The sequence below is a fragment of the Anticarsia gemmatalis genome, chromosome 4 (genome assembly GCF_050436995.1).
Source record: "Anticarsia gemmatalis isolate Benzon Research Colony breed Stoneville strain chromosome 4, ilAntGemm2 primary, whole genome shotgun sequence".
NCBI classification, from domain to species: Eukaryota; Metazoa; Arthropoda; class Insecta; order Lepidoptera; family Erebidae; genus Anticarsia; species Anticarsia gemmatalis.
The window spans coordinates 12323120-13458321 of record NC_134748.1 but is presented as its reverse complement, the minus strand read 5'-3'; the positions used below and the strand labels follow the sequence as shown (position 1 = coordinate 13458321).

The 1135202-nt window shown below is 34.9% G+C and overlaps 26 protein-coding genes, 1 long non-coding RNA gene and 1 other non-coding gene across 46 annotated transcripts; 14 read left to right on the top strand and 14 right to left on the bottom strand.

The window, feature by feature from the left end:
- Positions 1-113100: 113100 nt before the first annotated feature.
- Positions 113101-114175, bottom strand: LOC142972619 (uncharacterized). Its single transcript, XM_076113887.1, has 2 exons — positions 114093-114175; positions 113101-113800 (listed from the first exon to the last, which is right to left on the bottom strand). The coding sequence occupies exons 1-2, from the start codon at positions 114105-114107 to the stop codon at positions 113225-113227; spliced, it is 591 nt and encodes a 196-aa protein (XP_075970002.1). The 5' UTR covers positions 114108-114175; the 3' UTR covers positions 113101-113224.
- A 96125-nt stretch (positions 114176-210300) lies between these two features.
- Positions 210301-211557, top strand: LOC142987825 (uncharacterized). Its single transcript, XM_076136764.1, has one exon. The coding sequence runs from the start codon at positions 210370-210372 to the stop codon at positions 211099-211101; it is 732 nt and encodes a 243-aa protein (XP_075992879.1). The 5' UTR covers positions 210301-210369; the 3' UTR covers positions 211102-211557.
- A 57207-nt stretch (positions 211558-268764) lies between these two features.
- Positions 268765-271248, top strand: Psf2 (DNA replication complex GINS protein PSF2-like protein). Its single transcript, XM_076136763.1, has 3 exons — positions 268765-269120; positions 269469-269739; positions 270164-271248. The coding sequence occupies exons 1-3, from the start codon at positions 268876-268878 to the stop codon at positions 270242-270244; spliced, it is 597 nt and encodes a 198-aa protein (XP_075992878.1). The 5' UTR covers positions 268765-268875; the 3' UTR covers positions 270245-271248.
- Positions 271249-274264: 3016 nt separating this feature from the next.
- Positions 274265-363421, bottom strand: Traf4 (TNF receptor associated factor 4). Of its 3 annotated transcripts, XM_076113885.1 has the most exons (8): positions 363077-363421; positions 344733-344784; positions 281219-281323; positions 280608-280769; positions 279815-279964; positions 279161-279337; positions 278529-278789; positions 274265-277234 (listed from the first exon to the last, which is right to left on the bottom strand). In XM_076113885.1, exons 1-8 carry the CDS (start codon positions 363109-363111, stop codon positions 276881-276883), a joined length of 1296 nt encoding a protein of 431 aa, XP_075970000.1. In that variant the 5' UTR covers positions 363112-363421; the 3' UTR covers positions 274265-276880. The 3 variants fall into 3 exon arrangements, with proteins under 3 accessions (XP_075970000.1, XP_075969999.1, XP_075970001.1); XM_076113884.1 differs by lacking the exons at positions 344733-344784; positions 363077-363421 and adding an exon at positions 305620-305918; XM_076113886.1 differs by lacking the exons at positions 344733-344784; positions 363077-363421 and adding an exon at positions 281397-281519.
- An 18752-nt stretch (positions 363422-382173) lies between these two features.
- LOC142987823 (cytochrome b5 domain-containing protein 1) lies at positions 382174-384511 on the bottom strand. The gene is made up of 4 exons (XM_076136762.1): positions 384090-384511; positions 383369-383624; positions 382758-383003; positions 382174-382376 (listed from the first exon to the last, which is right to left on the bottom strand). The coding sequence occupies exons 1-4, from the start codon at positions 384333-384335 to the stop codon at positions 382285-382287; spliced, it is 840 nt and encodes a 279-aa protein (XP_075992877.1). The 5' UTR covers positions 384336-384511; the 3' UTR covers positions 382174-382284.
- A 261-nt stretch (positions 384512-384772) lies between these two features.
- On the bottom strand, positions 384773-389984 carry LOC142972616 (RWD domain-containing protein 4). The gene is made up of 5 exons (XM_076113883.1): positions 389802-389984; positions 388134-388253; positions 387708-387811; positions 387153-387336; positions 384773-386755 (listed from the first exon to the last, which is right to left on the bottom strand). The coding sequence occupies exons 2-5, from the start codon at positions 388239-388241 to the stop codon at positions 386588-386590; spliced, it is 564 nt and encodes a 187-aa protein (XP_075969998.1). The 5' UTR covers positions 388242-388253; positions 389802-389984; the 3' UTR covers positions 384773-386587.
- A 251-nt stretch (positions 389985-390235) lies between these two features.
- On the top strand, positions 390236-391888 carry LOC142972615 (aurora kinase C-like). The gene has a single exon (XM_076113882.1). The coding sequence runs from the start codon at positions 390373-390375 to the stop codon at positions 391420-391422; it is 1050 nt and encodes a 349-aa protein (XP_075969997.1). The 5' UTR covers positions 390236-390372; the 3' UTR covers positions 391423-391888.
- A 6-nt stretch (positions 391889-391894) lies between these two features.
- Ir68a (Ionotropic receptor 68a) lies at positions 391895-395654 on the bottom strand. The gene is made up of 7 exons (XM_076113881.1): positions 395611-395654; positions 395142-395337; positions 394618-394766; positions 393995-394376; positions 393333-393619; positions 392907-393052; positions 391895-392775 (listed from the first exon to the last, which is right to left on the bottom strand). Exons 1-7 carry the CDS (start codon positions 395652-395654, stop codon positions 391895-391897), a joined length of 2085 nt encoding a protein of 694 aa, XP_075969996.1.
- A 393-nt stretch (positions 395655-396047) lies between these two features.
- Positions 396048-409511, bottom strand: Acox3 (Acyl-CoA oxidase 3). Its single transcript, XM_076113880.1, has 13 exons — positions 409007-409511; positions 407525-407662; positions 403533-403848; positions 402325-402496; positions 401848-401987; positions 401120-401262; positions 400542-400647; positions 400044-400181; positions 399130-399363; positions 398418-398572; positions 397934-398065; positions 397411-397563; positions 396048-397053 (listed from the first exon to the last, which is right to left on the bottom strand). Exons 1-13 carry the CDS (start codon positions 409160-409162, stop codon positions 396943-396945), a joined length of 2094 nt encoding a protein of 697 aa, XP_075969995.1. The 5' UTR covers positions 409163-409511; the 3' UTR covers positions 396048-396942.
- A 390-nt stretch (positions 409512-409901) lies between these two features.
- LOC142987822 (beta-1,3-glucosyltransferase) lies at positions 409902-442592 on the top strand. Of its 2 annotated transcripts, none has more exons than XM_076136761.1 (11): positions 409902-410074; positions 415518-415568; positions 434927-435036; positions 435424-435615; positions 436722-436870; positions 437291-437480; positions 437883-438018; positions 438432-438585; positions 438892-439001; positions 439562-439731; positions 440231-442592. In XM_076136761.1, the coding sequence occupies exons 1-11, from the start codon at positions 410065-410067 to the stop codon at positions 440381-440383; spliced, it is 1425 nt and encodes a 474-aa protein (XP_075992876.1). In that variant the 5' UTR covers positions 409902-410064; the 3' UTR covers positions 440384-442592. The 2 variants fall into 2 exon arrangements, with proteins under 2 accessions (XP_075992876.1, XP_075992875.1); XM_076136760.1 differs by lacking the exon at positions 409902-410074 and adding an exon at positions 415264-415326.
- A 6880-nt stretch (positions 442593-449472) lies between these two features.
- Positions 449473-452095, top strand: LOC142987821 (uncharacterized). The gene is made up of 4 exons (XM_076136759.1): positions 449473-449589; positions 450152-450257; positions 450532-450603; positions 451121-452095. Exons 2-4 carry the CDS (start codon positions 450209-450211, stop codon positions 451333-451335), a joined length of 336 nt encoding a protein of 111 aa, XP_075992874.1. The 5' UTR covers positions 449473-449589; positions 450152-450208; the 3' UTR covers positions 451336-452095.
- Positions 452096-472536: 20441 nt separating this feature from the next.
- On the bottom strand, positions 472537-598627 carry if (integrin subunit alpha inflated). 5 transcript variants are annotated; one of them, XM_076113874.1, is made up of 26 exons: positions 598302-598627; positions 559160-559323; positions 528857-528954; positions 502778-502904; positions 501345-501365; positions 499623-499684; positions 490454-490502; positions 489825-489890; positions 487137-487312; positions 486559-486765; positions 486291-486390; positions 485788-486022; positions 485014-485180; positions 483566-483711; positions 482919-483112; positions 482238-482490; positions 481681-481838; positions 480874-481049; positions 480085-480219; positions 479148-479216; positions 478150-478771; positions 477246-477847; positions 476864-476952; positions 476218-476367; positions 475478-475708; positions 472537-475015 (listed from the first exon to the last, which is right to left on the bottom strand). In XM_076113874.1, exons 1-26 carry the CDS (start codon positions 598448-598450, stop codon positions 474941-474943), a joined length of 4521 nt encoding a protein of 1506 aa, XP_075969989.1. In that variant the 5' UTR covers positions 598451-598627; the 3' UTR covers positions 472537-474940. The 5 variants fall into 5 exon arrangements, with proteins under 5 accessions (XP_075969989.1, XP_075969993.1, XP_075969992.1 ...); XM_076113878.1 differs by lacking the exon at positions 479148-479216; XM_076113877.1 differs by lacking the exon at positions 489825-489890.
- Positions 598628-599418: 791 nt separating this feature from the next.
- hob (bridge-like lipid transfer protein family member hobbit) lies at positions 599419-627617 on the bottom strand. 2 transcript variants are annotated; one of them, XM_076113872.1, is made up of 38 exons: positions 627479-627617; positions 627263-627389; positions 626654-626950; positions 625371-625628; positions 624814-624975; positions 624343-624432; positions 623947-624105; positions 623431-623578; positions 622846-623013; positions 622252-622460; positions 621291-621597; positions 620210-620542; positions 619554-619743; positions 618825-618993; positions 618382-618504; positions 617723-617961; positions 617050-617222; positions 616448-616612; positions 615863-616063; positions 615092-615285; positions 614694-614815; positions 614176-614323; positions 613516-613734; positions 612858-613055; positions 612352-612465; positions 611850-612033; positions 611206-611394; positions 610213-610373; positions 609668-609829; positions 608967-609119; positions 607606-607722; positions 606960-607180; positions 606190-606289; positions 605768-605909; positions 604346-604578; positions 603718-603914; positions 603199-603310; positions 599419-602751 (listed from the first exon to the last, which is right to left on the bottom strand). In XM_076113872.1, exons 1-38 carry the CDS (start codon positions 627535-627537, stop codon positions 602686-602688), a joined length of 6609 nt encoding a protein of 2202 aa, XP_075969987.1. In that variant the 5' UTR covers positions 627538-627617; the 3' UTR covers positions 599419-602685. The 2 variants fall into 2 exon arrangements, with proteins under 2 accessions (XP_075969987.1, XP_075969988.1); XM_076113873.1 differs by having other exon boundaries at positions 599419-602748.
- On the top strand, positions 608393-608464 carry TRNAD-GUC (transfer RNA aspartic acid (anticodon GUC)). The gene has a single exon. It is a non-coding gene; the product is annotated as a tRNA-Asp (tRNA).
- Positions 627618-628280: 663 nt separating the features above from the next.
- mRpL50 (mitochondrial ribosomal protein L50) lies at positions 628281-630541 on the bottom strand. Its single transcript, XM_076136757.1, has 5 exons — positions 630347-630541; positions 630178-630263; positions 629653-629849; positions 628878-628997; positions 628281-628464 (listed from the first exon to the last, which is right to left on the bottom strand). The coding sequence occupies exons 1-5, from the start codon at positions 630389-630391 to the stop codon at positions 628349-628351; spliced, it is 564 nt and encodes a 187-aa protein (XP_075992872.1). The 5' UTR covers positions 630392-630541; the 3' UTR covers positions 628281-628348.
- Positions 630542-630882: 341 nt separating this feature from the next.
- Positions 630883-693252, top strand: skd (mediator complex subunit skuld). Of its 4 annotated transcripts, none has more exons than XM_076113870.1 (28): positions 630883-631155; positions 646858-647161; positions 664633-664717; positions 671863-671946; positions 673613-673767; positions 674587-674720; positions 675105-675245; positions 675933-676018; positions 677184-677309; positions 679634-679763; positions 680008-680118; positions 680345-680472; positions 681320-681491; positions 681969-682082; positions 682541-682735; positions 682959-683169; positions 683549-683796; positions 684051-684251; positions 684501-684694; positions 684803-684991; positions 685100-685976; positions 686094-686291; positions 686410-686639; positions 686953-687098; positions 687327-687604; positions 687871-688122; positions 688321-688574; positions 688682-693252. In XM_076113870.1, the coding sequence occupies exons 1-28, from the start codon at positions 631087-631089 to the stop codon at positions 688812-688814; spliced, it is 5445 nt and encodes a 1814-aa protein (XP_075969985.1). In that variant the 5' UTR covers positions 630883-631086; the 3' UTR covers positions 688815-693252. The 4 variants fall into 4 exon arrangements, with proteins under 4 accessions (XP_075969985.1, XP_075969984.1, XP_075969983.1 ...); XM_076113869.1 differs by having other exon boundaries at positions 630884-631155; positions 682535-682735; XM_076113868.1 differs by having other exon boundaries at positions 630884-631155; positions 681969-682091; positions 682535-682735.
- A 3989-nt stretch (positions 693253-697241) lies between these two features.
- IPIP (Inositol phosphatase interacting protein) lies at positions 697242-703837 on the top strand. The gene is made up of 4 exons (XM_076113867.1): positions 697242-697661; positions 698166-698351; positions 698770-698910; positions 700119-703837. Exons 1-4 carry the CDS (start codon positions 697451-697453, stop codon positions 700274-700276), a joined length of 696 nt encoding a protein of 231 aa, XP_075969982.1. The 5' UTR covers positions 697242-697450; the 3' UTR covers positions 700277-703837.
- A 288-nt stretch (positions 703838-704125) lies between these two features.
- On the bottom strand, positions 704126-975579 carry osp (myosin phosphatase Rho interacting protein outspread). 2 transcript variants are annotated; one of them, XM_076113864.1, is made up of 18 exons: positions 975069-975579; positions 873220-873300; positions 771269-771334; positions 745250-745438; positions 731729-731801; positions 731304-731468; positions 715051-715179; positions 714483-714643; positions 713825-714178; positions 710371-713741; positions 710050-710260; positions 709656-709825; positions 709102-709275; positions 708559-708711; positions 708037-708133; positions 706825-706903; positions 706062-706172; positions 704126-705727 (listed from the first exon to the last, which is right to left on the bottom strand). In XM_076113864.1, exons 1-18 carry the CDS (start codon positions 975183-975185, stop codon positions 705639-705641), a joined length of 5790 nt encoding a protein of 1929 aa, XP_075969979.1. In that variant the 5' UTR covers positions 975186-975579; the 3' UTR covers positions 704126-705638. The 2 variants fall into 2 exon arrangements, with proteins under 2 accessions (XP_075969979.1, XP_075969980.1); XM_076113865.1 differs by lacking the exon at positions 706825-706903.
- LOC142987832 (uncharacterized) lies at positions 813320-814998 on the bottom strand. Its single transcript, XM_076136771.1, has one exon. The coding sequence runs from the start codon at positions 814982-814984 to the stop codon at positions 813320-813322; it is 1665 nt and encodes a 554-aa protein (XP_075992886.1). The 5' UTR covers positions 814985-814998.
- LOC142987819 (uncharacterized) lies at positions 815336-817101 on the bottom strand. Its single transcript, XM_076136756.1, has one exon. The coding sequence runs from the start codon at positions 817009-817011 to the stop codon at positions 815341-815343; it is 1671 nt and encodes a 556-aa protein (XP_075992871.1). The 5' UTR covers positions 817012-817101; the 3' UTR covers positions 815336-815340.
- LOC142987817 (uncharacterized) lies at positions 817742-819584 on the top strand. Its single transcript, XM_076136755.1, has one exon. The coding sequence runs from the start codon at positions 817788-817790 to the stop codon at positions 819456-819458; it is 1671 nt and encodes a 556-aa protein (XP_075992870.1). The 5' UTR covers positions 817742-817787; the 3' UTR covers positions 819459-819584.
- LOC142987816 (uncharacterized) lies at positions 951639-954077 on the top strand. The gene is made up of 2 exons (XR_012960546.1): positions 951639-951952; positions 952041-954077. It is a non-coding gene; the product is annotated as an uncharacterized LOC142987816 (long non-coding RNA).
- An 807-nt stretch (positions 975580-976386) lies between the features above and the next one.
- LOC142972606 (peroxisomal acyl-coenzyme A oxidase 3) lies at positions 976387-1005853 on the top strand. The gene is made up of 14 exons (XM_076113863.1): positions 976387-976558; positions 976754-976883; positions 981384-981545; positions 985209-985367; positions 987496-987643; positions 989599-989773; positions 997714-997856; positions 998274-998407; positions 998852-998974; positions 999331-999450; positions 999979-1000213; positions 1000677-1000975; positions 1001312-1001452; positions 1001880-1005853. Exons 2-14 carry the CDS (start codon positions 976755-976757, stop codon positions 1001979-1001981), a joined length of 2070 nt encoding a protein of 689 aa, XP_075969978.1. The 5' UTR covers positions 976387-976558; position 976754; the 3' UTR covers positions 1001982-1005853.
- Positions 1005854-1006180: 327 nt separating this feature from the next.
- On the bottom strand, positions 1006181-1051302 carry LOC142972605 (SH3 domain-binding protein 5 homolog). Its single transcript, XM_076113862.1, has 6 exons — positions 1050992-1051302; positions 1045566-1045628; positions 1031109-1031286; positions 1012104-1012222; positions 1011686-1011769; positions 1006181-1011365 (listed from the first exon to the last, which is right to left on the bottom strand). The coding sequence occupies exons 1-6, from the start codon at positions 1051058-1051060 to the stop codon at positions 1010451-1010453; spliced, it is 1428 nt and encodes a 475-aa protein (XP_075969977.1). The 5' UTR covers positions 1051061-1051302; the 3' UTR covers positions 1006181-1010450.
- On the bottom strand, positions 1046361-1050993 carry LOC142972603 (F-BAR domain only protein 2). The gene has a single exon (XM_076113861.1). It carries the CDS (start codon positions 1050928-1050930, stop codon positions 1048258-1048260), a length of 2673 nt encoding a protein of 890 aa, XP_075969976.1. The 5' UTR covers positions 1050931-1050993; the 3' UTR covers positions 1046361-1048257.
- Positions 1051303-1051726: 424 nt separating the features above from the next.
- Positions 1051727-1059240, top strand: LOC142972602 (sin3 histone deacetylase corepressor complex component SDS3). 2 transcript variants are annotated; one of them, XM_076113860.1, is made up of 7 exons: positions 1051727-1052081; positions 1053257-1053326; positions 1053868-1054005; positions 1054427-1054604; positions 1054881-1055097; positions 1055449-1055612; positions 1056029-1059240. In XM_076113860.1, exons 1-7 carry the CDS (start codon positions 1051922-1051924, stop codon positions 1056122-1056124), a joined length of 1023 nt encoding a protein of 340 aa, XP_075969975.1. In that variant the 5' UTR covers positions 1051727-1051921; the 3' UTR covers positions 1056125-1059240. The 2 variants fall into 2 exon arrangements, with proteins under 2 accessions (XP_075969975.1, XP_075969974.1); XM_076113859.1 differs by having other exon boundaries at positions 1053853-1054005.
- A 3452-nt stretch (positions 1059241-1062692) lies between these two features.
- On the top strand, positions 1062693-1123540 carry LOC142972601 (uncharacterized). 2 transcript variants are annotated; one of them, XM_076113857.1, is made up of 11 exons: positions 1062693-1063030; positions 1114490-1114555; positions 1115711-1115849; positions 1118498-1118628; positions 1119158-1119267; positions 1119799-1119944; positions 1120529-1120736; positions 1121089-1121130; positions 1121210-1121257; positions 1121972-1122088; positions 1122521-1123540. In XM_076113857.1, the coding sequence occupies exons 2-11, from the start codon at positions 1114490-1114492 to the stop codon at positions 1122636-1122638; spliced, it is 1125 nt and encodes a 374-aa protein (XP_075969972.1). In that variant the 5' UTR covers positions 1062693-1063030; the 3' UTR covers positions 1122639-1123540. The 2 variants fall into 2 exon arrangements, with proteins under 2 accessions (XP_075969972.1, XP_075969973.1); XM_076113858.1 differs by lacking the exons at positions 1121089-1121130; positions 1121210-1121257 and having other exon boundaries at positions 1062701-1063030.
- A 553-nt stretch (positions 1123541-1124093) lies between these two features.
- LOC142972600 (tumor protein p63-regulated gene 1-like protein) lies at positions 1124094-1134856 on the top strand. Of its 5 annotated transcripts, none has more exons than XM_076113855.1 (6): positions 1124094-1124304; positions 1125098-1125308; positions 1126579-1126755; positions 1128333-1128470; positions 1129611-1129744; positions 1130185-1134856. In XM_076113855.1, the coding sequence occupies exons 1-6, from the start codon at positions 1124187-1124189 to the stop codon at positions 1130391-1130393; spliced, it is 987 nt and encodes a 328-aa protein (XP_075969970.1). In that variant the 5' UTR covers positions 1124094-1124186; the 3' UTR covers positions 1130394-1134856. The 5 variants fall into 5 exon arrangements, with proteins under 5 accessions (XP_075969970.1, XP_075969969.1, XP_075969967.1 ...); XM_076113854.1 differs by having other exon boundaries at positions 1124094-1124388; positions 1128333-1128443; XM_076113852.1 differs by having other exon boundaries at positions 1124094-1124388; positions 1128333-1128455.
- Positions 1134857-1135202: the final 346 nt, after the last annotated feature.

The following is a 1135202-nucleotide window of genomic DNA, read 5'->3' as shown; positions in this document are numbered from 1 at the left end:
ATACTGCACACTGCAACCAACAGGGTGTGGTGATGACAAAAATAAATACAAAATGCAACTAACATTTAAAATAACACCAATTAATCGCCGCACAGTGTGCTAACGTTTGTTTATTTTGGACAAAATTATAACATTGTTAATATAAAATATTTCTACATTTGTTCACGTTTGTTCTGTTTGTTATAACGTATTATGTTTGACGCGAAATAATTATTGGGTATTTCCCTAGGATTTACTCGCGGCTTTGTCTGCATTTATCTATCATATTTTATATTAGGTTTTTCACTAGGATGCACTTGCGGTTTTGTCCGTAATTGTCTATAAAATGGAAATGGGGTTTTTGAGCTTATTATAGCCGTAGAAAGCTAGAGTCTAAGGACTCTTCCACTTATTCTACAGATACACAGAAACGTTAAGCAATTCTAAGTTATGCTAAGCTAACTAAGGCTAGTGACATGAATTATAAGAGTAGCGAGTAAATAAGCTTCTAAACATATAAAAAAAGTAGAAATAATGTTAGAATAACTGCAATTTGACAGCAGTCGTCAAATTAAAGGCCTTTAGAAAAGCTTGTTTTAAATACTGAGCTGAGTAAACCAAATATTAGACTTGTAGTTCTTTGTATGTTTATCGGGAGTAATCTCCGGAACCAGATAAAATCTTTAACTATTCTTAAGAAACATTATACCAGATAAACACAAGCTTAACATTACGCAATGTAGTAATTATAATAACAAATAATAAACCCATACAAATGACCTAATTTTTTATTAGATCGTTATACAAACATACATATAAAATAAATTATAATACTATTTGAACATGAACGATCGTTAGTTGCGGACGATAATTTTAATTAATACTGTTGGCTGGATTTCGACTGGACTTCGTTCTGTTTTGTTAGCGCTTATAATAGTTTTGTCTTTTGTATATAATTTATATTAAAGCACGTGAATGAAGCAGGTGAAGAGAATTTACAATATTAATGGTATTAAATGATTGTATGACAAAAGATGTATGGATGTGAAGGAGGGGAGGAATATTGCTAAGGATCGTAATAAGTGGCGTTCTTTGGTATCTGCCTACGACTATGGGAAAAGGCGTGATTTTATGGATGTAAATTGTTATAGAATCTTTGCATAAGATCTTAAGATATTTTTTTATAACTTTAGTGTTGCATGTTCATAATCTTATACTGCTATGCAAACATGCACTTTTATAAAAGTTATCAGAATATATATCTATATTATCTCACTAGGACAGTAACTTAACTTAACAGTTACACTTACACACGTCGAGATAGCTTTACTTAGCACTCATACATAGTTTCAAAATTTATTGAAAATAACAAAACACCGTATAACTAATTACGGCATAAACAAAATTTATTAGTATGACAGTAAATCACGAGGAAACTTTTTTTATTTTTAACGACAATCGGACCAATGTGCGGTACACACTTAACAAAAAAAGGCACATCCAATCATCCATTTAGCACTACATAACAGTTAACAAAATATTTCGTAAATAATTCTATCACGTATACAGGTATATCTTGTTTACACAATAGAATACGAAGGGCATCCCTCGGCTCACTAGTCGGTGAACTGACGCATTCCCCCTGACCTTGGAGCGTAGCGCTGAAACTAGCTGGGAAGTTTAAACTATGAGGTTTTACTTTTGTGGTAGAAAATACTTTATTTTTGCATACATATATTAGGTCGGCGAAAAAGTCTTTTCGCATTATAGTATGTATGAACTTCTAATAAAATCTTTTCTCTACACAAAAAAGGTCGATATTTGGGTATCTCACGAGCTCACTAAAAGAAACCTAATGAACCGTGTACTCATTTGTGAATCTTGAAGCCAAAGAGATTTTATTACAAGTTCATACATACTATCCTAATACTAATAATAATGGTAGCTACAGTGTTGGGTTTAAGTTCAAAAATTGACTATTAACCCATATAATAATAAGAATCCTTTTTAAATATCCGTTACTGAATGACTGCTAAGCATTACATCAATTAAAGTGAATTCATTACGTATTATTTTTTTAGAATGACTATTTTATTCAATAAGTAAACGGTGACAAATCACTCACATCCTGCTTTTTTACAAAACTTTCAAAACCAAACGCGCACACAATATCGATTACTTCAAAAACTTCAACTATATTGAAATGGAGCGCACTCCACCTATAATTCTTGTCGAAACAAATGCCGTCCACTCGGCGGCATCTGTCCGCACTGATGGATGACGGGACATGTGTCCATTATCGCCTGCACACTGCTACGACACTGCACAAAAGACGGACAAAAAATAACGCGTGAAAATGACACGCTCGTTAATCAAATTATGCGATTTAGTGCAATAAATTTCGCCATACGACAAGGGGGAAAAATGAATAACTTTAGACCGCTTTTTTTTCTAACAAATTACATTTCATTCAATTTTTCCACAGACGCTATAAATAAAGTGCCGTGATTGGCAGGATTTATGACTCAAATAAAGATGGCAGTTAAAAAAATAACGGCGATATAAATATCGGTTCACGTTCGCGAATGTACTTAAATAACAAACGCAGACAAACCGTTGAAAAGTAAACGATCTCATAGAATGATAGAAAAATTATTCGTAGATACACATAAGTGTCTTCTAAACGATTACCGAGTTAAATTAAGATATCTCTAGTTAGTGTTGATCAAAGGAAAAGTTTACGTAAAAAATATATTAAATGTTAAGAAACATGCGTCTTCCTTTCATAAATTACACGGTTATTCATCATGCTGATATAATAAAGGGCAGAACTGTAGGCGGAGTTGGTTATTTATGAATTACTTGTACAATGTAGTTTGTAATTACGGTATGCAAAAATTATTGTTGGATCCAGGTGCGAAAGTAATGAACATCGAGTTGACAAGACCAAAAAACATTTTACTTTCAATTCTTTAGTTAAAACAAGTGAAGTTATCACCCCTTTTCATCATCACTAATCACGTACACCACTCTAACATGTAAAAAAAACTTGAACCATAAACCACCTGCGAAACCCTTTGTCCAGACAGCATTCGCGCGGCTCAGTGTGCACATTTGACGATGACGGATGACGGACGGCCGCTTCCGCGAGAGAGGGGGGGGACCAAGACCCGCTCTAGATATATTCCCGTCTATCAATCCACGTTGACGTTGACGGGTTGCATGAAATGGCTGCTCGTATGGGTATTTTCGACCCAGTGAAAGATGCTACGTATTTTAGTTGAAATTTTAAATTAAATTTGTTCGAGTGAATGCTTAGTGTCAATGTGTCATAAGTTGTTATGTGCTATTTTGAAGTGTTTGTGGATCTGCAGCTTTTGATAAAATAGAAGAATTAACTTTACTTGTACTTATTTAAGATATAACCACTTTTTAGTATATAAAATAATAATTATAGATTATCGAAACCAGCCGTTAGTTTGAATACAGAAAATTTTACCTACATACACTCTTGTTTATAATTTTTAAATTGAAATGTGTGCTGTATCACAAAAGAGGCTAAATTGTTTCAAACTTTATTGGTGAATCCACTCAAAAATATATCATACCATTTTTATAGACTATCCATAACAATGTTGTTTATATCTATTATCTACGTCATAGTTTGATATATCACTTTACTATTTTATACAACGGATTGTGTAACGCATTTTCAAAAAGTCAATCTCTCATCACCATACTTCAGCCCTAATTTAATCCACTGCTGGGTCTCTCTTTGTCAAAGCCATCATTTGTTTATTTTATGTTTAACTATATTTTTTGTACAAAGAGAGACCGAGCAGTGGATTGAATTGGGGCTGAAGTTTGGTGATGAGAGCTTGACTTTTTGAAAATGCGTTACACAATCCCTAGCATAAAATAGTATAGTAGTATAATAGTGTAATAGCTGCAAGCCTTTACCCAAACTAACCCTAATTTGCAGGAGTACAGTAACAAACCAAAATATTTGTACGGACACATGATCTCTTTTCATTATCAATAAAACAATACAATTACATTTAACGTTAACAATTTTAAAATCTCGCGACTTGTACACATAATATTATAATACAACGGGGGTTAAACGCGATTTACTGGACGTTCCCTTCAGGACTATACAACGAACACTACGTTATCACCACTAATTTATAGACTGATTGATTGGTGCTGCTTTATTCATAACAGCCAGCGTAAAATTTATATCACTTGATGGATATTTTAAGTCGTGTCCATATAACATTCAATTTCTTTAACTTACTACACACCTACATGCTATCCACACAGATTTGACTATACTCTAGCCCAGTCCCATGGGGTGTGCCATTGTCGTCCAGAGGGCTGTGACAGCCTGTTAATGATAATGAATGAATACGCTTCGCCTTGTCAGTCCCTCAAAGGAGAACCCGAAAGGGGTCAGCATTATAAGTTGTAATTAGTTTAGAATAGCCTAATGGTTGACCATTAACGATGCATTTTAAAGTCATTTATTAGTGTAAGAGGTATCGGGTAAAAATCAACAGTAACAACTTGAAAAAAAGTTAAGTCCTTAGAGTCTTATAACAAGAGCAATTACCAGGCATGTGGGACAAAATTTTGTGGTTATTTTGGTCATTTAAAGTTCTATAAACAGCTCATATTACCGTTATCGATCTTAGATCAAAAACCTAATAGATTCCTAAAATGAAAAGTGTCAAAGGTACACAAAAAAGTAATAATTAACTACTAATAATTTGACTATATCTCGAAAACTAATTAAATCAAGTCTTATAATTCATCCCAAAAACAAAATAGTTATATCAATAAAAAATTCTAATGTCAAAAATGACTAACAAATAACCAATCTAATGTCACTAAAAACCCCAAAATTATCCCCCCACATTCCATAATTCGTAACAAAAACCCTATTCCAACAAAAACAACCCACAAATGAACACATCAACTTTTTTCGAGCACTCCAATGAATAATAATTGATAAAATCTTTTTGTCCGCGCACGCGTCGTCGGACCACTGTGCTGATTGACAGGCGACAGACGATCGACAGCCGACATTATCTTGACGTGTTTCACTTTCCACTCTTCTCCGTTTATTGATTTCTTTTGTTAATTCATATATATTGAGTATCAATTTACTGGGGGACTAGCAGTCGTAAATTATCACTTGCTCGGTGAAGGATAATATCGTTATGAACTCTTGCATGCCTAGTGTAATACATTTTTTTACAAAGGTATGCTAAGTCCCCAACCCGCGCTTGACCAGCGTGGTGGACTCAAGCCCTAACCCCTCCCTAGTTCAGTAAGAGACCTTTGCCCAGTAGCGGGGACATTAACGGGTCAATTTCTTTTTTTAACTCGAACTGTTATGTCTGGATGGCCGAACTTATAGTGTATGTCAGTTGAAAACTACCTGAAAGCCATTATTCCGTACACTAGTTGTTAACTGAAATACTGATCGGCAACTGGTCGGATCTTGCCGCTAAAAGGGTGATTTGGAAAAAAGGGGAGGCCTTTGCACAGCAGCGTGACACAACCAAGCAAGGAAAAAAATGCGTTTAACATAACAAATTATAACAATTCTAAAGCTTAACAGTCTACAATAACTGTGCACTAGTTCAAACCATAGACGGTCAATAATATTACCGTTGTTGTATGTCGTATTACACAATATTATTTTCCGTTTTAGGTTAATATTGTGCAATGTTTGTTTACCTCTTTGTGTCTTAACGCACTCCCAAACATACATGTAACACATATATCTTCTTTTACATGACGTATTAGAGAGGTCTGCAGTTCCCTGTTGTCATACAAATGTAAAGTGACTTAAGAGAGCAAGAAAAAACATCAGGGAAAAATGTTGTCTACTACTTTCTGAACACAATTATTAAAACTCTACCAAATCTACACTAACTGAACTAAAGCTGATGTCCGGAATCAACTACATATAATGAAACACTATTCCATTAATCAGCCAAATCAATCAATATTTGATAAAAGATCAACCAAGTATAAAAATATAAAGATGTATCGAGCAGCGTATTCTCCATCTCTCATTCATCATTCAATCACCACCTGATAAAACAAACCCGATGAAAAACAACACAAACAACAGGCCGTCGTATTTAATCAATATGCGGTTGAAAATTGAAACTAAAAGAGTCCAGGTCAAAACTATAATAGCCATGCTTATGTGTACAGAGCAAACCCCAATGGCGTGTGGTGTAAAGACAAGATTTTAGAGGTTGGAGAGCTTTATTTATTTGGTACTGAATATTGATGGATTCTATGGACCTTTAAGGAAGAAGAGATCATAAAACTAATAACTAGTCAAACCCCGTCTGTGGTGGAGCGGATTAGGACAGGTTAGACTATTTATGTAAGACTATACTATTACACACAAAAGTCGTTAGTTCATTTCTTACTTGGGAAAATTTAAAATTTTATTATCTAACTAGTAAGTATACTATTTTATTTATAGACTGACCAGTTAGTACAGACGTTTGGCATGGATGATTTATTTAGAGTCAGATACACAAGCCTACTCGTCACAGATTTCAGAAATTTGTACATGTATACATACATATTATACTTCAGCCACAAATCTTACACAGAAGGCTCTCTACTAATTGATACTATAGTAATAATGGTAATAATGAGTAATATAGCCCGCTAGCTCTTTTCCCTTGCTCCATGGAGCAGCCACACCCCGCACCTCGCACACGTCAGTCAGCACACATCAATCACTGCTGCCGTGACGGCACCACTCATATTTCAGAGGGGGGCCCCACACAAACCACCACCCTTATTACCAGGCATTAAGGCTCAATTTTGAAGCCAAAGGTTAACCTTCCAATCGATTAAGTGCTGTTCCGCTTAATGAGTTGGTCATAAGTTTGGACTATCTGTTCGGTATGGTTTGCTTTTTAATGTTTTCGATGTAATTGTAATTGAATTACTCGAAATGGTGGAGTAATTATGTATTGTCATTGTTATTAATTATGATTTTAACTAGATGGGAAACTGTGGGGCAATAAAATATGAGTGAGTGTGAGGTTTCCGAAGACGATGTCTAAGACGGAGCGAAGTGGAGAAGAAAGATCAGGAAGGCTGACCTCACCATATGGGATTCATAGCATGGAAGAGAGAGATTTTAACTCCAGGGCTACCAGAATTTGGAGGGAGTGACACCTTGAGTCTGCCATGCTGAAAATTCAAATACACACGTAACTTAAAAAAGTCGTTGGTGTGGTCGAGTTCTAACCATTGATATTAGATAACATTGATAAATAGTAAGAGAAGACGGACTGCATTTTCAAGTTTGCGACAGTATTTGAAGCAGATGAGTTATCATGAGCGTCAATAAGTGTTTATTGATTAATGTAATCCATCCTATGGTTATCTTAAATAGAATTGCTAGCAGTAGATTGGTCTGGATTCCTTAGTGTAATTACTATTCAAAGTATTTAGCTCATTATTATATTTTGCTGATTTCATTCATTAAGTATGCAAGAAAAGATTGGACTTCAGGTGATGGAAATGGCTGTCAAAACGTTTATCCATTCACTAGTGAATTGACTTACTGGACCACGGGTTCTCCCAATACGTGAATGACGCTTTCTTGGGAGATATAAAGACAAATAATAAAATAAAAATAAATACTTAAGTAACTACTATGTGCGTGGCACTACATCTCTCACTGCCGTTCATGAGGTTTCAAGTTCGATTCCGAGTCGGGTTCGGGTTTTTTTCTAGTTTATATTTGTCCATAGTGAAGTTCAGAGTTGGGTATCGTGCTCGGGAAATGGCAATAGACTTCCCCCGGTTGTCATTGTCAATGGCAAAACGTATGTGTACCTAACCCACCTCTAGCTACACTTTCTGGTATAATATTTGTGATATGTATCTACCTCTAAAATAACTATTTCCCATTTCATCACTAAATCGCTTACTATAAAATTCAAATTGAATGACAGGTGGCACTTTTCCCCGCGTTTATTAATACGTGTGAGGGACCAAGGTGGTGTTTACACCATCAATTATTCAGTATGATGGTGTGCCGCTGGACAGGATTACTAGTTAGTCATCATTTATAATGTCCCCTTTCATTTGCAGAATAAATGTGTGTTTTACCTAGATTTCACTTCACTGTCAACGATGGGAAATTATGCAAGTGGTTGTGGTGAATCATGATTTTTGCTGAGAAATATGGTAATTGATTTGAATTGTGATTGGTTCTGTGGTTGGTTTGCGACTAGTGGTCATGAGATCTATTGATTACGAGTAATCGGCAATTCGGTATGACAAGGAACAAAGATTCTGTAGAGTGATTTTTTGATGAGTTTGTAAGGTATCTATGTGTGTATAAGAATTAGAATCAGAATAAGTTTAAATTTTGACGAGATTAGTCTTCTTTTTCCCGTCTCAGTTAATAAACTTCTTCTTTGATATTTTGAGGCGTCCATAGCCAGTGGCGCTCACCGTTCGGTAAATGATCTGTGGGTTAAGCAACCGTTGACGCGGTCATTCCATAGATGGATGACCACATAATGGTATTTGAACTGGGTGTCTCCGTGCTTTGGGGGGCACGTAAAATGTCGGTCCCGGTTGTAGTTAATTAAGATAACAGTCGTTAAGGCACATTAAAGGCCTTCGGGCGGCTTGAACAACTTTGACACTAGGTTGACCACTAACCATACGATGAGAGAGATTGACCATTTTGAATCGACCACAATTTCTATCTAGCTGTCTCACTACTGAATTAATTTACTTCAATTTTCATACTTAGCGTATTCAAACCCACCAATGTTGACTTTATCATAATTGTACACATACAACACATGGAAACAATCCTAGTTCTACAGAATCACTCGTCTGATCAGTGCCTTCAAGTCATATTAGATGTTCTGATCGCTCGTCCAATCAGCCACATGACACCACTTGAAGCGATCGATCGGCTCCCACGACTGAGACATGATACAACACGTTTTTGTTGTCGCCGGCACCATTTGGACTTATTAAGCTGTGCTCGTTGCCCTTTGAGGGGGAAAGGTTTGTGTGGATGAGACTGATATACCCAGGAATTTGTAGCACCACCGAAGAAAATTAAAAAAAAAATTGGCTTCTTCTGCCTAGTATTTTGTCATTAAATGATACAGTGTAGAAAATGATGGTGATAATTTATTTTACCCCTTCTTCAAGTGAAATACAAGGCGTCTGGAAATGAAGTTGAACTGTGGCTCAATCCTCTACTACTATTGACTACTGACAACCGGCTAGGAATCAACAAATTTTACACAAGAATCTGTTAAGCGACTCCACCGAGCTCCGTAAGAATTATGTTGACTGTGCTTTAAAAATGACAAAATTTCGATACTCGACAGTACCGATTGTAGAGAATTGCGCTACTGTTTTTGATGTGTAAAGAACCTCTCCATATATAATGATATTTTGGTTCATGTTCAATGATAGAAAGTGCAAAAAGAATCTAAAAACAAACGCACTATGTGGTTTTCATATCAGTTTATAGATTTTACATCCAGTTGTAAAAGAAACGAGATATAATAGAGATGAGCAAAGATCACCTGTTTTACACATCACCGCGTTTTTATCTCGAAACCTGAAAGTACTTCCTGAACAACAGATAATACAAACATAAATAACCTCCAGATGGCCATTGATATTAATAGCAATTGTCATTGTCAATCTACTTATCTGAAAAGTCTTCATATCTATCTTATCATGAAGATGAACCACTTTAATAAAATAAAGTCTTAAGCGCCCTGTTGCCAGTTGTACTTTACGTCATTTTGGTTCCAAAGGTGTGTGATATCTTCATCATATGACTGACCTGACAGACTGACAATCAAGTTATCGAATACATGTCAAAAATATCGTAATTTTGGCATTTATATCCATCAATCAAACTTGTTGCAGTGGTAATGGCAATCTGATATGTTATCTCATGTTGCTTTGAGGTGAGAGATGCATCTCAATATTTTTGTTTGTGGGTTTTGATATGGAATAAACATTGCCTAATATTTATAGTATTGTGCAATGATCATTTCTATTTTGAAGTTTAAATAGTCGTAGTTAAGAAGTAGTAGTTAAATTTTAAAATTGAGTACTTTTCATTTATATGAGCAATTTTCATTCATCTTGTAATCATTAAAATATATGGTAAACCTAGATTTATTTTACTGACACAATGATTGACAGCAGTATTAAAATATCGAAAATTATAGAATTATATAACTATCTTTAGAACGAAGTATCTTTAGATTATCTGCTTATAATACTAAATTCTTAACTTCAACAAAACACTCTTACTAGCTTGCCATTTTTCCAAAAAAATCCTGTCTAGTTAAAGTTATAGATTCCCTTAGCGCAATTCAATTCACTTGTAGTTCCTATCTACCTAAACACCATCAAACTTAAAAAATATATTATATACCACAACATTACTAAACACTGCTATCTACAAAACGCCATATCCACACAACTCCACCGTCCATTACTGGAGATTACCGGCGATGGTTTGACAATTGATTTATGTCTGTCAAGGCTCGTCACTGCGGCGTCTGCGCGCGCGCATCTGTGCGGCGTCCCTCTACCCCGCACGGGGCTAACTAACATTGGAACATAGAGTAGTTAGGACGTAGAGATAGGGATTTTAAATAAAGTTTAGGATATTTGTATTATTAATAAATAAGTACATTTTAGGTTTAAGTTAAATAGTCCGATCAGGCAATTGTTAATAATATTGATAGCCCCGATACAGCACCTAGTGGGGTTGTCGTAGTTTTAAGCATAATTTGTAATACTGGGACTGGTAATAAATGATTTTTATTTTATTTATTAATTTAACATACTCAAGGCAACTCCCGCACTAAGAATTGCTATTGTAACAGCTTTTAGAAACTGCTGCTTTTAGAAACATTCAAACAACGGATACAAAGGACAATCAGACCCGATACAATTATTTGGTGATCCGAAAAATAATTGTTCCGTATTGAAATAGAACCTACGACTTTCCGACGCAATGGCCACCACTGCGCCACGGAGGCAGTCATACTACATTTTGAAGAAACGTTAATGGTTCATTGATCTTTTACAGTCCATTTGTAGGAAATCTGAATAACATGCCTGAAACCAAAACGCCCAGGATAAAATAAACCTATTATTTAACAGTTTTTTCCATATCACAGTAAATATTGGCATCAAAATAGACAAAAAATAAATCAATTATGCATCAAGGATATATCTACAAACACTCTAATAGTATATTATACTAATGCTAATATTATTGAAATAAAAATAATAAATCAATTAAACGATGATTCAATATATTTCTTAGGAATTCTATAAAACCTGGTAGTTTTGCATATCAGTCTCATAATTTATAGACTAATGACTATCTTGATTTTTAATAAATAGAATAAAAACGTGACATCAATGCCGCTCTTTGAACTTTATTGTGAACTCTCAAAAACTACAAATAGATGCTTTCTGTTTGTTAATAATATAATTAGTTGGAAACAGTAGCGTGATTCTCTAAACAACAATCGAGCATCGAATATTTGCATTTAAAATGTACTGCTAAAATTGTTTCTTTTGCGACCGTTAGAGGCGCTGATGAAGTTTATATACAAAATTGGTCGATAGCTTTTCAGTAGTCGATAGTAGTATGGACTTGCGCCGCTGATATATAATTATCTATGAATTTACATAATTTTTATGAGTAATACATATTATAGGTCTTTGGCAATCTTTATTCCTAGATTTTTATGTAGATTTATTGGCCCAATATATTGGTTTTAAAATGTTCTAAACTTATGATTTTCTAGAGTGTAGTAGAGTTGGAGTCAACAGCTGCTAACAGACACGTAGAATCTTCATCATCATCAATCAATTACTGTTATCAGTAAATTATTCAAATAATTACATCATAATATTAAAAGCCTATGGTATCTAAATACTTCAGATCTATCAGCTAACAGTTAGACAATTTTAATATTTATCATCATCAGTGGGATACGTAACCTTTAGGACTTTTAACTCTCAGTCACGGTTGTTGTAAATAAAAATAAAAGTTGTTAAGTCTCGTCAAAGGCCTATTTCAACTGATCACTAACCATAAATAAAATAAATAAATCATAATCTTTTCTACTCGCTGCACTTGTATTGACGCCAGTTATTAATAAAAATGCGACCACATTTCTACCTACCGTCGCATCTGTTGAAACGAACCAATCGCGGGAAAGTCGACAATTTATCATCAAATCTAAAATAGTCGGACAAGCCCGCGGGAGTGAGTTGTGGCGAAAAAAGACATGCGTTTTATTTTTAATAACCTGTGTTGTTAGCTAACTGCGGTCGTCAAAATAAAGATTGTTTTTGTTTTTGTGATGTTCTGTTGATGTACAGTGTGTTGTTATGAAGAGATGTAGGTTTCAAGGACGCGCGAATTTATTATTTGAGACTGTACCTACATTCCTTTTGTGAGGTGGTAGTCAAATTAGGGTAGAATTTGTTCTAACTAGAGACTCAAGATAGCTACTTCTAGATAAGTCTCATTGACCAACATAGCCACTAACACTTACTTATTTTTTAAATCTTGGAGTTGAAAGGACTGCTAGGCAACCTTGCTTTTGACTATTATGTTACCACCATTTTCACTAGTAACAATGTTTGTCTCAATGATTATGAACAGATCAACGACCGTTCGGTAAAAGAGCACTAATTATTTTACAATCTTGACAAAAGTAAATGCATCTTAAATATACATATATATATGTATATTGAGCCTCGTTTTTGTCCTAAAAGTGTAGAATTAACTAAAGGTATTATATTTATAGTAGGGTGGTGGACTACATCGCGTAACCCCTCCTTCGTTCAGGAGTGCTACTATACAGGTTAAAAAAAAATAAAACGCACTCGGAAACTACAAAGCATTCACAATTCTAAAACGTAAACTAAAACTAAACACAATAATTACATAAAAAGTATTCTACAAACAATTCAAAAACTGGATCAAACAAACAATGTCACTTTATCACACTCTCAAAATAACGAAACCATAAAACGAATTTCAGTGAAATTTTCAACTAAAAACAGTCCCAAGTTACCGTCTAATTAACGAACTGTCTGAACCGCTAGTGGCAGGTAAGTGACGTGTGACGTGACAGGTGACGTGACGTGACGTGACGTGACGTGATGTGACGCAGATCTCGGCGGTAATGAAATTGTGACGTTGATGGACGGTGCGAGGGATGGGATTATAGCGTTTTGTGATTATTTAATGTAAATTCGACTTGTGGATGTGGATTTTGAAGTTAGTTTTGTTTGTTGTAATGAGTAAAGGTAATTTTACTTGTGTAGTTTTTAAGTAAATTTAATTATTATAATGATCATTTGTTTGAATGCCGGGCGCCTAAAAGTTTATTTTGTTAGACTTCTACACAATAAAGTAGCTTAATTTTAATGGCTATTTATATTCAAAATTGTTTCTTTTTATTAATGTCTAACACTACAATAGTATTAAGATACGCATTTTTTGGAGCTATGCAGTTATAACCACGGTATTTTCTCCAAAATCATCATAAAACTAGACTAAAAGAAAATGTCCAAGCATCTAATTAAATCATTTATTATGATATCAAACCCCAATGTCAAACCCCAATACATTGAGGTACTCTTCGAACTAATAGTTTCTAAACCGCTTATCTCTCATAACTTGTTCTACAAGTAGAATGGCAGAACAGTCGCCCTGTCTCAGAATCGATATTAATTATTTTCACAAGACGTTTGCTTCGGATTATATTAACTTTCACGACGTTTCTGCTCAATACATTCAGTATTAAATAGTAATGTAAAAATTTAGTTCATTTACTTAACTGTATTATTTTTAGGAGCTTTTTTATTTTATAATACAGGCTTTAATAAGAAACTATTTTTGTATCGTTTTTAAACCTAGAGTCAAAGTTGTGAAAACTATTCTTTCTTCGAACAAAAATAATTCTTTGACATGTCATAAGCACTTGTGCTCTCAGGTCAATTAACGAGCCATAGTACAAGCAACCGAACCTTCTAACCCTATAGATAGAAGAATCGTGTTATTTAGAAATGCCTTTCCGTGCTTCAGATGACATCCTAAAAGTTGGTAGCAGTTATTGTGAATTAGGCTAACAATTATGATGGGTTATGTTGAAAACCAATCATTAAACCAATCAATAAAAAGAATATTTCTTTGGAAAAATAAGCTTGATTTGAAGTATCGCCTCGCAAAATTCTTACCTAATTCTTTTGTACGAATGACTTATTACACTTTCACTTCCGCCTATTTCAGTAACATTCCACCAGCGGTCACTATAAATCACAATTTACGCACAAAAATCAAAAATACAGAACAGTTAAAATATTCTACGCCCACAATCGAAACGCACAGCGGCGTAACTGCAAAATTCGCAATAAATCAATTTTACCCAAAACTACTAAAAACACAATAGTTGACTCCGTGCTTCGCCCGCGTGGATTTGCATTAGTGTTTGCATTAATCATTTCATACAATTCGGGTAATAAAAGCCATAAAACTTTGTATGGGAAGCCATTAATTGTCATTGACAGTTGACAGGCGCGAGGGTTGATTGACAAATGTCAGGCTCGCGTCTGACAAAAGAGTTTTTGTCAGCATTTTTTTTTTCTATGCCAAATGGTTCGGTAGTGACTTGCTATGCTTATTGATGATTTCTGGTAGGATTTGTGAAAATTTTCGAAATGTAGTTTGTTGGTTTTTGTAAATTTTATTCCAACCGTGACGATTTGAAGTTTTCGAAGTAAATGAGTTTTGCTAGATCATGTTCGTTAATTGAGAGACTTTTTAAAGATACTATTGTTGTAATTTAAAACATTTTTCAAATGCTATGTGACGTGTTTTAAATGGAAGAAATATGAGAGAATAATTTACGATGACGGAGTGCATGACAGAAACAGTTGCAATTTGGACAAAAACTTTTGAAAATATTTCAGTAAGCTTAAATTTTTTATTGCATAATCTTGTATACTAGTCTAACTATGTTTCCTTGCGAGTTATAGTGTTTTTATTGCGTCAATGTACTAAAAGTACCAGTTCATAACCCTTTCTGTGTCAGTGAATATTAAACAATATAATGCATTATATGCATGGAACATTATCAAACTAATAGTGACTCAAAACAAAAAAAGTATAAATACAGCTATTTTAAAGACTTCACTAAAGAAAAGTATTACGTAATTATAGTGTGTACATTTATACTACACGCAAGTCAACAATATTTTATGATATTGTACTAAATGTTGTAAAATTACATTTAAAATTATCAATTCAACTCTACCCACAAAGACACTTCTTTACTTTAAAACCCTCTCCACAAAAACAAGGACGTAAGTGCAAAATTGACATTTTATTCAATCGTCCGCGCTTTGAGTGACGCCCGTCAGAGATAGCGTCGTAACTGACAATTGACGAAGGATCACCGATCGACAACCGGAGATATGTCGAAACAGACGTAATGAGAGATAGCATGTTTTTCTCTTTTAGGAGTGAAGAGGACAAACGATGCTTGAACGAAGATTATTGAGAATTTCGAATATAATGTATTGAAGTATACAAGTTGTTTGTCGTTGTATGGACGGAGACAGGTGTACTAAATATAGTTAGTATAGACATCAATTGAATATACAATTTTGAATGGGACTATAATATTTTTACTTTACATACGATGGCTACTGATTGTTAACTTAAATCAGGTTGATTAAATCCTGCGGTGAAGCATTTTTACATTTCTATTGGGCTTACTACTCAATTAAAGTTCGATTACTCTATTACCTAATACTATCAAGAGTTAATCAACTTTTCAGTGCAGAAAAGAAACAAAACAAACAACAATATGACTAAATATTTTAAAGTGTTTTTTTTTTCCTATATCGCGGAGACTTTTACAAACATACAAACAGCGGACACAAAGTACAACCAGACCCTTGATTATAGATTATTTTTGGATCGCATAAATAATTGCTCCGTGTGGGAATCAAACCCACGATCTCCCGACGCATCGTGGCGACCTAAACCACTGCGCCACGGAGGCAGTCAGTTTTTAACAAACATTATTATCGTCGTACAACCCCAACGAAAAAGTAAACAAAACATACTTCAAACAATCTTACGGATGACCATTTCAGCCCCATATTTGGACTATTACACCCCATTGATTTATAGGTTATGAATCAACCTACACCCTCAGCCATTACGGCCTGATGTATCGGTCTGATAATGAATCTAGTTGTATTTTTGCGCAGACCGTATGATGGAAATATGACGGGGTGGGGGTTGAATTATGTGTCTGACGGGTGGTACGGTGTATTTTTGAGTATTAAAAAGGGGAGGTTATTTAGGGGGTTAGTGCTAATGTAGTTGGTGAGGTGAAAAAGGTTTGTAAATGGTTGGGTAGTAAAGGTGTGAGATAAGTACAGATGTAGATTGTGATGGGAAAATAAATTTGGGAAATGAATGCTGTTGAAACCAGTTTATAAAAACGTTGCAATCCATTTTATTATTGAAATAAACGTTATTATTATCAATTGTTAAGATTCACTTAGAAACTGTTGTAGCACATAATTTATGGGCCCTTCATGAAATCACGTGTAACAAATCCTTTTAGTAAATTATTAATTAGTTAATGATCTAATAAAACTATTTCGAAGGTGCGATGAAACGTATGATAACTTCAAAAACTATAATTTATGACACAGAATATAAAATACCCAATAATTATCCTTTATACTTAAAGCAAATAATTATATAATAGTTATTAAATTATTGAGCCTATGATTTTTTTAAATAATTTTAAAATAACATCGTAACACCACCATAAAGAAAAGACGCATATAATAAATTAATCCAATCGCTACATCAGTAGCACAAAACCGAAAAATCAATTGGCTCAATTTTCAATAACCTATCAGAAATCAGTCCGGTGAATGATATTAATTTAGCAATAAAGGAAACATTACACGGCCCATTTTTCAACCCCCGGGGGTGGGAGTGCACCGTCAACGTCACATTTGTTACGTCACCGATATGCAATAATGTGTTGAAGGCATTTTTCGAAGGCTTTTCATTAATTACGGGGTTGATTGGAGTTGAAAATGGGATGGATTGGGGAGATGTGCTAGTTACTGTGGTTAAAGAGCGAAGGATAAGATTTTATAATTCAAGTAGATATGATCTAATAATTAAACGCAATAGTACTACTTCTAGTGAGCTGTATTTTCCGTTCCGAAACATTTCGGCTTTCAATTCCGCTTGATTATTCACTGACAGGATTATTTCTGCCGCTTTATGCTCTTGCATAAAGTAGTAGAAAGACTTTTATCGCGAATGTTGTAAGTAGTAAAAGTGACAAAGAAGCAAAAGTGACTCTCTTTTAAAGGTTTGGATAATCCATGCACATAGAACGAAATACTTGCACAAAGAATACACCTGAATATACTGACCAATTATATATTTATTGGAGAACATTATTTTTATCCAACAACAGTATCTCTAAGATAAGCATTGAATAGTAAATTATATGACTAAAAATACTAAAATTAGCAAGTATCTAATTACAAAAGCCACAATAATTCAATACCTAATTAGAGCACTAAGTTTATCTTCCCAATTTTCAGCTACACTTTAAACCAGACAAAATAAATACGACCTCTGCAAATACAACTACAGTGTATCGACATGCTTTATTTCATAGCACAGTATAATTCCCCTTCATCAAGTTAAAACCGAACATAGACATTTAGTTGCAAACGTTATGAACTTATTAAAGCAATAAAAACAACGTTTTTACTGCATGCATTTGTGAATTAAACAAAATACCACTGACGTGCTAGCAACGTAATAAAATGAAATGAAACAATCCTGAGTTATTCATGGACCGGTTTATGCAATAACTTTTTTATTTTGTATGCAATTTTATGTGTTTATGAAATGTTCTAAAATTGATTAACTACTGTGACTTCTACTTGCACGGTTGGTGGTGAAGGTCTGTAGGATGGGATAGGACCTGAGGTCTCTATAGTTAATTTAATTAGCTTTGAGCAATCGGCAAACTATAGAGACATTTTGTATGAATATCTGACCAGCGCCTTAATGTAGGTCTGTAGTATAGGATAGGACCTGAGTTAGATAGATCTATAGTTAATTTTATGAGCTTTTAGCAACCGGCAAACTATTTAGAGAAAAGTTGTATGAATATCTGACCAGCGGCTCTAGCGAGCACCACTGAAATTATTTTTACAGAACATTTTAAATATCAAAGTCTCGATATACTTCGACAGTGATAGAGCATCGAAAAAGAGGATTTTTTTTATGAAGAGTTAAACCACTGCATGAATGCAAACAGCCCTTGTTTTTCGTTACTGGTTTTCCACTTACAGATTACCTATCCAATGGACCCGATGAAAAATGTAAAATCAATTAATTTGTGGAATCCAATTATGATCTTAGTAGCAAAACTGTCCAAGACACAAGCCAAAAAAAAATACCGGAACACCAAAAAATAGTGCATTTCCAGCCAAAAACTTTACACTACCATAACGAGATTCCTTCAAGCCATTTAAAAACAATCTCTTACTTCCTGAATTCGTTAAAAGAAAAAACTCGTAAAATCTTGAAGACTCCTAGCCGACAAAGTCGTAACATAATTATTTAAATGTTTCGCGTGTTTTATTGCGGCCCCGACAATCGTAAACAGTTTAGTGGTCCATATCATTAAAAAGGTTTAAAAAATCACCCAAGTGCGAGTCGTACTCGCGGTTGAATGGTTCCGTACTGTCCGTATTTACACTTATATACATCAAATCAACTTAGAGGTAGGCAGAGACCGGAGAACACCACTTGGCACGATCCTTCCATATTGCCTTTGCTTTACACACATCCATACATATTTTGTCACAAGCTGACCCGCGCAACTTCACTTGCGTCACATAAGAGAACGGGTCCTAATTTTCCGCGTTTTTGTTACATTTTTTACTGGTACTCTGCTTCTATTGTTCGTAGCGTGATGATATATAACCTATAGCCTTCCTTGATGAATGTGCTATCTAACGTTGAAAGAATTTTTCAAATCGGACCAGTAGTTCCTGAGATTAGCGCGTTCAAACAAACAAACAAACTCTTTAGCTTTATAATATTAAGTATAGATTCAACTTTATAATATTAGCATAGATAAAGGAAAAATCTTGTCTTAGCTAGAGTCCATTCTTATTATTTTTTCTGTTTTATTGTATATGCATCTGTGAAAATTTTAACGATCTAACTATAAAGCTAAGTTACAGCGAGGCAGACATAAAGGGTTCTGTTTTTACCCATTACAGAACCCTAAAAAAACCTTATATATTTCATTAAGTAAAAAATTTATATTGTCGTCAAAATAATGGTAATGTGAAGTCGTAACAAAGAAGATAATTTTCTCCGTGTGATTGGGGTCTAATATGTTACTTGACCTATTAATTTTAGGTAGCTGCGTTTTACCAGTTTAATGAGCATTTAAATCCTGTTTTTAATCTACTCTACTTTTTATTAAAACTATGAAGTTATTTTATTATCAAATCAAAAAAGACTTAAGTCATTAAAAAAAGTTTTTTTAAGTTTAAGTGTCAATTGGTGATTCTCCGTTATTGAAGTTTCAGTTTCTACGCAAATCATACAAATATGACGTGTATATTCAAAATCTTACCAGTCTCAATATAATAAGGCTATTAGCGTCAAACTTGTCTTTCTTTCTTTTTAAAAAGGTCCTTGTGACTGAAACCATTTTTTCAGGATGTGTTCATTGTTGTTCAGTTATTCATTGGATTGAAGCAGTTTGCTAGCAAACAGATTCTACCAAAATTTTTACACCCATAAAATTCACTTCAAAAAAGGCATTGATGCATCCATCTCGCTTGCAGCCGACCATCAATCGACAGACTCGCATTATTTATAACAGCTAGACCGACACATGGACAGCCCGTCTGATGAATCGCCATCACATGGGACATGATGGGCACTGGACTTGACATCATGTCAAAGAGAAGTTTGAGCGGTTAAGCAACGTTTGGTGCAGACATCTTGCAGATTGGTGTCTGTATTAAATTATTTTCCGAGGTATGATGGTCAATGGCGTTTGACTTCAATTTTTTTCAGCCAGTAAGTCTATTTCAGGTGCTGAAGATGATTAAAACAAGTGCGGGTTGGAGATCTTCGCACTACTTCAAGAACCGTGTAGATCTGGATTTCACCATGACGTTTGATTCACCGTTGAATAAGTGATAATTATTTTCAAGATACGCGTTCGAAAAGACGTCGGTGTGTTGCTGGTATGGAAGACGAATTTTAAAACTATTTGGCAATCTGTCACTTATTCATTTTACTATTTTTTCAATATACATGAATTTTTTGTATGTGAAGTATTAGAATGTGAAAGAATCTTCAAGCAAACCTTCCGATTCGTCACACAATAACTACCAAATACAGTAATTTCCAAACATTCCTAAGGCTTTCCACCTATAACCATTCCAAATTCATCGAAATCATCGTCTATTTAATCAAATCAAACATCAATACTTTATTCAATAATGATTATTTTTGTAAAACACACCATAGTGGTCATTTATCATCTTTGAGTAGGTAATTAATGAAATTTATGCCCAACATAAATTTTATGTTGCTCTACCTATTTTGCCTACACGTAAAGCGAATGAGGTCATTGTTTTAGGGTCCCGTGAAGGCTTTGTTTTTTGTTACATGGATTGTAACTGAAACTGTTATGATGACTGAAAGGCACTGCATCATTTCATATTGAAATGGTACTGTTATGTTTTTTTCTAAGCTAATATTAAGAGTTTCGTAAAAGTTCAAAATGCTAAATTAAACAATAGAGTTAAAATCCAGTAACTTGTTAAGTAAAAACGCTGTAAAGTTTTTAAAATTGACATTCATAACCTTGTCTCATAAGTATCATATCCTTTTATTATTTCTAGATTTTTTATAGAAGTGTTCATATAATTTATTTATAATTTTGACAGGCGTATAATTAGGACTTTAGCAGCTTTTGCGCAGAAGTCGTGGCTTTCTTTCCATCCCTTTGGCTCTTGTTTAAATGACAAAGATTTTTTTTACAAATTTCTTTCTACCCAAAATTTACCTATACCTACCTACTTAGTGCGGGGAAAATCTTTGACAAAATTAAGTTTACAAAGAAATAATAACCTTAGTATTACGTGACAGTACAATATTTACTTTGTAGAGTTATTTTATAAACAGAACAGTTTTTTCAAAACAAAGATCACGCCTGACCGTTCTATTGTAATCTCGCGCGGCTAACGGCTATATTTTCGTCAAATCAAAATATTTTATAGCCGAGATAACTTCTCACGTCTTTATCGCGTACATTGCGCCTGTTTGGGGAACTTTGGACAGCAGTATTGGAAGTCTTTACATGTATTTTAGGAAATGTATAATACATTTAATTTAGATTTTAAAACTAGTTTGGATATAGTTAAAAGAAAGTTTCAATGTAAATGTATAAAAATAATAGATTTAAATCAACCAAAGGTTTTTACATGCATTACATATACAAAACACAATGACTATGACATTAGCACGGGAAGTGTATGCTCTTATTTTCTTCAAAAGAATAGTTTTGCTAAAAATCTTACACTTTAAGGACCAAACTAAACATAGAACATGCTTTCAGAAACCAAAAATTCTTCCCCAATGCCATCTGTGTAATTTCACTGTCCATTTTACCTTGAACATACCAGTGACTGCAACTATTAACCACCCTTACTCGCTTCACATAACAATACATCAAGCTTTGTATCTTCCAATATTGTAACCAATCTTTTAACATTTTCAATAGCGAAAATTCCGCCTCATAATATCAGATATGGCCATCTAACTTAACACAACATATTATACTGAAGTACAATGTCATAAAATAGTCGAAATTACGCCGCCCCGATATCCAAAAACAATGTCCCGATCGTCGATAAATGCCAACAAAATTTCAACCTTAAATCAAGACGTATAAAGTAACTTTTATGTATTACAACAAACGAATGCAACTACGCGACTGAATAAGTTTTTTTCAATTATAAAAGTCTTAATTTGTTGATGTGTTTACAATCGATTTTAAATCCTTTGCGTTGGCAATAAGGTCGCATTTCCCATATTTTGTGCAATGATATATGACCTACCGAAATCAAAAAGGTTATCCACGAAAATGTTAATATAATAGTTGCTTCAGTACTACGGGTTTTGTTAGCGTGAAAGCATAAATCAATTTTATGGCCTCATCTAAATCAAACGCGTTTTAATGGGCGGCCCACGTCATATCATGCCGTAGTATGATAATTTACTGCTACTATGTGACGAATGTTAGAAATAAAGGCCGTCGGACCCCCCTGCCACCCCTCCCCCAACCCTCTTTCCCCCCTACGTCGTAGGGATTAGTTTTATGCCCTAAACCATCGTCGTAAATATGTCAGACGTATCTCGGTGTGCGTCAAGAGAGATAATTTTTGAATTTACTTGTTGTAAGTTTGAGGCTTCGGTTACTTTTACCGGGTTTTTTGGGTGTGTAGGAAGCTTATTGAAGAATTGTTCTCTTATTTGGATTGTTGAATGCATGTGCAAGCTTAGTATTGTTTACATAGTGATTTGGTTACTATTATAAGTAAACGCTAATTTTGCTTAAATTTGTTTTCAGACTTTGGAAATTATAAAACTGCTTTTTCTTCTTTTCTTTCCTATTAGTTTGACAGGTTTCTGCATAGTCTACTTTGGGGTGCAGTTTATGCAAGCTTGAATAACTAAGATATAATTATTTTCTGATAAAATTAAAACAATTTGATACTTACCTACTTGGTCGTTTTATAGTAGAGCAGAAAGTATAATAATACTTTCTGACTTCACAGTAGTCAGCTCAAAAAGCTTAAGTGATTTATAATAACTAGTATTAACTAGCATTACTTTTGAATATGAAACAATAAAATCTTACACATCGCTAAAACTGCCTCACTTTTCATCACACAAAACAACAAGTTTTCAAATAGAAACATAAACACGATCCTACAAACGAGGGGTAACAAACATTATCAATTCGTCACGCGAAACAGACATAAAATAAGGAACATATAAACCATCTTTATAATAATCTTTAGTAATATATTGACACTAAATATGAGTTATTGGGACTGGTTGATTAACTGTGGTTCGGAATATCAATCGAGTTTTATAATGACGTCACGTATGGCGTAGTGGATGAGGATTCACCGCCGATTAATTAAAATAAGATTGTGTTGGTTCGATTCTCGGACAGAACAAATATATGGTCATAAAATTATGAGTGTCTTTCTGTCTCACGTTTTTACGACTGAATTACTGAACTGACTTTCAAGATTTTTTAAGTGGATAGATATAATCAAGCAAGGCTTTATTTTTGTTAATTAACATGCAGGCCGCCTTGTAATATTTTTTTCAGTTGTATTGAACCTCACGTTTATAAACCCTTAATCATAAAATTTTGTTTGCAAAGTAGACACAGCGCGACCAGAAATACAACTTGCGACTACCACAATAAAAAGTCGCGTATACCACAAAATATAGGCAAAAATATCGCAGTTTTTCCCCAAATTTACGGCCATATTAACTGTCTAATAATAAATATACAAATCAAACAATTTGTACCAAAAAAAGCGGCAAAAGACAAAGTAAATAGAGACATAACACTTATCTTATCCAACCAAATAAAAAAGATCGGAAAAATCATTATTTATCTATTTTACGATACACCACTTCGGATTGGTGACGTAAAACCTTATGGTCGATGGCCATAAACCAGCCGATACACGATTGGTTGACCACCACTAAATTTACTATTTTAGTGACCATAAAATGGTTTGACCATAAAACTTTAAGGTGTCAATTGATTTGATGTAAAAAAAATATAATGTAAAGCAATTAAGTAGGTTTCTGTATATATGTATATGTGGTAGATAAGGTTGTGAGAAATAGATAAAGTGCTGGATTGATAGCTTTGAGAGATGTTGGTGCATATCAATAAGTTTTGGTTGTGAAGGTACAGTAATATCGGGTAATCTTCTCATAAGGTCTTTCTTTTCTGAGCTTGTGGCAGATTCTTTTATTGTTTCGACTATCATAAGTTGTCCAAAGTGAATAAATGAATTAAACTTTAAAGGAATTATTTTGAAAAAAAAATGTACCTACTAAATCGAATCAGGTTTTAAATAAAATACATAACGCAGTCCTCCCTGTCTTTTTATTGGTAAAGAAGATTTGACGTTGGATTCCACGTTGCGAGCGTAAGGTTTGCGTATGCTGTGCTGTGAGTCTGACTTCCAATCCTTCTAACGTTTTATATCTAGTATTTTATATTGGGTCATTGTTTTCAACTTTCAAAAATTAGTGGGAACTTTTAGAGCGATAAAATTTCGACTACTCTCTTACTAGTGATTTTTAAAGAGGTTCCAATAGTACTAATATTGCGCTTATAGAGATTGATATCATAATTAAAAACATATCAACATAATGAATCACTTTTGCCACACAAAACCGCAAATTAAAAACTTATTTTTTAAATAAATATCATAATATGACGTCACATCATACAAAACATGTAACGTCACAATTTAAAAAACAAAAATGCTTCAAAATTCAAAACATGTAGCAGCGTACGTCGCAAGTCGGTGTAAACGCGAACTTACCGAACCCCTCTACTACATAAATCAATTTGTCAGTTACACTGTGACGTAGGACACACGCACACACATAACTGCGTACAGTTCGTGTAATATTTCTTTCTTTTTTGTTAAAACTGCTCGCAATTAGTAATTGATGTAGTTTTGTGTGATGTTAACATTTTAATGTTATTTTAAATATCTCTGTAGAAACTAGAGTAGGGTGATTGCGAGGCTTAGGTTCGATTTCTTGGTCGGATTTTCTTTAACTTTTTTCAATATCCGTTAGAAAATTCAAAATAGCAGCCTTAATAATAATGTGCCTTGGCTATTTATAGGAGGAGAGCTATATGACCCTAAATTTAAAAAAAATAGGAGCAATAATATCTATAGGTAATATTAAAATAATAGTATCTGTCTATATGTAATAGGGATACGTGAATGTATGTATGACAAGATGTATGGATGTAAATGAAGCAAGGGAAGTTTGTAAGGATGGTACCAAGTGACGTTTTTTGGTCGTTGCCTACCCTTATGGGGAAAAAAATATGATATTATGTATGTACCTACTTCAATGATTTTATTTACCACACAAATAACATGTAATTTTAATTTTTAAACCAATTTAATTAAATATTTAATATGGTTTATAATCAAATTAACTTCGTAATTAACTGTCAATGAGTAATTATTTTATGTAAAAAATAAACACATTAATTTATTATGAACCATTAAAGTAATTAAATCAAAATTAATGTATTTGTCTATAAGTACAGGAAAATTGTATTTACCCTATATTTATTGATGACTAAGCAAAATGTGATCTAATTCATAAAATCCAGTAGTTAGATATTTCTCGTTAAAAAAACGTTATTTTGTTGTTTGCTAATAAATCCTTATTACCACAAAAACACAAGTAGCACATTAGTTACCATTGTCTTGTTCAGTTGCATTGAGGGTCCGTGGATACGATAATTACATAGACAAAAAAAAAATTATTGCATTTCGGGCCTAATTGTAGGTACTTTGATAGACTGTATCACTATTTTTATTGACATAATGAAGCATAATATTACGCCTGTTATACAAGGAGGTGCTGACAGGGATGTACGAATGACACCGCCGGTCATAGTCTTAGTCCCATAAGATAAAAGACACGCTGCATTTTGCCTGACCCGGGAATCAAACCGCTAAATCGTGATCAGCAATCACATACACTAGCTCCCAAACTACGGAAAGATACATTTATTACAGGAAATTCAGAAGATTAATACAAACCAAAGTAAATAAAGTCACGAACAGTAGCTAAAGTATTCAAATATGTTAATTCTACTAATAGGAAGCATTAAAAGGTATAATTATTGCTGCTTTACATTAACAAAACCAATAAAACCATGTGAGTATACGTTTGGTTATTGATTAACAGGAAGGTTGTAGCACACGTATCTATTTCCAAAATGACAGAATCTCTTATCTCACTGTCAAATACGCATCAAAATCGTCAACAAAGTGGAGAAGTTGCTACAAGCTCTAGCACGTTATTTGACTATTAGTTTAGCAATGATCGGTTCATCGAATGCTTGAACGAATAAGTGGCTGGCATTACCATTGCTTCGATATTGATTGCAGAAATGACTATCACACACCATATATTTCTGCTATGCAGTATTGATCCACGTATGAGTTATTTAATTTAGATCAAATGCACTCTGATAGTTTTAGCAATCGTTGAATCTGTAGATATAGTAAATAAAAGCTGGCATAAAACTCAAATCCCCTCTTTTTTATCATGAATATTATTTATAGTGTGATGTTTAACAATGATTGAACGTGTGAGAAGCTAGTCACATTAATATGTGTGCTACGAGTCTAAAAGTATAGGTCAGACGGTTTCCTTAACTGTCAGGAAATAGTTTTTAAGTAATTTATGTATCAGAACTAAAAATAATATGTTATTTGAAGTTCGTAGGCTTTTAGCTGATGTTGATTTATCTCTTTACAATATATAATTACTGACGTGGAATAATTTTATAAAAAAAACACTGTAAGCAACCCACATATTAAAGAACAATGTGATACGACTTTTAGTATGTTAGTGTGTTAGAACTGAAGAAAGAGGCCCCGGGACCGATTCCTTAGTCGGGCAATGATTTGGATTTTTATTGGCATATTCTTGAACGTATTCCGAAGAATCAACGTCTGTGCATCTCTTTAGGAGCTGTTTTGAAGCTTCAGTTACGCAAACTTCCACCCGAGTATCAAAGAAAGCAAAGGTAAAAAAAGTTAGTTTGAGTCACATTAGATTAGAACCCATGATCATTTGTGTTGGAGGCGACGACTGCTTATACCATCGTTGTCAAGTTATTATTATATTTAACAAATTAGTACATAACTAAAAGCCTTATAATCCGAAGGTGAACTAAGTTCAAACAAGACTCTATCACTCATCGGGTCATAAAACTTAGAAACTGACGTAATGCGATGACAACATACGTTTAATATAATATTTCACTTTGATTTATTTGAATTTATAATGAAAAATATTATGTGTGTGTGTCTTGTTATTATTTATTAGATTGTTTAGGAAATAACAGGTGATTTGACAGGATTAATTTGTGAGACTTAATTATTATTGTTATGATCTATCTTTGTTAGTCAAGATGGTTTGCGAATGATAATTTGGCAACCTTAAATTACGTTTTTGGGACTCGAAACTGGGATCTTGTGATTTAATCGTTAGTTTAAGCCTTGTGGCGTCCCGTGGCTAGAAATGAAAACATCCTAAAAATTTCGTTTCTTCTTCATTATCTTAGGATAGTAAAGTAATGTGTGGTCTTGGTATACCTACGCCTGCTGATCACTAAGTCCCGGGATCAATTCCTGTGTCACGCGAAGTTCTATACGTCCTATCCATATCTATACGTAAGGTAACCAGCCACAGGCTAACATAACAGACTAAAACTATTATAAATGGCAAATTTTTTATGTGGGAGCATTTCATATATCTCAGCCTACACCTTTGGGTATATCAAGCGTGATATTATTTATACTAAGAAGGGATACTTGCCTACTTATTACAAAAAAATATATAATATGTATTTCAATAAACCTTCCAATATACACGCAATATTTTTAATTCAAACCCTATAACAAGCAATTGACACTTTTATATTAGAAAATATACGAAGCAATATTTCTTTGCCCTTGCATTGGTTCTAAATGAAACGATCGCGATTACGCTACGTGTTTACTCAATAATTCGATGCGACTGGCTTGATGGTGCAAGAGGTAAGCTGAAAGCGATTTGCAAAGCTTTTGACAAGGTTAAGAAGATTGGCGCTTGTGTATTGAGTAGACGCTTTCAATTTCATGGGTGGGAGACCGAATTTCTTAGAAAATAGTTCATAATAATGTCTTTGTGATTATATTATTTACCATAAATAATAAGTAAAGTTCAAATAAAAAAAATCTTGGAATCCTTTTACGTAATTATTATAATTCATGCAATGATCAATTATTGTATACATGATGCGATTGACGACAAAAAACATAATGTATTATTTAAATTAAATTAATAGTTATGGTCTGTAAGTAAAGCCCCTTTTCTACTTATTATCAAAATTATAATAATATAATTATTAAAGTTATTTATGTTAGGAATTATGATGAATTGACAAGCTACACGAAACCTAACACGTCAATAGTTTGTACCACAGCCGAGTATCGCTTGCGATCCGGCCGCGACTCGTCATTTCTCGCATTGTCGTAATCCGCTGATTTACTAGCGACATTAATCAGGTTGACGGCCGATAGGGACTAAATCACAACCACGCTCTCTAATGCACTCACAAACCACCTTAACACCATATAAATAAGATCGAAATTCCCTCAAAAAACCACTTTCTTACAGAAGCAATATTAACACTACTGCATGTTATTGCCAGTAATTCTTTTTGCGAATTTTGTGCACATATATACAGTTTTTTTTGTTTCTATATTTTTATTTGTCTAGGTTGACGTGGTAGTGAGTTATTGGACGTTTCCTTTTATGTCTGATTTCGAGGGTTTGACTGTAACGCGAGATTTTAAAGCGATGATTGTGATTATTTGTTTTGTATTGTGTTCTGTTGTAGTGAGGTTGATAGGCGTGGAAGCAAACATGGTGATGTCAAGAATTGTTTGAAGCAATTTGTAAAATTTTGTCATGGAACATATTAGTTTAACCAGCTGCTTTCTTTTGCTTGATTTAATAGTCTAGCTGCCTTTTTGTTCATGTCATAGACCAATGGTTATGAATATAAATACCACAGTAACCTAAAGTAATTTTATTAACGTGTCCCCTATCTATACTAATATTATAAAGCTGAAGAGTTTGTTTGTTTGTTTGAACGCGCTAATCTCAGGAACTACTGGTCCGATTTGAAAAATTATTTTAGTGTTAGATAGCCTATTCATCGAGAAAGGCTATATATCATCACGCTACGACCAATAGGAGCAGAGTACCAGTTAAAAATAATACGAAAACGGGAAAATCCATTCTCTCTTACGTGACGCAAGCGAAGTTGCGTGAGTCAGCTAGTACCTATGGTATAAACTAACATTGATAATAGCAAAACGCTTGCGTATTTTATGCACCTCTGCCTACTCCTTCATGCTTAACAAACGTGATATTAAGTTTGTTTTCTCAATACGAAACATATTTTGCAAAAACAATATTAATTGTCTACGCCAAAATATTTTTCAAACCATTTTAATCCCAAGGACATATCTTAAACCCTTTGAACAAACAAACGGGAAACATGACAGAGAAACCAACATGGCGGCCCAGAAGTGCAATAAATCCATAAGTTGTTGTCGACACATAAATCTGTGTGATGTATTAGACGGCGGAATTAAAAATATAATACATCGATCGCGATTTACGAGCTCTGATTAGGGGGTGAAGGGGTTAGGGGTGATGGATGGTGCGAAGTTTTTAAGATGCTTTAAGGGTGTTTGAGAAAAAGAAGATGATACAAGAACTCTGCTTTCCTTGATTCGAAATATGCGGGATATTCTGTATATCTGTCGTCTCGATCTGTATCGGTAGTCCACATTTTGAAATTTAAAATTTACTACAAAAATAGTTCCCAAAACGCCCGCTAGAGGCGCTGATCATACATTAATACAAAAGTTTTCAACGCTGACCAGCTCTAAGGGTGTTTGAGAAGATGAAACGAGAACTCTGCTTTTCTTCATGCGTTACCTGCGTAATATTATGTCAGTATCAGTCGCGCGATTCTCTATCGTCGACTACTATCGAGTAGTGAGATTTGACATTTAAAATTGATACAAAAACGGTTCCTACCGCGCCCGCTAGAGGCACTGATCCGATTTTTACACAAAATTTTTCGATAGCTAGCTTTATTTATTGTTATTTGTCAATAAACCAATCGCAGTGATGTTAAAATTCCTTTGAAGTTAATTATAAGAATGTGATAGTGTAGACTGTACAGGTAACTTGAGCAGATATGAAATAGTGTAATTATGATAAGTAAAAAAGTTGTTTGGTCGCCTCTGTGCTCGTGTATGCGATTGCTGACCAGAAAATCTTGCGTTCGATACCTGTGTTGGGCAAAGTAGTTATTTTATTCATACTAGTTTTTTTTTTATAATCTTTTATTTATCATAGTCGCATGGAGTTTCGAAACGTGCTTTTTAAACGTCAATAGGCTGCTCTCTATTACATGGGGCCAACATTCTAAATGGCGAAACGTGAGTGAACCCTCTGCCTAAACCTTCGAGCATAACAAGCGTGATATTAAATACTAGCTGACCCGCGCAACTTCGCTTGCGTCAAATAAGAGAGAATGGGTAATTTTTTTCCCCATTTTTGTTACATTTTTTACTGGTACTCTGCTCCTATTGGTCGTAGCGTGATGATAAATAGCCTATAACCTTCCTCGATAAATGGGCTATCTAACACTGAAAGAATTTTTCAAATCGGACCCGTAGTTCCTGAGATTAGCGCGTTCAAACAAACAAACAAACAAACAAACAAACAAACAAACAAACTCTTCAGCTTTATAATATTAGTATAGATGTATAAATACCTACTTACTCAGTTTAGTGTAGCGCGTGATGATACAAGGCGATACTGTTAGATTTATAGCGGGGAGCTGTTACAAAGTTGTTTGATGGACGGCTGTGCTTCTAACTAAATCGGAAGGGTTTTGAGCTATGGCGTTTTATAGCAGGAATGTTGTAGCCTTGCCTGAATATCAAAAATATACTGTTTTTGCGGTCTTGGGCAATGCTAATGATATTGATGAGCATTTATTGTAGGCAATCTGCTAAACTGTCAAAGAACTGAAAAAAAAAATAAACGAGTCTGATTCTGGAGGGGTACGTATTTAAGTTACACCAGAAAAAATAAATAAATATATTAAAAATCTTATTTTTAATTTTACCCAATAGAAAATCGAACCTGAAACTTTGCAGTTCGTAGTTGTCTATCATCGCTATGCCATGTAATACGAAAGAAGAAAATAAGTGCAGGAATATAGTAACTTCTTTTGCTTTTCAGAAATAGATCCGCCTTTAAGATAAAAAATAGATGTTATAAAGATGTTCAGTCAATCAAAAGTCTTCCTCAAATAATGAAAATATAAGTAGTTAGGTGTTGGGCCTTGAAATAATTATTCATAGCGTTTTTAACAGCCGGGGCCAGGCGGTGCGGAATTGTGAGAGGCCACTAGAACGGCGGCGAGAGCCCCGCTTGTGTCGTAAAAAATTGTTCTGAGAAAACTGAGGAGACGAACCGACAAATATTTTTTGAAATCTGGATTTTATGAGTAATTAATATTTTAGATCCAAAATAATGTCCTCCTAGCCGATATACGGCTACGGCGGTCAGTTTCATTGAACCTGGTCATCTTATGTATTATTAATTTTATATTAATACTAGCTGACACGTATAATTTTTTCTATTACTTCCTTTGAAATTACAGTGTAGTTTGCATTATTATTTAAGACAAACTACCATATCATAAATAAAATTATTAATTTAAACTATTATGCGACTGACTAGAATAGTCAACTCCGAATTGTTCATGCTGCTACTTGTTATTAGCTACCAATTTCCAATTTTTACTTATCTTATTAGAGTGACCAAGACACAGATTTTACAAACTTACATACATAACATCACGCCTTTTTCCCAAAGGGGTAAGCAGAGACCAAAGAAGTACATACCAAGTGGCGTTTGATCTCTGCCTACTAATAACAAACAAAAGTTTTTCAAACACAACCCGCTCTATCCCACCCCTATTCCGTAGAAACACAACCATCTCCTGACTAGTTAATGCGACTGCCTACCGTCTTAGCATATTGCAACTTCTAAACAGAACATTATTCTTAACATCCAGCACCGTGTAACACTGTGTAACATTGGATAACATTCAAACCCGAATGTTATCACTGACAAAATATTTGATGGGCGAACCGGTGCAAATTGAATTTATTATTCAGGTTCAATCAGAAGGGCGGGAACTAGTGTTGCCAGGTTTGAAAATTGTTTTTTTGATGGGAGAATTTGTTTTGAGTTTAAGTTGGGATTTTCTTTGAAGTGACGTGACTATCTTGAAGTATTTTATGTGTAACAGTGGACAATAGTGATGGTAATCTTTAAGTATGTGTATAAGAAAGTATTTTATTGCAGTTAAATTGTTCAACAAATATTACAAAATGATTTGTGGTAATTTAATGAAATGTGATTCGTAAAAAGCTTCAATCGGAATTTCAGTTTATTAAATAGTATTATAATTTAATATCAATCATTATAGATCTCTTACTTATTTGTGGTTAGATTGAAATTGATTGCAACTTAATTACTCCCTGAAATTCAAACATTTGCCAATGATTTCAAAATAGTTTCGCTCAAGCATTTCATACAAATATTACGTTCCTCCAATTTTGTGTAATATCCTTTCTTCTTAAATTTACACCCTTAAACTATATCCAAATCTCCTTAAAAACCTCCCCAACTATTCACCACTAGCCACACCGCGAGTGTTGCATATTTATGAAAGCCATTGACAGATATGAGCGCGGGTGTTACAACAGCGCTGGGACGTGTTACGCGGTCCTATTGATATTGTGAACACTGACGACGTGACCCTCACCACTTACTACTACCTAGTTTAATCTGTAGTTAAAGAAAACACAAATTACTGTCTAAAGATAGTCAATCATCGCAGTTGGAACAAGTGATAATTATTTCTAATACACACATAACTTTCGAAAAGTCATTGGTGTGCTGCCTGTTCGAATCTGCAACCACTCGCGTGGGAGGTACGAACTTAGACCACTCGGTTATCACTGCTCTTTTATCATAAAAAATTGAATAATACATTACATCAGCTATCAACACCACCATTCTTTTTAATTAATTCTTTAAAAACTTCTCCCCAACTATTCACCACTAGCCACACCGCGAGTGTTGCATATTTATGAAAGCCATTGACAGATATGAGCGCGGGTGTTACAACAGCGCTGGGACGTGTTACGCGGTCCTATTGATATTGTGAACACTGACGACGTGACCCTCACCACTTACTACTACCTAGTTTAATCTGCAGTTAAGCAAAAGTTAGCTTGCTAGTTTATGGTATTTACTACGTCAGATAAATAAGTGGTGATCAATTAAATTGTATTTCTTTGGGTTACAATGTGATAATATGCTGTTTTTTTAAGCGCGCATAATACATTGTAAGTCTTAGTATATAGTTCAAAAACAATTAATAATTTGATTGATATCTTCATAAAGATGCTAATATTTTTGTCAAATAATATTACGTCGAAAGTATTGTTCGTATAATAATCTTTACGAGTTTAGTTACGATCGTACAAAATGTATTAGTAGTAGTAGTTAGGTATACTAAAAGTCGTGATAATATTTTACGTATTTCTTTCAACTAAATAAGAGTTATTATTTTTGGACATATCTCATCTACTTTATAATTGACATAATATTTCGAATCCACTTTCAAGGAAAGAACTTACAAAGACAAATATCGAAACAACAATAAAAAAAGACCCCAACTCCCTCAAATTCTTAACAACTTCATTATATTAAATCAACAAGAAAATCGTCTCAAACTCGAACTTCATTTAGTAAAAACAAAAAAATTTCGACACGCGATCAGACCCCTGTATATTTTACATACATACCTAGTTGTAAATACTTCTTAAATTTATTGCGTAATGCTTAACCGACGGGGAAAAAAGCATTGAACAATGTTGAAAATAAAAGCGGAGAAGAGAGTTACTGCTTGGAGGAGACAGGTTCCGTTTACGAAAACTTTTGCTTAGGAACAGTATGTAAGACGCAATTTTTTCATCGCTTAATAATTTTGATTTAGAAAAAAATTCAACAAGTAGACTAGCCTTGATAGATTTTGTTAAGCAAAATTCGGCAAAGTTATTTTTCCTTTCTTAAGGTGTTGTTGTAGTTTTTATAATTTGTACAAAAATAATTATTGTAAACGAGCGTGCAAATCATCTTAATGCAGATCTACCTAGAAAAATACACAAAAAAATCGTAACTATAATTTTTAGGACCTAATTCTGTACACATTTAAGTCGTATACTTTTCAGACATGAATTGTATAATACCTCTATATTTTACAATTCGTGAAGATTCGTCGTCAGCCGAGCTTCATCAGCTCGCAAAACTGACACAAAGGTTTTTTACTGTGGCAGAGGAACCCCAAAAAAACTCAGGATCATTCTAATAGCAGAGCGGAGTGAGTGAAATACTTGTTCGGGGTGGAGGAAAATAAAATAAATTTATTTGGCTCGCTACTCAGGAACTTTCATACTGTTTAATTCTTGAGTCTTGTTGCGGATTTCACTGACTTACATCGGCCCCTCGTTGGGCGCCAATAGGATTAAGGAACGCTATTCTTTTAAACCAAATGAAGTAAGATAATGTCACGATGGAAGTTTTTAAATGTACAGAAGTATTCAGTTTTTAACCTCAAAATTAAAAGAAAATTATAATCAAGAAGTAACAATGTAACTGAAACAGCTAACAACTTCTATGACAACTATCGTAAAATGTATGAAATACAAATAAATAAAAGTATATAAAAGGACATCATAATCATGATGTACAGGAAAAATGACTGCATAAAAACTTAATAATCATTCCATTTAACGCCTTTTAACTACTATTGAGCTAACAATAGCAAAATTAAGAAGACTATAACTCAACCAACATATTAAGAAACGCGTTCAGTACCCTATATTGCAATCATCATACGAAATCTAAAGCAAACCCGACACCACACACCATTTACCTAAATCTCTTAAAAACCGTCACTTCAAAACACGCCGATTTTTATCATTAAATCTTTACAATACAAAGACCGAATTGCTAAACAAATAACTCTTATGTTAGCTGTACACGTTTGTCCAACAGGCCAACATCCCAACTATAGTCCAACAACTTGGTAGAGAGCCTTGTATGCGAAGGTTGCGGCTGGCAGAGGTATACAAAATTCTGATTTTTTGAACATCAGTGACCCGCAGGTTTCTTTATGCAACTACCGGTGGTCTATTTACTTCGGTTAGTTTCACTGTCTCCGTGGCACAGTGGTTACGGTTGCCATGCCACTGGTTGTACTTCGTGATCGTTGTATGTTTGTAAAAAACCCGCGACACAAGAGCAACTCTTAGTGTGGCAGTTGTTAAGATGAAAAATAGGAAAAACAAACCAAATTCTTAACTATAATCTAGATTGACTATGCACGCTAAGGTTCTTTAAGTTGTCGCGCTATAACCCAAACTCGAGATGGATCAAGACATCGCTCAAACACGCTTCATCATGCGCCAACCTCACCAAAAGTTGGCCAAACATTTGGACCAATGTTACTTGAGAGTATAAAGATGCGCATGCATTGTTGACATATGCCGCATGCGCACCGCGGCAAGTTTGAAACGAACAAGTTGGAGATAAGAGTCGGTGCTTTAATTTGTGTGTGTTTAACGAAATGTGTGTCAGTTTTAAGTCGGTTTTAAGTTGATGTCGTCATTAGGTAGCATTTTCGGTGCTTCTGAAGTTGTTTGACATATCTTATTCTGGTTTGCTTTTGTCATGAAGTAAATTAGGTTCTGGAGTAAATAATGTTTTTTTTTCGATCTACGAAACCTAATATTTGAGCAGAAATAAAAGGCTTTCATTTGTTTTTTACATTGGTGTCCTTCGGTAGTAACTTCATTTTCAAGTCAACAATTGGAAAATGGCAAACAAGAAATGCATTATACATTTTTACCGACTTCAAAAATATTTTTATTTAATACCTTATCCTGCAATTTCATAAGCGAAGTCCAAATTCGAGGTTTTTTTGGCTAATATAATTAACTAGCTGACCCGCGCCACTTCGCTTGCGTCACATATGAGAGAATGCGTCATATTTTTCCCCGTTTTTGTAACATTTCTCGTTGCTGTTCCACTCCTATTAGTCGTAACGTGATGATATATAACCTATAGCCTTCCTCAATAAAAAGGCTATCTAACACTGATTTTTTCATATCGGATCAATAGTTCCTGAGATTAGCGCGTTCAAACAAACAAACAAACAAACTCTTCAGCTTTATAATATTAGTATACTTAGATTATATTTTTTTTGTTTCTTGCTCGAAGCGTGAAACATGTACTTATACCTATTACAATAATAAATTTGTAAATACTCAGCACATACCTAAAAAACATACATTTATAACTCTAAACCTTCCCGTTCAAGTTCCTGTATCCTAAAATTTTAAATATTAAATATAAAATTAATTGTAAACATTATTATTAAAACAATTAATAACTACAGTGCAATACTAATATGGCGGGCAGATGTTCTTAGCCGCATAAATCAGTATAATGACGGATGTAACCGTCACTTGTCGCGTTCAAGCGTCACTGTGATGGGACACTTATGTCATTTGCATGTGGGTACTGCTATATTGTTTGTATAGGGTGTAGTTGTATTAACAGTGCGTAAATTGCGTTTATATAAACGACTTGTTTTTTTGTTATTTATGGCTATGTTTAAAAAAATATTTGCATATGGAATTTTTTTTACTCCGACTCAAATTTTCTTATTGTCGGTTCTTTATATTTTGGACAACAACTATTTTAATCATGTAGTATCGAGTTGGTACACTACGCGATATTGGGATCTCTATGCAAATATTTTCGATGCCGGTTATTAGGAAATGGTAACATTAATTTGTTTCTAGTAAAAGTGTTTTAAATGGGTAGGCATACGGTTATATTGATTGTTAAGTGTCTTCTACAAGAAGACACTATAAAAACCCTGTTAAGTGTCTTCTACAAGAAGACACTTAACAGGGTTTTTATAGTTTCGTGTAAAGACATAGTTGGCAAATTTAATATACCACCAATGTTTCACATAAAACGAGTCCCTTCAACATTAATTATACGTTCTGATTTCTTGATATTTTAGCCAATCTTTACCTTGATCACATGACAAGGTACTAGTAATTGAAAAAAATGAATACATTGCGTTATATAATTTAATAGCTAATTAAAAAATCTCAATCAATTTGTATCTCACGGTTTGTTTACGAGAGTCCAAATTGACGTAAAATATCATAATTTTGACACTGACACAACCGGTATTGTAATTACTTGAAGTCGTTAATTAAAGAGATTAAAAGATAAACATTTTTAATTCATCCTGTAGTTGTTATTTAGGCCTAAGTAATAAATTATGTACTTATAATGTAATATGATGTAATGAGTTGGTAAACTCGTTAAAAATGGTGATTAAGTGTTTGCACGTTTTGTTTATAGCAATTGAGTCTTATCAAATTGACAAAAGTTTAAAATAATTTTGAGTTTATATTTACAAATATTTTTGATATTATTTTAGTTGTTATTTTCGCGTCGTTACATATTTATCTGTTCATTACATAATGTTTTACGAATATTCTACTTAGTACCCATTGTTGTCAACAATTAGCTAATAAATAAATAATGTAATTCATCTACATCTTACAAAAAAAAAACCTTTATTTGTTTCTTATTTTAATTTGAAAAAAAAAATGTTTAACTACTTTCTGCAACTCTTTGTAATAGAAACAAAAATAAAGATAATAATAGCTTAATATAAGCTTCGATAATACAAGCCGTATATTTTCACCTGCACTCAAAAGCATAACTAAACCACTTTACATACAAAGAAAACTCAAAAATCAACATCAAATAATTCAAAAAACGCTTTCAAAATTCCACAAAGAGAAGAACATTAATGCTACCCCATCCATCTGCGCTCGTCACAAATCAACAAGACGCATGCTTTCCGCCGGGACTCGAACCCGGACTAATGGCGCCGTCGGATTTATTAACAACACTACATAAACACGCTAATACTGTTAAAGAAGGGGAAAATAAAAGGTTTCAAGAGTTATAGCGACGAACAATGGCTTTATTTTATTTAGTTTTTAATAGAGAATAGTGCTTTTTGGTTGTTGAGGTATTGAAAATATGCCGTTTTCAGCAGATTTTAAACGAAATATAAACTAAGTTACGCCCCCTGTTTTAAAACTAGGGTTTTCATTAACATTTAAATTTTTTATATAATTATTATCTGACTTTAGCGGCCCCACGAACATTCAAAGTTTCTTCCCCCCAATTCAGCGATATAGGAGTTCAGGGCTTTCATATTTAGGAGAAGTAGTCCATATTTGATCCTAAGTCTTAAACTATTTGTGTGTCTATTAGAAGCCGCTTAGCCGTGAAACGTCTACCAGACTTTCGCATGTATAAATTGGTTTGAGTTAGTTAAGTATAAATTACAGAATACTCTATTCTGTTATTTACTTTTTATATATTTACACCCTTAAAAGGCAATTTCTCTTATTCTTTAAGTGAAATGTTGACAACTCGACTTCTTAAGTTTTCTACCTAGAAAAAGGCCGGTAATGAGTTAAACCATACACTTCTAACAAGACATAAAAATAGATTTAAAACCAAGCAATAACCATCCGTCAAATTACCAAAAAAAAACACTTTTTGTTCCAATTCTCACCAATTATAAGACCGAGTGCACACAGATCGCGAAACATTTGGCGTTCCACATTGGCCCACTAATCCGCGTAAAGGAAGCCATACATCACGTTAAAAAACGTCACAGCCGCTCGTGTGTCGCCGGCTTAGAATGTATAAATTATTTGATTATGATGAAATATTAGTTTTATTATTAGACGTGAAAGAGACGGGGATATCTGTCTTCTTTATCTTTTGTTTGGGGTGGTTGACCTTTGTATTTTTTTAAGATTTCGCATTATACAATAACTACGATGTTTTGTTGTGTTTTTGTCAAAGGCTTTTGCCGCTTTGTTAATTTTCTACATCAATTTTGCCGCTTATCACACGCAACAATAAATACTAAACATATTTAACTTTATTTCAGAGAAAATAAATTTGATAGGCTCTAACTACTTCCGTTACGAAAAAGATGATTCCGGATAGATAGATCACTTTTTAATGACTCGGGATTTCATAGTAGATAAGTCTAGCTCTGAGATCGTAATAGACAGGCAGAAGAATTATTTTTGTTATAAGCATTCGTAAAAAAAATATGAAAAACTTTCGCTTTTAAATTGATATCAAATTCTATATAGTGTATGGTCACAAGTCTCTTCCTTGCCAAAAATATCAAAGACCATTTATCCCCAGTTTCTGAGGTACATTTAGCGGTAGTTTATCTATTCAATAGCGTTTTTTTATGAGTTTAAACGCTAAAACTACCGCTAAAGGTACTCAGAAACCGGGAGTTAAACAGTTTCTTTCCTACAATAAGTAACCCATATTAACCCAGAAAAGTAAAAGTATTAACCAATAACTGATACACAATAGCGAACAGTGGTGTGTAAATAATGTAGGTGTGAGAGTCCACAGCGCACAGCGCCACCTATTGACTTAATCAAACAGCTAAATGCGCCGATCGGACGTGAGAGGTGTTCTGTACAGACGTACAGACGAACACACAAGTGTTTTACAAGAGTTATATTAATTAAAGAATATTAAGATTGGAATGAAAATTAAAAGGATCTGAATATATGTTTCCCTAAGATTTGTTGCTAAATTTTGTCTCATATGTAATTGTAATATCTTTAACTCAAGACAAAAAAGCCCGTTTTATTACATGCTTTCTGCTACAGGGTTAACTTTACAATTACTTACATTATTAAATCAAAGTATAATATGACTTACATCATTATTTAGATGCCTACGTACTAATTGAACATAGACACATAACACACCTGTTATACTCGAAGGTGTATGAAATAGAGGAGGTGACATTATTGACATTATACCTGACACGTTAGTGAACTCCAGTCTACTATTGCAAGATATTTTATTTAATAATCTGACCTTTACAAAAGTCTAAGAATCGACCAATAGTATCGAACCTGAGTCCTCATGATCAACAAATTCGCTAGTGACCGCGCTACAGAGGCAGATAAAAAGAGCTTAACAAAATATTCCTTCATTTAATCTAAAAATACTCTATTTAAACAACAGTTTGTTACATTTCCCTAACACTTTTCTCCTCACGTATACGTCGGCGAGTTATCAAAAAGCTCTACTTATGCATAGTTCGTGTGCTAAGTGCTTACTTATCTGCAAAAGTGGGGTTCTGTGTTTATCTCAACTGAAATGATGTTGAAACTACCTCGATACCGCGGCTCTGCTTTCCGTCAGACGGGAAATTTAACTGACGGAATTCACGTTTGAAGTATATGAGAATGATCAATCATATTAGATTGTTTGTACGTCAAAACTAGTGAAGTGTTTAAAACGTTTCACGTTTGTATTGAGGTTCGATATTGGTATCTTTGCTATGCGTAAGATTTGTAGCCAGTTGCAGTTCAGTGTTCAACAAGGTTTATCAGTTTTGTGAAATTCAAGTGTTATTTCGTGTGATTGATTTTAAAATGTTTTTAATTATTAACATTTCTTAGGTCCTTTTTATTATTACGAACAGTATCTATGTCACAGTAAGTCAAAAATTCAATCAAAATGACAAGTGTCTAGATTAATTTATGAAACACGTTTGTTGTATTAAAGAAAGGAAAGAAAATAAAAATGTTAATTAATTTCAAATTTAAAGTTAAGTTATTAAATAATGTTTTCAAATAAAGGTTTGGAGAATCATTTAACACGAATATGACTAGTTTGTTGTGTTGCAAATAGTTCAAAATGACTAACACTATGCCGCGAACAAAGTTATCAACAGTGAAAAATCTTAGCTAAAGTACAGATTTTCTTTCAACATGTTTTTTTACAAAACACTCTAAACAACGTACAGAAACAATATAACCCTTTCAAAAACCAACGACATTAAGTTTAAAATCATCCAATATTAACACTCTGTATCATAACTAATAATTATATTTGGTCCGTCGAAACAGTTGTAACGAATACGTCCCAATACGGTGATACCGTGGACCCCTACTGCCCCCTACCGCCCCCCTTTCACCCCCTTGTTTAATGTCGGCAACAACTTCGAATATCGGTAAACCTTAATAAATTTGACAACGAAATTTAAAGGGTTATGTGTAATTATAGATGATTTAGAAATATTCGGTAGTGTTGGGTTAGGTTTTTCAGTGGGTTCGTTTTCTTTATTAGTGTGTGTGAGTGTTTGTTTTCATAATTATGAACGAAATAAAGACTAAATGCGAGGATGGTGCTCAGACAGCGATATAAAAAATATAAAATGTATCCCTTATATTATTTTTTGAAGACACCTCCCGCACTAAAACTTGCTCTTGTGTCGCAGGGACTTTTTATAAATAACATACAAAAAACAACGCACACAAATTATAACCAGACCCGAAACAATTATTTGTGGATCGCACAAATAATTGTTCCATGTGGGAATCGAACCCACGTCCTACTGGGGCAATGGTAGCGGCGCCGCGGCGTGGCGACCTAAACCGAACTGCGCCACGGAGGCAGTCCAATTGCCTATTCCTATCTCAGAATGAGAGGTGGTTAGGCTTGAGTTCACCATCAAGTGCGAATTCGCGTCTTTCCAGGAATACTTTAGTATAAAGTTTACTCAAGCTTATACAAAATAATATAATATATGTAAAAACTAAGGAACTTTCAGGCACCCTCTATTTAACCCTATAATTTCAATAATCACCATAAATTTCTTTGACAATAGAAGCGAAAAGTCAAACACGCTTTAGATAAGGCAATTCTAAAATCGTCCTCATCTTTTCTTTCACACAAATCATTCAAAACCCTTCGAATTTTCAAAAGCATTTTTCACACAATCGAATAATTCATTCAAAAATAGAATATTAATAATCTTCTAAAAGCGATAGCGATCAAAATGGCCGTTTATAATCGAAGCAATTATTATCAGCCAGTGTGATTTATGTGGATTTTTGACTGTAAACCTCTTTTCTTCCATTGAGGTTTAATTGAATGATCAAAACGGCATTAGCGAAGTCCTTTGTCTTTGATTTGTTAAAACAATGGGGATCAATCGGTTCGGTTTGTACTAATTTTAGGCGGATTGCTGAAAAAGGAAGCCATATTTTTTGGCTGATGTGCAGTTTTCTAGTGATGGATGTAAAAATCTTAATTGCTTTATTGAACAATGGCTTGTTTCATATACACTACAAAAATCTGTTGGGCGAAAACTGAAAATTCGTGAAAATACAAATGTATTTTTTAGAATATGACTTACATAAAATGTATCTCTTATTAAATAAGTTTAGCTCATTATTGTCCCATTGCTGGGCACGAGTGATTCGGGACAAGAGAGGTGTCGCGCCTTGAGTAAATGGATGATAAAACACAAAAAGTGGATTTCTATTCGAGTTTTTAAACTTTTGGACTTCTTTTAAAACAATGCATCATAACTTGCACCTCACAAACATCCTTAACCCATCACTGATAAAAAAAATCATTACACAAAATCAACTTAACACTACAACGCGAAACATCAAACTCATAATGAATTAGGGGCATTCTAGTTAGTCCCCCAGTGGTGTGGGGCTCCGGCAATTTTATCGAGTTATAAATTTGAATTTGTATAATACCATGGCATTAACGTATGATTTATATAACTTGACTCCGGTAAGATTTCAAAGATGAAAAACAATAAATTATGTAACCGTAACTATTGCGTTTAATGGCGACCGGCGCGGTGGAATTGTGTGGATGTGTACGTGAATTTTGTAGGGTTAAGTTTTCAATTATTTTTGTGAACTGTTGACAGTTCTTGTGTGAAAATTTTTAAGACTGCATTCCGATTAAATTCGCCGAAATTGATTGTATTTTAGTTAAGCTTTGAAAGTAATTCATTCAATTAATTATTTAGGTTTATTTTGTAACTAACACATATTTATTTATATCAAACAAAAAAACACAAATTTAAAAATTTGCAAGAAATATATCTGCATTGTTAAAATTAACAAAAGATGTTAAAATAAAAATATATTCTCAACCCTTAAAGTCGTATCCATACATTTCAACCTTGTATAAGTTGACGACTTTTTACTTGGGCGAATTTATGCGACACATTTAGGAGGTGCCTGTCGTATACAAGTCAGTTAAATATTTAGCTTTCATCCGAATTTATTCGGTTTATACCAGTAGAGTCGCTGTTTAGTTCCGCACTATAAATACAAGTGATTGATAAGCTCTATTGTGAAACAAAATGTTTTTAATGTTCGAAAACTTGTTTTGTTTTTAATGTTTGTCGGTAAAATGTTTTTTTTGGCAATTTTGTATTGACTGTCTAAGTTTAATTGTATATGCGTGATTTACAATATATGGGGTCTAGTTTCATTTTGAGTTTTAGGAGCTCCACTGCGATAAGTGTATCTGGGTTCGATTTCGGTTGTATTCAAAAAACATTTTGGGCATTTGTATTTTTCAATTTGGTAATGTACAAATTTATTGATCTGAAAAAAATATATGTGGATTTATTTTTATTCAGTATGGTTTTCGAACCTACGTAACCTCACGAATACGATGCCTAGTATAACATAGTATGAAACTTAGGTATGAAAGTCTAGAAAAAAAAACACATTCGATTATTGGTCTCCATTTCAAAAAATTAAGTTAATAGATATTCATATTTATATACTTATCATTGTTTTATTATATTATATCATATATCATTGTATCACTTATACGTATTCATATTTATATTCTTATCATTGTAAAATTTTAATTCTAAAAAGTAACTAACTAAAAAGAACTATATAAGCATCAATCAGAATCATTACTAGCCTATAAATCTTCCTCACATAACTCGACGCCTACTGAGTAAGGGCGGGTCCATACTTCATAGAGCAGCCATCAAACCTACTCGATAAATACTACACTTTACGACGTTTGTATGTTAAATTAGGCTACGTATACACGTGGTGAGAAGGCTACTTGTATAGCCTCGTAGCAATAAGTGTAGTGCAACAGTAAGTGTTCTTTAACTTTTTAGACTAGGTTTTTGAGGTTGCTGTTTTGATTGAAAATAATGGAGGTTTTGGAGTACCTAATACCGATAAACATGTATAACAATAGAAATATCTACAATAATAATCGGGAAATAGGTATCTGTTATACAATACTCGAATTGATATATTTTTCCGTCACATTATATTTATTTTGTAATTTCTAAGCTTGTGAGCTCGATAGCAGTTAAAAACTAGGCTGAATTTTCTTTCAACCATCGCGTACCAAGCTAACGCGAATTTCGTATGAAAAACCAATCAGTGCCTAGAAAAAGTAGGAAAATTATAGACATTTACATATTACATACAACATAATTAAAGCCTTATAGATACTATATTTGTAACATTACATATTACACCAGTGAGTATTCAACTTAACTCACATTTTTGTACAAAGTGATCGAAGATACTGGATCGATACGACTTTGCTTTTGATATATTTATCGATATTTTTTAAATGGCCGACGTTTATTGTTCAATAAAAATGAGTATTTAGTGGCGTTTATAAGGTTTTATGTGAGGTTAAGTTTGTATGGAGGTGGAGTTTTAAAAACAGTAGCGTGATTCTCTACAGTCGGTTCTGTCTAGTAACGAGAGTTTGACATTTGAAATGTACTGCAAGAATAGTTCCTATGGCGCCCGCTAGAGGCATTGGTCAGTATTTTCTTGCAATTTTGTTAATTATATTTAAGATTGCTGCTAGGGTTAGTTTTTAAAGGCAAACATTTTTGAGATTAGTTAGGTACTCGTAAGTAATTTTACTCATATAGTATTATTTTTTAGCAACTCCAGCACGTTATACGTTCTTAGCATATTGAACCTCAACTTATTAATTCTTTAAATGCCTAGTAGTGCCACCTATCGGTAGTGTAATACTTTATGCGAAATTTAACCTAAGCCCAACAGTTACAATTAGCAATGCGACAAAATAGATTTGCACTTAAACTTTCAGCTATATCAAGCGTGAAGTAAAAAAAAAGCATTGTTGTAAAAAAGGAATCTCGTGCGACTTCACTTATTTTTCTATAACTGAGGGATTTGTACTGTTGAAAGGATTTCTCAAATCGGACTAGTAGTTCCCGAGATTGTTGCGCTCAAAACCAACAGCCACATCAATTTCCTTATATTATTACAGCTTACTCCTACTCCATACTTGTTCACCGAAGTCCTTATTTCACTCACAAGATATCACATGATACGACTCCTTGAAATTTACACGGGATAGATGATTTTATTGCTTTCTTTTATAGTAATAGACTTGCATAGTAACTGGATCAGTTATTGCAAAATTTTTGATTTCAATAAATGTCTTATTATTTTAGAAACCAGTTGGAGACTTTTAATTTACTTTAGGGCTCCTGTCTGATGACATCAATGTTATCCTGTAATATCATTTTTAAAATAATATAAGTAAAATAAAAAATAAAGAAAAATAGCATCATGCCTAGTTTTACCATTGTTGCTTTTGCAAATCAATTATATTATCAATGGTCAATAAAACACAAAAGATTTTTTTTACTTTATTAGTTATGAATGAATCTTGATAGTAAATTAAGAAACAATATAAACGTACAAACATTATTCATTAATTATAACCATATAAGATATTTTACATAATTGGAAATCAAGCAAACAAACACTTATGCCCGTTATTATTACTACTGAATTAGCCAATTTCTAAACATGTATAATTTTGAAAGTATTTTGTATTACTAACGAACAGACAGACAGACAAACAAACTTTCGCATTTATAATATTATTATTATCCGATTTCAAATCATAAATGTAACAACAGTTACTTTCAGCATCAACACTTCAATAACAGCATTATTTCAGTCTCCTACAACGATTTCAATTAGTTCCATTATATTGCACAAAGACTTTAGATTGATGGACGACGCGACGCAAACAGTGATTTATATACGTCATATTATTATATTTGTGATGAAATTAGAAATAACTAGTTTCTGCCTGCGATGTTAACTGCATGAAATACTTTCGTGTGTCTTTGTACTCTTAACGTAAAAGATAAACAAACTTAAACATATAAATCTTTACTTTGGAAAAGTCAAAACCAGACTTCAGATTTTCTACTACTATCAACTACTGATAATTGGCTAGCTATCGACAAATTTTGTATGAAAATAAGATGAGCGCCTCTATCGAGAGCCATAGGTACTAATTATGACGTAAATTTTAAATGTCAAACTCAACTCTCGCACTGCAAGTATTCATACGTAGTAAGTAAGTAAGTATTTATACTCAACAAAATAAAATTATTCATTTAGTTCAAATTAACGTTAAATATTATCAAAGTATTGCCGATTCCAAGATAGAGATATGAAGAGTTATAAATAGGCCTGACTTCCTCAATTAAAAGTGCCCGTAATTTACACTACCTTTTACCCGCTACTTTTCCATGTGTGCAAATTTTCCGGGATGAAAAGTGTCTTATGTGATAACTTAAGTTATAGACTATCTATAAACCAAATTTCATTTAAATCGGTTCAGTAGTTTTGATGTAATTGAAACAAACACACATTCAAACATCTCTGCATCCAACCTTTCGCATTTATTAGATTCAATCCTAGTTCCAGTCTCTCATCCGAAGAGGGCCGTACCTAATCGCGTAAAACATTATAATATAACTCACACCGAGAAAATGAGAATCGATCGGAATCACCGACTAGTTAATTGCTTCCCCGCACTTTATAATATACAATTAACAATAAATAATAACCTCTGTTATCTCATTAAACTGCCAGCCATCGTATAATTGAAATATTGAACATATTTTTGTTTAAACGCGGGTTCATCAAACAGATTGAGTTTGATTTAAATACTGAATTATACGAAATCAAGTTCTGATTTAGGGCGAATAACTGATTTCTCAATAGATCGGAAGCGATGGAACATCAATTATTTAAAAAAATGGAAAATGTCTGTCAAATCTCAGATTGGAATTATAATCATCATGTCATTGTATTCAAAAAATTTCAATCGTTACAAATACGTATAGATTTCATAATATGCAGATATGTTATCAATAGGAACGAGAAATCTTGATTTCAATAACCATAGTTACGTTAGTTAAAGTCGAGATTATGATGGATTGGTCACAATGGTCACCCATAGAAATCTTGACCCTAAGATTGTTACTTCACTCTATCTATCATAATCGACAGAATTGCCAGGTTTTTGACTAAGACCTGACCGTACCATCGTCATTTCAATGATTACTCTAATTACGTAGTCATGGGCATAGTATATAGGGAACTGATTAAAAAAGCTTTTTGCGAAAGGAAAAAATGTCTTTAAGGCTTTGAAGAAAGCACCGTTAGTTTGAACTTTCGTCTAGACAAAAGCCTTAAACTATGGTTAAAGTTACTTTAATACTTACTTACTATATTCTATAGTACTATAGATCTAAAAGCCACATCCCTTAATTTATTTTCCAGGCCAGTGGTGGTAAAAATACGCTTATTTTTTTCATTTACACGAAAAATTCGTATTGTAATGTGTGAAAGTGTCATCATATTTCATTTTCTGTCGGATCACTTAGCTTGGTACTGTTTCCATTGACGCACGAGAAAAATATCGACTAAATAACCGTTAATATATTTCTATAAACTATGTAGTATGGTATGAGTATAATTTATAATTAATTACGTTGTTATTTATGAAAAACTAATTACTCGCGGCACTTGTTATTGACAATCTGAATTTATAAATTACGCATAATTTTAATTAAAACATTGACACACATTATTTTAAATTATTATTCCGGTTAAATATAATTTAAACTTGTCATTAATGTAATTGCAATTCAAATTGGTACACAAAAATACATCTATTAGTTCATGCTACGTAAGTATTTCAGCCCTATATATAGATAAATTGATCCTAAGATGTATTACAATTGTATTCATAACTACTGAAAGGGTGAAAACAACAAAAGATCCACATATATATAAAGATACAATTTTTTTTATAAACCTCAATACATACATAAAATTACATTTCCCTCATGGGAGTAGGTAGACACAAAACTTAACTTGCAAAGGATCCTTACAAACTTCCTTCATTGATATCCAATACACCTTCTCACACAAGACAAATAAATATATATAAAAAAATATACATCGACACAACAGCTTTTTTATTTGTGGATCGCACAAATAATTGTTCCGTGTGGAATTTGAACCTACGACATCCCTTCGCAATGGTAAGCGGCGTGGCGACCTAAACCACTGCGCCACGGAGCCTTAAAATCTATCCGTCATCATAGGCCTAATCCGTCACTCCTCATCTCGTGTGACAATGAGCACGCACTCAACACTAGTGGCCACCGTCCAGCCTGCAATGTCCAGATAGTGGCTGATGATTTAACGCTCAACTTTTGACACAACTAAGCTTTTTGGACACGGTGCCTCCGACTATAAATAACGTCTTACGTGAACTTGAGAATATGGTGTGAGGTATGAGTGGACGCGATTGTTTCAAGGATTATAGATGGATGTTAAATTAAGAAGAAAATCTTTAAGTTTAATGTTTTTGAGTAGTAGTTTTGTATTAATCGTGTTCTGTGTTTTAAAATCCCAAATCAAAACTGTTTCCTCGATAAGACTACTTGTGTAACTCATAAAATGATTTGAGATTTGACTTATAAGGGTACTCGTATAGACGACAAGTAATTAAGTCTAAAATAGTTAGTACTACCGTTGCAGACAAATCGACACAATCGTCGCTAAAAGACCTATGAAGCACAATTTGCTGCCTATGAATGATCGCCTCAAAAAAATATAGAAGCGCCTAGTAGATTTTCATACGTGTTAATTAACTTTTTAACCTATTTTTTTTTCTTTTTTAAACATAACTAAGCATAAGAATTGCTTATGTATCGCGGGGACTTACAATAATACAAACAACAGACTCAAAGTACAACCTGACCCAAGACAATGGATCGCACAAATACTTGTTTCCTGTGGAAATCGAACCAACGTCCTACCGCCATGGAGGCAGTCAAAAGGCACCCTTTATTTCTAATCACCACTTCTAGATTCTTCTAATAGATTCTAATGTCTCTATAACTTGGCCCACAACATGTATGTTTTGGTAGCGCACGATAAAGACGAGTTCACAGTTCATACATTTGTTTGAGAACACTACTCATGATTTGTTGTCCGATGTCTGTCGACCCCTTTTTTATTTTCTCTCGGCTTAATGGAGGATTTTCTGTAATGGACACGTATGACTCCTCTACAATGGAAATGGGTAAAATAGTGCTATAGTAGTATGTTTGCTAGAAGGTTAGATTTGAAATGCGTTATGTTTTGATGAACTAAATGAAACAATTTCATGATAAATTGTTGCAGAAAGAAATGGGCGTTAAACGGTATAATAAAAGATATGTAAACTTGTACTGTTCTTATGCAAATAAACTATAAACTTGGTGCTATAGGAAAGATAAATGTGATTGATCAACAGTAGTGAAAAACCAACTTAACTTCTGTTTAAATCAAAAAAACAAAGGGTCTCTAATCAACAAAAAAAAGAATACTGTTCTTAAAGATAGCATTGAAGTGTATGTCCAAAAAGATACTACTCAAAAATCCTTTACATATTTGTAACTGATTCCAAAATGAACATTCGAAACATATCGCTGAACAAATTGTTGCAAACTTCATACACTCAAAAGAAACGATTCAAAATATCTTTAGAACCGGCAAATAGTCACAATTATCGTTTTTTAAACATTTCAACGAAAGTCAATTCTCGATATCATCTCCGGTGAGACCTCTATAACTAACAGTTACATTTCATACATAAAACTGTTCCGCGAACTCCGTAATTCGTTCATTCAGGGAAAATTTAATTTCAAAGATATTTTATACCGACTGACCTCCCAATATTTGATGCGATCGTAAACTTTTACGCATCACATACAAAAAGTTACTGTATATTCGTAATAATACATGTTTTTATTATAATAATATATATTTTTATTGTAATAATATGTGTTTTTATTGTGTCTCAAGTGGTCATCAGTGCGTGAAGGGTGCCTGAAGAAAGTTTGATATGATCAAGACAAGGAGTGAAGAATTTGGATGTGGTGTTTCCATTTTGTATGCTTTCTTAGAAGATACGGACGTTTGGGAAATTTGACAAACAGTACAGTTGAGATTTCTGTAGTCCAGCTTTCTGAAGAATCAAATTGAAGTTTGTAATTTGATAACAAAGTACAATAAGCTAAGAATGATTCCCATTTTTAGTGTTATATCGGTTTAAAGATAATATAGACCCCGCAATATATGTATACAGTCTGCCTGGGACCACGGCGAGTGCAACCTGCGCCGAAACGTTAGGCATTTTAAGGTAAAATGCGTGTTCGCGTTAATTCCCGTATTCTATTATACATTAAACATGCAACGCGAGAGTTTAAAAGTTATGATATGTATACAGAGCTGATTAAATTCGGTTTAAATAGTTACAGGTTAATTTATTACTTTTTAATAGACAATTACAACATTATCTAATAGGTAATCAAACAATAAGGACAATGGCCAAACAATAACAGAAATGAACGCAGTCATGCAATATCTATCTTAACGGTTTGACCAGTAACAGTAATTTCAGGTTACATAGTTCTTCATATTCTTAAAACCTATCTCCGGAATTCTTACATCTAAGTTGCAAGCAATAAATGGAAAACAGTGTCCATCGGACGTTTCAGCGTTGCTTTAACAAAAAACTAACATTATTCAGTGCGTCCTCACATCAAAGTGTTCGTTATATTTTTATGGTACAGCAGTAAAGTTTGATAACCATTTAGATATGGACCTTGTCTTTCATGTTTTGGGAATAAATTGACCGTATTGCACGAGTTGATTCGGGTTTGAGTCACGGTTTAGGTGCTTTTTGATTGGAATTAAATATTGTTTCGATGTATTTTTTTTTCTTAAATTGTGCTCCGTATTCGGCAAATGCTTACCACCATACGGGACTTTCATTGTTAATGGCGAAACGAAGGTGTGTGGCACCTCTGCCTATACCTTAAGGTATAATAGGCGAAATATTAGAATATTCGATTTGTCTATGTATGACAGGTTATTTTTCCAAAACGTGCAGTGTATTTGCTAGAATAAGATCAATTTAAAAATATAAATCGAAAAGGTACTTACATAAAACAATCCTTTGCCCAAATATAGATAAGAAGACATCCAAGTATGCTGCCACAAACGAAAAGTTAAAGAACACTTCGAACAATAAACAACTCACAATATTGTCACACACAAATCAATTTCTTGAAAATTTACACAATAATACACCGAATAGTCAATTATAAGTCGACCTTACTATTCACTAAAAGGTAACAAATTTAATACGTCTAATACTAAAACACATACAACGGGTCCTATGTGTTATGAAAATTTTAAAGGTTTATAACCTAAATGACGTTTCGATCAAATCACATCGATCGTGGTCACGGCCATCACGGGCTTACTGATGTAGTTGCTAAGCGTCGTCTCCTAGTCCGAGTTTCTACGCCTACCCTCATTTGATCTTCACTATTTGAAAATTGTTCGAAATTGACAATGTTGATATTATGTGGACAAGCTACGATAGTTTATTGTTAAATTACATCATTCAATATTTAATTAAGCTACTAAACGGTGAAGGAAAACATCGTGAGGAAACCTTGCATACCTAAAATTTGTGTAATACATTTATTGAGGGCATGCAAAGTCCCCAACCCGCACTTGGCCAGCGTGGTGGACTCAAGGCCTAACCCCTCCCCCTCGTTTGGGAGGAGACCCTTGCCCTGCAGTGGGACAGATATGGGTTATAAAAAAAAAAAAAAATAATAATCATATTATTCTGATTTTTAAACCTGCAAGTAATCGCAGCTCCTTTCCTTTCTTAAAAACGTTCAGTCTACAATAGTTGCTAAGCAGTTCGTATTTTCAAAACCTCTTTATTACGAAAGGTTATAAGTACCTGAACAAAATCAGTTAGAATTATTTAAAAAATTGTTTTTTTTATGTCAAATATTTTTCATTGGAATGTTTGCGTCCTTCAGAAAGGGTTTCGAATTATTGTTTACATGAAAGTAAGATTCCAAAAATATCGTTCTTTACCTTCTTACACAAAATCCTTGACAAAAAACCAACTGAAAACCACAAATCGACATTAACATTATAAACTTTGGTTTTGAAAAAATAAAATTGATATTAATTGCAATGACAACATTTCACGCACCAAAGAAAATAAAGGCATAAGTCCAATAAACGTACTTTACAAGAGAGCCAAAAATCTGTTTAAACATACATACGTATAAAAAAAAATGTGTTACTGATTTTCTGATATTGCATTATATTGCCAAAAATATATAAAAAACAAATACCAAAATCTTATAAAAAGAAAATAAATCAGTAGATTAGGTTTGTACTATATAACGTACATATTATTATGTTAGTATATCGACTTCCTTAATTGACAATACGATTTTTTTGTTATTACAAAAATATGCTATTTAAAACATATAATTGTTATATGTTTATGCTACTCAGCGCAACAAAGGCGTAAGGATTAATACGTATTCACACTTACGCCTGTATTGAACTGAGTCGAATTGCAATCGATTTTTTATGAGGAAAACAATTGGTATTTTATATGATTTCAACATTTTTAGATCCGTGAAAAGATCCTGGTTTATATATCCTTATATTTATTCGTATTTGTTAATAAAAATAAAGTTTTAATATGAATTGGACTAATAATTTAATGTGCATATAAATTGAATGGACTTTGGTTTATAAAAATAATATAAAATAAATCGATAATGTCATGTGTGAATTAACCATAAGCCCCCTTACGCACTAGCGGTTAACCGCGGGAGCGGCTAGCCGCGCGGTTATAGTTTAATATACAACCGCCTGTGAACCGCAACATAACCGCCAACAATTTTGTCAGGCAACTGTAACCGCGCGGCTAGCCGCTCCCGCGGTTAACCGCTAGTGCGTAAGGGGGCTAAGAGTGTTAGTCATCTGCGATTATTTTGAATTTGTTTTTAGATACTGTTATTTCCTCAATCCTTTTGCTGACTCAGTGGCGTAGTCAGTAGCGTATCCGAATCCTGCTCATGAAGTCTGAGGCTCGACTTCCGGGTCAGGCAAAGAACTAAGGCTTTTTTTAAATATTTTTTGGAAAAATTAAGAATTTGAAGAAATTTTGGAATTTTCTTATATTATATTACCCAACAGTAATTTATTATATTACACAGAGTTTGGTTATTTGTCCAGTAAATATCAATAAGCTCGCCTCCTAAAACATTAGACAAACAGAGCAAAACTTGGGGGTGTATTTCACACAGTGCCATAAAGTTGGTCAAGAAAAATAAAATCTTGCCCCATAAGCTTTTTTTTAATCCAAAATCTTCATATATCTCCTTGAACTATTTACGACTGCTTATAATTTCGTTCAAACATACTTGATCCGCGTGCTGAGATAACCGTTTGACAGTTTGTCACGACACGACTTGTTTGTACAGGATCAGTCTTATCACACGTGATAAGATGACAGGTTGTAAATATCACGCTTTTGAGATGTTTATGAGGGATGGAGGTTGGTGAAAAAAAATATGTTTTTGGAGTGAAAAGATGATTAAATTGGACAATTGTAACCAGCATGTATGTATGCTTGTGGCTTTTCTTTACCTCATGAAATAGGAAGTTCGTGTATTAAAGCAAACTGAACGAACATTTTTGGTAAATTATGTAGATAGCCGAGTGGTATAAGTTGACACCTCCCACGCAAGTGGTCGCAGGTTCGAACCCGAGGCAACACACCAATGACTTTTCGAAGTTATGTGTGTATTAGAAATAATTATCACATGCTCCAACGGTGAAGGAAAACATCGTGAGGAAACCTTGCATGCCTAAAATTTGTTGAAAACATTTATTGAAGGCATGCAAAGTCCCCAACCCGCACTTAGCCAGCGTGGTGGACTCAAGGCCTAAACCCTCCCTCATAACGGGAGGAGACCCTTTCCCAGCAGTGGGACAGTAATTGGTATAATTTATATTATGTAATTTGGTTTATCAGCTTACTTACCGTCATGTCATTTAAATGGATTTTTTTTGGAATGATCAAAAACTACAATGTTTGCTCAAAACCGCTATCAGTCAAAAAGTTCGACAATAATTTATTTTCCTGTAACCCTGCTTCCTTGATACATTCCCAAGCTAATTATCTCACTGGGGCATTAACAGTACACATCAGTTTTTATAGCATTCTGATTATTTTCCCAAAAGTGACAGCGTTTTATGGCCAGCCGATGTGCATTTTACGTCTTGATCGTAAATTGCAATTTAGGTAACTGGCAGTACTGTGGACAAGTCGTGTTTTTAAGGCAATTTATGATTAATAAAATTGCAATCAGTAGCCATATATCGTGAAGTATTTTGAGACGGATTTTAGTGCAATTCCGTAGGCATGTGATTACCGAAATGTTGTTAATGTGTCGTGAGAAATGTGGTAGCTTTATGGGTTCTAAATCAATCACCATTGGAGTTTGGAGGGAGGGAATTGTAAACTGCTTGCATTATTTTTGTTAAATTTTGGCCCGAAGGTACTTCAAAAGTTCCATGTAAGAATGAAATGACAATAATTCCTAAGGTTTCTTTTAAGGCTAAGCTTTATTTTAAAATAACCGAGCTCCCACGGTTCCACCAAAGAACGGGGTTCTTTTTGACCCTAGACCTCTATATTTTCAGTCGACCGCAACCATTGGCACTATACCCACTAGCCAACCCAAGCTAGCTAAGAAAGCTTAAGTCTTACTTCAAAAAACTAAACTGATCACATCCCTGAAATAAAACAATCCCAATCCCACAACACAGAACTCAAGAATCATCCTTGCAGGACATAACATCGTTAACTTGAAACCTCCTATCTTAACAAACACTTAAGTTTAATCTGTTCAATATCAATATATTAATATAATTAAATTCGTAGATCGTTACCCCTCACTTAGCGAGTGCGATTATAAAACTGCGTCTGTGGTGCCTTTCACGCGGACCGACGATTATCGTAAACGCGACGTGGCGCAATCCGATCGATATTTGATGCGCGTGAGTTTGTTAGTTGGATTTGCGTGTGTTTCCATTGTTATACGAGTTTTGTTAGGAACTTTATAAATGACTAATGTCAGACAGTCTTCTTTGAATATGACCAGAGTGTCGATGTTTTCTTCTTAAGTTAAATTAACTGTCTCTTTCAATCGTGAAAGGTAACGTACCTTTCCCTTGTAGATACTATTTGAAGGTATAATATTTTCTTTAGCGTCATTGCGATTTAATTGTATGTCGTGCGTTTTAAGCGCGGAATTACTTCAGATGAAAACGTCTATGTTACATCCCCAAGCTGAAAAATAAAAATAACTTTATTATTTTCCTGAAAACTTGAAAAGTCTTGTAGACATAAGGCTTTTTGGACACCTGCTATAGATTTCTGCATAATTCAAAGAAAATTATTTCTACATACGTTTTTTTAGTAATTCTCGTGTGACAATGGATCTTTACAAAATCAGGTCGCTCTCGTTCGTGTCAAAAGTCGAAAGGATCGTCTCACCTCTCCGCGTCAATTTAAAACTCGTAAACTTTTTATTGAACAAACAACTTCTGTAACATTATATTATATACTAAGTATGTCACGCGGTTCCACTCGCTTACAAAGCCTATTTCTTCACTGACTTCATCTCCTAAACTAACTTGTTAATTACTTGTATAATATTATTGACAGTTTTTTATGTTTTTCTACAGATTATATCGTAGGTGTAAGAGTTGCTTATCAGCTACTGACTGTCATATCAGACACAACAAAAATCTTTTTGAACCTCACGTAGACCTTGATTAAGAAGGTTGAAAAGTTAAAGTTTAATTTTTGAAAAAAAAGTAACTTATGTTTGGTCCCGGGTCTAGAAACTATATACTGATTTAGGTCTACGTTGGTTCGGAAGTTCAGCCGTAAGCGTAACAGACAGCCATTTAGACACATATTTCGTATATTTATGGAGAATGGATAATCACAAAAATCAACGTTTAGCCGCCAAAATGTCGATAATATGTGGGTTACTTACAAAATTAAAATTAATAACGTTTTACGGTATTTCTGTAATAAAAATATTTGGTCAGTGTTGCCGATGAGGTACATATTGTACGAAGTGAATGGATGTATTTCAACATCTTTAGATTGTGATACCTTTCGTATTTTGTGTTCTCATGCATTCTTGATCGTAGTAAATGTATCAGTTTATTAGTCATTAATATCATAATTATTATTTTATCTAAAATATATGTGGTTTTTGAGGTTTAGCTATAGTTATTTCTCTATATTTTTGTGGTTCTAGAAGTTTGAATGCGAAGTCTCAGGTTCGATTTTACAATCAACGAATCTAAAAATATCGAGCCAAGATTTATTCTTACTAAACTAATACTACCAATGCTTAATTTTAATTTAGTATCAGATGAGGAACTTTAACTAAATAAGATGAAATTAGTCAATTTCTGTCTTGGAAATCGAACCCCAGATATCAATATTGGCAGACTACCTATATGCAAAAACACATAAATTATTTAGCTTAAACAAAAAACATACAAAAGCAGAAACAAAAATTTTCTGACTCAGTAATCGAACCCTCGATCACACACCATTATGACTAGTGAATGCAATCCCGATCTCGCGGGATCCCGATCTCGCGAGATCCCGTGTATTTTTTCGGGATCAATCCCGAAGCATAATATGACGAGATCCCGTTCGGGATTGTCGGAGAGGGCATTTTCAGCAGCTGGCTACATTGCAATAGACTTAAGATGCCGATTAGAAGCTCGTACTATTGATACACTTTGTATTTTAAGAGGCTACTTTCAAAATGCCATGTGATTACTTTTTATTTTGATCTCCTGGAGCTACACCTACTTTTTTGATTATGTTCATGTTATTACACCTGTTAATTATGTTACGTTGTTAGTAATATTGAAAAATAAAGGCTTTTATTTTCTTTCAAATAATAATTTATTGCATTCACCACACTATCACACACATATTACATTAAACAAGCCGTTCGAATTGTATTATTTTTACTAACTAGACGGGATCCCGAAAATCTCGGGATCCCGCGGGATTGATATTTCTGATCGCGAGGGATCTCGAGTTGACTATCCCGAGTCGGGATTGCATTCCCTAATTATGACATTCCAAAAATATTTTCAGTCAGAAAACCCAATAACCGAGAATCGAACCCATCATGATCACGACAGCTATAATTAACCGAAACCCCCAAAGAGGGAGGGGTTGTATAAATCAAAAAGGAACCTGGTCCCATACGTGTCAAGTCTAACGTTGTCGGCTATCGAAAGTTAGCAATTAAGAGTGCTATAAATAACCTTAGTTAGGCGGGACTTTGTTAGGTATTGTACACATGAACGAAAATTAAGTAAGAGAGACATGGAGCCGATAAAATTGTTTGTCAGATAAATTTATTTAAGCATTCAGATATTTTTTTTATTTAACTTAAGAAATCTTTGTTCGGTTTTGATGGTTAATGTATTCTAGATCTGTCAAATACTCATACATACATAATGTCCAAACTCGTGTAGGTAAAATAATGTTTTGACTCACCAAAATCAAACGAGTGTTATTATGAGTTTTTAAAATAAACAAAGTAAAGAACAACCAGTTGTGTAACTGCCAATAAGTCATCGTGGATCACGAAATTATTATTGTTGAGTTGAACACTTTAACTTATACATAAAAAGTTCGTCATATTTTTGACAAGTCAATAAAAGATCATAGGTACTTAGACTTCTAGGAAATTCCCCAAAAACGTGAAAAAAAAACAGATTAGCGATCATAAAAAGAAAACGAATATTTCTATATATTTCCTCCCAATAATTCTACCTTTCAAAGTAGCAAATTCACTAAACAGTTCTATGAAAATCATAAACGTCAATATTTGACCAAAAAACACAATAATTTCATAAAAAAACCGTACAAAATACGGTTTTTTATATCGACTACAACACTACTGAACCAGTGTATACTCCCTTTACCCAATGAATCATGTTCGGGCAGAGTTAGTGACGTGACGCCATCTACCGTTAATTGCGGTAAACACAGAAATTTTCGCGCCAACACTAGATTTATAACGTTTTGTTCAATTTCGTTACGTTATTGTTATATCGTTATAACAATGGTTGATGGGCTCATTGTTTTTTAATTTTTTTGGGTGAAATGTGGCTTATATTATGTAATACTGGTAGTATGTAGACATACATACATAGTATCTGTTGTATCCTAATGTGTAGGAAGAAGTGTATGAAACAAACCCGCGTTTTACCAATGTCAATGTTAATAATTAAGAGCGGACTATTCTCATAACTATGTTCTTCAATGGCGCCATTTTCCACCAAAAAAATAAAATAAATTTTAATAAATAATAATATTATCTGGAGCGCACTGAGAGCCAATTCGAATTTCGAAATAAAATATGTTTTTTATTTTTAATTTAATGAAATTATTTAAATAATCCATATTGAATATTTTTGGAAGACGAGGCTGTATAGGTATTGTTTCCTTTGCCTGCTTCAACGAAGGCAAAAGAGAAGAACAACGCTGATTCTTTTTTTGTGTTTAATGTTTCGTTGAACAACATTAATTACGATATTTTGTATTATTGACATATTATTATTTTTACTAATACGACTTAACGTAGAATATAATTATTTATGAGAATAATACTTTACATGATTTATATATTATCCGCTATATAATATAATATTTACAATAAGTTTATGCATAAATATTGCCAATAAAATTTAATTTAGAGAACATATTTTCAGAACGAATATTTTTTTCTTTTTTGACTCACTTTAAATGTCAAGTTTTCGATACTCGATAGTTCGCGATTTTCGCCGGATTGCTGCCGGTTTTCTAACGTGTAGCTCGATAGCAATGTATGGCACTCGATAGCGTGACGTTAGTATCGAGTGTACAGAATCGTGCTACCGCTAGGGGCGCTGATCAATTTTTCATACAAAATTTCTCGATAGCTCGAGATTCAATAGTTGTACAGAATCGCGCTACTGCACTAATTTTGTTTAAGATAATAGAATAAGCGAAGTGAGGGTAGGTGTAAAAACAGTGAATATCAAGTGTGGGTAGGTTAAGAAATACTGTAGACCAAATGAGGGTAGATGTAGAAACTTGCGCTACTAGGAGATGACGCTAAGCAATACGTCAGTCAGCGCGTGACAACAGTCGATGTAATTCGATCGAAACGTCGGGTAAACAAATAAGGTATTGTAACCTTTAATTTTGAATCACAAAACCCGTTGCATTATAATAATATGTGTATAAATCGCGAGTGTTTGAAATGCAGGGGTGCAGTTGAATACACGAAGTCGAGCATGGGTGAGTACTTTTTTCTAACCTCAATTTTGTTTATTTTTCTACAAAATGCTCACAATCCAAGATGCGTAAGGATAAATCAATCAAGTAAATAAATAAACGACGAATTTTGTATTCTTATCTTTTGACAACCTATTCATTTATTGTTATGAATCTCCAAGAAAGGATACACTACACATAATCTAATAAATACACAAAAACGATATTTTACACATAATATTCCTTCAATTAAAGGAGACAACATCATACTCAAAAAATATCACATAAATTATTTAACAGACTTTAAATTATAAATATTGACGTACTCGTAAAATACATCACAGAAAAATGAACACTTATATTTAAACTTTTGTGCTACTTATTTATAGTGTAATAGGAATACAAAGGTTCACTAGAATTTCGTCACCTATATTACGTTTACCAAAGTAACCAGGAAATCTATTGACCTAAAAACTTCTAGATTTAAATCTAAAATACTGACAATTTAGATGTAAAACTTTTCAGTTCACAAAGTTGAAGTTACCAATTTATTTTCTTAGCTCGGAAATGATATCTTTTCCAATAGTTATTGGCGCTCAAAAACTAAGATTTTTTACAGGAAAAACAATTTTCTTTCAAAGAATTATACGAAAATCTGCGCTCTTTGTTAAAAGCAAATTATCACCTGAATTTTTAAGTTGAAATTCCTGGCTTGATAAAGTAGTCATTATATGCTAAGTTTGAAATCCAACTGCTAATTAAACTTTTGATAATCTAATTATCTATTGGAATCGCGAGTCTAAAAAAAGTTTTTCAAGTAGCTTATCTTTAATATTACCGAGTACTACAATAAAACTGTTGTTATAGTTTCTAAAGCCCCCCTACGGCATCCCCAGATTTATTTAAACCATAAGGACCCAGGAAACTAAACAGGTTTCTTACAAATTGAGTTTATTTTCGCGTTCTGAAAAAAAATATACCACCTAAAACATTTTTTAAAATATTAAGAATTACTTGCTAGCTACACACATATTCATTAATATCAAATGATGATAAATTTTCATAAATATATAGCTATACTACTCTAGAATATTTCCAAAATAGTCATTGTAATCCTTCGACACAAGCACGGAAAAGAACAGTAGCAGGGTGGTCTTTGAAACCCTTACATAAGGCACGATCACTTTCCCCTATATTTTACGAAAAGGCGTCGATATTGCGTCTGCCTATTGTTTCATAACTTATGGCTGTATACCGCAAGATGAAATTGTGTGGGGTTACGTATCTCATTCATATTTGTAGGAACGGACGTAAAATGTTACGTTACGTAACTTGTCATTGCTGTTCAACTAAACTTTGCCTAAGAATTGTTTTTAGTGACTTCATATTATGTAGTAACCAGCTTCTAAGCTTTTCTTTTTGTGGTCAGCTTGAAATAAAAAATATTTTTTAGGAGTACTTATGATAAAACAGTACAACTAGACACCAAAACCAATTTGTGTTTTTCGCTACATTTTAATCGGTATAGGAATCAAACTGGCTACCCCAGTGCAGTAGTTGAAATTCTTTCCATATCTTGCTTGCAAAATTAAACCCAAAAAATATAATATAATCAAGAATAAAAACTTAAGACCTCACGAACAAGCAATCTATAGTTCTACATAGTAAAGATCAATTGTCTATATCTATATCAAAATTTGTTCCACACATTACTCAACATAATAAACTATCTTATTTCTAAAACATGTTGTCATCGATAACTATCAGAATAATTGACTCCATGATTTAAAACCAAAACTAAAATATACACTGCCATACCTCATACATTAACATCACGCCTCCAAAATCATATATCTATCGCTAATCACCAATATATATCAAGAACTTACAATTAATTAAAACAATAGTAAAACATTCGAAGAAATCAAAATCGATAATAAATCATGACGTATTCAAAAAATTGCCTCCAGCAACGATTTATACTACATAATTCAACATACAACCTGAAATCAACCTTAATTCGTATAAAATACAGCTCAAAATTTATTACAAATACACTACTTAGAAGTTAGAATAACATAATATAAACAAAACAAAGAAAATTCGATTCTAATTTCAAAAGGTAACAACTGACAGTCGTTTGCGCATACCTTTTCATTCCAACTCTACAAATACAACTGAAAATCAACTCTATTACAATACTATAGGGTTCAAATTAGTTTGTATATATAAATGTATAGTTTTAGTATATAATATCAATCACATAGTGACATGGTCCTGCCCAGTCGGTATCAGAGTTAATTGTTGCTTGCACACATTATCATTAGTTGTAGCGTCGTGCGCGCGCGCAGATAATATCTCGCGATTATAAATTTCTGATGGTCAGTTGTATTGTGTATCATAGAACGAGTAAGGCTTTGATCGAGGTATTTTTATTTATCTGGATTATTTTTTACCGATTTTAAAACAGAAGAATGTTCGAAATTCGCCGCAATTTTTTTACAAGTAAAGCTTTAACTCTTGGTGTTTCAGAAATAGGAATGCTCTGGTATAAAGGTTTCTTAATACATTACCAAAACAAACAGACTTTGTCATGGTTTTTGTTGTCAACATATTGCATTTTATTTACCCCATCATATTTTTCAAATGCAACTGCTGAAGTCTAACTTGCTGGCTACATTCCTATATTGTCTCACTATAAAGAGACCGAATCTGTTGTCAATTTTTTTTTTTGCTTAGACTATTGATATTGGCTGTATCAGGCGTAGTCTCAACATGAATAAATAAGGGTTTTTTTCATTTAGTCTTTACTTGCATAGGAATAAATTAACTAGAACCTATTTCAGTAACACATAACATACAGCTGTAAACTATGGTGTATTTTTAAAACTTATTTTGCCCCACTGCTGGGCAAGGGTCTCCTCCCAAATGAGGGAGAGGTTAGGCCTCTAGTCCAGTAGCTGGATTCTCTACTACTATGAACTACCGACAACCGGCTAGCTATCTAGAAATTTTATACGAAAATCTGTTTAGCGCCTCTACCGGGCTCCCAGAGAACTATAATTGTGGCAGTAAATTTTAGATGTCAAACTCTCGATACTCGACAGTACAGACTATACAGAATTTCGCTATAAAGCTTTGGCGGTGCATTATCTTAAACTGAAAATTACTCGTTAACTAAAACAGTTAAATAACCCTTCTTCCTTTTATACGTATTCTTTAAAGTCACATAGATCGTACCAGATACCCTACATCTAAGACCGTCAGCTTGCAATGACACGCTGTGCTCGAAGTCGCCGAATTTAGATTGTTGTTAAGTCGTTGCCTCGGGTTCTAACCTGCAAATACTTGAGTGGTAAGCAATTTCAACCACTGGGCTATCACTGCTTTTATAAATAACATATTAACTTTATTTACCTATTCTTTAAAGTCACATAGTTCTTCCCAGATACCCTACATCTAAGACCGTCAGCTTGCAATGACACGTTGTGCCCGAACTCGCTGAATTTTGATGAAACACCTTGTATTAACAGCATGGAGTGATTTATTTTACCCATGACTGTCCCACTCCGGGGCACGGGTCTCTTTCCAAACTAGGGAGGGGTTTAAGCCTTGATTCCACCACGCTGGCTTAGTGCGGGTTGAGAACTAAGCATGCCCTCAATAAATGTACTAAACCAATTTTAGGCAAGCAAGGTTTCTTCACTATGTTTATCCTTCATTATTAGAGCAAGTGATAATTATTTCTCATACATATAAATTCGAAAAGTCATTGGTGTGTTGTCTCGGATTCAAACTTGCGACTATTTGAGTGGGAGGTAGCAACTTAAACCACTCGGCTATTACTGCTTATATTCTGCACATTAAATAACATATTTTCTTTATTAGCCTATTCTTTAAAGTCACATAGATCGTACCAGATACCCTACATCTAAGACCGTCAGCTTGCAATGACACGTTGTGCCCGAACTCGCTGAATTTTGATGAAACACCTTGTATTAACAGCATGGAGTGATTTATTTTACCCATGACTGTCCCACTCCGGGGCACGGGTCTCTTTCCAAACTAGGGAGGGGTTTAAGCCTTGATTCCACCACGCTGGCTTAGTGCGGGTTGAGAACTAAGCATGCCCTCAATAAATGTACTAAACCAATTTTAGGCAAGCAAGGTTTCTTCACTATGTTTATCCTTCATTATTAGAGCAAGTGATAATTATTTCTCATACATATAAATTCGAAAAGTCATTAGTGTTGCTCGGGTTTGAACCTGCGACCATTTGAGTGGGAGGTAGCAATTTAAACCACTCGGCTATTACTGCTTATAATACTGTACATTAAATAACATATTTACTTTATTGGCCTATTCTTTAAAGTCACATAGATCGTACCAGATACCCTACATCTAAGACCGTCAGCTTGCAATGACACGTTGTGCCCGAACTCGCTGAATTTTGATGAAACACCTTGTATTGACGGCGTGGCGTGATTTATTTTATCTCTATCCCAACGACTGATTTATTGTGAGGGTCCCACAGTTTAAGGACCTTACTGAGAGGTACTTTATTTCTCTTTTTGATTTTGAGAATGTAAGTATAGTATTTTGGAAACTGTTTGGGTAAATTAGAGACATGTTTTGTGCTGAAGAAATGTTTTAAATTGTTGTATCGTTATTAAATGCTAATTTCTCTAACGTATCGGTCAGGTATCAGTGTATAAGCTTCGTTAACTCGTACACCTAGACGTATGTGGAAATGTATCAAAACTGCTGTCAACATTTTAACTGATAAATTAACCGATACTTATTCAGGAGTTGTGAAATCGAAGCTAATGGTTCCAAATGTTTATGTTTCTGTACTCGAATACTGTTAGTTTTAGAATCTAATGTAAAGGCAACATTTTAAGCAATATCTAGTAAACTGAACTAAAATAATATATTTTTTTAGTAAAATTCAATATTAACCTATTTACTTAACAAACAACAGGAGTAAAGATCTAGATCCCTGACTTTCTCCTGGCAGTCTTAATTACTCAAACATATTTTTTCCGTACCTTAACCAAAACTCGCCCTCTGGCAGTAGTATTCACTTGCTAAGTCTATGAAGTATTTTTGCAATTTTAGAACAATTTAGAACAAGAAATCGCACCTTCAATATAACATTTAATAACTTCTAATTGATCCATTAACAAAGAACGCAAGAAAACACTGTCAGCTAACAATTTTATCATATTTCAAGTCTGCTCTATAAAATCAGATCCAATTAATATGCACACAACATCTTTATTCAAGGGCTACAATTATCACGACGGCGACCCATCCATCGGCATACCTTGCCGGGGGTTACAGAACGTTTTTGCGTCGGTCTGAATTGATGGGCGCACTTTATTGGAGGTGGGACTGAGATGTACAGCCGACTCCACTCGATATCAACTGATATAACGCTAGCTTTTGATGTTAAGGGACCTAGCTGTTTTGATACTTGACGGATATTATTATTATAAGAATACTAGCTTTCCTCTCACGGTCTTGCACTCATAGAAAATCACACCTTTCGGGGTGAGGTTGCCAAAAAACCTCGCTTAGTACTCACCTACACTCTAAATACATGCCAAATATCAGTATCGTGCGTTCAGTAGTCTTGGCTATGCGTTGTTTGTCAGTCAGTCTGATAAACTTTTATAAAGAGTTTTAAATGTATAAATTTATAACGGATATTGTTTAAATATATTTTAACTATAACTTAACTGTACAAAATAATACACAATATATTATGAATAATATGTATGACTAGCTGACCCGCGCAACTTCGCTTGCGTCATGTAAGAGAGAATTTTCCCCGTTTTTGTAACATTGTTCGTTGCTACTCAGCTCCTAATCGCCGTAGCGTAAAGTTATATAGCCTAAAGCCTTCCTCGATAAATGGGCTATCTAATACTAAAAGAATTTTTCAAATCGGACCCGTAGTTCCTGAGATTAGCGCGTTCAAACAAACAAACAAACAAACAAACTCTTTAGCTTTATAATATTAGTATAGATTGAAGAATGGGGTGTTATGCTTCAAAGAAATCATCAACATCACTGTCCACTTATTTTTCAAATATTTAATGTGCTTCTGCTTCAAGACAAGTGTATATAAGTCTATTATAATTAACTATTAAGTTCCTAAATGACAAAAGGGCATAATTTATTGTGGATACATTGGTTTTTCAAAATTCAGCGTTAAAGGTGGAAGCCGACTCCAAATTAGTTAAAATAAAGGCTGGGCCGATCATGCTTAAGATTTTAATGGTGTTGTAATTATTAGAACGCAAAAGTTTACAGAACACCACATTTTTACAAAATATTGGGCCTGGTATTTTAAAACCCCTATTTCTATTTAAAAGAGAGAATACCCATAACAACAAATAGCAAGTATCAAGTACATAAAGTGGTAGTAACCAGCGCAGACGGCACACTACACTCGTATTACTACAAATCATTCAAGCGAAACCCCTGATATGTTTCCATTCTTTTATTGATTTATTCTACATTATTATTAATTTTTACAAATAAAAACACAATATGGCCGACTGTTATTTATTATAACGTTATTCCCGCCCAATCTGATAACTGCTTTTTATTTATAGCAAGTTATTTTAGTTTTTAATTTACTTTTTTGACGTTCTCAAGGTTATTCGTCTCGTTTGGTTTGGGAACGCACGATTTTTGTTTAATATGTTTAATTAATGATTAATTTATTATGTTAATTGCTTAGTTAATTATAAGTTACATCGATGGTTCAAAAGTACGATTACGGAATCGTTTAGATCGTTTAGATATTTATAAGCATCACTCCGTAATTTGTCTATACAAAGGAAAATGCTCATGCTTGATAGGTAACTTGACCTCACCGTTAGCAGTGTCTCTACAGCTAACAACCACTTACCAATAGCTAGAACACTAACCAAGCTTCACAGATACCTCAGTATCGAAGAGATATCCAGAAAAACAGCCACAATTTCCACGTGAATATCACTTGAAACTGCACGACAGAACTGAAACTGTTTTTTATTATTTTTGTTTCAAAATAATAAAAAACATAATGTATTACATTATGTTTTTTATTATTTTTGTTTTAAAGTCTAACTGGAATCCGTTGTCTTATTATAGTACACAGGAAAAACGAGACCATCGTGCATTAGAATTTTCAGGTGCCTAACGTGCTAAATTATAGTGTGTTACTAAAAATACAGTGTGTTCTATAATTCTATATCAGCTGTTAAAAGCTCTACGTCTCAAAAATACTCTGTAACTTCACATAATAGTATCTTGATAGCTTTTAACATAACTTATCACCTTCAAAATACAAAATGACAAAAAGTCAAAGCGAATCGACATGAACATTCAGGTATCGTGAATAATGTGCCCGTTGTTAAGACAATTTCCACAGAGCACCGACAGAACAGAGATCACATACAACCGAATAAAACACACGTCTAAACAATATGTAGTTGTCACCGGTTGATAGGACCTGTCTTTCAAACTATCTACTGGGGACTACTCTGTGGAAAAACTTAACAACTTTTCTTAACACGCGAAAAACGACCTTTTGTTTCACATATAGAGTTGATATCAGCTTGCTGTGTTAATACGACTTACGTTGATAAGTCAATGTGTATTGAAGCAAACGTGTTCCACGAATTTCAAATTTCGAATCCATCGCTTTGTCCCTAAACCATTGCTTGCTCAACACAGGCATTTGTAAGTTAACATCAAACAAAACTAGTAATGGATATCAAAAAATTAGTTGTCAAAATTTTCTCGTGTTATAGATGAAACAGTTTCGGTTTGACATCCCAAGGGAGACAGCAGCTAGGTGTTGAGATGATCCTGGGCTGGAATAGATCAATGATATGTCAAAACCGTGTTACACTTGTGGGATTTATGCAGACTAGTTTCGGTGGCAATCAGGACAGTGATAGATTCGCACTGAGGTGTGGAAACGTCGGGAACATTTCCCTTGAGGCTGTTGCATTGGTTTCAGTTCTGTCGTGCAGTTTCAAGTGATATTCACGTGGAAATTGTGGCTGTTTTTCTGGATATCTCTTCGATACTGAGGTATCTGTGAAGCTTGGTTAGAGGTTTAGCTATTGGTAATTGGTTGGCAACTGTAGAGACACTCGTGATGGTTGAGTCTACAGTACATTAGTGATATTTTGTTGAGTAAAGACAATTCTTAGAGGGATGCCTAACAAGTAATTTTAAGTTTCTTTAAGGTTGCATGGATTTATATGCTCATGGAACACGGAAAAACAAAAAATTACAAATGTATTTTCTTTAAGACAGTTGACGCTTTTAATATTTTCTCCGTTAAGTTTTATAAACATTTCGTTAGCCAGACAAACGAATAAGAAAATTTAATATAATGTCAAATTCAGCTTCAAGAAAATAATGCGACAAATATAGACCGCACACTTATATTTCACTACAGAACCCTGTATTCTCTAAAAGCTAAACTAAAAGAACAATATACAGTATGTTCACATACAGTCCTGATGGAAATGAGTTGTTATTTTATTCACAGAGAACGGCCTTGCAACCTGTCACGTCTCAACGACACGTTTGTACAACACGCTGTATATATCGCTGTACAAACACCCTGTAGAACACCTCTGAAAAATACAATGCATACATATATGAGTTACGTTTTGCTATATTTGAGAAAATATCACCCCTGTTTTGAAATGGAAGGAATATAATATATTTAACTTGCATTTTCGGAACATATTTTAAATGGTTGCAAAGGTGTTTCTTTCATTCAAAATAAATATTTTTAAGAACTCAGTAAATAATACCTTGCCTCAAAAACGCCTTAAGAATTCACTGTAAATATAAGCTATTAAACAACGCATGGGTTAAGCAACTTCTAGCGCGGTCGGTCTGTAGATGGTTTGCGATGTTGTGAGACTGTTGTTATATTAACTTAATAGTTTTTTTTGGCTTTGAGAAGGGTTTTCTAACTGATTGAATAATGTTAACACTATGCATACATAGGTAAGAAGTGGAAGAAAAGATAATTTACGTTCAGTACTGTATTTTTGCTATTAACACCAAATAGGATTGAGCATATTCCCGTTTCTTAAATTAACTCTTTCAAGAATTTAAAAACATATAAAATATAATATTATTGAACAGCTCACGCGCGGTCAACTGATTCCAAACTAAACAGAGCTTGTACTATGGTAACCAGACAACTGATAGACATACTTAAATACTTCTAAATACAAACTTATATATTATATTCATTAACATCCAGGCTCAGAACAAATACTCGTGCTCATCACACAAATATTTGTCCTGGGTGGGATTCAAATCCGTCACACGCGGCGCTACGGTTATTGCGGCGAGGTGACCACTTAAACCACTGCGCCAAACGTGCAGTTAACACACTTAATTATTTACCCCCGGTTTCTGAGTACATTTAGCGGTAGTTTATCTATTCAAAAGCGTTTTTCATATGAGTTTTGATACTATTGAATAGATAAACTACCGCTAGATGTATTTCAGAAACCGGGGTTATTGATTTAATTTTGAAACAACATTCGACATAGACAGTATAATATCAAAACATCATAATCTACATCACTTATCAAACTCAAAATATTTATAATCCATACGCAGAACGTTTTGAAAACAACATTAAATTAACTCATTGTCTCAAAGTTCTATCGGTGAGAATCGAATCGCAACATCGTACCTGAATAACCCAATAATTGTGTACATAAATCATTCCAACGACTTCTGATAATTCGCCCTCCGAACCAATTGTGAGGGACGAGGAGTGAGAGGACAGCGACCTGTGATATGAAACATTACGACATTAAATATTTTTTAATAAGTTTTTGGCAGTAATTCATTTAGTTTAAGCCGTATGTTTTGTAAATATAAGGTAAACTCTAAAACACTGTTAAGAGTAGCAACTTATCAACAAAAACTAGTCAGGATAATACAATTAGACTTCTACTGATTTGGGAATTAAACTCTAGTCTTTGTGATTCACAGTTGAATACGCTAAAGTTTAGATCATGAGAGCAATCTATCAAAGACCCTTACTGAGTATACTTTAATAAGACCGTAGTGATTCTCTTAAACGCTTAAATCATAAGAGTATTAAATTTATATGATGTCCTAAATATGTAAATGTCATCCATTCAATATGAATGGCTTATGGGCAAACTGACATCAGAGTACGACCTTCCAAATAACGTACTATAAAAATAATTTATACAATTTTACAAGGGAGTTCACAAAATATCGGGAAGAAAATACAAATTTAGTTTCGTAAACCTATAACTATGATACAATAATAACACAACTGTCTTCAAATAGATTAGAATAGAACCCGCTACCTCCCATCCCTTGCCCCGTCGCATAATTCTCCCTCCACCGTAAGGGTTCGAACAGACCTACGATAACGACGATACGTGCAAAATGCGACTTTTCACCCTTTTGTGGCCACAGTCGCGATAATGTACCATTTCTAAAGTACCCTGTATCACTAGATGTTGTCATACCAGCATAGATCTCACTTTGAGATGGTAATTAGGAGTACTGATTGTTTTTCAACTTGTAAGGTGTAAGGGAATTTTACCTTTGAGTTAACCGACTTTGAAAAATATGGAGATTCTCAATTCTTTTGATTTTTTAAAATGGTTTTCATAACTTTTTATTGGGTAGACCGTTTGTGATCCCTCGTTTTTATTAGAAAGTCGTCAGTCTTTAAAGATTAGTTATTGTAGTAGCTTTTTGAAATAGCGGATTTACCTGGGTTACACCGCGTACATCAGTTTTAACAAATTGTACACTAAAACCTTTTTCAGGAAAGGTGAAAATCGCTTGAAAGTCTGTTTAGTAGATTTTGAGTTGAAAGCGAACAGATAGAAGCAGTTAAGGATGTATATAATAGATGCTTCAAAATATTTAATCATTAGGTGTCGTAATATATTTATACCATGTTCAAATAATAAAAAATTGTCTACGTAAATTCCGAGTTAATTTATAACATACAGTCAGACGCGGCAAAGAGACATTAATTAATAATAAGCAGATTATAGTAATTAAGATTGACAAAACTACAATACAATTTTACATAGCTCGTTCACCTACAAAACCTTACCTATATTTACTTTAAAACTCAATCAAAGGTATGTAATTAATTCAGTGAGATAACAGCGATGGGTCCACAGATACACAAACAATCACAGTTCCAATACACTTGCCTCACAATGTGCACAACTTATAATTTGATGACAATCGGAGACAGTATTGACTTAACCATGTAAGTTTCTATGTCATTTGTATGGAATTATATAGAGCTCGTGGTTATGTGACGACTGCCGCAGGCGTCGATCCTTCAGGTTAAGCTACGCTTGCCAAGGTTGGTCTATGGATGGGTGACCGTATTATACCTACGTACCGAATTAATTTAATATATTTCCTGTCGTGTTACCCATGTAACTGTGAGGTGGAGGTCCGAGAGGCAATTGCTCCTTATAAAATATTGGTATTCAGCTGCATCCGAATCCGACTCTATTTGATGGATACTTATTTAGAAGTAGTAAAATCGAGCCTAATTCTTCTAGAATCAAAACTTTCAAGAGGTCTGCACGTCTTAAAAAATATAAACACACTATTTTCTCGCTAATTTACATTATTTACACAGACAACTCTATGTTTAATTAATTAAGCTTAAAATTTGCTTTTGCATAAGTAGTTAATTGAAATTGACGATACGGAACAAAGAAAATATCTTCAAAACTAAAACTGTAACAAACAAAAACTTTAAAAACATCCAACTTAAAAATGACAAACAACTTGAACATTAAAAAAATTGAACAACACCATAGATTCTGCTAAGTGCTCTTGGACAATTTCATAAAGAAAAAAAAAACTTTTGGGCCAAAAGTCTCGCCATTCATTAAGCCTCACATTCACGTTGTAGGGCTGTGTCAACGCGATGATTTAAGGGTCCGTGTGGTAATGGTGCGATAAATAATACGGTCACAACGCTACACCCCTAACTTAAGTACGCGAAAATGGCGGCACTTACGCTAGCGCCATCTAGTGAGCGCAAATAAAAGTAGTAAATCAAAATGTTGCGCTTGATTAGTCTGAGTAGTTTCGTGGGTGTGTTTTTAATTTGTTTTATGATGTTTTTTATTGTTTTTGTGTTGTTTTGTGTAATGTTAAATGTTTATTATCGATAAGTTTGTTTACAAGTTGACTGCTGACTGATAGCAAGAAATAGTTTTAAAAGAATCAATAAGAAAAAAATGTAGAGCTTTGAAAATTTAATTGCAGAAAAAAATCATTGTTTTCTTTTAAAGCTCTTTACTTAAAAAGTTAACAACTTAGCTCACAGTTACTTCAGGCTAATTGAATTTTATCGATGTTTCGATTAGCAGTGTTTTACGTAGTACTGCACTAAATTACTAGATGTCGCTAGTTATATGGTCATTGACCATGTACGACTGGTAAAGATTTAAAATTAGTTGTTGTTCTAAATCTTTGAAACCAGCCGCATTATTATTTAAAAGGTTTAAAAAATAATAAAATAGTACTTAATTCTCGTTTTAATTCGAAAGAGATTTTGTAGTTTACTAATCAATATTTCTTCTTGTTTCTGCAAGTAATACACAGGTGGCGCTAGTAATATGTTCCATGACCTTATTTTGACCATGTCACGTAGTTCAACCGTTTTATGTACAGATGGCGTGTTAAAGTTTATTATAAAATCACTGTCACATTTAATTTTGGGTATTACTTTAATGGTTCTTAAATAAATAATTAGTCTCGCCGTCAAAGTCAATAATTATTGAGACTAATGAACTTAAGTTCAAACTAGGATTTTCTCAAACATTTTGCACGCAGGCATAGTATAGTAGCATTTTGATGCATGCTCATTAATATAATTTTTGTGACTGATTGTTCTTTGTTAGAGCATTCCATCCAATAGATATATCCCATTGATATCTGCGAACTATCGTTCATAAGAAATCTAAAAAAATAATCTATCAAATATTTTAATACCGAACCAATGCCTATTTAAAAATATTGGTAGGTCGTAAATACAAAATACTTAGAAGAAATTCTTATCAAAATCATTTTATCAGATGATCACGAAACCCCACCTTGACGACCAAATTACCCTTAATCAACGTAAGAAGCCGATCGGTATGATTTATACCCGGTATCGGACCGGAGTCGTGTCCGTATCGGAGCCGTGCCGGAACCGCGGAAGGGTCGTTCGGGTGAAGTCGGGTAATGTCGGCTATTATCGGTAACTCACATCGCACGTCTAACGGTAACTCGTTAATTTCTGGAGTTGTCACAAACGCGGCCTATACGACGGGGAGGCACAATGAGAGATAGTACTTACTACTATGATAAATTAATTACTGATAAGGAAAATGGAAATATTAGTTAGTCAATTATGACATACTTACCCCGGTTTCTGAGGTACATTTAGCGGTAGTTTATCTATTTAATAGCGTTTAAACTCATACAAAAAAAGGCTATTGAATAAATAAACTACCGCTAAATGTACTCTGAAACCGGGGGTTAGTTATTTCATTGAATATACTTAATATATTTAATATAAACTATACTTCTAGATGTCAAGAGTCAATATAATACATTAGTTTAAGAATTTGTAAACAATGTATTTCTTATGTACTGCTATTTGCTTATTATCTTTGTCCAACATGAGCTTCACCCCTAGAAGTCCTTTTTTTTTGGCTGATTAAACATTAGACATTTTAAGGTAAGTAAATAGATTTTCATTAAATTGGAAAATTTGATTTTTTATTTTATTTACATCCAAAAAGTAAAAACCTTGAGGATCTCTCCCAGTGTGCCTCAATCCCGATACCAGCCAAAGTTAATGCGACGAAGTTGGCGTCCAAATTTTAATAATAATATATCTTTGTAATTTATTCGATTCGCGACAGTAGCGCCGTGTCGCGGCGGAACGTGGCGTTTTTGTGATATATAATCTGTGCCCATTATTAATCTTGAGGTATTTTTTGTTTAGGTTTTAGTAGAAGAGGTAAAAAAATTAATAGGATATTTTTTCAAGATAATAATATCACAAATGTGTTCCTAGTATTATGAGGTCTTTATTGTATCCCGTACAAAAGTAATGTTTATTCGAAAACAACTAACTGTTTTCTTCCCTGTGGTAAAGTTCTGAATAAATTTATTTTATAACGTATTCTATATGTCCTGTTTTAACCACAACACATGTGGATTCATAGAAACATTCCAGACTCTGGTCAGTGAGTTACATGTACAGGTCCAGGTTTGAATTAAAGCTAAACTAAGCGCCTACTGTTATTATGATACAAAGTTTGAAAGACACAATGCTTTTAAAAAAGTGACAGTGAATACATATTTTTGTCATTGACTGTACTTAGTAAAGAGGCAGCAATCGCTGCAGACAGGGCAAGAAAAGAGTTTTGTAAAACGATTTTGACTTATTGTCGCTACTGGGATTCGAATGGTTGGGTCTATCCCACTAGTCCCGTTGAGTTGTCCCGTGACGGGACAACTGGCACTATTTTGTCCCAGTTGTCCCGTGGCGGGACAAGTGACACTGTTTTGGTGCCAGTTGTCCCGTTGCAGAAAAATCACGGGACTAATGGGACAGACGGAAGGGTCAAACAACTGGTTCCATTGAGTTGTTGTGAGACAACAGGTACTTGGTACTTTGGTAAGATAGCAGACGTTATACGTTGTGTTGTAGTACTTTTTTTCTAAATTTCTAGTAGATAAGTTGAAATTACATTAGGTACATGTTGAATTGACTTAAGTGTTTGAGCTGCTCCAGGGGCCTGTTAACAATATATTTTTAGTTTCCTTACATTATGTTTCTTCAAGTAGGGAATTTCGGATAAGCATTATACATTTATGGTATGTGTAGGTCATAGATACAGACACTCTTGTCAATTTAATTATAAAGTGAAAAGCCCAAATGGTAAAAAAAAACTTCTTGTGAATTTAAAGTTTACATAGAGTAGCGTACAATTCATCATCTGCTATCTTACCAAAGTACCAAGTATCTGTTGTCACACAACAACTCAATGGAACCAGTTGTTTTGACCCTTTCGTCTGTGCCATTAGTCCCGTGATTTTTCTGCAACGGGACAACTGGCACCAAAACGGTGTCACTTGTCCCGCCACGGGACAACTGGGACTAAATAGTGCCAGTTGTCCCGTCACGGGACAACTCAACGGGACTAGTGGGATAGACCCGAATGGTTATACAGTGTATTTGTACGAGGTACATTCCCTAAAACTGGAAAATATAATTGAATAAAAATTACTTAACCAAATTACACATCAACTAACCAAAACAAAAACTGAGAGGTAATGACAGCGTTTTAAGTACGGAACATTACACACACCACCTAAACTCAACCCTGCCCGCGCTATGGGGAAAAACGCCCCCGATCGGGCCGCAGGCGAGTCGAACCGACCCATAAATAATAAATACTACCACCGTGCGTCTGTAGATAATGGTAATTTACGATTCTCTACCATTGACGTCAAATCTTTGGCAGCAGCGGGACGTTAGATCGACGCTCGGCGTTTTTCGGAAACGTTCGGATGTTTTCGCCGTTTGTTTTTTTGTTTTTTGGAAACGTTTTGCAATGTTGATGGTTTGTGAAATGTGTTCGAGTTTTTTGGGTTTGGTTTTGAATTGGATGTTTCGTGTTTCTGGTCTTGATGTAGTAGGTATATGGTAATTTTTCAGATGAATACTAAATACTCGACTTGCACTACTTATTGAAGAAAACAACAGTTGTTATAGTAGTCGAACTTATATACTGTTACATCGTGTACCGCGGGTTCGATTACCACATTGAAAAAAAAAATTGTTCGACTTTGCTTTGACTTCACTATTAAAGTCTTCTTCTACATACTTTAATTCTTATTCAATTTAAAGTTAAAATTATAGTGAAAGTAATTTTTCGAAATAACCCCTAAAATTGCAACTGCCCGTTGGATGCAAATGAGTCTTATGTACCAATTTTAGCACCTCAATCTCAGAACAAAAACACCAAACAATCTAATCCCATAATTTAAAGCGAACAAAACCATGTTCCATCAATACACAAGCGATATTTCTTGAAAATGGCTAATTAATAAAACTTAACCCATAAATACTTGTTCGTAGGTAGCTGTTAGCAAAAACTGTTAAGATCATAAACCTGTCTCGGATGAGCGAGTGCCTTTGTTGGTGCACGTCGTGTTATAAATCTAATGGAAGAACAATTTGGTGGTGGTCGCGAGACGTCGCGTTACAGGGTTATTGGGTTTAAGTGCTGTAATGCTTTTGTGGTTCTTCATACTTTTTTGCGAAATTGTATCTAGGAATTTAGATCTCTTCTTTAAATCTTGAGGGTTATGATAATTTTCAAGTAAGAAGAAATACAAATGTCGCCAATGTATCATTGCATTGGACACCAACACAATGACACCAAAATTAAGGACGCTTCGTAAGATCAGTATGTAAGGAGATCGCGCAGCCCTTAAATTTTCCTACCGTCGAACACTACAGAGGGTAAAAAAAAAATTAGACTAATAACAGGGACCTGCTCTAAGTCTGAACTCGTATCTCTTTACTGATTTAAAAATATATATTTACCGTTTTTGAGAAAAGTCATAAATTTTTTTTGGATTTTATATCTGGAAATCTAACTTACAGTGCGATTAGTAATCAGTAGGAACCTAGTCGCCTAGAGCGCAGAGAACAATATATATTTTTATGTAACGAGCTGTAACAATACGCAAAAGTCAGCACAAAATTTCGGTTTAACACTAAAAACTTCGGTTATCCAACTTATCCATCAGAGTAGCAAGCTATAACAGATTCCTTCAAAACACATTCTAAAATTAAATCGATAACATTAGAACTGTCAAAACAGCAGTTGCGTATACGCAATAAATCCACATAAGAATCTATCACCCAATCACGAATTTAGAACATTCCGAAAATCCATCCGTTTCACCTGCACAAATACATCAATACATTATAAATTAAATAAAAAAAAAACTACCTATGAGTCAGATTCACGTGGAAAAAAGCGTATAATGTTATTACAAACCATCAAACGGAATATAAAACGATCATCGCCTCAATAAATCTATCAACAAGTGCTGCCATCTATCACGGAGTGCGCGCAACGAGTAAACGTGTAATGTTCCTTAATGATTGATAGATGGCGTTGCTGTGTATGCGCGCGCGCACGGTAAAAGTGTTTCTGATTTGATTTAGTTTGTTTATATACCTGTGTGTTTTTATAGAAAGGTCGTTCGATAATGCTCTGGTAATTTTCATTTGTTTTACTTTAAATTTTATTATGTACGTTTTGGAATTTATTATGTTCTGCGTTGTATGAGGTGGTCTGAAGTTTATTTAAGAATATTTACTGGGAAGGCCAATTTGACTGAAAGTTTGTATTAACCCGTGAACCTGCTTGTACTGAAGCTTGTTTTTTTGTTTTAAGAAAACAGTCACCTATTCAGAAACAAACGTATTTCGTGACAATCTTTCAAAAATGATTCTGCTTCCATAATCACATTTAAAATAGCCTGAGATTTTTCACTAAGCCGCTACTCGGCGTTCGAAGTCAACTAATTTTAAAAATTTTTGAATTTTGCTTCGTGACATTTTATCATAGTATTATTTCAATTCACCCATATCATGTACATAGTATTAAGTTTCGAAATAAGATGAAAAAAGACACTGGTCATTTCTTAATCTGTATTCCTAATCTAAAATTACCAAAAACTAAACTTAAACCAAAACAGTGTATAAATCTTTGGTTAAATAAATTCACAGGTAAAAGGTAATAAAGCGACGTTGCAGCCCTCCGTGACGAAATGCCCCCGAGGGCCATCCCTAATCACTCACGGCGAGGTGAAGAGGTGATCGGGATTCGATGCCCGGTGGCGGAAACTTTTATTTATGAGCTTTGTTTTTTTTCAACTTGATTTTAATGGGATTATGTTTCATTTGCACAATTACTGTCTAACTAATTAATGTTCTGAAGGCTTTAATTATACCTACCGTGTTTTGTCTTTTTCACTTATAACATAATAGCTTTAGTAAATGAATGAAAGTGACAATACACACACCGTAAAACAGTTAAAGTTTTAGGTTTTGTTTAAGAGGAAATAGTTTCCCTTTAAGACATCGGAAGAACTATATCTGCCGCTACGGCGTGTTAGATAAACGATTGTTGATCACGAGGTCTAGGGTACAATTCCGGGGTCGGATAAAGTGAAATAGGACTTTTCTTAATTTTATGTTATTCTCAATTGTACGAGTAGTCATATAGCAATTGGCTCGCACCGTGGAACTAACATTGTAAAAAGTGGGTGTATCTGAGACACCTCTGTCTACTATTATACCTTTTGTTTATGTACATACCTATGTATCAAAGAAATAATGAAGTATCACCGCGAGCTTTGGATATAACGTTGTTCATGTCTTTTGCTCGGACAATATAAAATGGCTTCAATATTTTCAAACTTCATAGCTACTGAAGACTCCACGTGAACCCGCGGGCGCAAACAAGCATCTACATAACCATCGATCGTATAGAAATATGAAGTGGTCGGTAACCTACATAGAAGCAAAACCTCTCGTGATGCCGACAAATAAATTATCTACCAACGAGATTGGCTAGTTGCTACTCAAACGTACTGCAAAGTGCTCTGCTTTATATAAATCTTGTAACAGGTATTTGGCACATAGATTATGATTTGAGGTAAAAACGTTTATGTGAAAATGATTTTTGTTTACTACTAGATGTTAATATTTTTAAGGATAAAATTGTTTGTAAATCATTTTGGTTCATCAAATACCGATATCATCGTCATCATCATCTCAGCCTGGTAATTATGTTTTAGTGTCTAAACAGTTATAATTTTGCAAGTAGTAACAGCCAAGTAAATTAATCATCTCCCATGAAAGTTTAAAAGTCAACATACTAATGATTCTTATTTCAAAATGTGTTTAAAAATATTTCATCGGTTTTGGAAAACAAAGAACGTTACATCTACTGTTTATCTAAGAAAAATTAAATATGTCGAAAAAATCTCTATATTTCTATAAATACTGCGGTCTGAAACTTGCCCAGCGTAGAAGACTGAGATTCCCAACTCTCTCCAGTTGTAGTACAAAATTAATTGATTTTTACATATTTATACATATTGTAAATAACATTTAATTATCACAATTAAATTTTAATTCTCATCTAGCATTCAGTTCAGAAGTAATCTAGAAATTATTAACATTATAAATTTATGAAAACACACACTATAAATTCTAACACGTAAACAATTGTTTTAATAAAAAAGTATCTTATATGAATCCGCGAGTAGAGCCACAAACCTGTACACAGCACTAAGAGTTAAGCTCCCGATAATTTTCAAGGGGCAGGAATCTTACAGCGCACTGAAATATCGACGCGATCACTACACCGTAGCTATTTATCATTCAACCACGATATGATGGCCGGATTTATTGCTCATAATGTTCACTTAATATAGGACGGTTTTAAGACTATAGTTTTACTGGTTGTAAAGGTGTACGTACGGGTAATGAAGAGGCTAGGGGTCTTGGGTTGAAGTTCTGGGTTGGGAAAAGTGACATGTTGTTATCGAAGGAAAATGTTGGGGATAATCTTTTTAATTATTAAACGAACAAACAAAACTGTTCGGAAGAAGTTTATCTAGTTGGCTTTACTTTATCACAGATGATTAAGTTCAAAAACTAGTCTATTTTACTTAAGTCAAATGATAAGAGTGGCAATTCTGCCAGGCCGTTGCTATCAAATGTGGCAATTCTGCCAGGCTACGTTGACGATCGACGATGGTCAGGAGAAATACTACGACGCGTGATGCTCTCCTTTTCGTAAATATCATAAATAAGTTTTTTTTTTTCATTCCGATTTAGATTTAGTCTTAAAAAAGTGTCTTTGTACGAAGTAGCTTGTATATTATTGGAATTAAAAACGTCTAAAGAGTAATGACAATGAAAACATCTACTTAAAATATACATTAACTTTCAGCAAAAAACAACAATTTTTTTCTGTAAAATTACAGTACAGGTAAAAAGCCATGTGCCATAAATAAACGATGACACAGGTAGCGTCCTTATTATTTAAGATGTGTGTGCGTCTGTCCGTCCGACCGGCGGCCGATATATCAACATTAGCTATGTCCCCCGTCTCGTCCGTGCTAGACGGCTGCCCGGATCTACGCGGCGTGGAAGTGCTATGCTTTCCATATTGTGTAGAAATAAGGATTTTGTGTTTTCATAATTGTGTTTTTGGGAAAGGATGTATTGTTTTACTGTAACAGTTTTTAAAGTATATGAATTAGCTTTAAGGGTTATGGTTTCGTTAATTATGTCCATGGTTATATTATAAATGCCATTGTCTGTCTTGTCTGTTACGTTTTCACGAAACGCTGAACCGATTTTTATGAAACTAACAGCCAGTTTCACAGTTAATAAACAAATGCTACTTAGCCTACCTGCTAGATAAAGCGACCGGTAATGTATGTAAGTAACTGTCAAAATTACATTTCATAAGTATGTCTAGTATATCTAGTATTTATCCAGATGTTGCAAAACCGGGCCTCAGTATACATAAAGACCTAGTAAAAATTTAGAATTTTCAAATTCGTTTTTTTTATATATTTTTTTTAGTATAGAGATACTTAAGGACGTAATGAAACATATAAAAATTTACTACTTTTTTATACATTTTTATAGTACACCATGCCACATCTAGCATAAAACATCCGCACACTGACCCATGGGACGTCAAAAATGAAGATTTAGTCCCCCACCGCGTCATACGTTAGAGCAACTAATGAAAACATGGCCGCCTCTGATGAACCCGTCACTACAGCCTGGATTATAAGCTATATACTAAATGCAGAAGGGTTATATGAATTAGCTTTTAGGGTTATAGTTTTGGGGTTTAAATTCAGTATTAAGGTGTATAGCAATGTAATTGCTTGTTTTGAAAATATTTTTTTCTTCTTCTTGTAATTGCGATTTGAGACCTTTTTTGTTGCGAGAAAAAACCTTTGACCAACAATGGATGTTTTGTACAGTCACGAGAATGAGAATATGATATTTCAAAAATGACGTCTTTCCTATGTTATTTTATAGAAACACTAAATGTAAATCAATCTAGATTTTTTCATAGTCGGTAAAATTATTTTTACTGCGCAAATAATGATAATTGACGCTTTTCTTAACATAATATTTGTAAGGCAATCTTGCTTAAAGTAAAACTAAAGTGACAACATTGCATTTAACTTAAAAGGAAAACTCTACTTCACAAAAAACACCTTAAAATCCCTCCAAATTTAAAATCCTCTATCCCAACCTAACTCACTTTTAATACACGACTTAGAATCAAATAAAACACTCTACAAAATCTAGTTTGTTCCGTCTCTAGGTAGAGTCAAGTGGTGCCGATAGCGGCCTTCCCTACCCCGCATAAATCTGCCTAATCATTTGAAATACTCTACCACAGAGCGGCTCTTAATAACGCCGCAATGGTACGAGCTAGATATAACTCTATGTAGAGACTGATGGGGATTTGTGCGATTGAAGTATTGTTTCTTTGTGTGGTTTCAATGAATTAAGTTTTAGTTGAAATTTCGAAATTGTTTCAATTCAAGTGAGTAGATTAGTAGAGTTGTATCTAGTGTCTGTTATAGCTCTATCATTATAGTCTCTATAGTAACAATCTTATTATGTTTTTTTTTGGGTTTTTGTTGGGTTGAAACAGTATAATGATAATAATACATTTTCTAAATCATTGCGCAATTAATTGAAGATTAATAAATTATAAATCTGAATAAACTCTAAATATTTAAATCTCATAAAATAATATTAGTGGAAACTCTATAATCACAGCAAAGCTCTGATGGACATCGTTTTCTTGTATCATTACACTAAAGATAAACAAGAAACAAGGAAATAGTTTTATGACAACAACTAAAAAACACAAGTTTTATAAATTCATATTATCAAAATAAATCACAGATAACATTTTCAAATTAAACTTCTCTACAGCTCTACATAGAGTCTTAAAAACTCTACATTTCAAAAAACTTCGCTTAAAGCTTAAGGAAATGCAGAGGGTCTAATTAGCAATGATATTTAAAACGCTCAGAAGCGCTAAGCGAAATTTATGCCAAGACAATATTAGATGAGAGAAATGGTAGAGAATGCAATAACAATAAATAGCAATAAATAAAAGGATTCAGTTGTTGCTTGTATTGTATGATACTAATCCTGCGGCCCGTGAATATGTAGAGTCGTGTTGGTGCAACAACATTTTTGGATAGCAATTTGTGATAGAGTTTTAGGATTTTTGAATGCTGAGGATAGCTATGTTTCTGTGTAGTTTATTGACCGAAATTAAGTGTGAGGCTTTGTTTGGTGTTTTTTTTCTTTTGATTTTTATGGATAATATATGTATTTGGAACTCCTTAAAGTTGCTTTGACACATATTTTCTACAAAACCCTCGGTTTTTATTATCCTGAAAAAAAAATACTATCACAAAGTTTTACCATCAGACTTTTTATGACTATTCGGCATTTTTATTCAAAACTCAAAAATATACCCATTTAGCATTATTACCACTTCTACCTTATCTAAACGTCTATTATTTTACTACCACCTCGAATATACAGAATTCGCTTTTTTACATACAAATTATATTACTATCGATCATCAAAGTTTTCCCAAGAAAAATATACAGCAACAACAGCGACTCTACATCTCTATCCCACACAGAACTAATCCAAGGCAGCGTCGACTGTTACGGCGATTACTTTAATTGGCTCAATCTCCATTCAAAACCACCTCGCGGTGGGAGGAGGGGGGGGCTGCCAGATTTATGGCTAAAGGGTAAGGCTCATGATCCCTGTTTATGAAGGAAGATAACGAAAAATGTGGGATAGTTCTGTCTGGGTGTTTGTTTAAGTTTTTAAGGAAAAGCTCTAGGTAGAGTTGCATTGGGAAAGTTACTTTAGTAGTAAGTGTGTATTATTGGAAGGCGTTGATTGTACAAATGCTTTCAGTTTAGATTTAGACTAAAATATTGCACTACTTTGTTAATGAAATGAATTTTGAATGTGGTTTTAATGTGTCTGTTAAGTATTCATATGTTTTTTACAATAGTTGTAGTACAAAGTTAACATCGAGGAAAAAATAGGACAACTGAGTGGACATCTTTTCATCAAAATGAAAGAATGTCAGTTCATAAAACTCTTATAATACAATAAATTCTTCAGTATAACACACTCTACTACTCAAATATTTACAAAAATAATTCGCAAACAACGTTCCATAATACTAAAACTCGTGAACCGAAAAACAAATGTTCCCTACATCAAATAAACACGTCTCTACATAGAGTCTATAATCACAGTAACCATTTTCCCTCAATCGCTTCACGTCGCGGTATTTCAAATAGATTTATATGGTAGAGCGACGTTATCAACACACCCGTCTACTGAACACTGTCTCTACGTTACACTGTTTTATTTGGCGATTATGCTTAGATATTCGTTTGGTAGAGTCGAAGATAGAGTTTGGGTAGTTTCTTGCTGATAGTTCTACTCGAAATTTTGAAGTCTTTAAATTCTTTTAACTTAGGCAATTTTGAGCTTATGCGTTTTTAATAGTAATGTTTAGGTTTTCTAAAGTTTGCTTGAGCAAGGAATGCGAAAAAATGTTTAATAACCCAATTCTTTTTAGAATATTCCTTTATAAAGGGCTGATTGGTCCTGCTTGAAGCCAGATTACAATGATAAAGATAGACAATTGTTGTTCAATTCTATGCGTAAAATGATTGCCGCAAAGATTGCCGAAAAATTTGCACTACAAAAATGAAGTTGTAATAGTAATCCGATATGAGTTTCAGTTTCATTTCAACATTTTCATTGCATATCCGCAACCTTAAAAAAGTTAAAATACTTACTTTCGCCTGCAATACTGCGAGTCGTATGTAAATTAGGAGCAGTTTCATTGTGAAGCATCAATACGTTTAAATTCCACCACACCTTCAACAGATGGTCAGTGATGCCTGCGGCGGTCACGACTGCTTATGCCTACAAGAATTTGTGGGGAAAAGTACTAGTGAAAGCGGGGAGCGGGTAGCGATTTAGTATTGCTGATATCTATACTAATATTATAAAGCTGAAGAGTTTGTTTGTTTGTTTGTTTGTTTGTTTGAACGCGCTAATCTCAGGAACTACTGGTTCGATTTGAAAAATTCTTTCAGTGTTAGATAGTTCATTTATCGAGGAAGGTTATAGGCTATATTTCATCACGCTACGACCAATAGGAGCGGAGTAGCAACGAAAAATGTTACAAAAACGGGGAAAATATTAACCCATTCTCTCTGTGACGCAAGCGAAGTTGCGCGGGTCAGCTAGTTTGTAATAAAGCGTCGGGGTTTTCTGGTTCAGCTATTTTATTTCTGTTTCTTAAGGATTATTTCTGGTCTCATTCTTAAGTGTTAAGTAGATCCCAAGAAAATAACATAGTTAACTTTTTAATAATGGTATATTCTTTTACTAAGTCTAGACGTAGAAGTATTCTTACGAAAATTAAAAACATTACTTATGTTATCTTTTCCGACATAGAATGTCACACTAATTATAACACAACTTAGTTGTTCTTCAATATTTGACTCTTTCACGGAACAAATATTAGAAGTTGATAACAACTTCTAATATTACAACAAGACAAGACAAGACCGAAAGATATCTTTATTATTCGGTCTTGTTGCTTCCTTCATTGTACAATTTTAATTCAACGGGTTTGCTCACACCACTTATTTCTGATGCGCCTATTCAATCCGCTACTCGCTAGCATTAAGACCTATACCCAACTTATTATAATAATATATTATTAAGACGCCACAGTGGTGACACCTGTGTTTCTGTTAACATTCAACGCTGATTGGATAATTATTATCAATCATTGATAGCCGGTGAATGATCATGTTCAATGGCCTGGCGATTGGTCAATTTGTCAAACGGCTTGTTGAAATTGATGCCTTTATTTGTAAATATATTTTTAGTATCACGACAAGGATTTTCTAGATATTTTTACTAGAAAGATTGCTTCTGTAGTGCGGTCGGTTTTGTATCTGACTGCTGATTATGCAGCCCCGGGCTCGATTCCCAGACTGGGTAAAGTACTTACTTAAATTTTTTTTTATTTATGTGACGAAGGATTTTTTTCCCAGCGTCCGTGGTGTCACAACTAAGGCGATAATCAAAGAGGAGGTTGCAGGTTCTATAACCACACGAGTGTACTTTCTTGTGTTTTACTAATATAAAGTTTAAGGTTTACTTGTTAATCTTTCTATATGTTTGTTGTTATTACGTTTAAAGTCCACGCAAAACAAGATCAATTTTTAGATTCCTTGATTGGTTTTTTTAAACCTTTGATTACAACCTAGTGTAATCTAACAAATCCAGCATGCGGACAGCAAATGCAGTGAAATATATAAAAAAGAACAGTAAAGCTCAAATAAGTTTCACTATACATAATAGTAAATCTAGTTGAACTCTACAAAAACTATTGCGTATCTACACTTTCTCGCCCGTTACTGCATGGCTATTTGACTCGTACAAAAACAATGTAGTCTTACCTAAGACCTCTACAGTCTACATCTTATTGAGGAAGCTTTCGTTTTTACAATAATAATACTACGCATTTTATGTCATTTTCTAGTCATAGTTCAATAACTTATGTGTGTGGTCTGTATGCTTCCGAATGCTGTCTGTTTCCTGCCTTGTATATCACTAGGAAGTCGACTTTCGGGCTCAAATCAATTTTTCACATGATTTTTTTTTTATTTTTTTTTTATTAACCCATATCTGTCCCACTGCAGGGCAAGGGTCTCCTCCCAAACGAGGGGGAGGGGTTAGGCCTTGAGTCCACCACGCTGGCCAAGTGCGGGTTGGGGACTTTTGCATGCCCTCAATAAATGTATCAAACAAATTTTAGGCATGAAAATAAAAATGTAAAATTTATGAATCTGGTCAATTATAATATTCATTTAGATCAAGTTGTCACACAAAGTTATAGTTAGCGACATCTGTTCTATTGCTTGGCGACGGTCTTAGAGTAATAAAGGTCTTGAGTCCGCTGCCTTGGATAGGAAACACAGTTGAGAACTGCGTTAATGCATAGGACAATTATTATTATTCTAAGCTCATCCTCAACTATCTTTAGTTCCATGCAGATAATTAGAATTTTGTCATAGAAGAACCAATCATATCTTTGTTGTTGCCAAAATCCACCCTGAAATGGGATGAACGGAGCGATCTAACATTATTCTTATTATATTCTTGAAGCATTTTTAGAGTATCTTAAAGACATATTTTTTCGAACTTATTTCAACCTAAATCCTAATTTAATCTCTGATACTATCGCAGTACTTGATTGATAGTTTGAAAGGTGCATAGTCTCATAACCGGTTGTAAAGATTGATGCTTACGTTTCTAAATGGGCAATTGTTTAATTATTGAAAGTTTGCGTTCTCCAATACTACTATATATAATACTGTTTGATGATTGTTGCTAACTGGCCTAGTTTTTGGGTTGTGATTCGATTCTCCTGTGAGACACTTTTATTTTTTGGCATGATGAAAATGGCAGAACTTTTGACCTTACTGTATATCATTAGGACTGTTGAAATTATAACAATGACACTTTTTATTATTTATGATGACTGTATGCTGTTCGCTAGCCGGCTGCTGTTGTATGTGCTATATGAGTTATGCCCTATTAGATGCAGTTCTATTATACGTATATAAACCATTTGTTACCTATACTTTGCAATTTTGTATAGGTACTCGGCAATAACGGAACTGCGTAATACTTACCACACGTGGGATTCGAAACTACATAGAACATATAAGGTAATCCATTTAAGTCAATCTAACGTCCCATTGTTTTTAAAATACATTACCGAAATTTGGAGCCGCCTTTTGCAATACTTAAAGTGTCATATACATTAGAGCCCTTACTACTAAATACTAACACAGCATTAAGTGTTATTTGATAACGTTGTAAAATCCAATGGATAAAACAGTTTAAATTCATTAATATTTGTATGTACTCTTCGCATTTCTTTAGTCTAAATTAAGCAAAGTGTTAGTTAAGTTTGCGTGCCGACCACCTTAACCACTGCACCACGGAGGCGGTCAAAGTAAAGTCGTAGTTTTATTTATCCATGGGTTTTATAACATAACAATAAAGAAATAAACCTAACTAATTAAATTAAGTAACCCCTCCCCCTCGTTTGGGAGGAGACCCTTGCCCTGCAGTGGGACAGCAATGGCTTGGAAAAAAGTGAAAAAAAAACAAAAAAAAATTGTATTACCTAGTTCAACTTTGACATTTCAAGCTTTTAGTTTCCTTTCCCTACGCCCTACAAACAAGTTCCATGTTACCATTACATTGACCAGTACTCGAGCAGTGGGCAGCTCGCTCACTTTCAGTTACATAACGAACGCATCCGCATATTGTACTTCACTTGTTCCAACTGTGTAAAGACTAATATGTATTGGAGTTTATGAGTAACAAACGACATTTAATATAAAATGATAGTATCACGCCTATTACATCCCAAGGTTTAGGCAGTCGTGGATGAAATTCACTCAGTTTTCGCCATTAGCAATGTTAGTCCTATGTCATTTAGGGTGACCTTATTGTCATTTATAAACTCCAAGCTCTGAGCCATATATATTCTAATATAGCTTAAAAAGACTAATAACACTTTGCCCGGCCCGAGAATCGAACGCGAGACTTCACTGCCGACCGTGCCTCAGGAGCAATCAATGGGTTACCATTATATTGACCAGCATACGACCTGTGGTCAGCTCGCTCACTTTCAGTTACGTAAGAAACGCATCCGCACATTGTACTTCACTTGTTCCGACTGTTTTAAGACTAATATGTGTTGGAGTTTATAGCTGTCTTTGCAATGGCTGAAGGAAATGGAGGCTTTGTTTGAGTTGACTTTGCATAATTGCATTCATCAATTATATATTTAATCCTTACCCTATGCTACATGTTTTTTAAGACAACTCCCGCACTAAGACAAGGACGTCGCTAGGACTTTTACAAACATACAAACAACGGACACAAAATACAAACCCGAAACTATTATTTGTGGATTGCACAAATAATTGTCCTTTGTAGGAATCGAATCCACAACCTCCCGACGCAATGTTAGCGGCGTGGCGACCTAAACCACTGCGCCACGAAGGCATTAGGTATATTTCACTGGAGAAAAAGAATACCCAAGAATAGGGTCATAATAAAAAAAACATGTAATCATTAAAAACCCTTTAACCAACAGCCTACACAATACCCATATTTACATAACCCACATTACATAAGCAACAATCCTCACTTATGTATATCTCATCAATTAGTCGTGTTAACATACTCTACATACAATGTATAGAGTATGTAGAGACAATGATGTTATGTAGAGCGGTCATTATATTATTATGTATTTCACATCATTTGTTTTAATTATAGTGGAGTTCTGTACTTATATAATGGTTGGCTAAATATATATATTCATATTAATAATTGTTAAAGTATATATACGATTATACATATAAATCTAGTTGTTTCAGAATAAAAAAATACAATTATCTCTTCGATTAGTTTAGAAAACTTAATTGGCAAATAAATTGATAAGTGTCCGTTGATTTTTACTTCTTAGCGTGACCAACAACCGTTGCTCTTTTCTAATAGAAGAACTGAATTTCAGAATTTTATTTTCGCCGTATCCAAAAATTTTGGAGCCATTTTTTTACAAAAAATACGCTAAAATATCTGGGGGCACGGAAGTGCCCCCGCAAGTCGAGCAAAAAAAAAGCGGCACGGCCGTAACATCCTTTTCTCGAAGCAATTCGGGCTATTTTTAACACCCCTATAAATTCGTTGTGCATAAAACAAGAAGCCTGTATTTTCAGCAACTAATCAGTCATTGTATAAACACGGTATATTTAAAATTTCAGTCAATTTGAACCAGTAGTTTAAGAATAACAACTTGTTAAAATTTTGAATTTTGTCACTCACTGATTCACTGATTCACTGACTCACTGACTCACTGACTCACCGATCATCAAAAGTCTAAGGTACTTCTAGCAGACTTAGAAGCTTAAAATTTAGAATACAAATAGGGTTTAGTGTCTTAATCATGGGAAAAATTCAATATTTTCTAATTTCGGTCCAGTTTTCTAAATACATTAACTGCAACAATAACTTTGTAATCCCATATAAATGTATAAGATTACAAGGTTATATTTGCAGTTAATGAATTATTATTACTGTAGAAAATAAAATAATCTGGGGGCACGGAAGTGCCCCCGCAAGTCGAGCAAAAAAAAAGCGGCACGGCCGTAACATCCTTTTCTCGAAGCAATTCGGGCTATTTTTAACACCCCTATAAATTCGTTGTGCATAAAACAAGAAGCCTGTATTTTCAGCAACTAATCAGTCATTGTATAAACACGGTATATTTAAAATTTCAGTCAATTTGAACCAGTAGTTTAAGAATAACAACTTGTTAAAATTTTGAATTTTGTCACTCACTGATTCACTGATTCACTGACTCACTGACTCACTGACTCACCGATCATCAAAAGTCTAAGGTACTTCTAGCAGACTTAGAAGCTTAAAATTTAGAATACAAATAGGGTTTAGTGTCTTAATCATGGGAAAAATTCAATATTTTCTAATTTCGGTCCAGTTTTCTAAATACATTAACTGCAACAATAACTTTGTAATCCCATATAAATGTATAAGATTACAAGGTTATATTTGCAGTTAATGAATTATTATTACTGTAGAAAATAAAATAAATAGAGAAGAAAACACAAATTCGCCATTAACATTTCAGGAGCATTAAGTTCTCGTCGTGCTGTGTAGTGTGATACATACTAATAATCAAATCATGCGATGGCCAGGTCGGTCTATTTGTTTTAAAGGTATTTTTTTTTTATAATTGGCATGATAATAACATACGTAATAACTTAAAACAGAAGGTCCTTTAAGTAGAGACTAAATAGATTAATCGACTTGGTATTATATAGATCTCACAACTTTTTACGGCGAGACTTGAGGTTTTTACAGAATGTTTTTGATGGCATTGGTATTTTTATTGTTGTCCTAAATCACTATTGACCATGCATACCTAATTTTGGGATGATCAGTTTTTCTTTATATATGGTTATTTCTCATTACATCTTGCCAAAGTGGATCCTATGGCAGACCTTGATGTAGAGCGTATCTTACAAAACAAGTGAGAATCTAATTAGCGTAACAACCACGCAGTAACTTGACATACATTTTGTGAGTGTTCTTCTTACCTAAAATATTTAACTCCACGTTACGTTCAATGTTTGAGTTAACCATAGAGGCAGTCACATTTGGGAGCCTATTTTCAACAAGTCTAATTTCTTAATACTGAAATACTGAAACTATATGTTTTAGGCTAAACTACTTGTGCTCACATCATCTAGCCTTACTTGCCTCCGACTGAATTTGCAGGCAGATTAAGTATAAACGTGGATGAATGGACGTACTACGATGACCTGAAACTTAATATTTCAAACTCTAAATTTTCCTAAAAGTCAAACTCGATAATAAGATTTGAGCTGAACTGACTCACCACATCATGTTCCATTTCTTTGACTGACAGTCCGACTAGTAGACAGAAGACAGCGGTTTATAAAAAATCATCCACTTCTCTATCTAATAATGTTGTTACCATGAAATACGGGGGGTGGTAATTGCCATATACCGGGCATTTTATCATCACTATTTAAAGAACATGGGAAAATCAAACACAATTTTTCCCGACCCGGGATTCGAACTCGAGACTTCACGTCGTAACACTAAAAGTCAGGTCGCAAAGACAAATGTAAAGTCTTATATTGCGTAGGTCACTTAACAAATGTATGTGACAATTCAACCTTTTAGAGAAAAATGTCGCAACGGTAATACAATAAAGATACTCGAGTGAAATGGACCACCCACACCTATTACTGTGATACTGTTTCATCACAAAGGGCACTTCTGTTCATGATGTTATGGGAGGTGCATACTAATGTTATGTGAAATATCATAATAGTGTTATGATGTCATTTAGTATGTATTTTTATATAGGTCATTGGAACACTGTGAATCAATTCACATTGAACTCTTAATAATTAAATTAAGATATCAAAGAAAAAGGCAAAGCATTAGTTGTCCTTTTTCAGCAGTTACTATATTTTTTTGAGAGTTTTGATAAAAATTTTAAAGATAGTGAAATAGCTTGGTCTTCACCTTTGCCGGAGTTTACTTAATTTCAACCAGAGTAATCGAATATTAATCCACGTGTATGTTATACATGTACACGTCGATTTCTATTCGACTTAATTTATATTTAATTTAAAAATAAATACCCTTCGTGTGGCAAGTGGTCGCAATCTTGGCTTGCCGAAACGTCAAGAAATCGGAGCTGGAAATTTCGGGAAAAAATATACTTACCATAAGTGAATAACATTATTCTCTCATGATAAGTATATCATAGAGGCGCCCATAGCCAGTTGCGCTCACCGGCCGGCAAACGATCCGTGAGTTAAGCAATCCTTGGTGCGGTCACTCCATAGATGGGTGACCGCAGAGTGTTTGAACAACGTTGACACTAGGTTGGCCACTAACCCTACGATAAGAAGAAGAAGTATATCATAAGTATAAAATTTAAGAAAGTAAGTCTATTTTTATATTCGAAATAATCGACAAACAAACGTACCTTCAAACAGTAGTATGTAGTATATAAAAAGTGAAATACAAACGTAATGTAGTTAGTTTACGATGTGTAGTTCTTAACCCACTTACGTTAAGTACTCGGACTGGATTCTTGTGACCGTCGCGTCTTAAACTCATTTGTACGATGATTGTATAACCAAATGTCAATACTCTGAGACAAGAGTTTTTGGAAAATTGTGAGGATGTCTTTTTTTTTGTAAAAATAAAAGTCATACAATGATCGTCTAATGACTGCCTTCGTGGTGCAGTGGTTTAGCCACGCCGCTAAAATTGCGCCAGGAGTTCGTGGGTTCGATTCCCACACGGAAAAGTTTGTAAAAGTCCCTGCAACAAGACCAGGGCGGGAGTTGTCTATGAAAAAGTGATACAAAAAATGGGAAAAGCTTTATGAATTTTGCGTTCTTCTTGTCCATGATTATTATAGTGATAGCTATAGATTAGAATATACTCGTAGACTTTTGGAAAAAATATTTAGGCTATTTTTTTTATCCTAAGCCAACTTTAACTTTTATTATTTTTATAGATATTCTCTTTTATCTATTAGTTTGAATAATTTCCTAGTTATATAGTAAAGTGTTCAGTAAAATATTAAAAATATATGTGTTTTGATTTAATTATAATAAGAATATTAAAACTAAATACTATCACGTAACCCAACCATCTATCAAGAATCAATGTCTAATACTAAAATACTTTATTCTAAATACGGTGGGTATAATATCCATGCTATGTACCGGCGCCGGTGATTAAACAAGGTGCCGAGTGCGTTGAAGTCTTTTATATGGCCCATAAAAACCTTTAATGTGAGTTAGCTTTTTGTTGGCAATTCCTTTTAAATACATTTGATTATAGTAAAATTGGTTTGAGGATTGTTTTTTAATACATACAGTGATACTATCTAGATTTTAAAAGAAGTTTTTTTTTAAATTTTTCCCTTTTTTAGTCTGATTAATTTATATGAACTTAAGTCTCACAAATTATGGATCAGTGTCGAATAACTCGTGAATGTTAAAAACAGTCAAAATTTCACTTGATAAGCTAACCAATAATATCATTATTCAATAGCGATGAAAAATATTATATTATTTTATGTTAAGGTCAATTTGGTTGACTGTAATAATAGTCTTTTTTATGTAATGAAAAAGAAGTATCACTTTATAATCTAGTACTTTCCCACTGCTGGAAATTTTATTCTTAGACGACAAAGAAAGTATTATACGTATAAAAAATAATTTAAAAATATCACCACTATCAAACAGTTACTGTTACTACCCAAGTATCTGCAATAGTAATAAAAACTTCACTAAGGATGTACGTCGGTCCGGTGTCGTAAGTCTAAGTAGAAAATGACACATAATTACTGACAGATCGCCATTTGATCGCCACTAAGCCTTACAAATATGTTAAGAGCGTATTTCCTTCTGTTTTGTTAGTAGAGAGAAACGGTGATTTGAAAAAATCGTTAGTCAAATTATGGTCACTATTTTTTTTGGGTTAAAATATTTTTCACGCAGGTTCTATAGGGGTAACTCAAAGTTAAATATCATGATTATTTTTTGTATTTTAAAAATTAAAATTTAAGAAAATATTTTTTTTGTTTGACATAATGAAATCCAGCTGATTCTGGGAGGAAATCTTGAGATCCGTGACCATCAGTGGGATAAATATGAGTAGAATTAATTATTAATAACTTATATGTAATTAGTACGCTATTTGTCTTCTGTATGTTATAATATGGACAGGATCTATCTGCTATCGGATAACCAGCACTTTTGGCGTGGTTTCATATGTGAGCAATTAACATGATGCTTCAAATTGACCACAAAAAAGTCATCGCCGAACACACTGACCTAACATGTTAATTTGACACAAAAGTGACTCAGACCTACCACAAACTGTGACCACACACAACCACGTGAGACCACGTAACACAAATTGAGTGTAAGCATACAAACAAATGTGGTGACTAACTCACTGTCTCATGTGCCGACAATCGGTACGTGTGAATTGCGTACGCGCGTTTTGGAATAAATGATAGTTTGACGTGCCGGTTTTGTTGCCTTTGTGCTACTGAGTTGGTGGTTCCAAAGATCTATAAATTGATATTTCTTTGTTTTCTGCCTACTCCTGTGCGAAAAAGATGATCACATCCTTTTCGCACAGTATACATACACACATAATATCAATTATGTATGTATATGTATGTAAGATAAAAGTTACACCCTATTTCGTTATTTTCATATATTACAGTTTGAAAAAATTTAAGGTGTATTCAGAGATATAATAATAATATCTGGTATAACTGACATATTTTGTAATATTCTGTTATAAATTCATCTCTAAAATAAACATTTTTAACAACTATTTGTATCTCTATCCAGCTTGAAAAAGCCGAATAAAAATGTTAGAAAGTTGCTTCCAAATCTCAAAAAGGGACAATACTTTTTTCAAACTATAACGACTAGAAACTATAATACTACGCGTGTTACATAAAGTCAGGTCATCAGAACACTTAAGTGACCGCAGACGTTACTACATCAGTTAGAGCTATTAATCTAGACTTTTTTGTTGTTATGTTATTGCTAGATGTGAAGATTTTTTATTGGAACAATCATATAAGGTACCTGCGTCGAAAAATATGGCCTCACACCAATATTTCAAACCTCATGCATTTTTCGCCGGCACTAGGCGACTAGCATGCCCTGGAAGGGTTGACAGGTACGCCGTTCGGATATATGCGATGCTGACAATATATAATTATTTCGTTTTGAGTTTTCAAATATAGTGTAGGGATTTTTAGACATAAAATGTTTAAACATAAAATATTAGTATTTATAGCCTGTCTTACATGTTAAGATAGACAGCCACTTTAGTAGTACCACGGTGAAAAGATATTACAGAACCGAGAACTTTGGAAGTATAATGGGGAAACCTTTGCTCAGCAGTACACCACTACAAGAAATCTAACCAAAACAAATACCCGAATCTGTTACTATCTAAACATCTCTGGGCAATATTTTATCAAAATCGATTTAACGTTTTAGCGAAGCGTCATATACAGGCAGACACGAGCATTTTATTATTAGTATGGATAGTGTATTTCTGGCTTTGATTACCAATGAATAAGTATCAAACAAACACACCCTAACCAGTTGTAGAAAACGCATTTCTATTACATACGGTCAGCAGGTCGTCTCGTTACTTGTGTAACGGTCATAAGGAAGCGATACGACGTGATCTGTCCTGTACCTACTGTGATGTAACTACTAGTGATGGATGGTCAATGTCGACTGGGAAATTGTTCTCAAGTGGGAAAGTTGTAGAGAAAATAAGTGAAGATTCTGTGTCACGATTTGAATCGAGCTCATTGTCTATATAAACATAGATTTATTTATGTTTAAACTATCGCATTTATAAACTGTTTTACCAGATATCATCAGCAATTCGGCGTACTTTAATTATAAAAAGCTTTTGAGCGTGCGTAATAAGTATTTTATCTGTGACTGTTTAGCCTTCTAATTGTTTGGTTAACTAACTATTAATAATTAAAATTTAATATATTTTGTATGTGTTGTCCTAAAATACATACGCCTTATTTTCCATAGGGGTAAGCAGAGGTCAAAGAACACCACTTGATCATGTCATACAGTTGAGAGTAATTCGCATTAAAAAAAAGAAAAAAAGAGTTCTAAAATTATTGATGGTTCTCGAATGAAATTAGAACCATATTTGAGCCCTATTAGTATCATTGAATACGTACCAAGTTATATGTTTTGTCCCGAAAAATATTCAGCAAATAAAGTTTGAGGACAGAAGCACATTCAAAATTATTGTTCTTACGAAATTCTCTTACAGTTTTGAGCATGTAACCAAAATGTTCACACAATTTGTTAATCCATTTAAGGAAACCCACGCAACTTATGTATAATGCATTAGTTTAGTGAGTCACTGTTCTTTGTTATATACTACGTTAAATGATCGTTATATGCGGATCATGTGCGACCTGGTTTAGTGTATCTCATGCGTTTTCACTTAGATGTGTTTCTCAGTAGTTAGACATAGGCATCTAGGATATTTTTTTGGCTTAGGATTTATAAAACTGAATCAACTAACAGTGGATTAGAAAAAAATGTAAGCCTTTTGACTAATAGCTCAGCAATTAACAACAACACGTCACGTTTAAATAAGGGTTTAAATTAAGAAATTGCAGGGAAAAGTCACTCGAAACCCTTATGAGGATATTTTTTTCTGGAAATTCCTGTAATTCCTGTAACATTAGAATTGAAACTTGCATTTCACACATACTTTGAGCGTCTTCGTCTCTTTGCCCTAACCCTACTGTTATTGACAGTTAATAAGACAATTCTATGGAGTATCATATTTATAACCTTTAAAGTTCTTTCTTGCATTTCGAGTGAGCTGAAATACAATAAAACATCAGTTTTAAGTCTTTACCTCACACATCTACCGAATAAGTGCAACTAGCACCTCTTAAAGATCAGACTCAAATAACCATTAACAAACTTTATTTATTTGTCCTTACATAAGAAGATACGTTTCGCGATACTAAAGCACTTACGTAAAGGGGCCGAGCAATAAAAATATTTTATTTATCGCAAGAAGATGGTGGAATAAAAATCTTCGAACTGTGCCGGCAATCAAATCTAGATGATCGTATCAGTTTTGCAATTGAAGCAAAACGGTACTAATATTTTGTTGACCGCCTCCGTGGCGCAGTGGTTATGGTCACCACGCCGCTACCATTGCGTCGGGAGGTCGTGGGTTCGATTCCCACACGGAACAATTATTTGTGCGATCCACAAGTAATTTGTTTGGGCCTGGTTGTGCTTTGTGTCCGTTGTTTGTATGTGTGTAAAAGACACCGCGACACAAGAGCAATTCATAGTGCGGTAGATGTCTCTAAAAAAAAATCATCAAGTAACAATCTCTGTGGCTTTCAATAAAAAAAATTCTTAGTACGATTATTTGTAGCAGAATTGTGTCAAGTTCATACTTCTATTTTTGTTTAAGCCATTTTATATAAAGCCCTATCAATAACAATAACAGTTAATAAAATAACAGAAGATATTTTGAGCTAATAACTGTGTCCAATCAAGTGATGTGGTTAGATTGTAGTTGATTAGTGAATGTGCTTTATGTAACGTGCGAGCTTGACTTACATTTGATGATGAGTTACATTTCATTTTGAGGTTTTCCTGTTATGTTGCTGATGTTTTTTTTAATTGCAAGGCGCAGGTCTAAATGGGAATGGGGAGCTCGTGGCTTAGTTGCCGAGGTTGTACTGTGGATGGGTGACCGTATAGTGGTATTTGAACTGAGCGTAAAAAGTCAGACCTGATTGTTGTCAATTAAGATAACAGTCGTTAAGCCATGTCAAAGGCCTTTCGGGCGGCTTGAACAACTTTGACACTAGGTTGGCCACTAACCATACGATAGATAGACGAGGCGCTTTGAACCATGTCCAGCCTGTTCTTTCTTCCCGTACTGCAAGTGCGCAATAAAAGATGTGTTCTAGGCCCTGTTCCACACTCAACGCGTTAATCCTTACAGTAACACTGTCAAAACTTATTATAGATCTTAATCTTGGCAATTTTGCAAACACTAAAACACATGTAAACCTCTCTAACCTCCAACCTTAGATCAATCAATCATTTACCATCAACTGATCAGTATAGCGCTTACAACGAACAGACTGACCACTTTCAATATTCAGTTACCTCACTGCAATAAATAATAGATTTATATACGTATATAACTAGCCGGTGCTAATATTACATTCATACATACATGCATATGACACCTGTTATACGTGAAGTTCTTAGACCGATGAAATAGGAGCTAGCCTATTGCCTTATACCGTGGACTTAACCAAACTACGACAGGGCTACTATTGAAAAAATATTCTAATATTAATAAGAAAGTACGCTCTCTCTTACCCTGTCGGGCGCCCAAGATACCGCTGGAAGGATGTAGTGGAGGCGGATCTGAGGGAGCTTCAAGCCGGGGATTGGCAAGAAGTGGCCAAAGATCGGGCAAAGTGGCGTTCTCTCGTGTCGGAGGCCAAGACACATTTTGGGTCGTTGAGCCAACGGAGTAAGTAAGTATTAATAAGAAAAGATCAATTTCACTTTGGACGACCTGGGAATCGAACACGAGACCCCATATCAGATGCACTATCGTCCAAACCACAGAGGTAGTCTTAACACTACATAGCATGTAAATCTAACCTTTGATCAATCAATCAATCATGATCAACTGATCAGTATAGCGCTTACAACGAACAGACTGACCACTTTCAATATTCAGTTACCTCACTGCAATAAATAATAGATTTATATACGTATAGAGCTGACCAGTGAAAGTATTGTCTGATCTGTTTTAAAACTTGTTTTGACAGGTAAGCTGAATTTGATCGCGGATTATAATTGAATAGCTAAATGTTTAGCTTCACGAGTACTAAGCTGGTGTTGCTAATAGGTATAGTAGAATAATGTTATTAAATAACGTTGTAACCTAACCCTCTCTTTCATAAAAATATATGAAGTTATGAAAGGCTTAAAAGAGTTTTGTTTCTTTCACTCCTTCGCGAAATTAAAAAGAGAAATTATATTTTAGTAGTTTTTTAACTAAAATAGGTTTATAGTATGTTTATGAATAAGAGGGTAAGTATTCTCACGCAAGTGGTTCTGGGTTTGAACCCATAGTAACACAACGATGTCATTTTTTTTCGTTAATTATAACTTGTTCTTTCGCAATGAAAACATCCTGATGAAACTTTTATGTCGGAGAGTCCTTCATGCCAGTTCTTTAAAGTATGCATTTGACCAGCGCGGGGACTGAGCGCCTAGCTGGCGTATGAAAATTCATGCCTTTATTGAATCCTGTAGTAATTTTGCTTCGAAATCAATAAAAATTAATGCAGATCGATACAATTTTTCATGTGCCTTTACCTCTGTTGTATAATACAGTCTTTAGGGCATAAAATAAAATGTATATAAATGTATAATTAAATATAATTGTTAAAAAATAACTCGATAAAAACTGTCCAGTAGTAAAGTATAATATTATTATAATGTAGAGAGTGGTAGAGCTAGTTAGATTTATGTAGCGCCATCCCCACTAATAACATAATATTGATTTACAAGGAGAATGTATGTAGAGTCACTCAACGAACGAACAAGAGAGACGGAACTATGAGTTTAAGTTTAAATAAGTTGTAAACATTAAGATTCTTCACAATTTCGTGTTAGGATTTTTTAACATAAAGATTATTTATTTCTATTTATATTTTTTTTGTGTGAGGAAAGCTATAATACCAGGTATACAACAAAAAATAATTTAAACACATTCTTATTAAACTGTTGGACATGAGTCTCCTCGAATGAAGAAGAGAGATCACAAGTCAAACAAGCTAATTAAACGTTGAGTATAATTGATATTAAGGAGTACTCCTTTGACGGTTCCTTTGAGTTTTTGGCAAGGAAAGAATAGTGAGATTTCTTTCAGAAAATCTTATTCTCAATTTTTAATATAATAAATAAATAAAATAAATTTAACCCATTACTGTCCCACTGCTGGGCAAGGATCTCCTCCCGTAATGAGGGAGGATTTAGCCCTTGAGTCCACCACGCTGGCCAAGTGCGCGTTGGGGACTTTGCATGCCCTCAATAAATGTATTAAACAAATATTAGGCATGCAACGTGTTTTCACGATGTTTTCCTTCACCGTTGGAGCATGTGATAATTATTTCTAATACACACATTACTTCGAAAAGACATTGGTGTGTTATATATACCACTCGGCAATCACTGCTCTTAATCAATGCTCAATGATTAATATGCATTTGTAAATGTATATCATTGTACATTGCGTAGCTTCTTCAAGCGTCGAGATTAAGCTCACATTGCCACAGAGCTTCAAAACCAATATGCAATCCAAAAAAAATGAAAGTGAATTTTGAAACCGTTTCAAATATATATCTACTATAAGTTAGCAGATCTCTATCGGTGCCCGTCACTTGCGTACCGGACATCATGCGCCCGCGCAAGATTGATCGTGTGATCGCAGACTAGGTAGCCGTAGACAGGACGCATTAATCTACAGATTTAGAAAGATGGATAATTTAAGCTTAGAATCTGATTAGTTGTATAAAGTAATGGTTGTTATAGAGATAGGAGGGATTTATGAATTTATTAGTCAATATGTAAAAAAAGTCCTTAAATTAATAGAATTCAATTCTCTTAAGAATGATTTATTTTATTGAATACTGGATGACTTGGATGCGTTCCTAGATATACATATGGCCAGACGCATCAAATGCTTGGACTGTAGCTCGATGCTGTAACGTCGGTACTAATGATTATCGAGAATTTAAAATTTTCTAAACAATTCGTTCCTACAATGTAGGCGATCGGGTTTCCATAAAAAATGTATCAATAGCCAGTTTTCGATAGTAGTTAGGAATCGCCCCTCTGGAAATTCATATGCCTTTACTCAGCAGTTGGATTACAAAAAAGGCTAATTAAAAAAAGCTGGAATGAAGCATTTGTTTCCTACTTTATTTAAAGGTAAGTAACGCTAAAGAAGAGTGTGTTAGTAATCATCGTAAAACTACTCACAATATTCAAGATTCAACTAATTACTGAGTTATACATACAGCTACAATTATGCCTTTTTTGGTCTTAACCTGTTTTAGCGGTGTGAGTATAATTGTAGGTTAATCACAAAACACGTTCGTTTTTATTTTACATAACAGTGAAAGGTTGCTGACCCATTGTCTGACCTCAGACCTCAAGCTTTATCTTGCCGGTATTTTTGTAGAACTCTACAAATATTTTACATTTAATAGTAGATTTACTATTATATCATAACAATTTAATACGAGATAGAATTGAAAACGAGATAGAACGACATTGTTTTCAATACCGTCGTTTAGCATTCATAGGCCACGTTCGCGGTCAAAAGAAATTGAACATAGATAAACTATCAGTCTAAAAATATGGACTTAAGAAATCTTAAAACTAATATTTTGGCATAGGCAAACTGCATCTAATCAATGCCAAAGGCAAACTGCATGAGTAGGCAAGTTTTAAATCTTTTTACATCAGCTAATTAATGGCTAGGAATCGAACCTGTGACCTGTTCAGCTCCAACACTAGTATTACCTTAATATCGGAATGATTTCAAAAAATTAAAACATTATCTTAATTAAACTTTTTAATCTACCCTATCTAATAGACTAACAACTCTCCTAGGAAGTATTGGGTTTCCACCTTATTCTGTTAACCTCTTAACTCTGTATCAGATTCATTCTAAACATTCTAACTAGATTGATTCTAAATAAAAACTTAACATTTTCAGAATCTTGGTACTATCATTAGTAGTAGGTACATTGATTAACTTCTTTAACTAAGCTTAATCACAGACATTAATTCACATCAGCAATACATCGGTTTTGAACCCGTCATCTCTTCAGTTTCGACATTTTGATCTACCTTATCTAATAGACTACCAACTCTCGCAGGAAGTATTTCTCATAAACCTTTACTGTCCACGTTATAACCGTGTGTTGTATGTGCTAGTAATATGAGATTAGCAATGTTACGGTGTTTTAGTCTTTATCATTTATACGTTCCATCATTTGGTCTAACTGCTTTTGTTGCTAAAGAACCTGGACATCTGCTATCCAAGATTGTTTTTCATAAGGTGTTTTAAAGACAGAACCACAAAAAATGCTTGCCGTTAAAAATGTTATAGAGATATACCTTTGTAATTTCACCATATTCATTCTATATTATTATAAAAATCAAAACAAAGTTGATTATAACTAAGAACTAAGAACTCGTAAAAATTACAGATACTAATTCACACAGACCAGACCAGACCAACATCCACATTTTAATATACTTAATCTAATAGACTAACAACTCTCCTAGGAAGTATTTCTCATAAACCTTTACTGTCCACATTATGACCGTGTGTTGTATGTGATAGTAATATGAGATTAGCAATGTTACGGTGTCTCAAGTCTTTGTCATTTATACGTTCCATCATTATTGGTCTTACTGATTTTGTTGCTAAAGAACCTGGAGATTTGTTATCTAAGATTGTTTTTCATAAGGTGTTTTAAAGACAGAACTACAAAAAAAACAGACGTCAAAAATGTTATAAAGATATATCTTTGAAATTTCACCTTATTCATTCTATATTATTATAAAAATCCTAACTAGATTGATTATAACTAAGAACATTGCAATTTAAAATTTTGAGTATCCTGGTACAGACATTAGTAAACTCGTAATTACAAACACTAATTCACACCAATAATATCTCTGATTTGACCAACATCCACCAACATTTTAATATACCTCATCTAATAGACTACCAACTCTCCTAGGAAGTATTTCTCATAAACCTTTACTGTCCACATTATGACCGTGTGTTGTATGTGCTAGTAATATAAGATTAGCAATGTTACGGTGTTCTAGTCTTTGTCATTTATACGTTCCATTATTTGGTTTATGATTTTGTGCCTAAAAAACCTGGACATCTGCTATCCAAGATTATTTTGCATAAGGTATTTAAAAAACACAAATATTTTTAAAACACAATACACGCTGACGTCAAAAGCGCTATAATTAATGATTTTCTGTGATGCCCTCTATATTAGATTTATTATAAACATGAAATGCATCTGATAACATAAAACCCTGCAATTCAAAATTGTCAGAATCTTGCTAAAGTCATTAGTGAGCTCGTAAAAATTGTTTTCTTTTTTTTTTCTTTTTTTTTTTTTTAAAAGACAACTCCCGCACTAAGAATTGCTCTTGTGTCGCGGGGACTTTTACAAACATACAAACAACGGACACAAAGCACAACCAGACCCGAAACAATTATTTGTGGATCGCACAAATAATTGCTCCGTGTGGGAATCGAACCCACGACCTCCCGATGCAGTGGTATCGGCGTGGTGACCTAAACCACTGCGCCACGGAGGCAGTCAAAAAATTACAGATACTAATTCACACAGACCAGACCAGACCAACATTTACATTTTAATATACCTTGTCTAATAGAGTAACAACTCTCCTAGGAAGTATTTCTCATAAACCTTTACTGTCCACATTATGACCGTGTGTTGTATGTGCTAGTAATATGAGATTAGCGATGTTACGGTGTTCTAGTCTTTATCCGTGATGGAAATGTACAATGATACAATTATACGTTGCATCATTTGATCTAACCGCTTTCTCTTGATTTTAGTAGATTTGACTAGATTGTGACCGCAAGAATGTGGCCTGTATTTTTTTGCTTTGTTGTATATGGTTTTATTCTGTGTTGTTTACTTATATGGGTAAACTGTATAATATTTCTATGATTGTATAATGTTCTGCCGCGACTGTGTTCGTGTAGTAATACATATTAAAAACAATTTTTACGCTCAATTTTCATTAAACTTGTGGTCTTCGTTTTCATCATCATTTTATCATCAAATATTTACAATCTTATAGAAATTAAAACAATCGAAGATACACACAATTAAAACCACTTATAGACATGCGAAAGAAGAGCAAATTAATGACAGCCCTAAATTTTTACCAAAAATCAAAAGAAGAGTCTAATGACGTACCTATGATTAAAATGACGTAGTAATATGAAACGAGATAGTCATAAAAATACAATTAAAAAAAAGATAAAGTATACAATAGTAAAAAGCAAGAATAACCACTCTAGTTATTTAATAGCTACGAATAACGTACCACACATTATACTTCAAAAACAACATACAAATTATCGAGTTAAAGATTCATTTTTACAGCCATAATGGTAGCCAAAATCATAAAAGAAGTATGCAAATTACCTAACTACTATGCCTATGCAATAACAATTTTCTACATTGACGCTTCAAGTGAATGAGGCAGTTGCGAGAGAATGTCTGAACACTATCATTAGTTACATGAATAATTAATCATTATGCAGATTGATGATAAACTTTATTACTTGCTTTTACTTGTTTCTGCTACATGTTGGGAACATTTTAAGGTGTGGTCCTAGGATGGTGCCTTGTGTGACACCTAAAATTTTTGGTTCTAAATAAGTATGATGAAAGTAATAATCAGAAAATATACTTTAATATTTACATAGTAATATTAGTATAAACGTTTTATGTGATAACAGTCACTTGTTTTGGATTTAATCAAGAGTGATGAATATAATGATTTTTGAATTTAAAAGTATCATTAGATACTTTTAAATTCTCATTTTTATTAAAGTCTCTAAGGCCATTTAATTCTTTTTCTCAGCTGAGGTAACGTTCAAATATTTGTTTATCACCTTAACTTGCCTAGTAACCTAAAGACACGATAAAATTAAATCATTTATGTGCAGCGACACGTTTCTCACTTAAAATACTAGCATCTGTTACATGTTTGTTCCTTTCAAATTAAATAAATTTGAAAGTTACAAAACTATGCATTTGACTAAAACAAGATGCAAGATACAAATAAGAATGTATCCAATCAAACGGACGCCAAGTTTAGTCATTATTATAATCCTACTTCCTACTAATATTATAAATGCGAAAGTTTGTGAGAATGTATTAATGTTTGTTACTCTTTCACGCAAATACTACTAAACCGATTCCGATGAAATTTGGTGTATAAGTAGCTGAAGACCCAGAATAACACATAGGCTACTTTTATTCCGGAGTTCCCGAGGGATCGGGATTTACACGGGAAGGGTTTCCACGCGGACGAAGTCGCAGGCGGTCTCTAGTCCTCTGAATAAATGCAAATTGTAAACAGTAAGAGTATTATGTAATTGTCTCGTGTTACGTACGTTTTATTAGAATTCGAGCGTCGAATTATCATACACTAGTGTTTACACGCGTTTTTGATCTTTATCAACATACATTTAATCATCTTTTATCTCTTTAAATAGTCAAACCATTTTATCCATCTCGATACTTTGAGCTATTAACCGCCATCGATATCTTACAGGGCGCACTATACTCACTATTAAGCTGTGTGGTTTTTTAATATTTCGTATTTGACCTATTAAAGGCTTGTTATAATAATAAACTACGGAAATTAACGCGATCACGTATTTTACCTTAAAACAACTGACGGTGCAGGTTCACTTGCCGTGGTCGCACGCTATCTTATAATACTAATATAATATTCTATCAGATCCCTCAGGATACCTTGAAAATACTAACTTTCCTAGGATTCCCTATAAAACTTCGAAGTTCTGTCCTCCTGTCAAAGCCCTGTCTAATGTTATATATCAAACAAACATACAGACAAATAGTATGATACATAACATAATTTATTCAAGCATTGTTAGGTTAAAAGTGAGTGTTTCCGTGTACAGCGTGTATTATTTCTGTAAGATAATGATCACTATCCATTGTCTTTACTGAAAGTTAATCTGCCAGTGATTCACCAGATTTGTCATGATCATCATCTTTATTAATATTATGAGGCAATTTATTAGAACTATTTTGTTCAGGAACCGTAATATCTTTGTAGTTTTTTACTGATTACTCAACTCAGATGAGTATTACTGTTGTTTTAGTTTTTTCGAGTAGTAATCATTTGGCATATGATGCTAAGTCATATAGAGGTAGAATGTAGATTTTAATTTGTTAATATTGTACCATGTCTTTCAAAAATCATTCTATTTCGTTCAGTCTCGTATCATTTAGTGTTTATTCACACAAGTATAGATGTTTAAGATTTGCTATAATTTCAGAGATATTTTAGTGCCAAAAAATGTGTTCTATACATTTCGGCGTACACCCAAAATATTTAGTTTAAGTATTTTTTTTAGTTCTTTTATTGTCCGTCATCGTTTACTGTCGTCAATTCTCTTTTCTTGCATAAATTATCTACATATTATAAACCTTACTTAACAATTCCAAATTCTTTACAGATCGTTATCGCACAAATTGCATCTTAATAGATTCAGCCATTCTTGAGTAAAGGCCTAATAAACAAGCCTATTATGTTAATCATATTGGTAACGCCGGCGCCTACGCATAGTAACGCCTCATTAATATTCAAATATCATAATTATTTAAAACGGTGTGTCATATTTGTAATTTGCCACCTTTTGACTTCTTTTATTAGGTTTTATGAATGTCTCCATTTAAGATTTATGTTTCTCCTCTAGATTGTAATTTTTTTACTGTTGACTATGACTATTTGTTTTGTGTTCCTATATATTGGTTGTTGTTGTTGACAGACGTTTATCTTTAAGTTTATTTTCTTTTGCATTTTTTTTAATTCTTGTTCTTTGCTAGTATTTAATAATCTATACTCATATCGAATGTTATTAGACTCAAAAAAATAAAGCACATGACAGACTTCAAAATATTTTCGGCAGCGATTCAAACTTAATAGATTGCAAGATTTCTTAGCGTATTCTCGCCTATTACTATTCTAAGTATAATTAAATAATCCAAAAAGTTGCAAGTGTACGCTTTAAATATAGATTCAAACTGCGTGGGACGCTTGCGGTTAATATCTGTCGTCATTTCTTGACTTAGTGTCATTATAATTCTACTTTTTCTCAGTGACCTTTCCAGACTCAGGTCGTGTTACAATCTAGCTTATAATTACTGACATCGTAAAATCTAGATTTTGTCTAACAGTTATGTAAGTAACACACGGAACAATTCATTGACCCACTATATTGTTTTCCTTGTCTATTGAGATGTGCTTTGAATTTGATATTTGATTTGAGCTTTTTAGGTGTTGTTTGAAGATAGTTATTTATTGTATGTTTATGGTGATTTGTATGTTTTGTTAAGTACTTTGAAATCCCTTTTATCGTTTTAAATATTAATTTAAAATGTTTTTTTACAATTTAGCGTCTCTGAGTTATTGACGGCTTCACCCCAGTATCATTGAAAATAAATTAACCAATTTATTTACTAATTCCCCCATTTTTTTAACCCATTCCTGTCCAAGGGCATGGTGCTCGACAAAAGCCTCCTACCAGAAAGCAGGAGGATCACGCTGGCTAAGCGCGGGTTGGCGACTATCAAATAATTATGTAGTTTCTGTTACTTATTAAGTGATTAATTATTTGGTTACGTCTGTATGTACAATTAGATGTAATACGAAAGTCCTTCCTTTGAAACGGTAGTGTCAAAAGTCAAATAAATTACGAATTTCTATAAGTAGACATATTAATAGTCTAAAATAAATTGCAAATAACGATACCCAGACGGTCAGTTTAAAACAAAGGCATGTCCAAGATCAACTTTCTCTAACCTTCTTTGTAAATGACTATATTCAATGCAAATTTTTTTGTTTGTTTGTTAACGCAATATGATAATGAACTTTGTATGTAACGATCTTTTTGTGCAAATTGCCTTCTTTTAAGTGCTTATATGAAATTATGTTTGTGGTCATTAGTGGGCTCGAATGTCAAAAGACACTGTTAATGTAAAGGAAGATCCGTGACCTAGAAGCGTGTATGTTAAGGTCTTTTAGTAGTAAGTTTAACGTAACAGAAAATAAACCCTTTTGTTGAAAAAATTACGGATTACTTTAGAGACAAAGAGTACAAAGTGGGCAACACCGCCTGCTAGTGGGCGCTGAAGCATTTAAGTGAGGGGTGATATTGAGTCAAATGGTAAATAACGAAAACACAAAAAAAGATATTATATATAAGTATCAGGGCGCTGAATTTATTTTTAGAAACACATTTTATTTTACAATTAAATTTCATCTGATGCAGAAATTTTTAGCAAAAGTTTACAGCGACCGAAGAAGTGTTTATGTATATGTTACTGTAAAAGCCCGAACTGTGGCAAATCCTAAGATTTTCCGGTAAAACCTAAGATTTACCAACTCTCAATGGTAAAAGTCCGAACAAGCCGGAGTTTAAAAACTATGTTACGGTATATAAAAAAATCCTCCTTCATAACTATGTTTATAACTATTTCACGGTATAATTGTATACTGTGACATAGTTATAAAGAAGGAGTTTTGGGCACAGCGACATGGGTAGGTTAGGTTAGAAGGCTAAGGTGCTAAGGCTCCCACCTTAGCCTTCGTAGTTTTTTTTTTTTTAACCACCCAGTAGGAGGAGCCCCACGAAGCGGGGCTCCGGCGACATCTCCACATCATCAAGTGAATATAGGTAAAAGTTCGAATTAAAAGAATTGTTCGGACTTTTACCATTGCGAGTTGGTACATCTTAGGTTATACCGGAAAATCTTAGGATTTACCACCGTTCGGGCTTTTACAGTAACATATATACCACTTATTTATACATTTAAAAAGTTGTTACTTTAAAAAAATAAGTGACTCGAGCTATCCAGATGAGCCTCTATCTTTGCCCTCAGAAAAATATTCCTACCTAATAATCTCCTTTAAAAAGACTGATTCTTTATGGCATCCTGACAAATTCCTATATACATATCGCCAAACATTTTAAATGCCTACAACGATCTCTCATATCCAGTTAAAAATATTAACTACATCATTATTCAATCGTAAACTACGATAAAGGCTACTAAAAATAATAGCTAGATGAATTGTTTGTAATACAATTTAAGTTATTTCTTCACATATCTAAAGCTTAATACCTAGATTATCAGTCAACCAGCTCCTTTGGGCATGACTGCCCTATAAAGGCTAAGCTCGGCATTTGCACCAGCTAATAAAGGACATAAATATTGCAACAAGCAAATTATCCTAAACGCTTATGGGTCACGGGTCAATTATTACCACGGAACATTTCATAAGACAGTGCTTAGGTGTGGTGATCGATCAGTAGGTGTTATGAAATGAAATAACTACTAGGAAGTTAGGTAGTTTAATAGATATTGAGACGCAACAAATGTTGTCTGATGCCAACTAGATTAGTGGAATATAAAAAACATATATGCAGAAATGTTGAGTTGATCATTGAATTGCTAAGACCTTGTCTATCATGTGGTGGCCAAATGTGGGTTGTGGAGCTTACATCACAAGAGCTTTCTTAATATTCTTAGGCATCCATTTCTTTTTAAACTGTTTTCCATTACCACTTAATAAAGTGTCATTGACAAATCAAATTATTATTACACCCTTTAAAACTTCATTTTATTTTGTTCTCACCTATTCGATTATCATACCCTGGACCATTTGCGAAGGAAACAAATGCTTAATGGAAGCAGCTATAGTGATAATAAATACAAAAACCACTCTTTCATAAGTAAAACTTTCAGTAAATGTGTTTTTCTTCTTTTGAATAATGTAAAAAAAGTGACCATAACCCAAAACCCATTTATATAGATCTACCTACATCATCTAAAAAGCTAAACAGTAAACAAATCACACTTTTTTTACCAACAGACTACAAACTCCATTACACAGTAATGAATGAATTACGTGCGCTGTACAGTTCATTGTATCGTTAAGTGCCATGTCGAATGAATGAGGTAACGTTTATTTCTATTGTTAATCGATTACTGTGAGATGTCGGATGTTATTCAATCATTGATCTGTATGTGGGAGATTATTTTCAATTTTATTTGTACGATTTTTGGTCATTTGATTAACTTATACTTTTGTATTTTTTTGTTTGATTTTCAACATAAATATAAAGGCAAGTCATCTAGCCTAGCCTTTCTTCCAACTATGTTTGAGTCGGCTTCCAGCCTCACCGGATGCAGCTGAGTACCAGTATTTTACACGGAGCGAATGCCTATCGGACCTCCATAACCCAGTTACCTGGAATATGGAGATTGATCCGCGCGGCTGTTGAAAGAAAATACTTCTATTTTCATCTGTGTACTTTTAAAAATATAAATCATATTAATGAAATCGCAAAGGTTTAATACTAAGCAAGTGTCTATTACTGACTTCACGTAACAGTAGATATACAGTTGCAAATAACTTAATAAAGTCATTTATATGCTCAAGTCATGCAAACGTTGACAAATACAGTGATATCATATATTGTACGAAATATACATAAGTAGTATATTGTTTTCTTGACCGATATGTATGTCCAGTTTCACCATTCCTGGTAGTTATCATACGTAATTTAGGCAGCTTTTTCCATGCCCTTGTTGTTATTATGTCTATCAGATAGGCTATCAAATACAGTGATATCATTCCTATATTGTATGAAACATTCTTAGTAGTTATCATGTGGAATTAAGACAGCTTTTTCCTTACCCTTGTTGTAACTATATCTACAAATAGGCTATTTGTCTTTCTAGATCTATAAGCTGTAAAACAGCTAATAGATTAACTGCGTAAGAGTTTGTCTAGTACTCAGTTATGTTCGCAATATAAAGGTACTCTCTCTATTCCATCACTGTCATATACCGGTAGAACCGACGCGAGAGATCAGGCGCACGACATACTACGAGCACTATACATATGTCTGTGCCCTGCAAGGCGTAGATTTTATCTCCTAAATAATTTTATCTAACTACGTGTATTCACTGACAGAAATTCTCTAAGAATTAATTATTTCATCCAAGCTTCGGCTGGAACTTGAGACCTCTACACCTCCACACCTTAAATTGACTAAAGATGCGCCATAGAGGCAAATATTTTTTATCTCGCCAATTTGTAGCTATAAGTAGCCTTTAAATTCCTCGATACCAAACCTAAAACCTTTACAAAGCATTTACACTCACTGCTCCAAACATACATACATACAATCACGCCTTCTTCCTATAGGTAGAGACCAGACAACGTCACTTGGTACAATCATTACAAACTTCTTTTGCTTCATTCACATCCATACATCTTGTCGTACAGGATAGTGCGGGTTCAAACAATCAAAAGATGTATGAACTATGTAAGAAAGTATGTAACTAAAACCAGTGTTACTACTATCTAATATGAAATGACGTCAGTTGCACCGTATAACTTACATTGTACTAATAAAGACGATTAGTTATAATGTTTGGTAGAGAAAGTAATTTATTGATTATAGTATTTATTTTTATGAGACGCCGCCCATCCGCGTTAAGGATTACCTAGTCATTTTTGCGGGGGACTTAACTATAAAACATCTACTTAGATACTCTGATGCACTGACAATCGCAGACTACAATCAGATTCAAGACTGTCCGTTGTTGTTGCCAGAAGTTGTATAAAATACACCTGCCATTCATTTATACATAGATAAAACATAAAATACTTATGCCTTTTCTCGTAGGCAGAGACCAAAGAACGCCAACTGGTACGATCCTAACACACTTCCCTAGCCTTATTCACATCCATACATGCCAATTTATGAATTACCATTTTTTAGCTACATGTGGCGGTATAAACTTTGGGGTACTATCAATGTTTTATTATAAGTTATAAGATTAGTCCTTTACCAGACTAGGGATTTGAACTCGTTACCTCATGATTAGCGTATACGCTACCGCCACCAAAGAAACTCCAGACTTACCTTGGAAAGAAAAATAAGTAAATCAATTTAGTTTTTCGATTATAATTATCTAGCCAAAAGGCAAATCAAAACTGCCAAAAATTACTTACGATATAATAAACGATAGAACTTAAACGATAAAATCTAAATAAAAGAAGTCTCCGTTAAAAACCAATAGTAATCTAAGATAACTAAGTATTGCAAATATGACGAGACTGTAACATAAAGAATGACAGACTCCCGCGGTATCTTCTGTCGGATCTTGTGAATTGAGGCCGCGTTCCGCTCTGGTATACTTCAAATGTATGAAATGTTTTATATTTAGTTGTAATAATAACATAGCGTGTTTTGATATTATTGTCACAAAGGACAGAAGACTATGAGACGACTAATTCTAGTAGGGAGTTGGCCAAAGTAACGAATTTCAAGCATCAACAGTTTTTTTCCCTAATAACAGTTTTTATCAAATGTCTTTCAAAGGATAATCCACAAAAAATGCATCTAAAATACAACATTCATAGACACGAAATATAAACATTTTTAAAATATGACATATCACATACACACCCACTGCCCATATTGGCCCAATCTTTTTCATTGCAATACATTTGCAGGAGGACTTCAAAAGTAATGTGCATGCTGCAAAGGCCTCTCTGGCAAGCTAGATCCGTCAGTCGCTGGCTTTCTCTGGCATCTCTTTAGGAACACATAAAGATAATTACTTTAAACATAGTCAAAAACATAATCAAGAATACTCTAAAAACTTTTTGGTAAAAATGCAATTTTTCAATCAGTAACTTGATATAAAACGACCTTAACCTCTATAGCACCAACAGATTAATATCGTACATTCATTTTAATCCTTACAGTAGCATTTTTCGTCATTGATCCGATAAACTCATTGTCGAAACAATTACATACACCAGCTCGTTCGTTAAGTGGTTTTACAGGTTATTTTGAAAAATCAGGTGTATATTAATGCCTTTTACTTCTTAAAAATGTTTAATTATTTTATAAGAATTCGATCGCAGTTTGAGACCAGTAAGAATGATAACATGAAATATACTTTAATGGTCTGATTAATGACAAAAATAAGGTAATAAAGAACATTCGCGTAATGCAGAAAGGTCGTACACTCGAAAAACCATTTAACATAAATCGTAAAAAGTACAAAATTACTCATTAAATAATTTATATTGAGACAGTTCTGCCCTACATTATTTCAACCTTTAAAATAAACGTTCAAGCCGACACCAACAAACATTTTTGCAACCGCAAAATTTTTAACGCGAATATCATTCCGAATTTCATAACACATTCTAATTAGTCGAGGTGAAGTAACAATCCGATGTACCTAAACAAGATCCTACGAATGGACTGGACCACATCAGTCGGCCTTCTTACGCGCATTGCGTAACACTGCCCGCTCTCGGAGTCAGAACAAGCGAGACTTGCAGGAGAAAGTGCACCATGCACTCAGATTAACAACCCGACCGAAAATATTCACTAATTCCGCGAAAATCAACATTACACAACATATTTCGACACTTTTGTCTAATTTTCGAAAGCATTCTGATATTCTGAATCGCAATTTCTAACTCTTCATTAGCTTAAGGTTGTATTACATTAGACCCGTATCGCGGTCACTCGGTTACGAAATCACATATGAATCATTTTCATCCGCGTAACCGGTAAAAGTAACTACTCGATAAACTAAGTTCACTTTACGATTAAATTGCACGTCAATTACGTCACACACGTCATAAAGTCGTCCGGTGACATCGGTACTTTCGATTTTATCAAAAACTACTTTCGATAGGGAGCTATTACTACCTCTTTAAGGCATCGAAACATGTTTTTGTTTCACATCAATATCTTTTTGTTCAACCACATAAGGTTTTACGATTGTACTGAGGTGTACCAGTTTCAGTTTCGGCATGTGAAAGCTGGGGTTTTGTAAATCAAGGAGGCTTCGTACAAAATAGATTGTTTTTTTATTTACAGAAACTTATAACAACAAATATAATACATAATAACATCTAAGATGCGATCACATGATTTACATTAAATGAGATGATATGACTAACATTTTGGGCCGTTTAGTGGGGAACACCGTAGGATGAGGAAGGGGGGACTCCGTAGGATCCGGAGGGGACTCCGATGGTGGTGAAGGTGGAGTGTCCGTGTCCGTGTCCGCCGAATCCGTGGCCGCCGCTGGAGAATCCGTGTCCACCGCTAGAGTAGCCGGAGTAACCGCCAGCGTAGCCGGTGGCGTAACCTTCCTCAGCCTGGTGGTACTGGGCGACCTGGATGGCCTGCTGGATGTGGTCGAGCTCAATGCCGACGATTCTGTCGTGGGGCACGCCGTATACGGGGGCGGGGGGTCCGTAGTGGCTGGAGATGCCGTGGGAACCGTGGCCGTGGCCGCCAGAGTAGGCCTGGTTTTGGATCTCGTCCTTCAAGATGATGTGCTTGATTTTGGAGAGGAGATGAGGGTCGACGTGGTAGCCCTCCGAGGTCTGGTGACCGACGGGCACGGAGGTGTAGTGGCCGCTGCCGCCGCTGATGCCTCCGATGGCGATGATGGAGGAAGAGGAGTGATGATGAGAGGGAGCGGAGTAGCTGTAGCCGACTGGGGGCTCAGCAGCAGCGCAACCCAGGAGGGCGAGAGCGACCTGTTGACAAATTGACACTTTGAAACACAATGCTGCAAGAGTCAAAAAATATTTTTGTTGTTACTCTGTTAAACGATTTAGATTTAACGTTACATCTTAATTGTGTTACTATTTTTTTAAATCCGTGTGTTCAACAAATCCTTTAAATTGAATTTTTAACAACTCAAAATTAAATCTCCACAAAAATCCACGACAAAGTGAAGACACGATTGTAATTTAATTCGTTGTGTTCAATCCTTGAACTATATCACTTTCCACTATCACGGTAACACTTCACTGCACTCCGACTTACTAGGTATTTGGCCATGTTGTTCGTTGCAAGGTCTGCAGATGTGTGATGACTGTGTGTCGTGCGGACGGCTTTTATACTGAGGAGTGAAGCCTTCTACTTTTACTTTAGTAGCAGAGGCTACGAGGACGAATTCGGGTTATGGATGAACTATTTTTTCTTCTTCTTTGGATAGGTAAAAGGTTACGCCTACATTATTGTAATTTTACACCAGTAATAGTTTAATTTAATATCTCTTGTAGATTTTAATTGTTTCTTTTTTGTTTAAAAATGTGTTGTATGTAAATCGGAGTGAATGTTTTTTTATGTAATAGTTGTTATTTTAATTAAATGTTATCGATTGGTATTTTAATGTTGGTCAGAAAGTTTTGTGTCTGATCGGAATTGTTTAGTTTTGTGTTATAGAGTATTAGCATTTGTGTATGTTTATTCATGATCTTCTAAGAACAAATATAGTTTTTATTGTAGATTTAATCATGAAAGAAATGCGAGTTAGTGAGATGATTTTAAGTTAGAAGATAATCCCTACATTACTATATATTTTCTTTGATATTACAACATAATTTTTGATATTCGATTGCGAATCTTATATTTAAAATCAATACGTAGAATAAGATAGCATAAAATAGAAGATACATATTTTTCCTTATATTAATAACATAATTTCTTGCAAATGTTTTTCATAAACATTAGTGGGTTTATACAAGTCTTCAAGAACATAATAATATCGGGAACCTTGACACACCTTCAGAAACTTATATATTTTTACTTTTTGTTACCTTTTAAATCTTTGAGGTCATAACAATCTTCTAATTGGTATAAGAAGAGTCTAAGTTATGAGTATATGATGTAATCAGAAAACGTATGAAGTTTTTTAGAATTAGTTAGAATTCGATTAGTTAATATGTATTTCGATTTACGTAAATAAAGTTGCAATTATTAAAATTATTACTAGATTTGACATATTATTATACTTTAGTGTTTTAGGTACTTTGGGTAACTATAGCATAGAACATAATGATATAGTACATGCATTACATCTTTGTTTAAAAGTACGTAAGTGCTCGTTAATTGGACATAATAAGGAGCTGTATACTGTGAATCATTGAGATATTGGACTGATAAAAAGATATTTATTCATTGTAGTCATAGGATATATTCCTCTGCGTCAGTGGCTACCGTATTGACTATCGTAAATGTGTGCTTAAGTACCATTCTTGGGTCGATCAGTAGCTCGATTCTCTATTACTAGACTACTCGATGACTACCGACTGTCATCGAGAAATTTTGTATGAAAATCTGATTTTTTGGCAGTACATTCTAAATGTAAAAATTTCGATACCCAGAGAATCGAGGTACAGTGCTCAGTCTAATTATCCATTTTTGTCAGAATTTTCTTTGACTGTTTAAATCGCTACAGATCAGATAAACAAAGGGTTTTACCATAATTTTGTTTAATATGCATCTGCCTACACCATTAAACATGCATTCGAGATATCAGCAAAATATTATAACATTTCTTTTTGCATAATTTCATCCTAATTATTCAAAATATTTTGTAACAACTTCAAATTTTAAAGATTTCTCATTACACGTCTTTAACTCCTTGACATAGATCTGCATATAAAATATCGTTCTGTCCGTATGTGTAATTAAGTTCAAATAACATAGCATTATGTAAATATGTTTGTATGATTTGATTTATGTGTTAATTACTTTTGGTAGTGATAGAAGTAAATGTTTTATTGTTATGTTTGATCGTTTAATTGTAGCTTTAGTAGTAGTAGGAATTCATTACGATTTTGATTATAGCCTTTATGGCGCGGCCGGTAGCGTATGTGGCTGACGATTACGAGGGCTTTTCGATTCCCAGATCAGGCAAAATTTTGTTAGTTTTTTTTATTCCTTACCACAAGCAAGTATTTGCTTAAAAGGGTACCCAAATTATATTATTATTATCGACAGTTATGTTGTTAAAATAAATTATTTTTTTAAATTTATAATACACAATTTTTACCAGTAGTCTGGAGTTCGATAGCGTCCTCAGTATATGGCAACAGACTCGTCTTATATTACATGGGACTTCAGCTTGACTATTGCACCGTGCATTTCATTTTCATGTAGGTACCTACTATTTTTTTTATTATTAATGAATGAGCCTAGGAGGTTTGCTTTTATAAATATAAGATAGAGTTTAAACATTAAAGAAACAAAATAATCATTGTGTGTCGACATTTTTGGAGGGGTGTCTGTATTATATTCCTTTACATTAATTATTAATATTTCTAAGTTTAATGGTTGATCCCCTCCTACGATCGGAGTTAATACTTACTTATAAGTAGATCTGATCATCGATTCTCTTCGAGACGAAGCACTCTGAAGCAGGCCAAGTCTGACTCATTCACCAATAAAAATATATACTTTAAAAAATTACTTAAAATTGCACTTTATACAGTTTTTATCGTTATACGTGTACAGGCTTTAAGCAAAGAAGGTCTAATATAATCGAGGTCATTTTTTATTTTAAACTTGTAGATTTCTTTTTTAAATGTAATATTATGATTTATTGCGTGTTTCGTTTATTTGAGAGGAAGAAGGCTTTAGATATTTTGAAAGAGATACTCAAAATTTTGCCTGAAGCTAGGATTTGTTAAAAGTGAAATTGCTTTTTTATATTTGATGTTAGTATATTATTGACATTAAAAAATATGTGGTGTTGAAATTGGTCTAAGATTTACTTATATAAGTTGCAGAAAACCTCTAAATAGCCCTTCCTATACGACTCTGCAAGACAGACTATTTAGTTTTACAACCCACTGCCGAAAAATTATCTGTTGTAAAAAAAACTTGTTTCGTGACTTCTTCTTGCATACGGATTGCTGGAAGCTGTAGTTTAGAAATAATTTAACTTGGTAAAGCACCAAATTAACCCAAAAAATTATATTTTTATCCCATTGTTAGTCATTCTTCCTCCCAGAATGAGAGGAGAACCTTGACTCCATAACTACAATTAGACCAAAAATACAAGCGGCAAAATAATCGGTACATTTTAGTTCACAATTCAGATAAACCTACAATTATTATATCACCTTTATATAACAAAACTTTACATATATAACTGTCATATGTACAAACAGACAGAAATTACAAATGTTCATTAATTACTGTACGGTAAGTAGTGATTATCAAATTAATTACAATATTTAAGCAACTCGTTATGTGAAATAAATTGTGTGAGTTTGAATTTTATGACTTTAATACGTAAACCGTTAACTTTTTCATGCATAATTATCACAGAAAAGGTAGGTTAAGGTGTTAAAATATTCCCGCATTTTGTCGTTTACAGCATTAGTACCAGAAAGTACTACTAGTTGAAACGGGTATCTACAATTGAAAACATTTTAATTGAAAATACTATCCATATTTTATTCCCGCGGGAATTCGAAGAATTTTCAAAATTTCGAGAATTCAAGAATTCGATTTCTAGACCTGAGACTTTTTGACCTACTTAAAAAAAAATTGTAGGACCATAACAGTAATTCAACTCATACCATAAAGACAGCTTTCAATCACTTTTTATCCGACTTCAAAAAAGAGGAAATTTTTACACGTTGGCACCTTTATACGTCTGTTCCTCAATTATATATTTAACGATAACCTTCCTCTTTTTGAAGTTGGTATAAAGGTAAAAATCCTGCATTACTATCATTATCTCAAAAACAGATTATCATATTAATTACAAGATCAAAGTAACGCAATTCTTAGTAACTATAACTGCTTTTATTATAGTGTTTCAAAGATTATTTGCATAATTGATTCGGTTTTATGTCAAATTGGATGAGATGTGTGAATGGATGTTTAATTATTCTAGGTTACTTTATGGTATTTAATAGCTTATTAGAATTCTGTTATTGGACCTACAGAGCCTTTACTTGATTTGCATGGTGAGCATAACTAGCTCTTTCTCTTTATGGGGACATACCGCCAAAAGAGCCAATGTGGTAAAAAATCTAATAATTTGAGACCCAACAAATAAAAACCTTAGGCCTACGAAAAAAGTCATGTAATATAAATGGGATGGAACCAAAGAAAAGCGTCGGAAAAGTTATATTTTACTTGACAGTGTCCCACTGCTGGACAAAAGCTTAAAATAGCAAACAAAAATTAATTTGTTTTATTCAGTTTTACATAAATAACATTATAAAGGACAGAAAATAAACAAGTGTGTTTTTACAAAACAAACAGTATCAAGCCAGCCAATTTCATACATTTCTACAATTTTTTTAATAAACTTTCCAACCTTCGACAATCAAAACCCATACTTACGATTACAAATGACTTTAATTCGAACGACACAGTCACTAGCACATCCTTCACATGAATGTCAAGCTCAACGTCCCCAAGACCGTGTCAATGACCTTTTGACAGATAACGCATGCGTCTGCGCACTTTACGTCGTTATGTGCATGCGGGAGATTTATGTGTTCATCACCCTTTATAATGGCTAATATATAAACTTTAATTATGGTAAAGTAAGTGTCAGATTTGCTACTTATTTGAAGCGTATTTGGTAGACAAAATATTAGCAAAAGTTGCAAAAATCTTCATGAAAATATCTGTTCAGTTTCTCAAGTTATACTAACTAATACTTAACCGCGTGAAGCGTAAGCGGCAGCCTATGCTGTAATAATTATAGAAAGAATAATAATATTGAGCCATAATAAGATTATACATATTTAAATATTTTAGGCAGTAAGTCAAGAGAGCTTGAATTGGCTTGTAGATTTACCCGTTTTTTTGTATTAGAAAAAAATTGTAGGACTCACAAGTTTGACGGCTTTCGAATTATGCATATACTATATCTTCTTCTACAAAATATAGTTTATACATTAAGTCAGTTATCTTCATGCTTTTAGATATATTACATCAAAACTTAAGCCAAATTCATAGACAGATTGCATTACTCAACTTTAATAATCATTTATCGTTCTCTGAGATTAGCTAGATGGGAGTGAGGTGTGTCTTTCATTGCAACATTAAATGAGTAATGTCTTAATGCTGCTTATATCTCTCATTTTGAAGGTGATTAGGGCCGTAAAAGTCCACCTTGCCAATATTCTGATTGATCCTGGAACAATTTCAAGTTCTTTGTAATTTGTAGCCCTAGCGTATGCTGCAAATTAAAATTTTATGCTAGAGCATGTTTTATTTAACTAACTTTGCAAAAGCATAATATATATTGACATTCCAAAAACTATTGAGTTTTAAACATATTTAGTTGTGGTACTGTACCTTAAGAAGTACTGTATACTATATAGTCATTGAAATAATCCATTCATATATAGAAAATGAATACACTAAGAGTACATTAATACATTTCCCATAAAAATTCGTAATTGTGAGTACAGTCAGACTGTACAACCGTAACCGTAGTTCTATCAATTTAAAGAAATACTAGCACATAACTTGCAAAATTTATCAATAACCACAACTTGCAAAAACTTTAACAAACTTCATTATATATTCATAGCTCTTGTTTAAAAGCGAAAGGGTGGTTGATGTACCATAAATCCAAGTGAGAGCGTTTTGAGATGGTATTGCGACGTAATAATTAACACCACACCCATTCCATTCACAATTGTGTGCAACGGATGCTGCGGTCATCTTGGAGAAAGGAATCGAGATTTAAGATGTGTGTGCGCGTTGTTGGACGAGAAATGATGAGTGACGTCATAGTCTGACAGTACTATGATAGCAACTGTAGTAAAATTAGGACTTTAAATATTTGTGTTACTAAACTTATTATTTAAGAAACTAGAAGAAAAAGATGATAACGATTAATAAAAACAACATCGCGTTCTAATCTGGGGGCACGGAAGTGCCCCCGCAAGTCGAGCAAAAAAAAGCGGCACGGCCGTAACATCCTTTTCTCGAAGCAATTCGGGCTATTTTTGACACCCCTATAATTTCGTAGTGGATAAAACAAGAATCCTGGATTTTCAGCAACTAATCAGTCATTGTATAAACACGGTATATTTAAAATTTCAGTCAATTTGAACCAGTAGTTTAAGAATGACAACATGTTAAAATTTTGAATTTTGTCACTCACTGATTCACTGACTCACTGACTCACCGATCATCAAAAGTCTAAGGTACTTCTAGCAGACTTAGAAGCTTAAAATTTAGAATACAAATAGGGTTTGGTGTCTTAATCATGGGAAAAATTCTAAATTTTCTAATTTCGGTCAAGTTTTCTAAATACACTAACTGCAACAATAACTTTGTAATCCCATATAAATCTATAAGATTACAAGGTTACATTTGCAGTTAATGAATTAAATTATTATTTCTGTAGAAAATAAAATAAATAGGTGTAAATATGTATCTACTATATGAGACATAACGGGAGGGGGTATAGGGTGGGTAAGGGTGTTTAGCCCATGAAACTGAACAACATTCCCATAGGAAAATATGTTGAATTATGAAAAAAATACGGCTTTCCATACAAATTGGACTTATGTTTGCTCTATTCGCTCTACAAAAAGAAGTGAGATGCCATCAAAAACATTCTGTAAAAACCTCAAGTCTCGCCGTAAAAAGTTGTGAGATCTATATAATACCAAGTCGATTAATCTATTTAGTCTCTACTTAAAGGACCTTCTGTCTTAAGTTATTACGTATGTTATTATCATGCCAATTAAAAAAAAATACCTTTAAAACAAATAGATCGACTTGGTCATCGCAAGAAAACACAAATTCGCCATTAACATTTCAGGAGCATTAACTTTTCGTCGTGCTGTGTAGTGTGATACATACTAATAATCAAATCATGCGATGGCCAGGTCGGTCTATTTGTTTTAGAGGTATTTTTTTTAAATTGGCATGATAATAACATACGTAATAACTTAAGACAGAAGGTCCTTTAAGTAGAGACTAAATAGATTAATCGACTTGGTATTATATAGATCTCACAACTTTTTACGGCGAGACTTGAGGTTTTTACAGAATGTTTTTGATGGCATTCGACTTTATGTAAATCCAATGATTTGTGTGTCTTTAAAAAGAAACAATTTTTTTATTATCACTTTATTACATTGAAATTGATCTTCATAAAATGTATAAGTGTAATAAACACGACAGAAAAGAAATCATTTTGATTTATGTGTCTACACTACACCACTAAGTTTACGTGAATATACACACACGTTTTTTTTGATTGACGTCTCGTATTTAACAACGTTAACCAACCAACCTAGCTAGCATGCATCGGAACCACTCTGACCCGCCAAACTGATCCGCTCACCGTCCGTTATGTAAACTCTTTATATATTACTTATATCTCACACGCACACACACATACTCATACAACATACCGACCCACTAATACGTTGACTGTACTTCTAGAGCTGATTGTGATAAAACGAAGCTTCTGCCGGAGACGACGCCAATGTTGAAGAATTTTTCGAGACGTTCACAATATTTTTTCTGTTTGTTAATTTGTGTCAATCTGACAAAAGTTAATATTTTATTTTTTTGTGGAGTAGAGTAATTTCACAATGTAAATTAAGCCGAACGATTAGAAGCTAAGGTATATTGCTATACTAAGCTATAATTCAAGGTTAGTGTAGATTGCTTTCTATTAGCGAAATAGTTTAAAAGTTTTACTGAAACACCCATCGTATGCAATGGCAGCCTAATTTGCCCAGATGCAAGCATGCGTCAAGACAGCATGCTTTTCAGACCACGTCTTATTAAGGAACGCGTATCCACAAATCAAATGCAGCTTTTATGTTTACTATTTTGAAGTCATAGTAAACATTTCTTTACGTTTCCTAAAATATAACTATTAATTCTTCTTTTCAAGTAAACAGCACTTTACTTGTATATCAGAAACTAGTCTAATTTACCATCCATCGCTTGCAAACAACACCAGCTTTAAAATATATTCAACAAAATCCTTGAATTGTGACTTTGAAATCACCCGAAACGTAAAAAAGGAAATATAAGATGTTTAAAGGTTGCAGCCTAGATGATTTTGACCTACATTTTAATCACGTTGATACCATTTTAAGGTAGGCAGAATTACATATGTTTTTTAAGACATCTTATATTTGTAGGCTGTTGCCATTTGAAAGTTTAGCTAAAAAAGGAATGCCATCAAAAACATTCTGTAAAAACCTCAAGTCTCGCCGTAAAAAGTTGTGAGATCTATATAATACCAAGTCGATTAATCTATTTAGTCTCTACTTAAAGGACCTTCTGTCTTAAGTTATTACGTATGTTATTATCATGCCAATTTAAAAAAAATACCTCTAAAACAAATAGACCGACCTGGCCATCGCATGATTTGATTATTAGTATGTATCACACTACACAGCACGACGAGAAGTTAATGCTCCTGAAATGTTAATGGCGAATTTGTGTTTTCTTGCGATGACCAAGTCGATCTATTTGTTTTAAAGGTATTTTTTTTTTAAATTGGCATGATAATAACATACGTAATAACTTAAGACAGAAGGTCCTTTAAGTAGAGACTAAATAGATTAATCGACTTGGTATTATATAGATCTCACAACTTTTTACGGCGAGACTTGAGGTTTTTACAGAATGTTTTTGATGGCATCTCACTTCTTTTTGTAGAGCGAATAGAGCAAACATAAGTCCAATTTGTATGGAAAGCCGTATTTTTTTCATAATTCAACATATTTTCCTATGGGAATGTTGTTCAGTTTCATGGGCTAAACACCCTTACCCACCCTATACCCCCTCCCGTTATGTCTCATATAGTAGATACTTATTTACACCTATTTATTTTATTTTCTACAGAAATAATAATTTAATTCATTAACTGCAAATGTAACCTTGTAATCTTATACATTTATATGGGATTACAAAGTTATTGTTGCAGTTAGTGTATTTAGAAAACTTGACCGAAATTAGAAAATATTGAATTTTTCCCATGATTAAGACACTAAACCCTATTTGTATGCTAAATTTTAAGCTTCTAAGTCTGCTAGAAGTACCTTAGACTTTTGATGATCGGTGAGTCAGTGAGTCAGTGAATCAGTGAGTGACAAAATTCAAAATTTTAACAAGTTGTCATTCTTAAACTACTGGTTCAAATTGACTGAAATTTTAAATATACCGTGTTTATACAATGACTGATTACTTGCTGAAAATCCAGGCTTCTTGTTTTATCCACTACGAAATTATAGGGGTGTCAAAAATAGCCCGAATTGCTTCGAGAAAAGGATGTTACGGCCGTGCCACTTTTTTTTTTGCTCGACTTGCGGGGGCACTTCCGTGCCCCCAGATAATTTGGCGATGAGAATAGTTATAGTGGGTGACGCGCGGTTCTAATAGCGCATTGGTTCAGGAGTTAACTGTGCTTTAAGTGTTGTGGCATCGATTTGTATAGTTTAAACGAATTTAAAAATAGTCTGACTCGTTGTTACGTTTTCTGGGGTCCATATATGGCTTCAAGGCCTACGCCCTCCCTCATTACGGGAGGAGACGCTTGTCCAGCAGTGGGACATTAATGAGTTAAATTTATTTTACTCTATATTATTTCTCGTGTTGGGTTTGTGAGTAACTCTGTATTTATAAAATATTCTGCTCTTTAAGATTGATTCTTTAATTTAAACTATATTAGTGTTTGAAATTTGATTACATGTAAAAAGTGACATACCTACAAAATTAATGTTGTTTTCTTAATCATCTAAAAATTCAGTCCGAATTAATTAGTTAGATTAGTTAGAATGAAACATAATACTCAAGCACCTATTGTAGTCTGCACAAAAATACACAGATCGTGAACAGGTTATTTTTAGGAATTTAATTTACTAGTTCCTGTTTTATATTCTGTATTTAAGTTTTTTTTTTTTTTTTACATACAAACAACGGACACAAAGCACAACCAGACCCGAAACAATTATTTGTGGATCGCACAAATAATTGCTCCGTGTGGGAATCGAACCCACGACCTCCCGATGCAGTGGTATCGGCGTGGTGACCTAAACCACTGCGCCACGGAGGCAGTCAAGTGGCGTCTTACAATAGTTATCATTGTCTGTTGGTTCTGCTTCTACAATTAGTTTAAATAGTCCATATAGAAATGTTCAAGTAAAACTAAAACCAACCCATACTCTGCCAGCATGGTTGAATCAAGGCCTAACCCCCACCTCGTTTGAGAGAAGATCCTTGCCCAGGAGAGCGACAGCCAAATGTTAAAAATACTAAAACCTAAGACATCTATTTATCAAGTCAAAAATTTTAACCACTACGTTACATAGCTAATGCAGCGAAACGATTCTATCATAATGAGAATAAGAATTCGCATATTACGCGAGCATTTTAACATAAATCCTTTATGTCTGAAATCCATACAAATGCAAATATTATACAGAAATGATATCTAATGCAAAAAACAAGAAGAAATGCATATAAAATGCAGTTTCTAATAGGAAGTAGCATTTCGATGCAATAGTGAAAGAATTTAGTCTTACAAACTGGTTTGTAGACAGGACTGCTTGACTAATCATGTAAGTTGATCGTCGTATTGTGGCAATCGTTGGCTAATATATATCGTATTATTGGTATAAGAGTGCATAGTTGCAATTGTATGTTGGGAAAGAAGAATACTTTGGCACGGGCAGGCGAAAGATATTGATTTAATTTATTTTATAAAACATGACTGTTAACACCGGCGTTATAACCGAACTATTAGAAAAAAATCAAAAAATAAAGAGAAAAAATCAAAACAGCATTTTGCCCGACCTGAAAATTTATTCTCAGATCCCGTGATACAAGTCCCTTTTAATTGAAATTGCGTCTTTATGCCTTGAGCATCAAAATATTCGGTGCAACTGCCTTAAGTAAAGGTAGTAGTCGTAAACAAAAAGCTTTCAGGCAAATTTAGTCACTTTGATACCAGATTGGCATTCTACTCTACGTCACAAATCACGCGGTCGAAGTCGCGGGCAAAAGCTAGTTAGTTATAAAAAGGAGTACGAGTCATTCTCTAACCCCCAGTTTCTGAGTACATTTAGCGGTAGTTTATCTATTCAATAGCGTTTTTTTTATAAGATTAAACGCGATTGAATAGAAAAACTAGTTACCCACGTACGGTGACTATGGTGAAGTTTTGATTATGGTGACTATGGTGAAATTGGCCACATAGGTTAAGTTACACTTTTACTTAAAGCCATAAAAAGGGCTAACCTAAGAAATATTTTCATTGTCTTCACCATGATGCAACAAAAAATAACTCTAATCTCTTTCCAATGTATTGATATTACCGCCAACGACCTCCCACTTAAAATACACCTTATTGTCTACGCTATAGAGTTTATTATCACCTGTATCAATTCTGCAAGGTAAGTAATAATTTAGAAAGGTAATATTATATTGTAGATTTGTGATGGTATCTGTTTTTGATTTAATGTCAATTCGTTATTTATTGGTCGAGATATTTATTGTACTTGTTCAATGTTTGTGAATATTACGTCAGCTTTTGTGGGACTTTTTGATCTATGATTTGGATTGTGAGTTGTTATTTTATGATACGGTTGAGTTTATGAATGTTTAAGTTTTTGTAAAAAGATGATGATTAACAATAGTCTTAGTACTACATACGTCAGGTTTTTTCTGATTTCAGTGATATGTATCTACCTAAGTAAATATAAAATAGGTTAAAAAATCTCTTAAAATTCGTACGGTCTAATTACAGTTTATACCTGTTTTCTAAACTCAATACTGCAGGATACAGGTGTTTTTTTTTTTCAAAAAATGTTAAGTCATCCATTAAATATTTTATCTAAAGCTTAATAAGTTTTATGTAAAAGTGTTTTGTTTTAGATTTAGATCTCCACCATGATTTATCCTTTAGAATAGAACTAAGGACTAAAGGATAGACCATGATAGACAAATAAAGATCCGTTATCACTGCAGATATCCCATTTGAATCACAGTCCAACCCACGAGAGCTCTCTCAACAACACAAGACTGTCAGTTTACTAGTAAGTAGGTAAACGAACATACAGCCTTTAAATGAGTATCCATAATGACAGCTGTTGGTTCACAATCTTATGACACCTAAGCTTCCTACGACTTCTGTTAGTCCAGGAGTTCTCCTTTCACCGTTTCATCTAGATAATATTCACGTATTGTAACATTATAGGCAACCTTTACGTGATGTAATGCTTTTAGTGTGATCGTAAAGCACTGCGTGGTTTCTTATTGTAGGGTCACTATAAATATTGAATTTGAAAGATTTTTTTTGTGACTAGGTAAAGTTAATCAATTGCCGTCGTTGGTTAAATTTGACTATTAAGTTTAATATTATTAATTATGACTGCCTACGTGGCGCAGTGGTTTAGGATACCACGCCGCTACTAATGCGTAGGTCGTGGGTTTGATTCCCACACGGAACAATTATTTGTGCGAGCTACAAATAATTGCATCGAGTCTGGTTGTACTTTGAGTCCGTTGTTTGTATGATTGTCAAAGGAGATGTCTTTATGAAAAACAAAATGTGTTAAAGTCGATAGGTTTCTTTTATGTGGCGCTTACATCATGCTAGGAATATTCATATTATTACAAACTGACATTAAAACAAGTGTAAATATATGTGTAAGCACTTAAAGCCTAGCTTCTACATTACCAATATAATGATGTCATACATCGATGAAGTAAAGATAACGTTACGAACAACTTTGATTGATGGTTTTCTAATAAATATTAGATTGGATGCCGATATCATGACTTACGTATGAGAGAAATTATCTTTAAGTTTTACACAACTTACATTTATTGATGTTGAGACATTATCTACTTTAAAACTGTAGGTGGAATTAAAGTATCAAGACTTAGTGTTGCGACACATCTGCCGATCCTTCGGTGCCGAAGATTCGCCGACGAAAGATTCATCACTACTTTGAAAGTGACAAAATTTCAGATGTTGTGCCGTGGGTAACTTAAAAAACACAGTCAGCATATTAAGCTTAATGTTGCGAAGGTGTGTCTTGCACATGTGTTGCAATTTGAAATTGTTCTGAATTTATGATTTTGCCATACAACCAAGCTTGTTTTTGCCCATAGTTGTAAGTAGAAGTGTATCAAATCCACCCGCGTTTTACAGTGTTAGTCTGAGCAGGTTACCAGACCGAAAATTATTTCATGTGGGAATCAAACCCACAACCTCCCAACGGTAATGGCATGGCGACTACACTAACCAGTGCTTAACATAGACCGTCTCTTACAAGAAAATAAAAAGTTTTTAAACCACACGACGATCCCTGGAATAAGATATATCTCTCATAAAGCTAGTATCATATTGACTCTACACTCGCACAATCTCCAACAGCAAAGTTGCACCATATTAATAACAGATGTTCTTCAGCCAGTATTATAAAATCACGTAATTTCTAACAGTCACACCTTACGACCACTAATGCACTGATGAATAAGAGCAATCTTTGTAATATGTCTAAAACTGCAACAAGAAACTTAAGAAACTATTCTGTGTCATTTTCTTATTTTATACTTGCTGATCTTCTCACTCTTCACTTGCGTACAATACATAGATTCATCCAATATTTCATCAACTCACGGTATTTTTATTTTATTAAAAGGACTTTGTTTGGTTCAAAGTTAACCATATTCTCAAAATTCTTTCAGCGCTTTAGTCATTAGTAATAAACAGATACAGACAGAAAGACGGACTGACAGATACATTTTCTTTTTATAATACAAGTGTGGAAGTATGGATTCAAACTCATACTGTCTTACTACTGGGCAATGGTTTCCTCCAGGTTTGAGAAAGACGTAGTATCGACGAGGGAATAAGGTAGTAAGGCCTTTGTCTACTACACTGGCCAAGTCTTGGAACTTAACTTAAGCAGCAATAAGGTATCTTCAACTAATATGTTTCGTTTAAAACTAAAAACAATAATACCATATAATTTAGCATACAATTAAACAAATCCATAAAAGTTCCTACATTTTGCATACAGTTAAAATATCCATAACAATATCAATTACTTTCACCTTAAACTACATCTAATTCTATTCCGTTAAACTTTCACATAATCCCACCTACATACTCCTATAGTCTATTTATCCCAAGATTTATACATCACTATGGGTCAGCCGGTCAGTTCTGAGTCACTCTTACGCAATTCCTTCCTACTAGTGAGGGGACCATTGATAATCGATTAAATTTAATCGATTCGTATTTGTGCGGCTAAATGCGTACGCAATTTGTTGATATACGTTTTTTATGTTTGTGGTCATGTGACTAGATAGATCTACTTTTTTAGATTAGGCATTTTTGTTATGTAAAAAGAGTTTGGTATGGCCGTTGATTGGTTATTTGTAAATTATTTTACGTCTAGACTCAGAAACACATACTATAAAATTATCCAGAATTATGTCGTTTGTCAGTTTGTCTTGGTAGTGGTCATAATGTTGGCCCGTAGGCCTATTGCTATAATGGTCTTTTCAATCCAAGCTCAGCAGAGCTTGTACTAATACATAACTGACCGGACAGTGTCAGGGTTGCCCCATTTATTTTAATATGTTCATTTATAATTTCTTATTAAATGTTTAATCGTTACGATTACTTTACCTATATAAGTCGTAATTGGTTCATAATTAAAGCTACTTTTCGTCTTGAACAGCCGCTAAAATCCAAGTATTTATTTTGAAGCAGACGATATTACAGTCACTACACTAAAATGTTATAAAACAGCATTTATTTTGTTATCTCTCTGCCCACTTTATGTTCTATAGTGATCAATCTGAAAACAATAAGTTCTTATACTCGTTTACGCCTACATTTCCCTCTATAAGTAATCGTACTATACTTACTCGGATTCATTCAATTCAATCGCACTGAGTAACTCTTACGCAAGTTATTGTAGTGATAGAAGTATATCGACAAAAATAAAAAAATATTTTTAAATTTGTTAAAATATTTCGTATTTGGTTTCTAAGGCTAAGTATATAATATAGCAGTCAGAGCATTAAAATAAAGGCGTATTTTTCCTATTAACTTAAATTTTTTTATTGATACATAGTTGCCAAAAATTCCCCGTTTTTGTGAATGTACTTTTTTACTAAACAAAGCAAAGCTAGTAGACGATTCAATTATTTTATAATAATATTCAAACTATAAAAATAAACGTCCTTACCTACTATTTACATTATTAACTTTAATCCCGCTGTTACAAGTAATAAGACAAGACTTCAATAACAGTTACATAATTATATTCCTGTTAAAGAATAAATATCAATCACATATAAACTTAAGTACATAATAAAGCATTTAATTTCCACCATTAAATGCTATCACGCCTATTACAAATCGCATTTTAAACGTGCACTCGGGACTAATAGCAAGAACTTCATACATATCTTAACAATAAACTATGGTTTAGTAATAAAATGAGTTTTGTTGTGACTGTATTTGGACAGAAGGGTATAGTGTATGCAATTATTGAAGTAATGTTTATCGTTTTATTGTAAGTGCGTGTGACATAGAATTGAAGTGTTGATCAATTGTAGGGCCGTTATGTAAGAGTACTTCTTTATGATATAGGTCGTCGAGGTAATGAATGGTTTTAGAGACTAATAAAACGATGCTCCTGGCTTCCATTGGAGCATACCGATTGTGCAAAACTGTTTTTATAGTGTTCAATTGTATGTAATACACATGTACTCTTTCTGTTCCCTAACTCTCATGACCAATAAGCAGTCAGGCGCTAGACGGTTTACCATATTATACAAAAGCTGAGTAGGAAATAATTAGATAGATAGATTTATGATTATTGTTTCAATAACGCTATAAAGTTAGTACTCAGACCAATTCATCAAAATTGGGTATTTTTTTGCAAAATGCAGTAATACTTTGTTTTATATTTTAACCCATTTCAGTGTCACACTGCTGAGCAAAAGGCCTAAATAATATTAATTGGTGAACAAAAAAATGCGAAAATTCTATGTTCTATCAAACTAAAGAAGTATCAAATTTTCTATGCAAAGGTTTTACGAAAATACTTGAATCTTTTTTTCGAAAATCTACATCGACATATTCTCATCTCTATCAAACTATAACATCTTTTACAGTATGTAGGTATTGTTAAATGCTGTAATCGTAGCCCTATTCAATTACATGGAGTTTTATAGATCACTGGTTTACATATTTATTTGTTTATATTTGGACAATGACCCTGGGTTTCCAGATTTAAACGCATAGGGGGATCGATTCCCACACGGAACAATTATTAGCTTTTTCGATCCAAAAATAGTTTGTGTCCGTTGTTTGTATGTTTGTTAAAGTCCCCGCGACACAAGAGCAATTCTTAGTGCCGGAGTTGTAAAAAAAAAGACTTGAATCAATTAAAATTATCAGTTAACACAAATATCAGTTAATTGTTCTGTAGGTTATTCAAAACCTCACAGTTTACAGTTGCAGTATCGTAATTACTATCTTAGTAGTTTCCATTACATTTGTATTTTTCCATTACCATTTCAGAATTATTCAATACTGTTGCTGATACAGAGGTTTACATCCTGTAATCAATCCCGCAACCTTTCGATCACTACTCTATTGCAAACTAAGATAGTTGATAGTTCACAAACCTGTCGTTTGAAATCAATCGCTGATATACGGTTACTTTATGAGAACGGAGATTGTCTAATACTAAGCAATTGTAAGATTATTGGTTCGAATTCCGGTCTAATCCAAGAAATGAAGCAAGAATTACTTATATTAATTAGTTAGTCTATGTTTTTAGACCGGTATCCTACATTCGGCACTATCAAATGTCGAAAATTTGGCACTTAATATGTTTTCGAAATATTTGTTCCATCAGTCATAACTTTTTAACTTTTGTGTTGCATGCTTATTTTATAATAGAATACGGGCTTAACGAGAACACGCATTTTGCCTTAGAATGCATAATATATTGGCGCAGGTATATATGTATTTTGCCAACATTCTTGTTAAGTCATATATGTATTATTATTTATACAAATATTTGTTCTTTATTGAAGCAGTGGTCCCAGAGCCTGCGGTATCAAAATACAAAGTCAAACGTTTTGTACATCATCTACCTTTAGTACTGCCCTGTATAAACCTTTTGCCTTTCCATTTTTCAAAGAACGGTCCGGGAACTGTTGAAAAATTTTGCTATAGATAAGTATAACGCGGAAAACCTAAGTATTCTGAATGATAAACATACTTATGTAAATGTGTTGCAAAGTTAAGTAGGTATAACCATCAAATATGTTTAACAAAGCGGTCAATCATTTAGTTCCTGTTTATGTAAATTGAGTAATTACATTATACTCAGTGGGTTTTCTCGGTTTGTGATTTACATGCCCTACTTGTTTACGAAGAAAACATGTTAGGTACAGTAGTACGTACGTCATAATAAGGCTTGTGATGAATTTGTTTTGGTAATCGTATGTAGATAAAATCATTCCCTAAAGGTAAACCCTTTAGGGAATAATTTTAAACATAGTAATGGTCAACTTAAAATGTTATGGTTTTTGTCTCCTGCAGTAAATGGCTATTTAATGGGTAAGCCACGTCAAAGGCCTTCGGGTGGCTTGAACAACTTCCACACTAGGTTATCCACTAACCATACGATAAGAAGAAAATGGGTAAGTTGCTTCAAGAAGAGTATTAGAAAATATTTTGGTATTAAGCCGATTAACATCTTGTCACATGTACATAATTACCTAATATTACTAACTAACGTGACAGTGCATTTGTAAGAATTTGCGATACAGTTGTTGTCACCCAGTGCTTGTTTTGCGTTGAATCTATATATTAGTGTGACTTATATTTTTTTAACCCATTATTGTCCCACTGCAGGGCAAGGGTCTCCTCCTAAACAAAGGGGAGGGGTTAGGCCTTGAGTCCACCACGCTGGCCAATTACTTGCTCTAACGGTGCCTTATATTATATAGCATTTTATGAGATTGGTATAATAATATAACGAAAGTGTTAGCCAAACTAATTGATTTAAAAGTCTACAAGCACTAACAGGTTTCAATTGGCAAAACTGTCAGTGTAATAATGACTAAACTTTCTAATTAATTCACTGAAAGTGTTTTACAATCGTATGTTATGAGTAGGATGCGTTGGTCAATAGTATTGCGAATAATCCGAACGTCAAATCTTTCGGTAATATGGTCAATGCATCATATACTAAAAATGCGTAATCGATGTATTTCAAATTGGCTTCTAAAACTTTTTGATTACCAAACTTTTTCAAATCGATTGAATATTTTTTTGATTTAGTTTTTACCTCCTGTGGTTGAGAATATGATGAATCTAAAAGTGTATATCTATAGTCGTTTTATAACGAATATCACAGCCAAGCCGGCATTTTTTTGGGAATTGCTTGGTTATTCGAAGCAACTTGGTAAAAATAATCATGTCTTAATTTAACGATGAAGGAAACCACTGTATTTGAAGCTTTGCCTACCAACCTGTGCTTGAAAAGCGCGGTGAACGGTCTTAGCAATTCCTCATACCCGTAGAAAAACTTAGATTTGGGTAACTTTTTATTTAACCGTATAGCGGTGTCCCTTTCTTACTCTGGCAGGAGAGCACAGTTCGTAAATTCACTATATCCACTATTAACCCGTAGAATACCGAAACGCAAATCAACGCAAAAGAGTAATAAAATTTGTATTGTTTATATGATATTCTGGAGGACCTCGTCAAAGATAGGCCGACGTGTAGGAATAGTACTTCTTTAAAGAAAGATTGACCACATCTTTAATTTTGGTACAAATGGCCAAAAAGAACGAAAGAGTGTCTGTTATAGCGGCAGTCAATAAGGCCTATAGCCATAAGGTGTAAATAAACATCATTGTTTATATCAAGTGACCAGTGATGCAAGTGTTGCGTCCGACATAACCCCCTCAGTTCAAATGGCTTGTGCAACGTGCCGTATGTGAAGTTAACTAGATCAAGTTATGTAATGAGATTATAATACCATGAGGGTTAAGTGATGAGAGGTAGCGGTAGCGATAAGCGTAGAGCTTATGACTAGTGACGCTAATTTGTTAAAAGATTAAGCATCAGGGATTGAAAGATAGCGGTGAATGGAAATGAGAAATTGAAACTTTGATTACCTCGTAATCTAAAAGGCTTTTTTTCGTAATAATAATGAGTTACATCATTTATTAAAAACAAAATTATTACAACTTGATAAAAAATAAGTATTTTATGAGAACACTCAATTCAGTTACAGAGATTAGAGAGAGTGTTCAGGCTAGGGATTTTGCAAATGTTCATGGGAAAAACTGAGTGATTAGTGTTCGTGCTTTTATGTGCACTTAAAATGAGAGGTTGATTGCTAATTCAAAGTTTAACCATTATATTTTTTAGTAAACTTTTACGTCATTTTTTAAAATCGCTTCCGCTTACAGCTTGTACCTGTCAAATTGTCGACAATTTTTCGTACGTGACGCGTCAGCCTGTGCCATTGGCCTACAATGCGCTATGACTTTGTTTTTAACAGAATTCTAATGATACTTTTATGGTAATTTCTAAGTGTATTACACCTTACACTATCAAACTATGTTGTAGATGTGTCAACATGGATTATGATAATCTTGTTACATTATAACGCCCCCTCTTTACTAAGGGGCTTGGCAGAGACTGCGCAAGCGCGTAATGTTTATAAAGAGTGGATTCGTTTTGTAGGTATTTACTTTAGTGAAAGATCAGTAAACAATTTCTCTTATCTAGGTATTGAACAGCATTTAATTGACTTTTGCGGTATTTAACATAATGACTGGCTACTCATCATCAGCTAATAAATTCGATTTTGAAAACGTAGCCAAGAATCTTCTGTTAGGGATGTATTGAATTTGAACGATAACATTCCGCAGGTGTGTCGCTATTACTATTATTAGCCCATACGGTCCTATTGCAGGGTAAAAGCTCCCTTTTCACCTATCTCTGTCTAGAGCTATGTGATGCCAACTTTTAGTATGAAAGTCTAACTCATCTCGCCATCTCTTTCTGGGATTTTCGCCTTGTCTCTTCCTGTCAACTGGGACCACTCAGTGGTGGTTTCTGCCCAGCGATCCGACATGCGCCAGATGAGACCGGCCCAGTTCCATTTTAATTTCGCAGCTGAGTGGTCAACATCAAGAGGTAGTCTGTCTAGAGCACCCATTCGAATAGCACCTAGACTAAAAGCACCTAGCCTATTTCACGAAGGGCGCCCGTCAATATAATTATGTGGCAGGTCCTATTCGAACGGTTGCTCTAGATGGACTACCTTAACATCAGAAATTTGTGTCTTTGTCACTATACTATGTCATAATGTATTGTCGGACAGCCGCGACATTACATCTACTACAAGGTAGCATCTGTAACTATGAACAACACTGTAGTAGTAGCTTCACAATCTTAATACCTACTTACTTATTAGATCAAGACACGCCATACGACGTCATAATTGACCGACTTGAATAACTAGTCTGCGCCCGCGGCGTTGTTTGTCTTGCGTACTGGTTTGATGGTATAGAGATATTTCCCTTGAGCGGTGATAGAGTAGTCTTACAACGCATCGTGATTTCGGTTCCTGTTTGAAATAAATATTTGTATGTTTATCATACAGTTGATTCGGGTCTGGTGATTCTTATTGATATTCCTGATAAGGTTCACAGTACTTCTGTCACTGTCCGTCATCGTATTTTTTTTCATACATCAGATAGTTATTTTTAACAGCCAATTAAGAAAAATTAAAACGTGTAACTATTTAAAATTTCAAGAACAATATCTTCTATTATTAACGTTTTATGACGTCGCTTGAGATAATCACAGAAGAAGATTGAGATCGATTGGAGCTACTCTATTAATGTCCTGGCCGATATTTGGCTATGGCGGCCAGTTTCATTGAAACCAGCCAATTGTGTATGATTTTGTTTATAGTATCCAAGCATATGCACAATACACAGCTACACTCTCTATTCCCTCACTCTCATAGCCCGGTGGGACGGAACTCTTGTATGAACAATATTAGTAGTTATCTACTCTTCTGATTCTTGTCTAAAATAACGATTTATAGTACGTAGGTATGCCTCTCATCTCACAACTCGATCACCTCAATAGCTAACAAAACAAATTCCAGTGATTATTTACTTACTTTCACCGAACGCTCTGATGACCATTATAACATGTTGAAATAATTTCTGTTCTTTTAACATCGAAGTGATGAAATATTATTGAGTAACACAAATCCTTTGATGCAAGGTTAGATTATTGTCTGGTGTTTATTTGTTTGTTATAATTGGTTATTTGTGTAATCGTTGTGACTGTTTTGTTTTGGGTTCGATTATCAAGTGAGTATCATTCAAGCAGATTGTAAACCGTATATCTACTTGCAATACCGACGGTCAGTAGATTAATGATCAAATTAATAATTTAGTACATCGCTGTTTTACTACTGGCGAAGAGTCTTACCCTGGAATGAAGGAAGGATTTGGTCTTGAGTACATCACGCTGGTTAATAACGGACTGGCAATGAATGAGGCAGGGGAAGTTTGTAAAGATCGTAGTCCAAGTGGCGTTCTTTGGTCTTTACCTACCCTTATGGAAAAAGGCGTAATAACAATAATATGTATGTATGTATTAAAATACGTGACACACGTATCCGTAAAATAGATATAACTAAATTTTTTAGTAAATTCCGAATACATAACTAGAAATGTATATAACTAAGGCTAACATTAAAATAATATACCTAGATCATTGCTTAAACTCGAATTAGTAAAATATGTGCCGAAATAAAAGCAAGGCTATTGAGCTAGTTATCTATTTTTAATAAGTTTTGTTGATAATTGGACAAGAATTTGATAAAGATCTTTTTGTTGTTTCAATGACTGAAATAGTAGTTAAAACCAGTTGCAATCAGAATCTCCGTACAATTGCTAAGATGAAGCAATCTTGTGGTCACTCTATAACTCTGAATGGTATAAGACTTGATTGGTTTTGCACTGGAAAGATGAAACTTGATTTAAAAGTAGCCCGAAAAGTTACTACGTAAATACTCTTAATATCTTCTCTTTACGATCAGTGGGTTTTCACTAGATGGGTGACCGAATAGTGGTATCTGAACTGGATGTCTCCGTACTTCGGAGAGCAAAAGCAAAAGTCGGTCCTGGTTGTTGCCTGTTATGATAATCTTCGTTGAGTCATGTCAAAGGTCTCGGATGGCTTGAACAACGTTGACACTAGTGGTAGGTTAACCACTAACCACTAAAAAATATATTAAAAACTGATCCTTGTTAAATAAAATTGTAAGTAACCAGAGTAACTCCCTCCATCAAAATTTACATTTGCTATGAAAATTGTAGGACGTGAACTTTTCGTCATAGTGGTTGCTATGGCTAAAATCTATTGTGAGAGAGTATTAATAGTCATAAAGCGTGGTCTTTATTATTTGTAGTATAGGTGTTCTTTCTAAAGATATAGTTTCATAATTGTACTTGAGAGCGTAAATAGAAGGTGATCAAGTAATAGTTCCTAATACCTAACCCAGTTATAACAGTAACCAAAAAAGTAAATGGTAGTAAAAATAATGAAGCGAATAAGACTTAAAAAACTATACCCTGGAATTATAAACCAATACTAAAATTTCTCAATGATTATGTATTAGAATCTTCAAATCCTTGCAACAAAATTATCTAATTAATACTTATGCAATGCGACATGAATCAACAAATTAATTAGAAAACGATTTTAAAGTAATAAGATACACATTCTCAATATTTATGTAATAAGCGAGATTGTATTAGAAATTATCTAATAATTCTGCAATAACATGCATTTTGAGAGTATTAATAGATTGCAAATATATTAATGAATATTTAAACCATGTTTTGAGAATATTTGAAACTTAAATGACAGAGAAGTAGACAGGTTAGCTGTTTGTCTGTTTGTTTTCACAACTAAACCGTTGGTTGATGAATTATATCCCTCAAAGGGATGCTTTTAGAAATAAAGATAAAAACATTAATTTCCGTCCATATTTACAATATTTTTAAAACAATGATAGCCACACTAGGCATTGCCTGTATCGTGGTATTAATGCATTTGATTACCAAATAGGACTCAATATATAAATATACTGCTTAAATCTACTCATAAGTACCTATACAAGATGATTAAAAAAATATTAAATTGGAAAAAAAATATGCAATAAAAGTAAAATAAAAAGAACTAGGAATTCAGAAAAATATAGGGAATTAAATCGGCACAACTTTGGCATCATTTTATTGTATTGATTCCTAATATGTATCAAAATAAAATGAAAACAATATCAATATATCTACCTTGATAGCTTGCATTGCTTTTTAATACGTTCTTAATAAGAATATATTAGGAATAGAACGTAGAATAGAATATTATTCTGTAAAAGTTGATTATAAAATATGAAACTTGAGCTTGAGTTTTCGATGACACAATAATGACGCTAATTTATTGCTATCTTTACTACATTTGCAGGTAATATATTCAAAATATACCAACTAATTATAAATTATTTAGTCTCAAATAAAAGTATTTAATATATGTTGCCAAAGCTTCTGTTACGTTTAGAAAGTGTCTGTACAAAATGTCAGAGGTCAGGATATAGAACTAGAAATACAAAAAACAAAACGAGTTTAGTTCAAAATTGTACGCGAGCGCATTATGTAAACTATATACGGTTTGTATAGAGCTGTTAATACCGCATATTTTATTATAGAAAATAAATTGTTATATTAAAATTCCTTTAACTGAATAAAACTAGTAATTGTCAATTTCCAAAAAACATTCAGGTTCAGAAATAGAAAATATGTAGTTGAATAGAAAAGTTTGAAGTTACATGAAATTTCTGAAATACATACTAAAAGTATTCTTAAATAACAAATCCTGATACTGCGTACCGTCAAAATGTTGCGACAAGAGTATGAGATTGAAATGTATAAATATTGTAGAATTTTTGTAGATATAGTCTTATAACAAAGAGTAGTACAATGTAAGAGAGCCAATCAATTCATTTAAACACACCAAAATCAACTATCGTCACACCACACACAGCTTCACAAAGATCTTAAAACACTAACAAGTAACACAGTCCAGTGAAAGTAAAAAAATATAATTTTATAAAAAAAACCACAACATCAAATAATTCGCGTCATAATGATGGACCATGTTCGTTATTTTGACCTTTACGTCAACTTGTGTAGCCTTATACGTCAAATTTGACGTCTCATGTCAAAGAATTAATATTTTTTGTACATTACCTTATTAGAGGAAGGTTATGATAGTAGGTTGTATATTTGCATAGGTGTTAGGTAGTTAACGAATCTGAAGTCTCATATTACTATCACTTTTAGACATTTACTTCTTTATAAATAATTTTGATGTATATATTTTTTAACCCACCGTGTCCCAATGTCGGATAAAGGTCGTCCCTAAGCTTCTCCACCGGTCTCTTCCGTCAGCCCTTTCCTACTAACCATATAGAGAGATAGTCAAGCCAACGTTTTCTCCGTCTACCTAAATCGTTTCAGTTACATGTTTATTTTATAATATTAAACGAAGTACTGATTTGACGCAAACATACAATTTACCTTGGATTGCTCGACGTTTCGGCACAGGCCATGATTGCGATCTGCTCAAGCTCTGCATGCACAATTAATAATATTTGTTATGAGAGAGTCCATATCCTGACTAAGGGTAATTAAATAAGGTGGTAAGTAAGAACTGATGGACCTAATTAGGCAGAAAAAATCCTTTTACTAAAACGAATTATCTTTTAACATATTAGTAACCAATCCTACTTTAATGTTTATAATAATCATAATTATTATAACATATATACATACATATGTTAACATAAATGTTTCATAACATAGTCCTGCCCACAACAAGCAATTGATCATAACCGAATATAAAATTATATTTTTACCGTCCATTTGCAATAAGATAAATGCTCTTTTCACGGGTGACTAACAGAAAAGGTCACGTCATTACTAATTAAAAGATACACAGTAACTGTTAAGAAATCATACAGATAATTAGATATTTATTTTAATATTAATTTACTATTCGAATAGGTACTTATTCTGATTATTGATTGCACTTACCAATGGAATATTTTTTCAAGTTAAGAAAGCTTGTCAGATTCGCACTGTAGAACGATGGGTTTATTTGACCTGAAAGTCATATAGCTGCTTTTTAACCCTGTTAAGGTAAAAGAAAATGTCATTAAATGAGCACTTATTAACTCTTATGTTTAACAATAATATGATTATTGAACACAAAGTGTATCACAATATCAGATGATCTAAAATGAATCTTCTAATCGGAATAAAAAAAGAACAATAATACAGATGAACTTTACAATCATTATATTATTGAGTCAATTCTTACTATTATCAAATATGCATACTGCATAACTAATGGCTTTGCAAACTACTTATGTCAAAAACAAAAAGTAAAAAAAACAGAACACACAAATTTCAATCGTAATTAAAAAGTAAAACAATCAAGAGCCTAACACTCCAAGCGAGCCCATAAACTGTAAACTGATACACTTCTTCACTGTCTATTTAACATGAAACTTTACTCAACTACACAACAGAGTGAATCTCAACCCAAAACTTGTGCGACATAAACAATTCTTGAACTTTTCGAGCCATGATCATACCATTAAATCAAATCCCGCAGGCTCAACTAGATTCCGACAAAGATATGACATAGTAAACACACCCTGTACCTACCTGATCCCAAAATTCACATACAAAGTTATGGAATTAGTCATAAAATGGATTCGTGACTCAAATATCTAACCTATGCATTGTGTACGCGAGTATACATTCATATCTTAATAACTAACACACGCGAAATTCTACCTTATATGTCGAACTTTAAAGTTCATTGTTGTTTGTTGGCTTACTGGAGTTAGTATGTTTTGTTTGTTTAGATAATAAACGATGCCAGTTGACATTCGATAGAGGGCGTAGTGTGACGTCATTAAATCAGTACGGCAACAAAATTTAGGGCTTAAAGGGGCTTACGATAGGGAGGAGGTGCGTTTACCATCAACGTTTGACTGTTGGGGGGTTGAGTCAAATCGTCGCTTCGGCATGTATGTGCTTGCGAAAAATATTTGTAGTAATGCTAAGAAGGACTTGGCATATTTTTTTGTTTTGCTATATTTGTAAAATTTCGGGTGTGAAAAATAGTGTAGGGCTATATAGAGACAAGATAAAAACAATTTTACTAAAGAACACCCACTGGGTTAGCTGTCTAAATGGCATGCCAAAAAGTTTCATTAATACTTTCTTTCACATGCCAAGGACTTATATTTTCTTCCCATAAATTTATATCCATACCTTCTAAGCTACAATTGTATACACCATGAATAACAACAAGTAGCTTTAATCCTTATAATTAGTTTACATTACATTTTCAATCTCCAATTCACTGATCACCAACAAACAAATTCATCTGCTCAATCAAAAACATTTTACATTTCAAATACTTTTAAAACAGGCAACAGTAAAAACTTAATAAGAGTCAGTAGCATTATTTTTTAAACTGATAGACACAGATTTCTTTGAAAAAGGGAGGCATTGCTAATTTGATTACCGGTTCAAACGGCCGTCACGCACAACGCTCCTTTGATCGGCAAAAATACAGATATGTGGCGTGCTCTGCCTTATATCGTAGTACAAGGAATGGGAGACAGCGATTTTGCATTAAGAATTGTAATGTTATTTAAGTATGAAAAAAAAATAGTGTTGCCTGTAGATAATTCCTATTGAATATTAATTTTAGTCGAAGCATGATTTTCGCCGACGATATAGCTACATCAGCAACTGCTTCAACAACACACACGTAACTCTGCCTTTGTCTCTGTAAAAGAAAAAGAAAGTTAATTATGAAACATTAAAAATAAAAAACTTTCAGTAAAATATACACATATATAGTAATACCACGAATCAAAATAAAATGTATTACTTATCAATTCTTTCACGTTCGGAAAGTGTTTAAAAACTTTCTCACAGTGAAAATCTAGCCCGATCACCTATTAATCGCTCTCGCTTTAGTTTATGACTTGTAGTACCAACGGATAGTGCCCGAGGCGTATCGTTCCCCGCTTTAGCTAATGAGATGTCAGTACAATCATTTGTGCTTTAACCTTACGCCAATGAGGTTTTTGGCCTTTCATTTTGCCCGCCTTTAATTCAGCCATTAATTAATTTAAGACGCACAGTGTGTCGAATACATACACTTAAGGAAAAAATGGACCAAGGTGTTCTACGTTGTTTGTGGTAAAATGATTTTTGTTTACATTGTCAACTTGTTTTGCAGTTGCCGGAAGTTTTTACGGTCCATTTTTGGACAGTATTGGGCTTAATATCGAGTTTTTATTAATGCAATCAGGGTATAATTTTGAGTAATAAACTGGTTAAGAATAACATTGATTGACCTGTCGAACCAAAAAAGGTAGTCGCAATGACCTAGGATGGTACGTAAGCATTACTATTTTTACAAGCACCAATGAAATTAATTGATTACTTTTTTGTTAATTTTATTGATTGATTGATTAATAAAAGCCACTGGAAATGACATTTTAGACACTTCGTAAATCAAGGTTAACAGTTCCTGCATATTTATTTTACCATGCAAAATTGCACGCTCTACAATTATTATTGCAATATTGAAACCAAAAGTTCAATCCAAAAAGCAGTTTAAATATGGCATTGGTATTTATTTACACTTCTTAAATTTAAAAGTGAACGAGCATCCTTCAGAAAAGCCACAGACATAATGCGCAATCAATTGAATTTTTATCATAATAATGTATTGAAATAATCTCTTTGCAACTAGGTGGTCTTAGGCAATAGATCTTAGTTCTTTTTAGAGAATGGAATATGATTGTACCAAGGCGAGTGAGTTAGAAACAACGCATTGGTTTAAAAGCAACAACTGCAAGTGTTATCTCACATTTCATTTGCTATTCTCCAAGAACTTAGAGAAACTTTAGGTTTACTAAGTGATCGATTAGTGATTATAACATAATGAAGTAAACTACTCAGTCTTCGATTCGAAAGCCATAATATTTTTTGCACGAATTTAAAAGTCTTTTAGCATGAAATTGCAGAAAATGCGTGACATCGCAAACTTAAATATGAACAATAATAGTTTAGAAATAAATATTTTATTTTTTTCTAAAACAAGAACCAGTTGAACCACTGTGCAGATTGAAATAATCATTTAAAGGAAATAGTGTAATGCGTGATTACGATATTAATACACATCTAATATCGTTTGGCACAGTTCGGTGGTCTTATTGATGAAATTTCAATTAGGAAATTTCATCAACATATGTACATGTTTACAACACTTTTGGAATTTCGAATATAGGAAATAAATTGCACATAAAAAATTGCTCTACATTCTTACAAAACCGGTTTATTTGAACTCATTACTGTCTCATTGCTGGGCAAGGGTCTCTTCCCGATCGAAGTGGTTAGGCCTTAGGCCCACCACGCTGGCCAAGTGCGGGTTTGGGACCAAAAACAGTCATAAAATAAAAAATATATATATTTTGACTACTTAGTTAAATCATTTTAATTACGTCACAATCAGGATAAACTATAATTGCTCGAAAAAACCTGACATGCGAATAATTTAGCTTACAAAACTCACAAAGAACATACGAAAATAACATAGAAAACACAGAAAAACAAACACCCAATTAATGAAAAGAAACTATGGCAAAGGCCCAGTGCGCCGAAACACTCGCACACAAGACAAAATCAACAAAAAGCAAAATTCCAATTACGCATAAGCTTTAACATTTCAAAGCGGCTGTCCGTATCACAGCAAAGACCTAGGCCAGTGGTTCTTAATCTATTGGTCATTGGAAATAAATGTATAAGTACACAATTTAATTGTTTGTTTAATGCATGATGTTTTTTTACAAATAGTCCAATTTTTTGTAAAATGTAAACAGCAACTTACTTATTTATTAAATAAACTTGGGAGGGTTTAACAATTTTTGGATACATTTCCATTATTGTGTAGATTATGACGGCCAGAAATACGAAGCGTGGCAATGTATTAAACAAAAAATAATAGTAATAAATTAGATATAATATATGTTAAGTTATTACTAGATACGATTTGTACAGACCTATTTTTTTATGCGAGAGCTTTATCAATTTCAAACAGATATTCCAAGTTTGTTAATGCATTATCAGCTTTATGTTCGGACCTTGCAGCGTGATCTATCAAAACAATAATGACTAAGTGATTTCTAATAACAAAAAGCTTAAGAACCACTGACCTAGACGATCCCATTCTCCTCGCATTATGTGACTAATTGAATAAAAAAGTAAATCTTTATAACAAAAGGTTATACGGATGCTGAGTTTATCTCACAATGCCTCAGGTGGTACGGGTAATTATTATTTTACTTTGTACCGTACGTTTTATTTCATTTCTGTGTTCTTTTGTACGCTACTGGTATTGTCTTTAACATAAATTCTAATCGTCATTTGTTAGATCTGAGGTCGCTCCTTTATGAATTTTAGTTATTTTTGTTTTGTTACAAAATGTGTCAGTGCCGTTGTTTTGTAATTTTGCTGGTTTTTTACAAAGGTATGTCTGATTTATAGTTTTTAGTTATTTAGAATGTTAAATTGGTTGCATTTGGATGTCATGTTTATTAATAAACTGCAAAGCGCATAAACAATTAATAGATAAAAAGTTTACATAAGTTTTTTTATTTGAAGTATCGTCTTACCGTGATTCTGGGTGACTTCTCCGTGTTAAATACTTATAATTAATATACATTTAATTATTATATCATTTGTGATCGAAACTTCATTCAAGACAACCAATGACAATTTTTTTTTCCAAAAACGAAATTCTGTCTCACTGGGCAATTTTAACCACGAAAATTAAATCAAACCACAATTTCATATACCCAAACACTACAAAAAAAAACAATAGCACCCTCAAACTAGCCCTCAAAGATAGATAGGGTGGTACAGGTGATGTAGTCCCAACTGGTCCCAATGTCCCGTATCCCGTGGTCCCGGGGCGATTTGTCCCGGGGCAATAGTCAAGCGCGTGCCCGTGACGTGTCACGCTTATTAAGCCTATTAATTCCTGTGTGTTGTTCATCCGCGGATTATTATTTTTTGAGATCAAAGGGACGAAAACTATATTTGATTTTGCTTTGTCTGATTTTCGGATGTAATTGATTCGCTGGTTTGTGTGACGGTCTTTTTGAGCAGCATTTTTTTCATGTTATTGAGAAATATATATTATCATTTATGTAGTGTCTTTTTCTGATTATGACAGGGAGTCTTCGATAAAAGTGGATTAAAATTATTATAATATAGTTATATAAAAATAGAATAAGTTTCGATTGTATTAATTTGGTTTTGTCCATCATCAAGTTATATAAGTTATATAGTTTTTAACGTAAGAGGATAAAACATCAGATAGTAAAAGAGGTATCGTAGATTTGCATTTTACCCAAAACAATTTGCATTTGCTATTTACAATCGAAATAATAATTAGTAAAAAATTACGTCAACACTAAAATTATACCAATTACGTCACCCCATTAATCACAAAACAAAAATATGTAGCAACCGATAATCAAATCCAAAACGTTTCAGCCTTCACTCATCAGACAACGTTTCATCACTAAACACACTGGAAATGCAATTTCTTTGTTCTGTTCTATAAATATTGAAATCGTGAGAATATAACACAAAGGGCTTACTAATATTTATTCCTTACATTGAACTTCGAATAATATATTATAGTGTGAGAAATATGATATTTTGTTTAGAATATTGTGTAGTGTTGACCGTGTTAAGTGATCATCATTTATACCGGGTGTAATAGGTTCCTAAAATGATCTAAATTTATATATGCGTCAATATAAAATATGAGATGCCTGAAAATGTTGAGTTATTTTTTGTTAGTGCCATGTACAAATAAATACGTATTTCCAAAGAAAAATATATGTCGCGTAATTTCAACCCGTACGTGGACTCAAGACTTGACCCCTCCCTCTTTCTAAGAGGAAATTTCAGGAATTATCAGTAAAAAAAGTCGTCATACGTCTCGATTACCTTGACTTAACAGCATACAAATAATACTAGAACTCTTTATTATAGTTTACAAATTGACAAATGAAACTATTCTTATTTCCACATCCTATAAAACACTTAAAATTACATACCAATCGGAATTCAACCGCAGTAACAATTAATTCAATAACACCCAGACTAACATCTGCGACTGTGTGGTCATTCGTCTCACGTTCGCGACGGCCCAGGTTCGGTGCCAACTTGTTATCATATTTATGGCCGGCTATTGGCGCTCATATAAAATAACTGTTCGCATAATTATATGAAAATCTATGGTTTAGGTGAAAATTTTGACGTAGATGGGTGTGTTATGATGATTTTATATTTATGGTAAAAGATTTTTATGACATCAGATAAAGGTATTTGGTTTTTACCTGTGATTTCTTCCTCTGAGAAAGCTCGATTCACTCTTTTGATTGATTTTACTTTTAGTTGGTTAAGTTTCAAATGATTGTAATATGTAATCAATATTTTTCGCAGCTTAAAATTCCAAAATTAATTTAAAATGATTCAATAATGGCTATTTTCTCAGTTAGTAGTAGTTATAGTCAAAGTCGAATAGTTGTACCTACCTAACAGTTTTTACATTTTCTGAATTTCCCGTACAATTTTTGTCAAAAATATCACAAGCCTTCAGAATATAAAAATCCTTGAGATAAAACTATCTGACTCTAAATTTAGGCACAATAAATTAGTATAACAAGATGACCATAACAAATAACACGTACAATTTACAAAAATACCAAATTACACTCAAAACCCCAGAACACCTCACGTATTCAACCCCAAAAATTATACAACATCAAAACTGACGGACTATCTCGAGCCCTCAATCTGTAGCAACCCCTTATTAGACAAAAATACACTCCTCAGCATGTTTGGACCTCGGGAGGAGGATGGTCCACCCCCGGGAGGGGTTTAATTATCGGTCACTAAATTAAGTTGGGCCTCATTCTGCTGCCTTGCATTTCGTGGACGTGTTTTGGAGAATGCTGCCATTGCAATATATGGAGAGTAAGAATGTACTTGAGAAGCTTAGATTTAGATGACTTTAGGGTTGAAAAAACTTATTGTTAAGTTGCTAATTTTAGTTTTGTTAAATTAATATATACCTTTTAAACGAAAATATACTAAAACTTTATGCGTAGTTAGTAGTCAAGTACTGTCAAATATTTGGCACTGTGTGTGTTAAGGACCATTATTATAAACTCACAATTGAGACGAATTTTACGCACCTTGCCAGTCACTCAAAATTTAGCTCGAACATAATTGAGCAATTCCCAATACATTCCTGTCGGCCACTTAACAAGTTAGTTTTTTAACACAATCTTATGCAAACTAGAGAAGATGAAATCGTGTCATATTAAATCCTTTAAATAGTGCGTGCATAAAAGTTAAAATACTCGATCCATCAGAAATTAAAACATAAACCGACTACACGGTAAATTTCACCATACAACTAACATAAAAACTATATAAATACCAATATTATATCCTCTGAAAAATTCAACCCCTAAGTACCCAAAAAAATCAACCCTTTTTTCAAATATTTGTTCTATGTGATTTTTTAGAAAGCTTCATTTACAAACCGAGTTGTCATGTTAAAATATAACTGACGGTGTGTTTTGTTTGTTTTACCTCTAAAACCCCGGCCGGCCGCACGGTGCAGATACAAGGGACGATTCACGCCAATTCGTTTGCAGTGGAATACTGTTACACCGTTGTGTAATTTTAGTTTTGGGGAGAATATATATTTTTTGTTAGACAATGAGGTAAATTTTTATTATAACGATACATTTGACTTTTGCAGATCCTATAAGTTTAAATATGATTTTACTTAAGAAACTAAACAAAAATATATATAAATATTTTGTACAGATATAATCGGCTAATGTAATAATTTGAATATATCAATGAAAAAAGGTTTGACTAATAACAAATAAACGCCCTAATATCCTAATCAAAATAATCACCCGCACTATAAAATCAAAGGAATTTAAAGCTTAAAATAAGCTCATCTGAAAATATATCTTACATAAATAAAGAAACAATACAATAAAAAATTACACAACACAAATATTAGGTAAGAATCATCAAAAGTTTTACAACATATAATTTGATTACCCAAACACAGTCATCTCGAATGCCTGAAGTCTAAATAAGTACAACATTAAAATTTACTACTACAATTGGCGATAACCATACTAATATTATAAATGTGAACGTCCGTCTGTCTGTTACACTTTTACTGCCAAACTGGTAAACCGATTTTGGTGAGATTTGGCTAGCAGATAGATGAAAACCTAGTATTAAAAATTGAACCCTTTATTTTTCTAAATTCGACCCCTAGGCGTCTCTAAAAGGGTTGAAGATTGGTGGTGAGCGAAACCGCGTGGATCAGCTAGTGCACAATAAATACATGACCGAATTCTTTGATAATAAGATAAATGCTCTGGTAAACGATTTTGGTGGAACAAAAGTGAAAATTTCTGTTTTTGGTGTAAACAAATACATAGTTTTAAAATCATCTTTTTGTTTTGGCGTGAAAGTAATCCGATAACGATTACTGCTTTATTTATTACTTATAATTAAAGCGTTGGTGGTCGAGCTTTTTTGGCCGGTACTTATTTTTATAGCTCGTGGACCGATCTCTGAAGTAAAACTACGAGTGCTGAAATTGTTCTATGGATGGGTGACCATTGTGACCTACTTATACATATTGAGTTCTTCCGTTTATCGGATGGCGTAAAATGCTAGTATTTAGTTGCATCCGGTGAGACTGGCAGCCGATTCCAACATAGTTTGAATAAAGGCTAGGCTGGTTGATATGATTTATCATATAGCATTATAATTATAGTCTTTTACATGCATGCATGGAAAACATACAAGTTTTAACAAGTTGAGAGAATTTACACTTCTGTCTTTTAAGAGATTAGGACATGTTTTAGCAAGCTGACAGAATTGGGACGACTACTAATTTTTTCTCTTAAGAGATCAGCAAACAGGGTATTGGTATAAATATAAAATAAATATAACAAAAAAGAATTTAATAAAAAGACTATAATTTATTTCAAGTAGATCTTTTATATCATCTTCAAGTGTTACTTCGAGAAAGCGATACCGATTATAATCTCGAAAGCGGAAATTATTTATAATAATTAGCTTAGACATTAAGATAGCTAGTTTTTAGACTAGATATTTTAGACTAGCTGACCCGCGCGACTTCGCTTGCGTCACATAAGAGAGAATGGGTCAAAATTTTCCCCGTATCCGTAACATTTTTCACTGGTACTCTGTTTCTATTGGTAGTAGCGTGATGATATATAGCCTATAACCTTCCTCGATAAATGGCCTATCTAACACTGAAAGAATTTTTCAAATCGGACCAGTAGTTCCTGAGATTAGCGCGTTCAAACAAACAAACAAACAAACAAACAAACTCTTCAGCTTTATAATATTAGTATAGATATTCTGGCTAAGTGTAGGCGGCTAACTAATAAAATCTACATATAAGCAGATGAAACAATTAACTTTCTTAAACAACTTTTAAATAAGGCTTTCTAATTTGTAAAGCTTATAGCCGAGTGGTATAAGTTGGCCCCTCCTTTGCAAGTGGTTGACGGTTTGATCCCGATGCAACACCCCAATGACTTTTCGAAGTTATATGTGTATTAGTAATAATTGTCACTTGTTCCAACGGTGGTGGAAAAACATCGTGATGCAACCTTAGAAGCCTGAGAGTTATTTAGCATAGTTTTTGGAGGTTTGCATAGACCGCAACCCGCATTTTGCCAGCGTGGTGGACTTAAGGCTTAGGCCTTATGGCTATGGGAGAGGTTAGCCTCTCCCATATTTTGGGAGGAGACTCTACTTATTTTATAGTCCAACAATATAGTAGAGAGCATTGTATGAAAGGTTCGCAGTTGTCCGTGGTATACAAAGTTCGGAATTTAGAATTTTAACGACCTCGCAGACTTATGCAGCTGACGGTGGCTTCTCTGATACACTTCTTGTCTGATTAATAACTGCTATATTTTATAAAAACGCAACAGTTATTAATTACAACCTTCCATGCCAAGGTTCCCTACTAAGTTGTCGAACTATAGTTATCGATCTTCGATCAATTATGATCTCATCTAATATAATATATGTTTTTATTGTTATAATCCAAAATATTCGCATAATTTAGTCTTCTGAGTCATTGTTCAGAAATGTGCATCAAAACAGTGTTGCATAATTTCGAAATTCGGATTACAGTTTCCAAAAATATGCGGATCTTATGCAAGTTTCTTTAATAACATCACAATACTACTAATAAAATGCATATGTGTAATATGTTCTTTTGTCTTTGCCTACCCTTATGAGAAAACAAAGCCACACAGGGCCTGACTCAAAAAAAATTGTCCGTGTTTGATTATCGGTCTTCAACTAAATCTATGCCAAATTAAATTAATATCGTTTCCTAGGTATGACAGATGCGGATTGAAACTGTAATTATACATATTTAATTTGTTCGACCCTAAGGTAATTATTTTGCGATCATCTTAACACACCAAACTCGTCCAAACATAACATATTATTATATGTTATACATAAACGATTACTCACAAAACAAGTTTGAGCAACAGTTACAATTTCAAGCAACAATCAGTTTAATTTGCATTCTATTACGAAAAGGAAAGCCGCAACGTTTAAGCAAGAACTCAATTCTAATAATCCTTATATGGAGATGTGACGGCTTGCAATCTTTTCCTGTGTTACTCAAGGAGGCTAGACTTTAGTTTTGAGATATGCCCTAAAATGGTTAGTGTTTAGGTTAATTAGTAAACAAGTTTGAGTATCATGTGGTGTCCCAAAGATTGAAATACATCCACATTTCGCTAGGGCCAGCATTTACCGCGCCCATAAAAAATTGCGCTCACCGGCCGGTAAACGATCTGTGGGTTAAGCAAACCTTGGCGCGGTCACTTCATAGATGGGTGATGTGTGTGGTGAATGACCTAGAAAAAGAAGACCAAATTCCGGGCTACTACTGAAAAATATTCTGATATTGATTAGAAAACAACAATAGCACTTTGCCCGACCCGGAAATCGAACTCGAGAACTAGTGGTCAGCGGTTACACACACTTCTGTTTCGACCGCAGGAACGGTAACAGTTACAGTGATTAGAATTACTTAATTGCATAATCATTGATTTAAATACAGTACAGAATTATTTGATTTAGATTTTTTAGATTAGATATTTAAGATACACAGTTCACCGTATGAAGCTTTTTTTACTCTAACGAAAAGCCAACTACTGAAAATTATATTAGACGAAGATAATGTCGGTTTACGGCTTATCAATCTTACTACACTATACTCTTACTATTGCCATCTATAACTGAACCACGGAAACATCAAATCTTTTTCATTAAAAAAAATGTTCGCGTGCCCTTGCATCAACGCATCGGTGTGACAAACATCCACGTTCGAAAACCAAAAAAAAAGACGTTGACTTATTTACATTTTACACACAAACGCTATCCATTGGTCGTCAGTCAATCGACTTTCACAATTTTATTTTTGAACACCAGACATGAATCCGCCACTTTTCGATATAAACATTTTTCGTCCGATTTCCGAATTGAAGTTGCAGAAAATCTCTACAGTTTTTTTAATCGGTTTATTGATATTTTTCATTGCGTTTTTTTCTGTAAATAAAAACCGACGTGCAGTTCAAATTGACGGGAGCAATTTATAAAAAATACTAACGGACTCTCGTGGCTTCACTTGCGAACAAATTTCACCCCACATTTAAGGGTTAATTTTTGATTCGAGAATTCAAGATTTTTTAAAACCATTACTGTCCCACTGCTTGGTCTCCTCTCAAACGAGGGAAGGGTTTGGCCTTGAGTCCACCATGCTGGCCAAGTGCGGGTTGATGACTTAAGATTTTTATTGGAAATACAAATCTGCATTAAAATCACTCTATAAGCTTAGCCATGAAAGTTTACAAACAAACAAACAAACAGACTTACGCATTTATAATATTAGTTTTTTAGATGACAAGTCCTCTACATTTTAAAAACTTTTTCTAGTTTCCACTAATAACATTGAATAAATTAAAATATTGGTTATTCTAAAAGTATTTGGGAATTTGACTGTTGTGTTTAATTGTGTTTAAAATTTGAATATGCAAATCGTGGTCTGGCTTTTCACAGCATAGAAATAGGTGGAGAAATGGGTTAGAATATTTTTGTTGTGATACCGACCTGGGATTTGTTCTATAAGAGAAATGTCAGCTGTGTCAATGTTCATTTTATTTTTATTAAATGGGATAAATACATTTAAAGATACGAGTGCGAGTATGTTTCAAGTAAATAAGCGTCTGAAGCATGTCTTTTGCATTGATGCGAAAGTTGTAGGTCTGTTTTTGGATGCGTTAGTGAAAATAAATTGTCAAATTATTTTCATACTTACTGTCGAACAGTCTCCTAAAATTAATTAATGGATTAGATCTTTGGATATATGATGCTCAATTACGTCAAAACCGTATTCGGTTTTGATGATATTTAGTACACATAATATAGTTTAAACCCTGGATCAGCATATGACTTTTACTGCGGGAAATGTTTTCTCTCAGACAAAGTCCCGAGCAGAAGCTATAAGTATTATAGTTTTTGTTTAAACTAAAAAGAAGAGGTACATATTTATACGTCACAGACATTGTATTTCAAACACGGGTCTAAAATATTCCCACACTTAACATTTCAATACAAAACTCATCAAATAAACAACATCAATAAAATTGTAACACGTACTAATTACCTCTGAAAGCTGATTGCAGACATTTTGAAAACAATAGAACACTTTTCGACATGTTACAACATCATTACAATATTGTATTGTTTCAAAAAAGTATGGACCGTATTTTAATATGCTACCAATTTTGACTTCAGAAAAGGACGGTGCTACATAGATTTCTATATCACTCTCTTTTTTAGCTCTAGTTTATGCCTCTAGTTTTACCTGTGTTGAGTTTTCTGTTAATATGATTGATTATTATGATGATTATTTAAAAACAAAACAGTTTATGCTTAAATAAGTTCAGCCATTTTATCCTGAAAGCTTGACAAACTAAGATAAAACTTTAAGTTAGAATTTATAATATAAGATTGATTGTTATAGTGCGTCTGATACTGCATCTGTAGTCCGAATATGTCATTGTATATGACAAAGTGCTATAAGGTTTTAAAATGATGATTTACGTTAAAATATTCTCCGTAGCAGACCCGAGTTCATTTACGGTTTTTCACTAATACATCGGTAGCTATTTAACGTAAAAAATGTAATCAGTGAAAACGAAATGTCGGTGAACCTTTACTTGCAACTTCGGGAACAACAAGTGTAGAACTAAAAATAAATGTCCAAATACGGTCCTGGTCTATTTATGATTGACGGTTGATCTCTTATCGCGTTATCTAAGTAATGATATGTACGAATCAATTTACAAGCTGTAGAGTGTGTAGACTGTAGTAATGTACTTTATGTAAGATGGTCGATTGTATGTAGTTAGATATTTCAGTTGAATTTAGGAAAACTGTTCTAATATTTATATTTTCATGAGGTAGGCCTTTTAAGATGTAGCTTGAAAAATGATTATAATGATACGCTAAACTTTAGGTGCAGCGCAGACGGCACACTTTTTGTGTGCGATCGAGTCTGCAGAATATAATGATAGACATTTAAAAAGAAAAATGTGGGATGAAGTGTGCTGTATTGTTTTTTCCGCTCCTGTTTGGACATGTATGAGTCTAAAGAAAAAACAAAATACGGTAAGTTTAAGTTTTTAATAGACTTTACCACATTAGTACACAGACTCGATCGCACAAAAAGTGTGCCGTCTGCGCTGCGCCATATACTTACTAATATTTCTAGTAAATTTTTGACGAATTATGGCCCACTGCACAAACTCTGGATTAGTAATAATTTAAAATTGATAGTAGAATATGACAGATTTTCAGGATGTTTTATCTTATGTATCAGAAGTTACCGATACTTATTGAAACTCTATGAGTCTGATCATGAACGAGGTATTTCTATACAAATTGTCTCACAGAGGCTAATGTTGGCTTATGGGAGATTTCATACACATAATGGAGAGTAATAATTCTATAATCATATCGTAAAATTGTATCCTGCAAAAACTATTATCTGTTGTCAAACGTACTCAGCCTTAGCGTAAAAACACTCACTACAGTCAACTGTTAACAAATATTTTTCTTTCTTTTATCCATTATTCTCCCACTACTGGGCAGGGGTCTCCTCCCGAACGAGGAAAGGGAAAAAGGAAAGGAACTTGGCTTGCGTGGTGGACTCTAGACGTACCTAGATAGTAGTACCACCACGTGCCGGTTAGGGACTTTTTATTCCCAAAGGAATAATTCATGAAAAACCGATTTCAAATTATTAGATCTACTTCTAAGAGATTTTTACACCAGTTTAGTGCGGATCTAATTGACGTAATCATTGTTTTATGAGGTGTTTGTTATAATCAGCTAAGCATGTCCGAGCTCGGCCCACGGCGCTGTACATCAACGTTTACTGTAACATATATCCTGTTATGTCAAAACATTTGTGAGTTGAGACGATAGCATGTAAATGTGTGGAGATTTTTTTGAGAAAATAAAAAAAGTTTAAAATTAATCAGATTTCGGATTTTTTGTTGAATATTTAGTGTTAGTGCACACATACAAATAATCATAGTTGTCATTATTATTTTATAAATAGGTATATTGAATTTCAATCATGAGTCCTTAAAGCGCTTGCCGTTCAGTAAAATCAATACAAAATCCATGTGAGTGTGAGTGCGATTATAGCCACTATCACAATATTAAGACAAGTGTTCATATCATAAAATAATCACGTCGTGGTCAAATGACCAAGTTAAATAACATAGACCTTTTTCTTCAAAGAAAATAAATAGGACTACAATGTAAGTTTCTTTTACAGTATTATTATTCTCATAGAATATAACCCCAAAACAATAAAATGACTCATTCCAAGAGTTTTATTTTCAAGACAAAGCTTTTTAAAGACCATTTTCCTCAAAAAAATCACTCACTCCAGAAATATTCCCTCACGTACGTATTTACATTCTCAACCTGCGTACGCGCAGTTTACTTTGGTGTCATCATAAAGTAGAGGTTATAAAAGGCAGATATGTTTACATTACGATGTCCAACGTTTGAGTGAATTCAAATTGATTTTAGTTATTTCCGAGTGCTCGTTTTAACTGGGCCACGTTATATCGAAATAACTTTGAAGGGTGAAATTGTTTTCATGAATCATAATTTTATATGTAGAATATAGAGATTAATGTAAGTCGGTCGAAACGTCGGGTAATAAATAAGTAGCTCGATTCTCTACTTCGACTACCGACAACGAGAAATTTTGTATGAAAATCTGATCAGCGCTTCTATTGGGCGTCGTAGGAACTATTTTAGCAGTCAAATTCTGTTAAAAATTAAAATCAAATCATTTATTAATTTAGATCAAATGTTGACACTTATGATAGTCAAAGAAGACGTTACTACTAAGTTATATACAGAGAGTGAATTTACCGCTAGTTCGGAAGGTAGGGCTAATGAGTAGTTGGCAAGAAACTCCTGGCCACTCTTTCTAATCGCCAATAATCATTGATATAATAATCATTGATGATGTAAAGAACTGCTACCAACACTACCGAACACCTGCCGTAGTGGCAGTAACATAAAGTTTTTTTTCCCTGGAAAATCTTTTCACGCGGACGAAGTCGCTGGTGGAAACTAGTTTATTATAAGAACGTCTGTGATAAGATGATTTTGTAACATTAAATTAGAGACTAATAGTTCCCAGAATAAGAAAACAATTATGTTTTTCCAAGTTTTTATATTTACTATGATGTATGATCTAACAAAAAAACAAATACATATTGTACGATACAAATAAAATTGCTATACTGTCATCCAATTCCCACACTTCATTTTCTCACCAACTTTTAATCCACAAAACAGCAAAACCAGATATCCTCAACAATTTTCTTAAATACACTTTCTCAGTACTATCAAGAACAAAAGCATCAATAACAGGTACAGTCACCGACATAACCTCAGAAGCAACAAATAACTCAGCGCAGAGATTTGTTGTCGCAATCCATTGTCGCCGCGACACGGCAGTAATGAAAGCCGCTTATCTCCACGACTGTACCTCAGGGCTGTCGGTTATCTACGTCACTGTACTCAAGGAGGCTAATCGGCCGTTGAATTAAACTTAGCATTTGCATTTTTATTAATATTTTAGTTTATTTTTGCTTGGGAGATATTATTTTTGTTGCAGTGTTTCACTTCTGCCACCTATTTAAATGTAAAAGTTACAGAGACAAATTACAAAACAGAGCTTATTGATATCTGTTTATCTATGTATTAATACGTGAAACAAAAACTTTGGACCCCTTTTTACGACAAAACGTGCGGACGCAGAAGTATTAAATTTGGCACACTTACAGTTTATGTGTAGGAGGATAGGATAGGTAGGATATTTTTATAATAATTCTTATAAAGTACATTAAATCAACATATAAAACATTACACACGCTACCATGCATTTTGTCTATGTACATAGAGCACTGACGTAGACATAGTACCGTTTTATAATAATATGTTTAATGTGGTCTTACTGAATGTCATACATTTTGGTATTGAATAACTTGTAATTTAAATTAATTATGATATAAATGTATGTCTATAAAGAGCCTAACGTGTCCGTTTTGGGATAACGAGACTAATTAACATTGCAAAAAATTACAACATTAATTAAGTATACATTGCAATGAAAATTAGAGTAAGGGCCAGCTTTACAGATTCTACTTAAGTGTGAGAAAACCTACCTGCAAAATTACAGCAAACGTATGAAATAAATGATTATCTTATTTCATAATCTATCTGATAGATATTAGAAGTAATGTAACCGGGCCTTAATGTGATATATTTATAATCTTCTAGAACTACAACTTTATATCCTATTAACTAATACTATCTTATTAGTAGGTACGACCCATCTAATCACTGCCACAAAAATCTACCAAAACAAAAACCGAAAAAACTAATTACCACCAAAATTACGATAATTAATTACTTAAAAAGCGAAACATCAAAGCGACGCGTTGTCATTTCGAGTGACGTCACATGGACAGTGAGACCTGAAAAGGAAATTAGCCTCAGTGTGGTGTTCAGTCGCATTTTTCCATTTATGTCAACGTGACAACGGCACAGTGGGCAGCAGCGACAAAGGATGGGACAACCATCAATGCTCGTGGCGACACCGCAATGGGAAACGTTAATTTTTATACGCTTTTTTTATTATATTGGTGTAGTTGTTTGTTAAATGATTTTGCTTTAGTGATGAAAAAATGATTTTTTATAAAATATTGTTTTCGATTTGTTAACTGAGCTCTATGCTGAAACAGGGATAATTCAATGAATCGGCGGTCTTGTATGACCGGTCTTATCAAGTATCTCAGATGACAACTAGTGTACATCAAATCGATAGCCACTATTAAGTGCATTGCTGCTTTGACGTAACGTAATAATCACTATGATCTAACGGAGAATACAATGTTCAGCAAGGTGGCTCTCAAATAGTTGTCAATTGATATACGTGATAGCCCGCCAGATGTATGGATGAGAATGAAGCAAAGGAATTTTGTAAGGATTGTACCAAGTGGCGTTCTCTGGTTTCTGTCTACCCGTATGGAAAGAAAGCGTGGTTTTATGTTTGTATGTATTATAAAAATAGTGTTTTGGACGTTAGTGGGTAATATATCTAAATTACATCTCACGATATTTTGAAATAATGAATTAATATAATATTTTTAAAGCCTCTCGTAGTCTAGTGAATGATTTCATTGATTTCGTAACTTAATTAAATGAAATAAAAATAACGACACAAACATTTCATATTACTATGATTAATTAAAAATACAAGTATGTCTAGAAATTGACTAATCGAATTCTTGTTCAATTTGTAATATACTACTAGCCTTGAAATACTATTAGAAGTTACCATCCAATATTACGATCTTAAGGCCATTTATTTCGCAACAAAATATAATTAAAACTACCCATATTTAGTTATTTACCTTATTGAAAGTTAATTTATTCGGAATATTACCCAGTGTGACTAGTAGTCGATTTATAGCAACAAAACTTTTATAGCACTGGCTTTCCCCCGTGGATATGCCTACGTTTTATTAATAGTAACAATACCTTATATTTGGGTATAGGTTTTATAAGGAATTTTATTTTAATTGGTTTAGTCTTTTCGGCTTGATTGAAGGACAATCAAACAAACAGTTGTATGGAATTTTGGATCAAACGGCAGGGTCTTAGTGAGGTGTTGGATTTGAAATGCTAAATTAATGAAATTATATTTAAAAATACATAAATATTATTAGAAAGAAAGTTGCTAATTATATTTGCATACATATGGCTGGATAAATTAATATGAAACAAGTTTTAAATAGCTACCATTAGTAATGTACACTTACTTCCGATGATAAAACCATTAATTGATACATATCTTTATCTTAATGGATGCTTTGTGCATAATATTGAGCATTAAAGATTACTAGATGTTTTAATAGAAAGAGTAGAAATGATTTCTACTATTATTAACTAATATTCTACGGAATTAGACTAAATATATGGCACCCTCAATAATATAGAGACATAATACGAAAATATAACGCTTTAGAATAAAATGCATGCTATTAGATTTATACCTATAACATTTTCACATTTGTTCTTTGATAAAGATTCAATAAGTACCTACCTAGCCATAAGAAAAAAATAATAATCAATCAATAAATTGCAAGTATATAGCGAGAGGCATACAAATGCATTTGCCAAGTAATTATTAATATTTTATTTCTCTGTTCTTCAACAAATTTTGGTTTAGGCCCGCATATTTAATAGAGTTATTTTATCACAAAGAAAATACCCATCTTGGCTACCATAAGTCCACTATGTTAGCAATAAATAAAACAACACAAACTCAATTAAATCTACCACTCAAAGCACTTTACGCAACAACCTTCGGAATTAAACGAGTCTAGATAAACGAAAAGCCCCCTCGGAAAAATAAAAATAACAAAAAAAAAAGAGAAAAGTAGGAAGACACAGGATAACAGTAACACATTTTCGTCGCGGAGGCTAACGATTCCGAAGTGAACTGTCCCATAAATCTAGGGCAGCCTGATTGATACATGGCGGTGGGTTGACGCCCATCGAGTAATTTAGTGCCGACTCCTACGCCCACCAGCAGATAGCGAGACTTTTGTTTTGCATTAATTCTCTTTCCTTCCATCGATGTAAAGAAAAGAATTTACTTTTAAAGAATTCGCGCTCGTGATAAATGTTGAGATAAGTTTTTTTGCGAAAATTCTTTGGCTAGAATTTGTAGCGTTCGGTCCACTGTGCTTTGTTGATTATGATCTTAGATTGTCTGTCTCGAATTTAGGTGTGTTTAGGATTTTTGTGATTTCATCTTTTGTGTAATGACTAGTTCTTTACAGTTATTATGTCCTAGAAGACTTTGTCTGCAAAGTAAGCTGCTTTTTTGCCGCATGAAAATATTTTTATTAGTAGGTAACTATAGCGAGATTTTTGGAATTTTGGAGAGATTTTGTAAAATAAGACATGTCACATTTTAAGCATCAAGATGGGACCTAAAATTATTTAAGTACTTAATTGATTAAAGTTCGACCAGTTAGTTGCTTTTTAAACTTCTTGTGTAGGATTTTTTTTATTACTGTAAATAACTCACATTAACTCACAGTATTATAGAACAATTACCAGCAATATGATTTTATTAGTTACTAGCTGACCCGCGCAACTTCGCTTGCGTCACAAGAGAGAATGGGTCAAAAGTTTCCCCGTTTTTGTAACATTTTTCACTGGTACTCTGCTCCTATCGATAGTAGCGTGAGGATACATAGCCTATAACCTTCCTCGATAAATGGACTATCTAACACTGAAATAATATTTCAAATCGGGCCAGTAGTTCCTGAGATTATCGCGTTCAAACAAACAAACAAACAAACAAACAATCAAACAAACAAACTCTTCAGCTTTATAATATTAGTATAGAAGTATAGATAAGCACTTTTGTGAAAGCGCCGTGGAAACAAAATCATATCACACAACACACACACACACACACCAACAGATAACTACGACACACACACAAGAACCAGAAGACACACACACACACACTGACACACACAACAAACGGTACACAAACGCCACAATATCAAAAACCTAAAACAAAAAGCATCAAGTCATGCAACTACTTCATTCCTCATAGTTTTGTTCACAAAGAAACAAAAACCGAGCTAATTCCGTAGCTGAAGGTTCAGACGACAGAGGCTTTAATCCTAGCCTTTCTTAACAGCTAATCTTAGGACAAAAGCTTTAATACAAGCGGCCCCGGGGTATGGGACGAGTGTTGGTATTGTTTATTTTAATTTTTACGCCTGCGCGGCCCACAGTGTCTGCGGCATGCCAAGGAAACTGTACAGGGTGGCTTTTTGTTACTAGTATTTTTTCGGATACAAAAGCGAATTCCGATAGTCTTCTATGCATTTATAATAATGCCATTGTTGTTCGTTAGTCTCACATAATTTTTAGACGTTAAAAGGCTGAAACAGTTTGTCATATTTTTGACTGTTCAAGAAACGTGGAAATTGTAAGAAAATATGAAAATATATTTAAAAAATGTGCAATGAATTTTTCTCAGTGTAGTGTGTTTTACTTAGTGTAAACCGCGGGGCCAAATTATGTTTTTTTTTTCTAAAAAATAGATAAATATAAAGGCAAAATATTGAATCACCATAAGCAGAAGATTAAGATTAATTACCGCAGAAGCGCATTACGCTCTTGTTACTCTTTTGTTTTATTACCTGTCTAAGAGCCTTAAAGGCAGAATATTAATAAAGAATATTCCACAACACCCTGTATATCGTTGCAGGATAGCTAACAAGTGATATGCAGCTCATTTTCAGCTGCGGCGCGAATTACCAGCGACGCGTGTCGACACTGTATTACGTAGCCTTCATATACAACCTTATGTGTTAGTCCGTTTGTTTGTCATCTGTGAATTGAGTGGGAAATTTTAAATTACGGTCTTAAGATGTGTTGGATTATAATGAGGTATTTTGTCAGGAATTTCAGCAGTTTGTGCTTTGCAAATGTTTTCGTTGTCCTTGTTAGCAATGAAACCAAACTATAAGATTAGAGTGGCAATTTTCTACTACTACATATTGGCTATCAAAAACCGGCTAGCTATCGACAAATGTTATATGAAAATCGAATCCGCGCCTCTAGCGGCTTCCGCAGGAACTAATTTTTAAACACATTTAAGATGTCAAATCTCCATACTCGATGATAACCGACTGTAGAAAAAACCCGCCACTACTCACAAAAAATTGGAAACTAGTCGATTGTCGATAATGAAATAAAATCGGGCTCTTGGTGGTAAACCCAACATTGTCATTTTACATACCGACATTTTCCACGTCATTTTTGGTCATATTTTTCCTGATATTTTCTTTAATCTTACCAATAACTACATAAAGCTGTATTAAACAACTAACAAACGGAATAAAGCTGAGCAAGTGACAAGTTTTAACAGTAAGAATTAGCGGTGAAGCGTGAGCTCTGCGTACAACACTCTCATTAATTTCTTGACGGCTTGTTTGTCTGTGTTCCGCTGTAATTCTGTCAAGTTATACTGTAGTTATTAAAATGTGATTAAAAATAAGTGTAGTGTGTAATTTTTTTTTAATGGAATCTGAAAAATTGGTGTTTTCTGAAAAATGTTATTGATTTTTAAAACTTCTTAAGCTATGTGGTTTCATACATCGAAATAAATAAACTACAATATTTATTTTTAAAGTTTAAATTATTTATTTCTGCTTTTATCTGAGGTTTTAGTTTAATTATTTATTCCATACATAGATCTTTCGTTAAGAACTGTGCAAAACAATGATCTAACTAATAATCTAACAGAAATATTGATTGATTTTCGAACTTGTCAATTGGCAGGTACCATTGTAAAACTTTAATTATAAACTCCGGATTGTTTTAATCTCCTAATTTTCAATACATTACTTATTCACTACTATTCTCCCTAAAAACTACTGATTACACCAAGCAATGAACATCACCGTACAACAAAACAGTGAGATAACAAGTGCTGTACAAAAATGCACTGACTGCCGACAGCTGACAGCTTGTCTGAGGAACAATGGTTAGTTTCACTGTCCCGCTGACGTGTATGAAATACGTGTCCTGTTGTCGTAGTGGTGAGATTTTGTGGAACTGGGTTCAAGTTTGGTTGGGACAAAAAATATGTAGGTAGTTTTAGTGTATATGAAGTTTGTTGCAGTGTAGGCTAGAGCTGTTCTTGCAGCAAAAAATGCAGAAATATTTATTAACAGTGCAATAATGTAATCAAATAGAGTTGATACGTGCCTATGAAAAGTAATTGTCGTGAATTGTGGGTTTGCGATTTTAATCTTTTCCTAATAAATTAAATCTTCTCTTATGAAGTGCGAAAATGCAAAACGAAGCTTCTCCATAATAATATGTGTGACTTAAAAATGTGATAAAACTGGTCATCAAACGAATAGTCAGTAAATTTTTCATTGAGTAACTGCTAGACGATGATTTGAAACCTTACTCGTTCAAGTATTTGAGCTCATTTTACAGAAAGTCTTTCTGGAATATTTTGCTGTTTATCAACTTTCGTACATTTTGTACTTAAAATCTACCAGCACTGGCTACTACCTAATTAGTATTACATACTTAAAAATTGCAGCTACATTAACACCTTCCGAAAAAAGAAGTATCGATTCCCCAATCTTTATTCACACTAGCTAGGACACCTAAATCAAAACCTTGGCTGAGCCAAACTCATTCAGAATTCACGTGCCGCCCTCAAAGGCTATCAAATCGGAAATATCTTTACGTAAATGCACCCATCTGGACGACTGAGGCTGCTAATATCTCAAGCGCGACCAATGACTTGCTTTTACTTAAGTACCAACTTAAATTTGCCGTCCAAAAAGTGTCCCGACACCTTTTAAGCTAACAAAATACAATTGAGAGTGTTAAAATTTATGTTTTGGGAGCAGCAAATGTATGTTTGTAAAGCGAAAAGTAGATAGCGTTTACGAAACGGGCTGTGGTCGAGGTAAGGTTAAAATATGCAGTGCTTGTATTGAGGGGACCTGCATAAAGGGGTAAGACAGTCCGTGTGGTCGCAACGCACTTCGTGCATGCACTTTCTGGGAATATTTCCAAGGTATCGTACGACACGGGATTGGAGGTATCTATTCACGGCAGACGGGAACAGTAGATACGAGACAGTTAAGATAACTAAACTAACAGTTGCATTATACTTCGCAAAATTAAAAGGTCCGGAAACAAACGGTTCTATTTGCAGTCGATAAAATTTTTCAAGGAGTGGTTTTTCTGTTAGTTTAATTTAATAGAACTTTACTACTTTCGATGATACTGATTAAGTAATGAAATTTTAACCATCTTGCCGAAGTATTTTCTTGAAATTAATCTGGCAGATGAAATTCAAAGATTTTTTTCATAGTCAAGTCAAAATGAAATAATGACCTATACATTAACTGTATCACGATTTTTTTTTTATTTCGGTAATCAATCATGAAACAATACTCAAAAGCAATGCAACCACCTTAGTCACTGCACTTTCTATCTATAGTCGCAACAAAAAAACTTTTCAAAGACTTTTCTCGGCATCGTAAGACTTCCATTGGAAACGCACACCAAGTCAGTTTTCAAAAACCCTACGGGATGGTGTGTTCTCAAAGTGACCGCTATTAAGCATTCATTGCTGTTGCAGTAAGGTGTTAAGTTGTCTCCAGTCTCTTTGTGCCCGACGTGTATGCGTGGTGGACGCGGTCTTGGAGCCTCTTGATAATTTCGAGGGCAATCACTTGAATGTGAATTGGTTTCAAATGTTATATGGTGGAATGTTAGAAGATAATAAGGTATCTAAGAAATCAAATGATCTATCTTAAGAAGTATATTATTATAGTATTGGCCTTCTTCAAGAGGTATTTGCGAGATAAGTGGTAAAATAAAATATTTTTTTTGCAAAATACAAAAATATTCTGTGTGGCTCATAACAAACTGTTGCCCATTGTATGCCCCTATTGTACGAAATATTACAGTTTTTTACCTTATCAACATTATCACGGACATACATTTTAGCAAAGTTTGCTTGACGTTTCGGCACAAGTTAGACTCACCATTTTTGCAAGCATACAAATATGAATCAGTCATTCTGTGCTATACAACCTGCGACTTATCTACCCCCTACTACGTGAGAAAGATAAACAAAAATAAGTACTAAAGAACCATATAGCGATTACCAATATTTTCTAACATTTGCAGCACAGACATCTCATACGAATGCTGACGTCTGTTATAAAATAAACAAGCCGGTATGATTACGGGCGGGGCGGCGATCGATGCCGTTTGACCCCTTTACCTGCCCCCACTGTCCGTCCGTCCGTCTTGAAATCCGCTGCAACTGTGTTAAGGGCAAGATGGGTGAGCTTAAGAAGAAAAATCTTTGATATTTTTTTGCTGAGGTTGGATAAAAGTCTCTTAAAATGTAATCGAAGCCTATCACTTAGGTAGGTAAAGGCAACTTACCTGTAAAATTGGTGTTGTGTATATCTTACAAGCGGCTTCCCGCGACTTCGTCTTTGTAGACCTAGTTTTCCTGTTTATATATTATATATTTTTTGATTCTCTACTGTTAGTGAAAGCATGCGGTAACCTTCCTTAATAAATTGACTTATCAACACAATTTTTTTTTTATTTCGAAAGAGTAGTTCCTAATTATCGCGCATTAAACAAACAAATTAACACACAAGCTTTGTATTGTAACTATAAATAAATTCAGAATTCAATAAAAGCTGGGCTATTGTATTCGTATCTTTGATTTATATGATTACCTTCGGAGACCCTACATCTTAATAAAAACTATAGTATTTCGTCTATACAGCTAATACTGATGATAGCCTGATTCTAAAAGTTATTATGTCCCAAAAAGTGTTCTTCCAATATTCGCAGTAAATCTTTCACTAGCATCTCCTTAACACAGGGGTGGTAGGTGCAATCTGCTGCCTTTTGTCCGTATCATGTCACCCAGGAGTCTTCACTCAGCGATCTTTTATACCGTGTGTCTTCGGCTTTGTACCCATCACTTGTGCTCATTGCTTTATGAAGTGCCTCGCATGCTGGGATTAGCTGCGGTGATGTTGACTTTACATATTTGTATGTTGCTTCGGAATTAATTTATTTGTTTTGATGTATAAATGCTAGGCAATAATTTAAAAATATTAAATTAATGTTCTACGGTTTATTGTATTTTTACTTAGTGACATTTCGGAGATTTAAAAAAAACCGGATTATAACTCTTTGGTGAAACGCCTTTAATATTCATGTAACTTTATGATTGACCGACAATAAATTGTAGTTTCCTATCTCCTTGGTTCCATTTAAATAATATATGATTCATATTTTTTTTTACTTAAGAATAACACTATAAGTACGTTTATTGCTTAATTAAAATAATGAACTACCTACGTTAAATAAGTATATCTTGATTAACAACCCAAATTCAACCCCTAATTTCCCAAAAACCCAAAATCAACTCCAAAAGAAAACAAACAAGAATTTCAACGTTATTTATAAACCAAAAGTATTCCAGATTAATACAAAAGTTGTTTCTGTACATAAAATTTGATGTCGCCTCACATCTTAGCAAGTTGAAACTCATTTTCATATTTCCAACTATCTGACCGGCAAAACAAATCCACAACTCACTGTGTAATAGTTATGTACAGTCGTAGTGCATTAATGTGCTCTTACGTAGGAGTTTTACTCCCTGGATGGGGTTTGAGCGTATGTGGGGGGGTGTATTTTTATTTATTTTATGATTGAGTGCAGAATGCAGATGTAAATGAAGTAGTAAGAGGAAATATTGCTAACAGTTCATGATTAAGTTTATGATTTTTCCCTTAGTTCTGGAAACTTTAAGAAGTTGATAAGTTCCATTTAGTGATGTAAATTTAAACGGTAAGAAAGCTCGATAGCAAAGCCTGTGAATAAAAGATTCTAACTAACATATTGTCTGGAACTTGGAACCAGACTACACAAAGTATTTCTCAATGTAGATTCCACTTAAGAACTCAATGATTGATTTTCTTCTATTCTTTCTGACTATTCTTGTTTAAGAGTACTTCAGAGTTATATGCTACGACTATATCAAAACATACCACAGAAAACTGTACAAAAATATCGCAAGTCACTTCCAGCGCACATTACACTCGGAACTATTTATGACTACTGCTTACCACGTTGCATCCGGGGGTCTCATAAAATTCTATCGCCGGGATTGTGCCACGTTGATCCGTCTGCATTGGGAGTCGTAGATTATGAAATAACCCCACTTTCCACCCCCAAACCAACCCCTTTGAAGCAATTATTTCAGAAATTAAAGGGTTTTAATGCTTGTTGCCAGTTTGAATGGTTGTTATGATGGATGGTTGTATGACTAAACTGGTCATAAAAATGTGTGGTAGAGCTTTTGTCTAAGGGCCAGACAGATATATGGATTAATATTATAATCTATACTATGCAAGAAGTAATAAGCTTAGTGTCGTTTACAGAAAAAAAAACAGTAAATGTAATATAATTATCAATCATTTTCATAACGTTTTAAGCAATGGTAGCAGTTAAACATAACATAACATGATTACTTAATTCGTCAATAAAATTACAGTCGAAACGAATGTTTATTTTGAGTACAAAAAAGCAAAATTGTTTTGGTCATTATTATGAAAATGTACACTTCCTTACAATGGTTCTCGATCGCTGGTAAAAAAAGCAATAAGCAAAAACAAAACACCCCAATAAACTCCAAGCACCCCCAAATTCAACCCCATAACTACAAAAATTCGATTCACAAACCCATATCTTGTGAAACGCATTCAAAACCTAATATTTAGGTAACGAAACATGTCAGCTAATAAAAACGCATCTATAAAGTAGAAATGGTTCGCGAACCGAACAATATTGCAGCAACGGTTGCCAAATCGAAAACTAAGCTAGGTCGTCTCTCGTAAGTTTCTGTATCTCTAGCACAACTTTACTGAACCTCATTTGCAAATGTAATATAGAATTTGGGAATTGGATTTTATTTTTCGGGTTGTATTTAATATCAAACGTTTTCAACCCTCACTTGGCCAGCGTGGTGGACTCATGGCCTAATCTCTGTCTTGTTTCAGAGGAGAGAATTACCCAGCATTTAATATCAAACGTTTCCATCCCGTACTTGGCCAGCGTGGTTGACTAATAGATACCTCCCTCGTTTGGGAAGAAACCTTTGGCCAACTGTGGGACAGTCAGGAGTTTAAAAAATGCCCTAAAAAAAATTTGACTGCCCAAGACTGAAGGCTTTTCCTGTTTTGTCATGAGACTCTTATCCAGCAGTTGGATAATTATAGGTAAAATAAATCCATTTTTTATAGTATCAGAATGCTTCCCTGTTAAGTTCTCTCACGGGGTTGATAGGGGGAAGGCATTAGTTCACCCCCAGTTAGTCACATGCTTGTTGTAGATCTTCAGGAAACGTGCCACAGCCACACTATTCAGTATTTTCTTACTAAATTTTACCTGTATAATGCTAATGAGTAGTTTTAATACTTAAGATCGACAATAAACGGTTGCTAAAATTTGAAGCAAGCTACTACTGAAGGATCTTGTATCACCATAAACTTGACAAACACATAAGTCCTTGATACAACAGCACAGTCGGATTCGAAACAATATTTTCCAGATTATACGTGTCTTCTTGGTCGGGATCCAAACCCGGTACTCACATAGCACAGCATCTCTAGCAAGGTGATAATTTTCTATTTATGTATGTACCTCTGACATACGCTTTTTATAATTAATTGTATGTTTTCTCATACACTTTCCTTCAATTTAAATTATCAAAAATAAAAATTTCCACCATTTTTTTAAGGTAACGTAACCATAATCCAAAGAGACCACAACTAAAAAACCTCCTAATCTGTACAAGCTCTAATTATTAAATAAAGCTACACTAAGGACGAACACGTACGGTCAGCAGGTAAACAAAGCGACGCATTAGGAGGGTAGATTAACAAAAAAGCCGAGGGTGGGGGGTGAAATACGACGGTGCCTGTAAATTTTCTTACGGCACCCCCTCTGACGGCCGGGAACATCGACACCGCGCTGACATGAGTACGGTCTGCAAATACAAGGGAATTTTATTCTTGTAACAATTTTATATTTGTTTTCGAAAGTTTGTGATTTCCTATTCAGAGTGGCTCAGGTTTTACATAAAATAAAGGAGTAATACTGCATTATTTATCTTTTTTTTAATTATATGTAAGAATATTTTACTAGCTTCTACATTTTGTTAGCTAGTTATTATGTTTACATAAAACATAACGTAAACAAAAAAATACGTTAAAAATAAGTTCGGTTATTTAGCATATTATTATATTATTATGAAATGATTATTTTTTTATTAATAGTGACCAATCAGAAACTACACAACAGCCCCTCCGAAATTAAAAAAAATATACATGTCATTATTTTTTATATTAGCAATATAAAGTATATAAAACAGCAACATCTTTAATTTACAAAACCATCAACATTATCTGCAAACCGTACACTCGTCTCCCGATTCGTCCCACCGAAAATTTTCGTTCGAGCCGTTTCTAAAGCGCCTTTTTTAATCTCTATAAATCAAATTTATGACTTGTGTAAGCTTTCTGTTTTATTTACCCTTTTATAATTTTGTTGTCTGTACATACAGGGATGGAGTTAGGGCAGTGAGCTGTGAGACACACACACACACACAGACAATACACACGTGCACACACACACAGTGATATATCTGTGACGTTTTACGTCAGAATGCCAAGTGATGTATGTAAGAAGAAGCGTGTATTGTTTTAAAGAATGGATTTGGAGGAAGAATACTGCACTTTCTTAAAGGTGGTTATTATGTTCATTTTGGGGAGGTGTCTTCCACCATAAAGCTTGTTTGATGTGTTCTTGCAACTACTATTTTGGCAGACCAAAGCAGACTTTGGACACCTGAAAAGACCCCTAACATTAAAAACTTATAAGGCTTAATTTCTTTTAGACGTCCTCTTTCAAAGATCACGCTTAATCCAGAATCCGCTTTGATTGGGTAAGAAACATGGAGACCTGCGACATCAACTACAATACTCCAGGCAATCATTGATAGTTAATGTCTTGATATATTTGAGTCATTTCTCGCAACGAATACGTTTTGAACATATGTATATTATGTAGTTTTGAAGCTCAATTCTGTATAGTCTGTACTGTCGAGTATCGAGAGATTGACATTTAAAATGTACTGCCAAAATAGTTCTCACGATGCCCGTTAGAGGCGTTTAAAAGACTTTCGGTGTATAGTTTCTCGATAGCTAGCCAGTAGTTGGTAGTCGATAATAGTAGAGTTTCAAGCTACTGGTCCATTCAAATCAGTGCATTAGACTTTGTTATCTTGCTTAACTTGCATTAAAAAGGAAGGTTTTTGAATTGACCCTTTGTCCTTTGTGTGCCTCTAAAAATTGTACGAGCAAAATCACATTACAGCTAATAATCAACAAAGCTCCTATATCAAACGCTATCAAACGCAAGTTTCGCCGATAAACAATCGGAAAACATCTGCGCTCCTGGGCGTATTAGGTAATTAATTTGCGTATTGTTCGCTCTACGCGTCCTAGTGAAATTATAGCCCATCTTTGTGTGCAGACTTACGCCCATCCGTTAAAAAATATGTTCGATAGATTGTTTGTTTGTATGTTTGGTTTGATTTGTGGTTCATTATATAGTATTATGGTCGGCGTATTGTGTTTTCGGTTTTTGCGTTTTGCGGTGGTGGTACAGAAATATGTTGTTGTAATTGTGATAAATTAATTGTGTTGTAAATAGATTTTTGAAAACACTAACATGACTGGTTATTGCTAATCAATAATATGTAGAATTATTACAATGATATCTTTTTTATTTCAAAAATATCATGACTTATAAGAAGTTGTGCAATTGAGGGGTAATTTCTGCCAAGAACTAGAATTGAATTTAAAAATCATTTGGGATATGATGATTAGTTTATTTTTCATTGTTCATAGAATAATAGCGAATATTTTCTTAATTTATCACACACACACACACACACAAAACATATGAAACAAAACCCAAATGATAACCAAATAAACTGACCAACAAAAACATAAAACATCGAGCATCAACATTGAAATAATAAATCTGAGCGTCCACCTCCCCCCCACTCTTGAAGCTCAAGGAGGCATCCATGAACGCTGTCAAGCGATGATGGACGGCTAGCCATAAACCTGACGAGACGACTACCAACGCTACGAAATGGCCCTACGGAGCACTGTATATCACTTTTATTACATGCCATCTTCATTTTCATATTTCATATTTGCATTTCTGTAGCACCCCCGCGCCCCCGCAGCCCCGCTCCCCCCTACCAAGGCACACTCCCCCCCTTTTTAAGCGTTTCGCACGTTTTTCTATGTAATCGCTCGCTTTGTGTGTACGACGTGGTCGGTTCCGTCAAAGGAAAGTTTTTTGCTACGTGGACTATGTACGGGGTTTTTTTTGAGGTTCCGTATAGGTTTTTTTAAGATGTTTCGCTTTGTGGGTTCTTGCGATTGATAAGGGGAGAAGTTTTGGATAAACTTTTATATACAAGTAAAAAAATTAAGTTGGAAATTTTAGATGCAACTAATAAAAGACTGTCTATAGATATATTAGTACTGTGCACGATGGAATCATATTAAGACATAAAATATTACGTTTAATTCACGCACGTAGAACATTGTAGAAATTAGTAGAAATAAGTTTATTATTATTAGAAAATTCTAGTCGTTAAGAATAAGAAACGTACGAAAGAATAATCGCGAACATTGTAAGCGGCGGCGATCCTTCGATCAAGCGCACCGACTGTTCCCGAAAGGTCAAGAACGAGACAGATATATAGGCGAGTCGCGTACGCGCGAGCGAGACGGCGGCGTTCTCGAACCTCGCGCGGTGCGGCACGGAGCGCTTGATCATTCCGTTTGATTCTAGATTAGTGTAGAAACAATGTTTATGAATATAAATATGGACGCGCGCTGCGTAACATCAGTTTAAGATTTAAACTCATGGTGATCACTTCGGAAGAAAGAACATTGTACGAACATAGTGAATAGTAAACATAGTGTAGAATATTATTGTAAAGTTTAAGTTGTAAACTCATGGTGATCACTTGGAAGAAAAGAACATAGTATGAACATAGTGAACATAGTGAACATAGCGAATATTATTGTATAGTTTAAGTGTTAAACTCATTGTGATCACATCACTCGGAAGAAAGAACATTGTATGAAGAAACGTACATAGTGAATAAACCGTACATAGTAAAGCATATGAACAGTGTATAGTAAATAGTTTATAATACAGTCCACTTTGAAGATTGAAGAAAATAAAAATAAATATATTACTTCGCGTCAACTGGTGTTCTTATTGAAAGATTAGTAATCCTCCACAAGTACTTTATGTCGTTTGTGCTTTTCTTGTTGTTGAAGTTAGTTAATAGGCTTTGTTTTAAGAATACTGAAAAATACCTGTATATAAGGATGTTTATGGATATAGGATGAAGTCTATAATTATTAAAATTTATTATTAATGGTTACGAAAACTGTTTGACATTTAAAAGCGTTAAATGTTAACATAATACACGCGTTGATACGCACTTCTATTAAATACATTTTCAGTATTTTTCAGTAGCCTATTGTGCAAAAAAGAACTATAATAAACAATTAAAAGTCAACAATTTGAAAGCAACAGTTAAAAAAGTTCACCAACTTATTTTTTCCCCGCGCATCCCTAAAAAGTTAAGTCAAGGAAATGTACAACAAAGTTCAGGGGGTTGGTGTGACGTGTGCCTTGTTACCTACACTACACTACGTATGCAACGTATGCCACGTACAGTCACGAGCAAATATATGTATACTGTACCGCAGTCGTAGATTTTGTAAAAAATATCAAATAAAAAGATAAAAATTATTTATTTCTGTCCAAGTTTACATGTTTTTTAATACAATGATAGGCACGGTAGGTTCATTAATTATTGCTGTTATATACATACATACAAAAACACGCCTTCTTCCCGTAGGAGTAGGCAGATACTAGTGAACGCCACTTGATATGATTCTTAAAGACTTATTTTGCTTCGTTCTGATCCATACATCTTGTCATACAGGATCGCCGGTTACGAATACTACGCACCTGACTTTTTTTAAAGACATCACCGATGTGATCTTAATGCTATTAGTCAACAAAAAACATATACCTAGTGTCTGTGAAATTACTTTGTAAGTTAATAAACAGTAGTCATTTTACGGTGGTCATTGACAAAAGTGCTGTTGAAAATGTCAGTGTATACATATTTTAAACCATAGGAGAGAGCTTTGCCAAGCAATGGGACGATGAGCGCAATATAGTTATAATAGTATACATATTAATGCTTTTGACTGTACAAAGTAGCCCTGTCCATGACGTATGCAGGGTGTATTAACTTATTAGTTAAACCTGCGGTTGTTCTATACAATCGACTTTTTTACAAAGGTTTATGGGTGATCGGATTTGAACGTAGTGATGTGGCTAATATGATTGGAGGAACGAAGGATTTTTTGAAGGATTCTTTAAGGATCATATTGTGATCTAAAAATTCTTTTTCGGTTTTTTTATGACTACGGGTAGTTGATTAGAGTTTATAATGTAATTGAATTGATATTTTTGTGAAAACATTTTTTGAGAACTTATCTTTCTCGGGAGCACATTTTAATATAATTGTTATTTCTTATTTTTTTCTAAATAATAGGAATCTTTCCATAAAACTATGATTAATATATTTTTTACGCATTCCTTTTCTGCAGCATGTTCTGCATTGACTCGAATCAGGCGACATTTCTTTACAACAAAATTTCAATCTTGAAACAACCAATAACTTAACATTAGATAAAACAGCCACATAAGAATCAACCTAGACAAACACCTAACAAGTACAGTAAGCAAAACAATACGGATCGTTAACAAAAATTTTAATTACCATAAAACAGCTCAAGTAGTGGTAGGGTCAGCATACTCGCGGTGCAAACAAACCGGCCTTAATCGAGTGGCTTGGCGTAAGCTTTTTGATATCTCTCCGATACTGGCGCGGCGGTGCAGATCCTGGGTACCGTCCGCAGAAAAATGTTTAGCTTTATGAAGGTCGAGTTGATCTTATCGAAATATGTTTGGGTGATTATTTTGCTGAGAATGTGGATTTTTTGTAAATTGATAGAGTGTATGCTAAAGTCAATTAAGATATAATAAAACACTTCATGTGTCTAAATACTAACACAATCACAATGTTAAACTGTTAGAAGCTTAGCTTAAACCTTTTTTTGTGCGTTAGTAGTGTAAAATCATAGAAATTTTGTCTCTGAATACTTTTATGCTTAAGAAAAATACGTAATAGATTGAAAAAATACTTAATTGATCCTAACAGTAAGGATCAACTATTTTTAAAGAGAGAGTATCTGGAATTGTTATCTTATGTTTAGTCATAGAAAAGAAAAGTGAAGAATTTAACAATCCACATAACCGATCAACTTTAATTATCACAAAGACATACAAACAAATTATGTTCGTGCTAATATCAAGCCTGTTATACCCGAAGGTGTAAGCAATTATGTATAAAAATACACCCACGTTTTGCCATCAAAAATTATAGCCCCATGGAATAACTACTCAACCTGTGAATAAAACCCGAGCCCTCGGAATCAGTAGCCACTATTGACATTCACTATTCACTATTGACACCGCCACAGAGGCAGTAATCACAAAACCATCCTATTGTAATCAAATTCCTTATCACAAAGACACAAGCTTCTACCCAAAAAAAAGAAACAAAAAAGTAACATAACATGTCCCCAGTACCCAGGTACGGTTAGCAAAGCCAGGTGGAGATGTTTACGAGAGCTCGGTCGCGTAGATCAGCGCGACAATGCGCCAGTGTGCGCTCACCCTAACGCGCTTCTAATACCATTAGCTTTTAACTGTGTAGCGCTTTTTAGCTTAACTCATCACTGGCTTTTTTGTTTTTATTTAATTTATGGGAATTTTTGTGTTGTTAATGACCTTAAAAGAAAGGCTCGTGGCTATGTACCATCAGTCGTATTGATTGATCTTTGAAGTTAAGCTACGCTTGCCGAGGTTGTTCTGTGGATGGGTGACCATCTTATACATATCGAGTTCCTCTGCGTTTCGGAAGGTACGGTAAACTGTGTGTTACCAGTAATCAGGAGCTTGAAAGTCTGATGACCAGTCTTACCGTGGTATCTTGTTATAATCCGGATAACCGGGACCCACAAATTGACGTGCTTTTCGAAACACGGAGGAATTGGACAAGGAATAAAAGTAGGTAGTTGTCACCCAGGGGTGACAGTTTAGAGGCGACAACTGGAAATATACCGTTGCACGTGGTAGGAGATTGGAACCCAAGACACCACACCAGTCTATTCAAAGTTGTACGTTTATCTAAAATTATTGTCACGTGTTCCAGAGGTGAAGTAATTCATCATAATCGAACCCGCACTACGCCAGAAGCTGGACAGCATGATTCCCGTTCTCATACCGGTAAGTCTATTCGCTGCTCAGCTTCTTTTTGCAAAGTTGTTCAAGATGTTGAAATCACAAGAAGATTTTTGATTTGCTCTACGGTTAATAGGTTGTGACATGATGTATAGCTATCACGGTTCATAAGATACAGCCTGGTATCAGACAAACAGCGAAGTCTCACTAATAGGATCCCGTTATTACCCTTCGTAGTACGGAGAACTGAAAATATAAAATATTACCTTTTGAGTAAATTAACGAGCACCTGTGATGTAGCTTTGAAGGTTTTCAAACTCTTTAAAAACTAGAAGCAGTTTCTATCATTATAATTTAATTGATTATCTTAAGTTTTCAATGTAGGTTTCTTCTAGACATTAATTCATAACTGTAATTGATACAAATCTTTTGCTATTCTTATATTTATCGTAAGTCACTATTAAATAAATTTTACAATAGTTCTAAACTATATAAGTTATCTTTTTTTCTAATAAGGAAATGTACAAGTAGTTAAATCATTAGATTTACAAGATCACCAATGTAAGACAGCCGAATACGACCAATTTATTTACTAAAACTATATATAGTACTTTTACTGATAAAGACCCTCACTTACTGACGTAAAGTCATGCCTTTCTTATCAGAGTAGGCACACAAGTAACGCCATTTGCTAAGATCCTTACAGACTTGTTTTACCTAATCAAACTCAAGTCTAAGTGGTACTGTATATGACTGATGGCAACGAGGTCCTAGGTTAGATTCCCATGTTAGCCAAAGCGTTGTTCTTTTTATTATAGTTTGGAAACATGTCCGATATAAATAAATAGTATAATGTTTTCTCAACATCTGTGTTTAATTACCCAACACTACATTGGTTAGTTTTGCTTCCCTATTCAAGTATTTAGTATCTTAGACAATAACACAGAGCAAGGCTGTCGTGTTAAAACTAAGCCTAGAACAAAACGGAGCGCATCGCATAATATCAGCGCTGGGATCGCTAACTCAGTCTTACACACTACACTATAAATACACTGCTAAATACCTGCCCACTGGTTAAGGCATATATTACTATGCATTTTATATAATTACTAGCTGACCCGCGCAACTTCGCTTGCGTCACATAAGAGAATCATAATTTTCCCCGTTTTTGTAACATTTTTCACTGGTACTCTGCTCTTATTGGTCGTAGCGTGATGATATATAGCCTATAGCCTTCCTCGATAAATGGGCTATCTAACACTGAAAGATTTTTTCAAATCGAACCAGTAGTTCCTGAGATTAGCGCGTTCAAACAAACAAACAAACAGACAAACTCTTCAGCTTTATAATATTAGTACAGATAGAAAAACGAACTATAGTATTACTATTGAAAACCTTAAGTAAACTATGAACAACTAGGTAATCGTCTCATCACGTTATCGTCTTATCAACATCTGCTGTCGTTGCCATCAAAGTTAGAAAAATGCATAAGACGTTATCAATTGACAACAATTTTTTGGTTGAAACAAAACACACTACTACGAATACGCTTTGATCTGATGTCTGGGCAATATTGTATAAGACTGCTCATCACGAAGTCACGGGTTCGATTACCGAATCGGGCAAATCGTAATTTCATTTTTCCAATAACGTGCCCGGTATATGATAAATAAATAAGTATGTTTTGTCAACAGCCTTTAAATCTAAATATAAATATAAATATGATTAGACAATTCACACACGGTCATTTGATTCCAAACTAAGCAGAGCTTGTACTATGGTAACCAAATAACTGATAAACATACTTATATACTTCTAAATACATACTTATATAGATACATTAACATCCAGGCTCAGAACAAATACTCGTGCTCATCACACAAAGATTTGTCCCGGGTGGGATTCGAACCCACCACACGCGGCGCTCCGGTTGTTGCGGCGAGGTGACCGCTTAAACCACTGCGCCAAACGTGCAGTTAAAATCTAACCAATATCTAACCAATGTAATCTCGAACATTACATTGGTTACTTTTGCGTCTGTAACATTAAATTGGTAAGTTTTGCTTTCCTATTCAAGTATTTAGTATCTTAGACAATAACACGGTGCAAAGCTGTCGTGTTACAACTAAGCCTAGAACAAAACGAAGCGCATCGCATAATATCAGCGCTGGGATCGCTAACTCAGTCTTACACACTACACTATAAATACACTGCTAAATACCTGCCCACTGGTTAAGGCATATATTACTATACATTTTACATAATTACAGATAAAAGAACTATAGTATTACTATTGAAAACCTTAAGTAAATTATGAACAACTAGGTAATCGTCTCATCACGTTATCGTCTTATCAACATCTGCTGACGTAGCCATCAATGTTAGAAATATGTATTAGACGTTATCAATTGACAATATTTTTTTGGTTGAAACGAAAGACTACTACGAATACGCTTTTGCTCTAAAGTCTGGGCAATATTGTATAAGACTGCTGATTACGCAGTCCCGGGTTCGATTACCGAATCGGGCAAATCGCTAAATAAATAGGTTTTATCATTTAATTCTCGAATACTACGTTGGTTAGTGTTGCTTTCCTATTCAAGTATATAGTATCTTAGACAATAACACAGTGCAAAGCTGTCGTGTTAAAACTAAGCCTAGAACAAAACGATGCGCATCGCATAATATCAGCGCTGGGATCGCTAACTCAGTCTTACACACTACACTATAAATACACTGCTAAATACCTGCCCACTGGTTAAGGCCTATATTCTTTTACGTTTTATGTAATTTAAAAATAAATAAAAAAAACACATTAATATTAATCAATAATATACTTCTAGTTAGTGGTCAACCTAGTTTTAAAGTTGTTCAACCCACCCGAAGGCTTTTGACATGGCTTAACTACTGTTATCGTAGTAGATAACAACTTGGACCGATTTGTAACGTGCCCTTCGAAGCACGGAGACGTCGAGTTCAAATACCACTATGCGGTCACCTATCTATGGAGTAACCGCGCCAATGGTTGCTTAATCCACAGATCGTTTATCGACCGGTGAGCGCAACTGGCTATGAGCGCCTCAAAAAACACATTAATTAGGAAAAAATAGAATCGTTTACCACTCGAAGTGGGTAATCAAACTGAATAAAGTCATAGACTGACAAACAATCATCGTAGTGGTTGATCATCATCAGCCTAGCCTTTCTCCCAACTATGTTGAAGTCGGCTTCCAGTCTCACCGGATGCTGCTGGATATCAGTACTTTACATGGAGCGATTGCCTACCGGACGTCCACAACCAAGTTACGTGTTTTGTAAAACAATATCCTTCGGTAAGACTGGTTGCCAGACTTACAAGCTATTGACTACTGTTAACAACTGTTAAAGATCTTTGGAAATAGACAGCCACGTCTCACAATTTAACGTGCCACACGGAGGAACTCGATATGTATAAGATGGTCACCCATCCACAGAACAACCTCGGCAAGCGTAGCTTAACCTCAGAGATCGATCCGTGCGGCTGTTGTTAACTAAGTCTTAAGCTCCTTAAGTATATAATTATTAAGAATAGTAAACTAATTTGAGACTAAAATTTTAATCGCTCTGTCCTCATGTAAACCGGATATCGATGTGTCTTCGTAGTACAATCATAGGAATGTAAATCATCAAAAATGTCTCAAATATCGTTAAAAAAATCTATCAAAACATGTAATTAAAACACGCTGCCCCTTAACTATGCGGTGAGCTGAAACTGAACACAAAAACTGCAAGTGTGCGTCGCGCTTTACGACGCTGTGGTGGCCGGCAGAATTATAAGAGGTTTAGTGCACAACTAAACAGATATTAAATTTCCCACCTTTAAGGGAGATTTTGTGTTTTAACACCGAATTTACCCCTTTTTGTTAGATGTTAGAATGTTGGGTCTAGTGTAGGCTAGAAGTCTGTTTTGTGTTTGCTATTGTTTATAAGACTTTGAAATAGGTTATAAAGGTGGCTTTCAGCATTCAGTGAGAAGTAACTACAGTCTGTGCAATAAATAACATCTCCTGAAAATTTTATGCAATCCTACCAGATGATATTTGACAGTTGAGTTGAGTATCTTCATGCTTTGGGAAAGTACCCTATGTATTGAAAATTAGTCATTCAATTAATGGTAAGACTCGGAAAGTTTGATTTCCCACTTTTAAGGGAGATTTTGTGTTTTAACACCGAATTTACCCCTTTTTGTTAGATGTTAGAATGTTGGGTCTAGTGTAGGCTACAAGTCTGTTTTGTGTTTGCTATTGTTTATAAGACTTTGAATTAGGTTATAAAGGTGGCTTTCAGCATTCAGTGAGAAGTAAGTCTGTGCAGTAAACAGCATCTCCTGAAAATTTTATGCAATTCTACCAGATGATATTTGACAGTTGAGTTAAGTATCTCCATGCTTTGGGAAAGTACTCTATGTATTGAAAATTAGTAATTCAGTTAATGGTCAGACGTGGAAAGTTTAATTTCCCACCTTTAAGGGAGATTTTGTGTTTTAACACCGAATTTACCCCTTTTTGTTAGATGTTAGAATGTTGGGTCTAATAGCGTAGGCTACAAGTCTGTTTCGTGTTTGCTATTGTTTATAAGGCTTAAATAGGTTATAAAGGTGGCTTTTAGCATTCAGTGAGTAGTAAGTCTGTGCAGTAAACAGCATCTCCTGAAAATTTTATGCAATTCTACCAGATATTTGACATTTGAGTTGAGTGCTTGGGTATTCACATACCCTACGAATTGAACCTTAATCATTCAGTTTGGAGACTTTAATCAATTGGACAACAGTAGAAATAATGAAAATTATAGTAAAAGTTACTAATTTTGACACTGTCTTGGTTAATAAAGCCTGTTTTTTTGGGAATTAAAGGATACGGTTCCTTCACTTCCCAAAAAACAGTGGTCTGTTTGACGAATGGTAATTATTTATTATGTTTTAATATTATAGTTATTATGCTCGTAGCAAAAGTTTACAAATTGGTTTGTAGAAGTCGCCGCAAAAGTTATTTCTGCCATCATTTAAATTTTTTTAATACTTTTTCTCACCGTTCCCCATGACTAATTGTTACCTGATCCACTTAGAACTCATAAACCATTAGATTTATGCTCATACAAATATTCCCACAAAAATATTCCCGTAGTTCCCATAAACACATCATCGGGACTTACATAATTCATAAAATTTCAACACGACTATAACATAACTAATTTCAGTAGGTACAGTCATGGGCAAGAACATGCTACTTTCGAAAATCACTACATATTATGAATTAAAGTCGATCGTCACATTTTTCAACGTTTCTTGGTGATAAACTCCAAAACTACTACACGAATTTTCAGGCAGTTTCTTTGAAAAGACTGAGTAATTAATAAGGTTTTTGTTTATTATAGGTACAAATTGCCCCTATTATATTTTTTGTATAAACTATAAGTATACATACACTTCAGTCGGATGCTTTAAACAGAAAAATCTCTGCGACATCACGAACAATTTTACATCTACTTGTAAAGTAACCATTCATTTAAGAATTTCTATTAACACAATTTTTCTATTTTAGTCCACGTTCATAAGTGCACAAGTCTCTATTAACATTCACGATACATATTTCTTAGTGTAAAGTGGGCACATCAATGCTGATGACTGTACAATAATACCGATAGTCAAATACACACGTGTCGGTAACGGTAAAACGTAAATATTTGCCGGTACAATGCCGAGAATCAGGCAGTTTGAACGAATAAATCCGTCGTTGGCTACACGTAAAACAGTATAAATTTTGTTGTAGGGTTTAAATCAAGGAACGTGCGCGAGCGCATGCGGTGACCGTGGTTTAAAGAGACAGCAAGACTTTTACTGTACAGTTTTGCCTAGTGACGTAGTCCGAATGCAAAGTAAATAATTTGGTCACTTATTCGAAATCAAGTTAAATCTAAGTATTGAATTTCGTGTTAAATAGAACCACTTAAATTGAATACTTTTAACACTACGCAGCTACGTCGCCATGCTTTTGTAGATCATCATACGACAAAATATAATCTAGATTGTCAGTAATATAAAAAATTACCGAAGGAAATATTCCATTGCATCAGTATTGTAATGCACAAATAAAAAAATTATAACTTAGGAATACCTTTGGTAGGTAACTTAACTTTTAGAAAAATGGAAATATTTTTGTCAGATAAATGAAAATAAATACAAGAAAATGTCAGTACTACATTAAAATAGTGACGTACGTTTATAAAACCCAACTCGCTTGGTCGCCCTACACCAAATCGGTAGTGTTTACCCAACGTACGCGAGAGATCTCCGAGCAATTCGTCATCGGCGGAATGAATCACTCACCACGCACCGACTGCATAGACTAGACGTGATGTATGTATAGTATACAGTAATGAAAGGTGAGGATGAAGAGAATGGCTTTAAGGGCTTCGGGAACTACGTGAATTTGGTCTGCTTTTTATGATATGTAGTTACTAAACTACTCATCATCCTAGCCTTTCTTCCAACTAAGTTGGAGTCGGTTCTTAGTCTCACCGGACGCAGCAAAATACCAGTATTTTACTGGCATTCAGTATTTCATTATCTATACTAATATTATAAAGCTGAAGAGTTTGTTTGAACGCGCTAATCTCAGGAACTACTGGTCCGATTTGAAAAATTCTTTCAGTGTTAGATAGTCCATTTATCGAGGAATGCTATAGGCTATATATCATATATATCATTACGCTACAACCTATAGGAGCGGAGTAGCAATAAAAAATGTTACAAAAAAGGAAAAATGTTGACCTATTCTCTCTTATGTGACGCAAGCAAAGTTGCGCGGGTCAGCTATCTATTATATTTAGTACGTTTATACCTGAAATATGTGCATAAAAAAGACAAAACTTAATTAAAGACTGAGAGCCGACTCCAACATGGTTGGTAAAAAGGCTAGGTTGATGACGTACTTTTCGTTCGAGAAAGACTTTGGATTATTGGAAACAGCTGATAACATTAGATCTAGAAAGCAGCAGGTGTTCTACGTTGATCTTCATTCACCGAGCTGTCTAACCCAACACTAGTATCAATCAAATCTATCATCATAATTATTATTGTAATCTCCCCGTTCTTACATTCCTAACTCAATCCGAATAGGATAAAGAACAATAAATCTTAGAATCGGCTCAATCTTGCTGAATCGTGTCAATCGGCGCATACGCACACACACACAAACACACACCGACACAAACACACGCACACACACGCACACACACACACACATATACACACACACACGCACACAAACACACACACGAACAAACACACAGACCCGCGACAGCTGTTCATAACGTTTTGGTAAACAATCTGATGTACGAGGAATTTATAATTATAAATATTTTTGTAGTTATTTCTGAATGATCTGTGATTTATGTGAGACTAGTTTGTGCCTGTGGCTCTGCTTCCTTGAAAATCGTATTGAACAAGTCACTTTCAGGGCCTAAGTCTCCAAAAGTCACATCTGAGCATCATAACTTGCGACCACGGTTAGTGTAACTGGCGCCGAAACGTCAGGTAGTGTACGTGTGTATGGTTAATTCGCATTTACCTAATTGCATTAATTAGAATATTTTTATGGCAATAGACTCGCCTCCTATAACATGGAACTAAAATTGTTAATAGCGAAATGGGGGTGATTTTCAAACACCTCTGCCTACCCCATATAGTGGTTAAATTTGTATCAGATAGGTAAATACCTTGCAATATCTCTTCCACATTACAAAATTTTGTTTTGATAAACAAAAAAGCTAGTATATTATCTAAATTATAAACTAGCCACGGAAAATAACTATTTCACTACATTAACAAAAGTTCATTAAATTAATTATAATTAAACATAATTAATGTCAACTTACGTACAGGGGAACGTTTCACACATTATTTAACAATTACGCTCAATTAAATATAAAATACGGGTTAAAATTAAACAATAATTAAATTAAATTAAGGGAAATGATAAATTTAAACAAATTGTGCTCTCGTACGGTATAATTAAAAATCATAATTACTATCGGTGTGTCGACACACGCTTACGACCGCAATCAAACACAGTTGCACATTAAATAGGGTGATTTTACCTGTTCGAGGCCATCTTCACCTCGGTATTTTTTAGAATTTTGTCAAAAATATTATTGGCTATTATGTCCACGGTTAATCTAGGAGATTATGTCAACGTGCATATAGCTTTGAGTTCGAATACCATGGTACGCCAAATGTTATAGAGACTCTATTCCAGAAAATTTGAAACAAAAGTAGTATTTCAATTATTTTTGTTGTAAATAATTTAATTCTTAAAATTATTGTTTTAGTCCGATTTCTGAAAAAAATTGACTGTATAAGCTCAAAAATGATACCACGTCACACGTCTCATCAAACAAACCTTGTAAAAACCAGTAAATTCATAAAACAACAGACATCAACACAGCTGACGGATAGCCGTCATAACATGATTGAGATACCACATTAATATTTTTTCGTCCAAATTATTTTAATTACACAGCCATCAACTGGGACGTTCACCCTGCAATTCATTATCAACAAAAATGAGTATATATTTATTTGCGCAGGCCGCAGCCGTCAAAACAATGCAATGGTACCCCCTCCCCCCTTTCCCTCCCCTTGCGGGACATGCCGCCCTGTCATTTACCACAAAAACTAGATGATACCGATTAAAACCGCCCGAAACCGGTTATAGTGGCCGAATTATGAGCACGAAATTAATTATTTTATTGTCATATTTTATTCTAACGGTTCTTTGGTTTGGTGGTCAAAAATTAATATTGTGGGAACCTAAATTCACATCTGGATAAAATATGAAATGAAGTACCTAGTGTTTTAGACATCATAGATGTTTTTGTTATGTTTGTTTAATGATTTCACGATTCGTCTAATATGTTTGTTCTGCGTTTTAATTTGAGGAACTAATATTCCGAATATAACTTCCGAAATTATTTAGTTTTGAAAATTATTCCGAAATTATTTCCGTATTTAACGTCTTACCTACGTAAGACGTTAAATACGGAAGTTAACTTTATAATATGGCCATTGCAAGCTGGCCAAAGCGTGAATCAGTCTTAGCTAAAATGATAAATGGTATCAATTCCTATGTACTAACTACCAGATAATAATATAATAATCATGTAAAGCAAAAGTTTAAAAGTTGGTTACTTGACTGTAACAAAAGAAGGCTAATGTTCACGAATAACCACTTACTTAATACCCTATATAATTATTATAGACTTCTTATTAAATGCATCGTCAGATTGCTGATAAATTTTAATAGATCAGTAGAACACGATGAAATGTGAGGTATATGTCAAAGAATCTATTTACTGAGTTCAAATACTAATCACGCATAAAGACAACTGAATTATATGACTCAATAAATTGCATATTAAAATAAAAATTCAATAATTATTAAAATACAGAAGTAATCAAATTTCAAACACACACCACGAAGTCGCAACAATAATTCAAAGCCTTACAAAACTCTTAAAGATGCCAAGGCATAGATATCGAAGCAACCTATTTTTTGCCGATGCTTACAACAAAACCCTGGCTTAACTCTGTATTTCTAGTATAAAATAAAATCAAAATTTAATATTTTTTAAGTCAAATACCGACACTTATGATGGTCAAATACATTAAGATCAAATCATTTATTATGATGATTAAGTTCGTTAGATGAATTTTATTTACCGCCAGTTCGAAAGGTAGGGCCAATGAGAAGATCTGGTAAGAAACTCCAGGCCACTCTTTTTGATCATCAAATATGTACATGAGTGAAAAACATGTTCGGCAGTACGAAAATGTAGATCCAATCGTTAAACTACTCAATAGGCAATTGACAGGTACAAAATCATACCACAGCAAAAAACTTTTACAATTCCCATTAAAACGGGCGTGATTAAAAGCAATAATTCCGCTAAATTCAATTAGCAATACCCAATCATTGACAGCGGACAAGCTTTACAATAGAGGTGTTCTAAATATGCATAATATTTATTTATTTATGGCATTTATAATACGGAGTATATATCACTGAGCTGTCATACCGGCCGCGATAATGCAAAATTTGCGGCTTGCGGAAACCGTGGAGTGGGTTAATTAGCTATTTTTGTGTTTGTGATATTGTAAAATGTGTAATATTATATTTTGGTACGTTAATGAAAAAAGATCAGATGCGTAGTGCACTATTATTTTTATTATGGTACTAGAATATATGGTATGATCGGCCATTCTGTATGACAAGATGTATTAAAGTGAATGAAAGAAAAGAAGTTCGTCGGATTCGTCAAAATTGACATTCTTAATTCTCTTTCTAACAGGAAACGAGTCGAGCGGTTTGTTTTGCATGTTACATACACGCATGCTTACATTTTACTCTGACACTGCACATATAGCGAAAACGAGTTTAAATCGTGAAAACTGCCTAAAAGTTTTCAGATCTTTCCGCCGATATGCGACTAAGTCGTAATATATATTTTAAAAAATCTTACGAAGCTGATCACGTTGATCCGTTTTCTACATTGCATGCTCGATTACGGAAAAGTATCCTCGGAAGATGTATCTCATCTCTTCCAATCCCTTGCACCTTGCCAGTACTACCAAAATAGGCCTCCAAAAATTCCAGACTCAACCCCTCCACGGCCTCCGCGAACCGTGCACCGCCGGCAGCATCGAAGTACGCCAGTAACGAGTACCACGTCACAATAATTCTCCACTACGACAATGCTTTAATGTGCGTTTGATTCATTCGCGTATTCGTTACAAAATGAGGTTATCATTTTCAGTTACCCATTGTTGTAATGAATTCTGCTATTGTCGGCCAGATTAACGCCCTTAATGGCTGTGAAATCATGGCTTTTAATGTTTTAGTTATGGGTTTTAGGTGTTTTGATTGAATTAGGCGTGTTTTGTGGTGATATACAATGTGTAATAGCAACAGTCGTGTCGGTCATCAGATCGGCGTTGATGCGTTCGTGAGCAGTAAAGATAAGATAAAAAGTCATAAGCGTGCTTTTTTTGTCAAGGCGTCAGAGAATTCAATGCCCTTCAAGTACCATTAAAAATTATCACTTCGTAGCTCTACTATAATATTCGCTTAGAGGGCAAGTAGCGCATGTACGCAATCCAAAGATGACCCATTTACCAATTGCTTTGTTTATCATTATTAATTAACATCGGATCGTCTCAAACATAATCAGCCATCTCGTCCTATACACCCATACAACTTAACTACACAAACTTCGTCAATCAACCCCCATAAACCTTCAAAATCAAAACCCCACATAAATCCAACCCATAAAAATAAACCAAGAGCCCACATTATCATTATAAATGCAAGACAAAAACCCTACATCATGGGACACTGCTGACACCACCGAAACTTATCCAAGCGGGTACTTTTCACCCGGACACCTTAAGGCCATTAAGGCACTAATGACTCCCTGTAAATTGGCCATAACTCAGTCCAGGCCGTAAATAACTGCTCCATTCTTGATAAGGGAGCCGCTGACTTGTCGTAGACGTCCGAACATGTCTGTCTTAGTTAACATGTGCGATTTATAGTCGGGGACAAGTTTGTCGTGCGTTTGTACGCACATATTAAGTAGTTTCGGGTCTGTTATTGGATGCGCCATCTGTTGGCGTGAGATGTAATTAAGACGAGTTTCCACTGAGCGACGATAGATGGCTTTAATTTATTGATGTTTGGTGAAGTTCGGCCGTTTGTTTCGGATTGATTTAATGTCTTAGTATTGTTGGTTCTCTGTTTCTATGGTCAATGCTTGAGAAATTCGTGAGTCTATTATGTATTGACTGCATACTACAGTGAAACTTGTTATTTTGAGGAGACACACCAAATCTATGGATAGATTGAAGCTTCGTCCTTGTTTACTAACTATGAGATATTAGTTCCGATTCGTAGGTTAGGTTACAGATCAAGCACCAGAGACGCGGAATAGGATTACTCGTGATAAACACGTGACAACACTACCTTCCGAGCCGTCTATGCTTACTGTTCTTTACAATGAAAGTATTTTAACTTTGAGACTTACGTCTATGCTTACTTTAAAATAAAAGTATTCGTAATCTTGAAATTGTACAAAGTCTAGCCCCACACAAGCCAATGATAAACGCCACAGCGGATTAAACAAAGAAACAAACAATTATCAGGGCGCGCGCGCCGAAAATTAGCAATTACTTTAAGGGAAGCTCCGAGCTACCATTATCTCTGGGAACGTAACTCGGCTGCTAACTGTTATTGCCATCATTCCCCGCTTGATTTAAACAAGACGTTACGCCACAGTCCCTCGTCAAACGTGGATTGATAACGTTTTGATGCGGTAACTATTGGAGTTTCTAGCAAAGTAAAGGGCTGTAATTTAGACTGAAATTATGAAAAAGATTAGAGATGGAGAAGGCTAAGTTTCAAGCTTTTGAGTAGGTTAAAAATTACAATTCAACTCAAAGATTATGACTTCAGTTGAAGTTCGTGGTTTGACGACTTGAATTGTAACTTCAAGGCCTTTCTTGACTTGACTTTACGCCACGGTCTCTCGTCAAACGTGGATTGATAACATTTTGATGCGGTAACTCTTGGAGTTTCTTGTGAGCTAACATTGACTTCAAAAGGTCTATAATTTTGACTGAAATTATGAGTAAGATTAGAGCTAAGTTTCAACCCTACAATTTAGCTCAGAAGCAGGATCTACGATTTAACTCAGATATTGTGACTTCAGTACAAGTTCGTGGTTTGACGACTTTAATTGTAACTTCAAGACATTCCTTATGAGAGGTAGTGTTAAATTATAAGCAAATCTAGAACTTTTCAGAAGAAACTAAAAACTATCGTTTGCATTAATTACGGTTTCGATAGCAATGGGAGCGACCAGTTATTCGGTACAAAAGTATCACCATCACAGAAACTTAACACCAACATTTAGATTAGGTAAATAATCAGTTATACTTTCAATCGCCATGAAAAATAGTAAGAAAGATGTAGATTTTAATAATTTAATAGACATAAGACATACAAGCTTTGATCTTTACAGAATAATCTCTCGACGGGAAGGGTAAACCGTACATAATAATCTATTTAAAATACGATATTATTCCATGGATGTGATACTTTATTCGTAGCTCTTGAGTTTCGTCAGAGCGACGCCATGATATACTGAGATAAAGAAGTCTATTACCTGCAATGACCACCTCTCACTAACACATTACACAATAACATGGAGAAAATTTACTTAAATTTATGTTATTTAGAAGTTAGTATTATAGGAAATAGTTCATTCAATAGTATAGTCCGATGTCATGCAAAAATAAATGAAATCGTACATTAATTTACTATGACTTGTATCAATAAAAGAAGGTTTTTTTCCGTTAGCGATTTTAAAGCTCTTGTTTCTATTTTGTTTAAGATTAAATTTTCAATGACAGATAATACTATTCAGCGTTCATTTTACCTGATAAATAGAAAAGAATCTGTAAGGAAAATTAAGCGATGAAGGATTATAATCCAATGTGGGCAATTAAAAATGAAACAGAATCAAAGCAAAAATAATACGTATTTTATCACTTTTTACATACTGTTCTCTGTTCCATATAGAATATATAGCAAAAATAAGAATTTAACACCATGAAACTAACAGCTAATCTTTAAATAGTGTTTAAGCCGCTTGAAGACTCTCTACAGTTCTTTGGACTTTTTCAAGCGGCTAATGGCTTAAGAATTTAGCTAGAACGATATCAAAAATGACCAAGCGAGTATCATGACAGAATCAAGGTGGCAACGACAAGAAATTGGCTCCACTTTAAAACTATTACCGGGACATTTCGGCGGATCGAACGGCATTTGTCTCAGGCCGGCCTGCTGGGAGAACCAAGTTTTGTGGTTTTAGAGAGACTTCCTTCATTTGTTAATGGTGTGTGTGAACGATGGTTGAGGAGCGTATGATTATAAAAATGTATTTGTAATTTCGGAATACAAAAAAAAAATAAGTGGAATTTATAATTTGAAATACTTACTTATCGCATTAGAACTACTATTAACTGTAATAAAAACTAAACTTTAAAGATTTTGAGTCGTACAAACGTCTACTAACTACATAAATAGAACTATATTATAATTCTGTATAAGCGCTTAACATTCCAAAAAAAAGATTACGTGTTAATTATGGCAAGTATATATTTAAACTATTGTTATGTTTGTTTAATAAACAAAACATCTGCCTAAGTATTTTTTTACGAACCAACAATACGTATAAATATTTGAAGACTGAAAACCGAAACCCGTGTTATTCAAAGACTTTGACAAAGACCTCTCACATAATGTTGCTAGTAACTAAAAAATAATAAGAAAATTTGTTGAAACGACCAAAAAGCTATTAAAACTGGCTCTCTCAGTCCCACATTCGCTTGTCTCATGGCAACAGCAACCACCCATCGCCCCACGGATTACACGGGCAGAGGGGCGACATTTAGTAGTGACATTTGGAGTATTTATTCGCATAATAATAATTCCTCAACGAGCGACGACGGGGGCGCCACCGTCGCTAAGAGTTATGGCCGGGGGAGACACCTTCAAGGTGACAGTGTTCGACTTGGATGGATGTGGTTCGGACTTTAAATGTAGAGTCGGTTTTAGGTCATGTTGTTGAAGGATTTCTCGTTTATTACTCTCATAGTGTATGAATAATAATAATAAAGAATCGTGTTTTAAAACGATTTGGTATTGTTCGTAAAGGCATAAGTATAAAACGTTAAAGTAAAGAAGTTTGTTATAATTGTAGCAAATCGCGATCTAGAGTCTTCTTATCACCGTTCAAACAATGAATAGCATCTTTTGTGTTTACATCACGTATAAAATTATTATATTAGACATAGTAAAACCGGAGAACATACCCGTTTTGTATATTTTCCTTTTAAAGGGGTATGGCTTCTAAACACAATATCAATTTGCAATCTTGTAGATTGCCAGTTGACTTCAAAGATGGTTGCTTTAAACAAAAAAAGTATCTATGGCAACGATGAAACTATCATTATTATCAACTAAAAATATATTGAGTAATTTCTGTATAAAAAAACGCTGACAGAATATTCCTTGCAAACTTATCTTTTTCTATTAAAATTATAGTTGACTTCGGTACAGCCTGTCATTGCAAAAAGAACTGACAAAAATACAAAAAAGAATCGTCAGTGTTTTAATTAAACTCGTAACTTTTACCGTCGCTTGATAAATTAGTGCTCACAGACATATTGTCAAAGCGTCAATTAATCGAAACGTAAATAACTCTGCTTCCATCCTTTTACGTAGCGCGGATGATGATACACGAGTGACAACACTGAATTTATTGAGCTTTCACACAAACTTTCAATATTGGATGGTTTGTTGATGTTTTACAGTATAGTTGGTAGATTTTTATGAAAACTATGAAATTTAAGAGAATCTTGTTTGTTACAAAGGAAAATAAAAAATATTAGGCTGTGTTTCGACGACTTTACGTTAATTAAACCGCATTAAAATTCATAGAGATAGTTTCTGTGGTGGTTTTGCCATAAGGTACACATTTTTACCGTACAAATGTGTGTAATGTACTCAATACCATCATTAACTAGTAATCAAATAAAAAATAGACAAACCCTTTAAAAAATCATTTTCCCATCCTAAATCCATCTAGAAAGATCCATCGCAAATAATACTATGGCAACTCTCGTCAATATACTAATTATTCCAATACTAAACTGACACATTTAATTTTCTTTAGTCAAATACATTTAAAATAATTAAGACGGAACAATAATGAATATTAAATGGAAAGAAATAGAAAACTTGTCATATGGAAAAATTATATCATACTTTTAAAATATGATTTGAAAAATAAAATTCTACTTCATCATTCTTACAAACCATTAAGAGTTGATATAATTATGTACTTTCTCTCCAAAATATATAAGGTTGTAAACCTCATCTGCCTCTCTGATCCACGTTATTCTAACATTGGGTCCAGGGTCTCAAGATGAAGGCATTAACCGTTACACGCTGCGTCGTCGGTCGCACGGACCGCCCGATCTTGTACATAACGCCTGCCACATAGACGTGTGATGGCTAGAATAGGCATAGTGTGTAGTGTTCTGTGTAGTTTTATGTTTAAAGAAGGATTTTATATGATAGTTTGTTTACAGCTTGATTAAGCTTTGGTATTATAATGGGGTGTACATTACAGCGTTAGTCTTTCAAACAAAACAGATAGATCGGACAGCTGATATTAGTTGTTAAAAAAGCAAATAACTCTACAAATTTGTTTAAAAATAGATTTTATTATAACATATTTCATCAACAATAAAAAAATACATGTGATAGCGAAAGTCACTCTTTTAACTTAGATATTTATCTAGATTAGAATTTAAAAAAAATCACTTTGCTCTTTAAGTGTATCAGAAAAATAAAAATTAATTTAAGATCTTTACGCACTCGATATGTAGTCCGAACGACGCCCCTCAAAATTATTCTTAATAATTAAATTAGGATAAAAAATAAGGTTATTTTCATTTGTCATGGTTTTTGGTCACGTAACGACCACATAGTAAGTAACATGACCATGATATAATAAAGCTTACTTTAACTACCCTATCAATGAACTATTTTACCAAAGCTCTTTAAAACTAACACATCCAGTATCTCTACCTCCTACCCACGAGTCTGCGGTGTCCTAGAATTAGAGCAATACCCATGATTACCTCATCAGCACAAATATCCAAGATTAAGCTTGAAGAATTAACTCGTTACCGTCAACCTGAACCCTTCCGCGAACATAGGGTTAAGACGAACTACTATCAGACAATATTGGGGTATTTCGAACTATATTTTGTTTTGATTTTGAATTTTTGAGCTTTAAGGCAATCAAACATACAAATTAGATTGTTTTTTTCTTCCGACAGAGTAAAGTTTTATGTTTTAGAGACAAAAAGATATATGTATAACAAACGTGAGCTTCGACCTAAACTTACGCAAAGGAATAGAAAGAAATATATTTTTAAATAACACTCAACTTCAATTGTTTTTGCAAATGATTATTTTATATTATAGGTACACATTTTAAAAGAGAACCAACTATGTTAATCCCGACAATTGTTTACAACTTATTATAGTTAGAGATATTGTTGAGTAAATTACTATGTTGTTAATAATGAAGTCAACAAGATCTTTATTCGTCATTGACGATATTTAACGAAATCGATTGAGGTATTGTTGAGTAAATTACTATGTGTTAGTAATTTAGTCAACAAGCATCTTTATACTCTAACGAAATTATCTCAATAAAAGAATGAACTAAATTCAAGAAAGTAAGCACTCTAGTTTGTAAGAAAGCACACTCAAAAATCACCAAACCATTTGTACAAAACTATAAAAATCCGTACAGGGAAAACAGGCGGGTGGAAATCTTCAAAGTATCACAATGGCTCACATAATAGAGCCCCGAGCCGACTGGATATATTGCTTGCGATAAAAACGTATCCATCCAGATATGCTCGCACTAAATCACTACTTAATAGTCGAGGAGATCGTAAATATGTCAACAGCCGCCAATATCTAAAGATGTATATGTGAGAAGATCTTTTTTTCGTGCGAAGTTGCATTGCGTCGGATCAGTCGATCTTATGTGGGTGCTGTAATGTTAATTTATGGGGTAATTGTTATGGTGTGGTGCATTACGGCTTGAGGCTCAAGATTTAACCTTTGCTGTGAAGTATTGAAAGTTGCTAAGAGATGTCTATATATGTTTTTTTATTTAAAAAGTACATTATCCATAAAATCATACCTTCTTTCTAAGGAGGTAAGCAGAAAGCCATGCAAGGTTGCGAAATAATGGCTCCTTTAGCGAATTTTTACCTTGTTCTCGAAACGGTGAGCAGAAACCCAGCGTTCAAGCTCGCGTTTAGTGTTTTTTCTAGTAGTTTTCTACTGATCACACTTGATAAAACTTGTTTTTGCTGATGAAAATACTTGTGACTAAATAATAAAGAGTAAAAGTGGTAAGGTTTCGCAGAAATAATAAATTAATAATTTAATGTGCGTAAAGGCGTGATTTTGTGTGTGTATCACTCATAAAATCTCGCCTTTTTTTCAAGGGGGTAGGCAAAGACCAAAGCAAATTGCAAACCTACCACAGGAACATATTAAGATATTTTTTTTCAATGAGAACTTATTCCTATTAACGCTTTATATTTACTTAACCACTAAACCACTTGCCTTACAACCCTCTAAAAAATACAGCTAACTAGCGTACCTACTCAACAACAATGCTCAAAACTAATTAAATTCAAATTAATCGTAAAAAAAAGGAATCACGTCAAATTGACCGTAAAATTTGAAGAAAGAAAAACAATGGGGTACCGACGATAACGGTGCTGGACTTAAATTAAATCGGAGTCGTTTCGACAAACCCTTCACTTTTGTAAACATACGGGAGGTTATTGTAAAAGAAACTGCCGCGTTTAAGAAAATGCGAAGAAAAATTTTAGTAGTAGGTAAAACTAGAACCGTTTAATTACGAACTTTGTCTAAGATTCCGATTTATATTTATAAACTTTTTATTTTTAGCGAACTGATATTTATTTATATGAATAGATATTTAGTTTCAGAATTTCGAAATGTACTTAATAATTTTTAAGGAAGTACGGATTATGTATGGTAAAATCGTTTTTTTGAGTAAAAAACAAGAACAATACATAGTTCGGCAATATTAGTGTCTACTTAAAAACTAACACTTTAAGTAAGAAAATTTGCCCTAAAACTAAATGAGCAGTCCCCTTAAAAAAAACTAACAAAATGTCTTATCGTTCAGTTCCAAATAATTCAAAATCAATTTTTAATTCTTAAAAAACACTGGCTTATTACTGTCAAACTTGCATTGAGCGAAACTACCTACTGCTAGTTCAAACACTAGCAGTACAACTTTGCTTGATGTAAGGAGTTACTTAAAAAAGATCATAATATACTAAACTTCCCCGCCTCAATTCAACCCCTGTACATCCCCAAAATGGAGGGTTAACTGTAAACTCCAGTCCAAGGTATGAATATTTACGAAAGCATTAATTATTTTTTAACTTTCTTCCTGTTTTAAGAGGCTTTCTTAGCGTAAGGTGGGTGGGAAATCCTGAATGACTGTTGTTTTAGTTCAAAAGTATACCCAGTACCCTCTCGATACGAGTCGCTTATTAAACTGAAAAGTGTAAGGAAATATTTGTTGAGGGATTTTCAGTCTGCCTTCTTTGAGAGTTGGGATGTGTTGGGTAATGTATTGGAAAAGGTTTGTTTTTGTGTTTTAGGGTTAAGGTGGTTTAGTGAAAAAATGCTAGTCACATAAAGCATAAAGCGTAAAGGGTTATAAAGTTGTCGTCGAACTGTTAAAAATATATAACTTCGAATTATGAAATAGTAATTTATATTAATATATTATATGAGACAAAAAAAGGTTTAGAATCCACTGTTACAAACTTTACACGTTTTCATCTTACCTTTTAAATATGACTTAAGAACAGCTACATTACAAATATCCCTGACAATCCATTTCTAGTTACTCTAAAAACGGAGACTAGTCGCCACGAAGTATCTCACATACATTTGTATGGAGACTCTCACATTACGATACTGGTAGTCTCCATACAAATGTATGTGAGATACTTCGTGGCGACTAGTCTCCGAGACTAGAGTCGCGCGGGCGTATCGTAATGGGAGAAGGGCTTAACACATGCCCCTAAAAAATTAATCCATCAATACATGCTTCTTTCAGTCATCAAAACCTTCGCACTTTTAACTTCAGTAAGTTTTATCATCATACCATCACCCATTATATCCTAAACTTCACTCGACACCGCTTACCATAACTTTGAACGAGGTAAAATAAAAAGTTTGATTTGAGGATGAATTCATCCATACATGCATCCGCCCTTCCCTTCATCTACCCATCCATATTATTATATACAGCCATCCGTCCAGTTATTCACCTTTAATCTTTCACAACTAAAATATTAAAAGATTTCGACACCACGAGCTCACCCCTCATATTCCAAACCTCGTTCCCTGTCGCTTTCCTTAACAATATTCAACAAACAACTCGTTACAAAGGCCACTATCTCAGTTTTAAAGTTTGATATTCCATAAGGCTTTGTAAATATAAGTTTATTTTTCTTATTACGCAGTTAACAAGGGGTGTGTTATCGGTCGGCAGGCCTGCTTGCGCAGTTAAAGCGAATTTATACTTTCGATTACACCGGGCTGTGGATGAATAAAAAACAAATGAGCCAAGAATTTGTTGGTATGCTGCGCCGCTGCGAAATGGTGAAAGATTTGTGCGGATCTGACTGGGGGAAGATATTTAATTAAGAGCCAATTTTTTATAGTTTTCTTTGATTAAAATGATTGCAGTTACGAATTATTCTCGTTTGCGATTGTGTCCGTTTTGTTAACAAACATAAACACAACGAACAGTGTTATACTCGTAGTAGTAATTGCCGCAAATACCCGGTAATCGAAAAATATCAATTTTATGAAGTTGAAGACGAATAATGCCCATATTTTGTCTGTTTACATAAATCTAATAAATTATGACGTTATAGTACCACCGTTTAATTCTGGCATTTTTTTTTGTAAACATTAGATTTTTTTTATAAATGTACAAAATATGCATCAAAATTAATCTATCTACTGAATGGTTCTACACTTCAGAAAACTTTTTGAATACTCCTTATAACACAAAACAGTAAGTTTATAAGAAAGGTAACATCCATACTTTGATACCGTCGTCATCCGAAGGCGCAGAGCTAAGCTATTATATTTAATGTGTATGCTTGCTTGATTTGAACATAGTATCAAACTCCAGGCATTCTTTGTCTCTTAGTAATGTTAATTTGTCGTGTTTTCTTGTTATTATCAAGTGAACAAATTAAACTTTACGATTTTGCATACTTATGTAATGATGCTACGCCGCTACGAAGGTCTACGGTGCTACGGGCTACGGATTGATGTTGTATGGACCGATTTACTTTAGATTATATTTTGAATTTAATGCTCATTGTTCATGGCACGGCAAACCCCCTAATTATGCATGGGCTTTTTTTGTATTTATCCTATAAGTAATCAAAATACTTACAAGTTTTTGATTTGAAAATCAATTAAATAGGAGGAAATCAAATACTTACATTGGAACGCATATTTTTGACCTCTTTTTGACTTTTGATTAAAATAAGACGAAGAAATAATTATATTTGTGATCTAAAATGATACACATGACAAAAAATACAAACATTATTTTGTATAGGTATTAAACTCGATTACTAAATCACGACTACAGAACAAAAATCACTATAAAACATAAACGACAAAAAAAATAACCCAATCAATTTATCTCAAGTCATATCTCCACAAAATCATCCCATCCAACCAAACATCCGCAAACACAATGGTCGAAAAGACCGGGTTATAAATCCTAATCCAATGATACGATATCAATAAACAAATATATGGGAGTGATGTCGACAAATCCTAGACTTAACCACTAGTTTACGGCATGCGACTGATGGACATGGCGGATTGACCGGTATCGGGTCCAAACAGCCGGCTGTGTTAGGGTTAGAATATTTTTGTATGTGGCAACATATTTTTTGGGAATTTTAGACAATATTTTAGAGTACTGTCAATAAATGTTAATTTCTAAAATATATATTTTTTATGTAAAAAATAAATTGATATGCCCAATTTCGTTTGAAGAATGTGGTTGTTTATAATGCTATTATAAATGTAATGAGACATTTAGTATCGGGAATACTATGTACATTATTGTACATACATTTTAACAGTAGCCGACAGTAGGTACTAAAAGTAAAGCTGTTTTAAAAACGAATTAATTTTCATTTTCAAAATATGTCATTTTGTAAGACCAATATAATTATGTATATAGTGAAAACTTAAAGAAAACGTTTCCTTTTTACGTAAATATTAAGTGTTAAGCACGTTACTACATTACGGCGATGCGGAGATATTTTATGATGCCTTATTTTAATTATATTCATATTTTAATATTTTCTTTTGTATATAGTTAGATTTTAAATCTATTGTTTTTAATTTAATAAGTAGACGGAAGCATAAAAATAGGCATCTAAACAGTGTAAAGAAAAATGTTCAACCCTAGTCCCCCAGCAGTTTGAATAACTATAGTTATTCGTTGTTTATTGCGTCAGTATCGAGCAGCCGTAGGGTTGGTCACTTTATTGTCACGACGTCATTCGAGGGTTATTCCGCCGCGTACTTTACTATCGAGTGGCTCGTTTTGCATTGATATTTATTTGTATGACGTTTGTACTGAATTTGCTGTATATCTATCTGTTTCTAATCAATGAAGAGGAAAAAGATAAATCAATTGTCTATTGGTTGAATAAAATACAAAATAATATCATTGCACAACTCACACAATCGTTTTAACTGCACGTTTGGCGCAGTGGTTTAAGCGGTCACCTCGCCACAACAACCGTAGTGCCGCGTGTGGTGGGTTCGAATCCTACCCGGGACAAATCTTTGTGTGATGAACACGAGTATTTGTTCTGAGCCTGGTTGTCAATTTATCTATATAAGTATGTATTTTGAAATATATAAGTATGTTTATCAGTTATTTGGTTACCATAGTACAAGCTCTGCTTAGTTTGGAACCAAATGACCGTGTGTGAGTTGTCAAAAAAAAAAGAAAAAAAAAAAAGAAATCATTTGATTCCAAACTAAGCCAGTAGTATTATGGGAACCAAGTTACTGATAAACGTATATACTTCTAAATACATACTTACATAAATAAATAATTAACCAGTATTAATATACTGGTCAATAAAACCAAAACCAAAATTATTAACCAGTATTAATATACTGGTTAATAATTTTGGTTATCAATTATTATTAATAAAAAAATAAAATTTCTAAAACTGAGTTACTGTTAGAATATGTTACTAGTTTGTAAAATAGATTAATTATTTGTAATAAGTACGAGTAAACATCCTTGAATTAATTTATAATATTATCATGTATTTTACATAGTTTTTGCACGACCTGCAGTTTTCTTGAGTTAACTATCTCAACCACATCAAAAATTACAGCTATATTTTATGTTCCCAATAAAACCAGTCCATCATTAACGTTTTTTATATCCGCAATAAGGCATAGTTGCTAAGTAGGACGGTTGCCAAAACCCCTTACATTGAGTAATGATTATAGCGCTAAGATATGTTCATGATCCCTGGTCTATGACTGTAGACATGTGCTCTAAGTACGTCACTCGAATTTAAGTAATGCTTAAGTTAATATAGTTTTATTCCACCTAGTGTTAGGTAGTGTCAGTAAAATGGTACTACTGAATATTGAGTATATTGGATTAATAACAGCCGCGCAGATCGATCTCTGAGATTAAGCTACGCTTGTTGAAGTAGTTCTGTGGATGGGTGACCATCTTATACATATCGAGTTTCTCCGTGTTTCGGAAGGCATGTTAAATGGTGAGTCCTGGCTGTCATTTTCGTAGATCTTTGACAACGTTTTCGTTAACAGTAGTCAGAAGCTTGGAAGTATGACAACAAGTCTTACGTGTAAAACCCACGGCAAGTCATCGAGAAATTTTGTATGAAATCTGATCAGCACCTCTAACGGGCGTTGTGGGAATTATTTTGGCAGTACATTTTAACTGTCGAGCTTTCGATATTCGACAGCACCGACTGTAGAGTTTATTTACTATTCTTAACTGTTATTGATTACAGCCTTTATGAACCCACTCCAACTCAAGTATGCAAGTATTACTTTTTATTTAAATAAAATAAATTATTTCCAGTTGATTACATAATTAACTCACGTAACGCATCTCTGTTAAACAATCATAAAACCATATAAAATTTCAATCCGCATTAAAATATCAGTTGGTTCAAACTGAATACAGCAAAATTGCAATCGTTCAGTGTACGAGCTATTAAAACGATTGACCGTATTTATTTCCACCATTATAACCCTACCAATGCATAGTGTTCCGTAATTATCGTAAAATTGGTACATGTTTATGTATTTTTAATTCCATCGTATATCGTATATGGTTGCAATGTAAAATGCCTGGCGTGGCGTACGGAAATCACTACAATAAAGTTCTCTTAATGTTTGAATTGTTATGTATCACTATTGTATTATAATGGCATCACGATTTCGGACATATAAAACGCTTCTGCTTTATTTAAATTTGCTTTTTTGGGAATAAATTTTTGGTTGTATTTTTTTTTTGTTTGTATGTGATTTATATTTTTATTGTTGACGTTATACCATTATCATAAATTTAAAAATAACAACAGGATTTTTACTATCATTTAAATTTTCATTTAATCGTTACATTTTGTATGTATTTTATTATTGGTTGTTTTTTCAATTAAGTTTAAATCCTGATTATTTTATTTTGTGTTCATTGTCTTTTCATGCTGGCAGATTTTTTAAAGGTAAATTGAACAATTGTTACTACTGCTACTTTAATTTCAGATATTTTAAAGAAAATTATCAACAGAATACAATATCATTGGACAACTTACACACTGTTATTTATTATGTTATGATATGAACATTTTTATTCCAAACTAAGCCTAGCTTGTACTATGGTAACCAAATAACTGATAAACATACTTATATACATCTAAATACATACTTAATTGTGATATTAACAACCATACTCAGAACAGTGAACTCGTGCTCATCTCACATATATTTGTGCCGGTTAGGATTTAAACCCACCCAATTATGCATGTATTTTAAATCATTCACCTATTCCTCTATATAGCCGATACATATTCCAGCATATAGCCTCCCAACCCTCGACGGTCGAAAATAACACTAAATATAAACGAATAGCCAGACACTAACCACGTTGGCTCTAATTACCAATAATTATCGTATCGTGCCGTTTGTAGCCGATGCAGTTTTAATTCCACCATTTTGTTCGTAACGGACTAATGAGTGTAACGGATCGGTTTTTGATAATGTTATTGATATGGTTTTGAGATCCCGGATTTAAAGGATTTAATTGGTTGTAATTTTAATTTCGTGATTTTTCTTATCTCATTTTTGAGATCAGCGGGCCTATCACGTATCTCAGTTGACAGTTAGTATACGTCAAATCTATGGTCACTATTCAGTACATTTCTGCTTTGACGTCACGATTAATCACTATAACCTAAGAGAGAAAACAATGGACAGGATAGTGGCTTTCAAATAGCTGTCAACTAAGATACGTGATAGCCCCCTTGGGCATAGCAATACTCTTCCTAATGAGATAAATTAAAGTAATGAGTTAAAATACATTATTGTATATATTGCAGATTATATAAAATAACAATTTTATATTGTGGTATTTCACTTATTTAAAGACTGTGAAAATCATACTAGGGAACAACCAATGAAGCAAAGTTTGGATATTCAAAATCTATGCTAGAATGTGGAAGATGCACTCTGTATGAAATGATTTTAGCGATGTTTATGTTTTCAATAATTTTTCTATTTATTTGTTCAAAATAAACCTTAAAGTCAACATTTTAGCTTCAACTTACAAAAGGCTATTGACAATATCCTTTTTTTATTTCCGATAATAAAGTCTCAACTGTTATTTATAATTCTATTCAAAAACTATAACTCTTTATACGTCTATACTGTAAATGAAATAGGTGATTTGAGTGAAAATAATGCGGTCTGCATTGACGGGCTGAATGGTATAATGACAGTCGGGTGAAAGGGCCTAGCGATCAATAATGGACCATTGGCTAAACTAAATAGACTATCCACTGCCATTATAGTTTAGAATTGTGTGGTGGTAAAAATGTTTATAGGTATATCAGAAACAGTGTATATGCAAGTGTAAAGACGTCATTTGTATTTTTATTTTATTGATCGAATGATATTACTATTATACCAATAGTAGAATATGTACAAATTTAAAAAAGTATACTTTGGTATGAAAGGATTTATAAAAAACAAAAGATGTAATTTATAAGTTTTGATAAATACACTTAAAAAATGACATATTAAATACTGTTTTTTACCTGATATACTTGGGGAGACAAAGAAATTGTAATTTTGAGTACGAAACCTTGCCATAACATCAATTAAATGCAATATTTAAACACATTATTTTGTAAATAAATATGTCTGTCCAAGTTACTAATATCACCCGAAAGTTAATGACTTCATGACTGTTACAACTACTTTTTAACAATTGGATACCCATCCTTAAACTATCTGCAGCAAAGCTCTTCTCACACGCCAACAAAACATAAAAAAATCATGAACCAAAATACCCCTCAACAACTGACATCCCAATCAAATCCCTAAAAGCCTAAATACTACCAATAAATAGTAAAATGCAAAACAGTGGCGCATTCAAGGGTATAACAGTAAATCGTATACAGGGTGTTGTCCTATATCGCACGCAGCCGGCGACCAAGTAATAGGTGCAGCTCAGATATTGCCAATGCACGCCGCGCAGATTTAAGATGGCCGACGTCGACTTGCCTTGTTTTAATTGGTCAGTTTGTACAGGATTTTATTGAGGGGATACTACTTTTTTGTGGGGGATTTAGTTTTTGTTGAGTGGGATTGTGTGATGTTTTTTAGTAGCGTATAGGTAAATGGGAGTGTTTAGAGATAGTCTAGTTGGTGTTATGAATTAATTAATGATTTGTAAACTAAGCGGTCTCCAGCATTGATTATGTTGAACAAATGTCGTAGGTGTATGGTAGGTAGGAATGGCCTCTGAGTACCTTTGTGGTATTTAAATTATATGGCACAGGCTTGTATACTTGACTGATATACTTTCAAAGCAAATATGGTAATTGAAACATCATCAGGCCGAAGAGATCATAATTATTGCAAACTATATAATAAATACCGTCTAAAAGATGTTGTCTTTCAGTTAAGTAAATGATGGTTGAATTCCTATCTACTACATTTAAAAACTTCACAATACAATACTTAAACTAACCAACACACAGCTCTATACAATTCCACATGGTCCGGCAGCAAACCGCACTTGGCGGAGTTACGGCGCGCGGCGGCGCTGCGACATGCGAGCGGTTCGTATTGCCACGCACTTTATAGCGCGCCGATACATTTTGACAACCGTGTAGACAACACGCTGTGAGATACAGTTGCGAGCTGTTTTTGGAACAACCTGTATGTGTGTCGGTTTACTCGGTTTTGTAGTTGTGTAATTGTTTCATATACTATGGTTAGAAACTAGGAAGTTTATTTTTGTGGTAAAATTTTTAATTTGACGTTGAAATGTTGGCTACAATAATAAATTTAATGTATGATATTATTGAGTATTTGCCTAATAGGGGCAAAATAAATAATAACTTTGCAGGGCTAGCTCTTGTATTTAAACTTAATAAAAATGATTTAGCTGCAATACTTTATGCAGCAGGCAAGCAGTAGTTAGTTATCAATTCATGGATGATTAATTAATAAGATGTTTTCGTAACTAACGTAATCTCTGGATAACACAACCACGTGGCTCTGATTGCGGTCAGTCCGACATTGAATTATCAAAACTAAAACGAAATTCTTTGCAGATCCAAGTCACTTTACAATATTTATTTTCAAACTTCTTAACAAACGTAATCGTTAAACAAACTAAGTTATTTTCGTAATATCTTTTAAAGTTTTAAGTATTCCATGCTAAGTATTTCATTGATAATTATTTTAAAGCAACAACAAACAGAACAATTATTTACTACTACAACCAGAAAAAAATAAAGTCTAATACAGAAAATACACTCGACTAATTACAGTGCGCGTATTAATCATGGCTTTATTCGGCACGCGAGCGCATCCTTTCGTTGATTATTATCACTAAATCATATTTAGTGCAGTCATTATCGCCTCTGTGCACGATATTATTGAGTAGGTTCATAATAAATAACACCTATTCGGCTAGATTCTAATTTTGGTCTCGTATTTTGCACTAACTGCGCTCCCCCGATTAGCTGGTGTACAGATTAGATGATAAATTGCCTAAACTATGGCGCCGAGTAAAAATTTGTGCCGATTATTTTGGAAGATAATTGGGAATGTTTTGGATTCTTTGACACTTCTAAACAACTCAAAATTGATCTGTTTATATCAATATATAATAATTACGAGGCTTTTTAAAATAAGCATCGGCTCCTTCTAAAATATACTACACTATCAAATGCGAACTGATTAACCCAATTTCATATGTGTTAGTTAATATTTTCATAGTTCTCAAGCTTTTTCAATGTTTTTTCTATTTAAAACTATTTCGTGACTTTTAAGATCCGTCTGCTTTGTATGTGTGTGTATGTAGTAGTTTTCAAAAGTACTTGGAAAACTGATCGCCTACTTTTATAAGAATTTACTGGTATAACTAAAAGATGATCATTGGATAATTAGCATATAACACGAGTATCACAATTCTGTGTTATGTGTTTTTGTACCCATGTTTTAGAAAATAGTGATGTTCAAATTCAGTGCCTGCTTTATTATTATTTAAATTTGAATGAAGGCAATTAATTTAGTGTTACTTTTATGCTTTTGTGTTCGCATAGCAATATTGTAAAAGCATACAAAATCCATAATGTCATATATCCATAAATATTTAGCGATGCAATTTTATACATCCAAGTAAAGTGAAAACAAGGGTGCTGAGTTCCATTGCATTTAAAATCCAACCCATCAGCTCCAACGTCACCATTAACCACCGCTGTCCTCGATTACAACAATAAAGTTCTACACAATTAGGTACTAAAACAGTCCAGGCACATTACCGTCATTACACTATAAAACACTACCATACAAATTGTTCTAAACACAGACCGAATCACGCACTCCATCGCTATGATGACGGCTTTACGATCCTATTAATGCTAATTTCGACGGCTTTCGGCAACATTCGGCAGCAATCGGTAACATTCGGGATAGTTCGGAAGTGTTCGGCAACGCTCGGCTGTGTTCGGGTGACACTGATGACAGTTTGTCATTTTAATGCGGGCACCTTGTTTCGCCGATTGGATCGTAATGACATTATTTAGATATATGGAGTGAATCGTGCGCATTATATTTGAAATTATGGTTTTGGCAAAATTATTGTGATGTTTATTTGCTTTTATATGCAGATAATAAGTATTAAATACCTATATACTAATAGATATTTATTACAATTCATAATGTGGACCGGAAATGCCATATAGGTGTAGTTTTTATTTATATCTAAAGACTTTTATATTGATGTTCAAATGCCCAACCTAGCCTAATTCAATCAGAGAAGGGAAATGTAAGAGAGCGTTTCTGACGGAATATTTTGTACAAAAATCGATTGATAAATTGTCTACATGTTGTTTAGGTTGATAGACTGTTGCAACGACTGCGTCAACGCGCATGTTTACAGCAAAGGGACAAAACGGTATCAGAAATCGTGATAAAGAAATAAGAAAGAAGGTACAGATCTAAAAGTTCTATAAATGACTTCAAGTAATGTAAAGTTCTCAAGCTGGTAAGCGTAGCGTGTTCAGAACATTAGCCGTCGTTCTAGAAAGAAACCCTCACAGCAGGACATGTAAACATAATAGTACATCAATCCAATTAAAATAAAATACAAAACCTGCGGTAACATTTAGCATTCATAATACAAAATAAAACCAATACGTAACCAACAATTCAACCGCCGACCATATTTCGCCAAACTGACGTCGCATAAAATATTATAGCTAAAATAATTATCGAAACAAATTACTAGTAAAATGGCGTACTAACCCATAAAACTAAACGCAATCAGTTCAAAAACTACCGCAGAGAGTGGCATAAATCAAAATTTAACAACGGGAGTCGGGCCGAATGATTAAATTCATAGCTAAATGTGACATTATTGTGTAAATTGCGATCGGTTGCTGGTTGTAATGATGGTTAAGTAGGCTTTAGTTTCGAGGTCCTTCTCATATGCAAACTGTAAGTATTATTGAAAAGTGTTTTCAAAATACGATAGTGATTTTTTTCGCATGTAGAAACAATTTGAGTTTGCTTATGTGTCGGTAAATGAGAATAGGTTCGCCTTCTATTAAATGGGACTAAGATTTTTAATTGCAAAACGTGGATGTATTTCATGCAACTATTTCTTTGTTTACATATTTTTTATGATGCAAATGTTTTTACGGTTTTTAAAATTTACATACCTGTTTGTCCAATCGTAGTGCATTAAGCTTTTATATTATTAGTTGCTGATGTTTTGTAAAAAATTTGTTGTTACGTTTTAACATGTCGGATCGTTTCTTAAATCGTGTCTCCCGCGTCAAACAAAGCGCTATGGGTATTTTCTAACTTATACTGGGACTTTTCTCAGTAGTTTGCAGTACGGTAATATATCCGGTATATGGCATTAGGCTTGCCTCCATTTTATAGGACTGATTATGTATGTACGATACCGCGCAAAGTGACAAGATCATAATTATAACAACGTATATAATTACAATGATTCTTAATCCGTAAACGTAACCAAATCAATCATTTGCAATTGCAACTAAACCAGCAATGGCTACCAGTTTCAAGTTATACAATAACGTGCCGCGGTCGAACACTGCTGGTAAAATAGTTCGCCGGCGCTATAATGAGTGCGCGCGATTGTCGTTGCTTTGATTTAATGACTCGAAATAATAGCAATCAATGCGATCACGGATCCACGCTGATATTTTTGCGAAACATGCACAGGGTGCTTACGGAAATTATTGAGGAAATAAATTGGTTGAATTAAGTGAGGTAAGAAAGTGGTTGTTTTGACGTAAGTTATACCCGCATGATGTCAAAAACGTATTTTAAAAAGAGCCAACATTTTTGCTCTCTTTTGCTTGATCTTTAACTTCCTTGACTGCTTTGTTTGAAAAAATACACACATAGTGCGATCATCTGATCTTAAAACAAGTTTCTCGTAAGCTTTAAAGTAATACTTGGCCTTAATTATAAAATACACACTTGATTTTCACATAACTAAATACTCATACTTTTAGCCTGTGTCATCCCATCACGGAGCAAAAGCCAATGTATTTTATTATTAGTTATTATTTAATATCAACTATAACTAGTAAGTTGTTAACTAGAATGCAAAACATCTATGATTAATATTATGCTACCATTTGTGTCACTAAAAAAACGGCATACTTAATTTTTATGGTTACACTAATTCAGTGCTGAAAACTCACAAAAATAACAATAAATAGTAACTATAGCAAAATAAATACAATTCTAGATAGTTAATTAAAGTTTCAGATTACTATCTGGCAAGTTAGCAAGTATTTTTTAATTCATTCTTCGAGTAAATTAAGTTACATAAAATATCTACGCCCTACATCAAGTTAATGCTAAGTTATCGCTTGCATTGTGAAATAAAAGAGTAAAGTTTAAGTGATATAAGAACGAAATAAGTTGAAAGATACGATTTTTAACAATAAGGATCAATTTATTTTCATTTAAAACATAAAATTAAATGTGTTTATTCGTCATCAGTAGCCTAAGCTTTCTTCCAACTATGTTGGAGTCGGCTTTCAGTCTCAACGGATGCAGCTGAATACCAGTATCTTACACGGAGCGACTGTCTATCGGACCAGCACAACCTAGTTACCTGAGTTTGAACACGATACCCTTCGATAAGACTGCTTGTCACTTTCAAGCTACTGACTACTGTTAACGACTGTCAAAGATCTTCAAAAATGTCAGCCGGGACCGACAATTTAACGTGCCTTGCGTGCGAAACACGGAGAAACTCGGTCTGTATAATATGGTCACCCATCCACAGACCACCCTCTGCAGGCGTAGCCTAACCTAAGTGATTGCTGCGCGGCTATTTTTACTTTAACGAGCTCCTCAAGCTAATTACAAAATAAAAATATAAATAATAAAAATTAAAACACGCTATAGATCGAGCGCGTTGACATCGCACTGTGTAATGGACGGACATTATTTTCTGTCTAATTAATTTACGATAATGTCCCGATAACGGATTTCAAATATGGCCAGAATTGTAATTTCATTACGAGAAATTATGACTCTGGCGTACACAGGGTGTTATGAAACATTGTAACATAAATAGAGGTTATTTTGTCATTATTGTTTATTACTTTTAAATAAAAGCCTTTGTTTGGTTAATATTTTGTTTTAACAATGGAAAATGTGAACTACAACTACAGATTGTTTTTATAAGGTATAAATGTTTAAGATTCTGTTCTTCTGCAGATTAGTAACACATAATAAGTGATAAAAAAGCCAAATAAGTAACTACATTTTTTAAGTTACTTTACTTTTTACACTTAGTACCTATTTGGTGAAAATTACAGAAAATAAAACGCGACCAAGGTACAATCACCATGTCCTATATCGATATAGTTTTCATTTTAACTACTCTAGCTTTCAAATGGGGTTACTACCTGTTCATAGTAAAATATTTTTAGGATACCTGCTTTAGCTTTGAAATCGGAAACCAACGGCTTTGCCCTTATCCAGTCTAAATTTTATAAAATACACATTCATCTAATAGGCTTAACTTAATAGAAAACATCGATAAAACAATCTCACTATTTACTAAAACAAACTACATTATTCTTAACAACTTTTCCACATTACATCCTCAAATAAATAACAGTAAGACAATCAAATATATTACACACTTCCTTCCCAAGAACATGATCGTTTTTATTAACAACAAATTATATATAAACTCCAATTGGCAACTGTATCTTAGAATATATCCACTTAACTATCGAAGGAGCAACACAGCATGAACACATAAACCAATAAAATAAGAATATAAATAAAAATAACTGCTTGGTTATAAATTATGAGAGAGTACTTGTGTAGGAGAGTATTTTAGATGGCTCAGGGCGGTATGTCACATTGCTTGAGTTATAGCGTCACAGAACATAAAATATACAACAAAAACTGTTGTTCTTCCAACAGTTTTGGCCCATATTAAGAATGAGCACAAACAGAATGTGGATTTGGAACGGGGTGGTACCGTTTTGCGGAGACGCTGTTCGTACTAAAGATTTTGGGTGTGAAGTGAACGCTTGTAAACATATAGCTAACTAGCTGACAACTTCGCTTGAGTCACATAAGAGAGAATGCGTCATAATTTCTCCCGTATTTGTAACATATCTCGTTGCTACTCCGCTCCTATTGGTCGTATCGTGATGATTTATAGCCTACTACCTCAATAAATAGGCTATCTAACACTGAAATAATTTTTCAAATCGGATCAGTAGTTCCTGAGATTAGCGCGTTCAAACAAACAAACAAACTCTTCAGCTTTATAATATTAGTATAGATGTATATTCATCATTAACAAGCTCCGGTTACACGACTTCTGAATAAATATCGGCCAGCTTACCAATTGGTATCGTGGCACTTAGTTTTATAAATTACTGTGTGCTATGGCCCTAAGACTGTTGAAAGCTTAACAACATCAACTTCTGAAATAACAACAAGCGCAGTTTTGGAGCAGTTCTACTAACTTAAGGGCTTTCTTGGTACTAATCTATAGGTTGTCAATTGCAAACTATGGGCTTGCCACTAACAACCGTTTAATTTAAAACATTACCGCGTACTGCAAATTAAGACTATTTTTATTTCATCAGGCGTTTAAATTTAGAGGTAAATATTTACCTCTCACACTTACAACAATTCCTGTGCCTATCTAATACGAATCAATTAGACATCACGTTAAGTAAATACCGATATATTCTGCTTCAAAATGCCCTCAAATACACCAAACCCGTGGCAAATTTAATAGCTTTAACATTGACCATCTTGTCAATCGCCTAAGCTTGTTTTCAAATTATTGTTAGACGAACATCATCTCCATAGTTTTCTATAACCGCATCCTCCGGGCCGATTCGAGCCCAGTTCACGGGGTAATTCGTTATTTTTATTGTTTTTTGTTATTATGATTCTGTCCCCCGGATTACTGGGCGTGATACATGGCCAGCAGTGGATGCGTTTAATTGCCCCCAACGCTTTCCCGGGATGCGATAAATAATAAGATTAAGGTGGAAATAGTGGATTTGGATGTTTATAATATAAACGTAAGTTACCCTTTATGGAAGAATGGTTTGTTGAGAAGATTTTTCTTGTGTTGTTAAGTACATTTTATTTTGTAAGTTAGTAATAATTAATATCTTTCTTGGACACTACGTTAAAGAAGATAATACCAAATTTTGGGTATTGAAAAGTTTCAGTTGAAGTCTTGACCGATTTTCTATTATTATCTGTCTTACTAAGTTATTTTTCTGATAAAACTATTTGACAATAGGAAAATCAGTACTCCTTGTTTCCTAAATTTACTTAACAAGTCTATAACAAGAATTAATACAGCTTAATGTTAGTGTAACACAAAAGATAACAAAATTGCTAAGACGCTGAACTTTAGAAAACAGACAAATGAATAGGAAAGTTTTGTGGTTAATTTAATTATAATTATCTAAAATATCATGGTAAACTCAAAAGTTAAGTTTTGTTTAAGTTAATTTTATGCAACTAAGTATTTATTTTCTATTATAAAATTCACTTAAATTTCTCCTAAAGCAACACTTTAATTAAATGACTACTTCGCTATAGCCATATTTTTATTTCCACGCCATAATCAGCATACGTCACAAGATAAAAGAGTTAATAATTGTTGTAAAATCATATGTTTGTTGTTAAAAAGTTAAAAATAATAACGTTGAGGGTCACAGTTTGAAACAAAACAACTTTACGACGATGCCGCGTAGGTAATACGAGCCTTCTCATTAGGGTGTTGGGATATGAGTATTTGTATGGAATGTTGCGTACACAAGTGTTCAACCGAAAAAATAAACATATATATTAAAATATAAAAATACTAGAAAAATACGATTTGTTTTTACTGTTTTCATAAAGTAGGTTTTAATAGCAGACGGCTAACTTACAGTGTAACGCTAGCAAAGATTGAAATAAGTGCTTGATTAATTACAATTTAATATTAATAACAATCCTACCTTAGGTTCCTCTCATAATTCAAACTTAAAAATTGGTTCGTATCGTTTTTTATTTTAACTTAATAACTGAACGTAGTTCAACATAATCTTACGAAAAAAATGGGAAAAAGCCTAAGCTTAAAAAAATAATTTTAAATCATCCAAAATCACAATATTAAGTTACAATAATTTAATTAACAGTAGACTATACTTTCTCAATTTTGAATAAAATTTTCCTATACAACGCCATTTCAACAAAAACAATCACAAATAACAGATAACCTTTATCAACGCAACTGTACCCAGTATTATAAATCCGGTGTAACGCTCATTTCAAAACGATAATTAAGCGACAGCCGCTCGTTGGTAACAAAAGGTGCATTGTTTATAGCTACGTACGATACGTATGCTATGCTATGCTATGCTACGTATGCGACGGGTGCGTCCGTTTTTGCATAGAATATGTACCTTATTGGGTATTGTGGATGTCAGTGGTGATTTTGGACGACTAATTTCATGTAGGTATCATCCTTGGTCAAAGATCTTGGTGAGAATGAATTGTTGACAGTTAGAGGGATGTAAAATAAAAATGTTATACATATTTTGTTAATTTTGGACGCATTATTTTTGGAACTTAGTGAGAATTTTAAAAACGATAGACGGGTTAGTGTAGTATATCTTTTATTTAAATATATATTTTTCAGACAATACAAATGAGAATTACTCAATTTCTTAGTTTCTTAGTAATATAATTAATAAGTGGATTGTGTATTTACGTAGCCAACATAAACTGTAAATAATATCGGCAGTCAGAAATAAAGTTAAAGTGGTATTCGTAAATATCTAAATTACTATGAAAGTCATTAGTAATTCTATTAAAATTCTAAGAAAAGAACCGCAAAACAAGATCAATTTCTCACAATTATGACAAAAGCTTTAAAAATAAACTCATTAACAAAACACCCTCATTAATTTAACTCGTTCTCAAAGCAAACACCGCCACAAACAAAATCATTTACGACCCAAACAATGCGCAAACGCAGTTTATAACTCGTACAACTGACATTGACACATTAGTCAACGTCAAAACCCCGTAACGACAAGACGTTTGCAAAAATGTGCACCAATTTCTTCGACCCCGAAGCGATACTCTCCGGCAATGAGCAATGGACACAATTAGAAGAAAAGTGGGGGGAACCAGTCGACCTTGAAACGGAGGAAGACGCTCCAGGAAAACTCCAACCAGTCTTCAGCACCTTAGACCTGATGAAGACTACCTTCGACTCCTCATTCCTGTTCAAAAAAGTCAGAAGGAAAGTTGGGAGACGTCTATCCAAATGTGGAGTCTTAGACTACAAGGATTTCCTTCAAGATCTTCAAGTCTCCAGTCCGCCTAAAGACTTTTACTACGTGAACGGCCAGATCCTTTCTGCCGTGTCAGTTGAAGCCATTTGTGACAAAATTGATGATATATTTAAATCTGTGGAGAAGTTATGTTCAGCTACCAGTACTGTGAGAAAGAAGAATATTCCTGATGTGGTTAGTTGCAGCATTTCGGTTGACGACCTGTCGTTTGATGATACACCTTCAGAAAAAGGGAAAACTGGAGAAAATGTTGAGAAGTATATAGATGAAGCCTTTGAGAAGTTAGGGCATTTGTCAAACATGCCTATAGAAGACGAGGCTACGAGAGAATCAGTGACTACGTTAGTTCGAAAGTTTAGTTCTATTTTGTCCAGTCCTACGGTGAATTGTAGTCCAAGGAGACAGAGACAGTGCTGCAATAAGTTTAAGGAGTTGGCTGAGTTTTGGAAGCATCACGCGTTTAATGAAGAATCGAGTCAGTAGTGAATTTTAATTGTAAGTACGTGTTGTACTGATAGGTTATGTTTTGTAGTGAATAGTGATAGTGAAATGATTGATTAAAATATGTCGGAAATATAGTACTAAATAGCTTAGTATAGAATGAAAAGTTAGTGTGGTAGTACTTTTTGTAAGTATAGTAGTTTTGATTGTTTAAAAATAGACATGACATGACATGACAAAGTTTGTGTTTGTAAAAGTTACACTGTGGGTACTTTTAGAATATTATTAATGATTTTGGTTGATAAATGCGTAGTATTAATAAGAAACAATGTAAAATTTATATTTTTAAATTGTAGGTAAATTATAATTCATGGCTATATTAATTACAATAACATATGAAAACTAATCTGTAAAATTAAAATTACTTTAATTTATAATTGTGTTTAGTTCTAAAGTATTGTTTTTACAATTCTGTAATAAAGGTTATTATTACAAACATGTTTATGTTTATATTTTAAAGTTCTATACTATTTATTGTTGCTTCAAGCTTGCTTTTTAAACATCACTTAATGTAATGCAATACGTTTTTTTTAATTGATTATGCTTAGTAGAGTTTAATAACGATTCAATTACTTTTCAAACAGTTTTTAAGCTATATTCCTACTTTTGTAACTTTCTTAGTGAACAAAATTATTAGAGAGTCCCGTACTCACTAATAATTTTTATGAATAACTTAACTTCTTAGAATGCTAAAGGATATTTTAAACTATAGTTTGCCCAACTGGTAATGGTCAGCTCCTTCAAAAGTTATACAAACAAACAAATAATTACGAACCCGCCCCAAAATTGATACAGCATCATGACGTAAACAAAGTCGTTAGCGCACCTATTACTTAATTACCTGTACACGGACAACAAATAGAAATTCATGGTTCATTACACAAACAACCGTGGCTTGGTTCCGTAGGTCCTCACAGGACACGGGCCAAGTTAGACGCTAAATCACGAACGGTGCCTGTGGACCCCTGATTACTACACACGGGATGAAAGTGGCAGCGGCTACGATAGGTGATGAGTTTGAGAGTCAGGGGTTTGTATTCCGTAGTTAAATAATTGAATATTGAAAGACAAAATACTACAGCTCAATAAAAATATTAATGTTATACAGAATTACTTTACTTACCAAGCGTGATGACTAGTGACAATTATACTTTAAATTAGCAGATAGTGTTTTATTTTGGATTTCTACATAACTAATTTAAAATTAATTCGTTATAGCATTAATATTATCATTTAAAATTCTACAAGCTATTCATAGACAAGTAACAGTCAAGCCAAAAAATGCTATCACACAAACAATTTTTTTCACGTTATTGGATTTACGAAACACATAACTATAACGTATACGTATTATACCCTAGCGTTTTTCCGTGTGTATACTTTACATCTCAATACATATATTGTGTTTTTAAGAACTTTTATAACTACATTTTTGACGCGACTTCTCAACCGTCCATCTCAGCGTTTCCGTTCAAAATACATCGCCGTACAGCATCAATGTTTCGCGCACTGACCGGAAGCAGAAACTTATTCCGGCTTGTTCATGAGAGTTGGACACTTTGTCAATTTATGAGCGCCAGCACAATAATGCGAGCGCAGCGGATCGGACAGGCAGATGCTGTTAATTGAGTTAGCGTGATTAGCTATCTGTTTGTCCCCAAAGACCTTAGATGTGACGCCGATGAGGAAATGACTGACCTAGATTTTAAGAGTGAACGTTTCTTTCTATAGTTATTCTAAGTATGTGTTGTACCAGGATGTGAAAGACAAGAATCTAGACTCAATTTTAATATTCAAACTGGTATTTTTTAAGTCTAAAGGTTTTAAAAACAACTAAGATTAAGTAGCCTTTTCTTTAAGGATGAGTAAGCAATTCTGCTAAGCTGTTGTAAAAGACATACATCCATACGCGATACTTAAAAGTTCTTATAGGAGATTTTCTGAAAGTCTTATTTCAGGGTTTGATGAGGAAGAGTTTGACCTTCTTTTAAAGTCAAGTTGATTATTTTGTCATATTTTTGAAAAGGAATATTATTGACAAATATTTCTATTGCACGTTTTTATTACATTTTTATCTAGTTGCACTCACTAATATTATGTTAATAGGTTAAGTATACCTTGATTGCAATAATTATGTAGATAGGTGACTGTTTAGTGGTAAACGAGCTAAAGAATTCCGAGTTTTAGGGGCCGAGGACTTATAAATTGTTTCAAAGATTTCTTTTTGAATTTAAGTCATTGTTACATTGATAGTACTTGAGTTTGTTGACTTCTTTAAAATTAAATAAGACTACTAATATTGATGTCTACATTAGGATTTTCATATCTACATAAACAGATGACTTAATGTTATAAACTAAAACTTAAATAAGTTTAAATTTTATTTAGAAACCTGAAACTTTATATTCCTTCCTGTACACAAATATGATTAGATTAAAGAAAACCAACATGAAATTCGAATCCAAAATCCCATTTCCCAAGTTGTATACATCGCATACTATAAATTTTCACTTATTAATTAAGACTAGAAGTTCATCCACATTGTGGGGGTGCATTTAATTAGGTGCTACGTACAACACTTGTTAGTGTGCGGTGCTGGACGTTGTAAAGTTGTTGTGTTATATACTATGGGTGTCGTGCCTTTGGAAATATAGGGCCTGGTTTTAGGGACCGTGAGGAGATTGGGAACTTTCATATGTGGATCATACACATTATTTCCTTAGTTTTCGACCATTTAATTAATATATTAGATCGGGGAAAAGTCTTTTCGTATTATAGTATGTATGGACTTGTAATAAAATCTCTTTGGCTTTAAGAATCACAAATGAGTACACGGTTCCTTAGGTTTCTTTCAGTGAGCGTGAGGTACCCAAATATCGAGCTTTTTTGTGTAGTGAAAAGATTTTATTACAAGTTCATACATACTATAATGCGAAAAGACTTTTTCGCATTATAGTAGTATAGACTAATATATTAATTTATTGACAGTGATGAACATAAGACGATTTTGTGAAGGTATGACAATAAAATTACTGTAATACGCAGCTTTTAAGATAGGGAATAGATAAGATGAGAGATAGATAGATAAAACTAACTTTCTAACTAATAAAAAGGAGGATTGTTACTCATATTTTTTGGAAAAATAGTCTTTGTTAATTCGTTTCTTATTTGATAGTTAATGCTTTCCCTGTCAAATTAAATTTGAACCAAATCTGACGACTAGTTTTTGTGATATCCGTAAATATGCATAATATATCTTTATCTGCATTCATTCAGTTTGTATGTCTTTGTATCATCCAATCACTTCATTGTGCTTATAAGGTGACATACTAGTGGTAGACTTCGGCCAAGACTAAAGTTTGTCAGGTGACGATTTTTTTTTAAATTATTTTGATCTAGATCTTTGCTAGAAACTAGTTGCTATAGAATTTTATTGGGGCTCAAAAATCAAGTAGTCTCAAAGAGATTTTTTTTTATAGTCACAAGTAATATCGATTGATCAAGCCAAATAAAATATAAGTCAATAAAATTTTCTAATTAGTCTTCATAAGTACAATTTACTCGTCGCTCACTCACGCATTTTATTATCTAAATAAACATTGACATCTTAAAACCCTCGTCCCATGAATTACTAAGATGATCAACATAATGTCTTTGATTGCATAAAGACTGTTGTCCACTAACGCGGTTATCGTAAAAACGGCAGTGCTCCATTAGTGACGTCACAGGTTTGGCCGCTCTCGATCAATTTGTGCGAAATCGCCGGCGCGAAGTGTTTTTTAATTAATTTTATGAGTGAATTTCGTGCGGGATGTGAGGTGTGGAGTCGATGACGTAGATAATTTTTGAACTTTGGTTTTTAAACTCCTCTAGTAAATACTTCAAGGGTTCCAAACTTAATCATTACAACAATTAAGAACTTATATTTAGAAAAATACTTACAACCTCTCCTTAAAAAACAACATTGTACTTTTATTAGTAAACGTATTGCTAATTTAAGATAGGGGAATATTTTAATTCATTCTTTTGTTTCATATCGTTAATGGATGGTTTGAATAAAATTATACACAAGGTTTACTTGATTTAACTCTAGTTCTAGCATAGTTAAAAGAAAAGTTTCTATGAAGTATTTATAGATGCTTTTCTCAAACCCAGCTTTCCAAAGTTTTCCAGCGATAAAACGAAATAGCAACGAATATTTCAACAGCGACTCCACAGTTTGTCTGTCCGCGCGACATTGTCGTCGTCGACGCACTAATTCAATACGGCCGACGTAAGCCATTTGCGTTCGCGCTTGACGCATCGCCCGTGAAAAAATCAATTACGATTTTTTGATAGCCGCGCTGACCGGCGGTGCAGTGTGGCAGTGGCTTTTGTTTTTATATTGACTTACATAGTTTTTGAAATATTTTTGAAGATAAACGTTTGTATAATCAGTTGTTATTAATGTAATATTTATTCATCGCAGTTATTGTGTACTTAGGACATTTTACAACTTGCCGATATAATTACAAAAAGTACCTAGTTTAGATTTATTCTTCAATTCAACAGAAGCAAAATCTTTGAGCGAAATACTTACTCTTTCAGCTACTCTTTTATTTCACCAATGTTCTTCTTTATAGCTACAGGATTTTCTATAAAATTAAAAAAATATATTGATGGTACTTAGTTATCCATAACCTTTCTATATTATTGTGTTGCTTTAAACACCAATCAATTACTCATACTTAAATAATTATAGAGAGGAATCATTATCGATGTTTTTGACAAATTTTATATACACTGTTTCCTGCCACTGTCGCCTTTTTGAAAAACGTCCCTAAAAATTCTCACATTCTTCCCCGCGTGTCTATACTATCGAACCCACTGACTGGCCAGTGTATATTTTCAATAACACTACTCCGTCACACGGACAGTTGACACCTCAATCTAAAATGGTACCTACGAGATGTCACCGTGACGCCTATTGTGGGAAATGACTGCCAATGGAGCGGCTTTTTGCAATTTTTTGATGGCATGTTCATTAATATTTTTAAAAGTAATTTGACTTTTATGAGCTTCGGTGTTTTTGTAAATGGAATTGAATAGTGAGTGTGAGTGTTCAAGACGAAGGCAGAGTTACTTAAAATGACGTTACATTTATGTAAGTCTCTTTGTTATCTGTGTGTTTAAAATACGTAAAATTATTGGTGTATGAAAATTATTTACGGCTGTTAGGTAATTAGATACATTTCTATTATATTTGTATTATTGTATATCTGTATTATATCAATCAAAATGTATAAATATAAAAAGTATGGTACTCATAAAATAAAACGTAAAATGACGACGACCTTAAAAAAAAGCAAATAGTTTTAAGTACATTTTATCGTTATTTACTCGATAATATAATCAATTAACCCAAAAGTTGTCATCATGATGTTTCTAGGGGCATTAATTATCAAAATCATCACTCAACACGAAACAAAAGCCGTAAATCAAAATGTGCAATACCGTCAATTAATAGGCAAGCGAGCGATCGCCATATATCGTGCGCCCGCGCATTAGGCGCACCTGCGCCGGCCCAAGCCGTGTGATTTATGTACGCACCAGGCTTATAAGTCGAGTGGATTCAGCGAAGATTATGAGAATAACACCTCTTGCTATTGTTGATTGTTTTCTGTTGTTGTCTTCTTGTTTAGATATGGATAAATGTAGTGTTATGTGATTGCGAATGGTTTCATTTTGGGGATTCTTTTTTTCGACTTTGTTTTTCGACATTATCGAATATTATGCACTTAAGTAGTACTTGAAGATTCGTCTATATCTAAATAAAAGTACAGAAACAACAAAAAACTTTTTTGTAAAGGCATAACTTTTCTTATATTTTGCTGAAAGAAAACAGTATCAGTTCTTTTTTCTTTAAGACCCGAAATTAATTACATGCTATAATATGTATTTTTTTGGCAGATTACGAAATCGTTTTGCTTTATTATGTTCGGATATTTTATCTGAAAACAGAAGCATTTTTTTAACCAATTTTTGCATATTTATACAACAAACTGTACAACAAAAAAACAACTAAACATACATATTTATAAGTCTACATTCATATAGCATCAGAATCGAACTGTGTACCCAATAAGTAAAGTCGGGCGGTTGATACGTCGGCACTCGATCAGTCGGTGTCGTCGCCGCCCACAAATTAATTCAGTTCCACTTGCTTAACTGCCACCATCACCTGGACTTACCCGCCCTACATCTCTCATTGTTGAGAATTAGAGAGAATGAATGTGGCACAAACGTAGTCAATGTACTAAATAAAAATCATAGAACATTTGAATCATCGGTAGAACAGACTAGAGTAAATATTATAAGTGTACGGTCTTTGTACAACTATGAGGATACATGGGTGGGTCTCTTTTTGATGCGTAATTTTTTTTCCAAAATTTAAACCAAAATCGTGATTTATAAGGAGTAATTCCCTAAATTGCATAGAAAAATATTCTTACTTTTATAATAATTCATCTTAATATTATAATCGGCTAATTAATAGCTACTTTTTAAATCGTCAGCTTACTGTACTTGAGGGATAAATTAGATAATTTAGCAACATTGTTTAAAGTTGCATACCAAAAAAAATATATTTGGTTCTAAAAGTACAAAGTCTGCGGTAAAGATGTTTTGAAAATTGCAAAGCGTATTAACATTTTCGTTTGTCACTTCTAGTAATATCGTATAAGCAGTTGTTCTCATCAATATCTGCTGACAGTGTCGGCTTGTGAACATGGCCGCGTATTACACAATCTTGTATTTACTTACAATATACATAAGGCTACAATAAACTATTGACAATGTTTAGTTTGTCTTATTTTCAGTCATTAATTAGGAGAAAACCCGCTTAACTCCATTTGTGTATATTTTTAACAATTACCTATGTTCTATTATTATCTGAATTACATGAAAATCAGATTTTGGTTAAGCCCTGAAACTGAAAGTTAAAGACATTTGCAATTAAATATATTTTGTTAGTATGGATTTAGGTTAAGTTTTATAATCGCTGGAAACTTACACTATGTAAGTTTCCAGCGATTATAAAACCTAACAACAATTGACATAATACGTATTTAATTTTTTAATATACTTGCAAAGCAACTGTATTCTAGTAAGTGGGAAGTAGTTGCTCAGAAAAAATACAATTCAAATACATAAAGGTAAAAAATACAAATATAAGACGACTGATGAAAATAAATACAAAATTCTACTGAATTAACAAGTTAATATACAAAATAATATACTTCGCAAAATAGTTAATTGTTTTCCGTTAATCCTTTCATACCTTCTGCCTTTATCAGATTGATATATTACATACTTAGTGTAAGACAGTGTATGCGTCAACATCTCGCCCATAATTCGTTGAAGGTTTAAGCAGAGACATAACCGGCCATCTCGCAACTAATATTAGGTCGTTAGTCTATAATTAATTAATGACAAGATATTGTCGAACTGCTCGATCCATTTACATACTAGCCGAATGTGGGAGAATAGTGATGGGCGAGTATTTGTTGATTTGGAAGACGAGGAATAAAGTATAGTAATTATTTATGTATTTACATCGATAATACTTAATTTGTTAACGATTATTATGCATTTTACCTACTTTGGAGTTAATTTGTACACTAAATAGATTGGGTATTATACATTTGGGTTATATTTAAAAAAGTAATGAATACGTTCTCTGTTTTTTAAATGATGAAATAGTAAAAAAATTTATATTAACAATTCTTGACCGTATATTTCCAATTAACGCTAGGAGTTGATTTTAAAGAAAATAAGCATGTTATAATAATTGATAAATATTTCTCAATCTTTTGCGAGCCATTCAAACACTACAGGCTTAAATTCGCGTAAAAAGATAATTATAATATGAAAAAAAAAGAATTAATAATAAAAAGAACTATCAAACTTCATTGTAATTTTTAACGTCAAAGTCATTCCTCAAAAAATCGTCAGCCTGAAGTTATGCTAAACTAAAGTAGCAGTACACATATTATTATTCATATTCCAAGTATGTCTCCATCACTAGGTTCCCAGTGTAACACTAAATATCTAGCTGTTTTAATATATTATCAAACTTGAGCAGTTTGTCGGTGCACATGCAAGGGGCCAAGTTTCGATACAGCGGGACCATAAATTGATAAGATTGTGTGCATTTGGACTTTGATTTACGTATGTTATACGTAATTGGAATGAATTTTGAAACTGCATTATGTACGGGTTTTGGGGGGGAAAGGGTGACTGTTTGGTGTTGAGTGGACAATGGTTGTTTTTGTGTGAAGTGATACATAAAATAAGATAAAATAAAACTTTAACTGGAAACTAAAAAACTAAAAAACTGTAAATGTGTATAGATTTACAAATTGTGTTCACAGATGTTGCTTCTATCAATTGATTATATTATCTATTTATATATGTAAGTAAAAGTGCATCATCGTAATGTATGTACACGTATAACTTTTGAACAACTGCACCAAGTTGAAATTTTTTTGTAATATTGTGTTTGTGATAAGGTTTCTAGGATAAGGTTTCCATGAGATCGGCTAGATCCAAATTTCCACGGGTATATTATTAAAAGGGATAACATAGTTACATTCATAGTTTTATATAAGAGTTTGAAGCTAAAGCTGCTTTAATTTGAAGCTGATTTTGGTCCAATAGATTTTATTTGAGAGCCTTTTTTTTAAATCCCCCTGCTAGGCAAAAGCTTCCCCTCTTTCTTTCCAAATATATCTGTCCTGTGGCATACAATGATGATGTACACTTGTGTCCCGCGTCCTAATCACGTATCATAGTTGACAACTAATGTACTTCAAATCGGTAGCCACTAAGTACATTCCCGCTTTGACGTAAGTTGTTGATCATTATAATCTAAGGGAGAAAACAATGTACCTACAGTAGAGTGGTCCAAGCTAGTATGAAAAATTTTTTTTTGTTTTTTTTTCGTTCTCCACAAGTCTCATTTTGTTTGATTGTTTATAAATCGGATTTATACCAAAATTTAGCCTTCTACGACGATGTTTAGAGGTCGCTATGATTGGCCAAAAATTCGTCGAGTTCATACTAACTCTCAAACAAAAATTCAATTCCAGTATCACGAAAAACGAAGAACAAAAACAATGTCTTACGTGTCGTCGATCTTCACCGAAAGAAGTATTCGGTAGCCTCAAAATCAAATATCCTAAAAATGAAAATTGAAAATAAGGAGTAATTTGCATAATCATAATTAGGTACTACGGCATTTACTTTATTTTCTGTCACATTGAAACTTGTAAGATCATTTATGTACATTAAAAAGACATTTGACTAAAATCAGCGATTTGTCTTAATATAAAAAAATCGACAAATCATAGCGACCCCTAAATATTGTTTGATTGAGCTGAAATTTTTCATGTATGAGTTCAATGCCTGAACAAACAAAAATAACTATGTGGAGAATGAAAAATTAAAAAAAAAATATATTGGACCACCCTAACCTACAGCAGTGGCTTTCAAATAATTGTCAACTGAGATACGTGATTATCTGGTCACTTCCGATATCGGTGAAATCTTGCCCATTTTCAATACGTATTTTCTTTTTCTAATTATATTCCATGTTGATTTATTAATGAGCAAGATAGTTGTTATAAATAAACGGTCGCGCGTATCGTTATCTAAGCTGTATCATACGACACACCTGGGACGTTAGCGCCATGTTTATGGCCCGCAGACATAATTACACCTCAACGATGAATTTTAGCTTATTTTGATTGGTTTATAGGCTCGATTAGTTGGACAATAGGAATCGATAAGTAATAAGTTTTGTTTGTTTTATGAAACATTGATTGTGCATTAAGTCTGAGATATATAAACGAAAAATAAGCATACTCTCATATTGATTAATCATGCGGTTAATATGAATTAAAAACGTGTAATTTTCATGGAATTGTGTCGTTCACACGAACAATAACAGAAACAATCGTTACATTGAAAATAGTTGCAAAAAAGCACCGAACAACCAGCAGCCATGAACAACAATATACAAAAATGTACAGTTTCCTTTGTCAAAATCCTTTACTGTACTATTAATACTATAAATACTATTCTGTGGGGATTAATATGTGTATCTTTGTTTGTTATTCTTACACACCAAAACTCCTTAACTGAAATTGATGAAACTCACCACAAAGGTAGTTTATAACCTGTATTAACACATAGCCTTCTTTTAACCGCGAGAAATCTTTTCACGTAGACGAACTATCAGGCTGATACTGGTAGTTTTTAACGCGCGATTAACGTATAGGATACTTTTCACGCTAATTTCCCTTGACACATACGAAATCGCGGGCAGTAACTAGTAATTTTAAACACGAGTTATTTAAACAAAGTGAAAACACTTTTTCAACATCAACTGTCGGCTGTATTTACATCAAGCTCGTACATAAAAGCCAGGTCGGTGAGTGATCGCGTAGTATTAATGTTGTCGTAATGACTATGTCGCGGGTCAGTCCGCCGCCATTAGTCAATGTGTCGCCCCCACCGTCAATCTGTCACGGTGTTTTTGTAACTTTATCTACCGTGTGCTTTGAAGAGCCACTTTATTCCATTGTTTAGTTTCAATTTGTCTTTGTTTCTTAGTCTTTCTTTATATAAAATTAGGTTTATATGCTCGCAGGTCCATAACAAGTGCATCGAAAACCCTAAACGTATTTTTTGACCCATTATTGTCCCACTGCAAGGCATGGGTCTCTTCTTAAACAAGGGAGGGTTGGGCCTTGGTTAAGCCATATAAAATTAGTTCCTTGCAGGAACAGGGTTGGGACTATTATGGCCATATACCATATGCGTAAGAAAGTATAAGGTATATTCCTAGTTGTCGTAATGACTATGTCGCGGGTCAGTCCGCCGCCATTAGTCAATGTGTCGCCCCCACCGTCAATCTGTCACGGTGTTTTTGTTACTTTATCTACCGTGTGCTTTGAAGAGCCACTTTATTCCATTTGTTTAGTTTCAATTTGTCTCTGTTTCTTGGTCTTTCTTTATATAAAGTTAGGTTTTTATGCTCGCAGGTCCGTAAGAAGTGCATCGAAAACTCTAAACGTATTTTTTTTAACCCTATTATCGTCCTACTGCAGGGCATGAGTCTCCTCCCGAACAAGGGAGGGGTAAGGCCTTGATTAGAGTATATAAAATTAGTTCCTTGTAGGGATAGGGGACTATTATGGTCAAAAACCATATGCGTAAGAAAGTATAAGGTATATTTCTAGTATTAATGTTGTCGTAATGACTATGTCGCGGGTCAGTCCGCCGCCATTAGTCAATGTGTCGCCCCCTACCGTCAATGTCACGGTGTTTTTGTAACATCTACCGTGTGCTTTGAAGAGCCACTTTATTCTATTTGTTAGATCGTTGTTTAGTTTCGATTGTCTTTGCTTCTAAGATAGGTTTTTTCTATAAAATTTGTTAGTTAGTTTTTATGCACGCAAGAGTAGGAGAAGTATCGAAGTATTACTCTAGACATAGGCTCTGTTTATTACAAACAGAATTGTAACAAAATTTTAATACAAGATTATTCCAACAGAAATTGGAAAACCGCGATAAGGCTTCGTCTGAAATCAAAATTGACTCCAATTTGGGCAAATTAGTTGCTACCTACCCCTACGGGAAAATGGCGTGATTTTTTGTATGTATACATGCATGGACTGCTGATCATATGAGTCACAATGTCAAGTGAGTCAGCTTGACCCGAGACATTGTGATAGTCTACTATCGCTTAAACCACACTGTCAGTCTGCAAATACTTTCATAAAGTGTCATCAGTTATCTTCACTGTTAAATAACACAGCACCTGCTTTATAAAATATTCAACACACACCTAATCACGACTTCATAAAGTCTCAAATATAACATGAAAACGGCTATAAATAGGCACACTACATGCTTTTAGTGAGAGATAAGGGTGTCCATCTGAACTGTCAGTGTCGGACAGGGGCCGGCCGCGGCGTCACAAGTAATCCTCGACGACTTTTGACGTCGTAAAACGTCAGCGCTGATATGTCGAGTCGGATAAGTAAAAGAAAATGTTTTTATGTTATTTTTTAACGTTTGTTTGGAAGATTTGATGTGTGTTTAGTGAAATTGTAAAGAAATGAATTTGGTGGCAATTATTTAACAAAAATAAATGTAGTAAAAAAAATGTTTAAGACGAATCACGTTTGAACATGGATACTTAGCAGCCGAAAAAATGAAATTGATATATTTTCTTAAATATTGTGTTATTGGCGTAATTAGACATAAAGTCAGGATCGCCAAGAGCCTAAAAAAAAGAAATGTGTAAGACATTTTACGGTTCAAATGATAGTTTCACATGTTGATAAAACTGTTGTTTGCAGTTATTTGGGAAATAAATATTAAAATATAATATCACAGTAATGACTTGAAAGTAATAAAAGGAACTGAATTCACTTAAATTTGTTTTTTGGCAGTTTAATTTATCATTAAGAGGAGCACTTAGAACAAAAACATTTTCTAGTTAAGACTAATTCTAAACATATAAAATACAGCTTCAGCTTCAGAACGGGCACGGGGCTTATGTCGTTGTAATGTGAGATACGTCTTATCAAAATCACATAATTCGTCTCTTTTTATTTAATTTCTAATTAATGAACAATTAAAACACATTTTTGTTACACGAGGCGATCAGAGGCCGATATTAATCTAACCTTACACTAACACGACGCAGGGGTAAGGGTGACCATTCTTCATTAGCACAAAGGAGCGAGCCTTTTGTCTCCAGTCCATTCATTTGCGATTGTTCACTATACGCAGTGGTAATACAGACTTATTCTGTTAGCTCACAACTATTGCGACGTTTGGATTCGTTTTGAGAAAGTAGTATAGTAATGAACGTTTTCAATTTTACTTTAAAACATGCGTTACTTGATTTAATATCTCACAAGGCGTAGTTTGTATGAAATGAAGTGAAGGAGAAAGTTCAGGATGGCTGACCCTACCACCATATGGGATTCATAGCATGGAATAGGAAGAAAAACAAAGCGTAATTTGTATTTAGTAAAAAAGTTAAGTTTTCTTTTGTGAGTCATGAAAAAACTTGCAAAATAGTAATAATCCTAAAAATAAAAGTGTTGTTTCTCCTGCTCCATACAATCGGATGTGTGTCTCCATATCTCAGAGACAATCGAATGTATTATTTTAATCGAATTCCATGAACAGTAACTCAAGTACAAAAGAAAGTCTTTTACTCCACAAAATTTGTAATAGCTCCCCCCGATAGAAAATAAAGCTTTTTAAAAATACAGTCTTCAATCTAAAAAGTTTACTTTACAAAATTGTATGTAATAAGTAAAAATCTTGCAAAACCTTACTCGCAGGCCGACTTTAAACATCACACACGAAACGATCTCTTCACGACTTAGACCCATTTCAATCTGCCAGAATAAGTCCGCTGTCGTCCAGCCGTGATCCCTGTCAACAAATCCACAATACAAGCTGACTCGTTGTCACCCCAACAACAATGCAATGATTAATCACCACTTCTTGTACTACTATTGAGCCTTCGATTCTCACTAGACGCATTTTTGTTTAGTTTAAGTAATTGTAGTTGAAACAGATTAACCCCCGGTTTCTGAGGTACATTTAGCGGTAGTTAACCTATTCAATAGCGTTTTTAACTGATAAACTACAGCTAACTGTACCTCAGAAACCGGGACTAAGTAATATTTGAAGATTGAGAATATAATTCATGACTTCCAGTTGCAATGAGTCTGTTCGCTAAAACATGTTTAATATTTTAGGAACATAAGCTGCTTGAAATGCAATTGTTTACTTACATACATTTATTTTAATATAAAAATAAAAAAGTACAGAGAGTTATATAAATCCTAAATTGCATTTAAATATGTCTCAGAAAACTTTGTCAAAGTAGGATGTTTAACTATGATGTAGCAAATTTAGACCTTTAACTAAATTCTTACTTGCTGATGATATTCTTACCTACTTCCAAAAATAAGACAAAGTACTTAGCGCCTCTGAGTGCTTTAAGTACAGCTGAACCAGTTTTCGAAATCGGCAAAATAACATCTCTTTCCAAAAAAAAAAAATATTTTAGAAAGTAATCGGTAACTAAAACAGCTTAAATCCAAATCAAAGACACCTAAACGCTAAACCTGCTAACTAAAGTTAGTTTAAATCGAGCCTAACCGGTATGAACCGGTTCGTAGCAGCGTAAACCAGTTTAAGGCGGTCGGAGCTCAGGCGGCAAGTTTGTTTTTTATTTATTTATTTATTTATTTATTTATTTATTTATTAAACAGTACAAGCTTACAGTGTTCACCAAAGCGCTTATATGTTATTCTAAGTTACATACAACATTTTATAATATACAATACTAAGTAGCACAAACAATAACAAATCAAAAATAACAATACCTTATAAACAATACACACACCATAAATCAGACTTAAAATATATTATCACAACTTATATAATATTATTATTTAAATATATAGATATACTTGAGATCATTCTCGTATTGCTGTCAGCAAATATGTCTGCATTTGGATTGGTTTGTAGGAATGCATTTAATAGAGTTATAGCCATCCCTGTAGGACTGTTGGTGGCATGTGCCGAGCGCCATGATGGCGGACAGGCGAATAGACGATGCTGGCGTCTTCCTACACCTCGCATGTACTGATCGGGCACATTAAAGTGAATTGACTCACGTACCGATGGATTGTCTATCTTGTTATTTAACAACAAGAAATAATGCATCATATGAGCAAATTTACGCCTAAGCTCTAGAGTTTCCATGCCAACCATTCCTGAAACGAACATCGAGGGATACAAATATGGGTAATATCCATGCACACGTTTATAAACATAGCGGGCAAATTTACGCTGGATTTTTTCTATCATGACACTATACAATTTTTCATGTGGATTCCATACTATTGCGTTATACTCTAGTTTACTGCGTACGTATGCATTGTAGAGTAGTTTTATTGCGTGAACATTTTGAAATTGAGATGAAGTTCTCATTATAAAACCTAACGACTTATTCGCCTCTTTACAGATTTTCTTTACGTGTTCATGGAAGTTAAGTTTAGAATCGAGAGTCAGTCCTAAGTCTCGTATTGTAGTGACGCGTTCGAGCGGTTCACCGGCCAGTTCGTAAGTGACATTTATGGGAGTACGGGAACGAGTAAAAGTTATTGTCTTACATTTAGAAATGTTGAATGATAATTTGTTCGCCAAACCCCACTCGGCGATAGCGTCAATATCATCCTGTAAGTTTCGACAATCACTGGTGTCGCAGACGGCTGTGTACAACTTTAGATCGTCAGCGAACATCAGGCATTCTGATCTTGTAACACATTTGGGCAGATCATTTATCATTATCAAGAATTGCGTTGGTCCCAGGGTACTGCCCTGACTAACCCCCGATCGAGTGTAGTACTCCTGCGATACAAAATTGCCCAACTTTACATACTGCTTCCTATCTCTGAGATAGTCAGCCATAAACGTAAGCAATTGGAAACTAAATCCAATCGAGCTAAATTTTGTGAGAAGGACATCATTATCAACTAAATCAAATGCTTTTTTAAAATCAAAATATGCAGCGTCGATCTGACATCCGGCGGTCATTCTGGTATTTATAAAATCAACAAAATTAGTAAGGTTAGTTAAGGTAGAACGTGCGGGTCTAAATCCATGCTGTGAGTTATCTAGGCGAGTACTGACCTGTTTAAATATATTATCATTAACAACAGATTCGAAAAGTTTACCAAACACGGAAAGGACTGCAATGGGTCTAAAATTCGAAATCTCAGCCGATGTTCCGGTCTTGGGTATTGGTATTACTCTTGAAACTTTCCATCGACTAGGATAGCAACTATTGTGGAGAGAGAGATTAAATATGTAAAGAAGTGGTTCCTCTAGTGCAGAAAGGCAGTCTTTAACTATAAAAGCGGGTATATTATCGGGTCCATAGGCAGCAGATGTTCTTAAGCGACGTACAGCTTTTCTTATTTCATCTATACCTATCTGGTCGATATTTATTTGTGTTGAAAAACCAATGTCTCTACTGTTACGCTCAGCTATCTTTGGATCTAATAATGGGGTTTCCTTATGGAAAACGGAAGCAAAATGATGTGCGAATGCATCAACGGCGTCCTGGCCTTCTACTATCTTATCATTGTATACAAATTCCTTAAGCTGATTCCTATCGGACCGTTTATCTTTAACAAATTGCCAAAAAGTAGATGAGTTATTAATTATATTATTCTCAACATTATGCATATAACTTTGATAGGAGGTATGTATAAGATGCTTCACTTTAGTTCTGTAGTATTTAAATAATTCTTTGTTGAATTGTAAACCCAAACATTTATATTTTTTCAAATTAAAATATTTTAACTTTATATAATGAATTATCTCTTTAGTGTACCAATGTGGATATATATATTTATTTAAATGGTTTATTGATTTTAGGGGCACCCGCATGCTGATAGCATCGTTGAGCTTATTATAAAATATATCTACAGCTACATTCAATTCCAAATTCTGCTGATCCGTTAGCTCTGTCCAGTCTATGCCTGCAAGATCAGTGTAAAGTCCAATAAGATCTGCTTTACGAAAGTTCCATTCCGTAGCTAATTGGTGACCTGGAGATATAGAGCTATTGTTCATTACGTTTATAGGTAATTTGAGAAATATCTCTAAAGCAGGATGATAGGCGTCAATAGGTACTAAAGGCTCAGTTTCAGAATTAACATCAATATTGCTTGAATTAAGAGTAGTTAGTACAAAATCCAGGATGCCTCCATACTTATTGCACACATGATTACACTGTCGCAACTTACAAAATTCTAAAAAACTATTAAATTGAGTTGTAACATTCTTACTGCACGACTTCAAGTTGAAATCACCAACTATTAAGCATGAGTATTCACTGTAGTCAGAAATAGCATTTTCCATGCATGATAACACATCTAGATATTGTTGATCACTGTAACTTGGCGGCAAATAAACCACACAAACAAACAATTTAATTTTTTTACACGTAACGGTAGCAAATATTATTTCTTTATCATTAGATAGATTATCAACATTAGTAATTCTTTTCACAGTATAAGAATTTTTTACGGCCAATAGAACACCGCCCCATCCGACATCGCCTTCGCGGTCCTTTCGTAGAACCACATATTCAGGTGGAAATAGTTCCGCGTCGTTGACCGAACTATTCAGAAAAGTTTCTGTGAGAATTATAAAACAATTTTTTGTTTTGTCACTTACTTCACTAAGTTCGGCTTACCGGAGTACATAGTGAAATTCTAATTGAATTGATTGTGCTATTACCTGTTTGTCTGACTAAGTACCAAGATCTAGACTAAATGCTCTTTTTAGATAGGTTTTTAGGCTGTATTTGCACAGCAGTTTTCAAGTGATGACCTCTGTCGCACGGATTGTAGTGTATGCGACTGCTCATTTTGAGATCTCAGTTCGATTTTGGGGTCGGATGAATTGATTTGTTTTTAATTAAGTAACAGTGTTTTAGCACGATTGATAGTTCTAATTATGTAACAAAAATATTGATTTTGTACTCTGGATTTTTGTTAAAGGTAATAGTGCCACATACAGGCTTTATTCATGTCGTAAGAACAACGGGTCTTAAACGCAATTGAAAATGTAGAGAACCACGGTCGATGCAATTCGATCGAAATGTCGGGTAAACAAATAAATTATCGTAACCTTTTATTTTCAATCGCGTTTAAGACACGTTGCATTATAATTTTCTATGACATGACATAGTAATAATATGAGTAAAACAGCCTCTTCCTATAACGTATGTTATTTTACACTTACTACCTCTTCTTGATCTCCAAGATTGTTCCAGCGATTCTGATGATACCGATGAGAATGATACTGATTTAGGATGCGCACCATTAGCTGCGCATCCTATATTACTGTCATTCTCATCCCTATCATCAGAATTGCACCGATAACTGAAAATTTTTTTTTTAACTGTTTTCATTGTTTTATTTAATTGATCCTAATTAATACTAAACTAGGAGAGGTCTCCGTGCGGTGTTAAAAGTAGGGCTGGTCGTCCTATACGAATTTGCTTAAACAATAAGATTCACAACAACAATTCGTAAAAAGCTAATTCAAAAATAATTGAATCGAATATAATTATTTTAGATTCGATTATTTCGCTATCGATTTTGATCAATACTTCTACAACCCTAGTCAAAACAGTTTGACATCTGCCATTCTAATCAAGCTATATTTTAAAGAGTATAGTAAAGTAACCTCTTCTGCATATAATTTATGTATTTTTTTTACACTTACAACCTCTTCTACAGCTAGACATGTAAAGGTGTCTAAACTTGGTAAAGCAACAAAGATATCAGGGATGTAATGGTCCGGAGCCAACACGGCGCATTAAACCCAGGCCATCTTTACGGCGACGTCCTCGATGGGGACTGTACTGGCATTTAGCTAAAAGGGTACTGTGATTGGTGGCTTTATTTGAAGCCTGTCCATTTTTATTTGCTGTTTAGTTTGTGAAATGTCGTGTTTGGGAATTAAAGTGGGAAAGAAGTCTATCAAATCGCAATTGCGTAGATACAAATCGCATCTTTGTTAAAGGTATGTTTAGTTGTGCAATTGACAGTAGTAATAGAATGGGGATTTTACATTAAATTTTGAAACTTATCAGATAATTTAAGTTGATTTGTCGTAAAGTACTTTAATTATATCCTAGGTTGTGTAAGAAGGTATTGTTTCGTAATTAATAAATTGGCGAAAAAATGAGTTTTTTTAATTTTATGCTACACAGGTAGTCATCTGTAACGAACCAAAATTGGATTTTTAAAAATAAAATAAATGAAATGTAATTCTTTAACTCTGTAATAGTCCCAAACAATGATCGGCTCATCCAATTATCCACAAAGAGCAACACAATAACCGAAATCCATTAACAAATCGTTTACAGGGAACACGACAAGTGGTATAACGCGTACACCACAAAGCAAGCATGACAGAACAAAGTTTGCGAACCGGATTGCGCCGGTTCCGGGCGGATTAAACCGGTTCGTGCCGCACGGCACCGGTTAGAAGCGGTTAGAGGTGGTTAACGGCAGTTAGTCAGGTGAATCTCTCGCGGTGCGAGGCTTACTATCGAATTATTGTCTTTGTGCTACTACGCGTTTTGTATGCCAAAGGATTTTGTTTTTAGGATAAGTTAAGACTCTGTTTTCTGTTGTTTGCCTGGATTTTGGGTTTTGGAATTGTTTTTGTAACTTTGTTTAAAACGTTTTGAATGCTGCCTCTTAATGGTAGGTCTAACGTACAAGTTATTCTATTGGGTTACATGTGTTTGTACACATTTTAAAAGTTCTCTTGTGTCTTCTATTTCTTTGTACTAATTTTCTTACGACACATTTCTGGAAAATCCCAGCTGTCAGCTAACGTTCAAGACTCTTTACACGGGTATTTTAGAATATATTTAATTCATCCATACTTACTATACTTACCAATATTATAAAGCTGAAGAGTTTGTTTGTTTATTTGTTTGTTTGTTTGAACGCGCTAATCTCAAGAGCTACTGGTCCGATTTGAAAATTTCTTTCAGTGTTAGATAGACCATTTATCGAGGAAGGCTATATGCTATATAGCATCACGCTATGGTCATTAGGAGCGGAGCTGCAACGAAAAACGTTACAAAAACGGGGAAAATTTTGACCCATTCTCTTAGGTGACGCAAGCGAAGTTGCGCGGGTCAGCTAGTTATTTATATATGTATACCCCACAGATAGTTTGTGAAGCGACGAGCAGAACAAACATAGAAATATCTCACCTTGTTGGACGTAGTCTTTGACACATAAAACTCAATTGTTGCAAAATTGTTATTTTCATGAAAATCAAATCTAGAACTTCACCGTAATGCGACAACAATACGCGTAATGATGACAATATAACTTAAACTGACCTAAACATTCTGAATTATGACATCTCTTCTTTAAATCTGCTATCAAGCCCCGTTTAGGTCAAGTCATCAAACAATCCAACAGCCTCTTAGCAGTATCTTATACCAAATCCTAGAGCTATTATGATCGAACCACTAAGACAGTGCCAGCATCAATCTATGTACCTCGATCTGAACACAACCTCTTAAATCAATGGTCTTTGTACCGGTACTTTAGGCCAGCCACCCATTTGATTTAATATAATGGTCATGTGGGAACATTAGACGATCAATTGACCATCAATTGTAGTGTTAATTTGCAGTAAATAGCGAGTAATCCTGTCCATGTCCGATGTAGGATTTGACGATGTTATTGTGATTGGTTTGTACTGGATTATAGTTACGTGTGATTCATTATAATTTGACATAAAAAACTACTTAATTTGTAACTTGTGCCATATGGCACTGGTTTTAATTTTATTTAATTATTTTTTCCCTGTCCCTTATTCATCGTCATTTAAAGAATCTATAGCGAAGTTGCGCGGGTCAGCTAGTAAAATATAAAATCCAAAATTCTTTGCATTATGAGAGGTAGAAAAGTTATTGCAACCAATTTTGGAACTCATCGTATAAATGTCAGTGTTTTATTGTTTAGGACTAGTATGTCTTATTTTAATAAGTGAATAGTTTCTTCAAACAAATACCGCTTTCAACACGTTATCCACATGGTCAACCTTGGCAGTGACAAATCTTCCTCGCTCACATATAAAATTTATTTAAAATAAAATAACTTCCTATATTTCATAAAGCTATTCCAACAATTATGATTTTCTTTATTTAGCTTCTTAAAGATCCTGGCTATATCCTTAAATGCGCCTATAACGCAGTATCAAGCAAAACATATCATAAAATACAATAAAGGCATATTTTTTTCACTGCGAAGCAACCATATTGAAACCATCAATTATTCAGTTACAACCAAACATTCATGTCATAAAACACCTTCTACGCACAACTAACTCATTTTTTTACATAGAACCCCTTCTTTTACACACAACTTAAGACCTACCAAACGTCGTGACAGACACAACAACAAACAATCCTATATTAATCCTTCACAGAGCGACCAGCTCGTAAATTCACCGTCTCAATTTACCGAAGTTGTATTGCCAAAGAGGCTTTATTGATAGGTCGTTGTCGCCTTGAGATATGGCTTGCCAATTTGCAGAACCTTGTAAGGCGTTAGCTGTAATCAATTGGGTGTAATTCGTTAAGAAAAATGGACCCGTTTAATTGAAGAAGTTTAATTGAGAGGGTTTAAATTTAACAGAGTGGTTAATTGGTAACTATTTGTTGAAGTTCTTTGTATGTTTTTTTTGGAATTGATACGTTTTAGGAAATAATGGTACAGATGTTATGTAGGTAAGCTATATTTCTTTTATCAAGTTTTCAGATGTGACTCTGTATTTTTTTATCTTAAAATTATCCGTGCCAATTTTTATAATACTAATTTGGTTAAAAGTCAACATGAATTATTGTTATTTATTCATTTTATACTTATGATGATTATAAATTATGTAATTTATTACGCGTACACAGCTAAACCACTGAACCTATATGCATAAAATTTATAAAAATCGTTAAGGACTAAAAAGGTATTTGGTGCAAACATACCATACCACAAATAATATTATGCTACTGATCCATTTCTACATAATACCTAGATCCCTGATAACAAACATCTCAATGAAACCTTATTTTTATCAAAAACATCAAGATCAGTTGTTAATTGAGTCGACGTTGTCGCTCTGATTAAGTTCGCGACGCGGCGACGTCGCGCGACATCATCAATATGCATGAAACGTTCCAAATAGACGGTGTTTTTGATTATTTTTAGATTTTTCATATTTTTGTCTAGAATCAATAGTAATGCTCTGCTTAGAAGTAGGTCGGGTTATTTTTGTTATGTAAAAAAGTTTTGTTTCTTAAACCATTGAAAATGATTTTGTAATTTTATGGTACTACTTTTCTCAGCTGCATGCAAGGTACGTAAACTATTTGTGTGAAACAAAATAATGCTGTTAGTGAATAGTATTTAAGTCACCTGAAAATTATTTACAACTATTTTATGAGAAATAAATATAAAAAACTACTATCGACTTCGAATTTCTCACAGCAACAAAGATGTACCTAAATCACAGAACAAATACAATAAGGAACTTCTTAGGTTATGATACCCATATCCTTCCTGAACATTAATAAATACCGTAAGTAGTACGATTTTTTAACAAAAACTAAATATTTTTTATAACGTAGCCATTTCGCAAAACTATCAATCGAATCCATGATGTCAAAAAATACTAATTTATCAATAAAATAATTCAATGCCTATCAGTACCACTCCCGAAATCTATTTACATCATTCGTCACTTACATAGCAAAATGTAACGCCTATTTACAAATACTATTTCATACATTACGTTTAAAGTCCTAAAATATAAAATGTTTACACGTATAATATGATGAAACTACGGAATTAATTTCATACAAGTATATCTGTGCCCGGCCGCCATATTGGCCGGGCCGGACGCACTCGTATTTAAGCTATTTTATTTATTTTGAGATACAAAAGGCCTTATCGGCGGATATATAGCCTAACAGGGTGTTCGTATTCGGGTACCTTATTACAGGAATTTTCGCAGGTAATATTTTGAACGTACTTATACTTTGGATATAAAGTTTAGTAAGTCAAAAGTAGGTTTGTAGGCAAGATTAAGTAAGTTTGGTTGTAATTGAAAATGGTTTAAAATTATTCTGTATTGAAGAGATGGCACAGTAATAAATTGGTACCACTATACGCAAGATTTGTAGATTTGATATCCTAGTTGTCTAGTTCAGCCCTCTAGATACGTTGTTTGTAAAATTTTCGCGTCATAACATAAATAGATTGTTTTCGGAGATCGTCATAAAAAAATAAAGTTACGATAGACAGATATTTAAATAATTTCACGTACCTATTTATAATTCATAAGTCGATCTTCCGACATTGGTGTACCTATGTCGAAAGATCGCCTTATGAATAAGTTAAGTTAAACTTGAGTTTAATCGCCCAAGTGGGTTGATTTACAGAAATTATTTAATACAAAATTGTCCTACCAAATCTCCATACATACATTATATTTCCCTTCATAATATTCCAAGTATCTCACTATGAACACGGCAGAGGCCTGACGTCCTCTCAATAAACAAACCTTCTCATAGTGGCCCGTGTTATCTGACTTTGATGGGACGCACCGCACGAGGGTAGTTTTAAAACGTACACTGACCGGTAGTTGTAAATAATTACAACGGCTTTTGTAGTTTTTGCCCGGCGATTATGCGTAATCACCATCCCTGTAGTTACATGTGGGTAATGTAATCGGTTTCGTATCGTTTGTTTTGTTCATTAATGTCTTTGGGACTTGTTTTTGTTGTAAAAGGAATTATTGTTTGTTGTTTGTTCATTTGGGTGGGTATGTTTTTAATTTGTTTTTTTAGAGCTGCATGTTAGTGAAATTTTATTTTAAGATTGGCGCAAGGATATTTAGAGGACAGAACAAGAGAATAAAGGAGATTGTGAAACATACATACATAATATTATGTATGTTATACACAAAGGTGTATGCAGAGATGTATGAAAGTTGCATCCACATATCGCCATTAGTAATGTGGTGGGTGTGAAATTGCAAGTTTGCTTTGTCAATATCAAAATACTTATTTTTGAACACGCACGTTTTTGGATAGTGTGTTTAATTCTTATAAATAAGCTCTTTAAACTCTCATATTTTGCTTACTTAGAATTTTTTGAATGAAATAATAATGTATGTGTGTTCTTTGGTCTCTGCCTATCCCTATGAGAAGATTTTATGCATGTACATAATATGTATAAAAAATGTATGTACACATACTTTTCTATCCAAGAATCGTCGCAACATAATCAAATAAAAACACACATTTTATTAGAACTACCCACACATACTGGACCCATAATCCATCCAATCAAATATATCAGCCACCAAAAGACATGCTATCAAACAATATCAAGGATACCATAAAAAAAGGGGCAAATTCATCCCAAATTCCCAGTGCAAGTCCCTAAGGGCCGGTTCATACTTCCGATACGTCGAGCTATAACATAAACATTGGTACACACTATTAAAACTTGGACTCGTTTTGTAAGCCGAAATATTATACGGACTACCTTAGTTCTATCTCGATGGGTGGAACAGGGCTGCCGGCTTCCATATTTGAAGGTTGTGTAAAATTTTGTGTGTGTATTTGGCTGTTGTTGTTTATAAAATGACGTGTTTTGTTTTGGTGTAGTAGGTTAATTATTATTGTTAAAATTTTCGGCTACTTACAATTCGCAGTCGAATAAAATTACATTACTTTTATAAATAATCATTAAAAAACACACATCGTATAAAAGTTAAATTTTAAAAGCCCCTATACAATTTTTAAGACAAGAAATCATTATCATACGACGGTTGTTTGTTCTACAGATTGTTTTTAAAGCCTTTAGCATGAAGAATCTGAAGCTGTTCTGCCATTGCTGAGCAAATCGACCTAAAAAGGCTTTGAAAGACACACACAAGTATCTAAAACACAAACGCCAAAAATAGGCCTAAACTTCCACACACAGCCCTACACTCTCACCCGTTGTCCGGCGCAGTCCGGTTGCTGTCTCATAAACATGCCCCGGTATCAGCGCGTAATCTTTCGGATTTGTCGATCAGACCGGCTATCCACTGGCCAGATTTGTACCCGGCTTTACCGTCGATATGCCACATACGTTTTGCTTTTCTTACTCTATGTTTATGTTCAGGTGAGCTTTGTTTACCGATATAGCGATACTTGGTTTTAAATTGTTGGGTTATGGGTCAATAGGGTTTAAACTACTATTTGTTTATTCTAGGGCTAATATGGAGTGTGGAAAAAAGTGCTTTGCTAAAATTATTAAAGTGTAAAGTTTCTAGTTCTTTTTTGAGTAAGTACCAGTAAGTATATTAAAATAATGCGGTAAATTTAAAACTGAAAGTTGTGGTAAAGTATTCGATTATACGTAGCAAAACACGCATCGGGAGTTTTACGGATATAACAAAAGGTAAACGAAACGTAATGAAGTAAAATAATAAAAAAATTAAATATGAAAAAATGGGAACTCAAATTTCTGGTAACCGCGGAAAGTTTATTAAGCACAATCCTTTTGCATACAGATAATGTTATTAATTGAACATATTTATGTGTATCTGGCATTACCGTATCAATATTTTTAATCTTTCAGTCACCAATTCGCCTCAAAGTTCGTGGTAGTTTGTGTAAAAAAATACCTAACTTATATTTTGCATAATCGGTTCGTTACGAATAGTTTCCAAGCCTTACTGTAAGGTAATAGTTAGCCTACTATTTAACATAAAACAAAGCACTTGCGTCATCTTTTAACCTAAAATTTTAATGCCAAGCCAATTTTCAAATAGTGGTTTGGCAATGTTTATAAATTATAACCGTTGTGTTAATATATTTTGAAATATATTCTCCTCGTCTATTTGTCCTTGTGTCATAGAAGCTTGTACCCTTCTTATTAAGGCTTAATATAAGTATTTTAAAAGTCGAGTGAGAATATTTGATTGATGACATTATTAAAAATTACATTTTTCGTTTCTCATTTTATCAATCTAGTATTTTTAAAGCCTTCCGAAGGCCTTTGACACAGTCTACCTGCTTTCCACTCTAGTTTATCTTAATTGACATCAACTAACATCCCTTCCCAAGCATAAAAACACACAAAGCGATTACCTACCTATAAATTGGCCACACTGAACTTTGACCAACAGACAGAACTATCAATTCAAAGGTATTAATAATAAGTAAAAAGTATTAAAAACCAGGTAAAAATGTAGGTTACAAAACATCACATAAAAACATCTGCGTACATCCCGATACCAATGAAAGGAGGCACAATAACAATAAAAATAAAAAACTTTAATAAACACTGAAACACGAGGCACGAATTCGACAAAAACACGCCACGATTACTGCCCCTTAACTCGACATAATTACGGTCATTTGGTGTCATCTTACCCTTAACGAGATCATCAACACGGCACAGACCTTCAGCTATGAAAATATTGTGCACACTATTTTCCTTCTAAAATACTACTCAAATTGTGTTATAGGAAAGTGGAGCTTTGAACGAGAACAGTAATTCGTCACATAATGGTCTTATAATAGATCAATTCAATGTTTAATTTAGAACAGCGTTATCAATCAGTTGTGTAGGTAGGTATGTATTATCTTTACGTTTAGTTGTACCTTGTGTCTTTAATTTTACTGTTTTAAAGGTCTCCCTAAAAGTCCCCAATGACTGATTTGAATGGATTTTGATGCTGGCTACTTAAAATTACTTTTGATTTGTAACTATTGATACTGAACTTTTCAATATAGTCAATAGAATTTTTAACCAATGTTCATAAAATTTCATGTTTTATTACATCTTAGCATACCTATACTTAACTAGTCAGTTTGTTCGGCGCCGAAACGTCAAGTACAGTGAAAATACAAAATAACATAATATATGCGGGCTTAAAAACTTTGTAAAAAATATAGGTTAAAAAACATTAATGTCACCTCCATTTCTTCGTAATCTTGAGTCGAATAAAGCTTCAAACTATAAATAATATTTTAAATTAATGCTAATGCCGCTGGTTCGCCTAAATGTTGGGTAGACGTTATAACTCAAAACAAGTGACGCGAGTTGGTTAATGTACGAATTTGCCGGTTATTTCCAGTTATTTATTATGATTACCCGGCCAAAGGTGTGATCGATAAGTGAAGTGGGATCCATTTTGCGGTTCAAATTGTAAATAATTATAGTGGGGAAGAGTAGTGCAAGGCAAAGTGGAAATATATCGGTTGGGTGAAATTTTGAAATGTGTTGACCTCAGAATTACCCACATAATTGAGAACATTGCGAAATTGGTACTAAGTGCATTATTTTTTACCATGTGTCTACTTTAACATTTTCTAATCCCAGAGTTATTGAGTGCACCGTCTGCTGACAATTTAACATAAAAAAAACCATTTTTCCAAAAAATTCGACGAAGGCTTTGTGCACATTCTTTTTCCGGCAAAACTAAACATTACGTTTTAAAAGCTTAGCATTAACCTTAATTGACTTAATTTATACATTGCCAATGTTCGATAAATGGACCAATTGATTTTTTATTTTCACTACCCATATTTGTGACTGGTATAAAACAAAAACGAGTGTGTAAATGTGTACAACAGCGTAAGTTTACAGCGATCGCGAGAATCGTACGAAAAGCGACATGGCCTTCATAAAAATATACAAAAATACATACAACATTGTAACAACAATGACAGAATAAAATAAAACATAGTAACAATAAAAATAACGAATGTCCTGGGCACAGACGAGATTAACAACGGCGGAATATATGTGAAGATAAATTTATATGACAATCGCAAGTGGCCATACTTTACTGCTATGACGTCAAGTGCGATGGGTTTAGTCAGGGTTTATTTGTTAGACCTTGGGGTTTGTGGTTAGAAATCTTGTTTTAAAATGAATCTCTTTTGAATCTTACAAACAGTTCAAAAATAGGCCTTACATTTATCTCAAAGTAACCCAAATCTGTTTATCCAAAATTCACTAATTGATAACATTTTTGGGCTAAGCAAGGCAATCAATATACCATGAAGGATATGAAAACATATTTTAATATAGATTTGATCATACTATTCGGAAATTAACACGAACACGCATTTTACTTTACAATAGGTACATGACGTTTTAGCGCAGGTTGCACTGGTCGTGATTAGTCAGCCTGCGACCTGTCATTACTATTTAATTTACGTAACCAGTATATAATGTAGATTTGATACTCAAGGTAAAAAAACAGGTAATTTTCCCCCTTAGGACGATAACAAATCCAATTCTTAATATTAAAAAAACTTATAAATAGTTTACGCAAATTAATACATATCCATCAGCTTCCTAAACCTTATATATACATATTTACAACCTACACAACCTATAATCTAAAACACTCAATACTTCTTAACACCAAAAATAACCTTCAAACATTGAAATCAAAGTAAACCTCAGCCCTCAAAAGCTAATAGCAAATCAAACAGCACCGCGGCACTTTAGACCCATCCACCCCAACTTGAGTTATTTGCACAAGTTATCGGCCCACCGTTTATCACCAAAATGTCACATTTAATAATAATTAATGATAATTGCCTTATAGCTTACAAAGGCGATCGGCCGATTCTCATAAGTTATTTCAGTTTAACTTAGAGAACACTTGGAATTTGAGTAGAGAACTGTATCTTGTGTAGTTCGGTGCGAGTGTTGGTTACAGGCAGCTGTGGAGATGCTTCGTACTTATTTATTTACAATTGTATATGAATTACAATATATTTTGCTAAATAAACCAAAATAAAACAAAAACTACATAGAAGTACCTATAATAGATCTATTTCGAACGGATTTTTTTTCTGACCATACTGTATGTAGCCTTTCATGTCTTTTTAAGTGCAGCAAGTCATACAGGTTACTGAGGTATAAGTAGACTAAGTAGGACTATGGACGCTTCAATCTAATGAAGGTCTTAGCTGAAAATGCATTATTTATATACATATACTTTTTTATTTATTTATTTAAAATATGGAAGACCTATAGCTATGTTACTAGTAGTTTTGCATAAAGTTGGAGAACCTTATATAAAAAAAAATCTCCGTGATATGGGGAATTAAACGACACAAAAAATGTTACTCATCACCTGCTCCACAGTTTCCTCTATTCTCAGTGAGTATTCTTAATCACTTAGCATTGGTATTGGTTCGCGACAAGGTAAACAATATGAAGTCTACAAGTTGAACTATAATTCAAAGTAACGTGCTGAGCAAACTGCTGCATTGTTTGACTACCGACTACCGACTAACGACTAACTAGTAACTAGTGAGTACGATGCGTTGTTGGGTTCCGTAATAGGGTAATGGATGTTTGTCAGTAAATACTTTGATTGTGTTATATCCATAGAAAGAATAACAATTAGTATTTTGACTGCCTCCGTGGCGCAGTGATTTAGGTTGCTACATCGCCACCAGAACTTCGAAAAGTCATTGCGTAAGTGTGTTGCCTCGGGTTCGAACCTTCCACCACTTGCGTTGGAGATGCCAACTTATAACACTCGGCTGTCACTGTTTTTAATATTAATAAGAGTAGGCGAGCTTACTTTCAGTAGATTGTGGTATCAGAAACATTTAAAGTAGTTTCCCTCTATGGCTATTGGCCCTCTATTTTTTTCTACTCTGTAGCCTAATCAATTTATATTAATGTACTTAAAAAAAATTAATTCATCACTGCCCTACTGTTGGGCATAGGTCTCCTACCAAACGAGGAAGGGGTTAGGCGTTTAGTCCGCCTCGCTGGCCAAGTGCGGGTTGGGGACTTTGCATGCCCTCAATTAATATATTTAACAAATTTTAAGGCATGCGAAGTTTCATCGCGTAGTTTTCCTTCACCGTTAGAACAAGTGATAATTATTTCTAATACACACGTACCTTCGATAACTATTTTGTTGTATGTTGCCTCGCCCCTCGGGTACATACTACTAGTATAAATATTTATAAAAGTAGGCATGTATCCTTTCAGATAAATAAGGTATCATAAACATTTAAAGTAGTTATTCTGGATGGCGTAAAGTTTTTTCCACTCTGTAGACCAACTCAGTCCATATTAACATCTAATTACAATGATACTTCTAAAACAAATCATTTAAATCAAATATATCAAACCACAAAACGTTTTTGTAACATGAAAGGGTTAATCGAGTACTGTACTATTAGCAAGGTGTTCCTTGTTCAAGTTTGTTACAATGTTCGATGGAATTTGTTCCCCAACACTTAACGATGATCAGATAAATATCATCCAATGACAGTTTGTTTTCTGTTTTGAATTGGATTAAGATTATGATTTTGTAAGTAAGAGGTGTACCATAGCACGATTCTGTACAGGCTTGGCTTTCAGATACTTTTAAGTATCGAGAGTTAGACATTTCAAATGTACCTTAGAAACATTTTTTACGACGCCCGCTAGATGCGCTGAACCGATTGTTATACAAATTTTTTCGACAGCTAACTGGTTGTAAGTAGTGCAAAGTAGTATAGAATCGAGCTGCTGTTATACTATTATATTTTTATCACATTCTTTGGTTTAACTACAGTGATTTATAGGGAAACCCTAATTTTACAGCTTAAATAATCAATACAGTTACAATCATATAGACTACGTGTGTCACTTTTTGGCGTAGAAAGCGACCTTAATATTTAATTAATAAAGATCCAGAATATAATACAAGCACTACAAGCAGCCTTAGGTTTCCATTACAAGCAAAAAACAGCGTTTTTACTATTAATAGACAAACAATCAATCTTAGAGTGTAAATTATTAATAGTTATAAGTCTTAATATCAATAACAAACAAAAACTCATGTTTTAAATGAGTTTTAAAGTCGTTTTCAGACAGTGTACATTGTGTAGTGAACATCATCGTGAACTGTATCAACGATCTCTTTGTTATTCTCTCATATCGAACAGCGGATTAACTGGGACTCTTCGATACCTGATAAAATAAGGACCTCCAAGATGTAAAGAAATGGAAACGCCAAAGTCAGTATCATATTTGAAAAATAACAATAGTAGAAGAGAATAAGGAAGAAGCGCTACAGAAAACATAATAATAACAAGAGTAATCTATGTACATAAGTAAGAAAACATACCGACCAAATTGAGAACTGTCTCCTTTGAAAGTCGCTTAAAATTTAATTACATGCATTTTTTATATTTTGTATGAGTTTTTAATTTCGGGCCAAAAGCCTGCGAATGATTTCGTTATTTGATAAGCTGGAGTTTGTCAATGTATGTTCCAAACACAGGAAAGAATGATGGGCTAATATGAAGCTCTGGTTATCGTGGCTTTGGCAGCTATCCTTTACTATCCTATAAGATGTTATACCAGTCGGAAGTGTTGTACTAGTTACTGAGGCAAATTACTAGCTCGCACTATTCTGAAATGCTGGTTACAAACCCAACATACTCGTACCCTTTCCATATTCTCTGCATCTTCAACCCATCGGCATTTCGGGCCTTTTAATATGACTTCAAAGTTATTAAGATGTTATCATTCCACCTTGTATTGAGGTGTATAAACGAGTTTAACAAACTTGTATCACAATAACAACGCTTTGTATAAATTTGCAGCACTGACATCTAGGGAGTGTTTCGGTTTGATTAAGTTTCGTTAGGGATACTGATTTTAAGATAAGCATCTGTAATGCTGTGGGACTTCCGAAGTGTTAAGCTGATTTTGGCTATACAAAAGGTATGGTTTTTGATTCGGTGAAGTCTCGCTTGGGGTGTATTTTTCGACAAGTATGTGCTGTGATTTTTTTAAGTGACTTCTAAAAAAAGATTTCGCAATTCGGTTGGTATGATTCTTTTAAATTATTTTTTTACTTCAACAGATTTAAAAGCTACTCCCTAAGAAGTATAGTGTTGCGCCGCAAAGATTTTTTCAAACGCAATTATTCGTGAATCGTGTGATACTTTACACAAGCCACAAGGGTTAACAAAAAAAAAACCTTGTTCTCGTTCATGCAAAAGTCTCATGGTATGTCAATTTTACTAAAACATTATATACTTAAGGTATTTATTTAATTCCAACAATTTACGAGCTTGTTATGTCGCGATGTCGTATTTCTATACTTTTCATAAAATATACATGACATGGTGTTTTTGACATTTCTTAAGAAGTAACTGATTTGACTGGTAGTCAACTGCCTTATTCTACTGTTATAAGAGTTTATCAAAATATAATATATACCCTTAACAATATGACAAAATTAAAGTTACTTTCTAAAGCTTTCTGACTTAAATATTTCTATTAGTATAATCAATAGTATAACAAGGGGGTGTTTCTTTAGAAGGGGGAGGGGGTTGCCAACGGACTGCGTTGTACGGCGTTGTTTAATTAAACACTAATTAGTTACCGATTAACAAGTGTTCTTGAACCAAATAATGTGTTGGGTTGCCAGTTGAGTAAAGATTACCCGAGTTTTTTAATTATATTAAAATTATTTTGGGTAGCTTTTGTAATTTTTTTGTCAAATTGGTAGTTTGTTTAATTCTGAGCAGTAAGTTTGGAGATATTTAATGTTTTTATTTCGATACTTAACGTTTTTCACTAACATGTCGGTTTTAAAACCATTTAGACGTATAAAAAGATCAAATTTAAATATTTCCGATTTGCTATTAAGAACTAGAAAATATTAAAGTATAATGTTCCCTAGTCTTGTAAGAAGAGTGTATGTATCATTACATCAAAAGCTTGCGTTGGTTTTCATATGTTTATTGCACACAATAAATGAGAGCAATTTACAACATGAAATTATCTTGACAGATAGAGTATGAACGGATTGAACAAAATCATACTCCAAATAAAATAATTTTACGATTAAAATGCATAATAAGGAAGATGCGCGAAAACTAAAATAACATTCAAATTGTACATCCAACAATCAGATTTACTTCAATTTTGTATTATGTAAAGTTAAATTCCCTAAATAGAATTTTTCTAATAAACACATAGGTAGGTATAAATATTTTCATAAACGAACAACTTTCTAACTCAATCTAGTATATAAATAGGTAGTAAAATTTCCTCGGCAAATATTCTGGGTACATGATAATCTTATAGCTGGCAACCCAGCTACTTGTTTTGCGTGTCCCGCTCCCGACAAATGAGGTGATCGCGCCCTACTACAAATTGGCGGCATTAATATAGACAGAGTACATGCTGTTCGGAAAAAAAGAGTGCGATATTGCAAGTATGACTTTTTGTCTTATTTTAAAAAAAACAGTATATCTGTATTTCATGTATCAAAACTAACGTTATATTACTATTGTTTAGTACTGACCTAGGGTTTAAATGTTAATTTGCGTCTGCCATGCCACCCAAATACACTAACTTCCAATGCCTTTCCCAGGCCTTAAAAACGTGGCCCACTGACGATTTAAGCCCTCGAATAGCATTTGTTAACAGTCATAATAGTCTTGTAAACAAATAAAATATAAATATTTTTTTTTTACTGGTACTCTGCTCCTATTGGACGTAGCGATGATGATATATAGCCTATAACCTTCCTCGATAAATGGGCTATCTAACACTGAAATAATTTTTCAAATCGAACCAGTAGTTCCTGAGATTAGCGCATTCAAACAAACAAACAATCAAAGAAACAAACTCTTCAGCTTTATAATATTAGTATAGATGTTATAAGTGTAAATGTTAAGTTGTTAATATCAGTGTTAGTGTAAATGTTATAAGTGTTTTTCTTATATCAACTATCCGTTCTTAAACCTTAGTGTTTAACTTATCGATAAGTAATCTGGCTTTCGTTTAAACAGAATTTTCTTTTTTTTATTACCCATCACTGCTGAGCAGGGGTCTCCTCCCAAACGAGGGAGGGTTCAGGCCTTGAGTCCACCACGCTGGCCAAGTGCGAGTTAAGGCCTTTGACTTTGTATGCATCATCATTGGTGTGTTGCGGCATGGAAGGTGGCAATTTAAACCACTCAGCTATCTCTTGGATAAGTAATATTATATAGGCTGCACTTTAATCATTAGAACTGTGTATAATGTGTAGGATGCCTGTGTCGATTCGGTAACGGAGCCTGTCGAACGCTCGTCTCGCGAACGCGCTGAGTCTCGGCTCGCCGTGTAGTGCTGCGGCAAAACGTTTCACTGTAATTACATTTCATACTTATTTATTATTTCTCCTGTGTTTATTAGGTTAAAAATATTAATATCACGTTTATAGGTCAATTATATTATGGTTTTGGACAATAATATCTGAAGACCAAAATTCTTAATTCTCTAAAGGAGTCGTTTGGTAATAATGTAATTTTTTAATTTGGGAAAGTTTGGTCTAGGTTTCACGCATCTTCAGACTGTGTTGGTAAGACAATGCATTAACTACCTAGGTAATGTTTTTCCTTCGATTACGAAAAAAAATCGTGCAACTGTAGACAAAAAGGAATAGTGTATTTTTTACTATTGTCTGTACTGTGGTATGTGGCAGGTGTATAATTTGTGTCTTTTGTATTAATATTACTAAGTTGTTGTCAACCTTACTTGTCTCCTTTTACTATAATATACACTTCTGTAATTCTACCTAATAAGTTTATTTTAAAGTACCTACCAACGCAACAACCTACCCAAAAAATTGGCTTCCTTGCCTTCTTTTGCACAGAATTTCTTTACAAAATACCACTGCTCTTTATCCAAAACTCCGTCACTACACCGCGAGTCCCCCGTCAATAAGTGCCGAAGTGATATCGGTTTAATTCGCGCGTCTTGACGCCGAGGTGAGGCGGAATGTTAATTAAACAGACAGATAGATCGCCATTACTATGTATATATACATATATATGTATGTATATATGTATGTAAGACATTCGTCTCTGTATTTACAGAGTGATTGACTTAGGAATAACATACGACGTTTTTTTACTTAAAATTACGATGGTAAGGATGTTTATTATTTAGATTTAAAACTACGATATAAAAGTTAGCGTTAATTATTTCTAAAATAGATTACATTTTACTGATCACAGCTGAAAATGTGCCCAGAACATAGAAGTGAATAAATCGTTACACTTCTTTACCTCCTAGTGTATATTTATGTTTAATTTGCATTGAATATAACAAAAAAAATCATTGAGCTGCATAAAAATGTATGCCGGTGACTACACTAGCAATATTACGTCGCATTATATGAATTCAACTACACAATAATCAATGCCCTACGTAGGGCTGTGTACGTCTACGAAACGTGCTACGACGTAGATGCTGCGTAGCACATCGTAGCAGAAACAGTGCAACCATATTTTATTAGCAGCATTTAACGTTACTGGTCAATAGTTAGAATTATAACACTACACACATATTAAGCAATAGAGGAGCTTGTGGGTTAGTTAACAACAGCGCGGATCGATCTCTGAGGTTAAGCCACGCTTGCCGAGGTTTTTCTGTGGATGGGGGACCATCTTATACATATCGAGTTCCTCCGTATCTCGGAAGGCACGTTAAATTATGGGTCACGGCTGTCATTTTCAAAGATCTTTGACAATCCTTAACAGTAGTCAGAAGCTTGAAAGTCTGACAAACAGTCTTATCGAAGGGTATAGTATTACATCCCAGGTAACTTGATTATGGAGGTGGAGGATAGGCAGTCTCTCCATGTAAAACACTGGTATTGAGCTGCATTCGGTGAGACTGAAAAACGACTCCAACATAGTTCAGAAGTAAATATGATATATACATAATAATACACATAAACGAACAATAATAACGCCATCATTTTGCTTCCTAAAAACTCAATAAACATTGTCAAAACAAAGCAAAAACTCAAGTCAATTACACTCAGCCCCAATTACGTACTGCAATACTAAAAGGAACAAAGCCATTGCAATGGCGATACACAACAGTTTCTATCGTGGACGAGACAATGCAAAAAGGCGCTAATATCCCGAAACGAAAAAGTGGTAACGATTATGCGTTGTGGAGCCAACGCGTTTGTCTCGCGATAACGCGCGCTTACAATTAGCTTGGATGGTGTTATGCTAGTTTCGGTGTGCTTTTTGTTTTAGTAGGAAAATATGTAGGTAGATAATATTGATAGGTTGTTATAGAGGTGGTATGATACCCAATTCGCAGAAGGAAATACAGTTTTTATGTAGAATAAACTAAAAAGCAATATTAAACGATCGTTTAACGATGATATTCATATTTTGCACCTACTTACGATTTGCTTTATATGTTATTGCCATTTTTTTATGGTTTTAGATTATTTACATTTTAATTGTGTAAAGCAACCACGGTGAGTAAGGCAAACATTTAAACAAGAGAAATAGCAGAGAATATCGGAAAATGAAGACGTATCAAAGGCGACGATCCGTTCTCTCATCTACGTTTTATAGTAAAGATTTTGAACAGCTTGGTACTGCAAAAAAATCTAGCATAACACCATCCATTTCGCAATTAGACGTGACTTGGCGACTATAATCGTTAATGTTTAGCACCGGTCACATATTTCTGTACCTTTGTGCAAATGCACCCTCCGTCTAGTCTCCAGCCGACCAATCAGAGCACACCTTTATTGTCCGCCATTAAACTTGATAGAACGTTTTTTAAGATTTCGAAAATTCGAATTCTATTCTTGGTTCGTTTGGTTTTATTGAGTGGATTAACGGATATATGTGAATTGGGGTAAGTTCCATTATGTTGTTGTATTTGACCAGCGTTGGGATATTCTAGTGAAAAGGAACTCTCATTTATTACCGATTGTCTCTCACTCTAAAAGCTATTAGTGCAAGAAAAAGATAACTTGCTAGAATAAAGATTTTTTTTTGCAATGTGATGATAATAATGAAACACGGGAGAAATTCACTCTTTTTGTAACTTGTACTGTACGGTAAGATGAATATGAAGATCGCAAAATAAATTTGTGACGCCTCATTCTAACACAACTAAGTGATCAACCATCTATGGAATGACCGCGCCATGGGTTGAGTAACCTACTAATCGTTTACCAACCGGTGAGCGTATTTGGCTATGGGTGCCTAATAATTTTAACAAATGGTGTTCTTAGGTCTCTGTTTGTCTCTATTCTTGTACATACATAAAATGTGTGTAAATAAATTGGGCTATTAGAAAAATAATCAGTCGTCGAAGTAACCTACAAACACGCTTCTTTGAAACCTTCTTAACCAAAATCAAAACAAGACAAGACAAGATTGCCAGCAAATATTTTAATAATGCAGAGCAATAGGTAGAATATTTACGTAGGCAAGTGGTATAATTAACAGCGGCACATATGGACGCGTCTGATTTCTCTGGGGCACTCGCGCCGTTTGATGAAGGCTAGCGGGCCCTTTTATTTGTGGAGCTGTGAAGATAGCGGGCTTTGTTAATTAAGTGATAGGAAACTGGTGTTTTTTGCTGGTACTGTGTTCTTGGTTAGTGTGGTGCCATCTAGGCTTGCTTGCTAATTTCTGGAGGAGATCGTTGCATGTGGTAGAGAGTGGAACATTATTTTTTTATAGTACCTACAATTTGATTATACAGAAGCCTTATCTTACTTGCGGTTTAACAAAACCTTAAAATAAAATGTTTCTATTCAATCTACGTAGCATTTTTATGTTATAAAAAAAGTTGGTGATGAAATTTTAAGAACAACAAAACCAGAGTAACCAATCACACCGAGACGGCTAACACTAGCGGATTATTTCATTATTATTTGTTCTTAACCAACAACTCAACATTCCGCCCAGTCCTCCAAAGTCGACATTACAAGCAAAATTCGTCATTTCCTTGCTTCAAGACTCAGTTTTAATGGCCCAACGTGTATGAACAAACTTTTCTCAACAGACTACAACATACAAAGCCTAGTATTTGTCAGCAAAAACAAATATCTGCCCAATATTGCCACTGACCTCAAAACACAAAATTGACCATGTATGTTCTGTGCTACCGAAATTAAACTGAGCTGCTGTCATAGCTACCATGGTTTAGAAGCTTCTGGAACTTGCATATACTTAAGTTTGTGCAGAACCTAAAAATACATGAAATACTGTTTGAAAGGTTTTATCGAGAGTTTTTAGGAGTAAAAGAAATAAATAAAATAAGTTTTCAAGACTTAATTCCTGCCTCAAGATTTTTTAATACAACAATCTAGTTCTAAAATGCGTCTTGTTAGACTAAACTGAAGAGATATTTCTCTGAATTTTTCAGTACAAAAAGACACATTTTCATCGTAGGTATTTTAAATCAAGCGTGATTATTACATATTGCTTGCCTTGCAGTTTGGCTCAACACAACACAATTAATACTATGACAAAAATTTAATATTGTTTCAGTTATATACATAATTGTTTATAAATAACTTTTTAATTTGGACCATACCAAAAAAGATATTAAAAGATCACAATTTTATCATTTTAGTATCCGAGATTCGAACTCACACTACTTCAGAACCCTTCCACTCACGACTTAAACGTCGACAATTTAAAATTTCATCTTGATCCAATTAATTTCTGTGTGAAGATATGTTCAATTAGATGTTCGCATAGCGCTGTGATTTCTCTGAGGGGCCACCAACGAACCAAGTTATGTGTGTGTCTGTGTATGGGAAAATTACGATATAGGGAATTTTCCTTGGGTTTGTCTTAGTTTTTGATTAGGCATTTACTTTATAGAAAAAATATTGAATAGGTCACGCCTGTGGATATGAAAAAAGTAACTGTAATTTATAAGGCTTTAAATTTGGAAACTATGCAATAAAAAAGTGTCGTAGTAGCTAAGACTGAACTGTCGAAAAAAATGCAGTGTTTGAAAACTAATTACAGCAATCTAACTCAGATAATAAATTTCTAAACATATTCTTCAGTCCAACTTTATCCCAAAAATAACCTAGAAACCTACATCCAAACCCTACTAAACCAAATAAAACCTTATAAAATAGCACTCATTCACCCTCATACTAAAACACCTTACAAACACCATTAGCACAGAAAATAAAACAAACAAAATATCCGAACATAATCTCTGGGCATTAACCGTAAGGCGTAATAAGACGGTCCCACGGTGGGCGCCAAAAACTGTACCTCTTAATATTCATACCCGATGAAAAGTTGTGAAAACATCGCGGGAGCTCATCAAATTATAACTTGTGCAAGTCATCAGCTCGATGGCAGAGGGAGATAGCGATACCTCGAGGGTTTAGATAAGAATTTGTGAGGTGCAATGGATTATATTGCTGGGTTTTGACTATTGGTGACGAAATGTCTTTTGAGAATTATGCTTAACTTTATAAGTATTCGATTTCATGTATCTACCTCTAACTATAAACTAGAAAAACTAATGTTGTAACGTAATGATGCTCATTTTAGAATTGGAAATGATAATGTAATGAACGAAGAAGTAAAGTTTTGCTTATGCGTACCTATGTTGTCTAAGGATGAAATTGATCGAAACTGAAAGTTGTTTTAACTGCGTTTTAGTTATTGAAATGAATGAATAAAATCTAACACGTATGTAAGCAAACCATTGATTAAATAATACGATCCTAAATCCTATCCCTTTAAATAATCATAATCTTCAATGTTGCAAAATTTTACTAGTATTTTATTAAATCTAATACAGACTACAAAATACAATGTTGTATATCAAAGTCATCTAGATTTCCCTGACATTTCAGTAATCAAACTATTGGCGAAGCGACCGGCGCCGTCGACTGCTCGAGGCCAACTGACAAACTTTTAATTTCTTCAGCGCAGACATTGACGTTCGATTGCGATTGGCGGGAAAGTTACATTGCACAGATAACACAAACTTTTGAATATAGAAGGTGTAATAGATGCGTTCGTATTTGAGTTTTGAAGTGTATTAAATAAATACTTGGTTATTTTTTGAGTTGAAGAAATGGATAACTTTTATTGTCTGAATCTATTCGTCTTGGATTTTGAGTGAAGTTTTAATTGTAGAACTTTATGTCACGAAGGAATTATCTTTTGTTATTTTTGATTTTGTTAAAATTTAAACCTATAACATTTTTATTCTACCCAAAACAAGAGTTAAGAACAATATATTAAATCCACTTATGCCATATTCTGTCCTTTTTTCTCAAGGAGACTGGTGAACTGAATTTGCTTCTAAATATGGTAGGTATTCAAAAGAAGCTTTACAAATAAGAAACACAAACATATTTACACTTAACATAGTCCTACTTGTTAATCCACCAGCTGACTTCTAACATCCAATAACCACAAAACCAAAAAACTATCTCTACATACTCTACCTGCAAAAATCAACAAGAAAAACGTAATGAAGGAAAAAAACCAGCGTCAGTTATTAAGCCGGTGACCATATCGTGGTAATGACGCATGTCGGATTGCTGAACAATGTTTTAATGTGGACCGCCCTTACGCAGATGGTACAGGTTATTTGCTTAGGACAACCAAACTGCCGACCGTTTAGCGAGCGACCCGTCAACTGGGAGTGGTGTGGGGGATAGGATGTAGCGAGCGATTTTTCAAATGAAGATTGACTAAACAATGATTGCCCAGCGTGGTGGACTCAAGGCCTAACACTTCCCTCATTGCGGGAGGATACCCTTGCCTAGCAGTGGGACATTAGTAGGTTACATTTATACGTATAGTAAATGATGATATTTTTTGAGAACTATAAATGCAGTGTATGTGCCGAAATGTCTATAAAAAATCTGCGTAATTCTTGCTTTAATATTCTCCATACAAAAATAGTAAGAAGTTATACAAATTCTCTTGTAATAGTAGGAGATATACAGGGCGAAAGTTTATCCTATCCTAGTGTTACTTAGTTTGTTTTGAACTAAGTCATTTTGAATATCGCAAATAAGATTATTTACAATATTATGAGTAGCTAAACTGCGACTGTTCTTTGTTCTTTAATATAGATATATCAGATAGTATACGGGCTATATATCAGATAGTATAATTATAAATTATGTACCTGAAATAAGACTTCAGAATTGAGCACTGATTAACCCTTTTTTTAGTTTTAATTACCTCTTACTTCTAAACCGCTTGTCGCTTCAAACTCACACCAGAAGTATACAGGCTGATACAGGTGCGAGATTAAATGGCCGCCGTGTATACAGGGTGTTCATTACGATATTGCTGTGAGTACAACGAATATTGCGAGCGGTTTTTATTAGGAATGTCATAACGTTTTACTTTTTTTGATGAGAATTGAAAACGTGTTTGATCTGGCGTTTGTAAAGGGTGTGACGTCATTGTTTATAGCCAGACCGCTCAGCGTTTGGACGCGTTGATTTTAAAGCATTCATTAATTTGCTTTCTCGTCAGTGATAAACGATTTTAATTGGGATTGTTGTGTTGTCTTTATGGAGTTGTGTTTGCTTGATTTGGGGTTTTGTTATATTTTTTGCATTATTATTTACTTTCCTCTTACCGTCTTACGTTCTTTAATAGCTCATAATAATATATGGCTTATTTATTCAATGGCGATATCTAAGCTTATACAAAAGGAAGTATGTCATCATCTTTACAACTTAACTATGTGTTTTCTATCCAATAAATAATAATTATAACTATAGTATTCAAGCTCACAGTCTAAACTTCGGTTGAAATGTAAAAATGACTTGGAATAGTTTTAACTATGGAGAGCGGTCTTCTATTTTCTATGGTTTAGACTCGTAGGTGCCACATGATTGCAATATCAAACATTTGTATTCCCATTTATGTACCAAAAAAAGAACTATTTCAGATAATTATTTGTCTACCCGCATTGTACACCATATTCTCTCCTAACCTGAAGGTAAACAGAGCCGAAATACCCCAATTTTCAGCACAACTAATACAACCTTATACAAATAATCTGGCAGATATTATTAATATAGGAAATAGTGGTGAGTGTTGATATCTGTGCGTTGGGACATATCCGGGGACAGCGGTAAACAACCGGACACAGAACATTGAGTTTTTAGAGGGTAGTTCACTATTTAATGGGATGTTTTTGGACTTTGAAGGTGTATTTAAAATAGGAGTATGTATGTGTATTTTGAATATTTATTATAATAGTACTGCAACCAAGAGTTAATTGCAAAAAAGAGCTTTGATAAGCCATCTCAGGGCGCATCTGCGTTAAAAAAATGAGGAGTCGAAGTGGTTGTTATGGTCGAAATTAGTCGAATAGTTTATTGAAATAAAAAAACTAAAAAAACATGTATAATAAAAAATCTGGTAAACTATTACGCTGAAATGGTATTCCAAACTTCAAACTTATACATATATGTATTTGCATTAACAAATTGGTAAATACGAAGTTCACCTAAACAACAAATATAACGTAAAGAAAAAAAATATTTTTAAAATAAATCCGAGCTTTTAACAACCAAATTATAACATTAATTAGTTCACCATTAACAACTTAATCAAGCGACATACTTATTAAAAAATAACAATTCCTCCAAAATTTATACCAACACGTCTTCCCTATCAATAATAGACCACGTATTGCCAATAAATTGTAGCTATGCGCCCGAAACAAGCGGCCATAGCAAAATCGATGCACTGGGTTCTTGAGTTACGACGGGACGTACACACGAACATAAATATAACACTAACTCATCGACGCAGTTCCCTCCACCTGTTACATTAATAGATGTGCAACGACGGCTATCAAACCCGCTACCAGTTTAAATGTTGACTTTATGCACTGATCTATGTTCGCTATTATTGCACTTTTTAATGCTGGCAACTAAATGTAAAAAAAGAACGGTCAGTTCGACAGGGAAATTGGCGGTCAAAGACAAATGTTAAACGTTAAAATGTTTTTACACTTTTGTTTTTTTGATTTGTAATAAGTTGGAAACTTGGATAATATAGTCACTAAGCCAATATCAGGACAAGTATAATTTAATTATATCATTGACTATAGTTATACTGTCTATTACATTAAAACTGTTAGTAAATATTTGATGATATGAAAATAATCATTTTGGTGATTTTGAAATGTCAAACAGATTATGTAGTATACCTACATTTTTTTGAATTTTAATTGTTATTTATATTACTTACATTCAATTCCCATATGTGAGAAATACATACACTACTAAACGATTATAACAGTATATTCAAACACGGTTAATTTAGACGATATTTAATTTAGATAACAGCCAATTGACAACCCTTTTAACATTCAAAAACACACCATCACAACCGCAATCGATTTAATCTCAACAAAGCATAATCAAAAAGGTGACATAAAAATAAAAACAAGCAATAACAAAACGTTACAGAACCATAGACAAAAACAATAGACAATAAAAATCACCAAGAAGGTTGTAAACGCCACTAAAATTTTAATTAAATATTGGAATAAAATCATAAATAGGGAGTGACGTAAATTCGTACCTTTATTAAAGCTATTAGGAGGATAGAAGCACTTCTACTTCTCGATATTATTATTGTGTTTCCTCACATACAGAGAGTGCCCTCCCGTCCTCCGTAATTCGTGTAGGGACGTTTGGTCAATACAATTAAGGGGAGGGCAAGATTTCACACGTACAATTTGAATTTTAAACAATAGTTTGTCATATAAATTTAATTTTATACCCTCATGTTTATAGATACAGGGTGGAGTAACTATTGCACGAATACTTATATTGTGCTTTAGGTTTTGAAGAGTTTAATGTGTTTTATAAATATGATGAAGAATAGGATTGGTACCTTTTATCAATCGGTTTCAAGGCTTTAATTTTTACTTTGTATATGTAACGTTCTTACCAGTTACGTTCCATTCATTGATAACTCAAGTTAAGTAGATAAAGTATACTCTAATATAGGTAGTAGACATTTTAAACCAGATTATATAGCTTATAGTATATAATCATCCATTACCTAGTACCCAACCTCTTTTCTATAAACTCTAAAATCCCTATAGCTAGGTATAATGCAAACCGCAATAACTCGTCGATAAAGTTTCTTTTTTAAGCTATCTTCACTACAAATTACATTTAAAAACCAAACAGCGAAGCCATCATAGCACATCCTGTACACCACTAGACTATAACCAAAATAAATTGTCGTTTAGAACTAGGGATGGACGAGGGTTTAAGCAATTAACTCGCGTAGCCGTTAAGAATAAAACATTCGGATTTGGCCCGACACCGTCACTACGGTTGCTTTCCAAACTATGAACGTAACTTTTCACTGTTTAGGCTTTGAGGGCTGTTGTACCGGACGTTAACTAACGGTTAGAACGAGGCTTGACCGATGAATGAACTTTTATCATGGTTTTATTAATAGTTTTTTTGATATTCTTGCTCTATTTGGAATCATGATAAGGTAAAATATAATGCGATTTTAGTTTTTTTGTACCAAAATAGGTTTGAAATAAGGTTTATTTGGATAAAAACTTCAAAAATACAGTTTCATCTTTCAATGTCGTTTTGAATTTCTAATAAAGATTTTTTAATACTAGATATAATATAGTGCAACGTTATGATCCAGTTATATTTTCTTAATTTCTGTTTTTTTTAACACTTTACTGTCCCACAGCAGGGCAATGGTCTCTTTCCTAAACTAGGAAGGGGTCTAATAACCGAATAAAACTAAATTGATAGTCAAAATACATTTTGACCAATACGGTCGAAACGCAATTGACTTCAATTTAATTTACAATAGTAATTACTCATGAGTATCCTAAAGAATAAGTCATTATGTTATGTAAACGATATTGAACTCTAATTTTTAACCAAAAGTTAGCATCAAAGTGTAATCCACCCTCAAACGATTGTTACGCCAGTTAACGGCTTTTATAGCTGGTACAAAACGAGTCAAGCCACAAAATACTAATTTTCCTTTCTCAAAACGTATCAAACTTTTCTAATTACTGTAAATGTGATGTCCCCACGCGTTTTTGCTATTGCTGTATTGTTAGCTTGTCTGCTTACGAAATGATGGCTTTTAAAGGTGCAGCTGTCGAAAATATTATTCGTTTTCTTATAATTTAAAATGGCATGTTATAAAGTAGAAACAAACTTGAAGAAAAGTCATTAAAATGTAACCTTTCCACGGCATGTTGACAGTGTATGCTTTTGCAGCTTAGCAAGTTAGGCACCTTAGCTACCTAATGTGTTCCTTAATAAAAAGAATAGGTACACAGTTAAACATCTACCGACAGTGAGAGTCTTAAGATAATACAGAAACTATGTGTAACTTTAGTACATAATAATCTGGATTACTAACTTAACCAAAGCATTTATAACACCATTAAAAGTAATATAATTTTTCGTTTAAAAATTTGTACAGAAATTAACATAGATAGAATTTTACCTCCCTCCCATAGGAATTCCTCCCATAAGCTGAGATCAGAGAAATCAATTCAAATACTAATTAGGTAATAGGCGACATTTAAACATCATCACCCAAACATCGAACAGACAAAAAACCAAACACATCGAACACTCAACTCAAATATAAAGACAAAAACAAAAGGAAAACGGTCCAGAAAATCAGAATGAGCGAAATTAATTCAATAAACAACATCACATATGCAACAGCGGACAATAATTCGCACGCGTGTGTCCTAACGGGCCACGTGACCGACAAGATGGCCGCCGGCGACCTTTTGGCGGGAATCGGTGATGCCGCCATGACGGTGATTCTCCTTGATATCTGAGATATTTTGTTTGAGGTTTGTTAATTAGTGTTAATTTTGCTAATGGTAAAATCCCTCTTAGATAATGCAGGTAACTTAGTAAAAAATCAGAAAAAGTTGAATTTTATTTCGTTATGCAGATAACGTAATTATTTTGTTGGAAAATATTTTACCATATTCTGTACAGTAAATTTCCTGTTTTTTTTTTCAATTCATTTGATCGTTATCATAATCTATAATCTTAAGAAACCTCATTCTAGTATATTTACAGAGTATCCTAGAATGAGCCTACAGTCAATCAGCCTAAAGTCCCAAAAAATATTAGACTCATTTTCTTTTCCTGCATCAGCACCTTTTATCAATCAATAGACATCGTAACATTAACTAAATTACATAAAGTACCTCTTTCTTACAGTTAAACATAGACAAAATACAAAAATAACCCAAGGACATTTCCACCCCAAGCTAGCAACCCTTAGAATATCGGGAAGCGTCTCTTAATGGCATCTTTTTACGCTACCTGCTTGCTAATTGGAAATTAGGATCCCAATGTGTAGGAGTTTAGTTACGATTTGTAATGTTAATGCCTTCGTGTATTTACTGCTGTTTTTGTCTTTTTCTATTTGATTATTTTGGGGTGTGAGTAGCATGTTTGGGATGAACGTTGCAGAAGAATTGACCATTTTTAGCTGCCATTTCCTACGGTACTTCTGAGTAACGAGTGTTTAACAGCTAGGTAATTTTTTTCCAAAAGTTATTCCAGAAGAAAATGAGAAAGTGCTAATAACTTGTCGGTTTATCTATTATTCGTAAGTTTTGTTTTATTAGTTTGGTTGTCGATAGTCAATGATGGTAGGAAATGGGCCCCCTCAAATATTTTGGAACTGGAAGTTACAAGATTTTTAATTAGCTTTTTATTTAGTTTATCTTAAAATCTGTGACAAACCCAACCATCTCTGTGTTTAAATAAGTCATTGTCAAAAGGTTCTTACATTCTTGAGCGGTTTCCTTGAGATGTTAGAAAGGACTTCATTTAAGATTTCACGCAATTTCAACAACACATGTGACGTAATTACTGCTAGTGTTGATCAAACGTGGTGTCATCTGTCATACGGTTATTCTACAACCGGTGCCAAATATTTAACATAATTTTACAACACTAAGGGCCTCTTTCACGTCTAACAAAATTATAATATCAGATATTTTTAATACTAGTTTTGTATTAAAAATATCTGTACAAAAATCTCTCAATGTAATTATCGTAAAATTACAATAATTGAGCTAATCCCTATTTGTAAGAGATGGTGAAATCGAACGTTTTATTAGTCATCGATCAAGATAATCTTTAACAGTATGCTTATAATGACATCTTCCTTCCACTAAACTTGTGAAAGCAAAACGCCATTAATATCCCAAAACAGTTCAATTAAAACAAACTCATTTTAATAACAGACAAAAATAAACAATACAAATTTTGCCCTAATTAGATCACCTATGAATATTCGCAAGATGGCAGCCGCTTCCACGCCATCTGTCGGTTGTAAAGAGAATTTATTTATACATCTAATTGCTTCGTACGGGAATGTGCCACGCATATGCACTTAATACCTTTAATATTACGCTTAAAAGCGCTATTTTGCTTAAAACGAGGGTTATTGTGAATGTCATCAAGTTTTAGTGTTCGGATCTGTCTCTAGGTGGTGATTTGAGAATCATTTTTGAGGTTGCATTGCGCGAATGGTGGTAATGCGAGTGTGATTAGCAAAGTGCATGGTTATGCTTTTAAGGAAGACTTGCATGTAGTTAATTAGTTATTAATACGCTGGTAATATCTGTACGAAATTCACGGAGTCTCAATATGCAAATAAAAAAGCTTACGTTTCGGAAGGCATGTTGAATTGTATCACGGCTGTCATTTTTGGAAATCTTCGACAGTCGATACTAGTAGTCTAAAGCTTCAAAGTGTGACAAACTGTCTTACCGAGAGGTATCGTGTTACCCAGGTAACTGGGTGGTGGAGGTCTGACAGGCAGTCGCTCCATATAAAATACTGGTATTCAGCTGCATTCGGTGAGACTGGAAGCCGACCCCAACATAGTTTGAGGAAAGGCTAGTGAGAGATATACCTATACATAGATATCGAGAAGTTTTGTATAAAAATCTGATCAGCGGTCATCAGCACCTCAAACGGGCGTCGTAGGAACTAATTCAGCAGTACATTAATTGTCATCCTGTCGATACTCGACAGTACCGACCGACAGATTATAAAATGGCTGCTAGCTGGTTGTTGATGATCGATAGTGTTAGAGAATCGCGCTACCGTTGCATAATTCGATAGTTTATAACACAATAACAAGCTAAACATCATACAAACACCATCAATTGTGACAGTAACTGTCACTTCATATTTACGTGCGGCCATATTGCTCAACCACATTGCTGACGCGACTGCCATGCTCCCCCTAGACCAAGGCGCCGTTAGCCATGGGACGCGTCATAAAACACCGTAGAAGCTGTAATGTGCATTAAAAACATTAGAATACACTTCGATATTGTTTTGCTGTGGTTTGGGTTGTGGTAACTGACATTTTAAACAATTTTGAAATATATTTATAATGTTACAACGTTATTCCTAAATCATAAAGACAGATTATTAAAAAGATTAAAAATATTGATAAATAAATGAGTAATCTGTAAAGCAGTCAATCTTATTTGTCAAAATTAAGTTTTTACCCGTGACAGTCCCATTGCTGGGCAAGGTGGACTCCCGAACGAGGAAGGGGTTAATCCACCACGCTGGCCAATGCAGGTTGGGGACATTGCATGCCCTCGAGAAGTGTGTTAAACAACGTGCATGCAAGGTTATTGATAATTATTTCTAATTGGTTGTGAAAGTTAATTTATAATAATTATAGTACCTATTACCTACACAGGTATTAAAACCTATTTAGGAATTGGGTAGTCGAAACAAAAATAGTTTTCCAAGAAATTTGAAAATAATAGTTGTGCGAATCCCGAGAAAAGGATACTGGATATTTCTGTTAGGAAATTCTTGGGAGTAGGTTTTAGTAATGTGCCAAGTAAATAGCAATTGGCTTGACCTTTCAACATGAACTTGAAAATAACTCATTAATAGCTGACCGTATAATAGACTCGTATAATAGACACATCTCGGAAAAACTAATTCAGAGGTTTTTTTTATTAAAAATAGTACAATTTTATCCTTTTATCTATTCCCGTGGGAATTTTTATGTCATCAATCAGTTCCGGCAGCTACGGTGCACACAAACCACCATATATTTTTTACCAAAAGATATTGGCAAAGAACTTATGAATTAAAATATCCAAAAACCAGCCGAATCTTTCACACACATTGCCATATAGAATTGTCATTTACCACGTCTTCCCTTACAGTATCCGTCACATAAATCTTGGATATATCCTTAGCCGTTGACGAGTTACAGTTTTTATTGCATCCCAGTCATTACAGGGTGAGGGTAGCCCCATATTATGTATGTTTGTTTGTATGTTATGTCAGGGGCGTGAGGTGCATTGGAAATACATGTTTTATATCTATGAAGCTGCAGGGTACCTTTAATAATATTATACAAATATATTGGTATGAGAGACAAGAAAATATATCACTCGACAGTACAAGAAAAAAACAAATAAACGTAAACAACAACTTCCTAGATTATATACCTAAATAATTTTATTTGTAATAGTAAGTATTCTGAAAAAAACCCGACTCGTCTTCTGTAATGTCAAATATTATTCAAGAAAGATTTTTGACCTTTTGGCAGATTCTCCGCGTATTAAACAGGTCAAAACGTCAAACTTTTTCATTGCAATAAAAATCCGGCAAAAATATAATTCTAACAGTTAAGAAGAAACCAAATATATATGAGAAACCAAAACAATTTTAAAAGCTATCAATGCAATTTAAAATGCAAAATAAACACAGAAAAGTCAACAAAACATTTAAATATACATCAAAACATACCGTTGTTTATTGCAAATTAAATGCAATTTAACCCTCAAAAACCATTTGACATTCCACAACAAATTCTATTCCAAATTGGAGGAGCATCCAGCCACGATGTTTATACAACGAAGGGAGCTAAAGTAACCTATTTGAATGCATACTTGTCCGTCACTCAAGGCGATATCGGGCGGGTGCTCGCGTCGAGCGTGTTACGAACCGACAAATCTACTTAGACCTTCCCCACCCCCCCATTTATATACTAAAGCAGATACAAGCGACTCACAATCACGAGTTATCGGAGTCCAAGGTACACTGGTCGTTTGCTTGTACGAGCTAACTTGTCACATACGCGATTAAACCCGATTGTGATGTAGGCACAGGATAACTGTTGATTTGATTTTATGTCACACCAAAACGTCTGTCGTACGTTTATTGCTTATAAAGTCTCGTTAGGTTACTGTGCTGTATCGACAGATAAAATTGCCTGTTAAACTGTTATGATCGCAACTGGATTGTGTTTCGAATGACAATTATTTTTTTTTCTTTTTAAATGGCGTTCTTTTGTTCGTTTTGTTTAAGTGACAGTTTTGTGGGTAAGTTTTTGGTTAAGGTTTTATTGAAGCAGTTCTGTTTTATTTATTTTTTAATTTATTGGATGGTTATAGTCATGTTTTTGACAGTTATGCTAAATTCTGGTTACATTCCTCTCAAACCGAGCGGTAATATTGCAAGGAAATAGAGAAACTTTAACACACTTCCATTACGATACACCCTAAACATTTTAGATTTCAAATGCTTCAACTAAAATTGCTAATTTATATAATGCCAAAAATATTCTGCAAAGAATCTGCTTACATCAATGTGCAAAAGAAATATGTAAGTAGTAAGTACTAAAGTAAAGAAACTGATGACACATATAATTCGAAGACAACACAACGATTACGTCACTCATATCAAGAAAAACACGCCAAGAGAAATGTCTAACTCGATTTCACAAATCACCGAATCCAAGCCATCTGTTTATTGGCCTGCTGATACCCAACCTATTGTACCTTTTTCCCAAATAGAAATGAACAAAAACAATTCGTTCCGTCGATATCATCAACACCGTGCAGAACACATTCTATTCGGCAAACTTTGCTCCAAACTTCCGCACCCCAAACGCACAATAAATAAAGTGGGAGGAGGTCCCCCCCTCACACAACAAAAACTCTCGCAGCCATCACCTAGCCACGTCACCCTGCTCAGATTTCATTACCATAAAGAACTGGAAGCCTTAAAACCCCCCGGCTGTGTAAAAGGTGACGAATACCAACCAGTTGCGGAAGATCCCTCAGTTTTTCCGACTTACCCTCTTTTTGCTAAGAAGTTTGTGTTGCGGCGAGGGGGTGTGGAGGTCACACTTGGGTGGTCGGTGGAAATCCCTAAGCGGGCCGGTCCCGGCGTCGAAATGTGCCCGTAAATCGTCATAAAACTGTCTGAATCCATGATGTGACGCTGCCCGGGGGTAATTAAACTGGAATTTATAGTTTTGCGCGAGTTACCCCTGCTCCCCCTTTGGTTTGCCAACGTCTCATCTTGACGATCGAAACTCGCTTTTTGTTATACAACCATGTCAATATATTTGGAATATTCATGCCCTACTTGATCGTATATTGCTGTGTTGTGTTGTGTACGGTTTACTTACCGATTAGAAATTGCCGTGCGTATAAAACAGGATTCTGCTTGAAAAGAAAAATAATTCAAAAGCACTATTAGGACCTTACGTCTTTTTCCATTTTAAATCTATTAACTGAGTTTAATTGCTGTTTTAAGGCTACTTTTTTTCATTTTAGTCATATAGAAACACTTTTTTGCTCTTACTCCTGTTAACACAATTCAGTAAAAACGAATATCCATGCACTTATCTTTATTGACACACATTTCACAAGAAAAAACCTACAAAAAATCTACGAAATACCAAAATCTTCTTAAACAGCTATTTTTCTAGAAGATATATGTTCTTCATGTCTTCAAGTAAATCTAAGTGTCGCAGATTTACCTTCAGCCTAATTAGCATGTTTGGAGACAGCCGGATAGATTACCAAGTCATTACTTGGCTTAACATGAGGGATTTTTGAGGAAAATCTAGCATTACGCCAAATGGCGTAATAAATATGGTGGCTTTTTGTGTTAGTAATTGTGATTTAATTTTTTTGTAGAATGAGGAGTTTGGGGGAGACTTTTGCCCAGCAATTTGAGAGGATGGGTTAGAAAACAAAAAAATTGTTCTAGTTTTTGACTTGGTTCTTTGCCTGCTAATCTAATTATACCAATTATGGTGAATAAACTGTTAATCAACTACCGAGAGCCCATCTACATACTAGCCGGTCTTAATGTTGCTTGCCTTAGTTACTGAACGCTTTAAAATCTTAAGTGGCTATAATTTTCTTTGCTATGTTAACCTTTGACATGAAATACTATAATAATACAAGTTATTTATTTTATTTATTTTATTATCAAAATGTGAAATGTTCGTGTAATTTCTTGAAAAAAAAAATGTATCGTGTCTTATTTAAGGTCACATTTTTTTGCTTTTTAACCCATAACTGTCCCACTGTTGGGCAACGGTCTCCCGAACGAGAGACGGGTAAGGCCTTGAATACACCAAGCTGGCCAAAGTTCACAATAAAGAAAAGAAAGTTATATTAATACCTACACAATAATATTATAATGACAACTACCTTTCATTCAATTCATAATTAAAAAATCACATCCCACTATCACACACAAACAAGAGAAACGTACCAGCTTTTCCAATTTCGTCCCACCCTTGGAAAATATCCGAAAATGACATCAACCCCCATAACAGGGATGTAGGGGCCACGTCATCGGATCAAATCATCGTATCAGTTCGTGACGGACACTCCGACGTACGTGACCCGGGAGCCGAACTTAGACCCTGCCGATAAATCGTGAGCGCCGGCTGGTTTCACTTGAGCCCTGAAGTACCGATGGCATAATGTCGTTCTTGGGAAGGAAGTAGATAGATATTAGTTTGAAGTTTAGAAATAACTGATTAGATTGAATTGAAATTCAATTGTTTGAATGTTCAAAAATATAGTTTTGGTGAAATTAGTATGTTGATGGTGAAGGATGTAATAGTATTGTAAATTTTTGAAAATGTAATTGGCGGTGATTTCTTGTTTTTACGTTCAACTGTTACAAGTTTGGCTGCTATATAGTTCTCTACTCCAAATCACTTTCAGCCGGGCCACAGAAATTATCAATTATTAAGAATATGTCTCACTTGATAGTCATAAGAGGGCATGAATCATTTTTGTCATGATCAACTAACTACATATTTTCCAAAATGTGTAAATTTTTGGTATGAGACACGATGTAATATGCAATAGTGACGTTGTTGATCTGAGATTAGGACAAAATCAACCCTAAGTGGTACTGTTATTTACAAGAATTTACTTACTGAAACTTAGATTGTGTGAACTTAGCACCCATTAAAATTAGAGAATTATTTCAGAACATTCACTTAAACCATCTGTACTTTTAAACTTACAAAGATACCTTATATCTATCGTCAATTTTATTTGATCAGAAAGTCTTCCATACATTCCATGACACAAGAGACCAAGTTACCCTGGTGACGAGTCGGCTCCCGTCATTATTGAACATTGTTATTGCCATTATAAATAACACTCGTCTGCTATTGTGGGGATATTAAAATCTTTTGTTTTGCCTTACTTTTCTATTGCAGTAGACTGTACTACTGTTTTCATGGCACAAAGACTTTGATTGCCAGTATGATTTACAATATCTCATAAGCGGAAAATAATTCTGTTCTGTTATGAATTGGTAGTTTTATAATTACTTAATAATCATCAGATAATAATATGTTCTGAACATTATTTTGTACATTTTTTTTCTTCGGAAAATTTAACTTTGTCGATAGATTTTGTCACACTTTGCTTTCTTTTCATTCTCGAAGAACACTTTCTCGAATTGGCTGACTGTAAAGAAGTGGCCAAAAATATATTAAAGCCGCAATTAATTACAAAATAGTATCTCAAATACCATTTTCTGTACAGTCGAGTTGGGTAACTTTGAATCATTTGGGTAACATTGAACGTGGGATAAAAGTTTGCAAAACTAAAATGAATCTTCATCAATTGTGTTGGTTTCATTTGAAAAAATAATCGAAACTAGTTCAAATTGCCACGTTCAATGTTACCCAAATGATTCAAAGTTACCCAAGTTGACTGTAATTCTGTCAGGATCGTTTGTCGTTAAATGCTTGCAGGATGAAAAATAATGTAAGAATTACAATTTCAAACCGCCTACTTCTTTACTACTCTTTACCGTACCTTACCTCTCCCACAAACATACAAATTTCAAATCCCCGAATATTTTAGCAAAAACTTGGCTAATTCTTGAATCAGTCTCATTAATATCACAATGATATCAGTAAGTTTGGCAGTTAGTTACAGTTGAATGGGAACTGCGTTTGTCGTAACGGGTCATATGATGGCGAAGTCAACCATTGCGACATAACTCATAGGGGTAAGAACGATTAATTTTTGACACTCCTTGTATTAAAGGGTTTGCCAAGTTATTCGGAAATGGGGTTCCGATTTTATTGTCTAAGTCATTTTTGAAGATAAAAGATTACCTTTTTTATAGATCTAGCTTTCTTACTACACCCGCTTCGGGATGGGATTTTCAAAAATCCTCTATCAGTGCTCTTCTACACTTGCTAAGAAATCTTCATACCAAATTTCAACTTTCTACGCTCATTAGTTTCGGCTGTGCGTTGTCCTTCAGTCAGTCGGTAACATGGTAACGGAGAGGTTTTATATAGTATTATTTGATTATATATTATTATTATTGAAAACACTGTTTCGCACTGAACAGTGATTCAGTATTGTAACACAGTTTAGATTGTTACTAATTATTTAAGAGCTCGAAGTGTTCTACATCATAGTATTTCAGATTTTCATACAAAATTTATGGATAATAGGCCGGTTGTCTGTAGTCGATAGTAGTAGAGAATCTAGCTACAAATATGCGTTCTTAATAATATTATATTAAAATCTCCTTATCCGCCGCCTCCTCATTAATCTGAAGACTATTCCATTACGCATACTTATGTTAAGTTACAAGTTATTATCTGTGAGTGTAATTATACCCGCGGGCAACACTTAATGTGTTCAAATACTTGCCTCTTGTGAAAACTTTCGGCCGGTACTAGCTTTTCATATTTGGGAATGAGGATGAAAACATTTTGGTCCTGTGTTTGAAATAATAAGTTAAGAGTACCTGACTCTATAAGCTTTACTTCAATTTGATTAAAATACTGGTTATAATGAAACTTTCAGCGCGCAAGAATGATGTATTTTCCAAATCAGATTCTCAGGATAGCGCGATTGATCATATTTTTGCTATTAATGTATACTTGAAAATACATAATTCGTATCTTTAAATAAAAGTCACCATTTTTTTATTTATGGCTGTTAAGTATCCGATGGTTAGATTTCAGAAAACGTGCCCGATTAGTTTATAAAATCTAACATATTTTTAACGCATCGCTGCAATTTGCATCGTTAGTCTCTTATCGACGTCTATAAAAGTAGGACTCTAATATTTTTTATTTCAACATAATCCAAATCTTTTGAAATGTCCTTCAAATTATTACTTCACTTTTGATCAGGTTTATTTTTGACAGTTGTTTTTACAGATTTGCTGTCCCTATATGTACCGGATAAGTTAACTGGCGCTTATCCACAAGTCGTAAAACTGGCCCTTTATTTAAGACTTAACCTACATGAACATAAGTAAAGTACAAGTACAATTACACTCATACATCAACACCAAACAACATCCAAACATATTACCGCAATAATTCATTCATTTAAACATAATTACTTCATGAAAATTAAATTAAAATACAGTTTCAAAGCGATTCAGGGGCCGTAAACATTTTTATTCAAAACAAAAACATGAGAATTTGCGAGCGAAACTTTTGCCGCGTAAGAAAGAGATAAGTGAACAAAGTTATGTGCAACTGGCAGAGGCTAAGGGTAATTATAATAATTCACTTAATAACTGACTGTGAAACCGCCGTGCTATGTAACTTTTAATGTAAGTTATCTTTAAGTGGTTAATGAGAGGTTTTCGTAACTTTAGACTAACAGTTTTTTGTGAAAAAATACGAAAGTTATAAATGCAAATTTCTTGGATGCATTTTATTTAATTGAGAAATGCATTATTGAATTCGTTAATTATGATTGCACTTTCATGTGTAATGTTATGGATTCTATTTAAGTAAGTTCAGCAGTCACTCAACAAATTAACAATCTTTACCGCTACCATAAAAATTACGATTTTAATCATAAACGTAGGTATTTTATTTTATACGGAACAGAGTTATTTTATATGGTACAAATTAGGTCAAATATAGGAAAAGATTATGTACTAAAATTAATTTACTCAAAATTATTATTTTCAGCTTCTGAAATGACATGGAAAGTAGATGAAAGGAGAAGATTACTATCAAACGTAAACCGTATTCCTATGAGATAAGTTACTGAACACGCAAACTTACTGTTTATCAAAGTACCAAAAAATAAAGAACTTAAAAAGAAAATCCAACATTTTTAAGACTAACTTACTGATCCCGCCATCTATGCGTTAACTTACGCAACACGAATACTAATCACTTCGGCTAGATGGCAGCACATTACTAGATGTCACTTGCGACATATTTATGGGCAAAAAAAACAACATTCCCGCTTGAAACAGAATCGTTTTTAAATGACTGGACGAATTTGCGCGCGATCTCACGAATTTGTATGCAGATTTAAGAAGAAAGATGTCTGAGTGTGTTTTCCATTCGTGCAGACAGATTTCGTTATTTATTCCTCTCGAAATGTGTTTTTCTTAGATCTAGATAGGTAAATATTGAAGTTTATGTATCGTGTACAATTTAAATGTTTTTCTAACATAGATAAATTAGATTCAGTGCTTACTTGGATGGACAGACAACCAACATTGATGTTATAAATTGTTTTAATAGCTAAATACTTACGTTAATAACTTAGTTAAAAGTTTACATTTATGTAACTACCTGCTTAGTGTAAGGACATGTCGGATTGAAAAATTAGACATTTGCTAGGAATTAAAGCAGTTTAGGAACCTATATACTCTATTATTTACTTAGATAACCTACCTACCTATTCTTAATTTAAGCAGGTTACCCTGTACCAGTCAGAATCGTAATTATTATAAAATTGATTAAAATTATGATTTCTTAATGAAGCTAATTTATTCATATCTGACGAACTGTTCTGAGATTTTATCCATTTACGAGCAATTTGTATTGACTCTAAATGGTTCATCGGTAGGTAAACGTACTTTTAGGCTTTTAGGTCAATTCTGGATCAGGTATAATCCACCCTTATGTAGATACTTGCCACGGTTGAAACCGTTTCTAATAAATGTGAAATTTATTTTAACAAATCTAAGAATATACATATTCAAACAACCGTTTCAAAATTATTAAAATAGCGCAGAAAGGCTCCTAATAAATCTTTCAAAGCCTTCATTAACACGCATCGCTTCGCATAGTTCAAATTACCAACTCGAATATTTTATTTTGAAATAAGACCGTCAATTCAGTTCCAAAGTCACATAAAACGCTAGTCTATGACAGACATGGAGGGTGGCAAAAGTCCGGGCCCCGCCAACAAGGCCTCCCATAAATATCAACCGTCTGAGACATTGTCAACCGGCCACCCTAATTTACGGCTAGTAATTAGGAGTTTGCACTTTGCCAAAACGATTTGCATCGATCGCTACACTATTAATTTATTGTTATTCAGAAATCTTCGAGCTTTAGCTGAATCTGAGCTAATTTATAATAATGTTCAAATGATAGTTGTTTAGTTAGCTTCACCAATGAGTTTGGAATTTCATTTCAGAACTTTGGGAAAACGTTTTCTATTAGATTAGAATAGTACTTGCAATGCCATCCATACACGTTTTTAGAAATTTTATACTTTAGTTGCATGGAAGTTATTGACTAACCTTTCTCACAGATGGCAGCATCTGCATGGTATCTACAGTATCTTACAGGTTTTAGTTAATTGTAGAAGAATACTAGTTTTGGTAAGTGGATAAAAAGTCCTTTATTTTATATAATAAACTACTCTAACAATAGAAAATTATATTATTATTCGTACCTACATAATATTACAAGATTTTATATTATCTGTGCAAAAACACCGTTGTTTCCCGCACTTTTGCACGTCAAATCAAAACCGCTGTCAAAAAGTTTTGTTGTTGTTGATTAGTTGAGGTTATTATTTATAAAAAATCAAAATTACTTGTTAATAGTGATCAATTGTGTACTTATTAATATCCACGATGGATCCCTATGAAATAGAATTCATCGGTGAAAACCGTATCGTGAGCATCACTCCAAATTTCTCATACGACAAGATTTACCTGATATGCGGTGAATTTGGTCCGTTTCGTGCCGGTTTGCCGATGAATGTGCCTTTATGGCTCGCTATGATGCTCAAACAAAAACAAAAGTGTCGAATAGTGCCTCCAGACTGGATGGATTTAGATGTATTAGAGAATATCAAGGAAGAAGAGAAACGTTCTAGGTTAGTTTCTGTTCTGATAAGAAAATTAAGCATGTCTATAGTTTTACGCCAGTATTACTTTGAAGACATTAAAATTGATGTATCTACCCTCATCTAATGATAAAAGTTTACATACTCTGCTGCCTAATTTGTTCATAGCAATGAAGTAAGATAGGTCCACAGTAAACTCCAATTCAAGTGATTGGCCCTTTAATATCGCGGCCTTAAATTTAGATTTTTTTTTTTATTTCTTACTAACTGCTTATATGAATGACATTTTATTGTTACACATCTATAATTACCTATTCCCATTTGAAAAACTCACTACTTTCACAATATCAGTATTTAATCGGTCCTACAAAATTACAGGTTCTTCACGAAAATGCCAAATGAACACTACATGATCGAAGCAAAACTGATTCTCGGAGCAGCTTCTGAAGATGTTCCAAATGCATCAGAAATCAAGACCATCATCAAAGACATCTGGGACATCCGCATGTCTAAACTGAGGACATCTATGGATGCCCTCATGAAGTCCGGAGGAGGTTACGGTAGATTGGACCATTTGACAATGATGGAGATCAACTCTGCAAAGCCTTTGCTGCCTGCTGCCATGGATTATTTGTTGCAGATGCAAATGGTGAGTATTATTTTCAGCTAATAGACTTCCACCATAGGGATAATTAAATTGCTCAAAAGATGTGTATCTCATAAACACAGAGTGGCATGTAAAGTTATAGTTGTTAAATAATTGGTTAGAGCTTAAACTACCCTCTAATTAAGTTGGTAAATACTATATTAACCACTATGAGTTATGCATCTTTGTGATTCAAATATCTTGTATCAGCAGTAGTTACTTTTGAAAGGAGATGTGAAAGAGTTAAAAAGCTGTTCACTGATGCCTATCAATACATATGGATATTAACATGAATGCAAGCTTTATTTTTGTTAAAATAATGACAGAAAGATATGATATTATTTTTGGAATAGGTGGTACATTGACAGCTGCTGATATAAAGTGGTATCATTTCTTTATCTAATACTTAATCATATGCATATTTCAGAAAGCTCAAAAGAAAACTCCTCAGGCATCTCTTCTCAACACATCCACCTTCAGCCAGTCTGGAAGTTCTCAGAACACATAGTTTAAGATAAGTTAATTAAGTTACATATTAAATTTGTAGTTAGACATTAGATAGTCCCTAGTATTGATTAACAAGTAATTGATTTAATGTATCCACACTATTCAATTTGGAGTGCAAGACAGCTCTCTTGTCAAAATTGAATTTAATTCAATCAGATGTAAGGTAATGTCAAAGGAGACATCAGAGGTCATCCAGGCTCCATACATTTTTGGGCCTTTTTCAAAGTGCCGCCCCAATGCGTCGCCACTGGACTGGTCACTGGCGACTAGCGCAAGGTCAGCGCATCCCCCCCTCAGCGAACCCATATAGCGAATCTTCAAACCTGTATAACTCGGTTCAAAGCGATCCTACCGGTTTCGTGCCATACTAACTATTGCTTCAAATGGCTAGTTCTATCGATACATGCCACTTTTTATTGTTGGCCGGCACTTTGAAAAAAGGCCCAAAATGGATGATCTCCTAACCCCTCAATTCCAAACTAGTGCATTACTGAATGCTGGTTAAACGTGAAACTAATAGGATTGTTTGATTAAAATTAAGGTAATTTTGAACCAGTGTTTGATCAGTGATAACACGCTATATTGGAATTTTAAAGTATGATTTGACCTCATATCAAATGGCCTCATAAGAGACTAAAAAGTATGTGTGAAGCTATATAGTGGATTGCAGGAAAAATCTATCTCTTTTTTCTGAGAGATTGTACAACTAAATATATCAAATTATGTCTTGAAAGTCCATCACCATACTAGTACCTTGTCTGGGACCAAGATAAGTCATAACTTTTTTTTCTTTTGTATTATATTTTTCTTCTCTATTATGATAGATCTCGGGTAACATTTATTATGTAGATCTTTTGTCAATTCGACCTAAATTTATCTAGTTGTTTATGTTGTTTGAAACAACATTTCTGATTAGTCTTTCAATAATTTCCAATAATATAAGAAAATCATTAGTTCTAAGAAAAGTTACTGTGATTGTATTATAATAAATACTGCTAAGAATAAGTTTTAAGAAAGTTTTCGTTTTTAATAACTTCATCCTTTTCATAGGAGCGCGAGCTCAAAGACCGCCACCTTATACAATCCCTAAAAACTTCCTTCATTACTTCACACATCTTGTTAGATGACTGCCGATAAACCTATTTCAGTTAAAAAACTACTAAAACATGTTTTCTCTTTTTCATTTCGCTAAGGAGCGAAAGAAACAAAACTCTTTATAAGACTTTCATAACTTCATATATTTTTATGAATAAGAGTTTTAGAGTATATTAAAAAATATAATTAAGCAGGGATGCTATGTGTCACGGTTGGTATTGTAACATATATGACTGCTGGCCATGAAGTCTTCAGTTTGATTCCCAGGTCGGGCATACTGCGATTGATTTTTTCTTATTTATATACATTAGCATATTGAAATAGTTGCTCGGAGTTTCGTAAAGTGCCCAATGAATGACAACAAGCTCGCCCATTTTTTCATGGTACTAACATTGTTAGCGGCGTAATGTGGGTGTATTTCAAACCTCTGCCTGAACCGTCGGGTATAACAGGCGCGATATTATGTATGTATGTAATAATTGCAGTTAACAACAACTATTATTTTATCATTTAGCTCAATACAGTCATATAAGTTATCAATAATTTACGATTATTGTTTATACCGGGTGTTCATACTAATTTCTAATTATTTATTGTGTTGATAACAAATTTCAATTAAATTGTGTTATTTGTGTTAGGTTTAAATAGGTCACTAGTGTAACCAGTTGGTGGTTACTATCTCTCAAAAATATAATTACCGTATATAGTAAAATAAAAGTATTGCCGAAAAAAGAAATACCTTGTTTGGCGGAATTATTTAAATTTTTCGAAATTCTATGCTGAATCTCCTTTGAAACTTGCTTGTTATTATAATCTTTGTGTGTTAGGTCGATCAATCCCAGTGTTTCTAATTTTTCTTCAGTTTTCTTAAGCCCATTTGTTAGATAATTAGTTCATAATAAAATAGGTTTCAATGTCGCTCATCGATCAGAAAACCATCAGCGAGATTTATGTCGTAGACATTCCATCGATAGCTGTAGCTGCTTAGTAATGAGTGACCTAAACAATGACTTTTCGAAGTTATTTGTGTATTAGAAATTAGAAATAATTATCACTTGCTCTAACGGTGAAGGAAAACATCGTGATGAAACCTTGCATGCGTACAATTTGTTTAATACATTTATTGAGGGCATGCAAAGTCAAAGTCCCCAACCCGCATTTGGCCAGCGTGGTAGACTCAAGGCCTAATCCTTTCCTCGTGTGGGAAGAGACCCTTGCCCAGCAGTGGGACAGTAATGGGTTAAAAAACTATTATACAGGGGCCGAAACAAGTTCCGGGGTCGAAAATACTGATTTTACTGACCAAAAATTCAAAAATACTGACCAAATACAGACCATTTCTAAACCGTTTTTCAGGTGAATGGTGTGAAATAACAAAAAATACAGTCGAATTGAGAAGTCAAAACCCTGTTTTAGGACTGTTAAAAAGCTTATTTTCGGTTATTGGTCTCCACCATCCCCGTAGTCAACCAGCATCGCCTTTTTAGTGTGTTAAAAAGCTTTGTTAATAAAGTTTTCAATCAGGTCTCACGAATTTTCAATCAGGTCTTACGAGTTTTCAATCAGCTCTTACGAGTTTTCAATCAGGTCTTACGAATTTTCAATCAGGTCTTACGAGTTTTTAATCAGCTCTTACGAATTTTCAATCAGGTCTTACGAGTTTTTAATCAGGTCTTACGAGTTTTCAATCAGGTCTTACGAATTTTCAATCAGGTCTTACGAGTTTTCAATCAGCTCTTACGAGTTTTCAATCAGGTCTTACGAATTTTCAATCAGGTCTTACGAGTTTTCAATCAGGTCTTACGAATTTTCAATCAGGTCTTACGAGTTTTCAATCAGGTCTTACGAATTTTCAATCAGGTCTTACGAGTTTTCAATCAGCTCTTACGAGTTTTCAATCAGGTCTTACGAATTTTCAATCAGGTCTTACGAGTTTTCAATCAGGTCTTACGAATTTTCAATCAGGTCTTACGAGTTTTTAATCAGCTCTTACGAGTTTTCAATCAGGTCTTACGAATTTTCAATCAGGTCTTACGAAATTTCAATCAGGTCTTACGAAGTTTCGCAAAAGTGCGCAACGGCGCTAAAGAATTTTTACTTCAAAAATATTGATTTCAAAAAAATAGTAAATTTTAATTTGCTGTTCTATTGAAGTCATGTGATGCTTCAATACATGTATATGTTACTGTAAAAGCCCGAACTGTGGTAAATCCTAAGATTTTCCAGTATAACCTAAGATTTGCCAACTCTCAATGGTAAAAGTCCGAACAATTCTTTTATTTCGAACTTTTACCTCTATTCACTTGATGATGTCGAGATGTCGCCGGAGCCCCGCTTCGCGGGGTGCTTTCCTACATTGCATTGCATTCCTGCTGGGTGGTTTAAAAAAAAAATAACGACAAAGGCTAACCTAACTTACCCATGTCGCTTTGCCCAAAACTCCTTCTTTATAACTATGTTACGGTATATAATTATACCGTTACATAGTTATGAAGAAGGAGTTTTGTATATACTGTATGTGTTACAGTTTTTAAACTCCGGCTTGTTCGGACTTTTACCATTGAGAGTTGGTAAATCTTAGGTTTTACCTTAAAATCTTAGGATTTACCACTGTTCGGGCTTTTACAGTAACATATATATTACGCAGATCATCAACATAATATCGAGCATCCAAAGCAGCCCTCTGATATGATTACTGGGCAAATCGAGAATGTAAGATTGGCCAACAGCAAAGGAAAACCAAAAAAAACGTGTGTGAGTTTGGAAAAATACTGACAATACTGACCGATTTTCTAAAATACTGACTTTTACTGACCAGGTCCAAAAATACTGACTTTTACTGACTTTACTGACCTGTTTCGGCCCCTGTATTATAATACTTGTAGTAGAAGTAGAAGGGTACACAGTATGAATAAAAGTCAAAATATATACGGAAAAAAATATATTTCCTATAATCATCTAACATTGGCCGAACTTACACTAAAGTGGCCTTTTGTCCTTACAATTAGACGTCAATTTTTGCCAAAATCTTATACTAAACTTAATTATCTTAATACAATATGCATTACTTTTTAATTAGTCTTAATTAAGGTACTACGGTTAAAACAGTTACGCCTAGCCGTTAACTAATAGAAATTGTTATAACAAGCTCAGTTTCACTGTGGAATTTTGTCAAAAATATGGTAAATTGATTTTAGCACAAAATAAGATATGATATGGGTTAGTAGTTTCCCTCTCATTCGAAAAGGAGCAAAATTAATAATTGCGTTTTGATCATCATGCAAGTTAAAACCGGTTAATAGATTAAAAACTAACTCATTTTAATTTGGGAATAGACATAAAAATAACTACTTGCATGTTAGTAACTTTATAATCAAAGGGCCTGCGCAGACTAGGCACAATCCTGGACGTACTTTTTTGTCCTAGGAAGGTTTTTTACTACTGTTTATACAACGCACTGTATTTTGTATTATTCTTTATATATTCATTCTGAGATTTTAGTTTGCAGAAAGTCCCTTGTCTGCCTAGGCCTTTACAGTGATCGATAAAATAATGATATAAATATGTATTTCCACAGTGAAACCAGCTTAAAAATAACAAAATAAATAATTACAAACACGGTTTCCAGACTTATAATAAATGTTTTTTACTGGAATGTTATATTACAGTTGAGATTTTAATATTAAAAAAAGCGTTTCAAGAGATCCAAATATAAGAAGAAATTAATTTTAAAAAAGCTAGGCTGTTTAGTAACGGTTAATTACTTATAATTATTCGTTGTACACTAAGAAAAGTAGATTTTTATTTCTATACTATTTGCATTTGTTCTCTTATCTTATAAACTGATGTTGATATATTTATTAGAATACGGAATTAACGCGAACACACATTTTACTTTAGCATTCCTGAGGTTACATTGACCGTGGTTGCAAGCTGACTGACAGTCCAGTCAACGCCACGACCAGTGCCGAAACGTCCGGTATTCTAAGGTATATGTTTGCGTTAATTCCAGTATTCTGATATATAATAAACATGCAAAGACAAGTTCAAAAGTTATGACCGAAGTTGATAGTTGAAAAAATCTTTTAGATTGGCAACACTGACAATACATAGAGCACACAAAATACCAAAAATATAAAACCTTATGTGTTATATAAAGATATAATATATATTACACACAGCTTTAGCCGCTCTTTAAGTCGATTAACTTTGCAAAATGGAAATGTACATTACAAATATTTTTTTTAAACGCAAAGTAATCACAACACTTTGGTTTATCTCCAGCTTAACGAACATATAAGAATTTTAGATTAAATACTTTTTAGTAAAATAGGTTTTTATCTACAAAAAGGTATTTACAGAAATGTTTAACAAAAAATGTATAAATTATATTTTTTCGTAAAAACAGATAATATATACAAAGATCTGCCGATATAACTAAGCGAAACATGTCTCAAAGCTTTTTTTAATAAAAAGAGGGGCAAAGGCAAGCAAGCAGGTAGGAGTCCAAAGCATTTTTCAAAGAGCCTTCATTTTAAAATTACTTAAGGCAAACAAAAATGCATTCTGAACATTCGAGAAAGATTTCTACACACAATTTTTGCAGGTCACTATAAAAATGTGTGTATTTCTGATAAAACTTAATACATTGGTGGGATGGAGTTATTTAGAGAGATTTTATTACTTAAAAACTTGTACTTTTAGTACCTTATATTTATTTTTGTTACAAATCGGGGGTAATTTATTAAGGTACCGGTGAAACCGTATTGCGAAACAAGTCTTATAGGTCGTAAAACCAATAAAATATGGCACGGGGAAGTAAGTATGAAGTACGGAAGGGAATATGTACATTATTGTTAGAGGAATAAGGTGTAGGTTACTTTGATGCCATGCTCGACTTGTTACGTTCTTCTGCCGGCAATGAAGCAAGAGATCTTTAGTGAAAGGATAACAACTGCGTACGCGCATACTACATACTAATTATATACAAGTTATGTACAAAAATAACTTAAAATTACTATATACATATAAAACTATGACTTCAAGTTACTTAGCCTAAGTAATGACTAAACAGTTCACATTAATAACTTACATTAAGTTTTGAAACTTACTTTTAAAGATCTTTACTGACACGAAATTTGAACATATTATGTTAAAACTAATCGTTAAAGTCTTTAAAACTAAATAAAAAACGACATAAGACCTATTTTCACGCAATAGAGTCAAAGAATCAGTCACTTAGAATAAAATATCGAGCACTTTCATTGCACAACTTGTTCAATATCAATCAATAAGTCCAAAAAAGAGAAAAGAAATGTTGAAAAACTATTTGTGACGAAATACCAGTAAAATCAAATCATTAAATACACGTGAATCCACTATCAGGTCACTAAACGCACTAAGAACCAGTTTCTTTCCCTCTGATAAAGTCTCGAATAACCTAACTGAAAGGTCAATTTGACAGCCGTATGTCAAAATCTGACAGTTTAATAAACTCGCCGATATTTATCCAGAAGTTTTGAAACTGATCATAACGTGAAAACTAAACAGCTACAATCTTACTTGGGTCAACTTTGACTCTTAAAAACATGACATCGTCTTTGATAAAGTTCCTCTTCTTGAGCATCTCGTGGGAGACGAACCTTGGAAAGCCGAACCCTAACGCATCAGGTTCCTTCGAAGGTCTTTGGAAATTCTTCCAAGTAGGGTCTGGAACGAAACTTTCGACGATATTGCAAGCTCTATCTGGGCTGGAACTCTGGTCGAAGAGGGTGAAGGAGACTGTGTGAGCGAAGGGCCAACGGAGGAGTGCGTCGTACTCTCCAGGGAGGATTTTGATGTAGACTGACATGTGTGTGGATTCACCTGCACCGTTGCCGTTCAGGAATAGTGATGCCTGCAAGAGAAAAGATAATTTAGTTTTTATTTTAACGTAATTTTATCTCGACATTGATTGAAGTTTTGAATTTAACGGCTTTCGACGTCTAAACATAATTTTATGTCAACATTGATAGTTATATAAACGGCTTTTTATGTCAAAATGAACGGTTTCATTTTAAATTTTGAGTTTAACCGTCTTCTATGTCAAATATCCGCAATTTATAATTTATATTATACTTAAATAAATCTTTAATCCTTTAATTAAATCTTTATTTAAGTATAATTTGTTGTTAATCGTCTGAATTGACTAAATTAAGATACGGTTGATAAATACTTAAAGAAGCTTTAAATAGATTAAAACTTTTTGTTTTGAATCTTGTTTTCTAATCATTCATATTCTATTTCAAGTACAATACTGTCATAAGTATTTCAACTTTATTTTGGAAAAATATTCTACTTAATGAAGTCACCAACTTAATGGAAATATCAGCCGACTCACCCCAAAAACGACAACTTGGTATGATATATTACTCAAAATATTACATGTCGTGTGTGAGTAAGTATCTAAATTAGGCGTCCCGAGCGAGGCGGTTTAGTCATCCCGACTTCAGCGATATAAATAAACCAACGTGCTTTTGTTTACTAACAGATTGTACGTGTCTTTGTGTTGCGAAAGAAATTAGGTCGACAGTAAAAGAAAATGTGCTTTTTATTTGCTGAATCTAATGAACTATATTGGTTATATGGCCTAGATTTTGAAAGCGCATTTTACAAGCGTTTATGTATTGCAATAACTGGACACTTGATAAATGCATATTTTTTTTACTCTACTGTGCGCCGTAACGGAGGGTAATGTGTTTATTATGTGTTATCTTTCCCTAGACAAAAACATTGCTAGCATGACACACGTGCTATAACAGAATTTGTCTAGATCGACTTTTGGCACGAATTCTAGAAACTACGGGAATTCGTCGAACGTTTTGAAAATGGGACAGATAGTCTGAATAGGTACTGGCAGGTAAACAGCTTACACAATACACATGCTTTACAATTTCTAGATTAAATCAATTCAAAATCCAATTTTATGTTGAATCTTTTATTAAACTTCATTAGTTTGCTTGTACGATTAGGTCCAATATTGCAAGCTAAATTAAATGCATTTCATTTCATTCTATTGCTACATTGTTTCTGATACACCGACTTAAAAAATAGGAGGTTTTCGCCTCAACCTATTTTTTATATCTGTTTATTCATATATTTCGAGTAGGTGACCGATATTGATGATTATTATCATAGAATAATCAACTAACCTGCAACTTATATCCATACTGGCTGGTATAAAACGCTGGGGAGACAAGTTCGACACCGTCTTTGCACTTCGCCTCGGCCATCTTCGCTGCCCAGTCGGATATGCGCCACACGAGGGCCCCGGAGCAGTTGACAGAGAGTCGCGCGACTGCTGCCCGGAGGGAGTCCAGTTGTCGGGCTTGACGGCTGGCGAGAGCGGAGACTAGGGCGAGATGCTGCTGGCAACTTTCTTCGGTGTGCTTGTCGAGAGCTTGTCTTGTACCCTGGAAAATTGAGAAGATCTTGTTAGGATTGTTTGTAGTTACGTTTTAGGTATTTGGAAGTAATTTCATTGATTATATGGTTTGTATCTGTATTTGTGTTAAGTTTACCAGACATTTAATTATTTCTAGAATTGGCTCGGTCTTTTCTAATGTGGGAATTCAGATTTTAGGTTAAGCTAGTAAAGCACACTACTCAAAACATTAGTGTCCTGATCTTTTTCCTCCTTGTAAGGGCTTTCGACCTAGCTCACTCAAAGTGGAAAGAATGTTCTTTTGAAGAAGTAACACGGTAAAAATAACTTTATTTCTGAGAATACTCAACTAGGCTTCAAAATGAATTTGGTGAAGTTAATAAGGTACCGTAGTCTCACCTTAAATCTACAGCCAGCGTCTCTAAACGAGCATGGCAGTGCAGCAGCTGCCGCCGCCGCGGCGTGGTCCCTCAGGTGCGCGGCGAGGTCCGCGCGCGCCACGCCGCCCGCGCCGCAGCGCTGAGGGCACGCCACCGGCGCGCGACCACAACCGGCGCCGTGCGCTGATACTGTGTCCTGGAGATGAGAGATGATGGGTTGATTTTTGTTTGATTGTTGTAGCTTTAGTAGGGAAGATAGTCTGTGTTTCTTTTCGTGTTAATGTAGTAGGTATATTTCTGTGTTTTTTTTTGTTATATTAGTTAATAAGATAAGTGTGATTATGCTTTTCATTATTGCTTGTGGTACTAAAACGGTTTTTTTAAACCACTTTCAAATCGATATTAACTATTTCCTTTCGTAAACTTCTGCTAACTTTATATGAGACAGGGAAACTTACAAAAAACATTCAATTCAGGTAATCCAGACTAAAAAATAAAGTGAACCATACTAAAATAAAATGCATGCATGCAACGCAACATTGAAGAAACCTTATTTATCACACAACTGCTAAATAGCACTCTTCAGTAGCCTTTTTTTTTAGCCTTTTTCAGAGACACTGACAAAGCCAAATAATTGAATGTTCCCTGTGTTCAAATAAATCTGGTTTCTCACCTGAGTATAACTCTGTCCGCAATGTTTGCAAGGCACGAGTCGTTTGCTGCAGTGTTGTTGTATATGTTGCTGCGTGTGTCGGCGCTGCACCTTCGCGCCGCACTTGTTCTCGCAGTACACCGGCTCGTGGCCGCAGTTACCTTGATGCTCCTGGAAATGAGATAAATTTTCTTTATAGTGGGGAGAGTACTGATACTGTTTAAGGAGAACAGGAATTGTGACCGCTTTAGTTATGTGGCTTATGTGTTTGTTGAAGTTATCTTTGTTTTCGTAATGTGTGTTTTCGTAACTGCAAATTATTTTTTACTTGTACTTTAAACGCTTTGAATTTCTAGTACTTTAACAATAGCGTAATGGCAATGGGTGCAAAGTGGATTTTAGATTTGGGACCTTAAAATTTTAAATACTTAGGATTTGAGCTGAGCATTGCATTTAATCGTAGTTTATGGGTACACCCAATAGATCCCTAAGTGTCAACGGTTGAGCGTCCACATGTTTAAACCCTTACCCCCTTATTCATAAACACACAATAAACCTATTTTAGTTAAAAAACTACTATAATATGTTTTCTCTTTTTCATTTCGCTAAGGAGTGAAAGAAACAAAACTCTTTATAAGCCTTTCATAACTTCATATATTATTTTTATGAATAAGAGGGTTAGATTTTGAGCTGGGTATTTAGTGCTTTAGGAGGAGTTATCCTCTCATTAACACTCAATTAATCCGCTCGTAAAAATGGAGTGCCTAAATACAGCCACACATGTTTAAAGCCTCATAATAAAGCAGATGTTTACCTCCAATGCGCTTCCTGAGAACTCCTTATGGCAGTGCTCGCAGTTAGCGCGGCGCCGCGGGCACGTATACCGCAGGTGGTCTTGCATGAGCACGCGCGGTATCATCGCGCCGCACTGCGCTGCGCACAGCACTGCATCGTGCTTGCACGTGTTCAGGTGCGCCTGGACAGAGAAATGGCGTAAAAAAATAGTTTGGGAGATTGTTTGGCAACTGTTGTGCGATATTTTTGGTATTTTTTGACCACTAAGAATACGATAAAGTAAAAAAATGTGGTAAATAAATTTTGTTTTAAGAATGTTAGTGATTTAATGTTAACATATTTTTTTTGTGAGTTAGTGTTGCAGAATTAATTAGGTTTAATCTAATTCATAGTCTATTTTAATTTAACAAAACATTCATTTTACGTTAACAAAATAATTAGCACGCGCTAGAACTAAGACTAATTAATTCTGCAAAACCGTCTCGCACTTGCCGTATCATAAATTATAGACCAGTATTGGCAATACAGATAAATAAATGTGTCGTGACATGACAGGCGCTCACAAAATGATCGATCGATCGATCTATTTACCTAGTTTACTTTATCTCAGCAAATATTTGTTACTCTTACCTTCAGTTTGCGTAGTTCGTCTGACCACTGACATCCCTCCTTGTGGTGGATGCAGTACACCACAGATCCCATTATAGCCTTCTCTGACTCAGGATCTGGGTAGATCTGTAACAAAAACAAAACAATCTTAAATATCATATCAATAATCAAAACAAAATACCTCAAAATTCATAGAGACCTTTTTTATCTTAGAAATAATGTATTTAAGCATTTTGATCAACCAATTTTAGTTAGAACAGAAAACACGACGTCAAAAGCAACGGCCGCCGCTGAGACTGATTGAGGCGCTTGCCACACTCGCATAACGGATTAAATAGGACAACGTGATTAAAAATAAACCACATTTCAAAGAGAATATCAAACGAGCGCTCTGTATACACACCGTACTCTCGAATATGGAACACATCGTACGGAAATATGCAATATGGCCGCTTGTTTTTCGCGCGTAATTTATTCAAAGTAGAGGCGCGGGAGCGTTCACCGCAAACGGCTGATACGTAGTGAATGCATTCCCGTTTGTACATTTTCGTTATCTTTATGGGTGCAACGAACAGATGGCTCGAACCGCGGACCACCGTTCCCTCGTGTTTGTACCGAGATAAGCGTGATTTTTCACTTCCCAAACCAGCTGGGTAATGGAATGAGCAAATACACTCGTTAGATTCCTTTGAGCGGGCTACTTTCACATGTTGCAGCTAATTTTTCTATGAAACCGCTTCGGTCGAGAACTGAAATACTTGTTTGTCGACTCGTGCTACCATAAAAATAAGAGGTGACGCTAAAAGTTGTTAGTAAACAAAGGTTAGTTGTAATATTTGCTCAGGAGATGTCTCTAGTCGCCGCTTGGAGCTCTTAGCCTCGTTATCCTAAACGACGCTTTAAGTTAGCAGTGAACTTCTCGCTACATCGAAGCGTACTAATTCATTCAAACGTCTAGTTGAAGCTAACCAGCGATGGACTCGGCGCGTTTCGAAACAGAAAGATCAAAGCCGTTCTATAGTACGATGTGTTTCTATTTACAAACATTGATGCATGTGGTCATCGGCATGGCTGCTGCGTAACGTACCACCTTAGCATATTCTATTCAAGTAAAACGAAGTACCTTATCCTATGGTTTTCACTCACTTAACTATGAGCTTTAACTTATTGCGATAAGGGTGAGATTCGTGTCAAATGTCAGAGAGGACTTGGTGCTCTCGAAGCTGGTGGCGTATAAATTTACAAATATAGAATGTTATTTGTGTCGTATTCTAAAAAGATGGACCGCGATGTGTTCAGTTCTCCCGCATCGCTCAATTATAGAACTCGTTGTATCGTAAATATAGCAGGATCGAAACGTAACAGGTTGCCGAAGTGACGCGGCGGTTGTGACGTTTTGGCGCGGAAGCTTGTGCAGCAAAAGGATAGCTAGAAAATGAGGATGTTACGCTGCCATTTGTAAAATATCACGGTGCGAGGTGACATTAGACAGCTAGATAATATATGTAACATATTCGTATAACATTACTGCTGCATATTTCATTCATTTGACTAAAATAAATGTTGTTATTTTGAAAATAACTGTCAAACAGCGTTTGGTTATTGCTTTGGATTATTAAGTACACAATAAGATTTATACTTCCTTAATTTTTTATTCGGTTTATAAATACAATTAGCGTATAATTTAGTGTGTAATTAATCAGTTATTTGACATAATGCATGCAAATGTTTGCCGTCAAAAGACTTACGAAATAAATAGAGATAACAAGGGGCCATAATAGGCAATGAGACCTTTGCCACCTACACTCAAATGTTTTATTAAAACAATTTAATAGGTTTTATAATTAATGAAATTTACACGCACCTCAAGGGCGGTCGCTCGTAAAAATAAATGATACATAACTAATATAAAAACACTAAGAAGTGTTTAAGAATAAAATATGAAATTTATTTTTCATCATGTGTGGCTTTGGGAAATAAAAATAGCTGAGGTTTTCTATTTGGTAACTTTTCATATTCGTAGATGGAAGTTCTCCATAAATTTTCTTTAGTTGGAAAACATAACCAAAATAAAAGTAAAAAATTTGGAACGTCTAGTTTCATAGCACCTATTAGTAAACCGACGTCAAATACCTATGTTATCACGACCAGTACGCAGATAAAGTGGTATTGTATAAACTTAAAATTTTACCTCAACATTTCCTTGTATTAGAATCATGACTAACAAAAACTGGAATCTGCTATTTAAAATACAGTAGCCGTTACTGCTTGTCAATCTCAGCACGTCTTTTATTTCTCACGAAGCACTCTTCAAGCGGAACAAGGCTTCATATCTTATATGGATTAAAAGCGTTATCTAATTACAAGGTAAGGCCGCCTACACGGGGTTGCATCAGATCACTCACCCACGCTGATAGACTTCTATCAGTTACCTTGTGGTATTAAAATTTACGTTTTGATATCTCAAAGATAGGTGCAGTCTTGCAGTTATATTAACTTGACTTCATCGAACAAAAAAAATAATATGCAAATTATGATTTTAAATACTGACATAACGGGAGAATTTATTGTCAAAGTGCTTAAATGCTAAATTAGTTCTTTTGATCCCAATATTTTCATGTATTTTAAGGTAGTTTGTTCAAAAACTTAGAGATTGGTAAACGCTTGCAACGATATTTCATTCCACAAATACACCTCGTTTACTAACGAAGAGTATTTAGCGAAAAGACGACACGTTGTAAACTGGCGAATGTTATTTTAGTCAAAACAATTGCATGTGACAATTCATTTGACGACCGTGTCCGCTCGGTGAGCGGGCGACAAGTCGACGACTCTAATTTGTTACGACTCCCATTTGGAATGATTGTTAACACCATTCCTACTGTTACAGGCTTTTTTACACGTAAAAAATCATGTACAACACATTTTTAACCCTTGTATGTATGTACCCATCAAAGGTAAAACAAAAATAGAAACAAACTCAAATTAGTCACTATTGACAATGACGAATATCTCAATTTCCAAAATGTAAACTCTTCCACATAAAATATGTCCCTCCAAAAATATATTTTTGAATCTTTAAAAAGAAAAACTTTTCGTTCGAACGCGCCCATATTCGTTTAAAACGGAACGTACCATATAAATTATGGCGCGAACTTAACTGTCAGTTTGTGTTCTAATTTAGAAAATGGCGGGTGGAGTGGTTCAGTTCAGTACATGTTTTTTTCTTATTCCATAGTTATTATGGGTATTTCTTTGTACAACTTCTTTGACGTTTCCCCACTTCTGCTTTCATCAAGTAACGCCGCGAGTTGATTGACAACTGACGGCGATGTGTGTACAAACTTAAACATTTCCTCAAAAGATTATCTTCTACCTTAGCACTTTAAAAATAAGGTTGATTTTCTGCGGTCTTTTAAATATTTATCAGTAAATATAATGTTGTGTGCGTTAAGCTATCGACACGCGCTGACGTGGGAATGTAAACAAAACACCGAAAATATATCTAGGGATTATTTTCAAGTGTATCCGTAGTAAACGAATTTGTAGTATAGTTGAAGGGGGACCTTCGAAACTACTTGTAAACAGTGGAGTTTATTCGTTTATTCTCAGCCCTCACCCGCATCGCGTGTTTAGACAAACTTAGCAGCAATAAAACTTGGACAACTTTATCCAACTTAAGTTTGAAATGAAAAATTAATTTGGCCTTCGTGACTATGTTTGCTTTTGTACGATATAGCCGTAAAACTAAATTATGCACGTCAAATTAAGTTTGAAATCATTAATCAATTTTGTTTAAAATCGTCGGTTAGTCTTTAATGTTCAAACTTTTGAGCTAATAGCATAAAAACTGGGTAAACGGCCTGTGAGTAACAAAAAAGCGTATCTATAAATAAACCGAGAAAACATTGTATAACTTGTAATTCTATTAAAACAGTGGGTACTTATAAAATGTAAATAATAAGAAACGATGGGTATCAACGGTGGCTCGCAGCGGAAGCGAGTTCGATGCCCGCTAGCGGAACATTACCGTGGAATATGTAATGACGTATAATTATGTTAGGTAATGTGTGATTTTTGTCGCTATTGTAAAGCTTGTTTGTATGAGGTTTTGTTTAAATAAGTGTGTAATTCAATTTGAAGTACGATTGACAGATTGTATAACTAGTTCTTAGACGAAGAAACAAATGTCAAAAAGCGATCAAATAAAAATTACTAGGTATTTGCCTCTTTTAATAAAACAAGCAAACCAATCAAAAATGTTAAAATTACCATTTGTAGCAAATAACCTTAAGGTAGAAAAAAGTGAAGTTTCCGAGATCCCAGTCTCACGTTGACAGCCCTTACACCCTTGCTATAATGTTGTTCTACCGTTCTAGGAAAAAGGGCAAAAACAATCGAATTTTGTTTTCAAAAGCGCTCGAAAAGTTCCACCTCTCGTATTTCACAATTAATTTTAACATCTAAACAAACAAACTATGAATTAATGCAGCCGAAACGTGCTACGTTTTAGAACGAAGCAACCCGAGACGCGAGCCGATGACAGACAACCTAATTGATATAGCGTTCTTACTTCTAACGAAGTGGTCTATTTACAAACAACTACTTAGGAGAAAACATTGTTTTACATCGATATGGCTTTGATCAGAATACGAACAACTAATAAGATATAATGAGTGAAATGAAACATATTTTAAGGATCTTAAATCTTTCTAGCAGCTTTCAAACTACATTAAAATGCTGAGAAATAATGTAATTCATTGCAATCATCCATAATTATCAGGCTTATTATTATTTAACTAACTTCACTTTGTATAAGACTGTAGCTTAGATGTTTACGTTTTATAATTCTAGTTAAAATAACGTCTTCAAAAAAGATCAAGCAAATGTCTGTAAAATCAATTTAAATTCCACACATGATTTGTGTGAATCCATTTTTAAAAACCAAGCCGTTAATGCATCTGACAGTTAATCCAAGATGGCGTTTAATCAATGCACAGATTATATAAGACGATAGTGACGTTTCGTAAACAATAACAAATGATGCATTAGTCCTATGATTGATCGAGTCTTTCCATTGATGGCATACGTTTGTTTATCAATGAATGAACTTTATTAATACGACTCCCACACAGGTAGTAAGATTGAATGATTAAAAGAAACGATCTACAAACTTCGTGGGTCAACGTGGGTGAAAGAAAAAGTTTGTAAATATTTTGAAAGGCAAGAGATGAAATCACGAAAACTTCAATTATGGACCAAAAGTAGCTTATGGAGGATGCGATTGGTACCAATTTCCCAAATAATATCACAAAAGACGCGGCTACTCATCCTGGGTAAATAGGTACCTACGTTTGTAAAAATCATGAAAATATACCCATTTAAAGTTACGTTCCAGTTTATTTTTCATCGAAATTGTATTGATTAATCTCTTTTAGAAGTTCCAAAATTTACACATTGTAACATCAAGACCACGTAAAAATGAATCTAGTATGTAAATATAAAAATTATAACAATCAACGGTATCCACCATAACGGTAAGGCAAAATAATTTGTAACAAGCACAGAATGCACGCATTTTTGAGATAAACATCGTTATGTATAAAAGTGGTAACAATACAATTACGCAGCATTGTTTCATAGTGCCTCCCAACTCTTCCTACACGCAACTGATACAAAGATAAGATTTGTAACGAGTTTCTTGTTTGGTAAGTGGAAAGAAGACCTCTCTATAGGCGTCTTTCGGGTAGTTTAGGCATAATTTTACCTATCAATAAACCACTGGACACGAGTCTCCTCCCAGAACGAGAGCATGATTAAGCCTTTAATTCGTACTTCATACTGGCTATTGGCTAAGTGTTGATTGTTATTATTGCGTTTGTTCAAAAACTATCCGCATTGCTAATTTCCTTCAAACAATTGTCATCACTGATCAAAGAATTGTTCTTTTATATGGGCAACAAAGTTTAACGTTTCCTGCGTAATGTGATAATGTGTGCTGTTTCATTTGCAACCATACTTATAGGACTTTAACCTCAGTAAGGTGCAAAAATCTATCACAAGTCCAGCTAGTCGACCACAAACACGTAAACCATTTTCCCATTAAGCAAACTAGCGAGTAACATACTTAAAACGACATCCACTGACCGCTGCGAAGCGACAAATTCCTGAAGAAACCGCACGACGCGCGTGCGCATACGAACTATCATTTTGACACGTACGATGACGTAGCCACCGTTAAAACATACGTAACTGACGATAAAAGATCCATTTTGAGATAAATACTAGATATTTTATTAGAAAACCTAGACTGATAGCTTTATCGGTTATGAAAGAGCTATTAAAAATATGGTAATGTTGAAAGTGATACGGTGTGTGAACTCTGTTTAAGTACAAAGCAATAAACAATGCTTGTAACTGTTGTGTAAAAGATTACGCCTTAAACCCATTAGGAAGCAGGTAGAAAGTAAAAAGGGTACTTTCTAAGATACTCTAATGATAAATCTAATCTCGATCAAATAGTTTCATATTTAGTAGTGAAAAGTTTCGCATTTTGTGCAAGCGATGTGAGGTAAGTTTAAGAGCCTAAAAAATGTCACAAACAAGTATTTAGCAAATCCAACTAAAGCAGGGGCTCCCAACCTTTTCTTAGTCCGGGACCACTTTTATATTTTCTGGTTAGCAGGGACCACTATATAAGTACTTATATTAAAAATAATATTAAAAATAAAGTGTAATAATCGTCCTGAAAATTTTTAATTTTTATAGTCTTTCGCGGACCATATTTTGGCTTCAACGGACCACTGGTTGGGAACCACTGAACTAAAGTAACTTAACTAATAGATATTTTCATTTGAAACTCTGAGATCTCAAATAATACTCTTAGTACCTACAAATATTTACACAAAATGTTTTTTATTCGGGAAGACGATCTCATTACAAAACAGTTACTAGGAACCGAAAAAAATATAATTATCTAGTACTTATCAGCCAGTATGATTCCAGAAACAGGCTATAAATCACAGTCAGACCGGAAGCGGCAGAGGTCGGTAGTGTCAGGCGCGCGCAGACGATTCACGATAGCTTTTGTAATGGACTCATTTGTATTGCGTAATCAATTTGATTGACTCTGATTGGAGGATTTGGACAGCATTTTGACGTATTTTGTGTTAAGCTAAAATCATATAAACACTTGACTTGAGTTCTTTTTAACTAATGTGTCTAAGGATCTTAGTAGCCTTGTTAACAAAACTGAATTTATAAGTACCACACAATGGTGTGTTTCTACCCTTCCATTACTCCATTACAAAATAATTATTTGTAGACAAAAACGATTCTTGTAGGGATACTTATCGCAAAAAGTTACCACCAAATGCCTTACCAAAACTTGAGGAACACAATTTCGTTAACTTTGACATTATAGAAAAAATAAACTAGACACTAAAGACAAGACAGTTAATGTCTCTTCAGTAAAAGAACCCCTTCTACCACCAACTAACTAACAAATTGTTCCAACAAAGAACAAACAAAAAGAAAAACCCATCATGTTCCAGACCGCAAGTGTGACCCGCCAATTGAACTCCGTCCACTAACCGTTTGACTCAATTGGATAATGGTTTAAAGGACGCGTCTGGAAAGCAGATTGATCGATAGCCGGAAGTCGTAGTTAAGGACTGAGAGATAGACAGGGTTATTGCCATTCACGTTGCAGAATTGCTGGCCTTAGAATTTGAAGACATGTGTTAGTTGCTATGGTTGATGCTATGATGATGACAGTCTTCGAAGTCTCAGGTTCTTTTAGGCAATGTATTTTGTTAGTCTTCAATGTAAACGAATTTTATTTTAGAATCGTATTTTATAGGGACGTTTGTGTATAACCTAATTTTAATTGGTCGGGCCATCTACGAATGTATATTTTTGATACCGAGCAGTGACGAGATTCCTCTTTGTTTGCATGATGTTATGCAGTACATGCTCTGTATACATTTAAAATACAAGTAGACAGACTATAATATAGACTTGAAAAAAAAACAGTAGTTTTTCGAGTTAAGTTCATTTTTGGATAAGTTACCAAAATTTGCAAAGAAACATTGTCATCTTACCCAGCGATTAGCCTAACACACTATACCTCTATTATAATGTTCATAACTTTTCCCAATTCCCTTCATTACTCAAAGGGCAATGATCCTACATTTATCTCGTACTAAGTAGGGCGAGATAAAAATGTTTGTTACAGCGTCATTTAAACGAGACATGCCTTGACCTAATTGAAGCCCCAATAGGATTACTGTCCACACTAGATAGACGTGGATAATACAGCTGATAATATGAAAAAACCTATAATCTTATTTAAAACAATATTTACTAGTTTCAGCTCTCGCCAAAATGTTCACTAATCTTAAGACAATTTGTCGGAATAAAATTTTGAAGATAGGTTTGTTGAGAGGTGAATAAATATGTCGAGATTACTTTGAGTCAATGCAATGGTTAATAATTGAGTCTTAATTTAACATTTCTTCAAAGAATTTGATATTTACCGTGAAGAAATAAACGCCATTATAGGAATAAAACATCATGTCAGGCTGGAAGCCCTTACATGCATTTTTATTCTGAACCGAAAGTATCTATTAAAACGCTTCCATTCGCAGCAAACAATAAAACTTTCTTTATAAGGTGCGACAATGATTTGAAACAATAAAATCCTCTAAATTCCCAATTTTCTTCCAAATAAAGTGTACAAGAACGCAACCAACACATCTTAATTGCTAAACTATAAGTAGGCACACGTAAATAGACTCTTTAAAGTCATTCTTACACTCAAAACTATCGTCATCTCCTTCTTTCGCCCTACGTTAGAAAGAGAGGTGTATACAAAGATGGCGGCGATGACGTATCGCGGTGTAATCTGGTAATAGAACGCGTTAAAAGACTTAATGCTTCAGTTATGGCGCGGATAACTCATTTGAAATATTTAACGAGAATATTTTTATGGTTGGTTTCTAAATATTACTTGGGTATTTGAGTGATGTACCCTGATTCATTAGTGGTAAAGAGATTTTTGTAATAAACATGAATAATTGCTTCTGGACAGATAGTAATTTCGTGTAAGGTGGAGAATGTTAAGAGACATACGACCGTTGTTTGTAGTTTTATTCAAATTTTCAAAGTTGGTTAAAAAAGAAAACAAATTGAGATTATTTGCAGAATCTAGGGGAATGCACTAGATAGAGCAATCCTATAATTCTTTCATCTAAAATAAGATGTTTTTACAGAGAGTACTAATTAGGTATAAGAAAAAGGTAGTAATAATAAAATTTTAAATCCGACAGTCATTTACAGATTTTCAATCAAAACTTCCTAGATCATAACCATAGCAATAAAGAATAACATACCTACCTTCTAAACTAAAACACTTCAGTCTAACGACTTCATACACTATAAGGTCAAAACGTACGAACCGTTTTACAACAAACTACTAGGTAAGTAATAAAGCTCGCAAAAAGTGCGCGGTCACGGCCTCAATAGAATTATGATAAGGTGAATGAATAAGCGACGCACGGTGACTAAACTAGTGAATGGACTCACGAAAATGAATCATCGGAAAAACAATCGCATTCTTACTTGAACTAATCGCTGTTTAAGTTTCAAAGCTTCGGTTTATGACTGGTTTAGAAAATTTCGAGATAATATAAAGCAGTTAGGTAGTAAGTAGGTAAACTGCTTTTTATATATGGTAGTATTTTGTGCAGTGTATTTTTTTTGTACATGGAACTTGGCTAAATTAACCCAAAATTACAATGGATTTTTTTCCTTTGATTCCTCATTATGGTAGGAAATGATAATATAAGATAACTTATCTAAATAAATAACTCACAAACGTTCATTATTTGATTCCAAACTAAGCAGAACTTTTACTATGCTAACTAAATAACCGGTAAACATACTTATATTTATACTTCTAAATACATATCTTGAACAAGAAAACGCTTTTTCAAGGTAACTCTACATTTGACTTATGCACTTTGTATATAACATACATTTAAAACAATGATAAGCAATAACAACAATCGCAGCAGTAAAACGAATGATAATAACAGCACAATAAATCAAGATGGCGGGTTTATTGACCGGATATCGCAGCCTCCGCCGGCGGAAGTGACGACGTTATCGGATGCGCGCGCGCTTCACCGTAATTGAGATTATCATATTGGCGCCAAAGGTTTATTGAGTGCTTTGATATGGATTTTATTTACTGCCTTTTAATATTTACTTGCAGAAGAATTGATTTTCATTTTTTTTATTAATTTTATATTAACCCCTCCCTCGTCTACAAGGAGACCCTTGCCCAGCAGTGGGACAGTTATGGGTTAAAATAAAGTTCAAGCAGATTTTTTTACACCTGTTTTCCTGTCTCTTCTCCGAAATGTAATCTATCACTCTACCTAATTCCATACATATCGGTTCACCCGTTAAAACGTGGAAGAAGATATAATGTCGAATATACTGTCATATTTATAAGTAAGCTAAAATAAGGATATACCTATTACTACAAGCGTAAAATCACATTTAAATTCAAGTTTTAAAACCCTTACTAGGTACATTTTATTAAAAAATACTACTTGTCTACATTTCTAATAGACTCAGGCTTCAAAATTAAATGCTAAGCTAAACAAAGTTGTACATTGCACTGGCTTGCGTAAGCATTATTTATAAGTGTATAATATATTGGAAATAATTGTGCAAAATATAGGCGAGCCTCTGTACGACGCTCTACGTGATAGGTATTTAAAATATTTTAAAGGCTGCTGACATAGAATTCTGATGAAATAAACGTAGTTGTAGAAATAGGCTTGTTTTAGTAAAAATATTAAATTAATAAACCTGTTTTCGTACTAGAATAAGATGTGCAGAAGTAAATAAGATGATGACAATTCGGGGACCCAATTTTGATTGGATACACTTCGGCAAAATGCTGGCTATAACATAGCATATGGGTATAATAGTGATAGCTTTCCTAGTTCTAAAATACCGTGGCTTTTAGTGTTAACGCGATGAATGCTAACATGTTGGACACTTTAGAAATAGGGTAGTTATTTCATAAGTCTTATTTAAATTGACTTTTATGGTTCTCTTGATATTCATGTTACTATGCATTTCTGTCAAATTAGTGTTACTGTAAAAATACAGATTTTCAAAACCATACAAAGAAGGAAAATAGAAAAAGAGAAACTCTATTTAATTTACCACAAGTTATCTCAAGATGTACTCTCTAAACAATATCTAACTACACTTAAGATGGTACAGATACCTAAATACCCCTTTATTCTTACTAAACAGGAACATTAAGTACTAACCATGTTTATCTACGCCAGTGGTACGTCAACAAAGACATTATGTAATGTGACATTCCGATCCACAGATAAGACTGTGGGAATTATGTTTGGTCAATTACTCATTACTGTTTCCAGGAATTTATGAGTTTAGGTTTAAATGGTTTAAAAACAGATGTTTTGGATTGGTATTGTTGGAATTGGTTATTAGGTGGTTAGTTTATATGTCAATTCTGAATTGCAAGTTTGTGTGTTGAAATCATAACTCGATTAATTTAAACAAAAAACGTGAGTGAGTTAGAGCGAGTGAATAAGTTAAAAATTTATTTAGAAATGGGAGTTTTGTAGAAGGACAATCTACCCTGGAAAAAATCTAAGACGCTTTTTATTTAAGAGAGTTATAGTGTAGGTCCATAATAAATATATTTCCAATGCATATCTCGCATCTTTTCCAACCCAAATTGTAGTCAGTACTTATTTAATGTTATAGTGACCAAGATAGGAAAAATTTTACTGACATGAAAGGAAAGTAATTTCAATTGAGAGAAGAGAAAATATTAAGTTAGAAACAAAGCCAAAATGTACCAAAATAACTACGCAATACTTTGTTAGACAAACAGTCAAACAATTTACAGTAGACTTTTACAAATCGTACTCGCAGATAACAAAGATCTCACATTGAGACGAGATAACACAACAATACCGTTGCATAAAAACTGTGTGAATCTAACATAAATTACTTGAGAGTAATTCTGTTATTTAACTTGACAGTGTAGTGGATTGTAGGAATTTATCTGTGGTTTGAATTGGGCAAGAATTTGGGCTGTTTAAAGGACAAACGAATTAAGACCCTACTCCTATTATTCGCTTGATATAGATAAATAGTTACTAGAAAGAAATTTTGTAAATAAATGGCAATTTATCCTCGACCTATTTGGGCTAGCTTCTGTTACATTATGGTAACAAACAATACACCAACATTAAAAAAGGCTGGCAATAATATTTAAGCGATATTTTTTTTGTTACTCCGGGACGTAGGTACTAACAATAGTTTTAATTTCAGTTAAGTTAATTGCAATAACTTATACAGTCAATAAAAGTTTAGAACACCATTCCTTCTAAACAAATCTAAGCCTGCCATCATTTTCCGCATCGACATGTCGTCCATTTAAATAAACTGTATTACGCACTTTACGCAGTATCTAGTCCTGCCAGTACAGCATTCCTCGTCAGATTTCCAGATTACCTAGTATTTGATCACATTGCCCAATGTACCTGATTTTACGTAGATGATGTTGAACGTTTGACATTTGTGAAATTGTGCAAGACTGTAGTAGGACAGTTAAAACATGAGTTTTACGGATTTTAACGATTTAATGATATTTTGTTTAATCGGCTTTTAATAAAATGAAGTAATTAAGCTTACGAGCTAAGTTAGAAAATCATATTTTTTTATGTATAATGCGAAAGTTCTTTGTAAGAATAAAATATGAAATGCGCCGTGTTTTATAGTTTATGTTATTTAAAACACCATTATCAGATTTTAATGAAAACATTATTTTGTTGTAAAATTAATGAAATGAAATCTACTTAAGGAAGTGGCAAGTATTCAGCTCATTAACCATTCTGGTCAGGCGTGCCGTTATGAACATGTCTCGACACGTTTGTCTATGGTTACCGAGAACCAGAGACAAGAATGAAGAGCTAGGAATCCATGACCTTAAATATAATACAGCCTGTTATGACTTGTTCGTACTTGAGAAATATGTTATGTAGGTTGCTAAGTTGTCTATGATTACACGACGCAAACAAAAAATTATAAACTTTATAATTTCAACATCACATCCAAAAGAATCGCAGGGACCAGAACGATAAATATCACATACCTTGTTAACTTTTCGGTTAATTTGGTCTATTTAGCTTAACAACATAAATAAGAAAACTCCATGAATATGAGACCAATAATATCTGAATTCTGAAGTTAATAAACAACTATATTATTGTTAACTAGCTGACCCGCGCAACTTCGCTTGCGTCATATAAGAGGGAATGGGTTAAAATTTTCCCCGTCATTGTAACATTTTTCACTGGTACTCTTTTCCTATTGGTAGTAGCGTGATGATATATAACCTATAACCTTCCTCGATAAATGGACTATCTAACACTGAAAGAATTTTTCAAATCAGACCAGTAGTTTCTGAGATTAGCGTGTTCAAACAAACAAACTCTTCAGCTTTATAATATTAGTATAGATGTAATATCAAAATCAACTATTTTTATTCCATAAACACTATATCAAAATGTACAGCAACCAAGTACAGATTTGTTATTAAATAAAAGCATCAAACACTCTCCACAAAAAAAACCGTTACATTCAAAAGTCTATTTTCTAACTACCTACACTTGGTTCATTGATAGACAATATCATTAAACCGTGATATATTATAAAGTAATGATCTTTCTCTGTGAGATAATTTCTCTGGCATTACGACATTACGTGCAATGTCTTCTAGGAAACACGTAACGACTGCGCTACGGAGACACCTGCTTTGTTTTTTAGGTTATGTTTAAGAGGTTTATGGTTAAATGTTAATTTTATGGTGTAAAGTGAGTCTAGAATACTAGATTTAAGGTGACTTTGAGGGTACTTTTTAAAATATTTGCGTCCATTTAGACAGGTAGGCAGAAGTTAGGTATTGAATTTCGTTTTTTTTTTTATTTTTATGCCTACCTTCATAAAGGCATGATTTTGTGTATAATGTATCCAATAAGTATATTTTTATGTACCCTGTTAGTTATTATGAAAGAGTCAATGCTATTATAGGTAGTATATAAATGAACTAAGTATTTTCTATCTGTCATCAACACAACAAAGTGAATGAACTTTAAAGTTCTATTAACACAAAAAAACTTATTCATAAGTATTATATTATAACAGTTTAACGACACACTTTGAAAAAAAAAACAAAATAACACTCACCTCTAGTAAATCATAGAGAAACTCTACATAACTCATTATAGTTTTTTTTTAAATAAACATAAGTCTACACTGCACACTAGTCGTTGTTCGAATGGTAACTGCAAATTTGTTTATAAGGTTACCACACCTATAGCAGCCTACGCGATTTTTTAAAACACCTGCCCATCTATATATGGGCACCAATCAACAGAATATATGCTTAGAGAGGCTATTTAGGATTTTTTTGTCCGTTGTCATGTCGTTGACATAGGAGAAAAAATGCCACGATTGATTGTCATATGATGACATTTATTTGACAACGTTAATGTGGTACTGAGTGGTACAATTACAATGATTAAGGCCGTGATATGAGTATTCTAGAATCAATTCGATTACGGTCTGATCCACTGTGATTTTAAACTGGTTGTGTTTTGTGTGCAACCTATTAGCATATTTCTGAAGTTCGCCGCTGCTTTTTTTAAGTGCTAAAATATAAAAATAACAATATTTTGATACTAAAGTTAGTATAATTTATAATGCAAATTAAGCACTTATTATATTGTGAGAAATATTGTATAAATCGACAGCAGAAACACACGGATCATCGTCCAAACCGGTTTGAAAAGTAGGCTTGCAAAATACAGCTACGGTGTTAGTAATCATGCAGTACTGTGATATCAAGACGACAAAAAAGCCTGGCTGGAGATTATAACGTACTAGTGCAATAAAAAAAAACAACTGTCAACATAATGACAACTTTGAAACAAAAACGAGGCGGGAAAAAGTTGTACAGATTAAATAAAACTTCAATTTGAAAAGACAAATGCACATAGTAATAAATCACGCTACTTACACACGTCAAAATGCGCTTACGCACCAAAACCACAGTTAATATACACTAATGATAGTGTGTGATGCTATAACCGACAATCAAACGAGATTCAAATGAAAGCAGTTTGGCTTCTTCAAGAGCAGGGCCCGAGGCGCGGATGCGTCGAAAAAAAAAAACAAAATATTAAGTCGCGTTCGCGTGCACCATCCGTGGGAACGTTCGAAACAATAAAAAAGTATTTAATCGAAGCGATTATCCTGGGTTGCCATTTGCTAAAAATTTGGACGATTTAAAATATGCAGGCTATAATTTAATTTTGATATTTTGATGTATTCAACATGAATAAAAGGTTGTTAAATGCGACAGCTTGCAAAAAATGGCGGATGTAATTACAAGAGTGGAGACGAAAGAATAGTTGTTTTTTATAGAACCAGTCTGTTTTCGATACGGTCCTCTTATCGGGAGGAGGTAGCGATTTTTTACGGACATTATTACTGTAGAATTCATATAAAAGTTGAGTCGTATACAGTTGAAGGTTGGATTTTAGATGCGAACTTTCAAATATTGATGGTTGTCAAATGAATTGAGTTAGCACCTCGTCAAGGCTGACATTAAAACTACAATGTGACAAACTATACAAAAACAGACGTTTAAAGAAATAGTTACTAATACTAAACGAATAATAATCTCCCAAATCAAACACGAACATAGTAATCAGATATTCTTCACACAAAGTTCAATAACACGCGATTTGCATTCGGCGAGACATTGAAACTCATACGATAAAGACGAACCGATTCGCAGAGAATTTCGGATTCGACTCCGAACAACCATATAGGTCTAATAAATTAAGAGTCGAGGTGCGTGTGCGCATTACAAAACGATGACTAAACTCCCATCGGCCGTGCAATCTCACACAACCTGATTTTTGTCGTGACTAATACGAATATAGACTTTTGTATTTCGGACTAAGTAAAAACTGGATATGAGTAAATAAAGATCTATAAGAACTTAAGGAAGGTTTTGAATAAAATATGAATGAATCTTATCCAAGTTTTAACATATCAAAGTCGTTTTAACGGTGCTTAATGCCTCTTCTTTATAAGACTTTTGCCGAACCGGAAGTACCGTCTCGCCGGTTTTATTAACAAGCAACTAAGTAGACAAGTTTTCGTTTGAATTCCATAATTTCAAGAAGGAATCTTAAATTAAGTATGCAACCGTTAAACACACATTCTTGTCCGCTCACCCATAAAATCACTTAAGAAAATTACTCCTAAATGGTCCAATTATCCAAACATTAACTAAATTAGGACATATAAACTAACGATTCTATAGAATTTTGTCAAGAATCCGATTTAGCGTTTGTTCAGAAAAGTTACGGTTCAAAAATTCTCCCACGGAATAAAGTACTACATATTCAAGCCTGTCAACGTCTTGAAAAACTTCAGTCGAATTCAAACTTTATCTGCGAGGAGTAAATCCTACAATTGATTGCGTAAGGGTCGAAGGCCACCGGAAATCAAGTGCGGTTGGATTATTGGGATCGCGATCAGAGTTTAAATATGGCCGCACATCCGGTCAATTGAGTGTCAATTTTACTAATTACAGAGGCTTTGTACGAGTTCCTTGACCATTAGTGTTAAAACACTACATAAAACATGATCTTTATAAAAATCTTTTATATCCTAAAGATTTGCGGAAATCCTTAACCCATCAAAGTTAGAAAAAACTAGATTAATTGATAAAATATCACGAATATAGGCAGCGATATTAATAACTTCACCTCATAGACATTTATTTACAATAAGCCGAGCCTCGTAAAGGAAGCACTTATCATAAAAACCACCTAATCAAAATTTACTGCCGCCATTTACAAAAAAAAAGTACTACACCAGTTCTCATTTACTTAAAACACTCGTAAGTATTTTAGACATGCAACCCTAATATCGTCTGATAAACAAACTGAATGAAATACTTCCGTGATGTCGAAATAATTAAGATTTTAGATTACATTTGATAGGCTAATTTGTGTTAATTATTTAAAGAGGGTGTGTTTGATGCTAATGAAAAATAACAACATGTGTTTTTGAAACGTCGGTAAGGCTTCTACCGGAACGGACTTATAGGGATTTTTATAATAAACAGTATACTTCCTGACGCACCAATATGGAGAAAAGAGCCTCATATTATCGGCGGTAAGAGGGAAGGGTCTAACGTTAAAATCAGCCATTGAGTAATAATAGAAATCATAAAGAATCTTTAAACTATTTAACCCGTTGCAGTATTCACACAAAAAACTAAATTTACGATTGCTCAAATACTAATTTAAGAATGTAACCCTTTAATCAAAAAAGGTTCTTTAAATCCATCCATCAGGAATATATAATCACAATTATAGCAACACTGACAACCTGTAATTGATGCGTTCCATTTTAAAATGTTCGAAACTCGACGTTATTTTTTTATTAATTGTTATAAGGTTGGTAATGACCGCTCATGATTAGGTTGTTACTTTTTTAATAATTGAATGATTGGCAGCTCAAACGCGGGCTTATTAATCCTTTGTGACTGATGTTAATAAGATAAATTTTCATATCATTTCGTATGATTATTACAGCTTTCTAATTTGAATATGATACCAATTAGCACGTCTTCTTATGAAACTTTTCTTTATTAAATTTTCGAGTACTCTCATCGCTCACTTAATGAATTCTTTATAGACTCGGTAAACACTATTTTTATTGGGTTATTTTTAAAGCACAGAAATGCGGCCGTAATAGTCAACAATTATTCTAATTTGTTCAATAACATTCAGTTCTAATTCCATTTAAACAAATCATGGGGGAACTACTAAATAAAACAGAACTGTAGAGTATCAAAAGGATCTATCAAAGAGTGTGTGTGGGGAAGTAAAACTACTCCCAATGGACATGTAGCAATAAACATTAGGGCACTAGATGCAAACCAGACGGCCTCCAAAGGGCCCTTTGTTTGATACGTTATAAATAAACCTTTAAGAAGTGACCTCCTTTGTGTCAATATTAGGCTGTTTATAAAAAGTCTGTGTTTAAAAAAAGATGGGTTTGAAATTCGAATTGCGTATATGCGTGATTATTTTAAAAACAAATGACTAGTAATGGCTGTCAATGTTATTTTGAATTGATTATTATGATGCTGTTGATAAAAAAAAGGTAGCAATTATCTGCCCATAACTTTTTCGATTAACTACTAAATAACAGATAAAAACAAAACATAAAAATCTTGACGAGAGTCGTGTGTCGAATAACCAACTGTCCCAATAAATTCGGATATGTAAAAAAAATAACCATATGTCGGCATCAGCTGATCGGGTCCCATTATACCCGGTAATACAGGTAAAGGTTTTTTTGTTGGCAACTTTCAACAGCTGTTCGGTACGCATTCGAAATCTCCCAAAATTTTCATACAATTTGAAGTTTCGTTAATGTATCCGAACATCTGCTTTGGCAGGTGGTGTGTAGGAATTTTTGAATTTTGAATGTGTACAATTATTTTTTCTTTGTCGGTACGCGTGCACACGTCCTTACTAAGTATTTAGCATTTTATTTTATTATATATGGCCTTTTATTAAGAAATGTGAATAAAGCTTGTGTTCAATTGTTAATTAGTTTGCAGTATTTGAATTTACTTTAGCTTTGGTATTTATTAATTCGGTAATTACATAATTTTGATTGGTGCGTGAATTCTTATCGCAGCTGCTGTGCGTCACGCAATAAAAATAAAAACAAGAAAGTAATCTTTAAATAAATATTTATTACATTTTTATTTTACATATAGCCCTTTTTAAATGTCTTTTGTACAACATCCGTTATTTTTGCTAAACCGGAAGCATAATTTTATCATTCGATTTTTTTGACATCCGCATCCCTTACTCGATTCATATCGATATGTAGAGATATCTTGAAAGCTCGGATAACACTCGTATCCGTTCGCGATATTTGATATACATGTTTTTGCTCACGGACTCCGCTTATCTTAGTAGTGAATGGCTTGAGTCTGACTGAATGAAATTGTATCATCATTATGAATGATCTGAAAGAGCTTATTTAAAAGTTATAAAAGGAAATAGTATCATCGAAAATGTATTTATTTAAAGGTTAACTGAAACCTTTTTTTATCGTCCACTGCTGGGCAAAGGCCTCCCTCAATGTACTTCAGCTAAATACTAAACTAAGTCTGATTTATTGTAGCTGGGCATTCTTTGCATGCGTTTAGATTAACAATACGTCTAAGTATTGTGTACTATTTAAATAAATTAACTTTATGAAAAATAATCCGACACTACTGTCAAGATTTTCTTTAAACGAAAGTATCCGACAGTCTTAAAAATCAACCTCATTGTAAGCTGAACTTAAATAATTTCTATAAAAATACCTTTCTTTTATATAAAAATGCTAATTACATCTAATAATAATACTCCAGTAACATGACACGTACAAAAACCCGTATTAAAATCTCCATTATTTATGCTTTAGTACGAATCACCCCGGGTATTCAGAAACAGCTGACGGTACAAAAAACACCCACTTCCTTTATCTATGGTTACTATTGAATAAGGCACGCTTTTATGTGGAAGGCTTTACAAAAAATATAACCACTTGAAATGTTTGATCTCCTTAAAATATTATAAATACGAAAGTTTGTAAAGATTGGTGTATGTTTGTACTCTTTCACGCAAAAACTGCTGAATCGATTTAAATAAAATTTGGCTCACAGATAGTTCATTAGGTACCTGCTTAATTATATTGAGACTAAAAGAATATTTACAATATGTATTAATTACGAATAACTTCGTAACCTGGATGGTAGGGATTAAATGTAAAGGACGTTATTTTATGCTGGTAGTTCCTTCGCAAGTAAAATGTTTATTAAGATGTGTAAGTACTGCCGTAAAAGTTTCAAAAAATATAAAAATTGAAGTAAATTATTATTTCCCTCCAAGTTGTCTGCTTATCCTTCAGAATTTATGATCAAACTTATTCCAAAGGTAAAGGTAACTTAATATTATGCCACTTCAAACTTTTCTGTCAAAACTTTTTCAATATTAAATGCGTAAGTATTTTTCAGAACGAAATTTATTATGACAACTTCAGTTAACATTTTAAAATGGAATTAAATGCTTTTAAGTTTTAATTTTATTTCCATTGAAATAAAGGTTTCTTTAAACATTTAAGTATTTCTCTTCGAGCCCATTTTTTTAATACCTACGATTATGCTTACGGTTTCAGCTCCTGATTTCCTACAGAAGAATAAGCTCTCTGATATATAAACTATGATATAAAAATAATACATGGTTGTATTACAATGGCAAACTAGTATCTAATTCAACAAGCTCTAATTGACTTGGTATCTAAAAGGTACTTTTATCATACAAACTAAGCCTTCAAATGGCAATATATTGTCGGCAATACATAAACATAAATAACTTTTTTTTCTACGCACATGCACGGTCCGTTTCCCAAGCCTGCACATGGCACGATGGAATTTGACACGCAGATGTGCGTTCCGCCATTACCACAATAAAATACTTAACATATATGCTTGACTTGCACTCTGATAATAATAATAAAGTTGACCGTATAATGGCAACTTTAATAGAAAGTTCAGGGTGAAATTAATTAATTTTGTAGAGTGGTAACATTTTGAATTGCTGTGTAAAATTAATGAAGATGTGACAGATAATGAAATCGTTTTTTGGTCTCGATGTTAATGACTGCACACACAAAAGATCATAGTATCATGGAACACCTATATAGATTACCTATGTCAACTATGTACCTAGATATATAATTATAATCTACATAGGCATACAATGAAAAAATATTTGTTTGTATCGACCCTGAAATTTTATTTTCAAACATTCAAAAGTATATTTCTGAATAAATATTTCTCAAAAACACACACAAAAGCCATTACAGCACGTGAAAGCTGTGACATCCATTAACAGTAGAGCATGCGTATGCGCAGACGTAAACGTATGGAATGATCATCATGACATTACGAAATGTCAGGCTTCATATAAAACGTTTTAGACCTACTTATAACGAGGTGAATATTTGACGTTCTTTAAAACGAAATTGTTGGAAATAAGGGTAAAGAATTTGAGGGTATTTTGTAAGAGAGATGTTTTAGTTTTAAACAAACTAAGTTATTTTTTAATTTAAATGCAAAAAACTACAGTTATTGTTAACAGGATTGTCTGGTTTGCTTATTTTACAACCATTTTGTCTTAAATAAAACCTATTAAAAAAATGCCAAACAAATCTACTTTCCTTTTAAGTTCAAATTACATAACTTAAAAATAAATACGGTTGAAGCAATTGATTATTTGTAAAAAAAAATCTATTTATAAGTAAACTCGTTTAGCGCTTTGAAGATGTTACTTCACTTGCAAAACATTAAAAAGATAATAACCGAGAAGGAATGCGAATAATCCTGACCCGTCGAACGGCTCCTACAATGTACGTAATCAGACGCAATCCGCGTTCCATTCGCCAAAATTGAGCTTAATTCATTATTTCATCATTAACCAGTTAATGGAATCTCCACAAATACGGAGACATGTAAGTACTGACCCTATTTAATCTAAAAAAGTTTTATTTCCTAACAAAGTTACTGTTTTCAAAGTACAACCATAAATACAAAGAGAGTGTAGCTTTTTTTAAGTGCACTTTTTAATATGACATCTGTCAAATGAATTTAAAATTTGGAACGCGTCAAAAAGCGCGCTATAAATCGAAAATGGCGGCAAAGAAAGCCATCAAATTATTTATTTTACGATGAAATTTTATTGCGAGCATTTTTTAAAATACAGGGTCAACAGTTTGACATCTTGTTGCTGGAAGTTTTAACAACAAAAAGTTTTTTATTGCGAATTGTCGCTGGAGATTGCCGTAATGACTCGGTAATTCATTGATGGGCTTCAGTAAAATGTATTAAGATGATTAAATGGCGAATTTAAAGTTACGACTTTGAGCGAAGTTATGCGCTTTTTATGACTTGTAAAATATTCTTACTTGTCACAATGACTCATATTTTTAGGAAAACGTTATTTTTAGACTACACTTTGAATAACCTGGTAACAAAGAACATATTTTGGCGTCGAAATGCATTCAGAAAAACAAACTAGGCTAACGAGACACTTGTCGGTAGGTATTTGCTTCTGGGAACAGTCGCGACAAAAATGGCGGCACTGCAAAAACATGTAGGCTAACTTAGATGTTTTTACGAAATCATTAAATTCAAGTTTTTTAAAGTACGTAACTATAAAATTGACAAAATAACAAAAAAGAGACGGTTTTATTTTATGTTGGACTATAACAATGGGTGATTTACTACGTTGTGTTTCGCAACGAATTGTAAATCAGTTTTACTGTGTCAAATAAATGGAGATAGTTTGTATAATTAAGCGTAAAACTATAAACTAACGTATTCTGATGCAATTGGAAGAGTTACAACAATAGTGTCACAATGACATTGACACTTAATGACAGATGGGTGACATTTCGAACTTTTAAAATGTTAAACATTGTCACCAATAAAAGTGGATGGAAATTAATTATTCAGCCAATGATAGGATAAAAGTAGACAACTTTTAGCTTAGCTATTATAAAATTGTATGAGGAAAGAATATTTTAAGTATTACTTGATGTTAGTCCTTTAATCGTTTAAATGGCAATTAACACCTTTTTACCCAAAAGATACTCATTAGTTTATGACGTAGATATTACAGTTATGAAAGCAAAAACATAATAATTGAAAGTGTTTCATTTACTTAGTGTATTTACTACAGTTATCTGAGATTTATGCAAACATTTGCATCCGCAAAATAAATACAGATAGCGATTGTGTAATTTTAGCAAAACGAATCGATTTATACAAAATTCTTTACATTCTATTACAAACCGTTAAATATGCTTAGTTTAAGTATAATTTTGCATACATTTACCGGTCGGTTTTTGCATAATATTTGATATAAACGTGATAACGTATCTTTTTATGTAGGTTATGTTTGTACATCGGAACGGTGGGTAACAAGGCTGAATTTACTATTATAAAAGACACCTTGATCTTAATAAAATCTATCAGGAACAGACAAAAATAAGTAAACAGAAGACGAAGCTGTCCGTCTTTGTACAAAACTGCAACTTAAAATTTCCCACACCATGTATAATTCTTATTCAAATCGCCCATCCAAATGTATCACGAGTACCTATTTAGAATTTCATAGGAACACATACAATTGTCACAAGGTGTCCCACTTAGACTATTAACAAGTAGGTATGTACACAAAACCTAGGACCTGAATCAAATGCAGACTTCAGCATTTAGAAAGGCGTCTTAAAGGTGAAAGTCATGCTTTCATGCTTCGCAAAAAACTGGCATCTCGACGCGGCCTTGCCAAGGTGAGTGCAAGGGGGACATAACGGTGCGCCCGCGCACCGGCCCCCGCCCACCTCCAAACATATTCATTTTCATACACGATCGCACACTTCGATGTCCATCGAACGTTCCCACAGCACCGACGCTACGTGACTTACAACTTAACAAGTAATGTACGAATACTCAACACGTGCGACGTCGGAAACGAATATGGTTTTTGATACACTTCCTTTCAGTAATACTTGTGTACTTAATGACCGGCTAATAAGGTGCGCCGTCCCATAAAATACGGTTCAAATTTCATACACGTTCCTATAGCTTATGGGAAAGCTAGGAGTAACGGTCACCATCCTTATTTGTGAAAGGAACTGTTAGTTTCGCATTGTTTTGTAAACAAACGTGTAAGAGTAATTTTCGCCAACAAATATGTGTTTCATAAGAGCATTGTTGTTGTGTCATCAGTGGTAACCATATTGTCATCATGCAATCTAGGTTAAATCTCATTGTCTCAAAGTAGGGTAACTATGCTGGAATTTTTCACAAGGACGTTTCATCGTTATGCCTAACGCTCTAATAAGTATGGTAGCCAAATTAACTGTTGAACCAAGGACATTTCAATTAAATATTGCGAATAATAAGCGTAGGATGATTATGCAAAGAGTCGTGTAAGTTTAGACGTTAATAAAATTATAATTCAATTTCGTATTCGATGTAAGTTAGAAGCACATTTCCGCGAAATAGCGAACAGTAAGAATTCGTGTATAATGAACCACTTGGCATTCAACGCGCATAGTTATGTTGCAGCTGCACCACTCCCGCTCGCCTCTAAGAAATAATTGGACAGGGGGACCTGTGTTAATCAAAAAGGGGGACTTACGATTTGACTGATCTCCGTGATCGGGATCGGTGTGATAGTTTTATCCGAGCTCTGGGGGAGTGAGGATGCACTGGGGGTCGGCGACACTCCAGGGCTGGACTGTCCATTGCCAACGCTCTCCTTGGACGTGCGGTTGGGAGACAGCCTGGCTGGAAAGCTGAGCGTCTTCGTCCACTGCGATAAGCTCCGCACCATCTTGACTGTTCATAAGCACTACACTCGTTCACTGAACTTTGTTACGGAGCGGCACGCGCGCACTCGACGACGGTCCGCGGACGAATGACGAGGGCAACAAAACTACAGCCTGCTGCCGAGTGTTGCCTGTGCAAGTTGCGACTTGACGACGAGGAGGGGGTAGGGTGGCGGTGTGTGCGTGTATGCACTCCGGCCACCTATGGGTTTTGGGTCGGATTTTCTTTTGTTTATCGGCCGGCTACCTCTCCGAGCAAAAAGTTTTGAAGCGGTCTAGAGTAGCGTTGATAAATTGTAAGTTAATTTACAGTTTGTTTCGTTAATTTGTGTTATAAAAAATCTTTTGTTTGGACTCGAAACTTTATTATGAACTTAATAGATGTTTCTATTGATAGTGGGGCACGAAGACTCATAAATGTCGTAAAAAATAAGTAAACCGACATTCTTAAAACTCGTTTATTGGTACCTATTCGTATAAAAGCTCACATCAACCCAGACAGTTTGAACAGCATTAATTAAAATTAGCAACGCCTTATGAACGGAGAAAATAACTGCACATAACGAGGGTGGCACCCCACACTATTGGGAACAAGGATATAGAACACGATCACAAATATGCATTCCTTTTATTACTCTTTTATAGTGTAGGGATGCCAGTATTACGGCATTGTGAAAGTAGGGCTCAGAATTTAAAATACATTTTACAAGGAAGAGATTTTAAAAAACACCCAGAAAAAAGGGACCATATCCCAAAAAAGACAAGATATATACCAATAAGGCAAACTAACCATAAAAAGCAAAAATACCCAATCATATCCTCAAAACAAAATTGATTGAAAAATATAATTTCTAGCAGCACAATCAAATATCCCTAACATAGCTTCTTTAAACCATCCTTCAAAACATCAAAAACTTACCAAAATTCATGATCCCTAAAATCCCCAAGCAACGTATCCTATATCCTCAACACTTAAATGCGTAAAAAACCCAGCTTACTAATCCCACAGCCCTAAGAAGTATTGTTCAAGGGGTGCGAACAGAACAATAGGCATTGGCTCTGCGCAGGATTGCGTGACGTTTGCCGAAGCCACGTGCGCGCGCAGCTGACGCCCGCAGCGCATGCGCACAAGGAGGCCGAGGGCTAAAGTGGATACACAACCTTTGTCTCACATCCTTAAGATGAGCCGGGAGACAGTTTTCTGCAGTTGGTTTTGAGAAGGGAAAAAATTGAGGATGTTTTGAGAGGGTCTTGATGGAGAGTAAGACATGATTGAACAAGATTTAGACGACAAAAAGACAATTAGGTACTATAGCATAATTAATAAAGAAAAGCTAGGAATTGTTGATTGGAATTCACCCTTTAATGTCCAAAATTATGCCTCATGACTACGAGTATCTTAAAGACCTAGTGGTCACCTGAATTGGGTAGTTACGGTGATTATGTCACTTACTAAAACATACTGCTTTACTTGCTTCACATGCTTCACACATACTCGGTAATCGACAATATTTATCGTTCAACAAAACCCATCGGTTCCAATAATTTAAATAAGCTTTTAATTTAATAATAACATTTTCCTTACCACATTCACACGCTAATAAATAACAGCAAAACTTAATCAACCAGGCCTTATAATGAGATTTCACTAACATCTTTAAAAAGATTTACTACCAACCCTCTATGTACAAAGATATATTTAAAGGGGTCATTAATGCCCCTCAGCGATGGGGTAGAAGGACCCTGGCTATTGTTCTGGCGAGGGTTAAAAGAGTATGGAATGTCCTTAGATGTATGAGTGTGTATGAACTTTATGAGGGATGGTTATTGATTGTTTTGAGTATATCGTTCCGAGATGACGATTGGATGCAGTTTGATGAAGGTTTTAATATAGAGGCGGCCGAGGCGAGAGTTTAATGATGTTTTAGTAAATAATTTAGTTTCAAATGGAGCATTACTTAGGTCCAGGGCAAGTTCATTTTAATTGCATGTGTGCTGTTTGAACAAATAATTACGAATACCAGGACTGATTTCGTTAATATGGCGTTCTGAAGCAATCAAAAGCTTTTAAACTGTGGCGTTAAATCACTGGTTAACTTGCAATCCTGGCAAGTATAACTGAAATGACCCGGCAAGCTATGCCGAAAATTGAGTGAACTAAGGTTAAGTTAAGTATACCGAGTCCCGCAATTTTATGACATGCAGCAGAATTGGATCCTTCAGATAAAAGGAGAGGAACGAAGAAAATAAGAATAATATACTGGTAAGGAAATAAATAGGAGGTTTTACCGAAACATCTCTATCATCGACTTATGTGTGAAATATTACGAAATAAACAAATTATAGTATAGATAACATCAATTGTATAACTACACGATGCAATGTGAAAGTAAAAACGTAATTTGAGTGTTAAAAGAAAGTTCTAGTAGTTATTTAAGAACGATTTATGAATGGCATAAACTACGCTAAGAAATTGGATATGTATAAAAACAGTTATTTAATAAAAGGTGTAAGCTGAGTTGAGAATATTGAGGCAATTTTTGATAGACTGGAGTGGGATAGCGGAGTGGGGCTATTGTTTGCCTGCCTTCAAAAGTTTAAAATCCTAACCTCTATCTCCCATTTTTCAATTTTTTTTTTATTAATACGAAATTTTAAGAAAAAATATTGCTAAGCTATAGTGGTCAATGTAGGTAAAAGTTAACAAGAAAAACACGAAGGGGCCCAGGGGCCGAGAGTTCCAAACAAATGGAAATAGATGCTAAGTCTAACCAACCAACACGCACTTGGTCAGCTTGATGAATTAAAGAATTACCCCCGGTTTCTAAGGTACATTTAGCGGTAGTTTATCTATTCAATAGACGCTATTGAATAGATAAACTAACACATTTTCTTCAGCTGAAATACCTGAGAATTCTGCTCGACACACAGTAAAAGGATTCGTAAAAAGATCAACTATAGTTTATAGTCACTATCAATTATAATTATTACTAATATTCATAACTTAAAATGTATTGTTTAATGTAAATATAATAATTATTAAAGCATTAGCACGTATGATAATAAAGAAATTTCTCAAAGGTTAATAAATCCATCAATGGATGAACAAGGAGACCTTCAACTCAGTCACAGAGTATAAACAGATATAGAATTAGAATTCCTTGACAATATTATCTAAAATGACTCATAAGAAATAGCCACAAGATTAGGGATGCAAACTTTGTAATGAAAAATATCGATACATCAAAGTAAAAAAACATCGATGTTTTCTGAATCTAATCGAAAATAACTTTTATGAAATAAGTTTATTTCTCTAGACTTCGACATATAGATTGGTAAACAATAATTATTATCATAGTATGCGACAAATTTCACACATCCGCAGCGAGGTTAAAATCATTTTTTTAATATTCTTTAGTCATGTAGTTTCGACCGTTTAGGAAAAGCTTCCTTATTTTTTTAAAAGAGGCTTGGTAGAAGTAGCACAGTCAAGCTAAGCTTTGTAATATCGTCCTATTAACCGAAGATTTGCTAAAAAAACGTCGATTATTCCAAGACACCTATAGTTTACATCACTACAAGCTAGCAACAGTGTCATGTCGGCCGGATACAACGCAACGTGTCGCACAATTCAATGAAGCGCAAATTGCGCAAATCGATATAAATCTAACTTTAATTTCTATTTCCGGCTTTTATTGACGCAGATTATTAACCCCATAGATAGAAGCAAGTTTATGTATTGATGTATTAACTATGTGAACATACTAACTTCCTAGGCTTAGAGTAATATCTTTTGCGTAGTGACACTATTTCTTTCTGTTCCTGATTGTACGTCCCAGATCGTTATTATATTCCGCCAGGTAGGTATTTCTTGCTTTTTAACCCTTCCTTCTAAATGTGAGTATATTATCTATCACGCGAACTGCGCAACGTATTTGGGTAATATGGAAAACATCTATGTTTATAATCCGTATAACAAGTAGCTGGGAATCTTTCCATGTAGGTCGAATTGTAGAATGATAAGTTTCTGTCAAACAACCTCTAAAACTTTACTGTGTTTTTAAAACTGCTACTGCTGGGCAAGGGTCTCCTCCGGTAGTGAGAGAGGGTTTAAGCCTTGATTCCACTGGTCAAGTGTGAGTTAGGACACTTTGCGTGCCCTCAAGAAATGCGTTAATCTACTTTTAGGCATACAAGGATTCATCAGTATGTTTTCTTTCACCGCTCAAATATATTTGTCTATTATATCCATTCATTTTCGAAGGATTAAATCAGAATTAACGTTCACACGTGTTTCGTAGACATTTATTGACGATTGGAGTCAACATGTAGACTAAAAAAGTACCCATTAATATAATACTGATCTTTTAAAAAAAAACTTGTAAAATGTCAAAGTGATTTATCCGCGTTTTTCGCTTATACTATGGTTACCATACTTTTGCATCTTGAGAATATCTTGATGGTTCTACAATGGGTTATTTTGATTTGAAAACGTACCTGTAACAAAAAGAAATAACAATTAATTTCAAAACATTGATTAGTATTTAAAAATAATATTTATCAACATCAAACATTATGAGATTCTAATACCTTGTTTTGTTTTTGAAAAGCAGAAACAAGATAAATATTTATTGAAAATATTTCAAGGGGCAATCAAATACAATTGTGGATTTTATCCATACACCATGTTATATTATGTATTCTAGCTAGATGATACAGCATGCAGTGTTAATTTCAAAACATTGATTACGGTCTATCTGTTACATTTTCTTGGCTAAAACGTTGAACCATTATTGCAGAAATTAGAGATAATTTTAGACCCAAACTAAGAGCTAGCCTATTGTTTTCACCAAAATGTGGCGTTTTTTATTCTCTACCTACGCAAATAAGCATGTAAAGAGAAAAAAAATTGTAAATAGCCGATAACTGTTCAACTTCAATTCTTACGAAAATCTTCGGAAAATTTTAATTTTATCACAAATTTCGGTCTCTTTTTTCACCCAAGTCATACCCACCCTTACCCATAATCACCCCATATTATGAAGTACAAGTAAAACTGTAGATAATTAGTCGTATGTCAATCTAGCATCTATTTCAGTGCCCTCGTAAATTACTTGTGTACACCGTGGCATAGTTTAGCGAAGTCGTTTTAATTAGTTTGCTTAACCTTTGTTGTTAGGGAACAATATTTAGGGTAGTTATTATGAGAAAATTGTTTGCTAAAAATACTTTGACAAATAAGGAAAAATTATCTATTTAGATATTGCCTTCCGTCCCGAATGAGAGAGAGGTTTTAGGTCTAAAGCTACCCAAATGCAGGTTTGAGCTGGCTTTTCTTTAAGAACTATTGAAAACTTAAGCATGCTAGGTTACCACTCGATCTTTTTCTGTTACCGTGATTACACCGTCTTTGGCTTCTACTTCAACTAATATTATAAATGCGAAAGTTTGTAAGAAAGGATGGATGTTTGTATGATTCTCTTTCCCAAAAACTTACTGGGCGGATTTTAACGAAATTTTAACGAATTATATCTGCTCTTTTTACCCCTAGAAATCTTTTCACGGGCAGAACTTGACATAATAAAATTTCCATTAGATTTGGTGCTTTTGATGGTATAGTTTCTGAAATAGAAGTTATATTTACTATCTAAATAAATAAATATTTACTCAAACAAAAATACTCATTACACCAAAACAATATAATTAACCATTATTCTTTTCAATTTACACAAAACCCCATATCCATTAGTCCCAATTCACGAAATAAGGGCAAGAGTCCACTTCCGGCTAAAAGGGATATATTTCAACAATAGCCAATCGATTTAGCCCGCAGAATAATTAGGAGAGATAATAGAAATTAATTAAGGAAGCTCTTGAACATGTGGTAATAGTTTCATGAGCGTGGGAAGTAAGGGACGTGGGTTCGTTCCCAGGTGACGCACCCTAAGGTGATGAAAGTTGTAACGTGTGTATGGTATTATGCTGTGTTTTTTATTTTGTGTCTGGTTATATTTATGACTACTTATGAAAGACCACATAAAGTCGTTGGTTTTTTATTAAACTATTGATATCTAGAAAGACCTATAAACTGTCCTTCTCAATATTCAATAGTGTAGTAAAAATTTATCAAAAGTTTGTTATAGTATCTTCTTCAAAGATATTCTAATATTTTACAAATAGTTTTCAAAGAACAACTTTCTCTCTGAAAGACATGATGCGACAAACCATCCTCATTCTTTTCAAATACACTGCTCTTGCAAACTGTCTCAGTATCTATGAATGAAAAATAACAATCTAAAGTAAGTATCTTGAGCATTATGGGTTAACATATACGACAAAGAATTTAAATAAAAGAGATCTCCTATTTCATACCTTGAGCATTGTTAAATACGATTTAAATAAAAAAAAAATACAACACGGCGAAAAATAAAATTTAAATAAATCTTCTACAATATTTCTTCAACTAACTTTATGACTTTTTATCTTCCATAACTAAAATCCCAATAAATTCATTTTTATGTACTCTTTTCTTTGTTTCCTTACCACGTGTGTTCCGCTTATCCCTTGTGTAACCGTGGTAGTAGGGGAGTGTTTTATATTACACCAATAAATTGTTTTAATTGCCCCATTAAACTATATTTGTATGGGAAAAGCAAATATTACATGATTGAAAAATACCCGTTTTAATAAGTTTTGCGAGGGGCTAAACATTTTTCATGTTAAAAAATTATCTATGCCGTGGCGCAGTCGACCTATTCCGGTTATGAGTGAGTTGTAAATGTGATTTATGACTGTTTTTCTCCATGAAACAATGAAGATTTCTTGAAAATACATATGATATTAAGAATAGGGTATCCTTAATATCATATGTATTTTCAAGAAATCTTGGGCTCGATTCCCAGGTCAGACGAAGTACCTATAGTTTTTTTAAATTGATATTAGATTAAACTCAGTGCTACCCCGGATTTTGGTAACGTTTAATACAGTACTGGTATATGGCAATAGCGTCGCTCCCTACTAAATAGGACTAACACTGTAAATGGCGAAACGCGGTGTATTTAATTCACCTCCGCTTGCACCCTAATTGCCGTATGTTTATTATTTTTTCTTAATAAGTGATTTTGAAAAGGTCACATAACATATCTCGAAGATATTAACATGTGCCCTTTTAAAATTGCACAATTCAATTTCTTATACCAATTACTGACTCATAAAGGGACCAATTTTTTAAACTTTCGAATTGTTAATAATTATTATATAATATATTATCCGGGAATTAACTTGCAGAATCGACCGCGTTATCATTCACCTTGCATTTTGCTACCACAGCCGAAACATTAAAACAATTAAGGTGAAATGCCTGATGGCGCACATGCCCACATATGTAATAGTAAATGGATATAAGATAAGATTAAGGAACATAGCAGTCTTTTTTTAATCTAGTTCATTATGTTTCAAACCGTTTGAAATCCATCCATTTTTGAATTTCTTTAACTCAATAAACAATTTTTCACATTGTTATACATTACATTTATACCATTGAGTTTTATATATTTACAATTATGTACACAAAATCACACTTAAAATAAGCTTATCAAACTTTGTGACAAAATGTATGGATGAGAATGAAACATGGGAAGTTTGTTATGGTCGTACCAAATGGCGTTTTCTGATCTCTGCCTTTCCCTATTGGGAAAAGGCGAATTATCGATATTCTTTCTATGTGCGTTAAAAAGGCGTAGATTTTAGCAAGATTAACAGCGAACCCTTACGTCTCAAAACCCATAAACCTATTAAATATCACAGGACCCGCTTTGGGCGGTCTCTTTCATTACCCAAGACCCTACACCATGTGTGTCACGAACCATACAAAAATAGTCAAAAGTTAAGCGAAATGACCGGACCCATATGTTCCAACGTCTCGTGCACATTTGAACAAATAAACGTGCTTTGAGAGCATTGTGTTCCAAATTTTTTGGACACACGTGCACTTGTGGGCTATTTTTGTGACCCGAATTGTTTAAACTTATGTTTGACTTGGTTGGAGTCAAAGCTTCGTTATATTACGGGCCAGTTTCACATTCTAGAAATAAGTAGAAGATAACCTAGCTGCCGGAAAAAGTGACCGCAAATATAGGAGTAAAAAACTACTGTCTAAATTTCATCTAATAATTGTCCAAAAGTGTTAAAAAATATTAATTTTGATATATTCAACTTATATCATCTGTCAAATAAAACATGAGCAAGTGTAAGGTTTGCGATGATGATTTAAATGATAGAGTGAAGTGGAAGAGAATGAGGCAGACCCCACTATCATATAAGATTCACTGCATGGAAGAGAGCGAAAGACGTCATCTGTCAACCATTGTCCATTTCCAATATTACGTCTAAGTAACAGTTTACGATCTCAAAAAGACAAAGGCAATTCTATTCACGCAGATGGGGTTTCGTCAATATCTATTGATGCCAAAATGTTCCTCGATTAAAGAAATCTAATGACGGAAAAACCTAACCTAAGTTGTAAGTGTTTCGATACGAAAAACTGTATAAGCTTACAAAACTTGTGAAATGTAGATGTAATTTGAATTCTTTATATCCATTTTTTATTCCCTAAGGTTAAAGATCATGGTCTCTTATTTTGCTTCCTATTGGTTTTACCTGTACATAATTTCATTTCTGATTCAGACTGGATGCCCAACCATTTGAGGAAGGACGTTTTGGAATAGAATTTCAAATGCAAGCCTTATGTATGTCATCAAAAAGGTAGCTGAGGTGTACTGAATGAAGCTTGCACATACAATTAACAATTCATAGTTACCTAACACCTGCAAAGTCAATTCATAAAACAAAACTCATTAATGGCACGAGTCCATTGAAAATATTCCTTGCATAAGGCTTTAAACTTTGAACGATATCAATGACACAATAAGTTCGTGGGTCTTCAGCACGAGCTTACCAAGAAATGGTTATTATCATGACCTTATTGGCGCCATTTTGTTTTATTGTCTAACAAACTATCGGACGTGTGCACGCGGCGAATGCTCGTACGTGACTGATTTGAATTAGGAATTAATTTGGGATTGTTTTTTTTGTTAATAAATGGTGTTTGGTATTGATAGTTGACAGTTGAACTGCGAATTTAAGAAAACATACAGCATTTTATTGTGGTACTGTTGCTTTATCGTAAGACAGGCTTAAGACAGCAGCAGCTACTTTCTTCAGCTAGTGTCTTTATTTTTGACCGCTTTCTACGTGTCCACCAAATCATAAGGCACTCACAGCGCTACTGAAATACTGCAGCCCACCCATCTATTGGCCGACTGCGTCATAGGTAGCTTGCCTTAAAATGCGTTTATCGACTCACGACTAATGAGTACTGCAATACTGTAATCAAGAAACACACGTATTTTAAGTTAACCATATGTTATTGTATAACATTTAAATAGAAAAGTACCTGTAAATTATTATAGCAAAAATTAACTAAACCAAACAGTTAGTAGTATAATTCCCACAGTTAAAAGTCTCACAAGGCAGTCTAGCCATTTTCGTCACCTGACCGAGCCTTGGTCCTTTTTGAGTGCTATTCTAGAACTGGTTTGCATCCGGCACGGCTGGCTAAGTGGCTACCGTTGATATTGGGCTCAAATACAACCTACACTGTTAGGCCTTTTAAGGTATGATGTTTTTGATACTAGGTGTGTTTTAGGATTAAAATTTTCTCTTATTAACTGTTCTGTTGCTAAGAAAGAGCTGGAAAAAAAAGAGTTTTATTTATTTTGGGGGATATTATTTATTAACTATTTAGGTGACTGATTTATTTTACTATCCAGCTAGATGCAATATCTTTAATTAGAAATTGATTTTGTTTCTTTTTGTTTCAGAAAAAAAACAAAACACCACGGGAAAGTTTTAAGAAGTTACAAGACCATTGAAGAGAATTGTCTACAAAAAAGGAAGTTTGGATCAATTTTGTGTAGAGTAGTAATAGTAGTAGATTTTCAATCTAACTGTCATCTGACGCAGTTACCTACAAGTTAATCGTCTACTCCACTTGAAAAAAAAACTATATTATCCTTAAAATTAAACAATCTATTTAGTTTCCAACAAAAAGTTATCGATAGCAACTCGTCTGCATATGATTCACGTTCCGTTCATTGACATCAGCCTATGGCTTCTTGAACTCTATTTAAAAGCTTTATTTCGTAACAATAAGCCCGTCAACTTACTGTCACCATGACCATATGTAGTTAAAAAAGATTACTAAATTGATTAACAAAAAAAACTTATCATAAGTAATTTTTAATGCGTTATAAACTCACCGACCGCTGACAGTGTCAACTTTAAAAAGTGAAATAAATAAAAATCGGCCAAGTTTGAGTAGGACTCACGCACGAAGGGTTACGTACCAAAAAAACGCAAATACACATGATCATTGTTAAGATTTTATTTGTTTTTTCCCCCCTTATTTGTTTTTTATTTTATTTTTAGTACCTATATGTTGTTATAGTGGCAACGGAAATACATCATTTGTGAAAATTTCAGCTTTCTAGCTTTCACGGTTTATGATATACAGCCTGGAGATAGACAGACAGCGGAAGCTTAGTAATAGGGTTCCGTTTTTACCTTTTAGGTACGGAACTCTAAAAAGTAAAACAAAAAAGTAAACTGGCGCCATTACTTGTCGATGCTAGTGATGTGCATTACTGATGATTGTCTCGAGTCGAGTATGGAATTAGTCGACTGTCACAAAACAATGTCACTGCTCGTAATTAGTACGACTAATAAAGGTTACTAAAAATAAAATGTGGTCTCTTGAATGATGTGTTTGAATTTCAAGGAGTAAATTATGTTTGATTCCGTTTGATGTCAGTTCAAAGTTCTGTTTTGTGCTAATTAATTGTGTATATAATTGCTGTTTATGGTGTGATTTCACTGGCTTATTGAGGTATTTACAGCTCTAGACTGATACTAGAATATCTTAGCCTAGCAACTGCAAAATAAACGTTATTTTCTTCGACTAGATTTTATCATCGCGAGTCGTCATTATGCCAAATATGTGTACATAATTTTTGTGCAATATTAGACCGTATTCAGTGTTGCGAATTATTGACACATTTTTACTATTTTTGGAACATTATTCCTAATGATTCTGTCTTTTTAAACCGTTCTTCATAATGTTATGGCCCAAGGCTACACAAACCACACGAATGGCAACTTAAACCATATTTACGACATAAAATAAAACATATCATCTAATGATTTTAAACTCTCGCGACTTGTACACATATAATATCAGCTACTAACACTCAGATAATCGTAATAACATGTTATAACCAACACATTGGATACAAAGCGTAGTGTAGCAATAAAACCATATACAAAAAGCCTTTAAAACTCTATTTAAATAACCGATAACAAAGAAAATGTGAAAGTTTAAAATCCGGTAGCATCCATCTATACACACGTTTGACTTATCACAAATTAAAGTTTGGAAGTAAAGGGAAATGCACATTAGAGCACCCACTAGTAGTAGACGTTATTTACTTTTTGACAAATTAAAACGCGAGTTTGAATTAAATATGTGTTTGTCAAATTAAATGGGTTTACTCTGTAACAGGTTTATGTATATGTACATGAATCGAAAAATCGCAGTCTAAAGATGTACAGATTTACTATTCGTAATACTCCGCTATTGATGTCCGTCCTTAGCGAACAATAGGGAACATCTAAGAACTGTATTCCATTAGAACTTTTACGGATTGAACAGATGTGGCATGTACTTAAACAATAATTTAATACAGCATTACTTTATGTAAATAAACTTTTCAAGATATGCCTAAATTCAGCACCTCTTAGCTTTTTTCGCGTCTTCGTCTCGCTTTTAAAAACTTGCTCCTTTATTAATGAACTTCTTCAGCAGTTTTACAAGTCCAATTTTCTACGAAAAATGATATAATTTTACATATAATTATTAAGTTCATTTGAATGTAACATTAAGTTCAAGCTCCAATGTGCACCCACCTCACATGTCACAAATAAGGTACACGAATGACAGGCCTAATAAATGTGTCACCATCATTTCTTACGTCAATGTTGCCAGCTCTGTGATTTAAAAGTTCCCTGCCCTTTCTTTGTCTTCACTCTGAATGTTGGTAACACTGCGTAATGGTGTCGGTCTTAAATCGACGGTTAATTTTAGTTAGTTTTGTTAATGATTGGTGTTTGTTATTCAATTTGTTTGTTTGGAGTTTCGGGTTCGATTCCCATATAGATATGTCATCTATGAATTAATAGGTGGTCGTTTCGGTCTAGAGTAATTGTATCTTGTGTCAGTTATATTATGTAAGAAGTATGTAGTTGTAAAAATGTAGTTCAGGAGTTAATTTACTTGCACTTAAAATAACGGTGACTTATTGGTTATCTAGCGGACATCCATGTCTTCTCTTTCAGGCCCTATCGTCCGCGTGAGCGTGATGTTACATACCCTATAACTTCTTAATAACTGTTCAACACAAACATAATTGTTTAATTTGAACTAGTAGTTCCTATTATCGCTTTAAAACAAACAAACTTTTCAGCATAATATTATTGGTATAATGGAAGCTGAATATTAATACTTACTCTTTGTCTGCTATATTTAATTACTAGCTGACCCGCGCAACTTCGCTTGCGTCACATAAGAGAGGATGGGTCAAAATTTTCCCCGTTTTTGTAACATTTTTCACTGGTTCTCTGCTCCTATTGGTAGTAGCGTGATGATATATAGCCTATAACCTTCGTCGATAGATGGACTATCTAACACTGAAAGAATTTTACAAATTGGACCAGTAGTTCCTGAGATTAGCGCGTTCAAACAAACAAACAAACAATTAAACAAACTAACTCTTCAGCTTTATAATATTAAGTATAGATTAGTATAGATACGGCAGTGTAATTGCAGTGATCGATATGTTTACTTTAGATTATTTATTTTCATGTCAAACAAAAGACGTGATTTAAAATCATAATAAGTTATTTCTGCAACAGGTCAATAAAAATGTTTTTATAGGTGTAAACCCTTACCCGAAAGTACAACAACAGGAAATGCCTTAAATACTAAGCCGATTGCTAATTTAAGATTGTTTACACGCAAAAGGGTACAACTTTATTAACTTTATTTTTGAACGAACTTTTTCCTTTTTTACTTAAAAATTGTTATATCTTTTTATAACCCGTTACTGTCCCACTGCTGGGCAAAGGTTTCCTCCTGGACCAGGAAGGGGTTAAGCCTTGAGGCCATCACGCTGGATAACTGCGGGTTAGGTTAGCTGTTTAAGCAGTTATTCAACAAAAATAACCTCTACAACTTTTACACGCAAACATTCGTCTTGAATCACCTTATCTATAAAAAAACGCATCAAAATCCTTTGTATAGCTTTAAAGTTCCAAGCATACATATATGTAGGAACAGACGCGAGAAGCGCCTTTACTTTGTATGTATAATATTACCAAATATTTTTGCCTCACTCGAGTCTCAAGTCCAATACTATCTATCTATCTATCGTATGGTTATTGGTCAACCTAGTGTCAAAGTTGTTGAAGCCGCCTGAAAGGCCTTTGACATGGCTTAACTTTATCTTATATATACTTAAATTTGACTGTTATCTTAATCGACAACAACCGGGACCGCCGTCCGAAGCACGGAGACGCTCAGTTCAAATGCCACTATGCGGTCACCCATCTATAGAATGACCTCGCCAACGGTTGCTTAACTCACTGATCGTTTACAGACTGGTGAGCACAACTGGCTATGAGCGCCCGAACTCCAATACTAATATAACTACATAACATCCTGTAACATAACATGTATTAACTAATAACCGCATTGACCACTCCATCACCGGATATTGACCGGGCACTTCTTCCGCCACTTAACTACCGGTAGCAAGTAATTCGTCTGTAATTTAATTAGCTTTTAATTTTAACGAAAGTTTAAGGGCCTCTTTTTTGTATGAGCGAGTATTGTAGCTCGATTTTCTACAATTGAGTATCGAGACTGTGAATTCTACTACAGCACCCGCTAGAACTGCTGATAACATTTTCATAAAGGTCAGTAGCTAGCTCGCTACCGAAAGTAATTGCAAATTATCTGGTAAACTCTATTTATTATCGCCATCGTAAGTTCAACCGTACCTATAACTTTATTTTGGGGTGCATGATAGGAGCCTCCCCGCGGCGCACCCTGGAAGCAGCTAGGTTTGGTAACGCAGAATCTAGGCTGACTAATCCTTTCACCACAATGATACTCTCAAACACTAGGCAAAACATCCCGCCTCTACCTCCAGATACCAATGACTCGTCTCAGAGTCAGACTTGAAATCGCCTGGAGTTCCTACTTATCGTAAGTTCTGATATTCAGATGCTTAAAACAAAAACTCTCTCCCCTCAAGTCTCTAGTCGAGTTAACACATAAAAGAGTCGTCACACAGTCTGTCGTGTAATTCTGAAAACTTCACAAACGCATGTTTATACATAGAGTCGTAAACATGAACGTTTTATCTTCAAGGAGTTTCATTGTTGAAATATAACACCGGGATATGTAAACAATGCGATTAAAGAAAGTGAGGTAAGGAACTCTTATTTTGAAACAGGATGGAGACATTTTTAAAAGTTAAGAGTATTTTTCTTTCAGTTGTGGTAAGTTAGACTGTATGGCTTGTAGCTGTCTCTACAGTCAATACTTTCAAGTATCGAGAGTTTGACATTTAAAATATCCTAGGAAAATAGTTCCTAAAGTACCCGCTAGAAGCGCTGATTGAGTTTTCATACAACATTATTTGATAGTTAACCGGTTGCCGATAGTCGATAGTGGTGAAGAATCGCACTATAGTCCACCGAATAGACCGGTGTAAATGACAATACTAGTTTGCTATGGCTTCTATGGCTAAAACGCTAACCGATTTTGAAGATATTTAACATAAAAATTGTTGACGATCTGAGGTCACACATTGGTTAGTTTTGTACCCCTAAGTTTTCGGAAAAGGTGATACATGATCGGAGCCACTCCAACCAGTTAACTATTTAATGATAAAGCAGCCTGCACACGGACACCAAATCCTACCCTTGGAATGCTACCTCTACAATCGATTTATAATTTTATAATCATCTAAACTATTGCTGTAAATATCTATGGAACACCACAAAGCGACTCCCGCTCACTCACAATGGCACGCCAGATGCGCACGCGCACAATACGAACTGTCAACTATCAGCTGTTGCGCCGCCATCTTTGATTTGCTACCCATTGTTAACGACTTGGCGATTTGAATTTGGTTGAAAAAAATTGGGGTTGAATGACATTTTTGAATGACAATGACATACGTGAATTGTGTTGGTCAAAGGAAGCAGCTCTCCCTAAGGAAGGTTAAGCTACATATTAATTTATGAAAGGGTTAGTCCTATATCCCTATTTCAATATGTATGATACTTAACATTTCAATTAAAGACATCCTAAAGTCATGTAGGGTATTTCCAGGTAAAAGTTTTGTACTGTAATTTAAATTACGAGCCACCACAATCAATATAAGATTTATCATGCAATAGAGGCTCATACAGAATAGGAGAATTGGTCATCCGAATCCATCTCTTAGCGGGCTGTTTGACTATTCACCATACAACGACTCCTTATTTTTAGATACGCCTTTTATCCAACATTATGTATATTGTCTAAACCCGAACGACGTACATCAGTATTCCCAAGAAAGTTCAATCAACCCCTAATTTCAAATACAAACATCTGACCTACAAATAAAACCAAAAAACCGATCCTTTGTCAACAACTTAATATAATATTAAACTCGGCACTTTATCTCGGACTAATCTCTGGCTCAATTAAGTCCTATTTGTGTTATATGTATTTATACAGGGTGGTCCGTAGTCCAGAATGGAATAACTTGGAATATTTTTGTCCAGGACACGACCTCCGTCAATTATAATATGTCAGTTACGATATTATGTGGATGTTCTCGTAAATGTCGTTCAGTTAAACCCTTTAGAATAGTTTAGAAAAAGGACGATGTGCCTAGATGATTTATGGAGACGGTAATTTTTTCAATATTTTGTCATTTAATTTGTTTTGTGTCAAGAAAATGTAAAAATTGATTTGAATTAAAACCTTTATAATAAAAAGAGACTTTCAGTGGAGTACTGTTCTTGCTGACAACAGTTTGTATTTGGTTGATAAAAATATTGGCCTATCCTCGTTATTTGGGAAATATCACTCACAAATAGTCAGTCCATTAAACTAGTGTCCTTTGGTCAATATGTCTCTTATACTAGCGTTGTAAAGGTAAATAAGAATAACAAAAATACAAAGACAACAGCTGGAAAGCCGACCAATACCTCAAACTTGAATATAAGACTCTCAAGTTGTCAAATTTTCAAGTTATTTGGTCTCTGCCTACCTCAATGGCAAAAAGAGTGAGATTTTAATGTCCATTAACAGTTTGGAGACATCTCCAATGAAACTTTTCCTCTTTCAAGCAATCCAACCACATATTTTTCGGTAAACAGCATCAAACGCCTGAACAATACCGAGAGGTAAGAACCCACTGCCACTGTGTCGTACACACATTCCATACATAAAACAGCTTGTGCCTCACTGCTTCTATTGTCAAACAGCCTTTTAATAAAGGTATACGTGAGACGCGACTTAAAATCACTTTTGTATTGAGATCGGAGTATTACTCGGACTTTATTGGTAGTGAGAAGAAATTTTTGGTTTACTGTGTTACTGTTACATGTTATAGGATAGGATTAAATAAGCATTGAAATACTGAAAATAAAATAATAATTCTTGTTTTTTTTAATTAAGTACTTTTCCACTTCTGAGTAGGAGCCTATTCCATATTGACCAGAGGACTTAATAAGAATGTCTCACGATGATTTCCTCCACCGTTCATAGGTGATAATTTATAACATACAAATAAGTTCGACAGATCATTGGTGTTAGGCAGCACATCATAAACCTTTTGGTTCTGTTCGCCTATATCTGCGTATATTTTAATATTATAGACAAGGAAACGAAATGTTCCCGTACAACAGCAATTCAAATAAAAATACCTATTTTACGCACCTGTAATTAAAAATACCATAAATATCTTATTAGAATTACAAGTAATAAATGAGTAACCAGCATCGTCTGCAAGTCTGCCTTACAAAATGGCTTCCCATTCTCACCGTTTACTCTGAATCAGCACTTCCTGCTTATTACTAAATAACTCGCATTCTTTCCCAGATAAATGCTGTTATGATAACACATTTGTAACTTACGGATTCTTTAAGGCTTTATACTATGTATGTACTATGTAGGTCATTGTAGGTATACTGTACTAGTACTAGCCTAATAGTAACCTTACCTGGCTTTTTGGACCTGGATCTTAAATACCTAAAAGTCTCTTCTATCCCTTGCAGATTTGATATTTGATTTTAATAGATTTAAGGCGTAGGCAGAGGTGTATGAAATACACCCACGTTTCACCATCAATAATGTTAGTCTTAGGGACAGGAACAGGGAGCGAGTCAATTGTCATAAACCAGGTCCATTACCAAACTCCAGGCTAGGAATGAGAAACACTCCAATATATATTAGAAAAGATGCGACCCGGAAATCGAACCTTATGATCAGTCAATTATCTGATTATAAACGGGATTTCGTCAACCGATAATATTGTAGATAGCTATTAAAATAATATCCAAGATAGCAGATGTTTTACAATCGCTCAGTCTTTCTACTGCAAGCCTAACCTTATCCATAATTACGTTCCAGATTCATAAGCAATTAAAGCAGATTCATAAAATCGAAAGTAAAGGTACACAGAACGCCTTAGTCCTATAAAATTCTTCACAAAAGCCTGTTTACCTGTTCACATATTAAACAGTATCTATAAAAACAAAATACCGGATCGAAAATTCGTTATATTTTTTGTGAGGCCACATTGTTTACATTTGAAATATTTCTTCGTCTCTCTAACGCTTATTGGAATAAACGTATACTGTCCGTTTTATTTAAGAGATGAGGGATTAAGGTCTAAAAGGTTTGTATAGTAGGTGTGACATCAAAATGGAGTGATTTTGAATTTTTCCGGTGTTGATTTCCATTTGTTTTTTTAACGGTGATTAACGAATCTTTTTTAAAATTTTAAACTCAAAATCAAATCATCTATTCATTTAGGTTAATTTTGACACTTATAATAGTCGTTACGATTGCTGAATCTACCACTAGCTCGGAAAAGGGGTAGAGCCTTATGAAGCCTTTTCAATCGCCAAAAGATTTACAATGTAGTTGAAACAATAACAGTTTAAAGGTCATAATTTTGAATATTGAGGTTTGAACTTGTTATGAAAACCTGGCAAAGTGGCAGAAAGCGCTTGTATGAAAAAAATATCGCACAGTAAGATAACGCACTTGACCAGCGTGGTATAGTTTTATTATTACTCTCACTCTCATTTTGAGAAGAGAAGAGTATATCTACCTTGGAAGAGTGTATATTATAATTATAGTTAGGGATACAGGCAAACTTAGCGGTAGTTTATCTATTCAATAGCGTTTAAGCTCATATTAAAATGACAGTTAGAATCGACAAGCCGACTCCAACATAGTTGGAAGAAAGGCCAGGCTGATGATTTCGTATATGTGCAAATGAAAGACCAGAATTAAAAATGCTCCAATATGTTGTTTGCCAAATAATATTTAAACGGCCAATAAGTGTTTATATTATGTCTACAACCGTTTCAAAAAACGATAAAGACAATTATTATTTCGCAAAAACATTATCTGCAATCATAAAATTAATAACGACATAATTTTATTGCGTTTTAATAGCATTTTTATCTTATTGTTTATTTATAGATAATTATTATCAAACTGTTTGTTTTGAACACGCCATTTTTCTTGCTAAAAATAAATATTACTTAATGTTTGATTTAGGTATGTGATTATCGTTTACTCATAACAATTTGCAATTGTTTATTTTTCATATCGTCAGTTTAGTGCTTTATTTTGAAAAAGACTTAAGTGAATCTATTTTTATTCTATTTTAGTATATTTTTCTACTGAAGCTGCATTTTCCTTCATTGAATGCCGATTATGCTTAGCGTTATGGGTTCCATAATCATATTATTGTATAATAATTTTAATTATTGAGTACCTACTTATTTAAATTCTCAACAGTGGGTGGAACCGGGCTGATTATATAGATCAGGGGTTCCCAATCTTTTTTTAGTCCGGGACCACTTTATATACTTCTTGTTAGCAGCGACCACTTTGTAAGTATATTAAAATGAAAGTGTAATAATCATCCTGAAAACTATACATTTTAAAATCATTCGCGGACCATATTTTGATTTCCACGGACCACTGATTGGGAACCACAGATATAGATAGATGATTTCTTTTACATCCTTGTATGACACAGATATATGGTTGTGTATGAAGAAAGTAAGTTTGTAGAAGTGGTTCTTTGGTCTCGTCCTATTCCCGTGGGCAACAGTCGTGATTTATGATTTTTGAACTTACGAATCGTCGTCGTATTAATCAATTAGGTCTCTCGGAAGTTCTTTATCATCAATATATTTTGCAACGATTGCCTGTTCCGTATGGGAAAAACTCAAGCGACTATAGAACTAGTTTAAACAGTTATAATTACTTATTGATATAACTTTCTAATGTCATACCTATTATAAGGACATCCTTATGACTCACATGGAGATTTTGTCTTGTTTCTCAGAAATTAAGTCACACAGCTTTAGTTAAGTCAGCGTACTTAGACCTTTCCTCTCTTCCTGGCTATTCATCCCATATGGTACTGGGGTCAGCCTACTTAGACCGAAAAATAAAATTTTGCTACTCTTAATCTACACTCCCTCATGATTTCGATGCAGGGTTGTCTTCCTTTTCTGTGATCAGTGAACGAATCTAAAAGCTATTAAATATATCGATTTTCAGTAAAATCTGTTTATTGCTACATGAACTCGTGTTTCGGAAAGCACTAACATTTCTTTGATTGCCCTTTGTACAATAGACAAAAGGCTTCTGGTGAGTCAAAAACTTACATAGTTTCCTAGTTCTTCTTCATATTTTAATTAATGAAAACCGAGGCATTTTTTTAGGTTAGGAACTAAACCAGCTATTGTATTGTTTTAAGGTCCTACCTGAAAGCTTAGGCAAGTTTGGCTAACTTTTTGAGTAAGTAGAATACGGCTAGTTAGACAGTTATTTATTGCGCTGAAAGTTGGAAACACCTTTTTAGAAACAATTTACTCGCATTCATAAAGAAAGTCTTCCTTAAAATCATCAAACAATCAACCAACCTAGATAAAATAATAATATTCGTAAGGTCAAGCACACGACGTCCGTTATTGATCATCAGCTGTTCGGTCCGGTCACACCGGTTGTCTGATAAATATTGTACACACATACTGGTTTACTTAAATTAGTTTGTAACGTATTTCTTGAGGCCTTTTCGGTTATTATGTTTAAGTCGTACGGACTAGTATTGTTAATTAATAGTGATTAGTCCCCAAAGGATTCTATATATTCTGGAGTATGTTTAACAGGTTTTTTTAGAAGGACTTATTAATAATAATAATGTCAAAAAAACATTTCATCGTTTTTGCGCGAGTAACAAACTTGCTTCCTTTTGACTGTTATGTTCATAACGAAAGTGGGATAGTAGGATTGAATGCAAACGCTAATCATTTTATTTTTCTAAAGTGACGGTTTCATTTTCTAGGAGTAACATAAACTGGATTTTTCTTTCTGGTCGCTCGAAGAAAGCCTCTGTTATTATAAAGATTTAAAAACTTCTATCGAGTCATCTAGAAGCTACATTTTTAAACATATTAAATTACATAATACATTTTAGTACTCATATTATCAACAAAAAGACATAAAGACACTATCAATTTTAAATTCCAAAGCCTTACAATAACGTCCACTATAGGGTGAACGCGACAATAACCGTCCATTCAAAAAAGCCGCTCTCGTATGACTCATAACAACCGTCACTATTTTAAACAAACATGTTTCGTGAAACATCATAAATACTATACTTTACTGTCTATAAACATCTTGATGGATGGACAAATAGGTCGTTTTATATATAAGTGGAATGTTTTGTTTGCTCTGTGGTGCGAGTTGAAGGGTTAAAGGCTGAGTTTAGTTAATTTGTTGTGATTTTTACATTGATTTATTATTCAAATAGTTCATAAGTTACTGCTCATTTTTATATTCTCTTTGTGAACGAATACTTGCGAAAACTTCGGAAAACAGAGTGTAACTTTGAAATTAAGACAAATTGGGATGCTTCAGGTCATTTATGCTAGGTTCATATAGTTAAGGATCAATAAGTTTTATAAATGGACAGCCATAGTAGTGCTTAACTACAAAATATATACCGTACAATTGCCAGCCTCGTCCCACTAATACTTTTTGTCAATAAATTTAACGTTAGGGCTAACCGTTCTACAGTATTTAATGAGAATATAACGGAACACTTTTTACCCAAAATTTATGATTTTTTCAGAAATGTGTTATTGTATTGAGGTGCCTGATGAATATTCTTGTATTTTATCACTTATGGAACTAAAATCATGTGACGTTATCTATAATGATATCAGTTGGGGTTCCAAAAGTAGAGCTAAATTATTGTTTGTTACACATAACAAGGTATAATCGACTGTCAATTTATCAACCTGATAAATGACACGACAATCATAAATCTAAACATCTGTTATTCTAATGGTCAACAAAAAGATTTGAAAAATGAAAATTTTAGTTGATTTTGAGGGCCATAGACTAATTTATTTTTAACACTATATAATGAAATGATACTGTGCAAATGCCTCCTGCATTTTAAAAAGGTCTTAAATAGAGTGTCTTAGTACAGATAAATTGTAGTTTTCCACTTGTAAAAAACACTGCCCATAATATGCAGGAATAAACATAGTTCCACCTAGTTTAAACCTCTCTATATTATTATACTGAAGTAGATTAAATAATAAAACAGGCCTAGTAAAGCTGTTTGTAAAATCAAGTCTATATTCAACCCAGTTCTTCAAGTAGCAAATGTCGTGTTACAACTTGCCCTGATCACTTTACAAACCGGACACTGTACGTTAGCCTTTTTAACCCGAACTGGTTTCTTTTACTACTTCCGATGGTGGTAATCATAACTATAATATAGATACATACATGCATACATACATACATACATACATACATACATACATACATACATACAAACATACATACATAAAACTATACCTTGTTCCCGATGGCGTAAACACAGACTAGACTCTTGTTACGATCCTTACAGATTTCTTCTACAAAGCTTTATAAATAAAAATGGATCACAAAAATGTGAGTACGCGCATAACTTTTGAATAACTCAACGAAATTGGATAATTCCTTTTTTTAATATGTTTGTAACTGTAGCACAAGGTTTGCATGGGATCGATGGGATAAAAATTCCCACGGGCATGGAATAACGGGATAAAATTGTACTATACCCGGGCGAACACGGGCCAGTCTATTAGTACTTAAATAGATATAATCATAACTTGGTTAAATAGGAATTTACTTGGATTGGAATAAGACTGTAAAAGCCGATCTCCTGCATCACAGCGAGGCATCTTCTTAAAAGACATCACCGCCAGGGTCTGTGTGTGTCAAACAAGGGCGGCTCCGGTAACACAAAAAGATGTACATGCAAAAAAAAATGTTTTAACAAATAAAACGTATTTAATTCTGACTCATACATTTCTAAGTAAGAAACCACGTGTGGCCCGAAAAGCAAAAATATTGTCGTTTAAAGCACAAGCCTCTTACAATCGCCATAATTTTCTACTGTCAACATTCGATTGATTCTTAACTGCAACCGACAAATGGTGCATTTATCCTACAAAATAGAACCTTATATTTTAAGCAATAGAGTTGAAATTTCAAAGGCTTTAGCGTGTGAAGTTTTCTGCCATGGTGTTCTACCATTAACCTGTGTATCACAGCTTGACACCTTATTACCGTAGAAATTATACCCAAATGAATTACAACCTTATTTTTGAACGTATAAGCTTCAATTTGTCTTGTCAAAAAATTGTCCATGTTGTTTTTTGATTATAGACTTTGGTGGGTACGAATTAAGGTTGGATTTTCTTTGTAAATGTTTATAATTTTGTTCGTCATCAAAGGTGGCGTTTATTGGTATCTTCAAGCTATAACGACGGGTGGGCAGGCGGCATTCATTGAGATAATTCCACTAAACCGATAGATACCGGTGTTTGTTTGTTACCGACTGTAATGGGGGGTCGACTTCTTAGTAATGAAGTTATGTATCGGCAGACACTTTCAACTTGACAAATTTATAAAAAGGGACAAATTATGTGGAGTTTTCTATCAGCTTTTCGGTTTTATTTGTTGATAGCAAATAGACCGACTAACATATCTTCTTTTTGAAGCCGTAAAGTTAAAATGGCTCCAATCCGGCATGGTCAGGAGTAACAATAAAATGCATCATCAATTAGTCCCTAATGTATTAGTTTACTTTAATCGAGTCATAAAAAGCAGGTAATATTTCTTTTTCTGTGTGTATCTTTGTTTTTCATTACTCTTCTGATTTACAAAGGGATTCACTAGAGATTATAACAAGAAGTTCTTTGTGCTTATATCTCAATGAAGTACCAAAGTACCTACTTCTGTATGTTTGAATCGTTAACTTATGTTTACGATGCCCCCAGCATTGTGCCCTGTGGTACTCCATGCGGGAGGCAAATAACTATTAAAAGTAATGATTAATAGATAATAATAGGGATTTGATTTAGGTCAGCCCTTCAAGCTGAGGTTTGGATACGAAAGCCAAGTCAGGAAAAACCGACGATCGCGGCCAAGTCAGTTTCCATCTTGCTCTTGTGGTGTGAGGGTTATGGAAAAGTTAGTGCACTGTGTATTGCGTACACTTAGGCAAAAGCAATTCCTTCGCAGTTGGCATATTTTAATGCTACTAGCAGCCATGGGCCAATATTGATCAGAAGTAGTCTTCAATATAAATATAGGGTACTGCAATTGCATCCGGTGAGACTGCCGACTCCAACATAGTTGGAAGAAAGGCTAAGCTGATGATGAGTTTTCATTATAAATACATTAATACGGTAGCTTACTACTAACTAACTACGTCAAGCTATTGACTACGGTAGCATAAAGTTTAACTCAAAGCAAAAATAAATCTTATGTTTTACCGGAAAATCTTAGGATTTACCACACTTAGGCTTTTACAGTAACACATACATTAAACAAAATAACGCCTATTTTTCGTCTAAGTCTCTTACTTTTTATCCTTTTCTATTTCTTAGCAATTTTATTCCTTATTAGTCACACCTTTCATTTATTTCTTTTTAATTTTACTATTGTTTGGTTACAGTTGAATAATGATTGCTGATGTACACCTTGAGTGGTTACTGTGTTTATTGTGTTCATTGTATTAACAGTTAAGTTGTATACTATTGTACTATTGAGTAAATACTAGTGCTGTTTGTCATTCATTATTTTTGTCATTTTAGTTTAGTTTTGTATTTGTTTGTGTTCTCTTCAAGTTGTTTCTTTTACCGTTTATTTAATAAAAAAACAGGTTTTATATTTAATTTAGAACTCATAATCATAATGTATTTGAATTTCAAGTAACGCGTCAAAGATCAGTTGTTAATATATCGTACTCTTACCATTTTTCTATTATATCCTGATAAAAATAAGAGTGCCATTTTAAAATTATGTTTACGAAAACTGTGACACTTATAATAACAATTAGTAAAACTGCAAATAGAGACTGTATTTTAAATTACAACAGGAATGTGAATTTTAAAAGTTCGTTTTCAAGCCTTATTTCTTCCTCAATATTGACTTCAACGTGGGGTGCCACAAGGCACTACACTGGAACCAATACAAACCTAAACTACTGAACACAATTTATTACATTCTTTTCAAATGCTTAAAAACCGTTCATTGCAATTTATTTGTTTAGAATTTTAATAAACCGTATCAACATTCCACCCCTGAATTGTATAAACAGAAGTATGTTTACGGTTAATTGCCTACCTGTGATGCCCAGCAGTGGGACTCGAAAGGTGGGCAAACAATACTCGTAATAATAGACAATAAACAAATGCAATGGTTTTGTTTAAGTGGTGTGACAGAAGTGTTAAGAGTGGACAAAAAAATGTTTGTTAAAAATTGCTATTATTTATTTGATGGACCCGAACTGTTTGTATATTATATGTCTGTCTCTCACGCTTTATTAGCTGAACGGTTAATCGATTAACATGAGAATTTGGTATAATGAAAGATTACATGGATTATGATCCATTCTATCCATTAGTATCGATAAATATATCAGATTTTAAATTAATAAATCCAGGAAGACGCAGTCACTAGCATTAACTAGCTTCATAGCGTAAAATTATTTAAATAATTTAATTGTGAATGTAATTTATGCATACGAAATAAGTTAATAACATTTTTGAAAGTCCACTTCTAACTTACACTTTTTTCCCACAAAACCCAGTCACACTAACGTAGACTCAATTTCAAAACAAAATTATCGAAAGTTATCACAAAACAGGGCCCAACCTGCAGCAACCCAACCACCAGAGAAACAACAAAAAAGCTAAAACCCTTTACTAATGCGATAACGATCGAGAGTGAAATTGTATAAAAAAAACCCGCCACGAAGGCTTGTAAAAGAATCAACTTGTAGGCACATGTTGTGACATGTTTAAAACTTGAACAATGAGAATCTTGATGATGATTTTTTTTAAAGAAGTAACTGCTACCATTGTCAAGTGATTAGGATTAAAAAACAACAGAAAAAATCGACTCATTTGTGGAAATAATGTTATGGGAGCAAAAGCAACTCTCTCTGTTATAATTTCATGGCTAGAAGCTTAGCTAAACTCAATGATTCGTTTGGGTTATAAATTTACATGCATCCTAAATAAAAGATATGGATTAGGTTGTTTAAAAACCCGTACTTTGAACCGATTTATATTAGTCTTAATAGGTACTAATATGCACAACGGGTCATAAGCACGGTGAATATTATAAAGGTCACTATGCATTATTAATCTTTACCGGGTCCACAAATAAAACAAAACAAAATTGTCTTAAGCAACTTCAAGGAGTAGGTGGTTAAATCAGCCATAAACCTAAAAATTTTGCCTTACTTCGACAGATAATGACATTGTCAACAGTCATATTTTCTCTCTTATAAATATACCAAAGTAATTGAAAGCATTTCACTTCATGTTCACATTGTAACAACACATAAAAAAACTGTTGAGATGATTAGCAAGAAGAATCTTGTCCGGATAATATCAAATTGACAATATCGAGTTTTTGCGATGTCATACCAACGACCGTTGCTCAAGAAACTACCAGTTAAGCTTGACCCCTCGCCTTACTCTCTGCCTTTAAATTTTCAGACGAAACGGTTTCTGTATGAGCAGTGAGAGGTCTTTGTTGCTGGTTGTTCAAGGCGAATGGACGACCTTGCCATTTGTTTAGAAACGAATCGCTTGAATACCTTTTTATTTGTGTGTTGGTCTTTTTGTGGTGTCAATGGCACTCAATGGACTTTTTGTGTTAGGTTTATTGGTCTTTAAGAAGTATGAACGGATTAGCAGGTTGCAGAAGACAGTGTTTATAATTATATTGAACTCATTGACCTCATTTATTAATTTCTCACTATGTTATATTGATCTACATAAGTTTTGATTGTAATTTAGAATAGTGAGACTTAGCGATAAAATATTTTTTTCGTGACAAAGTCCTATTCCTGCTTCCATAAACTTTGAGTCACGCTAAATGTCTCTGGCCAGTGTCCATTCTTTTAGAAATGTGCCCAAATTTATGCCTGGGCAAACAAAATTCTCACTTTTGAACACAACTCTTTTTTGAACAGTGTATAAGATATAATAAGCCTTCTTCTAGCTGCTTAGCCCTTCATCTTTTATTTTAAGCCTAAACAGCCATCCCTTTATCCTGTGCCAGTTAACAATTACACTCATACTTAGTCCTTACTTTCAACGTTTCTCCCAACATTAAAATAGCCAGTAAACCAGTTATTACGACACCAATAAGCAGCTCTCAAGTACAGGCTCTCGACATGTCGCGACTTGTATCGGGACAGGATTTAAAACAACAAACAGGCAGTATCGGTATTCAACGCAGGTAATAATGATATACAAATCAGAATACGATATCGGATACATCTTTTTATTGGAAGGGTGAATAAAATTGTTTTGATCTGAAGAACAATAGCAGATTGACACATAGATTCTGATGATGGGGGTTCTACTGGGGGTAATGGTATCTACCTTCCTTCAGTTTCTATCTATACGCATATTGCTATGGCAAATAAATTTTTTTTTTTTATATTAAAGTCACGTTTCAATAGGGTTAAATAAAGCCACTTTAGACAATACATGCAAATTTAAATCTTTTGCTCTCACATTTCATATTAATCTTCTAATAAATATCTACTAGTTTCTACACACTTTTTTAAGAGTATCTCCAATTCCTATGTAAGATTAGGATCTTGGAGATAGATGGAAATAGGTCTCAGATGGGCTCTGGAGGTCCGATAGATTCGCTCCATGTAAAATACTGGTATTAGCTGCATCCGGTGAGACCCGAAGCCGACTCCAATACTGTTGGCAAGAGTCTTCTTCTTCTATTTCAGAATTATTGCGGGTTTGCACTCGTGCATTCTTCCTAAACCCGCAATTCATTGCCTCTACAAAACTCTACATACTCAAACCAACCTAACACAAAAACGTGTTGCAGAAAAATGATATATTTTTAGGCAACTGATCAATTTCACAATATTATACCTAATTTCGCTATTACACATTCAAATTGTTTCAGATTTAGGGTCGGCCTTGCGGCATGTTGTGACGTGTCCAATACTTGTTGTGTTCGACCTTGCCTCGTCCTAGCGAACAGACCGAACAGGGTCAATGACCCATCCGTCTGGGCCTAGATATTAGTCTAGATTTGGATATTCTTGTTTTGTATACCGTTTTAAAAAGATTATGTTTTTAGTTCGTGTATGGTTTTTATAGTTTTATTTTCCTCGCCTTTGCTTTGTTTGTGTGAATATCTTTAAATAATTGGGTGAACTCATAGACATGTTTTTAAAAAATCCTATCCCATTTTTTGTGTCCTCAATTATCTTTAAAATAAAATGAACACTTATTCTGATAACATATTACTAAGTACAAATCTACATCAATAGCATCTCGTAGTTTCAAAGATTGTAAAAAGGCCAAACAACCAGACAAAGTAATTTATATTGGTTTAATGCTTTTAAAATTACCTATAACTGTCCCACTACTGGGACGGCTGTCCTTCAGGAACTAAAAACAGAACGATTCGACAAGGAGTCTAGACTCAAGATTTAGTGTCCTGCTTGCGGGCAAAGGAAAAGCCCTTTGACATCCAGACTCCTCAATTGTCCACTCCATTAACATTGTATTATTAAAATATAGTTTTGCAACCATTATTCGTGTCACTCATCTTTGTTTGTTTCTTTATTTGTCGTATGGTTAGTGGTCAACCTAGTGTCAAAGTTGTTCCAGCCGCCCGAGGGGCCTTTGACATGGCTTAACGACTGTTATCTTAGTAGACAACAACCGAGACCGACTTTTTAACGTGCCCTCCGAAGCACGGAGACGCCCAGTTCAAATACCACTATGCGGTCACCCATCTATGGAATGACCGCGCCAATGGTTGCTTAACCCACAGATCGTTTACCGACCGGTGAGCGCAACTGGCTATGGGCTATATCTTTGAATACAATAAACTCTGAACACAAAGGAGCAAAAGTCGATTAAACTCTTATAAAATCATAGGGCAACTTTGCGACAAGCTTTCATCGTTAAAAATAAAACAAACCGGAATCGAACTGCACACGTGCGCCATCATCTGCGCAAGGTGCGCGGGCACAGCTGCCAACGAACCACACATAAAAATCTCGCCACAACGCTTTGCACCTTTTCTTTGAAACAAATCTTTTTATTTTGTCAGTTTCGACTCATTAGAGAGTAATACGAGTGATAATTCGATGGCTAATTATTTGGGAATTACTTATTGAAGTGAAATGGAACGATAAAGGGAGTTTTTATGTGTAGCGCTTTTATTTGAAAGTTCATGCGTAATTACTTTGCACAACGACTGTTGTCGACTATAAAGTGACTCTGCGAGTAAATTTGATGCTTAAAATGAATATGACTTTAACGAACCATTACAATATCTTGAAACCTCTTACCTCAGTCAGATTGCTTGCGAATACGGACGTCTGCCATTTTTAATTTCCTAAATCCCATGTAGTATTTAATAATACGCGTAAGTCTTACCTACTTTTTAGTTAAATTAAAAAATAATTCCAAATAGTTTTCACCAAAATTCGCTCAAAAAAAATAAAAAAAACGGTAGTCACTTTAATTACATACAAAGTATGAGCATGAGTTTTATGAGCAGCGTGCTCCTAAACCCTTCACAACCTTGGTTAAACCACCCCTTTCCTAAGCAACCCTTAAGAGATACAAGTAACCCGTAAAGCAACAATTTCAAACAAAACACACTTCATCACAATTCACACCCAGTTACATTCGAAAAATGATAATTTTCATCATCATTTCAAACGGAGCGTATCTCAGGCGTCAAATAAATCAATGTGGTATAAAGGAGGGTATAAAATATTTGAAGGTATACATCATATTGTCACTACTCTGTAGGGTGACCGGTACATTTATAGTCCGTAATCATAATCCATCAAGAGTATTCAAAATGAACGCGGTGTCAAATGACGGTGACTACGGATTAGGGTTATTCTTGAGTTAAGATTTCTAAAACGTGTTATTAAAGTTGAAAACGTGAGTAAGGAGTCCTAGGAGTGCCGTAAAATTATTCTGAGTTTCCCGATGAAAATAAATCTTGAAGGAAAGAAAAATAAGTTGTGCAACTAGTCGTGAGTTTGTCGCCCAGTGCACACGCTAAATATAAAATCAATCAATTGCCCCATATTATAGCAAGATTTTGGATACATAAACATCCAAAGTCTTAGTATAAAAATAATTAAATTAAATTGCAAAAAAATACTTATATTTTTGTCACGCTGAAGCATTTTGTCGACAACGCGCTGTGGTCAAACAAAGATGTAAACGAAAAGACTAACGTTTCAACACACTTTTTTTAACGAGTTTGTGTTTTTAAATTCAACATAATGGGTATTAATAAGCATTTAATTTAAGCACATACAAAATACTGTCATCACTTCTTTTCCTACACACGTAAAATTTTATATAAAGCATCTCTATTTCAGAATAACCCAGAGCGTTTTGTTTAAAGACATTCACAGATGTGACCTATGACTGCCATGATTTACACTCAATATTCGAGAGCTATGGAATGTAACGAGTTCATACCTTTATACCGGGAACGAAGAAACACATTGTTATAATATTACTATGTTTGAGTGGTTGTGTGTTTGACTGTTGGCTGTAAGGTCTCAGGATCTAGTTTTACCTTCGATTTTTTTTTAACATGTCTTAAATTTTTAATATAAAAAGTAAACGACTTAGTGTGGAACTTGTGCTTTAATTTACTAAACTATATTTGTCATTTTTGATCAAGAACTAATATATTATCTAGACAATATTGAATAATTATCGGTATATTCAAAATAATCATAATCATCAAAACAGGCTGCAGGCATAATTATATCTGTATCAAAACAGGCCGGGTTGCCGTCGTCAGATCAAAATCCGGTCATTGAAGATTTAAATTCTGAATTTTGTACCGCAAGCCGCGAAGTTCTTAGTCGTCATATATTATGTCTCTGTAGAACAGTAGTTTCATGCTATCCAGTCTCTGCTCTAGTACAAGTATTGTATATCAATTCAGTATACGGCCTTACATCTGTAAATACCAGGATCCTCTCCCCCTGGCGCTCAATAGCGAAGCTGCCGAGACCGAACAACATATGCCTTGAAAACAACATAGTTCCTGAACCAAACGCATACACACCACGCGTGTCTGCAATACAGAAAAAATGACCCCAATGCCTTGGAATATAGTCATCACAATCCACAAATACGTGGTCCTCATCCCTATTGTAGTATTCTATAGATATTTGATCGTATCGATTCGCATCGGACACGTTTTTATGTCCAAATGTCGCAAAACTAAAGAACTTGCCCATCAAATGAGTACTATTCGCTGTTTTAGTAATACACGGTCCAGTTCTATACCTTTGCTTATCCACTTTATGATACCACACCTTAGTGAAATATTTCACGTGACCCGATTTTGGATCCCTTTCTTCAAAATACCTCGCCTTTCCAATACATACAGTGTTATTAACGTCTAGGGTGGTTTTTATTCTCACTACCATAAGATCGTGCAAAGGGCTATGTTCCTTGGCTGCTCCATGCCAGTCCTCATCCTCAATATCAGAATCGTTTAACGGAACGATTTGCCTTCCGCAGTCAAGCTCCTCATAAGAGTATCCGAAAGAAGTAGCGTATGGAACTGATCTGTCTCCTACAATCCTTCCGCATGGATAACCCATGGTTAAGTTGACGTCAGGAGGACGAATGATAAACCCCCACGGTACGGGCTTAAACTTCAAAACATCGGGCGGCTCCTCATATTCGCATTTGTATAAATTGTAACCGATCCATTTTTTTGTGATATTCTCTTTGATGTGCTCCCATAGAGAACCGTTTGTCTGGAGATGGACGAATCTATCCAGTTGGATTATTGCGTAGGTTTTTCGCTGAAACTTTCTGGACTTCACGAATCTTCGGAACGGGTTGAAGGACGTTAGGACCTGATTTGCGGAGATGAGTACACCGGGGGCTATGTTCTTCATTTGAGCACCGTCTCCGAGATAATTGCGAATGTTTAGTGTCAAAGGCACTATTCTGTCGTAAAACCAGTCTTCTTCATGGTAGTATATTGGTGGGTACGACCAGGCGTAAACTCTTTTTTCCCGAATTGGTTTTTGAGTGGAATTAATTACGTAGGCATAATTCCAGTGATACTTTTCACTGCCACCGTTTGGGGCGGGGTCCAGGTATTCTTCTTCTAAGATTGCAAAGTGGTTTTGTTGGTTGGTGCCGAAAACACAGAATAATACGATGAGTATTATTGATATGTTTATCCTGGAACAATAATTAGAATACAGAATTATTTCTACTCAAGTACTGACTGAAAAAGGGCTTAACGTAAATAAGATCATATTTTTAAAGAATAACACAAAAGATAAATTACTTACGTATATAAAATCATGCTTTTTCCCAACAGGGGTAGGCAAGCAGGGACCAAAAGGATAAAAAGTAATTTTACATGTTGTCCGAGGCTGAATCTATAAACCCCAATTTTCTTAAAATTTTATTTTCTACAGAAAATCTTATCATAACTTTTTGGACAATACCCAGAGTCGAATACATAGGCATTCACCATTACGACAAGAATTTGTTAAAAATCTAATCAGTCTTATTACTTACTTCTTCATAATGAGTCCACAACTGTATTACTCCACTGATCAACTACTAATGCGCTACTTAGAATTTTCTACCATTTTTAAAACTCTCAGTTTGTAAACTATTATACAATTTTCGAAGCAAATATGTTAGACTTTACTTGAAAGTATTTGCAAACATCCCTTCTATCAAACAAACAAAACAATCCGTAGCGCAATTCTCTACCACTATCAATTATCGACAACCGCCTCTAGCGGGCGTTGTGGTAACTATTCTCGCAGTACATTTTATATATTTATCATCCTTTTGATAATTAATTAATATAGTCTGACAACTTAGTTGAGAGCTTTAACATGGAAGATTTATCTAGATTGTAATTAATACTGCTGTGCAGAGCCAAAATGAAGTAGATGAACCTGACAGGTCACCATCAGCTAAGTCTACGGGTCATTAATGTATACAACGCTCTCTATTGAGTTGTTGGACTAAAGTACCGACTCCTGAAAATCGCGCTGCTGGTAGGAACAGAAAAGGGCCTGTTACTATTCGGGTCTACGAATCGATCTTCCTTTAAAATAACATCAAAATAAGTTCAGTAGGTTAGCCGTGTAACAGACATACTTTTGCATTTGTAATAGTTTTAAGTAGTGACCACACATTCTCTCACGTTCGTCTTATCTTATTGTTTGCCCTCACTTTACATCATAATGTCCTGGGACCCTTTTTATAATGTTCTCCTTTCCTTTATTAACGAATTTTAGGGTGGTGGGACATAAGAGCGTAACGTAAAGATTATGAAAATACAGCTAGATAGATTTTTCTTTAAAATTTCGTTAAGTCTGCGGGTAACATGTACTTTTTGTAAATATACGTTAGTTTTGATACTTGAAGCTTATATAATTAGCTACCACAAATATTAACTCCGTATTGATATAAAACGTAGGATAATGCCCACGAATCGAATACATGTTATAAGTTTGCAAAATGAAAGACGTTATTAAACTGAGGAACACTTTTACCACTGTGTCACGGTAAAGATATTGCAGTAACTATAGTTGGGTCATTTCAAACGTGCGAACTACGTAATGCCACATAATCGGGCTCTCCCGCTCGCACTTACACACTGTCCTATTCCTGTTATTCATTTAATTTTATCATAGTTCGCACATTTGTAATGGCCCAACTATAGTGTAGAATTTAATAATATTAAATGTTACAGAAAATGCTCTCTAATCTACGGACAATTCGACTAACACAACATCACTCTAACGTACCCAAACCCTAACCTATCTTGAATATGTCCAAATTGGGTCTTTTGAAAACGAGGTCAGTGACCCCACCATGCATTATTATCTCATACAAAGATTAATCTTTAATTTAAATGCGGTCATACAAAGGACCCATACATTTTGTATGAAGAAGGGATCTATGATGCATGCTTCATCGATGTTTGAGATGCCATTCACGTGAATGTGTTTTTGTATGAGTTTTATTATTATTCTTTTGTTGTTTAGGTTCTAGTTGGTTATATTGGGTTAGTGAGGATTTTTGTTAATTTTGAGATCATGAGATGTAGCTTTTGAGTTAATCCCGAAACCCCCGTTCGGGAGGAGACCCTTGTCCAACAGTGTGACAGTATATATTTAAAAACGAATAAACTTATTTTATCGGACTCAAGGCCTAGCCCCTCCCTTATTCCGGGAGGAGACCCTTACCTGCCAGTGGGGCATTAATGGGTTTTTATTTGACAATTCTAAAATACCTTCTACTACTTATTCTAGCCTAGCTATCTATCCTAGTACCTATTTAATTATATTATTTAAAATGCACGCAATGTATCGATATAAATTGCACACGATAAACAAAGGCCGAGCAGCGCTCCTAGCGGATTTTGAACTAACTAATTTTGACAATTATTCGATACGAAGACATACGATAGTTATAAATGTAATAAAATCATATGAGACTATTATAATTTAAGACTGCATAATACAGTCTATTTCCCATTACATGACCATTACATTCCCAAAAGATGGTCATTTAATCCCATATACAGATAACGAATTTAAAAAAAGTTCCATTATTCATTTACATGCACCGTTGATATTAAATAGGCGAAATGACACCCTTTATACGTTAAGGGTTGGAAACTGGTATGTCTTTCTACCTTTATTTTAAAATAGATCAGATTTCTTTTGTTATTTTAATCTATTATTTTTATTTTAATAACCGTGTGATCAAGATAAAGGTCTTTTAATTTGAATTTTCGTTTGAGTTAAACGGAGCGTGTTTGGGCTTTTGGGGCCTTACTATTGAAATAGAAAAGGGTCTAGTAAGATATTCGTTGTAGAGGTGTCTTATTACTCAGTACAATATATTTTTTATTAACATCTTACTGGTTATACGAGAAGGTGTAAACAGAACAGTGTAAGAAGTGTATAAGTACACCAATTTCAACATTTACAACATTAGTCCCATTTAATATGCGGCGCGTCTACTGCTATGTATCGGGCACGTTATCAAACTCTAGATTACTATGAAGAACAGACTAACACAAAATTGAAAAACTCAATTGCACTTCAAAGAGACCTCATGATCAGTCGACCATAGGTGCAGCCTAACTCTATTCAATTTATTACTAGAGTATGGAATATATGCAAGTGTTCGGTGAGTGGTCAAAAATAAATAATTTAACCAATCTTTGTTATGCTTTGCTTGCTATGCTTGCTTTGCTTGCTATGCTTAGCCCTCGAGGTCAAAGGCTTGTGCATTGCGTGATGCTTAACTGTCAGCCGAGGATTATGCATTCAAATTCAAAAACTACTTTAGACGTGCAAATTTTCTTATTTTTCTTCACGATGTTTTCCTTCACCTTTAAAGCAAGTGATAATTGTTTCTAATTCACACATAACTTTCAACGGACCTTGTTGCCTAGACTTTTAACCACAGAGCAGGAAAAGTACCCACTTAGTTATATTTTTCTTTGTTAACCACATTAAAAAGGAGGAGGTTCTCAATTCGCATGTCTGTTTTTAATATTTATTATCTCAAAACTTTTTACTTGTTGAACCAATTTTTATGTTTTTTGAAGTTGTTGCTTCTTATTTTGATCCAGATTTGACGAGTGATTTTTAGACTCGACCGTGTCCACAGACAAACTGTTCAAACAGTTTTGTGGACCATAAGTATAAGTTTCATGTAAGAAACACTGTTTTAATAATAATAAATAAATAAATAATAATAATAATCTTTAAAAATGCGTTGCTTTGTATATTATACATTGATAAAAAGTAGTATATGTATGTACAATTCATGTTCTTTTCGTGGTACTAATAAAGTACGTTTTCTTCGAAGACGATATTTGTTTTGCACCCTCCGGTACTTATGTGAAAGGCAAATACAATTCGGACTGGGAAAACCCTCAATTACATAATCGATCAAAATGTCACCCAATCAGTATCATTGTCAGCTTACTTTCAAACATAAAGATATAACAAAAAGATAAGTAAATGTATCATAAACTTGGATCTTTCGTCTCACACAATGTAATCAAGTGTCAGTAATTATTCGATCTCATTATGGACATAGATCGCGTCGCGTCGTTGTTCCGCACTCGCCGCGGTTCTCACGACCTGCGCCCGCGCATGCGATGGATTGGACGGTCTTGTGCTAGGTTGTGAAGCGGACATTTAATTGTTTGATATTTTAATTTTATTTTAGGTGCATAAAGTTTCGTTGTCTAGTCTAAATAGTTAAAGGTAATTACTTAGTAACTAACAGTTCGAAATAGACCTTTCTTTTTTCAAACGGCCTCTTCAATTTTCAAATACAAAAATAATTAAAAACCTGAAAACCAAATTATATGTAATAAATTTTTGCCGTTGGCCTCATGTGAAAGGTGGCAAACCTATTGGCGAGCACCGTATATTCACTAAGATTCAGTTCGCTTGGTTCAGTTTAGTCAACAACAGTTTACCCAACCCGGGAAAATAGCACAAAAGCTCGTGCGTGTTCGAGTCTCACACGCTGTCGAATCAAAAGAAAAAAAATGTTTTTCGATTAAATATCACAAGAGCAATGATAAAGATAATGCAATGTAATTTGTTTCTAACGGATAACAAACCAGCAACAAAATCCATTACAACCAATACAAAAATATCCAACACAATATCCAACGCCATCTATCCACGACAGCACGAACTAAACCCCGAAAGTCCTTTAAGCTCCTAAGCACAATACTTGTAGCGAAACAACTGTACACCTTTGCACTTCAGAAAGGGACAGCAACGTCCCTTTATGACAAAACAACACGTGCAAGAAAGAGATACAAACATTGTCGCGTGACTGGTTAGCATTGCAAGGTCGTCGCGAGAGGTGAGTGACACCAATCTTTTACATACACCTTTAGATGAATTTGAACCTTATGTAGATGTAAATAAAGTTGATTTCTCTTGTATTTTTGCTTATGTTTTGTATGTGCTTGAGCATTTCACGTGCCAAATCTTAGTGTTTTGGTGATGTAGGTACTATTGATGTTTAATCGGTCGATTAACCGATTCACCGTGTCATATACGATTGTAAAGCTGAAACTAATTTCGTAATTGGTTACAATCCGGTATTGAGAGTATTGTGTGTTTTTTGTTATGAGAAAAATGCTTTGGAAGCTATTGTACTTATCTACAGTTTTTGAATTTTTGTATTATTGCAATACAATAAAAAAAAATGCGTGCGTAAAAAAATATTTTCCTTATCTAGGAGAAAGAGTTGTAAAAAAGCATTTTAGATGTCAATAAGTCTGTTTTTCAGTTCTATGAATAAAATTATCATAAATCCTACGCCTCTGCTAAGAATTTTCTCTTTTGTTTTAATTTGTCCTATACCGGAATCAAACTTGAGACCACGGACGCTACCGTAACTTGAAAAGTGCAGTCTTATAACCAACAGAGGGCGCCACCGTCCTTAAAAAGTATAAAGAAATAATTATTTTAATCCCACATAATTCCTAAATATTTTTCAACTAGGGGGAAATTTCCTACTATTATCGATTTTATCGCAAACCAGCTAGGTGTCATATAAAAGATTTTTTTTTTAATCTATCAGCAAAGATTAAGAACTAATTTATCGTACATTTTACAGCCGATAACATACTTAGAAAATGGCTACTAGCAATAACTACTAAAGTTCTTAAATTCGTATCACACAGTCTTTCTAGGTATCCTAATTGAATTTGAAATAGTACGCGTGTGATCGGCGCTCGCGTAGCCATCGATCTATTTCAGATAAGTACTGCACCTGCATGCCGTATCGTTGGATAACATCACGCTACCACATCGTAGAGTAAGTAGTAGTACTGTAATAAATTACATATGAAATGGATAATGGATAGCAGTCTGGAATGCAATTTTATGTTGAGAATTATGTCAAAGTAATTTTAAAATTTATAATTCTAAAAGCCATATCTTGGATAGATAGTCATAACATTCTTGCAACAACCACTTAAACTTTAGTAAAGTCTTGGCAAGGCTTATAGGTTTTACCATCAGTAAATCGTTTGTACACTTATGCATGACTAGAACTTAGATAAGAAAGCTCATCTTTTGACGTCGCGTCGTTTTGAAAATTGTACCTTTTTTTGTTAAGGGGTTTCTATCCTTTCTTTGATATATTATTATTATGTTAACCCCATAGTAACTACAATAAACCTTACACCTAAAACACTAAATATTGTGATTATTTTTAACTTGTATAAGACTGTTATATTCCCAAATATTCCAACGTTTGTTTATTGGTAAGCGTAACTTCTTAGGCCTACCGAATTGTCTATTTTGATATAACCGTTTAGCTCACTCTAAACTATTAAACCGAACCACTAACCCTCCAAAACTTTTATAACTACGTATGTTAACAATTAAATCTGTTTATACAAGCAATTCTAAGAATTCTGGTAGCTTTATTGCGCTATAAAACTTTGTCTAGGATAGTGGTGAAGTTGTAAATAGCGCCATCTATGTACAGCCGGTGGAACTAGTAAGTGAGTGGCCACCCGCGTGGCGCGCGCGCTGCTTATAAAAGGTTTGAGAGTTACTTGTTGTATTTAATTATGTATTATCAATTATTTATCGTTCTAAAGCTAGGTTTAATTATTAATGTAGTGTCCGTTTAAAAAAAAAGAGGTTTTTGTAACCGTTGGACGCGTAAATGACTAATAAGAAATCATTTATTTCTTCGCTTTTTGTTAGCTTTATAATTTACATTAAATGTTAATTTGGCAGTGATGTTTTGCTATCGACGCGCACATTTGAAACAATCCATTTTATCGTACATTATTGTTATAAAATAGGGAAAAACATACCTTTGCGTAATCCACGGGGGAGGCGTTAACTGGACACGTAAACAGGCCCTCGCTGAAACAAACAAAAACATATTTAAAATCAACCTTTAACATTGTTATAATACAATTAATATTATTTTACTGTGAACTTGTAAGTGTCACCTTTTTATGCTGGCTTACATGTATTTTTATTGTATCCTATTTATCCTATTATTACAGCCGTTCTCGAGTTTTATGCTTAGCAATTAGCAACATAGCCTATTGACATAACTATATGCATTTTAGATAAAAAATAATTGGGTTAGTATCTCAGTCTGTTTGTTACGATCTGGCGAGTAAACTAATAAACCATTTTTTTTCTGTCATCGCCATTTAACTGTTAGGTAAGTAAAATAGTGGAAGTGTAGATGTACTAGTTTTTTAATAACACACGCGATTCATATACCAGAGATAATATATTTTCAAACTATTAAAAGTAATTAAGTTGTGCAAATTGTTAGAATAATTATGATTACGATGAAACATTGATAAAAATCTCGTCGAAATGGAAATCTCCTTATTTATTAAGTCGATTAAAAATTGTAGACTATTTAACACATTGACACTAATTGACAGGTACAGTCGAATACACAGTATGTACAATTTTGCGATAGCTTATTAAATATATGCGAAATAAGTAAACTGATTTTGTTGTTTCTTACAGAAACACTTATTTTTTTATTCCAATAAAAGTTTTACACGCCTTATTAAGTGTTTTGTGATTATTCTTTTTAAATTTTTTGGGCAGAAATCGAACTAACGATCTTGGTGTTAATGCTAAAATTAAAATTATTACACACTGAAACGACACCCATTTGATCCCTAAGAAAATACTAACTTATGACGTCACTATATCGTATTACTTTAAATAAGTTTTCGAAATTTCTTAGAAAGTAGTGGCGTTCTTTGGTCTCTGCCTAACCCCTATGGTAAAGAGAAGTGGTTTTATGCATACGATATATGTATTGTAAAAAGAGTAGCTGATTTGTCTAGTAGTATTACAGATTATTACAACAAAAAAAAAATTAAAACACTTGTGAACGCGTTAGTGCTAATAAATTGCCGACAGAGTATAATCACCGGAACACAAGACGGATGTCCACGACACACGACACATACGTCACACGCGTCGCACACGTAGCACGTGCCGCTGTGAATTATTGAGCACTTACTAAGAAACTATCATTATAGACAGCGCATTGTTCGGTAAATGTTAGTTCAGTAATCTTTGGTGCGGATGTTTTATAGATGGGTTGCCGCTTATAGTAGGTAGTTAAAGCAAAGTAGTAGTTATGAAAAATACTACAATTGCAGACAGTTACGCGCATTTTTCGGTAAATGGCGAACATTTTACAGATGGTTGCCGGCTTGCCGCTAAAATGGGAGATATTGGTGAAGCAAGAAAATATATTTTCATTTAAGTTAACAGTTGTTAAGCCTTCGAGCGGCTTCAACAAATTAGACACTAGGTTGACAACTAACCCCGTAGCTTGGCGCTTGCAACAGCTTTCGGACAGCACCGGAGTCTCCAGAAAATAGCTCGTTTCTAAATTTCAAGAGTAATGTTTTACATGGTTAAAGGTAGGATAACTAATTCGATAGATAACTGTATGAAAGCAAATGTCTATGTTCTACTTGATAGGCTAGCCAATACTATTTCTGAGATGGTGAAATGATAAAAGATTAAAAACAAAATGTTCTGTAACAATTACAGACTCAAACAGACTTTGTGTTCTATAAACGGCAATTAAACCTAACAATCGATACTCTACTTTCTTTATTTGTAAAAGTAAACTAATAAATCTGTGCAACAATTACAATTGTATGTTATCATGCTCACGTCTAATTATCTTAACACCTTAATATACTTAGCACTGCACTATTTAAAATCAACGTTATGAGGTGAAATATTAGGTTGATTTTACTTTGAAGGAAAAAGTACAGTGAGTTACAGTGTCTTTATTTATTACATACATACGAAAAAATTTAAATGTCTGTCTGTGATTTCAATTAAACTATGTTTTCGTAAATGATAATAGGTACAAAATACCAGAGATATAGACAAGATTTTCTACAGTTTTATCTTGGGAACGACCGAATCAAATGTAATTGAAATTTTCAAAAGATATAGGAGCTGTTAGAGTTATATGTGACCATATAATTTATCCCAGAAACAGAAAATTTCTGGAGCATAAAATAGTTTAAAATTCTTCAGTCTCCAGCCCTTACTTGGCCAGCTTGATGATTTCACACCTAACACACCTAACAGCTCGTGGCTTAGTTAACAACAGCCGCACGGATCGATCTCTGAGGTTAAGCTACGCTTGCCGAGGTTGTTCCGTGGATGGGTGACCATCTTATACATATCGAGTTTCTCCGTGTTTCGGAAGGCACGTTAAATTGTGGGTCCCGGCTGTCATTTTCGAAGATCTTTGACAGTCGTTAACAGTAGTCAGAAGCTTGAAAGTCTGACAACCAGTCTTATCGAAGGGTACCGTGCTAATACCTAAGTAACTGGGTTGTGGAGGTCAGATAGGCAGTCGCTCCATGTAAAACACTGGTATCCAGCTGCATCCGGTGAGAATGGAAGCCGACTCCAACATAGTTTGGAACAAAGGCTAAGCGAATATATATATATACACTCTTCGATAGGGAGGACACCCTTGCCCAGCAGTGGGTTAGTAACGCCCAGTATGCCATATGGGTTAAAAAATAAATAAAAGCGAGTGATACCATAAACCACCGCTAGTTTTCAACAAAAAGGCACATATTTTTTCCCTGACGTTTGTAATTAGTCGTTAATGCGAAGAAAATTATGTACCGCGTCTCTTTGTATGCGCACGCTCATGAGATACGACGGTTTTTCTAGTGCGATGATCTTGTGTTTCCGTTCCAACGTTTTGCTTAATAATCAGTATAATCGATTCAATGGATCGTGAAGTTGCGTGGATTTATTATCTGTGGTCGTTAAACTGTTCGGTATTTGTTTAAGAGACTGGTGTTTGATTATGCATTTTTAAAAGTAGTTGCAGATTTGATTTTTCTTTGGACTTGACGTTATGGCGTATGCTTGGTGTGTATTCTTTTAAACAAATCCCTGTTTAAGTAGCTAAATTTCGAATTTTAGTATGTATCGTATCACCTACATACATTATCGATATTTTTTTAATTATCCCTGTTTAAGTTTCTATGTTTCTATGTATTGCAGTGTCATTTCCTAAACGCACAAGTTTGTATATTATCGATAATTTAATATTTTAAATTACATTTCTTAATATGCTAGCGGCGCTCCATTTTTTTAGAGATAGTGAATTACGTAAAACCATCCTGTTCCTTTCATTTTCTTTTTCTAAGTAGTAATTTTAAAATGGCCAAAAGATCATATTCAATCGTTCAAATAGACAGTGTCACAGATCTTTTCACAAAGTAGGTACATCCAATTAATCTCGACCTATCTGCAAAATATCTTAATCTTTAATCACTAATTAATTTTCTCGAACAAGTCTATAACAAAAGCAACCAACAGCACATAAATCAATTAGTCAAGAGTTGCTAACGTGTAAACATCACGCTATTACATCATGTCGCGAGCAGACTTGTTATGTACATTTACATAATATTCCTATAAAACATTTATCGAGTGTAGTTGAACGCACTCCATATTTAGATGTATGCAGTTGCTTAGTTAATGTGCACATGTGATTTGGTTTAAAAGGACGGTTAGCGTTTTTAAATAAGTCTTCTTCTTGTCGTATGGTTAGTGGTCCTAGTGTCAAAGTTGTTCAGGCTGCCCGAAAGGCCTTTGACATGGCTTAACGATCGTTATCTTACGTGCCCTCCGAAGCACGGAGACGCTCAGCACAAATACCACTCGCCATTGGCGCGGTCACCCATCTATTGAATGACCGCGCCAATGGTTGCTTCACTCACAGATTGTTGTCAGACCGGTGACCGCAACTGGCTATGGGCGCCTCAATTGAATAAGTGGGAAGAGGTCAGTAGCTCGATTCTCTGCTACTATCGACTACTGACAACCGGCTAGCTATCGAGAAATTTTGTATGAAAATCTGATCAGCGCCTCTAACGGGCGTCGTAGGAACTATTTTGGCAGTACATTCTCAATGCCAAACTTTCGATACTCGACAGTACTGACTGAACAGAATCGCGCTACTGAACTGCATCATGTATTGTTTTTGTTTTCTTGCTGTAATTCAGGAAAACTTGCGTGGATTTTGAAAGGATGTAGCAGAACCGACCTGTTTTTAGAAGGTATATAATTTTTGACTGCCTCCGTAACACAGTGGTTTAGGTCGCCACGCCGCTACGATCCACATATAATTGTTTCCGGTCTGGTTGTACCTTGTGTCCGTTGTTTGTATGTTTGTAAAAGTCCCCGCGACATAAGAGCAATTGTTTGTGCGGGAGTTGTCTTTAAAAAGAACAATAAAAGTGTATGCGTGTTTCCTGAAAACACTTGTGCTGTGTTCTGCCTGTTGAAATCTAAATTACTATTGTCCCAATATATTCCATAGCGATTGGTGATACTACAGCAGTTATAGTTTGCATGTGAACTTGAATAGTCATGTTCACGATTGCAAAGATTTCTTTATTTGTTTATGAACGTTTCTCTTATTCCTTAAACGATGCCGCTGGTTTAATAATTTTAATTAGCTGATTTGATAACCGTGTTAAATGTGAAGTGTAGATAAAGAGGAAACTACAAAAGCATTGAAAACACCTCTTCTTTTCAGTTTTAAACTAATTCTTTAATGCCCGGTTTCTGAGGCACATTTAGCGGTAGTAGGTATATTTATTCAAACTGTTTTTTCTGGACGAGTTTTAAACACTTTTGTATAGATAAACTATCACTAAATGTAGGTACCTCAGAATCCTGGGGTAAGTTAAAGGTTACTGTCGAGCTATTTATACATTATACTGCTTAGTTCTCACTGCTCACTCCTCGTTTAAAGAATAAGTATTTTTGTGTATAAGCCATTGGAGCCGAGCAATCTATACTAATATTATAAGCTGAAGAGTTTGTTTGTTTGTTTGAACGCGCTAATCTCAGGAACTACTACGGGTCCGATTTGAAAAATTATTTTAGTGTTAGATAGCCCATTTATCGAGGAAGGCTTTAGGCTATATAACTTCACGTTACGACCAACAGGAGCAGAGTACCAGTAAGAAATGTTACAAAAACGGGGAAAATTTTGACCCATTCTGTATTATGTCACGCAAACGAAGTTGCGCGGGTCAGCTAGTCACATATAAACGACTTACATTATACAAATTGTCTCATTTCCCCATTCAATCATAAGTTGCAGTTACTCTTGTGTTAACGGCACACCGTTCATTACACATGCTTGCAAGTAACCACGTCGCAACTAACTGTAAATAATGTAAACACTATGTATTAGGGCTATGCTGTTATGTTGTAGCTGGTCTACTGTATGCTGGTTTATTACTATTATTGTATGCGTCAGTAAGCTTTGTGTGATAGCAACCAGAGGTGAAAAATTAATGCGGGTGTCGGGACGGAAAAGCGCTGTAGTCCTTACATTACTTGCTATACACATTAGGTCGGGGAAAAAGTCATTTTGCATTACAGTATGTATGAACTTGTAATAAAATCTTTTCTCTACACAAAAAATGCTCGATATTTGGGTACCTCACGAGCTTAATGAAAGAAACCTAATGAACCGTGTAGTAATTTGTGATTCTTGAAGCGAAAGAGATTTTATTACAAGTTTATACATACTATAATGCGTAAAGACCTTTTCCCCGACCTAATATTTGGTTCGCCATCAATCGGCATATACCTGAAAAAATCTTTTTCGAATCACCTATAAATATTACTAGCTGACCCGCGCAACTTCGCTTGCGTCACATAAGAGAGAATGCGTCAAAATTTTCCCCGTTTTTGTAACATTTATTATTCGTACTCTGCTCCTATTGGTTGTAGCGTGATGATATATAGCCTATAGCCTTCCTCAATAAATGGGCTATCAAACACTAAAAGAATTTCTCAAATCGGACCAGTAGTTCCTGAGATTAGCGCGTTCAAACAAACAAACAAACAAACAAACAATCAAACAAACAAACTCTTCAGCTTTATAATATTAGTATAGATTTTAGATAAACTGTTAATCAGTTTATCTAAAATAATATTGCTCTTCTTACTTAAAAAGTACAAAGTTCTCGATTGGTGTGAAACAAATGGGTAAACGCTGATAAAGTAAAGACTAATTTTGTGCCCTTGAAGCAGAAACATACCTTTCAAGCATACTGAAGAGCAAAGTATAGTATGACTGCGTTTCTGCCTGCAGTCTCATATGCCAAGTGCTTACAGGCTGACTAAAGACCCCCATAGCTAGTTGTACTCACCGATCGGTAAACGATCTGTGGGTTAAGCAATCCTTAGCGTGGTCATTTCATAGATGGGTGACCGCATAGTGGTATTTGAACAAGGCGTCTCTGATCTTCGGGGGGCAGGTAAAAAGTCGGTACCGGTTGTTGTCAATTAAGATAACGGTCGTTAAGCCACGTCAAAGGCCTTCGGGCGGCTTGAACAACTTTGACACTAGGTTGACCACTAACCTTACGACTAGAAGACTTTTGATAAAAAAGAAGCATATATCCACAAGGATCTCTAACTTGCTTCATGCAAAAGTTTATTAAATTTTCTGTCAAGGTTTTAAGGTTAACTCGCAATATAGTGACAGACAGACAGATTGCAGTGTTTCATATAGATAAATTAATACAAAATCATCATGTCTAATCATGCTCGGTAACAAAAACTGGTTCGTCAGCCGTTACTAGGCCAGTGCAAAACAACGTTAACTCATACATGATCCATACATTGTATGTAACGAGCACTTGTTTGTAAAGACTAGTAAATGCCGGTGACTTCCACTGACAACATAAAGAAAATATTCACGATTTTGATGGAAGTAACTTTTGAAGGTAGGTACTTAACTATGTAATGATAAATATAAATTTAATCCACATCTTTCCCACTGCTGGGCTTATAATAACAGACAGAGAGGGGAATAACTGAGTGGTAATTATTCGTCTTCTAAGGAAATGATGGGATTCAAACGGGTTTCAAAACCCAATGCACTTCACAACTACTTATTGAAATTATGTGTGTTTTATCATATCATGTTCAAATGGTAAAGTACCTTATGCTTCAGGAGAAAATCTTGCATACCTGTGAGATTGTAATTGATCAAGACGATAGACTCAATGCCTGCTCTGGGCTCATTTGGGAGAGGCCGTTTCCCGGCAGTAGGGATTGAAATTTAATAATTCTATGGACATTACAATCTAGTACAAAACGTAGTACAGATTTAAAAACAGCATTATCGGCTTACTACGCTTACGCTTATTCCTGGCTAAAATATGGAATAATACTATGGGGAAACAGTGTCAACATGCAAGAACTATTTATATTACAAAAGAAATGTATTAGAATTATAGTTAAAATAGATCAAAGAACCAGCTGCAAACCTTATTTCATAGAACATAAATTACTTACACTACCTTCAATATACATACAAGATGTTTGTTTATTTGTCTTTAAAAATATTACACACTTTACAAAAGTAAAAGATACACATAATGTAAACACCCGGCATAAAGACCGGCTATACCTACCGCCCTCTAGAATAAAAATGCTCAACCAAAGCCCTTGCTATATGGCAATTAAAATATATAATAAGTTACCATTAGAAATAAGGGAAGAAACTAAAATAGGGCCATTTTCTAAAAAGTTAAGACTATTTCTAATAGAAAAATGTTTTTATAGTATAGAGGAATATTTTGAGGAAGAAAAATAGAGAAAATTAAAGAAAAAGATCCTCATATAATAAAGTATAAATATAATATAGAAATTGATGCCTTGTACCTGAAAATTAAACATATGTATAAGATATAACTATAGTATTGATACAAAAATATAATAGTCATAAGAAAAAATGTATACCTACTGTAGTATAATGCAGTATATAATATTGCAAGCCACATAAATGTAAACCTAGAGTTTTAAGCTAGTCACAAACTTCTAATAAGTATATAGATATAAGATAATATAAAAATTACATTTATAATACTTAAGAATAAATTTAGAATAATGTGTATGCTATATAAAAGCTAAAATTAAGAATAATAAAATAACTTACCTTACCATGCCTTGTAAAAATTGCAATGCCTAAAAAAGGCTACTAAGCTTGTCACTACCCTAATATAAGATCATTTTGTATATATAACTAAGTAAATAATTTGAATTTGAAATAGGAATAAGAAAATATGAAAATTGCATTTATAATATTTAAGCAATATAAATTTAGAATAATGTGTATATTATATAGAAGCTAGAAACTAGACATAATGTTAAAATTTAAATAACTTACCTTACCCTACCCTGTAAAAATTGCAATGCCTGAAAAAGGCTACTAAGTTTGTCACTACCCTAATATAAGATCCTTTTGTATACATATATAACTTAGTAAGCAATAAATAATTTGAATTTGAATTTGAATTTGAATTTGAATTTGAATCTTTTGTTGGTACAGACATACACGTGTACATACAGATGTATGTATGTAGTATGTCGCAAACAAACTCAAATACATAATGCAGCCGCATATTGTTGACACACTTCCATCTAGCGTGTGGGTATCGTAGTGATGTGACGATTAGCCGAGTGATCGATTGTTAGGCGATTAATCGACTTTTGAACGTTTAAAGTAAAGTGAAGAGCATTGTTAGTAATTGTACCATTAATAAATTAACAACGCAAAAAAACTGTTATTTTTTTCCGTGTTTGTTATAAATATTAGTCCAATGAAGTGTTTTTTTAGCTGGTGTTTTATAAAGGGCACAATTTTATTTATTTAATGTATATTTATGTCGTACGTAGAAGCCCAAGTTAAATTTTGTACCCTTTGATCGCTACCCTTGTCCCTCAAAAGTGGTTGAGGCCGGGGTACAAAAAAATGGTGTATCTGAAAAATGCAACCTTCGATATAACTTTTCAATGGACTTAATTTAGATTACCAACTACTTTTAGCTTGTAAGCTAGTACGAAACTTAAGTTTATTGAATATAACATAATTTTTATTAAATGAAAGGTTAAGATTAGCAAGATTATTTTTCGTTAAAAAATAAAAAAAACAGTCTTTCGAAAAATTAATAAATCCAACAAAACTGGAAAGAATATGGTTCTCAACATTAAGGCAATAAATCTTTTCCTGTTTAATATAAAAGAGATTAGACCTTACAATTGCTAGCTATAAGAAATGAGATGAAATTCTCACTGAAGAAGCGAGTGAACCGATGTGAATCCGTTCCCTCCATTAGCTCAACGTGAGACATGTAACGGATAAAAGCCTTTTTTTTGTTTAAAAAGAAAACTATTAGATAGATAAGTTTTGCTGGGATTAAATGTTAATATATTTTACTAAGATATATGATTTCGTTTTTGTGTTAAGGTGTAGAAATTATGAAATACTGTCTACTGAATTTATAGCAACTTTTCAAAATTTCCCACCATCAAATCATCAATCATGGAATCTAATGACTCGACCTTGCCGAAGAATCACATTTTTAAAAGTTTAACATCAGAATACCTCAAATTTCCAGTTTAGCATCAGACTGGCTGAACAAGAAGAGTTTTGACAGTCGTTACCAGTAGTATAAGCTGGAAAGTCTGACAACCAGTCTTACCGATTGGTATCGTATTATAACCCAGGTAACAGGGTTGTGGAGATCCGATAGGCCGTCGCTCCATGTAATATACTGGTATTCGGCTGTATCCACTGGTGAGGTGTAAGTGAACCTTACTCGAGCGTAATTGGAAGAAAGTTTTAGCTGACGATTTCAAAATGTTTAAGAAAATATTCGACTAATAGCAATCCCTTCACGTTCGGTGTAAAATTTACTCACATCGTAAACTAAAATCATAAACGAGTAAAATATCATTGCTTATTTCAAATTCCTAAGCAAATCTGATAATTTGTTGCAAAATACGAAGTTGTTATTAGTATTACTTATCTCCGATTAAATTCTATTTTACTACTAAATTGCTACGCTGATTTAATCAAAACTTGGCCAAGAAATAGGTAGATCATAAGTTGTTTTCTACAATGATTTCAATTTACCAGAGAATTTGAAAAGATAAGGAACATTTAATATAAGTTTTGTATTTGGTAATAAATTGGATCAAATATTATCTTAATAATGATCAATATATTGTGTGCTATCTACAAACGAATGTCACCGAAGCAGAGTTTGTACTATGGTAACCAAATAACTTATAAACATACTTATCTACTTCTAAATACATACTTATACAGATACATTAACAACCAGGCTCAGAACAGATACTCGTGCTCATCACACGAATATTTGTCCCTTGTGGGATTCGAACCCGCCACACGCGGCGCTACGGTTATTGCGGTGAGGTGACCACGTTAACCACTGCGCCAGACGTGCAGTTAAAACATATAACAGTATTTGTTACTAATTGGTAATCAGCAAGGGCTTTATGAGCAAGAAATCTGGCACAAGCACTGAGGGTCAACCTGCCAATGTCTGCTGCCCACATAACGCAACTATGTTACTAAGTTGTTTATGTACGATACACATACTTGTAGTGTAGGACTTGAATGATAAAATATACTTATTTTTACACGAAATGTAGGATTACTAGATTATTACAGACTATGTATTGGTAATGTCCTCTTGACCTATAGGAAAGAAATACAGACTCTGCAAGGAGAAAAGATATTATTCAGAAATCTTGTATTATTAACTAACTGATTTTAAACGACTTGATGAAAGATGGAGGAAGTTCTCAATTTATCTATATTTTTATTACTATACATATATTTATATAACATTCGATAAAATACGCACAGTGGAACTAACATGATAAGGCGAAAACTTAAGTAACGAAATTATATAAAAGCGAAGCAATATAACTATGTACGTAGAAAAAAGCATTTTAATTATTTTAAAATCAACGTCAGTGCAACAAAACAAACAGTGCTCTCATGGGAGCCCATGTAACTGATACTGATGGGAAACCGCGGGCCGTCGCACGCGCAACTCGGCGCAACTCGCCAACTATCGCGTTACAACTCGTGTTAGCGCCGATAACAGACAGATAAATCCTTTGATTGACACTAGTGAATGCAGCTTGGCTCTCCCTCTAATCTCATAAAAATAATACGTGATTGAGAATTCGTACAAAATAATTAGGGTGGCAAAAATTGTTGTCGCTTAAAGTTAAATGAGCAGAGAGGCATGTTTTTGCTAGACATTGCTTTGATGATTAGGAACTGTTAGTTGGCATTTTGGAAAAAAATATTGTGTCCATGAAAATAAAGATTTTAGGGATAGATAAATAGAAAAACACCCTTGTGAACAACAACCTGTTCCAACAACCCGGCTGTTCTTTTTTCGCTCTTTCAGTTATTTGTACACCATTTCTTATAGGTACGACAAATGGTTTATGAGATTTCCAAACTACTTAGATACTCATTATGTCATACAATTTGTTCACTATCATAGTGGTTTCGTTTAAGAACCGAACCTACAACACATGCTAAACTAACGGGTGTGGCATGGCAATTAGAGCAGTTTACAAGCAGACACGAAACAATACTTTGTAGTAAAAAACTGACTGTAAGCAGTCAAGTGAGACTCTGCTAATACTTGCTTATAGTAACTGACACTTAGGATAGGCGCTTGCTGAAGCATTTCCAAGTTTCACCAAAAATACTCCTTCCTGATTAATATTCGGCCATATATAACGGCCAGATTCGCTGATACTAAAAAACTGGTGCAATATACTGGTATAAAAAGGAAGGGTGTTATAGAGAGACCGGACAAAATACCAACCAGTTCCATAATTTTCAAAATTTGATTAGTAATAAATCAATAACCCCGGTTTCTGAGGTACATTTAACGGTAGTTTATCTATTCAATAGCGTCAAAACTCATACAAAATAAAACGCTATTGAATAGATAAACTACCGCTAACACTGTACTCAGACACCGGGAGTAAGAGATCTACTCTTGGACCAATTACCACAAGGAACAATTATTTGCGCGATCCAAAAATAGTTGTTTCGAGTCTGGTTGTACTTTGTGTCCGTTGCTTTTATGTTTGTAAAAGTCCCGCGACATAAGAGCAGTTCTTAGTGCGAGAGTTAGATAAATTTTAGGCCAATCCGTCCATTGGTTTGGGCTGTGCGTTGATAGATCACTATGACCATCACAACTTGGGGTACTGGGCTTGTACTGCTTATATGTCAGCCGTCTAGTTATACGTTCAGCTTTAACCAAGGGTTAATGAAATACATGTCTACACATCAACATAACTGGTAACGTAACTTCAATAAATCAACGCATAGCATAGTTAACTACTCTAATGATCATTGAATATGTATGTGATTATACAACGGTTACATACTAATTGTAAATACTACTTTTCATTCAGTTTCGAGTAACTGTTTGAAAGCTGTTGAGCAACGTGTTATGGTTTTTTAATTTCATGTAATTTTGTTATAACATGGTATTGTTGGTTCAGTAAATCATGTGTGAAATTGTAAAAGTATTCGCTAAAATACTGAATGTTAAATAATTGCTTTCGTTCTATGAAAGAGGAATCAACTGGCTCTACCATTTTCATCAAAATCAGTTGAGTGATTCAGTTGTAGTTGTTCAATAGCGGCGGAAGACGCAACAAACAGCCGGTCAGACTTTCATATATTAAAATAATGATAACTTTTTTCATTTTTAAGATATTAAAGTACAGTTTAAACCAACCTCCACGCTGGCCAACCCGCACTTGGCCAGCAAAGTGGACTTAATGCCTTACGCCTAATTCAATACAGGAGAAGACCATTACCCAGCAGCGGGAAATCAATGGGTTAAATTAATTTATTACTATAGTTTAAAATATACAAGCGACTGAGCGGATATTGCGTCAATCTTCAGGGTTTCGCAACATTCTCGTTGTAATTAAACAAAGCAGTTTATATCTAAGTTTACGATGAACGCATGACTTTACTTTAGTTATGGCGGATTAGCAGAGGCCTAGGTGTAGCAGTATCTATCTAAAAAACATTTATTTTAAAAGTTTTTTTTTATAGTATATTTTATTTCTAAAGATTTTACCAATAGGTTAGATGATCTGCGTCACGGAGGCCGTAAATTGGAGAGATTGAATGATCTTCTTTTCTTATCGTTTGGTTAGTGGTCAACCTAGTGTTAAAGTTGTTCAAGCCGCCTGAAGACCTTGGACGTGGCTTAACGATTGTTATTTTAACTGACAACAACCGGGACCGACTTTTACGTGCCCTTCGAAGCACGGAGATGCCCAGTTCAAATACCACTAAGCGGTCGCCAATCTATGGAATAACCGCGCCAAGGTTTGCTTAACCCGCAGATCGTTTACCGACCGGTGAGCGCAACTAGCTATGAATGATGAAAATCTTTTCCTAGCTATCGTGAAATAGATTATTTTCTTTTACTAATATCACATGGTCTTTTTCATTGCGGATATAGTCAAAGCCCATCTGTGGAACATCCTGCATTAACATGCTTAGAATAAACTCATTTTACATGCATTTATTAATTTTATTAAAATGTCAACCAGTTTTCAAGTAAACAGTACCGTGGGTACCAGTAGCTAGAGTTTACAGAAAGACTGTAGTCAGAGGTAACAAAGATTTTAATATTTAATGTGTGATATTTTTTTAAATTTTATTCGAAAAAATATTTAGGTTAACTACCTCTGTGCACTGACGGTATTGTGCAACTGATCAGGTCTTGGGTTTGATTCCTGGGTCGGCCAAAGTATTGGTGTTTTGATCCTAATTTTCCCTGAAAGTTCAGGCAGAGGTATATGAAATACACCCATGTTGGTCCCATATAATTATAATCAGAGGCAAGCCTATTGCTATTTACCCAGCACGTAACCAAATTAAAGGATAGTATTAAAAAACATTCTTATAAATATAGATTGGGGAAGATTTCATCACGATGTTTTCTTTCACCGAGCATTTGTTATTTTATAACCATTCTAATCAATTTCCAAAGAAACGATAGAAATCTAAATGGCGTGTAAAGTCTGAGATAAAGTCTTCATAAATCTCTGTCTTCGCGTGCTATCTCTCAGATACAAATTTAATTACTAATTAATGAGTTTTCTTTCACTACAATTACCAAGTATAAAGTATAACGATACGATGATCTCGTTATTCTGTAATTAAGTTGTTGCTACCGAATATTTGCATTTCCCGGTTGAATGACTTGACGAAACGGAATGGCTGCTGTACTTTTAAGGATCCGTAAACCGAGACCCTATTACCACTTCGATGTCTGGCTGTACCTCATTAACTATGATTGTTAGGTTAAATTCCCACAGATGAAGTATTTCTGCTGCCGATATAGCGAAAAAACTAAGAAATAGAACAAAGTAGATAATATATTTAATGGAGGTTCCTACACAACAAACGTGGAAAGTTTCATTGAAACTATGGTGATGATGATGCTGTGCTCAATATAAACATAATCTCCATTTTACTCTCAATAATTCGGAGCGGCTGTAAACCAGACTCAGTCCTAACGTGTATTTCCATTAAAAAAAGATGACATCTCGTATTTTTATTTATACTAAAATAATGACCTACCAAAAAATCTCAAAAGTTCTCCAGTATTGATATAAACAATGAAAAATACTTGTGTCAAATTGATAACCTCCTTCTTTGTAAAATCACCTACGTAACCTCTAGATGTCGTCGCACTGGACATGCAAGTATCAAGTTAAGTAACATCGTATAACCGTTAGCTGACGAGTAATCAGATCTTACTCCGAGGTGCAAACATCTAGTCTAGCCTTGTTTGATGTAGGGCTGCCACGGGCAACTTTCTTTTGTAAAGAGAGTGAGTTTCTTGGGACTGAGACTTTCATGGTTAGAATCATTTAAAGGTTTCATTTATAATGCTATGCAAACATATATCAGTATAAAATATAGGTATGCGACGAAAGAAAAATTGCTGATAAAAACTGCGCTGTGTATAAAACTTCCATAGCTTTCCTTATGAATTATGATTGCTGAACATTGAGTACTGTATTAAATATTATATAGAGGTATTATTGGTCCATCGAATGCAGATGATTCCGGTCGCGTCATACGATTAATATGAGTATGTATAAAAAAAACATCTTACAACAAGTCCACTTTTAAAACACTAACTAGGTAGCTTCGCCCGCGACTTCGTCATATATACGAACATAGTAAAAAGTAGTATTTTGAGTTATATATAGATAGTTAGATAGAGTATAGATAGCCTTTTGGTAAAACAACAGCGTCATTGATTCTTTCTCATTAGTATTAAGTGTCAACCCTAATACAAATTGTAATCAAGCACCTATAATACATGGAAACTCAAGTAGGAAGTCAGCTAAAAATATCATCACGCGTTTACTCGAAACTGAGGCAAAAACTACACTTACTTAGGTTTTATACGCATTTGTAACATTTCTACTGTAGGACTTATGTTAGAAGACCTATGGTACTAGATTAGTTCTAATTAAGAATTCTGTGGTGGCACGTGTTGTGGAATGTTTATGGTCCACTACCATTCGGGATAGAACGTTTTTTTAGCCAATTGATGTGTGTTGGGCAAGGGTCTCATCGTTAAACAAGCGAGGGGTTAGGCCTTGAGTCCACCACGCTGGCTAAGTGCGAGTTAGGGCCCAAGAAATGTGTTAAACGACTTACTGTCCGCCTTTGTATGTTTGTAAAATGTCACGATATTAGTTTCGGATTTGTCTGAAAAAGTGATCCATAAGTTGGTTTCATGGAGTCAAAGCTCTAGGGAAGCCTGTGAAAATCGTCAGTTTTACAAAAAGCCTTTTAGTTTCACCCGCAAAAAATGAGTCGCATTTTACCGATAAACAAATGACTATCATTGTCCCTAAGATATATTATCGAACTCCAAACTTCCGCTGAGAAATAAGAGTAGTAGTTCACCACCGCTCATTGGTATGGCACAAAATACACTATACGTATTGAATTCAAGATTTATTTAAATAATTACGTGCATTTTATTACCTACTTCAAAAACATAACAGAAACCAATTCTCTATCTTTCTTCTTAGCAACAGGACACACTAAAATATCTACAATAATAGTATTTTAAACAATAATCTCTAATATTCCCACGTAGTAATTACAAGACGTAGAATCAAGTCTTAACAGTTTAATACTCATGCACAATTCGTCATGTTCGTGAACGCCGACAATTATATTATTATTGTCGAGATATTTCTATAAACTCTTACACCCACTGACTAACCGTCTAAAAGAACCTATTTAAGTATGATTTTAGTAGTATTTTACAAGTAATTTAGGTTTTGTTATTATTTAAAAAAAAAACAAAATATTTTTCATAATATAAAAAATTTTACTTATTTTTTTCTTTAATATACTTGACTTAATAAGAAACTGAACTGTGAAAATTGTGCATGTCTGTCTGTAACTCTGTTTGTCTGTTTGTTAGTGTGTATCCGTACATTGAGCCCTCTTTTCATTTGTCAAATCTCACCCTCCAATACTCAAATTTCCACGCGATTCATTCCTAAATGGGATTAAATCCAATTCAAAATAGTAAAAGGAAACTTAGTTATGCAAATATGTTAATTGTATAAAAAATACAGTCGATGAAAAAAAATTAAAACAATTTTTTCAGAATTATTTTTATCATTGTGCATATCGTTTCTATGTTAATCGATAAACATGTTTATTAACTATAAGATAAAAATGTTTAGTAACTATAAGTTAATTTAAATTATAAACAGAAATACTTATTCCTTTTCAGTATATCTAACAATCAAGTCTAAAGATATGTAGTCTCGCGCGTCTCGTGCAACACCCGGTAAACGACCGCTGGTGGAAATTACGATAAACAACTCATAGACATAGACAATGCAAAAAAATGAGACAAAAACATACTTAATATTGACCACTTAATGTACAAGATGTTTTAATAGGATACGCGGATTACAGCGGTCATGAATTATTTAATTTTCTTTACTTAGCTCGCGTGGCGTGGCCTGTAGACGATTATTTAATTTCGTAGGTCGGGGAAAAAGTCTTTTCGCATTATAGCCTCAACAATCACAAATGAGTACACGGTTCATTAGGTTTCTTTCAGTGAGATCGTGGGGTACCCAAATATCGAGCTTTTTTGTGTAGAGAAGATTTATCACTTGTATCATTTATTTAATTATCACTTGTTTCAATGGTGAAGGAAAGCATTGTGATGCAACTTTGCATGTCTGAGAATTCTATATGATAGATCTTGAAGGTATAAGGAATGCAAAATCCCCAAGACGCACTTGACCAGCAGCGTGGCCACCCAAGGCTTAACCTCTCCCTCATTACAGGAGGAGACCCTTGTCCAGCAGTGGGACAGTAATAGGTTTTTTTTTTGTAAATATTCTTCTTGAATATTTAACCAATAACTTACGCAGAAGTATTGAAACTGGTTAGTATAAAAAAGGTCTAAAAATACTGAGTGAAGTAAACAAATGAGTCATATTTCAGTAGGTACTGGTACAACGCATCTTACTTGACAAACAATACGTACTTAGTTCAACGGAAAAGTGTTTTGCATAGAACAGATATAGGCAGGATGACTTTAGAGGCATGTAAATTGATATCTCAGCATGAATTATTAGATTAAAAGATATTTTTTTATATTAACAAAGTATTATTATTATTTAAAAAAACCTTGAAAATCCAACTGCGTTCAAAAGAAAAATTCAAATTAGGGCTCATAATAAAACTTAATATTTTTACAAAATATTTACAATAAATAAAAACAGCAAAATAAGAAGAAATTAAAAACTTTCCTCGGTACAATTTATTCAGTTAATTTTACTTAAGTCAGTTACATAATTCTATAAACCTTTTTCTATTTTGCTTAGTTATTAATAACTGATAACTGAAAAGGACCAAAGATAAAATAAACATAGTCATTTACTATTCTAAATGTGTTAACTTCTTCATAAAATAGTTCACACGTGATAACATAATCCGAGCCAAACGCTCAGCAGTGACACATCCCATCAATCTATCGCACGTTTAAAAGGGATTCCACGACCTCCTGCACAATCTCCAAGCATCCCATCTTACATTACAATAGAAACGACAAACGACACAAGAATAACAATGTTTAAGAAATAATCAACACGACACGAACATCCCATGTAATATTTAAATATTTAACACTCTCGTTAAACCTACCTGTTCACTTTAAACAGAAGCCCGACAGGGGTCATTTCGGGACACGAAACACAACACTTCAAAATTTCCCAATACCGTCACTAGAAACTTTTGAAAAATTCCCAATTCAATTTGCTAAATCAATCCGAATTTCGAATTGGGAAAAACAGAGTTCAAATTTTCCGATTCGCGGTCAAATTTTCCAATTCAAAATCACTTTTTTTATGTTTTATTTATAAATAACTATACGGTTTTTCTTTGTAGCGTGTGAACGATTCGTTTATCGTACTCTGTGCTCAGAGCGTTTGATCGGTCGCGTGCTATTGCCTCAGCGTTCGCGTCAGTTCTGCGGGAATGACAAACAGTCAAACAATGGCTCGTTCCTTTTGAAGACTAATTATTATACAGGTTCTCTTTATTAGTAGAGACAACAGGTGGGAACTTACTATGTCGGACGTTTAACTTACCAAGTTTAAGTTTGTTTAGAAAGGAATGTGGTATTTGTATGGTTTGGTAGTAACAGCTGATGTTCAAAAGTTAGGTGGGATGTCGTGATAAATTCGTTTGTGTTTAGAGTTCTAAGAAAGTATTTCATGTATCTATATATATTTTAATTTAAGGCTTCGCTGATAAAATCATAAAGGAAAATATATTATTATGCGAAAATTTTATTTACTTGTTTTTGAGTCAACTTTTTTACAAAATGAACTTAATAACAATGACCAAGAACCAAATATAATATTTAATTGTCTGTATGATAAAAAAATCTATCAGATAAAAATTGCTGAACCGATTTGGATAAAGTTTCGCAACGGAATAATATAATCCAGGAAAAAGGCAACCATTTTCAACATAATCTCATATTTTACAGCAATAATAATTTCATACTAAAAAATTCTTCCATCATAATCAAAAATATCACTCCAGGATAATATAAAGAAACGATCAAACCTACGTAACTTTCGTTAGAGGCTATACACTCTACATATGGCTTTGTTACAAGCCTGCCTACACCACATCCGCGCACGCGCAAACCACAGGATGTTTATAAAACAACTATAACTTTACACCCACGAAGAACTTTATTGTTATGAACTTAAGGTTGAATTTCAAATGGCTAGTAGAAAAAATAACTTTGTCAAAAAGGACCCCTTCTGATGTCATGGCTGAATGTTTCCTTATTTTAATAAAACTCGTATAATATACAGTTCAAGGTAATGGAGAATTTTTATTTATAAGATCACGACTGTTATACCCAAAAGTATAAGCGAATGTGTTAAATACACCCATATTTTACCACTAGCTGACCCGCGCAACTTCGCTTGCGTCACATAAGAGAGAATGTGTCATATTTTTTCCCGGTTTGTAACATTTCTCGTTGCTCCTATTGGTCGTAGCGTCATGATATATAGCCTATAGCCTTCCTCAATAAATAGGCTATCTAACACTGAAATAATTTTTCAAATCGGATCAGTAGTTCCTGAGATTAGCGCGTTCAAACAAACAAACAAACTCTTCAGCTTTATAATATTAGTATAGATTTACAATGTTTGGTCAAGTGTGATGTATGAAATAGGGAGGATGCCTGATCATGACTTAGCCTTTCTTCCCAGATGCAGCTGGATACCACTGTGTGACTGGTCGCCGACTCCAACATAGTTTGCAACATAGACTAAGCTAATATATGTATACATATATCGTATGGTTAGTGGTCAAGAAGTTTTTACTTAAGAAAATTCAGTCCCTCTACAGGCTTAAAACTGTTTACCCATACACTGGTATAGCATGTTCAAAATAAGACGCTATAGTTGCTTAGGATTTTATTTTCACTATAGAATCCATAAATAGTGCTGGTTAAATGTTAGACGACACGTTATTATGATTAATTTAATCGTTTAACAATTACACGAGAAAGGATGTTATAGTTTTTGCGTACCTTTTGTATTATAAAAAATCTCTATTGATCGACAAAAGGCACAAGTCTCGTATTTAGTTATATGAGATAAGCCTTTTCGAAACTATTGAATTCGTAAAGAAATTGCATATTCATACGACTCAGCTGATATTCAGTAACATTGTATGAAACCATAGGTATCCTCCATACGTGAGGAATGCAAATGAGCACTAACTCGATCCGACAATGAAGTACCAATCAAACAGGCCATTGTTCTTCGTTTACGATCGGCGACGGAATGCAAACAGGAATCGAACCGGTGCCGGTGCGATAACAAACAAACTTCCTGGTTCCTGAACACTAGTTAATCAAATTTTTATGGTTATTGACTATTTTGTCCACCAGTCAGTGTTTTACATAGAGCGAATGCCTGTCGGACCTCCACAACCCAGTAACCTGGGTTTAAAAACGATACCCTTCGGTAAGACTGGTTTTGAGACTTTCAAGCTACTGACTACTATTAACAATTTAACTGTCAAAGATCTTCGAAAATGACAGCCGGGAGCCCTCAATTTAACGTGCCTTCCGAAACACGGAAGAACTCTATATGTATAAGATGGTCACCCATCCGCAGAACAACCTCGGCAAGCGTGGCTTAACGTCAGTGATCGAACCGCGCGGTTGTTGTAAACTAAGCCTACTATACGAGAATAAATCCTGACTTCGACCATTTGGGTACTCGGATAGGTACCTATCCGTCTACTATTTCCACTTTATAGAGAGGATTTTTTTATCACAAATATCAATCAAATCTTTGCGTATACTTTTAACCCGTATAACTAATTACTTAACCACACAAACCATTGAAAAACATACAAATTACCATGACAATTCACTTACTGTCCGCATTCCTTGTTGACAGATAGTTACGCGACTGTTGCAATATTGCAAGGTCGTTCACAGGTTACTGACCGATAATTACCACTCTAACTGAGATTATGGGTTCATTTCTACAGTTTATGGTAAAGGAGCCAGGTGGCACAAGGCCGGATCTAATGGTTGCAAATGAAGTTAAATAATCCGTTTTGTAGAACTTTAATATTCGTAATGAATCATTTTCAGATAAATGATCGGGAAAGACATAAATACAAGCAGTTCGATAGTAAGGTCTTCTGTAAGCATTGCTTCCGCCACTTCCCTCTGGATGAAAGATTGTCTAATTTAATTAAATTCGGCAACGAAAGACGACTCATTTTCAATACTAAAAAAACAAGTATCCTTGCAATCGCGATTCTTATTATTTTTTTCCGAAATACATTAGCATTGGATTTAGTAGAGTAACCGTACAATGCGTAAAATATACGCTATGAAATACTGGTGCCTTGTAGGTTCTTCAAACCAAATCTTCAGCTTTATAATAATAGTAGAATTCGTTTTGTTCTATTATTATGAAGCTGGATATATTTGGATAATTCGCACACGGTCATCTGATTGATAGAGCTTTAACTGTGACAAACATACTTATATACTTCTAAATACATACTCATATAAAATACAAAAGCCATGCATTCGCAATGTTTTACAATTACTACTATAATATCTTGTACTATATCGGAGTTATAGCAAAAACAAATAGCGATGTAAATTGAATTAAATTAACGAGTTGCATGAACGGGTTCGGAACAAAAACTTTGTATAGATATGGTAGTAAGCCGCTGTGTCGGGAATACTGTATTTGCTGTTATTTTAATTATCTTAATGGAATTCATCCTGTTAGTATGTTCCATGTAACGGATATGTTTTTAAGCTGATATGAAAACTTTGAGATTTTGGAATAAAATGTGGGGATTTAAACTCTGTTTTGATCTACAAGATTAAAAGATCCCTTAGATATTAAGAGCTTTACTTTCTCGAAGGTATATTTAACTATCAGTTACCAAAAAATCGTACTTATATTATAAATGCGAAAGTTTGTGAGGATGGCTGTGTGTGTGTGTTTCCTTAACGAAAAAGCGACTGACCGATTTTAACGAAATATTTTACACCGGGAAATGTTCTTAGGCGGATGAAGTCGCAGGCAGAAACCGATGAAAAAAATATATAGTTCCGTGTAAATTGTTACCAGAAAGTATTTATAAAGATGAGATAGTAACAAACCTTTCTTTCTTTCTTTAATCACCATAACCCAAAGCTCTTAAATAGAGTAGCAAAATTACTCGACACAACTATTCACCATCAACGTACAAAAGACAAACTACTCTTCGCAAATCGGAAATGTAAAAAACGACATTCAACAAAAACTAGCACAGGCATCAAACCTGTAAACCCAGTATACCACCTGTCAACACCGGTCCAAATGCGAGTAATTCTTAGGAATTAACTGACGACCTTGCAATGAATGATGGTCAATGTCGTGTACTTTTGTACTATTTATTGTATACAAGCTTTTGTCCGCGTCTTCGTCTGCGACTTAGGATGTAATTTCCTTGCAAAATTGTATCCCCTATTTTTTCTCTTGGGGGTAGACTTGATCAAAATCCTTTCTTAGCTGATGCTTACGTCATAACATCAACCTGCATGCCAGATTTCAGCCCGATCCGTTCAGTTTGGGCTGTGCGTTGATAAATTACTATGTCAGTCGTTTAGCGCAACAGACTGATATTATTAGTTTCCAGAACATAAAAAAATACTTTATTAGTCGTACCTACAAGTTTTCTTGCGGTATTTTCTACAGTTAAAACGATATTATCTGCGTATAAATTAACTTTTATTAATAAACTCATTAGATCTTAGATTAGTAGTGATTTTTCAAAGGATAAGCAATCAAGAACTTCCTTTTCCTTAAGTGAGCCGGTCTTACTAATAAATATCATTGAAACTGATTCGTTATGCAGTGTTTTGTCACTTTCAATCAGTTTTAAAACAGTAGGTATATGAATGAAAACAATAAACATAATTTTTCTCTTTTTAAAAAGACAACTCCCGCACAAACAATTGCTCTTGTGTCGCGGGTACTACAAACAACGGACACAAAGTACCTCCAGACCCGATACTATGATTTGTGGATCGTATAAATAATTGTCTCGTGTGGGAATCCAACCCACGACCTCCCGTGGCAATGCGACCTAAACCAGTTCAGCGCCTCTAGGGACGTCAGGCGGGCGTCGTCGAAACTATTTTGGCAGTAGATTTAAATGTCAAACTCTCGATACACGAAAGTACCGAATGTGGAGAATCGCGCTACAGCACCAAAATTGTAATGAAATATGCTAAACTAACTCCACGCGCGTAACAAATTCATCATCCCTCATCTTAGCAATTCAGGGGAAAAATTTTGAGAAAAATGTGTCGTCGTGTCTTCAGCTTTATACATGTTAAATTCCACCAAAAATGGTTTATCTGAACCAATTGTCATACAACATTTTTTTTTTCGATAGCTAGCCGATTGTCGATAGCGGCAGAGATATTTGGGAGTTGCTAGTTATGTACTCGAACCGCGGAAATTTCAAAGCTGGGTGGCCGGATTTTCTCTACCTTTATTCCCCAGACGTGTTATCAGTAAGTCTCACAGAGATTAAACCCAGGCGACTACTTGCCCAAAGACTTCACCACTTTGTTAGACAATAACCGTGTGAAAGTAATTTCCATACAATCAAGTTAAATTTATCAAGTTGTGCGCATTCTGTTAAATAAACATAGTAAGTAAATAGATATTTATATGAGTAAAGATGTGTGCAGATACACGCGAAATAACATGTAAGCACTTGGCCCTGCGTCTCCTCAAGTTTGTTCACAAAAAATGATTAGTGAATTACACGAAGTACCGAAAACTGAAATTTTGTAAACCTTTGTGTTTCGGAGAGCACGTAAAAAGTCGGTACTGGTTGTTGGGTATTAAGATAACAATCGTTAAGTTACCTCAAAGGCTTTCGGGTGACTTGAACAACTTTGACACTAGCTTGGCCACCAATCATACGATAAGAAGACTTCAGTAGCTCGATTCTCTACAACTATCGTCTACCGACAACTGGCGCCAACCGGCTAGCTATCGAGAAAATTTATACGAAAATCGGTTTAGTGCCTCTAGCGGGCTCCGCAGGAACTATTTTGACAGAACATTTTAAATGTCAAACTTTCGATACTCGACAGTACCGACAGTACAGAATTGCGCTATAGCAAACTTTGGATGACAAATTGTTACTTGCACTGCGTGAATCTGTACGCAGCTTATAAAACGATGTGATATTTGTTAGATAGCTGATTCGCACGGTGTAATTTACTTCTTTGTTTGAGATTGCCTTGTAACGGGACTCTTGTTATACGAGAATGAAAATAGATTCTTTAATGTCTTATTTTACTTGGTATTTTGTCGGCTTTTCATACTTTGATAGAGTTATCAAAGAAAGTAGTTATAGTGACAACGATATTACAACTGAGGTGTTAAGGTTTAAGTAGCAACAGCCGCACGGATCGATCTCTCAGGTTAAGCTACGCTTGCCGAGGTTGGTATGTGGATGGGTGACCATATTATACATTCAGAGTTTCTCGGTGCTTTTGAAGCACGTCAAATTGTGGGTTCCCCTTATTACACCCCCTATTACATGTTACAATATTGTTAATGGCGAAACGTGAGTATATTTATACACCACTATCTAAACCTTAGATTATAACAGACGTTATTATGTATGCATAGTCAATAAAACAATGATGAATATTATTATAGTCATAGAACTTGGGAAAAATACCTTTACAAAATGTCCGCCCCACATTCCGTACAGATTACAGTTTTCCTTAAATTTTCCCATGTGGTACAATAATACGAGTTAATACTTGTGTATTATAAGCTATGGTCAGTGGGTTCGGTGGCCGGTTCCTAGGGAAATATGCGATAATATGCACTGTGATGTTACGGTCCGGTGGACTGATGTTGTCTCTTATATGATGGATATGATAGTTTGTGAGGCGCCCGTAGCCAGTTGCGCTCACCGGTTGGTAAACTATCTGTGGCTTAAGCAAACCTTGGCGCGGTCATTCCATAGATGGGTGATCGCATAGTGGTATTTGAACTGGGCGTCTCCGTGCTTAGAAAGGCACGTAAAAAGTCATCAATTAAGATAACAGCCGTTAAACCACGTCAAAGACCTTCGGTCGGCTTGAACAACTTTGACACTCGGTTGACCACTGACTATACGATTAATAGTAGTAATGATAGTTTTGTAAATGAGTTGCTATGCGGTAGTTTATTCAATAGTTGACCCCATGCGACTTCGCTAGCGTTTGAAGTTTCATCGCTTAGGTACTTTACCTGGACAGACAGAGGTTTTTTTAAAAGACATAGCCTGTGTTTGTACTTCTGCTGCTTACTCAGCTCACTTAAACAGATACATACACACAAACGCTATAAATCAAGTTTGTTTTCTTATAATTTAGACATTATCTTGATTTTAAGACTTAATTGGGATTTAATGATATCAAAGATGTTTAAACCAAACAAAGGGGCAATTTTCTACTCTCATCGACTATCGACAACCAGTACAATAATATGAAAATATCATCAGCGCTTCTATCGACCGCCGTAAGAATATTCTTGCAGTACATTTTGAATGTCAACCTCTCGATACTCGATAGTACCGATTTAAGATAATCATGCTACTTTAAGCTTTGACATAACTTAATCATTTATATCTACTTTTCGGCCAAGCCAAACAGAAATGTTCATAAGTATTTTTACACATTTTCTATCTTACACAACAAACACAAGAATACACATAACAAAAACCATGTAAATGTCTTCCAATAACTTACTATTTTCCCATGGGTTTCTCTATAGAACAAATAACAATGTATGTATGGGTGAATTTCACCGTTAATGGTACCTACTTACATTGTGTCGTGTATGGGATTCTTACTATTGAATGAGTTTTTATTTGACCTCAAAATACTTGGTCGATAGGTGTTTGGTGAGTGCCAGGTTCGAGTGTAGTTAGGTAGAGGGAGACTGTGTGTGTGATAAAATATAAAAAATAGGTGTATTTAATAAAACTGTCAATTGATACAATTAAATAGATAATTTCTTAAATTCTAGATTGGCTATCGACTAATGGCTGTAGGCTAATGTTAGTCTCATGGGAGGCGCCCATTACATGGGACTAACATTTCGGCTGTAGTTATATTTTGTATCTGTGTAGCATAAAAAAATCAAGTATAAGTAGATATGTACGTAGTGTACCTCCTGTACGTTCGAAATAGCTTTATACCATGAATGGACAAAAACGACTTTAAGATATTTTCTTATAATACTTTAAAAAATATTCAAAATAGATCGAAAATTTATTAAAATTTTGACTATTACGAAAGCCTAAACTCAAATTTCCAGGAACAGCCTAAAATATCTTTACGATCAATAATTCCAAAACTCAAAATCGTTCTCAGCCGCTCCATTTTTTGACCCGAATGACAAAGATGTATAATTTGCATCGATTATTGTAAAATATACGATGATGCAAAAATACCGCATCCTATAAATGGTTAGATCCTAATGCGTTGGGACGAGATGCGTAGGCGCAGGTTTTGGTGAAGAAGGATTCGATCGTGAATCTTGAAGTAATGATTATGAAAGTTTGGTTGTGTGAATCTTAACGCTATTGTTATTTCATTTTTCTGGTTTTCATTGTTTACTATTTAATTGACCTTTCCTATTGGAAGAGATAGTTGTGCGCTGAATATTTTCAGAATTTCAGGGAAATTGATTTTTTTTATTTTAGGTAAAATATTTAAGATCAGTTAATATCAACTAAAAGCTAACGAGTAAGAGTTCACAACCTAAAATAAACATTATTAAACAAAAGTTTCAATTAAGCTTATATTTTAGGAAATAAGTTTTGTAAATTACAAAGAAAAAATCTTAATTAATTCTTTTTATGATGCTAATCAGAACAAAAATCAAATAATTTGTTCCTTGTGTCAATTGCTTACACTTATGATAGTCGCTACTATTGAACTAGTAAAATCATCACTAAATAGCGAACAATATTATTATGTTACTTTTTAGCGAATACAAGTCATTCGTGAAACATCTTCCGTAAGGTGAAGAAAACTAGTGATAATTAAATCTACTTCCACACAGCGCAACAAATAATTGGCTTATATCTTCTTAGAATCATTTGATCAATTCTGATCACGTCATAAACGGTTAATAATCTTAGTATAGATGCAATAAGAAAACAAGCGCGTTTAATTATCCCTAGAAATACGACTATTAGTTGAAGTAGAGAATACTTCAGGTTCTAGCACACGTATCTACTCGAAAAGAACGTCTTAATGTATGTATTTATCGTCTTTGACTTCACCATTTATAGGCAAAAAGCTAATCACCCAAACCTAGGCTAACTTTTAGTAAAAGATTACTTGAGTAGTTTAAGTTAAACTAGAATAACACGAAAACTGGACTTTAAATATTCATCTCATGAGAATTAAGCCTGGTCTAAGGTCTAGCATTGCATTCTCTACAGATGACCGTGATGACCGTATCTTGTTAAAAAAACAACTGTACATCTACTTAAGTATTGTCAATAATTACTATTTCAATTAATATGCACAAAATTACGCCACGTCAGTGCGAGGCAGACGAAACGCCTCGTCCCATTATTGAACGTCAACAAGCGATCATTCAGGTGACCGTTAAGATATTGATATTTGCTTCAGTAGAGAATTTTTAAAAACTAACCACGTAAATATAGAATAATATGCGCTCAAAAGTTAGCAGCCAACTCAAACGAATAGAAACGCAAATACCTTGAGTTTTTACTTCGTTGATGTTAATAGCCATTGATACATGTGCTCCGATCATTAACTTAGCCCACATATGAGTGGCACGCTATACTAATACTGTGACACGAAATAACTGGACAGTATGAAAACTATCGCATTGATCGAACATGACTTGTTGCAAATTGAATTGTGTTAGTAGAGCGAATCCAAGACATGTCGTACATTGTCGAAACACTGTTGAAAATGTCTACTGAAGTTGGAAAAAGTTTGTCAGATTACTGGTAACTACGGTGATGTCTGTGACTTTTGGCTTACAGTGCTGGAGTTCTATTTCCAGATCTAGAAGATTGTTATTAAGTGTTTGCAATTTTGGTTGCAAAGTTATCAAAAATAATCCGGAATTTGGTTACATGTCTGTTGAATAGGATGGTTAATTTGAAATCAATTTAAAGGGTAAAATAGTATAAATAACCCATCACTCGCTAGGCACTTTAGCAAAGATCCCAAGAGTTTGGTAGGATGAAGAGGAGACAGCTTTGCTCAGTCAAGTACAATCTAAGTCATTACTGCCTGCTACTGTTCAAGGTTCATGGTTATAATTTTTTTTTTTATTATTACAAAGACAACTCCTCCACTAAGATTTGCTCTTGTATTGCCGGGACTGACTTTAAAAACATACAAACAACGGACACAAAGTAAAACCAGACTCGAAGCAAGTATTTGAGGATCGCACAATTAAAAGTTCTATGTGGAAATCGAACCCACGTTCTCCCGACGCAATGGTAGCAACGGCGTGGTGACTTTAACTACTGCGCCATGGAGGCGAAAAGTGACTAACTGTGTAGAGTGTCTAGACTTTCGGATATAACAAAAGTGAAGTAACATTAACACTAAATAAATAATATAATTATATCACATCCACCTACAATCTACTCACAGCCTGCTGTATTTCTCAAAATCCTCGCTAATTCGATTTATTCCCTCGTATTAATTGAATCGCGTGGGCGAAAAGCGTCAAGTGCATTGACATCACCGACAGATTAATTATCAGTGTTATCATAGCATCTTGATATATGAGTGTGAGCGCCCGATCATGCGGGACATTGAGTATTTGTTACTACGCTGTGTAGTTTCTGTCTTGTAGAATGTAGTAAGAACGGAAAAATCTGAATAAATATTTTTGGTAGCCTGTACTGTCCCACTGGGTTGGGCTAATACCTACCCCATATTTTTCAGTCATCCCGCTCATTTTATTTTCGTGCCCAATCACTATTAAAATAAATATTAAATAGGAAATAAAAATGTTGTGAAATTCACAATTCTATAAAAATGCTTGTCCTAATATGCGAAAGCCTGAGGATGTTTACGCTTGATTGATGATTACAATTTTGCAGCTAAAATATTGTATCGATGTTGATTCAAATTAGCGCGGAGTTGTTGAATAAAACAGAGGGTATTTTTAATCAACCTCGTATTATTGTCCAAAGGGTAAAAACGGGACTCTATAACTGCCACTTGACTATCTGTGTGTAACGTGGCTGTAATCTGTATCAGATATCCATACTAATCCATACTAATATTATAAACGTAAAAGTAACTCTGTCTGTCTATCTGTTACTCAATCACGCCTAAACTACTGAACCAATTTGCATGAAATTTGGTATGGAGATATTTTGATACCTGAGAAAGGACATAGGCTACATTTTAGCCCGGGAAAATGACGCATTCCCTTGGGAAAATTCAGGTGGCGGACGAAGTCGCGGGTAAAAGCTTGTATCTCATAAACCGTAATAGTTAGACTGTTGAAAATTTCACAGATGTTGATGTATTTCTATTGTCTCCAAAAAAAATACTTTAAAACATAATTTAGTAATTATTTAAGGGGGCTCCTATACAATAAATGTGATTTTTTGCGGTTTCTATAAATAATGAGTTCCGTACAACTCATCATAATCTAGTCCAACTGGCTTTTGGCGGGTTTTTTTATTTTACGCAACCATTAATTAGACTTTAACCATCAAGAACATCATAAAAGTGCCTTTATGGATAAATCATTAACGATATATTAATAAGATAGTAGTTAAATACTTCTCTTTACATTTTCCCACGACACTTTTCATAAAAGATGCAACGAAACTGTCTCATATACTCATATTCGTAGAATCTAACGCTATATCAATATAATTTAGCGTCATTTGGCGGCCATTTGCAAGGGCATGAAGGCTAAGGCTTAACTGTAGGTACCGTGTGAAGGACAGAACCAGTCCTGACCGGAACTCTGTAATGACAGGCTGTACCGGACGTATAGAACCTGCTTACGACAACCGTTTTATTATGATACCGTTGATGTTTATTCGGGATGATCTGGACCTATATTGAGTAGAGTGTTTTAAAGGCTTCAAGGCAAGGAAAGTTCATTATGCTACAAATATCATGTGTAATAATTTTAAGTTTAATTTAGAGGGACTTAAAAAACATATTATTTATTTTGTTACTCACTTTTAACCTTTATTTAGGTGTAAGTAACGCTTAAAAGTCTCTTGGTTTTTGTAAAACAGATAAAGTGGGTAAGTGCGGTAAGGTACTAAGCGTGGTCTCAAAATATGCCTACTGTGTTGTTTTATTAACCTGTCTAATTTCTTTAGGAGGCCCCTGCTAAGGAATTCTTGCTCAAACGATTATTTTTAGTATCTTACACTAGAACCTTAAAATATGGTAAAATGTAGTAAATTAAAGTCTCTTAATTAGCTAAAGATCGCGAACGGTTCGCATCAAACATAATTGAATTGACAGTGAAACATTGATGCGCTTGCTCCTCATCCCCTAAGCTTATTAATTACACTATTTTAATTATAGCTATTAATTACACTATTCTAAGGTAAAATGGGTATTCAGGTAATTCCTTAATTAGTAAATGAAAAACTACCAAGTAGCTTTGAGATTGAATGATGATCGATTGAATAAATTATGGTCGTGTAACCATTTGAAAGTCTATTAAATGTCACCAAACAAGTGATCAAAAATTTTCCAAACGCGACACTTAAAAAGTTACAGCAGCCAAACGTATCCAATAGCGTTGGCTGCTGTAACTAAACCGAAATGCGAAACAAAACCTAACTTATCTTGACAACATGGTTCAATGAATAAAAAAAACAACCATTTGAAAGTCTGTTTGTTGGTCTGCCTGTTAGGCATTCACTCCTACACCGCTGAACCGATTTTGCATGAAAAAAGTAAAAACCTGGTGTTAAACATACGCTATTTTTTTAATCAGCCCCTATGCAATTAAAAGTATGTTACTTTTAATATCTACTGTTAGGGTCAGCTAGTAGCTAGTGCAATATAAACTACCATTTAACGCATCAGCACCCATCATTGTTTCACGTAGATTATAATCATATAATCGCCCGATTAATGTTTGGTTTAGCTTTCAAAACAATTACTAATAATATAAGTAGTTGTTTGAAACTCCTACCTTGTTATTCTAGAAGTTAATTGACCGTAAGATTGAGAAATCATAGTAGCGATTAGTAGATGAAAGATAAGCTTATTAAATTTGCGTAAAGCAAGGTTTGAAGGCAATTTACACGCAGACGTCGAGACTGTTCGTTCAGTACTTATGTAAACAATAATGGAATATTGGGATACTATGTCTCGGGTTCGGTTATCAGGTCAAGCAAAGAGCTATTCGTTTTTTCTAATTTATATTTGAACTAGCTGACCCGCGCAACTTCGCTTGCGTCACATAAGAGAGAATGGGTCAAAATTTTCCCCGTTTTTGTAACATTTTTTACTGTTACCCTGCTCCTATTGGTTGTAGCGTGATGATATATAGCCTATAACATTTCTCGATAAATGGGCTATCTAACACTGAAAGAATTTTTCAAATCGGACCAGTAGTTCCTGAGATTAGCGCGTTCAAACAAACAAACAATCAAACAAACTCTTCAGCTTCATAATATTAGTAAGTATAGAAGTATAGATTATAATATTAGTATAGATTTTTCTTAATGGTAGCCCGAAGTTTTGTAACTTACCCGGTGTATGACAAGCTTGCCCCCTATTTCATAGGAAAACACTAGACTGAAATCATTATATTCGAACATTCTCAATAGCCCTGGGTTTTGAAACCTACATGTTCTCTGTATATGTGTACAGCAAGAGTCCTGTACTCTATTAGAAGGGATTATCATTGTAAATAACGCAACGCCATATTTCATACACTCTTTCTCAACAGGCGTGATGTTATGTATGTTAAACTTTGTATGTATGTAATAAAAGTCATTGTAAAGCTTTGCTTCCTTTTGGGGAAGTGAGGCGACGACACGTGCGGTCACATGTATCGCAATTTGTATGTGGGAAGCTATCGGCTGAACGAAACATGATGGGTACCGTGAATTAATATCAAGTGTAAGTGTAGGGACGTCATGAAGCTTTTTGTATCGGAATTTGGTTTAAAGCAGTTTTGATGCGTAAAGAGTTTCGCTTTTTCGATCAAAGGAGGCTTTATTCCTCTAGCTTATCAGATTGAATTTTTACTTTTATAGATTTGCTTTTACTTCACCTATTGGATAAATACGCGGCACTTAACAATAAGCTTCAAAAAATCAATGTTTCTAATTCTACAGCAATGGTGTTAAGAAATATAGAGCTCATTTTTAAAACAAATCTCAATCTTTTAATTCGTACCTTTTAATCACTAATTTAATCATCATTCGCATTTATTTTCCTATTTACTGGATAAACTATACATTAAATTGACATTGATCCTGACGTAAATCAAATCCTTTTTTGCGCATATCCTCATCCCTATAATCCTGACCATAATAAAGCCAAACAAAAGAACGTCTTCAGCCAGCCCTGCGCATGCGCACGTCTTGGTATTTACTTCCTAATAGGGGGACAGGAAGCGTGCATCGGTAGCCGGACGAAGCACCGAATATCGCACACAGCAAGCACAATTGCTTGTATGTTATAAGCTTTCATTATTATAACTACGTGCTTTTATAATGTAGAATTCCATTGTTAATATGCAAAAGTGTTTTGGCTTGGATAAGCTTGTGAATGGGAATGGGGTATTTATATTTTAGAATCAAAATAGAGATTTCGTCATCATTCGACTTTTACTATTCGATATCCATATCAGTATCTTCTAGGAATGAGAAAGATTAGGACCGATTGTTTTAAAGCTACTTCTCGTGGGTTTAAAGTTAGGACATCTGGTGCAAGTCTTAACAAATAAAAAAAAATTTTTTTTTCGTTCTCATCTTCATTGGCACTATTCCCGTTTTCAGCATCTTAAGTGTTTACATTCCATCATTAAGATTCATTTGAATAAAATTCAGAGTTTGGCTTCAGTATAAAGCAAACCTCCTGCGTAGAAAACAATGGTTGCTTTGGATTCGAAGACAACTTCTTTGTGAAAACCTTGTTGCGCATTATTTATTAAATGGTAAGTCATTACTTAAGTTTTTACGATTCAAATTACAAAAATATAAAACCATAAGCAAATAGAATTCATAGGTACTCAACGCACGTTCCAACAATAACCGTAGCAGAAGCAGACATTAACAAAAACTGTCGTAAAATCCCTTAATAACTTCTAAAAGTAACAAACTAGCGTCATCTGTATTTACAATATACTTCCTCGGTCCTAAGGGACAACTTTGTACAATTAGAGGGCAGAGCTCCTCTATACAGCCCGTTAAAAACTCATAAAATAATACTAAAAATGTGCGTCGAAATGAAAATATACGGATGCCGTAAATTTTGATAATTATGGACTGTGTTTATTGAAAATTACGTGCTTTTAGCTGTTTTAAATGTGCGAGTTGGAAAACATAATTTCTATTCTATTTTTACGTAATGGAAGCTTGTGTTACCTGCTTAGCGATACGAAAATCGGCAGTGTCGCCATATTGTTAACCTGAAAAAGAAAATTTTGAATTTTTATTGCCAATTTGAAACCAATAGTTTAAGTAATACAATTTTCTAAACTTTTTCAATGCTCTGATCCATCGTATCTTTTGATTTAATATTAAATAATGTTTATTAACACTAGGTAATCATAATTTAATAGCTGACTCAAAGTTATATCGGTAATGATTTAGAACACACTTAATTTTCTAGCAGCGAAAGTGCGCAGAGATTCTTTAAAAAATAGAATAATCAGATTCAAAAACTGTAACCGATAAATACGAAAGTCATCATTTAGTATTTAAAAATATCAATTAAAACCGTTATCTATACTTATCTACTAAAAAAAAGCTCGAACTCATTGTCCCGCCTTTTTTAATTTGTCAACTATTTGAACCACCGGATGCGTTGTCTATGACCACCATAGACAATAGAGCGATTGGATAAGCACCTTATCTTTTGTTCCGATTCAAATAACACAATGGTTTGTGTCTGATGTCTTTGTTTCGGCTTGTGATTACCGGCTATTTGATAGTATAGGGATTGGATAGCAACTTGTTTAGGGGTCTATGTGAGTAATAAAGTAAGCGAAGATAGTTGTATTGGTAAAATATCTGATAGTTAATTAATTAAGTAAGTCCGTTAACATTTCCATACTATTTCATTATGTCGCAGAATCGATGCTCGATCAGATACGATGAGTATTGTTATGCACCTATTTAATTAGTTTGAAAATGCAGAAAACCTACTCTCTCTCTCTCTCTACTTCGTTAAAACCATTATAAATTGCCATTGCCTCATTATAAGTAGTTATAATATCAAAGCTCAGTTTCAAATAATTACTACAGCTCAGGATTATCAATAAATCCAGTTTCGTTGCAACCAAACATAACTTTTAAATATTACAAGCAATGCCCATTTATCATTAACGTAACAATTACTATTCCTAGAATCAATTATAACTTACCGTTTTTAAGGAAACCATTAGCCCTCATTAGCCAAGGTAAATCGATCGACATTAGCTAAATAGCACCGATATCGATTCGTACCATATTTATTATTTCAATGAACATGCAGGGGTGGTGAAATCAATATGAATGAAGTTGTGGGTGTAAAGTGTTTCTGCAGCCCACCCTCTGTTTATTTAGACCTACCCTTATGACTCATGTGTTCGTCTTTAGGGTGGAAATTGGTGCACTAAAACCGAACAGTACCGAAGTGATTGAAAAGCAAAAAATACCCCCTGAGAACTTCTACAATAACAGCATTCTCATGAAATCAATTGACTTTTTCAGCAACACAATGGAGAGATATTATAATGAAAATGCATGGAAGTAAAAGTTACTGAAACTTATATCCAATGTTGCATAGATGTAAACTATGCCCTTCTATTGTAAAACATGCGGATAAACTCGTGTTTACAGTCGAAACTTTTTGGAAATAAGAAGGTAGTCGGATTTTTAAGTGAGCACATAGCATTATATAGGTATCTGCTTCAAAAGTTACTTCACAAATAAAACAAAATTAAACTTACTCAAAGTTCAAAAGTCCATCCAAAATAATAAATACAAATAAGCACTAATTCACTATCACAGTATTATAAATGCATCATTTAATTTTACAGTCTCTTACTTTCTTTTAAAACACAAAAAGTTGTCATACATAAAACACGCATCAATCAGTTTAAAAAAAGAACATAAATAAAAAAATAAATACGTCCAAAAAGTTAGTAAAAAGGCGGCAAATCCCGACGGGTACGTCACGCGCGCGCGTCCCGCCACACTCTCTAGTCTATGGACAAAAATGGCCGCCTGTTTTATTTTTATGGAAACTTTGCATGGGGTTGTGGTGGCTTTAATTTGGGGCAACAAGTGGGTGAAATTATCGGATCCGCGCATGCGTGGTGGTCTCGCCGCGTAAGTACGCAAATACGCGGGTATATTGTCCGATAGAAATAGCGAAATCGCGTGGGGTCGTCGCTAATTGTATGGTTTCATTTGAAAATATGAAAGCACTAGTTGATTTAATTGCTGTTTATTGACTTAGACTGATGTTTTATCGTTACGAGTCCGTGAAATCTTTTTAATTACAAACAAATGATTAATTATTTAGGTAACTCGGTTGTTTATGTACAGTCACGACAAGAACTGAATTTTATTTACCTGCCTACTTTAGACGCTGACATTTAGAATGTTTTTTTTTAATGTTAGCATGAAAATAAAATTTTACCAAAGCCAATCGTGTTGCTGTAAAAAAAAAATTACCTAATAGCTAAGAATTACGATCTTACCCTTAGATAATAGGTAATATATTCTTATATTCATGATTTTCGCTACCTAACGTCTTTGCTTCAAAAACCCCAGGAATAAAATTATATATATCATTTTATTCGTCTTAAGTGAACAAATCCAGTGTTATTTTTTCTTTAGTTTTACGGCATGACACGGCGGGTCGGGCAGGAATCATGCTCAGCGGAGCATGCTGCACAAGTTATGGTAGCCATATAGCTATGGTGCTTTATAAATAATTGATATTGCTCTACATTATGTGATTATGCTTGATAGCACGGATACAGTGCGTTCTTTTGAGAAGGCGTTGTGAGTTTATACAAGAAATCTCCGGCGGTTTTGTTCAGATTAAAATTGTTTTTTGATGGCTGTAACCGCGTGTATTTTGTAAAATGTCTGATTGGTACTGAAGAATATCTAAAACAAAAATATCTTCTATCTTTCTGTATTATTGAATTGCAGTTTCTCTTTCTTGTAATCTCTACCCCTACTCTTATCTTAAATGCGAAAGAGTTATTTCGTTTATCACTATAGAAGCTGAAACAAATTGAGTCAATTTTAGCAAGAAGAAACATTTTATTCCGGAGAAAGAACGCACCAGAAAAAAACAAGCCTTGCGTATTCAGTAGAATGACCTCCAATATCTCAATAGGAAACAAAACCTTTGGTTCTAACGTTTTGAATTCCGGTAATTTGCCAGCACCCTGTATACAAATGTCAATAAATCCCGGCGCGGTGCCAGGAGCGTGTCATTATAAAAACTTATAAAGGGTGTTGAAGTTCATCAGTCAACGACCTCGGCACGAGTCAAGCAAGAACTGCAATTATTGAACTTTTTTCTAAAAAGATTTACAAAGCTCCGTGGCCCGTGTTGAGGTAGGTCATGCGGAACAAGTATCTACTTTCTTATGATTTAATTAATCTGTTTATGAACCCCGACTAATTAGATACACAAGGAACTTTATAACTGACTTAAAAAATGGAGATTCTGTATTCGACTTGGGCTGCGATTTCCGGAAAAACTACCAATGTATTTTCGCTAAAACGACTATTGCGATAAGGATAGAGTTGTCGGTATTCAAATGCATAATAGGTATCATAATTATTTTACGATGAAGTTTTGAAAGGATTAGTATTAACTACTTACAATAATTTGAACGTTCTTAGTACATACCGAAGGACTCAACCGATCGAAAAGTCAAGTTGACAATTAAAAAATAATTGTGGTTTCAATGAAAATGACACCATGATACACTCACAATTTTATTGGAAAACGAATTATAAAGTGAGAACTACAAAATGAATGTAAACAAATAAAGAAATACATAACTAATTAAATATTGAAATAACTTGAAAATTAATTATCCTTGGTCGGCGGGTGGAATGCCTTTACATTTCTTCAATCCCAGGATACATTTGTAATCTCCACAAGTACAATAGTTCTTAGGTGGATCTAGAAAGGAAAACACGCATAAAGAACTTATTAATGGCCTTATAATTGGCTAGGGTTTTTTCACAGAATTTGAAATGAATTAGGCGTTGAGCCCACCACGCTGGTCACTAGCTGGTTATGGACTTTGCACACTTCCAAGAACACTTAGGCATGCAAGGTTGTAACAAGAAGTTTTCTAATACACACACGTCTTCAAAAAGTCATAAGTGTGATGGGTTCGAACACTAGACCACTCGTGTGGTAGGCAAATAATGCTAAGACTTTCGATTAGACAACCAAGTCAATTACTTATGCCGCAAGAAATCATCTTAATCCTTTTGTCATCGACGTTACCTTCCCAAAGCTATACCGAAAATAACTTGACAAAAACATAGTAAATACCTTCAGTCAAATCATCATCATAATAGATCAGAATCGCTGGTATATGTATGTTCTCAGGTAGCAACACATCGCTGAACCTGTCCCGTTCATCTGGTATGCCGTTCTCGGCTAAAGTCTGGTTGTAACATAGTGGCTTGCCGAGATATCGCCAAGTGTAGGACGAGAGGTGACGATTGTGGGGGTAGTAACGCATCATTATCTCGTAGAGCGTTTCTTCTGAACATACTTCTAGGGTCGCTGTTGTACCTGTTTTAGAGAAAAGTTGTAAACTCTAATTTACCTACAATTTGATGTTGCAAGTTTTTAAAAAGCAGGTCTTGCATATGGCTTCTCTCATTTCGGCTTGTATCTTTAAGAGTTAGGTACACAGCTGAAATACGAAGTGAGATCGACTGATTCTTTACACAATTGAAACGTTTGTTTTGTAAAATAAATAAGCTGATCAATTAAACGAATTCAAAAGATAGTGCACTCAAATAACTTATTCATTATCTTTTTTAGTAACTCACCAACTCTTTCCGGAGACGATGTCCAGGACCGACCGAAAGTTAACCCCACTACCATATAGGAATTATATCATGGAAGAGAGAGAGAGAAAGAAAGTAACTCACCAGTCAAAGTATTAGTAATCCTTATAGGCCTTGTCTTAGCCGTCGCCTTCCCCACTACGAGCTCTTCGTTCAACCACCAGGGTTTCTCCACGGGCCTCCACTTGGTAGACGGCACCACCGGCTGACGGATACCATGGCCGTGCTGCTGGTATGTTATGGTGGAGCCAACAATGGGATGCGTGTAGCGCACCCATTCGTCACCTTTGAACCAGTGGCTCACGTCTTTGCCGGCGTAGGCTAGTATTGTCATTGCTAGCTAAAATATTAGGCAAAAATGATCTTGATCTGAGTTGTGTGAAGGTTTACTAAAACAGTGATGGTAAAGGTGAAAGCGAATGACTTAGAAAAAGTTGAAAGATGATGGTGTTTCCCGTAATCGACCTTGTGACGGTTCCCTTATCAATAGTATGCTATAGGTATGACCGAAATGGTAAAAGTTTAATCGAACATCACTGCTTATACGATAGGAACTACACAGGGAGTTAAGTTTAACGACACTTGCTTATACTCACAAGTAACTAGACTCTTATGCAAAGCAATGCTAGGAAATTAAAGAATAAGTAATATCTTCTGCTCTTCTGTAAGTATTCACATTACTAAATACATAACCACTGTGATTAATACCATGCCAAGCTATGGCGCAAAATCATGGCCGTCTAGGTCTATCGTAAATGACACTAACCTTCACCAAAAACACAACTAAAACTACTTTTCCACTTACCCTCTTCCCATCACAATACAAAAATCCCTGTTTAAAACACGGACAGTATTCCACGCAAGTATCTTCACAATACCAGCTCTTCGCTTCACAAGAACAGGTCTTCGTACACCTGCACAGTCTGAACTGATCGTACAACCACGTGGTCAGGTCAAACACCTTCCCGTTGAGAGATACCCAGCAGTCTCCGGCTATATTGTGGACTGCTATTTCGGCTGGAGTATACCATTGCTGTTTTGTATACGTCATTTCACAAGCAGTTTACGGAAGGTACAACTAGCCTATATTATTTGGTCGTATAATACGAATAAGCTTGTAAGTTGCTGATAATTCTTGAGTTAGCTTGTTTTTATAGTTGAATTATAAAACAGTTGTTTTGCAAATTTTGTTGACTGATGACGTTTGTCAATATTTTTTTCTTTTTCTATCTCCTTATTTCTGAAAAGGTTTCGATTATTAACTTGTCAATATTTATGAAGGAACAAGTCGTTGTTTGACTCGGCTCTGCTTGCGTATAATCAGATCTTTTTTCTATGAAAAAGTAGCATGCCTTATATGCTTTAAACCTCTTTTAATATCTCCATGCAAAAATACATCAGTATCGGTTGAATGGATTTATCGTGATGTGTTGTAAAGATTATAGAAATAGAAGCAGTAGACAAGGTAAATATTTAATAAGTAGAAAATCGATATAATATTGTATTTATTATAAAACTATGTAATACAAACAGATAACTATCTTAATAAAAAATGTTGGTTTCAGTCATGAAATTTAATTGCAAATGTTGAAGCCTGTTAAATCAATACCTACATAACATAAAAAATAAAATAATAAGTGCCATATCATAATACTATGATATCTTTCTGAGAATTTTATACAAGATCTATAAATATTTCTGTATACCGGACTTACAGAAGGACAGAAAAGGACATTATCAAAATTATTTCGTGAGCGAAATTAGTTATTATAGCCCGACCACTTAGTAGGGAGTCCTGGCTTATACAATTTAAATAGGTTATAGCTAATATTTCATTTATTTCCAAAATAAAAAAAAATCATCAACGGCCTTCCGTCAGATGCATAAGTTTGGAGGTCACTGATGTTCTAAATGCAGAATTTTGTATACCTCCGATAACCGCGAATATGCATACAAGGCTATCTACTAAGTTGTCAGATTATATCAATAAATTGGCAATACTACAGCGCCTTTGAAGCTGTTAAGGCCTAAGCTCGTATGAACACATGTTACAATTTTCAGCGGCGTCTTACAAGTAGTTTTTCTTCCTCTTTTACGCCAATAAACATTGACACTTAAGAAAGCAAGCGTACATAAATAATATTTCTATCTCCGTTTGGCTAATTGACGGGTACATTCAAAAGCTTTCTCAAAAATTGGTTGACTAACTTCGTAGTTTTAGTATAGGTATATTGGATTTATTTCGTAAAATTGGCAATATAAGCGATCTGCGTGCGCGATTAGCGCCGATTTAATTACGAGTCGAAGTGGTCGCCATAGCCGAAATCGGTCGGATATTTCATCATCATCATGGGTATATTTAGTTCTTACGACGAAACGCAGCACAAATCCTCAAATTTTTGCAACTTTTAGGCCTTATTCGCACACGCGCTAGTTATGCGTTCTTTACAGTCAGCGCCAGAAATATGTGTTTCATATTTACACATTTTCGACGAATATATTTCTTGCAAAATGACTCGTACCCACTTTTCGCTAGATGTCGCTAGTTGACCATAAGTAAAATTAATTTAAAATAATTTGCTACCGATACACAGACATTAATAATAAAAATATATATTTAAATATTCATTTAATTTTAGCGTATAGTCCCTACGATAATTTTTACAATTTACAACACAACAATTAGCATGACCCATTATATATTTTATTTTACATACACACATAGATTTGACTGACACATACAGAAAATATTCTTTACGTGTAAACCATCGTTGAAATAGATTTAAAAAGACAATTTGGCAGTGAACAGTGTCTTTTTTTTTACCAATATGACCACTATACTACTAAATATTGCACGAAACCAAATTTACATTCTGATGACAAGAGATTAACATATTTTACTTAATTTAACATCAGGTAAGGCAAATTTATAGCCCTGAATAGGGAAAGGATACAGATGGAGTTTTCGGTACTGGAAATGTAAAATTAAATGTAAGATAAGAAGCGTACGCTAGGGTTTCAAACAGAGAACATCATGTGTTGAGTGGAAAAAAAAATTCGCGTTACTTTAAGATGCCTAAATCGGGATAGTAGAAAAGACCGCTAAAGATTATAGCAAAGCTTATTAAGTTTTGCAGTACACCCCAGCATTTTAATTTGGCAAAAGAGTGGGCGATATACAAATCAACAATGGTCGAATTATCAGAGAGTTATAGTCATAAGTCCGTTCCTCCATTACTAAGATGGTATATAGTAATATAATAAATGCAGTAGTGTCAGCATGTGTGTTTACGCTTGTGTGTGTCATGAGGCGGGCTGGTGGGGGGCTTGAGATAAATGTTTGACGATGTCGACCCAGTCGTAGCCGCGAGGCTTCTCTCCCGCCCGCCCTATTTCCGCCTTGTCCCACGCCCGGCGCTTCTGAGCTTTCGTTAGCTGTTCCTTCTTTTCTGGTTTCTTTGATGTTTCATACTGAAATATTTGAAGTGAAAATTAGATTGGATTTTATGTTAAGGTAAGTTTGAATAGGGCAGGACACTAATGCACAACCATGGATAGATACATATTATTTTGTTGTATAATAATATTGATGACTCTAACATCTTTCTACAGGTCTTAATATAAGATGATTGCCTAACTGCACATTAAACAATACAAAGTCAACAACTTTCAGCACATTATACTCCTATAATCATAAATCAGAACTTAAGGCAATACTTTAGAAAACTTAGATTATGTGCTGTGTATTGTTCCCTAAAGGAAAAAGTCAGTGGGGAGATACAAAGCCATATCAATTCACAACTTACACATTCGAAACTCAATTAATCAAGAACTGAAAATACATTCAAGTACATAATAAACCTCTCACCTGATCATCTATAACAATTTTCTCAATTCTATTAGACACCACAACTTCCTCGGTCTGTTCCGCAAGTATCTCGGACACCTTCTCCTTGAGGCACTCAAACAGTGTGTATGTCATTGCACAACCCAGCCATTGTTCAGCTTCAGAGTCTACTATTGATAATATCTTCTCTTTCACTACTGGTAATCTGAAAAATAGGCATTGAAATTGATTTATTACACAAGCTTTTTAACAATGAGAAATACTTATGTAAGGATGCTCATGGTATATCCCTAATGTTTAATTGTATAGTTATATTATTGGGCTATTTCAACCAGTGATGTACATGGAAGAAGGATGTCAATAGTAGAAAACTACTCAAATAGATCAAGCCATGCCAAAAGCCTCTATGTTTTAAAACAATCCTAATGGTGGAATTTTTCTTGTGCACTGTCACATATCAAGTGAATGCACATTTTTTTTAAAAATGCACGCTCAAAATGTACATAAAGTTATCTAAAATCTGGCAGTGTATGTCATAAATATTGTTCTTAGTATATGAATAAAATGTATACTCACAAACTCTGGTTGTAGAAAATATCTAAGTTAAAGTTAGGTTTCTCTGTTGGATATGTAGGCCCCCATGAGATCTCCAGAATGAAGGACTTGTCTTCATCTGTGTACTGAAATAAATAAATCATCTTTTAGGTCAAAGCACATGGTTTGTCACATTCTTAAGCTGTCTTTTTACTAGTAATGTACTAAGAATACTCTACATTATATGATAAAACTGCTGTAGATAACATTGATAGATAGAATTGGTAATATTATAAGCTGTCTCTATGCAACAATGAGTATGGAAAAATTTATTAATTGAAAAATACCATTGCCATGGTGATTAGTTGGGTGTGGCAAACAGAAATTCTAAGAATTGTAACTTTTAGAATTAAATATAAAAGTATGAGAATGGTTATCATTTTGATCATCATCAAAATATACACAAACCTTATATTGATAAGTTTTAGCATCTAATTGTTTGAAATTGTCATCTCCTTCGTATATAGACTTAAGTACTTCTATTTCCTCGGCCTGCTGCTCTGCATCATCAGACATTATATGGAGATTCTATAAAAAACCAAGGATCATATTAGTTATATATCAGCTTAGTCATTTTTCCAAACTATATTGGAGTCGGCATCCAGTCTCACAATGATCATGTAAGTTGTGATATTTCATTATATATTTTTCTATTAATAAGGCAAGGACTACCTTACGGTTCATGTGTGTCTATCTCAGATAACATAAGTCAAAGTCAAAGTCAAATATTCTTTATTTCATAAACTTTAACAAGTATTTGAAATCGTCAAAATATTTTTTATCTACCACCGTTTCGGAAAAGCTGTTGCTCGTGAGAAGAAACGGCAAGAAACTCACGGCTTGCTCTTTTTAAATGTCAATATTTCCAAATTAATAACAATGTCATAATAATGAGATATAACAAATTAATAACAATGTCATAATAAATTAATAACACTGTCATAATATCAAATTGTAATACATTATTTTGAAATAGACTTGGTAGAAGCAGCACAGTCCCAAGCTTTGTTATCATCTAAATAATCTTTAATAGTATAATATCCCTTACGACATAAATTACTTTTAACTAATAACTTAAATTTATTGAGACTTAAATTTTGAATTTCACTCGGGATTTTATTGTAGAATCGCACACACTGACCTCTGAAGGATTTATTTATTTTTTGGAGCCTAGTGACTGGGATAACAAGTTTGTCTTTATTGCGTGTGTTTATATTGTGCATGTCACTCTTTTTTTTAAAAAGGGCGATATTTTTATGTACATAAATTAAGTTTTCATAAATATATTGACTTGCCACTGTCATTATATTTATTTCCTTGAATTTTTCCCTTAGTGAATGTCTACTTCCTAAATTATAAATTGCACGAATAGCCCTTTTCTGCAGCACAAAGATGGTTTGGGTGTCGGCAGCATTACCCCAGAGTAGAATTCCATAAGACATGACGCTATGGAAGTAACTGAAGTAGACTAACCTAGCTGTTTCAATGTCAGTAAGTTGACGAATTTTTCTGACCGCGTAGGCTGCAGAACTAAGTCTATTCGCCAATTGTGATATATGAGGTCCCCACTGTAACTTACAATCTATTGTAATGCCTAAAAATTTAGCATTATCCACAAGGTCCAACACATCTTCCTTCATCTTTACTGCTGTTTTCACTGGTTTGACATTAGGTGTGAAGCATAGAAGCAATAAACGTGTATATAAAATGGTAGAAAGCAGAAGTGAATGATACAAGACATATATGCAAGATACACCAAGATATGCCTGTGACTAGGTTTTTGTAAAAACTTGTGAATAAGAAATCTATATTAGTACGTCGCATATTATCTGGTTAGTGGCAAGAAGACGTTATGTTTATAACATTTAAAAAGAAAAAACCAAAAGAGTTTCATAACAAAACATAACCTATAAAGCATTTACAAAATGAGCACTATTTCGTCTACAGACTCATTTAATCGGAGTAAGTAGGTTCATTTAACCAATAAATTTAATAGCAAGAGCTGCTTGTTTAGGCTTTATAACATTTTCTTGTATAGTTACCACATGAACACTTTAAGACCCACAGATAACTTACCAATGAATATTCAGTTAAAACAGTTAATACAATCTTTCAGTAATACACTGGGAGTAAAGCATCTAAAACTGGAAATAATAGTTTCCCTTTATAGCAAATTAGCTTTTAATAATATGAATATTTTCACCAAAGAATATTTTCATGAAACCATGACAGATAGCTAAACAGCTGAGAGATGACATGTCATTCGTGTCAAAACGAAACTAGAAACCATGGACAAAATGAAATTATTTAATTGTTCAACGTTATGATTTCCCGCTCATGTTCTGTAGAAAACTTTCCTAAACTAAAATCTGACCAAAAATAATAAAGCTGTTAACTCCAATTATATCGAAATAGATTGGATAGTTTATTATTCAATTTATTTATTTATAGAGCAACAGGACAAGTTAATCGATCCATAGACAAATAAACCGCAGACGTTTGATTTTTGATCGAAATCAAACTGAAACCTGCCGTGTTTGAAGTTTTGAACTTTGAAAGAAGGCGTTCGTTATTCTTTGAATTTATGAAATAGAGTAAATTCTGTTGACTACATCCAGAGGACAAGTTAAGTCCAAAGTTAGTGAAAATGAACGTTGCTAAGTGTAATTGTAAAGAAAATCGTCCACCGACCGCTGGTCGGTCTGGTTGTGGCTGTAACATGGGTACACAAAAAATGGCAGTGGACAGTTTCAAAGTGCCAGCTGCTCCCGTCGGGCGGACGTTGTGTTCTAAAGTAAACATGACTGAAAACAAAGATCAAGTTGCTGCAAACCCAGCGGGTCCTGGCAGGAATGAAGATAAGAAGAAATCGTGGTCGCTCTCCGACTTCGATTTGGGTCGTCCACTTGGCAAAGGTAAATTCGGCAATGTTTACTTGGCTCGCGAAAAAGAGTCTCACTACGTTGTTGCTCTAAAAGTGCTGTTTAAAAGTCAAATATTAGACTCCGAGATCGAACATCAAGTGCGACGTGAGGTTGAAATTCAGTGTCGTCTCCGTCACCCGAATATATTGCGTATGTACGGTTATTTTCACGATGAAAAACGAATTTATTTAATTCTGGAATACGCGAAGCACGGTTCTCTGTACAAACTGCTGAAGGAACGCGAACGTTTTGACGAGAAGACTGTAGCTATATACATCAGAGACTTAACCAGGGCTTTATTATACTGTCATACGAAGAAAGTTATACATCGCGACATCAAACCTGAGAACTTATTGATCGGGCACAACTGGGAGTTGAAAATCGCTGATTTTGGTTGGTCCGTGCACTCTCCTTCTTCAAGAAGGATGACTTTATGTGGGACACTAGATTACTTATCACCAGAGATGGTTGAAGGAAAGCCACACAGCTATGCGGTTGACATATGGAGTCTCGGAGTGCTTTGTTACGAGCTACTAGTAGGCTTACCACCATTCGATGCTAAGGATTCACACCAAACATATAGAAAGATAAGATATGTAATAATTAAATATCCAGACTTTATAACAGATAAGGCTAAAGATTTGATGGGGAAACTGCTAGTCATCAACCCTGAATTAAGACTGCCGCTCACACATGTGCTACAGCACCCGTGGATCACTGAGAATGCTCCGGAAGGAGCACAACCACCTGCTTTTAATCCTGAACAGAAATAGTGAATAGGACTTGATTATTGATAGTTTTTATGAATAGTTATAATAACTATGATTTATTTATCTTAGAAATGTGCTGCTTTTTACTTGACTGTAAGGCAAAGGAGGGTATTGTTTGCCACTTAAATCAATTTGGTACCTTAATATTGTTTCTCCTCAATTTGATTCAAATGCTGGCCATTGACCTCTAAGATAAATAAATCATAGAGCATTTCTGCTATGAACTTTTGTTAATTTTTATTTTAGATTTAGAAATTTTATATAATAGTCAATTTTCGAATACTTAATTATTTTTAATCTTCAATAACTGCCATAACTAAGGGTATTTTATAATCATGGTGATGTCAATAAATATAGGCTGAAAATGTAAAAAAAAAACATGATTGAACAAATATTTATTTCACAAACTTCTTATTCTAGACAATCATGTTAATGTTGTAAATAATTTTTAAATAAATTATAATAGTTTCAAGTACTAATGTTTTTTATTCTTGTTTTTGTAATAAAGATCTAAAGCATATTTATCAAAGTTAGGGTCCTTTTTCACTATAAAATGCCAGTGGACTAATTCTCCAACTAAACACACACCACTTAGGAAGTATCCTATACCTAGAGCAATGAAAGCCCCATAAAGTTTTTTGAGATTCATTAGAGCTTTGACTTCATCCTCATTGGTCTCTAAAACCCTTATAGGGTGCATGGCATCATTCAACCATTTCTCCACAAGTCCAACTTCCACTACCCTTCTCATATAAATATCAGCCAATGGTTTCAAAGGCGAGTTTTTATGAAAACCAATAGATATAGGTATGTTCACTACACAATCAGACATGATGTGTAAGTTTCTTTCAGCGTCTTGTTTTACAGTTACTTCAGTTGCGTTAGTAGAATTATCAGGCTTTACATCTAGGAAAGCGTTCTTTCGTCTCACACTAATATATTTCAGAAAGTCCGAATTATCGTAATAAGCATATACCCCTTGAGCGACTTTATTAGCAGCTTGTGTAGGATCATCAATAGTTTCAAACTTCTCGCCTATTTTTTGACCGAACTCGTCGAGGGAATCTTCAAAGAATTTCTTTGTTTCCGTACCCCAGCCACCGCAGGTGACTTTACTATCGACTAGCTCTTGTAAAGTGTCGATAGTTACTCTTGGGGCCGGGTTAGCGAGAATAGCAGTCATACTAGCTCGATAAGACACGACTAGTAAGATACAGTATAACCAATACCATCCAGTCAGCAGTCTAATAGACCAGCCAGTAGGTAACCTAGGGAGAGAAACGACGAGTAACATTCCATAAGTGTACAGAATACTGTTTATTATTTCTCCGAACAGGTAGAGGCCCGGTTTTGCATCTGAAAAGCAAATAGTACCTTCATTATCGCGAGGTTTGTTGACTCATGTAATTAGCACGCGAGTGAATGCACTCAGCCTGTCTTGGACGTTGCGGAATGCAAATTTATGAGTACTGAGTAGTTTCACATACCATATTCTTCAATAACTTGTTTAGACTTGCTAGACGTTCCTTGACCCTTTTTAAATTCTTGGAGGTTCATGTAGTATCGGGCGAGACCGTAGAAAATTGTTCCTGTTATTAGTAGGACTAACAGTACTGCTATCCACATGTACAATCTGAAAGAAGTACGATAATTAAGAGCCTATTTCGAAGATTTTATTACAGTTATTTTCGTTACAAGTGTTACAACTTAAACAACTTTAAATGACTTTAATCAATTAAGAAAGACGATAAATATATCTCCTTATCCGTCACATAGCTTACCTGAAACTTATCCATCGGCCGTGAAATTGGCCCAAAGCTCCCTTGCGCTTTATCACTTAGCTGCGGGAGTTTTCTTATTCCGGCTTAGTAGACGTAACCTACCTAGTACCTACAATATAATCTACAACTTACTTAAACGGCAGAATAAGCGTTTTCCAAGAGTTATCAGTAAGAGCCTCTGGTGTCAAGAAAGTCCAGCACTGCGAAGTATACGGTAAACTCAGATCAGTTAACTCCAAATGATAAGGGGTATACTGAAGGTTTCCTAATGCCACATCACCCCCGCCATTCACCATCTCGCCTAGAAGGCCAGAGAAAGAACCGTTGGACTGCTTCTGGCCCCATTTGTGCATTTCTGCGTTTGGTGACTGGTATAACCGTGGTTTGAAGTTCATTTTCTCGGATAGGGTGTGGAGAATCTGGAAAAGATGCTCTTAGTCGGAAAGAGTTGGAGTAAGTCCTAATCCTCACGTGCTACAATATGGATGGACGTATGATGAGAGGACGGAAGATTGCCCCTTTTCGTGTTAAGTAAGCATGAAAAGGGCTAGCATTTATATCATGCTTGCTCAACTTTCAGAAATTCAGGGAATTCTACAAATAGATCATAAGAAGTTTGCCTAACAACTACGGTCTCGAAAACATAGGTAGTTTTTTTAGGTATGAAGTTAACATTAGATATCTATAATCTATTAATTTCTTATTTATAACATAAACGGGGGCTTTAATTCTACTCTTAAATGATTTGTATATATATAATGTATATATAAAATATATAGCATCTAAAAACTCACTTCAATCTCAACTCCTCCAATTTTATTAGTCACATTATTTTTCACGACCACCACCGACGGCACGTGATCTAAGTACACAACATTCAATACTTCTCCATTAAGATTATTAGTTTTATCCATAAACAAAGGTCTATTATAATGGAAATTCTCATTCTTCCAAATATCTACCCTTCTGGGAACAAAAACCCCTTTTATTGGGTTCGGAAAAGGTACTGTGGATAGTTCAAACCATGCTTTGCTTTTCGCCACGCCGATTATTTTCTTATGGTATTTTAAAAAGACGATGTTGACGATTCGTCGCCAAATGTAGTGTAAGTCGCTGTGGAATAGACGAAAGTCGTGAAGCATTATGTATTTTGCTCTTGTGTCGAGGATTCGATGCCTGAAAAAAAGAGACAGGTGTATAGCGCCGAGGTTAACTGCTCAACTCGCTACTACTGTAATTTCACAAGGCACCAAGACTTGATTTCATCAGGAAAAGTAATGTCCCTAGCTGGTAGTGTGGATATTCTTTGCATTCGTGATAATGTTGGTAACTACTGTAAAAGACCCAATGATATATCCAGCAGCCAGTTATTTGTCTGTTGGTATTTGTCTGCTACGGAAGGTCATAAGTTCCTTACCTGTCTCCAAATCGCAACAGCCTTGCAGCTTGCAAACCGTTGGCTAGCAGAATTACATAGACGTTGCATCCTTCTTTCCTCGCTTCTCGCAGAGACTCCAAAGTGACGAAGTTTGGTGATAGCAGATCCTCGTAATCTTCTACAACGGTCTATAGAGGAAGCACTTTCTTTAGTTTTATTTGGTAGTATGACTAAAGTTATTAATTGACTTTGCATTGTTATTAGTTCATGCCATACTTAGGTACTTAATAATTACTTTTAAGGGGGAATCATTCATATATTTTTCTACTAGTTATTAATAAGACTTAAATCCATGAGTTCTTGACTCTACATCCATGCCGATGTGTGATCACTCCAGTAATAGTCTTAGATACACCAATATCTCAATAAAACTAGAGAATTAAGCCTTAACGTTTCACAGTTAAGGCAGAAGAAGCCAAAAGGAAAAATTTACCGCATCATAGGTACTCATGTAAAAAGTAACTTTTAAACATAGTTTCTTATGGATATTTTTATTAACTTACCATGACAAACGGCACAGCAGCGGTCCTTCTAAACAGCGCGCCACTAAACACGTTCAAATACACCTCATCACATATTATAGACATGCAAGTCACTTCATAGTTCTTTGTTAAAACGTTCAGTAAGTCTATCAGCACGTATTCCAGCTCCCGACGTTCGTGGATGTCTTTTAAGATGGGAAAGGAGTCAGGTCTTACTCTGAAATAAAGATTATGATATAAAAGTCTATTTTATGTTAAATCTGATTTTAGATGTAGATATTATGTAGTTATGAGTAGGTATGACGTGGATAATTAAGTACTGGGATGAAAATTCTAATGAATATTCCACAATAAAGCAGAAGGATAATGTTTTTTCGAAATTATATCTAGCATACTATGGATAGATGCATATATGTCGGTATATTTATTATTCTCTTAGGATGGAGACTGATTATTTTAAGTAAAAGTTCATGAAATAAAAACATCTTACGCTGCAATTGAGGTCCAAACAACTAACAGTTTCAGTAACAACATTTTAGAGACCTTTACTGGTTTTCGTAAAGAAATACACTACTGGGTCTCACTAGTTATACAATCCATTGAAGAAGGTAGTAGGCAGGTTGACTGACACCCTCATTTCGTATGTAAAAGTCTATTAGGAAACTAATTTATTTCCACTCACAAATTGATAGTGCTGAAATTTTAATGGACTTAGGTTAGATTGCCCCTTTTTCTCTATTGTGGAAAGGGAATAAATGAGTTAGGTATATTTTTTTTTATTTATTCTGTTCTTAAAGTCTTATACAACCATTTGAGAAATGACGGGTCACAAACAATTGGGACACAGGAAAGACATTCCTATAGTAGTCTATAGAAATGTTTTTCCTGTGGCCTAGGTTTGATTTAAAATGCAGTTATTATATAAAATCTTTTATTGTATAATAAAATTATTGTATAAAATATCACCACCATTATTTAACAAAATATCAACGTAAAATATAAAGTTTATAAAAATATTTTTTACTTATAATACCGACACCTTATAATCTAAACAATGATCGGTGTTTGTACTGAAAACAAATATACAATTGTGATCATAATCCAGTCTTATTTAAAAAATGAATAGTTAACAAAAATAAAGATAGATTCGTCATATGTGGTTTATAAATATCTAAATATGTATAGTTCATCCTGACAATTCAGTTACAAGTTTATATATGCAATCGTTTCATTAACAGCTATTACAACAGTTAATTGCATTTATTTTAAAGGAACTTAGGCTTTATGATTATCGGCAAAATAAGGCACAACTGTGTATTCTTTTTAACAACCCAAAATCTTCAACGAGGAATGCCAGTGTAACAAATAAGAATTACATAATTATAATATGAAATGTCTTTTTTCCACTGATTTCATTGTTTTATAAGTACTTTTAGGATAAGCCTCGCCAGTCCTGGATAAATATCAGATACCTTATCAAATGGAATCTTGACTGTACTTATAGTTATTTTGCTGTCATCTAGCATATTGGCTATCTGACGCTTTAATAAGCCGCGAAACAAGCTCTAACCCCCGGTTTCTGAGGTACATTTAGCAGTAGTTTATCTATTCAATAGTGTCAAAACTCATATAAAAAACGTAATTGAATAGATAAGCTACCGTTAAATGTACTCAGAAACCCGGGGGTGAGTCTAATGTAATATATGAAGCATATTCAAAAAATGATAAAAATAAATTCTGTACTTATCACTCTTAACAATATTGCATAGCAAATATACCTTGTATTTACTTGCACTTAAATCTTAAAGCTATATCAATAAGTTTAAAGCTTGGAAGGTGCGTAACTCTGCCAGTATACAACGTCTCGCCACCACTCCGGTCGTGTCATAGAGCCAGGGTATGTCAGTACGTTGTTCTGAAGGTGTTTGTATGCCTGGAAATGTTAGAAATTAGTTTATAAGAGATTTTGACTTTGGTCCAAGAAAATGAAGTAGGTATGATTATTATTCGGATACAATTCTGTAGAAATTCTGTATTCTCTCAAAAATGCCTAAACATTCAAGCAAGTATGCTTCTTCTCTTTACAATATTCTCGTTAACGAATTAAGTATGGTTATAACACACAACTTTAAAAAGTTTGATTGCAGTGATGAATTCTTATTCTCTTGCGTGAGTGGCTTATGCAAAAACTACTCAACTATAACTAATGTGCTCAGTTTGGAATAAAATTTCAATAATATCATTTCACTCTTTCTAAATAAGCTTATAAATCAATTTTGTAATTACGTACCTCTCCATCCGACATGCCAAGTACAGACTTGAGACAGAAGTCCGGCGGCGCCAGGGAATCTACCAGAGCTATAGCGTCCGGCGCCACCTGCGAGCACGCGCGGAGCACGGCCGCGCGGAGGTTAGCGCCTGTGTCACCTTGCAGGTACCCGCCCTGCGGGGACAATACGTCATTAGTACATTTGCTAGTTGTTTATAACGGTATAGAAAAATGACATTGACAATGTAATTAGAATAGCCCAGCAATCAGAAGGTAAAAAGTATATTTCTGTTTCTCCAAATAAATTAGACATGACTTACTAAACGTTACACATTAAAGTTAGTAGTAGTGAGCGAAATAACGCAAAAATTTTTACGAATGACATGTACAAAACTCGATTCTCCGAAACACGAAGGAAATTACGTGTTCATATTGAATAACAAAAAATAAACAAAAAAAGAAACATGCTCGATCAATTGTAATACCTTTGATACAGAGCAGTACCTATGACATAATTCTTTAGTATAAAAAAACGAATACTCACAATATAGAAAGTAGCCATATGTTTTTCCAACAAGAACGATCCATACAACGTTACTAGTTTCAACAACACATTCCTACATTTCTCATCTTCATACTCAAGAGCTGTCTTGTAGAAGTGATTCAATATGTAGTTCTGAAAACACATACAATAACGAGGTAAATACATTTAAAAGAGATATTATAATATTCACTAAATTGGACGGTGTCTGTGACGCAGTGGTTAAAATTGTCACCACGCCACCACCATAAAATTTTTGTGTGTACTAATAACTTCTTAAGAATTTTAAAGTCGTAAGTAGTTAATCAAACTGACTTTGCCATTTATAATATCTGAACGGATATTAATTGATGGTAGATTTTATATAATTATTCATCCAGGTTTAAAACAGGGAATCATTTCACTTAACTTGCAAGAAAGTCGTTTTTTAATCGATTTTGAAGTTTTTATAGGAAATACACATAAAACCTTAATACTATGACCCTACCTCGCCATAAACAACGGACAAGGTGACAGCGTTAAACGACTGCGAGTCGTTCTTAGCCCAGAAGTTAGTCTTGCCCTCCGCCTTCAATGAAGCCACCTTCTCAGCGGTCATCTTCAGCATGTACGCCGTTAGCCATTTGTACATGTGGATAAGATCTGAAATGGAAATGTCACATGCAAACGTTTTCAACAATTCACTTAAAATTTAAATGAAATTAAAAAAAAAAAAGATATTGGCCTAGTGCATAAAAAAATACGACGAGGTCGCGTCCTCATTTCAACTTATTGTATATGATAACTCCGTCAATATTTCATATATTATATAAATAAGCTAATTAAAAATAACTACTACTAAATACTAGCCTTAAGCTATACGAGGCCATAAAATGGTGATGAAAATGACACCTTTACTGCCTCTACCAAACGAAAGTACTCAGTAACATAAGCGTAACCTAATTTATTGGGCCACGAGTTTCAAGGTTGTCAGGAGACAATTGATCTACTAAATGCAACTTTTTTTTTAACCCATTACTGTCCCACTGCAGGGCAAGAGTCTTCTCCCAAACGAGGGGGAGGGGTTAGGCCTTGAGTCCACCACGCTGGCGAAGTGCGGGTTGGGGACTTTGCATGCCCTCAATAAATGTTTTAAACAAATTTTAGGCATGCAAGGTTCCCTCACTATTAACGTCTCAATATTGCCTTATTATACTCACTAGCAGGCTCCATAAACTGTTCCACAGTATTCCAAGCACAAGTTTCCTTTAACAACTGGTCAGCATTGTTCAAGAAGGCCAGGGACCCTAGCGGGGAGTCTCTCTCCGTCAGCTTGTCCCTGCGGCCCCACACGTTGAGCAGCCAGTTGCTGGTCTGCTGCAGCAGCAGGCTGTTCTCACCCTCGTATGTGCAGTTCGCGTCGTTGTCGTTGCGAAGCTCGCCGATGCCGGCCGCTGAGGAATTAATGTTTTGTTAGTTTGTGATTGGTCATAGGCAAATGGTAAACAAACCAGGATAAAGTGTAACGTTAATTCGCATGAAATATATATTCATTTTTTTTAAAGACAACTCTCGCATTAAGAATTGCTCTTGTGTCGCAGGGACTTTTACAAACATACAAACAACAGACACTGAGTACAGCCAGACACGAAACAATAATTTGTGGATCGCACAAATAATTGTCCCGTGTGGGAATCGAACCCACGACCCCAACACGATGGTAACGGTGTGGTGACCTAAACCATAACGCCACGGAGACAGTCATTATGTTAATAAGTACATGAAAAGATAAAGTCTAAAAGATCTCGATGACGGCAGCTATATTTCAAAAGCATTCCACAAGTAGATTATTTTGGTACAAAGAATCTTCGATATGATTCGGCGAATAAGTGACTTTGGTGAATAGACTCTTCAACCCTTTGACCGGTCGGTGTTTTTATTTAGCAGTAATTAATAAAAATATAAATAATAAAAAAAAACAATATGGGGAAATAAATTTTTTATATTATCATCGGGAGGGTTCAGTACGTTGTTAGCTAAAAATATGTTTTCAAAATCCCTAGTTTTTAAACTGCATACAATTTAATAGACTCTATTTAAATCACATGAGAATATTATAATGATCGTATATTACCTTTCAAATAGCCATGTCCTCCACAGCACTCCCTACAGTTCTGTATCCCATCACGCGAGGTCCAGCCGAAGATCGGCTTGATGGCAGACGACAACGCGTGCATCTCCATACCACGCTCCGCGGAGTTATCATCTGAACCTTTGACAAAAATAGATAAAATTAAATAAATGACTGTCCCACTGCTGGACAAGGGCCTTTTTTAGAAATGAGATAGGCTCTTAGGCCCTTTTTCACTTTCAAAGTTCTCGGTTTACTCATTGGGTATGGTACCATAAAAAGTTTTACCCCCGGTTCCGAGGTACATTTAGCGGTAGTTTATCTATTCAATAGCGTTTAAACTCATATAAAAAAAACATTAATGAATAGATAAACTACCAGTAAATGTACTCAGAAACTTGGGTTAGTCGATTTTTAGGTGGGAGGACACTTTATCACACCTTTTTTTCCACAGGGGTAGGCAGATAGCAAAAAACTATTATTATTAGAAATTAAACTTACTGCCCACAATGTTATTGATAGTCAGATTGATGTGTAGTTCACCGATCCACACGGCGAATATCTTCATAGCGTATGTCGCTGCCAAGTAAGGAAGCAGGCGGATTTGCTGAAACATTACATAAAATGAAATTATGTCTAGAGTAAGTACAAATATATTCTTTTTATCTCTATTTAATAAGTGCTTTTAACTGTAAGAGCTTAAGTCAGCCTCATACTAAAAAAACAAAAAAATATCTACATAGTTACAGTTATTTTCTTAAAACTGAAAAATAAAATTATAACACATTTAGCTTCCGTAATAGAAACTTATGGATTAAAAAAATTAAGCAAACGCCTTACGACTTCTCCATTGTTAAACAAAATAATTTAAAGCGATTTAAATTTCAAGGTTTACGATACCTTATTAGCTGCCCGAGGTTTCGATCGAATTGTATCGACCGTGGTCACGGGCTGATTGATGTGACTGCTAAGCGTTGCAAGGGGACTAGGCTTCGCAGCGACTTTTCGAAAAAACTAAATTGCTAATATCTGTTTCATAATAAGTAATAAGAAAAAAATCAAGTAAATATGAATAGTACCTGTTGCTGGTACTCTAACACGGGTGTCTCTTCGGTGGAATTTTCAGGTCCGAACTGTTTCCTAACTGCTGAGTATCTAATAGCTATCACGATTGCTTTCAGTAGATAGTGGCTGCATATTGACATTATGTGGACGCGACCACCTAGAATGTTAGGAAACAATATTATTTATAAGGTAGATGCCTTGCATCTCCACCAAATTTCATCCGAATCAGTTTAATTCTTTTAGCCGTTGAAGCGTAACAATCAGTGTAAATTAGTTAGTTTATCACATAACTATGGATACTAACTGCTGTTCACAATAGTACAGCCTGTATAGCACTGTCGTTCAAGAGGTTGCGATTAAATCCAAGTTGAGCAGTTTTTTAAAAGTAACAGTGAATATGGCCCCAAGCGATTTGTACTCGGAAAAAGTATTAGGTCGGGGAAAAAGTCTTTTCGCATTATAGTATGTATGAACTTGTAATAAAATCTCTTTGGCTTCAAGAATCACAAATGAGAACACGGTTCATTAGGTTTTTTTCAGTGAGCTCGTGAGGTACCCAAATATCGAGCTATTTTGTGTAGAGAAAAGTTTTTATTACAAGTTCATACATACTATAATGCGAAAAGACTTTTTCCCCGACCTAATATTAATATGATGAAGATGTGTGAGTATCTGTTCTGAGATTAGATGCAAAATTTTCTACACATATGTGTATATTTAAGAAGTTTATTTTTATTTTTACCTGATAAGATACCGAGTGCAGCTCCGAACCTCTTGTTAGGGTCCCTGAAGGGTGTCTTGTAGTCCCCATTGTCATCCACTCCGCCCAGCTTGTCGAGTGCGGCCTCTTTCGGCAAGTGGTAGTTGTTGAACATTACGAAACTGCAATATTATTCAATTTAAGTTATTTTTTACCTTGTACAGTTTAATATCTCGGACCTCCACAACCCAGTTACCCGGGTTATAACACGATATCCCTCAGTAAAACTGGTTATCAGACTTGCAAACTTCTACTGTTAACGACTGTCAAAGATCTTTAAAAAAGACAGCCGGGACCCATAAACCTGCTTTCCGACACACGGAGGAACTCGGATTACATAATATGGTCACCCATCTACGGTACAACCTCGGCAAGCGTAACTTAACCTCAAAAATCTATCCGCGCGGCTGTTGTTAACTAAGCCACGAGCTCATTTATAAATTAACAATAAATACATACCCATTATCAACTCCGTTAAGTCCGACCTTCTCTCCTAAATCACCGACAATGACTCCAGGGTACGGCTTCAGAGTCTTGGGGTCTCTTAGCGGCACCACGAATGTATGGAGCCCATGGTTCTTGCCTTTGGAGATCAGCATCGCATATACTATCGCGTGTGTTGCACATTTACCTGGCAAATAATTAATTTATTGGAGGATATATCAACTGCACGTTTGGAGCAATTATTAACTGATCACCTAACCGCTGCACCGCATATAGTGGGTTTAAGTCCCAACCAGGACTGATTTGAAGTAAGATGCGAGAGAGATGAGTATCTGTTTTAAGCATAGCTTAAATACGTTTATCAGTTATCTGGTTTCCATAGTACAAGTTCTGTTAAATTACAGAAATGCTGCAACATACTTATATTATTATGTGAAATCATTTCGATGTTCAATACATATTCCCGTTCATAGCTAAAATCTTGGGAAGAAAAGTAAAGTCTCCCGCTACCTTTACACCTACCAAAATGTTTGCCAAGCAGGTACCTATAATTCCAATATATTAAGTTGTCAATTTATTACCAATATTCTAAAAATAGCGTAGATAAACCTTGCTTACTAAATTTGCATATTTTTACTTACCGTTACCTACTTGCGAATAAATGATTAAATTAAGTGTCATAGTTATTAATAGGTAGGTATTAGGAATTTCAAAAACATCATTTTGGTTGACGTTAATCGCATTGTGTAATGTTTCTTATGCTAGTTTAGCCTATTATAGAGATTTAAGTATAGTTTTATTTGTGCCTAGCCTTGAAAATGTATTAAGAATATATAAAGTAAGAAACCATTATATTGTAATAAAAATAAGTAGGTATGCACCTCCCACGCAAGTTGTCGATTGTTTCATTGTTCAAAGCTAACACACCAATGACTTTTCACTTGCTCTAACGGTGAAGAAAAACATCGTGAGGAAACCTAGCATGCCTAAAATTTTTTTAATATATTTGTTAAGGGTGTGCAAAGTCCCCAACCCGCACTTGGCCAGCGTGGTGGACTCAATGCACAACCCCTTCCCCTCGTTTGGGAGGAGACCCTTGCCCTGCAATGGGACAGTAATGGGATAAAAAAAAGTTTTTACGAGACAGCGTAACGAACATGTATCAAAACATGCAAACTCTCAATATTTGTATGAAGTAAGATTAGTAAAGTTAATCAACTCACCCATAGCCCCGACCCAGCATTTAGCAGCTTCAAAATCAGCACTATGCATCACAAACTGTTTCTTCTCTGGTATATAAGTGGCAGTGGTCCTCATACCCTTGGCATTGGACCCATGGGACACCTCCGTGAGGGCGAAGCACCCCCCAATTTTGGCTTTAGCAACATCTTCTATGAGATGATAGTGATGACTCCGGCCGTTGCCTTGGATAGCATTGCTGAACATTCTGAAGGTCAATGACACTTTGACAGCGACAGAACTGTCAAACATAAACATAGCTTCGGTTTCTGCTTGGAATAGTTTCGGGTCTTCAACTATCTGAAAATAACAAATATAAATAAATATTATTGGACAACTCACACATGGTTATTTGATTCCAAACTAAGCAGAGTTTGTACTACGGTAACCAAATAACGGATAAACATACTCATATACTTCTAAATACATACTTAAGGATAATTAACAACCAGGCTTGGAACAGATGCTCGTGCTCATCACACAAATATATGTCACGGGTGGGATTCGAACCCACCACACGAGGCGCTACGGTTATTGCGGCGAGGTGACCACTTTAACCACTGCGCCAAACGTGCAGTTTGTTTTGTTTCATGTCATTTTATCAAGAGTAGCAGCGTGGTAGCTGGATCCGGTGAGACTGGAAGCCGACTCCAACATAGTTGGAAGAAAGGCTAGGCTGATGCTTTTAAGCTGTTTTCCTGGTGATTGTTTTGCTCTCTCGAACAATCTCAGGTTAGTTAGATATTATCGATATTGTAGAGAAAAAAATCCGTAATATTTGCTGCGTCAAAATTTGTTCCGTGTGGAAATCCACGACTCGGACCAAATGGTGCATTGAAGAAATCGACCCCACAATAACAGTTGCAATAGTGCATGCGACCATTACTATATTAAACTACAGCAATACAATTAAGATTTAATGACGCTGTAGGGTCAAAGGCAAACGAACTTCTCATTTGATTATTCTTATCATTTGTTTACAGTTGTTTGTGTCCATCTTACAATTTTAACTCAGAAACACCGCGAATTCGTTCAATTGTATAATATCTCAGCGTAAAAACTTTGTCGCGAAGACGATCAGTTCAAATACCAGTGGCAACCCATCTATAGAATACCCGCGTCTAACATTGCTTAACCCACAGATCGTTTTCCAACAGGCGAGAGCAACTGGCTATGATCGCCTCTACATACCTACATTAATAATATCTATTAGTTGGAATAGAAAGAAAAGAAGCTTACTTAGCCACAGCTAAACTAGGCTAAGCACGTACCCTCATGTTAAGCTACGCTAATGATCTGTGGATGGGTGACCATAATTTACGATATGCATGAGTTCCTCTGTAATTCGGAAGGCACGCTAAAAGACTCGTCTTGCTAAAGGTTATTGTATTATAATCCAGGTAACTGGGTTGTGGAGGACCGATAAGCATACTAGTAGGTATTCAGCTGCATCCAGTGAGACTGGAAGCCGACTTTTTTTTAAACACAACTCCCGCACTAAGATTTGCTCTTGCGTCGCGGGGACTTTTACAAACATACAAGCAACGTTACGGACACAATTTACAACTAGACCCGAAACAACTATTTGTGGATCGCACAAATAGTTTCCGTATGGGAATCGAACCCACACGGCAGCAATGGTATTGGCATGGTTATCTTAACCACTGCGCCACGGAGGCAGTCGACTCCAACATAGTTGGAAGAAAAGCTAGGCATGTTTTTATAGTAGGTACAAAAGAAATTTGACAAAAACCTAAACAATAGAACAAAACAAGTTCAAAGGCACCTACATTACTTAACATTTGTAATACAAAATTCAATTATCTTGCAAGTAAATTCGTTTAATATGGTAATGATGTGAATTTGTAATTCATAGTTGAGAACTTACTAGGCATTGTTCGTCATTAGAGTTCCGTAAAGGGAAGAAACGGAAGCCTATTATTGAGACTTCGCTGACTTTGGAAATTAAAGTGAATAAAACAATCCATTTAGGATTATTTTATTCACAAAATCAGCACTCAAACGTACGCTAGTTTGTAATTTCAACAGTACGATTTGACATAAGTTCGAATTAACTCGATTAATTACAAATTAAATCTTGTCGAGAGTAAGTCACCTAGCCGTAGGTATTTCATGAGTCGTGAAAGAAAAACAGTTGAAACTTTCACAGCTGATGTATTTTTGTTGCCCCTATAAATACAAACGCTAAAAATTTTAATAAAATAAATAGCTAAGGGGGCTTCTATACAAAAAACGTATTTTTTTTTTGGTTAATGGTCGATATCGATAACAGTAACAGGTAGTCGCATTTATAAGAGTAAATATGTATGATACGGGACCCGTCACGCGCAAATCCGACTCGCGCTTGACCAGTTATTTATAGATAATGCAGTATCATACTAATTGTGTTATATCTTAGCTAGTAGATAATTGTGATAAATTTTTGATAAATAGTCTTAATAGGTACCTATTATTTATTTTATTATGTGTATCTTACATTAAGGTATTTTTTTTTATACTTTATTCAATTTTATTTCTATAAATATGCTAACAATCTATTTTAGGTATACATATAGGTTTTGAGGTCTAGTTTAGGGATTATTTAAAGCCATCATTAAATTATATTCCTAAGGTTTCATCACAATGTTTCCGTTGTAACTAGTAACAAGATATTTATAATTTGTAATACACACATGATTTCAAAAAATCATAGCTGTGTTGCCTTGGGCTCGAACCCTAGACTACTTGCGCGGGGGGCGTATACTTAGACCATTCGGCTATCGCGGTAATATTTCTTTATTATAATAGTAAAAAGATAACAATTATCATAGACTTTGTAGCAGCGAAAAACAGATTCGTTATCATGTTTACCTACATCTTTTATGTACCTACCTATATGAAGATATTTTAATACCAAAAGCCAATAAAACAAAATGGTTTTAATAACTATGGGATCACTACAAATATACTTCAAACCCAGGCATATACAAGTTTTCAGTGGTTCAAGAAATCTCCTAGATATTTTATAATTTCGTTTAAATATGATAAAAACAAAAAATCACTACATAGTATAAAGCAAAGTCGCTTCCCCTCAGTCCCTATGTCTGTATGTATGCTTAGATCTTTTAAACGACGCAACAGATTTTGATGCGGTTTTTTTAATTGATAGGGTGATTCAAGAGGAAGCTTTATGTGTAGAGGTCGTAGTTTTTTTGTAAAGTAACTGACACAACCGGGCGAAGCCAGGGCGGGTGGCTAGTGAATAGATAAAAGGAAAAGCTATCAACTTTCAGTGCAGAAAGTGTAATAGACAATAACGTGAATACAATTTAATTGAATACATATAGGTATAATGTTGCCAAAATGAATGATTAAATGTATTTCAGAATATGTACCTACCTATGTAATAATTAAATGGTTAAAACTTATATTATATCTTTGAAATGATATAGCATTTCATTGTACTTTTAACTTATTTAATAAATTTATGAATAGAAATTATTAATTACCTTTTGTTATTTCAGATTATACACAAAAACTTATTATATTAACTTGTTATTGTATTTGCTTGTGACACGCAACAACAAGCAATTATCCATACCTATGTGAAAATACAAAAGTTTGTTTGTTATCCTTTTACTGCTAACTGCTGAACCGATTTTGATGAAATTTTGCAAGGGGATAGATGAAAACCCAGGGTCAAACATAGGCCGCATAATTATTCACAGAATTTAAATAGAATCTACATAAATAAGAATTAATCACCTGAATGTATGTACATGAATAAATTTCAAACAACTTCACAAAATTGGATAATTCTTTTTTAAATATGTTTGTAACTGTGGTTCGTATAGGATTGATGGGATCAAACGGGATTGGGATCAATAGGATAAAATTATACTGTACTCAGACCAAGTTGGGTCAGTCCACTAGTTATAATAATAAAATTGTTTAAAAATCCCAAGGAAAGACTTACTTTTTCAAAAGGCAGGAATGTTTCATTAAAGATGGTGTACATCCTCTTTGTGGCGATGTGCCTCTCCTCATCCAGGAGTTTGCTGGCTTCTGCATGTTTGAAGAGTGGGTGACCCTCCATAAATTCCCATATTTTTTGCTAAAACAATACAACATTATAAAGAAAGATATAGAGAAAAGTCCTATATCACAAGATGCTTGTGAATGAAGCATGGGAAGTTTGTAAGGATTGTACCAAGTACCATTCTTTAGTCTCTGCCTACCTCCTATATAAAAATAAGGCATGATTTTATGCAAAGCAAAGCTTTCTATAGATTTTATAGTGGTACTTGATAGCTGCTCAGAGAACTTTGGCTGAAAACCCAGGTTAAGAAGATATTCCCAACTTATTCCAATAAGAAATTCTTATTTATTGTCTATACCCCGGATGTTGGGGTCACGGATTTTTGGATTGTCATTGGACAATTTATTTTTTTACTTACATCCATATTAAAAAAAACAAGTTGCTTAACAATAAATTATGTCAATGTCAGCTATACATATTCATAAATGTAAATTGCTAAGTAAAAACTGTATTAAAAAAAATGGGGCATTGGAACATTAAGGTACAGCATTGTGCTTGAAGATAATGGACATAATAAAACAGTTTTTATGGAATATAGAATTCAAGTTTAAAAATTCATAAAAGCTTATTTAAAAATGTACTGACTACATTACATAAATTAATGTACTTGCAGACAAGAATAAACTATAAAACTGTTAGCTGTAATTTTATGTCAGTTTTGACCTAAAGACCTCTGATTCAGCAAATTACGACTTACATACTTTAACATCAAAAACCAAACATGACAAATATATTTTTTTAAATACCGTAAAACGGGGTGAATAGAAACAATTTTCAACTTTGTCCTAAAAATTTGTAGCGAATAACTTGTTATTTTTATTGTCGGGTTGTTTTATATCATGTCCGGCGCCATGAAGAAAGAGTTAAAACCATATTTGTCCAAAAATATGCATAGTTTTACGATATTTCATAAAAAAAATGGTCAATTTCTATTCACCCAGCGATAGGGGTGAATCGAAACGACCAAAGGGGTAAATGGAAAAATTGTGTTTTAAAACGTTTTTTCAGTTAACAATATTGTATCTTTATAGATAAATATACACCTAAAGAGATAAACACTCCAAACAACTCATTAGAAAAGAAATTCCACTTTAAATCCAAAGTTTTGAAAAAAATGTATGGACCATTAAGGCATTCGAGGACGGTTGACTTTGAAGCAATTTTTTGGGTATAAATATCAATTTAAACAATTATGACACCGCAGAGAAGTAATATCGACGTGTAATCATTTCAAATTTGAACAAAATTCTTAAACGAGGAGTACTCAAACATTGGGCTTGAAAACTTTCCTGATTTTTTTTCTATTCACCCCGCGAATTCTATTCACCCCGTTTTACGGTACCTAAATCAAACACTTACTTTCAATTTTATAGTGCCGAGAGTTTCATAAACAAGTTTCATTCGCCGCCAGTCGAAAGACGCTAATTTCCTATAATTATCTAACTGGCCACTCGGCAAATCCGGTATCAACTCCTTCAGTTGTTCATCCGTAACTTTTTCTTTTCGCACTTCCATTTTTTTTTAAATTTATGGACACAACACTATACGTCAGAACCACTCTAAATACTGGATGTAAATGAACTTTGGATTAATTAAGTCCAAACTCCAAATAGTTCTTGTTTATCTGCGTATACTATCCGCAATGTTTTTTTTATCAAAATACAGTTGCTATCTTTAGTTTTTTTATTAACAGTATTATAGATTATCGAAGTGATAATATAATTGTACTTTGGATCACAATAAATTATTTGTTGATACTTATCGATAAGTACTACATAATTTACTACAAAACTTTGTTAATCAGCTGTTGACGCTGTTGTGAACTCAATACATTAAGCTCATGAAGTGTCAGTGACATGACAGCAAATAGCAATACTGACTTCTGAGATTGACAACAAGTACCCGACGGAGTTTGACATTGACAAGTTATGTGACTCTTGTGTAAGTGTTGTAAGAACTTACTAAAACAAAATCATATAATATTGTTGGAGGTCGTAGGTATTTTATCGTGGATTATAATACGTAGGTATATGATTCATTTTCGGACTTCACAAGAGAGCAAGGCGTAATATTATTTATTTTTAAAAGCATCAGCAGCAGTAACGCAAGCTATTAAATTAATAAGCTTATGTTATAGTCGATTCGATGTATGAGCGTGAGCGTCTCTATAATGTGTCACTGTGACATCTGCGTTCCAGTTCTATACATAGTGCATTTCAAAACATAGTGTTTAGTGATCTCTTTTTTACTTATCTAAGCAAGTATCGGTAGTTTCTTTCTTGCTTTGTTTGTTTTTGTTGAATGGAATGTCACCGACATCCGTCCGTAATAAATTCAGTTGAAAAATTATCAAAACAATTAGTTCTATGTTAGTTTTATAGTGTGCCTCGGTGCTGAATATAATTGTTATCTCAAAAATGAACTTTGGTAAGTGTTTTATTTACAAATTTGTTGTAGAATGACTTTTATTGCCCATAATATAACCTCCTTACTTTACCGAAAAATTGTTTAAATATCTTAAAACTGGTTGTAAGCCCCTTCCTTATTACTGTACTACTACTACCCACGTAAGTAACTATATTTTCCAGTAATGAAAAAGAAAAACGGCCCTAATTCCACCATTCCCTACATGAGCAAGTTGTGATGTTTTGCATACTTTTAAAGAAATAAAAATTAGAGGAACAGCAATTTATTTTAAATACCTTTAAGTATTACGGTTTGCGTAGAAATAATAATTCAGTTTTTTTGGTACACCTATAATTAAATACTACATTGACTCACTTACAGAGAATAAGTTAGGAATTTATAGATACAAGATAGTACTATTACCTTCTAGTAAAAATATGTTTTAAAACTATAGCACATCTCTGTCATTAACTCTATTAATTGAGATAAGTTATCAACAACTTCAAAATCAGTTCGAAAATACTGACTGAACCTTTAAAATTATACCATATAGTCAGTATTTAATGATCAAGTATTCAGCAGTCTAGGTCAGACTATTAACAACAGGCAAGAACATAGACGTACAAACTGTGTCAGGATTGTCTATGTTTTCTGCCAAGCTTTTCAACACCTTTTGTTATAATTTAGTCAGCGGTGGCAGTTTTCTACAGTGCATACAATTTATTGCTACGGTAGCAGCTAACAGCAGTGATTTAAGAAATGCCAAGTTAAAAATAAATGCACTTTCATTAATTCAACAAGCAGTCCTATATTCTGTGAAGTAGAAGTTTGAATTTATAATATAATAATAATAATAGATAATTTATTCAAATAACTTAATTTTATACAATTTAAACTACATTGCATCTTAAAACTACTTAATAACAATGATTATAGGTGCATGAACAGTAACTATGAATTGATTTGTTCATGGCCATATTCTATAGTTATTTTTTAACAAGCACCTAAATAGAGCATATTTTTATAGATGACGATACGAAATCTTGTACCATGACTGAAACAGCATGCAGTTTCGTTAAAAAAAAATTAACACAACTTTACGTTACTGTTATGTGGTTTTAGCGAACCGAATATATCCCCGGATTTTTTATTCATTTTCATTCATTTCATATTATTATTTAAATTTGCGAATATCGCCAGTAACAGATGCACAGTTTAAAAAAGGGAAATTACCTTTGTCCTATTTTTTAACGTAATAATATCACGTAAAATACCTTCTCAATCCCAGTTAATTAAACAACCTGTTTGCAGTAAAAAAAGTCTGATTTCCGAATGCGTTCCTTCCTATAAAAAAACGAATGCAAAAAACCAGAGACACTTAAAAAGCCAATCACGGAATGGAGGCAATGCAATATGCACGTAAGCTATTAACTCGGGTCGAGTAATAGAGCCTGCTCGGTGCACCCCATCGGTATAAACTACGCTTTATAAAGCCCTGGCAAAAAAAAATTGCGTTATATACTTTACGTTATTTTTTATCTGTGTAGGTACCTATTGGAATCTTGTTTGTGGTTGCTGGCAGTGCAAAAAAAATCCGATATTTATTCCGTGCGCGACGCTTTTAATTAAATGCCTATCCAAAAAGTTTAACGATAGATTGGCAGTTTATTCTATTAATATATCTGTATATTAAACATGTTTCAAACTAGTGTCTCCGTTTAATATAGTCGTTTAAATTAGTAATTAACCAGAGACATATACGAGTACGAGCAGACTCCAAAGCTGTAATATTCGTATTATTGCAAGCGCTTATTGGCTCCAGCCACCGGCAAAATTGCGTTGATACGTAACCTATGACTTGTAGGATAACCATCTCCATTAATATACTTTTTTTTTTATATCTTAACTAGCTGACCCGCGCAACTTCGTTTGCGTCACATAAAAGAATCATAATTTTCCCCGTTTTTGTAACATTTTTCACTGGTACTCTGCTCCTATTGGTTGTAGCGTGATGATATATAGCCTATAGCATTCCTCGATAAATGGACTATCTAACACTGAAAGAATTTTTCAAATCGGACCCGTAGTTCCTGAGATTAGCGCGTTCAAACAAACAAACAAACCAACAAACAAACAAACAAACAAACAAACAATCAATCAAACAAACAAACTCTTCAGCTTTATTATATTAGTATAGATGACTATCACCCTGCAAATCTTCTTTCCATCCGTTTTGATGAGAAAGGTCACAGAAAGAAACAAGTCTATAATTAAAATAAGAAACGTTGCGGGCTTTTTTGCGATGTGTAACGTTTCATATTTAAAAAATAAGAAAACAAGCATTTAAAAAGATCCTTCTTTATTTTTTGAATGCTCGCTAAAACTTCTTTTTTATTCCTCGAAAATGTGCGCCATTTTCTAAAACTTTGGTGTTGGAATACTTAAATTATAGCTTTTTCACGTGAACCGTGAACTTTCGCCAGCCACTTGAGAATCGTGCAATCGTGCTGATGGCCAGTCAACGGTCAGTCTGCACTCCCACTGAAAACTTCCCTCGGATTATGTGAATACCGAGTAGGAATAACTGTAGTGTATTTTTTATCGTGATGGCACCGGAAGCTATTTTATCTAAATTTTTGTATTAACGGGAAACCAGAAAAATATATGATAGCACAGTTAATTTTTGATGTGAGTGGGTATTAGGCAATTCTGTACGGGTGCCTGAATTCAGCCATTCAATGCTGTATTTTTGTAAATATGTTTATAATAACATACTATTACGTGATGATTACACAAAGACGATTGTTATTTAACAAACAAAAATAAACTTAACTATTTGTCTAAATAAGACATCATTACCTATTTACACAAATAATTTTCTATTGTTACTAGCTGACCCGCGCAGCTTCGCTTGCGTCACATAAGATAATCATAATTTTCCCTGTTTTTAAACATTTTTCACTGGTACTCGGCTCCTATTGGTCGTAGCGTGATGATATAATATAGCCTATAGCCTTCTTCGATAAATGGGCTATCTAACACTGAAAGAATTTTTCAAATCGGGCCAGTAGTTCCCGAGATTAGCGCGTTCAAACAAACAAACAAACAAACTCTTCAGCTTTATAATATTAGTATAGATTAGTATAGATTAGCATAGATTAGTATAGATTAGTATAGATTTGGTCCTAAAATTAGTTTTATCTTACCTGTACGTACTACTTGCATCCCCCTTTTCCAAATGAAATAGGCTTTGAAATTAAAAAAAACAAAGTAGCCTAAGTTTGATTTTATGGGTATTCAACATCTCTATGCTTAAAACCACGTGCTAAACGATTTAGCAGTGAACAAGTGAAAAAAAATCGCATGTAGTTTTGTAACATTTGCATGGAAGCTCTATAATCCATACTAGATACTATATATACTATCCATACTAATATTATAAATGCGAAAGTAACTCTGTCTGTCTGTCTGTTACTAAATCACGTCTAAACTACGGAATCAATTTGCATAAAATTTGGTATGGAGATATTTTGATACCCAAGAAAGGACATAGGCTACTTTTTACCCAGGGAAAATGACGCATTCCCATGGGAAAATTCAGGTTGTGGACGAAGTCGCGTGTAAAAGCTAGTATTACCTATTTGTTTCTTGTCCTCCGTTCTACAGTCCAAGACTTTCAAACACGGACTCGGGACTTAAAACTCAGGTCCGTTATGAGGTATTTCATAAAATATAACGTTTTGAGCCAGCTTCACTTTATTTTACTGTGCAGACGTGTCTTGAGAGTTTTCATAGACATTTTATATAGCATCTACAGAAACGAACGTTTTGATACTTTACTGCAGTTCATGTAGAAATGTTTTGCGCAATCTCTTTATGTGCCTTTGCTATTGCAGATTGAAATTTGTGGAATGGAATTTTTGATGCGTTTTATTAACTTTTGCAGAGGCTTTACTTACTTTTCGTAAAAAATGCTTTAATTACAATAGGTATACCTAAATTTACTGTGCGAAAGTAAATAGAAACGCCAGAAAGGAACGACTTAGAAAGACATACGCTGATCATATCGGTGATGTCTTGCGAAAAGGTCCTGTATGATAAAATGTATGGACTTGAATAAAGCAAGGGAAGTTTGTAAAGATTGTATGTGGCGTTCTGTGGTCTCTGCTTACTCCTGTGGCAAAAAGACATGTTTTATCTGTGTACGTATACTAACGAAACTGTAATAATATACTACATAGCCTAATAACAATACATCTTAGAATAGATAGAGAAAAATAAAACTCTTTTCAAATTGATGGGGTCTGTGTTAGCGCCTGAACATCTGAAACTCCAACAAAAGATCTGAGAACATTACCTAATTTAAAAATGCCGCAGGCATTTTTTCTATGTACTACAACCATTTACTACTAGAAATATGAATGCAACAGAACCCGCTGCTATAGCAGACGGGTAAAAATATCCACTATTTTCCAGATTTCCATTTTAATTTTAAAAACATACATTTGTTGACTTTCCTCACTAATTAACTAGCGCGCCCGAGTGCCGTGCAATTGTTCGCCTAGTCAATGGAGTTGCCAGTGTAAAAAACACAATTTGTATAGTCAAGAGAGAATACCAATCAATGTGATTGATTTTGTAATTTGCGTCTGAGATAATTGGATGCGGTTTGATATTTTTCACTTGTTTGTAGGATTAAATAAGGGAAAAGTAACATTAAATTGAAGGTATTAAATATTAGGGCTTAGAGCTAAGGAACTGACTCCATGTATTTGGCATATCTGTCTAAAAATATTATATATTTACTGAGATAATTGTTCTTTATTTGGCTGCCTACTCTTCAAGAAAACTAAGGTCAGGCCAGTTAAGGGTCAATAAAAAGTTATTTTGCACCTAGATTGAAGGGTAAATTTAATAAGTTTAATAGCAGCAATTCGTTTCAATATAGAAATTATGAATTCATATCAAAAAGACCAGCGATAAACTAAAAGTGCGTCAATAAAAATTAGTTTCTTTACTTCTATACAGTTTTGAGGAACAGCGCCTATCAAATAAATTGACACCCCAAAACATTTATCGTGCCATAGATAAAAATTCAAATCACACTGACATCGACAGGTCATAAAATTATCCATAGAAGGCTTCATGCCTTTGCCTAACTTGCAAAACAAAACTTCCGTATTACGTATATTCCGGCCGTCAGTACCGATTCGTGCGGCGGGGGTGGTGCACGCCCTTTGCTGCCAAGTTTCCCGCCAATATGTACGCGAGAGGTACGAGCGCGTTCTTTTTTTTAAACGTTTATTTTTTTTATTTGTGGTTTAGTTTTTTATAATATAATGGTTTTTGAGACCGAAATATTTTTTTTGATAATGTGTTTTTTTTCTATTGTGTTCATTTTTATGTTTAGTTTTTGTTTGTTTTATAAATATTTGTCTATAAATAAGGTTTGTTTTTATTTCAGTTGTAACGTTGGTGCTAATTCTCGCTTACATAGACTGTATTTGGTGCTTCGGTAAGTTTATTTTTCCTTTAATTTTTGATTACCTTATCCTTAAACGGAAGAACTATTTGAATAGCTAGTTAATACGGCTCATAAACATTTTTTCCTGTTATAACATAGTCGCAGTATATTTAAAATACAAATAATAAAATTATACTTGAGTAATTTAATTATTTAAAAATTAATTAATTAAATTACTACACAGTGTTAATTTTATTATGTTTTTCCATCCTTTATATTATAATAATAAAACAAAAATCACGCTAATAAGTGTGTTGCGATAAAATATGAAATAGAACATAAAAATATATCATTTTTGATTAAAATTACGTGCACACTTAGAATACTGAAAAAAATACAAACACACTAGGCAAAGGACAAAGCCTCTTACTGGTCAGTATTATTACCAGTGCGGTAAATAATCAACCTAGTGTCAAAGTTGTTCAAACTACCCAAGTCTTTTCATTTGCCTCAACGATTGTTCTACTAATTGTCAACAGCTGGGGCCGACTTTTGCTAGCCAAACTTGACCTCAGAAGCTTAAAGCGCTCGTAACGGCCAGTTACAATATTGCAGTTATCTTCAGTTATGGATTGAGATAGGATTGTTTGGTGATTTAGTTACATCTGGTTTTCTATCTAGGATTATAGATAGGCTTATCATTAATTAATCTTTATATAATAAGCAATTGGCTATAACAAGCCTTCTTTTCTGGGTAAAAGGGGAGATTAGGTTATTTAACAAAAAAATATTACGCCATAAATGAAATAACAAGTTAGAACTATGGCTATAAAAGCCATTATATGTTATGTCACGAATTCGGTAGGATTAAGACACAATAAAAAGTGATTGTTTTAGTATTCGATCAAAAAATAAATTTCAATCCATTACTGGATCAATTTTGGACACCGATCTCTCCCTAAAAGAGGGAGGGATTAGGCCTTGAAAACATATCGCTGGCCAAAAGCAGGTTGGGTATATTGTATGTCCTTTAAAAACGGTTCAGGAATTTTTAGCCAAGCGATTTAGCAAACTAAATAAAATAACGAATTAAGAATCTCGTCTTTTTGAAGATAAAAAAGTTAAATTTTTCCTAACAAATTAAATCAACATACAAACACGGTGTATGTAAAGGTGAACTGACAAGCTTTGCAACCGACGGCGTGGTCATCCAACCATACCATTTCATTTCCAAACGATTAATCTGAAGTTCGCCAATTGATTTGGAATCTGTAGTCGAATAAATCTCGCTTTGATATCAAATTTATCACTGCGATTTTTCACGATTCATTGAATATATCAAGCTTTTCGCTGTGTTAGTTTTTGATTTTATTGAATGGAACATTTTTACGTCGATACGGAATGTTTTTTTGGTTTATTTACTTGTAAATGGACTACATCTTTGCTTTAAGCGTAAAAGTAAAGAGTTTTGAGATAGAGAGAAAGATAGAGGCATATTCCTGCAGAAGGAAGGAATACACGTTGAACCAGATGTGGAAATAATCGTCATTAAATGAATGTTAATGAAAAGACCTTAATCCTGAAATTACACTTCCAAATAATTTGTTAAACGTGCGACAATGATCATAGCAAATAATCAAGTGTAAATAAAAATAATACTACCTACAGCAAGAAAACTTTTATTAAAAAAAAACTATACGTTAAAAAATTACGAACAAACGCACGATCAACTCTTAAAAATATACGACTCGAACTCGAGTATTCCTTTTTCAACGATTTTTTAGCACCTTTGTTATCTGGAACGAAGCTCTTCCAGCACTTTAATAAACTACTCCCAAAAATTAAGGGATATAAAAAAAGAATCCAAATTTTTGGGTGATTTTCAACAAGCTGTAACTCCGAGGAAAATGGTCGTACAGAAAAAATTAAAAAAACAAATTGTAGCTCCAAGTGTCTAGTTTTTTGATATGACCATGAAAATTTTTTGTCATGGCCAGGTCTGGAGAAATCTTACGAAAACTACCAAAAAAAAATTTTTCCAAATTTTTTCCCTCCTTAAAAAAGGTCCACGGGCTTCAAAAATTTTTTTTTGATTCTTTCGTTCTAAAGTTCTTTTAGAAAATTTAATCCTCTTTAATTTGCCGTATTCAAAAAGCCTGTACGACGATTTGCCATGGAGTTATCGTCAATCAAAGCAAAAAAGTTATTTTTGACTTTGATATTCAATGACTCCGAAAATAATGATCGTACAGGAAATCAAAGGAGGGTTTTGAAAACTGCACAATATTCTCTATAAGAAAATGTAAACATCTTCTAAGAAAAAAATTTTTTTTTAATTGAAACCTCGGACTGAAAAAAAGACAAAATATCGCGAAATTAAGGATATTTGGATAACTTGGTATAACTTTGGATAAAATAGATGAACGAAGGATATCGTCGGTAATTTTTCAACCTCAAAGTGTCCCCTAAAATCCCTCAAAAATTCAAAGCGCTGCGATTTTTTTTCATTGTGCCCCGAAGCTTCAAATTCTTTGTTGTTGCAAAAATCACCATTGTGAGCAATTTTGTGATTTTTATTCATTTTTTTAATAGACAATTTTTTTTCTCTCTAAAATCTTTATTTTTTCGATTAAAAAGCAAATCGCAAAACGAGAGATCGTCTATCGCTGCCATGAAGTCAAAATCGAGATTCGTCAGTCCATAAGACACTGGTCCACTGTCTACGACCCCAATCGTGATGGTCATGCGCATAAGCCAATCGGGCTCGACGATGTCGTGGAGTGAGCATAGGCACGCGATTTGCTTTTTAATTGAAAAAATAAAGATTTTAGAGGGAAAAAAAATTGTCTATTAAAAAAATGAATAAAAATCACAAAATTGCTCACAATGGTGATTTTTGCAACAACAAAGAATTTGAAGCTTCGGGGCACAATGAAAAAAAAATCGCAGCGCTTTGAATTTTTGAGGGATTTTAGGGGACACTTTGAGGTTGAAAAATTACCGACGATATCCTTCGTTCATCTATTTTATCCAAAGTTATACCAAGTTATCCAAATATCCTTAATTTCGCGATATTTTGTCTTTTTTTCAGTCCGAGGTTTCAATTCAAAAAAAATTTTTTTCTTAGAAGATGTTTACATTTTCTTATAGAGAATATTGTGCAGTTTTCAAAACCCTCCTTTGATTTCCTATACGATCATTATTTTCGGAGTTATTGAATATCAAAGTCAAAAATAACTTTTTTGCTTTGATTGACGATAACTCCGTGGCAAACCGTCGTACAGGCTTTTTGAATACGGCAAATTAAAGAGGATTAAATTTTCTAAAAGAACTTTAGAACGAAAGAATAAAAAGAAAATTTTTGAAGCCCGTGGACCTTTTTTAAGGAGGGAAAAAATTTGGAAAAATTTTTTTTTGATAGTTTTCGTAGGATTTCTCCAGACCTGGCCATGACAAAAAAATTTCATGGTCATATCGAAAAACTAGACACTTGGAGCTACAATTTGTTTTTTTTATTTTTTCTGTACGACCATTTTCCTCGGAGTTACAGCTTGTTGAAAATCACCCAAAAATTTGGATTCTTTTTTTATATCCCTTAATTTTTGGGACTAGTGTAGAATGCCTCATGTTAAATGTAATACTCAACTTACCAAACATCTCAGAACGCCGTAATAAACATCAAAACGTAAGCCAACAGTAAAGATATCAGTTACAGAAGCAGCCATGTTTGGCTTCAGTATTTCAGCAATTTGAGCAATTCTCCGCCGGCACCGGACAACGAATACAATAACCGCAGTGTCCGGTGTACGGATATCTAGTTACGAATAACTTAACAACTACGGTTTGTTGCTGGTTTCATATCAAATGTATAGATGTTTGTAGGTTTGATGTAAAGTTAGGAGTGTGTTGATTTTTAACGCATTAAAACACACAAATTTTACAACCTCCCCTAGGTCGGAAAATCTGTGTGAGGTCGTTTTTTTCGAAAGAGGAAATATTTTTTTTAACATGTTTGTTCCTCCAGTCTTTTAGCAAAGATGATAAAAATAATTAGTTAATCGACCGGCTAGAAAGATTTAATATATTTATCTCTATTTTTTACGTTTTTAAACATTGCGATTCCTTAACATTTAACAGCAAAATTTATAAAAATTCGGCCATGGAAGATTGTACTGTTAGAATTCATATTTTTGGATCAAGTCATAGAAAAAGACCTTCAAAAAATATGGTCCGCTCTTAGAAAATAACTCTTTCTATTATGTACCATATCTTATTTACTCTACCTTAATGTGCCTATATCTAAAGTAAATCACAACCGCACTCTCATATCACAAAGTCTTATCGACAAAGAATTTTGATTTGCCTTTCAAAACACTCATGTTTGTTGGTTAATACCCGTGTAATAGAAGGCGAGCCTATTGCCATTTACCGGGAACGTTTGTGTGTTGTGAGCCGTGGAGCGACGGCCTGGTAGCATCATACCTACTCGTTAGGGATCGTTAACTTTGTATTCTGATGTTTGTTTAGTTCTTTACTTTGGTTATAACAAGACCTTTATATTTGTAGCTCTGTATCAGCATTAGTTTTAAATCTTCTGCAATATTTGGTTTAAGAAACACAAAGGTATGCGTTGAAAGTAGTGACCAGTGAATGAATCACCGGAATATTTTGTTTAATCTGAGATAGGCCTAAAATTCAAAGGCACTCGACACACATAAATTGTTGTAATGATGTTCGTCGACGTATTTCGTCTCTACTTTGCCTGCTCTATAGTAGTGACCCTACAATTTAAACAAATCGGTATAAATGTTTTTTTTTAAAACAGCAGTAGTTCCACTTTAGGATTCACATAGTAGTCACGTCAAGGGATATTTGCCGCCTAAGTTAAACTGGAGCCAACTAAATCAATTATTATCTAGGCAATTCATGGACTGTATAAATCACTAAAGGCCTGAATTGTCCGGCAACTATCGACAGTTGCATCTCAATCAATCATTTATCAATGCTATACAGGCTTTGTGCTCTAAATAAGGCCTTAAATAATTACCCAACCCGTAAATCATTCAATACAAAATTACGCAATCTAATATGTATGGAAATTGTAATCAAAATAATTTAGCGGTAGCGTATGGATGTCCTTGCATTATTGAATTAGTTGGGAGTTCTTGTCAGGCTCGCACACACGGCTTGAATTTAAACAACTTGCCCTGTATGGGACTGTGCGTGATTGTTTATTTATATGTTCGGAAATTTGTTTTTGAGTTATAATTACTCATTTTGAAGTGGGTTTTCGATACGTTTGATTAAATTTTAAAATAAATAATGTATGAAGTATGTAAGCTCTTCTTTGTCCGTTTAAACATTGTGTTCCTAATGGTTCCTAAAGATATTAATGAGAAACAATCATTTTTGTACTGACTACCGTAAAAATGATGTCGGTGACAGGGCTAGTTTATAAAATGAGCTTGCTTACTGGCATAACAGAACAAAAGGGTTTTGTTTTACAGTCTGAAAATGATCTAATTTCTGCGTCACGTATTTTCCCGCCGGACCATTCAATAAGTACAAATTAAAGAGACATCAGACAATAGCAATCATATCCTAGATCCTATAATAAAAATGGAAATACATATGTATATTAATATGAAAATAAGGAGCATTAATATAAAATTGCCTCTTATAAAAATTACAAAACATAATTTCTTCCATTCTTTTGACTAGAAGCTTCCATATTGAGTGAAGAGTTCTTCATCAAGTAAACAGAACATAAGTATTAATGGTGTCCAAGCCGCCACACGTCTACATACCCTGCAGGGACGAAGTTTTAAGCCGGAGTGAGGGTATTCTGAATAATTTACCAGTTCGTCTACTTAACAAACTAAGTCCTCTAGTCTCAAAATACTTGGATTTATGCTAATCACACTGATGTGGACACCAGTGCTGTCTTCACTTAGAGCTATGCAAAAGCTTGGCTGGGAGCTTTACTTTGAGTAATATCGAAATTGTTTGTGCTTTTGCTAAGTAGCTATTATGGCTCTTTTTATGAGGATAGGCTCTTAGTGTACTTAGTATATTAGGGCTATGAGGCGTGCTGATTGAATTTTCTCGTGGTTTCTATTTCTGGTTCAAGTAGTGTTATTATGCGTGTTGAATGGCAAAGTGGTGCTTAGTTTATTTCTTACAACCTAGGTTTTACTCACAAAATTTCAAGCGTTAAAAGACTTCCCCCTATCTTTGACTTCTGTACGTAATACGTCTACGTAGTACGCCAATCTAATCAAAGAAATTGCAGCTTTTGGTAAAATTCTTAATTACAGAATCTCAAATCAGCATATTACTAACAAACAATTACATTTCAACATTACCAGGTTATCCAGGTATCTCTAATTCAATTGTCAAAAACACTAGCAAACAATACTGCACTCAAACAACTATCTCAAACTCAGGCTGTCGTACTCAAACTCTACTTAATACTACTTAAAACAACGCTCAACACTGAATAGTTAACTTTGCAAGTAAAGAGTTCTCTTTGATGCCATAGACTGGATATTAAGTTTACAAGCTTTTAATAACGGAGATATTGCTTTTAATGTTGTTCCTGAGTGTACATACTTGTTGTGATAATATTTACTGGTTGGCTTTATCCGCTTTATATGAAATATTCACTATAGAAGAAGGTAATAAAAAATAGTCTGTTTCTGGGCTACGGCTAGGCAGCAGTACTCGTAATAAGAAAGCAGTTAGGTTTTTAGTCCACAATGCTAATCTAGTGCAGTTTAGTGACTATGGTTTCCTTAACAAACTGTTTAAAGAACTTGCATGCAAGGTTTCTTTACGATATTTGCTTGCACCGTTACAGCTCCACGGAACGTTGACAAGTCATTAATGGGTCGAGTCTTCAACCAATTATGGTTAAAAATGGATACTGGATATGGATACCGCTAGGCTAGCTTTAACATTGAGATATATCAATATTAGATCTTTATTTAACATATGTTCCGACGGCCCTGTATGACAAGATGTATGGGATGTAAATGAGGCAAGGGAAATTTGTAAAGATCGTACCAAGAGGAGTTTTTTGGTCTCTGCTTGCTATTGGAAAAAGGCGAGATATTACGTATTTAACATATTAGTATGCATTTTGTAATTGCATGGTCCACATTTTATTAGATTAAAGTGGAGAGTACTATTGAAGACGAAACTTTAATACAGTTATGAAGTTGCAAGCTATGAACTTAATTGTTAGTCCATATCTTGTTCATTTGCAATTTTAATTACTGGATATTAATATTCAACCCAGTAATTTTACTATCAAGTAAAGACTAGACTGGATGATTCATCGTGTTAAAGCAGAAGTCTACAGTTAAAAATCTGCGATATCTCTGAGTAGGGGCTTATTATTTTGACATTTTGACACAGTATTTATCTATGGAGTGCCAAAATTAAGCCATTATAATATTAATGTTGCATAATTGTTTCCAAGATAAAACCTGAACATTATACAATACAATGCATGCATAAAATCACGCCTTCTTCTCATAGCGGGAGGCAGAGACCAGAGAACGCCATTTGGTACGATCATTACAAACATTCTTGGCTTCTTTCACACCCAAGCTTGCCTTACAAGAACGCCGGTTACAAGTACTACGCACATGACCTTTTTGCAAGACATCACCGATATGATCTGTGTATGTCTTTACAGCATACATAACCCCTATATAAGGCCGCTATTCTAAAAGTCCGTCCCACCGACAGTTTCTAGATCAAGGTAGGGTAAAATATAGACAAGAAATTGACCTAAAGTTTCAACCTCTATAAAAAACTAGAAACAGTGCTAAAAGGATTCAAATTACAGAGTGTTTTTGATAACGACCACAAATTATTCGGTACTACCCTCAAACTAACAATTTCAACCCTTTTAGATAGTTAGCGGTGGCTAGTAAGGTTTTGTAAATTACTGTTTAGCTAATGTTGGGTAATGGATGTGTGTTGGTTTAATAAAAGTGAATGATTGTTGCTGTAATAAGTAGTTTAATAAGTAATCCGCGTATTAAAGTAATGTATAGCGTAAAAAGGAATGTAATTTGTCTTACAGTTAAACTAGGGAATCAAAAATTTTCTGATGTGTCTTTAAACATCTATAATATAAATAATTTTAACCCATTACTGTCCCACTGCTGGGCAAGGGTCTTCTCCCGTAATGAGGGAAGGGTTAGGCCTTGAGTCCACCTCGCTGGCCAAGTGCGGGTTGGGGACTTTGCATGCCCTCAATAAATGTATTAAACAAATTTTAGGCATGCAAAGTTTCCTCACGATGTTTTCCTTCACCGTTAAACACCTATACGTGTAATAAAAGGTAATCTAAATTATTAAGAACTGTCTTTCTAATAAACGTCGTGTAAGCTCGTTACCAGACTTCTTCCGCGCAGATTTTAGTAATTTTCCGGTTTTCACAACGTATTTTAATTGCTGCTTCACTCCTGTTAGTTAAAGCGTAATATAGTCTAACTTCCTCAATAAATGGACTATATAACACAAAAAAAAATGTTTCAATTTGTAACAGTAGTTCCTGAGATTAGCGCGTTCACACAAACTCTTGAGCTTTATATCATAGGTATAGATTACATCTGCTTCACTTCTAGAGATAGTTCATAGATGACTGGTCATTGCAGATATTATTTATTCTGTACATTGAGCAACTGTGTCATTGAGCTGGTCTGTGACTGCTATTAATACACAAAGCATTTGCATACGAATAGCTTTAGTAGTTACAGCTGATTTACTATAGATTACAAGACGGTTTGACATTTTAGGCACTATTCAACGCACTACGCTTAGAATTTTGATCAGCCCGTTTCTTTTAGCCTCCTATTGACCATGGCAAGTGTTGAAATCTTTGAAAATGTGTATAGCTATCTAAATAAATTTAATTAATTGTATTAGATTGGTTCTTAGTGGACTGGATGACTTCGATAAAGTTGTTTTGAAGTGTGCTTTAAACCCTGTTAAGTATTTTGCAACGCGAGAGCACCAATAGGAATATTTTTTATAAGTAACGTTAAAAGAATCAGTTTCGTGAAAAATAACAACAAATATGTCAAAGTTTACTAATTCAGGATCAGTTTCGTAAAAAGTTTTTCCACGTTTTCGGCTACCTTGATTGTACAGAGGTAATCGCTACGCCTGATTAAATACGAAATGTCAATATGAAATTACCTTCAACCGCAACGATTTTACACGTTCAACATCGATAATTTCCAGTAACGAATGAATAGTTCCAATCCCGCTTTGTGGACGATTCAATCAATTATCAGAGTAGTTCCTGTGTGGACGCCGCGCTCGGACGAATTCATACAGACTTAATCACACGCATTTGTCTAACCGGTCTAACGCGACTGTATGCAATGCGTGCAATCGCGTGCGGATCGATTCATGCAATCAGCTGTTTAACTATGTCCTTTGTGAATATGCTAAAGCTTGAATTGAAGATTCACTTATTCAAATTAGCTTTATGCCTATTTTTTCTATCTTACCTATCATTATACAACCTATCACTATTCGTCAAATAGTGAAATATGATTTTTTTTTGTAAATATTCTTGAGGTACTACAGCATCAGTTGTTACTTGGTACTAGCTCCTGAATTCAGAAAAGAAAACTGTGTTATGTTTAATTAAGCCGGTAGATTAATTATTGTTATCATACATATTCAAGTGAATCAAAATGTTACTAAGAATGTTTATTTTGTGTTTTTTTTTAGTACTCGTTACTCAATCTCAATAATTTATTCATGTTTTCTGCCAAATATTCTTTCTCATGATTATTCTAGTTGTTCGTCGCATGAATTATATTTTTCTCATTTGTAAAGCTATCATACTTACATATCAAACAAACCAGTCACGTCTTATGTGTTATATATGTACATACAGTTTCAGACTTCATTATAAGAATAATAACATTCCATCAGACGGATATTGACGCTTCTTATTAACTGTTCTTGTATTAAAATGTAGGCTATATACAAATAACATAATTAGGTAGAAAATCTAGCGATCCAAGCATTTGGCAAGTAACTATAACAATGCCCAGTTAAGAGAAGCACTGTGAAAGTACTCATAACAATCGAAAGGAACCCTCATATCGATATTTATAACAATAAATAGCAAAAGCGTATCTATAAGCACACATCACTAGAAGATTTACGACTTTATTATCAAGTTCTATAAACTTTAAACAAAGGGTTTCGACCCCTGGCCTCTGAGTTCGCAAATCCTCCATCACTGAAGCTAGGATAAGAATAAATATACCAATGTTAAACAAAGTACTTTTAGATACGAAACGTTCGCTCAACTCGAACAAATATCCAATAGATCTTTTATCAGATTCAAATTTGTCTCTGAATCGAATCAATGCGATTTTAGATTCGAAAACTTATATTCTAAAACCTTTGAGACAATAGCATTGTGGAGTCTGAGTCGAGATCAAATGATGCAATTTCAGATCTAGAAATATTTTTGCAACAAAATAAACTGAATATTTTTCCTTAAGACTATCTTCTCTCTCGAAGATTGCGTCTAAACTTAAATAAATCTACAAAAGTAGTAGTTTACGTGAGAGAGTATCGAAAGTTAAAGAGCTCTTTAGTAAAATCGGAAAAAGTTTAGCCTATCCCACGGTTAGCCGTGGGATAGGCTAGCCGCGTTGTTACAGTTTAGTATGCAACCGCCTATAATTGTCAGCATACTAAATTGTAACCGCGCGCAGCGCGGCTAGCCAAAATTAACTGCTGGTACGTAATTTAATTTTTGAAGTTTTAATTGCAATTATTTTTATATTAGTATGACATTTTATAAATAGAAGTAGGTATAAATGATGTATGCAAGCAAAATGATCACAAATTTGCATATTAAACTTGGTAATATTTCATAATCATATGCGACATATAAATTGTTGATAACGTGATATATTCATTCATGCAGAATCGATCCGCACGCGATTGCACGCATTGCATACAATCGCGTTAGACCGGTTAGACAAATGCGTGTGATTAAGTCTGTATGAATTCGTCCGAGCGCGGCGTCCACACAGGAACTACTCTGATAATAATTGATTGAATCGTCCACAAAGCGGGATTGGAACTATTCATTCGTTACTCGAAATTATCGATGTTGAATGCGTGTAAAATCGTTGCGGTTGAAGGTAATTTCATATTGACATACATTTTGTATTTAAACAGGTTATATGATTGCCTCTGATTACTCTTCGAGTCGATCTTCTGAGATCTTCTTAGTTCTGCCTGAAATTAATATTTCTAGAAAGTTCTAAATACATCTCTATATTGTCAAAATATGCGCATTAAAAATACCTTAAAAAATATACTTATATTGTAAACTGCTTCCACATTCAGGCACATTCTATATTTTTCGAGGTATCGTTAGGTATCGTTTCTAAATCGTTAAATTTTACCTAGCATATCTCTTACTTCATACAATTTATAACAAGTTACAATAGACACCTTCGAATTGGGTCAGCAATAATCCTTATCATGCATCACACACATAAGTTAGGCAATCTATCTACCTAGTAGAGCTTAAATCGGCTACTGTAACAAATGGAGCTTTAAAATTGAAACCCGAAGGCCTTAGAAATGTGAGTTTCACTTCAATATCAGGATTTCAGGAACCGTGCGATGTGGTGCCGAATTATTGATGTCTCTCCATTGCGCCCGATATTTGAGGAGTGGATGCCTTTTTTGGGTGGATTTTTGTACCTCAGCTGAGTGCTTTACGATTGCTAGAGTAGGATTTGGATTTTTTGAGGTAGACTAGACTCAACGAAGTGTAAATGAGCTAGCTAGCATTCAATATTTTTCCAATCCGCAGAAAAGCATCTGTAGTTGAAAATCTTTTGCGGTAAATGCCTTTTCTGGATATGGTCTAGATTTTGAGTACGACTCAACGCGGCTGCTAGGATGACTAGTATTTTTCCACTAAGCTAAAATTTCGTAATAGAGTTACGATTTTTCAGCTATAATACCAGTCTATTTAAAAAACTACTTAAAATACGAATTAACTACGGGAAGTCCGTAAATTAAATATCCACAATTCCACATATTTATTTTTATCATCCATATTTTAAAACGAATAGGTTTCATCAGCCAATTTTAAACAGACTCATGTTTCTGTTTCCTAACTTTGATAAGTTTATGAGAATCAAATAATTGGTAGCGTTTTGATTAAATTGTTTCTTCGAAAAGTTAATTTGATATTTCATTATGTTTCACTTTATTTACTAAAATGTACTAGCCTATTATTTTGTATCTAGTTTACGTATTTTACATTTAATCCTCAATGTTTTTAATCACATAATCCTTTTCTTTTAAAACTTTTCTTTTCCATAATCTTCTGCACAAAAGACTTCAATCTGTAATACTAAACTGTAAGACGCTTTGCAGCAAAAAATATATTATTTTGAACGAAAAACTCGGACTAGTAATAACTAGGAATAAATTGACGTCGAGTAATTGAAGACAAATTGAAAGATTTCAAACTCTCCCCAATTAATTTTGTAGGGACCTTTCTTTATCTGCAATTAAAGTTTTTGTCGTGAACAAGATTGAAAGGACTCAAGTGTTTTACGGAATGCTTTACAAACCTTTCGAATGATCGTGTAACTTCATTCTGAAAGAGTATGTATAATGCTATTTTCGGAAGTCACGAACAAGGTATGTGGTGAATAAATGTCCTAATGTGTTAATTTCGGCAATATAGCTAACCAAATGATACCACCAAAATCTGCAAAAATGTAGTTATTTAGAGATAACTCTTCATTTAAAAAACTGACGATGATACCTTCCGGTGCGTCATAAAATAATAATATGAAGAAACACTCTGCAAACAGCACACAAACAGTACTCAAAAATTCTCTATACATTTTGCAGTACACGTGAGTAAAGTTCCGTAGTACTAACGTTTCGTAAACACGTTCCACATTAAATAAGAGCTCCATAATCCCTTTGCACATAGTACAAAAGGCACATATAGCCGGCAAACATTCGGTGGCTGTCCCACCGGGCTTCGATGGAAGCCCGTCCATTTGCTGTGACGCATCACGAATTATTGATGAACATTCATTCTATTTGCATCTTTGTAGTGTGAAAAACGTACATTTTATACTACATTTTGAAAGTGTCATTGCTGGTTGATGTGTCTTCATTTTTAATGAGTTCATTTTGGTAATATTATTTGATAAAATTATAATAAAACGTCTAACATATGAGCTGTTTTGAATAACACTTAATAAACCTACTCAAAAGTAGGAAAATTAGCTGTTTGTTTGTCAAGAAAACGCCACCATTTAATGAGAAAAATGTAAGAACAGCTAACAGAAAAGGTCGTACGGAACAAACATAAGAAATGGGTTGAATTCTTACAGGGCACTAGTGTTTAGAAAATAAATAAAAGAATTAGTCAGTATTTCTCCGAAAAACTAAGCTCCATATCTATACCACAGAAGCAATTAAATTGCATTTTGGTTGGCCATTTAGGTTTCTGGATTTAAGTAATTTCGGTGTTAGCTGAAACTAATAGTCTGCATAGTATTAATCTGTATGCGGAGCAGTAAAACTATGGAAGCTTTGAATTTTGCTGACGTTATAGCCGGAAAGCAAGTATTAAGTTCGCTTTTTCGTTTGCCGTTGTTTATTAATTAAATATTTTTTATGTCTACATCAGTTATACATCATTAGTTGACAATGTACGACGATGTGACGATAGTCTATTGACTGTTGCGTTTTTTCGGAGGATGCAATTTTTTTAATGTAGGTTGGGCCAAAATAAACCTAAGTTTCTTGTGTCGGGTCGCCACCCATGTCCCAAAATAACGACCTCTGAAATTGCAAGTTTAACAATGTTGCATTTCGATGGACTAGTAAGTTTAAACCAAACTAGTAATTGTCCTTTAAAATTATGATCAGAAATTAGTGATCTATAAATGAGCTCCTCATTTCAAATTGATAAGGGCAACAAGACGTGTCTAATATCTTCAATGAAAACAAAATTACAGAAATTAAGTCCTAAGACTTCAATTACCCAAAAGATTGTTCCTCAAACTTAGGAACTGGTTAGAAAGCCTTCTAATTGATTCAACTTTGTAAAGGATCTTTGGCTTAAGAGCAATTTGTGGAGTAGGCTGTGGCTGAGCTATTACGAGCTGTTCAGTATTTAAGTGCCTTGTTGGAACTTAGTTCTTAAATGGAATTAGATTTGTACTTTTTTGAACGTCAAAGTTTTAGAAACTTAGCCCTTTGGAAGTCGGTAGGAAAGGTATATAAAATATTAAATTAAATATTATGATTAATTAAAATGTTAACTGCCGCCGGCGCCGTCACTCTGGGACCTTTGAGGGTCACCGTATGTGGGTGTATCAATAGACCAGAAACCACACTATTTGTATATAATGTATAATTTATAATCTTAAACATAAAATTCTCGTGTCACAATATTCGGTCCCGCACTCCTCCGAAACAGCTTGACCGATTTTCATGACATTTGGTGAACGTACTGAGTAAGTCTGAGACTCGGCCAACATCTATTTTTCACTCCTTAGTGATAAGGGTTGTCCTGTCCCCCCTTGACTTTTTTTTTAAATTTATATGGCAAATCAATATTTGCCAGGTCAGCTAGTAGATATGTAAAATAAACTACACAAACCTTTTAAAGCTTCACAAGCATGTTATTTGCACATTTTCTTCCTATAGTACGGTGTAAGTTCCTTATGTGCAATGTTACGAACGGTGAGGAAATAAGGGAATCATTGATAAGCCTGATAAAAGACGATATATATTTACTTTGAACGTCAAACTTTATATCTAAAGCTATAGATGCTCCCATTTTGCCGTATGTATTTTTGATCGAGGATGAGTGCATGTACGTTACCTGGATTGTTACTGAGAACATGTTAACAGAAATTGTTATCCCAATAACACTGGCAAACTAGAAATCTAATCTAAACTGAAACATTGTTTTATTTGACAAAATGGCAGCTTTTTCGCATCAAACAATGTAGAAATCACGTAAATCAGTTTAGCCAGGTAAACCACGGCGTAATCTTCTTTTTATTTTTTATAAGATAGAAAGATACATACACACACAACACACTTCCGCACTAAGAATAGAAAAATATTTTTTTACAAACATACACAAAAGGCCATAAATTGTAACCAGACAATTTATAAAAATCCTCTTTGAAGTCGCTTAAAAAAGTAACTTTTTCAAAATTCTCTCCACAATACTAGGTACCTTATTTATATTCATCTCCAATTCAGTCTATTAGGCTGAGCCGTTAATAGCCCAAGCCTCAATTAATTACCTCTTCCATTAGACTTCTGAGAGCACAAAAAGGCGGGCTTATTTGTCGTCTCGCCACTCTAGTTGCACAATTTATTCATGCACCATCAACGCGACGTTCACAGAGTGGCCCCCTTAGACAAACGAGCCACCTATTTAAAAATCTCTGAATAAAACACTGTATAAAAGCGGGTAAAAGTGTGAGAAAAAGATAAGGAAATGTCTGTATTCAGATAAAAAATCTTTTGGATTTGTCTTTGTATGTTTGTTTCGTAAATTTTTTAGCTTTCCTTGTGATTCTTTTGTTAAATTGAAAATTAAAGGAGTAGTTTACAAACATTCGTCTATTTATTAAACTTGATCGCTTTTTAAAGATATTAAAAAGTTTATTTGATGACTCGGAGCTGAGTTTTGCTCCAGCAGAATTTCATAATTGTCAAAAACCTTCTTTCCCTTCCACAAGAAAATACTTTGAAAAAAAATATTCATTCCTTTTTCTTACTTCGCTATCTACCTACAGTCGTCTTTTTGCTACGTTACGTTAAACTTAATTTCGCTGCATCAGCAAAACAATCATCTCCCTACCTAATTTCAGTGAAACAGTAAGATAATATCTTTATTACCTAAGTGTCCGTACACAGCTCGTCTCAGATGATGGCATGACAGTCGAGATAAACGGCTTATCGTGTTCTACACTATGACAACCATCATTATACATACAAACAAGCAACATCAATTTAGATAGACTTGAGATATGGACGTGTAGCATCCAGTTATTGGAGATGATGGAATTAATTATTTGGTATACAGAGTATTGGACTGAATATTCAGTAAATTGAAATGTGTGATAGATTTTTGGTGGTTTTTAATAACAAAGGTAGGGAAAATCTTTCAAAAATATTTAGATCAGTAGTTTAACTAGTTAACCCGCGCATCCCTGCCCACGTACGATTCTCACCCGTGCTAATCTAGTTTAAAAATCGGGGATATCAGTTTTGAAAAAATAAGGTGCCCACGTTTAGTCTCAAGTCTCGAGCTTCAGAATGACGTCAACAGCCGTTTAGCCAAACGTAACATACAGACTACAGACTTTATAATTGCAAAGCCTTAATCGATTTATGTCATTTAAAACGACATAAACATCTCTTTCAAAACCTAATTTACATCGCCAACCTCTTTCATATTGTAAGTTCAAGATTTAAACCTTTTCAGTAACCCTTACGTTATCGGGCTCAGGTAATACGTCTCTCGCCCCGGGGAAGTCATAAAGCCGAATGCGATTTTAATGTGTCGCACCTCAGGTGATCGTTGGATTTGCATTATTCATGATTCACCATCGAAATTGATCGATTTCCGTTCCGATTTCACTAAAAATCCAACACTCTTCAAGATTGATGCGACTTTTAAGACGAAATTAAATATGGATGTGAATTCGAGATTTCGGAGTTCCGGATTTTCGTCGCGTTTTAGGGTTATGTTAAAAGTAAATGTAGTAGATGTATGTGTGAGGGCTTAAGTTCAGGCATTTTGTTGTTAGTTCTCTGAATTTATTGGGCTCCGCTTTGCGACAAAATCTTTTATTCAATCTGTTTTGCGCAACTCTCTAGTTATTTAACGCGTTCAAAGAATTATAGGCTTCGTGAAATGTGTTACGCTTTATATCCGAAAGCTTTCTGAAAAAACTTACAATATATCTAACCAGCGTGTACCTACTCTGCAGCAAACTTTACGAAAACTTGTGTCCAAAATCTTATTTTTTTTACATTTTACACAAATTATTTTGCCATTTGAGTACGTAAGTCTTAGAACTAGTAGGTATGTAGAATATAACACGGGAACTAACTCGAATCATGCATTTTAATTTGGTTTTTCTTCACATTTTCAGCATCAGTTTACCGTGAAACATAAGGGGAAATCATCAAGAGAAACTCTGTCATATTTTTTCATACATTTGTTGTCAACCAGATATGATAGCCGGCACTAATGAACAGTGAAACTGGCCCTTAGTAGAATAAAGTTATGCAACGCTATATTTTCCAGTTAGAAAACCTAATAAACGTATCTTTAGTCTTTTCCTTACTAAACACACCTTAAATATCTCCAAAGAACTCCAAACAAAGTTGAGCAGTAGCTTTAATATGACGTATGAGGTTCACCGGAACAGTCAGGGAGTCAGCTAATCTGTTCGCCGTCACAAGTTACCGATTGGACCGACTTACGGGCCTTATCGCAAGCCTGAATTATTCATAGCTTTAGAAACTGCAGTATCATTCGCTCTTTCTTTGTAAAATATGGAAAATTTTGAAAGATTTTTGTGAATAAAGACATTTTGGATGTGGTGTCTGTAAATTGAAATAAAATGACAAAATTTGTAGGGGTTGATTTTTTTTTTATTATTTCTGATAACTTTGTTTCGCTTTAAAAGCTTGCGCCTAGTTAAAAGTCATTCCGGTATAAAAGTTAGTCTTCATCTACCTATATACCATACCAAATTTTATCGTAATCGGTTCAGTAGTATTTGCGCGAAAGTATAAACATTCAGACATACTCGTAAATAATATTTGTAAGAAGAAATATAATTTCAGACCATTCAAATACATCAAAGTCATTATTTCGGTGAGAGGTAATAGTCAGCATCACTTATAAAGCTTTATTCTTTATTAATTTAGTAATAACATTGATAACACGATAGTAATCTAGACGTAAAAGCCTATTAGACAATTACACGGCGATATCTATCGATTTTCGATAAAGTTACTTTTATAAAGGGTTATTTTATGTGTGTGTATCTCTGTTGTCTGTAAGGCTTGTAGTGTAAAAAAGTGTTATAAAGATATTGTTTAAATTAAGTGAAGAGAGGGAATACTTATAATTGTATCCAGACACATTCCGTCATTTTTGAATTTAAAAGGAAAGTCGTCTTAACTCTTAACTTATCTATTTTTAATACGACTAGCAAAGAGTCTTATTTAAACTCGAAAAATAAATCAAATTTGAACTACAAATTAATTACAAACTTAATTTGTGATTTCAAAATGGCAACGCCTGTCGATAACATCACAGCAAAACACACAACATTGCTCTGTGATTAATAGCAGGCGCAAACTATTATTTGCAAATGTGGCACCTAATGTACGTATGATAGATGTTGACAACGTGCTGTCAGTATGTTAGCCATTGCTCATAATCCGGCACCTAAAAATATTACTTATCAATAATATGCTGCAACAAACATATTCATGTTATTAAATCTTTTCGTATGGTCATTGGCCAACCTAGTGTTAAAGTTGTTCAAGCCGGAGGCCTTTGACGTGGCTTAATGACTGTTATATTAATTGATAACAGCCGGGACCGACTTTTTACGTGCCCTCCAAAGCACGGAGACGCCCAGTTCAGATACCACTATGCGGCCACCCATCTATGAAATGACCGCGCCAAGGCTTACTTAACCCACATATCGTTTACCGACCGGTGAGCGCCTGTCGAAAACAACATAGCAACACACACAAGCACAACATCTATGATTTACATCAGGCGCAATCTATAATCTGCAAATGAAACCTAATGCGTACATGATGGATGTTCTAAACCACATGCAGTCAATATGTGGGGGACTATTTGTCATAATTTGACGGTAATGCGGCGTCGTCACATGACGGCGTTAAATCAAGTTCGATGTAATATGATGGCTTTGTGTGAGCGATGTGTGCGTACTGCGTGGTGATAGAGCATTGTATTATGTCGAGATATTGGTATGGATTGGTTTTTAGACGTTGGTATATGTGTTGCTTCGACAAGAACATGTAATGATTGATCTCTGAATTATATTATATCACATAACATCATATCAGGTATTTTATACCTATAGCTTTTGGAAGTTGTCATATTATGAGATGATTGCCATCTTATCTTAGATCATCTCCGTGTTAAGGTATACAAGCAGCGGGCGCTGATTTAATTTTTGAGCTCTATAAAACTTTGTATTGCGATGCTCGTCTTTGAAAAAAAGGAGTAATGAAAAAAGTCTTCTTCTTTTACCTATAAATTGGTTCTCTTGTTTTAGGTTCAAGGAACGTAGTGTTCACTATTGTGAGTCAACCAGAGCCTTACCACGCGAGCGTGGCGAGGAGACTCAAACAAGACATCGATTTGCAAGTGCAGCAGTTGGAGAATGTAAGCGATCTTTCATATTCTTAAAATGTTTTTGCGTTATGCGGCTATTAGGATAGTTCAAAAATACAATTTTATTTGGTTCCTCTCTATTAAATATTTGCTGCCATAGCACACTTGCATGTGTATTTCATTCGAAAGCATGTAAGAAAAATAGATTTTCGATAGGTATTGAGTAGTATCGTTACTATACTACATCGCGACCAAACTTTGTCGGTAGTTTATAATTACTAAAGTCAGATAGGTAACTTAGTAGAATATTAATTCTTCTGTACAGATTATAAGCATAATGACGCAATTTAATTACAGAGATGAACATAATAGTTCTACATTATTTTCATGACTAGCACGTTAAGCAATATGTACTTTATTTCACTTTCTCCCATCCAGCGATATCCAAAAATCCACATAACACACGAAGACTTCCCCGTACCGGGTGGATGGACGATATTACCGCTGCTGTCTCCCCTCATATCTAAGTACAAAGGCAGTGACGTCAGATGGGTGCTGTTCGTGGAGACGCATACGGCTGTGAGGTGTGACAAGCTGTTCGAAGCGCTGGCAGCTGCTGATAAACAGAGCGTTAGTATATTATTCTGTAATTTTTAAAGGCTTTTCCAAACAGAACAAGCGTGTATTATACTTGCTGCAGAGATATTCGGTTCGGCATTAATCAGCCTAAAGAACCGAATGGCTATACTTATATAGAGCCAAAACGACACAAGCCGAACAAGTGCAGTAATCACTTCGAGTCGGTTTTGTTGTTTGATAAATATTGCCGAACCGAATATTGCGTTGTGCGCGTAAAACGCGTTCTTTTCAGTAAAATATTGAATGGCATGAATCCAGAGGTGGTTGGCACTTACAACCTTTTTGTTTTACGACATATTTGCTTAAAAGAAAGAATAGTGGTCGCCAAGTTAGAATCATTATAATTAAATAATATTAATCAATATACAGAATATAATCACTTTTTTTTTTTTAAAAAGACAACTCCCGCACTAAGAATTGCTCTTGTGTCGCGGGGACTTTTACAAACATACAAGCAACGGACACAAAGCACAACCAGACCCGAAACAATTATTTGTGGATCGCACAAATAATTGTCCCGTGTGGGAATCGAACCCCCGACCTCCCGACGCAATGGTTGCGGCGAAATGTCAAATCTCATGATAGGTCTAGATTTCGTACACTTTGCACTTATGTCTCAACTTTGAACTTATCTGGCAAGCTCACTTGCAAACTGAAATGGAACTTTAGCATTTTGTCACTTGCCATTTGCACGTTGCGCAGCGTTTTGTCTGCTACCTTTTTGGCAAGTGAATATCTTTCAAAGTCAAATTATGTTATGAACAACAATGTTTTAAAGAATAACAAAATTCAATTTCTAAAAGCATGAAACAGTACTAAGAAATGCTTGATGTTTTTAATACTGTTAAATAAAAAAACAATCGAGATAATTAATTCTATTTTCAACTGTGAATTACAACATCGTGATGAAACCTTGCATGCCAAAAATTTTATGCATTTCTTAAGAGCATGCAAAGTCACCAACCCACACTTGGCCGGCCGAACTCGACCCTCAATTCAGGAAGAGATCCTTGCCTAGCAGTGGGACGGTAAAAAATGTAACCTGTTTAAACTAACAAAGTGGCGTTCAAAGTACTAAAACAAACACTTTTCCCCAGGACGTATCATGGATAGGCTATCCTTTAAGTGATGAAGAACCTACAATTATCCACCACTTCACCTTTTACGAGGACTTGGAAGAAGAAGGTGGCTTTGTATACCCAAACTTTCCTAGTGGTTTTGCCATGAGACTTGAGTTGATGGAAATGTAAGTATTCTAGCGTTATTTTCCATGATTACTTTCCGGGCCTGTAGTTTAACATGCACATAATATTTATTAAGTGGTATTTTGGTGACTACCAAGTTCTTCTCGGTTGGCGAGAGATAAGTTTAAAGTACCCGCACTTGGCCAGCGTGGTGGACTCAAGGCCTAACCCCTCCCTCATTACGGGAGGAGACCCTTGCCCAGCAGTGGGACATAAATGGGTTATATTTATTTATGCGCGAATATTGCTGCTTCTTCTTGTATCAATGTCTACAAAACGTGATTGAATCTGGTGGATCACGTGGTATATGAAATGAAACAACATAGTACATAAATGCAGAATCCAATCTTCTCTTTCATTAGATACTTAGTAAGAAGAATAACATTTAAAAGCAATTTCCTTAAGTCAAGTGATTCTTCTAGGCTCCTAAACCAATTAGAACACGGTCATCGTAAACTGGAAGCCGACTTCTCAATCGACCCAGCGTTTGAACTGGCGCAGCTAGTGTATGGAGACGGCAATGATCCTGGACCACTCCTCACTCCAGACCTGAGCTTCTGCATAGTGTCGGGAGATAACTGCGCAACTTATCCGAGGCAGTTTGATATATGTGTGAGTATATTTACGGATACGTAATTAAACAAAATACTAAGAAACTAATCATGCGTTTCTTAGTATTTTGTTTTAATTTCGTACTTCATTTTTGTGATGGATTGTATTTGGATTTAATGTTCAATAGTAATGTCATTGCTTTAGGGGATGTAGAAGTAAGGGTCTACATTGAAATTCCTGCCTTTCTGATTTTCACTAGCTTTAACCAGTTCTGGGACTGGAACTTTTATGAAGTGAAAATATATTTTATCACACTTTTAAAGTATTTACGTTTGATTCTATTCTAACTTTGGAGAAACATAGCATCCAAATTGATGCAACGATGATTCCAAGAACTTATTTTTTGCTATGTATGTTCTACAAAATAAAGTGATTGTGTTCTCACCTCCACGCTATCGGCAGGGCAGTGCCGTTCCGGAGGACTCGATATTCTTCGCAGTTAAGACCTGGAGTGGGTTCCACGCCACCAGAGCTAAAGTTGTGAAGAAGACTTGGGGAAAACACGTCACGAATCTGCAGTTCTTTAGTGATGCTGATGGTAAGTAACTTATTAACTATTTACTTTTAAATAGATAGTTGTTGATAGTCAGTAGATATTTGAATAGATCGCAAAATACAGGCTTTGTCGTCTTAGTAGTGGCCTGAACGGAGCTGTCTGACGATAAAAAATATTACCAAAAGTTAGTGTTACAGTGTTTGAGCAATAATATTTTGTTTCTCGAAATGTATTTTTCTTAAAAAAATAACATGAAATCTATCGTTTTAGTCTGAACCCTGAAGGAATCTTATACTTACTTCTTATTAACTTATCAGCGGTAAATCTTTCATTGGCACCAGACGAAATGTCGCCATTATTTCCCAGTTATCCTAAACTCTTCATTTTCACTCTTTCTTCTTTCAATCGCAGCTTATTTAGCTAACCAGACCCTAAATTGTGATTATTTTCCATAGATCGATACCTACCAGCAGTCAACACAGGCATCCCTAACAGTCAGACAGGCCACTGTACCAAGACTGTAGCAATTTTACGACAAACCTTGAAGAGAGTTAAAGACAAACCTCACATCAAATGGATATTCTTGGCTGATGATGACACTATACTTGGGTAAGTCGGGAGAATTTACTCTTAGTTTACTGACTGGTAAAGAGTAAACAATTTGACGACTTTGCCATCGTATTTACCTACTTTGCCGCTATCAGATTTTGGCAATGAAGCTTTAGCTTGTTGTCTAGAAAATATTTTTTAATAGTAATAATTTATTAGACAATAATAATGTTTCGAAGGCAATGATACCAAATTTGGCCGTACTCATATTCAAAGTAATAGTTTGGAAACACCGCAATTCTACGTAGTTTACTTGTGTAGTTTTAGCCAAGATTTTGAAGTGTTCAATTCATGTTATTCTTGTAGGGTTCAAAGATTGTGTGAGGTACTAAGTTGTTACCGTGGTGGTCTTGATGTAACTGTGCTCGGAGAGAGGTACGGATACGGGTATGGGAAGAAAGAAACCGCTATGAAAGGTCAGTATAAAATATATTTAGGAGAAAGAACGTTTGTTAATATTGTTAAAATGGTTTTTAAATGTTATTTGTAAACTGTACTAATAAAGTAACACTGCAAAGCCTTGTCTTCTTTAGGAATTTGCCTTCAAAAACAGCTTAAGAAACTGTTATACATCCTTCAAATCTTCTTCTTATTCTTCTTATCGTATGGTTAGTGGTCAACCTAGTGACAAAGTTGTTTAAGCCGCCCGAAAGGAATTTGACATGGCTTAACGACTGTTATCTTAGTAGACAATAACCGGGACCGACTTTTTACATGCCCTCCGAAGCACGGAGACGCCCAGCTCAAATACCACTATGCGGTCACCCATCTATAGAATGACCGCATCAACGGTTGCTTCACCCACAGATCGTTGTTAGCCCGGTGAGCGCAACTGGCTATGGGCGCCTCAAGTGATAATTATTTTTGATGCAGACAAAACTTGGAATAGACATTGGTTTGTTCCCTGCGGTTCGAACCTTTGAAGCTTGACTGCTTGTCATTCACTATAGAATTACTTACCTACTGTTTAATCTAGGTTATGACTACATCACGGGTGGAGGTGGTACAGTACTGAGTATAGGCGCGGCGCGCGCGCTGGCCTCGTGCGCGTGCGCCGGCCACTCCGCGCCCGACGACATGACGCTGGGCGCCTGCGCTCGCTTCAGACTTAATATCACTATGACACACTCGCCGCTGTTCCATCAGGTAAGTGTCCTGCGATATTTTATATCTGTTATTTTTGTGTAATTTTGGTAGTAAATTTTCCTAGATAGAAATCCAAATGAAACATGATAAACTCTAGGTGATTTACTACGAGAGAATACGGGACAGAAAAAATAAGTTTCTTTTTAGAACTAAACTAATAAACCTCTCAGAGCTGATTGGCGGGCTTGTATGGTATTGTACGCACATGGTGTTTTGGATTGAAATACATTATACCCATAATCTAGAAAGAATAAGTACAAATTATTATAAAATCAACTCTACTGTTAGCAGTCATACATAGCAGATGATTCAGGACCTAAAGATTACACTAAATTATAATCCAACTCTTTAAATAATGTTTTTTTTTTCTTCAATAATTTAGTTGAGATAATCTATATTTGCGATAATTTGTAAAGGTTATTATAGTGCACTTAAAAGTTTAACATCATCCGCTTACAGTCAAATAACGTTTTTTTTTCAATACAAATTTCTCTTCTAGGCGCGTCCACAAGACTACGCGCGCGAAGTGCTAGCCCGAGATAGACCCGTGTCGTTCCACCGTCACTCGTCGCCTGAACCTACCAGGGTGTACGCGACATGGTTCCAACACGACGACTTAGCTGTCAAACGAAGCAGACGAGATGAACTGTGAGTACAACGACATCTAGTGGGGGTGAGAGATTATTGATGGAATTAAATCAGGACATACAAGCTTCGGTCATAGACTTATATAATTAACTATCTGACCCCCGGTTTCTGAGGCACATTTACAGGTAGTTTATCTTTTCAAACTGTCGAGTTTGTATAAGCTTAAACGCTATTGAATAGATAAACTATTGCTAAACCTGTACCTCTGAAACTGGGCATGCTTCCTGTCTACCGGAGAGGTCTATGGTCTATGTGTGTATGTATATCAGTGCAGTGGATGCCAGTGTTGGTATGCCGTAAAGTGAGTTTTTGGCGTTGTGAAATTTATTGTTAATACTTACTGTTTTTTAATTATTTGTATAGTATTCATGGATTCGACCGCTAAAACATATTTTGAAAAAGGGGGAAGAAATCATAAATTTGTAATACTTTGTAAGTATTACCTACAAGTGTTTAAGTGCTATCACATTTTATTCTCAATATATTTTATAGTATTTAGAAATGCGTTTCTAAATTGTTAATACTAAATTCTTTTGTATGTTAATAGTTAATGTTACCTACAACGATTGTGAATGTGCATTTATTTTATATTTATAATTTAAAGTACTAATTAAGTTTTATGCTACTAAACACAATACTAAGTTATTAGCAGCTCATCACATTAAGATAACTATCGGTCACTTAACTAGTGGAAATTGGTCAGATTTGTTTCCGTTGTAATCGATTTCACCATTTATAATACCTGAATAAGTATCAATAAACTTATCAACTCGAAAACTGACAGATGTTTTCATATATATTCTGCCGATTTAACTAACAGTCAAGTTAACCGACACTTATCCGAAAGTCGTAAAACAGATCTCTTTTTACTATCACTTTATCTACCACACAGTCTATCAATAAGTTCTAAACCAGCTATTATCATATAAGAAGTCATATTTTACACACAAAAACGTTTCTAGTCCGACACTTGACCCTATAAATGACCTCTCCCATCTGCCAAAACCCTTTTACTATCTAGATATTATATTATAACCTATCTCAATTTCAACTAGGGATGTTATTAATATGACATTTCGGATATCCGGATTCGGATATATTAATAACATTGTCGGTTTCAGATACGAAATTATGTTAGGTTATCCGTACATCCATACATAAAATCACGCCTTCTTCCCATATTAGGCAGAGACTATTATTATAATTGGATATTTATAGATTTTAAATTAATTTTTATTGCATATTTTTTATCTAATACTATGTGAGACTTACGTGAACATAAATAAACTTTGACTTTCTTGACGTTTTGGCGCTGTAACTTATGCCGAAACACAGTGGTCAATCCAACCGTTATCGCAGGCTGACTGCCCGTATCCGTAGCTTTACATCAGCAACATCCGAATTATTATAGTTTCGGATATAATTTCATTTCGGATATCCGAAATTTTCGGTTATGGACCTCTAATTTGAACAAAATTACACTCATTCAGATTTACATAAAATAGTAAAGTGCTATAGTTTTCCGTCGTTATAATATTCTTGTACGAAAGTGGGTAGTTACTCGCAGGCTCTTATTTCCTTATTCACTATAGTTTTTACTGATTTTCATGTTAGTTAACTCGAATTTGACTTAATTATTAGTGTTTAAGAGACTTCATAATAACAAGAAAGATTTATAACAAAAATTTGCTTATTTACCAATTTGCACAATAAAATAAAAAAAATAGATAATAATATTCGAAATAAAATAAAAAATTAATATATTTTTTTATTTTATGTCGAATATTATCGTTCTTCTGTTAAAATTTGATTTTTGTAAATTTTATTATTATTTAATTTTTTATTTTATTATTATAAATGTAAATTTAATATTCTAAATAGATTTTTTCTTTCATTCAGCCATTAGTTATTAAAATATTGCTCTCTATAACATAAACAACTTATTTACTTTTTATAACAATTATTTTTTACGCTTATAATAAAAAAAATAACCCTTAATATTTTGTATTTATAACAAAATTAGATCAAACTATGTAAAAATAGTCTCAAAAATCATGCTGTCTTTATCTTTATATGCTTGTAAGAAAGAGAAGGAAAGTCGTTTTACATGGTTTGTTGTGAATATTTGTATTGTTTAACAAGTTACTTATTATGTACTTATATATTAGTTATAATGTGCAGTATTGTTATATATTAAGATGGAAGTCACATATCAGTTGTGTATACTTGAAATAAAATGATATTTTTATAAAAATTCGTTGTATTTATTGATAAAACCCTTTTTCACCGAGCTCAACTAATACTGCTACTTAAATCTTATATTGTGTTGCTAAGCGCTTATCTCGAGAACGGCTGAACCGATTTCACTATTTATTTGTAAACCTTTTTCTCAACCTAATTTTCCTCCTTTATTATTTAAACACCTACTTCATTTTAATCCCTGCATCACCCCAAGGTAGACTGGCAGAAAATGCGTTTGGCATTAAGTCCGCCTTTATACAAATTTTGTGTAAGAAATAAATAAATAAATATTCCTTGAAGTACCTACGATGATGGTTCTTACAAAGAGAAAAAATAAAAAAAGTTATCAGCTAGTCTGTAATAATAATCACTATCACTGGTAGTCAAAGTTAGAACATATACACAGTTTTGAAATAGGCTTACAAAAATAACTGTCTCTAAAACATTCAGTAAGACAGTTTGGCATTAGTTTTCGTAGTTAGACATTTACCCTCTTATTCATAAACACACTATAAACCTATTTTAGTTAAACAACTACTAAAATATGTTTCCTCTCTTTCATTTCGCTAAGGAGTGAAAGAAACAAAACACTTTATAAGCCTTTCATAACTTCATATATTTTTATGAATAAGACGGTTAGTTTTCTGCACCAATAGAAGGGTGACATGACAGCTTCAAAAACGTCCTAACCGTCTGCGAAATAGTTTTCAAACAATTCAAAGAAGAGCACTAAAACAACTCACTATAGAATAAGCACATTAAAAAATAACTGTACCAAAATAAAAATGAAAATCTACCTAAATCGACCCTCCGCTGTAAAACGAGTTACCAATATCAGATCATTAATTAGGCAGCGTTGTCTTGGCTAATGGACGTATTCAGCGCGATGACTTGGCGCACTTCTGCCAAGTCATGTTACTTAATAAACAGCACCTCGATACTTGGCCTAACGCACCGTCATCTCGGACCAGTGGCTGTCAAACATTTTGTGATGAGAGACCATTTAAATTTGAGTAACCAGTAAGCTTTCTTCTAAAAAAAAGATAACTCCCGCATCAAGAATTGCTCTTGTGTCGCGGGCCTTTTACAAATATACAAACGACGAACACGAATACAAGACCCGAAACAACTATGTGTGGATCGCACTAATATTAGACTACCTTAGCCACTGCGCCATGGAGGCCTTCAGCCATCAAGAACTTAGCATTCATATTGCTATCAAATAGTTTTTTTAGAACTAGAGAACTAGGAGGGTTAGGATCATCTTAGATTTACCATTTAAGCTTCAGATTTTTAATTCCATTCACCCAAAATAATTTGGTCTCACTTCTAATGGTCATAATTCTGCTTTTATAAAAAATATTTTTTCATAAAGGAACGTTATAAATCCCAGGTTATGATAGGGTTTGCTTGTGCAGACGTACTAAATCAATAGCAAAAGCCAATGGTATTATTTTAGCAAGTCACCTTGACCAATAGTTTCATATGAACTGCCCAGCCAGTTCATCCCGTGCACTTTTCGTTAATTTTCCTGAATATCCAATCATCATTTTCATCAATACAATACTTCGCCTGTTACATTAGACCCCCATTTATATCGTGGGGTATAGTACCCCAAATTGACAACCACTGTCTCGGATGAATTCGGTATCAGTTGGGATGAAAATGGGCCAAATTATTTTCTTATGAGATAAAAGGACGAGAGATATTTATCGAATATTAGATTTCTTTTTCCGGGTCTATAAGGGTTCGTTCAGGGTTAATGTTTGGGTTCAGAGGCTTATTGTAACAATCAGACTTCTATAGCTTAACGGTAAATGAGATTAAACAATCTAACGCCTTGAAATTATACTGTTTTAGAATAATTCTAGAATTAATAAATAGTTAGACCGTAACGGAAACCAAAGGCAATAAATACTTGGGTTCCTTAGGGTACTTTTCAAGCTAAATGTTATCTGAAAAGTAACATTTCCGCACATCAAACCTGGTTATTATGACTCAAAGCGTCTACAAATTCATCAACCCTAAACGTACATAAAACACCTTTCAAATGAGATAGACCACTAACCACATGAAAATAAAAGAAACCCACTTTTTACTCTCACAAAACATAATATTAACTTCGCCAATCTTTACACCTATCAATAAAATTATACCGTCAATGTCCCTCACTACCCATAACATAAAACTAGCAACATCACCAGACGGTCTCCACAAGCTTAACCATAATCCCATAAGACTCAACTCTTTCCAACTTTACCTACGCCCCGAGCATCGATATTATTTTGATTAATGCATAAGTACACAGGCTGGAAGTGAGAAAAATCTTTCATCACGCTTCTAACACAACATACTGAAAAACCAACCTTATGTATCAGGACATAAAGTACATTTTTCTTTGCGGGTAGTCCCCGTTTTCCGAAGTTGTGGGTAATGAAAAATGTAAGTTGGTAAAGTTAGAGTGTGGCCTGTACTTAAGGTATCGCGTGGCGAATGACAAATTGCCTGCCTGACCCCAGTTGATCCTCCAAACTTGTAAGTACACCCTAAAGTTGAACAAGAATAAATATTATTTTTTCTGGAAATCATGAGAAGAAAAATTCGGGGAGGGATTACATTTTTGCAAATTGTTCTGGTGTATGATGATATGGGAACTGTTATTGTGGTCACAGGATCGTAGTCGTCAATAACCATTGTGATATTGCCATATGCTTATCCTCATGGGATTATCAGGGTAGGTACAGTAGCTACATATGAAGAAGAGGGCATTACATTTCGGCCGTAAATTTTGAATTTATCGAAAGAAAATCTAGTAAAGCAGTGTTCACTACCTTGATTGATAGGCAGTGAATGGAGAGTGCAAACATAACAAGATAACGAATAAATTACGTGTGTGGTTGAAACAAGAAAAGTGTTTGTAGAGATCGAACAAAACACCGGTCGTTCTGTACCCTTCCTGATAATTAAAATACGACATGATTTTATGTACTCACGTGCTTTAGAATGTTATATAAAACATGTTTATCGTAGCAAAGATTATAAGGGTAATTAATTCTCACGTCAAAATTGAGGAGTTCTTGATACGTATCATTAATTTCGTTGAAGAGATACAAGGAAGCTGTAAGCCGATAAGCTTAAGAAGGAAATTAAGAGCCTACTGAGTAAAGTGGCCTATTTTTTATTTACATTACTTGCATACGTTATTGAATTTCTAAATAAAGACACAGTTGCAGTAAAAATAAATTCTAATTTAAAATATCCTTTATTCAAGTCCTTTATTGAAACTTCTTTAATAAGTATATTTTAGTATTTTTATTTAGTATTTGGTTAACTTTACGTAAAAAAATCGCTACCAACCTAATCTGTTCAAAAATGCCTTTTATTTGTTGTGTATTTCTATTTGTTAAGTCAGCAATCCATTAGCACATGAAGCTTTGTAAAAATGTATGCTGAAATACTAAGAGTAATTATGACAAAAAATAAGTGAGTCGTATTTTAATGTTGAAAACTTAACTATTAATCGTTGCAAATACAATTTTAAAAAGACCAACATTGACATGCTGGTCTTTTTATAATTTAAACATTTCATAGTATTCTAATCAAATCCCAGATTTGCCTTTAGTTCTCACTCATTTTTAAATGTTTATTTGTTCAAAAGTGAGTCTATGAGAACCAAAATTGTTTAAAAAATAGCTTAATTAATATATACGTTAATAACAAGTCGATACAATATCCCGTCTCCAAGACATCGGCAAATCAAGTTGTTTCGTAATCAGTCAGATTTAATTAAATAACAAGCAATAACAGGGTTACTGTGATTTAAAGCGACGCTTCGACTAACAGACCCAATTGTTGTCAAGCCTGTTAATTAATTAGACGATTTATTGATAAATGTTTTATTTAATTGTAAACGAAATTGTTAATGTCCTTCGTAAGTTAGTTAAGATGAAGTGTGTTAACAAAAAGTGTTTTTTTCTAAGAAGTTTTTCTAACTAAGTTAGGTACAATATGGTTTTAGATGCTTAGGTCCCAATAGTAGCTAACTAGTGTAAAAACTGCAGATCACGAGATAGTGAGTTTGGTTCCTGAACTGGAACATTTTCAGCCCTGAATTCACTTTTGAACTTGATAGGTATGCCTTATTACATGCCTGTAGATCGTTGTAAATGGTAACATCGGAATAGTGATGCGCCGTTCCCGGGATCGTTTCCTACGTTCCCTAATTCCCAGGAACGCTCCCGGGCGCGTTGGGAACAACTGGGAACGTTGACTTAAATAGCTGTTTATATTTTTGTTAATAACTTTTGCACTATGTGCAACAGCAAGTACACCTTTATACATAGACATAATTCAATTAAGTCGTTGCTTTGAAAACTTTCCCGATAATCTCTGGGAATATTCCTATATTCCCTGGGAATATTCCTATATTCCCTGGGAATATTCCTATATTCCCTGGGAATATTCCTCTGTTCCCGGAATCGATGGGCACGTTCCAAGGTTTTTAGTAAGACATTATATGAATTAAAACAAAGTGTTTATTCAGTATTTTAATCAAGAAAAACTTTGATATATATAATTTTACATATTTTTTTAAACGGCACACATTTTCTTCTTTTGGATATGATAACAAAACTTAAAAAGAATCATCACAAAGTCTAATGTGGTAGCAAAATTCCACATTTTTTTTAATAATAATTATATCATGGCTTATGATCAAATGTACCTATATAAAGTATTTACGAGTATATAAATCGCCAGTCTTATAGATTAATGAAGGATTTTCTGGTGGTCCTATTGTATTTATGGACGTAGATATTAAACTTGAGTTAGAGGTCACAACCTTTGCACTGGGAGCATATCTTTGAAATTTTATTTTTATGTCTGTTGGACTATTTTTGCATTTAGATATGTGACGAGCAAATTTAGTCGCATTTTTAAACGTATACACAAAACGGCAGTAAATACACTCGTAAATAGTTTTTTCATCCACGGATTTAATCACAAAATGATCGAAAATTGCACTTTTCTTGCTCATGGTTTTTACAAAATAGGCGCTCGAAACGGTTAAAGTGTGAAATGCAACTAAAATTGGTGATAAAAATATATTATTTTTGCAAAAGCAAATGTGTGAGAAAGAAAAAACAAATAAACAATCTGTTGAAGGGATACAAAGTGAAGCCGACGCACTTCCAAAGACGATACAATTAGTACAATAGCAAGTAGTGAAACCCTTTTACCGTCATTACAATAGATTGTAAATATTGTTCACAATAATGTCAAAATTATCTTGCTGTTTTAAAATAAATATGTTATTTATGACTAGGGCCTAGCGATAAGTAACGAATATATTTTTTACTTTTTATATTTTACTTGTATAATATATTATATTCTTGTATTATTAGTAGTTAATTATTGATTCAAATATAAAATATTTATTTTTTATGAAAATATAACAACGTAATAATATTGCTTTTAATTTAAATGTCCAATTCCCACTATGAGGGAACGTTCCCGGGAATGCCGGAATATTCCCTGGAACTTTTCCACTGGAAATATTACCGGGAAAGGGAATTTGGGAACGGCGCATCACTACATCGGAAACGGTAAAAAATATACATGTATTCGTATTTCAAAACACCCCTGGGCCCTGCTTACATCTTCGACTAAATCGGGCGTTATAAATAGAAAAGTACTGAATTTATAAATAAAAAACGTTTATAGATGTAAATATATATATTATATTAATTATTATTATTTATATTTATTTTATTTTAATACTAGCTGACCCGCGCAACTTCGCTTGCGTCGCATTAGAGAGAATAGGTGAATTTTTTCCCGTTTTTGTAACCTTTTATACTCTGCTCCTATTGGTCGTAGCGTGGCTATCTAACACTGAAAGAATTATCCAAATCGGACTAGTAGTTCCTGAGATTAGCGCGTTCAAACAAACAAACAATCAAACAAACTAACTCTTCAGCATAATAATATTAGTATAGATTGTAGTTGTATTAGCTTTTAAGAACAAAATGAACATGTACTATAGAAAATTCCTGTGTGCATTTTGCAAGAATTATTTTTTAAAATGTCGGTTGAATACTAATAGAAGTTACTAGATGAATAACCGCAAGTCTGCGCCTGACTAATAATAACCGTTATACCACATAAAATTAAAATGTACACAAAATTGGATCAATTTTCTCGGAAACTGTATAGAAAAGCTTTGTAATTATGGTTATTGGAGTTTAAATTATGCATTTTTAATAGTTTTCATGTTCTAGAGATGTACGAAAAATATTATGAGTTCATTGCTGAATATAAATAAGTTAATAATAGAAAATATAAATGTCATTACCGGGTTTTTCATATACCAAATTATGTAATAGCTAGGTCAGTTATAGTCTAACTACTTTGTACCTAATGTCTCTTTAATTTGTCAATTATTTATTTCGATTAAAGATTAATTTCAAAAGTGACAACAAAATATTTTGATATACTTATAAAAACTTTTTCGTTTGCAGTTAGGTACCTATCGGTTAAAGTTGCATTTATTGATGATCATGCATGATTCTAATTAGTTAATACTGAATTGGCTGTAACAATATGCACTGCGGTAATAAATATGTTTTAATGTCATTTTACATAAGGTAAATTATATAACAGTTTCAAGTGGCTACATAGACCAATTTCACTTTAAATCTTAATCTAGTTTAACCATAAAAACGTTACCTAAGCACAAAATTTCATACAAGTACCTACCTAAGGTAAATTCCTTCACCGACCTTGCTCAAGGCAGCGTAATTTGCCAATTGATTGCAATAAAACTCGAATAATGTTAATTTTACGAGGCAATCATAATGAGCCGTTTTGTCCGATTCCTTCGTTATCCAACACTTGATCGTTGGCGCTGCTCGGAACAACTATGGCCTGTTAGTCTTATAGGATTTTATAAATCTAGACTACATACTATAGGTAAGAAGTTACTGATATTATAAATGCGGAAGACTGTCTGTTTGTTGTAAATAGTAAGTCTAACCTGTAATTTTCGTTGAAATTTATCGTTGATACAGTTGACAATTCTGTAGATCGATTTAGATAAAATTTTGCATCGATACCGTTTAAAACCTGGGATTAAACAAGCTTCCTACTTAATTTCAAATGCCAACTCTAAGTGGCTGAAGTTGGAAATATAACTTTGTATGTGAGCGGAGCCGCGGTGGGTTAGCAGTAAAACATAAAAAAACGAAATCTCGGATTAAGCGTGTCTAGGCTATGTACCTTATTTAGTAGATTAATACAGGGAATATGACAATCCGAAAAATATCCAGTCTGCCATTTGCAGAAATAGCAAGTAACTCAAAAGTTTACAAGAAAATTAGCACAATATTTTTAGCGGTCCTGTATGCCAAGACCTATGTACATATATTGTATAGTATGTAAGGAACATACCAAATGGTGGTCTCTCCCTTCCCCTATGGGGAGGAAGGCGTGATTTAATGTAATTTAATGTTATATGTATAATTTATTTGAACAGGCAGTGCTTGGAACTTGAAGGGTTATATAAACATCGTCTGTGTTATCCAGTTCCATCATGTGTAGCTCAACTGTTATGAAGACCTTCGTATTCTGTATCTTTTTATGTAAGTACTTAATTACTAATAGTATAAAAAATAAATAAAGTCTAAGCTAAAATATACAGTGATATTGGTCTCTTGCCGGTCTTTTTGCATACCAACTACCATCAGGCTATGAGAGTGACGGAAATTTAGCAGACATTTGAAGTTTACCTCATTAAACAATTAATTAGCTTTTAATGAATTTAGCAAAAAAATGTCACATCTAGAAGGACAATATTCAATATTTTTACTCTTTTCACTGGTTTTAAAGATTACCTCAAAGCTTTTTTCTCCATAGATACTGTATATGCAGGAGAAAATGATATAGATGACGGGTCAACGGAGCTCAAAATGCAAGGTAACCGGACAAGTAAGTATAAAAATAGTGCTTCAAAATCTTTGGAGAGTCTAAAGATTGACATTTGTTATGTGTGCAGTTGCTCCAGTTAGAAGATTTTATAATCTTTCAACAATTAAGTTAATAATTTCTAACTAATCGAGATCCTTATAATAAGTGATAGTAATTTTAGTGTCACCCCGGGGTGACAACTGGGAATGTTCTTCCTACTTTTAGTCCCAGTTGTCATGACTGGGGATAGTGTTAGAGGGGACAACTGGGAATATAGATATACCGTTTTAAATCATACGTTCGAAAAGTCATTGTGGCGTTTATAGTTTGTGTATATTGTGTATAGACAGACTTTCACTCACTTTTAACTAAGTAAATGTACAGTTTCCTAAAAAGTGAGATGCCCTCTTTTTCAAACTGTATAAACAATTCACAATGACTCAGAAACCGTTTGTAGAGATCTTAAAAAGTTCAGTTCTTAAGAAAAGCGTATTTTTTAAATTTACATATTTCAATAATTTTAAATCTTTTCCAAAAGACACCAACGGCAAGTTCTCCGCGGCAATAGCTTGCGGGTGTTCTTTAGTCGTGAGCCCAGTTTGTGCATCCAATGGTGCCACCTTCAAGAACAAGTGTACCCTGGACTGCGAGAACCAGAGGAGGCGGGAGACGAAGGAAGACCAGCTCTACGTCAAGTGTCATTATGATTGTATCGTCTGCGTACTGATAGAGTGGTATAAACGGGCTAGTTGATTTGGGACTGACTGGTGGACTGATACCTTCAAATATTGATGGAATCTTGGATTTCCCAAGCTTCCATCGCATATTGGCATATGTAAGAAGCCTTTAGAAGGCCAATTCGCGTAATTAAGTCAAACTAAATTCGATTCTTATTGTTGTTTTGAATGTTTAACAAAAGTGATACATAATTGCGCGCGCAATATCGGTTAATTAGACGATTCGGACGATAGATTACAAGAATTGGCCGACTGTTCTGATGCAGAGCGTTTTCATCTAGCTATGGCTAAAATCGATGATTATAACCTTCGGATGTTATCCATACTAATACCAAAATTAGGAATAACTATCATTTCTGAAAGTAAAGGTGCATCTTTCAAATACGACGGACTGGTTATCGTTTCTTTTCTAAAATTGTATCAACATCTTAATATCAACTCTTTACAGAACGTTTTGCATCGATAATGTGGCTTTTTTTAACCCATCTTCCTTGCTTTGTCTACCTATTATGAAAAATCAGTCGCTCCCCTAAACATACTTTTCAAATATTGTACAGCAAAACACATGGTGACTTGGGAATCGAACCCACTATAAACCAGTGTGACTGCTGTTTCATCTTTGGTCCTGTTTTACTACTCTTCAACCGCATTCCATATTCCATTTATTCCAAAAGACATTAAAATTTCGATAAATTGTATTCAATTGAAAACTGTTACAAATTATTGTTATTCAAAAATGTTTTCTTCCTGTTGAAGTTTATTAATTAAAGACTGCAACTGTTTGTGTATTTTTAATTTTCAAACTTTAGGTACCTAGCGATATTATGGACCATGCATTGAAAACATGGGATGCAACTTTCGAACTAAACGATAATTCCATAATAATAGTTATGTTCATACTGGTATTTTAAATGCAAAAGTCTGTCTCTTTGTCTGTAAAGATTTTTTTACGGAAAAAGCTGCATCGTTTAAGATAATATTTTGTCGAAATTGGGAAAAAAATTGACAGGACGGATATCATACACTTCAATTATGGGCAGAACTAATATTAATAAGAAAATAAATCTATATATCTGCTATATATTGCCAATAGCAAAAAAAGACAAGCGAGATTTGAGTAGTTATACTTTAGTAAACCTGGGTACTTTATTTATCAAGTGAATATAATTTATAACCATATCTTACTTCTAAAGCAAATCTAGTTTTTACATAACACATAGTACTTAGCTAGTACTGGTACCTTAAAGGTCTACGTTCAATCCTCCGCTGGAAGTTGCTCGAATGTATTTATAATAGCGTAAACCCGCTCTTTATCGACGTTTCCTGCAGAATTGAGAATATACTTGAGATGCGTTCACATCGTGTAACTGTAACGAAAGCTGTATTAATGTGGAGAAATTGTTAACCTCGCAATACCTTACCGATATTATTCACATTAAACATTAATTTGAAACGGGAAAAATAATTTACACCAGGTTTCAGTTAATTTATCTGGTCCTTATGCAGAGAAAATGGTGTCCAATAATAAGAACTTGCTACTTTTTTTAAGTCCATAATACACGGCACTTGTCTATTAAGTGCTTATAACTACAACCTATAACTCAGTTGTAAGATGTTAACAGAATTCTGTACACGATTTTGAGCTCCTCCTATGTCCTGTTTGGCACGAGACCCAAACTTAAATAAAAAAAACCAGCATTTTTACACAATCATCGATGTTGAGTCGAGGTGTTTGAAATGCACCAAATTTTCGCCATTAATATTGTCGTTTCCTTGTAATAGGCGGCGAACCTATTGTCATATAGTCTATGCCATATATTGTTACCAAAACCGGTCAATTATCAGAGTATACTAGCAGAAATTGGCAACATTTCCACATTTTCTCGACTTGGAAACCGAATCTGAGGCCCCTTGAGTACATCACTACTGTACAACGCTGTCAATGTATACGCTAAACAAGACTAAATTATAATAAACAAAAAACCGCAACTTTCTTTTTTTTATTATTTTCTAGCCTGATCATTCTGTCCGTGCCTTTACCTACATGTGGTTTGAAGAACACTCGCACGAAACGAGGCAACCTCTTTGACTGAAATGCAAATAAAACGATGGTTTTCTACCAAATCGTAAATCAAGGCATTCGGGAGAGAGCCTCTTGTACCTTCTTACAAACATACAAACAAACATGGTCTATTGTAAGATGTTTATTTGCAATTTCTGAATGAATGAGGAATTCGAATAAGGTTTAAGTGTGTTTGATGTTTGTGTATTTGTTCGATTTGCTAAAGGTAAAGTGGCTACTGAAAAGTCTTGGAAGAAATTGTTGAAAAGTACCACTTTAGTGTTGTTTAGATACTTTTTTCTTATTCGTCTAGATTCAACGGATTAGGGGAAAACATTTGGTTATTTTCATGTTTCATATTTGAATTTGAAAGACACTCAAATTTTATTTAAAATCAAAGTAAATATTTTCAAAGTTGTCATCATCCGTCAGTTATCTTGGATTGTATACAGATTGAAATAATTACGAAAAATAGAACCTAAGTCTTTCCACTGTCTTCAATACCTAGCAATTATTAGTATTTAGAATAATGTATTGACAAAGTTTTTGGGCGTCCATTCTCTTTCAAAATCCACTTTCCTGTCATCAAATCTACAATGAACATAAGTGCACTTATGAAAAAATACACGCATTCGTGTCACGTCACGAACAAGTCGATTGTCAAAGCTTTGTGCGCCAATTACAAGCGACGATCTCGATAGGAAATAAATGTCTGTGTGTTGTGCTCTAACAACGTATTCGCAATCGAGTTTTTAGTCGCTTTGAATATTTGCAAACGAGTGAAAAGTGAGTTTGTAGAGGTGTAGTGAAAAAATTTTTTTTTTAATTATGTAGGTTAGATTATCTTTTTTTAACTGGCCAGCTATTTTGAAATAGTATTTACATAATGCATATGCATTTTGGTGCATAATTTTAATAAAAATCTCTAATAAGAAATATTGTGGGTGCACGAATATTTTTGTTAATAATAGAATATGATATCTTTGAAACGAAGTTTTGGACGAATTACATCAAAGTTTCGAAAATGTACTCACTAACGGGATGCTTTATTAGAGACATTTAATGTTTAAAATATAAATCATATTATTTCTCAATATATCCATTAACAAAGGCGTGTTTTTAAAAACATTGCACGTAATGACAGTCAGGTTGCGACCACGGCCAAGGTAACTAAAGCCAAATAATCAATCAATTATTATTTAAGGTAAATAACTATATTAAATAATCCCGCACTTATAATATTTTTTGTTAAACATACGAATGAAAGTTTAATAAGAAATGGAATAAAACCTAATGCTGAACAAATTACTCTAAATATAAAACAATGTCAACCCATTCATATAATTCTACAATTTTCTCACAAAACAAACAGCATTATCTTGGTCCGTGATACAAATAGGAATCTTTATAACTATCAGAAATGAGATCCCGTCTTTACGAGTGGCCAGTCGAAACCGTGCGATATAAAGACCAATAAAATAAATTGGACGAAGCGGCATAACGCCGGGAACTCCGAACTCCGTAACTCCGTAACTCCGGCTTCGTCGTTTAGTGCCGCTGTCTTCTGATATTATCTTGTATCGCTAAATTAGTATTGTTAGGGGTAAATGTTAAATAAATTAAGGAAAATATTGAAATTTCAGTTGACCTTTTTTAAAATGTTGCTTGTTAAATTTAAATTTAAAAGAGAAACTTGATATACCAGAGTTTTTTACAGATTTTTAGAAAGAAAATAAACCTTTTAAGGCGGCTCGTACAAATAATATAAAATGTTGGTATTAGCAATTTTGAAATGAATTTCAACAAACTTCGAAAACATGGAAGATATTCAAGTTGTCGTATTTTATTCTATTGTCGTGAAATGATTGCCATTTTAAAACCTGAGACATAGAGGAAAAGGATGGTTATGCGTAAACCGAGTGCGTTATTTTTAAAACTCGAAAACACGTTCGTGGAGAATATTGTAATTAGACTTTCAGTTTTGAAATTGAACAGTTATCGTCAGCTGTTAATAATCCCACAAAACTTGTAAGTTTCAGAACTTTGTAAAGGGTTATTGTTCCAGTAAATTGACTAAACTGTCAACTATCATTAAATAGTTCTACTTGACAACTTTTAACACTTACCAGCACTTAACTTTTTCCTGAAAAACTTTAGTAATTTAAACGTTAGTAGCTTATGTACCTTTTGAAGTTACTTATAAGGATATATTAGTAGGTATATTCAAATGCTAAATTACTGTATCAGTTCTCATTGTAGCGATAAATTTTTAATCATTTCAATATTTACCTACCTGTAGCTCAGACGTGTGTAGTAAGTTTAATTTAAATAATTATTTTATGTCCGCAATAAGTATATTGGCAGACAAGAAGAAACAAAAATTAAAAGAGTGCCTAGATACTGGAATAACATATAAAAAAAATCACGCATTTAACACAGATTAAAAAAAAATGATAACTGTGTATTAAATCGGCTGTACAAATCCCAAAAGTAATAAGCGACATATTTCATATCACAATATCAATAATATATTAACAAAATCATAAGTACAAACAAACATAAACAATAATAAATATTATACACCAATCCATCCAATTCAAATCTCAAGAGACATCAAACAAAAAAATCACAACTATTTTTTTACTGGCAACCCCTTGGCACCCAATGTCAATATGTAATAATATAATAAAGTAAATATTTTTATCCGGGCGTTCTCGCAATACGGGTAAACCGGGTATAAAGGATAAGCCGTCGTATAGCCGTTTAGTGGCTTGGATTGGGGTGGATCGTGACCGAAAGTTATCTTCTATTTTGACTAAAGAACGGGTGAGTGAGCGTTAAAAGGCTTTTATAGTAAGATTGGCTATAGAATTTGTATGCTTTTATGTCAAGTAGTTTATGAGAAATGAGCCTCAAACCGCGAAATGTCCGCCTTTGAAATGTTTGAGATAAATTGTCTCGTTTATATGGATAGTCACATATAATCAAGCTTTATTCAAATGAGGGTAATTGAAGAATTAAAAGCTAAAACTTGCATGCTTATGAACAACGTGTTTTTTACAAGACGCGGTACTTAACGACAAATAATATAGTGAAGAAATTTGTATGCAAGGATTGCATCTTTCAGAGGTACTTATAGTTAATAGTGTAGAACATCAGTGACCCGTAAAATTATTTTCGTTGGAAATTGTTTTTTTTTGTAGGTTATCTCTGTAAACTTACTTATCAGATTTAATTTGTTTATTTCAGGAGTCGGTTCTGTATTCTCGGAGATTACCTCCTGCAAAGAGACAAAAGGTAAGAAATTATTTATTTATTAAAAAGACTGATAATCATTTATAACAAGGGGTTACGTACGCTCTGATGTATAATGAGTTATTTTAATTAAACTTCGGCCGGGTTATTTTCCCGATTTTCTACACTCTACAAACAAGTTTCATTCAAATCCTTCCAGTAGTTCCGGAGATTGGCGCGTATAAACAAACACGCAAACCACTTTCTTGTCCCGATTTGTGTATAATATATGTATATTAAATGTACAGACACGCCATTTTGTGTTTTATAATTATTATGTATAGATACTGTTGATAAACTTTATACAAAGAAAAGTAGTCTAAACCCTTTCTAACTTAAAAATAACAAGACTAATAGCATGTTAGTACGCAATAACAAAATTGTTAGGAAGAGTTAATTGTTCGTTTAAAAAACGTAGCGAAACGTAGGGAACTCGTTAAACAGCAAATTGCTTCCGGTCAGCTAGCTGTTGTTTCACTTACACTTAGTTTAGAGATCCTTACACCCTAACTTAAAACCATTGGATAGTTTAAATGACGAGAATATCGAAAGGCTGTTTCGTTATCCTAGCTTTTTAACGAGGTGGGCTGGTATAAGTGGCCTGATTTTTCCATGTCATCTTATTTTTCATATTTTTTATATTATTCATCAACTATGCTTATATTATAAACAGTTATAAGTAAAGACACGGAATCAATTATATTATAAAAAAACGGCCCTCAGTCAATATACATAGGAGATAACACTTATTCCGAGCAGAAACGTGGGGGCCAGCTAGTTATCTATAAAAAATGTTTTTTGTAAACTCTAAAGTTAATAGTTACTAATATCGCCTTAACAATCAAAGTGCTCTAAGAAACTTCGATACTCGTTTTATCATAAACCACACATAAGAAAGAAACACGCAATAAAATTCTACAGAACCAATAACATATAAAAAGCAATATTTCTTGTATAATTTTATTTTATTTTTGTTTCCCGCCATTCACAACATCGCGAGCGTTTAGCGTTCTTTTTACTTGCAACAAATTGCTGATCCTTGATACAGCTAACTATTCATTATGCTATTCTTTGTGTATCTTGAAGAACAGCGTGTTTTTACAAGACGCGGTGCTTTACTAGAATAAAGCGTCTGTTTTTATTAAAATTTAGGTATAGGTACATTTTTCAGCTATACTATCCCACTTTTTTGAATACGTTTCTTCTCTGAATGAGGTAGTGATAGTGACCTTGAGTCCAATACGCTGGCCAACTGCGGGATGCAAATGTTGTTTTTTTTAACGAAATGCTTGAAGCTCTCAAATTCACGCGTTCATCGCGATATATTAGTAACAAATAAATTACTGTTATTAAATATATTACTTTGTACCATATGCCTTAAGACTTATGTCAAATAAGCTGCTCACTAGCAGCGCAAGATTTGACCGAATTACTCAACAACTTGATTAACTTGAGACATACATTAATAGAGAAAAATAGTTTTCAGAGACGTACTTAGGTTACCCCCTCCACTCCTCCCTTTTGCCACAAATACTCAAAACCCCCTCTCTCTATAATAGTAGCATAGTAGTACCTGCCAACATGTTCTAAATAAAATAACTAATTAACAAAGTAATTAAGAGCATGCAGCCATGATGCATAGCTTGTCACTGAACTAAGCTCAAACTTGCGCATGAAGGATCGGCTAACTTTAGCCCCGGCTACTATAGCCGGTTACTATAACGTATAGCCCCACGTGAGCATATTACCTTATTGTACCGGATGTTGCAGATTGGCAGACTAATTCCGTTTAGTAAGCGATTTAGATGAGGATGTGAAATTAGGAGATGATTTTACTTGATATCGATTAGTAATTTTGATTTTAAGAAAATTAGAAGATCTTTTAATGGTTGTCATGAGGAGTTTTTTGAAAGGAAGATGAGTTTTTTACTGTGTTACAGAAATAGCGATTGCATTCTGCATTACTTTTGCACGGGTTAAACCCTTACAATCGTAATTTCCATGAGTAATTAATATTTGAGATAAAGTCCATTGTGTTCAGCTATGTTTATAAAGGCTGATTGTTGGTAGAGGGGTTTCAAGTTCTATTTCACAATTATTGTCAGTAACAATCTTAGTGATTTTTAAATTGTTTTCCAAGAATAAAGTTTTTTTTTAGCCCCTTATGTGTCCCACTGCTGGGCAAAGGCCTCCCCTCTTTCCTTCCAAATCCGTCTGTCCTGTGCCTGTGCGTCTGTGCTCCGCCACGATGAACCCGCAAATGCCGTTAAATCATCATTGCTTCCTAAATTTTATGTTTCTGTCTATCGTTATAGAGAAAGCAAAGGCGATCTTTTCAAAATATATTAGTTTAATGAAACGTTATTAAATGCTAGTAGATCTGAAAGTCCTTTATTATTTGGAGACAATTTCTTATTTATACAGTCACACGTCCAAATAAAACTAGCACTCATTTAATCCGAAGTCTTTCTAATTAGAGAGGTGATATCGTATTTACCCAATATGTTGGAATAAAGAAATACGCGTTGTTGGCACGTGCTACAGCGGGTTCGATAAACAATATTGACACGATAAGTGCCGCCCGACACCAGACTTGAATATCTATGAAGAACTAGCGAGCTCGCAGTCATAGTTTCATTCAACCCCTTATTTAGCCCTTTATGGGGTGCTTTTTGGAAAAATTAGTAGCCTATGTGTAACTCTTGGTTCGTAATTATTATTTTTGTGTAATTATCTTATGTATATGGTGTAAATAAAAAGAATCGTATAAAAGGATTGACCGTAAAAACGTAAAAGACAAATGTATCTATACAATTTTATTGTAGCTTGCTTCTTCTTGTATGCTTGTCTTCTATTTGGTAATACTTAATTATATTTAGAGAGTTGATTAATGAACCGTATTTTATTCTACTCAGCTCGTGGTATTTCCATTTTTCCATACGACCGCAAGTTTCTTATCTTTTTGGAAATAATCCAAGTAGCGACGCTATATTTTCTAAAAAGTTTAAAATTGTTGATAATTTTATCAATTATTGCTTTAAGATGAAATTGTACGAAGCATTGCATTGCTCGAAGTGTACCTGAATAGTGTTTTGAACAGGTTACATCCATTAAAAATCGTTGATACACCTACGAGTACTACTGCTGGTTGTACATACTTTATCAAAATGACTGTTGTCGATACTAAACAACGAAATTTAAAAAGTAATCGTTGCCTTTAAATTATATTATTATTGCATAAAAGATCCGATGGTTTCGTAAGCATTATACCAAAACTAACTTCTGCTTGCTAACATTGTCCGTGAAAAGATTTCCCGGGGTCATTAGAATCCTACGGTTATTCCAGATTATAAACTATCTTTGTAACTTTCGAAAGCCGTCTAATAGCTCTTTAATAATAATCACAAACTATTAAATATTAATACGATTACTTGTAAAAACTTCCTCGAATTTCTCTCCAGCCTTTACCTCCTACTTTTCCAATAGCAAAACACGGTATTAAGCAAATAACTCATAACAACTAGGCCCGCGTCGTGTCGGGTGTGGGCAGCATGTGTTGTGCACAATAAACTAGAGTATTGACACAATAAGTGCGAATGATCCAGTCGCACGACGGACATGACCTGAATATTGGATGCTTGTGGTTACCGAGATGTGTGGTTCCGTTTGATACCGTTTGATATCGTTGGGGATTTTTTTCTAACACATAATTTTCTCACTAATGGGTGGTCTCCTCCCGAACAAAGGAGGGGTTAGGCCTTGAGTCCACAACGCTAGCCAAGTGTTAGGGACTTTTGGGAAAATGTATTATTAAAAAGATATTATTTTTTGCCTTTTGTGCGGTCGATAGATTATCCGACTGCTGATCATGAGGTCTCTAGTTCGATTCTAGTTTAAATTTGATTATTTATCGATAGTAGCCCGGAGTTTGGTTACGTGGCCATAGCAATCCATATTTTATTTGCGATTTCCATCCACTGATCAGTGCCCCCAGCGTATTTTGCAAGAACTTGTATTTTCATCGTCTACCGCCTGTCGATAGTGCCAAGTGTGGAAAATAGCCCTTAAAAATACGTCGAATCAAAGATTTATCAATAATTTATGTCGTGTCGTTGACAAAACTACGATATCCATTGGAAACGCGCTCTAAACACGTACATAACACGGGAGGAATCCCAAACGAGCTCTTAATAATACCTCTATGATATCGTTTCTGGACTCACCCGGCGTGTTGCTTACTTATTTCTGATTTACACCACCAAATCACTTTTACGACCTTATTTCTTCGTAATAGGAGCTATTTTTGAACGTACACTAGTCCCTTGAGAGGCAGTTACCGCCTGAATTGAATTTCCAATGTGTTATGATAACATAACGACGTGAAAACGAGAATCTTGCGTGAAACGGTCAAAGGTATTTTGATTTGACCGTTTTTATGGTGTTTTTCCTTCAATGTCGTACGGTCAAGGTAGTAGGGTTATGGCTACATTTACCATGAAATATGGCCGCTGTAAATATGGAAATGTTGTTTGTTTTTACGCTGTTTTTGTAAGTGTGATAGTATCGTGGTGAAATTGTTGGTTTAAGTGTTCAAGGTTGAAGGGAATTTGATAGAAATGTAGCATTTTGCGTGTGAAATAATTTAAAGGACAGAATCAAGTATAAATTTGCCTTGAATATAAAATTGAGGTTATTTTTCTTTTATCTTTATAACTAAGGTTTTATCACTGTTATCGCCAATGGTACACCAGAAACAACACAAAAATACTACTATTAAAAATATTCTAAGAGAAATAAGAAATTTCCAAAGGACAATTCCGATTTCACGATCCAACCTGAGACCTCGTAAACAGCGGTTGCATTGCCTTTTGCTCAAATTCAGGGGGATTTATACTTGTTATAACTCAAACTTTGACTCAATATACGCGGTACACCTGATAGTTACAGTTGTACTCAAGAACTGCACGGTCGAGAACAATTTAACGATATACCTCGTGAACTAAACTATACTACTGACTGATAAACTACAGGTGTAGTAGTTACTTGTAAGTCGAAGCTAAGTTTAACTTGTGTCTATCTATCGGTTAAGACGTATTTATACATATGTAATTCGTATGATTGCTTTTCATAAAAAATCGTCGCAAAGAGAATCGTAGACATGTTTGTATTTATGCGATGTGATCTCAGTTCAATTTTCTTACGTCACTTATAAAGTAAGGCAAACTGTGTTGGTTACAAACAGTCTTGATTTTTTTCTGTGTTTACAAGACCAAAAATTTCATAACCCTGTTTTAAATTTTCTAACACATTTTTTGTACGGCTGATTTGAATTTATTTAGAAACATAATCATACACAAGTCCTCAACCCGCAATTTGCCAGTGTGGTGGACTCAAGGCCTTACCACTCCCTCATTATGGGAGCAGATCCATGCCCATCAGTGGGTCAGTTATAGGATATATTTATTTATAATCACATACAGTACCATTTGAGCACTTTTTTATAACGAGACTCACGAAACCACCTCCTTACAGGTAAGTCCACAATCCTCGCGGCTCCGTAGTTAAGACAGTTGATCACGTATCAAACTAGTACTGATACAAGTTTGCACACAACTAACTGAACACTAGTTACTTAAGAATTTGCTATTGTACTGTTTAATTTAACCCTACTGATGTAGTTTGTTAGACAGTAAGACTTTTAAATTATTTTGAGATTAGAAGTATAGTGATCTTTGATAAATTAAGGTTTTAATACTTTGACTAGTCCTACATCTTTACTCATTACCATCGCTTACAAACATACATACACAAAGTCAAGTAGTGACTTTGTGTTTTCGAAAGGTGTGGTGAGAAATCAAAGAATTCATAATTTCTAGACATTATTAAGGTACGGAACGCGTATTGGTAATGTTTTATTATGTGTCCATTCGTTGATTCAGTTCCGACTTAATTCGCCAATACTGTGCATATATAGTGTTAAGATTTGAATATTTTACTTATACCTATTCTATGCGTGAAATGATCCATCACCTTATGTTTGGAGCAGTGGTTAAAATAGTCACTTCGCCGTAATAACCGTAGCCCCGTATTCCACCCGGGAAAAATCTTTGTGTACTTAATGAGCACGTATTTGTTTTGAGTCTGGTTGTCAATTTATTTATTAAGTGTATATGTATTTAGAATTAAATATAAGTCTGTTTATCAGTTAGTTGGTTACCATAATTCAAGCTCTGCTTAATTTGGAATCAAATGACCGTGTGTAAGTTGTCCAATGATATTTATTTATGTCCAACACATAATTTAAAGATGGATCATTACAAAGTTTTAGCAAATATTGCGGCTGACAAAGTCCAATGCGGTTTGGAAAAAGATTGCGTGTATAACAAAAACAACTTTAAAATACTTAACAGTTCACTTCAAAATTACTTAAAGCACCATTAATCTCAATAAACATGCACAAAGAGGCCGAATTCGAAACAATTCAGCGGCCATAGGTAATATAAATAAGTCATAAGTCGGCGACATCGCGGGCTCGTACCGCTGGCAAAACAAAAGGTACTGGCAACGACATAAAGTTGTCACGATCGGCGCGACGTTATACACGAAACTAATAAATCATATGTGTATTGGTTTTCGCCACGAATGTGCACATATGACCTTTGTTTTTTATTAGAATTTGACATACCTTTTTTTTTTTTTTTTTTTTTTTTTTTTTTTTTTTTTTTTTTTTTTTTTTTTTTTTCGTGGGGAAATGCGTTACGCATACCCTGCGCCCTGGGTGGAGCGCAGGGTTATGTGGGACTCTCCCGCCAGAAGGGCGGGCATACACCACTAAAACCCCACGAGTGCCTGCCTGATCCGCGTATGTGACGTGCGACGGGATAACTGCTTTCGCTTAGAACCGCAAGTCGCACGCCACGCGGTTGCCCCTTCCACGGGGGCCCTTTCTAGACCGACTGGCTCGATGGCCGGACACTACGGCCATCGACCTTCTTTGGAGTCTCTCCTCCAAGTTGACAGCAGACGCCCAGTCCACTGTCAGAGACCCAATTTAGGGTGGGCGGCGGTCATGCGCCGCTCTCCTCCGTCCGACGCGGCGTTGACGCATCGGGTGTGCATTCGGGTCTAGCTCCCGGACCCTCTCCGCATCCTCCTTTTGCGCCATTACGATTTCGCTGAAGCATCGCATCGCGCTCCAGGCCTCGTCGCTACCGAGCATGGAGCGAATTACGGCCGGTAGCGACAAATCGAGCCCTATTGCGGTGATCAGCGCTCCGCGCTCTGTCGCCCAAGCCGGGCACTCGGCCAATGTGTGGGCGGCCGTATCTTCGATATGCCCACAGTGGTGGCATGCTGGGGAAGGCTCTCTCCTTGCGACTACAAATAGGTATCGGCCGAAGCAGCCGTGCCCCGTTAGGATTTGCGTCAGTCGATAGGTCACCGTTCCATGACGTCTGTGCAACCACTCCTCGAGGACCGGTTGGATGGCGCTAATGAGTAGAGCACTAGCGCTGGGGTGCTCCAGCCGCTCGGACCAGATCCGAAGGATGTTCTGGCGTGATTCGCGCCTCCACTGCGCGATAGCCTCCGGGTCTGGACCGGTCCCCCGTGTCCGAGCCTCTGAAGTCTGGCGGTATACATCCGCCAAAACTCGGGCTTCAAGGTCCCACGGGGGAGTCCCTGCCAACACACACGCCGCCTCGAAGGATACGGTGGAATACCCTCTTACCGCTCTAATGGCTAAAACGCGTTGTGGCCTGCGCAGAACTGCGATGTTTTCGCGCTTGAGGGCATCCACCCATATCGGGGCGCCATAGAGCGCCATGGAACGAACGACGCCGGTGAAAAGGCGACGACAAACGTCTGACGGACCTCCCAGGTTCGGGAGCAAGCGACCCAGGGCCCCAGCGGCCCCTACAAGTCGGGGCGCGAGGCGCCGGAAGTGCTCCCGAAAGCTCCAACGACTGTCAAGGACGATTCCTAAGTATTTAATCGTTCGGCCGATACCTATCGCCACCCCGCCTACGACGATTTCGTGCGCTTCTGCCGGCGGTGCATTCCGAGACCCGTGGAAGAAGAGAGCCTCACATTTCTCGAGAGCCACAACCAATCCTAGACGTCGAATGCGGTGGACCACGTCGGCGACGCCAGCCGTCGCGATATGTATTGCCTCACGGTACGTACTGCCGCGGGCGGTTACTAACGTGTCGTCCGCGTAACACGTGAGGTCAACCCCAGGTATTAGGGGGCCCCTCAAAACCCAGTCGTAGCCGATGTTCCACAAGGTCGGACCGAGAACCGACCCCTGTGGAACACCGCACGACATTGGCCTTTCGCACCATTCATCCCTCGCGGGGTAGATTACCGACCTTTCTGACAGATATGACGCAATGACTCGCCTAAGGTACTGCGGCACGCGGTGAAACTGGAGCGCAGCTGTTATGCAGCTCCAGGGGAGGGTGTTAAATGCGTTAGCGATGTCGAGAGACACCGCAACGACCACTCCCCGCCCTGCGACAGCATCCTCCGTCAGGGCCCTCACTCGCGACATTGCATCTATCGTAGATCGTCCTCGGCGAAAACCAAACTGGTTGGGGCTCAGGTCCGGGCCGTGCTCTTCCATATGTTCGACGAGGCGGGCTGCCAACAGACGCTCAAAGAGTTTGCCCACCTCGTCGAGCAGGACGATAGGGCGGTACGCCGACGGAGACTCAATTGGACGGCCCTCTTTCTTTATGAGAGTAAGTCTACCCGTTCTCCATCGCCGGGGGAAAATGCCGTTTGAAAGGCATGCCGAAAATAACCGTATCACTCTCGGCTCGAGCGCGTTAGGTATGGCGAGCGTCCATGCGCGACCGGGTACTCCATCGGGTCCCGGGGCGGTGTTACGGCCACGGAGCCTAGCAACCGCCCGGTTGAGTTCAGCCGGAGTTATTTCGGGGATGACCACCTCTTCGGTTTCTGTGATGACGTGGCTAAAACACTGGCCCTCCGAACTCGTCATCATTGATGGTGGAGAGAACTCCCCTCGGTGTGGGAACAAGGTTGCAACCACCTGCTGCAGGAGCTCCGGATCCATACTTTGTGTCACCGGGGGTGCCCAGGGGCGAAGTTTCGCTCGCACCAGCCTATACGGCCGCCCCCAGGGATCGCGATCCAGAGTCTCTAGTAATTCTTCCCATGCTCTACGCTTCGCCTGTCTGATTGCCACCGAAAGAGCTTTCCGAGCAGCCTTGTATGCGGCATGAAGTTCTGCCTCGCGGGCCTCGTTGGGACGTCGACGTCGACTCCTGGTGTATCGGTGGCGCGCCCTCTCGCAAGCAGTACGTAGTTGGGCTAATTCCGGCGACCACCAATACACCTGACGTTTGGGGAGGCGGTTTTGGGCCCGGGGCATTGCCGCGTCGCAGATCCGCAATATGCTGTTACCAAGCTGTTCAGCCTCTATTTCCACGTCCGCCTGACCCTCTGGTACTGGAAACCAAGACTCCACCAACGCGGCTTCGATCAATAGGTCGCAATCAAGTCTTCCTAACACCCATCTTGGACCGTCGCCTCGCGGGACACGACCCGGACTGTTCGGGGTAACTGGAGAGGGGAGGATTTCGTAGCGGATGTACCGGTGGTCGGACAACGTCTCGACCCTCTCCAGCACTTCCCAACCCTGAATACGGCGTGCAAGAGCGGCGCCGGCCAAGGTGATATCAACAATTGATCCGCCGTTGTGCCGCACGCACGTGTGGGTAGTGCCCCTGTTTATGACAATAAGACCAGACGAGACGGCCCAGTCCTCCAAAGCCTTTCCACGGGCGCTTGTAGCCGGAGATCCCCACATCACCGACTTTGCATTGAAGTCCCCCGCCACTAGTACTGCGGCGGGGTGAGCCCAACGAATCAGTCTGCCGACCTCAGCCAGAATTTGACATACCTGCGTATTTTTCGTTGTTTAAACTACTCCCGCTATAAGAAAGCCTTGAGTAAGTTGCATTGGTCATCTATAATATATTTAATCCAATAGTGAAGGTTCCAATCCACACAAATTATGGATCACAAAATCTTTGTTCTTACATATGACTACTCACAAATCTTGTTGCAATTAGTAGATAAATATGAAAGCAATCACTTCAATTCGTCGTCTAGAAAGTGCCATTTTCTGCGTAGTAATATCATCCCACGCAAGAATCCACGAAGGAACGAAACATCTTGAGTTTTAAATTCTTGACGAACTACTAAAAGGGCTGGCGATCTAAGCCTAAACATTCTAAGAAGAGACTCGTGCCCAGTAAATAGACTGTAAATGGCTAAAAATTTGTTAACATGCAATTGATATTTTTGTTCTAAGACACAATATCAGGAAGCAGTACAAGTTGTTAGTGTTGTCTAAAACTGTACTTAACTTGTAGCCGCAGTGAAGTTTAATACGTGTCGACTAGTGTGGAGTGTCGAGTGATCGTTACACATTAGGTATAAACTTACACTAAGCACTAGTTGAGTTGTCTTTAGAAAAAAAACAGTTTAAACATCAAAGAATACGTAGGTAGGCAAGTCAAATTCTGTCGGGAGGTCGTGGCTTCGATTACCACACGGAACAATAATTTGTGCGATCCACAAATAATTGTTTCGGGTTGTACTTTGTGTCCGTCGTTTGTATGTTTGTAAAAGTCCCCACGACACAAAAGGAATTCTAAGGACAAGAGTCAACTTAAAAAAAAAAGACTAATATTTTTGTTCTAAGTCACAATATCAGTAAACAGTACATGAGTACAAGTTGTTAGTGTTGTCTGAAACTGAACTTAGCTGTTGTAGCCGCAGTGAAGTTTAATACGTGTCGACTAGTGTGCAGTGTCGAGTGATCGTTACAAATTCTAAACTTAGAATAAGCACTAGTTGCCTTCGTTGGTATGAGCTGTGGGTATGTGGGTTTCTTTGTTTGTCGTTCGGAAGCTTTTCTATCTATAGTAACTACATATTATAAAACAAAGCTCTTTGTCGCGTCTGTCTTTTCGCGATAATCTCAAATCTTCTCTAATTAAGAATCTAATATTGCCGATCTAGTCTGGTCGAGAAGTTGAGCTAACTAGTCGAGTAGTAGTGGTCGTGAAATTGAACCCGACGAAACACACACGTATGTATGTATGAGAACTAATTATTCTCAGGTCTCTGCCCACCCCTATGAGAAGAAGGCTTGACGCTATTTATGGACGCATGTAAAACTAATTATCACTTGTCCCAACGATGACGGAAAACATCATAATGCAACCTTGCATGCCTGAGCGTTCTTTAGCAGTTTTTGAAGGAAGACAAAGCTCCTAAAGTCCACTTGGCCAGCGTGTTGGGTTCCAGGCTTGAAATGTACAGTAAAATTACACCTTTCCCGGCAATGGAACAGTAATTGTTAATTATTATTTGCAATTACACGTGTACCTTACCTACCTGTATGTAAACAAATCTCATCATAACAATAATCTTTTATCTCCAACAATCAAATCATTAACCACAATTTTACTATTCTCGAATCGAAATAACCCGCTCATATCGGGCGTTAAATAATGTGTGGGTTCAAACCCTATTCATTGCAGGGTTAATTAACAGTGCTTGTGGCGAAGTAATCGTGGGGTCGCAAGCACCCAGGGTTTATGTGTTGCGGCCCGTTTTATTCTAGCCTTGCGAGGTTAATCATTGTGAATCGACTTGGGTTAAGATTGGATGAATAACTTGTTTCTTGCAAGTGTGTTTATGTTGAGTGTTTATTTCTTAGCTACTATTACTACTAGTATATAGTGTAGGTACTAATACTAGTGCGGGAATTGTGGGTCTGTGTAGAAAAAAACCAGGGGAGATTGTAGGTGTTCTAAGTCGTATAGATTTAGAAAGGGTTACAAGATTTTTGAAAAGAGTAATAAACATAATCTGTCTATGTAAATAAAAATGAATCCCTATTTTCCTTGGTCACGTCATCACGCGTGAACGGCTGGACCGATTTCACTAATTCTTTTTTTAGAATACATATTCCTTGAAGTACAGGAAGGTTTGAAAAGCAAAAAAGATTTGTTTTTATCTAAATTAGTTCATGGATTTGACTAAACAAACAAAGTTAAGATCCTTTGTTGTTTGGGTTAGCTCAATATTTGAGTAGTTTTCTTTAACTGGGCTTAAAATATGACCATTTAAATAAAACTAACCGTGTATGGCACATTTAATTAAATAATAACAAAAGCATACTTTCTTATCTTACTTAACATGTTTAATTTGTCAATACTTTAATTTCGTTCAATAATATTAATCGAATCGTCAATTTTACTCTTATTAAAATTACTTCTCTGTTCTTCTATAAAGTTATTCGATTGTCTTTTAAGATCATTATAAGTATTATTAATCTTCTTGTTCATTTGACCCATATCTGCGACGTCTAATACTTCATCATGAGCAGCTTCTACAGCCCGATCTATATTGTTCTTGAAGTCTTGCTGACTTGCTAAATCATTATCACCCATTCTTATATCTATCAAACCAGTACCATCTTCTTCAGGATTATTGCTTCCTTTATTAGGTCTTGTGACATTCTGCCGTAATCTATCAACTGCATCTTTGATGCTGTTCAATGTTTTACGCAAACCTGTATCCGATGTACGATTTCTGAACACATATTGTCTTAATTTCTCTTCCAAATAAGTGCTGTTACGATGTGTTGTAGCGCCATTTTTATCATCACCATGTAAGAATGTTTTTATTTTTATAAATCTTGTTCTCATTCGACTAAATAGTCTTGCTAGAGGGCCGTTTCCATCTTTGTCTTTATCAAAAACAGCTATAACTGATCGGACATGTTCTCGAACGCCAGCTGCTACGTCGTGTATTTTCATTGATATTCTATCAACTAAACCTCTGGCTTTTGTAACGGTTGTATTAGCACTAGTATCACCAAATACGGTATTTTTTCCATAATTTATAACTCCTCTGACATCTTCGCGTATAGCATTTGTCGTGTCTTTCACTGCGTCAAAAAGTCCTGTTATAAGTCCGCACTGACTTGAAGAAATTGCACTCACAATCACTAATATTGTCATGAAATTCTTCATGGTCACTTTTTTCACTATTTATTTGTATAAATTATTTAATTATTATGTAAATCGACCGTTTGTTATGATACTGTATGTATAAATGCATCGCTTGGTCTTATTTAAGTAATATTATCTGTTGATTTGACCTTAACTCTGACTCTTTATCGCAGTATTTCTTATTAGTCTGTTTAATTATAGTTAAAAGATGATTCGTTTAATTATAAATCATAATAATGGGCAAGGTGCAAGGATTGTAAATGCGTAATATATTGTCCTAGTAATTTTTCGCTTTATGTATAAATTAGTCACTTTGTTTAGGTGACCCGGTTACTTTGTGGTTGTATATTTATTTTGAACTTGAAACTGAAACTCTCAGTAAATTTATTCATCTATTGTTATTATAATTACAACTAGATGTTCTACTGGGTAGTGTTACTAGGTTTTTCTGCTACACAAATATTTTTAACTGGCTACAATTTAGTTTGGTCACTACATGTGTAGCTAGGGCTTTTATCACTTTTGATTTAACATCGATTAAATTATCGGGTGGGTTTTTTTTCCATACATTAACTGACATTCTATCCATCGGATAGATTATCGGACCCTTATAAATCACATCATAATATAATCAGCTTTGAAACTGGCTCTTAGTCTTTCTCCCAAGTCCGACTACATATTTCTTATTCTATTCTTTTAAACAAAATTCGTTCAGATATTTCATATTCAAACACCAGAGATCATGCTTATAATAATAATTATTGTAATATTATGTCATAAATAGGGAATATCCATATTAAATATTATGTATTAATACTACTTTAGTTTAGTATTGATTGGTGTTTTATCTAAGGTTAAACTGTGACCCGTTTAGTTGGAATTTAATCTTAGAACAGTTAGATAAGTAGAGTCTAGAACTCTAGACCTTCAAATGAGTCATTTTAGATTCACGTGACTTATATAAATCCTGAAAAGAATTATATAATATTATATACCTAGAGCGAGTTATAGTCATTAGTTATAAATATAACTTTACAACAGAATATTGATACTTATGAATTCTGATTTAGGTGGCGGTATATGTGAATGCTACGAGGTCCCGGGTTCGATTAAAATGTAGTGACTTTAAAGTGCAATTTTAGGGTTTATTTTTCATTTCTCTCAAAATAATTTTTTAGTTTTAAGTAGCACGAAGTTTGGAAACGTTCTTGGTTAATGGTAATGTTATCGCTCCCTATTACATTAAATGGTAAAAAACAGAGGTATTTCATACATCTCACGTGATATTAATTATAGAGAATTTGGAAATGTCATTGATTTTTCAAAGTCGTACCTAATAGTAAAATTATAAAAGTACTTTACTAAGTAATAGTATAATTATTTAGTAAAGTAATACCGAAATCTTCTTTTTATTATTTATATGTTATTTTCACACTACATGTTCGTGGGAAACACTTAAGTTAAAGTTTAAAAAATAAGCAAAACTTTATAGCTTTAAAGTATTTGTATTTTGCACTTTATCTCAATCTAAATGGAAAAGCAATAACTAAATAAAATGGTCTTTATTTCATTTCCGTTTCGTAGTTGCGCTCGACCAAACAGACAGACGTTTGAGAAACCCGAACCGAGCAAGATTTACTAACCATCTTGTTTTGTAGATTGGTACCGTTGACAGATTAGAGTAATGAATTTTGTGTAGGTCTAGTTTTTTTTAAAAGAACTATTTAACTTTCATTCGAAATTACGAAATAAAACATTGTAGTAAGTTTCTGTATTCGAGTTTTATAGCTTCGTGTTTTACTCTCCTTGTTTTTCCCAAAGCTGGAAAATAGCCTCTTTTATAGACTTTCAGAACAGTCATCACAAATTTTGAATAAGAAAAAGAGAAAATATTATATTGAAAATCTTTCACCGAAATGAAGTACTGCTCATACAGCAACATACATATTTTGTTTTAAGAAAGCACAAGATGTGTCTGAGTATATTTTTTATGCTTAAGAGAATATTACGACATGTTTTATGATAATGAAGATTTTCAAACTTTTCGTACACAGTATAAAGTGAAAATATTTCTAAAATTGAAAGTATTCCTTTTTTACAACATAACTTTAGTAAAACTTACACAATCGGAATGACTGGGCGTTAATAATATAATTTATTCTCGTTATGTTTATCACTATTTACGTTATTTTGTTGTCTGTACAAGTAAGTTAATTTAATCTGTGAGCGCGGGCATCACCGTTTATCTCATTGTTCCGCCAGAGCGCGCCACCAGCGCCGCAGACCAACGGCGAACTATATTGATCTATTTTCTTAGCAAATAATTAAATATACTTGTGTTTTAAACTTGCTAGTTGAAACTCAAAACTTAATGCAGCATATCTCTATCCAATTACTTAATAAGAATTAACTGACCTACACATTTCATCACGTTTTGGGTCGATTTTTATAAAATTAAACACTAAGTAGGATATGATTGATTCCGAATGTTTTGAATTTCACTTAAACCTGTTTAATGGTTTAGCTATCTAACAGCTGTATTTAAAGGGGTATAGGCGAGTTCGAAAAGTACCTATAAGAGTATCGCTTCTTCAACTTATTTTGACGTTATTCTCATAGTTAAGTGCCACTGTTTTGTTAGCTACTTATTGCGGTTGAAAGTAGAGCCAAAGTGTTTTAAGCATTCGGTAGGCTTTCGCGACTTTAGGTAATAATAAATTATATGAAGATTTTTCATACACTTTTCGTACGTTTTTGTTTCAAGGGAATAAACACACTGTGAAATAAAACCAGTAAATTTAAAATTAAAAACAAAAATTTATTACAAGTTCGTTTTTTGGTAAATGCAAAGAAATTATTTAAATTATTACCGAGATATAAAACAACCAAAATAATAAACTATTACACTTTTATGGCATCTAAACGTTTTAGTTAATAACTATAAGTAGAAGCTGTATACTTAATAGTTAAAATGTAAAAATAAATAATTAAAAATAATTACAAAATGTAACAATGGCTTACGTTATTTTATTGACGTGGCATTTTTTCACAGAATATAAGAAAAACAGATATTTTTTTTTATGGTAGATACACTTTTCAATTTATCATAACATGTTATAAAACATTGTTATATAACAAAAATCAGATCTATGAAGAAGAATAAGCCATCAGATTCTTTTTTTTTATTATTTCGCAAAAGGCTCCATAATTTTTTTTCTTACAGTTATTAAGTACTTTAAGCCCATTAAAAGTATACCTAAAATATGTCTATAAAAACATTTTACTACTACGGGCAGTTGTTTACTAACACACTAGTTCCAGTCGAGAAAATCTTTGACAGAGGTCGTTTTTATTATATTTTTCTGTGAAAAAATGTCGCTTGTAAATAATACATTTCTAAAATATTTACATTAATATATTTAATTAGTAACTGGCAGTTTGAGAAGGCACAAACATTTAGGAATTTCTAAGCATAATTTAAGCTAATACGATATGTATTGCTAAGGCACTAAAAACATACTACTTAAAAATATAGTATATGTAAAACTGCATGAAGATTTTGTAATTCCCTTTTTTGGCATAATTTTAATTATTGCATAAATATATTTATTGCTTTTTGACACCCAGTTTGCCGTTAAGAGATCTGCCTCAACTGGGCATCGAATCTAGAGATGCTGCCTCCCAAAATACAATATTTTTATTTACGTAAGCGCCCTTATTAGTAACATTAAATTACCATTAGCTCTTGTTTCGAAATTATTTAAAGATGTATCGACTAATCAAAGTTATCGACTAATTTTCTCTAAATAGTTGTTTCATACGATAGCGAGGCGTATTCTTAAAGAACACGTACAAAATTTTTATTTAATAATTTCTATACACAAGTGACGTTCATATAAAAATATTTAGACTAGTTAAAGACCTTAAAGTCTAAATTAAGTGCAGTCTAGGCCTACTAAAAGTACATAGCTCTAATATATTTATTTACCCTAACATTCATGTAATTTTTTTGGTACTTTAACTAGTCGATACATCTTCAAAGTGATGTTAACTAACAAATTTAGTAAATACCTAATAATTAACTTAGATCACAATTCTCAATAACTCTCATACAAACTTTTTACACCTATTCAAGATTTAATCTTTCATCCATTTATAATATTATCATAATTAATGTTGTTTAAATATTTTACACAACACAAATTATGATTTTTAAATCTCCTTTACGCTTATTTTATAATCCCGCTTACCTACTGCGCGGATTTTAAGCGAACTGTAGGAAATAAGCGTATTCTAACTTAACATTTTTAAAGTGTTGCTGCCATGGTTTAGCAAAATAGCATATTCTAAGCGACACTTAAATTCTGCGCGGACTATAAGCGAAATTATAAAATAAGCGCTTTTATTTTTTTTCTGTTATTTTCTAATATGGCGTCCGAAAAATATTTATCGTGACTAGTAATACGATATTAAATGTACTTAAATCTTTCATATTCTTTGTAAAAAAGATATGAAAAGTATTTTTTGCAAAATTCGTTATATTCATGAGGTAAAACTTTCGAGTCGTAATGTCTACCAACTTTTGCAATTATTTCGGACTTTAAAAATAATTATTATCATAAAATAAAAATTGTGATAATAATTATTTCTTTCATTATTTTACAAAAATAAATTAATAACACACCGCGTAAACTAACCTACATATCCGACTGTGATGTATAAACCCAACTGAAAATTGCCAGTGAAAAATCGTCCCTATTCTACTATAAACGTGATATCTAAAAAAAGCACGAAACCTAGATAAAATTGACAAAACACAAGTTAAATCAAGGAAATATACCACTATGGGAATAACCCGTGCAACAAACCACTACCATGATAATCTGATATGTGCCTAATTGTCACAAGAAACGCAATGTAACTTCAACATTTTGACATAAAAGTATTTGACACACGCTTTGCCTTCACATTGCGTTGTATTCTCTTACTTTAGAACGATTAGATCCTTCACTACATATTTATAAAGTTTATAAATTTCGTCAATATCTATCAAGGCTAGTAGAATCCCGGCTAGTGACGTCACTGGCCGCATCGGTGGCCGAGCTGCGTGACGTGCCGGGCGAGTTGGGCGAGTCGGACGAGCGGTCGGTCGAGCGGTCGGACGTGGCGACCGTGTCGGACGTCACGCCGAGCGACGTGCTCGGATATCAGAGATGTTCGTCACCGTTTAGTGGTTGTCGCTCCGTGTGGTCAGACGGACGGTTGCGCTTGAAGAAGCCGCACTGGAAATAAAGGTATACATTAAAATTGTTTTTCATTTTTTATTGGGATTGGAAGTCAGTAGACTGTTACATGCGTTACTATCGTGGTCATTGTGAACTTATTTTTTATCTAAGAAGGCAAAAGGGGTCTGACTGTCTATACCTCTCTCTTGAGTAGGTTATGTATTAAAGTGCACAAGAACAAAAACATTTTTTCTGTAATAGTGGAGTTCCCAGGGCATTAAAAACGCCTAAACCTTCATTATTATCTAATGTGTTCCTAATGACACAAATAAACATGTTTATATTTTACAAGTCGCGCAAGAGCAAATCGATGGCGATTTTTTCCAACCTTATATCTTTTTCAACGACTCCTCATTACAATCTTTACTCTATACTAACTTGAATAACCATCTAAATCAATATATACAAAATATCACATCTATAATTCCTCTGTACAGGAACACTAAATCAAAAACTCACCTTATAAAGCGCAAAGATCAGTAGCAGAAGTAACAAAGCTCCGATCACAGCAGCTAGAATGATCACCCACAGCGGTATACTGCCACTGTCGAGTGCTTCCAGTTGCGGCGTGATCACGGTCTTCGCCTCAGCCGTGTGCCAGGACGGGTCTGATGGACGGCCTACCAGCGGCAAGCTTGAGATACGGGTAGCTGCTAGGGTGGAGAGAATTACTGCGCGGTCTTTGGAGATCTGTGGAGAGAAGAAGGTGTTTTAATGGTGAAGAAAATGTAATATTGGGGGTCTTTTGTTAGAAGAAAGTATGGGGTAAATACTATTGATAGAGTAATTCGACATTATTGCAATTATATTTTGATGGCCCAATACCACTCAAATCATACTTGACCTTAAGTTACACGGAAGTCTCGTGTCACTCTCATTTAGGCGTAACAATATTAGATTTTTTAAGGGTGGATGTGTGATTGTATGCTGAAGTTTTGAATTGAAGATCATGCTCTTGTTTAACACATTGAAGACACACAAAATCACCCAAAATTACAATAGGCCTAGTCTGAACCATCGCATTAAACAGGTTACATTAGTCTTATTCTTGGTAGTACTATCATAAAATTTGATTAGTATCATATCCGGTTTAATTTCTTTCTCTCTACTTGGTACTATACGACGACTTAATTGATTGAACTCTGCTTAAAAATATGTCAAAAGCATGCCATATAAAAACAGCTTTTAAATTAAATTACCTCATTAAGTACAGAAGCGTTGATTCTGGAGCGCAGCGCGAACCATGCCTCGTCTCCCTTCCTCATCCGTCCAGTGGTACACCTCACCACCTCACACTTGTACTTCTCTTCACATTTCTCTAAGATCTTCTTCAGTTTAGGGTCTACCTGCTGCAAATAGAAAATAAAACATTTACTTTCCCTTTTACTACTTAACGGTTGAACCGATTTTGATGAAAATTTGACAAGAGAAAATCGACTCGGGATGAAACCTACAAGTAAGAGTACTATTTAGAGTTCCGTAGCCAAAGGGTAAAAAGGGAAACCTATTACTAAGTCTCCGCTGCCTGTCTGTCTGTCTCCAGACTGTATCTCATAAACTATGATAGCTAGAATGCTGAAACTTTCACAAATGATGTATTTCCGTTACCGCTATAACAACGAATACTAAATATTAGTCAAAACCTAAGAAGGTATAAATTTATACGAGCGGAACTGTGCAGTTCAGGTAAATGAAATCTTTACGTCATTAGTGTCTTAAACAAAATGGCGTAGGCTCGTAAGTCAAAGTCAAAAGAATGAAAGCTAAACTGTTAAGGTCAGTAATTTCGTTACATTTACTACTTGAATAGAGTAGTCCTGTGTAGTAAGTATTAAGGATACTAACATCAGTCTGTCGTCTTTTCCTGGTCTGTTCGCGACGTTCTGAAGAACTATAGCTGCCTCCAGACTGAGAGCTGTATGATGTGTGACCTCCTGAAAGAATATCTTACAGTTAGTATAAATAAACAACACCTGATTGGGAACTATAAAGTAATAATAATGATTTGGGAATAGACAAATACGACTAGATGATTCTGTTACGTAACAAATGAAAAAATGCAGTTTAAAACTCAAGTCTAAATTTGTGGAATCTCTTCAAGGTACAATAAGATTGAAACAAAAAAAGTTTGCTACCTTTACAGCTGTGTTAAATAAGATAAGATTTATAAGTTATTAGACATAAAGCTTAAAAAATTATATAAAAATAACTTAATAGTTCAATTTACCTGACTGTGAAGAATAAGAGTATCCACCGCCACTAGTCTGATAGGATCCACCACCTTGGTAGCTTCCACCTCCAGACTGATAACTTCCACCAGACTGATAACTGCCTCCACCTGCCTGGTATCCGCTACCACCGGCCTGGTACCCACTGCCACTTGCCTGGTGACCACTGGCCTGGTAACTACCACCACTGGCCTGACCACTGCCATGGCTACTCTGACTTCCACTTCCAGTCACATCAGCAACACCATAATGGAACTCGTTATTTGGGTTATATGCTGCATGAGCTCCAAAACCTTCAAGCTTGTCTTCTTCTTCATCACCAACGACTGTCACGCTTGAGGATCCATGGAAGGTGGAAGAACCAGCTTTAGCAAGGTCTGGGTTGACAGTTTCTGTGGTTGCCCAGGAACCGTGAACGAAGCCTTGGTTGGTGCCTCGTGAACCTTGGGCGTAGGTGTTGGATCCTTGGTGAGTGGAACCCTGGGTGTAGCCGCCTTGGCCGTAGGAGCCAGAGCCTGAGTATCCTGATCCTTGGGCTTGCCATGTGCCTTGGGATGTGCCGTGAGAGGTTGCGTGGTTTACACCGCCTTGGTTAGCATATCTAGGATCAAGAAAAAAGTTGTAAGTAAATTTTAATAACTTATTGAGCTTTTTTCTTTCAAAAATGCCGACCACAAGGTCGTGGATTCAATTTCTGAATCAATAATCGTAATGAAGTTCCGAATTTCTGTAAAATATTTACAATTATAATGCGGGTATGAGTGCCGTGACGAGTAAGTATTTTTACAGTTATCACTATGTATGTAATTTCTGAGAATCAAACCCGTTCTCATTTGTCTTATGAGCACGATTGTTTAAAACGCCATAAAAAACAAATAGCACAATTTAAAATGATATACTTACACACTGAAAGAGCTTCCAGGCTCCCCCTCATGTCCAAGGTTTCCATACTCCGTGCTGCTTTCCGTCTCCGAAATAACATTATGGTTCTCATCATAAATAATCGTCTTATTCTTGACCTTCACGATATGTACTTGACCTCCAAACCCATTAGATCCTTGGCTCTGGACTGCAGCCGCCAGGTTCTTCTTAATCTGCTCCTGTTCCTCAGCACTCAGACCTTCGAGAGAACTCCAGGTCTTGTTGAAGACTGTGGTGTATGTAGTTCCACTTTGGCTTCCAAATTGACCGCCTTGGCTTCCATACTGGCCGCCCTGGCTTCCATACTGGCCACTCTGGCTTCCATATTGGCTACCGTGCCCAGTAAATTGGCTACCTTGCCCGCCGTATTGGCCACCCTGCCCGCCATACTGGCCACCATGGCTTTCATAAGTAGAACTGCTAGAAAATTGGGTATTTCCACCTTGGCTTGTAGAGCTACCACTGGACTGTCCACCGGAAGACTGGCTGGTGGTGAAGTGACTCTGACCGTACTGACCCTGGCCGAATTGACCTTGGAACTGACTACCTGAGCTTGAACTGCCGCTAGTGACCTGTCCACCACTGGACGTTTGTTCCAAGTAAACTGTAAAGCAGGAAATTTATGATTATTAAAAAATACTAGTACTTTTTTATAGACAACTCTCGCAATAAGAATTGCTCTTGTGTCGCGGGGACTTTTACAAACATACAACCAGACCTGAAACAATTATTTGTGAATTGTCCCGGGTGGGAATTGAACTCACGACTTTTCGTACTGATAGTGGCATGATGACCACTATGTATGAAAAAAATATTACAAGGAGCTGCCTTAAGTCTTATATACGGTCTCCCATCCACTAGCCAACCTCGGCAAGTGAAGCTTAACCTGAGAGATCGATACGCGCGGTTGATACTTAGCCGAAACCTCCCCTATTACTCAATTAAATCGAATATTGTTTAAACATAATAACATATTTTACCTTGTCCGTAATATCCGTTGGTGCCTCCCGACATTTGCGAGGCTGTATATTGATCACTGCTTATCATAGCTGGAAACATGCGAATGAGGGGTTAAAGGTCGAGATGATTGTTACTAATTAGAAGAAAATCAACACTTTTGATTAAGTAAAACTGTTTTAGGAAATAATTTCAAATGTCTGCTTTAATATTATAAAGCGAACGTCGACTCCAAATCGGTTTAGCATTTTAGCGTAATATCGTCACGGACTGCTAGACTTTCGCCTTTTTAATATTAGTTAAAATGATGGGAATAAGCTGTCAATTAAGACTTCTCCCAGCAGTAAAGCGGAAAACATATTAATAAAATCTTTAGAATGGTTGTAATATGAATCATTGACTCACCCACGGTTTCTGAGGCACATTTAACGGTAGTTTATCTATTTAATTGCGTTTAAGCTCATATAAAAATGACAGTTTAAATAGATAAACTATCGCTTTATGTGCTTCAGAAACCGGGCATTAATCAAGTGAAATAAAAAAGCATCCGTAGAGAGTGAGTACACATCGTGACGTTCTCAATTGTATTTGTTTGTTGGAAAATATCTATTAATTATTGCTTTTGATCAACAATCTTTGCGAAGAGGCTGTAAAATTAATTAAAAGTTTATATGCAGAAGTTATTTTACTTTATTGATAAAATGCTTTTTGCATTGCTTATTGCGAAAATGTGACGGTGTAATATTTCTAACGCAAAAATTATACTGAGGACTTGAGGCCAATGATGATTAGGCTTTAATTATTTTGAGCCTTTAGCCTGTTCTTCTCAGATCCGCATATATAGGTTGAAATAAACGTAGTGTCTCTCAATTAAGTAAAGCAACTCCCAACACACACTGCCATTAGATGGGTAAGCGAGGCTATACTTAGCTTAGCTTGTTTTATGATTTATATACTTACATTCCTTCTCCTTGCTAAGTAGGAAGGCATATGGGTTTTGTACAAGCAAGTTCTCCGGGTTCACGTGCCGGGCGACATCGCAGACCACGTTGCCGTACCATTGTGGCTGGACTAACATGTACATAAGGTTCTCGCCTGAAATCATACAAATGGATTATTAGTTATGAAAGAAAATTATTTAGTAGTAGCGAGATGATTGAAAAGTTTGGGATCATTTCTTTAATTTACAATGTGTATACGGCTAAACATATAGCAGTTTTTTTCTAGGTAAGAGTCAAATAATATATTATATATATTTGGGAACTGCCACTGATAAATGATGTTTGAATAAAAGTTGCGAGGTTATAATATGTTTTAATAATAAATACTCAACCCGAATTCGACAATAACAGAAATAATGGTAATTATTTTGAAACATCTTGAATTTGACTATACGTTAAAAACTTAGTTAGGCACTTCATTTTAACAAGACATTGAATAGAGCCGCAGCACAATCTCTACTATTGGAACCATCGAGTATCGAGAGTTTGACATTTAAAATGTATTGCCAAAATAATTCCTACGAAGCCCACTAGGAGCGCTGGAACGATTGTCATGCAATTATTTTCGATAGCTAGCCGGTTGTTGGTGGTCGATAGTGGTAGAAAATCGAGCTACCGATATAAATGTACATATATCTAAGTTTAATGATAATTACTCACTCAATGTGTAGTAGTAGAAGCTATTATAAGTATTATACTATCTATCTATCTAAGTAAGTATTATACTGTACATAATAAGTTGTCTTACCTTCAAGCGTCTGATAAGGCCACATGAAGTATATCTCAGTGGAATCAACAGTGAACGGTCCTTCATTCTTGATGTTGTACTTGTGAATCACTTGAGGGCCAAGCTTGGTGTCGTCGGCCAAGTTCTGAGTCTCGTATAGAGACGCGTTGTAGTGCAGTTCTGGAGGGTCTGAGGTACTGTGGAGGAGGAAAAGAAGATATTAACCTGTGTGCCTCTCAATGCTCTTGAAAAAACTACTTTTAGAGTGACTAGAGACGTTCATAGCCAGTTGCGCTTAGCGTTCGGTAAACGATCCGTGGGTTAAGCAAACGTTAGCGCGGTCATTCTATCGATGGGTGACCGCTCAGTGGTATTTGTACTGGGCGTCTCCGTGCTTCGGAGGGCACGTAAAAAGTCGGTCCCGGTTGTTGTCAATTAAGATAACAGTCGTTAAGCCAACTAACAACTTTGACACTAGGTTGACCACTAACCATACGATGAGAGAGAGAGAGTGACTAGCGTCTCAAGCTAAGATAACTTGTCCGGCACCGTTCGTCGAGTAAACGTCAATTTTTATGCGCATACATAGACCAAGTCACACCTTCTTCCCATAGATAAACAGAGAAATTTTTATGAAACTAGGAATCTTCACTGTTCGTTTAACGCCTCCCAAAAGCTTTTTTACTTGTTTTAGCAGTAAACGGTCTTACGTAATATAACAAAATACTAAATGAAAAGTAAATTTATGTTTAATTAAATATTTATATATTTTGATAATATACTAATTGGTGCTAGTTTCAATGCCTTGGGTAGATTAAAATAGCTTACCCAATAATAGAGAGTTGCGCTTTGACAACAACTCCGATGTTCATGTGCATGGTGTTGTCGTACGTGGTGGACTGTTCAGGGTTGGTGCTGTTCGCCTCCATGTCGAAGCTCAGGGCTGTCACGCGCGCGTCCACCTCCAGGATTATGCGGAAGTGCATCTAGAAAGGATCAGGAGAGGATTAATTTTACGTTTTAGAAGAAATGGCAAAGCAAATATTTTGTTAAATATTTTTTTCGGCAAGGAAAATATAGATTTACGTTAATAAACTACATAAAAAAGTGATCTTTAAACTAAGTATAATTTTTATCACAAAAATAATATATTGATTATTTAGGCACAAAGTCCTTAGCTATCAACAAACCAAAATTGGTTTGGCAATGTCTGAAATGACATCCTAATTCTAACTATGAATATGTTTAAAGCTAAATAAATAAGTCAAGAAAAACCGATAGAATTAACTGTCATAAGAAATGAGTCCTAGTATATATAACCCATTATCCTAAAAACCACAAAAACCCAATCAATACTACATTATTATATTCAAATTTTCACTCACCTTCTGTCCACTAGCCATAGGATTGCCCAGATCGCACTTCAACGTACTATTTCCATCTCCCACCCTGCTCGCTATCGAGCAATATATCGGTGTGTCGGAGTTCTCCTTGTCCAGTCTTTCCATCTTGGCATACGTGACTCCCGCCGGTATGAGCAGGTAGTAGGCGGCTTCGAAGGCATCTTCAAGGGAGTTCTCCACTCTGACGTCTATGTTGATGTTCTCGCCGGAGCCTAGCATGTAGTTTATGATTGGACTGTGGAGGAAAGGGGTACATAGTTTAGTTATTTGTAAAGGAGTAGCAATAAAACGGGTCTATATTTATAAAGTTTAGAACTAACTTAGTGATCTTTTGCAGCCGGGGTAGGTGGTTAATGTGTCTCGATTTAGTTTTGTAATTACTTAACTATATTTTATTTTAACAGAAAACCAAATCTCTTCAAGTGTTTAAAAGTATTAAAAATAAAAAACAAATGGTCTTTATAATATATACAGGATGTCCGTATATTTCGTATTTTTTATCTACCTATAGATGCTTCGACCATCATAGGTCTGCATATTGCGTTCTGTCATGCTTTTCTTCATTTTCTATGTTCATGAAGACAATGACAAAAAAACCCAGGACTGCTAACCAACACCAACATGTCATCAGACTAATACCTTAATAACACCAAAAATACTTACGTAGTAGCCGTAACCTTAAGATCAGGTATGCAGATGTTATCAGGGCCGCAGTTCTTCTGTATGTTCAACGAGTCAGCATGGACGATGGTCTTGGTCTGGTCCAGTACGGGAGGCACGATGTTGCCAGACGGTTGTGATACCAGGTCATATGACATCTTGACCTCGATGGGAGTCAGTTTGTCGCGGATTTCATCCTGTGGAATCAAAGGATTTATTATTTAGGAATTTTGGATCTGATATTTTTATAGCCATTTCAAATGTTTGGTAGAACTCAACTCATATTCCACTTATTGGTATTTTTTGACGTTTTAGACGTTTGATGAAATACAGCTTAAATGCCACTCAAGTGCCATTAATCGATAAATTAGGAGCATCAAAAGCTGCCAATTTTGTGTTTCTTAAATATCTTTAAGTTAACCGGAAAGACCAGCAAAAAGTGGGGATAAAGAGTAATGGTCGGTCTTAACGGAAAGAGACTTATGGCAAGGCAGAAGAAAGCAAAATTTTGATAATGGTTAAAATGAGCGATATACACGTCACAATTTTTTGGAGTATGCTTCAGTTTTTAAACCAAATACATTTTCTTTTAATGAAAATAAACTGTTTGTTTGACAACTGGATTTTTTCTAAATAAGAGTGTTACTTACATCTAAGTAAACAACGATATTCTTGCACTCCTGTTGTCCTTGTGTCAGCAGTATCTGCGTCTTATAGAACGTCTCCCTGGTCTCCATAAGGAACAACCTCTTGGTGGTCTTCTGACGAGAGTCCAGGTCTAAGGTCACTTCGAACTCTGCAAATTATATTTATAACTATTAATATTTACTTCGTCCAAAGACTGAGTTGCATAAACTTTACGGTCTTTTCGTTTTGTTGAAGTACCCACAAAAGAGTTAGAATATAATTTCCAATTAAATATGAATATTCTATCAATGTACAGTCAACAACAGAAGTCACTTTATGATTCGTTCAATGAATTCTGTTATCGTAAAAAGAAGAGCAAAAATCCTTAATCATGTTGTATTTTTTCTGCAAGTACTTGAACAGTGTTTTCTAAAACATAAACATATCCATGTGCTTTCACCAGTACCACTAATTGCACTAACATTAAATATCTAGCTAGTGTCACATATTTACAACTCATAATGTCACACTGTCATAACACTAGAGACTCCACAAAATTCTTTTATGGGCCTTTACTCACTGTGTGAATTTAATCTGCCCAAGCCTCTATAGATTGCGATTTTCAACCAAAATCTAAATTTTATAGAAACTATTTGTATCTTAAATTGTCTCAAACATCATTCACTAGTTTTTACCGATTTCATTGCATTATCATTAAACAAATTTTCGCATTTTTAATCTGAGTAAGAAGTGGGATAACATTTAAAACTCGAGCCTGGGAAGACTTCAAGATCTTACAGAGTTTACAAAAATCCTGCGGAGAGGGAATTGTGTCAAATAGAGGAGATTTCGACCCGCGGTTAAACATCATAAACGATTGAAACGTATAATAATATAATGCATTCGATATAGTGCATGCAAGTGTCATGACATTAGTGACATTATAAAGACGTGGTACCACCGATTAGCACTACCTCGACCACTCACCGAAATAGCAGATATATCCCTCCGCTTGGAAACAAACAACACATTATTGCCATTCTACATAAATACATAATACATACATAAACAACTAATAATAATTCTTTCTCTATTTTAGCAACTTAGGTACCGTCGAATATATGAACTTTAGGAAAGAATGGGGTTCATTTGATAATCGAAATAAGTTAATAGCTCGCGTAAAAAGCTAGCCGACTTAGTTTTTCCGGTTCTTGGTACTAAATTTCGCTATAAATTGTAGCATTTCCAACAGTTAATTTGACCTTAAACATGCCCATTTCTTTCCATTTTAAAGTAAACCCTGTATTCAAAAGTAACCCCGTTCTACCGGTAATGATTTTGGTTAAAATTTATATAATTTCGTAACTACGTAACAGTAAGACATAGATACTTTTGTATTCTTAACTTAAGCATGGAGTACAAAGATAAATATCCAAATAAAAAAACAAAAATATCACAATAAAATACTAACTAATTTGCTGGTCCACGTTGACTCCTCCATAAGTGAGACAGAACATGAGCTGAGCGCACGACACCATCGTACCGTTGGCCAGCTGACACTTCTTGTCCGTCAGAGAGATCAGCTTGCTCTCGCTCAGGAATTTCACGTCAGCTGATACTTTTACTACGGGGCGAGATCTGGAGAAGAGAAGGTTATTTTTGTAGTTTTTGAATTGGCTAGGTATCTTAGCGAGGTTATAATGGAGTAGTGGGGCTACCACGTATCTCTGTTGACAACTATTTGAAAGCCACTTTGCCGCAAATTGTTTTCTCCCTTAGAATGTTTTAATTAACACGTTACATCAAAGCAGTAATGTTTTCAATAATGACCATCAATCTGACGCATACTAGTTGTCGAATGAGATACGTAAAACGCATACAGGTTGTTTATCAGACTAAAGAGTAGTAGTGCCATGATTGATATGGTTTCTGAGATTGTGTCTCTAATTCCGGAATGTAGTGTGTAAAATGAAGATTCAGAGAACAGAAATGTTATAATACTAAAAAAAACAGTAGATTTCTTAAACAAAAAATAATCTTGCAAATGCCAGCCTTTAATTTTTGATCTCTTATAATATAATCAGTGATAAACATGGTTCTATTATAAAACTTGATATTCTGCTCCAATAAGATTTTTTTATTCAAGCGAAGTTCAAATGAGGACCCTTTATAAACCATATATGGCTTCAGCAGGGCAATCAAACAGATGGCCCCTAAATCAATCTAGAAGTCTTAAACCACTTACTTCAAAAACACAACGCTATCGGACTTATAAGCGCCTACAGCAAGATCAGTATAGTTGTTACTATCCAGGTCTACTCCACCAGACAGCGAGAAGCCGAAGGTGGTGAGAGTGGGAGATATCTCCTCAGCCGTGATGGCCTGGGAGTACTTCTCATGGATACCGAGCTCGGAACCGTGGTAGATGTAGACAACGCCGCGGCCGTTCTCGCCGCCGTAGGGAGCGCCTACTGCAATATCTGAAAGAATAAATATGAGATCAGGCTTTTGTTTTTTTAACTATGAGGACTAAGTAATTAATATATTTGAGGACTTTCACAAGATCTATCTTATCCTTAACTTGATCTATCTTTCTAATATATAACAAGGCAGCTGAAAATTTTGATTTTGATCTCCGTTTGGGTGAAATATTTAAATAATGAATAGTCAAGTTGAGCGCGCAACTGTTCTTAAGATTTTTCAATATTGAAGTAGCAAAATAAACTAGATGAGAACTCGTTTATTTACCACCAAAACCATCGTAGTTGATATCTCCCAGTGATGTGATAGCCAGACCAAATCGGCCTCGTGACACTTCACCGGTCCTAGCGTGACTCCTTGTGAAAGACTGAAAATAGAAATAAAACATAGCTTTTATTGTTGTGTACTTCAAGATAGATAAACCGACCGTTTGAGTATCTGAATAACAGATGTCAACGTATGATAGAGCTAAAAAATATTCAAATTATTAATTTATACCTAGTTTCTTTTCAACAATATCATAGTTATTACTCACCCTATCTCTATCCTGATAGATAACATAGATCCTTCCATGTTCGAAGCCTTCAGCCTTCGTCCTAGTGAACATGGGGGCACCAACGATGACGTCATCAAAGCCATCTCCATCGATATCACCAGAGGCGATGCTGTAGCCGAAGTAGGCGCCGATCTGAGAGCCACTGATGTTCTTGATGTTTTGTAGCTCCCACGTGTATAGGACCACCTGAAAATTGTAGAAAGCTTTTAGATTTAGGACGAATAGTACCTAGATTATGAGTAACATAAGGTTTGTGAATTATGTTACGTGTCTTATTTTTTAATATTTACAGATAAATAAGTATTGGAGGTAAAAAAAATACATTAAATATCAACTGACTTTTAGTACTAGAGCTTATTAGTGCTCACCAATAAGCTCTAGACCTACTTGCGAGTTTACGAGCATTTAGCTACAAACTGTGTGTTTGTAGCTAAATGTCGACTCTTAAGTCGATTGTATGACTAGAATTTAACAATTTTAACAATTACTTCTAACTATTAAACTACAATTTCATCCCATTCAACATCATATTTAACTAAAGCTTCAAGTTTACTTACCAATCCTTTCAATTCAGCTCCTCTCGGTACACCAACAGCAACACTCTGAATGCCCTGGCCAGCGAAATCTCCCACCGCTATCGAGTACCCCATATAAGAGTCGTCGTACTTAGCGCTAGCCTCAAGAGTCGCGATCAACGCAGGCTTATTACCCATCGTTTGAGTCATGAGCTGACCTATAATAGACCATTTAATTAATAAACGTTGATGTACATAACATAAAAATGAATTTGGACGATTTTTTATTTGAAATAAGTAAGGGTGATGAAAGAAATGATTAGAAAATCTAAAAGATACTAAAGTTACATGATGCTAAATTCTAAAAGTTCAAAATCGTCCAAATATAGTACGTGCTGTTTAAGTTTATGTCGGAATATAGCAACAAGAAGCAAAAGACGACAAACTAATACAAGAGACTTAGGGAATGAGTCTGAGTGGTGAAACCGAACGACACCGTCGTTGTTACGTCTCAACACCCGTAGTGCGATTCTCTACAGTCGATACTATCGAGTATCGAGATTTTGACATTTAAACTGTACTGCAATAGATCCTATCGCACCCGCTACTGGCGCTGATAAGACTTTCATACTTTCTCAATAGTTAGCCGATTGTGTCGGTAGTGGTAGAGAATCGCGCTACCGCACTTAGTGTCAAAATCTCTTGTATTTATTTTCGCTTTCTGCTAAGCCACTTGTTGCCATATGCAGATATGAAACAGCTCGTACTATACATAAAAACATGTTTTAATACAACGAAACAGCACAAAACGGCATTCATTTGTGTAAAATGTTCCATGATCAGTCAATAGATGATGTTTAAGCGTTCCAGCAGCCATTGCTCCGAGTGTTTGAGGGCTTGTTCGTTATCCTGTCTCATATGACAGGCGTCTTTAGGTTATTAGCATATGACCAAAACGTGTAATCACACCGTGAAGCGTGTGGATTCAGGGATATTTTAATATGTTATATATCACCAAAATCCTTGTTACAGCGACCGCGTCAATGTATGTACATGATATAAATTAATTTTGGTATGCTTTGATGGAATACAGTCATTAGAATTACTTTCATAATTTTCTTTTAAAAAGATAGTTCCCGCACTAAGAATTGCTCTTGAGTCGCGGGGACTTTATCAACATACAAACAACGGACTCAAAGTACAACCAGACCCGAAACAACTATTTATGGATCGTACAAATAATTGTCCCGTGTCGAAATCGAGACCCCCCGACGCAATCGTAGTGGCACGATGACCACCTTAACCACTGCGCCACGGCGGCCGTCTTTTATATTAGTAGACTGTATTTCACCAAGCTCAAAGCCAATGATATTTTTATAATTCAAAGTTTAATTGTTTAGTTTAAAGCATGGACACTTATATTTCTTTATATTAATATCAACCTATTCAACCCGTGTTCTTTAATCTACGAGGGAATCACCATTCCTATATACACGACATCCATATTGTTTGTGAAGTAGGGAAGATTGTTTTCATTATCATGCTTTTTGTAATGCTCAAGCTAATCCGTGTGTTCTGCGTTTCTTTGCATTGGAAGGAAGAGTGTTGCATTACAAGTGACTGCTATGATATCATCCAAGTAAACAATTATATTATGTTAGCACAAAGATATATGGAAGTATGTGGTAACAATCTATTATCTAACATTTCGTGCAGTCTCATATTATGTTTTCTACCTCTAAAATGTTTCTCAAGAGATTAATGGTTTCTCAAATATAGTTTGGAAATGAGATAGGTATTTGGTAGAAACCCAGAGGGCAGCCTTACCACCATGACTTTGAGGAAAGCTAATGATTGAATCACTATTGATGACAGCAGAAGGTCTTATGATTTCATTGTTGATGTTGTCATAAATAGTGATTTTAGTTTCATTTTAAACACATTTTATATGTTCAAGTATAAATCATCGTCTATACTAACAACAACTTACAAAAAAGTAATATTTTGTCAATTAAACTTAAACAAGTGTTACACAGACGTAACAGAGGTGAAACTTATTTCAATACTTAAATTTCTATGAATCAATCAGCCTTCTTCCAACTATGTTGGAGTCGGCTTCCAGTCTCACCGGACCTGAATATCAGTATTTCATGAAGCGACTGCCTATCTGAACTCCACACCCCAGACCCTCAAGCTTCTCCAGTAGTCAGAAGATTCTTGTCAAAGATCTTCGAAAATGACAGCTGGGACCAACAAGTTAACGTGCCTTCCAAATTTTTTATGAAACAAGTTAAATAATTACTGCCCTTGCATTTTTGAGTGGTATAACCGGTACATGATTCATACAGATTCATGATATAAGATCCACCTCTGCTTCGCCGTCGGTAACATTTATTTATGAAATAGATATAAAAAAAAATCCTTTAACGTATTACGGTCCAATTAAGAGCAACATAAATAATGATCACCTGCGAAAATTTTATTAAAAGCAAACATTAAACTTGTATTTAACCATTTTTTGTTAATTAAGAAGCATAATCAGTTAGCGTATTCTTGAACATCGATGTTAAAGTTAAAAAAGCAATTATACTCGAACAACAAAAATGATTTTAAAACAAAATTCGACCATGTTTCAGGCGTTGATATAGGATTAGGCGATTTTAAGCCTGTCTATGTTATTACTGTTAAGAGTTAAGATGTCAATCTGGCGATATTTCAGGACAAGTTTACCTTCTTCTGGTATTTTCGGCATATAGTAGAAGAATGACTCTTTCGGATCTATCGATAATGTTCGTCCTGTGGATAATTTGAGTGTCAGTTATCATCTTACGGTTTCCTTTTGATGTTTTTCTGCATAGATTTTGCCCTAACACTTTTTATGTTTGTTAGTTTGTCTATTCGATTCATTGAATAGGCTATCCTAACATTCAAATCCTAATAAATATTTTGATAATGAATCAGATTGTCAATATCGTTTTCTTATTTATATATTTGTAATTGGTTAGTTCGTCTCTTTAGTTAATTAAATAGACTACCCTAACATTTAAATCCTGTTAGAAAAAAAATATTTATAAGATATTTGTAAATTTAGTTTTCTTCTTAGTCAACGTCTATTTCAAAATCGTCATCTTAATTATTTTTTTTTCAATAACCTGGTATTTGCTCAGAATTTGCAGCTAAATCTATATTATTGTTACAGTTGCATAATCCAGTTAATAAAAACATCTACGGTGAACTCCTTCTCGTTCTAATCAGCCACCATGCGCAGATCTACGCAGCTCTATCTAGATGGGAGTAGTCAAAATCTTATGCACTCTATGTTTGATTAGTAGTCGCTAATTGTGAGGTCTTATCGTTACCTTGCCAGAAAAAGCTGCCTGGAGCTCCCATGAACATCCTTTGACCATCCTGGAAAACAAATAATAGAGTGTTAAACAAACTTTTATTGTAACAGAAAATTTTTAACTCTCCTAAATTTTACTTATAAAGCTAAGTAACAAAACTATGTTTAAAATTATGTGTGTGATGCTGGTGATGAATATCCTTTTCAGATTTTTACACTATAGCTAACTTTACGGTAATTATTATTATTGTCTGCCGAAATTCTGCTATAGTGGCAGCCAGTTTATCGACACCAGCCAGAAAAGCAAGAGTTTATAGTGCCCATTTAAGTCAAGGAAATTATTTTACATTGGGTACATCTGCAAAAAAATTATTAACAAAGAAGAAGTGTTTTCAAATATGTTTTAATACATTTTACTATAGCACCTAAGAAGAAATTACAATAATACACTTAAAAGAGTCTTAACATCAACAAAGAACCATCAAACCAAGACTATAACATACCAGGGGGACGCAAGTTTCGCTGTTAAAAAAGGACAACGCTACACAAATCCCATATCGCTATCCTTGTCTAGGGCTTTAGCATGTCTAAGTACAACTGTACTAAAACAATAAAATGTCAAAAATCTCTATCGTAGTAAGTGTTTTACGATTGTGTTTATGGTAATGCCCTGTCCTGTGGTGTCCTTATGTTGTCCTAATTGCGTTTGTAGATAGTGTATCGGTTTATAAGTGTGTGAAGTCATCTCGCTCTGGTTTAGTGGCCGAATGGAGTGGGGGGATGGTTTAATTTGGAAGTTCAGGCGGGAGTAAGTTTGATTTTATGTTGAGATATAGTAGTTTTTATACGGGAATTTATCTTGCACGCATTTTACCTTGGAATGCCTAACGTTCCGGCGCAGGAAACTGTTAAATGCCCACGTTCCTATTATATATTAAACATGTCAAGCGAAAGTTTAAAAGTTACGATAATCATTTTTTTTAGTTTGTTGTTTCGTGTTTATGGAATTATTGTGACATGCATGTATTCTTATTAGGTCTTGTATTTGGTTAAGTTTTTATTTTAACATTTTTGTCTCTACCATGGCCATCCTTTCTAACACACCTACAATGAGCCCTGTGACCGTCTGTATGAAAACAAGTAAAATAAACAATATTTTGGTAAAAATATCGCCAGTTTTGCATTTAGTAAATTGTTAAAAGGACAAACCACGAAAGTAGTAAGTTATTTTTGGAAAGACCCGTCGTAATTTAAGGATGTTTAAAGGTTGAAATGACAAAAAATGCATAAAAAAGTATCACCAGTTTACGACTCCTGTTTAGTGATGTGTTAAGAGATTGCCGAATGAGAAATGATGACATTTGAAGCAGTGGTCTGATTTATAAAATGTAGCGAATTGAAAATACCTATAAAATTCGAGAAATTACTATTATATGTACCTAAACATATAGACATGAGCTTTTTACAAAAAAATATTAAATCGAAATTTTCGACTTTAAATATTCAGAAATAAAAAAATAAAGCACTTTAAGATTGAATGCACGGATAAAATACATAAGACAATTTTTTTTTGTGTAGGTATAGTCTTTCTATGTTACACCAGATTTATTTAACATTTAGAATATAATTAGTCGTTTACAGCTAAAGTTTAATTTCATATTCTTTTGCTGTTAACCGCTACCTTCTATAACTTAGGCCAAAACTCTTTCCAAGACAAAAAGCAGACATACAAAATCCGTGTGAACATACAAGAGAGATAAGCCGCTACGGCTCGGCTTACAAAAAACTATCTCATACAAAATAACTTGTAAACAACTTGTTAAGGACTTGCCTACGTTTTGCAAGATAAACGGATACGGTTTTTGTTTAGAATAAGATGGATAGGTAAACATACGATGTTGGATGTTGCTATTTTCTATTGCCAAGATGTGAAAGGCTATCCACTCTACTATCAATCTACCAGCTATCCTTATTGGTGGGAGCAGGTGTTCTACCTGCACCCAATGTGAGTGAGTCATGTCATCATGTGTAATTTTTCGTAAGCCGTTTTTTATGCGACGATTATGAAGATTGATTTACCCTTTCCGGATAGAGTACTAATATTCAAATAAAGCCTTAATGGTTTGGTAATACTTGAAACAAACATTGTAAAAATCTTGATCAGAAAATTCTGTTTCTAGGCAGCTCTTCTTATGAGCTTTGATCATAGAATGTAAGTAACAAGCTATATTAGTGTAGATATTTTTTAAATTGAGCTTAAAGGTGTGAACAAGCAAATAAACTGTCGGTAATTGTTTGCTTACTAAATTATTTACGTATTTAAAAACTACATTTACAATTTCACTAGACACAGTAAAAGGGCATTTCAATAAAATAGCAATTTGATTTCCATAGAACTTAGGAAACTGAAACCGGACATTGCGATATGTACATTTAAATTGAAAAATATGTTTAAAACATAAGACTTGGGCATACACGTAAGCAAATTGCAAAAAATAGTAAGTAAATTTATAACCCGAAAATGGAGTTGGTAGCCCTAAAAACGAGATAAAAGCCTAGTCGTTTTAGCATTGAATCAGCGTATGCGGCCAATGAATAAGTACGCATGCGGCTGTCGCCTTATACAGCGGGACATGCGCATGCGCGGCGGCTTGCACCCGCGCGGTCGTGGGGCCAAAATGTCACCGGTATACTACGCTCACTTATTTTGTTGTCCACGTAAGGTACGTTATAATTTTGTCGTAAATCAAGGTTTATTAATTTTATTTGTTAATGCTTAAGTGATATCAAGTACACAAGGCAAGTTTACAAAAAAGGTGAGATTATACGATTGTTATATTTGTGTGTAATTTTCAGCATTTAAAAAAGTATTTCCATGGTAAATAACGTGTATTCTAACAGCTTTTTGGCACGCAGATTTCTCCACAAATATAAATAATTTTAGAAAAAAAATGTTTATTAATTTATACACAAAATATTTTAAATTACTAAAAAATGTTGACAACCTTAACATAAAGAGATTCAAATACGTCAGTTAATAAATAACCCGTACTTAGCTTTACTGTTGTTATTTAACTGTGATGGAAATATATTAAAATTTAAACCATAAAGTAACTTACTAATCGATATTTTCTAACACCGAAGCTCGGCTTTTCAATTCAAATGCGGCTTTAAGAGTGTACTAACAAAAAGCCTTAGCATTTTCAGGGTTAAAGAAAGCTATAAAAGTGATTGAATATTCAATTATAATGTGCATAAATATTGGCAGCGTTTAAAATATATTTAACATATACAAGGGGAATAATTCAATTGATATTCATCTTTATTTTATGGGTAGTTGAGATTATTCTACCGTGAATGGCTTTTTAGTTGTATTGTTTTAAAGATATGTTATCCTTAAAAAGCCTTTAAGCCTTTCTACCTTAAAGAAATATTTTTTTTAAGTCGACTCACCCATGTGTCGCGGGGACTTTTTACAATCATACAAACAACGAATACAAAGTACAACCAAACTCGACATAGCTATTTGTGTATCGCACTAATAATTGTACCGTGTGGGAATCGAACCCACGATCTCCGAGCGTCGCGACCACTTTTACCACTGCGTTACCCTTTAAACATTAGGACGACATGCGTGAGGTCGTCCTAATGTTTTTGTACAACCTTTAAATTTTACTTATAGGTACAAATATTGAGGATAATGTCAACAAAAATTCGAGAAATCAGTAATAACTAGTTGTACTCTTTATATTGACATAACTGGCGCGTGCGCAGTTCCGCGTCATTACACTATTACACAAATAATATTGACCGTCATAGTTTGTGGCGATACAATCAAGTTAAGGAAAAGACAATATTTTTTTAAGATGTAAGTAAAGTACTTACATCTTAAAAAAATATTATAAGTGCCGTCTAGACGAAGCTAATAATAATATAAGAGCGTTTAAACGTTGGTTCAGACTTCGTTGCGATATTTTCAAAAATAAAAGAGTCAGCAAAATAATTAATTATGTACATTATTTTATGTTAGTGGGTTAAGCCGATATATCAACTTTAAAATAGACCTTTCTCAATTTAGGCTGAAAATTTTGAGATTAATTGTTTCTGTTTCAATTCTATAATATCAGGCACGCCCAGTATTTGGAAATTTCCCAGTATCTGAGGTGTGCTTTATGTAACTTATCACACAAAACATTGACCAAATGAAGGCGCAGTGGTCGCTAGAAGAAAAATGTATGTATAATAAATTAAGTATGCCTTATCACCAAGCAAATAAAAACTAGTCAATAAAAAACGAACTACCGTCAACGATTTCGCAACATGACGGTGGGACGCATCGATTTTCCCGCGCATTGCGCCGCCATTGTCTGCAAATGGCCGCCGCTTACGGGCGCGTTCCGAAACCATGTTTGTAAACTTACAAGAATGTTTGACGTGCTTCTGTCGACATATTGTGCTAGGTTTGGAAATGGAGGATATTTTTACTTGCAGCCATTCCTCGTATTCAAGATTAAAAGGAAAATGGTACGACCACATTCTACTAACTTGCATCTGTCTCCGACAACATCTTTACTAGACTAGTTGATCTATGCGGCTTCGTCCGCGTTTAATTTGATTATAACGACTCCATTTAAGACAACAAAACGTAGCTTACTAAACATAGAGTACATCCTTTCTCGGGTTTTCGACTATCTTCCAAAAATTAGCTCTAAAAGTTAGCCACTATTATCCTAAACACCCTATCAACTTTATATCAGTATAGATTAATTGTTGCTCATATCCTTTTAAGTACGAGAAAATTAGCGAGAAAGGTACAGTCGATTAAGAATAGGTCAGTCTCGATTATGCCTGTACCGTGAACTGATTATGCAAAGTAGACAACAATTACAAGACTGATTAGCACATCATTTAAATAAGATGAACCTATTGTTTTGGCACGAAGAAGCGAGGTATTGGATACGTAAAAGTTTAATTTGTGAAAACACGCCTTTATAAACCTATTTTTTTTTGTTAAACGTGTTCAAGTAACTGTACTTCCAAATAGAATACAAGAGAAATAATACGAATCCTAAATTCCTCAAAATATTAGACTTATATTATCAGAAGATAGGCAGAGACTGAAAATGATACTGCTTGACATTTTTTAAATATATTAACTAACGCCTGATGTCCTTAATTGTAAGAGATACAATCGAAGCCTCCAAAAATAAACACGCTTATAAAAATCACTAAAGAGTTTTTCAGCAACGGCCTTATGTTACTTTTGATGAAGAAACTGGCCGTATGTGTAATATATGGTCAACCAACAAAATTGCAGCTCAAACGTTAGGTGCGCATGCGCATGGATCGCATTAGAATTCAACTGGCTCCAGCAATGAATAGTAATGAAGTGAGGTTAGCACCTACGAGTGCTACGTCCACGACAAATTTATTGGTCTATAGATGGACACTTCAATAAAATTGATACACTTGCACAACGCGCTAGGGATGTGTCGAACGATTTATGTAGAGATTTATTTTGATGATGAAATATGGAAGCCTGACGTTTAGGATTATGGAATTGTTAACTTTTCGTCTGAACAATTGGTATACTAGGAAGTATAGGCATGTGAGAATCCATACATTTTTGACGTTTCTAATGATAATCCTATGAATTAGAGAGCTTAATGCTAATTACTGGGTATAGCCAAACGATAGCTTACTACTATCCAAAAATTTCCAACAAGATTTTGAAAATCCGATAATCTTTGTGCGAGTCGGGAATCAAATACAAGTCTTCGTGACTAACAGTTGTGTTCTTAATCTTTCAGACACACAGAAGTATTCTATTTATAATATTATTAATGCAGAAGAAATATATTAAAATAAGCTGAATCATTTTCATTCAAAACAATGATGTCATATTGTTTCAGTTCTTAAGAATTTAGTTTTTGTAGATAACTATACTGAAAACAAACGTATATTTTTGCAAAATAACCTACTAAAGACACGTTTCATACAATCATTTTATAAATAGGAATATACGTAATGTTTTGACTTGAATAACGAATGCTGGTAAATAAAATATTTATTCTTAATCTGTTTCTTTTTTAAACTGAATTAATAAAATTATTTATCTGTTAATTATTTTATCATTTATTATTAAAAGTTTGTTATTAAAAATGGTCGTCAATGTAGACGAAGTTGATTTTTATAACACCTTTTACATCCCATGGTGCAGGCAGAGGTGTACCTAAGTTATTTAGTAGGCAATATTAACCGACTACTTAAGTAGCCCGATTCTCTACTGCTATTGAATATCGACAACCGGCTACCTATCGAAAAATGTTGTTTAATAAGCACCTCTAGCGGCTGTCGTAGAAAACTATTTTTGCCATACATTTTTAGAGTCAAAATTTTGATACTCGACAGTACCGACTGTACAGAATCGCGCTACAGCTCACAAAACAAAAAAGAATCATCAAAACAAACTGGCCTCCCTACAAAAAGAAACAAAAAATTGACAAATTGGAACCTCCTTTTTCTGCAATCGGTTAAAAACAAGTAGGACGCAATTTTCATTCATCCCACACAATAAAATCTGCACACGTTACTACACGTGATAAAGTAATTTAACAAAACTATCACGTGTAACATTCTACTTCTATTTGGTTATGGTTTCTGCGAAAATGATAACATCTTGGAAGCTGGATGGAAGGTTTTGATAAGAAGGTAAGGCTATCTGCTGACAGCTGTGGTCTAGATTCAACTTAGAACTATTTTAATGAGATTTCTGTATGTTTTGTTTTAGACTTATTCTAAAACAAAACATATATTTGTAACCGGCGGTCCTGTATGACTAGATGTATGGATGTGAAAGGCAAGTTCGTAAGGATGTTACCAAGTGGCGTTCATAGGTTTTTTACCCTTATGAGACATAGGCGTGATTTTATGTATGTAATAAGTCGTGTAGGTTGTAGAAACGTTGTGTCTAGGCAAATATAACATCATCATAGCAACTTTTTTAAACAAGCTTCTTATATCTAGGATTCTTAAAACACGGTACAAAAAATCAGCCTACTTCATTCCTGTATTTTTTCCAAGATTCTAGTAGCACGTGACGTACATATAAATCCTTTTTTATAACTCGCAACACCAAAAAAACGTTCCACAACACGCAGTAGCGATATTTATCAGTTTTTTTAAAGTGTGAAGCAAAGGCGTTGTTCATTCCTTGTCATGTTTATTATTATACCTCCAGATAATGATAATTAATTGTATGTCTGTTTGTGACACGAATTTAAATCGATTTAATATACTTTCAACGATTACTTTTGAAGATATCTACTACACTTTGATTTAATGATCAATAAATTTTTACGTGATATTTGTACGTTTCGAAATGTCTTATCTATGTTGATATATGAAAGGTTTTGATAAAATGAGTTCACGTTGATTTAAAGTATGTAAAGTTAATTTGTATTCTTAAACAATGTCTAGTAACAGTTACACTAGTCGTAAATACGTTTTCGAATGCTTGATTTGAAATAACGTTGCAGTGCTTTTTACTTCTAATTTTATCACTTTCCTTACTTTATAGCTGTGTACATACAATGCAGCAAGAGTGTACAAATCGGGCTCATTTTATCTCAGCAGCTAATCTCAGCATATCTATTATACAATTTTATAAACATTATACTCGGACGCTAACAAATAAAGTCTTACCATACTAGGCATAAGGGATTGTCCTGTCAGAATTTAGCGGTAAATCTCAATTGTATCCCAAATACAGAGACATAATAAAACAGCAATAAAATTCGCTCACTATTCTCAAAATAGAAATGTTGCTTGTTTTATTTTTTGCTGGAAACAATAAAAGTTTAATAATTCATAAGGTTGGAGTCTGCGGTGCGCGCGCGCATGCGCCTCACGTGCGCCAGCGCTCCCCGATGCGATCACGATGATAATTCCTCTATGGGCAAAAATAATTCTATTCCCACGATCGTAAAATCACGATGTTTTACATGAACTTGTTGGAATTCGGTGGTTTTTATATTAAAAATAAAATAGATGAATCCGTGATGTGCTTTCTGAGTACGGGCAGATCGGGGTGAATTTATTATGCGGAGTATGATGTAAGTTCTTTGTTCTTATTGGATTCTGTATATAATTTATGCTAGATGCTCGCTGATGTTTTTCATAATGTTATGCTCATACATTTATTCATAATATGATTCCACTTCTATAATTGCAATATATCTAAAGCAAGAACGTAATTTGAGCCCGATATAAGTACAATCAAACGTTAAGGTTCAAAAGAAAACACAACTTCAACAATCATTGATTTTTTTGTCACCAGGCAAAATTATAGCCTACCAAAAACACCGTAAGACCGTAACTAATTTACTTTACAGATTTAAGTGAAAATAACTGGTTTTAACACTACCACTTATTACAAAATTCATTTAATAACTATACTTTTTGATGTGAGCCACAATTGACATTGACAAAAACAGAATTTCGCTTGAAACCTTTCTTGTAACGAAACGTAATTGGTGTGACAAAAAGATAATACGCTGTCATCAAATTTTGGTCTCGCAACACTGAGTTGATAATGACAGGAATGATAATCGAAATGTAAGAGGGTAATCCGACATTTATGTGATAAGTATAATGAGATTTTAATTGATTTGATATTTCATTTTCATACATACATAATATCACTGCACCTATACCCGAAGTTGTAGACAGAGGTGACTGCAATACACTCGATCCACCGTTAACAATGTTAGTCTCATGTAAGTAATAGACGTTGGCTAGTCATTCCATAGATGGGTGACCGCATAGTGGTTAAGCCAAGTCAAAGGCCCTCGCGCGGCTTGAAAATCTTTGATACTGGGTTGACCAGTAACAATACGATATGAATGAATCATTAATGAACCTAAAAATATATTGAAATGTCGCAAAACTAACCAACAACACATCAACATCATCACACAGAAACATTACAGTAGTCTGACTCTATACAGCCGGAGAGTTTGACATTAAAAAAGTACTGCAAAAATTGTTACTACGACGGCCGCTAGGGGCGCTGATCAGAGATTCATACAAAATTTCTCGTTAGCTAGCCGGCTGTCGATATTCGATAATAGTAGAGAATCGGCCAACAATACAAAAAGTTTATATTAATATCACATAAGGCTTACCTTTGATATAGCTCCTGAAAAACCGGCCTGACACGTGCCAGTCTTTCGCTGCCCATGGCTTGCTGTAGAATTAAAATATATCAATTAATATACAACAAAGTAGCAATGTATTAAACATTTATGTTGCAATATTAACACAACGGTATATACAGGGTGCATACATTTATAAATAGTTATTATAGGGTATAATAAAATTTTATAGTAATTTTGATAATTTCAAATGCTTTCGTTTTTAGTTTTGATTGTAAAAACAGCGTAACAGGAATCGGTTGGAATTAAAGGAGATCGGCAGATTTCGTACAGCTTAAAGTTTGTGTTGTTTCGTAACAGAATTTGTACCACTTATTATGGGGACTAAGTCACTTATTTTTATTTGGGAATATTATTTTTAGAAGTCCGGATTAATTAGAAAGTATTCAAATAATTTGTTTATTTAAATAATAATTTTTGGTCTATGGCTTATATTTGTTGACAACTAAAAAAAAAGAAAATCTCATGAGACGTCACTTTTCGTCTGACGTCTACACATCCGCTAATTTGCTGTTGTTTTGGATTGTGGTTTTGACAGATCTGAGCAATTTAGCGAACTATCGGGGCTTCTAAAATTGGACATAACTTTTACCTCCCAACTTTTAAAACTATAAGATTTTTGAAATAAGCTTGTCTATCATATTAGCTACCAATTAAAACAAAAAGTAAACCTAAACATGACATTTTATAAGCTGTACGAATTCTTCATATAAACCTGCCGTTCGCCTTTGTCGCTAAAAGTTGATTTTTATGATTGCAATTTTACATCGACTATAAAATAATATTTTTGAATTTTATTTTCACATAGAAATTATTTCGATGAAGAGTAATGTTTTATTTAAGTCAGTTACCTATCTGGTATAACTTGTAACCAGTTGAATTTTTTTTAATTACTACCAATTTTTGTCGATAAATATATTTCTTTATATACTTTGCACCTAACACATAACATAAAGCTAGAATTCTAAAGTGTTTAATTAGATTTGTAACACATAACGACACATACATACACATAGTACATAGGTACATGCAACTACTTATTAAATATTAAATTAAATAATAAGAGCTGAAACACATTAAATTCAGCCGTTAAAATAGCAATGATATAGATAGAAGTTTTAAAATAAATAAATAAAAACAAGAAAGTATTATATTATTATCATCAGCCTAGCCTTTCTTCCATGTTGGAGTCGGCTTCCAGTCTCACCAGATGCAGCTGAATACCAGTATTTTACATGGAGCGACTACCAATCGGACCTCCACAACCCAATTACCCGGGTAATAACACGATACCCTTCGGTAAGACTGGTTGTCTGACTTTCAAGCTTCTGACTACCGATTACTATAGTATTATTATGACATGTTTAAATTGGACTCAAGGCCTTACTCTTCCCTCATTCCGGGAGGAGACCCTAGCCCAACAGTGAAACATTTTTTTTTAAATAAATTTGCATCAACCTGTATATTTAGGGTTGCCAATATTGGCAAAATTTGCGTCAACCTGTATGTTTAATTAGGGTTGTCGCAAAAAAAATATTGTTTTTATTTTTGAAAAGTTTTTTAATGTTTTTTTACTTGGAAGATGTTGTATGAGATGGGTCAACTTTGTCATACATTATTGATGGTGTGTATGAGAGGCTACATACCGACAAGTGCGTTACACATCCAACTTTACCTTAGGATTATACTCACCCTCGTCCACTGAACGGTGCCCTAAACAAAGTATAAATATTTTATAGTCATCGTATTTATAATTGAAATGGTGGAATTTTTCTACGCCATCTGGATGGAAAGTGATTATTAAATTACATGTAATTTTTGCAAAGCAACTTCGAATTTCTTTTAAATTAGGTGCTCAGACATTATATTTGATAAGTGCTTAAAAAGTTAATCACCCTGTATCGTTAAGGCTTGATAGTGTAGACTATTCATAGCAATGAAAAGCAAAGCTCTAAAAATATTATAAATTACAAAAATCTTAAGCCATAACTACAATTTTTAGAACACCAACGTTAAAAATAAAATTAAATTTTTAGTAAAATTATTTTTTAAAACTATCCTTTCCATACAAATGGCACTACGACATTCCACCCTGAGTGTGTAGCCAAAAATAACAGTAGTATGTATGTTATACATAATATACTTTTATCGTAACGTGCAAATGTGTACCTATAAGTGTGTGTAATAAATAAATACAAACATAAAGTACATAGTCCAATTAAAAGCCATTTTCCTGTAAAACATACTGCAACACTGAAATAATCTCATTCCGCAAGTTAGTTAGATAATTTTATAGCCTAATTTTCAGTCTAGATTTTTTGCTCATGCAAATGTCAATGACTTATCATGCAACCATACTGATACATCGACATCGATAAATATAAGTTTAGAAATAACATCTTTGTTCAGACTTTAAAGTATGGCCAAATAAAGTATCAAATTTCGACTACAAGAAAACTTATTATTTGTAACTCGAGTTTATCGTTTAAAGTTCGTAAATCATGTTTAATACTCGAGGTTGGTCTCGTCACGCTAATTCTCGCTCGCGGCCATTACCGGCGGAAGTGAGTCGGTTTTCGCGCGCTTTTACGGCGGCCATTGTGTCCGCCATGATGGCTTTATTGGCGCCCCTGTACACGTGACTGTGTTGCGGTAAAACTTTCGACATGCAAAATATTGACTCATTGCGTTATTGTATGAATATGTGCATGATAAAATGTCCCGTGCGATAATTTTCTGACTAGTAATTTAAACGTAAAATAAAAATTGAACTGAGAAAAAATATTCATAGAGACATATTTTTAATCTGATTTATCATTTTGGACTGAACTCTATAGTCTATATCCTACTTTACCTATCTTTTACTTAGTGTAAAAAAATAATTGATTCCTTCAACTAACCTGAAAAACACAACAAAAACAAACCACGACGAAACTCTGAACAAACCAAAAACACGCAGGAAATCGTGCACACTGTCAAGCACTTCACACATGTATGAAATACATCCAGGTATGTAGGAAACTCATACAGGTACGTAGGATAATCTTCCAGGTATGTAGGAAACTCATACAGGTATGTAGGAAACTCATCCAGGTACGTAAGAAATTCATCCAGGTACTACTTACATGTGCGGCAAGGGGAGAATTCTCTAACTTCGTTGAGGTCCGGCGAGTTGGCGACGAAGCAGGTACCTACAGGGTCTCTTTGGTTCAGCTTGGCTGATACGAAGGACACGTAGCGAGGGGCACATGCCTGGAACAAGGAAAAGACACATTTAGTTTCTTACAAAAAAAACATAGTTATTTATTGATCAATCTGGGTAACTGAATCATTTGGGTAACATTGACAGTGGGAATACGAACAAGTTTCGATTATTTTTTCATATGAAACCGACACAATTGATTAAAGTTTATTTTAGTTTTGCAAAATATATTCCCACTGTCAATGTTACCCTGATTGACTGTACTTATATAAGTCTTTGTCGAGCTTGAATTAAAAAGCAGCACAAAGCAATTTTTATAAGGTCATGATACTAATGCTAGAAATAGAATTATTTACGTGTGCTAAGTAAAACTATAATTTTGCAGAAAGACAAGAAAACTTTGCGGGTCCTGTTTTTATTCAAAAGCTAGGTGATGCTGGTATTCGAATCTAAGATTTAAAGGAGATTTATGTAAAAGATTTTTAGGTAGTTGTCATAAAAATCTTATGAAATTTCTTTCTTTTTTACTGATGAAGCATTGACCTTTATTTTTCCAAGAAAAGCAGTAACAGTCAAAAATAAATCATATCAAAATAAATTCCTCGGTATATTATTATGAACTTGAAAATCGTCCGGTAGTTAATTTTAACTGTAATACTGTAATAACACGCGTCAATGCTGTAATCCTTTGACGTAGGGCTGTCAAAAGTACTGAATATAATATTGTATCTTTGTGAGAGGTTATAAATAAGACCATAACAATGTATTCTTTTAGGATATAAGCTATTATTGTGCGGCATATTACGTTTACCTCACCCAAAATGAGCATTAAAATGACAATCCGTATCAAACATAAATCGATCCATAAGATTAACATCGAAATATATCTTAAATCTAATTCAAAATTACATATATTCTCTTGTAAATGTATGTTACAAATATCATCAGACTATTACTTTGTAATAATTTTCAATAGTACTGAATTGATTGTAGTAAGCAGTAGCGCGATTTTCTAAACCAAGCTACCAACTAGTTAGTAATCGAGAGATTTTGTATGAAAATCTGGTAAGCGCCTCTAGTGGGCGCCGTAGGAATTATATTTGCAGTACATTCTAAATGTCAAATTCTCGATACTCGTTATCGACTATATAAAATCGCGCTACTGATTTAGCTAACCCTGCACTCATTTCAAAATGGAAAGAAAACAGTTGCACGCGCTCGCGCCGGTGTTAATAACAAACTAACATTATAGACACACACTGCCATCTGGCGGAAGCCGGCGTGAGGTGTACGATATTAATCCACGCTGTACAATTTTATGACGTGTAAGAAAGTAAATATAACTAAAAATAATGTTAAATAAGAATATAATAATAGGCTTTTTATTGGGTACTAGCTGACCCGCGCAACTTCGCTTGCGTCACATAAGAGACTCATAATTTTACCCGTTTTTGTAACATTTTTCACTGGTACTCTGCTCCTATTGGTCGTAGCGTGATGATATATAGCCTATAGCCTTCCTCGATAAATGGGCTATCTAACACTGAAAGAATTTTTCAAATCGGACCAGTAGTTCCCGAGATTAGTGCGTTCAAACAAACAAACAAACAAACAAACAAACAAACAAACTCTTCAACTTTATAATATTAGTATAGATTAGTATAGATGACATTATGACCACCTAGTCTGCTAAATGAAGAAACGCTAACACTGAGCCGCGGGGCTCTTAAGGTTGATCCCTTATTTTTTTATTGGGGATGATTTTTGGATATAGCACAAATTATGTACTTTATTTCGGGTTTTCAAATATTATTATCGCAAATACATCAACATCGATTCAGCGATTACGCCATTAAGATGGTACAGACAACCAGACTTGTTTCTAACGTTGTAGTAGTATTCTAATATTTTGATGCGGAATACTTTGGTTATTGCTCATCCTCTTATAGTTGTACTAACATCCAGCGATTATACATATTAAAATAGAGCAAGCACTACCAACTCCACCACTCAAATCAATCACGTCTATCTTTCCTCAACATATAATCACTCAATCAACAATACAAGCTTTTATTAATTTGACGCAAAACAATTGCAAACCAAAAACAGTGCTTCCGTTCCTAAAACAATACTATGACGTCACAATCCAGTATACTGATCAAAATTAGCTTTGAATGCATTCTGACGTCAAAATAGACCCATTGGGGTCAGTACTGGCCACTACACACGAGTTTTATGGCCCATTGATCGGGGTCGTAAACTTCTCACAAACATTCGGTTTTTAATAGCCATCGTTGCGTAAACTGATACAATGTACAAACTGTTGGTAATCCTTGGATTATGGATATGAAAGTGGAGATTGTCAGTTTTGGAGTGGATGCTTAAGTTTTTAGTTTTTTTGAGACATATTTTTAGAGTATTTGGCATGATGAAACAAGTATAAAAAATGAAAATACCAGCTTTATTGCTGCAACTCCGCAAGCAGAAAAGAGTTTGATTAGAAAGTCGATTAACTTAAGTATTTTGTTATCATTTGGAATTTGACAGGGCCAAATTACATCGAATGTGGTGTCAAATTCTGTCTGAACACAAAGGTCGAGTAAATAAATATTGTTTTACATTGATTATATTGTGTAGTATTGATAATCAAAGAGATGGTATCAAATTTCCCACCTACTTATTAAGCTCTCCATATCTAAAAACTATTTTTTAAATTCAGACCTCATAATGTCCAAAAATAAGTCAATAAACAATTCCCGCCAAAAAGTGACAATTAACGTCATTTCAACTTGACAGGTCGTTATTAACGCGTTCCAGGTTTAATTTGAACGTATGGAATATTTCGTCGCGATAATATCTTTAGCATGAGTCACTAACGAAGTGAATAGCGCGGGAAACATTCGAACGTCGTAAAAAAAAGAATTAAAAATGTCTGACATGCAATGGTCACACTGCATACAGCCTGTTAGATGAAGTTATTTAGTACAGATTAAAATCATTGAAATAGTTTAATGGTAACGAATGGAATCGTGTATTTTTTTACTTAAAGTCTGTTATAAAGTATTTCCAGTGCATACTTATGTGATTTTAAGAACTATTCTAATGGAATGATATAAAATCCTATTACATTTTGTTGAAGACCATGCTTTTCTCATAAGGCTCTACTCCCTCTCCGAGCTAGTGGTAGATTCAGTAATTGTAACGACTATCATGAGTGTCAATATTTTATCTAAATGAATAAATGATTTGATTTTGACCAAATAAATGGTAGTAAAAAAGTATAGAAACGCGATTATGGTCGTAGGTTCGATTCTGGCAACGCTATAGTTACTTATAGTCACTCAAGCCTTTGACTGTTTGTTTGTTTGTCGTATGGTTAGTGGTCAACCTAGTATCAAAGTTGTTCAAGCCGGCCGAGAGGCCTTTGACATGGCTTAACGACTATTATCTTAGTAGACAACAGCCGGCACCGACCTTTTTACGTGCCCTCCGACGCACGGAGACGCCCAGCTCAAATACCACTATGCGGTCACCCATCTATGGAATGACCGCGCCAAGGGTTGCTTAACCCACAGATCATTTACCGACCGGTGAGTGCCACTGGCTATGGGCGCCTCGCCTTTGACTTAGCTGGATCGACTGTATAGTACATATTATGACATTATCATCCTACAATATTTGTAGTTATTGATACAAAAAATGTTATAAATAAATAACACTTCGATAATATTTTATTTTTATATTGCCTAAGTTCCGGTCGTTGGGATATAAGTAAAGTTCGTTGACTGAATGATTCACTGGTCATAAGTGAATCAGCTGTTAGCTTAGCGCACAAAGGGAAAGAGTTCAAGATTTGAGTTATTAGTCATTTGAAGATTATGTATGGTTTATGGTTTCAAGTTAGTTTTAAGGCAGAGTTAGCGATATTTTTATTGCTAGAATATACGTTTTTTAACTGTAAATGGTATAAGGGACCATCAATATTCGCATTGTAGGTACTTCTTCTTCTTATCGTATGGTTAATGATCAACCTAGTATCAAAGTTGTTCAAACCGCCTGAAGGCCTTTGACATGGCTTATTGTAGGTACTAATAATATCCTTTATCTTACTATTTTATTACAAGTCATAGCGTGGCCGGCGTTTTTATTAAGAAGTAACCTACATATGTATATCCTTCCTCTAGATACGATCCGTCACCCTGCCTTCTTTGTCGTCAAATAGGTTCAGCTTTTTTGAGGCAAAACGAAGACAAAAAACGGATATATTTTATAATATTAATATGCATTTTTAATGTTTAAAATTACGGACCGAAAAAAATGAATGCAAAAACTTTTCGTCTCCTAAAATTCAGACACCTGAACAGAAGATATCCAACTTCCGACCTTCTCAAAAGCCCTGTGCGACCTACTTCGGCACGGTGTTCGTATTTATTCTGGTAAGTAAACCAGGGCGGCGACACAGTGCCATTGCTGGAATACGCTCACGCTTGGGCAACTATTGACAAGCTTTGATGTGCGTTGTAGGTCGAGTCTCGGTTCAAATAGATTTATTTATTGATGTTTTAAATTTATTGGAGGAGGAAGTGGGGAAACCATTTTGAAATGTAATTTTCAATTGTTAGAAAATTATTTTCTGTGCCTAGTGGTCTTTTTACTTTTCAGACTTCAAACGTATCATGTACACATAGAAACTATAGTATTTCATTCAAACAAAAGGGTTTTAAATTCAATCTCTATTGAACTATTCTTTTACATTTTAGCTTTCGAAGTCGGTTTAAAATTTTAACGTGGTTTCGTAAAGCTACCTGACTTCATATTTCTTTAAGACGAGACTTAGACTATGACTTAAGACTTCCTTATTTATTGCAAGACAATGTTTCTGTTCTGTTGCAAAATAAGAAAGTCCCCTTCCTCTTAAAATTTGGTCTTTGATTTTTTCGCTTTATTACTTGTAAAAAGTAAAATTAAAAGATTAAAACACAAAGTCAACTTTCATTTTACTTTTTTATCGTTTTAAATAAGACATGCAGTGCTGTCATAATCTTCTCATGTCCCTTATACCTACCTTGTGTACTTAGTACTTGTGAAAGTGAAAACGAAAATATCATAATGATACTTGAATATTATAATGTAAGAGAAATTGTTGAGACTATTTATTTTGTTGTTCATGTTAAGTCCATATCATAAACTGCTAAGTTTGTAGTAATAACTTAAATACTTATTTATATCTCTAGTTGTGTGAACTTCGTAGCTTTACGTTAGGGGTAAAGAAACAAAATAATAAAAATATTGTTGCCACTTCTCTAGGTAAAATTTTACCATATTAAAAAGACAACTTCCGTAGTAAGAATTGGTCTTCTTTCGTGAGGACTTTTACAAACATACATTTGTATGTTTGTAAAAGCCCTCAAAAATGTGTGAATCCCATAAAAGATCCATGTAGGAATCGAACCCACGACCTTCCGACGCAGTGGTATCGTGGCGACTACCATAATTACGTCAATTTGCATAGACCGTTTACAATTTGGCAAAAACTTTTTTTTTATAAAAATATAAGTGATGTATAATGTCAATTTATGATCTCTAATCCCGAAATAACAGTAAGTAATTAATTTTAAAACATCATATATTTACCTGCTTTCCGAACCATAACAATAACTTAAAAGCCCGAAATAGATCGATTCAGACATGTCTAAACATAAAGCAATATTGATTTCAGATGGTTAGCTATGTCGGTCAACGGGAGAGGCGTGTGCGCAACAATTATAGCGAGCTGACCTATTTAGTACATCGTATGGTAATATTGAATGTGATTGATGCATTCTATTCATGTAAAGCAGTGGTCCCCAACCAGCGGTCCGCGGACCACCAGTGGTCCGACGGACCACTGGTTGGTCCGTGGAAGTGAAAAACTGGTCCGCGAATGTTTACATAGTGGTCCCTGTTAACAAGAATATAATAAAAGTGGTCCCGGACTAATAAAAGGTTGGGAACCCCTGATCTAAAGGTACTACTGAGAGTAAGGAATGCAGTGTCAATACATGATAGTCCAGTCATTATAGTAAGTTCACCTCGGAATTTGAGATACCCAGCTGTAAGTCTGTAAATACTTGTATATTGACACCCTAAAAGTTGTCTCAAAACCTACATATGGTAGGGTGTACGCAACTATAAAATTTCAAGGTCCAAAGTCCCAAAAACCGGTTTTTTGAGCTTTTTTTGTAAATATCTCATTTCCTATGGAATTTTTGCATTCGTATTCATTACCAATATTGTACAGTATAAAATTCTCTACAAATTTTGTCTGAATTTTTTTTTTTTACGGTGAACCGTTTTCGAGATAGAGGGCGGAGAGCGCGCGGTCACAGGATCATTTCAAGTCAATCGGTGCCTCCGGTCGAAGATGCGCCATATATAGTTGATGAACTATCGATAAATCAATGATTATAATAATAAATAAATTTAACCCATTACTGTCCCACTGCTGAGCAAGGGTCTTCTCCCGTAATGAGGGAGGGGTTAGGCCTTGAGTCCACCACGCTGGCCAAGTGCGGGTTGGGGACTTTGCATGCCCTCAATAAATGTATTTAACAAATTTTATTCATGCAAGGTTTCCTCACGATGTTTTCCTTCACCGTTGGAGCATGTGACAATTATTTCTAATACACACATAACTTTGAAAAGTCATTGGTGTCGTCATTTTCTTCATAATTATATTAAATCTATATCTTTTCAATGATACTGATTTATTTGTTTTTTTTTTCATCATATAAGAAGTTATTAATATTAATTAGGTTAAAATTCAAATATAGTGCCTATATTTTCATGAAAAATTCTGCAATTACATGGGCAGGTAAGTGTTGATAAGTTAATTAATACTGAATAAAAAGTGGATAGGTTATGAAAAAAATGATAAAAAATAATGTAATAGTTAATAGAAATTGACAAATATTTATTAATCATTGATTTATCGATAGTTCATCAACTATAATATATATGGCGTATTTTCGACCGGAGGCACCGGTTGACTTGAAATGATCCTGTGAACGCGCGCTCTCCGCCCTCTATCTCGAAAACGGTTCACCGTAAAAAAAAAAAATTCAGACAAAATTTGTAGAGAATTTTATACTGTACAATATTGGTAATGAATACGAATGCAAAAATTCCATAGGAAATGAGATATTTACAAAAAAAGCTCAAAAAACCGGTTTTTGGGACTTTGGACCTTGAAATTTTATAGTTGCGTACACCCTACCATATGTAGGTTTTGAGACAACTTTTAGGGTGTCAATATACAAGTATTTACAGACTTACAGCTGGGTATCTGGAATTCCGAGATTCTTACCTAATTTAAGCTTAATTGACTGGACTATGAGTACTTTTGTAGCTAATTTCATTGGCACATATTGATAAATCTTCTTTTTTGTGCAACGGGTCTTAAACGCGATTGGAAATTAACGCACGTAACCACGGTCGATGTAAATAGATCGAAACGTCGGGTAAACGAATAATCCCCGGTTTCTGAGGTATATTTAGCGGCAGTTTATCTATTCAATAGCGTAAAAACTGATACAAAAAAAAGCTATTGAATAGATTATAAAATTATGTGTACAATGTCGCGAGAGTTTTTTCTACATCAATGAGCTCTGTGCTTATCACTACACACAATAAATTTGTGTTAACGTAAATCGATATTATGGAACTGATTTTACCTGTGTACTTTTCGTGAGTTTAATTTTAAAATATGGCTATAGTTGTTGAAAATATCCGAACAAATGGCGCTGCAATTGGGCAGAACAATAACTGTTAGGTAATTGAAGTTATACGGACAAAAATAAAAAAGAAGCAATGAGGCTGATATAATTGCCACACACACGTTTTGAAACGTACGGTAAATTCTTAGTTCATTAATGCATCGATTAACTTGAAATGACCATAAATATTCTAAACTTTACCACTAGTAAAGTCTTATAATTATGACTAGACACTAAAATCGACACTTCGATACATTGTTATGAACATTCTCTTCATAAACTTGGTAGTAGGTGAGAACAATTTTAGCTGCAGAGCTATAGCAAATGTGCTATTAAAGCCGAACGTCCATCGCCAGCTAAAATAAGTCACCGGTCGGTAAACGATCTGTGGGTTAAGCAAAACCTTGGCGCGGTCATTATTCAGTTGCATCCAGTGAGACTGGAAGCCGACTCTAACATAGTTAGGAGAAAAGCTGATGATGATCAATGATCGGAGAAGGTAGATTGAAATGACGTCATTCATTCGAAACGTTAATATTAATATGGGCATTATTCCGGAATTGGTTGATAGTTAAAAAAAAACCGGAACTTAGGTAGGAATTGTACTCTGCCAGGATTTTGAGATCTTTGGTTTTAAAAGCGTTGTATCTTCTTAAATTCAGTTACGTTCCGAAACAAAAAAACATGTCAAACATTTTTTTTTTAATGTAATTTACGGACTAATTCGATTTTTTAGTAGGTACACAAGCCTATACTACCAACATTAACAATATTTTATTGAATCCGAAATACCGAAATGACTTTTGGGAAAAGTGTTTTATACATGTTATTCTTTCTGTGTGCATTTATGACACAAGTACGAAAAATCAATCTACCTACACCGATCACTGATGATGATGAATTTAGCTCGCATAGCCAGCGTACCGGCCGCTGAGCGCAACTGACTAGGGAACTAAACTAGCTTATTGTAAGCCGATGGTGGCTGTTCGGCTTTAACTCATAACGGCGATACGTGTATAATTTGTATGAAATATGTCCTTGGTGACTTTAATAGGCTGTAAACGGTGAGATGCTACTGCTTCTTACTGTAGTTTAACTACCATTTGTTATAAACGGCGCTGTAAATAAGTATAGTTAGTTAGGATGCGTCAAAACGTAAAGCGTTCATTAGTTATTTTGAATGGTTAAACGAACTTGTATAGATCGATAACATTTTTGGATGACTAAGCTAATTTCTGTTTTGTTTTTGTTTGTGACTACATCGCGAGGTGCTAAAAGTAACTTAAGTTGGCCAAAGCAGACATAATTTGTGAACACAAACGAATTTGTTTACTACAATAAAATTATCAAAAGACTTTCGCAACAAAACCACTTTTATTATGAAAGTTAAAGAGTTATATTTTAAGTATCCTCTTCTACATAGAGCTACATAATGTACACTTATTGTTTTTTTTGAAGTAACCAAGATACCTCATTTGAAAAAAGTCATGCGGGATTGGTCAACTACATAGTTTCCGCTCCCCGCTCTGCCTAAACTAAGCTCATAGTCTTATTCTCGATGAAGCTGAACACAAGTCCATTGTAATATGATTTACAACGGACAGCCCAGTATTGTGCACGTAAAGAACCGAACGATGTCAACTATGAACAAGACATCTTTATCTAAATACTTAAATATCGGGTGCTGCTGTACTACATGGTACTATATGGTCATTTTTACTGAGAACCTTTTCTCAAATTTGTCTTGCCAAATTTCAGCCTGATCCGTCCAGTGGTTTGGGCTGTGCGTTGATAGACCTCTATGTATGTGAGTCAGTCACCTTTGAGTTTTATGTATTTAGATTCACAGGCAAAAATCATGTTTGACGCTAAATCGGTAATTATATTGTAAAATCGATAGTAACTAACTGTCTATCTGTTTAATATAAACGACTAAATGACTAATCTTGATCAAACAGCTTGGCAAATGATATATTAAATATTAGCATCCCGGGAAACATATAGATTAGTTTTTCCAGCAAGTGAAGTCGCAGATAAAGGTTAGTCATAAAATACGTATTTTTCTTCAACACCACAAATACGTCTGTGTAGATATAAAAACAGGTGATCAAGGTGACACAACTGACTCATAACATTAATCATTTAGAAACGTGGCGTAAGAGAGAACTCAAACGGATGCATGCTCTGAGTCAGCTCTCAATATTGAGTTGCTTTCTTACTCAATAGCGGAAATTGGATGACTGTCTTGGCTAGTATTGTGATTGTAACTCGATGTGTTATTATTTTAGTTTAATTTAACTTTGTACGTAAATTTAATTAAAACCTAGTAGCCTTAAAAATGCCAGAATATAAGGTTCCTTCCATCTATTCTCCCCTATTTGGTCCATCAGGAATTTTATTAGTTGTACTTTTCCACCTGTAACTAATTCATTGACTTTAACTTAGAACAGTGTGGGCTCAATATTTGACCCATTAAAAGGTACGAGTACATCATTTGAGGTTTGCAAAGACAACATTTTCCCAACCACAGAATTACCAATACGTAACCCGGTGAGACATTTAATACGACCTAAATTACTTACAAATGTACCTTTGTTTAAAAAGACACAGATTTATACCTCGTCTGTGACTTAAAAAAAATTGTTCTTAAGATTATTTTTTCTTGAAAACTTAAGCCGAATTCTCACTTAACAATCCATTGTTTGTTTCAAGAACATAAATCGCGGGATGCTCACGTGCGAACACCGCATTCCACTTACGTGCCGTGTACACCCGCCGTTAGGTGCGCATGCGCATCGATATTAACTGTTCATCGATTGTTTTAGCATTATCGCGGAGTTATCTTTAACGTTAAATTGGTTTCTTTGGTCTCTGCCTACCCCTATGGGAATAAAGCGTGATTTCATGTACGCTACTAAGTTGTCGCACTATACTATCGTATGTTTGGAAGAAACCCAGCGACTTTTGAAACAAATATTCCGATTTCTTTTACAAAACTTTTATTAGAAACACTAGCTGACCCGCGCAGCTCCGCTCACGCTTTCTTGTTTTTATTTAATACCGCGTATTCAAATTTTCAAATTTATTCACCTTTTACAACTTCTCTGGACTTCCACAGATAATTCAAGACGAAAATTAGCCAAATCGGTCCAGCCGTTCACGAGTTTTAGTAAGACTAACAAACATCAATTCATTTTTATATATTAGAAACATAATTAACCATGCAGGCTTTATAATCGATCTAAGATAACATACTGGATTAGCAGAAAACTATTTCAATAATTACTCCCATCTTGTACTCTAGCACCGTTAAATAACGATCCGTTTAACAATCCAAAGCATCGGGAACGCACTGATCCGCCTTGTACCATATTAAGTGAACCGTTGCGTACCACTCGGCAACTTTTTACGCCACACTCCCTAAAGAGACGCGCGGGATTCTCGAAAATTAACAGCATTCAAACGGTTACGTTTTTAGATGGTACAGAGAAAATGCGGATGACCTACTGGAGACAGTAAAGATGTATATTGATACTAGAAGAGATACATTTATAGAGTACATTGATACTTAAAACAAACATTTAGGATTATTGGGTTACTGTTCCAATAAAATTCGTTAGGGATGATAACAACAGTGTGGATCACGAAGTACGCAAGAAAGAATCAGCTAAAACCTCTGAGAGATTTTTGACTGAAAAACTCATGAAAATCTTTTTGGCCTGACCTAAGATTTGAACCCGTGACCTCTGCGTGGCAGTCGCATACAGCACCGACCGCGCCACATAGGCAGTCCATAGTAGACTAAATATTAAATAATATAGTCATACATAAAAATCACACAAAAGTTATTGCAACACGCTTCACAATAATGTCTACAATATACATAAAAATAAAGCAAAACATACAAACGCTATAAAATAAGACTCAAATATATCGCTCAATAAATTATGACTGAACGCATAAAAACCGTTACACTATGTCACATACGTATTTGCAGCTATTCTTAATTTAAAAGGAGATGACTCACTGGCCGCCATATTAGTATTATTTGAATGAATGAACGTATTTCAAAATGGTTTCTTTAGTGTTCCCAATTTAAAATGCAATGTGATGTGAATATTGTTCGGTTGCTTATTTAGCTAGTGTAAATTAAAATTGCACGTGCATTTACTTGGTTATTGTAAATAAAAATTGCACATGCATCTATGTATTTAAGTGTTGAAAATGAAATTGCACATGCATTTATTTTTTATTTGTTGTGGTTTAATTCTGCTCATTGCTCAGATAAGTAGGTATATAATATTTGTATAGGAGCTTTAAAACCGCAATAGTTATTGGAATTGTTGCAATGCGGTTAAGACTTACAATAATAATAAAAGTCTAGACTAAAATAAATCAATGAACTTAGCATTACAAACATCTTAACATCCTTTTGCTATTTTGACCAATTTAGGGGCATATTATTTTTTACTCTGGCAATGATTTTGCCATTATCTGCTTAGAACTATCATTCCTTAAATTGGACGGTCAAACGGAAAAATCGGTCTCTAATAAAAAAATATAAAATTTGAACCAATTCTCTTACAAAGATTCCCAAACACAATAAAATAAAGATTAACCCTTTTTTAATACCACTTCTAGCTACAATCTACATCAGTAACATTATCCGGCTATCAAAGCCTGTCTATACATAGCCGTAGCCTTTTTACTTGAAGTAAAGCCTTCTAATTGTGCACTCAGCCTCCCGTTACTCAATGAAGGAGTAAACTTTATATGGAAGCCATTTTTTTTCGGCTTAACTGTGCAAGCCGTTATCGGCTGATCGGCTGTAGGTCAGTGATAACTGTGATTTAGCTGGACCTTACTGGAGATAGATTATTGAAATACCTTGAGGTTAAAAGATTTTTTTTTAAAACGTGATTTTAGTATTGTATGTGTAAAGTTGTATGAATGTGAATGAAGTAAACTAAGTTCTTTGGGATTTTCTACCTAGATCGAAAAAAGGCGTTATTTTAATTTTTGATTTTGAGTTACAACTTAAGTTTTACGTGGTCACTGCTAGAGTATTGTAGTGATAGAAATAATATTAAGAAATCCTAAAATGTTGTGTCGTTAGAGCATCTGGACGTTTGTACTGGATATTATCGTTTTTATTTTTGTAAGCAAGTAAATACGATTTAAGTTAAAAAAAACCTTCTGTGGTCTAGACGTGATTGTTAGTGCACGCTTGTCGAGTAGATTCGACCTAGAATAACTTAACACAAAAATGGCTAAAACTGAGACATTAGAAAGTATGACAATTTGAAAGTAGGTAGCGAAAATGACACTTTTGCTGACAAAAAATACCATTCACAAAAAAATATTTTGTTTACTTTTTGTTTTAGTTGATGTTGAATTCGTCTAGAATCAGCTCTTTTAATATCTAAAGACCAAACACAAGTTTTCTATGACATATAAAAAAGATTTATCTTTCAAGCACGAAATTCTGAAACACTCAGTTCAGGCTACCCATCTTTAGACTGACCGCTAAAACGGTTCCTTAACCCTCTGCCATCGTGTACAAGCGCCACATATCCTACCGATAAGTTTTAATAGTTCCTTCCTCAATATATCGACTATAAACGTACGCAAAAGGGCATTGATAGCGAGTAATAAATCAGAACAATGAAATGCTTTATCATCGCAGGAAGGAAATAAGACGGCAGAGGTCGCCACTGTCTTTTGTAGATCAAGTTAACTGTTTATTAAAACGCGACTCATATATACGTTCAGTGATCTGGTGGTCAATTTATTTATATATTTAGAAGTATATAAGTAGGTATGTTTATAATACCCCAGCTCTGCTTAGTTTGGAACTAAATGACCGCGTGTAAGTTGTCCAATAATATTTATCTACATATTAATTATTATATTAGGCCCGGTTTCACGACTTCTGAATAAATATCGGATAGCTTATCAGAAGGAATTCAGACAGATATTTTCAGACCTTTGCTGCCACTTTATCTAACGGATAAAGTGCGGTGAAAGCGGTGAAACTACTAAGTTTATTATTATTCAGAATAAGATCATAATAAAATTTGGTTGCTACGATCCCAACCAACTTCTAATCAGTGCATGCCGTTGCTAAGGTCAAAAAATTATGACAGTACTTATTATATTCAAAATATTGAAACTATGAAATCATTTAATGTTATATTTACAATAGATTCGTCTTGAATTTGGAATTCACATACACTTAATACTTCGAAATATTGTTCAAAATAATCTAGTTTACATCTTACAAAATCTAAGTCCAGTCTTATACACCGATTCTACGCTTACCCCTATAGATTTATCAGTAAAGATTTAGTTGTGATGTTCACCCATCTACCGGTAGATAGTGATCTTCACGCTTCTAAGATAATATCGGAGAGCCATTATACTTTATACCGCCACTCGTGACGTAATGGACTAACGCCCGTGTTAACTGTGGTGATGGGGAAACGATCGTAGATATGATATTGTTGTTCAAGATATATGGCTTACTAGCTGACCCGCGATACTTCGCTTGCGTCACATAAGAGAGAATGGGTCAAATTTTCCCGTTGTTGTAACATTTCTTATTGCTACTCTGGAGCAGACTATCAATAAGAAATGTTATGCTCCTATTGGTCGTATCGTGATGATATATAACCTATAGCCTTCCTCGATAAATGGGCTATCTAACACTGAAAGAATTTTTCAAGTCGGACCAGTAGTTCCTAAGATTAGCGCGTTCAAGCAAACAAACTCTTCAGCTTTATAATATTAGTATAGATGTATGGACATAATTGTACTCGTATGTGTATCGTGCCTATGTTTGATTTGATTCTGAAGCTTTTTCGATCAAGAAAATATTAAGTAAATAATTAGTATACATTCTGGTTGAGGCAGCATTTTCCCCGGAAATGTTATGCTATGCTAGTTTGCTGTGTGCTTTTATGCTATGATACCTGTTATGCTAGTTTTGATGTTAAAGTATGGCAAACAAAGTATTTTTCACAGTTAGAATACAAGTATGGATAGTGTGTACTCAATAAAAACTGTCTAAATTAGCACAAGAAATCATTAAAGAAAGGATGTAGACAATTAATATTCTGCCAACTCTATTCAAATTAAAAAATGGTGCTGGCTAGATCCGTTCATGATTAATTTTGGCAGCATGTAATTTAATTTAAAGCTATCTTTTTTTGAAATCGAGTTTGCAACTATCTCTACGCAAAATGTCATCAAAAAAGTAAGCTAAGTTGATCCTTAACTTCCAACAATCTCCTTCCAAAATTGTATTAAAACCACACCTAGTGAAGTTTAGCAATAAAAGACATTACAGACAAACAAACATACAGACAGACACACATTCACATTTATAACCTCACTTCACCTACCTAAAATAACTTGATCAAACACAAATTACTATTCAGTACCGAACCCACAGTTCGGCAATAGGTTCTTATCGGCTATACATCATGCTAGGCACATAGATAGCCTAGCCTAGGCCAATAAAAGCGTAACAAAGAGCCATAAAGCGGGACCGCCATAACAATGGCTTAGTCTGATATAAAACCTAAGGAACGTAAGCTTAGCCGTGCTATTGCGACAAATTGCGACGTTTTGTGGAGTTTGGATGAGATGGGGATACAATTTAATGAATTGAGATAGGTAATTGGAGTGGGTATTGAATTGGTTTTATTTTTGTTTAGATATTTCAGTTTTGGCATTTTATAATACTCATCTACAACAGATAGGTAGCTTTTGATACTATTTGTTATAGACAATATGCCCACTTTTAATGCTTTGCAATAGACATTTGATAATTTTTGCCGCTAAACAAAAGCTTGTGAATTTAACCAAGCACAGAATACGATAAAATAAGAAAAACTGCCTTTAATGTGCACAAATTCGTAGGATAAACTGTGTATAATTTAATAAAACTTTTGGAAAAACAAGAAAACTATAGGAAAAGTAATTTACGGGCGATTAGATCTATAACGAATAAAAGTACCAAACGTATGTTACAACGAAAATGTTCATTTTTGCATCTCCTTACTCCTAGTTCAAAATAGGTCTTAAACCTTTATATTCAAACTTTTGCGATAATAAACACAATAACACACGAGCTTATACATCTTTTACTCACAGGATAAAGGTACAGATACAATAGCATCCTGGACGCATCCATTGTGTGCAGCGCCCGCGGCGAACACCGGTATTTATTGTGGATAGCCTTAACACTTCAGCGGGTAAGATGGGCTGACCGGTGTTGTGTGGTGCAAGACTTAGAGAATAATAAGCATTTAATATTAAAATTGAATCGTAAATAAAGCAACCGTTGGCGCGGTCATTCTATAGATGGGTGACCGCACAGTGATTTTTGAACTGAGCGTCTCCGTGCTTCGGAGGGCACGTAATAAGTCGGTTCCGGTTGTTGTCGATTAAGATGACAGTCGTTAAGCCATGTCAAAGGCCTTTCGGGCGGCTTGAACAACTTTGACACTAGGTTGACCACTAACCATACGATAGATAGATAGACCTCTCTCTTTCGTTTCTGAATAACGAACACACAAGATAAATCACGCCACGCTTTTAACGTTATTTTATGTACCTACCCTTCTGCTGCCCACAAAGCAAGGTAAAAGTAAAGCTATTTACAGTGAAAAATATCTCACTCTCTTCTTCTCTCTTTACCCGAAATTATGTCAAACCGCAGCTTCTTTTTTGACATTAAAAGAAGAACAAAAATCTTTCATCACAATTTTTTTATATCAAGAAAAACAAACACAAAGATACTACTTTCTTTCACATAAATAATACTCCACAATATCAGTAACCAATTCTAAGCCTAAGCTCCGTACCACAGGAAACCCTAGCTATTTATAACATGGTCGTCGCAGGAAACGGAACGATCTTCGCATTAAACGCTGGACCGAGTGCCAATGAGGAAATAACTTCTTAGATCAAATAGCGAACTGCTGTTAATGTACGCTGAACTATTATTGTAGAAATATGCCTTGATCTGTTTTGTTGGAGGAAGTGCTTTTGATGAAGTTTTCGTATTGCTGTTGGATATACTTGCAAGAAATACAGAATTGCATATTTTCTGTCTAACAAATGTGGATTTAATGAATTTAGGTATCGATAAAACCATTTTGTTTGATTTCTAGAGTATTGAAAAATGCCTTAAAAACAATACAGTTTTCTTTCTTAATACAGTAGTTTAACTACATATCATATAGTTTTAAGGCATTTGTTAGGTATTAAAAATAAAATATACCTACCTACTAAGTAGGTTCTAAATTTATCTACTATTATATTAAAATGTGGATAAAATTTAATCGTAACTTAGTAGTAAAAAAGATTTTTATTTGAACAACAAATCAAATAAACATTGATCACATTCATGACACGTATCTAATAACAATTTCTCTACATATTAACGTATTAATCCAGTACAAACCTATCAATTTTACTTACACATATGAATACTTCTACCATATTAAACACGATGAACAACTTATCACCTAATCCTTACATTAAATACATAATCCATCACAGAACACCATTCAAAACCCACTCTATCTCCAAAACATAAAGTTCAAATTCCAATACCGATTACAAATCGAACTCACCACACATTTGTTTAATTTTAGACTTTAGTAATGTTAAAATAAGGTTGTAAATGGTTTGTATATGTGTTTATAGTTTAAATTGTATAAGGCAATTAAGCACGCAGTCGGCACTTTAGCGAGGAGATAGTGATCAGAACGATCAGATGGTATCTGATCAGTTCAACATCGGATTTGCTGTTTGAATGCAACGACCGGTTGAACTTATCCTTGTACACTGAGAGAAGCAGAATGATTAGGAAAGACAGAACATATAGAGTAAATAAACAGTGGCGGATTGGGAATTCAAGAAAGAAAGACCAGAATAAATAAACCGTAGTGCGTTTTTTACAACTGTGGACTACAGCCTGTTATCAACAAATTTTGAATGAAAAGCCGATCAACGCCCCTACTGGGTATAAAAGAAACTAAATTTAGGTAGATTTTACATGTCAATCGATACTCGATAGTACCAACTGTAGAGAATCGCACTACTGTAATAGTACAAGGATTTAATTCCTAAGCGAGATGAGAATTCAAACTATCTTGAATTGCAAAGAGCAAGAGAGAATGAAAATAAGATAGAAAAATACTTATTTAAAAAATCGTGTTTCTTTTTAACTCAGACAATAACTGTAAGATTAGACTTAATTTGACGAGGTTCAAACCGCATGCATAATAACCTTTCTATACCTTCTTTAAAAAATCATTGATTTACACTTTAAATAGATACTCGTAATAGAAGTGTTTTTAAATCAAACATTTAACATTTCTTCCTGCACAAAGGACACACGTTTTACCATTCTTGCTCTTAGTGTATCACCACCTTGCTTATCCTACGATTGCATTTATATCAATCTGCTAATTAGTAAATTGAATTCACTACTGATTGCGCCCCACTATGACATGTTAAAGCGATCCAAGTTCTATCGTGACAGAGACGACGATACACTGTCTGTATAGCGCTATCCTTGTCACACATTAAATCTTGCATCTCTGAAATTGTTTGTAGCGGCGTCCAATTAATATTTGCAGTTTGTTTCAGATCTTATATACAAGCATAACATCACTCCTGTTATAACCGAAGGTGTAAGCAGAACTGTATGAAATACATGCAGTTCGCCGATTACAATGTTAGTCCAATGTAATAGGGTCTATTGCCATTATACCGGGCACGTTTTCAAACTCTCAGTTATTATTGTGAATAATTAAAAAAGCTCAAATAGAACTTTCCTGGGAATCGAACCCGATACCTCGTGATACGCAATGATATACACTAGACAACATAGGCAGAACACTACAAAACTATATTTCCTTTTCCTTATAAATTCCCAAAATTATAATACCAACAGAAACTCACAAGTCATCTTCAATTAACAGTACAAAGAAACAAACTTGATTAACCTAAAAGTTTAACAACCGAGAACCGAACCGCCACTTAATCACAATAGCTATAACCAACCGCGAAGAATTGACAAAAAATAATACAATATTAATTGTTCAAGAGAATAGGAACTAATGAATATGCTTTTAAAAACGCTTAATAGATTTTTTAGAGTTCCGTAAGACAAATTAAAAAACGGCTCTATCTCACTCATTTCTTATGGACAATAATTAAAATAATGTAGTTCAAATATACCTCTATACCTTTACCTTTTTTAAGTACTAATTTATTAGGTCGGGGAAAAAGTCTTTTCGCATTAATTATAACTAGTATGTATGAACTTGTAATCACAAAATTAAATGAGTACACGGTTTATTAGATTTCTTTCAGTGAGCTAGTGAGGTCCCCAAATATCGAGCTTTTTTGTGTAGAGAAAAGATTTTATTACATTGTTTTAAATTCTATACAGAAAGGCTTTCATTCGCTATTCAAGCTACAGTAAAAATTAATCAATTTTGTGCTCTAAAGATTGAGATCATAAAGTTCTTATCGCAAAATAATGATTCGTTAAACGCAGATGTTATTTCGATTGAAAATGGAGAGATATTATTAGAAACTCTTTTAATATAAACTTAAAACTGACCGAATTACAATAATTTAATTATTTCTTGTTAAAATATACCTCTATACCTTTACCTTTTTTTAAGTATTAATTTATACTAAAACATTTTTGATATTAGTTATAAAAAGTCTTCCTGTTACATTGTTTTAAATTCTATACAAAAAAGGCTTTCATTCGCTATTTAGCTGCAGTGAAAATTAATCAATTTTGTCCTCTTAAGATCATAAAGTTCCTATCGCAAAATAATGATTCGTTAAACGCAGATGTTATTTCGATTTAAAATGGAAAGATATAAGAGTCTCTTCTAATATAGACTGACCGACTTAAAATCTATAAAATAGGTAACAGTAAGGTGTACTACTTATTTCAGAATATCCCTTAACCCTCATTTCAAAAACCCAAACACGAAATTTAATATTAATAGCAACAGAACCCTCAATCCCTTCACACATCTCACACTACATTCTGTAAAGATCACGAGCGGCGTGACCGATATGGGGTCTTAGTTAATGGGATCTTAAGTACCGTGATATTAATGAAACAGAGCCCATACCAACACAACCTGCTTATTTCATTATAACCCTTTATAACTGTACCTTACTACTTACAGATAAACTATTGGATAAATAAATCTACTAATATCTATCTAATCATTTTTGAAATATAAATTGGCTTAATTTGGTTTATTCATCCCTTATTTCAGACTTTTAAGGTTGATTTTTAGAAGAAAGAAATGCTTATCCTTGAGCTTGGTTCTTAAATTGTCTCTATGATGAATTTCAACAGATTGATTTAGCTGTGATAGGTTAAAAGACAGACATACCGAACAATTCATATCTATTTTGGGTTTTGTACTTTTCATTTAAGATCAGCATTGCAATGGAATAAGAAAAGAGAGGCGATTTTCTACTACTATCGACTATTGACAACTGAGTAATATTAGCCATAAAAAAATATACCTTGTAAAACTTATCCTCCTTTTCGTGTTCTACCAAAACTATTTGTTTCTTTAATTTCAAATATCATACCCTCGCTTCTAAAAGTACTGAGTGTAGAAAATTGCTTTATAGTAACTTTACACGGAAGTCTCTAGATTTCTCAGTAAATCTGTAAATTCTAGACAAAAAGTAGCGCTACAAAAACTATTTCGTAAATAGCTACCTGCGGTCTTGTTAACCTTATAGACACAAAAAGTTCTGAGACGACCTGTCTTCAGGGAACGCGGAACGAAAAGGATTTAAATTGCAGACAACAGTAACTGTGCTATTATCTTATCTTTAGTAGTACTGTAGTTAGAGTTATAACTGAGATAGAGTATTGAAAAGATTGCGTAATGGAAGAAGGTGAACTCTAGGAAACAACAGATACCTTTGATAATAGTCTTTATTCTTTTATTTAATCGTCTTCAAAGAAAGAGATTCCTATTTATCCTAAAATGTTTTTAGATGACAACTTTTTGTTTAATACTAAGTTTTATTTATTTTTTCTTAGCGTGGTTGAGAGTACTACTGTTGGGCAAAGACCTTATACATTTATAACATACTTAAATACTTATAGAAGGTTTTGCTTCCTATATTCAATAGTAACACGACGTATTCCTCGCATTTTAACACCAATTTCGCAACTTTCAAAACATTTAACATTTAAACTGAACATTAACACACAATGAAAACCATTTTCACAGGTGGTCAACGGGCGTATTTAAACAACAATTTGGACAGAGAAATTTCATCGCAAAAAATATACTTAAAAATAAAGGAAACACGCCGAAATTTCACATAAAAATTCTCGGCAAATGGAGACAATAAAAGGAACGTTCTATATAAGGCTTTGCGGGTCCAAATCGGATGGGTGTAGCTGTCAAGCGACGGCGGCCATATTAGGTGCGCGCGCGCAACAAGAACCCAAGCATTCGACGCTGACAAATCACCGGACAATTTGTTAGCTCAAAAACTTTAGATAGAGGGTGTTGCGAAATAGGCACGCTACGAAAATACTGTAAAAGGTAAGTTAAATTGAAGAAAAGCGTATATTTATCGGTCGTAATTTTACTTGGTCGAATATTCTGATACGGTTTTGAGGTTAGACCAAAGAAAAATGTGAATATTTATCAAAACAAAACGGGAATCAGAATCACAACTCATAGCTCCTCTAACTAGTGGAGAGAAGACCTATTTCTAGCTTTATTAATAAATCCATATTCACTAGTTTAAAAATACATATTAAATGAATAAGTTACAATATACAAGTAACTCTTAACAATGAAAAAACTCTTAAATTATTCCCTTTGTATAAAACAGATTCAGTTTTTATGATATCACCCGGTAAATGGCGCGGAGAGGTGATAAATATTCATAGGGAATAGACAATACAGTGTAGGTATTTAGTGGCAAGCGTGTGTCGTATCAATAATGTTTAGTGCCTTCTGAGTGCCATAGACTAAGTGAGGTTGGTCGAGAGCACTTGTAAAAAATCATCTGCGACTAAATAACTGTTTAAATATACTAAACTTTGATTTTACCTCGCGAGGAGACTTTTGCCTAACAGTGGGACATTTTGCACATTCAATCAAGTTAAAAAAAGAGTAAGAAAGATCAAACTCGAATTCAAAACTTCGAGTATAAGCTAATCTATTAATAAGCATAATATGTTTAAAGATTTTGATAGAGACCTTAAAAGATTTAAGTAGTTTTTTTCTAATCAACGATCTAACGAGTTCCGAACAAAAATAAACTGTGAAAAGTGTAGTCACGAATTTAAAGCGAGACTAATCAATTAGATTGATCTCAAATCAAGTAAATATCGGTATCTCTATGAAACAGTAATGAACCACCAATAGGTAAATAAAGAATAACATTGGACAACTCACACACTTAGCATTTGATTCTAAACTAAGCTTGTACTATGTTAACCAGATAACTGCTCAACATACTTATAAAGATAAATTTACAACAATACACTGAATAACCTTTCATATTAATTTAAATAGTACACTATCGTTCAAAACAATTATTTATATAAATACTCCATTATCAAGCAGTTATTAATCTCATAAATACGAAAGCATCAAAACAATGTCATATTCTATTCGTATCTGTCAAAACATAATCTATGCGTACCGGCCGCTTGCGCCTGCGCACTGCAGCGCGACGCGGGACATATCACGATATATCTCGGGATATTTATTTGCAATTATAATAACGAATTGCTTATTTGATAGTACAAGAAGTGTATGAGGTTTAGTAGGTTGTTTGTGAGGCTACACACATATTAGGTTCGGCATTAAACGGCCGTTTTTTTTTTGCGTCAGGAAAATGCATTACTGCATTTCCCGCTCCAGGGAGGTAGCGGGGGTCTGTCGGGCTCTCCCGCCGGCTAGGCGTTCCGGTTTTTAAATTTCGGCATACCGACTAAAAACCTGACGGTGTTCCTTAAACAGTCACCATAAAGTGGCCAGGACGCGGTACCTCCAACTGGATACTCCGCATCCGGCATTAAACGGCCTAGCCGGGCGGTATAACTGAAAATGTGTAGATGAGCCAAATCGGCACAAGCCGAATAAGTAAGTCGAGTCGGGTTTCATAAATAAATAAATTTAACCCATTACTGTCCCACTGCAGAACAAGGGTCTCCTCCCGAAAATGCAGTGAAAAAAATTTTTCTGTGCCTTGCCTTGCCTTTCTATTATAATCAAAATGTCTGTAATGTTTTCATACCATAATTACTTATTTCAAATTAACACTTTAAAGCTGTAGCTAATTAACTGCATATGAAAAATCTGTCAACCATTTTTTCGAAATTTCTCTATATCGTAGGTATGGTTAGTGGTCAACCTATTGTCAAAGTTGCTCAAGCCGCTCGAAGGCCTTTCAAGTGGCATTATTTCTTCGAATAAAGTTATCTGACTTTCCGCAAATCGGTTCTACTTAATTATGCTGACAAATTGCAGTAAAAAATTAAACGACAGACATATTAGTAGTATTTAAAAATCCTTGCGCGTATCGTGAGAATACTAAACGATTGTAAAAAGCACCTTACTTAGTATTCAATGTACACTAATAAGAAAACAATTACTTCGCTACTCTTATAAATGATGGAGGGAAAAACATGGCGACGTTTTATTGTACATACGTCATTGTATCAATATTGTACATTGTGTGTGTCTGTTTGTGTGATTGTGATGGTAAATTGATGTAACTATTTTGAAATTAGATTTGTAGCGCGATTTTCAATTTGGTATAGAACGATTGAAATGTCTAATTATTAAAAATACATTGGTTTCGATTACTCTGCATAAAAAAATAATGTTCTTTTAAGTCAAGTATTATTGAATACAATTTAATTGCAAACAAATATCTATTAAGATAAACTGCATTCTAAAAATTCATAAACATTTTTCTTGTAACATTATTTACAACCTGTATCCATAAAAGAAACATTATTAATATTAATAATGCAATTAATTAAATCACTACCATAAAAAAGCTAATTGTCGATGGTCAGATAATCCATTATTGATTGAGATAAAGGCAGACATTTATAGATACAGCCTATGCGCTCAAACAATTATAAATTCCGCGCGCGTCTTTCTCCCGCGCAAATGGAACAAAATACCTAAACAAATTGCAGTCGGTGAGAGAGCTTACTTTTTGCACTAATTCGGCATTCCGAAATAAAAATTCCAACTCCTTAAGTAGATGACAAAAAGTATAGTCTGTGGTTCGGAGAACGCGTCTTCTGACTGATTTCAAATATGGCGCGGGAAAAACGTTCAGAAACCGAACCGCGGTGGTTGGAACAAAGTGTATGACTAATATATTTTGTTTTATTTGCAACATGTGCGATATAAATGGTTGCAGTTCATTTGAATGAAGTACTTTGTGAGTTATGGTGAGTGTTTATCGTTCGCGGAGTTTAAAAAAAGGTTGACTTTTAAAGAGAGTTAAAACAGATGTTGGTAAAAAGTATCATGTGAATTGTGAATTGGGATAATGAAGTCGACTTTTGGTCGTATTTCCATACAAACATCCAAATAATATAATACAAAAATGGAAAAGTCTTTCTGTCCGTCAATTAATGTTTAGTACCTAAACCGCCAAACCGATTATTACGAAATTTTGACAATCGCGTTTTTTTAATTATCAACCCCGGCAATCAAACTAACCTATTTTCTATTCGTATAACCTAAATCTTTTTTCATCTATATAAAAACGACTAACCTACCTCTCTACCCTTTCAACAAAATCGCGAAAGAGGTCAAGAATAGCACCTAATTCCGTAGCACAGATAACCACAAAGTCCACAAGCCATAAACACGACCCCATAACCTAATGGCGTACAACCCCATGGAGGCCTTGGACTGACCCATTTGCCAAATGTCAACTATGGGGCGCTGATTAATGGGATTTCCTCGACACCTATTGTTTTAGTCATAAAATGATCTGTGATTTAGTTTTTGGTAGTAATTAATTAGGAGCACTTTGTTGTAGACTGATGATTCAAAATCATATTATTAAATTTATTAATTTGGGTCAATGAAACTTAGTTTTATGTACCATTGAAAAAAAGACTTTGGATTCGAAATTTTAAGGACACAAGTCTACAATTAAATACATAAATATTACCGCGCCATTTTCCCATAGGGTAAGGCAGAGTCCAGAGAACGCCACTTTGCGCGCTCTTTACAAACTTTCCTATTTACAATTAACTTTATTTTAAACGAATTTAAATCAAAAAATTGACTGCCTCCGTTTCGCAGTGGTTTAGATCACCGCACAGATCGCTAAAATTTCGTCGGGAGGTCGTGGGTCCTATACCCACACGGAACAATTATTCGTGCGATCCACTAATAATTATTTCGGGTCTGGTTGTACTTTGTGTCTGTTGTTTATATGTTCGTAAAAGTATCCGCGACACTTGACAATTCTTAATGCGGGACTTGTCTTTTAATAAAAAAAAATATACAAAAAGAAACACAATAGATACTTACGAATTCCAGAACAATAAAAATCATAAAGCAATAGACATCTCCCGTCAATACGACAATGACGTCATACGGTACCATAACAAAGATAGAGTGATATTATAGAACACCTTGTCTTGGGTGCAGCAGGAAGGGTGGGCCAAGACGAGCTATAAACTTTATAGGTCAGTGTGAGGTCATAGATACGATTAGATTTAGGTCAGATTTATGTTACTGCTGAGATTAGCAAACGTCTTAGAATTAAGACAGGGTTTTTAAGGCGTTAGTGTGTTCTTGTTTCTAGGTTAGCTTAAAGTTTCGGCGCTGAAAGTAGTTGATGTCTTTTTGAAAGTTTATGAGTTTTAGATTGTTCTTTGATATACTGTTTATACTTTTTTTCAAAATTTTGGACAGATCACCAAACATAAGTACCCAAGACGAGCTTTGAATTTTTTGCTAAAAAAATCTCTAGTCTTTGTTTTACCCGTGGTTGTCCCACTGCTGGATAAGGTCTCCTCCCGAACGACGTAGGTGTTAGGCCTTGAGTTCACCGCGTTAGCGCAGTTTGGAAACTTTGGATGCGGTCAAGAAATGACAATATTCTATTTTAATAGTCGGGTAAAATTAAGTTTTTTTCAATATTTAAACATTGACACTTACCATGATAGCTCCATTTCTGCCAGTACTGGTGAGAGTGGCTCCAAACCACTGATTCGACTTCTGGTCGATAGGACGTCCTTGTCTGTCTGCATTATTACCTGGAAACAAAAGAAATATGTCGTTAATAAAAATATTTAGGTATCTTTTATAATATATCTTCAGGAAAACCAAATACCTTATAAAAAAAAACCTAGATTTTTTCATCAGAGAGGGTTCAAAATTTGAATATTACATTACTATTTCTTCACCTATAACTTTACTAAATATAATGACCTACGCGGTATGCCATATTGTCACCGAATCTACAAATATTTTACTTGATTTATTAATGCAGGTACTTGTAGATATCGTTGCAAGTAAAAGTACTCTTATATGCCCATTGAAAAATAATTTACCGTCATTACAAATCTCTTATTGTTTGCAAGAATCGGTGGAACGAATATCAGTCGATTCATTCGAAAGTGCCTCGAGGCAGAATCGCATCCATGCAAAATATATTAAATTGTAATTAAATAAGCATTTCTCATGGTGCACTTTATATTTTAAGCCATAAATCATATGAAAAGAAATCGTGAAGAAACATCACTTAAGCTGTATACAGACATTAACACTTAATTGTAATGTAACATGTTGCTAAAGGTTCGTTTCCTTTTTTCGCAATTCATACAATACATATTATATATCGTGCAGCCGTCTAGACATTATTTTTGCTTATTTGTATTTCATAGTTGTGATTTAAACGGAAAACTTAGAACAGACGTAATAAGTAGCCGTAAGATCCTTTCTTCGTTATAGTTCCATAGCCTTTGTGGACTTGATATGTTTCTTAGTTTGTGAATGTTTGCTGTATTAATAATCTAAATGTATCTATCAAATTAACAAATTCTTATAGTCGACGCAGTATCGTGTTTGAGCATCTAAAGGTGGGTGGTGAATCCTCAGTGGCCTAGTAAGTATTCAAGCAACATAAATGCGGGTACACCTTAATTTCTTTTAAATTTATTACAGCAATCGTTACGTGGCCATTGCAGTACAAAATTAACATTTAATTTCGTCGATTTATATTGAAGTTGTGTGATATATGACAACGTGGTTCCAAGTGCCGTTTCCCGCCAAATATGGGCAACATGGCGACCAGAATTCAATGTAACGACATAAGATGTATCGTGTAATAACTTAATTCTTTGCAACGAACATCCATCTTGTTTTACAACGAATTCAATTTCAGAACGACGAAAATGGCGGGCATGATAAATGCTTTTTTTAAGTTTGTAAGTTTACATTTATTTTGCATATTTTTTTGGCTAATTATTCACAATATTTTTCTTGCATCGAATATGTTTCTAGTATTTTTTCTACATTTTTAAGGTAAGATAAAAATATTTTTAAAGAGTTTTTAAGCCATTACCAGTATGTTCAAATAGAGCCTTGTATAATAAACAAAAAATGTTTCGATAAATCCTTTTCCCGAAATTATAGCCATATTTAATGTGACAAAGACTCCCTTAAAACAAATAAATTATTTACACAAAATAAGTCTCTTGGTTCCTTACAATTTTGTACTAAAAAAGCTCTTTTCAGTATTTTTTATAATTTTATGTTACAAATTATGTTAATATTATAATCAAAAATACCGTAAGAATTTACGACTTTATAATGATAACAACGGTAGGCGTAACCATTGCGGAATGCACAACTAAAGCAAAAGATTAATTCTTCAACAATAATTATTATTTAAGTGAGGGCTATCATCATTTTTAATTATTAACCAAGGAGGCTGAGTAATGATGAGTCTGACCTCTTTGCGAGATGTCGATTGCGTGAGGTTTGATCATTCTGATAAAGATGGGTGCTTTTTAACGATAATTGATATTTTCAGTGATTTGATGGAGTAAGTTTCAAAATATGTTTTCGTAGAAGAAAGACATATTTGTTTTTCCCTTATTCATTCGAGTGTTAGCATTACAGGCAAAAGATGTGCCACAATAAAGAACATTATTTTTCAGTCAGTGTTTCATTTTACAGGCGTTGTTCAAAGTTGCCTATTTTGAGTTGGTTATTATATTAAATTGTTATTATACTTTATGCATACGAAAGATTTCCTTAATCACGGTCTTTATGCTTTAGGAATATAAAACCCGCAAATGAAAGTTTCTTAGATACTAAGAATCCACGATGTCTGTTTTAACACGTTTTTCTGATTATAATTATTGAAAAATAATCTCATTCATAAACTAAAATAATCCTTATGTAAATTCCGTACTCTAAAATGATGGTAACCATAATAATCAGTCTCAGGACATTCTCACTTTATCATTATAGTCATGTAATGCGAGTCGTTAATGAGTTAATGACCAGAGTCCCTCCCCCTCTCTCCCCTCCCCTCCCGCGTACTCCCGCCACTCCCCGGCGCTCCGAGCCTAATCACAGTAGGGTTAGGCTTTTAAACTGATTGCGTTTGTACAATCATGGACAGAAGGATTTGGAGCAGAATAAAAGCTCTTATATAAGAGGTGAAATTACTTTCTTTTTACGTATACTTTGCTTATTAATAATTACTATGATTGCTAATTTTATATATTGCTATATTTAAATTGGATTACTTCATTTATCTTTCTTTTTTTAATCAAATTTATTGGCAAGTCCTTTAGCCAACAAAAGGCTAAGGCTTCATTTATCTTTACACAGTTTGTCTATTTGAAATTGTTATAAATTTAGCGTCCACATTGGACTGAAATTTTGACGTTTTACGTAGATGCAAAAGTCTAATTATAATTTAAAGACTTTAAATAAACCAACAAATAATTTTACTACCACATAATAACAATACATTTTTGGATTAAAAAACGACTCAACAAATATATCAATCACTACAATACACATAAACTATGTAACTCCTATCAATAATTTATTGCACACCTAATTAAAATCTCTATCATAACTCTAAATCCCACACATCTTCATAATTTACAACTACTATACGTTCAATATAATAACGACTAACACTTATGAGAACGATGTTACAACACAATGACACGGCTGTCTAGTTAGTAGCTACTGCATAACCAAATGTATTTTTTATATTTTATTAGTACAGCCTAATGGCATTTGTAGGCAACACATAGTAATAGTTAATAGATCTCTTTTAGTAGTATCTGTATCTATCTGTAATCACAAAGTTGAAGTAGCTCAACTTTGACTTTGTGTGATTGCCAAATGAAGAAAATGTATCCAATAAAAGCGCAATATTTTTTTGAATACTATCTGACTCGCGCAACTTAGCTTGCGTTACATAAGAGAGAATGCGTCACAATTTTCCCCGTTTTTGTAACATTTTTTACTGGTACTGTGCTCCTATTGATCTTAGGGCTCTTTCAATTTAGCCGTATCGTGTCGGACCGCAGCAGTGCCGAAACGGTGCGTTTGTCGTACGGTGCACGGACGGTCATTTGTTTTCATACAAATCTCACGGTGCGGCAACAGTGCGGTGTCGGTACCGAGAACGCACGACGACAGGACGGCAGCGTCGCAAGCTCCACGTGTTCATTTCGCTGTTGAATAGTGCGGTGACTAAACGTGACAGCTAATTTCATTGAATTTTCATGTTTATTATTTGCTTAAAATGGATGATATAGACGTGGAAGAATTTATAAATGAAATTGAATTATTGAGTAATTCGTAGAAATATTCTCTTGACATTCTTAAGTAATCAAAATATTTGCTTGGGTCTTGTTTTAACCTAGGATAAAGAATATGGAAATCACCAAAATTACATGTTAATGAAAACATCGGTACTGTTCTTTTACGGGCGCGGCGTTTTTGTTTCTGTTTGATATTTTTTAACAGGAGCACTAACAGTAATGTTTCTTCGTCAGAGTCCATGGCTACACTGCTGTCACATGAATTTAAAACAACACTAACATACAAACGCACGGCAGTCAGATACGCTTTCAATTTAGGCGTTTGGTGTCGGACGGCTAACGTACCGCAGCGGTACGGCAGCGGGCTATAACCAGCGGCACGGTTAACGTGCGGCAGCCGTACGACACGAAACGTCTAAATTGAAAGAGCCCTTAGCGTGATGATATAATAATATAGCCTTCCTCGATAAATTAAACTCTTCAGCTTTATAATATTAATATAGAATGACCCTTCATCGGCGATATGTCTATTTAATTTCACTGTTTTAATATGTCTCTTGTTTTTACACTTCTTCTACAGAAACTTACTGCTACATTCGAACACACAATAACTTATCCCGTGCTTCAAATGCAAAGAATTTCTAATGATAAGCTGTGAAATTTATAGTTTAAGTACTGTATTAGCATTTTTAATAAGTTCTTACGTTATTATAAAGCACAGCAGGCGTTTAAAGTTTATTAAAATTAAATCTGCGGTATTTACATATTTAATATAATCTAATTTATTATTATTATTAATTTTTGTATCACTTAAACCTTAATATATAACAGTTTGATAATTATATTTAATATGCAAGTCAAATAACGGAATTATAATTTATGATTAGAGCAGTGATAGCCGAGTGGTTTAAGTTGGCACCTCCCACGCAAGTGGTCGCAGGTTCGAATCCGAGGCAACACACCAATGACTTTTCGAAGTTATGTGTGTATTAGAAATAATTATCACATGCTCCAACGGTGAAGGAAAACATCGTGAGGAAACCTTGCATGCCTAAAAATTTGTTTAATACATTTATTGAGGGCATGCAAAGTCCCCAACCCGCACTTGGCCAGCGTGGTGGACTCAAGGCCTAACCCCTCCCTCATTACGGGAGGAGACCCTTGCCCAGCAGTGGGACAGAAATGGGTTAAATTTAACGCAGTGATAGCCGAGTGGTTTAAGTTGGCACCTCCCACGCAAGTGGTCGCAGGTTCGAATCCGAGGCAACACACCAATGACTTTTCGAAGTTATGTGTGTATTAGAAATAATTATCACTTGCTCTAACGGTGAAGGAAAACATCGTGAGGAAACCTTGCATGCCTAAAAAATTTGTTTAATACATTTATTGAGGGCATGCAAAGTCCCCAACCCGCACTTGGCCAGCGTGGTGGACTCAAGGCCTAACCCCTCCCCCTCGTTTGGGAGGAGACCCTTGCCCTGCAGTGGGATACATATGGGTTATTAAAAAAAAAAAAAAAAAAAAAAATTGTTAACGCTCATGTACTAACATGAGCATTATTTAATTTTATGTGCATTTGACAGAATGCAAGGACATCGTTGTTACGTCGGTTTCACTCACACTTCTTTGCACATTTCTCTTGCAGGAGATGAGATACTTATTACTAAGAGTACACGTTTTAAATCAGCTGTAACTTGTTTCCTGAGGATGTTGCTGCGCTGAAATAAAATAGCTGTACAGCATGATTGTTGAAATTCATAAAAATGCAACGTCTTATCATTGTAAAAACTCATCTTAAAAATGGACAATAATTCCACACGTCGACACGGAACGAAAACTTAGCAGATTTTTTTTGATCCACACCTTTATTGCAACCGCGGCATTCTCAGAGACAAAGTAATATATCGCATACTATATTTAAGATTGAAATAACGGTAATAATTTATAAAGACCACCTGCAAAAAGAAAGTCACTCATCATCGTCAATAAAATGAAGATATAAATAAAATGTGATGTCCCCGCCCCATATTTGTTTTTACAACTTAAATACCACCCAGATGTTTCAATACCGATGGTTATCTCTGCCTATACTCTTAATGGCTCGCCTTATTCGCCGTGATGATATCCCATCGAAATTGAGGCTTCTCAAAATTACACGCGACTTAAATTTGACATTGCCGGAAGATGAATTATGGATTTTTTGGGGTTCGAATTTGTTCGGTGTGAATTCGTTCACGAATGAAGATAACGCACGGGCCGGACAGAAGAATATTATTTTATTATTTAAAAAAAGACAACTCCCGCACTAAGAATTGCTCTTGTGTCGCGGGGACTTTTACAAACATACAAACAACGGACACAAAGCACAACCAGACCCGAAACAATTATTTGTGGATCGCACAAATAATTGCTACGTGTGAGAATCGAAGCCACGACCTCCTGATGCAGTGGTATCGGCGTGGTGACCTAAACCACTGCGCCACGGAGGCAGTCAAAAATAAAGAAAAAAAATAAAAGATGAAAGAATAGGTGAGAGTGAAAAAGTTGATCTGGGGGCACGGAAGTGCCCCCGCAAGTCGAGCAAAAAAAAAGCGGCACGGCCGTAACATCCTTTTCTCGAAGCAATTCGGGCTATTTTTGACACCCCTATAATTTCGTTGTGGATAAAACAAGAAGCCTGGATTTTCAGCAACTAATCAGTCATTGTATAAACACGGTATATTTAAAATTTCAGTCAATTTGAACCAGTAGTTTAAGAATGACAACTTGTTAAAATTTTGAATTTTGTCACTCACTGATTCACTGACTCACTGACTCACCGATCATCAAAAGTCTAAGGTACTTCTAGCAGACTTAGAAGCTTAAAATTTAGAATACAAATAGGGTTTAGTGTCTTAATTATGGGAAAAATTCAATATTTTCTAATTTCGGTCAAGTTTTCTAAATACACTAACTGCAACAATAACTTTGTAATCCCATATAAATGTATAAGATTACAAGGTTACATTTGCAGTTAATGAATTAAATTATTATTTCTGTAGAAAATAAAATAAATAGGTGTAAATATGTATCTACTATATGAGACATAACGGGAGGGGGTATAGGGTGGGTAAGGGTGTTTAGCCCATGAAACTGAACAACATTCCCATAGGAAAATATGTCGAATTATGAAAAAAATACGGCTTTCCATACAAATTGGACTTATGTTTGCTCTATTCACTCTACAAAAAGAAGTGAGATGCCATCAAAAACATTCTGTAAAAACCTCAAGTCTCGCCGTAAAAAGTTGTGAGATCTATAGGTATAATACCAAGTCGATTAATCTATTTAGTCTCTACTTAAAGGACCTTCTGTCTTAAGTTATTAAGTATGTTATTATCATGCCAATTTAAAAAAAAAAAACCTTTGAAACAAATAGATCGACTTGGTCATCGCAAGAAAACACAAATTCGCCATTAACATTTCAGGAGCATTAACTTCTCGTCGTGCTGTGTAGTGTGATACATACTAATAATCAAATCATGCGATGGCCAGGTCGGTCTATTTGTTTTAGAGGTATTTTTTTTAAATTGGCATGATAATAATAAACGTAATAACTTAAGACAGAAGGTCCTTTAAGTAGAGACTAAATAGATTAATCGACTTGGTATTATACCTATAGATCTCACAACTTTTTACGGCGAGACTTGAGGTTTTTACAGAATGTTTTTGATGGCATAGCGCATTTTCATGCAGATATATTATTATTTTAAGAGTATCTCGCTCTAAGGGTGCTGCAATGAAAGCAACAGTACGACATTCACGCGAGCGGAGCCGCACGGGTCAGCTAGTAAATAAACAAAAGAGAAAAACGGGACTTATTACTAAGCCTCCGCTGTCTGTCTGTCTCCAGGCTGTATCTCAGAAACCCTGATAGCTAGAAAGCTGATTTTTTTTACAAATTATATATTTCCGCTGCCGCTATAACAACAAATACTAAAAATTAAGGGGGGTCCCGATACGATAAACGTGTTTTTTTCATATTTTTTGATACGGAACCCTTCGTACGTGCATCCAACTCGCACTTAACCGGTTTTTTTTATTATGGTGATTTTTTAACGTCATAATTAAGGTATATGACAGGTATGGAGTCTAATATGATCAGTGACCATATAGGGTGTATCTCTTACGATGGTGAACGGAAGTGATGATATTGAAAGGTTTTTTCCAAGTATTTTCGTTAAGTGATTGATGTCTTAATCAATGTTTTTGAGGTTACGGCCCGCCTGTCCAAGTTTGTTGGTACACTCAATTGATTTTGATGTGCAAAAAGTTTTGGCTAGTTTTTTTGGTACAAGTAGCTATTCTTTTTATTGATAAGGAAAACGTATTTTTTAATATATATCTCATATTATTAATGTTAAGTAAGTTGATGTTTAGTACTCAATCACGCTAAAGCAAGCGATCTGATTTTATTAAAATTTCAAACACTGATAGTTTATAACCTGGATTAGCACATAAGATTTGAGAGAGCCTTTTTATCCCCGAAAATCTTATTAATGAACAGATTTGAATGAATTTTGAGACACATATAGTTTACATCCTAGATAAACACAAAGGATGATTAACTATTACCCAGGCAAATCTTTTCATGCGGACGAAGTCGCGCGCAGAAGCTAGTAATTAATATATTTTATGCGTGTTCAATGCATCCTCATAACATTATCATAATGGCCTTCATATTTCACTGCCCGACCCCCAACGCATTCACCGTGAAAAGGGGAAATTTTAAAATTACGACGACATGATGCGACCAAAAAACATTTTTATAACCTTAAAATGACACAGTAATAACAATAATAGACAGCTCCCCTATTTTAATAATTTCACCGAAGCGTAAAATAGAAGGAAACAAAAGGAATTATTTGGTTGATTGAACAAATGTCCTGAGTTCTGGAACATCGGTACTATGCACGGCACAAGACATTATATTGTACTTATATCGATCTGCCCAGCTTTAAATTTATGGAAAACTAGCTGTTAAAAAACCGCATCAAAATCCGTTGCGTAGTTTTAAAGTTCTAATCATACATACAGGCATAGGGACAGACGCCTCTTGTGATATTTTTATAAATCTTGGCGAGCCAAAATTAATTCTTAGTGCAAAAATTGGCTTAAATACAGAAATATCCTTCTAAATATCGAACCGCAGTTTCTATTTTCCTAAAAATATTTTTTTCCAAAACAAAAAACATAATCAACAAAAACTTTTGTGCAATGTAAGGCTGCGTTTCCACCAGAGATGTGCGAGGATGCGTAGCGAGGGATGTGTTTGTAAAGAACCAATAGAATCGCTTCATTTACCTCGCCTCGGTCAGCACAGCTCTGGTGGAAACGGCTCAGCGGAGCTAGATTTTTGCGCATACAAAACAAGCGAGGAATGTGTGCGAGGGATGTGTACGAGGGATGTGTGCGAGGGATGTGTTGAGAAGGATGTGTTGCGAGGTTTGCGCATACTGTACCAGCCAGTCCATAGACGGAGTTTGTTGGAAGTAGAAGTGCGTAAAATAGATATGGATAATTGGAAAAAGAAGATACTTTTATATTTAACAATTTGCGATGAAGAAATGGAAGCAGAAGATACGGAGTTACTTTTTAACGGAATCAATTAATTTTTCGTCCATTATGCCACGCAACCGTACGACATGCGTACGACTACAAGCGCTAACGACAGCAAAGTGAGACGTGAGCGGCAGGCAGGCGTTCGCGTTACTCCGCTCCCACTACACCGCACCCCCGTCGATACATTTCACAGCTTCGCAACGCATCCTCGCACCACACATAATGCGCATTTTCACAGCTCCGCTACACATCCTCGTAGACACATTTTCATCGCACAGCTTTGGTGGAAACACCCACACATTTTCACAGCACAGCTAGACATCCTCGCACGACACATTTCCATCGCACATCTCTGGTGGAAACGCAGCCTAAGGCAACACATCGCTCGTTCCGCAACACTAGTCTTCATAACTACCGGGTCGGAAGAACGCTGTGTTATAAATGTCATTGTGTTGCTATTACATTTATTTATATCACTATCCACTGAGTGTGATTTTGATTCAATAGTAAATGAATTTACGCGCTTTTGTCACGAAAATAAAAATACACCTTTTGAAGGTTAAAATGTTTGACTATTACATGATGTTCGTCATATTCCAAGCAATCTATACTTATAATAAATCTGTAGAGAGGTCAATTCTGTACATTGAATATATTTAAAAAAAAAACAATATGGGATGTTTAGTAACGGATACTGATACCGAATCTGCAATTTATAATTTTCTTTTCTGTCTGAGGTATGCCTAGTTCAGAAGTAGACATTTTTTGTCTGGCAAGATGATGATAACGCTATTTTTATACCGGAAACTCTAGAGTCTAGAATTGCTGGATGTTGTCGGTTGCATGCCATTGAAGAACAAGTGGTAAATTAATCTAGACATAGCACTATAAAAAACATATAACTAATTAAGACGCACGTAAAAAATGTCTTCCTCAAATTCGTCATACATTCGTATCTCTATTCCCAAAGCTTTAATAAATCCAATCAAAAAATCATCTCTACGCAGAATCCTCAATGAATCGTCCTGCATAAATCAAGACCACGTGCTCACTTAGTCACGATATTGTCACAATTAAACAAGCTTTCCTTAATAGTTCCGCCCATAGAAATTGGTTACTAAGCCATTTGTACTGCTCTTCTTTAATATGACAGTAGTTGGGAGTAGGAATAGACTTATACGAAATTAGGTAAGACAAAATTACGGTTAGAGCTTTTTCAGAATGTTTTATACATAATTAAGAAGTAATTCGAAACGTAAACTGGTGATAAAGTAATTATATTTCTAAACTTTTCTTTACACATATTATTAGCAATTGTTTTAGCCGATAATTTTTTATAACATTAGTTTCATTAAGATTGAATTACACGTACCTAATTTTATAGTCGGTCTAATTTATTTAATCCTTCCTTCCAGGCACAAAATGTTTTAGACACCAAACTGCATCATATTTTTTTCCGATTTCAGAACTAATTGTATTTTTTTTTACTCTGTATAAAACAAAATATCTTCGTACAAGAGCAATACTCATGTTGTAAAACAATAAAAATACAATAGTAAAAAGCCAATCCAAATTAAATAAAGTACAGATCAAATCACACCAATTTTATTTCGACACCAAGTTTCTTCTACACAGCAGAAGCAAACAAAACAAACACCTTTCTCTTTAATTGCTCAAAGTTACTCGCCTATTATTAAAAAGGGCTAGGCAGACCCTTCTAATTACACATTCTAACATCGATCATCCGAAACAAGAAACATCACCCTAACATTAGAACAAATTAATACGTATTATTAATCAAAATGACGGCAGCTGTATTTAGTGAACAATATTTTGGAAGGTGTAAAAGCGTAAAGTAATAGAGGTAATTTTTACTTTGTAATGACTTTTGGTACTGTGTCAATGACCCTTGAGCCTAATGAGGTAGCTTTACACGTTCCTAGCCATACTATTTTTGCTATCCTTGGCATTTTTTTTATAAAGACAACTCCCGCACTTAGAATTGCTCTTGTGTCGCGGGGACTTTTACAAACGTACTAACAACGGACACAAAGTACAACCAGACCCGAAACAATTATGGATGGAATGATTTTAGCTGTGTGTTTTCGCGGACAGTATACATAATACTATTTGGTTATTGCTTGGAATTTTGTTCCCAATAGACTTCCCAGTAGCACTATCAATAGAAGTACGTAGTAAGACTACTTCGGACTATCAAAAGGGTCGATATGTGACCAAAATTAATAAATGGTTTGTGTCCAGATCAAATACCTTAAAGAAAGCTAATAGTATTCGAATCTGTCTCTAATCCAGGTGCCATAATGTCCGTAATTTCTATACTTCCTAAACTACAATTAAGACCTTTTACAACCTTAATTATAGACATAATAATATTTTCTACTACACTGTTGTAACAGAAAATATCTAATTTTAACGCAACAAAATTATTTTCTACCTCTCGTGGCAAGGCAGTTATTTTCTTAATTTATACAAATTAACTTTTAATCAACGCTCAAGCGACACTTACAATGTTGTTTACGATAAAATGCTTTAATAAGCTTCTAATAATAACCAGTCAGGGCTCATAAACCGTATAATTACTAAATAAACACAGATTCAAGATATTAAAATCACAAATTCATTGAGTCGAATCATTTAACGCTTTTAATGGCTTGACCAATACCGACCGTGTTAAGGCAATGTCACTACGTACGAAGGCCTCCAGTACCTACATAAAATAATTTAACCACAGTTATTACCTTTTTCCTAATCCTTATTAATCCTATTAATTTTTTTCGTTTTGACATACAAAATGGCGTGAGAAAAAACGTACTAATTTGTCATCTCATTTTGGTCTATATAGCCTATCTACCTACTAATCAACACTCATTATTAAAACGAATCAAAAGCTATAGTGACTGAGAGAATTACTTATACTAATAATGTTTGTAAGTTTTAAATTCACGAATTAATTATTTTTACCTAATTGGCGGACCTTTGAAAGTGGACATCCACTAAGGTGGCATGATGACAACCAATGGCATGATGACCTTTCTTGATGTACATTCGAAATCGCTAAGAATGAAGACTGACAGAGACGTTTGGGAGAGTTATTTCCCAACAAGGGAAATCATTTTTTTTAATATTGTGTGTAAAAAAAAAAAACTATATTCCTAAGGGCCAAAATCCCCTTAAATCCATGATTAAAGTCAAGTGGCTACCATGGTCGAAGAGAGCCGTGTGTTCCAATCATTTGTCAAATATTTGTTCAGTAATCGAACGACGCAGGTGGAGCCGTGGTTCGTGCCTTGTATTACGAAACACTAAATGTATTGGGTTACTGCATTTTCGTATGTTCAGTTTTGTTGTATTGTCTTATATCCGGTAGATGTTGGTGTAAGATGTTACCGGTTTTTCATAGCTGGTTTCTAAGGAGTTATAAAAATTACCTCCTATTTTTAGATTTAATATTGTACAAGTTTTACATATCAATGTAAAACTAACACAGTAAAAGAAAACAACCTGGAAACAATTATTATACATATAAGTATTATACGATAGTACGGTAGTTCGTTGGAGAAACGACCGCATACAAATAATATAACAACTTCCAATTAAACACATTGGTAATTTTGTTAGTACATGTAGGTACCCATAGAGTCACATCTAAATTGAAATAAGTATCGTAACGTTTGAATTCCCAAAACAGATTTCGAAAATACTTAACATTTTCGAAATGAAGTTCAGCTGTAGCATAATTGAAATAGTTATCTTAATCCCATTATAAGAATATATCGAAATTTTCACTCACATTATCACCAAAGCACATAATCTTATTAAACCCACACAGAAACTCCCATATTAAGTCATTTACTTCGACAGCCGCCCACTACATCACTCTAAATCATCTCAAAACATATTGTGACAAGTACATCCTCAATAAATAACCAATTACATCAAACATTTTGTTGGCCCAACGGTACCAAAAAGTACCAATCAATCAACCAATAAAGGTCCACGTTAGGGACAATTAGTGACAAGTGGTCCACCGCCAATTCGGCCAATCGGACAGTCCCAATTGTACGGATTGATGGTCCTCCGTTATGCAATTTAGTGGTAGTTATTTTGTTGATGATAGACAGATTTTGATGTGTCGAAATAATATAACATCTTGCTACTAGATGAATGAGCATACAGTATTGCTTTTTGCGTCAGTAAAAAGTCTTGAATAGTTCAGGGTACGTGTGAAACCCATGACAAACTTTGCTATGATAAATTTTAAAGCGATTACATAAATAATTCATTTCATGATAGATACATGAAGCTTATTAATATGCTTGTATTACAGCTGAAAAATACCACATCCATTAAATTACGAGAATAGTTGAAAATTATTGTCGAAAATTCCGCTGTGTGTGCCAGTGAGTATGAGTGTAAGGGCTAGTTAAGCAGCTTCTGGATAAGTAGGATCATTTTAAAGATAAAGCGACGACTAATTCCTAAAACAACCTGTCATGAGTTCGAATGATACGCTAACCGATTACTCAGAAGTTGTGTTGTTGGGCTTATGGTTACAAACATTAATTTATTCTTATACTTAAACTAAAGCATACCAAAATAAATGTCAACATTCGCAAAGCACATTAACAAATGAACTGTAGTTGTTTGGCGAAGCACCACGTGCGTGCGGTCGACGAACTGGGCTGCACGCATTCAAAATAAATGGCGCTACCGTGCGCATGCGCATGCGCATACATACACCAGCGCTAGCTAGAGCTACTGTACCCACTGTGACCGTTAAGTAGCCAATAATGAGATTAGCAAGGACTGCGTGTCTGTATTCGTAAGTAGTAAAACAGTTTTAAGGCGACTTTAAGAGGCTATCTTCTGGATATTCGGAAGAATAAGTGTGTGTCGAATGTATAAAAATATCCCGCAAGAAAACTTCAGTTTCACAAACATAAAATAACGCCTCCTTACCATAGGAGCAGGCAGAGACCAAAGACGGTTTCTCCCTATCAAGGTTTTCGTTTTCAAATCTAATTTGTAAAAACTTAGTTGGCGATATAAAAGAGAGGCCCAGAGATTTTTGTCAGCTCTTCGCACTAGTTTTACCTTCCAAGATGACGATTGATTCGCTTTCTATATCAATGGCTATCTTGAGCGTCAGAATAGATATAATATGATTTTGGTTTTGATTAATGTCTTACATAATAAGTCAGCATATCTGGTAATGAACCAGTAAAACATCAACTTCTGAGTGTACACTGCAAGCAAAACTACTATGATACAAATCATCAAGACATTTGTAAACCTGCAATGCCAAATGGTCAGCATTCAGAACAATTCCAGTTATTACCTACTTGATTTAAAGACATCATCATTTATGCATTAAGATCATATCTGACACGGGCATCAAGGTAACATAATCGCTACAAATAACAATAGCAAATTGCAATTCAAAGTCATTTCAACTTGCAAAAACTCTTGACATATGCAATTTGAACAAAAACCGGCCAAGTGCGAGTCGGACTCGCGCACGAACGGTTCCAAACCATTATAATAAAAATAAATAAAAAAAAAACCACATAAATTGTATGGTAACGCCCCTAAATATTTTAGTATTTTTTGTTATAGCAGCAACGGAAATATACATAATTTGTGAAAATTTCAGCTTTCTAGCTAATACGCTTTATGAGATACAGCCTGGTGATAGATGGACAAACAGACGGACAGACAGACGGACGGACAGACAGCAGAGACTCAGTAATAGGGTTTCGTTTTTACGTTTAAACTACGGACCCATAAAAATCGACCTATCCTAAGGAATCAGTACTTCACAGTCATCCTACAGACTTATAATACAATATATCAAATCGATACGTAAATGCATTCGATTAATGCACTCGAGTTCTCGAGATCTCGATACGTTGTATTGATGCTCAATCTCTCGGTAAGATGGTATCGATAAAAGATATGTGAAGTGAAACTTGAGAAGTAAAATGATTCTGCCAATTGATATATTATTATTAATGCCAATACTTATTCAGCTTTGCAAAAGCTTTACACGTTTGTCATTAATGCAAATCTGTACATAGAGTATAGACACTGCATGACGGCCACGTTACAGTTTTAGCTGTTTTCTTTCTTTTAATTGATACAAGCATTATTATTTCGGTACACAGGGCTGTTAGGCAGGCGATTGTCGATGCGATAAAGGTCTAGTCTGGACTGCTGCCGACACGTTCGTAAACTTCGTACCATTGGACTTAAATAAGAATTCACTGTTTCAGAGATATGAAAATTTAAATTAAAAATTTACCGAGCGGACTATATTACCAATTCACATCATTTCAAGAGGTGTGAACTAAATAAGTTGTTGAGAAAGTTCAAGGACAATAACTAAATACAAGGGATTTAAAAACTAACTTTACTATAAGAGACGGTGTGTTCCTGAAGCACGGATTGTGAATTCAGACCTTTATCATTATTGACGTAGGAAGTAAATCTTCGAGTCTTAGTCACAAAGAAACATAGATATGGATAGATCCACTACTTCACATTCATATTGCTTATAAAGTCATTCAATGTTTAAGTTTTAGCTAAATATTGCCGTTGGTTGGTTCAACCTACTTGTGGTTATTGTAACCCAACACCGCGGTACCGCGGCGTGAGTTCATCAATGTCACTGTTCAAAATGTCAGTATTTAGGTCAATGTGGTCTACAATATTTTAAATACACCTATATACCCTGCCTAATATAGGTATACCTTATTTAGAAATGGCCTATTTGTAGATTATTCCAACTAAAACCCTGATTGGTGCTTAACCCAGAATCCCCAAAAAGAAATTTAACCGCAGAGGCAGACAAATTATTAACAATATTTTGAGCAACATTTCTGTTAAACCTATAATTCTATAACGAAAACTGTAACACTTATTTTAAACAGGCCCCGCCTCTCAAGTAAATAGCACAACAACTTGAACTAAACGTCTCAAATGTCAAATATTCGCGCATGAGTCCGCATGACATTAGAATCACCTTCGACTCCCTCGAGAACATACATACATACAAACATACATAACATACTATTAGATCATTATAACGGGACTATGTATACCTGAGATTTATTTTTATAACTATGATTAACATCAATAATTATCATTTAAGACAAGAAGTGTAACGTAAGGACCATAAAATATATGGCGACAGATTTGCTCCTATAATACAAACGGTCGGTAAACGATCTGTGGGTTGATGGAATTACCGTGCCAATGGTTATTGGCACGGTAATTCCATAGATGGGTGACCGCATAGTGGTATTTGAACAGAGCGTTTTCGTGCTTCGGAGGCGTTAAAAGCCGTGCCAAAGGCCTGTCCGCCGGCTTGAATAACTTTGACACTAGGTTGATCCACTAACCATACGAATAGATAAATAGAATGAAATCCGGGCCCAAAATGTACGCTAAGTATCATCAAAATCGGTTTTAAACAACCAAAGATATCTTCATTTAAATACATGCGGGCGGAAACAGCAAATACACTCTAGTCGAAACACATAAAACCCCCAGTGACAAAAAGGCATAAGTCTACATCTACTCAAAACTACATAAGCCATTCTGTATTAGATAATCTAGTAACATTATAGAAACGGGTTTTGCCAAAGTTATTTGAACGTGAACCGGTTGTTGATGTCATTTGGCACATTAGAGACAGATATTTAGACTTAATGTTTTATTGTACGTGTATCAATCATATCGACTGATTATTGTGACAAGAGTAAATGGAGCCTGTGGTGGAAGAGCTACTGTATTTTTATTCGGTTGAGTAAAGTACAGTTTAGTAGTATATTAGGTCGGGGAAAAAGACTTTTCGCATTATAGTATGTATGAACTTGTAATAAAATCTTTCTCTACACAAAAATATCGATATTTGGGTACCTACCTATTGTCACAAAACATTTTTGGATAACTAGCCGGCTGTCGGTAGTCGATAGTAGTAGAGAATTGCGGTACAGTAGCTCGATTCTCTTCTACAATCGACTACCGAAAACCAGCCTGTCATGGAGAAATTTTGTATGAAAATCTGATCAGCGCCTCTGACGGGCGTCGCCGCGTCGTAGGAAATATTTTGGCAGTACAATGACATTCTAAATGTCAAAATTTCGATACTCAACAGTACCGCCTTTATAGAATAGCACTACTGGTATCATGTTATAAGTACAAACATACACTATAAATGTAATTTATCAAATAAAAGACATCATATGTAACAAATCAATTCACTATTTACAAAAGAAATAATCACTAAGAAGTGTTCGCAAGTCATTTGATCAAACGGAAAGAGTCGGGTTACGGCGGAAACACTCGGCGGCGTCCTTTGAAGTCGTCTAAGTTCTTTTATCTTTAACTTTAGACAGTATTCACTACTGTTTGGTTAACACTGAAGGGTTAATATGTTTGGTTCAACACTTATGGATTGTAAACTATTGGTGATTGTGTAAGACAGTTTTTAATGGGTGTTTGTGTTTCGCTTTGAATGATGGTATGGTTGTTCCTGCTTCCTGGTTTAATGGTCTTCAATTTTGAGGTCAACTGAAGGAGTAAAGCAACACAAATTATGTCTAAAAATAGCAGTAATCTAAGATTAGCTACTTGTCACTCATAGTTATCTAAAAACTAATTGTTTATGAAGTTTAAATTTTTAATTACTTAATTAATTATTAATTAGTGTACAGATTTTCATGGCAAGAAGTCGAGAACAATTGAACTTGGCCACTGCTAAAAGTGCTTAAATACTTATACGTTATCTTATTTCCGTAAGTAACTAAAGAGTAATCACAAATATTTATATTTGCACAAGAATTGAACCCAATACAATTAGCAATATCTACATCAATTCTCTAACAATTAAAATCATGCGAGAATTGAACTCACGACCTAGCAATAGTTAATCCACGCACAACTATTTATACCAATAGTAACAAACAAATAATTTTGTCCATGCAATTTCAAACGACATCACACGTTAAAAATGACATCGTAAACGCACATTACGTACTTTATAACTACAAGTACCAACACACAGTGATTATAGCTAGTTGTACAAATTCACAGCTCATGATACACGCACATACGTTAAAGAACAAACTCGGACCGGATGCGGACCGTTTACGAAATTTCACCCACGCTTCTATTCTGCTAGACAAATATTAGTCGGACTGTTGTGTAGTTTAAGATATACTGTAGTAAGCGAGTGTTGCAGTGAGAAGATATAATGTGCTAGTAAAAAGAGTACATAAGTACAATAAGTATATACATACATAACATAAGGCCTGTTATACTCGAAGGTATTAACAGAGTTGTGCGAAATAGAATTGCGTTTCGCCTTTTACGATAGAACTTTGAGCTTGTTTTCTATATTTTTAAAGCTTAAAAGTATTAATTAAGGCTGCGTTTTTATCAGAAATGTTTTAAGGAAGGGTGACACGAAAAGAAATGCTACCAATGAAGCGGTTTTAAGCACGGCTAAACCTAATATCATCTTTATCAACATCATTATATTGGAATCGATTTACCTGTTTTATTAAAGAAATTATCTCTGAATCATAGGTGTTATGCATGAAAACATTGTATAATATTTTATCTTCCACTTATTTTCCTAAATAAACAAAAAATATAAAATACTATGTTTGCATTTGTGTAAAAACTTTCAAATCATTAATAAACAATACCTATTTAATAAATAACTTTACATATAGTTTTCTTACAGTATCTTAAGAATATCAAAAATACCAATAATAAAAACTATCAAACTAAATATACTTACCTATACAAATCTTATTTACAGTTTCTTAAGAATATCTTACTACCACTACACAACAAGCTTTAATCCAACAGCGTGGGTGATAAAACAACTTAGCACACAGCCTGTCCCAACTAATTTGGACACCGTACTTTAACTCCCTATTAATTCACTATCAACCATTTACTTTGACTATAGCTTTTATAGCTTAGCTTTAGAGGTAAAACTGCTATTTAAACCGAATAATTTAGCAGCTTACGATGGGAAAGAAATAAATGGGACTGAGTGAAATTGATACTCTGGTGTCAGGTGTCAATCGGTTTTTAAGTTTGTTATTTGTCTTTCAAATGGAAGAGTTTGTGGCTAAGGTAACAACAGTCGCGCGCAACGATCTCTCAGGTCAAGCTACACTTGTCGAGGTTGATCAGTGGATGGGTGACCGTATTATACATATGAAGCTCTTACGTGTTTTGAAAGACACGTTATATTATGGGATTTTTATTAAGTTAAAATGTTTGAACTAAATGATTTGATTTGATTTGACTTTACGTACCTAACTGTGTGATATAAATGGAGTTTAATCCATGAAATCCTAATAATATTATAAATGCGAAAGTTTGTGAGAATGTATGTATGTATGTTTGTTACTCTATCACGCAAGTACTACTGGTCCGATAACGATGAAATTTGGTATATAGGTAGCTGAAGACCCAGAATAACACATAGACTACTTTTTATCCCGGAGTTCTCGAGGGTTCGGGATTTACACACGGACTAAGTCGCGGGCGGCCTCTAGTCTTTTATAAGCTGTTAAATCCGTTTTTTACTTGTCTTAATGTCAAGCAGGATATGTGTAATGATATAAAAACGATTACTTTATGACTTGTACGCCTGTTGTCGTCGGCTTAGGCCCACGGCTGAACTGATTCGGCGGCGTGGGTGCAATGCCGTGCGTGGGATCGACTCCCAGGCGACGATGTGTTGATTTGTCAATAATCTCAGTAAGGTACCTAGTTTACTTGAGGTTTTTTCGCTTGGAGTCTTGCTTGTTAATATGGATGGATGACATTAATTATCCAATTCCTTTAATATTGTAGACACATACCTGCGGGCTATTAGTGTACGTCAAATGACGTAACGAGTTAATCACTATATTCTAAGGGAGAAAACAATGTACACAGTGGCTTTCAAATAGTTGTCAACTGATATATGTATATAGGTGATAGCCAGACAGGTATTTTTTTTAGTATTTCACTGCAACTTACCAAAACCAAAATTCCTATTCCTGGCCTTTAACTGTCTTCAGTCTTCACGCTATATGTGATCAAAATCAATTTAGTGGTTTAGTAGTTCAGACGAACAGACAGACAGATAATCACTTTTTAAATATGAATTTATGTAAATAACAGTTTATAAAATTTTGTTCTTAATTACAAATGCCGAAGACAGTAGATATTGCAATACTTATGTAACTAAACGTAACTTCAAACTACACAATCTATAGCGTGTAAGCAGAACACGTATGATTGCGGTAAGACAGTATTGTCATTTAGAATAACAATTAGTTATATGGCGTTAAGCCCAGGTCCAGTTCCTGGTACTAGACCTCCCTGTGATATGGTCTATGTGGGTCATTTTAATAGCAGCACCATAGAAAATGCTTTGCTGGGTCAAACCCAAAGTAAATCAAAATTAAGCGATGTTTTCCCTTTCTGTTAAAATTAAAACAAGTGATAATTAATTCAAATATAATACATAATTTAAAGTTATTGGTATGTCTTGGGTTTGAACTAAAGTAAATATAAACTTGCATTGTAAAATTGTAAAAAAAAAACTTTTGTTGTTAATTATTCATAGTTTAGTATAATATTTTATTAACGTTAAAAGTATGTAAATAGTAAATTGTAACACTTTATAGAGAAATAAAAGTTAGTTTATCTACGTGGAAAAAAGTAAATATTAACTAAGTTTGGTGATTAAAGTAATCATCTTTATTTCGCGTGGTAGGACTAAGACCTGCCTAACCCCCCCCCCCCTCACTTTCGTTGAAGACTGTAACCCAGCAGTAGAACAGTAATGGGTAAAATTATTTTATTTCGATCGAACCTATAATGGTGTCGTGATGTTTTTTTTCCTTGTAACACAAATGGATGTGAATGACCATAGGTTGATGGAAATATGACTATGAGTAACACCATAGTGACTCATTCCTTATGGCCATTGACACATAGGTAGGTATTCTATGACGTCATAGAATTCGACCGTCAAAATGAACAATCACCATTTCATCCTATTATCCTAATATTTATGTATGGATGTTTATTACTTTTTCACGCAAATACTACTGAACCGATTACGAAATGGAAATGAAATTTGGTATATAGGTAGCTGAAGACCCAGAATAACACATAGGCTACTTTTTATCCTGGAGTTCCCAAGGGATCGGGATTTACACGGGAAGGGTTTCCACAATGACGAAGTCACAGGCGGCCTCTAGTTCTAATATAAATGATATAAGAAACACTCAATACATCTTTGTCTGACTCAGGAATCGAACCCTTATGATCAGTGTTCGTATACACTACCGCCTAGACCAAAATGACAGTCTTATTGTATTTTGGGCATATTCTACTTTAGATCACAAATATCTGATTAGTTAAGCTCCTAGAATGCGCGTGGGCAAGTCACCTCTGTATTTGGCGACAGTTGCCGAAGATTGCCGAAGTTGGCCGATGTCGCACGAGGGCAATAAGTTGCGAAGTTACATTGCTTTAGAATACTTAAACATAGGACTTACATACTAATGCTGAGTTAGGTAACTTATGTAGCTACATACGTATAGGCTTGTATTAGTTTTTTTGAGGAAACGTAGCTTGAACACGGAATTACTTGTTTTTTTTTAAATGTTTAGCCTAGACTTAATCAGTGTAATAGTCTCCAATGGTTATGCAAATACATACATTTGAAAATACACAGTTTTCAGTTCATTTTAGACATGATATCCAGGATTTAGGATTTTTCTTTTTTTTCTGTTTTGTTTTTAGTGTTTTAAAAAAGCAATTAAAAACTGGTATATTCTATATCAACTCTGTAGAGCGAGCGGTAAAAAATATTTTCAAATCGAAATAGCTACTAAAACTAAAAAGTTTTAATAAAGTTTAACATACACAATGGCCACTTTTACTAGTTACAATCTATTATTACAAAATAATTTTCACTATAAACTATCTCCCGAGAGTGATAACACGTTGATAAGAGAGAAAAGTAACTGATAAGGTGTAAAAAGTCAACAGCAAATTGTTTACTAAGTCACCGTCGATTACAAAGGCGCTTGTGAAATACAACACTGTTTATGATAACATACCCGACAAGGGATGGGTACATGTCGATAAAATACATACATATATAAAATCACGCCTTTTTCCCATAGTGGTAGGTAGAGCAACAACGCCATTTAGTATAAACTTATAAATATATATTGAAATGTTATTATATCAATGCAAAAGTCCAGAATGTAAATATGTTTGTTCATGCGTATGTTTGATACTCTTTCACGCAAAATTTCTTCTTCTTCTTATATTCAGAATTTTCCGGGATTCTTTCATGTAAACGACGTCGCGATCAGAAGCATAAAAACGGATAGATTGTGAAGATGGATGAAACATTTCAGTAAAATTAAATTTCAACCAACTAATTAGACAATATAAATGTACACCATTTCATAAATACCGGTTATAGCAATTAACTAAAACATATAAGTCACTTTATATGCATATTTCAAATCTTCTACAACCATTAATATTCACCTCATTCAAAATCATTAAATCAAGTCAAAAATCAATTCAGATCATAAACCTACCTTCATATAACCGTGAGAAAGCATAAAATTAATTGTCAGCACTTAAACTGTTCTAAGTTATAATTTGTAAATTTAGTTCGACGTGATTTTCCATAAATCTATACTTTCATCAAAAGTCATACCATAAATATAAAATAGTTCATCTTTTTGTTCAGATAGATTGACGAATCAATTTCCATAAAAAAATCTTATTGATAGTTGCAAACCCAGGCCATACAACCCAGGACACATAACCTGGAAAATTTGACTTAGGTCATCGAACCCAGGACCGAAACAAATACCACTTCAAAAAAAATAACACTATTTTCTATACTTTCCAAAAAAGCGAGCGCAACCGCGTGGATCACCTAGTATAACTTAAGTTCAACGTAAAATTCGATAAACGGTTCATTTTTCTTATTTAATTAAGTATAATTACTCAATCAAGGGAACATAAAACGTTACAAGTTTTTAACTAGCCTACGATGTGCAGTAACTGTTATATAATTGAACTTTAAATATAAATGCTATATAAATCGGAAATTTTAAGGGCTAGCCGTGTCGTTATTAAATTACTCGTAATTTAGATCTTTAAGGGCTTTTTGATAACCGTTTTGAAAAACGTTACGGCATTTTGAATTAAGTTACAATAAAGTGAGATTTCTATTATTAGATCGGGGAAAAAGTATTTTCGCATTATAGTATGTATGAACTTATAATCAAATCTTTTCTCTACACAAAAAAGCTCGACATTTGGGTACCTCACGAGCTCACTGAAAGAAACCTAATGAACCGTGTACTCATTTGTGATTCTTGAGGCCAAAGAGATTTTATTACAAGTACATACATGCTACAATGCGAAAAGACTTTTTCCCGACCTAATAAAAATGTTACTTATAATAAGACAGACAAGTAATTATCCTAGACCCCTTTACAGATTTTACACCTATTCAAGTACTTATTATTCCTTGAATTGACGATTAATAACAATATATATTTTTTTAATAAAAAAACTTAATTACGATTAAAATGACCAGTAAAACAAACCAATGCTTCTCTAATATTCATCGACAAAATAATCATCATTAATGGACGCATAAAATCCCTATAATTCAAATTTAAAAATCCAATTTATCGATATAAAATGCTAAATTATCGATATTATCACGTCACTATGATTCGCGGCATCAACTGTTATCGGCGGTGAACTGTGTTATCTTTGTGAAATTGTACGCCGCAGCTTCCTGGTACACTGATCTTTTATTGAGCAATACCATTTGTGATTACCACTAGTTGCACTTAAAATGCACTGGCTATTGTTATATATTTCGTTTAAAACATGACTGCGATTGTAGCAACAGTATTTTAGCAATACGTTTTCTGTGCTACTACTATCAATAAAGGTTCCATTTGGTTTTCACAGTCAAAATCTGCTAGAAATATTAGTCCTTTGGTACAAACTACTAAGCTATACTTATTAAATATAGTCGATAGTGGTAGGAAATTATGAGAGATTTACGTAAGAGTAATTGTCTTAAACAGCTTACTTTAAATTGAGTCTATAATTACTTAGACCTTATGAAACACTATTAATTTTTATCCAAACTAAATAGTTACTAGTACCCTGTAATTCTATCTCAAAATACTGCTTATGTAAATATTATGGTTCAAACAAAGTTCAGGCAACGTCTAAGTTATATTTTTCTTCGCCTTAAAATTAAGCTATATTTCTCGCATTAAAACCGAAAAAAATCTATCAATGTATACAAAATTTTGCAAGCAGGAAACAGTGCATTTACAAATAGCAAGTTTTCATTCATAAAACGACTCATAGAACTAATTTTACGTAACATAAAATGCAGATTCAGGTCATTGTTATTCATAACGCAGTGGGATATAGGCCAGTCGTTTAGGTGACGGCAGGTAAGCGCCCACGTGCGCACGCGCCGCCCACACGACCGTTTCGCAACTATATCTGGTGATAATATTGTCGTTTACATGAGCTTAATGAAGCAAGATATGTGTTGATAGAGTATATCACTTTTGATGTAGATAATTAATTACTCATCTATATTAGGTTAGCTTCTGCAGATGACTAAGTCCGTGTGAAAAGATTATTTTATGCTGGCAATTACGTCTACGAGGAAAGACTTCCCTGGTTGATAACTATGCTAAATTTTAATCCGGACTATAAACTATATGTATGCCGAATATCATTAAAAGCTGTTAAGTAGTTTTTGCGTGAAAGAGTAATAAACAAACATAGATCCTCATAAACTTTCCCATTTATAATATTAGTAGAGCAAGCTTCTACTTGCAAATTCGTATGTATTTCATACATTCAGCTTTCCAGAGGAAAAACGGATGCCTTGTATTAGTCCAAGTTATCGTATAATATACGTAGAGCAAGCTTCTTCTTGCAAATTCGTATGTACGAAAAGCTTTCCATAGGAAAAACGGGTGCCCTGTCACAGTTTTTAACTATGTATAAACCTATGATTATAATATCAAAATCCATTAACTAGTTTTTTCGTAAAACAGTAACAAACATTACATCCTTACTCACAGACTTTATAATTTATAATATGAGTTACATTCTCAACAACAAAAGAAACTGTAGCAGTCTCAAATTATCAAACCTGTAAGACTTTTTCGGTAACAAAATCTACCCTAATTACAGGTTTCTGAGTACATTTAGCGGTAGTTTATCTATTAAATAGCATTTTTTTATGTGAGTTTTAACGCTCTTGAATGGATAGACTACCGTTAAATGTACCTCAGAAACCGGGGGTCAGTAAATCAAGTAATTGCATCTAACGACCGCTAAGTAGTAATCCAATGACCACTAGGTCAAAAGGTAAGAATTTGTGAATTAGCTTTATATTAGCGAAGCGAAAGTAAAGTGTGACTCATGGTTAACATATGTGGTGATTCAGATTTCTTTGTGGTTGAACGTGAGACATGCAAATATGTGATGTTGACTGGCCCTTCGGACTGTAGTCATCAACCCGAAGTAAATTTTACCAATTTCTTTACCTTTTTGTAAACCTTTGAATAATTTAAGCCCTATTGTAATTGCTAAAATATTTTACAATGGACCATGAAAGATAATAATTATATTTCCTAATATGTACCAAAAATAGATGTTTGTTCCCTAAAATTATCACACACGAGGTATGAATCTATTTCTCTATATAGTTCAAGAACTTCTTTATCTTTAAAGATCTTAAACCAAATGGCTCCAGTCTAACTTCGTACCTACTTCTAGAATACTTGATGTATCTTGCGACCTTACAAATAAGCGTAAAATTATTAATAATTACTTTTATAACAATTTAATTATAAAGTATCCAGTTTTTTGACCTCTAAACAGTGCATTTTTTGATAACACATTACCTTCTTAGTCACAAAACTTTTTGTCTTGATCCACTTTCTCAAACACATTAAAAATATCAAATTAGGTTAAGAATCGTCTCACGCATGCGTCAACTGCGCATGCGCATCCTGTACGTCAGAATTAAGTGCACTGCTTATTGTTACTTTAGGCATCTGACTGTGTTTTAAATGATAGTTTACTCTTTCATTTCTCATACTAACAATGTTAATTCTATTATGCTTTGATTAGTTTGAGTATCTGTGTAATTGTAACTTTATTTTCGTTACTAGCTGACCCGCGCAACTTCGCTTGCGTCACCTAAGAGAATGGGTCAAAATTTTCCCCGCTTTTGTAACATTTTTCGTTGCTACTCCGCTCCTAATGACCGTAGCGTGATATTATATAGCCTATAGCCTTTCTCGATAAATGGGCTATCTAACACTGAAAGATATTTTTAAATCGGAGCAGTAGTTCCTGAGATTAGCGCGTTCAAACAAACAAACAAACAAACTCTTCAGCTTTATTATATTAGTATAGATACATACAATCACATTGTCCCGCAGGTGCAGGTCTTAAGGACTTAAGGACGCCACTTGTTACGTTCCATACAAACTTCCTTTGCATCCATCATATCGATTAGTATATTATGCTATGTTAGGCAATATCCTATGCTTATTCATCAGCTTAGAATCTCGGCAAAAGTAATTTTTTAATCAAAGTAGAACCTACGTTCAAGCACGAACTATTGACAAAAACTTTTGAAACCAAACAGATAAACAAACAAATGTACTTGTCGATTTCTTAATAAGTAGGTATATAGCATTATAAAAATTAGCTTCGATGAATATAAAACAAAACTGCACCAAATGATGTACGATACAATCTGGTTACGAATACGGCCAATGACCAATCTTGAGAAAGCAGTAAAATACGGGATGTGTTGATAGTAATATATTTGTTTATCAATAATAATGTCAATAAAAACTACCTCGAACCTGTCCCGACGTTCTTTATTGACTCCAAATCAATAATTTTAAATGGCAACTTTACTACTTTGATAATAATAAACATACGTATTAGTATTAACATAACCTGATTTTGAAACCGTCATGTTTGGTTCATAAAACAAAACTCTTTGAAATAAAGTAGATCGAAATTGTTTTCACAATCGAGTAATGTGTCCAGTTTCAAACTTGCGGCCTGCCCCGGTTTCGTCCGGTTTAAAGTGATTATACACAAACTTTTACAATTTTTACACATAAAATCTTGAATCACTCTATCCATTGAAAAGATCAAAATCTGTGGCATATTTTATATGCATACATAAAGACAGACAGCGGAAAGCAACTTTTGTTTATATTATACTATGTATATTGACAGGAAAGGATTAAATTATAAGTCTAAGCAATGTTTTATCTATACTTACAGATATTTTGACCTAAGAATTGTTAATACTTTGACAACAAATCTGCAGAGAGTCTGACTAAACTAAACTTTATGAACTATCCTTTTGTATGTAGTATGCAGTACCTAGTCATTTCCTAGTAGAAATAGTCTTCCGCCAAATCAATATTAACTAAAACCTTCATAATACATTCACAAAATACAAAGTATCAAAACCTCTTCCTTCTTCAAAGAGACATTCATTTGAACGTTCCGAAATCACGACGTTATGACAAGGTACATGGCCACCGTTGTGCCGGCGCATGACAGCTACTGCGCACGCGCGCCTGATTTATACCCAGGGTTACCAGGTGGATGAGAAATACGGGATTGTCCTGGGAGACAATTAGTGAAGTATTCAGTAATAAATAAATATGTAGATATATTTGGATAGTTTATACACAGTCATACGATTCTGAAAACAACAACCAGACAACCAATAAACATACTTATATACTTCTAAATACATACTCATATTTATCTTAATTCAGAATAGAATATTCGTGCTCATCAAACAAAAATTTGTCCCGCGTGGCATTTGAAAACACCAAACGCAACGGTTATTGCAGCGAGGTAACCACGTTAACTACTACATTAAGCGTAACTCTAAATCCTGAGATCCCCAAACGGAACCATTTTTGGGGGAGTACCAAAGATTTTAATTGAATTACAGTCTTTCCTGCTAAGGAACATGGATTAAATAAGTTAATAATCAGGGTAATATTCTGGTTTATCCGTTTCTAGCATTAGATTGTCCTGGAAATAAACCACAATATTTTCACCCTATTCATACCGGCAGTGCGCCGCCGGTGAATCCTGTACAGCTTTGTTATATGACGACAAAGGACGGGAGATGGACGACATGTGACTGGTAGACTAATGGTCGTATATGTAGCTTAAGGCTTAATCTTGATGAGGTTTTATGTATTGCAGTTGAAAATACAGTGGAGGACAAACATTGTGGTGAATGTTATAATGTAAGATCTATTTCAGCTTATAAAAGTGATATAGATCTAACTTCTTGACCAAGACTTTTTTATCGTAATTATATATACCGCCTGTATACTTTTGTATATAAAGCCAATAAATAAACAATGGTGCGGTTTTAGGTGCAGAAAGAACTTTTAGTTTGGATCTCAAATTACTGTCAGGTATATACTATTTTCATATTTCAAATTTGCGAAGAACGACCAGTATCCTTATAGTAAGTAAATATCTGATTTTAGTGAAATTAAGAACAATAACGCAAACAATTTAATATAATTTTATCACACCCGTAAACCCTGTAAAAACATATCTTTCTATTCCTTTAACCCAATGGTTACTAAAATCGGAAAAAGACTCTACAAGGCGAAAAAATACCTTTTAAATATCAATAAATTTATACCCACAGCGAAATCAATAAAAATATCACCATCATTAGTCATACGATACAAAGAGTATATTTATCTGCAATCTTAAGTGAACAAGAGGTCCATTGCTGTCCATTGAATACCTCCATAACTAATGACCATATTTACCATACTAATATTATAAATGCGATAGTCTGTCCGTATGTCTGACAGTTTGTTACGCTAAATAGCTATACCGATATTTATAAAATTTAGCACTGGGGTAGCAAACATAAGCAGTTATAGAGTGTGTTCGATATTATTTAATAGGTCACAGCTCCTTAAACTCCTTGCAACATCAAGCATTTGAAAAGAAAAATTGAAAATAATGTGAAAGTGTCCCGTCAGTTCTTCTTATTGACCCTATCTTTCAAACTGCCGATAGATTTACTAACTGCATCTATATCAATCGTGTAAGTTCTTAAACGATTTGATTTTGATTTCGTAATTTTTTTTTTCATAAATCACCCCTAAGCTGCCCCGTAGCTGAAGCGCAGAACGGAATTTGTACACGAGTGAAGCCACGGTGATAATCTAGTTATGAATAAAACTCGATAAACTGTAAGGTAGCAAAGGTCCCGAGGTCTCGTTAATTTACTAGACTTATGTATTTCAAAGTGGTTGGTGATCTCATGCCGCCATTAACATTAATGGTCCTCACACAGTGGAAGATTGTTTAACAGAGAACAGATAAAGTCGTAACATTCTTATTACTAGTCTTGCAAAAAATTGGAATGTTTTTTCCAAGAAGGCAACAATTCATGATGCAAAAGTCAAATGGTGAGAAAAATGGTTGATTTTTTTGTTTCTTGGGCCAGACTAAAAAATGGCAGTGGTCTGCGTGCATGTGATTTGTAAAATTGATTTGTCAGTTTCGCAAAACACATGCATGCAGTTGATTGCATTGCAACTGCTGTCCATGGAAGAGACGAGGAGCATTTTAAGTTTGAGGACTTTCGGAAACTCGTAAAGACAATTAATCAGCCAAACTTTATGCTTTACAATTTATATGATCTAAAGTGACTAACATGAATCGACAAAATCCATATACCAACGTAATAATTATCTCATAAAGATGGGAATCACTTGCTCCACCAAAAGATCTACGTATTTATCACATGTTAAAAGACCATTGGCAAACTTTGACCACACATTGCTGTTGATTTAGACATTTTCCTATAGTCCTATAATATCAAAAAGCCACTTACTTGGGTTCTTGTCAAACTGCATAGGCGTGCACCGGTCCAGGGTGCGCACAGACCCATCAGCGTAGTTGCGGTACCCTGGTTCGCAGCGGTACACCGCACCTGGTCGCGTTACATTGTACTGGTATGCTGCGTACAGCTGGTCTTCGGGCGCTCCCACCAGGATCCTGGAGACAAGAGAGAAGGGTTTATTAGTTGGTAATTTTTTGTAGTTTGCTGTTGAATGGAGGTCTTTAGAAATGTATATAAGCAACATTAATACTTTTGATTATTCTAGACTGCCCGTGTGGCGCGGTTGGCAGTGTAACTGCTGATCATGATGTCTCAAGTTCGATTCCCGGTTCAGACAAGTATTGATATTTTCTAATTTACATTTGAATATTTCTAGAAAAATCCCTGAACTTGGTAACACAGGGGGGGGACAGTCTATTGCCATATAGGGCAATAGGCCGGCCCCCTATAAGATGAGATAAACATTGTTAAGGACGAAACGCGCGTGTATTTTACACGCTTCTGCTACACCTAGCGAGCAGGAACAAATTATATTTCTTTAAAACAATTAATAATAGCAACTATCAATGGCAATTAACACTACTGAAAGTGGCATCGCGTGATTCTCAAATCTCATCACGTATCTTTCAGCATTCATAAGTGTTGCTTGACTCATAATCCACGCGCACATACAACGAGCTATAATAATTGTATGCTTATTTCATTCTATACTTATACCATAGATCTTAGCTATCATGAATCTAAAACATCAAAATTTGCAAAGACCACGCCTGCTTTACTCTTACTGAGGTGAAGACAGGGTTAGGAAGACCTCTTACAGGGTTTAACTTTTTACACCTCAATAACTCACTGCCTGACTCGAAAATCGAACTCAGCACTTCGTAATCGGCAGTTGCATCTATGCCAGTAAAATTCACGATACCACAAAGTAATCGCAGATCAGTAGACGAGAGGAAACGGGTCAAACAATCGTATATCTGGCGCTGTGCCAGCCCACAAATAGCCCGGGTTCAATCCTGGTCGAGCCAAATTGTATTTCTATACCGTGAGTCATGGTGACCAGTCTGTCTGTATGGTGTCATGGCAACTGGTGTTTATAGTGTTTGTGTTAGATGGCCTGAAAGTTTGGTTTATAGGTTTTAGATTTGAGTGCTAGATGGCTACTGGGTTTTGTGTATTGCTTGGTTGTTCAACGTTTTGTTAAGTTTTTAGTTTATGATACAGGGTATCCTTACAACTGCATTTCTAGGTTTAAGTTTTTAAATGTCGCAAAGCAAAATCACATAAATAGATATTCTCATTTCTGAAAATGGATTAGCATATTAATATCATAAAGTTTACAGTTTGTATCTGAATCCATTAAAAGTTTAAAAACTACCTATTTCTGATTATCCCCAGCCTCCAGGGGTTTGCCAGGTCGCCGAATCATTATATCAATACACTAGCTGACCCGCGCAACTTCGCTTGCGTCACCTAAGAGAATGGGTCAAAATTTTCCCTGTTTTTGTAACATTTTTCGTTGCTACTCCGCTCCTAATGACCGTAGTGTGATGTTATATAGCCTAAAGCCTTCCTCGATAAATAGGCTATCTAACACTGAAAGAATTTTTCAAATCAGACCAGTAGTTCCTGAGATTAGCGCGTTCAAACAAACAAACAAACAAACAAACAAACAAACTCTTCAGCTTTATAATATTAGAATAGATTATAAAATATACATTATATCAATAACTAACTTATAGAGGTAAAATGACGACAATGAATTAACAACACAAAATTCATCAATCATTTTCTTATACTGCATAAAAACCAAAGATCATCACGATCAATAAATAATTACACACAAAAAAATTACACACAGTAATTGACATCTTTAAACAAATTCCCATTCTACAACCTTCAGTATAATGATAATGAATTTAGTACTGTCCAGGTGAAAGGGCAACCGAGTAAATCTGCTGACCCGGTTAAATTAAGCAGCTTAAAGTTATCGCCGATGGGTCAACACTGTGCCCAATAAAGTGACCATCGTGACCTTTGAGTATTTAATTGAATCATCTTATTTGTTGATAAAAGGTCTTGGGAAGTATTTTTTACTGAATTAAATAAGAAATGAGATGGTTCTCAAATCCACTGTTTGGATTTTTTGGAGAGAGTATATAAAAATTAAGACGTTCGACTCTTAGCGTTACAAAATTCAATTAAAACTTAAAATGTACCTGATTAATCTATGTAGATTTATTAGCTTTTTCTTATAAGGATATCGAACCCATGACCTAAATGTATTGAGGTATTACAGGTTTTTTTTAGTTCTTCTCGAATCTCATACTGGTAGTAGATTAATTCAATAAGAATTGTAATTTCAAGTATCATAAGTGTCAACATTTGACCTACCTAAATGGTTATAGACCGTTTTTTACATTAAAATAATATTATAATCTGACGAAATTCGGCGTCAAACAATTTGACTTAATTTAGAGCCCCTAAAATTCCATGTCTGTATCACACCTTCAAATCGAACTCATATGACATGTTAGAACATCGAAGTAGTATTTTTACATCGATGTATCGTAGGTAAAAGTCGTAAATAGCCTGTCCAAAATAGTCCCCTTTCCGTCGCCTGAAATACTCACGGTACAACGACATCTACCGGCGTGTGGTGACAACTATTAGGATATATGGAAATAGTCGTTTGTCATTGGTCGGATTTCAGATAAATGTTTTGTGTATTTACATCATACATACATGATGGTAAAAATTAGAGAATGCTAAATATTTGACAAATAGGAAAAATCTGACAGCATTTGACTGACTCGGAAATCGAACCTAACACCTTGTGACGAGTAGTCACTAAAATAGGCTCTAGTGAGAAATCAAGACTACTTAAACAACTTCAACACAATAAAATATTGCGAAGTAAACTTACTATTATCGATAACAATAGGGGGAATTAACACGGTTATAATTCTTTCGTACAATTACTGGACATTTCGGCACAGATTTCACTGGAAGTGGTCACAAGCTGACTCAAAGTAATTTTAAAAGTAAGAAATAAAAATTCCAGAAGCAACATCACAAACAAATTTTAAATTGTAATAAGTATTCCTACTTTTAAAACCTGCTTGTAACAGGTGACAAAGCAGCTGTCCTCCTAATTTCATCGTCCAAGTAATGAACCCTGTACCTCGAGCCACCTGTCTTTAATCTTGTATCGATCGTACAAGCTGCTACTAACTTGTGCATGCAAGTGAGACTTAAATGTAATAAAATAAAAATATCTGTAACTTAATTTGTGTCTATCTTATAGTTAAGTTTAGTGTTAAATATAAAATATAAAGCTAATTATAATATAATACTATTTATTGATTGACGCGTGTTAAGGAAAAATGTGATTTTCTTTAATTTTTGGAAACGAGCTACTCTATGTTGGACTACAGCCCTTCAGCTGTCTCCATACCCATCAGAATTGGTTTAGTGCTTTAGCCGTCAGAGTATAACAGACATACTAACAGACAGAGTTTCGCATATAATATTAGTAACGATTGCATCAATTCAGTAATCATTGGTTCAATAATCTAGTCATGAAAATGGAATAGACAAACTAGCAAACAGACTTTTCCACTTATCAGAGGGACAATGTTTTGTATTTATAATATAACTAGACTTTATCGAAATATGCTCAGTGCTTTAGCCGCGAACGCGTAGCGCAAGAATTTGACTTTTGGTTTTTTTTTATAAGAAAGAATTTCATCACAACCAGTTCAATGGTTTAATCTTAAAAGCTGACAGGCATACCTTAAATAATATAAGAAGACTTTAAATTGTACAAAATCCTGTCAGTCAGTGTTCCTACATAGTATTAAGTTAGCGATATCGTCGAAGGGGAACGTCGGCGTCTCTAATAAAAGCACTTCCGCGCCAGGGGCGTGTCCGTGCCGCCGCCGCGACTAATCTGTACGACATTATACGTAGCTTTACTTTCTTACTTGTAATATAAATATACAATAGACTATGAAATGGATCGATGGATCAGAAAACTTAAAAAAACAGCAACAGTATCAACGTTTCTGACTTGAACAATCAATATAACAAACACTTGGAACAGTTTTTGGAGTTATACAAAGTCCCCAACCCGCAGTTGGCCAGCGTGGTGGAGTCAAGGCGTAACCTTCCTCCCCCCCCCCCCCCCATAATTACGGGAAGAGACCCGGTAGTGGGACATTGGTGTGTTAAATTTATTTTTTAAAACTCTTCCGTTACCAAGTCACTGACTGGTAGACAACGCACAGCCGAAACTACTAAGCATAGAAAGTTGAAATTTGGTATGAAGATACCTTAGGATTTGTAAAGGAACAAGAGAGGATTTTTGTAAATTATCTACCTACCCACACTATACGTTTGAAACATAATTCTCTTCTTTGTTTTGCGCAGTCGGACAAAATACATACACATTCGTAACTTGCAAGAGAAAGATCACCATCTATCGTCTTCAATCTAATCAAAATCACTAATCATTGACCACACCGGTCAATTTCACAAAGCTATTCACTGTGACAATCTTATCTGAAATCTTCAACATAACACATTAATCACTGCACTGTATCAAGTAATGGTCGCTCATCAGCTCTCATTGTCGTGTCACACAATAGACGGACCATTGAGAGCTTGGTTAATAGATGTCGAAGGAAAAGGTGATGGGGAACGTAATCTGTTATAGAGAACTGTGTGACCTATGATTTGAATGATAGTTTAGTGTCGTCGATATAGTTTAGCTAGTTTTGGTCTGATTTAAAGTCATATTAGGTCGGAGAAAATGTATTTTTATATTATGTATGTATGAACTTGTAATAAAATCTCTTTGGTTTTAAGAATCACAAATGAGTACACGGCTCATTAGGTTTCTTTCAGTGAGCTTGTGAGGTACCCAAATATCGAGCTTTTTTTGTGTAGAGAAACGACTTTATTACAAGTTCATACATTCTATAATGCGAAAAGTCTTTTTCCCGACCTAATTATATTCACTTAAAATACAACTAAAAAGTGTTTTCCAGTTAGAAAACTTATTATGTTGTCTCTTTTTCATTTCGCTAAGGAGTGAAAGCAACAAAAGTCTTTATACGCCCTTCATAACTTCAAATATTTTTATGAATAAGATAATATACACCCATTATCCCTTTACAATATATGGATGTTATACATGAGGATTTGGCATAACCTTACAAACCATTTTATACCGAACCATACACGGTAGTAATAACCTAACATATCCTTCACAGTATGAATCACTAATGACTAAGTAAATACGTCACCGTGTGTCAGTCGGTCTGTATAGTGTATAACTACTGACAATTAGCGTGGCTAATCGTACGACGTGCTAAATACCTCTATTAAGATAGTTGAAGATATGAGACAACGTTTGTGGACTTAACTACCGGGTAGGTTGTGGATAAGTCACAGTTTGGCGAAGAAATAGAGATCTGACGTCTCTTTTTTGACTAAGAACTGGTGTTGAGTAGTAGCTTTTTGAGAAAATCTGATCAGTAGTTTTCAGTGATTTTGGAACGAACATTAAGGCAGATGTTGCGAGGGATTTTGTTTTACAAAGTGTAGTGATTATATATGTTACTGTAAAAGCCCGAACGGTGGTAAATCCTAAGATTTTCCGGTATAACCTAAGATTTACCAACTCGCAATGGTAAAAGTCCGAATAATTCTTTTATTTCGAACTTTTACCTATATTCACTTGATGATATCGAGATGTCGCCGGAGCCCCGCTTCGCGGGGCTCCTCCTTCTGGGTGGTTAAAAAAAAATAACCACGAAGGCTAAGGTGGGAGCTTCGCTTCGCTCGCTCCCACCTTAGCCTTCTAACCTAACCTACCCATGTCGCTATGCCCAAAACTCCTTCTTTATAACTATGTCACAGTATATAATTATACCGTGAAATAGTTATAAACATAGTTATGAAGGAGGATTTTTTTATATATCGTAACATAGTTTTTAAACTCTGGCTTGTTCGGACTTTTACCATTGAGAGTTGGTAAATCCTAGGTTTTACCGGAAAATCTTAGGATTTACCACAGTTCGGGCTTTTACAGTAACATATACATTGAACAGTAGAGTTAACTTGTAGGTATCTATCAAGATAACAATCTCTGCAGCTATTGAACTTTATCTAATACTGGTATACCTATATGCAGCTTATATTTTTCTGATCAACATAAACTAGTTCAAGAAATTCTCTAAAAATCACAATAAATCCATCCAAATTCCTGACAGAAGCTATTAAATTACCCAGGTTTGTATTAAAGCAAATAATTTGAATTTTGCTCGAAACTTTCTTCACGTAGTAACAAAACGGTCTCTTTCAAATACTTAGTCACAATGCAGACAAAAGTGACTTATTCAAATACTAAGTAACAAAATATTCACCCCAAAAATATGTCGATATTAAAGGCTTATTATTTCCCCCTTTCAACCCTCCCCCTGGAGCCTAAACTGTTATTACCTACAACGGATATCGATTCCCGGACACTGAAGCTATGACTCAACCACTACTAGCCTAATACCTACTCGTAATTTACATTGGGTTTTTGAAACCCTTTCCTATATAGGAAACGTAATATCCATATTTTGTTTTCCTTTATATGTGTTGTGACTATCATATTCGAATTCCACTGAAATTTACAGTTAGGTGATAGCATGATATAAGTGCCTAATAAAATGTTTCAGTCTGTAATAATTAAAATTTTAACATCATATGAAAAAAATACATAGCCTGAGCATTTTAGATGAACCTTTCTCGAACACAACTTTAATAATTTTTCATTATTAAACTTTCTTTTTAAACTTTAAATTTCATATTCAACTACCCGATTTGTTAAGGTTAACCCAGTGTAATGCGCGCTAAACCGGGCTGCTAGTATTTATACTAAGATACCTGGGTCAAATATGGCCAGCTGAAAAACATATTCACATAATGGGTTCACAGGTACGCTGTTCGGATACATGCGATACTAGCGACAATTTATGGTCGCGTTACAATATTTTGTGCTTGGCATAGTGCTTCATGGCCATATTTTTTAGCTGGCCATATTTGACCCAGGTACCTTAGTAGGGATAATAAAAGGGCCTATGGACATATTCCGCAACATTGTCAACACGACTACTGTTATCAATGTGATGCAAGTCTCAGACAACAGAGAACATCTGATAAGACTTAACCCACTTGCAGTACAAATACAAATGTGGGCTACATTACAATTAATGTGTACATAGCTTTATGATTGTAATTGTCTTCCGCATTTTGAATTTTGATAGTATGGTATAAAACGCATTATATTATTTATAAATTACTATTATCACTATATGAGTAAGGAATTGAACCCAAAGCTAATCAGCATTCCCACAGTATACCGCTAAATGCGTACTGTAACTCGATTCCCTACAATTATAGACAATCGTTGTCGAGAAACTTTGTACGAAAATCTGATCAGCGCCTCTAGCTTTCGCTTTCGAGTATCGAGAGCTTGACATTTAAAATGTACCTCCAAAATAGTTATTACGGAGCCCGTAACTGTACAGAATTGAGCTACTGTTCAAACTATTGTATTACAAAACATTTTGCCTGACCGGGGTAATGAATCCACGATATGCGTTGATGATACAACTAAGACCACAACATAATGTAAATACTAATAGCCAGCATCACTATTAGCTATTTGTATAAGGCGCCATAAAGGCATCTATTTCCTTTTAAACTACAGTCAAATTAATTCAGTCCATAAGTTATGTAAATAACAATAAATTAAATCGTCCTAAGCCCTTAAAAGTCGTCTTCCTCTTTCATTAGCATAGGAACCGTAGGGCGCGGCCATATAATACGCGAGTTATGCAAAACAACGCTTTGTGTGCAGCCGACAGGTGGATTATACCGACCGCCGTACTATGTGGATGCGCTCTGAATGTATTAAAGGAGATTATTTGATTTTAATTTGTAGATAATGGATATAATGATTATATGCTTGTAAAAGTTATTTAAATTTAGAAAAAGAAAACTTCCGTGGCATTAAGCATTTACCGAACCCTGAGTACCATTAAGTAATAAAAGATTTGTACAGGAATTGGCAATTCAATCAGTTTTTTGACAACGGTTAAAAGTCATTTATAGTGTTATAAACGTTAACTACCTACTAGTAATAAAAAGAGAATCACAACCGAATCGTAATGAATGATCAAAACTGAATTCAATACATAAAACATTACGCAAATACAAAAACACGCTAAAAGTACATCCAGAACCAAACCACAAACAAAAACACACTAAATTTGCTTCCATTTAGGTATAGGGAATCGAACCCATTGCACACAGTCGTAGCAGCATGGTTATTCTACGCCACAGACGATTTAGAAATCGTATCTTTTCTTCCACAAAGCTAAGGATAGGTTTGAGGTTTCATCGTTTACCCCTGTTTTAGTAAGGCTTCCTTATATTAAACAGTTTTGTACGTCTTCTTCACTGTGATTGATTGCAGCTCCATTTAGTTTGATAGGATTATAGATAGACACCTCTATGGAAAATAAGGATTAAGGATAATTTGTTTATATTCTTGGTACTATTACTTAAATGTTTGTAACGGACTTCAACGTGATTCTCTACCACTATTGACTATCGACAACCGGCTAGCTATCGAGAAATTTCGTTTGAAAATCTGATCAGCGCCTCTAGCAGGCGCCCAAATAACTATATTACAGTACATTTTAAATGTCAAACTCTCGTTACTCCAAAGTACCAGCTGTAGAATTTGTTAGTTTACCTATGTAAGTATGCATTTAAAAGTATATAAGTATCTTTATCTGCTGGTTTCCATGGTACAAGCCTGCTTAGTTTGGAATCAAATGACTCTACGAGTTGTCTAATAATATCTATTTATGTCAACAACATCAAAGCCATAAATCACAGTCACTACTCTAAACATAATCTCTAAAATCGATACAAAAGTTCCTATTGACAATCAAAACTCCCGCATACACGAACGCCCCGCGTCATCGCCCACAAGTGGCCACAACACTGTCACTCCGCGCCCGCAGCGACTCGCAATCTTCTCATTGAAACAATCAACTTACTTAACCGCTGTGAATCAAGACCTTGATCGAATATACTGCTAATATAACTATGTTGTATCTGTTTATAAATGTTTATATGTTATGATTTTTTTGCAGGTGATTATGGCAATTTTACTTATGTATGGACCCTTATATCTAGAAAAGTATACGTATAAAAGTTTTTTTTTTGGTCTGTCCACTCCTATAGGAACAAGGGAGATAATTTATATGTAAATACGGGCATGTAAATCTCAGTATTGATAATCAACTTTTGTTTAATTATTTTAGGTTTTTGCAAGACAAGGTACCAAAAAAATCGATTTGAATAAAATTGGACAGTGTGATGACTACTATGAAGGCATTCAAAGCACAATAAAGAAAGCGGGCGGAGCTTAGTCACTAACATCACGTTAAAATAAAATAAAATCTGTAAAACGTTTTTGAAATTCGTATACAAGAGCTTCAACTATCTAGTTCGTTCTTTAACTTTAACATGTTATTTTCTAGTCAATTTACATTTAGTAAATTTTCGTTGGTGGTCCAAAAAACACGCATAATTTCATTTAACACCTAAAACAAACCGATTAGAGCAACAATAGGACGCATGCGAGCGCATGCTAGCGCATGTCACTGTATCAAATAACATGCCGCATGCAGCATGCAGTTACATCACAGTATATGCAAATAAATAGAAAGTAATGTGGGCCGTATTTATTGGGACCCCACGGGTCTACAGACCTTAGAACTGTTTTGCGAAGGCGTTATGTTAATCGAAGGTAATGTACTACTGTACGATTTAATTGTATTTCATGTTAGTTGTATAATAATAATTACGACTGTATTATAGCAGTAAAGGTGGTTTTAATTTTATTGCAACTTATTTCTGATTAGTTGCAAAAATGTTGATACGTTTTATTAACTTGAACTTACTAAGACTTCGAGAAAGGTTTCCCCAGTTTCAGACTAACTGCAAAAATGTTATTTCGGAAAAAAATCAAAACGTACAATTTACTTCGTTAATAAGGTTCCTAGTAAGGATTTTTGGCTTACAGCCTTTGTCTTATATGGAATTCAAATCCGAGACATGGTGAACGATGGGATATGGTACTTCATCCATCCGTCTATCTTTGGGTAGCCCCAACCATACTTGAATTCAAGTCCTTTTTATCATTTAAAAGATCATACAAAATAAATTATTTATTCATTAGAATAGATCATACGGCAGCTATGCGGTATCAGCAAATCCTTATCACAAAAAACATTGTCAACTAAAACCAGTTTAAGCCGCCCTTTACAAAATAATTAACACGAACTTATTAGGCAACTGAGCCCTTTCGACAACAGAAGGCCGCCCGCACACCCACTACTTAACGCAATACAACTGATTCTATCCTAACCTCATTAATGCGCTCCTACACATCTATAAGACATTGTGTTTAAGTATTTACCTGTTTGTTTGAACATTACATAAGAACAGATGAATCGACTTTGATAAGACTTTTGACAGATTTAGAGCTTGTTTTCTTACAAAAAAGCTCTACAAGCGTCAATAAATTTGATGAGAATTGGTTTAAAAGAATTTGATATGGGTACAAAGTACTAAAGCTTACTGCTACATTTAACAAATTTTTTTATCAGAAAAGAAAGATTTTCCTGCATACAACAAAATGTTTTCTGCTGAATGAAAGCAATTTTCCTCTTTTACCCGACTGTGTTACGAGACGGTCAGTTACGTTGAGGTTTTTAAATCTAGCATCTATTGCCTTAATAGTACTACAGTATCCTGAAGTACATATTTATTCCGCCGTTGTATTTCTCTCAAAAAAATCACTGTAATTCTTTTAACATTCTCTTTGAAATTAATTTCTATATAATAAAATCGTCTCTTTAAATGAATGCAGACACAAAACGCGTAGGTATCTCTACATTTATCACTAATAATTATAAGAAATGTATCAGACTGGTGTTGAATTTGATAAATGTATGTGGCGCTACAGCCTCCTTTGTAAAAGAATTTAATTATATATTATAAAACATCTCGCCTGTAATACCCTATAAGGTGTTAGAAATTCGCCCACTTTTTATCGTTAATCATATTGGTTCCATGTAAAAGCGAGTCTATTTCCAAATACCAGGCACTTTACTAAATTTCGGACTACAGTCGAGAATGTTGCAAAAGTAGAGGTATATAACATCTTACTTTTGATCTGCTAGGAAATATAACTTATAAATAAATATGTATCATTGGACAACTCACACACGGTCATTTGATTTGCTAAGCAGAGCTTGTACTATAGTAACCAAATAACTGATAACAGATTAACATACTTTTGTACTTGTTATATAGATAAATTGACAACCAGACTCATCACACAAATAAATTCTACATATCTGTAGAAAATAATCTGTCATTTGATTTATAAAGTACAAACCTCTTAAACAATTCTATTAGAAACTAACACAATGATAACTAAAGATAACCAATCATGAACATTTCTAAAACATTTACATCTCTTAGCTACATAATAAATTATATCCAAACTTATCTCAAAGACTTATTAGATGTAAGTGATAATATATAGAGGATTTAAACACGGACATTAACACAAGCAGCGGCGGGTTTCATCGCTAGCTTATCTAAATTTAAGATCAACAGATCCTAGGTGATCACACACAATAATTAGTGGATTAATCCCGGGAGAAACGATGCTATTTAAGTTAGGAAAGGTAGCGATTTATTGTAAAAATATGTGTTATTTTAGAATTATAATTGTGACTGTCTGTTTGACTGTTTGTCTGTGACACTGTCACAGCTAAACCACTGAACAAAATTTGATGAAATTTAGCTCGAAGATAGTCGAAAATACGGAGTAAAATAAGCCTTCTTAAAGTTTGAAAATGTGGGGTTGATTAATAACAAGAAGGAAAGGATCTGAAAAGCTTCCTTATAAATACCTTACATTGCATTTGTGTCGTGCATGATTGTGCATGGGTATGGGTGTGTTATTGTTTGACGAGATTTACCTCAAATCTCGTCAACCAGTAATATCTATATGAACAATATATATCAGTGGCGCAGTGGTTTAGGTCGCCACGCCGATACCACTGCAACGGGAGGTCGTGGGTTCGATTCCCACACGGGACAATGCTTTGTGTCCGTTGTTTGTATGTTTGTAAAAGTCCCCGCGACACAAGAGTAATTCTTAGTGCGGGAGTTGTGTTTAAAAAAAAAAAAAAAAAAAAAAAAAAATTCCCCGACTAAAAATAAATTGGAAGATATTATAGTTACACTTTTATATTTATGGTGCTCTACTTTCCTTTCTTCCCCAACTCGTACCTTGTACCACACCCAACATAATGCGTTTACGATGGCTAACTACGGTAATATATGTTGCGCACACGCATCCCGTACTTTATTGTGTAGTTATACACAGACGTGGGACCACCCGTGTGCGCGCGCCCTTATGTCCGATGTTCCGACGATTGTAAGGTAAAGTTTATTTGATTATGTTAGTACTATTGAGTTGTATGTTGTGGGATTTTAATTGATAGTGTTTTTTGTTTTTTCTTCGCTGATGAAGCAATTTTGAAAGTAATTTTGATCAGACAGAGGTGAGGTTGATCTCTTTAAAATATGCGTTTGAAGAATGTTTTTTTATCTCTATTGATTTGCTAGCTTTCAGGCCTGTTTAACAGACTATGGGTTAGTTGAATAACAAACCAAAAGTGTATGAAAAACTGTCAAAACCTCTCTGCTTTCTCATTTAGAAGTGGTGAAACAAAACATTAGTCATCCATGTAAAGTGTCAGTGTCTGAATAAAAATTTTAAGGCATTTTTATCAAAAATATACTTAAATTGCAAAGCCTTTTAAAGATTTAAAGCATATTTTCTTTATACCAGACGAAAACACATACATATGTCTCACAAACCTTAAAGAATACAGTAAACTTCACAAAACATCGCTCTACTTTTTTCTCTATTACCTTTTATAATTTTCCATTCCTAATCACAATTTTAACGACCATTCCTTCACAGATTAACAACATCATTTCTAAATTCTCTAAGTATACATTACGATGTGCCCACGTTGTCCACTGTCCGTACTTAAAAGTGTTAATTTGCGAGTGTCGTAAATCCTATAAGATTTACACAAGAATTATAAGCAAGATTATGATTATTATTTACAGGGTCAAAAGTTGTGAGAACGGATATAAATGCTTTAATATTTTATGTTTGTGGACGTACGTGTGAATCTAAAATTTCGAAATTAAACGATTGTTGGCGACGAAAACATTTGAAGACGAAAAAAAAAAGAATTTGACTGCCTCCGTGGCGCAGTGGTTTAGGTCGCCACGCCGATACCACTGCAACGGGAGGTCGTGGGTTCGATTCCCACACGGGACAATTATTTGTGCGATCCACAAATAATTGTTTCGGGTCTGGTTGTGCTTTGTGTCCGTTGTTTGTATGTTTGTAAAAGTCCCCGCGACACAAGAGCAATTCTTAGTGCGGGAGTTGTCTTTTTAAAAAAGAAAAAAAAAAAAAAAAAAGAAAAAAGGAAAAATAAAGGTTTACCTTAAATATTAGCAGCAGAAAGAACCTTTTATTCAAATGTCACAGGAATAATATTTAATTATTGACCCTAAAATGACCAAAGTATGTTTTTATTTTATTTTAAACCTATACTACATCTACCTACTTATACTAGGCCAGAATATCTGTCTCTGCTTTGTATGTGAGACCTTATGGTTAATTTCGACAGTCAAATTTCAATTCAAAATCTGCATCCTGTAAGGGTTTGTCTACTTGACAGACGGACGTAAATGACAGCCCAGTTACAGCAAAAACAACTCAACTAACACTTCACACCAGCAAACTACCAAAAAATAACATTCACAATACCTACATCTCAAATGACGCGACGTTCCCCTTTCATAATACATCATTAATCTATAAATAAAATATAGGCAGGAAGGGTAGTTAATTACATACGCAGTTAACAGTCCGTCGGCGGTATATTTCTGTTAAGTTTTTAATTAAATCACTCTACACCTGTCCCCCCCTCCCCCCTCCTGCTACTCCGCGCATGCGCAGCGCGCCCGTGATGCGCATGCGCACGTGCCCGGGAACACTTTCCGTTACGAACAGATTTATTTTATGACGCAACTGTATGCGCTAAGTAGGTTGAAAGTGGTATATTAGTTGAAGTACTTATTTAGTTGAGAATGGTGATGTTAGATACTTTTTGAATATGAAGAGGTGAGGTATTAACTCATTTATTTATCGGTAATGTTTATTGCTACTTCTTTGCGTTAATGATCTTCTTAAAAAGTAAGAGAGAGGGCTCTGTTGTGGCATTTTTTTGTAATTTTAGTTCCTTTGCTAAGTGAGAAGTACGATTTTTTAACCAAAAAGAACAAAACTAAACTATTCTAATCTCGCAAAATGTATCAGTCACTTTGAAAGCGGCTTAAGGATTTACTTAAATTAGCTTCTTTAGCTACCTTTGCTTTGATACTTTCAAAGCTTTCCTTTAATCAATTTCCCGTCGTAAAATTAGTACTTTAACCTTAGCCATATTGACTTCACGTATGCTCAATAAAATCGAAAGTGAAACAAAAAAAGAAAGTAAGTCATTCAAACTATAACAAAGACGTACGAAACAAAGAGTTCTGCTTACCACACGCATGCTAAGTAGCGTGATGATAACGTTAAATGTGGAGAAAGGTGTAAACAATAGACAGGTGCTAAAATGTGAGTGATAGATGAAATATGATGGTTTGAAATACGATACTGTGTCAACATCCTGAGTTCGAGCTCGGATTTCAAAATTGTTTACTTAGTCAGAGTCCTATTTAAAAGTGCTTATCCTTTCAGAAATAAGACACATACTAAAAATATTTTAATCATTTAGAATTTATTTGGTTTCTGTGCTTTGTTACGTTTCGTTGTCTCATTGCGTAAACGCAGCATTATGTTTTCTTAATTAAAGACTTAAAGCTCGCCGATTTAATTAGACAATGGATACAAGGTTAGCCAGCTCTGTTTACGAAAGAACTCTGTGGATCACACAAATATTACTTACTATGTGGGAGACAAACCTAAGACCACTACCAATTTGTTTGTCCTCTTCTGTGCCCCACTGCAAAGGATTGATTCTATCCTTCTCTTAGGTATATATATTATAATTTGATTTATTTGGTTTTAGTTGACACCATGTAACTTTATCTATATGTATTCTTACGGAAGCTAAGTTATAAAATTACCAGTCTTTGAAAAAGCTATACATATATAATAATTTGATTTGTACAATTTAAAAATATCTGGCGAGCTAAATCTCACATCGCTGATATCGGAGCTTAAAGTTAAGAGCCCTAACAACAGTTTATTGATAGTATAAAGCCCAAAGGAAGTATAAACCATTAATATTCATGTTAACTGTATGAACTACTGAATAAACGTTCATTGAACACATTGACCTTCGCCAACACTTTCAGAAGATGATGTCATGAATTAGCACCCATTTACAAGACGGATACTTTGTACGAATTTAAGAAACACTGAGGTAGTTATTTGAATCAATTATTAAGAACAGCCTAAAGAAAGACTAACTTAAAAATTATAAGAGCGATATAAAAGTGCCTTACAGATAATTGATTTGGTATCGTGGATTCGATTTCCACTTGGAGCACGAATTGTATTATCGATGGAGACTGTTTCAAGCAATCACTACATAGTAGTTATAAAGCAAGTCTGTCGCTATGTGGCATGAATAAATGTAAGCTTAGATCTTTAAAACTATGCAACGGATTTTGATTTGATTTTAAGTAGGCACCTGGTACACAGTGATGATTTAAGAGGAAGATTTATTTGTAAAAGTTAAAAAGGTTTTTTTGTAAATAATAATTGGATAAACCAGACGAAATCGAAGCGGGCCGCTAGTACACTATATGTACTTCTATAAACCTCCTAAACTTTTTTAAATTGCATTAGTTTTTTTCTAACTACAAGACGGTATTTCGGCAATAGTCCAGCTAATAGAGCAATGACTTTAACCCACAAATAAACACTAATAGCTAACAGAATGTATCGTACACAGATCACAAATGAACGCTCACGGCCGGCGCGGCGGCGCACGCGTACATCAATCTATGTATGTTTGTATGTATGTATGTTTGTATGATGTATAACGTAACTGTTACGAATATAGTTTGATTTGGAACGAGGTGAAATTATTATTTCATATAGAACATCTGGGTTTGATAGCTCTGCATAGTTTTAATGTTTAAGTCTCATTTAAATGGGGTGTAATTATGAATTGAAAGATTTATGTGGTAAAGTCTGAGAAAGGTATGGGGCTTGCATTTTTGATAAGGTTAATCTTTTTATAATCCAAGTGTAAGAAATGACGTAAATAACGGGTATTTGTGAGTTTGTGTACGGGAGTATCCTCTCTGGAATGTGTATGTCTGAAACCAGTGCAATTCGATGGTTTAATGAAAAAGTCTTTAAGCATTTGAAAGGTACACTTTTCTAGATCAACATTAACAAATTATTTCGTGCCTAAGTGTGTGCATTTAAGCCAAATCCAGCCAAGCCGAGATGAGTCGCTTATTATTAGCAAACATACATTTCTCTAAACTATGAAAAATCGCTTCATAGTTCAGAGTCCTGGGTAGATACAAAATCTAACTATCCCTAGAATAAATACTACATTTCTAACTATCCCTTAAGGAAGTACGCGTAATGTTAGTAGTTAGTAGTATATGTTTGATAATTCATATAATAATGTCATTGTACTGTTATCAGTTCACAGAACGGATATGATGTGATTGCGTTGGATTAATTTCGCGTCAAATATTTAACATTGTTCGTTGACAAATGAAAACAGCTGTGTCTAGCATTCTAGGACTAAATATAATGATTTTTGTGAGCTACCGATGAGGGTAACTTGTAACATAAATAAGCTTTTAACTTACACTTATAGCACGGGATTTAAAAGGAGGGGAAACTGAGCACCGAACCTATATCCTCATCATAGCTATGATGAGGATGTTTTAAAAGATCTCCATACAATATCTATCAAAATAATTCCTGCCATAAAGTTTTCTGACAACTGATAAATAAGCTCACTTAACTAAACAAACGTTTAACCAAAATAAAACAGATTATTTCCGCAATTAAAAAGAATCCATATCGTTTAGAAGAGCGGTACTAAGGTCATAATTATAAATCTACAGTCGGTATCGAGTTACGTACGTGTTCAGTTCCGCTACTATCGGACCACCACTCGCGTGAGAATTGGAATACTGTATCAAACTAACATGCATTGAATACAAGATGTATGTGGCAAATTAAATAGATTTATTTTGGGGATATAACGGCTATAGAAAATAAATGGTAGACTGTTTGATGTAATATTTTGATATAGAATATATTATAATAGACATGATTATGTGTGTTTTAGAATGAACTATCACTTGTTCCAACGGTAAACGAAGACATCGTATTTAATGGCGATTGAAACTTATAAGCTACAATACTTTTTTTTTGTTTACTCGACGTTTCAATCAAATAAAAAGGTTGACTGTTAAAAAGCTCAGATCCATGCATTTTGCTTCTGAGCTTTTTAACAGATATTTAAGGGACACTAAAACTCTAGCCTGCACTTGATCAGCTTTGTGAAGGTGAAAACTTTATTTCATTTCGGGAAGAGACTCTTTCCCAACAATGAGACAGCGATGGGTTGAAATCTAATTGCACGCTAACTATAAAACTGATTTTTTATAAATCTATCAGCTGTTGAAATAGATGAAATAACTTTTTTCGATATGTGAGATAGTTTTCAATACTTTTATAGTTAGTTAAAATTTCTAAAGTTCCTATCTATCGATGAGTAAAGATACCAAACTGCCGATATTCTGGACACGGCATGATTCTAGTTCAACGTGACTTCCTTTCTCAGAGCACTGCTTCAAGCAGCTTACCTTACAAGGAGTCGCAGCATTGATCGTAATCTCTCACTTAGAGATATTACAGACGACCATAAAGTCGAGTTTATGACTTTATCGAACAAAGATTTGTATGGTGAATTGAAGACCAACTCTATATGGTCAGTGAACCTATTCTTTGCTACATATGAATGTGTTTTAGGTACTACATGATCAATCTGACAATGTTTTGTGTATATGACCAGAATGAGTAAAAGGCTAATAGTTCTGAAAGTCTACGGCAGACGTTTTTGCCCAACAGTGGGAAACAAACTTTAAAATTAAGTTTACGAATTGCTGTAAAACTCAGTCAGTGTTTAAATTCAATAACAATGGGACATTAAAATATCGATCACTCGATGACTATTATTAATTGCTAAATGCTTACATTACTTTATATAAGACGTAAATACCTAAAATAATACATAAAAACCTGCTGATAATTAATTCTTATAAACACATTCTTAAAAAATGCCTCATAATCAAAACAAAGTCATTACACAACTTTGTATTTAAAACTACCGAATGAATGGAAGGTTCACAAGACTACTAGGTACTTTGAAATACTGTTAAAGTATTAAAAATATTATTTCTGAAAGATATTCAGGTCTGCAACAACTAATTCACCTTCGTGCAGCGGTTAAGGTGGTCGTCATGCAACTACCACTGAGTCGGGAGGTTGTAGAGTCGATTCCCACACGGCACTATCATTTGTGCAATCCACAAAATGTTGTTTAGGGTCTGGTTGGACTTTGTGTCCGTTGTTTGTATGTTTGTCAAAGTCCCCGCGACACAAGAGCAATTCTTAGTGCGAGAGTTGTCTTCAAAAACAATCGATAACAAAAATTAAGCTATTTTAGACCAAAGTATTCTTATTTATCAGAGGTAAGAGTTTTCGATTTTCGAAAATTCGTAATCTTTTAAAGCGTACTTTAATACATGACTTAGATTGTTTGAACTTGTTTCACGATATAACGACAAAAAGATTAAGCAATTTGGGGTAAAGGCTATAACTGTGTTACCAAAAAAATACAGACATAAGTTATTAATAAAAGTACTGCAGTTATAAAAGCTAATCTCAAACTTAACAACATAAGCTGATGTCAACTAAGTAGCTTGTAATAAAGGAGTGTTTACACTATCGTTGCGTGGGCGCAGCGCGTCAGCAGCGACTTTCTGAGAAGAGTGAGCGTGAAACATGCTAGTGAATCAGATAGCCAGTCACGTTTCAACTGTTTTTGTTTATGACAAATGTGTCATTACGTGACCTTGGAGTGAGGTCATGTTATTGAAGGATTGAGGATTACCTGTTTATTTTAATTCTTATGTATTTATTAAGGTCTTTTTTTTATTGTTGCAGTTCGTAACAATGATCGGTGTGATTCGATCGAAACGTCGGACAACTTATAAAGTATCGTAACCTTATAATCCTCATCGTGTTTGAGAACCGTGTAGCAATTTAGTAATAAGAGTACAAACCACGATAGAAATTACAGGGATTTTTTTAATACGACCTTATTCTCTTAACAATTTTGTAAAAAAATTATCAAACATGTCGAACTGTGTATTGGTATTTAATAAAACGACTAGATATTTCCTCAAAGGCTTTGTTTTCACAGTAAGCTTTTACCCCATTATGCCTACCTTGAACTTTTCAAGCCTTTCTATTGTTACTATAGTTTCGCGTAAAGCCTATTCAATTCATAATATCATCTTCATCGTCGCCTAAAACAGTCTATTTACCATAGTATTACACCTATTGTAGTTAATTGGGGACTTACGCATTATTAACATCTACGAAATAAAGACAAAATTACAAAAATTATGTATTTAAAAACCCTTATATTGTGCACTTTAAAAAATATTATATTTATATATATATTGTCATGTAACTTTCCACAATACCGAACACCTAAATAAATATATAAATATCGAATAATAATCTAATTTTCCAATCCAAATAAAGGTAGTAGCTTACCTCTGTGGGTGAATGGGATGACGTCACATGTTCAATGGCCTACCCACGCGCTCGCCGGCCATATGGTCGTTACGACTGTCGTTGCGGTTTGTACTGATAAAACTGCGTAGGGATACTATAGTTTTTTAGCTGACGTTTTTTTACTAGACGATACGTCTATTCATATTTGTAACTTTTAAACTCTCGCGTTGCATGTTTAATGTATAATAGAATACGGGAATTAACGCGAACATGCATTTTACATTAAAATTGTCAGTCAGCCTGCGACCACGGCGAGTGCAACCTGCGCCGAAACGTTAGGTAAAAAGCGTGTGCGCGTTAATTCCCGTATTCTATTATACATTATTCATATTTGTTTTGTATAACTAGCTGTTTCCTACGGTTTCGCCTACGTGGATAATTTTTAAATAGAGTGGTTAATTCGTCTCTGGTTTACAGGGTGTCTGGAAGACGTTTGTCTAAACGTTATATGCATCTGGTCTGGACTGCTGCGGAGGCATTCGTAGCATTACATTTAAGTGAAGACTTGCCGTTTCGGAGATATGATACCTTAAAGTCTTAAAACTGTTATTATTTTGTGCTTAACCAGGCGGAATAAATAAGTTTTAGTAGTTAATAAGTTTTAGTTAATTTACTTGAAGTTTTGTAGAGCATATGGCACATCATTTCAAAGGGTATAAAATGAAGAGTATTTAGTAAAGTTGGAAACTCTATCAATCAATATCTATTTTCTGAAAAATATACAATTTACCGGCAACGGTAAATTAACCACTAATATTGAAGGTTTTGTCTAATAATATATTTAAATATGCGTATTGTGGTAAAAGGAAAATAAATATATTTTAAATTTGTGTACATTTCCTTTTACCACAATACCTTACATGGACATTTTCCAGCCCATTTCCTTCCTTATACGTATATATTTTACAAGACACACCTAACTACTAAGCCCTAACTGAGCGATTGGTCAGACAAAAACCCCGTCGCGTGACAAACAACTATCATTGTACAATTGCACAAGTAAAACATCGTTATTAACTTAACAACGCTTTCATCAAAACGGTTTGTTTTATTGTACGTTTTCTACAGTACCTCGATTCTCTACCACTATCGACTACCGACTAGCTATCGACATTTGACATTTAGAATGTACTGCCAAAATGTTTCCTACGACACCCGTCAGAGGCGCTGATCAGATTTTCATACAAAATTTCTCGATGACAGTTCGGTTGTCGGTAGTCGATAGTAATAGAGAATCGAGCTACTGTTATTGTGTTTGTTTTTGTAGTTTTATAGCTCTTAAACTGTCCATGTTGACATGTCATGTTTAAGGAACGGTTATCTATGAAATTACAAAAAATCTATTGGTATAATAGTCATGTCATAAATAGTAGCTCAATTCTCTACTCCTATCTACTAACGAAAATCGGCTAGCTATCGAGAATATTGTATGATCTAGCAGTGCCGTCCCGATATTTGGCAACTGGCAACTATTTTTGACAAAAAAGTAATAGAGGGCTTTATAGAGGAGCAATATCTATGCAATATAGAGATTATCTCTACATTCCTATATGCCCAAGGTAAAGAATAGTATCACGTAAGAAAGATAAATCACTCTCAATATTAAGGAATTAGTCTAATAACAACAGAATTTATTCTCAAATCAATTTCGATACACTAGTTTTGTAGTTAACATCAATCAAAACAAACTAACACTCTAATCAGTAGCAAATACAACTAGCTCTACATACTATAAACATTTATTTAGTGTTAGATTAGCAAATTAATTAGTAGCAGCTGACCTATTTCAATTTATAAAGTTCAATATTACGATAACACTATCTGTATTCGCTTGTCCTAGTTACATCGTATGCTAATGCGTGCACCTGACTCCGCCTGCATAAATGCATATTTAAATAACAAGTATGAGGTATCCGTTCTGTTCAAGTATTGACACGAAACGTATTTTGTGTTTAATTGAGTTGTTGGAAAAAAGAATATATTGTTGGTGAACAAACCGAAATTTGTTTGTTCAAAATTATTTTCTTATAAGAGGTAGGTATAAATATTTTTGTGATAGCAAGGAATTCCCAGTATTATGACGTTACGTCATATTTCTAGGTACAGATAAGCATGAATAACTGAAAATAATATATTAGTGATAAGGATTAACTTTAAGTCTCTTATTACGACGGTAAAGGAAACATTTTAAAGACTTTTTACTTGTTTAATCAATTCTTGAAGGATGCAAACTTCTCGACCCGTTCTTGGCAAGCGTGATGGTCTTAAAGCCTAGTCTCTTTTTCTTACTACGGATGGAGTTCCTTGCCCAGTGGGACAGTAATGGCATAAAGGTCTTACTATCTTCCTAGATTTTATTAATTACAATACTATTAGTACTATGTATGCTTATGTGGTCTGGACGGTAGTGTTTTCAATTGCTGATCATGAGACTTCAGGTTCGACTCCTGGATGGGGCAAAGTGCTATTGGTCCTTTCAAATTTATATAAGAATATTTTTCAATAGTAATCTGGACTTTGTCACGTCCTGGTAGATGGCAATAGACTCCCCTCATGGGACTAATTGTAAATGGTAAGTGGTGTGTTATGGTTGTAAGTGGTATTGTAAATGGCGAAACGTGGGTCTATTTCATACACCTCTGCCCACACCTTTGGGTATAAGAGCCGTGATGTAATGTATACTTAAAGTACCGAGTATGACTCTTGATCACTTGAAGGACATTGCCAATACCTCCATTACCTTATATGGCATATCCGTTTGACATTTCAAGGCGACAGAATTAGATCTAGTTTTTCTTTTACTTCAATTGTAGGAAGTAAAACCAGTTCTAAGGGAACATGAAACGCTAGAATTATCGTTCATACTTTATTTCTACTTCATACTTATATGACAAATGCTACAGTATAATGTCTGCACTTGAGCAGCGTGGTGGATTCAAACCTAACCCGTTCTTCGTTCCCGGAGACCCTTGCCCAGGAGTAGAATAACGGTGAAGTGTTAAAAATATTTATCAAGAGTAGCCCGGAGTTTGGTAAAGTGCCCGGTATGTAGCAAAAGACTTGTCCCTATTTAATAAGACTATATCTTTATAAATGGCGAAACTTGGATGCATTTCGTTAAATTCCGAGAAAGGGCAACAGGTCACTTTTGTCATTGTCACAAAAACACTGAACATAAGTTTAGAAAACATTATTTCAAGATTCTTAGAACTTCTCTTAAAACAATTCGTTTCACTTAAACTCTGCACTAGCGAACCAACTAATAGATTTTAACACAAGCATTAAAGCCTACTGATTGCATTTAAATAACAATTACTGTGGTGTTTTATGGCGTTTCCGGTGATGGCGGTACATCCGGCGCGAGTTGCGCGTGCGCATACAAAGCCTGCACTTGCTTGGGCGCAGTCAGGGCGCCACATCTGCCCGACCGTAGTGACCATTATATCCGGTCGTTTTTGTTTTAATGTCTTGTCGTAGGTTGATGTATGTTTAAGATGTTATTTTTAACTATTATCATGTTGGCGAGTAGTCAACTATAGTTTGTTTTTTGCTGAAAAAGATTTAGACTGAATGGATTTTGATTGAGAAACAAATCTATTAAGTAATTGCAATTTATTGATTTAAATATGTCATAATAAAATACCTCTTCATATAGCGTTGGATATAAAAGATGAGTTGTTTTGTATGTATTCAAATATCAATTTATGTCTGCAAAAATTTAAACGAGAGCAAATAAAATACATTTGATTTTTCCTTCCACGTAAATTATAATAAATGACTTGTGCACTGCGTGTGTCTGTACTCCCTGCTTCTTTTGCTAAACATTAATTTGCATAATAATCGTACTAATATATTAATAAAAACTGCTCCTAAATAAACATATAAACTCAGCAGGGGGGTTTATAAAACTCCAGCACTTTCAAAATATGTATCATAAAATTTAATTTCAAATGTGTGGCAACCCTGTTAAAGTTTTATTGTATTCCCAGATGGTCCTGCGTGTGCCGTTCAATGGTTGTGTTTACGAGAATGTGCGACAAATACGGACTAACGTTTGTTGTATGTGTTTTGTAGTATTGTAGTAGAAAACAATTTGTTTTACAATTTTGCTACGCTTGGTAACGGTGTTGGAGATATTTTGCTGTTGAAGTAGGACTCCGTGATAAGTAGGGTTGACACTGTTCAAAAAGAAATATTTTAATAACTCTCGGTTATTGATAAAATAGTTTGGAGGTATTACTAATACCTACAACTACTTTTTCAACAAGCTATAAAATAGAATAAAAGTTTCTTGACTGGTTTCTAACCGACTCTACTTCATGAACTACCGTACCAATTGACATTGAGTTTTAGTAACCATTTAATTGCCTCATTACTGACTAAAAGTCTGCCTTTTCTTCGTCGAAATAAACTAATACTGTGATATTTTTTGTCACATTAGACCCTGCCTATACATATATGACTAATACAGCCAAATAATGTTAAATGACAATATTTTTCAGCTTAAGCATGTTACTGACAACAACATTGCAAATCTTTCTAAAGTTCTATTAAACCTCAGCAATAATATCCATAAAATAACATCATTCACACAAGTAACAGCAACATTCACTAGTCATTCATCTGACTCAACGCACACCTCATCTATTCAACAATATCATAGGAAACTGATAAACCTCGTGGCCATCACACAATATATTTCCTTGTTCATAATGTTTGAAAATGACACCTGCTTCACCTTGACTCATAGACTCATAGACTATGACATAACGAAACACGAGGGCTTAGATAATGTATGTTTAAACACGTTTACTGAGGAATAAACGGAGATATAATAATTAAGATTGATTTACAGTTCAAAAATGTATTTCTGACTACCTAATCTACCTACATATGCAATAGATTCTCCCCTTAGTGGATAAATTTCATACACCTCTGACAACTAGGCCCGAAAAAGTTATTCTTATTACGAACAAATATTTTTCCCGTGAGACAATCAAACCCACGACCTCCCGACGCAATGGTAGCGGCGTGGCGACCTTAACTACTGCGCCTTATATTTTGATATTTGCTTATTTTAGTTTTCGAGAAAATAACTTAGTGTCATCAAGCGCATAATCTTTAACTAAAATATTGAGATAATATCTCATCCTAATTAACCTTAAACCAAGATTAAGACGAAAAAATAAGTTCTTAGAAAAACATGTTTTCACTACTTAATCAGTAGTTATTGTCGTTAGCCTTATCAAGCATTTATAATGATGTTTTTACTAAGTATTCTTTATCTCAAATGCATATTAAATGCATGTAAATATGTATTGTTTATACTTACGGTTTATACTCCAAGGTTTGGATAGATATACGAAAAATTCACACATATTTTCATCTATCTTATCTTATAATATCTTAGGGGTGGGAGCTAATTAATAGCCGGCTGACACTTCGACCACTATTGATCCTTTGTGTCATCCCTTCCTTTGCTACTCTAGACGTAAGGGACAGAGCAAAAATATTTAATAATAAATAAAATAAGTCCCACGAAGCCTATGACACATGTCACCAAAACTTAGTAACTATTGAGAATATTTGAACCAAAACGATGAAAACCTGATAGCACCTAATTTCATCATTATGTAAAAAATAAATGTACAAACCACCCAAAACCGGAAAAACCAAACCAAAATAAATATCATTAAAACCCAATTTATAAGTATCTGTCACGAAATTTACAAGAAAGCAATTAAATCTTCAACTCTGCCATTTATATGAAACAAAAACAAGCGGTGAAAGTGTATCAAAGTACTATCGAGAGCAAAGTTGCGACATTTTGAAATAATTTATTGAATATATTCATGTAACCAGAGAAGTGGCTACACTAGTGACATTTAAACACCACTTACACACTAATTAGGGCTTCGAAGAAAATTTTATCGGTTAATCAGAATGTAAGTTTATCGATTTTCGGTGTTATGATTGTCGGAATATCGGCGAGGCGACGATAAAGTGGTGTTTATAGTAAGAGATTTATGAACGAAAGATCCCGTTTCCCAATTTTTACAAAGACTCTCAACACAACCCCACAATGTGACAGATCCCAACGTGACAAACACTGATTTATTCACAGCCCATAATGCTATAGAGCAATATAGTTATGCTACAACTATGAATAAAGTTTATTAGTAGCTATATATATCAGCTTAGCCTTTTTCCAAACTATGTTGGAGTCGGCTTCCAGTCTCACCGGATGCAGCTGAATACCAGTGTTTTACATAGAGCGACTGCCTATCTGACCTCCACAACCCAGTTACCTGGGATTTAACACGATACCCTTCGGTAAGACTGGTTTGTCAGACTTTCAAGCTTCTGACTACTGTTTACGACTGTCAAAGATCTTCGAAAATGACAGCCGGGACCCACAATTTAACATGCCTTCCGAAACACGGAGGAACTCGATATGTGTTAGATGGCCACCCATCCACAGAACAACCTCGGCAAGCGTGGCTTAACCTCAGAGATCGATCCGCGCGGCTGTCGTTAACTAAGCCGCGAGCTTATTAGTAGCTACATAATTAAAATAAAGTGATAATTCTTAGATATTTACTAACTTGTAGTGTATTATAGTTGGGCAAAGATGTTCCCCAAACTATCCATCGGTCTCTATAAGTCAATTTTTTTAACAAAAAAACGGAATTTTAAATCCTCTTCATTGAAATTCAACTCAATTGACCACATTTATTTCTCAATTAGAAAAAGCATGTCCTCTATCATAGAGTCCAACTCGAACTTGAGCATTTTTTTCTCTATTTTAGTGGGTACGGAATCCTCTACCATCCAACTCACACTTGGCAAATTTTACAACTTTATCTGAGTAAGTATTAAACGTTTTATAACACTGAAACCTGCTCATTTGAGTGCAATCAGATCAATGAACATTACAAATTTGGTGAGAGTGTAATGGCGGTCGTAATTCTTTACGATTAAACACTGATTATAAGGCTTTAATCAGTATTATGCCAAATATGGGGGTTTTTATTTCATAATCATTTTGACTTTTTTCTTGAAGTTATTTTAAATTTGTGAAACTTTAATCTCAAATTTCAATGTAAATGAACCTTTAAGCCGACTACACGAGCAAATGTTCATATTATGTAATATTACATCGTTTATATAAATCTATATTTTTCGTCATTTAGTATTCTTAAAGACTGTGATCATGACTCATCTAGCAATGTAAAAAAATGGATGCCTGCTTCATTCCCGTAATACATACTAAAATTAGTCAAGTTTAAGAGTTAAAAAAATAGAATAATACGTGGTCGAAAATAATAAAAACTATAATCAGTAATCATCTCCAAAATGTGGTAAACAACAATAATTATTTAAAACCTTACAAACTACACATATATCAATAATAAATAGATCATAAACTTTTCATACAATACTCGATACTTCGCTAGATCGCCTTGTATCGAAAGCGCGGTTCTGTGTCAAGGCAAGCCATATTTACTCGGAACTCATACTCATCAACAATATTAAGGGAAAAATATTGCTTTTGCTTACGACATTGACCTCAAATGTACGTCATTTTGGAGTCATGAAACATATGAGTAAACTGGGAATTTTTTATTTATAAAATTACGCCTGTTATATACTTTAAAGTAGAGGTGTTTGAAATACACTAGATTTTGATTCGTTTCGCTGTCTATAAAGTTGTTCCCATGTTATATGAACAAGTTCATACACATCATCAAATCTTTCTAGTTATTGAGAATGTTCTAACACGAAATTTAACACCCTCAATTGCGTCCTGCCTGATCAGGGAAGAACCTGACACCTCAAATCGTGTGCTACATTTACCACACACTCAGTCATAGCAGTTATAAGAAAAAAGACTCATTACAAATGATTCAAGTTTAACATGAACGTAATGGGTCATTTTGATGTCAAGTGATGAATCAAAAATGGTCATAGTTAAATTGATTTTATGACGAAGAGTGAATAATCGAAACTTGTGCCAAAGGAAGACTTCTCAAAATAAATTTTACGGCATGCCCAAATGTAGACATGATGTGTTAAAACACGTCATTGAAATGCATAAATTTTGTATTCATTCATAATAGGTATCGTATTTTGTACTAAACACGTTTGTTAGTTATAAAGGCCTTCAGATCGTTGGATTATTGAAAAACGCACAACTTGACAAAATCACATATGAGAACTATCTGCAGTCTTGCATAAATGCAATCTATTTGCTTATTCGGTAATGAGATAATTTTATTGTACGAATCCATCAGTAACCCCCGATTTCTGAGCACATTTAACGGTAGTTTATCTATTCAATAGCGTTTTTTTATATGAGTTTAAACGCTATTGAATAGATAAACTACCGTTAAATGTACCTCAGAAACCGGGGGTAAGTAAGCTTAATAAATGGAATACTTATTGACACATGTTTTATACACTTTCTGTCACTATATCTATCTATTGGGTAGTTTGGCCGCAAAGCAGTCATAATATAATCTAAAAGCTAACTTAAATACGTCAAATTATTTGCCAAATAACGATAACTGACAAGAAAGCTTGCCATTAAAATTTTAGTAGGGTGAAAAAGTCCCACAGCTTTTTAAACCAAGTGTCATGTCGGTTGGCAATAACCCGCATTGCAATTAATCCTATATTTATATCTAGTTATGTCAAAACTGCCATAATTGGCCACAATAAGCAAGTTCAAAGCCGTTGTCATATTAATTTAACTAACAAGCACGCAATTAAAAGTAAAGTGACAATTCAGGACCCACGCGATGCGCATGCCGTATTTTATTGTTACATGCTAAATTTGGTGAAATGACCTAATAAAGTGACCTAAACAGGTCATTGTTAGGGTAATAAAAATTATAATTATGTTGTAATTAATTTCACGTGTCGTTATGAAATACATGAAAGCTCGCTGTTTATAATTTTGAAGTATTACAACTTTTTTATTTTTATCTAAGACAAACTCCGTTTGAATTCGTTCCGCTAGTACATATTACTTAAATTAAATATTTTTTTAAATATTAATAACTAAAACAATTCATAATAAGATAAAACAATTAAGAAATTAAGCATTTTAAGAAAGATAGTAAGAGATTAAAAGTGTTATCTTCAATTACAATATTCATACGAATCAGTTTAGTCATAGGTCAAGAGTACGTATATTACGAAAGATTCAAAAGAAATCCAAAAACAATTACACATGCGAGATAATTGCAGCTCACGTAACGAGTATAAGAAACAATAAATTTTCCTCTTACAAAACAATCATAAATCAGTTCAAATCGGTTATGTAATGTACATTTAAAGTTAAAAATATACATTGTAAAATATACACTGTAAAATGTTGTGTATGACAAGATGTATGGATGTGAATGAGTCAAGGAAAATTCGTAAGGATGGTACCAAATGGCGTTCTTTAGCCTCTACCTTCCCCTACGGGAAAAAAGGTGTGATTTTATGTATGTTCATCAATTTAATAGTTGTTATTGTCAACAAACAATAAGCAGCGATTGTTATATCACTACGGAGTTAATATTAAGTAGTAATTTCATATTTTTCATTAATAAAAATTCTTTAGAAAATGTGATAGTGTATGTTTTTGACGCTGTCTGTAGCGCGATTCTTTACAGTCGACGATCGGTACTATCGAGTATCGAAAGTTTGACATCTAAAACGTACTGCAAAAGTAGTTTTGACCGCCCCGCTAGAGTCGCTGTACAAATTTTTATACAAAATTTCTCGATGGCTTACCGATTTTTGACAGCCCATAGTGGTAGAGAATTTCGTTACTGGACTAGCAATAGTAATGGTAAAACTAAAAATAAATAATGTAGCTATGTTTAGCGTCGGCTTACGTCACTCAGCGTCGCGTCGCGTCACGCATGAGGAAAAAATATACATCCTTTAAAAATCAAGATATGCTTGAAAGGTAAACGTATCCTATTTTACCAAGAATGGTGGCGGAGATCAGTTGTGAATTACAATAAGATACTTACAAGAGAATCTATTGATCTGTGGCGAAGCTTTCTATAAAAGTCTGTAAAGATATTTAGCATTATATTTTTGTAGAATACAGATTTACGATTTCAAAGCAAAGGAATTCTTAAACAGTAAAACTCGTGATGAAAAACTGGAACTGGAATGATAATGCGAACCCACTAGAGATTTTTCTAGACCTAGATTCAAATTTCTCTCTTAATACAATATTATTTTCAGTAAATTAGAAGCAATATCTTGCTTTAAGTATATGCAACTAAACTCCTATTTTACATCACTTTTCTATTCTACGAATTTAAAAAGCTTTCTGAAGCTTAAAACGATTGCACTATAAACTTTTCATCCCTACAGTTTCGCAATATTTGCACAACACATTTCTCTGGTCCATTCGTCGAAGAGTTATCATTACAAAACAGCATGCGCTACAATAGTTGGCGCGAAGTAAACGCATGCGCTGAGGTCGTCCGCGCCCGCCATATTGGTAATGAGGTCATGGAGACTGCGCCCGCGCAGTCGCGGTATGCTACTTGTATGTGGATCTTCTTTAGAAAATAGTTTTCTATTCGATTTATAGATTTATTACTGGTTATAGTTTGGTTCAATTCAATTCATGTTGGGTTTGTTTGCTTTCGCAATTATTTCTATGAATCTGTTACATTTGCTAATCTTTCAACTGGTCACACGTAAGTATTATTTTTAGTAAGTACTCTTTTGCTCATAGAACCAGCTCAAATTACCATACCATACCATACGAAATACTGGTCTGACTAAAGACTTTCTATCTTTTGAAGTTGCTTTTAAGTATTTTGTCAATGTTCAAATTATCGGCATCCCATCTTTTAACAGTTAGAGCAACAAACGGACACAACAAATTCACATTTTTATTACTCGTATTGATTAATTAAATTCCTAATAACCAATCAATTACCTAGAATAACGTCCATTCAACGATTTAGCACAAAGCTAACCGCATGTCATTGAACTAAGCATGTCTTAGAAATATATTTACAAAACACTTCATATCGTTAGAAATACGTGTCAACAAAGTAATAAGAATCATATGACGAATTCATTCATTGATTGAAATTATTGTATGAGGAAAACTGTGTTAAATAGTTGCAATGAAAATGTTAGACATCAAGTGAGTAAAACCGCAAGGCTTTATTGTATCCCTGTGGTTATGACTAGACAAATACCTAATTTAAATACACGTGATGTATTGGGAATTAATTGTATAGGATACCTATTAATACGACGTAGAAGGAAAATGTTTAGAGTAGGTAAATCTCTTTTATATTCTCCATAAAAGGAAAAAATGTAGCCCTCATTTTCTTTACAAGAAACGCATGCCCTGCAGTGACAAAGTAATAGGTCAAATTTACTTCTTTTTTAACAAATTAACGACTGGTTTATGTGTAAAATCTATCATTAATTTTCTTTGCTTAACTATTTATAATGATATTGTATTATAATATAGTGCCCGAGAACATTATTTTTGTATAAAATAAGCAAATTCCGAGTTGCTATTGTTTTTATTGTAGTCTGTATTTCTTATAGAGTAAGATCCCAGAGCTGCCAGACCTACGTGATTTTAGCAAAGCTGAAATTTTGAGGATTGTTAGTATAAAGGGTCTGTTAAGAGGTATGCACATCCACTACCTTGAAAGCGGGGCCGTTTCTGAGGTAGCGCGGAGTGAAGGTGCGTAAAAAACGACCCAACCTACGTTATAGTAGCAAAGTTGGTTTTCAGATATGTTATTAATGATATTATGTAGAATTAAAATTGACTATTGCCAGACCGTTTCCCGGGGCCATTAATTCTGCCAGACGCCTTAAATGTTGTTAAAAAATGAGGTCAACTACGTCATAGTAGCAAGCCTAAATTTTATATATGTTATTAAAAGTACAATTTTAAGACCCCCTGTATGCGGACAGACCATTCCGCAGGGCCCTTTGTCCCCTAGACGCCATTAAACTTTCCCTATGAGTGCGAGAGTAAGAGCATTATTCATACGCATAAATAAAAAACAATTGAATTAAAAAAATAAAAATTGAAAAATTATTGAATACCAGCTGACCCGCGCATCTTTGCTTGCGTCACTTAAGAGAGATAGGTCAAAATGTTACATAAACGGGTTATGTAACATTTTTCACTGGTACTCTGCTCCTATTGGTCGTAGCGTGATGATATATAGCTTATAGCTTTTCTCAATAAATAGGCTATCCAACAGTAAAATATTTTTTTATTCGCACCAGTGGTTCCTGAGATTAGCGCGTTCACACAAACAAACAAACTTCTCAGCTTTATAATATTAGTATAGATTAAAAGTACTTGGAGTGTTTAGGAAGATAAGTAACATTATTTTGGGAATTATTTTAAAAATAGATATGGTTTACATTATTCACAAAAATTATGAAAAAAAAAATTGTAGTCATTCATCATCATCATCATTATCTGTGCTCTTACTTCCCTCATCAAATTGAATATTTAAATCATCTCCACCATCGTCTTCATTGTTACTTGAATTCTCTGTAAAAAAAATGTAGGTAATGTTGTTGAAAACAGTTACAAGTAGGTATATTGAAATAATTTATAGTTAAAATAAAATACCTAATTCGTTTTCAAGTGATTCGCTTACGAAACTTGGCAATTGGTCACCATCAAACCACTTAAAATGATAATGGTTATCCTTTAGAACCCACCCTTTATTTGCTGGGCTTAAAATGCTAGGACGCTTTATATCAGCATTACTCCAGACACCCGCAATATAATTTGCTCGTCGAAATTGTTGAAGCAATTCAGATTTACAAGGAGGTAAATTACTTGCGTCGATTTTTTTAACATTTTGCCGGTGGAATTTCTCATTCACATCGCCGACTGTATACGTGATAATGAAAAGTTGTAGCCGTGCAGCATCTTCATCAATTCAGCTCAGACCATTTAAAATTTTGAAGAAATCGCCAGAATATCAAGAAGCTTTTGTTCAATTCGGAGAAGTTGAATTATCTATTGATAAAGCGAAGGAACAAAATATATTTGATGTAATTCAAAAATTTATCTGCGAGTTATATAATGTTCCCGGATTAAAAGTACTTGGAATGTTTAGGAAGATACCTTAACATTCCAAGTACTTTTAATCTATACTAATTTTATAAAGCTGAGAAGTTTGTTTGTTTGTGCGAACGCGCTAATCTCAGGAACGCGAAAGGTGCGAATAAAAAAATATTTTACTGTTGGATAGCCTATTTATTGAGAAAAGCTATAAGCTATATATCATCACGCTACGACCAATAGGAGCAGAGTACCAGTGAAAAATGTTACATAACCCGTTTATGTAACATTTTGACCTATCTCTCTTAAGTGACGCAAGCAAAGATGCGCGGGTCAGCTAGTATTCAATAATTTTTCAATTTTTATTATTTTAATTCAATTGTTTTTCATTTATGCGTATGAATAATGCTCTTACTCTCGCACTCATAGGGAAAGTTTAATGGCGTCTAGGGGACAAAGGGCCCTGCGGAATGGTCTGTCCGCATACAGGGGGTCTTAAAATTGTACCTTTAATAACATATATAAAATTTAGGCTTGCTACTATGACGTAGTTGACCTCATTTTTTAACAACATTTAAGGCGTCTGGCAGAAGTAATGGCCCCGGGAAACGGTCTGGCAATAGTCAATTTTAATTCTACATAATATCATTAATAACATATCTGAAATCCAACTTTGCTACTATAACGTAGGTTGGGTCGTTTTTTACGCACCTTCACTCCGCGCTACCTCAGAAACGGCCCCGCTTTCAAGGTAGTGGATGTGCATACCTCTTAACAGACCCTTTATACTAACAATCCTCAAAATTTCAGCTTTGCTAAAATGACGTAGGTCTGGCAGCTCTGGGATCTTGGTCCATTATTACTAAAACAACATCTATTTTGAGGTTAGTCTCTCAATGATTCATAATAAGAGGAAGTCTATAACAAGCAAAATTGAAAAACAAACCCGCTAAAAGGAGTGAGAGCGAAAGCAAAGCAGACGCGTGATTTTCGTAGTGCATCTAAAAATAATTTCGAGAAGCAAAGATGCGTCCCGCACGAGATAAAGCGGAGGTCGGGGGCTATCGCTGCAACACTGCACAGCGATTCACTGACGACTATCTAGCGACCGATAAGCGACTTTTTTTTAAATACTTACCATATTTTTCTCTTTGATAAGTTTTGTTGGATTGTTGAGTTGGTCGTTATGGGTTAATTTTGAGATTGGGAATGTTTTGTTCAAAGATTTGGGGATTTTTACGTTTTGGAGTATAATTTTTGTGATTGTTTTATGCTTTCCTGGGCTTGCTATAAGTAATATTACAATCTACTGGCCCAGTATACTGAACCTCAAATCGTAAAATGTATATAACTGTATGCTCTCCTTTTCATGCGCCTTTAAAAATAGGAGGTTGTACTCAATTCGTCTCTATTTTTTTATGTAAGAATATTACCCGGCTACACGAAAACGACTGAAACAGTTCCAAAAATCCTTTTTTTGTGTGTTGTAAGTAGATTTAAACCATACAAATTCTAATTACATTGACCTCTACCCTTACTTTTTAGCGTAATAGATTTTGTAGGCCTAAATATCCACACGAAATAGTTTCCAATGCCCTCCTTCCCCAAAAAAAGTCTCATCAATCCTCAAAAATCCATTTTACACAATTCAATTTAGAAAGAACTTAAAAACATTTGATAAACAGCCCGCATGTCCGTGGGCCGACGACAGCAGGTCCATTAAACATCGATCAGTGATCAATAAAATTGTTGTGGATGTGGTCCATCTGCGGACGCATGCTCATTACTTATCACAACCATTAGCCGGATAAAGAGCGCTTGTTGTGACTCGTGGACTTAATGACATGAGTTTTAAGTTATAATTTTGTGTTTAGGTTGTAAAGTCAGAGTGTTGATTGTAATGGAACCAGTTAACGTCATTTTTGACTAAAATAAAGGGTGTAAATACAGTGTGTTTTGTTCCAGAGCTTTACTTTTCTATTTAAAATCGAATCCAACGCATTAAAATTACAATAACATTTAACGTTGTGGTACTTGATTTCCTAGAAATGCTGCAACAACGCTCTTATAATAAACCATAATTTGTTAATTTTATTTTCATCACTTGTAAAGATAAACTTTTTTCTAATATAAAATCCTAAGGACAGCTTACAATCTGTCGTATACTTATAAGGCTTCAACGTTACACTGGATTCAACACATGTCCGCGACAGTTGTATCAAAGGATTCATAAAAAACTATCCTCTGTCTGCAACTTCACTTTTCGAAATACCATATGTAAAAATAATCCTATATGTTAATCTAAGTTATTAACTAAATGTCTGTTAGAAATCAGCAGTTTCTTTTCAATAGTTTTTGCAATAAATAGTAACATCCATACATCTGTCCATCTTACATCGCAGTTTAGTTAGACCTGCTACAAAGAATAACATCAGAAACTGCACTTTAAATGACAATGAGCGAAAGACAAACAATCTTTAACTCTTGTTTGTTGCCCCCGAGTTCATTTGTAAACGTATTTCACAATAAATCAAGCAGAAAGCATCACCCTCGGCAAACAAAAATAGCATTCATGTCTAAATTAAGTTTGAAAAAAAGTAAAAAAGGGCGTGCGGTGCGCATGCGCATGTGCGGCGCATGTGACGTATTTCCGGTTAGAATTTGCGGCCTATTGTCTATGGGGTGATAAATGAAAAGTTCAAAGTCAATTGTCGGGCATCCCTTAGTTTTTTTACATGTCATTAACATTTTGACGTACCTACTCGTACCCGTATGGCGAGACGTATAGATATGTCTAAAGCAAGGGAGGTTTGTAAGGATCGTACCAAGAAGCATTCTCTGTTATTAAGGGATAAAGGCTAGATTTTAAGTAAGTATTGTATGTAACAATTTGACGTTTCCATTTCTCCTTATGTGTAAGTAGATAAGGTTTATTATCGCATGCGAGTTCTGGTTTAAGAATTTATTTTTTGCAAACGTGTTATCCAAGGTTGAGAACATTAAATAAGTTTATGTGTAATATTGTGTGACTTCGTACAAGGTAATCTAGTGTTTACGTCAGACTTGCATGCGTTACGTAATCTGTATTAACCACAGTCAAATAAAGAGCTAGATATAATAAACAATTTAAGGCCCGTTTCACAGGTTATGAATAAGTATCCGGTAAGTTATTTGCAAGATAAAATGACAACAAATGTATTAAAACTACTGTCAAAAATCCATATTATAAGCTGATGGATATCTTAAGATAAAATAGTAAGGAGTGGCAAAAGCCTTAAGCCTTTCAACATTATATCCTTTTGAACCATTTTTGATAATTAAGTACTATGCCCTAATTTAAATACGGGTTGTGATTTGTCATCAGTGTAGTGATTTGCCTAATTTGCAAATTAATGTCTTCGATAGTTAAGGTAAATTAGCAAATTAATATTATAATGGTAATTCTAAGAATACAATTGGCTATCGTAACAGATTACTTATTTAATTTTACATAGAGATAAGCATACGCTAAAATATTTTTACCTACCTAGGTACTTAATAATTGTTTTTGTGAATTTGATGTAGGTAGATGATTTCTTTATTTTAAACGTAGACTATACAATGATTTTAAAATTTTGAATTGGGTTAATTGGTTGGTTATTAAACTTGTATCTACTCGTATAAGTTAAATCTAAAATGCTCAGGATATGTATTTTTTTCCTAAATAATATTGAAGATGTAATTATTACAGGCCGAAACTTTTAATTTGACACTCATTTGATACCAACGAAAATAGGAAACTGTGATTTCGCTACACCGTATTTTTAAACTAAAATGTGTTTTGACATTTTATAAAGAGTAGCTGATTTGACTGTTGTCAACTACCTTATTTAAAAAAAAAAGTAATGATAACAAAGAAAGTAGTTTCGTATGAAATAGCAAAGATAGAGTTGTATGTTTGTCATGACACTTGTTTTCACAAATACAGTATGTGTCAATATTGAACATAATAATATAATAGTAGATATTATCTTGCGGCTTGCCTGACGCATAAGTCTGGGATTTTTAATGACTATTACTATCACTTATTTACTAGATAACGGTTAGGTAAATAAATAAAATTTCCAATAAAATGCTAGCTTTTGTTACGTTTTATATATCAGACTTTATTGCAAATGTTTGACAACACAAGTTAAGTACCACATTTAGCTAGTTTGGGGAACAAAAATACTCCAGCAGTGGGCAGTTTTTGTCCAAATATTTTTTAAATAAAGATGGGATCAATTTTGGAAATCATTACTAATAGTAGTTTGTTAAACAGCTGAACGGGTTATATACGGATATTAGTAGGTACACAGATAATTTAAAACCTTATTATTACATACCTATGACACATTTACCTCGAGAATAATTTCACGCGGACGAAGATGCGGGTAGAAAGTAGTGTAAAAAGAAATATGGAGTAGGTACCTATCTCCAAAACTATTCAAAATTGAAAAGAATTTTGCAAGTGTCACATACATAAGTGCTTTTTATTTACTGACATAACAGTCCTTAAAAGTGTGGTTGACAATCATATGGTTACCAACGCCAACGCAGTAAAATTATGGCCGCCCAATAAAGAGCAATCAATGAGTGCAGACTAAATTCGCCGTCAGCTGCTTGTACCATGATGTCATCGCCGTAACCGTACGCTTACCTTGCTATATTACTTTAGATTGTTCATAGTTTAATATAGAGATCTTTGTTTTAGTTTGTTAGTTTTAGCAGATTTTTGATGTGGTAGCAAAATTGAGTAACATTCTAGGAAATTATATTTTGATAAAAAGACGCTTTTGTCAAATTGGACTATGAAATATTTCGGGTAGATTTTTTTATAGTCTTGTAACTTTATTTGAGAAAACAATTTTGTAGATATTTAGGCAGATAATGTATACAGGGAAACGATAAAAATATATCTTAGGTAAAGATAGGCCTTTGATGATGTGAAAACGGTTTTTAGATAGTAAAACTGCCAGCATTACTCGATAAAGCGGTTTCATCTTTGTCTCTCAGTAGGAGAAACTCAAAAAGTAATGTCTCCGTAAAGACATGTAAAATTATGCGTGTATCATTGTACGCATACTTCATAATTACACGGTGAACATACTGAGACAACATTGTCCTCTTTATCACTATTTTACTAAGCCGTAACCTGAATACCGTCAGATTAGTTCTAAACTCACTAGTCAGGACTATGCAATAAAACTGTAGTACTTCGAAACTCAGTAGATGCGTCTATCTCAAAGTGTTCCTCGTGACCACGGTTCGAGACAACTAAAATAAACGAGATTATCATCCGTGAAGTTCTTTCCCGTTTATGTCGAGCTCCTTTAAATGTCAGCCTAACCTTACTAAATCAAACGCTTACTACCGCAACGATTTACGATACTAATATTGTATAAGATTATAAGATCAACAATTTTTACGGATCGAAAAAGCGAGTTATGAATCAATGAATATAATTTATTCTTAAAATAAAACGGCCTCAACTCTCAACTCACTGATGACATCAGTATAAAAACAAACTGATACAGCGAAGGTGATTTCGCCGAGCAATTTATTCATCGCTTTGTATAGCGCTCGCATTTAAGACACATCTTAAGACCTAGTTCTTGCATAGTAACTACAGATCTCGTGTTTTTAGTTCTACGAACACTTGTATAAACAAATGGTTCATTCATACGGCTCCTCCTTGTTTCTGCCAAGTCGTTTACATGAGAAATATGCCAAGTTTTGTGTAAACAGTAAGTGACTAATCTCCCGATATGCATAAGCGCCAGATACAAAAATACATCTATTCATCATCACCATTTAAATAATTATCTCGAGAATTTGAGTCAGCCGAGATAAAATCACGACGCGCGAAGACCCATAAAAGTCAACGCTATTTTCCGCTCTACCTTAAGACTATTAAAACAAAAATAAACACTTACATTTTTCTGTCATTGTCGACGTGCGCCTGAACCGTAAATCCAAACATAGAATTTTGATTACCCTTATAAACCACCCTGGAAGGTATGTCCACATTGAACCCCAGAACACCGGCGCTCGCGCACAATAATACACACAACGCTAACGCCATCGTAGAGTACACAATCTTCACAAACACAGAAAATAATATTATTAAATATCGTACACTATTTTAAATTTACATAATTCGTCCTCATGTCGTTCGATAAACTTTACGTAGTCGTAGTTCGCGGGGAGTGACGGCACGTGTGTCACGCTCGGCGCCCGGCGCGGTACTGACGTCTGGCGGCGGGAACACAAGGCCGCGTATGAGGTAATGCCGTGGAAATAAGTTTTTCGCGGGTTTTCTCGGTAATATGAGTGTTACGTTGGATACGTGTATTTTTGTTTATGCGTTGTATAATTCGGTCATGGCTGTTTGTGGTACTGGGAACAAGAGAGGTCTTCAGCTGAAGTAGACTAGTCCTATTGTTTTCCTTTACTCCTTCCAATTATTGATTAGACCTTTATTTGACCTTAACCTAAAATAAATAATGAATCAGGATTTGTCAAACACAAGTCCACTGATGACTTGACTTTGACTTTATCAAAATATTTTCTTTCGCAGATTGCATTTTTTTTATAACCGTCATCTTACTTACCTCTTTACCTCTATATAAGATAGAGCTTAATTTGGCACCAATACTTCCTGGCCACAGTGGCCACCTATCTGTAGAGTCTCAAAGACAAACGTTCCTTAACCCAATAATCGCATTTCAAAGTTCAAGTGACATTACCTTCCTTCATAGCAAACAACTTGAACATTGATAAAGGTATTTTTATTGTAAATACTAAAATTAACATCATAATTAAATACAAATAAATGCAATGCAAAATTCTATCTGCATATTAGTTTGTCTCTCTCTTTCTCTTACCTTTTCGTAGTTAGACCGTAAAGAAACTGTCATGAAAGACAGATATTTTCATTTAAAAGACTTGCTCTATCACATAGGCTACTGTGTTATAGAGCAAGTACCTAAAAAATGAATCACGCGGGTAGAGCCGCAGGCATAAGTAAGAGAAGAAATAAAACTCATTAAAAAATATTTACAACATTTAATAACAAATACATTCGATACGAATATCTCCCTATACACGGATATTTATAAAAATAATAGGATTATACAAAACGTACGCTTAACTAAGTTACTAATAGTTCACAGTTTGTGCTTAGTAAATAAGTTATATACTATGTAGTGACGTCATTGTACACTGTTCATTAAACTCGTTTTGAAGGTGAACTGTTCATGATCATTATACATTAATTAGTAAAGGTAGGTACCTACTACTGAATGATTCGTTGTTGAAATAATTTGATTCGGTAGTTAACGAAAAATATTAGACTTGTACTCGTAAAAGGTTCATCTAAAATGCTCCGGCTATGTAGTTTTTTTAGTAAATAATGTTGACATTGTAATTATTACAGATTGAAACATTAAATTAGGGTACTCATTTGATAACACCGTATTTCTATACTAAAATGTGTATTTGATTTTTCATAAAAATCCTGATAATGGGAAGTAGGTAACAGTTAATGCAAATTACCTGATATTTAATTAAGATAATCACATCTAATTAATCATTAGGCTCGCTTAGTAATTACTCGCCGCTTTATATAAGAAATGATTTTTGATTTTTTATTTAATTGCACAGTTTAATGAGTACCAATAATAATTAAGCAGAGGTTTTGATAAATCATTACATTATCGGAACGATTAGTTAAAATGGAGTAAAATTATTGTATTAATATAGAAATAATTTACTTCTATATAACTTGTAAACTACGTAAAATTTGTCTAGTAGCTATTTATTTTGAAAAAAATATGAATAATTATACAAAGCTATTATTGTTGAGATAATTGCGATTTTCTGTTAAGAATTTCTTAGAGGAAGTTGAGGTCGAAGACCTCCGTGCCTCGGAGAGCACGTTAAGCAGTGGGTCCTGCGCCTGACCTCTCACTGGTCGTGTCGGTTATCCGTCCCACCGGGTTATGAGAGTGAAGGAATAGAGAGTGTACCTGTGTATTGTGCACACACTTGGGCACTATAAACCAAGTCCTGCACCGTTGGTGACTTTCAATGAGACTGACCGCTGTAGCCGGATACCGGCTAGTATAATATTATTAGTATTTATAAAATTATTAAACAACAGTGTACAATAACGTCGTTTATCTAAATGAGGTATAGATTCAATTGTTCGCGTGTAATATAAAGAATTTCTCTAAACATAACATAGGTAATATAAATATAATAAACTGTCTGCCTCTATTGAATTAAGCGTGAAGTTGTTTATGTACTTATATAAATAGAAATGCAAGCTTGGCATAGTTGGCATCGATGTTGAATATTTCACTCATAAAAATAGTTTTTTTTTTATATGATACTATTATCTAACGGTCATTCCCAATAACATATCTCTAGGCAGGAGTAGCTCTATCTCATCTAGATTTATTATAATTCCTGTTCAAAAACCTAATTTGATCTAGCATGAACATTGACCAACATACAAACAACAACAGACGCAAAGTACAGAAATAACAATTTGTAAAAAAAATAGTAACATTCGATTTCCGCAAGAAGCAGTTATTCTTGCGGAAATCGAACCCACTCGACCTTTGTAGGTTCAATCGTAGACTGGAAACGGTATATTCACTTGAACCACTGAGCCACCGACGTTGTCAAAGGCATACATAGCATATTATTATTTATTCTAAATCAATTTTTAAGTAAGTTTTGCCAAAATAATAGCTGTAATCGATATATGTTATTAAGAATAACCGCTAGTCGCTACGCTTCAGCAAATATGCATCGAAAGTATACATTACAAAATGTCTTTTTCATAATACTTTTTCCAACAAAATATATTTTTTATTCGTTAATCGAAATAAATGGAATTATCCGCAGTTTATTACTGCGATAAACTTAAAATTACAATAGATTCGAAATAAATAATGTCTTAAATCATGTTTTAAACTTAAATAATAATAATACATAGATGTAATTTCAATTATATTCTGCAAATAAAAAACATTTACTGTAATTTATTTAATTGACAACTCAGAACGCCTTTCTGATACTTATTTTAACTGCAATTTCATTTAACATACGTTAAATAGAAACCGACATTGATGTTTCTATAATACACCTGGTGTAATTTTCAGAGGTCTGAAATATTTATTGCAATTTCATACAACGTACATGTACGTACACGTACACGTAGTAAGCACGCATTGACTGTGTAAAATGTTTGTAGTATTCAATAAAATATGCATATTCTTTGAAATTATAACCAGCGCGTAATCCCAGAGTTTTTTATTCTCGTAACTTTTTGTGTGAAAATGATAATTAGCTGAAATATCATTGTAACATGTTCTTCTGTATTTTGTTTTATTTAAAACGAGATCTACACAAGGTTAGGAATATAATTTAAATTATCAATTTTCATTAACCAAAATCAGCGGTGGATTAAAAACACCGATTTTCCTGAAATTTCGTATGAAATCAAATTTACAAAATGTCTTTTTGTTTTCAAGCGTAATATTTGCGTATACATAAATGATAGAAGCCTCTTAAGCCTATCTTATTATAAATACAGTCTAGGTTTGGTTCGTACTTATCATTGTTCTATAATAATATGTAAGTGAATCGGTTATTTACCAAAGGGAAAAAGTCATACCAAAAAGAATAAGGCAAGCAAATTTAAATAAGCATATCTATTTCCAAAATACACAAACAGCAAAAAAATATCCATGGCTATTCCTCTATAGATTACAACTATCTTTATAAATAAAAATATAATATACCTACCAGAAGGTTTTTTTGATGAGGAGCTCGTGGCTTAGTTTACAACAGCCGAACGGATCGATCTCTGAGGTTAAGCTACGCTTGCCGAGGTTGTTCCGTGGATGGGTGACCATCTTATACATATCGAGTTCCTCCGTGTTTCGGAAGGCACGTTAAATTGTGGGTCCCGGCTGTCATTTTCGAAGATCTTTGACAGTCGTTAACAGTAGTCAGAAGCTTGAAAGTCTGACAACCAGTCTTGCCGAAGGGTATCGTGTTAATACCCAAGTAACTGGGTTGTGGAGGTCAGATAGGCAGTCGCTCCATGTAAAACACTGGTATCCAGCTGCATCCGGTAAGACTGGAAGCCGACTCCAACATAGTTTGGAACAAAGGCTAAGCGAATATATATACCAGAAGGTTTTTTTCAATAAACATATTTTTTTACTTCCTGTAAAATTATGTGTGCTTGACTTATTCCCTTTGGTAAATAACCGATTCAAGTAAGTATGTTGTTGTGTTGCGCTACGATTTTGAAAACTTGAACACACTAGGGGTGCTTTTCTTCTGTGGTTTGTTTTCTGCTACCTGCTATAAAAACACACATCATTTTCAGTAAAACACAGAGAAAAGCAAGGTAACCTAATGATAATATGAACACCGTAAAAAACGCTAAAATGCATGAGTAGAATAATTATTTTGACTCTTTACGTCATTATGTGATCTTTATGATAAGTTATAGAACTGAAAACAATATTTTCTGCGACTTCTTACGACCAAATTCTAGCAACGTTATTTCATCATGAATCGTCATGATTTAAATGCAGTGTACAGAAATTACACCTGTATAATAAAATATCAAAACAATTTGTTCCATGCAGATTTAAATGCAATTTATTAATTCGACATTTCTGTATTCAATGTATCGCCCAAAACACGGGAGCATTCTTATACGCGCTAAAATTACGCCCAAGACCTTCTCATTTCATTCATTCAAGACAAGTATCATGTGATGTATAAAGTTGTGTTATTTCTTACCGTTCTCTCTCCTAGTAATAGTCTCGCTTTATCTTCTTCGTGTGGTTCAGGCGCGGCGGCCGCCCGCCTGTGTAGTTGTAGCTTTTGACGAATTGCTTGAGATAATATTACCCTGCCACGAAGTTAATAAATTAGAGAAATTCGCGTTGCTTGAGATAATATAACCCTGCCATGAAGTTAATAAATTAGAGAAATCCGTATAAATATTGTAACTATAGGTAGCAACGGAAGATTTAAACAAAAGATGCGTAGCAGCAGTATTGTGCATTAAATCAAAGTTTGGCTCCGCCACAACTTCAAAATAACCAATATATCTTCCTCTAAAGCTAATGGACTTCACACTCGCTTGTCTACTGCCCGAGTATCACATGAATATATTTATATTCTACATATCTTTCCCCATTATATTACAGCATAAAAAAAACTGCTAAATGCTTAATAGCAGAAGAAAACTTAAACCTTAATGACCTGATATTAAACACATCTTTGATGAAAATCAGTAACCAAAAAAAAAATTACCTCCTAGTATCACTCTTAGTAGCCAGCAGCAGGTCCAGCCAGGTCCACGTCACGTTATGATACTCCAGGGTCGGGAGTACCAGTGGTAAGTCCCTCACATCCTCTAAGTTTTTCTCCTTGCTACCTTTGTAGGAAACCCTTACTGGAACTTCTGGGATCTTGATGTAGATGAAGAGTTTGTTCTTTTCTGCTCGCTCCTAGGTAAGAAAAAGATGCATATTTAAAAGAAACGGCAATCGGGTAATCGTAGGTTTTAATCGCACCCAAAGCACCACTACATTTAGAAAAAGGTTTGAAAACTCCTATCACAAAGATTTTTTAAGAGCGTTCCATCCGTCGCAGATGATAATTCTAGTAGCCAATCACTCCGCAGAAATCCGAAAGTGTTTAACCATCACATATAAACACACGTTACATTCTTGTGGATATTCGATATTTATGTACATTCGATACGAAAGTATAAATGTCTATAAAAATACTACAGTTGTCTTTTCTGAACCAAGTGTTAAACCCCAACCTCCTACATCGGTAAAAATTATATATATATTATATTGAGGTGAGAAATAACTCACTATTATTAAGTGGAAGTACTGTAAGCTGAAATAACAACGAATTAAAAGTTACAAACCTTCATCTTCTCAACATCATCTTTATCTTTCTTATCTCTCTTCACATAGAAGTTAGAATTAGAGTCCTTTCCTTTCTTCTTGATCTTCTTGGAGCCGGTGGAGACGAGGCTGGAGGAAGAGGCTCCGGCCTTCAGGGTGCCTTCGTTCTCTTCTTCACCGTCCTCTATGGAGTCAGGGTCGCGTTCAGGGAAGCAGAACTTGAGCATCGTGTTGAAGAATTTCTTGGTTAGACCTAAAAGAAATAGAAATATGAGAAGGATTTTCGACAATGTGTTATAGGTTACAGTGTGCGATAAACATTTGTGCCATCTTTAAGGTAATTTTACTATTTCTGTTAATACATTGTTTATTTTAAAACATCTGATCATAAGTACTATTCGTCTATTGAATAGATAGGTGAGTCTTTCTAAATAGGATCTTCTCCCATATAGCCAACCTCCAGGCCCATTTATTTTGGGACCATACTCAATTCATTCAAGAATTCATACATTTTTATTTACATTATCACGGAATATTGCTTCACCCAGCTAGAAATGTATTCGGAGACAAGACATAGGAAAACAGCGATTAGATACAGTTAAAACTTTGAAGTATCCGCATAACAAAATACTCAATTCATTCAAGAACTACTCAACTACTTCACCATTCTGTACTTTTTATATATTCCATGTTTCATTTAAACAAGTGTTATAAGTAAATTGTTACAGATTCGTGTCAACTTTGTTCCTTACCGCCATATTTGAACAAGTGAAGATGTACTATTGCGGACAGAACTTGTGTAAGAAAAATACCTTTGATTATTATATCAATGAATGGGTGTAGTAAATTGTTGAATAATGTTGTTACGAAACAATCCATACTAATATTATAAATGCGAAAGTAACTCTGTCTGTCTGTTGCTCAATCACGCCAAACGCCAATTAGTAGTAAACTACTAAACCAATTTGCATGAAATTTGGTATGGAGATATTTTGATACCCGAGAACGGATATGGACTACTTTTTACCCCGGGAAAATGACGCATTCCCATGGGAAAATTTAGGTGGCGGACGAAGTCGCGGGTTTGTAGGTATTTTTGTAGATAATGATATTAGTAACAAAATCTGGGTAAAACGCTGTAGTCTTCATACTATCTTTCAACATAGATTATTTTAAAGAGTTAATCGTGTTGTTTTGTAAAGAAAAACATCTTTCGCTGCAATAAGAAAGCCTTAAAAATGATCTAAACCCAAAAAATCTAAAGAGTCCTTTTTCCATAGCCAAATAACTTTACCCAGATTATTACTACAATATATGCTTACAATACTCGCCTAACCAGTTAGGATAATAATTGAAATAAGGACCAATTTTAAGACATAGTAATATACGTTAAGATGTCACTATACTCAATAGATTACTACGATACATATTGTCTTACTTACCTATTCTTATAGGCACGATGTTAACTTCGAAGTGTTCCTTGACAGCGATTCCTCCCACAGGCGGCCGGTCTCGACAGAACACGCGTAACGCCGCGCGGCGAGCTAGTGGAGCACGACCTGAAGGCTCTTGAGGTACTAACACCTAAATATGAAAAAAAATGCTAGTTTGGTATATAGCAATAGGCTCGTCTCTTAATATATAGGACGAACATTGTAAATAACAAGAAGTGGGTATGTTTCATACACCTCTGCCTACACCATCGGGTATTATTATAGGCAATAGGCAATATAATATAAAATAGGTAAAGAAATATAAACAAACAACATTAGTACAATTCAGATCGTGTTTGATCTTACAAAAACTTGATATTCAAGAATAAAATAAGTTTTAGTACTTGATTAGGAATAAGTCTGTTACTTACTTCAGGGAATGGTTCGTTTGGCAGGAGATTCTTGACACGAACATATCCGAGTTCCAGCTGATGTTCCACTGAGTCATCTGATCTTGATGTTTTCGTGTATCTAAGTAGTTAAAAAATGTATATTGTATAGTGGTGCACTCTAAAACATATTTACACTATGCAGATTTTCGATTTAAATAAACTCTTCAGCCTGTTTTCATTTACCTCTGGTAACACGTCAAAATGATTTTTGTTATGGTTAGTATACGAATAATCAACGAATATGTGCGTAGATACGTTCGCGCACAATCAGGTATATTATATCATTCCTTCACTGCGATATTAGTATTTTTTACAATTATTCGTTTTAGAGCAGTGATAGCCGAGTGGTATAAGTTGACACCTCCCACGCAAGTGGTCGCAGGTTCGAACCCGAGGCAACACACCAATGACTTTTCGAAGTTATGTGTGTATTAGAAATAATTATCACATGCTCCAACGGTGAAGGAAAACATCGTGAGGAAACCTTGCATGCCTAAAAATTTGTTTAAAACATTTATTGAGGGCATGCAAAGTCCCCAGCCCGCACTTGGCCAGCGTGGTGGACTCAAGGCCTACCCCTCTCTCATTACGGGAGGAGACCCTTGCCCAGCAGTGGGACATTAATGGGTTAAATTTATTGATTAGTTTTTAAAGAACATTTGTAGTGTCATAATACTTACGAAAAATTCGTTAGCTGTTATTTTTATATTTTTTACTGTTCAAAGAGCCTTTGCAGTGTCAATACTTACAAAAAGTTAGTAAGCAGCAGATCAGCGATGCCGAGCTGTCCGTCGGCGTCGGTGAGTCTCCAGCGCGCGCTCTTGAAGCAGATCTCGTTGTAGCGGTGCGGCGCCGCGTGGGCGCTGCGCACGGCCGCCGGGGCGGAGGCACGGCCGACTTCACGCCACGCTCGGACCATCGCGTCCAGCTCCTCGCCCAGGGACCACACGGACTCTTTGCATTCGTTCACCTGGAAGATATTAGTTTAGGAGTTAGACTGTTTATGAAATAGATAGAAATTTGTATCAATCTTATGAAAATGAAAGGCAGTTCTGTCTGTTATGATTTTACGAATTCTGAATAGATTTTGATGAAACTTGCTTGAATTTTGTTGAAGTTTTGGTTAAAACGAAGACTATAATTTATAGAAGCCGCGTTTTTAGACTAGACGGTAATAAAAAAAATAAAATTAAAATGTCTCTGTCAATGATGTCGTAGGTTACACAAGGACTAAAATTATTTTACAATATTCATTTTAAGAAACGGTCCAGTATGGAAAACATTTCTTATCAACATTATATTAATTCGGATAACCTTTATAACTTTGTACAAATGCATTTTTGAAAGAACACTACACGCACATAAAATTTAAAAGTACCTAGATTGAATACAAACCTGGTCATCCAAACTCTTCAACTCATCCATGGCAACAGGATCATTGCCAGTCATCGATCTGTTCTTCAAATAATACTCTTTCTCCAACCGCCGTAGTCTTGCTAGAGACTCTCGCACCTGCGTCACACAAAAAAAAAACATAAAATAAAATTTCAAATTATTTATTTATTCGCGTCACTGATTTTTAAGCTTAAAGTTGTCTTGTGGCTGGTGTCATATTAAGGCCGCCCATAGACGACCAATTATAATTATTAAATAACACTATTTATATGTTAATGAACAATATTGATTATGATTAATACAGTTTTGTTACAAGGAGATGTTTTATTTGTGCAAACTTATTGCGCAACATAATTGCACGTAAAAATTTGCCTATTTATAATTGAGCCCCGCAACAGATTTGTTTCACTTCAAATTTCAAGACCATACCATTTACCTTCATAATACATCATTCAAACTAGTTCTACGCATCAATTTACAGTTTATTAGAATCCTCGTGACAAGTCACATAGCAGGTTTTACAACATTCGATTGACCTAGTTAAAATAATTTTAGAGGAAATTTCCTTTAATAGTACCTACCTAACATTTTACTTATAAATCATTTATTCGATATATTTCTAATAAAAACTATGATTCATACGATTTAATCGATTCTTTTATTCGTTGCTCACTCAGGTGTAAAATTTCTTGTTACTCATTTGAAATGAGTCACTATTCACCTCTACTCATACTATGACATCATACCACTTGAAATATGAACGGTAATTTCAACTTCACTCTCAATATCTTCGGTAGTATAGTGGTCAGTATCCCCGCCTGTCACGCGGGAGACCGGGGTTCGATTCCCCGCCGGAGAGATTCTTTTTGGCAATTTTTTGAGTAGATTTAGCTTTATAGATTGTCTTTCAATAATAATTCACTAGAATTTATTGAAATTTACGTAAGTTATATTTTTTTTATGTATTATTTTTCACCTATTTATTTTAAAATGAATAGATGAAAAACTTTGGATATTTTTTTTGTTGTTCATCTTTACGTTTTATTTATGTAAAGCGACACAAAATAATGCACACACTGATGAGTTTCATGGTGTCCTAGATGAATAATATTTTAGCTAGGTTACCTATGTTAACTGTCACTTTGGGAATTTTATGTGCTTGGGGAGCCATGAACTTAAAAAAAGATTTTAGTGGTAGTATTTGATAATATCTTAAGAAGAGGTCACGTTGGAATCGAATCGTTACAGTTTTAGCTTAGCGAAATAAAGTTAAAATATTTTTCTACTTCTTGGTAGACGCGTCTTTTCAACTATAAAGGGCAGCATAGTATGTCCAGAAATATGTGTGTATGTGTGTGTACCTGTGTCTGCAGCTTGTGTATGAGCTGGCGCGGGTCCTGGTCCTGGTGCAGCTGCAGCTGGAAGCGCATGCGCGCGCGCCGCTCCAGCGTGCGGCGCCGCTCCGGCTCCACGTGCAGCACCACGTTGTTCACCACGTCCAGCAGCATGGCGTACTGGGCAGAAGCATTTTAAACCATTACTATCCTACTATTAGGCTATCACTATTCTTCTTGTTAAAACTAGCTGATATGTTACGATTAACTTCTCAAATATTGCGTTTAAATCCTTATTTATGTCGAACCAAATATTTTTTTAATTCGGATTTCTGTTAATCTTTCATCGATCATCTTATTGGCTTTAAGATTTTTGGAGATTTTTAAAACTTACTTTATATTAATACATTATAAGGCAAAACGTGTCCAATATATTTTTTTTAACTGTCTGCCTGACGCATAATATATGAACAATATCGAATATGAGTATTTGTAAAAAAATATAAAAGAATATTTATGCACTACGAGCCATTGCAAACCTGTGAACTATGTCAAAATCAAAAGTATAACAGAAATATGAAAATATATTAGCGCGCATGAATGCAAAAGTCCGATAAAATAACATACTATAGTTCGCACGTTTGTAGTGCACCGAACATAACAAAAGCATACAAACTAAAGAATTAGCCCTTAAATTAATATTTCCGCACTTCTTTTCAGTAACATACCTGCAGCGAGTTAGTGCACACATTGAGGTCATGGTGCATGAGCGTGAAGGAGTCGTAGGGCTGCTGCTGCGCCCAGCCCGTGCCCGAGCCGCCCACGGTCTCGGCCTCCTCGTGCGACACGTAGTAGAACTCGCACGCGCACCGGGATACTATGCGTTGTAGCTGGAACAAAACACACATTAATCTACTTATCCCACATTACGTGGGGTCAACACAACGCGTTTTTTTTTTCTAAAAAATCGAGCTTCAAAGGGGATTCGGCTCATGTTTTTACTTGTTTAGTCTCCTTGGAAATATTGTTGACACTATAGTAAGTTATAGGAATTAGAAAAACTTTAGGATCTAATAATTTATATTACAGAACTGTGAATAGTAAAATCTATCCGAAGAAGTTAATATTATATTGGAATACAAATACAATTAACACAGAAATAAAATCAAATTAAAAAAAATATATTTTTTGCACGTTTATTGATTGATTTTCGTTTATTTTACGTGCTGTGTAAGTTTCATAATAACTAAACACTACACTCTATAAGCCCCACCTGTGCCAGTCCGGTATCAGCGCTAGGCCCCACACATCGTCCGATGACCCCGCCGGCGGAGTGTCCGCTGCCCACGAGCCGCGGCACGTCCGGGAGAGTACTGATCTCCGTGCTCTGCCATCTCTCTGATATCTCCTCTACTGACACCCATTGAATGTTCTCTGAAAATGTTATAAGTTTTTAGTAGCGCAAATCTTTGATTTAGCAATGTTTAAAAAGTATTAGTGACAACAGAAAGCGCTGAATTCAAAACGTGTACATATTTGTGAAAAATAATAATTATATAATCTTTTTTTTTGATACTGTCAATACGTGACACTCACTCATGATCTGAAAAACATTATTTTAACTATTTCGGAGCCTGATGTTCGAAAACTGATGAGAATTTCGATAAAGTGTGCATGACAAAAGTTGTAGACAATTTTGTCATCTTTCATTATGTAGAAGACACTTTTTCTCTACGACGAACCGTTTTAAAGATATTAGTGAAAAACAAAAAAATGGGAACTTTAACCCCCTTCCCCCACTCCAGCGCCCCCCCTAGAGGCGGGGATTTTTAGTATGTTTATCCTCTAAGCATCCTGAACCAATTTCTGAAGAAATTGCTCAGGATCCCGCTCACGCACTCTACACCCGCTTTTGGACTATTCTTTAAGCGGACTAAAGGGGCTTATCTATGTTCAGTAATTAAAAAAAACTAATATCATCTTGGTAATGCTTCGCAGGGCACGTAAAACGTTGGTCCCGGTGGTTGTCGATTAGGATAACAGTCGTTAAGTCACGGCAAAGGCCTTCGAGCAGCTTGAACAACTTTGGCACTAGGTTGTCCACTAACCATACGATAAGAAGAAGAAAAATACTAATGTATATTTGATTTTATTTAAGCTTCGACAACAAAAGTATCACACTTGCTTTGTATTTGCTATCAATTCTGTTAGGTCCTTAAAGCTTAACCACCGGCTTGGTTTGTAGAAATACAACGATTTGACATACCATCAAGCTGGTCCCTATCAGCAGCACTGACAGTAGCGTAGTACTGCATGGCGGAGAGCGCGCCGCTCCACGCCGCGGCGGCGGGCTGGCGCCGCACGCGCTGCCGCACCTCGGCGCGCGCCGCGCACAGGATCACGTAGCCGCGGGTCTCGCAGCCCTTCAGCACTACCTGAGAGTTTACCAGCTCGACTGGAAGAGAAGTAGGGGGATTTTATTATATTTGAATATGGTTATAGCTTGCAATGTGATGGTAAAGTTTTGAGTTCGTTTCATCGGTCGCGATGTTGAAAGCACTTAAAATCTGATTTTAAGAGAGAAAAAATAGTTATTTGTTGACGATACTGTTTCATTTTATAACGAAAATTTAGATTTAAAAAAACATTATTGCCTAGTGATATAAGGGCTCTTACACACAGTGCCAGCGGCATGGCCGATGGGTGTGCCGGTGTGTAACGTGGCTAGCCGGCGTCATTTGTTCCAACATTCGAGCGATTGATTCGGGCAATTGACAGCTCTTCGCGGCTTGTGTGTACCTCTAGTAGCTATAAGGTTTCTGGTATTCCTTGCATATTTTATTATTTCCTAAAGCTTTTTATTTAAACAAACCTATAAGTTAACAAGATTCACAGAATGAATGTACTCACTAAGACAGGCGGTGTGCGCGTTGTCATCGTCGAGCACGTGCTTGGCGTGCGGCGCGTGCGGCGCGGCGGCGTGCTCGTCGGCGCCGCTCAGCTCGTCGCTGAACACCACGGGCGCCGAGCCGCCCGCCTCTGCTACTAGTGCTGCCAGCATACCTCCACCACACAGCGCACCCGATCCTGCGCTCTGATGTACAACATTTAGAATTTGACAACAGCTACAACATCAAGACAGATTTTGTAGCTGTCAGGAATGCTCCCCGAGCGAAAATAAATCTGAGAAGCTACAGTTGTAAAACCAGCCTAAAGATATTTCACTCGCAAAAGTATTGTTTACGTAGATGAACATTTTGAATAGAACATGTTAGTTATAATCATCATATTGTATTCTGTATCAATATGATTATTACCTGATTAAAATTTATACCGTACACGCATTGCCACCTTATATTTAGAATATATTACAAAGACAGAGTACATATTTCAAATATCCTAATGAACTTACTTGTGCAGCTGGCGGTGGGGGTGAAATGACGTCAGCCTCTCGTTGGTGTTTCGGTGACGTGGTAGGCTGTTCCTCTTCTTTCAAAGCTTTCGTTGACAAATTTTTCTTCAATTGCTATACAAATAAACATAATCGTAAGCAATGCACTAAAGTTACAATTCTCTTTTTATATAATAACATTTATTAATTTTTAACCGAAGACGTTGTCTTTTACTGCTTACGGGTAAGTATAGTGTACTAATTTATATTTATTATTTAAACAACTATATAATATAATCAGGCTGGAAACGTGCGAACTACGTCATAATCAAAAGAATCATACGAATGTGACAATGTGTTAGTGCGAGCGAGAGACTCCGATAAAATGGCATGATTTAGTTCGCACGTTAGATATGGCCCAAGTATAACACATTAAATTTAAAGATTGCACAAACAGATTTAATATTAAAATGACTAATAAACAGTTTTATAAGGCAAATATACATTAATCTATTTATCAAACTCACCTGAGTCTTAATATAAGTATCAATAAGCGCGAAGGCCAGGTCTCTATTGAGTTTAGTCCAGGCGCCTCTGAGGTCGTGTACTGCTAGTCTGTGCGTCGGCGGCGCGCCCGCACTGACGCCCGCCTCTCTACCGTATGACACTCGACGGACAGACAGACAGTAGCATTTCTCCATCACTCGGGGTGTTAGTTGAGAATACTAGGGCAGAAGATAGAACAAATATTGTTATTAGATAACAAATGTATGATTTTTTAAGTCTGTTCTAAACTTACAACAAATCATCAAAATTTGATAGATTTTAATTTTTTTTCTGTTTCCCGAGTTTACAACTATACATTATTGTCATCATTGGTCTAAGTCTATCTTTTGCGAAAGGTTAGCTTGGCGTCAAATAAATAACATACAGTAGAAGAAATTGGCAGAGTGGCAGCAAAATACTAATTAGAATAATTCTGACTTGGGTAAGTTTTATGGAGCTCTCTGTTAGTTGTCACAAAAAGATTTTTTTTAACCCGGAAATAAAACTTAAAAGACCAGTAGACCAAAAAGACCACGACAGTAATATCAACTCTCAGGATAAAAATATATGTTTTTTAATATCTAGTATATCAAAAAACCATGTAGACCTGAAAAGCAGTAGACCAAAGAGACTTCTCACCTCATCGCCTTCCTTCTCCTCAGCAGCTAAAGTCTTCAGCCATATCTCCGCATCATTGAGATCACAATTCATGTACACAGTAGTCCAGTTGGCCCGTGGTCTTCTCACTAAGCCATCGTTAGTAGCTACTAGAGATAGGCGGTGTTTGGAGCCGCAAGTCACACGGACTCCGAGCATCTCGATACCGCGTTGAAGAGACGAAGATGACCAGTAGAATACCTAGAAAATCCGGAATTATGTGACGATTTTCTTGTAAAACTTTAAATGCTATTATTTCGGGACTGCTATGGCCGATAAACGGACTATTAGAACTCTGACAATTAAAGCTATTGAGTAGTTAATAGACAATATTTAAGGTAGAATCGATTGTAAGGGACTTGCACGAATACGTACACGTATACGCTACTGACACATGCGATACACTTATTCGCACATTTATTTGCTTTTTACACAACATAAAAACACTTTGTTATTAAAGCATTCTTTAATGAATTCAGCACATTTTCGTGGCGTAAATCAATATCGATCACAAGACAGTCTTTAATAAAAAAACATAGTTAAATATCAGTATGGTGTCAGTTATACTAGTTTCCCTAACTATCATAAACCTAGGAACTATATTAAAATGTTTTTATTAAAATTCCCTTCTCCCAAACTTACCTGTAAATTATGTAATGTGACAGAAACGCTAACGTTTCTATAGTGCCGTGACAGTTGCGGTTTGCGAGGTCGCACGTTCTTGAATATACGCCCGCGACGCGTCGGTCGAGTTATACCTGATAGAATTAACTTTAAACTCTCGAACCATCTGTAAAAACAAAGATATGTTAAAATATCTCTATTATTAAGACAAATAAACTGAAAACTACATTGGATAATTGATATTTAATATGGCAATGTTTGTACGTTATAATGTCTTTGGTTGTTCTGATAATTTGAAATTGGAGTAGAATGTAGAATGTTTTGTTTTTTGTTTTATTCAATTGTTTTAGTCCCCCATGTTATTGTATGTGTGTAGCTCAGACGAGATGGAAAGTAAAGCTTATTATCCTTAAATATCTGCATTTTATTAAAATAAGATCATGAATTATATTGAAAATATTAGGCGAATCGGCAGTTATATATTTTTAAAACAATGAAGAGTAGTAGTAGTGAATAGTAGTAGTAGAAGTTTGTACCTTAGAGTGCTTCCGTATAGTAATAATACTGGCCCGTTTCCTTCTTTATCTACAGGTTTAGTCTCCATACTTAAGTGTAAGTCCAGTCCTTGTGAACGGAAAGCTCTGTATGAATCGTGTTCCTAAAAAACAAACAAATATGTAAAACAATGTTTAAGTTCAAAATTTTACCCACAATTATATGGAACCTTAGGAAAATAGATTCATTCATTATAATACATTGTCATCCAAAATGTTGTTGCTGTAATGTTTCAGTTCACCGTATAAGAAATATAATTTGACATTTTCATGAAATTAATTCCTTGAACTTTGACACAAAAAAGCCGATTATAAAAGACATTTTCTCTTAACTGGTTCCAAAATCGTAAAGGCATAAAAATACTTGTTAATTATCTCACCTGGTTACTAGAGTACTCCGGCAGGCGTGTGGGGGCACAGGGCGCGACCGCATGATGGTCCCGGGGGTCGGCCACGCACTGCCAGCCCAGCTTGACGGACAGGCGCAGCGCGGGCACGCGCAGCACGCGGCAGTCGTCGTACTTGCTCGCCGTGCGCACGTACACGTCCAACGTGCCCAGAAAACCTAGCTTACCTGAAGACGAAGATAATTTTATGAATGTAATTATATTTTATGCTATTATTGGACACAAGGCCTTCCTCCTCATTAGACAGTGGGACAAGTCGATAAATGAAAATATATACATATACTTGAAATAATACCATTTCAAAGTCCTTTAAAATCTAAATATTTCGTTGAATATAACCGAATTAAACAGCAAAAGAGCAGCTGTAAAAGATCAATAATAACAGTGTCAAAAACTAAAAATTTCCGGAAAATACAATATTAAACCAAATTTTAAAATAATCAGATCTGTGCTACTATCACAATGCAAATGAATGTGACTGGGAGTGGTCTCAGTTTCAAATTGCAGGTCAGTCCAAAAAGTTTTTCAATTCGACATCTTCAGTCATTGCCAAAAATTATGATAGTCATTCTTGTTTACATGCTGCTTTGCCTGTATCGTGGTATCAATACAGTTGATTACCAGATAGGGCTCGATACATCATTATTCTGCTGAGTAACTAATAGTAACTGTGGTTTACAGCTTGGAACAAACATAGATATCCGTAATTCTATAAATGGCCCTAAAATCCAAATCCAATCTCACCATTGGTCCAGTCCAGCACCAAATCGCTCCACGTAACCTCCATCTCCTCAGTAGTGTTGTAAGGGTCGAGCGACACGTGCAGTAGACACGTGAACTTGGCACAGTTCACTGTGAGCCGGCCGTGCATGATCAGACGCACTTTGTCCCACCATGCTAGTGGGGCGGATGGATCCAGTGAAGGGCGGGAGACTTGGTCGAAGGCTGCAAGAGAAGAACTACTGAAGACGATTCTATTGAAAAATAAATCTCGGTAGGTTTAAAGACGGTTGGTTTTCAGGTCCTATGTCAAATTAGGTGAGTTACGTTTTCTTTTATAGATTTGATATTATAACACTAATCTGCTACCCTGATCTGAAAAATGGCCACCCAAGTAATATCACTTAACCAAAATTAGCTTAACCTAAGTACAGCCTGGTTAAACACTGAATTCGTGCAATTTGAGAAAAATAAAATTATTTCGGCCGATGCAATATACACTCCAGAATGACAATTCAGAGCGAGTAAAGGCGCTTCAATTATTAAAATTAATTATTATACCCAAAATAAATCAATCGAACTTTAATTAAGCATAGTTATTCAACTTACCCAAGTTACAATGAGCTATAACAGGTTCCCAGCAAGGTCCGAAGGCGTAGCTGAACTCTGCCATCTCGCAGCACAGGTCGTAGTACCACTTGAGAGGCATCATACTGCGCTCCAGCTCCTGAGGGCCCCAGGGCGCGCCCTGGTCTATTACTACTGTACGAACAGCTGCAGGACAAAAACAATGTTTTTCTTAGCTTAAGAAACAAAGAATAAAGAAAAGAGTTTTGCTCCCTGAACTATAGCAGAAAGCAATATAAATAGAAGCCGTCCTCTACTGTAAGAAATACCATAACTCTTTACACACATTAAAAATAAGTAAAGTTTAAGTAACCCTCAGTATTTCGGGGAGCATGGTAGAAATGAGTTCTCAATGTTATCTAACCATTCCACTAAATAAATGGATAAACAACACACATCTCGACATATTAGTTACAATGCTTACGAGACAGACCAAACTACGACTGCATGATATTCATTTTGTAATTGAATGTATTCATTTTTTTACGATTTACAGGTAAAAAAGACACAAGACCGAACTGTACTTGTCGAGAGTGAAAAAAAAACCGTTAAGATCAATCGAAAGCTATATAGTTCGTAGTTACCTCTAGGCGGTGGTTGTTCCTCCGCAGCCATCAAAGTCCCCCACATTCTGAGCTCGCTCATACTGAGCAGTGGTTGAGGGAAGTCTCTCAACAACAGCTGCCATTGAGCACATGACATGTTGATACTCCGGCACCAGAGCGTTGTGAACTCTATGCCGTCTTCTGGCCATGGACTGTATAAGGAAATAGAGATATGAGGATTTTAAACATGTTTTGTTTATTTGACATAAATGTATTTCTAAGGTGAAATGGGTATTCGCGTTTATTCCCGTATTTTAGTATATAATAAATATCCATGGCGAAAATTAAGGTATATTATACAGTGGGGTGAATTCTGGCAGTATGATAGAGGATCCGCTCGCAAATAACTAGGCGGATTTAAAAAAAATATAATTATATCATCATTATCATGAGTTCTATAAAATCAGGCAATGATCTTACCCAAATTAAAAAATACTTTCAACTTATATACTTTACAATTTTAAAAATACTCGAAGATGTAATGATATCTCGAAAAACGTGCAAATAAATATATTTGTAAAAGTATACAATCAATTTTGTCTAACAAAAGACAAAAGTACCTCTATATTATTCTTACTCGCAGCGTATTAGTCTTACCAGTATTTAAATAACTACGATACCTCAAACAAATCTATAACTGTAATTAACTAACCTGTCATAATCAATATCCCTCAATTTATCACAAGCGTTCTGCGCTCCATGTATCGTGGTGTCGGCCAGGGCGATGAGCTTGAAGCTGCTGAGCGCGCAGGCCACGAGCCGCGAGCGGGGCGGCGGCGCGGCGCGGGACCGCTGCACGTAGATCTGCGCGTCTTTAGCGCGGAGAGCTGAGTATAGCTCCTCGACCTTACCGGCGGGGAGGAATAGGTGCGGCTTGCACAGTTCTTGCACCTATAATAGGGAATATTTAATAGATAATAGTAGGATAGTTGTACAGCTCGCGCCAAATTACTTTGTATGTTTGAATATTAGCGAGGATTTAGAGGGTAGGTTCCTAAAGTGGAAGCAATACTGCCCGCTAGTGGGCGCTGAAGCATTAAGGGAGGGGCGTGAATCCAAAGACATAAAATTTTGTATCAATATCGAGTAAGAGGTTGAATGCTATTTTTTTTTTTCTAGAAGGCGATAGTCTAAAATCTTTGGGAATCCATGATATAGATTAATAAAAGCAATTTATTTAAGAGAATAGTGACGTATGATTAGCGTACACGTGCGTATACGTAAATATAAGTAAACACTGGATTGGAAGTCAAAATATGTGTCATGAATGTGTATCACAAATCACTATCAATAGTGGCAGTGGTTTCTTACCTTAGCATCAAGCATAGTACGTCGCTTCTGACTTTCCTTGTACTCATCTTCTAATAACTCGTAGTTGTCTCGCAGTTTTACCTCAAACGGATCGTCACTCATTTCAATCAAAAGTTCTTCAATCTAACAACAATGAACACATGTAAAACATTGTACATTATATAATACAGGTATACTATACAGAGTATATTTTTCTAACGCAATTAAAAAGTCGAATTGTGGACCAATAATTAAATAACAGTCATTTAAATGACACAAATTCTTTATTTTGAGCGCAAACTAATAACAAAAATTGCTAAAAATGGTAAATGGTAAAACCTAAAGCCGAATTATTAGGGCTTCCGAAAAACAATCCTAGTCTGATAAATAAAATCAAATTCAATATTGCACACTTCTATTTGATTCGATAATGTACATCGAAACATATAATATTTAATACATACCTTTATATGCAAATCACTGGGTAAAGGACTTTCAGCAGTGAATGGTTTCTTCTTGATATTATGTACCAGTTTGATCCATTTGAACAGAGACACGAAGTCACCCTGCACTGCTTCGGCAAAGCGATGCTTGTACGGGAATATTACGCGCACTGAGTCCACGTTCACCGCCCTGGTGGAAAAAATATAATAATTAAGTAGATATGGACAAGAAAAGTAATCAGAGCTATAGCCAGTAAATTTACAGTAGCATTTAACTAGCCCGAACTTAACAGGACCAACATTTTTTTTTTTAAGCCCTACATAGTCCGCCCACTCATTCCAGTCATCTCATTAATAGCCAGTGTTTCAATCGTCAACAATCTTCTTTATATGACCAGGAAACTGAGCACTGTAGTCGAATATCGGCTAGGAGATTTATGTGACCAGAATGTTTCAGACACTAGATTTTTTACAAACTCCATTCCAATAAGATAGTTAGGTATTTAAATAAATAGTTCCTTTTCATGTACAGAAATAGGCGCAAGACTTCATCATCATAAGAACAAGAAATCTATACTCACTTTTATGCAAAAGGCTGGACGTTTGTTTGTGCTGTTAACCCTACCATGCTAAAACTACTGAACGGATTTTCGATGAAATTCAGTACACAGGTAGGTTATAACCTGGGTGAACACACTATACTTATTACCCACGCGGCCAAAGTAAAGAACAATTTATCTTTTGACTCACCAAACCTTATTCCAAGTGAGTGCAAAGCCCTCATTGGCCTTCCTCTCGACCCTGACATCATGGTCATCGGCCGCTCGCTCCATGGAGTACCCTTCCACGCTGATCACCTCGTCTCCGTTGAGGATCATGTTCAGCTTGCTCCAGATTATCGAGAGGCCGGTGATATGGTCGTATGCTATTGTCATGTCGTCTACAAAGAATAAGGAACATTATAGTCAGATTTTTTGGAGTGCCATATTTAGTAAGCATTATTGGTATTAATTGAAAATAATCAGTGTTACAAAAATACGAATAGAGACAAGATTAAACTGAATTCATTTATCGATAAATGGTTAAACAAGAGAAAATGTACTTTAATAAGTAATGACAAGATTATTTTATTATACGTCGCACGCCCATTAAATACTATCATCACTGAATACATTATAATTTAGCTATATGCTTTACAAAACCGGACTACTGTCGACTACCCGTTTCCTTTATATTTTGATTTAAAATGTCTGATCTAAAGTCGATAAAAAGGTGGGTAGATAGATAGCTACTCGTGTCAATAAGAGATCGAGAGACTGCTTAATAATCAATCTATCTTTTCAATAAAGTCTTCAAACAAACAATTTCTTAGTAACAACATAAAAACTCGAGTATTCTAAACTCACCTGTACCAAACAGCATATTATTCTCCATAGACAAAATCAATCCCAAATTAGTCTCTCCCTTAAAAGACACTCTCCAATCCCTCTCTCTACCTTTCCTCTTCACTCCTTCCCTCTTCCTCACTCGCAACTCTTGCCTGAACTCTTTCACAGCCCTCACGAGAGTGAGGACTTTTAAATGCAAGTTGGCACTCCATTCGAGGTCAACGTTCTCCATGAATTGAAAGTCTAGAAGCGCTGAGTGTTTTTCCTTTGATATTATATGTTCTATTCGAGCTAGTTTTACGTGAAAGAATGTTGAGAGTATCTCGTCTGATCTTTGACAGTGGACGTTACCTGAAATAAAGAAGTATATTAGGTATGCTATAGTTTTCTTTAGCATGAAGTATGAGAGTAAAGTCTAATATAATCTATATTTGATACCTAAGTGATACCTAGTTTTTCCTATAAACCTAACCCTTCAAACAGTTTAAAAAACGAAGTCACCAATAAAGAGTATCTTTCTTAAAATCAAGTAAGTATACTACATTTGGAATCGTACACTTAATGCCGGTTATATTTAACCGGTTTTCTTTAAATTGCGACAAATTACATGATTATTTTGTTATTTACGATGTAAAATACCGAATGTTCCCAGGGAATTTTTATAACACAATCCAAAAATACACTCTAAGGACCTGACCCAGAAATCGAATCTGAGACATTATAATCCATTGGTATACTATTTACTATATTGGTATTGGTATAGTGCCACCTGGACCCCAAAAACGTAGTAATATAATCAATGGCGTAACTATACCGTTCAAGGCCCGTGGCAAATTCATCAGATGGACCCCGTCCCCCAGTATAGAAAAGCTGAAATGGATGATAAATAAAAAAAAATAGTTGGGATTTTCCTCTGATCGGGGGCCCTTTCCGGCTGGGGGCCCGTGGCATTTTGCCGACTTGCCACCCTGTAGTTACGCCACTGAATATAATGGGTACCCAATGTCTGGAGGGACATGCATAAAATGACATCTCGTTAATTAATTGCCAGCAATGACAAAAGTATCAAGCAGTCTAATCACCCAATAGATCCACTTACCCTTATAAGGCACCATATCAACAACCTTCAACCCGGATATAACAGCGCCACTCTTATTAACCGTCTTCTCTATCGTGACCGCATCGATCCTGGTCATCAGGCACATATCCTCGTTCACCAGGAGGAACAGGTTGATGTGAGACAGGGCCACGTTCACGGAGATGTTCGAGCTGGTCTCCGGGAGGTCCTCAGGAGTTATGGAAGGTGTGGGAGACCGGTACTGGTTGAGGCAGTCGGTTAAAGAGATGATCGTCTTCGCGATTGTGGAGTTCCATTCTAGACGGAGGCAGTCTACCATTGCTTCTACCTACGGAATAAGAATTATCGCCTTAGATTGATGTACCTAGCCTTTTTTCCAAACTATATTGGAATCGACTTCCAGTCTCACCGGGTGCAGCTGAATACCAGTGTTTTACATGGAGTGACTGCCTATCTGACCAATTACCCGGGTTTTAACACGATACCCTTCGGTAAGACTGGTTGTCGGAATGTCAAAGATCTTCGAAAATGACTGCCGTGACCCACAATTTAACGTGCCTTCCGAAACACGGTGGAACTTGATATACTTGATGGTCACCCATCCACAGAACAACTTCGGCAAGCGTGGCTTAACCTCAGAGATCGATCCGTGCGGCTGTAGTTCACTAAGAATTAGAAAGAAAATATGAAGTTTTATTTCTTTCATAGGATCGTTGCTTAGTCATTTAGATATCGGTCAAGCTTTTAAAGATTCGCAAATCGGATTTTTATTTGCAATCTTAATACGAGCGTGCACGTATACGTTATACGCATTGAGTCTACATACACTTCAAATAATACAAAACGAAAAATACTTAAAATAAAATACTAATTTCTCTTCATAATTTTTTATATCACATTTTAAAGACTTGCAAGATATAAGAGTTTATAACCACTATTTAGAAAATTTAATTCCTTCCCTTATTATTATAGTAAAACTTACTTTAGAATCAGTGGGACCATGAGTGGCCCACTTAACCAACGCGACGGCGAGTAGGGCTTCGCCCCACGAGTGATGTCGTCTAGGCGGCGGGGCTCGAAGCGTGAGGGCCTGCGGTCCCGCGCCGGCCCATCCACCATCGACTAGTAACTCCGCCCCCCACTGTCTTCCACCCACGGCTTGGCGAGCTACTGCACAGCGGTACCATTCCTCTGTTACAAAGAAAATTTAATATAAGTTTACAATGACTTGATTAGATGAAACAATGATGATCACCGCTGTCTGTCTGTCAGTTTGTGTAACTAGGTGTAAGTTTGTTACAGTAGTTACGATCATACATTATTATTTAAGTAAAATAAGTTTGCGGAATTCAGGCCCTAGTAACGTTTGGTTGTAACTTTCAACGTCCCGATCTTTTAGATACGGAATCATCTAGTGTTTCTATGGTAATGTATTGCGCACACGATAATTATAAAATCGCAAGGCTTTTACGAAAAGATAAGAAAATGAAAAGAAAAATCTTAAAACCACATGCGTCTATCAGCTTCAATTTTGTTAAAGAAAGCTCACTAAGGTACATTTTACAAAACATCTCACCTCTAGTCTCCAACAACTGGTCCAGTTTAACCTTAACCCCGCTACAGCCGAAGCCCAGCGCGTTATCATCCATTAACCGCGCGTGAACTATGACTGATCGCAACTCAGCACAACCCTGCACTATGCATGATGAGAATATACGGGTTAACCAGAGCGGAGGGGAGGGCGCTGAAAGGGAAAAAATATTATATTTTCGTTGTTAGGCAAGTAGCTGTGTTTGATAGGTAAGTTAGCTGTGTTTGAAAGGATTTGTCTTGATTTCATGGCTGATAAATTATTTGTCTTCAAGCTAAAAATCTGTGCAGTTTATACGAAAAGAGACGAAAATTAAATTAACGAGAGTTCGAAGATGTCGCCGGAGCCCGCTTCAAAAGTTTTATTGACTTGCTAGTCAGTAGTAGGTACTTTTGACTGGTTAAGAGTTTTGTCTGCAACATATACACAAACCAATCTCTATTATAAACTTTAGGGACACAGGACAGGACTGTGTTCTACATATTGAAAAATATCGCTCAACTAACAAAGGCTTATGATATTACAACTTCACTAATATTTTTACACAAAATATTAATCTCATATACTTACATGGTGTGTCGACCTCCATAATCTGTAATGGTCTTGCTTTTCTAAGTTTCTCTTTAACTGATGTGTACCATTTGAAAGCTTCTGAATGATTGTAGTTAATGTTCAATGTGCTTATTATTAAGTATAGGTTTAGGACGCCTTTCTCCAACTGAAAATAAGATTAGAATTTAGCTTTTACGGAACTTCACAAACAGACAAATTGTAGGGGGAAATTCAACTGGATTGTAGAAAACAAAATATCTTTGTCCAGTACACTACATATCTTTTTTCTATAAATCGCACAGGAATCATTACCTACCCTTCATCTAACAAGAGAGTTCGTCACATTACCTTGTTTTTTATACAGACTTGACTAAATTACACTGTCCCTTTATTGACACCTTTAACCCATGGTTTCTGAGGTACATGAAGCGGTAGATTATCTTTTCAATAGCGTTTAAACTCACATAAAAAAACGCTATTGAATAGATAAACTACCGCTAAATGTACTCAGAAACCGGGGGTAAGAGTCCTTACCTTAGCATCCAACTTGAGTTTATTCAACAGCAGCAGTTTCTCCTCACCAGCGGACACTTGGTACTGTTCCATCTGGAAGGCGACGTATACCTGAGGTAGACCAGCCACCTCCAGACCATTCTCATCTAGCATTGATGATGCACTGAACCTGGAGTTCACCTGGTTTAGAGAAAATTATACTGTATTTCAATGGCATTAAGATATACATTACTATAACAGGTAAGGATGAGGTACGTGCATGTAAGTTACGTGTGAGTAAGTGATCAAATATACTCTTTTTATTACACTCTTCAACGAAAAATTAAAATTGTATTTTATAGAATATATAAGATATTGAGAGTTTGAAGGCTTACTAAATAGTAAAAGACTTTTAATATAAAAAAATGAAAAACTTACTTGTAAACTTTGTAATGACATTTCAAAGTTTGTATTAACTGTTTTGTCTGTACAGCACACTTTCGTTGTGTCTATTTTTAAACTGAATATCTGAAACAAAACATCGATTATATTACTTTCAAATAACACATAAAATATATTATTTTAGTACTATCGTGGTCGCTGCATACTAAATACGTGCACGTCCCGTATACGCACCGCGTGCACGTAACTGGGTACGCGGCTTCAAAGCTTAGTAGAAGTAAATTTCGGCAATTCATAAACTACGAATTGCCAGTATTATGATCAAAAAAATATTTAGCTTTAGCATAGTTTAAATAATATTGTAATAATACATAAATATAATTGAAAACAATATAAATATCGCATTGTGCTTTTAACACGATTTCGGGTCGAAAAGAATATGGATGCTGAAACTTTCAGCATCGATACTATGAACAAAAGATTATCTTTTATGAAATCATTGTTTACCTTTGGTATAACAGGAGATAATCTCGGAATAATAGTACTGAGATGATCATCGTCCACATTTGCCTGTATCGGTACTGGTCTGCGCTTCTTGTGTGTTTTGATAAACTCGTACAAATCGTCTTGGAATGATACCGTTGTGTTGCTTACCATTGCGTGGATTTTCTAAAAATAAAGACAAGATTTAAATGTTACAGCATACAATTGCTTCTTTTTTAAGATTTGTTGATTATGCTAAGCTACCTTCATCAAAGCATAATATGCATGTGGTTCAGGGCAAAAATACTTTACTTTCTTGCCTTGAAATTTCTTAAATTAGTGGCCATTCAGAGCTACATTCTCAAATTATGGATAACTGCCAGATAACCCAAATAAAGTGAAGTGAAGTAACATGTAACAAGCTGTCTGATAGACATTTAAAAGATGCTAAATCCAACCTTACACTAATAAACAACAAATAAACAACAATAAACAAAAATATTGTCAACAAAGTCCTTTACAATCCTCTCAATTAATTAAGTAATACTTATGGCTAGCAGTAGAATCTCACTGACTCTTACCTCAACATTCAAAGGCCCATCAGCCTTCACCGTTCCTTCAATAACCAGACAACATGCAGCTTGTCCCAAACACTGTCCTTTCCCCACAACCCTCGCACTGGCATCCACAAGCTTGGTGGAGAACACCAGGGCTCTTGCTGGACCCCCTGCTGCGCCATCGGCATGGACTTCTGCAGCCATTGCAGTAAGTGACCAAGGAGCTTCTGTCGTACCATTGTGGATTGTGACTGATGCGTTGAATATGTGTACTCCCATGAACTATAAAAATTTAAAGTTAATAAAGAACCAATGTTTAAATGGAATAAGTTCAAGGAACTAACTACCGAACTTAACAAATAGTTTATTAAGCCAAAGAAAAATAAAGGATAATACTTATATAGGATAGTATTTGTCCTCTTTTTAACAATAATAATAATACATGTGAGTAGTGTCTATTGTGCCAAAATTGAAAAATTTCACAATTCGAAACCCCTGCTTTTCCTTAAGTTGGTTTATAATAATAATATGCTAGTTTACTGTGCTTCAAAAAAAACAATGACAAAAGCACTAGACTGACTGCTTTGACCCCTTGGATGAAGACATGATTGAATGATTACTATGTTTGTAAAAAGCACTGCTTATTTACATTTAAATCGAGAATTGGAGTTTTTAATCTCAGGGCATTTTTTCATTAAACATTATAGCACTAATTGGATCTAAATTATGGCAAAAAAGTTATACATATGTAGTTCATTCCATGAACTTCATCAAACTGGGAAATAAAATCTATTTAAAGGATATTGATAGTAAATATGCTAAAGCCTTTACTTTTCCTCTCACTAATACCAGCTTAGACATGACTGCATTCCATATGTCTAATCTAATTATAAACTAAGAGGATAATGATGATCCTATTAGTTAAGTGACTATACAATTCTGAAAAATGTTTAATATAATAAAATAAATCATTGCAGAATGGAAAGAAAACAAGATGTCTTTGTTTGTGTGTGAGATGATACTGATAAGATTTAAATGATAATTTATTGCTCTATATACTGAAACCTACTTGGATATGGAGGTTGCATATTCATATTTCATGTCACTATATAAATATGTAAACAAATATTTTTTTTATCTAGAGCACTGTGCATGCATGGAGAAGTAATTAAAGTTAATATAATATGAACAAATTATTGTTATGGTTGTTGTTTGTTAAATATAATATGAGCGATGAAGTACAAAAACACTACCCCTGTCTAAATAGATCTTTAATTTAATTATTTTGGAGCACTTGTTATACACACCTGAGCAAACATTATCAAGCTATGTGGTAACTTTTTATCTCTAAAATCCAACAGTTTTCTCGCAGCTAGTCTGTTTAAACTATTCTCCAAATTGCTAAAATCAGTTCCCATTTCATCAAACATATCTCTTGACGTAGAGTTCTGTTTAGATAACAATGGTTTGAGAATCGTCTCCACAACAACACTCCGCTTTTCTTCAACATTGTTGGTTACGTCAACTCCTCGGATCACCACTGATACTAATTTGTTGATTTCCGAGTTGAAACAACTGCTTTGGAAAGATATTTCATCTATGTGCTGAAAATATAGGTCAGTAGCTCATTATGGGGAAAATAAAGATTTGTAGTATGTTTAAGGAGAAATAATAAAATATTTATTATATGGTAAGTTTAAATATAATATAGCATTCAATAATATTTTTTCTGAACGTGATTTAAAAGAAAACAAATATTATGTTCTTGAAGGTACAAATCTAATAACTATGTTTCAATAAAGAATATCCTTGACAAGTGCATGCCTTAGGTCAGATAAATTAAGTGCTTGATAATTACGAGTAAGTGCAGTTTTAAGTACTCTAAACGGAGTGATAATTAACTTGACGTAACTTACTATAGAGTACCTATCTTTTGATAGGCTCACATCTTTTAGTATCAACTTTGGCACCGCAATTCTGCCTATTTTCAGCTTTATATTGTACTTTCTCATAAACAGCCATGCCAGTAACGTCGGTAACAGCCTAAAAATATATCGAAAGTCACCAAAATAGTAAACAAAACACAAAACAATAATAAAAATAGCGGTGTCATCGTACTATCCACTACTTACCACGACACACATGAGTAAAAAAATATAAATATAAAACACAGTATTAGTAGGGCGTTCATGATTGAACGTTTAAACCATTTCGTTTGATCATTCGCTTATTAATTAGGTAAATATGTTCATAGTAGATCGAGATTCACTAGAAAATATAACCTCGAAACTGTATACGAACTTTCATCTGTCAACGTCAATTTTATATCGTTCAGAAATAAAAAGATTTATTCTTTCAAGGACTTTTACCGAAGCAGTTTGTTTGAAAATAATATTGTTACTATAAATACTAGATGTATTTCTCGGATATTCTGGCTCGTTCTCGAATGATGATTCTATTCCGTAGAAGGTTGAAGAAGTAACACGAATCAATTCCCATGTTTCTAAACCGTGTACTGAATGATCTTAGTGTTTTGAATCGTTGCATCAGGTACTTGGTTTCGTATTCATTACAATAATAATTATTATATGGTGTCCACCTTTGTAGTAAAATAACTGTTGTTATCAACTTTACCAAACATAACTTGAATCATGTAATTGTATGACTAACTCTTATTGCATGAAAAATCTTATCGATACTTTCTACTCCTACGTTCTAATATAGTACCGTTGGTTCTAGCTTATTTATAACTGTGTCACTATTGAACTTGTTGAAGGATCGAGTATGTACTTAATACTAGGTCTTGTTAATCTCCCAATCGTATTTAACAAATAACAGTCACGCATCACAAAAGTTACGACTTTTGGGCTTACTTATCATAATTGACCCTGATTACCTGCACTCTTTAAGAAATGGGCAAATGAAAACATAAGACTCTATTTAACATTTTATTTAAATTAACAACTAAACTATTCAACACTTTAGAACTATAAATAACCATGTTAAGGCCAGGATCTCTTGGCGGTGTAACCTTCGTACTTCTTCCTTGTCTTGAGGCCAGACACTATGGTGGAACTCTTGGGGTAGGCTGATAGTCCACCGAACATGGTGTCTTTTTCTGAAAAGAGGATTAGTCATGAGTAAATAATAGATATTCTTCTATTGGGTAAAAAAATGGCAGTTTACTTTACAGAGGCAGAGGCTACTGGTAAAAGTACTCAACTCCAATAAGTGCTCAAGGGTATAATGATTAAAACTTGATGAAACACCAATGACTCTAAGTTGTGTGCATTAATAAAGTATTAGGTACTTGATTTAACTGTGATCTGAATAATATTAGGAAATTTGGTACATCTGAAGTTCTTCAACAATGGCTGAAGGAGTGCAGTCTCCAAACCACACTTAGCCAGGGCAGCGAGCCAAAGCCCTCTCTCATTCCAAGAAAAGAACCACATCCAGATTTTAAAGTATGACAGGTATTGGTTAAATTCACTTATTAATTTAATTATTATGTTACTTAATGATACTAACCTGGGTGGAACCTGACATAATCAGATTGTACATGCAAGTTCTTAGGCAGTTCCATTCTCTGCAGGACCTCAAATGGTGTTGCTTTATCTACTGGAGTGTTGTAGAACTCTTTCAGTTCAGCTGAAATAAAACATAATAATGAACAACTATTATAATAGGTATTACAATTATGAGATATACTCTACCAACAATACGGGGAGATTGCTGAAGACAGGGGTTTTATGGAAGGTGAAAGTGAAAGTGGAGGATTTTGCCCAGCAGTGGGACACAAAAGGGCTAAAAAAGATATTGTAAAGGAAATTGTATAGTATGTTTGTAGCCTGGCTTAAAAGTACTATGTCTAGGGCCAACCTTTGCTGCAAAATGTTACTGTAAATACTTTTATTACTAAGTACAGGTATTTAATGTAATGAAAACAATCAGAAATATAGTAATGGACAAAGTAAAAGGTTAATTATAGTAATTATCAATATAAGCATTAAAATGGGCTTAATTAACAGCATAGCCCTATTTATTTACTGGAACAAACCTATGATTGTGTGTAAGGGAGTTATACTTAATTGTGACTATTAAGCAACTCATCCATATACTCTGAGACCTTTTAGTAATATGTACTAGGTATATTTCAGGAGTATGAAATAAACCCAGTGTCAAGAGCTATTTATATTACATGCTACTGTCATCCAAGAACCTATTTCTCCAACTAATTAACAAATAATCAAAAACCATTGACATAAAGAAGAAGAAGAAGAACATATAATTTACTCCAACTTACCAACACTCTCAATAGTGTGAATCAATGAGTTAGGCACATCATATCCAGTCTCTTCAAAGCAAGCTTTGAGGACTGCAAACTTGGTCTCCAGAGCATCAAACTCAGAGTCAGCATTCAAGCCTTTACTGGCGCATATCTTTGTGATGGTCTCCTCGATGTTCGCTGGTGGGTCCCATGGCTTCGTAGGCCGGAGGAAACTGGATATTAAATGAAGATTATTTTTGGTAAATGGGGCGGTTTTAAAAGTAAGTATTCTGATTATTATGGAAAATTTCGATAGGCATTAGAGTGGATGAATTATGAACCTTATATTAAGGTGAAATATGTATTAAATAATAATTAGATAAGTAAGTCATAGTGTCAAGATTAGGTTACTTCGATAGTGAGAAATGGTGTATTATGTTTATGTATGTGTAATATAAAAGGGGTCTGCAATTCTAACATACATTAAATATGTTCGTTGGTAATAGAGACAAAGAATTTGACTAAAAAGTGAATAACTACAGCAGTAATAAAAGATTTTACCCTCGGGCAGCTAATGATTCGGCAGCCGCTTGTAACTTTTTATCTGCTTTAGGAAATTTCTTCTGCTTGTACCTCACTGTAATGACCTGCAAATTACGTAATTTTACGTTTTACAAAATTGTTTACATAAAAATATAGTTTTTATTAAAAAAGTGTCACAGAACATAACCTGTAAATTTTTGCATGGTAACTTTTGCAATACATTACGCAGCATGATGGATATATGGTGTGTTTTAATATATCTTAATATAACATAAAAAGAAGTTTAATTTTGTGTTAAAGAAATATTTATATTACAAATCTATGATTTTTTCTAATGTTTTTTTAGATGTGACAGCCATCACAGAGTATTTTCATTACACGCAAAATAATATTATTATAGTTAATTAACGGCTTAAATAATTTGAACTGGGTCGCTTAACAAAATTAATGAAATAATAGTTATAAGAAATAATTAATACAAAATATCTTAAAAATATTCGTCAAATATTCAAAAATATAAAATTAGAATAAACCTTTATTCAATTACCGGTGGTATACTAAATTATTATTTTAAACACGCTTCCCGAGGTGTTTTTCAGCTGAAATTCTTATATTATTTTTAATAGAAAAGTTATTTACCTATTTAAATTTCCTGATGTTCACAATGAAGTGAGCAGCAAGCAAAACATATCGCAAACGTGTAAAGAAACGTTATAGAATTTCTGAACGAAACTAGTTTCTGCCTTTGTCCGCCTACGGCAGCACTGTCGGCTTGGGTTGTTGTTTCCTATCCGCCATTTTCCAGTCGCCATTGAAAGGTGAAAACTTCACTAAATGTCGGTGATGATTTTAAGATTTTGAGTGGTTTCTTTAAGATTGAACCTGTTTTTAGTGTTGTGAAATGAAAATGAAGTGCCCCGGACTACCATGACGCACCAAAATCACCAAACAAACGGTGCAAGTCTCGAGGATTGCCACACAAACTTCTTCGCCTTGGTAAGTCACTTTTACATTGATGAAAGAACTCGTATGTACTTTTCTTTCGAAATCATTACGATTTACGTGATGCTAGTACAGTGCTCTATTGTTCTCAACTCCGCAGTTTAATGTTTGGGAATACCTAAATAATGAGTCCACGACATCTAAGTAGACGATCTGATTATCGTTAGGACGCTGATATACAAAAATCACCTTATTGCGCTACGACTGCCGAATCGATCTATTGCGTTAAAGTTTTTGTATGGGACAATTTACGTTTAGGCGGCTAATGACGGCCGGCCGTTAGTCATCCTGGCATCGTTCTCGCTATAGTACGGAGTCATGTCATGTTGCTAACCCACAAAATGTCAACGCATTCGTCGAGCGAGGCCACAAGAAGCCACCGGCCCATAGAGGTCATTTTGAATTCACCTGGCCGTAACGCGGACCGTAATGCGTTCGCGAGACTAGTTTCGCCAGGTTGAGGAAATAACTTTCTTATTACATTTTTGCTTCGTACCATTCGATAATGCGACACGATAGCAAGACATGAGGGGTAATATTTACATGCGTGTTAAAAAAAACTGTCGGGTCATTCATTATCGCAGTGTTGTAGTGTTGAGTAGCTTTGCGTAATGTTCATAGCTGGCGCGAATTTTATCAGATTGTGTTCGGGTGAGGATTAGCGGGGGGCGGGCGGAGGCGCGGGGTGCCGGGCGGACGGTCGTCCTCGCCGAGAAGCGAGCACAGCACGGGCGCCACTTCCACCTGACGCGTTGCCATATCTCCGCGGCGGCGCGCGCCTGCCTGCACCCGTCTCCCTCTGCGCTCCGCCTATCTCGACGCGATACAAATTACCGATTTCTTGCCCTGCCTGCTTATTGTCTAATTATTTATGCGTCGTTTGCGGACATCGTTGCTTTTGTCGCGTGGAATTTTTTCTCGTTCACAACGTTAGGCGAGCGGTGACGCATCGGGGGCTACTAGGTGTCGCGCTCGGGTTCAATACACTTTTGTACACAAGCATTGCGCAAATAAACCTTGCAATAATGTAATTGATTCTAATTAAATACGGAATGTATGGGTTATTGTCGAGTTGCAATGTTTAACGTGGAGCGGGTTTACCTAGGCCCCGTTCGCAGTAGAGGTATGCGCGGCATCTGCGCGGCGACATCACAGATGTCGCGGGACTCGTGGGGTCGGTGCGCGCGCGCACTCGGCCGGCTGCGCAGGCGTCTTGCGCTCATTCAACCGTTTATGAATGGTCGTAATGATTGTAACTTTCCCATAAGCGGGCCTCCGCCCAGGCACCACTTGCGTGCACTGTGATTATCTAGGTAGTTGATGTTCCTCTTTGTTCTTTTACCTGTTTACGCTTTGTCTTATAAATTCTAGTACAGTCATGATGCAGTATGTCATAGCTGTGACTTTGTTTTGACCATTGTTTACCCTTGACGCATCAAAACGAACTGCGATAATCACTCATGTTGTTACAATATTTTCATTTGACTTTAGCACCAATATACTTATGGTATAGGTCCCAGTTCTATTCAGGGGCTAAAAGTAAAATGTAAACAAATCTTTAAACCGCTCTTCGTTTTCAAAGCAGAATTGCTTCCAGTTTTTTCGCCACAGTACAATAAGAAAACAGTAAAACCTGTTTCGAATATTTTTCTTTCTCATTTTCTCGTGACACACCACATTCACGATGTCCATTGAGTGACGAAATTCAGTGCTAACTTATTCATGGCATCTGACGAACGGCACGATCCCCGCGACCTCTGCCCCTCACCCCTTATCGCCCTCTGTGCATACAGAGCACGACTTCAATTTCGTCCTGAATGTGCTCGTTCTCCCACTGTTATGAATCCTCACCACGCTTCTAGGTCATGTTGTTTCAAAACCAACAGATTTTTTTCATTCCGCCAACTCAAATCGTTTCACTAATTAATACAGACCAGCGTCCATTAACTACGTAATTGACTGGTTAACAACATTAAAACAAGTTGTTAAATACTATTTTAAAGGCGTAAAAAGTAACAGATCTAAGTTTATATTTAACATTTGAACAAAGTGCGTAATCGCTAATAAACAACCCCGAAATGTATTTCACCTAATTACTACAGGCATTTATGATTCTCTAACGCTTTGCCGTTTTTATACGTCGTAAATAATCGTATGATGAATAGGAAGCTCGTAAATTAGACGGGTTTGAAGAAATTTTCACTTTCATCTTATTGGAGACGAGATGAAACAAGTCATTGATAACCGCCGTTTTGTAAATAAGTTAGTTATGTACAGCTTTCTTGAATGTCCAAGGTCGTTTCAAATCTGACTTTATTCCGTTTTATTTACAGTCTGGGTTTTTGTCCGAATTTGAACTTTATGTAAATGAATTAAGAGTTAATGACAGACAATGGTAATGAGGCCTACCTTTCTGTTTTTTTCTTACTTGGTTTGTGTTTTTTGGGTCATTGTGTATGATATTATGTTAATAACAATTTGGCTTCCTAAAACCGCAGTATGTTTGCAAAAACTGCAGTCACTTAACGTAGCTATATTGGGTTTCTCACGCTGGGTTTTTCGTCAGGAAAAAAATATTAGTAAAATTCCAATTTTGCATTGGAAATTGCCCAGACAAATGACTCACCTTCATTATATTCTGTTTCGTACATGGCGTATTATCATCGAAATTTGCCCGAAAGATATCAATGCTAACCTTTCTAGGAAATAAATGTTGTAAAGTTTGTTTATTAACTGATTACGTTACAGCGATACTTGCGTGTTGAGCGTGTACAGAGACGTGACGGTATTTACACGCTCTAGCCACTTATTTGATATATATACTACTCACTCGGGCTTAAGGATTTTACTGAATACGTCATCGACATCAAAAAGAAACAAAACTAAAATATTCATGTTAAGAAAAAGCTATTCAGATATTACATGATAATAATACATTTGTTGCCTAACAGAATCTACAGTTTAAAAACTTTGTATTGTTTTGCCGCGGGTCGTTATCAATCAGCTGATAAGCTATCGCACTGTCACACGATATCAAGGTCCGACCTGACTGTGGGACCTCACGTCGCTATCAGACACCACAAAAGGACGTGATTACCATATTCGGAAGGGTCTATTGAGAACTAAAGGGCCTGTGAAAGCGTCTTGAGACCTTGAAATGTAAATCGAGAAATTCAGTAATGTCTGCGTCGGAAACATTATATTCTTGCTTATTCTGTCTAGGTATTACAGAATTTAAAATTATATTTAAATAAGTTTATGAAAGAGAAGATCGGACTTCTTATTCAAGTAGAGATAGGTAGATGTTTTTATCAGCTGCTCGTCAAAACATATTTAATCGGCGTGTTTATTCTGCGTCATAGTATGTGACGTTCAAAAGCATGATACAGAAGCAAAAAACATGTTGTCCTTTTTCTACAATTCAAGAGATAAATGGCATGTGGTGAAAGATTTGGTTAAATTACAAATATTGTCTGTAGATTAAATTGATAAGGCGTTGATATAACTCTTCAGTATGCCACTTAGTTAATGATATACAGACGATCTGAAATATCGCTGCTATCGTACAGAATGTACAGATAATACGCGTACTCGTGAGCCAATATCTAAACTGTAGAAATCACGTGTAGAAATTATATCGAAAGTATGAATACATTCACTTGTACATACTTATAGGATGTATCACGTGAAATAAACCAAATCCCGGGCATATTTACATGTTAAGTATTTAAAATAAATGTGTCAACAGCAGAAATATTGCAGGAAATAATTTGTTAACCAGATCAAAATTAACTGTAACTGTAAAACAATGAGATACCCGCATATGTGCTTATTACCGAAAAACCACAATTTTAAAGCTGCTCACTGTTTATTTTGTAACCAATCATACAGTTGTTTACGGTGCAACCGACCGCTACATAATACCGCATTATCACGCGTGATAAGCGCTCGTTGCGGCGGCGATATCTCACGCTTCTTCAACTACAAACGAATATTTAATCTGACGTAATATTCTTCCCTAAACAACATAATAAAATTAAATGGCGCTCGCACTAGTCGATATATAGCATCATACGACAAACGTTAAGGAAAATATACATTTTCTAAGGATACTTAAATATTAATTGACGCGTTTACCTATGCAACGATGACGCACGTACTTCGTTTATGACCTCAGACTGAGAAATGGCAGAATAATCTTCTAGAAATTCATCTATTTTATATAGGTCTAGTGGAAAATCATATTCTAAGAAAACACAATCACGATTCGTACGTATTATTCCTTTAAACTGCACATTACACTGTCTTTATCCTTATGGAAATTTTGGTGTTCAGCAGTCACAGCTGTCGATTTGTTTACATCGCTCAAGGCCACGCATAAAAGCATCTAGTTTTACGAGTAGCAGATTGATTGCCAGCACCGTTATGACCTAATTCCCCCTGCTAATCCACACTTGGGCTCAGATAAACAGGTGATGACGTTCTAATGAGGATGACATGAATATTTCTGTTTCAAATGTACTGCAAACTTTGATAACAAAACCTTATCAGCTAGTATTACATAGAAGAGTATTTCATTACTGTATAAAATGACGAGCGGATTCTATTCGAGGTCGGTCCTTGAAGGCTGGGATTCGTCCTTCGACAGACTTCATTGTCCTTAATACGCAGTTCCACCAACAGCTTTTATTTGACCCACATTAAAGAGAAAGGTTCGTATCAGTATCTCCGCAAGTAAAACTATTTTCAAGTTAACGTATAACTTTACAAATTATTTACTCGATGGCCTTGCCAAATTGTGGCCGCTTAAAATATACATTTCAATATACCTATGAAAATATTTCAATATAAACGAATAACACATGCACGAATGTTTTAATTGTATCAATAACCTTTTATTTAGGTTACTTGGAACTTTGATATAAGAAAGTTTTTTGCGAGTTGAATGGTTAATTGTGATTCTTCGTGGTGTAACACTTTCATATTTAGTATCAGGTTAATAAAACCCGTGTAAAGGTTCACACGGACGTCAAATTCTTTAAATACAACTAAATTGTGTAACGTCATCTGTTTGAAGAAACCAGTCTTTAACGAGATGACATGACATCATTGGATGGGGTCCTGACAGCATCACAAGACGTCCTTTTCCTCTTGTTGTTACGTGCACATTCTGGGTCAAGGTTCTGTTTTGATGACACTGTGACGAGGAAAACTGTTAGCGCTTTCTTATTTGGATTGTGATTTGAAACATCAAAAAGATGATATTGGAGCGTTTTATTCCGCACCGTTTTCGTTTCGCTTCCTATTTTATAAGGTACCGGAATATTCTAGTGGTTACGTAACGTATTTGCATCTCGGTTTTTGACCTCATTTTTCGCTCGGCGATACAGCCGCGATTTTTACTGTTTTCATTTCCATTTTTACAAATCTTTTTCTTTTTTTACTACATAAGTAGTATTGTGTTTTGAAAAATCTTCTATTTCTGTATTGTTTGAAGTTTGAGGACGTTTTCCATCAGAAGGCAATTAAGGTCTTCCGCTATAATAGTGACAGCGGTCCGGCCGCGACCGCGGTCACGATATGTGGGTCAAGATAACAGAAGTGCTCTGTGCCCGTCCCACATTCGATGCTCGGCCACTCGACACCGACTATCCTGGACATATTCAACAGATGGACTTTCTTGTTTTGTTTGAAAATAATTGGCATTGAGATGAAAAATAAATCCTTTTCCTATTATATTAGGTATGATTGTGATTCATAAAATACAGTTGCTTTTGGGCAAAGGTTATTTCAATCTGCCTTATGATTTTCCTCGAAGGGTCACTATCAGATATGTGTCATTCTATAAGAAATATTGTTTCTTATTAATTTCGGGTTTTTGCTACCTATCAACTGATAGGCTTTATGAATTCACCGTTATTGTAGTCTGCATATCAAAAGAGCATAAATATCATTTAATATGATTGAAAACCCGACTCGTTCAGGTTCTGCGTTACGGCGATCGATAAAAACAAGTCTTCACTAGCCTTGTGCTCCACTTTCGCTTTTATTGGCCAAAGGTTATTTCTACACAAGTAATTTTACCCCGTAAACCCCGTCGTGAGTGTCTGAAAGCGCGAAAGTACCGAGTGACCTATATTTTTTATTGTGTAAACAAGACGTACATGTGTTGACAGCACTTGGCACAAACACTCACCGTGAACAACTTTCTTTCTTGCGGTGTAGACTTTGTTCAGCCACTCTAGAAGCTACGCGGCCGCTGTATAACTAAGACTAGGTAATCCTTCATAAACAGACCATGAACTCAACCTAGCGACAGATCAGAAACAATCAGTAGGTCTACCAACTTGGGCTTCATAAAGTTTCTCAAACCACTTTGATGTAGAATATTTCCAAGATTAGTTCGTGTAATACGGATAGGGCGTAGCCGAAAGCGCTCGTCGGCCCTTCGCATGCATGTTTTGGCCCTCGTCTCACGGAAAACAAGTTTCACTACGTTACTGCGTCGTTTTGTTGTACACGCGTAACACATAACTTCATGTATAACGTTTTTGTTAACTAGTTATTGTATGTGGGCTTTTGTAACAAATCTTCTAGAAAAAGTAAAAGGCGAGGCGCTATATTGTGCGCATTATTATATACATTTATTTCGTAGTGTTTTGGGATAAGATAAAACGCATGAAATCTTTAAAGGGCCCCTTATTTTAATCAGAAATTATTAAAACTATGTTACAGAGCCGGAAATTAATTTGAATAATGTTACTTGATTATTACTAAGCAAGCGTATAAATAATAATTATATTTACCTATTCCACTTTAGTTAACAATTAACAAAAATAAGTAAGACCTGCCTCAAAATAACATAGATACGGGCTTTTATTTTATAATTTGAAACGCATAATTAAGTATTACATAACATCGATTTATCGACTTGAGTCTGACCTCATTTGCAAATGACTAACAAAATTAACTGTCAAGACACAATGCAGCCGAGACTATTGCACATGCAGCGACAATATTATTTAGTTTAATTGACAAAATGGAATGTCCACGTACAATAACTATTCATTGCATAATGTAATCGAGAGTCGGAGAAGTGTTTTATGTATTGGGCACTTACATACGCTATTACTCGCTAGTTTTACTGCAAAACGAGTTGAAAATAATACTTATTTTGTACTATTCGTTTCTCGAACTTACATATAATAATGAATTTCGACAACGTCTAGATTTGGTGTCAAAATCACCGTAAAACGGTGTGTAGTACGTAGCATAAGTCTTGTTATACTAATCGATTGTCAGTTTTCACTGCACTTATGAACACCAATCGATCGGGTGACGCCCCTAATATTGCATGGTATAAACATAAGTAAGGGTGAACTTTTATACACTTTCGCGACTTTATCAAAACATCTAACTACCTCCTAAACTTTATACTGCTTTTTAAGTCTTCTAAAAGTAACTTATAATCTTGTAAAAATAAACATATAATTAATTGTAGTGTTGTCAGAATCGAGTGTGTATGTCTTCTCGTGAATTTTAAGTTCGTCATGACGCATAGCGTAACCTGCCTGATGGGTGTTGCTTTATTATTGTCCTTCATTTGAATTAAGTCATTGAGTACTTTAAATTCAATACGTTTGTTGAAAACACATCAGGAAATGAAGTTTATGGAGGAAGAATTTGTCATATGAAAATTGTCTTCTCCCTACGGAACAAATGGTATACGTTTTGAACGGCTAAGTTCGGTGTATATTGCTGTAAAGTCGCACGAAACTGCTCTTCATTCAGCTGCAAAGTTTTGAATTCTTCCGCATCTCATTATGTTCTCATTTTCTCAAGTAGCGTGACACGAATGCATCTTGATACTGTTTCCCAAATCAACATGAACGTGTCTTCATTAACATAATCTTTCAATTAAAACAGTGTTGCTAAACGTGCAACTGGCTTTCCAGTATTTGTCGTGTTCCACTTGTTAAATAGTGCACGTAGTTTTATTTACGTGTCACCATAGACGCTGAGGTTTCGACGCGTGAGAAGGTATGCTCAACGAGTGACAGAGACGGCACTATCCAGTCGACTGACACGATTGAGATCTCCGTCTGTTGTAACGATATTGCCGATACAGTTCGTACCAAGCCGGTTCCAATCAGAACTTCGGAACCCAAAAGCAGATGTTTTTCCGTTATTGCAGTCTTTGAAACCGCCTAACAATTCCTTTTGAATGTACATGCGTCTAAGTACCTGCGCTCAGTACAATATCCAAGCGATGTCCTTTGTATGCATAAAAGCTTTGCGGTCTCCGAGTCGGAATCTGCATTCTGTTCGCTCGTACGAGCTGTCGTCGTTCTCAATCTCGAGATTAAAATGTTTGTCTACGTCTTGACATCAATAATTTTGCTATTGAGTTATTACACTTACTTTACAGTTGGAGTGTTGACGTAGATTCTCGGATCTGATACTACTGAGCCGTCACAATTACAGTTGAAAGTATTTAGAAGTATAATTTGTTGCCGAAAAAACTAGGGCAAACCTTCAAATTTCTAGACTAGACGTAAGGTCGGCGGGTTCGATGACCGCGGGCGGCGCGCGCCTGTACCGTTAGCAGCGTAGCGCGTCGCACTACAGCCTACCTGCGTACCCTTTACCCTTCAGCACCGACGACCACCGACGGGCCCTCGATCCTGGATCTGACGTTTTAATTGCATATCTCTCATCTAGACCTCTCAACTTAATATTTTACATGAAATTAGGTAGTTTATATAGTGATTCTGTCTGTATTTGCTCTGCTATATTTTCTCTTCGTCTCAAGGTCTCTATGTATACCGTTGAAGATTCACGACTCAGATTAACTGGTCCGACAGGTTCCAGTTTAGTTTGTGATTCTTCCGTTGCCATTAAATCCAGATTCTGCGTTATATGCACGCATATCGGTCAATAAACATACACTTCCGTGACATTTTCGACAGTCGACGTTCTTGTAACCGTTTCGTGGGCCGACCTCCTTCCTGAGGTTGTCCACTGCGAATCGCTGGTCGACGGCCTCCACCTACCGGTATACCAAACAGTTTAACATCCTGACGTAACACACGATTCTCCAACTGTCGTAACCAAAAACAGTAATTAAGACAAAATACCGCAACTGAATAGATAATCGTCCGCTCTTGTGACGTCATCACCGTAAACATTAAAATGTAGAAAGTTTCGATTAAGTGTGCATATTTACGTAAACGGTTAATTTATTATCTAGCCTTCTAGATTTATCGCGTTGTATCTTTGACAATTGTAAAGTGCGGTTCGTTTTATAGTAGATGTACTGGATTTGCATAGACGTTTGGTGTGGTGCGAATGTAGGCATACATGCGCAAGCGCCGATGTGGCCTCTAATCGATCCATGGCGCGTGCCTGTGGACGCGTTTGCCGCATAACAATTCCATTTTAATACCGCTGCGCATGCAATATCGTACTCGTTGGCGAAATATGCGGATTCAGTCAAATGTTCTATTCTCTGTGTCTTAATAACGATAAATAAAATGTATGGTAACCTTGATGTGATTGCAGTTTAAGAAAATATTCTTGATACATTTACAATTTATTGCTTTTTGTAAGTGAGAGGTCTTTTGTGTGTCCTTAATTTTGAATAGGTCCAGATTTTATCAATCTATAATACTGAAGTCTGTGTTGTATTGTATCCATAACATAAAGTAGCCTTTTTCGAGTGTAGTCAACACGTCCAGTTGGCTCCGGTGGCTGGCTAATAAATGCGGGATCTATTATCCGTCGGTCACGTGGCATCCGTCCTTGCCCTTGGTGACAAACAACTACAGACTCGTACAACGAGAATGTAAATCTCCCTTTTTATAATAAAAACATAGTACGTTTTCCTTCTCATTACCTTCCATGCTTCGGAATTAATTTCCTCTGAGTACCTACTTATGATTTGCATCTTGTGGTTCACGAGAATTTGACGCCTTCTGCGCTAATTGCTGCAGTAAAGACTTGTTATTGGAGATTACTGATTCATGTCCTAACCTTTTGACCAATGCAGGAAAAAGATGTAGGTATGTTTTTCTGTTCTGGAATTAGTTTTTTTATTTTACTAGGCTTTTTTTATCACAAATTCTTCGGCACTATCAAGTTCAATTAACTGAAAATTTGTTGCTTGGACGTTACCAATCCCGAGGGTCAAAGGTAATCATTTTATCATGACAACATGGTAAAAACTGTGCTGCTAATTCTATCTCTCTCGCGCTACTTAAGCAAGATAGAGTAAGAAATAGTGGTTAATGTGAAGTCGTTTGCCGACGCCTACTCGTCCCAAGTAATGTGCTTTGGTACATTGTTGGTTTATAGTGCGTATACATACGTGTGTCTGTGTGCGTCAACTACGCGAGCAGGTAACTGTAGTTCCCAGTAAATATTGTCTCTATAATAATAGTTTTATTGCGCTAATGTTTATGTAACTTAACCTCTCAGCGTTTACGACTCTTGTATAATTGTTTCTAGTAATATCACTCATTGATTCAATCTTACGGATTCTCGTTCTGTTTTGCACGATTTTCTATCAATGGTCATATTTGAACCAGAATCTCGAAGGCCTTTCTTTTATTTACATTATTTTTAAAGCCTAGCCCTTGTCTTGTCTCGTCGGCTTTCTTCTATACAAATTCCAGGCGCAGGTAGTTTCGCCTAACATTACTTTTTTATGGCTCGCCGTAATATCTTCCGCCCTTGACATTGCCGCCGGTGCTTGCTAGTAATATCGTCGTAGGCTTACTACGAGTAGTTCACAAAGAAAATACAAGTCTCCTAGCAACAGCGATGTGACATAAGTTGTACACGCGCAATCCATAATAATGATGACGCTCACGGAAGTGGTCGAGTGGCCGGCACACGCACCGCTGCCACCGCGGTGTCCGTCGTCCGCGGTAACTGTGTCATTTATATGCGAAAATATTGATACCCCGCCACACACTCGTAACATTCTGCACGTATGAAATTTCGCAGACTGTTTACAAACACATTTATTTATAGGAAACTATTTCTATTACTAAATATGCAACGGAGACTAGGGTGTGCGAGAACGATCCAGGTTTGCAGGTAAACTGAACACTCGCTCCCCCTCCCCACCCCTGGAGTCAAAACGCATCTAGTGACGTCACACGTCAAAAATGCAGTAGCGAAGTGCACGGCCGGGGGCGGTCGCACGCGCAGCGCGCACCGTCACATCATCCTCGATTGTTTACCCCGCTAGTAACGTAACTGTGCGACGTTGCCGCTCCGCCGCTCGCCTCCTCTCACTTTCGCGATTGCCCCCGTCTCGCTTCTGTCTGATATGACTGTCTCACTCGCTCGACTAGCGGTGCTCGACTTTTTTGGACATGCAGTTTTTTTCCGTTCTAGGTTATGATCGCTTTACGGGATCATTGTTTACAGGAAACTGATTATAAAATCATTTTAATGGTTTATTGGATTGAAGAGTTATTTATAAACATACGAGGATATTGAATAGAGTAAAACGGTTATTGAATGTTGTCCCCGCCTCATTTCGATCATCTACGTGGGTAATACTTTTATGCGTAAATTAGTCATTGAGTGCGTGTCCAAATATAGCGATGCAAAAGACATGAACGTAGGGACTCGCCAGCGCATCGATTGAACGAGTGGGCGATCACGATAAAGGAACGAAATGGGAACAATACACTGGTGTCGCTGGTATTCATTTAAAACTGGTAATTAAACGACAACGTAACTTACAGCCGCAAAAAGAATATTTTATTTTCGCATGCAGAAGAGCTCTGCGAACTATTTAAGCCGTGGTCTCATTTGACTTCAAACTTTTCAAAGGCTTGTGCCGAGTGACGTAACGCCGCTTTAGAACCGGTTACAGACGGAATTTTCCGGAAAAGGCACGGCTTTCGACCGGCTTCATCCGGGTGTTATCGTCGGGCTACGTCCATCCGCCGCTCGTTTTGCATTTTAAATTCAAATAACCGCGGATTTTTCCCGACAAACTTGCCCTGTGCCGTCCTCTTTGTCGACGAATATTTTTGCGTAATATGTACCGAGCGGTTTTGTCACAGCACCGTAAGATACTGCAGCTTTTGAATTTTCATTATGATCCATTGACCTTAACGTGGGTGTATTGGAAATACATTAGCGAGCCGCTTATACGATGTTTTATTGATGAGCTCCTTTGCTCAGTTCTTACTTGCGCATACATTACGTGTGTACTTGTAAGAATTGATAACGTTTGCTTTTCTCTTCTGTCGTGTACGTGTAACAAAATAGTGATTTTACACACGGCCTCAATTCTTAAGATATCAAACGTGTACGAGCTTTACGGTCAATTAAATAAAATTGTATTAAATTAAGGCAAGTCGTCACGTCGTACAATAGAAAGTGAAGCGGGCCTGCGCGGGCGCATCGGGCGCGTTAGAAAGCGGCCGGCCCCGGCGCCGCCCGAACGAACATTCACGACACCGAGCTTGACGCATTCTTTCATATGTACTCAGAAGAATGTTATCCAACAACTTATTGCATACGACCTATCAGTGTCCAATAGCACTCTAGTCCTGAGCTAATCCGATCAATATGCCGCTCACTGAGGCCGCATCGTGCTACTCATAATAAAGCGATTTAATCTCCACTGTCAACATTTATACGAGTAGTATTATATTTCAATAAAATCCTAATTACTATAGCCTATAAAATAGTAATAAAACTTCCGTAGCAAAACGTACCATAAACGGGCGACTTGTATAATTTTATATCTAAACATCGTTTATAAGCGTCGAGCAATAACCCCTCATTTAGAAGTTAACACTAAACTCGTTTGGTGTGGGCTATTCGTCCCCTTATCGCGTTAGGTCGGTGCGACCCCACGCGTGATCGGGACGTCTGCCAGGTGCGTTAAGCCCCTTCCGTTGCAGATGCTTGCCTTATTCACTCACATACACTGTATGAACTTTGAATACTGTCTGCTGCTGAATTGGTATACGATTATTATTTTCCTTAATCCGTCTAAATTATTGTTTCCTTAATTGTGTATTGTATTTAAATCATAACTCGGTATGGGTCACAGAACCGATGACGCTCATTTCAATTGCCAAAAAATTATCGCCGTCTCCAAAAATCGGTATTTAGCAACTGTAAGCTCAAAGTTCTGCTTTTTCAAAGTTGAAATTTATGTGATAAGAAAAGTAGAAAGAAGGTTAACTAATCGATAAGATTTCTCATTCTGGGTTCATTAAAAAACACTAATAACCGATTTAAATTTAATGTAGAGTTCAGTGTGTAAAACCAAAACTTTTCACTTATTTACTATCAACAAACAATTTCATAATCCATTTAAACACAAAACAGAGTCCATTAAAATATGACCAACTTTACTATTAATTAATTGTTATTTATTTAAATGGCCCCTTGAAACGGGGTGAGTGCCGGTGACCGCGGCTGCGGTGAAGGGTTGGACATGGGAAAATGGGGATATTTCACCACCAACATACCTATATCAACATTTAAATTATCTCAATTGAGTATTTACATTTTTGTGTTGCAAAATATTTTTTGTAATGTGATGAGTGGAATTTACGCATTAAAATTTTTGGAAAATGAAAAGTACCCATACTTTGCATACTTTCGTGACAGTTCATATATATTATCATTAATTACATTAAAAGGTGCATTGTGCAGATCGACTGATATTCCCACGCAGTTAAAAAATTTGGACAGTTTTTCCCGCATTAAGATGTCTGCAAAACCCAATTTCTTCTGAGATGATTTTATGATCGTGGTGACCTTTCTGTCTTTTATTCTAATATAATATAATAAAGCTAAGTAAAGATTATTCATAAACGTGATATCACAGACGTCTTTCAGTCTACCTCCCCTAACACGCTGAGCGTGTTACAGACCCTATAACGACTCAGCCTTCTGCATGCGCAAACACGTCAAACTTGTTACTTGGCGAACCTTCTACGAAACACGCGACTACGTACTGCGCAGTGACATGTTAAACACTTCTTTTTTATAGGCGCTGCAGTTAAAATGCCTCTCCTTATTTATGTTTGGACTAACTACCAACTTGGTTTTCGCCAGGTTGAATATTATCCTGGAGGCATTCGATGATATTTTTCTTTGAGAGGAATAAGAGTATAGGAGTAGTAAAGCACTCGAAGGCAATGTTGACATACATATTCCTTTGAACTAGACCAGTCACGCATACACGCAACTGTAAACTACTATACAAATTCACAGTTCCCACACAAAAGCGATTCGTGAATAGCAAGAGCGAGAAAATGTAAATGAAACAAAATTATCAATCGAAAGTGTTTCAAGAAAAACCACGTTAGAACAGTCCTGGACAGGTTGTGGTGGCAACACTGGCAACATGACCGGACGCCGTGCGATGGGTGTTTGACCCGATAAAATATTTGCATAGCCAAGGTCGGCTCTCCACCTGCCGCTCGTACTCACACCATTGCCGTGCAATTGAGCCGCACTAATGGCCGTGTGAAAGGGAAGCTAATTCTTTGACTGGCAAACGCTTCCCTGATTGTATTATGAATGAAAGCTTTTTGAACGTTTGTGAGATCGTCATGCTCTTTCTTGAGAATCGTCCGATTGTTGTAGAACAGTTGGAAGCGAAACACCAAAACCATTTGACATAATTTGCAGAAGTTGTTTCTTAGCGATCGTAGTACCATTAAATTGGAGGTAAAGTAACAGTAGTGACAGCCAAATCGTACATAAGGGACATGTTATAGCTAAAAATACACCCTTCCGTAAGTTGCACGCAAAGGCAGCGGTCACGGGTCAATACAACTGATGTAACCCTTTGGGTTGTCGAGGTCAGATCGTAGTTGCTACACGGAATAACTGATATTTAGAGCTGTTTTGAACATAATAAGATAGTATTCGTCTCACGTATGCAGATTACTTTACTGTGCTCCATTAATTGTGTAATTTTATAGATTACCACCTGAACAAATAAGAGTTCAAATATTATGAATATTTCATCGACACAACCTTAACTTACCTTGATAATATTTAAATAACATTATCTGAATTACATTTTGGCAGCGGAATTTCCATCTAAAGTTGTGTTAACAACACCCTTTCTCGTCGTAATGCACGTAACAACGTTAGAAGCCCCGGAACATGTGTTAACACTACAAAAACACTGTCAGTTAATCCCGCAGCTTAGAGCATCGTGCTCGCTTATCGCCTTTTTACCACCCGTTAGCTTCCATAGCTCGCTCCAACTACCTCGTACAGAAACCAGATTTTATTGTACAAGTTTATAATTTCGCGCATTATATCTTCCGGGTGCGACCTCCTGTGCACTCCTACCCCTCTGGACGTGTGCCAGTGATAATTTTAGAACATTCGAGGTCTACTTTACATTTTGATCCTGATTATGAGGACGATTAATTCTGTTCATCGCTCGAGGGCTGTCGTTGTTTACCGTTGTCCAGAGGCGGTTCTGGGTTTGTTTACATTTTGTGGGTGCGAGGACATTAATGAACACGTTGTATAATTTGTAAATGCTCTTGTACATACGGATGTTTTGTTTTTTAAGGTTATGGAACAAACTCTTATGATGTCTGCTTTGTTTTAAATTACTTTACTTCTACCAAAGTTTCAGCAGCCATGATGTTGAGCCAGTTGCTAATCTCCTGTTTGTTATTCCAGACGGAGCTGTACGGCATAAAATGGCGTAAGCTCGTATGGGGGGAGACGTCGGGCGGTGGCGAGGGGGAGGAGGGCAGCGCGCCGCTGGCGGACCCGGTGATCAGCAGCTACGCGCGCTGCCTGGCCGGCGACATCCTATGCGTGTGGCGGCGCGTGCCGGCCCCGCAGCCGGCAGACATCTACGAGATGAGCACCCCCGCGCCGCCGCCCCTCTCCCTCCGAGCCGCCAAGGAACTCTGGATATTCTGGTACGGAGAGGAACCGGACCTCAACGGTCTCGTTGCACCAGAATTGATCGCAAGCCGTAAGTACTTTCACTATAAACTTAACTCCACTATGAACAAACATTTCATTTTTTTTATTACGAAACGTGTAAATCAAAGCACATATTCAATGCGTCAAGAATACACTGACTCTGAATTCGTAAGTCAATAAAAATAATTGGAGCATTAGATAATTACAGTTTAATATGTAGGTGATCAACTTTTATCGCGTAACGTCAATACTTGACTGATTAAAATTACTACTTCTAAACATAAAAATGTCGTTCAGATTCCGCTGTTAACTATTTATCGTTGGAATTAGAGGCGGCCTTGTAAATAGATAACAACGTTCTACTATACAAATAACATTAAACCACCGGCCTATGATCACACGAAACACGCGTACCTCAATAACCGGAATGTATGAAAATATAAATTACATCAAACATAACGCGATTAGAGTAGATTATCTAACGGAGGCAGACGACACAATGGCAGAAGTTAACAGCTCGTTAACCAAACCGAGCGACTTTGTATCGCGACAATTAACAGAAAGATTAAGATCTCGCGAGTCGGCGTCACGGCGGCGACAATAGCGCGGAATGAACGGGACCCGGGTACGACCGGCCCGAGAGAAGCGACCGAGTAATCAACGTAATGAATGAGCAAGTACAACCCCCCTGTTTTATACCTCGGTCGGCACTACATTTGAATTGGAAAGCACTTTTCTCTTCTCTATCTCGAAATGTTCCCTCGTGAAAAGGAAATTCAGACAGTCGCATTTTGTAAGACGCTCTGCTTAACGTTATTTTAGCATTTTATCATACTTTAGTAAAGTTCTACTGTTTGTTATTGAATTTCGATAAACAGTTCGGTGTTGTGCCATTTTCCTTCGTGTGAACAGCCGAGAAAGTTGAGATAGTAATCTTATTTTGGTTCCTTCGCACTTCCTTTCTGGGAAAGGTCACATTATTGAGATAATTTTGTTTCAAAATCGGTAATGGATCATTTGTGTTCTTCCTTAATAACCAAATAGGTTTAAGGTAGAAGCTGAAAAAATGTGTACTTCTTTATCATATTATCAACCTATTATTAACTCTGGCTGCACATATTCTATTTCACAACTATTGCAAATTCTAGTTAGCAGCTGCAGAGCTTCATGGGGTTTTATTTAAACCTTCCATTTAAACTAATTTTTTAAACCTTGTCGGAGATAATTTCTCGCTAGCAGCTCAAGAATATTTAAAAATATTTTTATACAAATCGAGTTTACCAACATTTAAAGTGGATTAAGGCTGTAAAATTTTCCTGATTATCTCTTAAGGCGATATATCCTCGAAATTGCTGAGGCCGAAAATCTGCTGTCTCGCCCATTCCGGGTGAGGGGTGACATAAAATTTCATTACGTCGGCAGTGGTAATCCTGGGAGAATGTTCATTTATATTTAGCGGTGGATCTCGTCCATAACCGGGACAGGCTTGTGGCCCGCCCGCCCAATTTGTGACGCGACATGACCTCGATTACAACAGCCTTTTTAGTTGGAAGCTTGGACCACTTGCCCCTTTCATCTTGAGTCAATTTCGTGACTTAGTTATCCGTATTCGTTAGACAAAGCTTTTTTGGTTTAAATTCCATTGTTTCATGTTTGCCAATTCCTTTCTGCTATACTTGTTTACTAGTCGGCAACAATGCCTTTTTATTGCAGACGTTTGTTTCGTAGTAATTCTAATAATAAATTGTTTTGTTATAATTGTAATGTGTGATACCATTAGTCATTTAGACCCAGCAATTATTGTAGCTGAGTCAGAAGCCACTTATGATTAATTTAGTGATATGTCTAATCTATATCGCATGTGAATTTATAATCACGTTGATATCCAAACAATTATGGCCGGTACAAAAATAGTATTTTACTCATTCACAATTGTTTTTAGTGTGTTGAACTGTACCCAGTAGTAGGACAGTAATGGATTAACCATCGTGAATTCGTAAAATATTACCCAATCATCATAATGACGTCCCTTTTCCAAGGGTCGTTCAATGTCGTTATGTATTCTTCTTTCATTTATCTCTATTATTTTAATATACGAGTAATTATGTTAATAGAAGTAATCACTATCTTCCTGCCCCTTATATTTGGGGGTTTGCCAGAGCTTTTATATATTTCTTTTATTTGCACTCCCTTTCTCGTCGTATTGTCATTACTGGCCATTCATCTTGTATGTCATTGATGTCTATGTTAATTGTAGGCATCCTTCTGTCCTTATCGAATACAACGCTTTCGTATTTTTATTACGATTTCTTCAACAAATACTATAATTGTTGTCATGTCATCATTAGCTCAAAAGTATTTAATCGGTTCGATAACATTACCGATCACAATGTAAATCTCCAAAGACTATTTTACTTAATGAAAACACTCAACAATATTAATATTTGAGCTCATAGATGAACGATCCTATCTATTATCCATTGGAGAGCTACCCTTTATTCAACAGGTGGTGTTTCTTAACCGCATCGAGTTCGGGAGCGGGTTGCGAATGATTTACTCTTTCGGTAAATTGAGTCGTCACTTTTATGCCTTCGGACCTTAGTGATGATGGATTTTCCGACTAAATTTGATCTTTGTAGATAAATTTCTGTAGTATTATGTATATGAGATTTTGTATACTTTGATTTTTGTCTAGATTTTTACGCTTTTGCGTTTTAGATACAGTAGCGTAATTGGCGTATTATATCTTCTTCTCGCTATGATAGGGGTTAGAGTATAATCCCTCAATACCTTGCTATCTTATCTGCCAATATTCATAGTTTGGTTTGAACTTCTGCCGGCTTTAGCTGCCATATACCTTAATGTCGTAAATCATGCAATCATCAAAGGAATCCCGTAGTATGTAGGTCGATGTGTATTACTATACTCCCACGTCGAGGAAATACGGAACGATTCTATGTGAAATACAAAGGTTGCAAGGGACGGAATGCTCCCTATTTTCTTAATAGATCAGAACCCCAATACATTAACGAGCTTATCGTTTAAAGCAATTTTGTTGGTCCACCCGAAGTGTTTTAGAACAAGGTAAATTATATTTAAATCGGCATTCATCCAATGACGATGCTCTAATTAAATACCATGAAATCCCATGCCAGTGGTCATCCTGTACAAAATAATGTCTATTACGTGTACAATGACTAACACTATCGCCAACGTTGTGAAGTTTTCCTGATGTACTCTGTGTTTGAGGCGAGGTGCGCGCGCGCAGCTCTTTGCCGCGCCCTCTAGCGGGCAAGTTCACGCGCGACCGGTCGAATACTAAAATAGATCGTGACATAAATCTACATAAACGGTCTTTATTTCGGTCCACCACCATTGTTTTGGTCTGCGATGTCAACCATAACAATACATTTTGTTCAAGCCTCTGTTACTTCTTTCATTCTATGTTTACAATGTAATATGAGATATAAGTGGTACTTCAGCTCTTTGTGTGCACTGCCAATGAGGTCTCCAAGTTCTTTTTCGGAGAAACAATGAGACTGAATCTTTATTTTAGTAACGTGTAACTTTTTACAACGCACAAAATAATTGTTTATTTAATAAATAATACTAATGAATACATTGAACTAAATCGCTCTTGAGAATGAAATCTAAAGGTCATTTAATATTGTATAATAAGGCATTGACATTGCGCCCATTATATTATAATTTTCAAATAGTTTAAGTTTTGTCCTTGTGTCCTATATTTTATACAGATTCTCGCCCACATCCGCGGGAATAGACGCGTGGGTTTATTATGAAGAATATCATAATTTTATCAACTTTAGTATCATATTATTTTACGTAAATTACTTAATTTCTCATTAACTATAAAGTGGTCTTTTTAAGATTCTTTTAGATCTAACTTAGTGACTCCCTTGTTCACTTATCGGTTAAAATCTACAATAAGAGCTTCCTAATGGGAATGTTTTATTTCTTGCAAAAGTACGGTTATTTCAGCCCTTTGGTCTGCCGTCCTATTACACGGACGCTTACCTATGCCCGCGGCTCACTACTCAATTGTTCTAGCCTTGCGTTTCTATTAACCGAACATACCTCTCGATAGGTTGATAGCCGACCCGATAAACACCCGATTAATGAACCGAATATCAATGCGAAAATGTTAAACGCTTTGCGCTAAACGATCACGACTTCGGAAAATACGAAGAGGCTCTATGAAATTAACGAACAAAGAAAGTATTTTCTCTGCGCAAAAGTTCAATGATTTTCAAGGATCTCGATTAGGCGACCAGATGTTAATAATCTCAGGACAGAGAGGTTATCTCGGGTGACTCGGCTCGTAATGTCGCAATCAACGTAATACTTATTGTAAAGCTTCCATTCACAGTACTTTAACTATAGTAAGTGAAATCAACAACAGGGTCGAAGCCGTCAAGAGCCTTGAAACACACTATAAAACTGCAATAAAAATAACACAATACGCTAGTTTTATCGAATGTACTGACGCATTAGTCGACAGGAAAAGTTGTGTAATATCACACCTATGCGCTAAGTAGCGGTAAACGTGTTACACGCCTCTTACGACCCAATACAGATGTTAAAAGCTGAATGGGCGATCGTGCCTCGACTTGCGGAAGCCGCGTTACAACTTACCCCCTCGAATCGATACCCAATTAAGTTTTCGGAAGGCGTGGAAAAATTCTCCTACAATCTTACTGTTTCCTTGTTTACTCTCACATCTTACCGGATCATAAATCAGTATACGTTAAGAAAAACGACGTTTTCTTCAGAGGGTTAACACCCTGATCGAGGCCAAAAAAGGTTTGTAGCACTCACAAAAGGTTACAGTACAAATTCCATTTTTTGTGTGTTACGAATAAAATTGTATCGTGGCGGCGTTTTTGTTCGGTCACAATGTAAGCAATAAGAATCCGTCGTAATATCAACGCGCTCCGTGTCTCACAATTGAGCCGGCAAGCGTGGGAAGCCCATATTATCTGCTACCATTTCTATAGGGTTTAACAACATGTTACATGCTAATACACAGAGGTAAATGTTGCCCTATCGACGGTCAAAGTCCTCTCGTTGATGTCCTTGACGTGTAAAAGGAAGTGCTTTCATATCGGACACACTGTCATGGCTGCTAACTAGTATCGAGCAAGGCATGTGGATGTCGCATCTTGAAACGCTGCCAACTTTGCCGAAGGGCTGATTACGCGTCTCCAATGTACAATGTTTATCGATAAATTACTATCATTATACATACAAATTGCTTGCTAATTCTGCGGAAAACTTCAGATAAGCATTTGGCATGTGAAATATAATAATATGCTGAACCCGCTCTGCAGTTTGTACTACACCTTGACTTACTTTGTATGTAATTAAATAAAACAGTTTATCTCCCGTTTTATGAACACATTTAGTACTTTTGAAGCTTTCATCAATAAAACGTGCATAAAAAAATAGCACAGGCTGAATTAATTTCGTACAACGATCCATAATGCTCTACATTTTCATCCACAATTTTCCCAAACCATTATGAAGGTACTCCACGTCTGTCGCATTCGCAAATATTTGGTTTTCCAACGTATTCGCACATTTATGTCGAGTTATTTTGGAGTGAAACCACTCGAGGATGGTTCTAAAAATAAATCCTTTATTGCTTCGATAAATCTCTCCCGGTCACCCAGTTTCCGCTTATATGGAAACGTGTACCGCAAGGACGTCCTGTGTCGTCTTATAACTCCATATTACACATCGTTTTATATCCATTATAATTGTAATAACGCTCATAACACATGTAACACAACCGGATTTTTGAATAAATTAGTGTCGTTTGAATGTCTAACGTTTAATCCTTTATTGTGATATTCAAATCAGATTGTCGTAATCTGCGTTTCAACGTTCATTAACAAATCAGCTTTCCGAAACAGCAACAGTATTAGAGCGGATTTATTTCTGACGTACTCACGCTAAATGGTTCGTGTGTGGATTTCAAAACAGAACCAGTTGCAAATTTGACAATGTAGAGTTCCTCTCGTTGGATTGATTCTCGAGTATTTTCGCACATATTCGTTGAATATGCAACCGGCGCTGCAACGAAGGTCGCTGTCGTACGCGCGACTGCGGACGGACGGAAATAGCCGGACGTATGGCAATTTCCCGTATGTACCGTCCGACGAAATACGTTGGACTTCACAATTGATTAAGCATATAATTGTGGTATTGAACTATTGATCCCTTACACTGACCAAAGCTTAATCCAGCTTGTTTTCCGCTGAAAATCAAATGAATATTCCAAAGCGGTCAGAATTTTTTCCTATCTATTCTTTATCATAAAAACAAACAACTTCCGATAATGAAGAATCTGATAAACTTAAATACAAATCGGCTTATTTTAGACGTAAATACTATCATTCATGTTATCTAATATGCGCCACTAGTTGCTTGCCTTCGTGCCTGCATAATTGAATTATATGGTGATCGTAAAATAAAGACATACATGATCCCGAATTAACAAGCAAAGCGTAACGCGTGGCGAAGTTAACATAAAAAGGGAGATTAACACGTCTCGGGTGCATATCGGTGGGAGCGATCTCCCTTTAATATTAAACCGTCCAGTGGCGGTTATAATTTTAGCGGGTCCGCAGTCGCGCGTCGTACGTGAGCCTATTTGCGCGGAGATTAACGGGCTGACCCGCCGGCGGCGGCGCGGGCGGACGCGACAGCGGATAATCTGTTTAGGCCAACCCCGCGCCGATTCCACGCCGGGGGATGCAAGGGGGCCGATTTGTGGACGCGGAACTGTGAGCGCGCCGCTTAAGCACACTTTTTTCGTCGATGTTCAATGCTTCTATTTTGTGGACGGGCGACAGGATAAGTCGTAAAAGCGAAAATGGCTGCAGAAAATACGTGAAGCATTTTAAAAATTCAATTTCACCGGGCTGGAGTTACGTAATATTGTTATGTTACGAAACAGGATAAAGGTGCCTGATGCAAAGTATTGATTGAATTTGAATTCTTTGAATGTTGAATAATGGAGACCAACAATATCTTATTCCTAGTGCTGATGCAAAAAGTACGCATTGTTTACTATGAATGTTATTAGGTCTCAAAGAGGCCCGAAGGCTACTTGGTACGTAGTTCGGGCGAGGCACGTGCGTCGTGGGGGGTGTTGCCGCGGCGTGCGGGCGGAAGGGGTGGAAATGTCACGTTACCCACCCCGTGTGGGCGTGCTCGCGACTCAGATGGAACAGCTTTATCGCTGCGCTAATGAAATTAATAAAGGTCACACAAGTCCTTGATTCGTTTCATTTAGAGAAATGTCCTTGAAAAATGTGTTTCTCCAAGACTCAGTTACTTGGCTCTGCATTTTTTACTATTTCTCCACCGCTGGTTTTATTTTGTTTTTAGTCGTAATCATTCTAGGAACACTGAGCTCTTACCGAGAACTCTGTTCCATTATAATTTTTAGCTCTGGTTCTGTACAGTCTGCCAGTGCAGAAAACCAATATGATGAAAATAGAACTCGTTTCCCACGTGATTTAACGCAGAGATTTCTATGAAATCAAATTGACCGTCCAATTACTGGTAAATCTCAACACCTGGCGAGCTGGCGCATGCAAATAGCGGCCGGGCGGTGGGCGAGGGTCGGGTTCAAGGGGTGTCAAGGTGCACCCCGTGTGGTCCGCCCTCGCCTTAATTATTAATACACCGACGATATACCAGCCACTTTATCGCCCGGCCTCATCATACCGACACGCTTCTGTATCTCGAACATTTGTTCGGACAATATCGCCGTTCCGACGGTAATGCCCCTCCAAACTGTCGGTTTTTCGCACCATTTCGCCGCCCAATAACAATGTTTTTCGTAAATAGCCATGTACTTTCCTTTATTTGTACCGAAAGCTTCGTCTTGAATCGAAACTATCCTTCGAGGGACAACCATTTAGGATAATGGGGTTGTTTAGTTACATCCCAGTAAATTGCTTTTATGGACGCATGAATTCCTTAGAGCTAATATTGATTAGGCCGAGTAATTCTTGCGTTAGTGCTGAATCTGAGAACTAGTCACTATAGGCTACCAAAACAACTTTGAGACGATGCACCCGGAAGTGACCAATCAAGTATGCTCGAAACCAGGATACAGAATTTTCTTATATCTGAGATTATATCTAAGAGAAACGGTTCCGGTATCAAAAACTTCCTTTGTATAAGTAGGCAGTGTAACGTGGTGACGTATCCTTCAACCTGAAGCACTTGAACAATAGGAGGGTCGGCGCGCGAGCTGACGGGCCGGTGACATGGTGCCGGCGGACGCTGTGACGGAGGCGGAGGCGGGCGCGGCCGGCGCTATCGATCGCGCCCGCTGTCCGCCTATTGGCCGCCGCAAACCCCCGCCTGCCACCCCACGCACCCGCTCTAATTTACGTGACGACCACGTGTTCGACGACCTTCACGCCACCCTAGCAACGCAAATAGTTGTAACACGCACTATCAAAATATCACTCGTGTATCATCACACAAACGTGCCGCTGAATATTTTAATATTTGCCCGATTGCGTTCCACGTTAATGTCTTAACTATCCAGTTGGTAGAGCAGTCCCACCCCCACCCGCTGCGCTATACGTGTGCACATAACACAGATGCCGATGGTGCCCCTACAATTCGTCATGCTGAAAGGAAAACCTTCTAAAAATATGCTACTGTCTGTATTTTCGGAATGTTACCTTGAAATATTTCAGTTCTAAATGTGGTAACTAGGCTATTCGTTCTATGGCACGATTTTGATATCTGAATGGTTTTTATTTGTTGGGAAGCAGCTCCTTAAAATTGGGACGTTGACAAAATTGGTATCAAAATTTTTAACAAGAATGTTCTTATCAGTATTACATAATTCGTGGGCAAAACTAAAACAAACAAAATATAAATCGGTGTTATAGAAATCAAAATGCGTTCGTAATTCACAGCCTTCATTTTGTTAGTGAACGATAATGATGCAAACATCAAATAAAAATGTCAACGAACTCGCGATAAAGGAACGCATTATAACCCATTTTCTTCCAGTAGCTACCATTCCCAATAACTAAACACATCTCGTGAACTGATATAATTTTATCGCATAATAAAAGTACATAAAAATATGTACATAAACGGGCGAGGGCGCATCATAGCAGTGTATACAAACATGGTCGTCGATTGCGACACGCGATAAATTAGGTGTGAAGACGGCGATAAGTGGCATCTACCGGCGCGCGCTTGCCGCCCGTGCCGCGCCGGCCGCCGCGCCGCACGCTGATCGATACGGCCCCCGCGCCACACAACCATCTGTGTACTACCCACTACCCCGCAACAGACACACGGTTATTGATATTCATCTTCAGATCGCTCCATCCACTTCAAGGAAATGCACATTACCTGCAGTCATCTCTTTTGCTATGTACCCTCGGAAATCTTTTGAAAGGCTTGAAAATGCTGAAACATACAAGCACCTCAACTAAACAAAATGTTCACTTGTCTGTTTCCAAATTAGTTTTTCCGAAATTGCGAAGTAAATCAAACAGCTGCTCCAATATTCATGACGCGAAATGTGTTAAGGCTGAAACGGCCTCGACCCTCGGTCATAGGAAAGCTTTTGAGTAAACACTGAACTAGCTACCGAATCTGCGACGCCGACTCAATCAACTCTCGTGACGGAGACAACCTTCTTAAAAACTGATATATCAACGATTATATCCTTTATGGCTTTAGCGTCGTCGCCAATGCACGATCATACGCGCCATCTGCCTTCTACCCCCCCGTAGCCATCATGTTTTTTGGACTGTTGCCAATCTCTAGTAAAATTTACCAAGTTCATTGAGTAAACTAATACGAAGTCTACTTAAATGTTATTTTTTTAAACTTTCTTCGGTGCCCTCCCGTAACAATGTTTTTCAGCCAAATACGACCTCAAATATCAAGTTGCATTCTAGATATTAAGATTTCGAAAGTGCATTGTCTCCGTCGTAGACATCCTGTACGTAGCAGCAATAATTGTAAAAGCTTCGTCAATCCGCTCCCCCGTAATCCCTCAAGTTGGCAACAAAGCCGGAATCCGTCTAGACGTTGTAACACCGGGAGTAACGAGAGCCGGCTAATTAGCCGATTAATGTACGCTAGCCTGCCTCGCGACTTGTAACTACCCGCGGGGGCACCTGCTTTGTGCTAATCCAACGCTTATGCACACGCTAACCGAAAACAGTACTTTGTTCCCAAAGCAAAGCTAATATGACTGCACAAGTACATTAAGATCATGATGGCGTTTCCAGAAATTGTAATTGAGCTAATAGTTACACAACGTCAGCATTAATACAAATCGATTCTAGTTGTCAGTATAAATCAGCACTTGTTTCTCTCATTTAAACGCTTCAGTAATGCGAACGCAACAGGTTGTTTTGTAGGCTAATTGTGGACGCAATTAAATCGTTTCTTTTCGCCTTCGCCTCGGAGGACGCCTCGTTATCCGTAACGAGCCTCACTCTAGATCTTTTTGTTCATGTAACATTGTTCACTTTAATTCTAATTGTCTCATCGCTACCGTCCTTCTCTTTTTCGTCGTTCACCGTCCGATGTCTCCGATCACGATCTTTAAATCCGTCGTAATTGGCGTATACTTTTTGCGTATATTATCGGTACCATTTGATGTATCGAAATATTTGAGTTTTTACTTTCTTGTGTCGGTGGCCGGCCGAGACGACCGGCTCGGCAACCCGTTCGGCCGGGTTTGCCCACGGTCAGTGCGACGCGACACCTGATCCTCGCTGCACATGTCCCTACTCGCTTGTACGTGTGTAACGCATTATGTGGACAGATGTTCAAGGACTACTCGGGGAGCTGGTTTCGTAGCCCCGCTTCACGTATTTCGTTGGCTTTAGTATTTCTGCACGAAACGTTTGAAATTGTATTCTTCGGTTACAACTATACCTGCTTTGCTTTGGAAGTATTTTCAAATGCGAGGTTCGGTATAATTGGCCAAAGATAAATGGTTATCGTGCGCGTGCGCCGGCTCGTCGCCCGAATTCCTGACAATGGGCTTGTTGATGGCCGTTTACGTGTTGCCGGCCTGTCACTGAACTCTACTGTTTTAAATTTCAACCGACGTGCTTAAACAGGTTTCAGTTACTTTTTATTATGCTTATTATTATCCTACATTTTATAACAGCATAATAAGCTTGTAGATGATATGCGTTCTGTCCTCGAAGTTACAAGATCTAAAGTTCTCGATTATCGCAATTGAATCACGATTCCAATATTGGTGCGGATACGGTCAATCATATTTGGCCTTTCCCGCAAAGCCATTAGCCGTCATAGATTTCTCATAGAATGCATGTAATGTCGTCAGCGTGTGACGGTGACCATATCAGGGCAGGTTCTGATGTTTCCTCGTGTCGGCGTATCGAATGGACTAGATGAATTATTTCACCTCGAGCGGCGGCGGCCGGGGCGCAGTCGTTGACCCGTTGTACGCCCGTTCGAAGCCCATGATACGCCCTCTACAAATAAGGGTTCTGATCGCTGTATCCCGCACGAAATAGACTACTTTATCTTTTACGTTTTTCATTTGTTTCTCTTTAGAGTAATATGCTTGTCTTGAGTGCACTCTCGTTCAATCTCCTTTGTTGACAATATTTTTAAGTGTGACATAATGTTCTAATACGGACGTTTGATATTTCTTCGAAATCTTTTTACACATCTTATATTTGCGATTAACTTTGTGCGTGTTCGAGTTTGTTATCTAATACAAATATTATCTCATCGCGGATGATCTGTTTGTGATGAGTCTCGATAAAGCCGGTTTCTTCCGTTCTCCCCGATACGTAATGCTCACATAAATTCACATACATAGTCATTTCATGTTTGTACGCAAAGGAAACAACAATCAAAGCTTTCGCCCTTAAATTACCATAACGTTCTGCTTGAGCAAATAAATCAAGAGAGTGTGGAAACGATCCGTTAGTTTTATTAATTAGTAGTTAAGGTCGCGTGGGTTGAATGCGCGCGCGCTGCCGCCGCGGTTATTGTGGGAATTGACTCGAGTGCTCTGCTAGTGAAACGCACGCACGCCGTTCACCGTCCGCTTTCTACCAACTGCACAACAATATTTTGATTGCTGCAATATTGCTCGTTACATTTTCATATGCAATGAGAGAGGGCAGTTTGCGCATTGTTAAACTTTTGATATCGGACTACCGTAAACCCTCAATTTTGAACAGGCGCACTTTAGTGTTATGCCACTCCAGGGCTTACCGTTATCATCATAACAACCACCGCTACCCATAACGTACCATATCGTAGTAGTATCATAGAGTTAACGTCGAATTAAATGTTGCCAGCTCATAGCGATGTACACAAGTTTTGCAATTTACGTGGGTAGGCTCCGAGGCCGTGGGAAACTCAGGTTCCTTGCCGTTCGAGAGACGCAACTTTGTCATAATTCATAACGGTTGTAGTGTCACCAGCAGACGCAGTGCTCCACATTCGTTTCAGGTGGTATCTGTGCACGCAGCAGCGCGTTTTAAATAACGTCGTATGTGTGGGGAATAGTGCGAGTCGAGTGCGCGGTGAACAATTGTGAATGTGGACCAGGTCAGATGGTAGTATATGATGTAACTATGTAAAGAGTGCGCGCGTAAGAAGCTCGGCGCGGGGTTGTTGAACGTTCGGTGCGACCGCGCGTTGTTCGGCGTTTTATTAATAAAATGTTGGTGACGTGTATCGATGGGCGCGCACCGGATCGGGCTATTTATTGATGCGCGTGCGCACCGCCCGCTAGCACCGTGTATCGATCGGTGGCTCTCTCTATCGGACGCATTATTATTTTCCAATTTCAAACACAAACACGGCCAATGTCTAAGTGTACCGCCTTCGGTTGGTCCGTACCGTTATTATCGATTCGTCTCAGTTAAGTCATGTCTGACACCATAACAGTATTGCGCGCTGTACATTATAGGTTGTGAGTTGCGACAAACGAAGCTCATGTATTTGTGATTCTACGCTATTGTGTTGTTAATACATACGTTTTTATGTTTTGACTGAGCCTCTTGGCAGACATAGTAAGAACGCAAAACTAATGTTGTTTACTATATTCATTCTAGCTAGTCTAGCATTAAAATCTAGTTCAGAACTTAAGGATTCTCTTAGTCATTAGTGTTAGGGCTGATGTCTTCCAAACTACAAAGGATTCCTTGATTGAGAATACATTAGAGACTGGTTTGTTTCTGTTTTAGTTGTAAACTGAAGAAGAATTAATAAATAATGACCTATTTTCTACGTTACATACAAGTAGGCGCGTACAAAATCCCCACCTCGAGCCGGCGCGTCGTTACGCCTCGCATCGTTACTCGTCTTGACATAACCATTAGGTATCAAGTGGTGTGTCGGCTGGCGAGTAGAAACAAAAGCGGAGGGTGGGCCGGTGCAGCTGCGTGTCTCGAGGCCGCGCAGATGGCGACAGAACAGATCCGCCCCGATCCACACAGAAAGCACCAAAACCACTGATACATTGTTGAGATGATTTCTATCATTCCACCTCGGAAGGGATCCGTCAGACCAGTTATGATTTAGGAAAAGCATTTCACCAAATTTCTATAGGTCCTAATTATTTGGATGACTTTTTATGCGTGTAATGTTTGTTGCATATCTGTACTTATTACTGATAACTGTTATGATTCTTCGTTAAGACGTTTCTATATGTCTTGTTTTTATCTAATCGTTGATAAATATTTGCCACTGATTAAAGTCAGCGTGTAAACGCTTGTATCGCTATTAACTTTGTGCAACCATCGGGTAGTGTGATTCTGGAGAGTGGCGGGTGTATCTGGTAGGGCTCCCTCGTCGCCGGTGTCAGGGCGAGTGCGGGCGGTCCGTGACGTCGGGCGGGCGACGAGCGCGTGACGTCACGCGCGCACGTGGGCGTGCGCGACAGAGACGACAACATAAGCACCGCACAGGAGAGACGGAGCCCGACCCGCCGCCGCAGAGGGCGCGCGCGAATTGACAGATTTCCACGCGCTCGATACGATCTTGAATTACATTATCAGGCGGCGCCGAACCGGGTTAAATGCCCGTATCCGCCTATTCAATGCGACTACCACCCGCCCTTTGTAACAAAACTTGTACCTTTCTCGATTGTTTCGCTACAGAGCGCAGCTAGGCATCCTCCGAGTGGATGGTGTAACAACCGGTTCCGCAACGGTGTTGAGCCGCACTTATCTGGATGTCTGTGGGAGCGGTGGCGGGTGGCGGCCGGCTCCCATGCCGGCGAGCGCGGCGAATGTTACCGCAGCGGTTAACCTCGGCCGGCCGGTGCCGCGGGTTGTAAACAAAGCGCGCGCGGATTTAAACGCGACGTTGCCATGTCGCACCACCCGCCTATCTACCTACCTGTCACTGATTGTTTACTATTTTTCACCGCCAGCCGCTTCAGATTTGATTCCCTTTTTTGTATTTCCTCTTCTAGTGGTATAAATTGTTGAATACTGCAGTAAAATAGAAGTGTGAATGCGTTTGTGCTAGTTACACCAAAACCACCATTGTGGTTTCCCCTAACGATTTTACGATATTTTAGTATCCCTGCAAGAATAATATAATAAAATGAAGTTACACCTGTTCGAGCTGACGACGTAATAAATAGTCATGCTAAGTACCCATTCCGTGTTTTACATGCACGAGCGCGATGTTCGCGTCTTACGAGCTAATCGTACATGATGTCTGAGGATGTACACTCGCACAGACGCAAACCAAGGCCTTAAATTGTTTACATTATTAGCCGTAACAATAGTAACCATTTTATCTCTATATGATATCTGACTCAGTAGTACATTGCCTTCTTTATTTGAACGTACAAAACAGTGAGTGACTTAACGCAGTAGCGCAAAATTAAAGCAGCCGGTGAGGTTGCGAAAGTTTGCTTTTAGTGGAACACGTCGACGCGACACAGAGATTGTTCCAAACATTGGCGGTGCGAGAGAGACGCTGCACTGAGCGGCCCACGTGCCGCCCGATAATGTTGTTGCGCTGTCACCGCACCAGATAAATCTTCCCGCTCCACTGTCTGCCGGCCAATCGTTAAATACCATATTTATTGCCTATGCCGTCGCGCCCGATTTATCTAGCGTCCAAAACTTTATTTTAGCCGCTTTGACTGACGAACGTTCAGCTCACCCGTACGGTGCGCTTCACCGGGCAAGGTGATTCACTTATCAGTTCGCATTCAATGTTAGTCTCGTCGTGTGTTATCGCGTTATCAGCGACATTAACCGCAACGCGGCAGCAAACAAACAGTACTTAGGCAACAATAGTGATAATCGTATGGCGATTACTGCGTTCACATTGGCGTGGAGGCGGGTAACGGCGCGGCGGCGCGCGTCGTCTGCCCGCTATCGATCCCGGCGCAAGCTAGTGCCAACCACCGCCGTTACACCGCGACAAAATATGCGACCTTGAACCTTCAACTATCTTCATTATTGCACTCTAAACGAGTGCACAGTCCGCCCCGCCCCACACACCCCCGGACACACTCGCGCACCTACCATCAACAAAACGTTAAAGCAACAAATAATAGAAACCACTCTAAACAAACAAACGCGACAAAATTAACATGCCAATAAAGTTGAGCGGCAATTATGTAACAAAGTTTTTGGAACGTTGCATGATATTGTTACCAATGAAGGGTGTAACCGCTTTCAAAATTACGTTGATCGCTATACAAATTAGTGTGATTTCGAAATTATTTTATCGCCGAGAAGTCGTATAATTATCATGAACTGGGGGCTCTATGTAATCAGACAAAACAGTTACACAATGAAAATTTCTGTACAACCCCATCGATCGATGCTGAAATCCTTGGTGGACCTGAATCGCGATGGTACCAACATGCGGGTCGAGTCGTGACTCGCTCCGGTATTCGTATACTTACAGTAAACGTACCGTTTGTTGCGTTAACGGCCTTGGGAGATGGAGTCGATGGTGCCGAACCGACCGGCTCAATATAATTGCACCGTCGTACTAGTGCTAGCTCGGTGCAACCGATACACACTAGCGGTACACACATAATTACCACACTGCTCTATCACTGGATCTACATCCAACATAGTCACAACTCCAATTTATTTATTTACGACATTAATACAAACTTGTATAAACTGCCTTCGAGGTAAACTAGAAGCCTCGGTCGGTCGCATACGACCTAATAATTCAATTAATCGAAATATTCTTCTTCATTAGCTACGGTTTAGTTATAGTTTGTTGGTGTCACTTAATGTCCTTGACCAGTAGCTTTTGAAAGAAAAACTGCCAACTACTTAGTTGTCTTTCATTTAATAATTAAAACGACCGATAAGATACTGATAGTGCTGCTTTCGCTCCGATCCTTACCATTTGCGCGTGTAATGTAACTGTATTGACCAATAAAGTTTTCGTAATCGGTCTCGCTTGAAATCATTCCACATTGTTATTGTTATAACCGATAAACTAAGCGTGCGATAAGCAGCTGCTTGTAAGAAAACATTAATTGATATAGCCATTAGTATTCTAATTGTGGAAAAACTAGTTCAATTGAGACAGACGCGAGATGGCACGCGCACACCTGGAGCACGAATGTCAAGGCTGAACGCTTGGAAACGCTCCAGTAAGAAACCAACAACGCCGAAAAACTACTGAAAAATTCACTGTTGTATACTATCAATTTATCGCGGTAACGGAATATTACGATGCGCTTGAACGATAACCCGCTGTAATAACTCATTAATTTTATAGTTTTGTTTAGTTTTACACGTACTCTCTGCACTGTTGTAATGCGTGTTTCATTACCAATAAACGGTTTACATTGTCAAAAGAATTTGTGAGAACATCTTACATTCCGGTAATGTTTTGGATATAAAATTCAATGTCAATTAAATTGTTAGCGGCCGCTAAGCAACGCTCGCATGTGTGTTGTGTGCGGCGCGCGCTACAAACACAAGCACGTGCGCCGTGCGACCGCATGACGTCACATGGGTCGCCCCCGCCCCGCCTCCTAGCTAGACAAGGACGGCGCTACGTGTGCGGAGCGGCAACGTCGCGCGCGCCGTTTTGTTTTCGCATCTAACGTTGGTGATAGGCCGAGTTTATCTTCCGATTGCGAATGCAACAACAGCTATTTCTAGCTTCACTTACCACATTGCAACAACCCGATTTTATCGTTTCTTAGCACAACGTTCCGCTGTTGTGGACATTTTCATTGTCATATCGACCTTGAGCCTGTCTGTATACAGTTTTATTAGAATACTAATTGAAGATTCAGTTACTTGTTTATGTTTTTTATCATCATGAATATCCTTACAGTAGAAAAGCATAAACTAGGACAATGGCAAGGTTAAACCGCTGTAGTGATGTCAAGGCTAAACAGATACTTAGTAGGATGTTAATCCCCGCGATTTACTTTTTCCAAGAATACGTTTTATGGAAGGAATACGACTAAAACCATTTTTCTTTTATTTACAGAAGGCGACCAGGGATCGTGGGAAAGTGGACTATCGTACGAATGCCGTTCGCTGCTGTTCAAGGCACTTCATAATCTTATTGAAAGGTAAAATTCACAGCGTGATAAATATTTTGAACATTAACACTTACTTGAAACATATTGGTTGTACAAAGTGATAGGTTGTTAAGACTTAACCAATCTACTTTTACGTATTAGTCTACTGCCTTATAATTGGCTAGTTGATAAATATTTACAAATAAAAACGGTGTACAAAAATTACATACAAATAATCATTAATGATCGCTGATCGAGTACACAATTTGAACTCGATGATGCGTTTGATACAGTCAACGTTGCGCGCGCACTTAGTTTTAATGCGTCTTGCGAGCTAATTGGTCGTGATTTATTATGAAATCATTCCTATTGACCGCACACAGTCAGTCTAGTACTTGTATACAAAGGCACTTTATATTCAGACCTGTACCCGATAGGTGTCCCACAAGGAACAACACTTGTCCCTTTTCTCTGTTTGTCGAATCAAACGAAAGTGTCATTTGTAATTTTAATTAAGTTGTTATTTTAACAGTTGTAAAATATACGCCTAGCCGGCTACGTTCCTAAATGGGAAGTGAACAGAATAAATGATTAGACAATCGACAAATCAATTATGTCTTAAATGTGGCAGGTATCTAATAGTAATTGTATACTTTATCTATACCGATAAAAGTATGTTAGAAGTGGCAAGTTCGAGGTAGCGCAACTATTAATCTGGTTTATTTTAGATAGATTTTATTATAACCCTTGCCGGAAAGAGGTCGGGCTTTATTAATTTTACGACCTTATAATTGGATGTGTGTCTTTGTCTATGACAATGTAATAAAGAGAAAGCAGATCTATCCATACGTATTTTACATTTTGTGGTTGCTTAGTGATACTAAGGAGTGTTAGGATCGTATTAGTATCATTGTTTTAGTAAAAAGCAAGCGGTTATAAAAAACACCATTGAACAAAATCATCGTTTCCATTTTTACTAACTAGTTTCGCCTGTCACAATGAAAGTACTTGACAGTGAATAAGAAAGCAGGGAAACCCGCCGTCTATGTCTACCTAATGATAAATACTTCAACCAAAACACTGGCGATCTCCATCATGTTTCAAAATAGTCTCTTAATTAATACAAATGTAACGAGACGGCTAATTAGCGGTCGTTTACTCAAATGCAATTTGCGCGCCAAGCGTGGCATGCACCTGGCCGGTGCGCCTGCGCATCGTACTACTAGCGCAGTACCGAAGCGAGAGACGAAGGTCGCTGTAACGCACAGGGACGTTCTAATGTCGTTTTTTGTATTAACCGCCTTGAATCGCGCACCATCCACCCTGAACATTCGTTTAAGACGTCTAAACTTTTTGTTTTATAACAATCTGCCCGTAAAGCAATAGCCACAAGATGCTGAAACGATTTCCTTATGACAATCATTGGCTGTTCTGTTTGTAGAACACTCTTCCAAATGTTCGTTCTCATGATACTGATTTGGGAATAATTGAATCATCAAGGTGACATATCTATCAAGTTTAAATTCAGTTCACATATTAAATATTGTTCTGACAACTTTGTTAATGGTCCAGATCCGGCCGTTCGTAACTATTAAGTTTCCTTTTAGAACTGTAATTAGTTATGTGTTAAAAATGTTCTTTTTATATTTATAAATTATTTAAAATCTGACATATTGCTGTGATTAATTTTAACTTTTATAACTATACAGTATTATTTTGCTTGAGAAATATTCAGGTTTATTTTTGTGGTGCTCATAGCCTTGAGGTGTTAAAGTTGGACACGATTTTGACAAATAATTTGTTGCGTATTTTAATCAGTCTTAGCGACCGCCTCACTAACGACTTCGTGATGTTTTCAAGATTTGTCAGATTGGTTCAATAATTGTTACTATAATTTAGTTATTTACATTCTGAATCAATCAAAACGTCATGTTAAATACTGCATCAGTATCGTAATTTGTCAGTTTAACTTCATTTAATTGATACAATTGACGGCGGAGTGGATAGTTTCAAATCAGCAGTAATAATGTAATAGTTACACTGTATGTAACACTACGTGTGACGTAAGTGGCGCATGCATCGGCATCACGCGACTCGGGAGCGGTGAGCGACGGAATCTCGGCGTATGAACGAAATCCAGACGAGTCGTTGACCCCGGGTGGCGGCTGGCGGCGCGTCAAAGAAACAATGCGTCGCGGTGAACCGGGGATGCGATCCCGACACCGCGACAACATTTCTACGCACACACGCGACCGCAACTCACCACGCACATATACGCACGGCGACGTACACGCACTTGTGGCCAACCCTGTTAATTTGTCAGACAACCATAAATTGATATACAATCGTTATGATTGTTTACTGCCCAGCATTTTGACCAATACAGTATTTCTTTTATGCCCGTCGTTTATGGGTTCTCTTATATCGCTTGAAATCTTAATTTATTAGTCAACGTGCAGCTAATTTTGTTTACTTCCAATAAAGGTTTCTTCTCAGTAACTAAATCAGTCTTTGTGTTGAAATCATCATAAACAATCGGACTTATTGTTGTAACTCCGAAAATAAATGAAATACAACACCTAAAGTAGCATGTAGTCTGTTTTAAGTGTGCAATAAAAATAAAAACGCAAAGGTTTCGCGTTAGGCTCGTCAAGTTACTGGCAACGATTGAGTTAAGGTTTTTATGTGCATTTTACTACCGGCGGCATTCACTCAACTCGCTGAAGACACCTACTCGCGTTTTAAATTGACTTTGAAGCAAAGACGTTTCACTGAAATATTGATTCTAGGAGGGCCATCGAGATTTGCACTCAAATTCTTGTAAGCGATTATCCAGCTCCAGCTACGTGAGCCTAATACGTATCGCTCGAGGCGTTCTCAAGAAACGTTTAAATGAATTAGCTTGATAAAGACGTTCTAGCCCATCTTTTTATATTCTCCCAGCGTTCCTGATGCATTCAAATTTAATCCTACATTTTATGAGCCGATACTTTTAGTGAGATTTTTTGCGGCTTCTGTGGCCGGACTCTCGTTGTAACTGGTTCAAAGACCTCCGTTTATGCTAAATGGGCGACATTGAATCGTTTAATTCCACAAGCTTGTAATGTTCCCACATAAACACTCGATGACTTTGTGATAGTCGCTAATATTGGTTGTTAAATTACAAATTATGTGATATTTTATGTTTGCGATAAAAGCCACTGTTGCGGTTACAAGTATTGATAATTTATAAAGGCCAGAAAGTTAAAAGAGGTGACTTAATTTATTACGTTCTTCATCATCATAATCATGCATAGTTTAATATTTTGTAGTCTAGATCAAAGTGAAAAAACTAATCGGCACCGGTTTGCCGTGTATTCAAATCGATCGCGAACGCATTCCAGCGTCGTGTGTAGTACCGAGCGCGGTAGAACACCTGCGCGCGCGCCGCTAAATCTCTCCCGTTACGGAGCCAGTACGCATACTGCTTTGTATCATACATGTCGTCCTTGGGAAAGCTCACGATTGCAATCTTGAGTTTTTTATGACTTTTGTAATTCCCATACTTTATTAAGACCCTATACTATGTAGTTTTGTACACGGATTCCTGTTCCACGAGCTCTTTCACAGTCCTCATATTCTTCGTATTAAACGGTCATTAAAATCATTATATTTAAAGCTTCAACTTCTCTGTAAATACCAGTTTTCGTCTCTTCGCCTTAGGCTAATTTATGTGGTCGAGGCAACATATTGTTTTCTTTTATTCGTTAGTCTCTCATACTCCCTTTTTATTTATTTTCTAGATGCACTCATAAAGTTTTAAACTAATGCTGGTATGTTATATGCAAATAGACAGTGATTTCCTCGTCTGTGATAAATAAACGTGAACTTGTTACTATTTTCCCGGAAAATAGCATTGAAGTTCAAGTGCATTTCCGCTTAGTACGCTGCAGGCTACGAGGTTATTAAGTTGAAACGTTTAATTTTGAGAATGTTCTAGATAGAATATAGCTGCCACTCGGTTTTTTTCTTTAAGATTAAATTATTGTCAGTAATTGAAGATTTGTTTAGATGAAGAGACGAATCATAAAATGTTATCACTGGCAACATGAAAGCGGCCTCTTCTCCAGACGTCTTCTTCTAGTCTTGTCAAGGAGTAAATCCTGGACCCCCTAATCTGTATCTGTCCTTGGATGTTAGTACACTTTTTTGTGTTGAGCACACATTCAGAAATCAAAATGTCTAATGTATTTCAAAATATCGATTGTTTAGTCAATTTCTTGAGCTTAAACTGGCGTGTTATTGAAAACCTTTTGATTCAATTGTATAATCATTTTCGAAAATATATCTTTCGTCTATTGTAATAAAGTTCCAATTCGTTTGGTTGTGGCTTGTTGCAAAATTACTATGATTTACTTGTCAGTATTGACGCACAAGAGTGATATTTTACATAAACGATCAGTAACGTAGGCAAAACTTCGTCACTGAATGAATAATAGTTCTAATTCATACGATTATTCAATGGTATATTCAAATAACAAAACGACTTACTTCCAGTTATGATACCTTCAGATTTGAACAGATATCTTTATTATATGTCTAACAGTTATATGAATGCTGCACGTTTAAATTAAACCTCATTTCGCATGTAGAAATTACATAGCATATTTGACGATTTAAAATCTTCTGTATTTTAACTGCATATCGTATTCATTGTCTTAAGACCTACCGTTTCTGTCCCCCCAGGTCGGAGGCCGTTCCGCCCAGAGCTTCTCGATATTTTGGCCAATTCTGTAGTTATTGATGATAATAATAAAGAAGTAAATCATTGTGACTATATCTGACACATTATATGGATTATACATAGTACACTTTCTAGGAATAGGCCTACAAGCAATGTAGTTATAGGTCTTGTTGTGCTACGAATTCCAATGCACAGAACTATTGAAATTGCCAATACATATGCTGATGAGGTAACTCTATCACATCAACATATCGTTATTGATTGATCTATCCTCAATATTATTGCAAAACCATAATATGCAACATAGTACAACCAACGAAATGGACTAACTACACCCTCAGAGGCTCCGATGTACGAAAAGCTTGTCTCAAATGCGAAGCAGTCAGCCCTCTATGGTGTCTGCGACAAAACTGCCTTGATCAGACAGCCTAATAAATGCAACTCACATAAAAAGATATGATCATTGTCAAACATATGTATTTCTCTCCATGCACAGGGTGATTACAAACGCCTCCGCATATACAGCGTGTCCTGGTATGTTGGTGACACAATATTAGCTGTGCCAGTATAATCAATAGTCGAGTGGTTACGACACTACTACTATGTATTGTGTATGTGTTTACTGGAATTCCTATACATGCGTAATAGCAAACCTTTTTCGGTTGTGAAGGGAAATTGAGTTTTTACCTCTGTAATACACTCGTAAACATTAATACCATGGAAACATAGACAGATTTTGAATTAATTCACTTACGACTCTGGATAAAAAAGTGATAATTTGGCCTCTGGGATCAGAATTCCTGAAATAGGCAATTTCATACAATCTCTTCCTCCCAGTGTTTATGATACTAGTAGATAGTTGTTTTGTTTATGTTCTTTTGAGATGAAAATTTCGTGTCTCTCGTCCCAGTTATTCTAATAGTTTAGAGGTCTTTATCCTAACTGCGATTAATGTGTATACGTGACCTCTGAAGCACGGAGATGCTCAATTCAAACAACACTTAGAGGCACCCACATGCACAGATTGAGCGCGCCAAAAATTCGTTTGTAATGTTGATCGACTCTTATGTTTGATAGTGGAGAAACAATCCTACTGGTCTTGTATAAGGTGTAGAGTGTTTTATTTATGCAGACGTGCTTACTAAACGAAACTACCAGAGGGTTTTAAAAATGTTGTTAATTTATGATAGCCGAAACCGTCTTTACGGGGAGCCAGGATTCACCGTCAAGTCTACTGCAGACTTAATGCTAAACTTGATCATGTATAGTCTGTTAAGAACCAAGTCGTCAGCAGAAAGTCACTAGGAAATTGCTTTTTGTCAGAGGAATCTGGAGTCCTTTGTACGAAAGTATGAGACGACCATACACTTAAAAAGTTGCACATACAAATCTTATATTGTTATATTAGGTGTTTTACTGTCGAAACGGTATGCCAATAAAAGAAACGTGATACACTCGTAAAGTGGCGAAACGTTACAGACCTCGTGTACTGCCAGTTGAGCTGTGAAATTGTAAGCTTATTGTATTCTCGATAAACGACTAACTTTAACTAGGGAGCCTTTATTTTATAGGCACTTTGAACGGGTTTAACGTTTGATGATGGACTTAACGCTCTTGCTGTAACTACAGTTATTGTAACTTCTGCTGTCGATTTGAAGGATATTGTCTAGTAGGACGCACTTAATCTTGAACGGGAATAACTATAATGAATTGGAGGAAAGTTATCAACTGTATGCTTAAACGCGGGCCATATCACCAACCTAGCTGTAGGGGTCGCGATTGTAGCTCTTCGGAAATTGGCAATCTTAGAAACTGGATTCTTAAATGCGATGTAAACTGTGGTTACAGTTCGCTGAAAAAATATATGATACAAAATACATCCAGATGTAAACCTCCAAAACATAGTACTCGAGCTTATAGCCAAATTAAATCTAAATTGCTTTCCAAAATGTTATAAATCTCGTTTGAATGCTACAGGGTGTGTTTATACAACACGCTTAATATTTACATACAGTCAATAATATAACAAACTCAATAAAATAAATACAGGAAAGTGTTGAATGTCAATGGAATCAGGCGAATTTGTGTGTACAATATTTTCCTGTTTATGAATATGGCTAATAATATTGCATAAGTATGGATTTATATGATGACAGTGGAGGAAGTTTCTGTGCGATAAATGCACGAAGTTCCGATACATTAAACAATTAAAACGCTATAAAATAGCAATGAAGCTACAGCCATCTATTGGCATAGATTTAAAACTCTGCTACATCGAAAATTTGTTCTAAAATTCAAAATCATCGTGACCGTTAAAACATATTCTTCGAACTGCTAACAACTATTACTAAGACCATATTATCATTTTCAACCAATTAAACCAACAAAAAATCCCCACTCAAATGACTGAATGATTAATGAGTATCGTCTTAGACACTTTGACACTAACTAACGATAAAATTGTCCATTTCAGATGTCTTCTGTCGCGAGACTTCGTAAGACTCGGCAAGTGGTTCGTCCAGCCGTACGACGGAGACGAAGAGGACGTCGGCAAAAGGTATTATCAACTGTATTGTTATACAAATAAGATGCAATTTCACTAGACCATTGTACTAGATAGTGAAAGTCCAAGTTACGATATGACACGCTGTGTTTCGCGTGCTAACGTTACATGTTAGCTAATTACTGGATGTATCTGTTGAAAATTTTAATTGTATGATTGAGGTGCATGGTGGGACGGTTCAGTTTGTACCTTTGAGATGTCCGAAGACTTTCCTTCTTAAGATCTTAATTGCTAAACATTTTCCTGGTCGGATGAATGTCAAATTTCATCTCTTGAAAGATATGAATGATGAAAATGAAAGGTGAAAGGCTTTATACTGTATGGAAGTAAAATTTGATACAGTTCCCATTGGACTGTTATCAAATCAGCTGTGGTAAAACACAGTTACACTTCCTATATTAATATGAAGATCTCTGTGTTGTGCTCGTTAAGACATGAGGGCATGACTTCGTTCACCTTCATACATTTTTATTTCCTGAAAGCAGACCTAGTCTGTCAAATATTTAAAAACGAAGTAGATTTTTAAATAATTGTGTAGCTTATCGAAGAAAACTTCCTTGTGATTAAACTAATATTTTTGTTTAATATATTTTTCCAAATTGGTTCTCTATTTTTTCACTTAGCAACACAGTTATACTACCAAACATTGGTAAACTAAAGTTCAAAAGTTACCACAAAGTCATTCAGAACACACGGCCTGCCTGTAGTCACCCGCAGTAATAAGTCAAATTCCATATTTCGTACTATCCATCTATCCGGCTCGATCGATGACAATTCCGTGGTTCGAGATACGTATCGCGGTTATGTATACCGGCCCACATATTGCGGTGCCGCGGCGCCTTGCATCGCGCCTCTCGTAAACTGTCATCTGACATTTTTGCGATGTATTACTTTCGTTTCATGGGTCTATTCGACACGCCCTGTCTGTTGTTATGTAACGGTTATTCAAGTTTAACAGCCTGTTTATCGATGCTGAAATATAACAGCTTGAACTGTTTAATTTCATAAATTTGAACGAAAAAGTCTTTTTTTTTCGAGGTGTCGGTTTTAATGGGAGAATGTAGATTTTTCTCTACAGAATTTTCTCTGTACCAACTTTGAAAAAAAATCTCACTTCCTTCAAAAGGGCGTGACATATAGTATGTCTCAAATTACATGAATTGTTATTGTTGACTCATAGTGACTTCAACATCATTTCAAAGTGATTCATTTCATTTTTATTTGTATGCATAGTGGCATAAATTGTTCTTTGTAATGCCACTTTTATTACCAACAAACATTGCTGAAGGATTGTTTATATTATTTCCGAAATTATATAAATGCGGCAAACTAGCCATTATCTTATTTTATGTTTACAATAACATTAACATGCTTGACTATATTCCAAAAGATACTATGTCAAAAATTCACAGCCGATTCCTACTTACTGTCAAACAAGGACCAATATTTAAATTAAGTCACTACATTCTAATTTTCTCCTTTAACAAAGTAATAAATATGACATAGTCCGGAGTTTAGTAACGTACCCGGTAGATGGCAATAGTCTCCTCCCTTATTACATGGGACTAACGTTGTCAATGGCGGAACGCGGATGCCTTTGATACACCTCTGCCTACAACTAATTATTACGTTAACTAACTTATACTTGTGTATATTCCAGTCCATGGCACTTGTCGTTCTCGTTCGCATTCTTCCTGCACGGCGAGAGCACGGTGTGCGCGTCGGTGGACGTGCGCCAGCACCCGCCCGTGCGCACGCTCACCGCCAAGCGACTCGCCAAGATCAACTCGCCCGACAACCAGGCTGATGCTAAAGGTAACACTATCCTTCTGTATTCTTAGCAGTAGTGTAGTTGTCCTGTATTTTGTATAGCTAGTTGTTGATGTCGTTTCCAAGTTATATGTTGAAGATCTGAGTAAAAAGATGCGCTGACTGATAGAAGTGACTCTACCAAAGTCAGTTCATCTTGTTATCATAGGTATTTAAAGTTAACGAAAACACAACGTAGTTTTGACAACAAATCTGTGTAAGAAAAGTAAAGGAAGGCTTCTTTCATAGAAACCTCAGTTTTGAATTGACTAGCTAGGTGTTACATTAACACTGGAAGCAATGCATTCTCAAACTAGAATGTTATGTTCAAATGAATATAAAATGTATGTGTAATGGAAGTAAAGTTTGGGACAGTTCTCAATGGATTGTTACCAAATAAACTGTGGTAAAACACAGTTACACTTCCTATATTAATATGAAGATCTCTGTGTTGTGCTCGTTAAGACATGAGGGCATGACTTCGTTCACCTTCATACATTTTTATTCCACTTCACATATCACACTTAAAAATACGAGAGTAACTAGAGGAAAGTCCAAATTGTTTGGTTGGACTTTCTTAAGTTGATGATAACTTAAAGTTTTGTATACAGTTCTTCCTTTGGTCCAATGTACTTTAGCAGTTTTGTATTTTATTCCCCAAGGAATTTTGCTAGGAGTTATTTTGCTCCTGTACCTGTTGTAGAGATAACAAACCTCTTACTACAATCTTAATTCTAGCTAAAGAATCAGACCCATGTTTTCACAAAGCCCTACTTTACCACTATTTTCGTGCATTTACTAATAATTACACCTATCGTTTGACAGTGATCCTAGCACCGTTTGGCCTAGAAGGCACGCTGACGGGTCGTGAGTGGAGCGACAGCGATGCGGGTACCGTGCGGCTACTTGACGCGTGGCGACAACTATACCCGCTGGAGCAAGGATGCGGTGCCGTCGAGGTAAAGGGGAAATACTAGTACTTTATTATATATTCATACTATTATATTTTAAATGATAGTAATCTGGAAACGTAATATTAGTCTTATACGAGCAATAGTACATATTGTGTACGTCGTACTGTACGTTACAACCAGCTCCAATAATACAATAAAAAGTTTACATGTTGAAAATATTCCTTGTAAAGAAATGTGTGATGATATAACCTTCCTGTCTACGATTAGTAATAAAGCTAATTGCATTAAGAAGTCAGACGATCTATACAAAAAAGCTGCAATATAGCTGATTGAAGCATACGGAATTTAATATTTAATTAGACGAAGTTGGTTTAAAATGTTTTGAAACGAAGCATCGTGTTTTTACTAAGAGCTCTTGTCGGTCCGCAGGTGGTGTGCGGCGGGGCCCGCATGCGCTACCCGGTGCCGTACGTGCTGGAGACGCAGATGGAGGCGGGCGGCGCCGCGGGCCGCCAGCCGCCCATGGCGCACCGCGCGCTCACCGCGCTCACCACGCCCGCGCCGCACCTGGTAACTGACACTACACCACTACTACTCTATTAGCCTATAAAAATTATTGTTAATACGTTTCCTACAATTCTAGTCTATCTACAGACACTGGTCGTTATTTTAGTTTATGTGTAAGTGGAGTGCAGAAGCTATAAATATTACTTTTTACGTAGTTGCTACGTATAGTGTCTGTAGATATGAATAAACGTGGGTTCACGTCAGGCTTGTTTTATTCAGAAAGGATATATGGATACGTGGCATAGTAGCAATATATCCACGCATTCTACTAATCGTACAGTATATAGATTTTAAAACTTATCTGCCTATCCTTTCTGTGTAAAATCTATTGCTATTGGTGAAGTCATACAAAATTGTATCAATTCATATTACATCTATGCATACACAAAACATTGAAACAATGATGTTTGATTTCATCTTAATGTATTTTTATGGAAGTTGGAAACAGACCCGCTTTTTTGTCAATAAAGTCGGGATCCGAGTTAAACCTTCCTATATTAAATAGAAAACACAACATCAGTACATTTTTGAAGCTTAAAATGCATTTATTAACTTTTCTAACACACACTCCTACTAATATAACCTAGATAGAAATGTAAAAAATCTTACATTTCTAACCTAGTACCTTTATACCACATTAAAGAATAAAATACGTTAATATTCTTATTAAAATGCGTATAAAACTTGCAGACTGCGGAGATATGCTACGGCGACACGGCCGAGAAGACGGAAGACTTCGTAGACCCCACCCGAAAGACACCTTGTACCTGTGCAAAGTGAGTACCGAACGAACACGTTACTGTAGTGTTGTTATATCGCGTATACGTATGTGTACGTGTTTGTGCGGTGTACGTGCGAAAGAACATTATTATAAAAACTTTTATAATTACTTTTGAAGTCACAAAATTATATTTTGTTTGAAGAATAAAGTGGTGGTTCTTTTGTGTGTTTGCATGCCTGAATTTGAATGAAAATCTTTGTTCTTTCGCCCGTGTACTAAACGAACGCTATTTATAATTATATACAAAGTAGATAGGAGCAGTATATAGCGGTAGTTGTACCAAATTGTGTGTTATGCATCTATATTTTAATACGTATATATTATGAGAGTATATCATTTTTATTATTTTTCTGTATCTTTGCATATTTGAATGAAAATTTTAATTATATTTACCGCGAACATTGGACCTTATCATCATGAATGTAAGGTACAATTTACCGGTGAATTATGTGTAGTGAAAAATAAATTTAACAGGGTGTAGATTGATAGGTAGATGTTATGTATGTGAATGTTTTATTTTCTATATAGCAATAATATAATGATTAGTAGTTTATAAGCAGTAGAGGGTACAGCTTCACCCGTGGACGTTAGTTCACCGGTGCTTGTGACGAAGGAGTTCAAACTTTAACACGTTGACATAAGTTCGTGTTTTCTTTGAACTGTTTCGTCATCACGCGGCGAGTCTTGTCACACTGATGTCTCTAGAACAGCGGTTTGTTTCGGCCCTCTCAAAGAGATTGTAGAATAGTAACGGGTAAAGGGGTGTCGTTAACTCAATTATTGAGGTGGCAGAGTAAATATTATGCCTATAATTTATGTACAGTTTGTGTATTTAAATATTACAAGATTATTTGTATTTGAAGTAAGACTATGTTCCCATATCCCCTTTAAAAAGCTAGACTCTTGATACGTCTTGATCAATCCCTACATCAGAATATAATGTTTACTACTATGTGGACTTGAAATCAAGTCCTGCTGGTCATGTTACTGCTGGGTGGGTATTCTAAAGTCAATAAATCCCCATGGGAACATAAAGCTGACCTCACTATCAGGGGTAGGATATTAAGGGGAGATAGAGTGTACCGCGGTAGAGTCGCTAGGGGCGCGATAGTGGTTAGCCAGTGGCGGGAGGTGTGCTATCGTGTGTTGTGCTGGTGCAGGTGGCGGCGGCGCCGCGCCCCGCGCCCGCCGCCCTTCCACCGCCGCGCGCTGCGCCCCTCCCGCACCCCCGCGCCCCCCGCGCACCCCGCGCCCCCCGCCCACTCCGCCCACGCCAAACACCTCGCGTGAGTACCGCACACACACCACACACACACACACACACTACCCACATACATACACACAGCTTCAGCTTACGTCACACAACATTGCATTAATTGTGCAATACATATGAAATTTATTCATACTAATTTTATATGTTTAACTTTATCTCCTGCTGGGCTGAAAATAAGATAATTCTAGCCGCTAATATTGTAAATTATATAGTAATTCTGTCTGTCTGCACACTTAAACTGCTGAAGTTTTCAATAAGATTTCATATAGTAAAATTTATTGCTGGCGTTAGACTTTGAAATACAAATTAATACAAAAGGGATCTTATTCCTAAGGGACTTTGTAACTGGGTACTTAGAGGTAATATTATTCAATAATAATAATTCTTTTCAATATTTACACTAAACAATAAAAACACAATTTAACAGGATATCAAGCCACAAATAATGCAATGCTGCTTGAATAACGCATGAATATGCCTATTATATTATTTTTTATATTATATCTTAGCTTTAATCTTTGCATGGATATGTTTGTATGCTGAAATTGTCATCTGATTGCATGTTTTGTGTCTACCGAGTTACCATCGTGTTTAATCTTAATGTAAGTGTATAATAACATATTGTCCTTGTCTATTTATGTGAAAAGAAAAGAGACAGATTGTTGGTGTAAGAGGTCAATGAACTGCTTTATGTATTTGACAACTTTATTATAAGTGGGAGCTATTAACGCTAAGCTCTGAGCTTAAAGTTACTAATTTACTGTAAAAATAAACTTTTTTTTATACAGTGGTGGATCTAGCTATGCAAGAGTCACTGAAGATTGTAAGTTTGAAAAGGATTACTTTTTCAGATCAGAAAGTTACTTTAAAATTAAGTCATAAATCCAAAAGATCTATCAAGGGTAGAAGATGTTTATGAACGGAGTTAGGCTAGAAACGCACTTTAATGTCGAAACTTAAGTTTCTCTACGCAAATTAGTGAATATATCTAAATTGATGATCGAATTTGACTGTTGTGGTCACAGAGCTGGATCCATAGCTGTCTTCATAAGTTTAAATTGACATTTTCACAACAAAATCTGCTCTTGCGAAATGTTATTTTTCGTAATCTTTATAATAATGTTGTCAACATCATGATCGTGGAAGTAAATCAGGGGCAACATCATATGTTTTGTCACCAATCATCTTCCTATATCATTGAGAAATTCATTTTGTACAAACATTTCCCTTCACGAATTATTTGTATATTTGCTACACATTGTCACTGCTTGTAAATTTACAATAAAATTCATGATATTACTGAATTTACTTTGATTTTCAAAGCTTTGTTTACAGTAAGAAATTTAAAGTAAGTTATTTTTCAACAAGAATCAGTCATTTAAATTATCATTTTATTGAATTAAAGAGTATGGTTGCTCTGATTTTGAACTAAAGTTACGTATACAGACGTGCACGTATACGCAAAGACGTTTGTTGACGTTTATTGTACAAAGTACGTTTCTATATTTTTAACTTTATACACACTGAATAAAGAGTATCTGTATTTAACATTACGTTTTTACAAAACTTTTCAGTAATATTGATTGAAATATTACTCAATTTTATAGGTCTAAAGTCAGTTTTAAGGTTTCATGGATCAGTATTTGGTAATGATTTTTGTCAAACTTTTCTGAAATAATTATTGAAATATTACACATATTTATGTCAAAAGTCAGTTTTAAAGGTTTAAAGGAACTAGTGACTGGTTTTTGTTGTAAAAACTAAAATATAATGTAAATGAAGCTTTTACAAGTGGTGATGTGCAATGTGGGCACAGTATACGGTACACATAATAACATCTACCTTTCATTGGAGGTCCTAACTCGTGCATCGGATAGTTCATGGTCTACGTCACTCATCCGGGATGTTTCATTGTATGTCGTGACGTCACTGGGGGTGATTGTTTGTGGTATGAGTTCTTGTAAGATTGAATCAGTAAATTATTACTATTGAACAGCCAAGTACATAATAAAAGTACTATGTTGATAACTTTGTAAAATATAATCGGTTTTGTTTTTAAAATTCAATTATTATGAACGTGAAAATTGTACGTAGCGGTTTTTAAGTATTTTGTCAATATTGCTGAACTTAACTATAGTATACAGTATTATGACGAATGATTCAATGCTTCTAAAAGTTAATAATCTGAACTTTAACATAATCAATATTTAAAATTAAATATTTATCTTTACCGAAAGTGACTAATCAACTTTGTCTAACAAGAATTCATACCTTACACGATCACCAGTCGACTATTATCCCTGCAACATGTAGTTTATTGTGTGGTTTACTCCGCAGGGCCGGTGGCGGCGCGTGTTCCCCGGGCAGCTGCGGCGGCGGGTCGCCGGGCGCGGGCGGCTCGGCGCCTCCCTCCGCCGGCGCGCCGCCCCCCTCGCCGCACCACCGTCCGCCTTCCACCAACCATCAGGTAATGAGGACCTAGATTTATAGGAAATAGGTATACCAAACGATATGTCTGTGAAATAACTTTAGACAGGGTTGAAAGTTGGATTAAGTGAAGTGAATTAAGAAAATATGTAGTGTTTTTTTCGTTCTAAGAGCAGTTGATTCGTGGTTTTATTGACTAAAATTTGTTTAATGGAAGGCAAAGGTCCTTATTGTTGAGGTACCAGTAGTATTACGTACTAACCCAGTTGTCCCCGTCCCCGCAGTCGGCGGGCGCGGTGCCCACGACGCTGCACACGCCGGCGCCCACGCCCGACCCGCACGCGCCGCCCACGCCCGCGCCGCCCAGCCTGCCGCCGCCCAAGACCTACACGCAGGTCTGTATGGAACACTACACTTATGCTGTGATGGAAAAGGAAGATGTCTACTTTTAAAATATATGTGTCTTCTAAAAAATATAATTATATCTTTAAGTATAGTATTCCGAACATATAAAAAAAGTCTTGGTGTAAATGACAAATATTCGTAACGAAAGTTAGGCAAAACGATGAATAGTGATAGGTTAAATTAACTTAAGTTAACAATAATTGTGTTGTGCTGTAGGGCGACTCCCCGCTGGGCTGCGAGGTGTCCCGGCGGCCGGTGCTGCCGGCGGCGGCGCCGCGCCTGGACCCGCTGGAGGACGAGCACTCGCTGCACATGCTCTACGACTACACCACCGTATACGCTTGGTACGGACACCATTATAAAAATTATAAACCACTGTTTTTCTGAACTGATCATATAAACCATTGTGCATGATAGTTATTCATTATAACAAGAAAATAATCAGTGATAAAAGATTGCATGTTGAAGCAGAATCACATTGTGATATGGAAAGATATATGAAAAATATTACATTTTCATGTCAACAAATTCATCTAAAAACCACCATGTTCTTACTCATTTAAATAAGGCATAAACCTACTACAGCTTTTAAGGTTCATTTTAGGCGATTACTTTGAAATCATTGCTGTAGAAAGACATTTGACTGTAATGCTAAAGTAATTTTACCGTCACAATGTGATTTATCATTTGTGAGTGTGAATGCGAGTAATATCACGGACACATCGATTTAAGTTCAGTTTGATGTGAATCAATTAGCTCGCTACATTATCAGCCGGTTTGCGCATCGATATCATTGCAGCTTATGATTATAGTGTTCAATACTCGGTGACATTACTGTTATATTTATTTTATTTATCTTAATGCTACCATACCAACTGCCTTAGTAAAGCTTTTGAGTAAATAAAACTGGTGCTCAATTTCATCAACATACTTATTTGATTGCTACGTAATTTGCAATCATAATAAAATGAAATGCCACAAAAAAAATTATACCAAGTACTTTCATTGCTTATACAGAACCTTTTCTTTAACCGATTTTCCTACCTCAAACAGGAATTACTTAAATAATATTGATGAAATTAGGCAAGACAGTCAAAAGTTAATCACCTCATATGCTTTATTCTTTTAATATATGGTTTGATGTTGTTAGTTATTTTAAACATAGTGTTGAATATTGCGTTGTGCCTGCAGGCTGGAGCACCCCGTGAAGCGGTTCAAGTGCGAGGAGAACAGCTTCCGCGAGGAGATGGCGCTGGGCGCGGGCGCCGCCGCCGACCTGTACGCCGGCCACGACCACACCAAGCTGGGCGCCATGCTGGACCACCACCACCTCGACATCAAGCAGGAGAAGAATGACCATAATGTGAGTGGCTATACTTCTCATACATATGATTTTATTACTAAGACACCCAAAAACATGTCAACAAATACATAAGTATTTGTTTTTCCAAAGATTCAGATTGGATATTGGATTTATCCAAGTGGTAAAAACTTTAAGACATCTACTATTTGAGTAGTGTTTGCCTCTGAATGAATACTTTTCTAGTAGTTTCTCCCGGGCCATAATATCCAAATAATATTGGAAAGACACAAATATTTGTCAGATTGTCGAAAACAAAGTTGTATTGTTGTAGCAAATAAAAGAATAGAATAGGGAATAGTAAAATGTTCTTCAAAACAGAGTTTATAATTTCTCAATTAGACTTGATATTACTTTTCTACTATTTGACAAATGTTAATGTTGTGTTGGTCTGGCTTAACAAGGGTTATTAAGAATTTATATGGGCAGTTTGCTTATATAAAATGGTAATTATAATGTTATGTATGTATGTATGTTCAGGAGGAATCAAAAGAGTACAAGAACCTATTCACGTCGGACGGGCTGTACCCCACGTTCAAAGACCTGGAGCAGATCTTCGACAACTCGGACGACGCCAACAGCGGCGATGAGACGGTAAGACTTGTGAGTGTACCCAAATTTATATATGTTATTAACTATAGTACTATTCAAATAATAGTGATTGGCTGAGGGGAAATTCAATGAAATATTATGCTATGGAATTAGGGTCATTAATGGTATTATTGATGATGAATATTTAACTGATCGAATAGTCGACTATTTTTATGGATTTTGTTAAATAAATTTCACCCGTTACCGTCCAACTGATGGGCAAGAGTCCCTAGGGAGGGGTTAGGCCTTGGGTCCACCACGCTGGCCAAGTGAAGGTCAATGTTATGATATGTAGCCTGTTATCCAATGATTGCTCAGTATTTTCTTTTTATTATATTGTTAATGTGACTAATTGTCACGTTGGGGTATGTCCCACTTGTGTTAGGTGGGGTTAGCTGCATGTTTGTGTGTTGGTTGTTCACGTGAGACGGTGAGGTACATGTGTGCGTGTCCAGCTGCAGGTGTCGACGCCGCCCGACGGGTGCAAGTCGGAGGAGCGGGGCCGCGGGCCGCGCGCCGAGGAGCTGTCCAAGATGTTCCCCACGCCGCCCTCCATGGAGGCGCACGCGCAGGCCTCGCCCGGCTTCTGCCTGCCCGACGACGCCACGCCGCTGCGCCACCCGCACGGCTCGCCGCCGCCCGACCACGCCATCGAGGTCACTACCTTTCATTCTTCCTAACTTTTCTTATGTTTATAAATTAATGAAAAACCATAGACAAATAAGAGATCACATGATCTTTACTTTCGAACGTCCGACGTCGAAAGAATAATGACTATGCTGTAATTTTGAAAAGTTAATAATTTAAAAACTTGTGATAAATTGTTATTATTTCTAATACCAAAATGTTCGGAAAACTAACAAATTACTGTTGTCGCAGGACTGGTCATACGTGTTCAAGCCGCCCACGGTATACAAGTACGTGGGCTCGTCTAAGTACGCGCCGCTAGCCACGCTGCCGAGTCAGATGTTGCCGGCGGTGACACTCCCGGCGCACGCCGTGTACCGGCCGCGCCACCACCCCGAGCACGAGCACGACCGCGACACGCCCAAGCGGGAGCCTGACGCCGACACTGACACGCATCGGACTGGTGAGAAATATACAATTGTACAAAATTCGTGTTATTTAGAATGATCTGTATTGATTTTAAAATACGGCTGATATCATTGACGAATATAATTGGTATTTTTATAATAACATGTCTTTGGTTTACTCTTTCTGTCTGTATATTCCCCGTACAGCCGTATTAACAATAAGACAATAAAGAATTACACGATTTAATTTAGAAACTCAAAAAAATATTATATACTTATGCAGTAAATTGTTGTAAAATATAAAAATACACAACCTTATGTAAGTGCAAGTTTACATCGTTTTGAACGTGTCTTTAAGTCCCTGAAGCACAGATAGAACCACTACATTGTTAGTTTTTAAATTCAAGTTGCTAATAATAATTTTTCATTCTATAGCCGGTGTAAAACGCTCGGCATCTCCTGCGGCGGAATCCCGCGAGAGCCGACCGGGCGGCACCAGCACGGCGCTGGCCCCCCGCACGCGGGCGCGGCGGGCGGCGGCGTCGCCGGCCCCCGCCCCCGCAGCGCCTCACGCCGCCTGCCCGCTCATGCTCAACGTGCTGCTGGCCGACACCGTGCTCAACGTGTTCCGAGACCACAACTTCGATAGCTGCACGCTCTGTGTGTGCAATGCTGGACCTAAGGTACGTACGCTGTGATGTTCTTATGTAGTGTTCTATACTTATTAGCCAGAATAGAATTATAGATTATTTGTACTAAGAAAACTTTTTATTAACCTGTACTGTCCCATTGATTGTTGGGAAAAGATCTCCTCTAAAATCTTGAGGATTAGCATGAGAAAACAATGACAGATGTACCTGTTTAGTGTGTTAAGGTATCGTCTCGCAAAAATGTATAAAGAAAGTTGACATTCCCTTAAAATTGTGTATTGTATCAGGTGGTGGGCAATATCCGCGGCGCGGACGCGGCCACGTACCTGACGGGGTGCTCCGGCATGGGCGGCGCCAGCACGGGTAGTGGTGCGGGGGGCTGGAGCTCGCCCGCGCCCACGCCTGATGACGAGCCGTCGCACTGCACGTGCGGGTTCAGCGCCATCCTCAACCGCCGCCTTGCGCACCAAGCCGGACTCTTCTATGAGGTAACTACCTTATACACTTTTTTTTGAAAACTTATAAGTGGACAGACTTGATGTTCAGCTAAATTTTGTGGATTACAGGGTGTGTGGTTCGCGTTTTGTCATACGATAAGCACCGCACCACCTTTGAAGCTTGATTGCTTCTACGTTTTTGTAGTCTAAGTCGTCTGATTGTTTAGTAAGACGTCTAGCACGTCCGTTTGCTTGAAGCGAAATAAAGATGGTTATAAACGTTCCTGTATGTGTTCCCAGGACGAGATGGAGATCACGGGCCTGGCGGAAGAGCCGGGAGGAGCGGGCGGCGGCGGAGCGCTGGGCGAGGTGGCGGGCGTGGTGCTGGCGCAGGTGGCGGCGCTGGCGGGCGGCCGCGCCTCGGCGCTGGCCCGCGCCGCCGCCCGCGCCGCTGCTCCCGCGCCGCCCGACGAACTGCGCCTCAACCTGCTCGAGTCAGTACACGTCTTGTGTTCTTGCGTTTGTTTATAGCAGCCTCGAACGGCGCTAACATCTTGCTCTTTAACCCGTTTCGGATATTCAAATTCTTGTTTCCTGCTTAGATATACGGACGGCGGCACGGCAGCGGCGCGGGCGCTCCGAGCTTCGTTAAGTTCCGGCGGTAACAACAGCTCCGTGAACGGAAGCCCCGCCACCACGAGTCCCGCCACCAACTCTAATGCGAACGGCGCCGTGCACCGTTGGCCCTTCATCGGAGCCCGCGCGCCGCGCTCATCGCGCGATGTCGTTAGGTAACAACATAATACTTAATTGTTATGACTAAACGCTTTTAATTATTGCAACTTCAACGATGTGAAAAGGTAAGATTTGTGCTAATCCGATATGTATCGTTTCGGCAGATTGATGCGTCGCCTCCGGCCGCTGCTGCAGGACGCCATCCAGAAGCGCTGCTGCGGCGCGCGCATGTGGGACGGCGTGACGGGCCCGCTCACGTGGCGCCAGTTCCACCGCCTGGCCGGGCGCGGCAACGAGGACCTGTGCGAGCCGCAGCCCGTGCCGCCGCTGCTCGTGGGCCACGACCGCGACTGGATCTCGCTGTCGCCCTACGCGCTGCGCCACTGGGAGCGCCTCGCGCTCGAGCCCTACTCGTACTCGCGCGACGTGGCCTACGTGGTGCTCGCCGCCGACCAGGACGCGCTCGCCGACCCGCTGCGGGCCTTCTTCCGCGACCTGTCCACCGCCTACGAGGCCTGCCGCCTCGGCCGTCACCAGCCCGTCGGCCGCGTTGCCCGGGACGGTATCGTGCGCAGCGCGCCCGCCGAGCGCCGGGACCAGCGCGAGCAGCGCGACGACTGGACGGGCCCGCTGCCGCCCGGACGCCTCGGCGACTACCTGCGCTCGTACGCGCACACGTTGCGCACGTCGCTGCTGCCGCAGCTGGCCGCGCTCACGCTGGACCGCTCGCTGCTGGACGCCGAGCGGCCCGGCGACCACATGCGGCCGCCCTCCACGCCCGACCACCCCGCCACGCCCACGCCCGCCTCGGAGCCCGACGCGGACGGCTCGGCGGGCGGCACCAGCGCGAGCGGCACGCCGTCCGCGCCGCCCGCCGCCGGCACGTCGTGGGACGAGGAGGAGGGCGGCGCGCCCGCGCTCGTCGTGTACGTGGTGGAGCCGCCCGCCTCGCACGCGCACCGGCCGCAGGCGCTGCACGCGCTGCTGCGCCTCGCCGCCCGCACCATGGACCATTTACATCATCATAATCCTCTCGTTAAGGTCAGTATCGATACTTTACACGGTTATGAAATGACCACATCTGCTCGTAATATAATTAATTGTTGAAATTACGTTCCCAAAACAGAAATTGAAATAAATCCTAATTATGCTACACAGATAATCTCCCTGGAGAGCGTGTGCGAGCGCTGGGGTCTGGGTGCGGAGAGCACGACGGGCAGTTCGCAGGACGTGCGCGCGCTGGCCTTCAGCGTGTTCAGTGGAGCGCGCCGCCTGTTGGCGCACAGTGCTAACGGCAAGTCGCTCACCGGCTTCGGCACTGCCGCCGACGCCAACCTCTTCCTGCAGTCCAAAGATGTGAGTACAATCAAAACTAACATGACGTCAGTTATAGAGTAGTGCAGTTGGACCGACGAGACAAATAATTACATAGATTGTACAGTAGTTATAACTGCTCCGCTAACGTTATCCTCAGGAGAAGAACCGCGAGCCGTACAAGCTGTTCTCGCCGGCCTGGGTGCTGGCGGCGCCGCGCGCGCTCAAGGAGGTGGCGGAGACGTGGGGGCAGGGCGGCGGCGAGCAGGGCGGCGTGCTGTTCCTGGCCTACTGCCTGTCGCACGACCAGCGCTGGCTGCTGGCCGCCGCCACCGACGCCCGGGGCGAGCTGCTCGACACCGCCGCCATCAACATACACGTGCCGCACAGGTAACGCGCATGATCATTACTACTACCTTTTAATCCACTAATATGTTTGTATTCCTCTTTTATTTATATAATTATTATTAGAAAACTGTCAAACAGAAAACTTAATTTCGGGTAAAACAAAGTTGTTAAACAGTGGAACCGAAAGGCCTGTTTCCGATTTATAGATCGAACATAAGCCTCTAATTTTAGTTAAAGCATCTGAGTTTTATCGCTCACACGTTACACTCCACAGTTCTATAGCATTCCTACATTGGAGGATCCAAAACTCGTGCTTATGGTGGAAGCTCATTAAAATCGAACATTAATGTCATAGGTCACGGCGGCGTCGCAGTGGCCCGGCGCGGCGGCTCGGTTTAACAAAGCTGATGGACTTCACGCTCGGAGTCATGAGTCAGGCGGCGCAACCGTGGCGACTTGTCGTCGGACGAGTCGGCAGGATCGGACATGGAGAACTTAAAGGTAAGATATAAGCCAAAGACCAGCTGCCTTAACTGAACAAGCTAAGAAACAGTAACCAAGCTATCATCTACATTTGTGTGGTATGAAAAAATAAGTTTTATATCTTATTCGAAACCTCACTCTCACTCAACCTCACATCGAAAAAGAAGAACGATTATGACTTAGATTACACTTTGTGATAGATACTACAGTACTTTCAAGAATATTTATTAAATTCATTATTACCAGGTTGGAGCTGGCTACTATCCCGTAAGCACTTAGTCCGCGCATCAGCAACGTTACGCGAGATCTGCGGCAGTTGCTCCGTGCTATACCCGTCCGGCGTTCCCTGCATACTATCAGCGTGCCTCGTGTCCACCGAGCCGGACTCGTGTCTGCGACTCATGGCCGACCGGTTCACGCCCGACGAGAGGTTCTCGCAGGCGTCAATACAGTCACATCTACATACACCGAGGGATGTCACCGCTACGCACATACTCGTCTTCCCCACTTCGGCTACTACTCAGGTATGGAGATGCTTTATATAAAAAATACTTCTACTATCCGAATGTTGTGGATTTCCCGGAAATTTATTTCCGCACTAACCTAATCAGTATAAACATTCGGACTTGTTAACATAGGTCGTGTAGCCGAAAGATGATGCCGTTCATATTCTCGGGTCAATAACCTCATAAAGATCAATGAGAATTACGAACTTTTAAAAGTTACATTGCTGTCAGAACTTGTCACTCTATTAATAATAATATACGTCATCATAAAATTTTCTTTACAGTCGAATCAAAATCCATTCGAGCCTCCAATGGCGAACGGCGAGGACAGCGACATGATGTTCTTGAACGTGGACATGGGTGACGAGGAGATGGGCGAGGACAACATGGCGGACCTGCTCATCGGCGACATGTTCAACAACATGTGGGGCGGACACGCGGGCAGCCCGCGCCGGACCGACGACGACCCCGCCGCCAGCCCGCAGGCGCACCATCATCATCAGACGCCGTTTCATCATCAGGACGATAACGCTACCGTGAGCTTTATATCATTTTATAGTGGTTTTACCGTAACCGGTGTTCCTACGGATATTTTACATCGGTTGCGTCACTACAACTTAATATATCCAACCTATGATTTCAACATCATCAATTATCTTCGATATGGGATGAAGATAAAATCTTTATCATTCTCAGAAGTAGAATTTTACAAATCTGTTGTTTCTTATGCGCAGGAGCAAGTGGGAGCCTTACTGCAGCAGCCGCTGGCGCTGGGCTACCTGGTGTCGACGGCGCCGCTGGGCGCCATGCCGGGCTGGTGGTGGGCAGGCTGCGCGCACCTGCGGGACGCGTGCCCCGCCTTCCTCAAGAACGCGCTGCACCTGCACGCCGGCTCGCTGCAGGCCGCCGACGACTACACCAGCCTCACGCAGCGCCGCGACAACAACACGCATCCGCTCGACTCGCAGACCACCACCGACGTACTTAGGTACTGTAGCCTTACTACTTACCATATGAGTACATAGACGAGTATGAAATGAAACATAGTGTTACAAGTGTTACAAAAATATTCTATAATGTTGTATCCACTTGCAGGTACGTGTTGGAGGGCTACAACGCGTTATCGTGGCTGGCGCTGGACGGCAGCACGCACGACCGCCTGTCGTGTCTCCCGCTGCACGTGCAAGTGCTGATGCAGCTGTACCACACGGCCGCGGCGCTCGGCTAGACAGCCTTACTGCGTACCTGACTAGAGACCACCGTCTCCCCAGCCATATACAGTGCGGTGTTAGTGCATTAACTTGGTGACTCAGTGAAGTGTAGTGATCGTGCCCGTATTGTACCGTGTCGCGCGCTTGTGACGTCATGGCGAAGAAAACAAACACGTAACGTAACACCTTTTATTCTGATAGCATTTTCTATAACATCAATTTGTTGGTATGTTTGTAACACTAGTCGCCAGCGTCACAATAACGCGACAGTGTTATGCGTCTGCCTGTTTTACTATTTATTCGAGTAATTTATTAACGTTGGTATTTGGATTGCACTTGTAATATAAACTTGGGTATTATTGTTATGACTGATACTAAATTATTATTAAAAATTTTATAACATAACTTACAAATCATGTAGTTCCTAACTAAATCTACAGTTAATGTAGGATGTTTCTAGTACTTGGGAACTAGCATTGATGTAAAACTATGGAAGTGTAACACTTAGTACCCAAGTTATGTTGCAAGTTTAAGTAAGGTATATGACTAAAAGGCAGCGTAGGGTAGAGAAGTAGTTGATGGCAGTACTTAGATAAATTAAAGTAGGGTGTGTAAGTTGAGGGCCTCGTTATGAAATATGTTATTGTTGTCAAGTGCTGGTGCGGTCACCCTACAAGTGATAGGGATGGTTATTACCATAGGGATGTTATTCACTCTGTTTAGTAATGTGTTCATCTATGCCTATATGTAAATAAATGTTGATTGAACCGCTACTATGGGCAAACAACATACTATTCTATTTCTATGCCTATATCATGCCTGACACATTCAAATGTGTTAAATGACAGGTAATAAAGTATTTCTCAAAGTAATGAATTTACCTAAATCAAATTGTCATTGTTGATTATTATATTACTTAAGATAATAGGCAGTTACCAGACAGAGTAAATAGAAGACAAAAAGCTACCAACCGCACTCAAACTTTTAAAATATCAAAAAATGTTAAAGATAAATTTCTATAAAAATAAAAAAAAATACAAGCTAAGGTAAGCCGGGAATCTAGGTCGTTATAAGTTTGATCACAAAATATGGTCCAATTTGTGTAGAAAAAGTGTTTCTCAAAGTTTTATAAACTTTCATACATTACACATCCATAATTGTTATGGCATTTCATTTTTATTGCAATTAAAACTAATATTATAAACCATTATGGGCCATACAAAATTTTTATTCAAACCAACAAACATCTAGGCCAGATTCAATTGCCTTGATAATATTCAAATAAGAAAAGTGATCAGTGTAATAATACACATACTTATTTTAGTTTTTATGCAAAGAGTTTTAAATTAATGTTAACAAATCCTCCCACTTTCTCGTAATATGGTATTTATTTTAACTTCAATATGTTTCAAGTATATCAAACCACTTTTATGCCACAGCAGAATACTATTAAAAAATGTAGAAACAATGCAGTTCAAAATTATGTAAAAGAATTTTAAAAAAAGCATAGAAAACTAAATTAGTTTTCTGTGAAATCTTGCTACAAAATTTGATTACAAAGGTTTGATTTAAGGTGGCACATTTGATCGATCCAGTATTCCATATCTTGCATCAAAGTTCCTTGCACTAAGGAAAAACTTCCATGCAGTCTTGTCACTAAGATATACTTCCTGATCTCTCATTCCAGAATCAAAAGTGAACCTCATTTTGTGTAGCTATCATTTTTCTTAGACATGAACATAGCAAAACACCCTAAAATATAATAAAGAAATTAGGAAATTTAAATTGTTGCGCCGACAACCGACGCTGGTTTAACATAAATGAGGATTTTACGTGGGAGTATTGTAATAATTAGATAGTTAATTGCTCACAATATCCCTTTTCTCTCTCTTACCTCAAATATTTTGACACCTCGACATAAACTTCCGTCGATTTTAATTGTAGCTAGTGTTATAATGATTAGCAAAATAAATTTTTCATATTTTCAAGTAACATTTTTTAGAGTTAAGAAGTCACATATTTTAACTGACATGGCCCTGATTGCGATGGCAATAGCAGGATAGTAGTGACGTAGATGCTTCGTTTGTTATCTGCATAGACACATAGTCAGTAGACTATTACAGAGTTAGTTGCAAATCTGAACCAAACTCTGGACTAATGCAGGTGACTTACAGAGGCATGTTAGATGAAGGGCCTTGTCTTTATTTACCACAAATATGAAATGTAAGTTCAGTGGCTCATCACACTGTGTCCCTTTATGTGTTTTATTTTCGTTTACACACACATCATTGATCTCAACTCAGTAAAATAGTTTTTATTTTCATTCTGACACATTCATTTTAATATCCAATGTTCAAGTTATTTATTATTATATCTAGCTACACACTTAATGAGACATCACACATTTTTAATGAATTATCTTCATACATTTTGTTTTTAATTAATAATGACGTCACAATATTTACAACTGTAACATGTATTGTTGCGCTGTATGTATTAATGTAAATGTAGTATATTTTTTGTAATTTTTCGTTATTTTAATAAACCGGTATGAATTACCAAAGGAGTTAGATATGTATAGTGTTTTAGATATTTTTTTACTGACGTGTCTTCGTCTACCAAAACATCTCATTTATTGTAGCGACAAATGTCAACTCGTTCGTTCAAATTATTTTTGTAGGCTTTTTCGAAAACAAAATATTATATTTTCTATTCTTGAATGATTCCAGCACGATTTAGTTTGGCGAATCACGTAGATTGCAATCTTAGGGACAAATGTATTTAGACAAATTTACTATTGATATATAAAACTTGAAATATGTAATTCTGTACAGTTTTGATACGAGGGAACAAAAGCTCAACGTTGTTTCACTGGAACACCGCATCGCACCGACATGCTTGTACACGATCGATGTTCAAATTATATAATGTAACGTTAGCTGGTGACCGGTCGGTGCGATGTTGGTAACTATATTCTATAACAGATTTGCTAGCAAATATTTATCTTATGATAATAAAAAATCTTTTGTTCGGAAACTAATTAGTAACACCAATAGTCTATGTTTAGGTAAAGTATAATAGTGATAAAAGAGCCCCCCTAGATCCTGTTCGAAGTAGCATTTGTATAATTAGACATTGTCGTTTTATAACAAAAAGTTAAATGGAGCCATTTGAAACAACAGAAGAGCATGTTGATACGTCGAATCTCCGACAGTTTAGTAGTTATAATGAAAATTTTCTATTTTAATATATTATAAAGCGTAAGCGTAGGGAGGTGTGCTGTGAAAACAAATTGTAAATATGTCCGATGCGTGGTTTGGATCGTGTATTACTCATTTTTTATTGATATATTCCATTTTTAATCTTATTTCTGTGGACTGAGTTCGGAAAAATCAAAAAATCTTAAATCAATTTTTCGTATTGAACAAATTATCAGAAATCAGATTGTAAATTATTTTTTGTTGCTTAGTACCTAATTATTTTTTGTATTGTCAAGTGATGGTAGGCAATTTGTACAGGTGTTTTGTATGTATGCGCGTGCGCACGCGGTATGCATAAATTATTTAATTGTAGATGCGGCCCGCCCGCCACTTAACTGAATTATGCCTAGTTGAATATGAAATGTTTTAAATGTGTTACAGCATTTGAGAATATTTAATGATGTTGTATATAGTTTATTATTTTGTTTTGTAAAACGACATTTTGTATATATACTCGATGTAGTATCGAATACCGTTAATTATTTGCCCACATTGCCGATGTATAATGGAGCATGTTTTAAAGAAACCACTCGTAATATTTTGTACAGTTTGTTAATAAGGCGAGATTCGTAGCGAATTATTTTAAGGATTTCGTTTTTTTTTTTGACTTTTTTGTTATTGTGAATTGTCAATTTTTTTAGGGAATTGGGATCGTACTGTACATAGACCTCACCATTTTGTCATATATTAGTTGTAAGCGGTCAAATCTGATGATTGAGTGGAAATCAAATTTTCTAAATGGAGCAATCATTAGAAATTCGTAAAACAAACTTAGTATAATACTTGATATTAATATAACTTTATAAATAACTGTGAAAATAGGTAATAATAATTATGAATAAAATATTACATATTTAAAAAGCATTGTTTTATTTATATTTTTGTTAAATACATAGTGATGTATTTATTGATATAAATAAATAAAGTTAGTTAACTGAACAAGTCTTTTACACTTTGAATACCTTGAATATAAGATCTTTAGTCTTAAACACACATGTATACAATCTTTTACATCTATAACTTACAATGATCACTCTAAAACTATGTTATGACTGACACATAGTAAGATTCATATTTAATATGTATTATAACATAAAGTAAATATGTAGATCGTATAATATAGTAAATACTGTCCAGCAGTCATGTACGGTCTTACAAAGGCTTATATGCTTCATACCAAAATTATTTTCATAAAACATATTTTGGCGCCCAACATTCAATATATTCCTCTTACCAGATGACTATGTGTATTTCATACTTTTCTCTTCGCGAATCATTACAAACATCTTAGAATTTAAAATTACTTATCATTATAAGCTAAATATTCTTAACGATTTCGCACCTTTCTTCTTTTTTAACAATTTATTATTCTTTCTAATAGTATAAAACAGTCTCACTCTGATAAATAATGCTTTTAGATAATCTATTGGAAAGCAAGGACATGGCATACCGAATCCACATTGTTCAAATTCTTTCAATATATCATGTCCTATGCTACGTATTTGCACATTTCCTTCGAAACATTGCCTAAACTTATTTTCTAAGAGCATAATAAAGTCTGTAAAGTCGTCCGGCGGCAACATGTTACAATTTTGTTGTGTATCTAAACTAATGCTGCAAATGTAACTTGCGTCATCTTCCTCTTGCTTTCTAGGAAAGCCCTGGAGGTAATATTTAAAGGCATCGCAATTATGTACTTGAGTACACTTCAAGAAGCAATAACCACAAACATACACGAACGCATTCCTTTCAGGCAAATTTTCTCTGTAATCAGTTGTCTGAATTAACAAAGGTTTACAAATATTCTCTGTTTCAAGGACCTCATCGTCCAGCAGCTGCTGCGCAAAATCTTCGGAATCTAAGCATGTTTCTATAGTATTACTCCCAACAGGTTTCTTTAACATATTGTATACAAAACTCCTCACAAAACCTCGGTTGAAATGCTTCGGAGGACACTCGTCCTTTTTGAAGTTTAGCCTCAAGTTGGCAACGAATTTATTCAGGCAGTTGTGGTTCAAACGACACGTAAGTAAATATTTGACACCTAAGAATTTCAACTCTTCAAATAACTGTAAAACTGAATTGATAGTTACTTGGAAGCCTTCTATGAATTTCATGTTTTCTGTGACATCCATGCCATCGGCTTTTCGTACTACCCTCAAACTCTGAAACAGCTGCATCATGTAGTTCAAGAAATCAATCTGGTACTTTTTATTTGAAAACGCTTTTTTGTATTGTGAGTTAGAACTACGAACTTTCGCATTCAACATAAAACACAAATTATTCAAGTTTTCTAAGAAGTCGGTATTGCTACGTGTCGAGTTTGAACCGTAATAAAAATCACAGGATTTGAGATTATTTTTTACGATTTTCAGTAACTGCGAAGTGTCGTAATAATAATAAATATCTATACCATTCATTGCGAAATGTGTTTTTTCTGGACTAACACATCTCGACTCCGACGCATAAAGGAATTCAGATCGTGGGTCGGAAATAAATGCGCGAATATCAAGGCCTATGTCAATGAGAATTGTCAACACTTCATTTATCCACATTGAGATCTGAGGACTGTTATCATATTCTGAAATAAATGCATATGCAATTGGCTGCCTCCAATCCACTAAGATGCCTTGGACCATCAGTAGAACTGCATACTTAGCTAATCTAACATTTTGGATACCATTAATATCTTCAATACCAATTATTCTATCATACTTAATATCATAATAGAGATTAGGCTTCAGTAGAATAGTGCCAACTGAGAAGCTACATATTCTTTCTGTAGTTGACATATTATTTATCTTACATCTAAATGCATTAAGAAAATGCCCACTTATCCTTGTAGTTTTTGGAAGTAGAAAGTATTTTAGAGTCTCTCTAGATGGAAGACTTAGCATATCTCTTAATAAGTCAAATAAATTACTAGAATAATATAAATTAAGTGCAAATAATGTGAGATTCACATTTTGTTTGCCATTGGTAGTGTTTAGTTTCCACTTGACAAGCTTCATTAGACTAGGAGATAAAAATTTTGAACACATTTGTAAAAATGATTTTTGGTCACATGTAGTGTCTTCTATTTTAATATTTTTAGCTGCAGGAGGTTCCTCATTTGTCTGTTTTGCATTGGTAATAGGTTGTATAGGTGTTTGAGTACCCTGAGACACTCTTATAATACTCTCACAGAACTCCAGTGCCTCCCCATAACAAGGTGGACTTGGTGGATCCTCAAGTTTGATATAAACTTCATTTGTGATATAATGAACATTACTATTGGCAGTCTTTACTTCATCAACTATATTTTTTTTCTGTTTAATGGGTCTCAGATTATAATTACTTCTTTCTGAGGCTGTACTACTTTTGGCCAGTGTTTGTTTTCTATCAAGATTACTTTGTCTGACCATGGTTTTCATATTGGTCCCTGGGGGTAGTGGTTTTAAAAACTGTTTATCAGATTTTGGGGTAATTGTGGGTGGCTTCAGATGCAGGGTAGGAAAGGCATCATCGGTCAAACACTTTCTTCCTTCATTAAGCTTGGGCCGTCTGATATATTTCTGTTCAAAGTGCATCTCGCAAATTCTGTGGTTGCCTCTAGTTTTGTGATTGTTTAATTTATCTACCAAGTCCAATCGGTCAACAGCTGAGAGCCATTCTTGCCTCCTAAAAAGTAGTAACATATATTTTACTACATCTTTATTAAATTAGTAAGTATTCAGTAATTAATGTGGGTATAAATGCCAGTAATTTATTGAATTTTATGAAGTACCGCTTAAGAAACTATTTGTGGAAGATTAAGAAAAAATATATAGCTATTTTTATACGTAAGTTATACTGAATAAAATGAACAAACAGAGAACGCATTGTAAGTAAACAAAAAGTGCAATTAAAATAATAAACTAATTCAATAAGAACGTTATTTATCTCAAAATCTGATGTTTGGAATAAGAAATATTCTACAGAAATTGAGCGAAAGGTGAAATTAATTTTACCTCGACGCAATAGCGGGATATGTGAAATATGACAAATGTTTATCGACGAACGAACATCTTTTGCATACAGTACATATTTTTCCAACCATTTTCCAATTACGATACCATTTTGGTAACGAAAATAATAAACAAAATATAATTTTTAAATTATCGGCAAATAGGATATTTTTTATGCTATGACGGATTATAGTTTTGACAGATGAAAGAATTCATAAAAAAAAGAGCTCAGCGTTCAGAAGTCGTTCTAAAATGATGATCAATGTAAGAATGATGTCATGATGTGTGATTTTACTGGTACCTATTTAAATCAGACATCCGTTATTACTAGGTACGTGTTATGTATCTGGGCAAATTCTAAAGTTATGTAACCGTTAGCTCTACCCACATATTGTTCTGTACTTGTTAACCCGTGCTCTGCTCGCGCTCGCTCTCTAACTTCTTTGCTGTTATTGTCCTCAGTAGTTCTCAGTTCTTCATCATTTCCATCTACGCCACTCAGCAGACATTAACACTGCGGAGACTTGTTTTTGCCAAAAAAGATCTATGATATAAAATATAGGAATATAATAGTCAGGACTCAGGATTATAAAACTCTATGTATTGGATTTATGCGTGGAGCGCGGACTACGACTGTCGAATCGATTATTGGTTTGCTTCGAATCCTCTACAATATACCTAACTAACCAGGAATGTTAACAATAGAAGATCCAAAATTTTAGTTATCACACTTGACACGAAGTACTCCTGGCCAATATCCGGGTATGGTATCCGTGACTCAGCGTAGGACACAAAGACTTCCGTTTCAAACTTTTAAATTTTGATAAAATATTCTGTAATTTCAAACATATTTTAGAATCCATAGGAATATGTATCGCCGAACAAGTTGAAAACTAGTAGTCGTTTTAAAAGGAAACTGAATCTAGGCTTAGTGCAGAGGACTTTCGGATGAGTGTTCAGCCAATAGGGCGAACGAACCACTACAGTCCTCCAGTCCAGAACGTAAAAACCTTTTATTTTGATGTAGAGAAATTGTTGTTTTGCAGTCCAGCGCTAGCGGCCCTATAGCACAGAATATAAATACTAAAGTACCTAGAGTGTCTACAGATTTTGTACGGCAAAATATCCTTCGATTCAGTTAAATTATTTTAATCTGTGCTCTTTCGACTTTGACAGATTGACACTGACATTAGAATTCACAGTGATTGACATTTTGATTTCTGTGGTGCTTTGTTTTCTTTTATTTTTAGAGCCATCTCGCAATTCAATTAAAATTTATTGAACAGAGATTTCACGACGGACAAATATAAAGGTTATAATACAATAGGAAGAATTCTAGTGACAATAATTTGGTAACTGATGCTGTAGTTTTGTTATCGTTAGGCCTGTTCGTATGAATATTTATAAATGACAATGAAAATAAACGAAAAGAATTTGTGCGCTTTCGCGTCGTCCGCTACGCCTGTGGATCGCGACGGATGGCTGGAGATGAGAGGTGAAGTCGGCAAGAGTTATCAGAAACGATGGTTCGTTTTGAAGGGGAACTTGTTGTTTTATTTCGATAAGAAAGGTGATAAGGAACCAGTGGGAGTGATCATACTGGAAGGATGTACGATCGGTAAGTAGATTTGTTCAACTATTACTAGTTATTTATCAATAAACCACCTGTATTCCACAATAATACAGTCTTAACAAGTCAATATTGATATCTGATAATGTCAACACACATTCTTACTCTAAATCACAAAACATGTTGAGTGTAAACAAGTGAGTCGGTATACCCAGTCTGTATAATTGGATTTATCTTGGCACAGCTTAATTAGTAAAGTTTGGCAACACTGAGGCTCAATACTTACATTGTAGACTTACTTTTAAAAAATCATTATACCCTCATAGAACAAAAAAAATCATATCTCACACTAATACTCATAACATACTTGTATCGGGCAGTCCTGTATGACAAGTTGTGATAAAGTAAATGAAGCAAAGGAAGTTTGTAAGGACTGTTTCGTGCCTAGTGGTGCTCTCTGGTCTCTACCTACCTCTATCGGAAGAAAGTGTGATTTTATGTATCTATGTAAAACCTAAAACAAAAATACCTATCATTATTTATTATCAACAGAATTAACAGAAGAAGAAGCATACAGCTTCAAGATAGTGTTCCAGTGCGAGGGTGGCCGGACCTACTTCCTTTGTACAAACTCACAAGCGTCCATGGAGACGTGGATGAAGGCACTCGCCTGCGCCAGTTATGATTACATGAAGCTGATGGTCTCTGATCTGCAGAGACAGTTGGATGAGGCACAAGGTAACTTATATATCGAGTATCTATTATAATGTAAATGATCTTTTCTTGTGTTGTGGTGTGGTGTATATTTGAGATTATTCTGGAATAGTATCTTCTTCAATGTTAAATACTTGCTTTGCAAGGGCTCATAACTAATTGTGCTCATAGGTTGATCATATCTTCAGCAAACAATTTCTGAGTTAAGCAACTCTTGACCCGGTTATTCTATATATGGGTTTCTGTTTAATGGTATTTGAACTTGGTGTTTTCATGCTTCAGAGGACATGCTTAAAGAGTCGATCCTTCGATCAGCTCTTACCATAAAAGATAACAGTCATATCAAACAGTCTTTTTGGCATCTGGAGCAATTTTGACACTAGGTTGAGGAAGTACTGAATAGTAAAGTATAACATTGTAATAATATTGTATTTTGGCGCAGCGGAAGCAGCAGCAGATGCAGCTCTAGTAACAGTAACACCACCAGATGAAGAGCCGAAAGTCCCACCGAGAGGTCAGCGGTACAACCCCTTCAACAGAGTCACTGAAGGAGACGGCAAAAGTGTGCAAGGGAGTAGACATCGTAAGTATTGCATTAAGCATACATTTTATACTCTACTAGCTGACCCGCGCAACTTCGCTTGCGTCACATAAGAGAGAATGGGTCAGAATTTTCCATGGTTTTGTAACACTTTTTTACTGTTACTTTGCTTCTATTGGTCGTAGCGTGATGTCCTTTCTCGGGTATCAAAATATCTCCATACCAAATTTCATGCAAATTGGTTCAGTAGTTTAGGCGTGATTGAGTAGCAGACAGACAGACAGACAGAGTTACTTTCGGATTTATAATATTAGTATGGATAAGCATTTTTCTTTCTTAAAAGTATTTTCCACTCTACCCTGCAAATATGAACTATTGTTTCTTTCTATCTAAATATTTTTATGACTCTGACCCACAACGGTTTCTTTGTTTAGACTTTAAAAAAAGAAATAACTCCCAAAAAAGTATGTCCCACTGCTGAGCAAGCATCTCCTCCCATATGGAGGGCCTTCCCTCCTTAAGCCTTGAGTCCACCACGCTGGCCAAGTGCGGGTTGGCGACTTAAAAGGAGAAAAACCATTCATGCCTATATTATAGTGGATTAATTGTATTGCATTGCATACCTGTTAAATGTATAGGTAATGTTGCAATATTATGCTAATGTTTAGAAAGTGATTACACCATTGTTACGCGATTTAGTGTTCATTATTGCAATGAATAATTACTTATGTTCTATCACTCTATTGTTATGTTAGGTTCATTATTGAGTGATGAAAAATACAAGTAAAATGGATGTTTATTGTATTTTATTGTAACACTATAAACTAAAACATTTTGTTTACTTACCAAAAACATACAATTTGCTGAGCTGATACTCAAATACGTGTGGCCTTGAACTTATAAAATTGGATTGAGATACCTTACAAGTTCTTAATTACTTCCTACTGCGAGTTTAGAACAATTATTACATTTCATGTTGAGTCATTTGGATGAAATATATGTTATTTTTTTAATAGGAACTCAGTAAATATTTGGTTGAGTTATTTATTCTAAAATATGATTAGTAAGTTATCTAGTATGCGTTTACGCGGATAGTATAAGATATGGAGTACGGGAAAAGACTATGATCTCTATAATATGAATTGATACTTCGCTATTCTTAACTGACTTAAAAACACCAGCAATTTTCCCTTTCTAGCATATTTTTGAGAGAAAACTATGATTTATTAAGAATTTTTTCCCCATTTCAGACAAAGAGAACCTGCGACCAGAGATGCCTCGCAAGAAGGTGAACTTCCGCGACATCCACACGGCGTACGGTCGTAAGATACTAGTCGACCGCAGTGAATGGCGCGCGCGACTGGCCAAGATGAGGGAGGAGGCCGCACAACCTCTCATACAGTTGTAGGTTTAAACTATATGTATACGCAAGTAACTTTGTGTGTGTGAATATAGCTGCAATCGCTGCAAGGAAGTAAGATCAAGTACTTTTGGGAGAGGAGTGTAGGTTATGGGTAGTCAACATCGTTGTTACATCTAATCACTTGTAAAAAGATGTCAGTAAGCTTTTTTCATACATTTGCCGTATTTTTACCTATTAGATAGGTTATCAAATACTTATCCATAGGATGTAAAACTAGCCCATAGTCTTTTAATTTTTAACTTCCTCGCAGTGATTTGCGAGTTGCGACTATATTCAGAGATGTAAAGTTATTTGGCGCGTGCTGTACACGATTTTTGTTATAGGCAATATGAAAAATATCGTTTTGTAGATATTTCTTTGGGTTAACTAAATACTGGTTTTATCATATATGTACATTATGTTTCCGAATAATGAAAATAAGCATGGACAATATTTTCATGTGGTTTTTCATGAGTTCAAATGATAATAATTTACATCAACACTATGGATATATTGGAATGTAATTTAAATACAATGCATAGAATGACTTTTTTGCAGAAATGAACTTCAGTAATTAAATTAAACATAATAATATAAAACACTATATTGGTATTTAAATGAATTAACACGTAATAATCAATTATTTGTATAGGAAAATCATAATCAATACGATTATTCACACTAGCCTGGAAAACCGAATTAGAACATAATTTTATCTTTTTCCTGTATTCGAGTTTGTCTTCCAAACTTAAATACTACAAAATGGCGGAGGTTGAGCTTGCCGAGCTTGGTCAGTAGATGGGTGACCAAATTATTCATACCGAGTTCCTCCGTGTTTCGGAAAGCATGTTAAATTGTGGGTCCCGCTGTCATTTCCAAAGATCTTTGACAGGTGTAACCAGAAGTCAGAAGCTTGAAAGTCTGACAACCAGTCTTTCCGAGCGGTACCGTATTGTAACCCAGGCAACTGGATTGTGGAGATCAGATAGGCAGTCGTTCCATGTAAAATACTGGTATTCAGCTGCATCCGGTGAGACTGACAGCCGACTCTAACATAGTTGGAAGAGAGGCTAGACTGATGATGATTACAAAATATGTTATAACTTATTATTTTTGCCTATATCAAAAGTCGTGTACATACAAGGTTATGTAAATAGACACATATTATATAGGTATTACGCTTATTTCACCCACAGCGGGCTCTTGAAGCTAAAATTGCTTTAATTTTTGACACATTTGAGCTTATAATAATTTTAGTTCTGTAAGATTTATAGTAATAAGCCTTAGGCCAAGATATAATTTATCACTCTACCAAATTTTAATTAAAATCTGTTCAGCAGTTTTCATATTATAGCCACTTGAAAGACGGACATACAGACAGACACATTGATTAGGTATTATATTAGTTGGTAAGTTCATTGGTTTTTTCTTGATTGTAAAATTAATAAGAGAATGTTCGTTGGTCTATTTTTTGCTCACGCTAAATCACTGTATCCTAAACTTAGATTAGTTATCAGATCTCTATGAACACTACATTAGTAATTTAGTAATGATATTAATATAGCACTCTGTAAAATAAAGAAAAAATAATATTTTTATAATGTCTTAAAATATTATCGTAGGTAGAAACAAGAGTGAACAAAACTAAACCTTATTATTTCTTCCTCTGATTATTTACAGCTGCGCCCTGATTTTTTGATAGATTGTCTATTTGGGACAATACCCTGACTATAAATTTCTCTATGTAGTAACATAACAAGTAGGTATATAACAAATTATTTTACCCAATGATCAAAATGTTAAATCCTAATAAATTTATATGTTTTTTCATCTCTTGTGGTAATTATCTTGTAGTACAGTCAGTATTAGATATTAAACTATTAGAAATTAAACTTTCTTTAATGTTATTTTTACAAAATCCCAAGTTTTAGAAGATTATTGTAAATATTACATTGTAACCAAAACATGTACTTATTATCTTTAGTTATTTAGTGAAAAAATCACAATATTTTAATATTCATGTAAACTGTTTATCACATGAAGTTCCATATTTGATTCCTGAGTCAGAAAATCTTTAAGTTTACGATACCTTAAAATTCTTATCCTGTTTGAGGTAAACTTTTATTGTGTTTTTAGGCTATTATTTTTAGAAATTGTAAAGTTAGATACTAGTCTAGACTATTTAGTCTAAGGTCGTATTCACATAGACAGGATAGACCAGTAAAGATAAGTTCTAGATAGATGTTTCTAAGAAAAGATAAGGATGTCTACGAGAATACGCTCTTAGTAAAACAAAATCAATATATTGTTACCTATCTCTTTAAAGAGTTATGTTGTTAAATAGGGCTTTAGCATATACTTGCAAGCAATGAACGACGACTTGCGATTAAATCCTTTTTCATTATTTGATCATAATAATGTGCTTGTTTATGATCAACATAAAAATAAAACGACGGCCATTATGCATTTGCTGGCGTTATTTGTTTTATGTAAACAGAACTTACGGTGTGGTCAAAATGAATTAGGTAAAGTTACTATTGTCGATCGTCCGTCGTGCTTTAGCCCTAAAGCGCTATTTACATATTCCAGAATCAGGGTAATTTTAAAGTTCACTTTTAAACCTGACACAATTAAATTTCATTCATTTAGTAAGAATCCCACCATTTTTCCTGAACTTTGAATCTAAAATGTGTAAATAGCGCTTATTAAATAAATTTTATGAGGTGTGCTTCTAAGGTCCTGAAAAGTAAAATAAAATAAACGCTCCGTTTATATCTACAGACGCGAACTAACTACTATGAGTCAGCTCAGAACTTTTAAATTGTATGCGTGTTCGCGTTAATTCCCGTTTTCTATTATACATTAGGAGTCAGCTATCGAGTAATTAATTATTAACAATGGATATATGGAAAATTGTACAGCGCCATCTAGTGTTATTTAATAGAACTAAATGCTTTATGCTGTGGCGCCTCGATAGAAGCTTACTAAGTATGAGTGGAGCGTATTCGTATATAAACTGATTTGTAAAATATGTATAGATTTGTTAGTTTTTATCTGCTTTATAGTATACCATCGCCTGAGTTACTTATGTCAAAGACTTGATTCCGGTAACGCATTATTTTATAAGAGTCACGTAGACTGTCCTTGAAGCCCTTCGGCCGGTCGGCAACGAAGTGGAGACCTCTTTCCGCGTCTGTAGATGTAAACGTTAGCTAAAATAAAGAGAATTTATGGTGTGCTTCTAAGATCCAATACTGATAAGTCTAATAATTTAATTGTAAATCATCACAAAGTAGGTTATATTGTATCAAAGAGTATCGGTCTTATTACCACTTACCGATAAGTACTAGTCAGGTTAACTGACGAAATTTAAATATAAAGTCTATTTCTAATTTTATCAATTACGTTGTTGTGTAGCCTGTCCGGTACTTATCAGTAAGTGGTAAATTAGTCCCTTTTTATTTATAATACAATAATTATGTGAATCGCTTGCCACTGTATATTTATTGATATGAAATTAGTATTAAAAGCAATTATGAAATAAATGCAGAACAAGTACCATCAAAATATATTTTATGTCATCTTCAAAATATTTGTATAAACAATTACTGCCCTACTTTTGGGTAAAATTCTCCTTCCGGAATGAGAGAGGGGTTAGGCACGGTGGCTTACTGCAGGATAGGGACTTTCCATCTCTTCAAGAACCATTTGAATAGTTGATTAGGTGGTCAGCTGTTTTTCGGAATTATTAAATAAGAGTTTTTTGACAACCTGTCGGTCTATGTCATTGATCGATTGTTTTAATAATCTATTGTTAAAAGTTATATGGCGGGTAGGTAGAATAAAACAAAAATATTTTTGTATTATGTAAGTTTACTGCTCATTTTATAATATGTTATTATAAACACAACGTGAACTAGTACAGTCGGCCGCGTATATATGCAACACACATACAAAACAAGGGAACACAACATACTATGCCGCCGACTGTATATAAAGAAGCCCAAGTAACATAAGTTAATTTATTATAGCCGTGAACAATTACACTGTCGTTAATACGATCTTGTTACTTACAATGCATACTATAAGTTTTGGTATAACATTTTTTAACCCACTAAATAACATTGAGCAATTTATACGATTTATAAATTATGTATACAATTTTCGTGACATGATCATATAAAAATAGGTACATACAATCTATACGCTACTCGTTAGTGTTAAACTATACACAACAATGTGAATACGTGCGTTGGAAGACAGGTTCAATGCCCGGGTCGAGGAGAATGGTAACAGTTGCACACGCAATGTGGAACAAACTCAAAATTAACGCAAATTATATATTTTATTTTCGTAAACATTTAATATTAGGAAATAAGATATAAATATGCCTCTACTTTGTCCGTTCATCAGCATTTACTGGACATCTACGAAATCGCGCCAAATAAATACTTTTTAAATTCATAGATGTCGTAATTAACTTTTTATAATAAATGCTAGATGGCGGTAGTAAACACTCTAAATATAGACACACACAGAAGTCCACGCTTTCTAAACACGGTTACAATGTATTATGTATCGTTGGAGACGCAACAACACACTGACAGGAGCAACTTAAAATATTTCATTAATAGAGAGACTGTTTTATGAAAGAAAAGAAAAAACTAAGATCCACTTAGTCGAGTCCAGAAAGAAAAAGAAAATAGTTCAACCAATGATGCGTCCCCGCCGTATCAGAACACATTATAAATAAAAAAGAAATATTTGGTAACAATGTCTTAAAGATTAATATACAGAAAACAAACTCAGGATACAAACGTTAGTATTTACATAGTATAATTTACACAAGTCACATCACTAACCAAATCGACTAAAAACTAAACTTAAGAATATAAAAAATTTAGTACATTATATATCGCTCTCAAAGTATATACATTTATGTGGTGGGTGGGAAAAAGTCTGGCCACTTAGTAATGTATGGTAGAAAGTGTATTTGGTCTTAAAATATAAAATAATTATATTAATAAACATATTAGTACATTAACGTATGTCCTTTATATTGTGGATTTGGATTATTTATACTTATATTATAAGTTTTAAGGCCTACTAATTGGCGTTATATTAAAGTATATAAGTCACAAACACAGACACTTTTAGTTAGTAGCTAGTAATTTTGTTTTATAATTTTATGTCAAGGCTACTGGTAATTTAGTTGTTACAGTTCTAAATGTGGGTAGTATAATAAAAATACAAAAATCTACGATATTATCTATAGTGTATATATGTAGTGTCAAACAAGCAAGTGGCCAGGTGCTTGCGTGGTGGGTGGTGCAGGTGTGGTGTTGTGACGTCACGCGCGGGTGTGACGTCACAGCTCGAAGCGCTTCTTCCGCTCGGCGACCATGCCGGCGAGCGGGCCCAGCGACGCTGAACAGCGCTCACTCGACTTTTTTAGTTCTGTTGACAAACGATACACATTAATATGAGATTCAGAAACCGAAGAATAAAAATAACAGTACCACTAGAACACCAGGTGGCGCCACTGTCATATATTTAAACAATACCCTTTAATAAATCATTATTATCCCATAATGCATGTGATAATACTTAGTAAATTCTGAAAAAAATCGAAGAAACTTGTCTTCAGAAAATATTATTAGGTGGAGAAGTGAATCTTATCATCTTTAATGAATTTTGCCTTTTTCCAAGAAAGGGGGAGAAATGGGAGAATACGTAAAATCAATATTGCTAAAGTGTTAGCAGGATACAAATTTGTAAGATAAGTAATTACCTGTACGGGAGAGAGCTGCAGGTTTCTTGTGCTCTCTGTCTTTGCGTATTGTATCTTGTTGCGAGCTGGTCGCGCCGCCTCCAGCAGCGGGCTCGACCGCGATGACTTCGCCTACAACATCACAATGTATCATTAAAACATCATATTTTAAACCAATACAAAAATTAAAAAGTATTGGGCAAAAAAAACGGTGTTGCAAACTGTATTAAATAGTAAGTATGGGCTGCAAAAAAGCAAATATTATATTTAATTTGAAATTATTAATAATTGCTGTGGAAGCTATAGGGATAGACTATATTAAGTGCTGTAATTCACCGTTATTTTATAAGGAAAGCATGTCACCTATTTGGATAAATATTTACATATTGTCTTAATAATAACATGAACAAAACCAGGTGTTTCAAAAGTGCAAAGCGAAAACAGAAATAGTCGATTATTAGGTCAGTTACGTAAATGTATCTATATCCTTAAATATTCAGTTTTATAAAAGAATTTTAGCTATAAAAAATATGAAATGATGAAATTTTGAGTTCATCTGTTATTTTAAAGGAATATTTACACAATTATTTATTTAATTACTGTTTCATTGTAAGGCGAAGGGACAACCAAAAATACAAGATGAAAACCTGCCTTAAGTGGAAAAAATCGAAATAAAGCTAACTTACAAGCTCAATATTGGTAAAAAATTTATATCTTGACTCAACTGACCTAAAAACCGCTAATTCATCACAAAAACCAAGGCGAAGCATAGAGAGTGTGTTACCTGTGGTGCTGAGCTTCTGCCAGGCGGCCGCCAGCTGGCGCAGGTGTTGCCACAGCGGCGCCTCGCCACCACTCCCATGCTGTTAGTGCACCCCATACATGACCGTTATGCCAAATACGACCTACTACTACGTGAGAGTACTAAGAAAACACGACTTTTTGGAAAATAACTGAAGTAAAGTAAAGCTTATGTTAATAGCTAAGTAGCATTTGAATCGAATATTATTTCTATGTCTTAAATGACTTGGAAAGTTGTAATTGTCATCTGTGGTCAGGTTGAGAAATAAAAGGCAAAGATAAATAATTTTAAATTGCGTTAATCACAGAGTCATAATTAGAAAATAGTATTTATTAGTTTTAAGAGATTCTTACGCACAGACCTTGAGACATATTGGTCTACTCGTCGTTTCAATCGAGACAATCTATGTAATACTGTCAATTATTCACCAAATGTTCAATTCAAATACCAATAAGCGAGTCATCTTTGACCCAACCGAGTGATCTTTACTGATTGCCAACCGAAGTGTCTCACATTTAAGTTAATAAATATAAGTTGGAAAGTCTGTTTTCTTAGTGCAGTTGCAATGAAGTCGGGGCTACGCTACGTGATCGCAGAAATTGAGCCAACGAGCCAACATGGTATGAGTGAGACAGATATACTATATGTTTCTCTTTTCACCATTCGAATTACGTGAAAAAATGATCGGTAAGAATTAAATAAAATTAATGCAGTGATTTTGAGATTTCGCTTTTTAAAATTAAAGTTTTTAAGACCCATGACCAAACCAGTACCTTTGCACCTCAAAGCTGTGTTACTAATGTGACCAAATCTTTAAATAGAAATCCTTGCTCAATTAGTGCGATCTAACTTAACATTTATATTTAAAAATAAATAGAAAATTATGTACCAAGAAGAAACGAAAAAAAAACTTAAATCCAAATTTAAAAGAAGATAAAGAATACAAAAAAAATCTCAATTTAAAAAGTAAAGTCTCACAAATATAGCTAAATAAACAAAAAATATAGTAACTCTAAATTTGAGCACAAAATAAGACCTTAGCACCTACTAAATACAGTTCAATTTCGTTTGGTGAATGTTACGTGCGATGTATGGGCATGCAAGCACTGCCTCGAGATGAACGAATGAAAGCTTAGCGTAGCTGTACAAGCGTGACCGTGAATGAGTGAGTGAGTGAATGTAATAGTGACGTACCGTGTTAGTGTCTTCTATCAGCTGGGAGAGAGTAGACGCTTCTGCGTTCTTCATTTCATTCGCCTCTGATATTAAATGCGCGCGCAATTGCTTGTTTCTGTAAAAATAAAATATTATTAGCATGAATATATTGTAACTATAGAATCTTTGTACTGCTGTTATCTTACAAGGTCATTGAATAGCTAAGTTAGCGATTAGCCAAAGGTATAGTTTTCTTTAAGTGAGACGGACATGCTAAACTCAAATGTTATTGACCTACCAGTCGAAGTAAAAGGTGGGCTAAGCTAAGGATAAGCTAAGCTTAAGAATTTTTATCTTATAGACCAGGAAATCCCAAGCTTGTTTTGACAATAAATTATTATTTTGCGCAACCAAGCTCCCTCCAAATCTTTGCACAATGCCCCCATTTTTTCTGGGTCTCTTATCGCACACTTTCGGAAAGACTGTCATAGCTACTGCATATTTAAGGATTTTAACCCGTTAATAATATCAGTATTATAAAAGTAATTATTAGATCTTTACCTGGCGTCCAACTGCATGATATGGTTATGCGCCTGTGCGAGCTGCGCGGTGGCGGTGGCGAGGCGCTCCTCCAGCGCGGCGGACTCCACGCACTTCACCGAGTACTTCTCAGATAATGACAAGATCTCGCGCTTTATCTCTTCCATCTCTTGTCTGTGAACAGTATAAATGGTTTGTTAGACAAGTTTCATGGGAAGTCTGGGGTTTCGTTATAAATGCAGTTGTTTTAGATGATACTATCACGTCATCCAATAACACATAATTTTGAAACTGGTTGTTTTCAGTCGGTATTTCATTTGTCCTTTTTTGTCAATATGAAATTCATTACCTATGAAGTATCTAATGGCAAGTTTCACCACCCATTTTTTACTATTAAATAGTTCATAAATACAACGTCAACTTGTTAAAAAAATACTTGATTGAATCTTTTTACTGAACCGAAAACATGAACTGAAAAATTTTTAATTTTATGAACTTCAACACAGTTTTCTATGCATTCTTTCTAAAACTACTCAAATAAAAGTGGTTTTATTGAGTACTCACTGGTGCCTAGAGCTGATCTGCTGCCTCTCCCCGCACTGCGCGCCGCGGCTGAGGAACTCTGCCTTGAACTTGTCGACCTCGCGCCGCACCTCGCTCTCGTGCGCCTTGCGCATGGCGTCCAGCGCGGCCAGCGTCGCGCGGGTCTCTTCTGCTAGAGCTTGCTCTTTGTCTAGTCTGCAAGTGACAAGTCAAATATTTAAATATTGTGATTAATTCAGTGGTATGTGGCATTCTCTGGTGTTTGATTACTCCTATGGGGAAAAATGCGTGACTTATGTATGTGTTGTTGTAGAAAATTCATGTTCATGTCAAGATTTAGTAATAGTATCTCGTTGAAAGTATGGTCATGGGATGCCTTCGATGAACATGAGATTATCCTAATCATACTTATTTTTACTTTAGGCGCGATTCTAGCGGCTTATTCTACAATAGAGCCAGCAAGCTCACCTAGAAATAATTTAAAAATTCTTGCACGCATCAGAAGCATACTAAGGTTTGCAATCACAGATAGTATCCATGCAATTTTTCATGCTTAGTGTTGTGATGTCAGTTACCTGAGCTGTTCCCTCTCGGCGCGGTGCTTCTCCTCCATCTCGCGCACGATGCGGCGGTGCGAGCTCTCCATGGCCAGCAGGCCCTTCTCGCACAGAGCGCGGAGCTGTTCGATCTCTTGCTGGTAGCGGGCGCGGAGCCCGTCCCCGTGGGTGTCTGCTGCCACTGCGCTCTGCACAAGAGGGAAAGAAACCAGTGTTATTACAAAGTTCAAAAAACTGTTATTGTTGGTAATTTTCACTGCCTGTTTTTCTGTTTTCTTGTAAGGAGGCGATATAGAATTTTGTGTTGCAGTGGTGTTTACAAAACTTATCACGATGTTGTACCCACAGTGAGTGTGGCTTGCATTTATATGGGAGTAAAGTATGTTGAGTAGAATTAGTAGTTAGTACATACCTGATACGCGGCGCGCAAGTTCTCCAGCTGCGCGGAGTACTCGCTGTCGAGCGCAGCCAGGCGGCGCTGCAGTGTGCGGGCACGCTCCCGCAGGGCCGCGCGCTCGCGCTCGTGCTGCGTCTGCAGCTGGGCGCGGGCACGACGCGCCGCCGCCAGCGCACTCGCCTGCTGCGCCAGGGCACACTCGCCACGGGCTCGCTCTTCATGCAGTCTGCAAGTTTAATATTATATGTCAAGAAATGTTGAACCATCGCGTTTAGATTAAGATATTGAGAGTGTCTACGGAGTGTGTCATCGGAATATACGTCGGTAAAAACTCACCTGTCCAGCGCGTCTTGCAGCTGCTTGCAGTGCTGGCAGGGCACCAGCGCTTGCAGAGCTTCGACGCGGCGGCGCAGCGCCTCGACGCGGTCGAGCACGCCGGCCCCCGGGGGCGGAGGCTCCGAGCCCTCGCCGCCCGCCAGCTGGCGCTGCACCTCCGCCACCGCCGCCTCCACCCGCTCGAGGCTCTCGCCGATCTTCATCGAGTCTTCACTGTTACCCGAACAGTCACTGGAGAAGAGCGCTCGGCACTCGGTCGAGAATCGCTGGAAGAGGTAGACGAACTCCGCCTCCTGCGCCGGGTCCGCCTCCAGCGAGGAGAAGGCGTCCTCGGAGCGGCGGCGCGGGGAGTCGGGCGGCGGCGCCGAGGCGCGGTACGTGCCCTCCAGCACCGCCACGCGCGCGTCCACCAGCGCGCGGCCCGCCAGCGCCTCGCCCAGCTGCGCCAGCAGCGCCCGGCTGTCGCGGGCGGCCGGCGGCGAGGCGCGGCGCGGGCCCGCCAGGCAGGCGCGGTAGCGCGCCGCGATGTCCTTGACGGCGGCGTCCATCTCGCAGCGCAGGTGGTCGTGCGCCGCCTGCCACCACAGCTCCAGGTCGGCGCGGTCCTGCGCCGTGAGCGTGAGGCGCGCGCGCCGCGCCTGGTCCAGGCGCTGGTCGCAGAGCGCGGCGGCGCGGGCCAGCGCCCGCGTCACCTCGGCCTGCACGAGCTCGGCGCCGAGCGCGTCCCGGGCGGAGGCCCAGGCCTCGCGGACCCGCGCCGCCTCCACGTTGGCCCGCAGCTGCTCGGTGTCGGTGTCGGTCGTTGTCGCGTAGCTGAGCGCCTCGCACGCCAGCGCGGAGCACAGCTCGGCGAGTTTCTCGCTCTTGTATCTCTCGACCGCCTCGGCTACCTCTCGCTGGGACGCCTTCAACGCCTCGAGGTCGGCTCCGTGGATGATCAGTTCGGAGCGGCGCTGCTCCCGCGCCTCCCGCGAGCCGTTGACGATGTCTATCTTTCGCGTGAGTATCCTCGCGAGGTAGTCGAGTGAGCTCCTCGTGCCGACGCTCCCTCTGCCGCTCTCGCCGTTAATTTTCCGTTTAAGGTTATCTATTAGTTGACTAGTTTCGATTATTTCAGACTTTATCAATCGGGCGAAGAATCTGCTCCCGTTGGAGGACTCGAGCGCCTCCTGTATTCGGCCGACGAGGACGGCCTCGTACGCCAGTTTCTCGGCCAAGATCTCGAGGCTGCGTCTCTGCGTGAGTTCACCGGCCTCGTACAGCGCCGCCTTCCTCCTCGATATCTCGAGCAGCTTCGTTCTCAGTTGTTCTTCAAGCTGCACGACGACCTGCGCCACGCTGTCGTTGACATCTATATCTTGATTTTGGTCACAATCTACCACACACTTGTCGAAACATTCCTGTAGCCTCTTGCTGACGTCTGTTAAGCACTTCTCCATAGATTTGAGGCTGTATTTCTTCTCGAGACTCGGCGACGGTGATCTGCGTGACTTGGCCGCTCTCATTGCACTCATCTGACAGAGACACTCGTTCACCTTATTCCTAGAGTGTATCACTACGTTCTCTAGACTCTGTAGCCTCTCCAGTAGATGTCTCTGTGACTGTGTGCCGATGTTGGAACTCTCCGGACTTTCGTTGAATGATGGACTCTCCGTAGATCTGGTCGCCTGACTCAACGACTCGCAGGAGTTTGTGAGGTCCTTGCGGTTTTCTAAAGCCGAGGCTACTTTGGTTTCTAGCGAGCTCAGTCGGACCAGCATCTTCATGGGCTCGGAGCTGGTGGCGCTGTCGAGGGACTTCCTCCTCAGGCGCGCGGCCAGTCTCTTCATCCGTTTCTCATCAGTGAGGCTCTCAGATTTGGAGGCTTTTTCTTTGGCAGGAGACGCACTTTTGGAGGGAGAATTGATAGTAGGGACCGGTTCCCCGGTCTCTAACATTGTGATTTTATTTTCGAGTTCTGTGAGTTTCTCTTCTACTTCTTTGCCAAGAGTGAAGGACTCCCTGCCTTTTAGTGACAAGCTTCGTCTCTTCTCCCTTGACTCAGACTTTTGGATCTTGTGTTTGAGAGTTCGTACTTGTTTGTCTGACGCAGTTAGTTTTTGCGTTAGATCTAGAATGCGAGCCGCCATTAGATCTATCTCAGACCTACTACACTGTTCTCTCAACTTCATCTCATTTCTCAACTTCATGTTGGTAATCTCTAACTCATCGTACATGTTATGTGAATCACGTAACTCCTTCTTCATGGCTTTGATCTCATGAATGGCCTTCGAGAATCGGTCTCTTAACTCACCATACTCTTCTATTAGCCTGTCTTTTTCCATTTCCTCTATATTAAGGTCTTGGTTCAAGTTTGAGAGGTCGTTGAGAGATCCGATGCTCTTTCTCTTTTCTTTCGTAGGTGATACTGTATCAACAAGTGATCGGCTTTCAAGGTCTTGTATCCTCACATACAAGCTATCGTTCTCTTTCACACTTTTCAGCAGCTTTTCATTCAGTTCGTTCAATTCGCGTTGTAGCTGCACAATTGTTTCTTGTGCAGACGTCAGCTGCCTCGTCAATAACTCACAATGTTCCGTGGATTCTTTCAAGAAGTTCTGCGTTTCAGTCAACTTGGTCTCCCATAGCGTCTTGTCTTGGTTGTATAATGCCTTTATCGCGTCCAAATTCTCAGCCTCTTTAGTTCTTAGCGAGAGTTCCTCTTCTTTCTTCTGTAGTGTTGTTACTAGTTCTTCCATCTTCTTTTCTTTCAAAGCAGCCTCTGATTTTATTTTCTGTAGTCTCGCGAGCTCTGTCTCAGCGGCGCTGACGTCACTAAGCGCGAGTTTCAATTGTTTCCTTAGATCGTCAATTTCGATGGACTGTTTGTCGATAGTGGAGATGTAACTACGTTTTCTCGCTTCGATCGGTTTTTCGTTTTCATCAACTTCGTCGACTGTGCGTTCTTTTTCTTTGGTAGAATCGATTTCGTCTCTTTCGCCTTTCGGTGTGTCGGAGCGCGGTGGTGTTGGATGACTGTTTCGACCGCGAACCTTTTCTTTGACTTTTGATATTGGTGTTCTTGTGAGTAGTGGTGATGGTGGTGGTTGTGGTCCCATGTCTCCCCAGTCAGCGCTGTCCCTCCTGCCACCTTCGGATGCTGTTCGATACTCCTCATCTGATGAAAATGGAGCTGATCTTGCTGTTATCGGCGTGATCGGTGTGACAGGAGACGTTGAAGATTCTGATGCTTGATCAACAGTGTCTTCTCGTAAGATAAGTGACAACGGTCCTGTATCAGGTAGGCCGGCTGTTCTTCGCATAGCTGATACCCAATTTGCTCTGATTCCTGCCGTTACAGCCGATAATACTATATGCTTTCCATCCCAAGTCTGCAAATAAACAAACTTAAATTAGCATCAAGATTTACCAAACTCTCAATCTTTAAACTAGCGTATAGTAAATAGTAACATACCTCTGTTTCGAAAGCATATCCATTAGTTGACGCTGATGTTGGCAGTTCGACAACCCTGGATATGCCACTGAGGTCAATAACCCCGTCCATGAGTCCTCTGTGTTCTGCGTGAGGGTCTCGGAAGTAGAGGAGTGCTGCTCCTCGGAGGACGAACCAGTGTCTGGACCAGCCTCCAGCCCCTCGTCTTTGCAGCCAGCCAGCTCTTGCGTGCAGCAGTCTTTCAGCTGGTAGTTCCACTCTGCCACCTTCTCCACCCTCAGTTGGTTCGACGACATCAGCTGGCTCGCTACCTTCGCTTGCGGAACTGGAGCTGGGTTCTTCTGGCGGTGCTCCTCCGTCTGGTGAGCCTCGAGCCTGAGAAAAATAACATTAACATTAGTTTAGCAACGTATTTTAATGACAATATCATATTGTTTTTATCGCAATTTGGAGACATGGTAACCTATTTTTAGGATTTCTGCAAGTCCTAACTCCTAGACTAATTTAGGACCTCTAGTATTCAATAAAGCTATTCAATTCATTAAGGCTTTCGGTGGTTAAAACTCTTTATCTATGTAAACAATAGTAAGCATAATAATAATTGTGTCAGCAAGCGATTTGCTTTACTTAAAATACTTTACAGAAAAACATTTTAGTAACAATCTTGGACATTACTTACCGGCAGTCGATCAGGTGGTGGTAGTCTGGTGGGTCGTTCAAGAGTGGGAGGTAAGGCTCGTCGGGACCGCGGCCTGGTGAGCGACGCCGCTATGTCACGAAGCTGTTCATCGTATTGTTGGTGCTGATGCTGGAGCAACGGCGAGCGAACGCCTACTGTGGCTGCAAGAAAGAACACGTGAACATGACTGGATCGAGTACAGCGAATGAATTATTTCTAATGAATAACTGTCGGATATTGTGAAAAGATAGGGGTAAAATTATATTGGAGCATGGCAATGACGACTGCAAATTACATAAATGATTATAAAAAACAGGTTCATGGCTGCCTGTCCTGAGTATTACGAAGAAGGTTCTACTATTAATGCAATTTTCGATACACGATCATCGCGTCTGTTAAAATTTACCGTCGCATTGTTACGCCTATTCATAACACACTTAGTTCATGTTTTATCACAAAAAACATCACAATAAAGCCCAAAGGAAACCCTTCGTGTATCTCCAAGAACCATTTACGAAGAAAAGTTGACCAGCTGGCGATGTGGTCATCTTCATGACACAATACTCACCATCATCATTAACAGGAGGTGTGGTTGGTTCAGCCCAGGTGTCCCTGCGTCTGGACCTCGCCTTCTCCTCCCCGTTGATCTTGTCCCTCGTGGGGGGAGACGCTGATGACACTGGCTGGTCTGTGTATACTGGAACAAGGAGAATTACTATAAGAATATGATGGTATAGGTGTGTTGGACATACTGTTCGGTGCTGTGAAGTGATTTATTACTCCTCTTAGATAATTCCATACTATATATTTTGAGTTTAAGTGAATATAAAATGAACGAATTCATTTTAGATGCCACTGAGAACGATACACGATAAAAAGAGCAAGTTAAGAAAGTGGGTAGGCAATAAAATAGACAAGCGTGCTCATTTAATCAAATCAACTATTTATCAATATAACTGTTTCTGTTCTTTTCTAATCTCATCCATTGCAATCTACACGACGGAAAATATTTTCTCCTAAACTTCTATTTTGAAATTAGTAGACTACTGTGCGCTTCGAGTTTTCAAAACAAGTACTACACCAATAAAACGAGAATTGGCGTAAAAAATTATGACAAACAGTGACTCAATCACGTTCAATCAGATCCTCTCTATATTGTTTACTAGCTGACCCGCGCAACTTCGCTTGCGTCACATAAGAGAGAATGGGTCAGAATTTTCCATGTTTTTGTAACACTTTTTACTGTTAGGTACTCTGCTCCTATTGGTCGTAGCATGATATAAAATATGCTTTTTTTTCACGAAAAATATTCTCAAAATTTTTTACATCTCTTAGTATAACGAAGTCGCACTAAGGCATATCCGCCATTAAAACAGTTGCCATGGCAACGGAATTTTGTTAATTCAATGTCATTATAATATTGATATTTCGCGACTTCGTTGAATTTTCTGAATTTTCCCGGGAAATGCGTCATTTTCCCGGGGTAAAAAGTAGCCTATGTCCTTTCTCGGGTATCAAAATATCTCCATACCAAATTTCATGCAAATTGGTTCAGTAGTTTAGACGTGATTGAGTAGCAGACAGACAGACAGACAGACAGACAGACAGACAGAGTTACTTTCGCATTTATAATATTAGTATGGATGGTCTCATATTTCGTAAGCAATATCGTGCAGGCGCCCTTTGCTTTATCTACAAACTACTTTTTCTTGCAAAAATATCAAATGTTAGGTCACGTTTATGAAGACATACTTTAGATACTAAAAGCACAAAATGTGGGGAGAATATACCAGGTAAGATCGTATAAAATCTAGTATATTTTTATTGCCCTAAGGAATGATAGCCGGTCAGTATAAAGTGGCACAGAATTGGTTCACGCGGACCTGAGGCAACACCAATGACTTTTCGAAGTAATATGTGTATTAAAAATAATTGTCACTTGCTCTAACAGTGAAGGAAAACATCGTGATGAAATCTTTCATGCCTAAATTTTTAACACATTTCTTGAGGGTATGCAAAGTCCCCAACCCGCACTTGGCCAGCGATGTGGATTCAAGGACTAACTCCTCCCTCGTTCGAGAGAACACCCTTGCCCAGCAGTTGGACAGTAAAGGGTTAAACAAAACCTTAGCTCGTCTCGCTTTCACCAAATTTTCTACAGTTACCCACGGGAACAAATATGAAGATCTTACGTACGTACGTACCTCAGTGAAAATACACAACTTATATTTAACGCTATGAAAATCGAAAGCCAGCACTTTGTCGCACTTTAAACAGACATAAATCTTAAGAAACATAATCTTTTTGACATTTATTTTACGCCATAATGATAAAGAACACATGTTACATAAGCGTACACCTGCGGCACTATGATTACTACTAGTTGTGAACTTTCACCCGACGTTTCCTGTCATATAAATCACGCGGGTAGTCATAAAACGCAATATCTATAACGTAAACAAATCGTTTATAATCTACATCAATACTATTTGAATATCTTGGAGATAAATTCATGGGAAGTAACGAATAGTCACCGCATAGAATTACGTCCTTCCGAGATTTTACTTTCGTTTATAGATCAGGCAGAGCATGGAGGCGGCATATTGAGCGTAGGGTTTTTTAAATGTGGAAATGTTCTCAATAGGACGCAATTTGGTTATTAGACTAATATTTGAGAATAACTTGGTCAGTTGGTGAGACCTCTACTACATATATTCTCGTGGTTCATGGTGTTATAGACCTCTATTACTCACTTATGTACAACTTCGGAAATAAAACAATATTAATGATTTATAACGCTACATAAAAGGTCGAAAAAGTACCTATCAAAAATTCAATTACAGAATTTTATGTACCCCTTTGCCATCAAGTTCTTTTCAACCAGAAAACTTACGTATATATTTATATCGCAATAAGTTAGCAAAATGGCGTGATGCAGACTTGTCACGTACATCATGTGGGGAGAGATTTACAATTGAAAAAAGTGCAAAGTTTAATAAATATGAATGAGGCCGTAGACAAGGCGGTGTAAATCATCGACACCCACTGCGCGCGGCGCATTGTACTGCCTAGGGCGACACACAGTCTGGATTGTAAACTAAATATTTAACAATGTTTTTGAGCCCTGATTCTATACTGGAATCTTCGTTTTGTATTTTATCCTTGTTAGATTCATTCTGAGGATAGATTTACTATCGATAGAGGTACTAACTTTTGTAAAAAATACTCTAGATACAAGTAAAAATCGATGCAATTTGGTCTTTGTGTTTTAAATTATTTATTTGGCAATATAGAACTAAAATTTATTCCTGTCCAGAGCATTTGCTACTTTCCTATTTTTTGTAAACGCAAAGTAGGCTGGAATTGTCATACCATCTTTTTCTCTTTTCATTATAATGGACAGTTTCGATATTATGAAATATACTTTCATATTCACGAAGCGATGGAGTCCCTACTATCCTTGCATTCGAGTCCCCGATGTGTGGACCGCACGTGCACTAGATGAGGTTTTCATATATCCATATTTATTGTCAAACAACTACACACAATCATAAGTAGAGAGAATAACAGCTTGTCACGGTGGTCTAACGTAGTTCTCAAATACTACGCAATAGGTCTCTTCAAGGAATGAGATAATATCTTAACTCTATTACGTTGGATAAGTGAGGCTTCAAGACTTCCTATTTCTATGAGAACTCTTTTGAATAATTCTCATACTTCCGATATTTTCTTAAAATGAGACCAAAATATTTACGCTCGAATACAAAACCATCTCTCACTTTAAGTATGTCCTAAACGTATCATGCAGTTTTTGTCACTTTGATGTGTATTGTAGCGACAGATACACTTTTGAGCACCGCATTACTCGCTCTATCAACTAATGTTTCTACTTCCATTGTTACGCAATCACCTTATTATTATTTATTAAAACTGTTAATTACTATGTCCCCAACCCGCACTTGGCCAGCGTGGTGGACTCAATCCCGACCTCATTGCAGGAGGAAATCCTTGCCACGTAACGGGTAAAATTTATTTTAAATTTCTACCTTCTTCATTTCCGTTCTTTCTCAAGAAAACACTCAACAGCGTTTTGCATAATATATTCAAATCTTAAGAGAAGTACTATAAATCCATGTAGTCATTTATTAATTCCTATTGCCTAACACTTTACATCTTCGAGTATGTACCTTCCGCACTTGTTAGAGGAAACTGGTTGCCAATAAATCTGCGATTAGCATTAAACTATTAGAAATTTCACATTACACATCCTCTTGCTAGCTTCTAGCTTACGACACGACATACTACATGTAATTGTGTAAGATAGGGATACATGTGAACGTTTAGTTGTAATACAAGAAGCGTTTCCTGTCGTCTGATAAAATTATCCATACTAATATTATAAATGCGAAAGTAACTCTGTCTGTCTGTCTGTCTGTCTGTCTGTCTGCTACTCAATCACGCCTAAACTACTGAACCAATTTGCATGAAATTTGGTATGGAGATATTTTGATACCCGAGAAAGGACATAGGCTACTTTTTACCCCGGGAAAATGACGCATTTCCCGGGAAAATTCAGGTGGCGAACGAAGTCGCGAATATTCAATATTATAATGACACTGAATTAACAAAATTCCGTTGTCATGGCAACTGTTTTAATGGCGGATATGCCTTAGCGCGATTTCGTTATATTATGAGATATAAAATATAATTTTGAGAAAATTTATCGTGAAAGAAAACATATTTTATATCATCACGCTACGACCAATAGGAGCAGAGTAACAGTAAAAAAGTGTTACAAAAACGTGGAAAATCCTGACCCATTCTCTCTTATGTGACGCAAACGAAGTTGCGCGGGTCAGCTAGTTGTAAAATAAATTTTCATGTTATTCACAGTTAATTCAAAATTCTATTAATCTGAGAAAAGCGACAAGATTTTTGTACGAATGGGTTTACCAGCCTTAATTTAAATGACTCATTTTATAACCCAAAACGGTGCGGCCGCGTTAGTATTGTTGAAGTAAGAAAAACATATGTGTGTATTGTATATTATATAATTTAAGACATTAAAGGTTTTATAAATCGATTTCGGCTCCAAAATTACTCCTTTTGGAAATATATTTTAGACTATTTTATAATTTATGCTATTTTAATTCTCAAATGCTTACACAAATACGAATATAGTAGTATTAAATGCCCAAACTTCTTAATCATTACACCGATCATTCGCACGAACGTTACAAGTCTTTACTCACATGTGTCCACACCTGAACATGTCATTAGTGCAAGCTCACCTCACGTTACGTAACAGTGTACTTTTAATATTCGCTACAAAATTACGTAAAAACAAGTTTTTGCGACAACTGCGCGGAGAAAGTTATTGACAGCTAATTAGTGTATTGACACAAACGATTTACTGTTTGTTCTTCAATTAATAATAAAAGGCGGGGCTTGGGAGATATTTAAGGAATATGAAGTAAAAGATTATGATTACATTGTGTGTGTGAACTCGATTTAAAAGTTATGACTTAAGAGAAGAAAAGAACGTAATTTTTTTAATATAACTGTAAGCTGTAGATATATTATTGCTGTTTTTTGTTTTGATTTAAAGTTCAGAACAACTTAATTCATCTTTTTAAAGAGAGAGAGAGATAAATCTTTTAATATAAATAAATATCGAAATTATATAAAATCCTGATATTAACGCATATGCCAATAATTTTCTTGGAACAATGCAATGTAATCATTCTGTCAAAATATAACAGCCCTCTCCATACTTATTGGCACAAACTTGCAATGCAACAAATTATTATTTTCTTATAAACGTACGAGAGATCGCGTAATCATTATAAAAGTATTAATGAATAATGAGTTATACCATCCATCAGCTACTAAAAGGCAACAAAAGTATTACGTCTTCTTTTCAAAAAACCGTTATACAAAAACAAACAGTGCGAATGAAGCTGTATTGTGACTAGAACAATGTTATTAAGTATGTTTTGTTGTAGCGTAAGACTTGCTACACATATTCGATTCGGAATTTATCGGCTTACCCCTAGTTTCTGAGGTACATTTAGCGGTAGTTTATCTATTCAATAGCGTTTAAACTCATATAAAAAGACGCTATAGATAAACTACCGCTAAATGTACCTCAGAAACCGGGCATTAGACGGGCGGTAAAACCGAATATGCATGGGTTGATGTTTGGGAAAAATGCCGCTCGATATCGCCTGAATGTTGAAAACTTTAAACTAAATTGTGACGATCGGACCCGAAGGAACTCGCTACAAGCCGAACAAGTGCAGTATTTGCTTCGAGTCGGTTTTGTTGTTCGCTAAATACAGCCGAATCCAACGTGCCGACTCACCCCCCCGGTAAATTTAATGGTAGTTTATCTATTCAATAGCGTTAAAACTCATATAAAAACGCTATTAAATAGATAATCTACCGATAAATTTACCTCAGAAACCGGGGGTTAGATATGTGTGTAGTAAGCTTAATATCAGTGAATTGTTTAGAAAGAGTCGAGTGAGCTCGCGTGCCGGTAATGGAGAGAAATAGATCAAAATATGTGGACGGAGGCAAATGAACTGTAGTAGTGACTAGTGATGTAATGACTGTGTGTACGAATTCACTGTGACTGTCAAAACTGAATGTAAAAGAAAGAGGAAGGATTTTAAGCTGCTTTTATTGTCACTGAAAATACAGTGGTTGTAAATGTGTTTGGGTGATGGAGGCTGTTTGAATTTCGTTAATATGAGATGTTCCCAAAAAACTTTTTTACTTTGCGAATAGAGTTATTTTACCTCAAAGTGCTAGTAAACTAATTATTTGCATAGAAAGCAAAACATACATTTTAATATTTAGAGAAAACTTACCAAATTATGCAAGATAATTCATAGTGTGTCATACATTTTCAAAAATAACTCGTAAATTCGTCCTACTTCAATCCAAAACAAGCATTAAAAAGTCCACTAACGTCTACATTTGTAATTTCAAAGTAACATCGTTAAAGGTTAAGTAAAAAGTACAGCCGCGAGTTTGAAGCCTAGCAAAAAGTGATAGGAGCCAGAAAATCCATTAGCACAGGTCGTTGACCTTAACTCATAAGTTATGGTCGCCATAGCTTCACTTCTCAGAACTACGCATGAAATAATCGATATTTTTTTGCAACTGTTCTTTTACTTTGTGAAATAAAGGTTCTGTATGTGTTAGAGTTACATAAACGCCCCTTTTTTAAGAAAGAATTGTTAATAGTAATTAAGATAATACCTGTTTAATTGATACAATTTGTAGGATAAATAGCCTTGTGAAAAAAAGGTTCTGTATGTGTTAAAAAGGTAATAAACGCCACTTTTTTTAAGAAATAATTGTTAATAATAATAGGTAACGATAATACCTGTTTAATTGATATATTTTGTAGGGTAAATACCAATCAGAAATCTTTGATCTTTTTAAGGGTTAATATGAGCGAATATCGCGCACGAAACTTATTATTTCAAATAACTTGACAAACCACGAATTTTCAGTAATATCAACTTCAAGCACGAAACTTTTTATTTCAAATAACTTGACGAATCACAAATTTTCGGTCATATCAACTTCAAAACTTAAGATGCATCTATAGTAGAAATAATATAAAACCATAGCTTAAGTATGGAGTCTTCCCCATAACTCATAGAGTCACAGACCTACAATAAATTAGCCGAGTCGAATACATTGTAGAACGATGTATCATAGTAATAAGTTAAAAGGTGAACAGCAGACGACGTCGGGGCGCGCGCGTATGTAAATATAACTAGGAGTAACTGCGACTACATAGATTGGGCCCTCCGGCGCTGTGCTCACTACACCTATCTACTTTGACGACTTGTTGGGCTAAGGAATAAAACTAATTTGGCAGATAGTTTGCGGTAAACTGTCAGCTAGAGTATGTTGCTGTACAAAATTTGAATAAATATTGCTTATCAGGAACATTGGTAGAATAAGGTTAGCTGACGATAAACAGATAACAAGATGTAATAGTTAGATCTAAGTAAGTTTTTGTATGTAAGGATAAATTAATGTTTTAGGCGTCATATAACAACAGCAAATAAATATTGCAGAAATTGAGGAGAGGACTTTTGATAGTGATATATTTATAACGTATAAGAGAAATAAAGACAAAAATTTAATTTTAAAAACTATCTGTGTCTAAGTACGGGACATATTATTATGTATTTCACATTGCAAAAGTGTAGCATACTGTTAGTCACATACAGTTAGCTCGGTATGAATCGAATCCTAAAGCTAGCTGTCCAATATAATTAGTTGGATTTCAATACAAAATGTGAAGTAAAAAACGCCTGAATAAGAATAGTTATTAGAGAATATCTGAGAGTACAATGTGATGGCAAATTGAGCTTACTTGTATGCTTTCATACATATTATATTTGTTTCTACATTAATATACAATTTGTTTATAATACTTTTGATCATTTTAGTCATTTATCGGTATATGTGTGTGTTTGTTGATTTATTGTTATAATCTACACTAATATAATAAAGCTGAAGAGTTTGTTTGATTGTTTGTTTGTTTGAACGCGCTAATCTCAGGAACTACTGGTCCGATTTGAAAAATTCTTTCAGTGTTAGATAGTCTATTTATTGAGAAAGGCTATAGGCTATATAACATCACGCTACGGTCATTAGGAGCGGAGTAGCAACGAAAAATGTTACAAAAACGGGGAAAATTTTGACCCATTCTCTTAGGTGACGCAAGCGAAGTTGCGCGGGTCAGCTAGTCATATCATATAGCCTCGTAATATTATTGCCTAATTAATTCATTTTCTGAGAGTACAATATACTTTATAGCAATTAGCTTGTGCTATTTTTCAAAACCAAAGAAATATTTCTACAATTGCAGTTTAAATCGTACGTTACTGTGTTCAATAAACTATAAAGATTAAAAAACAAACAGTCATAATTGTAACAAAAATACCTACTATCTAACAACATATAATTAAAAAAATATAATCTATGCCTTCCAAATTCCCAAATGGGTTCGTACCCTACTTTGTTTCCACGCTCTAAATCCCACTATCATCAAAGAAAGTTATTTAACAGCCCTTGACAAGCAAAGACAACAATTAACTATACATACATACATACAAATTTCCTCTAAATAACAATCACATTGTCATTAAACTCGACTTTCCATCAAAACATCTATTTTGTGCGCACACCGAGACACATTAAACACGGCCGGTTGCGCACGCGCATCCAATGAAAGTAAAATCAACCGTTCTTGTTACTTTTTGGTTTTAAATTGTCATAGCTATTTTTAGATGTTAAATCATTAAGCAAAAACTGATTAAATACTAAAAATAGTTAGATTTCGTCTGTCATGATCAACGGCAGTTTATTGTTCGAGGTTGGAAAGCTACTGAGTTTGGACCAAAAAACTTTTTGAGGAAAAAGTTGATGCTGTTTAGGCTGATTGCGAATTACGTCATTATTAGTTAATTAGTTAGTTTGTGGCAAATTATACAAAGATAAAAGAGGAGAAGCTGAAAGGACGTAATTTATACACAACCAATATTACGGGGAGGAAGTCGTGGCTTAGTTAACAACAGCCGCGCGAATCGATCCCTGAGGTGAAGCTACGCTCCCCGAGATTGTTCATTTGATGGATGACATTCTTATACATATCGAGTTCCTCCGTGATTCCGAAGGCACATTAAATTATGAGTTCCGGATGTCATTTTCAAAGATCTTTGACAGCCGTTGACAGTAGTCAGAAGCTTGATAGTCTGACAGCCAGTCTTGACGAAGGGTATCGAGTTATATTCCAGGTAACTGGGTTGTGGAGGTCTGATAGACAGTCGCTCCATATAAAATACTAGTATCCAGCTGCATCCGGTGAGACTGAAAGCCAACTCCAACATGGTTTGGAAGAAAGGCTAGACTGATAGGCGGACCTAATTCCCCAGGCATTATCTTGCAGTCCTATAATGACATGGGAGTGAAGATTCTATCATCAAAGGTGCCTGTATCATTAACACTGATCTAATAATGTCTAATAACTGCGTATCACTGAGATCCGATCAGGAAATTATTAACGTTAAAGCAAGTTAGGAATTAAACTAAATGTTGCTAAGACTAAGATGGTGTTGATTACAAGCTTTTCATCATAGTTTAGATGAACTTCAACTACATAATATATAAAATATAGTTCATTTATTAATGTCCCACTGCTGGGTAGAGGTCTCTTCCCGAATTAAGAAGTGGTTATGCCTTGGGTTTACTCCGTCAGTCAAGTTCGACTTGGTATACCCCATATGAAGTACATAAAAATTACAGCTAAGCATTTGCCGTTTATGTAAATATAAAAAAGTAGACAACTCGATCTCTATAGAGTTTTCTAAGTTGTGTGTGTGCATTAAAAATAAATATCGTTTGTTCTAACGGCACTGGAAATGAGTTGAGTTTCTCAAACGGCGAAACACGGGTGTATTTTTAAACACCTCTGCCTATACCTTCAAGTCCTTTTTACAGGCACAATATTACGAATGTATGTATGTATATTTGTATGTATGTATGTATGTATGTTTGTACGTATGTATGTTTGTATATATTTATGTATGTATGTATGTACGTAAGTAAGTAATATTTGCATCCAGTAGGCGGAACAACAAAGCATAATTCACAATATTAACATTTAATTTATCAGAGTAGGTATCTGTTAGAACATTACTAAATATGGTTATAACAATTTAGTTAAACTCGCTATTTACTATGTACTATAACGTTTATGTATTTATTGTAAAGGTCTCGAGGTATGTGACGGGATGTAGCCCTAGGGCTTGGAAGATGAATGTATTGTTTTAGATAAATTTTATAAGTACTTGGAGTTTGTTTACTTATATTAGAAGGAATGCGAATAATTTCGGGACTGAAAATTTATATTTCGTTATTTTTACCAGTTATGAAATGATTAAGACGAAAGAACTAAAATATGTAATTACATACATACGACTACCTTTACATAGGTACAAGATTAATCCTAAACTATGAATTTACGACTAATCTTAATCCTACTAATATTTATACATGCGAAAGTTTGTGAGAATGTATGTATGTATGGATGTTTGTTACTCTTTCACGCAAATGCTACTGAACCGATTACGATGAAATTTGGTATAATGGTAGCGGAAGACCCAGAATAACACATAGGCTAAGCAAGCTAAGCACACGGAAAGGGTTTCCACGCGGAAGTAGTCGCGGGCGGCCTCTAGTTTTAAATACAATTCCTGTCTGTCTCTACAAATCTTGTCTCGTTATTTCAAGTCACTAAACTTAATATAGGTAGTTGTAGGAAAACACTGACATTCACAGTCTAAATTCTGTCCTGGTCCAATTTCAAAGTTCCAATTAATCAAAAAGCGGTCTTCAAAAGCCATTAATAAAGCTCTATTACATTATCTCCATGTCCTTATTTACGAGACGTCCCAATTTTCGCAAGGGTCAACGACCTCCGAGAACATTAATTCTGTCAGACCGCGGACTCATCATTTGTATCGCATGATTACTCTTCGACAAGCAGGACATGTGATAAATATATGGGAATTATAATTCACTGTTATATTGCCCTAGGTCATTTTGTTTTGTGAATTTCTCAGTAACTGAATTAAATAAATGGGTGTTTATGTGGCGAATTGTAAATAATAGCCTGAATTTCGGTTTGAATAATCTGTTGAAATTTACATTTTGTTCTTTGTGTTAATTTTATTCATCAATTTAAGACATGATTTTGTATCCAATTTTAACCACATAAAAATGGTTTTCAAAATAAGTTAGTTGCAAAAAAGAAACATTCATAACTTCAATTAAAATAATTAAGATTAATTAAAGATATTTTAAAGATAAACCTTATAAATAACAAATCTTTTTGAAACACAATAATGACCACTAACCCCCGGTTTCTGAGTACATTTAGCTGTAGTATATCTATTAAATAGCGTTTTTTTATATGAGTTTTAACGCTATTGAATAGATAAACTATCGTTAAATGTACCTCAGAAACCGGGGGTAAGTCTAATACTCTACTAACCTACTAACCTAACTAGTTCCACTAACCACCACTAGAGGCGCTGTATTTTTTTCTATTCAGCAATTAACAACAGCTACTTGACAATTTATTCATGACCTTACAAGCAAGTACGGATAGATTATTGCCATAGCCCGACAACTTAGCAGAAAGCAAAATTATGCAAAATTTATCTAGATTATAATTTATAATTCTGTGCATTTTGAAATTAAAGTGGCTGTAGCAAACAGGTCATCAGTTATTTTTTGTGCGGGTCACTGTTGTTCTAAATTCTTAATTCTGTACACATCCAGACGAAGGGGCATGTGGGCGTGGCGCGCGTGCGATGTATGTGTAGCTATACCTACCCTAGTATTAACCTAAGAGATGATACTGAACGATACTAAACGTAGATAGAATTCCGACATAAAGCATAAAGTATTAGTGCAAAATACGAAATATGGCTGGTCATTTTCATTTGTAATAGTCGTTTATTCCTTTTCATATTTCAGTGTGCGTTAAATCTCATCGGCTGAGTTTAGCGACTGCCATCTTCAATGAAATAGCATGACATGCTCTTTTCTCTTGTGTTAGTTATCCCATGCATCCAACGGTCGCGAACCTTTCACACAAGCGTCTCTACAAAGTTGTTAAACTATACAATATGCAGATCCGTGCAAGTATGGCCGGACATTTATAAGTGCATCGAACAAGTGTTATTTATCGTAACGGTGTTAAATTTAATTGAGCAATGTCCCGCTGCGGTTGACTCATCTGTTGATTTGAGGCGCAAGAGGTAGGAGAAAGCGATTTTAGTAAGATTAGTTTTTGAGTTAAAGAGATATATTTGTGAAATGACAAGTTGTGATGGTCCTGTATGACAAGATGTGTGGATGTGAATGAGGCAAGGGAAGTTTGTAAGGATCGTACCAAGTGGCGTTCTTTGGTCTTTGCCTACCTCTTTGAGAAAAATATATATATTCGCTTAGCCTTTGTTCCAAACTATGTTCTGTATGTTATGTGTGTTCTAAACTCTTTGAGAAAAATGTATGTATGTATTTGTGAACTGAATTTTGCTGTTAAGTGTTACATAATACAACACTTGGATAAATCAGAACTTTAAATAATAGAACTATTAATATCTTACAATATCAAACACGCAAAGTATTTTCTTATCTAACTTATTGTGTTTCTGGTCTCCTCCTATGAGAAAAAGGCGTGATTTTATTTTAGTAAGTTGTTGCAGGGAAAAATAGGAGCTATTAATTTGTGTTAACGCAAATACATTGAACCACAACAATACAGACCGAGCCACATTTTTTCAATTAACACTATGATAAACCTAATAAAACATCACAAAACGAATCGCAATTCTGATCGCTATCGCCTATAAAATGAAATAAAAAATGCACTGAAAACTCGATGTCCACATTTAATTAGGTCTAGCCGTCGTCACTGCCTAGATTTATGGTGTAAGACCTGGTCTGTTGGACCCAGCACCTGCTCAGTCAACTGGTATTAGACACATAACGGACTGCTCACAATAGGTGCGTGGGTCTAGCACTTACATATTGATAGGCCTGGTTTTCTTCAATGTGGGTAGTTGAATATATTAGTGAGTTTACATGTATGCTAATACTGAAATTATAATTTTGCTTTAATGCAGAAAATTTGATACCTGTGGTGTAAATTTTCTTAACTACATGATATCGTATCGAGAATTTGACGTTACTTGTCAAAAATAGTTTCGAATGAATTGCAACTCGAGCCCATATTCCTGACCGCACTTTACATACGGTTATTGCTTATTATAGTAATGGTAGTAATATAACGAATAGGATCGATTATCTAGTCGTTAACGGCATAGCTCAAATGATTCTGATCTACCCAAGTCCAAAGAACACAACGACTCATATTATATAATATTAATTTCAAATTTAACACAAATTACAACATTTTATAAGTATAAAAACAATACCGTATAACAATAAATGGCTAAAGTATAAAGTTTTGTTAAAAGATCGACTGATGCATAAGTTGCTCGCCCCCGCATGGCATTTTTACAGCCAGCGATTATGCCCAGCTAAGTGCGATACAACGGTAGATCTATAATTTTGATACATTCACGACATTGTGAATGGGACGTTTTATTACGAAATCCGACTATTACTTAACTGTGAATAAAGGTATTGTGCTGTTTTTTGTTTGGTGTTACATGACGAACAGTTTTTGAGACTTGCATGAATGAAATAAGGAAATAATTGAACAAAATATTTTGATACTTGTTAGATCGATTTGAAAACATAATATTTTTGGTCAGTTTTGGACGGATCTTTCCTTAAAGATTTTATAATTCTTTTTTCATACATCACGACTATAATTTAAAATGTAGTAAGTTTATTTATATAGTAATATCGGGTGCATTATCCTACTCCTACTTACTACGGAAAATATTGCAATAAATATTGACTGTCTCCGTGGCGCAGTGGTTTAGGTCACCACACCGATACCATTGCGTCGGGAAGTCGTGGGTTCGATTCCCAATGATTCCCGACACGGAGCAATTATTTGTGCGATCCACAAATAATTGTTTCGGGTCTGGTTGTGCTTTGAGTCCGTTGTTTGTATGTTTGTAAAAGTAAAGACATAAGAGCAGTTCTTAGTGCGGGAGTAGCCTTTTTAAAACGAAAAAAAAAGTGACATCTAAGATCAATTTTCTCAACTTAAGTATTGAACTTTGCTTTTCTTAATCGCTTGTCACACTTTTGATACTCGGACCACAGGGAGAATTATGCGTTTTTGGGTAAATCGTGATTTATACATGTAATTTGACACTGCACTTTTATGCATTTCGGTCAATCCATCAAGTCCAGGCTCTTGATGTAAAATCATACGTTTTAGCGTAAATTATCGCTTAATTTACGTTCAGCCATTACTGGCAGTAAATCAAGTTTAGTGTTTAACCTGTCTAGATTTTTTGATGTTTTGTTTTAGACTAAATTACAGGTTTTAGTTAAGAGTGGTGTTTAGATGTGTTTTATTGATTTAATTATGATTAACGATGGGAATGTATTTCAAAATCATTCTTGTTTAATAGATTGGAAATTGATTTAAAAATAATTTAATACAGACTATAAATGAATTACAAAACATCTTTGCAACAACCAAATAAGAAATTATTTCTTATTTGGTTGTGAGTAAAAAATGATATAGCCATATTTTTATTTGTAATTTTATTTTCTGAACGAATAAATTTTTAAGACCTTATTTTGTATTAGTTTTTCTAGTTAGGTATTTGCTTTCGTAAATAGCATACTTAGTAAGTTTATATTTCATTATTAGTTTATAATTCATTTGGTTTGTTCGTATAAAGAAATAAATAATAAAATCTTAAGTTTTTATTATACAAGAAGAGATTAAAAATATCTTAATTTACGGCTTGTAAAGTAAATTTAAGATCTCAATTAAATGAGAAGCGATAACGAGAATGAAATAAAAGAATTGATTTTAATGATCAAGAATCGTTGGAACACGACTCGAGTAATATTATTACGATGAACAAAAAGACAAATGTAAGATGTTTTATTATAGAGAGTATTATGTGCGCAATATGATTAATTAGAAATTATTTACTATAAAGAACGTAGAAAGAACTTGAGTTTAAACAGAAACGAAATCGTGTTGCATTTGTAAAGTTTAACAACATTTCGCGAAAATTTGTGTATACTTTAATCATTATATATTATTGAACATATGTATGAAAATATAATCCTATAATTGAAGTTTGCAAAAATATAAAGATCAGGAATTTACACAAAAATTTTCCAACTAAACTTAAGAAATTTGGTTTTCAGGTATAAAACACACATCAGCGGGCTTATCACGTATCTCAGTTGACAGCTAGTGTACGTCAAATTGATGGTCACTAATCAGTACATTGCTGCTTTGACGTAACGTGTTAGTCACTATATTCTAAGGGAGAAAACAATGTACAGCATAGTGACTTTGCCCACCTGTACCTACAAAATGGTCTCTGAATGAGAAAATTTAAGACATAGGACACTTTCATCCAGCGTCTACAAGGACAATACCTAATATATAATCAGGGTCGAAATACATAATTTGACAAGCTGACCGCAATAAACCCGTCATTGCAAAACAAATGCCTTTAGATCCAGTTATTAGATTAGCGATTCTTAATTAAACATACCATAAAACAAAGGCTGTATTAAACATATATTAATTAAATTATTTACTATTCGAAGGAGAATTATAATTAATCGTATGAAGCTCGCAAGCTTTGATTAAGTTATCTTTTGATATAATAATATAGTGGGATATTGCTTTATTTGGCTGGCCTTTGATGAAATAATTTAGATTATGTTAAGGTCACTGTTGAATGGACGAAAATAAAAGGCTAAGTACAAAATAAGTTGCCAATAACATTACGGAAAGATAGAGTTTTATAATCAACAAGGGTTTCTAAAGAATATTATTAACTGTAGTAAACAATCTAAGTAAATAATACTGGAGAGGTAAAATCGACTGTATTTTTTCCATTACTGTCCCAATTATGGGCAATTTCTCTGAAAAGAGGGAGGCGTCTTATAGAAAATCCTATAAAATCTCTAAGTTGCCATAACAAAGACAAAGTGTTTCTTGAAACTACAAACTACAAGCACATTTATTTCAGTTGAACTTATCAAAAGAACTACTAATTAGGCAAACTGTTTTAGTTTGTAAGGAGTTTCTCCTACCTTTGGTGTCGATGGGAGTAGGTGCGGCAAGGCTGGGGATCTCTGGCTGTGGCGGCTGGACCCTCGGCCCGGGCCACGTGGTGGTGCCGCCGGAGCAGTACCGCGGTCTGGTGGCCTGACACCCGTCTGCCGCGTCACGGAGGGTGGAGGCGTCTGCTGAATATTCTGGAGGGAGGAACGATGAATATAGAATATAGAAAGGATATTTTCTAAAATGAGGATGTATTGATGACTGTTGCATTTGATGAAGTAAGTACAATTCGCAACAGTTGACTGCTTTTGCTCGTTAGGGAGAGATACAAGAATTTTTATGACAATCATGTTTAAAGCCTACAGGATGTTATATGCTTGTTTCTCTATGATTTCAAAATGTAAGAATTCGGGTGTTAATTTTTGGATTCCTTAAAAATGGTTATTTAACTTACTTCTCGTTGTTGTAGATTGCAGCAGGCTCGCAGTTTGACCTCCGGGGAAAGTCGCGTTGCGCTTATGTCGACCCTGTGTACAAACAAACAAAACATTATTAGTTAAAATTCCAAAATACTACCAACAAAGATAGTTCGACAGCTTTTAAAACTAAACTCAGGAACAACTTTTTGATCTATCCAGCGGACTTATCACGTATCTCAGTTGACAACTAGTGTACGTCAAGTTAATGGTACATTGTTGCTTTGACGTAACGTGTCAATCACTATAGTCTAAGGGAGAAGAGAAACAATGTACAGCATAGTGGCTTTCAAATAGTTATCCCCCCAGGTATTTAATCTGAGATCTATCGACTTAGATCGAAACAAATGTAATCGCTGTGACATAGTTAAAATACTACAACTATATAAACTCAAAAGTACGCAGCATTAAGGCCGTATAGAGCAGTACATAGCATAACGAAGCCATGAACATTTCTAGACCTTAAAAGAGCCACATAAGTCCACATTTGATCACCGCGCCTTCGATAATGGACTTCCTACAAGCAATTAGTTCTGATTTCCTATAACACATCTGTATTACCTTTCCAAATAGCCTGATAGATAGGGCTGCCACTTCTATCAACTAACTAGGACTTCAAGACTAAATTTTTAAGTGTAAACTGTAGGAATTCCGACTACGAAATTCGGAATCGTAATTTAAAACTTTCACCTTGCATGTTAAAAATATGATAGGATACGGGAATTAATGGGAACACACATTTTACCCTGGAGTGCCTAACGTTTCAGCGCATGTTACACTCGCCGTGACAAAGTCGGCCTGCGACTTCCGAAATTTGAAAATTTGGCTCTATATAAGTGATGTTTGCTTTTAAAGTCGTTTTAAAAATAGTTATAGGCGATATAAGAGTACGGTTTAAGGCAAGCAATATGATTCGACTTTAGTGTCTTAAAATGGTGGGTTCAAATTCCATACATATCTATCTATTACTATCATCATCTGATTTGAATAAGTTGTATCGTAAGCAGTCTAAAACACAGACCTGACGCTTCCCAAAAGCTAAGACTAATTCAAAGTTAGGGCTTACGACAGCCCTATTAGTGTATAATGCAAGCAATGTGAAAACGGTCTGATGTCTATCTTTTAATTGTTCGAAAGCACATACCGAACGACTGGTTAGATCAAACGCAAATTGTACCGTAAACCACTGTTAGTGGGTGTAGCTCCTATTGTTTATTGGTTCGCTTTGGGATTGAGTAATTAGGTCGAGTGTTATCGGGGAACGGACTGCTGCTATCTGGATGAAAGGTAATTGAAGGAGTTCGGAGAAGAAACGGCTAGATGTTTTTTAAACCCTTTTGTATGGATAAATCTTGTTTATCAGTTTCTTTCGGGTTTACGTAAACTAATAGTCACCAATTGCTACGTTTTATTCATAATTCTCGTCATATTCATAAGGCTGAAAAGGGGTTTTGGTTAGTCAAAAAATTCTAGCTAGCAAGAAAAATACTACGATTTCTTTGTTAAAAGAGATATGATTAATTCGTTTAAAGTGATATGCTCAGGCATGACAGATTCTCTCCTATTATCGAATATCTACTACTTACTGGCTACCTAGTAACACATTTTGTATGAAAGCCTGACCAGTACCTACCCCTAGAGGATCCCATATAGGAACTAATTGTTCATTATAAATGTCAAATTCTCTATACCCGTTAGTACCGACTGTAGAGAATCGCGCTACAATCTAAAAATAACAAATCCTCTTTAACCAATATTAAATGAGTCCCGTCTCTTCACAGGACAACTGCACTGTCTCTTAAGCCGTTCTGTCATGAGCACTTAATCGTTTTTAGGGTTCCATTACCAAAAGGGTAAAACGGGACCCTATTACTAAGCCTCCGCTGTCTGTCTGTCTCCAGGCTGATAGCTAGAAAGCTGAAATTTTCACAAATGATTTATTTCTGTTGCCGCTATAAGAACAAATTGTAAAAATAAAATAAAATATTAAGGGCGGTCCCTATACTATAAACGTGCTTTTTCGTATTTTTGTGCTCAATATCAAAAACGGTAACAGGTAGACGCTTTAAATTTTCGTAGAATATTTACTTGTATATTATAGATGTTAGTACGGAATCGTTCGTGCGCGAGTCCGACTCGCACTTGGACAGCTTTTAATAGATTAATTGGCAAATTACTGTACGAGCTCTCCTAATGGATTTATAACTATTGTGGACAATTGAACCGTTTCAAGAGTGAAATTTCGCTTCGTTCTGATTGGCTAATTGGTTCCATTGTTTGTGGGTAATGATTATTTGAAGTGGGTTAATAGGTGGGCTTTAAGACCACCTGTCTTGATGATGTCTGTGTTATAATGCAAAGGAACTAGGAAAACGAGGCTGTAGATATTTCTGTCAACTTTTATCTGTTTCAATGAGTAATGTAGACATTTGTATCTGTGTTTTGTATGTTTGTAAACACGAAAGCACAGGATTCGTTCGTGGTTGAGTTGTTATTTAACACATACAGAGCAAATATATTGCTTGATATTCTAAGGTATACTGACAACGTTGCTACTTATTTTATGAGTTCTTAAATTGTAGATCAAATTCTCCAAAAATGTGATGTTTTTTTTCCTCCGAGAACTGATAAACTCTTCTAATTGTTATAAGCGTGGTGTGGTCTTATATAAGTGTAGTAACTTGGTCATAAAACATAACATAGTACCTAAACAACATAATATTTAAAGAGTCATTAAAAACTCAACTGTCAATATCTAACAACTAAATTTCACATCATACATAAGCAAAAACTATAATAACCTTTTGTGTCTGCCTCATTGCAAAAACCTGATAGGTACCATAAATTAACTCCGTATGTTGTTTATAAAAAATAACATGAATCATCTCAATAGAAAATATAAAATTAATTGTTTGGAACATAAAACAATAATAAAATAATAATGAAATCGTTGCGCCGGCGCCGCCCGACCCGTTAGCGCGTTCGAATCTCGATTAAGGCCGGTTATATACTCACGACTTGACGTAATTTATGCAAAATGTGTGAAATTGTTTAGTAGTTTGATTAGAAGATGAATAACGAGTTTAATAGAGTACTTTATTGAGATTTGTAAGGGAATAGGCTTATTACCAAGCAGTTAAATTTAACTTATATTTCCTTTTGCAAATTAATAGCTATTTTAATCAAAAACATGACAATAATTATTAGCAATTATTGTTTATCTTGATATAAATAAAGAACTTCGTATAGGTACTTTTCTTTGCCTGTTTTTTCTTGTCGCGGTAAACTTAGTATGTAAATATAGGAAGTATGCAAGAATTGCAAGCTCCATAGTTATCGTTATAATATTTATGCAATTAATTAATGAAATTAACTAACAACGCAATACCTCATACAATACAAAAAAAATACTCTCGAACTTATTCTTACTTATCAAAATCTAGCATAATAAAACAACAACTCAGTCGCAAATCAATCGCAAATCAATCGCGAATCAATCGCAATTCCATGAGCCGCCTATGCAATGTAGCCGGGGGTCTTTAAACTTGTTCCCCGGATTTTACGAGCGCCTTTGATAAGGGTACTGGCGACGGATAACAGCGAGCTTATCGTTAACTGATTGTTTACTTGAGGAAGTTATTCATTAGTGTTATCATGAGGAACTAAATGTTATCAATGTGAATTGAGTGATGGGAAAGAAAGATGTTTTATTGAAATTTGAAGTTTTTGAGGGGATTTAATTATCTCGGAAAATCGCAAACTAAGTTGCAAGTAGTAGCTAGAACTTATGAGTAAATGATTATTATATTAGACTGACTCTGTGGCATAGTTGTTTAGTTCGCCACCATACAACTGAGTCGGAGTCGGGAGGTCGTGGATTTTATTCCCGAAACAATTATTATTTGTGCGATCCACAAATAATTGTTTCGGGTCTGGTTGTACTTTGTGTCCGTTGTTTGTATGTTTGTAAAAGTCTTCGCGACACAAAAGCAATTCTTATTGCGAGAGTTGTCTTTTCAAAAATAAATATTGTTGCTGAAAAAAGCTCGTGCGCGAAACTTATTAACCTATCTACCCGGTACAAAGAAGGTACTTTCCTAGTAGTAGTACATAATATAATTCTCAGTACAATTACAATAGCTACTACACATGGATATGGTATCGATGGCGATCGGAACCGCCTCGTCATCACTTGTCGTCACGATCTCATGCTAGAGGCAAGTGGATGAGACTGATGGTTTACTGACCCTTAGGGGACTTTGACCTTTGTACTAGAAACATCTTACTGTCACTGTAACCCTACTGAAAGATTACGTGAGTGTTTTTTCAAACATGGTTGCTTAGTAGTCGAATTAATACCATTAACAGCCGGTTTCTGGGGTACATTTAGCGGTAGTTTATCTTTTTAATAATGTTTAAGCTCATATTGAAATAATTGAATAGATAAACTATCGCTAAATGTACCTCAAACACCGGACATTAAATATATTCTTTTGATTTCGCATGAAGCCAGAATGAATATCATGAGGTCTCTGCTTCGAATTAAATCTCCCAAGGATTATTTCAGTCGTCAGTGGTAATTAATGCGAAAGCTAAGCATAAGCAGGGTTTGGTTTCTGAATCAGGTATTTACTATAATATTTTTGGAATATTATTATGAAAATTGGATGATTCCTTAGGTATCTTTTATTGTTATATGGGACCAATGTTATAAACAAATAAATAGTGGTGTATTACATACACCTTTGCCAGCCCTTTCGTGTACGAAACATGAAAAATCATTAAAAAAGACTACTCCGTATCTTTAAGAGTTTTATATTAGTTTGTAAATAAACTAATTCACTGTACTCCTAATTGATATCCATTTATATCGCTGGCAATTTTACAGACGTTTGTAAATAAAGGTTTTAAGTACCTCTAGTTGTAATTGATTCAAATGGTCTAAGACACATTTGAGAACAAGATCTTAAGTACTAATTAAAGCTAAAGCACCTGTTTATGAGGTAATATAACGAGCACTGAATCTGGTACTTAGCAGCAATTACAGTTGACAACTACAACATGTTGATTACTACACTACGGGGACTTTACTATCTTTGATTAGGTACTTGTAGGTAAGGTATCGATTGAAGAAGGTTTATTGATTAAAATATATGTGTGTTGTATATTCTAGTTAAATGAACTAGTTAGAGAGCTTTTCAACGCTTAACCTATTGATAAATCTTCTTAAATTAGGATATTATCAATTAGGTATGAAAATATCGCGAAGAAACCTTACTCAATGGAAAGTTCTAGAAGAGTCATTTATTAGCACAAAGTTGACAAAATACAGTTAAGATATAAACTTATTACAGGAGGCTAGCGCTTAGGTAACACCGGGTGAACCTTAACAATTTATTCACAAAAACCTTCTTTGAGAATCACTTCATCTATCGGTGAAAATCCCTTCAGTGGATTTCGAGTTTATCGCGAATAGACAAACAAGCACGGCGAGAGGACTTTGTTTTGAAATATGAAGTGAACAATTGTGAAACAATATTACTTATAAAATAGACTGCCTACTTCCATAATTCGTGTGTGCATCGAATTTCTATAATTTCTCTAGCATCATATCCACACTAATCTAACCGGATCATATCATAATAACATGGTATTTGTAACGAGAGGCGATACGGCGCCGACGGGTCACTGACCCGTAGATTTGATACCAATGGTCATTGTTACATGTAGGTACAGGTATAATGACTATTGTAGATCGTACTTTTGTTCTAAGAGTAATATGATCAACAATTTTAAGAAAAATTAAATAAAAAGTATATATTCTGGCTTCGTTTTTTATTTGGTTGCAATTTTCTTTTAAATTATTGTTGTTGACTAACATAGTCATTCTAATATTATATTGATTCTATGTTTACACAGTTCGAAACAATTAGCTGAAACTTAGGTTTGGAATTTAGGAGGAATTAGGTTTTTTCATTTAAAGTTTGTGAAGAAGAAAATGTATAGCTGAATATATCATCCAAAACAGCCAAATAGTCAAAGAAGGCTCTAGGTAGGACCTGATACCCAGCAATTTCACTTAAAAATACAGATGAAAAATGTTATGAAACTTTAAAGTTTCGTAATTAATTTACATCATTGGAATGCTGGCTTCATAACACACTAATTGGTCCAAGTACAAATTCTCACTCATATTAAATTTATTATTTTATAGCGATGTTCCAATTACTTTATAAGCTCTTAATATTGATGTATTTCGTAACAAAGTATATTATATGTATGACGAATTATGATGTGTTGTGATCAGGTTACGAGTTCGTGTATTAATTATGATGTATAATTATTGCTTATTAGGTGTAATGTGAGAACGTTGGTCGATTTGATGCGCTTGTGTTGATGTCGGTGTCTTTTGATGTGTGGAACATGTTTGTTTGATACAGATAACTGAGTTTTGAAGTTATACGTACGTGGTTTAAAAGTTTGAAGACTAATTATATTATTTTTTGAAAAATATGGTTAGTAATCACTTATGTTGTTCAAGCTGTGCTACGCGGATTTGATAAAAGACAAACCAGTAATATTTTAGCTTAAGAAAGTGCTATGAACAAGTATTGTAATAGTGAAACTTACTGTAATTTACATATAGGAAACTTTATTACTGACGAAATTACGAATAGATACTATAAATAATTTGACCTGAAGTCAAGATTCAAACAGACCTTTGCAGTCTAACACTTCCATCGCACTAACAAACTATACAACACAAGATCCGTTTCAAAACAGTCTCAATTATCTTACATTTCCAAACAAGGTGTCTGATTCCTTATCTCTTTAGTAAAAACTCCACCTTAATTGCCCACCAGTGGTCTATCTCATTCAATTCAGAGGTATCCATCTTTCAATGCAATATCCCTTATACAGAGTTCCGCCATAATGATTATTTTATTATTTTATTGAGTGTTTTTGTCGCAAGCCTGTGATTTGTTAGACGTTTTTCTACCGTGTATGGTTTTTACTGGATTATTGAGGTTTCTATATAGGGTTCGCTTTTTATTGAGGTTTCTTTTGAAAGTAAAGGGTTTTCTCTTCTTATATAGTGTGTTGGTGTTAGTTATTTTCCACTTTTTGTATACCTTTAACGCCTATAGTTTTAAAAGTGGGAAAAGGCAATATGTTTACTTTTCTCGCATTAAATTTAGCAATTGCATGTAATTTATAATTCCGAGACACTACTGAAAATTCTGTCGAAAAAACTATTACACGGCCCAGAAATTGAACGCGAACTTCATAATCTACGAACACATAAGCCAAAGGCAGTGTTAAATAATTTACCAGCAATACAAAAATATTTAACCCAAACCAGACGCGAAGCCGGAACAATTAGCAGACTAATTCTCAAATATCTATTCAATATAACATTTAAACCCATGTCATGTATAAACTCATAATATATTATGCATTTCAGACAACTAGTTAGATAAGTTAATGTATGCAAAAACTGAAGTATATTCACCAGCCAAAACATGTGTACATTATGACATTTTCAATGCATACTTAGAATCACCCATTTCTTTTGGGAGTAGGCAGAGACAAAAGAACGTCACTTGCTACGATCCCTAAAAACTTCTCTTGCTTCATTAACAAACATATTTTCATACAGGAAATTCAGACCTAAACTTATTATTCTTTTCTTAATGAAACAGTGTAAATATAGCGGTTTGATTAAAAAAATATCTTACAGCTTGTGTTATAGCATTTAAGATAATATTGTCATTGATTTCGCTGTTCTCATTTTTCTAATAATCCTTACTAATATTAAATTGAAATGGGAAAGTTTGGATGTTTCAATGGACATTAATTGTTATTCAATAACGTCAAAACTACTTGATCGGATTTTGATGAAATTTGGTACCTTGCCACATAGTTTATTACGTGGCTTTAATACATAGGATACTTCTGCCTTAGAAAATCTTTTCATGAGGACTAAATCGACTACATTTTTTTTCCTTAGCCTATTTGAATGTCCCACTGCTGGGCAAAGGCCTCCCCTCTTCCCTTCCAGATCCCCCTATCGGCGGCAAGACCCGACCAGTTCTTTTCAAAAGCGTCCAGGACGTCTAGATAAAAATAACTTTAAAAGTATGATTTTGTGTACATATTTTTGCTCGGAAATGTACAAAAACGTATAGGTATATTCACGGTGTGTGGATATGATAAATAGCTGTCACTTGAACTGACACACAGACGGACGGATATCACATGTGATATGGGTGAGAAAAAACATAATTAAATATGTCTGGGTTTAGTGTTAGTTATAAAAGCTCAGTAGTTTTTTCTTCTGTTTGAGCTGCCTTATAGTTATTAATAATTTAATGAAGAAGGCTTTTTACTTCTGTAGAGTGAAATCCTGCGTTTCCTGTCAACTTATCGATAGTTTCACAGTAAAATTTACTTAAAAAATAAATAAATCGTTTTGAAATGGGCTAGGGTAACTGATCACTTTTGTATAAGTCATTTTCCGATAGTTACTCTATTGACAAAAAGGCTATCAATAGTATTTTTAAGTGTAGTTTAGGAACTGTATACATTATTTTTTAACGGATCAAAATAAACATGTTCCGTGCCAAAAATAAATATTATCCACTAGCTTTAAAAAAACCTAATGTTGCAAAGATTATTTATGTTATTATGTCTTTATTTCATTTTTTTATGTTTTATTGTCATCCAATTTGTATAATTTTGTAAAAAACTAGAAATAGAATAAACAAACGATTAATAATAGCTATTAAATAGTTTTTCATGCGTCAAAACATTTATTTTCAAAAATAATGACTTAATGTGGTCATAAAAATATTTAAAAATTCCATACTAATATTATAAGGTAAATGCAAAACTCTATCTGAACATTTTAACTATAATCTAAATATAATGATCCGATTTAGATGAACCTGTTAAAATTCTGGAGTTCTATTATTATTTCTTGTAATAGACATACCATTATTTCTAGTTGTCTCTTAAGAACAAAATGAAAATACATTTCTTCTTTTGAAGTATCTACGTCTCACCATAATGTTATTTCTACAATTATTACTAGAACCTCGCAATGAAAATACCTTTAAGAACACACTACGAATGAACCCACAAGTTAAACCTAGTAATTATCTAAAAAAACAATATGTTTATTTAAAACGAATGCAGTTTATATTTCGCCTATATTATGGGCAATTTGTAAAAGAGGAAATTGCCTTAATAATATAATAGCTCACACGTAGGAGCTATTAGGAGTCGAGAAATAGTTCTTCGGTCCCGTTATACAAATTATAAAGTAAGTGTAGACTGAGCAAATATCGATGGATTGTGGGGTGAAGGACGAAATGAGATGGAGAATCACTAGAAACGTAACAATGTACAGGAATCTGTAGAGTATTCAATTTGTTTAGTTTCGACTACTACGTACCGATATTTTGTTTATGAAAAACTGTTTAGCACCCCTGGTGTAGTTAACAAGTACTATTTTCTTAATATCAACTACTAACGTCAATATTCGACAAAAAAAAATGGTGCTGCTGATATTGTTGCAATATTTAAGCATCATTTGTTTTCCAATAAATCGACTAAGGAGAATCCTATCAAGAGCTGTTTTAAACAATTTTTATATAAAGTACAACAGTCATTAACAATTTTGTTAGTCGTAAATACCCTAGAATATCACCACCTAAACTAAATTTAGGTGCCATAAAACTAATCTATTTCCTATACTCTCAGAAACAATTATCTCTAGAAACCAATTACATGAGTAACTGCTGATTTCAAGACGTTGTGAAACAGTTTCAAGAATCCCTAATTATATAAAGCGAACAATCTCGAGGTTAATTCCTGCGAACGATGACGTTATAGTTCTTTTAACGGGATATCTTCTTTAAAATTTTGTAAATATGACATATGGAGACTTAGAACGAGGAAAAACTAACAGAATATTCGCGATCCTCTACAGTCGGTACTAATGAGTATCGAGAGTTTGACATTTAAAAATAACTGCAAAAATAGTTCTTAGATCGTCCCGTAGAGGCGCTCATCAGCTTTTCATACACAATTTCTTGATCAGTTGTCGATAGTTGATAGAAGCGCTACCGATCATTAATCGAAGAGGGATCTTTAACTTGCTGTTCTAGAGTAGCTAAATGGAATGTTACTACAAAAAGGAAAGATATGAAAAAGTCATGAAGTTCTTTGTTTAAGAAATAAAAGCTCACAAGGCGAAACGGCAAGACACCTAAGGTTCAATAACCCTATCGAATCAGAGTACCCAAAAATCTTGACACGAAACCCACGCACCACGTCACCCTGAAAAAATCAGGACATACAAACGGGGTCACCTCATACATACTTCTCAATTCACCGGCCAATTGGTCGTAATCGTTGGTTCGATTCGTTTGAACTTGGCCACATCTGCGCTCGCCGGCCCGCTTGGCGCAAATGGGGCGGAGTAATTAGCGCAGGATCGTCTTACTTGTACAGCTTTGTGACTCATTGTTGATACGTGTGTGGAGAAATCTGTGGGCTACTTGCCGAATTGGGTCGCGGTTTCAGATTGTTTATGGGTTTGGTGAAGAGATGAAATAAATCTTTTTGTGAAAGATGTTAATTTATGATGGTGCAACATCTTGAAAAATCTACTTTATTTAAAGTGTCTAATTGCGTAAAAGATTTATGAATAAGAATTTAATGGTATCACCGCTCTCATGTAATTTGGAAAAAAAGAGAATAAATTGCAACCAACTGGAGTAACTTAGTGGGTTTGGGAGGAGACCCAGCAGTGGGACAGCTACGGGTTAAAAAAAGTAACTAATGCTTGAACCTCTCCGAATCTATCTGTAGATACTACAAGTACAATTTTTTTATCCGAATCTGATTATCCGTTAAAGGGTAGAGTAGAAGCACAGACGCATCTTGCAAATTGCATTTATAATATTATAGTGTAGACTATGGATAATGATCCCGGAAGACTACAAGTCACGTTATAGTTACCTTAAGTCAGTATCAATGACACAAAAGACTTAGCCCAAGGGCGAAGGGAACCTGTATTGTCATGCACTGCTCATATTGTTGATGTTCAACATGTGAGACGGAGTCGGGTTACTTGACTATAGTGACTATGAGACGAGAATGAAGTGTATGATGTTTATAATTAAAATATAAGGGACTTTGTTTGTTCGCATATTAGACTTAACTTAAAATGATTTTCTACCAATCATGCAATTATTACATGATTTCATAGAAATGTAACAATTGCTTTTGATGAAAATGTAATGTTTTTGATGATTATCTTTAAAATAATTTCTACTTGACTTTCATTTGATCCGTACAAATTTAATGTGGCTACAATCGGCGTTTTTTTGCAGTAACAACATTGCCATTTCATTTTTATTTCAAATCAAAGGCAAAAAGCAATTATTCCTATCAACTTTTCAGATAGGACGAGAGGAAAAGGAGGTATAAATCCTGATAAATTTACTATCAGATATTCAAATGATGGAAAATAACTTAGAAGGGAATAGAGGAAGCGTTGTAACGACCTGTCGTACCAATTTGTTATAGATTTATAACATCGCAGCCTAGAATTACCTGGCACTAAAAATTAACCGAGTACCCGCACTTTATGATTTGTGTAGTATTACTGGCTGGTAACTACTGTCACTAGAATATAGCGCAGGAAGAAACCGCCTTTATTAATATTTTAATTTAAATTATAAGTTATAAATCATGGTATACATGCAAATTTTATTAACGCACATGTAAATCTATTTACGACGGAACTATTAAACAGATTTAGAATAGCCTTACATACACATACATAATATGACGCCAATTTCCCATAGAAGTAAGCAAAGATCGCCACTTAGTACGATTCTTACAAACTTCTCTTATTCAATTCATTTCCATACATATGTCATACAGAATCCTTTTTTTCTGTTCCAAATAAAACCAAAACTAATTGCTATTTTATCTGCGAGAGCGCTAACCTTCTCGCCGCGCTTATTAGGACCTAAGATTTATATCACGGTTATATACCTAGTCAGATATTTTGATTATCTATCTACAATATAAATCGATAAAAAATAATTATCTCAGTATATAACACAGTCATTTCAACATTATAAAATACTCACTCTCTAATAAAAATCAGCAATAGAACTGAAGAACTTAATTCCAATGATTATAAAACAACATGAACTATTCAGCGTATAGTAGCGAATAAACCAACATCTTTATCACGCTATTTCAAACTACTGATTCCACACCCAGTGTAATCATGCACACGCTTACAACTTCCTTACTCGCTATAATGTGCGGGTACATCTACCTGGTGGCTAACTCCTGACAGGATCGAATTGTAATATAATCGAGTTAAGTTCGAGCTGTCAAATCGTACTCTCAAATGTCAAAGTAACGTATACTCGAATGGTGATTTAAAGTAATATAATGTGAATCAAACATTTCAATTTTCGTTTATTTACGCGCTAGTTTGTTTATTTTTTAGTCCCACTGCTGGGCAAGGGTCTCCTCCCAAACAAGGTAGGGGGTTTGGTTTGGCCTTGAGTCTATCACGCTGGCCAAGTACGGGTTAGGGAATTTACATGCCCTCAAAAAATGTATTAGAAAAATTTTAGGCATTCAAGATCTTCTTCACCGGTAGAGCAAGTGATAAATATTTCTAATACAAATATAACTTCGAAAAGTTTTCTCATGCCTCGGGTTACTAGTTTGCATATTAAGAATACGATTTGAAATTCGCTCGATCCTAACTCGATTGCATTTAAAATCGTGTCGGTAGTAAGCCACTTGGATCGAGGAACTGTCGGGAATCAACGGGAATCTTCGACTATCGCCGGAAATTGACGGGAAGAAACCGATTACCCTGACGTGTGAGATCTACTTAAGTTTTGTGTGAGAAAGTAATTGCGTAAATGTGGAGATGGGCTCGCTTCTTTTTTGCTATAGCTAGACTGATTGGAAGGCTTTATTGGGTGTACAAGGAAGAAATATGAGTGGACGGTAATTGTGAGCGAATATATGGAGTATAGAATAAAAAAGCTAACGTCAATTTTACTAGGCTAGGTTAGGCTTTACTGCCAATCAAAGGCAAACTGTTTTTATTGCCATTAAGTCTATCTTTATAGCTGGCATGTTCAAGTAATTTTATGAGAAGCTTTTGATTCTAAACTACGCATTATTAAATTAGTTTTGTTTTCCGGGACACTAAATCAAAATAAATCACCTTTGACGTGGCTTACCAACTGTTATATTAATTGATAATAACCTGGACCAACTTTTTACGTATCCACCGAAGCATGGAGACACCAAGTTCAAATACCACTATGCGGCCACCCATCTCTGGAATGACCGCGCTAAGCATTGCTGAACCCACAGTTCGTTAACCGACCGGTGAGCGCAACTAGCTATGTAGGCCTTGAAAATACAGAATATATTCGACGTACCTTACTCCTCGGATACACACTAAGCACATCAGACCACCACCTCGCCTCCTCCCTGCAGGTGCCCTTTACGAAGGTCACTCGCTCCGGCGCCGTGATGGCCAGGCTGTAAGGGTGACCCGTCACGCTGTCCGCCTCTGACACCTCCAGTACTGTTGTCATGTCGATGCTGGCTTGAGGGACCGTGTCTGGCTATTGACAAAAGAAAAAAACTGGTTAGAAACTTGTATGGATTTGACTAAGTTTATATTAAGCCGAAGAATTGCTGATCCTTAACACATAATATAAAGCTTAATTTGCATCGAATAACTTGTTTGAGTATCGATTTTTATTTTTATTTTTGGGTAGTGGCATTGTTGGCGAGTATTTTGTCACTAAATTACTCTTTACTACCGAATTGCGAACTAAAAAAATTATATACAGACTATATAAATCAGTTATTCTTTACTTTAAGAATCATTTTATGTTTCCATTAACGACGCAATATTGGTATTTACAGTTTTTCTGATGATGAAAAAAGTGTCACTAAGTATTAAGATAGTAGTTCGTTGAGTAAAAAAAGAAGAGACTACTATTCTTGATGTAAGAAAATATATTATAATAATATACATAATATATATGTATTATTATAAGAAAGACACTGAAAACAATATATTCAAATATCCGAAAAAGTGCAACCTTAAAATTCGTTGCAACAAAGTAAAACTCCCGCGCATTTCCACAGGCACAGACAACTCAATCTACACAGCCTATTTACTTTTTAATTCGTCGATAAGGCAGACAAATGGGTGCATTAAAGCAACAGCTCCCGTTCGCGATGAGATATTTGTCTATGGTATTCGTAATTACTCTATGTCGTATTACTCGGCCGGTATCATTCTACTCGTTCATTAGTTCTGAGAGTATATTTCATACAACCTGTGGCTATTTGTTATGAAGCCTAGCTCCGTAATTATTAAGTACTGGAGGCCGCCCGCGACTTCGTCCGCGTGAAAACCCTTCCCGTGTAAATGATTCCTTGGAAACTCCGGGATAAAAAGTAGCCTATGTGTTATTCTGGGTCTTCAGCTACCTATATACCAAATTTTTTCGTTCTCGGTTCAGTAGTATTTACGTGAAAGAGTAACAAATATTACATACATTCTGACAAACTTTCGCATTTATAATATTAGTAGGATAAGTATACAGTAGAGATTTTCAATTAAATGTATCTAGGATGGGCGTTTATGAGCGCTTCATTTTAATTTACTGAAGTGTTATAGTTTTATGCCTTTATTTATTTTAAAATCTGTATTTTTAATATTGGTACTAATTTTTATTACTGATGATACAATTATTATTTATAGATTTTTTGTTTTGTTTTGAATCATAAGTTGAGGAAGTAGGAACAACGGACTATTCATATAAACAAAAAAGTGGCAAAAAAGAAAAAAAAAACATGAAATAATCTTACTTGTTTGCAAGGACATGAAACTTTTTCCTTAAAAGTTATACAAGTTTTGGTTAAGCTTAAAAAATATAGCCAAATTGTAGGAAAACTATATTATTATGTACGAATTATTTAAAACCGCCATATTTAAAATACATAATACAAAGTAACCCAGAACCACAATCAGCAGTAATTCCCACCCGTTACCAGTTTCCGAACGAGTGCAATTAGCCTGTGTCTCGCACTGGCATTGAACCTGGGCCCGGCTGGTTCATATATGCACTGTATAATTTAGTATTTAGTGGAGTTCAAAACGTGGTTTGTGTAGCGGTATGGAGCAATGAGCGATGTGTTACAGTTAAGTAATCATTTGATGTCGGGTTGAGGGTAGAATTTCATATTAATCGTTACAACAAGGAATAAGGACTTTGCATTTTCAAAACTATTTTTCTTTCTGAACTTTTCTAGTCCTTATTCAACGATGAGTGGGGTCGGTACAACAGTTTTCTTCTCAAAAATGTGCGTTAAAGGGGATTTGGCTGATGCAAACCGCCCGCCCGCCTAGACTTTTATCTTGGGAACAACTGGTTAAAAATAAAGAGTTTCTACGTGCTACTGGATTTAATATCCCTAAGTGTTTGTCCTCCATTACAAGATTTTTCCATAAGATCTTTATTAGTTATAGTATTCCTACTAAAAAGTTGATATAAATATAATCGATCGTGGTGTTTAGCGATCGGTACACATATTGACTGTTTTTGTAAGCAAAAAACGTGTGATTTATACATTTTTTTCAATTAAAGAGACTTTAATTTCTACACTATATTTTGGTTATAGATCAATAAACCCGTATTGATTACTTTTCTCCTAAACTCCAATAACATTTCGCAATCACTTTCATTGCATAATTACAATTACAATCACGGTACAATTTCACAAGAATTGCGAAACATTAATCTATATTTTAACCTTGTCTCTCTCATAAGACTAGAGGGAGACAAAACACTCATTCAGTTGGAAATAAATAACACATTACAGAATTGATTAATGTTTGGACATTGACAATAACATGGGTTAATTTGATTTATTGCTAACTTTCGCCGTCTCAAAACGGTTTGATTTGAACGGTGTAGCGCAACTATTGTGTTACGTCATTGTTTCTATGTGAGCTTGTGTGGGTAAGAGATGTGTATTAGTAGGGCTAATGGGACATGAGAAAGGTCTGGTAGGCCAATATTTTTAAAATTCGTGGATTATATTAGGCTTTAAGACGATTTTATCTTAGACTATCTATATTTATACAAGAAAGTCGTGTTATTATACGAACGATGCTGAAGCGATTTGGCTGCAAAGCGTGGAGGTAGCTAAGAACCAGGAGACGACATGGGAAAGGGTCATTTCATTTTTCTATAAATAGAAATGAAACGTCAAATGTCAAGAATGGCTCGGCTTTTACACACATATAAGGACCTGTTCCACGGATTAACGTCGGATTACCTAACTGATACATAAAAAAAAACAACAAATATATGAAAAAAAGTGTCAATATTCCACTTTATAAGCTAACCAGTACTTATCCGAAGGTGGTGAAAGCCAATTCCCTTTACCCACTTGTACCTATGAATGGTGGTTTCTCATTACATGTTTGTTAGTCGTACTTGTAGTTCACACTTTGGTTTACGGCCTGGGCTCGGCTGAGGTCAGCGGACATCTGTGTCTTCATGCGTTTTATTGCATTAACGGTAATACTGATTGTAGAAGATTTTATGTTGATTCTGCTAAGGTTTGATAGGAAATGTTTTTTGAATAGCGCTGTCGTATCTTTTGTTGAATGACTGTCTCCAAATTCTGTTATTATTTGTGGTTGGTTACGTCAGTCAGTAGTACTTCCACTCGGTACTGTTTAGTAGCGACTTAAGTAACTTTCATATTTAAAATAACTTGATAATACTGTTTACGTGCGGTAAATAAATATAAGTACTAGCGGAATAAGTTTGAGGTGATGGCGGGCTATCACGTTTCTTAGTTGACAACTATTTGAAAGCCACTATGCTATACACTGTTTGCTCCCGTAGATTATAATGATGAACAAGTTACGTGAAGACAGTAATGTAGTGAATAGTGGCCATCAATTAGACGTACACTGGTTGTCAACTGAAATATGTGATAAGATTTCCAAACAGAAATCAATCGGTAGCTACGGTTGTCGATAGCGAAAGGAATTAGCCCGTCAGGACTTTCCAATAGGAGCGGCCTACTCAGCATGAGTAATTAAAAACTAAATCAAAGAAGTCCGTTCCGAAATCTTTGACCGTAAAATGAAAATACCTTCTTTACCAACAACAACAAGGTTAAACACTTTACCCATACACTCCATTTTAGTTAAAATATAAACACCCACTAATGATATCCCTTGCACTAATGATGCACAAGTTAACACGCTTCCCACAGCACGGAAGTAGTATCGATCGTGACGTCATAAATCCTATGGAGGAACTTCAAACAATTAGCCTTACACCTTTAGCGAAGAGATCCAGTCTAACATGACCCGTGAATTTGTTTCAAGCACTCAATGAATGGGTTCGGGGTAGAGGTCAGGCTGGCTGGTCATTACCATAGTGGGCACATTATAGATTTGTCATGGCATAGTGGTACCGTTGGGTGTCGAGATGATTGCGAAATACCGTACGGGCTGTGGAGGACAATTCGTATTCTTTTATTTGGTTTTATTTTACTAATGGTGGTTGATTTAGTAGAGTACGATTTAAAAACATTATTATTTTCTTGGAATTTTAGTATGTATCCACAATAATGTGATGTAGAATTGTATTGTATTGTCTTATTATCCATAATAATTGAATTTTTGATTATCGATAACAATTTGCATGCCGCAAGGTAAAATATGGTAAAAGCTACTTTCAATTACTGTAACATCTTATAATGTACCCTAATGTGTATGTTTGCATAAATAAATTGATTTGATTTGATTTGATTTGATAGAAATCTAAGAATAAACAAATTAAGGATATCAGGATCAAAACAACACTAGTTTTTTTCCTTGTGAAAACCGATCTTAGGGCACATTTGCATGGTAGTATATTTTGGATTACGTATTAACTCTAGTGCTATTGATATCAAAGATTGAATCTATAACAAACGCAAGAGTTCAATGTTCATGGCCCACTTCAATTTCTAACTTTAGGCAATAAGTTTTCTATGTTCAATACAGGGATTTTTAAGGTATCCAGGCTATTAGCAGATTCAGTAAATGTAACGACTATCCGTCAACATTTGACCTAAATGAATAAAAGATTTCATTTTGATTTTAACTAATTCCATGCTAATTTTATCCAAATTGATTCAGCGACTGGGAAAGTTTAATAGACTTATACATTAATCATATTAGTATGGAAACCTATACATTAGACTTCATAATCCTGTATGATTGAAGCCGGGATGTCTGGTTATCACCGTTATGTAGTTGTCGCCCACGCCGCGACTCGCGGTTACACCTACAGTTATAGACCGCACGCAGCTCCCTAAAGACTTGTCGTAAAGGGAGAGAGGTATTTAGGTGATAGACCTTTGAGATTATATTTTGGAAAAAAAAAAACAAATGCTGAAAATATAGGTCATCTTTAAGCAACGTGTATAGTAGAGACGGGAAAATTTTTAAGCATCACCTGAATAAAATTATGATTTTGCATTTCTTAAAAGATACAGTTGGCCTGTGTCTTTTGTTTTTTTCAGTAATATTAAGAAAAAGAAAGAAAAATATCTCTAGTATTTATTTAACGTATGTTTGAAGGTTAACGTAATATCGAAGAAACTGCTTTGGGCAGTTCTTCGATATTACGTTAACCTTCAAACATGTTTTTCATTTGAAAGAATGACTGTTATAATTTATATTAACTTGGCCCGACTTCAGTCTATAGGAGAACTAAGCTAAAGCTAAATACTTACAAGTGACCACCCATCTATGAAACATCCACACCAAGAGTTGCTTCACTCACAGATTGTTTGTCGAACGAAGAGCACAACTAGCTTTAAGCCTTGTTTCTAGTTAAAGTTCTATTTAAGTTCTAGATCAAACTTAGATCACGTCCGCAGTTATTATAAGCGATTTTATCACGTTAGTAGGCTTGCAGTGTTTCTAGTTTCTAATAAAGAAAAAGCTATTTCAGATTTCCTAACATCTTTCTAAATTAATCCTATAATTAGAAAATAACGATGTACAGAACGATTGCTGCAACAAGGCATCGTATCAAGAGAATATAAAACTTCCCACAGCGATTTCATTCCGATATAGAATCCAATTATTTATTTCCAGCGAGACTAAGCTCTCATATGTAATTTGCCGATACTTAAGTCCACATCCGGAATCAAACCTGAACCACACCTCATTGTGGTTCCAATCCGCGCTTGTTTAATATCCACAGGTTTATAAGTCTTGATAACTAGTTAGGTAGTAGTGACGGGTGAGCCCTATAATTGGGTTGGTTACCCTATTTACGTGTAATCCATTAGGCTGGCAACTCCGCGTCCGCGTTTCAAAGATTAGTCGTTCCGTGTTAATCAGAGATTGCGGTGTCACTCGCGCTATTTGCGCGTGCGCAACACAGGGTTGCCAGATCTATCTTGATGAAAAGCAATATTAAATGATAGGATCGTTTTTCTTATTAATTGTAAATTTATTAAGAATATTAATCGGATAAAATTAAAACTAAGTGTAAATATAGCAATACTTTTAGTACTTAAGTATTTATATGTATAAATATAAAGCTGACTATAAATCACAATGGGAAAATGCAACCTTAAGACACTATTAAGGTAATAAAATTTGTCTTTGGAATCTGCCTTCGCCTATGGAAAAAAGGGGAAGGTTTCATATATCTATGTAATAATAACCTTTGAAGCTGATGGCTAGTGTTTGAAGTGGGTCCACTTAGGTAGTACAATGGAATACGAATATTATTTCAATCGTAAGTATTATTGGTCTATCGACGCTTGGCTTTTCTTTCGTTGCCACGTTAGCCAGCCCTACGGCAAGAGGCGTGGCAGCCATCGTAGGTGGCGTCGTATGTAGACCGAGTCGATGCATGTCCGTCTTCAGACGAGCTTGTTTGTTATAAATACTACACAATCACTTATATTCTAAGTAGCTTTACACGCTTTTGACAAAAGGTAAAATTGATAAATAGGACGTCGTATTTAATAAATAATATAGAGTCCACAACGATTGTCTTTTTTTTGCCGAAAAAAATGCTTTCTGTTATAGCATAACTTTGTACAACTTAGTGCTTTTGTTTCGAAAGAGGACAATTGTAAAAAAAACTTACAGATGCACAGATAAATGTTGCATAATAATATAAAACTTCTCGATAGCTAATCTAAAGTACGTCTCGCACTTGAACGCAACCATACTTAGAGCAACTGATCTTCCCTAAAAACCAAATACTAAACACCGAAACCTGAACTAAATCAAATTAATAAACAAATATCAAAACAATATAACAACATCCCGCTACTCAGTATCAGTACCTCATACATAACGGTAGTCATTGGAGCATAGGAAATGGTGCCCACTGATGCATGAACATATAAATGGCCCAGTGCGGGTTCGATGCCGGTACAGACAAAAATTGCAGCTAGCGGTGTCGAATCCACTGGCTGTGACGGACTGACCCTCTGGTGGTGGACAGTGCAGGGGATGAGAGATACCGATTCTCTATAGCTAACTTTTTACCGTCAGAAAACTTTATACGTTCATACTGACTATACTAATAAGTTTAATACAGTCATGTTAAAAGCTCCGTAATGCTTTAATGGCCAAATTGATACGTCGATTACTGCTAATTTTCTCTGGAAGATAGTTAAGAGCCGTAGCCCGTAAAACATAACCTACCTTTTTGACTTTTTTGTTATATTTTGCCTAAATTACACGCGTTTGGAGCCGCGCATTGAGGTGATGGGCAGTGGAAGCTAGTTTAAGAAATTACTTGAAGAAAGGATTAATTGTTGTATTTTGTTTTACACTAACATTCAGAACTGCTCGTGTCACGGGGACTTTTACAAACATACAAGCAAAGGACACGATCGATATAAAATTTTTGGATTCTCTCCCTCCGCTTGTAACTTAGTCCGAGCACTATAATTTCCCTCGGGTTTGTTTGCATCACAATATAAAGGTGATATCTATAGTTTTTGCGTGGCGGTGCGCCCGGGGCGTCGATTCGGCTCAATTCAACCTGCGGTTTCCGCCAGATTGCATGTCTGCCATTCGTTCATTTGCTTCGGGAAACTGTTACGGATTTATTTGTGTAACGGTATATTATGTTTTGATTTATATTGATTTATTTACTACTAGTTGTACCGCATGGCTACGCTCGCAGACGATTGCATCCATTGTAGTCAGGGGTGTACTTAAGAAAAAAGATATTGGTTATGACAGCTTGGTAATTTTTTATTTATCTTTGTTCGTGACTGTACGAGCCTTCATGAGTTTGTACTGCCCATCTCGCAAAATAATGGATGAATCTTCGGACACGCAAAAGGCGAAGAAAAGTTTCTAGACGTTCTTAACAAAATTAAATGCAACAAAGTGATTTCTTCCACTTTTACCCTTAGCCAATTTAAAGCAAGATTTCTATCGTAAATCAAAACTATACCTTACCGGGAATCGAAACCGTGTCTTATCATCAATAACACAAACATATGTGTAAAATATTAATAAAAAAACTTTCATCTCACACGACACATACCGAGTGAATTATTCGATAGATAGAGATCTCAATCGATGCGAAAAACTCGTATTGATTGAATAAATTCGATTTTTAATCGATTTCGATTATGCGCGTGCGCCGCCCATACGCGTGATTTATTCGGTGGTACGATAAACAATAAATATATATTTTTTAATATTGCAGTGAAAGTTATTGATGTAATGTTTCAATGTAAGGCTTGCTGCATACATATTCGGTTCAGCATTAAATGGCCTAGCGGACGGCAAAACTAAATATGTGTCGATTAATGTTTTGGAAATATGCCGCTCGACATCGCCGCCCCTTAATGTTTAATTGTGATGATCGGACCCGTAGAAACTACCCGATCGGCAAAAGCTGAAGAAGTGCAATAATTGCTTCGAGTCGGTTTTGTTGTTCTATAAATACTGCCGAACCGAACCGGCACGAATATTATGTGTAGTAAGCCTAATTTAATGTAACTTTTTGTTAATATGTTTTTGCGGTTATCTTGGTATTGGTGATAAAATATTACGACATTTCAATGTGATAATACTAAAGTACACAACTGCCGTTTTTATTTTGATAACGTATTACTATCACTTCACTCTTACTTCACTTGTGATGCAAAAATAGACAGGCGGAATAATTCACATACAAAAAAGTATATTCACGTACATTTTGTCATAGTCATAGTCTAGTTTAGTATAATAAATACCATATTAATGTTTGGAATACATAAAAAAATGAGATTCATACAAAAAAGTGCATGGAAATGGTCGAGAATAATAGCTTATCCTGCCATCGATTAAATTCAGCTTTCAATACACGGCAAATAATAAACGCGCAGTTATCTTCATAATTATAATATTGTTTAATAAATGAATATGAGTAACCACTCCTTGCTGCAAGCAACACGTGTTAAACTTAATGATTGTTTAATTGAGTATTGTATTTTAATGTGCACGTTATAATTATGGCAGCGTATTGGCATCATACGAACGAAAATATGGTAGGAATAATGCAGTTCTTTAAAAGAAGGTAGGTCTGAAAGTTAGTTAAGAATTGGGATTTGTCAGGTAAGTAATATAAACATGTAGTTTTTTAGATTTTTAAGCCTTGTTTGATTATAGTTATAGAAAGAGTTCTCATTCTCTCCTTTAATAATATTTTCTATAGTATTTGCAATTGTTTAAAGTAGTTAAAATATTTTTAATACAAATAAGATGCAAAAATTGTTTTTAAATATTTGCTTTGTTTTTGGGAAGTCAACAATAGGTATTCCTTTTGATCCAGTGTTTACAGAGACTTTGCTGAAGAACTATACAGATCTTTAACAACTTTAGATAATACTAGACATCTCTTCCTACCCCAAAAAGAACTGACTAGAATCCATACCCAATCAAAATCAAATCTATATGCAAAATATTACCTATTTTGTATCCTCATAGGAATCAGGGCACACGTAATATCGCGGCATCCGGCACGGTAATTACCGTGGTCACAATGGCCATTGTGTGACACGCGACACTTCCGCCGGTGGCATCCTGCGCCTGCGTCTGATCGCTATCTAACGTATTGTTTTGTTTCTCTTGATGGGATTAAAAGTGACATTATTTTTGTTGTTTATGTTTATTAAGTGAGCCTGTTTTTAGAGCAGCTATAGAGGCTGCTGAACACGAGGTTTGATTCCCTTTTGGTAAAATGCTTTTGGGTCTTAAGCGATCGAAATTAATTACATCTGTATTGGACGACCCTCAATTCCTACCAGGAATGTTATTGATGCAGGTTTTTACTATGATTTGAGCGGATGCTGATAAAATATTCCTGAAAATCTATTGATGCTGACATTCACAACAAGCCTGTTTTCTTCCCTATCACAAAACTACTATCATATTCTGACATTAGCTCACAAGATGAAAACAAATCTTTATACTTTACTTCACTATTCTACGTTAATTCGTGCCTGCGACAAAACGTAATACACCCAAGTACCCTCAACCTTTAAAAGAAAAATGACTCCCGATAAGCTCCATAATTTAGACCAATGTATTGCTAGTTAAAAAAAAACGTTAATGTTGCCAGATTACATGTATCTTGGCTGCGTGCGGTCTGCTAAAAGCACGTTAATTCGTTTTAATACAGCCTCCTTCATTGTCCATGGCTTTGGTGTAATTGGGAGCCAGATAAAACCTTCTTTATGAGTTTAAGAGACACTGTAGACTATTTATGGGTTTACAGACACACGCACACACACTTTTTGAGTATATTTGTTGTAGTACATACATTTATGTAGTACATGCTCTACATTTCTCTTGGATTCCTTTAGTTAGTATTAGTTGTAGTTTCAGCAATAAAAGGGCGTTTAGATTTTATGGATATGATTTTAAAACATATTACTGTTACATTTCAGGGTCTTTTCCTGGAATAAGAGAAGGGCCAGGAATTTAAGATTTGAGTTTAAAAAGCTTTCCAAGTAGAAAGTAACTTAAGAGCGATATTCATAATCTAGTTAATCGTATAAAAAGTCTTAAATGTGTAGTAAAATAATAATAAGGCCTTGATAAATTCCGAAAATTGGTTACAACCATATTCGACACTTTAAATATTACTACATTTTCTCGTAAAACACCGGTTTACCCGATTGGGCCACTCATTGAGGCCACTTCATTCACTATTTCAAATATGGCGTGTCATTCCTCATTCATCAGTCATTTCACCTGTACTGCTGAACCAAATCTGATGAAACTTTCCTCATATGAGTCATAAATAAACGAGAAAAACGACTAGTATTTATGATCGATTCTTAAAACCAATTTGGAGTTATTTAAAGAAAGTTCATTCATTGGAGAAATGTACTTCCGGTTGTGCATCTTTGGCGGCAAGTTCGATGAAGGCTTTTTTCGACGCGAACGTTTATAAGAGGTTCGATTCTCATAAGAGACAATTGTGGTATTTGTTTTGAGCATGAATCATTTTGGGCCGTGATTTTTTGTTCTTCGAGTCGAGTAATATATTTTAGTTATTAGTACAAATTTTCTAGTTTTCTAATTGTTTCAGATCTTTGTATGTTTGTAAAAATCCCCACGACACAAAAGCAATTAATAGTGCGGGAGTTGTCTTATTTAAAAGTAAGTAAGATAATTGTGTAAATATTTTCACTATTCAATAGCAACTTAAATACACTTTTGAAGTAAAACTATTGTTTAATCTGTACATCTCTACATTCGTAGAACTTCATTAAAAAAGGGTAATTTACCAAATAGGCCTGCAGTGTTCTTGTCACGCTACTCTTACTGTCACGCCGTTGTGACGTGACACACACAAAGTGCGAGATAACCTGTTTTTTCCTGTTGTTATGCAGATTGCCCGGACAGTTTGCTTAGTAGCCGGCTGTGTCGCTTGCCGCGAGCGCTAATGATAGATGGTGGGTGGGTCAAGTTACTAGATTAAGCGAGTGATAATATGTACTTTGTTTTTAATTGTTAGCGTGTAAGGAGCCCAAGAATTCAAGGTATTAACTACAAACTCACGCTCTATTCAATAAGAAATCATTTAGGACCAAACGCACGCAAGTGAACAGCACTGACATGAAACAAATCACTCCTAATGGAAAATCTATGATTATAAGTTTCTTATAACCACAATTAGCAGTTAAGCTATACTTATAAAGGAAACGTCCTTATTAGTTGCTACATAACGAAAGCTAATATCTATGAGGACGTCATACCATTTACTTAGTCATGTAAACTTAGGAGATCCCAGTCTGAAATAAAAATCGGTAGTTACCAGTCCTGATGCGCTATAAAAAACCTTTGGCCTGCTGACAGCAACACGTCAATAATACTAAATCTATAATTTAATCCCCGCTATAAGCTATAACTTGGTCGGTACCTGACTGTGGCTGCGCAGGCCACAAGACCCGCCTTTTGCCGTTTCTATGACGACGTTTTAGAGCGAACGCCGGCACAAATCACTATTTATTAGCCATGTTATTTTGCAACTAAACACACCACGCAAAGGTCTCAAGCTTCTCTGATTGGTGTACTTATTTACTCACAGCTATTATTGGAAACTGTTATTGGAATTCTTCGAATAGTTAAAGAAAAATAGGGTTAGTTTTCTCTTAGGAACAAGTATTACTAAACACTGTTTATGTATATCTATACGAGGAGGTAAATGCTAAATTTGATCTTATTATTTGTGCATCACTCGAGGGTACGAACCTACAGCGTGTTTGTACATTGATGTAAGGAATAGCAGCCGTTTCATTAATGAACTTGCGGACGCCCGCGAATTCGCCAGCGTGCTAAGTTTCCCGTTCTTCTTAATAAATTGTAGCCTAATATGTTGCCTATACTTAATAGCTATATAACAAATAAAGTTTATTCAAATCCGTTCAGTAGTTTCGGAGAAAAGCGCGTACAAACATACAAAACAGTAATATTTTTTGTCGTTTTGTGTTTTATTACGGTTCTTATAACCCCTTCACTTATTATTTTGTAAATATATCAAATGTAAAGCCATTTTTATTGTTTTATTATATTATGTATATATCACTTTACAAATTACGTAAACGTCGCAAATTCTCCATAAAAACACTAGTCAAATGAAACTTTAACAATCTATTTAAATAAATATCTATTAAATAGTACATTACCTTTATTGCGATGTTCAGTTTGCAATCAACAAACGAGCAACAAATCGCCTTCACTTGAACAAGAAAACATCGTGATAGGTTCAGCAGTTTTCGAGTAAACGACTAGAACACAAGCCGCGAGATAATTATCAAACGCTTAGTAAGTGTCAGCTAGATACTATCCCGTAGTTAACTTTATGTTATAGTTATCTAACAGAATCTTAGTTCACGAAGGATTTTGAATTGTTTAACCGGTTTATTTAACTTGAATGAATTTTATTGAAAGATATTTAAGAATTTCTTTAAACACTGTTTCCGTTATAATGTTTTGTAGGCTATAAGGCTTAAAAACTTGCGGGTAATAAGAATAATATAGGAAAACGTCGTGATGCAACCTTGCATGCGAGAAACGAGAGAGAGAGAAGAACTCTCAGACTTCTTTAGAGCAGTTCTTGAAGGTATGCAAAGTCCCCAACCCGCAATTGGACAGCGTGGCGAGCTCCCATAACATAGAAATCAGCACAATATGATCGACAAAAAGTTTGAGATAGGTACTTGGCATCCGTCCATTGTTTTGTATGGATGTAATAGTCTATAAGATCCAAATAGGAGGCTAGGGGAGACTAGGAGGAGTACAGGAGTTGTCAACAAAGAAATAAAGAGAAATAAGTGTTTCTGTACAACATACTTTTTGTTCATACTTTAATAATAATTTTCGCGAAAATACAACATTCGATTAAATTCTTAGTTCCTTATAACATTTTCGGATATTCAGTATTAATTTTTCACTATTAATTTGATACTTAATACTAATATATAAAGGCACGTATCTACTAGTCAGTGGGTCAGATATGGTCTCACGGTGTTGTGGTCATAACTAGGTGAGCAGCGGGCGCGGTCCCAACGCAGTTTTATTTGCTTTTCATGTTAACGAGACCGTTGGACTAGATATTAATTATATTATTAATATTTATAATTGATATGGTATTGCATTTTTAGAATTGTTGAGGTGTTATTGCTTTATTGAATTTATACATTTGTGTCTTGCATTAAAATATCTGTTGAATGTTGTTTATTCCTAAAATTGTTGATTCATATAACAAGTGTGCTGTTTTCTCAGACTTGGTTACATATTTTTTGATCCTACATAACACCACGTCTTTTTATCATAGAGGCAGAGACCAAGTTGTTAATATTGTTTAACATATACTGCCATAAAAATCAAGATTGGCGCTAAATATTCTACTACAACAAAAAACATGTAAGTACCTATACTAAAAAGCCAGATTGGGGCTATACTCGTTTATTCTACTGTAATAAAAAATCAAATAGAGTACATAATACCAAATCTTTAGATCAAAGATTTATTTACAGTTTTCCATTTTGCCAGAAAAAAAAACAAGTTATCAATATATGTTGATATTTTATAGGATTGAGGCAAGGGAAGTTTGTAAGGATCGTACATCATTCGATCGTTCTTTGACCTATGTCTACACCTATGGGAAGAAGTGGAAGAACGCGTGATATTACGTATATACATCGACGTAAAACACTAGTTCCGTACCTACCCACTAGTGCGTTACGTCGGCCCATATAAGGAGTGATGTATAAACCTGCGCACGCAGACAACAGCTACATCTGATCGGTTTCGTCACCGAGTATCAGTTGTAAAACTGTCAGTGCGACACCAAATCGACGCGTTACGTGTAAAACTGTAAATGTCATTACGTAGAGTTATTGACGCGCAAATTACTTGTGTAGGGTTGACGCGAAATTCTGTTATTTGTGTCCATATCGGGCATCGTTTTCCATATTTCGCGAAAGATATTTTGTAATCCCACTTTGGAGTTGACGATGACTCTACAATAAATAACTCTTATTTAGGTACTATAAGCAAGCTATTAAAAGCCCAAAAAATGTTTTTAATCTATACTAATACTAATACTAATATATAATATTATATATTATATATTATATATTATATATTTATATATAATATTATAAAGCTGAAGAGTTTGTTTGTTTGTTTGATTGTTTGTTTGTTTGTTTGTTTGAACGCGCTAATCTCGGGAACTACTGGTCGGATTTGAAAAATTCTTTCAGTGTTAGATAGCCCGTTTATTGAGGAAGGCTATAGGCTATATATCATCACGCTACGACCAATAGGAGCAGAGTAACAGTGAAAAATGTTACAAAAACGGGGAAAATTATGATTATCTTAAATGACGCAAGCGAAGTTGCGCGGGTCAGCTAGTTTAGTAATAATTTACACTTAAATAGTTAGCTATTCACTTTTATTCGCTGTTAAAAAAGCGTGTTTATTGATTTAATTCAGACTTGACATTATTCACTGATTTCAGGAGATAAAGGATTGTTAAAAACCACAAGACTATATTATCTTATAATACTTTCGTAGAAAGAAAATCATTGGTGTAACAACAGCTCTGTATCTAGAATGCATAAGTAACAGCCCTATACAAAATAACGAGACCGGCGAGCCAACGATTCAATCTTATGAACGAATGAATGAGTTATATTTCGAAATGTTCGAATCAACTCTTGCGCAACTTTCAATATTGAGTTCCGAAACCAATTCTACGTTTACCTGCGGATACATTAAATTTGAAATAAAAATTAATTTAACCCATTACTCTTGCACTGTTGGTCACGAGACCCTTCCCGGTATGAGGGAGTGGTTAGACCTTGAGTCCACCACGCTAGCTAAATACAGGGACATTATAAACCTTTAAGAACTGTTTCAAATACTTATTAGGCACGCAATTCTTGCCAAAAATGTAATACATACATAGGTCCATACATAAAATCACGCCTTGTTTTCATAGGGGTAGGCATAGACCAAAGAATTAAGTATTATTTTAATTTAAATAAGTATTTCTAATACACTCATAACTTCGGAAACGAAAAGTCATTAGTGTATCACGTTAGATTCGAACTTTTTACCCTATAGTACTTGGATAGAATGCGAAAGCTTACACCACTAGTCTATCACTGCGTAAAAAGATAACTTCTTAGATAATACTCATTCAATTCACTGCACAGATAACATAATTATTTTTAATCTGTGCGTTTTTTCCCGCGCGTGGGAGTTACGCGCCATTGTTATGTCACTAGTGTCAATAATTATAATGGTTTCACTTTCGATAAGACACTATAAGAAATGGGTTATTGGATTACGTTGAGCTTAACGATTGAGATGTAAGATTGAGAGAAATGATAAGTTTATTTTGTTACAGTTGTATTTAATAGGGAATGATAACTATGTTTGGTGAACTCGGTTTTTTTTATAAACTTTGAAAGGCAATGCTTTCTGTACACTTCATTGGTAACTTACAACTTTGGACATTACAGAATGGGTCAGATATACACACGGTATCACAATTTAATTTTTTTCTGAGTCTGATTTACTTTAAAAAAAAATATTAAAAAACTTGATCCATATTTTTAAACGGAGATTCATACATCAATTCACACTTTAGTAATCAAATATTTTATAATATCCCTTAAACGACTTCTACGTTTATCCAGCATAAACACCAAACCATTTTCCATAATTTCGCAACCAAATTACCCATACAACATAATAAAGACGAAGCAAGCAACGCCGCCAGCGGCAACTAGTTACAAATAACATTTTGAACAGAACGAGGCGTGTTAATCCACGTAACGAAGACAATCGCCAGGTGTGGACTGAGCCGAAAGGTTACAGGTTGTGTACCGTAATTGTTTTCTGAAAGCCTTAACAACTTTATTAAAACTATGAAGTAACCAGTGAGTATCGGATTTAATATAAAATTTTCATTTTTAATAAAAAAGCCAACTCCCGGACTAAGAATTGCTCTTATGTCGTGGGGACTTTTACAAACATACAAACAGCAGACACAAAGTACAACCAGTCCCGAAACAATTATTTGTGGATCGGGCAAATAAGTGTCCCGAGTGGGAATCGAGTACACGACCTCCCGAATGGTACAGGCGTGGTGATTTAAACCTCTGCGCCACGGAGGCAGTCATTGCCTTGGTTGATGTAATTTTAAAGAAGGATTTACACGGGTCAATTTTAAAAGTGCAACTAGTCGCTTCGCATTTTTAGTCGCTTGCCACCGAGCCGAATTGCTATTTAGATAGTCGGTAGTTCGACTTAGGTCACCTGGGTAAACTCGACATAAAATTCTTGATAATTTTACTAGAATAAAGCAACAAACCCCTTAGTTTCTGTATCCAAATAAGTACCAATTGAATTATTCCTTCATTCCTACTAATAGTGTCAATGCGAAACATTAAATATGTGTTATAAAATTTGACACACAGATAGTTTATAACCTGAATGTACACATAAGATCTCAGACTTTCCATTCCGGGGAAATCTTTTCACGAAGACAAAGTCCGAGACAGAATCTATTAAATCATAAATCTTAAACAAAAAAGCAATAAAATCCATAAATCGTATTTTCCTATAAAACACGTGATAGTAAAGTGCAATAACTCAGTGGTTGCGCGGCCGGATGCGCTTGCGCAAGGCTCGCGTGTCGTTCTAATTACCGAGAACTTCCGCCGTGCTCTGCGACCAGTGCGCTTGAAGGATAAGTGTCGCAAACTGTGAAGGGAGGAAAGTGTATTACACTGAAGGTAGTGATTTGAAGCTTTTTGAAGGCAATATCATCAAAATTCTATTCCTCTTATTCATAAAAATATATGAAGTTATGAAAGGCTTATAAAGAGTTTTGTTTCTTTCACTCCTTAGCGAAATAAAAAAGAGAAAACATATTATAGTAGTGTTTCAACTAAAGTAGGTTTATAGTGTGTTTATGAATAAGAGGGTATGAATTTATTCAATTATAGCCTAAATTCTCTCCTTCCGGGCGTAAAGAGTGTCATTGTAATCCTTCCTAGTGTAAAAATAGAAGCTTGGATGCAATCAAAGATGGCTATAGCCAGCGATGGATGATGAAAGCGAGGGTGTAAAGCAGTATCAAGATGTACCCAAAATTGGTACCAGCATCAAATCAATAACTTGTTTGATAAAGAGGCTCGATGAAATAGAATTTTGTCAATTAAAATTAATCTACAGGATTATGGCCACGAAATATCAACAATGCGACTTTAAATGGCATACGGAAACTTAAAATATAGGCTAAACACATCATAAACAAATTCCTAAACGAAGTTATTTATTCACACGACTAATTAAAAACTTAGTGGAACGCGGCAATATTATGGTATGTAGGATAAAAGTCACGTTTGTAAGTCTATGTTGAAATTTTGACGTCTATTTTATACACTAACTTCTACCAGCTACTTCGCCTGCTTGTTAACATTTATAGCAGTAAAAAGTAGACTATGTGTTAGTTCAGGTTATGTACTAGTTTTGTGGCAGATTTCAGACAAAATACATTTAGTAGTTTTTGTGTAAAAGAGTAACAAATTAACTGATGATATCAAACTATCTTCTTAGAGTGACGATTTTTGATGAATTAAGTACACTGTGTTTGACTCCAGGACTTAAACTTTGTTCATTTTTAATTTCGAGGGGGTTCACCAGTATTTTAACTAGGTGTCCCCATGCTTCGGAGGAACGGAAAAGACGGTAACGACCTCCGGGCGGCTTGAACAAATTTTGACATTAGGTTGACCAGCAACCATATGATAAGAGGAAAATTAATTCCTCCAAAATTGATTCACCGCTTGAGCAGTGTAAGTGAAACAGACAGACAAACTTTCACACTTTATAACTAAGTATGGGTAAGTCTTGGAATGTTCGAAATCGCACAAATCAACGTGATTGCCGGCTCACACAGGGTTGCGCCACGCGGGCCGCAGTTCACCACGCAATCTATGCACCGGGTGATAGTTGCTGTACCTAATTGATGTACAATTTTATGTTGCAACACATTTTAGGTAATAACTTGTTAGAATGATGAATGGAACTGGTGAACCTTTTGAATCTATTTCTAGTCACTTAAATAATACAAAAACTATGCTATAAGCCCTAAGACTAAGGTTGCCAGATTCCGGGAAATTGCTGGTGCCACGAACGGAAACAGAGTTTTGGTCTCCGGTCCAAGACTTCATTAAGAAGTAAGTTGGATCTAGTAATTGTTCAACGCACCTCTCTTAAAATCGTATGTAAAAAATATACATATTTAGTTAAAACATCACGCTTATTATTTCTATATGTGTCTTTCATCACTTATAACTTCATCCCAGGTAAAAGGTATCGAGCCTATTGTTATATACCGGGCACGTTACCAAACTAACATACATCTACATTAACTACGTAAGCAATGGCACGTGCATTCCTACGCCTAGGGTGCAATAAATCTTATCTTCTACAACTCCCGATTTCACCAAAAATGGTGTTACAGAAGCATGCACACACGGAAGCGGCGCTGGCGCAGGTGAATCGCGGAGAATCGCGGCGTGGGTGCGGTGCGCATGCGCATCTTGCACAACGTACCTCAACGTGCCTCATCGTGGCTCAACGCGCCTCAACGCGGCCGCATTCCGTGCGCGGACGCCGACATCTACACACGCCATCACTGTGACCCGTTAACTAGCACACCTTACGTATAAATAGCGAAAGGATGAGTCCTTAGTACTTATAAAACTTACCACTAAAGACTTATTTATCTATACTAAACTCTTATTTCTGGATGAGCTAGAGGGCCGGAACCAACTGACAAAGATGCCAAACTTCGAGAAGAATGAAAGAGTTTGCCCAGCAACGGGATAACAACAGTAAACAGTGGCTACGGAAACAGTAATTGTTACTTTAATAAAACAACTTCCCGCAAGAAGACGCTTGTGTGGCGAGGACTTTCACAAACATAAAAACACTAAATACAATCGAACCAATGAATAGGAAATAGGAATAGAAGCTGTGACCCCTGCGTAAAAAAACTACAACATTGACCACAACCATTGAAATACGGACGTAATAATCAAAAAGGAACTTTTTACATTTAACTGAATAAAATCATTCACAATACTACAAAAACCGGACGGATACGAAAAATTAATTCCTTATCTAATCAAGCATCTAATTTATTTTAATACAACCACAAACATGACCTTATCCGAGTAAAAAATATAAACACAACTAAAAAACCGACGGCCATGTTTTATCTTTCATCTTGTAACAATGGAATGCATTAATTGCTCGACAATTACTAAAATGATTTGTAACCGATAATATCTGGTGGGTAGGGCGTGTAAATAATTGCTAAGAGTCTTTGTTAGCCATTCGGTAGACCCTACGGCGACGAAGTCTTTGCAAAAGTATTTTTGAATGAATTGAAAATCATTGAGGTAAACTTACTACCAACTGAATGAGACGGGACTACCGAAATGAGAGGATTTTGAATGAATAAAAGGGTAATGATGGAGCAAGCGGGCGATTAAATAAACAAGAGATACAGAACTATGATAAATAAATACCAAAACTACAGTTTTTGAGGACCACACCAATATTTTTCCATCCGGAAATCAAACACGCAATAACTCGCAATAATAAACGTGCAGCAACCTCTTTTACCAGTACTCTATGAACGCCTTTTACCTATGTTTGCAAAAATGTCTTTTAAAATTGTCACAATTACTTTCTTTCTATATACCATTACCGATACTGTAATTGTACAATTCTAGAAGAGCTTAAGAGCCTTTACGTCGCAAGATCTTACGTCATTCTTCCTCTAAAGAAGCACCTTATTAGCACTATATCCTTTGCTATTCAAAGCCTACCTGTACTAGTAGGTCGGTGTAGGTTTAGTTCAAATAGTTCATTAATATTGATGCTTTTGTTCTAACACCAACGTGCTCATATTGTTTAGGAGTTACACTGAATTATTGCTTTGTTATAAACAGTTCAGAAACCTTCGTGTCCTTGGAAGTGGAACATTCGAGTACTATAGAATACAGCTATTTGAAGATTGAACGTAAATTTTAGGAAATGGAGAAAATTGTAAGCATTTAGTTAAAAAATATATATCCGTTGTCGTTTTAAAATATGTTATTTAACTTATGTATACTTCTTAATAGTAGCTCGGAATTTGGTATAGTGCCCAGTAACATACTTATGTACATATTGTAGGCAGAGGTGTGTAAAAATACACCGCTTAACATTATCACTTCCACGTAATAGGGGGCGAGTCTTTTGGCATTTTCTAAGCATGTAACCAAACTCCGGGCTACTATTGAGAAATATTCTAATAAAAAAATGCCTGACGCGGATGTCAAACCCGAGACCTCGGGATTGGCAGACACTATTGGCCAGAATTCAGAGGTAGTTAAAAGTAAAATATATTTATTAACTAAATAAAAATAAATAAAGTATCTAATTCTGAATATCGTCGCTTAGGTAACAATACCGCGCAAGTTAAATTTGACATGTTTCCAGGAGAGATAAAAAACTGATTATTATCTTTGAAATACTTCTGACATGTGTACTGAATACATAAATAGGTAGATATTAAGTTCGTTCAAGATTGGACAATTAAAAAAAAAATCTAACATCATTCGATGCGCGCTGACAAAATCTATCCAATGAAGTATAAAACGTCATATGACCAATTTTCGACTTACGCGGTATTGTAACCTAAATATTTTACGTTTTGCTAAGTTCGTAAGACCTTTAGCCTTTTAGTATAAACTAAACGATGGCAATCAAAAGAAGCGCCATTATTTAGTGTCGTAATTCGCCATTATTGTGTCGCCATTATTTTTACAATCGAGACTAATTTAAAATTATATGTTTTATTTAATCATTGTAAAAAACCGTATAAATAAAAACAGAAGTAATTTTCTGGTTGTTGATAAGTTTTTAGTGGAATTAAACTATTCGACAGTATAAAAAAATATAAAAATAAATAATTTTAAACTGACTTGAATTGACTTCATATTTTAAATTGACTGCCTCATGCTCGTGGCACAATGGTTTAGGTTGGTATAAAATGGATGGATTTTTGTTATTATTACTCGATAATAATAATTATTATTTAAACACTAACATTAAGATCATGGTTAATTATGTACGTTTATATAAAAATAATAATATGCTTTTTGTTAGATGACTCGTTATACTTAGGAGGTATCGAAACATTCCCTGAAATATGACCATAATTGTTGAAGATATAAGAAAAAATATGGTAGTTCAGCCAATCTCCTAGTATGTAATATGGCAATATTGCAAACGGCCGGGTCACTCGGTCCACTCATGACAGACTTGTAAGGTTTAATCCAATAGCCCTGTAAGGCTTCAGGTGACGCAATTTCGATTTAGTCCGTGTTTTCGCGGGCAGTTTTTATAGCGAAGTTTGTAACATAAGAATATAAAAAATCACAAATTTCTAACACACTTAAAATACTCTCATAGCTATCTATTTAAGTCTACACCTAATCATCAGAAGGTTCCCATAGTTGAATAAGAAATAGTTTTTCAATGAAAACTCATTTTGAATATGCGTTTCTAATGAATCTCATCAATGGCTTATATGATGCAATGACTTATGATACTACTAATAGACAAACAAACCAGCTCAAACTTATCGAACAAGAAATCAATTGCAATTCTATCAATTAAACAAAAAAAATATATCGCACTCTCGGTGCAACACTGTCACTTATGCAAAAATGTAGTTTTTCAGGAGAAGCATTTTAAACTTTGACACCTCCCACAACAATAACTTTATGTGATAATGATAAGATGAATACATCAGCGAATACTTTTAACTTTACTTTTGCTTATATAATGATAATAGTAATACAGTAGTAGTGCTTTAAATCAATTACTACATAAGTAACTCATTTTTGCATTTTTTACAAAAGTGACATTATTGCACCGGGGGTGCGATATAAAAAGTAATCTATCAAAGCACGTCAATCTTTCAATCCATTTTTCCGATATCCTAGCAAGGTCCCGATAGAACAAGCGTTATCGTAGCATCGTGTACCGTTGGTCTGCCAGACTTATCGATAAATAGCCTCCACCATCCAGGAGACCACTACCCAAATTAATTAATAAATAAGCAAGGATCTTTTTACTGTTAGGAAAATGATTCATAGAATTTTGGAAAAAGATTACAATTTATGTTTTGTAACTTTCGTGCACTTTAATGTCAATAAAAATACTAGGATTGAATAATTTTGATCTTTAACGTATTCGATAAAATAAATAACAGTTAACAAGAAATTTTCAGATGTTTAGTTTATCATATTTAAGTTTTTCCAGATCGATTCGTATTTAGGTATATTGCTACCAACAGAACTGTAATTGGTGTCTTTTGCTTGTCATAGAACCTTTGGTATTAGTTCATGTTTTATTACTACACTACATCTTACAGTCACTGGACTCTCCATGCAAGTTTTCTGAAACATTTTATCGACCTCTTGCTTACCAGCACTACAGTAAAGATATCAATATTTAAGATACAAGTCCGATTGTAACAAATAACAAACAACACAGCTGTCGAAGTGTAACGCCTCTGCTCGACAGTTCGTCATGCATGCATATGCAACGATCATGAATGAATATGAGAGGTAATGAGAAATGCGGAACAGTCGCATGTGGGCAGCCAAGGAAGGTTAACATTTACATAGCACGGCTACAAGCTGAGTTATTTCGACTTGTACAGGTATGTGGATTGAAAATTGACAATGAGATAATGTAGTGTAAGCTAAGTGCCCGTATAAATATTTGAAGAACTATCAAATACTAAACAAACTAATTGTAATTTAATATAAGTAAAATCCTTGTAATTTGTATAAGTGTGTTACACTATTACATTACCCAATTCTTTGCTAAACCAGAACATTTTACCTAAATAGGGAAACGAACACAAGTACCCGTATTATGTAGCTACATACACAGTCTAGCTAAACGATTCGAACAGGTATTTGGTATACCTGTTCGAATCGTTTCGACTAAGCCACTACATTTTACCCAATCCGAGAATCGAACCCGAGGCTTCATCATCCGTAGTCACAAACACTGACACTGAAGTCGAGAAACAAACAGCACTTAATCGTTATCACTAAAGTATCAGACTCATTCACTAACACCATGAACCACAACATAAAGTCTATCTGTCACACAAACAAACAAGCTAGAATACTTAAAAGCCATTCATTTGATACTTTCCCCGCGTTAACAACTTCCCTTGGAGGTGAAGCGTCGCAAATCTTCGCCGAGTGATAACGAGTCACAACTAATACATTATTGTCAACGACTGGCCTGCTTACCTCGAATTACGATGTTATAGATGGGGTGACGATTTCTAATGTAACTAAGTCTTTTTTAGTCGATTTAGTCGACTATCTTCGATGGTATTGCCTTGGTTTAGCATTTAGTGGAAATTTGGAAACTAAGGCAAGCTTTAACAAGGATTTTTTTGGCAAGTTTTTTCAATTAACGATTTTAAACTCTCTCTACCTGTACACGTAATATTAGTCATATAATTTTAAAGAAATAATTTTGGATAAAAATGTTAGAAACGTAAAAATTAGACACATAATTAAGTTATCTGTTACAGAAAAAGCGGTACTTTCATGTAACTGATAATAATATTTGATTTTGCAGAGGGAGACTAATCCACCCAAGAAACGAACTTTCATGTGGCCACTATCAATTATTTGTAATGAATAGTTATCGTGCTCTTAACAACAAATTAAACGCTGTATATCTCGGATCTAACACTAAGCAACTAACAATCGTAATTCGCATCAGATAAATAAACTCTCAGTCTAACTAACACTGAAATATTTAACTTAAGACTCAACTAGACCGACGATTCAGTTGTTCTACATCCAGATTAGTTTATGGCTTGTTTAGACTCTAACACAAATTCCACCACGACTGTTGTAAGTATAAACAGCTCTACAGTTTTCTTGTTAACGCAACTGTCAACCGCAAAAATCACGGGTGAAGGACCCATTCGATGTCCATCGAATTTTAGAGTCGGGATTGAAAATTCCATATTAGGCAAGTTGTTTCATTTCAAGCAGAGAAAGCCATCCTAGTCTTCCTGTGTTCATTGTTCCTGGTAGGTTTACATTACGCGTCAAGTTTTTTGTCTCGCTCCCGCACCGCGCCCTCTATATACGGCGTGTATTAAAATTCATGCACTCACTTGAAATCGCAACGACGCCAATTATTATGAATATGTATGAGTGCCGGAGAAAAATGTGAAAGATTTGATACTGATAAAGCGAGGTGCCGATGAAACCGAGTCTCGTACTCACCGACCGGTTCGGCCATGTTTGTTTTTATAAAACGCTAATATTATACGCGAATGAAATTATTATTGACAAAAAACGAACATTCGGTGTCGGTACAATTATTGGCATTTATATTTTTTTTTATTGGTTTGTAAAAGTTTATGTATGTATAATTAATACAATTTAAACGAACGCGTGCTTGATTGGAAAACTACTCAACTTTTTGTGCTACATATATTTTATAATCTATTTATGACGGTGGAATAGAAGTGGGTAGTAAACATAAAGCAAAAACGATACAACATAATCTCCAATACAAAATGGAACCAAAATAACTTATCGGCTGGATCGTCTCGCCTTTCTAATAACAAGTCAATTATTGGTCGCGATGCCCTTCTCGGTTTCAATTCTGCCCTTTAAGGCTCGGAGCAGGTCTGAATTTGTTCGTGCGATAGATTAGTCGGTGCAAGAAGCGAGATGTTTGTAGTTATTCGATATAAAAGTACGCGGAAGCGACAGCGGGAACCTTTTTAGTCGTTTGGTAGAGAAAAAGTCGAATGGGACGATAACAAGCTCCACTACCTTATTTGATTGATGAAAGTTATTTTCGTTGTGGCAACACTGATTATGTTTACAGTAGAAAATACACTTGATTTGATTGGAATTTTTGCTAATTGGAAATGAAATGGATGTTTTTAAAATCGCCAAAAATAAATCCGAATTTGACTGATCAAATTGATCATAAGTCAAAAATATTATATTTTGATTGAAATTTCGAATTCAATCAAGTAAAGACCGATGTTATGGTCATCATATTTGCTGCTTTCAATCTTCAAAGCGGTAAATTGATTAGGCTTTTAAAAAAATTTACTAGCTTTTTTTAGAAAATAAAAAATATCAGTAAGTTCAACACTATCAAACAACAGTAAGCAATCAATGGTTGAATTTTCATGTGATTTATGGAGTTGTTCTGAAGGTGTACTTACGTGTTCGTCCAAGGAGTAGGTGAGCTCTCCATCGTCATACAGGACGAACCACCTCCGCTGCCATCTCTGAAACAAAAGAACAGACAGTTTAATATTTGCTTTATGTAGGGATCAAAAGTTGACAAGACTTTAGCTGATCTTGATATAAGAAGGTCAAATAAGGACCAGAAATTCTTGAACAATTCATATTCCGCTTTGATCTTTTCTGCCTTGAACGTTAATCATAGTTTTTTCTTTATAAAAGTAGCCATATTCTCCGAATCCTTCCTCTTTCCTGTCCTGTATCTGTTCATACGTATTTTTATAGGCATCCAAAACGTCTAAGTCCATATTAAGTAATCAAAATAGTCTGTTTATGTTAAAGCTTAAAGTAAAAACGTTTTTAAATAATATTTCTCACAAGGTGGGTGTCGACCATCAAACATTGGCAACTAGTCAAAAAGTGCTATCAAAATTCAGTCCACGTAAGAATCTTGAAAGAAAAACTGTCATGCAATAAAACACAGGTGTTTAAACCTGAACGTGAAGGAAATATAAATTTATACTTTTTATTCTTTATGTAGGTCAGATTTCAAGATTCTTCCATACTGAGAGAAGTTCTCAGAATTATATTTATATGGATATAGGTTTGATACGCTCTCTAAATTGTTCTTCTGTTTAACTTAAACTTGAGGACATTGCTATAGTCCCGTATGCCAAAAGTAAACGTGTTGTGGTCTAAACTAGTACCCAATTTGTAGAACCTACAAATGGTAGTTTTAAGCCTGGTAGTGCTTTTTACGTTGTATTGTTAAGTTCATTTATAGTAATCAGGAGGCTTGCTTTTTTAAAAGTGTTCAGATTAGTAACTACCAGAGAAGAATACTAGTTTTTGAGAAATTAATAAAACTGAAGATTATTATTTTTTGTATTTCTAATTTCGAAAAATTTTAACTGATCTTGGATGACACATCAATAATTTTGGCGAGCGAACAGTCAAAAATGCACCCTATCCTTTAGATTTTAGAACACAAATTCAAATAGCAACAATAATTACACTAGATCTAATATGTTTAACAATTAATGCTACTCCAATTAATCTACTTGGTCGGCTAACTATCTGTTATCTAATACTGAGGTGTCACATTACTGGGGTGATTATGTGACGGTGTTGCATGTCGCGACTGGTTTGTTTGTAAATATTCGCTTTTTTTGATATTATGTTATGGATTGCTTAGTCATATAGAAAATGGAGAATTTTAATTGATGATTGTGTGAGTTGGATTTAATTAAGTTTATTTTCGGGAATTGTGGTAAAAATTGATAAATCCACCATTGGTCGATTTAAACACAGTTCTATTTCTGGCAGAAATTAAGTAAACTACGAAATAGTGATTCAAGTTGGAAAAAATATGATGGACATGCACGAGACATAATTATTTCAAGTCTGAAAAAATATGTTAAGTATCATGAATGTGTAAAATTTAGTCTAACACAGGATTCATCCTATTATTTCCGAAAATTTAGTTTTTTAGAATGCCCCAATCCACTTTCGCTTTACATAAGTGCTAGGCCTGAACTTTAAATGACATAAAATGTCGTTGTGTATCTGTAGGTATATCGGGATAATTAGGACAGGCCCGAAACATGACCGATGGCAGATAAGTGTGTACGTGACAACTGGCACGATTTGTACACACCTGATAATTGGCTAGTTTACCCTATAGGGCTAGATTTACGAGCTGTACGGTGTTAGTTTTTGTAGTTGAGATGCAAATCTAGCAGAAAAGGTCTAAAATAAAATAATTTCAAGACAATAATTTCAAGTGAACTTTAATAGACAAATAGTTCGGTTAAGTTAGATTATTCCTTTTAGGTATATTATGAAGAAAATTAAATACACATATACAGAAAATGACGCCTTTGGAACATGGGACTCATGGGGGTAAGCGAAGATCAATGAACACCACTTGCTACGATTCCTCAGACTTATTTTTGTTAATTAAATGTAATATTATGATCTTACGGTCTTGAAAATGAACGTCGCGTAAGCTCCAACTAATTTGTCTTATTTACTGACTGATCATTTTTCAATTTAAAATTCACGTAGTTAGAACTGCATTTTAGATTGATCAGAAAATTATTGTAAACAATGGTTAACTTGCGAATTTTCAGCTAACAAAACGTCATACACTTTTCAACCCACCCACACACATCCTAGATTACGTGATTATACTAATGAAGTCACAATGGACGTCAAATAGTACTGATTTGTATGTTTCCTTGACATACAGAGAGATCAGTCACTCAGCCTTGTATACAGGTTCATAAACAACGTTAAAATCTAGCCAGTGTTACTAGATGTAACAATGAAATAACTGACATACTTCGATGGGGTTACCATTGTTAAAATTATATTTCCACTGGCAGCTATATTATGGCTTAAAATAAACATACATACACGACATCATGCCTGTTTTATCTAAAGATGTAAGCAGATGTGTATGTGTTACTGTAAAAGCCCGGACTGTGGTAAATCCTAAGATTTTCCGGCATAACCTAAGATTTACCAACTCTCAATGGTAAAAGTCCGAACAATTCTTTTATTTCGGACTTTTACCCCTGTTCACTTGGTAAATCTTAGGATATACCTCAAGGGCAGGTAAATGTAGCTAATATAAAATAATTTAATAGTTATAAAGAAGGAGTTTTCGGCAAACCGACATGGGTAGGTTAGGTTATTTTTTTTTTAACCACCCAGAAGGAGGAGCACCGCGAAGCGGGGCTCCGGCGACATTTTCAAACTCTCATTATAACTATGTTACGGCATATAATTATATTCCTAGCAATATCATTATATTACGGCTCAAACACATTATAATATGACTTTATCAACTTTTACTGTGTCATTATGTAAATCCTAAGATTTGCCAATTAAATGGTGGTAAAAGTTCGAAATAAAAGAACGTTTGGACTTTTACCATTGAGAGTTGGTAAATCTTAGGTTTTACCGGAAAATCTTAGGATTTACCACAGTTCGGGCTTTTACAGTAACATATGCAATACACTCACTTTTCGCCGAAATGTTAGTTCCATAGGGGGGGCGAGTCTATTGCCATGTACCGGGCATGCCACTAGACTCCGGGCTACTATTGAAAAATTTAATATAATTTAGGAATTGAATCCTGGACTCGTGGTTAAGTTAGTAAATAAATAATGATAAACGTTCCAATTTTCAATGGCCGTTTCGTTTGTCAGCCTAAAATCCGTCATCGCCGGTTTGATGACAAATTACTTTGTAAGTAATTCCTAAATGTAATGATCATTTTCCTGATGGCCGGCACGCTTCATCGAGCTATAATAATAGTATTTTAAATATTTTGATGGATACGTAATGAGACTTATCGACGTTTAACCGAAAATACAATTACAAAGCCCAAAAAAAATACTGGTCTATAATACTAGTTTTTGGAATCAAAAACCAATTTAAAACGCACGTAACATTTAAGCCTGGTAACCCCAATGGCGGCCATTACAGCAATAAGTCTGTATGTCAGCGTTTGCATAATGAAACAAATCATACGTTCATTACTTAGATTGTAAGATTGTATTAGTGATGTTTGTTATGCTTTACGTAGGAGTTTATTAATACGTACATAAGTAACACCCTGTGTACCTTGAGCTATTGTTTTAGGAATATAAATTAACTAGCTTATTAACTAACAATTATAGTTTATTTTGCCAGGATTATAAATTTTCCGCCTTGTTTTCGTGAAATTTTATGATTATGCTAGTTTGAAAGTGTATGTCGGTACATAGTTCTCTAATATGCTCTTCTAAGGCGTAGTGTGTGTATTAAAAACCAATGAAAAAAGGAATGTAATTGTGATGAGAAATCGCAATCCAAAACTAAGGTTTTGAGATACTTAATGCAAAAATAAAAGCAATAAATTCATAGTAGAATTTGAAATCACAATAACAAATACAATAGCTATACAAAGATAGACTAGGACCCTAAAAAACTATCTAAAAGGCACAACAACAAAGCTGTCACTTTGACAGCTGTCAAAAAATTGGCGGGAACAACGTTTCGTTGTTGCTATTAAATTGTAATGTAATATAATAACAGTGATTTTGCTCAAAGGCGTGGAATCACATTGACCTGGTATAATCTCAATATCAGTTATGGATCAGAAACGCTCATTATTCGCAATAGTAAGTATGCGGCAAGTGTCACTGGAAAGCGGCCGCGGTCTACTGAGGGATAAATAGGGCTTGTTACAATGAGACCGTTGAGCTATGATAATGTAGTAATGTTTATGTTGTTTTTATTTACATCTTGATTATCATAGTTTTACAATTAAGGGTTGATTATTAGAGGTCATTTTGACCTGGTTCATACATTAAGTATTTGGCAAAATTATGCATCGTATTAAGTTATCTGACGATGGAAAATAAAATGAACCTTACGTAAAATGTAAGCAGTGAGGCTTATCTGTAAAGTTATTTTATCGATGTTTGAAAAGTCCCTATCAAGAGATTTTGATCACGAGATTCTTTAAGCTGCAGAATCAAGAAAAGAACTTATTTTATTGGTTGTCTTCGAGTAATTATCATGCTTGACACTTTTTTATAAGTCTTATTAACTATTGGCCACTATGGGCATTAATTAAATGTGACTAATGGGAACTATGTTGTGAATTCGTTGCTACTATACTTTCTTCACAAATATAAGTTCGATTCCTAAAATAAAATTGTTAAATTGACCAGCACCTTAGTGGCCATTCCTCTTGCTTCTACCTCAATGTATCACAGAGGACAATCGTCAACAATCGCCCGTTCTACCCTACGGGGAAAGTCGGTCGGCCAGCTAATGGCACTGGGCTGGGCTGATACAAGCCGATAAGATAGTCATTATCTAGCGGCCGTATACTCGAGGTGTTAACATTAAGCGACCACTATTGGGACAGGGGGCTTACGGTCCAAATGCTAAGAGAAAATTTATTGGTAATTTTTTATGGGGCAACATTTTCGGAAATTTTTAAAATATCACTGGATATTTTCAAGATATCGATCAAAGAATTGATTTGTATCTGATCGAGAATTTTGCTAAATGATCAAAAGCAATTTTGATATAGAATAAGCATTGATACATTCCTTGGCGCATAGTAAATAAAACACAAAATGTCGGCGTGATTACACCTGCATTCAAACAGTAATAAATCGTACCCATCGAGAATTCAGATCGCCGTACGTCATCATTAATTATTTATCAATAACAACCCCGCAAATACCTTTCTATCGAATGCCGTATTCAAATCGAATACTTTGAACGCACGTGCGAGATATCAACCAATCGGATCGTTTCGCGCCGCGTCGAAGTGCGATCAGAACATACGATTACACTATCAAAATCGTCCTAATGAAGCATTCAACATTACTGGCTGAACATATTAAGCCGTTTCCGCCGGTCGCTTTGATTAGTTTTTTGACTTGCAACATCGTTCAATTAGAGGGAGTGATTTGGTATATTTTGTGCACATACTTAATCATATTGGGGCATCTCAAAGGATGAGTTTTATTATTTTTTGAGTTTTTTTTATTTTTTGCAAATACAGCAAGGATTTATATTAGAGACATTCCAGTGCTTTCAATGTCCATCAAAAGATCTCATGATTGTTTAGATAAAGGAATAAAAAATTGATTTAACATCAAAAAATATGGCGTCTAAAATGTAAAGCGCGCGAAAGCGCTTGAGCCCACCATAGGCAAAGGAATTTCAATTCAGTCTTTGTTTGCAAAAAGCTTATCTACACGAGAACATGGAACAAAATGCAAATTCAAAGTGAAAGTGTATTGCTATGTTCTTATGCGTATTAAAATAATTATCTTGCTATTACAAAGAGGTCGCATATACGTTGGGAGCGATAGCAAGAAAGCTATACATGTGATAATTCCAACGTTCCATTGTGAAAAGATTGTGAATATTTTTTCACATGAGTACAATCGATTGTTTTTCTAGTTATTAATTGTAAAAGTGAAACTTTTGAACACGATGTTAACAAGATATTGCGTGCTGATGGAGTAATTAATATCGCTTTGAATTACGTTATCGTATTGTAAGATCGTTGGAAAATAAGAGAAAACAATTAAATACAGTTACTTTCAAATCGACGTTTTTTCTATTTGAAATGAAGCACGTAGAATTTTGTTGCTATCCGTCTACTATGCGGGGAGTCGACGAATTTCCGATTTGTTTCATCGTAATAGTTGCCTAAAACATCGATACTAGTGCTGTTACATAACCGTTTACGTGAGATATTAGAGTAATATCCGCGTGCCTTACTGCTATGTAATCGATACTAAATCGCCTAATACAAATCGATTGTATTCTTAATACAAATATTTTTTATAGTATGGTCCAACAACCGTGTGACTGCGTACTCAATGTCTAATTCGCCTAATTCTGTCTGATTGATTGATTTCAAAATATTTAAAAGTTTCGTTAATTGAATTGTAGACGGTTAAAAATGTTATATAATAAAGTGTTGTAAAGTTTCAACACGGAAATAGGTTTTAGTGTTGCAGGCCTATTAACACAGTTGCCGACAAAAATGGTGGATGGAAATGGCTCCTATTACTGACTACCATAACCATCATCGTTATCTACAATTATTTTATCTGTGTCAAGTCTTTAACACAACATGTTCAAGAATTTGCATCCCTATGAGAATCGTTTGCAATGAAACATAATGTCTTCATAGGAGTGGTCTAAATGCAATGCAAACTTGACCTTTGCCTATGTGAACGTCTCTTGCATAATCCTAATCATTCATATGTAGCCAAATTACAGACTAAAAGCCTCAAGGATACCGCCTACGGATTGACATGACCTATGACTCGCCAAAAAACCTCCGCCTATTAATAAAATATTGTTTTCGATAGCGATTTTTTTTCGATTGTTCGATTATCGATATAAATATCAGGTGTTCTTAGCAGTGGGGTGTCCTAATGTGTGATTGTTATCGAATTTGACCATTATTTATTACGTAATCGTTCAGTCAAGTGATAATTCGACTAGCGTAGTCGATTAATGTGCGAGGGATCGATGTATCGACGCGGCGATTTGTCATAGAGCTCGTATCGGTTGTACGCATGCCGAGATTGTATCACGTGTACCTGTTTACTGCGAGAGTGGTCGATGTCTTGTTCATAAGTGGAATAGACGAGTTATTTCTAAAATGGTTTGCAAGGAATTTCTGTATTCAGATTTTATAAGGGCAATGGCAAACTATTATAGCTTAGCAAGCTATTTCGCTACTTAACTTTTAGTGGCAACCAATATTAAGCCCGCTAACAGGCGCTTACCTATCTAGATTAAAATCACAGATAACAAGGTAACCAAAATATGCTAACCATTGTCTCCAGATATATTATTGCAAACGGCCGTTGGTAGCCAAAAAAACATAATATCGGAACGAACCGATATCGTGTCATAAGAATAAGAAAAACGTAAAAGTACAAGCTAAGACAGTGCACGTCAAAAGCATCATTATTTCCGTGTCGTATATTTAATTACCTGTTAGTAAAACACGTTATGATCAAAGAAACCGTCTTTACACAATCACTTTTACCATGTGTGTTGTGTGTGACATGAAACACGCAAAGTGCCACATCCGTCAGATTTAATTAGCGTTTCATTGTAGTTACCGATACCGATGTATCGATGTATCGATGTAATGTTCTCGATTGTTCGCCTCGGTTATTGTTTTAGTCGATTATTGTTGTAACTTTCTGATGTTTGAAAATTATGTGAGGAACGATTACGTTTTAGGTAATCAATGGCGAATTACGTCACTTACTAAAAATTAAGGAATTATATTTATAGTTTTCGTTAAAGTTCCCGGAATTAGATTTGTAATTTCTAAATCCAATTTTTATACACACTCTCAAATTGTTTTATTATATTTAAAAAAAGCTTTTTTTATTCCCGGGGTACAAAATATACATATCACTCGATCAAAGTTTATCAAAATTACTTTAGAACCGTTTTGAACAACAACACATACATACATACATACATACATACGAGATCTTTCGCATTTTTATATTGTTAGACTTAGATAACACATACTAAAAATATTCCCACAATCCATACCAGCATAAATTCCAAATAATAGACGTCTACGAATTCGGCCACAAATAAACTATGAAATAATTTAGTATAGCAAATCGGTACATTTATTAAACACATAACGGCACTGTCAAACTGAACCGTAGATATGTGTTATAATTAACTGAATGCCTTGCTTTTTTGTTTGTATGTATGTATCTATTTACTTCTAGTTGTTTTTTAAATAGTAAAGAATCACGTCAAAGTTTGAGGAAAATGAAACTTTTCATTACGTACTGGACAGGACTAGTTTAAGCAAATTTTGATTTCTGATTTATTGTTTAGAATGGGCAAAATTTATAAGGCTTGTTATTAATAGCTTAATTTGATATCAAATTTAAATTTAAAATAGTTACTACAGCTATGGATTGATATCTACCATTCGTTATCCTAAACTTACTGGCTGCTGTAATAACATAAACAATTAGAAGTGTCTTGTGTAGGTCTAAGTTTCGGCAAAGCAGGGTTAAAGGGAAGATTTTAACTTTGGACCAAAGCAAAATAAGCTAAAAAACGTAAAAAGCCTTCAGTTCTGTCCAAATTAGCCCCCTTAAGGGGAATAAAACGTGTTTATAACACACACATGTAATCATTAGTCAGTAATACACCACTTAGCTGTTTAAAGTGAATTCCGATGGCAGTCCAAATTACACGACAACCACTTTGTCGCCCAAATGTGAGACATTAAACTCTTATTATACGATTTCGGGAATCTTAATAATTGTATACACACATGAAATAACAACCACAGTACATTCTGAACCTTATTTTAACAAGCTACAGTTTAATTTTCAGTGGATTACTTTTGGAAGTAAGTTTTTCATATTTTGAGCTTTATTTTTGGTAAGTTTAGGTTCGTTTTTGTGTGTTCAGTGTTGTAAGGAAAGTACAGACGTGTGTGGTACAAATGTAAATGAGTAAAAAATACGTTTTTGCACTGGAAATATCGTTTATGGGTCATTTTATGAAGTATTAAAATATATCACGCCGAATATTGCATAAAATTACAATGTAGACTTGTGATTCTTTATAGTTAACGTTAAGGTAATAAAAATCTGGTTTAATTGAACTTTTTTGAGGTTACTTTATGTGATACGAAAAGCACCTTGGAGTTACTGAAGTCATAAGCTCTATGGTTCACTAATATTCTTATGCTCACTTTAAATGTATCCAAAATTCCCAGAACTACCTCAAGCATTTTAGCATAGGAGTTTCATGATCAACAATTGTCTACCCTTAGCTGCTCGAAAGATTATTTTATCTGCATACAATACATATTCATTCGTGTAAATATATTCAATCAAGTAAATACATACCTATCTACCTACTTATATAGGTTACTACATGCTAGCTCACTAGTAAATCCTCCAAATAAAAGTACTCCCGCAAATCCCACTAAGTACATGTCACAACTCATTTTAATTGGCCGGAGTCATTGCCCTCAGTAAAATTCGGACATACCATAGACAACATAGTTCATCGTTCACGAAGCCGGCTTTCGACACACGTGTAATTGCTCGCCAGTTTTTTTAATTACAACACACTTTGTAAACGCACCACACACGATATTTTTTAAACGTCGATCTTTTACCTGACACAAGATTATCAACCTTAAATTCTTAAATATAAAGTTCAAATTTGCTTGATTGTATGTAATGTAGATGTTATCGTTGTGTTTCTATTGCATGTATGTATGTTTGTATGTGTGTTTATCTGTCGGTTGATCGTCAGTGTCATTCTAAGGGAGTTCAAAATGAGTTCAAACGTGATCTGTGAGTACTAATTGTTATGTAAGTTATAGTTGTATTGTAAGTTTAGTTGAACTAAGCATTTAATACACTATATATGGTTTAATATGGTTTCGCGTACATATTGATTCCAATTGGGTATGCGAGGTCTTTGCATTTGATCCCCTCGCTGAAAATTAATGAAAGTTCAAAGTTTTTTTATAAAAATCAGTATTTAGCATTTTTGCGTGAATACCTAAAATGGTTTCTGCTCTTGTCTTATAAAATGACACAATATAGTTAGTTAATTTTTTGATACGAAAAGCGTTGTTTAATCACAAATATTAAGATACTTATTAACGCATATTCAATATAAGGTTTTTGACTACAAACCGACTAATGATAACTACATAATCCACACTATTATGAGTTCACAAGTAAAACCAGACTAGCAAAAAACTCTACAACCTATTAAAGGAATACAAAGCTTCAATATTGGTCACAGTTAATACATAACTCTCTTGAATTTACACAATTCGTTACACAATACATTATGTATTTATTTATAGTGCACGAAAACAATGTTCTGCGGTTTAAGAACATCTATCAGGGCTGAAGCACTTCGGCTAAGAAATAAATAGCATTGTAAGATATATGACGAAATGGGATGATTGCTATTATAGCGTAGCATCGAGTATCGCGGGTTTGATTTCCGAAAAAGTCACCTTGGTAACGGTGAAGGAACACATCGTGATAAAAGCTTGCATGAATAAACATTGTTTAACAAATTTCTTAAGGGCATGCAAGTCCAAAACCCGCAATTGGCCAGCGTAGTGGACTCAAGGCCACACCTTTTGAGAAAAGACCCTTGCCTAGTAGTAAGACAGTAATGGCTAAAAGAAAGAAATTTGTGATGAAATCTTGCATGCCTAAACATTGTTTAACACATTTCTTAAGGGCATGCAAAGTCTCAAACCCGCAATTGGCCCGCGTGGTGGACTCAAAGCCTAACCTTCTCCCCTTTAGAAAGGGGACCCTAGCAGTGGGACAGTAATGGCCGAAAAGAAAAAGGAAATAAAAAATTTGAAACTTTTGGAAAATTTACATATCCATTTCCAGTTTGCCAACCCTATTAAACCTATATATTTCGTTGAAGGAGCATGTGAAACGTTCCCATCGTTCTGTAGATGTGACGCAACACACAACACAAATGTCACAGCGACTACGCACGTGCGGGTGATTGATTGAACGTTCGGCTGTTTTTGGCAATGTTACATGACTCGTATTGTTTTACCATTGGTTCAAGTGAAAAGTTTTTATGGGTAGTTCTAGCCTTTGAGGTTTTTAAGGCTGTTCATCGCTTCTGAAGCAAATCTGATACCTTTTTGACAATTGAAATACTACGAGAATTCTGACTTCTTATATTTTTGCAAAATCGATAAGCTTTTTAATTGACTGACCATGACTTTTGTCCCATGTACACTATGTTACATATTAATTCACAGTAATTTTGCGACCACGGCCAGAATAACTGCACCGAAACGTCGGGCAACCCAAAGTTCAACATTTTGTACAAAAATCGATCAAGATATCTAAACCAAATGTTTTTCAACTACAATGAACCGCTGTAACAATTTTGATGAGTATGGAGAAATATTAAGAACCTAAAATTATACACTCATTTTTTTTTAAATCCCCAATCGATTGATTTTCAGGATGAAACTTTGAACATATACAGAGCCGCGGGGTCACTGAGTTCAAAATAAACCAGTAACTTAAATTGTAATACTGCTCATTGAAATACGAGTATGATTCAGTTCTTCATGACAGTAGTTAGATCATGTTCGTGTCTCACGACCCACACGGTGTTGCAACTTAATTATATTATTACTTAATAACTTATTACATTTGTTTTGTATTCAGTTAGTAACGTTATTGTAGGAAATATTGTTTAAAGTTAGTGCGAATCATTACAATTTTAAATGATTAATAACATATAGTGATTTTAAAACCTCAATCATATATTATTGAATTAGAACTGTATTGATACTAAACGAAAGGATTTATTTGTATTTAGATATAAATACATAATAGTAAGTTTTCAGTCGTATGTGAAAATTTCATGAAACATTTAGTCATTTCAGTCCCTAAACCTAAGGATTCTCTTCGTAATTCCGGAATGAGACCTTATAGGGGTATTTACAGTCCTGGTTTCGTTCATATAAAGCGTCTTCAGATAATAATAATTTCGCAAAATTAACATTTCAAACCCTAAAATGTCAGTACAAAAAACTAATAAATCAAAGCGAAGTGAAAAGTTTTTCAAAATAACACAATGATTTGCGCAACTTAAAACTAACAGTCCCTTGCAACACTTGATTGATTAAAAAGTTTACTCCCATTGTCTTTGTACAAAGGCCGCGAATAATTATGGGAATTATATCGACATTATAAATGTCAGTTGGAGGTGTTTCTGTCTATATTAATATTGTGAGTCTATTTGTCTGACTGTCTGTAACACTTTTAAGACTGCTAAATCAAATTTGATGAAATTTTTAATTGAGATAGTTAAAAACCTGGATTTAAACAAAGGTGATTTTATAAAAATATATTACTATAGCAGCTGTAATAAATGATAACAATAGACACTTAGAACTGGGGTTAACGTAACTCTTTCGGGAAATGAAAAAATAAAATCTATTATGCATTTACTTCTGAACCGATAAAGCAATTTTGATGTAATTGAACATAAATATAGTAGAAGACCCAATATCAAACAAAGACTAACATAATTTTAAAAACATCAACCTCCAACCTACTCAAATCATTGAGGAAACTTTGTATGCAAGCGTAGACGAGAACTTCAACTAGTGTAGATAATAAATAGTTAATTATTCGCTATTTTAACGTCTGATTGAGATACATATGTCAAAAGTCACAAGTTTATTAGTTTTGTATATGTTGCAATTGTACTAACATCGTAATTACTGAGTAACACATGTAAATCAGACCACCTGGGCGGAATGAAGGTTTGATGGAGACATAAAAGAATGACTTACGAAATAGAATTAAGACGCTTTGATGAATTGTGACGACATGCAAATGTTAGGACATAAAATACAGACAATGGATACTAATAGACTGATAATGAAAACAGGTCAAGTCTTTTTAACCCGTTTCGGGCCAACTGATGGGCAAGGGTCTCCTTCTGAAATAGGGGAATTGCTAGGTCTTGAGGGTCACTGAATATAGAAGCTTTTTTCTGGTTATCATCATAACTTATTTAAAGCTAGTTATAGTATCAGCAGAATACGATTAAAAGCAGGGAATTACTTCTAAGAAGTCTTTGTTTGGTAATAATATTGTTTTTTGAACTAAATAACATCTACTAAAGCAGTACTAAGAGTGGTTGCAATATGGAGTCTTAAAAAGCGTATTCGAATTCTGCAAACCGATACATCAAAAACAGTAGCAGGAAAAGTTGCTTACTGGTGTCATAAAAATAACAAATCACTCATCCCCAGTTTTTCCTCATAACCTCAATTAACCTTTCTGTATCAAATCAGAAGTTGAACCTAACAAAAGCCTTCAACAGCCTGCGAACAACCTTTTGTCAATGGAAGGCAGACGACCCGATATAATGAGTATAATGACAGTTTCAAACACCACAATGAACTTGCAAAAAACTGCTGAACAAAAGTACGTTACCCTTACACAGGTGAAAAAATGGTAGTTATTGTAAAATAATTAAGTTTGACTATCTGTAGTGATAAAGTAAGGTGTATATTACAACTTATAACGTAGTCTTTAAATTATAAATCAGGCAAAATAATATTTGGGTTCACTAATCAAATTTTAATATAAAATTAGTGATCATCAACATCATCAGCCAAAGACATTGTCAGACTTCCATTATCCTATGAAAAAATATAAACTGAAACTAGTAATCGTTCAGTTAATTGTTTTTTATGCTCTTTTCGCTTTATTATTTCCCTAAGATAACTTGACCGATCAACTAAACACAAAGATGGGTAGAAAATCTTAATTACACTCGCAAATAGAAACCTACGCAGGCAAAGTCACAGCAACGGCTAGTCGTGAAATAATTAGTAAAACAATTGAATAGTCCATTGAATTGATTCAGGCGTTAAATGAACGTAAATCGACTATTGTTCGATTGATAAAATTAGTGATGTTTCGTTAATATCCTACTGTGATACATGCCTTCCTGTCGGTGGCCTTTGAAGTAGAAATACTTAGAAGTATCAAGTATAAGTACCTTTGTAGTCTAGTCTACCGATACCTAGGCCGTGGATTCGATTTGCAGGTTGTTGCAGCAAAGTGCTTTTATTTTAGCAGCATAAGATTGATAACATGCTATGTACGCTGGCAGTGAGTCTCATCCATGTGCCTTAGTCTTTCTTTTTTGGACTTAGCAGCTATAAACTGGTATAGAAATAGCAATGCTGCGCATATTCATTATTACTCTATTCCAAAAAGTCGCAGCTTAATGTTAAACGAATTAAAAAAGTATAAATGTTACTATGATACCCAAAAAGGGTTTCAAATCTACCTTTTAGTTCCAGAGATTATCTCTTACAAACTCTATATTAGTTTATATAATTTTTACTTTTCTATTTGCTAAGAGCGTGTCGCGAACATCGTGACCTCCGGCTAATTAGCTACAAGAAGCACCGAATGAATGGGGGTTCTATTCCCAGTGCAATCATCGTGGTACAATTAGTAATTGGAGTTACCTTAGGGTAACGGTAAAGGTCTCTTATTAGCTTGAGGTCAGGCGCTGGGTAATAGCTTGCTCATTGCTAATTTGTTAGACTACTGACCTAAAGAATATGGATGACTTGATTAGTTTAAGTAAGTGATTACTGTAAATTTTGTAAGGGTGGATTTTATCCATTTACCTATTAAAATTATAAAAGTTTGTGAGGATGGATGGATGGATATTTGCTAGAAACATTATCAACGAAATAATACCTAAAAACTTTTACATTTAAATCTTTCACATAGGTAGTTTATAGCCGGGATCAACACTTAATAGTTTTAAACCCGATAATTCAGGCAAAGCGGCAAAAGCCAGTATTAACTAAGTAGTAAGTTAATCTCATATTTTATACAGTCATACAGATTTTTTTAAAGAGGTCCTAATATCTAGAGTGGTGTGAATAACCACATAATTAAACTCAGCAAGATGTGTTTTACAAACTCATTTGTATTTGTCAAAGGTTTGTACAAGCGAATAAACTTTAACGACTCATGGTGTTTGCCGAAATAAAAGAATTATGAAGCATAAACAACACATGAGTGGTTTGAATACAAAGCTTTGAATAATCCCTCATATTCCACTTGATTCTGTTACATGACTTATTAGTCTTTGTGTGTCACAGATTTAGAATTAAAGTAGAAATTGCACCCTCAAACGGATCTTGAAAATAAAACTTCAAAAGCCGTGAAATGTTGGCTTAAAATCAATTTGCTTTTCAACCGGTGCGACGCTGCGGTGACGGTGGGCGACACCACGCACAAATAACACACGCACCACATCAAAGCGAGTCCAAGCTTGTCGTTATTTGATCTCAGCACTCGCTACAACTCAAATATTTCCATAACTGAGCCGTCTAATTAACCACGATTCCGAGAACAGTGTTAACGAAAAAACAAAACGCGAAAACTCGTCGAAAGACGAATTCAAATTGGGGGCCAATTCGAAGTGCGAAGGAACCCATTATTTCGGTAGCCGAAACAAGAAAAAAACATGTTATTAACTGCCCTACCGAATTTTTTATCCATCAAACTTGCAGGGAGAAAAAAAGGTTTTACGGGCGCATCGCTGCGCGGGCGCACGTGTCCTGTTTTTGCTGCGGTTTCGCTTGCGGAATTACTAAATGATACCTTCGAGAGAATAACTCTGTAGCAAATTATTTGAAGTTTTATCCTTTTTGCGCCATTTAAAATTTTGACAACACGATGTTGCGAAGCGAGCGCGCCGAGTCGCTCTCGGCCAGAGTTATTTTAAGGAAAAAAATATTCAGCGTCATTAATCATTAGCCGCTCTTAGAAGGTAATTCATAAAATGCTTCATCATATTAGAGTTAGCGAGCACCCCTCGATGTTCAATCACCGACCCACACACGACGGGTCTTTCCGCACTTTTTTGGCGAAGTTATTTATCAACAAACAGAATGTCCTCATTACCATTGGTATATTTCGACTGCCAAATATTTCATTTGACGTGGTGAGTGATTGCTCTCGTCAGTTCTCGAGCCATCTAATTGTGCATTGACCTTAGGGGCGACTCGTTTTTGCACACACCGGCACACCGCGAGGTGGTCCTTATATATGATCAGAATTCAGACAATCCTCTTTTTGCGATACATGCCGCGAAGTCGTTTCGACTCGTGCCGATGTCCTGCTGAAGACTTATTTAGCTTTATCAGACATGTCTATATCGGTAAAAGATATATACTTTAAAACGAGACGCAACTGGTAAAGTTGTTAAGTTTATTTCACGATGATGATCTCGAGAAGATCTTAAAAGGGCAAGAGTGTTGTTTCCCATAAAGTAAGTAGTACTATGAACCGGCATGCAGCGAGCCTTGAAGACTACGTCGCAATATCCGGGTTCAAAGTATTTAAAATTGCGATAACTAGTAAATGCCAGGAGAGGAATTCGAGCACTATTTAGGGTCGAACGCGAGTCGTCCGCTATTAAATGTAAATCTAGTCGTGTAAAAACGTTTGTGGTTTGGCCTACACTCGACTGCCTACAGCAACCGTCAACATCTCGGCTCCAATTAATCAATTACAAAGCTAACTATGTGATTACAGGAGAAAGCTAATTCCGTACAAGTTATAACATTAATTGCTGCGTCCAAGCGTGATCGCAGTTTCAAATAATTAGTTTACATCGCGTGCATGCTCTGACCCCAGCCGCTTTGAAGCTGTAATGAAGGGTTTTTATTAAATCAATGTCAGAAGTCCATTAAAGGCTGGCCCCCGAGATGAGCTCGAGCCATCAATCAAGATACGGATGGACACCCAAAAAAGAGGGACTGTACTACGTTTCTGGACGTTGTTTACTTTTTGGGACACGATTTAAATAGCTGGTCCGACCGTGTTCCGTTTGCGGTCGAGGATACAAAGAACGAATGCTCGAAGCGAACAGAAATGATTTGGTGCCGGTAAATGTAAGTTTGTTTCATTTTAAACAAGACGCGGACGGGTTGACGGTAAACAAGGGTTGCTGGGACGTAACACATTAATCGGGTAAGTAAGAAATATGCGTAAGGGAGTGGCCAGAGACAATTAATTGCAGCGTAGTGCGATGTGCGCCATTTTGGAGGTGCCTCGAGGGATTCTGCGCTTTTGTTTATGGCCATGTTCAAACCAGGTCGTTTGTTGTACAGAAACATGCATTTATGAGGAATTAAAAATAGAATGAATGGAAATGACACTGTGGTTATGTGTGTATGATATTATGGAGCTTGTCGTACTGGTAACCAATAAAAATGTATGTTTAGTAAAACGTATAAATGAGGATAAGAGTAGATCGTTTTTGGAATGGCATCTTCTATTAATAAACTCAGAATACTCGGAAATCGTAAAAAAAATATAAACTAGACTATATTCGAAATACAAAAAATCAATACTTTCAAAACATCGTTATTCCGAAGCAACGTCAAAGGCTCTAAAAATGCTAGAACCTTCTCTCTCCGATACAAATTAAATCTTATAGCACGCATGAAACAAAAAGAAAAATGAACCAACTCTCACAGCCGCTCTCGTACAAAGGATCTTTCTCTTAATTACATGGTTAAGAATTTGAGAGAAGCACCTGTGGCGGCCGTTATATGAAGTACCATGTCGAACTAACCCATCACAAGCCTGTTTTTTATCAAACCTTTTAAAAGGATTTAAGGGATGTATGTAACGTTGGATATAGCAGAATTGGGAGATTGAAGAAATTACTAGTAGGTAGCCTTAATGAGAGTTGCTTTTGAATTGAAATCGTGCAAGGAATATGCTTCAAATGGTTGATATAACTTTATTCTGAGAAGCATATTATAAATGTGTAATTTTTTAAAGTATGAGTAGTACTAATTTTGTATTAATTTTTGTAAAGTTATTATGAATCTAAAAGTGGTAAACGGGACACACGGCTTTGAAAACCTAGATATAATACGCTTAAATTGCAAAAATACATATTACTGGTTCTTATCAATGTTAAAGACACATAGATACTGCGACTAGGCTTTTTGTTAAATGTTGTAAATCATAATTTTCCTTTAACATGAGTTCCAGGATTCAAGTAAAATTCTTTAGATATCTAATCCCGGATATGTATCGACAGCTCGTGCCCTGTTCTGTGTCGCCAGACGGAGCCAGGTGGGTGGAACATGTTAGGAATTTTGGAGACATGTCCCAACTTGTTGTTGATAAACTTTGACACTCGTTTGTGGGATGTAGATGCTTGATGGATTTTGGAAACTAGTGTCGAAAATGTTACTATTCTTTTTTTGGTTTCAGAAGATTGATTAAAAGCAACGATATGTTATTTTAAAAACAACCTTTTTTATACTTTATACGTTTATTCTCAATGTGGCTTAACCCGAAGACAGTGGCCTATATCTAATCCTTAGGTTTCATCCATTTCCATACAAAATTTCATGAACATTAGTTTAGTGATTTAGTCGAGAAAGCATAATTAATAGACAGTCATCGATTTTGTCCTCTATAATATTAATAGTAATAACGTTAATTTTGTAACTGGGGTTTTCCAATTTATTACTAAAATTCGATCAATAACCTTTGCATTGTAAAAAAACTTCAAATACATCAATTAGTATTTCTTTAGTTTTTAACAACTACTACTAAAAACGTCGTAACTATAATTTTAAAATGGTACTTATCACTAAACCTTCATTTTTCTTTAAAGGAGCCACTTTCCTCAATGAGTGTTGAGATTTACCTGTAAAAATAAAGAAAACAAGCTTTTAGTTAGTTATTCAAAAGCCTAGATATAAGGAAACCTACAACTTAAAGAAATATATTAACAAAATGTTAGAATTGACGTCAACCGAATAATTTTGTTACAAATTTTCTGCTTATGACTTCATAGAATAAAGTCACGACCTTTTACTTATTTTTTCCGATAGAAAAGGTATATAAGCTACACAAAGTTAATATAAAATGAAGTTAAGTATATAAAATAGTATGAGAATCCATCAAAACAACCTTTTGAAGTAGACGAAAATCATATTTTCAATATTGGTATTTTATCTTCTCAGTTCAAAGTATAACTAACACAAACAGATAAACACACTTTAAACTATAGAATTACATCCCCTTCAAACCATTAGCTCAAAAGTAACAAAAAAGCCTTCATGTTGTTATAAAAAATGATTGGAGAGGAATGTCCATTAGATGATATCGGAGGTCCTGAGACTCGTGACGGGACACAAAAAATGTCGCCAGGATAAAAGCGGACTGTTTTTGGACCGGTCAGGATTTCGGGAGAAAATAATCTTGTAACTTAAAAGTTAGTATGGCTTTCATATGTTATGATTTTAGGGAACAAGATAATTTTTAGATTATGCACATAATTTTGTACAAGTGTATATTTCGATGACGAAAAATATTGCAGCGAGATGCAATATTAAATAAGTTAGATTTTATTATAAATTACTTATTCTAGATCTAAATATTTAATTATTCTTTTCAATCTTGATTCTCAGCTGAAATGTTACGGAAAATCTTACAACGCTTACAAAAGACATGGTATAAACAGCTTTTGCTGTCCTATTGTTTAACTGTTGTGTCTGTTCTGTGGTCATTATACGGGTTAATATAGGATCCAATCTAACACCTAGGTGGTATAACGCCATAGAAAAGCCTCCAAAAAACCTATTATCTTTCCAAACCCTATCAGTGTGAATGAAATAACTAGACCTTGTCATTAAGATCTTATTAGTATCAATATGTTTGGACAACAGCCACAATATGTAACGATATCTTATCTCGCACATATGATTTGCCAATCGGTCGGCAGACCGTGACAGATTGCATCATGGCCGACGGTTGACATCGTCGTGGTTTAACGGAGCGCGTAGGGTTAGCGTGAGGTAACAATATTATTGAAATATATCGTAGAATATATGTGGTAAAGATATTTTACGTTAATATATAGAAGATCTATCAATATTTTTTTACTATCATTGTAACTGCTTGCCGAAATAATCTCACTTTTAAGCGAAGGTTTCTAAAATATTGTATTGTCCTGATTTGTAGTTGTTAAGTTTTCTGATGATAGATAGGAACTTATAAAATCAGTCAATCAGTCATAAACGAAAGTTAAAGAAAAAGAAACAAAAGTAAAGTAAGTTAAAAACAAGAAAAGTACATTTCGATAACTTTCTTACAAACTTTTCTCACTATAACCTTGTACATGGCGATGAAAATTGTAAAAGGTCTTTTTCAAAAAGCCAAATATGTATATTCTGGTATATTTCTTAACACATTTTAATTGAACTTAATTTTAACAATATATTTCAATATAAATAGTCTATTGTCAAACCTATTGCTAGGGCCTCGTGTAATATGGAGCATGAACTCACCAAGGCTGTATATATCCGTATATTATCTGTTAATCTATGTGTATGTAATTCGCTAAGTGATCGTGACTATGTGTAAACTTATATTGAAAGATAAATAGATATGTTTGTCCGTCACGTTGTTTGAACTGTTCGTTAAATAGTTTTTGTTTGGTGTTGTTACAAGGCTTTGTTTGGATAGAGGGATAACTATTGTATTTGCTTACATAGATTTAACATAAAACAGGCCTTTGTAAATAATTATACACTTTAATTTTCAACTAAACTACATGAGAGCTAAACACTCGACTAACACTTAAAACGTGTCAATTAAAGGACTGTTTATGTGCATCAGTATCATGTCATCATTTGTAAAGTCGAACAAATTACGAGAAAATCCAACTCACATTTCATATAAAACAAGAAAAATAGTTCAGTATCCATGTAAAACATGCATGTAGATGCTGTAACGAATAAACAAACCAATTAAAAGGGTAGAAAATTTTGACCCTCAAATAGTAATTGACCCATCATATTCTTTTCTCTTTTGTATCAATTCAAATAAATTACCAGAACGACGCTTTTTTCCTCCCAAATTAAGAAGTAAATGATATTTTTCAATCAATTAATAAGGTTTGTATCAAACGTAACGTCTTAAACAAATAACGCCGACCACAAAAAACCAACACTATCAAGTTGTGGTCTCATTATTTTTTCCCATCACCACAAAATGGCGATACGCCACAAAACTAACATCACAAACAATATTACTGATTATTGTTTGGATATTGTTTGAAAGAAACCACACTCGACACTAACTACAAAAAATATACGGGTACATAACAATATTGAATAATACTGAATATTGTTCACTCGTAGTGCGAGAGTTGCCTTAAATAAAAGAAAAAAATACGTTCCAGAATCCTATATAAGCTGTTAAACACTCTATTTAACTGAAATCGTGGGAAGGAAACAAGCAAGAAAATCAACTACAATTGAACATTTTATAAAATCATATTCTCCCATACTAAGAAAACCTTATTTAAATGACTATCAGACCAAACTATCTGCAAAACACACTTTATTAATAGTTCCGTGAAAAGTGCAATCAAACCTACAGCATTGAAACGCCATAGCGACAATCTTAATTACTGCACACCAAAAATATTATCGAAAAGAAGGAGCATATAAAAATATCCAAAGGTAAGTTCACAATACATCGTGACAGTCTGATTCAAAACTGATGATCGTGCGTGTGACTGCGTGACCTGCGCACGCGCCGGCTCACGCACCGCGCACCCTTGCACTATGCCTTTGTAGTCCGACAATCTAGTAGAGAGCATGCTAAGCCACGATTTATTTAAATTATCCTAGTTTTTTAAAATCCATAACTGTCTAACTTCTGGGCAAGGGTCTCCTCCCTAACGAAGGAAAGGTTAGGCCTTGAGTCCTACTTATATAGTTTTATCCTACTAATCCTACTATCCTACTAATATTATAAATGCGAAAATTTGTAAAGATAGATAGATGCATAAATGTTTGTTACTCTTTTACAAAAAAACTGCTGGATGGATTTTAACGAAATTCGGTAGACAGGGAGTTTATAAGCTAGATCAACACATAGGATACTTTTTACCGCGAGAAATCTTTTCACGTGGACGAAGTTGCGGATGAAAGCTAGTAATTAATAATTCAGTGTATTCCCAAATTAAAGAAACAGTATCAAAAAGTCTGCGGGTTGCTAGTGATGGTGTAAATTCTGTATGTTATACCTTCTCAAACGTGAACCTTGCTGGCTCTGTACTAAGTTACTAGAGTATACAAACCACCATGTAATTATCATTTATCTCTCAAAGATTGATCATTGCTAGCTAACGTGATTTGTTGCGCGTTATGTAAATCGTTCTAAGGCTTTCATTTTGATGTATTTTACGAGGAAATGTATGGGGTTATAGATCTAGTAACAATAGGGACTAAACAAGTGATTTGTGCTCGGGTCAGTTGTATACGTCAATGTTATTACAAATAAGAGTGAACTGAAGGTTAATGATAGTAAAATAATAGAAACGTGTTAAAAATAGGATGTGGGGTAATGATTCAATCCTTTGGCATATTTTTAGAAGGTAAAGATCTGGTTTCACCGTTTCTGGATGGATCTACATACAAACATAACTTATCAAATGGATTTTTGTCAATTATTTTCACACATTTACTGTCACTTTATTCAGCTAAATGTTTTCTGATATTTATTAATTATTCAGCTCGGAAAATCTTTTTAAAAATACGTAGGGTCAGTGATAAATAAAAAATCGATTATATTACAGTTCTCTAAGAGTGGAATTATGATCCTCTTAGTCAAAAGTCGTGATATTTGTGAAATATTTTTTACAAAAAAAATATCTCGCTTAAACTGTAGATATTAAATAGTAATTAAATACAAGGAAGAACAGTATCGTCTAAGTTTAAAACTTTCTTTGAAATACAAGTTTTTATAATAAACTATCAATTCTAATAAATGCGAATCTTCTACTGGTTAACAGCTTGTAGGTCAAGTGGGGTTTTTGAACTTTGTAACATTCAAATAAAACAAAATCATGTTGTATTGAGTGAATAACTTTGAAAACTTCCATTCAAAGAATTTTGAAAGGCAAGAGATTTAAGGTATTCTTAGAAACAGATCTTTAAGACTTTACGTTCACAACTTTTCCTTAAAAGTATACTACTTAGTATAGTATATTATAAAATGTTGTATGTAACTTAGAATAACATATAAGCGCTTTGGTGAACACTGTAAGCTTGTACTGTTTAATAAATAAATAAATAAATAAATAAATAAATAAATAGGTACCCATATCCTACTAATATTATAAATGCGAAAGTTTGTATGGATGGATGTATGTTTGTTACTTTTTCACGAAAAAACTACTGGACGGACTTCATTGACATTAGGTACACTGATATAATTTATAACGTTGATACTTTTCACTCCGGGAAATCTTTTCACGTGGACGAAGTAGCGGGCAAAAACTAGTATTTAAATGAACGATAGGCTAATTTTATCCCCGGGCGAAGTTGCGGTAATAAACTAGATGTAATTTTAACTACATATATTACACAAACAACAGGCATATACATATTCTAGATTGATTTCACAGCAATAATCGGAGACCGATAAGTATAGATAATTTCTTTCCACCTTATATTACTTATGCAAAATGCCGTGCGACCATGGTTTATGAAAATAAATTAAAAAACCGTATCACTAACTACATGGGAACCGTAATCCATCTCAAAAACCGCAGATCCTGTACCTTGTACGTTAAAAGCCTGGGAGGATGCGTGGTGTTGCCAGCTTTGAACAAAATTATAAAATTTTGAGACGGTGGAAAAATTTTCATTCTGTTTATTTTGAAAATATTTGAATTATTTTTACGTAGGTGCTCTTCAAATCAATCTGTCTATTTAAAAAGTGTCACAATTTATATCTTAAATTGGATGTCCATCTCATTTTAGCCTTATTTGTCACTTAACAAAATACTTATAAAATATAAAAATAAATGTAAGACCTATAAAATAAATACATTTGAGAGGACTCCTTAAAACTAACATTAAAAAACGAATATTAAAAGCTAATAAAACCATTTTAATAATTATTTAACAGGCAACTAAAACGCGTTATCCTGGCAACACTAACCCTGGCTGAATACGAAACTTCCTTTGCCGACCGCAACGGGCGAGGTATAAAAAGCGAGCAAGTATCAAGTATCGTCCGTAGTCGGTCTAACCGCACGAATGTGTAAAAAATAATTAGCCCTGCGTATAATATCACTATTTTATAGAGTAAATAATATTATACAAGGTGTAATGAAACTAACTACATAGATGTTTATGAATACAATGTATGTAAGCTGTGTTTATGCTATGTAAAAGCAAAAGTTTGTAAAGGTGTATGTTTGTTGCTCCTTCAAGTAAAAACTATAGTACAAGTAGGTAGTAGAAGCATTTTTATGAAATTTTCTAAAAGTTTTTAATCTAAATTAACACATTATTTTCCGCAGGATATCGTGAGCAGAATCTGGCAGTATTGCACAAAAATTATAATTTTTCCGCGATGGACTTTGAGTGTGGATTTCAGTTTCCATATAAAATTATTCAGTATAATAAATTGAAAGTGAAGCGAGCTCCTAATTTCCCTCTCGTGTGCGCTAATATGCAAATATCGTACGAACAAGGCAGGGGCGGCGCGGACGCACGACATTGCGCTCCTTTTTCAACGTAACTCATTTATAAACCAATCAGGACAGGTAATTACTATCACTAAGATTATGTAACAGAAGGGCGATTTCCTATCATTATCGACTATCAACATCCGGAGAATTCTTGTAAGAAAATCTGATTAGTGCCTCTAGCGTATTCTGCTAGAACTATTTTTTTCATGCGATTCTGTTAATAAGATACTTGTAATACGAGAACGCACGAAGTATCTTATTGATATTGAAAACGATACAATAATTGTGGCGAAAATTAAAAGTTATATTTAAATTATTAACACAAACAAAAATTTTGAGTTTGTTTGTAAGTTAAAAAGTATCTCTATTCGGGGTGGCTATCAAGCCACTATGCTTTTCATTGTTTTTTCCCTTAGACTATAGTCATTAACACCTTACGTCAAAGCAGCAATGTACTCAATAGTCACCATCAATTTAATGAACGCTAGTTGGCAACTGAGATACGGATAGGCAATATAGGCATACAGTTCTTAGTCTTTGGCCAGTTGTTAAATAAATTGATAATTTTCAAAATTCCTGACGATAATTCGACAGGTTGCCCACGAAAATGAATTTTTAAGTGGATGACATGTTGGTTGACAAAGTAATTGATTATTTATTATTATCGTAAATGTTTTACATAAGTATACCCCATTTACCAAACAGGTGCATGAAATAAATTACTGAGAAATTTTCTTCGACAAAAGTACGTCTTGTTATGAATATTGAACTTTTGACTTTACACTAAGACATAAGGTAAGGTGTTTCATACACTTCTGAAAGTGACCTAACCAGTACCTAAATCTATACTAATATTGTTTGTTTGTTTGTTTGTTTGAACGCGCTAATCTCAGGAACTACTGGTCCGATTTGAAAAATTCTTTCAGTGTTAGATAGCCTATTTATAGAGGAAGGCTATAGGCTATATAACATCACGCTACGGTCATTAGGAGCGGAGTAGCAACGAAAAATGTTACGAAAACGGGGAAAATTTTGACCCATTCTCTTCAGTGACGCAAGCGAAGTTGCGCGGGTCAGCTAGTTTATTATATCTGTAATACGAAATGCTATCACTTATTTTTGACAGAAACACCCTAAGCGTCTTCTTACCTGAAAGTATTGGGTTCTAAACTTTATCAAGACATCATTGAAAGATCCATAAATAGTAAAAACTTTATATCCGTCCTATTTTATTGTAAAGTTCTTTCTATTTAATAACATATAAACTGTTGTTTTGTATTATTAAAAATATTTTTTTGGCCGGAGTTTCTTGCCAGCTCTTCTCATTAGCTCTACCTTCCGAATTGGCGGTAAATTCACTCTCTGTATCATTGACTATCATAGATATCATTAGACCTAAACGAATAAATGATTTGTTTTTTAGACTAAAATAGAAAAAACATGCATCATTTCCACAGCTTCTCTTTCCCTCATCTCATCACGTAACATTGTGATCAATATGATGTATATGAAAGGTGCACAACACACGTGTCAGTTTACGAGCGCCGTATAAGGCACGCACTATATTTAATCAACAGCAGGTGTACCTATAAATAAACTTAACATACTAATTGGAACTAGTATGGAATATCGATGAAATTTCAGAGCATTCATCTACTATTAGGCATTGAAAATTGTATTAAAACTGATAAATAGTTATGATTCTGGAGATGTAGGCAGATGGATAATGAGCCCACGTTTAACCATTAACGATAGTCCCATGTAATAGAGGGCATTACAATATCTACATCCTCTACCAAGTCTCCATTCACACATCCACTAACTATTGAATTTCTCAATAGCCGCCTCGATAGATGAAAAATATATATTTATTTCAATTGCATAACAATCAACAATAGCAATATTATTTGGGGTCCATTTTGGAGTACAATATTTCCTTTTGGTACGAATATTTGGTAAGCAATTGCTCCTCAAAAGGCCTTACAATCAGTAACTGCATTCGTACAAGACGAATAATGAACAACATTAAAACAAACCGAATGGTTAGTAAACAAAATATCGAGTGGTGAATCGCAGATGTTTCGCAAGCTTCGTGATCGACCTCCGACTCCGTGGGAATCTGTTGGCCGGCGTTACGCGCTGTTATGTACTATCAAACAACGTTATTACATATTATTATTGTTTACTATAGTTATTCAATCATACACAGTAGTAGAAGTGCTAAAGATGGATATGAGATTAGCACGGTATAAGAATGAGAACGGGACAAATGTGACCAGCCATGAGTATGAATGTAAACGGATGTGTGAGTAGAGGAAGATCGAATAGACAGTAGGAAAAGGGTATGACTATGGGGATAGGGGATCAAGAAAAGGTGGAAGAATCAAAATGCAGTTTCCCTATACCCACTTTTGTTGGATGTTTATTCTGAGTGTTTCCGAGCTTTGAAGGACACGATACCAGTCGGCTATTTACTCCGAGACAACAACCCAATGTCGCGTGTCAATACAAGTTTTTCAAACATTCTCTCGTCAAAATAGCCCTTGTTTGTTTTTTAAGCAATACAATTACATCTTCGAAAGACATTTTGTATTGCACATTGCTGCCATTTACGATACTTCATTAAATAATACCAATTATTTTTTACCCTCAACCAGTTCGTACGTTTCCATAAGGCCACCGTCGTACTATGTAACGCGCACGCGCGCCACCTGACATTTGCGCGCACCTGCGCTTGCGCAACAACGCGCATCCGAAACTTGCGCGCTGGTAATTAAATTTAATGGCGCCCGTATGAGTTGCATTGTTGAGCTTAATTGTTCGTCTTCAGTCAATATTTGACCTCGGTTCTGTACACATGCCGTGTTTACGGAACCCTAATGTCATTGGCAATTAGGCGAGTAGTGTGTTATGGTATTTCAATAGATTTTGGTGAAATACTTAAGCAATTTCACTACAGGTTATTTGAAAAATAATTAACTGAGTAGTAAATAATAAAACGCACAAACATAGGAAAAGCAAATAGAGATAATTCTATAATAAGAGGAACTATAAAATGTGAACTGCCACTAAAACTTACACTAACAAACATATAATTAAGAACAGTTACTGAACGTAAAATAACACACCTCATTAAAACCGAACTAAAACCTATAATCTTAAAGAACATTTAAACAGGCAATAAGGAACTTATTCTATAAATCTAGATTGCTTTCAATATTACCCCGGAACTGCGACAGACGTGTCCTGGGGAAACTGGGAGTACGGGTAATCCAGGGAATAGCGGCAATCTGCTGATAGATCCAGGATTAAGTTCCGCGTCGTTGCGCCGCGCTCTCGTCGGTCCCTTTGTACGCACGCGCCTCTAATCGCACGATACGCAATCAACGCGGTAATGGAGCTGAGATCTACAAGTTACACTTGATTTTCGTGTACCGTTACACCGTTTTATGTTCCCTTTGGAATTTTTAAAGGTTTAGTGTAGTTATGTTAGATTGATAGATAATGTGGAGTTTTGCCCTGAGGCTGGATAGAGATATTAAGAAAATGTTATACGTTCGATCCTTTTTATACGCTTCTTTAGTCAAAACGATATAATGGCCAGCGATATAATTGCTTTGTTCAGAAAAGATCTAAGGTTCGACCAAAACCGAATTGGAAAACGTATAAAATAAAATGCTCTACCCTTTTTAGTATACCGATTCGTAAAAGTCTACCAAGGAAAGAAAAATCTAGGTTTCATCCGTTTATCCAGGGTCTCATTGCATATATTTTATGCATTTCCACTATTTCAAGTCTTGTATCGGCTATAAAGTTTCATAGATTTTGTATATTAATGATAGTAATATATCACATAGGAATATAAACGGCATGTTGCATAGGTGTTCAAATTAATTCGGCATTTGTTAATGTACATTTTGAACTTAAAAGGGCAACATATTCGTGGAAACTGAAATGTTGAAATTAATTGTTTAAGTGGAATTCAAACAATAGTGAATTATTTGTATTGTTAAGATATATAAAGGTCTTGTTTACTATTGAAGGGATCATCACTTATTCAATTATTTACTACTAATATAAGTCCCTCACTCAAACCAGTAATTTATATTATAAAATTTTGTAATTGTAATTAGGCCACCGGAACTGTGATTTTGGATTCCATTTCAGATGAGACAGAGTTTCGGAACAACCAGTTATCTGAGTAACAGACGTAATTTTCAAATGCACCCAAAAATCAGTCATGTAACATAATACACTCACAAAAAATGTATAATTCAAAGAAAACTCCCTAGTTTTTATGCAAATCTATCATTGACACAACAAATCAATTCAAATTACCAACTAAAACGAAAATCACACACAACATTCCACACAAACAAACAAGCAAACAAACACAGACACGAGACCCTTCAGTGTTGCATTATAAATAAATAAACAAACACACAATACACTAATCATATTCTCTGCAATACATTGTAGCGAGATCTTAGTGCCTCGGCACACGGTACCCACATAAATACTGAACATTCGTAATAACTTTCTATAGATTTAGACAACAAGTGCAAACGTCTACGGAGGGCTGAATTTATGGGTGAAAACTTGATTCTCTTATGCAAGAAGGAATATTAGAATTTTGTATATGTTTGTCCAGGATTTCAAATGTGAGTGTGCCGAATTTTAAAGGCATTTTTGCATAAAGAAGTAATTTTTTATAAGAGTTATGGATTTTTTTAAATATTTTGCATTAAGTAAAATAGGTAGAGAAATACACGCAATACCGACATATTTTTTGGATAAATGCATTGTGCAGATTTTAGATAATTCCTAATTCCTAATGTTGCTAATATAGATTTTAAAAAATTACAACTTCCTACTATTTATAATCTCAAATAATCCCAGATTAGCAGTTAAGTATTACAAGGAACTCAAAGACACTCCCTAAATTCCAGAAAAAGTGTGTATCGCAGGGAACGTATTCATCTAAATGCTAATACAATTCCGATACAAAGACATAATTCAAGTACTGTGATTTCAAATATACGTATTTTAGTATCACAAAAGGTCAAACCCAAACCTTAAATGAACGAACGGTAACACGGCACATAAACTCAATTAGACTTAACCAACGATAACTAATAGCGAATATTTGTTTCTACAGCCTCATAACTCAATATGAACATAAAACAAGAATATATTAGCTAAGCCACGCGGTTTCACTCGCATCGCGAACATAAAGCAAGAATGAACTATCGGACCCACTTGGTTTTACTCGCATCTCGCAGAAAATAATTATATGAAAAGTGATTTTAGAAAGATTTAGCTCATGTCGATCCTGGGTCTGTGTCATCCTCATGTTAAATTTTATCAAAATCTGTACAGCAGTTTAATCGTTAAAGCGTCATAAAAAGACACTCGAATAGTTTCACATTACCATTTAACTAGCAGTCCCGCAAGTCCAACTGCGTACAAAATGTCACCCCTACCTATTCTAAACGCAAAGGGTTGATTTAAATCAAAATAATCTTATGCTTAACTCTGGGTCTTCCAAGCAAATTTTCATTCATATCAAATTTCTTCATGTAGACAGACAAACTTTCGCATTAAATATTAGTATAATAAGCATACCGTGTGCATAGCCCTTACAATGTGGATAGTAACAGCAAATTGGCTGAGTGATCGACGAAGAAAAATAACTCAATTCATTAGTTACAATTGAGTTGCAATGATATATCGCCGTGTGAACCTAGGCTGAGAAGAAAGATTTTATACTTATTCCTTTGAAAAGTGCGTGTGTGGAATAAGATATAGTTTTTAATGTTTTCATTTTTTTTACGGATATTATGTCTATGTATGGTTTCGGGATGGGGAATTAGCGAAAATATTTTCGAGTATAGGTAGTTTTTAAAGTCTTTTGACGAAAGTCCTTAGTGACTAGTTTGTGACTAAAAAAAAAATTACTAAAATAATATTTTGACTAGCTTCACTTTATAAAATATACGGAAATATGCGTATATCTTCGTATGGTATGATCAATATACAAGCAAAATATAATAAAACAGGATACCAAACCATTTATCTTTGTAAGGCGATAGAAAATATAAAATATACGCGATAGACCCGTTTATATAACGGGTAATGTATGTAGTGCGAACCGAGCGGCGACAGGTGGCGACACCTGTCTCAAGAACATGAAATATCGATTTAGAAGAAACTATTTCTTATGGATAGCCTTTTTGTACTAGTATGTGGTTTCCGTGTGAAATCTTGTAAAAAGTGCACAACGCCATCTGTTGGCAAGATAGGTGCGAATGTCAGTTATCAATCAAAGGGACGATTCCGGGTTCAAGTGATATTTAATTGTTTTTTTACTGAACTGTGAGAATCTAGATTTTTTTGTGCTTTACAGAAATGTCCATAATAATGACAATCTATAGAGACTATAATATTATACTAGTAGATACCTAAAGCTTGTCAGTTTGTCCCTGTGACTAAATTAAGATTGACTATACATTTTTTCCAATACAAATATCAAGTGCTAAAAGGGGGTGTATACGTGAGCAGAGCCAGCCTTTACAATAATATTTTTAAATAACCAAACATCTTTCGCAAGATTAAAACATTCTATATTGACCGCATCATTTTTCATCGCTCACTATTAAAAAATCAAAGATTGACTTATAACATTTTAACGTATATAACGAGGCATAAATAATCCCATTACTATTAATATATCATAATATATTGTAAACAAGTTTATGTGTTATTTGTGTGTGTAAGTTTGTGTGTGCAAGTTTGTGTGTGTGTGTTTGTGTGTGTGTCTGTTGGGGTCAGCCGGTCACTAAGGCGCAGGTGTCCTACTTACTAAGTAAACACACGGAGCAAGTTTGTATGCGCACGCGCATGTGTCAATTTCTGCATGATTTTATTTTTTGTTTTTATGTAGGTGTGAATTAGTGTGGGGGTGTTAGGGTTTCGCTGTTGTGAAATTGTTTGGCACAATAATTCACACTTCGACTTTTTTATTTGGCCTTCGAGAAGGTAATTTTATGAAAATAAAATCATTAACACGATTTCAAGATTGAGATCAATAAACACATCCCCGGGATTAGAATATGGGACCGTACAATCAGTACCCGGTGCAAGTGATTTTAGTTTTATTTATTTATTTGCCTTGTCTGCAAAAAGCATGCGAGAGGAAAATAATACCAGTACTATGGCGTACTCATCATCAATTCACCTTTGTTCAAGATAACCAAAGATTTTTTTTCTCATTGACATGTTTCCACTAGGCAGATTAATTAAATGTGAGAGGTTCCTTCTAATTTATCATCTTTCGCAAACCACTTATAACCTTTTGTATTCCATACAAACCCTTAATTTATGGACATACGTATTAAAATTATGTTGTTCCCATTTGTATAACTGTAACCCTCTAATTAGGCCCTCATGTTTAAACTAGTTCATCCAGGTCATAAGCTAATAGCTTATTAGAATAACTCAAAAGCTAGCTTAGGCTGGCTACACAGTACACACGTATTCGGTTCGGCACGTTCGGTTCGGCGATATTTATCGAACAACCAAAACCTACTCGAAGCAATTATTGCACTTGTTCGGTTTAAAAATACAGGCGCGGCGATGTCGAGCGGAATTTTTCCTAAACATGCATCTACGCATATACGATGTATAATAGAATACGGGAATTAACGCGAACACGCATTTTACCTTAAAATGACTACTCAGGCTGCGACCACGGCGAGTGCAACCTGCACCAAAACGTTAGGCATTTAGGGTAAAATGCGTGTTCGCGTTAATTCCCGTATTCTATTATACATTAAACATGCAACGCGCGAGTTTAAAAGTTACACATACTCGGTTTTGCGGCTAGGGACGATTATCGAACCAAATATGTGTGTATCAAGCCTTATAGTACTCAAAAGCTAGAACTCTCGCATTACAGTTAATATACGTCGTGCAATGCTCTAAACGTTTTCGCGAAATCGTTTACAGAGCTGCGATGAACGCATGCTCGGTGCGAAAGGGAAATGCGTGCGCGCATGTGGGAAAGTACACGAGTACTCGTATATAAAGTAGCTATAATTAGAATGTTTTACTTTGGGAAAGTTTGAAGGGGTTTGAGGAGAATTGGCATTAACATTTATTTATTGCTTGATGTATGGATGTGAATGAAGCAAGGGAAGTTAGTAAGGATCGTACGAAGTGGCGTTCTTTGGTCTCCGACCTATGGGAAGAAGACGTGATTTTTATGTATGTATTAGAAAAACTCGTCGACATTAGGAATTATAATCGTAATGTGCAACTCTGTACATAATATGACCACATTTTTTTTAAACTTTGTCTCGAAGCGTCAAGCTTGTGCATTCAAGTAATGATGTATTACGAATGACATGCCCAAATGCGACAGTCAAAAGAATTTCAACCGAAAACCTCAAGTCACTCTGATGCAACCGTTAAACGCAAAATGAATCACGTAAATCGAAAAAACCACCATAACTTGTATATCAATTACATCACTTTTCCCAACAAAAAAGTATTACATGTTCAGCCATTGTTACCGAGTCAAAGTAATCACCAATAACTCCTTATTCGTACCTCAGTGCCCATAACCAGTCCATCTTTTAATCTCTTCCGTATGAATTATTCAAAAAAACGAAGACACCCGATCATGCCCGAAGCGTTTTCGTAAATTACGCCCGCGCACCCTCATTGGGTCGCCATAAAAATTTTCATCCGATAAGAAATTGAATTTACTCTTGTTACTCGTAAAAATTTAAAGGTAGCGTTTTTCTGTTGATTTATTTAAGTTTATGTTTAAACTGTTTTTAAGCACTTTCCATTTCAGTATTAAAGATAATAAGGCTGTAATGATGTGCTGTTTTTTGGTACGTGTACCTATAAGGAAAGTTTCAATCATTATTATCGTTTACTCTTACTTATAACAAACACTTGATATGTAGGCTAGCGAGAAACGAAATCAAACTACGAGTTCCCATCGCGCCTATAAAAATTCCGTCAACATATTTGAAAGTTATACGCCCAAAATATTGACTCGGGGGTCTAAAGTAATAGACAATCGGCTTGAAGCCCGAGGCGTTGGGCGTCAGTACTCTAAAAGTAAAAGTGTGAACAGTGTGGAAAAGCTTGGATGTCCGAATAAGTAATAAGTGCGCCCACGCTTGCCCACTTGGTACACTTTCTATTGACACTCCACTTATGATGACTAGGGTTGGGCAAGGTTGAAAATTTTCGGGTTTCAGACAACGTTTTAAAATAATTTTAAATTCAGTTAAATACTGACATGATTTGTATGTAAGGACAGTAAGAGTTGGGCATTTTACATGCCCTCAAAAAATGTGTTAAAGGGCTTTTAGACATCTAAGGTCTCATCACGATATTTTCATTCACTGTTAGAGCAATTGATAATGATATCTAATACCGATAACTTTGAAGACATTGTTTTCTTCTGAGCTCTACAACTTACGTGAAAAACGAACGCTTACATCGCTCGACTATCACAGCATTAGATATTTATTTTGGTATAGGTACTTATTTTGTCACAAACTCAAATGGTTCTTTTAGGCTTAGCCTAAAACTATCAAAAAACAATTTTACTTAAACAAAAAGAAAGTACCCAAAACCATGTGTAAAAAATATCTTTAAAACTATAGCCTTATAATCTAAGTGGCAGCCCTGATATAGATGCACAAACGGTCAATGTTACAGTATGTAATGATAGGTGAAAAAACGTTCGCTTACTTTCAATTTTATTACGACAATCGACGTTCAATCAGCCGCAGTCAAGTATCATTGAGGAACACACTAAATTGCTTACAATTCTGTCTTATTGCTGTGTACTGGGTCAAAGATAGATATAACAGGAATTAGTATATGTATGGCACTTTATTGAAGCAGATTTAGATTTATTTAGGTGTACTTTAAAAGTTTTTTTGGGAATCGTTATAATTAAGTTAGGTTTACGTCTACTGTAAGTCATTGAATATAAATTTAGTCTATTTTACCCTCTTTTCATATGGTTAACTTTATGTTATTATATAATATATAATACTTTACTATACAACATAGTCAACATTTCAAAACGTTATAATGTGATTCCATCTAATACTTGTTCAATTAGAGCACCATAAAGAGTACTCCTAATATTGTTTTGAACGTTTCGTGAAATGAAATCTAATCTGTAATACTTAACTTAATTAAGGTCTGTAAGGCTCTACAGTTCAACAATATTATAATCATCACTTATTATCCCAGTTCCAGTCAATTATTAATCTTTACAGGGAATAAATACTACGGCGCACGCGCACCACTATCGAGTTCATTAGAGACTGTAAGGCGTGGATTTTATTAGAAAATATATCATCTGCTGCCCTCAACAGTTAAGAGAAAATAATTTATATTAATAGTTTAATTATAAATTTAATTAAATTCAATAAGGGGGCGGAAATCTAATAAATGGTGGAATCCTACACCTTTATAAATATTCATGGATTAAGTTAGAAATTGTAAGAGTGCGTTTTGTACATAACTTTTAATTAAGAAATAGATATGAAGAGAGTTTGAAAATAAATAATTTCGTGATTCAAAGGGCTTAGGGGGCGAGTTATGGGCGTGTATATAAAAAAAATATACATTTGAATTGATTACAATTTGTAAGCAACATGTTTAAAATCGTAAGAAAACTCCCTTCGAAATTTTTGATTTATGATCTGTAAAAACACAGTTTTGAGATTAAATTACCAAATGGAATGTGTATTTTACTTGAATATGAACTTAACGGACAGTAAAAGAAGGATTAAAAAGATTAAGATTTAGGGGAGCAATTTCAACCACTATAAAACCAGCGAACGAGTAGCTAATGAGAAAATGGTATATGCAAAACAGCGCCTCACGCGTATTTTAAAAGAACTATTTTCACAAATAGTTTTGTATGTCAACTTCACCGTATAATAAAAGCCATTAAGACAAGAATGCGATGCTCACATATCAAATTACATGGAACTTTCGCTACCGCTCCGAGGTTAAATATTTCTAATTTATTACCTCGACGACATCTATCAAAACAGGATATAAATCCTATTGATATTATTAATACGAAAGTTTGTGAGAATGGGCGTATGTGACATATATACATAAAATCACGCCTTTCCTCCCATTGGGGTAGGCACAGACAAAAGAATTTCACTACTCTTACACTTGACGTAAAAACTACAGAATCGATTTTGATGAAATTTTACAAGGAGATTAAAAATCAGGCGGATTTTTCTAATACAGTCTCTAGGTGTCCTAATAGGGTATGAAACTTTGTATGTATGCAGAGCCTGAGGCTAATAATAACTAAACGAAAGTAGTTGTAGAAATATTTGCAGATTCTAGTCAAGATCTATGTACGGATTTGTCACCAGACTTGTTGCGAGATGAATCTTCATGTGTGTTGCTTAAGTTGCTTTCTACCGGCGAAAGTTTACCTGTAACAAAAAAGATTCGATGAAGATATATTTCTTCGTACATCTTAGGAAATATTTTTAACACTTAAAGTAAATTTATTAAGAAACAGTTCCTGTGCATTCAATATCAAATCATTTATTCCTTTAGGTCAAATATTGACACTTATGATAGTCGTTACAATTACTGAATCTACCACTAGCTCGGAAAGGGGAAAATAATAAATATATTTACATCTTAACAAATTACTATCAAAGTCAAAAGTCCTTATTATATTTATTGTTCATTAATAAAATATCCGCACGAGAATTTAATCCGCGAGAGCCAATGAAAGTGGCCGAGCACAACACAATAATCAGAGCATTTATTTATCATCATATTCCTTTTTTTCTTATTGAGCGTCTCAATACTTTTAAATTCATTTATACCCAGCTTATTTCTTGCTATCGTAGGTTATTAGTAGACCTCGTAATCACTACTTAGTTATACTAAAGTCGCTTCTCGCGTCTGCCCCTATGTCTATTATCTTGCTTGCTTAGATATGCTTGGATCTTTAAATCTACGCAACGGATTGTGATGCGGATTTTTTTTATAGATAGGGTGATTTAAGAGGAAGGTTTATGTGTAAAAGTTGTAAACGTTTTTTTTTGTAAAATAAGTATTTAAACCAGACAAAGCCTGGGCGGGCCGCTATAGTATATAATAAGGCTGTATTTCTATAGAATGCTTGCCATCTGACCCATAACCCAAAAGACAATATACAGAATAACAACATTCCGAATAAAATAACGTTGTTGAACCAATAAGTATAATATTAAACCAAGTTCCCAACATTCTGGTTCAAATACCTAGGTCTCAGATTACGATCTAGGATATTGCCTTGCAGAAAATTTCTTTCGTAATACTACTACAGTCATTCAGGGCTTACAATATTGGTTAATACAAACACGGATGTTTGATTTTGTAGTGCGATAGTTTTGACTAATTCCTATTTACTTATAAAAACGTTCTTTGGGATTGGTGGTCACCAGCGTATGTTTTAAATGACTTAATTTCACAATTAATCGTAACTTTTTATAAAAATAAATAATTTATCTTAATGGAGACACGATATTTATTAAGTTTCACGCTTTTATTACGACCGAGACCGAGAGAGATAATCATAATCATTCGACTCATTGCAGGAAGGCCTCTTCCAAAAGACCAATAACCACTAGACTGGATGCTATTTACAAAGCTAATATAAGACTGGCCAGACAGAACTATGATCAGTAGATTTCATTGTTTGTGGCTGATTCTAAACTCTAAATTTTATTTCGCCCGCGTACCTTGCAAACAGTCCTCTCTACTAAGTTCTCAGGCTATAATTATGAGACAAACTTATTCAAAAGCAAAAAGAAAGGTTTTAAAGACGTATTAGTAACAAGTCGGCAGCCCTTAGATGTTTCACATGGCATCAGAAAACGCAACACTACACTTAACATCTCACTCGAAATGAGTAGGAATGCAGCCGAGCGACGTGGTGAGGTGCAAACACATGTTCACTTTTACTTGTAACGTGAAATACGCGCATGTTCAACACTGTATTCGATGCCTTACAACAAATTAACTAAAAGTCAAAAGATTATTTAAAACATGTTTCTTTTTGGCTATGTATTTTATATCCATTATTTTCCCGTTTCGACGTCCTATTGAGTTCATTTATTTAAACCGTGGGCTAAAACTGAGGCCTTCGTTTCATGCATTTGATAGTCTTTCGATCAATTCTCCCTCAATATATGGCTTAAGACTAATACGATCGATGTTAGGCATAAAGAAAGAGATCACCTCCTATAGTTATAAACGTACTTATACCATTCACAACAATAGTAATTTCTCAAAATTTTCAGCCTTGTTTCATTTAAATGCATAATGAAGTGACATAACAAAGCGAAACCTTTATCTAGATTTTCCAAGTAAGCGAATGCTCGGATGTTCTATCACAAAGTCCATATGTGTGCATACACTTATAATACGCGGTATATCTAGTGGGAGATTATTGGAAACCAATAAATAATAATAAAGTGGACAAGTCCCGGTCGCGTGACGCACGCTACCGTGCGCCCGCGCCGTGTGTGTGTTCGCAACACAATTTGCTTGCCTGTGTTGTACAGTGTATAGATAGCTTAATATATCATCATTTATTTCTCATTATTGCCTTATTTTTTTTTTCTTTATTGTTTTAGGTTCAAGTGTGTATTCCTAAGTTCGATTCCCCGGTGCTCTAGAGAGCTTAGACTACAAAGTGTATGATTACGAGGACGCAGGTTTGATTTTCGACTCGCTATAACCTTTTCCAATGTCAAAACATTCTTAGTAGCAGCCTAAGGATCGATAAATGATGCCCTGAGATTTGTAAAATTTTGCGTTACAGTATTTTCTCATTTTCAGTATATTTATATGAACAGTGAAATATGCTTATGTATACACCTTCAGGTATAACAGGCGAGTAGACTTTCATATCTTGTTATCTTGAGAAATTAGAAACTAATGTGTTTAACCTACTCCTCTAAAGATGGGAATGCCTCAAGGAAATTCCATAGAAGGGTACACGGATCCAATCGGTAATATGCATCAGAAAGGATGGGGTTAAAATCCGCGCATGACCAGATTGAGATTAACAACAGGGGTCTTACCACTACTCTTAATAACCTAACGAGAGTTAATGGTAGGCATACTATAGATAGATACACAAGTATATCTAGTAATTATAAATGCAAAATATTGTTTGACTGTTGCGCTTTCAGGGCGAAGCGACTGGACGTTATTGGTAAAAACTCGAGTTCAAACGGTAATAGTGGCTTGTATGTTTGTAAAAGTCCCCGCGACACAAGAGCAATTCTTAGTGACGGAGTCGACTTTACTCGTATAAGAAAAAAAAAACAATTTTATGGAAGTAAGGATCGTACCAAGAGGCGGTTGTTTTCGCCTAACCCTAAGGAAAAAAAGGCGTGATATTATGTATGTATTAAACTATTATAAATTATTATAAGCGAGCATGAGTCAGCTAGTAGCATAATAAAAATCACTGAAACTCGTTCGCTATTGCTTTAGTACTAAAATTATAAAGATATACATCTACAAGACTTCATAGGGCTTCCTCAACTATCTTACGTAAAGGACACTTATATAACACTAGAACTACTCGTATTTAATAACAGGATTATTTTAGATTATATATTATTACTAGCTGACCCGCGCAACTTCGCTTGCGTCTCATAAGAGAGTTTTTGTAACACTTTTTACTGTTACTCTGCTCCTATTGGTCGTAGCGTGATGATATAAAATATTCTTTTTTTTTCACGAAAAATATTCTCAAAATTATTTATATCTCTTAATATAACGAAATCGCGCTAAGGCATATCCGCCATTAAAACAGTTGCCATGACAACGGAATTTTGTTAATTCAATGTCATTATTATACTGATTTTTCGCGACTTCGTTGAATTTTCTGAATTTTCCCGGGAAATGCATCATTTTCCCGGGGTAAAAAGTAGCCTATGTCCTTTCTCGGGTATCAAAATATCTCCATACCAAATTTCATGCAAATTGGTTCAGTAGTTTAGACGTGATTGAGTAGCAGACAGACAGACAGACAGACAGACAGACAGAGTTACTTTCGCATTTATAATATTAGTATGGATACAATAATAATATACCTGCATATAATAATATATAGTCGGTTATATAACAAGTCAATTTAGTCACGCTTCATAATAACATATTTACTATAATAATAGAAATACAAGGTTATTTATTTATATGTAAATTGATATGGAACAAAACTGTAGCCATAATATTATAATGCAACGGGTCTTATACGCGATTGAAAATTTAAAGGTTTGGATACCTTATTTGCTGCCCGACGTTTCGATCGCATTACAACGTCCAACGTACAGTCGTTGTAATGCGATCGAAACGTCGGGCAGCAAATAAGGTATCCAAACCTTTAAATTTTCAATCGCGTATAAGACCCGTTGCATTATAATATTATGTGTACTAGTCGCGAGAGTTTAAAAACATAAAAACTGTAGTTATTTAAATAAGTCCGTCCTGTGACGTTTTACAATGGAAACACGTCATGCTTGTCGTCTCATGTCTATGATGCAAATCATATACATATTGTTGAAGATACATACATAAGATAAATACATACAGAAACTTAAGGCTTGTGTTCATCAGGATAGGTAGAGTAATAAAGAAAGTCCTACAAGTTTCAATCAAATACATGAATCTTTTCTGCGCATAACTGCATGTCTGGTGCAGTGGTCACCTCGCCGCAATAACCGTAGCGCCGCGTGTGACGGGTTCGAATCTCACCCGGGACAAATATTTGTATGATGAGCACGAGTATTTGTTTTGACACTGGTTGGAACTTTATTTACATAAGTACGTATTTAGAAGTATATAAGTACGTTTATCAGTTATCTGATTACCAGTACAAGCTCTGCTTAGTTTGAAAACCGATGTCCGTGTGTGAGTTGTCCCAAAATATTTATTTATTTACTAGCTGACCCGTGCAGCTCCGCTCGCGCGAATTTCGTACTGTAGCTTATTCGTTTGAGCACGCGAATTGCGAAGCACTCGATACACCTACACATTAAAATGCTAACAACTCTTTTGTCATCTAATGGTTATTTACGAAAGAGACCTGAAGGGCACACAATGTGACACAGGCTCAGGCAGGCCTGATTTCCTGTGGTTAGCTTCTTTTCCGCTCTCGTCTGTATCCGTACCAGTTTACAGTGTAAAATATAATACCTTATTATAGACTGACCATTGCTTACCCGTCTGATTCAGAATATTTTTATAGGTACAGGACAAACCTATCTGCGCCGGAGCTCTTCACACGCGTAATAATGTACCTATACTTGCGATGATACGTCCGAAACCGCGTAACCCGTAATTATTTTTTTATATATCATCCGTTGTTTATTTTTTTAAACTTACCACATAGTCTGTTTCATAGCTATCCAATTTATTTCCTTAATGCAACCAATTAATTTGGTTATGTATTTCGAACAACAACGCCATCCGTTAGTTGCGGCGAACAACGACAACAAACGAAATTACTCGGTTTGCCATCTAGGATATCCCGATCGCACCGGACCCACGTAAACCAACATTTTTGTGTAATATATCATACAACATTTATGTTTGAAAATCTTATAAATGTATAGCATGTTTGAAAGGTATTTTTTTATTAATAAAGCCATCAAATAAATTAATTAGAAAAAACATGCTTCGTTGCGGACTATAACGCCATCTATTGGTTGGTGCGAACAACAGGTATCGATACGGCAGGCGCCGCGTTACTTTATGCGAATGTTGTGAAATGGATTGCACGCCATCTATGGTCTCTATAGGGAAACGCAGATTCGAACGAATTCTACGTATTTTTTTCAATTTTCTAAAAATCTTTGAAATTTTATGCTATAAAAAGTATCCTAGAAATTGCTCCACTACTTATTCTATGCATATACCAAATTTCAGTGCATTCTATTCGGTAGTTTTTAAGTGATAGCGACACATACAGACGGAGGACAGACAGACAGACAGACAGACAGACAGACAGACAGACAGAAAAGAAAATTATAAATTGCAGATTCGGTATCAGTATCCGTTACTAAACATCCCCCATTGGTTTTTTTTTAAATATATTCAATGTACAGAATTGACCTCTCTACAGATTTATTATAAGTATAGATAACCGTAGTGCATATGACACAACAAAAAATGTAAAGTAATATCTTAACATTTATTCAAATTAACAACTATGTAAAAACTTACAGAATAAAACTTGAACTTAAAAAATAAGATTACTTCTTTCCCTTTCCTTTGCTAGGTTTCTGCGGAATGGGGGGGAGAACGAGAGGTTCTGGAGGCAACGGAGGCAATTTCTTATCCGGCCACAAACGCTTAATATAGTCCACTACAGCTTCCAGACTTATAGTCTTTACATTCCCTTTAGCCCTCGGCCCGGGGAAAGCAATACACATTTGATCATTAAAATCATCGTTTAACTTTAAACCGAAACTTTGAATGGCTCGAGTGAACTCTTTGACAGGTTTTGGGTCAGGATTATCTCTGTATATTTCCAAAATTACTAGTGGAAAGTCGACCTGATCTTTCTTCTTTCCTGATCTGCCGATGGCATCAGCTCTTTTTAGTAATAAAAGCCTCATATCTCTCAGTTCGAAGGACATCTTAGGCCGCACATGACCATGAGTGACAACAGAAAGCTTGCGAAACGGTAACGCTAGTATTTTTTCACGAGTTTCTACAAATTTCTCATCAACAACTACATTATCTAAAAGTAAATTTTGTAGTTTCACTTTACGCATGCTTAGATATTCTAACAAATTGAATGCATCGCTACTTGTTAGTGGGTTGAACGATAAGTCTAAAGTAACAATTTTCTTAGCTTTGGTTAAACCTTTCCCTATAAGTTTAGCAGCTTCGTCGTCTATTCTATTATTATTTAGAAACAAATATTGAAGCGACGGAGAGGTTTTAAGCAACAAGTTAATCGCTTCACCAATACGAGAACCTCTCAAGCAATTCCAGGACAAATCCAATACAAGAAAGAATTTACTTGTTGCTAAAACCCTGCATAGCTTTAAAATAGTAATTGGCTCAGAAATAATATTATTTGATAGATTAAGATGTGTCAGTTTAGTGAATATTTCGAACATTTCAGTGAGAGATAAAACACCTTTGTCACTGATACAATTATTGCTTAGATTTAGTTCTGGTATGTGCATACCTTGAAGTATTGCTTTAGCTACATGCTCAGCTCCGTTATCTCCAATTTCATTTTTAGATATATCTAGCTTTTTGATCCGTGGGTTCTTAGGAAGAAAGTTTAATAACGCCTTAGCTCCTTGATGTCCAATTTTACATCCACGTAAAATTAATTCTGTTATACTTTTATTGTAAACTAACATTTCACCTATATGAAAGCAAGCATCTATATCCAAGAAGTTGTCTGTCAAATCTAAACTTTTAACATACTCATTCTTCTTTAACGATACACATATAGTTCGGACACTTTTCATACTAAGCCCGTAGAAACTTAGATCCACTTTTGTAGTAAGCAGCGATCTGTAGAAACTTCGAATTACTGGTATGGACATTTCTTCACATAAGGCTAGGTATCTCTCTTGTCCATCATCAGGGTATTCGGTTACTGGTATAGGACCGAAAAGGGCTTGGTTATTTCCAGGGTCAACGATTGCTGGGTACTTATAGTACACATGTCTGGCAATATCACTATCAGATAAAGGTATATACTTGGCACACACTTCTCCGCTCCCAGGATCATATAAGCCCTCAGCATACAGAATCTTCTTGATGTTTTTCTCTTCTTCAATGACCAAAGAAGACCATTCTTCTTGTGGAACTTCTATAGAAGAATCGTCACTATTTTCAAAGAGAACTTCTACTGAATGTTTTTCGCTTTCTAAAAGAATGCTTGAAGACATTTTGGAAAATAAAATTAAATCTTTTATTTCTTATCTTGGTAAACAATAGCAGTATTTGACTGAATCAAAATTGTTTGACAGTGACGTCTTAGCAAGAACAACTTATAAAAGCTGCTAGAAAAGAAGGTCATATTTATTTTGACTAACCAAAACAAACATCGAAGTTTAAGTAAGCTCAAGAAAAAGGAAAGTATGTAGTGAAAAAAATTATTAAAATAATGCATGTAATATAACATCATATATTAACTCTAAAATTAAGAAAAACCTACTTAAAAACAACATTCATAGTACAATACAAACTAAATCATCTAAACATAAAACTAATAATAATTAATGAAAATACAATATAATAGCAATCACTTCTTTCCTTTACCCTTGTCTTTACCCTTGCCCTTACCCTTTTCAGGTACCGGTTCAGGCTCCGGCTCAGGGGGAGGAGTGGGGGGCAGTTTCTTATCAGGATATTTACGTTTAACATAATCAACTAACAGTGGGATATTTATGGTCCTCGCTTGCCCAGTGCCCGGACCACGGAACACGTACACCATTTCATCAAGTAGATCCTCAGACGGAGGAGCACCAGCTATTTTGAGAGCATACATCAAGTCCTTCATCAACATAAAACCAACTTTTTCTTTCTCCAGCTGCAGCACAAACAAAGCCATGTCGAACTCACTCTTCTTGGCCTTCCTACACAAGAAGTCCATCCTGTTCAGCACCAATTCTCTAGGATCAGGACCAACGGCCACAAATCCGCCAACAACACTTCCATGTGTGATGATCATCTTTGGTTTTGCTTGTTTCAGCTCAGCGAGCAGCTCCATGAATTCTGGACTAACATTCACACCCTCCATGTATACACGTAGCACTTTCACATTCTTTGGCTTTACTTTTGTAAGAACCAGAATAGCATCTTGAACTGACATTGGATTATACGAAAAGTTTATTGACAACAGTTTCAGCGCTTTCGCCAGACCATTCAGAATTGTTTTGATGGCTTCCCCTTCTAATCTGTTATTACTTAAGTTTATATGTTTTAAGCCTTTAGCTGATAAAAATCCTCTTATACCCTGGGCCACTCGAAGACCCGCCAACGAGTTCCAAGACAAATCCATTTTTTTAACAAATTTTGTGCTCTCTAGAATAGCGATAAGGAAATTGTAGGTTCCCGGAGAATACAAGTTATTCCAGGCTAGGTTCCAATGAGTGAAGTTGTTACGAGTCTCAAATGCTTCCGTTAAAGGATTTAAACCTTTACCAGTTATGTTGTTGTTACTAAGGTTGATCATTTTGATGCCAAGTCCTTGGAACACAGCATTGCCCAAGTGCGTCATAGCAGAATCACCTAGTTCATTTCCGCCAACTCCAAGTGCACTAAGTCTTCTGTTGACATGTAAATTGGCTAGCAACATTTGAAACCCTTGAGGGCCGATTCGACACCCAGTTAGATTTAACTCTACTAGTGTATTATTAGTACCGAGCATCTCTCCTAGATGAAAGCAAGCGTCGACGCTCAAGAAATTATCTGTAAGATTTATGATCGTCACGAATCTATTGTATCTTAAAGCCAGAGACATGGCGCGGACGCCGCGAGAGCTGACGCCGTAATACTTCAAATCGATAACTGATTCCACTAAGCCCTTGTAGAAAATTTTGACTGGACATTCATTCATTTGATCGCAGAGAGCGAGGTAGTGTTCTTGGCCGTCATCGGGGTAAATGACTGGTTCTTCAGGCTCTAACAACGCGTCTCTAATGCCGGGATCCTTGATTGCTGGGTAGTGGTAGTATGGATGGCGAAGGACTGAGCTGGCTGACATTGCGATATACTCGGGACACATGTCCCCTGTCCCTGGGTCGTAAAGACCTTGTTCGTAGAGTATTTTCTTCGGGTTATATTCCTCGGTGCCAATGGCGAATAACGAAGACCATTGGTCCATCGGCGGGTCTTCGGAGCTCTCGACCTCAGCTTCGAAGACCACTTCCACTACTTCTTCCACCTTAACTAGTTCTGTATCGGAATCCATTGTTGTTGTTTGTTTCGTTTCGAGAAGTTTTTAAGCAAAATTTAGGTAAAAAAGAAGCACAAAAGAAAATACAATATTAACAAAGTATTGTCAATTTGACACTATTAGAATATGTCATTATATATTTTTTTATCTTTGACATTCATCTTGTTTATCAATTGTCGATGAGTAATGAATCTTTTTTGAAAGATTCTTCAGGTTAGTTAATATAATACAAACTTTTCTACAGTGTACATTATTAATAGTATGTAGGTATAGATAGTATAGTATGTTATAGCCCTGTATAAAATAAATATATCTGAGCAAACATAAAGAAGTAATTACCAAGTGAGTTTCATATACCTGCAGGTTTCATAATAATTAAACTATCGTAAAAGCCTGTATGCGCCCGCGCACGCTATCAGCGTTCGTAATTAAACAACCATTAAACCTTTGCGCTTGTGAATTTGAACATCTTATAAATATTAAAATATGAACACTAATAAACATTTAATATCGTTAGTTGATTCGTTTTCTATTTTTTTAAGTTATTTTATACCAATGACAATAACGTATATTTTACCCGACAAACGCTGCCGACTACAGCTAGATTTTTTATATTTCGATAATTATAAAGCTACCTCTTTTGTTCATGCTAGAAAAGTACTAAAAGTATAAACAAAAAATTCTTTGTCAAAAAAAATGTAATATGACATTACTTTGTTAAAGTTTTTTCTTTTGTGTAGCAAGATTTATTTTAATATTATTTTTATTTATTTTGAACAACAATTTAAACAATGGATTCCGAAAACTCCTCGGAAAAGCAGTCACAGGAGGTGGAAACCGTCCTCGAAGCGGTTGAGGTCGAGAGTTCAGAAGACCCACCGATGGATGAATGGCCTTCGCTCGAAATGGTGCACGAACAACCCAATCTTAAAAAACTACTTTATGAAGAAGGCCTGTATGATCCTGGAACCGGCGAGATGTGTAACTTATGTATTGGGATGTCTGCAAGCTCAGTCATGAGACATCCTTACTACCACTACCCAGCTATTGAAGACCCAGGTATAATAGACGCGTTACTTAAGCCTGAAGATCCAGTGATATACCCTGATGACGGTCAAAAACTTTACTTAGCTATCTGCGACGATATGGATCAGTGTCCTTGCGGAATGTTCTACAGAGGTCTTTTGGGTAAAGTAATAGATTTGCGGTACTACGGCGTCAATCCTTACGGAGTACGTGCTATGGCGATTGCTTTGAGATTCAATAAAACTGTAGAAATACTCAATTTTACTGATAACTTCTTGAACGTGGATTCTTGTTACCATTTAGGAGAGATGTTGACTACAAACCACACTTTAGTTGAGCTGAACCTGTCAGGATGCCGCATCGGACCTCAAGGGTGTCAGATGTTGATGGTCAGCTTATTGAGTAACAGGAAATTACGTGCACTAAACTTAGGCGGTAATGAGTTGGGTGACCAAGCAATAAAGTATATAGCAGCGGCTGTGTTCCAAGGACTTGACATCAAGATGATTAACTTGAGTCACAACAACATAAGTGGCAAAGGTCTAGCGCCTTTAACTGAAGCTTTCGAAACCCATAACAAGTTCACCCATTGGAATCTATCCTGGAATAGCCTATACACACCAGGAACAAATTACTTCCTCATTGCTATAATGGAGAACACAAAATTTGTGAAAAAAATGGATTTGTCGTGGAACTCGTTGTGTGGACTCCGAATAGCCCAAGGTATCAGAGTATTTTTAACTACAAAAGGCTTAAAGCATATGAACCTAAGTAACAATAAATTAGAAGGCGAATCCATAGAAACTCTTATACTAGGTTTGGGGAAGGCGCCGAAACTGATGTCACTGAATCTATCTAATAATCCTCTATCACCTCAAGATGCAATTACTGTTCTTACTAAACTGAAACAGAGGAACGTTAAAGTGCAACGTGTGTATATGGACAATATTACAGTTAATATGAAATTTATGGAGCTGTTGCAAGAAGTGAAACATGCGAAGCCTAAATTGACTGTCACTTATGGAAACGTTATCGGGTCTTATATAGCAGTAGGACCTGATGCCAGAGAGCTGGTGCTTAATAGAGTAGATTTCTTATCCAAGAAGAATAAAAAGAGTACATTTGACCTGGGACTATTAGCTTTCCAAATGGAGAAGAATAAAGTCAATATGATCAAAGCTAAAGACTTTTTGGACGTTCTCAAGATGGAAGGGTGTACTTTAGGGGATGAACTGGTCGATGAGATAATGTTCGTGTTCCGCGGACCTGGCGCTGGAGCGATGAGGACAGTCAATATACCTGCTCTTGCAGATTATGTTAGAAGGAAATATCCTGATAAGAAACTACCACCGACTCCTCCCCCCGAACCGGAACCGATACCGGAACCGGTTGTAGAGAAACCGAAAGGAAAAGGAAAGGGGAAAGGAAAGAAATAAAAGTGATTGCCACGAGTTGAGGCTGATCCGTGTTAATTTTTCGATATTTAGTTTTTATTTTGATAATAGTACTTTTGTTTGATAAGATAGTTTTACATTATATTTTTATTTTTTAGGAATATATTGATTTATCTTTTACGTCGAAGTTTTATTGTTCCATTCTCCTGCACGTTTCGAATTGAACACTCGAAGGGTCAGGTATACGAAATCTTTATGGGATAAACTATGTGGCGGTACATGTACGACAAAATCTGTCAAAATCCCACTTGTTACGCTATCTAATACTTATCCAGATGAAGTCGATTTGCCCATGACCGCGTAAAATATTAAGTAAATTTTAATAACTTTCTTTATATACTAAGCACCTCAAACTGTTTTAAAATAACAGCCTAAGTGTATATGTGTGAAATGATAGTAAGAAACCTCTCGATAAGAGGGATGTGTTCAGTGAAAGTATCGCCGGAGGGCACGGAAACTGGCCAAGGTCAATGGCCGAGCAATGCACAGATGATGAGAATATCTATGTGCTGAGATCACTTGAAATATTCCAATATCTTGAAGTAGATTGGTACAACAACAAACACAAAATCATAAAGATGATAGCACATAAATGATAGGATGATATCATCAAACAGACTGAACTAAGATTTACGCAAAATCATATTATTTAGTAACCAGGAATTCTTGATAATCAAAATCATATGCTGTATTTGCTTTTTATATAAGTAAATATTATAGAAAGAAAAAAAATGTATGTTTTCGGTTTTTTTTTATTATTCTCAATTTATTATGTTCAAAGCGCAATTAAGGAATGTAAATACTACGAAATGATTGTATCAAATAGTAATACTACACTATTTTTACGTACAAAACCTGCTTGCTAACAGCAGGTTTTTGTTCAAGCAAACAGTCCGAGAGAAACTATGATAAGATCTAATAATAAACACTATAACTTTGCAGATATAACAAGCAATAACAGGCAATAGAACTAGCTAATTAAAAAGGCAACCGATTTAATAAAGATATGAACCGTTTATAGTATCTAAATCTAGTATAACCTATTTTTTTTTCCTTAGCCTATTTGAATTTCCCACTGCTGGGCCAAGGCCTCCTCTTTTCCTTTCCAAATTTCCCTTATTGGCGGCATCCCTATTTAGAATACAATTTTTAGAAGATACTTTAACAGAAATTGCGATTATTCTCTCTTTATTTCACTTCTTCCAATAAAGGACTAAAAGTCAAAACATTGTGATCTAAAGTCACATACATTTCTCTCACCAAAAATGCATTGCCCTTTTAATTGAACAACACACAAGTAAGAAAACTTTCCCATACAAAACTTTCAATTTAAATAGAAAACAGGCAACGTCAAATAAATAATTGTATTGGATACTGTTTAATTCAATAACATTAGAAACTTGGATTCTCACCCTATATATCATCAGCTCGAAGGTCTTATCATTTTGACCCTAGGGTCTTCGAAGAGAGAGTTAAACATTCATTTGAATATCCGACAATCGCAAGAACATTTACACCGTAGCGAATGCAGTAATTTGGGAGTGTAGCGAATCTGACCAATTGATAGTAATGGTGTGATTGAGGACGGCCCCTTTTGATAACTTTCGATTTTAGGTAAAGCCTAGTTTTTGAAGTGAGAGTTTTTGGGTAAAATAATTGTGGTTTGAAAAGCTTAGGCTTGTTTTTGGGTACATGTCAATTAAATGTGGTATTTAAGATATATTTTGAAATTTTCTAAAATACTGTGTTAGGAGAGTTTGACCATATTAGGCCTAATTTGTTATTGCATCTTTTATCTATCAAAACTGACCATCAAGTTTTTAACTTTAATAATTTTTTTGAAAAACAGTCGAAACTGGCTAAAACTTGTTGAAAAACCTTAAGCGTTTGATACAACAAAAATCTTCAGAACCATTTTTAATTACAATAAAGATTTTTCAATCTAATTACCTACAAGACCAACAAAATATGTATTATACACGGTCACCCATCCACAAAACAACCTAGACAACACTACTTAACCTAACACCTACATAAAACAGTAACCAGGTACACTACAATAACAACCCGGAATCGCCTCCCGTGTCCTACCGACAGGGCAATAAATTTAACTAATATCTAACCGGTAGATAAATAATTTCTTAGCTTGCGTGTGTGGCTCTCACAAGGAACATGTATTTGATATTAATTAAGTATTTCTTAGCTTAATGGTTATCGATGGGGTAAATAATTGCTTAGAGAGTAGGATAGATGAGTCTTTTGTAATGCTGAGTCTGATTTTGTTGAAAATGATGGTGTTTTTGGGTGTTTTTGTAGTTTAAAATAATATGAACAATAGTTATACGGGCCTTTACTAAATTGTTCGTGTGACTAAATATCCTTTTGCGGAATTATTCTTTCGCGAAATATTATATAAAATCGCAAAATATAATTACTTAAGGTGTTATAACCTTTTTAAAACATAGATATCAAATCGATAGTTACCTTCAAGAGCCTTGATTTGCAGTGTATAGTATATGGATAAATTTATTGTTTGACGGCTGAGGCAGTTCAAATTCAAAAGATGATTATGATAACTCATCAATTTTTATCAGCAAAGCCTTATTAACGTTATGCCCAGTATCTGAATACATTTAGCAGTAGTCTATTTATACAAGTGCGTTTATTACATGATTTTAACGCTATCGAATAGATAAACTATCGCTAAATGTACCTCAGAAACCGAGGTTAGTAAAGTACTCTTATAATCGTATAATTAACCAATATACAAACAACAAAGCTTTTGCCCAGTAACAAATAATATAAACTACTTTAATACAAGATCGCAGATACAGCATTATAATTGATTTAGAGCAACCGCGGCCGCACCTAATTGATCCAATCGCAAGCATTGTGTGGAATTCGATTCCCATTTAAGGCCGGTTGTTAAGTCGCAATAAGGTCGCAGGTTCGAATTTGTGAAGAAAAGCGATAAGGTTTTTATTTTGGTGTTTATAGTAAGCAATACTGTATGACACATGTTTTTCATAGATTTGTTTTAGTTACTGATATTTATTGAGCTTTTTTCAATAACTCATTTCTGTCCCACTGCAGGGCAAGGGTCTCCTCCCAAACGAGGGGGAGGGATTAGTCCACCACGCTGGCCAATTGCGGGCCGGGAATTGAGTTTTTTGACATTTTAATGTTTAATATTAAATCCCTACTGTTTAAATTTTTCTATGTACATCGAATATAGTTTTCATTTTTATAAGTTCTCATACAAGATTGTAAAGGATCTCGTTTCCAGTGCAGTGTCTTATGAAGAACTTTGAAAATGTTTTCTCGACAAAGTTTCGTATAAATTATCTTTGTACAATATTATACATTGCGAGCTAACCACTATGCTAACAGCAACTAATTAACAAAAATAAAGAAGTAAACACCACAAGAACCATTTAAAACTATCTAAAATGTGTCACAGTACAAAGTCGTGTTATCGTCATAAATCGCAGAAGCTCGGTACAACTCATAAATAAACACATTCACCGCGCGCGCACGCGACAGCCCTCATAACAACCGACCCCGCTCTACAACACTATTTGATTTAGAGAAATTCAAAACATTACCTGGATTTTTTTATTGATCGTACTTTGGTATTTTCGTTAGGTTATAGTAATATTTGTGCATGGTAAGGTTGTATGAATGTGAAATCAAAGACCAATTTTACAAATCGCAGTTTGTAATTAGTGTTCTTTATCAAACGATGTGGGAACGAAGCGGTTGTACTACAACATACTTCTGTGTTCTTATATACATGTGACGAATGTGCAATTAATGACATCTAATGTTGGTACATAAATTTGCAATCAAAAACTAAAACTAAATTATTTCAAATAGATTTGGAGTTGGCAATTGGTCAGAATTGACATAATCTCATAATACAATACTGTCAATTACATGATTATCTTTCTATTACAGCAACTTGCGCAAGCGCACAGCCCTCGGAGCGACCCGCTTCGAGTCACCATCTATTTGATTTAGAGAAATGCTAAGGCGTTACCTTTTGTTTTCTCTTTAAAATTTACACAACGCAGATAAACTGTATTTGGTTTTGTAATGAAAGCAATGTTGGTTTAAGAAAGTCCAGTGATTTACCGACCGTCGGGAGAATGCAAATTGCCTTCTCAAATACGGTGGAAAGTCTTTCGGCGGCCCTTTGTTTCCAGTTTTCAATTTTGTATTCTAAGATTTTGTTTCGTACTTTCTAGGATTTAGGTTACCTTACCTTTTACTCGTATTATTATAAATGTGAAATGGGCTTGGTTAGACTGCCTATTACTTTAAAATCTATTTGAATCAGATTATATCCCGAGAAAGGACATACGGTGGAATGCAGAAATGTTCACGAATTTTATGCATTAGTTATATTATGTTCTCTTTGTCACTTTACGTGTATCGAAGTGAAGCATCAATATAACTGAATGAATTCAGGTGCCAGGTAGTTCATGGAATGCATTGGGTGGAGTATTGAACTTGCTTTAAAATGTTGTTGTCACGTCTTGCCAAAAATCGTAAATATTGAGACCGAGAGTACTATGGTAATGAGCGATGCACTTTCTTACTTTCTAGTTAAATATGGAAATGGAATATCGACCTGTGTCTGGAAAAAGTTTGAAGAAAAAGTGGAACCCATCGTCCCCTTTTTTAAACTGGCAAGTAGAAATCTAGTTGATTGTTTGATAAAAAGACATAAATGATATTAATTATTATTTTACTGTTTTTATACTAGATGTTGTACGTTTGTTTATTCATATAACCATGCAAAACTACGAAACAGATTGTGCCTGGTATACAGATAATTTACAACCTGGATTAAGGCAAGAACAATTTATCTCAGAAAATGGCTCAATAGAGACGAATTAATAATGATAGAAACTTGATAGCAAACTCGCCAGTTCGTCCCTCAGTTAAACAAGTTAACTACAAAGTAACATAAGTTATTCAAAATCGAAAGTTTTAACGGAAGCGAACAGTATTGTTCGACAGCTCGCACATAATTATAAACAACATACTTTATTTCCAACTTTCTTGTTGTTAATGTCACCTGTTCTTGAAGACCCGAAGGTTACGTCAGTTGCGTAACAATTTTCTTTACGAAAAACAACTAGTTATGTCGTAACATCATTAAAAAGATACAAACTGAAATATATTACATCACAAACGATGTTTAAAGCTTCCATATAAAGTTCTGAAGACAGTTTACGAACAAAAAACGAATATTTTTGACAGAATATTCGAGTATCCATCATATTTTTTTGTATGGAAAGCTTATTTGCTTACATAAGGCTTGCTACACACATATTCGGATATTCGGTTCGGCAAAATCGGCCTCATCGGGCGATAAAACCGAATATATTATGTGTAATGTGCATATTACTGCACATGCGAATAAAGAGAGTCGAGTCGGTTTCGTTGTTCGATAAATATTGCCGACCCAAATAAGTGTGTAGCAGGCCTTACTAATTTCTTGCCAGCATACAAATGACGGATATTCGATACGAATTGACAGTACGTGATCGTTGTTACATTGTCCGACCAAACAAAACTTAGTAATGTTAATTGCTCACTTGTCCAAACATCGGCGCGTGCGCAACCGTAAAAACTAAAGCCAGAAAAGGATTATAGGGATACAAAAGGGCCGGCAGGAATCCTTGAATAAAAATTCCAAGCCAAAAACATAGCACCTAATATGGTTCGGAATGTCTAAACTTCGTGGTGAGATGCGTGCGCGTGAGTTTATGCGCTTTAGCGTATTGTACGCGTATTGTAGTACGCTAAATGCCATTAAGAAGATACAAGGGACGTGTGTCGCATTTTATGTTTTTTGGAATTGATTTTCGTTTGAGTAATGTTTGGTGGTAGTAGTATTTTTTGTGTAATTGCTGCACCGGGATTTAGGACATGATGGATACGTTATTTACAATCATACAAATAACGATCATACTCATACTAAGTTTGTACTCTTTCAACCGAGTCTTGAACACAAAGTCCAATAACTTAGTAGAAAGCATTGTACCTATGCAAGGTTCGCGGCTGGCGGGTGTATACAAAATGTAAAATTTGGCACATAATTGGCCCGCAGGCTTATTCAACTGACTGTAATCTGTTTGATACAGAGACAGACTCTTTTTGGAAAAACACTCAATTATTAATTATAATCAAGATCAATCGGGCATGTGAAGGCTCTCTATTGTCGGACTATAATAATTAAAAGTGCATAGAAAACTAACTACGTTTTCTATTCTCCAATTAACCCATTACATTGTAACAATTCCCTAGACTAAACAATACAAATTCAGATTTTACGTACAAAACAAGCTTTATTGTTAATCAAGTCTACCTATCGGAGTAAAAACCTAATTAACGAGAACTGACACTTAAATTAATTCACACGTATTAAGGACAGTTTCCAGTTCCGGTTCATATTGACTTACCGTGAGAATTTTATACACCTTAAATTATTTATCGTTAATTAGCTCGGACTGTCCGTAGATGGGTGGCCACTTGGTACAGATACTCCTTATTGGGAGGAATAGTAATCTAATTGTATTAAAGAGAGACTAAGACTGTCCTTTGGTAAGTAAATCTGTGTCTCTGAGACATATAAAGAGTGAAAATGTTGACAAAAACATGAATAATTTATTGTTCGAATAATTTACTTGACGACTACACGTTTGACAATTTCAAATTATAGCAGGATGCGCCTTTGGCGGCTTTTTTTCAAAGTGTTTTATTTACACGGTTATACGTTACACGGTTGTCGATGAGGCAGTAAAGCGTCTCTATGATTTTATGGAATTGTAAGGCCATATTTTAGTGAAAAGACAAAAATCATTTTTTTAAATAGGTGATCAAATATCTAGACCACTTAAGTCCGTACCATCAGTGAATCCTTATCTTTAACTTACAAAACATAGCAAAGGAGTCGTCCAGTCAAGTCAAGATCTTTCAAACTGCAACTTTGTTACTAGGTTCACTAACTAAAAAATAAGTACATCAACGTATTCCATAGCAACATATAATCGTAAAAGTCTTAATTTCTGGGTCGCAAGTCTCATACAGACAAGTGCTTATCTCATTATTACGTTACACCGTTTTTTTGTCCGTCTGTCTATCTGATTGAAATAGACCTGCAGTTGCGCAATGAATCGAAGCCAATGAATATGAACAGTGTTTAACACCTGAAATCAATCGTATTGTGAATAGAATTATCTTTGTCTTTGTTTAAAACGACCTTAATATTTTGTATATTGACTGAATTAACATAGAATATGTAAGTACAGAAGGAATTATCAATACAGTTATTTAATAGATTGTCTAGTACATCAATTTTGCAACGGTTTTTAAGTTTAAGTAACCGAAGAACTTTGCATTCAATAACAGAGAAAAGATGTATGCATGTAAATGAAGTCAGGAAAGTTAGCAAAGATCCTACCAAGTGGCTTTCTATGGTCTCTGTCTACCCTTTTTAGTAGTCTCAATCAAATAAATCCAACTGTTAAATACATTTGTTGACAAGCTAAAGTTTAAATAAAAAAGTTATTTTGTCCAAATTTTCAGAAAAAATAAGTGCATAAAATTATAAGTTTATTAAAGAAACATGACACGCAATGGTTTTTCTTTCCAAGCATTGTATTACTGCTGTACTTCTGTACCAACTTATTCTATGGCACTACAAACGTTCGGAATGTATTGCGTTAGGAATAACACAATTTGATAGTATTGTTTTATACAGTTAGTTGTTTTAGAAAATTGTTTATTTGATTGGCAAGGCTGAATATTGTTCTTGATAATTAAAGGAGTGGTTGAGAATAGAGCTGTGACTGAGATTTATTTGTTTTCAAATGTTTTAATCAGAGCTTTACGAATTTCTTAATTGAAATATTTGATTAGGTGTTGCATTGCTACTGAAACCTTTAGTGTTAAGTTAAAAATAGTGAATCAGAAAACTGTAAACCAGTATAGGAAGGACTTTGAATGATATAGACATAGTAACTTATTTCGTACCTAAAAACTTTCAAAGTTTTGACTGGTTCAATCGGAATACCAAACATATTTAGAAACTACAATAATCTAAGTCACTAATAGCTCAAATTAATTTACCGATCTAATAAACCTTACAAAGCTTCACACCATACACAGCGACACTCATAGAAGTCAATAAACTTATTTCCTTAAAAAACCAGTGAGTGGTTACAATGATAAACCTACACCTGATATCTAGAGCAAGGTGAAATGATAATTATTAACCCATACAAACACACACTAACAAAACCATACATTTCATACAACCCTTATTTCCTAAGGCATAAAGTCTATTTTTGATTAACTAAAGTGTATATAAAAGTTTGTGTTCAAAGCGTGGGACACCATTTGAGGTTACAATCGAGTTAATTATCGATTCATTGCAACGATTGAATCGATTCTGAATCGCCTACGTGTAAAAACTTATGAATGGTAGGAATTTGTAGTACTTTGTATTTTATTGCTTTTAGCTAGCATTGTTAGGTTTGTAGTAATTGATTTATTTATTAAAGTATCTTGTAAGTTTTGTCGTTGTAGTTATGAGCTACTGGTTTCGGGGTATGATCGATTTTAGTACGTGTTTTTGAGACATCGAATAGACGAAAACGTATTTTATGTTAGCTTAGATATTTAACTCCTACTTACGGGTACTTTTACTGTGTATTTTATGCCCGAGATTGTAAATAAATGGATGTCCGGGACGTAGGAATAAGTTCGATTCGCTATTAATAATTGAATTTGCGAACTTTTTAGACATATTTGCGACACGAAATTAGCTTTTTTATGTAATTTTACCTATACTTCAAATTTTAAGTAATTTTACCGTCAACACTTATAATCTATGTCCTGACATATAGCATCTGAAAATAATATGTTTAGTAAATTATATCGATAGCGGTAAAAAAGCGGAACGTTGGTGTGAAACAATTCAACCTGTGTTATAGGAAGTGCAATTATATCGTTGTCATACAATTAATTATTGTCGGTATAAAAAAACGGTAATTAAGTCATTTCGTTCAGGAAGAGATTTTATCGGCATTTTTATTAATAGCCGTCATTTCTTAGGAATTATTGTTTTGTCACCTTAAGAACGATTTTTTTCATTCTTTACGTACTTGGTATTTTTAAGCCACAGATGTCCAGAATAGGTGAAACCGGGCTTTATTACCCAATACAGTAAACCAGAGCCATGGACTCGCCACATTATTTTGATACATAACAGGACTTTTACCCAACAGTGGGTCAGTAATTCATTGGTAGGACAGTTATTATCAAATCGAATTAGCAAGCTGATTTTCTAGCAAAACAAAATAAGAAAACACTTCCAAAATCAGGATTCGAATTAAAATAATATACTAGAGGCTTCCGTTGCAATACGATTAACATGAATTCTTTTTATTTTTGTTTTCAAAAAGGTTCACAAGTTATCGTTTTTACGGTCTAACCATGAGCCTAATGAACACTATAAAGCTAATTAAGATAGATGAACGAATCAACATGTTTGAGTGAACAGGATGCATGACGTCACGACCGTAGGTGCAGTGCTAATAGCCTTTAATGTGTTAAGGATATTCTTTTTTAAAACAATATTAATTTTCCAATTTGTTTGTTAGTTCGTCACGATTTTAATTAATTTAAAATCTATTATTATTGGCTTTGGACTACCGGTTTTACACAATCATTAATAATTAAAACTCATTCATATCATATTTTTGTTTTATATTTTTTTTTAATTTTAGGACTGTTTTTTTACTGGTGTCGAAAGTTTAACATTCAAAATGTACTGCAAAAATAGTTTTTACCACGACCACTAGAGGCGCTAAACCGATTGTCATCCAAAAATTCGACAGCTAGCTAGTTGTCGGTAGTCGATAGTGGTAGAGTTCTCAAAAAATCTTGTCCGATTGTGGGTGCCCACATCCCACATCCTCCTTTTATGAACCAACACAAAAGCATTCATATATACTTATTATTCTCCGTACATAATAATTATTAAACCTCCATACATCCAGTTTCTTTTATTCACATTTGTATGAAGACAAATAATGGCTTTCAATTCGCAAAAATCTTTTTAAACGTATTATTAGTCGAATATCTCGAGTTGAATCGATTTAACTGATAATCGAAAGGTTTTAATAATAGTCGTCAAGGGATATGAATGGCTGTTTAGGATTTTTGCTTGTGCTTTTGAAGGTCTTATGAAGAAAAAAAAAATTTTGTTTAGTGGAGGCCACTTACTTTGTGTAGTACATGAATACTTATTACGTATATATTTTATCCTCAATGTGTGTTGTTCTCGTAAGATTAATGTTTTTGATTTTGGGCCTTGATTAGCCTCTCTGTTGTGTTATTAGACATAATAGAAAGTACATTATTTTCCGTATATCATTATAACCTTTTAGTTAAACTTATTGATTTTAGCTTGGCTTATGCGTATGCAAAAGCTCGGCAGAAACGGAATATCCCTTTCTGTATTATTGAAAATGGTTCGTAAGTTTTATATTATAAAGAAATATAAAGTTTACAACAAAACAGAGCATTAATTCGTATTAATAATAGTAATAGTGGGAACGATTAAAAATAAGGGTTATTTAATTAACTCGCTCGGCTATGGCGCCATTAAACCTGATCTAAATTGTACTAAAACCCTTTATTGCGCACGCGCAACGAATTTTATTCGATGTGATCCGTATAGGGCTGTCTAAACTGTCTTATAATAAAGTTTATTTTTTTAGCTTTATTTTATTTGCCTTTATAAAAAGGCATTCCCGTTTCTCCAAGTCCTTAATTCTGCAAATGGTAGAAAGGGATGAATCTATTGCTATTTAGCGAAATTGCACAAAACTGAGGATATCCAACGACAAGTTCAAATATCAATTGGCCTAACCGGGAATAGAACCCGAGACTATTATAAGTAGCAAGATTGACACATTTTTTGTACTATTATAAAGTCTCGGATTAGTGAGACTTTGTATTATATTTTTTAAATGTCTGAAATATTTTGAAGTTGTCAACCCTATTGTGAGTTAATTCTGTGAAATTGTGAAACAAGGGTATTGAATTTATTTAGTTTTTATTGAGACAATTAACACATTCTTTTAGTTTTTCAATTTAAGCAATAAAATGTGAACACTGTCAATATACACTAAAATATAAAGTTGAAACAAAGATCAAATCATATCATTTATCAGGTAATAAATAAGTCTTATCTAATACCAAATTAACAAACATTTTTTTTTGATAGGGCCAAGGTTATTCTTTAGATAATACTTTGTTGATATTTTAAGGACACACATTGACAGGAAAATATCTCTTAGCTTCTTTCGACCATGTTGCAAAGAGGTCGGTCTCAGTTTTTGTCAATTATATTATTTTAAATCATAATAAAATCTTTCATCACTTGAACGCTAGCTTAATAAATAAACCATACGTAAGAAAAATGTGTGAAGTTCCAAAAAATTTCAACTTTACTCTACTCGAATCGAACAGTCCATTACCAAAAAAAAGCCTACGCATTCCTAAATTAGTTTCAATGCATTTCTTACGTATCATTACACGTCTGCTGTGCCTGTAACGGCGATCAGTCGTGAAGATACATGCAACAAATAACTCAGTATAAATGAAACAATTGAACTTAATTACACAAATAATCTACGTAATTGGCGTGCCTAATTTATCTTGCCCACGTGGGTGGTGGTAGGGAGACCATGAGGATGGCAACGAAAGATATATACTGAACTCAAATATATTGTTATACTAATAAAATATGTAAGTTCGCTGTCTTTTTTTTCCTCAAGCACACTTGTCAGGACTAAGTCAAGATTGTTAAGGCCGACTGTAAGATTTTTTGTATAGTATTCGCAGTCAACAACAAAAAAGTGTTCTATTGGATGATCTTAAAATTTGTAAGAGTAAAGTCTCTTAAAGTCTGATCGATCAATCTAACAAACTAACCAAAATGTCAAAAAGTAAACAATCTCAGCGAGTCTGTCCTCCCTGCAATATGGCCACCACACCGGTACACAAAGCGCATACGCTCGGCCTTGCGCGGTCGCATCTTTACAAATATTATGTCACTTGCGCACTTAATTAACTGATGATTAATAGATATACCAACTAACCTTGACTCTTCAAGGTCTGGTTATAAATAATGTATTAATTATCGTATGGTTAGTGATCAACCTAGTGTCAAAGTTGTTCAAGCCCGAAGGCCTTTGACATGACATCACGACTGTCTTAATTGAGTCTACACTACACAGTTACCAGGAAGATGCATAACTCAAATACAACTAACCGGTCACCCATCTATAGACAGTCTGCGGCAAAGGCCGCTTAACCCTCAGAACGTTTAAAGAACAGCGAGAGCAACTGGCTTCATTATTTCAAGGTGTGGGAGTAAGACATAATATACATGTAATTTGAAACCTAAGTACGGTCAGGGTTTAGTAATAGACCTATTTGTTCGTGGATATGATATAGTATATTATATTACGGCCAGTTTCAAGGGCAATGTAAAATCCAGATATTGAATAGCTCGTTAAAGATGTTATAAATAATTTTGTGTCAGTGTTACGTTAGGTTTACCTTCAGAATGCTTTACGTCGGTAGATGAAATATAGTGTTGTATTTACCTGAAAACAAAGAAAATTATTTATTAGTAAAGGAACTTCATATTTAAACGAAACCAAATTTTGATTTTGCTCGTGTGAAATAACTTAAGCCGACGAATAATTGATGTAAGCATGTCTTCAGATGATATCTGTCAAATCGGCAAATTGCCTTCATTCCGATATAACTGTAAAAACAGCAACCACAAGAAACTTTGATTGAACTACGAGAATATATACTAAAGACATGCATTTATAAAAGATCAATCGATATTTTTTCAGTAAGCCTCTTATTTATACTAACAATAAACAAACACTTTACTTCAATACTAAACTATGTCACCAATCACATACCAATGATTCCATCCCTTTCTTTCCCACACACACAGTACCGTACAGAGCAGGACAAACATATTGCTAATGAGTAGGTGAATGCAATGAAAGGTGAAAGTGTCGTGTTGCTATGCAAAGATATTTAGCAGACGATACATTAAGCTTTGAAAGACTTGATAGAGTGCTCTTGAATTATTTGTTTAGATTTCAATACAATGAAATACAAACTGGTTTTAGATCGCGATTTCAGATATCAACGTGTGTACAACACAACTACGTATCTCTACGTCTTCCATATCCAATAAAAACCACGTAAAAGTTGATTGTGATTTATGTAAAGCTAAAATAAGCTCTCGAACTTCAAATACACTTTTTTTATATTTTACTTATAGTCCATCAAAATTCTCTGGCAAGTATTTGTTTGTTCCAATCCTCTAAAGTGCTCTTAAACAAAAGAACTGCACCTTTGAGTGAACTTATTATTTTGAATTCTTTATAGAGGTACAGTTACAAAAATAAAACGCCACCTTCCCACAGGGGTAGCCAGATGTCAAAGTTATAAGACATAAACGAAAAGCTTGATTATTCAGTGTAAGTTTCTTCTTCTTTCATATGAATAACTTTGTTATAGAAATATTTACTCTGTATAAAAGGAGAAATATCTAAATCGAGTGAAAATCTAACTCTCGTCCTCCGCTCACTAAAGAAGCGATCGGTATTAGCTGTCATCTTCACCGCCTTCTAGAGGTACATTATTCCGAAATACCTCCCAAAATACTCCCAAAATTGTCCTTTCTCAAAACGAATCAAACTAAACATTATTATAGTATCAGCAGTATCACCATTATATTTCAATGTCAGTTAGTGGCCACGTATCAAGTATCGCACGCCGACCACTTTCTTGACAGGCCACTCCCGCCATTGTCTGTGCAGGGCTGCCAGATGAAACGCTTGGCTGATCTAGTTAGCCCTTGTTAGGTGCACTTTTAACTTTTATTTATTAATTTATTGGATCCCCAACAGTAGACATATTATTACATCCTGTTAAAAGGTACAATAACATAAAAAGGCATTCCTAATATGGATAAGTTTACTGTAAATGGTTCAATGTTTTGGTGTTTATTTTGATTTTAGTAAGATGTTTTGGTCAGTCGAGAATTCGTATTACTTTATATGAAATTTCATTAAAGGCTCTTACGTAATAAGCTTGTGTCATTTATAGGTATACAATATAAAAGTTTGTTAGCCATTTTATTAGGTAATAAGTATGTATCTATGTACTGAGTTTTTTCTGAACGTAATTCAGTATCTACAGTCTTTAAGAATACTGAAAGTTTGTAATTATTTAAGTAGTTATAACTATACTAATTTAAACTACATGCTAAAGTAAATCATACAGCTTTTTCGTGGCAGCCCTAACATCGTCCGTTTGTTTCACTAATCACTTGTCAGCGGCCGACAAATCAAGATCGATTCTGATATTCTTAATTCAAATCTAGCGGAACTCTCTTTCACTCTCGTAACATTTGTATATATCTTCGTCTAAATCGTGAGCTTGGTTATAAGCGTGATCATGCTATCATTTGTCACGGTGATTTTTTTCCTCTAAAGAGATAAGGGAAATTCGTTATGACACCTAATATATTAAGCGAATTGATATCCAAGGTACTGTGGAGGTGGTCCGAGCAGTAATCGTAGTTCTCGCAAGGTCCGAGATTTGATTCTTATGTGGAACAATATTGTTGTGCAGCTGATATGACTACTGTCTTGGTCTAAACTGTAGTAGCTGAACCCTGATTACAACCTACACCCTGGTTGTGCAAAATATGCAATCCTGTGTAAATCTCCGTTCAGAAGCCTAAATCGTCAAATTTCCGTAAACTTGGTAGACATATTGCAAAACTTGTCTGCTCTCACATGAGACAAATCTATGCGTGCCAATAATGACTTGGGGTTCCTCAGAAGCCGATTTCGTCTTAACTCCAATCTATTAGAAATCGGCTTCCCTCCGCTCTGTCAAAATCGGCTTCAACGAAAACGCGCCCTTAGGAGGACAGTCACAATATTATGATAGTCATAATAAAGGTCAACCTGTCATTTTATTATTTATTATATTTGCTAAGTATTGCACACTAAATCATGATTTACGTCTATTCAAATTTATTGCTTGTCGTCGATAATACTCCCGCTGACAGTTTGAGAATAAGTGAAAATGTCAGAGTACACTTACTATGGACGATTTTATTGAGACTTAACTTTATTTGGCAATAAGAGCTTTTGAAGGAAATATTCAAATAGTTTAATAATCTTTAATTGTTTTTTTCTCATTAGCGGTAATTCGAGCGGGACGCGATTCTTACTCTATGCAACTAGGTACTTTAACAAAATGGTTTCGGAAACTAGTGTTTTGTACGATAGTCATATGCACAAGAAAGACTATGCCTATCTAAACACGCGACGAGCGACAGGAACCGAAAGAAATAGTACAGGCACTGCCACAAGCACAAGTGTATCTGGAGGAAACCGTTATTATTGTATTAAAAGAATTGATTACTATTCCGAAATATAACCTAATCAATTGCACATGTGACAAACCACTAGATCCTCACTGTCTTCCTCCGACTACCAAGTCCATTTGGTTAAAGCTAACCCAAATCTCTGCCGAAACATGACAAGTCAATTTACTATAAAACAGCATGAAGATGGCAAACACTAGTAACTTCAACCACTTAAAATTTTCCTTTAATTTCGCAACATCTGTACCGTTGTCAGGCACGGCCATAAATCTGTGTGTTCAAACATTATAGAGATGCGCATGCGCACGCGGTAGGAAAACTGCAGGGTTGCGTCATCAGCGCGGCCGCAACTAAATGTCAGGTCACGCGTGCCTTCCTCACTGTAAATGTGGTATTATCAGCTCTAACCCTGTGGGAAACTACTGTAGAAAGGGCTAACGGGTATTAGGGAATATTATTTTGTTATTATAATGTCTTTGAAGTGTATAATTATGAGTAATTATCGTATGATCATTGCAAAAGTAACCTTTGACAACTATCGTTTTAATCACACTGTAATGCCTTTTTGTCATATTTTGTTTGATGTATTTCAAACATGATGCCGTGAGTATAAAATAATATTTATTTACTGAGATTTACAAGACGTATGGATTTAAGCGTTAACATAACATAAGCAAATAAAATCACTCCTAAAAATCGTTTTAAAATAGCTTCAACAGGTTTTTACAAAGACCACTAAATATTGCACTCCGATATTAAAATGTTTCTTCAATTGCTATTATTGAACACACTTAGTAATAATAATCAAAGTTTTAAGATCAGAGAAACAAAGTTTTCAAAAAAAAAACGATGTTGATGTTACAAACAAAAACACTCTCCGGTCACCGCGTCCATAACCCAGAGAGCATTACACAATGATTACAAAACTTTAATAAATAGTACATTCACACACATTGTTACAAAGATTTACCGATAAACTGGTTTGCAATTAAGCACAACTGAATTAACACTTTTCTTTGTATTTTCGTGAGAAATGACTATGAATGGACGTCTAGTGATTGGTTTCCGACTATTGTGTAATTAAACAATCGCTTTTATTACTTTCTATGTTTATCTGGATATCTTGGAATGTTTCGTCATAATTCTTTTTACAAAGGCCTGTTTCACGGAAACGTGAAGTCCTATTACTTGAACAATTTTTGTACTTATTCACCACATTGTAAAGTAGTCGACATTGTCTTTTCATAAGTCTCTGCACCTCGAAACGGGTAGTAGATTCGGTAATTGTAATAATTGCTGTCGCAATTTTCAACACTTGAACTAAATTAAAAAATTACTTGATTTTAATTTTAGACCATGTATTACACCATAAAAAGGTACCAAAAAGTATTTTTACAAAACTGCGATTCACAAATTGCACTCGAAAGAAATCGGTTCAAAATACTTTTCAAAATGTTCCTTCTACTGGTTGACTCTTACATAGATATCTTAATAAGTTAGTTTTACATATCAAAGTCATAAAGAGTTAGTGAAAAGTTCACGAAACCTTAACCTCCATGCAGTTTCTCTATTACATTTTTTGCCTATGTACACTGTTAATTTCTCCACAAGCGTGTATTACACGCATAGCAACAGTCGGAAGAAAGTTGGGCCATGTGTCCGATGTAATCACGTAGTGATTGTATCATTCAAGTGAATGTCGGCACGCGTGTCTACTACGAATTTGCAAAACCGGAAGATTTGTTATGAGGAGAATTTATTAATTTAAATGAGTTGTAATTGGATAGAGGTTTAGGAAATACCGCAAATCGTTTTAAAGTTACAATTTGATGAACTTCAAGCAAAGTATAGCAAAATTATAAATCTTAACATTACTTTAATGTAAAGTTGACTTAACCCTTTTTACACGTTTTTTTATGTCTAATATCTCTTAGTCTTAGCACGATGGGCAAGATCATCTTTAAATAAAGGGGTTGAAATGAAAATACACTTATTAGACAAGTTTAAACAGAACACTACTTGGTTATTGAACGATTGTTGTCCAACTTAAGCTTTAGGAACTAGAACACTAAACTTACTAGACCAATAAGACTAGGTATTAGGCATCTAGATCACACGTTTATCACCACCTATATATCCACAGGGCGGGGGTGCAACTCCCAGTCAGCGTGGCGCCACTTTCACTCGAGTTCAATGAACTCGCCAAAATTAATGGCGGTTGGTGCGAGCGCATCGTTACGTCACGAGCACGCGGTTTCCGCAATACATCGACATCTGCGGTTAGACGACAATTTTACAGGCGCTCGCCGTTCCTACTTAGTTTCTTGCGATCGCTGATGGAATGTGGAAGTAAGATTGAAAGAAAATGGAGATAGACTTTTTAATGTACGTAATTTAGATTATAGACCTTGCTGGTTTATTTTTTAATTTGCATTGCGTTACATTTCATTTTTGTTATAGTCCGCAGAAGCAACTTCCGTTATTGTTAGCTTAATAGAAAAAAATTCGTGAAAGCATACTTGCCTTAAATCATCTTCAAGTAAGTTCTTTAATAATAGTCGAAAAATATCAATACTATGTACAAAACTAAACATAAGTCTGGTCTCTAAAATCTACATTATGATGTCAATTATATTTAAATACTATTTACGTTACAGTCTACCGCTGACAGTAGATTCAGATAATCTATTCCAGTCTATATACAGAAACTCCACTCCACGATGGTTATCAATGAAAAGTAAAAGCTCACATATAAAACAGCATTGTCATTAAAATGCGATACAAAATCAAAAGATAGCTGAAACAATAGAGAGAGCGCGATATTCGACGCGGTCGGCTGCGCCTGCGCACCGGTCATCGATTACAAATGAAATCGAGATTTCAAACTGGCCAAGTGTCGAATTCGCGTGACCAGACCTGTTCATCATAGTTTCAATTGTGAAAAAGAAAGTTTTCTTTAAATATCTATAATAATTTGTATTGTTCGGACAAAAAATCGCGAAAGTTTTCGGTGAATTTGATCATGCTTGATCACGAATTCGTAAACGTGAAGCAAACCCCGGGTACTAATATAATTCATGATCGTAACTTCGCTCCTTTTAATATAAGTAAAAAATCAATACGCAATTTCAAAGGTTATATTTAACATTTTTATTAGCCACATATTTTTCAGGTTAACTTACTATATGCAAAGAGCGGCTAATATCCCATTTCAGTCTATTAAGAATTCTTAAAAAAATGGCCTATTATGACAAGTTGGGTAGCGTCAAAGTTGTCTATTGGTTGCCCTAAAAAATTGGTTGCCCGTGTGTCAGTTTTCCAATGATAGTTATTTATCTATTTGATAATAAATTCAACCAGTAAAATCGTTGTGCATCTTCTATTAACATAAAATAAAGGTATAATAATTAATAGTACAGAGTTTATTAATAGTTGTACATTTATTATGCGAATACAACGTGTAGTACTATGACCCTGACTCACTTTGCTTGCTTTAAACTGACAGACGAGACACATTGTGTGCTCAAACAGTTGCCTACAAGTTGCTTAAGTGTTGACCGAATTATGAACTATATAATTGGCACTAATAAAATTGCTCGTATAAGTAATCTGTATAGTTACATGATAAAGTAAAAAAATATTAAATAAAATTATCTGTAATGATTTCAAGGATAAACTGCTAGTTCGATTAATATTTGGTAATGAAATAAATCCTACGGCTCTTTAACAAAGAAGAGCCATGATGTCAGACACAGGTATTAGCAGTTAAAAGACACTAATTACCATAGATTAGTTAAAAATGATTTTAAATGCATTTGTTTATTAAAACATTATCTTCAGTGACTTTTATTTGTTAATTCAGCCTTTATTAGCTACTAAAAGTCGGTCAACTTTCAGATACTGTTCTGTATCCAGTCTACAAAGTCTTAGTCATCGAGATTACCATTTAATTGCCGGCGATGGTCGATACATATATGGTGTATAGTCGATGGCCTTACACCACCGATAATGTACATGCATCGCGATAAAAATACTTTTATTTGTATGTAGTGTTATGTATTTAGAATTGGGTAATGTAAATGATTGATATGACAACCATTTGATAGCCAATACTCGGGACACGGGAATATTTTGTAAAATTATGGCGAGTACTATCTGAGGTACACTAGTAATTGTCAACTACATTCAGACTATTAATCATTATTTATGGAGCTCCAAATCTATATTGAAGCGAAATTTATCTGACATTGACTGTTAAACAACAAAAATGTATTTAAAACATTTGCATCATTTTTAAAATAACGAATTTCATAACGAGTCATACCTAAAGAATATGGTGCTCAGTAGTTACAAGCAGAAGCAGATAATCTCTTAATAAAAAACAAGCAGTGGCTAAGAAACACGAATAAACAAGAGTACAATAGGTTATTAAAATCAGCTTTCCGTTACTGAATAAGGAGTACCAAGTTGCATTATAATTACACCAATATACAATGGCATCTCGACTATAATTACACAAAAAACAAAAACCACCATAATTTCCTATAATAATCCATTCTTATTATACCTCAGAATAAATTATGAAATTCATTAAAACAAAGTTGGCAGGATAACGCGGATTCAATCATTAACCAAAACAAAATTAAAGAGAAAATAAATCAAGCTAATTTGACCTTTATGCAGTAAATATAAGGTTCAAAACAAATGCATCGTTTACTTTGTATTTTCTTAATGACAAGTAAGATTGCCATCGGACTATAGTACCGTGTGACAGATACGAAATTGCACTGGCTGTATGAAAAATTACTCGTGCCTTTCCTTAAAAAGTAAGTTTCCTTGTTTATGAGAAAATCTTTTTGTATCTGTGGTTCTTATGACAAATGTTGCCATTTAAATAATTCGGCAATTTAAATTTTGAATAAAATGTGTTCTGTCATTTTTAAATCGTTAAATAAAATGAATATTAGGGATTAATTTGTGGTTATTGCGTTTTTATATACTGAATAATAAGTAATTTTGGTAAATTTGAATGTAATTTATATGTCATGCGGAGAAAATGTTTGGGGCTTATAATATTTACCGTAATTACATTACTCAATTACATCCTTTCATTTAATCCTAAATAATGTTTAAAAGTAGAAAGTGAGTGTTTATTTTTACCGACGAGGTAAAATAAGTAAACAGCTTATTGTAATGGACGTCTGCATACATTACAAAATAGAAGAGACAATAAAAAAGTTATATTTGTCTTTGATAATGTCACTTATTTTATTAACTGCATTCGTATCCGTGTTAAAACAGGATTGCCATATTAAATAAATAATTATTGTCATACGTTCACAAAATGTCAATGTCAATTAGAAAATTATGTAAAATTACTATCGTACTATTAGTATTACGAGTGAAAGAGAGGAGAGATGTTTAAATATGTGTGTGTGAAAGGGACGGGTGTAGTATGTGCTTGTTGAACCGTGACGCGTAGAGGTGAGGGCCGTTAGAAACGATTAGAAACCTGACAAGTTGCTTACATATGATGTTATGTGATTCTCATTGATATGTGTTCAATGAGCGCAAAATACCATTACGTGAACATTTTTTGCGAGAATAAATGGATACTCTGTGATTGGAAATCGAACAAGACAGTGTCCACCAATAAACACAAGTTACAGCTAAAACATTGCATCTAGAATATGTAGATCCAAGCAAATATTAATTCCAAGGAAACATATGGAACAGTTAAGATTATTTTTATACATACACACATCAAAATTACGCTTTATTCTCATAGGAGTAGGCAGACACCAAATAACGTCAATTGGTTTTATTTTATATGGCAATGGTTACATGATACGAAAACGTATGTAGTAACTCAGTGAGCTATAGGCAAAAAAGTTAGTCCTTATTCAAAAATACTTTCTCCTAAAATGAGGTTCAATTAAAAAAATCACTCAAATCACACACCCACAATGACCTTCTATGCATCCGGATAACATTCCTAATTCAAATTCATAAATCGAATCATTCTAAACTCCATAACAATGTGTTTAAATATCGAAGATTGTAAATGTTGTTAGGGTTGCCACTGAATCTTAATATCTGGTACTACTTATAACCGTATTTGTCGATAACTTAAGGTTAAAAAACTATTATTATCATACTTCTTTTTTCTTTACCTGATTGAGTATACCACTGCTGGGCTAAGGTCCTTTTCTTCCAAATCACCCTAGAGGCATACATCTATCCGCAAGCATATATCTATCTACTAAGTATGAAAATTACAGCTACTTTATAAAGAAATGCATTCAATTTTGTCTCGTAAATGTATGCATACTCAGCAATCCTCAAAAATGAATAGTAAAAATACTAAAGGTATTTCAAGAAGTTCATAAACTTCTCAGTAAAAAAAATTGTTGAATCTTCGCACCATGCTACTTTTATTTTTTATACTTGCTGTACCACCCCTCGCATATAACGATGACGCATGAATGAATGGAATCCACTCGTGATCGTAGCGTTGACATCGACCCGACCTTGGCGAGTTGAGCCGAACTGACCCGAAGTGACCCGAACGCGAACGGGTCAATTCTAATCCGATATTTGAATATCTAGGTAATTACAAAACTTTTCTATTCTTGTACAAGTAAAGAAAAGTCCTGTGAATTGTCTTTATTTTTTTAATTTCAAATTATTGCAAAGTTAGTTATTTAAAGACAAAAGTCGTTTTAACATCGTTTAACGTAACATTGACATAAGTCTGTTAGTAGTTTGTTCAGCTAAAACGAATTTCGTTATATTTAACATGGAGATAGTTGAAGGCACGAGGTCAGTCTACTTGTTAAATGTAATTTTTAACCCAAATATACTCAAGAAATAGGTAATCCTACTAATATGATAAAGACGAAAATTTATGAGGCTAGATGGATGTATGGCTGTATGCATTTTTGTTTCTCTTTCACGTTATTTATGAATGTTGGTACACAAAGCGAATAAACTGGATCAACACATAAGATATTATTTATTTCGGGAAACCTCTTCAGAGGGACGAAATCTCGGGCAGAAGCTAATACTTTATATTATTCTTAAGTTCTCAATCTCACGTTTCTCATTCACAAACTGACTGGACTACGTAGACATTTTTAATACATTTAGGCGGCAAAAATATGCGTAACATTATGAGTAAACCACATTCTCACAGACTGGCCATAACGGAACAACTAAGGACCGTGTTAAGGAAAGAATAAACCACTATAATGTATACTTTGACCTGATTATTAAGATTTATAAAAATACATGTTTTTTGTTTCCGTAATAAGGCGTTTCCTTGGATATCCATATATGGTAGTATTTTTCTATAAACGTTCGTTTATGGAAAATAATAGTTATTTTAGAGGCCATTCATGTCGATGACTTGAATATATAAGGTACATTATCAATTTAGCAATAAATCCTTTTGATGTTTTTAGAGTTCCGTACCAAAAGTGTCAAAACGGGACCCTATTATTGAGTCTTTGCTGTCCGTCTGTCGGTTACCAGACTGTATTACTCTTTTAATATATCTACTGCTCGACTGCTCAAGATCCTCTTTCAGTATTTATGTGTACATTACAGTCTCACTTAGGCAAGTTAGTCTTTACTGTTAGGCAAGGGGCTTCTCCAGTAACTAGAGGCTAGTAAATTTTGAGTCCACCACACTGGCCGAATGTAGACTGAGGTCATTGCATTCCTTCAAAAACCATTTAAAGAAGATACTTAGTAATAATAACAAAACATTTTTTTAACCCGTAACTGTCCCACGGCAGGGCAAGCGTCTCCTCCCAATCGAGGGAGAGGTCTAGCCTTGAGTCCGAAGTTTAAGAAATTTTTTTAAGCAGCCTGAAGCCCTATATCAAAGTAACATGTTTTTAAAAAATAAAATAAATTTACATACAGCAGCGATTTAACAAAAGTAACAAAAAGTAAGTGTGCGTGCAGATAATACTTTTTTCTACGAACACCATTCAGAGCCGCAATTATTGTGAAAAAGCCTAGCTTACTGTGTCTCACGGTTAAATAAAAGCAGTTCAGGTAGGTTACTAGTTCAATATTAAGTAAGTATGTGTAAAATATATACATACGCTTTATAAAACGTACTCCATTTATTAAAATACTCGCAAAAATTAAATTAATAAGTAAGTATTGCCAGTTCGAAAGGGCCAATGAGGAGTGCTGTAAATGTTTAGGTTTCATATCCAAGTTTACCATATTTATTTTTAATTTATTACAATCATTTTAATCTCTATCTATATTTCTCATTAGTAGGCAATCATTAGTAGGTTTGAGGCGCCCATAGCTAGTTGCGCTCACCGGTCGGTAAACGATCTGTGGGTTAAGCAACCATTGGCGCGGTCATTCCATAGACGGGTGGCCGCATAGTGGTATTTGAACTGGGCGTCTCCGTGCTTCGGAGGGCACGTTAAAAGTCGGTCCCGGTTGTTGTCTACAAAGATAACAGTCGTTAAGCCATGTCAAAGGCCTTCGGGCGGCTTGAACAACTTTGACACTAGGTTGACCACTGACCATACGACAAATGAATGAATGAATTAGTAGGCAAAGGTTTATTACTAGCCAAACTTAACAAAGCTGTGTATTGTATAATTCCTCATGTTCTTAAGCAAAGGCAATCATTAATATCCAGCCAACTGCCAAACTAAGATCTTCAACTACACAAGGTACAATTTTCTTTTTCACTAAAAGTATTTGTTTGATAATTGTCCAGTCAAAATTAGTTTTCAACCCCTTTTACAATTGCCCAACAGTTATAAAATAATGTATAAACCTTAATCAACAATACTAAACGCATAGTTACACGTGCAGCCATTAATTCCGCAACACCATAGAGTCATGGACCCATAGGGCCAGGTAACCATTGTGCTAATAGTATGAATGTGTCATAAATTATACAACTGTCATCGAAGCGTGGATGTAACGGGGTTTTGTACGTGTACTTAGGTTCAAGTGATGGAAATATCATTATGGTGGTTGTGTATAGGTTGTAAGTAGTGTTGATCAAAAGTTATGATGAGGGATCTTATAGGCTAGCCACAGTTTAAAATCGTAAAAAATAATGACCTGGGAATCAAACCCAGGATTGGGCATAATTTTTTTGTTTTCCTCATTAGAATTTCTTAAAAAAACATGGCAAACACGATAAAAAAAATACGAGCACTTGAAAATAAACTAAATATTTAAACATTATTTTTTCCATTTTAAAAATCAGAGCTAAATCGTGAAACTGGCATACCGTTTAAAAAAAATAACCCTGAAATACAATCCAAATGAACATAAGATACAGAAAATAACAGACTTTCATTCAGTAATTTTACTAGCTTGTTATATTAAGGTAGTCATTAAAATAACAACGTATTAAAATAAAAGCTTGTTAACTCGCCTCTTTATTCTTCACCATTTAGCATACAACCTTTATTTAACCACCTACGGGTAGGGTTGCCAGCTCCAGGATTATCATTTCCTGGACATTTCTGGGGCCACGAACGGAAACAGAATTTTGGTCTCCGGCCAAGACTACACAGAATACTATACTACAGAATGAACAAAAAAAAGACAGTGTAGTTAGCTTTGGAGGTGCCCATAGCCAGTTGCGCTCACCGGTTGGTAAACGACCTGTGGGTTAAGCAACCCTTGGCACGGTCATTCCATAGATGGGTGACCGCATAGTGGTATTTGAACAGGGCGTCTCCGTGCGTCGGAGGTCACGTAAAAAGTCGGTCCCGGTTGTTGTCAATTAAGATAACAGTCGTTAAGCCACGTCTAAGGCCTTCGAGTGGCTTGAACAACTTTGACACTAGGTTGACCACTACCACCATACGATGAAGAAGAGATGAAGAAAAGTAGCTTTGAAAAACTATTATTTTTTCATTCCGGGACCGCACGCAAAATTCCGGGACAATCTAGGAAATCCCGGCCATCTAGCAACCCTACAGGCTCCTCAAACAAAAGGCTTGATCTTCCAAGAAGAGGCTACAGCAGCCCGTATCATATGATCATCAAATTAAACTTATAAATATAAAGCAGCGGTCATTACTGACGCGTGCGAGCGCAGGTGTACGAAAAACAACACATATGATTACTGAGAATATACTAGTGCTTTTTTGTTATATTTCATATGAGAAATGTAGGTTTGTCTGTTGATAGCTATAGTTTAAGAGACAAGAAGTTTGTATTTAATAATATTATTTTTGGGGATCGAATAGTGGTGTTGTCGGGGCAGTTAAGATGCTTGTGTAAAGATTATTGTATAAAGCAGACAATATGAAAAAACAGAGGATTTTGCATAGCAGCAAATTAATATAGGTTAAATTATAATTTTGCAATTGCATTGAGATTTATAGGGAATCTTGACGTCGGATTTTATTACATCGGTTGTGGCATATAGCTTTCCATTTAATTTAAAATGTACACAGCAACATAGACTTTCGCCACATCAACTAAGACGTAATAAATCGCACAAAAACCGCAACAGAACGAGATAATAATCAACTTTTTCCAACGTCATAAAAAGCTAATGTGCGCAATAACCGGCCGGGCCGCATGTTTTCCCGTTTTCCCCACTTTTCTCGTGCAACAACCTCGTAGTATGCGCATATATGGGCATGTGAAAATGACATAAAAATGCGCGTGCACACTTTCGATCTCGAACAAGCTTCCGTTGGCAGCGGCACAACTTTTATTTTCTAATCGACTTTCGACGGGGTCCAATTATCTTAGAATACATCTGTATTGATGATATCGATTCGTATCTGGCAGATAACGAGTAACGGAATTGAGATAAATACCTATTGAGATCTGTTGTGTAATTCTTTGTAGTGCACAAAAAATAAACACTGTTTTTGGTCGGTTCCTTTGTACTCATCTCGTGTTTTAAAATGTTACATGATATCGTTATAAGATCTTTACGATACCATTTGAAAACTACAGACCAATGGCTTTAATTACCAATAAAATTATAACTTAATATAAAATTCATAGTATTTTGGCATTATACTGAAAGCATATTTAATGCCTTTTCAAACATTTATCAGTTATACTATTTAACTTAAACGTAAGTTCTCTTTCACAATATCATAACTCATAAATAATGAATAAAACTAAACTTTCCATTAAGACTGATGATTTAATTAAAATAATTAATTGTTTGGAATCAACCGTAACGTTACAGGGTGTTACAATTTATTTTCGTTTGCGATACAATCAATTATGAGTGCAACCGGTTATTGTGCTAATTACCCGGCCGGTTTGATCGATGAGTCGCCAGTTGAAAGTTTGAAAGCGATACTGCTACTGGACTGACAACATTTATTTATAAATATTTTGTGACAATTTGTGATGTAAAACTATGGCTATTATATTTATGGATGTCATTTGAATGAAACTCAAGAATTCAGAGAATATACGTCACTTTCTGTTTGCACTATTTCCACTTTATTTATAAGTTTAAATACAAATAAATCCTTCACAATTTTATACCTTGGGAAATCGAGCTTCAAAATAATTAAAAACTTTTATTTTGTGCCACAAAAAATTTTCACTTAGCTGGACTTTAAATAACCGAACATTGAGATAAATCTTGACGATATTTGTTCCGTAAGTCATTTTAGTATCAAAATCATCTATCGTCTCAAAACCTACCTCTTCATATTACTTCCGTAAATACAATACAAATACAATAACAAATACAAGGACATTAGAAAGTGTACTAATAGTTGCGCGTGTCCTCAGATAGCGATCTACCATGAAACCATGGTGCCATGGAGTCATGGTTTGACCTTAAAGTAGCCGGAACACATCAGTATGTAGAACTGATACTATCTGCGACTTCCTGGTCTTCGAAGTAGTTAGAGGTAATAACATTTCTCTGTTTCCCTGAAAGATCAATTCACTTTTTTTTATTTTATACTTGAAATTCAGTCAACCTATTCAGGGAACTTTGAATCATTTGGATAACATTGAACGTGGGAATTTGAACTAGTTTCGATTATTTTTTGAAACCAACACAATTGATAAAGGTTTATTTTAGTTTTGCAAACTTTTGTCACCTTTTTAAACATATAAAATGGTTAAGTTATGACTATTAGAAATCGATTTTCTTTTAGGGTAATTCTCGAATTGAGGGTTTTTTTGTCACAAGGACTTTTATACACTGCTACAAACTACGACACGAATAAATCAGGAGCAGCAGAATGGCGGCTATCTTTACCACTTCACTCAATTCAAACCAGTGAAGGTATTCTCACAATAGTTTTAAAAATACTCTTACTAGCAGTTATTTCAACTAATTTTACACTTTTACTTTCTATACTTTAAAAACAATGATTTGGCAAAATTCTCTGTATTGATCGTCTTTGAGTGTTCAAAGATTATTTTGTAACGCAGACGGTTAACTTTGATATAAAAGACACTATTTAAAGAATAAGAAAAGCTTGTATTTGTATGGTATGATGCGTAGAAGGAAATTTACTTTCAGAAACAACAAACAATAACACTAAATAGATTCCATCACAACTTATACATTAAAGCGACGAGGATCGGTTAGCAATGAATTCAAAAGAACCTTATGCTATAAAAATGCTGCTTAGTAAACAGATTAAAATAAAGGCACTTCTAACTAAAGTTACCTTAGAATTGTTATTGGAAAATTCTCCCGAAAGAAAAATTTCAATACGTTAGACACAAAAACGGTCGCTTCTGTATTTCTAATCTTTGTTATCTACGTGTGAACACCGGAATCGCAGGCAATTGAACTGAAATGAACACAAGTAATGAAGATTCACTTGTAACGTGTAATTCTAACGCTGGGAACGCGATGATTTGACAATAACCAACTAATTGAGGGCATCGCACTCAATTTGTGTTGTTAGAAGGAAAATTAAGTGATTTTCCTCAAGAATTATAGTGTTTTGACGGCACTGGAAAGCTATGCCGTTGGTTTAATGAATACTATCTAATGGCAGACTATTTTTGGGGCAACTGAGGCTATAATTTTTTCGTATCTATTTGGGAATAGTTTTCATCACCATATTTTCAAACTCCATATTCTCGAATCGTCTCTGTAACGACGCACGGCGGTTAGAAATTTCGAATTATTTGATAAAGGTTTTATGGAAATACGGTTTACACTACAGAAAATAAGTTGGTAAACCGTAGGCGTGGAAAGAGGAATACTCTATCTGGCAGGTTTTAGTGAAATTGGACATCGTAACCGGATTTGTCCAGGAGGATATTTTACTTTACTAAATATGTTTTATGAAACTAACCGCTTGATGTACACTTCCAACATATAAAACCTAACATTCTTGATTGCAAATTAACTAAACCTCTCTGTATATGATGTGATTCAGAATTTTACGTCTACTTAAAATGTTTATACTCATAGAAATACGTTAATATTGATATATTCATTAGAATATCTAAGTGATATTCGCAACAGTTTCTAAGTTATGTAGCGAGGTAAACAAGTACGCGGCGGTAATGACACCTTTTCTCTCAGCCACGACGATTGATTACCGACGCCGGTAGCCGACGCTGATGGTAGCTGCACTTGTTCTGAGTTTTCTCTGATTTCCATTATTTTACATTACATACATCTTTAAAATGAAATATTGCACTTAAGAGCGTTCCTTAAAATTGCCTTTGAGAGGACGCAAAGTCCCTAATCTGCACGTTGCCAAAGGAGAAGTCTCAAGACCCTTAGCCTTCCTCATTGCGTTTGAAGAATCAAGCTCATCATTATTACGTTGTCTTTGTTCCCCATCAAAATTAGTAATAGTTATTTGCAATACACGAAATTTCGAAAAGTCTTTCTTAATCGAATCCTCGATCACTTGCATAGAGGCGAATGCATAGATAACACGTCTATCAATTTTCCACAAGTAAAATGGTTAAGTATATTTCAATATATCTGTATTTGTAAAGGTTTGAGATTGTGTATCTTAGTATTATGTGTACAAGTCGCGATAGTTCAAAAACGTTAGCTCATAATTACCACCTACTCCTACACGTTTTTCCTTCAATCAAGCAATCAATACATCCATATAAGGCTTTCTATATGTTATCGGAAAGCGTCGATGAGCCGCGAAAAGCCTTTCCCATTTCATAAATGGAGAGAGATTACTGGCTTTAGGAACCGGAGTTCCGCACTGTATTCCGCACCGGAATTCCGTGGCGGAGTTCCGTACCGGAGTTTACTTCCGCACCGGATCGTGTGTGGCCATTACCTGTAACAAGGAAGAATATCATTAGTCAAGATTATGATAGCGAGATTTATTTTAGAAGTTTAATCAAAGAATTGCTTCCTGTTTAAGACTAATGACTTATGGCAAGTCTGATTGTATCGTTTAATTGTTAGGTAACTAACTTCTGTATTAATGTCAAAACGTTTCGACAAATATAGTTATGGGTTTAAAATTTTATTGTCACCAATTTCTATCACTTTAGCTTCGCTGTTTTTGTTGAGTAAGTTTTTCCAATGAATTCCATTTTTTTTTCTATTTAAACCAACTACTACTTGAAAAAATAATCTGGATATAAAACCTCATCTTTTAACCGCTACTAGCGTCATTATAGTTCTCTATAGAAGTACTTGTTTCTTTTATATAATAAAATCGATCCAGGTGTACAGACTATAGTAAAAAGAATAAAAAAGTGATCATAAATAAATAAACCTTCCTCCAACACCTTTGCATTTAAATAAATTGCTTTTAATTATTATTTCAGTTGCAAGAATCACTACACTAGAATTATAACGTGTTTGCGTATTATTAAAAAAATACATTTAAGTTAATATTTTCTTTAATCATTTATTCAATAAAAAATATCAAGAAGATAAACTCCCTATGAACTACGAAAGAAGAAGTATGTGTGAAAACACACACATAGAAAACAAAAGACTGGACTTTTCTATGGACACTCAGGTACACTGGGGGACAAATGTCTTATGTCACTTGTCGCCGGCGACATTAGGCGAAGTAGTGGGACGTTCCCAAACTTCGCCCAACAAGCAAAGTTTTACTCCTCCCTACAGACATTAGTTGCGTGACATCCCCAGTAGCTCAATTCTCTGTTACTATCGATTACCGACAACTCATCGAGAAATTTTGTATGAAAATTTGATCAGCGCCTCTGATGGGTGTCCTAGAAACATTCTTGGCAGTAAATCCCAAATGTCAAAATTTCGGTAGCTTGCCGGTTGTCGGTAGTTGATAGTGGTAGAGAATCGAGGTACAGACATGTAAAGCTAAATCACCCGGCTTCGCTTGACTCGTGAGCAATTTGTTCCCTAGCGTATCTCTCGCGTGAATAAATAGTACATAGTATCATAATAAAGTATCAACGCAGTTTTTTCTCACTGTAGCTAATGCCTCTCATCCGGTGCAAAACATTTATGTCTCTAATAATATATTATAAGATAACAGAGGCAAGATTAAATATACATATTATTGCATTTTTATTTAATGTTAAAATGTATACGTAAGATGGTAAGTTAAACTATTTTTTCTTATAACATCTTTTAACTCAAAGGTGTATGAAATATATTTTCGCCATTTACAATGTTAGTTCTATGTAATAGGGAGTGAGCCTATTGCCATATCTAGCACGTTGACAAACTCCGGGCTACTATTGAGAAATATATTCTTATAGTGATTAGAAAATACCAATTACAACGTTTTCCAACCTAGGAATCGACCCGAAACCGAATAATCAGCAGTCGGATAGACTACTCTATTCAAATAGAAGAATAATTTGGTAGCGCGTAGTATTATATTATTAGCGTCTACAATCAATGACCCTTTGAACTTTTTTCCAAAACATCAAACTACAATAACCAATAACGAAATAAATGAAACTAATAGTATTTATTCCTAAATATAGCGGCTTATTCATAGCCATACTCTTAATAAATGAGTAGTCAGTAGCCAGTTAGGGTAACTGTTGACAAATACACAACTTTCGCTGCACGCAGGTGGTACGGAAGCGTAGATTATCATCGCCTGCGGTGCTTATTGATATATTATATACAGTCATAGCATGAAAGCCGAATGTCTTCGCATTGTTTAGGTATTAAGATATCAATATATATATAAAAAATCCGTTACTACGACTGACTAATGGACGCACAGCCGAAACTACTGAGCGTAGAACTTTGAGATTTGGTATGAAGATTCCTTAGGAAGCGAAGAGAAGCAGTAAGAGATGATTTATAAAAAACCTATTCCAAAGGGAGTGAAAGGAGTGAAGACGCGAAAACTAAAGACCGTCTATAAACTGTTGATACCTTTTAGCAGCCTCCTACAGGCTGATTACAAAAAAATGTTACTTATTTACTGTAACTAATTCCATGATAATGTTAATAAACCTATATTTATCCTCACAAACTTTTGCATTTATTTATTTATTTATTTTATTTATTTTAAACTTTTTATACAGAGCTGTATAATGGCGGACTTAATGACAGGAGCATTTTCTGCCAGTCTACCTTAGGGTGATGCAGAGATTGTTGTGAAGGTGTTTAAAAGAGGAAGGAGAGTGATATGAGAAAAAGTGTGTATAATATCATAAAATAATAACATAAAAAGGATTTCATTCATATGTTTTCAATATATTAAAATAAATAAAGCAAAAGAAGCTCGTAGGGATCGTGGCAAGTGGTGTTCGGTCTTCTTTTACTCCATGGAAAAAAGGCGTGATTTTATGAACGTATGTAATTCATTATTTTCTCCTAGCCAACCTTGTATTAAAACTATTCAAGCCTAAGGGTTTAATTTATATCTCAATTAATTCTTAAAGGTCTTAATAGCACGCTAATATATTCTATAGAACAAATGACCTTAATTTAAATACATTATCGCAAGCAATAGCTTATAATAGCATATCTTCCGGTAGACGAATTATTATTTAATTACATCAAAGTAATTATAATGTAGGAATGTTTCTCACTTTGTAATTAGTTATGTAATTATAATACAGCCTTGTAATTGGAGATCGATTTCAATTGATCTTGTAATGTAATAAGAATTAGTTTAAAGTCAGAATTTGAATCTATGATTAATATTTTTATTTTGACGACTTCCGTGGCGCAGTGGTTAAGCTAGTCGACAAGCCACAATTATCGCTTTGGGAGGTCGTGCGTTCGATTCTCCCACGTAACAATTATTTTTGCAATCCACAAATAGTTGTTTCGGGTCTGTTTGTAATTTGTGTCCGTTATTTGCATGTTTGTAAAAGTTCCCGCTAAAGTACAACTTTCCAACTTTGGGCCTTTCGCTAATCATTTCATGACAGAAAAACACAGAAATATGTTTTGGTCCGACTCGGGATGCGAACCTGTGACCTCTTCCTGGCCATACTACCGACCGCGCCACAGAGGCATTAACCATTTAATCTTACCGCAACTTTAAAACTAGATATTTAAACTATAATCAGTAGTTAAACCTTCGTAATCATAGATTAAAATTACACTAATCTTAGCAAGTCACTGATTGGAAAGCGTCCACGCATCCGGCGCGCGAACTTTCCATTTCGTTAGAACGCGTGCGCGGCGTATGAGCGGAAAAAAGTGATTAAGTAAGTACGTGCTTGAGTTTTTTAGGGTTTAATCTATCATATATGGATGGATTGGAGGATGTGAGTCATTTGGAACCTTATTTTCCCATGGTAGACATTACGGAGAGGTTAAGATTTTATAGTGAGTAGAGATTTAGTGTTAACTTATTGGAGTAAGAAAATATTTTACAACGTCGCATAGATATATACGGAGAATAATTAAAAAATGATTCTCGTGCATTATAAAAGCTAACAAAATTATTCGGAAATTCGGAAATGGTAAATACATTAACTAATTCTTTAACCATTAGGTAGGCGGCTATTGGTTATTAAAAGCTTAACCTATCAGTACCGTAACTTTTCGATGACTTATTACCTAATATCTCATTCACTTTTTTTTATCTTAGTGCTTTTTCTATAATACGACGTGACAATAATAAGCAAAACACGTTTTGTTCGATAAATAATTTGTTTTTTTATACTTGCAAATGTCTGCAAAACTCAAAATCTATGCACATATCATTATTATTATCGGAACGCAATAAAATTCATATTGAATGTGTTTGATAATCTTATCAATTCTTAATTGATCTATAACAATAATAGTTTATAGTTTTAAAAGTATATTTTGCGATATGGCGGATCTTTCGCTTTGTTTTCTTGTTTATTTTTTATTGCAACATTGTAATATTTGAAAATTATGTTTATAGTTCTTTTATGTGTGAGTATCTTTTTCTGAGAATAGATATACTGTTGAATTATTTACTTGTGAGTTTAAGTATATAATATTGTATTGTTTTTGAGCCAAAGGTACGTAAAAATGTACCTACCTAAATATAGAAAGAGTACCTTATCTAGTCCTTGACCCATTATTATACCATTGCTAGATTAAAGTCTCCTTTTCAAATAAATCAGGGTCAGATCTTGAATCTATCACGTTGGCCAAATGAGGGTTAAGGACTTGTCATTTCTTAAAAACTGTTTTAAAGGTTCTTTACATTACTTTCTAACTTAGTGTTAAACCCTTAATCACTTCACAAATTTTAAAACTTATTTTAAACATATCACTTACAACATAAATAATAATGACCTATCCAACAATATTTCCAATCTATTTATATAACTTAAACAGTCAAAAATATCTCACAGTCAATAAAAAAGCCGCTTAAACCGGCTTCTTAAACAAGTGATTACATAGCCGCAATAAAAGAGATTTACAACGTACAGGCATCAAACTGCCGACAATTTCATAATAACCACAAAACCTGTGTGTTACTCAATAGTGAAATTTCTATTAATTAGAAAGATTGGATTTAATTAGTCGTATTATTGAAGGTTGTAGCACATTGGACCGACGAATACGAGGCTCGAATTGTATAAAAGTCAATTTATACACACAACAGACCGTTGGTAAAACCAACCAAATTTACCAATAGTAACAAATTTACATATAACGTATTTTTTATGACCACCTGCCATGCTCATGCGATGAGCCGTCCGTATATATTCGATTGATCAAAAATGTACGCACATACTAGTTTTTTGTATATACTACTACATGTCTACTACAGGCAGTGACTACAGATATAAAGCCAAAACCTTAAGTATACCTAAAATCTCTAAAAAGACACTCATTACTCCATACAACTTCTACAAAACAACTCAAATTCTAAAGTCCACGTAACAAACTCATACTTGCTGTAACAGTACATCCACTGTTCGTAGCAATCAAACTAATGTAATTCTACCTTAACACATTACGCCATAGATCATAATTGAAGGTATTATAAAGTTTTTATACATTAATGGATATAAGAGGTTCTTTTGTTAGTTATCTAATGTGAAATGAATCTTTATTTGATGTACTGTGACGTCATTGGACATAATATTGTATAAGTAAGTGCCTCTTTGTATATGACTTAGGGTCAAGTTACTTTGAGGCGTAATACGGAATTACTTTCACTTGTAGATAAGTTTTAATAATATGATTATTAAAAATGTTTATTAAGCAACCGTGTTTTTTTTACTGGGACCGATGTAGGTGTAGTGGTTAAAAAACTTTTAACACACTGCCCCAAAGTGCAAGGGTTCGATTCCCACACAACAAAGCGTCCGCCTAATAGTTATCTCGGGTCTAGCAGTACTTTGTGTCCGTTGATTGTATATTTATAGAAGTATTAGTCTACTTCATTTTCTTTTTACACCCATTACTGTCTCGCTGGGCAAGGGTCTTTTACCGAATTAAGGAAGGGGCTAGTCCCTAGTTAACTTAAGAATATGCATGGCCCCTTGTGAAAAAATACAATAACGTCTAACGCTATTATACAAAGCTGTTCCATATAAAAACACCTAATAATTAGCCTAAATACCGCGCCAGACGAACATAACATTATATGACTATATTTAAAGATGATTAAAACGTGTATAAGTAGGGCGGCGCACGCGCAAATGTCACAGCTATTATCGTACGGTACAATGAACTATACAATCGCTATTAGAAAATTGTAATGGAAATATGTCTGTGCGTACTTTAAGGTTAACTAAGACAATGAGGCAGATAAACTAAGAAAAAAACCTTATAAATAACATAACTTTTATCTCACATGCATCTTGCAAATTGCATGTAATTCTGTTTTCGTAAAGTGTATTAATTTCTTGTTGGAGATCCATAATAAATAAATAAGTATATAAATTAACTTAGCGACATTTTCCTCAGTTGCGGTTATAGCGGTAGAATTTTTGACACTTAAATTTTTAATGGAAAAATTAGTTACTTCAGAATCCGCCGGAGCGCTGATCTACTTGTCACATAACATCTTTCAGAGACTTGTTAGTCGCAATATATATAGGTAGTATAGAGAGAGATCTACATTTTTAAATAACCACTCTCTAATTCTCATTCATAACTTTATCGACTATCAACCCTCGAGTAATTACTCAATTCTTTTTTCCTATCGAACTCTCGAAACGATTACGACTGCATTAACTGAAGAAAAGAACTAATGCACTATTCGTAAACATGACTAAAAATGTGTTATTATGAATTAAAATCGTAAAGTAGAAAATACAAACATTTCCAAGCAGTGCCGCGGGCAATAATAGTATAACCCCAATAATAGAAACAGTAACAGTTATAATTCGATTGTTTCATACAATTATCATATTTTTATATACCGGTCAATCGTTAGAACATTGACACAAATAAATTTAACTACCATTTTATAACAAATCTATAAGAAATATTCAGATTACTCACGTAATTTTGTATTTATTGGTGTTTAAATTTTATTATATGGCTACTTATTTTTATTTATTTCCGTTTCGTAATATATTCGTTATTTTATAGTTAATTGTTATTATAGTCAGGTTATAGGTAAACAATATAAACTAAGCAAATGTAGGCGTTTATTACTTTTTACTTCCGGATTATATTCATCTTAATACGAAAGATTATGGATCTAATTTTGGGTTTAGTAATGTTTTATGTTTTAGTGCAGGAATGTACAAGGAATATACAAATGTGAGAGTATTTTTAACTGTCTGTATTTTCGATAAAAGCGACAGTCCAGAGTTGGAAAATACTTTGCAGAGTGATCCATTATAGGTATCGCCATGAAAGACAAGCATAATTTCAACAAAGACTAAAAAAGATTAGATCTTCTTCTTCCTCGAAATAATAACCACATTTTTTTTATTTGTAGATAAAATTATTTCATTCTAGATCATCGATTCTAGCGTACATCTACAATAATCATCATTAAATATCACGTATAGATTTTCTAACGATTCAAGTTCCTCTTCACATATGGTCAAAGGAAGGCGGTAAATGCAGGAAGCCCGTGAAAGTGCACATCAGCGGCTTTTCACGGGAAATACACTTCCACAACAAATACTAAGTTATTAAACTTACATTGTAATTACTAGGCACCATTTTCTTATACTTAAAAAGGTCTAATGTGTAGGATAGTATTAATTAACCGACTTCCAAAAAAGAGGAGGTTCTTAATTCGACTGTATTTTATATCTATTTGTTACCTCATAACTATTTTGGGAATGAACAGAAGTTGCAAGCCAATTTTTCGTTATTGCAAGTTATAGTTCTGTTGCATTACGTTTTCTCATCATTATCTCATAGATAATTATTATTGTGCTGTTTAGTAAATATTATACCGTTTCAAGTACATAATGGTAGAATTTGCATTACGACTACTTATTAGTAAGTACTTAGATACGTCTAGTTACGACTACTGTGTATATGTACTATTACATTATGTTACGTAATTTAAATATGTAATGACATGCAAAGGTAGAAGCAATTCTAAGGAAGACTTGGTGTAATATATTCTCACGGTGTGTTTTTCTGTGCGAATATTGTAAATAGTATAATAAGCATATTTCTACACATTCGATTCCTAGTTAAGACATATTTAAAATCGTTTCGTTTCCCTTCAATAATTTCTAGGATTAAAACAGCGAAGTATTAGGATTTTCCCACATTTTACCAAAGGATCTATTTATTTTTGTATATTTCATACAAGTTAATGAATCGTATAAGGTTATTTTTATCTTTTTGTTTAGCTCGACGATAGGATTATGAAATAGAAAAGAAGTTTTGTCTTCAGGAAATGAAAATATAGATATGATATAAGTATTTTTGTACAATAAACAATTATAAGATAAGTACTTGCAATGACTATTTAAAAGAGAAGTCACTCATTTATACGCAAGTCGCGTCAAAGGTTACTCAACTCATCAAATAATATGTCGAGGAGTACAAAAAGCACAAAATAAATGCTTTGTTTCTCTGGTCTTTATCTATCCCCAAGGAAAGAAAGACATAATTATTTTTTAACCGTCTTCAAAAAAGAGGCGGTATTCAATTTGATTTCTTTGTTAACTTAAGTCTAATAATATTCTTTAGAAAGCTTCTAACAAAATTTACAAACCAAAAAAATAAACTTAGGTAACTTTTACGACTACTAAAAATATTAGTAGATCCCTTTAGCGATGTGTTAACGTGTTATTGACACAGCCGGGACTCGAACCCGGTGTTCTCTCAATGATATGTGAAGCGGTATGTGATTAGGGAGCATTAACACCTGTCCGCGACTAACTGTTCGGTAACGGGAGATAGTTTACGATTTGTAAGGGCTACTACAAGGCATGCGTTTCGAGGGCGGCGCAACACGTGTTTAGATTTTAACAAAAAAAAATCATTTTTTGCCTTGTTTTGATTCTAGTGATATTTTTATGAGACACCATTTCTGCAAAATCATATTATACTAGTCTTAGAATATATTTGACTATAGGCCTTTTCTCATTTATATTATAATATTTTTCAATAGTAGCCAGGAGAACAAGTTACGTAACCGGTATATGGCAAAAGGTTCGCTGTCTTGGTATTGACGAAGACAATATAGTCACCGTTTATAAAGTCACACTTACAATAACATAAATAAAACCAAGCAAATTAAAAACAAATAAAAGGATATGATCGAATATGTCACCATGATTTCCAAATATTTTTTACCCACATCCGTACAGAGAATCTATACATCAATTCCCGTACTAAACTGTAACTGATACACTTATAACATAATATATTCAGTTCCTAAGCTAGAGCAATATCCCGGCAGTTCCCGGTGTATATTTTGAAGCATTCAACGTGTCCAGTTAGATATTAAAGCCTAATAACTGGTTAGAATACTAGTGCGGTATGCGGTAGTGATACACACGGACGGACAGGACAGCCAACAAGTTTGCGGATATATTTTTTGCACGATATCGCTAAGGACAATACGTGATATTAATCTATATTACAGAATTGTTATTGTACGCGTATTTACAGTTAAAAGTTAGAATAGTGTCATAGTTGCCGGAAATATGAGTAAAGACCTAACTAATTGACAAAATCCGGGATTTTGGCTCAAGCAGAAGGCTCTTTTTATGTAAGTTTACTAACTAGCGGCAGTCGTATTTCTTTAGGTACAATCGCAAGTGAGTGCAAACAGCAAAGATTAACTCATAAATCTTCTTCATTCAGAAGATTATCCCTAGATTGACTACCGACTACACGATATAGGAAGAATAATTAAAGAAAAAGCTACAAATATTATACTGTCATCAGCATTTTAAGTCATACATCACATAAAACCCTAATAAATCTAAAACATAATATATTTTAATAGTCTTTCTCGATCAAGACGTAAAATTTTACTTCAATTAAAGTATGTCCCAATATGTAATACGGCTATAAACTTAAATAGCGGAGACATCAATAACAATATAGTATTGGATTATAAATACGAAATAAATAAAGATTTGATTGCGCTTTGTAAATTTTATGATGTTTTTATAGTAGGTTTTATATGTTTCGAAAAGTTTGATTATGAAGATGATACCGTGTTTATGTAGTTTGAAAATTTACACATTTTAATGTTTCAAATAGTAACTGGTTGTTAATCTGATTCTGCAAATTAGGTATTATTATAGAATTGGCTGTAAAGTGCGACGAAAGATGGAAAACTCGCGTATATATTTTGGTTCTTTTAAATGAGCAATAAGGTAAGTGTGTAAGTGAAATTCTTGCATAAAATATAACTGGACACCAGGCAATTTAAATCTCAAATAAAAACTTTAAAATTACACAAAACACTGAAATCATAAACCATCCTACAAAAAAGCGTATTACGGAAACGAACTGAGTAAAAAAGGGCAATTTCCTTAAATTATATAAGGCGGTAAGTGATCCTGAGGTTTTACCGCATTGCGCAGCGTACTTGCGCATCGCGGACGACACCAATTAACCGGGGGCGTGTCGCACGCGCACTAAACCTGCGCCGATTTAGTGTTATGTGCGCAAACGCAGCTTGCGCACGTGACATACCGTTTAGAAGAATAGCCAATTAGACGCTATAAAATATATTTTACCGTTTTAATGTGTTATTTTTTGTGTTATTAGATATTGATGTTTATTTTATTGAGTTTAATAACGGTATCGTTGTTATGTTTATAGTAAATATTGCTTTTAGGGTATAATGATTTAACCTTCTTATTATTAAATAGTCTTAAACGATGATAATAAATAGACAAGATACAACAGACGAATCGGACGCCTCTAAATTATTAAATCTAGATACTATAAAATTGCATTTTTCCAAGGGTGGTAAAAGAAAAAGACAACCAATTATTTTACTTTCTAACAGGGATTAATCTTTTCAACTACCCAACAAATTCTATAACTATTTGACGTGTCGAAAGCTACATAATTCCAATGCCCACAGGATACACTTCATCACAGGCAACGATCAGAAAATCAACACTAACAAATACAAGCACGAATAAATCTCTCGTAATTGTGTTCGTCAAACGTCCAGTCAATGTGTCCGGGGTACTCCATTTCTTGGTGGTAATTGAGGGGGCTTCAGCTTCCCGGTCGCCACTATTATGGCAACCAGTCCAGCCGCGTTGTGAGAAAAAAGTGTATTAGCATTCAGCGTATATACGTCGATACGGGGAATATTAATGAACATATTTTCTCAGGCGCATGTTTTTATTTTGTATCGACGGGAAAACTTAATTGTTCGGTGAGAACTGTTTTGAAAGGGAAGTGAGTGACCTCAAGGGTTCATTGGAAGACTTGTATTCTTTCTCCTGACTGCTTATTACGTCTTTGCCCGGTAAGTGATCAGTGTAGAGAACCTTCGTCATATAAATACAATAGATGGCTGGCCATATAGATGTCATTATTGACTTCATTAGGGCGGACCCAACGAATATTTGTTTAAACTAAAAACGTAAAAAGCCTTCAGACATATCTATCTAAAATATTTTATTCTGGAAAAGAAATAAAACAGCAACTTAGAAAAAAGCTTTCGTCCATTTATATCTATACTTTTGTCAGGACACAATTTCATGAAAACAAAAGTACCAAAGAAGTAGTTAGGACTCCGGAATCAAACCTGACACATTTTAATTAGTCTTGCTCACTAACACTATATCTTCCAGCCATTAGGAGTAACAATTAACCAGGAGGAAGTAATGTAGAAGAACAATTAATTTAATTAAAAGTCCTCGGCTTCCTTTGCATAGCGTTGATACCGCAGCTCCTAGGCGATCACGACTATGGAATATTCTGGAAAACTAGCTGTGGTTTATGGAACAACTAAGAATCTAAAATTTCTAGATTTCCGGTCAAATTTATGGTAAACTTAAATATCTAAGCAGCCTTTTTTTAATGTACAGCTTTCCCAAATTACAAGATTTTTTAAGTATATTAGGTATTATACCACACTTATACTGTAATTTTTTTCTATAGATTAATTTGTTATGGTGAATACACTTTTCATATTGACAGACAAAACTCTTTTACTTGAGAGAATTATTTCCAACTTCTATTTACGGAAATACTATTATCAAGGCAGCTATTGGATAATTTAGGAGATTTTTTAAATGGAAAATTGATCACTGCTAGCATATTTTGAAGACACTATGTCAACTTTTTATAGGAAGTCACGCTACTGTTTACTTGTATAAGCAAATCAAAACAAAAATCATTTCCATCCATAACTATTCTCAATCCAATCCACGCACATTCAAGCAAATTACTTCCACAATAGACACACACAAACATACATACATACAAACAAAATTGTGTCTATTCGTGCCGCCGCGCAATGCGGAAGGGAAACCGCACGCCGACACAGACGGACAAATTATATATACATACGTATACGAGGGCAATTTTCTGGAAGAAATGAAAATGGACGGAGCGTTTTTGTCGTGGCGGTAAAGTTGACGTTTGTTGTTTACTTGTTGTGCGAGGTTAGTTCTGTTTACGTGTTTGTTTATACTAATGATTGATAGAATTAAAGTCAGTTATCGAGATTTTTAGATAATTTACAGTTTCGACTAACCTGTATTGCCTAAATTTGATTTCGATCCTTTTTCTTTTGGTCTATTTGGTCTTAATTAATCTACTCTAACTATTAATCTAGTGTTAATAAAGTTATGAGTTTTGATACAGCTTGTATCAAAACTCTATAACAAATCTTGTTCAAAGTATACAAAGTGGACTACTACTCATCTACGAAACTTTTGAAATACTAAACTCACTGACAATAATGCATCGACTAGCAAGCGTAGTTGTATACTGCTTCTAGCTGCTATGAATAAAATAAAACAAAGATTACTCAGACTAATCAATACCATATTTTATATAGAGTACTTCAGAATCAGCCGAAAGACTTTTCCTACCTTATTGTTATGATAAATTATTCCTATAGTAGAAGCTAATAATCAAAGGGCTAATTAACAAAAGGTATCAAATAGAAAGCGTTTAGTACGTAGATACGTTCTAGTCTGATAACGCGTCACGGCGCACGCGCATTTTGTAACTATATCACATGTCAACGTCGGTTTCTAATATATACGTATTTATGTATGTAAGTATGTACGTGCAATGTGTATGATTGTGTATGATGAATGTTTAAGGGAGTTATATAAAGGAAAAGTTCGATTATTGTCATTTTAGTGCAGATTAATAAGAGGTTGGAAAATAAGTTTTAATATTGTAGTAAAGAAATGGCTGGACACTTTAATGATATTTTCCAGCTTCAGATACAGTCCTTTACACGAGAAAATAATGTATGTTAAAAAGCATTAGTAAATGTATTATCTAGTCAGAGTACAGTAAAATGTCTAAAATTCCTTTCTTTTTATTTTCTCTGGTTAATAGCCAACCAAGGCGCTATAAGATCTTTCATAAAGCTTGACGATTGATACCTCAAATGACAACAAACGGTACCAACTGAAAATTCTATAAAGCAAGATTTGGCAACGTGCCGTAAAAATAATTAATTTAAAACCCCATACAACAACATGAAAAGACAAGCTTACGCTAAAACCTTTCTTCAAACAATTAACAGTCAAAAAACAAATCAGATTATGACAATCAGGTTGTGGTGTTGCATCAGAGTGAGATTCGCGATGGACGTTAATGCGGCCATTATTTATGCATTAAAGGATATCATTAAAAGCCCATCAGCTGCCGTCGACCCTAAAGATGTAACAACTTGTTTTGTAACGCGCTCGCTCGCTCTGTAAGGCTGCTACTGTAGTAAATGTGGCTTCTAGCGGGAATATCACTTTGTTTAGTGTAATATAATCGATGTCTATTTTCCACGGATTATAGGAACTCATTTGTTAATTGATTTGTGAAGAACTATCAAGATATTACTACTTTTTAACTTGACTATTATCTCTAAGAGTTCACTTAATAGTATTTGAATTGGACTGTAACTAAATGACAAGAATCACTTTATGAAACTAATAAATCAACATGAGAGGTACAAAAAAATAACTATTAGAGGATTTTCTGATTGTCTTATCACTTTTGGCGAATGAATATCGGCAAGTTTACCGTGAAGAAAAAACAGCGCTCCTAGCGAAATCCGAAGGAACTTTTTAAAGTAAATGTCAACTATTAAACTCTCGCTGTATAATTTTAAGTAGGAAATCGCGCTACCAATCGCTTTTTACCAGTTGAAAGCTCACCTTTATATCCCGTAAAACTAGACAGGTAGCGCAAGTAATTTTTAATGTTAACACATTCACCATGTATGTAGCTTCGCGAAATGTATGAAAAACATGCCCTGCGCATGCGCTCGTGCGACGGACGCAACGGCATGCTAGCCTTTAAAAAATATATATTCATTATTCTTTATATGGATTTTGGTATTACGAAATTTTGGGTAAGAAGTTTGTTTGTTCGGGAATTTAATATACGTATGACATTGTTTGTAATTTGTTTGTAAGGTCTGTAAAAAAAATGAAGCGGGTATTACACGTACTCTTAAAATCTATCGTAAAAACGAAGTAAGTACCTGCCTATTCGATTTCCATAACATACATGTTTGTTTCTTCTATATTTAAGGAACATATAGGTAAAAGTTACACGTAAGAATCAAATTTACGAACTCTACCACTATATCGGCTGGTTTTATGACAGCTTAGCAGACACTCCATGGCTGAAATTTTAATAATATGGTTTAGCAATTCTAGGATAAATGGAACTACTACTTTCCTTAATTATCTTACAAGCCTTAGTGCAATATTTTAAACTTTTCCCGGCCAGTAATCGCAATTTAATTATCATTAATCCAGCCTACAAATTAGTTCATACTATATCAATACCGGAATACAAGATCAATTATCTTGTTTATCTAGTCCGAGGTACCAGGTTCGAATCCCAGATCAGATACATACTAAACATTAAGTTACGGTGAAAGGTAGGCTCTAATTAACTAATGATTATTCTGTAGATACGAAAATGTGCTCTGAATAAATATGAAAGTTTACGTCTTTGTGTAATCTAGTGAGGGGCTAAACATTTCACAATGCTACGGAAATATTAAATGATCGAGTGAGTTAAGCAACCTCAGCGCGGACATTCTATAGATGGGTGGCCACATAGTGGTTTTTGCGTTGAGCATCTCCGAGCTTCGAAGTGCATGTTAAAAGTCGGTGCCAGTTGTTGTCAATTAAGTTAACAGTCGTTAAACAATGTCAAAGATTTTATCAAATTGTTTTAGAAACTAAAAGACAGATTGATGTCATGTGTGTAAAGATCGTGGCGGTCTCTGGTCTCTGCCTACCTCATGGGAACAAGGAGTGATTTTATGTAAGTATATGTATGTACAGACTGATAGAAAGACTCGCATTTATTATATTAGCTCAGATTTAAATAACCTATAGGCACAAAATTGCCCAATAAATCAGTTCTACATAAATAATCATTGATAGACAATAACACAGACAAGTCTAAAACGAGAATCAAACCGCAACTTAGAGAAATCATATCGGTTATCGATTTCTAACTTATCTGTGACGCCATGGTTTATGAGCGTTCAAGTTAATAATGAGATGACTAGATTATAGCTTAGACTGTTCATAGTACTAAAGGCCTATAGGAAAAATAGACTTCAATCGGTTATATCGAAGTGTTAACGGAAAGGGGATAGAAAAGTAATATTTTCTGTATGTTTTTAGGTTTAGTTTCAGATTTAAAATACCTTTCCTGGTAAGTTGTGTGTACGAGTGATAACTATCACGATCCATAAGGTCGGCCTAGTGATAGCGAAGTCTCAGTAATAGGGTCCTGTTTTGACTCTTTATGTTCCGTACATAAAGAGTCAAAACAGGACCCTAGGACCCTAGAAGACTAGATTACCTAACTCTAATCGATCTTACTACCGGATAAGCGATTTTTTTATTTAAAGCATTCTCAGTACGTACAATCCAACAGTGACTTTCTATCGGTAAGTAGCTATGGAGGAATTTATACATCTACCAGTGCCAACTGTCAGCCAGGGGGCTTATTGTAAAGAAATGAGCCAAATCTTATTAGGAACAATTATGTTTTTGGCACTTAAGAATCAGCGCCTTGGGTAATCTACAAGAATATATTTCTGTGCATTGACTACGCAATTGCCTTTAATAAAAAAGTTCTGCAGTTTTCATTTTGTCTCCAATCGAACCTACTTTATGAGATGTTTAGTTATAGTCCATGTATATGACAAGTGGTGAGTTAAAACCGGTCAATATGACCGTATGTCTCGTGTGTCGGCTACACATAAATAAATGGCACATCGGTACAAATTACAGCGGTGCGGTTGCTTCATAAACCATGGCGGTGTAGCGTGTAGGACTGTGCTGTAGATATAGATATGTGATATATAATATAGTTAAGAATGTTTGGTTCTTTAGAAGGGCAAATTAAGGTAAGGTTTTTGTTGATTTAAGAAGAAATGTAATTCGAAACGGAATATAATCACTAATGAACTGCTATGTTTTGAAATTAAGGAGAAAGCTTGTACGAAGGGAGTACCTGACGATTCAATGGATTTGTCGTCTATCCCGAACCAGAATTATGATTCGTTAAAATATGCAAGCACCTTTGCTACAAAATTACCTCAAGGGAATTTGAGTCTGACTCTCAAACTAATTATCAAAAATTTATAGAAAGAAAATTAAAATACTTCGCTCTATATAAAGAAAGGTTCACCAACAAGAATGCCATCTCCATGAAAACGGTCACTAACTTTCAAAAAAGCCGAATTATTTCGTTTTCAACATCTAATTCCAGTACATGAATACTAAACCGATACTATAAAACATATCACATCTACATCTACCGAACAATCTTAAACTCAGTACCGCACACCACTCCCAAGTTGCTCAATGGTTGTAGACTTGTAGTACGAAAATAAGCGAGATTTTAATATCATAACCTCTAGTCGTGACTAGCTGCATTATATCTCTATCTCTCTCTTATGTACGGTGTTAGAGAGGGAAGGAGAATACATTTTGAAGCTTAGGATGACCTTGGTATCTTCTGTTTATTTCTATAAAGCGAAGATGTTTTAAAGGATGTTATTTAATGGAGGATTGAGGATCGTATTTTAGATCTACAAATTTACTTAAGTTTAGGATATTTTTTTGTAATTAGTGCACCAATTATTACAGTTTCAACTACCATTGTCGAGATAACTATAAGTTATTCTTCTTTAGAACTCAAATTCTCTATCAGAACTCTACACTATGAGAAGATTTGCAAAAAAACGTAATAGAATAAGAAGAAACTGGGATAGAAATCCCATGCGCAGATTTTCATCTGCAAATAACATAAAATCACGCCTTTATATTTAAGCACCGAAGAACTAACAATCTTTAAATCAAAATCTAATATAACATTGTCCAACCCGAGCACCGATCTTAAAACCTCACATTCGCCACTACACATAGATTGATTGCCTACAATTTAGCAACAAGAGATATCATCTCATTACCCAATCGCATAAACAATGATGTTATCGAATACAATACGATTACTATACGATTACGATGAGATATAGCTCACTGTGTGTTATGTAGACGATTGTGTAATAGTAGCTCAGTTAGAACATAGTTGCGCCGTTTTAGACATACCCCTTTTTTTCAAGTAATCTGTATTACAAGAAACAATGCTTAAAAGCGTAGAAATAAGAATATATCTACGATACAGTAACCAACAGTAAGTATTTTATTTGACCGGTGACACATTATTTTTTGTTCGGTATTAAAATTGAATAAACTACACTAGGCGGAATAGTAGACTCAAAGATACGTATATGTTTTATTATAAAGGTACTTACCACAACAAACTAATGAAAAATCATTGTTTTTGTAAACAAACACTTACCTGAAACAAGAAAACATCAATAAATAATTAACACCCTTAAAAACCTTATGCTAAATTAACATAATATGCTTCTAAAGTAATTTAGGGTTAGACAGAGACATTAAAGACCCAATAACAGTTTCCTTTCTCATGAATCAAACACGAGACTTCGTATAGTTTACTTAATCTTAACAAAGCGGAATTGTAAACATGTCAAGTGTCTTCAGTGACCCGAGACGCAAAGTGGCATAACTCAGTAAATCTAGAAAATGATACAATAGATATTACATAAACGGGGTACTGTAACTTATTGAATAAAGATAATTGAATAATGAATACTCTAAATTGAATTTTATTCAAAAAAACTAGTGTGTTTTTGTAATATAACTATTATACTAAGAATTAACTTGTATATAAATTCGACACGGTAAACTGTATTACACTTCGGAGTTAAAAATATTACCTAAAATTTAGTTCTGGGTCAATAAAAGTGCAGCAGCGCGTTGAATTTTCAGCACACATATTTAATTTGCTATTTTCAATCTTCCCTACTAGTAAATATATTTTTTTTGTATGATTGATCAATAGATCTCACCAGATTTTGGATCGCTGCTATCAAATAACTTACTTATATTTTCTTTCTATTGCACATAATTTGCTGTTGTTACAACAGCAAATTACGAAAAGTTTCTCTCTTTCTTTCGAATGCAACACCATTACCTCCTTAGCCATAGTATATAAACATATTATTATAATGTAATGCATGGTCATGGCAAATAAAAAGCTATTAAACATTAAAATGTAAAACAATATATAGAATATCCTAGATATATTTTTCCTCTCCCTAACAACCTGTCCTACTAACACAATTAATACGAATAAACATTGATACACCCTCTTAAATCTTATCCCAAAGTTAACAAGGGTTCCTACTTACAATACAACATGACAGTATAATTAGCATCGCGTCTGAATTCATATCTAACACACCTTTATCACTCAACCACTTAGAGACGATCGTTCAACACCTTTTTTATTCATTCACGCAGTTATACCTGAGGGTGAGAGCAGGTATGTATAGACATACACCCACTTTTATAAGCTTATACTGGTTTCTGACATAGAGGACAAGCCTTGTCAAATAGCAGGCTTACCATCAGTTTACTGTTGGTATAATTCTAAATTACATACACACTGTATTCATGTGAGAATCGATTCTAAAACACCCTTTGCTAGCGCCTTTTTAACAAGTGGATAATATATAACCTAATAATAAAAGATTTGTTGTTATTATTTCTGTATTTTAAGCATCTATAATGAATATACAAAGGCTTAAGATATATATATATATATATATATATATATATATATGCTACTAATAAACAAAATAAAAATATATAAACAGCTATATTTTTTCCGCATTAGATTCCCGGTATAACGTAACAAAAAGCGCAATCTATTATAATGACTCGAACCTTTTGAACTGTTGTGTTATTAACTGTGATTTAAAACTAGTAAATTATAATAAAAACCACGCAACAAAGGAAGTTGCTATTAAAAAACAATTAGACGGACCAACAGACAGTTGTTTATAATGATAAAATTTGTCTCGGTGTGATCTAAGCGAACTTAAAAAATGAATCTAAGAAAAAATATAATGACTTGTACGCTTCTTTATTTTAGATAAGTCACGGGCCCTTTATTTGGTTTTGGAAATTTCAATTTTATACTTGGGTGGCTTTCCCACAAGGGAGACGAACCTAAGCTTGTTCGTCGTTGTATTTTATTACTTCAAAACGACTGAACCAATACGCATAAAAATTTGCCGGAAGATCACGTATATGTATAAATTCTTAAGTAAGAACACAATACAGGAATAACTTTAGAAACTTACAAAATAAATGAATTTTATCTTCAAAACAATAGACAACACCTAATTAGGGCTTGATTTTCTAAAGATACTGTATTAGAAATCAAATTAATAACAACCTGTGAAATGCTACTCAAGAGGCGGTTTTCAACTACTTAGCTGTAAGTGCCACCATTACTAAAGAACATCATAAAAACGTCCTTCCATCATCACACCTCTCCATCCCATTATTTCATCCATTAAACACTAATAATACTTTAGCCGTACTTTTCCTTCATTATTGTTTCAACAAGGTCGATTATAACCCGATGTCTATAATTTCCATAGTAATTGGCTAATAAGACAACCGAACAGAGGACACGTCAAGGACAATAGATTGAATGTCAGAACTAGAATGCAACTGCGTTTTAATTCTGTCTAGTTTTTTATTTAGATTTGCTGATTTAAATGCTTCTAATGCGTTGTTTTTATACTGGAATGTGCTATATACAGTCTATTATATTTTGATAGAATAATAATTTCCACCAACCCGCACTTGCCCAGCGTGGTTGACTCAGGACCTAACCCTCCCTTGTTCTAGAGGAGTGGTTAAATAGTCTGGAGTCGCCATGCTAAGCAAGAATTCAGCTCATTACCAAAATACGCAAAGTTATACTAAGTCTAGCGTTACACCAGCGCAACGCGGTTCTGAACATACGATTGAATACGTTGGCTGTGTTATTTAAGTCACTTAGAAACATCACCCAAAATTAGGTCGTATTCAGCGTAGCACCGAACCTTTCGTTGCCAAAGGTACGGCAGGTATGGCTACACTAACGTATTTCCAAATCCTTTCAACATCATGTACCAACTTCTTAAACAGCAATCTCTGTTTCCCAGGGTTTGAAGGTCAACCGTCACCACCTGACCTCCTCGCTCGAGGGTGTACTCCCGAAGGCCACACCGCTCAGGTTAATTTGCGCTCATTTTCTAAATTACTCCTAACAATGAAACATTTAGATTGTTAGATACGAATAGATCAAGATCTCTGAGGGCAACGACCAAGGATTTTACTACAGTTTACAAGAAGAATTAAATAGAAAATGCATGTTAACAGACATTTGCAGTATTCTACCAAAGAATGCATATAGATCACATTTAAATGACCTATCATTAAGTGATTTCCTTAGGAATTGCTGGAAAATAGACGACGAAGTAGAAGGAAAAATTTTAGAAACTAGAGTGCTGAAATACGAGAGAGATGTTCAGTTAGATTAACTTAAAGTAAGCTCAGAGTGGCAGAGTTCTATATTGTGATTATATACAAAAATGATTCAAGATTAACCCATATTAATACATTTCAGAGAATCTACATTTGCCAGCTATTACTTTGTTAAAACACTACCTCTAATCGCCACTGAGTACCCCATACAAATAAAATCAGTTGTATTTTCGATGTCGAAACAAGCTAGTTAACCTTATCAAAAGGGTCAAGTTACAAAAGCCACAGCTCCCCTAAGGCCTGCAATCCACCATAATCTTGCAAAACATTACAAAAATCCAATTAAATTTCTATAAAATTAGTGACGTAACAGCCCGCCTCTTTCCTTCGGTAAAAATGGAGTAAAAATACTTTATTGCTTTCTATAATCAGTCGTGCGTTGAATTCGCGCCACTTGACAACCGCACTACCGAACAACTAGAAAGTACTATGTATAATATCGTTTTAAGTGCAGCCGTTACAGTGAAAACGATTTCTTTTTTTATAATTATGTGAGTAAATGTAATCATGTTGGTTTAACTAAAGTAGTTGTAATCATGGCTTTGTGGCCACACAATCTGCGCATGGATATATGTAGGTATTGTGAGCAATTTATATTTTCAACGAAATACCGGCGATTTGATTAACAAGACATAAGAACTCTAGCGCGAGTCTCTACAGTCTGTACTAAGGAGTATCGAGGATTTTTTAATATTTAAAATGTATTAAACAGTAAGTTCGTACGGCTCCCGCTAGAGGCACTGATCAGATTTTCATACAATAGATAGCCATAATATTGTAGAAGAAAATCGCTCCCCTGTATCAAGAATGTACTCATCTAGCGTAAGACCATCTACTAACAATATCAAAAGAAGGTTTAATATCCCTTTGAGATCATTATTAGCCGTCCTTTATAAGATATAGGAATACTCAAAGTTGCTTAAAGCCTTTGACAAGACTAAACGACTACTGTTCGACCCAACTATTGAGATATTCAGTTCAATTGTATCACCGACGGGTCATAAATCTTCAAGTTTATGATCGTTATCAATATCTCAACTCACAATGCGCCACCTGGGGGAGGTTTTTTTACAAAAAGTCTTCACATTAGTCCCTAATCGAGTTTCGCGGAACGTGCATATTTATGGAACTCGTAAACACTATTATGGAGTGAAGAGCGAGAGGATAATATACGGTGTAGCATTTTTCAGATTCTATTTTTATTTTTGAGAGATTAGTTAGATTGTATTGTTTGGGTTAGGTGATTTTTCATTCGTGTTATAAAAAATACGTAGGATTAAGCATAGAAGCAAAGCTAGCTATGATGGTAGAGAATTTTAAACATCCCAATAACTATAGGTTCCATATAGGTGGTTTGATGATGCCAAATGCCAGTTAGCGTCTCGAAACTAACAGCGGAAGTTTGGTGGCGTGCTCCTGGAGAGGCCTATGTCCAGCAGTGGGAAAGAGCTGATGTTCACGATTTACTCATGGCTTGTAACCCGACAATCAAAATACATCATGAACTTGGTGCATATTGCATACAACTGCATATAAAAATCAAAGCTATAAATAAAAAGATCGGTACTTTATCGACAAATCTTGCACTAAGCACCCAGAATCCTTATTACAAGGGAATAATGTTCAAACTTCATGTTTAAGGGAGTGTATGTCAAATAAATAATTAATATTGATCGAGCGACAGGGAACCGTTATGATGAATATGTCCAAAATAATCAGGTTATCTTGTTTTATAAGGAGATTGAAAGATGAGACATCATCAATTCAGTTGCATTTGCCAGTGGGAGATAAGGCCATATTTCAAAGAAGAAAAAATATATAAGAAGACATCATACATCGAAGAAGCTCTTCATACAGAAGCCATAAAAGCTAAGAAGCACCATGGACATACCTGAAAAGTTACTTCTTAAATCAAAATAAAACCGTTAATTGCATAAAGGTCGCGTATTCAATGTGCGCATTGCATTAACTCTAAAAGCTTACAATTCTTGTCAAAAGTATTTTTTAAACATTTACTTCAATAACCAAATCTTAACAGCCAATTCCACTTCCAAAACGACCAATAAGTATCGTCCATATTAGATGCGACACAAAAATAATGCGCATACGCATCCATTGTTGATTTTTTGGTCGTTTCATTAAAGTCAACTTGGAATGGCATCATCGATAAGAGCGGGCATGAAATATTATTATTATGCAAAGAAAAAAAACGTCTGGAAACGTGAATCTCGAAAAGATTACGATAAGACCGCAGCGGGGGGCTGGACGGCGCCAAAAAGTGTCAAAAAAGATGGTGGAATGGTTTTTTTCGGCGCAAATTTAAGTTGGCAGAATATTATTAATCACGAGGTTGTGTTATCAATTCGTACGGTCACGTGTGGAGAATGTTAAATGCTTTCGTTCTGCTAATGAAATGGCAGGGTGATTTGATAAGATTAATTAAAATTGAGCTATCTTCAGGTGCAATCGGTAATGATTACACGGCTTTAAAGCAGCAAGTCATGGTCACGATTTGATTGACTGTTATCTTTCAAACTGCCTTACACATACACACGTTTTCAAGAAATATAGAAACACATCTTAGACATGAAAGTTACACTATTTCAATATTTCAGTCAAACGGCACTCAATTTTAAGTGATGCTCCAAGACATATCTATCATGAGTATCATGACACACATCAAAGTGCCAAGGAAAACTTAAAATTGAGAGTCGCTTGCGCTTGAGTTTAGCCGAAACTTAAGCATTCTTCAAAGTATTTTAAAATTCTTATTAAAAATTCACACCAGCAAAACAATGGCCACTAATATAACAGTACTTTATGAAAATGTCTTCGGGATAGTAATAAGAGGGCGCATGCGCATCTCGCTCGAACAATTGTACTGTCACAACTGGAACTATTAGCATACGGGGTGTGGTGTTATGGACCGTATTGAGGTCAGACATCGCCCGCCATTATGTCATTATGTGATTGTTATAATATGCCACTTTTCTATATAATTGTATGGATGGGAATAAGAATTAAAGCTGGTGTGGTGAGACATTTTAAAATGTCGCCAATTATGAAGACAGAGATTTGAGTTAAACAAATGATACTTCTATGAGACCGACACAAATGTCTTTTACTTGCGTAGTTTCGATACATTTTTAATCGATAATATATAATGGTTTGGTAAACCATTATATATTATTTGCCTAGACTTAAAGACATCGTTTTAACGTAAAAACGTTAAAACGATGTCTTTAAGTCTAGGCAAAGTAAACAATAATGTTAGCTTACCTTTGTTCTGTAGAGCGGATTGGAGAAGTCCCATCCAGGTGCCACGAACAGATACCCGCATTTTGATATCTTTCGGCTTGCCTGTTGACAACCAAAACCATAGATTAGCAAAAAATAACATAAAAAATTGCTATACGACGTCTAGATAAACGCCTGCTAACTGGATTATAAACAAAAAATAACAACATAGGAACATCTTCGCAAAATTCCTCGAAATATGTGATTACAAAAAATATACACAATCAGTTCTAATTTCTTAGGTGCTGGCATAAAGCCTTTTGGGTGAATATCATGACCCAAGAGTTTTTGCCCAAAAGCCCAAGTCTCAGAATTTAACAAAACGAATTCGAAATTCGATCTTTCGTGAATTCTAAACGGATTATATTTTTTTATCGATAATGGCGCGAATTTGACTCTCAGCCTTTGAAAGGTATAATCAGTTAGATTTTATTACATTATGGAGGTTACGTACTAAAAATAGCGTGTTTTTTGTTAGAGATGTTATTTTCGTACCGTTGGACGTTACGATATAGCTTAATAGTGATAACTCAGTAGAGTAACAGTATACCTTTAAAACGTAATATCACGTCTATTATACCTGAAGATAAAGACAGATGTGTATGAAAAACACCCGCTTTTCGCCATCAACATAGTTAGTGCCTTATACAAGGAGGCGAGCCTAATTAGCGCTTATTTATCCTTGTTTCTAAACAAAATCCAAATGTGTGAAAAAGCATAATTATTTACGAATCGGTAATCAAATGTCATAAATAAATAAATCACTACTTTTAACGATAAAAGAAAACCTTTTCTAACTCTTGATGAGTTAGAGAAGACAAACATGTTTTTCTACAAAATATTTGTTAGGAAAGTAACCATCCGGGTATGTAAATAAAATGTCTTAATATTCTTAATTTCTTTATACAAAGTAGTTGCATAATTTCTATTCGCGTATCGTCATTGGCATTCAAAAACATGATATTTGGTTGATAAAATAGTGATTTGCACTTCATTAGTGATTAATATTAGTGATAATATTTATCATTTTAATTATAGCGTTGATAGAGGATGTTATATCAGTTATTTTGATTAGGTTCATTGCGTAAGGAATATTTCGCAATGTTTTTTGATATTTTTTAAGGAAATTGTTGTAAAACTACAAGCTGATATGAATTGGGGAAATTATTTTTATTTTGACATATAACCTAATTAAAGTTAATTTAAACAAAATATATTCTGGAGATCATGCTATGGTTATTTATTTTAATAGCAGGATGACCAAGTGATATACCTAATGACGTCGATAGCGCAGTGGATTTAGCAAAAGATATAGGTAGGTACCCTTGTAAAAGGAAGTTTCAATTCACAATTTTTTTTTTTGTAAATTAGAATTATGTACTTTTCGGATATCAATCTCAGATCAATATACCTAATTACATTTAAAATGTCCGTTGTTTGTACGTTAATCTCCCGAGACTAGTTTCTGTTAGTTGGGACGATAGGCAGAAAACGTATGAAAAGTAACTAGAATTCACACACTTTTATTTTTCGCTCACTGAAACGCTACAATATAATATCCAATTCACGTACCTGCTCACGTGACTAAAAAACCCTAATTCCTAAAAGCTGACTCGATACGTTCTTAGTAAAGGCATAAAGGTAAGTGATCAAAACACGGTACAGCGATGTCACCAGGGCGCGGGGTCACTGACCCTGACGTCATCACACAGTTATTCTTATTGCGTGATTCCATACAAATTATACTGTGATTGCGTTTTTGTAGCATTGTAGTATGATTTGTATAATTTAGTATAGGTACTTAAAGGTACGCGTGTAAGTTAGTTATTACGAATACTTCTTGATTAAATAGACTAACAGAGAAGGTAACGTTCACTAAGTCCGTTAAAGGCCTTCGAAGACCACTAAACAGTCGGTGGCTTGATATTTCATAGTGTTACCATTTAGCTAGTCAAAAGTTTTTTAAGTGATTAACCTAGAGTTATTTGAGGACTTATCCTGTTCTTTTTGATTGTCTGATAGAATAACAACAGATATTCAATGAACTTATAACACATCAAAGACAAAAACATAATTAAAGTACCCAACATTGTACAAAATTCACAACAGCTTTTTTCAACGCAATCAAAAAGCATCCAATTCGAACGGTGTTCTTACAGCAGGATCTTCAAAATGCTATAAAAACACCAAAGCGAACTTGTATGTATGTATGTCAATCCCACATCATGCTCTACCGTTATGACATTACGGCGACAATACAAATCTATGCGGATCGAATTTCAGCGAGTTGCGCACGCGCACCCGTTAGATCACTATCTTACTCGCAAATTGAATATAATGATGACTTTTATAGTTCAACAACTTTGTTTGAGAGCCTTAGAACGCACGATATAACTAGGGTATAATTGAGATTTAGGTGTAATTTTTTTTAAACACGTTACTGTCCCACTGGGTTAGGCCTAGAGTCTATTATGTCGGCCAAGTGCGAACTAGGGACTTTGCAAGGTCTAAAGAAATGCGTTAATTTACACTTCCAAAAGTCATTAGTGTGCCTCGGGTTCAAACCGTCTACCAATGCCAACTTATACGACAATATTATATGTACGTCCGAAAATAAACTAGCTGTAGTAAACAGGCAACCGTCCCCTGAATAACTCTGCAGGTTATTTACATTCAAAATCTTAATTTTGTATGCTTCGGCCATCTGCACATCTTGCATACAAGTCTCTCTACTAAGTTGTCGAACTATAATACTATGTTATAAAGAAAATTAATATAAGTATATAACTGTATTTATTGTGTATTTCGTTTCGGTTTGAAGTAATTAATGAGGTTTGATTATGTAGTATCTAAATTGAATGATAACGGTATGATGTAAATATAGTTAAAGATGATTAGACATTATGAAATGCAGTTTATATCAGAATGATGGTCACAAGAGGGGGTGTTTGAAGGGGTAGTGGATAACATTGTAGCTTTTTGACGGGTTCAGGATCTTTGGTCACACATTTTTAGATAGTTATTTTCAATACGTTTGAAATATAGGTACAGCTACTTTTGAAATTTACATCTATATCTATACAGTATACAGTCATATCTTACTATCTTAATGAAATTCCTAATTCTATTTTACATATATCACTAGAACCACTAACTTAAAACTTACAATTTGTTCTCACTACTTAGCCAAGCAATTAAACACACCAAAAACCATATATCTACAAAATTTACAACACCAAGATGACAATCAGCTTAACACAGTTACATCACACTAAAACCTCGTAAAATCATACTAGCGGCCGAAATCAGATAATTTATTAGTGTTACGACCAAAAACCTATTATATGGTCTTATGAGGTCTTATGGGGTCTTATGGGATCTTATGGTGTATTAAGCTACTGGGATTGTATGGGGTTCATCCAGAATCATATCGGTCGTAAATTAGCCTTGTGACAGCTATAAAATTATGCTTCATGGGATAGCCATGGTGTTATTTATGGTGATCCCATAGGAGGTACAAGTTGTAGGGAGAAGCGATTGGAGATTTGCTGCTGATGGCCAATGAATTATCATTGGCCATCAAAGTTACTTAGTTTACTTATTTAACAAAATTGTAGGCAATTAAGTATTAAGTACATTGACGATACAGTGTTAAGAAAACTTTTGACTCTAGATTTCACAAAAGACTTCCTTTATATAGAAAAGAAGGTAGTATTAAGCAAATAAAGAAAGATGATGCCTTTTTTCATACACTTAAGGATATTGAAATTAATCAATCCCGTTTTCAAAGAACACCAATCGATGAAAAAGAAATAAAAATATTGAGAAGCTTTAAAGTGACAAAAGACCGAGACAAAATCCTAATTAACAATAAAAACACCAAGAAATTAAAGAATTAACAGTCAATTATCGGATTTTTTTAAAGTTTTTATTAATCGCTTCATCTTACAACTTAGACAGAAACATAACCTAACATATTCTAAGTAGAATATAACAATTTATTGTAGAACTAATACCGGTATAAACCGGAGTTATGATGACAGTACAGTTCATGATATCAATAGCGGCTGATACTGAATGTGGAGCTTTAAACCAATATTATTGGGAGCCTTCTTTATTGGATACTACAGAAGCGGTAGTGGGGGCGAATATCTAACTTCTATTTGATTATATTTATACTACCTCCGCGGCGCAGTGGTTAAGGTAACTACTCCGCTACCATTGCGTAGGTTGTCGAGGGTTCGATTCCCACACGGAACAATTTATTTCTGCGATCCACAAATAATTGTTTCAGGTCTGGTTGTGCTTTGTGTCCGTTGTTTGTATGTTTGTAAAGTCTCCGCGACACAAGAGCAATTCTTAGTGCGGAAATTGTCTTCTTTAAAAGAAAGAATAAATTGGCTTTCAGGTATAAAATGTGTTTAAATACGCGAAGATCTAGCGTCTAACTAAGTTATAAATTGATCAACTGGGCAATAAGGGGACACAAGTTTCTCAAATTAAAAGCACTTTTGATCGCTGTGTACAGGAAAGTATTTGTACACGGAAGGTTTGCTACATGCCAATCAACTTTCCCTTCATAATATTACAAGTATAAAATGATATGAAAATCGCCCACTACGCCGCGAAAATTACTCACATCCTGTCTTAGCTCATATTTAATATTATTTATCAACACTTTGCCATTTACTGTAGTCACCGATAATGTTTAGATCAACTACTAAAGTAAACCAGTTTCGTTTCCTGATTTCATAAATATAATTATTCGGCGGACGTATTACTTCATATACCAATACTGGTTTAATCCATGAATAAATCGCACAACATTACTAAGTAAATGATTAAACAGATTTAAAACAACGCGGCGAATAAACATTTTCAAACAGAAACGTGCGCAACATCGTCTACCAAACATGGTGTTCATTATCGCAAGGCATCGCATGCGCATGCGCGTTGCGCGGCCACCATTACTTTCCGAAAGTGTAAATAATTCGAATTACAATAATCGATAGTTTCTCAAGTCGGTCGGTAGATGGAGGTCGTGCGCGGTGGCGACGGTGGCGCGCAGGCGCACGAGGGGGGAGGCAGGGGGGGTCGTGAGAACTGGGCGACTTGCACTTTCGTCGGCGCGCGCGCACCTCGATGCGCGATAGCGCTGCGCCCGGCGCCGCGGAGTCTGCGCACGAGTCTAGCCCAAGTACTGATTAATCATCAATCTCTGTGCTTTACAAGACACGGCTATCCTCGGAGAAAGTCCGATGAGTTGAATCAACTCTAAATTTGCGCGTGAACAGGAAGTGTTATGCAGGAAAGTATCAAAAACGCTATCGAAAACAAATAAAAAAGTACAAAAGATGAAAATGACAATAAAAAAAAGTGAACTTACTTTCTACCGCATTAAAATCAGACGAGACTATACAAAAAAATAGTGACAATGAAACTTAAAATGTTGATAGAATCACGACTTTCAACAAACAAACATTAGACGATAAGGCCATGGGACCCCTACGGGTCATTGTTGAGAGCATAAAGAATAGCTTGTTGAGAGACGTGTCAAATACAAACGACTCTCGTATCTAAATATCGATCAATTATCTACGAAATTATGCAAATTGTGTTACCCAATCGATAAGCTCGATCGAGAGAGAAAAGTAAAACCAACAGGCGGAACAAACAAACCAAAGAAAACGGTAATGTCAGTACAGATTAACACATTCGTTACAACTTTTACATTCAACAAGTATTTGCTAAAACTCCGAACCGTTCACACGAAGAAGGTGGCAAAATGAAGATCGCAAATTGAGTTGCGAATCGGAAACAATAAAGTCACGATCGTATTCTTACGACCGAACAAAAAAAAACTACAGCATTATTCGATTCTAAAGATATAAACGATGCACGTACGGATCAAAAAGCAACTTGTATCGTCTCTAATTAAGACACTGATCAGTAAAAAAATCATCCATATTCATTCACACAATCCTGAATGGACATCAATAGAGAGCTAGATGAATGGATTTCTAATTATTTGCATTAGCCGCGAACACGCTGGGAATTTCGATGTGTTTAATATTTCAATTAGCAATGCAAATTCATCGGCTTTGGAAAGTGTCGGGCCGATGAATCAACTTCCCGTGGTTAGTGCCGGGAGGGCGGTCCGAACTCGTCACGGAATCGCTACCGACACAATTATCGAATCTAGACCACTCTCACTGAAGCAAAAAGAACACCGAGACGTAAAGAAAGCAAAGTCAGGTGCGCCCCCATTTCACTTTCCAATGACTTATCTTTAGTGAGAACAACGAACGAAAATTAACCTAAAGATGTATCGAGTAGGGTTCGAATTAGCTTGTAGTGCAACTGCATTCAGTCAGTAAGCATTTCATTATCAAGATTTACGAGGAAACCCTTTAAAAGCAGTTAATTGCGAGTGTTCATTTCGCTTTCTAATGATTTCTGTAAATTCTTTGCTATTTGTTGAACTATGTGACACGTTATTTCCATTAGCTAAAGTGTATAGACTGATATGACTTGAAATGTCATCTGGTATATTAGTGTGATGGTAATGATGAATTATTTTAGCATCAATAGTATCGTTTGAATCTGTATCGTGGATCGTGAGCAGCCATTGTGGTGTTGATGCGCATGCGCCGGTCTCGACGTCCGCGAAGCCTTAATGACAGACCATTTAGTTCAAGATATCTGCCATCCGATTGAGTTGTCGGCTGTGTTCTGACAGTTTTTTTGTATTTAGACTAGATTATCGGAAGACGGACAGTGTACATAATTACTTATTGTGGATTGTATTGACACTAATGAGTCACTCAACTTGACCTCCATAGTGGTTCTCGGAATGGTGGATCAAATTGCAGATTGGTTTGTAATTTTTGACAGTCACATAGTTGGTATGTAACTAGGAAAGTTTAAGGTCACCATGTTTTTTCAAGGTTTTGAAACGTCCAGAAGAGCTTTGTGAAGCTTTTTGAAACAGATGTTTTAAGATCAGTGACCTAAATTAATAAGAAGAGGTGATATGGTAATAAGATTTGTTCTACAGTTTTTCTGAAAATTACTACGATCGTGTCAGTCGTGACACAGAACCTAGGACCTTTCGTTAGGTCAGTTAATAGATAAACTTTAAAGACAAACATTAAACCTAATCTCAAGTCCTTATTTAAATTACATTAGTAACTAAACGCTCTACTTCATAATAATCAATGACCATTACTAAGCAGCTGTCTATCTCTTTCTAAAGCTTGAAGTAAAAGCGAGATGAAGATATACGTTCGCAGTTGTTCGTTGAATTTGATCGATATTCCTATCGATATCGTAATTTGTTTCGCGTGATCTACTCAATCGATTTGATTGTTTAAAGTTGACATCTCACCTTGACTCAAATCGTGAACACTTGCTAAGGCTTAGCGCACACTATGATTAGTTGTTATCTTTAAAATGGAGTAATAAATCTTTGGGAATATTTGTTGAGGTTGTAAGATGGTTTGGTTTGAAGGTCGGTCAGAGGTTAGAAATGATTGTTTAAGATGATAACATTTGTCATCGTTATTGGCATTTGTAGTAAGAAATAAGCTTCTGATTGGACTATTTTCAATGCAAGCTAATTTAAAAAACCCAACTTTAGTAGTTACTAAATTGAGAGATATTGAATTTCAATTACCTTATTTTATATAGCGCTATTTACTTGCTAAATTACATGCAGCGTTTACATTAATTACTTCCAAAAAGCTTTTTGTACCAAACAGATTTAAAAAAATCGATAGAGCTACTCGGTTATCAATAGTCGAAAGTGTCAGGAAAGTCTCAAGAAACGTACTTTAAATGTGACTACCTATTACTAATATCAAACATAAAACAAATAGTCGCTATTAATAGCACAAAACAACAAGAGACATAATTTACCAAGCGGCCATTTTCTAAAACGGACCAACTACATAAATTAGAATTTCTCTGGATAGCAAGTAATTAATCAGCATTAGTGCACAGGATCAAAAGTGCCGCGAGACAGTGGAACACTTTCGCTGCAACGGTCGATAAATTGTCACGCCTACTGCGCGACAGCCTGCGCCCGCGCATACACAGAGTACTTGCGTACTTGCAACTATTTAAATACAATGTATGAAGCAATTGAATTTGGAAGATTTTGGGCGCGTCTCGTGAATGAAGAGTCAAGGAGAAATATGTAAAACCACGCCTTGTTTAAGGGATAGGCAGAATAAATAAAGAACGTCATTTGATCCCAAGGTGAAATATTTCGATTGCTGGCTTTAAAACCGACTCTGACACTTAGAATTTTAGGTCACAGTCAGGTCGCCGGTCCCGAAAAAATCTAAAAAAGTAAGTCTAGTTCTTCTTCTATGTGTAAATTAAATTCACACGACCATGATCATCATCATCTAAAACACAAGTCTCCATTCACATAATTCTTATAAGAAAACTGCACAAGTGCAACAAAACAATAAAAGAAAATATTTCCCATCGCATCCACGTCACAGAATGATTGCAAGGCTTTTCACTTAGTGAAATACGTTTTCCATACAAGCTTTCCATCCTCCGTTGGGAACCAGTCACTTTCTTAAGAAAATTATCGACATACGACCAGAGTGAATTGACACCTGTCTGGTTAAACGCGCGAAGGATCGACGGGTCAGCTTAAATTGGACGGTTAGCTATTGACAATTCGTTTCTTGTGTCATCTGTCGGCCGGTAAATGCGATATGTAATTGTCTATTGTTTGTTGATAGATAACCTGTTTAAATAATGGCCGTCGGTTTGACAGTGTTTGTTTTTGGTAGAAAATATTATGGGGGACATGTAACATTAATCTTTAGGTGTTAAAAAACAGATACGTTTTTATTTCGAAAAAGGTTATCACAGTTGTACCTTGTATTCTGGTACTATTACAATACATACATAAAACCCCAAGAGAAAGTAAAAAAAATGTTAATAATTACAAATACCACGTTTTAAAGATTCGTTTTATTTTTCATCATGGGCACATGATGATGAAATGGAAGCTAAGCAGCATGACGCTAAAGTGCCAAAAATATACGTGTAAATATAAATAATGGAGAAATCTTTACTTAACTCGGATAGTGTTCAAATGGTCAATTTGAGGTCGCTATACCTAATTTCAGCACTTACGGTTATCGTCACATCTTTCACCTTCTAAGAAATCAATTTAACTCAAAATTCCTATCGCGAAATCTCCTAATCGATTTATGAAATTACTTTATGGAAAGTTCTATACGCGAAATTTCTTCCAACTCTCCATTTTACCACGCAATTTGTAATTAAGTAAAGATACTAATTAAATACCTTTCTTTTTTGTAATTAAGCACTTAATGTGAGTTCCAAAATTATAAAGATTTAATAGAATATATTCACTTTCAGCTAAGATTATCTTGCGATAAGGAGATTGCAAAAATGCAAAGGCCATTTGTCATGCCTATTGTTATATGTACCTCTTTTTCGCTTTCAATAAGTCGGATATATTGGTCACTGTCCCTCTTATTAATGACATTTTCGTGCGATAAATTGAAACATCGAAAGCTTTATAAGTTTTCTAAGCTAAGGATCTAGATGGTTAAATTCTATCTGAAAAAAAAGCTCCTACTTTAATTTCTTGTTCCAAAAATTGAATGCTATATTTATGTTTAAGACTTAGGAACTTGGTGGTTCGAAACTTTCAGCCGGAAAATAATGCTCTTGCAGTAATTTTAATTCTTGCAGCAATGTATCTTGATAAAACCCAGATTTGCAATGACAAATGTACGTCCCTTATTTCTGATAACCTTTGTTAATTTATCTTTAGGTGTTAAATTTGAAATATCATGTATTTTATTGGTCCCGTCGTCCTTCCGATTGTTAATCTTCGGAGCGAATACAAACAGGTTTGGGTCAAATTTGGCGAAATCTTTTCTTCTTCTTTTTGCATTCTTTTGCACCAACAACGGACCTTGAACTTGTATTTTGGGGTTATTTTTAAATCCAACCTGAGAGTGTAACAAGTTAAGTCAACTACAGACGTCAGGTCCTGGTCAAAAATCTTTATTTTCTGTCCGTATTATTCTCATTTTTTTGTGTTTCTCACATGTCCCATTAATGCAAAAAAGCCTTTTTTTTTTCAAAGTATGATAAAATATGTCACGTATTCGAAATCTATTTTCTGATGAATTCTTTCATTATTAATTCCATGCATATGTTACTGTAAAAGCCCGAACTGTGGTAAATCCTAAGATTTTCCGGTAAAACCTAAGATTTACCAACTCTCAATGGTAAAAGTCCGAACAAGCCAGAGTTTAAAAACTATGTTACGATATATAAAAAAATCCTCCTTCATAACGATGTTTATAACTATTTCAGGGTATAATTATATACTGTGACATAGTTATAAAGAAGGAGTTTTGGGCAAAGCGACATGGGTAGGTTAGGTTAGAAGGCTAAGGTGGGAGCGAGCGTAGCGAAGCTCCCACCTTAGGCTTCGTGGTTATTTTTTTTTAAACATCCAGAAGGAGGAGCCCCGCGGAGCGGGGCTCCGGCGACATCTCGACATCATCAAGTGAATATAGGTAAAAGTTCGAAATAAAAGAATTGTTCGGACTTTTACCATTGTGAGTTGGTAAATCTTAGGTTTTACCGGAAAATCTTAGGATTTACCACCGTTCGGGCTTTTACAGTAACACATACATCAATAAAATTGTTAACGTTCAATTGCAGCATATGAAGGCCAAAAAAAACAACAGAAAAAGATCTACAAAAACAAAAAACTCCATCTACAAATCCAATCTGACATGACAAAGGTCAATTTCAACCCAAAATCATGGCGCTACAGGCGTGGGACCCTCGTAGGTGTGAGGCCCTTTCATTACCACCCATTCCGTGGGGTAACGATGATTACACTATAATAACACACCAGAAAATATTCTCACCCACTAAATCTTACGTCGTTAAGATCGTATCAAAAAACGCGGCTAGAAAAGGCGTTTGTTTTTTTTTGCGTTAGTATCCTTTAATGAGGTCCTAGTAAAGTAGTAATTATATGGATTAGATGTTCAAATTGAGGAAATTCTGGGCGTGGACAAAGGATATTAGCAGTTGAGTGTTCTTTTCAGATTTATTGACAATGACAGGTGAGAATTATGTGTTGGGAAGGATAAATAACGACCAAATACGTAAACAGGGCATGAGTGACTTTATATCTTTTACTTAGTAATCCCCAACCCGCAATTGGCCAGCGTGGTGAACTCAAGGCCTATCCCTTCCCTCATTACGGGAAGAGACCCTTGCCCAACAGCGGGACAGTGATGGGTTAAATTTATTTATTATACTTAGTAATATTTAATGCATTACTACATCTATTCTTTCTTTAATTTATGTTCTAAGTCGTCAGATTTTCGATTTATCTTAATAAGTAGGCGAGGCGCTCATCCCAAACTCATATTCTCTAATGGATTTCCATTACCAGTTCCATTACCTGCAGTTAAGTTAGAATTACAGAACAAACAAGCATAAATCATCTCACGTAACTCTTGCACAGACACTGTTGCAATCTTTTAATTGATCCTTAGAACAGTCACACACATACAAACACCTCCGATAGTAAAAAGTAGTTGCATCACAGCCTAGCCTTTCTTCCAACTGTGTTGGAGTTGGCTTCCAGTCTTAACGGATGCGGCTGAATACCAGTATTTTACATGGAGCGACTGTCTATCGGACCTTTTCGACCCTGTTACTTGGGTTGTAACAAGATTCCTCGGTAAGAATCAGACTTTTAAGCTTCTGACTACTGGTAACGACTATAAAAGATCTTTAAAAATGACAGACAGGACCCACAATTTAACGTGCCTTCGAAACGAAAGTAGGAACTAGGTATGTAAAATATTATGGTCACCCATCCACTGACCAACCTCGGCAAGCGAAGCTTAACTGAGAGATCGATCCGCGCGGCTGTTGTTGCTATAGCCTCCTCAGTAAAAAGTAGTTACAAAAGCATTTCATTTCTCCTAGAACTTGTTGAACCCTAGAAATGCACAAAATGCGGCGCAACAACAATTTGTTGCGTGCCCGGTGGTGGGAGACAAAAAGCAGCGCTCGCGCATTGCGCACAAGATGCCTGCCCATTAAAATTCCCGCCCGCGCACCGCTGTCTATTTAGAGAAATAATAGTTATCATAACGAACCTTTGCCTTAAGATTCAATGGAAAAAACAACAGTTTTTAGAACTGTGATTCTATTTGTAATTACTGATAACCGTTATTCATGGTCCCGTGAAACTATCCAACGGCTAAACTATGCTACAACCAACACGTTATATCCTATGTAACGAAACGAAACATGTTGATGCAACTTTGACATTATCATTGACACTGGCGAGAGAAATGGTGATAATGGAGGACTAAAAAAAATGTCATTTTAGAAATTTTACATTTCTTCAAAAATATCAGAGATAACTGATATCACTAAATCGATTTAACCGCGGTTTCTGAGGTGCATTTAACGGTAGTTCATCTAGTCGATAGCGTTTAAGTTCATATAAAAATAGCAGATTGAATAGATAAACTACCGCTAAATGTGCCTCAGAAACCGAGCATTATGAGCTTATCATAAGATAGTTATAATTAATACTATCCTTATAGTTTAAATTTCCCACATATAAAATGTCAATACATCATGTATTGCATAATGGTCTATCAAACAGTCACTCTGTCGCCGGCCCAGTAGAAAGTTGTTACACAAGTGGGTACCTACGTAAAATTTCTAATACTTCATAAAATCGTTACATAAAGAAATCATTGGTTATAGTAAATCTTTTATAGTATCAATTAATTATGGTGTCGTGATAGCTTTATGGTGAAACGAATTCACGGTCGGATTTAAGTGCCGTTACGCAATTTGAAGTTAATATGTTAAAGTTTTATGTGATACAAGCTTATGCTAGGTAGTATACGCGAAAAAAATTTTTTTTTTTTTTTACTTTCCATCGTCCCCTCATTCCCTTAACTTTTAGAAACTCATATGTAGCATGCTGTTTGTTTGTGAAGTGTATTATAGAAATAGATAGGCTATTGAGCATCACTAAATAATGTTTTTTTTTTCTCCATTATTGTATATCAATATTAAAAAGTTAAGTTAACGGTAAACTGCACTTTCTAAGATCCGAAGCAGCATATGCTTAAAATAAAAAGATGAAATAACTATGTTAATAGCAAAGAAATCACCAGTAACACACAATTAAATAATGCACCGACAATACACAAATTAATTTCAATACGGAAGCCATAGAGACATAAAGTACTATGTACTGATTCTATCTACCCAATATTTACTTTAATAAGTAGTGTATTTACCAAATCCGCAATTAATTCGCAAAATCATACATCCACGGACATTTCGTGGATATCCGTTCAACGTTTAATTGAAAAAGACTCAAAAAGCTTTTAAAAATAATTTATTAGTCATAAAGATCTGTCGTAATTCGTTCCTGAACTAAATTAAATACAAGTATGTGTTTATCCGGTGCCATTAATCATTTGCAAATTAGGCAGTGAGTCAACTATTTGCTACTACAAATATTTTTGACTAATAAGTGGCGCCCCAATTAGTAAGAAATGGAGCTCGGAGGCTGATCAAAGGTCAATGACGTGTGAAACATCCTGAGGAGTCTTTAAGCCTACTTCTTTGTCACTGCAGGATAAAGTACTATACGAGGAAGGCTTTAATCTTCGAAATGACTAAGACTATCTTCAAGAAACCCAGGTACTGGATCAAGGATATGTACTGTAACTGATTGTTGTTTTGGATTTCTTAATTAGTTATTATGAGAAATTAGTTCGTATCGAAGGTCCTGCAAAATTGCTACTGAGTTATAGTAAGAACAGATTTTGACCATGGTGGCGAGGAACGTTGAAGTAACCTTCCAAAAGCCATAAAACCCCACAATAGGGTGACCATATCAAAAAAGTAAATGTACTTGTAAAAAAATTAAACACATCGTTAAACAAGTTTTTTCTCGAGGTCGCAGTTTTTACACTGTTATCTCAACAGTTAATCATTGTTCAAGAATTATTTATGTTAAAGAAACACTTTAACCACACCGATGGACGTTTGAGATGCTCGTAAATCATATTTAAAACTGGGGTAGCCTTAAAACTTTAATCTCAATAAACCGTATTATTATTTACAACCATTTTCCTTTGACCTTAAATATTGACACGAGTCACATACCTCCGCGTTCGCGGCACACATAACTCATAGTTTAGAAAAATAAATTAAAATGGACGACGACACCGCCACCATGGTAGCTTATTTCAATGCACAACAACGTATGTTCATAATTTTCTTTGGGTCATGAAAACCACCAGTTTATTAAGACCCCCGAACGTTACGCATCATGTGCAGAAATTCTAACATCGCGATAGTTTATAGCTCTTACAATTTTGGATGCGTTCAGGCACGTCCCTTTCAAGATGGCGCCGGATACGTGACGTTTCTAAAGGCGGGAAACAATGGTGGGCCCGTTATGAATATTGAGAACTCGGGGATTGTCAAAGGCACGCTTGTACAATTTTCGCCGTGCGTTCAGGTAGACAAATGAATTCACACTGGAATCCATTGGCCTACTGCGGTACGCACGCGCGACCGTTCACCGACGATTTTGGCGCCATGTTTCTCGACGTTCGAAATTCAAAACAACTTTTTTATGCCTGTTGGGGCGCGTACACATGAAATTTACATACGGCCAGGATATGAAAGGCCTATTATTCATTATTTTTATGACTACAGGTATGCGCGTATTCAGCCAGGCGTGGCATAAATTTTCACTATTCAGAAAGATTTCTACAAACAATTTTTACGGCAGAACAAATAGCATAAAAGTATGCAACGTTGGAGTCAACGACCTTAAAGTGTTGAGCACATTATTGCCTTGATCTTTAATTAAGATATTTTGCTATGCAGCTGAGCAAATTGTTATGTTATGAACAATTTGGATTTTATTTAAAGAAGCAACAATAACAAAGACAAAATTGAACATCATGTTTATAGTTCTAATGTCCACGCCTTTAGTTCAATCAAATTGACGGACATATTTATGTAGTGACACGACACACCGTCGATTAGTCGTACGTTTAGTAATATTTTTGCATACTTAGTCGGAATTTGGTGAGTCAAATATATTTGTATTCGAACTACGGTTACATTCGGTGATATAGCCAATGTTCTAAGAACGAAGATGGATACTAAAGTTTTAAGGAAAATTACAATATTATTGAATAAACAACTTGTCATAAACAAACTAATATTTTAGATAAATGTTTTATGTTCTGATTGCATGTTCTTATGTAGGTATATCCTTGCTATAACCACATTTTTTTATCGGTATTTAAATATATAGGTCATATTTAGGGATCTATACCAAATTATAATTTGAATTGACATTTAACTATTTCCGCGTAAATACTATATAACATTTTCATGAAAACAAGTAAAATATCCAAAAAAATATTGGTTTGATAACATCCTGATATACTAACCAACACTTATACCTACACGAATTGCAAAGTAAGCCAAAAGTAATTAGTAGGTAAGTAGTCTAACTATACTAATTAATTAAATATAACAAGTTAATAAACATGAATTATTAGATAAATTAGACAAGAAACTAAGTCGTTACATTTTCTAATCGCCATGTTTGATTTAAACGGTTATTTAATTGAAACTGGAACGTTCATATCTTGTTCTGATAGATCCAAGATGGCTCCTTTATGTATCCTTTAATTGAATGTTATTTAATTAGTTTATGTATAATGTGTTGTCAGATTAGATTATACTTCTTGTAATGTTTATGGTAAGATAATTTTCTGCGATGAAGTAATAAATATAACTTAGAAAGTAACTAGTCGTTTCGCTTCCGTGGATTTATTTTGAAAAAGAAAATATGACCGGCAATTTTTATCGGTTTAGCAGTTCAATGTGGAAGTTTTTCGAAGTGGAAGAGTTATTATCGCAGTTAAAATATTATTATGAGTGGGGGTAGTAGAAAATGTACAGTCGTTGGTCAAAGCAAATATTGATAAGTCTCAAGTTTGACTCTCAGGTCAGACAAGACAACAAACGGGGAAAAGAACAAAAAAGATTAACTGTTACATAAAATCATACAAATATAACGTGTATCTCTATTTATGCACATAAATTTCTATTACCTAACATAATTGGCGTTTAATTACAGGAAATTACTTTTACATACATACAATATTATGTAATACAAAACGTGTTTTTAAATGTTTTACGACTGGCAACACTTTAGATAATATCTTGTAGGAAGCGTTTTTAATGTGTGACCAGATTTATTAAATCGAGCAATGAAAATTGATTTTAAGGCAACAGTCGTAAAGACATGTCAAAGGCCTTTTAGCAGCATCTACAAAAAGGAGAACTGTAGCGCGATTCTCTACCGTCAATCGGTACTATCGAGTTTCGGGAGTTTGACGATTGAAATGTACTGCTATAATTGTTTTAGCGGCGCCCGTTAGAGGCGCTGATAACTTTTTCATATAAACCTTCACGAAAGCTAGCCGGTTGTCGATACTCGATAGTTGTAAAGAATCGCGCCACTGAACAACGATAACTAATATAAATTAAATTGAATACCTACTTCATCCATCTTGTAACAGAATTGGACTAAATACAACTATGATTGAAGCCTTACAAAGGTTTAAGTTATGTGAGTTCATTGAATAGTAATATTAGAAGTTGCGTAACCTTTACAAAGGTCAGATATGTGACCGATTTGCTATCCAAGTTCAATGACCCCTTACGAGAGCACAAAATAAAACCGTGCTTCTATATTTAGCTTTATCAATTCTTTAGGGTAGTTAAGCATTGATTGCTAAAGCAATAATCTGGTATCTTGTGTAGTAGCACATAAAGGGTTAATAAGGCTTCAAGGACCAGCACTAACTCCAGGAAGAAACATAAAATAGCACAAAAACCATTACTATAAAATCGAATTAACATAAAAATTAAATTCTAATACTTTAAAAATAAATTTAATGCGACATCAAAGTTAGCAAAGGCTTAACGCTTGCGTTTACGAAGTACGCTATAAAAAGATTACCGCAGTTATGGCAACGAGTGCGTTTACGGAGCGAGCCATAAAACTTGAGCGTTGATCTGTAATATCTGTTAGTCACGTTATAATGTAAAAGTAATGATGTAACAAATAAAATAAAATGGCGTCCAGTTTGTAGACCCAGTTTGAAATGCTAAGATTTTTTACTTTTGTTGAAATATTAAGAGAAAAACAAACACTAACATATACTTAACAAAGTCAAATAATTATTTGATCTAAATAAACAAAATTTACAATCACAAATAGTGTAGACACACATGTAAGTACACTTATTAAATCGAGTTTATTATGAGTAATAATAATCAGCCTACTCGAATCGGAACTAGATCGAACATATATTACAAAGATCAAACAAGTTTATTTTATTATTATAAAAGTTCACTAGGTCTCACACCTGGCATTTGGCACCAAAACTGATCCGGTTTGACACGTATTAAAACACTGCAAAACTAAATCATGCACCTCATTTCCGTAACAAAAAAATAGAAAAAGAACCTTACGTAAATCGAAAGTAATAATTGCGCTTACAAATGTGAAGATATTTGAACATTTAAAATTTCACGGTACCAGTGTTTAATGCCTCGCGAAAATGTCTAAAACAATAGCTGTTAAGTAACCAATGTATTACGCAACAATAATTAAAATCGTATGTAATTAGTTTTGTGAAAAATATTCGTTGATCACGCGAACTTTTTGGGTATTCAGGCCGTAGGAATTGTGTTAAATAAATAAGCTTTCGTGTACAAAAAGTAACAATAAACAATTCCGAAGTTCACATACACTTTTTAACAAAAAAGGCATTTGCATCAAGTCGTTATTGTTTAGAATCTGGTGGTGCTTACTTCCTTTTGGCCTCATGACGTAGCAACACTAACAATTAAAAAAATGATTTAAATTAGGACTTTTAAACAATAGATAACATGTATGTATGTTTTGTGATAATGAGGATTTTTTTGCTCCTGGCCGGTAGTTTTATTTCCTACATTCAATACTATAATATTGACAGTTTGACAGCTTAAATATTAATACATAAAAGTATCTGACTACGTCAAGAGCTCCGATCAGCTTTATACCGAGACTCACGAATATGATGACAATTGGGAACCAAGGAAGAGAATTTCAATCAAAAATGATTTTACATTTTTGATTGTTACATCATTATAAAATAAAAAAAATAATCTTTAAAAGAACCATGCTCCAATTTCCTTATAATAAGAGTCCAAAATTCAAAGTATATCATTCATAATAACGGGTAAATGGGGCCTAAAATGCCGTCACGTAATGTTGCCAGCCGAAATAAACATTAAGGAATCGGGAACGACGTGGAATTAAAGGAATTACTGGGAATGCGGAGTAATCTTGGCCTCAAATGAGCCTGTGAGTGTCCATTACACTTTAAAACACGAGGGTATTTTGGAATTTCGAAATTTTCTGATAATATTAAAAAATAAGTGTAGTGAGACTACAGAAAAGGGGTTTTGAAACACTTGTTTTTGTTATGTAATCTAGATCTTTCATGTTAAGGGTTTGGTTGATTTTTGGTTAGTGACCAGCCCTTAATCGACATTAATGATTACATAAATCACGTAGAAATAGATAATCGAGTCAGGTGCAAATCGTTATAAGCTATGTACAATCGTCAAAAAACAACAATGGTAAGAAAAAAATGTAATTGAAAAGTTCATTATTCTTCGACATTAATTAAGAAGTAAAAAAGAATAATGACTATTATTCCAGTAACAGTTGTAACGAATTAATCAAAGCTAAAAGACTATATTTCATCGGCTCCTAATTAGACAAATAACTGTACTATAATATCCATCCGTCACTATGATAAATGTTGCCACTTTATACACAATAACGTACCGTACGAACAAACGGAATGTTTCCCACTTATTTTTTCGATGTTGCCAGCCTGGGGCCGCAATTAGCCGTCGATTTGCGTACGCCTGCGCCTGCGCAACTACGTCACGAACGATATGCGAGGATCGAGATTGATACACGATATGTGGCCGTTTGAAGCTGTTAGATCTTTAAAGGCTTTACAGGTAATGGAATTTCGTTTTCTTTTTTACTGCCAGGGAACTAAATCGTAAAATAGTTGTATTGGTCTATAACAAGATAGACCCTTTTTCATAGTTATAGGAATTTTCTAATACCATTATCCTGTTTAAAACCATGGATTTTTTGTGAGAGAGTTGGGCAGAAAGAAAACAGACAATGTTCGTGACTGCAAACTAAAGCCTTTTTGTAAAGATGTTGTGTAATCAAACATCTTATTTATAAACTGAATTTCATGCGAATTCAGATTTGATTTTCTGCATTAAATGTCACAACTCAATCTTCATCTTTAATCATTGCGCTTTTGACAGATCTGCCGTGATATTGCAACAGTGACTGCTTATTTAGGCATCTCTACAAAAAATATACGAAGATTCATCTATCAGTCTCTTAAAAGGATTTTCGTAATATGGTTTCCAGACTTTCTATAAAAGTCTGGTAGTCTTACCGTTAGCAGTACAACCTAAGCTATTATCTATCGTAATGAGATTATAACTTTTATTGTCAAAAGATCAGTCAGTTCAGACACGGATGTCGTCATGACATGTCACATGATGTCGGCAAATGTGAAGATATGAAAAACATAAACACATCATAGGATTCGATTTGATTCGATCATATTTTGAGGAATTCCAAATTCTCTTCTCGATTTTAGCGCATCAGAGGTCAAAAACGTTCAATAAATTCGTAATATCAGTGTCGTCGGATCCCTGGCGTCTTCACACGGTCCCAACAATTTATGATTCTTTAAAACAAATAAGGCTTTTGTCTCACGCGATGTGGGACACAGAATTTAAATTTTTAAATTATTGTGAGACTCGAATTTGTACGAGATATTTCGTTGATTCCGTTACAGGAGTGGCTGTGATGATGTCTTACCTGTAAAGAAAGAACGGTAATGGTTAAATAAATGGTTTATGGGGATAAATACGTGGGGGGAAGATGCAGTTTGAACCAAGTTAAACTCAGTTTCTACAAGGTGGAATAATGTGCAAGGTTTCGTGAGAAAATGCGTATTAGTATTCTAGCTGAACATCTTTACGATTGTGCAGTAAACGTTTGGAATTCAGCAGAAGTATAAATTATTGCTTTATTGTTGTGTTTGTCGTTATGCACACTGCAGCTTGTAAAATATAAACATGAAATATAAAACGTAAAATGTTTTCGGGGAATCTTATCTTAGGGATTTAGCAATCCTAAAACCTATCCCTATCTGTATTTTTCTTTTGTTCAACCCATTCCTGTCCCACTGCTGGGCAAGGGTCTTGTCAGAAGCGAGGGAAGGGTTAGACCCTCAGTCCACCACGCTGGCCAAGTGCGGTTTGGGGACTTATGAAACTAAGCACTGCCACCTTCAACACCACTGGCTATAAAAGACCAGTATCTGGCTATGAGTCATATTTTGACATTTTAAAAATCGTCAAGTATCAAAACTGTTTATTCCGTTAGCCAAGTTGACAAGTCTTCAAACAGGTATAAGACAATGCAAGTGCAACACATTAGCCGTTAGCCTAAATAATAACCAGTTTAATGAAGTAATGCAATTAGTTCCAGTCGTTCGTCTCAGGTTGCTGGCTTCAATGAAGCAATCAAATACTGGGACAATTGTTTGTCATAATCCTTACCGAGTACCTGTCTGTATGGATGTTTCGCAACTTGCTGAGGGATTATTTAGAAATTATGCACGAAGAATTTGGGAATTCACTAACCATTAACCAAGTTATCATTTGAAGAATTTATTGTTAATTAAATGAAGATTCGGGATGGTGGAAGTATCGACCCCTATTCAAAATACGAATCATGCATTTTGTAAATTTCGTTTATGTAAAATATAGATAGATATGTCTATCGAACTACTAATCAATGTATGGTAGTTAAAAAAAATATTGCGAGATAATAAACAATCTCATGTCGACAGATTTTTACCCTGGATTTATAAAATCTTGCAAGAATTTATACAAACCTAAGTTCCTAAAACATTTTTTTTTTAATAAAGAAAGCAAGTTATTTTTAAAAGCCATAAGCTGCGAACGAAGTCACAGGCAAACATTAGTCCACAATACGATTGTGCAATAAGATGTTTTATTGACAAACGGACACTTGGTCAGCGTCTGATTACTTTCTTGATATGCTAATGAGATAGTGTTAGATTACAATGTTCTTGGTACTGGCTGATGAGTATCATCGCAGGTGGTGTCGAAAGTATCAAGACACTCGATCGTAATCGTCGCAGTATGATTTATGTCGCAATAAGTATCAAGTCTTGTTGTTCTTGCAACCCGATGACATGTTGGAAAGAGTACAGGGGGTTTGAAGAAGGTAAAATGAGCCTTAATTTACTAACGGTCTTTAACCGAATTGGTGTTGGTTGCAGTAAAATTAGAACTTTAAATGACTTAAATATGTCACTCATTAATCATGACTTTTCTGATGTAGTTCATTTTCAAAAACCTTTCATAGGAAAAAGAAAGTCCTTTTTTTACAAAAAAATACATGACCATTTCCTTAAGTAAGAACAGATTCGTAGCTTACGAAGTTTTAAAACATCCTTGAATTTTTTCTTACAATATTGCAGACGACAACTTTCAATTATAAAATTACTTATTACCATCCGAAGAAGCCCCAACAAAAACGCAATCAATAAGAATGAAAAATAAACAGTAAACTAAAGAATAAGTAATTATTTCTGCGTATCATGGAATTATCTGTGCATTAACCAGTTGCCGGCAATATGGCTGACCTTTGGAGCAACTTTTTACATGACGGTAAAAATCACGGGCCGTCATCGCCAGCATTCTTCGTGGGACTATATTTAACTATGTTTAAGATAAATTATTGGGTGTTTAAAGAGCTATTCAAAGGTTTCTCTGGATAATGGTTTAATGTATGAACAGGTTCAATCGATCTGAGGAGTCATGGTCGAGACTGATACTTTGATAAAGGATTTATGATTCAGCTTTTTCTTAACTGTGCATCAGGTGGCTAGAATGTATGTAGAAATAGGCTAGGGTATATATCGAAAAAATATGTGTAAAAATGTAATAAGATGAAAAGAAAAACGAAGTTCTTCCAACAAATCTAATACAATTAGCAAAAACAGTTCGTGTATTACAAAAGCTTTTATGTATGTAGGTAGAAGTAAACATAAACAGTCTTATTCAATTGCCTTCATCACCGTTCATGTACAACGACACTGTGAAGTAACGAGTGACCTTTTCACCTCAATTTGGTAGCTCTGACATTATCAATACATTTGTCCTCACGTTATTGTTCTGACATTACAGCACAAATGTCGGATCTCGCTAAATAAGGATAATTAGGACACTCGTTTAAAGATGATTGTGGAGCATTTGTTTGGAAGCCCATCCCACACGTAATTGGGGACTTGACTTCAGAATATCATTTCAATTATTCTAACAACAAGCGATTTTTGTTAATGTCCCACAGCTGGACAGGTCTTCTCCCAAACAAGGGTGGGGCCAGGCCCTAAGTCCACCACGCTGGCCTTGAGCAGGTTGGGGACTTTGCACGCCTCAATATTTAAAAAAAAGTGTTAAACATCAATTTTAAAAGGGATCCCATAAGCGAGCATAGTGGAGTAAGCAATACTTACGTATGACTTCACCCAAGGTTAATCCCACAGATTAACACATAAAAGGTTTTATATGAAAGTGAGAAGCCATAGAAATGCCCTCCGTTTTAGTAGTTAATCCCTTTGACATTGTGGCAGGTAGTACCTTATTGGTAACCCTTCTGATTAGACTTACAATGCTGCTTGAAGGATTAAGTGTTGAGAAGGCACGTGGCGAAACAGGTGGATGGATTAACGAACATAGTTTGAAGGGAAAATCCTTTTCATAAGGCTGTACCGCGATTTTTTAATCGTCGTAAGTAGTATGGTATCGCCGCCGTAGTGTTTAACAGTTAAAATCTGGTGATATTTTATGCAAATTCAAAAATTTATTCTCTTAGATAACCAAGTTTTTGAATTCTTCAAATATTAAGATAGTGTTCCTTATTTGTTAGACATTCCTGGATAATTATTCTTTGCTTTTATTAATAAAGAAAGTCAATAATTTAGCTAGATATCACATCATCAACCCTTCCTTCTAAGACTTTGCTTTACTTAAGAATCAGACACAATCTACAATCACAATGGCTACTGGCAACACCTTCATAACTTTTAACAACTAGCAATAAATTATTAAAAAAACTCGACCACTACCTTAAACTTTGCACTTAACATCGTAATTTAAAGTTAAATGCCAACCAGTCTGACCTGGTCAGTTTTTCAAAAACTGGCCGGTCGTAATCTGATCACTATATTTTCACATTATACGAGTTTTTGACATTTCAAAGTGGTCGGGATTATGCGTGCGGATATAACCCAGTTTCTCTGCGGTTAAGCATGAGTTATTTGTTGGCTTTACAGTTTATTTTACACCTGTTCTTGTTTGAGAAATATAATATACTAGCTGACCCGTGCGGCTCCGCTCGCGTGAATGATTTTTTCATACTAATACAAAGCTTAATTATTCCTTAACAACAAAATATGCTTTTTTTTCACGAAAAATATTCCTAAAATTATTTATATCTCTTAAATATAACGAAGTCGCGCTAACGCATATCCGCCATTAAAACCGTTGCCATGACAACGGAATGTTGTTAATTCAATGTCATTATAATATTGATTATTCGCGACTTCGGTGGCGAAACCTGAATTTTCCCGGGAAATGCGTCATTTTCCCGGGTTAAAAAGTAGCCTATGTCCTTTCTCGGGTATCAAACTATCTCCATACCAAATTTCATGCAAATTGGTTCAGTAGTTTAGGCGTGATTGAGTAGCAGACAGACAGACAGACAGACAGACAGACAGAGTTACTTTCGCATTTATAATATTAGTATGGATATTTGTGAAGAAAGTAAGCTTGAGTTTACTAATGCTTCCGTAGTGGCTGTTTGTTTGCATCAACGTGCTATGATAAACCTGTAGTAGCATCCATATATTTTAGAATTTTTCATTTGATTCACTCAAAATAATTTCCATTAACTTCCTAAAGATACTTCTGATATTCGATATTAGACCAAAAATTAAAATAAACTATAGACTATTTAACATATATTTTTTACCATCCAACAAGTCGGTATATACCGACCTTATGGACACTGATACTCCCAAATACAACCCAAGAATGAGTAAAGGAATCCAGTAAATAAACTTAAAAGGATGCATCGTCATACCATCGCGCTACAGCTACAGGTAGCTTCAAGAATCGCGACACAGGTTCATTCCGTACAAGGCAATAGTCTCCCAAATATGTATCGCACGAGTCAACGGAATAAATATTGCGTTATTATTGTAATTTTTCGCCAAAACTGAGAAGAAAGCTTCAGTAGGTCAAGGGTCTGCCATGTTTAAAAGGAAAAATGCCAATTTAAAAACTATCTTAGTCATCATTTCGACTTTAATTGGTACGTGACTTAAAAGCCGAACAGAGATCCAACGACAATACCGACATCAACTTGATATATGATACTTTAAAAGTCATACTTTTTCGTACTTTCAAGAAATGGAAAAGGCACATGTCCTTTAGAGCGTTCACCAAGAAAAAGTCTTTTAACATGACATATTAGGTTTATTCTCACTATAAACTTTGAAGGTCCAAACTTTCCACCAAAGACAAACTGACGCTACACCTAACTGAGTTCTAGGTGTCGTGCAATTAAGCACTATTCAAATAGTACTCAATTAAATAGAAACGAACCGTGTCATTAACTTTAATTTGCTGTATGTAAGTAATAAATCGATTTTAAATAAAGCTCACCCATAAATGGCGATAGGAAGTGCTGATTAAATTATACACACAAGAAGCAGCCACACGCGCGAGATTACACGTTGCAAAAAGGAAAAATCGCGATCATTTTCAATTAACTTTCTATGGATCGAAGATTGCATTACGACGTAGTATAATGTCTTTCATATTTTATGATAAAAAGAAAAGTACTTTCCTTCAAAGCGATAGCAATTTTGCCTAGTTAATATGTAAATGAGAGTGGCGGTGCGCGCGCGCATTTGTCCTACTAATGGCGTTCTCAATGATTTATGTGAAAGAACCACTACGGCGCCGATGATTTTTTGTTCCACGGTGAAAAATATTAACTGCATTAAGGATTTTATCGACATTTTATATTAGGGTTCCGTAATAAATTCGCACGCTTGATTTAACATACAATGGTTGAGCCGAAATTGCCTGAAGCGAAGTGGGAAGTGTAAATAAATGTATGACTTCTCCGAAGTTCGAATTGGCAACGATCGGTATCGTGATTTGTGAGGTTTAGAGGATTATTACTGGAAAGGTTCGAATTAGCACATGATTCGTGTCATGAATAATTTATAAAAGAATTAAGTAGCATTAGTTTAATCATACTTAGGATGTTATTTAATTTGGGATGGTTGTTGGAACTTAAAAAAATAGTAGGTAGCCAAATAAAAAGGTTTCAAAAATACTATAGTACTAATAGTTTCTTATATGTAGTGTAAACTTATCGACTTTACTCATTCACATTTGCCTAATTCGGGCACACATAAACTTTAGACGTCGTATTACATATCATCGAAAAGAAAAGCTAGTTTCTTGTAATACCGTTCTTGCTAAGAATCAAGTCAATTCTTCGCACCTCTTCCTACCATCTCAACATAGTTAAACGAGCCCTATTAAGTCCACTACAAAGGTTATATAAAATACAGTTAGGATTAAACCGAGCAATAAATTGCAATTACTGGCAATTACTACTAAGCACAGTGTTTGGGCGGTTGATTATTTATCACCTAATTAGTAAGCTCTGTTCTCTACTGTAAGGCTGCTTTACACGAGGAATAATTTGCAACATTACATTGAACGATTATAGATAGATATGACCTAGAGCTACATGAGAGAAATACAATTAGTTGAAAGATGGTTTCTTGGTTAACGAGTGTTATTTGAAAGATTTTTCTAACTTATAACGACAGGCTTTCGGTTAAAGTAAGTTCAGATCTGTCTCACGATTTTTACAGTCGGAATTATTGATTAGCGAGTTATTGACATTTTAAATGACTTCATAGCAGTTCTTGCAAATTACATTAGGGACTCTGTAGCGCAAATTACTTGTCGTAGTTTTGGCAATACATAAAAATTCACTGCCAAAATAGTTCTTACGGAGCCCGCGGTAGGTGCTGACCAGATTTTCGTGCAAATGCTATCGATACATAGCCGGTTGTCGGTAGTCGATAATACTCGTAGAGAATCCAGCTTCTGATCAGTTTTTCAAACAAAATTAGACGGTAGCTAGGCGGTGCTCGATTTACATTTTGATGGAATAAATTAGTAGGTACTGAATCGGTCAAATTTTCCAACAAAAATCTTCGATCTTTCCAGTTCGTGATCACCTCTTCCTAAGCTGAAATACACGCGATATACATCGTACAACGTCTTGTACTAAAGAGTTGTGAGATACCATGACGAGTGGTCACGTGGCCGCGTGGGACGTGGGAGGCTGGACCTCACGAGTGATGCAGGGAATGTACCAGATAGATATGAGAAGGAATTTGTGGGGTATGTACTGTAAAGATGGAAGGAATCTGGTGTTTTAGTGACAGTTTGTGAAATTAGTCGAAGTTTTTTTTGTGGCTCTAATAATTGTATGCCTGCCCGCGGAACTCTGGTGGTATACTGTGATACCAACCAGTGGGGCAAACAGGGATCCATTGGTACTTCATCACATTTGTTGTTGTTGTTTTCATTTATATTCCAGACTTTTTCGCAGGTTGTCAAAATTAATGCTCCAATATTTAAGTGGTTAAAAGCAAAGCTGTAAGTCAGGTCGCTGAACGTGCTTACTTTAAAGCAACAATCCCTATTAAATCAAAGATTAATATATTCAATGTTACTTTATAGCCTTATCTCCGAGCTCAGAAAACCTTTTAATCAAAGGCCACAAAACACAATTTCTAATGCAAGAACTATTAACTTCCTTAAACCAACGGTCATCCAATAAATTTAACTGACGCTGAAATTAATTCGCAGCCCTAGCGGCACCGTTATGCGCGCGCAAAATATGTGCGCGCGAAAATCATAAAGTGGTGCGCGTGCGCTGCGAGCGCGGTGCGACAGACGACACGAGCAGTGTGCCAATGCTGCCAATGCTGTCAAATAAACACTGATGTGACAACTTGGAGCTGTTAACAACCTTGTTCAAATTCTAGGGAACGAAAATCACTGGTGATGTAATTCTTTGTTGGCTTCTGTAGCGATACACACGGTACTATCCAGAATGTATCTCGGTAAAGTCGGGCGTTTGCCATTCTAATAAAAAAAATATCCATTAAGCCACTGCTAAGCAAGGGCCTCTTCTCGGAATGAGGGAGATTGACTTGAAACCACCATACTGGCCAAGTGCGGTTCGGGAACATTGTATGCCTTCAAAAACTATTCCAAAGAAGTCTCAGGCATGCGAAGCTGCATCACAATGATTTCCTTCACCGTTGTTTAAAGCGACAAATTTTTATACACACATAATTTCAATTATTTTTGACAAAAATTGTTCTTGCGGAATATGCAAGAGACGACGATCAGTTTTCCATTCTCTCAATAGACTCGTTTATCGATAGTGTCAGAAAATAGTTCCGCTTGCCTCAACTTGGTTCATGTTTACCGTATTTTTCCAGGATAAAGTAACATTTTGCCCTGTCGAGTGTGACCTGCTTAAGTGTCCTTCAAGCAGATCCGCTAGATTAACTGTTTCTAAGGCAAGAACGCAGTCGTAATAGCAAAGCTAAGTAAGACATCAGTTAACAATTTCAACGATTTTCTATGAGATTTGTGCTATTAAACTGCAGATTGTTTGTTTTAATGCAGTATTTCGGCACAGGAAGAGGAGAGAAAGAAGAGATGATTGGCACAACAGGAAGATACTTATGGACTGCGAGGAAAGTAGTGTACAATGATCGTCTTTTAATATCATTTGAAGACTCGTAGTTCTATATGTACCATAACAAAAATAAGTAAAAAAATCTAATGCAGTAATGTCCCACTGCTGAGCAAGGGTCTTCTCCCGTAATGAGGAAGTGGTTAGGTCTTGAGTCCACCACGCTGGCCAATCGGGACGGGGACTTAAGATAGCAAAGGAAAAACTATTCCCACTATCTTAGTAAGCAATAACATACATTCAAAGACTAACATACTATCATCATACACATATCTTAAAGAAGCCATCTTCCGCATTACGACTAATTAAAGTGAAGTTTTTGCTGAACGAGCCTTGTCTCGTGTGTCAACGATTACATCTACTGATAAACTTTATGTTACTATATAACCGGTATTGTGACTAGGGTTTTCGAGCTTGCGACTGTTCGGGTTTTTGTGGAAAGTGTCTATTTAAGGGTTAATGACCTTACTTAGACTGACTTTCTGGTCTTCTTTTCTTGGGAAACCAAATTGTCAATTTTAAAGCTACATATTATGATTATTATATTAAAATTTATTACTAGATCTTACCCGCTGACTTTCCGCAATGACTCGCTATAGTTCTATTTACCGGGATAGCAAACATCTTAAATCCATATAATCTTGTACGAAATCGGTTCAGTGATTTAGGCATGAAGAAAGGATGTACAGACAGTAAATAAGCCTTTTGCTTAGTGTTTGGGCTATAAAGTGTTAATTACCTTTTCTCATTACACATTATATTTGATGGTAACCCTAATAATAACTTGTCAAGCACTTAAGTTCCTCATACTAAGAAACTATAAACTTAAGATTTATATAGACTGTAAAATGCACGCTTAGGCATCGCTAAGTATGTATTTGTTGGTCTTTTAACCTGAAAATTAGAGGTCACTTTAAAGTACTCTGCCCCTCATACCACCAATTTATTCTTAACCATAAGTACCAAAAATCTTTATACATTTACTTATCAATTTGCCTTCTAAATAACCGATTGATCACGAATGCCTAGATTTCATTCCCGGGTCGAGCTAAATGTTAGAGGATTACAGCTTGAAATGTTCTCAATAGTAGCCCGGAATTTGGTAACATGGCTGGTTTATAGAAATGGCCTACAATATTAGTCCTATGTGATGCTGATGCTCTCCGACCGATTTTCACTTCAACTCCCAAACTTGCCATAACCAATTTTTGCAGAGAAGTCCCCCCATGTAGGGGGCTAGTCTATATCTATATACCGGCCACGATTCCTAACCTAAACTCTTTGTGAATATCCCACCCGACCGACGATTCTACCTGAAATGGGAACAAAACCCGAAGACCTTAGATACACAACCACACAACGTTAAATTCATAAGATTGAATATAGATAAGTCTAATCTTAAAACCATTCCTTAAAACGTCTAGCATGTAATGACACACTGACCTACCGAAATGACTAAGGGAAAAGGCGCAGATGTACAGTTATTTTACTAACAACGATGCTAAAACGATACCCGAGTCGTACATCTGGGTAAAGAACTCAATTATCACACACTGATTGTTACTTTGTTTTCACACTTTTGTTCATGGCTTCATTGGCTACTGTTTATGGTAGGAACCTAAGAGGCGTTAAATCGTATTTTATTTTTCCCAGAGTGATTTTATATCATACTGATTTTGGCTATATCATACTACCATAATGAGGTATCATATTGAGGTAGTAGTATCAAAGTGGTATCATATATGTACTGAGGCTGGTTGTCTGCTAGCATGTGTTTTCTTAGTAGATGCTTACCTGAAACAAACAAAAAGAAAATAATTAGTAAAAATACTCTTTTAGCTCCACTCAACTGTATACTTAATAGAGAGTCTACTAAGTATATTTGGGAGGTCCATATCAAGGTACTTATGTTTTTAGGGAACTAGAAGAATACCCAAAACATTAATAAAGATTCCTTTAACTATTATGATCCTATTCTATTCTATATTGGACTAAAATTACTATAGAACAAAAACTTAGTGGTCTGCTTTGATTGAACGAAAATCTAGTATTGGTGAACTCGAAATATGGCGTCTTTCCAGTTTTTCTATCAACGTCCAACATAAAATTCAGCTATAGCAACGATATTTTTCTTTCCTAAACAACCTTCATAAAAAAGAAACCTTAAATATTGCGATATAAAGAATTAGCATCCCATCGTTAACCAGCCTACGACATCGATTGTAGAAAGGCGTTGCATTGCGAAACAGTGTTTACTATGCTAAGGGCTTGACTACATAGAACTCTTCTGTAACACAGACACGTATTGGAAAGGTAGGGCGCTATGGTATTTGTGACAAACGCAATACATGCTGGTACCTTTCATGGGTTTAAAACTTCCATCGGTTAGTAAAAGCGATAGAATTATGGAGAAAATATAAGGTTCTTGCGATAAGTTTCAAGAAATTGAACAGTTCTGAATCGGGCAATGTTACATGTGTCTTAAAGTAGGGTTACAGTAACGATAGTCTTTTAGAGGGCTAAAATTCTTTCGATAACGTCTTATTGGGACCGATAGTGTCCTTTAAACTATAGAAATGCACAAAATCTATCGTTAGTAAACATATTGCCGATACAGATTGTAACTACTAGCGACCACATAACATGAGAGCAATGTAGAAAATTAAAGCCTTTTGAAACATAATATATGTAAGCAAGGCCATGATCACGGTGGTAAATAAGACTGTTTATCCGTATGTATAACAATAGAACATATACACACAATTCTGGACAAACTTCCAAAAACGCTTTAAAAGAGAAACAACATCCATACTAATATTATAAATGCGAAAGTAACTCTGTCTGTCTGTCTGTCTGTCTGTCTGTCTGTCTGCTACTCAATCACGCCTAAACTACCGAACCAATTTACATGAAATTTGGTATGGAGATATTTTGATACCCGAGAAAGGACATAGGCTACTTTTTACCCCGGGAAAATGACGCATTTCCCGGGAAAATTCAAGTGGCGAACTAAGTCGCGAATAGTCAATATTATAATGACATTGAAATAACAACATTCCGTTGTCATGGCAACTGCTTTAATGGCGGATATGCCTTGGCGCGATTTCGTTATATTAACGGATATAAATAATTTTGAGAATATTTTTCGTGAAAAAAAAAGATATTTTATATCACCACGCTACGACCAACACAGTAACAGTAAAAAGTGTTACAAAAACGTGGAAAATTCTGACCCATTCTCTCTTATGTGACGCAAGCGAAGTTGCGCGGGTCAGCTAGTAATTCAAATAACCACAACTAAAATGAGGCCAAACCCCATGTGTTCCCACAGCGCTAAATCAAATCATCTGAAACCGCGCGCCACATCCCGAGGCAGTACATCTGATTGTTTAAACAATGCTGCAATGAAACACGAATAATAAACTATATTTGCACAGAAATCAATGATTTACCGTAAGGAAACCATGTTCTGCTAATAGTTAAATGAAAAGGCCGGAGTATACAAGATACACGAATATATTTGTTGAAGTATTGGCCCATTGCTGATCTTTGCCTAATAAAGTCTATAAAACTATCAAATAACCCTAGTGTAATTTGGTTGAACCTTCGTGTACTAATTACAGACTTGCTCGAATTTACATTTTGTCTTAGTGGAAAGAACTCGTTCCTTGTGTAAACTGTGTTATTTCAACTAATTTGGTTCAGCGAATGTCCTTCTTTTACCTCAGACTTTCCAAACGAGTCTATGCTAAATGCATCTTCTAACAGTTCTGTAGTCTTAAACCCTTATATTCTTCATGGTATTATCTCGTCACTACAATATTGTCTTTACTTGGCCAGCATGGTGGACTCAAGGCCTAACCTAACCTCAAGATCCCCTGCTCAAGAGATTCTTGCCCAGCCGTGGGACTGCTGGGCAAGGGTCTCATTAATGGGTTACATTAATTTTATTTCACAATATTGTACCCTTGTCAAGTCAAGTTTTTTCTTAGAAAAGGTAATTGTTCGTATCAAATGTGCTTTCCCCCTAAAACCATCATTCATTGTTACGCGTGAACCTGCGCTTGCGACGGTCACGTGCGTTTTATCGTCGGTCGCAGGGCTGGCTATCACCGCGTACCTGCGCGTGCGCACCGCTAATTGCGATCGCTTAGATTGACAACCCTGGGTCAGGATAACGGTGACATTTTGTTGGTTAATAAGGCGTGTGCGGTCTGTGTACTTTATCATGTAAATATATTCATACATATTATGTATATGTATAAAATCACGCCTTTTTCCATGGCGAAAGAATGCCATTAAATTGGCTACTATCTCTATAACCTTTTCAGTTTATTTTATCAGACCGCCGGCTACGAGTACTACACACCCTTTTGAAGAACATCACATGTCTATGCTCATCGTAAATGTTAAAAGAATTACCACTGTAAGATCAACTTTCTAAAATTTGCGTGAAATAATATGCGTATGCAAGTGAAACAAGCGTGATCTGTTAAGAAAAGATAAAATATTTTTTCCACTGCACGCAAGAGTCACTGTCAATTAGCTAGTATAATGGCCTGTCACATTTTGCCTGTCTTAATAGCGTTCTTGCATATTTTCCTCGTGTTTCATAAACATTAGGTTTTTGCTGATAATCATGACAAATGTCTTTTGTTACGATTGTACTTTCTATGATTTAATTTCTACTTTTTGCGTTAAAAAACTTGTTTTATAACCGCAAGCAGACACTACGGAACGCTATTAAACTACATTTAGTGTTTTCGTTTTAACACAATCGGCAGGACTAATCCAGAATCACGTTTTCAAGCAACAAACCGAACCCCTAATAGCTCAAACAAAAAAACCAATCGTTTAGTTCACAAAACGAGAAATCCTTTTGAAAACTACGTAATTTTTTCACAAAGTACCCACCGGCCAATTTATCACCAAATTATCGGGACCGCTACAAATTCGCGACAATGAATCGCAAATTGTCGTAAATGCGCATATCGGCGACTAATCGCGGCGTCACGCGTCGCAGTCGCGATGCGCAGGAGTGGCTCTCGAGCGGCGAGTGGCGCGTGGGCATCGACGCGGTGGTCTTAACTCAAACGAATACAATTTATTTGTACTTTCAAAACAAATATATGAATTGCGTGGGAACCTTACTGGTTGTTGATACGGTTTTATAATATTTGGACGTTTGTTGAAGTATTTGTGAAGTTAAACTTTTAAACTGTCGTCGACCGACTTGCACCTAAAGATATTGGTCATCGTGTCAATTGTTAATGCAAGACTCTTCTACAAATATGTTATAACTGAAAGGAAGAGAAAAAAATAAATGCATATCATTGGACAAATTAAATGCAATAAAGATTGTTTTATAAAGAATCAATCAAATCTAGTTGTTTTCCGATTAGTCTTCAAGGAAGTATACAATACCTATAGATATATACCAGCGTAATTAGTTTATATAATTTTCCTTCATAACATAATGTATTAACCACAAAAAGATGTTTTCAATTGCCATGACGTCATTGAACGTAACGTGAGGAAGCTGGGTGTCTTGTATTTCCCGGAACACGTGGTGGAAAACATGTAATAAGTATATTGAATTAAGTGCAAGTGCACTGAAGTTAAGAGTACAGTTTAGTTTAGATTTACGTTGTTTAAGTAAAACTTTTTTTTAGTTAGTCTAGCGTGATTAATAATTTTGATTTGTATATCATGTTAAACTCTATTAAGTAACTAATTATTATTATATTCTATATTAGTAAACAAATTACTAGTCTTAATAGAAGTTTTTAAATTTCGTTCGCATTTTTAAAGTTTAAAATGTTATATGGATAACTTTTATGATTAGAATTTAATTAAAATAATCCCAATGACGAATACAAAGATCTGGTTTAGAAACTCAAATTGATATAAAAGTGCAGTTGTTGTACAGACATGTTAGTTAAACAATTATGAAGCTTTAAAGAAACCGGGTATGAGTCAATAAATGAAGAGGAATATAGTAATACTAATTAGCTACAAAGATCCAGTTACAACGTTCAATATCATCTGTTACAAGTATGACTAACACCTACGTAAACAAACCAAGCAATTAAACCGACATTCTCGCTTATCTCACCAATCTAACGGCGACAAAATGTCATAATCAATACATTATGCAACTATCAATAAATAATAAATAATTGTCGTAATACCACACCGAGCGTATAATAATAAATAATATGCATATTACCCGTAACTGGTTATTATGAATAAATTTATAATTACATATTTCTGAACGGTGACGGAATCTGTCAGTTGTCTATGGTAATTTCTTACGCATTGTCATAGGTCGATGTCATTTAAGTCATCAATAATAATCAAGCACATATTGGCTCAATATTTTATTAATATTCCAATCACTGTCACATTCTTATTTACACCATTCCCGCAAGATTTCCCATTGGTCTACCCTACCTGCTAAAGTATTGTGTAATCTATGTGGAAAAAGTACTAGTCAAATATCTTAAAATAAAATCTGTTTTTTTTTGCAATTGCTAAAAAAATATACCAAAATATGACAATTACTTATTGCTAAACTGAACAACTCTTAAACGGAGCTTTTAGAAATTATATCCCAATTAAAACTACCCTCATTCTGCAGCAAAATTGTACAAAACACATGTATTTACATTATTAACGGAGCGAAGTCCGTATTTCGAGAAGATCGCGTGATTTGAACGTATCAAAGCGAGGTATAATCGATGTAATCACCTCGGAACATTTCCAACGGGTTCTTGAAGAAAACTGCTGCATTATTGTAATAAGTACTTATTAAAAAGGTTAATGACACGGAGTTCTTCTTTCGTATGGCTGTCAAAATTGTTTAAACATCCCCAGGGCATACTTTTATACTTATGTGTATGTCTGTGACTGCTAAAATTGTTTGTTATTTGTCTGGGTTGCTTAAGAATTACAGTCTTTTGTTCTCGTAGATTAGTGAATTATAATTTATAGGTATTGTTAAATCAATTCATAATGTCACATGGGAATCTTAAGGTACAATTTAAAAACTATGCAATTTAACATTGTATTTAATAATGTTTAATACAATTATGCAAGACTAGGCTGTATACGCGATTTTGTTAGCCTGAAAATATTTCTCGCAACTACAAATGGTATCCAAATCCGCTCAGAAGTTTATGCCTGACAGAGTAAAAGACATACAAAGATTGATCCCTACAAACTTTCATATTTTACACACGCAATGGACTTTGTCCTACGATTAAGAACTCTGTTAAGATTTTTGATACCAAATTTCTAACCAACTAGTTAGCAATATTATGCTCTCTTTTACATGTAATACTTTAAACAACGGTACACATTTTACAAGTTATCTAAGAATCACGTCCATTAAGTTACGACACGAATTATTTGTATGTAACATAACGTTACATGCTCAATTATATAAAAATACAAATTTGAGTGCCGAAAACAACAAGCAATTTGCAATGATCGCTTTCCGAATAACTGTTCATTGCATTTTCGCATTTATAATGTAAGTAATAGAGTACATAACGGTATTTGATGTTAATAAGTGTGAATTATGGCGGCAATCGGTTTCCTTTATGCAATATGGATTCAGTCTGAATGATTTTCTTTGTGGTACAAGTTACAAACTTTATATTTCCACGAAATTAATTCACTCAGTTGCTTCTGATTCAGAAATACAAGTTTCAGTTCCAGAGTCTATATATTTTTCTTTATCTAAATCATTTTATTTTTGCCTGTTATTCTCAAAAATGTACGCAGTATATAAAACACATCCCTCGTCATTGACAATGCCAGTCCTAGGGCGAACCCACTACCATATTATACCGAGCACTTAACCGAACTTACTACGAGGTTACCATCCGAAGACAATCCAATAGCACTTTTCCAGGCCTGAGCACTAATGAACCGATGTCACATGCACTACTGCCTTGACAGTAGAGGCATATAATTTTTCAATTTCAAAATAATCCGCAGATACATGTATATTTAAATACTATCATACAAACTAACAATAAGACGTATAATGTGGTTCTAAAGAATGTCTTCCTTCCCCACACATCCGCTCTCTACTCCAGCTTGCACCAGCTCCACGGTCTAATACCCAAATCTGCGTGCATCACGCGAATACTTTCTGTTAGATTAACTCACAAATGAATGGCCTACACTCACCATTATATGTTATGTTTTAAATTATTTCACTAAATCACTAAACAGTTATGTACGGATTTTAAATCTAGATTTATTACTATTTGTTACTACCGGTTTTTCGCTTGTGTAAGTTTAAGAAAGCAATTTTTGTGCAAGAATTACCTAAATATGTCTTACTGACGAACTAACAAGGTTTTAAACTTTACCTAAAAATTATCGGTTTTTCCTTACAATAATTTATTTTTGTTCAATTGGATAGAGATACTTTTGTAAAAATATTGTCATGGTTTTTGTTTTTTAACTTGCTTTAAGGGCCTATAATATAAGGCCATCTTCACAGAATATGAATCAGTGTCTGCTATTCTATGCAATAGATAAACCAACAGCAAATATATAAAAACATATGTTATCCGATATTTATTCAGAAGTTGTAAAACCGGGAGTTAGTGATATAAAAGAAGTTTAATTATGAAATATATCGTAAAGCTCTCATGTCAGTAAATAATAAGAAACGTATTTGATTTCCCACATTATTGAATAAGTTCATTAGAAAACGTTAGAATACTCTTCTAAAACAACAAGCACGCAATTTATTAAACCTATCAAAACGGATCCTTATTCCAATAAAACACAATATCCAATCAAATTTTCTTACAAACAAATATAGGAAATTAATCACAAAATGTTAAGGAATAGGGGTTATTACTGCGTGGAGAGTGATTGTTGGATCTTCGTATTCTGAGCTATAGTTTACTGTCAAACGCCCACAGGTGGCGTTGATTATGATTTGTGCGGAGATATGCGCGCGCGCAGGTTACCATCGGTTTAATTGCTAAGAACAAGTATACAGAAGATTTATACTTCTATCTGAACATCTTTTAGCTTCCGTGTTTCATCACATTTTGTAACTGGTATCGTGTCAATGGTATTTATCGGCAGACAAATTGTAGGGTGCTGTTAATGCTTTATATTGATAACTAGCGTTTATGTATTGGAAACGGATGCTAGAATGTAAAATAAGGTATTTAACAAAGTATCTATTATTTGTAGGAACAGTCTCTAAAATGTCGAAAATATTAGCACCATTCGCAATCTTTGACTAAAGTAAATTATAAAGTTATATCTTTAATATTTAAAAAAAGTATTTTAAGACTAATATTATTAGAGATCTATTGATGAACTTTGCTTAAACACCGAATAAAAAATTCAAATCTTTAGAAAATCTAAAAAGATAGCACAGCAATTCACTAAAATTAGCGAAATTAAAAATGTAAATAACACTACTAAGTTGCAGTTTAAAATCTTAATTAGTATATTTATGTAAATTAAAACGGATGTGATAAGATATATTACTATATACGGTAATAATTGGATGTGTGCAAATCAGTAAATATTCATTAAATTGATAATAATTATTGAGAACTTGCAGTCATTAAGAACGTTTTTTAATTAAGAAAAAAGAACTGAATTCGTAATTGGTACCCGTCATGAACGAATGAATGAAAACGACCTTGATGAATGAGATAAATATTTGCATTAAATTAATTATATTATTGCTATTTTTTCAAGAGTTAATCATACGAACTTGTACTAACTAATACTATAACAAAGAACGTACGAACTCGTAAATGAGGAGTATTTGAAATAGTTATTGATTTGACAATTGTCTGTGTATCCCACTGCTGGGAAAAGATTTACAGACTACTGCCTTAAACCAAATTTCATTCATTTTTATATACATTAAATGTGAACAGTTTACAAAATCCTCATATACATAAAAATATCAATAATCATTGATTGACTTTTTAAAATATTTTAAGTGTGAATAGTTAACTAAACACTCGTGTAATTAAAAATATAAAAAGAAAGACTTTCTACTAAAAAATCCAGACAATTTCTACTTCCTCTATCTACACGTTACATGCTTTACATAACAACGTTTCCTAGACGTAGTACATTGAGGTAGTAATATTGCAAATTGGCAGATTACTTACAACACTGCGGCATGCAATGTTCCGTCTGTAATGCTGTTTTACCATACATACAATGTATACACCGCTACTTATGATTGTCGATTGTATTTCACTCTAAATGAGAATGAGAACTTCTGAACTTACTATTGGTCAAATACGACTAGCGCTAAAAATCCTCACTTTTCTTCTTATGTCTATTATTTTACATAATCATTCCGACTTCTAGTTTGGTAGCAATATTATGATACCCTTCCAACCTTTTTCATGTAAGTGCTTTATTTCTTTCACTCCTCAAGGTAAAGAAACAGAGAAAATACCCTAAATTAAAGCAATATTTACATACTTTACAAACGAGTTATCAATATGAATGTAGTAGGATGAACTACGACCGAAAAAAGACAACAGATTATGTCATAATAGGATTATGATAGAGTAGACGGCTCATAGAGAATTATAGATGACTGAAATAAGAAAACTGATCGGCTCTTCCTAAGATAGGGCAGGTCAAAATTAAACTAAGGCAGATGATTCTACAATCGAGTTTCTTGTAACAATAGTAGCAGCCCAGTAGCCGCAGTTTCTCAGCGTGTTTCAACGTATTATTTCATAAGCTTATCGTTACTATCGGCATTAGATAGTACACCGGCGCATGCGCACACCACAATTAAGCGAGCCGATACCGACCAATCAGAAGCCTGTTTTTATCAGTGATCTATTTTGTATCGACAGTTATGGAGCGATCCTGTACTTCCTTTTTACTTTGCGATCGTATATGGATTTGTTAAGCGAATAATTGAAAGAAAATGCTGAATAAAATGGTTGAATACGGAGATTTGGGTAAGAGAGTTATTTAGGTAGCTTCCAAAAAGCCGAACGCAGATTAAAGCAAATAAATAAGCTATTTATGAGAAATTACAGAAAAATGACAAAAAAAGGGGGTGAAATAATGTATTTGTTGTTTTTAACTTACTACTTTAACCGGGATAATAGTATTCTGTAATTCTTATCTTCTTAATAACTAGAAGTCATATTCACATATCAATTCAGAGCACTTACTACTTTGTAAACAATAAACGATTAGTAAAGTATTACAGGACAGGTCAATAACCTCTTTTGATAGTACAATCGTTCTTTGTTAACACCTAAGTACAATTTACGAGTGAAAGAGGGCATTAGAAGGCCCGTCGGTATCTTTTAAATGCTAAAAAGCAACAATTAATAATCTCCAATAAATTAGATATCTCTTTAGAAATAAAAGATTTGTGTTTAATTAACGGACCATCAAAATACGATATATTTAAACGGCCTAATCATTTCTTTGGGAAATATTTCAAAGCCTACGCACGTGATTATGGGACACTAGAGGCTGCCCGCGGCTTGGCTTAAGAAACGCGATGACATAAAACTGTTTAACTTTCTGGTCATAATTCTGTCAAAATTAGAACCGACTAAAGCCCTTATATACAGCGGTATTTTTAGAAATGAATTATCTTATAGGCTAAGTATAAACGGTGGAGGTTTAGTAACACTTGTGATGCAACCTTGCATGCCTGAGGGTACTTTAATAAAGTTCTTGAAGTGATGCCCTATCTCCCACCCGCGTTGAGTTGAAAAAGAAGAGTTGGACAGCGTGATGGTCTCAAGGCCTGATCCCGCATTTAATTCGAAAAAATACCCTTATCCAATAGGTCTGGAAAACTATTATCAACCGGCTAACTTGCGTGTTAACAGATGAAAAGGTGTAGCCTATATTAAACCACTAGCTGACCCGCGCAAGTTCGCTTGCGTCACGTAAGAGAGAATGGGTCATAATTTTCCCCGTTTTTGTAACCTTTTTCGTTACTACTCCGCTCCTAATGTTCGTAGCGTGATGATACATAAGCCTTCCTCGATAAATGGGCTATCTAACAGTGAAATAATTTTTCAAATCGGACCAGTAGTTCCTGAGATTAGCGCGTTCAAACAAACAATCAAACAAACAAACTCTTCAGCTTTATAATAGTTAAGTTTAGTATAGATAAGTCTTTGACTATCTCCGTGCTAAGTTTCAGCAAAATCTGTTCAGTCTAACCGAAAAAGCGTAACAAAGTCAAGCAGACATATTTTCGTAGTTATAATATTAAATATGAAAGTATGAGTGAGTTAAGTAAGCATTTATAAGCGTTTACATAAAACACTGTTATACGCAGTGATTCAATAAAAAATATAATAAAGTACGTCTTTGTGAAACAATAGCCAGTTACCGGAGGTTCGTAATGTTTGCGAAATTGTATGCAAATCTGTTATGTACACAATTTTATTATATTATGTTACGTTTTGTGAATAATACTTTATATGGTAGGTATTTGGTTGCTTTTGGATGCAAGAAAAACCTTATACCTAAACTTTGCCAGCGCTTAGTTTTAGTGGACATAGGGCGAACCTCATCCCCCATTCCGATAGGAGTTCCTTGCCCAGCAGTTGGACACAGTAATTAGTTAATAGTTATTAACTGTTCCGGGAGTTGAGGTTGCATATGTTTGCACCATTTAATTAGTCCAAGTTATAGATTAACTGTAAAGAAAAGATCTGTCGCTATTATATTCTTGCTTAGTTAAAAGGTGAAAAAGTATTCCAATTATTTAACAATAAAAAACTATACAATATATCAACAAAATGTTACTCTCGGTTAGGCCTGAATAACTACACTTCTATTTTATATTGTCTATCTCTATGGGGTAAGCCGCGCTAATAATATTAATGTGAATAAAATATTTTTAAGCATAATTTAGATAATTTTGGTTCTTCAACGCTTTACGATTTTTTATATTTACCGGTCCGATAACAGTAGGACGAAATAAACTGTGTGAAATAAACTGTACTTTCAAATACTTAATTCCGAAAGATTTTTGGTCCATCTCTCTCGTTATCTCCGAAGATCACCAAATTTGGCGATTTACCAACGGAAATCCGCTACAGTTTCAAAACAACACGTATGTTTACCTTCTCCCAAATTTGTCGAAAACTCATAAATACATCAGCGACGAAGACAGAGTGAACATTTAGGTTAAAATCACTTTCGAAAACAATAAATTTGTTTTTTCAAAGTAATTTAGACCCACACGTATTATAAAGCTATAAAACATTGTCAATCTAGGCGTCCCACACAGATTTTCTATCAATTACTAGTAATTAATTTACATAATTTAACTATTTAGAATGCTTACTCTTGACAGAGGTTTCGATTGTTTTATACTCTGTAATTTTTCTATTCAACTATGTATTTATTTCCCAAGCTAAACGTTGATTAAAGAAGATAAAGCCATTATTTTACGAATAAAATGATTTTTCTTTTATTTCTATGCAGAAAAACCTTATTGATTCACATTTATGGTAAAATTATACGAATCAATTAATGATGATATTAATCGTCAAGAACTATAGTTTCACTTATGAGCTACAAATTAGGATGATAATGAATCTTCTGATTCCTTGGCTATTATTTTTTTGTAAATACAACAACAACATCCAAATTCCCCTCATATACTTACTACAACAACCAAAAATAGTAAGAAAACATCATTTTTACATTGCCTACTTTCCAAAATGACAAGTGCAGTTATGCCAAGTTACATAATATTTAATAAATGATAATTGTGACGTCACCGGGTACAATTTGGACCACACGCGGCGGGAACAGGTCGGCATTACTATAATCACTGCTTTCAAGACTGTCCGTTCTTGCCGTGATTGTAGTTCAGTCATGAGATGCTGTGTATTTCTGGATGTAGAATTTATTGTAGGAACGGATGTTTTTAATCCCTGTTAAAATTATATGATAATAATTATAATGGAAGAACTTTTAAAGATGTATTTTAGGTGCAAGTTTCAAAGCTGTCCAAAAGTAACAGTTAAGATATCAATAGAAGTAAATAAGAATGTTAAGATGAAGTTAACCACAATATTTTTGCGAAATCGCCTCTCGAAGAAAAAATCACAAATTAATAGAGATGGTTGTCCCAATGCTGGCAAGGGACTTTTGTTTAAGATTAATAAAGGATTCGACGTTAAACAACTTAGTTCACTTGGATAAGACTAAAAGAAAATCAGTTAATTAATCAAATTAACCTAGTTTGTATTCGATATTACTATACAACAATCAAAGCGGCATATTATCATAAAATTTTAGTCTCTTCCATCTTTAGATAAAACTAACTGACACACATAGTTAAAAGCTCGAGCTACTTAACACATCGCTACGTAATTGCAATAAACGTAAAAATAACCATTAGACAGAGGTTATCGACACAATTCTAAGAGAATCACATTACGAACTATAACAATTATCATTTTATTTTATTACCGACAAGTTTTCAAATGATTTCGACACTAGCCGACTTTTGGACTAACAAAACTTTATTCTTGAATATGCGCGTGCTCATGTTTAAACGCTCGTATTCTAAAATGTTGAAGTAATATAAGATTAAAAAACTTAGTAACCGAAGAGGTATTGTTCAAAGTTCTTTATTTATTAGCTACTCTATGTACTTCTTCTGAGTATTGTTGTTCTCCGAGAATGAGAGAAAGATTAAGTTAAAAACCTAATCCTTCCCTCATTCTCAGAGGACTACGCTGCCATGCAAGACAACTTATTGGGGACTTTGTACGTCAAGTACTGTATTGGGTAATGTAGATTGGTGGTCAGGGAAAATCATTTTCATTACTAATTATCTTTCTATAAATACAGGTACTAAAATAACTATTAACTGGGAAGGAAAATTGTACCTACAGTTATTTGATTTCGACTTCACAAATCGGTATTATCATCCAATATACTTCTCTACGATTATTATTATAATTATAATAACTATGGAATAACTTTAAATTTTGTATATTCAATACCGTATTCTTTCTAAATAAAACCTCTACGCATATTTGATTATATTTATTCGCTGAAAATACATCATTTCTGAATATTTCTGTAACTCAAATCTATTCTTATACAAACTTAACATTCTTAAAAAACGGGCGGCAAAGAGACAACAAAAGCCGCGGCCATTTTACCCATAGACAAGCAACCATATAATTAATGCTTGCATACAGTTTCCGTCCTATAACGCATAAGGAATATTAAATAAGAAATTTATTCAAATAGCTCATAAAAACAAGCTGCAGTGAGGAATGTCGGTGCGTACTCGACCGAATTGATTTTCTAGCTGTCAATCGAAGCGAATGATTTATTCGATTTAATATAGGGTTGGTACAACAACCTTACGATTCGCGAGAAAAGTCCATCAAGGAAGAAAGGTGTTACGATATGAAGTTTTGAAAGATTCTGGATAAATATAGAGTAAGGGACTTATCAATTTAGCTATCCAATGTATCGTACGAAAGTCATAGCTGCGAAATTTTACGGTAAAAAGAACCTAAGATAATATCGGTGTATCGTTGCTGGATATATGATACATTTAACTGAAGGATAATTCACGATTTGTCTTGGATGGAGTCTTGACAGCCCTATTCCAGTGGATCGATTTGCCGCGTGTATGAAACGATTATGTATGTATCGCGAGTTTATTTGTGCAGTGATCGATTTCACTGATCGATTAATTGTTTTTGTTAGAAAATTTGTCGTGGTAACTATTGATGATAGATAGAGAAACATGAGAGGACTGGATATAACGTTAATTTGAGCAATCATAAAACTGATGATTTTTAATTTATGACTAAAATATCTCTTCACCTTTCTGATCTTTTTAGGTTTCGGATATACTGTAAAGTTAACGAGTCGCATCTCCTTTATAATCATTTAAACATCAACTTTAATATCATCAATATAACCTTTTGACGTATTATAAACAAGCATTTTCCCGCGACAGGAAATTCTCGTTCTAATAGTAGGGTTCGAACTTTAGGCATCATATTCACTTCATGCGCAATTTCATGAAAATTGGATAAGTAGTTCGGCTGTGAAAGCGTAACAGACAGACTGTCGCATTTATTATCTTTTAGTATCGATTCCTATAACTGCATCACAAAACTCAGTAATCGCATCAAAATCCTAAGGCCCGGAGCACATCGTCTCAACGACCTCTAAATGTAACCGAATTAACTCGTTCAAATTTATTGCATCGCATCGACCGGCGGATATTATCGATAAATACACCTCAATTTACCGATATTGCTGGACATCTTATCGATTTACAGGGATATAGAGAAAAACTACGTGACATTGTTTTTATTTAAGAAATTAAACAAAAATATTGTTTTTATAAATGCTGTCCTGCTGCTGAGCTAGTCTTCTATACAGATGGTAGGAGTCGTTACCATATTCTTAGTCTTCTGTTATTATTTAAGAGGGTAAACCCTCAAGTCGACCACGCTAGCTAAGACTAAATTAGAGACATCGAACTTTTACAAGAATTAGTATAGATTAGAGCATCAACATAACACACATCTTCACAAAAAATTTACCAAAACCTCCTTAGCAAACACCAATTTTCCAATACCAGACATACAAACAAACAAACATCAAATTTCAAATAATCGTTACGCAATCATGGCACTTCCAGTCAAAGCATAGAGATGGGCTCAGTACTCGGTACTACAAAGTGTATTAGTATATCTGTAGCGGTACTCGCAGCGGTGTGCGCTAAGCCTATGATTGTGTGATGACAGTCTTGACAGGGGCACTCGGACATTTTGTTACGTTTATGTCAATTTATTGCGCAGATGTTTTAACTACTTGTTTGTATTTGATAAGTAGAACTTTTTGTTTTTATATGAATTTTGTGTTGTTCGATGTACATAAATGCTTTTATTGGTGTTCCTAAACTTTCTCCAATGAGTTATTTAAATTGGTAGTCAGTCATTTTATGGGCACTTCTGTGCTTATTTTTTTGTATTTATCTATCAGAAAAAATCAAAATATGCTTCGTATAATAATATAGTTATCTGAAGCAAAAAAAGGTTAGGTTTGTTTTGATCAAGAAGGTGTTTCTGCTCGAATCGTTATTTCCATAAAACACTTACAAATCATTTAAATGTAATTCAGAGCCACAAACAAACATTTCACTTAAACTGTTTATTCTTTTAAAGAAAGTGATGACAGATCATAATATGTGTCGCCTTTCAATGAAACATTGCAAAGCCATTGTTCATAAAATAAAAAGTTGGTGGTATGTACTTTTTCTATATCACTAACTTCACAATTCAAAGTGCTAAGTTACAATACTAATAAGTAATTAAAAGCACGCTTTATACATTCAGTACTATCGATCATTTGACATTTAAGTCCCCAAAATAATTCTTACGAAACACGCTAGAGGCGGTTATCGGTTTCTTTATACAATAATTTTATTACTATACAAACCTACTTTAAAATCAATGCAATGGTCAAATAGTTGTAGGAAATCACTGCTGTAGTTTTCTTATAATAAAATCACAAGCATGTAACATAGCTAAGAATGTGTGTAATACTTGTATGGGACCGGAACAAGCAAAAGAAATGTGTAATTGTAATAGTACAACTCTATTAGATTGTAAACGCATGTTTCTGAGTAATGTCGAGTGATGTTTACTAGTTTCATGTTATGTGGTATTACAAGTTTATCAGTTAATACGATTTCTTTCAGAAATATATAAGTTCAATTTCATATCCACAAATAATGTTCGGAAAAACTGAAGATTTTAGTTACCTACTCCATTAGTATACATAATTTGTTTCATTTATAAGTTATATTCTTAAAAAATCCTTTTACCTAAATGTAAAAGTGACTCTGTATCTTTCTTGGCCTTAGGTACAAGGCAATTTAAGACGAAAATTTCCAGGCAAATGGCTCTGTCTTATTTTATAAAAACAAAAAGTATATACTGATGAAACAAGCAAAGTGACGCAAGCAAATTAGTTCTTAAGCCTAAATCTTACTCATACATAACACGTCCTTGAAAATCTCGCAATGTGTAACATACCTGTAAATAAAAAACAATACATTATCATCAGTGGCACAGCATCACACATTTGTAGGTCATATTGACCACAATATTTCGAAGTATAGTGACGTCACTACCGCTAACCGCATGATTTAGCTCCAGTAAGGATGTTATGAAGCTTCGTAACTATAACCGAAACTATCGGATATTTGAAATAACATACTCTCTAACGAATTGAAAGTTTTGGATAACCTATTGGGTTTATTATTTTAACACTTCAAGCGAAATTGAATAATATCCGTAAACGAAACTATCAGAAACTAACGTATAATCCAGAATAACGTCTTATCCGTAATCCTATCCGAAACCTGTATAACATATTTAATTCACCTGTATTTATATCCAGATCAGTAGCTCGATCCTCTACTACTATCGCCTACCGACAACCGGCTAGCTATCGAGAAATTTTACTCGAAAATCTGTTAGCGTTTAGCGTCTTTAGCGGGCTCCGTAAGAACTATTTTGGCAGAACTATTTAAATGTCAAACTCTCGATACTCGACAGTATAGACTATACAGTAGCTCGATTCTCTACTACTATCGACTACCGACAACCGACCTGTCATCGAGAAATTTTGATCAGCGCCTCTGACATGCGTCGTAGAAACTTTTCTGGCAGTACATTCTAAATGTCAAAATGTCGATAGCTAGCCGGTTGCCGGTAGTCGATAGTGGTAGAAAATCGAAGTACAGAATTACGCTTCTGACATCCCTACTCCAGCCTCAACTTCTTAGTAAGACCAAAATAAATTGATACTTTGACAGTTCCAGCTACAGGATATTATTATGAATAACGGTAAAAACAGGAAAACTGTAGTATTTTATTCAGTTTTACAATGTTGCTAAATTGATGCAGTTATGTAAAGATATGGTAAGTTAAATTAGATACTTATTTGTAAAGGGACTATAGATTACAGTGGATCGGAGAGTTTGTAAGATGCAGTTAGTATGGACATCAGGTTTTGTAAAACAGTTGCTTGAAGCGCCCGGGGTCTTTTAGTTGTATTTGACTTTAAATCCTTAGGAACTTGCCCCCGGTTTCTAAGGTACATTTAGCAGTAGTTAATCTATAATATTTCAATAGCGTTTATGTCCATAAAAAAATGCCAGTTTAAATAGATAAACTACCGTTAAATTTACCTCAGAAACCGGGGATTAGATGTACAGTGCACATGGTAACAACACTGAACACAGTTATGTAAGGCATTTACTAAATTTTTTTCTCTAAAAGTAGGCGGTTTGATTTAATCTGATCACATACAATACACATAAATAATAAAGCTCATAATGAACACGAAATAAAATCATGATCACATTTTCACAATCAAATATTAATATGATTTAATCAGAATATAATTTATCATTAACATACGATAATAATATTTCGCAAAATATTCTTGATTATGATAATGCATATTGCACAAGTGATAACATTTATAATAAGATATAGAAGGGATTATATCGAAATAATGAATGTTTTCAACGAAGTTTCAGATAAGATTGTGATTATTTTCTCTGTATTTTTGAATAACAGATTAATTGATATGACTATAGAAGAAAGTTATTCTAGAAGGAAAAGAAAATAAGTAACATTCTAATGTAACGGGTCTCAAAACGCGATTGAAAATTTATGTTTATGATACATTATTTGTTTACCTGACGTTTCGTTCGAATTACATCGATGTAGTCACGGGTTGACTGGCTAAAAACTAAGTATTTAGGGCAAAAAATCTTCATCATCACCAATCGGGTTTTAGCAAACACAAGAACTCATTCAGTCAAAAAAGCTTCATTTAAATACCTCCAACAAAACGACTAAACTCATTTCTAGAACAGAAGAATTGATTAATCTTAACAAGAGTTCCGAGTGACCCAAAGACCAACTCATTATCAATACGAACAGATCGGCCGGCTAATCAACTTATAATCTACCTCACAGGTACAGTTATACCTAACACCCCATTCTAAACATAAGGCATGTCATCAACATTTTAAGGTTACCACCTGTTATAAATAGGAGCTTGTACCTTGTACCAGTTGTACCACTAATAATAAAAAAAAACCAAGAGAACGTCGGTCCCGTTAAATTTGTTCTAACAGAACTCGGCTTTCGGTTCATTCACAAAAAGCCGCGGCCGATCGGCGCACGCGCACCATCGCTACGGTGACCATGCAATCGTCACGTACTTAATATAAATATTTTTTATCTTTTATTCTTCTGACCGATATTTTTTTCAATTAGACTTTCGGTTGTCTAATTTAGGTCCGCCAATGAGTTTATTAAAATTGAAACTGTTGTGTTTTTTTTTTATTAGAAACAGTTATGTTACACAATGTTAGTGCGCCGGTTGATGCGTTGCTTTCAATGCTTAGGAATTTACAATAGGAACAGCTAAGATTGATTTATGTTATCTACTAGCTAGAAAAACTAGTGAATCATTTCCTTGAAGCATAATCTAGTTATTATAGGTCGTTACTGTTATAATTAATGTTGAACTCATCAATATTTGCTTGCGTTTTTAACTAATTCCTGATCGATAAATCCGCGTTCAATTTTCCGACATCACGACCAATCACACGCGAACATGATTAATTAATAATCGTTCAATCAGTCGTACAAATTACATCCGTGTCTCAGTAATTAAGGAACGTGTAAACATAGTACAAAATGACATGTAAATGATAATTCAAGAAACACCTTCGTCCAATAGAGATATCAAAGCATTGGAGCGAATAAAAATGGCAGTAAAAAAATAACGCTAAGTAGCATGTGCCACTTATTAGAGGCATGTCAATTGCATGCGTAAAGCTGTCAGCCCATTGCACCGCACGCTTCACATGCGCGAATGACGGGAGTGCTTGTAGCGAGTGCATGCTTTATAAGAGAAATGTTTGTGCATAATATATGATGATAAAATTATGTTTGATGTAAATCTTCTAGATTTGAATATAAAGGGACTTGTTTGATCGACATTACGAGTGACTCTAGTTTTTAGGGGAGAAGTCTTTGGTTAGAAGCTGAGTTACATATTATGTTAATAGGGGAAGGTTTTCCATTTTTTAAGTTACAAAACTCAATTAGGCATAAAGATTTCTTTAGACCAAGATATAGAAATTTAATTGTATATTTCGGCCAATGAAAGTGTATAAGTACGAAATTACGTATGCGTTAAATTTGACCAATGCGGTGTATAAGTGTCTTAACAAACAAAACCGGTACAAGCATCATAGTCTAAGAGCTTAAATCATTTCTCAACGTCCACATCAGATTGAGAAATAGTCTAAGCGCTGAAGCTGAGCCTGTTCTTCAATGATTTATAAGGTGGAAGACTGTTACTAATCTGTTTGTTGTACTGCATATCATTAGTACTGAATTACTGTCTGTTTTGAGTACTAGACAGCAGTTATTTAGTTCTCGAGCTATTAAATAATAAGAGAATATTTGGCAAAGAGAAAGAAAGTAACATATATTTTTTACGAGGCAAGGATATGTGATGAATGATTAGGTATCTTATATATTTCAATTATATAGTTTACATATAAAAACTAAGTTAACTTAGTTAATAAAGTACTAAGCCATATTTATATTGGCTTTATAGACATGATGTTTTTTAATTAACCAAATTAAACTGGAGTTTCAGATTTTCATAAGCAACATGAAGTAAAATATGCGACTAGAATGCTTATTAACTTTACTTGGTATATGACCTCACATTATACGCATGCCTCGTGAATGTATCCACTAAATAAACGTACTATCAATGACAATAGTGTCTTCTGTAAGAATAAGAAAGACGTAAAAAATTGTTTTATCCCAAACATCCACAGATTGATGTGCCACATTTTCTTTACATCTATATATTATAGTTCAAAACAGTTGAACTTTGTGATTCAGATAATCATTTCAAGTCTGACACAATTCATTGGCAGTATCGACATTTTTAAAACATTCATAATTATATTGTATAAAAATTTAAAATTACCAAATGGTTTCGCATAAACTACAGTTAACAGCATTACTTTACCAGTTTATCCACTTTACCTGCTGACTGTACTTCAAAAACAATTTACAACGACCCACACGAGAGTTCCATTGAAATAAGTATTTAAATACATTTCGGTATTTACTGGGTGGGCTCAAAATATGCACAATGCAACTAATTATGTCAAAGGGTCAATCGGCTGACATAAAAAAACAAGAAGTTATTTATGTCCACAATTAATGTTCATAGTTTATCATCCGTAAATACTTGACAGCTGTCATTGACATGATTCAAAGAACTGTCATGGCCGCCGAACCAGTCATAAAAATGAATACTAAAATTATTAATGCGAAAGTTTGTCTGTATTTTAAGCTTTTATGGCTAAACATCTAAACCGATTTCAATAAAATTTTGCGTACATAGAGTTCAAGACCTGGATTCTTACATAGGATACTTATTTTTTTTTTAAATTTGCCCCTAGGTGGCTAAAGTTAGGGGTGAAACTAGGCACGCGAGTAGATCCGCGCATGTTACCTAGTTACAAGATAAATTGAATATTTATTGTAAAGAACATTTTAGTCTAAAAGAAGTCTAACTGAAGGTTTCAGTTGCGAAATTTAAAACATCGCAAATAGACGACCTCATTGCGATTCTTAGAAATATATAAATCAACATTTGCGCAAACAAGTGTTGTTTATACCTAAACAAATTGAATGTCATGTGTATATCATTATTTTATGTATTCTGACTAATCATAATTGTGTAAAGTGGCAATATGTGACTGCTTATCACGGTAGCTGCAAAATTAGCAATACCTATCTAGGTAGGAAGAAATTTAATATTTTTGTATCAGTAGCCTGATTTAATTACAATATTAGCAATTAAACAAGGTGTTTCTCCATTGAGTACTTAAAGGAGTTAAAATAATCCAAAGACTTATCCTATTAAAAAATGAAATCTCATGTGCTTTTACCATAATTTTTTTCTTCCGTCATTTTGATATTTAAATATCACCGACAGAAATTGATCAGACATTTGTTATCAAACAAAATACTTCATAGTGACGTCATAATGTATTAATTCTATAATATTCTAACTACTCACTGCAACAATTTTACACGAACTTTTGTGACGTTTGGTAAAGAGTAGCTGATTTGATCAATCAAACAGTCAATTATTTGCTCCCACACACTCACTTTTGATTTCCTCCAGTATTGCACATTACTCAAAACTAACTTCATAACCCAACTTCCTTTACATTCAGCAATAACTCGATTGCAACAATAATTACTTATAACAAGACGGTAATAATATGCCACTGTACAAGATATCTTTATTATACACATAAATATCTTTTTGTCTGTACAAGTGAGTTGGAAACCATCAATTTGATATAATAAATCAAGTGGATAATCACAAACTTGTTTACTATTGAACCGATGAAAGCTTTGCACTCAATGTCCTATATACTGCCATCAATTGGTGACTACATAGTCGAATTATTTCATTGGCATTGGTGCTCGTAACTAGTTGCACTCGCCGATCAAAAAACTATCAGTGAATTAAGCAACCTTAGCGAGGACATTCCATACATGGGTAGCCGTATATTTGAGCTAAACGTCTGTATGTGTGGAGGGCACGTAAAAAGTCTGTCTCAGTTGCAGTCGATTAAAAACAGTCTTAAAGCCTTTGACACAAGACTGACTACTAATTATAGGACTATTTAGCCCATTTCTATTCTGTTGAGTATAGGTCTCCCCCACAGTACGCCATTTTCTTACAATCCTGCGTTTGTCTCTTCCATTGATAGATTATTACATGATATGAAATAGAACACATTCTCTTTTTCTTTAACTTTATTTTATTATTTGATTAGTGGTGAACCTAGTGTCAGATTTGTTCAAGCCGCCCAAAAGGCTTTTGGCGTGGCTTAACGACTGTTTTAAACAACAACCTGGACCGACTTTTTACGTGCCCACCGTAGCGCAGAGACGCTCAGCTCAAATACATCAAACCGCCCTGAAAAGGTGTCTACTAATTAGCCACCTATTTGGAGCCATTGCCTCAGGTTTGCTTACCTCATTTTCCATTTAATAGTCTGTCTATGCAACATTAAATCAATCAATGCGACTCATTAACTATGCAACTTTGTCATAAATCCCACCTACTCACTAATTAGGTTTTCCCAGTGCACCTACGCCGAGCAGGATATATAATAAGTTATGTATATTTTATGTATTAGACGTGTTTATTGGACTAGTTATTGATTTATTGATTTTAATAAAAAACACGATATTTAATTTTGTTCATAATCTTTCTTTGTTAGTTAAATACCTCGTTGTAACCCTGTTCTTGGTAAAGTTCACTATAAAAAAAAAAACAGTCTTTACGTGGTCCTTTACCCTTGATTGGGACATATATCGGCACATCTACTATTGAAAACTGAAACGACCCTGAATTTTAAGTAACGCTTAAGTAACATACTGTCGTAAATGTATTTTAAAATATACAAAAAGTAATGTTTATTTACCTTTATAGTGTGTAGAAAGCCTTACCTAACAAACCGGATGTTTATCCTCACAAAATAATTTGCATACAATTATCTACAGTATTCAAGTCCTGTCCAAAAGTCTAGACTGAATAGGACACGTGCTTTCCAAAGATTTGTGTCTGTACATCGTCTGGCTTCAATATAAATATGACATTTATTATACCAGCTGTCTTTAGTAAATATTTAAATGAAGATGAATGACTTGGTATTCGTAATTTTTGGTAAAAACTTAAAGAACACCGTTATGCAAATTGTTAAGTAAAAAAGTAATCAAAAGGAAATATATTTAAAAATGCTTGTTTACACTTTTAAAGAACATTATATTATGTCTTCTTTTTATCCAATTGCGTTTAATGTATACTAAGAGTAGCGGTCCGCGGATTCGTATAATATAGGGAATAAAATTATTGTTGTATACTGAAGCGTATATAATTTACTTAGAAGAGTTTTTCAGACCAGAAAAATAAACCCCTTCCTTACACGTCTCCCTCTCTTTATAATAGCAATGCTTTAAACATTAATTTGACACATAAAGACCAAGTAGCTCAACTTCCTTACAAAGTCCTAGAACATTTTGTTAGTAAACTCTAATCATTAGCCTTCAAGAGCTAATTTCTTTTAATAATGACTATAATTAGTGCATTTTACATTGAAATAACAAGTCTATTGGCCTTGATGTAACCTACATACATACATAACATGTATTTGACGATAACACAGAATTCTTTAGAGTTAAAGTTTTTTAAAGTAATAAAGTATTTTGTGGACATTTTTTTACAAAATAACAGCAGCTAGTTAGGTAAAATGAAATAATGTACGATATTTTTTAGCGAAAAAAATGAATAAAACCTATTTCATGAATACCATGTGATCATATAGGGAATCGTATCCTCACATTTGCTGTTATTTATCCCGCGCTCGATGCAGGAATTACTTTTCAATCAATAACGAGAATAACCTTGGATTTGTTAAGTTTTCAAGTAAATACGGAAATTGTATCAAATCAGTCAATTTACCAACAAATTAAAAAAAAATCCAAACGACAACCTCCTCAAAATACAACTTTTAACTACTTTCATATTTTTTTTAAGATGCATACGAAATACCACCATTCAAAAATCCACCTTAACATTTAGAAAGTACAGTAGAAATTAGTTTTGAAACATTTGCCTAATATTTTGGATGCATACAAGGTTCGCACGTGACGGTCCCCGCCCACCTGCGCGTGCGCACATGTTCTTTATTGCACTGTAATTACCACAAATACCTACTACTTGACTCGTCATACTGTTTACGGTATTTACCTGTTTTATATCTTGAATTTCATTTCATTGAAAGTCCTCATAATGTTTATTTATTTGGTTTCTCTTTGAAGGTAGAGAGAGATCAAATAAATTGTTGTTTTTACTATAATTACTGACTTTATTTTAATTATTTTTGAATACCTAGAGCATAATTCAATATTATTTTACACATCTGTATGTTCGGCATATATGAAGTCAAATAAGAGGTCTTACTGCTGCAAGACAAATACATAAATTTATGTCTTTCTATCAGAGCCACGTAAAGCCTGTCTGTGGCAAGCCGTTAGCCGTTACACCTTAACCATGGCCATCTAGGCTTTTCACTGTCAAAAAAGGAAGAAAAACTTTTAAACAGTTAATTCTGAAATCTACGAAGGTATTACTAAAAATCATCTCATAAAAATATTTTATTCTGTGGCTACAACATCAGAAACTCCTGCCACAAATCATCACTCCACAAGGTATGACACATATAAATATTTAAATAAATTCATCTAATAAAACACCTGGATAGCCGTATAAAGGCTCTTGTATAATCTGCGCGATGATTTACTGTGTCACGTGACGCCACCTGCGTAGCGACCACGACGACCTGAGATAAGATGAGCAATACCGTTGTCTAGTCACGTAGGGTAGTAAATGGGGTAATATAATTGATATTAGACTAAATACTAATAGGCTGGAGGTCAAATAGAACTAGACGGAGGTCGGATATTTTTTAAATAGAAAAAAAGAATTTTAGCCCATTACTGTCCTACTGCTGAGCAAGGGTCTCTTCCCAAATTAGGAGGGGTAAGGCCTTGAGTCAGCCACGCTGGCCAAGTGCGGGTTGGGGACTTTGCATGCCCTCAATAAACTGTCACTTTGAAGACAAACACTTGTATTTAATATATGTATAATATAAAGATAACATACAATTCGGTTTCATTATAAAGATAAATATCTTAACCCTACGTTATGTTATATCGGCTAGTGGGTACTTACGTGCAGTTTCCTGCAACTTAACCTAATAAACTGTATTAATGAATGGTCTACTTAAGCTATTTATAAATAAGGACACATTATTGTTTGCATACGTAACACTATCAGCATTGATCTATTTACACATTGATATTCAGAAGATAAGGGCTTACGGATAAGGAAATGAATTTATAATACTGTAAATATTTAGTTATATAAGTTTTATGTAACATAGTAATATTATTTATTAATTTAATGTATAAATTAAACGCCCTGTGAAAATAATACTGTCTGTGTATAATGAGATCAAAGAACGATCTTATAGTCGGAATGGCTTATAAACGCGTTGTGGTTTCTAAATTTTCATGATAAAATCCGTGTAAATTATCCAAAGAAGTTTGTTGAGACAGAAGCAAGTAGTATACTTCGGTTTCTGCCTAAACCCATGGGAAAATAGCGTAATTTTATGTATAATATCTAAAATTTGGTGTTATAAAACTATCAGTATATTGTGATTTATGTTTTTCTTCAGTCAATATTTTTCTACGCCTCACCATTGAAATAGTCTAGTATAAACGTCAACAAGTAATGCCGCAATCGCAGCCATTATTAGGAAAAATAGATGAAAAAAGACTCAAGTGGCAAAAAGTGCCCTATTCTACGAATAATCAGAAAATGAACCATGTGAAAGTATCCCCGCAAAAGTTCCCAACAGCCCTATGTATAAAGACAAAGTTTATAAGCGATTAGGAAACATTGATAAAAGCCTGTTTCCGTTTTACGATATGATCTGGTCTCGATATAAATATTTGTATTTTATATCAGTACGCCGGCACTTTGAATGCGTATCGGTGTTTATGAACAATTTGTACGATAACTGAACAGAAACTTGAATTCAGATTATGCAGACTGCAGTTTGTGAAAGAAAGGCTTGCTACACACATATATGAAGCCGGCATTGTTGGCTGAATTTGTCGAGCAGCAAAGCCGTCGGAACGCTTGTTCGTCCAGGTCCTGGCCAGCAACTGTTTACGAAATAGGACGCTGAGTCGTAGATACGACAGAAGAAGGCCGGATCAACACATTGGCAAACTAATGAAATAGGGACAGTTAAAATTCAAAATGATCCCGCCCCGATCCCGCCTCATTTAGAATGACTAAACCTAAAATGACTAAACTAAAATGACCTAGCAATAGGTATAGTTGTCTAAACACTCGTACAAATGAAAAACGCCGATCGGCATAAGTCAGTAGTTTGTGAGCGAGTAGCGAGCGGTTTGTGATTTGACTGCACGTCTGTACCGGCCCGATTATGTGTGTTGTCAAACAAGCCACTCGAAGGCAGGAAGTGTTAAGCCTTCATTGATGGGTGGCTGATATCTTTGGCTTTATGAGGAAGTGCATGAATGTATAATTCTAGGATATTACTATCTAGGTTTTATCTGGATAGGAGGGATTATACTGGACCGGTTTGTATAAATTATATTACTTTCAGATATATCTAAAGAACTTTGATTTTACGATGTCCTTCTTTATTATGACAAGCGACATTTACTTTTATTATTTAAATAAATTTAGGTTTCTAGATAGGCTTTCCATATGATAGAAGGGCGTAGTAGGACACACTGCTTGAGACTTTGGCTCTTAATGAAATAAATATAATAAAATTCGCTGCAGCTTTTGTAGTAACGTATCTTAAACTATAACTTACAAGTAAGAGATACTTCAATCGCAGTCATTTTAAACAGCATACATACCTGTAAAGATAAAAAACCAATTGTTAATATCATATGTTTTATAGAGAAAGCATAAGACGTAAAGAAGAGGCAATTGATGGCGATAAAATACATAATCAATTATTTCTCGCGGACAGATTTATTACATTTTATGGCTGAGAATTAACTAAAAATAACAAAAGCAGACAAGCAGGTAAATGTTATTATGAGGTATACTTGTTACCAAAAATAAACATCATAACAATAATATTGAGGTGTTAATACCTCTTTTGTTTCAATACCGTCAAGGTATCATAACATTTCATCACGGTAACCGATCTTGAACGAAAACAAGATTTACAACACAGCCTTAAACCGCACGCAACGCCCAAAGTATCCATAAAAATAACTACCTTTGTCTCCTGCACTCACTTATCATATTTCGCTTTTTTTCATAACAGAGGCCATCTTGTTTTCTTTACATGTATCGGTAACCTCAAGTCACAAGGTAACTCGATCTCAATAAGGTACCGGAAAATCTTTTTTTAAGGATATCATGTCGGAGTCTTAATTACACTAAGTGTCATTCTCTGAGATATGCTCTTACGCCGAAATCGGTGAGGTCGATTTCTTAAATTACACGTAAATTATAGGGCGGGTTTTCGTTTGTAGTTTTGGGGACAAAAAGCCACTTGGTTATATGTAGGTTTGTTTGAAAAGTAGGTCTTTTGAGCCAGTAAGTCTTCAAAGTTGAATCCAAAGTTCAATGAATGCATCAATTTTATATTCCGATTTATACTTCAACAGGAATTGATACCATTAATATACGAGCTAACTGCTCTAAAGAGGCTATCAAACAAAATAACAAATCATACTTTAAACTGAGTGCAAGTGATTCGATACAGATCAACTGCCAACTTTCAGATTAAAATCTGAATCTAAATAGTTAAACTGTAAACGAATGGTGCCCCGGGGCGAGCACTAGCAAAAAAATCTAGATTCTAACATCAATTTCACCATTTTAACTGTTGTATGAATGGTTTTAAGACCCCCATGAAAATAGTAATGGCGTCTTAATTGATATTGTGCTTTAATTGTAATAAACATCAAATAAACGCAAGCATATCTCGAACTCGCGCCATATTAAAACAGAAACAGTGCCGTAACTCATAGAAAAAACATCGATAAAATCGCAAATAACGTATCACAGATTAACACAACGGTGTCGACGCCACTCCTTTTTTTATAAATACATTTCAAAACCTGTCGCGGTGGAAAAGGTAACAAATTGGCCTACATACGGCGGACACAAATAAGAGGAATTTACACAGTCCGCCATAGAACTGGTAAAAACCGTTAAACTCTATTGTGCGCGGGAAAATCGAGCTGTCAAATTTAGCACTGTTTATTGCCACTATCTATGACACGTTTATAGACCTTTTAAAATTAATTGTACGATTATGTTAATAAGTTGTAAAGAATGAAACTATGTATGACAATTAATATGTTAAATAATGTGTTGCGCTGTCGTCCGGCGATGTTCGCATTGTGTAAACATCAACACGTAGGCGTATATTTTATAATAAACGTCTAATCAACACTGGATTATGTATAAATTCCACGGTGATTGTGAAAATGAAATGTGTGTAGAGGAGCTAATCTTTACAATGATGATAAATTGTAAAAATCACACCTATCTATTGTGAATAGCCGTAATCTACGCGTCTCGTACGTTTTTGAACATAAAAAGATGGCTTCCCATCACGGAAGATAAGGTTTTAAGACTCGAGAGGTCGCGACCCCAAGCACTAAGGAAGAGACGAGAATTCTCCGTGTACCATATTCAGAGACATTCCCATCTGCGCACGCTTTAATGAACAGATTAGAACTCAAACTATGTCCACCAGACTTGAGCATAAATTGCCGTTTTAAAAATGTATAACGACTTTATATAAAGCTATAAAATCCACCTGCTATACCGCTACTCATAAATTCTTAGAAAAACCATATTGCGCGCCGCCTCGACTGAATATCGATAAGTTTTCGCAACACTAGTCACGTATCCTGTGTCTCGTTGACAGGTCATGGACTGCACTGTCCTTCGTAAACAATCGATTTTTTAACTCGTTGAGTCGATGCAAAATATCATGCTTATCCTTCCGTGAAGGAGCGTGCCTTCATGAATCGAAATCCTTTTTAAGTAGTTCGAAAAGCGACCTCGTCTGTCAACTGCGAGATTATAATCGGGAAGCCGTTTAAATTAATAGTTGATTCCGTTGTTTTTAAAATCGATGAATATTTATATATTGATAACTATCGTGTTCCGCAAGGCGCAGATGAGATCGCCGATGATTTTCGTCAGTGGTCGATAGTCAATTAGTCGAATTGAGCGGTCGATTTATCTGATACTTAGCGTTCATCGTGGCCCACTTCACGACAATAGTGCGGCTTTCTCAGTGAACGAGCCGCACTCGATATCGTGACTGTTCATATCAGCATTATCGATGCCGTTTACAAATATTTCGACATAGCGATAACAATCTCAAATAATACTGCGTTTACATTTATTTTTATGTGAATCTTTAGCGTCATTAATATTGTAATTAATATGCATATTTGTGCGTAATCAATTCGAGTTTCTCTTGCTAAAATTATTGCTTTTTTAGGTTTTCATTTATCTATGGTTCATTAAGCGCATATGTGGAGGAATGTGGGCTTTCGCTTTAACATACAACTATGAGTTGATCTCAATTTATGTTTTGGATTTATAAGCCTGCTATTTAGTAATCTTCATAATTTGATAAGTCCAAGTCTGTGGATTTAATTGGATGTCAAATATTTTAGGAGATGTGTGTCACACCAAATACCAAATAAGATTTTAAGTAGAAAGCATCAAAATTTTTTCTTTATTCGTTGCTGCGTTGGTGTTAAATACTTAAATAAATAGTGATGTAACTTATCAACGTTAAGATTAACATTAAGAACTTCAAATCAGACATATTTCAACAATGCGGTAGATATAAATGTTGTATCGTTAGCATAATTGCCATCTCAATCATGATAAAAAGTTGATAGTGGCGGTGAAATTTTAGTCGATTACGTCAAAATGAGATAGTATTCTCATAAATTCGACTAATCAAAATATTTGTAATGCGATGAAACAATCGTTTTGTCACCAATACTGGTATAAACTGCAAACAAATTTGGACTTTACTGTTTATGAAATAAGATTGATTTATTATGATAATATTTGTACATGGGTGAAGTCAGTTTTGCAAGTAGATAGTGTCGTAATAGATTGAAATGTCGTCGTTCTGGTTTCGGATCTATTTGAGTGTGTATTCAAGGTCCTAGATGCAAATCAGGTTGAATAACTACAATACTATCTGTTTACAATCGTAAAATTCGTTGGCATAAAAAATAAATCAGCTGTGAGATTGAAACAGCTTCTTGTCATAACAAGAATTTAAAGCCTCTGGCATAAAACCTTGTATATTTTAAAGTGTTTGTAGATAACATTTATTTGAGTTTAATATGTCAACAAATTGACTGAAGCACATAACTAATGGGTAGTTAAATAGTCTATTTCAGAAGTCTAAACTATACATTGCAATAGATTTCCACGTAATTTGGAAACCGAATTACCTAAATGGTAATTTGTTATCATTTTTCCTTGATTCTTTTCATACACAAAGCTTGGTGTTCTCTACAGCAACAAACAATAATTAAAACTTTATACTATCAACCATCATATTCATTCGACTAGTCTAATTACGACTACTCAACTTACTCAATTCATAACGTGACATAACTTAACCAGATTCTAGCAAGGAATGAAAGTACACTTTCATACCATCGATGGGGCCCGAGGCAAGGTAGTGGTGAATTTCTCCATACGTTTTATTAACTGATGGTAGTACTTGTAATTGCAGAAGTTCATGGTTTGCCTCGAGACAACGATAACGATTTACATGATTTTCTCCCACTGTTTTATGATGCTTCTACTAGAGATTAATAAATAATTAAGGCGTAGAATTTAATTATTTTAAGTCACTAAAACGAAGGATCTGATACATATTGATTAATCTTATATTAATTATATTGCTTAGTAAAGTTGTCTACATTAGCACAATTATCTAACTTGGAAATTTGGAGCTTTAAAAAAACTGTGCTTAAGCTTACTCCGCCACGACTTAAACTTACGTAAATCTACATTAAGTATAAGCAAATCAAGGACCTTGGTGCAAGAAAAACATAAAAATCGGCGTGTTCGGCGCTTCGTTTACGATTTCTTTCATTGGATATGATTGTAAAATCTTTAAATACAAATGTCTCCATACTTCAGTGTCAACGCAACACCATCTTAAGTATCTATAAATAGTCACACAAGAAGCCGCCTTATTAAATCCACATGTATCACATTACAACAAAGTTCATTACCCTATCTAACGATAAACATAACTTTCTCACAAACAAAATATAGGACACGCTAGAAAACTGGCACATTCTGACTTTAAAGGCATCGTACCGCCAGATGCTGAGCCATCAATGGCCAAGTTTACATCAATCTATAGATAAATGTTATTGACCATTTATAGTCAGCAAACCTATTGTATCCCTTTTTGTAAGTAATTACTTGAGCTTATTTGTAAGACCGCCGTAACGTCCATTATTGAGATAAAAAGATCTCTAAGCTCTAAAAACGGTTGATAAAAGATAGGCAGGATTTATTTTATTGAGTTGAAAATTTATAGAAGTTTTTCCGATATTTAGAAAATAAAGCTTGATATTGATAGTGGTTTTGTTTTGTTAAAAGGATGAGTGATAAAATGTTGATAAAAGTGATTTATAACACGGATGTAAATGGATTTAAATTCCATGCCTATCGATGTCATCCATTATGTTATGAAGACAAGCAATTTCACAAGCAAAACAAACTCCAATCGCAGCTTATCTTTGAAGAAAACACTGTATTTATACATATTTTATTCCATTTCCTACAAAAAAACGTTACGTATTTTAAGATCCGCTAATAAAAAAACGAGACCTAAATTCCCAAGACCAAACACAAGCTTCAAGTCTTTTCAGTACTAATTCCACTCTAAAGCCTTCTCCTAATTTGGAAGCAGTAAGAGGTTTGAGTGTAGAAATTTATTAGTTTCTAGTAAATAGTATGGGAGGTACGCAGTTTACTTAAACATTCGCACTCCTGAATGTTTACGCATTTGCCTTTGTCAGCGTTTCAAGCTAAAAGCGCGTGCGCCTTAGAATTTTCCCTTAAAAGGCTTTTTACTGACCACAGAATCTTTTTATGGGAGTTTCTTTCTTTAAACTGTTAATTTTATTTTGTAACTATGTTTTTTTATGGCCATACTGTGGTGTTAATGGCTTAGTGGGAAAAAGGCTTTGTTTAAAACATAAACAAACACTATGTTGTAATCTCCATAAGTAACAACGAAAATGGTGGGTGACATTCTGGCAAATAGAACACGGTCGTTTTCTTTTCTGTAGTAAAGTCTAAATCTGGAGCATTAAGGTCAAGCAATGTATTTATTATTATTATTAATCATCTATATAACCATCTACATGCATTTATTTACCTCAAAGAATCTTACCGATACTGACGAAATCTGACACTTCGAAGCGGTTAGTCGAATCCACTCAGAGACTTTTTCACACTAACTATGGGCAAAAGTTGTTCATCATAAAACTAAAACGCAAGCTGTTAGCTTATCCATTAGACCCGTAGGTACTTGTCCCAAACACGTCTGTTTGTTTGTCCCGCTCAGATATCGGGACTGCACTAAAACATGTAGAAGTTGTTTGCACGTCTCTCGCGTCCTTTATTGCGAAGTTTGCTAGACAAAAAGGGTGTAAGCTTCTGTCAGCAAATACATAATAAATGCTACATATAGAGGTAAAGGCTTTATGTATTTAGTATATAATGTAAAGAATTCTTGAGTATTGTGTCGTTTGTAGGTGGGAACATAAACCTTAGGTTTATACCTCTTTTTAAACATCTTTTACCTGTACTTAAAATAATAAACTTCGAAGTGTATTTGTAAGATTTCATAGCGTAATAGGTTTTATCCTGGAAGAGTAGTTAACATAAGCTAGTTTGCTATAAAACTTCTGCCCTACACGATCTTTATTTACTCAAGCAATCACAAGCTTGCAAGGAAACTCTTAATCTTAACAGCAATCAAAAGAAGCCCAGCAATAATATACATTACAGTAAAAACAAACGTTTCAACATAAAAACTAATTTAAAAACATTAACCATAAAAAATCACACACAACAATCCCTTGTTCCCACAAATCGGAATATTGAAAGCACGTCACGATGCGAGTGCGAGAAGTAAATACACATGATGCATCATAACAAGGTTACTGTGTACTGTGTACCCTCGGATACATTTAGCACGTCCTTACAATGTTATCGACGACAACTAAAGGGTTTTGTACACATCACGCGTGTGGTTAAGGAGACAACATACTTTTTATGTCTGTCTGTTATTGATTTTTTGCAGGTAACTTGGCATAATAATGGAAGTTTGAAATCTGTTTTTTATTATTTTATGCCACAGACTAAGTGAGAACTATCCATACTAATATTATAAATGCGAAAGTAACTCTGTCTGTCTGTCTGTCTGTCTGTCTGTCTGTCTGTCTGCTACTCAATCACGTCTAAACTACTGAACCAATTTGCATGAAATTTGGTATGGAGATATTTTGATACCCGAGAAAGGACATAGGCTACTTTTTACTCCGGGAAAATGACGCATTTCCCGGGAAATTTCATAAAATTCAACTAAGTCGCGAAAAATCAATATTATAATGACATTGAATTAACAAAATTCCGTTGCCATGGCAACTGTTTTAATGGCGGATATGCCTTAGCGCTACTTCGTTATACTAAGAGATATAAATAATTTTGAGAATATTTTTCGTGAAAAAAAGCATATTTTATATCATCAAGCTACGACCAATAGGAGCAGAGTAGATAACAGTAAAAAGTGTTACAAAAACATGGAAAATTCTGACCCATTCTCTCTTATGTGACGCAAGCGAAGTTGCGCGGGTCAGCTAGTTATAAATAAACATAATGTATGGGTGTGAAAGAAGCAAGGAAAGTTTGTAAGGCAAGTGGCCGCCTTTGCTTACCCCTATAGGAACAATGCCTGATTAAAATGTTATGTATGTAGTAAGTGCTGGGCTATACAACTGCAAATAACAATTAGTTGCCGACGTCAGAAGTACGCACAACTGTTTCCTGATAAACCGAATTTTAACAAAAACCGTCAAAAACATAATATGAAAATTTCTTCACGAGCTCCACCATTTAAAGCAAAGCAATTAATTTCTTTCCATATACGTGTCTATTCATCAAGCCGCTTTTTCTCAAGAACGGATCGATCGTTGACAATTATGTTTAACACAACTTAATGGCTATAATGGGTCTAGTTTCCGAGAAACGAAGGCAATACATGCAGATCACTTCCGTTCAGTAATGGGACCGGAAACGTAATGATATATCAATCATTCGAAAAAGGTGATGATGTTGGTTACAGCCTTGTATAGGACAGGACACACACGATGATTTAAAAGCAGTGGTTTTTGGACAGTGAGAGTTTTTCGGTGGCAGAAATACGTCAAAATTTCGTATGATATAAAATGCCATTTTCGGTATTGCAGTTGAGTGACTTTTGATTTTTATTTTAACTACGTTAATGTACTATGTACTGCATAAGATTCTTGATTGTCACTAAGTTATTATCACTGTGCCCAAGGGTCATGGCCTCATGGGCTCGAATCTCACATAAAAATATTTCTTTATGACTCAGAAATCTCGGGAAATTTAGATTCGGTTTGTATGGTAGCCATAATAAAATGTTTGTAATAGACATGGCTGGCTTTTGTAGCGACAAAAATCCAACTAATCACTATTGAATCAGGATGTCACGGAGGATTTGAAATGTACAAAAATAATACATCTCTTCCTTGAAACATAGAACTTACGACACAAACTGAGTACCAACAAGTGCCTTATAAACTATCCTACCATCCAGGCGTAACAGCGATGATCGCAGTAGGTGCGCGTGCGCAGCGAAACGCGCTTTCCACTCGCATCTGCACTCTGACACGGGGGAAACTCCCGACCTCGCTGACTGGTTCTCAATAATATATCTAACGATACGTCGTGCTTGTTGCACTTGAGATTAGAAATGCTAAGTTATATTGGGAATCTTGTATCTTTATTTTAGTTTTGCAAACTTTATCAATTGTGTTGGTGTCATATGAAAAAATAATCGAAACTAGTTCATATTCCCACTGTCAATGTAACACAAATGATTCAAAGTTACCCAGATTGACCTTATTTATAGGTAGCTTTTGTAAGTGAATCTATCCGTGTTTGTCTTTAAAATAGCTCATTTGGTTCCCTAGGCCATAAACTCTACCCTATTTCTTTTGGCTATAAAAGGGTAACAGACGAACAAAAGACACTTCGATTAATCTGTACTTTCTATATCTATAGTCGAGCGACAAGCATAATTTAGTCTAATCCGTTGCAATAGTTCTATCGTAAAGCATAATAATAAATAAACATTTTTCCCTTAATAATCGTAATTTTAATGATGTCAAACGAGGATATTTACATCCTTACTTACTCGCAATATAATATAATATAATTTAATATAATATTTAACACAATATAGTATAACATAAAACGATAAGAAAAATATATGCAAATAACATACACATGTAAAAACTCATAAAATTATAATGTTTACTACCAATTTGTAACGTTAGATGGCGTTAATACCAAATAAGGCTTATAAAATATATTTAGAGGTTAATTAATTCCCAAAATTGGGTTAATAGAGTTAAATAAATATATATAATATATAGATAATTGACCATGAATATACAACGGTAGCGAATAACTCCGAATAAGGTCAGTGTTGCGCCCGTCCGGTCCTCGTCCGGAACTCGAACCCGTACCAAGGTCAACTAATTACTCACAATAATTAGGAATGTGATGTAACGACCTACTTTTTAATTATAAAAAAGTATTATTTTAGAAAAACTGTTATAAATTTAACTAGGTGATCCGCGTAGATTCGTTCAGTATTCACATGATTACTCCATTTCGACGATTCAGCTGTCATTTTTTGATAAATTAATTAGCCTATGTTTATAAATGATCAAAATCCTATCAAAATTGGTTCAGCAATTTAGCTATGAAAGCTTAACAAAGAGACAGACAGACTTTCGGATTTATAATATACGTACGAAGTAGGTGGGTTTAATTTGAGTTATTAATTTTAACATCTTTTTATTAGTCCTGATGTTTTCTAAACATCAATTATAGTAAAGAGAGAGTGAATTTATATGTCTATAAAAATATTAAATTAGTATCAAAACATAGACAAATTTATTAAATTCTTGCATATTAATAAGTAGTGGGTATTATTTTAAAACCACTTTATTGCTCATGAATATCTTATTAGAAATTGGTGAACAGTAGATCTAAAATGTGTTACAAGATAATCTAAACCTTGGTTAACATACCTTTGAGGAAACACATTCAATGTGTTCTTAAAAGTCTGTTTTTCTTTAAATCAGGAATATACTACGAGTAAATAATAGTTAGTAATTCTGTCTCCGTCTACTACTATAGGATTAAGACGTGATTTTATGTATGTATGTGCCGAGTAATTTTGTCATTTAATTAAGCAATTAAATAAAATGAAAAAAATGTACTTAAGATAAATTCGAAGTACATATCATGAACTCCCCGTTTCAATTGATAAACAAGTATAATGCTTGCTTCTTATAAATACTACCTAATGAAAAAATAACATACAGCCCAATCTATGTATTTTAAAAATCTTATTAGCTTGTATGTTTATGAACATTTCGAATTCGGCAGAAATTATTTTTTAAATCTTTTATCCTTAAATGTAACCCAAAATGTTACATCACACAACATCAGATCTTCGCTAAACATATCTAAATCAGCAAATTTACCGCTACAATTAGTTGTATAAGGTCCTAAGTCCTAGCAGTTGTCGCTTAGATATAATAAATAGTACTTGGGTCACGCACGCGGCTCTCTGGTATCAGTTAAAATTCCTCAAATAACTACCGGTACTTGCTATGTCGCTTGTCCACAACTAGATATGTGTGTATTACGTGTTGGGTAGCATCACTTGCTATCACATAGCAAGTGGATAGCAAGATTGATTGTCAGAGAATTCATTCGTTTGTTGAATGATGAAATTACGTTGATTTGTATCGTGAAAAGGTCGATATTAACTCAATTTTACTGCAAATAAAAGGCATGAATGATAATTTTTCAGATGTTATTAATTAGCCAAAAATGCTGAATCAATGCCTAAATCGGTATATTTCTTAACAATTAAGTGGTTTTTATAACCAAAATAGTCATGTTAAGCATCTAATGCGTAAGAATTTGAGAATGACAGACAATCAATTTAAAAAAAAAAGTAATATTGATTTATTTTTACACAATGGAGCATTATTTTCTAAATTATTATCTGATATTTTTCTCACACATATTACACAAGTAAAGTAAAAATATTTCAATAATGTCGGTGTGTACAATGTTCCAAGAAAGTCTATGGCTTATGCATCACCATGACGCGAATATAAATGTACGCACGACGCTTCTAAATAATCTTATTTAATAAACAGTGGCCGTTGCTACCGTTTTATTACTGCATTTGTCAAGAAATAAAACGATCCTTGGAGTAAAATATTAGCGTATTCTAACAAAAGAACTGGAGAGGTCAACGACCAAATCTTGCGATTACATGACAGTTTGCTTGTGGATACCGAATACACAAAGACAAGATTATCTACATACTTAACTTAAATGTTTACGAGAAAAATGCACAATTTAATAAAATAAATATCACTGCTCCTCCTTACGACTCTTCAGCTGAAAAGCATACTTTAATATCTATTTAATTACATCACAAAATACTTAATTAGACTAAAAGCCAGTATTCTGACTTGTGGATAAGTGTCGAACAGCTTTTCTGAGAGATAAGGTGACAGCAGATGTGTAAAAATATTCGTCCAAATAAATTTTTTAAGCTCACAATTATTTGCTTACCGACCGTATCTACTTTTATCGTTAAACAAATGTCTATTGCCATGAAAGTGACATGTAATACCTCTAATTAGTGAGGTAACGGTGTCCGGGGTACTATCAACACCTTACCTGTCTCTGATAGGATATCGACGCGCCCATCTTAACCCTCCGGCGCGACCTCGATAAATTGCCTCTACATGCTATCAGGCGGCTATTAAAGCGGTTAAGTACTTGTTCAGCGGCATTGTTTGGACGCGTGAAATATTACTAGAAAAATACGATAAGATACTATACACTTTATAGTACAAATTAGAAGTTTGTATGTCTCTGATGCTTCATGTCTTAAGTGGGATGTTGGACAGCAAAATTTAGCATGGAGGACCATGTAGGTAGATGTCAAAAAGTCGTGATCTGGTAAAAGTGACTTTATTTCTCAAGAAGTCAAACGCCGTAAAGCATAATATGTTGGTTCTGGTAAACACCTAGGGTAACATAATAAATTATCGAACAACACAAGCAACTAAGTCGCTTAATGGCAGGCTCAGCACAAAATTTAAAGAAGACAAGTTTATTTTCAAAAAAACAACTATCTAAATAATAAGCATTTTCAATTACTAACTATTATTAAAAGCATCTAAACATATCACCAAGGAAAACATCTGCCTATTTGCTAAAAAACGTTACCATTTAAACGTGCACAGAAGTTGCGCATACGCACATAGCCGTGCGCGTGCGTCCTAAAAGGGCTATACTATATAAAGCGGGGCCGGACGCCGACCACCGCTGTATAAGTCGAGATGAGCCGACTTGAGGCGAGTTGAGGCGAGCTGAGCCGAGCGCATCTAACGGGGAACACGACCTTCTATTAATTACCGTTTACTACTCCATCGGGACTTCCAGTTTTCTTCCTAGGTACAAGAATGTATTACTATAAATATGTGACTGCATGTTTCGTAAGAGTTGCCCTAAGTAAATAAGAGAAAACATTGAGACGAAAGCTTGAGGGCTCTTACAGTTCCCGAAAGAAGGCAAAGACCCTGAACTGCACTTGGCCAGCGTGGTGGACTGAAAAGCCTAACTCTGCCTCATTCGAAGAGCCGACCACTACCTAGCAGTGGTTAGTAAAACAAATATAGTCAGATTTCCATGTATAAATATTCAATAGTCATAACTTGTACCATCATTTCTAACATGTAAGCATTTCTATCGCATGATGTATGTATGTAAATGTGTTTATACGGAACTGACACAGTTTTCACGTCGCTGCCCACCCTATTAACGTTATATGTATTAAGATACGTCGGCCGAGTTAGCCGCCGGACTATGACGATGTATCGAACGATAAATAGAGCTTAAAGATGCGTGTGCAGTTAACGCTTCTCTACTTTATGATGTTGTTAGATTTTATTAACATTTATAATAAGTAAGAAATACGTGTCTATTGGATTTACGACTGAAAACATAAAAAGCTAAAGAGTATGGCATATCTATCATTCTACAGGCGAGTTTTAGACTTTTAAAATTGATCGAAGAAAATAGTTTGCGCTGAAAACGCTAGAGGCGCTGTTCAGCTTTTCAAACAAACGCAATTTGTCGATAACTATTATATGTAGTATATACTCAATAGTCCACTACTAAAGACTTAGAAGCCTCTGGTGGCATTACTGTCTTCAATAAATCGCATTAAAAGTAACTTAATTACTAAACACTTAAACAGCTAGAATAACAACTCAATCAAAACCTTTGAAAAGCTGGAAAATGATTAGTTGAATGCGCAATCTAGCGTGTTAATTAGAACTAATTATGAACAGTAAGTACTGTACATACTGTGCACTGTGATCAGAGCGGAACATTGCTCGGTATATTACTAATTATGAAGCAATGACTGATTGTATGTGCACTGAAGCTAGGAAAACAATAATGCCTGTCTGTTATAAAAGGTTTTTTTATTCGTCCCAGAGTCTAGTAGCGTGATTTTCTACCAGTATCGACAACCAGCTAGCTATCGAGAAATGTATGACAATCTGAACAGCGCCTCTAGCGGATGCCTTAGCAACTATTTTTGCAGTATATTTTAAATGTCTAACTCTGATAGACTTACTTAGATTTCATATTTCTTAAACTTAAAGACTACTGTTATTGCTGACAAATGTTATACGGTAAAACTATTTTTATCCTTTTTTTGTCGTGTGAAAACGGGACTGTTGCTATGAAAGGGTTAATATTTCGAAAATAACTTTAATTTTATATTCTGTAAAAACGAGATCTTTTGAAATATAATCATTATGTATTATGCATATATTTACTTTTTCGTTTTGTGCTACCGTAATTATAGGGATCATATGTTGGTAAATTTAATACGAAAGTCATTTTATTAAAACTGGTACGTAAAGTTTTAAAGGTGGGAGTTAAAAATGGTTTTATTTAAGACAAACCACTATCGCGCAGCCATCGAGATATATACATAAAATAATAATATGGAGTATCTAATTACAAATTACAAATGACAATAAAAGATACAAAGCGAAGATATACATTTAGGGCTCATTTCAGCATTGCGCTACAGAGCATATTAAGTTTTTAGTTATGGGAAGGTAATAATAGTACTTACTAAATTAAAGATGGTCACGCAACTATTTTCGCAAAATGAGTAACTAAAAAAATATTTTAATACATAAGGTAACAAAATACTATAAATATTCTTCCATTCTGCAATAGACTTTCGCAATTTACAAAATCAATCAATCATTTTGTAAGATGAGTAAAAATACTGCATTTATCTACATAACACGTGAAACAAAGAAAACAAACATAAACCCAGTTGTTTTTAGGTAATATAAACAGTCAGTTAATAATACAACGGACAGACGGTGGCCTGATTCTAAGCATTTATTTTGATCAATTTCTTTGAACACGCCTGATTCATTGCGAAAATAAACACACATTTTTTGTTTAAGATTACTCATGTTACTTCATGTATTGGTATATTGTGAAAGAACTCGATAATGTGCTGCATATTTGGTCGAAGAAAGTAAGAATAGTTGGAAACTTTAGCCACTTGACAGCCACAAAACTTGCAGATCTGCGTATACAAAAACAGAAATAAGGTGCTCTCATACATCTGGCGACGTCGACGCACCTGCGTAACATTCGGCGCCGAACGTTCTGCTTAACACTCGCGCTATGTTATTTCAGTCAAATTAGCTGGAATTGCGTCAAATTCCATAGTAGCGCCGAATATTCAGCGCTGAAGGCGCGTCTAGTGTGTCATTACACTAAGATTAACTTTTCTATGTCAACTGAATAGTAAAGATCTGTTTGTAAGATCATGTAAAGTCATATTTTAACTTCATCCATTACCACCAATTGATACATCTATCACAATTTTCCTGTCAATATTTAAAATAGATACCCTAACGTTGATAGATATTTTAAAATATCCATTTTCATTAAACCAATGTTCATAAAATCAAGTTTGAGTGCAGTAATTGGAGTTATGTAACAGATGTCGCATGGATATAAATAGAAGTACTCCATCAGGCCTGATTGAAGACCATGACTCATGGGCGAGGTAAGAGTATCATCTTAATAGATAGTTCAGTAGCGCGATTTCCTATGCTTGATAGCTATCGATTAGTTGTAGAGAGAAGAAATTTCTTTTTGGCGAGTCAAATACTTGATTAAACAGTGATACGACAATACAATGAATATCACACTAATTTACTTTTTATAAAAAGTTTGCCAAAAAAAAAAAATAAGACTTCCTTTGGCTTTGTTACGCTAGCATTTTTTTCTTTATTAGAATGCTGTTTCATTTTACCAAAAATATCACAAAATACATTTAAAAATACGAACTGTAAAAAAATTCCAATCTTTTCCCCTCACTATCTGTCAAAGACCATATTTCTGCAAAGATTGACACAAACCAGTCGGATCCACGCGAAGTTTGTGGCCGGCCTTATCTTTAGCCATATGGCTGCATTCGCAATACGGTTATTCTAGGAAACCGTAACATATGGACTACCGGGAATCGTAAAAAACGACCTATTTGATGATTGAGCTAGTTATAGGATTAGACGTACGATTCAAACGTTAAGTCAGGTTACGGAAAGATTTATGACGCAGAGTTATTGAATTATTACTTATTCCTTCAAATTATAGAGAAGACGCCATCTTGGAATTTTGATTTGACAGCATGCGTTTAAAAACAAATGCATTACACGTAGCGCGTTTTAAATGTAGAATAACAGAACAATATTTTTTTTAAGGCCGGCAATAAAATACACTTCCCTCAAATTCATTCTAAATCTTTATGAATAGTTTTGTTAAAGTTGTCCTTTTAATTTTATAGTCCAAATACTTTTTGAACTTCCCATGATTCTCCCATTCATATCTGAAATTCCCTTCCTATACCGATTGAATACCCAGACAATCATCGGAAAATAAAGCAATCGAGTTAAGTAATCCAGACGCAAATATCTCGCAGGGGAGACAGAGAGGGATAACAAAACTGTGATGCAGACTGCCAGTATCGATCAGTCTGTAATAGTGCACCCAGACAGACATATAGATGGAGTAGATAGATGTATAGAAGTAGCGCGCTTGTGGAAAATTTCGTTTGAAACTGCAGTTTGAAGTTGCACGTTCAAGAGGATGAAAATTTTTATAATGATTTTTCGAGGTTATGAGAAAATGTCATGTGTGATTAATGGAAAAACTTTAAAAACTGTTTAAGCAATTGTCCATAATGGAAGACTAATTTTATTGATATAACACAACAGATTTTTTACACTCTTACATTATATTAGAATGTGTAGCGTTTCTGCTAGTGATAAAGGTTGTCTAAACCCAACGTAGGTATTTTAAGTTTCTAGACGTATTTTTTACATTAAACTTTTATAGTCCGCTCGTATAAAACCTCGAGCCTTGAACAAAATACCTGTACTATGCAGTCCGTTTTAATAGCCTTGTGAATTTCCTGCAAATAAATCTCACTGCATTCGAATTCAATCAACAAACGTCATTTCGTACAGTTACTAAAACAGTTACAACAGGACTAAAGAAATCTATTACTTCAAACAATTGAAAGAAAAAAATAAAAAAGCTAATCGAGTTCCTGAACGGATCAATCTTCTTTTTTAAAAAAAGTTTAGACAAACGGTAGCCATACTACATATTACTATGAAAATACTGTTACTTTTATAAGCAATAAATTGAATATGGAACAATAAATTACAATGATATGCATCTCAAAATGGCTGAACGGACGCATGATTTAAATGAGTAGTCTCTTGATTAATGTGTGAGTTTATTAATTAATTATATGTTATCTTGATATTTTCTTATTGGGTGAGGAGTTTTAAGAGTATCGTCGAGACATCTACGTAGATCTTTAGCAAATTGCAAGAGTAAATTTATTCTGCACACAGGATTTTGTTTTTTTATCTTACGTCTTGGCTAGGTTTTCATTTTATTGCGATCCATAAAAGTTAATCCGGCAAAGTGCGACTCGGACTCACGCGCCAAGGGTTCCGTACCAAAAAAATACGAAAAAGCACGTTCATTGTGGGGGGACCTCCTTAATATATTATTTTTCAAAATTTAATAAATCATCATTTGTGAAAATTACAATACAGTTTCCTAGCTATTACGGTTTATGAGATAGCCTGGCCTCAGCCTGGTGACAGGCGGACATACAGACGCTTAGTAATAGAATTCTGTTTTTATTTGGGTACGGAACCCTAAAAATACAAGTATCTATACTAATATTATAAAGCTGAAGAGTTTGTTTGTTTGTTTGATTGTTTGTTTGTTTGTTTGAACGCGCTAATCTCGGGAACTACTGGTCCGATTTGAAAAATTGTTTCAGTGTTAGATAGTCCATTTATCGAGGAAGGTTATAGGCTATATATCATCACGCTACCATCAATAGGATCAGAGTACCAGTGAAAAATGTTACAAAAACGGGGAAAATTTTGACCCATTCTCTCTTATGTGACGCAAGCGAAGTTGCGCGGGTCAGCTAGTAGTTTAATAAAATGTTTAAAAAGACGCTGCAAGTGCACAACAAAATTGGCCAACACGTTGTCCCGCCATAAAATCACAAGTACTAAGAATCGTTTTACAATAAAGTCAGGTGATGACATAAAATGAAAGGTCAACGCATTCGCAGTTTTATTAGATCGAGCAGTTCAAGTGAATAGGTTCCTCGTTCTTGTGACAGTCTATATGTTGAGCCTATTCGCTAACCTTTGCCTGAAAGGTTAATGACTATCGCTTCAGAAACAAAAGTTTTAAAATAAAAGGGCTTCATAAAATTATTGAACTTTATTTTATTCCCGTGAAGTATTAGTCACGAAAACAATTTTTTATATTAGTCTTTTAAAAATTACATTGTATATCTATACTAATATAATAAAGCTGAAGAGTTTGTTTGTTTGTTTGATTGTTTGTTTGTTTGTTTGTTTGTTTGAACGCGCTAATCTCAGGAACTACTGGTCTGATTTGAAAAATTCTTTCAGTGTTAGTTAGCCCATTTATCGAGGAAGGCTATAGGCTATATAACATCACGCTACAACCAATAGGAGCAGAGTATCGGTAAAAAATGTCATTTAAACGGGGAAAATTATGACCCATTCTCTCTTATGTGACGCAAGCGAAGTTGCGCGGGTCAGCTAGTCCTTAATAAATATGAAATGCAATTATGTTGTTTCCGTTACCAAGATGTAACTTACTATTAAGGTAGGTACCTACTCGTAATTATATTTTTCTTCTCACTTAAAGAGCTTTACAATACAATGCACTTTGTCAGCATAAGTCAAATATAAATAATATATTATTTAAAAAGAACTGTCAACATACAAGTTAAACCACACAGCCGCGCCCATATTTTGCACTGGCAATACCAAAAATAAACGGTAATGAGGAAGTGTTTAAACACCTAAACGTAAGCGAACGTTTGAACGAAACGGGACATGAACCCACTTCTCTTCGCATCGACACTTCCTTGAGTGATGGCTTGCGTAATGGAGATAAGCTTTTACGATTTGACTAATCGTGTAAGAAGTTTCAAACACGATGTAGTAATATGGTTTTATTCGATGAGAATTCGTTGCAAAATTTCGACCTGAGATTTTATGATAAAAAAGATGTATTAGTAAATTTTTGCGTCACTTAAAATCAAAATATTGAACTTTAAAATGTGTGCCAGTCCATAATCTATGTTCAAACTCGTCTAGACAGACGCCATGCCAACAAATCCTTATTCAAAGCAAACAAGCATACAAAATTATTGAAGCAGTAAGTCACAAAAACGAAACAATTTAAACAACCCTAGGATTCTGCAAGGCTGACAAAAGCTCGAACTGGCACGTGTGCACGACTTATTTCGGTAAGCAGGTCGGCGGGGTCAACGGCCGGCGCGTCGCGACGTCTAATAATAAAGATGCGCAAGCGCAGTCGCAGGTGCAGCGCGCGCCTTGAGGGTGGCAGCGGGGGGCGGGAGGGGCGGAGGGGTGCAACGCCGACGCAGATTGATGGCTCAGATGGAAATAGATGACAAAAATTCTAACTTAAGGTTTTCTTTGATGTCTACCGGAATCACATGTCGTGTTTTATTGACACTATGACATTGACTGTAAATAAATATTTTTCGGTATATTTTGTCGGTTGAATTCCAGTTTCCTAATGCAATAAATTGCCAAAAAAATTCTATTGCCCTGAATTGTTACTTTTTTATATACTGGCAACAGTAACACCCATGGACAACATTCTAAATATAAACTGCATATGTGTACGCGGAACTTGAAATTTTCCAAGAAATAGCGGTTTACATTATCAATATTAATTTGATTTGTTTTCTGCCACAGCATGTATGAACATATTACTAAATACCAAGAAAAACGGTATCTCTAAACTATATCAGTTAAATACAAAATAAAACTGTTCTATTTATGTAAATAGTCCGACAGATTGCAAACTGCGATATCGAAAATATTGGTATGTATTTTCAAACGAAGCGTTTTAATAAAAATAGTATTATAATGAGAATAAACACTGGTAAATGATAACGATACAAATATTTAAAGATGTCGATGTTTTCTTGAATATACTGGGATGTACGTATTAAGTGTATTAGGTTTGTTGTGCAGTGGAGAAGCGAAGCGAAGGATATGTCAGCAGTTTTTATCGCTGTAACAAAATTAGTCAGATTTATTTTAAAAGAGTAGAGAAATAATCAACAATGATTCTGGATACATATACATACATAAATATACATACATATTCATAACAGCCTTCCTCCCATACGGGTAAACAGAAACCAGATAACGTCTCTTGGAACTATCTTTACAAACTTTACTTGCTTCATTCACATCAAATATAAAACAATTAAATTTAACTATGTATGTACTGCATACATATCGATATTTTGCATAACTACTTATCGATGCCAAAAGGACTAAGGGTATTAAATGATTTTAAACTGAAAAAGAAATATCAGCTTTTATCGAATAAAATTAACTTCACCGTTTTAATCCGCCCACACACGTGAAATTTTGAATAAAAACAGTAAACGTTATCAGTTTCATACTAATTAAATAAATATTCATAAGAGTTTCTCATTTCAACATTTTTGTTTACGTTTTGTTTAAAAGGCGACATATTGAGGCTTTCAAATCAAGTTGATGCACTGGGTTTCCAAAATTTTGTTATTCCATTAATGATAATCACGTGCAAAATAAGTGATTCATAGATACCTCTAGATACCATATAGTATCAATAATATTGCTTTTTCGCCATGGATATGTAAAGCGCAGGCCAGCCAGATAGGGAGGGAGGATGTAGATGATTCTAGAAACTTTCTAACAAAATATGTTGCAGCCCTTGTGAATTTGTGATAGGTACATAACATAAAGAATGGCGCAAACAAGACTTTTTTTAAAACAGATCTTGAATGTAGAAAATATCTATATGACTTGCATATAACGTTGTTTGTTGCGGTGCTACACCAATTATACTTAAGTAGATACTATTCCCCTTAAAAGTTCTTGAATGATTATGACTACTATGGTTCTAATTTTACTCTGGCAAAAGTTTGTAAAAGAAAGCATCCGTATAGTACCTCGATTCTCTACCACTATCGACTCCCGACAACCAGCTAGCTATCGACATTTGACATTTAGAATGTACTGCCAAAATGTTTCCTACGACACCCGTCAGAGGCGCTGATTAGATTTCCATACAAAATTTCTCGATGACAGTTTGGTTGTCGGTAGTCGATAGTAGTAGAAAATCGAGGCACAGTAGTAAGAATATAGCTTAGCTTGCAATAAACACAGTCTTTACCTTCAAGTCGGTCGCAAACCTTGCTAATACCCCGTATCATAAGCGAGATAGTGATATAAACTGGATAATTAAAACAGAGTATTGATGCGTATGCGATTGTAAACCGGTGGCTACACTTTTAATTATGTCGGCTTTTATGTATACAGGGTGATGTTTGTTGGGGAATTTCAGTTTTAGCTCGATTTTTTATGATAGCTGTAAATATATGGAAGTTTTTGCTTTTTTAAGGATGTTTACATGTAGTATTATATGAAAGGAGATAGGCAAGTATGGGCCTGAAGGTTACAGGATGGGAATTATGCCTAAAATTCATTAAATATTTTCTAGGAATTTGTGGTAAAATATCAGTAATCAATTCTATGGGATATGAAATGCAACAGTAACTAAGCAGTAAACGATACTGTTATCAATGGATGTCATAATAAGCGTATCCATTACAGCAAAGAAAATGTTGCCACTCACAAAAACGATTTTTTATCGATTCGATCGATCAATGTCCAATCACCTTTTTTTATCTTTGAATTTCTGTACGCAGAAACCGTATAAAATAAAGATTTTTTTTTCAATAACGTGCTAAAGTATTGTGTAATTATTTTATTTGTTATTTCAATTAAATGATTTTCTTATTTTAGAATCATTGTTATTAATCGATTATATAATCGATCGTGCACTAGAATCAACTGGCAAGGATTATAAACTTAAAAAAAAAGTCAACTATGTCAACATTCGGTTCGCATTGCGGTTTCGAGTTTTTGTGTTGTGATGTGAATTATTTCGTGTGATTTCCTAATTATTTTATCGACACTCGCTACGATTACGGACTCTGCCAATTGCTGCTATCACGAAAGACCTGCACCTGCACAACGGATATTGATTACCTGCCTCAGCGATAAACTACTCATACTACATTGTGTTCGATTGGACGTTATACGAGATGAGCACACTAAACTGTGTAAACTGTGGCATCAGTTTTGCCCGTAGCAACGCTATTGGCATGCATTTGTTGCAAGATGAAGCAATACTTGCACTTGTTCAACAGTGGACGGCTCCTCTTACGGTCAGTATTCCGTAGACTAGTGTTACAAGCCATTTAATTACTTCAGTCTTTCATAGGAAAGTGCTTATATCAACATCGATTTATTTCTATTCAGTTTTTTACGTTATGTGAAGATTCAAACTGTGTTATGTTAACATTTGGTTTAACTGAAGACTTATTTTCAGGTTAACCATTCTGATCATCTATGTGGAGCATGCTGGAATCTTGCAAACGATTCTCTGGGAATTGAGAATTGTGCAGCTGCCTCTAATATAGGCCATCAACGTGTATGCATTTATTGTGGACGTTCTGTATTGCGTACACGGTCTCATTTGCTGAAAACTGGCTCTGAACGGGAACAGAGAATTCATAATGTAATAGCAGAATGGATACTACCCCGTAGAGTAAGTATTTTTATGATAATTGAAAAGTATAAATCTTAATGGATGGGTTTTAGCAAGGTTATCTTAACTGAATTTTTTTTTTTTATAGATTGGTAGTCGAATGACACATCTATGTCATTCTTGCTGGGTGAGAGCTGACAGAGCTGCTCCACACTTTATGTCAAGACCGTCGACATCTTCAGCACCGTCGACATCTTCAGCACCATCGACATCTTCAGCACCGTCGACATCTTCAGCACCGTCGACATCTTCAGCACCGTCGACATCTTCACCACCACAGATCCAAGCTGAACCTGCTCCTACTCCCCCTGAACAGTTTAGGTCCAGTGAAAGAATCACACTACCTAATTTTATAAGATCTGTAGGAACAGAATCTCACTGTTTTGTTCCAGGATGTGAGAGGCGAGAAAGAAATCGAGTTCCGATCAGTGTAAGGCAATATTTATTGAATTCATATAATTATTATGTGCCAATAAATAATAGAGTATGTGATTATCACTTAAACCCAGAAACATGGGATTTCATAAACAGCATACTTGATAATTATGTTAATGTCTTCACTGCTGTTCATATAGAGGATATGTTACAACTAAAAGAGACACACTCATCCAGTGATTTTAATAATTTGTTCAACATGCTTGATGTATCATTCCGCCATTGGTTTGGATTATCTAAAGATCAATTTAATTCCATATTAAATGAGGTTCCACAGTTCAATGAACTGAAAAAAGGGCCAATTGCATTAGCAATATATTTAATGAAGCTTAGAACGGGGGACTCTAATGAGAGAATATCTATATTATTCAATATGCCTCGGAGAACTTTAGAAAGTTATTTAGGTAAAGCACGGGATTTGCTTTACAATTATTTTGTCCCCTACCATATTGGTTTAAACCATATTAATAGACAACAAATAATTAATAGAACATTATTGATACCTAAGGGACTCTTTGGTTATCACGAAGGAGAAGAAAAGCCCGTTTTAATTATTGATGGTACTTATTGCTATGTACAGAAAAGTTCCAATTATTTGTATCAGAAAAGAACATATAGTTTACACAAGTATCAAAACTTGGTAAAACCCTTTTTAATAGTATGTGCAGATGGTTACATTGTCGATGTTCTGGGCCCTTATCCAGCCACTACTTCAGATGCAGACATTATGAAGAATGAATTTAACAATGAAAATTCAATGTTGCGGCAGTACTTTCAGGCTGGCGACGCCTTTATACTGGATAGGGGCTTCAGAGATGCCTTGCCCTTATTAAGTGAATGCAGTTACAGAACCTATGTCCCCGCTACGCTACAGGCAGGTGAATGGCAGTTATCAACTTTAGAGGCAAATAAAACAAGGGCAGTCACTATATGTAGATGGGTTGTAGAAGTAGTAAATGGTAGGTTTAAAAGGGACTTTAAATTATTCAGACAAGATTTTTTTAATACAGCGTCTAAACATTTAATGGTAGACTTTGAAGTGGCTGCCGGCTTAATAAATGCCTTTCACCCACCCATTACAAACCGTATAGATGCTGCAGAGATTTTAGAAATTATAAATGAAAAAATGAATACAGAAAATCATTTAGGTAATTATGTGATTTCCAATAATTTAAACAGGCGCAGGGCTAACTTTTTGAGAATTGAAGTTGAAGATAACAGTTTAGTTAATTTCCCTCGGCTTACAAGTAGCGAAATGCAGTTGATTTCATTAGGTTCTTATCAAATTAAACAGGCGAGGTCCTATTATGGCGAACATATTAGAAATGATGGCAGATATATTATTGAAGTGTGCCGTGACACAGACAGCGACCTACATAATGCACTGTCGGCATCAAGCACATCATGGCTTTTAAGAGGCCGAATTAAGTCAAGGCATATTTCAAGTAAAACTTACTTTACCTATATTTTAGTCGACAGTGCTCTCATTGGTAGGCAGGCAATCATAGGATATTATTGTAACTGTTTAGTAGGAAATAGAACTGTAGGTTGCTGTTGTCACACAATGTCAATAATATGGTACCTTAGTTGGGCAAGGTATCAACCAGATTTAGTACCACCCGCACAATTTTTAGATAATATATTAATTGTATATGATGATGATGATGATGAATAAATGTTTATCACAATATTTTTTATTTTATTTTATAAACAACATAATAATACAATACCAAAACTCCCTTCCTACTATTTTACAAGATAAAAGATTCATGAATTCGCTTAACCTGACATAACCTAACTTTTTGTTACGTCCCCATCAATATTTCGACTTTCCCATTGAATAGCTATATAATTTTAACGCACATGAAACCTGCATACATCGACCTACAAATTATCCAAATATCATCCATGTAACAGTCAGGCCCAAGATTGTATGAAAGTTTGCCATCTCCTTTACATTGTTAATGACGAATACTCGTCTTATTTTCATCTTTGGGCTTTATGCTGTAGAAAGCTGCAAAATGTAATTAGGTTAGATGTTTATAAAATATAAACATAACTTTACAATTTAAGTAGATATTGGGTTTTCTTAAAAAATATTGACGTAAGGACTAACTACACAGATATAAGTAACACAATTTATTATTCTTATAATATGAACTCTCTCCTGGTATAAACAATAAAATGGTGATCTTTGTAATAACCAGTACATCATACAGAGTATCTTGTCATGATAACCACATTTAGTAGAATCGATAATCGACACTACCTTTACAACTCGATAATCGACTAACCCGCTAGTGATGCGACTAGTACTAATGTGACCACTATCGACCATCTTAATTAAGCCTATTAGTTTTTATGTATTCTCACTAATTGTGCTGTTACCGACATGTTCCTTTTTACAACTTACAAAATAAAGCCATATTTACGATACCTTGTTCACTTAGTATCCACTATTAAGAAAACGCGATGCCATTACCACTTATTAACTCTTGTATAACCAATAATTAAGTTGATAAAAGAAATACCGAGAATATATTCCACATTTATTGCATTAGAATGTAAAACGAGAGTGTTTTATTACTTGTCTAATAATCGACTAAACAGATCGCCAATCGACTATTTATTACTAAGCGCAAGGGCGTAACCTCTATTGGTAATAAAACTTTACTTTCTTTCCACTATTATTATTATTATTCAAATTGAGTAATCCCAGAATTCGGTTCCACTTGTACCGTCTGTCCATCACTTTATATTATTACATCGTTAAATTTCAAGTTTTCATATAAATGTTAAACATTCGCCCACACCAAACAACTTTCTAAACGCGGTTATAGTAAGACACACGGTTAATTAGTCGATTAGTGAGTCGACTATTGGGCACATGTTAGTCGATTCTGAGTCTAGGCTTCCTAATAAGGTGTTTTATGACTTGTTTTGCTTGGTACGACTTACAGTGCCTTTAAAGGGCTAATAGATTTAGTTACACAATAATGAAACGAAGGACAGTGGTCTGAGGCGGCAATAAACCACATGGCAGGCTGTCTTTGTAAGGGATTCTTAAGATCAGTAACCCTGCAACTCGTTTAACGACATAACGTACTTGTATGATATTATTGAATGAAGAAGTGCATGGGTTTATTTATATCTAGGCTTCGTAATCGCGATGACATCCTGTTTACTTTGCTTTGGGATGCTTATCTGTATGCTAATGGCAGGTTTGTTCTTTAAGAGTTGAAACGCTTTGAAAAGTAACAAAACCACTAATATGTAACCTGAATTGCCAAAGTCGTAGTTTCAGATTTATAAAATTATGGCTAATGTGTAGTCCATGTAAATTCATGTGCGTGTCGCCACATTACATTAGGCTAATATAATTTTATATCAACGTGAACATATCCGTGAGAAAACAGCATTAATATAGTTAACCAAAGATAAATCACCATCAACATTAAAGTTAAATGTAATGTTTTATTCATTTTTTACCAATACCATAAATACTTAAACCATAGAGCGACATAAAGTAACCTCCAATGACAGCGACCATTTCGTTCTAAAACGCTACGTCAATAAATACATCACAACAAAATTAATATCTTAATTTGTTAATACAAGTAGATGGATATACATTAAAAAAACAATAAACGTCCTTTAACAGTGCACCGGAATACCACCTACAAACATAACGACACTACGACTTCATTATACATCTTAATTTATTGTTATCGTCGGTCTAGATTATTTAAATATAACTCGTATTTACATACAAACGGACCACCCTATATCTCACAAACCGGATTATTATATTGTACCGGTATATATGCGTTTTTAAACAAGACCATACTGTTAGCTACCCTTGATAAAAATATGTAAATGTTCACCACATTATGTTAATATCATATTCGCAGAAAAAAACTAGGACGGATGCAACATCGCGGATTCACGACCAACATAATCGTGTGACTTATGAACATCTTACCATTTTAATATTACTTTAAATTTTGTCATGCTCATAAATTATTTAATCGTTTTTACAAGACGTACCGAAGACAACATTTACTTTTAATTTTCCGCCGAGGCCGTGACCGCTATTCAAAGTGGCATCTTCGCACGAACTCTGGCAGATTACACTTTTTAATTAAAAAACTGGTACTGTAGCGGTCCGAGATAACGAAATGCTAAATATGGTGGATTAATGAACCATAAACTTAGACGCTGAATTAAGAATTCAGAGATAACGTTCGGCCTATCCGACTGACACAAATTATTTATTTTTAGCCGTTGTAATCAGATAAGTAGCATGGGAACTGACCGTATCACGGACCTAAAGTAGCATAAAACTATAAAAATAAATCGTAGCATCTTGATCGAAAGTGAACGTAGGCGCACCTGTGACGCTTAACCGTGACCGGTCGTCGGTCTGATCTTTTTCGTCGGGTCACTGTGACGCTGTGCTGTACCGTTACACATTTTAAACATGGAGCACGGAGCTTACGAAATATTTATGCTTTTTAAAAAATATGAGCGGCGAGTCTCCGAACAAAACTGAATCTGTCAACGCAGTAGTTGCCGGCGAGCATGACTCATCTGATTCTCCAGTGCGGCGGTTGCGCGAGTTGCGCGCGCGACGGACAGGACAATGTGTACAGAAAAACGGCGCGGGCACAAACGGGACACGAGTTAAAAAAAGTCCCACTGAAACGTTCACCGTTGCACAGACATGATTGAGTAATAATGCATGAATTATTTACGATGTGGTAATTTCCTGACCGGCCTTTTTAGGCATTTCGCGGCGGGTTGGGTAGCCTTAAGTCTTAACTCATGCAAGAGTTACTTTGGAGGCGTGCGCTACGTCCCCCAGTCATATTGTGTTGGCTTACGTAAGATTTATGGCACATTATATTAAGGTTTTCATAATTTACTGAACTGACTGGCTGACTAAACTTTACAACAATTGAAAGCACGATTGATTCAAAATAGTGAGTAGTTTTTATAATGTCAGTGATGTCGATTTCAATTCTAATTGAAACGTCTGACCTCGGCAAAATTACCCTTAAATGGTGAGATTGGCAAGTGACCTAGTACACAGATTAGTAATGCACATCTGTATTTGGTCACTGTTGCCTACACATGCGTTCCTTTTGCACCAAGGATAGATAATGAGCCTATCTGACTTGATTTATTATTATGGACGATCACTAGTAACTGTGTTTTTCTTCCATCAAACCAGGCGCAATAGAATTTCAAAGTAATGTTCAACTCAGTGAGCTAAACGTGAATATAATTTGAGCCGAAACCTGTTACACGGAAAGCTAAAAACGTCCAGGTTCAGATACAATCAGTGGCCCATGTTTTACGAGCTAGAGGAATTAACAAATGCAACATACATTCGTACGTCTACGATCAGATAAAATACACTCTTTATGTCACATTTTTATCGGTGTCACGACATTTTACATCATAATAAGCTTAGATACAGATGCTTTTGACAAGGAGCCGTCCCGTTGGATCAGAAAGTACGCAGCATCAGATAACCGTGGGCGACGCGTTGGCGGGAAATCAAACGTCACGTTGACAGCGCGCGTAACTTGACAAATAGTTCTTTTTTTTCTACTTTTTTATTTGCTTACGGCCTGTTCCACACCTTAAATGGAAGTGTTAAGTGTTTACACAGCCCATCAACACCTCGAGTTATAAAATTGTCGCCTACTCTATAAAAGGGTTGTTACAATTACGAAATTGTAACCGTTTCAACATAAAGTTGTATTGTAAACACGTTTTTCAATAAACAGCGCTCGGTAGTCTATTATACCTTTGACAATGATCACGTTTAATTTTTACTGGCCACGATACTGTTGTTTCAACAATTTTGTTGTTTATGCAATTTCGAATGAATAATGATTACATTCAATTTAAATTAGTGTACGGTTAAGTAGATAGGTAGCTGAATTTGTAACCGAGCAATGATTTAACACAAGCTGTTAAGGAATTATGTTCAGATAAGAGTATGACGAAATTTTGTGAATAATTTAAACCTAAATGCAGATAATGGTTGTAGAGCTGGAGGAAAGCATTAACTCATGAACTTAATGATACATTGCGGTTTAATGCATACATTTATGCAACTATATTTAGTACCTATGGATATTGTCTGAAGAATTGAAAGTGCTTCTGAACACGTTTTGAAGCTTTAATTTCATTTCTAATAGAACTCTTTAACTTTCTTAGAATAGGTATCGATAGTATCGTTAACTGCAACAACCGTTTAGTAGCCATTCATAAATTATCTCGTCTCATCGACAAGCAGTAGCCAAACAAAAATGGCACCGGCAAAAAATCATGAATCAATCTTAATGCATATTTATAACTGTCACATTTTTAATGCGCCTCAGATGTTGTATCTGACTGTTATCCGTATTATTTATTGATATTTTGTTCCAAATAAAATCTAACAGTAATAGCTTAACCGAATCCATAAACCGTTACATATTTTCTTGTCTTGTGATTTTTGTGTGACATAAGAACGCCCGCGCACGGATTATCCGCCGACGCGGCTCGCACCCAATGTCGTATAGTTATAGTGCTATCTGGGCCTTGCACCTACGTGTTATGAAATGAAACATTACAACACAACAGGTGTCGTGTCGTATCCAATTAGTAGAAAAGCTGATTAAAATAAAAAACTTAATTAAAGGTCATGGCGTACAAAATTTCTTCATGGTTTCTAGGCCACGAATGTTTGCGTATAATTATGGCATAACTCGAAACCTTTTAACGTTTCCCGTCAGTACTAAAATAGTTATTAAACACGAGCTCACCGCTTAATGAGTGCAAGAACTTAATCAGATCAACTCCTTAATTACTCTTTTGAGAATTCCGAAGCGCGTAACTTACCTGCAAAGAAAAAAAAAGATAAATTAAATTGTTGCAAGTTTAAAAAACATGGTAGGTAACACTGAGGAACATAATGTTGCACACTTTAATATTATTCTGTGTAAATACAGTACGGAGAATGACAATAATGTGTGTGACAAACGACAACAACATGAAAAAAGGAAAATTTTGTTTAAATTATGAAACGTTTTTTTATAAATAAATACTGTTAATAAAAAGTAACACATTGGAATATTCCAAGTTATAAAAAAAGCGACCATAGCCATACCAATAAAAAAAATACTAGAATGATTTACCTAAACCGGTTGGTTTAACAGTAAAGCAGATTTTAAACGTCCTCAAGAAGATGGTTTTACAATTTCTTTACTTTTTACAGGATGTAATTAAGTACATAAAGAGAAAATCTCTTGAGTGTGAATTCAATAATATTTCAGATTTAAAGCCATCGCTATTCCTTGTATAATTAAGAATACATATCTTCACAAATTACCACCACATTACGGCGAAATCCGCCGCATAAACTGGCAACACAGAATTAAAAAGAAATTGCTTATCATAAATAAGACGTTAAAATTTACATTTTTTAAATGATCTTTCCGCCATATTTTTTTTTTAAAGATGTATAAATGTATTGAATTAAGCACCACATTTATAAGTACCTTAATATAAAACGCGAAAGTTACCTACCTACTATTTTTAAGTAAAATTGAAGATTATTATTTAATTCTCATGTACGTTGATAAAATTCAATGATGAATAGTTATTTACCTGCCATACTTTACATAATAATTTCGGCAAACGGTAGGTACAGCAAGACACAAAGTCAAAGTCAAATATTCTTTATTTCATAAACTTTAAAAGTATTTGAAATCGTCAAAATATTTTTTATCTACCACCATTTCAGAAAAGCTGTTGCTCGTGAGAAGAAACGGCAAGAAACTCACGGCTTGCTCTTTTTAAATGTCAATATTTCCAAATTAATAACAATTTATGATACTAACCTACATGTGTAAATTATGTACATACCTACAGAAAAGCCGTATTGGTATCAAATACAAAGAATCACAGAAACTTTTCATGAAATCCCATGCTTTTTTCTCTAATGTCATTATTTTAGTCCTAAACCTGTGCAGATCACAGCCTCCTCCATCCAGTATTGGCACAGTTGTCGACTGACAGCTAGTCCACGCGTGGGCGAGAGGCCACATCTAAGCAAACAATCAATGAATGACAAATCGTACTATTAATAATGTATGACTATGAATTAGATACATTAAGACACGCCTTCTTATTTGTTTTAGTCGCCTTGCTAAATTAAATTAGTTGATTACGTAGTTGAATACGATTTTTGCATAATCATCTTGACTTTTATTAGTCCCCTAGGTTTATCTAAAATTACCTACCATTTAATTTTGTTTGCCAAATACTAAATAACCGAAAACATTTTTTTTTTCAAACGTAAAATCTAAAATATACAACATGCCACTACGATTTTTTTTTAATTTTATTTAAAAATCGAATTTTAAAAAATGACCGCCTTTTTCTGCTATCGTAACATCACAATGACATATGCATGCACTTAATCGTGTCTAAAGACATCCATAACGACTTTTATGTGGTCCTTACTAGGAATAACTACCGAGTACTTAAACAAATAATTATGTATCAGGAAACTAATGAATTAATATGCGTTGCGGAAGTCGTTTGTAACTGCATCTGGTATGTTTTCCTGAAGCTGAGGTAAAGAACACCTGTGCGACATTCCAGGCACAGGTAATTGCATACAGCCGAGATTGCAATATATTCTATTATTTTTTTTTTCTTTATTTCTTTTTTTTTTCACTCGAATAGTGTTAACTGTACAACCTGTACCTTCCATAAGGTGCGCTTTTATTATTTTGAGGGGTTACCCACGACAAAAAAACTATAATGGAGAGGACTTAATAATAGGGGAGATTTTTGCTACCTGTTGCATTTTTTTTCTGATCATGCGTTATTCAGGTATAAAGATGTATGGCGTAAAAATAATCTTTTCGAAGGTAATATTCATCGTTCGTACACATGTATTATAAAAGTGAATTCATATGAATAATTTAGTTATGCACACGTAATTTTTCAATGCTAAGGTTAAATTATACGGGACAAAAACCTTTTAAGCCAACTATGGTATGTGTCAACAGTATCATTATTTAATAACCGCCATGATTGGCACTTTTATGCAAATAGTTTAGTTCATGTTGATTGATAATACACATTTACAATTATTCAATAATATAACAAATCGTGACTGAATATAGCGTGTAATTAGCGGTATCCGTTTAAAGCGGCTATAACAATATTTAGCTTTTCGTATTGTCCACTAGACTTACCTAATTTAAGATCTATCATTATTAGTTTTTCAGAAAAGATTATACTCCATCTATGTCCATAGCGCCGCATTTGAACCGCTTTAGTTTTACCTTCGAGCTAAGCAGAATCATGGCAGCTTAGCCACAACGCAGATACAGTCTCACCATAAGCTTTCCCCACAAAAACTTACAAAAGCATTCACCAAAATCCAAAACTTTTATAACCAACAAAGAAAAGTCGAAAATCGCGCGAGACACATTTCAAATAGCGCAAAATGACCGCAAAATGATATTGGTACGAGTTAAAATGGCTCCGTTCACGCACACAGCAGCAAATATGATGGATTGACTGTGTTGCGCGTGGGCATGGTGTTCTACAAGTATGCTAATTCTTTGCATGCTACACGACGGAGGTTACGTTGGTACATGCTTACAGTGTTCGATTGTTCGCCGTGGGACATGCGTACTCGCGGTTGCGACACGCTCCTACCATAGATTTTAGACCCTCCAACTATCGCATGCTTTTACTACTCCAATGATCTATCTAGCTTCGTGTGAAAGAATATCAAAGTTTATTCAAATACCGAATGTTGCAAGAAACTCAATTTGCAAACAGACATTTAATCGATGACTGCATCTACATTTTCCAGTCACGTACAAACTTCAAAAGATCAGCAAATAGTCGTAATTTTGAATGTAGGTAAAAAACTAACAAACGCTTGAAGGACGATTGCGCAATTTAGAATTTGCCATTCGCGTATTATCATTGCAAATACCATGCCAACCTAATTAACGGCGTACGTGGTTTCCAATCATGAGCTCATCGCAACTCGATGTTTACAACGATGAATTCGCCGTTCTATCAAGAATTCAACAATAGCGAGATCATCTTCCAAACAGTAAATAATAAACAAAGCATGCTAAAACAATGAGGAACAATGAAAACAAGCATGTTGACACAACATTCGTCTGGAAATATTCAGAAACAATGGTCGTGACGGACTATGTGACGAAATTCGATCCCGGTGCATCCGAACGTTTTTAAACAATGGCGGATTCGGGTTCCCGCGCGAAATTGACAGCGCGCGAACAATCGACGAAATAACTGTCGTGTTTTGCAATAACGAAACGCACCGATACGCGAACGAACACTTTTTGTTTACATTTCGAACAGACGTTTGATGGATTGCGTTTTATTCTGTTACTAAACATGTAAATCGTATGTAGTCTCTGTTCACACAATCTAAAATTCAAATGTTTATTAAGTGCCAGTTGAAGATTATCCAAATGTATTTCCAATATAAAAATATGAAGACATGCATAACCTTTAGCACAGATTTTACTTAACATATCAACGACTACGAATTTAAAGTCGTAACGATTATGGTCGAAAAATTCATAAGTGACGTAACATTAAATACGACGGTTTGAGGCGTTGAACTCGACATTACAAAAGTCGTATGTCAACATGGTTACAGGTTGAATTTTTGTGTGATAGTGCTATAAATATCGCTTAAAAACTATTTTAATGCATACATAATAATGGGTAACAATCGAGACTGTCACACTTACCAGTTATAAGTTTTTCGGCGTTTAGAAATAGCATAAAACGTCATTTTTATGGTCGCACCCACCACCGCGGTCAATGCAAACGAGTAACACATTGTAGACCGCTTTAAATAATGCTTAAATTAACAAAATTTTCATCCAAACTGAATTATTTGGATTAAAATAATAATCCAATAATCAGTGTAGTAATTGAATTTACGAAAGCACTCATACAAGAATTGAATTTCCTAGTGAAAGATTCGTTGAGAACCGGTAAAGTACTATTCAGAGTTGATGGTATATCGTTACAAGTCCCGCTTATAAGGGAAACATTCCATTTGTCTACAACACGACATGTTGCTCGGGAATCGGCCTACACAAATTATGCATCTGCCGACTAGTAATAAGTAATCCCACTTGTGTAATAACTCATTTCTGAAGTTTTGATCGCAAAACTTAATGCGATAATTTACAGCTTTTTTAACAACAAAACAAACTGTATCGTTTTTGCCGTTTTCAAGTGGCCAGTGTGCAAAAAGGCTTGGAGAATGAGAATTAATGGTGCACCTCACTTGCCGTTTAACATTGTCAGCTAGTAATGTTAGATCATTTCGTATTTAAATTGCTAATGGCTTGTAAATTTCACTGAGTATATTATTATTATAGCCGTTAGTCGTTGTCTGAGCTAAAGCTTTGTTCAATTTAGTGTTGGTATTCAAGTCGGCTGCGGCTGTTCGTTTTTTAACGTGGCCTTTGAAATGATCTGCTGACTTTGAACGGACATTTTTTGTTTGAAACATTGTACTTAAACAAAGAGTGACGCAAGTGCTTCGTTTTCAATAACAAACATTAGCTAACGAATACTTGACAGCGAGAATAAGCAAAACTAAATTAGTACGTACAATGTAGAGTAACATCAATCATTGCGGACTTAGGTCCGACTTGGTTAAGACGCGGTCGTTGCCGCGGGCTACTAACTACAGGAAAAACTAGCCTTGGGAATTGCAATATATTCACTAACCACTAAATAACCCTTTAATTAAACAGTCACCACTGGGTTTAAAAACTAAAATATGGCACAGCAATGCAAATACTGACCATACTAGTCCATACCTTGCATTAATTGGGAATCATCTTCATGTATTTTATAGCAGGTAGTTCGAGCAAGGTTATAAAATTTTCAGTAAGACGAGTTTACCGTATTGATCAACGATTTCCGGGTTATCTAAAGGCTTTTACTAGGCGTATGACACAAGTACAGGGTTTACTGCCCACCATTATGGCCTACGTAGGTTCCTTGTAGAATTTATCTAATGTTATTAACTAAGTATTTTATAGATATTACATTGTAATATTCGTTTAATGTCTTAGTCTACGTTACCACCTGTATTTCCGTTTCAATCGTATCAAACGCGTGTTGTACGCACGGAAGCGCCCGAAATCACCGACCCGAAAAATCTGGTTTCAATTTTTATAGTCAAAACACGTAACCTTTCTCCGAACTCGATTCGACTTCGATTATCGATTACAAAGTTGCGTTTCGTTTGCATCACAAGCATTGCTTAACGCTTTATCGCAGACCTTTACAGCATTGACTTATCGAGTTACAACGTCGGATCTTCATTCCATCTAATTGATTCTACTAAACGTTTCATTACAACTATCTAGTAATTGAATTAATGGCGATATTACAATGTAGTCGGTGCACGTCGATGTGCATCTCGTCCCGGTCGCTGCTGCTGCCGCTGGCTACTCATTTCTACAAAAGACCTGTGTGTAATCGATATATAATTATTTGGTTAAGCGATTCCGCTTCGCAGGTGAACATTTTGCGGTTAAATATAGCCGTGGTCACGGATAAACACGCAATTACGAAATTACCATATGCGGCCGACTAGTATTTTATTGGACGCGTACTTAACGGTACGCTTTTGGTTTGGTACCGCGTCGCATCAAAACCGGAATGTGTTTTCATATGGGAACACGACCGATAAACATAACAACAACACCATCTAGGAATAGTGCCCATTTAGCGTGCCCTCGTCCGCTCGTCCGAGATATCCACACAGAAAACTCCACTAAATAAAATGATAAAAATAGTTGGCAATTAAAAGCACGCACGCCGCGCGATGCACTCATTTGTGTATGCAAATGCGGCATATTGACTTTTTTACGGTTGCGTACGGAAAATGAAACAAATTGTGTTTTTAATGTTTTAATTAGAGATTCGTTTAGTCCGGCGCCGCTATCTCTCGTCTAGATTGTGAATATGTTAATGTAAAAACGCGTCGTGACTCTTGAAACATTACCGAGATAACGTAAGTACGGTAAGTATCTATTTTAAATAAAAGTTGTTAATGAGTGGTGTACCATTGAGCGGCGAGTCTGTGTCGAGGCGACAGAGCACTAGCTGCACTAAGCAACGCCGCCGCTGCATCGCGGCATCGACTCGACTAACAAAGTTAAATTAGCGCTCGAATACGACGTTCTCGATTTACTGCAGCTTACTAACGACGTGTAAAAGACGCTTAATGTGTTCTCTTTAATATTTTATTTTCGTTCCATAAAAATGTTTACGTTGGCCGCCACGACGCGTAACCAGAAATTAATCTGACGGGTGCGCTTTTGAGAACGAGTTTCTTATGAATTTGATATGTGACATCTCTTCGATCGTAGACAGAGTGGCTCGTAAAGTTTAATTCGAGGAATAAATTACCTTTGTAGAGATTTACCATCTTGTAACGCAATAGTGTGGTTGAAAGGCTGAATAAAGGACAGTCATTAGCCGGTATGATTCTGTGCGCTTGTTTGTCGCTCGACAATGAAACGGAACGCATTTGGACTTACGTTGTTCTTTAGAACACCTTTTTTCTTTTCTGCTAATGCGCCTGTCGTCTGGGATTTTATATTATCTGTGTGTGTATATCCTGTTTTATTTATGACATTACAAGGGCAATGTACACCAGTAACTTGTTACTGAGATCTAATAGAGCAACTCTACGAAATATTCAAAAACATAGTAAGATTTTTAATGGTAACACTTAATCAAATAAACGATTAACGAAACAAATGTTTGCTATCTGTAACTATCTTGTGTTTGGTTCGAACAAACACTGGATTAAATTTTCCTTCGTACATAATCGTGGAGCTCGCAGTTACCGGTGACGTCACACAAAAGTGTGTTTCATTCGCTTATCTAAACGATATCAAAGGTCAAACGAGTAATTAGCTATAACTAAAAGCTTACTGTTTGTCTTTCGATAACTCCTTAATCTGATTAAAAGTGACACAATTATTAATTGAGTTCCATTTACTACCGACTTACGTACAAAGTATTTGAGTCTAAACATTCGATAAAGCTAAACAAAAAACCGCAAAAATATTTATACATCCAAACAACTGTTGAATAACACGTTTTCGTTTGCAACCTACATAGATAAAACCTCATTGGTGACTGGCAACACATTCCAACGCTATCAAATTACGGAGTACCGGTCCGCTCCCACAAGAGCATATTACGCGTGAATTTTTAATTTGACGGTTTACAATGAAGACGTAAATATGATACAGTGTAGAGTTACGAGGCGAGCTCATTTCGCTTTGTCAAATAGGTGTTAATGTCCATTATAATTGTTCGCCTTATCCGGTGTTGAGTTCGCGACGCGACCCACATATTTGTTATTTAGCGCTGGCAACTCATTGTATCGTTAATACCATACCAAATCTGGGTGTGTTATATTTTCCGAACGATGAAATTAAATATTAATGGATAAAAAGTTTCTGGGTCAATCTATTATAGAAGTAATCGTGACTGTCTTAAAAGGCTTGATAAAGTTTTCTATTTCTAATACGGAGTTAATTGGCGCCAAGTTCGATTTCCAAATCATTTTAGTCTCACACATTAGGCGTGCGCGTACACAAAAATGCCAGCCGGGGGCGGGGCGCGCGGCCGTTGCACCTGGCGATCGCGCCGGCGCATTCCTCACGCACTCCTTTTTATGCTACACTACAAGTTTAGCCCACCATTCTAATCTGGACTCCCTCCCCCCTCACGTCTGAAGATTACCAGACTCGGAAAGGTCACAGCAGATCTCGTGCGCGGCTCCGGTTACAATGGCCGTCGTCGTAGGAACGGAACGCAACATCTCCTATTTTCTTTTTTTTTTAATTTAACTATTCCATCTCCACGTCTTTGTTGGTCGGCAGTTCGGATCAAAAGTTTTTTGGGAACGACCCTAAGTTATACGTTCTCAAACATGAGAACAAATATTGACAGGACGTTGTTTGGTGTATGGATTTATGACGGCTTTAGGAGAACACTTGAGTTATGACATAACGTATTAGCGAGCACACACGAATTGGTTGAGGCTTTAATTGGAGCATACATTATACAGTTTAGTCTATAGGGATAGAGATACATTTGAGTCTAGCCTCTCACGAATTTTGAAAACAAAATTAGAAGTTCAGCACAAACTCGTGAACGAAACTGGTATCGGCGAAAACGTAACGGTTCTGTAACAATGTCAAAGCCTGGAAACAAACGAGTCACAAGCGGTACTAGTTTAACTATTTTAATTGCGGCACATTAAGGACACGTGAACCGTGCGTTGTATAACCAGTCGAAAAATGTTTTTTTTGTGTGACAAATAAGTGTGTCAAAGTACTAAACGCGCGTTCGCGGGCTGCGCTTGCGCATTAACCGCAAAAGTGCGGGTGGGTCCGGCGCCACCGGTCTCAGCAAAAACATTTCAAACCTGTTCACGCAAAACGTTAATTTTGTTAAAACAAACATATGCGATGACCTACAAACCCGTGGTAACTCGTGAAAGCGGGAAAAGCTAAATTATTTTCACTTGAGCCTGTGTTATTAAGTACGAGATTTACCGTCAGCCTCAAAGGTTCCGACAGTTCGCGTGATGCCGTCTACCGGCCAAGTTATTGCCTATACAATCTGTTTGTCTCGACGTATGCTTCGGTAAACACGCCACAACAATACTGACAATAATTTTATGTGAATATAAAAGCCCCTTTCGCGTCTTAGCGAGAGAAAATTCAATATTGTGTTTTGAGAATAACTTTATCCTAATTTACCTTCGAGTCCCTTCTGTCTTTTTATGTGACATTTATTAGTTGTGTCAATTTGATACCGATTTAAAGCAACCTGAACGCTTAACGAAACGAGCGGGACCGGTTTCTGAGCTCGATTGCGATAGTATAGAAATAATTGTTGAAATTTGCCTGAAACATACTCTGTGACGTATCAATAATGTCCCTAAGCTTAAGATGCTTCCAACTAACATCTACTGATAGATTTTCAGGTTTCATATTTTCAACATTTTCTTCTTGTTTATTTATTGGAACATGTTCGGAAGTAATCGACATGAGTCATCGTCACACGTGCATCCGTTTGTTTTGTCACCTTAATTTGTGTATTCGCTGCCACTTGAGTTATTAACATCAAGTGTTTGTTATAAATTTTGATACGCAATTTCATTGAATTTTCCTTTCCATGTAGATTTCGAGTAGAAGCGTATAGACATAGATTCTTGGTGTAGTAAGAGAGAAAGAGAGGTGACTGAAATGTCATCAAACTGCCTAATCGTAATTTACAAACCAGCTAGTTGGAGACCACAGACGTTTTGTGCTAGAATCAGCTAAAATAAATGCAAGCTTAAATAAAGCATAGCTCGATTATTTATTGAATAATGTTTGCAGTGATTTGTTTATATTGACCTATATTTCAATTATTTTACCATTGCCTATAAGATTTAGGACTTCCTTCTTCAACATCGTAAGTATTCTACTTCCACTGTTTCGCGGTCAGTAAAGATTTAAGACATTTTTTAATTACTCTGCGCGTCCTTAAATACTTTCTGTTTTAAAGCATTTTTATCACTTCATTCAAGGCTTTTCCAATTCGGAAGCGTAAGCTACTATTTCCTATATGAAATTGTATAAATATCGTCATAAACTGTATTTTATAACTTAGCAATAATCTCAATACTTTGTGAAAACAGTCTGGCCGATAATCTAAGACAAACAGTCCGTGAACCGTAACCAACTGTTCTAATTACGCTACAATATTCATAGATTTATAAACAATAACTATTTAGCTATTAAATACTATGACTATCACTTTATCTAGTTATATGTAAATGCAACTATTTTTTTCCGTACCTAATCAGGAATGAGAAAAAGAATATTTTCATGGGCAAAAACAGGCCATAGTCAATTGTAGCCTTATTATAGAGGGTTTTTTTTTTATTTTTCTGCTACCATAATAGGGAATGACTTCGTACCCTCGAATTTTGCTTCCTAAGTAAGTTCTTTAAGTCCTTCTCTTAGGTGATTGTGACACTAATCGTAACGGTGCGAACATTGCTATCAATATTCCACCTTTCCTAATTCCTTTCTCAAAGAAAAACAACCAAGCGATTCACTCTATCATCATTAGCAAACACTGCAGTTATGAATGGAGGAAAATGATACGTTATCAGTAATTATTTCCGGACTGACACCTCGAAGTAAACATCGTTAGCCTATCACATGAACTGTGGGAGACGCTAATGTGATAGTTGCAGGTCGAAGGTGATGACTCCCGGTGACAGCTCACAGCTGGCTATTGGATAAAATACATTGTAGATGATACTTAAATGTAGCTAGGACACTATTTGCTGATATTTACTTTTGGTAATTTGTTCTTTAGAACTGCAACTTGGTGTAGAGTTGCCAAAATGCTTTATGACATAGCTTAAAAGCTTTGTTATGTTAGTGATAGATTTCTAGCACTTTCCTTTTTATTTCACAGACTAGTAGGTATGGAACATTTCGAGCAACTGCTACCTTCTTAAATCTACTTTCAAACGAACGAGTCGGGAATTCTGATAGTAAAAAACTGGAGATAAGTCAAGGATTTACCTTCCTAAACATGCGCAGAACATCAAAACATTATAAATTTAACTTCACCTTGTAATTGCCAATTTTAATACCATAATCGTATTTACACCCGGAAAAGTAAAGAGGCCTCGTACCGACCTACACGCGTACTCGCTATTTTCATTAATGGTTTGATAACGTTATCACAGACTAAACATTATGTCAGCGTTTGTTTAAAGATTAGTCGCTGCTGATGGAAGATGTGACGAGATATAAGTACCTATGATACGTTCTAAGAAACTATTGCTTAGTCTTATACTGATATTGATACTATGCTTCTAATGATGAATGATTGATTTCGTACTGTCTTGCGGCTCTCTTTTATTTATTTGTTTAAATGTAATACAATCTTACGCTATACATCAAAAGGTGTTTTTTTAATGTTTTAGGCTTTCCTAGATTCGTTTTTCGAGGACTTCCTTCGATTTTCCTACAGAAATACAATAAAGCAGTACCGTCGCTAACTAGCCAGTTGTCGGTTATCTAGTGGTAGAGAATCGAGCTACTGAGCTGATATAATGAGAATTGAAAATACGGGGCAATGGTTCAGAGAAAATACAAATAAACGCATTTACAAAGAGAACGATATTATACCTAAATATGTAAGTAATCAGAAACACAAGACCTACATTAGCTATGTTAAAAACTTCTTAGAACGTGCTTCAACCAATTTTCAAGTATAGTAAATATGGCTGTCAGTTGCGTCATTAAATCTGTCAAGACTGATTTTATAATCTTAATATATAGCCCAGTAGATTAATATCGTTAAAGACTATAAGACAATGTAAATATGTTTATTCTTGGAATAACTGCCTGTCTTAACTTCTTTGCGAAAGCAGTCTTTAATCCTGGCTAAACTTCTTATATCAAAATTGAGACAAGGAACTTCCTAATCACTGCCGTATAATTATTTATGAATTCTAACTACCTACTTAGTTTATATTCCTTTCCTTACTCGCTGCTTAGCACGTAAATGGTACTTTTTAGCTCCCCTGCTATGCTAAAATACCTATCAGGTTTAACCGCCGGAATGTGCCTTTAGGTATGCGGTATCTGGCTGCGGTTTCAAGTGTCTACACAACACAACAGCGGAAAAACAGCGGTCACAATGAAGAACCAAAGAAACCTTCAACAGACGGACATGCTGCGGCCAGAAAACCGAGAAACATCGTTTCAATATTGGCAATTTTACAACAGAAGAATCTGTGAATCAAAACTTTCTATACAACCATTTATTAGATAAATAAGTTGCAATTCTTCACAATCAATACGTGGAAGACGTTTTGCTAAATAAGCAAAAACTTTCACCGACATTACACACAAACATAAATACAGAAAAAAAATTAGCATCTATTTAGCAAACCGTGTAAAGTCAGCGTTCATTGTATCGATCGTTAACTTCCTATTCGCTGCGCGTCACCTTGCGCACGCGCATCCAACATGGCGCGTCAGTCCGCTTCGTTAGTGGAGCATTTGTCAAGATAATTGTCCGAACCGCACCATTTGAGGCTTTGACGTTTCCTGATTATTATGAATAGTTTACCTTTTGTAATGTCCTTTGAAATTATCGTGTTTACCCTTACTGCGTGGATATAAGAGATATATTTCAATAGAAATGAGTTTATGGACGACATTATTATCTGTATGATTCAGCCTTGGCTTTGACATTGTAGCGTGTTCGGCCAAATTTGGTCGTTTTGTGTCCAATTATGTGTTCGAGCACGGATGGCCACTTGTATATAACACGTAAACATATTTGATGTTTTGTCTACAGTTTTCAATGATGTTTTCAGCCTTCAAATACAAATACGTGGAACAAATGTAGTGTAAGATTAAATATTTCTTTTGACACGCTTTAATAGGCTTAACGTGTAACAACAAAATGGAAAGACTTAAGACAGGTTCACACAGACTGATCTACATTTACCTTTTTACTTGATTTTACACACGAAATTGATTGCTTTAGAATGACTACAACGAATTTGGTGAATTAGAATCTTTAGAATATTGCCTTTTTGGAGCTGTTTGAAGATGTTGGCCGTTGTTATGATTATCTATAGTTATTTTGAAAATAGTTTAAAGTTGATCGGCCCTAGACACATTGTTTACAATAATATAAAAACACCATAAGTACGGGCCTCAACGGGGTTACTTATCATGTAGTGTTGGCACAGGTGCCGCTTCGCCGTAACACCTCACTATGTATTTAAACAAACCGAAATTATCACCAATATCTACGACGGACTTATTATCTGATTAAAAACCCGGTTTAGTTTGACAGGTGATCTTCCATCTTGTTTCCGCATACGGTAAATTGTATCTCTGTCACGTTCCACTAAACATGAATAACGACATTCTAAACATACTTTTTTGGTGAATGGTTGTGCTTCGATAATGGCAAACAGATAACTTAAAGATAAGTTTATTGTAACAGTTAAATGGCATTTGTTTTAGGATTGATGTAACTAAAATTTGAATAGAGAATATCACTGACAACTGACAACTGATCTGACAGATAAAAAAGTTGAAGGTTTTTAGACGAATGCGTCATCATTCTATTCATTATGCCTGAGTTACGCAACCTTTTTGATGAGTGGATTCCATAAAAATATTTTTTATTAAAAGTCTTACGATTAAACCAGTTATAACGTTAAATCGAAGGTATATCTCCGGCCAGTTAATAACACACATAAATATTTTATAATAAGTATTGTCTAGGCACTCGTAACGACTAGAATAGTTATTGAAATGAATCATGCTCATGCATGCGTAAAACTGACCTCGATAGTACAATTTTGTTGTTGTTGCACCAAACGTTGAAATATTTTGTGAAAGCTAGAAATTAAATATCGAAAAACTTAATTGTCGATGTAAAGACAGGTATGCATACCACGGTATTAAATTTAAGTAAGGGTATTCGACGTTGAAAAACTAGGTATAACTGAGTGAAAAAGCACACGATTTTTACACAAACTAAGAAATGGATATGAAATTTTGATATCAACGTATGGGCTGAAATTGTGGCAAGGAGATTTTAACTCGGTAGGTAGGTATCCGAATGTGGAAACTACTTGAATAAATTAAAGAGTGTAACTTTTGTCTTCGATTGATCGTCCTTGATTTTTCTCAAATTCGTTTTCGACAATTAGTTAGGAGAATCAATACTAACCACCTAATTGTAAAGCTGCTCGAGATAGTTCTAAAATGGGCCGGTTAAAACCTTTCCTAAAATGGTGGAGACTATACCAGGCGGCAGGCAGCTAATAGCACGAATTAGCGCCAATCATTAATAAATTGACCGCGGGTCAAGGAATTCCAATAATCTAGGTTTGGAAATGAGGTTGAAATCAATAGTCTGGTCTAGTAGATAATTGTTTAAGGCACTGAGTTATTGTAGCGATATGAGTAGAGTAGGTTTCAAAACAGAGCAGAACGATTTTCTATCGTTATATTCTATCTAAAGTCCTCAACCCGCACTTGGCCAGCGTGGTGGAATCGAGGCCTAACCCCTCCTCGTTCGGGAGAAGACCCTTGCCTTGGAGTGGGACAGTAACGGGTTAAAAAAACTATCGAATAACTTGAAATCAGAATTCTTTTGAGAAATTGATGAGGGCGTAAACTAACTCTCTTCTCTTTTTTAAGAATTTTACATGTCAAATAGGTACTGGCCAGTCAAAACTGCACTGACAGCAACGAGGGTAAATAATCCCGCTAAAGGATTAACCAGATTGAATTCACTAGATCGGCCTTATGCTTAAGCATGGAGATCCTTACAACTGGCACCGTTCCAATCTTAAGGCTGTGCCGTTGCTCGACCAGGGCATCGAACTTACGAAATAGAGACTAGGTAGGTAGGTATATTTTTACTATTTCTAACCTTAAAATGAGTGCAAGGAAGAAAATTTCGCGAAATTAACTAGATCTCGCCTTAATAAAAAGTAAGATCTGATACTTTAATAGGTATCATGACATTACCTTGGCCGTAGATCTTACAAAAATGTGCTATAAGTCAACATAAATCTTAGTCCATAAAGTAGTGATGTTTAAACTCAAAGTTTAGCTACGATTGCGAATAAACCCATATCGCTTTGTTGAACAGCACAAAATTACTTGTACAATGTCAGCATTAAACGTCGAACAATCTAGCCAGAGATACATTTCCACAAACGACTACAGATTTTATGCTGAACATGTCGTGCATCCTGTCCGCGTCCGCCGCTCGCACGCAACGGGATCTTAGGGCCATACGAGTTACCGTATCTATGCGTGTTTTTTTTTCTTTCAATTTATGCAAATAGGAAGATATCTCGCAACTCGATTAGTGTTGAGGACATTAAATATCTAAGAAACTTTATAAATAAGAATATAATCATGCAATAACTACATATTATAACCAGTCAATTATTTACAAAAGAAAAGTAATTTTCCCGCTTCGGTAAAGGTACATAATGACATTCGTTTTTTTATTGTTATTCTGATATTTTCAGTTTATGTCCTCGATTGTGTTGTTACAAAAGTATTATGAAAAAAAGTTACGTTAAACCTTTTTTCAAATAATATTACGTGCGCGAAGATTATGATTGAACTGGGTGGACAGATATGCCGCCAAAGATTAGATTTTACCTACCTACTAACCCAATTTATGGCACGTTTGACTAGGTCGTAAACATTAATAAAACAAGTAAACCTAGAGGTAAAGTCCACTTTTAAAAGTCTCAAATATATTTTATGTGCGTTCGTGTATGATGTAGGTACTAATACTCAATACCATTTTAATAACTCGATGAAATCCGTTAGATCAACACCTGAAGAGTGCTCGGCCTACGCACACATGTACTGTACGCTACGTTAGAATACGAACACACCTACACGCAAATATTTCGTCTTGTTGATTAGAAATAAACGGCGTTTCGAACTTGTATTCGAGAGATTCAGGTGATAGTCACACTTACCCGATTAGATTCCAAAGCTTCAGCACTATGCTCCTCTTTCTGTCGGAAGCAATTAGTGCATTTGCTCTTGTTGAAGATGTTTGGTGCAAATTTCCTGCAATCCGATCGCCCAGACATGATTGCCAGAGGTCAGGGTCTATTCAACGTTCACTATGTCACCGTACACAGCATGATGCTACTGTAAAACACCCACACTAGACGATTAATCGCCTTTTTTCGTACTGAACACGTAGTTTATCACGCGCGCACCCACCGGTGAGTGAGCTATCAGCGAAATCACTGCAAGTGAAGTGAGCGCTAACGTCATACAAAAAACACATGCACTAAACACAATCTCCTTCGGCAACCGAACACCGAAGTAGTCGTACAATCGCGTAAACAATATTCGTTTTCACGTCAAAATATAAAACAATAAACATCGATATTACAACGAACACGCGGAGTTCGCGAGCGCGCAACGACACGACCGCCCGTCCATTTTACATCTGATAGAAAAGCAGCGAACACAGTTTGTTGTTTTACAACTTCTCTTTTCTTGTTTATGCGTCTGTAACTTAAAATATCTATGTAGTGACATTAACGTATGTGTGAGTTACTATCTTTGTCTCTTTCCTGTCCGACACGGCAATATATGTCTATCTCACTCACTCATTTCATTAATTATGCCAGTTACTGGTGCTGCCATCTCTTGTTGTGTCGTGTACATCTCGAGATTCATGCACCGTGAACGACTCCTGAGCATGATGTAGCTTTCGGTACGATTACATTGTTATTATTGGCTTCACTAGGTGGCAGCACCAATTAATTCTATAAATGTTTTCAATAAAATCTTCATTTTAGATATTTCTTGTTGCTAATTCTTTGGAAATAAGTTGTTGTATTTGTTTTTGAATTATGAGCAAAACATTTTAATGATTTTTATGAGAAAATATCCTAAACCTTCAAAGTAAGGTCCTTTTGAAATTAAGATTATGCCTATGTTAAATATAATTTGATTTTCTCTGATTTCATGCCATGTGAAACCGTAGCAGTTGCTATATCTATCCATATAGGGGCCCTATGTATTTTTTACATCATTAACTGACAAAAACGAAAAACATCGGAAATCTGTCTAATAAAATTTACAATAAATTAAATATTAAATTTACGGTATTTACAAGTATTTAAGCAAATACATTAACTAAGTATTGAGTACATATTATTTTAAAGCTCATGCCTATTATTCACAAAAATGCAGAATTAATAATAATTGCAATAATGTCATTTGATACTGACATATATTTGACAGTGACAGCAACAATAATCATCCGATGTGACGTGACGTGTGTGAGCGGTGCGCCCAATAAAACAGCGTGCGCCGCATTCGCGTTATCAGACGCTTTCCCTCTTTAAAACCTCCACGGAAATTATCAGTCTCGTTTGTAACACCTAGGAAACGGACGCCTTTACGTTTTTTACAAGTTTCTTTGACTCCCCCATTCATAGTCAAGGTGAGAGTTGGCTAGAATCAGAGCACGCCCGACTAGTTCATACTTCACGGTTCGCCGTAGACCTTGAATTTATGTCTACGAGGGAATTTGAAATGTCCCTGTATCGTTTAGTCATCCGGTGTTATAAAATTGGTGCGCGCTCATAACCATTATTAGTGTAAGAAGTTTGAATTATAATGTGATATTGTGTTTTAGTATGGAAGACTTGAGTTTCGTTCCCGATCTCCCGAGCGGGCCTCTGGATGTATATAGAAAAAGCTCATCTTTCGATTGGAAACGCCTTAAATTGGCCTTGGAAGGTGATATAGAACTGCTGAAACTTAAGGTAAGTTAGCAAACGTGAAGTTTCAATTCATAAAAATATTGCACAATATTATAATGTGCAACGGAAAAAATCTCGCGCCAATTTTTATTCGTCTAGTTATAAAAAGAACTGAAGTAGTTTTAATTTAAGATGATTTTAGAACACTCTAGTTTTTGTTTATGGGTTCTTTTAATTACAACCGGCCAGTATGAAGCTCCCACTATTTATATCCGCCCATTATTAATTATCACATGAGTAGATCATTCAACTTTTTTATATGACAATTACAATCAATTACTCCCCTATTATGAAATAGTACAGTTTATTTTAGGAAGTGGTGTGACAAGTAACTGATACAACAATAATATATTCATGTATTTTATGTAATATAGTTGAAATAGATATGCTAATATGATTTTTTATCACATAAAGTCAAGGTTGTTTGGTTTGGTGAAGTATGTGCCCAAGTTTTTAATGAGAGGATCACATCGGTTGAATAGAACTATTGCATAAATTAATTATGCGGACATTATACTGCATTCATACGTCCATCACTGAGGAATGTACATTTATACTCTGATACATATAGACTCATAACACTTTTGTTAAAGTGTATTGCATCTAACTTACCTTTAGAAATTGATTACCGCAATTGATAAATATGGTCACATAATATGCTATGAATTATTGCACTTTTTATTGGTAATTTGTGGCCCGAAAACATGACTCATTTACTGGATTGATATTACATAGTGTCATAAATTGTTATGTTTAATTTTTCATTAATGTTCTTCATAATTTTATTGCTGTTTTGTTTTATTATCAAATTATTCAATTCTACCATAGCTGACCAAGTAGTTATCAAAAAACACTGAATCATTAATAAAAATTATATGATGGAATTCTTTGAGAACCTGTAATTATTCCAGTTTTAACAGTATTGAGAATGAATAAAATAACAAGTCTTATGTTTCCTTGAAAATATTATTTTTTTTATTCATCACATATTGTATACTACTTACTTTACTCTTTGGTACAAGCTCTTCATAAAATTAGTTGACTTATGATTATAATCTACCACTGTCTTTAAAGCTTATATTATATTTTTATTAAAATTAATTATGTCCATCCATTTTCCTCATCCCATCCAGACTGACCCTGATGCAGACAGTTTAGTATCACCAAGTATGTTTTAAAAAAACTATATCTGGTTATTTGTCCCATATACAATGGTATCAGCCCTTCTTATATTGTTGGTCCATGTTTTCTCCCAGAATTCACAACTAGATCCCTCATAAAAAGTCTAGATCATGTTATATTTCTTTGCCTCACATTTTGTCCTGCAAGCATTACACTGACTTTGTTTACTTCTTACAACAATGTTAAAACTTTCCCTAAAAAATCTAGGCCAAGTTTATCTCAACTGTGTAACCTGCTTTGGCATTGATGCTGTAAAATTTATTGTCATAATGTTTAAGTTAATGGACACTAGCTTCGAAGCAACTTCATCCATGGAAAGAGATTTTCCAGGATAAAAGCATTTTAGGAGTCAATACAGTCTATAAGACTGTTTGTGCAGCTCACATCATATTCTTATAATACTTATAATAATTGAAATAGTATATCTTAGGCTCATCATAATAGACTGTAATACACTTTTATAGATGTATTTTACTGTAGTGCACTAAAAAGAGGAATTGATGGAAGTGCATTTTTAAACAAAAAATATGTTTCAGACTTATTTTCATTCATAGCAGGATAGAAATTGATAAAACTGACCTCACTTGACTCTAGTGGAATCCCCTAAGAATGTGTAAAACCCTTTAGGAAATATGTTTTCCTTAGATGTTGAGTATCGTTGTTTATGTTCCTTACTGAAATCCCTTTAAAACAACTACTATTTTACCATATTATCCTCTTCTATGACGGAGTAGGAAGTCCAATGATGTAATAAGCTTGACGATGCTGTACAGTTCTTTAAACATTTTCCTCTAAAGTTATGTATGGCGTCAGATTGATTATTCCTTAAGAGTTGTTTCTTTTGATTAGCTTATTTTATGATATAAGGAAAAGCAACATCGCAGTGATTCTAGTTAGTGGTAATAACTTTAAATTATTCTTATTTTAATATGCATTATATATTTTTCGTATTCTATGGACTCTATAAAATAAATCCAGTACTGTCCTACTGCTGCAAGGGATTTCTCCTGTAGTCAGGGTGGGGATAAGGCCTTGAGTTCACTGTGCTATTCATGAATAGGCTTGAGACTTAGCAATTCCTTCAAGGAAGAAATAGTACAAGTCATTTTTTTTACTTAACATAGGAAATAAATAATTTCGAGTAGTGATTACACTGTTAAAAAATTTAGGCTTTAAAAAATATATTTACTTTATAGTCAGGTACAGCCAAAGACATTGATATATGACTGAGTGCTAGTCTTATCCGTATGTGAAGAGACCCTTTATTGGCCTTACTACTTGTCTATTCTTATCTCGTTTGTAATTTTCGGAGCTGGATATTATATCCTGTCATTCCTAATACATAACTCGCGGTTATTAAATTAAATACACATTTTATCCTGTAATCAACCTTACTTCTTTGCATTAGAGTCGTTTTTCGCTTGTCTAGTGGGTGCATTCCAACCGAATTAACGAATGTGCCCAAGCCATAATGATCTGTATTGTATAAGAATATGCTAGTTATTTGCTCCTTAACTAAGGAATGTACCTATTACTTTGGTGTATGGATAAAACAATGAAATAAATATCGGCTTCAATTCGTTAAACAAGTCTCAAGATTATTTATCTACTGTATACAACCTATGGTAAAATTTCAACTGCAGTAAAAAACAGAGTGTAAGGAAGCCTGACCCATATTACACACTACATATGGGACGCATAGCCAGGAAGAGAGAGACTAAAGCCTTTGATAAAGTTGCTGTACTTCCTAGAGTGAGAGGTCCGACACAGTTTACCAATAAAAAGAGATAGCAATATAGTAGTAGGATCAAACAGTCTTGATCGTAGTTTTTATGTCAAAAGTTAAGGACGATATTCAATAAAATAAATTTATCTGGCACTGTACGGATTACGTAGGTCTGTAACTCAAGGAAATCTTGCAATTGTTTATATAATCATGTGATTGTAATCATGTGATTGCCGTTCTACCGTAATGTTTATTTATATGATGCTATACTGGGAATACTATACGGTTTGTATCTTTGAGTACATTTTTTAAGACTCGAGTGGTCAGAAGTAGGCTAGTAAGGTTCTAGACTTCTTTCACAGTCACTTGCTCGTAAGATTCCGTAATGTCGCAAATGGGAACTGAATCTATAAAACTGGGTGCGTACAATTTTGACGCTTAGTAAAATGTTGGCCTATAAAGTATCTAAGAGTCCAATAAACTTTTTGATCTGCACGCTGCGCTCGTGTAAAAGTACAAGCTTAAATCCCTTTCTTCGCCGGTACTTTACCTATCTTTATGCAAATCGTAATCGGTTTAGTGGTTTACCCATCAAGCTGTTCCAGACAGGCATACGATCCCATTTCTGATATACGTTTCTGATATAATAGATAAAAAAAAAACTGCAAAATTCCAAACATTTCAATCGCAAAAACCGGTAATCAGCAGATCTGAAAAGTTTCGAGCGTATCTTAAAGCCTGATATCTATCAATTTGGCCTATCGGAAATGGTTCCTTAGTCATTCAAATCTAATCCCATTATCGTAATGTGGGTGGTACTTGAGTGAATCATTCACAGCATCGCTAGAACGCTCGTGAACGACTTAACGAGATTATGTGGGGATGAGCGCATCAATCTATACGTATTAACCACTTATTGTGATTCGACGATTCCTTCCAGTTTGATGTTAGATGATTTGGAAATATTATGGAGAAAATATGTGTGTATTATAACAGCGAAAATTTTAATAAAGGACTGCATTGAAACGGAAAAAAAAATCCACTAACCTACCTACTACTTATGAGGTCACATAGCAAGTAGCCCAAGAGCCCAATTGTTCTTACTTACTGACTGATTGAGACAGTGAAACGCTCCACTATGCGTTTAATAAATTTTATAGTTAGAAGAACGTTCGGAAACGAGTTCTGATTTCTCCCTAATCCCTATCTTTTTTGGTTTATCCAAATTATCGTTGAACTTGGTTGAGCAGCTTTCGCGATTGCACCCGTTACGAAGACGTTTCAGTGCATTCCCGAATCGAAATGGTTCTTTAAGTTTACTGTCTCAACGCTCCTGCGGGGATATCATAAGCTCAGTTGGCAACTAATGTACGTCAAAGTGTTAGCTACTATGCAATGCATTGCTGCTTTGACGTAACGTGTTAATCACTATAATCCAAAAAAGAAAACAATGTACAGCATAGTAGCTTTCAAATAGTTGTAAACTGAGGAACGTGATAGCCCCGGTCACCGACTTCCGCGTGGTTGTACAGTTTTAATAAAATTAAGATGTACCTGAATATCGGACGGTATTTATATCTGTATGTTTGTTTCAGTACAAAATATGGCACGCGTTGGAGAAGGACCCCCTATTCGCACACAACACAGTGACCCCTAGCGTAGAGGAACAGAAACGAATCACCCAGCTACAGGTGAAGAAAATTAACGAGTACAAATTCCACACCAAGGAAATGGTCAACTCAAGTTATAGTATAAGGGTTAGTTGAACAAATCTTCATTATTCTCTAACATAGGTTGGCACGTGAAATAAGAACCAAGAAAAGGTCTATTAAAAACATGTTTTTTTTTAAATAAATTTGCCGTTCTTTTCGTGTTTACCTTTCATTTGCCAGACAGAGAATTTTAATTCGAAAGGGTTTACAATACGCGCTTCTCAAAGCTCAATTCTCTTTTGGTGTTCGCGGCTTCTCACAGCCTTTATTATACGGGAATTAACGCGAACTTGCGTTTACCTTGGATTTCTTGACGTTTCGCCATGGTCGCAAGACGACTTAATTTTTTTTATACCAAGGCTATATGTTCCTCTCACAAACAGGAGTATCAAAATAAAAATCGGTCTTGTTAAAATGAAAAAGTCTAAGAATCAAAGTCCGTGAGACGTAATAAACTTGGCAAAAAAGGAAAAATATAGCGAGTCATAAAATCCTCAAATCCTGCAGCTCTAGATTAAATGTTTGTAAAGTCATGATTTCATTGCGGAATTATGTTATTACGTAATTCAAACTGCATGTTTCAAATAACTTGAACAGTTAACATATATGTTTAACAGTTGATTTGAGCATTTATACTAAAACTGACCATAGGAGATATTACTTAAACGAATTCAGAGAAGGCGGTTTCCTGCTGCTGCTGTAGATCAATAATATGTATTATTTTTGTGTGTTGAATTGATCAGCGCATTCTATGGCAACATTTTTTTATTAATGTCAAACTCGGTACGAATTTTTCGGTAGCATAAATGCAGAAAATCGCGTTACAGTTTAGTTTAAAGCTGATTGGAGGAAGAAAGAAACAAACATACTTATAAGAATTAAATTTTCCGGGTATTACTTTTATTTGTCAGCGTTTTACAAAACTAAGCATGGAAATATGGGATATTCTTTATCGGTAGAACAGTAAACAATTTTTAAAAAACATTAAAACAGTGACTCACTAGTATAGTATATTTACTTTAGTATCGTTATCAGTTATCAAATACGTACACATTTTTCTTAACATTCTTAAGATGTTACGAGACATTGAGGCAACATATTGCAGACAAGTTCTTCTGCATGTACCTGTTTCTATATTATAATTATAGTACTGTAATTTTTATTATTGTACGTCTTGCACCTTCCCGTCTGAGTGAGATGGGTTTTTGATCTTGCCTACTCTCTAGGCAATCGATTTCAACAAATATTTGTGGACGCCGCTTCCAAGAGAACCGTATGCGCAAACAAATACATAGTTTTACCCATTCACTTGATTTTAATTTGTCACCTTGTTTTGAAAAAGACAACTCCTGTTTTCATAATTGCTTTCGTGTCCCTACAACTTTTACATACAAAAAATGGACATCACGACAATTAGGTTTAAAGTTTTTATACAGTGCTTGTCCAAAGTTTATATAATATGTGTATAGCCTTCAGCCTTGATTTGTAGGCTAGCATTAGAGTTCTGAAAATCAATATTAGAATAATGCATTATGTAAATTGCAGAGTAGCTGATGGTTTTAGTCTATTCGGCCCAATCGATCGTTCACAGTAGCCCTGACATGTTGCAAACAAAATTGCGGTGCATTTTTATGACGAACTGAATATCAAACGAAGATGTAACATTCGACAAATCATTTTCTGATGCTTAAAACAAGCGAATTGTTTAAAACTATTTGATTGGGCAGTTTTTCATGCTGAGTATAGGTCTCTCCCTCAGTACGCTATTTGTCTCGCGATATTGCTTGATTGGCCATACGTAATCCATATGGCCGATATAGCGTGATATGTAAATTAGAAAAAAAATTAAAAGTTATAAAAAAAAACACAAATAATAATATTTATACTTTAATAAATAATCAGTCTCTATAATCAAAAACAATACAAAGTACAAAAAATCTAAACAAGAAAATACATTTATTACTTAGCAAAACAATCATGTAATTCAAAAAAACAATCAATGCACATTGCAGGAGAATCTGGGCAATTTTTACATTCAGTAGTAGTGTTTATTCTTTTTTTATTTTTATAACAATTTTTGCAATCCTTTCTCGACGTAGCATTTACCATTTTGCCAGAAGTTAGACGTCGCGGTTTGACGTTTTCTATTTTAGATAGTTTATGTTGCTCGCTGCCATCTACACGTCTCCTTTGTAAAGGTTGTGGCTCAGATGGAAGTTCTGGCAAATATGATTAGGGCCCTTGTTATGAGGACATATGTTGCGGTTTAGTGGGTATGCCCGCCCTTCTAACGGAATTTGCACATAGCCCCGCACTCCTCCTTGGGTGCTGGTGTATGCATAATGCGCATACGCACCACTCCCATCGTCGTGAGCCGGGGCGATCACATAACGATTCCGATAAGTGTGTTACAGTAGGGAATTACATACAAAAAATACTGATGAGCTCGAGTTTATACGGTGACGACCCGTTTCCGAGTTGATACGTGTGCTTACGACCTTAAATCAACTTCAGAGTGGTCGCTTCACAATGAAAATTGCTTAAGATAGTTAATTCTAGCAAAATCAATCATTATTTTATGTTTCACAGCACTTTCAGAAATGAATAAATGTTTGAATATTATGAATCTTCAAACCTGTATAAGTAACTCAGTTCATAGCGATCCTACCGGTTTCGTGCCAGATTAACTATTGCTTCAAATGGCTAGCTCTATCGATATATGCCACTTTGTTTTTGCTGGCCGGCCGGTACTTTGAAAAAAGGCCCAAAGATGTATGGAGCCTGGATGATTTCCTTTCATGCAAATTGGTTCAGTAGTTTAGGCGTGATACAGACTGAGTTATCTTCGCATTTATAATATTAGTATGGATTTTTGACCCGTCGCGATTTGTAAAGACATCAAAAACAAAATCATGGAAATTTTTGGAGCTACGAATAACCCAGGTTTATGACCCATAAATAAATATTACGATTTATTTTGATCCTGGTTGTAATTTATGTCTGCCATTCGTATTGTTCATCGATTCCCACGCCATATACGACTAATTGAAATCATTATTAAAGCAATAAAATGCAGAGTTCCTTAATTTCCTCGTAAAATAACGCAAAAAAAACATTAATCCTATTTTAAAAATACAGGCATAATTTTGAAAACAATGCTATAGCGACAAGTACATGCATATCAACATCAGATATAAATATTCACATATTAACAATAGGTGTTTGTGTGGAGACCAGCGGCTTGATCACGTATCTCAGTTGACATTGAAAATGATAATCACTTTCTCGTAGTGGCCAACGAGTGTCAAATTACAATTTCGTATCCTCTAACTTCGGTTGCCAACTAAAATACGAATGCTCACTAAAAGACGGTACCGTCGAGTATCAAAAGTTTGACATTTAAAATGTACTGCCAAACTAGTTCCTACGACGCTCATTAGAGGCGCAGCTGATCAGATTTTCATACAAATTTTTGTACTTTAATCGTTGGTAGTCGATAGTAGTAGTGAATCGAGCTACAATTGACAGCTGATTTTTGTTGGTAAAAGGTAGCCTATGTCCTTTCTCGAGTATCAAAATATTTCCATACCAAATTTAATGCAAATTGGTTCAGTAGTTTAGACGTGATTGAGTAACAGACAGACAGACAGTGTTACTTTCGCAATTATAATATTAGTATGGATATTAACAATAAGTTTTTATATTCAGACCAGATCGATAATGACGATCAACGAGGCGGTGCAGTCGCTGAACCCTAGCGTGTCCGTGAAGATGGCTATCGGCATATATCTGTTCTCAAATGCCCTGCTGTCCCTCGGCACGGAGAGACATCTTAAGTTCTATGAAGCTACTTTTGTAAATAGAGAGGTAAGTGGGTTAACATTTTAGTGTCTTGTGTCTCTTTTCCTCTTAGATCATTTGTGGATCCTGAAAATGAGGAATCTATTTCGATGACATTCTTGACGTCTCTTACCCCCGGTTTCTGAGGTACATTTAACGGTAGTTTATCTATTCAATAGCTATACATCATAAAAAAAAAATGCCGCTAAATGTATTCATTATTTGAAACTATAGATTAATTCTACTTTTATCGTTAGTTTTTTCTCTAGTAAGTAGTATATTGTCGAGTGTGTAGGGAAAATTATAAATTAGAAAGGACTGGTAAGAATAGTACTTTGTTTGACCCGGGAATTGATCCCGAGACCTCGGTCGGGTACACTACCGACACATGAATGTGCCACTGAGGTTCATTTTCTCAGATAGGCAGTTTTGCTCGGAAATTCTTGCGCTAAGGTTGTAAGACTTAAAGTGCAACTAATATTTAGTATTCTTACACTAAATAGGTTTACAATAAAATGCTTATAACATATGAATAAAGTACGTGTCAACTCGCATTTAAACCACCCACTAGTTGCAAATCATTATCTCATATGTATTTTGGCAAGGTCTCGCACTATGACGTCACTTCCTATTGATACTTGTTATGTTGCTAAAATGTATTTATTTCGTCCTAACTTATACTCTTAGTTAGCTAGAAATATATAAAAAAATCTGCAAATTGGCTCTTCAATCGATTAAACAGTTTAGCTGTTATAGCCTAACATATTGAAACAATGTTTTTATTCTTTTTTCTTAATTACGTCTTACTGTTCTTAAGTGATCGTTGATTGTTATGAAACTATATTAAAGGTACAGACACGCCATTTTTACTGTTTTATTATATTTATAGATTGTAGTATTATTTTTAGTAGCTATGCATGAAGTCTATTGGTTGTCTACTTATAGCGTGATTATAAAATAGGCTTTATCGTAAGAACCTTATAAAAATACAAAAATATTTATTTCCGTGTCATTAAAATATTACTGTGCATAAACGCGTTAAGATAAAACATTCGCATTGTTTTGATAGAGGGCGTTAATGGCTATTCATACGCACACACACATAACTGCGCCCGCGCATATGGTAGTGTGTACACTTGTACAGTTATGTGCACAAATATATATGCCTTGAAATTTGTAGAATATTTTCAATAAAAATGGTTAATTATATTATTCGTGTTATACCTTTAGCAGGTCTACAATTTTAACATAACTTATTTGCAAATTACACCGTGTTGAACACTTTAATAAAAAAAATAGTGTACAGCAACTAGCTTTGTTCTACTTATATCGCGAAACAATATGTTTGTTTTGAGTAAAGATGCTTTATCCGACACCTAAAGGATTTAAGCACATTATGTGCTTGCGACTGTAGGTACATGTATATAAAATATTGACCTTCATGCTAATATTTTCAAATGTAAAATATCCATAGTAAAGAAAATAACTGCATTAAAGAAATTCTCTTATCACTGTTTTTTAAATGGGCCGCCATTAGTAAGAAATTAACGGACCTTAACGAATTATAATCGATTTTCAATTTAATATACGTATTGCACAATTTAGTGGCAATACTTTTTATTGTGCGGAAAAATACTTGATATGTAATAAAAAATACTATTTACGGCTATTTAATCAAACGAGTAGATAACAAAACTTGTAATATGTGGTATTTTTAATATGCTTCTTGATGGCCAAGACCTCAGGCAGAATGGTTTCTGTCAATTAATTTTCGCTGGAGTTTAATACATTAGACCTAACCTCTTTACAATTGCTCTGCTTCTGGTGGGTTCAATTCCCACTGAACAAACATTTCAAACATTCAACTTCAATATCATAAATAGCTCTAAATGTAAAACACAGTAAAATTTAAAAGTTATCACGTATCTATATCTGATAATAGATTTTATAAAATAACCGTAACAGAGTAAAAAATCCACACTTTAGTTAACTGCTATATCACTTAATTTTCTATAAGATTTTGGCCCCGCCTACAAATTATTTACTGGGATAACTCTGCAGTTTATTCCCTTCAGTTTTCGAGGACCACCTCCTATTTCATTAAACTACTCACTAATATGTGATATATGAACTAAATACTCGTGTTTTCTTCCAGACACTAGCAAGTTTCGCGCTAACAGAAATAGCGCACGGTTCAGACGCCCGCCTCATGCGTACGACGGCTACGTACGACCCGCAGCACAAGCAGTTCGTCATACACACGCCCGACTTCGAAGCCGCTAAATGCTGGGTTGGTAATCTAGGTAAAACTTTGTGTGACAATTACTTTGTTTTGATAAATTTATGTGTGTATCAATCGCTAGGCTAATGTGCCTGGTTTTAACGTTCGAACTTACTCCCTCTCCGGTATTTAATCTTGAGTTCTCCTGATCATCGTAAAGTTTAACTGCAGCGCGGTTCTCTACCACTATCAACTATCGTCAATTGGCTAGCTTTCGAGGAATTTTGTATGTAAATCTCATCAACGCCTCAGGAGTAAGGGCAGCAGGGCAGTTTCTCTTCTTGGTTGCATTTATAAAATAATACATTATATAAGTAGACAAACGTAATAAAATCGACTCTAATTAGATATTAGGGTTATAATTATAAACATTTTTTACTAATAAACATATTAGCTATTCAAAAACAAATCACGTGTAGTTATCGATTGCATGTATCACGATAGGCTGAGAACTAACTGCGATTAATTCAAGTAGGCTTATGTGACCGGTCCTCGTGGTATGACGTCATCACTCTAATGATACTAATAGCACTTCAATGGTACTAGGTTCTTTGGGGATATCTTTGCATGAGCTCCCGTTATTTTGGGAACTGTATCGATATCGGTTTAGTAGTTTAGACGTCAAAGTATACAAAAATAAAATAAAATGTAGCCCATTAATGTCTCACTGCTGGGCAAGGGTCTCCTCCCGTAATGAGGGAGGGGTTTGGCCTTAAGTTCACCACGCTGGCCAAGTGCAGGTTGGGAACTGTAAGACAACATACAAGAAAAAAAAACAATCTATACTAATATAATAAAGCTGAAGAGTTTGTTTGTTTGTTTGATTGTTTGTTTGTTTGTTTGTTTGTTTGTTTGTTTGTTTGTTTGTTTGAAGGCGCTAATCTCAGGAACTACTGGTCCGATTTGAAAATTCTTTCAGTGTTAGATAGCCCATTTATTGAGGAATGCTATAGGCTATAAAACATCACGCTACGGTCATAAGGAGCGGAGTAGCAACGAAAAATGTTACAAAAACGGGGAAAATTTTGACCCATTCTCTTAGGTGACGCAAGCGAAGTTGCGCGGGTCAGCTAGTATTTTATAAAACTCTTCCGTTATCAACTGATGTACGACGTACACCCGAAACTAAAAAGGGTAAAAGTTGATATTTGGTATGAAGATTCCTTAGGAAGTGTAGACGAGCTCTAAAAGAGGATTTTTGATCCCCCTCCCCCAACCGAAGGGGGTAAAGCTCAAAGCGGGCAGAGCCACGGGCGGGAAGCAAGTCTTTTATACATTTCATTAGTATGAATTTAATCCATTCCTTTTGCAACAGTTGCCCTCCCATTAGTAGTAGGTTTACGAACTTGAGACCATGACTTTTGAAAGAAAGATCATAATTTTAATACTGTTATTGTATTCAATAAATTACTCAAATTATAATTATGTATTGTTTTGTTTGCATGCTATTGTTACGTTAATTAAAATTAATTTGATGCAAATCAAAATACCTACTCAATAAAAAGGTGCATAGGTCATGGTTTTTGTTAATTTATTAGTAATTTCATTTTCTTTTTTGAGTTTCGATAATTGCACCCATACACACATTCCATTAATACCTACTCACAAAATTATTCCAAGCTCTTTGTAACATCATCACTATTGGCCCACGTCCATGTATTGAAAACGATTCAGACAGATAAATATTTGTAACTAAGGATATTCGTTCGTGGCTTAAAAAGCTTATGCGGGCGTAACAACCGCGACCCTATTTTTGACCAAATTGAATGATTTCTATTTGAATTTCTAAAAGAACACATGTTTCATATATTTCCAATTAATATAACATGAGACATTTTCGAAATCCAACGCCTAATCCCGCCCTCGTTTGGGAGGAGACCCTTGCTCAGCAGTGGGACAGTCATAGGTTTAAAAAAAAACTAAATTATTATTGGATTATAGTTTTCTATTCCTCCTAAGTTTTTCTTCTGCTTTCAGGTAGGACATGTACACATACACTGCTGTTTGCACAGCTAATCACTCCAGACGGAACGAACCATGGTCTGCATGGGTTCGTGGTGCCCATCAGGAATCCCGAGACGTTGGAGACATATCCTGGACTCATCGTAGGAGATATGGGGGAGAAGATTGGAGTTAATGGAATTGATAATGGGTGAGTGACATTTTCTTAGCATCTTTAACTAAATTTGAAAGTTCAGTTCTCATAGCTAGCTTAGTTGTAATGATATAACGATTAAATACAAGTCTTAATCTCAAGAGATGATAGATGCCAAGATGATTAATGTTTAGCAATGAACAAACTGCAGTAACTTGATTTATAAATAAGCAAAAGTGTCAACCATGATCGAATACTGAAGCAGAAATAAAAAATCACTCCTTGTATCAGTCTTAAACTTGTATGGTAGTGATAGAAAAAAATATAGAAGACATAAAATTGTAACTTAAATGAAAGATAAGTCTGATATGCGTCGAAAAGTTGAGTGTTCGTTGCAAATATTGTCAAAAGAAATGAACGTGTACGGGCGTATACGTACATTCAACATTAGAAGAAAAATATACGTGCGAATATTAAGGTACCTAGAAATATGTGCGAATAAAATCAGGCCTATTCGTTGCAAAGTATGCATATCGTATTTACTCATGCATTTCAATATCATTACTATCTGTAGTACAATAATCTATTCATAATATAACCGCTATCCGCGATAACGATACTATCTATCGATAAGAGTTATATCGATACATACGATAGTATCGATGACGGAAATCGAATTACAATTATTATTTATGAATAACCAACTAATTTGGTTTCACAAATAATATTTAAATCACAGCTGTATTAGTATCTAATTATCTATAATAATTAAAATATTTATTTAATCTTTAGAGGACTTAAAATTACACGACACTTTGATTATTTTTGTCACGTGCGTTTTATAAATAATGTGTTTATGTAACTTAAACATCTGTTCAATTACAATTGGTTTATATGATGGACTGAATCAAACACTGAGACCTAAAAACTATGTATATAAATAAAAATTATTCAACGAAATATATAGGTATGTACGCTCATAACTTTTCAACAACTAATCTAACTGTCGGGACAACGTTAGTATGGGATCGATGGGATCACAAGCTCATGAGAATAGAATGAACGGAATAAAATTATTCTATACCCGTACGAAGTCGGACCAGTCGGCTAGTAATATAATAAAAATGCACAACACTAGTAAATTACCGATGAAAGTTCGGTTAAAAAGAACATATGTATATAGCTTTTACATACCGTTTGCCACTAACTTACTAAATTCCACTCGAAATCTCAGTATTTTAGTTTCATGTACATATTTGTTAAAGAAGCATTGTCTGTAGTAGGATGGGCTTTTTGAAGTAATCGCAATGTTTTATTTTTCCTGTTATTGATATTTTGTTTTGTTACTAAGAAGTATTGATGTGCTGACTCAAATAGAGCATTGACGTCAATCAACGCTAAGTAATATGTCGTCCCAGTTTTGTCCAATTTGCTTATATTCTACTTGCATTATGCGTTTGTACACCACTACTATGCTTTTGCTGTGAATGCGATTGACAAGAGAAACCATTTTATTATAATAAATTTATTTTATCTTTATCTTACCTTCACTTATTAAGAAAAAGAGATTGGCTATGTTGATACTATGTACTTATATTCTCTATATATGCATAAAAAATAAATAAGGGACAATTTTCCATACATCATTTCATGCTATCTTTGATGTTTTGACAGATTCCTTATACACCCCCAGTCTTCAAAATAGACGTGTAAGCTCTGAATAATCAAACAATGTTATGTCACTTCCACCCAATACCGGCATAGCACCGCGAATCTCTAAAGTCTGTTACGGAGTATCGAGACTTGGATATTTAAAATGTACTGAAAAATAGTTGCTTCGGTGTCCGCTAGAGGCGCAGATCAGATTTTCATACAATATTTCTCGATAGGTAGCCGGTTTTCGATTTAGCGGTAGTTTATCTATTCAATAACGTTTTTTTATATGAGTTTTAGCTATCGAATAAATGTACCTCAGAAACCGGGGGTTAGTAAGTGCTTGTTCTCATGGGAAGAACCGAATCATCAGAGAAATGCTCTATATTGAATACATAGTAATAATAACTAATACTTGTCTCCATTCTACCGATAAGTATATAAGGTATTCCCCTAACGTGTCACACTTGTAGAACAACAATGCTATTGAATAAATTACTTATACATAAAGAATAAATACGTAATTTGACATTGTCTAACCTTATTATTAAGTAAACATTCGTGACACATACAGAATACATTAGAATGTTTTATAAATTAACTTTGTATATTAAGAGTTGTGATAGTTTGTGCTAATGGATGTATGTTTGTTACACTTTCACGCGAAAACTACTGAACGAATTTAGCTGCAATTTAGCAATTCTAAAATTTTACTTTAAAATGAAGTTATAGTACTAGAATCGAGTATATAATGTGCGTAGTACTCGTAACCGGCGGTCCTGTAAAGATGTATGGATGTGAATGAGGCAAAGGAAGTTTGTGCATTGCAGAGATCGTAGTATTGGCGTTCTTGGGTCTGCCTATACCTGAGGAAAAAGGCGTCGTATATAAATGCGATATTTTAAAATAATTACTTATATTACAGACAATATTAGACTTGACTGTGTCATATTTAATATTGATTACTATGACGTACAAATTCCAGTTATCCATTAAACCACTCAAATCAATTCGCGATCTTTAAAGTAATAATTACTTACTGACAATAAATCATGCGATTATACTTGAACTTAATTATGGGCAAATTATAAGTGATTTATGAGATATTTTAAAAAGACCTTGTTATATTTATCATTATGAATATCTTATTTTTTTTTTTAAATGCTGCCTCTGTAGTCTGATCTAGGGATTGCAATCCGGTCTACCGGATCCGGTGTTTGTATTTGAAATATTTTCGTTGAGTGAGATAATAATTAGTATGCTCTCCTCTAGTATGTAGGTACTTACAGATAATTACATTAATAACTGAGACTGATTATTTGAATACTTAGAATTATTATATCTTAATTTCATTAGCTCAGAAAAGACGAATAACTACTAATCATTTATGGTTAAAAATGAAAAGTATTCATTCGTCTTTTCTGAGCTAATGAAATTAAGATATAATAATTCTAAGTATTCAAATAATCAGTCTCAGTTATTAATGTAATTATCTGTAAGTACCTACATACTAGAGGAGAGCATACTAATTATTATCTCACTCAACGAAAATATTTCAAATACAAACACCGGATCCGGTGGACCGGATTGCAATCCCTAGTCTGGTCAGTAGTATTTACGACTGCCGAGGTATTAGAATATTTGTCAACAGTAACCCGGAGTTGGCTAACGTGCCCAGTTTATGGCAATAAAAGCTTGCACACTATTACATGGTTTATAATAGCGAAACGTAGGTATACTTCAAAGACCTCTGCCTACAATTTTGGGTACAGCGCGATAATGTTATTACCTACGACGATTTTTATAAAGTATTTTAACCCCGCTTTATTTTTAGTACATAAACTTTACTGACGTCATTACGTTAATTACATTCCTTTTTACGGCTCAATGACAAATTGATACTATTATATTTAAATGAGTGCAATTATAGTGACATGTCTGTCAGTACTTTAAACTTGTAAATTACTAATTGATCTTCGAACAATTAGGTCAAAGAGTAACGAAATATTAATTAATTTGCTGATAAAATTACTTCATTCAAACAGTATTTTTTTAAAAGGTGGGAAATTATTCTTGCTTTTATACTCTGGGTGGTATAAGACTATTCAGTTATGGCTCCGCTGACTGGCCTACGGACTTTCTGATACAGGGTCTCCAAATCACACTTAAGACCATTGACCAGTGGCGGTCATAGGTCTAATAGAAACCAGCGTAGGCGCGGCGAAGATACTAAAAACAAATCAATTTTGAATAAACTAACTAAAACTACGGTAGTATTATTACTTATTCTGTGCTAAAACTTAATTCCTTATGACATGAAGGCTTGTGTTGGGCCTCAATAACACTCTATATTTTAATCATTGACTCGTGGAATTTATTTATTTTTCGGAATCCCTCGTTTACTTATTATAATTATTAAGGGTCTAGTAAGCTAGTAGGCTATTTTTTATGATAATATAGTTAACATTAAACTGGTCAATGCAAACCATGCATATTTTGGCGCTCCACATGTACTGCAAAATAATTCTTATGTTCTGCATACATACTACATTTTCTTCCATATCTCTAACTAGTATATGATAAAGAATACGACACCTATTCATGCGTAATCTCTTATCAGTTAACTCGAAACTTATGAGTAATGCGTTCTGGTAAATGCAAAAATATTGTACGTTGGACTTTGGACCTTAACTACACCAAAATAAGAGTTACAATCACTTGTATTTTTGTTTTTTGTAGGGAATATCTAGTACTTGGTAGAGTTTAAACTATTGACTCAAGTGCCTACTTATATATTCATAATATTTGTAATATTATATAAATGTTGTCATCACTAAACCTCTTGTAATGTTTGACGCAGTCTGTTACGTTTAGAAATGTGGGGGACAAATATCTTGTTAAAAATCTTGTGACGTGTATTCAGTTTACTCTAAATATTAAGTTCGAGTTATTTAGTCTGAAAAAGTTGAATTTACTTTTACCCAACCATAATGTTGTTTCTATTACACAGCGCAGATACAAATAAAAGTCGTCGGTAAAAACATACACACATACATAGTATCACGCCTTTTTCTTATGTGGGTATGTAGAGATCGAAAACCACCACTTGGTACGATCCTTACAAATTTCCCTTGCTTGATTTATGTCCATACATCTTGTCATATGTCCATGTGTTACGAATGTGCTCCTGGTGCATGGCTCATGCCACCATACAGTAATTTAAAAATAATATGTTTCTAATGTCTTAAACATAATGAGGTACTTTATTTCATCTTTCAGTAAAGCCCTCTTACAATTTTCTTATTGCAAACATAACAGTAATACGGAAAGAAAAATATTACAAAATTACTTTTTCATCAAAACATGATTATGTCAAAAGAAAATCTTATGTTTTCGTCAAACCCCCAAGAATAATTGAGTAAGAAATATAATTTGTCCACAAAAAATAATATGAATCTTTTTAGTAATTACACTTTTATGTTATTACTTTATTAAGATTATAATAAAAGTAGGAAAGCTTTGCCTTTGAACTAGTAACTCGAGAATACTGATACTCAATTATAAATCTCGAAAATTATATTACAAGTTGCTATAATCATTGCCTCTTAAGAATAATAGGGCCCGGATTCACTTATAAGTTAGGCTGTTTCTAAGTCTTCTGGCTATTAAGCTAAGTGTATACTTATATCATTTTATTCCTATATCGTAAAAATTTTCATTACCAAATTTTCTTTACAATTCATTATTACATAATAATACAAAATATCACATAACGTTGCCATTACATAACAATATTAGAAATAAAACGCTATCGCCAAATTATAGGTTAATGATATCAAGGCTTTCCTTATCAGCCGGCATTTTTGTACCGTTATCAGTTATGTTATAACTGGCGTTATGTCACTGTGACTGTGATCAGATGATTGTGCGAGTGAGATAGTTTTAAAAGAGGGAGATAGCTAATGTGAGATATGGATGGAAAGATGTGAATGAAAGTGTAGTAATATGATTGTGAAATAAGGGTCTCCTACGTGGAAGCAAGTCAGATCTGCTCTTTACAGTTGGCGAGATCACAAATCCGTTTTTCTGTGAAAATTACTTACTTACTGAATAATCGTCGTACTTATTGAAAAAAAACTCTCTTGTTTTAGAAAACGATGTATTATTTTGGGAAATTTTAAAGTACCTAAATAAGTTGAGTTAATAAGAAGTAATACGTTTGAGCAGGTGACTTTAACTAGGATACATAGGACTTACGATTCACGCAAAAATTATTTTAACGAATAGTAAGTGATGAATAATGATGAAAATTTGTAAATCAATTTTACATAATATTTTATTCATAAAGACCATAAAAACTAAATATTCGTATTTATCATAATTTATGACAAATTCTATTACATCCTATTGCGATCATTAATTTTGTGATAAAACTAATAGACATTTATAAAGTGATTTGTCATTCTGTCTGATTAATTGTGTGATATCGAATGTTTTATAGATTTTCCTACGTCGAAAATGTTCAAGTTTATTTTCATTACTTAGCTTCATTTGATAGAATGTCGTGGGAATAGAGATAAGGTATTATGAAAAAACTAAAAAGCCACTTGCTACGGTCCTTCCAAACGTCTTTTTTGCCTTGTTCATATAAGAAAAATATAACGAGGTTAAATTTTAACTATGAAATTTATTTACATTAGTCAACCAGCGGTAGCTTGGTATAAGTTGGCACCTCTCACGCAAGTGGTCGATGGTTCGAACCCGAGACTACACACCAATGAGAAGTTATGTGTGTATTAGAAATAACTATTACTTGCTCTAACGGTGGCCAGCGTGGTGCACTCAAGGCCCTTCCCTCGTTTGGGAGGAGACCCTTGCTCAGCAGTGGAACAGAAATGAGTTAAAAAAAAAAAATATTTCAAAAGATTGCAGTCTTCATAGGTCTTGTATTACTATTTCTTATAGTTCAATTCAGTGGATAGTTGACTATTACACCACTGATAACGTCTTTATTATGATAATAAATCTATGACATCTATCTAATAGTTACTATCACACGGAAATAATAAATACTTATTAACTGGGTAATAGAAAAATGATCTATTAATACTGCGATAAAGATGAATTATAATTGCGTAGATATTATTACTGGGAATCTGTCTTTACGATGTCTCATAAATGTTACTAAGAATGTATGATTCATTGATGTAATTGTAAGGTGCCACTGACCTCGAAAAGATTATCACATTATCGTACTTACGTGTTTCAATTAATTAATTCATAAACTTGTAGTTATACTGAAATTATTCTCTGATAAGTGTAGAAAGCAAACAGATTTGTGAAGAGTTTACATTTGTATTTTCTTGGCAATTGCGCTCACCGATCGGAAAAAAATCTGTGGTTTAAACATCTGACGCGGTTTTCCTATGGATGGATTACCGTTTAGTGCAATTTGAACTGATCAAATTATTTATTTATTTGTCAAACATATGTGATACATAAAATATATAATAGGTCTTTTAGAATAAAAGTTTACAATGCTATTTCTTGTCGCTAGGACGCACAATATTTTATTGATAAAAGAAGGTCCCAGTTGGTATTAATCAAGATAACTATACATAACTAGTAGTGGTTTCACCTCCTCTTTAAAGATGGATAGAATTTTGATTTTTTTTTTTCATACGTTAGATGTCACTAAATTTATCAAAAATCCTTATGAATAGTTTTCTATTTTAGCAAACTTTTCCCTTTCGCGAGTTTGTGTTATTTATTCCACGACATTATGTTATTCTATTTTGTTGCAAAATCAAAATTTTCCTCTAAAACCATACCTTTAAATGCAAAAACAAAAAGTAACAGGAAAATCCGCATTGTAACAAAAATGTATTGTAATTATTTTGCATAGAAACATATATCTTTTGTAACAATATTATGAATATTGATAACCTTTTGTATGTCAATACATACATCTCGGAGGTTCCATTATGAATCAGTTATTTGTTTGTAAATATAGTGATAAGTTTACGCGAATACATTGTTTTATGTCTGTAATCAATATAATTATTATTTAGATATATTTATATCACACAATGCTCACATTGGGGTTGATGCTTATTTTTGCTACACCCACAAACTTACATTTCGTGAAACGTAAATAAAATAATACTTGTAGTTTCCTAATACCTAAAGAAGTTTATTATTTATTATTCATCATTGGTGTATAGCAAGCAACTAATGATAAAATAGTATACAATACATAAACACTTATCGATTTTTTTAAACCTAAGGAAATGTAAAATGCAAATGTATGTAAATGTAAAAAGTTAATTTTCTCCTTGTCCCAGGTTCATAATGTTCAACCAGTACAGGATACCTCGCGAAAACTTGCTGAACAGAACAGCTGACGTCACAGAGGACGGGGTCTACGAGTCCTCCTTCTCAGACCCTTCCAGGATATTAGGGGCGGCACTCGAGAATTTATCAGCTGGTAAGATTGTAATTTAAGTTGATATGTCGTATTTACAAAAGAAGAATCACCCAGTAGTAAATATAATAGTATTTTATTTATACCTTAAAAATAATAGAGGAACAGTATGAATTTATCTACGTTTATTATTTAAAAATTAACCATGTGTAAAGAACCAGTAATATCGTTTACTTAAAATATACATACTTATTGAATTTTATTTGTGCGAATGAATATTATTATTTGCTAAGGCAGCGGGTTATCAACGGCATGCGGTAAATAACCCTAAATCGCATCCTTTTTGTACTTTCTATGGAAGATGAATTTATTTTCATGAGCCCAACCCGCATTATTTATAATTATTTTACTTCATCTCTCATAAATGTAGTAAGATAACAAATTGACAATATACTTTACTCATATTATACTATGTTCCAGGTCGTATCGGTATAATGCAGGAGAGCTGCCACTCCATAGCGAGCGCGGTGGCCATCGCGATCCGATACGCCGCCACTCGCAAGCAGTTCGGCGACAGAGACAACGAGATAGCCCTCATTGAATACCAGTTACATGTAAGTTATAACAAAAAAATAAAATTCACTATAATGTGTAGTACCTATCTTTTTTATAGTGTTACCCTCTCATTCATAAAAATATATGAAGTTATATAAGGCTTATAAAGAGTTTTGTTTTTTTTCACTCCTTAGCGAAATGTAGGTTTTAACTAAAATAGGTTTATAGTGTGTTTATGAATAAGAGGGTTAGTCTAGAACTGCTACTAAACTGTCGGTCGGTACTCGGTTACTGAACGAAATAATGTTTTTTTGCCTATTATACAAGTTATAAATGCTCGCTATGTCCATTTAGTAGGTCCCGCACGGCCAGCGTGGTAGCCTTAAGGCCTAATGCCTATCTCGTCAGGGACGAGACTTGCCTTGCCCAACTTGACATTTGCCCAGTAGTGGGACAATCACGGTCTCTTTTTATCTTTTAATAATGTGTTTGTTTATTTTCAGCAATGGCGCCTATTCGGCTATGTGGCAGCGGCAGTAGTATTCAAAATGTACTTAGAGAATTTCACGGGGGTCTACCTCAATATTGTAGAAAAGTCAAACGGTGGCATGAAAGTTGACAATTTGGTAAGTACCATTATATTATACGCCAGCTTTTTATCTTTAAATCTATACTAATATTATAAAGCTGAAGAGTTTGTTTGTTTGTTTGTTTGAACGCGTTAATCTCAGGAACTACTGGTCCGATTTGAAAAATTCTTTCAGTGTTAGATAGCCCATTTATCGAGGAAGGTTATAGGCTATATCATCACGCATCAAAGTTACGTTCTCCTAAGTTATTTGAAGGGCTAATCTTAGTTTTTGCAAAGGAGATAATCCATTTTGGGCCGTTTTTCAAAGTGCCGGCCAGCAAAAAAAAGTGGAATTTTTATACTTGCTACTCTTTTTGTACTGTATTATTAAAGCATATTGTTTTATTCCAGAGTGAGGCAGTATCAGAGATCCACGCGATGGTGTCGTGCAGCAAGCCCCTACTTACATGGACGGTGCTCGCCGCCGCGCAACAGTGCCGCGAGGCTTGCGGAGGACATGGGTATTTAAAGGTAAGCTTGTTCAGAATCTACCACATTATATTCATATTTAAAATTGTTTCATACACATGCACACGCGCACACACGCGCCAAGCTATAACGTATACTTACTTGTAATTTCTGGATACAAAGAACATTTTGAAGGCTACCTGAAGAACTTAAACGTAGTCTTGAAGTCTTGTTTGGAATGTTAAGCGAAAATTATTTTACATTCATTTATATCTTGCTGAGTATAAGGTGTGTGTAATCATCTGTTCTCATTGTAAAATGTATACTCCCTGCAGTTTAACAATAAAAGACATTATGTAATTTTAACTTAGGTTTTCTAACTTTTTGCGAAATAGAAGAAACCGTCAAGATACCATTTTCGTAAATAAAAACTATATTAAATCCATAACCTTTACTGTCCTTTACGTTCAAACTACCAAATAATGTTCTGAGCCACAATAAACGTAATCCTATTATAAATAATTTTACGTTCAAACTAATATTCAGAGTAACAACTAATAATAATCCTACAATTGTGTAAATCTATTGCAGTGCGCAAATCTAGGCGACATCAGAAGCAACCACGAGCCGACGGTCACATACGAAGGGGACAACAACGTGTTATCTCAGCAGACCGGCAACTGGTTGCTGCGACAGTTCCACATCGCGAGCAGTGGGGGGCAGGTCGACTCCCCCCTTAATACTGTCACGTTCTTGAAGAACTGGGAGCGCTGTCTGTCGGCCAAGTTCAGGTGTACCAAGACGGATGAGCTTAAGACTAGGGAATGTGAGTGATTTAACTGTATTATTTATTTACAGATTTATTTTTATTAATTTCTTTGCTTTTTTAAATTTATGAAACTTCTATCGAAGAATAGATTTGACTCTTTTGATAGATTGATCCCAAATTTAGTATTAAAGTAAATCTTGTTCTTGCGATAAAGTTGATCATGGAAAAACATTAAAATTTAGAAGATTTTTTGATAGATAATGTAATCGTTTGCAGTGAGTGTTATAGTGGTTGTTTAACTGAATAGAATAAGTACCAATGCGGCCGTGGGTTCGATTCCTAAACAAAGCCAACATTCTTAGATCAATCTAAACAGTATTGATGCAAGGGAGTTTCTAAAAAGTACAAATGATACCTAAAAAAATTTCTACATCACATTGTCACGACCGGAATTCCAATTCCATACTCGTCAGTTAAACAAAAACGCTATTTTAAAATATCATTATTTTTATTTTTTCAGTCATAACAACAACCTACAAATGGCTAATATGCTGGCTATTAAAGCAGACAAACGAGAAATACGAATCAGAGATAGCTAAAGGTCTATCTAAGTTTGAGGCCCGCGCTAAGAGTCAGGTGTACAAATGGAAGGAGTTAACTAAGGTTTACGCCGAATACCTGGTGATTATGTTTTCGTTGGAGAGCCTGGATAAGAAGGAGGAAAGCCTGAAGCCGGTGCTGACCAAGCTGTTCTGTCTGTATGGACTGTGGTCCCTCGATCAGCATTTGGTGGAGTTGTATCAAGGGGGATATGCACAGGTGAGATTTAAAAAAATGTTTTTTGATGTTTAATAGCAAATTGAACATGATTTTGAGTACAGTTTTGATAGAATAATAATGTGAAAAAGGATTTGTCTAGATATTATTTCTGTTAAAAATTAAATGGGGTACTTTTTATGCCCGGAAATTGTTAAACTTGTTCATGTTGATATCTGTTAGGACAGTTACAATGTACATCCCTCTTTTTTCATAAGTTATAAACGTATCTTTTTAAATTAAATTTAGTAGTTGATAACACATTTTCCATCGCTACGATAAAAAAGTGACTACACTTATTATAGAATACTATAAAAACAATGTATTGTGTGTGTGCAGGGCGAGTCGCTGGCCCGGCTGGTCCGCGAGGCGGTGCTGGAGCTGTGCGGCGCGCTGAAGCACGACGTGGTGAGCGTGGTGGACGCGCTCGCGCCCACCGACTTCGTGCTCAACTCCGTGCTCGGGAAGAGCGATGGTTATGTGAGTATATAACACATTTTACCATAGCTAAATACATATAGAACAACTGGACATAATGTAACATTAATGTTCATTCGATCTCTAAAAAGCTCTGTTGTTTACAAACGATTATCGTCAATAGTTGATATTTTCGTACGAGCACGTGTTTATCCATGTACGTATTTCTAAATGTTGGTATAATACCTAAATCTGTATGTACATAGTTATTATATTTTATATCATTAACGGTCACAAGATGATCCTCTATAGACGAACCACAATGTCTTATGTTACAAACTAATATATTTATTTATGAAATGCAGTCACTAGTTTAACTTGTGTATGCATTATGAGTCTAGATTCCAGAGCTCTTCTATAATAATATAATTCAATATTATTCAGTTCATATTGCCTCTAATAGCATACTAACATATTTTTCTTATTTCAGCTATACCAAAACATCCAGAAAGCATTCTTCAGTCACCCGGGCGCGTTCGAGCGTGCCCCGTGGTGGCGGGAGGTGCTCACTCGCCCGCGCGCCAAGCTATAACACCACTCGCTCTTAGTACACTAGTACAATGTCGCTAGGATATAACTACTACTATTATTGTCCGATTTTAAACTGAATCCGGGAATATATTTAACAAAATATGTATACTGGCGCATCCATTGCAGGAAAAACAGATTTTAAATCAATTTTTGGGTAATAAAATTAATGTAAAATGTTATATTAAAAGAAAAGGAAAAGAGTCTTTTCTAGCCCGTGCTTCTTACCCAAAATGAAATTCTTAATACGCACATAAAAATGTGTACTGGTATGTGAAAATTTCTTTACATCATTTTATTAGATAACTACAATTATGAGTTATAATTTTAAATCAAAATTATGTATTAATTTTTTCGTATTAATTTGTGTGTGTTATTTTACTATAGTAACCACTGGTATCCTGTCAGAATGGAAGCATATAATTTTGTTTAAACTTAGCTTCATAAAATCTCTTGCAAGAAGTTTTAAAATATCACAAATGGTTTACAGTTCCAGAAACACACACGTATATTATAAATATACATTATCCTATATTCTATTACCTCATAGATATACATCTTTAGTTCCCGGGTTCGCTCAAGAAAAACTGAGATTATTTGGTATTTACAAATCGGGCTCTTACAAGCGCCTCAACGATGCATTTAATTGCGTTTATCGTACAAACATGTCCGAAATCTACTAGTTAGTCTGTTAGTTTATATAATCGACTAAATATGTGTTACGGGCGTTATGTGGCGTGTTATTATGTATTTTATGTTATATATTTGTGTTACCATATTGAACCTATGTAAAAAAGCATTTCGGAGCGAATATTGCTTGAAAGTACTAGATTATTACTACTTTTCAGTAAGATTTTTAAAAACTAACTTCGCTTGCATATTTTTTTACTGTTTTTTTCCAATATTTTATTTTTGTAACATGAATTATCGAATACATATTTTAATAGTATTTTACTGTACTTAGTTTCAATGTGAGTAACACATATATTAAGAGAGGGCGTACATGCGAAATATTTAATTAAATATGCACAGTGTTTTGATAATAACAAGACTATTGTAATGAAAAAAATCAATGCAATTATCATTCAATACCTTTTTAATATTGACAAATATTGTAATTATAATCTCCTTCTTCTGAGAATTCAACTCAATTTCTCAGATTCCTTTTATCAAAAGGAATCTGAGAAATTGAGAGAATTGAATTTTATCAAAAATACTGTGCATTTTAAAACTATATGTATAGAAAAATATATATTATGTATTTCAAATTAACGTTACCTTGGTATAGTATTAATATTTTTTTAAACACTGCCCAGTGCTTTTAGTATTTTAGGCGATTTCTGAATTATACACCGTTATTGATAGTCCGTTAGTCGATTTTTATTTAAGCACCGATGTAATCATTTTTCAAAATCAACGGATAATTTTATTTTTTATGATAATTATTGTTTTTTGATAGTCGAATGTTGTTTTTATTATTATTTTAAGGCAATTGTTCATGATATATTTTTTAATATTTTTCTTGCATTCGTTCACGCGGCTGTGGAGAATATTTCCAATATTTTACTAGGCAAGAACTGAATGATAACATATTTTAAATCTAAAAACCTATTTGAAAATACTATTTAACAGAATTTTCCATGTCTTATATTTTACTTTAGTCGCAAATAAATACTTCATTTTTGCGACATAAAAGTGTACTTCGTTTGAATGTCTATGTAAAATAGTAAAAAAAATCACCAATAAATATGTTAATAAAACTTATAAAATATCTGTATAATTCTCATGTTATTTTCAGTAAGTTTCCACGCCGTACGAACTTAGTATATAAGTGTACTGCTACCAAACGGTTTTTAAATAAATTATTTAAAATGTCGTCTGTATGCACATTACTGTCTTTGGTTTGTATTGTTTATAGATCTGGATTTAGGGTTGAATTGGAGGAATTTTTGAAGGCAGAGCAATAAGTTGCATATATTAACTTTAATACTCATGCGCGTATAGTCGCGCACGTGCACGTATTCGGCGCGCAAGGCTCCGTTCACTTTTAGATAAATTATAAAAACAGATTTGGTGATTGATTTCAAAATAATAGTTGTTTATCTATCTCAATGTTAAAATTTATTGAAAATCGCTTCAGTGGTTTCGCTGTAAAGGCGTAATAGGTAGACGTTTACATTATTATATTATACAGATAGTATAATTATACTTTTCGTTGTCTGAATCAACGCGGATATTGTTTCTTGTGTCTTATAGTCGTATCGTCAATAGTAGTATGAATTTACATTACATACATTTACTCTGCTTTTCAAAATTCATCATTATAAGGTATTCACGTCAGAGTATGTGCATACAGTTGACCTCACATTGTAGAGTTAACAGTACAAATTAAGATTATTTATATACATATTTTGGCAAAGTCATTATCAATGTATTTTAATGTTATTTAAATAATGTCTCGTCTGAATGTCTATGGAACAGGGTGTTTGTGGCCAGTTAAAATGGCGTCGATGCGCCTGCAAGAGTATTCCATGTTTAATAAACTAACTATATATTTATGTGAAATTGATTCATTGTTTTGGCGTAGTAAAACAATCTGGGATTTTTTAAAACTTGAAATCTTTTACCCGCGACTCCTCCCGCATTTTCTAGCATTTATTTTTTTCTGGGTTGTATTAATCATCCTGTATTCAATATCAGTATGGTTTATAAATATAAAGTCTAAAAATTATATATTATTCCTATTCTTGTTAGGTGTAAACTATGATATTAAAAGAACTTCGTTTGAAAGCAATGAATCAATTATTTAAATACCTCAATGGTAAAGGACTGTAAGTCCCGTTTTTAATTCATTATTTCTAATAATAATACTAAGATATACGGCTCGCAAGTTCGCAACTTATACTATGACAAAAAAATCTATATTTCCATCATCTTCATTATTTTTATTTTCTTTAAATCGTGTTCTCCTTGCATATTTTTTCTGATAGTCTTGTTTTTATCCTATGAAACTAATCTTTATAAAGCTGTAGACTTGGATAAGTGTCGGATAACTTTCCGATAAATTAAGTGACTGTAAAGAGCTGTTCCTCTTGTTAAGATATCCGATATATTTTCCGAAATTTTGATGTAATGCGAGCCGTATAAATGCATGTTGTGTGTTGTCATCTTGAAACATTCATATAAATAATTAAAGAATCTTCTTTACTTGGTTAGTCATTAACCTCTCATTAGAGTCATTCAAGCCGCCCAAAGGCCTGTAAATACTAGATAGAAATTAATGAACTTGATAGACGAATACTGAGACATCACTTTGCTTTAAGTTACGCTTATAACTTGTCTTCAAATGTATTGCACGTAAGGTGCATTGTGATTAAAGTTTGGAAAGTCACATACTCAAAAAGGTGGTAAATGTTCTTGATTTTTACTATTTTGTAAGACTATGAAATCAGCGATCCTTGCGAAGTTTGTATGAACTAAATTTGGTCACGTTCTCATTTGACTTCTCGGTTCTGTCGATAAGCGAATGGTGGACATTTAAAATTCACGCGAGATGCACTAGGGGCGCTGATCAGTTTTTATACATAATTATGTTAATAAAACCGATATTGATAACATTCTTCTCTTTTCAACACTACTTAAAATTAAGTGAGGTTTCAGTATTCAATATCATTGAAAAATAGCATTATCAAAGTCCTTTATCCTACTAGGTAGTATCACAATGTAGGTAGTGTCTGTTAGACGTGTTTTACGAATTCACTCCCTAGAAGTGCCTTCCCCTCGTGTACCGCGCCTCGTGGTTGTAGCTCTAAGTTATTGTTTATATGGGACCGTTGAATATTATCAAATGTGAAATATAAATGGAGTAACAAACTATGCTGATTTTTATTTTATTTTCCTTCGCCTTTGAACTAAGAAAACCTTGTAATTCGACCAATATTGAACTAGAGATCTAATTTAATATGAGATAACATCGTGGAAGTACCTACATCTTGTTCAAAAGTATGATGAAATATTCTCTCTCTCTATTGTCTCATTCAGTGGCATTTTATTGAAGAATTTACGCCGTTACCAAGTTTCCGTGGTGAAGATGCCGAGAAAATATTATTTACATAGCTATATTTCAACATCCATCTTACTTTTTCTCTTCTAGGACTTACTATAAAATGGATTACTGTAAAGGTACGCGAAATAAAACACAAATTAAGAACATTGATTTTATTGAAAACACGTAGAACGGTTGAAATCGAATGCAAGTACAATAACGTGTAACAATAACTTTATTACGTGAGAACACATCAAAGTGCGACACTTAGTGCAACCGGTGACATACAGACAGACAAACTTAGTACATAGTCGGTGGCTCACTTTGTAAATATCTGGTGATAATTTGTAAATATTTTGAAAAGCAATTTTCGGAGAATATGGTTTAAAAAATATGCTACCTATATCAATAGGTACTTCATAAATACTGGTTTAAGTATTATTTAGAGTTACTCTCGTAAATAAAGTAAATAAATGGTATTTAATGTAACCTTTCAAAAGTATTTCGACGCAAGAAAAAATATAATAAGTAACAAAATCATTTGTTGTCATCCCTCAAAAATTGCTTTAGTAATATCGTCGGAAGTTAAGACCACAAGAAAAATTATAAATTATTTATGAAGATGGAATAGGACTAACAAAATGTCATGTTAGACAAAAGTTTTTATTCAAAAGTATTATGGTGATTTCCCATATTGTATTTGATAAATTATTCCATACATTATATTTAAGTATATTTAGTCCATTATTATGTGCTGGCATTATCCGGTTAATAATGTGTCCACATTTTAATGTAATAATTTCTTATTATTTAAGTTTCGTATGACTGCAAGTCATATCACAACTCATACTATTAGTAGGTAATTATAGTAATTATAAAAGTTAAAAAGAAATTATGGAACATTGGTTAGGTGGTGCAAGTCTTAACTAACTTAACAATGATTAAATTCTCCTAGCGGGAGATTGCGGAACTATATTACCAAGTTAGGGCTCATGGTGCTTTTGGGTCTACTGGGCAACAATATGCAAAAATAGGTAGGTCACAGTTTGAACAAGGCCTATATATTTAAATATATAATATGTCTTATTTAAATATATGGGCCTTGTGTTTTCAAACGATTTTAACATGTTCGAAGAAATTTTTCCATTAGAGATTACTCTCCGCTAAATAATTTAATCATTGTTTAAAGAGCTTGCTTATTTAACCGTTGAAACATTAAAAACTTTACTCACTCGATGTATCGTAAATGCATCACTTAAAATAATTATACTGATGTTTAAAAAATATTTTTATTATTCTTAAACTTATGAGTATGTTAGTGAACCCTCATCGCGTTGGTTTTATCACTTGTTGTATTTATCAGTATGTAAAAGTAGTTTAAAATACTGAAAAATAAAATAAACTTTCGAAAACCCCAGAAGTGGTACAGTAAACAATGAGTTTAAAATATATATAAATGGAATGTTTAGTAAAGCAATGTTACCTTATTCATTGAAATATAAAAAAAAATAAAGTAAGGTTATTAGGTACCAATATTATACCTATAAAAAAACATGTATTTCCAGCACATACATTTCCATTCTAAAATTGACAAATCTAATTAATATCAAATCAAAATCTATTTTTAATAATAACTGATAAACACAACAAGTCACATTTAAATTAAAAATTATACAAATATTATTAGTATTAGTTCTACAACCGTATTAAGTACATCCTCGTACGGGCCGAGTTTAACGTTTCATGACAAAATTCGTGTTAAATGAAGGCACTAAATATTTACGTTTGCTTGCGTATGTACATACGCTAGTGAAATTAGGTGTTTAATCATGACTATAATGAGTTTTTCAACTGGGAATTTTGAAAAATATTATATTTTAGACTGTGACCATGCGAGTGCTGTTTAGGCGAAAATAGGACTGGATTAATTTACTTTCTATAAGTAAATTATAATTATTTTCAGATAAGTATCAATTAGATACAAGATACCTGTTTAAAATAGGGATGACATTAGCAAAGTTTTGTTGGAATCCATTTAACCAAAAAAATAGCAATATACTTCATGGAGTAATTTGTTTAATTTTTACAATTTTCACTCGCAGCCACAGCCTTAAATTTCCAACCATCATTAAAAAAAAATGATGATCTTTTCAAAATAAAAATTTCATATAATAAGTGCATTAATATTATAAAAGTTGACATCTAAAATTCAACAACACCTCAAACGGACACTGGAACTTGAATTAGTCTTCAAAAGACACTGAGACGTTACAAAGTTCGTGTTAAATATCATAATGGCCCCTAAATCTATCGAAACAACCCTTTTTCTTGTATTTATCACTCTTAGAACAAACTCCAATCTATTCTCACTCTTATCTTAAACCAAGATTATACAAAAACTAATTTTAATTTCATAAGAGAATTCGTTAAAATATAACTGCTTATATAAACCAAAAATATAGAGGTACTGATATATAATTTCCTCCTAGCCAATAGAGCTGTAATTTTATTGAAACCGGGTATAAAACTTAAATATTATATAAAGCAATAAAACATAATAAAGGTCTTTTTTGTAGAGAATTTCTTTACGAAAATTAAAAGAAGCGCGAATTCCCATGCTCGATACTGTCGAGTAGCGAGTTTGACATTTAGAATTAACAAAAAAAATTGGAAATTTGCAGAATACCTGTGGCGCTGATCACTTTTTCATACATATAGTATTATTTAGCCAACATCTCTAGCAATCTAGACGGTTTTCAACTAATGTGTACAGATGGGCTCACTAGCCAGCCTTTATCAAATAATCTAGGTTCACAGGTTTCTAAATATGTTATCTTTTGAGATTAAAATTAGTTTCCTTCACAGTCCTACTATCAAGTCTTTCCACTCGTCGATGTATAAAGGCCATACGCTAAGTTATCAATACATACAAATAGGTGAGCTTCGTCGGTGGACTGTTATGGCTCCTAGTGACTACAACTAGAACTCTAACAGCTACCAAAATGAGACAGTGTCGACAATATTTCATACAAACCACATTTTTACGCTTTCAACACACATTACTACTTAGTTCTTTCCGTAAATTGCAATATACATAATTATTATACATGATAGATCGAGAGCCTGTGAACGCCAGCATTACCATTTTTGAACATTTGTATAAACTTTATTTTAATTATCACCCTAATTTAAGTATTAGATAGTTGAAAGCGTGCAAATGTTGGTAAATTGCAGAATTAGATAGAAGTTGAAAGCGTGCTAATGTTAAGCGTGTCGTAAGGAAGAAAAGCGCAGGGACATATTATATTAGAATAGAAATTAAATGGCTGAATTGACTGTCATAGAAAATAAACTAATGACTTAAACGTGTAATACGTCATGGTGTTATAATACTGTTTAGAAATTAGTACTAAAGGCAGTGATTAAGAATCATGGGAGATGAGTAGCATCAAACGTTTAGTTACGTGCAACAGAATGCATCATGACTAATTATATGTCCTTGGAGATTTATAAAAGTTCATGTGAGTAATTTTTTATGACTAGAGCGTGTTTCGTAAACTCAATATTTTTTATCTTACGTTTTCAGAGGATTTTATGAAAAATAGTTATTATTGGATTTAACAGCTGAGCCGCAACAATAAATAGTTTCATACTTGTTCCGAATCGAACTAACATAGTGGTAGTATAATCGAATTTTGTAACCATTTCGTAATTTTTAATAATTTCATAAAGCACTGTTGCAAGTAAGTCACGTTTGACGCAAAAGTCACAATCAATAATGTTGAAATATCTGTCGACACTGTCCGTGTGGAATCACTCAGGAAATATTTATATCTAACATTATAATGTGCTAGTATTTTTATCAGAATCTTTACGAAAGGAACGTAAGAAAAATAATTTCAATTGGCATATTTCAAAATATATTTTAAGTCAGTAGGTATAGCAGTTTACTTTCGATAGCAGTAAAATATAGACATACTATAGTTTGGATAAATATTGTTTTATAATAAATCAATATTTGGCTAGCCCTTAAGGTTTTACCCTTATCTTGTGGGAGTAGATCTATGCCCAGCAGTGGGACAATAATAGGTTAAATAAATACATTTTGACTAAAATAACTATTGGAAATTGGTTCTTGAACATGAATGTGAGTGTTAAGTGACATATTCGAGTTATTTTCGAATGAGATTAAAAATGAGTATTATAAATATTAAAAATACTAGCACATTACCAACTAAACTACCAATCAATACGAAATAATATTTTACCATTTTTATTTACTTTCCTAATTATCTAGAAAAACATCTAAAATTTAAAATTGACATTCATTAGAAACGTATTTAAAATACACACACGAATGACCAAAAAAATCAGAAAAAAAATAATTTCGACCACAACCGAAAAAAAAATCACTCAAAAAAAATAAATCTAGCTGTTATCACTATCTGATACAGTGGAACTGGTCATCCTTATCACTGGATTCTGATTGGAATCACTGGAATCACATTCCACCATTAAAATCTCATCGGGCGTATCATTTCTATCCGAATTACTCTCTGTATACGTGCCTGTTGGTGACTTGTCCTCAATCACTGCTTTAAGATACGATTCTCTATCCATAATGTTAGTATCCCTAGCTAGTGCTAGGACATCTAACGACATCATACTCTTAGATTTCTCAGTTTTACTAATCGGTGGGTTCGTAGTCTCGTATACAACATCTTTGCTGATAGATTTCGTTCTAGTAAGGTTCGTTTCTGGTTTCCAAGTGTCGCTAGGTGGGTGAGTGTATTTCCCAGTATTAGTAGATGTAGAAGGAGCGCTAGAATTCCTAGGACTACTAGCAGTGAATTTAGATCTTTTCTGCTGATTGTTTTCTTTCATCATCAACAACTGGTCTAGTTTGTTGATCGTTTCGTTCAGTTCTAAAGCCCAAGCTTCGTCGGTTTCAACGTCTTTTTCAATAGGTTTCGAGGCTAATTCTCTGACTCTCATTCTAAGTTCTTGAAGGCTCGATTCTTCGTCTTTTTCGTGTTCAGCTTTAGCTGTGTCTTCGTCATGTATTGCGTCTCTTTCTGCCCCTACTCCAGGCTCCCTAGGGCCGACAGGGATGGAATCTTTCCCCGGTGGATACTCTCCCCTTCTTCTATGAATCTCTTCGGAGATTTTCTCTAAAGCTTTCAATGACTTGGAATATCTGAACTTGGCGTCAGCAATAAGACGCTGTAGTTTCTCTATCTTCTCGTTCTGTGTTTGTAACTGTTCGTCGCACAGTTTTTTCTCGTCGAAGTAAACGCGAGATTTGACGATACTGCGTTTTAGATTCTCTTCTAATGTTGTCACCTGAAAATATGATGTTATTTGTTAATTTTAATTATTTATTGACGAAGAATGAGATATTTCAACATGAAATAAATTACAGATAGATAGCAAGCGACCCTTTTTTAAATTTTACAATAAGTAGGCAAAATTCTGTCTATTACAAAACTGTTAAACAAACATGGATGGAGAATACCTTACTCTAAAATTGGAATAAGTTGTGAAGTGATATCGATCACAAAGAAAACCCATTGTATTAAATACGCGTGACAGTTTTTACTATTATGATGTAAATTGATCAATAGTACGTAGAAAACATTGTGAATGATTCATAAATGTCAAACCTTTTTCTCAGCTGCGATGTAAGCTGCCGCTTTTCTCTGGTGCTCGCGTCCGCTCTCAGCCTTACGCTTTTCAGCGTCCATAACCTGAAGGTAAAATAATAAAATACTTATGCACCGTGAAATACTTATTAAAAAAAGTTATGCATTAAAAATAAATGTGTCTAGTACTTTTTACGTCTGCCTATGGAGCGAAATCCAATTAATTATAGGATGAACCCTTACTAGCCAATCAGTACTTTAAAATAATATAGGCAAGATTCATTCATTAAAAAAAATGGCTATATCAATAATTTGTTTCTTCTTAATGTCCCGCTGCTGGGCAAGGGTCTTTTCCCGTAAGTATGAAGTGGTTAAGCCTTGAGTCCACCACGCGGGCCTACTGCGGGTTAGGGACTAAATAATAAAGTAGATGGTATACCTTAATGATGGCATGGTTGAGCACTTCTTGCCAGTTGCTGTCGAACTGCCACTCATCCTGCTTGCTCACGAACCTCTGCTCAGCGAGGGTCACCGTCTCTTTGGCAGCCGCGTGGAGCTCTGCAAGATAAAACATATGCTTGAATAGGTATATCAGGTTGACAATGACGGAAGGCTCTAGGTTACTTAAATTTTCTTGAGGTTGCTTAGTTTTGATGATGGATTCAGACAAAGATGAAGAGGAATTATGACGTTTTTTGGCTTAGTTAAATACATAAAGCTGCATCCCCTATTTTAGCCGCTTAAGGTTTGATTTTTTAGAAGCAATAGAGGTTAATCGTATGGAAAAAAACCTTTTTTAGTCTTCGAGTCTTTTACTATCTCCATGCTTCACGTCAAAATTAGAAGTATCAGGATAAAAGAGTAACAAACATACATAAATCCTAGCAACCTCTTACTTTTAAAATATAAGCGGAACACAAGAATCTAAAATCAAATGGGCCTTCTATATCAAATTTCGTCTCAATTACCTACTGAAGGATACATCCTTGATATTTCAAATAAAAGTACAAACACAGGTATAAATGTAAAACTAACTACAATAGTATATGAAACAAGGTCAGTGATAATACGTGTGACAAACAGACACACATATCTAATCACATTATGTAGTCACGGAATGTCTGGCATTTCCGACTATTTGTTTAATTACAATCACTCTGTCCACACTATTTGTGTTTTATGAAGCTTTTACATATACCTATATTTGTTTTGTGGGCTATATATAAATACTTTAATATGTTTTAACCGGCTCCAAAAAAGTAGATTTTAAATATTGTTTGATTATATTTGTAAACTAAAATTAACTTATTTTTTTATTGGGTTAATAGAATAAGAAACTGGTGCTTTCTGTGCCATTAGAAATTGATCCCAATTTTACGAGTAGTTTTCGATATATGTACCTGTCAGGGCTTTACAAGAACATTAAGCTTTAAATCATTGACTACGGAGAAGTAAAACTTTTATAAACCACCGCAACCCTCAGAATTTAGGGTTTCTGTTATTCCTTAAGTCAATTTCGGAGAAAGAATAAAAGAAACTATAATATACATGAAAAAACAAACTACCGTTTATCTCAAGTTAATATATTTTTTACACAAAATATAAAACTCATACATATTAACTATTCTCGTTAAAAATTCTATTTTGAGAATCGTTCATTAAAACTGAATTTAAGTGTATCACTGAAATATTCATAGCTTCAATCATCTATGGCCTCGACCTTCGAAAGGTCACGGTCAACTTTTCTGTTATATAAAACCGACAATGGACTTCCTGTATTTCACATCACACTATCTAGTGGGGTTCCCAACCTTTTCTCAGTCCGGGACCACTTTTATATTATTCTTTGTTAAGTATATTAAAAATACATAATATACTCATTTTATGTAGTAGATAGCTTACCTGTCAACTGTTCATGACCTGTGACTCTGGCCCTATATCTTTCTAAAGTAAAAAAATATAGTTATTTGGTGGGCGTTTCACGATCCATATCCATACCAATATTATAAATGCGAAAGTAACTCTGTCTGTCTGTCTGTTACTCAATCACGTCTTAACTACTGAACCAATTTGCACAAAATTTGGTATGGAGATATTAAGATACCCGAAAAAGGACATAGGCTACTTCTTACCACGGGAAAATTACGCATTTCCATGGGAAAATTCAGGTGGCGGACAAAGTCGCGGGTAAAAGCTAGTTTGATATAATTTATTGATATCGCGTCATACTAATCTAGTTTAACGAAAATTTATGTTATTAACTTTAGCAACAAACGACTGAGAAGTCTGAAAGTCCAGTAGAAAGGCTAGTACACTTGGACCTATGACTAGCAAAAAAAAACTAAACTAAAACTAAGAAAACTACTCATCAAGCTAAATAATTTGTTATTTGTTCAAGTGCAGTACGACTTAAAAACTTCTAAAGGTACTCAACTACCTGTTATTATTAATAGATCACTTGTATAACAAATCAGCGCATCGTTATTTAAGGAAATATATATAAATACGATATAGGTATATAATTGTATTGCCGACAAACACTACTGATAAAACGACTTCCTGTCGACGCATCTGCCGTTACATATTTGCTTTAGAATACACGAATACATATGCGTTGTATTTACGTAAGTATATAATATCACGCCTGTAATTCCCGAAGGCTAAGGTGTATGGAATACACTCGCGTTTCGGCATTTACAACGTTAGTCCCATGTAATATGGGATGAGTCTTATTGCCATATACTGGGCACGAAACCAAACTCCGGGCTACTATTAGCTACAAAAAGTTTCATATAAATTACAAAAATACCAATAGCACTTTGTCCCAGCTGGAATCGGAATCGAGACCTCGTGATCATCAGTCGGATTAACTACCGACTACGCAACAGATGCAGGCAAATATAACGACTTTACATAATATCCGGAGGTGTAAGATAGAGGTGTGTAAAATACACTCACGTATCGCCATTTAAAATGTTAGTCACATGTAATGGGGTAAAAATTCCAGGCTACTATTAAGAAATATTCTCATATAAATATTAATAAGATCTTGTTCATCCGGAAATGGAACCCGGGACCTGGTAATCAATAGTCGCTTACACTACTATATGTTTATTGTTCAAAATAAATATTATTTTCATTCTATATTGTGTGGCGTTGTATGTGTATTAAAAATAGATTTTACTGCAATTACTGTAATTATCTACATTATTATGTAAAGTAGATAGCTGCAGTGGTGCTTGAGATTTAATCCTTTGATTAAATTAGATGTAGAGGCAGATAACGTGTTCAATGTTAGTTTCTTAAGTATGAGTTATTGCGTTTCTATATGCAATGGAAACTGGGTAAACACTTTTGTGCAAAAACCGGCGATATTTTACGCATGGAGTGATTATTTTGTTGTGATCCGTATTCCCTTGCACTAATATAATACTCTAGTAAAGATATAATTTTAGCGCCCTGATTTAAGTGTGCTTGTTCTTGTTCAACATTAAAAATATACATTGCGATTCGACGAAGGCGATGACGATTTGACAACTTCATTTAAATTTAGGATTTTACATATTGATGAAAGTTATAGACATTTTTTAAACATTCCCAGTAAGATACATTCCCTATTTAGTATACAACAAAAATATCGCAAACCTACATACATAAAATCACGTCTTCTTCCTATAGGAGTAGGCAGAGACCAAAGAACGTCACTTGGGACGATCCTCAACTTGCTTCATTCACATCCAAACATCTTGTCATACAGGACCGTTGGTTACGAATACTACCAACCTGACCTTTTTGTAGGGTACATAGAAAACCTAAATATCAAAAATGAAACGGCAATTTGGTGAGACTTCCAAGCTATCATTAAACCCAGAACGCGAGTGGCTATCAGATGTTTTAGCCAGCAGAAATAATGGCCACTTGGCGCTGGTACATGTCAGCCAACAATCTAGGTCAAAGCTCGCAGTCTTGAACCTAAGTTTAGTGTTAAGTGACTGTGTAGTTCAAAGGCCTACCACAACGTCTTGAAAGTTGGCTTGATATTTGGGGTAGAAATTTGAATAGTTATTGTTAGTTTCGGGAATGGTAGACCGTGATTGATCTGAAACTAGATTGATTGGCAATTGAATTTGGTATTTTCAAAGGTTTTAGACAATATCGGTAGTCAGCAGAGTGCAGTTTTAGCAATATTTCCATCCATTTGATATGCCTGTTATCTTAATTGACAACAACCGGGACTGACTTTTTAAGTGTCCACCAAAGCACGGAGACGCTCAGTTCAAATACCACCATGCGGTCACCCATCCATGGAACGACCGCACCATGGTCTGTTTAACCCACAAATCGTTCGCCGATCGGTAGGCGCAACTGGCTATGGGTGCCTCAATTCTATATACTGTTGAACAACATGATGACTCAAGGAAGTTAAAACCTTGACAATGATTAAACTTCCTTGGATTCAGGACATTCGGCATTTAGGACACTACATCAGCAGACAAGAATCTTATACAACTAATCTAGCAATAGTTTTTAAGGAGTTTTGAACCATGACTTTGACCTCAAAATCTGCAATACGACCCCATTAGTTTCAGTACAAATATGTAATACCATCTGGTGCAGATATTTTAAACATGTGACGTGTTGGATTAAATCGAATAACCTCGATCCGGTGGACTGTTATAAGTACAGTCAGGAACAAAAATACAAACATTTGTATCTTGTCGTTGCGATGCTTTGGTTGTAAATGCACTAAGAAAGGTGGCAGGAAGGTGACTTTCCATTTCTATGAACGTATCAATAGAAAAGATTCTTTCGTCGAAAATTTTTAGGGGTTTCCCGGAATATCAAATTTATACCTCTAACTAAATGCCCGGTTTTCAGGCAGATGTTATCTTATTTCTTCCTTCGTATCGTCTTTTTGTTCCTTGGTATCGGGTTATAAAAGTGATAGGTTATAAAGGATTTGATTAAAACCCTACCACTGAAATTTAACCCAACGTTTTTGACTACCTATTTGCAATTAAACTGGCTGTGGAGTATAAGCAGCTCAGATTTTGATTCACTGCAATCCTAACCATATTTAAATTTAGTTTTCGACAACAATGCTTTTAGGCAATTGTTTAGTCCTTTTTGTAGTTGACTGTATCCAGTAATCGGTTGCGTACCCGTTGGACCTCAAAGATTAGACCCTATTACAAATATTACCCGTTCGACCTAATTTTTAGGTCCCTTTGGACCTTCTTCAAAATAAAATAATCAATGTGCCCATTGGACCTCATTTGTAGTACCCGTTGGACCTTCCAAATTAAAACAAGTAAAAAAATAAACGTTGGACCTCTTTTTTAGTACCCTTTGGACCTTCAAAAAATATGTGTTCTTGTTGTTCGTTCAATGTTATTTAGTTGGGAAAGGGGTACAGTTATGTTGAAAATAGTTAAATGGAAATCAAAAAAATTTACGAAACAAGTACCTAAGCAAATACACGGTATTACTATTATTATTATTTTGGTAACCTTCATGTAGAAACACCAATGAAACTTATGTATATAAAGTGTAATATGTTTTATAAGTAATATAGACAATCGAACATTATCATTTTTTGGACATACGCAAGGCAAACTCGCGTCTAAGCTAGACCTTTCCTCGCTCTCTTCGGCGCGCGGGCGCAGGGAGTAGACAAAGGGGTATGGTGCGGGGTGAGTATTAGTAATGGAGAATGTTACTAGGTATGCCGCTTTAAATTTTGACACAGTATAGCCTGTGTGTATACATATAAACTAGTTTTTGTTTCAGTCAAAAATACCGAATAGTTTTGATTTTATAAGCATTCAAAGTTTCGAAAAATATCGAGTCCCGCTAACGGCCGCGTGAGTGGTTGTGACGTCATACTACTACACTTGCGCCGCGCGGGCCGCGTCCCGCTTAGTATTAAGTTGCCAGCCGTTGTTGTTGGTGAAATAACTTGCGCAGTATTTTGTTGTGTTTGCATCCGCTTATTACATTTATAGTGTAGTAATAGTAAATATTATTCAATTAATAAAATGGTTGAAGGATTTGAAACAGGGCAATCTGATAATCTACCTAAAATAGATGAAAATAATGTTTGCGCATTATTTATCAACAAATAGAGATTTTGTTGCCTCCGAAATCCTTTTTATTATTATAAATACGAAAGTTTGCGAAAATGTATGCATGTATGTATACATACTATTGTATTATATGTATACTATTTATTTATTTGTACTATTTACTCCGTACGTTTGGCGCAGTGTTCTAAGCGGTCACCTCGCCGCAATAACCGTAGCGCCGCGTATGGAGGTTTTGAATCCCATCCGGGACAAATCTTTGTGTGATGAGCACGAGTATTTGTTCTGGTTGTCAATTTATCTATATATTGAGAAGTATATGAGTATGTTTATCAGTTATTTGGTGACCATTGTACAAGCTCTGCTTAGTTTGGAATCAAATGACCGTGTGTGATTTGTCCAGCAATATTTAATATTTAATTAAATATTTAATGTATGTATATAGGTATGTATGTATATATGTATGTACGTATGTATGGATGTTTGTATGTATGTATGGATGTTTGTTACTCTTTCACGCAAATGTGACTGAACCGATTACGATGATATTTGGTATATAAGTAGCTGAAGGCCCAGAATAACACATAGGCTACTTTTTATCCCAGAGTTCCCGAGGGATCGGGATTTACACGGGAAGGGTTTCCATGGCGACGAAGTCGCGGGCGGCCTCTAGTATATTATACATATTTGTAATATCTATACTAGAATATTAGAAAGCTGAAGAGTTTGTTTGTTTGAACGCGGTAATCTCAGGAACTATGGGTCCAATTTTAAAAAACTTTCACTGTTAGCTAGTCCATTTATCGAGGAAGGCTATAGGCTATATATCATCACGCTACAACCAATAGGAGCAGAGTACTAATAAAAAATGTTACAGAGACCGGGAAAATTTTGACCCATTCTCTCTTATGTGACGCAAGCGAAGTTGCGCGAGTCAGCTAATGTTAGATATTCACGATCACGCATATTGTAAAGAAACAATTTTTAATCGAAATAATCGCGTACCTACTTATTGTTTTTACATTTTTGCTGCCACTGTAAAAATAATAAATTCGCGATCAATCCGGTTAGAAATTGTTTCATTATAAGATAAAGTTAATTATTATTACTTATATACTTACCTACATAAAATTTTATTACATTTAGGCACAACATATGATTTCCTAGTATTTGAATTGAACATTTTTAAAAGTATTTAGGTATAATTTCAACGCACCGAGCGCGCGACCGCAAGCGGACTGTGTGAGCCTGACTGAGCGTAGTGTAGAGTGACGTCACACCGTCCCCGAGAGCAAGCGTCGTGCGGTTACAACTTGTTTTACTTATAAATCGGAAACTAATTGAGATATCGAAGTAATTCTTTCACTAGTATTTTTTATTTTTAACAAAGAATAAGGAGGGCTAAAAATCAAAATTTGTTAACATTCTCCATTAGAGGGATTGCAGGCCAGCAAAAACAAAACAGTGACATTTTGCATTACATTACAATTAGTTGGAGCTTTAAGTTGTTGACGTGTGTGCATTTGTGCAATAAAGTTCCGTGTGGTAAAAGGTGATAATCACAAGTAATAAGAAAACAAGGAAACGTTTAATTAAGTACCTAGTAAGTATTAAATTACTTTATCTGTTGCATGTTTAAGTGATTTTATTTGGATGTATATTTCAAATCTTCCGTGGTTTTCTTTTCTGATAATTTTGTCACTATTATTTCTATATTTAATTTGTCTCTGCTAATTATTGAAAAATTATTACTTACCATACTGTGAATTTGTAAAGTAAGTCATGCTAGCATTCCACCAAATTATTATACATTAATTAATTTGTTCATACACACACGACTCGACCAGCCGACCGTCGACTAGCCGGTGCAAAATGTGTCATTATTAGTAACATTGGTTATGATTAAAATAAAAAAAATCATAATAATACACTTTAGTCTTCTTTGGAACTTTGTTTTATGGACACTCTTCAGAAGTTACCTAATTATTGTTATAGATTTTAGTCCAATTGTTTTTCTTATTTTTAATTTCTTATTTCTTTTTCTTATAGCTGAGTTTACTCAATTAGTTGTCTTTTATGTTGTGGTAAATTTACTCACTACTTATTTCGTGTAAAATAATAACTTAAATAAAACGAATATATTTAATGGCCTGTTTCAGATTAAAGAAGAATCATTGTTAATGAATAATGTCTCAAATAGAAGTAGTCCCTTCAACAAGTCGACATAATAATATAGATAAAACACAAGAACTTTGTTTCGTGACATCTAAAAGAGGTGGTGAGATTCTGTTAAATGATGGTTACCAGTATTATAAAAAAAAAGATAATTAAAATGGGTCCTCACGGTGGAATTGCAAATATAAATCGAAGTGTCGCGGCACTATAACAATTAAAGGAAATACGATTATGAACAAAGTCAGGACACTGACATGTCAGGCTACAACGTTTTAATTTTGAGAAAAGCCGCCATATTTAGGTTTTGCTTGCAAAAATGTAAGTAAATTCTATGATATACTGTGATTATAATAATTTATATGATTTGTATACAATAATATAGGTACTTTAATTGCTTAAAAAAATAAAGATCATGTAATGGCATTACTGTTATTTAATTGTAATTAGAATTTGTGATCTTAAACCATGTATAATATAATAATTATTATTTTTATATCTACAGTCTGTTAACTTTAGGATAAAACTGATTTTAATATTTGATCTGTGATTTATATACATTATTTTACTTATAATACACATTATTTTATATTAACAATTATCCACACCCTTCTGGTACAACCTGTAGGAATATACCAACTTAAAGATTTATAATCGGGTAAATACGTGATCTAATTGGAATAGGTGATTTTATCTATACATATAAAAATCAAAGTCCTGACTCATTCACTTAGTCACCAACGCAGGGCCCAAACCCCTGAACCTATAAAGCTGACGTTGTTGCTTTTATATCTTTGAATAAACATATTGATTTATTTATTGCATCGTGTTTTATTTTTGATTAAGTGTGTCACTTTTGTGCACGATTGTACTTTAGCTATTCATACGAAGATGTAAAAAAATGGGTCCAACGGAACACGTTGTTTAATAGGGGGTCCAATGGGCACTAAAGTATAGGCAAAATCCAAGTTTTAAGGTCGAAACGGCACATGGAGGTCCAAAGGGTCATGATAATCAGTGAGGTCCAAACTTGGAGGTCCAACCGGTACGCAGTCCAGTAATCAGTGGAATACGAGAATTAGAAATAATTGCCGTATCGCGTTACAAGTGCTGTACGATTGTTCTGTTTGAGTTTAATTCATTTTCATATAGATGTAGTCACGTGACAGTCACTGGGCTGTTATTAGGCTGGAACTAGTTTGTATTGGTTTTAAACATAATTACTGTGTTTGTTTAGGTTTGTATGCTTTGTTGATGAAATTGTCACGTGATCGTTTGTAGTAATGGTTATTGTTAGGTAGAGATATATTTTTAGTAGATACACAATTTATTTTGGATTTGATACAGGTTCAATTGAACGAAGTCATCGAAATATATGGAAGACAATTGATTCGCTTAAGTGAAATACAGCGATTATCAAAAATACCATTGAAAAATATATTTTGATTAATAGTGATGATTTCTTATAAGTACTCTAATATGGAGAAATACAATCACTTTTCAAGACTTTAAGATTTGTAGATTTGTGGTAGACCTTAGTTACGTTACCTAGTTGACCTAAATCAATAAATGATTAGATTTTATGATTTGTAGTTGAATACACACAGTACACTTCCCACGGAAACCAGAGATAAAAGCAAAGTTTAAAGAAAAAAGATTTTGTTAACATGTTAATTGAATATGACAAATACTTATTTACCCAGTAACAAAGATGATAGCTTAATTATCAATACAGGTGTGCATCATTTAGATAAGATACGACTTGAATCACCGTCATTGTTTATCGACTGTCAACTGCGTTATATCATTGATATAATTATGAAAGGTAACACGTGTTCATTGTTATCTTGCATTTAATTAATTGAGGATTTACTACATAAAACAGGACTTTAGTTGTATTTATTTGACTGCATTTTGATTTTCGTTAAAATCCACAAACGTGTTTGCAGTTGAAATGAGTATATTTTGTACAAATCATGCGCGTAATTTAACAGTACTTAAATTACCTTTTGAGAATAAACCTTTTTTAACCGTCTTCAAAAAAGGAGGAGGTTCTCAATTCGACTGTTTTTATTACTGTTTGTTACCTCTTATATTTCTGTTACTATATATTCATCTATTTCACGACCAAAGTCAACATGAGTCACAGAGTCGGATTTGGATTACAAACCTTTTCTACACCAGGAAGAAAGGGTAAATAAAATCCATATCGTAAGTTATCAAGTTGAAAACCGCTGCAATTTGACGTGCTACATTATGCAGTCACTGACAATGACATTCTATCCAGCCTTCAGCGCATTCATGAGATTTTTTATCCGTCGCTTTCAATATTGACGCGGCAAAAAGAGGTTTATTAAAAAAAGGTTGTCGCATCCCGATGGCAGGGTCGTACGGATATCCGCTTTCCGCTGTGGAACAGTGTTCCATCCTATTTTATATCCTTAGGAATCTGAGTATATCCAGTGTTATATTTTCATCCTTTCCCTGTTGTAGCTTCTTTTTTGATCAAGTAGTTTTAGATGTTTTTTTTAAAAAGACTGCCCGAATTTGAAAGTCCTTATTGATGTTTAAAGGCAATGATTCATTTTCATCATCAGTCAGATTCAGATTCAGGTCAGAAGCCAGCCTTAACTAAGTAGAGATGACCACTGGCATGACAAAACGAAGAAAAAATATATATTTACAAAAAATAAGGCCTTTTAAGACGTGTTGCAATGTTTAAGAAAAAATGGAGATTCGTTGCTTATAAACTGTATTTTTTTTTTAGTAACAGCCTCTTAGCTCCCTGAGGGCAGATACGGTAAAGTTCAGATTAAACATCTTTTTAACTACTTTTAGCCGATGCAGGAGATTGTACACCACGTGACGTCTATAAAGTGCGTGTGACGCTGCACTATTTAGCGTCGCATTGTGTTGCAGTCGCCAGACCGTGGCAAAAACCATTGTCACCGCGTCTACCGTGGCATGAACAGCATCAGTGCAATGGAATGCTCACATGCCTGGCGTAACATCTTAAAACTTTGTCTTTACACTATTAGATAATGCGAATAAGATATGACTTGATGAGGCGACTTTAGCAATCGTGTTACCGTGTGTTAACATGATAAAGGCTTTTGTAGCTCAATTTTCTGCCTTCTCATGTTATCTTTTCGTCCCAAACTTGTTTCACAATGATAGATATTGGCGCAGCGGCCATTTTCGCCAACATCAAGGATCTTTAGGGATCCCTACGAGCAAACGCATACTGGAAACTACTTTTTGGCATGTAGCAACGCCTTTAAGAATATCTAGGAGTCCGTCAATAACCAAATTGCTAAGCTAACCTATATTGATGTAATATTATTACCTTTTAGAAGTAAACAATATAATAAATAATAAATTCGTTTAAAGCTATTAGAACAGTTAAAGAAAACGCATTGGATTGAGACCCTCCATTTTTAAATTTGGTTATAAAAGCAACACAGCCAGACCCAGCCATTTTCACCTCTTCCAGGTCTCTATAAAAACATTTCTCTATCATAACGTCCTTTGTATAATTATGTTTAAAACTTCTATAAAACATCAGCATTCAAACACTTGAAGCCCTCCATCAAACGCGGATCGATTTCGCACTAATTATAGCTTAGGTCAATACTACGAACACACAAACTACAAACTGTTCCGACAAATAGTTGCAGACACGCGAACTACTCGTACGATCGAGTAGTTAACACGTATCGGTATTTCATGTCGTGTTGAATTTATAATGATAGAAAAATATCTAGTTTTATACAAATCGATAAAAGGTGGACGGAATATAACTTTAGAGAACTTATTGCACCGAAAGTATGATGAGCCATACTACTGGCCCTATATTTTTTGACAGTTTAGTTCGAAAAGTGCAGTTTGATCTGAGCTGTGGGAGTAGTTTGGTTTTGAGGGGAAACGAACAATTAAATACATTGAAGTTCATTCGATTATAATTGCGTAATATTGTTGCAAATTAAATGCTTTTGATGCAACTGCTTACGTATGAAATTCTAGAAAGATCTTTGCTTCTAAATATAAACTAAATAAAGGGTTTTACGGTTGACACTACGACATGTGAAAGGACCAAAAAAACTTACTAAGACGCAAGCAAACACAAGATAAGCAAATACGCTTGCTGTAATTATTTATTCTTTCATTACCTAATCCTACAATAACCACAGCAGTATTAAAGAATTAACACCTCAAAAACAACGTAATACAAAAAAGGGCTTTCCTCTTCATCCCTCGTAAACACCCCTATAACTCACATTCAAAAAGGAAGATCACCACATAAATTCAAAGGGACAAAAGCCCTTTTTATTCCAAGAGACATGTCAGATGTGAAAACAAGTGTCCCTTGCGGTAAGCTGGTAATTAACCTTCTGGCTTCAGACCTTCGAATATAATACTAAATAATAAAACAGTAAAAATGCCTTGTCTGTACATGTAACATATCTAAATATATTTATGAAAGGTAACTGATTGACTGACAAAGTGATCTATCAACGCACAGCCCAAACCACTGAACGTATCGGGCTGAAATTTGGCATGTTTACAATATATTCAATGAGGGGGGTTCAGGAACAGTAATAGAACATAAATCGAAAAAAAGAAAATTGTCTGTTTTTTGTATGCCTGTTTATACGCGCTAATTTTAAAAACTACTAGACGAATTTGAATGAAACTCTTTTTGTTGTATAGCTATTAAAGTCTAAGCAACACATAGGCTAGAATTTATTTTGAAGGATACCTGATGTGAAACCTTAACAGCTTGTCTAAACCGTAAAAGATATAGGTACATATACTGTCTTAAGGAAATTTGATTAATTTATTTTGAAGATCGCGAAAGCTACCACGCGGACGAAGCCGCGGGAGTCGTCTAGTAATCAAATATTCAAAGCCTTGTCCCTCTGCCCTTGGGTGGAAGAGGAAGTGATAACAATTGTATGGCCGTTCGGAATTATCTTTCTGTTTGTGAATAAATAATACGGACAGTTGGCAGCTTATAACAAACTAGCTGACCCGCGCAACTTCGCTTGCGTCACATAAGAGAGAATGGGTCAGAATTTTCCATGTTTTTGTAACACTTTTTACTGTTAGGTACTCTGCTCCTATTGGTCGTAGCGTGATGATATGAAATATGCTTTTTTTTTCACAAAAAAATATTCTCAAAATGATTTACATCTCTTAGTATAACGAAGTCGCGCTAAGGCATATCCGCCATTAAAACAGTTGCCATGGCAACGGAATTTTGTTAATTCAATGTCATTATAATATTGATATTTCGCGACTTCGTTGAATTTTCTGAATTTTCCCGGGAAATGCGTCATTTTCCCGGGGTAAAAAGTAGCCTATGTCCTTTCTCGGGTATCAAAATATCTCCATACCAAATTTCATGCAAATTGGTTCAGTAGTTTAGACGTGATTGAGTAGCAGACAGACAGACAGACAGACAGACAGACAGACAGACAGACAGACAGAGTTACTTTCGCATTTATAATATTAGTATGGATGGCAAAGAGCTTTGTACCTTCTTTGATGTAGGTACTTTTATCTCTAAAGTGTCGGAAAATAAGAGAATTTTCGGAACCCTTCACAAATCCTTAAATCCTTACTGTTATTATTTCAAATTATATCTATGTGTTTAACGGCCAAACAGTTGAATAATTTACAATGAAATAAGCTAGAAAATTAATTTAATCTGAATGATATTTTTCGTATGCGATGCGTAATAATCTAGGGTCAAAAGTCAATGAAATATAAAAAGAATCTAATTTCTATTGTGAGAAAGAGTACGCTATAGGGCATGTATAGCTCTATCTATTCAAAAAACGGATCTTGAAACGCTTTAACATGTAGTACGACCATATGTATGTAATCAATCAATCAATACATATAAAACTCTTCCGTTACTGATTGACTGATTGATAACGCACAGCCGAAACTACTGAGCGTAGAAAGTTGAAATTTGATATGAAGATTCCTTAGGAAGTGTAGAGGAGCTTTAGGAGAGGATTTCTGTAAATTTCACCCCGAAGAGGGTGAAATTCATGCAAAAACAAAGGCAAAGCCACAGGCGGAAAGTTAGTCTTTGAAGAATAGTCCGCAGCGCTATGTAGCCAATTAACAGTAAAAGGGCGTCAAAATTTCTATCGCCAATAAATAAAGCCAATAAAAGAGTGACGTCACAATGACGTCATTGTTTACTTAACCGAATGAACTATGGGTTCGTTTAGAGAAGGCACGTTTTGACACAGCGCCAACACAAATAAATAGTTAGAGAATTCTGACAAACTCACAAACAAGTTCTTGATAAGGCATGTGAAACGTAGGAATATAGGGAGATTGTTTTCATTCCACGGAAGGATTTCTATGATCTGATGTTACATTCCGATTCAAATAGTATTTTTTTTTTGCATAATTAGTCCCATTTAAATTTTATTTTTATGTTTTATGTAAATGTGTTTATGTAAATTATGTTTTTCGATGCATCCGACACTAAATAGAAGGTTATTTAACATATTTAGTTAACGTTACCTCGAGAAAAGCTGTCACTTATCTTTTGTTAAGTAACATAAAGTGAATAGTTCTTACATAGGATACGATAAGCCTAGGACCGTGTAAGCTTTAGAACGAAGAAGCCCTTTAAAAATCATTATACTGTGACACAAAAATATCTCACTATCATTAACTTGTGAACTCTTTATGTTACAAAACTGTTACACTGCATACATATGCCCCACAGGGGTAGGACATCAGAGCCTAGACTGCAAGACTCTTCAAAAGTTAAAAATAAATTCAGTTTTACAATGCAAAAAGACCAATACACAGGTTAGCGATATCAACGACCTTGTCAAATGCATTATCACTCGAGTGTCAGTGCACTCGTATCATTGCACAAACTCTACTGACTGACACATACCCCCGGTTTCTGAGGTACATTTAGCGGTAGTCTATCTATTCAATGTCAAAACTCATATAAAAAAAAAACGCTATTGAATAGATAAACTACGGCTAAACCGTCAACGGGTCAGTAACCGGGGATAAGTTGTAGCATTTGTGGTCACCACTACCAGTGCGACGAGAGGTCGTTCGATTCCCAGACGGGGAACTATCCTTAGTCACTTGTATTTGACAGGTTCTCTTCGTGGACTAGGCTAGGTGCTATTCGAACGGTAGCCCTAGATGGACTACCTCGCAAATATTTGTGTGACCCACAAATAGTTGTTTCGGGTCTGGTTGTACTTTGTGTCCGTTGTTTGTATGTTTGTAAAAGTCCCCATAACACAAGAGCAATACTTAGTCCAGGAGCCTTTAAAAAACAGTACAAACTGCATCGTTAAATTTATGGCAGTACTGTACCCTACAATAACAGTATTAGAAAATTACTTTATGATGATTGCCTGTACAGTTCGTTTCCTGTGAAACTATTTTTCCAATTGCTATTTATGGAAACAATTTAGTACGATGTGGAAAATAATTGGACAATAAAGTTGATGGAAATGTTGTTTAGGAATTATAGAACAATAATTTCTGCCTGAAAAGCAGTCATTTGTTGGAAACTCTTGTTTTAAGAATACTTGAATGTCTGGATTCCCTGGGTGATAGTCATTGAAGAATTTATAATAATCCCAAAGTAAAAATAAATCCTCATATATATAAAAATCCCAAGACCTGTACACATTGTCAAGTCGATTCTTTTTCTCCAAAAATGTATGTACGAAGAATTCGATGTGCATATAAAATTACCCCTATTAGGTGGCCTGCTAACAAAGGCTGACAAAAGATACTAGTTGTTATATAGTAAGTAATTCTGTAGGTTAACTTTTTCCCGTTATATCACACAACTCTGATGGAATAACAGCCTAATTCGGTTAAGACTTATTGTCTTCTACGCTAAAGTCGGTTGCGCACACCGTCGGCCGTACTTTACACGGATACACGAGGTAGTCCATCTAGAGCACCCATTCCATTAGCACCCAGCCTTACTCATCTATATTTGAGAGTTTCTTTTCGTGGACTAGGCTAGGTGCTATTCGAACAGGTGTTCTAGATGGACTAACTCGGATACACTCGCCGAGAATATCAGTATCCCATAAAGCATTGTGTTCATTCCTGTGCTCGACTCTGGTACGCGACCGACATCAGCGTAGGAAGAAATCGAACCTAAAACGGGATAAACACGCAACTGCCAACACCAGCGTTAATTACTCTTGTATAAAATATGAGTCTTCCCAACGAATATAATACCTCGTCTAAATAACGACTGAAGCCTTAATTACGGTAATTGCGAAGCTCGCTAAAACCGGATAACATTTATGTAGAGTTAGGCTTGCTACACACATATTCGGTTCGGCATTATTAGTCGGCTTACCGGAGTAGTAAAATCGATAAATAATACTTTAAGATGTTTTTTTGGAAAAATGCCGCTAGACATCGCCGCGCCTGAAAAAAATCCGAATTGTGACAATCGGACTCAAAGAAACTACCCGATCAGCACAAGCCGACCAACCCCCGGTTTCTGAGGTACATTTAGCAGTAGTTTATCTATTCAATAGTGTTTTTTTATATGAGTTTAAACGCTATTAAATAGATAAACTATCGTTGTACCTCAGAAACCGGATGCAAGAGCAGTGATCGCTTCAAATCAGTTTTGTTGTTCAATAAATACTGCCGAACCGAACGAATAAGTGAGTATCACGCCTTACCAAGTAATATTCACATTTCTGGACGAAAATAGATAAGGGATAATAGATGAATCGTTAATGACCGTGGCTGTTATTGATTTTATTGAGGGTTGTATACTGTATATAAATATTTTATACACGTGCCGTGGTTCTATATTGTTACTGACAGTCTATTGTTTTGTTCGTAAGTACTCCTGTGGGATAGGAGTAAGATTCGATTTGCGGGTCCTTTTTTGTTTTTGTTATTTAAAAGGTTTAGCTTTTCCCGTCGCGTGTTGAAATCCTAAATGTTGTAAGGTCAATATTTGATCCTGTTATAGAAATTTTGCCTCTACAGACTGACTTTAGGAGTTAATTAGGTTTTTAATATGAATTCGTCAAGCCCTCGTCGAATTGGCATCACAGGAGAAGACCAAAAGGACGGACTCGTAACGCTAATCTTATCTTTACTTCTATACCGATATTATTAAGAGGAAAGATTTTAACGTATGTTTGTAACGAATAGGCCAAAAAATACTGAACCGAGCTTAAAAATTCGTTCACCACCTGAATGCTACATTATCACTGAATAATATAGACTATTATGATTGAAAGAAATAAATAAAGATCACTACTAAAACAACAATAACCTTTGTTCAAACTTACGAAGCCGAGATTGGCTCCTAGAACAGAATATAATAGATCGGGTGTAGTCAAAAAGAAGCTCAACCGATACATGAAAATTGCCAATAAGTCGTATTCAGTCCTATATTTGTGTTACATAAGTAAAATAAATAATATTTCTCTCTACACGTGTACCATGAAGGCCACACCACTAATAAGGTATATAAAACAAATTGGCTAGATGCGGATCTTTTCTATCGTTCCGTACATTTATTGGTAACCACTGGCAGCGGTGCCAAATAACTGATGTGTGTGCTATTTGATTCCGGCGTCAGGAAGTTGGGGAAAGGCGGCAGTATCAAGTTCGGAATGGAGTTATATCACTCATAGTTATATAATACTAGAAGCCGCCCGCGACTTTGTCCGCGTGGCAAACCCTTCCCTTGTAAATCCCGATTCTTCGGAAACTCCGCGATAAAAAGTAGCCTCTGTGTTATTCTTCTAAATTTCATCGTAATCGGTTCAGTAGTATTTGCGTGAAAGAGTAACAAACATTCATACATACATACATTCTCACAAACTTTCGCATCTATAATATTAGTAGGATACTTGTAAGTGTTAGGGCCAATTTCCTCTTATTCTACTTAGATCTTATCCCCGAACAATCTTAAACACATAAGGTCTATTTTACAGCTTATGAATAATTTAAATAATAGTTCTAGGAACATTTGAAGTAAAGGTAATTTCTCAATGTAGGCAAATTTTCTATAAAATCTCCCCGCTGGCAATGTACATAAACTTTTTGCCATTTTGATGACAAGTAATAGAGGAAGGCGAGGGCAAGCCATTTGGCAATCTCCGGACCACTATCAAAAACCATCCAACGGAAATTAGAAAAACCCAAAAGGATTATTTATTACATACACTCTACTGTAACTTTCCTAGGCAATATTGGATAGATTTTTATAAAAGTAGCGGACTAGCCCCACTTTTTCCGGGTATAGTAGGTATAATATTATACCGTTGATTCCAATTTCATGGGAATTTTCATCCTATCATCATACAAATCTTGCCCCGACAATTACAAACATACTAACAAAGAATTATGCAATGTAGTTTAGTTGTTCAAAAGTGATGCGCGTACATAGATTTTGATCATTTATATTTTTTCTAGATATATTTCCAAAACCACCGTTACCCGTATATTTTTCATACTGCACTTAATAAATTAAGGTCACAGTAGTCCACCTGCGTCTGGCTGCGACTAATGACTCGTATAATGACACCAATTGACATTAAACTCTTGGTAATTAGGACAACGCAGCATAATACACTGACCTAGTGACGGAGCGAGAATATAATGTTTGTACAGCTACAGATGAGATGTGACATATTTTTTGTTAGTGAGTTTTTTCTGGGTGGTTTTATTTGTAGAAAAAACTAACATATGGTTATTAATTTAATGGCCAATCATGGTGAAGTATGAACTATGTAATACATAGATCATTGCATTAAACTTCCTACACTAAATCAATCTTAACTAACATGTCATTTTTAAAACCCGCTGGTGCATTCTCAGATGATTGTGTAAAAATAGCGATAACTAGTAAAACCTCATTAGTTTTAGTATCAAGATTAATCATTCATCAGTCAATCTTTGGAGGGTTGACGTGAGACAAATGGTCGGTCGTAAATCATTAGCCAAATCTCTTTACAGCATATTCTCAACAACGAAACCCCTACGATGGCAATCCTACTCAACGTGGGATAAGAACAAGACAAAGAAGAGTCAATCTTGGAACCGTCTCCTAAAACGCTTAACAGTAAAGTTTCACATAAAAGAAAGACGAAAGATAAAAAATATTCAGTCAGTTTGTTAGTGTCACTTACCACTCGCTCTCTGAAACTGCACAGCAGCTTTCTGGCACTCCTGCCTGGCGTTGGCAGCTATCCCCACAGCGTCATAGTAAGGTCTGGACCTGTCCACACACGTGCCCAACCGCTTGGTCCACGCTTGCAGCCGACGAGAGGTCTCGTTCAGCAGCAGGTGGAAGGTTTTCATGGACTCCTAGAAGAGAAGGGGAAATTCAGTTTGTTTTTTCTAAAGCCCTCTATGAAGTGCCACTAATCCAAACCGGTGACATTTCTTTGCATATGGAGTATAGGTGTGTTGTCCAAAAAATGTATTAAAATCGGGGATTATTTTCATCACATAAGATTAAGTTACGAATAATCTTTTAACTACATGTCGTACAGAAAACGGTTGACAAAATTTGAGGTGCCGAAATGCTTTAAGCACGTTACAAGTAAGTATGTATATCTCAATCGAATCAAGTTAATTTCTGATAATTTGAAACAACGAGCAATATTAGAACAGAGTAACGTTACTTGCTTCTAACAATAGAATAAATCATAGAACTATTCTTCAAAACTCTACAAAAAAATGTAAATGGAGTGCGAATTTACCGCGGTTGACTGCCCTAGCACAAAAGAAACCCAGTACCTTATGGGTGTGAACTTTGAACCTATTAATACAGTAACCTTTTCCCCAGTGGGGTTCAAACTACGGCCCGTCACGATCGCTCACGTTCTACTAACGTTTCGTCATAGGAACCACCGGTACAATTGTAGTGCTCGAGTGCATTGAACCCGACCTTTTGGAAGGACATCACCGATAACGGGCCGTTAACCTTTTGAATAACCTTTATGATATAAAGTACTTTAAAATTATGAGTTATCTTGGGCATGATAAAATACTATGTTTCCGAAAGTAGGTTTAAAAGAAATGGCTGCGATTAGGGCTGTTGTAACTCGAAAACTTTCCTTACAGAGATGTAATGTTATGATATCATCGCTAAGTGAATCAGCTTGTTATAACGGCCAGTGCAGGAGAACCGAAACCTCAAGCAAATCTAGGTAAATAATGCAAGTTGTCACTAATCTCCTTAAATATACAAACAAGGTAATATTCTTACATTAAAATGAAGGCCAAAATTTTACTCAGACACAAAACCAGAATTTCATTATAAAAACGAAATCACAGTAATTGAGTGACATAATGAGAATTTTTCCTTCAGAGAAAGTAATGAGTTTGGTTACGGTGTTGACCATATCGTCCGTTTTCTACAATGCGCTCACCGGTCGGTAAACTATCAGTAGGTAAATAATAATAATAATAAGCATTTATTAAAAAACATAACATTCATACAATGTTTATTGACTATCGCAAGGCGTTTGATTCAGTGCCCCACAGCTGGTTATTGCATATCTTACAATTATATAAAATTAATCCCACAATCATCTCATTTTTAGAATCCTCTATGAGGAACTGGAGGACTACACTCAAACTAAATCACTACATATCACCAATAACTACTGAACCAATTTGTATTCGACGTGGTATCTACCAAGGTGATGCCCTTAGCCCACTTTGGTTTTGCCTAGCATTAAATCCCCTCTCTAGTCTCCTAAACAACAGTAATGCCGGATATACACTTAATTCTACTCACAGCCAATTTTATTTAACTCATTTAATGTACATGGATGACATAAAACTTTTCTCAAGTAATAAAGAAGACCTGTTTAAGCTAGCCGATATAACACAACAATACTCCAAAGACATTTGCATGGATTTTGGAGTCGACAAATGTAAAATTCTATCTATCACAAAAGGACAAATAGAGAGCAATAGATACGCCCTAGAAACCGGACAAAATATTGAGCCTATGGATGATCACAGTACTTACAAATACTTAGGATTTAAACAATCTAGAAAAATAAGCCAAAAAGAAACAAAAATAGAACTCACAACAAAATTTAAACACCGACTTAACCTAATCCTTAAATCACACTTAAATTCTAGAAATATTGTCAAAGCCATTAACACTTTTGCTATCCCTATACTCACCTACTCATTTGGAATCATCAATTGGTCACAAACAGACCTGAAAAACCTGCAACGCATCATAAATACACACATGACCAAACATCGCAAACATCACCCAAAATCTTCAGTTGAGAGACTCACACTACCGCGTAAAGAGGGCGGCAGAGGACTGATTGACATACAAAACCTACACAACAAACAAATAACATCACTCAGAACATACTTTCACACTAAATCACAAAACTCACCCCTTCATAAACACATCACAGACATAGACATCAAACTCACACCACTTAACCTACAGAACAGAAGCACGCAATCAAACGAAACACTCATCACCACAGAACAAAAAATAGCTAAATGGGCTGGAAAGTCTCTTCACGGAAGACACCGAACCGCCCTTAGCCAAAGTTACGTCGACAAAGAGAAGTCGAACGAATGGCTTAAGAAAGGGGAACTGTTTCCGGAGACAGAAGGTTTTATGCTCGCCATACAAGATCAGGTTATTTTAACAAGAAACTACAAGAAATTCATTATAAAAGACCCTAACCAAGTATCAGACCTATGTAGACACTGTAATTCGGCCCCGGAAACTATCCAACACATCACCGGCGCGTGCAAATCCCTTGTACAGTCTGACTACAAACACCGTCACGATCAGGTAGCAGCAATAGTCCATCAACATTTAGCCCATAAGTACAATTTCATACCTCAAAAAACGCCATACTATAAATACAAACCTAACACTATCCTAGAAAATCACACATGCAAAATTTACTGGGACCGAACAATAATAACGGATAAAACAGTACACTACAACAGACCAGATATCACAATGCACGACAAAAACACTAACACTATATACATCATTGACATAGCCATCCCCAACAGCCACAACATACAATCAACAATATCAGACAAACTCTCTAAATACCAGGATCTTGCTATAGAGTTAAAAACCCAATGGAGAGCAGATACAGTCCACATTGTCCCAATAGTCATTTCATCAACTGGTATTATACCTAAATCACTCACACAAAGTCTAGACATTCTTCAAATGCCCAAACACTCACTGCATCTATTACAAAAAGCCACTATTCTTAACACCTGTCGTATCACTCGCAAATTTCTTACATCCTCATCTATCTCATCAACATTCTCTATTTAGCGTGTCACGCTTGGCTTAGGCCCGCATGGCATGTAGCTTACCCCTTCAAAAGAGGGAGATAATAACACTCTTTTATAATAATTATAATAATATTTATTTATTCAAGTGACCAGAGACTCATTTTTGTTAGTAATTAAAAACTTAAAAACCTATGTTAGTGTTACATATTATTTGTAGCTTTGGATGCATGCGCGGCCCGCTACCGCCTTATCCCGTGGGATACGGCACTGCAGCGGTTCACGTACATGCAATCCAGCCTACCAGCAATCATTCTCAGGATGCTGTTGGAGCTGGCCCGCACCCTGCGCACCAGAGAAGCGCATCTTTGACGCATTGTTGCGTAAAAAACAACTTACGTGCGCATCCGCAAACATTCCTGATGCGCTACAGAAGCGGGGCAACCCCACCATCAACCTGAACGTATTATTAAATTGAACTCGTAGGGCGCTGTACGATTTTTGAGTATATCTAGCCCACAGGCTACACGTGTAAAAGGTGGTGCAATATGCTCTAAATAGAGTAATTTTATAATTAATTAAAGCAAACCTTGGCGCGGTCATTCTGTAGACGGCTGACCGTAAAGTGGTATTCGGCCTGGGCGTCTACGTGCTTCGGAGGGCACATAAAAAGGGCAGACAACAGTCGCTAAGCCACGTCAAAAGCCTTTGGGAGGCTTGAACAACTTATGACACTAGGTTGACCACTAACAATACGATAAAAAGTGTAGTGTGTTAGTAATAAAAACTAATATTGTGCGATGACGTCACGTAGCTAACATGCTGTGATGTCGGGGCCGCTGTAATTGACCTAATCTATGCGGCACTTGCGCCCGCGCCGACCTCGTGCTATCTTTTACGCACCTTCGTTCATCTGATAGACATATTGCTGGGCATTGTTTTGTGGAAGTTTGTTTGCATTGGAGCAATTTTAGTGGGATGGCTGGCAAAATCTATTATTTGAAAAGATCGTAATAATCTTTGAGAATGTTCCACATCGTCTGAATCAAAATAACACTTATTCTGCTATTTGTACGGTATTACAATAGACACATCTGCGCAGTACTTAACTAGAATACCTATGACAAATACTTAATTTTGTCTTTTAAACTACTGGTAGACGATTAATCAAGCACTAATTAGTTTACTATTTATACCAACTCTTTCGAAACATACATTTCTTCTTGCCATTTTCCAATACTTTCCCCAATCAATCTATATTTTTCTCACTACCTCTCATATTTCAATCAGACCTTTGATGTCCTATGGCTCCTGTTTTCTCCTAGTTTTCGTAAAGCTAAAAGCTAATAATTAACCACTACCATTGTAACCTTTTAATTGCCTCTTATTGAGTACCAGTTGTACCAGCATCTAAATCTATCTGGCACGTGAAGGTATGCCGGAGGTGTGCTTCGAATTTAATGCGTTTCCTGGCGTTACGTTTACTATTCTAAGCTCGCGCGTAAACTGTTACATTAGTTGTGGATTACGATCATTTGAAATACGGTAAACAAAACATTGTATTCTGAAGATATCAGAAGCTCAATAGATCTTGCTACATAACCCTGGTTAAACTACGATGTTTTTTTTTTCAAAAGTTACTTTGATACCTATGGATGATTTGAGCTCTATTAGGAATTGGTTTCTTTTTGAGCTTCTAGAACTTTAAATAATATCCTAATATTAGAAATTTCTTTTATTTGAGTTAGTGACAAAACCGGTGACCTTAAACTTAAGAGTCAATGCTATTTTCTACAGACAGTGAGAGCTTGGATTACTCAATTGCATTATTTTACCCAACCGCAATGATTTGGCAAAATTTTTCAAAACCGACTGCTTCTAAGATTGCTGCCGCCTAACCCTATTCACCATCCACTTGGTTAGAAAATATAAGTTATACAATGATGAATTAAAAGGTCTTTGTCCAGCAGTGGGACGATATAAGCTCATAATGGCAGTGTGCTAAATACACGCTATTTTCCTATATGGGTTGCAGAAACCAAAGAGAAACCACTTACTACAATAAAATTCTTATAAAAATCGTTCAATAAAAACACACCTATTCAATAATACGCAGTACAGAAATCAATTTATGAACAACTGCATAGCCTAGCCTTGGAATGACATTTTATTAATGTCAATTCGTTTGATATGGTTGCAACACTGCAGTCCATTGGAGGAACGGCGGTCAACCAATAAGGACTGACACTTGTTACAATGATGTAATGTTTTCTGTCCATGTACGGCGATTTGACGGTAATTGGAGTTGACTTTTGTCTATAAAAATATGAAAATGAAAGTACCGCTGTTAAGAAAAATTGTAGTCTTTTTTAAATACACCAGCTGATCGCCAAACAGCTGGACCGTTAACCATTTCGGTAGAATTTTTACTGACGGATAGCAGATGTTATGAAATGAAATGTGCTTTTTTTCGAGCTACTGATTAACAATCATAGATTAGAGTACACAAAAACAAATATCGAGACATTTGTTTTTATTATTTCGCATGCACGAATGCATTTTATAATCAATGTCGATAGTTTAAAACAGTTCGCGATATTCCAGGTAGTGAATAAACTATCATAATAAAGAATAAGATTTTCCAATTACCATTTACATGAAATTATCATAATCTAAAGACAACATTTGACGTAAGATTACATAAAGTTGTTTAAACCTTAGAAAATTTCAATAGTCGTAAAAAACCAAGGAGTTAAATCGCGAAGCGTATCAACTTTTTGCCTCAAGTAAGACAAAGCGTATTAAAAATACTACCATGGTGTAAGACAATATAACGTCTATTTATAGTGTGTGTATACGCAATAAAGTTTTTTTATTAGATTATTACTGAGACTCTATGGAGACGTAAGAATAAGGCGTATTTCACAGTGAAAGCGGGTGCGGGTGGAAAATGCGACTGACTGGACATAATCTAAATGACGAAATGAAGCAGAGAAAATTGTACATATTGTTAAATGGAAGTTGCTGAAAATTCCCTTAAATATAACCGAACGATTAAAGTAAAAGTATTGACCTCTTTAGACCATGCTCCTTTTCACGAAGGCCAAAGACGACCAAATCGGAATTAAATTGTTCCAACTCATAATTGCAACTGTCGCCGAGAGACGATTGCTCTGCTCAAGCAGTGACTATACACGAGAGGTGCCTATGAACGATGCACCAATTTAATCAATAGAAAATAACAGTATCTACCACCCAGTTTCCCAGCTTCTAATCCACAGTGCGTAATTACTGACATACCTTCTATAAGTAGTAAAAACCTTGTAAAAACAAAGGCCGTTAACGGGCTAGTCACACCGCTCAAGTAAGTGGGGCAAACGTAACAGGATTCGTTTCATCTTGTTACGGTGCTGGTCGACAGTGTCGTTTGAGAAAACGTACAGAAATGCAATTATTACGGCTGCCGGGAACACGGGTTACGGTGTAATGCTTTTAGCAGCATGTGTTGAAAGGGAATATTGTTCGCTTTTCGGTTTTTCGTCGCAATTTTCTTCTTGAAGGTAGGTAAAGGTACATGGAATGTGACGTAATTTCGTCTAATGAGTAATAGGTGACTAAAATAACACAGAAAACGTGTTGAACCGAACGTTGCCCAGGTGTGCCGCTATACTAAAGTGGATAAAGTTTAGAGAAAGGGAACAAACGATGTCAAAGAAACACATTGATAAAAGTCTATTATAAAACGCTGGAGAATTAAATTAATATGTAATGAGGACAGAGATTTTGAGTATCTTATGTTTTTATTTCCATAGGCCCAATTTCAAAAATTATCCTTATACAAATAGGAAGTTACATTTATCTTTCACAAACATAAGCATTTATTCGGAAAACAGTTGCGAAATCGCAAACAGAAGTTTGTACAACATCTTAAAGTATTACCTAACTATCTTATTTGTACGGTAAACATGATATAACATCTCCACATTAAGAAATCTAAGAGGGAACTTTCTTGAAACGAATTAGTACAACTTTGATTACTTTTAGCAAGATTGATTGGACTTGTCACAACTAATGTTACTGGGAGCATCATCAATCACATCGCGAGGAAATAACATCGTTATTAACTTTCACCATTGGTATCAAAGTGCATGTTTAAATCAGAATCACGTAAAAAGTACTAATTGTGATAAAACTCTGCCTGTTTAAAGACTTAATCCTACCAATTTTTTTTTATATCTTAATAAAATTTGACTCACTGATAGCTTATAACCTGTATCATAGGTAGTCTTCAACTAGTAAATAAATCCAGTTTCTCCCCAGATTGATGCAATTAGAAATCGAAGGCACCTCCCTTAATTATCGTAATGATGAACGTAGAAACGTGATTGCTGCAATATGTTGCTATAATGACTTATGTACAGGCGAGACTACGTTAGGACATGCTCACTGTGCAATGCCCATCTTAATGAAACAGTATGTATTTTTATTTCAAGATATGCAGTGGAACTTGACTGTTAATACCTACTATCTATATGAAATAATCAAATAACATGATACAATGTCCATGTACTCAAGGCCTAAGTACTCCCTTATTATGGTAAGAAACCCTAGTCAAGGAGATAAGAATGGGTTACATCTTAAAGACCATTTCGCACCCCGATCCCCAAATAATGGGATTTTATTGATCTGATCTGATAGCTTGTTTATTACTCCCAATATCTCAGTATATCAACAACCAATATGAAATCAATCATATTTCCTTCATTACAGACATATACCGACGATATGACACAATAATATTCGTACCTTTCTCAGAAAACCTTTGATCATTCGCTCCCAGTTTGAGCAAACGGAAGAACACACCCGTCACGCAAAACCCTCGGTGATTTTCCAAACCAAAGTACAAATTAAGTTAGAGAAAGTACTTTATCGCAAGGTTACGGACTAAAATTAGATATAAAAGGGCCTCTTTACTTTGTAAGGCTTCTGTTGCTTTCAAATGTATCGAGTGACTTGAAATACCTTGGAAATTGTACTCCAGTAAGATTTCGAAACACAAAGGAGTTTATTTAAACCATATTTTACCAACTTAATACAGCTACTAGGTGTTTAAACCATTCTAAATCTTATGCAGTCACTGTCGAACAGTGAATCACATGTCTTTTCTCAATATTGAAGGAGTTAACCTACGTGTCAGATAGCTTAACTGCTATTTCTATAGCAATGAATTCATAGTAAGTTTATGACCTTAACAATACTAAACTGTATCGTATGAAAGAGATTTCAGAAGTGACTTTTATAGCTGACTCAGTTTTGAAGCTGGCAAATAGCCCAAGGTATCCCACAGTCTTCTAGCCGTACTTTTTTAAGATAAGCAGCACTTTAATGCCTTGCCGCAGTATTAGAGTTTGCCACAAACATTTTGCTATACGGATACATGCCCTAAGCAAGGAGACGATCGATGCTAATCAATTACATACATATGATCGAACGGGGGATGTCGTCCAATCACACGTAATAACATATTTTCTACGACTCACCGCTCGGTGAAATGAAAGTTTTTCATCATGGCTTATTTTTATTACATTTTATAAAATACTAGCTTTCCGCATGCGGCTTTGCCTGCGAGGAATCTCCAAAACTCCTCTCTTATCCTCTGCACTGCCTAACGAATTTTCATACAAAATTTCAACTTTCTACGCTCAGTAGTTTCGGCTGTGCGTTGTCCATCAGTCAGTCACTTAGTAACGGATGAGTTCTGTATAATTATATAGATATGTTTCTAGTTTGTTGCCAATGACAAAAAACTGGCCACTACGATACTTCGCCAAATTTCATCTAAATTCGTATATCGAAAGTTTGTCGCATGATGGCGTAATAGACTTTTTAAAAACGTATTGACATAATATATTTGTTAGACCAAGATATTTTAAATGGGTTAGCAAAGACGTATGTATTTCTTCACTACCTAATAGACTCATAGATGGCACTATAAATATACAAAATTTTGATCTAACTAGAACTGTGGTTTTCTAGTTTCTTCCGTGACAAAATACTTAAGTTCATAAAAAAAAGCAAGAATTTTCAAAGGAATTCTTTAGACTTACGTGTAGTTAATTTTATGCAAGTTTTAAGCAAACGGAAGTGAACTATTATGTATTGTAAACACGAATAACCTAGAGGCTTATAGAAAGGAAGTAAATTAGCATGCTATGGCTATTAGAATTAATCGTGATCTTGGAAGCGAGAACCATATTACATAAGGCTGACATAAACCATAATATTACGTTTCTTTCTTCATATCATCAGCCTAGCCCTTCTTCCAACTGTGTTGAAGTCGGCTTCCAGTCTAACTGGATGCAGCTGAATATACTAGTATTTTACATGAAGCGACTGCATATGATATCGTTAATATTTAATTTCTGTAATTGCTTTATGATAATAACCTTCTCAAAAGACAAGAATGAGTTAAGAATAGAGAAACATGAGTTTCGTGATTACAACTACAAAAATATATAATCGACCAAAGTACAATCAGACCCTAAACAAAAAGGAAGATTTGGGCACCCAAAGTCAGTTGGCAGTGGTGATCACCACAAAATTTTTCTTAACTGCCTATCTTAAATCACAACCAAACTGTATACTAAAGATACCCACCAAAAAAGGTTTCAAGACTAATCAGATATATTAATAAGATAGCACTTCCAAAACGGTATTAGATACCCCGGGTATAAACCGAAAGTAATCATAACACACTTTCCTACAATACTGATAAAAAACGATAAGCTGTTTTACATTTAAGAAAGTAGATAGTAGCAGATACTGTAGATAGCTATCGTTACCGCTATCCATCCATCAAGTTATCGCAGTTGGCCCGTTTCCTAACAATGGTAGGACAAACTATGGTTGACGTAAAAAGTGTTTTTAACAAAATGTATTTAGTGTGAATGATTAATGGTATAGGGTGATTGTTTGTATTGTAGCTTGATATAGGGTGTTGGGAAATTGAATAGTGTTTGAATTAATATAATAGGACTTTTTTTAACTAATAGAATATTTTTGGATAGAAACACCGGAGGGGACGCCGTAGACACACAGATCATATCAGTAAGGTCTGTCAAAAAGATCAGTTGCATAGCACTAGTGATATGAATAAAGCAAAAAGAATTGCTGGGATTGGTTTCTGTTTATACCTTACTATAAATAGTCAATTTTTGTATTAATGTTTGTATTTAATAGATTTTTTTATAAGAAGCAATATAAGCCCGAATATTTTGTCCTTCTACCTTTTCGAAGTTATTCGAAATAATTATCACATGCTCCAACGGTGAAGAAAAACATCGTGAGGAAACCTTGCATACCTAAAATTTAATACATTTACTGAGGGCATGCAAAGTCCCCAACCCGCACTTGGCCAGCGTGGTGGACTCAAGGCCTAACTCCTCCCTCATCACGGGAGGAGACCCTTGCCCAGCAGTGGGACATTAATAGGTTAAATTTATTTATTTATCTGAAGTAAGTAATGTAAATATGTTCAAAAGTTGTAACATTGTTTACCTACACATTTTTTTAAATATATTATTTTAAAGGAACAAACAAGTATATCTTATTGAAATAAGATGAATTGCGTCACTCATGTAGATCGGTTTGATACTACACCCGATTTGCGTAACGTTAACATTTTATCTGTCATGTTGTGAAATATTGTCTTTAGATAGTGTCATGTTTTCCGGGAAAATTGGAACATTCCTTTTCCGTATAGTCCATTGAAATGTTACAATTTGAGGGCCGAATATTGCATTTCTTAGAGGACGCAATTTTATTTTTGGATCATGTAGGGGGGGGTCAATAGAAGCTTAACCTGAAGTTTGTGGGGTCGCCACTCTTGTCCCCCGGCCGCCATCTTGGAAAAGGAGGTGGAAACCCTTTTTTCACTATATCTCAAAAACTATGCGTCTTACAATGAAACTGTAAAAGCATAATTTGTAGCAAATTATTTTGCCTACAAATATGTTAAAGAACTTTTTGCCCTAAATTAATAATTAAAGAAGTTATAAGCAAAAAAGTGTTTTTTTTTTTACAAAAATTTTCTTTCCCAATCTGGTCTAATTCGTAGCGCTGTTACTTAGTCTCTATTTAATGAAATTGAAAAAAATATATGGAAAATTTTTCCTCGAAAAATACTCTCCAAGATTGGTCTGAGGTATTTTTTTTGTATATATTCATATCAGCTTAGCCTTTTTTCCAAACTATGTTGGAGTCGGCTTCCAGTCTCACCAGGTGCTGCTGAATACCAATGTTTTACATGGAGCGACTGCCTATCTGACCTCCACAACCCAGTTACCTGGGATTTAAAACGATACCCTTCGTTAAGACTAGTTGTTAGACTTTCAAGCTTCTGACTACTGTTAACGACTGTCAAAAATCTTCGAAAATGACAGCCGGGACCCACAATTTAACGTGCCTTCCGAAACAAGGCGGAACTCGATATGTGTAAGATGGTCACCCATCCACAGAACAACCTCGGCAAGCGTGGCTTAACCTCAGAGATCGATCCGCGTGGCTGTAGTTAAAAAAAGTTATATAGAAACAAAGAAAAATTGTATAAAAAAAATTGCATGTTTTTGCTTATAACTTTTTAATTGTTGATTTAAGGCAAAAAGTTATTAAGCATATTTGTAGGCAAAATAATTTGCTACAAATTATGCTTTTACAGTTTCATTGTAAGACGCATAGTTTCCGAGATATAGCGAAAAAAGTGTTTCCACCCCCTTTTCCAAGATGGCGGCCGGGGGACAAGGGTGGCGACCCCACAAACTTCAAGTTAAGCTTCTATTGACCCCCCCTACATGTTCCAAAAATAAAATTGCGTCCTCTAAGAAATGTAAAATTCATGTAACATTTCAATGGACTAGTAATGTAATGTTACAAGGTTAGTCATTTTATTGCCCTAATAAAGTATTACAGTCGTAATTTAGTTATTTTTGTGATTTGCAAATTGATTTGATTCATAATGACACACGAAAATTTGCGATTGCTCTTGGCTTCTTGGTGTTTTCTAAAGATCAAAACTATGCGAGGTAATGTCTTAACTGGGCTCAAGCCCAAACCCCTCAATGTCTGAATTTAGCAGCCTTGGCCAGCAAAGGGACTAAAGATTTTGCTTGCTGAGTAATATACTTTGCCTACCAACTTTAAGGCTGAACGGATTGAACCATTGAAATGGAGCGGAGATTTTATGCACTCTTATTGGTTTATAGTTCTTATTTCAGGGCTACTTTTGAGAGACATTCTAATATAAATCAGCACACAAATAACACTTTCATAGTTATCGGAACCGGTAATCGAACCCGAAACCTTATGATCAGTAAAAATAAGTCAGACTAGTTCTATTTGCGGTGCAGTAAATAAAGAACGTAAATTAACATCAACAAGAGCTACATCATAGCAAAAAATAGACACTAATTATTAGCTTAAACGTTTCAGACGATAATTGAATAAGCACGGTTAGCTCATGATGACTCAATAAATAGAACAGATACCATTGTGCCGTACGTTTTGAAGTTATGTAAGAAATTATAAGGTTTAGAAAACCTTTAAGATTTCATTCAAATCGTGAAGTGAAACTTTGAGATCTTTGTGATTTTACAAGCTTTTATTCAACCTGCATTGTATTGTGTTCAAGGTGGAATCTTGCAACTCAATTTTGAAGCAGAAATCTTTAACCTTGTGAAAGCTGTAACAGACGGTAATTTTGGTTTATGATAAAGAGAATTTCAGCACTGAGAATCGTAACAAGCAATTTCATTAACAGACATATCAGCTATTTAACTGTCATAGTCTTCGTAAAATGCTTCTGTATCGAACGTACATTAGTAAAGTCAGCCTTCTTAACAATATTCCTACAGGCAAGTTAACTATATTAGCCATGAAACAGCGTAATACATACATAATATAACACCATCAAAGTAAATACAAATTATAGAAACACAACCGAGTATTCGTACTTCTCTTGCTTCATATATTTCATTACATTTGCAAGTACCACGCAAATGCCCTTCGTGTACAAGTAATTCGGTAAAAGTCATACATTTCATACAATATCGACTGATTGGTATGTAACCTTGTATTTTGTGCGTCTTTGCAGAGGTTAGAGGGCAAGAGAAAGGAGATGTGAAGATGTTGCTAAGATTTTATATAGATAGCGAGTTCTATAAGTAATGTTTAACATATGACGTATGTATAAGTAAAAGCCTGTTTGTCATAATTAAGTGCCTATTAAAGTGATGGTTTGTATTACAAAAAATTAGAGTCTATTGACAAAATGCTATGTATTGCATTTTAAAGTTAATAAGAGACAAAAAGAGAAAAGGTTTTTATTTAAAGTAAGGCTTTAAGGTTGTCAGTAGGCTACAATAAACTAAATAAGATCAAGCTAGTGCAGTCTAGCATAGAAATTAATCATTAACTAAAATAACAACATCAAAATAAATATATTAAGTTCCGTATCGAGAAGTTTGTAAAGAAAGTCACACTCTGTATATTTCGAAAACAATCATGGAAATATTCACGTAAAAAAATAAGTGGCTGACCTGAATATTTTCAACTAAATCAAAAAAGAATTCGAATTCACAAAACTAGTTCATGTAAAATTCAAACCCCATAATGGAACAGCAGTGCCAAAACAAAGAATTAAAAAAAAACAACGACATGACATGCACCATTGCCAAATGAAAAAAAAAATAGGGCACGCCCTCATTTTCCCGCCATTTAACATTACGCGGGTCATTAGCCTAACTTCATGCAAGTTGTTAAGTTACTATTTAGTAGGTAGGTCAATTAGATTTCATAGTATTTGTTGAAATCAACTAAGAAACATTATAAATTATGGTTTCATAAATTCATAATTAGTATGTAGCCTCTATAGGTACTTTGACGATATTACAGTGAATATAGAAAAGGCACAGACACTAATAATTAAAGGTAATTAGACTAGAACGTAAAAAGTCTTCAACTTTCTTTTTATTTTATTTTTTGTTATATTTTCTTGATGAATTCATAAAATAAATATGTATATTGCACACATTTTTTCGTTAATTTCACGAAAAAAACCATTTACTTGCAAATCAAGGTCTCATTTCTCCTATCATCAAATACCTTTATCACAGAAATAATTTCGAAAAACCATCGGTAAAAAAATAAATACTTCTTGTACAAAAACAACTGCCAACAGAAAATAAACCCTTAAGACTGTCACAACACATTTTTATCCAAGCCTAAATTTACCCACTACCCCAGATATATTATTACCAAAAAATAATAAAAAAATCACTTACATCCAACTCCAATTCCAGTTTATTGATCTCATCTGTAGCTGCATTCAGTTTCTCCAGTTCCACCTGAAACGTTTTGAAATATTTCAGACAATCGCATGGTACCCGCACACTGTACTCCCACACATACGGTAACAGCAAGCAACATGTAGAGACGGGAAACATCGGAGACATAACTAGTTTACATTTTATCACAATACAAATATTTATCTCTAAACGTCTAGATAAAATATACGTACGTCCCATCTTAACGCCTCTGTCTTCTAAGACGTGAAAAAAAATGGCGGCCGTGGATTTGCAAATCACAATTGATATAAAAAAAATTCTTTTGATAAAGTCACCACATAAAAAATTGCGTTTGATAACATACAGGCACAAACATTAATACTGTTTCACGAACATTTCTGTACTTCAACTGAAAGTTAAAGAAAGTTTTTAGAAAAATAATGAATAAATTATTATAATAATTATACATTATTGAGGTTGAAATATACCGTTTTTCTTACTTATATTAATGTTTGTGACTGTACAATTAAAATGTAGTCTTTATTATAATAGTGCTTGGTTATTTTTTTACTTAGTAAAGGGGTTTTTTCCTTAGTCTTACAGAGAGACAAAAGTGGTATTAAAGATAGGACGTACCCTAGTTTCATCACAATGTTCATCTAACTGTACCTTATATCGAAAGTTTCCTGTCCCTACGACAAAAGCCAACCAAAAAGTATTACTTACATAGTTTATCGCCCATTTCGTTTTTATTATTGTGACTGTGGTACAAAATACAATAAAATAACTACATAAATGCTAAATTACATTTTATTTAAAATTAAACATAATAGTTACATTATTAGAATCATACATGCGATAAATTTTACGTTACAAAAATATTTTATTACGCATTTTGCATTTTTTTTATCTAATTATTAAACAAAAAAGAGATTTTTAATACGTTTCTTTAAATTAACTCAGCCGAATCTACGCACCTTTATATGTAAAAAAAACAAATTTGTGATACGCAATAATAATAAAATAATACTTAATTAATGAGATATAATAATATATTAATGGAATGGTTCAGTTGTAGGTACTATTATTATATGGTTTGACCTTTTATATATATTTTATGAACACGTAACTTTTGGTAAAGTTAGTAGCTTAACTATTTCCGTAACTCATTAGGCCGCTGGGGAAAGAGGACTGATATTATACATTACAATATGAGATTACATTTAAAAAATGAGTTAAAACAAGCTACGTCTCACGAAAAAACCAAAAAGAAAAAAATATTAAAAAATCAACATGTCCGGTGGTCGTAATCTAAATGCTGGCTACAAAATACAACATTCAACATCAACATAATAATCATTATAATATAATATGTTGAATAAAAAACAAATTACATTTACTCTACTTTGGAGATTCAGAGAATCGTTATTTGAAATTATTAATAATAGTTAATATTGATAATTAAGAAAAATAAACAAATACATAATTATTTTATTATTATAAAAATGTCTATTTGAGGTTTGGCATAAAGCTACCTATAACATTTGAAATCTATTTAAAGTGTAATGAGCTGTTCAAGAGTACACATTACTAATACAATACATAAGATAATTAGCAGTCTGAACCAACACAGAGATAACAAAATATAAGGTTTCTGATAATGCAAGTGCACAAACTGTGCGAGTTTGTTAACAATCAGGACACAAAATTGTAATTTATGAGTCCGAAAGAGTAATTTGACTCTGATATTTAAAAAAATGTCAAAGGAGTGTTTGTATTAGAAAAATCTAGTGTATTTTTTTTAGTATATAGCATGAATGTCAAACCTCAAACAAATAATTAGCTAAGTATAAGTGATTTGTGGCCTTAACTTGATCACCTGTTGCATTATTTAGGCCTCCATAATGTTATAAACAGAAAATAATCTAAACCAGTACAAACAAATTATGTTTTTGTTTTAAATACACAGTTGTTTGTTCCAAAACAAATTAAATCACATTATCAGTTATTGACCTCAAAATAATTCAAAACATTATTTTAAGAGATAATATATTTGCCATGCAACATAGTCACATGTTATTAGCTTTAAAGCTTTATAATTCTGGGGTTATTTTACATCAATATAAAGAAAAAGAACTCAATTAGTAATCTGCTAAGCAGTAGATAAACTTAATACTGAAGGAGCAGTATTTATTGACAAACATTTAATAAGTAGTTTATTGACCTCACAAGATCATAATTCCAATTAATATGTGATGCATCTCAATATAATATACATAGGCTGAGTACTCACTCAAGTTAAATGTGAACAAAAATCGTGTTTATAATGTATGCAAGTGTTCTAGTGCAACAGTCAAGTACTCAAGTGTAAATTTACAAAATACAGTATAAAATGGCACATTAACTATTCTGAAAAATAAGTTAGTAGATGTGAAACATATCCCTATCAATAAGTAATACAATTTCCAAATTAACAACTAACAATTTAACTCGAAAATTGACAAACTATGTTGTGATACATTATTGTAACTTATATTTTTTTTGTGGACAGGAAACAGTCCTATAAGGTACCAAAACATATACACATCAAAACATGTAGTATAGAAACCTACTCATCCCGTACACACCTTGAATATACGACAACAACATCTATATACAAACATGTGTATTCATAAGTGTTTTGGACCGATCAGTTCACGTCACTATCACAAATGTATTTGCCGGAGACGAACCGCCGCTTGACGAGAGACAGCCGATATCCGCTGCCTATTAGTTCGAACTCAATGCCGGAGAGGGTCGCGCCCTCGCAGTTGAACTGCGCCGAGATTGTGGCTTTGTTAGACGGACCTTTAGCCAGCTCGAAGCGCGCCTTCAGCGAGCCCACGCCCCTGTCCTCTGAGTGCTGCGACAACTCCGTGAAGCGCCACAGCGCTTGTTCGTTCTCGCCGTTCCACGTGTTAGAAGGCATCGCGATCACGTTCCGCACTCCGCCGGTCATTGGCACACATACAGATACGTTCAGCAAAGGTGATGGCGGACTCATAGCATGCAAGTTGTACTTGTAATCCACCTTCAAATCAGTATGGTCTTTCTCGCACTTCCAATAAGATACCATTTGGAAGGGACACGACGCCGCTCCGGTCTTTGGTCGTACTTGGTATTTAAGTATATCGACATTGAAGTACTGCGCGGTTGGGTTCTTCTCAGACTGACGCTTTAGGAGAGAAGTTAAAGCGGGCATGTTGAACTCCACGACGGTATTGTCGCGGGTAGACATCATCGCGTTAATTGTTATCAATTGCTTGTTGGGCAGGACATTGTCCAATCTATGTATGTTTTTCAACTTAAAACATAATTTAGCTGGATTCGGATTGTTGGCCAGCACGCCAACTATACCGGTGGGGAAAGATAGCATCATATCTCCTGACATCTTCACTTGGCACTTGGATTCTTCCGTACCACGGAAATACGAGTGTATTATCTCGTGGAACGCGACAGCTAACGGTATAGTATCGGCCATGCCTATAGTTAGAGGTGAGGGACCGCGCGACCCTGAGGAGCCGGCGGTGCGGAAGTCACCTTCAGAGCGCCTCGACGGCGGCCGCGGCAGCGAGATCGACGACGATATTGTGGGGGTTGACGTACGAACATTCGATTGATTTATTTCTCCTACTTCCGAGAATAAATCACCAACGTCAGCATTTGAAATGGGCGTGGGGCTTTCCAATGAATGTGATTGATTCCCTGGTAAAGGAGCGTATGGATTGGAGACGTTGCCGTGTGGCGACGCGGGGTTACTGGCTGTGGGGCTCTGAAAGTTGAAATCTATGAAATCACTGCTTGCTTTACTGGTGTTGGCATTGGACCCGCGCCTAGTCGTGCCGATTTTGTACAAAGATATATTCTCAACTGTAGCTCTAAGTTCATCTACACTAGCAGATATAGGATTACCATTGCTAATAGGTTTTATTTCCACATGAATTTTCTGTTCCCTCTCTTCTTCAGAGTCTGAGTCAGTGGAAGAGTACACACTACCTTTCTCATCTTTGGGTCTAATACAGTAACCTTCTTCATCAACCTCTGGTGAATTCATAAAATCTTCTTTTGTTGGTACTTCCTCCTCTTTCTCCTCTAAGTCAGACTTTTCACCGGGATTTGAGTTTTCCGAAATCTCATCCTTTTTCTTTTTGGGCTTTTTCAGTTTAGGCTTAGTCCGTCTGCTGCGCAGGAACCATTTGGATTCTCTGAGTGTTGTGCGTCCCATGTTGTCATCTTTGTCAGGGGCCACTGGTGTAGCTGGTGTTCCACTGGGGCTGGATGGTGCTGAACATGGAGCTGCTCCCTCAACACTACCACTGGGTTCTTCCTTGCTTTGGAAATTTGGTGTAAACAGATTCAAAAGTGAGGTAGTTCTCCTTGAAGTCTTGGTGGCGAATGAAGGCTCCTTTTTGGGTGCCTTAGCTGGTTGAGCAGGTTTGTGTGAACCATTAGACACAGTAGATATCTGGTCTGCCTCTGATATTGAATTGTTAGCTGATCCTGGCTTGGGTAAAGTGGCAGGAAGCTCAATAATAGCTTTCTCAATTGCATTGTATTTATCTATGAGGAACTGTTCCAGCAGTTTTTCAGCTGTTAACTCAAGGCATTGGTGCTTGAAGTCTCTGTGCACTTGTCCCATAAGATCATGGTTGTTCTGTATGATGTCAGCATAAGAGTTGACAAACTGTTTCATCTGTTTGAGGTGGGCTTCCTCAACATCTTGAAAGTGTTTACATGTTTGTGTCATTTTCTTCTCAAAATCCTGTTTAACCAGGTTGTACTTCTCAGCTAATTGTCTATAATCTTCATGAATCTTCTTTAGCTTAACCTCAGCCTTCTCAATATCCTTGGCGGATGCATTGTCTTTGCGTAGCTTCTCCAGCTCAGCTGACTTGGTTGTGTACACATCTTTGGCCTTCTGCAATGCCTGTTTAGTGTTTTGTATCAACAACACCACTTCTAAAGTGTTTGACTCAGAGTCTTTAACAGCTTTATGTTTTTTATGAAGGTCTTCAGCATACCTAGCTACATCCTTAACAAGCTCACTCAGCTTTTGGAACATATGTTGATGTAAATTGGACAATTTCTCCGCGGAACATTTCAATACGCCCCAAAAAGGAGCGAACGTGCCCTGCGCACAGTTACTATTCGCCTGTTTCGCTAATTTAGCTAAAGATTTCGAATTGGTCTCTTCTATATTTGACCTCTCCCTAAGATACTCCGAGAGTTCTTTGCTGGCAATGAGTCCGTATTTCATGTTTTGATATAATATATCGTATCCATTGTGCTCGTTGGCGAAATAATCGACAAAGTTGACACTCATCTTTGCAGTTAGAAGGGCCTACCATAACAGTTACTCAGTACATTATTTTTCACTCACTGACCTGTATTCTAGGGTCGAGCTCAGTATCACCATTGTCGTCGGCCGGGATCGTGAATGAGGACTCTTCCATTGTAGTACTTAGGACTAGGAAGCCACCCAATCACCTAAATTACATCACCGACACAATAGCGAATAGCGTCACCTTCACTATCTAGGAACACACAGAACTAATATCGATTGAATACATCACAAGCAAGGTTGTTTAATTTAATCGTTAAGCACTGAATATAGCCTCGCGTTACGTGTTTAATTTAGGAAAATAAATAATAAAATAAGAATTTTTCATTCAAGATGACGTCCACCTTCGTGACGTCAAATCATAACAATAGACAAAAATATTTTTTCTTACCTGCTGTCTCAAAACATTTTTTAGTTTTAGTTTACATGTGAATCGACTCGACAAGTTCAGTTAACAAAAAAAATTAAAAACATTTGAATATAATATTATGTGATGCTTGCATATAGATGTAAGATAGCAGATTTGTGTAAGTTATCTCATAAATTGAACTTTTCCACTCTTTTATGACTTAAAATAATAGTGGTTAGTCATCCAAAGTTTTTTTTTATTTAGTCGATTGCTAGTGGAAAGTCGTTTACTCTATGGATACAATGCGAGTTTCGGAATCACGTTGGATAAGACGCTAAGTTTATCGGATCTCTCTTTTACTCTACGGCCTATCATGCGTACACTAGCGCCACACCTGTATCGTTTTGATAGTTTTATTTTGATAGGTTAGCATGATGCTTTTTGTCCAGTTTGACGTAAAACAGCTTCAATTTGCTCCAATTTCATTTTCTCATCGAAGTGGAATTTATGTTAAATTCTTTATATGAGTGACATAACTGGCACTTGCCATTTGTTGCTCGTGTCATTATCGGTGTTACTCGTTATCAGAGTTTGTTTCTGAGACGGTGTTCGCATCCAATCTGTATGCAACTATTACGCGTCGCCTCCACTATGTCTTACCAAGGATCACCATATTCGGGCCCGGGGGACGAGTATGACTTCGAGGACGACGGGTACGACGATCTGGAGGAATACAGAGACAGAGAGATACCAGCGCAGCCCCCGCTAGACGACAGTGATGAAGGTACGTTTTGTTTACGAGCTTTGTCTAACCCTGTTTTGATATCATTTTACGTGTAAGCACACCATATTTGAGCATACGTGCCCTTAAACGGCCCTATAAGATATGTAAACATTGGTTATATAATTACAACAATGTTATTTACATACAATGTTTATCCATACAGGCGCCTTCCCGCCTATTTTCCTCCAACCTGTTTGGTGACGTAATGAGTTCTTTTTGATGTCACTTTCTCCATAAATAACACTATTGTATAGTGGGCTTATTTTGTGACCAACTTTGTTGAAACACATAGTAGGTCAAAGTGGGCCTAAGACCATTTGAAATTCAATTTGTGATAAGAACCAAGCATATTCATTTCACTATTCATTACTACTTACTATCCTGACCTTCAAAATCACCATATTTCACTCTATAAGAATTGACATGGTCAATAAAGGCAATCTGTTCTGTATTGGCCAGCCAATAGATAAGTCTATTATACATTTATCTTTAGTGTTTATCTCCTGATTGTTATCAAGGTCATAAGTAACCTGTCTTGTAAACTCTCACATATATTATATACTGTGAACTTAACCTAGCCTGAGACAACTTACAAATAACAATATATCCATTAATCTTATCAGGTCATTATTTATTACCAGTGAAAGGGCCCCAAAATGCATGAGCCTCAGTAAGATGAAAGAATGACCCTAGGTATTAAGATGGGTTATCAATCAAGTACAAAAAAAACCCAGACATTAAGTCAGCTTAAGGCTAAGGCATCAGATAATTTAAAAACAACCACTTCTAATATACATATTGATAATACTTTATAACTCCTGTCATAAAAAATCAGTCTTACTGTACCATAGCTAGCTACAACTGCTAACTTAAACGAAGAAAACATTGATTCTTTTAAAGAAATGACAGGAACAGAATAATAAAAAAAAAGTATCCTGTATTAATCTAGGTTCAAAACTATCTGTGTACCAAATTTCCTAAAAATCCATTCAGCATAATTTAGTGCATGAAAGAGTAACAAATATACATACACCTTCACAAACTATCACATTGACAATATTAGTAGAATGTTAAGTGCCCCAAAGTCCCCATTTTGTGATCTCATACAATATTTAGGACATATAATTAATTTTGTATGAGACATAATGATTTACAATCTTATTTGTATGTTACAGACACAGAGGAAGCCAGTGAGACAGATATACCCAACAATGAATTGAATGAACCATTAGAAGTTAAAGAACAGTAAGTTGTAGTATTACTTATATTTTACACATTACAAAATATACTAACACTAGACATTAACAACTTCACATAGGATACAAAACATCCCTATCCATCATTCTCAGATAATCAAGCAATTCAGACTTGAACCTCAAAATAGATGGTCCATCCTCAAACCAAAATCCTGCCTTACAAGGCAATTAAAAGGTGAAAATCACATACCAAGTTTTATGTGCTACTAAATCATAGCTAAAGCTCAGCCAATGATATATACTTACCTATTTCTCATCCCAGATATAATCTAAGATCCTGCCAAGTTCCTAAATGAGTTCAGCTATTTTCACTTGGAAGAAGGACAAGGAATAATTAAATAAAATCCTTTATATGTCCTCTTTGTATACAGATTAACTAATAAGCACATCAAAAAAACCTTGAAATCCTTTTACTCCTCTGCTTACACTACATAAATAACACAACTCACTATAACACCCTACTTTAACATCCAAAGCTTCCTACTAATAGCAGTAAATCTAACTTATATTGTTAGGCCTCTGACTTCCAGGTTGTACCAGGACAAGCTGGCCAGCTTGAAGAAGCAGCTCCAGCAGCTGGAAGACGGCATACATCCAGAGTTTCTGAGGAGAGTCAAGAGGCTAGAGCATCAGTTGAATGAGAGGCTCAGGATAAATAAAATATACAGGTAACTATATGGAGTCTCTTATATACTGACTGATTAAATCTGTTCTCTACTAAAATTTATTTATTGAGCAGGAATTTTATTTAAAATTATTAATGTCCTACAGCTGGGCAAGGGTGTCCTTCCATAATGAAGGAGGTGTTAGGCCTTGAGTCCAACACACTGGCCAAGTGTGGGTTGGGGACTTTGCATGCCTTCTAGAACTGTTCTAAAGATCTCACAGGCAAACAACTTTATGGGTAGCAGTTTACATTTTACTTTCACACTTCCCCTCTTATTTCAATTACAGCCAGCTCTAAACCCACTTGAAACCTCTATAACTTTACCAAAATGTAAATTGTTGACCTATACTGACTGGGTCAGTGTACAAAACAATAAAATATAAAAACTCTACTATAGACTAAATCTATTCTTATTCTCCCAGGGAACACATGTATGAAGTAGTAGAAAGAGAATACTTAGCAGAGAAGAAGGCAGCGGCGAAAGAGTTTGAAGAGAAGAAGATAGAGCTGAAGGAGAACTTGCTCAATGACTTTGAAGACAAAAGGAAGATGATTGAAAGTGAACGACAAAGTATGGAGCTTAATGGAGATTCCATGGAAGTATGTGTTAATTATTATAAAATTACTCAAATATTCTATCATTTAAATTTAGGACAAAGTCTCTACCTCATCCATACATCTAACTATTGAACAGATTTACTAGTGGTTTTCACGAAAGGATAGGTTTGCAATCGACTGCTGTTTTTTTACTAGCTTGACTATATTCAAAATCAAAATAGAAGACGCGAGCATGCTGTCTTGGTAAATATTTGTTTTGTTCAGTATTGCTTTCGATATGGTATTAACGAAGCATTAAACCTTTGTTTTGTGTTGCAGGTGAAGCCGGCCATGAAGCGCATCCTGCGGCGGCGCGCCAACGAGCCGGCGCCGGCGCCCGAGAAGCGGCGCAAGCCCATCAGCAACACGCTCACGTTCCAGCTGGACGAGCGCGACATCGACGCCGACCTGCGGGCCATCGCGCGCCAGTCCCCGCCGCCGCGCCCCGCGCCGCCGCACGCCGCGCAGCCCAGGAAACTGGTCAACTCCAATAATTGTGAGTATATTACATTACTATTTAAAGTTGTTGTGCTAAAAAGTCAAAATTAGAAACTTCAAGCATCTATAATGTCCATGTAAATAACACTATGGCCAGTGGAGCCTGCCCTAAAACGTCATTAAACAATTGCACCTTCCAGAAAGCAATGTCGCGTTTACGCCGCGTAACTCCAAATGTTTCAATACTGTGCTAAAATTTCGATTTGGGCACTAAACTAAAAACGACAACTATATGGAATAATGGTTTTCAACAATCATACTATGAAAAATAAAGTCAGCTGTTATTAGGTAGCTTGAAATGCAGTTCATAAGAGCATAGATAATATTGAGTATATTGTGTTTAACGCAGGTGAGTCCCCAGTGCGCGAGGGCGGCGAGACGACGGAGACCCGCGTGGAGGACGGCAAGCTGCTGTACGAGCGGCGCTGGTACCACCGCGGACAGAGCGTGTCCGTGGAGGGCCGCGACCTGCCCAAGTTCCCCGGACAGATACATGCCATCACCGATGATGCGGTCAGTATATAAATAACTTTATTATTATCTTTTGCTGACTGTTTATAGTTCGAATGCCATAATTTAGTCAAACATGGACCCCATATAAAGCTACTTTCTCTTTCATATTTTTTGCATTTCTTGTCTTTAAAAGTCTGCACTATATTATCGTAAACTTGCTCTAGTCATTTCAACTTTGGCAATGCCACTGTTAAGATTTGTTTTTATTTACGTTGATAATTCTGGCTTTATGTAATCTATTTTACATTGCTAATTTTTAAACTAAAATGTTAAAAACACTATCCAAATATATCACAAAAAAATATACGGCTAAAAAATACATACATATGAGTACAGCTGAAAATACTTCTAAGCACTCCACACAACCAAAGAATTATTTCAATATAAAATATTTCTATATAAACTGTTTGTTTCAGATATGGGTAAAGAAAACCACAAACCTAGAACGAGTAAGAATATACATATCGCAATTAGCCCGCGGTAAAGTGACATTAAAGAGAAGAGCGTCGTAAACTGTACAGTGATGTGTGCTAGGACTCTAGGACCAGCTAGTGTGTGAACAGTGCTCAAATGTGCCGCCAGGATACAGTGTTGATTGATCAGTCAGGGAAGTAACTACTGCCTATCCTTCTACACTGAACCAGTCGCGTATGTAAGTCGAGCACTTGCTAAGTACGTGAGTAGTAGTAGGTGAAACCGAGATACGCGGCTGATGACAGTAGGAAGGAAAGCTTTAGAGTTCTTTCAGTTCAAAAATGTTTTGGAATTCGTATTCGTCGAGTGTAGAGAGTCCCTTTTGTACATTAGATACATCTGAAGAAAAGGGCATACATAATGTTGTATTGACATTCTATAAAGCCCGTAAGAAATAGTTTAAAAAAAAGCATTGAATTTAGTTTTGTGCAGTTTCACATCTGCATAGTTCAATGGTAAAGCATTTATGAACTGTAAGAACTGAACAAAATATGATTTACAGAAAATGGAGTTGATTATTTTGCCAAAAACATTAGCTAATGGGAATCAGGAGTCGAATAGATCTTCCATTAAACAATTTATTGAGATAATGAGATAAATATCTTAAAATGATGACAGATTTTCTGATTCTTATAAGCTTACTGTAATTTATATAACAATTTTGAAAATACACTCTTGCCAAAGCCATTGTGTATGAAATAGTCAAAATATTCCATTTTAAAAACTACAATGAACTGACACACAAACTGTGATTCAATCAATTGTTTGAGATATAATCTGGTAACAAGACACTGCAATGGAATAATATTAATTTAATGAATATGAGGGATTGTATTTAAGCTTGCGAGCGACCGAATTAGACACTCCAAGACATGGAGCAGGGTTATAGGGGCAGTTAGACATGTTATATACAGACTTTTATACACCTTGTTACTTTTTTAAAGACCTCCAAACTTTTAGCTTCGCGGTACACGGGTCACCGACCACTCGCCACCACCGGCATATTTCTTGTAGCTTTTCATACATTTTATATTGATTCGCCGAGCGCGGTTGAAGCTATTGTCCGCCACACAGATCGCTGCAAAGAATACCAATGGTAGCGTATTGTAGTTATGGCTGGTGACCCAATTGCGGAGATCCGTAGGTTTCATATTATACTTAATTTTGAAACTACTAATACAGTAGTTTAATCAGACCTTTATAACAATTTGTTTCCTCATAGTGTAGTAGACACGCAGGAAATACCTTTGATAGTCTGGTGCCTATAGATAGACTAGTGGAAGTCGAATTAAAATAGTCACCGGGTAACCAAGATTGGTTGCTTACATATGATTATACTCTATGGACTAACAATTTTAACGCATTTATTTTCAGCCGGTAAGTGCAATACATAATAAAATACTGATCTTAATTTCATATTGCAATATCAAAATATGTTTTGTTATTGAAAGTACATAAATGTATTATGTTTAACTTGCCCTATAGCTATGCCTCTGTCATATACGAGGGATACCCGTTCCTAATAACTTTTATAACGATCTCAAACTGTGTAATATAAATGTTGACCCTCCCATTTTATTTGTGTTATAAAATAGTGACGTCAAAATGCACAACAAAATAAAGCTACCGTATTCACAAAAAATACTTACGTCAATATTAAGATGGGCAAAAAATATTTTACTGATTTAAGATGGGTCTGTTTTTGTTGGTATCCTACCAATGTGTGTATTGCCCGTCACTCAAATAGGAGTCCTATTTATGCGTTCAGTAAATCGCATATTAAAATGAGCGTCTGGGATTGCGCGGAGGACTGTTCAGAGCGTTTAGCACAAAAATAGTGTTTATTGCAACCATGTGCACACGTACAATCCCTGTTTCAATATAAAGTCAACTGTTGACTGTCAAATATCTGACCCTATGCATTCATCTGCACTGAAATAAGTATTATATGTGAATACAGGTGATAAGCTGAATGCAGATCTAATTCAAGAATGTTCTAACTAAGACAGACTTGGTTCAGAATGTTAAATTTGTCTTCCTGTAGGACACATTTTGACAATGACGCGTCTTGCTTAAAATACGAGCGTTTACGTACATCTTGTAAAACTATAGTATGTTTTAAAACAGTCTTGAATCAAGTCTGTTGTCCATCTTAATCGATTTGACGTCAATATTTTATCAACTTGAATGAATTGTAAATTGTTATGGTGTTCTACTTCATATTGGTGTAGAATAACTTAATGATAGAGGAATATACAGTAAATGACAATTAGATTCCATGTTAGTAGATGATTTTTAATATTGGGTCTAAGAGCTTCATAAATGCTATCGGATTTGTACAAAATATTCAATAGTAAATGTTCCTTTTCAACTTTGGTTGTTTGAAAGAAGCCGTGTTCCGTCTTCCAAGTTACATCCGAATTAACTAAATAAATATCTATGAAAGAATACGGTTTGTTTTGGGCAACCATTGTCGTGCTTCCGTTTGCGTTCAACAGATGTCGCTACTCGTTATCAAAGTAAAGCTGTTTCCTTTTTCTTTCTAACTTAAATGCATTAAGGAGTTTCTTCGTGCCACTATTACTACGGCAATAGTGACGTTATATCATTAGATATAGCAGTAACAATAATATAGTCGTAGTGGTACGAAAAAACACACTCAGAAAGTTTGTAATTCTCTGATACGGAATTTAGAGTTTCGCTCTAGTGACCGGTAGTGGCGTTAGGAGTTTACAATTTTGACCAAATGGAAATTTATTTAGCGAGAACCTTATAAGTTTTGAGTCTACGTCAGATCCTTGCCCAGCAGGGGGACAGTAATGGGTTTTATTTAAAGCCATGCTCTTAGACCTAATATTACACCAAAAACTTATTATAATGAAACAATCCATGTTGTATTGTCTATGACTCAAAAATGCAGTATTGATGTAAATATTGTACATTATTATGTGTAGATTATGATCAAATGAGCATATACATATGTGTAAATGGAGTTTTTTCGAATGTTCACATTTATTTTAGATTTTTTTTATACTTTTTGTGATTTATTATTGTAAATGAGTTGTGAATTGGCGTTGTAAATAGTATGTGGAGTTTTTACGTCTGTAAATGATATTGAGACAAGATCTTTAATTATATTATGTATTATAAGTGATGCTGTTGTTTTATTTCCATACTGTTTTTTATTTCATCGAGCTTTATTAAGCTTTGAGCTGATGGGAGTAAGTTTTTTAAGATCTCCTCCTCCTCAACTATTCGAAAGTACATCCAAAGCTAAAACAATTAGTACATCGTACAAACATTTGTTTCGGGTGAGAATCGAACCTATAGCTTGTGTGGCAACGACGTGACTCTTACGCCAAAGACGTTGTCAATTAAAACCAATTAAGGGCAAGAGCAGCACGTACATATATATTTTATTATCTTGAGTGTTGCATAGATTTATCACCAATACAAAAAATCTACTAGGTATATTGCAATTATATTCCCATTGCAATACAAGTATGATTCACCCATGTCCCATACAGACTCATCATGTTAAATAATACGTATCTTTATTCATGAAATGCTCGAAAAGAGTTGCTATATTTAGCGCCCCTATAAGTAATGTTTGAGTACTCCTCAATCAATATGGACTTATCGATCAAGGAAAATGGCTTCTATGAAGTTCAAAAGGATGTAGTTAATAAATAACGCACTTTCCTGTAAGTTGGGAAAGGCCGGACAATTTCATGGAACTGTCACCTGTCAACCTTACCGTAAAAGCTCTCCATTTAGATAAAACACAGTAATTTGAATACAACTCTTAAAGGGCTTATTGATAAATAATGTTCAATTCGTAATAAAGATCACAATGACATGCTTTTTGCGGGAATGCAGAATATAGGTCTCTATAGCGCGACAATTTAGAAGAGACCCTTGGCATGCACAGATTTTCTTGATTCTGTATTTTGAATACATACAAGAGATTATACTAAGCGGTTAAACTACAGTCTATAGCTTAGTCAAAACTTTTAAGTGAATAAAAAAAGTCCGTAATTAAGCCCATTTCGACCTTCTGTTACTTAAAAACAGGTCTTTTTGGACGCGTGGCAAGCAGGCGCAAATTCTTTATAAGATAATCCGAAGTATTTGCATACATTTCGGTAGTGGTCCAAGTCAGGGGCGACAGATTTATTTAGTTTGTGTAACATTACGTGAAGCTATGCGGATGCACGTAAGATTGTAGTAAGCGGTGCGTTTTTATTTTAGGTAGGCACTTTCCTAAAGATTGTACTGTGTATGAATTAAGATAATTATTTACCAGTCCTAAGCTCAGATAAGAAAGTATATTAAATAAAATATTAAAAAATGGCGTTTTTAACACCCATCTTGATATTAAAAAACAAAAATAAACATTCACATCACATGTGTAAATTGATCATTGACCACTGTAGAGTATCCAATTAGGTAAGTTCAAGTGTTTGTTCAAACCACACGACTAGTCAAAATGTGGTTGACAAATATTAGTCCAACGGATTAATGGTTGTAGATGACTATTGACTTGTAGATGAAGAATAATGAAGATGTAAGTCTGTGCCTTTAGTGAAAAAGGGTAGAAGTCCGATTTTCTAGAAAATGAGTTAAGTATACTAAAATATTCAGAGAAAAGGCTTAATCGATTGGTGAAAATAGATATTGTTTATCTTTAATAATGAGAAAGTTAGCAAAAGGTGTTAACTTACCGTAAAAATATTGCAAAAGTGGGATATACTTAAGTGCACTCTAATTTCTTAACTCATTTTCGATAATTCGGACTTATACCCTTTTTCACTAGAGGCACCGGTACTTATTTATGTACCGTAGAGAGTGACTCATTGGAAATTCGTACATAGATTATATTTTCGTTTATGTGGAGTTGTTTAACCTCATGTTATGATGCATTAAGTTAATACGGATGTCTTTAATATAAGCAAATAGGAATTTTAAGATCCTTTTTAAAGCTGCTTTATTTATGTTTTATACAAAATTAGGAACGCGTTGCATGTGATCTAACACTAAACATCTGTGATAAGTCCAATAGTAGATATTGCTTCAACTTTCTTTGATGGAGAAGTTTGTCACCACTCTGGCTGTGCTTCACCTAAACTAAAAACGTCAGTTACGTTCCTGCCAGGAAACCATACCTATTACCTAGGCTATCAAAACTCTTTGAAGAGCCTCGAGCTGGCATATTGTGTGTCTCGGTAGGACATAGATAATTTCTTTGTGTCTCCTAGCTCAGCCTGGCTTAGCTATGACATACATTATTTATAGAACTACAACTGCTAATTAGGCTGTCAGTAAATACTTGGTTTAAGTATTTTCTGCACCTATTGAGCCCCCGCCATGTATTATCATGAGTTAAATAGAATTGCGTCAAAAAAATATCACGCAGGGCTTTTGAAAATAAATTGAATTCGGGGCAGTCGAGGCTTCGAAACTAAAGCTACATAACCGCGTTTTACAGTATTTATTAGTCTGTTTACTTGAAACCAAGTTAGATATAGCTCTCTAAATAATCTAAATGGGTCCAGCTTTAATTAAATGTCGGAGATTCTACAACTGATAGCAACTTCTTGCACCGCCTTTGATATTTTATTGTCTATAGATTATAATCGCTATTCACGGCTTTCTTTTAGATGCTAGTGAAAATAATAAAGATCTGTGATAATCATGATTTGTTTGCGTTTGACTATGAGCTTGAAGATGTCTAGATAACAGGTCATTATTATCTACGAAATCTTGTATACAAGTTGTAAATAGTCTTGCAGTTGGAAACAATTGTGGTGATTTCAATGGCTAAAAAATAGGTGTAAATACGGCTAGGATTTGGTAAATAAAAGTTCGGAACTAGGAACAAAAAGTTGCGTGTGACTTTAGAAAGAAAGTGTTTCTAATAAGATTCAGAATAACTGCGTATTTCACAGCTATTTCTTTCGCTAATAGAACCTGAAGGCTGGGCAGTGCAGCAATCATATCAGTCAATGCGCTGCACGGCTTGTTAAAATCTAAACTTTTATTCGTCTACTGACTCTACTCGGTAGTCTCTTTGACTATAATTTAAGCGGTATATTACCAGTAAGTTGTCCCCTTTAGCACTGTCCCCGGGTGACAATAGGGAAGAAAATTCCTAGTTGTCTCCCCGGGGACAATGCTAGAGGAGACTCCTGGGAATATACCATCTTAGCGAGAAGTCCCATGTCTCCGTCCAAATGCCTCCAAAATAATAAATCAACAGAATTATCTTTATTATCATATTATTAACTAAACAATAGTGGTATAGAACGTGTCTTTTTATCCTAGAATATCAGAAACGACCGGCTATTTCCAATATTGACTCTACAAATTAATGCTTCGACGTAAGTCAACAATAAAAAAGCGATAATTAGGTACCTACCAATATAACTCTTGTGTGTATGATAATACATTTGTGTGATGGACTCTATAATGAGGCAAAAATAATACACGATTAATTAGTACATAATATTTATTTCTAAGGGCATCGAAGAAACCTCTAGCCAAATCTTCTGCACAGAGGTACAGTTACGTCGTGTTGGACAAAATCAATTTATAAAGTCGATGTCCTGCCGCCTTGTTAGCCAGTCTCGGATGTACAGCGGCACGCCGCGCCATTCAAAACCCCGCCACCGATGCGACACTACCGTTCTCAAAATTTCGAAAAATTCGATTTTGGCCCCCGCCATTAATATTCTACACACGGTTAGTGCCTAGGCCGTCCGCCGCGACGCGCCACTGACACATTTCTGCGGTTTCGCGCGCCGTTTGAATTTAGAATAGTTCTGCATTTGTTTTTTTTTACGATTCGGTGTTTTCGATAATACTTGTGCCAGTACCACGTGCACCACGATCGGGATTATAGTGATTTTACTGTGTGATTTGTTTCCTTGGAGTTCTCTATCAAGGTGAGTACATAGATTAGTTTCTTATTCTTGATTGAATAATGTCGTCTCCTTTTGCCAAGAGAATAAACTATATAGATACTAAATAACATGCAGCTACTTATTATTCTTCAAATTAATTTAAATGCATCGCGGTGAGCGATGAGCTCCGTACATTTTAAAGGCGCATCGACTATTATCTTGTCACACGCTTATTTCATGTAGGTAGTGTTTTTATTTATAAAACATAATAATGACTGTAATGTGTTTTGAGTTTAACCATTAATTAAGATTTATTTTTACAAAAAAACCTGCAACAATATTATCCGGGCGATAAATAAATTTAAAAATTAATTGACCCATAAATAATTTCTTGCTTTCGTTCGAAGCAGTGCAATTTTCGCCTCATGGGGTCGGTGTAATGAATATTTATTTAGATCTTAAAGTTTACCGTATGTTAAAAAGTCGACTCTTATAAATGTTGTGGGCCGGGTATGTTAACAGCTAATAAACAAAAGGGAACAGAGTAGAATTGACAAACAAAAGGGGACCGGTAATAATATTAAAACAACTTATAGTGGCTGACATTTTCATTTTTAAAAAAAGATGATATGCCGTCGTTTGGCGTGATGTGATACCTATCAAGTAGGGCTGTCACGTAACCTGAGGGCCTTGTCCCACGCACCCAATGCTCTTGTCATTTCACCCGTACGGTGCTAGAATAGTTTATTGCCAGTTAGAAAACGTCACACCATGGTTCTCTTGGCAATGTGATGTGAGAAGAATTAGTCACACTTAAGACCTTCTGCTTGTTGGCAATGTTATCAATGTACGTATGCATGATTAGAATAAGTGTAGGATTCAAATATTTATCGCCCTTGCAGCGACATGTGTGTATTAATGTTTTGGATTAAGTCTTGACTGAATATAAGGTCCAGGTTAGGCTAAGCTTACAGTCTGGTAAAATATTTGATGTGTATTTTATAATATAAGACAGACATTTAGAACTTTACAGAGGTCTTTTTAGTTCGTTGCAGAGATACAACCATCATTTAGGATATGATGTTTCTAGTTAGTTAGCAGGCAGTAACTGACTTCGTTTCATTTTACTGACTATATAAGAATGTTTTCGATTTGACTGATTGTTAAAATACCAAAGCTTATTTGATCAATTCTAACTTGAAATGTTAACGACTAAGTATAATATTAACTTAGCTATCTATCTGTCCACAATATATGTCGCCTTTGAGCCAGCGTACACTGCTCATAGGTAACATACCACCATAACTATGTCGTAAGTATTTGGCATATGAATAATTTTATAGATAACTAAGTATCTATTTGTTAAAAATAAGAATGCCTTTGAGCCAATGTGCACTGCCTTCAGGGAGGTACTACGGTACCATACCAATCTATGTCATATCTCGCATATCAATTCATATTGATATCAGAGCTTTTGTTTTAAATGAAGACAATGTAGACCTCTGTCAGCCCTACCACGAGTAAGAGCAGAAAGACCGGCAGATGGTAATTTTACGCTTTGTAATGTAAATTCGATTCGCCATCTTTGTCAGCCAAGTAAAGTTCCCGCCAATATTTTCGTATGCATACATTAGTGATGTGCCTTATTTTTTATTTTTATCTAAATCGATTGCTTTGATTTAATGGCATGTGACCTTTTCACATATTTATCGATTTATAAAAAAATCGATATGTTATACCCATTTCGGATTATAAGTTAACAATTTCATGTTAGATTCTATAATAAATTGTGATTAATAGGTGTGTTATTCGATTTTTATGGCGTTATTTGTCCCATAAATCAACGATACTGTCATAGGGTAAATGGATTTTCATGGTGGTGACTGAACTCTGTGGTGTTAATGAACTTATAATTCGTGTGAAATTTGACTTCTTAAATATTTAAGGTGTATATTTTAAGTATTAGAATCAAATTTGTCCATTTTCTCTTTTATTATTGCACAGCTGTGTAATTAAAGTTAACCTGTTGACCTGATTTAGCCCTACCTCAATGACACATCGAAAAAAAATCGCTACCAAAATAATACATAATTAAAAACTCGTCCTAATTTTTACTAATTTACACATGGCATACTTCCGTAAGACATTATTTAAATATATTTCCTATTATTTATGCAAAAACCAACATTAATCTCGGCACACTTTAAAAAAGAAACAGTTAATTGTCTTTTAATAGCCAAACATCCCGTTTGAACGATCAACTATAAATAAAAACTGAATCACTAATAATTCATTATATTAATGTTGATTGTTTAAAAATGCTGCGCCTCTCCATATTTAGTTATCTGGTTTAATAATAATCGTAAACATTTAAAAAGGAATGTATGATGAAAACTGGTAATAAAAAGGCGGGAAACTTCATAATAAAAATTGCATTGACAAGGCAGAATCAGAAGTCAATGTCACGGCTATTTAAAAAAAAGTGTCTCTGTTATTTATACAAATTATTATTTACTTGAATAAATAAATATTTACGTTCAATGTCCATTTAACGTAGGTAATTTTTGGTTCGTACCTATATAATATGAAATTACTTATCCTGTCGCTGTTTACTAGGACTTCTACCAGTGTTTAGGTTTTCGTTTTGTTGTACTGATTAGGTACGAATTAGGTAACTTTTAGATAGTGCTTTTTATTAAGTAAACAATAGATACCTACCCGTCGATATAATAACCTAATAAATAACTGGGAAAAACAAAACCTGTAACTTAGAATCTCCACTTAGAATATCTCAGGCAGAATAAAAGTCATTGCATGTCTAGAATTTTTTTTATGTGATGTATAAATGAAGAAAACCATCATTTAGGAGGGAATTGAAGCGTGTAGTCTGTGTGTAATAGAGAACTGTGGGAGGCTTACCCTCGGAGAAATTAACACAAACCATCCTCCAAAGAATGAAGATTTAATTAAAAACATGCCAGTAAAATGGCGCGAGACACACATACAAACATATTAACATGCCTTTTAAACCCAAAGGTGTAGGCAGAGGTGTATGAAATACATCCACGTTTCGCCATTTACAATGTTGGTCCCATGTGTGTAGTAGCGCGCGAACCATCAACAAAATACCACAGATTTAAAAAATGGCGCTTAATTTAAAAAAAGAATAAAATATTTCGACAATTATAATTATAACCGGCTAGTATTCGGTTTGGAATAAAAAGTATCATTGAACTTGAAATAAATGTTGAAAGACGGGCTACAGTTCCACATACTTGTACATTTTTTACAAGGCAACACGAAACTTGCTCCATATTCGATACGACTCTAGTCTGACCTTTTCCAATAATGACAACGCTTGTAAAAACAGGTACGGTGTGTATTTTTGTACGACGATTATTATTGATAAATATGTTCTTGAAATTAACATTGAACTTGAAACATATTTGTTACTATTTTATTTTGGTAGTTGACGTCAGTGAGTCGTGACGTCATTGATCGCTATTGTTTAACGACCGTTTTTAATAATGCAAGATGATCTTTCATTGATGGGTTATAGAAAGAGAAGTAAAGATAAAATTATAGATGTTTGATGTTCGTCTTCAGTAACTTAATAGTGGATAGATAGGATACTGAAAACGACCATAGGTATGTACCTACAGCTTGCTTACTGTGATAGATATATGTCTGTATCCTAGTAGATGTGTGTATCCTAATAATTCAGAGACATGCCAATGAATATGACGAATAATATTTTTTATTTAGAACAGAAAATGGACAATATTGCTGATTAAATATTTCTATTGCGTGCGGTAAACAAAATAGGTATAGTCTATACCATTACCTATAGGCCACTGAAAGCTGCAGTTCCGTTACTTTGTGTAATTTTATAGACAGCAAAATTTCTGCAGTCATAATCCAAAGATTAAAAATATCATCTTAACGAGTTAGTCACAGCCACGACAGTAATCATTCATTACACCACATTGACGTCCGCCCAACAGCCATACAGAATTAATTGACCAAAAATACAGCAGCTATGTAAAAAAATATCACCACCTCGTAAAATTCGACACAGTACAGATTTTATCTGCAAAGGTGAACCGCTTCGATTCCTAGCTTGGATATCTTGAATTAACGCGCGGGCTTAATGGAACGAGATAAGGAATGAAACAACGGCGCACAATTGTATTTTATGAGCCTGAATATAGGCGCAAACCGCTGTGGGAAAGGCAACTAAAGACGTAGGAGAAAACTGTGGGTTGGGTCTCTGGCAGCGGACTGGGCGTCCGTTGCCAACCTCGGAGGTGAGACTCCAAGGCAGGCCGATGGCCGTAGTGTCCGGTCCATCGAGCCAGTTGGCCTAGGAAGGGCCCCCGTGGAAGGGGCAACCGCGTGGCGTGCGACTTGCGGTTCTAAGCGCAAGCAGTTATCCCGTCGCACGTCACACACGCGGAACAGGCAGGCACTCGTGGGGTTTTAGTGGTGTATGCCCGCCCTTCTGGCGGGAGAGTCCCACATAACCCTGTGCTCCACCCAGGGCGCAGGGTATGCGTAACGCATTTCCCCACGAAAAAAAAAAGGAGAAAACTGTGGGTGATGGAACGCGAGGACTCGGTCATTGATAAGTCTTCATCATTCGTACTCTTCTGCTCGTTTGGATGTCTATGTTGTCACAATAGCCGTAGCCACAATTGGTCAGAATCCCACATAGGGCAAATATTTGTGTGACGTTCACGAGTATCTTTTTTGAGCCTGTATGTAAAATTATCTATATAAATATGTATTTAGATGAACATAAGCATGTTTTGCACTTGTCTGGTTGCCATAGTCCAAGCTTTGTTATGACAGTGTGAGTAGTTCAATTAATATATTTAAAACATATTGATCTATTTTTTGCCTTTCTTACAGTCACTTGCTGCTATATTCCTATAAATATGTAAAGTAAAGTGCTACAGACTGTGCTTTTTCTGTGAAATTTATGATGCTTCTTAAGTAAGTGGTTGTCCCGTTGACAAATGAAACAGTTGTCGCAATAATTTTAGTTCAGTTCGTGTTTCACTTCGATTATCGTTACTGTCACGGCAATTTAAAGACCACACGTTGATATAAGGGATAAATTGTTTAATGCACAATACACTTCTTATGTTTTTGGAAAGAAGTTGGTAAGAATTTTCGAGCCATCGCAATGTTTTCAACAGTTTGGTTGGCAAGCAATTGAAAGGTTGGCAGAATAACTGCTGAGGTATCAATAACATGACCATGCCAAACTATGTTATTGACTTAATTGTCTAACAAAACTAGTTTTCTTCATGCGATGGTTCCAATAAAATTTGAGGACACATTCCGCAAATTAAACAAACACGATTGTCAAAAAAAATACACACAAATACCAATGGTCCAATTAAGAACCTCTTTCTTTGTTAAAGTCGGTTAAAGATGTAGGGAACAAAATCGATAAGTATATTGATAAAATCGCGACCAACTTCGGTAGGAATTCACCAATTTGTGGACCAATTAATCCATTTCATATTTCAATAAAAATAACCCCATCGAACAAGCAACATTTTTATATCAACACATTTACAATAATGGCTTCCTCTATAGTTTATGGTCACAACTAAAAACTGACCGAACTACATGAAATATTACCGCCATTTTAAGTCAATGGCGAAATTAAAAACATACTGCTTTAGTTAAACGTGTTGAGATAAAAAGCTGTGTTATTAATGATGAAATCATTCGGTGGTTTGTGGTTTAACGCTTTTTGCTGGTATACCGAACTCTATTATGAATTAAAATGGAGAGTCCTTGGATTTTATTCCATGTAACCATTGTTTAGGTCCGATTTTTGATGATTGTTTAACGGCTTTCTTGTCCATAATACCTATAGATATAGGTACCTACAAGATGGTTCTAGGACTTCCTGGTCCCTAGTATAGATACAGGTACCTACCTACAAGATGCCTGAAGGACTATCGTTAAATAACTTTAACGGAGACATCGTTTAAGGCAGCTAATACAGAAATAATCTGCCAAAACAAAAATCGACGTAGTGATGACAATTTCTATTACACTCCTAACTTTTACACAATACTTAAATAGTATTATAAAGAGTACCATTTAAAAATCAGTGAAATTAATTTATTAGCTCTAAATATAGGTTTTTCACTCGTCTTTATATGAAAGCCACATTTCAATGCAATAAATTACTGCAGCATTGTAACCCAAGTCTAATTCTTATTAATCGTGTACCCCTTACTGGCCCTTACTCCATGCTTCACATATCTACAAGATAGCGGGGTGTAACCAATTAAAATAGCTATCTTAATAAACATCTCGTACACGGTAGCTGGGAGTTTAACAAATTACAAGATATGAATACAATGAATACAATGGATTCAACGAGATAACTCATTATCTTGATTTATGGCTAGAGTAAGAGTGACAACTGACAGGGCTAATTAAAATAAAGAATTCTGACCTTATTTATCTGTGTTTCTGAACCATTATTGCCCCACTGTGATAGTCTTCTCTGAAACAACTTAGGTCGTAGTCTATGGCTGGCTAGGTGAGGGTTGAGGGCATTGAAGACAGTTTTTTTCGATGTCTAAACTTGTGATGGATTCAAGGCATTTCAAGGTGTAATCCCTTCCCCGTTTGGTAGGACACCCTCGCGCAGCAGTGGGCCAGCAACAGGTTAAAAAATTCCACGAGCTTCGTAATCTGCAAAAGCAAATATCAAAATATGTAAGCTCGCGACGGTTTCCTTCATCATAATAATAAGTAGGATTTATTAGTTTCGAAAACACACATAGCTACGTAATACATACTCAAATAATTAATGTACTGTCTAGGTTTTTAACTGTCAAGTGCTAGAAGAATACTTATAAGAATCATCTAGCAACCAATACAAAGATTCCTTATGTCTTAACGTCACAAGTAAAATAAAGTCAATGACCTCATTTGATATTAAACTAGTTGTGATATTCCTCAGAGTTAAATCTTTATATTTTTTAAAACCGATGTATTAATAACTGATTTACTTGCCAAGCTACTTTTTTTTGTTAAAGTGACAAAATCACATCATTTTATAAAACAGGCTGTGGGATTCCGGTTTTCTTTTCACAATAGTCGTTTTGTGAAGTAAACAGGGAAGACGATATAAAATATTTGCAGTATTTTTTAAAAACTACTCATAAGTTCAATCAGAAAGTTGTAAGCAAAAGTTGTAATAGGTGAAAATAGTATTTCCGCAATTATAAAAAAAAAACAAAACGGAAAAAACCAAGATAAAGACTCAAGACCATGTGGATTTGGAAGCATGTGAGGTTGAGGAAGAGTGTAAAGAAGGCTGACCATATGAGAGGAATAGCCACAATAAGAGAGAGAGAGCATTAAGATTAAGAAAGATAATTAAAGGATTACGGTTGTTATTAACTTAATTGATAGGCATTTAAAACACTGCTTGAACAACGATGATTCCACACACCATAGATTACAATTTAAAAAACAATCTGCCAACAAATTAAAACCATTTTAACAAGTCTCAAAAACAAAATAAAGAATGAATTGAACAGTGAAAGAAGACACGCAACTAAATGATTGCCGCCGCAAACATATGTTTTTATCCCTATCATCTCGTACCATCTGTAACCAAAATACATTTATTTGTTTAATTCAACCATTTCTTTTATTTCATTTAATTTATAGCTGACAGAATTAATCTGCTATCGTGCCAGTCACGGTGATTTACTATTCAAAATGTCAAAGCCAATTTACAACGTGTAATACGGGGTTTAAAAATTCGAAACAAATGTGTCATGGCGGATTTTTTTAAGTTCAATAAACTTATTTTTATTGGCTAAATCTCTATTAACATTTTAAAATTAGAATTATAAGCATAGGAAAAAATATTATCATGATGATTTAGCTTTCGTTCTTTATTAGAAAAAAATATAAAGTGGTATTAAAACCTTTTTAGTTTAACCATCATCTATACTAATCTATACTAATATTATAAAGCTGAAAAGTTTGTTTGTTTGTTTGATTGTTTGTTTGTTTGTTTGTTTGAACGCGCTAATCTCAGGAACTACTGGTCCGATTTGAAGAATTCTTTCAGTGTTAGATAGCCCATTTATCGAGGAAGGCTATAGGCTATATAACATCGCGCTACGGTCATTAGGAGCGGAGTAGGAACGAAAAATGTTACAAAAACGGGGAAAATTTTGACCCATCCTCTTCCACGCAAGTAAAGTTGCGCGGGTCAGCTAGTTAAATATATTATTAACTGTAAATTCCCGCCAAAAGGTGACCTTACACAAAACATCACCAGCGAATAATGATCATCTTATTAAGCCATTAAAAGTATTATCAAAAGAAATATATCGCAGGTCGGTTTTTTGGATGATAATTCGCAACCGTTTCTAATTGACAAATTGCTTCGTAATTATTTCACGATCACGGATAATGATCACTGACTCGATCACTCAATTTAATCAAAAGTTTTAAGTCAATGTTAGGATATCGCAACAGTATTTTTTTAATTATTGTTACTTAGATTGTTTATTTGCTCTCTGCCTAGTGCCTACCCGTATGGGAGAAAGTCTTGATTGACAATATCGAGATTTTTATCTTAATTTTTCTAATTCTCGCGCTGTCTGCTAACCTTTTTGATTACACTCAGCTATTTTCTCAACTTTGGGAATTTAACAAAATGCACGCAAGAAAGACTTAAAAAACTCAATAATCGCAACAAACATTAATGTAAGGTGTAAAATGCCAGACAAATTGATTGGTTTGACACTTTACAAAGAATTTATCATAACACCACGCTTTCGTGTTATAATTGAAGGAAAAAACCCTTCCCCGTGTTTAAAACTTGATCGATGGTCGAACGACGGCCATCAAGTCCTCACTTTGTATGGAAACTTAATTTTTTACAAAATTTACAACGTGCTTTTGTTTACACGCGGACAAAAAGCGATGTTGGCGGGATTCTGGACTGCTTTTTTTTTGGAAAGAACCAGTTTGAGTAAACCTATATGTATCTTTAGAATGTTGATAAACTACAGGAAAAGTTGTCCCTTAACTGTACAGTTTTGATAAGAAAGTACCTTACATTTTTGTGTTTGTTTAATAATCCTGATATATTTTATTTGATTATAACATTATATAGGTAACTAGTTGGATTCCTATTTGTGGGATCGTTCGGAAGTCAGATACTTGTATTTGAATTGTCCAACGTCATATTGACTTCCCCGGTCTCTCCAAAAAGGGCTCTACTCGCTCCTTCAATGCAAAAGGGCCACAACTCAAAAAAAAATGAAAATCGTTTTATTGCAAAAATGACACCTGAACCGACTATATTTTATAGTAAAAAAAACCCCCATCATTTTTGCTTATATTATGGCTGCACTGACTTACTGCCCTTTTTGCATTAGGTCACTTTGACAGGTAATGTCAGTGCAAAACAGCCACTTTGCGAGTTGCGCCCGGAGATTCAACGCAAATGCTCGTCAGTTGCATGAAAAAGTACCACAATCCAAAATATGTCTGTGTTGGGTGCAAAATTTCAAGTTAATGTGATTATATTTTACAATACAAAACTGCCATATTTTGGAAAACGTCCTTTTTGCATTCTAACTATAGTATTTGTTACCATATTTTGTAATACAAAAGTGCCATATTTCTGAAAACTACCGTTTTGCATTCAAACACTAGTATTTGTTATTATATTTTGTAATATAACAGTAGCATATTTTGAAATACGTCCCTTTTGCATTAAATTATTGTGGAATAAATAATCATTTTTAGCGTGCTAGAATGGGAAGGCCAGAAATATGATCATTTGGTATGATAATAATTTTAGTTTTCGTTACAATTTTAAAAATAAAATAATACATTTTGATGCAGGCAAAGTAAAGAGGCACCCTTTCCTTTCAAATTCCTCTTTCAGGGGCAAGATCGGACCAGTCCTTTTCAAATGCGTCTAGGTCATCCCGCCATCTCCATTTAAGTCTCCCGCGTCTGCTATGACCATCTTCTGGCATTCAGTTGGTAGATATGTGGGTCCACCTTTCCGAATGCATATGGATAACTAGCTGACCCGCGCAACTTCGCTTACGTCACGTAAGAGTCATATTTTCCCCGTTCTTGTAACATTTTTTACTGGTACTCTGCTCCTATTAGTCGTAGCGTGATGATATATAGCCTATAGCCTTCCTCGGTAAATGGGCTATCTAACACTGAAAGAATTTTTCAAATCGGACCAGTGGATGTGGCCGGCTCAGTTCCATTTCAGCCAGGCGGTCTTCTCCCTTACATCGGCTATGCGAGTTTGGGAGCGCAGTATAGAATTTCGGACGTGATCTGTGCTTTTGATGCATAATATACTACGCTCCATCGCTCTCTGGCTCTTTCTGGTTTTCCGTAAGGGACCATGTTTGGGCAGCGTAGGTAAGGACGGGTAGTAGGTATAAACATGTCGACGAGCTTTCACTTCAGTGACAGTGGAAGGTTACTCTTAATTAGCTCTTTCCTGGACCAGGATCTTTTTCAGGCACTTGTGACACGTTTGTCCAACTCTTTGTCCCGTCGCGTCGGTTGCTAAAAGAGGTTATCTGGCCCTAGCAAGTGTACTCGTCGACATAGTCTATGACGTGCCCGTCTACCTCGACCCTACGTTTTGTGTTGTTGGTCATAACCTGGGTTTTTGTACGGTTCTTACTCAGTCCAATCTGAAGGTTTGCCGTGCTCAGATCTTTGAGCATTGATTCGAGTTCCGATGCCGAAAAAGAGAAAAGGACTATGTCATCTACAAAACAATGGTTTGTTAACTGTTTACCACTTACAACTATGCTTTTGATTGCCATAACACCGCCAGGCTCCTGAAAATTTCTCTGAGGGTGCTGGTAAATAATTTGGGAGATAGCGGGTCTCCCTGTTTCACGCTTGGAATGATATTGTTGTCTATTGCTTTGATGAGTTTAATGTATGAAGGTTCGATTCTACACAGTAACTTTAAGTAGGACTTGGATGGAGTGATGATTCTATGGCGGAATGAGTAATGCTGTCAAAAGCTTTGGAATAATCCACGAATGCTAAATATAAAGGCTTATAAAACTCAAAAACCTTTTCTATTATCTTATTTCTTTAATACTCCTGCTGCACTCAGTCTACTCGTCACGTTACCCATTGATTGATGATGATGATTGATGTTTAATTTTACTAAATAATGAAAGTTACGCACAAAGTTGATCTCAATAATTTTACTTACTTAATAAAAAGTTAAGTTTTTTTTATTTAGATTGTTTAATACAATGTTTTCCTGGTCTATTCAGTTATGGTTTTACTTAGTAATTATTATTAAACTTTTTGATACGGTTTTTTTACCAAAAAAGTACAATTAACCATTTTTATTTGTAAAACTGTGTTTAAATTTTGACATATTTCTCATAATATTGGTTCAAATTTTGAATGCAAAAGGGACTTATATGCTTTTTTCTCTTAATAGGTAACAGCTATTACAAAGTTTGTTTTGTAGAAAGATAGAGCTAAAAAATACGCATCTAATGATATATTAACATCTTATATTTAATTAATTAATATATGAAATGTTATAAAAAAACAGTTTCAAAAATTAGTTTTGGCTCTCCTGTAAAATTTATAGATTTCGATTTGTGGCCCTTTTGTATTCAAGGAGCGTACTGTGCCTCTCCATCATCAATCTTTTACGTTTAATAAAGACCTTTAACAGTGTTTAGGTCTCCTTGTCTGAAAACTTTCAATATCTTGACATATTATTGACTAGCTGACCCGTGCGGCTCCGCTCGCGTGAATGTCGTGCTGTTGCATTAGTTGCAGCTCACTTAGACCTAGATACTTTCAAGGTTAGATGCCAAATAAAATAATGCACTATAAAATAAAATTTATATCAATTTCCACAAAAATCTAAACAAAATCCATAGAAAATGTTTAAAAAGTACTTTGAAACGTAAAACAGTCACAAAAAGTACTGTCTCCGATGAGGTTCGATCCCTCACCAAAAGGATTAAAAATTAAAATCGAATCTATAAACCAATACGCCACAGCGACGCTTGTAATATAAGCTAAAATTTTCGCTTATATTTTTATGTTACCTGTGAACGATTTTTACTACATATTTGCAATTTTCTAGAAAACTAAGAATTTTTATGAGATAAAAAGTTTCCTATAAGTTGCTCCACTACTTATTCATTAAGATTTAAAATATTGAATAACCAAGTAGGTACCTACTTATACTTTCAAAAGACTGCGGAATTTATGACAACAAAAATATTCGCTCACTCAATATTGTGATAAAAATGTTATTTAAATAAAAAAATATGTCAAAAAATTATAATATTGAATTAAATCACCTAAAAAAATTAACACAAAATTTAAAAAAATTAATAAATTGTACAAAAATGAAATGTCACTCGTTAGGATTTGAACTTACTCTCTCATGACAAAACAAAAGTTCATCCTTGATATGTAACTACTTCGACCACGAACGCTATTAATATGTCAGATAAAATTATACGTTTATTCCAAAAAGGCGATGCGATTTTTTTTTAAATATTATAAATATCCTAAATGTTAATCAGATAAAAAAAACATACTTAGTACAAAAAGATATCCTTTTTGTACTAAGTATGTTTTTTTGTGAATAACGTTACAATTTTTTTTAATGTAAGGCCATTGACCTAGTTTTAGAATTAAGTATTTAAAATGGAATTATTTGGAACGTGATAACACTTGGGTTACTGGGTCGTTCTCCTGAAAATAAAAAGCAAAACATAGAACTACTTAGATTTTAATTCCAAAATACATATTATCCTACATTGATTAGGGTTGCCATAGATTTGGCTAGGCATTTTTAGGACCGCTTGCCTGACCTTGGCTCTTCTTAAAAATTCAATAGGAAATTTAGAGGGGAAATTAGAGCGATGATGAGTACTATGCAATATGGAAATTTGGAATTGGGGTGGGGGCAAGACTGCCGGACTCTGCTGGAGTGTAGAAGGCGCTGATACAGGAAAATTATCCGTGAAAGTATAAATAGTTAGTATAAATAGTATAAAAGTTTGACGCATATTTCACAACATCACTGTATTACCATACTCAAAGAGTAGGTATATCTTTTGTGTTCAAACCATGTATGGTCACTGAGTTCGTACTCAGTTTTAAATGATTCGTATTTAAATTGAAACATTGTTGGTCGACCTTCCGGTATGAGTTTTGTACGCCCTTGAATTTTATATCTGAGGTATTTTTCTGAACTAATGATGCCTAAACACATTTTATGCTTAATAATGTATAGGTACTTGCGATGATACGTCCGGAACCGCGTAACCCGTAATTATTTTTTATATATCATCCGTTGTTTATTTTTTAAAACTTACCTATAGTCTGTTGCATAGCTATCCAATTTATTTCCTTAATGCAACCAATTAATTTGGTTATGTGTTACGAACTACAACGCCATCTGTTAGTAGCGGCGAACAACGACAACAAACGAAATTATTCGGTTTGCCACCTAGGATATCCCGACCGCACCGGACCCACGTAAACCAGTCAACATTTATGTGTAATAAATCATACAACATTTATGTTTGAAAATCTTATAAATGTATAGCCTGTTTCAAAGGTATTTTTTTTACAATAAAGCAATCAAAATAAATTAATTAGGAAAAACATGCTTTGTTGCGGACAATAACGCCATCTATTGGTTGGTGCGAACAACAGGTATCGATACGGCAGGCGCCTCGAACTATATTGCGAATGTTGTGAAATGGATTAGCAATGCCATCTATGGTATCTCTAGGGAAACGCAGGTTCGAAAGATTTCTACGTATTTTTTTCAATTTTCTAAAAATCTATGAAAAATTATGCGATAAAAAGTATCCTAGAGACTGCTCCACTACTTATTCTATGCATATAGCAAATTTCAGTGCGTTCTATCCGGTAGTTTTTACGTGATAGCGACACATACAGACGGAGGACAGACAGACAGACAGACAGAAAAGAAAATTATAAATTGCAGATTCGGTATCAGTATCCGTTACTAAACATCCCCCATTGGTTTTTTTTTAAATATATTCAATGTACAGAATTGACCTCTCTACAGATTTATTATAAGTATAGATGAAATGGAATATTCCAACATAGCAAAGTACGGCGCATTTCTGCGTTCAACGACACAATAAAACTCCGTATAAATTATTTCACGACTATTTATCTCAATATAAAAATATCTACGACAGGTTTATAAAACGCATTCAATGAGTTCAATGAACTGTATATATTTGTATTCCTGCATAATTTATCAAAATGTACAGAAGCCCCAATTATTGTGATATCTTTAACAAAAGCGAGTCGATCGCTGCAAATTAAGTGCGCATAAGATCACTGGTTTAATAATGATCGTTTATTATAACCGTGGCAAGTAAAATGGACGTTGAAACCGTTCAAATATCATGTTTCAATACCTTCCTTAATATGTTTAATACACCGTAAGAAAAACTTGCAATAATTGCAATATTTACAAACCAGAACTTTAAATTTACCTCAATTCCTCATGAGTAATTTTGAAAAAAGTCTTAATTTAGTGCCCCTTTCTAGCCACGGGCCTAGCTCATTTTACCATTCCGAGATATCAAAATAATATATCGAAAGATAACCTTAAAAACACCTACAGACAATGGCCGAATTAAGTGGCAACTAACTTTTTTAAATCTAGACTTTAGACCTTTGAAGGCCCCTCAAAATCGGCGGCCCGGAACCCGGCCAGATGGGTCGCTTCTTCTTAGTCCGCCAATGCCTGCGAAACGAGCTTTTATGCTGCTCTTATTTTGCCCCTGTAATATACACGTATAATATAAAGCAATATGTATATTTGTCTTCTTATCCATACGCCCCTCATAAAATCCCGCCATATGTCATATTATTTAAAGTAATTATAATAATAACGCGTGAAATATTTTGACAAGAGTCAGTGTGGTCCTTCGGTCATATACACTCCGTGACTAATAGCGTAATGGTGTATCACTGTAATTATATTATTACCATCGATCGCGACTCTGGTAAATAGCTGTAATCGCTCATATGTCCTTTATGGTATGAATAATTAAATATATAGGTATTAATGCGTTAAATGATATAATGGCGTCTGGGACAACACGCCGTAAAGCTGTGGTATCTTTCTTCAAAATTTATTACCGCACTTACGCAAAATACTCTGAAACTTAACTTATCTATTTAATCGTTCGAACCGATTACGGTCGATTTTGTGTTACGAATTTAACAACTATAATTTAATCTGGAAAATTGTGTGCTACTACTTGCTTTCTGCGAGATTGGTAGTTGGTACAGATAGACCAGCCTAGCAGTTAGGACCAAAATCGAGAAACATTTTTAACTTTTATTTTACGGAATGCAGAAAAGAATCTTATGTTTCGAGACAGATATTAAAGAATTAAAAAACGTATCAGAATTATCTGGGGCCAGATAAACTGGTTCCATTTTCGATGTCTTGTGAAAATTGTCTTAAATCGAGTCTCGATTTACATATCTTCCAGAATCTGACTGCAGGTTTCGAAATGTCAATTCAGTGTCGTCTTAATACTGTTTATCAAAGATGTCGACGACCCGAACAGGTTCGAAATTTAAACAAGGGCGGGAAATAATGACAGATGCCATTAAACTTTTTAATGTCTATGTTGGCCACGTGCGTGTCGGTTTCTGATTCAAGTTTTTGGTGTCATATTTTGCGTTTTTAATCGATTAGCCTAATTAATATAGCTATTAACTTGATAGATATTCTTATTTTGTTGGTTTAATATCTTTGCTAATTTAAAAAGAATCAGGACTATTCATAATCTGTCGTTTTAATGGGGAAAATAATATTTATAGCTTAATCATGATTATATAGTTTTTGACGGCACACAAAGTTTCCAACACACACTTGGCCAGCGTGGTGAACTTATTAAGGCCTAACCCCTTCTTCGTTTGGGAGGAAATAATTGCCTTGCAGTTGTATAGTAACGAGGAAAAAAATCATTATTAATTAGAGAAAATAACGAAAATATAAATGTGCAAGTTTAGTAAGTAGCTACTTTTCATAAATTACAATAAAATTTCCAATGTTTATTGAGATGAAATGCTCAATTACTACTATGAAAAACATAAAATAATTAGGTATATTGATTTACATGAACGTCCTTAACTTCCATTGTAAGAAAAAGGGACTTTATTAACCCAAACTTAGAGTTCATATTTTATTGAAGTGGTAATATATTTTCTCCTTTCGACGTCTCCATTCGGTTGCGTGTCATTGCATGTCAATTAATTTGCGCCTATACTCCGAACTGTAATGAGGTGCGTCGTAAATTCATAAAAATATCAGCATAAGATAATTAATGTAGCCTTAAGTATATTGTAATGTATGATAGTACTTAAATATGAATGTTTTATTCGTACCGGTGAGGTTCGATGGGATCTCCTTTTTGAGGATGAGAAATGGTTATGCGTTGTTTAGGGTACGATTCCAGAAGAATTCTTGTGCTAAAAGAAAAGTCAGAAGATAACCTGAACTAACCTAACTGTTTTAAGAGATAATTTTAATTATCATCAATGATGATAAAAATGTCTCGCCTTTTAATTAAAATAATTTAAGATAAATAGCAGTTTACTCAAAAATATCAATAATTTTATTAATACTGCAAAATTAAAGTTCTATTTTTCTGATATAAGTATTAATAGAATAATTAGCTAAATCTTATTTTAATAAAAGTATCCTATATCTAAAGTTATTTTGATAGTACCAGCCCTAGCTGTTATTGTATCGGTGTCGCGATTGACAGTGCGCTCGCGCAGTCACCGCGCCTCCTGTGTGACAATGAGGGCTGTCGCAACGCTTATGTAATGACCCTTGATATTGCTTATAGATCTTATTGCGTGCAATACCATCACTTACATTTACTTGTAAAATGTAGAAGGACCATGAATTTAATAGAAAAAGCAAGCTGCCTTACTCCCGACTCTCGAATTGGATTCCAATGTCATCAGATTTTACCATTGCGTAGGGAGGTCGTGGGTTCAATTCCCACATGGGAAAATTATTTGTGTGATCCACAAAAAATTGTTTCGGGTCTGGTTGTACTTTGTGTCCGTTGTTGTTGTAAAAGTCCCTGCGACACAAGAGCAATTCTTAGTGCGGCAGTTGTAAAAAAAAGAAAATGAACAGAGAACTTAAAAAAGAAAAGACAGGTTACGTCTTGCTTTTTGATGCTAGGAGAGAATAGTGAAAAGGAAGTGAAATTATTTAGTATGGCTAGCAAACATTATAAAGTATACAGTAGAAGTAGGTATTCAACATTTAATTAACATTCAGTCCAAAAAGGAGCAATCCGTGCAATACCCTTGGTATATTTTATTTTATTTATTTTAAAGCGGGCCCTTTAGTAGGTCTTTTTATTGTTCTTATTTCTTACCTTCTCAAAATACGAATTGCGTCCGAATTATTTATCTGCGAGTTCGTTGACCCTACATCCCGTGTTTAGTACTTTATTTAACAAAAGGAGACGGAACGTTTTCGGCATTGAGTGGTGTCATAAAACTCAAAAATTGTGCTCTTTGGTGATGGTATCCGACGTGAGGCAGGGTGCAACAACCCGGGGCATTCGTTTAGAGAATATTAATAGGAATGAGTCACACCAGCACATCAAAATATGACTATTAAACATACTGCATTAAATTTGTGTACTTATGCTGATAATAATAGTTTTTGTTTTATCAAAATCGGGTCAAAATTACCGAAGTTACAGCGTTATAAAGTTTCACTGCATTTTTAAATTTGCGTTGCTTCGCGCGCTATGCGCTGACGTCACGACGCGATAGACACGCTTGTTCGACTGCGGGTGATGCGGAGTTTTGACTTGAAAAGTGATTTGCATTTAATATTTAAAGAGTCTGTGTATGTGTATGTGTTATAAATTTAATCATCGTGTTTTTTGTAAAATAAGCCTCCACTAAGATATCCTCGATCTCGATCGTCACGCACACAATCATCAACTAGACCCAGGTAAAGAAAGTTGAACTCGTATACTACTAAATTACTAATAATATTATTGTGTGTAGTTAACAATAAAATTGAAAGTTTGTTACAACTGGCATTACAAATAATGAGTGTTACGTACCTACCAAGTGTAAATTTGGAAAACATAGCTTTAATATAATATTATAAAAAAGAAATTGTCACCCTGCCTCTAATTTTAGTCAGGTTTATGGCTATCATATGAATGCATGAATCTACTCTGTAGGATGTCTGATATGATTGGGTGTGTAATGAGAACTTTTAATTAAACAATTTAATTTTGATATTATTAGATTTAATACAACTACAACAATTTTCAAAACAAAAAACCAACGCCAACTCAACCGCCGCGCTCGGCTCGCCGCCGCCTGTGAGGTCATTGAACTGCTCATTAAATAGTACCTATCCACTGTTTAGTAGATGTTCATTGCTAGCTAGGTATGAACATGATATGGCATCTTGATCTTGAGGAAGTGTTCAAAAGGCAATAAACTTCTATTTAACATTTGCGCTTGACATTATCTGAACCGGGCTTTAAGTTTTAGATTAGGTGTCTCTTGCAAAAATATAAAACAGTTTAGGTACATAGTACAGAAAAAAACATTTTTTGGGGTGTTTTTTCACTGGACTTAGTACACATAGGAACAATACAATATTTTCTAACCATTTTGTTTGTCCACTATAAGCAAAACAAATGATTTAAAGCGAAACCGCGAGAGACAACGAGCCTATGTAGGTATCGGCAAGTACTAACGAAATAGCAGTGTCGTAAGATGACGTCACACGTCCGTGCGGCCGCTTCGCCGGAGTTTGGCGCGAAGGCCATACTTTGACGTTTAATATCTCGGTCATTTTTGAAGATACGAAAAAAATAAAAACAGATTTTTTATCCTTGAAGTACCTAGTTTTTAAATATGCTTATAACAAAAATCATTGGTGTGACTCATTACTTGTTAAAATTTGACTCCGTTCCTGAGAATTACCTAGTATGTAACTCACAATTATTGAGAGTCGCATACATACACTACCTACCAACCGCGGTACAGAGGTAGTCATTCGAGTGTAGTAATTCTCATATTTCATTATGATGCATGTGGTGGGAGTAATTCTATTCTTGGACATTATTACGAATAGGTAAAATGACTTTGATTATATTTGGTAAAGTAATAGATTGTAGTGTGAGGAAGGACGTAAGTTACTATTTTTAATAAATAAAAAAAGCCACAATTGTAGCCGAGCAGGTAATCCGGTAAATTTTGACTTGTTTTTCAACAGCAGCAACAATCGATTACAAGTAGCCCAATAAAATAGTTAAAATTCCATTTTTGTTGCTTTACTTTGTGCAAGGATCTGGAATTTAAGTCCATCTTCAATTTGTAGCGTGAAGTTTTGTAAAAAGACCACAAACTTAAAGTAGCCAGTATTATTTCTTATTACTGAGGATCGATTGTTCGCTTCCAGCCCATTGTGTTCAGAAATAAATAAAGTTTCGTTCAGGAAGAAAACGTCTCATGAATTATTTATTTAACAGAAAAATAATGATTTAGTCACCACAAAGTGGTTGGTGTTACAAATCAAAGTTATTTATTTGCTGTTTAAATGAAAGTATGTCCTATTTTTATCTACATACATATGTACGTAGAAGAAAAGGCTAGACTGACGATGACATAGACCAAAGGAAGCCACTTGGTATGATCTTTACATACTATTCTTTGCCTCATTCACATCCATCCATCGTGTCATTCTTGGGCCTACGCCTTTGGGAAAAGGATGTGGTATTATGTGAGTATGTAAATATGACATAATGTTACGCCTATTATGCCCGAAGATGTAGACAGAGGCATATGAAATACATGCACATTTCGCCATCAACAATGTTAGGCCCATGTAATAGAGGGCGAGCATATTACCATTAACATCACGTTATCAAATTCTTAACCAATAGAACTTTACACAAGCCAGGACTCAAAACCGAGACTTTTTGGTCAGAATTCCTATAAACTACCGGCCAAAATGCAGGTAAAAAATACCTACTGTGTTTATCTTTCGGTATGCAATTCATATGACAGTATTTTGTACGTGATAACAATCTTGCGGCGCTACCAGTGTCTGCGTGTTGACGGTATCAACAATATCTTGTCATCGGATAAGATATTGCTGAAGGGACTGTTTTAATATGCACTATTCTTTGTCATTTAATGTCAAAATAAGGTTTAAAATAAGGTAAGGGTTAAGGTACTTAAGTAACTGATTTGAGTGTTAATAGAGAGACCTGTCTCAATAGTGCAATGGTTATAAATAACCAAATTACGGAGAGATCTATATTACATTAGGTGAAATACGCAACGTTACTTTTTTTAATTTTCGTGAATATTGACTTCAACACCAGCTCATATTTTGTGTATGATAAATGACAGTCAACGGGACTCGATTATATTGGTTGATTACCAAACATTAATAACATTTGAGTCTCATCTAAATTTCTTAAGAAATTATATTAGTACCAAAACTATGCAAGGGATTGTAAGTCGCAGCAGTATTTAAGCATTGTCTATCTATTCAATAGCGTTTAAACTCACATAAAAAACGCTACCGCTAAATGTACCTCAGAAACCGGGGTAAATAATTTATTTAAGCAACAAACAACAAAAAAACTCAGCTACCTTATCTTTGCGACACCAACCAAAAACGGCAATATATATGCCCTGTCTTCAAGTATGGCCGAAAATAATTGCCCAAAAATAATTGTCCTAATCATAACAACATTCCTGAATTGATTTATTCACTTGTATGAGTGACACCTACGTGGTGAGCGTGAAGCACAAATGTCATGTGGACCAGTTAGCTCGGCCCTGACATTACCATCACTAGTTCGGTTCCGCGACAAGCTAATACAATGATATTTGGTTCATTTCAGTTTACTTTTAGGAAGTAGGTAACAATTTCTATACTACCTAAATGCTAATCACTTTCCAGTGTTTGTAAGCTATTAAAAATCTCTGGATTACGTGTTTGAAAAAAAAAACTATGAAGTCTTGGTTTCTCTTCTTCAAATCAGTAATTCAGGGTCTTAAGACTTTTGTCCATAAAGAAATTGTCCCATAAACCAGGCTTCAGTATTTCAAGAAAGACCAAATTAGTTTTAATTTCCTTGTGTAACCTAAGTAATTGAAAGTGAACCAGTTGTTATTAATCTAGCTGCTTGCTAGATTAATAACAACTATACTTTAACCCTACATATTACCTAATTTTACGTTGACGATGCTAGTTTCGGCAACAAAAATAAACATTCGGTCAAACTGAGAACATCCTTCTTTGAGGTCGGTTAAAAAAGTATATCTGATGCCTGACCTAGTATAAGAGCGAGAGACAGAAATTGCAAAGGTATCCTGTAAATTTAAAAATATACATTTATTTTCTTTCTCCTGCTGTTAAAATACATCGAGCATTTCAACCTTAACGCCTCCAGCAATATCCTTAAGCAAATCTGGCCGACATTTAAACATAAACGATAGTTTATTTAAATCATATCACTCGGACATAATGGAGATCTTCCATACAAGTCCATACGCAATACATACATAACTAACCATACGATAAAATAAAAACTTTTAACTTTCAGTTTCTTAAATCATTCGGCTTCATCTTGCATTCTTGGGCCGTGTTCTTGGCAGATCTTTTTTTAACTGTCAATTGTCAGAGTTGCAAGCTTTGACTTGTCGTGACAGCCGCTGTCATTGTTGACAACTACCGGAAAAAGGACCTCTGAGGTTCTGAAATATTTTTTCATATGAAAAAAGAAATTTGTTCTCTTGTCTCTGCCTACCTCTATGGGGAGAAGGCGTGATTTTATGTATGTATGTAAAAAAGGGAATTAATACAAAATTGCGTCATGAGCATCATACAAATAGCTTATTTTATAGTTCGTGGCTTCTTCTTCTTATCGCATGGTTGGTAGTCAACCTAGTGTCAAAGTTGTTCAAGCCGCCACGTCAAAGGCCTTCGAGGGCGTGCCCGAAGGCCTTGGACGTGGCTTTCACGATCGCGACTGATGACGGATGACGTTTCAATTCTCAATGAAAAAGATATGTATTTATATGATGTACAATTTAACAAGTTAAAGGTACTCAGGAACTGTGCGTGACTGCAGATACAGCACCTGAATCTGACATCTTATTTTGAACTTCTTAAATTACAATCATTGCATGCACGCACATGCATACGTCTACATCATCATTTAAATGGATTACAATACCTTATGAAGAGGAATGGATGGCAATGTGCAACTTATAGATACCTATGTTTAGTCTTTTCGTTAAAATTTTGCACGCATCCCGATAGCTTAATATTTTTGGATCTTTTTTTGTAAGCACTCAATTTAACTGGTCGAATATTTATTTATTATTAATTTCTTACTTTTTCAAAAGTAGCAACCTTATACAAATGTAAAAATTAATCGTTTACCTATTATTTAAATTTTAATTAAAAAATAACAATAGCTGCCAGTTTGACCTATATCTTTGTTAATCAAAGAATGTTGTGATTTCCAAGACCTTTTACAATAATCGTTATTAATTTTATTATGTGCAGATCACATGTTTATTTTATGATCACAATAAATATTTAACGTTTAAAAGAACATTTTATTGGTGCCTTTATGTTCATAATCTGAGATTTTCTAGAATTATTCCGTCTACTTACGAATATAAGTAATAATGAACGTCAAAGAACGAATATTTGAATAAGGATTACAAAATGGCTAACATAACAAAAGTTTTAAGCTCCATATAATATCCTTAAAAAAGCAAAGCAAAGTTTTAAAGCAGTGTTCAAAAGCACTGTTTTGTTTTTTTATTAGAGGGCCAGAAATACAGTGTATTGGAATAATGAACTTTGAAAATCAGTAAGTCTTTGGGTCAGTAACTGATAGTTTTAATGCTGATTAGTGGCTTTTTTCTTGTGTTGGACCATACTTTGATGGATTTCCAGAAATTGTCAATTGTATATATTCGACCTTTGCAATAGTCTTTTCCATACCCATTATTAGAGAATCATTAATAACACATAGGCTGGTGACAGACCCAGCGAAGTTTTAGTAATAGAGTTCCCGATTTACGCTTTGGGTACGGGAATCTAAAAACAATCCCTAGGAAATAGAGGGTAAAACTTTCGGCAGAGTTCAGGGCTCAGTCAGTTACTAACGTAATTAATACAGAATATAAATCACAAGTAATCTCTGTCAATGATTTCGCTCAAATAACCTCACGTTTCCATTTAAATCTTTGATAAGGAAATATCAATCAAACGAGCCGTGAACGAAGAGTTGGAGACTGTACTGGCTACCGAAAGATTGACCTTTATTTAATAATGAAAGCCGATACGTGCGTGTGACTTATGGCCGGCTTGTAATGCTCTCACGTAGGCTTATGATAAGGACACGTTTAATGAGTGAGAAATTGCGGCTTTAAAAGTGATAAAGACTTTTTGTATTGTAAAGTAAGAGGTGTAGTTTATTTCTTAGATATAGCTTTTATTAGTCTTATAAATTGGTTTCGATTTAAACTACTTAGTTCTATTCCATTAGACGATTATCTTTTTACCATAGTAACAAATTTACTGCTGATAACACTTTAGTATATATTTATGTTCTTTACTGAATTCTACTGCCGACATGATGATAAATTAAATTTTAATTACAACAGACAGTGTACTCGTACTTATTGCTCCGAAATTCTTCCCCCTTTTTCAATTCTGAAAAAGATATAATAGTTCCGTCGATAATAGAATTATTTGATTTCTTTTGCTTCAAGAATTTAGTTGTTTAGGTGTAAGTTAGCCATGTTCCGCCACACATTGTAATATTTTTCATCATAACCTTTTTGTAGAGCGCGCTACATCGCTTAGACTTTTATTTTGGATCTCAATTTTAGTACAAAGAAATAAAAATGTGTGTAATTTATATCGCATCTATATAATAAATCTCATTAACAGTCTTATTCGTGTTATTATTTTATTTTTTGATTTGATTGGAAACGATCACGAGCGATCGAGATGCTATTCTTAATGTCAAACGAGTGCAATAAAATCAATAAGTCACTGTTTATGTTTAGATGCTTAGGGTTGTGTAGAATATTTGGTTTCTTGTTAACTTAGATTAATAGGTACTAGACGATCGGACAGCGTTAAATGTGTAGGACTGCAATGGACGAGACTAGCGCAGGACTGTATCAGGTGGCGTACTGAGAAGAAGGGCTGATTAGATAAAATGCGATTACACATTTTAACTTACGCGAAAACGTCAAGCAAACCGAGTGCTTGACGTTTTGGCGGAAGTTATAGGTACCTGCAATGCAAATGTTCAAAAAACATGATCATTTACGGTATTAATTTGTTTTGACAAAATGAGTAGTGATTGTTGGATAGATTTGATTTGATTTGTAAGTCGTCAGGTGAAGTTTAGACATTATTCCTATTTTGAAAAAGAGCACAGCTACTGGATATTTTTATCTACATTTGGAATAGAAACAGCCAAAAACAATGATAACAAAAATAACAAAATTGAAGGAATAGTCCTGCCGAATATTCGCATCATTTGCTATTCAGCCAACTATTATTCTAGAATCCAGCACAACACTAATACAGCCTTTTTAAAATGGCACAAAACAATATTATATTCAAATGTGGTCTTTGAACAAGTGCCTTTCACATTCCGTGGTCAAAAATCAATAAAAAAGTATGCATACAGGATATCGGCGAGCTAATTATATACCTATGTACAAACATATACATTAAAACTATGTAACCTATATAGGTGAACTGTTTACGAGTGTATTCATATTTAATATCTTGACTCGAGTTATTAATAAAGTCGTAAAGAGTAAACCTATCGCGACTTACTTGAAATCATAAAAAAGAAAGGAAACGAAAATACTTTAAAGTACATCATACAGTTTCATACACTTCTTTATCATATTAGGTCGGGGAAAAAGTCTTTTCGCATTATAGTATGTATGAACTTATAAAAAATCTTTTCTCTACGCAAAAAAGGCTCGATATTTGGGTACCTCACGAGCTCACTGAAAGAAACATAATGAATCGTGTACTCATTTGTGATTCTTGAAGCCAAAGAGATTTTTTTACAAGTTCATACATACTAAAATGCGAAAAGACTTTTCCCCGACCTAATATTTTATTATTAATCGTTTTGATCATTGATTGTCGTTACCAGTAGACAGGAAAGTGTCACAACCAGTTTTACCAAGGGGTGTCGTATCAAAACCCTGGTTACCCCGGTTACTGGTTTGTGGAGGTCAGAGGTTCAGCTGCATCCGTTGTGACTGGAAGACGAATCGAGGCTCATGATAGATCAAAGCTAAAAAGGGAACGAATAGTCATATAAGTATGAGTCTATCTTAGCCACAGAATATTACTTGCGACATATTGAACCATATGTAGAATCAAATGTTATTTTCAGAGATGAGCAGTGACTAAAATTTTAAGGGAAACTAAAATATCAATAATTGTGTAGATATCACATAACAGGTATGTACCTAAATACGAAAAGTCGTGAACGCCAAAATGTTTGAAGGAGACTCGTATAGAAAACAAAACATTGTAGCCAAACGTCCTCGCTACACAAAAGAAACATACATCGTCCATTTCAACGCTTGATTAATGTCAATAATACTATATCCTTACAAAACCTTCAGTGGACGAGGCAGGCAAGGTAGCGGAAGATTCGTGACTTGTCAAATGACAGAGAGAGGCTTAAGGCCTTTAAATAGGAAACGGATGTGTGATAGGACTAAAAGACTGATACGCAAATATGAAAAAGTACATGTGGAAGTCACGATGGTAACTGTTTTTAAAACTGTAAAATATTGGTATAAAATAAAAAGGATTTTTTCACTGTCGGATTATTGATAAAAAATTGTAGTGTTTTGACAGGTTTTACGTACCTACCTACTTAAAAAGTTTGAAATAATTCTTGTAAATACAATTTTTCGACAATCGAAAAAATTGGTATACGAATTTTTACATTGACAAGCAAAAAATAGGCAATTCGCGATGAAATTCGTTTGCCAAGCACTGAAATGTATTTGCGTAGCCATTTAATGTAATTTCTAATATTATCTCTAATAACTCTAAGCAATGTATTTACTTTAAATAGATTCAATAAACTTAAATCTTCTGAAGTAATTAATAATAAAGCATTCTTTTGCCAAAAATGTATGCATGCCAAATCGATTGTTGATTCAATTTAAATCAGCATAAAATAAAGATTCCTTATTTGATTTTAAATAAATGGCATGTTAAACAGTACTGGCTGGCAATCCGAGCAAATATTTTCGTTCCCACACATTTATTTTACCATCAAAAAACAAATTAAAAATTAATGCAGTTTTTGAACGAAAAATACGCGGCTGACTAAATGTTTACCTTTGCGGTCCGGTTATTGAACTCTACAGAGTTTTTTTTCTTATTTCTATGAATTTTATGTGTTTATAGACCATTTGTCACGCGTTATGTGTGTAAGCGGATAAGTTATGTAAATTCACACTTGCCTCCTAAAGTGTTTTGTAAAACATTGCTGAGATAATTTACGAGCTATTTGCATTTTCAATTGGCAGTTGTTTGAATATTCTGCCGCGAAGTCGGTCTTTAGATAATAATATCTTTTATTTTGCTATTGACTTACAAATATACCTTCATAGATAAAACCACGCCTTTTTCCCATAGGGGTAGGCAGAGAGCAGAGATCAAAGAACGCCTGTTGATACAATCTTGACAAACTTCCCTTTCCTTATTCAAACCCACACATATCGTCATACAGGATGATTATGTTAGTAAAAAATAAAACAAAAATCTTTTTAAAAATGTTTAACAATAATTGATCTGTAAACATTGAACACTTAAATAAATATATTATTAGCGCTTTTTGAAAGTAATTAATTACTAAATTACCCGTTTTATCATATTTATCAGGTACTACTCATTGCCGATTACTTTGTCAAGTCACGAAGCTTTTAAAGCTTAAAAAACACTTTATTCAATGACATCACTTAATCAAAAGATAAACTCTTTTAGAATAAAGTTAACAAATAGTGGCCAATAATATATAATACAATACGGAAATTAACGCGAACACGCATTTTACCTTAAAATGCCTTAATTCCCGTATCCTATTATACGAGTACATTAAACATGCAACGCGAGAGTTTAAAAGTTATAGTAGCCAATAAATTTCCAATATTCCATTACCTTGTTGAAACTGAAAAGTATTAAGAATAATCTATCTTTTTCTATATACCAAAAAGAAACATATATAGATGTTGGCCGATTCTCAGACTTACATATGCTCACAAAATTTCATGAGAATCGGTGAAGCCGTTTCGGTGGAGTACGGGAATGAACATTGTGACACGAGAATTTCATACATGAGAATTTCATCTTTTTGAGTGTGAGACGACGTCAAATATCTAAAATACATATTTGACGTCGTCTCACACTCAAAAAGATTGATTACAAAGATATTAATGAGTTGACATCGGTCATTTAAAACGGCTACCGCACTTAGCACTCCATGCTTTAAGTATTGTGTTAATGTATAAATTTATTATACTCACAAACCACTAAAAAGGTTCAAACGAAAACAAAAACAATGTAATTTTATACTCATGGTGCTTTGAAGGCAACCATAATCAAGGAAAAAAAATCGGCCAAGTGCGAGTCGGACTAGCGAACTAAAGGTACCGTACCAAGAATTTACGAAAAAGAAACATGTTTATTGTATGGGAACCCCCCTTATTATTTAATTTCGAGTATTAGTTGTTGTTATAGCGGCTACGGAAATATATCATTAGTGAAAATTTTAGCTTTCTAGCTATTACGGTTTATGAGATGCAGTCTGTTGACAGACGGACACACCGATTGACAGCGGAGGCTTAGTAATAGGATTCCGCTTTTACCCTTTGGGTACGGAACCCTAAAAAGAAAAAAGCATTTTAAGTAAAATGACACCATCGGATATGGTTCCACATGCAAAAATGTTAAAAATACCATTTTTTGTAAAAAAAGATGTGAATTTTATTGTTTTTCGAAAGCATTTTAATGTTTTCGCAGATTTTGGGGCCGAGTGATAACGGTCAGTGTTTTTTTCTTCGCAAATCTGACATCGATTAGCGTTTTGCGTCATTTTAAGTCTAAAATTGGGACGTTTTTGCGCACCAACGTATAATTTTTTTCTTTTTGGGACGAGTTGGGAATGTAAACATAACTGGGTCCCCCGACTTGCGGCGTGGCTTGTTTTAAGATAAAATAAATAAAAGAAGGGCCCCCGAGTTTCCGCGTAGGGGTCTGGTTCTATGAATAGACTTGTAATCTCTTCACCTGTTGTCATGTATCTGCATTCTTTGTACGTAAATGATCATAAAAAACAAATAAAGTATGTAGCATTCTTGAAAAAACTATAACTTAAATAACATAAAGAGGAAATAAAACACGTTAAAGACTAGAAATAAGTGTATAAAGAGTAAAATTAAAGATTCTTCTTATCCTAAATAGAACTTATTCAGTATTGAAAAGATAATAGGGCCCTCAGATATTTAAGAAACAATAATAACAAATTCACATAAGCCATGAATCTTTTCTTAAAATTTATAAAAGATACCTATTCGTTAATTTAAAACAGTTAAGTTTATCTGACGGTGTCCGTAGCGCAGCGGTTAAAGTGGTCGCCACGAGACTACTAGTGCCTCTCATGGGTTCAATTTATAGTCGGAAAAAATATTTATGTAAGCCACAGATAGCGGTTTTGGGGTGTAAAAGTTTGTAAAAGTCCCCGCGCCACAAGAGCAATTCTTAGTGCGTGAGACATCCTGCTATTATACTTAAAACATATATATATTAAAATAGTCGAATTTCCTATTGCAAGCATGGTAGCCTAAGTAGAATAAAGTCTATGACTAAACCGACCAGACACAGGTATCTTTAGATCAATATCTACTAAACCGCGATGAATACAAACAGTTTTTTTTGTTTATAAACATTAAACAATATTAAATGTAATTCGCATTCATGTATCGTCGGTAATCGATTAGTTGATAGTAGATTATAATCGATCCCGCATTGTGACCGGCGTGTTGACACGTGGGTGAGGTGGGTTATTGTTATCTAAATGTCATGTATAAATAAAATTACCTAGTAATATTGATAAATGCGAAAATATGTTAGTGTGCTTCTCTGTAACACATTCGCGACTAAATAGGTGAAAATTATTGATTTTGATGTTTGCGATACAGAGCAGTTTGGCGGGTTGCAGATTTTTTAGGGTTTCATACTCATAACGGGACCCTATTACTGAGACTTTGCCGTCTATCTGTCTGACTGTCACCAGGCTGTATTTCATGAGCCGTGATAATTACGCAGTTCAAAATTTTCAGAATTGATGCATTTGTCGTCGCTACAGCAACAGATAAGTACTTAAAAACAGAACTTTTTTTATTAATAATGGCGTTAATTTTTATAAACGGAACCTTGCGTGCGCGAGTCCAACACGCGCTTGGCCGAATCACTTTGGCTGAGTCTATCCAATGCGCTAATCAAGTTCGGGTTAAAGATTTTACATCATCTTCAAGAACTGTTTAAATTACTTTAGGGCTGGCCTTCTCACTGTTTATTAGTAACTTTATGATGAGAATATTATATTTAAATATTTAATTTTGCAACGGGAATAATACCCCTCTTAAACACATAAAACAGATATTCTGCCTCATCTCTCATTTAAAATACTGAACACGCTAAAAATAAAAAATGCAATAAAATATCTATGTCTATTAGCATTTTGTTCTCCAATATTTTAAGAATTAATTAATTTGGCAACATTTACGTGGTGTTTCTATGTTATTATTTTATTGGTGTTGTTTATGGCCCCATATAAAACTAAAACAGTATAATTAGGAAAATTAGGAGAAAAACAAGTAATTTTAGATAATCTCTTAGAGTCGCTACTAAATCAAGAAGTGTTCTATCACAGGATTGGAAAAGATGTATTATGATGGGATTTTAAAATGTTTTCTTCACCATAGGTCATATGAATATCTATTCTAGAGCTATATAAATCTATACTAATATTATAAAGCTGAAGAGTTTGTTTGTTTGTTTGAACGCGCTAATCTCAGGAACTACTGGTCCAATTTGAAAAATTCTTTCAGTGTTAGATAGTCCATTTATCGAGGAAGGTTATAGGCTATATAACATTACGGCCATTGGGAGCGGAGTAGCAACGAGAAATGTTACAAAAACGGGGAAAATTATGACCCATGCTCTCTTATGTGTCGCAACCGAAGTTGCGCGTGTCAGCTAGTAAGAAATAAAATTGAAAACGGCGCCTATGAGATTCAGCTATCAAACTGTAAAAAGTCCATTTCCCTTCGTTATTATTTTCAAACCTGTTTTGACCAATCTTGAAAAAAAATAACGAGATCAGAACTCTACATGTTATTGTCATTTTCTCTGCAATTTTTTTGAACTGGTTTAAAACCGGCCACCATTTTAGTAGGGCACAAAATTCTTGCACATCAAGCATTAATCCTTTAATAAGAGAAACAATTACTTTAATTAAATTAAAAGAGATTTACTTCATCGGCATTCCTTTTCAATAATTAACCTCTCGGAACATACATTTGTATGGAAAACTGGCTGATAAAAGGCGGCTCGTACAAGCAGCTTGAAGCGGCTATCCGATACTTTAATTAATACAAAAAACTAGGAACTACCATATAAGGAAGAAATGCTTTTTGGAGACAGATTACAATCTCTATAATAACATTGATAACCTAGCTGTACCGTGCGGCACCACTCGCGTTAACCCGTTAATCCCTTTAGCCTTTTATGGATTTTGAGGGCAATTTTATTATCCTAGGTTTACAACTATTCCACACTAAATTATACCAAAGACGGTTTCGCAGTCGAAACGTTATTTAAGACGCTCAGAAAGACAGGAAGACTTTCGCATTTTTACCGAATTATTATAGAAAAATACAAAAACTGCGAGGGAACATTTATTTATTTGCCATAAAAATGTTTCTGTAGATTCCTAAACGTATCTATCTACAGTTCATTTCAAAGTTATGAAGATACGTAAAACGAACAATCTTTGTTTCTCCGATATTAAGCATACAAGAATGTCAATAAGTCCTTTTGTTGTAAATAATGTCACATGTTTAGATATATTGCGCGAGGTAAATATAAATATTCGAGAAACTGGATTATTTGTTTATTGTTGTTGTTAGAATCAATACATATAATGAGGCCCTGGCTAGGTATGCAACGTGCCGAAGACACACTATATTATTCTGTTCAAACCAAATATAATAAAAACAATTTTTAATAAGTACCATTTAGTCTGTTTTTTTTTAAATAATCAGTCTTAGTCTCCCGATGGTTTAGTCATGGTGTTCAGATAATATGTGTATGGATTGAATTACCAAAATTTATCTGTTTTTCCTTTCTCTAAAAATAGCATTTTTTTAAGTGGTAGGAAATTATTCGAAGTCAATCAGAATCACTAAAGATTGACATGTCAATAACTAGATTATTGCAATTCGCAATTATTTGCAATAAGAGTGTGAGTTGTCCATTAATATTTATTTATTTATCTTCCATTTCCTTGTGTCAATCAATCCAATAAATTACAACTCTCAACATATCAATCAATTTCATTGCATTGTAAAATGCCCACACAATCCTACTAATATTATAAACGCGAAAATTTGTGAGAATGTATGTATGGATGTTTGTGCAAATACTACTGAACCGATTACGATGAAATTGGGTTTATAGGTAGCTGAAGACCCAGAATAACACATAGGTCACTTTTTATTCCGGAGTTCTAGAGAGATCGGGATTTACACGGGAATGTTTTTCACGCGGTCGAAGTCGCGGGCGGCCTCTAGGCCTCTAGCAAATTATATCTTCATGCCTTGACGTTCTTGCACCAAGTCATATAGTGTCATTCACAATGAACTCATCAAAGTAACGGGTTCGTGCACGTGTTCAACTGTCTACGGTACATTACATTATAGGGCACACGTGCATTTGAATTCATTATCTATTAATGTATCATTAGCATGCTTTGTTTTAGATTTTGATCGTAAAACTCGCTATGTAGGGAGGTAATAGGTGAACGTTCATCAATTTCGAAGGTGTCCTGTCCGTATTTAATTTAAATAAACTATACTTTCTTTTAAAAGAAAATCAAAAACTCGACAAAAGCGTTGCCTAGGAGAGACTTACAAGGTTGTCTCATTATTAGATACTAGAGGCCAAAGTAATCACAAAAGCTTTTTAGCCACCTGGATCTGCTCATTATTTGACACCTTTGACGCTGTGATCAAAGTATATTTTACCTCTTTTTCCACTTATTGTGAATGAATATACTCTTTCCTTCACTGGTAATTAAGTTATATCAAAGCTAAAATTAATATCGGTATCTCTATAACCAATCAGTTCTACCCAATTTATTGCTCTACATAGTGGACAGGCGAGCCCCCACCCGCATGAATGCCAAGGTTTCGACAGGTTTGACTCCCCACGGCGACAAAAATAAACACTGCTAATTATTAATATCATATACACTTCCGTAGTAAGTAAAACTTGATACACATATAACCGGGCATTAATATTAACCCTTTACTGCCCCACAGGTGGGCAAAAGTCGCATGAAATAATAATGAATCAGGGCTTGTGTCCACCAGGCTACTCAAGTGCAGATTTGACAATTGCGCCATAAGAGAACTGTGTTAAAGAACTGTTAGGCCTGAAAGGTTTCATCACAATGTTAAAAATATTGAAAATGTGTTTGTCATAAACACTTATCTTAGAGAAGTTATTGACATGACGTTGCCTCGGGTGTGGACCCTCGGCCAATTCCGTGGAAGACTAGAGCTTATTAGAGAAAAGAGAGATTAGCTGTCACTGCTCGAAATTGGATAGGTACTATGATAGTCGACTGGGTTAACTAAAAAATATTAAACTTGTACTCGTTAAATGTTCATCCAAATTACTCACTTCGCTAATAATGTTGTAATTAAAATTATAACGGACTAAAATATTATAAAAGGAAATATTATAAAATAGACCCCATTTGATCTGAAATTGTGGCGACACAGTGTTTTTTTTTTGTTGTTATGTTATTTTTGTTATACATGTGGTTTTTAACATTTCTTAAAGAGTAGCTGATTTGACTGGTATTCATAAATCCCGTTGCTGCAAATCGCTCGGTATGGGAAGTTCGATAAATAACCGGACTGTCGCTGCCGGCCCGTTTATACATGTAATTAGCTAGCCTCACCACCTATTTATATAGAACCTTTCTTGAGGCCTAGCTACATTGATGGGTGTAATTTAGTCATTCACAAGCCGTAACAATCAATTACATGTTCAGTAGCTGCAACTGTTATTTACTCAGTTGTCAGATAGTAATTAGCGATCGAGTTATCAAGTCGATAATTATGTAGAGAAACGCCACTTTTCACGATGTGTGTGGTCGCAAATACTTGTAAATACTTCACACGGAGTATTCGTGTGACCAACAGATAGTTAAGCACCAATCACTACTTATTATAAAGCAAAGTCGCTTTCCGCGTCTGTATGTATGTATGTATGTATCTATGTATGTATGCTTAGATCTTTAAAACTACGCAACGGATTTTGATGTAGTTTTTTTTATAGATAGGGTTTCAAGAGATAGGTTAATGTGTAAAGTTGTATATGTAAAGCCCTTCGAAGTAAGTTAACGGCATTGTCAAAATTTCACATGACACGTAGAATTTAGGATCAAAACTTTTAAACAAACACAAGAAACCATCATTTTAATTGCGAATCAAAATATTTTCTAAATAAACCGTTGTCTTGATCTAGTGTCCGTCTGGGGCGGAATGTTTACGACATCCTTTGATTGTTGTATTTCTACTTCATTCACACCCATTTCCTTAATTGTATTTCATTTATCAGCTTTAAAAAGTCGTTATTCGATATAAAATGTAGAGCAGTATCATTGTCTTGATAAAACCTGATTTTTACCCGTTTATGCCAATGTTCTCGAAGGTGTGTCCACTTTATTGGACAGACTACTTATTTTTCTTAAATTTGCAAAAGTAAATAACCATTTAAGGTGACATAAAGTGGCAAAACTAGTAAGTAATAATGTCCTCCTAGCCGATATCCGGCTACGGCGGTCAGTTTCATTGAAACTGGCCATCTGTGCAGGACTTTGTTTATAGGGTCCAAGTGTGCGCACAATACACAGGTACACTCTCTATTCCATCACTCTCATAGTCTGGTGGGACGGATAACCGACACGACCAGTGAGAGGTTAGGCGCAGGACCGACGGCTTTACGTGCTCTCCGAGGCACGGAGTCTGAAACTAGTAAGTATTGCAAATATGAATGCTTCTGTTTCTATAACTATGTTATAGGAACTGCTTTGTTGAAACAGAAGGTGAATGTCAAAAATATTTAAAAAAATAAAAGGTTGCGAGCTTGTACCAAATAGTTATTGGGCAAGAACAAAACTAGACTCCTATTGTATAAATCTCAATAGCAAAATGTTAGAATCAGTAACCAAACTGGAGACTTGTGCAGTATTCCTATACTACTGCTCTCACCACTATGATACCATAGGTACATTGTGTGTGCTAGAAGTACGATTTATTACTGCTAACGATTAAGTATATTATTTATCGACAACCGGCTAGGTATCGACAAATTCTGAATGAAAATCTGATCAGCACTTCTAGCGGGCGCCGTAGAAACTTTTTTGTTTGTACATTTTAAACGTTAAACTTTCATTCATTGTATTTCATTCATCATTATACTCGATAGTACTGACTGTACTTAATCACGCTACTTAAATCTTTATTTTATAGAAGAAAGGTGTTTAACAAAAACCCAAGATGTTTGAAGCATAGAAACAACACACAATGAACATGAAATTTAGTATAATGCGTATACTGCTGCCAGATATTTGTGGAGCTCTCGTAAAATACGCATAGATTGCTAATCAGGTAGAATCGAGAACGTTTCGTACAACTATTGGCTGTGGAGAGAGTTCGTGTAGTTATTCGATACGATGGAAGTGATCGAAGCGTAATTTATGACGTCCCTGTCTTTAAATGAAACTTGAGTTGTGTGCCAAACTCTCTTTTGATCTGAGTGGCATACCAACTGAATTCTATAGCACCAAAACCAACATTTTAATATGAAAGATTTTAGTCTTCTTTTTAATGAAAAATAATGTATTCTGTGCATTAACATGTTTAGTTACCCTCCAATTAATGTATTAAAAATTAAATGTTCTTAAGTAAAGTAAGTATTTATTGCCTCTCACTCGCTGTTTTCAGGAAGCGTTAAAATCTATTTTTTCTTATTTCTAAGGATTTGCTCAATGCAATAGCCTCTGCTCGCTTTTTCGGTACGAATTATCCAAAATTGACAACAAATTGATAACAGAAATGGAGTAAAAATGCCATAGACGTGGCAAAACAAGATTTTCCTTATAAAAAACTGTTACGTGCAAGTCTTCACATATTCTTTAACATTTAAATCAAGCTTTGTCATTATAAAAGCCATCGATTTTATCCAGTTGACACTTGGCTACTGACAGATACATGCGGCCACTTAATTTCATTATCAATAGAGTTTTATTTATTGATAGCCGTCACCACATATGCCAGCCATGGCTCTTATCTCAACACATGCCATTTCTCACGATACAGACCAATTAATTGTTATTATTTTGTCAGGTTTCAGCTTCTTTAGGCAACTTACATTCCGTTGAGTCGGACCAGCATTTTATGCAAATTTTCTTCGAAATTAAGAATTATTAGCTCACTCTATGAATTGATTTTAAGCATCGTTGAAATGTACACTGGACTATGAAAGATTATTATGTTTGTGTGAAATTATGAAGGTGTCTTGATGACATAAGTGAGTGGGAGGTTTCTGGAGGGGTTGAGGAAACAAGGTTGAGGAGGATTGTCAGAAAGTCTTGGATCCTCTACCATTTGAAATTTATGTCAAGGAAGAATGAGAGGAAGCAGTGGTAATAATCAAATATTGATTATAAGTTGATGAACCGGGATCAAACAAGGGCATAATTTTTTTTCGAAAATCAACTCCCAAATCGGTTGAATATGCTGCGCGAGTCAGCCAGTATGAAATAAACATTATAATCAAATGAAATTCAATTAATACCAGTAAATAAGTAAAAAAGTCGGACAAAAAACCGAAGTTCCGACAAGTCGTAAACGTCCTTGACATTCAGTTGCGACTAGTCGATCGTGTGCGAGTGCTCTAAATCCTTTAATTGTTATCGACTGGTAGCCATTGAAACCAATCGATTGGAAGACGTGATTCAATAGATACGCTAATGGTTTAGCCACCTTATGTGATGACCTTTTTATGATTTGATAGCCTGTAAAGGCAAGGTGCAGTTCTTTATGATTGTAATCTTGGGAATTTTAAGACTAAATAGATATTTAAAAGTCATTGTTGGTGAATATTAGAGAATTTAGATTTAGAGCTTTAAATTATAGCGTGGAGGTTTCAAGGGCTTAGTCCTTTCTTATTCCATGAAATAATGTTAATCTTTGGTCTAGAAAGTCTTCGTATTCTGCGTTTTTGTTATTGGAATCTATTATTAAAGTAGTTTAGGTCACCCGAAAAACTGCTTTGTGTATCTTCCATTTGCAGAGCCGTAAGTTCCTCGATTAGATATCTTTTTAGTACCAACATTAAAAATACTTCTTGCCTCAAACATAGTTATCTAAAAAGCCAGTATTTCTTACAGTCTTAAACTTGACATTCATCTGCAGCCAAGTAAGGAACGATTTAAGAGAAACCAGTCTGTATCTAGGTCCATCTTTAAAATCGATTTGTATAAATCCTTTCAGCCTGCCCCATATTAATCCCGTGCCTATATTTATGAACGTAAACATGCCACACCCATGCCTTTTTAATACGACGTAAAGGTAGGTATTACTTTTTTCTCTCACGTCAATAAAAGTCACAGAGATACAAGGTGGTTATCAAGCAGATGTACTCAACTTTATTGTACAACTGCAATTCTCGTACTGTTCATTTCATATTTTAGTTGCTCTACATAACTATGCAAAAATGTTATATAAGGCTTACTTATTTAAAACATTGGTGAGGTTATGTCCAACATGTCCCATCGTTGAGGAGTTAAACCCTGGTACTTCAAAAGCGGATAAGCGGGAGACGCACGCTTAGGCCACTCGGCTTTCACTGTTCCGTATATTGAACATGCTTACTTCGAAGTTGTGAGAAAATGGAAAAGGGCGAAAGTACGAGACGATCATAACAAAACCAATCCTTTAATCGTACAAGTTCAGACCTTGGTAGGTAAGTATTTGAGAATAAATCTAGATTCTAGAGTAGAATAAACAATTTATATATTTTATTATACTTAAGTGCTTTTCCAAAATTTACTGTCATTTAAACAAACAGCGCTACAAGCGTATCCAGGTAAAAAAATAGCTAAAGCATTTAACATTTGAACAATAGTCCATTACTCCATATTCGTCCATTCATCGAAAGTTCATCCGTACGCAATTCGACCGTAGGTTGCTAACCACTGGCACAAAGCTTTATGTTCCACAATCATGGTCGTTTAGCTCCCGTTAATATTTACGACACAGCCTCCAGCTGATGCTCTTGTTTTAAACCTCCAGGGCATCGTTCAATGCCCTAATGCGTACTGTGTATGTCCGTTAATTGAAAGTTCACGACATATTGCTACGTGTATCCTGGGATCTTTATGAGATGTATAACGATTTATTTGCTATCCACCAGCTGGGCGGAGTAAAGGAATATTACGGTTCTGAATTCAGTGAGTTTCTTGCTAGCTCTTCTCATAAGGCCCTACCCCTTTCCGACTATTATAAGTGTCAATATTTGACCTAAATTAATAAATCATTTGATTTGATTTTGATTGAAAACATGTGCTGGGCCGAGTCTACAAATTTTGGTAAATCTTTTGAGTTTCGTGACTATCAAATTTGGACTTCTGTCCTACATTGTCTGCGTGGAAAGATTTTCCGAGATAAAGCGTGTACAGGTAGTGCAGGTTAGTAACTATCAGTGACAAAATTAAAATTAAATACTGTTGCGCATTTGTTGCTCGAAAAAGAGACACATATGTATATAATAGGATACGGGAATTAACGCGAACACGCATTTTACCTTAAAATTAAACATGCAACACGAGAGTTTAAAAGTTATGAAAAATACACATATCTATAATTTCGGCAATAATCGTTTCTGGCGTAGAGAGCAATATTTCGACGTCTACCAATGTACCTAATCTTTGTCAAAATGGTCAGAACATCAAGTTAAAATGTTTGATCCCAGCAAGTTGAGCTACAATTATAATTTTCTCCTAGGCAAGGCAGATTCACACAGTCAGATAGGCTTTTAGAAAGTTAATAAGTTTAAGTATGTAATAAAGAAGAATTAATAAAATATCAATGAATATTTTATCATAACGGGAATTAATTCTTTCAAACTAGAATAATAATCGCATAGACTCTAGCACTCTGGCAAGCAATTTGTGTCGGTCAAGTTCAAAGGTCTTTCTTCAAATCTTAGCTAGGTCATATTGAACTAGCGCCTTGCCCCAGATTCACTCACATATTATGGCACACACAAACATAATGGGTATATCTTAATATTTATTCACTTCGGTTTAAGTATCGATTAGCTTTTTCTTTGAAAAACTGATATATTATATCTTCGTTAATTTGCCTAATAGATAAGTTAATTTACACAATTTATTGTAGACGATGGTTTATTTATGTAGAAGTCGATAAACTAGCCCTTAAGCTATAATGTACCTTAGATATACATTAAACTTTGTTTAATTACTAATTGCGGAGATTTTCTACTTTCGAGAAATTTTACACGTTAAAATCTCTCAAGTGTCACTGTCAAACTCTCGATACTCGACGGTACCGACTGTAGAGAATTGTACGAAGGTCGATAATTATGACACAGTTTAATTAATGAATGTCGAATGTACGATAGTTATCAGTTGTCAATAATTAATTAATCAAAATGAGTGATGTCGGTGCATTGAATATGGACTTCCCTCATCTTTGTTGTGATTAAAATGATTCAGTGACAGTTGAAATTAAATGATTCTGTTAATTATTTACTGAGCAGTTTTCGATTCAATCTTGACGGCAAGTATAATTTTGGTAATGAATCGATAAATCATATTTTAATTGAAAATTATATAAACGACCCAAAAATATTTATACACGAAAGAATATTTTATAAGATGTATAGATGTGAAAGCAAGGGAAGTTTATAAAGATCACACCAATGGCATTTGGCATTCCCTGGTGTTATGCTACCCCTATGAAATAGAGCGCCTTTTTTGTATGTAAACAATGTAAGTATGTAATTTACCTGCATAGTAATTTAATGCTCATCCTCGCGTCTTAGTTACAATATTTGAAACTAAATTTTGGATTTTAACAGGATTATAGCACGTTTGGCAATACATTTTAATCAATAAGCCATTAAGGACCCACTGCTGAGTAAGATCTTCAATAACAATTAATAGAAGATAGTTTTTGAAATAAAATATTATCTACTAAATTAGCATTTTTGTCATGCATATATCATGTTAAATTGACTCAACAAGACACTTAATTTCGTGGACTTTATCAAGAAAGTTTGTTGGCTGTCCTCAAAATTCTTCCATTATTTTCCGTAAAACACAACAATCAAGTCATTAATGCGACTAATAACAATTACTTTGTTAAATACATAATAACATATCATAAAAATATACGACTCGCGGGAATTTCTTAAATTTCCCCCCTTTCCGCCATCATGCGTTCTTTAAACTCTATTTAAGGAGATATACAGTCATTTAGTCGCAATTACAAATATTACACTTCTCTTTTGACCATTTAAAATTAAAATTAACTCAGTAAAGTTATTGCTAGCTGTCAATTTGTCCATTCTTATAAAGATAATGAGATACCTCACTTGTAAACGCAGAGGCTGTATGTTATAAAAAAAAGCATGCATTCAACTGTTTTAAAGAGTAAAAACTACTTAAGCAACATCATAATAAATTCGGAATACCGTATTACTGGCATTACTTTTTTGCTAAGTGCAAATGACTTATTCTTTCTTTAAAATGCCAGCAACGAAGGGTAAGTTGAGTACAAGCTTTTTAAAAACATGGCGATAAATTCCCGCGCTTTTTAACGTTCTGGTTAAAAGCACAACAAATAAACGAATTTTAAGTTAATACGGTACCAAAATATAAATTTCGTATCTTCGTATCTGTTGCGAAACTGATATTTCGTCCCAAAAAGAGAAGTTTCGAACGCAACTTGATACACAAAGGTGTGCAGACGCACGAACGAAACGTGATATGGTTTCCAATTTTATCGATACAAGCGTTATTCAGTGAGAATAATCGTCTTTGTACCAGCCTTCTCCTCAACATGTGATTACGACTGACCTCTGTCAACAAAAGGCTTGACCTTACTCTAGATGTCTTTGGCCATTTCAATTGCTGTCATGCTCTCGTCAAGTTGGTCAACGTATTGTCAAAATTTAACAGATACCTTGATTTGTATTTTACCAGCATTAAGTTTAAACCCGACAAAGGACAGTTTATACCGAGTATGGCTACGAATTGACTGAAATAGATCGCGGTTTGTGACAATTACCTGTGCAATTTGTCCTGAAACGTGCTACTCCACAAACTTGAACAGTTGAACTTAAGCTTCCACTGAAAATAACATTACGTCCCCTGAAAAACGCAACCCTAAATGTAACTTTTCAACGAACCAATTAGTTGGATTGTTGGGCAAATGTGAAAATAATAATAATAATATTTATTTATTTCTCTCAAAAAGGTACAGAAAATCTAATTTTACATTAAGTGTAGTAATATATGTAACCTTCGTGAGAGCTGGAGTCTATAATGGGTTCGGGACCTGTATGACAGATCTCCAGGCTCTCACCCTCAACAGATTATAATTAAAATACCACTTATATTAAAACAAAGCAAGAATTTCCTGTACAGAGAGGGGTAAACTAGGAAAAGAAATGGAATCTGTGTGTACTAGTGTTGTGTGGTGTATATGTGAATGTGTAGAATGTAATGTAATGTGTCTGTGTGTAGTGTATGTATGTTGGATGATTGTAAGTGTGTGCGAGGTGTGTATGCAGGGGATGTAGGTACGTTATTTGTGATAAATTTGCATCTATTTTAATTTGTTTTTGCAGGGGTTTTTGTCCAATAAGTGATTGGAATTTACGTTTTGATTTAAATTTTATGTATCAAACCTGAATTTGTAATTTCTTTTGGGAATAAACTATTACTATTAGAATCTTTTCGGTCTCAGTATAATCTAGTTTTAGTAGCCAATTTATTACTGTAGATTTGCATTTAGTCTTGCTCAGAGAGTATATGTTTAGGCTTTTATTGATCTGATTATACACATGACTGCTACGAAAACGGAAGAAGCGTTGGGCAAAACTATAGTTTGTTCTGGACGGAAGGACAGACACAATGCTTTAGACGTTTGGAACTAAATTTTGTGGGATTGTAGGGTGTGCGAGTATGGGTGACCATTAGGAGATCGAGTATGTATAATTTACGTACTGAAAGAACCTTACAGGTTTTATAAAGGTCTGTGGTAGGATAGCGGTAGGGTAACTGCCAACCAACTTTTAGGAGGGCCCTTTGGGCACGTTCTAATTTTAACATGTGAGTCTTTCCTGAACCACCCCAAGTCACTATACAATACTGTATGAGCGATTGACAAAGCGCCAGATACACAAGTCTAAGCAACTTGATGTCAGCAACATTGCGGATGTTACTGAAGATATAAATTAACCTGCGCAACCGCGATGTAAGTGTGTCTATATGATTACTAAAGGATAGTTGGTCGTCAATCTGTACACCCAGATATTTGGTGAGATTTACCCGGTTTAGGTGAGGACAATTACAGGCTGTATTGTGAGGTGGATTACAGGAGTGAGCTATTAAACCGAAGGGAGAGGAAGGCGGCTTTCCAGCTGCCGAGGGTGAGAAGGTAAGATAGTTTGTTTTCTCAACGTTTAGAGTGAGAAGGTTCCTAGCCAACCAGTCGGATACAAAGGTTAGTCCGGATTGTGCATATTGGAACACCATGTCCCACGAGTCCCCATAGAATATTAGAGCAGTATCATCGGCGTAGGCGAAAATAGAAGCGTTGTTAAGCTTTGCCTGGCATAGATCATTTATGTAAATGAGAAAGAGCGTGGGACCGATAATACTGCCCTGGGGAACACCGTATCCAATTGGGAGCTCGTCACTGGTCCAATTTCCTATCCTAACGCATTGTCGCCTATCTGTGAGATAACTTTTAAAAAGGGATAGTTGAATTCCTCTAATCCCAATGCTTTCAAGCTTAGCAATGAGGGTGGGAACAGAGATCGTATCAAAGGCTTTCGCCAGATCTAGGAAAACTCCTACGACTTTCTGTTTGTCATCAAGATGTGAAACTATAGTGTTAGTTAGATCTAGTACAGCAGAAAAGGTAGTATCAAAGTAAATATGCGTGATCAAGTTAATTCCCGGGTCTTGATTAATTATAAAACTTACAATTTCAACAACAGTCCTCGTAAGAATTAACATGTCATTGTATAAAAAATAATTTGTAGAAGCAAACAACAGGGAACTTTAAGATAATAAATGTAATACAATTAAGCATCGTTGGTACGCGATCATTTTAAATGGCTGCCTCGTGACGTACATTAATTTCGCCACTACTTCGCGCACGTACGTAAGGTAAAATTGCGATACAACAATAAAAGATACTTGGAATTTTATAGGGCACGTAGAGTTTTATTTTCCTTATGTATTTAACTGCTTAATATGAAGAACATAGACTTCTCCAGAATTGAATATTTATCCACGAAAAGATACATTTTTTTATCGTTTTCCGTATGCTATGCTTTAAGGTGATATTCAGCATGATAAAACAAAATCACAGTCCAAAGGAAATCCAGAAATAGCTTGACACTTTTGCTTTAACAATATTTTTCTAGGATATCTGTTTCCGAAACTGTTGGGAAATAAAATAACCAAGTCTTACTAGTTAATACTAAGGTAAAGTGCCCTATTACGGAGGTAGTCAAAATCGGCTCCTATTACGGTGGTATTTCTATTTTCGAGTTTTATTCCTGTTTTACTCAGTTTAAGTACATAAAAATGTTATTTTCTTATATTAAATATACTACTTCATGACATAACTGAAATTCGCCCGTATTGCACATAGACAACACAACAAAATCAATCAGTTTGTGTAACGTCATCGATGTGACAGGTGTTTTCATACAAACGCGCGACAACAAAACTAAGTACACTAATATTTATAAACTAAGTTTTTCGTATTATTAACCCTTTCAAGTTTGTTTATGTGTTGTTTATAAAATTTTCCTACTAATACACTAAGTATTTAAATAACTTGTTTCATATTTGTAACTCATTTTATGCCCAAAAAATCAAAAATAAAATACCGCCGTAAAAGGGTACGAATTTTATAGGTTGATCCTAATACGGTGGTATAACTCCGAAATAGGAAAAACACTGGTCATATTTAATTGCTTATAACTTTCAATTTATTAACTTATTTCATTAGTTCTAAGTTTAATTGAAATAATTATTTATCTCATACATTAGAAACCATATTCTGCGGTATGTGTTCTTAATTAGAAATCTAGTTTTATTCGAAAACAGTTAAGAACAAAATGTTGGTTTCTTAGAAATGGTCAGATTAGGAAGGTGTATTTTAATTGATTACAAATCATTGTTTTGTATCAGTGTTGACTTGAGTTTTACAAATCTGAGCCAAAACACTGTCATAGTTTAATTAAGGATTTACAATCTTTTGTTTATCGATTTTTTTATGGGTCAGAATTAGGATTATTAAAACAAGAGTAGTTTTCGTATTACGGTGGTAGTTATTTCTAGGTAACTCTGTAATAGGTTCTATGATCTCCTATTACGGCCTCATTCATAGAATATACAATTTCAAGTTTTAGGGTTCTGTAAATAACTAAAAAGTTTTTCCTGGGAATGTTATTTGATATGCATGTACTTTTGATAAAAGCGAAAGAGATAAATACTTATAAATGCATATAAATTTGTATTTTTATTTCTTTAAAATCAGTGAACGCTACACAGGCACGTGTAAAAATACACTAATTACTCCTTATTCATGCTTATATTCCTACGGAACCCGTCGGAGTTAAATATTATTTGTATTGGACTTTTGGACTCGTAGTGGCAACGAGTGTTGCATGCGGCGCATGAGGTCCCGGGTTCGATCCCCGGGTCGAGCAAGGTGTTTTTGAGAATGCGTAGATATTTCTAGAAATTCTTAGGAGGAGCCCGGAGTCTGGAACTGTACCCGAAAATGGCAATAGGCTCGCCCCCTGTTACATGGGACTTAAATAATATAATTGGCAAAATGTGGGTGCTGAATGTGCTGATACACCTCTGCCTAAATTCTTCGGGGTATAACAGACGTGATTATACGTATGTATGTATGTAAGGCACCTTAATGAAAAAAAATGCGGACTCTCCGTGTTAGGAGCCGTCTACCGCCGTAATAGGCTCTCACCGAAATCATACCTCCGTATTAGGGGAATTCGACCCTGCTATTTGAATATTTTTTTAAAATAAGAATTATCGTGAAAAAAGGCATACACTCAACAGCAATACAAAATATAGATACCAATTTTGACGATAAAATAGTTTGGCACCTATAAACACACTTCCAAATGCTTATTTTTGTTTCTTAGTTTCGAATGTTGCGAAAACCCTCCGTAATAGGGCACTTTACCTTATAAATAGAAAAAATTGTGAGGATAGATGTATTTTTGTTATTCTTCCACGGAAAAACTACTAAACGGATCTAAATAACATTTTATATACAGATAGATTATAGCCTAGATTAACACATAGGATATCTTTTCACGCGAACGAAGTCGCAGGCAGAAGAGTGAAGAAGGCTATCAGTAAGAAAAAAATAGCAGAATTTAAATCCTTTATCGATAATGACTTTCCGAATATGTTTTAATTGACATCTCTATAAAGCGCTATTAATTACTGAGCTCTCGACGAGACAATTTTAATACCGTCGTGGCTAGTGTTGCCATAATAACTTCACGCTTATGCCTATAATTATGTTATTAAAAGGAAGTGAGGCTGAGGATTTTTCGAATCAATAGCGCATTTATTGAAAGGAGTATCATAAAGCAGTTGTAATTGGTATGTATTGCCAATTTTGGCACCTGGAATATTAAAAAAGAAGCCCCTTCTTCGTAAAACAGATTTAGGACATCATTTCCTCATAATCTCTTCTCTATCCTGTCCTTATTCTCATTTTTCTAAACGAAATTTCGTAATCTATAAAGTTGCTCACGTATCGTTTACTGAAATATTAGTAAAATTATTACAGAAATCTAAAGACTGTCTTATAGGCCTTTATAGGTCTTAGAAAACTACCCTTAATGACAACCATTAAGGGTAGTTTATTATCCAAAAATGAATAACACATTGCCATTCAACCAGTGTTCGCCTACTTACTTTTATTTCAAAGTTTCGAAACAGCAATCTGAATTAGTATTATTCCTAAACTTAATCAAGAACCACTTATTTCAAAGTAAATGTTTGTTATATAACAATATTATTAAAACGATAACAAATGGACTACATTTACATAATATTATATGTTATGATCACAATAAAGTCAGATTAGCCGCGACATTTAATACAATATATTGATGTAAAATGAGTTTGTTCACATTTTGCTTTATTTTAGAAACGAAACTGAGAGAAGACGTTCTTATCTTATGTTCAAGATAACATTGTTTATGACAAAATAAAATCATTGGCTGTGTGAAAATCAAAGTGACGACAATAATTCCTTGTAATTTTCGAAAAAATACACATTTTATTTAAAGCAAACGAAGCCAAGAAGTTTCTCACTGCAATGTCATGTCACGGATTCAGTAGAATTTGAGCTTTGCATCTCTGTGCTGCAAGTGGGGAAGCAAACGGTACATCGATATTTTGGCAACATCTACGTTTTGCACCGACGCGACGCCGACGCCGACGCGTCGTTATGTATGTAGGTACCTACTTTTAACAAAATATCGATGTCCGATGTCACTTTTTGTCAGTTTTCGGCATTGCGTTGCGAGCCTTCGTCGGCCCTACAAGATTTGTATCTACCTATAACTGCGTCACATAATGAAGCAATATTATCATTTTTGTATTAAACATAATATAAGAAGTTCGCGTAGCTATTAACTAATTACCATACTTAAAAGAATTGCTCATTGTAGCAGGTTTCTTTAAAATGAAACATTATCGTGAACAAGCTTTCATTATTGACGAACAATCATTAAATATAATGTATTATTTTCGTACATTATTGAGACATACTCCATTACCCATCATTATGTAGATTTCGGTATAGGCCATAGACCAATTATTTCTTTTTAAGATAATGAGATAAAATGTACACCGGTAATTTTCATCTTATAAACTTTATAACTACTTACTCAATGTAATATTACTGGATGTTTTTTTTATTAAAGTTCATGTATAAAGATCACTTACACGATTATTCTTATGGATTTATTACAAAACTCTCCTGATTTTTTATAAGTTATGTAAAATTATTGATTAGCTAAAAAATGGCAATGAAAATGTTTCTTTAATAGGTTGAATTAAAAAAATGTAGGTATGTATCCTTTTACGTTATGTGTAAACTTTCGCATTTTGAATTAGTGTGAAAAAAGCTCAATTTCTGAGATTTTTTAATTACAGATTAGGTATACATCGAAACATCCATGTTTTTCTCACTTAATATCAGTTGAATAGTAGTCTGAAATTCTTAAGCTAGATTTTAGATTAAGTAGTATTCAATGCACAACAGCTGTTTCGTGTATTTCAATACTAAGCGTAGGTAGACGGAAACGCTAGTAATAATCACACAATTCAAACTGATCTGTATGTCACAATAAACTATATTTAATACACTTGTAACACCAAATACAGTGCGATATATTTAAAACTAGCTGACCCGCGCAACTTCGCTTGCGTCACCTAAGAGAATGGGTCAAATTTTTCCCCGTTTTTGTAACATTTTTCGTTGCTACTCCGCTCCTAATGACCGTAGCGTGATGTTATATAGCCTATAGCCTTCCTCGATAAATGGGCTGTCTAACACTGAAAGAATTGTTCAAATCGGAACAGTAGTTCCTGAGATTAGCGCGTTCAAACAAACAAACAAACAAACAAACAATCAAACAAACAAACAAACTCTTCAGCTTTATTATATTAATATTAATAAGTATAGATAACATAATCTGCCATTTACAAAACGAAACGGTACAAATCTTAAAGCTTATGCTTATTTATTGAATTAAATCTTTCATTCAGTTTTATACACAAGTATTATAAGACCAATTTTTGTAGTATACAAGCTAAATACATATTAACAGGTCCTTATTTAAGACTTATACTCAATCGACAAAATAAAAATATGATTACTTACACGTTTGTGCACCAATTTCAGCTTAAGAATAAGTGTAGAATAATCGAGCCAAAACACAAAGTGAGGCAAATGTACGACAAATCTATTGAAATTCTACTAGATTTACATAACGGACTCTTATTCAGACGTGGTAAAACCGGCAACTTGTCTATATGTATATCATACTATTACCGACAATAAGTTTAGAGAGAATGGTATACTTATTTCAGCCCTCCAATAATATTTTTACCTCGTAATTATCATCATGTTCTCGACGGCGACGATTTAAGTGGTGCTAATAATCACATATTCTAGAAAATTTACTAACATTATCAGGAACATTATCAGGCTGTTAACACCTTAGAAAGCACTTTACCTGACAACATAATGCTATCCTGGCAAACCCGTTATCTAAGAAATAAGGTAAGTTCTAATAATTCTAATAAAGATAAGGGTTTATTTACAAAGATAACTGGTATACGTTCTGATACTACCTGAAAAATTTAATAGAAGAAGTATTTTCTGTTATCGTAGCAAGTCTAAAAAGCTCCTAATAGAGTAATAGAGGAAAATCTTGCTAATAAATGGAAATTAAACTTTACTCACTTTAATATACACATCTAACTCTTTGTTGCCTATAAAATTAAGCTTCCCGGTCTACAGACCTTCTACGACGAACTCTAACTACCAAACAGCAATTAGCAACCATTTTAAGCTAAAAAAAAAAAAATTTAAAACCCTAACTTTAAAACAAACGTTCAAATCTTTCTTTCTAAACATCTAAATCATATCAAAACCATAATCTATCGGTACACATGTCGGAATAGATAATGTGCTCCCCGTAATAGGTATATCACGCATAATTGCGCGTGCGCATCACTCAGTGAGCAGCTGTCAAGGCCGCGAGGATCTTGACCTACACGCCTACGAACAATGCCTGCTCTGTCAACGCCCGCCTGCTTAGTACTTGGGACAAGTCATGACCTTTGTGATGCTTGGTATCTTTACCTTTCTTCCTAGCGTCCTAGAAATTCCCAGTAGTCACAACTGAGGGGGAGAGGGGACAACTGGAAATTTCGAGGACGCTAGGATGAACGGTTCTACACCAACCATCAAAAAGGTCATGGGAACTTTCTGGAATGCTAGGAAGAAAGGTTTTGAAAAGGTGGTTAAATAGTGCGTGTATAGCCGGGGTAAAAGAATTCCTCAGATCTGAGCGCAGATTATTTCGTCGCGATGATGCTGCTGCTGAGGTATTTCGACGATATTGAGCGCCATGGCAAGGTAGATTCCTTTCAAGAAGATAAGCTGTGTGCAAAGGGGCTGTTCATACGATTATTTTTTCATTAGTGTAATTATAATCGTGTAATAGGGGTCAGATATTGTTGCAAGTGGAATACTTTGGTCTCTGTCTACCACCATTTACCGTTTTGCATAAATAGTATGTAGTTAGATTTATGATAATTTCTCATAACAAGACATATTGCGCCAGAAACATAGAATATTATTAGGAATGAAATATAATTAAAATGTTAATTTAGTACTTACATACTTAATCGCTTACAGTTACTAACTTGCACCACAAACAATCGCGCACATCTTCATCACATTGCCAAATAAAACGCGACTCTATATTTCGGTGATTTAGTGCTAAATTAGCGTCATTTATAATTGGTATTTGATCGTTGAGGTCACTGTTCAATTATCCATTCTATGCAAATGCTTCGCGGTAGGTAACCCTGTTTATGAGTAAAACCGGGTGACTAATTTAGTTTCGGAGGTGAGTCTTTGTTCTGATGACTTGCTTTCAGAGAAAAGAGTCAGTCAGAACGGGCTGAAAACTAACTAAAATACATAGTTGTTTTTGTAAAGTCAATGTTTTGGATGTCAAGAGATTTATTACGTAATTTCCGATAGCAATATTTTCACGGAAATATCAAAGATAATTGCGCCAAAGCAGAAGTAGGTACTAACACCTATTCATAATTTTAATCCAATATTCATAATTTAAAAACGTAGAAATCTTAAAATGTTAGCATATTGGGTAATTAGTTTAGTTACATTGTTAAATGCCTATTTAGTTACAAAAATGATCAAACGTCGAACGGGCAGATGGCAAAATCCATAAGTACTTTCTAGACTCTCAACTTAACAAAACTTCAAGTTGTTTATTTTCGTACATAATAATATGTCGAACTGTGCACGTGCCATTAAATAAAGCACTCAGAAGTCAGTGAAGTGCCTATGTCTGTAAATATTGGCTTCTTAAGTCAACAGTCTGACTATGCATTTGTTAAGAGTTCATTCATTCCGTATTTGTTTGAGTATGCGCGCTTTTTCTGAAGGTGTTTATGCTGCCATATCTCTTAAAGTTTGACTGCCATATTTTATCATTCCTATTAGCTTTTATAGTCATAGAGGAATCAGTTAAACCTTCAATTATACTATCACTTATCCCTTACCCAATCCTACTAAGGATCCTTCTATAAACTTTTTTTTTTAAAGATAACTGCGATTTTATCTTGTGTCGCGGGGACAACTTTTACAAACATACAAATAACGGACACAAAGCACGACCAGACCCGAAAAAAATATTTGATCGCACAAGTAATTGTTCCGTCTGGAAATCGAACCCACGACCTCCCGACGCTATGGTATTGGCGGGGCGACCTAAACTCCTGCGCCACGGAGGCAATCAACTAATCTTTAGTTCCAGTTTTCAATCAAAGGTTGCTTTTCTTTGTTCATCGTTTATGGTTGCGACTCTATTTGAATGCGTGTTAGGAAGTGCGGAAAATATATTTATGAACGGTTTTTTTTATTATTATCGTGTAAAACATCAACGATAGAGATCTAACAGCTGACTGCTATCTATGAATCAGATTAATTTACTAATAACGCAGGTGTTTTTGCCATAAACCAGTATACAAACGACGCCAGGGAAATTTCTCCAAACGAAAGCCATTATTCACGCCGAAGTGCTCAAGTTTTTTAGTCAGTCATCGTTTCAACATAAACTCACTCAATTGACATTTCAATTCATGATTTAAACAAACTTTTTTAAAATTCCACCATAATCAATTCGGAAACTGTGACCAGTGTCGGTTGAAAAATAAATTATCATTTATCTGCCTTGATACTCGTTCACTTGACACTAATGTTCACGAAAAGCCATAAAAAGAGTGTTTATTACAAAGACACCTTGCAGATCGTTCGCTATCACATTTCTGCTTTTACCGTTGCTTTTGAGAGAATATTTACAATAATCTATTCTTTTTACGAGTCCAGTTTGTTCCTTGCACCGTTGCAATAACGGTAAAAGTCCCTGCAAGTAATTTTAATTTACTTTTCATAAACTTGAGTTGTCAAAAGGATTTTAAAAGATTATAAGTATGATATAAAAACAGTTATCTTTGGCAGGGAACTTCCACTTGTCAGATATAATTTTCAAGTATAATTTTAAAGGTAGTTTTAAATACAGGAATATTACTTAATTTCAAGGATCTCAGCAGGGATCTCTCGTTGTGGACTGTTAATTAAATCACGCCTAAGAGCGCACGCACGCGGTTGATGTGTAAATTCGAAATAAGAGACCAATAATAACTTCAAAATATTGCATGAGAAATTATTTTATACCTTTCAGTTATATGGCTACATTGTTTGTACCTTTAACGAGCCTATAAAAGTCGTAAAATGTTACGAGTAAATATAATAAAAGGTGTTTTTGTTTTGTTGTAGATGGAGCTGAGGAGGCACAGGTCTGGCGGGACCTCTTTCCTCACATACTGGATATTTCTGCTACAGGTAAAGTCATTATTGATTGCAATTATTGATTGAGGCCTTTTATTACATACATCACCAGTTTTATAGAGATTAAAAAGGTCACATTAAGATCAAAGTCTAACCCTTAGTAGGCAGCCTTGCGTCCAAAGTTCGCAGCTAGTGGAGGTGTACAAAATTCAGAATGATAACATCATTTACCCGGACGCTAATGCACCCGACAGTGACCAAGGCACTTTACTAAGTTGTCGGACTATATTATCTTAATTAGAGGCAGGTAGATAAGTAGTGACTGCAGGAATTAAGCAGAGTCTACCTTTAATGTAAACTTTCTGGTGTCGCAAAAGCGTTTGATGTGGTTTAGATTTTATAGTTCTTTAATATTATAATTGAAAACTAACTCATTTGGAAATGTATCGATAAAAATAAAGTTACTACATCGGAATACAATATAACTAAGGCTACCAAAATTCTAGCCCAAAAAGGAGATTATGTACCAAGAAAATTGACCATGAAACGTGTTTTCGGCAAGGAAGCCGATTGTACCACGAAGGTCGTTCAAGGTGCTTGACCTAACTCGAAAGACCACTAATAATACGACTATACTAGTCGTATTAGTTAATATTAGTTTATGTATCGATTATGTTAATAGCTGGCCTTTGTTTTTTGTTTGAATTATTCCACTGAATATTTGATAGTTGATTACATTTCATTAGGAGTACATGGTTTTTATTGACTATTATTATGCGTTACAAGTTGATAAATACGATAAGACGAATTAAAGTAGTTGTTTATATTAAAAGCTTATGAGATATATCTTTACGGGTAGATTATACTAAGAAATTGCAGCCTGGATTTCAATTTTAGATCTCTAATAAATATGTTAAAATTATTGGAAATCGACTCTTGTAATGATAAAGAGCAATCCTGAAAGATTTATGCATGCGTTAATCAATTCCGACATAAATCTCGATAGAGTCATAGATACCTGACAGAAAAGCCCTGTCTGGGAATCCATCTCTGGCCTTTAACGTCTACTCCGTCTGTACATAGGTGCTATTTTAAATTACCAAAAGCCTTTTCCGCCTTTTCGACCATTCTTTTATCAAATAAACATAGACTCCTATTACCTTTAGCTGTTAAATACGTTGTATGTCATCCTCTTAATTTATGTTTCAGATGTTAGGCAGTGCTCGCCGCGGGGCCGAGGGTCACGGGAGACTGATGGACCCTCCAGCTCGCAACTCCATGTGGCGGTTCGGTTTCCCCAACCCTGTCAATTATAACGACAATGAACTGTTCTGTGGAGGGTATGCAGGTACGGTTATTTTATTAACATCCTTAATAATATTATGCTATTCTTTATCCTATGATAGTAAGTAGTCATTTGGTATTGATTCCTTTAAATAAAATGTAGTGGTTTGAATAAGTAAATAGTTATATCGTTGGCTAGTTTCTAGGACTTTACTTGACTAATATGACTTTTAGGAACTGTTAGAGGTTAGTTCTATTTTGTCTTGCTCTAATGATTAGTTTAAGAACGCAATTAATCACCGATTAAATTAGTCTAACTGTCATAATACTTTTGCTTTATAATTCCGAGAAATAGAAAAATGATTAATGCTTCTTTAGCCCTCCCCTTAACATCAATTAAAACTCCGAACAGAGCAAAAACTCATCTAAATTTTCATAAAGTCCCACAACTTAGTAGAGAGCCTTGGCATGCATGATTTATGTAAATGATTATTAATAATTCTGTGTAGCTACAAAATAAAGAAGCTGTTCAAAATAGGCCACCGTCAGCTGCATAAGCCGTCAGTGGAGTACTAAATTCTACATTTTGTATACCTTCGTCGGCCGCGAACCTTGCACAAAAGGCTTTCTATTAAGTTGTTGGACTATAGTACCTACCAAGATTTAAGTTTACAGAAAAAAATGGCTTTTATTTATCTACTAAGTCTTTGTATTGACTTTTTCGCGATCCAAATTATTTCGGCGCCACTTTTTATAAAACTTTAAATGCTATTACCGATGTCTTGTTATCTATATCTACGAGTGAAGTAAAAAATAAATTGGTCAAACACTTCCGCATTGGTCAATCAATCATGTTAGTAAATCTCTGTTATTAAGTCGCTTGTCTACTGCCGACTTTACAGTTCCCGCCCATTGTTGAAAAAGGAGGTTTTTATCTAATTGGGCTGTGCTAATGTTCAATCAACACCAGAATGATGGGAAATAATTGCTAAGTTGCGAAAACTATTTGATGCATACAAAATTGAGACAGCTATGCAATGGTAGAGATCTATTTAAGTACATAATAATATGTGATAAGTCGCACGCTTGCTATGTTACAGGATTTGAGCAATGCCATAAATATTTGGAGCTTAAACTTATTTTGCCCGTGCTCAGCAAAGCACTTGTTTGCCAAACAAGTTCTTTTCTTCTTGCTATAATCGATTCATTGTTGACATTTCACGTCAATCAACTGTCAAAAGTGTCAAAACTAATTATTTTTAAATTTTATAATCTCTAATTACGCAAGAACATCCGCAATCAGCCTCTAGTCGGGGCATTTGCCTTACATTACAAATAAACGCGAACATATTTTTTTCCACTCTATTGATTCCTTTAATGATGCAAAGAGGCAATGTACTTGCGGAAAATTAAGTTCGTCGAACTATCGTTAGTATCCTTCAAGGTTGGAGTCTATTTTATAAAAAAATAGCAAATGCGAGGCACGTTTGTCTCAGTTGTATTCTGTATTACAATTGTTGAAAGTAAACAAATAAATTCCTTCTAATGGCTCTGGTTATTGGGTTGTGTTAGATCCGGAATATATTGTTCTGTGAAGTTTTACCGTCAATGTGTATGGGATGGGTTTTGGGATTCGGTTTTAAAATGCTTTGATTTTGCAACAAAGGTTAACATATTAGGTCGGGGAAAAAGTCTTTTCGCATTATAGTATGTATGAACTTTTAATAAAATCTTTCCTCTACACAAAAAAGCTCGATATTTGGGTACCTCACGAGCTCGCTGAAAGAAACCTAATGAAAATGAAAAATGTACTGATTTGTGATTCTTGAAGCAAAAGAGATTTTATAACAAGTTTATACATACTAGGTATAATGCGAAAAGACTTTTTCTCCGACCTAATCACATCTACGAAAAATCATGCCTTCAGGTAGAGATCAGAAACGAAGGTTAAATAGCTAATAGTATGTTTCTTTGGTTGCTAACCATTTTATTTTATATTAGACCTATCAAATAGTTAATACTAAAATAAAATAAAAATTGGTTGTCAAATAAATTCCTCTTTAATATATTGAATGGCATTAATAAATGTTGGCAAATTATCAAACTGTAATGATAATTTATTAGGACTATTTCTAACATAGATAGGTTTAGGTAAATCAATAAAATTCGTGTTTAAACGTTTCAAGATTATTATCTTGACATTTATATCAATGATACCAAAATATTTTGTATTTACATAATCCCTTAATTTACTAAAGTTCAATATAGTTTATTGCAAGTATACATTACAAAAAGTATATACATTTCATACCTTCGAATACATCAAGTAGTTCTAGACCTAATGCATTTTTTTTTATATTTGGGGAAAGTCACACACGTTCACCTGATTCCAAACTAAGCAGAGCTTGTACTATGGTAACCAGATAACTGATAAACATACTTATATACTTCTAAATACATAAGTACTTATATGTATAGATAAATTTACAACCTAGCTCAGAATAAATACTCGTGCTCATCACACAATTTTTTGTCCTGGGTGGAATTCGAACCAACCACACTCGGTACTGCGATTATTGCGGCGAGGTGACAACTGAACCGTCAAGTTACTGTTATCTTTTTAATTTGTTCATAAATTGCCGTTCATAATTGCCGCATAAAAGTTCGAGGTCTTATTTAAAAAAAATTCTATTGTTTTTTTCGTGTTTTCAGTTCAATGGGAGCAAAATGACGGCAGATGTGGAGTCTGTGGAGACGCTCATCATCTGTCAGAGCCTCGGCCTCATGAAGCCGGCGGCATGTACGGTAAGGGCATCGTCACCAGGCATTACAGCGTTGGACAGGTTAGTGCCCACTTATAGACCATGTAATAATCTAAATTTTGATACGCATACGCTAGGTTTTTAACTAGTCTATTACTATACACATTAGAGGCGCCCATAGCCAGTTGCGCTCACTGGTCGGTAAACGATCTGCGGCTAAGCAAACTTTGACGCGGTCATACTATAGATGGGTGACCGCATACCTACTGGTATTTAAGCTGGGCGTCTCCGTGCTTCGGAGGGCACGTAAAAAGTCGGTCCCGGTTGTTGTCAATTAAGATAACAGTCGTTAAACACGTCATAGGCCTTCGGGCGGCTTGAACCACTTTGACCCTATTTTAACCACTAACCATACGATTAGAAGAAGAGTATGCTTTTATATTTTTGTTAAAAACCACCTTTACTTAAGTTGTTTGAGCTATGACTATTTTTAGCTTGTTCTGTTCTTATATTTGCATTGATCGACTGTCGTCATAATTTCGAATCTTAATATAACTTTCGGTGGATATTATTATCAGTCGATCGTTAGGTGTCTAATGAAATTTGACAGGAAATTGAAGTGGAAGTCGAGCTGACTGCCAACCACCTTGGAACGTTCGTTATGAAGCTCTGCCCGAACAACAATCCTAAACAGGAGGCCACACAGGAGTGCTTTGACAGGTCAGTTATTATAATGTACTAGCTGACCCGCGCAACTTAGCTTGCGTCACATAAGAGAGAATGGGCCATAATTTCTCCCGTTTGTGTAACATGTTTTTTTGGTACTCTGCTTCTATTGGTCGTAGCGTGATGATATATAGCCTATAGCCTTTCTTGATAAGAGAGCTATCTAAAACTGAAAGAATTTTTCAAATCGGACCAGTAGTTCCTGAAATTAGCGCGTTCAAACAAACAAACTCTTCATTTTTATAATATAAAGTATACATATATTTATCAAACACAGGATTTTCTTTCTAAGGCATTATTTTAAGGCTTTGGATGCGCGACGGTTAATATATTATTTTGTCACAAATAATATGGTTTAAGTAGTCTTATGCCACTTTTGAGCATTGAATTTTAAATTTGAAATGACTAATAGTTAATTATTTTGTCAACTAATACAAACCATACAATAGCAAAGAAGAATAAAAATTCATATACATATTCTATTTCTGTTCATGTACTTAAAGTTAATTTTCTATCTAATGACAGGTACCCGCTGTACATTTCCGAGACTCGAGAAGACAGGTTTCTCATCCCCCTAGATACAGCCAAGAAGGAAATCTTCAGGTACAGGGTGCGGCTTCCCCCCTACATCACGTGCACGCAGTGTGTGTTACAATGGACCTATTATACTGGTGAGACAAAGAAAGGATGTTTTTTATATTGATAGACTATCAGTGAGTTATGCCAGACCATTGTTCGTTATTGAGCTAGGAATGAGCTTGCATTTATATGTGTTTTTGATTATTATCGACTAGAAATAATGATGTTTGGTTAGTAGTCTTTAGCCCATAGGCATACTTTAGGCATCAGCTGCCAGTACCAAATCCTATAGAACTCGTAAATGGTGTAAGTAGTAGTTTTACTGCCTCGGTGTGTATGTGACTGCCGCGCAAGAGGTCTCGGGTTCGAATCCTGGGTCGGGCCAAAAAGTATTTTCTGTTAAGAATTTTTCAAAGATTGCCCGGAGTCAGGAAGTTAAGGTCAGAGACCTTCGTGCCTCGGAGAGCACATAAGCCTATAATTCCTGCGCCTGACCCCTCATTGGTCGTGTGGGTTATCTGTCCCATCGGGCTATGAGAGTGTACCTGTGTATTGTGCACACACTCGGACACTATAAACAAAGTCCTGCACAGATGGCCAGTTTCGATGAAACTGACCGCCGTTGCCGGATATCGGCTAGGAGGACATGACTTTGATGGATTGACTGTCTCTTCAGGTAATATGTGGGGAATATGCTCGAACGGAACGGAAGCAGTAGGTTGTGGTCGATCAGAGACGTTCAGGAACTGTGCTGACGTCAGCGTGGTCACCAGCACCGGAGGTCTACCACCAGCCTTCGCCGGCGACTTCAGGAGAGACTATCCCTTCCTTCTTTACTACAGAGACTATAACATGCCCAAGAACGTATACCCACTAGTCGTCAGGTGAGAACTACAACGATTTGTCAGTGTATTAGGTCGGGGAAAAAGTATTTTCGCATTATAGTATGTATGAACTTGTAATAAAATCTTTTCTCTACACAAAAAAGCTCGATATTAGGGTCACGAGCTCACTGAAAGAAACCTAATGAACCGTGTACTCATTTGTGATTCTTGAAGCCAAAGAGATTGTATTACAAGTTCATACGTACTATAATGCGAAAAGACTTTTTCCCCGACCTAATATGTACCATTCATGTCCACACTTATTATGTGTATCTCCATCACTATACTTTTATGTGTCATTTATAAACATATATATATAAGTACTCTATGTATTCTGGCTTAATATTTTCAGAGAAAAACTGATGAGAATACGTTTGGGACAGTACATTATTAGGTAAAACACGTATATGTTGTAAAAAATTACATGTTCATTGTCATTAACTTGCGTTATAATATTGATCGTTTTCTTTCAGCAACGATATTGATACAGATACAGAGGCCATAGTTCCACAGATTATTAGGTATATTGTCATGCCCTTGTTATGTTAAAGGTAATGGCTATCGTCGTGGTGGTGCCTTTGTGAATAAACTTTCACCTCTCCTGATGTTATAATATGTTGTTAATGCGTAGTGTATTGTACAAAATTGTGTCGTAACTAACAAACTATCAATCCCTATTCTTAATGTAAAATATTTAAATGTGTATAATAACCCCCGGTTTCTGATAGTGGTAGTTTATCTATTCAATAGCGTTTTTTTTCTGTTTTGACCGTATTGAATAGATAAACTACCGTTAAATGTACCTCAGAAATCGGGGGTAAGTTGTGTAAATAAAGTATTAGTTGTGACTAACATGACTGTAATGCGTGAATGTAGAAGCCCCTCTGTATTATACCTGTTTTAGTTTGATTTGTGAATGCTTCGTTTTAGACCTGTCAATGTAGTGCAAGATGTTTCAACGGTGTATTAGAAACTATAAAAATTGCAGACATTGGCCCTTAAAAGTAAAAAAAACAAACTTAGAAATACAATTATCTAGAAAGTAACCATCTTCAGTGCTATTTTGGGTACATGACGTAGAATCATTTAAGTTAATAAAAACGAGTTTTAACGAAATAGTTTCTAGTATAACGTCACATATCATATTATTCCATATTACTCGGCTGTACATAAAGTGCCAGAAGTTTTCTAACTAATTTAGGCTATGTCTAATATCTACGTGCATTAAATTTCAGGGATCAAGTGTGTGTGCCAACTCGCGCGTATCGGAAGCTCCCAGGCATGCTGAGCTGGTGTCAAACCAACTGTCTTCGGTATCCACCTAACTGTCCTGAAGATCTTTGTACTTGCCCGTAAGTAATCCTACTCAAAATTGACGACTTTTTACCGTGAATCTTCAGTAGAACTTGAAGTCAACAAGCTGAGCTCTGATTTTCATCATACTCGTAGAAATCTTAGATCTGCATAATATAAACTTAGATATAAACTTTAGACCAGTGGTCCCAGTGGTCCGAGGAAGTCAAAATATGGTCAGGGAATGATTTTAAAATATATAATTCATAGTGTGATTATTTCACTTTATTTTTAATATACTTACATACTGGTACCTGCTAACAAGAATAATATAAAAGTGGTCCCGGACTAAGAAAAGGTTGGGAACCCCTGCTTTAGATAGAGAAAGAAAATCAAATCCAAAGTACTCAATATTGCTTACCCATCTTTTATTAGATAGATTAGATTAGATTAGAGAAAATAACGCAATACCTATGCTTGTCTGTTTCCAGGAACACATGTGAAGCCATCGGTGAGCTGGAAGGTCGAGAAGGCGCAGACGTGTACTGCATGGACCAGTGCATCGTGTACCCACCACACTGCCCCGCCAACCGCTGCCATTGCTACTAGGACACTTTGAGAAGACCAGCTACTTTCTAAACCATTGTCAAATACAAAATTAAATAATTCATTAATCAAAGTAATAAAACATTGACGAAATTAACTCTGGTATATTAGAGCGCCTTGCAAAAATGTTATAGCAAGATTTTTTTATACAATTATATTTAGGGAATAAACAAAATACGAATTGAAAGAAAAACAGGTGATCAGAATCAATTTTTCTAGTTTCTTTTCATCGTTAAATACGATAGTGAACCTTCAGATACAAAAAGTTAAGAAAGTAGCTTGTGTGTTAATACACTTGTATAATATTAAAATCAATTTATTAAATAGGATCTTCTGTATATTATATAAGCAATATATAAATATTGTATCGCTGGTTGAATCCCTCACTTGTCAGAAATAATTTGACAGCTGAGTGATTGACAGCAATTATTGACATTTGAATCCCTGCGTTAGCGTTTGAGGGTTAGGTACTTTTTAAATAATTGGGGATTTCGGGGAATTCTTAAAAAAATATTATTTCATTGTTTTCAACTCATCTACTTACTTATATGGTTGTTTTGAGTAGAAAATTTACGATTATTTTTTATTTTTCGTGTTCGGTGTAGCAATCACTGATTAATTTCGCCTATTGTATAGTATATTTTTTATCTATAAACCTATGTATATATTATTGATCTTTTTAATACTACAATGTACAGTTTCTAGGATATTATTTAAGTGCAATTTCGACATATTAAGCAAAAATAGTAATTTTATTCAACAATTACCGGTTTCTTAAACAAAAATTGCCATACTTATTATACTTACGACACGTGCCAGAAATAGTATAGGTAGTAAGTTGTAAAAGATATCTTTTGTGTTTAGTTTTCCAATATTTTTGTAAAATAAAATACTCGTAATATTAATTGCAGTTTTAATTTTCCGATGTACAATATTATCTGATTTTAACACATTCCTATTCCTATTCACCTGTTCCCGAGTGCCCCAAAAAAGTATTGTTCAATTATTAGTGCTTATTAAAACCTCAGATATCGTAGCAGGTTCGTTCGGAGTATTCCTTTAAGCCTTTTAAGGGCTTGTAAGATTGGTTAAAAACCAGCAATAGAATTTCCTTAAATTAAAGGTACTTACTAGTTACTGTTCTAATCACAGTAAGTACCTACCTACTTAGTTTTATTCCTCATCTCGTTGTATGCGCCTGACGTAATAATCTCTGCATTACGCAAAGATATGAAAGATAACCGCATCACGAAAAAAATAATTAAATCCGTTAACGATAACTTTTGATCATATATATTTTTAAATACATTTATATTCATGTTATGTTTATTTAAATCTTTTATTATCTTTACCTTATTAAAATTATAATGTTAATAATATACACAAGAATATATTAATCAAAACTTGCAACGTAAGTCAATACTCTCCCGTGAAACGGAACGCGTATGACATTGACGTCGCTTATCAGTCGGTCGATTATTATTTACGCAAAGTAATTAAAAATATACATAAAAACAGTGTTTGGATTAAATAAAGCTAGATAAACGCACTATGAGTGATTTATTGGATGAAGATTTGGAGTTTCGTGGCGGCACTTTGCAGCTGTCGACGGAGACTGTGGTACCTGAGAGTTCAGAAAATAATCGCACTCAAACTACGGAACAGCCAGGTAGAAGAAAACCTCCGAATAATGCTAACCCCTCGGTGTTATCTGGTGCTGATTCTTTGACTTCTTCCACGTCCTCCTTTGCCGGTATTATTTTTATAATATGCTGTTGCAATATTGTTCTCTACCGTTATTATTCATGAATTAGCAAGTATGATTTTTTATTACGCTTAATTAATATATTCAAGAGAATCAGTCGCTTGTTATGTATAGCTTTGACCTTTATAGCCTGTCGTTAGGCCTGTAGAATGTGTTTGTGTGCTTTGTATTATACCCAGCATTAAATCCTTATCCATCATGTTTTGAAGTTCAATTAAAAATAATTTCTCATAAATTTAATCGTAAAAATTTTATTATGCATTTCTTTATGCCAGTATTGAATCATCTAAGGCATGCTTATTCCACATTCATACAAATATGACTTTGTGAAGCTATCTTTGTTATCACTAATTTATCATTGCTAAGTCTTCAACTATCATCTGTACCTAAATTCTCACAAAATGTACCACTCTTTATTTTGGATCTGTAAAAAAACACATTTTTCATTTTTATGTGATTATTGATAAGACATCAACAACATTGATCCACATAGGTATTTCAATATCAATTTAGAAAAAACTGTTTCATATGTAGGTACCTATACATGCTACCTTAATTTTTTGTATGTTTTATAACTCATGCAAAAATGCCTGAGTACTAACAATCTATATAACCAAAGTAACAAAAATTTTACTTACACATTCACTCTTCAAAATATCATACCTTACATCATTCATATCATTCCATATAACTCCAGATGCCAGAACAGAAGAGCAGCAGACAACTGCAGCGGCACCAACAGCTGAGAACCAGGTGTTCCCTCGGTACGATGTGCCGTTTGACAAGGAGAATATCAAGGACTTCTTCACCTTCCGCAAAGGAGTCGTGGAGACTGCCATCCAAGAGTGCATCACTGCACTCCTGTTCCCTGAAGATGGAGTCTACTTGGGGTCCTGGTTGCTTACTGAGTGAGTGCAGTAGTTCATTAAAATTTTGTTTAATATTTCTATCATCCATGGGTCCTTTTTTATCTGTCTTAATAAGTTACTCTCAATATGTTTATTGCAATTTTAAGATATCATTATGGAAGGAGACCCTTGGAGTGGGACATTAATGTGTTAAATTTATTGATTTATTATAAAAGGTACAAATATCTATTATGTATTGGTTTTTTTTCTTGAAGAGTCATATTATGCTTTTATAGCAGCTAAGAAATTCAACAGTAATATTTTTGTAACTGTCAAGGAGCCCTTATTTGTGATAAATTATTTTTGGGCTTATCTACATAGTACATACATAATATCACAATATTATCTTTGCCCTTCAGGAATCTTTTTAATTAGCAGAATTCACCATGTAATTTCATAACAAAAGGTGATTGAGCTATAAGCTAGGGCTTATAACAATCTAGATAATATTTCAGTGGGTACTGATAACTATTTATTGTGTCATTTTTTGATACATTATGAAAACAATCAATAGCATTATAAAATTAATATATTGATCCAACCATTTGTCTGCTATAATTAGTAACAATAACTATGAAATAATATTCCATTGTATGTATGTACCTGCACCTGGCCCAGTTATAGAAATACAGGTGTGATAGAATGGCTATAACATCATAACTATTAAACTTTGTCTTCCATGATTTATATAACAAACAGATTAACATGCTTTTTAAACCCTGATCAGAAATTGGTATAAATTTGTTTTGTCCTGTCATTAACAATATTAGCACATATAAAATACTAGCTGATCTGCGCAACTTCGCTTGCGTCACATAAGAGAGAATGGGTCAAAATTTTCCCCGTTTTTGTAACATTTTTCCCTGTTACTCTGCTCCTATTGGTCGTAGCGTGATGATATATAGCCTATAGCCTTCCTCGATAAATGGGCTATCTAACACTGAAAGAATTTTTCAAATCGGACCAGTAGTTCCCGAGATTAGCGCGTTCAAACAAACAAACAAACAAACAAACAAACTCTTCAGCTTTATAATATTAGTATAGATTAGTATAGATAATCTTGTATGATCCATAGATAATAGTTTCTAATCTTACATATTTTAAGAAATGTGCTCTAGCAGTTGTATTTGAGGTTTTGATGATGTTTTGGGGGGTCACATGCCTCCTAACACCCAAAGCCTTCTTCTCTGGATCTGTCTCTTTTACACAAGACTTAATCAAAGACTACAGAAGTACTTAACTCTAATTCAAGTTAAAATTTTTTCTGCAGGATAACATTATGGGACAATGAAAAGGAAAGGATTGTGTTGCTCACGTCAAGGCTGGTGATGACTATAAAGTATGACTTCATTGCTATGAAGCAGTTGGACTTCAAGAAGACATACCTGGATGACCTGGACACCATCGTGATTGGAGAACTGGTCTACCCACCATCTTCTTTAGTACCGTAAGTGTCTTTTATGGATTTTATTTTGTAGTTATACTTAAAAATTTGTTTTGGGGCATTTTTATGGAAAAGAAAGTTTCTCATTGCTCTTATAACGTATGTTTGTAACGTAGGTACTTTCGCGACCTGAAAATGTTATTGAAATAGATGCAACTGTTTACTCGTGAAAGCAAAATAGACAGATTTACTTGTGTACTTGTTGAATATGAATTAATATCACAACAAATATTCTGAGACAATCAGACAATAGGTAGGTATAGGCTAGAAATATTCTTGCTCAGTTAAAAATACACAGTGTTGTCTGTGGTCAGGATTGGACAAAGCTCAGTGCTATAAGGAAAATCGAAACAAATATTAGTCCTAGTTTATATAATATACAAACACAATTAATACTAATTCATTATTAATTATTTTACAACCCATAATGATTGGATCAATAAAAAATACGGAAAACTGTAAAAAATTCACATATGTGTATATTTTGTACCTATTTATCTAGTTCAAAACATCTCGTTTGTAAAACATTTTTATTTATGTCTATTTACATGCCAATGTTATTATAATTATTATGTATGTTTATATATTTATTGTTTATTTTGAAGTCTGGCATGTAGCCACTTGTTGACTTTGTAAACAGGTTTCTGATATATTTCTAACTCTATAGCAGTAAATAATTAATGATTCAGGAATATCGTAAATGCTCGATTGTCTAATGTTTATTTTGAGTTTTTATGTTAATGTGAAATTTAAGTACAAAAAAGCCCTGACTTCAAAATAAACATAAGTATATCAATATTCAATATGTATCATATAGGCCTCATCATACACAACGCAACACAAATCTCCGATACGCAACGATTTTTTTGTGTCCACGCGACATACACTATTGAAGAAATAAACTACCGCTAAATATACCTCAGAAACCGGGTGTAACTCAAATAGGTCACAGGGACATGTTGCGCCAACATTTGTAGAAACACTGCATAGTACAAAACAAAGAAGCTTTCTACTGTCTCTCTCTACTCCCTATGTATGATCTTTAAAACTACGCAACGGATTTTGATCCGGTTTTTAATAGTTATAGGACTCTTTGACTGTCTCTGTGGCGTAGTGGTTAAAGTCGCCACGCTGCTGCCATTGCGCCGGGAGATCGTTCGATTCCCACGCGGAACAATTATTGTTTGTAATTCTTTCGGATCTAGTTGTACTTTGTGTCCGTTGTTTGTGTCTTTGTAAAAGTCCCCGCAACACAAGAGTTATTCTTAGTGAGGGAGTTGTCTTTTAAATGAAATAATAACAATAATAATTAATAATTTATGTGTAAAGACTTTTTAGGCCAGGCGAAGCCGAAGTTGCTAGTTATCTATTAATTAATAGACACAAATTACGTCGCGTATCGAAGATTTATGTTGCATTGTTTCCAAACGGTCTTACGCCCGGTTTCTGAATACATTTAACGGTAGTTTATCTATTCAATAGCGTTATTTTTATATGAGTTTAAACGTTATTGAATAGATTAACTACCGCTAAATGTACCTCAGAAACCGGGATTTACTCACACATCGGTTGATATACAGTCGTTTAAACGGCATCGCGTCCGGCGTGACGACGGTCGTGAAGGACTGCGTGATAGACCGCCTGTGTCGCCGGCCCAGCGCCGAGGACTTCGACCACCAGGCCAGCAAACTGTTCGATCCCAAGTATTTTGAACCTAGGTACTTTCAGTTGCTGTAGGATACACTTATACTAGCTTGTTCTCTTTAGTTCATTAGCTCTTTCTAGAATTAATTTTGTTGTAAAGCTGTTTAATATTGCATGATTGGGTGTTGATAAACTGAAAATTTTAGGTTTTTTTTTAAAGGATGTTCATAGAGGTTGATGTAATGTTGTCAGTTGGTAAATAACTTTCATTATGTAAAACTCCTACTAATATTTTGTTCTTAGCTTTGTAAATTTTCATCTTCTATAACGGTTCTAAGCTTGTTTTTGTTAATAGTTTAAATTATGTAATATCCATGTACATATTTTTGTTGCACATTTCATTAAGCATAATCCATATATAACTATATAACAATTTATTATAATTATGTAACTACAATTTATAGGGTTGTATACATTTAAATAGTATACTCTTAGGTCATTAATTGGTACATTCGTTTTGATAATACAATGTCATATCCATACATACTTTGTAGCGTACATTAGTTGGGTTATTTTGAAACCAAGATACTGTGTAGTAAATAACGATAGCTGAACCAAAACGTAGTTGAATTATACATATTTACTATCTGTTATTTTGTAACTACAACATAGTAACATTATCTACATATTAACACTAATAAGTTACAAATTATTCCAAGAAAAGAGATAAATAAGTTATAAAAAATATTATTTAAAATAGTATTTTTCGTAGTCTTTCTTTTCAACATAAAAATAAAAAAGCTAACTTTATATTATTTCAACTAACATAATTGGGTAGTTGACTGGTTTACGAAAAATATTAAATATGTACTCGTAAAAGTTTCATCTAAAATGGACATGCTCTGTAATTTTTTTCGTAAATAATGGTGAAATTGTAATTATTACAGAGTGAAACATTTCATTTGGGACTCATTTGATACCAACAAAAATACGAAACTGTGATGTCACTACACCGTATTTCTATATTGAAATGTGTTTTTGATATTTAATAAATAGTAGCTAATCTGACTTGGTAGTCAAGTAACCAATTAAATTGTTGTAGTCTATACTCCATTCTTAAGAATAAAACCGTATATTTCTATTCTAATTTGATATACATATAATATATAGTCTTTAATTATAATGCTATGGTGAATGTTTATACAACATTCCAGGGAGCGACATCTTCGCGGCGTGCGCCTTATGTGGAATAAAGGAGAGCCCTTACCGTTGAAGACTGTGTGGAATCCGTTCAGCCAGGATGTGCCATTCCTCACCTTTGCCTCGCACCCTATCTTCTGGCATAAAGGTAATACTTACGACTAGAGATCTGAGAGGTATCTTATTTTTGTATGAAATTGAAGTATATTTCTTGAAATTATGAGCATTCTGTATTTAATGTATTAGAAACTATTGACTTTTGGCAGAATTAGATCAGTGTACAAAATTAAAATTAACTTTATTGTCCAAGATTTTGTTAAGGTTATTTTTTTTTAATTCCTCTTTAACTTACTTCTGTGGGACTTTTTTCTTCAAATAGTACCCTACTGACTTTTTCAGTGATATTATTTTATTTATAACTTTACGCCTTTTGTAACCAAAGATGTTGATAGATATCATTATACTTATACTTATTTTTCGATGTCCATTGTGTTAGTCCCCTATAATAGCAAGCGAGCTAAAAGATTTTCTTTTTTAGATTTGTATTTAAAAACACTTCATAACATTGATTTTCTGCCATCTTTCTAGTTTCAGACGACGACGTAGAAGAGAAATCAACATACGACATGGAGACCTTCGCGGTCAAGCTACAGCGTGCCATCGAAGCTATGACGTCATCGGCCTGCTGCATCCACCACTCGCCCATCGTGATCCAGAGCTACGTGGGTGTGACGTCACTGCTCCACAATAAGACCGGCATGGGCTTCTTCAAGGTCAGAGGGAAGTTCAGCTTCTAACTGTAGGGAGTAGCAATGAGGTACGAAATATAATACTATACTGGTGATATACGATAGTGGTTATTGTCGTATAGGCCGCTGTGTACTGGATGCGTGCGCGTGACGTGTGCGTGACGGGTACGTGACGTATGCGAGACGTATGCGTTTCACGCTGTGGTTGAATATTGTACATTAAGTACACCTGTGTGTTGCGTGCACGTATACACCCGCACGTATTTGGTCTGCAGCAGCCTAAAAGCTGTGTTTATATTATACAAGATTGTATTGAAGAGAGAAGCTATTTGCAGGCTATGTATTGTGTGTAATTAAAAGAAATAAGCTAGCCAAAGTAGTTCTGTTACTAACGCCATCTGTTGGTCAATAAATGAAACTGTATTATTCTGAATCTACTAGCGACATCTAGATTATATTGTGAGAACTAAGTATCTAAATACATAAAATCACTCTTTATTCTTATGATGGTAAGTAGAGGCCAAAGAAAGTTACTCGCTATCCCTGCCAAATTATTTTACTTTATTATTATACATTCTTGTATAATATAAATACAGTTTCAAGCCACGTATGTTGACTACGGCGATAGATAAACGAAAAAGGCTGGAACGATGTTACGTTTAAAAATATTTATATTAAAGAACTTTGTTGTGGTTTTCATATTGTTATATTTGTTTAAGAACTAATTTATAAGTTATATTTACTACCACTAAACTTGCCAAAAGATAACCGGCTTTAAAATATAAGAATGTGTGAAGAACTATAAGAGCAGATCGAAATAAATCTTAGAATATGAAAACTGTGTTCTCGGTTCACGTCTGATATATATATATATATATTTGTCAATTTATTTTTACACCCCGCAACGCCTTAAAAATAACTATGGGCAATGTACGTTAATAAATTATACTTATTATCTTATAATTTGATCGCGGCAAAAGTCTAGAGCAGTGATTTTCGTTGTGTTTTCAGTGGTACTTAATATAACTTAAATAAAAAAGCCTTAGCTTAATCGCGATTTCTTGGATGTAATAAAAAACGGCCTGCATTTTTCCATCTGTCTCATTCATGTGTTTTTACCGTTTGATGCTAGAGGCTAGATGCAAGAAGAAAATATGTATAGTTTTATGTCGAGCGCAACAGAGTTTGTAAAGTACTTAATATTGTGCTCTTAGCCTTGTTGTATAAATAATTAAATATCTTTGGAAGTATATGATAGCTTTTCTTTAAGGTTTACAACTGACGATACTATCCTAACGTCCTATGTAAAACGAAATGCAAGTTAAATTTATGAACAGTTCTTGGCAGGCGTTTGTCGTGACGCCTGACATGGGTGTTATTACTTAATTTTAACTTTCCACAGTAAAGCTAAGCGCAGTTTATGTGCAGCATGTTCCATTTGCACATTCTTTGTTTTTAATCTGTGTGTTTGTAAAAATGTAATTGTTTTTAAAAATGTCATTTACACATCGACATAAATATTTGATAAGTAGTTTCTTTGGTACATGTAATGCCCGCCCATAAAAAATGTTTTAATATTCGAGTGTGCAAGTAATTTGTCAGATAATCGTGTCTATAGATACAAATGGAACTTTAAAAAGTGCAGAGATTGTCTATCGTCAGTGTTGCCTACAAAGAAATAATTAACTAAGTTGGCTGTGTTTTCTTGCCAATGTTATGCTTATTGTAGCTTACGGCGGATAGATTTATTTAATTAAATATATTGTGATAATTTTATAAGTAATACATTGAAATTAGTTAGCTAGATGTTTGTTGTAGATTTGTTTATAAGTATTTTAAATTATTTCCTAATATTGTTATAGTTTATTTCGATAATTATGTTGTTGAATTGTTGATTTTTCAAAAAGTATTATAAATATGAGATTAATAGCCAATTTCATCACATCTAAATAAGTATCATATATATATTCTGGTGAAATTTTGACAGTATTCATATGCTGTCATTATCTCTCTTGGATTGGGTATCTGACACTTATAAGTTGTGATTACTGGCCCTAATAGTTACCAGGTTGTAGTTAAATATAAAAGTTGGAATTACCTTGGACAGGAATTAATAGTGAATGTAGCTTTTGCAATCAATTATAGATTAAAATATAATACTAATCGTATATAGGAATATGTGTTAAACTTTTAAAGTTGATGAAGAATATAAGGGGATCAGAAGATGATGGTTTGTTCAGGTATGAAGTAAAAATATTATGTCTATTAACTTCAAATATGATGAGTATACAAAGCACTAGTTTCAATAAATAAATTAAAAAAAGATATGTTCCTAAAATTATTTTAAATATGTACATCTAGACGTTTGAAACTGCTTCTGAATTGAAATACTTTCTTTGAGAGTAGGTTGGTATCTAATACTGTTTTGATTTATATAATATCTATTTAAGTTATGGTAACTAAGTTTATAGTTTTATTATCTGAGATTATTAATTGAAAATAATTAACACAGCATATTAAGTTTTTAATTGTCCAATTCACAAGCTAATGTGTGCTTTGCTCAAAAACAATTTATTGATTTGTGTTTAAATTGTGCTAAAATTTTATTGTAAGCCGGGTGAATTGATAAATGTGTACTTATTATTATTAGTAAGTATAAATAAATGTCTAAATTTAATATTGTATGTTCCACCACTTCTGATTAACCGTTAGATAGCTTACCAGACAGAATTGACAGTAGTTTTTATAAATTTGCTGTCACTTTATCTATTGGATATGTTATCTGATAAACATCTTTAAGCTGTGAAACTGGCCCTTTTAATAATTTTATAAGTTATTAAATTATATTTCTAACTTATGTTGAATTTTACTGTCACTGTTTGTTAAATATTTTTCATTATAGTATAGTTGATCGTTTTAAATTTTACTAGTGACGGTCAAAGCTCTTTTTGTGTTTCCAAATACATTTACTCTCTATATGTAGCATTTAGTTATGTAGTATTATTTAAGTGATTTGTGGGATCCTTGCCCAGCAGTGGGTTTATTATGTACAATATGCTTCCAAATATTGTAGCAATGTTATGTATATTTATGTAAATAAATTTAATTATTATATTAATGATAATCATGTTTAAATTGTGTGGAACTATTTTCATATAGTTATTTTTTGTCATTCGCTAGTCATATTGAAATATGTTCAAGACTTCACATTAAAATGTAAACATTTGTGAGTAACAGTGAAATAAACGTATCGGAATTGGAACCTGATATATTGTGAAAATAAAGACATTATTCTGTCACCAAAATAAGTAAAACTTAAGTTATTTTATCTGAGCTATAAAATAAATCCTGAAATGCACTTTTTGGGCTTTAATAATGTACCTAATAGTACATATATAATAATATGCTTAAAGTTTCGCGTTGCAGGTATAATTTCTAATATTATATGAGAATCAACTCAGTCAAGCATTTTACCTCGGATTCTTTAATGTTTCGTATGTGTAAACTGCGCCGAAACGTCAAACGGTCTCAGGTAAAATGCATGGTTACGAATAGGCAATACAGATAATATTACGCTGTATACCCATGTGGGTAGGCTGGTCATGTACATCTACAAAGTATTAATCTTAAAAATCTTCGAAAAGTACCATTAAAATCTGCAAAAGTTTATTTTATAAATAACTGAATTACATAATAATATGTTTTTGTGATTTATTCCGCCATTATCTTGTTGTCAAGTTAAATAAAGAGTTACATCGTTTGTGTATTATCTCAATGACGCCCGTTTTAGTATTATCAAATACGTAGGTAGCTGCTGTATGATTACTTATCTACTTAACCCTATGGAAAATAGCGGTCGTGATGTTATTATAGAATCTATATCTAAATAATAAAGCAGAAGAGGATGTTTGTTTGGATGTTATAGTGTCAGAAACTGCTAGTCTGATTTAAAAAGATATTTTTGCGTATACAGCCTCATTTATAAGGAAGAATTAACACCACTCTGTGGACTACGGGACGGGCGTTATCGTTAAATTCGAGTATGAGTAGTATAAAGATACATAAAACATGAATAAAACCACGCCTTCTCATAGGGAGTAGGCAGGCTCTGAAGAACACCACTTGCTACGATCCTTACAAAGTTCTTTTGCTTCATTTACATCTATACATCTTGTCATACAGGACCGCAGGTTACTATTGGTATAGAAATTACCGTCTACGTTTCGAAAGTATTATTTGATAATCATGAAACGGGTTATAAATATCGATAACGTATACTAAATTAAAAATCACTCATTAAATTAAATTTTATTAAGTTTTGCAGGCCTACAACAGTTATAAAAATATTAAATAAATATTTTGTTTGTTAAAATACAGTGTATGTATTTATTTATTTATTATAATGTTATAAATAGTTATATATGTTGTGTTAATACGTACTGTCATGTATACTGACTCTTGTCATCAAAGTTTATCATTGTCTTTAACTATTAAATAATATTTGAATCGCAGTTTGTAGTTTTATTGAAAACTTAGAATGTAAGACAACTGTCTTTGTTTATGTAGTCTGTGCTGGGTTCGTAGCACTTATTGGATGGTACAATAATTATGAAAACGTGTATCATGGTATAGGGTGACTCCGAAAATTAGGGGTAACTTTGATAAATATAAAGAACAACTTGCATATAAAGCTAGCGACGGGGTTTATTTTATGGTAACTAGTACTTAAGACCACTATGGATATATTTGCATTGCGACAATAAATATGAACACGTTCTATTCACAAATACTACATACATTAGACCTAATGTAAAGTTACCCTAGTTTCAAAACACCCTTCTTTTCTTTTTATTTATA

Excerpts from the sequence above, each read along its gene's own strand:
- osp (XM_076113864.1), bottom strand. The coding sequence starts at position 975,185 with ATGTCTGGGCGATCGGATTGCAGGAAATTTGCACCAAACATCTTCAAC. Across the intron at positions 708,712-709,101 it reads CAGATCAGCTCTAGGCACCA|ACAAGAGATGGAAGAGATAA; the intron begins GTGAGTACTCAA and ends TACTGTTCACAG. Across the intron at positions 706,173-706,824 it reads GCAGAAGCTCAGCACCACAG|GCGAAGTCATCGCGGTCGAG; the intron begins GTAACACACTCT and ends GTGATGTTGTAG.
- mRpL50 (XM_076136757.1), bottom strand. The coding sequence starts at position 630,391 with ATGCTGCGTAATGTATTGCAAAAGTTACCATGCAAAAATTTACAG. Across the intron at positions 630,264-630,346 it reads TACCATGCAAAAATTTACAG|GTCATTACAGTGAGGTACAA; the intron begins GTTATGTTCTGT and ends CGTAATTTGCAG. Across the intron at positions 629,850-630,177 it reads GAATCATTAGCTGCCCGAGG|TTTCCTCCGGCCTACGAAGC; the intron begins GTAAAATCTTTT and ends TTTAATATCCAG.
- hob (XM_076113872.1), bottom strand. The coding sequence starts at position 627,537 with ATGAACGCCCTACTAATACTGTGTTTTATATTTATATTTTTTTACTCA. Across the intron at positions 627,390-627,478 it reads TTTTACTCATGTGTGTCGTG|GCTGTTACCGACGTTACTGG; the intron begins GTAAGTAGTGGA and ends ATATATTTTTAG. Across the intron at positions 614,816-615,091 it reads CGGAGTACTCTAGTAACCAG|GAACACGATTCATACAGAGC; the intron begins GTGAGATAATTA and ends TTTGTTTTTTAG.
- Psf2 (XM_076136763.1), top strand. The coding sequence starts at position 268,876 with ATGGATCCCTATGAAATAGAATTCATCGGTGAAAACCGTATCGTGAGC. Across the intron at positions 269,121-269,468 it reads GAAGAAGAGAAACGTTCTAG|GTTCTTCACGAAAATGCCAA; the intron begins GTTAGTTTCTGT and ends ACAAAATTACAG. Across the intron at positions 269,740-270,163 it reads ATTTGTTGCAGATGCAAATG|AAAGCTCAAAAGAAAACTCC; the intron begins GTGAGTATTATT and ends TGCATATTTCAG.
- LOC142972605 (XM_076113862.1), bottom strand. The coding sequence starts at position 1,051,060 with ATGGAAGAGTCCTCATTCACGATCCCGGCCGACGACAATGGTGATACT. Across the intron at positions 1,045,629-1,050,991 it reads AGCTCGACCCTAGAATACAG|GTGGAACTGGAGAAACTGAA; the intron begins GTCAGTGAGTGA and ends AAAACGTTTCAG. Across the intron at positions 1,011,366-1,011,685 it reads ACATCGCAGCTGAGAAAAAG|GTGACAACATTAGAAGAGAA; the intron begins GTTTGACATTTA and ends TCATATTTTCAG.
- Ir68a (XM_076113881.1), bottom strand. The coding sequence starts at position 395,654 with ATGTTGTTACTGAAACTGTTAGTTGTTTGGACCTCAATTGCAGC. Across the intron at positions 394,377-394,617 it reads CTGTTGCGATTTGGAGACAG|GCATCGAATCCTCGACACAA; the intron begins GTAAGGAACTTA and ends TCTTTTTTTCAG. Across the intron at positions 393,053-393,332 it reads ACGCTTATTCTGCCGTTTAA|ATTGTACATGTGGATAGCAG; the intron begins GTAAGTTGTAGA and ends TACTTCTTTCAG.
- LOC142987822 (XM_076136760.1), top strand. Across the intron at positions 435,616-436,721 it reads CAGCTGCTGATAAACAGAGC|GACGTATCATGGATAGGCTA; the intron begins GTTAGTATATTA and ends ACTTTTCCCCAG. Across the intron at positions 438,586-438,891 it reads GATGATGACACTATACTTGG|GGTTCAAAGATTGTGTGAGG; the intron begins GTAAGTCGGGAG and ends TTATTCTTGTAG.
- LOC142972615 (XM_076113882.1), top strand. The coding sequence starts at position 390,373 with ATGAACGTTGCTAAGTGTAATTGTAAAGAAAATCGTCCACCGACCGCT.
- LOC142987825 (XM_076136764.1), top strand. The coding sequence starts at position 210,370 with ATGTGCACCAATTTCTTCGACCCCGAAGCGATACTCTCCGGCAATGAG.
- LOC142987821 (XM_076136759.1), top strand. The coding sequence starts at position 450,209 with ATGTGTAGCTCAACTGTTATGAAGACCTTCGTATTCTGTATCTTTTTA. Across the intron at positions 450,258-450,531 it reads CGTATTCTGTATCTTTTTAT|ATACTGTATATGCAGGAGAA; the intron begins GTAAGTACTTAA and ends TTTTCTCCATAG. Across the intron at positions 450,604-451,120 it reads AATGCAAGGTAACCGGACAA|ACACCAACGGCAAGTTCTCC; the intron begins GTAAGTATAAAA and ends CTTTTCCAAAAG.
- LOC142972606 (XM_076113863.1), top strand. The coding sequence starts at position 976,755 with ATGGAAGACTTGAGTTTCGTTCCCGATCTCCCGAGCGGGCCTCTGGAT. Across the intron at positions 998,975-999,330 it reads GCATGAAAGTTGACAATTTG|AGTGAGGCAGTATCAGAGAT; the intron begins GTAAGTACCATT and ends GTTTTATTCCAG. Across the intron at positions 999,451-999,978 it reads GAGGACATGGGTATTTAAAG|TGCGCAAATCTAGGCGACAT; the intron begins GTAAGCTTGTTC and ends AATCTATTGCAG.
- LOC142972601 (XM_076113857.1), top strand. The coding sequence starts at position 1,114,490 with ATGGAGCTGAGGAGGCACAGGTCTGGCGGGACCTCTTTCCTCACATAC. Across the intron at positions 1,118,629-1,119,157 it reads GGCATTACAGCGTTGGACAG|GAAATTGAAGTGGAAGTCGA; the intron begins GTTAGTGCCCAC and ends GAAATTTGACAG. Across the intron at positions 1,121,258-1,121,971 it reads ATAGTTCCACAGATTATTAG|GGATCAAGTGTGTGTGCCAA; the intron begins GTATATTGTCAT and ends ATTAAATTTCAG.
- Traf4 (XM_076113884.1), bottom strand. The coding sequence starts at position 305,814 with ATGGTGCGGAGCTTATCGCAGTGGACGAAGACGCTCAGCTTTCCAGCC. Across the intron at positions 278,790-279,160 it reads ACGCTGGCTGTAGATTTAAG|GGTACAAGACAAGCTCTCGA; the intron begins GTGAGACTACGG and ends TCAATTTTCCAG. Across the intron at positions 277,235-278,528 it reads AGTATGGATATAAGTTGCAG|GCATCACTATTCCTGAACGG; the intron begins GTTAGTTGATTA and ends TTTCTCTTGCAG.
- LOC142987817 (XM_076136755.1), top strand. The coding sequence starts at position 817,788 with ATGGATTCCGAAAACTCCTCGGAAAAGCAGTCACAGGAGGTGGAAACC.
- skd (XM_076113868.1), top strand. The coding sequence starts at position 631,087 with ATGACGCACCAAAATCACCAAACAAACGGTGCAAGTCTCGAGGATTGC. Across the intron at positions 680,119-680,344 it reads CGCCCAAGACCTACACGCAG|GGCGACTCCCCGCTGGGCTG; the intron begins GTCTGTATGGAA and ends GTTGTGCTGTAG. Across the intron at positions 687,605-687,870 it reads CCACTTCGGCTACTACTCAG|TCGAATCAAAATCCATTCGA; the intron begins GTATGGAGATGC and ends TTTTCTTTACAG.
- if (XM_076113874.1), bottom strand. The coding sequence starts at position 598,450 with ATGGCGTTAGCGTTGTGTGTATTATTGTGCGCGAGCGCCGGTGTTCTG. Across the intron at positions 481,050-481,680 it reads GCGCAACTCTCTATTATTGG|TACCTCAGACCCTCCAGAAC; the intron begins GTAAGCTATTTT and ends CCTCCTCCACAG. Across the intron at positions 475,016-475,477 it reads TGATCTTTGCGCTTTATAAG|TGCGGCTTCTTCAAGCGCAA; the intron begins GTGAGTTTTTGA and ends CTTTATTTCCAG.
- LOC142987823 (XM_076136762.1), bottom strand. The coding sequence starts at position 384,335 with ATGACGTATACAAAACAGCAATGGTATACTCCAGCCGAAATAGCAGTC. Across the intron at positions 383,625-384,089 it reads TGTATTGTGATGGGAAGAGG|CTAGCAATGACAATACTAGC; the intron begins GTAAGTGGAAAA and ends CTAATATTTTAG. Across the intron at positions 383,004-383,368 it reads GATTACTAATACTTTGACTG|GTACAACAGCGACCCTAGAA; the intron begins GTGAGTTACTTT and ends TCTCTAAAACAG.
- Acox3 (XM_076113880.1), bottom strand. The coding sequence starts at position 409,162 with ATGGAAGTGCGAAAAGAAAAAGTTACGGATGAACAACTGAAGGAGTTG. Across the intron at positions 402,497-403,532 it reads ATGCTGGGTCGGGGCTATGG|GTAAATGTGCAACACACGCG; the intron begins GTGAGTTGATTA and ends ATTATTTGCCAG. Across the intron at positions 401,263-401,847 it reads TGCACTCGGTATCTTATCAG|GTGGTCGCGTCCACATAATG; the intron begins GTAAAAATAAAA and ends CTAACATTCTAG.
- LOC142987819 (XM_076136756.1), bottom strand. The coding sequence starts at position 817,011 with ATGGATTCCGATACAGAACTAGTTAAGGTGGAAGAAGTAGTGGAAGTG.
- LOC142972600 (XM_076113851.1), top strand. The coding sequence starts at position 1,124,187 with ATGAGTGATTTATTGGATGAAGATTTGGAGTTTCGTGGCGGCACTTTG. Across the intron at positions 1,124,389-1,125,097 it reads TTCCACGTCCTCCTTTGCCG|ATGCCAGAACAGAAGAGCAG; the intron begins GTATTATTTTTA and ends ATATAACTCCAG. Across the intron at positions 1,126,756-1,128,332 it reads CCACCATCTTCTTTAGTACC|TCGTTTAAACGGCATCGCGT; the intron begins GTAAGTGTCTTT and ends GTTGATATACAG.
- IPIP (XM_076113867.1), top strand. The coding sequence starts at position 697,451 with ATGACAATGAAAATAAACGAAAAGAATTTGTGCGCTTTCGCGTCGTCC. Across the intron at positions 697,662-698,165 it reads ACTGGAAGGATGTACGATCG|AATTAACAGAAGAAGAAGCA; the intron begins GTAAGTAGATTT and ends TATTATCAACAG. Across the intron at positions 698,911-700,118 it reads TGTGCAAGGGAGTAGACATC|ACAAAGAGAACCTGCGACCA; the intron begins GTAAGTATTGCA and ends TCCCCATTTCAG.
- LOC142987832 (XM_076136771.1), bottom strand. The coding sequence starts at position 814,984 with ATGTCTTCAAGCATTCTTTTAGAAAGCGAAAAACATTCAGTAGAAGTT.
- LOC142972602 (XM_076113859.1), top strand. The coding sequence starts at position 1,051,922 with ATGCAACTATTACGCGTCGCCTCCACTATGTCTTACCAAGGATCACCA. Across the intron at positions 1,052,082-1,053,256 it reads GCTAGACGACAGTGATGAAG|ACACAGAGGAAGCCAGTGAG; the intron begins GTACGTTTTGTT and ends TGTATGTTACAG. Across the intron at positions 1,053,327-1,053,852 it reads CCATTAGAAGTTAAAGAACA|GCCTCTGACTTCCAGGTTGT; the intron begins GTAAGTTGTAGT and ends TTATATTGTTAG.
- LOC142972616 (XM_076113883.1), bottom strand. The coding sequence starts at position 388,241 with ATGTCTGATGATGCAGAGCAGCAGGCCGAGGAAATAGAAGTACTTAAG. Across the intron at positions 387,812-388,133 it reads CTAAAACTTATCAATATAAG|TACACAGATGAAGACAAGTC; the intron begins GTTTGTGTATAT and ends TATTTATTTCAG. Across the intron at positions 387,337-387,707 it reads ATTTTCTACAACCAGAGTTT|ATTACCAGTAGTGAAAGAGA; the intron begins GTGAGTATACAT and ends CCTATTTTTCAG.
- LOC142972603 (XM_076113861.1), bottom strand. The coding sequence starts at position 1,050,930 with ATGAGTGTCAACTTTGTCGATTATTTCGCCAACGAGCACAATGGATAC.